The sequence below is a fragment of the Bactrocera neohumeralis genome, chromosome 4, assembly GCF_024586455.1.
Source record: "Bactrocera neohumeralis isolate Rockhampton chromosome 4, APGP_CSIRO_Bneo_wtdbg2-racon-allhic-juicebox.fasta_v2, whole genome shotgun sequence".
In the NCBI taxonomy this organism is placed as follows: domain Eukaryota; kingdom Metazoa; phylum Arthropoda; class Insecta; order Diptera; family Tephritidae; genus Bactrocera; species Bactrocera neohumeralis.
In genome coordinates this window covers 7,368,759-8,362,089 of record NC_065921.1, presented here as the reverse complement: position 1 = coordinate 8,362,089, position 993,331 = coordinate 7,368,759, and the positions used below count along the sequence as shown (strand labels likewise).

At 36.9% G+C, this 993,331-nt stretch overlaps 20 protein-coding genes and 2 long non-coding RNA genes across 44 annotated transcripts in view; 9 read left to right on the top strand and 13 right to left on the bottom strand.

Moving 5' to 3' along the window:
• Positions 1-30,016: 30,016 nt before the first annotated feature.
• Positions 30,017-163,623, top strand: LOC126756870 (protocadherin-like wing polarity protein stan). Of its 2 annotated transcripts, XM_050470337.1 has the most exons (11): positions 30,017-31,204; positions 47,199-47,421; positions 82,246-82,270; positions 104,146-104,223; positions 132,307-134,272; positions 134,363-141,635; positions 141,725-142,264; positions 142,424-143,884; positions 148,300-148,306; positions 150,568-150,626; positions 157,278-163,623. In XM_050470337.1, the coding sequence occupies exons 5-11, from the start codon at positions 132,487-132,489 to the stop codon at positions 157,309-157,311; spliced, it is 11,160 nt and encodes a 3,719-aa protein (XP_050326294.1). In that variant the 5' UTR covers positions 30,017-31,204; positions 47,199-47,421; positions 82,246-82,270; positions 104,146-104,223; positions 132,307-132,486; the 3' UTR covers positions 157,312-163,623. The 2 variants fall into 2 exon arrangements, with proteins under 2 accessions (XP_050326294.1, XP_050326293.1); XM_050470336.1 differs by lacking the exons at positions 148,300-148,306; positions 150,568-150,626.
• Positions 163,624-167,653: 4,030 nt separating this feature from the next.
• LOC126756932 (ras-related protein Rab-3) lies at positions 167,654-203,310 on the bottom strand. Of its 3 annotated transcripts, none has more exons than XM_050470437.1 (5): positions 202,212-203,310; positions 175,147-175,371; positions 169,844-169,962; positions 169,192-169,363; positions 167,654-169,126 (listed from the first exon to the last, which is right to left on the bottom strand). In XM_050470437.1, exons 2-5 carry the CDS (start codon positions 175,369-175,371, stop codon positions 168,980-168,982), a joined length of 663 nt encoding a protein of 220 aa, XP_050326394.1. In that variant the 5' UTR covers positions 202,212-203,310; the 3' UTR covers positions 167,654-168,979. The 3 variants fall into 3 exon arrangements, with proteins under 3 accessions (XP_050326394.1, XP_050326392.1, XP_050326393.1); XM_050470435.1 differs by having other exon boundaries at positions 202,221-203,310; XM_050470436.1 differs by lacking the exon at positions 202,212-203,310 and adding an exon at positions 198,219-198,379.
• Positions 203,311-205,451: 2,141 nt separating this feature from the next.
• Positions 205,452-211,306, top strand: LOC126756911 (D-aspartate oxidase). 3 transcript variants are annotated; one of them, XM_050470414.1, is made up of 6 exons: positions 205,452-205,607; positions 208,349-208,923; positions 208,995-209,118; positions 209,356-209,501; positions 210,520-210,910; positions 210,994-211,306. In XM_050470414.1, exons 2-6 carry the CDS (start codon positions 208,736-208,738, stop codon positions 211,153-211,155), a joined length of 1,011 nt encoding a protein of 336 aa, XP_050326371.1. In that variant the 5' UTR covers positions 205,452-205,607; positions 208,349-208,735; the 3' UTR covers positions 211,156-211,306. The 3 variants fall into 3 exon arrangements, with proteins under 3 accessions (XP_050326371.1, XP_050326370.1, XP_050326369.1); XM_050470413.1 differs by having other exon boundaries at positions 208,336-208,923; XM_050470412.1 differs by having other exon boundaries at positions 208,320-208,923.
• Positions 211,307-212,058: 752 nt separating this feature from the next.
• On the top strand, positions 212,059-255,102 carry LOC126756934 (ubiquitin-conjugating enzyme E2 W). Of its 6 annotated transcripts, none has more exons than XM_050470442.1 (6): positions 212,059-212,269; positions 212,885-212,908; positions 251,411-251,502; positions 251,598-251,700; positions 251,811-252,042; positions 253,093-255,102. In XM_050470442.1, the coding sequence occupies exons 1-6, from the start codon at positions 212,246-212,248 to the stop codon at positions 253,104-253,106; spliced, it is 489 nt and encodes a 162-aa protein (XP_050326399.1). In that variant the 5' UTR covers positions 212,059-212,245; the 3' UTR covers positions 253,107-255,102. The 6 variants fall into 6 exon arrangements, with proteins under 6 accessions (XP_050326399.1, XP_050326400.1, XP_050326398.1 ...); XM_050470441.1 differs by lacking the exons at positions 212,059-212,269; positions 212,885-212,908 and adding exons at positions 217,217-217,503; positions 246,487-246,853; XM_050470439.1 differs by lacking the exons at positions 212,059-212,269; positions 212,885-212,908 and adding exons at positions 226,964-227,138; positions 246,487-246,853.
• Positions 225,816-226,701, bottom strand: LOC126756953 (uncharacterized). The gene is made up of 2 exons (XR_007666658.1): positions 226,043-226,701; positions 225,816-225,969 (listed from the first exon to the last, which is right to left on the bottom strand). It is a non-coding gene; the product is annotated as an uncharacterized LOC126756953 (long non-coding RNA).
• Positions 255,103-256,366: 1,264 nt separating the features above from the next.
• Positions 256,367-257,674, bottom strand: LOC126756913 (CDK-activating kinase assembly factor MAT1). The gene has a single exon (XM_050470416.1). The coding sequence runs from the start codon at positions 257,554-257,556 to the stop codon at positions 256,606-256,608; it is 951 nt and encodes a 316-aa protein (XP_050326373.1). The 5' UTR covers positions 257,557-257,674; the 3' UTR covers positions 256,367-256,605.
• Positions 257,675-260,910: 3,236 nt separating this feature from the next.
• Positions 260,911-636,114, bottom strand: LOC126756875 (uncharacterized). Of its 3 annotated transcripts, XM_050470358.1 has the most exons (10): positions 635,533-636,114; positions 619,272-620,089; positions 413,725-413,777; positions 366,652-368,344; positions 362,779-365,079; positions 268,170-268,332; positions 267,822-268,051; positions 267,490-267,693; positions 265,551-265,801; positions 260,911-265,454 (listed from the first exon to the last, which is right to left on the bottom strand). In XM_050470358.1, the coding sequence occupies exons 4-10, from the start codon at positions 368,212-368,214 to the stop codon at positions 265,448-265,450; spliced, it is 4,719 nt and encodes a 1,572-aa protein (XP_050326315.1). In that variant the 5' UTR covers positions 368,215-368,344; positions 413,725-413,777; positions 619,272-620,089; positions 635,533-636,114; the 3' UTR covers positions 260,911-265,447. The 3 variants fall into 3 exon arrangements, with proteins under 3 accessions (XP_050326315.1, XP_050326316.1, XP_050326317.1); XM_050470359.1 differs by lacking the exons at positions 619,272-620,089; positions 635,533-636,114 and adding an exon at positions 545,363-547,662; XM_050470360.1 differs by lacking the exons at positions 619,272-620,089; positions 635,533-636,114 and adding an exon at positions 439,848-439,925.
• LOC126756910 (early boundary activity protein 1-like) lies at positions 390,593-392,447 on the bottom strand. The gene has a single exon (XM_050470411.1). The coding sequence runs from the start codon at positions 392,390-392,392 to the stop codon at positions 391,316-391,318; it is 1,077 nt and encodes a 358-aa protein (XP_050326368.1). The 5' UTR covers positions 392,393-392,447; the 3' UTR covers positions 390,593-391,315.
• On the bottom strand, positions 396,370-397,248 carry LOC126757528 (protein insensitive-like). Its single transcript, XM_050471510.1, has one exon. The coding sequence runs from the start codon at positions 397,246-397,248 to the stop codon at positions 396,370-396,372; it is 879 nt and encodes a 292-aa protein (XP_050327467.1).
• On the top strand, positions 484,932-487,777 carry LOC126756919 (protein insensitive-like). The gene has a single exon (XM_050470421.1). It carries the CDS (start codon positions 485,379-485,381, stop codon positions 486,255-486,257), a length of 879 nt encoding a protein of 292 aa, XP_050326378.1. The 5' UTR covers positions 484,932-485,378; the 3' UTR covers positions 486,258-487,777.
• On the top strand, positions 561,645-562,622 carry LOC126756933 (early boundary activity protein 2-like). Its single transcript, XM_050470438.1, has 2 exons — positions 561,645-561,796; positions 561,862-562,622. The coding sequence occupies exons 1-2, from the start codon at positions 561,717-561,719 to the stop codon at positions 562,436-562,438; spliced, it is 657 nt and encodes a 218-aa protein (XP_050326395.1). The 5' UTR covers positions 561,645-561,716; the 3' UTR covers positions 562,439-562,622.
• Positions 636,115-646,938: 10,824 nt separating the features above from the next.
• Positions 646,939-663,162, bottom strand: LOC126756877 (activating transcription factor 7-interacting protein 1). 2 transcript variants are annotated; one of them, XM_050470361.1, is made up of 4 exons: positions 662,928-663,162; positions 652,394-652,583; positions 648,593-651,563; positions 646,939-648,497 (listed from the first exon to the last, which is right to left on the bottom strand). In XM_050470361.1, the coding sequence occupies exons 2-4, from the start codon at positions 652,530-652,532 to the stop codon at positions 647,633-647,635; spliced, it is 3,975 nt and encodes a 1,324-aa protein (XP_050326318.1). In that variant the 5' UTR covers positions 652,533-652,583; positions 662,928-663,162; the 3' UTR covers positions 646,939-647,632. The 2 variants fall into 2 exon arrangements, with proteins under 2 accessions (XP_050326318.1, XP_050326319.1); XM_050470362.1 differs by lacking the exon at positions 662,928-663,162 and adding an exon at positions 653,213-653,390.
• A 341-nt stretch (positions 663,163-663,503) lies between these two features.
• Positions 663,504-664,489, top strand: LOC126756923 (transmembrane protein 223). Its single transcript, XM_050470424.1, has 2 exons — positions 663,504-664,039; positions 664,097-664,489. Exons 1-2 carry the CDS (start codon positions 663,595-663,597, stop codon positions 664,390-664,392), a joined length of 741 nt encoding a protein of 246 aa, XP_050326381.1. The 5' UTR covers positions 663,504-663,594; the 3' UTR covers positions 664,393-664,489.
• LOC126756947 (H/ACA ribonucleoprotein complex subunit 3) lies at positions 664,412-664,905 on the bottom strand. Its single transcript, XM_050470458.1, has 2 exons — positions 664,750-664,905; positions 664,412-664,686 (listed from the first exon to the last, which is right to left on the bottom strand). The coding sequence occupies exons 1-2, from the start codon at positions 664,801-664,803 to the stop codon at positions 664,546-664,548; spliced, it is 195 nt and encodes a 64-aa protein (XP_050326415.1). The 5' UTR covers positions 664,804-664,905; the 3' UTR covers positions 664,412-664,545.
• Positions 664,906-665,259: 354 nt separating this feature from the next.
• On the top strand, positions 665,260-668,843 carry LOC126756940 (transmembrane protein 170B). 2 transcript variants are annotated; one of them, XM_050470451.1, is made up of 3 exons: positions 665,260-665,498; positions 665,596-665,740; positions 666,078-668,843. In XM_050470451.1, exon 3 carries the CDS (start codon positions 666,664-666,666, stop codon positions 667,054-667,056), a length of 393 nt encoding a protein of 130 aa, XP_050326408.1. In that variant the 5' UTR covers positions 665,260-665,498; positions 665,596-665,740; positions 666,078-666,663; the 3' UTR covers positions 667,057-668,843. The 2 variants fall into 2 exon arrangements, with proteins under 2 accessions (XP_050326408.1, XP_050326407.1); XM_050470450.1 differs by having other exon boundaries at positions 665,260-665,740.
• On the bottom strand, positions 668,279-669,965 carry LOC126756916 (crossover junction endonuclease EME1). The gene has a single exon (XM_050470418.1). It carries the CDS (start codon positions 669,898-669,900, stop codon positions 668,974-668,976), a length of 927 nt encoding a protein of 308 aa, XP_050326375.1. The 5' UTR covers positions 669,901-669,965; the 3' UTR covers positions 668,279-668,973.
• Positions 669,966-670,327: 362 nt separating this feature from the next.
• On the top strand, positions 670,328-671,999 carry LOC126756912 (craniofacial development protein 1). Its single transcript, XM_050470415.1, has 3 exons — positions 670,328-670,475; positions 670,537-671,435; positions 671,498-671,999. Exons 1-3 carry the CDS (start codon positions 670,461-670,463, stop codon positions 671,586-671,588), a joined length of 1,005 nt encoding a protein of 334 aa, XP_050326372.1. The 5' UTR covers positions 670,328-670,460; the 3' UTR covers positions 671,589-671,999.
• Positions 672,000-672,467: 468 nt separating this feature from the next.
• LOC126756896 (2-hydroxyacylsphingosine 1-beta-galactosyltransferase) lies at positions 672,468-710,099 on the top strand. The gene is made up of 7 exons (XM_050470390.1): positions 672,468-673,578; positions 702,345-702,495; positions 703,099-703,282; positions 706,246-706,542; positions 706,610-707,274; positions 707,337-707,459; positions 708,665-710,099. The coding sequence occupies exons 2-7, from the start codon at positions 702,353-702,355 to the stop codon at positions 708,813-708,815; spliced, it is 1,563 nt and encodes a 520-aa protein (XP_050326347.1). The 5' UTR covers positions 672,468-673,578; positions 702,345-702,352; the 3' UTR covers positions 708,816-710,099.
• Positions 685,124-685,937, bottom strand: LOC126756954 (uncharacterized). The gene is made up of 2 exons (XR_007666659.1): positions 685,761-685,937; positions 685,124-685,668 (listed from the first exon to the last, which is right to left on the bottom strand). It is a non-coding gene; the product is annotated as an uncharacterized LOC126756954 (long non-coding RNA).
• A 4,555-nt stretch (positions 710,100-714,654) lies between the features above and the next one.
• On the bottom strand, positions 714,655-721,052 carry LOC126756897 (sensory neuron membrane protein 1-like). The gene is made up of 8 exons (XM_050470391.1): positions 720,852-721,052; positions 716,849-717,006; positions 716,608-716,749; positions 716,280-716,534; positions 715,913-716,209; positions 715,466-715,669; positions 715,062-715,240; positions 714,655-715,003 (listed from the first exon to the last, which is right to left on the bottom strand). The coding sequence occupies exons 1-8, from the start codon at positions 720,951-720,953 to the stop codon at positions 714,850-714,852; spliced, it is 1,491 nt and encodes a 496-aa protein (XP_050326348.1). The 5' UTR covers positions 720,954-721,052; the 3' UTR covers positions 714,655-714,849.
• A 4,251-nt stretch (positions 721,053-725,303) lies between these two features.
• On the bottom strand, positions 725,304-778,306 carry LOC126756886 (uncharacterized). Its single transcript, XM_050470376.1, has 4 exons — positions 776,403-778,306; positions 728,061-728,576; positions 727,881-727,958; positions 725,304-726,946 (listed from the first exon to the last, which is right to left on the bottom strand). Exons 1-4 carry the CDS (start codon positions 777,689-777,691, stop codon positions 726,631-726,633), a joined length of 2,199 nt encoding a protein of 732 aa, XP_050326333.1. The 5' UTR covers positions 777,692-778,306; the 3' UTR covers positions 725,304-726,630.
• Positions 778,307-905,222: 126,916 nt separating this feature from the next.
• The window catches only part of LOC126756871 (filamin-C), a 99,930-nt gene continuing 11,821 nt past the window's right edge, over positions 905,223-993,331 (bottom strand). For 2 of the 9 annotated variants that reach the window (XM_050470340.1, XM_050470342.1), the window contains exons 2-17: positions 982,247-982,898; positions 956,097-956,747; positions 955,730-956,035; positions 954,644-955,663; positions 953,499-953,696; positions 952,691-953,142; positions 952,175-952,623; positions 918,064-919,075; positions 917,776-917,996; positions 910,125-910,273; positions 907,880-909,956; positions 907,696-907,824; positions 907,268-907,629; positions 906,200-907,201; positions 905,888-906,067; positions 905,223-905,788 (exon numbers count right to left, since the gene is read on the bottom strand). In XM_050470340.1, coding sequence (XP_050326297.1) covers positions 905,657-905,788; positions 905,888-906,067; positions 906,200-907,201; positions 907,268-907,629; positions 907,696-907,824; positions 907,880-909,956; positions 910,125-910,273; positions 917,776-917,996; positions 918,064-919,075; positions 952,175-952,623; positions 952,691-953,142; positions 953,499-953,696; positions 954,644-955,663; positions 955,730-956,035; positions 956,097-956,747; positions 982,247-982,483 — 8,577 coding nt within the window. In that variant the 5' untranslated portion in view covers positions 982,484-982,898 and the 3' untranslated portion in view covers positions 905,223-905,656. Of the gene's footprint in view, positions 905,789-905,887; positions 906,068-906,199; positions 907,202-907,267; positions 907,630-907,695; positions 907,825-907,879; positions 909,957-910,124; positions 910,274-913,769; positions 914,341-917,775; positions 917,997-918,063; positions 919,076-941,396; positions 942,212-950,147; positions 950,227-952,174; positions 952,624-952,690; positions 953,143-953,498; positions 953,697-953,900; positions 954,276-954,643; positions 955,664-955,729; positions 956,036-956,096; positions 956,748-982,246; positions 983,128-993,331 lie in introns of those variants that run through there. The other 7 variants (XM_050470339.1, XM_050470346.1, XM_050470338.1 and 4 more) reach the window with 7 other exon arrangements.

Sequence of the window (993,331 nt, the reverse complement as noted above, 5' to 3'; positions counted from 1 at the left end):
AAAGGGAACTCCAAACGCGGCTCTTGAATTGGTTATAAACCTGCCGCCTACAGACCTCTTCGCTGAAAACTGCGCAGTGAAATCGGCAGGACGGCTACTGTCTACAGGAGAATTTACATATAGAACCTTTGGGTATATGTCGATCAGGCCACAAATTCATCGACGGAAATCGAATATCGAATGAATGAGATTGCCAAGAATGGTGTACGGCTAACATCATAAAACGTGATAAACATTGGAAAATCTATGCATTGTCTATACGATGATTTTGACAGAAACATGGGAAAGAAAATCAAAACCCGATGGAACGAGAAGACTGCAGCAAATGTCTACCGCAAGTCACCAGGGAAACAATGGACTATCTCTCGTGCACTTGTCCCGCATTAGCAAGACTACGCTGTAAGCATCCCTACCGTATGATACACTGGAGAAGTATCGATAGTGAGGCCGCAGAGTCTGTTAAAATTCGCGTCAAGCGCAGCATCCTAAATAATGATTACTCCTCTTGGACTTAGCAGCTGAAATCCACATGCTATCTCAAAGTACCAAACTGGTCTATGTGTGGCATATTGGCCTACCAGATTAACCTTACCTAACCTAACCTAAGATATCTTGATGAAACTTGGTACACATATTCCTTGGCAAAAACAAATTAGTTGAGTTCGTAGATGGGCAAAAAGAAACTTCAGAAAATTTTGAAAAAGTTGGCGTCGGATGATAACTCCGCCCACTCTCCATATAACGGTACTACTCTTGAACGTCTATAACTCGAAATTCTCAACAACTCGAACTCTTGAAGTGGCAATAGAAATACAATTTCATACAGATTTCCTTCCATAACTCGAAGTCTCTGACATTCACAAACTAGTATCCTTCGAATTATTCCCATACGTTAATTTGTATTTGTCAGCAAACCAGCAATGCAAAGTGATGTAGCAATATTTGCAGATATAATTTATCGCAAAAACTTGCCAGTTATCGAGTGCAATTTATTTGAGCAACAATAATTCTATTTACAAGCTTGATATATGCTGATTTCCACATGCTAACTTACATTGCTAAGCATGCGATTGCCCACCAACCATCCCATATATATACATATGTACGTATGTTTGTGTACATATGTAATGGAGTGTGTATTTCTATTAGCATGCTGCAAGTGGCTGCTATTGATTGTAGTTGCGAATGTGTGAAGTGCTCATGTAACGGGTCAACCGCAATCGACACTTTCTGCCAGTCATGTGTGTGCGTTGCCGATTGTGTTGCTGGCTTTGTTGTCACGTCAAACAGCAACAACAACAAGCAAAATAAAATTAACTACACCAGCTGGGAGCTATGAAAATAAATCCACTAATTCCATTGTGGTCACATGCTGTACGGGTTTGCTTTCGAGTGTCCTTTTGCGGGATTTATGTGCAATGTATACCACACACACAATCACACACATGTCACGTTGCAAGCGCATAAATTTTATTTATGACGAACTCATAACGAAATATGTGTAATTTGGATAGAGAGTTTATGAATGCCAATTTAATTTTATAATCAAGTAGCCAATGTAAATGGTTATTAGAATGTTTCTTTTAAATTATTTTGAAGTAGGTTATTAGAACAAGTGTTACAGGCAATATTTTTTTGTTTTAAAAGAGAAATGATGGGTGAATTTATGATTAAACAATTTTTTGAAGCAAAAGTAAGTTTAAAATTTAAAATTTTTAAGTTTTATTCATCTTAGTGCTTAAAATAAGGCCATTATAGTCCTGCCAAATTCGTGATATTAGAGAAGAAAGTGTTCAGATGATTCTATCACATCTTCTGCCAAGTAGCTTATGCAACTGGTAGCCAGTAAATTTTTTAATCTTAACAAAATATTTCCGATCGGGCAGTGTCCATTATAAGCCCTACATATAACTATTCAAATATGTACTTATTTGAAGGTGAGGAACTTCTTAGACTTTTTACGATTTACTCTGACGAAAAATACTTTGTGAGTACACAAATGCTAGTATCTGACGACCACTTGCCGATTTGCAAAATCATAGTGTGAATTAAACTATCTGAGACTAAAGTACCCGGCCTTAGCAAACTCATCATCATTGCGATTTCTGCTACACCGCTGTGGTCAGGCACCCAAAACTGTTTTATCATGAAGTAACTCGATGCCAGAGATAATGAGTCGAGATATCGCTTCTCGAGCTTATGGTCAGTGAGGTCAAGACTAACCGCCGAACTATCAGAGTAAATAGTCACCACTTCGAAAGAAGCTGCGCTCCTCTTCTTCTTTATTCGCTTACATGGCTGCGCTCTACTGCTACCTTAACGGCAGCCAAAGAAGCTAGAACCTGGAGTCGATAGATAGTTCCTTACTACATACTTCTCCACCAACTCGCAAGCATTGATTCATCTTCAGAAAAGCTCACCGTCGCTCTCATCCAGCCATACCTCACTCGAAAATGTGGAAAAGAGAAAAGAGTGGCAGAGCTAGACTCAGTGACCTGGCAATTTAAGTATAAGATTATTAGTCAATAACGCAAATATTAATTAATGTGTTTAAAAGTATTTCAAAGCTGTAAAAACTCTATGGGGTACCGTTAAGTAGGACCATTTTCGAATTGTACCGTTTTTTCAATAAAATAAAAATTCGAAACTAATAATAATAACTATAAGATATGCCTGTAGCACGTTGAAAATAAATCATTAAATCTTTATAGAAATTGTGGATCCTAGGCGTTACTAAAATCTAATTTTTATGACCCATGAAATGGTCTACTACCACGCATGGAAAACAAAATTTATAGGAGTACCAAGGAACGAGGCTGGTTGCTTACTGTGAACTGCAGAACGTAATTATTTCAAAATTAATTCTTCAAATATCGTGATACTTTGAAAGACATTGGAAAACTGACGAAAAAACACATCCCAACTTAATATATTCAATCTCATAAATCTAATATTCTAATTTTTAAATATTAAACTAAAAGGTGATCCATTTTCCTTTTTTTAGTGAAAAACACAGATACTTCAAATTTAATGAAGAATGTTTGTTATCATTTGAAAGAACATTTTTTTGCATTCCTTTTTTGAAGGTTATCTCTTTCAAGTTTTGGCGGCGGCAACGTCTCAGATGACCCAATTTGAGTTCAATTTTCGATGACTCATTAGAGCATTTCGAATAATAACTGGTGAATGCCACGCGTGATGTTTTCCTCCAAAGCTTGAATCGAAGCAGTATTGTACGCATAGACCTTTGACTTTACATATCCCCACAGGAAAAAGTCTAACGGCGTGATATTATGTACACGATCTTGGCGGCCAATCCACCGGCTCAAAACGTGAAATTATCTGCTCACCAAAGTGATCCATTGATTGATGCGATGTGTGTTTTTGCTTGTTTGAATACACAGAGTCAGAAATAGGCTTCTTCGCTGAACAAAAACGTCGGATCTTCTTGGAAGTTTTCAAGAGCCCATAGAGCGAAACGATGTCGCTTGGGAAGGTCGAACGGTTTCAGTTCTTCCACAAGCTGTATTTTGTACGCTTTAAATTGGAGATCTCGACGTAAAATGCGCCAATTCCTCAGTCTAAGTTGCTGTGAACAGTGCCTAATCGGCTCTCCACAGTCTTCGTGTAAAGGCCAAATAATTCCGCACAAAATTGACATGACGTCTTGACACTACTCACGCGGAATTTGTAAAAAAAGGCTATTGAAAAGGATGCTTCTACTTTGATCATCCGTTATACTATTCTGTCGTTTAAGAAGCTTTTTAAGTCGATATTTAAAATGTGTAAGTGTTTACTAAAGACAAAATACGACATACGTTATACATGGTATATGATATGTAGGCTGAACCAGACTCTTAGAGCACTTAAATCAGAGTTTTGCTAAAATTGTGTGATTCTTAAGAGAACTTCAGCCCTCGGAAGCCGGATGGCAAATTGATATTGAAGACAAGTTTCGAAACTACTGTTGTCTAGTGTTGCCTTTTCTTTTTTTTTGGACGTATGAAGACCGCCATAACTTCATATTTACATATACAAACATAACGTGTGTGTTTTCTAGTTGGAAACCAAAATAGAAATGAGCATTGTAGTTGATTTTGGATCATGTAAATGCAATCTAAAATACTATATCATTTTATCCTATGCAAGTTTATCATACTAAACTTAATTGACTTTCTGCCAACGTTTCACCAACCTCCTCCTACACTGCCAGTAACGCACCGCCTCCCAGAATGACCATTTGGCATTTCTTGCTGGCATCAAGTCATCTGAAATTTCTGGTCGCGGTCCAGTCCAGTCATCGCGCCCACATGCTTAGCTCGGTACGTGCGGTGCCAGCTACATTTTTATATCCTTATTAAATTCTGGATTATACTCATACATACATATATGTAAATATGTAATAATATGTGTGCCAAGTAGCCCTCTAAGTGGGCCGCTCAAATATTTCATCTTTTGGCGCCCGTTTCTCTAAGAATGCAATATAATAATGCAAATTTTCGGTTGCCTGGCTATTTTTCATTTTTCTCTGCATATATTTGTGGCTGTTGCTATTGTTGTTATTGTATTGTTTATTGCTGCTATCACAGTGCTTTTCTATTCCAAGAGTGTCAAGGATTTGCGCGCATATCCACTGAAATGTATAAATAATCCTACGCAGCTGGCTCAAGTGTTTTGAAAATATAAATTAAACTCTAGAATCCTCGCATACATTCACATGTGTTTGTGTGCGTGTGTGTGTATGGATGTGGGAACACGCACTCTCGTCGGCCGCTAAATATTTTTAATTTAAAACAAAAGCCGCATTTATATTTATGCTCGGAAAATGTTAATTTATCTACTTCTTCTTGAGCCAAGAGTGTGTGCCAGTGAGTGAAAGAGATAGTGTATGTATGTGTTGTCTGTTTGTGAGCGCCTGTGTGTGTGCTTTTGGGGCTATTGAATTAAGCTGAATTTATTACTTGTGTGTATAAATGTCTGGACTTAGGGAGCTGCATTTAAATAGGCCATGAATTATATTGTTTTTGTTTTTGTTGGTTATGTTAGTTGGGATGCCAAAATGAAAGTGAATCTCAACTGATATGAGTGAAAGTTGCAAAATGGAAATCATGGAAATAAGGCAAGTGAGACGCAAATGGTTTTAAATTATTGCTTTTATAAGCGAATGGAATACTCGAGCATAATTCTCAAATTGATCCTTTTATTTAAGTTTTTTAGTTTTATTTAAATTGTTAATTTTTTCTTTTTTTAGCTATTATTTTCGATAATTTGGATTTGTCTCTCTTTTTTAAAATACCGAAAAATTAATTTCAAAAAACAAAAAAAACACGGGTGATAGTTTTCAACGTCGTAAAATATTAAAACTCGACTTCGGGATCCCGAAATTTCGGTACTAAATTTTTTTATGAAAACTTATTATTAAATGTGAAAGAGATAACCACTTTTCAACGTCGTGATATTTTAAAACTCGATCTCGGGATCCCGAAATTTCGCGATTAACATTTTTATGAAAACAAATTATTAACTGTGAAAGCGATGCTTTCGAAATTCATGTCGGCATATGGAGTGCATACTTTTTTTAATACAATATATGTACATACATACATACATACATATATAGTATATATGTATGTACATATGTATGTATGTATTTTAGTAAGGAAAACTGTACGCTTTCGGGATTATTTACATTTTTTCTTATATTAGCGTTACTCGTTTCGAAAACTTTGTTTTTGCATCAGAAGAAATTAATTATAAGCAAAGATTTTCGAATCCCGAGTCAGCAAAGTCTATATCCCGGAATTTTGGGATTAAGAAAATAAGGTTTCTGGCGCTTTTTGTCACACTTTGCAACACATTAAACTTCACAAGAAATTAATAATAAGCAAATACTTTCGAATCCCGAAATAGTAATTTCAAAATCCCGAAATTTCGGGATTCAGAAAATAATATTTTTGACGCTTTTTGTCACACTTTGCAACACATTAAGCTTCACAATAAATTGATAATATGCGAAAACTTTGGAATTCCGAAATTTCAAATTCCCGAAATTCAGGCATTCAAAAAATAATGTTTCTAACGCTTTTTGTCACACTTAGCAACACATTAAGCTTATTACTTAGCACATTTACGATGATTTTGTGGTTAAAAGCGGCTCTCCCATGTTCCTTTGAGGAACTAGTATGAATCATATTATGTAGACATTTCTACATATTAACATTTCACATATTAATGTTAATGTAATACATATATAAATATATATTTTATTCGATGTCAAAAGTCATGTCATATCCCAAAAGCTATTATTGCCTGAATATTTTAGTAATTTCCTTTTTACTTTAGTATTTACAGCTTAGCGTATTTTTCATGCGCTTCCTCTCCTTCTTTGCGCCGAAGTGCATTTCATCTACATAATATTGCACCAAATAAGTTGCCTTTTCAGTCAGTCCCTTACCTGTAGTCCTTTGCTCCAACAACCTTTCATTTCAGTGCCGAAAGAGCACACACATACATACAAACCGTACATGGCCACGAACAAGCCATCTGCTTGCCACTGAGCACCTTTTCTATGTTAAGGTGAGCTCGAGGAGCATTTGTGTGCGATATTATGTTGATTTCCTGCTGCCTTGTTGCCCTGTTTGCGACTTGCATGTATAGCCTGCATAATTCACATAAATTTTTACGTTATTATTGTTTTCCACAACGCACACACACACTCAAATATACAGTTTTTGTTTCCTTTGTGCTTGCCGTACACGGAAAGCCATTTTTATTAACAAGTATTAAAATAAAAGCACAATAATTCGAAAAGCTATGACTCACAATAAAATTGCATATATTATTTACTAGCATTTCCCTTTCGTAAGTGGTAGGGGGGGACAGACATAAAACTATAATATATATTTCTACTATTTCTATTGAGCCAGCGCTTTATTTTCGACTTAATAGTTCTTAACTTTTTCAGTGACTCACACTTAGTATTCTATCCGCCATTAACTAAACTCATTGCTAGTTCCTTGTTATTGTTGTCTGCGGCACACACCTTAAAATATCTCAACACGGCAGCGCCTTCGTAATCAAATAGCTGCCGCGAACATTAGTCACACGCCAAAGGCGCTTTATTTGCGTTCTCCACTTGAATGTCTAATAAATTTCAAAGCCACAAAATTTCCAAAATTATTTTCCTTGCGCCGCTTGCCACAGTCAACGCATTATCGTTGCTGAGTTTAGGTCCAATTTACGACGTTAAACACTTACCGAATAAAGAGGAATGCTAAAAAGTTCTAAATCGGCTGCGTTCAACCCCCGTACGCGTACTGCGCGCTCGCAGTTATCCACAAAATAATTTACCTTTATTGCCGAACTTGTGCAGACGGTGTCCCGCCAGATGGTCATTGGCCACGCGCAGAGGCAACAACGCAATCTACACAACAGCATTGGACCCCACAAAGACAGCAGTAGATCCCACATAAACCAGTAGACCCCGCCACAGCAAAACACCCGCAACAACAGCAATAGACTCCACAAGAGCCGCAGCAGACACCGAATTCGGCATAAACTCACACACACTCATACTAACGCACATAAATATCATTGAGCGACAGTCACGCAAGAACGAACACGGAAATGGAAATCACCATAAAAATGGTAAATCGAAAAGAAAACGCAGCACACACACACACAAAGCTATGTACATGGACCCACTCCGTTTAGTGAAATCCATATCCTTTGCACCGCGTCCTAAAGGACACTCGTTAATGTGCAGTAATGATGGCGTTCGGACTCCTGTGCAGCAACGCCAAAACTGGAGCAGAGAATGGGTGGAAGGCGTCTGGTGAAATTGAGAGGGTTGACTTACGAAAATATGCACAAATTAACAAGGAAATAATGACGAAGGAACTGAATTTATTACAAGCAACGCTGCGGTGAATGTGCGCTCACCTTTGCGAAATAAAATTGTGACTACGGCAAACAGACTGCAAAGTAAATAAATATATTGCTTTCAAAAAATTGTACAATATATTCATATATATTTATTGTATATATTCAAATGAATTTTCGTGTAGTCAGGTCTAGTCGTTAGCAATTTCAACTCTTGAGAACTGAAGTGAGAACTATTAAACGGAGGCAATAATCATACTGAGTCTACCTCCCTTTCCTGGCTCAGGTTACAGTTTAGACTATGTACTAACAGAATATTGCAATAACGGTCAATATTTGGTGAGTTTCGCAGGAAGACCTGGTAGGCACTGATATATAAACATCCTACAAATGTTTTTTGTTGGTTTCAGTTTTAGTATTGACTACATAATCTGTCACAATACCTTTCAGTAATGACAACATCACTCGAATCTCGGTGAGTTATGAACAGGAAGAAAAATAGTTGGACCTTTCCCACGGAATTTTTCGTTTTGTTTTTACGACACTGTATTTGATTCATTCTAAGAGAACCTAATTCGAACAGCAGGAATATATTATGTATTTCGCATACCTGTATACCCCAGCACTTTTTTCAGTGGAGACAAAAATCTTAATTCCTCATCACATATATATAACTCTATCTTCCTATGATAGTAAAGCAAAATAATGCCAATGTTAAGTTGTCGCTTTTCAAAATACTAAAGGTTCAATAAGTTTTTAAACTACCTAACAATCTCCTAGTTCCTGAGTTTTAAACATATTTTTGTGTTATAACTTTTAAATTGTGGTCTGGAGCTTAGCAACTGATCTTAAAGCTATAATTTAAAACCACTTTCCGAGACTATGAACGAGAACGCTTCTTCAAAAAGGTAGTCAATATAGTGAGATTCTCCCAAACTTCAGGACCATCCAAGAAATTCAGGGGTTACATGGGTTTCCTCGGCTAAAAAAAAAAAAACAGCCTGTTTACAACAATTCAAAAACACAATTTCGAGCAAAATGAGTTTAAGGACGGCGCACTTAGCCTAGCTAGTCTCGAGCCCCAAGTTCTCAATGCTATAACTTCGAAACTATTACTCCGATCATTTAGGACAGTATTCTAGAAGTGTTGTAGAATTCTATAATAATTCTATCAATAAAAAATACGATTTTTTGAAACCCGTAAATCCCTAAAATTTGTACCGTGTTTAAAACAATATCATCATACACTCTAGATCAATTTGACCAGGCCGAAGTGAATTTTTAAGTTAAGAAAAGAGAAAAAATTCACAGGGACCCTAAACTACAAAGGGTGATGACTTCCGACACGAAGAATCGCTTCAAGTAGATGCCTCAAAACGACCAAGGAGCATCCCTTGTTGGCAGTTTAACTCCAGTCCAAAATACTTATCGATCGGTTTGGGTGCGCAGTTCTAATGAATTAGTCCGTGTCATATTTGATCTTAATATTGGGTAGTCGAAAAAATCTTTTCGTATTTTGTCAATAGATGTCCAGTGTTATCAATCACATTGTATCATACCATATAGTGTTGGAAAGGTGAGATTTTAAGCTTCATTTAACCAAAAAAAAAAAATTAAGTTCGGAGAAGTTTACGGAGACGATGCTGTATGAGTTCGTGTAGCACAACAATGGCTCGTTCGCTTCAGTTCTGGAAATTTCAATGTGGATGATGCACTTCGCTCTGGTCGCCGTATGATTGAAAAAGTCCATGAAATTATGGAAAAGATTGACCAGGATCGTCACATAAGCAGCCATGACATCGCTAAGGATTTTAACATTCATCATCAAACGGTTTTGAACCATTTAAAAAGGCTGGCTACAAAAAGAATCTCAGTGTTTGAGTACCACATGAATTGTCTGTGAAAAACTAATGGACCAAATTAACAGCTGCGATTCTTTGCTCAAACGAAATGAAAATGAACCATTTATGGAAGCGAATGGTAACAGGAGACGAAAAGTACGACAATAATGTGCGAAAAAGATTATGGTCCAAAGTGATCGAGCAAAATGGTACATATTTAGTTTATTAAAGTTCATTATAAATAAAAAAATAAATTAAAGTTTGATTAGAAATACGAAAAGGGTTTCTTATTTTCAAGAGATCTCATTTCTATTTCTATATTATATATTGAGAACGAAAGAATTCCCTGAGTTCCCTATTCATCATACATCGATGGATACGAATATTTACAACTTTGATCTTGATATAAATAAATTTCAACGGATTCCATTATTCCATTACACCATATCCGAGGTAATATACGTATATTGTATAAATCCGAGCACCAATTCACATTTCCTAATCTAAATACAACATCTAATGGAATCCTGCGAAGGCTGCAGAATTTTTTCTGACGAAAGGCGCTGGCATTCCTTCAAGGATCTAAAGGACATTACGCACTCTCAGGCATACCAGTACACAAATGTCAATGGTGAATGTGACAGAGCTAACAGCGACATATAATACCGTTATATAGAAAGTACACACGGCTATCATGGCTACAAGGAAAACGTAGAATTGCCGCAAGCCAAACAAGGATTTTAAATTACAAGCAATTGCCGCATGCAAAGTGGGGAGAAAGTCAAGGAGCAATGGAAAACAGAAACCACTTAAAGGACTCTGAAAACGAGAAATCCTGAGAAACAAAACAGCGCGGAGTGTAGGCAGTGTGCAGCATGCAACGTGCGGCATATAAGCCGTAAAGGCGACAAATTCGTGTGCGACGTGCCTCGGGCTTGTTGGCCAGCAAGCAAGAGCGTGTGTGTGCGCATTTTCGACGGTCTGGCCGCACAACTATGATGCAATTATTACGCAAGCAAAATACAAACAAACAATCAGTGAATGTGCAACGTGAGAAGCTGTGTGTGCGTTGGCGTTAACATGTGACAGGCAGGCCCACGCTCAGCACAATGGTAAAGTGTGTATGTATGAGTTTGTATGCCGTCAAATGCAGCAGCGACACCTGAATGACTCATGATTGGGACTCCTTCTGGAAAATTGGTGGTTGATTTTCCGCATTCACAAACGCTGCCGGTGTTGGCGTCTGCGGCGCAGTCTCTGCTGGCTTCACTGATGTGACTTTATTACAAAGCGCTGAGTAACCTTCAGCGTCGTTGAAGTTGCAAGGACCGGGTTGGAGTGCTTGCCGGCTGCGCAGTTGTTGTGTTTGGCTGCAGTCAAGTGCCGCAGAGGGCTGCAAATGCCCGAGGAATACAAAGAGCCACCCTTGTTTCGAGGAACTACCGTCTGCCGGCTGACTGCAGAGACTGCAAAATGAGTTTTAATAAACGAGTATAAACAACAAAGGCAACCCTGTGGGAAAATTAAGCGTTGGTTTATTTTAAATGATACAATGGACCTGCCAATGACTTGTAATGTATGAGATATCAGTTTTGTATAAGTTGAAAGTGAAGTTTTACAAAAAAATGATAAGGGTTGCCATATGTGTTGGAATCGAAAAATGGTATATACATATTCATAAACATTTTATGAAAATTTTACACAAAGTTACAAAAAGAAGTTTCTTTAGCACACAAAAAATATTTCGATAGAGTTGCCACCTGGCTTTAGAAAGTGATTAGTTAAATACTTGAAAGAAAATTAAAGCGTGAAATGTTTAATATTTGAAAGGTTTCAGTTTAATTACTAGTTAGTATAGAGTTGCCACGTATGTGTATTGAACTAGAACTTCAAATAATTAAAATATCGATAAAGGATAAAGAAAAGCCGCTTTAATACAAAAATATTTTAATAGAGTTTTTATCTGGGCTTGAAAAAATTTAAGAATTTACACTAAAAAGTTCAAAAATTTAAGGGTGCCAATTTTTTATTAGATAATACAGGGTTGCCACCTTATGACTACTTAAAAAATTACATTAATATTTGTAAATATTTAACGTGCTATTTAGAAAATATATATTTAAAAAATAAAGGTAAAAAAAGAGTTGCCACCTGTTTCGTAATATAAGTACTTGTTTTATTTGGACATAGCTTATCTACAAGTAAGTAGCTCTGTAATTAAGGACGCGACTTTAGGATTAAATCATGGTAATACACAAACCTTTTAATAAATTTTACATAAAACAAAACCTGAAATTCTGAAATAAATTATACATATAATCAAAGTTATGACGAACTAAGTGTTCAAAGTGCCATTTAAGCCGAAATTGCTGCCATAACAGAAGCTGCCATTATGGTTTGGGCTCTAACTAGCAAGACCATTAACTTTCTTGTGGATAGCCAAGCGACAAAGAAAGCTCTACCAAGTCCCACTGCGATAGATTATGGATGGAGGCATTGACTAGATTCTTAGTGGGAAGTTCGGTAAAAATCATCTGGGTCAAGGCAGAGAAGTTGGTCCGCTCGGAGGCTACCAGAAACAGAGTTCCCCTAAACTGGCTTAGACCGTTCAGCTCCTTCAAGGGTTGCTTGAAGCAATGCACCTTAGCAGAATACCTCAGATCTTGGAAGATTAGCAACGTCGGACCATTTTGCAAAGTTAATTTGGGACAGTGTTGATGTTGAACATGCTAAAAAGCTTATACCTTTAGGCAAGAGGGAACTTAGTGAAATTTTAGGACTTTCTCCTAAGATAATATCAAAAAAAATATTGAGTTGGGATATCATCTACGACTCACAATATTTCAGAAGACAGTGGGCAGCTGTAGTGAAAAAAAAATCAAGAATTTTTCCAAAACCAATGGGTTGCAGGATAAGGCGCAAGTAGTTACCACTCCGGAGCACAATGGGCTTAATGATGACCTAAATGCATCCAGCTGCGGCCGCGACGCGTGACTTTTTAACCAACCAAGTATCAGAAACATGAGTATATACATATTTTTCATCATACTAGCGGCAGTTCTACGAATACACATCAGCTCATAAAATGGAAGCTCTTTTCAAATCGGTTTACAATATGCAAGGGTTTATGCTTGTCGGATAACATTAAGCTCCACGAAACAAAAAATCATATTAAGGGGTTACATAAGTTTACAGGCTTCAAAAATCTAGTTTTTTTATTGTCTTATTAAATTCTACAACATCTCTGAAATTGTGTAATAAATTTAGAATATTAAAGTTAATGCGAGTAATAGTTTCGGAGATACAGCTTTGAGAACTTGTGCGCTCGAGGCTGGTTAGGCTAAGTGGCCCGTTCGAAACTGTGCTTTTGAAGTCGGTTGGCAAGATTTCTCGAGAACTACTAAACCGGTCTTCATGAAATTTTACAGAGGTCTTTGAGATACAATTCTTAAATACTTGGACGAAGGAGTTTTTAGATTACAACTATTAAAAAAAAAAATCGCGAAATTTTCACTGCAATTTGAATTTTTTTGTCGAAAAATTTTCAGTTTTTTTGTCCTTCGATCAAGTTCTAAGAAAGTTTTTAACTAAAAAACATAGTTTTTTGCTTTAGATGATCTTGTAAAGAGTTATCCTACCAGGGCGGGAGCATCTTTTTTCCGAGGGGTGACCAGAAAAGGCGTCGTAATGGCCGGGTTTAAATATATGTTTTATAAATTTCAGAATTTCTTAGTTAATGCTGTATGTTTGCAACACAAAAATCTAACAAAATATTTCTTTTTTGATATGAGAAAAAAATTGTTGAAAAAAGTCTTGCGGTATTTTTTTTTGTTTTTTTGAAATTGAAATGAATTTTTGATGACTCATGCCCAGCTCTTGACCGATGCTACGGCTGCTACTATGCCGGTCTCTTTCGACCAATTCAGCGATTTTATCGCAATTTTCGACGACAGGCCTTCCGGAGCGTGGCGCATCTTCGACCACCTCTACACCAGAACAAAAACGTTGAAACCATCGTTGTGCGGTGAAAATGGAAACTGTATCGGGTCCATAAACTGCACAAATTTTATTGGCGGCTTGAGATGCTTTTTTGCCTTTATCGTAGTAGTACTGTAAAATATGGCGTATTTTCTCTTTATTTTGCTCCATGTTTACGACGCTATAACTCACGAACGACTTAAAAGAAACGACAATCAATCAAACACGTGTTAGCGCGTGAAATGAGCTTTCCAAAAAGGTATAGCATGACCCAATGCGACGAATAAAACTAGAACTACGCGCTTTCAGCGCCAACTAGCGAAAATACCGCAAGACTTTTTTGACAACCTAATATCTTTTGGATCGAAAGAATTAACAACATATTTATGATCGAAAATCCTTAACATTTATTGTAGTATTACATTCCAGCTACCACTGTATATAGAGAAAATCATAAGCAATGCTCGGCTGGAAAAAACACCCTCAAGCGTTATCGTCACGCTGCCGGCGCAGTATTTCACTCCATTGCATCCCCGCTGGAACTGGTTTGTCTGCCGGCGTCACTGCTGCTGCCCCAGTGCCCCGTGGCAGCCAGTGTCAATAATCAAATAAATGTTTGCCTTGAATTTGCTAAGGACTTTTAACAACAACAACAGCAACCGGAGTGTTGTTCACATAACAGGATGTGTGCAGCAAAAGTGAAGCTCCAAGGCAGCTTATATGTATGCGAGTATACATTTGCATACTTATCCTTAATCATAGTCACACAACAGTGAGTGACACACTTACACATGCATGCAAACATTTTACAAATATTTATAAGCGCATGTGTGTGTTAGCTGCTGTTGCTTGCTCTTCAAAGAGCGAAGCGTTAGAAGTAATGCTTTTTGCTGCTCGTCCTAATCCTTGCATGTTTTGCCATTCTTTACTCAGCATTTTCGGTTCTTTATTCTGCACTTTGCACTCTCCGCTTTTCGATTTATCATCTGCTCTTTACCGCTACACATGCTGGAACATTGTTAATGCATTTGCCGGACCCTTATGACTTATGCTCGCATGAGGTTTGTGCGGCCACCACCGCCTTCTCGGCCACCCCCTGCCTGTGCAACACTTGCGTACATACATACTTGCATGCATACATACACGCGTGCGTGTGAGTGTGTGTACTTTGTAGATTAGAAATTGCAGTCAAACAAATGTTTATATTTCGCTTTTGTTGTTGTTCCATTTCCAGCAGACATCTGCAGTGTCGTGTGTCTGGACCATCTGGCGCCTAATTATAATACGGTCCGGATATGCATTGCCGGTTCTACTTCTGCTCCGGTTTCATGAGGATATATGTATGTAAGTACTTGCTTACAGAGTTTTTCTTTCGAGCGCGTGCTCGGAGTTTTATGAATGCTCGCGGCGGTTGTGTTTGTAATTTGAAATTTATTAGGTGCGTGTGCGCAGTTGGCCATTGTGTATTATGTGTTCATACATACATATGTATGTATGTATATGTATAATTGCACTTAACCTTTGGGTTAAAGTAGTTCAATGTACGATTTCGTGTTTATTTATTGCACCACTTTCATATTTCATGCGCTTGTGGGTTAATTGCAATAAATGGGAATTCCTGCTTTCGAAATATTTACGCTTGTAAATGGATTTTTATGTACGCAATGCGCTTATGGTACTTAGCTAGATTGAAATAACGGTAATATTTGCTTTTCGCTGTTATAGTGCAACTATGAATGTATACGTGTATACATATTTAATTCGATTTGATCCTCCGAAATGGGCTTGCCTTACTACAGAAAATTTTATAATACCAATTATTTCATAATATTGATTTCGAAAGTATTGATTTTGAATATCATTTCTACAAAATCCTCAATAATTTTTCGTAAACCAGAAAGAAAGGCTTAGGGCAAGTTAAGTCTTAATGAACTCATTCTTCCGCTCTTTAACCTAAATAAACCGCTGTAAACATAGACTTGCAATGAAACAGTTAAAATATGGAAATTTACCGTTTTAAACGAAGAATTTACTCACTTCCAAAATCAAAGTAAGATTTTTAAAAAATTGAGTTAGCCTTTTATTTCTTTGAAACAAAAAAATCGAAACGATAGATTAGATTGCATTGTTGGACGTTTTCGACGTCATATTAATAAGCCCGCACCTTATCACCACTAATGATGCGTTTGATAAATGTAGTGTTCTCAGCAACGTTGTGAAGCATCTCATTCATGATCTCTACTCGACATCGTTTTTGCAAAAATTTCAGAACTTTTGGTAAGAGTAATCAAAATGTGTTGAGTCTGCTGTTTTTGTCATGCTTTCCAAGCATCGCTTCTTAAACTTTTTTGATATTATCTTCATAAACAGAAGTGGATGTATGGCTCGCACGAAGCAATGAGAACTTAAGGGCGTTAAGAAATTCATAGAAACTTTAACAAAAATCTCTGGGTAATTAACCGGTGATTTCATCGAAGCTAACAAAGAACTGTCAGTTTAATGAGATAAATGTCTTGACGAAACTTGGTATTCATATTCCTCGGCGAAAAGGATAGAGCGGAGTTCGTAGAGGGGCGTAATCGGACCAATGTCACACTCACAAAACGCCATTAGCCGAAATTATTATAAAAACTTCCACCGACAGTATGAAAATGTATGAAATCGGGTGATAATCCCGACCACCCTCGTATAGATGTACTGTTAAAAACTACTAGAAGTGCGATAAATCGATAACTAAATACGTTAGAGACGTGAAATTTTACCCCGAGATGGTATAAGAGGGCTTTAAAGACGCAAGAGTAAAAAGTGGACAACGGCCGTTCACTTTTAAATATAATCACATATCTCAGGTCTTGCTCACACTGCGAAAATGATCGAAATCGGACTACAGCCACGCTTACTTCCCATACAACAAAATTTTAAATTGCATCTGACTCTTTTCCTTTCAGTGTGCACAAATAATATCTTTAGCGTATGCCATAAATTGTCCAAATGCAACGAAAACTGTTCAAGCCCAACGAAAACTGTTCAACCAATGTGTCCATAGGTACCGAATATTCCTAATGGACCCCAGTAAGTGTAGTTGACTAAAATGGATAAAATTGGACTTTTAGCTCCCCACAAATATTTGACTTTAACGCATATTCATTGATGGCAAAAATAAATATAATCGTAGCGATATTACAAATGGGTTGAATCATGTCAATACTTCCTCTCATATACCTAACGCAAAGATTTTCGAACTTCCAAGTGACTTTACACCACATATATCGGCCAATATGTTTTTCTGATAAAAGTGTATCTTTGTGCCTAAAATGGATAAAATTGGACTAAAACTTGACCTAGCTCCCATATAGCAAACATACTATAAGATTTGGGAGACTTTACTCCAATGATTGGTAATTATATGTGAGTTGCCTTAGTGAATCTCAGGGAGCATTATATAAGCACGTGGCATATTCATGGTATGAAGTATTGGCAAAAATAAATAAAATCGGAGCGATATTACCCCCAACTCCCATATACGAGGGCTGCTATGTATATTCTGGCAGTCTGACATTTCCATTGGAAAGTTTGACATTTTTTAGCATAACATCACTCAGAACGTTTTGTCATTTAATCGTGAATTGTTTTATTTACAGTCAATTAAAAAATTCATCTCGGCCAAAAAATGGAATTAACTCGTGAACATTTTCGTGCGATCATTTTTCACAACTTTCGACGTGGATTATCACGACAAGAGTGCATCGATGAACTAAAATATTTGTATGGCTATGAAGCATCATCCTATAGCACTGTGAAAAACTGGTACAACGAATTCAATCGTGGCCGACGCTCGCTCAAAGACGAATTCCGTGAAGGTCGTCCAAAAACAGCCGTTGTGCCAGAAAACATCGATGCCGTACGTGAACTGATAATGCAAGACTGTCATGTAACATACCTTCAGATAGAGGCATGCCTATGCATTTCTCCCACCAGCATACATTCGATATTGCATGAACACCTGGCCGTAAAAAAGGTTTGTTCTCGTTGGATCCCGCACAATTTGACAATCGCTCAAAAAAAGGCTCGTGTGGATTGGTATAAAGAAATGCTGAAAAAACCTTTTCGTTGATTATTATTTACATTATTAGGCCAGAAATATATATAGCAACCTACGTAGTACATTTGTTCAATGATTTTTGTTTTTCTAACAAACCGTTTGTCGAATATGTTGTTCAGTATATTAGTCATATATTGCATAGATATAATTGCTAGCATTTCGATCTTTGGTTGACGTTTTGCACCTTAAAGTATTTCCCTGGTTTTGATTCTTGCAAGTTGCAAGCTATTCGTGGCATACGACTTCATTTAGTGCAAAAGCCACACGAAAATTGGGTTCATCGAGTTCGTTCCTGCAAAAGGAGTCGTGGAGCCCGTTTGAATGATGTTATATTCAGAACTTAGTTGCATCGATTGTACTTTACATTAGATAAAAAGCTTTTAAAAATACAATTAATGTATTTTTTTTTAAGAAATCATACCAGTCTTATTGGAAAGGCCTGCAGTTCATATCATAGTTACTTATATAATCTAATTTCAGCAGTACACTTTTACATAAATATATAGACAATATAATTCAATCTTCATTTCAACGATAAAAAAATATGATTATTTAACTTAGAAATAATATCAATTCTCTCTATAACTTGGACAAAAACTTAGTGTACTTGGTTCTTATAAAAATTCTTGCATATTTCCGATCCTTTTCTAAACACAAATGGCCATTAACCTTTGCCATTAAATCCAAAGAAGAATGCAGACATCGTAAAACTCTTTTAAATTGTCTTAATTATAGTGTATATGTACATGTATATGTATGTATGTATGAAATTGCAACTTTGTACTTATATGCATAGATCGGCTCGTTACCACAAATAGTTGTGGCAAAGCAAGACTTAATGCGGATTAGCCGCATTCCAGGCTATCGAAACTGAAGAAATTACAATAAACCAGAAAAGGCAGTAAATTCAAATGGAAGCAAATAAAAATAGACAGCACACATTAGCTGCTCCTATTCGTTAATTGCAGTGTGTGTACCAATGCGCTCTCGCGTCGTTCTAACATTTAGCCACAATTCTTTGACAACTAGGAAGCTGCTGTGCGTCATATCAGTAGGTCGGAATTAAAATGTAGGATTAAAGCGCCATCTTAAAATGCATTTAATTAGCTCGGACTGTTTATCGACTGCCTCTTAAGAGATGTGTGTAAAATAATATAAATTAGGAAGGAGTTTGTAGCACGGCGAATCGAACAATCACATAGACTGACATAATGTAGCATCTAAGCGATTATGCCAATTCAATGAGCTATTTGCTGCACTCTCGTATATTGAATTCAACTGGATAATTTTGTTGTTACTTCACATACATTTCTCTTTCTAAGTAGCCTCTATGAGCAGCATACGAAGTCGGAAATATCAAACAGATCACTGCTATAATTAAAACTATTAAATCAATATTGGATTTCCGTTTGTTCAATAACCGATTGCATGCTCCACATTTGCTATAGGTACATATTTTACTAAGTACATTCGCTTTTTCCTGTTTAATTCTTTAGCTATAAGTTGTCACAATACTCCATAGCCACACAAAATAAACACACACGATACAAAGTGAGCGCTAAGGTTAAGTGATTCGCGTTGGCATGTTGCTGATAGCTTGATGGACTTGATTGGATGTTTTATGCAGCAAATAGTCAACACAGTGCTAGAAAGTAGTCGACTGCACTTTTAAGCGTAATATTTTGATAGGACAGCTTTAATTGACCAGCTGCATGAAAAATCAATTAGAAATCGCAAAACCAAACAATTTCTAAGTGTCGCCCAATTTCTGAAAATTGAAGATTCGGCAGCAATTTTCAAATATTTACTAAGGGGGCCTATTATAATGGGTTGTCAAGAAAGTCTTGCGGTATTTTTATTGATTTTTTTTTTTATTGAAATTGAAATTTTGACGAAAGGACCGATGCTATTATATTTTAGAATATACATATGTACATAGTTATATCGAATACTTAATATCACAATGTTTTCTACTAAGGCAACCTTTAATAGGGATATTTGCAGAATTTCGAAAAGTGTTTTGTAAACGTAAAATTTGGTAAGTTAAGTGAGGAAAGTTTTCTAAGCTCCATTCACTTTGAGAATGACCAGAAAATATTCGTTTACGTATGGCTCAAGCAGCTCACTATTTCCGGTCTTTGACCAAGTATCTTCTGAGTAGCCAGAAATTATCCGTTTGAAGGTGGGCTAAAGTTAGAAGAATCTTCAGAGGGTTGTGCACTTGTTTTGGAATCGTCATGAAAAAAATCCCAATGGAAAGGACACATCAGACTTCGCTGTTGTAAACTCGTCTACAACCTTGTAAGCGGTGTTTACGCCAAAAAAGCAAAATAATGTTTGTGATACCTAGTATGGAATACCTAGTATTTTCTGAACATTATTTTAATAATTTCTTTCACGAAAACATTTCTTTAAAAGTACTTTATGCGAGCACTCAATGCCAACCTACATGTTACATAGCTGGAAGGCGCTTGACTGCGAAGTCTGCTGTTAGACTTAGAGTAGCTGGGGTATGAGGAACCATGGACAGGGACATACGGAAATTCTCCATCGCTTCGATTGCATTCTCTACAATCTAGATCACTACATGCAGAACCTTCTCCTGGCGGTTTCTTCTAAACTCATACAGCTTTGAGGGACTTGTGGATCTTAGCAAAGAAGAGGTGTTCTGATTGGACACTGCCCAATAGGTTTACACGCGGTCCGGCTGAAAATTCTGTCGAGCGCTCTTTGCCAAAGCTGTGTGGAGGAAGGTGAGGTGGAATCATCTTGTCACTTCCTCCTCTATTGCTCCGCTTTTGCCAGAACGAGATTGTTCTTCAATATTATGCCAAATATGAGCGCGATCTGTCAACCAGTTTTTTTTTACAGCTGGTGCTCAGTATACCGTTGCGATTTGATTCAGTTTTATCAAAACACAAGCCTACGAGAGGTATAAACCCTTCAAAAACGGTCGAGAGATCGAGATCATCTGGCGAAGATTTTAAAAAAGTGAAGTATATGGTGCTTGAAAATCATCAGACTAGTGTTAGCGAGATGGCAAAAGAGGTCGAGATCTCTCCTGAGTCCATTCGAATCATTTTGGGTATGAAACGCGATCTTGCTCGACTCGTCCCGATAAAGCTGAATTAAAAAAAAAAAGAGTACCGTAAACAGGTCTCTTTGGATATGCTTGTTCGAGCGAATTCTGATCTCACATTCGTAGAGAGTATTATAACTGCCGAGGAGTTATGGGTTTATGAGTTTGACATGCAAACAAGTCAACAATCATCGGAAAGGAGGGAAAAAACGTGCCGACATAAAAAAGCCACGTCAAAGCCGTTGAAAAATAAAGGGTGTGCTCAATGTTATTTTTTTCGATATTCGTGGTTTGGTGCATCATGAACTTGTGGCGGATGAACAAACGGTCAATAAGGAGTTCTATTTGGCCGTATTGAGGCGTTTGCGTGAGAATATCCGTCAAAAACGGCCGGAAATGTGAAAGAACAATTCATCGAGCCACGATTGTGACCGAATTTAAAGCCAAAAACGCAATGAATACCATCGCTCAACCACCGTATTCACCAGATTTCGGTATGTACGATTTTTTCTAGTTTCCCAAACTTAAATTTCCACTCCGTGGTACCCGTTTTCAGCTGATCGAAGAGATAAAATAAAATTCGCCATCCCAAAAATGAAAGGTGTATCGAGGACTGGAAAAATGGTTGGTATAAGTGTATAACATCTGTTGGGGATTACTTTGAAGGTAAATATATATTGATGAATAGTTAAAAACTTTGCGTTTTACGGGTTCTTTTTGTCACAACCAAGCAAGGTGGCTGGGATTATTATTGTGCGCCTTAATAACTTTGTAAACAGCTTAAAAGGTTTGGTCGATTTATGAGGATCTGGTGATCCATTTTAACGATATTTTGTGTAACACAAAGGACCGAACCTAACCTAAGTTCATAAAAGTTAATCTTCGCAAATGTGATTTTAAAACTCAACATAGGACTCTAAATGTAAACAACCGTTTATGATAGGCACATTAGGCACTAACCTAAAAATTAAAAACATTAAATATGATAATATCTCTCAAGTTCACATACCTCAGAAGCCAGTACTATAAGGAAGTAAAATAATAGGCAAATAGCTTTCAAATTTTTTTAAAAATATTCTCAACTTTAAAATTATAAAATAGTTTATTTTTCATTAATTTTTCCTTATTTTCAAAAAATGAAAATTTTTGTTTTCTATCGAAACCTTTTTTTGATAAAATAAATCATAAAAGCCAAATAAGGCACTAAGGGTGCATTTTAAATTTCATAAGTACTACTTACCATCTCCACACAGAATTATAAATTTAAGTCCTCTCTAATAACGGAAAGTACACACTCTCTTTTCAAAGTCACAACTTTGCTTTATTTGCACGGCAATAGAACCACTTATGGTCCAAGATTTTACGTTAAGTCATTCCGTTTTGCTTTGATGATGCAATAATAAAATACGATTTGTTATCTAGTCTTCAAGCCACGCTTTTGGTTCTCACACTTTGTTGTTGTTATTGCTCATATATTATGCTTTTATGTTTTGATGCTTGGGTTTCTTAAAAACACACACGCAAAGCACAAACAAAACAGAAAGGCTTATAGAGCAAAAAAAAATTTAAAAAAACCAACAAAAACGCACGCGAAATACGGGGACAAAAAGATCAAAAGCTAACGCCACATACCCATAGGCGGGGCTTACACACACACATGGTCAAAGAAGTCGCACAAAGGCAGCAAAAGCTGGCGTGAATTCTTCGCAGACAACAAAGTCAAAGACAATAAAGCCAGCGTTTCTGTTGACGACGCGGACGGCGCAAAAACTGCGAGACGCTAAGATACACACACATACACAAATGCCAAAAGCCTTTGACTCGCTTTTAGTCATTTTGGTTTTGTGGTAAATTTGTTGTTGCACATGTATGAGTTTGTTTATTATTTTTTTTGCACGAGTGTTGCTGTCGAAAAACCGGTAAGCCCAAAAGCCAACTTGCCACACTACCGTTTGGACATGCTGTTGCACTGTTTGCCTTTTGAGTTGATTTCGTGTATCTCTTACGCTTTTTGTTTCGCTTTTATTTTGCTTCACAATCACTTTTGTATATTAATACAGTTATGAAGTTATTTGTCGAACTCCTTAACATTTGATATTCGTAATTTTGTTATTTTTTTCCTTAAAATTCACGTTTCAGCCACAAATCTATCCGCCACATAACCAACCGTGAGGAAAAGTCAACCAAAACTGAATTTCATTCAACAATTGGTGTTGGTGAGCGCCGCAATGCTGCTGCTGTGTGGCCAGCAGCGTAAAAGCAAAAACAAAAGCAAACTTCGTTAATACTCAAAGCATAACAGCGCCGACGACATCGTTGTTAAAATCTGCTGTTAGTTAACTGCTATGTGGTTAACAGTGGAATACCATGAACTAATTTTTTAACAGTGAAATATTCATTAACATAATTTTTCAATGTAAGTTAACATAGCTGAACTTAACACTTTCGCAGTGAATCAGGCTGTAATGCTAACATAGTTATTAGCAGCGTATTGACAGCAACATGTTGCTGAGAACAGCAAATGTTTAGCAAGGAATTGTTTGTACATAGATAGAACAAACACTGTTAATTGTAGAAATTGAGAATTAAATGGGAAATTTAGGAGATGAAGTCTGAGCGTGCAAGGATTGAATATGTTATATATTCCATAGATTTGGTTTGAAATGAAGCATAAGGCGAGCTTTTTCATTGAAATATCGAGAAGTGTTAGAATACATTCTTCGTCATGTGGTGTAAGTACTTACAGACAACCCTGAACAGGATATATTAAGTTTGTCACGAAGTTTGTAACACCTAAACGGAAGCGTCGGAGACCCTATGAAGTATATACATATATACTTAAATGATCAGTATGCTGAGCTGAGTCGATTTACCCATGTCCATCCGTCCGTCTGTATATATGCGAACTAGTTCCTCAGTTTTTAAGATATCGTTTTGAAATTTTGCAAACGTAATTTTCTCTTCAAGAGTTGCTCATTTGTCGGAACTATATAACATATAGCTGTCATACAAACTGAACGATCGGAATCAAGTTCTTGTATGGAAAACTTTTGCGTTAGACGTGGTATCTTCCCGAAATTTTGTATGGATTGTTTTTTAAAGCAAAAATGTAATCTCCGAAGAAATTGTTCAGATCGGATTACTATAGCATATAGCTTTCATATATCAGCTTCGGTGCAGTCGAAGTTAACGTTTTTTCTCGTTTCAAATATGAACGTGTTACTTTATGGCCATACCTTGTGTGATCGCCTAAAGAATTCTGTCTTTGCGATATTTTTTAAGAAAACACTAACTGTGTGGGGAACACGATCGGTGCACCTCAGTAGTGCGTTGCGATTTTTACAATGGATAAAATATCGAACAAAGAATTTGTCTCAAATTTTGTATTTCTAATCGAAGTTCTATTGCGGAATCGTTGCGAATGTTGTAAAAGGCTTGCGGGGATTTTAAAATATTTATAATTTTCACACCAGATGTGCCCCTAAACCTCAATATAACTTTGCTTTTTGTTTTAAATTAAAATGAAGAATTATTACTCACACCGATTTTGTTCACTAAAGGAATAAAACAAAAAATTAATTTTTCTGTAAAAAATCATTTTTTGATATGCTTAAGTCAACTTTATTTGACAACAACATTTACACGTTTACTCTAACCCGTTTGAAACTGGTTGAGTGGCTGAGAATAAAATAATATTAATTTAAATATTTTAAATACTACCCTAATGTGCATACATACAAGTGCATGCATGTAATTTACGCAAGTAAATCGTTTTCAAAGTTTTTCTGCGTATCGCTGGAAATTGTGCGAGCACACAAGTTCCTTGGTGGATACGCGCTTACACATGTACGGGCAGATTTACAAATATAAATGCGTAATTCATACCACCTTATCTAAACTTTTGCATTCGTGCCTAAGTGGCTGAATAAGCGGATGTTAGACAGTTTTTAATGAGGATGAACTGGAAAAAGAATTTTCGGAAAAAGCGGAAAACTTTGTGCACATACGCGATTACACACACATATATAGATACTACATATGAATATAAAAAAAATAATATACATGTATAATAAACACTAGGGTGTGTCATTTATAGGCAATTTTTTTTAATCTTTCATTTAATTTTCACTGAAACTTTCACTTTTTGTAAAACATGTCTGCTAAAAATCCAGTTTTCAGTTTTTTCTCCTTCGTCCAAGGTCTAAGTTAAGATTTTAACTAAAACTCGTATTTTTTTCACTTTATATGATCTTGTAAGGAGTTATGCTACCAACAGGGGTGAATCTGTTTTTCGAGGGGTCACCGGAAACGGCGTTTTCATGGCCGAGTTAAATTTTTTTTTTCAAAATTTCAGAACTTCGTTTTTAATAGAGTATGTTTGTAACAATAAAAAATTCTAATTAAATATTTAATTTTTATATGAGAAAAACATTTTTGAAAAAAAGCTGTTTTTACCCGAGGAAACCCATGTAACTTCTTTATATTGACATTAAGGCTCAAACTTTACCAGATAATTGTTTTCGTCATTTTGAAAAAAAATAGATAAAAATTATTTTTGGGCTACCCTAATATATAAAAACAATATGAGTATACTTGGTTGAGAATTTTTTTTAAGTGATTTACTTATATAATTTGTAAGGATCTCTCACTCTCTTTCGTTTCCATTTTCTATTTCTCGCTTATGGGTTAGGTGGCAGGAACCAATCAAATAAAATGTGGGAAACTAGAAATCCCTGTGAAGCACAGCATGTACTTTCTTATGACAAAATTATTTAATCCTTAGTCGCTTCCATAAATTGAAGGCATTTTCAATTAAAAATTCTTGCAGTACATACTTGGGAGCAACTTGCAACAATATGCCGCAGCCGGAAATTGCAAACGCTGGCAACTGTTACATAAGGAAATCGAGCGTGGTTTACACATCAATAACTTCCATTTACAACCAACACACACCAACAAACTATATAGTTCCATATAATGCAATCGTGTGTGTGTGGCATTGCCGGCAAGATGTTGCATAGTTCATGCGGTTTACTGCATGAATATTCAATATTTAACATAATAGGGACACATGCAGTCGCACATCGCACAACAACAGCACACACAGTATCGCAGTGACATAGGCCAGCGTGGCCACTAACCAAAACACAAGCAAAATTTAAATGGGATTTCGAGCAACAATAAAAGCCATTTAACAATAGCTCAGTCAACTAAATTAAAAGCGAAATGGAATCAAACCGGTAACCGCTGGAGGTCTAAAAATATTTCACTCATTTTTTCTTGCATTCGAATCCTCTTAATTGACACTGGCACTCTGGAGGCCATTTATAGCTCACTATTTCATTCCTAAGTTATTATCTGCATGCCTCAAGTGGTGGCAATTTGATTATTTAAAACTCCCGCAGAATTTACGCTCGACACCTACGCCCACACACCCACACACGGATTTATATGTAATGTCGCAGGCGCTCTGCCTCGAAAGGCGCATACACCCACGCAGGCGAAATGGCAGGAAACACATGAAGCCCACCCGAATGGTGACAGTAGAAATTTGCCTAACAAATTCAATTTGCAGCGAAACCATAGTGGTGTCGCGTATGGAATTTCCGCACACACACACCCACACACCGGGGTTGCCAAACGGCGGCTCATAAATATTCATTGGCGCGCATTGCCGCAAAAAAATGGCGATGAAGTGAAGGAAAGCCAATATAGGACGCTTCAACGCGAACTTTAATATCTGCCGCGGGCGCAGGTGAAAGCACGCAACAGATGTTAACGGGATTTAAATTCAGTGTGGATGCCAGAAATGGTCGTCATAAAATACGAATATTTGCTTATATCATGAACGGTGTAAGTCGGTGTATGGGAAAGTTTGGCAGGAGAAAGAGCTTCATATAGTCGAATATATATTTACGTTGGCAGAATCTGTGGGTTTTGTAATTAAAGCACAATTTTGTGATGGAAGCCATTGAAAGCACCAATATACTATATAAATATCTTCAACTTTGTAGTGAGTGAGTGAATATTTCTAGAAAAATCAAAAGGTCAGACTGTCAAGCCTTCTCATTCAAATATTTCTCCCATTTCTCGTTTTACAATAGTATATCAGTATATCAAACAATAAAAAAACCGAGAGTGTACATATATTAGGGTGCTTCAAAAAATTTTTTTGAGTTTTTTTTTTCAACTCTTACCCCCTCAAATGTTAATGATTGACAAAACAAAATTCCCTAAAATTTCACCAATTAATTTTCGTTTCTCAAAAAAAAAAAAACAAAAACATCTCATATTCAGAAAATTGGCTTTTCAAACTTTAAAAATTCCCGCGACAAAAACTTTTTTTACTTTTATTGAAAAAATTTCAAATCACTAAGTTTAATCGTTTAATTGAGATAATCAAACTTTGTCGCAGAAATTTTTAAAGTTTGAAAAGTCAATTTTCTGAATATGTGATGGTTATTTTTGAGAAACCAAAATTAATTGGTGAAATTTTAGTTTGAATGAAAAAACGAAAATTCCTATGTTAAATGAATGGGAACCTAAAAAACATAGCAACCCCTTAGAGTTAAGCTAAAGCGTCTGGCTTGAGGGAGGATTTTTGTTTTTGCCGAACACTAACATTTTGAAGCACCCTAGTGTATATTCATTAGTTATTACACAATCTAAGGAAGGTTCTTGGAGGATCTGATAATATTAAAAGCATCACTCAATAATCTCTAAGCCGATTATGGATATTCAAAGCATTCTAATTAAAGTTTTTTTAAATATTTTAGTCGTATTCGAATCGACACTTTTTCGCATGCTAGGATAAATTAAGCTCACTTATCACAAAATTAAATTTGGAAAAAGAAATAATGAAGTTGTGAAGATTAAGAGATTACTCGAGTGTAGCTCTATGCCTGACAACAGGTTATTGAAACTGGATGTTATTCGACAGTGCTTGATTATGCCAGTCTATTACATAATATATATAATATATATATTATATACTAGTTGTTTATTCGATTCGTTATTTTACAAAGGCTTCTTTCTAAGCCTTCATTTTCTAGGAAGCTTTTGTTTCAGTGAAGTTTTGGCTGACTTTATAAGGGTGTTAAAATCTTTGAAAGAAATGAAAAACCCAACATATGGTTTAGTATTAAAGAATTTGCATCAGTAGTGCGACAATCCCCCACTTGAGATGATATTGTGATATATGTATACACGTAAACTAAGTTACTACAATTTCGTACACAACTTAGTATTGACAAAAATGATCCCATGGAGTGTTTATAGGATCTACTTTCTATGCTCCTATCTCCACATAAAAACACACAGGGTTCTAATAGTAATTTGTAAAACACTAAAGAACACTTTGTAGAGCCCCTAAAGTGTATTACGTATAATGATCATCGAAAAGAGCTGAGTTGATCGAGACATGACAGTCTGTATATATAAATGCGAACCTTCACTTTTTGAAGTACCAATGTGGAATTTTCCCAACAAGAATCTGCCCATTTTTCGTAACGACTAATATCGGACATCTATACCGCATAGATGCCTTAAAAAATTATCAATCAAACTAAAGTCATTGAGCGGACAACAGTTTCATTTGAGAAGATACTATATCTTCTATCATAGCGGATCACTATATCTTCTTCTTTACTGAATTAAACACCGCTACGCGGTTATAGCCGAGTTAATAACAGCACGCCAGTCCTTTCTTTGGCGCCAGTTGGAGATACCACCGCTTCCCCCGGCGGTACTGCGTCGAATACTTTCAGAGCTGGAGTGGAAATTGGTCATTCATAAGGAAAACATGACCTAGCCAGCGTATCCGCTGTCTCTAAATTCGCTGAACTATGTCAATGTCGTCGTATGTCTCGTACAGCTCATCGTTCCATCGAATGCGATATTCGCCATGGCTAATGCGCAAAGGACCATAAATCTTACGTAGAACCATTCTCTTGAAAACTCGTAACGTCGACTCATCTGATGTTGTGATTATCTATGCCTCTGTCCTATAAAGAAGAACGGGAATAATGAGTGTCTTAAAGAGTTTGGATTTTGTTCATCAAGAGAGGACTTTACTTCTCAATTGCCAACTCAGTCCGAAGTAGCACCTGTTGGCAAGAGTTATTTCGCGTTGGATTTCGAGGATGACATTGCTGTTGGTGTTAATGCTGTCTCTAAGATTTCGTCTATCGTAACTACGACTTTGAAATTATGACTGTCAACAGTGACGTGAGAACCAAATCACGGGTACGACGATTGCTTGTTTGATGACAGGAGATATTTCTTCTTTTCTCCAGTTACTACCAAACGCATTTTGTTCGCTTCCTTACTCAATCGCGAAAGCACAACTAACGATGCGGTTGTTGAGTCCAATGATTTCAATATCATCAGCGTACGCCATCAGCTGTATACTCTTATAAAAAATTCCGCCTTCTCGATTCAACTCTACAGCTCGAATTATTCTATCCTGCAGTAGATGGAAGAAGTCGCACGAAAAGGAGTCGCCTTGTCCGAAACCTCGTTTTGGTATCGAACGGCTCGGAGAGGTCCTTCCCGATCCTGATGGCGCTTTTAGTATTGCTCAACGTCAGTTTACACAGCCGTATTAGTTTTGCGGGTATACAAAATTCAGACATTGCAACATAAAGTCAGCTCCTTTTCGTGCTGTCAAAAAGCAAATATAATCTTCAAGCATATTATTCAGATCGGATCACTATAGCACATATACATATGTATATTTATCAAAAAATATTTTGATACCCCTTTATGCCAAGAGAAATGCACCTGTGAAATGAATTTTAGCTTCGATGTAGCCAAAGTTTTCACTCTTTTCTTGTTTTTCTTTAACTTTAACATTTGATTTGAGTATTGCTGTTACACAACATTTCAACAACAACTGCAGTGCACTGTTAGCGAAAACAACAATTGCTACTGTTAAACTTCTTAATAACAGCTATGCTAACGCCAGCAGCGACGTCACTGTTAAAAACTCTGTACACATAACGGTGGTAGTTTTTGTCTTATTGGACGACGACGCCGCTGCCGCCAACGTAACGTCGGTTCTGCGCTGCGGCATGCTCACCAACGCTCAAATCGGTGAATGAGTTTCAGTTTTGGTTGACTGCTCGTGGTGTTCGGACGTGTTTCGGAAAAGTACAGTGCAACGGCGTGCTCTGTGAACTCAACACAACAACACACTCCACAAAAGGGAGTATTTAATAGTGAGGGTGCAACCCTAAAAAGGGGCGGAAGTGCGGCATAGTGAAGCAAAACAAAATACAAACGCACATACATACGTGTATGTGTAATATATATGTACATATAATATATGTAAGTGTGTGTGCATAGCATACATGTAGCAGCAATAATAATGAAAGCGGTTAGTGCAAGAAAATAAACACATACACACTTAAGTGCTAAAAGTCGACTGCAATCAGCGTATGTGCAACAAAATATAACAACAACAACAACTGCCAAACGACGTTAGTGTGGCAAAGTGGCAAGTTGGCCTTTTCGTCTTACCGGTTTTTTGACATCAGCGCGCAAGCAAGCAAACCACTACACACACACACACACCCGCAGTTGTCCGTGTGTTGACGGGTTTGTGCATATACATATGTGTGTGTATAAGTCGTACCACCGCTTGTTTGGCAAATATTTGTGTGTGTATTGTGCGTCTAAACGCGTTTGCGGCGCCGACAGCGCTGCCAGCAGCAGACGCTAACGCTATTATCGCTGACTTTGCGGTCGTCGTTGCTATTGAGCTGAGCATTTTCGAATTATTTCGTTGCCAGACGTTCGCTGGGTCCACACATACACACATACATGCGTATGTTTGTGCTATGTGTGTGTTTGTGTTGGCGTGCTGGTGAATGTAACTTCGGTTTCAAGTTGGCTTTTTGATCTTTGTGGGCCGACTTCGAGTGTGTCAGGCTGTCGAAGTGTATTTTTGTGTTTGGTTTTTGAATTATTTTCTACTCGTAAAATTTGTGCGCCGTGTGTGAATTGAAGAAAATTCAAAACTCCAAATATATTACTACACAAACACATACAAATATGTAGATATGTGTGCTTTGTAGCATTACAACAACAAGAAAGCTAAAATAAACCTACAAGAAGTGGCCAAAAGTGAGAAAATAAAATATTGAAATATAAAAAAAATATTAAATGACAGCTCAAACAGTTAAGTTTGGCTTCGAATACAGTTGTGCAATTCATAAGATTATCTGCGGGTGCTTGTGCTGACCATTTGGATACGTATACGAATGTGTGTATATATGCATGTGTATTTCTGTGCAGCTTAAGATACACACGTATTTGAATAAAGTATGTATGTAAGCTTTATAAATAAAATATATAAAAAATTATGGTTAATATAATGTAATTACGTACATATGCTTATATACCATATATAGTGAAACCGTAAGTGGCGGTTATAAAAAATATTTTTTTAAACTACAAAAAAAATATTTTCCACCCAAAAAAATATTATTAAACTAAAAATTATTTAAAAAAAAAAATTGAATTTTTTTGCTGTGCATGCAACTAAATAATTTAAATAAAAATCATCATAATTAAAATATCAATTTTTGGTGAAACTTGTCCATTACTTTTGTGTGTTTTTGTAAGCGCTGCAATTCGCTTGGCAACAACTGCACTTTGACACACATCTTTCCACTGCAAACGCCACGAAATTCAAATCATAGTAAGTTGTAAACACTTGAGCGTAAAAAAGTGGCACAATACCACCATAAGCTGCCAATATACCATTATATATACATATATGTATATGTCTAAGTAGAGAAATGCAAAAATATGTCTTTTAAATGAGTAAAATTGTGCAAAAATATTTCGCTGTAAATGAAGTGAGCGCCAATAGTTCAAAAGATCACATTTATTTCTTATCTCTATATAAAACGCTAATTATGTAGTAGTTTCTGGGAAGAACTTGGTGTTGAATATTTACATATGTCAATAGAAGAAACAGATTAGTACAGAGAAACAAGAAAACACGTTAACATTGGCCTTACAGAAGCTATAACAGCTTTCTGCATGGAAGAGTAAAAAAAAGATTTTTATCTTGATTTTGATCGGGCAGTTTGTATGGCAGCTATATGCTATAATGGTCAGAATACATACAATACTCTCGGGGATTGTAGTACTAGCTTCTACAACAATCCATGCCAACTTTCGTTAAGATAGCTTGGTAAATAAAAAAGTTTTCGATACAAGAACTTGAATTCTGACGTTCAGTTTGTATGGCAGCTATACATATGGTAAAGAAGCCCGATCGGCACAATTTATTTGGAAATTGCAATGATACTATTCCCTTAGACAATATTCCATTTCAAATTTCATAAACACATCTTATCAATTAAAAAGGTTTTCCACAAAAAACTAAATTTTTGACGTTCCGTTTGTATGGCAGCTATACGCTATAGTAGTACGATCTGATCAATTTATTTGGAAATTATAGATGTTGGCTTAGACAATAATTCATGCCAAATTTCGTTAACATATCTTCTCAAACAAAAAAGTTTTCCATACAAATACTTCATTTTGATCGATCCACTTATATGACAGCTATATGCTAAAGAAGTCCAATCTGAACAATTAATTCGCAGATTATACGGTTATATTAAATAATAATATGTGCCAAATTTCATGAAGTTAACACGTCAAATAAAAAAGTTTTCCAAACAAGTACTTGATTTTGATTTAGTTTGCATGGCAACTATATCCTCAGAAGTTCAACATCAGCGGTTTCGATAAATAACAATAACTAAATGATAAATAACTTCTTAAGAAGAAAAGAACATATGCAGAATTTCAGATTGATAACTCAAAAACTCAGTGACTATAAGGTAGTGTAATATATATACATATAAACATTTTAAAGGATCTCCGACTTTTTCTGCTGGGTGTTCCAAACTTCGTTTATACCAAGATATAAAAAGCAAGAAGGAATGGTTGGACAAGTTAACAGCGTGTTAATGACGACTGTGTTATAAATTTGCCAAATAATAGATTCAAATATTTTGCTCGAGTTTTTTGTAAAATTTTTAAGCGTAATTTCTCTTAAATAAAAAAGGCATCTAGACATGAGGAAGATTTTAGTTTCATAACCCTAATCGAAAAAAAAACATTAATTACAACTATAGATGAATTCAGATAGGGCTAGTGAACGTTTGGATTTTTGACAAAATGACGGTTCCCCAAAAAACTGATTTTTCCCCTTCAGAGTGGTTTAAAAAATCGAAATTATTATGAAAAAACTTCTATTATTTATTATGTATAACTGATTTTCCAAAAAGGACCAACATACGAATCAGAGTGAGATGACATGCCTTAAAGACATGCGGGATCACCAACTTCATGTGCAAGAGCCACGAAGAAAAAATTTATATTTTTTTATAAATATTAAACGCGTTAAAAGTTCACTAAGCTCCCACTGTTTTATAGTAATAATATAATATGATATGATAGGTAGGCCTATTTTGAGATTGCACAATCGTTAAAGGTCACTAAAAGCACAGTTTTCAACATTTAGTATTTTAAAATCCAAAAGACGACAGGAAACCAAAGCCAGAAATGACGAGTGAATTTACAACGACAGTCGGGTCTACGTTATAAGAACGTATCCGGATTTTTTATCCGGTCAAGGACTGTCAATTTGGCAGAATTCTGCCGCTACAACAACGAGCGATTCGTACGCGAATCGAAAAAAATAAATAAAGCAAATAAAAATCGCGTGCGTATTTTTTGGAGAGATGACATTCCACAATCGGTTAAAACTGTCAAAAGACGTTTATGAGAAAACAACTCTCCGACTCATAAAATACGACTCGAATTCGCCAAGAAATATCGTCGTAGGACTCTAAATGGTGGAAAAGAGTCCTACTTTCGGATGAAACAGAAATAAATAGACCGTAACCAGCTGGAAAAATTTACGTGCGCTCTCCGCGATGTAAATAGTTTGACGCCAAATATATTGGTATCACGCTCAAGTACGGCGGCGGTTATATAATGATAAAGGGTATTAAGTCATGAAGGGGTGTTGGGCCTATAACGAAAAATGAGAGTGATATAAGTCAGCATCAGTATATTTCTATGCTGAGAGATTTAGTGCTTCAATATGCCTCTTAATTGGCTGTATCAGCAAGAATACGACCCCAAACATATCACGCGGCCAATTGAATGAGGAATTTGCGAAAATATGATCTCTTTATTAGAATGCCTTTCAGTCCAGCCCTGAACCCCATTGAGAATCTCTGGGAGCAATTGAAAACGATTGTTCGATTACACATGGTCGAAACATCCAGGAAACTATTCGAAAAGATAAAGATGAAATGGAAAACAATTTCCAAAATCATATTTGAGATGTTAATTAAATGAATGTCTCACAAATATGAATCAGTTGTTCAAAGCGTGGTTAATTATGTGACTGAAAGGTTTTGGATGAGTGAAATATTCAACAAAGAAGTTCCTTAAATTTTGTGTGCGGTATCAAATTTCTGTTGTCAAAACATTCAGAATGTTGGAAAAGGCCTTCGGTGATAATTGTGTGTCGCGAACAAGTGGTTTTGATGGGTATAAATTATACAAAAAGGTCGAGAACGCTTTGACGACGAACCATGTCCAGCACAGCCGTCAACATCAACTGATGATCAACGCGTAATAACTTAAAGGAATTGGTGCTTGAGAACTTGAATCTACGCTTACGACACAGAAAGAGAGGATTAAAGGGCCGAATGTTGTGGCAAAGGTGATCCGAAGCCGAAAAATCACGTCAAAGGAGGTCAAAAGTTAAAACTATGTTGACAGTTTAGTTCAATTATCGATCCACAAGAGTGTTATGCGTCGTTTGCGCAAAGCTATTCGTAAAAAGAGACCGAAAAACGTCAGTTTAACTTCAATACGGAATTTATATGTTTAAGGGGGATTACTTAAATCTCAAATTTCGCATTGGAGACCATATATGCAATCGGAACCTTCTCTCTTCCTTTATTCAGTAAATAAAGAAGGATAATAAATCTCTCTATCTGCTAATATTGAACACTTTGTACTGAGGAAACTTCCTTACTTCAGATCTGTTAGTAAAATTGTTTCATACACAGTATATAGTATAGATAAGGGAGTATGATTTTGTTCATATTACTTATTTGTGTTTAGTATGCATATTCAATAAAATAGTTTCACCTACATTCACACATATATAAATATGTATGTAAGTACCTGTACTTCAAATTACAAATTAAAGCTAACTTCAGGAATTACTTTTGAAGTTTAATAACTTTTAAAGCAGTAAAAACAGAAAATTTTGACTTGTCATTGCTCAGATGCAACAAGTTGTAAAACAAATTCCACATCTGTGTACATGTGTATGCGTGTGTGCGTAAATATTCATTACTTTCATAAATAAATTATCAAAGCTCAAGGAATCAAAGGCACGATGTAATAGAAATTCCGCTTAAATACTTACATATATACATATACCATATAAATATATACGTAGACATAAGTACATACATACATACGTACAAATATAATCAGTTTTACCAATTCTCTTCTAGTGAATTTCAAATATTTATAGGCAATTATTTATAAGCAGTTAGCAGTTCTTTGCGCACGTTTTGTTATTATATTTAAATGTGTCCGTATGTAAATAGTTATGTGCGTTTGTATGCCGCCTACGCCGCTATGTGACTTGAATTATTGATTGTGCGTTTTCATATTTATTCAGTCAACGTAGGAAATTCCATTTTACACTATTAACAGAGCAGAGCACATTGCACGCATGCTTACACCCACACACACTCACACATACAGACACTTGCGTAAATACCTGTAAGCATTGCGCTCTCACAGAAAAGTGAACAATAATCGCACTTAAAAATTAATGATAGTGAATTGAGTTTATTTTGAAACGGTCGGATTGGATTGGTTGGTTTCATTGAAAAGGTTAATACATTAGGACTCATAGTCGTATGTATGTATGTATATGTGTAGCTTTTCAATAAAGTGAAAGGATATATGTACGTGCAGCAGATTTCAATATGGCCTTAATCCCAATAGCGTTTTCACAGGCTTTTCTTGTAAATCTTTATGCGACTGCAATAACAACAATATCCCCGAAGTTCACGAGCATTGAGTGTTGGATTTGTTTGATTTCACTAAGATCCCTTATGAAACTTAAGGAAACGTGACTCGCTTATTTATATTTAACTTTAATTAGGTTTTTTAATATTTTGTTAGACTTATAGCCTCTCAGTTATGTCCTTTCTTGCTTATTTATCCTATATAACGGAAATAAATTGATGTTGTGACCAAGAAGTAGAAGCTGGCTTGCATAAATTCCAGCCGATAGACCACGTATAGCAAAAATTGCGGCCTTATGCCACCAATAACGTGGCGAATATTCTCTTCTAAGGCATCAATCGTCTTGTGCTTACCTGCTTAGTCAAGCGACAGCCCATAGCGCTACAAATAATAGTTGAAGTGTGTAAAATATTACGGTCTTGGAGACCACGCTACAGGCCCACGACGCGAGTAAACGCGCTCACCAAAAGTTTCCTTTAATAAATAGATTGTTTCTTTGGACCATGCTTCATCAACATCCTCCAATTCATGCGTGAAAAACTCATTAATCAGGCTGTAAAGCGTTCCCCATTCAATTACACGTTTTGAATAAATATAGACTATGATTCCTTCAACCCATACAGCACACCAAACGGCGTCTCAACAATGTTTTAAGCATCATTATCACTTCAATTGCGACAGTTTTGTTTATTAACGTAACTATTCAACTAAAAATGTGTTTCATCGCTCATCAAAACTTTCTTGTGGAAATCACGATCGGTGGCCATCTCGTTTTGGGAGCATTCACCGAACGTGCGACTCGCTTGCTGATCGTTAGGCTTCAATTCTTGCAAAAGTTGAATTGTATAAGCCCGCAAATCAACATCCTGCCATAAAAGCTTTCGCTCAAATTTTTGCGCGCGCTGGCGAATGTACTCATCATCTCCGACACTCCTCTCCATAGCAGTAATAGCATCCTGGGAGCACACTCACGGCGTCTCTGAGTATGCACATTATTCACTATAGAAAAAGTGATGCGAAACCGATTCATAGCTGCTCGAATTACCAACTCTGTAGGCTGATCATGTTGACGGAATATTGAACGAAGTGCGCGATGCGTCACACGAATCGAATCATTGTTGTGGTAATATGGTTGCAAGATCTGCGAATGTTGTTCAGAATATGTCTGTTCAGTGTGAAATGGCAAACCAAACAAAATATAAACCATTATCATTATCAAAAATTATTATCTCATTGAAAACAATTATATATTGTCACCTCAAATGCAAAACAACGTATCATCGAAAAAATCGAAATTGAGTTTTTTATTGCTTACGATTCTCTACATCATATTACGTATATCTATCATAAAATTTTCAGCTTCCACTGTCATATGTAACCAATATATAACCATTTCATAACCGAAACTCAAATTTTGTTTCAATAAGAATGGTTTCAATTATTAATGGCAAAAAGTGTTCGACCAAAATGGTATATATTTGTTTATTTATTTGTTATTATACATAAATATAAAAAAAAATAATAATTTAAAATTTGATTAGAAATACGAAAAGACTTTTTCGACTACCCAATATAACGTGTTTTCTTCGCCTGTAAGCTTATGAAAAGTGATGTTGCGTTATTTTGAATTTAAAGTGACGATATATAAATAAATTAAGAGCCTGAAAAGCTGATTCGATTTAACCCTATGTTTGTCTTTCCTTCTTTATACGTCTTTATAACAGCGAGCTATATCGATCAGCAATTTTGCAAACGACATTTGCTTTCAAAGCTACACATTTGTTAGAACCGCCGATATCGAATCTACATATGTATACAGCACATAGCTGGTAACAAACTGAACGATCAACATGATATTCTTGTGTGGAAAGCCTTTTATTTGACAAGATATCTTCACGAAAAATGGCATGTCGCTATAATCATATAAACTGACCAATCAAAATCGAGTTTTTGTATGGAAACTTGTGGTTTGTAAAGTGAATTATACTAACGATTATTTTTTTAATTCTTTCTTTTTGTTGAAAATTGTTTCCAATTTTGCAATAAATTCGATAAATTGGTCTTTGCTGTTCGCTGCGCAAGAAAATTTGTTAAACTTTTAGTTTAAAATCACTTCTCTCCAGTTTTATATTTTTCGATACTGCTGTCTTCAAGCAAATGAGCCATGAATATATTAACTAAAAGTTCCTTAAAATAAATCTGCAAGCATAACACGACTATATCCGTCAATTATTGCAATTAAAGATATATAATTTTGCAACAAAAAAAAAATAAGTTTCAATTGATATGTCCATACATACTTCCGCATGAATAAATAGAATTTGTTAGACAATAGAAGCTAAACATCAATGAAAAAAGTATTAATCTCTTAAAATAACAGCTTATTCACGCTCAAAAGTATTCCAAAAGAAAATATCGCGTGCTAATAAATTTAAATAAACAAGAGATGTGTTAATAATTCGCTCTATTCATTAAGCTCTGTTATATTTATAAGCCGACAATGGTTGTGCTGGCGCTTTAGCATGCACACACACATCCCCACACACATAAATATATATATGTATATACATATATATAGTTGTACTTGTATATGTCATTTGCTAGCTTCTGGCAGCACACGCTGCCGATAATCTCTCAGCATGCCGGCAGTATTTGTTTAGACCAACTTTTATCCGCTTGCTCATGTTTTATAAATGCAACACTCTGATATATCATTTTCCCACAGAAATACACGCCACATACATACATATGTGCATATAATTAAATAACACGCGCAATTATGAACATGCACTCGCACACACATACAAAAATTTATACGCGTGTAGTTGTGAACGAGCGCTTAGAGCAAATGCATTTTCGACGCACAACAATTTCGCACAGAATTAATTTTACCACTTTATGCGTCGGGCCAATAGCCCCGGCTGAAGCCCCACTCACTTATTGCAGCGGCAATTACTCGTACACTTTTATTTATTCATACATATATGTATGTATGTATATTAGGGTGTGGCAAAAAAATATTAATTTTTTTATGTTATTATAAAAAATGTTTCGCGCTTTTTTTGCAATCGTGTTAGGTTGTTAGGTAGATAGAACGAGTGACTGACGGCGCACCTAGGGTTTAAGGGGGCTCATTGTAAAACCACCAGGACTAAAATCCTCTTACTCTATTTTAGTTTCTCTAAAGTACTCTGCGGCCCTGATAAAATTCATCAATACAAACAGTTTTATTTGTGCATCCTTCGAGACGCTGTCAAGACCCCATCGTCCTTTGGTTGCTTTACTTAGCATCTTTTAGAAAGCCTTGCATTCGCGTAGGAGCTGTTCTGGAGCTTTTCTACCTATTGACAGCTTCTATATTCGTGGTATGGTATTTCCAGTCTTCTGGCATGTCATCTAATTAGACAGTGACCTGTTACACTCCTGCTAGAGTTCTGATGGCATTTCTTTTGAATTTTAGTCATACTTTTTTTATTGCTTTGCCAAGTTTGCCTGCTGTTGAGCAAGTTTAGAATTGATCCCAACAAGGCTCAGCTACTTATAGGTATAACATGTTTATATATTAGATATCTACAACTAAAAAGCGGCATATAAGCTCTCTCTTTATCGGAGTCAAATTGCATCAAAGCCATTGCAGGTTTATTTTGAGATATGGTGCTAAATCCACTAAGAGTTAAAGTCACTCCTTCACTATTTCCGATGAAACCCTAAGTGACTTTAGTGATTTTAAAGCCGCTTAGTATGCGGTATATAAATATATATAAATATATTAGTCCTGCTGTGACACATCTGTTGTCCCTGTCCCTGTGACTTATGAGTACATTTGGGACGTTCGGTTTGTTGAGGGTAACCTAGACTTCAGATATTGTCTGAGTCTGGGTTTTCTGATAACGGGCATGGGTCTTTGAATGCATTTTTGCATTAGAGGCACCTATCTGATAGGTCGAGTTGTTTTTGTGGGGCGGGTGTAGAGGACTGGAAGCATGTAAATGCAGAATGCCCGATGTGCTCGAAAATTAGAGATCTAGGTGGTATGGGGATTAGCTGGACTGATGGACGCTTAGATATTAGTATGTGATCTCCACTAGTTGGAATGCAGTTGGGGTCGTTTGCGCGTGAGTTGTTGAAGTGGCGAAGGAGTTTAGCTGGGAATTAAGGTTGGTTTTTGTATGAGTGTTGTGAGTATGTGATGTGTATATGGGGTCCAACCCTTCGTGATCAGTGCAAAGCTGTATGGCCGCTCAACTGGTTGTAGTTTCGACTATGAAGTCTGACCGGGGACTTAATTCCGCTTCAACCTGCTCATGCGGACTGGCCCCTCGAGGCGTATCGTGGTGGTTGTGATTAGAACTCAAATGCGGGAAGAACTGACTATTTGTCAGTTGAATGTGGAGTTGCATTGTAACCGGGTGCCGGACTCAAAGTACGGTAGAGTTTTTAGATGGCTCTCGAACTTGAACAAGGGTTAGTGTATCCATTCCACGCTGCCAATTGGTACTGCAAGTGCATGGAATTTTCTGGGCGCTGATTAACGCATTGATTTGATCCGCTATGCCTTTGAGCTCCATGGTGTAGGCTGTCGTCAGAAGCAGCACACACCGGACGTTGTCCGTGTCCACTTCATCCCTACACCCACTTTTTTTTTTATTTCTGGAAGGAAATACAAAATTGAGGGCCGAATTTAAGTTTATTTCTTCAGGATTTCGGGAACTTACTCCTAGTAAGTTGATTAGAAAGTCCCTTATTACAGACCCTTCTTCACCCTAAAAGCTATCTTCGCTGTCAATTTCATACCAATATAGCATATAGCTGTCATACAAACTGAAAGATTAAAATCAAGTTCTTGTATGGAAACTTCGTACTCTGGAAGGGTATTCATATTCAGTTCGAATAATATTCTCACTGTTTCTAAGAAAAAAAATTAAAAATTTTGTTGGGCGCACCCTAATATAAGTGTCTATACTTGAGTATGTACATATTTACTAGTGCCACGAGTTAGCAAAAAAAATAAAAGAAATTAAGCGAATTGTGAATTGCAAAATTGCAGCTGCCCTCGAGCTATCTGCCACACGAAATACATTCCTTTCGCTAAGCGAGCGTTTGAAGCCATTTGACACGCACACAAACATACTTACATGTAGATAATGAATGTGCCATCGATAGCTGATAGCTCTTAGCCCGTTTTGTTGCTGTTGCTGTCCAAAACTCGTTCAATTCCTACTCGAGCGAAGATATACGAGCGCTTAACATACATCGAGCGGCGCGGTGCAGCGAAAAAATAGATAAAAGATATCGAGTAAGACAAGCTGCGGAACATGTGGAACAAAAGCAAATAAAGTGAGAAAAATATATAAATTTTAATAGCAAAAAGGAAAGAAGTTGCCTAACCGGTTTCGGAGTTAGTGCCACTGCGGCGACTACTGGCATTGCTACTTGCTGCTGCCACTATTTCAATTGTGGCCAACACCAGCTCATTGGCTGGCCGCTGCCTGCGTCGCCGCCACGAACTGGTCGTCGCTTGGCAGTGTTTTTTCCTTTACGTTGCAGGAGTCCATGTACGACTGCATAGTTCATAAAAAACATACACACACATACACACTGGCACATTTGCTTGCATACATATATTTGTGTGCATTGGCAATGGGAAGCCAAGAAGTGCCGCTACATCACTGCCACTGCAGTCAACTCCACGCCACTCGCTGTGCTCGTATTGCTTTTAGTGTTGTTGCTGTTGCATTTGGTGTATTTTTTCTTGTCGCAGCTCGCGCTGATGGACAAGTGGCAAGCCCGTGTTGCAATTGCACAGGTGACTTTGCATTCTGCATGCCTCTGCTTCTTTTTTGTGCTTTGTGCTGCTACCACAACTTGTACTTGCAGTTTTACCTTGTTCCTTTGCGCACTCTTTTTCCTTTTCGTTTTTCGCATTCAGCCTTCGTCGGTTTTTGTTCGATTTTCTAGCGCTTTTTAATCTGCATGCATTTCCATATCATTTTCACTGTGCGTTTTGCTGCCTCACCACCTGTTTTTGCGCGCATTCTTTGCTTTTGCTTGAGCATGTGTGTGTGCGTCTGTTTGTATGCGTCGTCTCACTTTAAGCCAGAATGCGGCTAAAGCCGCGTTAAGTTTAGCTTATCCGCTGAATTGTTGTACGTGCGCCTCTAGCATCAGCGCGCCGTGTTATTCTTAAAGGTCTTACATGCACTTCTCCCCATCGTCTCTTGGCCTGCCACAGCACACACAGCCACTCTCTGCTACATATTTGATGCAAGCACTTGTAATGGCAACTTTTATTGCCGCAAGCAGATTTTTCCGCATTTTTATGCAACAAATTTCTTGCTTGAACTTTCAAGATAAGTTTTAACAACGCTCTTCTGCTCGCTTCTTTTTTGCCTTTTGCTGGGAAAAGAGTAGATCGAAGTCACTTTTGGGTTATAATGAGTTTTGTTTGAGACCTTCTGCTCAACTGAGTAGTTGTTATGTATGCAGCTCAATACGATTTCATATCGGTAATAAGCAAAAGTATTAAAAAATTTATTGGAATATAAATAAATTGGAAGGTTGGCGCAAATAGAAAATCGTAATAATAATAATTCCAAAGACGAGAGATATTTTTCAAAAATATATGAAACTATTTTTCATTAAAAACATGAAAAAATGTTAACTTCGGCTGCTTAATAGCTATAATACCCTTCACACGTGCATTTTTTATAATATAAAAGGTATAAAAATATCTTTTTATTGACTCTGATCGATCAGTCTGGCAGCTACATATGTGCTATATTAGCAGTTTTGCTTAGATTATAGCGCTGTCTTAGAGCATAATTCGATACCAAATTTCATGCAGAGATCTAGTTAAATGAAAAAGTTTTCCATACAATACTACAGTAGTCCTCTATCGGCGGTTCCGACAAATGAACAGCTTCTGACAGAGGAATGGGCGTATGCAAAATTTCAGATCGATATCTCAAGAACTGAGAGACTACTTCAGACGTGGCTAAATCAGCTCGTCACGGTGATCATTTGTAAATACACCTTATAACATGCTCAGGGTATAGGATTCAGTGTATAGCCAAGCATTCGTTAGAGCAGAGTTAAGCGTTACAAAGTGAAAACGATGCTCATTGTCTTTTTTGACCATGAATTTTTTTCCCCCTGAACAAACCGTCAACGTCAAAGTTTTACGTGGAAGTCCTCAAGAGACTCAAACAAGGGTCAATCGGGTACGAAAAGACATCGCAGCCGATTGGAAGTTGCACTACGAAAACGCTCACACCGCCTTTTTTGTGAACAGCTACGTTTTCTTGCCTGAAAAGGCCGATGAAAGGGCATCCAAGCTGCATGCGCCGCGGCTTTCAACGCTATTCCGGAGAATGCCTTACGTGACGCCTTCAATGCTTGGAAATCACGCTGACAACGCTGCATCGACGCAGAAGGAGCTTATTTTGAAAGTTTTAAAGAATTTTAACGATTGGTTCAATAAATTTTTTTAAATCGATTCTGTCCTATTACTTTCCGGACAAACGCTGTAATCCTCCTTGAGCCCAATACACTTGTGCCAACGTTTTTCTCAATCCTCGAAACAGTTATTAAAGTCAATTCCCGAAATAGCCTGCAATGCGCTTAATGATTCACGGTTTTCAATGAACCTTCCGATGTCAGTAAGATCGTAGACTGTTAATTGTCGATTTCAAAGCACCAATTCCTTTATTTTATTGACGTGTTGGTCGTCAGTTGTAGTTGATGGCCATCAGTCGCGTTCTCGACTGTCTTTAAATAATTTGTACCAATCAAGAGACTCTCTCGTGACAAACAATTATCACCGAAGGCCTTTTCCAACATTCTGAACATTTCGCTATCAGAAATTTACTTCAGAAGGACAAACTATACTAAACACTTATGAGTGTTATTGTAAGTTTTACTATTTTTTGCCCACAATAAATAAGGAGACGCTTACTAAACCCTAGGTTCTTTGAAATAACTGCTTTGTTTATTTTCGGCGTTTATCTCTATTTCGAGCAAAGCTACCAGCCCTATAGTAAAATATTATATATTATATGGCAGGGTTGTAGGTAGTGAAAAGGTCTATAACTTTCATATAAATATTTTTTTCACATAACCTCAAACCTTATGTGAAAAATTCAAATAACAAAATTTTTGAGTTTCTTATTTTAATCTTGTACAAAAATAAAATCATTCACGAAATTTGGTGGAATCTTACTGTCAAGAATGTCCAATTGTTTATTTAAAATTTATATTGCTATATTTTGAGCCCGCTAGCGACTGCTCTGCTTGCTTGTTTACAAACGAATGCTTCTGACTCGAAAAAAACTGAAAGGACGTTCCTCGTCTTCGTCGTCCCCATCTAATTCAGGGCTCAATGCATACTACAGTTTCATATGATCTACACTACAAGTATTACAATAACGCCTTTGTGTATGTGTTGAATCTGGTAGATCTTCGATGATATACTATACCTATCGTAGCTGAGTACCTTCGAAACGATATATGGACCTTTGAATACTGGATCCAGCTTATGTGACTCACCTGTCGCATTATGGACATGATCGATGATCATTAAGTCCCCAATATCGTATTTTCATAGCGACTGCTATCTTTTGTCGTAACGGTCATTCCATTTGGTCCTCTCTGCCATGAAGTTGCTCATGGTATCCTCTACCGTGATGTTGCTCGTTTAATGTCGATATCTACATTACCTTTAACGTCAACGTGTAAAGCTTGTATCATACTAGTATTATTATATGTATGTTACATCCATCGGATTGAAATGAAACACGATTTCATTTGGCGTGAATTTGGTGACCTCATTACATTGGGAGTTGATACTCCATTCGATGTTTAGAAATTCATGGCCCCTGTTTTGGACGTTCCACTCGTGCATTTTAAAGTATTTAGAGCAGTCTTATTTACTCTTGAATACCATGCTTATCAATGAACCCCTGGAACTGTTTAGAACTGAATGTTGTACCTCGATCGGGCGTTATTTTACTTGTTGTATTTCTTTAATTAAAAATATTAAATTATATTGACCTAATATCGAACAATACTAATTTTCAATCAAATATCATTTTAACAAGTAAGGAAGGGCTAAGTTCGGGTGTCACCGAACATTTTATACTCTCGCATGGTAAAGTGATAATCGAGATTTCATAATAGTCATTAACAAATTTTTCAAATACCGTATTTTTGTAAAGTTTTATTCCGCTATCATCATTGGTTCCTAATGTACATATACATATATGTATTATATCATCAGATGGAATTCGAAATAGCGTTATATTGGAAGAAGGCGTGGTTGTGAACCGATTTCACCCATATTTCGTACATGTCGTCAGGGTGTTAAGAAAATATTATATACCGAATTTCATTGAAATCGGTTGAGTAGTTCCTGAGATATGGTTTTTGGTCCATAAGTGGGCGGCGCCACGCCCATTTTCAATTAAAAAAAAAAGCCTTGCAGCTTCCTTCTACTTCTTCCGTAAAATTTAGTGTTTCTGACGTTTTTTGTTAGTCGGTTAACGCACTTTTAGTGATTTTGAACATAACCTTTGTATGGGAGGTGGGCGTGGTTATTATCCGATTTCTTCCATTTTTGAACTGTATATGGAAATACCTGAAGAAAACGACTCTGTAGAGTTTGGTTGACATAGCTATAGTAGTTTCCGAGATATGTACAAAAAACTTTGTAGGGGGCGGGGCCACGCCCACTTTTCCAAAACAATTGCCCCTCCCTAATGCGATCCTTTGTGCCAAATTTCACTTTAATATCTTTATTTATGGCTTAGTTATGACACTTTAAGGTTTTCGGTTTCCGCCATTTTGTGGGCGTGGAAGTTGGCCGATTTTGCCCATCTTCGAACTTAACCTTCTTATTACGTGTACCAAGTTTCATCATGATATCTCAATTTTTACTCAAGTTACAGCTTGCACGGACGGACGGACAGACGGAACGGACAGACAGACATCCGGATTTCGACTCTTCGTCACCCTGATCACTGTATATATAACCCTATATCTGACTCTTTTAGTTTTAGGACTTACAAACAACCGTTATGTGAACAAAACTATAATACTCTCCTTAGCAACATTGTTGCGAGAGTATAAAAAGTAATAAGCCCTACAATTACTAAAATGTCTTTTCTGATGGTATTAAAAAAGTTGTTAAATTTTTTCAAAAACGCACCAAAAGACCCACTAAACAGCTACAAAACGTTTCAAAACTGATAACGATGTTGAATAATACAAAAGTTGACTCAACTGTAAATATTACATTGTTCCTACCAAATTTCAAAACTCGCCAATTTAAACAAAATGAAGAAATAACCAACAAATATTCGAATTTTTCGGAAGATTTCGAAAGTAGCTATGTTCGATTTGGCACTTCTATGTTCTTCACCATATATGTACGCTTTGAACTTTCACCAATTTTACTTGCTATTCTATTTCTGTTCAAATAAGCTAATCAAATTGATATAAAAGTATGCCAGTTGTTTGTTCGATTCGCCATTCGCGAGCAAAACTGAAGCCAACGACAATTACTTAACGTAATTAATGACAAGAACTTGACACATTACATATTTGTTTAATGACTGTCATTAAGGTGAGCATAGTATGACGATGACAGCAAAGTAAAATCTTATATAATTTCCTAATTTCTCTGTGACATTTACCCGCAATGCAAAGTTCAATGATTTATGATGAATTTTGTGCGAAAAGTCTGAGGAATTTCAGCAATCGAGTGCGGAGAAAAGTTTTTGCTTTTTATTTTGATCATTGCTTCGTCGTTGAACTTGGCTAAAAGCGTTTAAACTATTTGAATGGATTCCATGTAAAAATATATATTTATTTTCATACATAAATGTGTAAATATTTGTGTGTAAGCTTCGGGTGAACTGCGCAAAAGTCAATGCTCGCGCTGCCGGCGAACGCTCAATTTATTATACATACAAACAATGTTGCTTTTGCTAATTTGTTTTTAGTGATTTTTTCTGAGTTGCTTATTTAAATGCTGGCCATTTAGCTAAAATCGCTCATTCAGTTAGTTAATTTACATTTCTATGTGACATTTTATGCCTCAATTGACGAAGATTTATGCCTAAATAATCGGCTATAAATAAATGGCTTTATAATAGACAAAGAAAAGCAAGAAAAATACTATTTAATGAAATGGGTCTAATCCAGAATTTTCTCTCTTTAATTTCAGCAAAATATTTTCTGAATGCCAGTGTCTTAATTCATTTATTAACAACTGTGGCAACAAATAACGAATCTTAAATAGTGGTGATTGGTGATAGTGTGTTGAATAGCAAAGCTTTCATTTGTGGATTAACTTGGATTTGGTATTTTGAAACTTTTGCTCATCGTCCGGAATATTTAATATAAATGTGTATAGTGTCTGCATGCTGAGTATATTTCAATGACATGAGGTAAGTGGCATCCAGTTTATGGAAATATATTTTTTTCTTGTGAATTTTACTTGGTTTTTCTATTGCTAGAATTCAGCAATATTAAAAAAGGAAAAAATATTTCTTTAAATATATATAGACAATTATTTGCCAGATGGTTCGATAACAACGGCCAACACGATTCTTGTATCTGACTTCTGCGTGCTAAATTTCAGTTTCTCTACAACAAAAATAAAGCTTTTTTTATTTAATTGCAGTTGAGTTTCTTATTACTTACGATTCACTACCTCATATTACTTATATATATACAAGTATATGTATATCATGAAATTTTCAGCTTCCGTTGTCAGATATAACCAATATATTGGTTAGTCTAAAAAGTCTTTTCGTATTTTGTCATTCGGTCGTTGCAATCGTATATCTCACGTGCTACCAATTGCATTGTGTCTTACCATATAATTTTGGAAAGCTGAGATTTCAAGCTTCATTTAACCAAAAATTAAATTCGGGGAAGTTGAAAAAAAGTTATAGCTGTTCAAAAATTAGTGAAAATAATGAAGAAGCTATTTTATAATTTCCTGGTGAATATACTCGTACTATATACATATAACTTCGCAAAATTGTTTTCATTTCACTTTTGCCGTCCGAGCCAACTTCACCTCGCTCGAAACATGATTTCCAGTAAACCACATTCAAAGTACCAACATTTGTAATATGCTTAGCAATCGATGTTTGTGAGTAATCACTATAGCAACGGAGGTTAATCACCTTTAATTATTCTCTGCCGAAGGTAGATTGCGTCTTCATTCTTCATAATGAACTCGATTTGTTGCCGCTTATCTGCTGCCACTAGCAGCTGCACAGCCTTGAATAGTAACAAGTGAATAAAATCAATATGTTTGCCTACAACAATTTCTACAACGACTTCCCTTATAAGCATAACTGTTATGGCACATTTTGTATGCAGGCTCCCCACAACTTTACATGACTTTGTAGAATACGTGCGGCTATTTGCCCAACAAATTCTATGTTCTCTTACCGGCCATATGTTTGTTTAATCACCCTCCAAAGGCGTAATACAACCCCCAAGGCGGCATCAGGCTGGTGATGCTCATCGCACTTGCTGTGTAAATAAATATTTAATTCTCCAAGATAAATACAATATTTTAGATAGAAAGTATATATATTTGTATATGTATATATGTATGTATATATTTAGTACACACAAGTGGATATATTATTCTAGATGAAACATGTGTGTTACGTAATGTTTGCCGAAGACAATGTCCTCTTCGAGATTTGCATATGAAAAGAACCGCAAGGCATATACTCCTCTCTATTTGTATCTCAAGGATGTGCGGATGTATTGTGACTATTTTATTTACCGGTACGTCACTGTTTCCTGCTTCCTGCTCAAGTTCTTCAAGTGACTCATTTTAAGTATTTACTATTTTAGCTATGTGCTCAAAAAATACTTATAATCGAAGTTACCACTTTTCGCTTTCTGTTTTCCAAAGATACATCTATAAAATATTTATTTATATGAAAATTTTTAATCGGATGGCAACCTTCTTAGTTTATAATAATATAATACTTAATCGATAAAATTGATATCAAAATTATCGGAATTTTCAAACCAATTAGTTAGATGATCCAAATTAAATCTTTTGGTAGCTAGGCAGAAGTTAGACACGAGCGATAGAAACAAGGTTGCATCATCGTGACGTCATAAGCCATAGAATGAGTGGAGGCAACATATGTAGTTAGAAACAAAAACAAATCCATGTAGCGTATAACGCTCAATTTCGTGTTTGTAATTCTTGTTAATCTTGGTCACATCTGTCTAAGCCGAAAAAATAACGGTAAAACTTGCCGTAATCTCTATCTCTATCACTCTTGAAGTTAGATTAATTTTAAAAACTAAGCTGAGTCTTACCTAATTGACTTATACTTGTTAAAGTCTTTGCAGAAAATACTAAGGATTTTATGAGTATTCAGTTTATAGAACTTAACAGAGTTGCCAGATATTCATAATCGTAAATCTGAACTTATAAAATGTTGTTTTAACGCATTTAAAAAGATATTTCGGAAGGTATTCGTGTACGATTTTTATTTTAGAAATTCTACGGAACAGAGTTGCCATCCGTAGAATAATTACATCTATAAAATGTGTATAAAATTTGTGCCAAAAAAACCGTACCTTAAGCTTACTGTAAGTTGTAGAAAAAATGTTAGACGTTAATATATTTTCGAATTTCAAAAATATTAGATGTTGACATACTATATTTTCGAATGGAGTTGCCGTTTATTCAATTAAGTGACAGCGTTGCCACGTATTCAAAAAAACTTAATAGAGTATAATTTAACGTTAAGTTCTAGTAAAAGTGAGCATTACGGATGGTAATATAAGTATTTGAAATTCTTACACATTTTGTTATAGAGTTGCCACCTTTCAAAAAAATTAATGTTATTAAAATATTTAATAAATGTGCATCAAACGAGACGTTTCCAAAATTAATGCTTTTCTTTAGATTTTTTTTGAACAGTGCTGCCACCTATTAAAATTGTACAACTTAAAAAAACTATTGCACAAAGTATTTTTCTGGTAAATGTAAGCCTTCCGAAGAGTAAAAAAAGTATTTTAAATTTGTATAAATTTTATTATAGAGTTGCCAGATTTAAAAAAAATTCGTTCATAAAATTATTATCAAACGTGTATTAAACGAAATAGTTTTGAAAATGAATGCTTTTCTTTAAAAATTTTTAACAGTGTTGCCACCTGTTAAAATAGCACAATTTAACAAAGCATTTCACAAGGTGTTTTTCTGGTAAAAGTAAGCTTTCCGAAGAGTAAAATAATTGTTTTAAATTTGTACAAATTTTTATAGAGTTGCCATATTTTTTAAAAATTTAAGTTCAATAAAATATTACAAAATAAGTATCAAACGAAACGGTTGCGAAGACGAATGATTTTCTTCAATTTTTTTTTTGACCTATGAATTTAAAAAAATTGCTTCTTATTTGCAACAATATCGATCTGCAAGTGAATGTACCCTATAGGTTAAAATCACCAAATTCTCTTTGTAAATAAATGTATTTACAATTTATAATCATTTATGTGTGTAAATTGGTAAACAAATTTATTCAGTACTTAGTCTATTTTAAATATGTCAGTGTAGCCATAAATTCAATTTTAGTTAATGTGCTGTGAAGGATATTAGTCACACGCCATAGATTTTTATTGCGCTCTCTGCACGAAGTTTGTAAACTATTGGTTAGTGCTCCAAGGGATATTGGCTAAACAAGGCAAACACCAAGTCAAGGAAATTCACATTTATAATGCTTTATAGCATTTAGACAGGAAACTATAACGTCACTCTAACCAGCCGTGCATATAAGCAGACACACAAAAATACAGATATACAAATGAAAGCGCTAATAGTAAATGCATTACAAATATAAATAAATAATGACGACGAAGTTAGCAACGCAGACAAAAACTGGAATTTTGCTTCGAATTACCCAAAAGTAAACTTTCACCTTTCGACTAAAATCGAACGAACAGACGTCCAGCCACCCTCGCGGGCACAAATGCAGACAAATAAAGTAGACAGCCCGACAGCCGATACAGGCGCATTTGGACAAACAAAAATATGACCAGCGCCACACACACACACGCACACATACATTTGCTGCAGAATTGAAGCACAGCGAGCATTGCGGCGAGCGACAGTCACGCAAGAGCAAACAAGGAAACGGAAACCGCCATATAAACAACATGGCAGCAGCGGCAGCAACGAGGCAGATGCGAATCAGGATATGCTGGGAAAATGGCATGCGAATGCAATAATAACAACAAGAATCAATAGCAACGTATGTGGCGATGTGTGGGTGTGCGCGTGTGGCTGTGTCTGTGTCGTCGGTAAAAGCGTCCAAAGTGAAGTGGAGTCATCATTGGGAAATTGAGAGGGTTGAAATTCGACAAATATGCGCAAATAAAGCGACACGCAGACCAGCATACAAACATGTCTAGATGGATGTGCTCGCTTATATGTGACAAATAAATATTCGCCGCCCGCAGCTCTACAGCGCTCCACACAGCTGGTTTCTGAATGCTTTTTCCGATTTTTTGTTGTTGTTTTTTCTTGTTTCTGTTATATATTCCTCTATGCTGCAGCACTTTAATGCACTTGCTGTCGTTATTATTTTTGTTAACGCTGGCAAAGCTTTTACTTTCGCAGCTCCAACAATATTTCTTTGACATTCACCGTCGTCAGCGGGGTTTGCTTGCACTCATACCCGGGTAAAAAATATTCCCCGCCGAAATTTGAGCAAACATGCGAAGCATTCAGTTTCGTGGATAATTTTTCATTTTTTTTTTTTTTTTCTTTTCGCAGTGAGTGCATTCATATTGGTCACCAAACACACGATATTGTTACGAAAATATCGATTTTCTGAATTAATATTCAGCGCGTGTTGAAGTTTTGTCTGAATCGAACTTTTAGCAGATTTTGCATTTATGATTGGAGAAAGGAAGATTTTGACGAATTTTGTATATATTTTTTTTTTGTAAAATTTTGTGTTGCCTTAAAGATCTTAGTTTGAGAATTAAAATTGCTCAAAATTTGGTATTAAAAAATTATGTTTTGCCATGCTAGAACCAGCATGAAAATTGAGAAAAACGTTCCGAGGATTGGATTTTATGGATGACCTATTTTCTGATGCTATATGGTTTCTTCGAACTGGACCAATTTTATTTATATCAGCAAATTGTCCTACTTAATGTCTTCATGTCTCCTGAAAAGCTGATCGATTTTATTGGTATAGTTTCTTCAAATATTCGAGGTTTGCTTTTCTGTAAGCCTTCGATTTTCCTTACTATAACTTCTATACAGTATATTGGGTAGTCGAAAAAGTCATTTCGTATTTCTAATCAAACTTCAACTTAATTTTTTTATATTTATAATGAACTGTTATGAACCAAATATGTACCATTTTGGTCGACCACTTTTTGCCATTTCGGCGAAAAACTGCGAAGAGTAATTTTTACAGGCCTCTCTCAAGCCAACTTTACTCCATCAAGTGAGTTCTACATTGACCGAAACAAATGGAAGTCCGATAGTGCAAGGTCAAGGCGATATGGTGGATGCATCAAAACTTTCCAACCAAGCTCTCCCAGTTTTTGCCGAGTCATCAAAGATGTTTGTGGTCTAGCGTTGTCCTGATGGAAGACGAAGAACTTTCCCCTGATCAGTTCTGGCTGTGTTTTTCCGATTGCTTGCTTCAAGCTCATCAGTTGTTGACAGTAAAATATAGAGTCAATCGTTCGACCAGTTTGGAGCAGCTCGCAGTGGATGATTCCTTTCCAATCCCATCAAACACTCAGCATAACCTTTCGAGGCGTTAATCCTGGCTTTCCGACCATTCGTTAAGCTTCACCACGCTTGGATCATGATCTTTTTTGCTCATCACTGTTGTATTTGAACCACTTTTTGTCTCCTGTTACCATTCGTTTCAGAAATGGTTCGATTTCAATTCGTTTTAGCAAAGAACCGCAGGTGTTAATTCGATCCATTAAACTTTTCACAGACAATTCATGTGGTACCCAAACATCGAGCTTCTTTTTGTAGCCAGCCTTTTTAAATGGTTCAAAACCGTTTGATGATGAATGTTAAGTTCCTTAGCGATGTCATGGCTGCTTATGTAAAGTCAATCTTTTCCATAATTTCATGGACTTTTTCAACGACAGGGCCAGGTGCATCTTTCACATCGAAACTTCCAGAACGGGAGCGAGCGAACCATTGATGTGCTACAGCATCTTCTCCGTAAACTTCACAAATTTCATTGGTGGCTTGTGTGGTATTCTTCCCTTTTTTATAGAAAATTTTCAAAATATAGCGAATTTCTTCATTATTTTCATTAATTTTTGAACAGCTCTTATATTTTCAACTTCCACGGTTTTAATTTTTTTTGGTTAAATGAAAGTTAAAACTCACTTTTCCAACACTATATGGTATGACACAATGCGATTGGTAACACTGGAGATATACGAGTGCAACGCCATCTATTGACAAAATACGAAAAGATTTTTTCGACGTATTTGCTAATGCAAAAAAAAAATGTATTTGCAATTGGTCGCAGCCAAGTTTATGTGCATCCATATATTTATGTATATGTAGAGCCTGACAGTTAGTACGACCCTACCCTTTTATCATGTTTTAAGGTGCATATAACTTTCATATATTTGTATAGAGTTTCAATCACTTCACATACTCACCCACGAATTTTAAGTTTGTATGTATTTAAGTATGTATATATTACGTAAGTACATACATGCATGTTATATATGTATGTATGTACATATCTATCACGTTTCAAAACAAAGCCATACACCTACAAGTATGTATGGTAGAGATTGTAAATTTACTACTTGAAAAAGCCTCCAAGCATGAATGGCACCCGAATCGCCGGAATGCTGCGCGCACACTTTTCAACGCCCTCATATGAGAATGTCAGCGAAAATTGCAATAAAAAGAAAATTCCAGAAGCACGCAAAACACTGAAATCCACAACAACGGCGGCTGCGAAATTATGCTGGCGTTTAACTCAAATGCCGCCTGTCACTTGGAGCCCCAGCCGCATGAAACGCTCGTTCGTTTATTCCCCGCAGTACATCGAAGTGAGGCAAAAGAAATTGAACTGTGGAGAAGGTCAATGAACTTTCATATAAGAAACGCTGTTTTTTTTCTATTATAAGTAGACCTCTGATATATATTGTTCGAGTCAATATTGGAAAAATTCTTTCGAGGTCGGAACATTAAGATAGATCTGGACCGTTCATTGTTCACTTTATGTTCCTGATTTCTTCTTCTTCTTTATTGGCGCCAGTCGTTTCTCCTTTTTGCTATGTGGCGCCAATTGGAGATTCCAATTGTAGTCAGGTCCTTCTGCATCAGGTCTTTCCAACGGCATGGAGGTCATCTTTTTCCTCTGCTTTCCCCGGCGGTACTATGACGAATACTCTCAGAGTTGGAGTATTTTCATCCATTTGAGCGACATGACCTAGCCCTCTTAGCCACTGGGATGACTTGTAGAATTTGGTCTTTGTTCGTCGAGAGAGGACTTTACTTCTCAATTGCCTACTCAGTCCAAAGTAGTACCTATTGGCAAGAGTTATTCTGCGTTGGATTTCCAGGCTGACATTGCTTGGTGATGTTTATACTGGTTCCAAGGTAGATGAAATTATTTACGACTTCGAAGTTATAAGTGTCAATAATGACGTGGGACCCTAGTCTTTCATACAGTACGCTCCATAAAAACTCATATATTGTGGAGGCTTATCCCACCGAATTTAGAAGAGGTTATGGTGTTCTCCTTTCTGTGCATTGGGTTGAGCGCACTTGTTCTAATCGTTGTGCATACTTTCGTCCGACCATGTTCTACAAAGAAGGTGATGCGTGCTCTTTATCAGTTCTTCACCGCCGTATTTGAATAGCTCGGCAAGCAATCCAACGGCCCCCCTTTGTTTGGTTCTTCAGACTTGTAATTGCTATTCGAACTTCTTCATGGTCGGGCAATGAAACGTCTGCTCCACCGTTTATAACCTGTTCAGAGTATAGCAAGTCCTAAATTATTTCCAAATTGCTTATGGATATTTCATGAACCTTCCCAGGTTACAAATACCTAAATTCACCCAAAGTTTAGTCATTGTTTACTGATGGAAGTTGAACATCGAGAAAAATTGTTGACTACAACGATATATTATCTTCAATCTACCCAAAAAGTCTTGTAACATTGAAAATGAAACATCGAAGAACCTATGGATCTGGAAGAATTTTGGACGACCTAAGGACCTGGATCGAAGATGTTAATTGAAAAGAAAATGAAAAGATGTTAATTGGAAACTTAGAGACGTAGTAGTACTGTAAAATATGCATTTCTCTTTACTCCATGTTTTATATATTATCACAACTTAAAAGAAACACATAATATTAATCGGTCTAACCTCGACAGTTTCATGCACTGGGTCCAAGACTTTTTCCATTAATTGGTACAATTTCTTAGCATTTTTCAATCTCTCCACTCATTTCGGAAGTAGTTAGCGCCCAACTAGTTCCTCAATGAGAATATCCTTATATTTACAAAGCATGTTCTCACAACTATAAATATATTTGTGTGAGTGTGAGGCAATTATAGCGCCAGCAAAATAAATACGAAACGCGCAGAAAACCTCCACCGCCACATTTCTCACACTAAATACCTTGTACACACAAATACAACCGGTAACGGTGAAACAACAACACATATACGAGTATACATATGGTATAAAGTGTGTACATATGTTAGCGCGTAGTAAAAAGGACTCATCGTAACAAGCGCACTGGCAGCAGCGCCGTGCGATGAACACCTGAATGACTCATGATTGAGACGTAGTCTAGAAAAACGGTGGTGGATTTTCCTCATTCACAAACACAAACGCACACACACACACAAACACACACAAACAGTTGACGTCGCGCCTGTGACGGCCGCTGGCTGCAAAATTGAGAGTTTATTATAAAATGTATAACCTTCAGCGAGTTGTTGGAGTTTCGGTGAGCGTGTTGGAGTGGCTGCCGGCTGGGAGTTGCTGAGTTGGCAGCTATCAAGTGTGCCAAAGGGGATTAAAGTAAGCGCGCACAGTGCGTTTGTATTGCAAAGTGTCGTCGTTGTTGTTGTTGTAATTGTTGTTGTTCCACAACCACCCCTATTTGGTGCGCCTGCCGTGCGACGTCGCCCAAGTGCAGCGGCGAAAACGTGTTTTAATACAATAACAGCAGTACAGCAGCAAAGCATAATCCATGAATTTTACATTAACAACAACAGAGCATGCGCATACAAATAAACAAACGCATAAATATATGTGTTTGAGTGTGAATATATATGCCAACTTGTTTGTGTATGCCGGTGACGTTGCAAAGGACATGTGCCGGTGGAAAAGTATGCGCTAGTGAAGGAAGAAGCAGCAGCAGCAGCGGCAGCGGCCTGCATAAAGTAAACACGCTGGCTCGGGCTCGGCTAGAAAAACCACCCCGATTGGAGCGTCACGCTGCCGGCGCTGCACTTCACTTCCACCCTGTCTGGGCTGTCTGTGCTCGGCCGCCCGGCGCACGCTGCTTCTAATTTCCCTCGTTTCGCTGCAGTGTCAATAAGCAAATAAGTGTTTGCCTTGAATTTGCTGAAGAGCTCGCCCAACAACATGCTTATTTCGCCTTGCCAGCAGCAAAGGCAGCAACAGCACGTTGGTACTAACGCACCAACACACAAATATACATATATGTGGCAGCGTGTTTATGCGAGGAGCTCTATTAAATCACTGCCACATGACATTGTAGAGTTGCCAACATTCTATTCAAATTTTATTTGCATTTTCCCTGTTGTAATTTTGACCTATGATTTGGGCTCTGTACACACATTAAACTCAAATACATGCATATACATACACATGTGTGTGTGTGTGCATGTATTTAATTGTGTGTCTGTTTATGGCTTCATAATAATGTTAACACAAAACATTGTCTGCGCATTTGCAATTGTGGTGCGGTTTATGCATTTGTAATTTGCCCGAGCATGCGTGGCATCGCCTAACACCCGCACCCTCGCCGGATTTCTAGGCTGTTAGGCGGCATATGCCTGTTTGTAATTATGTACCCTTGGTACTTGCTGCCTTTTCAATACATTTTCGTTATCCGTATGTCGCTCCCGACCAGCTGGCGCCTGATTTACATACATATACATATGCGCTGGGCTATGCTTTCGCATTAAATATTTACTTTAATAGCTTTGGTGAAATACTACTAACCAATATTGTGTCCGACAATGCAGCAGCTACTTAATACCTAATTTGTATGCATTAATTCTGCCAAATATCAGATATTTTAATAAAAAAGTGAAACCAGTTTCAGATAATTGTCTAGAAACATAGATTGATCATTCTAAAATGCAATGATGGAGGATGCAAAAGTCTTAAGGGGTTACATGGGCTTAAGAGTTTCAGAATATTTATTTTTTTGTTGTTTTATTAAATTCTAAAACACCTCCAGAGTATAGTCCTAAATTTTCAAGTTGATCCGAATAATAGCTTCGGAGATACAGCCTTGGAAAGTTGCCCGCCCGAGGTCAGCGACACAGTCCTCTAAATTTAAATGCGTTTTCCTCGAAACTGTGTTTATGAAGTCGGTTGACAAGATTTCTCGAGAGCTACTTACTACCGATCTTCATGAAATTTTATACAGATCTTTGAGATACAATCTTAAAGAACTTGGACGAAGGATTTTTTCGATTACAACTATTTGAAAAAAAATGTCGCGAAATTTTCACTGAAATTTTAATTTTTTTATAAAAATATCTGCAAAAATTCAATTTTCGGTTTCAAGTTTTCAGTTCTAATTTTTTTTAACTAAAAATTCGGATCTGAGGAATTGTGTTGCTTACCTTTATACACCTTTTACACAACAGTCATTCTTCATTGAATTATTTTTTATACATAGTGCATACCAGCTTTATCATAATATTCTAGAGAGTTTCGTTGGTTTGATATTATAGTACCGTCGTTTTCGCAAAATTTTAGTTATCTAGTTGTCTTGAGAAAATACTGGCAAAGCACCAAATAAGTCCGAGGTATTAATTTACTGAATTTAACGATCCATATGAAGATAATAAACCACTGTTTCATCATTCTTGAGGGATTATTGCAAATTGAATTCAATGTACATATATTCTTTAATTGCATCAGATTGGATCTCAACTTTACAGGTATATTCGTGGTTTTTTTTTTTTCAAATTTTAGCGTTTATTTAGGAAAATCCTTTTTAAGTATTATTCATAGTGTTGCCCGAAAGAAACTAAAAATTGTTTACATTCACCTGGTAATTTGTGAATTCCATCACAAAAGAAGTGTGCCGAATAAACCAAGCTACTTTTTTATTCACTGCTCTGATGAGAAGAGGATTTCAGTGAGCGCATTATTTATCGACAGGAACAAATAATAGTCAGTAGAGACAAGATCTGGACTATAATGTGAGTGAGGTGAAACTTAGCAGCAGCGGTTTTTCAGCCGGTCTTGCAACATGAGGCTCATCCTTATCATGATAGAAGCTTATTACTCCGCGACTAGATGCGATTTCCGGACATTTTTCTCCCAATTTCTCGTTTAAATTTGATGAATTATTGTTGGTTTCATTCTCTGTTGAATTATTCGTACGGTTCTAGTAGCTCATAGTATAGGTTAATTCCACTAAATACAGACTGTTGCCTTGGCATCATAGACTTCTGGCCTTGCCGTTGATTTGACTGGTTGGCCAGGTTTCACATATGACTTTTTGCATTTGCGTTGTCGTAATGAATTTAATTTTCATCATCAGGAAAAGCGGCTTATTTTTGAAGCATTCAAGCAGCATATCCGACATGCAAAATTGTTCTTCAACGTCTCAGGGAGTATTGGAACAATGGAATAATAATCAGAGTATGTCTTTTCTTGGCAAAAGCGCATAAAGTTATAGATATATGTAATAATATTTAAAAAATATGCAAAAATCTAATCCTCAAAAGCTGCGTAAAAAGTATTATTATTACTAGAGTAAAAATATAAATCCTTCAGTCATACGTTTGGGCGACCTCTAGAGCTCTATTTGTGTATAACGAGCAGCAAAATAAATATGTTTTGTGTGGTTTCGCGGTACACATCTCAATAAAAACTTAATGAATGAAACTTCCAAATGTAATAACAACACCAATAAAACATTATTAAGTATGAGTATAATATAATATGACTTCGATAACTCCTAAAGCATTTCTCTCCGCATTCAATGAAAAATCTTTGCTAATTCCGAACACTTCTTTAGGCCCACTTACTCTTAACATTTTCGCCAATTAACAAGCAATCAATTGTACACGCATTTATGGCTGCTTCGCTTTGCACACGGCTCCCCAATTGGCAATCAAATCTAATTTTGAATTTCAAAATAATAAACACCAAAAGCAGCGTAATAATTTCCAACTGCTTATTTGTGCAATCGGGCAGAGAACTTCGCTTTTGAGTAGCTGCAAATCTGCATGCTCGTCGCACCACCCAAAACGTGGCGGCGGACGACCAGCTTACACACAGGCAAGACTGCAAACAACCCTAAATATTTCCTGCGCTCGTCCATTAATGAAATCTCGAAGCTGTCCGTGAGTTCGAGGTAAAATTTGCAGCATAATTTTTGGTGGATTGCTAGCGTTGAATGTGCCAGAGATTTTACGAAATATAGTAAGGAGATGTGCTGAGGTGGAGGCAGGTGTGGGTCGGGGTGGTAACGCTGAGTTGGCAATCATAGAAACCAAATGAAGCGGGCTGTGGTAAACGCAAAAATTGTTGGTGTGTGTTGTGTGTGTGCTTATGCATATAAATGTATGGCTGAGTTTATTTTTGGCTCAACACTGTTGCCAAGTACGATTTTATAGCAATGAATATATGGCAAATATGATGGCAAAGATTTAAATGTAGTTTTTCTAAAAGAGAGTTGCCATATTTAATATATAACATTTTTTAAAGCAAATTTTTGCCAAAAAGTAAATCAAAATTGGTATCCAGACGCTCTTTTAGATATTCCAACTCAACTTCACCATGCATTGTTCCAACCAATTTTGCTCCCCTTTCCAAAAGCTGACATGCACACATCTATGTATGTATGTATATGTGTATAATTTGCAATGAGTTGACTGCACTTGTAGAATTAAGGGAAACAAATTACAATGTCGGCGAAAATTGAGGGTGAAAATTGGTAATTGAAGTGGTGGCACCCAAGAATGTGGTGGGAGTTGAAATAAAGATGAAAGCAAACTGTTGAAAATTATATAAATGTAAAGCAATTTGTCAGCATTTGTAGAAGGAATAAGATAACACCAGTTAGTGTTACCAAGGAACTGACTGGAATATCAAGTGTGCCAAATATATGTATACATATATAAATGTATTTTTATATACTTCTAAATGTATGTATGTAGTTTGCATGCATGAAAGGGTTAATAGAATTGTTTGCGATATCACTTGGTCTCAAATGACAACTGCAGGGAGCTGAGTGCAACGCCAAACTAGTAAATTAAAATGTGGGCAGTGGGAAAGTTGCCATAATGAGATTATAGTTCAGTACACAATTATATATGTATGTATGTATATGGAGAATTCTTACAAATGTGAAAGCGCAAGTGTCGTGGGATTTGTAATCAGTATTCAACCCTAAATCAAACAATTTTTGCTTAAAACAGCGTTAAAGCATTTAGGGTTTCTACGACCTATGATTTGAGACGAACACAATATATTTTGCCGTACAAAAAATTCTTGTAAAATATTTGAGTATCGATGCTCAGACGACGGTATAGAAATCTGATACAAAGTCCAGCAATCAAATGGTCATACATACTTACGTCACTAGTTAGATTCGGGAGAATTTTGATAGAACACTTTTAAGGATAGAAGCTTCCTACTTCCATCATTATTTATAACGCTACACTTCTAAAGAACATCAAAAACTTGGAACTGAAAGAGATTGGATGTGAAATAAAAATTCATAAAAATATTAAAGATTTCTCAAATGCTTTTCAATGAATAGCAACATTGCAGTTTTCAATTAGTTTATTTTTGCAATTTCTTGTCTGGTGGCAAGTCTTTCCAAATATGTTTTCGACAGAAATTAACAAACAATTAAAACTAAACAAATTGTTGACATTTAAATGTTCCCCAATTAATAAGTAAAATCAAAAAATTAATGTGGCAACATCAAATTTGTTTTTTGTAATTCTCTTCCAAAATTCTCTAGTTAAAAATTAAAAAAAAAATAATAAAAGTTTTTTAAAAATTCCCATCTAAAAAATTTCCATAGTTGGCAACGCTAAAAAAAAATTAAGTATTTCACTTTAATTGGATACACCAACAGTAGGAACTTTCGTATTGTAGAATTCTTTTTTATATATGTAAATTTCAAAATGGTGGCAACGCCAAAAAAATTTAATAATTATGTACCTCATTAATTGATACACAAACAGTAGGAATTTATGTATTGCACATTTTTTTGTGTTTTAAATTTCAAAAGAGTGGCAACGCCAAAAAAAAAAAATAAAAAATAAGTATTTCTCTTTAGTTTGAAACCCAAATAGTAGGAATATTCGTATTGTAAAAGGTTTTTATATTTTTTAAATTATTTAAATTTGAAAAGGGTGGCAACGCCAAAAACTTAATATTTCTCAAACTCTTTACCTTGATACCCAATCAGTAGGAATTTTTGTATTGTACAATTTTTTTCATTTATACATTTCCAAAAGGTGGCAACGTCTAAAAATTAAAACTTATAAAGTGTTTCTCAAACACTTTAGTTGGATACCCAAACAATAAGAATTTTCGTATTACAATTTTTTTTTATTTAAAAAGTTAAAAGAATTACATGACTCTCTTAAATACATTCCAAAAAAATTTTTCGAAAGCTATTTATATTATTTCATTAAACTATGAGTATCATATATTATAATTAAAAAAAAAAACGAGAAATTATAGCCGATAGAAATATCATTTGAGTCGAATTAAGTTACACTCTCATCAGAAGCTCTCTTAACGATCTCTGTGAGATAGAAAAAATTCCTATGTTATTGAGGGAAGACTACTGGGTGATAGAAAAAATCCAACTATTATGTACAAAAAACCAAAAAAAAAAAATTATATTCGAGGAATCAAATAACATTGAAGCAAGTGAAGTGAATTTCTTTAAAGCTTTCCGGCACTTTTGCGACTGTTTTTGAAGTGTAAGTGATTTTTTAAGGCTTTAAAAATATGTCTTTTCTTATCAACCTTTACGATTTATCTTTCGAAAGCAACAATTCCTTCGTTATCAACTATCATTTCAGACCATTTGTGGCCGACATCACGTCCCATCGAGTGTCTATCATCATCAGCTAAGTCTCATAAATGTGCACGTGTGCCGCCGCAGGCCTTTCTTTATCCTCATTTAGCATACCAAATTTATATATTTATCGCTCTGCCGCTGCAAGAAATGGGTCAATTGAAATTTTTTTATAACCATTATTATTCGTCGGGTGGAAATTAGATAATCATAAATGTCAATATAAATGGGCATATTGGCGGTCCAGTTTAGTTTTTGCATAATCGAAATACAAAAGGTTGTGGCTCATTTACATAATTGCGTATTAGTGTAATAAAATAACAAAAATATAATAATAATAATTTATAGCTTATTTACTATTTTAAGCTTTCAATTTGTTATTTTTTCTAATATCATTTTTTTATAATAATTTTTTTTTCTAATAAATTTTGCTACATTTTTGTTGCCACCAATTTGCTTTTAAACTGCGCTTCACTTAGCAATTTTTGAATAAATTCGTTGTGTATATTTTAGTCGATTTTTTTCACTTCCACGTGAAATTGACATTTATTTTTACTTCCTGCCTTGGCTATCGCAAATTGTATGCTAATAAATGCAATATTTATTTTGTTATTGTATCAAATTACTTAATTCAAATAATGCCTTAATAAAATAAATATTTGAATTTATACGGTTTTTGTTTGGACTAGTAATTTGGATTGTATATTCTAATTGGATGGTCATATTACAAGCCTGGACAAGTAATATATGACATTCATATGTATGTATGTATGTATGTATATGCTATAGGAGACATTTGTGTATAAGTAGTATATCGTCACCTAAAAGGCAAAATCTAACATCACTTTTCATAAGTTTACAGGCGAAGGAAAAACGATAAAAAAGAAACCACTCAAATTGAAACAAAATATGTGTTTTGGTTATAAAATGGTTATGTATTGGTTATCATACACTTATATTGGAACAAAATAAAATTTTGGTGATCAATGGTTATATATTGGTCATCATATTGAAACAAAATTTAAGTTCTAGTTATAAAATGGTTATATATGGGTTATCATACTCTGATATTGAAAAAAAAAAAATTTGAGTTTTAGTTATAAAATGGTTATATATTGGTTACCATATTGAAAAAAATTTGAGTTTTGGCTATACAATGGTTATGTATTGGTTATTATACACTTATATTAAAAAAAAATTGAGTTTTGGTTCTACAATGGTTATACAAGGTCTGTCGCAAAAGAAACAGGACTGTTAAAAAACAAAAAAAAAACAAAAATTAATATTTTTCAAAAGTTATATTTTTTTATTCAAAGTAGTTTCCTTGTGCTTCGAAACAGCGTTTAGTCCGGTCAATTAGCTTTTCAAATGAGTGTTTAAGGTAATTTTTCGGAATGCTCTTGAGAATGTCGGTCGTCGCCTTTTGGATAGCTGAAATGTCCTGAAACCCGTGTCCTTTCATGGACAAATGAAGTTTTCCAAATAGGTTAAAATCACAGGGTGCCATATCAGGTGAGTAGGGTGAGTGATTAATGGTTAATATGGAGTTTTTTGTCAAAAAATCAGTGACAAGCGTCGACCGATGACCATTATCGTGCAACAGGCGCCCGGACCCTGCCTCACGGTATTGTGGTCGAGCACGACGAATGCGTGACAAAAGACGCTTCATAACACCAAGGTAAAACACAACATTAATCGTTTGGCCAGGTGGGAGGAACTCTCGGTGCACAATATCCTCGGAATCGTAAAAACAAATCAGCATTGTCTTTATTTTTGACTTCTGAAGACGACCGACTTCTGATCGTCACAGAGGTCCTCACGACCTTCTTGGAATCGCTTAATCCACTCATGCACATTACTACGGGATAGGCACTGATCGCCATAAACTTTTTTCATAATTTGAAATGTTTCAATAAACGTTTTCCCAAGTTTAAAACAAAATTTAATATTTTCTCTTTGCATTTTACGCTGCTGTCACTTTTAGATCGATAACATCGATTGTAGTTATCTAATTGTCCTACGAAATGTCAACAAGAGATCAAACTTTTTATTTCATATACCCACCAATAGGTGACGCCACCAGAAACAGTTATACTTATTTAAAAAGTTCTGTTTCTTTTGCGACAGACCTTGTATATTGGTAACCATATTGAAACAAAATATGAGTTTTGGTTATAAAATGGTTATGTATTGGTTATTTTATCTGACAGCATTTTAGGTGACGATATGTATGTAATATAAGCTATTTAGATATTTAGCATCAGTCATATCTACAGCTTGGTTTTTTTTTTCAATAAAATTCTTACACATTTTGAGCGCCGAAAAAGAAGTTCTACTACAATCGAATTTTCTTCACAGTTTGTTAAATCTTCTGTGATTAGGAAAAATTGTTACAATCAAAGTTCTAAAAAATTGTATTTACAAGTATTATGGCGGCTTAAAACTAACTACCGCTGCAGCCGTCATAACCTCAATGACTCTACTTATCCAGCGAAGGACTATAATTGCCGACGCACATACCTTACGTTAGTCGGTGAAAATTATTGGCATGTCATGAGTGATTTAATTGACTGTGTCATTGACATTAACTACTTAAATGGATAGTAATCCGCAAGCCCATACACACATGCCACAGTATATTTTATAAAATAAGCTTAGTCATACTTAGCGCTAAATCTGATTAGAACGCAGAGAGGCAAATTACTTCGTGTTGCAAAATGTAGGGGAAAAGGGTGATAACAAGCGGTTTACTTTTACGTTGCATAAATTTTGTACTCTCCCATGCATATATATCGAAGTACATATATGCATATACTATGCATACATACTTACATATAATATATATCCATATATAACACTACTTTATTTATATGCCTCTCTGTGTGTATGGGAAATTTTATTATCAATTTGATAAATGACTGCGCAAGTAGAAAAATTGCTTTGTCACATTTGTTTGAATTAATTAAATGTCCTTTAATGATGATAAATGCTTTCGAATATATTCCAATATATGTGTCCATGTCAGATTTACATGCCAACAGAGACACAGGCAGTGAGAGACAAAGTACTTTTATTGCTTCCGTCAAATAACAATTACTTATGTGTATATACATATGTATATGCTTATATATATATATATATATATATAGTACATTGTAAATTATGTAGAATAAAATTGCTTTGAAATTTGTAAGCTTGTGTATCGTAGATAACGAGGCTTTGCATAATTATTCGGGAATGACGAAGGTGGTTTGTAAATTCATTTCGTTTAGGTGCTTTGTATGATTGTGGTTTACTTTGTGCTGCAAAGAGATTAATGCAATTTTTTTAGCAAAATTCGTTTTTTTTTTTATTCAACAACACTTCAAGGATGATACAAAATTGACCCCATCTTTAGCAATCATCTCATCTATCTACGAAAATTTCTTCCCAGCAAGCATTCTTTTGAGATCCGAGAACAGCAAATAGTCGCTGGAGATCAGGTTCATCGTATGCAGTCCACATGGCTCACTGTCGATTGGACTTCAGAGTGAAATGATGCAATTATGGTTCAACTATTGTCACATATCGAAGCAAAAATTCTAGTTAAACACACTTGAACATCTTTTGCTCCGAATCATCAACTCGTCGTTCTTTTAAATCAAAAGTGAGCTCGCGCGGCATCTACTTACCACAGAGCTTTCTCAAAGCCATACAAGTTTTCGTCGGTAACAACCACTTTTGGGCGTAAACCGTCTTCGCTACATCCTTGATGGTTGATTTACCTGAGGCAGGGTCTGGAATCTCGTCATGAAGTCAATTGTTTGCTTTTCACTATCAAAAAACAATATTTTATCAACAAGAAAAATTCCTTTTTATCAAAATTTTCATAATAATAAAAGTTGCTTCTCTCAAAATGATATAATTCACAAGCTGATGATCTGACATCTGTCAAATTTATGCAAGTATCTTTTGAAAGTTAGGGCTAACATCTATGTGTTAGGCCGGGGACTTCTTAACAGACCTCTTATATTTTATGGGGTCTGCGATATTTCCTTCTAGGTGGTAGAAACTTCGTACAAACTTCATATACCTTCTTCAGGGTGTAAGAAAAAATGTTCTGTATTATATTTTAATACTATTTCAAAAAATTTAAATTTAAAAAAAAAAAACAAAAAAAGTTTTGAAAACTTCTCGTATACTATAATTTTTTAAAAGAAAATTTTTATTTAAGCGAAATTTTATATAATTTTTCCGAAGAGTAGAACACTTTTATATTGATTTATTATTTCTTTGATCGAATATCGATTTTTGCGAAACAAAACTTTTTCCATAAGCAAAAGTCATTATTTGATGATAACTCGAAAACAGTATCAGAGAAAAAATCTGGCTTTAGTGCAAAACGAATAAATAATTTCTACGACAATGTATATATTAATGCCTTGATACCTTATATCTCGACGTAATTTTTAGTTTTTCGAGTATTTTACTCAAACAGTTTGGTCTAAGAATATTGATTTTCCATCAGTTGAGCAGCAAGTTTGTGCAAAGTTTATACTATATTACATGCTAGAAGCACAAAATACTAGAAATGTATATACATATGTATGTATACTTGTATGCCTATTTTAGGTAAACTTTTGAGGTTAATGATTTTATTTAATCATTTAAAAAAACTCTAACTTATGAGTATTCTCTATACAGTAGCTTCTCACGCAATTACGCAGCACAAGCACATGCGCACACACTTGAAGAATCACTCAACAAATTTGCTCAAGTGCCATAAAAAATTATTGCATCATGACCAAATAATGAGGATGTCAATTATAAAAGCAATATTTACTTAACTACATTCAATCATGAGTATTTTCTGCATCTTTAGACTGCTAACCCACTTACAGTAGTCACTCACAGGCACACACACAAGCGCGGACATACGAATTCATACTTGGAAAGTTCAAAGTTGAATTTGCATGGCATGATTGCAACGCATTCTTTTCCAAAGCTCGGAAAATGTAATTAAAACTATTTACGCCACTACGCTGAGTGAATTAGACAAGCGCAGCGCAGAAATAATAAGCAGCAGTTAGAGCATATGTGGATGTATGTGTATGTGTTGCGGCTAAGGAGGTCATTATGGTTTACCACAATTATGACCGCTTGAGTTGTATTATTTACTCACTCGACATTATATACTTATATACATATATAATAAAGCTAAATATATTAATTTTTTCTGCACACACATTTACTAAATACCATATACTTAAACACACACGCACATAGAAGCTCATATACATATATACATACTACATTCACATTTATACAGTAATTTGCCTTTTGAGAGTTCAGAACTTTGCTGCTGTTGCATCTTGAATTGTGTCGACACTCAATCGAGTTTGGAAGTCGACATGCCGTCTTAATATGCATTTAATTGCTGCTGACACTTTAATGAACAGCGCAGAATTGACTGTCTGACACTTAATTTAATTTAGACAGGGCAACTTGTGGATCGCCACGAAGTGTGTTTAAGTGTTGAAGTGTGTCTTTTGTATGCCGCATCATTGACAAATTGTTGCCAGAGCGACACTTATGCTAATATGCACTGTAAATTTAATGCTTAGCTATTTGCATTCATGGCTAAGTATGCATCTGTGATGGAAGTAAAACGGTAAATTATTTAGTATGCATATTAGATATTATATTTGCATAAAAGCATACTGTAGCGGTTTAATTTGAACATTGGCTACATGCAGTGGGAAAAATAATAGGTCGTCAAAAAAGTTTTGCGGTATTTTTATTGAATTTATTTACTTTATTGAAATTTAAATGAATTTTTGATGACTCATGCCCAGCTCTTGACCGATGCTACGGCTGCTACTATGCCGGTCTCTTTCGACCAATTCAGCGATTTTATCGCAATTTTCGACGACAGGCTTTCCGGAACGTGGTGCATCTTCGACCACCTCTACACCAGAACGAAAACGTTGAAACCATCGTTGTGCGGTGGAAATGGAAATTGTATCGGGTCCATAAACTGCACAAATTTTATTGGCGGCTTGAAATGCATTTTTGCCTTTATCATAGTAGTACTCTAAAATATGCCGTATTTTCTCTTTATTTTGCTCCATGCTTGCGACGCTATAACTCACGAACGACTTAAAAGAAACGACAATCAATCAAACACGTGTTAGCGCGTGAAATGAGCTTTCCAAAAAGGTATAGCATGACTCGATGCGACGAATAAAACTAGAACTACGCGTTTTCAGCGCCAACTAGCGAAAATACCGCAAGACTTTTTTGACAACCTAATATATTTCACAAAATTTTATGAATAACATTAGCCAAGAATCCAGTAAGTAAGCTGCAGCATATTCTCGACAAATAAAAAGATATATGAAAATATTATTTCTTTCTTTTAAAATATTGGGTAGTCGAAAAAGTCTTTTCGTATTCATTGAGGCGACTATTATAATATCAATTCCAGTCAATTGGGTTCGTAGAAAGTATAGCAACCGCGATGCTAAAACCTTAGTCTGGTGAAAGCTGGACAGTGGAAGAGAAAGTGTATAGTTTTTTAACCTCATCTTTCTCCCTGCAACTTTGGTAAATTGCATGCTTCAAAATACTTAGCCTCTTCGCTTGCTCCGATTGACCCCTACATATCATTTCGGAGTACCTAACTAAAAGCTATTAGTTCAATAAACCACGTTCCACTACGTTTCACTCTGATTCAGAAGGTTTTGCAACCCCACAAGTGCTGGCTGCTGACCAACGCTCGCTCGCGATCTCGCGCAATTCCCAAAGATCCAGTGCCCGAACGTACAAAGACAGAGGAACACCTGTTAGTTCCCATTTTGATCTAATTTAAGGTAAGGGTGCACTTTCTTGCAGGTTTTCGGCGATTCCTTTGTGCCCAAGTATCCGGAGTAGCATCAAGAATCGAATTTTTATCAAAACTTTCCTTCTTTCATTCGATACCTTCACATATCCGAAACTACATATTTGTTGATATATTTCAAATTTTCGAAATATATATTTAATTATATGAAAATGCCAGTATACATACTAGGGTGCTTCAAAAAAATTTTTGAATTTTCTTTCAACTCAAATGTTAGTGATTGGCAAAACAAAAATCCTCGCTCAAGCCAGGCGCTGTAGCATAACTCTTAGAGGTCGCTATTTTTTTTTAGGTTCCCATTCATTTAACATAGGAGTTTTCGTTTTTTTATTCATACTAAAATTTCACCAATTAATTTTCGTTTCTCAAAAATAACCATCACATATTCAGAAAGTTTATTTTTCAAACTTTAAAAAATTCTGCGACGAAGTTTGATTATCTCAATTAGACGATTAAACATAGTGATTTGAAATTTGGAATTTTTCCAATAAAAATAAAAAAGTTTCTGAGAATAACAATTTTGTTGCGGGAATTTTTAAAGTTTGAAAAGCGAACTTTCTGAATATGTGATGTAACATTGTCAATAAATTATAAAAAATTATGAATCTAGTAGAGACGATAGCCAGGCGTTTTGTGAACATTTAAAAAAAAATTAAGCAAATCGGTTGAGTAGTTCGACCGGAATCATGTTCACAAGTTTAAAAAAGTGTGTTTTGAGAAAAACGCCTTTAAAGTTTGAGGTGTGCACTCCGAGCGCTCCGAACGTCGAGCGGTATTATTATTTTTGGGCCTTTTTCGAATCCTTCCAATGGTAAAGTGGGTTTCTACCTTAATTCTAAGGGTATAAAGGAACAGAAAATGCAAAAAAAATAATAATAAAAAGCTTACCCTACTGACCCCTTAAACTTTCCGAAAAGTGCAAATTTGAAGTGAAAAATCGACAATAATATTTATTATACCAGAATGCAAGCAGCAATATAAAATAAATATAATATATAGATATAGTATAGGTTGTCTTTTACATTTTGAATTAATTCAGTCGAGATGCCTTTCCTTTTTAATACAGTTTTATATCATTTATTATCATTCCTATTAGGTAGCCGAAAAAGTTTTTTCGTATTTTGTCAATAGATGTCGTTGCAGTCGTATATCTCCAGTGTTACCAATCACATGGTATGGCACACCATATAGTGTTGGAAAGGTGAGATTTTAAGCTTCATTCAACCAAAAAAATTAATTCGAGGAAGTTAAAAAAAAGTTACAGCTGTTCAAAAATGAGTGAAAATAATGTAGAAATTCGCTATATGTATTTTGAGATTTCTGTAAATTTCGATGTGAAAGATTTACACTGATAGTATAATGTCTCTAGCAGAAAAATGGCAAAAAGTGGTCGACCAAAATGTTACTTTTTTTGTTCATTATAAATATAAAAAAGGAGTTGAAGTTTAATTAGATTTACGAAAAGACTTTTTCGACTACCCAATATAAAGTTTCTTGTTTTTTAGTAATATCTTAACAAAAGGTCCTTATGTATCATTTTAAGTGCTGTCAGAGTGTGAAAATTACTACCATATGACCTAACCTTAAGTTGACCTAGATGCAAATATGATTCATAAAGTAGTCTGAAGTAGCTGACAAAATTAGAGAATTTTGAATACAAACCATTTGCAAACATATGCTGTTTTGGTCACTAATTTTCCTGAAAATAATTTATGTTTGAGCGACAAAATACCAAAGTGATAATTTCACGATAAGAATAGCACAAAATGGCACCATCACTTCACCATACATAAACAAGTATGTCATGCACTCATTATGTCTGCTGCGTCCTCCGTATACATTTAGTAGTAGGTATATGTATGTTTGTGTATATGTGACTACTATTTAGACCCCAAGCAATTTGCGAACTCAACCAGTTTATGATTATGTCACGTTTCGACCATAAAGTGACGCAATTAAATCCAGAGGGCGACTGCCGAAATCAACCCAAAAGAGTGTCACATGCAAAGTAGGCGGAGGGGAGCCGAGGGTGGCGAAAAACGCGGTCAGAATTAAACAAATATCAAACATTTCTGTTCTGTCGTATTTATTGTTAGCATATTGTTGCAGTGCACTGGCACGCGCAGCGGACGGGCGGGCGAGAGTGAATGAGATTGAGAATGTGAATGAAAATGACAAAATGCCAAAAAACACTGCAAATATACACAGAAATAAAATTATTCACTTGAAACGTGATACATTTCGAAAACGAGCCGAGCGAATTAAATAGGAGCTCATCGCATGCAAATACATGAATATATCCACACAGCCAGTCAAAAATACTTTTTCAGACTCGCAAGCATTTCAAAATGGCTGGCAGTGATGCTGTGTGTTTGAATTGATGCATGTGTGTATATATGTATATACATATATATACATGTGTGTGTGTGTTCAGCTGGAAATATTTTGGGTGAGCTTTGTTTCGTCCGACTGGCGAGCGCCGCTTGTCGAACAGTTAATTTGATTTCGTATTTTTGTTGATCCTTTTACCGTTGTTGTTGTTTATGTTATTGCTTTTGCTGTTGTTATTGTTTTTGTTGTTGTTATTGCTTTCGTTGTTTTTGTTTTTGTTGCTGTAGTTGTTGTTGCTTTTGTTGTTGTTGTTGTTGCTGTTGTTGACGCCAACAGCCTGCCGACACATTGTGAACAGTTAACATTGTTGAATGGCTGTCCGGGGCTGTCGATTGTGGTTGACCCAACGCAAACTTACATATGCTCAAACAAATATTTGCACACACACACAAGTACATTTTTTTAATGTATAAGTGTATGCACATATGTATATGTAGGTGTGTCAGGCATAAATATAGGCTGTGCACATAAGTAGAATCTGCAAATATCACTTTGAAAACTTTTTCAAGCTCCTCTTTATATGTACATATGTATATACACACATTATTACGCTATAAATTTATGCTGATCGCCCCCATGTGTGGCAAGTTTGCATGCAGCTTTGTTTTGCTCTTGTTTTTGTTTTGGGGTTTTTTTCGCTCTCTTTTGATTGAGTTGTGTCGGATTAGTTTGGAAAATTGTTTGTATTTGTAAGCATTTTTCGCTTGAAAAGTTTTTCTGTTTGTTGTTGTTGGTGCAGAATCAATTTTGAGTTTCCGCAGCAGCTGAAAAATGCAATGATATGTGGATTGAAAACTATGCTCGGTGTTTCATCCTCTCATGCATTCACATACGCAATGGCAAAATCGAAGCTTGTATAAGAGAAAAATGCTTTAACCAAAAGCGCAGTCGACGCTTGAAAAAATTTAAGGCAATAAATGGTGTAGTAAATCCGAATGCAGGATAAATGAGAGCTCTTTAAAGCGTTCTCTTTGTGAGATTTGTGATCCTCCCCGCATATGATCACTAATGATGAATGGCTGTGCCGATTAGTAGGGATCTATTCTCACTGCTCTTTCTTAACTGTGCTCCTCAGCTGAGCAATATGTTGCCACAGAGTATAGTAGTTTTGTTCACTTACAAATATTCGAGCTAGATATAGGGTTATATATACTTGTGTATGTGTATACATAAATGTTCAGGAAGATCAGTTGAGTGACTAAAGCTCCAACAATCAGTTGAGAGAGTGGACGACCTGGAAATGTCTCATGCAGTAACTGCAGCGTTTCAAGAGTTGTACGGCATGTAACACCGTTTTGTTGAAACCACATATTGGTCATAACAATATCATACAATATCGGCCAAGACACCAGTCTCATTTTCCAAAACCACAAGGTACAAGTATGCTTCCAGCCAGAATTCACACCAAACTGTGGGAAGCTGTGGATGCATATGGATTCTTAGAACAGCGATTTTGGTCATTAACAAACCCATCATGGTACAAATTTGCTTCATTGCCAAAGATGATTTTTGATCAGCATCAAAGCTTTCATTGATTTTGAGCCCTTCTAACACTGTGACACAAAAAACCTTCGTATTTCAAGCACCACGCCTTCAACGGTAATCTTGAGATCACAACAATAACCAAACCAAATGTTATAAAACAAAATCATCGTCCAAAAAAGGTAACAATAACACAATGGATGGTCTTCAATCACTTTTAAATACAGTCTACTATAAATAGAATTCCTAGAATATCAGGTACCTGCTTTATGCCAGATCTTTCCATTGTCAGAAAACAGCTGGACGAAGTGTATAGCGCTGCCTACTTTTTAAATTATAAATTAAAGCAATTTCAGCAAAGCGGCACATTCGAAAAACGAATGCCCACAAGTGAGCAACTCAAAGAAGAATCAGCAACGAACACTTCAGTGGTTAAAAAAATTTCGTGCTTAAACTAGTTTCTCATAACAACTCATTAGCAATGAATCAAGTCACAACAAACGCCATTAACAAAGCTCATGCTGCCATATTACCACCTCTACCGTATGAAGAAATCACTCCACCAAATCCGGGAGAACCTACCGCATTGCAGAGACTTGCCGCATTGTCCGCTGCTGCAGCGGCTCATGATAGAGACAATGACAGTGCGTCGGACTCCGAATCGGATTCTGCTTACAGTGGCAGTGGCGACAACACCGACCCAGGCACCGACATCGACGACTCTGATTTTGTCACCTTCAGCCTACCGTTTCGTATGCGTCGATCAACGCTACCAGCCGCACTCGAAGGACGGAAATTAGCTGAAGTGGCCAAATCAGCTGTAAGAAAGATGTTGTCGCGACGTATGCGGAATCGGTCAATATGCAATTGACGCATGGAGGACGTGCTCCAAATTAAGAAGAAAAGCTATTTATTATTTAGAAAATTAACTAATTAATTAACTAGTCTTTAAGTCAAATTCATAGAATTTTCATTTGTAATCAATAAATATTTGTAGTGGAATCAACTACGATTTGTTTGAAAATAGAAAATAAAGGTTAGGTTCCTATTTAAAAAAGGAAAATCTTTTAAAACACATACCGACAATATGAAAATGGATGAAATCCGATGATAATATAGCCTTGTGTGAAAAATGGGCTAACGTAAATAGTGAATCTTTTTACCACAAATGGATAAAATCGGGTGAAAATCAGCCCTTGACTCCATATAACTAACAGGCCATATATACCTGAAAGTATTTCTACGGATGTGATCCTGACGAGCTCTACTTTTTATTCGGTTTTGGCGGGTTCCAAGCCGTGCGCACAATCTTGGAAAGGATGTTTCGTCTTTTCACTTTATACCGCCTTTAAACGGATGTTTTTTGGCTACCCAGAGGATACTTGGTCCAAGGCCGAAAGTCATGAGCTGCTTAAGCCATATGTAAAATAATCATTTCGGGCCACTCCCAAGTAATTGACGCACATAGAACTTTCCTCACTTGCGTGAACTTCTACACATGACTCCATCTTCCATCCGATGAGCTGTATGAGGTATATGACAACATTGATATAGTTCATTTTAATAGACAGCAGCTACACTGGCTAGGTCATGTTGTCCGAATGCGAGAAAATATTCCAGCTGTGAGTATATTGGACGCAGTACCCGCCGGAGGAAGCTGAGAATCAGCTAGGCCTTCACTCTGTTGGAAAGACCAGGCGGAGAAGGACCTGGCTACACTTGGAAAATCCAGACGGAGCTGGCTAAGTCAACTCAGCTCGAGCTCATTTATATATAGAGATGTACTTTTGCAGGGTCTCTGACGTTTCCTTTTTAGTGTTAAAATATCATGGAAAACATAATATGCACTGTTCAGGGTATAAACCAAATAACCTAAGCGAAAATATGACTGGTGTGCTATCTCTCTCTTGACTTGCTTACAATTTTTGGTGCCTAATCATCCCCATCTCCCACTGGTCCCTTGAGACCAGGAGCACTGTACTGGATTTATAAATGGTTTATGGTTGCCTAACTTGATGAGATTTTTCCTTGCAAAACTCAAATGTTCATATTATAGTTTCCGATCCTCCGACTCATTTAGGTGATGTTCGTGGTAAGAAAAGTTGGTGTGAATTACAGAGCAGTGTGAGCGCTCATTTGCAAAGGGGTAATCTTGGGCAAGAAACCAGCGACAGGGTGTTATGAAACGTCTTCAAGGCGATGAAAGAACTCTCTAAGCGCTGTTTTAGAAAAATTCGCCCCAAAGACCTGTTCAAAGAATTCAGAGTTTTCTGGGATTTGGAAAGCTAATGACCTAGCTATGACCTTATTATGAAATGTCTTCAAAGCAATGAAAGAACTCTTTAAACTCTGTTTTAGAAAAATTTCCTCCAGAGATCTAACAAGGACTTCAGAGTTATCTGGGGTTTGGTAAACTAATCGGGTTCTTCAGTCTTCGTAAAACTTTAGATTGCCATGAAAGAACTCTCTACGCGCTGTTTTAGAAAAATTACCTCCGGAAATCTAGCCAGAGGCTTCTGAGCTGGCTGAGGTTTGGAAAGCTAAGCGGGCTCTTCAGTCTTCGTAAAAACTTTTCACAATGAGAATAATAAATGCTTAAAAAAACTTTTTGTTAATTTTGCATAGAAAAAAATTAATTTTAAATATACATATGTATGTATGTATGTATGTATGTATAAATTCATTCACATGAGACCCCTTTGTTTGCCCAACCCTGTAGACACACACAGCAATAGGCGCATTCATGTGAAAATCCACGAGCAGCTGCCTCAAAATGAACTATCTCGAACGGGTATTATGTGCGGATAACTGAAAGAGTAAACTCAAACTGAATATAACTGTAAAATATCTGCTCTCGCACATTTGATGCTTACAATTGTAAATGGAAATGAATTGCGTTTGCGAAAAAGGCGAAAATACAAAAAAAAAAACAACAAACAGAAAACACATTTTTTTTTTCAATATTCATTTATCTCTATTTTTTCGGCGTTGCATTGAAATGGCAACTGTTTGCTTTGTAAACAGCGTAAACACGCGCAGCGCCAGTGCAGAGGTGCGAACAGTGACTACGCGTATTCAACCCGGTGCCCTCCCCTTTTTAATGCGCCACGGGTGGTCCTACACACACGCACACACACAAGCACGGACACATATTTTTATGTTTTACATTTGCTTTTGCACCCTGTATTTGTATGCGGATCGCTATTGAGTTATTGACATTTGAAATCGTTTATTTATCGCTGCGATTTGCCAGCGCTTAACGGTAGCTCACTCCATAAGCGGACATGAATAACTGCGCTTTGTTGTGCAGTTTTTATGGGGTTATGTTTGCATATTTTGGCTGTTCGCTGTGCCGTTTGTTCAGCCGGCATGGAAAATAAGAAAAGTCTGGCAAAAGCGATGCACCTTTTCAATGTGAAACAATAGTTTTACAGTTGCACTGCACACGAATGTGCTCAATCGCACGAGTGCCTACTTATGTTGCGTAAACATATCTCAATGGCAATTGAGGCATTTTGAAAGGTTTCTGCATTGCATGCAATGGCGCTAATCCAAAATCCAATACATGATTTTTTTTTTAATTTCTAGATTTAAATTTTGGTACTTCCTGTAATCATTAAATTAAATTCATGAAGCTTGCTGCGACAGTCAAAGTAATATCTATTGGTCCTAAGACTGGGTTTTCACACGGACACTTTTGTTACTCATTATCGTAGAATACTCGTGTGATATTGCCCATTGCTTTTACACTAAGATTGAAAATATTAATCTGAAGTCGAGCGTAATTGCAACTGTGGAGATAACAGAAACAGAAAGCGTTTTCCCTAAGCACGAGCGACAGGGCCTTTTTATCTTTGGACTCCTGGTCTACATAAAAATTGTTAAAACGTCGAAAGCTCTCGTGTGAACTCGCTCGAGAATGAGGAGAGAATAATTCGCGAACTCCCTTACAGATTATTCTTTACCCTGAGTTTTCTTCATCGAGAGAGAACCTTGCCAATGTCTGTTCTATTTCAATGAGTGTTGAAAGAATGCTCTTCTGATATCAAATTCTCATTTTACCGACGAATTTTCTACCTAATCAAAGGTTAAGTTCGTTGGCTGATCCAGAGTTCGCATTTGAACTATTACGATAGGCAGTCCTGTAAATTCATAAAATAAACTCCCGTGTTCGACCTTATACTTCAAAGTCAGCAAAGTGTCTTCTGATCCATAAAAATTTGCTCAGCCATTTCATTTATATTCCTAATAGCTCGGAGAAAATCTGTAAGGGTGAGCTTCTAAATGCTTTCCTTGATACCTTAAACGCGGAACAGTCAAGAAGGAGTTGAGTGGTTTTTACCTCATCTTCTTTCATACATCTTTTGCAGCTAACGTCTAGTAAGATCCTAAAACTTACAACATAGACGCTGTTAGGACATTCGTAAGTTAGAACTAACTTACTTAAGTTAGAGAGAGATTCGGCGTCCTGAGATGTCCTGGATCTCTTGTAATTCATCTTATATCAACAGTATCGTGTGACACCGCTTGAACCGTCGGTAGCTCAGGGCTGATCCAGCTTCCGCGAAACCTAGCTGTTCAATAGTAGAACACACAAAGAGAGCGGAGCATTAATCGGTTCGCCTTTTACTGAAAGCGGAGCTGGGGTACACTTCCTTGCTACCTCGTCAGCATTAAAGTTGCTTGTTATTCCGCTGTAACCTGGCGTCCATACTAGCCATATCAAAAGTTGATCCGATGCCACTGATAACTGCCTGCTATCAGAGAGGATAGTCACTTATCTGAAGGAGGATTCTCCGGAGCAGTAAATCTACCGCTAGCTTAATGATAGTAACCTCGGCTTGAAAAACACTGCATTAGAAGTCTGACCCTCAAATTGATATAGAGTTCGTGACAAGATCCTCCCACGATCATTCCTCCAAGTTTTGACTCATCCGTAAAGAAGCTTCCATAACATCCTCGAAGGTATGTGTGCAGAGGAAAAGCCGCCAGCCTTTGATTTGGCGACTCTAAACGCCAAAAGAAGCGGTATAAAGTCAAAGATTTCTGTCTGGTGCGACACACGCTCGCAAGATGGGGCTGACAGATCGAGAAGACTATAGAAAATGCACGGTGCACGGCATCAGGGAAAAAATGGAGCATCTCTTGTGCAATTTTCCCGCATTGGCAAGACTACGTGTAAGCGTATGTCCATAGTATGATACACAGGGAGAGATTTCAATAGTGAAACCGCAGAGTCTGTTGAAATTCGCGTCAAGCGCAGCCATCTTAAATGATGACTATTCCTCATGAACCTAGTAAGTAAACTCCACCTGGTATAGCAAAGGACCAAACTGGTCCATGCGTGGCTTACTGGCCTACCAGATTAACCTAACCTACACCACTTTGCAAATATTTCCAGATTGTGTTAGGTCTCTGCAGACAATTGCAGAGGGGTCTATAGATTAACTATGTAAAAGGTGTTCGTTGTCAAAGTATTTGAAGCTAAAGGTCTCAAGAGATCTCTTCCCCCACAAAAGGGGCTTAGGTGTCAAAAAAAAGTAGAACAATTAATGAGATAACGAGAAATACGATTATTTATTACGAAAATAAAGCCCTCTTTTCGTAGACCAGGTCACATATATTATTTACACAAACTTCTCTAATATCTCCAGCTTTCGTCTTAAGCTAACCTAAAACTTATACTAAATCTCAAAAATACCCAAAAGCACACCAATCTTAAAAATGCACAGCCCAACCAGCATATCATTTAGGAGAATAATCTTCGGTGGCACAATTTACAAGCAATTCAATTCAAATATAGTACATGCTTCACATTTCGAAGCCACAAATTTTCGAATCTCATGTTCTAACCTCACATTTGTGCCCATATAAACAATGTGAAAAGAATTCAACAAATTTACTGTTATTTCAAGTTTTTGCCGAATTTATTTGCATAACTCGAACAAGCAAGAGATGAAAAGAATTTAAATAAAAACGAATTTATGAGCAACACTGGAGGAAATGGAAATTGGTTTGCGGAAACTCGCACTCACTACCTGTGCCTCTTGTTTTCAACACAACAACAAACATACAGAAATTTATGAGCATGTATGTATGTTGTAGAACACATACATATGTAGGTTGATACACAAGTGTATGCTCATTTAGTTTTGGTTGCTCTCTGTTTAATTTGTGTGCAAGCCAAGTGGAGTGTGCCGATAAGGCGAACAACAACATGCAGGCACATGTATGGCATAACCTATTTACTTCGGTTTAAATGAGCTGTTTGATATACATATGTATGTAGAGGATTCAACAAAATTTTAGATAATCGAAAGGAAAATTCAAAAAGGGCACTCATTTGAAAAATCAAATCCTTTTATCCTTTGTATTGCCTCAGCACTTACATAAATTACTTTCGATCAGTAACAAAGCGATAAGAAGGGATATAGGTATTATTTATCTGTAGAAAATTTGCCTTAATGTCGAGATTGCAAGGATGCTAAATACAAATGGTCAATGTGTAGCCTAAATCTGATTTATGTAATTAAAAATCAAAGTATTATAGAAGCCAAACCTTTTTATGTTCTAAACTCGGAATAAGTGTCCTTTGGTATGGGAGGATATGGAGTCTAGGGCGACTTTTCACCCTAAGCACAAACATGCACCGTTACAAAAAAAATACGCTCTCTCAATTTTATGAAGATAACTCACATATTGGCCGATATATCGAGCATAACCTGGAAGTTCGAAAATCTTTATATTAGGTATATGGGCGCTCAGGGAAGTATTAGCCCAATTCAACCCAATTTTGATACGTAAAATAGCTATTGTCAGATAAGGATATCTGAATTTCCATTGCATATCTCACACAATGACCAATATTTTCGGTCTAAGATCAACTACAAATACTGAGGTCCACACATTCTGTACCTAGGGGCTTGAACAGTTCTGGTTGAATTTGTACAATTTTTGGTCATAAGGTAGCATAGTTCAAAAAAATTATTAGAGCAAAATTTTATCTCGTTAGAGTAATTACTTCTTGATTTACATACTGGAAAGTGAAAAAAACCTGATGAAATTTAAAATTGTGTTTTTGAGAAATAGGCGTGACTGTAGTCCGATTTCTTTCATTTTCACACGGTATCATGCAAATGTTAGGTGGATGGCGGATACTAAATTTGGTTGAAATCGGTCGACTGGATCTCGAGATATTTGTTTTCATCTAAAAGTGGGCGCTGCCACGCCTATCGTCAAATTTTGGCAACGGCTCCATTAAAGCGGGTCTGGTGTATTTAGTCATTGATTTATTGCGGTTTTAGTAGTTTTTAACAGTACCGTTATGTGGGGAGTGGGCGTGGTTATCATCCGTTTTCAACCATTTTCACACTGTCGGTAGGAGTTCTGATAATAAATATTTGCACCAGGCGGCGAATTTGGTTGTTGTTGCTTAAGTGATTTGAAAAAAATGAAATTTTTGCGATCTTCTTAAAAGTTTTCCGAAATGAGAAACAAAGGGATGTTCACGAAATGTGAAAGATGCACTAAGTTGCTTAAAAATTGAGTTTTTGATTTTCAAGAAATTGTTAAAGAGGCTTTCAGTTAGTGTAAATCAATGGCAAGATATACTAGAATGTTGAAATTGAGAGAATAGAGCGCTTTGGAAGTGAGACCATTTAAGGATTTACACTTTCAAATTATTAACAATGATCACTAGTGGTGAATCGATCAATCGATTAATCGATTCCTTCGTAGTTACGTCGTCATTTTATGCTAACTAAAGTAAAGCTTCGGATGTCAAAATCCGCAAATTACGTTTATTCACTTAATTTCATTACTAATTCGCTTTGATTGCTGGCCATGACATCTTTTCACTCCAACGCTTCACCGAAGCAAGCGTTTATCTCTGCAGATTGCTTGCACGAGTTGTGAGAGCGTGCCACGGTACAGCAACGCTCATACGCCTGGGCGCGCGCCACATTTTCACACGCCACTGACACGGATGTACACATACATATAAAAATATACATATGTGTATGTGTGCGCGCTATAGCAGCAGTTAGATTATTATCCGATATTAGGTACACAGCAGCGGCATGTAAATTTCTGCTTATTACTTGCTACTACATGTAACTTTTGCCACAAAGTTCTGCCTCCGCGCTGCAAGCCCCAAGTGGCATGTGCTGCGCGGCAAAGCAGCTCAAGCATATACTTCTACATATGTATATTTGTATAATGCTCTTACTTTTACCTAAAAATCCTGCTGTTAAACTCTGCTCTGCTCCCATTCACTGCTGATTTCACGGTGTTACCACCATTTGAGAGTATTTTTTATAATTTTTTTTTTTAGTTTTTTCAGCTCCCGCCTACTTTTTGTTCTCGTGTTTTCATTTATGCTTGAACGCATTTTCCCACACTTTTGCTTAATTTAATTTTAGTTTGCTTACTTTTCCCGTTTGCACGCTCACCAGCGCTGCAGCAACATTTGTGGGCGTTACACCAAGATTTGCCTCACCTTCAGCATGGCTTTGCTTCCTGCCCTCCCTGCATCTTAGCTGTGTGAAGATATTCTGCCGAAAAAATTCTTCGCCGCAGCTGCTCGAGCGTGCGGCTACATAAAGGTGTAGATGATGTTAGCGAACACACACATACATATATATTTACATTAAACGTCTTTGTTATTGTTTCCGCTTCGTTGTGCGCGCCTGTGCGGCTGCTGCGTTCTCCTCACCGCTCTGTTGTCTTTTTCTGCTTCAAGTCTTCTATTTTGCATGTGAAAATGTTAATTAGCCTTAAAATTATGCAACGCGTTCGAGAGTATTCGACTGGGAGTTTTGTGGGGGAAAATGGCGAGGCAAGGTCTCGCAGATCGACTGGAGAATATTTGCATATCATTTTCTGCTTTTAATTTTACAAAAAATTCTCATATTTCGATATAAAAGACAACAAATTATTATTATGTTTTGCTGTTTACATTTTTTTGCCAAAAAGTGGATATTTTTTGAAAAGCTTTTCCTTAACTATGTAGTGGGGAGCATTTAGCAATTCGTTAAATTTGTATACTATTGCAACCAGTTGCTACAGAGTATAATGGTTTTGTTCACCTAGCTTAGCCCTTCCTTACTAATTTTAATATTTATTTCATCTACGAATTAGTCCTTTAAATTTTAGCTATTAACTGTATTTCTCTCTTTTCAGTTTATATTACGCGCCTTTAAAAAGGGTAAGTAAAATAATCTACTCCCATACTTGCATAAAAAATATTTACTAATCTCAGCAAATCGTTTCAAAATTCTTAGTAATCTTAGGAATATTCATGATTTTTTTTATCACAAAACATTTATTGTAAAATGCCTAGTAGGATATGGCATTTTACATTAAGGTGGAACAATCCACTAGGTGAAAGTGATTTTCTCGATTTCTAACATATCATCTTATCAACAAAGATCGACGTTTATATATTCTTATTTATGCGAATCGATCGATATCACTATACAATGAAAGTATTCACAAAATATTGCCGAACTCAAATTTGACTGGATCTGATTATATTTTCACGCATTTTTATGTAAATCACTATAATCGCTTTTAAAATTGGTTTCTTTTAAGCCAATATAAGCAAGCCAACGCTTAATCGAATTTTCTATATACTTGTTATAAGTTTTGCCTGGAAGGGCCATCAATGCCTTCAGCAAATTTTGTTTTCTTCGGATTCGGCTCATCTTTGCTGCGCCATTCCCTTAATTGGTGAACTGTTTCAACGTCATATTGATAAATCCACGTCTCGTCACCATTTATGCTGCGTTTGATGAATGTAGGGTCCTCAGCTACATTGAAGCATCTCTTTTGTGACCTCTATTCGAAGTCGTTTTTATAAAAGTTTCTGGTCTTTTGGTCATTATTTGAGGCGGGTGCTGCCTCCTGGTGGCCAAACGACGACTTAGATTCTCGTATGAACGGTCGGTCAAGTAAACCCTAACGTTTTGAGAGTTTACGAATTGCTCAATTGGAAAAATTTTTTCGTCAGAAAACACAATGTTCGGAATTTGACCGCTTTCGGCCAAGCGAAGCAACTGCTTCGCTCTCTCAAGTCTTACTTGTTGCTGCTTCAGTGTGAGATCATGGACCTTTTGGAACTTGTAAGGCTTAACCTTGCTCATTTTTCAATATGCGTCGGATGCTGCGGTCGGATATTTTCAGTTCTTTAGCCATTTGATTGGCACTTCGTCGTGGATTTCGCACAAGTCGCTTCTTCACTTTCCGAACCATCTCACGTGACGTTGCAGTCTTTTGATGACCACCTCCATGGCGTTTTGCGATGCTAACAGTATCATTGTAACGAATGATGGTGCGATAAACAAAAACTTTATTCACATTAAGGTGTTTGAGCTCACGAACAATTGCTGGCTGTGATTTTTCAGCTAAATATAAAGCAATCACACTATTACGTTTGAATTCCATCGCTGATCACTTTTTTTTTGCGTTCACTTTTGGCAAAATGCTTTGGTACACTTGTGAACAATACTCCGAACTGTCATTCAGCAAATTTATAAACAGCTGAGTTCAGTGCGACAGCTGCGCGAACGGTTTGAAGTTGGTTACACTTCGAGTGCTGGACCCTGTATGTATATTGATCTGATATCATCGATGTCCCCTGTTCCATTTACTCTATGTCGAAAATAGTGAAATATTAATGGACGTAAATTTCAAGGGCTTAATTGCAGTTTCTGTCAGGCTCACATTGAATAAAAGTTAATTATTCTAATGAAAAAAATGTCGCTTGACATCAGCAAAAATTTTAAGACAATTTTGCTATTTAAAGAACTAGTAAGGCATAAAACCCTGTACTACAAACCGACATACTTTTTTATACACAAAGTTTCAAACTCTATCGAGAAGAGTTTACTTTTAAAAAAGCTATCTTTGATCGTAAAACATTTCTTCCAAAATTCCGTCGAAGATTGCTGCCCAAGTAGTATAGTTCATTGTTACTTTTAATGGTATACACAACTCAAACTTGTAGTATTTGAATCGTAAAGTTAATACCAAAAGAAAAAAAACCGAAAAACAGGACTATATTTACAATTGCATGCAAAGAGCCTTCTAAAATAAGAAATTTAAAGACCTTAACATAATTTATAGTGCACTCTGCCAATGCATAAAAACTAACTGTACGCTGCAAGCATAAAAATACATATTTACGAGCACACACATGGAAACCGGTGCTCATTAATAATGAAGTAAAAATTTCGCCGACGGCTACTCAAACTGATGCTGCGCCAAGCTCCCGCCGGCTGCCGATGTCGATGGTCGCTTGCAATTGTACAGAACAAAAGCAAGGACGCAAAAGAACGCAATGTCAGTGGGATTGGCAGTGACTTTCTGGAGGGAAGAAAGAGTAGAGAAGAGAATTAAAAGTTAATTAGCATTTCATTGCGGCTTGGTCAAAAGAAGTTTAGCATGTTGCACGTGTTCTACCATCATTAACATTAGTTAGAGTGCAACAACAACAACAACAAGTGTATAGTGTGAAGGCAACAGCTAATGAAAAAGTTAGCAAGTCGGAAAAGAGTTTTACGAAGCCAAACAACACGCTACACGCCGCTGCTTATATAATACAATATAGATAATTGTGAGCGAGTAATACTCGTGAACACGCGATACGCAAAATGCCGATGGGAAGTTTGACTTCAATTTACGAACGCAAAGAATTTACCCAGAGGCAATTGCCAGCGAAGAAGCTTACTTAGATGCTACACGCAATGCTACAGAAATTAATGGCGTCAAAAATAACTTTAGTAATAATAAATAATAGTCATAATAAATGTAAAAAGCAACAACAAAAATAATAGTTAACTTCGTTGTACCGCAGCAGTAATACCCTTCACAAATAAAAAGTTTCCATACAATAACTTTATTTTGATCGGTCAGTTTGTATGGCTGCTATATGCTATAGTGATCCGATTCGAAGAGTTCTTCGGAGAATGAAGTGCTGTCGAGGGTAAAAATCTGTGCCAAATTTCGTGAAGATACATATCTTGTCAAATGAAAAAGTTTCCCATACAAGCACTTGATTCCGATACTTCAGTTTGTATGACACCTATATGTCATATCATAATATCAACGGCTCCGACAAATGAGCATCCTATTGTAGAGTAGAGGATTTTTGCACTACTTAAGGTCGATATCACTAAAATTGAGGAACTAGTTTATGTATACACAGACAGACCGATAGACAAGGTTAAATCGACTCAACTCTTTACTCAATGAATCTGCAGACTTATCGAGTTAAAGGAAGATTTCTAAGGAACCTTCAACTGTTCAATGAAGCTCAGATTGCTTTAGGTTGGACCTCAGAACTTTCCAACATAGTGGAGCTATTGCCAAGTCGCAATTGCGATGACAGTTTGTTTTTACCACCAGACTAGTTTCCATATCCAGTCTGGAGAAAGCAGACCGCTTGTAGAAGCCAATGATATCAATATCACCAGTAGCTGTACACTCTTGTAAAAGACTCTCTCTATTTAGCTCTGGAGTTCGCATTATTTTCTCCAGCAATAGATTGAAGAAGTCGCACCATAAAGAGTCGCCTTGTCTGAAATCTCGTTTTGCATCGAACGGCTTGGAGACGTTCTTCCCGATCCTGACAGAGCTTTTGACGGTGGGCTTTAATCTTTCACACAATACGCTGTAAAAAACCTTATTTGCGATGTTTAGGAGGCTTATCCCACGGTAGCTGGCGCAGATTGTGGGGTCTCCCTTTTCCAACCGTCGGGTGTGCTTTTGTCCAACCAAATTTTAATAATAATTGTTTGAGTCACTATAACATAACCTAGAACTGCAACCACCTGAAAGCTTTCTAAGTTTTACGACGACAGTGCCATCTAGCGAGAGATTTTTATTTGAATAAAATTAAAGGTGTAAGATCATAATATTAAGAGAGCTCACCTAATTTCATATGCTCTCGACTGCCGAGCCTCCAAATTAGGTTTTAACTTTGTCATATCGCTCGAAAATAGTTCTAATGTTTTAAGTGGAAGACAATTCAAGCGTCGAATACATACAAAGCTAGTAAATTGAATTGGAATCTTGTGTTCGAACCACCCATTAACAAACACATTTCTTATGACTTCCCTGCTTGCTACAAAGACAAACCTGTAGTTCATCATCACAGCATAAAACAAAACTGACCATCGTTTACAAAGTCGCAGCGTCATTTATGAAAGCATACATACATCAATACAACCATAGATAAAGACGAGCACGGTCACTCGCTTATAACAACATAATAAACAACGAACTCTCAGCGGTTAAAACGTGTCTTCTGCCGCTCATGTTCAAGCTGTCAATTCGAATGCGGCACAGCGGCACTCACTTTGCGTTCGACGGCCGACGCCTCACTGCTTGGGTCACTGACCACAGACACGCTGGGCGCTGGGCACTGCGCGCCAACCGCTGGCATGAACGGCCGACCAGCCAGCCGGACTCGTCGTAGTGGCTGTGCTATCTGGCTTGACAGCAGTCTGCTCGCCACCGCGCGCACACTCGTGCACTAACCGACTTCGCTTCAATCACACACATTTTCTCATGTTCACAACGCCGCACGCACCGCATGTTCATGGCGCTGACGCTGCTCCCGGTTGTGCTGGTCTAAATGTGTGATACGCGCGTGTGTGTAGAAAATGCCCCAGACAAGTTGGTAGATGAACCGACTGGCAGTCAACAGTTGGCCAAACATGCGAAACAGCGGGGAGGCTTCGTGCCATCTTCACTCTTTTGTTGCTCATTTCCACTGATGGCTTTTTTAGTTGTTTTCTGTTTTGTGCTGTCCGCCTCGCATTCAATCAAATTACTGCTCTTTATTGTTTTGCACGTTTTGTTCTGCCGTTTCGTGTTGTTTTGCTCGTAATCTTCTTGATTCCTTATTAATGACAATGTAATCATAATCATAATTATATTTTGTTTCCATTTTATTTGCCTTTTGATCCGGTTTTATTTATGGCCGGCAGAGTGAGCGGAGTGTTTTTTAAGATTAAAATTTTTATGTTATGATTACTGCCGACATATGGCAATTTAATGCTAGTGACACTAGAAATACTTGGAATTTTAATTAAAATAATTTTCTTATGAATTATGTCGTCTAAAAACTATTGAAATATTTTTTGCAAGAACTCTAAAAAAATAATTAAAGATGTCAAAGATTTCTGTTTCTAAAATACTTAGTTCATTATGCAACTGGTATACAGTTAGTGAGGCTCGGTTCCTAAATCTAAGTAGTTAAAAAAATCAATTTTTTCTCTAACAATCTCTTTAAGATTTATCGGAGGATTTGTATTTGTAGGCAGTTGGCTCGGATGCGTGCAATCTTTCTTGAAACCAGTTCTTACATAACGGATCTCTTAACAGGTATATCGACATCAACACCTCCTCATGAGTTTATAGAACTTAAACCCTTGTTTAACGATCACCAGTCGTTTCTCTTTTCTCTGTTTGGCGCCAACTCGAGGTACCAAGTACCGCCAGGACCCTCTCCACCTATTAAATCGACGAAGAGGTAGTGTGTGTCTATCCCCTTTTCACGGGTATTTTCCAAGATTTGGCGCATGGTGAATATCTGGTGAAACAGAAGTCTAATCCACACTAATTGCCCAAGAAAAAGGCGTCAATAATTATATTGGAATTAATTTGAAGTTAAGATCTATGAAATATCTAACAAATAGATAAAATCTAAAAATCAAAAGCTCCAACCGGCCCTTTCTCCTGATACAATGCATTTAGGCTATCACATCTCTTACCTAGTGTCATCATAATACAATGCAAATCTCTGTTTCCATTATTAATTACTTCCTTGCCTTAACATTTGTCCAGTTAGCAAGCTATTTGCTCTGCTGTCAAATATATCTTAAGACATATCTTGTATTCTTCAATAAGTCTCTGCAAAACGATCTTTTCCAAATAATATTTTCGATACATTGTGTTCACAAGTGATACTGAAGACAACTCCATCCAGGCTCAGCTACATTCTGACAAATGTTTGTTTGTGTCTTGAAAGAATTTTGATTTTATGTGTGATCGTTGAACCAAGTACGACTTTTTCGAGTTCCTATGATCGAGCAACATAAAGTTTAATATAAGAATAGGTAATTCAGAAAGGGCAAAGTCGGGGCTATAAGGCGAGTAAGACACAAATTTTCAGCGGCTGTTTTCCAAATAGTCCAATCTTGCAACACAAAGCCGAGCGTTGTCAATATCGTCTTTAGTCGCAAATTTCGGGAGTTTTTTCAGCCTTACTTCAATTTCACAAGTCATTGTCGGTGGAATTCGCCATTAATGATTTCATCTGGTGTTAGAAGTTCAAGATGTTGTTGTAACGGGTCTCTAATCTCAGTTAGGATGGTAAGTGTTAGATGAGTTGTCGTCGACGTTATACAGGAAACGTGCTGTTTCAACGGGGTCAGACTAAAGGGGGAAGGGTGTCAGATGAGTAGGCTTAGCAGGGCATGCAAAGAGGTCGCCAGTGTCATGTCGGGACTCACTGCACACTGGACATGTATTTGATATATCAGGGTCTATTCTGGATAAGTAGGAGTTTAACCTGCTACAGTTTCCAGAACGAAACTCTTCAAGGGTCACTCTCGTTTCTCGCGGCAACTCGAGCTTTTCGTCTGCAATGGGTAGTGGTACTTGGAGACAGTATTCACTTAGAGGGAGTCGGTGAAGGTGTTAATCGCTCCACTGTGAATGGCGGTCAGTGCTTGTTGGAAGTTAGTTACTTCCGAAGTCTGCGAAAGCACCTCAGCAGGAAGAGAGTTCATTATGCTCCTTAACGTGGGGCATACGACCTCAGTATGCAGGTGTATGATGGGAGATATCAAGAGGCATCATGTCGTAGTCCGGAGGGTCTGCGTTTCACTGCATTCAGGCGACCCAATTTGTGCGCCGTAGTTAAGTACCGGCCGGCCGATTACCTTGTAAGTTGACAACAACGTTTCTTTGTCCTTTCCCCAAGTGCTGCTGGCTAGCGACTTGAGGACTTTGTTGCCGCTCTGTATTTTGACAATAATCGCAGTCGTATGTGGAGTGATTATGTTAGAAGCTCATAATTCAGCGCGCCTTTCTTATCCCACCAAACTCAGAGCATTACCTTGGCGACATGGATATGCGGGTTTTCCGTTGATTTGCGGATTTGACTGGGTGGCCAGATTTCACAGAGGTTTTTTACGCTTGAGGTTATCATAACTGATACGTATTTCATTAGCGGTCACAATCTTAGCGAAAACGAACTTTATTCAGTAGGTAGGTGGGCTGGTAGTATTCAATCGACATTTCTGACATTCAAAATCGTATTTCAGAGTTTCTTGACTGTCATTCAAAGAACACCTAATTTCTTCGCCTTTAAATATATCAAGCCACCTTTAAACGTATCGAAATGACTGCTTGAGTGACTCTTTTTGTGTTTGACAACAATTTTTATAGAGTTATGCTTCTAGTTCCTCAACTTCGAACTTTTTTGGCCGCCCAGGATGTCCTCGTTCAAAGTCACCACTTTTAGCCAATTCGCTCAGCTAGAATATGTTCACCATCTACCAAAGTACTATGGCTTTCGGTGAGGCTTTCTTCATATTATTTTTTTTTTTAAACTTTGACTGATGAGACTGTCTGTGGAGCTAAGATTGCGGTCGTATGTGGCGTGCTATTTCAAGCTCTGGAGTTCATTTGTGGCATAAACACCTAAACATTTCGATGGCGGATTAAAACGTTCGGAACACATCATTTGTCGAATAAAATCGAGGCCCTTGCCGCAAGTAAAAACAGCGCTCGGTCAAACATCTAGCCGAGATAAAATGAATACACTTTTACTAAACACACACATACATACTGAGTATAAGTAGTACGAGCGATATAACTTTTCACTAACTGCAGTGCATTAGCGACATATACACAAAAAATTATACATATTTACAGTTATCAGCGATTAAGCGTCACATAGCGACACGGCATGTGGCATGTGGCAAGTTGATTGAGCCTAGGTGGCAAGTGGCAATTTTTTGCTAGCTTAATGCCTGGCATAATTGCAGGCATGTACCATATACCAGATATGAAAGAAAAAAACAAAAACACCAAAAAAATGCTAAATTCAAACTGCAACGAAACATAAAAACGCACTACGAGAATGCGCATAAATGAAAAAGTGGCCAATAATAGCAAAGCGCAATCCCATAAATGTCCGTGTGTGCGAAAACTTGTTAAAATGGCGCCACATGACACACACACACACACATATGCAGCAGCAGCAGCAACACAGGCACGACTCTAGTTTAGTGTCGCCACAAACGCTGCTTTTCGGCATTGCCGTTTTTGTTTAATTTGCACTTCGGCAGTGCGGACAGAGAAAATGCATAAATAGCAATGTGAGAGAGACAGAGAGAAAGCGGGAGCTGGAGAGGCCGCTGTTAAATGCATGCAAATCCGCTACTTTGGCTTTGGCTGCAGCTTTGTGGCAAGCTTGCGTTATGCGCAGTTTGGTTTTTCCTTTTTCCTTTTTCCATTTTGTTTTCGGTTTTCTGGTTTGCTAGCTACGTTATTTGAATAGCTGTAAGTTGGTAACGGCAAATTGTGTTTTATTTATTATTTGCAGAGTTTTTGCAGCAGTCGGCAAAGCCGCTTGCGAAATGACTCGGCAAAGCAAATAAATTATGGGCGGCATTCAAAAGGTGGACACCGAAATAAATGAAATAAAAATGAGAGAGATAAATATAAATAAAATACAAAATGCATGTAATAAATAAAAGTAAATGAACGAAAATAAATATAAACAAAAAAGCCATAGAATTTACCACAACAATTTGTTGTTTGAAATGCTTTAACCGACCAACCGACCGACCGACCAAAAGAGGCGCAAGGCGTGCGTGCGGGCGCATGTGACGTTCGTTGTGCAGCAACAAAGCTGTTTAATTAGTCAAAAAGCCGCAGCATAAATTCATGGCAAAACCACCAAACGCATTCAACAAGTTTACTAAATAGCCAACCAGCAAATAGTCTGCCAACAACCACAGTGACCAAGCGCTGATCCCAATGAGCGCAGTTCAAATTCGAACGTGAACGAGTGTATGAAAGGAAAGTTATGCTGGTTGGCAAGCAGCGAGCGATAATGTTTATAGATATATTTTTAAATGACAGTTATATTTTAAGATATATTTATATATATGTATATACTTACATAAGTATATATAACTGAAGCCTTTTAGCCAATATTTTCTGCATCACAGTGCCTTCTTATAGACTATTCGTCTAGCAAGTGGAAAGATATATACTGATATATATACATATATGTATATACTAGCAATTGTATGAAATATAATCATTCGTTTTTATCTAACATCTTAACAAGCTCTCCTGCTGTTTTTCTTTTATTTTTTGTTGTTGTTTGCTCTCAACTCCCTGGGGTGCCCACCAATTGCGTGCCTATTTAACAATTTTAAACTTGATTAATTCATCAAAGTGTTGATTTTAATGATTTGCTTTGGGGCAGCTATAGCGCAAGACTACTTATATAATTGTAAGTAAAATTATTTGATTAATTGTAAGTGATTAGCGTTGGTTGCCTTTTAGTAGCACGCACTTTGTGCATCTTAGAAAATAAATGGAGTCTCTTAATCAGCATAAAATCCCTTTTCCGCTCTCGCTATTGTTATTGTAATTACGATTAGAATACTTGAATATAAGCTGTGAATTTTCTTAAGCTCGTTACTGACTGCATAAAAGAATTTGAAAAACAATGAAGAATACCATAACGAAGTTATAAATAAATATTTAAGTATTTGTTGGCGACGAAAGCAATAGAGTTGGATTAAGAGGACTCAGAGTTGTATCTGAAATCTCTGTACTTTTTGTCTAAATTCTATGCGGACTTTAGCTCAAGAAGAGCTTGCTTAAAACTGAACTTAATTCTGTTCACCAAAGTACCATTTTTCATAGTAATGAGATCTTCTTTTTTACCCTAATGAAAGCTCTGACTTTCCCTAATAAGAAGGTCTCAAAGCTTCGATTTTTTTCTATCTTACATATGTATGTTTATGGAGAATTTAACTCAGTCAGATCATTGTGAAGTACATATGTGATATTCAAGCGTCCGGTTTAGGCTTGTTAGGTTGTTTTAAATGTAAAAAATATAGAAAGCGCCTGAATAGCGCTCTGAACCTGACACAAATTTGTTAAATCTGACTTTCTCCAAATCAAACTTTGACGGTTAGCGTCCGACCATGTTTACTTATAAGGCAATGGCCAGTAAAACCTTTTACGATTGCGGCCTTATGAAACTTACTGAGAGCAAGTAGTTCATCTCGCAGTCGCACAGGCTCTAGCTATTGACCAGCACCTGCTAAGCTCATGCTAAGTCCAGAAACCAAGCTAAAGGATGGAAGAGAATATCGGAGACCCAACTCATTCCCAATCCAAAGTAATCTGATTAAAAAGTAAGAACATCTACATAGTTAACTTTGCTAAGAGGAAACAGTTCGGAGGACCTCTTGTGGTACACCCTTGGTCAGAATCATCTCATAGTCGCACAGCTTGTGGTTGTTGATCAGCACTTGCCGAAGGTCCAAGCTAGAACACATGAGAACAGCTCACAAGCTAATCGGCTTTACAGTTTCCAGTGATTCCGCTACGACCAAACACCCAGGCAAGTCCGACAATACACTCCTTAACTAACTTTGAGCGTTCAGTTAGTGTGCTTGAAGTTAGTACTGCTGCACTGCTAACGGAGTGAATGCTCTCGCCCTGCAAGAAGCTGCTTTTCGGAGCAATAATTCTACTTTAATGGCAGCGACCTTTGCTTGAAAAGTGGTACAGTGATCCGGTAGCCTAAAACAATGCTTGAACGAAAGTTTCTTACAGAAAACTTTCCTCCTGACATTCCTCTCATTTTCGAATTATCCGTGAAAAGGCTTACCACGACTCTTCTCATACACACATATTTCTTGCCGTAATATGAGTAGAGAAAAATAAAAAAAATAGTGGACTCTGCGATGCTGTAATTAATTTTACCTCAAACAAGATCACACTTCGCTAAGAGACAAACACCATCAAAATCATCTGAAATGCAATCAAGATTTTCTCAAATATCTCTACATTATGGTACAAAAGAGTCTTTAAATAATACAAACCTGAAAGTAACGATGGATTTCTTTCAAGCCGAAGCAAATGTAAAAGAAATTGTCAACGCAGGAAATACTTCCGAGCAAATGGTCTGCTATTTATCTACTACTATCGTTCCCTAAGTGTAAGGTAAAATGGTTGAATAGGATTTACTAATCATCATATATTTTTTAGAAATGTTCTGAAAATACTGTAAATCAAGTGTAGCATTCTCTTCTTCCGTCAGAAAAACTCCCACACTACAATTGTAACCTCCATTATATCCTCTCTGTCAAGAATGGGTTGCAATTTAATTGTTTTTCGACAACTTAAGAAGCGGTTGACGTATTCTATTCGCGCTGGTCCACGCGTGGATATAGTATTTTTCTCATGGGAACATTTTTTCTTGCGTTAACTTGTTCTTTACAAAAATTATAAGTAGCCCCTCTTAAAGGAAACTTTTGGTGGCATTTCGCAGCTTTTTGCTTTTGTTATTATTATTATTGTAACGAATAAACTTTTATCATTACATAATTAACAACAACACTTGGAGGGTTCCATATTTTTATGGCACGACCATTACAAAAGACATGCAAAATAATGTCACGAACAGTAATAAAAGAGATAAAAAATAAATTGAGCGGAAGTTCTTAAAGGCCAACAGCAACAAAGGTGGAATGCTTTTATTGCCACAAATTGTTATTGTGTGTCTACAGAGCATTTATGGAAAAATATAAATGCTTTTACAGGTCAAAAATGGCAGCTGTTGTTTTTTGTTATATAAAATTTTACAATTTTTTTTTTAAATTTAATTAGTTTTATTGTGATTTTCAATAAATATTTTTAGACTTTGAAAAATTTTTAAATATAATTAAAGAAAATTATTATTAAAGATCTTTGGAATTTATAAATTCCAAAATTAAAAAAAAAATGTTTAAATACAATTAAAAATAATATTTATTAAAGATTCCTGGAATTTATAAATCTTTCATAAAATTTACTTGAATTTCCTTTATTCTGTGTTTTAAACAAACTTCATTGGTCAGCCCGAAAAATGCCACTAAAGCGTAATATTTTAATTTCCATTTATTTTGGAGTATTTCTGCGCTGCTTCTTACAAAGAATTAACCTGTTCCTTTCTACATCACAACAACAACAACAAACAGCATTCACAAATAGCATAGTGCAAAAGCTTATAATAGTGAAGTGCCTGAGCGAGAAGAATGCAAAGAAAACTACGAAAACAAAATCCAAGCGCTGCGCGTTGAGCACGTTTTGCCACAATTATTCGCCATTCTTGTTTTTGTCTCCATTCTCTTTTTTCATTGTTCCTCATTTGTCTTTAAATTTTTTCCTGTTAGCGGGTAGTTTTTTATGCGCGTCCACCGTCGGCGAGTTGGCCATTTAAGTGGACATTTAAGTTAAGCAACTTAACTTTTTTTTGTTATTTTCCTTTTCTTCTCCTTTTTTATTTTATTTTATTTTATGTTTTTAGCTCTTATTATATTTTTTTAGCTTTCCAGGCAATTTAGTAAGCCCCCTTGGCAACTAAAGAGCAGTTTAGTGGATGCAATTTGTTTTGGCGCATTGCGGGGCGAGTCATTTAACAGAAAATAGTTGTTGCCAGATTGAAGCAATTTTTGATATTTTTTAGTGAAACGTTTACAATTATAATTTTTTTTATAAAATGGTATAATTTTCAGCATTATATCAAAAATAAAACTAGAAACGAATTTTACTGTTACTTTTTCTTTAAATAATTTATTGAATAAACGCTAAGTTTTATGGCTTTATACTATTAAACCATTATTTATAAATTCATTACATTTTTTCTGACCCAACAAAAGAAAAATACATACATACATACATACTACATAATCTATCCATGACGTAAGGTCTATCCCGAAACTAGGGGATTTATAAATTTTGGATTCCGAAATTTCGGGATTTTTTAATAATTTTGTAATATTATTCATCTCATAAGTTATCCAATTCCAAATAAATAATTCCGAAACTTCAGGATTAACAATTTTTCAGTCCCGAAATTTCGGGATTCTTCAATAATTTTGTAAAATTATATGTGTCGTGAGTTATATAATTAACAATAGCTAATTCCGAAACACAAGGTTTAACAATTTTCCAATCCCGAAATTTCGGGATTATTTAATAATTTTGTAATATTATTCATGTCGTAAGTTATCTAATTCCAAATAGATAATCCCTAAACTTCAGAGTTAACATTTTCCAATCCCGAAATTTCGGGATTCTTCAATAATTTTGTAATATTTTACATTATATTCCAAATCAGAGTATTTGCTTTTGATATCAACTGACTTTATAAATATTTATCATTAGAAATTAATATACATACAGAAATATTAATATCTTTATGAAATGTATTTACCAATACCGCTCCTCCTAAAAGTACTCTGTACTTACCGACGCTGAATAAGCCGCGAATAGACTTATTTGTTCATATTTATATACGTAAGTACATAATTGATTAAATATCGCAATCATGCGCCAACTAGGAATATGCACTGTCAGCTTGACAAGTCTAGGCTGGGCAAGATAAGCCACATTGATTATAAATAAATCGTTCTACATGACAGTTTCGACAAGAATTAATTGCATTACACAAACTACATTACAAGCGTTGCAGCAGAGGTGGGCAGAGGCGAATGGGCGTGACAAACGAACTGAGGAAAACCCACCGGCTAGGTGAGCTTTCATCACACACACACAAATAAGTAACACATATACAAACTAACACAGCCACAATGGCGCACATAAATATGCAGTTTAGCAGGTTGAGCAGTTGCGAAAAGCCCAAAGGAAGATGCCAAACAACAAATAAAAAAGAAAGCTAGACAAAGGCAGAAAATCAGCCTTAAGAAAACGGTTTCAACGGTGAAGAAGCTAAAAAAATTTAGACAATAAATCAGTTGAAACACTGCCACTGGAAGTGGCCGCTCAGGTGGAAGCGATTGAGTGAGAAATTAGAGAGTAGCAAGAAAATCACTGCCTACTTAGAACGAAGTTGAAAAAGAGGTTGAAAGTTGCAAGCAACAACACTTATGACGATGGCATTTCATGACTTTACTGTGCAGTAAACCTGTCTTCAGAACTGAGATCATTTTTTTGTCTTTAAAGTAGCGACTACATTTCGTGCGCATTTGGAGCAGAAATTACGACTTTGAAGCTGTTCGAAAAAAAACTTTCATACGCCGCTTTTTTCTGTGGAGTCTAAAGTATTTGCCCAAATTACTCGTAAAGTGCTTTCTATGAAAATACTGAGATGACACAGGCGGGCAATCAACAATACTCAGGAGTCCGCAAACACACATAATAATACATTAATTTTCATGCTAAAAAGGTAAAATTTAGCTATGCCAGCGCTGGACTTTTGCAAGAGCCTTAAGCTTGTATTAATGTTGGCGGAATTTTCAAAAGCGACAGTGTACCTAGTAGCTCGAATTTTTATACATCCCATCATACTAATCTCCAGAACATGGTAGTTCAACTCAAGTTCATGATGTGCTCTAAAATATAGATATTCTACTAACCTCTTATAAGAAATAACTGATGACTTTCTCATAGCCTGTATGAGGACATACGAAAGCAACGAAGATCTACTACAGAAAAACAGGCATTCGGAAATGATAAAATAAGTATGATCATTCGCAAATCCGCTATTGATCTACTTATAACAACAAATTAAGAGGCACATTGAGAGTGATTGCTCGAAAATACAATTTCTGACAAAAGACAATTTACTGGCAAGGGAAAAAATAATTGCTGAGAGAAAAAATAATGAGAATTTTCGTTTAAAAAAAAATAGTTATTCACTCCTCTACATTAATGATGTCGCCCTCAAAATTGCCCTCATTCGATATTAGCCACTTATGCCTGAACTTCTTCCAATAGCCGAAATATTGCTCAAACTTGTTTTTTGGGATAGCCTTTAGCTCTTTAAAGGATCTGCATCTATCTTTTATTCCCAAACGAGTTCTTTGATTAATTTCTTTTATCTTTTGACCCAGAATTATTTTCTGAACACACCTCGTATAACTCAAAGTTTCTTAATTTAACATTAGGTGTGCCCCTTTAAAAATATCTCAACTCATATCATCTATTAGCAGATCTGCCAAGTATCTTTCCAAATGCCAGGAGTTTCAAGAAGTCAAGTATTTCAAGTATTTCTTCTCATTACACATTTTGAAATACAGTAACATTCCACCGTTTCCATGTAGCTGATATATCAAGTAATGAGCAAGGCATACAGTTTAAATAACAGCATTACTTTTGGGCAAATAATTATTCAATATTATGTTGCTTGACTTATGTAGATACCAGACTCAACCTAGCTAAGTAATAAGACATCTGCAAATACCTTGATTGAGTCCACTTTTAAATCTTTGCCTCTATTGCTTCACATGCTTCTATCATTCGTAAGAACTTCCAGGGTGGCGAATCGAACGACCAGCTGACATAAATCAAATATAATACTATAGCATAATCAAAGAGAGGCAGGCTAGCATGCGGCAATATCAAACCATGGAATCTTTCTCTTAAAACCCATCCAAAGCCATGCAAACCGCGATATTTTTTAAATGTAGAATTACTAAAATTTCAATATAGCGCGTGGAGATACCGATAACCGGATGACTTTTATATATTTGATTCAGTAAATGAAGTTTATCAGCTAAAAGCACACTAACGGGTGATCCAAGAATTGCGCTTTTTTTCGCCACACCATCACCCATCTTAAGTCCCAGCATTCATTATTGAATATTATTCGATCGAATAGACCGCGTCCAACACGCAGTAAAGAAAACGTCAGTCTTAGCTGAGTGTGCACACGAGACCGTGGAGAGTCGATTCGACGCTGTTCACAGGAACTTGAACTAAGGTATGGAACGACTTTGAGCGTTTTACCTCAAGATTTTAAATTGAAAACGCACAAAATATAGCTTGTGCAAGAACTGAGGCCTCTCGACCTTTCCAAGCGACATCGCTTTGCGCTATGGAATCTTGAAAATTTACAAGTAGAACCTTCGTTTTCGAGCCACATTTTGTCAAGCGATGAGACCAATTTCTGGCGCAATCGGTTTGTAAACAAGCAAAATTGTCGCATTTGGGGCACAGAACAATCGAAAAGATTCAAGGGCAGCCATTTCATTTGGAAAAAACAAAAGGCTTGATGTGGTTTGTAGGCTATGGAACAATCGCGCTTTGATTCGGGTCTTGGAGTAAAACATCATGCGTGTCATACGCCGCTTACCAGTCGAAATGCTCCACCGAGTCAACGAAAATTGGACTCAACGATTGGACCATCTGAAAAGTAGCCGCTGCCAACATTTGAAAAAGATAATCTTCAAAAAATAAATGCCAAAAAAAGTGCTTTCGAATGATAATAAGCATTCCCCATTAAATTTGAAACTTCTGTATTTTTTCTTTAAAAAAGTAGGTAACCTCGAACCACCCTTTATTTGGTTCATTTGTAGTATTTCCTACCTTTGTTCGGTAAGCTACTTATTTCCCACACGACCTAGCAACTTAAACTAGCTGACACAAGGGTATTATAATTTGGTGCACCTAAATAAGAATGGAAAAGAGAACATTGGCTTTCATAACAAATTGGTTTCTTTTGGGAGGCAATCCGATTTAAGCTTTTATCATTAAAGGAGCTTTTTAATGTCCGAAACGGTAAGCGAAATGCAACGTAAGTAAAAAGTGGTATCACTTTGAGTTATTAAAATAATATAATATATTTTAAGGCGAATCACGAATACTAAGAACTTATTTTATTTTTAAAGCTTTCGCAGAAAAAAAAAGTTTGGAACACTCGCATGCAAGCGAATATAAATTTCATACCCAATTCAGACTTCAAAGCCCCTCACAGACTAACACTTTTTTATTTCCATTTGCCGTGCATTTATTTGTGCATGCTTTGCACTCCATTTTGCTTTATTTAAAAAATTGATTCTTTAAGCTGCGCCGATTCAAAGGAAATGTGTTGCACAAAAGTACACAAAATAACTGTTAAGTATGAAATATTGCGCGAAAAAACAGGATACTAAATACTTAAAACGCGAATAATATGCAATGCACTTTTCCACTTTTATGTCCATGTCTGTGTGGGGGTGTGTGTGTGTATGAAATCAAGCAAACAAAGTGCTCATTGTAACACTCATTATTCGCCTTTAGTTGTTGTGCAACGAACCGCGAAGCGACGCAGCGCCACAGTGCCTTTGTGCAGTGCCCGCGCCCCCGGGGGAGTTGAGTGAATGGGTACGCGCCTCAGGAGGGTTGCGAGCAAGTGCTAGCTGGCGGCTTGTCATTGCACAAACCCTCCAAATAATGCCAAAGCCACTTTGATTGATTGTGTCTATTGTGTTTTCGCAACTGTACTGCAATCGCGTGTGCGTGTGTGTGTGTGTGTGTGTGAGGCATACATAGATAAGTGCTGGTAGATGGCTGGTGGCGCGAAGAATTTTAGCAAAATTAAAAATAGGAAATTTCTAACAAAAAGCGCACACGTGGTTGAATGTACGAGTATGGAGAATTATGAGTGTGTGTGCGTATGTGGCTGTGCGCATGCAAGTGCTCTGTCAGTGTAATGAAAAATTATGTCCCTGTCGAAATTGAAAATGTTGCAAGCAGGCAGGTAGTTATATGTATATACATAAATATATATTTATTCAGAGTTGGGCATGCAATCATTTTCCATTGTGCTAGTTAAGTGCCTGACAAATATGGCAAAAGTCATTTTTCAATTTCTAGCTCAATGAAATAGCATAAATGCTTAATTTTTTTGAGAAAATGTTGTACCCAAGCGACATGTATGCATGCATGTATTCTTGTGCAAAAAGTTGACTTCTGTTGCTTCGAAGCTTTACCCTTTACAAATGAAGAGGTTTTCATACAAAAACTTGTTTTTAATCGGTCAATTTGTATGGCAGCTATATGCTATAGTGGTCCGATCTGAACAATTTCTTTTGAGATTATACCGTTATGTTAGAAAATAATCCATGTCAAATTTTGAATTGAAATCTAGTTAAATAAAAAAGTTTTCCATACAAGGACTTGATTTTTATCAGTTAGTTTGTATGGCAGCTACATGATATAACGGTCCAATCTGAACAACTTCTTCTGAGATTATATCTTTACCTTTAACCATAACATAAACAAAATTTCGTTAAAAAATCTTGTCACATAAAAAATATTTCCTTACAAGGGCTTGTTTTTAACCGGTCAGTTTGTATGGCAGCTATATGCTATTGTGGTCCGATCTGAACCATTTCTATTTTAATTATGCCGTTATATTGGAAAATAATCCACGCCTAATTTCAAGTTCAAATCTTGTTAAATGTAAGAGTTTTACATACAAAAACTAGATTTTTATTAGTCAGTTTGTATGAAAGCTATATGCTACATATATTAATTCGATCTGAACAATTTCTTCAGAGATTGCATTACTGCCTTAGAAAATAATACATGCTAAATTTCGTAAAGAAATCTTGTCAAATAAAAAAGTTTTCCTTACAAAGGCTTGTTTTTATCGGTCAGTTTGTATGGCAGCTATATGATATAGTGGTCCGATCTGAACCATTTCTTCTGTGATAATACCTTTATATTTAAAAATAATTCATGCCAAATTTCGTGTTAAAATCTTGTTGAACATAAAAGTTTTCCATACAAGCACTTCTCTTTAATGGTTCAGTTTGTATGGCAGCTATATGCTATAACCGTCCAATACTGACGGTTCCAACAAGTAAGCAGCTCCTTGCGAATAAAAATATGTATGCAAATTTTCAGATCAATATCTTAAAAACTAAAAGACTAATTCGCATATATACAAAATATGTAAAAATTTTAAAAATTTGTTTCAGAAACTCATTTTTGTGTCTAAACTAATATTTTTTGTTGAAAATTGTAAAATTTCTGAAGACTACAACATTGGTTAATCATTTTATAAGTCAAAAAACTTTGAATTTCAACTTTCGTATTTCAAACTTTAAAAAAGTGTTTTCTAATTCAAATTTTGCATTAATGACATGCTACTAAATAAATTTCTTGTTGCTATGTTTATTAGTAATCTGGCAGTGTAAGCTCTCAAATTATTTTACACAAATTTGTCAAAACTTTTGACATAAAATTTGATTTCTACGCTTTCCTCACTTTTTCAGCGTCATAAAAGTAATTACTTACAGTTACATATATACACAAACAACCATAAGTTTATACATATATATATTCACCCACATGCCAAACAATATTGACAATTTGCATGTCATTTAAACGCAAGATTACACAGCAATATTATAATTTACACGCACGCACACACACACATACAATATCATAAAAAGCGCACACTCACACAAATGCGCTTGTAAATAATTTGACATATGCGCTTGTGTCAATCGTAAAAGTTTGAAAGCCGCCCGCACGCCGACGCCCTTGGGAATACAGCGAACTTCCCACCGAATATATTTCCATTAATTTCCATTGCTGTTATGTTTTATATATACTTACATACATATATATAATATACATATTATACAAGTATACACTTAAGTACACATGTGTCTGTATTCAAAGCGAAAACTCCTCCCAGCAAATTGCTGATGCCTAGTTTAAAGTTACTTCCGTATTTGTGTTTGTATATCCTCGTTTGATAATTTATTCGCCCTCCTTTACTCACTTCTTAGAGCAGCCACACTTCAATTAAAGTAAAAGTAATTTAAGTCACTTGTTTTCTATTTCAAAATCGAGTTGCGTCAGCAGTTGTAAAATGTAATTTCGTAAGCAATTATTGGCGCCCATAACCAAAGTATCTAATCCTTATAATCCCTGTGATCTACTGGGTTAAAATGTAAACTGAAAACCTTGCATAACCTTCTTAGGTGACTAAAGGCTTTGAAATTTATAAATAAGCAAAACCCACTCAACCATCACAGAGTTTATGCGCTCTGCTCAAGTACCTTGTTTGGGTATATCCCAAGTGTCAGATGTATTAACTAAATACTTGTACATTTTGCTCTTTAAGCTGAATTATATTTACAAGCACTTCCTATTTCGTAACATGTGTATATATTATAAACTTTAGATATAAAATTCTACTATTATCCTAAATGTATGCAACGAATCTCAGTGTAGTGAAATGTAGCCTACATTTAGGCAATGCTCAAATTTAGCAAAGTCACGCACCTTTCATATTGTAAACAGCAGATTTGATGGTGTTTTCCTATACAAACTAACTTGGAAATAAGTACCAAAGGTGAGCTGAGAAGTACTTAGTATTTTAATACTTGTTTTTAAAAATGTTTGGTTTAGTTCATAGTTACTAACTAAGGCGACACAAGTAGTACCGCAATTTTGTAAACTCTCGATACCACTTTTCTAGCACGATTGATTATTAGCTTTGAAATGAGCAACTTTTTTAGCGATTTATTTTCGGCAGTCATTCTCTTGAGAGCATTAAATTGCCGCTTCGAGCTAAATGCGAGAATAAGTTGGATGCCGAAGTATAGAAGCGATTTTGCTATCAGCCCTCTTGTAAAACATTTTCATGAAAAGCCAACAACAAAATTGTGAAGTTGAAGTCAGTCCTTTCTTCTTTTCGAAATGCGGCACCAAATGGCGGTTCCAAGTTTAGCCAGTTCCTTCTACAACTGAATGTCTTCCTCTTCCTCTGCTTCCCCGGGGAGTACTATGTAGAATTCGCTCGGAGCTGAAGTGTTTTCATCCATTCGGGCAACATGACCTAGCCAGCGTAGTCGCTGCCTCTTAATTCACTGAACTATGTCAATGTCGTCTTATATCTCGTACAGCTCATCGCTCCATCAATTGTGATATTCGTTGCCAATGAGCAAAGGACCATAAGTCTTCCGGAGAACTTTTCTCTCGAAAACTCGTAACGTCGACTCAACAGATGTTGTCATCGTCCATGCCTCTGCACTATATAGCAGTATGGGAATAATGATTGACTTATAGAGTTCGGACTTTGTCCCACTCAGTCCGAAGTAGCACCATTTGGCAACAGTTACTCTGTTTTGGATTTCGAGGCTGACATTGTTGTTGGTGTTAATACTGGTTCCAAGATAGACGAAATTATCTACAACTTCGAAGTTTTGACCGTTAACAGTGACGTGGGAGCCAAGTCGCGAGTGCAACGACTATTTGTTTGCTGACAAGAGATATTTCGTCTTGTCCTCTTTCACTACCAGACCCATTTGCTTCGCTTCCTTATCCAGTGTGAAAAGAGCAATACTAACGGCCCGGTTGTTCAGGCCAATGATATCAACATCATCATGTTTAGCTCTGCAACTCGAATTATCCAACAGCAGATTAAAGAAGTCGAACGATAAAGAGCCACCTTGTCTGAAACCACGTTACTTTGCTGCGATAACAAGTTAAGTCACAGCGGCATAGAGGCAATTCCTTTTTGTGCTGTCGAAAACGACTTTAAAATCGACGAAGAGGTGATGTTTGTCGATCTTCCTTTCATGGGTCTTTTCAAAGATTTGGCGCATGGTGAAAATCTGGCCGATGAACTAAAGCCCAACTTATAGGGTCCAATCTGTTTGTTGACTTTGGGCTTCAGTCTTTCACACAGTACTATGGATAGAACCTTATATGCGATGCTGAGGAAGCTTAACGCACGTTACTGGGGGCAGTTTGTGGGGTCTCTCTTTTGGTGTTTGTTCGATTCATTACTCGCCAAAGATTGGTGAATAGAAGACATTTAGTATTAAATTTAGAATTATGTAGTTGAAATATATCGTAAACAAATATTTAACAAACTAAAAAAATATATAAAATATTTTAATATCTCACTACCAGAAAATTTCCAGCAGGTGTGCTGAACTAACTGCCTAACCTTTATAGATAAATTTTCTCAGATTTGAAATTTAAATCAATTATTTACTAACACTTCCGTTCTCTCTCTTACAGATTGGCCACAATATGTTCTCTTATACACAACAACAACATAGTGAATTACTTGCCGTCAATATCAGCATAACAGTTAAGGTAAGACACCCATAAAGCTACTCAACTTTTCCCACTTGAAAGATTGGTTTACATTTAACAGAAGCTTAAAAAACCAAAACAATTTTTTCTGAACTTTATGCGTTTTCTGATATATAATAAGTGCTTCACTGCATTTACCACTTCGTCGTGCTTTCTATTTACGTCAATACCACTACATACACATACACATACGCATACGCTTTGGAACAGTTTCCAACTGTTATGAGTATAATATTACCAGCGAAGTAAATCACCTCATTTTATATATAAAAATAGTTCTTAACGCATTTGTGGCGCACTTGTCTCTTGCAATGAAAACGAAAATAAATTTTCTCAGCTTTTGAGTTTTATATTTTTCACGCTAAGAAGAATTCAATTAGTGCATTCAATGTGACTGTTTATCTTCTGCTCTTCATAAGCAGCTGCGAGTGGCTTCTAATGAATGCCGTCAAAAGCGAGTGGCTGCAAGCGAGAGAGTAGACAGCTGCGGCATTTCATTAAATTAGTTGCAATTTTATAATTAAATAACACTTATTTAAATGGTAAAGCATTTGGAGGATTTTTTTCACTCAAACATTATTTTTTCCGAATGCTTCTAGCAGACAAATTTTTACCAAAAAGTTTTTAATAAAGGCACGTATATGTATGTTTGTTTATATTTTGGAATATATTTCGATAGTGTTACCAACTAAAAGACTTCAGGCAGTTCATTTAGCTATAAAAAACGGTTAGTCTTTATAATCTGCCACGACTGCTTTGTGGTTAAGACTTTAACAGCTAAGTATTATTTTTTAAATTATTAGATTCGGACTTTCTAAATATCTTGACAAAGTTCGACAACAATCTGCCCAAACTCCCCTCGAACTTTTATCTCTCAACAAATAACCGCATTTTTGAAAGCTCACAGCGCTCTTATAACAGTCAAAGCCGCAGCTGTAAAGCAAATGCCATTATAAGTAACAAACAATAAAGTAATTTTGTTAATAGAATTCACTCACGCTCACAAAATTGCAAATAAAATTGCACACACGTATTTATTTCTGTGGTATATTATGGCAAAGTGAGCTTAATAACCACACATACATGCGTAATGTCTGAAGGATGTTCCTACGTATGCTGCCAAGTGAAGCAATGCAACTCAAAGCAGAGCGATGACAAGCGTGCGTTGCATAAATTTGCATAGAAGGAGCTACATACCTATACATTAATACCTATATATACATATACACATACCATATACCATATACATATATGTATATGTTGTTTGTAGAAATGCATGTGGCTGGTAGTGAAGTGGCTGCTGCAACTGCTGTTGCTACATGCCAGCACAGCTATCAGCAAACAGCAAGCAGTTGAGCGCTGAAACATAAGCACTGCAAAAGTTTGAAGAGATTTTTCGGAGACAGTGGTAGCGGAATGTAAAAAAGGAGTCGGTTTATAATGAAATAACCAAACATGAGTGTGACGTTAAATTTGTGGGCGGTGGATGGTGCAATGCACTGTGGTACTGGTGTAGAATGGTTACAAGCCGAAGTGGTTAAATGTTGCTCTTCGGGTTACTGTGAACAACCCGCGTCATAAAAAATTTTGTGTATTGGAATCTTGAATTTGCATTTACTCTTCTTCTTCCTTTTGGCGTAAACACCGCTTACGTGGTTGTAGCTTCTTCCTTTTCGTTGACTCATCAGATATTACCATCGTCCATGCCTCTGCGCCATATGTATAGCAGGACGGTAATAATGAGAGGCTTGTAGGATTTGGTCTTTGTTCGTCGAGGTGTTAATGCTGGTTCAAAGATAGTAGAAATTATCTACGACTTCGAAATTATGACTGTTAACAGTGACGTGGCTCTTATACGAGTTTTGTTTGCAAAATGAACCAAGAATAGCTAAAAACAACATTCCGTACTTCATTCGAGACAACACAATGGTTTAACTCGAATAATAAAGATGCGAATCCAATGGATTATTCTATCTGGGCCATTTTGGAGAGCAAGGTTCGAAGTAAAAAATAGCCATTGTCCGTGAGTGGGCCAAAATACCGGAAAGTCACATTCGGGCAGCTTGCGATTCGTTTTTTGACCGTCTCAAGGCCATAGTTAAGGCAAAAGGTGGTCATATCGAGCAAAAGTGAATTGGTCCTGAATTTATGATTATTTTCACACATTTTGTATTTTAAAATAAATAAAAAAAAATTTCAAACCGAATTTATGACTTTTTTAATTGGTTACTTCGAGTGTCGGACCCTGTAACACAACATTTCACACCCTTGCCTCGAATTTCGGCATTTTCAAGCACGAACAAAGCAAAGCACAGTAATTATAAAGCAGTGAGCTTTGGTAAATTTATTGACTGATGCCTCAATCGCCTATGGAAAAACGAGGGCTTTCTATTTGTATGCCTGATAATAGAATTTTTTTTTTTTCGTTTTTGCATTTGAGGAGATTTTAAGTAGATCTTGCTACGTAAGGAAGGGAATTCAATTTTTTTCATAGTGTGGTGCAATTGATTCTTAACATTTTTACTTTTTTAGAAAACCAAACGGATATAACCCCTTACTGCTTTTACGTTTAACTCAGTACCAGCTTGATTTGTTAATTTTATAGATAAATGTAATTCTCAGCTCTCTCTCTCTACTTTTATAGACGTGATTTTCTTAAGCAAACCTTTTCACCACGCGCCGAAATGTAGGCAACACTTTGCTTTAGAAACGTTTTTTTCGCGCTGTTAACAAGAGATTCTTACATCATTGAAACAAAATATAGATTTTTCATATAAAATAATGTCTATAGGCTAAAATAACAGAGACAATGTCAAAAATGTGGAAAACAACTGTGAAGGTATTTATATTATTTAGTTAAGACTTCAACATTAACATAAAATAGAGCAATTTTTATGACTTCTGAAAATCTTTCGTTCAGCAAATTTATGCACCTTTCTAAAAAATTGCTTTGGTATGGTTTTTTTATAGAAATATATTCATGACGAGCTTATGTATATAAGGTATATTTTCTAAATCTTCGCACTAGATTTACTAATCATGTCCACCACTGTTTTTGCGGGCCGCAGCCGTGCCCATCAACCATCAATGCGTCATTGCCCACCACTTGTCACCGACGTCCGTTGGCGTTTGCGTCACTTTAGGGAGGAATTTGCATTTCTTGCAACACTTCAAAATGTTGTGAAGCAACACTTGTGCCGTGTAGAAGCAGGCAAGGAAAAGAAAACAGACAAACAAATAGCTGCCACCGCCTGTTAACTCGCAAATAAATGTAATTTCTGTTTGTGCACACTTTTTTTTTGCGTTGCCAGCTTTTTGCACAAGTTGCATTGCACAGAACACGAATAGCCAGCGGCTGCGGCTGCCTTGCTGCTTTATCTACACACTTATTTGATTTTCTTCGTGCCTCCTTTCTGCTGCGCCACAAGCAGAGCATGTTTTGTAGTTGTTGTATTTGTTGTATTGTTGTTGTGTTTTCATTTTATTTCGCTGCTGTATCTTTGTTAAGACTTCAATAATCTACACGGCTACACATGCGTCCCGGTGTGAGGCAGGCACAGCTGAATGCAGCAAATCTGCCATCAGTTTAATTGCATGCGGTTTTCCTATTCCAGGCCTGCACGAGCACTCAGGCAAAAACAAAAAATAAATAAAAAACAAAAAAAAACTTGAAAAATGTTTAAAATATATGAAAGCGACTCATTGCTTGTGCTATTTATGCAAAGGTTGCAACATCACGTGCTAACTCACACACGCACACACACACAGAGGCAGCTGCTGGGCTTTTAAGCCTTAAGTAGGAATTTCATGCTCATTGCATGCAACGGAACTTCTCGGCACAACGCATGGTCGCAACCAAATATTTATGCATGTGCGATATATATGTGATATATGCGTGCTTGAGTGTGTGCGTGTGTGTGTTTTTGCTTGTGTAGGCCGATAAACACTTGTATCCTGCGACTTATCTGCCGGCATTACGTTTGCATTTGCGTGCCAAATGAGGCAGCTGCCATGGCTGAAGTTGCCGCTGCCGCTGTTGCAACAACTCATGGTCATATCTTTGCGCCAACCAGTCAGCAAGCCAACAACCGGCTCGGAAGCGGCAAAGTCAACTCGTTGTTGTTGAATTCATAAAGCTGTCACATTACATTGCCGTGCGCCTGTCTCTGCGCTGTGGCATGTGCAGGCTGTGTTGCAAGCACATTACGCCACATGCACATAAAAAGAATGAGCACATATTTAAATGTGTTTGTGTCGACACAATTGCGTTAAAAAAGTACATCCTGCTGCGACGGCATCTCCGCGTCTCCACATCCTGTGCTGTGCCATGCCATGCCCAGCCATGTTGTGTACTTGACTGCGTCTCGCTGATGAGCCGCCTTTGCGGTGTCCTCCATTTATGACAACCGTGCTGCTCGGTTGCTCATAAGGACATTGCTATGCGCATACTTCATGTTGCACAGCATCGGCGCGCGCTCACACCAGCTTGACACCGGCGACATGTGTGTGTGTGTGCATGAGGAAAGCGTGCAAAAACACACAATTCCTGCTTACCGCTGTAATGTCATTTTCTTGACTTCACCTCCATGCCTTCCCTTCCCTTCCCTTTCCTTTCTATTTCATGTCATTCCTTTACAACTCGCCTGCATCCTTTGCATCAGCATCAGCATTTGCATTTCCTTTCGGGCCCCTCTCGCCCCCATTCCCGTGAAATCGCATTATTTATATGCTGTGTGCATGTCGTCGTTGTTGACTCTCAATTTCTCTCCACTGCATCGTTTCCGTCTGTCATTAACACATCATTTGCCATCGTTAACCGCTCGGCTGAATGCTTAAAGTACTTCCTCTCTTTAATTGGCGCCGCTTTCGTTCTTAAGTAATTTAAATCGTAATGACTGAAATTGAATGTTACACACACACACTAGCAAATATATGTAAATATATACGATATTGTGTTGATGATATGCACTTTCACTGGTGAATTTAATTTCCGCTCTGTAATAATATTTTTTTCTGGACTTTTTATTGGGAAAGTCATCCTTTTTAAGAAACGGTATATCATTACAATTTTGTAACAGACCTTAAATTGTTTACGGTGTGGTGAAGATATTAACAACTAGCCTAAGCACAGTTAAACAGTAGCCTGATATCCTGGATTTTTTATAGTCGTTATGGCTTTTTTTAAAGTGGGAGGAAGCATCGAAAGCCGGATTGCGGGGCTTTAATCCACAAATTCCACCGTGAGAATACCTTCAAGCGTGATTTTCAGCTTCTCCCTTATACTTGAAAACCGAGGCTAATGATGGACTACGTGCTCAGTGTATTCTATACACTCTCTACACATCGGACAATGTGGACTAAAGTCATGACGATATTTGTATAAGTAGCTAAACACCCTTGGTCGCTGGGTATTTGAGTGAGTTTGAAATCCAGAGCGACTAGTTGTCCATTCATTAACGAATGTATGTCCAGAATCAGTCTGTGGGTCCACATTGCTGCCACATTGGGATGTTTTTGATTATCTCCTCTCTTATTGCTGCAGTAGACGTCTCTGATAAGAAAGTCTATGCACCGCGTTTAGGATTTAGCCGCATACAGAATAGCTGATCATATTATCTTATCTATTACAAAAACGCATACAGTCTTTATTTGCCATCATTCTGGATAAAACATAGATTTTATTTGCTTTATATGTCATATTTTTCAATTGCTCCTTGATATGAGTCTTGGTGCTTCAACTGTGAATGAAATCTCACGGGAGCGATATCTTTTCTTAAAGCTGAAGCTTATAAGCAAGACATCTGTTTTCTGCTTAGCCAGACTCATGGTAGCTAACCATGTTAGCAAACCATCGGCGCAAACCATTATGCAGTTATTGCATTTTATCCGGAGGTCATCCAGATGTTTAGCCACAGCTATCACTATGAGATTATCCGCATATGCGATAGTTTTGGTTGATGTATTCTTAGCACCACGTCGTACATCACGTTCCATAGTAGTGGGCCTAAAACCGAGCCTTGTGGTACTCCACAGGAAATAGTGTGGCTCTGAGTGCACTCGTCTGTGTCAAATAACAATCTCCTACGTTGAAAGAAACTCATTATAATGTTTATTAGATAAAGATGAGCCTTTATTTCATATAGAGCCACTCCTTCCACTTTGCGGACTTGAACGCATTATTCACATCCAGGGTTATTACCTTGCAATCTTTTCACATTTATTGCTCATTTCGCAGTACAAACTACTTTTCTTATGGCGCCAATAGTAGACTACTTTTTGATAAAACCGTGTTGTCTCTCTTATAATCCGCCGGCTTTTTTGATTGCTTACTCCAAGCGGTTTCTTACAATGCTTTCGTACACTTTACCAATCGTATTAAGCATGCACAGAAGTCGATATGATGAAGGTTCTTCTGGTGGCTTTTTTGACTTTTTTTTGGCTAATGACATTATATCCACTTGCAAGCCAAAAAACGCGTTTCTTATTGATTTATTTTAAACTCGATTTTTGTGAAAGAGAATATTAATTTTGGAAAGACTTATGTATAATAAATATTGTATCCGGGTGGGACCCCGACAAGTTCTACTCCTAGAATGTTACTATATTTTATAATAATTCTTTCATATCAGATTAGCTCTGCTGCTTCAATATTTTTCTAAATAATTTTCGTGATCTCTGCACAATTTTTTTTTTCAATTTTTTACCCAGCTAAAGGTATTAATCATCGCCATTTGCCACAATGGCTTAAACAATCCGTATTCATTTGAAATTTTTAAAGGCTGTCACATGTCGAATATCCTTTAAAAAGTCAATTATAGCCTTAATTTCTCTTTAAGATTCAATAATTTCAATTCATCTCTCGCTGGTTTAAAACTGAGTATGCAAATCTTCAAAATTGTTATAACCGTTGCCTACATTCCGGCGCAATGAAATAAAAGTAGAACTGGTAAAGAAAATTAAGTCCGAAATGTGTAATCAAAAGCAAATTGAAATGTTAATTTGACAGTAAAATCTTAATTTATACATGAATACGCCATCAGTGTGTCGAAATCTTCAGCTATGCACGCAATGCTGCTCAAGAAGCTCATGTCCACTGAATGTACTGAGACTTGGAAGAAACTCCCACGTTGAATGTTTTAGAGATTAAGGCATCGAGTAGTTGGCTCTCTAAAAGAGTTATCAGAACATCAATCATGTCATCAAATGTCATCATCATTAGATCATGTCGATCGAATTTGGATGCTACCTTGTCGATCAATAAAAAATATTCTGTATAAAAATAGTAAGCTGCTTTGAATTTTCATGTTCCAGGGATAATCTCACAAAAAACCATATCTTATCGAAGAGTTGAACACATCAGGATACACTCTTGGCACTTTGAATCAGGTTAGTGTGGTTAAATGGTTATTTCCGGTGGTCTTACAGGGCTTTAACATAAGAAAAAATGGTGACAGATCCTTTATAATACTACTTATAGAAAAGCAAAGAAAGCATCATACTAGCACGAAAAGATCGAGTTTCATGTTATCAGTTTATGGATACTGCGTTGAACAAGATTTGGAAAAGTCGACCTAAATCACAAAGACTTACCTAGCTCTAGCTAGGTGCTAGTGAGGCGATGTGATCCCGATTTGGCGGCGTGAGTCCCAAAGTCTTTATCCTGCTTCCGCAGACCGCTATGCAGTCAATTAGCAATTAACGCAGGAGTTTTAGGCTCCCTGTCGCAGAACCGGCAATTTAGGCAAGAAGCTAGGCCCATGTTATATAAGAGCCTTTTCAGTTTGCAGTGGCCAGTGTAGAATGCGACAAATAGGCTGAATTGATCGCTTGGAAGTTTGTTTACATATTGCTGAGGTTAAACTCCCCATTAGCAACTTGGCATAGTGTATGCCTTGGAGTTGTTGCCAATACCTTTAATTGGCTACTCCTTCTTTCTTGCCTAGCAGCCCCTTTATGGTATGGGACCAACTGCAAATAAAGGTTCAGCTCTTATCATATTGGTAGACGCTGCAGAGCGGGCACGCTCATCAGCCCGTTCATTCCCGGCACCTTTGTGACCGGGCACCCAGATGAGGTGCACTTAGTTACGTCCCGCTAGACTATGCAGCCGTAGCGATATGATCTTATTGGCAAAAATTGCCTTAGGTGTCGCTTGACTATCGCTAAGTATGGTTATACGTTCGTAGCGATAGTTGCGTTGGAGGTTTATCTCTATACATCGACTTATGTCAAAGAGTTCTGCCTGAAAAATTTTTTGGAAAACCCGTAAGTATAAAGACTTTCCTACGACTCCTGTACCAACTCCCTCCGCCGTTTGCGAGCCGTCGATGTGTCAGTTGATTGTACTATCCCTAACCAGGAGCTCGAGGTGGTGCCTAAGTATTATCGAAACCTGTTGCTAAACCTATAAAATGTATGATAACAAAAATTTATTTTGGCAATAAAAAGTTATTAAAGATGTCTTTTTTCTATAAAGAGAAGCCACATTTCCAAATCGTATACAATTAGTCTTCCATAACCTCGCATACTATTTACGAATTAATTTTTAGCGAACACACAACCATTGGATTAGTCACACTTCCTCACACACACATTAAACTCATATACAACAAGATTACTTACGCGCTCTAAGCTCATCCGTTTCTAATTGGCACTTGCCACTTCAACTCTTCAGCTGCTCCTCAGCTACTCGTCGCCACTTCAGCGACAGTAAGTTCGGCTTTTCACTAGGCAGTTAACTCCGAAAAGTGCGCAGGCAAAATTAGTTGCTTACTTTATATTAATATGCGCATAACGGTATGTAAATTTGCGGGTATTTGTTGGTTTTAGGTTTAAGCTTTAATTACATTTTATTTGCCGGCCTAGAAGTGTGCAAACATGCCGCTATTAATGCACTAAACTGCGACATGTTTGCATGCGACACGGCGTATACGCAACTCCGTCGCCGCGCAGTACAAACGACAACTTCAAAGTGCAGCGGCGTGAAAGGAAGTTGTATGCCATGGAGACAGCTCCAAAATGCAAAACTTCGCCTCGAGCGGCATGCAAAAATGCATAAAAAGAAACAAAAAACAACAAAAAAGATGAGTTGCACACACACGCTCACAACTTCTACTGGCATGCGACAGTTGCAAGAGTTGCTGCTGTCGTCGCCGCCGCACAACACTAACTATTTTCCCTCAGGTGCACCACTCAAGCACCAACACATACACACACACATAGACGCACGTACATGCATGTGCCTACTGGCGTACAAGTATGCTGTGGTCCTTGTACTTGCATAATCAAATCGCTCGTTAGTTGCTTACTTTACTTTGCTTTGGCGCTGACTCGCTCTGCGCACTTTGTAAGCCTAAAGGATGGTTTTAATTTGTTGCAATTGTGCACACAAACCGCTGCTGCTATGCATGCCTCTGTGTGTGTGTATGAGTATGTGCTTTTGCATGCGTAGGCGTATATTTGCGCTTGGTTTGCGCGCCTTCATCGCCAGCGCTGCCACTAAATCCGTGCGCTGGAGTTCATTTATCTTGCGAGCACTTGCTGCGGCTTAGCAAGGAATCTGTGTGAGTGTGTGGGCGCACGGTAGTGGCGCTGAGTGGGCGTCCACGTGGCGTGGCAGTTGAGAAACAGGTGACAGCGACAACAACGGGAGGGCAAAGTGGTGTCTGCGAGCAGCGCGAAAGCAGCAGTAGGCTCTCCTATTCCCCTCTCACTCTCACCACACTGTGTTCTCACTCTCTTTCAAATGTATGTGTGTTTGTAAGGCAATGTATAGATTTATAAGTGTAATAGGTAGATACGCTCTCGCACTCCTACACTTGAAGACTCCTAAACTTGAGCACAACCAGCTCGGTTGCGTGTTGGCGTTTGATGCCTGGCGCTGTGGCACCGTTGAGTTGAGTGCAATGAATTTTTAATTAAATTTAGCGGTAAACAAATCAAAAGATAACAAATGAAATTAAGAATCAAAGGCGAAAGCTTAACATTTCAAGTCGATGTTGCGGCTCCTTTCAAAAGGGATGTGGGTGATTTTGTTGAAGAAGCGCGAAGCCGCAGACATTTACACTTGTTTACACGCACTTGCGAGATATGCGTTGGTGTTTGTTTCTTAAATTGCTGGAAGACAGACTAGTTGCTATATATTTTTAGTTAAGGAGAAAAATTATAAAAAATATACCAAAACATATTTAAAGGGCTGTATATAGTTAGAAAGCCGAAAAAAACGATTTTTTTCTGAGAAAACTTTTAAATTTAATGTAAAATAAAATAAATAATGTATTTTGTAATTCTAAGTATATACTTATAACCCATAACAAAAAGTAATAAAATTTGTTCGCGGTTTTTGTGATTAGAGGTTCGTTTTATCAGCATGTAGGACTCGGATTTGATTTGACTCCTATTCCCACATTTAAACTTTGTTTCAAAATAACAGTTATTCCCTATCTAACAATAGAGATTTTCACTATAAGGAAGCTTTGTAGAAAATCAGACCGAGGATACGACTAGTAGGCCACTACAATTGTCAGACAATATTACAGAAGAAGCTTAATGCTTAACCAGACATCTAGTAGCAGTGTAAGCGATATATTATATTGTTTAAGTCCAGTAAAACGAAATACAATATCTCTGCATTAAATTGAAATTTTGTTTAGCATAGTAACAATGATCCGATTTAGGTCAAAATTGCAGGGATTTCGTGTGGGTTAGATGGGTTATTCTGGTAGGCTCATGAGCCACTTATGAACTATTTTTAATCCTTAGTGATGCCAGATGGAGTGCCGTTACGCAGCTCATGAAAAGTAGTCGTTCTTCATGTTACCACGGCCTGACGCGAATTTCGATAGGTTCTGCGGCCTCATTATCGATACCTCTTCCAGGGTGTCATAGCGTATGTCCGAAATATTTTCGTGTTGTCTTACAAGTGTGAGAAAAGTTCTTTGATAACTTGTTGCAATTTTGAAGGTAATTTCATAATAATACTATCTTTGGAACCCCTGACGCTAGTGTTAAAAAATAGTAACTGCCGATTTTCACAAGCTTCTTTTGAGCTGAAATTTTCACCAGTAATATTTATAGTAGTAATCATAAGGACATGTAGCAATCGCTTGGAGCCATGTCAGGACTTTAAACTAGCAGCTTTTGAACGATTGCTTCCTTCAGTCGATCCTATAGTTCACACTAGAGAACTGCAATACGGGTTTCTCTTTAGGAGGTTAGCTCATACATATGTAGTAATGATTCCTTTGCAATTTCAGAGACATACACATACTAAAACCTTCCTAACTGTCAATATGATTTGCGTTTTCAGCTTTAGCAAATATAAACTATTAAATATACTCGTAGTATAGTTACTTCTTGCTGGTGTCCACAATAAAGTGTATTCTCATAACACTTTTACAACCCAAAATACATACCATATTACTAAAGCAAAACATTCTACATATAAACTTTTTTAATATTTCTCCTGTAAGTTATTTATAAATATCGTATGAATAGACACAAGTATTTGCTCAAATTTAGGTCAACAGTAAAATTTTGTATAATCGGTCATATCTGGCCCTGGCTGATTTCGATGCTCCAGCAAGTTTTCAAGTACTTTTCATAGGCTTGGCAATTGTAGCAAAGGTAAACAGTAGAAAGAAACTGTATTCACTTTGAAAATAAAGGCGAATATATAACATTTTTAAGGCGCTTTCGAACCCATTGTCCCTACTAAATTTCGTTAAATTGAAGTGGCACTTGTTTATATACACTTGTCAGGTTGTTCATATATATTCTTCCATCAAACCAGTAAATACGCTTAATACTAAACATACAAACTTTCGAAATGCCAGCAAACTTTTCGCGTCCGACTCTTAATTGCTGTATATTTATTTCACTATTATCACTGTATGCGGTATGCAATATAAAAATTACTTTGTCTAGACAGGAGACAAAGTAGGAAACGACACGCGATGTTCTACGAATAAGTACGAGTATTTATTTTCATGATGTGGCAAGAACATATCATCCACACACTGTAATAAATGGACATGGATGTGAATGTATGGCTGTGTTTGAGGCTACCAAACTGGAAATAGTCGGTGGTAGTAAAAGCGTTAATGAGAGTTTAGAAGATAGCATTACTATGAGTGTTTAGCCCCCAGCACGATAGTTGGAACTTAATCCTTAACGTTAAATTTAACTCTGAAACTTATTAGGAATTCAGTTAGTCTGGGTTAAGTGTTCGTTGAACGTTTTCGTTAAAGTGTAATTTATTCAGAGTTGTGGTCGGAGTCCACTTCTTGTAACGAATTTTTTAATTATGGTCAAATTGATCTCCTTGTAATGCATCGGAATTAGAATTTCCTTAACAACTTAGTTAATAAAAAAACATTACTCTCTTTAAACTAAATCGTCCTCCATCCACTTTTTAAACTATTTTTTCACACAAAATGTTTGTTTTTCCAATTAATATTGGTGTTATTTTTATCATTTCTCGAATACTATATCATATTGTCATTTAATATAAGTTATATTGCCTGCTGGGCATATAAGCTTCTTATAAAATTGTTTCTATAATGACCTCAGGAACGTTGCCAGCAGAAAATAAACAGAGTAAACAATTTCAACAAGTTAAGCACATATCCGTGATCGCAATTAAATTTTTACACGCATAGATGACCTGTAGGAAATTGAGATATTGTAATAATTTTTCTCAGATATAATTAACTCGGCAGCTGCTGACTTATTGTTGCTCTATATACTTCATTCACTCAAAAATTTAACAACTAAATATTTAGGCAGTAAGTCGCTATGTTTCGCAATCTAATATATATTATTTATATTTTCAAAAAAAAATTCTCTATAAATTTAATAATAACCTCCATTTTTTTAGGCTACTTTCTTAAACTTTTCCAAATCCTTCGAAAATTCTTCATTTTATCATTACATTAATTTTTTCCTACTGGGTCTTCCCATATACATAGTCTCATAGCCATACAACAAATACACTCACATGCATTTCTCCGCCTTGTACTGTCTTTCAATTTTGCCCCCTTGAGCTCTCATTCACCACTCTAATAACACGCAAAGTGCTCGTATGACAATGTGAAGACAGTCTCTCACAGCAAAACTTCAGGGCGCAAGGATAATGACTCTACAGCTACAGACTACGCAAAGTTATTTAATCTAATAGTTAAAGTTCGTGTGCTTCACCAAAAGCAAAAATCTATTTAAAATTTTTACGCGTTTTCTAAAAGTTGGCAAAAAATGTGTACAGATACCGTTATGCAAGTACTTGAACTTAATGAAAGACTCATAACTGCATGCTTTGCTCTTTTGCTTGTTTGCTCATTTCGCTGCCTTTGACTTTTGCTGCTTTGCTTTGCCTTATGCAAGGGCTTTTAATTAGTTTGGCATGTAAAAAAAAGATATATGTAAATATGTATTTTCTGAGTTTAAGCATGGTGAAAGGCAAAATAATATCAGGAACTTTGGAAAAAAATTTAAGTATGCGTGACCTTTCTGCCTTTAGCATGCTAATTTACCATTTTTTTTTTTGAGTATTTAGTATTTCAGTTACCATTGAATAAGTTAATTAAGAGAGCTACATACAGTCTACTTCAATAAGTAGTCAATGTGATAATTAGAGGAAAGGGGAGAGAGTGAGAGCGCTAGAGGGAAGCACATAGTGAGGGAACAGAGGAGGTTCAAATTTATTTAGAGAAAAAATTGTGTAATATATTTTTCAGGGTTTTTCAGGGTTTTTCAGGTTTTTTCAGTATATGGGTTCATAATCTAAATTAGTACTAACCGAAACTAAATAACCAACTAACCAAGAATACCTTTAGAAAACAAAAAAATATTTTTATAAAAAATTTGTGTAATTTGTCTTCAAGATCTATGCTATATGTGGGTCCATAACTAACCGAAACTAACTAGTCAAATAACCGATAGAAAATTTTAAGGAAATTTGAAGAATTTTTTTTCAAGGTTTGCACTATATGTAGATCCATAATCTAAGTTGGAACTAACCGAAACTAACCAACCAACTAGCCGCAGGCACATTTACATAGCTTTCAACTTTTGATTTCACGAGTTCAATTTTTGAAGGAATAAATTCTTTGGAGATTATTTTTTGCGGCTTTTGAGCGAAAACCAAAATTGAAAATGGGTTTCTGTGTCGATTTTTACTCAAATATGTCAAACCATGAGTCTAAAAAAAGTGTGTTTGCGGGAAGTTCTGCTTCATTACGAAAAAACCATCGGCCCAAAGTCATCATATTTTGGTGGAAGTCTATGGTGAATATGCTACAGCTGAGCGATCATGCCAAAAGTGGTTTGTACGATTTAAAAGTGATTGTTTTGGCTTCAAAAGCGAAAGATGTCCTGGACCGACAAAGCCATTACTCGATTAAGGAAAAACCTAACAAAATAAGCGCTTGTTTGGGAGTGAATCAAGAAACCATTTCAATACGCTTAAAAATAGACGATTCAAAAACAAGGAAATTAGGTGCCATACAAGTTTATGTCAAAATACCTTCAAACATATTTTTCATGTCAAAAATACTGCTGGAATTCTACAAAACGTAGTCGTTTTTGCATAAAATTTTGACTGGTGATGAAAAATGAATCCATAACGATAACACTAAAGACAAAAAATCATATGTGTAACCTGGCCCAACAGCCAAGTCAACGGCAAAACCGAACCATGACGGTAAGGTGATTACCAAAATTTGCTATCATGGCAACGTTCGGCCTCATGTTGCAAGACCAATTCAAAACTATTCGTAAAGTTGATGTCATTCTGGATAGTTTTGCCTTAGTCGCCTTATTGCTCTGACCTTTTCTCTTCTGACCACAATTTATTCCAGTTGGTTGATTCCTCATTGGAATAAGGTTCACTTTAGAAGAATGTATAAAAAATGACTTGATTCTTTCTTGGCCGCCTAATCGGTGCAGTTCTTTTGGCATGGAATCCACAACTTGCCAGTAATAGGGGAAAATATGATAGCCTCAGATGGACAATACTTTTAATAATGCAATTGTGTATGTTTTATGTCATAAACGTTCACTTTATTATCCTTAGAGACTCGTTCAGTCCAGATTACTTGAAATTTTGATTTCTGTCCTAAAAAAGGCTTCTCGAAAAGATACATTTTTTCCGAGGCTGTTGTTTACTTTTCATTGGGAACGTTTTTTACGTGGCGCGTCCCAAACCCAGCGCACAACCGTGTGGAGGGATGGTTGCCTTCTCATTTTAGTTCGGCTTCAAAAAGACGTTATTTGGCTACCCAGAGTATACTTTGTCTAAGACCGGAAGTCGTGAGCTACTTGAGCCTTATGTAAAAGAATGGCTTCTGTCTACTTTCCAGTGAATGGCAATCAGAGAACATTCCTCACTTGCGTGAACTTCTATGCATGACTTCATCCTCCATTATATATTACAGAGTTAAATTGAAAAATCAACTCGCGCCATATACCCAAAATTTTCGGTATCGGCATCAATTGAAAAAAGGAAAGTACTTTCAATTTTCCTTCTATATACTTCTTCTTCTTAAATAAGAAAAACGTATTTGAATATTCCACAACTCAAATCATAATTCCAAGTACTGTCTCCCTAAGCCTTCCACAAAGCAGTATTTTCCATTTGCGTCAAAGAAATCCCCCCATCGATATACTTTAATCTCGCCTTCATTGCTTTGCGTCAGTTTCACCTACTACTAAGCTACCTAGAAGAGCAGAAAGGAGACACCAAAGAGAATGACATTAAATAAGCAACACAACAAGATGCTTAGCAGACATTATATGGAGATTGTGCCAAAATCAGACACGCACACAACCTCACATCCGCAAATGCTTGCCACAGACACACTCGCATAAAATAGCAGCGTTGTGGAGGCGAAAGTTCTTTGATGACCAGAAAGGGGAAATGCTCGACAGTAAAGTGATAAAAATGAAACATTTTTCCTGCAGCAATGGAATATAAAGAATAGTCAATGAAGGAGTTTAAAGCAAAAAGCGGATAATAATTATGAAACAGCACGAAGCACTTTCGTATAAACAAGTGAAACGATAGAAGACAGCTGGGAATCGAGCACAAAGAGTTGTTAGGAACAGGTAAAGGTGTTGAAGGTGAAGATGTTTGAGTTACCTAAAGGAACTCAGAGAGAATTCTAATAGAAATCAGAGAATAGAAAATGATTTCTAAAGGTCTCATAATATTAAGTTGGCAGCAAAGGTCGTCAGTGGACCAGAAATTCTTCTTCTAATGATATTATAAGACTTTATATCGCTTGACGAATTCGAAGCTACCGCTGAATGACTTATATTTAGAGAAGCTTTTTGTATAGAAACCACTAAGAAGCTTTAAGATTACCTGTTGAAGCCAATAAAGTTTCAAAATTGTACCTAAAAGTAGCTTTTTACTAAAAACTCTATAATTTTCAGCAAATTTATGTTCCCACAAACACATACACACACATAAAAGCTAACATATATGTAGTAAGTAGGCGCTAACGGTTAGTTTATTTACCTTTCTTCACATATCAGCATCATACAATCTTTTGAAATTTATTTGCTTAACTATGCCAAGCACATAAGTGAAATTATCTGTTGATTACACGCTTGCCGGCAAATCATTAGCGCCCAAGAACGCTTGGCAGTAATTATAAGCTAAGCGCGCTTGCGCTGAGAAAGTGTTACGACGATCTAAGAGCAGCCGTGGCAGATAATCAAGGCCAAATAGATTACGGTTTTATACTCTTAATACCGTTAGCGCATACGCTATGTACTCGCACACACACATACATGTACTACTCGTACACACACATACACGTACTACTCGTAAACACACATACATGCGCACGAGTTCAGCATCTGGAGGTAGGTGTGTGTGGCAAATTTGCCTTGCGGCTTCTAATTCTACTTGCAACTTGGCGGTGCTCTACTCGCATTATCAACATTTTAATTGCTTTTGCAGAGGAAAGTGTTGAAAATTAGCGTTCAGGCTGTTGTGCTACTTTTCTGCAAATCTGTAATATATTTTATGAGATTTTAATGCGTGTCTTTAAAAGTGTCTATGGAAATCTGAGTCAACACTTGTACTTGTGTGGATTAATTTGCTTCTATCATATTGCTATGCTGCTAAAATTTTAGAGAATAATTTCTGCTATTAACGGAAGGTTCGGTCTTGCTGCCTAATATTTGTTTTTGTTATTTTTTTGCTACAGACCCCTCTTTACAAGACTGTTAATGACTACAACCACAAATATGAACCTGAATGGTTTTACTGAACTTTTCTCCGTTCCCGGCTGCCGAACAAAAAACTTAAAATATTCCCCAATTTCTACTGTTGAAATTATGGCCATCACTTGGAGTTTGCATACTTAATTTTATAGCCCAACATGCTTCTTCTTTGTATCTTACTGTTTCTAGAGCTTGTAATTTTAATATTTAATATATATTTTCATGTAAATATGTTTATGTACTTTAAATGTATCATATTGTAGTGTTTACTTCATTAATTTAATTATAAAGTAAATTTAACATATGGCAACCCTTATAAAAATATATCTAAAATAAATCTCTTTTAAGCCTATTTAGTGTGAGACCCACATTACTTTGTTATTTACTTTACTACTTTTATTGTAAAGTGAAATGTAAACAGGTGGCAACTCTTCTCAAGCTCATTCCCAACAGAAATCTTGCGTTAACCTGTTTAATTTGTTACCCATATATATTATTTTAATTATTTTATTACTTTAGCTCTAAAGACAATACAAATAGGTGGCAACTTTGAATATCAAATTAAACACATATACACACATATGTGTTTAATTTGATACCCATATTGCATTATTTTATTTTCTTTATTACTTCAATAGTCAAGTAAAATTTAAACAGGTGGCAACTCCTTAAAAAATTTCAATAGATCTCTTGCGTAAGCCTGTTTAATTTGATACCCATGTTGTGGTATTTTATTTTCTTTTTTACTATAATTGTGCAACAAAATTTACACAAGTGGCAACACTTCCCAAATATATTATCAACTTTTATATTTTATATAATGCTCACATTTTAATAAATATGAAATATATATAAAATTTTTGTAATTAATTTCATGGTAGTAAACTTTTCAAAAAGATGGCAACCCACCCCAAAAATTATTTTCAAATATATGCCTTCTTTGCAAATTATATACTCCCTTAAAAACATTCGAATCAATTTAGACTCCATTTAGCAGGTTTTCATACACTTTAGACAAAAAAAGTTCCAGCCATTCCAGCCGGCTATTTTTACTCGCAAAGGTATCCAATATGGATCCACTCAGACAAATCCAAACAAATAAGCACAGTACACAGGCTGTCGGCATTAAGAGGTATCTGTGCTTTCTGAACAATATCAAATGACGCTGCTGAAATGATAGCCAATATGATGCCCATTAACATCCACAGTAAAGAATACGAATACCCCAGAAGGGAAGACAGAGTCAAAAGCTTAACAATATGGCAACAACGGTGGCAGACTGACACCGGACAGGCATTCGTGGACAGATGACTTGGGGACCAAGATTTCCACCTAACCTAAATAGTAAGTGGACAAGGGTGCCTTAGAAGCTACCTGTACAGATTCCAGCACAACATTTTTAAGTACAGGGCAAATATTTAAAACTGCACTAGTTTCACGGTGGAAAATTTGACGACACTCAGTCCACTGAAAACTGGAAAGCTGTCAGCAAAGCTATTATTGAGCAGATTAGGCGACCGTGCCATAAGGAGTACTTACAAAAGTTGATTAAAAGCTAACATCAGATAGTTCTGAAATTCCCAAATATTAGTGGGACACTTTACAGCTCCAGCCTGTAGGGTTTTAAATGGGATCAGATTATCTATTTATTCGAAGTCATTTTCAGTTTTCCTCAGTTTTTACTGTCGTAGTTTAACAGGTTCGTTAGTCTAGATGTTTTCTTGTCATTAGCTAAAGGCATTAGAAAACAGGTACCTTAGCATGACTAAATAAATATGGGCTACTTCCGTAGTCCCGTCAACCGACTTAAAGGCCAATTACTTTCAATTTGGCGCAGTAATTTATTTAAATGTTTTGTCAAAAGCTTTTCGGGCCAATCTCTCAACAGACCTTTACCCATTGGATTTTTGTTTAGAAATCCATTTCAATTTTTTATGTCAATATTACGAGCAGGCCACTTATTTCCCCAAAGAAGAATTCATTTAAACGAGCGCACATGAACTTCACATATGTCAAGGGAATAAAAGCAACAACGAAAACACAAAAACAATTTCTAAACTTTGAAAGTTTGACAAATAAAGTCGATGAAAGCAAAAACTAAGTTAGCAAACTAAGCAGACAAGCATGTCATGGCGCTGCTGGCCCAAACCTTTGAACTAATTTAATTTCGGTGTTTTGCTTTATTCACTTATTCCTTTTTAATTTGAATAAATGCAAAATGAGCTAAAAGCGAGCGTCTGTACAACAATAAAAAATAATGAAAAGTAAAGGAAGAGCAACTGCATGAAACTATAATTTGGTTTCGGTGACAAGCCGAAAATTTGTTAAAACTTTTAAAAACTCATAACCGTTATACATTAATGTGTTCGTGTACATGAAAGCACGTGGAAAGTTCGTTGCTGCAAAGCGGCTGAAAACACGCAGTTGTGAAAAACCAAAAGCAAAAAAAAAAAACAGAATAAAGTCAGAAAGAAATGACAAATTGCACGAGTAAAGCATTTAATGAGCGACATAAAGTTTTCGACCACAGAGTTGGTAGACTGCAGTCGGCAAGCCACCAGACAGTAAAGCCTGCTCGTATTTGCAAAAGTGGCAGAACTTGTTTGTGGAATTCTTTCACCACTGAAAAGATAGTGAGGTGCCTTGGAAAAACATAGCATTTACTTAACTAAATTTCACGACATCTTATTAAATTGTGAATTTTTCACAGGAGACTTCTTCGGTCCCGTCCGCCAATCTGGATTCTGGGTGCATATACTCATCAAAACCGATCGTTTACTGCAAGCTTTTCAAATCAACTGTAAAGAACTAGTCTGCGGAAGATCAACTTTTCGAATACTAAACTCAATATACACATGCTTTATAAGAGTTTTGTGTTGCAGACGAAAGGTTCTCATATGCTCAGAGGTCAATGTTTCAGCAGGAATGTCAATTTGTGTGTGTATGAATTTTCAGAATGTAGGGAACATTTTTACTCTTACTTATGGAGCTTAAGGGTGGGTGTTTTATTTTTCTATTCTATTAAATAGTAGATATTATAAATAGCTCTTTAATGACAGAAATATGCTCAGAGACTTGCCATTTACTATAACAAAAAATTCTCAAAAGAACCAAACTAAATTCACCAACACTTTTCTGAGAGGAAATTTCTTACTTTCGCAAAATCCGAAGAGAGTACTAGGAACCAATGTCTATCAACATCAATTTTGCTACCAGTTGAATTCTTTATATGACAATCCATGAATATGTCAGTTACAGACTAAACATTATTCTATTAGAACCCATCGAGGTGATCTTAAAGTAGAGATACTTGATTTGCTGGCTTCGGTTTCTACCGAGAGTTATGGAAAGTTTCAGTGGATAACGAGAGTCCTTTCCCTGCTAGTATTGAGGCAGAAAGATATAGCGAAAGTACTGAACTTTTAAGTGCATTTCTCTATTTTTTTCTTCGCGTTAAAACAGTACTCTTGTATACCAAAAGTGACTCTGATTGGTTCATTTAAACTTTGCGCGCAAACCGAATCTATAAATATATACTTCCCAGATTGGTACAACCTCTTTTATGTTCGTCTGAAATTTGATCTTCATATGACAATTGGTGTGCGTTTGACAGCTGTTTTTCCAAGACTCGAAATGTTTGACTGGCGTTTCTTACCACCGGAAAACCAAAAGTTGAGCGACGTGTTTGGTTGGAATTTCCAATGGAATCACGGCTACCAAGTCGTTGAAAATGTTGCAGATAGGTTTTTGGACGGACATAACTATTTGAGTGAGGCAAACAGCAAAGGTGGTGAATTGATTGAGAACTTTCTGCAGTCATATAGTCCCTCAATCACTGTTAATGACGATAAATTTGAAAAAAGTTAGAGAAACATTGCTTGAAAATCGTATTGTAGGTATCATAGAGATAACACAGGATCTCAAATTTCATATTTTCGTTAAAGTTTTGGTTAAAAGTTTGATTGAAGTTTTGTTTAAAGTTTTGGTTAAAATTTTGTTTAAAGCTTTGGGTATAAAGTGTGTCAATGCTAGATTCGCACAAAAGGGCCTGATATTTTTTTCAAAAACGACGAGTAGGGGTCGGAAGATAAATGCTTGATCATGAAACAGCGGACCCTACATTCATCAAAGGCAACATTATTGGTGACGAGATGTAAGTTTATGAATATGTCGTTTTAAAAACCCAGCGAACAACGCCTAAAATTGAGTTAAAACCGAAAAAAATTAAATTCGCTGAAGGCACTGAAGCCCAGCCCCGCCGAGAGTTATAACAAGTGTATTGAAAGTGTAAATAAGTGTGTGTATGTGTGCATGTTTGTATTGGTGTCCTTTTTAAAGCGACAATAATAAAAATAATTTTTTCAGTCCGGGTCAAATTTGATCATAGAGTAATTATTTTTTAAGGTTTATAACAAATGTATGGAAAGTGTAAATAAGTGTGAAGTACGTGAAAAAGTGTTTTTCTTTAGTCCAGGTCAAATTTGATCATAGATTAATTATTTTTTAAGGCTTATAACAAATGTATTGAAAGTGTAGATAAGTGTGAAATACGTGAAAAAGTGATTTTTTTTTAGTCCGGGTCAAATTTGATCATAGTGTAATTCTTTTTTATGAAGGTTCAAGATACATTTTTTTTAAAGCAATAAAGCTTAAATATCCCAGTTAGTTGGATTATACAAATTTTAGTTTTTAAAAAGGTTAATATTTTTGCTCATTAAAATTTTAAAGATCATTTAATGGAATCCCCTCTCTTTGAAACAAGTTATATGGAGACACAAGTACTAAATCGGCTACAGAACGTGGACGGACTTTTTTGTTTTACAATAAAAATACAGTCGAGGTTCTCGAAAATTTCTCTAATTTTCATTTTGAACTCAATTAAGATTTCAAACACAAACGACCGTGTGCTCATACAGGAAACATAATTTAAGAAAATATCTAAAAATGACGATAATATTTATTCCCACTATGGAATTCTTTGCCTTTTGATCAAAATTTTTTCGTTTAATTTAGTCAGTTTCTACGTTTCCCAAAAGCGCTATGGGAAAGGCAAGCATTCTCCCACATAAAATCAACATTAATTTATCGCACTTCAGAACACTTTATTTAAAATTTTAATGAAATTGTAAAATCAATGCATCAATTGTCAGCGACTCTTCACCCATTAACTTTTGCCATTTCACCAAATTGAATTACGTCACACACACTCACACACATGCACGCCCCCACAGACAGACGCGCTCGACAGCGCAAATGAACTCGCGCGCTCACTCACTTAATTGAACGATTGAACTGTTGCATGCCACATGGGCGGCATGATAAAGCAGCAAACGGCAAAATGTGCATTGGCAAGTTATGCAACAAACGTGTGCGCGTGTGTGTGTGTGCATTTGGCGCACATTGCGTGTTAATTACGTAGCATGAAATTGAAAAGCGCACAAATGGAAAAAATTAAATTAAAAAGCTCTATAAAACTATGTATTTAATTAAATTCCTTTTCAAATCGCGGCGAGCGCAAACACAGCAAGTTGATATATTGTATGCGTGTGGCATAAGTCGCGTGCAACAGCAAGCGACGCGCAACAAAAAAATGATGCAAAACGAGAAAGACAATAAAAGCGGAATTAACCATAATTCACCTGCAATGCACATATTTAGCGCAACGCTGTTGTTATTGATGCTATTCTGTTGCAATTCCTGTGTACGTTTGCTGCTTCTTCACACGGCGCGTTGTTGTTGTTTTTGTGCTTATAACATAATTTTTTCTTCAATTTGAAATTCGCTCGTTTTGTTCACAGCGGCAAAAGCGTTTTCATGGTTCGTTGAACGGAAAATATATGCGTTGCCGCGGACGGATGTGTGTGTGTGTGTTTGTAGCCGAAGGTGTTTAAAGTGGGCTGAAAGGTGTGCAAAATGGGCCGGAGGGCGGTGGCAAGCAGCAAACACTATGCATCGGTGCGGTAAATGAGTGGGTTCCTTGTTTGAGGCGGGAAAATATTGCTCATGCAACATGCGACATGCCACTTGCAGGCTTATAAGCACATATGCTTACTGCATTTTAAACTTGGTAAAGTCTCAGCGGGCCGCAATGCGGCGCACATATGGTCTGATGATTGCCGAAGGGAACTAATAAATTACTGAAAAGCGGCAAACTTATGTGGTGTCATGCGGCGCAGTATGTGGCAGGCATTGAGGCATACGTAAAAACAAGCAAGGTTGCAAAAATGTGGTTACTTTTCAAATATCTATCATTTTTGGAATTGAGTTCCAATAAAAATTAGGCACTCGTCACCCAGATCTCATAAGTTTAACAGAAATCGCTTTCTGTTCTCAGTATTGCGATGAAAACTAACAATACCGTTAACTATACTTTTTGTTTAACTCGACTCAGAAAAGTGACCATATCTACCAGGTTGTTAGGCGAGAAATCTCTTGCATATTGGCCCCCGATTGATATGGAGGAACCTCCAAAGTCCAGCATTGGTCTTACACAATAAATCTTAAGACCTAGACAGAGTAAAATTGTATAATTTACGAGTTCTTAGACAAATTAGGATGCCTGGCCCGACCGTGTATTGCAGAAAACTGTAAGGCTTATGAGCTTGCTGGAGCCAATACTTCAGCCTACTACCTGCAGAATGGAAACGGGTAGGAGGTTCGTTGGCTGATGGCGGTTCACTATGGCTGGCTGGGTCTCAGACCAGCTGGGTAAGCGGAGAAAAAACCATAAGAGGTTTAGTAAACTTTTCACTCTTAGCAAAGTCCAAATTTCGATGATTTTAGGATCTCTAACTGGACATTCGACTGGACTCCGACCAGAAGTCATGTACTAAAATTACAAACTTTATGGGATACCAGTTTTGGAAGTTTCTTGGAAGAGGTAGAGTTAGAACCATCTTAACACTTTCTCCTCAAATGTCTCGCTTATGCCAAATCAAGGCTAAAAGTATTTGGATCTGATACTTTTAGACATCCTGGTGAAATATAGGAAATACAAACAAATCACCAAAGCAGATTTGTGATTGGTTCAGGACGCTTTGCCGATAGATGATATTCAACTACACGAGGATTCAGGAGGCTTAACAGAAGTCTGTTCATAGCAAGCTTTGTGAGATCTCCCAACATGTGAATGCATCAACCACCTAACCTGACCTAACCTAGCAAATATGGACGGTCTACTGCGGGTAAGGTCGCCAGACAAACCAGAGCAAAGATGACTTTTAGTTATCTCTTGAAAGCGAATGATCGTACCATGGTTTTCTGTGTGTTATTTATCAAGGTTTGAGGACAATATTCTTCACGCAAATCTCCTGAAAGCAAATCCTCGTACAATTGTGTTCTCAACATAATAATGGGCTGTGTTCTTCTTGTCGATACTTGAAACCAAAATTCTTCAAGCAAAAAGTCGCTCGTTTGTAATTTTCCGCAATAAACTCAGCCAGCACACTCTTCCTTTGGCTTCAGACTCGAAAAAGCCCGTACTCAGAACATATATTTCGATGACATAGAGCTCCTATAAGGATACTTAAATCGCCTCCAAAAATCAAGAAAATTTTAGTTCTGCATTCTCCTACAATATCTCGAACTTACGAACACCCATACGTATGCATGCCCTCATAATATTACTTTCCTCTAATATATTACGTATATACTCCATGTAATGTAGTAGCATACCACACTCAATCCGTGTGTGTTGCAACATATGCATGCCGCCAACTTAAGTGGTGTCAAACTTTATAAAAACATTCTCATATGAACTTGTTTGCGCGCGATACTTAAGCTTACGCGTCGCGCTTGCCAGTCGCTGTTGTTGTAATTATGTTGCGGTTTGCCGCGACAACAACTTGGCTGTTTGTTGTTTTTCCGCGGTATTCCCTTATTTTCTTGTTACCTTGATTTATGGCACATTACATTAATCGTCGCTGTCGTTTGCCAAAAACTCATTTTCCCCCGTCTCTGCCTCATTTCTGACTGCTTCGCGTGTATTTGTGTTGGCAGCGTTGCACTTTGACTCACTCGAATTGTCTTCTACCTGTTTGCTTGCGCCGAATTTAGCGTTACCTTCACTCACTTATCAGCTCCTACTTACCAAGTATGCTTCCTAGAATTTAATTGAATTTCCTAAATTTTCAAACTTTTGACAGGCGAATTTACGGCAATTACACCTTGAGTATATACATACATACTTATCTTAAACACTAATACGTTGAGGTTTGTGTTATTAGAATATATTGACATAAGATGAAATTAAAATGGATTATCATTATTATAGCTCTGATTCGGACAAAAAACGTTGAAAGATTTATGGAAATTCTTTATCTTGTGACCCTCTAACAAAGACAATGATGGAGACAACTGTTGACATTTTTTTATCATACTCATGTCCGTCTGTCTGCATATAAGACAACTACTCTCTCAGTTCTTGAGAGATCGATCTAAAAAGCTGTTCTCTTGTATCCCCAAGAAGCTGTCCATTTGGTTTAGATGTCATACAAACTGATGAACCTTGACTTGATTTCCAAATTGATGAAAGATGAAAATATTATATGGATTCTTTTAAATTCGTGTCTTTGCATTTTGTCCACTTAATCGTATCTTCAGAAAGACAACTTGAGTATTTCTACTTTATTTGCGTAGACACCGCTTATCCGGCTATAGCGGAGTTTACAACAACGCGCCAGTCGTTCTCTTGTTTCGCTGTTTGGCGCCAAATAGAGATTCCAAGTTTAACCAAATCCAACGAAGTGGAGGTCTTCCTCTTCGTCTACTTCTCCCGGCGGGTACTGCGTCGAATACTCTCAGAGTCGAAGTGTTTTCATCCAATCGGACGATCATTATTCCATCAACAGCGGTATTCGCTGTTGCCAATGCGCAAAGGACCATAAATCTTCCGCGGAAACTTTCTCTCGAAAACTCGTAACGCCGACTCATCTGATGATGTCATCGACAATGCCTCTGCGCCATATAGCAGGACGGGAATGATGAGGGACTTGTAAGATTTGGTCTTAGTTTGTCGAGAAAGGACTTTACTTCTCAATTGCCTAATCAGTCCGAAGTAGCACCTGTTGGCAGGAGATATTCAGCGTTGGATTTCGAGGCTGACGTCATTGTATTAACACCAATACCAACAGCTGGTTCCAAGATAGATGAAATTATCTACGACTTCGAAATTATGACTATCAACAGTGCTTCAGTATCTCCCTTGTTCATTACCAGACCAATTTGCTTCACTTCTTTGTCAATAGATTACCAACGATAAATCCATTGTCAACAATTAATCCAATTTCTCACACACTTGTCATAAGTTTCGGCTGAAATAGCGTTAAAGTTCTTCGAATGTCTTTTAACGGATTCATAGCGTTTTTTGAAGCAGATTTTTCACCTTTGTAAACACAAAAAAGTCACAAGGAGCCAAATCTGACAAATACGAGCTGAGGGATGATGACCTTGTATCGAGTTTGGCAAACAACTCAGTCAGAATCATACCTGATTGTGACGGCTCATTATCCTGGTGAAAAATCTATGAATTCGCTACCCGCAAGCCAGGTCTTTTACGACGAATTGCTTAACGGAGACAAATCAAAACGGACAAATAGTATTCCTGATTGACAGTTTGAGCCTGTAAAATAAATGCAGAGTGACGAGCTTCAAAGCGATCAAAAAATGTTAGATTTTCGTTCAAATTTGACGTCAGTTCTTTGGTTTCATGTTATTTTTGGGGCGCCAAACGCTAGATTGCTGGATAGTTTCGACATCATATTCATAAAACTACGTCTCGTCGCCTTTTATAATGCGATGAATTTAGGGTTCTCAGCTACATTCTCAAGAACGACAATCTCTAGCCAGCGTCGCTATTATAAAGGTTCAGGTATTTTGGTATAAGCCTATCATTCACACACTCCATAACCGAAACGTTAACCAAAACTTTTAAAGTTGATTCATAATAGATGAGGAGATCCTCTGCTATCTCACTGATGTCTACATGACATTTTACTGACATAACACTGTTTCTTTAACTTTTTCGCTAAAGGCAAGTTTTTTAAGGCTTCACAATCTTCACTGAAAGCTTTGTGCCACTCAAATAACTACTTGTGTTCAAGATTAAGTAGACTCTCCAATAGGCTGTTGGAAGATTTTTAAGGATTCCATAATCGTGATTGAATTGAATATTCGATTAAGCGCATTGTTACGTTGTGTTCTATTGGTAAAATCGTCAGACAAAGCTTACAAAAATATATATCGTCAACTAGAATGCAAAACAACTTCTCATAAAAAACGAAAATCGCTATCAGATATAATAACCAATATATAACCATTTTATAACCACAACTAAAGTTAGGTTTCAGTGTATAATAACCAATATATAACCGCTTTATAACCAAAACTCAAATTTTGTTTCAATATGAGTGGTTTCTATTATAATGTTCATATAAAATTTATATAAAAGTTATGTTACGTTATTTTGCATTTTAGATGATGAAATGCAGTTCCACTTTGCATATAAATACGAAAGCCATGCTCTATTTGAAATGCAAGTCTGGATAAATAGTTCTGCATAAACTCAAACGACTGCTGCATAATTGGACATAGTAAACAACAACAACATTTGCTTAGAACATGCTTAAATTAATAATTCGTATGCAAGTGGCTGCCTTGCGCTTTGTTGTTTTTGTAATCTCATCCTACTCCAGCGGTGGGCAGCATGTCCTTAGGATAAGCCATAATGTGTTATATTAAATACGTAAATTAGTATAATTGCTAACACACACACACACACACTGGCCAACTTTCAGCCAATTAAGTAAATATGTAACGAATCCAGCTGATTTGCTTATTTTGCTCTGCTCATTTCAGATGCCACTAACAACAATACACAGCACACGGCGAGTGCGTATTTAATAAACGCTGTGTAACGGTTCGGTGCGGTTGATTGTTGAAACGCGAACCACAGGCACACACCCACAATTGGGTGTTTTGCATACGCCAACGGCGTGTAAACATTTAAAACAAACACAAACACACAAGTAACGGAAAATGTTAGTTGTAACAGCGAGCCAGCAGAAGAGTTGGCCCAGCAGTTGTATAGGTAGCGATGATAGTTGTTCTTGTAATGAAGTTGTGAAGGCTAGCGAAGCAGAGGACAACAACTATGGCAGCAGTTGTTGTTGTACGCAAGAGTGTTGCTGTAAGGTGAGTAGTAGTGGGTGTGAGAGCAGTAGGGTCGGTGGTGCGCACAGCAAAAGTCACGTGCCACGCGCCATCGCTGCTTCCTGGCTACACACATATCTGCTGCTCTTCCTGCTCGCCACCACACAGCTGTTGCACGCGGCGCACGGCTATTTGATAATCGTGCACGAGGACGTGCCGGCTGGTACGGTGGTCTTCAACGCGTCGGTCTACAAACTCGGCTCGGAGCGGCATTACAAAATTAACGCACACAAATCGGCGCATTTCGTACATCACCTGGTGGCCGTCAACCACAAAGATGGCCAGATACAATTACGCAAGCAATTGAAATGCGATGGCATCTATTATCCGAATCTGTTCACCTTCTATGTGGACTCGACGTCGAATCGGTTGCGCAGCATTGACTACTACAGCCTGCCGGTGCGTATATTTGTGACGGGACGTGATTGCAACGAGGATCGACGCATAGAGGAGGAGATGCATAGCCGACACTATGAGGAGGAGGAGACGGGCTATTCGAAGCGACGCAGACGTTATATCGACACCATTGCACAACCCGATCTACGCTACTTCGGCGCTTACTTGGCGCATACCAGTAACAGCGTCGAGTTGACGCCGAGCAGCACGGATGTGGATGTGCTCAATCATAATAACAGTCGGCGCGAGTTCCGCGATGGTGACTTGATATTCGGCGATAATTTCGATAATGAGATGCGTCATCGTATACTTAGCCGTAAGCGACGCGCGAAGGAACCGTTACAGCTGGAGCCGTCGCTGCATCGACGCATCTCGGATGCGAAGCAGTGGATCTCGGAAACTTATGCCTCCTATGCCATACACACAACGGATAAATGGAATCAAATCTGCTTGCGGCGTTCGCAGTTTATTAACAATCTCAACGCTTTTCTGCCGAAATCGATTTGTCAGTATTGCAAGGTGAACTTTTTGGATGTGAATGATGAACGTTTTGCGATCGAACATCAGAATCACGATTTGGTGGCCAGCCGTGATGTCTGCATACGCGAATCTATATGGAAGGTTAGCATCACCTTCAATATACGTTGCAATCGTAATGAGATCGTAGATTCGGATCATCGTCTGAAGATCGTCTATCACTATCAGGAGTTTAATGACACCGACATCGCGAAACGCGTGCGTCGTGAGCTGCGTAATCAGTCGCCGTACTTCGAACAGGCGCTCTATGTAGCTTCTGTGTTGGAGGAACAGCCGGCCGGTTCAGCTGTGACAACAGTGCGTGCACGCGATCCCGAAGACTCGCCAGTAGTATATTCAATGGTTTCGTTGTTGGACTCGCGTTCGCAGTCGCTCTTCAAAGTGGATTCGCGCACCGGTGTGGTCACAACGTCGGCGAGTTTGGATCGTGAGCTTATGGATGTGCACTATTTTCGTGTAGTTGCTACAGACGATAGTTTTCCGCCGCGTTCGGGCACCACAACGTTGCAAGTGAATGTACTGGATTGTAATGATCATAGTCCCACCTTCGAAGCTGAGCAATTCGAGGCCAGTATACGTGAAGGCGCCACAGTAGGGTCGACGGTGATCACTTTACGCGCCACAGATCAGGATATAGGCAAAAATGCAGAGATCGAATATGGCATTGAGAGTGTAACTGGTGAGTCAAAGAAAGTTTTTGTGCACTTGGGTTTAAACTCCATATTAACCTAACTGTATTTTTATATTCATATTTCATTTCTTCTTACAGATGGCACTGGCACCTTGCAAGATCAAGAGCTACCTATTTTTCGCATTGATGCCCGCTCGGGTGTGATATCGACACGCAGTACTTTGGATCGCGAAACTTCGGACAGCTACAATCTCATTGTGACCGCCTCGGATATGGCGTCGGCGCAGAGTGAGCGCAAGACCGCTACCGCAACAGTGATCGTGAAGATATTGGACGACAACGACAACTATCCGCAATTCAGTGAACGTACCTACACAGTACAAGTGCCTGAAGATCAGTGGGGTGATGATAACGTTGTGGCACACATACGTGCCACCGACGCCGATCAGGGCAACAATGCGGCAATACGTTATGCGATCATTGGCGGCAATACGCAATCACAATTCTCAATCGATTCGATGAGTGGCGATGTGAGTCTCGTCAAACCGTTGGACTATGAGAGCGTACGCAGCTATCGATTGGTTATACGCGCACAGGATGGTGGAAGTCCATCGCGCAGTAATACCACGCAACTGTTGGTGAATGTTATCGATACAAACGACAATGCGCCGCGTTTCTATACCTCACAGTTTCAGGAGTCTGTGCTGGAGAATGTGCCGGTGGGTTACAATATCATTCGCGTACAGGCGTACGATGCAGATGAAGGTGCCAATGCTGAGATCGCTTATAGCATCTCAGAACGTGATGATAATTTTCCGCTGGCCGTCGATTCACGCACCGGTTGGGTGCAAACGATCAAGCCATTAGATCGTGAAGAACAAAGTCGTTACACATTCCAAGTTGTTGCTAAAGATGGCGGTGTGCCACCGAAATCAGCAAGCTCCACAGTGGTAATAACAGTGCAGGATGTAAACGATAATGATCCCACTTTCAATCCGAAGTATTATGAGGCAAATGTGGGTGAGGATCAGCCGCCGGGTACGCCTGTGGTTACAGTCACCGCCACCGATCCGGATGAGGACTCACGTCTGCATTATGAACTTACTTCTGGCAATACGCGTGGTCGTTTCGCGATTACTTCACAAAATGGACGTGGTCTCATTACCATTGCACAATCCTTGGACTACAAGCAAGAGAAACGTTTTGTGCTCACTGTAACAGCTACAGATTCAGGTGGTCGCTCCGATACCGCTACTGTGAATATTAATATTACCGACGCCAATAATTTCGCGCCCATTTTTGAGAATGCGCCTTACAGCGCTTCAGTTTTCGAGGATGCGCCTATAGGTACGACCGTCTTGGTTGTCTCGGCTACCGACAGCGATGTTGGCATCAATGCACAGATCACGTACTCGTTGAATGAGGAAAGCATAAATGGACTAGGCAGTCCAGATCCCTTCTCGATAAATCCACAAACTGGCGCAATTGTGACAAATGCGCTTTTGGATCGTGAAACTACTAGCGGTTATTTGCTTACCGTCACCGCCAAGGATGGTGGCAATCCATCGCTTAGTGATACTACTGATGTGGAGATAAGCGTGACAGATGTGAATGACAATCCGCCCGTCTTCAAGAATCCACTCTACCAAGCATCCATACTGGAAGATGCGCTTGTCGGCACTTCGGTCATACAAGTATCTGCTACCGATCCCGATATTGGTTTAAATGGTCGCATAAAATATTTGCTGAGCGATCGCGATGTCGAAGACGGTTCGTTTGTTATCGATCCCACATCGGGTACAATACGCACCAACAAGGGTTTGGATCGTGAGAGTGTGGCCACTTATCATCTCACTGCTATTGCTGTAGACAAAGGCTCACCGCCGCTATCGAGCACTGTTGAAGTCCAAATACGTTTGGAAGATGTTAATGATTCACCACCCACGTTTCCTTCGGACAAAATTACGCTTTATGTGCCGGAGAACTCTCCTGTTGGTTCAGTGGTTGGTGAAATACACGCCCACGATCCAGATGAGGGTGTCAATGCAGTGGTGCACTATTCTATTATTGGTGGCGACGACTCAAACTCCTTTTCTTTGGTCACACGGCCAGGCTCAGAGCGGGCACAATTGTTGACCATGACTGAGCTCGACTATGAATCCAATCGCAAACGTTTCGAGTTGGTCATACGCGCAGCCAGTCCACCGTTGCGTAACGATGCGCATGTGGAGATATTGGTTACCGATGTTAACGACAATGCACCAGTATTACGCGACTTCCAGGTGATCTTCAACAATTTTCGCGATCACTTTCCTAGTGGTGAAATCGGCAGAATACCGGCATCGGACGCTGACGTCACCGACAAATTAACATATCGCATACTCTCTGGCAACAATGCTAATCTTTTACGTTTGAATACCACATCAGGCGGTTTAATCTTGAGCCCACAGCTGAATACGAATGTGCCGAAATTTGCAACTATGGAGGTCTCCGTCTCGGATGGCATCAATGAAGCCAAGGCAATTATGCAGCTCTCCGTGCGTTTGATCACCGAAGATATGCTATTCAACTCCGTTACAGTGCGTCTTAATGAAATGACGGAGGAGGCTTTTCTATCGCCACTCTTAAACTTCTTTCTCGACGGTCTGGCTGCTATTATTCCATGTCCAAAGGAAAATATTTTCGTTTTCTCCATACAAGATGATACCGATGTGACAACTCGCATACTGAATGTGAGTTTCTCCGCAAAGCGTCCCGATGTCTCACACGAAGAATTTTACACACCACAATATCTGCAAGAACGCGTCTATCTGAATCGCGCTATATTGGCACGTCTAGCCACAGTTGAAGTGCTGCCGTTCGATGATAATCTTTGCGTGCGTGAACCATGTCTTAACTTCGAAGAGTGCCTTACAGTGCTGAAGTTCGGTAATGCCTCAGAGTTCATACATAGCGACACAGTGCTCTTCCGTCCCATTTATCCCGTGAATACCTTTGCATGCTCATGTCCCGAGGGCTTCACTGGCAGCAAAGAGCACTATCTCTGCGATACGGAAGTGGATCTTTGCTACTCAGACCCCTGTCGAAATGGTGGCACATGTGTACGGCGCGAAGGCGGCTACACTTGCATTTGCTCGCCAAAGCATACAGGCGTTAACTGTGAAACGGATATCTCGACGCTGAAGCCTTGCATGTCGGACGCCTGCGATGGTGGTTATTCCTGCATGAACTCATTTTTGAGCTCACAGCCACCACCCTACACGGCGACATGTGAGCTCCGTTCACGTTCGTTCTCTAAGAACTCCTTCCTCACGTTCGAAAGTCTCAAACAGCGACACCGATTCAATCTTAAGCTACGATTTTCAACTGTGCATGAAAATGGCTTGCTGCTGTACAATGGACGGTACAATGAATTGCACGACTTTATCGCACTTGAAATACTGGAGGGTCATGTTAGCTTTTCATACTCACTGGGCGACAACAAGCAAAGTGTGTCAGTTGTACAACAGGCGAAGGTGTCGGATGGGGAATGGCATGATGTGGAGGTGATATACCTCAACCGGACTGTGACACTCGTGCTCGATAAATGTGATACGGCGATAGCTTTGGCTGGTAATCTAGGCGACCGATGGAGCTGCGCTAATCAGACGACACTCAAACTGGACAAACGTTGTGCGCTACTCACCGAAACCTGCCATCGTTTCTTGGACTTGACTGGTCCACTACAACTTGGTGGTCTGCCACGAATACCCGCACACTTTCCGGTGGAGAATCAGGATTTCATTGGTTGCATTTCCGATTTACGCATTGATGAACGTTACATAGACCTGAACTCTTACGTTGCAGACAATGGCACTATCTCTGGCTGTCCACAGAAGGCACCACTGTGCTCTTCGGAGCCATGCTTTAACGGTGGTGTTTGTCGTGAAGGTTGGAATACTTACACCTGCGAGTGCCCGGAGGGTTATGCTGGTAATGCATGCCAAGAGACTATACCAGCACCCTGGCGTTTCTCCGGAGATGGCAGTCTCAGTTTTAATCCATTATTAAGACCGATACAATTGCCATGGGTCACGTCACTCTCTATGCGTACTTTGCAGATGGATGCGTTTCTGCTGCAAATCCAAATCGGGCAGAATAGTTCGGCAGTACTTTGCCTGAAAAATGGCATACTCTACTACATCTACGACAATGAGCCGATGTACTTGGCTGGTGCCTATCTTTCTGATGGCAACTGGCATCGCATCGAAGTGAAATGGCTTGGATCCGAGGTACAGTTTTCTGTAGATTACGGCCAACGAACTGGTGTCGTGCCAATGTCACAGAAGGTGCAGGGCCTTTATGTTGGTAAGATTGTGATCGGTAGCGCAGACGGTTCGATAGGCGTAGTTGGTGACATGTTGCCCTTTGAAGGTTGCATACAAAATGTGCGCATTGGCGCCTCGCAATCCGTGTTATCGCGTCCTACTATACGCGAGAATGTTGAAGACGGCTGCTTGTCTCGCGCCGAATGCCCTGAAAGTTGTCCACCACACTCCACTTGCACAACGACTTGGGATCAATCGCAATGTGAATGCTTACCTGGCTACGTAGGACCCGACTGCCTGCCCATCTGCACCGTTAAACCTTGCACAGCGGGGGTGTGCCGCGCGAATATCAGCGAACCACGCGGTTATAAGTGTGAATGCAATAGTTCCTTGCAACATGGGGAATATTGCGAGAAGACCGTGCAGCAGCCTTGTCCTGGCGGCTGGTGGGGTGAAAAGGTTTGTGGACCATGTAAATGTAACTTGAAACAAGGCTACCATCCAGATTGCAACAAGACCACCGGTCAGTGCTATTGCAAGACCAATCATTACCAACCGCCAAATGAGACTGCATGCATACCCTGTGATTGCTACTCAATTGGCTCCTTCAGCAGCGCATGCAACCGACTGACGGGACAATGTGAATGCCGTGAAGGTGTTATTGGACGACGCTGTGACTCCTGCTCGAATCCGTATGCTGAAGTAACTCTTAATGGCTGCGAGGTGGTCTATGACGCTTGTCCACGTTCATTCGCGGCTGGCATCTGGTGGCCACGTACACCACTTGGCAGCACAACTATTGAGAATTGTCCCTCGCCCGCTAGAGGTAAAGGACAACGCACCTGCGATGGTATGTCAGGTGGCTGGAACCAGCCGGATATGTTCAACTGCACATCCGATCCATTTGTTGAACTACGTAAACAACTTTCGCAACTGGAGAAGCTGGAGCTGGAGTTAAACTCATTCGTGGCCATCAAAATGGTGGAGAACTTGCAATTGGCCTGTGAAACTGTGGATCGCTCGAGCGCGGTAAAGAAGAAGTTGGTGAAGGATAGTCGTCGGTACAAAATGGAATCCTCCTTCTTGATAAACGAAGGCAACAATATGTGGTCAAATGAGCTGGAGATGGACTATCTATCAGACGAACTTAAATTTACACATGATCGACTCTACGGCGCTGATCTGCTGGTTACCGAAGGCATACTGCAGGAGCTAATCAACTACGAACTAATGCAAAATGGCTTAAACCTGACGCATAGTCAAGATAAGTATTTCATTAAAAATCTGGTAGATGCCGCAAGCGTTATTTTGGATCGGAAGTATGCCGCAGAATGGAAACGTGCCACGGAATTGATACAGCGTGGACCCGATGATCTCGTGGACGCGTTCAACAAGTATATGGTAGTCTTATCTAGTTCGCAGCATGATACGTACACGAACCCATTCGAGATTGTGCAACGGAATATGATATTCGCTTTGGATATTATCACTACAGAATCACTTTTCGGTTACGAACCCGAACAGCTCAGCGAATACCACAAAACTAAGCTGAATCTCAAACCGAATGCGTACACCACGGAAAGTGTCATATTACCAGACACCAGCGGCTTCCTACAGCACTCTTCGAAGCAGAAACCCGTTATTACTTTCCCCAAATACAATAATTACATACAAGATAAGACGAAGTTCGATAAGTATACAAAAGTTTTGGTGCCACTGGACATGTTGGGCATTACGCCACCCGGCAGCAATGAAGTAACACAGAACGCCAACGACTATCGCGCCATTATCTCCTATGCACAGTACAAAGATGTAGGGCAACTTTTACCCGATATGTACGATGAGACGATCACACGACGTTGGGGTGTCGATATTGAAGTCGCTTCACCTATACTGTCACTCGCCATTTTAGTGCCATCAAGCGACACCGAGGAGAAACGTATAGAGATACCTTACCGTAAAATTTCCTCACAAAAAACAGATTCCAATGAACAACAATTTATCGAGGTATTCGACGTGCCGAAGACGAGTAGCAGTGGCAGCGAAGAGCATATGATTGAGAATATACGTATCACGGCGCATGAAATCATGCCTCCGGCGCCAAGCAACTCACAAGAAACGTCTGCCGAAGTGTCAAGCAACGAAGCAGTCGAAGTAAGTGATGGTGGTGAGGAACCACACATTAGTGTACGCTTCGACGATGAAAATATTGAGTTCCATGGTGATACTGGTGAAGAGGTCGTAGATTCACCAGAAGTAGGGAGCTCACACTTTGATGTAGGTTCCAGTGAACAGCAAAAGGGTGAGAATGAAGCCATCTACCGTAATCGCAGACTCGTCAAACGTCAAGTGGAAGTTATCTACCCATCCGAACAGCAGCAAACGCAACAGAATGTGATCTATCGTTCGCTTGGCTCACCACATCTGTCACAACCCATAAAATTGCAAATGTGGTTAGATGTTGAGCCAGCGCGTTTCGGACCACGCTCCAATCCACAGTGCGTACGTTGGAACTCATTCACCAGCCAATGGACACGTCTCGGCTGCCAAACCGAAGTACCCGACTTCGATGAGTTGCCGTTGGATGGTCAACCGATTATTGTGAACTGTACCTGCACACACGTCTCCAACTACGCGGTGATTGTGGATATTATCGATCCCGAAGATATACCTGAACCCTCATTATTGGTACAAATTACTTCGTATTCAGCATTTATGGTATCGCTGCCAGTGCTGCTGAGCGTGCTCATCGCTTTGGCACTGCTGCGGGGCCAGCAAACCAATTCCAACACCATACATCAGAATATAGTGCTGTGCGTTTTCTGTGCCGAACTGTTATTCTTCGTAGGCATGCAGTCACGTCGCAATCTGCTCGAAAATGAATTCCCCTGCAAGCTTATTGCGATTTGCTTGCATTACTTCTGGCTGGCGGCGTTCGCTTGGACCACAGTCGATTGCGTGCATCTGTATCGCATGCTCACCGAGATGCGTGACATCAACCATGGCCCGATGGGATTCTACTTTGCCATGGGCTATGGTGCACCGGCCATTGTGGTCGGTTTGTCAGTGGGCGTGCGGGCACATGAATATGGCAATAGTTTGTTGTGAGTATTTTACGCCCAAATTGGCAATTGAACTTTGAATTGTTTTGCATAATTAATTTGTCTCTGTTTCATATTTATTTATTGCACAGCTGTTGGCTCTCTGTTTACGAACCGGTTGTTTGGTGGCTGGTCGGTCCCATTGCGGGCATGTCGGTGGTGAATCTGCTCATACTGTTTGTTTCCGTGAAAGCCGCATTCACGCTCAAAGATCACGTACTCGGTTTTGGCAATCTACGCACGTTGCTTTGGTTATCCGTCGTCTCGTTGCCGCTGATGGGCGTCATGTGGGTTTTGGCCGTTTTAGCTGCTTCCGAGAATTCACAAATGTTAAGCATTCTGCTGTCGGGCGTAGTGGTGCTACATTCCATATTCTGTCTCATTGGCTATTGCATTATCAACAAAAGGGTGAGAGAGAATCTGCAGCGCACTTTCTTACGCTGTATGGGGCGAAAAGTGCCGCTCTTAGACTCTTCACTGGTGGTGAGCAACAGCTCGCATAATGTGAACGGTGCAACGAGGCCTAATAATTTCCTAGCAGGCAGCTATGATACAGCGAGGAGGAATGTGGGTATCAGCGTCTCTAGTACAACTTCACGAAGTACGGCTAAAACGAGTTCTAGTCCATATAGGTGAGTTGTTGAAATTAATGACAGAGATATATTTTAAGTCACAAAGCAAATATAGCAGAAGGAAGTAGAAACAAAGTCTGCCATACCTCGAAGTCCATTTTGTATACTAAACCCTTCTGTTAATTATTTGCTTTTTATTCTTTAATTTTTTCCTCGCAGCGACGGCCAGCTGCGTCAGACCTCTACGTCTACCTCCAACTATAATTCAGCCAGCGATGCGCCCAGCTTTTTGCGTGGCTTCGACTCATCTACGGGCGGCGCTGGTGGTGGTGGACGCAGGGAAGAGAAATCACGTCGTCATCGCAAGGATTCCGACTCTGGCTCCGAAACAGATGGGCGTTCGTTAGAGCTCGCCTCGAGTCATTCAAGCGATGATGACGAATCCCGCACTGCACGCTCATCGGGTACACACCGCAGTACCGGTGTTAGCGCTACACCTTCTTACCTTCCTAACATAACCGAACATGTGCAAGCGACAACACCACCTGAACTGAATGTTGTGCAGAGCCCGCAACTCTTCCCCAGTGTTAATAAGCCTGTGTACGCGCCGCGTTGGTCAAGTCAACTGCCTGATGCCTACTTGCAATCACCGCCAAATGTGGGCCGTTGGTCGCAAGAAACCGCGTCGGACAATGAACATGTGCATGGTCAAAAAGTGACCATCTCACCAAACCCACTACCGAATCCAGATCTCACCGACACCTCGTACCTACAACAACATCACAATAAAATTAATATGCCACCATCGATATTGGAAAATCTGCAGAATGTACGTAACGATAACGGTTATGATACGCTCGAACATGAAAACCTCTATCGACGCAAAGAGTATCAGGACAGCTATGGACAGTTCGACACCTTGCCCGTGGCAGGCAACTACAAACCACCGAGTCACTACGGTAGCGAAAAGGACTATAACGGCAGTGCTAACGGTAGCACCAGTGGTGGTGGCGGTGGTGCCGGCAATGGTGGCACTCAAATCGTTAATCACATGCGTTCCTTCCACCCCGACGCGGCTTACCTCAGCGACAGCATATACGATAAACAACGCACACTCGGCTATATGGGCCCCAAAGCGGAGTCGCCGTACATGTCCAAAGAGCGTATTGCGCCCGATATATATGGCTCCCGCGAGAATCACTATAGTCTTAAGAAGCCGCATATGTATGTTGGTGCCGCCGATTCCATGCATTCGGTGCATTCGTTGTTGAAGAACGACTACCAGGCGCAACAACAGCGCCAGCACCATTTGCAGCAGCAGCAACAGCTGCAACACCAGCACCCACAACCGACGGTAGCGGACTATCACTCCGATCGCATGTCGGAGGGTTCGGACAAAAACGGTTATCATTTTCCATACACCGCCGAAGAGGATCACATACCCGCCGCGCGTAAACTCAGCCATCAACACAATCCATCACCCTCCCTACACAGTTCGCATCAGATGCTCAATGGGCATGGGCACGCGCATGCCGTGAACGACATGAACAATCCCGGTATGCTGGGGCGACACACATTGAACTCGAGCTCGCGGCATGGTTCGCGCGCCAGTTCGCCGCCCTCAAGCATTGTGGCGCCCATGCAGCCCTTGGCGCCGCTCACCAGCATAACGGATACAGAGTGAGTAATCAAATTTGCGTTAATACAGAGACACTTTAGTCACTCGTTACTAGTTATTGGTTACTGGTTACTTGGTGTTACAATTATCGTAGTATTTGGCATTTTTCTGGGCACATTATTTATTTCTATTTTTTTTTTGGTTTGCACGGGCAAGTGAAACGATTTTCGAAGATAGGGAATAATTGAAAGTGGAATATGGTTAATGTGTTGCAATGTAAGATAATGCTTTATCTGAGTTCTGAGTAATAAATTAAAAATGAAATAAAAAGAAACATAGCTAACTTTGTTGCTCGGTACCCAGAATATTTAATTTTTTCTATAATATAAGACATCGCATTAAACTATTATAAACACCAATAATTCGTTTAAAAATACATTGATACTCACCGAGTGGGTTCTGATTAAGATTAAAATAAATAGCAAGTTCGATTTTTGCCTTTAAGCATTTATTTTGTTTGAAAAACTTATCATTCCCATTTTTATGGCATAAATATCATACCCAAAACATTAACCAAAATGTGTTGAGTCAATCCATACGAGATGTTGAAATCCTCGGCCATCTCTTTGATTCCACTACCACGATTTTCAAACAGTGTCCCTTTCACTTTTTCGATCGTCGTTAGCAGAGGTGGATGGACGCCTTGTACGAGGCAAGTTTTCGTTTATTTCATGCTTGGAGGCTTTGATCTACTCAAATACTTGTGTCCATAAACAAAAGGTTGAAATGACAGTCTTAAGTAAAAATGGTAAGGTCAGATTGGTTAACAAGTCTTATAGTGTGTTATTTTGGTGTTACCTCTTATTGTTACTGCTTCCACGGTTTTTTCGTTCGGTATGGGATTCTTAACAAATTTAGTTTAAATGTAGTTTCTGTTAGATCCTGTGTTAATAAGTATCTTAAGCACCTGTTGAATCCCCAGTTTACAATCGAAATATGGAAGCGATTAATGTTTAAAAACAGCTTGATAGAACTCTGCTGCTGATTGCTGACTGCATTGTACTATTGAGGGCACTTGATATTCTAGCGTCCTTAAATCACGTTTATCGGTGAAATTAAGCGTTCGAGATATTACGTTCCAGTTTAGGGGTACATTATATGACTCTAGGGCACTATCTGCATATCCCGTTATCTCATTACGTATTGTATGCAGTATAGAAAAGTATTTTAGTACTCGTTTATAACTGTCGTTGGTCTTCAGTACTCTATCAATTTCTTTTCTTCAAGAACTGAGTTCTGCTCGATTTACTGAAAACTCAGGGATTTTCAATAAGAGCGCTATAAAAGTAGGCATGGAACTCGATTTCTTGTGCATGGCCACCACCGTCACGCTTGCAGAAGTCCAGACGCTGAACGGCATAGGCCATAGACTTGACGTGGTCCCACAGGAAATAGTCTAACAGCGTCAAATCGCACAACCGATCATTTCGTGAAATAACACGTTCACTAAACTTGGTTTTCAATAAATCGATTGTGACATTCGCTGTGTGACTTGCGCACCATTATGTTAGAACCACATATTTTCCAAGTCCATATTATCCAATTCCTGCCAAAAATATTCGGTTATCATTGTAGTTGTTGTTGTAATTTGTAGGTAGTGATTCCCATTCACAGTAACGTGCCTTTCTTAATCATCACGGAAGAAGTACGGCCCAATGATGGCGCCGGCTCATAAACCGCACCAAACCGTAATTTTTTCGAGATACAATGGTGACTCATGGAGTACATATGGATTGCTGTCTGACCAATAACGCACGTTTTGTTTATTGTCGAAACCATTCAGCCAGAAATGAGCCTCATCGCTGAACATGATTTTTAGATGAAAATTCAGATCGTTTTCGCGAACATACGACGATTCTGGTGGTCAAGCGGCTTTTTCGCAAAATCCGCCACCACGACATCACAGAGATGCCCAACGCTTGAGAACAACATGTGACTAACTGATTTGGGTCGTCCTCAGTTGATGCGCTAGCGGCAGCAACATTTTCCAAACTATGGGCACTTCTTTGTCTCACTAGCACGGGAACATTTTGTACTGTGTCTGTGGATTCAAATTTTTCCACTCGACGCTGAAATGTTGATCTGACAAGACGATTATGATGACCATAAATTGGATCTTAAAGTTGAGGCCACTGACTCCGAATTTCGGTAGTAAATTTACATAATTTCGAAATGGCAAAACATACTGTAGAGAAATGTCAAAATGGCAGGTATCTATCGGTATATTTTTGTAGCGTGCCTATTGAAAAACCAGCTATGTGATATGAATGCGCCGAAATATATGCCAACTTTTCTCGTTACTTTTTTAAAATATATCTAATAATAAAAAAAATATTATAAAAAAAGCAAATCATTTAATGCGCGATTACTAAATAAAATAAATAAGCTTTTAATTATGTAAAATTTTAGGAAATTATTGCTCAAAAACACGTTAAGGCATTGAAATCAACTTAATTGACTATTAATTTTTTAATTACACTGTATATTACAGTTATTAAGCAACCAAATGGCGAGTTTATTATGCCGGCGAAAAAAATCGTTTCACTACCTGCGCTTCGCAACAAAATTTCACGCTTTAAAATTATATTACAAAAACTACTTAACAACAAAAACATTTATCATTACAATAATATTTACTATCGGTGTCTATTTAAGTAATAAAATATTTATTAAAGAATTAATCCCATCATAAATCATGAATATACATAAAGAAAAAACAACAAATCCTTCACAATTAAACTCCTTTAATTAATACAAAAACTTCTCATTCTATTTTTTCTCCTTTTTCCATTAAAAAATCATACACACACATACAAACAAACCTACAACTACCATAAATGACATGAAAAACGCACAAATTACAACAACAACTACTACAACTGACTTGGAAAACGCACAAATTACAACAACAACTACCACAACTGTCATGATAAACGTACAAATTACAACAACAACTACTACAACTGACATGGAAAACGAAAAAAATCACAACAACAATTACAAACAACCGGAATTAAAAAAAAAAATATTTTAAAAAATTTTCCAAACAAAATTTTAAAATTTATGTTTGCTTTAAAACTTAAACCCGCGACCACCACTACATGCACACACCCACGTACATATCCATCACTATTTATTTACTCACGCTCATTACAAAAATGCATTTGTAATTCACGCCCATACGCTTTGCCATCCCCAACAACCCATTTGACCCCGAAAACAACAATAAAAACAACCGCAATCCCAATGTTTGTAATTATGCTACCAAAAATAAAAACAACAAAATTAAATAAAATTACATACTTAATTTGAAAAATAAATACAAATCTGCACGACAATATTAAATGGCCGCAGGTGGTCATGGGAACGCCTAAAGAAAATCTAATTACAATTTTCTGTATTTTCCGCACGCAAATAAACGCAAATTTGGCGCAATGCAAACGAATTGCAAATGGCAACGCTGCAACGGCAATAAATTGAAATTTAACGCAAATTTATTTATATACATACATGCAACACTACAATAACAAAAACAATACCAACAAAAATATCACAAAAAATTGTTTAATGTCAATGCGTTAACACTAACGAATGATGACCAAATCAACTGATTGGCACGAAATCGCATGGAATGTTGCTGGGGATCATGTAAAATAATTAAAAAACAAAATTGAAAAACAAAAATTCCGAAAAAAAATTCTAAAAAAAAATTCGAAAAAAATGTTTGAAAAAAAAATTTTGAAAAAAAAAATTGAAAAAAAAAATTGAAAAAAATTTTACTATAATAAATCGATGCGTAAACTGATGCATTATGATGGATATGTCGAAAAAATTAAATAATCACCGAAAATGCAACTCTGTGCGCCGTCGAAATATGACCATAAATTGCATACTCAACCGCCAATTTGCGCCAACACCAACAACGTTCACACACTGTATTGCCTAAATTTATCGAAAACACAAATGTGTGGTGTCCATTACGCCTGCATACGCACACATGCCCACACACACACACACATGCAAACATGCGCGCTGCATCAAAATTCCGTTACAAATGCATTTCACACCACATGACTAAAACTACCGTTGCACACTGCCAACAACACCAACTAACAATGCTAATAACACAAAAACAACACATGCTAAACAAAACAAAAACAACAACAACAACAACAACAACAACAATTGTGACAAAAACAATTGTAACAACAACGATTGTAACAACAACAATTGTGACAACAACAATTGTAAAAACAACAACAAAAACTACTCGCTTAACCGTAAACTATCTATGCAAAACACAAAAAAAAACGAAAATGAAAAATTGCAAAAACTCTGGCATTCTCCTGTACTCTCCACTCTACTCTACTCTACTCTACTCTACATTTTCATTCAACCACAACAACAATCAACGCAGTTCAGAGGTAACAAACAAGCATCATTATTCATGTTTTAACAACAATTACAATAACAAACATTACATTTATCTAGACTTCATTAAAAATCACTTCATTTCCGCAACTAATTGTATATATAGTGTTATGTTGACTAATATTTTGTGTTGATTTCCATTTACATGCATAAATAATAATTAATTTTACTCCTCAACGTTGTTTTTGTATATCCACCTATTTTTTGGATTTATGTTTTTGTTTTTGTGTTATGTGCGTGAAATGCATTTTGAAAATTGATTATGTAAATGCACTTTGATTGTTGTTGTTTTTTTATCAAGTTTTGATTGTTTTTAATTGCCCTTTTCAATTTACCGTAAGTTTTATGTGTTGTGACGTCACTTTTTTTTAATTTTTTTTTTAATTTTTTTAGTGAATATTAATTCCGAATATGCTGGAAAAGCGCTCATTTGTAAAACTTTGCATTTCCATGGGAAAAAATCCAGCCGTATTCATGTCATTAAATTGTCATTGGTTTGAATTATTCATAATATTAGAACAATTATCTTGATTTTTAAAAAAGTATACTGCAATGTATACAAATGACTAAAGCGATATAAGAGAAGTAGCGCCGTCTTATTCAAACCAAATGTCGCCGAGATCACGAGGTTCTATTTTAAGCATCGAAAAGACCGTTATCATGGCGAGAAATATGAACCGATGATTCCACCGGCCCACAAACCACACCAAACCGTTTTTTTTTTCTGGATAAAATGGCAGCTTCTAATGCTCTTTGTACCAAATATGGCATTTTTGCGTGCGTACATATCCATTGAGACAGAAATGGGCCTGAGATGAAAATGTGGCTCGAAATCGTCGGACCTTCTTGGAACTTTACAAGAGCTCATCGAGCGAAGCGATGTCGCTGGGAAGGTCGAGCGGCTTCAGTTCTTATACAAGCTACATTTTGTACGTTTTCAATTTAAAATCTCGACGTAAAATGCGTTAAGTCATTCCATTCGTCAGTCCTAATTGTTGCGAACGTTGCCGAATCGACTCTTCACGGTCTTCGTGTACGCTCTCAGCTACAGCTGATATATTTTCTTCACTGAATGTGAATTTTTCAGTACATTTTTTCAGTGTGCGAATCCAAAAAAATATAATAAAAGAGAAACTTGCTAAAAAATCTAGCATCAGTCTATTTAGCGAACACTATTAAATAGTTTGGCGAGCTTAGCAAGATGATCAGCTGATCAGCTATATCATCTGTCACAAGATCCGTCCTTCCTCCTTAATTGCAATAGGCTTAATGAGCTCTTCGCTCAAGCAAAGTTCAACTTTCAATAGTCGTTGAAGTTTCAAATAGACACTGTCCTGTCGGTAGGTCTATAAGATCTTGGATTGCATACTCTTGGACATACAGATGAAATAGTCAGAATGAAAATAAATCACCAAATCAGAATTATGATTGCTTCAAAACGCCTCGTCGGAACTAAATATGCTATACTAACAGTTTTCAACTGGCCTCAAAAGGCCTCTACATAACAGGCTAAGGGTGAACCCACAGCCAACTTAACTGATTAGCCAGCTAACCTAAACTTAAACCAAACCATCGGCCATCTGCAAAAACATTTGAAAAAGTGGGCGTGGCTCCGTCCTCTAATAGGTTTAATGTACCTATCTTCATTGTTACGCTAACAATCACTATTCGTGGAGACTATTGCAAAATATTTGACAGAGCTCCGAAGCACATAAAACACAAAGTTCTTGTATCCTATAAAATAAAACAATTCAAATGGTTGCCTACTTTGTATCAAATAATAAGGCCAATATAAGTTCATCTCATTTTTTTTTCTCACGTTCAAATGTCTATAGTGTTCTTAGGAACATCTCTGTTGGAAGTTAAAAACTTCAAGTAAAATAATATATTTTGGCGAGTACCATCTGTGAGAATTCAACAAATTAAATGCAGAAAACTATTTTTAAATAATTTTTGGTATTATTTTTTTTTGTTTTGTAATATAATTATTGCAAAAAAATGTTAAGTGTTAAATGAATAATTTTTTTTTCAATTCAAATTAATGTTCCTTAGATATTTGGCCTTCTTATTTACTGCACATGTATGATTTTCAAACCCCATTGACATTCCAGTAGCAACATTTGAGACACACCATTTCAACACAGTTTACAAAAGTTTATACGAATTTCTTGCATTTCATATTTGAAACCAAACCACATTGTACATACTAAATTTCGCATTATTTATAAACATATTAACACACACACATTTGCAGTTGGACATTATTTGGCTGCATCGCTGGCGTCGCCGATATCCCTGGTCTCTGACAATCTGGTACACGTAGTTAAAGAGAGACAATTTTCAAATTTCTCACTTAAAATTTTTTTCTTTACTGCTAGTGGAAATTTCTTAACTTCTGCACTTTTCGAATAGTTTTCAAATAATTTTCTCTATTTGCACTAAATAATAATATAATCAAAGTTAAACAGTTATTAATAATGTTGGACAGATAAATATATATGTAGCATATATAACTGTGTATTATAATCGAAAATTTTTAGTGCAAATCAATAGTTAATTAAACGTACAATTTAGTTAACATAATAAACATATATTTATCAATATTGTAAAAATAAAATTATTACCCTAAACTCCCCATTTACTCAGCGCTAGATTTCTTGTGTAATTTCGCGGCAATAATAAATATTAGCAGTAGTTGTGTTCGATTCGTCAAGCAAGAGAGAGTTGAGAGTCAAATAAAGTACTCTTAATAGTCATTTAGCCTATCAAATCAGTTGAGGCAGCATCGCGAGCGTCTAAATAATTGTGAAAAGGTTTTCTTATCCTCTCTTATTTTAAGTACAATTGGTTAGTTTTTCATGTAAAATTTTGAACAAAGAATAAAGCTCAGTTCTAGAAAAAATATTTTTATAATAAAACTTTAGATCGAAATCATTTTTGTATAGAAAGCTTCGACAGACACATAATTCAGGTTTACTTTGTACGCACCAGATGTTTAGTAAGATATAATAAAGGCTCATCTATTTCGAGGTTTCCTACTTAAAAAAATACAGAAACTTGACATTTATTGACGAATGTTTATTATGATTCGAAAGAACATTCTTTGGCATTTATCTTATGAAGATTATCTGTTTGAAATGTTGGTCGCCGCTACGTCTCAGATGGTCCATCTGTTGAGTTGAATTTTCGATGACTCGTTAGAGCATTTCGTCTCGTAACTGGCGAAAGACAAGCGCGATATTTTACTTTAAGGCCTGAATCGAAGCGGAATTGTTCGCATGGGCTTTAGATTATACATATCCCCACAGACAAAATGTTTAACGGTGGTGATCTTGGTGGCCGTTCTCACCGGCATCATTTTTGAAGATATATGGATCACATCAAACCGTTTTCTTTCTGGATGAAATGGTAGCTCATTGAACCAGAAATGGAAACAAACCTTTGCTTGAAAACGTTGGATCTTTTAGGGGCTTTTCAAGAGCCCATAGAGCGAAGCTATGTCGCTTGGTCGAATAGCTTCAGTTCTGGAACAAGCCAAGTATATTTTGTTTCTTTCAATTTAAGATCTATCTTGACGCAAAATGTACCAAGTCGCTCCATACGTCACTCCGAGTTGATGCGAACGACGCCGAATCGACTCTCCATTGTCTTAGTTTACAATCTTAGCTACGGCTGCCATTTTTTCTTCACTACGTTCTGGAAGTGGTCTAGTCGGTCAAATATTAAATTAATTGTCTCTAAAAAGAAGTACAGATTTCCCAGAAGCTTAGTAAAAACTGAAAAATTAACTGTGTTAGAAACAATATCTTCGGAATTGGTCGGAATTAGTTCGAATAAAACAAATTTTGGCAAGAGGTAATCTAAAGTTCTTTATATTCGTAGAAATCAAAATACAAACTTAAGCTTTTGAGCTTCAAAAGCTCAGTAGATGAATTAGATGATTAAATTCGATTCAAACTCCCCACCAAAAATGTTTTCGTAACTCTATTTGTAAGCATAAACTAAATACAAAGAGTTTAGTATAAATTAGAATATCGCTCCCAAGCACAAAAGCTCCACAAAAAACACAAACACATAAACAGAAACACTCACATAATAAACACGAACATTGTTCAATCATCTATCCAACTCATATTCATACACGCATATGTAGATTTGTATACATTCTCATACACTCGCGCTACATATTTACAAGTACTAAGTACTCGTAAATTTTAATTTAGATACATTTATAGAAATTTCCATAATACATTATCAATTTCCATTTATTTTCATCAAATTCATTAAATTAAGAGCAACCAAGTAAATTTGTTAAAATTAATCATTTTCGGCATGCGATTTTTAGTTCCCACATAAAGTATAGTATTAAGTATATACATATGTATAGTTAGGAAATATATGCATGTAGCACCCAAACAACAACTTTCATAGCCATCAAATAATTAAAATTAATAAAACTTTGAAACCTAAATATTTAGAATATTTCATAGAATTTTTATGCAATTTGATATTGGAAGGCACAAATTCTATTAATTTGTAGTTGAGAGTATATATGTATGTATGTATACATTTTTATGTGCCTAAACGCCTAAATTCGCACAAAGCGCAATTAGGATAAGTGCAAAAACAACAAATTTCGGTGCGTAATTTATATAATTGCTTTTGCATTTGTTAATGCGTTAGTATTTAAATGGGCCTTTAATATTATTTTGCGCTTAGCACAGACTTATGTAGATATATTTTTGAAATATTTACATATACACGTACTACATGTGGCAGCATATGTATAATATTTCTCACACATATAATAATGGGTTGTCAAAAAAGTCTTGCGGTATTTTTGTTGAGTTTTTTTTTTATTGAAATAGAAATGAGCGATTTTATCGCAATTTTCGACGACAGGCCTTCCGGAGCGTGGCGCATCTTCGACCACCTCTACACCAGAACGAAAACGTTGAAACCATCGTTGTGCGGTGGAAATGGAAACTGTATCGGGTCCATAAACTGCACAAATTTTATTGGCGGCTTGAGATGCATTTTTGCCTTTATGGTAGTAGTACTGTAAAATATGCCGTATTTTCTCTTTATTTTGCTTCATGTTTGCGACGTTATAACTCACGAACGACTTAAAAGAAACGGCAATCAATCAAACACGTGTTAAGGCGTGAAATGAGCTTTCCAAAAAGGTATAGCATGACCCGATGCGACGAATAAAACTAGAACTACGTGCTTTCAGCGCCGACTAGCGAAAATACCGCAAAACTTTTTTGACAAACTAATATATAGTTTATCAATTTCTATGGAAATCAGTATTTCAAACAATATTACATAGAAACAAATTAAATGTTCGAAGGAACTGTTCCGAAGAAATCGTCAGCAGTACACATCGCTTTATATCCACTTCATAAATCCAATACATTCTTAGCTACATATTATTACCAGAACTAGGCAAACATTTTGAGGGGTTAAGCTTGTCAGCCAGCCAAAATTTGGAGATTTATGTTTTTGGCTTAAAACAGATTCTAACATCCAAAAAATACTATACATTTTTATTAGCAGAGTACTAAGAAAAAATGTCCATGGACAAACTGCTGCAGTGTCGAAGTTAGCTGAACCAAGCTTGTGAATTTCATCATGTAAAACTTTTTTCTTGAAACTGCTTTTTTAAGAACGAAGACTATGGCAAATATCCAATTGAAATTTTAACTATAGCTTCACAGCAGCATTATCTGTTAACCAACCTGAGACCTTTATTTTACTTTTTTCTTACCGCCAGAATACAGTATGTTTTTATGCGGTGGCGATATCAATGGCATCGTGAATCTTTGTCATAAGCCTGCAGCGAAATCGCAGGGAATTGTAAAGCTAATGAGCTAGCAAGGAAAGCCATCCTAAAACTGCTATCGGTAGAATGGGAGCGGGTTAGTGCTCCCGTATCTTCTTGTGTTCTACTACATGCGCTGTCTCAAAATCCTTTTGGCCTAAGGTCGATCGCAAGAGATCTAGTGATATCATTGCCTTCAGTAAGACTAGTATCTTCTCATTTGTGAGACTTTTAACAGGCCATTGCTTTATTGGCGTCCATGCTGTAAGGTTGGAATTTTACCAGACGCCATCTGCAGAAACTATATGGAAGAAGATGAGGTGGAAACAACTCATCATTTCCTTCTTGACTGTTCCGCATTTGGAAGATCATGACTTAAATACTTGGGATCGCATACCTTCAGACATATCACTGAACTGGTGGGAATGAAAATTAAACGCCTGTATAAATTTACATTGGCTACTAAGCGTTTTGCTAATTTAAAAGTTCGAACACAGTGCAAGTAGTTCTTCTTTTCTATGGCTTCACAAAGAACTACGTACAGCAGTGCACCTGCGATCTCTCTAGATCAGCTATTTAACCTAACCTAACCTACCTCAAGAAAAAATTCTCAAAGTGAAAACTTTCTCCAGGACTCAAGACTAGCTTAAAACCTTAAACTCATTTTACAAAAGGCTTATGACTCCAAAGATTTCTCAATCGAAGTTAAGAAGATCAATCTTTTCAAGGTTAAGAAGATCAAATTTTTCAAAAAATTTTCAGCATAGCATATGGTTTCAGTCTTAGCAGATTCATTAGTTGTTGTTGTAGTGGCTGAAAACATTTCTAGTAATTTCGAAGAATGGTGCCAAGTTCACAGTTCTTGGCCGGACAAAAATCCGGGTCCGTTCCAGTTACTTAGACCCAATTGTTGTGGGAACAGTTCATTGGGCTGACTTAGCTTACAGTTCCTCAAAACTGGAAGCAAAACAAAATGTTATTGGCTTTATTTGTATTTTCTAATCTTACAGTTTTGCTTTTATCTTCACGGACATAACACGAGTTTTGGAAATATGTGTGTTCTTCTGTCAAAAGTATACTGAACGTAAAATCAAATATTTACTTTTACGGAGTATTTGGCTCTAATCTAGCAGATTCCAAACCTCTCAGCATGTGCTTTAACACAAACAAAAATGTACTAATAATACATGTGATTTACGACAAAAAATTGTTTAAAGTTTAGTCAGCTTATTTTTCTTCACGGGATTATATTTTTTTAAAACTTCAGATTTTTTTGCCTTAAAAAAGTATGCATATTTATTTTTTTCGCAGCCTCTTAGTAAAATATGCGCTGAATGTTGGTATTTTGCATGATATTAATTTTTAGTTTTAGTACAACACTAATTTAACTTAACTATAAATATTATGGTAATGACTAAATTTAAATTTTGTAGCTTTCGTTGCTAAATATATATTGTTTTTATATCCAAATAACTTTTGTATTATGAAATACTGTAATTTATGCCTTTCATGAAATATTGCGCGAAATTATTTCCAAAATTTTAAATAATACCACCATAAACCTAACTCTATGGCTGTTTACTGAAAACATCAGACAAGTCAAACACTCGCTTCATTTTGCTTCTTTTCAATGTTTCAAGAAACTTTGGTTGAGATTGTTTGAAAAATATTTACTAGCTGCTGGTTGTATAACATGCGATTTTCTTTTTTTACCGAGTTTTATGATGATAACTCGCAATGGAAGAGATCGTTTTATTAAAGCACCAAAAAGTAGGCTACATGGAACGTAGTAATTATTTTTTGATGCTTTAATAGAAGATCAGAAATTCGAATTTGATACGAACGGTTAAATGCCTAAGTTTTCATCTATTTTAAAACGCATTTGTATAATCCAATTCAAAAAAGCTGCTAAGCTAATAAAATTATGGCAACGCTTAACCAATCTTCAATGCACTTCTTATATACGGCTGTGACAGCCAGCAGTGCCTTCAGCGACTTTTGATATTTTGGCTCAGTTACCTCGACAAATAATGGGTTGTCAAAAAAAGTCTTGCGGTATTTTTATTGAATTTTTTTTTTTTTTTTGAAATTAAAATGAATTTTTGATGACTCATGCCCAGCTCTTGACCGATGCTACGGCTGCTACTATGCCGGTCTCTTTCGACCAATTCAGCGATTTTATCGCAATTTTCGACGACAGGCCTTCCGGAGCGTGGCGCATCTTCGACCACCTCTACACCAGAACGAAAACGTTGAAACCATCGTTGTGCGGTGGAAATGGAAACTGTATCGGGTCCATAAACTGCACAAATTTTATTGGCGGCTTGAGATGCATTTTTGCCTTTATCGTAGTAGTACTGTAAAATATGCCATATTTTCTCTTTATTTTGCTCCATGTTTGCGACGCTATAACTCACGAATGACTTAAAAGAAACGACAATCAATCAAAACACGTGTTAGCGCGTGAAATGAGCTTTCCAAAAAGGTATAGCATGACCCAATGCGACGAATAAAACTAGAACTACGCGCTTTCAGCGCCAACTAGCGAAAATACCGCAAGACTTTTTTGACAACCATTATATCTTTCGTTTTCTAACCAAAATTTAACCGAAACTTTAACCAAAACTTTAACCAAAACTTTAACCAAAACTTTAACCAAAACTTTAACCAAAACTTTAACCAAAACTTTAACCAAAACTTTAACCAAAACTTTAACCAAAACTTTAACCAAAACTTTAACCAAAACTTTAACCAAAACTTTAACCAAAACTTTAACCAAAACTTAACCAAAACTTAACCAAAACTAACCAAAACCTTAACCAAAACGTTAACAAAAACTTTAACCAAAACCTTAACCAAAACTTTAAGCAAAACTCTAACCAAAACCTTAACCAAAACCAAAACTTTAACCAAAATGTGTATACTACAAATTTCAAATTCATTCACATGCACCGTATTTCATGAAAGGCATAAATTTATAGCGTCGCACAACTGTTGACAAAACAGCACCGTTAGCTTTTACTAACTTTTTTCACCACAATTAATTAGTATTGATTCAACCAGCACTAATCTAAAACCATTTCACAACTGTTTCTATTTTATTCCAATCTGTGCGTGCATCTGTGTGTGTGTGTGTTTAGGAGGAACATTGATGATGATGAGACGACCGTGTGACCACATCATCAACAACAACAACACCAATTGCAGAAAAACATAATAATAAATGAACATAAACTACCGCTAATGCAACCAGAAGTGTCATTAAAGCCACCAGCACAACAACAGCAGCGACAGCAGCAACAACAACAACCAAATCGAGTGTCCGCACAATTTACGCCACTGCCAATAACAATATTGCAACAACCAATACCAGTGCAACTTTGGAAAATTAATCAGAAAATGTTGAAAAGCGATACAAACAGACAGCAACAACAACAGCAACAGCAGCAAAAGCAAAAATATCAACAAGAGCAAACACAACACTTCGCAACTATACGTCGTGTGCCATCGCCGCACTACAGTGGCCGATGTCAGTAGAAAAACAAAAACTACAAAAATATTGTTAAAATAGAAATGAAAAGGCGAAAAACAACAACTTAGTTAAGTATGTAAAGGTAACAGTATAAATACATACAAACACACAGCTATAAGTGCTATATATATGTATATGTATTTGTTAAGTTGATCATTAGTGTTAGACGAGAGCTCCATAATGTATATGTTTGCAAGTATTGAGAGGAGTAAGTTACGAAAACAAAAACAAAAAGTAATCAACTAGTTAAGCTATGTATTTATTGTACTGCAGAAATAGCGAAAAAAGAACATAAAGCTTATATAAAAATGTAAAAATAAAACTCGAAATGTTTAGTGTGGGTGTCAGCTGAATAAGCAAAAGAATAGGGAAAGAGTGGACTCAGATATAATTAGGGAACAATAATACAATAACATTGATAATGTGGGGTTTTTTCAGTTTATTTTCATATTTTTCTTGGTTTTGTAAAATTTTCGCGCTTCTACTTTGAAGCCATTCGTCTTAGGTGGCTCATATAGTGTGGCAGCATAAAAAAGACAATTTTTGAAAATTTAGAAGTTAGAAAAGACTACTATATCATTTGTTTTAAAATATTAAGAATATATTTAAAATTTTTGAAGACAAAAATTTTGGACAAGTTTTTTTTGCAATAATAAATAAATAAACAAATATGTACTACTTTGGTCTACCACTTCTTGCCATTTTCCGCTAGAGACATTATTCCATCAGTGTAAAATTTTCATCAGTGTAAATCGAAATTTTGAAATTTCCAGAAACATTGGTGGCTTGGGTAACATTCTTCACTTTTTTATACAAAAATTTCAAAATACAGCGAATTTCTTCATTATTTTCATTCATTTTTGAACAGCGAACGAAAAGACTTTTTCGACTACCCAATAAAACATTTTCCGAGTTGCCACGATCTTTGACAGATGACTTTCTTGGATGAAACCTAAAAAAAATTTTATACTGAGATATATTACCCGTACAATGACTTATGCTCGAAATGAAGTCAAAAATTGGGGCGTTTTAAAAAAAAGTTGAGTTTCAACCAAAAATTCGATTTTCGATCAGATCCAACACTAGTAGATAATTGTATGGAGCACTTTATAAAACTTGCAGAAAAATATTGAAAGTGTTAGGATCAATCGTCTCGGCGTATTCACTCAAGCAAATTTGGAAAATGCAGTTATGAGAAAAACGTGTTTAAGTAGCTCTTAAAGTTGAGGTCACGAACACCGAATTTTGATAGTAAATTTTAATAATTTTGATTCGTTGTTGGATCGTATATCTTTCCATGATGAAATGGCAAACCTTACTAATGAGAAATATCAAAAGAGCGGGAATATGGCGTCGTTTGCTGTCCCTATCAGTCTACTTTTATAGCGTCCCTTTTGGAAAACCAAACTGATTAAGCTGATTGAATTGAGTGGTTAAATTTTGGAAGGCTGTAACTCAAAACTGTTAGATTGATTGAAAAAATAAATATATTATTTTTAAAGCTATAACCTCTTAATTTTTGAAATTTTCTTACTAGATGTGATACAGATGGATTCTCTCTCCCTCACTTTTTGATGCGCTTCGTTTCGCTGCTTTGAATAAATGCTCACTTTTTTCACAGTTCCGATATGATTCACTAGATGGCGAAAAAAATATAGCACACATATGCCTCTAAAGGCAAAAAAAAATATTTTCATTTTTATACGTTTTGTGAAAATTTCTGTCTTATAACATTATTCAAAATTTCAATCCAACGTTTTTAGAGATCATATAAAAACTTTCTGTACTGCTTTTGATTCATCTGTTTTTGAAAAGTTGCGAATCGAACAACCAACTGGTATAAACCCAGTAGACTGGCTTAATTAAGTAGAGTTAGAAGAAGAAACATTAACTCGAGAACAAGTTATACGAAAGAAATACAAATGCGTAACTTTCTTGTTTATTTCAAATGTCATTTTTTCGAGCAGAGCAGAGGCTAATCGAAGGCCGCCTTTAAGGTAAATAAGCCAGCACACAATTCAGGACGTATGGTCCTCATCATATCGTTTTTCAAATACTCCAATTTTACTGTGGTTACTTGCCAAGTGAGTAGTAGAGAGTCAGAGAGAGAGAGAGAGAGAGAGAGAGAGAGTTAAAATGAAGCAAGTGTCCCTTTATAAGAAGTTTATAACTCAAACTCTCTCAGCGTTTGTAGATAAACTGAAAATCCATCAGATTGTTACTATAATTTAGAGATCTTCTGTCATCACTAACACCTTTAGTGGGTCATCCCATGTGACGGCCTGTTCTTTAAGAATTATTTTAGGACTTTTTTTTCTACGAACAGTAAAGAGTTAGAGCTTCACTCGCTCTAGCCGTTTTTGAGATATGTTGGAATAAAGCTTCAAAAACCCAGTTTTGAGAAAAACGTGTTTAAAGTTTCAAGTCCGCTACTCAGCGCTTCGTATAGCACTATATTCTAACTGCTGTATCTTTAAGTCAACTTCGAATTTTAAAAAATCGCTTTTCTAAACAAGTTAAGAAGGCAATTTATGAAAAACCGAACCTCAATTTTTTGAGCCCATCACTTGGGATGAGCCCTTAAAACACTGCTCGGTAAACCATAAAAGAAAATAATAATTTATTTATAAAAAGTTAAAGAGATATTTGTTGCAAAATGCCACCAAACTTGCATTTATTAGCTAACGCGTGAGACACACCAGAGAATACACTTTTTGTAAATATTTAGTTGTGTAAGTAAATGAGAGAGAGGAAGATATAACTGTAGGAAAAAAAGAGAGAGGAAGATATAAATGTATAGGAAAACACTATAAGTAGTAAAAAGAAATGTAGTGAAGACCGCTTTAAGCTTTGGACCGTGTGAACAGTTCGTTATAGACTTTTAGTAGAACTGATAATGATGATTATGGTAATGACGTAAGCCAAGGAAATGTGTTAAAATGGTTAATGCGTCACATAAACTACTATTGGCTAAGTGCTCTAACTTCAAAAAGCTAAAACGGCTATTCGCGCGGTACAAACTGTAATTTATAACGCATCAATATTGAACCTGAGTTAAAGTGTCTGCAACATAGAAAAAATGTAAAACTACAACAACAACAAAACCTAAAATATTTTCACAAATACTCATGTAAAACGAAAAACAAAAGTAAATGTTAAAAAGCTACGAAAAACTGTTAAAGCAAAACACGCGAGATTCAAATAGACTAAACGATAATTAAATGAAAGTATTGATATTTTGAAAAATTAAATTAAAAACTGTATAAAATGTTAAGACGTCGAAAAAAAATGGCAAATTGATGACTAACTTTTTTATCATTTCTGTCAGCTCGCAAATGAGAAGATAATATATCTTTTCTAAGTTATGAATAAAGATATATGTTTTTTCCTTCATTAGCATAGATTTTTTGTATGAAATGCATTTAGTTGTAAGTTTAGGTTAGTATAAGTTAATTTATAAATATTTATGTACTTTCGTGTATAAAATATGTATATGGTAAACTCATTTTAAGGCTATTAAAAATATCGGAAAGCCGAGCGAATACATAAAAATATATTTGTGTATATTTTCGTAATTCAGACTGAATTTTTCATGTATCCTTGTATATTGATTAAGCAAATGTTAAGTATTAAATTGAAGCAACGTAAAAAGACAACACACACATTTTAATATAATTGTACGTGGACAAAAAAATTAATAACAAAAATTATATTATACTTCACCAATCATTATCAAATATTAAGCCAAGTAAGAAAATAAATAGGCTGAAGAGAATTATTTGAAAAACCAGTATATGCTGCAAAAGCATGCGCTTATGTAAAAGCTTTAAAACTTTTGAATTTGAATTTCACGAGCTTTTAAGCTTTTATGCTTGAATGTTACAAAAAGCTAAAAGGCATGTATTATGATAGAATATTTGAAATATTTTCACAACATTAAAACTAGCTTAACCCTATACAATTATGTCGAGTTTAACTCAAACGTTTTTCAAAAGCTTTCAGGAACAAACAGGAACAGAAAGTTTCAGTAAATTTACAATTTTTCTAATACAAAGCATTTGAGCACATATACGATTATCTTTTGCTCAAACAGACAGTTACTACTTACAATGAGAACAATACTTCCGAACAATAGTTAAGACGCTCGTACGAAAGCCATATACTTGTAGTAGCGGTAGAGAGCGCATTTAGTTCAATTCAGTGAAATTTGCTAAATGAATTGCAACAAAATAAACTCTTAAGACGGTGTTGTTTAAAGTTGAAAACAAATATTACATATACTTTTAACTTTATGTTTATTATGAGCTTTTTAAAAAGCTCTACTAGGTTTCAGCTTTTTCTCAGAACCTTTGGGCCTTTCCAAGCATGATTTTTAATGCCTAAAAAGAGGTTTTATGTCAAATCACAAAAATCGCTTCACACAATTGTTGAGCGCTGTGAGTTCCAAAAGCTCTGAAGCGTAACTAGACTATGACTTTTGTTTGTTTAAAAATTCCAAATTCGCATATAAGACATAAATTAAGGATGTACATGCGCGTTTTATACATAGCCAACAATATTTGTAACACCAGTAACACAATTATGTGCAAAAGCTTTTGGAGCTTTTAACTTAAAAAAATTGTATCAACATAAACCTGAGCACATACTAATTATCGTAAGTTATGTGGGTAGGCTCTTCCAATAAGAGCTTTCTACAGGTAAGAGCTTTTTAAAACTTTCATACGCATAGCGCAAAGCTTTTTGTTCACACTGTAGAAAGTATGTGACGGAAGTAATTGCAATAAATTGTAAAAAGGCAATTTGAAATGATATACGACCTTTTCAAAAATTTCTCTTCAGCCTATAGAGCTTACCAACTAAATATCTTGCCAGAATATCGTATCAGCTGCATTTTTAGGAGTTTAAGCATCATTTACAATACATAAATTACGCATTTGCATTTTCATAACCTCAATTATTTCGTACTAGTATAGCTTAATTTGCATTTTGATTTCAACTCTCCCAAACCACCTTATCGAAACGTAAACGTAAAGAGTGCCTCGACCATAGTTTGGAGCTTATTCGAATTTAGTTGGATAAAAGTAAAGTAAAGCAAAGTAAAGCAAAGCAAAGTAAAGTATAAAGTAAATATAAAGATTGTAAAAAGCAAGTGTGAGGTAGTAAAAACTAGTTTTATGTAAAATACGGACAGCGTAGAAGGCAAGCAGAGAGCATCTGCAAAGTGTGTAACTCCATTCAGCTTCTTATGCCATACTTTTAGTTAAAATTTTGGTCAACTTTGATCGCTTGGAATTATAAATAAAATAAGTGATATATTTAGAATTGTTTTTAAGACAAAAGAGATAGAGAAGAGAAACTTTAAGTGACATCGAAGTAGAGAGCAAAGCATTTATTATAAAAAATTTGCACAAAATTCGGCGCACGTCAGTAATTATTTATATAAAATCATAAATTTAACTTATTTATTAGTTTATTTTAAGAAAACGATTTAATGTATATAAACACATAACGAAATCTTGAATCTCTCATAACGCTGGCATTTAAAATGTATTTAGAAAAAGAAGAATAAACAAATACTCAACCAGTGATTGCAATTATTGTTTTACTATTATTTTGTTATATAATATTATTTAATTTATTTTCCTGAAACATACTTTTCTTGAAATCATTGTAGTTAGTAGTTATGTATTTAAAAGAAATTTGTATATTATATATACAGCATACAAACACACGGCTATATTTAGAAAGTAATAATAATTAGTACCTAAGTTATCAAAACACATAAATACACACATAAACATAAATACATAAACAAAACTCGATACAACATTCTCATACCGCAGTTTTCCATAAGAAAAAAATTTATGAAATAATTGAAAATGATTTCTAAACATTCAAATATGTGTATACATTCTTGTTTAAGTTCAGCAAAGAACACAAAACACACAAAATCATTTATTGCTAGTTTTTTTATATGGAAAAATAAATATATTATATATAAATAGTTATATATGTATACAAAAAAATATATCAAACTTATCGGAACAAAGCGAAGCATAAATATTTACCCATATATTCTCTGTGTATATTACTTACGTTCCAGCGTTGCACGGTTACAATATCTGGAAAATTATTGTACAATATTATGCCGTAAAGAATATTTAATTTAAACACATTGAATTGCATAAATAAATGTAATTAAGAATTGAACATAAAAACATAAAATATTGCGGTTTTTATCTCGATCTAAAGGTAACCAATTTGTAGGTTAGAGGAGAATGTGTTAGAATGAATATGATTGTATTATAGAATGAGATGAATGCACACTGTTCGCATGTGGAATGTAGCAGAACAAGGTGTCATAAACAGCGTTCAAAGCGCGAAAAAGGGCGCTGGCGAGATTAACTCAAATTTTCATCGAATTCGTGACAAATATAAAACTATCAACCGTGAAATTTGAAGAAAAACTGGCAACCGAAAAACGGCCAGTGAACCGTGTTGTTAAGGAATGCGATGGCAAAATTGTATGATGGAGTTTCAAATTCTTTTCCTTATCTACCGTATTTTCCGATTCTCATACCCGCATATATACGATATATATCTATATGAATACGACTAGGGGATGATATGAATCGATTTCAACCATTTTAGGCTCAATCCCTTTATACTATTTATACAAATTGTTATTAAGATATTTCAGCACAGTTCTTTTGGAATGGAATTCACAAATTGTCAGATACTGTTACAGCCAATCCCGCACAATTTTGATTTCAAAGATGTAATATTCCCTCAAAGGAAAATGATCGAAAATATCAATGAAATAATAAAAATCGTCTAATCCAACCGTCATGTAAGCACCGTTTAAATTACCCAGGAGCTAAACATTGCACAAAAAGCCATTTGGAACCAATTACATAAGGCGGAAATCTATTGAAATTCGATAGGACATATATGGGCGTCACACGCAATAAAGTCAATCCATTTCCAAAGTGGATTGTTACTGGTTATGTAAAATTGGTCACTTACTGCAATGTCAAACAAAACCCGTCATGAGTTCAAGGGTGGTCAAACCAGGATTAGCGGTCAGAAAGGTTTTGTTATGTATTTGGAAGGATTGATTACGGGCAAACTATTAGTTTTGGCTTTTGCCGTGTACCATCTACAGGGTTTTCCAATAAGAGTGATATGATATCCAGAAAATTCAAATGTTTTTATTAAGTGTGAAGTAGAATTTTTATAAATTTGAATATAACAACATTCAAGTGGACTTCTTTGCAGGAATAGCACGTGTCTTTTGGGAACCAGATGTTTCCAAAATTAATTTCTTCCAATTGCGGTCATCCGCCAAGTTATGGTTTGAGACAGTCCCAATTTCTGAAAACATTTTCAAATGAAAACGCTCGAAATGTTCAACAATTTGACGAGTAGTGAGCAAGGTGGATATTTTGATAATAAAATTGAATAAGTTGTGGAAATCATATCATCCCTATTCCAAAAAACACTGTGTATATGCATATGGATATCCGTGTATACGACAAAGAGTGCTTTGGGATCTATTTTGAATTTTAAGTGGAAATATTTCGTACCAAGTACAATTTATCGCGTCAAGCTGTGATGTTATGAGCCACCGAAACTTTTTGGGAAATTACAATTTGCAAAATGGAATTGTTTTTAAAGAATAAACCTACATAATAAAACCCTCATAAACGACTGGGAGGAACGAAGGACCACATTAAGACTCTTCCATTTATTTCAATTTTATGCTAGCCTCTTGACTTGATTCTAACTTTTTTTGGACCTTAAATATTTGGATGTTCAAATTTATTTTCCAGGTTCGAGTTGTTGACGTTGACTCCCTTGTGGATTCCAGTTGATAGCGTGATTTTGTCTAGACCTTGTCTCAGAATATTGCCAAGCTAACCCCACTTGCTTTTGAGCCCATAGGATTGTTGGGTTTTCGCGTCACTATATGAGCCGCTGACGCAACAGAAAATGTTACATATATTGCGAAGGCATCGTATCGACGTCGTTCATTAATGAAAACTTTCGTCTTTTTGATGGTAGAGGCCACAAAATTGCAGCTTAGATACAGCCACATTGAAACGTGGACTCTTCCATTTTATTTCAATTTTATGCCCCGTAATGAGCGCGTCGAAGATCTTGACTTGATGACGCCGAAAGCTTGTTTGGCTTTATTATATGATTGCTTATGTTTTTCTTTGATCTTCTGTTTACAGATATAACACTATCATTTTTTCAAGTTATATGCCATCGTCTTAGAAGTACTGCGTAAAGGAAAAAAAAAGATTTTGTTGATGCTAATTCTATGATCTACTTATGCTGTAGTTCCTTGTAAAGTAGCTAATTTTTCGGCATGTCCTTTCGTTTTGCGCTGAGCCTTCTCCACAATAATATCCAATATTATGGCAAACAAAAACTTTGACAGAATACAGTCCCAACAGCTGTCCACTTCTACTGAGTTTTTTTTTGTATAAAATCCGATATCCCAGCCTCTTAAAAGTACAGCACCCTTTTTAATTCAATTAGTTTTGAAGGGACCGCTCTACCAACTAAAGAGTTCCAGATAGCAAGATAATAATAAAGATGAGACAGATGATTTCATCCGACTGGCTTCTTCTGATCAATGCAGAAGTATCCTGGACGAAAGCCTCATTGTTCCTTTCTTAATCTCGGCGCTAAAGCGGTCTTTAGGCGTATTACTATAGAAGCTTGTTTTCTTCTGAAGAAAATTTATGGCGCAAATTTAGATATGGCAGCACTGGCAAGCCACTTTTTTGTACTTACTGTACTTAGGAAAAAGTAGATAGCGTAAAGAAAAAAATTACGCAACTTTTGTAGTGTTTTTTTTCTGACATATCATAACTGTATTTCTTCAATAGTCATAATCATTTCATTTATATATATGTTTTTGTTTTTGTTTTCTTTTGAATTTATTTTTGTTTATTATGATCATATATATATATATTTACTACAATAAAACATGCAATGATAATAAGTTAAGCGTATGTTTATATGTATGTATTATGTAAATGTAAATGTAAACAAGTATGTGTGTGTATGTATGTATGTTTGTATTTTCTCTCATATATTTGAATTAGTTGCCTAGTAAATACTGCATTTTGAGTATGAGATTTTCATTTCTGCTATCGATTACATGTATGTATATAAGTATAAGTGGATATTTTCAGCAAAATTTCTGTATGTTAGAGCTTCAAGGCAGCCAATTGCGTTTAAGCAAAATGAATTCTCCATTGAAATGTAAATTTCTTTTGTTGATTATACTCGTATCTATTTGTTTGCATTGCATTTTGCAGCTGCTAAATGATTCTATCTGAAAGTATGCTATTTAAGTCACTAACACATGCCAACAATGAAAGTATGTATATCTTTGAACCATTTAAATATGCCATTTTTGTTGCAAACATATGTAATTAGAATTTTTTTTTATTGAACGCTGCGAGTTATGTTGCTTAGCTTTATACTCAGTTATTTTATATTTTTTTAGTTTTTAGTAAAAAAAGTGTCATTTGCGGCTAATACTTTTCGTTACATAGTGACTCCTGCATCAGCTATGCAGTTCGTGTGTGTGTGTGGGTCAGTGTGTGGTTGTGTGGGTGTAAGTATTTGTTTGGCGTTGTGTTGTTGTTTGTGTTTGCTTGTCTTTAACAATATAAATAAATTACAACTAAATTATTTAAGTATTATTTTAATGATATTACTTTTATTATATATTATTTTTCTGTTTTGTTTTTGTAAAAAGTGTAGCTTCTTTTGTGTTATTGTTGTACAAGTTCAGAATTTTCTTATAGTTGTCTTTTTATTTTGCTTCTGTAGATAGCCTTTTAACAGCGTAACTGTAATTGTTATGGTAATAATATTTTAGTAATTATTGTATTTGTTGTAATTTATAAACAATATTACATAGTCATGTTGTTGTTTTGTTTTTGCAAATTTCAGCTGTAATTACAAATGTTATATTTTTTTTTTACGGAGTTTCATCAAACTTTGCTGCATATACACACACATGCGCACAATTTCAACATTTGTATACATGTTTGTATATTTGTATGTGTGTGTGTGTTGCTAAGTGTAATTACATTACAGTTAAATACCTTTTAGTCATATAATATTCATGGAAACATACACAAATAACGATCTTCTGTGGCGGCAACACTACGAGTACATACATATGTATGTATGTATGTATTTCAACGATTCAAATTACAAGTTGCACAGTATATCCAACACAATTTCTTAGTTATTATATTAATTTTTTAATTAAAATAATTTTTTTAATTATTATTTTTTTATATTGTATTAATTTTTTTAATTACATATATTTTTTAATTACTTATTTTTTTAAATTACTATTTTTTTAAATTGTATTAATTTTTTTAATTACATAAATTTTTTTAATTTATTATTTTTTAAATTGTATTAATTTTTTTAATTTTATTAATTTTTTATTACATTAATTTTTTTAATTAATTATTTTTTTATTTATTTAATTTTTTAATTACAATAATTTTTTTAAATTTATTATTTTTTTAAATTGTATTAATTTTTTTTAATTACATTTTTTTAATTTCATTATTTTTTTTAATTATATTAATTTTTTTAATTACATTAATTTTTTCAATATATTATTTTTTTAAATTGTATTAATCGTTTTAATTTTTTTTAATTCAATTAATTTTTATTTTTATTATTTTTTGTTTAGTTTCTTAGTTTTATTTTAATTATAATAATTTTTTCAATTACATTAATTTTATAAAGTTTTTTTAATTTAATTTGTTTTAATTATTCCATTTTTATTTAGTTAGTTATTTATAGCTTCTTCAAATTAGTTATTACCTTCATAAAGTTTCGTTTGTAGACTTGTAAATATTGTTTATCTGGCAACCTTCTTGGTTTTCATTGTTTGTTGCGCTCTTTTTCACAATTTTTTCTACACAATTCATTATATTTTCAACAGCATTAACGGCTTGTTTATAATAATTTCGTAATTTACTTTCTGCCTCAGCACATTTACATGCAACACGCTTTAATTACATCTATTCTTCTGTGTCTTCTGCAAAAACATCAAAAACTGAGACAACAAAAACCGTACAACATAAGTCAACAGAATTACTCCTTTTATATATAGTATATGTATATGTATTACTGCCTCACTTAGTTCATATAGTTTTACATTTATTTATTCATTTAAGTATATTTGTGTCTACATGTGTCTATTTATGTATATATGTGCCTATGTATGTGTTTAAGTGTGTGTTTGTGTATGCATGTTTAACAATTACAATTCGCATTGGGCGTGCCTTGAGGTTGATCTGTCAGTCGTTGTCCCTTTTGCCCGGCGCCCACTAACGTCGGATCCGAGTCTAAACTCTCCGACATTTTGTCGCAAATTATATCGACCAGTCGTTCGAAGACAGCCTGCAATAAATATATGTCAAATTTAAATAAATCAATTTTACGTGTTTTTATTGTATTTTACATACCTTAACATTCACATTTTCTTTGGCTGAGGTTTCGAAGAACTCCACACCCAGCTGATCGGCCAGCTGTCGGCCTCGTTCGAATGAGATCACTCGCTGATCTTCCATGTCGCATTTGTTGCCGACAAGTATCACTTGTGCGTTGTCCCAGGAATATGTCTTGATTTGAGTCACCCTGTTTGAGTTGAACGTGAGAGAGAGAGAGAGAGAAAAGAAAGAGTGTATAGTTGTTTTGAACAAACAATAAATCATTCTCGTCTATTAGTCACTTTATTTTTAAGTCTCGAGTATCTTTTTCCCTTTCTTTACATCGTACAACGATGCAATAGTGGACGACAATCTGAGGAAACTAAGGAGTCTTTCGAACAATATCTTTCAAAGTCTACGAAAATGTTTTTTCAAAGTCTGTGTAAATTTTTTTAGAAGGTACAATACAGAAATCCTAATAGCACAGTCTTTAGACACATTCGACACACATATTGCGACATCTATTAAAATTTATTTTAAAGACTGTAATTACTCAAAGTGGGTGCATGAAACAATTAAGAATGAGAATTTGATTTTACCTTCTCTGCCAAAATGAAATTTTATGCCACCTAATTTTACTTCATCAGCCAATTTCTTCTTTTTTCCACACTGCTTTACAATTACTCACCAATCTTGTACGGAATTGAAACTCTCCTCATTTGTGACATCATACATCAGAATGAAACCCATGGCGCCACGATAATATGCTGTGGTTATTGTTCTGTAGCGTTCTTGACCCGCTGTATCCTGTTAACGAGAGAGAGAGAGAGAGGGAGAAGTAAAAGTAGGAGGAAATTAGTACCGTTGAACGTATAAAATTAAAATAATTGCATCTCAATAAATGTCTGCGCATTAACACTTTTATTGGCGACAAGTTGCAGTTTTTATAGTCACAAGCGGAGGGTGGAAGACAAGTTGAAACAAAGTTGTGGGGGAGGATTACACTCACTAAATACATACTACATGGTTAGTGGAATGTAAGAACATTGGTGACAGCATAGTTGTGGGTATATAAATATGGCATAAGGCTTACGGAATTGAAAACTTTCGAGTCAAAAGTTGAATGTGGACAGTTTTACAAAATTTGCATCGAGAGACTGCTTACTTTGAATAAGGTACAGACGAATTTTGAGGTTAGATTAGATTTAGCTTTCACAGAACTTATTGTAGTTGTCTTAATTGATTGAGTAAAAAACGAAAAAGAATAAGTTTCGACCAATCTTAATATTACTCATTAAGGATATACAGTTGTTTTGAAAATTTCGAGGCTTCTGATATAATTTATAGCTGAAATTACCGGTATTAGATTTATTTATGAGGAATGCACCGCGACCTTTGGTCTATTGTGCCGGTTTAATCGAATATTCTCTATACAGAATACTGTAGGTACTATTATAGTCTGATTTCCTTCTACTTCATATTCTAATTATTTATATTAAGAAGGTAAGTTTGTATTTAGCAATGTAGGAAGTTTTTCAGCATGTGTTGGTAGTAAGAAGGGCGGGTGGAGTTATGGAAATCTAAATCATGTTCCACGCAAAATTAATACAGCTGTGGAAACTGACGTTCAGCAATACTAAAAGCGCCATCAGAATCGGAAAGCACCACTCCGAGCCGTTCCATACCAAATGAGGTTTCAGACAAGGCGACTCCCTTTCGCGTAACTTCTTCAATCTACTCGTGAAGAACATAATTCGAGCTGCAGATTATTTTTCAAGGCAAAGGTACAATACATGAACATATTACTAGGATTGAACTACTATAGCATATAACTGTCATACGAACGGAATGATCGGAAGTAAGTGCTCGTATGGAAAACTATTTCATATGACGAGATACCGCCACGCAATTTCAAAAGAGTCATAGCTTAAGTAATTGTGCAATCCCCGAACATATTGGTTAGATCGGATAACTACAGCATAAAACTGCCATACAAAGAGAATTATCATCAAGAAAAAGATGTTATTGTTGTTGCAACGGGTACCTAATCCCCGTTAGGATGGTAAGGATTAGATAAGTTGTCGTCATCCCACGGTAGGCGCAGGAAACGTGTGGTTTCGACGGCGTCGGACCAAAGGGAGAAGGGTGTCAGACGAGTAGGGTTAGCAGGGCATGCAAAGAGGTGGCTAATGTGATGCGGAGACACATTGCATGATGGACATATATTAGATATATCGGGGTTTGTTCTGGATTATTGGATTTTAACCTGCTAAAGTATCCAAAACAAAGCTACGCAAATGTTACTCTCGTTTCTCGCAGCAACGTGAGCTCTTCGACTGATCCAGAATTCCCACAAAAAATACCTTTTTATACCCTTTAATTCTATACGAAATACGCCTATAAAAGGTATTACATCTGGCAATTGACAGAAATGAAAAAGCTAACGAAAGCACATCGGCGCAGATATTAAGCATATACATATATAATCATCCGTGCGCATCATTGCTAATCATATACAAGTAGATAAGAGATAATATATGTACATGTTACAACAAAACAATTACAATAACAATTACAAACACCTATACATTTTTAATATCTGCAAATTGATTGTCATTGAGGATAAATGTATTGTAGAAAAGAAAGATAACAAAAGATGTTATATATGCAAGGGAGGGTTATGTTACCAGCCACCTGTTGCTATATGATTAACATTATCTATATGTAAATTTGTATGTATGTATTTATGCACAATGGCAAGCAGAACTACGGTCGCAAATGGAAATAACATCCAGTTAACTAAGTGTGTGAGTATTTATTTTCATTTTCCATTTTCTTGCCATTCCACTCGGGCGTATGTAAATGCTGCGGTGGCGCGAAGTGTTTGTTAACTGATAAGTAAAAGTCAATAGGACAAGGTTAAATGAGTGCGACCGCAACCACGGAGGTTATACGCACACTTGCACAGCGCTCTGAGTACATACTCATTTCTGTATGCAAATTTCAGCGACTCAGAAAGTTGCTAGCCAAGGCGAATAAGTATCCTTGCGGAAATGTAATGCAATCACTTAAGAGACAGTCTCACTACGCGCTAACTACTTCTTTTTTGTAATTTTTAGAGAGTTGTATATGAATCGAATGCTTCACTATTTATTTCAACGGGTTGCGTAAGCTTATTAACTACAATTTCGTATTCATTCGTGAATTGATGAAAGTTTTTCTGCTAGTACGAAGCGGATTTCGAGAAGGTGTTAGTTGACACTTTGTGTGGCATTGAAATATTAAACTCGCTAATGGTTCTTTTGAAAAAAAAGAACTCTAACTAATACTAACACTGAAATAGTTCGCAGCTAGTGCTTTTCTCGCAGGGTAATTTAAGCCTATGCTATAAATATTTAAAGAGTTATTAAGGCAGTTATTGCATGAGAAACTTGCCAGATGCCTTTCCTATGTGATTACGATCTATATGATTGCAAAATTAAAATAGAAAATGGTGAACAATAAATAGAAAAGCAGGGCAGACTAGAAAACCAAAATAATTGCTATTTATTTTCGTTTTGAAAAGATGGCAGCAGCGCGAAGCCAAAGTAATTCGTGTGAACGACTTCTGTATGGTAGTTCGAGTGTTCAAATCCGAAACATCCAAACGTTACAATTCTTTAAAAACTTTCAAAATAGGCGCCTTCTGCGTCGATGCAGCGCTTCCAGCCTTGAGAACCAGGATGCATGCTGATTGGATCCCCTTTCAAAGCAAGGAAACAAAAAAAGTCCGGGGAGGCCATATCTGGGCTGTAGGGCGGCTGTGGAAACATTGGGATGCCGGCCTTGGTTAGGTAGTTCACAAGAAAGGCGATGTGAGCCGGGTATTGACCCAATTGACCCTTGGTTTGAGTCTCTGGAGCACTTTCACGTACAATTTGGCGTTGACAGTTTATCCAGGAGGAAGAAATTAATGGGGGACGATGCCTTTGATGTTAAAAAAGACAATGAAGGCATTTGCTCTTTCATCAGCGACCTCTTCTCGGCCCTCCAAAAAGGACCTGATGCCACCGAAAAACATCACTTCTTGCTAAAGCGACAACTGGGAAAGCCTACTTGATCATATCAAACGTCCCTGTTGCAGATTTACTGAGTTTCACACAGAATTGAATCGCGAACCGTTGCTCTAATCAACGCTGCATTTTCGGCTTGCACCACTCATAGCAACACGGCGCGCGAAAATGTTTGTCCAGATTCTCCAGATGCTCGGAGATAACGACTGGTATCGTTTGTCCTCTACTGAATCCAGTCGGTGCGCTCCGAAGATCAGTCTCGGCGAAAGACAAACCCTAAATAACCTCAATAGTATCGCAACCCATCTTGAGACCCAGCATTCATTATTGGATAATTCGACCGAATAGACCATGTCCAGCACACAGTGAAGAAAATGTAGCAGGCGTAGTGTACAGGAAAACCATGGAAAGTCGGCTCGGCGTCGTTCGGAACAACTCGGATGGACGTATGGAACGACTTGGTGCATTTTATATCGAGATCTTAAATTGAAAGCGTAGAAGAACTGAATCCGCTCGACCTTCCCTAGCGGCATCGATTCGCTCTATGGGACCTTGAAAAGTTTCAAAAAGATCCGAAGTTTTCGAGTTAAATTTTATTTAGCGATTTCTGGCTCAATGGGTATGTAAACAAACAGAATTGCCACATTTCGGACGAAGAGCAACCTGAAGAGATTCAAGGGCAGCCATTTCATTGAGAAAAACAACTGTATCGTGTGGTTTGTAGACCAGTGGAATCATCGGTCCATGTTTCTTCAAAAATAATGCTGGTGAAAACGTATCCGTCAATGGAGACCGCTATCGCGACATGATGGATTTGATGTCTGAAATTAAAGCTCATGATCTCAGCGACATTTGGTTTCAACAAGACGGCGCCACTTCCCACACACCGCATCAATCAATGGATTTATTGCAAAAACACTTCGGCGAGAAGATAATTTCACGTTTCGGGCCGGTCAGTTGGCCACCAAGATTGTGTAATATCACACCATTAGATTATTTACTGTGGGAATATATAAAGTCTTATGTCTATGCAGACAATCGCGCTTCGATTCAGGCCTCGAAGCAAAACATCACGCGTTTCATTCGCCAGTTACGAGTCCAAATGCTCTAACGTGTAATCGAAAATTGGACTCAACGGATGGATCATCTAAGGGTAGTTGTCGCTAACATTTGAAAGAGATAATCTTCAAAAAATAAAAAATTTGAAATTTCTGTATTTTTCTCTAAAAAAGTTAGGAACCCTGAAATGCATCACTGTTTATATAAGAGGAAAAGTGGCAATTATCTTCTTTTCTTAGCTCTATTGCTTTCTTTCAACCAAGTTCCTTTATAAAACGTGTACTGCCATTGACGTCAAGTACTATCAGCACAACCCTCCGAGTGCAACTACAGACCACTGAGTCTTTATAAGTTGCTGCGTAACTGGTCAAGGTCATAAATGATATGCCATTAAATGGAAATAGTTGACGACAAAAAGGTCCATGGCTAAGCAACTTGCTGCATATTTATATCTTTTTCCACCCCGGCCTGCATCTATACAGCTGTGTATAGAATATAAAACTTATTCACGCTTAATGGTTAGTTCTTTGTGATATTTTGCTCGCTGCCAGTGTCCATTTATAACAATGTTCGCAACACAACAAAAACACAATTTTCAATTAATAAAAAATGTTGCTTTGCAGAAACTCATTTTTCATGCGCTACAGAGAAAGGGAGAGTTTTTAAATTATTTACGCTCGCATATACACAATCAATCACGTGCATGTCCCGGCTATGCTTCGTTACACGCCCCTACCTACTTGCAATTATTGAAAGAATTTTTTTATTATTTTTTCTCTGCTTTTACTGCTTCTTATGTCATTTTTTCTTTTTATTATTTTCCTCTCTTATTCTATTTCTCCTCTCTGCATTCCTTTGCCCTCTTGGCATTGCTACTCACCCAGATCTGCAGCTTGACGCGTTTGTCGTGTCGAAACACGGTTTTCACTTTGAAATCGATGCCGACCGTCGACACAAAAGCTGAGGTGAAACTGTCATCGGCATAGCGAAAAAGGAAACTTGTCTTGCCCACACTTGAGTTGCCGATTATAAGCAATTTGAACATATAGTCGAAATTTTGATCGGCCGCATCCTTCTGCCACTTGGGGTCCCCACCGCCAGCCATCTGCAAGTGGGATGTTTGAAAAGTTAATATTTTTTATATTTAAGAAATTAGTTGTTAGTTAAAGTTGGAAAAGCATAGTTTTAGAAATAGATATACATTTTGAAGGAAACCAGATCTAACAGGCTATAAGTTTAACATGCTCTGAAGAAGTTAAATAATGATAGTGTATAAAAGCAGTGAAGTAGTATATAAAGACTATAGTTTTTCATACAATAAGTTTCGCACTTAATGAACGCTCCACTTGCTCTCCACTTTACTCTAGTACAAACACACTTTAATTTACTCCTCATTTGTTTTAATATTTTAGTAGCTTACATACTCATACACATGCACATATATATATGTGTGTCAAGGATGAGCGTATCAATGCCGTAACACACACATACACACTGCCACTTACACCAATATTGCTTCATTAAACATTCCTGCACGCATTTCTAAGTTGCCACAAGTATGCCTGCACTTAAGCGTTTACTTACTTGCTTAGTCAGTTCCTTAAGTGTTAGTTAAGCATATAAGTAAATTGCATTTCTCATACCCTCAGCCGCTTGAAACCCGCAATGTGTAGGCCTACGCTTGCTTTTCTGTGGCCTCAATGTGTAAACCTGTTGCTTCACTTCACCGCCTTGCAAATGAGGTACACGAACATATGCATTTATCTTTACACATGTATATATTTACAAATACACCTGTATACTTGTATATATGTGTAGGTAAATGCATAAGTTTATAAAGATTTCTGGTGAACTGTGTCTCATTATTAACTAGAAATTTTATATTCTCTTCGACAGTGTATCTGTTGACGTTTGGTCTATAATCTGGCGCATTTTTTAACTCCAATATTGAAAATCACATACTAGACATCAATTTAGTAGAAACTTAACAGTGATTTGTACTTGTAAAATATTATTTAGAAGCTCTATGGAGTCCTCAGTAAACGCAATTTGTTTTGACTTTGATTCGTTCTAAGAGACCACTGAGTAAGCCGTCAGTACTAAAACTCTTTCTCGATACGCAATTTGCCTAAAAACTAAAAATTTCTAAAGCAACATTATTTAAGACATTGTCTAGATATTATTCTTAGTAGCTATCAACCTAACAATTATAGTATTCTAAAAATTTCCAGTCTACAAAACTTGATTCCCACGCCGACATTTCCCCACCTTTTTCAGAATACTACTTGTATTTAAGTTCGAAAATCTTCCAGATTAAGAATGAGGCTCTTAAGCATCCATACAGCGTTAACTTCAGTTGCACCGAAGCCTCAATACCCTTCACAGGTACATTTCTTCTGGCATAAAAGGGTATAAAAAGATATTTATCTGGATTTTGATCGCTTAGTTTGTATGACAGTTATATACTACAGTTATCCGATCTGAACAATTTGTTCAGATATTATAGTGTTGGCTTGGAAAATAATTTATACCGAATTTCGTGGAGATATCTCGTCAACTAAAAAAGTTTTCCATACATGTACTTGATTTTAATCGATCAGTTTATATGACAGCTATATGCTATTATAGTCTGATTTCGGCGTTTCCAACGAATAAGCATCTTCTTTGGGAGAAAAACATCTATACAAATTTTCAGATCGATATCTCAAAAACTGAGCGTATATACAACCAGACAAACGGTCAGGGCAAAAATGACTCGGCTTGTTACGCTGATCTCTTATATTAATATTATATAGTATATAATATTAATAGAATTTCCGACGTTTCCTTCGGGGTGCTACAAACTTCGTGGTGAACTTTATGTGGCCTGTTAAGAGTATAAAAATTTTTAAATTTCCATATATATTTTTTAAAATTTGCTTTCACTTTATAAAAAAAACTTTTTCACCACTAATATAGACTAGTGTCCACCAAAAAAGCATTAGTTCTATGATAATCTCAACCCGAGCTATGCTACTGCACAATTCACTGATGTATCATACCACACAAACAACGATCTTTACAAGTTTATATCTACTTATATATCTTCAAGTATGCATTGCAAGTGGATTAAGTAGTCTCGTGCGCTCAATTCACCGAATGCTTAGGCTTAAGCGTATATGTTTGCAGTTACACTGGTTAACGGTACGTGGAAGATATGTTAGACTTAAAATTTCCGTTTTCGGGCTGCTAGTGTGGCATTGCGCACATGTTTAGCTAACCGCGGCTAAGTGGGTTAGCGGGTAACGCAAGCACGGAAGATTTAAAAGTGAAAGTAGAAACTTGGCAGGGTATTAAGAGCACGAACTAGCTTAGAACTTAGAAAAATATTAAAAACCTGATGTGTTTTAAAGCTGGCAGAAGTAAATTGAAGAAGAAAAGTGGATGATATTGATAGAGTAAGCAATTTTCAGTGCTCATTTGGTGAAGCTTAATGCAATAGAGGATTCTTGAAAATAATTTGTGGCAGTACTTTTTACAAATTTTGAATCATCTGGGTGGGTTGGGTATGTGACAGACTATTCTATTATATGTATTATTATAATAATTTCCACTCTAACTTTTAGCTGTATTTCATATGAAAATAAATATTTTTTTTTATCGAAGAAAGTACATTAAAAATCTAAACAAGAATTGATTTATTCATTAAAACCGAGAAGCTATACTCAGAAGCAATTTTCATTCTGTATATCCACAAATTGGTTATCATTTGGTTATCATGTGAAGTTATGGGTATCTCAGTAATACTACAACTCACCACACAGTTGCATGAGAAATAAATTTGAAGGCCAACAGGACGGTAGAAAGTCATTCTATTTCAGATTATGTGGCTTAAGTGAGTTATATCCTGAGATTCACTCAAAATCGTAAAAATGAGTAAATAAGCAGTAACTTTCTTGAAACTTGATATACATATATACATATATACTAAGAAGTCAAATAAGCTAATGGGACGTGGACTGACCAATTATCGAGTAATAAAAAATATATGAATTTAACTTTATCTTTTTAAGAACAATAGAATGGCAGTGTAAATTTTGTGATGACATCACGAAAATAGATACATAGATAGAAAATAATTGAGGTTATGCATGGCGACCTATGTCTATTGTACCCTATCCTATATCACATATGGTAAATAAAGGTTCAGCACTCTGAACAATGCAAGGAGCTTGCTGGGCGCGATGGAAGTGATGTGATATCTGTCCACGTAGATGGATCCAAGGATCCCTAAAGATAGTATGGGGTACTGAGAAATGAAAAATTGCCTAAAAAGTGGGTGGGATAGCGAAACAACAAAAATCACCACGTGATCAAATATGAACCGGACTGAAAAAATATATTTTACTTTAATCCCAATGAAGTCTTCAAATATTTGTTATCTTCGAAATAGACTACCGAGCCAATACAAGCAAACAGCGAATTCTGTTTTTCTCGGTTTCGGCCTAGTTTGGGGCGTCATACGCTAGATCGTTAGCCGTCATTTTCAACACCCCACAGCTCGTCAACAGTAAACATGCCTTTGATTAATGTATGGTCCTCAGCGACATAATGAAGTGACCATTATGCGTCCTGTAATAGGCTCCACAACAGATTCAGGTATTTTGACACTGAAATCATCATCATAACCGAAACGTTAACCGAAACATTAACCGAAATATTAACTGAAACATTAACCGAAACATTAACTGAAACGTTAACCAAAATATTTATAATTTATTGACATTTGTTATGACAAAATTTATGTATAAAAACATGGTGAAAAATTAAAAAAAAAAGTTAATTACTTTTTTATTTATCAAAATTTTTTCATGATTCTAGTAGGACGATAACCATTCAGCTACTTTTTAAGAATAAATTGGGTTTTTGTGTTTCAGGTGATCCAAGCATGAGAAATCGTGTCCGCCAGTGGAAAAACGCATCTCATTCACCCAGCCTTTTCTCCGACACTTGTCATCAAAAAATTCCGAAAAAATGTTTTTATACCCTCCACGATATTCCTAAAAAGTTCTATGGTAGAATAAAAATTTCTATGCAAAAAAAAGTCAAAAAAACAGGCCAGATTACCCTACTGACCCCTTAAAAAGACGCTTTTCAAAATCTGTTTCTTTACTCCCATGAGGCAAATTTTCGATGACTACACGACCTTTACTGAATACTTTTTGTCACACAAATATTCAAATTCGTGAGAAACTGAATTTCCCAAAATCTTTGCAACATTTTCAACAATTCCGTGTGCCCCGATTTTATTGGAATCTCAAAATTTCAGACAAGCTATTTAATTGTTTTTGCATTCTAAAAACCGTCAGAAAAACTTTTTCACATATGAAGATCAAACTTCACACGAACATTAATAAGGTTTTAACAATCCGACCAGTCCGGATCAAATTTGATCAGACCAATAATTAAGCGTAATTTTCAAAATCCTACATGTATTCCAATAACATGCGATTGAAACAAATCGTTGGCGCAAAATTAAACATAACAACATATGCAAGTAGATAAGCTTCTCTAAGGCGATTCATTTCAATTCAATTAAATTCAATTCCATTTACTCGCACAAATATTTAGTATGAATATCTACGCCAACACTTCCAGCAGATGATTTCACGCGAGAAATGAAAGAGAAATAAATTAATTTCCCCACAGTCAACTAAGCTGAAACCCAAGCCAAAGTTAAACGCACACACACACACACACACACTTACACGCAAGCAAAACAGGCACAACACTTAAGCGATTTACGCGACCATCTGCGTGTGCTTACATTTTGTTTTACGCGATTTCTTGAGTGAGAAAATGTGCTTGCGGGTGTGTGTGTGCAGCGCAGTGAGTCGGGAAATGCATTAGTCCATTGTTATGCGTACACAATGAAAATTTGTTGCTCATACGCCCCCGTGCCGCCGATGAACATCGTAGAACATTGCAAATGCGCATCAAGGCGCAGCCGAGAAAATAAAGCCAATCGAAGGAATGTTGAGCAAACACGAAGAACAAATAGTCAACATTGCACAGCAATGTACCGTTTTATTTATTTTTGTTTTTTTGTTCCTTTTTTCTTGTTCATTTCATGGAAAAGCAAGTAATCGCTTGGCGTGTACGGTGTGTACTAGGCGTACTTATGTAGATGTATGCACTACATGGCATTGCGTGGGTAACTATTTCTCTTCACTACTCGGTTTTTGCTATTTTCCGATCTATACTCCTACGAAGTTCGAATCGAAGCGAAGCGTGTAGGAAGCGCTTGACAAATTGCTGGCGGCAGAAAACTTTAGTTTCTGTTTTTTGTTTTTATTTTTGTTCGAAAGTACACATTATACCTTGTGGTTGTGGCAGCACGAAGAGCGTAACGAACGAAGGTCACAACGCGAACAAATCGCGTCGTTCATGCCGCCCTTGATTTGCTTACCAACATGGCATACAATGTTGCTCATACGCCATGACCAACACTTTTCGCATCACATGCTTGGCCTCCGCCGCCACAGCAACTGCTCAAGGATGTTTTCAAATATATTTGTGTGTGTGTGTACACACATATTGTAGCGTCATGCATGACTGTGCGCCCGGCTGTCTGCTTACTTCTGAGATATTCTCGCTTTTGTTTATGCCACAAATGCCACCACCTTGAGGACATCTTCCGGGCACTTAATACGCCACAATTGTCTGAGCGGTTTTTCGGTATCGTGGGCGACTGGCTCTAACTCTGGGTCACTGCCATTGTATGCGACCTTTGCCAGCGCCACATCATCAAGATTAATTGTGCGCTTTGAAGGCACTAAAATTTCAACTTGATGCTTATATTATATCTGCCATGTCATTCCATGCTTGTAGCTGGCCTGCATGATTGAGTTTTTGCACAAATTACTTTACTGTTGATGCGCTGGAGAGTCCTTGAAAGTGTCTGCTTACTTTTTATGCTTCACTTTCGTTCCCTTTTTAGCTCGATATCACAACATTTCCTCTACTCGTCATTACTCTAAGTTTATCTCTGCGCATCTTTTTTTTACTCTACAGCAGCTGATGTCATTCCAAGTCTCTTGATAAGTTTTTCTTTCATATTCTCTTCTTTTTACAAACACACATTCATGCTCTCGCTACTGACCACAGAAATGTGGCTGCCTAGTCCATCACCCGTCGCTGTCTCTCCGGCATGTATCGAATTTCCTGCTTCTGCTTTTTGCTTCCTACGCAGTTTAGATTAAATTGGTTTCTCTATATGTTTATGCATAAGGGTTGCTCAGCGTGTTCAGCATAAAGCATTTAAGTATCATGAAAGTAATATCTCGCAACCATCAAATCATTGACTAGACCGTGCTGATTGGATATTCTAGTTAATCATTGAAGATAAAATATAGTGGATAGTGGTTCCTAACAGGTTTAGAACTTCACTAATATTTTGGGTGTGAGTCTTGGCTACTTTTCTGACATATGAACTTCAACATAAAACAAGAAAAAAACCCTAACTTCCGCTGGCCGCAAGCTTTAGTACCCTTCAGTTTGTCTAGTAGCTATATCAGAAATGAACAATTTGTTCTTAGTTTATAACATTGACTTTGCAAAGGTCCAAAAGTCTATATATTGTACAAAAAAAGTGGTACATGCAAGGACTTATTTTAATCGATTAGAGATAAAAATATCGATCACAGATCAATTTTCATGTGCGGAATCATTGAGAATGGAAAAGGCTTACAGTGATTCAGCTTCATCAAAAAGACAAGCATACGAGAGGTACAAAGCATTATTGTTCGACTCGTCACCATAAAGCTAGATTTGAATACCATCAATCAATGATCGAATTCACCAGATTTGCCACCGTGTGATTTTTTTCTTGAAAAAATAGCAATAATATTACCATTTCAATAATCAAATTTTGGAAAATGCCGGACACCTTAATATAAATTACGCTTACACAATTTCCCAGCAGTCTAAAGGGCTTTTCTGTTATCAGCTCTAAGAAAAATATTTATAAGCAATATATGAACAACAAAAAGTAGGTCATTTTGCATGACAGTTCTGTTTTTGTTTTTTTTCGAGTTTAGCTACCAGCATTTTGCCTGATATCCAAAACACTAACGAGAATTTCATAGGAAATTGCATAAAGACGAAAAATATCACTACCCAAGGGAGCAGATATCAAATGCATGTTATATGTATACTAAATGCTGGTAGCCAAAAATAGTTGTTGAAATGGAATTGTGGAAAACTCTTTAAATAGCAATCAAGAAATTAGGCAATGTTTGATGTTGAAACCATAACACTCCATGAAATGTTGTATTTGTTTTATATTTTCTAAAATTTCTGAAATTTTTTTTGACTTGACAAAACACAGTTTTGTTTTCAGGGAGCGATTTAATCGGTGATTGGTTTTACAAATATTTTGTATAACGTTATTCTTTGTGATCTTTAACTCTTTATGAATTTGACGTATTTGAAACAAACCTTCTTTCTTTTACAAACGTATGTACATTAAAATTATAATTGAGTAACCAGTTTTGACCTTACGCACAGCCGACTCGATCGATAAAGGATAGGCTCAACTAACGATGAGCTGCTATATTTGCTTGTTGTTTGTTAGTTTTGCATTTTATTTTTAATGAATAAAATTCATCCACTAATTGCTATTTTATTCATGTACACAACCACATTTACAGCGTGGACAACTACCCAAATAATTACATTACAGTTTCAACTGAATTCGTTGAAGAATTGTTGTAGTTAAATAAGATCAAAATTATCGCTTTAATCGACCAAAGGCCAGTTAATTGATCAATTCTCGCCTATGTGTAAAGGCTATTAGATTTTATACAAATAATTTGGAAGTTGCTTAAGAGACACACAGAGGGAAACAACTTTATAAAAAAATATTTATTTTGTAACGAAATAGTGTAAAATATATTTGCATTCTAAGTTATTCCAAAAATGTTTTTAAATGAGCTCGAGTGATTCTACAAAAGCTTTGAAAGGAGAAGGCGCGGAAAAGCAATTAAGCTATCTTATAATTCAGATAAGTATATATAATAATTATACTTAAAATTTGACATATATTGTGACAAAAAAGTACACGAAATTGTAATTTCAATTCCCCAGGTAAATGGTAATCACTATGCCATATCTGAGGACGACCTCCAACCTCATCAGCTGATGAAAATATTCAAAAAGTGAAGGATATGGTACTTGAAAATCATCAGGCAAGTATCAGAGAGCTCGACATCTCTCGTGAGTCCGTTTGAATGATTTTGGTGAATATTTTGGTTATGAAATGCGTTTTTGCTCAACTCATTCCGATAAAGCTAAATTTTTTTTTAAAAGTGTACCGTAACCAGGTCTCTTTTGACATGCTTGCTTGTGTGAATTCTAATCCCACATTCGTGGAGAGCATTATAACTGCCAATGAGACATCCGCTTATGAGTTTGACATGCAAGCAAGTCCACAATCATCGGAATGGAGGAGAAAAAATGAGCCGAAACCTAAAAAACACCACTTGAAGGCCTCTCAAAAATCAAGGTGATGCTCATTGGTTTTTTCAATATTCGTGGTTTGGTGCATCATGAATTTGTTCCGGAGGAACAGACGGTCAATAAGGAGTTTCATTTGGCCGTATTGAGGTATTTGCGTGAGAACATCCGTCGAAAGCGGCGGGAATTGTGGAAGAACAATTATTGAATTTTACACGAGGATAATGCACCATCGCATTGAACAATGAATGCCATCGATCAACCATCGTAAACACCAGATTTGGCTTCTTGTGAATTTTTCTTGTTCACCAAACTGAAATTGCCGCTCTGTCGAACCTTTTTTCAGTATATCAAAGAAATAAAGCTAAATTCGCGGAAGGAGGTGGAGGCCATCCCAAAAAATGTGTTTTATTTAAAATTTCTGGGTAGTTTTCTTTTAAATTTTTATTATTGAAACGTTGAAGTGAAATATTTATTTTATCTTCTCATAAATTCTGTTGAAGAAGCTTTTAATAAGAAAAGAGATAAAATCTAAACAAAAACTTCCAAAGATTATTATGATATTCAACAGGTTCAAAGTGGTTTGGTGGAGAGTTACCTGTCAAAGCGTTACTCTCCTCCACTTTTATGGAAAAGGGTTTAAAACCAGGCCAGAAGTGTAAAAGCAGGATGTTTTAGAAGGCGTGGTAAAGCAGTTAAACAAAACTCTCTTAGAAGGAGAAATCTTTTTGGATTTTAGTCCAACAAGCAAGCTAAAAACCACACAGCAGTGGCTTAAAAGCAATATTTCTGGTTTTATAGCAGCAGAGGATTGTCCATCTGGAAGTCCAGATTTAAACCCATTGGACTAAAGTTTGTAGTCGGAGTTTAAAATTTGGAGATTTTAAAAATAATCTTGGGTTCGAGCAGCGGCATTAATGCTAATAGAAACTATGCGTGTTGCTATTGATCCATTTAAAAAAAAAAAATCTTGCAAATCTCTCAACTTAAAATTAACTTTGTTAAGACTTTTATTGTTGTTTAATTTTTATAACGGGCTGCACTTGTTACATAACTTATGGCCGAACTGTATATTGTCTAGCTTTTCTAATTTCCGGACGTAAATATTCATACATAGCTCTGAGAATTAAGTTGAATATCTTAACCTTGTCTAAACTCTGTAAAATCTCAAAGATATGTCAAAGTTGTTGCCTGGATTCAGAGACATTGTACATAATACCTAAATTCTAATACTGACTTAATAGTATTAAAAAAGAAATAAAAAATTGGTTATCGCCACTTTAAAAAGCTCTGATGTAAATATAAATATCAGATTGCAGTCAAAAGTTGAAAAAAAACTACATTTTCCACATCCCAGAAGAAAAAATCATTTCTTATCTTATTCAGATGTTAAAAATTTGACCAGGTAAAAGCGCAGTACAGCAAAAATCTACACCAAAAATAACTTTTCCTTCGAACACAAACAAATGCATGTCCATCTAGACATCACTCCTGTGCCACTACAAGTTTTAATGAATTCTCAAAGTGCACCTTGCGCAGTGATGATACACATCTGACAGAAGTAATGCGAAATATCACTTGAAATGCATTCATGCCACGACCCACTTCATCCGCCAAAATGTCATAGCCTGGATGCCCACTTGTTTCCGGTCATTATGCCACCTCTGCACCTCACGGCAGCACAACCAGCGCGCATTTGTCGCCTTTGTTGTTGTTATTGTTTATTTGTTACTTCGTGGTGTGGCGTTATTGCACTGGCTTGCACGGCGGCAGCAAACGCACACACATACAAGGCACAGCGTAGCATACACACAGGCGCAGGCAAGGCAGGTACCAAAAGTAAATGAAGCCAAATGCAAATTTACATTTGTATGTGCATGTGTGTGTGTGTTTGCGCTTTTGCTGCGTGTTCATGCATTCGGCTGATGTCATCAGCGTCGCTTGCAGCAAGCAGGGAAGCGTTAACTGGGTTGACTCTCGGCAAAGTGAAGCGCACTCACGTACAGACACAAATACATGTATGTGTATACTTCTATAAGAACATTCGTGCATTTGTGTACAAGGAAGCGCTTATTTGTTGTTGTTGTTGTCTTCAAGGCACGTCTCTGGTGTAAGAAGACATATGTGGGCGTCTCGAATTTGCATATATGTGTAAGTGTGCGTTTGCGAAAACTTTTTCTTTTGGTTCACCCGAAGCTACACATAACAGTAGAGCTGCTTGCACGAACGCACCTTCATTTATGCAGTTATATACAAATACTTTGAGTCATGAGTGTATGTTTGTATGTAGCTGCTCACACATGTGTATCAGCCAGCCTCTCAGCACGTGTGATCTTTTTGTTTACTGATTTTTTAACTTTCCAAGCACACTTGAGCTGTTTCAAATGTAATTAGATTTATTTGGCTGCTTCTAACGAGTTTGTGAATGGAATTTCGTTTTCAAGTTCGCTCAAAACTTTTAATCTCATCACAAGTATTTTATTTAAAGAGAGTTTAAATGTTTACGAAGTGATTTTTAACGGATTTTTCATTGAATAATTTGCTTGCAGGAAATTAGTTTGTAAAGCGTTGGTATCAATGTCATAATGGCAGCTTGTATGGCAGCTATACGCTGTAGTAATCTGATCTGAATAATATTTTCGGAGATTGAAGAATAGATTTTGGTTATAATTTGTGCCAAATTTTGTGAAGATAACTTGTCAAATAAAAAAGTTTTCCATACAAGCACCTGATTTAGATCGAAAAACTGATCGGTAGCTTGGCGGCTACAATATATGGCACGATGTTAGTGGTTTTTTCTAACTAAACTCGTGTATTAATGGAACAAAAGCCCAAAATTTACCTTTATAATTACAAATTAAATAACCTCCTCAAACATATTGCAGTAACAGCCTCCAGCACATCGATAGAAATTTATGTTACGTATACGCAGTGTCACGCGCAATGCAAGCCAATAAACACCCAAGGCGTTTCTCAATAAATAATATTAGAAATTATTGCTGCTTCCACACAGCTTTAAGCGAGAAAATATACGCACGAGTGTAATAAGCATAAAATATCAAATAAAACGGGCATTTGCATGCAGCAGCTCAGTCGTAGCTACACAAATGCGCACACGCATACAATTCTCTGTAAGACCAAACGCTGCTCGTATTTCTTTATTCACATTTCAGAATGCCTTGACAATGCGTAGTGGCTTTGGAAATGTGAGCAGCTCATATTGCTTAAGTTCATAAGCTACCCCAACTAACTGACCCAATTCTCGTTGCTGCCACATGCAGCCTTACATACACTTATGTACTCCCATAAATGTAAATAAAAGAGTACTTAGGCGGCTGCTAAGTAGAAGAAATTGCAACTATTTACTTGTTTGTGTGTGCAATAGCGCTTGGTTGAACTGGCATGTAGTCTTTGTATGAATAGTAAACCCAATAGATGTCCTTGTTGGCTTTGAAAACCAGTAACTGTGGTTAGCAGTCATCAACAGGCACTATTTATGTACATAGGTTTATAATATATATGTAGATCATAAGGACAACATATAAAGTTTAAGATATTTTATTAGTTATTTGGGAACCAGATTTCTATTTTTGGGAAATTTGTTTAAAAAGAAAACATTCTTACTTCATATGTATATCAAATTATTAACTGCAATTTATTTTTATTGAAATAATAAAGGAGAAAAACATATTTAAGTTTATTATCGGTTTCCCTATTCAAAGATATTGGTTCATATTATTTTGACACAGCCGAGTTTTGAACCTTTAACTCATGTGATATAGCTAAGTACTCAACCAATTCCAATGCCACAAATTTGAAAATATTCAAATCGGAAAAATTAAAAAATTAATATGTAATAAAATTGTAAATTATTTATAGCAAAACTACGTAATTTATTTTTTCAATATATTTCGTCGTACTTTCCCAGAAACCGCAACCAAAACTGACTGTTTATGTTATTTTAAACAACATTGGAACAGCCGGGTTGCACACTTATAACCAATAAGACGTAGTCATGTACTTTTTTTTTATTTGTTTGTATTAAAATTTTAAACCTGCACAACAAATTTCTGTAATTTAATTATTTTGAAATAAGATATGTAATATTTAAGTTGCCATGTCAGAAATGACTTTTGAAAATGACAGCTTATATTATTGCTCATATTGACACAGCTAGGTTTCAAACCTTCAGCTCAAATTACATAGCAAATATACACGACCCATCCGACCGCTACAAACTTTAATATGTTCAAACTTATTATCGAAATTTACAAAAATAGTCAGAGTCAGTGGCCTCAATTTTAAGAGCGCTACGTCCAATTTATAGTCGTCATAACTGTAACGTCAGATCAACAATTGACGCTGAATGGAAAAATTTGACAAAGAAGTGCCTGTAGTGTCGAGAATATTGCTGCCGCTAGTGCCTCAATTTAGAAAGACCTAAATCAGTCTCTCAAGTGTCGTTCTCAAGTCTTGAGCATCCCTATGACGACATTGTAACAAATTTATAGCTTGACTTACATCCTTACAAGATCAAATTGACGAAAGAACTGAAGCTGCTTGACCACAGACATCGTCGTATGTTCGTGAATTTGGCTGAGCAACAACTACAAAATGGTCCGGATTTTCATTGAAAAATCATCTTCAGCGATGAGGCTCATTTATGGCTGAATGGCTCCGTCAGTAAGCAAAATATGTGTTATTTGTCATGCAGCAATCCACACGTCCGTGAGTCACCATTGCTTCTCGATAACATTACGGTGCACGTTACTTCTTACGCGACGATCAAGACTGGCAGGTTACTGTGAATGGGAATCGCTACCGCTCAATGATAACCAAATAGTTTTGGCCCGAATTGGATGATATGGACTTGGACAATATCTGGTTCCAACAGGACGGTGCCACTAGCCACACAGAGAATGTCACAATCTATTTATTGAAATCCAAGTTTGATGAACGTGTTATCTCACGAAATGGCCTAGTCAATGAGCCGCCCCGGTCATCCGATTTGACGCCGTTAGACTATTTCCTGTGAGGCTACGTCAAGTCTATGGTCCATGCTAACAAGCCAGCGACGATTGATGAACTTCGTACGAATATCAAACGTGAGATTGGAGCGGTATCGTTTGATTTATGCTTGAAAACCCGCCGAAAATTGGGTTCAGCGTCTGGACTTCTGCAAGCGTACCGTGGTGGCTATGCAAAAAAAAAATTCGAGTTCATACATAATGGTATTGAATGTACTTTCACAGGGAAAAAGAATTTCATTAATATTCCAAACCGTTTTTGTTTCATTTAAGCATTTGTAGCGCTCTTATTGAAAAACCCGTTATTAGTAAACATTTTGTCATAGCCAAGTTTCAAACCGTGAACTCAAATGACAAAACCAAATACGTGACCCTCGATACATTTCGTAGGCTAAAGGATCTCAGAACAAATAGTGAAGATTTCGAAAATAGAACGTTTCAATTATACGACGAGTTTAGTAACCATTTGCTTCATTTTTCAAACTGCAATCTAACAGGTCAATCTCACTTACAACAACTAGCTGAAAACCATACACATAAATAACCTCGGAAGCATGCCGAATAACTGAATAGAGCAATATTTCACACTCCACAGCAAGATTTTAAAGCTTAGAGTCAAAATTTTCGGCCCACATATACATAAGTATTTATTATTCGATTTTAAAAACCAAAATATTTGACTATAACTTATGACCTTTTCGCATAAAAGCGTTCCTGTGACTCAAAGTGAAATCCGGGTTGTTAAATTTTATTTCTTCTCAACCACTCCCTTCAAGTATAAAACTAGAAATTGCAATTAGTGGCGTACGACAGCCGTCAAAAGCAAACAATCAGTATAATACAACAAAAATGATTTGCTCAACGAACATACGTGACTGGACTCAAAGGATCATAGATAAAAACGACTACACACAGACACTTGAAACACACACATATACACACAAACAGTTATGCATATATTAGCATACGGACTTTTTGTGCTGTTTACAAATGCGTTTATTTTTGTGACTGACCTCATGCATTGTGATTTATGCAAACAAGATAAGCGATGACAAATTATCCCCAAAAACAACATCATCGAAATTGACACACACACCCACATACATACAAGTATTAAAAACTGTCATGCTGGCATCAAGTGTAGCTAGAAGAGCGAAAGGACAGAGAGCGGAGATCAACAAGAGTGTGGTTTTAAATTTCCATTTATGTAATTTGGTGTGTGCAAGAAAACGGTAAATGTGGCGATTAATCAATTTCAGTTGTTGTTAGTTCATATTGACCCTCTCTGCTCCGTGGTTTTCACTTTTTTGACATTTTTTTCTTATGTCCACTCAGCTGTCATAAGGGACACCCGGTCATGTGCATGTGCTGGGTCAGTGTAGGGTTTGAGTAAAGTCTATGAAAAGGTTACACGCTACTGCCCAACAACAATAACGTCCCAGACAACGCTACACCATCAACGTGCTTGTGGTCCTTGGGTGAGATTGTCGCCAGTTTGCTTATATTGTTTGTTTTTGTTTTTTTCGTTGTCTGTGCGGGCAATTATTAGATGCTTATCAAATTCGCAGAAAATATCGATTGCCTAATTTCAGCTCTGTCTACTACTTACTACTCTACTCTGAGAATAGATATTTTTATTATGGCCAGCCATCAAATTTTTTCCTTTTTATTTATATTTTCGGCGGGACAAATGTATATGTATACTATATATGACAAATATCTGTACAAAAGTGCTAATACTTCATTAACCATGTTCCACAGAACAATGGTATTCACAGGATCTCCAGCGGTGAAAGAGTGTAGATTGCGTTAATATTTTCCTATTTTAGTTAAGTTTCTAACAGCAACAACTTTTTTAGACAAACAAAAGAAAGGCCTTTCAAACCGTATCCAATTAAAAATCAAAGAAGAGCATTATCTTCAAAGAAATCGCAAATGTTTGCATTAAATTTGGGAGCATAGGTAGTTAGACTTATCCAATGGAGGCGGAATAGGCGTAATTTCTTTAGCTTTAAAATAATTTTGTAACGCTACTGTCATGAAAGACTCTCTCTGCCGTCCTTTTTGACACAAAACTGGAAGAGTTGAATTTCACACACTTCACTTATGGCGAATTTCCTAGCAAAATAATTTTCCAAATACAGAAAAAGGCAGTAATAACTTAGCACCAGGCCCGTATTAATGGGTGATCCAAGTACCACACTTTTTTCAATAACCATTTTTGACAGATTACGCGTGAGTCGTATCAAACTCGACCTTTCAAGCGATATCGCTTCGCTCTATGGGCTCTTGAAAAGTTCCGTGAATATCCGACGTTTTCAATCTAAATTTTGTTCAGAGTGAGGCCCATTACTGGCTCAATCGTTAGGTAAACAAGCAAAATTTCCGCTTTTGGGATGAAGAGCAACCTGAATAGATTCAAGAGCTGCCATTTCATCCAGAAAAAAGGCGGTTTGTAGTCGTTTGTGGGCCAGTGGAATCATCGGTCCATATTTTCTCAAAAATGATGCCGGTGAATACGTAAGCGTCAATGGCGACCGTACTCGTGCCATAATAACCGACTATTTGATGCCTGAAACTGAAGGTCGTGTTCTCGACTTTTGGTCACTTCCCAGATATCACATTAATCACTGGATTTATTGAGAGATCACTTCGGTGAGCCGGTCGATTGGCTACCAAGATCGTGTGATGTCACACCGTTAGACATTTTCTTGTGGGGTATGTCGAAATGCTCGAACGAGTCATTGAAAATTAAACTCAACGCATGGACCATCTGAGGCGTATCCGCGGCCAACATTTGAAAGAGATAAACTTCAAAAAAGAAATTCCAAAGAATGTTCTTTCGAATGATAATAAACATTCTACGTTAAATTTCAAGTTTCTGTGTTTTTTCTTTAAAAAGTAGGGAAACTCGAAATGGCTCACCTCTTGTAGAGTGAGTTCCCTAACCAACATACTGGAGCCTCTGAAGAAGTGATCCTTAGAGTCAAAATCGATGCATGTGGTCTCACATGGACTTTATTTCGCACAATTCCTGTTTAATTGTCGAAAGCCGACTACTACTGAGCGTTTAGTTACTTCAGATGCTCCAATTTTGAGAGAGCATATCCGAATTAAGAGTTTGGCCGTAGGGAGGAAGCTTACAGGAGCTTATACATAGTAGATGCTCTATCACCCAATCCAATCAAAAAGACAGAAAACCCTTCTTGATTGTCTAACCTGGCTTGGTAATCTTTTGCGCCAACTCAGCTAGATGCAACCACGACCAGTTTCGCTTGCCGTTGTAGCGTATGAGGCACGGATTGCCATTCAGCAGCCATTCGCGGATGAAAATTCGGGCTACAAGGTAAGATTTTCTGCGTTAACTTGCGTGGAACCCATACATCGAGCTTCTTATTTGCCATGCTAAATGGTAAAAAATTGTTTTTTGTACCACGTTTAGCTGCTGGACAATCGAAACTGTGCTTACATGACGATCGGACTCGACGATTTCTATTTTTTTAAACGAAACTTTCCCCAATCGGTCGTCCAGAGTGTGATCCCACCTTACCAACAAAATTACCGGAACGGATTCTACGAAAATAATATTGTGCATGATTGACTTCTACTGTTGGAACCATAAACATTATTGACATTTTCAGTCATTTGGCATTTTTTTTTTGTACTCTTTGCTGGTGTCCATCTTTGACGCGTCTTTAAACAGAATTGTGTCAAGAAACATTCCAAAGGAGTGGGGGCCTTCCTCTGCTTTCCCCAGCGGGTACTCTGTCGAATACTTTCAGAACTGAAGCGTTTTCGTTCATTCGGACGACATGACCTAGCCAGCATGTCGTCGTATATCTCATAAAGATCAGAACGTTTCTCTCGAAAACTCCTAAGACCGACTCATACGATGTTGTCATCGTCCAAGCCTTCACACCATTTGGCAAGACGAGAATAATGAGTTAAGTCTTTGTTCGTCAAGAGAGGACGTTGGGATATACAATCTACTGGAAAAGTAATGTGTATCTTTTCACTAGGCCTAATATTTCCTATAGGGACTACTTTTTGACCATACTTTGTATCTGTATACTTTGTATGTGCTCGTTAATTTCCAACACCACTTTGCAGCTGTTTTCTAGAGTTTGTTTAATTTACCATAGGTTTGGTTAACTTCCCTCTCTGCAACTCAACTCCTTTCATTCTCGTTGTTTCTTTGTTGTATTTTCCACAATTATGTATTGAAAGCATTGCCCTCCTACCTCAACTCGAAACTCTTTCGTACGTTTTGGCTTAATGTTGCGTCAGCAGTTACGTATCCATCGCTCTAACACATATGTACATGCTTATCTACATATGTACACATACTATATATACATGTACATAACTCTATAAGCGTGTGTATGTGCTTTGACGTTGCAATTTGGGGATTTTACTGTTGTCACTGTCACATTAAGTGTGCTATACAGCCAAGTAGTCGCTTTTATTGCGGCCGCTGCTGCCGTTGTTGTTGTTGTTGTCGTGCTAATTTATTTGTTGTTTTAACGCTCGTTGCTGTTATTTTGACAGTCCTGCTTTTTGGTATGTGACAATTTGTCGTTCCATTTTCCTCTCGTGAACAGCAGTTAACCGAACAACTGTTTTTTTACAAAGATTTGTATGTATGTATATACAAGTATGTACATACATACATATGTATCAACGTATCTATCTGTGGTTATAAAAAACACAACAACTGCACCCTTTACTCCGCTGGTACTGTATCTTAACTGTTTCAGCCGTTTGTGGTTTCTGCTCTTCTCAGCTCCGGAGATACATTTCTTGCTGCTCGTTGTGGTGTTTGCGGGATTTACGTGCTATTTTGGTTGTATAATTGTCAATGCGGCACATTCTGCAGAGTTGCATGTACATACATATTTATTCATGAACACATGCCGTTATCTATATTATGTTGGTTTTTATACACAAACATTAATCCTTAAGTTCAGGGGTTAATCAATACCCAGAAGTGTCAATGTTCGCTGACAAATGACGCTGATGAGGGAAGTTGACATTTCATTGTGCTCTTTCATCTGTCAAAGTAAAGCACAACCAGGCTAAATGTAATAACAGAACGAATCGTGTGTTACTTATTATTTGATCGTCAAATTTAGCGTTATCTGATTTAAATAGCTTAATAAATTGTATATCTAATTTGTTATTATTACTTTGTAATAATCTCTTGCATTGTTGAAAGATTAAGTGAGATTGATAATTAGGGTACGATAGGATACGATTTTGCGTAGCTGTGGAAGGTTTGTTACAAAACTTGAAAAAAAAACTATAATTATTCTTTAAAAATTCAAGTGATAAGCCAAAAGTATAGTATCACCAGTCTTAAATTGTTTTCAGTTTGATTTTCAAGTAAAAAGTCCAAAGCCTGAGCCAAGTTGAAGACTACTGACTAGACTGTATATGATCGATAAAAGTAGCTCAGCAATTTGAAAATTTCTCTTTTATTATTGACTCCATCCACTTTGAGTTTTTTTCTACAACACAAGCACATTAAATCGAACAGAAACGATTGCGGGAGGCTCTACACTTTAAAACGGCTCAGTTTGTGAAGCTGCGAAGAATAGATAACTCACACGAAGGAAATTTTCGTCTTTTGCGATTCAATGCCTCCCCCTTCATACGTTGCTGTTCCAAACTATTTGAAGTCTAGAGTAAGAACCTGTAGCAAATACCTGCTTCTGAGTAAGCAGTTACAGTCGTAGACTATACCCAATTCCTACTCTTGCGTCCTCGTCGCGCACCCTGGCAACGAGAAAAACCCTTGAGTAAGATGCCGCAGCCAACCCTTGAAGAGCCTGGGGTCACGGCTAAAAGAGAGGAAGCTTCAGCAAAGCCACTCCGACATATTAAGTTTAAGGATTCACTGAAGTCTAATTGCAGAGGTTGTTCACCATAGGTGCGGATGCAAGCGGAAGTCGATCTTGAAACAAGCGGCTTGCTATATAACTGTGTGTTAAGGGGCTATACCATTGTGACACTTTCAAAAAAAAAATTTTTTTTTTTGCTTTTTTCGATAGCTTATATATTCAAAAATATCCTGTGAAATCGGCGAGGTCGTATTTTAAATAGTTTTTGAATGGCAGCGTTCTAAATAGCGACCGCTCAGAGGTGCAAACATATATAAGTGAAACTTTAAACGCGTTTTTCTCGAAACGACATTTTTCAAATTTGCTGACATTATAACTCAACGAGAAATTAACCGATCGACTTCAAATTAAAACTGGATATAGTTGAATACATTTGCTATACAATAGACTACGATCTTTTTGATTGGCTGAAAATTGTCAATTTGGCATTAAAAAAACGACAATTTTTTTCGTAAAAAAACGACCATTTTTTTCGTAAAAAAACGATTTTTTTTTTTCAAAATGGCGCCATTTTCTTAATTTTTGATATTTTTCAAAGATCGTAGTCCATTGTATAGAAAATATATTTAAGTTTAATAAACATTTTGAATTTTTTTGTTTCAGCTACTCAATCGACCGGAATCATGCCAGCAGTTGAGGCACTTTTTTTTTGGCACTTCCGCAGACAGCACATTACTCCGTTATTTTTCAATATTTTTGTAAAAATTTTTTTTTTTTTAATATATCTAAAAATATACTTTATTACGTCCATAGAACGTCGAAACATTCAATCTAGTACTTTCTTTTAAAAAAAATTCACGAAAATCGCCTAATTTTTCATGCGTCACACTGGTATAGCCCCTTCAACTTTGTACTACTCGTCTAGCGAGGTTGAGAGTTGAGTTTGGGACCCGTCACCTAGAAACCACTCCCAATTTTTGATGACGACCACAGCAAACGTAATAAGAACTGTGATTTAAGAGCATGCCCCATTGATTGGACGGAGACGAGTAGGTTCCTGTGACATTTACTATAGCGGCCATACAACCGTATAACCGGTGTAGGATTTGAGGTGGGAGAAAGACTCAATCATCGATGAGTGTCCAGCCACAATCCACATCAGACCAACATTTTTCAACATAACACTGATTTCCGCCGACGTCCCGAAGGAAGAGAAGGACGATATAACGAAAGATGCCTTTTATGTTAGGTTGGAGCCCGGTTATGACAACTGCCGCCGACACAATGTAAAAATTTTAACGCTAGGATGGAGAAAGAAGGCATCTTTGGTACAACAGTTGAAAAATTTAGCATCCAAACCTTTTCAAATGGGTTGAGGCTGATCGACTTCGCAGGAGTCCGAAATATGATAGCCCGTAGTACCAGATTCCAGCACAAGAAAATTCACCAAGCCACTTGGGTGTCTCCGGATGAAAAAGTTCGAAACCAGATCAATCGTGGTGTAATAGATGGAGCACACGTATCCAGTGTTCTTGACTTGCATATGCTCCGAAGCCCAAACATCGGGTCGGACCACTAGTTTGTTGTAACGATGATACGAGCCCGCATCTGTATGGCCCGTCCACAAAGACAGGTAAGGTACGACGTCGAGAAGCTACTATTACAACCGACCGCGAAAAGTTTCCAACTTGACTGTTCCCTGAGAGCATTCATCAGCAAATCGGTATATGGGAACTGGGGAAAGGCATTTTGAACTCGTTACGCACAGCTGCAAGCGAAACCATTGGCTTTCGTAAAAGTCGAAACAGCTGGAACCATAAGGACTGCGACACAACAGTGGAGAAAAAGCGGACGGTCAACCCCGCAACACAAGCGAGTTGGGATTTTCCAGACTGCTGAGTGGTAGGGTAAGAATAACGCCAAGAGAAGGCGAACCCGATTCTCCAATCGATGACGATGGAGCAGATGTTTCATTGTCCGACTATGAAGAAATACGAATAGCAATGACTCGTCTGAGGAACAAGCGGCGGCGAAGAACTGACAAGAAGCATGCATCAGCTTCTTTGTAGAATATGGCCGGATGAAAGCATGCCTCATGATTGGAGCCTAGGTATACTCCGCCCAATCCACAAAAAGAGGAACCCCACACTCTGCGCCAATTACCATGGCAAAAAATCCAGTAAAGTAGAAGCGGTTGGTGTGGGGTTATCAGGAACAATGCCAAACTTGTAGAATAGAAAGAAATTTTAAAACTGGTTGAGTAAACCTGCTCATCAATAGAGAAAAAGCTCCTACGTATATGTCATATTATTAATCCACGCAACCGAAGAAGAAGTCTTTATAAGCGGAAGAACAGTTTAGCTAAATGTATGGTAAGAGAATTAAATAAATTTTCGCTTCAACTTCTCTTTTAACTAAATTCAAGCAATTCAAAAATACCCAACGAAGCCTAGTTGTGGCTTTCTGCGCTTATGCTCGCCGCTGATATTTGCCTTACACCAATTAAGCCAAATCAATTAGCTGAAGATAAATGTCAGATGGTCACATATATACAAAAGACTATGTTTGTATGTGTGTGTGACATGTAATTTACTATTCCGCAGCTAATTGTTTGCGCTGCAGGCGCTTTACCAGAAGGGCTTCGGCTTCATTAAACACACACGCACACGAGCACACAAACACAGGCGCAGCAAATGTTAATGGTTTCCAAGGCGCTCGCGCATTTCCCAGTCAAGCGACACAAATGTAATGACAAGGCGGCGCGCACCAGGCTCATTAATCTCACAGAAACAACCGAATTCATAAGCAAACAACCTGCCACGGGACACCCACACACACCTGCACATACACACAAGCAAGTTAGTAGCATCACTGCCAAGAATTATAAGAAATAAGTGTTGAATTAGCGTTAGGGGAAAATAGATTTGAATTAAAATTGCGAGGAGAAATAGTCAACTAGCTAAGTGGGTGTGTATGTGTTGGCTTAACGTTTTTTTTTTTTTTTGAGAGATACAGTAAAAACAAGAAAAAATTACTTCGCTTGCCCCGAAGCTACAATACCTTTCAGTAATAAAATGGTTAAAAAAGCGGTTAGTTTCAGTAATAAAATGGTTAAAAATCGGTTAGTTGGTATGGTAGCTATATGCTATAGTGGTTCGATCTGATTTAATTTTATCGGTGTATATAGCGTTGCCCCGGAGAATAAGTTGAGCCAAATTTCGTGAAAACATCTTGTCAAACAAAAAAGTTTTTTTACAAGAACTAGATTTTGAACGGTCAGTTTGTATGGCAGCTAAACTCTATAGTGGTCCGATCTAAACATTTTATACAGATATTATAGCGTCATCTCCAACCATTATCTATGTAAAATTTCATGAAAATATCTCGTCAAATAAAAAAGTTGTTCATACATACAGACGGACTTTATAAGCTTTCCGACTTTTCTTTCCGGGTCTAGCAAGCTTCGCGGTAAACTTAAAATAAATAAATGTGTATTTTACATTAATTAATGTGTAGTGTAGTTAGCAGTATTACATAATAGATAGGTTAGTATAAATGGCGTGTTAGCATTTGCTCGGCGCACTACTTACATTCGTTTGTATGTGTATTTTGAGGCCGCTGAAGCAAACTGCGCGAAAAAATAAAGTTCAAGCTGCCGCTAGCTGCAAAAGCTGAGCGTGTTTTACTTGCGTACTGTAGTTTTTATCAGCTTAACGCGGTCTTGCTTAAGCGCTTGTATGCTTTGTCACTGCTATTGTGTTGTAATATTGTATATATATATGTATATATATATATGTATATATATATCTTATTATATGTTTGTATATGTTTATGGAAGCGCAAATTTATGCGCGCTCACGGCTGTTAATGGCGATTGTGATGACGCTGATAGCGAGCTTGTTTGCAAGCAAAGTGACAAAGTACGAAAAAGTGTAGTATGCTTTCAGGCGCTTATGGGTTATGGGTCGCTTGCGTATGCCAAATGGAAGTGCGAATTCAGTCAACTGGAATAAGAATATGAAACACCTTACTACTTACACTACCAAAACAAACGTGCCAAAAGTGTCATTGATGCGATGATGAATGAGTGGGCAAATGGGAAATTGAGTTAGGAATTGGCGGACAAAAGAAGTGTAAATGAAATTCGTTGATGTTTGCACGAGTGGATATAGCTTTGTAGTTAGCTATAATTTATATATATTGAATCTTTAATTATATGTATCTTTGATTTATCTGTAGCTGTAAATATATTTGATAATTTTTGGAATATTTTTATTTCTTTTTTTATAAATAAAATCAAAATTATTGTCTAAATGAATGAAATTTAGGTCTGTAATAAGTTCCTAATATTTTTGGTATTGAATTGTACTATATCACATACTATACTTTCAGCTAATTTTGCTGAGATATTTCTCATGTTGACCGACATATACGGTATAAAGTCAAGCGGGTATTTGGAAATCCTTATACTATTAGGGATATGGACGCTAAGGGAAGTGCTTGCCGCATTTTAGATACAATAATACATTGTTACTAGACAGAGATCTGTTTTGAAATTCATTAAGATAACTAACTTAGTGACCGAAACTAATTTAGATAATCACATATTGACCGATATCTTCTTCTCGACACTACAAAAGTACCCGGAAATTGTAATTTGAATTCGCCGAGTAAATGATATTTCAAAAAAATTTATTTTACTAAGTTGATAGGACCTGTCCTTTATTACTATGCCAAATATAAGCGCGATCTCTCAACCAGTTTGTTTACAGCAGCTGCTTAAGTTGGTACACCTCAGTAGTGCGTTGCGATTTTTACAATGGAAAAAAAGTATCGAAGAAAGACTTTGTCTCAAATTTTGTATTTTTAATCAAATTTCGTGTACAGAATCGTTGCGATTGTTGGAAAAGGCTTACAATGATTCAGTTTTATCAAAAGCGCATACCTACGAGTGGTACAAAGTCTTCAAAGACGGTCGAGAGATCATTGAAGACTTGCCTTGGACGACCTTCGACGTCTTCAGCTGATGAAAATATTAATCAAGTGGAGGATATGGTACTTGAAAATCAGGCAAGTGTTAAGAATGGTAAGAGAGCTCGACACATCTCTTGGGATTCCTTTCGAATGAAACGCGTTCTTGCTCGACTCGAACTTTTTTCAAAAAGAATACCATAAACAGGTCTCTTAGGACATGCTTGAACATGCGAATCTCGATCCCACGTTCATGGAGAGCATTATAACTGCCGATGAGACTTTAGTTTGTGAGTTTGATATGCAAACAAGTCAACAAGCATCGGAATACGAAACAAAACCAAACCATAAACTCAAAATCAGGATGTTGCTATTTGACCAAATTCCAGAGGAACAGACGTTTGAGACGTTTGGGAAAACTTCCTTTGAAAATGGTCGCAATTGCGATAAAATATTCATGGATTTTACACTATGATAATGCACCATCGCATCGAGGTGACCGATTGTGACCGAATTTACAGCCAAAAATGCAATGAATACCAACTATCAACCACCGTATTCACCACATTTGACTCTGTGTGTTTTTTTCTGCTTCTCCAAACTGAAATTGTCGCTACGTGGAACCCGTTTTCAGACGCTCGAAGAGATGAAATAAAATTCGCTGAAGCAGCTGAAAGCCATCCCAAAAAGTGCTTATGAAAAGTGTTTCGAGGACTAAAAAAATCGTTTGTATAAGTGGTAGTGTATTACATCTGGTGGGGATGACTTTGAAGGCGACAAAATAAATATTGAGGAATAGTTAAATATTTTGCGTTTAATTTACAATGTCCGGGTGCTTGTATTGAGCCTAGATGCAGTATTTCAGGCATAGAGTTGTAGTTTTAGGAGAAAAACACAGTCAATTTTATTAAAATAACTCACATATTGGCCCATATATGTGGTATAAATTCAGTCTGAAGCTATCAAAATCTTCCTATTAGGTATATGGAGGCTAGAGGAAGTATTAAACCGAGTTTAACTATTTTTGACCCAAAGAAAAATTATGCTCAGAAAAAATTAGCTCTCAGTTTCAATGGTATATCTCACACATTGATCAATATTTTCCGTAAAATGTCAGCCATAAAGTCAGGAAGTTGAAAATTTTATGGTTACATATATGTATGTAATATGATGTAGTGAACAGTAAGCAATAAAACTCAATTTCGATTTTTTGATGATACGTTGTTTTGCATTTTAAGTGACGATATATGTATGTATATAATGTATGATGTTAGGAGCTACAAAGCATTATTGGTTTTGGATGACTTTCTCGTTAGGATTTGATTTTTAGCCTGAAAATTTTATATATTTTTGATAATTAAGGTACTGTTCCACGAAGTTATGAACAAATGAAACAAAAATTTAAATGAAATCTTTTATTTATTTAAATTTCTATTCAAATGTGCGAAATTCATCTAACTTTATCGCCTCAAATGAAAGCAGTATGCATTTCCTTTGTCTCTGAGAAATTTGAATTTTTATCTCTAAGCATTGCGTTTTTATTGCCTACTTCTAGGCACCCAAAGCGAAACTTTTATAACACCACAAATATATATGTGTGTAAGTGTCCGCGTAAGTCATGCTATGCAAATTCCGCTCAAATAAACTGCGAAGCATGTCCGCTGTCTTTTTTTATGTTTTTTTATTGTCCGCCGTCTATATGCGTGTGTATGTGTGTTGAGCTAAATCGCTATCCACGCTGGTCATCCGCACTGCCTCAACCGCGTTGCATTGCAATAAATAAATAAATGCGTCGCAAACGCCTAGGCAGCGCACAGCTGCGCGCAAAACATACGGTACATTGCCCGGCGCACATGCACACACACTTATATAGTACAATAATAAACCGTTATTTATATGAAAATTACTCCGTGTGGATGTCCAATGATCACAACACATTCTTTTAAACTTTTTTACTGTTACTGTGTTACTTGTGTGCGCGATTTCGCTACAACACACACACACACATGCACATAGACACTTTATACACTTTATGTGGCAGCCACTGGCTTACAAGCAAATCGATAATTTTTTCTTCAGCTAAAAATAGCGAAAAGGAAGTCAGGTGCATGGGTTGGCCGCAGGCTCGCTGGCTGGATGGCGCGCAGGATTTGGGTTGGGTATAGGCGCAGATGAATGCGAGTGTGTGAATGGGAGCATGAGTTTGTGTATATGTGTGCGTGCAGCTGCAGCTGTTATAAGCTATTATAAGTCACTATTTATGTATATTAAATATTACGCTGATATATATATTCATAGTATATATGTATGTTTGTGTGTGTAAGTTGCTGTTTGCGTGTGCTGCATGTGCTGGCATTTCTACGCTACTCAGCTGTCTATGCCTACATATGATTACGTTTATATTCATAATGCATCGAACCGTACGTTCGTCCATTAGTCCATTCGTCAGCCAGTCGTTAGTCGGCCAGTGCGACTGTCTAACTGCAAGCTACTTTCTCTTTCTAAATGTCTGTGTGTCCGTGTATCTGTGTTGTTGCATTGCAGCTGTGTTTTGCACTAATAAATCGCACCTGCCTCTGCGATTTCGGTATATTTATAGGCTAACTACTTACTTGCGTTACCTTTTAGTTTTATTACTGCGCTTTCGGGCTGGCCTAATTGCTAGCTGGCGCTGCTGCTTGTGCCCGTGTTGGTTGTGGGTCTTTGTTGTGGATTTTTCTTGTTGTTGTTGTTTTTGCTGCGTTTGTGAAGTGGCAGCTGACGTTGCGCGATTAGTGTTCTCAATTGAATTCAATTTTTTGCGATTCCAAGAAACTCACGTACTCACACAAGCAAGCACCGACACACATACACATATAATCAACTGTTTAGTAGCGTTTTAATGGTTTAGTTGCTCGTCACTGGCAGCTGCTACAAACACGCACACGCACGCACACATACAGCTGCGCTGGTATACTTATTTTTTCACGCTTTGTGGTCGAAAGCGAGTTTGACTTCTAAGTTTTTTTCGTCGCTTACTCGGCAGCAACCTATTTCGCAAGCTCGGTGGCCCGTTAAACTACTTTTGCAACTACTTTTTCTACCACTTTTGGGAATTTCGAAATTTTTTCCACACACATGCACTTAGTTTTCAGACAAGCTGCGCGTTTTTGCATAAATTTTTGCTACAACACTCTATATAATTTGGCTTCAGCTACTTTGCTTTGCTTCCGCACGCTCGTTTGTTGCCTCTTCTCGCGTTGACTACTCAGTTTTTCACGTCCGTAAGGATACTAAAGGAAAATTCGTTGCGCCACTGTGGCTGACTATGACTGCTTCGCTGCTGAGACACCGAGCAGCAAGCGTTTACGGCGAATGCGGCGAATTGTGCGTTTGTTGTAGGTGCTTGCTGCTTAGATTCAGCTTTCGCTCTGCTAGTTCGCTGCGGCGGCGAATTCGTTTGCGCGTCTCACCTTCAACGCCTCCTCCCCTCTAAATGTGCACACTGCAAAGCGAGCGTTTGTGATACCAAAGTCCCAGCTTCGTTTCTACACCTTTATAACGGCACCCAGCAGCTATATGTTGCTTAACGTTGCGTATACGCAACTTTTGTGTATCTTTTGCGTTGTCGGCACCGATTTTTCTTAACGGCTCACTTTATTTGTACCGTTGCAAGTGGAAAATACCATTACACTCGGTCCGCTTGCTTGTGAAAATCGATGATACGCTCGAAAAGGTACCTCAAACAATGAGAACTTGTAAGCTTTAGTTTGTCGTATTTGCGGCGAATTCGTAAGCTTCATGGCGACCACAAACTCGTTTATGAAATAAATGTGTTTGACGCATGCGCTGAGTTATCGGGCATTTGCCAAGCAATGAATGGGAGCGTAGAATAAAATTTTGTTGTACTTGTGAAAATATACAGTTAAAAATGTGCATATGTATGTGTTTAAAGCTGTGAAGAGATAATAATTTATATTCACACAATCTTTACGTGCATTTTATAGCGTACATGGTACAGTGGTTTCTACTATTAGTGTTGAAATTAACGGTAAAAATTACAAATTATTAGAAAGAAATAAAAAATGTTAATTTTGTTTGCATTAAAACTAGAATGGCCTGCACAGCTTCCAGTTTTGCATACAAGTACTTGAATTTTATACTTCAGTTTGTATGGAAGCTACATGCTATAGTGATCCGATACAGAAAATATATTCTGAGATTATAACGTTGCCTAGAGTAGTAATCTAAGCCAAAATTTTGGAAAGATGACTCTTGAAATAAAAAGGTTTTCCATACAAGGCGATGAATTTTATAGTTCAGTTTGTATGGCAGCTATATGCTATAGTGGTCCGATCGGAGTAATTTGTTGGGAGATTAGATATTTGCTTAGGGCAAAAGTCAGTGGTGAGTTTGGTGAAGATATCTTCTGAAATAAAAAAAAAATGTTCATTCAAGGACATGAATTTAATAGTTCAATTTGTATGGCAGCTATATGCTATAGTGCTCCGATCGGCATAATTTCTTCGGAGATTAGATATATACTTAGGACAAATGTTAGTACTGAGTTTGGTAAAAATATGTCCTGAAATAAAAAATTTTTCCCTACAAGGTGATGAATTTTATAGTTCAGTTTGTATGGCAGCTATATGCTATTGTGGTCCGATCGGCATAATTTCATCGGATATTAGATATATACTTAGGACAAATGTTAGTACTGAGTTTGGTGAAAATATCTTCTGAAATAAAAAATTTTTCATACAAAGACATGAATTTAATAGTACTGTTTGTATGGCAGCTATATGCTATTGTGGTCCGATCAGAATTATTTCTAAGGTGATTATAGAATTATTTAGGGTCAAAGCGTATACCAAATTTCGTGAAGATATCTCTTTAATTAAAAAATTTTTCTGTACTACATATAACATTAATTTGATGGTGCAGTTTGTATGGCAGCTATATGCTATAGTAATCCGATCTAAATAATTTCTACGTTGGTTATAGAACTACTTGTAATCAAAACGTATACTAAATTTCGTGAAGATATCTCCCGAGATAAAAAAGTTTTCCATACAAGGACATGAATTTGATGGTTCAGTTTGCATTCTGAAAAATATTTTGCACTAAGCAAAGCAACTACCAGAGCACTGTGTCAGACAGCAAGCCATGGCCAGTTTTATCAGTATAACATATAAATATGAACATGTATGTTTATGTGTGACTATATATGTACTATATACTGTCATTTACTTGCACATGCTCATAGCATGGAGAGCGTCGTCCCTCTGCCTAAAGCTGATTCTTATCACTGTCAGCCACATTTGACATCAAGCTAAAGTAGCAGCGCTCATTTGCGCTCTCACTCTCTCCCCAGCTCGGCGCATGAAGCTGGCAGCTTTACGCCCACACACAATATGGCGAAATATGCGTAAGTTTTCGCCTCAACTGCTGTGTGCGTGCAAGTGACAAGCTAACTGTGCTTATATGAGCGCGACTCTCTGGCTGACTGACAAATATTTGGCAGTATGCTTATGACAAGTCGTCACTTACACTACTAACTGTCCCACAGCTAACGCTAATGTATGTATATATGCAGGGAGTTGTGTAGTTGTATATATGTATGTGTGTTGTGGTTGTATTTACTGTTTTCCCTTATCTTAAGCAGCATTAATTCATCAGACTATTGCACAGCGCCTGATAGTAGGCTTTGGATTTTCATTCAGGCGCATATAACTAAATGTTTGTTTGTATGTGTAGTAGTCTAGTATAACTATAGCCAACAACAAAGCAGCTGGCCGCATATGGCTGATTAATACAGGCATTTGACAACCGTCCTCAAACAGCTGTCAAAGTTGCTTCAACACTCCACGCCTCTCCGTGCTCACTGTGCGCTGCTCTGTCTGTTTGTCGTCCGCTAGTTGTGTATGTGTGCGTGTGCATGTGCGTGCAGCCTTTGTCAAAAAGCAAAGAATTGGAGCGTTAAGTCCGTCTGGTTTTCGGAGTGAAAAGTGCCACATTTGATTACAAAGGTAAACAGAAAAATTCCATCCAAGTTTTTTCGCGCAGAGCTTGCTGTGTTTGTATGTATGTATAAGTGTATACGCACGATCTAAAAAGTTTTGTAAAGGCATTTGCTCAGCTTCAAGTTATATAATTTGGGAAAATATATATTTATATAAAGATATTTACAATAAATATGTGTAAAAATTTGCCGTAATTTTTTTTTTTTCAAAAAAACTCACACATACCAACGCATGTATCTGTTTAGATGCCTTTCGTTGTACAAACAAACAGCAATATATTCTGCTATGCTTTGTCCTGTTATTTTGTGTGGGCGTTAGAGTGTTGCTGATGGTATATTGATGGCGAATTATAATGAAGAGCCACGCTGAAGGGCTTCAATCAAAGTTGAAGCACAATGAAGGAAATCCGATACATGGCAACTACAAGCGCGCATAGACAGACAAACTTACAAATATATACTTATGTATATATCCATGTACCCGCATAAAAAACGCTCATGCGTAAAATTTATATAACATTAAAATTGTTATTGTATTGACGGGTTCGCGAGCAGCTTATATGGGGAACATGAAAATAGCCGCTTTATGTTGGAAAAGTCGTTGAATACTAAGCAGAAGGCATTTAGGGCAAGTAGGAAATCTGAAGTTACGCCTGCGCCAATATAATATCATAGAAAGTACTGTCTTTATCTTGATTTTGTTGTGACAGTTTTTATTGCAGTTATAAGCTATAGTTATCCGATCAGAACAATATATTAGGATGTTGTAGGGTTATCTCGGATAATAATAACTACCGAATTTCATGAAAATAATTTGGTAAAAAACAAATTTTCCAGATAAGACGTTAATTTGGATCTGTCAGTTTGTATGGCAGCTATATGCTATAGTGGTGCGATCTGAACAATATTTTCGGAGATTTTGGATTTACTTTTGACAATAATCTATGTAAAATTTCGTTAATATATTTTAGCAAATATTAAAAGTTTTCCATTGTAGGACTGTCTTTGACCGATCACTTTGTATGGCAGCTATATCCTATAGTAGTTCGATCTCAGTGGTTCCGACAAGTGATTAGCATTTTGGGGAGAAAAAGAGGTGTGCAAAGTTTCAGATAGATATTTCATCCCCTTATCAATTACTTACATATTTTATAGTGGTTTCGACGTTTGATTGATTGATAAACGAGGAATGCACCGCGACCTTAAGTCCATTGTGCCCCCTCCTAAATCACAAAGTCTCACCTAGCCCCAGCATATTGAAAAAGTCCAATATTCTGCTGCGTGCTAGCGAAGCGATGTAATCTCTATTTGGAAACATGGATCTGCAGACTTTTGTGCAGTCAATTAGCAAGTATTCTGATGTTTCAGGCTCCCTGTTGCAGATTCGGCAATTTACGCAAGAAGCTAGGCCCATGTTGCGTAAATGCTTCTTCAGCTTTCAGTGTTTCCAATGCCTCTCTCTGCCTACTCCTTCTTCCTTGCGGAGCAACTCCTTTATGGTATGGTGACCTACTATAGTGAAGGGTTCAAGTTCTACCATGTTAATGGAAGCTGCGGAGCGGGCGAGCTCATCAGCCAGTTCGTTGGCAGCTACACCTTTGTGACCGGGCACCCAGATGAGGTGCACATGATTACACTCCTGCACCAGTAGCGATTTGAGACTGCTTTAAGTGCGGCTTGACTATCGCTAAGTATGGTTATACGTTCATTGCGATAGTTGCGTTGGAGGTTTATCTCTATGCACCGACTTATGGCAAAGTCTTCTGCCTGAAAAATGCTTGAAAAACTTCCCATAGGAAGAGCTTGGAGCGTGGTCCTGCGACCGCTGCACCGATTCCTGTTTTCGAGCCGTCAATGTACCACTTAATCGCACTATCCCTAAGCAGTAGCTCGAGAGTGGCATCATTCCATTCAGCCTTGCTGCCAAGGATAGCGTTGAACTTCTTGGTGAAGTTAACCCTTTTAGTAATACTGTCCCTTGGGAGAAGGGTCAATGGTATAGTACCATTTAACTCTTTCACGACGTTTTCTTTTTAAGTGTTACCAACTTTGTAAACAGTGGCAAAGTGACAAGGTATATACACTGTATCAGAGTATAAAAATGATGAGGTATATATTATATTTTAATGCCTATTTCTTATTGAAACCTAAAAGTATTAGCATTTGAAGTTAGTTTAGACATAAAAGGCTTTTGAGCATTTTATTTGATGGCAGAACATATTTTATTCGATGGATGACAGTTTAAAGAGGTACCGATTTCCGGGTTACCTCAATTAGTCTGAACAATCTGTTAAACATCTCTACTATTTCAATAACTATATTAATATATATTTATATATATATATATGTGGAAATATAGAAAGTCAGTCTAACTATTTGCCGAAACAAGATCTTTTAAATAAAATGCTCAAATCGATGATCCTAATCTTAGACACCTTGGGAGTGGAAAAAATATATATAAAGTTTCCCCTTTCGACAACTGACATTAATAAAATAATACTTTCTAACCGAATGGAGATAACGAGGCGAACCTTTCAATATTAAATGACACTGTAAAATCATCAAGAGCTTAGAAATAGATCTCTCAGCGATCTTAAAATTTGCAGCGTTACTACAATGAATATCAATATACCAATTTGTTTACAGTGTCCATAAATATTTAGTAGTTAATTAGTTATATGAAATACATGATGTAATCGGCAGTCACTTTTGGTTCCAGTTACATTTCTGAATAGTCTAAGCTTGCAGATCTAAGCAATCAGTAGTGATAAGATTGGAAAAAAAATCAAGTGACAAACAAGCAGCTGAGAAGACTTGAGTGGTGCTCAAAAACAAACGTGCTCACACATACACACGCGTATAAGCAAAACAGAGAGCGAGCGCATAATCAATTTGAAGCGATTGTGGCAATAAATGATAAGCAAAGCAAGTGCATGTGAACAGCAAATAAATAAACAAAACTAAAATACAAGGTTGCTCTTTGCTGCCGCCTAAGTAAACGTGAATACTTACATATCTCACGATCAGTTGGGAAGCGGCAGTGCAGTCGCTGGCATTGTGCGTGGCGTGTTGATCGCTGAACATTTTCGTTTTTTGTTTAAGTGAAATTAATTCTGATAAGTGCGTGTATACAAAATGCATTTCGGCATCTTGGGCAGTGGCGTTGTGGGTCTGACAACCGCCTTGGAATTGCAGCAGAATTATCCGAATGCGCAAATCACAATACTCGCCGATCGCTTCAACGAGGAGACCACCAGCCATGTAGCGGCTGGCATTTTTAGGCCCGGCACCAGTTTTGCAGGACCAACCAGGGAGATTACACAGTAAATTTTTACAAATTGTTGTTGTTGTTGTGTAAAAATATATTTGCTATTTTTATTGTGGATTTATGCAGACAGTGGATTACTGACGCCTTCCATTACTGGGACGACATACGGCGCTCCAAGGAGGCGCCGCTCGCAGGCGTTTGCCAGCTCTCAGGCTACATTTACTCGTCCACCTCGCCGAAGATCGTGCGGGTATGCTAAATTTCATTTAATTAAGTTTATAGCTTTGGATGCATAAACTTTATTAACGTAATCGATTTCTGGAGTATGATAGACTTTATATAGTATACGAGTATATAATCGTTGCTATTAAGATTTTAAAAACTTTATAAATTGCTTATCAATATTTACTGTTACTGCGCTGATAACGCTTTTAACTCGCTACTTTTTATTATAAACATTTTGATAATTTCATTGCTTTATCAATAGAACCCCTTCATTGAGAATTTATTGCCGATTTACCGACAAGCCACGGAGGAGGAATTGAAGCTGTGTCAGGGTGCTTGGAAATATGGTTCTTTCTTTACCACTTGTCTCACCGAATGCGGACTCTTCCTGCCATATGCAACAAAGAAGTAAGATTTGCAAACATTTTTTAACTATTATATGTTTATACCTAAGGAATAACTCAAGATCCGCGGCAAAAATAACGGGTTTTTCAATAAGAACGCTACAAAAGTTTTTTAAATGAAACAAAAACGGTTTGGGATATCAATGAAATTCTTTATTCCTGTGAAAGTACATTCGATGCCATTATGTATGGAGCTCGACTTCTTTTGCTTGGCCACCACGGGCTCGCTTGCAGAAGTCCAGACACTGAACCCAATTTTCGACGGTTTTCAAGCATAAATCGGCCGATACTGTTGCAATTTCACGTTCGATATTCGTATGAAGTTCATCAATCGTCGCTGGCTTGTTGGCATAGACCATAGACTTGACGTCGCTCCACAGGAAATAGTCTAACGGCGTCAAAACGCACGTCCGAGGCGGTCCTTTGACTGCGCCATTTCGTGAGATAACACGTTCATCAAACTTGGATTTCAATAAATCGATAGTGACAACCGCTGTCTAACTTGTAGCGCCGTCCTGTTGGAACCACATATTGTCCAAGTTCATATCATCCAATTCGGGCCAAAAATATTCGGTTATCATTGAGCGATAGCGATTCCCATTCACAGCGACGTGCCGGTCTTGATCTTCACGGAAGAAGTACGGGCCAATGACTCCGGCGGACCATAATGACGATATGACGACCATAAATTGAACGTAGCGCTCTTAAAGTTGAGGCCACTGACTCTGAATTTTGGAAGTAAACTTCAATAATTTCGACTCGTTGTTGCATCTTATATCTTTCCATGATGAAATGACAAACGCTACTGAAGAAAAATGTCAAAAGAGCGAGAATATGCTGTCCCAATTGGTCTACTCTGGTATCGTTCCTATTGAAAAACTCGCTATAAGATCTTATATGATATCTCTATAGCAGAGAGGTTTATTGCTGCTCTCGATAACAGTTTTAAATCGGTTAGACCTACTAATCTTACGGAAATAATCAAGTTACCCTAACATTACTAATATCTTTTACTTTACCAGATTTATTGCAGCTGGTGGCCAAGTCACGCGTCAACATGTTAGCTCGTTTTCGGACGTGTCGGAGCAAAACTTCGATGTGCTCTTCAATTGCACCGGCCTGGGCGCAAAAGAGCTATGCAATGATGCGCAACTCGTACCGATGCGTGGTCAGGTGGTGAAAGTGCGCGCCCCATGGGTCAAGCTGGCTTTTTATGGTGACTATGACACCTACATACTGCCCGGTTTCGAGGCGGTCACGCTCGGCGGTTGTCGTCAATACGACAGCTTCAATTTGAATGTTTGCAAATACGATTCGATGGCGATCAAGGAGCGTTGCTATGGCATGCTGCCGAGCTTGAAGCGCGCCGAGGTGGTGCGCGAGGCTGTTGGATTGCGGCCACATCGTGCTGTGGTGAGTTGCAGTTCGGCATTTTTTATATTCAAAAACGTGTAGCATGTTTATACATGAATAAATGTTTTTGTTTGTCCGCATAGGTGCGCGTCGAAAGTGAGATCCTCCGTTTGGCCGACGGACGCACGCAGAAAGTGGTGCATAACTACGGTCATGGTGGCTATGGTGTTACCACCTCACCCGGCACCGCAAAGTATGCTGTAAAAATCGCACGCGATCTTTTGGCAGGCAACAGTAAATTGTAACGGTAAACGGTGTGATAATTTCATACATATGCATTCATATATGGCCATAAATTTATATATGTATATGTATGTATGTATGTGTCCGTATTATTCTATAAAACAACTTTTTTTAAATAAATCAGTAGATTCTAAAATATTTTTAAATTCAAAATCTTTTTTTTACAACAATGCGTCAACGTACCTAAAAAAGAATTGTTTTTTAATAGTAAAATTCTAGTCCCGTTTTTATATTTTGAGTATCTGTCAAAACAGATATTCTGCTCTCTGTGAATAATATGTAAAACCAAATTAATATACGGTGTCTGCCTTTTATTTACCGTAGACCTTGTCCAAAAACAACATTTGGTACTATCAGTACTACTATTGTAACACACGAACACCGGCAACACTATTTCTAAATAATTCTATTGTTTGCTATCAACCGCCAGATGGCGCTGTGCACATTTGCAGTACCTGTCAGTTTAATGAATAAAGCCAAATTATATTTTTTTTTTTTAATTATTTCTAATTTTCTTTAGAAATTGTCATTATTTATTGCAAATATTTTACAGTTACATGGCTAAAAATATAATAAACGAAGCACCAACGTCGTCAGCTCAAAAAACTCACATCAGAAAAAGGCAGAAGTATAACTGACTCAAACGTACTATCGATAAATTCGCTTTCTTATATTTTTATATTAGATGTACAAGTATTGCTATGCCAGGATAATTTACTTATTAAATGAGATCAGCCATGACGTTTTACGTAATTTCAGGTAGAATACCAGTTCGCATTTCATTACTCTCTACCTACTTTTCTTAGGTATATCAAGTCAAATAATAAGAAGTTTCTTTGAAATTTCCATATACCACAATCGAACTTGTATTTACTAGTGTCTACACATCTCTAACGTTGACAATCAGTAGAATAAAGCAAACTGTCAAATGGGAAATTTTTCGTGATTGTCAACAATTAAAATAGACTTAAGAAATTTTTATTACAAACCAACATAAAAATACGTAAAAATCATTTAAAAACACATTTGCAAATCAGAGAGATCAATCCATAGATTAGCGGTTAAAAAGCATAGGATTAGAACGTGAAGAAGATGTCATCAATGTCGCCATCTGAGGTAAGTTCTAAAAAGAGTGATTTTCGGAATATTTCTTTTTTTTGTTGTTTTGCGTTTTGTGTATGTGGACTTTAACGATTTCATATGAAAATCAATGGACAAAGCAAACAGCTGGCTGCTGGACAAAGGCTGCAAATGTCTATATAGTGAAGGTTAATACAAACAAACGAAAAAAAGAATGGAATGCTCCATTGAAAGAAGTGTATATGTAGGTGGCTGTACCCAAACCCGCCAACGATATGGTTCATTAATTTAAAGAAACGTAGACATATTCTAGGTACTGTTTAATCGGCCGCGTCACCACCCACTTTGCATTTCTTTGACAAAATTGTTGTTTGCTGTTTGTGTTCTTTGTTCATAGATGCTGAACATGTTTGTTATCAACTGCAGGAAATTTTGAAAGTAATGTAGATTTGTGAGCTTGTATCGACAACCCCTCTTCTTAGCTTTGACTGTTTTCTAAGCTAACATTTGTTGAAACGTATTCAATTCAGATTTACTGGCATGCCCTATTAATATGGATTGTTTTCCTACTTTGTGTAGTAAATGTTGCCTTAATTCGTCAAATATTAAAATCTACTCTATACAACGATTTTATTTTGCTTGTTTTCTTAGTTGCAGAATGATCCAGTAGCGATGGTAAGCGTAAAGATTATTTACATTTTAAAACGCAATGCCGTGGAAATATTTATCAAATAAGTAAGATTAGTTGTTTATATAGCTTCAAGTGCACTTGCATACTTCCCAAATATGTTGGCATTATTTATATATATTCGGAATGCCGATGATAAGAAACGCGATAATAAATTAAAAGGGTGTTGTTTTTAGAGAAATTTTTATTCAAAATAAGAGGAGTATGGCGTTTGCAGAATATGTATTCTGTTAAATTTTCATTGATAATATAATTATTGATATAATAATTATGTACAGTAGCTACCGAAATAAATGCGTTTAAACTTGTTTTAAGTGAGATATAAGCATATAAGAAGCGCTTGCTAGTCATCACGTCCTAATATTTCTAAAAGCTAATCGATTCAACATTTGTACGCCGCTGACCTTAGCGCCATTTAATGGCGTGTCTCGAGCTGATAATAGTGCCATTTTCCTACAAAAATTAATTATTTTAAACTTATCACACATGCCTATTAAGAAACATTTGTAGCTATTTATATTGCTACATTTCGATCGAATTATTTTACTGCTGTTTTGGTACAAATATAGTACACGAAACAAATTTGTTCATGCTAATACTTGCTGACACATTTGATACATTCTAAAAATAAATTAACACTTCCATTGATGGCGCTACAAGCATTTTGTGTTCATTCACATCTCAAGTGATCTGATCACGCACATACATACATATACTCATACAAATTACTTATTTTTTTATTTTTATTGATAATCGCATATGATTTCGCAAGTACAATTTTTTACGCATTCCCTCAGTTGCTAATTCGAACTTAAGTTTTGCTAATTGTAAATCTCCCGCCACATCTTTCGAATGCTTAGTAACACAAAAGCTCAACGGAATATAATCAATAAAAAACATTGTGAAAATTTGCATTCAACTGAAAAAAATATCAATTTTACAAAGTGAAAAAACCTGCTGTTTCGTGGAACCACAGTTGATAATCTTACACTAGGCTCACACATGACTGATTAAATTTTTCTTAATGTTTTTATTTTGCATTTTAATCAGTCATGCAATTGTCGCTGGTGGGCTTTAATCGTTTATAATATGCGTCCAATTGGTTCGAGATTAAATAGAGGTGACATACAAAATATAAAACATATTATTACTGATTTAGTGTTAATAGTGTTCATATTTGTTTATAAAAAAATAATAATAATAGAATAATTAATTAACGTGTCTTGAAATTAGTCAAATAAATGTATAAAAATTAATTAAATTATTTTCATTTTAAATTTAAAAATTAACAACATGAAACGTGTTTAAACTTTAAACATATGACAGTGAAGTAAACTGCAAATACTGTAATTGTTGGGTATGAAATCAGTATACATTATTAGACGAAAGTGTGAACCGAGAGTGTGTGCCTTAGTTTTAGTAATATTGTGTAACCAACATCGTTTTTCTCATACGATATCTTACTAAAAATCTGAAATATTTGCTGGGTTCTTGAACCTACTATTGGAAATGATATACATATATACATATGTATATATCGCTAAGTAAAATATTTCAACTATTTATAAGAACTTCCTTAGCGTTTGAGATATCGTTCTAAAATTTGTCCATATCCTTTTCTCCTCAAGAAGCTGCTCATTTGTCGGAACCGCCGATATTGGACCACTATAGCATATATGTAGCTGCCATACAAACTGATCGGTCAAAAGTCAAGTTCTTGTATGGAGAACTTTTGTATTTGACGAGATGTCTTTACGAAATTTGGAATGAATTATTTTCCAAGGCAACTGTGGAACCTCCGAGGAAATTGTTCTGATCGGACCACTTTAGCATATAGCTGCCATACAAACTGACCAATCGATTTTAAATTATTGTATGGTAAACTTTTTTATTTGGAAGATATTTTCACGAAATTTGTATAGATTTTGGTCCAAGAAGGCAGCGATATAATCTCCGTTCAAATTCTTGACATCAGACCTTTATAACATAGCTCTGTCATATAAATCGGCCGATAAAAATCAGGATAAGGATCTTTTTAAACCTTTTTATGCTATAAAAAATGCAGCTGTGAAGGGTATTAAGCTCCGTCGTAGCCGAAATTAGCGATTTACCTTTTTAGTTTATTTATAATATAAACTGTTTCTCAAAAAAATTCACAAAAAGTCGCGTTTTTGCTGGCCTGCAAGTGAATTTTTTCTCTTAAAACTAATTTCTCTAAAATTTATTTTATGTTTTCGTGTATATATAAAAATTTAGGTTTAAATTTACTTAAAAAAAACTAATTTAGCTCTTTATGCAACATTTCTGGGGCAAGTAAATAGCCTACATGGCTGATAGCGTGCTGCATGCGATTTTTGTGTTGCACTTCACATCACAGCTGTGAACACTTTCACAGCCATTTACTATATATGGCGCCACAGCACAAACAATGTATGTAAGTCCGAAATGTGTTGCATAAACATCTCGCTCCTGCATGTAAGTGGGGAACACGTGACTGTCATTAAATGTCTACCAGGTAGCAAGTTTGCGCAATATTTTTGCTTTAAGCCACACGCGGAAATGTTGACAGTTGACAAGCTAGCGCCGTTGCGCTGTGGCACAAGCCAACCAACGTTAATTTTAAATCCATTAGATGCACCTTGATTTGCATAATTGAAGATTGTTCGTCAATTGCTGTTGATTTTTGCTCTTGTTGCTAAAAATTATTTGTTTCTGACCCAAAATGTATTACAAACCTGCATACATACATACATACATACATGTACAAATAAATATGCATAGAAATGAATTCTGCAAGTAAAAATTCAACATCAATTATTCGCAATTTTTCATTTAAAAGGCGTAAAAGTATTGCCACATAATAAAAACTTATAACCACATAAATAAAATAGAATTTAGCTTTCACCGCAACTCCTCCCCCATATAATCACATCCATATGCAAAAGCCACTCAAAGCCCTACCACTTTTCCGCAGTCAATCACGTATACGCCACGCTGTACCACAAGCAAAAGCCAAATATCACTCACTGCCTTGTTGTTGTCAGCATAAAGCAATTAATTATTTATTGCCATCAACCACTGATCGCCATGCCAATTTATTGCTTTTCTTCGCAACTCACACAGATGACTCAGCCCTGTTTGGGTTGTGTTGTTGGCAGCGCCCACTCTGCGAAGTTTGTTTTGTGCTGAAACGTGTTTGCAGTTTTTTGCGTACTTTTATTTCTCACATTTGGCATATACAAGCGCACGCATGAGCGGCTAATCAAGTGTCCGTCTGGTCAGCATGTTGTCCAGCTGTTCTCGCAACCAGTTTGTTAGCCGGTTTCAAAACTAGTGGACAGTTGATTTGATTTTATCTCGCGCGCTGTAATTAAACAGTGTAACGAATGTGCTCTATGTAGATGTGGTGGAGTTTTTATTTGAAATAGGTTTCCACATTTTTCCAATCAGTGTGGATATTTAATTAAACAATTAATTTTTTCTGACAGCTTCGTTTATTATACAATGAATACCGTAATTAGTGCCTCAGTTTTTGAGAATTCGATCTGAAATTTTGTACACACCTTTTTTTCTCTAAAAATCATCTCGTTTGTCAGAATAGCCGATTTCGAAACACTATAAGATATAGCTGCCATACAAACCGATCTATCAAACTCAAGTCAATGTATGGAAAACTTTTTTACTTGCCGAGATATCTTCACGAAATACGGCACATATTATTTTCCAAACCAATACTACAATCTACGAGCAAATTGTTCAGATCGAACCACTATAGCATATAGCTGCCATACAAACTGACTTATCAAATTTATGTTTTCGTATGTAAAACTATTTTGCTTGACGAGATATCTTCGTGAAATTTGGCATAGATTATTCTACATGGCAACCGTATAAATTCTGAAGAAATTGTTCAAATCGGATCACTATAGCAAACAGCTGCCATATAAACTGATTGGTCAAAATCAAGATAAAAGTCTTTTTGTACCCTTTTATGCTATAAGAAATGCAGCTGTGTAGTGTATATAGGTTCGCAACAGTCTAAATTAACGTTTTTTCTCTTCATTCTTATTTAATTGTGGATTTATTTAACTCATTGTCATTTTGCCCCACTGTACCTTACTGCCATGCCGCTTGCTTTCGTTTGTTTTTGCCTGTTATTCGCCACTGCCGGTTGTTAGTATCTAGCTTGTTTCTCTTTAATTCTTTTATTTTTGTTGGAAATATGGTTGTAGCTAAATGTGCGCCTTGTTGTGGCAAGCTGAGGCGGCTGGTGTTTCTACACGATTGGCATCAGTTGTGGTTGGCACGCGAATTCGCCAAGTGTACGAAATAAACTTTGCTCTATATATAAAACGAAACGAAAAAAGTCTCTAATAACAGAAATATTTTGCAAATGTTTTCAATATATTCACTAATCTCAACATTTAACATTAAACAAAATTCATGCGTTAAAATGTGTTCCAAGTGTGCGGCAAATTGTCGGTGTTGAAATGCTTGTGTTATTTTTGTGAAAATTTGAAATTTATTGCTTGTTACTAGGGAAATTAAAAGCAGTGTTGTTGTGTATATAAAATACACGAAGGTAAAAATAGAGTACTCAAACTAAAAAAATTAAATAAAAATATATAAAAAATAAAATTTAATATTTAAAAACTTATAAATAAACATTGTAAAAAAAAATAATCATAAAACTATATAAAAAAATTATAATTAAAAATTATAATAAATTATAATTACTTAAATCCTATTTAAGTCGCAAACACTGTTAACTGTTTGACCAAAATCTAAATAAAAACAAAATTATTTCAAAATCTTATAAATACAACAAAAACTAATATAGCTTTTCATGCGGAAATTAAAAAATGTTTATTGATTTTTTTTTGTTAATTTTTACATTTTTTTTAATATATTTTATACTTAAAATACGTGCAGAAATATGGCAATTTGTGTTAATTATTATTTATTTATTTGAGCTTAAACGTGCATGAATCACTTCTGAGCACATTTCTATACAGGAAATACCTCAAAACCGCAGATCTTTCGTAATATTTAATAATCTGCACAGCAGGGTTGCAAATAATGCATTCAAAAATTATTGAATTAACAATTAAATTAAATTTTTTAATTATTTTATAATTCTGAAAATCTTTGTTAAAAATAATTTCACAATTTTTAATTCCAAATACACATTTAAATGATTTTTATTTTACCTATTTGCACTATGATTTTTAGATTAAAAATTAAATTTTCAATATACATATAATTCCGATCAATTTTTATTTTTTTAACATTGAAAATTTTATTAAAAAAAAACGTGAAAATTTAATTTTTAAAAATTGAAAAATTGAAATTTTTTTAAGTGAAAATTTAATTCTCCATTCCAAAATTGAAAAAAAATTGATTTCAAAATTAGATTAAAAAAAATTAATTCAACTTTTGCATTTAAAACTAATTTTTCGGTTTAATCCCAATATTGAAATTAAAAAATAAAATTGAAAATCAAATTTTTATTCCAAAATTTTTAATTAAATTAAATTTTTATTATATACATACATATGTATCTCCAATTTTGCATTTAAAAACTAAATTTTTAATTACAACATTGAAATATAATTTTCATCACAAAATTGAAAAAAAAATTGATTTACTATAGAACTTATAATTCAACTTTTGAAATTAAAAATTATATTTTCGGTCTTTGGAAATTGAATTGTCACATTTTAAAAATAATATTTTAAATTTTTCAGTTTTTAAAAGTAAAATTTAAAATTTTTTTTTTCAATTTTTAATCGCAATATGTATTGATAATACCAAATTCCAATTTTGGGATTAAAAACTTAAAATCTAATTTTTATTTCAAAATTTTTGAATTAAAAAATTCGCAACCCTTTGTGCAGCATTTTTTAGAAACATTTCGGAATTTTTTTTTTTTACTTTTCAATCGTAGAATCACAAGTATTTAATAAATGAAATCTCGGCTTTATAAACTAAAAATAAGAAATTTTAAAAATTAAATTTTATTTTTCAACTTTTGTCCTTAACATTTTGTATTTGAGGCTATAAAACATATCTGCATGCACAAAATATACAAATTATATTCAAAAACCGTTACTGCAACGCAATGCGCTAAAGAACGCGGAAATCTATTTTTATTTTTTCAGCATTAATTTCTTTAAATATTTACTAATTCATTATTACTTAACAGGGAAATAGCCGAATTTTGTTTGCATGCGTGCCAAATTTTATGCGAATTTCGCGCAATAAATAATTTGAATGAACGCTTCGGTGGCAACGTGATTGTTTTGTTTTGGTGACTTTTGCTTGACGCATTCGTGATTTTGTAATCTTTTATTTGCTTTGAATCATAACTATTTCATCTCGCAAATATACATCATGTATGTATATACTCAAATATAGACACATTTATGCTTTAATAATTTAATTTAATTGTTGTATAAAATCACGAGCTTGAGAAGAAGAAGAAAAAAACTAATAAAAAATCCGAGATAAGAAACGGGCATTCCAGTTTATAATAAACATATACATACATACACACGAATCTATAAGTAGGACCAAAAAAGTGTCTGCTCTATTTGTGTGCACCCACGCTTCGGATGATTAGACTTTCACCTAGACTATCGCGATCACTTCACTTTCATTTGTGGCTGCTAGACATGTTGAATGCTAATTAAGTTATGAGACACGGCTCTGGGTGCTAAGACATCACGTGTTTGAAGGAAAAAAAAGAAATGTTTAAAAAATTGAAAAAGACAAAAAATTGGAAAAGACAACAAAAACATTAAAAAAATGCAACAAAAAAATTTAAAAAAAAAAAATCTGCAAAAAAATTTAAAAATAAAGCAAAAAAAATTAACAAAAGACAATAAAAAGTGAAAAATAAAAAAATAAAATAGAACATTATCTGGTAACATGCCAACATCTGTGGCTCGTCTGTTTCCAACTCAACTTTTCACCTGTTACTCATCGTCGTTTGGTGGCTGCGGCAAGCGTTTGCTGGTTGCTACACGCTTAACTTCATGAGATTTTCAAAATATAAATCTATTTATTACCCATCACAGCGCATATACGCGCCATAATTAGCCGGTCGAGCATTGCTTATGCTGGTTAATAAACGCACGCACACATGCATACATACATACAAGCAAAAAATAAGTGTGGCTGCGCATTTGCTTGGCCACGCGCCAAAACAATTACTAAAACGCAGAGAAACAATAAAAAGTGCTTTTGCAAAAAATAATTCAAAGCACATAACGAGCACTTTACACATACACATATACAAACATACATATGTATGTATGTAGAAATATTGATAGTTTCATATTTAATGTGCCATAAACACGCTCTTCTATGCTGCACCACACGCATTTATGGTCAATTTATGTATAAACATCATCATTCGCCCGAAATCCCAAAAACCGCCAAGATATGAGTATTTTGTGGCGTTCTTTGTTGATTAAAAGCTTTGAAATTTGCTTGCAGCACATATCACACACACACATACATGCATATAGAAACACTTGTGTATCTTGTTTTGAGAAAAAAAGAAATAAAAAAGTAATAATTGGAAAAAATAATCAAAAGCTGTTTATTTGATATGAATATTTATAAACATACAATGTATGTATGTAAATATGTATGAATTTTCGTGTGCTCAGCGGTTTGTCTCATAATCTTGTTATCGCTGCTTGTTCTGTGTGCTTAAAATAGCAAACAAACAGTTAGGTGTGTTAAGAATTCATATAATTTCCATATTTAGGCAAAATATATGATAGTTTGCAACAATTTTTTTAGACGCCAAAGCATATTATTTGCGTTGTACATTTGTATGTATGTTTGTATTTATACATTTGTATACCAAAAACAGTGTTAAAATATTTGGTGTTTGAAAATATTTACAATGTGGTAATAAAATTAATATTTGAGTACATTTTTTGTTATAAAAATTATTTAAAAAAATTATTTTGCAAAAAAAAAATATTTTTTGGAAAAAAATGTATTTTATAAATTTGTATACGAACAAAAGTGTTAAAATATTTTTCATGAAAATATTATTTTTTAAGTACATGTTGGGTATAACAATTATTCAAAAAAACTATTTTGTGAAAAAAATTTTATTTGAGAAAAATTTTGTTTTTTTTTTTGATGTTTTAAATTTCTACTAAATTATATATATATGTATGTATGTATATTTGTTTTTTATTTGTACTAAAATATATATTTTTGAAATACTTCTACTATAGTAACATTTTAAAGTTCTACTTAAATATAAAGCTTTTTTCGAAATTAAAATTTTTTTCTTAAATTTTTTTCGAGAATGAAAATTTTTCCAAAAAAATCATTTTTTCTGCTAAATAAAATTATTTTACAAATTTTTTCGAAAAAAATCGAAAAAATTTAATTTTTGTAAAAAATTCTAAAACGTAATTAGAATATAATTTTTTTTGGAAAAAATTTCCAAAAAAATCATTTTTTTGTAAATTTTTTATAATTTTTAATCGAAAAAAATCGTAATTTTGTTATGAACTAAGTAATTTTTTTTAGTTTTTTTTATTATATTTTTTTACCAAATTGAATTTTTTCCTCAAAACATTTTTTTCTACTAAATAATCAATTTTCATTATGTTATAAAAGCTTTATTATTCGTAATATTTTTTTATGTTTACTAAAATATGTATATATATTTTTAAATTTCTACAAGAATATACACTTTTTTTGAAATGCAATTCTTTTTTCAAAATTTTTTATTAAAAAAGTAAAATTTCTCCAAATAATAGTTTTTATTATTTTTATAGTTAAAAGTGTTTTTTACAAATTTTGATTTTTCGTATTTTTTTTTTAATTTTCTACTAAAATATATATTTTGTTTTACGAAATAGTTTTTTTTTACATTTTTAGTAAAAAAATAATAAAATAATAAGTTTTTACATATTTAAAAAAAATCAAAAAGGATTAGATATAAAAAAAATTGAATTGCGTAAAATATATTTTTTCTGAACTAAATTTTTTTAATATTTTTTTTTACTAAAACTAAATTTTTTCCTAAAAATAAATTTTTCTACTAAATAAGCAGTTATTAAAATTTTAACAAATTTTTAATCGAAAAGTATTCAAAAACCTTGATTATTGGTAAAATTTTTCATTACTACTAAAACATATACATATGTACATATGTACATATATTTCTTAAATTTCTGCTCAAATATATTTTTTGTTTTAGTTTCTTTCAAAATATATATATATTTTAATTAATTTCTAGTAAAATATACAATGTTTTACAAAAGTTTCTTCTTTTACAAAAATTTCTACAAATAATAGATTTTATTATTTTTATATTTATTTTAAAAGCACCCATTATATTCAATCCACTCTTAGTATGTATTTAAGCACCTATGATTTCAAAAACTGCAAATTCCAACTCATAAATATTTTATTAATTTTAACATTTTTTCTACCAATCCAATCCAGTTCTTAACCAGTCTTTGCACGTTGAAGTTGGTTTTTGGTTCCCACCAAAGCATTTTTCAACAGCACAGCTAATTCCAAAGTACAAACATAGCTTACGCGGCAAGAATAAGCAAATGCGAATATTATACTTTGTCTTATCGTTGAGGAAAACGTAAATAAATAAGTCGTAAAGCGTTAAGACCCAACGCGAGACTCTTCATGCTCATTAAGATGGACAAAAGATATTGTTTGTTTTGAAAAAGAATAGCAAAAGTGGCCTACTGTTCCATTTTTTGCAATAAAACAGGTGGAGCAAGAATGCTAATGACGGAATTATGAGAACACTAAGTAAATTTAAATTTCGAGTTTTCTGCAATTTGATAACTGCGTGCTGAAAAAAAGAAGTATAATACTTGAATTAAGTATAATACCTCGTATGCATGAATATATTAAATTTTAGCAAGTGCTTGCTTAGGCTTCTCTTTAAAGCAAAATGATTCATACATAATGTTCATAACAAGTAGGTGGATTTAATAAAAAATAATCATAATTTAAATTTCGAAAATTGTCCTATTAACCGTCTTATACCGGTTCTGTATCGGTTACATATACCCGAAATAATTTGTTTTTCGGGCTGTTGAGAAGAAAAAGATGTGTAAAATATAGCCTCTGAAAAAAATATTATTTTTTCCTATAAAAGTTTTTCGATCATCAAATGTGTTGATTAAAAAAAAATATTTTTTAAATTTTCGAAAATAATTTTCTTTAAGTTATAAATATATTTTATACCCAGAATGCATATTAAGTTTGTCACAAAGTTTGTAACGCCTAGAAAGGAACTATATGTTATATATAAATGATCAGCGAGACGAGCAGAGTCGATTTATATATGGCCGTCCGCCTTTTTGTACACAAAATAGTCGCTTAGTTTTTAAAATATCGTTCTAGGATTGTGCAAACATATTTTTCTAACCAAGAAGTTGCCAATTTGTCGGAACCGCCAATATCGGACCACTATAGCATATAGCTGCCATACCAACTCTCCGTTGAAAATCAAGATAAAGATCTTTTCATACCCTTCTGTATTATAAATATACACACCTGTGACTTTTTCTTGTTTTTCTCTAATAAAGTGTAATTTTTTCGCTCTTCATTTTCACCGTTATGCTGTCATTTACAATATTATAGTGCATTTAATAAAAATTTGTATTGCCAACTTTCACCGCCAACCCACTTTTCGCTGCTCCAAAAGACATCTAGCGCAATTGACACAATTTGCCGCACAATTAGAGCAAAACGTGTTGCAATTTGAGAAATTAATTTTTCTTTTTTAATTAACTCACTTTCGACCCAATTCATTTAATTTCGCAATTATTTTTCAAATTTCCAGGCAATCATTTGAACTAACCAACTTTATTCTAACCATAAACATATAGTACATACATACATACATACATACATACATACATACATATGTGTATCTGTGCATACATGCCGCGAAGTTCAGTTATTTATCGCCATTAAAAGCTGTTAAGTCATTTGTGTAAACTGCGCGTCGCTGGCTGGCAATGTTGAAACATTTTTGTAAACAAAATAAACGAGCACAGGTGAAAATGAGCCGTTTCATATGCATAATAATAATAAAATAAATAATGAAACAACAACCACTCCAGTCAACAATATTTACACCACACACACACAAATGTTTGTCAACTGAGTCTGCGCAAAAAGACGCAGAAACAAGAACGCCCCACCAATTTGTCTAGCTTTGGGTGAACGACTTTGCTCCACCGCCTTTCCCTCGCCGCCGACTTTTGCTTCTTTCGGCAACAACTTTGCTTCTTCTCACGCCTTCTGCTTTTTGCCAAGCTTTGAGCTAATGGATTTGAAACGCTGTTGGCAAAGCGAAAAGCGTGTGCGCACGTGTACGTGAGCCACAGCCACAGCATTTTGGTATTTCCAGTTGAATTGCGTCTTAACATAATGTGAACACAATGAATAAACTCGAAATTCTTTTGGCAAACTCAAGTTTCAATTAGTAGTCGTTTGAAGTGTTGATCGCTGAAATGGCACAATACTTGAGCTTGATGAGTGTTTATTCATTTATTCATGCCGATTGTGATCAATTGTGATCAGAAGTAATCAACTCGCACATTGATTTATTATAAAGGGGGTTTCAATAGGAGTGTATCGAATGTCAAATGTTAACTTCGTTGGGAACGATGCTATAATACCCTTCACAAATGCATTTATTATGGTAAAAAAGTGGATAAAAAGAATTTCAACTTGCTTTTGATTGATCAGTTTGTATGATAGCTATATGCTATAGGGTTCCGATCTGGACAATATGTTCAAAAGAGATTTTAGTGTTGTTTCCATGCAAGGACTATAATTTGATCGATCAGTTTGTATGACAGCTATATGCTGTAGTTATCAGCGGTTCCGACAAACGACTAGCTCCTTAGGCATAAAAAAACGTATGAAAAGTTTTAAGTCTATACCTCAGTCAGCTCGTCGAGCTGTGCAGTTATATACATACATATATAAATTTATTGGGCAGTCGAAAAAGATTTTTCTTTTTTTTAAACAAACTTCAACTTATTTTTTTATGTACATATATAATGAACTTTAATGAAGCAATTATGTGACATTTTGGTCGACCACTTTTTTGCCATTTATCCGCTAGAGGCATTAATCCGACAGTGTAAAACTTTTCTGGTTTCTCGGCGAAAAACTGCGACAAGTAATTTTGCACAGGCTTCTCTTGAAGCCAACTTTACTCCATTAAGGGAGCTCTGCATTGACCGAAACAAATGGTAGTTCGATGGGGCAAGGTCAGGGCTATATTTCGTCAATCCTGAGCGACCATTTGTTGAGCTTCACCACGCTTGAACCGTGATCTTTTTCGCACATTATTGTCGTATTTGATCCACTTTTCGTCTCCTGTTACCATTCGCTTCAGAAATGGTTCGATTTCATTTCATTTCAGCAAAGAATTGCATAGCGAATTTCTTCACTCATTTTTGAACAGCTGTAATTTTTTTTTCAACTTCCCGATTTTATATTCTTTTTTGATTAAATGAAGCTTAAAATCACGCCTTTCCAACACTATATGGTATGACACAATGTGATTGGTAGCACTGGAGATATAAGACTGCAACGACATCTATTGACAAAATACGAAAAGACTTTTTCGACTACCCAATATTATCGACCATTCCAAAATTGACTACCCTGTATATTAATATTTTATGTATTCTTATTTTATTTCTTTATTTTTATTTTATTCTATAATTTTTTTTTCTCTTTTAAACTATTCATGCTTGTGTCGCTCTAGGATTAAAGCTGCCAAATTTGGAATTTCGAGACAAATGTTGCTTCTAACACCATCTGGGGAATAATTAAATTTAAATAGAAGTTCTTCTATAATTATTGTAATTATGAACTCGTAAACAAGGTTTAAGCCGACTGAGCTTATGGACAGCTGAATTAGATTGGCCGTTGTAAGATTTAGAGCCAAAAGACCAAAGGTCGCAGTCAGTCGTTAGCAGAATGCCATGAGGCCAAATAGTTAACGTCGATTCTAACAAAAAACGAGTTCATTTTAGCATATTTTAGAATAATATTATTTTATCATGCAATAACTTGGCACCCACATTATTTTATTGACAATGTAAGGGCATTGCGAGCTCTGCCTGGTACTTTACCAATAAAAAACCTAAAAAAATGAAACACATTTCGCTCGCTAACGCAGTCTAGGTGTTGTTCAATAGCTTGGAACGAACTTTTTATAGTTTCTTATTCGGCATTGTGTTGGCAGATTTTCTGTTAATGTGCGCTTTTCTTTATATACAGCAAATAAACTGATGTTGCCAGATCTGACGTATTTTTTTTTAATATACATATGGTTGAAATAATGCCCACAATCCGTTTTGTTTTTGTTTATTTACACTAACCAGTCTTTAATTGTTTCACCGAAATTCCATAAAAGTCATTCCACTTAATTTTGCGAATAAATCATTTCCATATCTGCAGCAAGCATTATTTGTTTAGTCTCACTGCGGCCGGTCTTATGTCATCGCACATGGGAACACTTCCTAGTATTTGCATGAATGCGTGATTAATGAAGTGCGCTTTCGTTAGATTCGTTTGAAGTAATTAAAAATTAATGTAACTCTCATGTAATTTGATGGATGCAAAAACAACAACAACAACGCTAACAGTGATTCATAATAAATACCCGCCAGCAAGTACTCACAGCATCAAAGCTAATTATTTGCTTTTGCTTAAATGGCAACTCACCAGCAACAAATATGACATGGCAGATTTTCTCTCTTGTCACGATATCCAAACCAAATGTCAGGTTGTCGGGGAAAAATGCTAAGAAATCAGCGAATGATTTGAGACAACTGCCAAGCAAAAGCTTACTCGCCGTGCTGACTTCGCTTACATACATACATAAATACATACATAGGTTTGTCTGTTTGTATGTGGGAGAGCCCAAACTGCACACTGCAAATCTCTGATAAACCCTGAAAATTGCAGCAGTCGCATAACTAGACGGTAGTGCAGTGCAATAGATTAAAGCGAATGGTTCGCGAACTCAGCAACGCCAGCAAAGGCAGAATGTGCAAATATTCTATAAACAAATGCATAAGTGACTTGAAAATAAGTGAAAAACAAGCGCAAATCTAAAAATATGCAACACAAACATAATCTCATAGCGTGAAAAGAATAATTTTTGCAAACTTTGTAAGTTCAACGTAAAAAAGGTGCACACACTCGCTCATAATGCGCGATTAAACGCTTAGACGCTGACCGGTTTCGCCGGCTATTAACACTTGCTTATCCACACACACACACATTCATACAAATTTTCGTCTATTTGTATGCACTTTGTGTGTGCGTGTGTATTTGTTTGGCGGCGATTTGTTTTCTACGCCGCGTGCATGCGCGTTTCACGTGCCTTTTAGCGCTTTGGTTAGCAGTTCGCCTGTTGGCTGTAAGTTTCGCTGCGATTTCGCTTTGTGCTCTCCCCTTTTTTTTGCTTTTGCTATTGCAATCTCCTATTTTCTAATATTGCACGCGTCAACTACACGCCACTGCTGCCATTGCAATCGGCTTTTGTTGTGGGGATTAAAAGTAAAGCAAAAAAGTGAATAAAGCTAAAGAGTAAAGAGATAGCGCAAATAAAGCTTGTTTGCAAAATCTAACAATTTTATATAAAAATTTTTATTTTATTTATTAAAATTTGATTATATATATTTTTTTTTTAATTATTTTGCGAGTATGTGATTTATATTCCTCATTTTGTTTTGAGTTTTAAACTTTTTATACCATACACATCATCAAGTGATTTTGTAGGTTAGTTCTAACTGAGTTATGAACTAAGTAAGGTAGCTCTTGTAGATTAGATTATATACTGTATATTTTCAAAGACTATAGTGTGCCTTAATGTTGATAATTCTTGTTAAAAAAGTGTCCAATAACTGTTTTCAGATATGCATGCGATTTTTTTAAGGAGTTACATGGGTTTCCTCGAGTAAAAAACATTCTTTTTCATCAATTTCTTTCTCATATATATTTTATTGGAATTTTTATTGTTACAAACATACGCTATTAATAAAGAAATTCTAAAATTTTTGGAAAAAATATTTTAAACTCGGACATTACGACGCCGACCATGCGCCCGCATTGGCAGGATAACTCCTTACAAGATCATCTAAAGTGAAAAATACGTGTTTTAGTTAAAACCTAAACTTAGAACTTGGACGAAGGAAAAAAGACTGAAAATTGGATTTTTGGAGGACATTTTTACCAAAAAATTTAAATTTCACGACATTTCCTTGTTTTCAAATAGTTGTAAATGAAAAAAACTCCGGCGTCCAAGTCTTTCAGAATTGTATCTCAAAGGCCTGTGTAAAATTTCATGAAGATCAGTTGAGTATTTCTCGAGAGATCTTGCCAACCGACTTCATAAACACAGTTTCGAGGAAAACGCGTTTAAAGTCAGCGCACTTAGCCTAACTAGCCTCGAGCGCACAAGTTCTCGAGGCTGTATCTCCGAAAATATTACTCAGATCAACTTGAAAATAGAACAATATTCTAAAGGTGTTGTAGTATTTAATAAGACCTTGAAAAAAATTCGATTTTTGGAAACCCGTAAACCCATGTAACCCCTTAAGTTTGATGCCTCTAACACCCAGAAAGAAACGTGGGAGAACTTACGAAACTTATGTCTAAATGATCAGTGAGACAAGCTGAGGCGATTTAGCCCAGCAGTTTTTAAGATATCGTCCCAAGCTGCTCATTTGTCGGTGCCGCCGAAATCGACCCATATAGCTGTCCTACAAACTGAACGATCAGAATTCATTTAAAAATTTGTTTGTATCTGTGTAGGGTATTATAGCTTTCTTTTTTGATTTAATTCATTTTGTTAAAATAAAAAACCAAAAATAAAAATAAAAATAAATTTGACTCCTCTTTAAGTACCAAAACAGTAAATTTAATGACAAATCAAAATTACGATTTTAATTTGAAACTGAATACTGTTTTTTTTTATCATTTTTTGAGTCAGCGTTTCTGTGTCACGATTTCAAAACCAACAACTGCACGTCCATCGATTTGTTGTTCTGCGTTTGGACTAAGTCCAATCCAGTCAGCTGCTAAGAACATGACCTGAACGTGGCTTTATGCACAAAACAACAACAACAATAATATAAAACAACATTAATAATGAAGATATTAAAAAGCAATAATAAAAAAATCGTAAAAATTAATAAAAGCAACAACAACGTAAAACAAAGCCAATCAAAAACCTACACCACAAATACGTATGCAAATATATATGCAAGTATATACATATATTCCACTTACAAATGCATTTCGAATACAAACATACGAGCCGTGTACATTTTCAAGAACACAGGAACTGCATTCATGCACCGATGACGTACACGCTGACGGCCAATCCGTCAGCATCGACTTTGCCACGATTATTGCACAGTAGCGCAAGTGTCACGGCCAGCTGTTGTATATACTTATTGTAGACAGATATTTATATTTACATGTATGTATATATGTATTTACATTTGTTAGAAAACGTCACTTATAATTAACATCGAGCGTTTTGCATACGTCAACGTCACGCCTGGGCGAACGTACATAAAATCGATTGCATTTTTCGTCTGTCACATTTTTGCGCTCTTTTGCTGCTGTTCTTCTTGTTATTCTTCTACTCAGTATGCGTCTTTGTTCTCGCTCAAGTTTAAGGTGGCGGCAGCAGTGCGCAGAACTTTCGCTGCAAATTGCACTTACATAAGTACTTACATATGTACACACATTTTAATCTAAAGGGTGATCCATTTTGAGGTTCCTTATTTTTAAAGAAAAAACACAGAAAAATCATTCGAAAAGGCATTTTTGGCATTTATTTTGAAGATTATCTCTTTCAAATGTTGACCGCGGCTATGTTTCAGATGGTCCAACCGTTGAGTCCAGTTTTCGAGCATTTGGACAGGTAACTTGAATGACAGGCGAATACCAAATGAATCGCCGGAATTGTCCGCATAGACTTCAGACTTTTATCCCCACAGGCTTCAAATAGTAACGGTGTGATATCGATCTTGGCGCGATAACGGTCGCCAAAACGCGAAATTACACCGAAGTGTTCTCAATAAATCCATTGATTAATGCGATGTGTGGGAAGTGGCGTCGTCTTATTGAAACCAAATGTCGCCGAGATCACGAAGATATATGGACCGATGATTCCACCGGCCCACAAACCACACAAACCCATTGTTTTTTCTAGATGAAATGGCAGCTCTTGAGTCCCTACAGGTTGCCCTTCGTCTCAAATGCGACAATTTTGCTTGTTTACATACCCATTGAACCAGAAATGGGCCTAATTGCTGAACAAAATTCGACTAGAAACATCGGATCTTCTTGGAGTTTTTCAAGAGCCAATAGAGCGAAGCAATGTCGCTTGGGAAGCCCGAGCGGTTTCAGTTTTAATAATTTCAATTTCATTTCAATTTCAATAGAAAAAATTCAATAAAAATACCGCAAGACTTTTTTGACAACCTATTACAAGCTGTATTTTGTATGCCAAGTCGTACCTCCACTTAGATCACCCGTTACATATATACAAAATGCATGCAAAGCCAGCGTTGGTGTGGCCTTTAATGAGTTCACGGTAATTGTTGTTTGCATCAATCTTTTTTTAAAATTGCTGGCAATTTCTTCCACTGCCCACTTAAGCTATTGCTTTTCTGTTGCTTTTACCGTTAGACAGTGTAATGCTTTTACTTGCTTTGTGCGGATTTTCTCTTGTTGTTGTCGCCCATATGTGTTGCTAATTGGATTATTGCCATGTGGTAGCCAAAGCACATTGACATTCACCTTGATCGCTGCTATTCGCTGTCACATATTGGAAATCTGATACACATACATATGTATAATTGCTTTTAAAGTGAGTGTTTTAGTAGTTTTTTGAAATTTCTTGTAGTAAATTAGCTGACTATTGCTTAATGTATATTAAAAAGGTTCTATTATTAAATTAAGCCACTTAGATACATTTGCATAGCGAATTTTTCTATCATATTGCCACAATATTTATATGCTATCACTTACAAACTCACTTAGTTATAATCAGTTAAAGCCAACGCTTTTCATTAAGCGCTTTTCAACAGTTCTTGGTATATGGGAGGCACCCATCCTCAACCGGCGGATACATTCAAATATCTAGGGCTCATCCTGAATAAGAAGCTTTCACGGAAGCCGAATATTGAAAAGAGAGTGGTGCTCTGGCTCTACGACACCATAGTCCCATTATGTTCTATGGAGTCTTTATGTGGTGGAGGGCTCTAGAAAAGACCACACTAAGACACACTTACAAAGAAACTCGAGAGAGTTCAACGGGTGGTCCACTAAGGTCCACTCCAATCATGGCACTTAATGCCATTTTGCACATAGTGCCCATAGGCATAGTCGGAAGGTACATATATGGCTGCGAAAGTTGCTATCGGACTCAGGTAATCTGGGTTCCAAAATGAATACAAGTGTGACGTGTCTACGTGCGATCTCTCCAGATCAGCCATCTAACCCAAGCTAATCGAATCTATGCTGAGTAAAACTGGATGTGTGACATGTTCGGAATTTTGTAACGATGAAGTCATCTCTTGGCAAAGCACACGTGTACAGTTATGTACCCCACAGTTTACTTAGAATCGCGGAATAATTCTTTGAAATATCAGTAATTGATTCTTAAATAAAATTTCAACTTTTAGCAAATCAGTTACATTTTTTGCTTATTTTCAAAAAGCTCTTTAACGGTATACCAATTAATAAACGCAAACTTATCAATTACCTTTGGTTTTATTAAGCTACTTTAAATGTTTATTAATGCAATAAAAATGTTATTGACTCTTATTTTTAGTTGCTCATTATTTCCCCAGAGATGTGTGTGTGTGAATTACAGCTACATTAATTCAGTCACTATCTCCACATAGTTACCATCGTTTTTCACACTTTTATGAGCGTATAAAGTTGTGTAGCAGTGGTCATAAACTTGCTTTAAACCTAGCCAGATATCGCTTTTATCGACACGGCAACTTGTCTGAGTCGAAATCAGTTAGGGAAATTAGTTTAGAATTGGAAACTCTCATAATGACTAAGACACTTTAGAGGATTTCGGGATTTTATTGGGGTTATTAATACCAGCTTTGTTAATTAATTTGTCGTTATTCGGTACTTTTTAGGTGCATTTTATTTTATTTATTAAATTAATATATTATCGTTCTACCCAGTAACGAAGCACCAGTCACCTCAAAGTATTCATTTGTATTTGAAATACGCGTCGTATTGTGAGTCTCTAAAAGTGAATTCTTCGATTTTTACCATGTCTGAATTTATTGTACAAAGAAGTGTGATAATGCACCATCTCATTCTGCATTTGTTATTCGTGATCATTTGGCCACATTTTCAACTAATATCGTGCCGCAACCACCGCATTTACCTTCGTGTAACTTCTGGCTATTCAGCAAATTCACCTGACGCTCCGAGGACACCCTTTTGACTCAATTGAGGATATAAAAGCTGAATCGAAGAAGGCTCTGATGGCCATCACGACGGAGGGTTTTTCCAATTCGTTGGCATAAGTGTATTGCAGCGGGAGGGGATTACTTTGAAGGAGATGAAATGGACAAAATTCACCTTTCAATTTGATCACAGTAGTATCGGCACCTAACATGTAAAATAAGGTAACATCACTTTTCACCAATTCACGAAAGCCGAAAAAAGCGTTGTTTGAAACAAAATGTGAATTTCGAACACAAATTGTTTATATGTATCGGATACTAAGCCATTGCAGTATGGGTTAAAATGTAAAATAGGGGAAAAAATTGTTGTAGGTTGAAAGGGAAGAAAAATAATACAGTTAAAGAAAAGGGGCGTGGTTCAACATTTACAGGTTAAAACAGCTTATCCAGATTTTTGACAAAAGCAGGAATCATATGGAAAAAAGTTATATTGCAAAGGTCCAGGTAATGAAAAGGCCAATAACTAACAAATTTGTCACATAACTTCAAAATTTATGTAAACAAATACAAAATTTTTTTTTTTTTTTTTTTTTTTTTGTTTTTTTTACAGCACTGTATATTTTTTTTTTTTTTTTTATTTTTTTTTGTATGATCATTAGAGCGGTTAGAGTTTTTTACTATAAAATCGCGTATGCGGGAAATGTTCTACGGATCATTCTAAACAATTTTGCCTAAGAGACTTTGGGTCTAAAACCGGTTTCCAGTCAGCTATTTTTAAGGTGAAGTTAAAACAATCTGAATAATCGGTTGTATGGAAGATATACATATGTATAGTTGCTCGATCATGCCGATTCCGACAAATGATCAATTGAAAATCCAAATGCACCGACGTATTAAATTTCATTAGAAAATCTCAAAAACCGAGGAAGAAGTTTTTATAATCTCTGAAGAAATTCGCCTAAAAAATCGGAGGCTCGAAACCAATTTTAGACCCATAGTCTTTTAGGCAAAGTTGTTAAGAATGATCCGTAGAACGCATTTTTCGTTTTTTTTTGGCTCCATGTAAACTGACCCGCTCTAATGTATGTACATACATACCCTATATATGTATTTAGGCAAATTATTTTACAATTTAATTACCATAATTCTTTTTTATAATAAGCAGCTGGCTGTTTGCAAGTTATTAAAATTGACATATTGTGTAACTGTTAATTGTGAAACACTTGCACTCACTTTCCATTTAAGTAAATGCAATAAATATTAATAACGGTAAATTTGTGCAATGCAATTAACGCAATTAACAGACAACAATGAGTAGAGCGTATTTATATGGAGAAAACGTTAAAACAGAAACATACAAACAAACACACATATACAATATAAACACATATATACAATATTTTGAAAATGTTTGCATTTTTTTGTGCAACCATATTCGCTTTCATTCAATCCGTCTGCTTGACGTCAAGCTTTTTCGCCATAATTCGGTGACTCATACGCCCCGGTGTGCGTTTTCGGAGTCAGCGCGGCTGCCGGCGTTTCTCACCTATTAACATATTTTCACTGCTTGTTTTTTAGCTGCCTCCGTGCATATGTGTGTGTGTGTGTATGCGGATAATTGATGCGTACTTGTTTAGTCGCTGTATTAACATTTCTATATTTATCGGCTGTCGGCTGGCGACTTTGTGCGATTTGTTTGGAATTTGCGTGCATTGTTACGGTTGAACTTTCATTGGCCGCACTTAGCATTTCCAGAGCTGCTGAGAGGGCAACAAGCCACAATAAGCGATCTGCATACAATACATATGTTTGTGTGTGTGTGGATGTATCTGTGACTGCGTGCAATGAACGCGCTCACTGGCCTGCGGTGTTGAAACATTTCGATAAACATCACAAGCGTCTGCTGTTTACACGCATTTTTTAATGTTTTCTTTAATTTCTGTTTGTTTTTGTAATATATTACCATGTATTTATTACGAAGTTGCGCTTTTCCAGTTGCCGATTTGTGTAGCTAAAGAACCAATTTTAAGCAAATGTTCGCTGTAAATGCACTGCAGTGCCTACTAAACTGTACATTAATTTAGAAATTCCATGCCTAGAATTTCTTAATAATTTCTCATTAGATATGTATAAACAAAATGAAAATATTAACACTTTATTTTGTAATTTTGCTTGTTTTATATAGTATTAGGCGTTTTTAGTGCTGAAATCGTGTGAGAGACAAGATAATGCTACATTTATGGCTGCTATTGAACTAGATCGATATTCAGGCCTATTTTTATCATAAATTACATACTAATGTTCATAAGCATTTGCTTTCGAAATCTTTTGTTAATGTAAACAAATTCTTCTTCGATTAAATTTATAATTATTTTCATTAAAATTTCACAGAAAAACAAACATTAACATCAACTTAAAAACTTGTATACTCTTGTAACATGTTGATACAGAGCATAATAGTTTTGTTCACCTAACGGTTGTTTGTATCACCTAAAACTAATCGAGTTAGATATAGCGTGATATATGGTATATAAAGGGTCATTCATTTCGATGTTTCCTACTTTTCTAAAGAAAAAACGCCGAAACCTCAAATGTAATGGGGAATGCTTATTACCATCCGAAAGACAATTTTTTGGCATTTATTTTTTATACTCTTGCAATATGTTACTACAGAATATTATAGTTTTGTTCATAGTTTTTGTTCTAACGGTTGTACGTATAACCTAAAACTAATCGAGGTAGATATAGGGTTATATATACATATATAAATGATCAGGATGTCGAGAAAAGTTGAAATCCGGTTGACTGTCTGTCTTTCCGTCCATCCGTCTTGACGTAAAAATTGAGATATCTTGATGAAACTTAATATGTATGTAAGTTTTTTCGTACAAAAAAGTTCGAGATGGGCTTAATCGGACCACTGCCACGCCCACAAATCGGCATTAACCGAAAACATATAAAGTGTCTTAACTAAGCACTAAATTAAGATACAAAGCCGTAATTGCAATGGCTAGGGGCACATGTGAGTAAAAAATTTTGAAAAAGTGGGCCGTGGCCCCGCCCTCTTACAAGTTTAATGTACATATCTCCTAAACCGCTTAAGCTACAACAACCAAATTTGTTGAGTACAAATCTTATAAAAACTTCTACCGACAGTGTTGAAAGTGGATGAAATCGGAGGATAACACCGCTCACTCCCCATATAACGTTACTGTTAAAACTACTTGAAGCGCCATTAATCAATAACTAAATACGCCAGTGACATTAAATTTTACTACCGAAATGGTCTGAGAGAGCTTTATGAGAGCCGGTCTGAAAATTGGACGATGGGCATGGCACCGCCTACTTTTTGATGAAATCCCATATTTCGGGACCCGTCCAACCGATTTCGACCAAATTTAGTACGTAGCAGTCTTTTCACATTCTTTTGTCTCATTGTGAAAATGAACGAGATGGGAAAACAATAACGCCTACTTCCCATATAGCACAATTTTAAATTCTACTTGATTCGTTCAGTTTCCAGAAAACAAATTAAAAACCAATTAAGATAACGGGATAAAACTTTGCACGAATAATGTCTTTAGTAAGTGCCATCTTAGAACCAAAAATATTTAGACCCCGATACCTATAGTTGACTTCTGATCGAAAATGTCGGTCAATGCGTAATGTATGTATATATTACTGAAATTAAGGGATAATCCTTCTCTGATAATGGTTTGTACGTATGTCAAAATGGGTTGAATCGGACCAATACCTGCCTTAGCCCCCATATACTTAATATTGAGCGTGTTTTATTCCTAACAGTGTATCTTTGTGCCTAAAATAGATAAATTTGGGTGAAAACTTGGCTCAGCCCAGTATTTGCGAACATCCGGCTGGCTTTACTATTTATGTTTAGTTTTTCACCTTATAGTATTTCCCTGGCTTTGATTCTTGCAAGTTGCAAGAGTATAAAATGTTCCGTTGCAAACGAACTTAGCCCTTCCTTACTTATTGGGCTACGCCTCAGATGGGGATTGTCCGCATAGACTTTAGACCTTACATACTTATCCCCACAGGAAAAAGTCTAAGGGTGTGATATCACACGATCTTGGTGGCCAATCGAATTGTTTGATTAGTCATAATTAGGTTCCCTGGCGACATATTTATTCGGAAGAAACTTAAAAACATATTTTTCAACTTGTCATTCGCAATTGTTTTATACCATTTATGAAATGTGTATCGTGTCGTCTGTTCTGACTCTCATCTTCAAGTACAGCACTTCCTTCTCGCAAAATTGCGCCAACTTATTTTTTCTATTGCGAAGGCATTTTGTGACGCAATTCATCTTACATTAATTGCTTTCTGCAGTCATGTGATTGTCATTTAATGAAATTGCAAAATAATTAATGTCTTCGCTGACTTTTTTCGCACGAAAACAGTTAAGTTTCTTTCCTTTTTCGGCTATAAATATCGCACTCGGTACAAAATTATCGCAAAAGTGTTATTTTTATCGACAGCGACAAATCTTTCCATGAAGGCGTCATCACACTGACACCGAAGACCGCACTAAATTACTTAATTTGCCCATAATTTACGCACAAACAAAGCGTGAGCCTTAAAAACGCATTTTATAACTTTCAAAAGTTCAATTCAGGGTGTGTGCTAATCGCGCTGTTAGACACTGCGTAAATGCATTTTGCTTTGTTTTATTGAAAAAACTGTTTTGTGAAAATAAAGCAAGCTTGTGTGACACAACTTTTCGCTTGACAGCCGACAGAATGATTAAATTACGTTTTTTAGAAAGCACAAAGCTACTGTCAGACTAAAGTACGCGTGTGTCCGGAGACAAGCGCATCGTTTCTTTGTTTTAATGAATGCGCTGGCTCACTAATATTTATAAAAGAACCTGCCTTATTTGTTAATTATTATTTGCTGCGCAATATCGATAATATCAACTTGCGATAGACACTGTTGGTTGCGAAAGTCCACTGTTATTCGCTGGTATATGAAAATTGTAATGAAGAAGCGATCTAATGGTGTTGTCATTCAGGCCTATTTATAGTTCTATTAACGTAGCTGTCGAAGGGTTTAGGGTTTTCGAAAAGTGATTGCAAGAGCAGTTAAAAGAGCAGTTCAGCACAGCAATTTTGACGACTATCCAAAGGGTTGTCCATTTCGAGGTTCCGTACTTTTTTAAGGAAAAACACAGAAAATTCAAATTTAATGGAAGGTTTTTTATCATTCGAAAGAACAATCTTTGGCATATATTTTTTGTAGATTATCTCCTTCAAATGTTTGCCGCAGCTACGTCTCAGAACGGATGCATCCGTTGAGTCCAATTTTCGATGGCTCGTTCGAGCATTTCGACTGGTAACTGACGCATGACATGCGTGATGTTTAGCCCCAAGGCATGAATTGTCCGCATTGACTTTAGACTTTACAAAAAGTCTAAGGGTGTGATATCACACGATCCATTTTTTGCCACCACCAAGTTTTTCTCTCAATAAATCCATTGATTGATGCGATGTGTGGGAAGTGGCACCGTCTTGTTGAATCAAAATGTCGCCGAGATCACGAGCTTCAATTTCAGGCATCAAATAGTCGGTTATAAGGTCGGGATAACGGCCGCCATTGACGGTTACGTTCTCGTCCGCATCATTTTTTAAGAAATATGAGGATGATTCCATTGGCATACAAACCACTCCAAACCGCTTCTTTTTCTGAATGAAATGCCGGTTCTTGAATCTCTTCAGGTTGCTCTTCGTCCCAAATGCGGCAGTTTTGCTTGTTTACATACCCATTGAGATAAGAAATGGGCCTCAGCGCTGAACAAAATTTGGCTCGAAAACGTCGGATCTACTTGGAACTTTTCAATAATCCATAGAGCGAAGCGATGTAGCTTGGGAAGATCGGGCGGCTTCAGTTCTGGCACAAGCTGTATTTTGTACGTTTTTAATTTTAAGATCTCGACGTAAAATGCGCCAAGTCGTTCTATATGTCAATCCGAGTTACTGCGAATGTCTACGAATCAACTCAGTTAAAAAAAGAAGCGATATTTTATGACGCATCGTTTGAGATACACGTGCACAAACGGTTATTGGATTATTGATGGCGTGAATGATCAATAATTTAATTTTTTTTTTCACATAAAAGTGATCTGTTCGAGCAAAAGTAAGAAGGCTTGTCATTAATGACGTTATTGAATCCGGTTCTTGCGACACTTCGTCGCCAAATGGGTGCGCCTTACATATGTCGTATGTGTATGTATGTAGTTAAGTAGTCAAGGGCAATACATGTCTGGGTTTCTTACACAGCCTTGCACTGATAAACATCTGCTAAAGCTCAGACTGTCATTGAAACTCACTATTTATAAAAATCAGTCTTAAGCTTAGCTCACAAAGCATTATGATAGGTAATTTTAAATTGAATTGAAAAAAAGTGGCAACTTTAATTCTTAAAAACCCGTTATTGTGCGTTGCCAGTCAAGTTTATTCCACAAATCTTCTTCTTTTTCTTTAACTTCTACAGCCACAAAATCCACTCATTTACTCTTTCCTAATTGCATTTTGCTTGACATCGTAACTTTTAACCCCCGACCGCGTTTCTTTCAAATTCCATGTGCCTTTGGCTGTTAGCCTCTTTTCAGCTATGCGCTTTAGCTGCCTTTGCCCAGCACATAACGGTGCTCAGTGTGCATGCGCGCCGGTGCTGATCGAAGCACAATCGTTTCTTTAACCAATTGAAGAATGCAATTGAAAGTGATTCTGACAATTGACAGCCAACCAACCGCTTCACACTCGATCACCAATTATTGTTTACTAATGATTGCCGCTGTAAATTTGTAAATTTCCTTATGCAAAGCAGCGCTCAGGCTGTTGTGGCATGTGCGGATCGCTATGTTAATAGATATTTCCTTTGTTGCTGTTGCTTATTGCAAGCTTTGCGCGATTGTTCAATTTATGTCAGCATAGCCTATATATTATAATATGAATGAGTGGGTCTATTAGGTCAGTTATGCACATTTGATGCTTGCGCAATAAGAATGCAATACAGTTATCTTCTCATATAGTTTGATGCAATGCTTATGAGCATTAGACATTAATTAATCGGGGCTTCACCGCTGAGATGGGACAAACACGGGCTTTTACAGTTTCAAATTAGTTCTATTTACAACTGACATGCAACAATTTTACTCTTCTATATGGTTTTCGAAGCGCTTGAGTTTCAAACAACATTCTTTGACTAAAATCGGTTTATAAAATATTAGTTGAGGGTAAAATCTTGCTTGAAATATTTAACCTACAAAACTTCAAAATAATTCTCTAATTAGGTGGAATTGGAAAGGAATCATCCACTATGAGCTGCTCCAGCCTGGTCGAACGATCGATTCTACATGAATATGTCCCGTATTTACAAGTTGAAACGTGTTACATTATCGGAAGAATTTAAAAGGCTTAGAATAATTAATATTTTTATAGCCAGGGTCTTGACGGTAACCAGGGGAACCCCGAAATATTTAAAAAAGAAATATTTAAAAATATCTAATTTCCAATCATCAATCAATTGATAAATCTTTCAAACTTTTAACCAATAAATAACTAATAAATATTGAAGAGCAAAATCTGATGGCAACCCTACTCAATTTTAATTATTACTAGAAATACCTTATATTCATATCTTAAGCATATGACTAAATACTGGAGACTTTTTGAAACTATTACATTTCTCTTTGAAAATAAGTGGCAACATTTTCCAAAATAAATTAAAAAATATATAGATTATTTAGCACATTTCAAGCTAATTGGCAACTCGTTATTAGAAATTCATAATTTTTTTTAAAACAATAATATTAGGAAATAAGTGGCAACATTTTCTCAAAAATTTGTTAGAAAATTTTGATTTTTTTAGCATAATTAAAGTTAATTAACAAATTATTATTAAAACTGTATAATTTTATTTAATAATAATAATCATATTTGAAAATAGCTGGCAACATTTTCCAACAATTTTTTTTAAAAACAACGATTTTTTTTACCATTTTTCAAGCTAAATGTCAAATCGTTATAAAAATACATAATTTTGTTTGAAAAAATAAAAATTGAAAAAGGTGGCAACATTTTCCAAAATAATTTTGGAAAATATCATTTTTTAACATATTTTTTTTTAATTGATAAATTATTATTAAAAATACATAATTTTGCTTAATAATAATAATATTCGAAAGTAGATGGCAACATTTTCCAAAATAAATATCGATATTTTTTTACATAATTCAAGCTTATTAAAAAATTATTATTAAAACTACATAACTTGATTTATTTATTCGGATTGAAGATGAAGATAGCAACTCTATACCAAAAAAAATCTAACTTTATGCTTTCAATGGAAAAAAAATCAGCAGGTCAATTATTGTAGCACACCTAATATATTATTAATTTCCATATGTATCATATGTGCATATGTCAACAACCGCAATATCTACATACAAGCATATCTTTATATATTTTATATACTGTTTATTTCTGCCACATTCATCTAAATTTCTTTTTTATCTAATATGTATTGTATGTACATATGTCTATTATTTTGGACTTTGCTACCGGCTGCTCTCGCGACTTCAATCAACTAATTGCTTATTAATTTTTATTTTCCTGCGGTATGCTTTGTATTTGTTGTACAAATATCGAAATAATTCGCAATAAATTTTCGCTCGCTTCTTCTCGTTAAACTGCCTTGATGATCTTATTACAATTGAGCTTTGACTCCGCAGCGCTCACATTAATTCATTGCCACCTTCATTTACACCCACTCAATCAGCGGGGATAGACATTGTGTCTCACACGGCCTTTGCAATTTCTCAGAAGCGAGCTTGGCAGATAAATTGATGATAAACAACAGCAAACAGTTTTAATTGAATTTTATTTATTTATTTTATTTTTTTTTTTCTTTATTTCCAATCATTGAAACCAAATATTTCTGCATAAAAATATTTCTTTGCATTTTCGCAAAGAATTTCTTACAAAAATTATGATTATTATTTATTTCCTTATCGATATTGTAGCTGGTAAACAAGTTGGCTTACAATATTGCCTTGCTAAGTACACCGACCGTATCTTATCAGCCGCGTTGCGCATTTCATTTTGATAAGAATGTTGTTAGCGTGTGTGTTCGATAAAATTGTGGGCAATAACTTGCCATAAAGTCGATAAGATTGTCGAAAACTAAAGCGCGTGAGTGCGTTTAAATAAATTTATTTTTGCAGCATGAAGTTCAAAATGTTTGGTTGGTCGGTTACTGAAAGGCAATAACTTTCAATGAACTTGGTTTTCAATGACAGCACTGAACTTGTTCTTTTGAAAAAAGATGTGGTTCTGATTTTTATTCTCTTGTAATACACAATGTATCTTTGTGCCAAAAATAGATCAAATTACAAATCTTGACCTAGCCGTTATGTAACTAATATCAGAATTTTCGAACATCTGAGTGACTTAACTCCATATGATTGGTATTTGTTCGTGAGATACCTAAAAGAAACCTAGGGAACATTTTTTTTTAGTATGTGTTACTGACAAAAATAGATAAAATCGGGTCAATACCTCCAACTCCCATATTTTCCGGAAGAAATTTTTCGGACTTTGATTTTGGCAAATTGTCAGAGTAGAAAATGTTCGCTTATACCCTATCTTAGCCCTTCTTTACTTGTTTTTATTAATTGTTTTTGAAAAAATTGAATTCCCGTTATCCAATATGACCTACAAAAAAATAATAATTCCATTTCCGTTTCTTCAATACAAGGTGATCCATATGACTATTCGTTTCAATCTTCCCCGATCAACAAAAGCAGCAATTTTTAAACGAATTTTGCATTGAGCTGACTTCTCACAACTGTCCTTGGTCTCCTTCAAGTATAAATTTTCTATCCAAATACTGATCAGGAGCTCAAAACAAGTTTAACTGTATATAAACCCGAAATAAATTAACGAGCAGCTTATTTTATTTTATGCCGCAAATTTTAACCTTTTCGACTCTTCTCGAAAGTAGCCAAGCATTTTGCCACTTGTACATCACCATACACTATATAAGTTGTTAAATCCAATCAGCTTTTACTTAATAATTGCTCATTTAAATACATAAAAGTGTATGATTCATTTAAGGTTATCCGCCTAACTCAGCCTTGACCAACTGATCTGCGGCACCGATTTCATACATAATAAAAAAATTAATTTCGATTGTCGTTGCCGAAGTTGTCAAGTAGTCTTAATTGTCCGACAATAACTGGCACCGAAAGCAAAAACAAAATTGTGCACATTGCAGTATATACATATGTATGTATGTAGTTATTTATGCAAATAACCAGGTTCATGGGCATTCGGCCATGTGGAGTGTACGAAAGCGCATATATTTAAGTGCAGAATGTCTTTAAATATAAACTCCTTTCTGCTTGTTTGTTTAAGATATAAATGTTATCGCAAAACTTGGCTATTAATATTATTGCAGTTGATTTATTAACTGTTATTCGATTTTAAATTGGCTGCCACAGCCGAATACGCCTGAAAAGTTTTTTCACTGAAAAATAATTCGAAAATATTGCATATGAATTTTTTGCCGCACTTAATAGTGGTCTCTAATTATAATGGTGCTAAAAATTTGGACACACGATTTGTAAGATTTAGAGTTTTCTTTAAATGGGCTTTAGTCTCTGCCATTTCTTATTCCTCTCTATCAACAAATCTAACCGCTGAGAACTTGAAATTTCGCTGGAGACTCCAATGGTTGCGAAATGAATCCCATTAATCTATTTTTGCTGGTTTTCATTGATTTTTAAATCGCTTGCTTTTGAGCGCACCCCCTTTGTTTAAAGCTTCTGCATATTCAAAAAGCATCAAAAGTCAATTGAAAAGTGTCCGACAATATTAAAACTCATTTTTTGTCAAAATTCGTTTTTTTTTTTTATTCAACATTGTTCCCTTCCATGGTGAAACACTGTTTATAACGGTCCTCCAACTTTTCGGTACAATTTTGTCCTTTGTCACTCTATGAAAATATCTGTAGAGCGAGCATTATTTTGAGATCTGAAAATAGAAAATAGTCACTTGGGCCTAGATATGGAGAATACGGTGAATGCGGAAGCAATTCGAAAACTAATTCATTCAATTTTACCTTCGTTTGCACTGACTTTTGACACAGTCATTGTTTTGGTGAAACAGCATTTTTTTTCTTCAAATGCGGCCGTTTTTCGGCGATTTCATCCTACAAACGATCAAATAACGCTTTGTAATAGTCGCTGTAGATGGTTCTTCCTTTTTCTATGTTTTCGAGGCACAAACTAGAGTTTATTACGGTTGACATCTCCAAACACTGTTCCTAATCATCAATTTGTCTTTGTTTTTGGTCAGACCACAAAACACTGGCGAGCACCAACTCGTTGTTTTGTGCAGAACTTTTTCAAAGAGCTCTCTCATACTCAAATATTCGTGAATGATATGATTTACACGTTCAGTTGATATCTTAAGGTTGTCTGTCATCTCAAACAACTTCACTTTGCGGTCATTCAAAACTATTTTGTGGACTTTTTAAGGTTTTCGTCGGTAACAACCTCTTTAGAGCGTCCACTGCCTCAATCATCCTTGGTGGACATTTTGCCCCGTTAAAAGTTAGCAAACCACTTTTCAACGGTTGATTTCTCTGGTGCAGAGTCCAATAATGTTCATCAATCTAAACCTTGGTATGAACAGTAATTTTTTCTTCCGGTTAACACACGAATTTGCTTTTTATCCAGGGAATTGAGAGTATTACAATTTCGTTTGTCTTCCACAGAGAACCTTGCTGATTTCCCAATTCCCGAAAAATATCAATATTCGATTTCTGCTTTGCTTTAATAAGCCTCAGCTGGCTTTAAGCAGTGCTTTTGCACTAAATATTTTTTAAGTTTAGAAAAAAATGAGCACTTTCGAAGGCATTGCCTACATTTTTTTATTTCTTTTTTATACCGAGACCCTTTTCGTCTCTTCCTCTTTCCTTATACATCGATACTGTCACCGACAAGTAGCCTCGAGCTTAGCTATTAAATTTCGAACTTTGAAGGCAAATATTTCGAGTTGGGATGCTAACAAAAACAAAGAAATAACTACTTGGAACGTGTTCAGACAATGACTCTTTCGTCGCCTGTTTTTTTTTATAGAAGTAGAAAGCATCGAAAACTAAAGTGCGGGACTTTAATCCGCTATCCGCCATCTCATCTCTCCCACGGAACCACTGGACCAAGTATTGCTTCATGGGAGGGAAAAATGCATTTAAGTCTCCTCTATTGTACGAATGTTTGTCACCGGCGATATGAGAGGGATTGCAGACACTTGTCCGATTAAAATTGTTAGACTCGTGTGAAGGCATTGAACCACGCCTAAAGGGAATTTACCGATAATGAGCGCAAAAAGGGTTTTTGTCAGGATTAGAACCCGAATATTGTTCGAACCTTACACTGTTTACTCTCGGGTTATATTAGGTGTTACAATTTGGCTTGTTTAATTATTGTTTCATTATCTATTGAAGAAGATGCTGAGCAAGAAGAGTTTAGTTGTATGTTGTGTTGTTCTCATGGAGCTTGAAATTTTCATTGTAATTTACATAAAATTGCGCATTTCTATAGCTAACTTCGTCAGTCATTCCGCAATTTGTGTTTTTGTGATTGCGTTTCACATATACGAAGTCAATCGAAATCTTTAATCAGTCGTTTTTGTCTATGATTTTAAAAAGTAGTGCAATGAATTGAAACAAAATTAATTGAGTCATTTCACGCACACAAAATCATAGATCATAAATTGGCAACGCCAAAAAGGCGGATCAATCAATCGAAAAATGACGACTGGAACGTAGATAAAAAGTAACTCACACCACACCACAGTAGTTGAGACAGCCAGGAAGGCTGCAGAAGCCTGTTCGAATCTTAAGCTTTAATATCAACCGCTATCAGCGCTTTCAATCTCATTTGCTGTGAAATTGACATACATACAGGCAATTTTTGTGCGATCCAAAGTAAGATGATGAAAATAAGTAAAGCAGAAGAAGGGGGTACTGATAAGGTATTTAAAAAATAACAATAATAAACACACGAAAGCGAGCGCACAATAAAAAATCATAGTCACACACACATACGCGCACACACAGGAAGGTGAATTGCAATCGAAGCAAAATATTGAGCCACACTAAACCAGCGTGTGTTTATATTGCTATGGCTGGCGCTGATAGCATTGCTTTTTCATTACGTTTTATTTCGCTTTTTTTACTCATTTATTTTCCGATTTGTTTTTCTTTTTGCTTGCGCGCTCGTTTTCGTACCGCTGGTGCTGTTGTTAGCGATTTCCTTGAGTTGCCAGCGAATATTCGTGTTTGGTACGTGCAAGTGCTCGCAGCGCTCGTGCGGAGTATTTTGCAAAGCAACAACAAAATTTTTAAAACAAAAAGTTGAAATATAGAAGAAAAAAATATTATTTTTTAATTTAAACAAATGTGGTTTCGAAAGGAGTAATTATTGTTTTCGGTTAGTTGAGAAAGTTTTCGAGGCGCAAGTCACCAGCAGACACACGACTCACTTAGAAATTAATTAAAAAACAATAACAACAAAACATTTATAAATCCACTAAAAAGTACGTCAAACCGTAAGCAGCGTTGTGTGACGCCGTTGGGTGAAGTGTGGGACGCATGCAGGGGTGGCAAAATTAATTGCAATTCGCCGACAAGATTTGTGCAATAATTGTGGCATTTCTCAGTGCCCACGTGTGTGTGTGTGTGCGGTGGTGTTTGTTGCAGCGTCTAAACCAATTTGTCGCGCAAACGCCGCTAAATTGCAAATGCATTGACTAAAGTGTTTTACAAAAGCAACAAAAAAGCGTAAAATTACAACAACATGCATATTATCTAATACAAACTTGTTCGCCTGCATCATTCAGTCACAGCGAGTTGGTCAAAGTCGGCGGCAGAAATTCGCAGTCAAGCGCCGAGTGCCTCAGTGTTTGCGACTTAATTAACCGTTAATTGAATTACAAACTCAAATTAAATAAAAACATTTTGTTTTCGCAATCTAGAAATATTACATCAGCGCCGCAAAATTACATAAAAACAATAAGACTTTATTACTAGCGCCGTGCACGCCGTCCGTGCTGCCATATCTACCAGATTTTGGTAGAAAAAATACAAAAAAAAACAACAAAAACAAATATAAATAAATTTCGTACTGCAATTTGTTGTTACGAAAATAGTACATAAAACAACAACAATAGCAACACAGTTGCAAGTGTTATTAAATTGCACGCCGACAAAATGTTGAAAATATTCAAGAGCAAGAAAGACAAGTTGCCAAAATCGGAAATCATCACTTGTGAACCGCAGGTGACCAAAGAGCCGCGCACGAAATGCGGCAAACCGCTGGTGTTGGACAACACGCGATGGGAGGCAAGTATTGACAGCAGTTTAAGGTTTTATAGTAAAGCAAAAGAAAAAAAAACTAACAATATTAATTATCAGGAAAAAATTGATAAAAGTGGTACAAAGTAATCAAAATATTTAACCAATATTAATGCAGCCAAAATGTTGATCTTGAAAACGTAAACATTAAGCAGAATTTTTATTGAAAAAATTTTTATTGTTTATCATCAAATATTTATATATTTGCACATTAAGGAGTTATATCTAGTTTCGAATCAGAAAAAAACAATTTCTTTATGATTTTTTTTTTTTGAAGAGGCTTTTTATTTAATTAAAAACTGAGCATTTACAGAATTTAAGGGGTTACTTCGGTTCCCTCGGTTAAAAAACAGCTTTTTTTAACAATTTTTCTCACATAAAAATGAAATATTTTGTTAGAGTTTTTTACTGTTACAAACATACACTATTAACAAAGAAATTCTGAAATTTTTGGCAAAAAAATTTTAGAATCGGCCATTGCGATGCCATTTCCGGTTACCAATCGAAAAAAAGATGGCCAGGATAACTCCTTACAAGATCATCTAAAGTGAAAAAATATGTGTTTTAGTTAAAACCTTAACTTAGAACTTGGACGAAGGAAAAAAACTGAAAATTGGATTTTTGGCAGACATTTTTACAAAAAATTAAAATTTCCCGACATTTTTTTTTTTTCAAATAGTTGGAATCGAAAAAAAATCTTCCTCCAAGTCTTTAGGAATTATATCTCAAAGATCTGTGTAAAATTTCAAGAATATCGGTTGAGTAGTTTTCGAGAAATCTTACGAACCGACTTCAAAAACACAGTTTCGAGTAAAACGCGTTTAAAGATGACGCAATTAGCCTAGCTAGCCCCGAGCGCACAAGTTCTCAAGGCTGTTTCTCCGAAACCATTACTCAGATCAAATTGAAAATTTTGGACAATATTCTAGAGGTGTTGTAGAATTTAATATTAATAAAATAAAAATTAAATATATATAATTAATAAATAAAAAAAAAGATTTTTAGAAACCCGTAAATTCCTTGGGGTTATATACTAATTATAAGTAATTCTTAAAAAATCGATTTCAAATTTTCGGTGAATATACATACGTACACTCTATATACATATATGAAAAACAATAATCGATTCCTTGAAATTCATAAACGGTTAATATGATCCTTAATATGATTTTTGTTATTTTTATTATTGGTGAAAATTCATTGCCTACATTTAGGGTTATATTGAATAATCGTCTATCCATGATTCATGGCTTATAATTAAAATCTTCATGCTGAGAAAGAACTCATAACTATTTTAGGTTTTAATTAATGATTTCAAATTGGAATTGAGTAAATTGTTTGCCTATGACAACACTTAGGGGACTCACAGCTTGTCATAACTCATCGTAAAATCATAAATTCATAAGTATTTGCACTCGTTTTAAAAAATGTTGTTGGATTACATACAAAAATGAAATTACGGAAATGGAATTAAAATACTCGACGATATGTTTTCGATTCATTATAACTTATAACTTTATGAGACTATATGAAACCCCTAATTATATCATTTCAAAGTTTGACAACAGCAACCCCATCAGCTGTTTTCAGCAAACATATGAACTGCTGATAAAATGTAATATTTATTCATAATTTCTGTTGTTTTTTTTGTACTTACTGCACATTTTTATGCATAATGAATTTCCATGGAATTTTACACATTTTCAAACGGTGGAGTAACCACAGAAACACAAGTCATCTATAGCACTTGTATGGGTTAAGTAATGTGTGACTAATGATGTCATAGCGAGATCTAAAACAACTTAATACTTTCCCGTCATGAAATTTATATATTTTTTTTTTGTTTAACTGGTGACGTGTTTGATAGTTTCCGTACAAAAAAAAAATTACTTGCAGAATAATAATGATTACATATCCTTATCTGAAGAAGCTAGCTACATACATACATACGTAAACATATTTAAATACTGGTCTGTGAGAGCCGAATTATTATTTCGCTCAACATATGTACATTTTGGTGATATTTATCTTTAAAAATAACATTTGGGGTATTTGTTTGCTTAGATAGCTACATTTTCTGAAATCCCTTCCGCTCATGTTCAAAATTAGCTAGACAAAAAGACACACTATTGATGAAAAGAATTATTTTTTTTTTTAAATCATTAAAGAAAAGGAAATGAACGTCTACACCGAGACCTTTCAGAGGTGCATTTCTTTTAGCATTAAGGGTATAAAATATAGTTATATTGCTTTTGATAGGTCAGTTTGTATGGCAGCTATATGCTATAGCAGTCCGATCTGAACAATTAGTTCGGAAAATGGGGCGCTACCTTGGGTAGTCATTTATGCCAAATTTCGTGAAGATATCCTGTCAATTAAAAAAGTTTTCGAACAAACAAGAACTTGATTATGACCGACCAGTTTGTGTGGCAGCTGTATGCTATAGTGATCCGATTTAAGCAATTTGTTCGGAGAATGGTACGCTGCCTTGGATAATCAAGTATGTAAAATTTCGTGAAGATATCTTGGCAATTAAGAAAATTTTCCATACAAGAAGTTGATTTTCATCTATCAGTTTGTATGGCAGCTATGTATATGCTTTAGTGGTCCGTTATCGGCGGTACCGACAAATTAGCAGCTTCTAGAGGAGAAAAGAACGTGTGCAAAATCAGCACCTTAGAAACCTTTACTATAAAATAATAAATAAATAAAACTGAAAAATCCCCACTTAAGCTACTTTTCAATATTTCATTGTCATTTCATAGGCTTTTCGAGTATGCGACACTCAGTACTCACCCCACCATCTTCAAGTGCGAATTTGTACCGTTAATCGATATAAATAAATTTATTTCCGCTATCTTATCATTACTTCAACGATAACAATGTTGACTAAGAACAGCTCATTAATTGTGTTTTGTTTTTTTCGCGAATATCTAAAACAAATAGTACTCATCATCACAACGGTTATAAAGACTGCATACATGTATTTAAAGTACACACAATAAACAAATGTTTATCAAATTCAATTGTCGAAAAAATGAGATGTTGTCTTTTGTATATGAATATGTCTATATATATAAATTATATTTGAGCCATATACAAATATCACATGCTAATACACTTATGTTTGTGTTTAATTACTCAAGCATTGCAGAAAAATTAAGTTATCTTATCGATAATTAGACGCTATAAAAGCTTATTGACGTGTTTACGTCAAAGGAGTGTAATATTTACGTACCGTAGATACATATGAACATATGTATGTACATAAAAATAAATTTCTTTGTATAATTGTTCTCCTCACTTCTATTTATGCCAATAAAGATTGTACATAAGATATGTACTAGTTCACAAACTGGATACCTGGTTTCTCAATATTTTGCAATTAAATCGTTTGGTATTTTAAAAATTTCAAAATTTCACTTTTTTAATGCGTTTGAAAAGCCTTAAAAGTCTGCAACATTAAAACCTGTGATAGGAACGGTATCTTCAAATTCTTGCTTTCAGCGCTAATTATCGAGCTTTAAGCGGCTTTAAAATTGCTGTCAACAGAAACAAGAAAAACCGTTAAGTTCGGCCGCACCGAAGCTGTAATACCCTTCACAGCTGCATTTATTATAGCATAAAAGTGTATAAAAAGGTCTTTATTTTGATTTTGATCGATCAGTTTGCATGGCGACTATATGCTATAGTGATTCGATCTGAACAATTTTTTCAGGATTTATACGGTTGCCATAGATAATAATCTGTGCCAAATTTCGTGAAGATATCTCTTCAAATAAAAAACTGTTCCATACAAGGATCTGAAAACGATTGGTCAGTTTGTAAGGCAGCTATATGCTATAGTGGTCGGATCTGAGCAATATGTTAGGAGATTATAGCGTTGTCTTGGGCAAATATTGTTAGTAAATTTAGTAAGGCTATCTTCTCAAATAAAAAAGTTGTCCATACAAGGACTTGACTATGATCGGCCAGTTTGTATTGCAGCTTTATGCTATAGTGGTTCGATCACAACAATTTCTTCGCAGATTATACAGTTGCTTTATACAGTAATCCATGCCAAATTTCGTGAGCATATCTAGTCAAATGCATTTGTTGTCCCTACTGTGACTGTATTTTGAACGATCACTTTGTATGACAGCTATATGCTAAAGCTGTCCGATTTAAACAATTTGCACGGATATGACACCGTTGCCTTGGACAATAAGCCATGTTAAATTTCTTGAAAATGTCTTGTCAAGTAAAAAAGTTTTTCATACAAGAACTTAAATGTCTCCGACTTTCAGGGTATTAGAAGCTTTCAGCAGGAGCTTAAACGCTTACCATTTTATTCTAAGGCTTTTAACTGAAGGCCGAAAGTGCGTATATTCCAGTGCAAATAAGCGCCATTTTACTTTTATTATCAACTGACACAATCGAAATTTTATAATAGGAGCCTTTGTCGCATAAATATTGCTACACTTTAATTATAAATGATGTGGAACGTGACTGCATTGTTGCTGTTTTTTCTAACAATTCTTTCATATCTTTTTTTTCTATTTACAGAGAAGATTACACAAAGAGTTGATGTCGCTGATAAAGGAACCGCCACCGGGTGTTACCGTCGATACCGATAGTATAGGACAAAACTTATCAGAGTAAGTTGCCACACACATGCATATGTATACACATGGTTTAAATTTTATACATCATACCTATATGTTTCTAATTTTTATAAATTTCTCTCTTTTAGATGGAAAATAAATATTGCCGGTTTCGAAGGCACCCTGTATGAGGGTGAAAACTTTCAGCTACTCTTCAAATTCAACAATAAATATCCCTTCGATTCGCCAGAGGTGAGCACACACGCCCACACATAATTTTAAACAAATATATACATATGTATATATGTTTATGACACTGATTTATTACAATGTTATCATATGCACTTTGTTATCTAACGCAGGTGACGTTTATTGGCAACAATATACCTGTGCATCCGCACGTCTACTCTAATGGACATATCTGCCTTTCCATATTGACAGAAGATTGGTCGCCAGCGCTATCAGTACAATCTGTCTGTCTCAGCATAGCATCGATGCTTAGTAGTTGCCGTGAAAAGAAGCGTCCACCAGATAATACGTTATACGTAAAAACCTGCAATAAGAATCCGAAAAAGACCAAATGGTGGTATCATGGTGAGTTCCAAAAAATCCTAGAATTGGGATAAAACCTCGAAACGTTAATCAAACCAATTGGGTTCATCGATATAATCGAATATATATGTGGTTTGTGGAACGTACCTTAAGAGCAAATACATATGTATATCCTTTTCACCACACCGTCTTCTATCCAAATATGTAGATGCTTTAGATCCAATAAACAATGAACCAATAAAATATGTGGATATCCTAACAATTTTTATACCCTAAACAACATGACGAGCTGAGTTGATCTAGCCATAACTGTCTGTGTATATCCACGCGAACTATTTACCCAATTTTTGAGATATCGATCTGAAATTTTTCACAAGTTATTTTCTCTCTAAGAGGCTGTTCATTTGTCGGAACCGCCGTTAACAGACCACTATACTATATAGCTGCCATACAAACTGATCGATCAAAATAAAATTCTTGTTTGGAAAACTTTTTTATTTGACAAGATATCTTCAAGAAATTTGGTAGGGCTTATTGAGCAAGGTAATGCTATAATCTCCGAAGAAATTGTTCAAATCAGATCACTATAGCATATAGCTCCCATACAAACTGTACAATCAAAATCAAGATAAACATCTTTTTATACCCTTTATGCTATACAAAATGTCTCTGTTAAGGGTATTTTAGTTTCGTGGTGGCCAAAGTCAACGTTTTTCTTCTTGGTTCTACATTAATTAGCTCCCCATTTAAAACCCCAAATTCGGATTTTACCATTTTTAAAGTTCTTTCTTTGAAAAGTTTCTATGATGGTGGGATCGAAATAAATAGAATGAGCATAGACAATATTGTATGCAGCTATAATAACAAAATTTATCCTAAACTCCCTTTCCCTGCCTACTCAAGCCAACTCTTCTAATGCGCCATAGGAAAAACTTGAAAAGCTCGCTTCTTGGGTCAAACGTCGATTACATTACCTGGAGTCCCTTTTTCTCTTTACAACAACAGCATTTATAGTTCTAATAGCTTCTTGTGCTATATTTCTCATTTTACTTTCACTAAATATAGTAATCCGCAACACTTTCCTTTTTACAGACGATTCGGTCTAGTGGAAGTTGAATACCGCTACCTACCGGTACACAAATAAGCTGTTCGCTGCACTGACAAACTCATTGCTGGTACTTAGAATGGAACTACAACAACAAATTACGCAAATATACACTGAGAGTAAATTGTCTGTGAAAAAAATACGCCGACGTGTAAAACTCAAACGTAAACGCGCATCCACAAACACACACACACACATAACTAATCAACTGTAAATTGCAAACAAACAAACAAAAACCAAAACATAAAACAGCTAAAAGAAAATTATATACTAAAACAGCTGTTTGTTTGGGAGGAAAGCGTTTGAGCAGAGGGCAGCCTGTGATGTGACTTTGCGCAGGCGTATGCGTGAAAAAAGAAATATCGTATTTTAAATTTACATATACATACATACATACATATATTTTAATTATTACATACTTTTTACTTTAACTTAGCGCGCCAACAACAAAAAGAAAAGCAAACTTAAAATAAATATAAATTTAATGAAGGCAAAGACAGAGGAAAAATAACATTTTTGAGACGCAAACATGCATTATACACACACATACAAACATACAGACAACTTATCTATACAACATAGCACACATAATACTGATAAAATGATTTAAAGCAAAAGCAAACAACGTTAAATGGAAAAAGTGTCTAAATTTTCGAAAATAACAAAAAATAAAAATCATGAATTATAATTATGTTATGCGTGTATGAATATTTAGGCTAGCGTGTTTGAAAAGACATTTTTTCTAAAGTTTGTAAAATTCCAGAAAATGTAGTAAAATTACAACGAAGCGTAATTTTATAAAAAAAAAACATCAAACGTATTAACAGTTATTTATTGCTGCATGTTTTTTTGTGTTAGTTTTTTTTTATTTAATATTTTTTTGTGTGCTTTGTTTTAGCTTTTCTGTGAAAATAACAACAAAGTTATAATTGGATATGCAAAAAGAAAGCAAACATTACAATTAAACAAGTAAAATGTTCTTTGAAATATAACAGTAATTATCTAATGAATGTTGCAAACTCGTCTGCAATGCAGCAACAACATTCCACAGTGTGTTTGCTGAAAGTGCAATAAAGCCCAACAAACCTAACCAAACAATATATAATATTTTATAAATAAAATTTTTTGCCAAAAAAAAATTAAATTTTAACAAAAATAATTTATTGCGCTGCTGTAGTTATTTAAAAATATTTTCTGCTTCATTTATAGCAATAAAGCGTAACGCAAAAAGTTAAAGTAAATAAAAAATGTGAAAATTAAATGCGTCAAGCGTCGAAAATACAATTAATTTTTCACTTGCAACCCTGCATAGCGTACTTTGCGCTTTATAAACGTATTTACTAAATTTGCCTGGTAGAATTTTCTTTTAAACTCGCTGTATGCTTGTGTGTTTCGCGCTTTGTTAGCTTGTAGTCCCAACGATTTGGTGCAATTCGTTTGTATCGTTCATATTTTTAGCTTTGAGTTGTCAACTGTATTGTAGACCTGTCAGTAAACGTGTGATTTCCTTTCTCATATGATCTGCATATGATATATTATTAATTAATTAATTACGTTTTCCTTATCAATTCAGTAATTGCCAATTCTTTACACGTACATACACATACCTTAATTAATATTTATATATAAAATATAGATATATACACACAAATACATATTTACTTGTATTTTAGTACGCGGTATGTAAGTATACCGTTAAATCATTATGATAATTTTACATTTACACCACCCCCCCTTTCTTAATAATAACTTTGTAATATTGTGTTTGTCTATAAAGTGTATTTTTATTTCTGTTTATTATATACTTACAATAAATACATACGTATAGTTACATAAGTGTCGATTTATGTGTAAGTCAAGTATGAAGTAAAATAAGTATGTGAATTGCTAAACGCAGTTAAAACAATCTTAATTATAACAATAAATGCGTGTCATTCTCAAGTATTCAATAAAACAAAACACTTATGATTATAATGAAAACATACATATTAAATGAAGTTGGATTGTTTTATTTCTTTAAAAGTAAAAAATGAAAAAAAATGGTAGCTTCGGCTGTACCGGAGGTAATAACCTTCTGGTGCATTTTTTAGATACGGAGCCATAATAACTTCAATCTGAACAATATGTTCGGAGAATATAGGATTGGCTGGGGCAATGATCTTTGTTCAACTTCGTGAAAATATCTTGTAAAATAAAAAAGCATAGCAAGGATTTGAATTTGTATAAAATGCTATAGTGGTCCGAAAGCGGCGTTTCTCACAAATGAGGAGCTCTTTGGGGAGAAAACCATGTGTGCAAAATTTCAGAACGATATCTCAAAAACTTCAAATATATATAAACAGTCGAACATGGCTAAATCGACTGAGCTAGTCACTACACTTCTTAAGGCCTCCGGGCATAATAAATTTCACGGACAACTTAATATACATACATATGTATATGTACATCGTTCAGGATATAATGACAATGAATATAAGTTCTGAAATAATTCCCACATATTTGCTGCGCATTAAACATTTTTTTAATTTCTTTGTTTTTCGACCTCCACGATGCAGCTTACATATTTCTTTTATGCAGAAGAATGTACAGTTGTTGTTGTTGTAACGGGAAATTATTCCCCGTTAAGGATTAGATAAGTTGCCATCAACGTCATCCAAAGGTGGGAATTGTCCCAATATCCTAAGTTAAGGAGCAACCGGTGGATTGCCTTGTGTGTTACCAACAACGATATTTTATCCTTTTTCCATGTGCTGCCGGCTAGCGACTTGAGGTTTTTGTTGCGGCTCTGTGCTTTGGCGATAATCGCGGTCATATGAGGAGTGAAGGAGCACCGACTGGCGAAAGTCACACCTAAAATTTTGAGGTTATAGTCAATCGGAATCTTAACTGCACTGGTCTATGCAAGTGGTATACCTTCGTATTTATTCGGTAGCACTACACAAAGCTTCAACGTAGAATAAATTATCACATCCAGTCAGTCCCTTAATAGTTTGGATTCTATTGGAACAATAATCATGGCGTTCTGAGTTTCAAAGCGGTTAAGGAAAGAAATACTTAGCCATTTGAGAAATATTTCTAACCATCCTAAACGAGCGAATTCTATGAAAAATGTCCTCTAATTTCGCTTAAATGAATATATGTATGACAGTATTATTTATAATTTTTAAGTAAATATTTATAATTCATATTATTTATAATTTATATTCGTCATTCGCAAAAAATTATGCCGGAAAATTTCTAACAATAATAAAATGCTTTAAATAGATTTCATGTTTGCATATTATTTCAAGGCTGGTATTCAAGGAAACATTTCAAGTTAGCAAGTTTTGTAAACCTATTATAAATTACTTAATTGTATACAACTATATGTCTATGGTAAATTGTGTATGCTATAGTTTGTTAAATTAAAGAGTCTGAAATTCATTTATTTGTTATACAAAAGCGAATTAAACGCTGATCTCCAACTGCTCTTCGTTTATAATGCTATTTTCATCTTCGTGTCAATTAACCGTCGGTGCACCATAGTAGAGACCCATCAATGCCTCTTGCAAAGCACGTTGACAAGCCAAGTTCGCTTTATAACCACCGGCACGTTCAGCGCTATTTTCTGGCCTTATGTGCGCAATGAAACCTTTGCTTTCGATATCGGCGCTAGCTGGCGCAGCTGGTCCTTCCGTATAAAGCGTGGGCACTTTATGCACATAGAGTGGTCCCTCTTCCGCCTTCGGTAACGGTAGGAACATTTGGTCCGCTGTGCGTCCAAATTTTATTCCTGTCGAGAATTGTGTTGCTGGTTTGGGTGGTGGCAGTTTCTTCTCCTCCTCGCGTAGCTTTTCTACCTTCTCGGCAAATTCATTTACAATCTCGGCGGCATCTTTACCACTGCACATTAGTTCATCGATGAGCGCTTCCTTCTCTCGCGCCTTTTTCTTTTTTTGTTCAGTTTCGAGTTCAGCCAACTCCTGCTTACGTGCTTCTTCTTGTGCACGCTCTAATTCAAGCATTTCCTCCAGCTCGTACTCTTCTCGCCCCATACGCGTTTTATTCCTTTGTATAACTTCACGATTCTCACGCCTATATGCTTCAATGCGTTTATTGGTGCCGATTATATCAATGTTGTTGCAGAGATTGTAGATAATAGTTTCGATTTCTTCCAAGTAATCATTGTATTCTTGTAGCGAGGCGAAATCTTCCTCTTTTTTGTTATAATCGCGTAGTACACGCTTTCGTATATCTACCTCCTTTTCCACCATAGGATCTTCGAAGAGTTGTACACGGAAATTGTTGCGCCGTAATGGCACCATACATTCCGGACAGGAACCCGAACCTTTGAGGAACAGCAAATCTACACAGGATTCACAAAGTGTGTGCCCGCAAACGTTGACCATCAATTTCAGTGAGGGATTGCGGTATTTTGTTGTTTTGCAGCGCGGACATGCCTGGTCCTCCATGTTAAAAACTAGATTTTTAGAACGCGTCGATGATAAAACTTAATTTTATATGGAAAAATGTCTTTTGTTGTGCTAATTCGACCGGTGTGTTTCCAATTTGACTAATCGAAAACAAAATTGTAGATAAATGGTGTGGAAATGATATAAACAAAATCAGCTGTTTCGGCATTGAGTTATCTATTTACATGGTTCACCCTGTGTTTGGTTACATTTATCGAAGTTAGAAATTCATTGCAGCGTTATGAAGAATTTTATTTTGTACTGCGAATTTTAATGTAATCTGTAAGCTATATTCATAAAAATTTAACTGAAATAGACTAAAAAATAGGTTAGAAAAGACATCAGCTAAAATGTCTTGTGCGACGTATAGGTTCTGGATGCAACTCTGAAAGTGCCGATAATGAAGTGTAAAGAAAATTTATTCTTCTTTGCAGTACAATTCAAAAATTTAATTCAGCATGGCTGTTAGAAACATAAAAAACGCAAAACTAACACAACAGTGTAATCTGATTTGACCAATATCAAAAGTTCGACAGGATCGGTAAGGGCCTCTACGAGTCTTTCGATACCAAACGAGGTTTCAAACAAGGAGGTTCTCTATCGTGCGACTTCTTCAATCTACTGCTGGAGAAAATAATTCGAGCCTCAGAGTTGAATCGATAAAAGACAATCTTTTATAAGAGTATATAGCCGTTGGCGATGATATTGATATCATAGGCCTCAACATCCGCGGCGTTAGTTCTGCTTTGTCCAGACTGAATAAGGAAGCGAAGCAAATGGGTCTGGTAGTGAACGAGGGCAAACAGAAATATCTTCTGTCATCAAACAAACAGTTGTTCTCGACTTGGCTCCCACGTCATTGTTGACAGTCATAACTTCTAAGTCGTAGATAGTTTCATCTATCTTGAAACCAGTATTAACACCAACAAAAATCAACATGGAAATCTAACACAAAATAACTGTTGCCAACAGGTGCTACTTCGGACTGAGTAGGCAATTGAGAAATAAAGTTCTCTCTCGACGAGCTAAGACTAAACTCTATAAGAAACTCGTTATTTCCGTCCTGCTATGTGGTTCAGAGGCATGGACGATGACAACATCACATGAGTCGATATTGGGAATTTTCGAGAGAAAAATTCTGTTGAAGATTTATGGTCCTTTGCGCATTGGCAACGGCGAGTATCGCATGCGATGGAACGATGAGCTGTACGAGATATACGATGGCATTAACATAGTTCAGCGAATTAAAAGATAGCGAATGGATGAAAACACTCTAGCTGTGAGAGTATTCGCTGCAGTACCCGCTGGGGGAAGCAGAGGAAGCGAAGTAATCCACTCCGTCGGAAAGACCAGCTGGAGAAGGACCAGGCTACATTTGGAATCTACAGTTGGCACCAAACAGCGAAAAGGGAGAACGACTGGCGCGATGTTGTAAACTCGGCTATAATCATGAAAGCGATATCTACACCAATAAAGAAGAAGAAGAGTCACAATCCGATACAAAAACTACTTGTTTTGTAGTATATAAGCAGCAATTTCAACATCTCTTAGCTTCAACTCATATGTCACCTACTTTCCGTTCTTTGAATCTATCCGGCTGTTTTTAAACGTTTCAAAATGACTATTTGAGTGATTCCCAAAGTTTCTACGAGCTTTTTTTGTATTTTATAGCAATCTTCATCGAGTAATGCTTCCAGTTCATCTTAAAATTTTTGTTGGATGCTCAGGTTGTTCTTCGTATTATTTAACAAAATCACCACTTTAAAACATTGCAATCCACTTTTTGTCCTTTCGCTCAGCACTGACATATTTGAGTGAAAAACTTTATTATTGTTTTCGCTTCAAATGAATGACATTTGTATACTGAAAAATATACTCAAGCACAGAAGCTTTCCAACGGATGTTCGGAATATTGAGACAAATATAAACGAGTCACGCTATCTCTTAGGAAAACGCGCTCAAATAGTTATACAAGTATATCAATTGTTGGTATGGTTTTATGCTAAAGACATAGGTCATATTTAAAATGGACAAAAAGTTGAGAGAAAACAGAAAACATTTCTACATATATTCTACTATACATATTTTTAATTTCTTTGCTATTTTCATTTATGACCTACAGAAAAATCTGCTAATCGATAAAACAGGAACTATTTCTGTTGCTGATACCTTTCAGTTTCTGTTCTTGTTCCCTTTTCGTTTCTGTTATATTGCTCATCATTCAGGTTTATAAAAACGAGGCATATTTTTTATTTATTTGATATTTTCATCCATAAATTTAAATAAATTCTTACCTATTTGCCCTTCATCCTGCATATAAATTAAAATACCAATTCTTTTACTCACATTTTTCGTGTATTCTTTATTTTAAATTTCAATTTTGTTATATATGTAAATTTATACATGTATATATTATATATATATTTATATATAATTTATTTAGTTAAATACATTTACAATTCTAAATAAGTATTTCCGTAATTAAGATCGGCTAAATCGAGAACAATGCAATCAATCAATCAATCAATAAATCGGTATTAGTGTCTAATAGTAGCTGAAGTTGTTTGCATACATACAATAATGATCATTACAAATTAAACAAATTTATTCATTTATATATTTTTCTAATTCAAGAAATTCATTTAGCATATACAATGTCGTATTTGTTGACACACACATTGTTGTTGTTGCTTCGCATTAATTTTTTTTTGCCATGAGGCGAGTACAAACAATTCAAACAGCGACTCAAACCACATACAAGCATACAATTTCTAACTTTAGCATACTTTCAACAACTTTTTAAGCACGCATATACATACATACACAACTACATGTGCAGTGAATATGCACATTTGCATTTGCACACATACATATGCGTTATTCTATGTTTCCACTTGTGTATAATAAATTTTGTTCTTTGCTATACGAATTGTTTATATGTAAATTAGTTAACTACATACATACATACATATATGCCTTTATGCCATATACATACATATTTATATACGCCTAATTACGTATCATACACTGCATATACATTTGAAAATATTTATTATTATTTTATTTTTTTTTGTCTAATAATTTTATTTTATTAAATATGTATATATTTTCGTATATAACTGATTGTGTTTACATATATACTTGTATATGAGCGTGGCTAGCTATAATTTCATTTAAATAAGCTAAATGCTAGTCTATGTCACTAGGTATATAAGCTAAGTATATAATTATTTTTAAGTTGTAAGTGAAATATTTTCGTTAAATGTCTTTGAATTTTATATTTTTCTTCGATTTTGTTTATATTTATATTTTTTTTTAGTTTTTATTTTATATTTATAAATTTATATATATTATTATTATATTTTTTTTGTTGCGGTGCTTTATTTTTGCGATTATATTTTCGTAGTGCTACTATTTAGATTATATAACAGCGTTTATGCGCTTTCGAAAGTTTAACGGTTATAATAAAATAAAATAACATTTCAGAGTATGTGTAGTGTGGTAATACTTTATAGTTTACAGTTAGTTAGATGTAGAGCTGTTTAATATTTTTGTTTTATTTTTTAATATATTTCAAAATTTTTATGTCGTTAGTTACATACATATATAGTTCATGTATCCATATAGGGTTGTTCGTTATTTCCAAAGTTTATTTTTTTTGCAAACGTCGCCTGAACTTACAGTTTTTGCAATAAAAAATGTTATGCAACATAAACTAGCTTTTTTTCAATTTAAAACGTATCTAAATCATTATTCTTTTCCCATACATTTTTCGTATTTTTTTTTTGTAATACACCTTTTATCTCCAAAACGTATAACTCGACAACTTTAAAAAAGTTACATTTTAATAGAAAATTTTCCGCTCTACAAAAAAGTTCTTAATATTTTTTACCATAGAAGTTATACGCAGTTAAAGTCACACATCAAATGAACTGAGCATTTATAAGAGAGCACTGAGCAAGCATTGAGCACCATGGCGTATGCGTAACTCAGTAAACATTCTTCACTCGTATGAAGGTTTAGTACATTTGAAGCATAACTTTAACGGCACATAACTTTAAAATGAGTGATTTTATGGAAAAAATCATTGAGACCTTTTTTCTAGCGCGCTAAATTTTTTATTAGAATATCTGCCTTCTAAAATTGTTAGTGCATTTTTTATGCAAAATATCAAAGAATTCCATGTTATCTACTTGGGAAGAGAAATATGATTTAGTCTCAGTTTAAATTTAAAATAAAAAGTTTGTATTCATTGCATAACGTTTTTAGGGCTAAAACTGAAAGTTGCAAGCAAAAAATTAACTGTGATATAACGCACACCCTAATGTTTATAAAGTTGCTCTAATAAATAAAGTTTGAAAACGTAGACGAAAGTCGTTATATACTATATATATATATTTATTTATATTTATTTCCTTGTTATATACAAACAACAAATCAAAAAAGCTTTCATTTAGTAATATTTAATATAAATACTTAAATCGTTTGTTAATAAACTCTAATTTATTCCTATTTTTTATTTTATATATATTTTTTTATATCAAAAACGAGTGCTCTCTATACAATTGTGTAACATTAAAATGCTTTTAACACAAATCAAATATTTATTTTAATATTTCGATTTCGAAAACATTTGCAGCATTTGGCAAAGCATTTTTGCAGAAAATTATTTCAAGCTTGGATTGTACTAAGGGGTTTCTTTTCTGCACGTAAGTCGCTTGTGTCGCTTTTCATTTACTGTTTAAATAACAAATACAAACTTCATAAATTTTTCAGCATTTCATACTTTGTTTTGGCTTTGCATTTTCAACAAAGCAAATCATACATACATATGTAATTAGTATTCGCGTTCTTTTAACTTTATTTTAGTTATCGATTTGCTCGAACAAATATAAAAAAAACATTCATTACAAATCGAATCACTGTAAATATCACAATTTAGTTAACGCATAATGCATACTCAACGTATAATCCATACATAAGCACATTTTCATATATATATAAGTATATATATGCACATATACATACCTACGTACATTTAATCATAGAATATACTGCATTTGTAACACCCTAATGTCTAAGTTGGTCTTCTGCGCTCAACACTGTCGCTGTAATGAGAATAATAATCGCTTGTGTGTATACTTTTGTGGAGTACCGTTAGCGCACAACTCAAAGTATAATGCAGTTAGTACAAAATTTTTTTAAGCAAAGAAATAGCGCGCTTGTTGAGCTCATATGTGTGGATTGCTGAGGGTACACTGTGAATATTTGTTTTTTTATTTTATTTTATTTATTTATGTAAAAGAGAAATAATTATAAATAATCGTTGCACTTATAGATATAAAGCACTGGCTGCCAGGGCCTTCACCTTTTGTTTTTTATTTTTACCTTTGTAACTAAAAAAAATTTACAGACTACATAGCGATTATATACTATGTATTTTAAATAGAAATAAGCATTTTTTACGTTTTCTTGAAAGGAAATAAATTTTTTTGATACAAATTTTTTTTTAATTTTTTGTAAAAAATATTCGAAAAAAAATTTAAAAATTTTTTTTGAAATTTTGTTTGAAAAAATTTTCACAATTTAATTCGTTTTCAATTTTTTCAAACATTTTTTTCAAAATTTAGTTCGTTTAACTAAGTAACTCCGAAATATATCAGTCGCTGAAGGTGCACTGAGAAAAAAATATATGTATGTATGTACATAGTATATAAATTTTTATTTTTTTTGAAACTTTTCAATACATTTCTCGCGACTATTTGTCGTAATTTAATTTCAAATAAACATTTTTACCAATTTTTTTTTGAAATTTGTTTACAAAAAAAATATTTCAAGGAATACAAACAAATGTTAGGGTGGTACTTAAATATACAAAGTACAGTTTTGCAACAAATTTTCCAATTATCCAATCTATATATTTATTGATATATTTTGATTAATTAACTCCCAAATATAGCGGTCACTGAGGGTACACTGAGAAAACAAAATATTTTTTTTTAACTTTTAATGCATTTTTCGCGAATATTTGGCATAATTTAGTTTCAAATAAACATTTTGGCAATATTTTTAAAAATTCTCATGTTTTTAAATTCTTTCAAATACAAAAACAAATATTTCAAATGATAAATGCGAATGTTAGGGTGGCACTTAAATATAAAAAATACAGTTTTCCATCAAATTGTTCAATTAGCCAATCTATTACATACATATATGTATGCGGTGATGTAATTTAATTTGTAATTTCAAACTCAATTGTACGAGTATGTATGTAGATAGGGTAATCCGAATTGTAACCTACTTTGATACGCCTGAATCGATTTAATAAAAAGCATAACATGAAAATACTTCAATTATATGCGTTTAGTAGAGTTTAAGTACGAGAAACAGAATAAATTATTACTTTGATTATTCAAGCACCACCCTAATCAACATATGTAAATTATGTAATGCGATTAATATGTTGTTATGCAGACTTTATTATGTTTCGAAAGCGCCAGCAAAAAAATAAACAAATTTATTCCTTAAGAACCACCCTAATGTACATAAGTGTTATGTAAATTATTTAATGCGATTAATTTGTTGTTATGAGGAATTTTTGATACTTCGAAAGAGCCAAAACAAAATAATATTAATAATTAACAAAATGTATAAATAAAAATAAAAATTTTATGTCCAAATAGAAATATATGTACATATAAATTCTCAGAAAAAAATTAATGAAAAATGTGAGCAATGTTTGTGTTTATGCATAAAAATAATGCATTGCTTTTGTTTTAATCATACGATATTAGGGATGGTCAGTTTTGCCTTTGATTAAAGAGTTGTAAGCCTGCTTTATGGGGTTGCCACTTTGTTGCGAGAGTGTTAAATTTTTTTTGTACACAAAATTAAGTTTTCTTTTGATATTTTATGGAACAATATAATATTTTGGAAGCGTTAAGCTCGCATCATGGCGTAACTTCGCACTTTTTAGACATTATTATTGTTTTTGTTCATTTTAATAATTTTTTTTTAATAAAAACTACAAAATTAGTTTTAAGAAATTTGGAAATAAATATTTTACCTTTAAAAAAATTTGCTGGTTAACAAAAAAAAATATTAAAAGATTTATAAAAAAAATAAGTTTCGTTAAAATTTCGTGGTTCGCAAAAAAAAAATAAATAAAAATAATTTTCTTTCATTAAATGCTACAAAATTTAGAAAATTTATAAATAATAATATTTTACCATAAATTAAATTTAATAAAAATGCTTGACTAACAAAAAAATATAAATAAATTTCATGGCTAGCAAAAAACAAAGAAATACAAAAAAATTAAAAAATCCATAAAATTTTGTATTAGCCTCTCAACAATCCCGTACACTCTTTACTATTCAAAAAATATGCACGTAACAAATAAGCCTGCGCAAATATTTGCTTGAATCCGTTAATTATGTAATGCATGAAAACAAATAACCAATCAGCATTGATCCCTCCACAAATCCCCGGTAATCCAACATGCGCTATTTTTTGTGTTTGTTGTTGTTTATTGCATATCGGAATTGAAAAATATTGTTTTACTTATTTTTGTGATTTCGCTTTTTTGCACATCGCAACACATTTATGATTTTAAACAAATAACTTTGTTAAGCCGGTTAAGGATTTTGCTTATTCTGTGTACTCGATTTTACTTTTTTCATACTTTGTACACATACACATACATACATAGGTATTGATATTAGTGTTGTCATAAATATTATATAAAATCAGCAAATAAGTGGTTCGCAAGTGACTTTTTACTTTAAACATTTTCCCATTATGTGAAAAGAAGTACTTCAGCACACCCTGTTAGTTCGATAGTGCCTTAGATTTTTGGTCCAAATTCCGGTTTTCGGTGCGTCGATGCCTTCTAAAGACTGCAAATACGAGAACAAATGAAATTTTGTATTAGTTATTGGAACTGTAAAATTAAATGTCATAAAACAACAACAAATAAGTGATCAGTTGCTCACCTTTGTAACGCAGTCGCCTCGTCCAGCTCGGCATCACCCTCATCGATTCGTGCACCGCTACAACTACGGCATTTACAACATATAATACAGGGTGCCGCCAGCAGTAGCAGTGGTGAAGCGACCAACAACAATATACCGAAACCGGCAAAAATGCCAATCACTTGTGCTCTGTGCCACACCACAGAGGCACGGGAATGTCCAAGCTTGTTCTTACATGGACCACGATCATAGTGACGCAACAGAAAGTCGTCCTGTGAGGATGAAAGAGAGAGACAAATATGTTTAAAGAGAAATTGAAAGAGTGAATGACTACAAGAATAATAAGTACTCAACGCATTTTGGTTAATGTTTTGAAGCGTGTCAATGCCAGACCAAAAATACCTGAATCCTTTGCACAAAAACGACTTTGAAACCCATATAGGGTTTGTCCGGAAAGTAATAGGACTGAGTCGATTTAGAAAAATTTATAGAACCACTCGTTACAAATCTTTAATAACTAATAAAATAGGATTCTTCTGCGTCGATGCAGCGCTGCCAGTGCGATTTCCAAGCATTAAAGGCGTCACGGAAAGTATTCTCCGGAATAGCCTTGAGAGCCGAGGTGCATGCTGCTTGGATCCCTTCTGTTGTCTTGCCTTTAATCGGTCTTTTCAAGGTCAAGGAACCAAAGAAAAGTCCAGGGGGTCACATCTGCTGTAGGACGGCAGCGGAAGCGTTGGGATGTTGGCCTTGGTTAGGTCGTTGTTCAAAAGAAAGGCGGTGTAAGCCGGGGTGTTGTCGTGGTGCAACTTTCAATCGGCTGCGATGTCTTGTCGGACCCAATTGACCCTTGGTTTGAGTCTCTTGAGCACTTCACCGTACAATTTGGCGTTGACAGTTTGTCCAGGAGGAACAAATTCATGGTGGACGATGCCTTCGATGTCAAAAAAAAACAATTAGCATCGTATTACTTTGGATTTACTCATTCTTCCGATCTTCATCAGCGACCTCTTCCCGGACCTCCAAAAAAGCCTAGTGCTACCGAATCATACCACTTCTTGCTAAAGACGCAGATCGCAGATTTACCGAGTTTCACACAGAATTTAATCACATACCTCTACTGTAACGAACGCTGCATTTTCGGCTTGCACCACTCACAGAAACACGTCGCGCGAAAATGTTGGTCCTGACTCTCCAGGTCGTCAGAGACAAGTGACCAGCGCTCGTTCGTTAGTTAGGAACGCTCTCTACCAAATCCAGTTGCGCGCACGCTTCGAATTACAGTCGCGGCGGAAAAAAATCAGTCCTATTACTTTCCGGACAAGCCCTGTATATCATTATTGATGAAGAGAAGTGGGATTGTGAATATGCTGTCGAAACTGTTCAACAATCTAGTGTAAAGCGCTCCAAAACAAAACTAAGTTGCGCGCTATTAGCGCTAGATATTATATTTCTATCTGTTATATCCGAGTTGCCAGTATCTGACTAGCCCTTATGAGCTCACCTGAGGCTCAACCATTGACCAGTTAACCGCAAGAAGCTAGTGAACCTATCCGGTCCCATTCCTCAGTCAGTCAGACGAAAGTACCTGAGCTAGCAAGCTTATTAGCCTTCCAGTTTCCTGCGTTCCATTCTCATTAGGTGCTCAAACCAGTTTAATCATCAAATAACTCGATGCCAGAGATAAAGAGTCGATACATCACTTCAATGTCTCGAGCGTATACTATGTATCTTCACCGAATTTCGACTCTCACCATCATAAGAGAAAACTTTCAAAAAAGCAGGTCAGTAAACATAGTATTCTTAAGTACCCCAATTTAAGCCGAAAGCGAACACTTAGAGCCCATAACTTTAATCAACTAATAACGGTTGTTTTCACTATCAACTTGGGTCATTTCGTAAATGTTAGCAAAAGTGCTCTACTATTTAAATATTTAACTTTTATTATGGGTGTACTCACATCCAAGCTGGCCAAACAGTACCAGCAGAAGACGTGCTTGCAACGTTTGCACATCATCTGCGCGCAACCCTCGTCCTTCTCGATGGGCACAGCGCACATGGGACAACACTTGATGAGGTCATTGTCGAAGGGTATGCCAATGTCATCCTGACCGTCCGCCACCAAGCGACGACTGTTCTCCTCGCAAGTCATGTTCGGATGCCACTGAAAAACAAAAACACAAAAAAACGTTAAAAGGTAAAAATAACAAAATAATAAAAGCACAAATGGGTAAGTATAACCAACACACCCCATAAAGGTTGGCAGGTGAAGCGAGTGTCACAAGTACTTACCGCCTTCTTGCAGGCCGAGCAAAACTCATCTTTGCACGACGGACACTGCACGGCGCAGAGCGACTGTTGTGCGCCTTGGCTGTCAGTGAAAGTGGCTGTGTGTGTGCCACCGCTACCACCGCCGGTCGAGGTGGACGGTGTGGCATCGGAATGTGGACCTACGCCGACGAGGCAAACCGTTTCGCAGCCAGCACGCGGACACCAGGTGCGCGTCTTATCCATTTCGATTTCTGTTAGAGAGAAAGCAAAGGAACACTGTTGAGTTTAATATTCTTTTAAATTTGAAATTTTTTATATGCGGCAACTGAATTTATAGGTTAAGGCCGCCAATAGCAGCAAATATGTTACCTTTATTGAGTCGGTATCGATGATGCTTCTTCATCAGATTGGTGGTCGTCAAGTTGGCGATTTCGGGTAGTGTCATAATGCCTTGCGCCGGGCATTGGGCATCGGGACACGAGATCTCGTAAGCGCCTTCGGTAATTTCAAAGTCCACATAGGCCTTCATGCACTGTGAAGAGAAGAGAAAGAGAGAGTGAGCAATTATTAAAGAGTTCCACATACGAAATGACGGCATTTTCGACATTTTTTGAAGTGCTGCCAAATTAGTGTTGGCATTATACAAATACAAAACAACAAAAACAATAACAACAAAAGTGTACAAATTGAATTGCAAAGTGGCGCCTGCAATTATGCACCAGCGGTGGCCATTAAAAATTTAAAAGTTTCAAGTTTCTATGGCTACAAACGACAACAATATTAACAACAACAAAATAATAACGAAATCTGTGGACGAAAATAAACTAACACACTAATTGCGGCAACGCAAAGGATGGATACAGTTTAGGATGCGTCTTAAGCCTGCCACTCGCCACACACACACACAGTCATACACACATGAAAAAAGTAATTTCACAACTTTTGCCGAACGGAAAAGAGAGAAAAAATTTAGTGAAACTTGTAGCTTAAAAAACTAACCACAAACTGGAAATTTCCGCTTCCGTTAGAAAAACTTCGGCTACGGAGCAGCAGCCGTGAGCGCATGGAGTTGCAGTAAGTCTGTGCGCATATCGAGGGAGAGGTGCGGTAATTTTGTACGAAAAGAGATTACAACGACATTGTAAGGGCGCAAAAGTTTGTTGTTGAATTGTTGGCCACCAGCAGCAATTTTCAAATGCGATTTCGGCCAACTGTTCACCACATCGAAAAAATAACGACAAATTCACTAGCCACACGATGATTAGGTGGCTTCAAGCAGTTGTTTCAGCAACAGACGGCTTGTTTGAATTTGTATTTAATATTTTAATTATTTCTGCTTGAGAGTTTTTTAATTTTTTAACTCCTGATCTAGTACTCCATGGAGCACTTGCTCACTTGGGTTCATTAAAATTGCTTTCTAACTATTCGAAATAAATTGTTTAAAGTAAAACTGATTAATACGAGTATAAATCATATAATAATAATCAACAAATCACGTTTTCGCTTTATTCCATTGAAAAGTCTCCCATTTTGACCGAACACAGGCATAGAATGGTGTAGATCGTAGAAAGTGTGTACTTTTGGTTCAAGACTGTGTGCCTCACATTCGGTACCCATGCATTAAATAGAAAATGTACTATTATGAGCAAAAAATAGTAAGACTTTGTTCATAATTTTAAAATTTTTAATTTATTCTTCAAAATCTATGCCGTCCTCCTCAAAGGAATCCTGCTTGGCACCAAACACCTGTTCCAAGGTTTTTTTTCCCCTTCAAAGTAATAAAAACCTGAATAGCCAGAAGTCACCAAACACCTGTTCCAGTATGCGACACCGGTCGGCTTATATTTCATTTTTTACGAATTTGCAAACGACGCAAAATGACAGTTTGGTCGGTCAGAAGGAATTCGGAGTACACCACACCTCGATAATCGAAGATAACTGTCAACATAATCTGGTTTTTGATCTGCTTTGACGTGGTTTTTCGGCTTCGGTTCCCCTTTGCCACGATATTCGGCCAATTGATCGTCTGTTTTCGGGTCGTAAGCATAGATCCAAAACTCCCGCCAGTAATAATACGTTTCATGACATACTGGTAGTCGGCACTGTTTCACAGAGATTAACGCGACACTGTTTTTCGAAAAAATTTAGTAAATTTGGAACCAATCGTGATTTCACTTTTCTTATGTCCAAATGATCTTTCAAAATGGCTTTCATGTATCCTTCCGATATTCCAACAATGTCAGTAAGATCTCTGACTGTTAATGTCGATGGCCGTCCTGGACGTAGTTCGTCGTCAACACGTTTTTGACCCTCTTTGAATAATTTGTACCAATCAAAAACACTTTCTCGAGACAGAAAATTATCACCGAAGGGCTTTTCCAATTCTCCTATCCTCCTCTTCTTTGTTGAATAATTTACTTCATCGTAAAAATCGCCGAATGCTCATTATGTATTTTAAAGAGACAAGCTTATACTAAGCTCAAATGACTGTGATGACACTGATAGTCATACCAACCTAGGAAAAAATCTAGTTATGGGTAGTAGGTATGGTTGTGGTGTGATTTCGCTCATTTCAAAACTGTGCCATTCAGGCATCTTGGGAACAGAATGCTCAACAATTTGTTAAAATAGTTCAAGTAGTTCCGGAGTTATGAAGCTGTAGTCACATCCATAGTTCAATTTGTAAACTCATTCGTATGAAGGACTAATAAATCTGGCATTATTGCTTAGCGAGATCAAAATGTTTGAATATCTAAACAATACTTTTATATGGAGAGTGGGCCTGATCATTACTCGAATTCGTCCATTTTCTTCGTTATATAAGGTGGTTAAATACAATGCTTTTACTAAATTATGCAGAGAACATTAAATTTTTAAAAAGTCGGGACAATATTATCTTTTCAAAAACCTTAGAACCATATTATCACATTAAATGTACATTAAAGTCCGATTCTATCCATTTATAAAATCAGATTTCATTGGACCATGGTCCGTATTCTTTGCAATAAGTCGAAGTAACTTTTTTCAGCATTCATCTTGCATATATTTATCAGATGGTATATAAAAATATAGATATATCTTTTTCGGATCATTGCTGCTCAAACAAGTTTGTTGGAGGAGGACAGTCCGGAAAGGAAGGAACCGAACCACTTTGCTCGGGCTAGATGCTTGTATATATCTTAGTATATATATATATATCGCGAGATCTTTTTCTGAAAGAAGAAGAGACGGAGTCGCTCATGCGCGGTCAATACGCATTATGTTCTTGTTCAAATCAGTTCCCAGTACGAACTTCGACATTTTTTGTTTTTAATTGCTTTCCAGGGTTGCAATCGTGCTCGGTTTTAAAAGACTTTTAATCATATATAAATTGGAGAACAACAAAAGAAAAGAAATGCAATAAATTTTCCAACTTGAGTTTGTAGACTCGAATCAACCTGGGAAGTTCTCTTTTGATGTTGCACATTTCCAACTCGACCTTGTGAATGAATCGAGTCTGGAAACTCGAGTTGGAAATGAGCAACACCAAAAGAGAATTTTCCTCTAATGAGCAACAAAAGTCTCCATGCGTAAATGCGGTCTTATTAATTTCTGGTACACAAATCTTAGAACTAAGCAATTTTTATTCAGGCTAGATTGATAAGTAAAAAATATCATAATTTCAATATTTAGGGAAAGGATCGGTAGAGATTTTGCAATATATAGATGTGAGTACCATAAGTTCAGCTCAGCAAGACGCTCATTCCTTCGAATTTAACTGAACGGATTGGATGCTAGGTATAAGACTTCAGTATAGTAAAGATAAAATTCGAAAACAAACGAAAATTCTTTTTTTTTTGTTTTACAAGACAAAAAAATCAAACAAAACCTTCCCATTAACAGTTACATGAATGGCAGTCGGAATTGCACCCGAAATGAATTCAGCACATTATTTGCCTTTATTCACTCCCAACAACTGGATTATCCACACACGTTTCTGAATCACTGCGAAGCGCTTAGCTAAACTTTGGTGGATATTTTTGCTTTCTACAAAAATAAACTGGAAATTGTTGCTTTTGCTGGTCGTTGGAAATCAGTTGCTGCGGTGAAAAGTTTCAACCGTACAATGGCAATATCTGCACAATGTTGCAATGCGCACAAACCCATTCACACACGGATGCATACTCGATCACGTGTATTGTTATGGAAATTGTGTGTGTGTGTGTGTGTGTGTGTGTGTTCCTCTGCCCGGCCGTCATACTTAGTTGCCGTTGCTGTGTTTTGCTCTGCTCCTCTGCCTCGACACTCCATCACTGTCAGTGGCAAGCAGCGTTGCAGCAAAGCAGTGCCAACAACAATTACAATAACAACAGCTGCATTTAAAGCGTTTACTCGCATTGCGATTGCAGCCTTTTGTAGTTGCAACACCAAAACTGTGCAGTTGCTGTTGTTGTTATTGTTGTTATTAGTTTTCGCAAATGTTTACGTTTATCTGCAATTGTTGCATTTAGTTTGATTGTTATTTTATTTTTATTTCATTATTGTGTGTTTTATTTCGTTTTGTAGTACAAAGCTTTATTTTCATGCTTTTAATGCGCTGAGAGAGTAAGTAAGCTTCGGTGTACAGCGTATGGCTGGTATTTTTAGAGCAAAGGTTACGGTGTATATTAAAGAAAATGAGATTTTTGTGGTGCATTTGGTGCAATTAATTCTTATGGAACTAATATAAAATTGTTTGTTGTTGTAGTGACATAAAACATTCCTGAATTCGTGGAATGGTGTCGAGTCCTTGGCCGGATAAAAATCCGATTACGTTCCGGTTACTTAGGCCCGACTGTCGTGAAAACCGATATCCAAAATAGTTTAAGCACACGGTTCTAGAAGTCAGCTCTAGAAAATATTGGCCGGACAAAGACCAGCGTCGAAAAAATAAAAACTTAACAAAACGGCGGCGTTTTCAAATAATTTTTTCAACCCAAAAGTTTTTTTGGCCAGCAAAAATTCAATTTCTGCTTCAATCAAAAAGTGGTAGGCCATTGTATGGAGTTCTACGAGCATACTCAGAATATTTAGAGAAAATATATTAAGTGGTTATAGAAATTCAGCAAGAAAATCGCCATACAAATTACGAAAGATGGACCAGGGATAGTAAAGCGAATATAATGTCTCTGCCATTACGTGTGGTAGCAGGTGCGGATGCCTCAGTCAATATCTCGACACCAGAATCGTATAGAAAGACAGATAACCTGTCAATCTTAAACCAATTTTTCAAGAAACCACTGACACTTCATTCAGAAAAAACAACGGTTTATGGGCCGGTGGAACCAGCGCGCCAGTTCGTTTCCTTTTGCCGGTGAGTACGTAATTGGATATTCCTGTTATCGCATCATAATAACCGACTGTTTAATGCCTGAAATTGAAATTTGTGGTCTCGGCGACATTTGGTTTCAACAAGGTGGTCCCACGTTCGATAAATCTAATCTCTCCTATCCAATTGTCAATCTCTCTAACGCAAAAGCGAACTATCAAATCACAGTTTGTCTGATCGGACCCATTTTCGGGTACTTCTGGGGCAAAAGACATTTATCCCCAGAATGAAAAGAAGGTATCATATTCAATCTTCTCAAGAAAGACGATCAGACAAAGTGTATCATCTGAGCATGGTGAATAAAGTATGCAACATACGCATCGAGCGCGTGATAACGAAATTGAGCAAAATATAAAAGCAGATTTTTTGCAGTTTGCACCTGCATTGACCAAGTAAATAGCAAACGTGTAATAGTGGAGCAATTATTCGAATGGCGCCTTCCTCTATCTCATCTTTATCAACTTTCAACAGGCATTGGATATACTTCATCATCAAGCAATCTGAAACGCTTTAATTTGTAGAGAGATCCACTCAAAACTGATAGGAATGTTTAACTCTGATGCGAATTGTCGTATTTCATACAAAAAAAAACTCAGTAAACGAACAAAAGTAGAGGTGGGCATCTGTTAAAGCTGATTTCTGACACCGCTTTCGTTTAAAACCATATTAGATAACGTAATGGCAGGAATTGTAGTATAAGTAGACGGATCGAAGACCTAGATTTTGCAGACGATATATGCTTAATGGCACACACTATTGCTGACATGGGAAAAAATTAGCTATGGTGCAAGAGACTGCAGCGAAAGTAGGCCTCAGGTCGGCCGGTAACTTCAAAGTCGATGGCATAGAGCTCAAAGAAGTGTATTCCTGGGCAGATTTATAGAAGCAACCGAGAATCAAAGGTAGACATCATCAACCGTATAAAGAAGGCCAATCAAGTTGTCGGCGACCTCCATGCGGTCTGGTGCTCCTGGATCATTCTTTGGCGTACCAAAATAAAAATATTCGACACCAATGTCAAGTCCACACTTTTCTACGGCTGGCACACATGGAATATCGTAGCTTCTGAAATAAAAAAACTGCAAAGATTTACATAGCGATATTTTCCGTATTTACTGGCCCGTCATCGTCTCCCACACGGACTTGTTCTCATGCACAAACCCAACACCTCTATGGGCAGATATGCTGAAAAGAAAATGGTGCTAGCTCGGGCATGTACTTAGGCGAGATACAGGCACAATCACCTGGAACGCTATCGACTGGAATTCACAAGGCAGCCGATGGAAAGGCCGTTTCATTATAATATGGAGAAGGAATTTGGTCATTGAAATATCAAAGATAAAATCAAGATCAAAATAAATAAAAGAGTCTCATTGTGTCTCCTCACTTCCACGCAGAGCCATTGGGCATAATATATATTGGGCAGTTTTACACTGATGGAATAATGTCTCTAGCGGAAAAATGGTAAACAGTGCTCGACCAAAATGGTACAGATTTGTTTATTTATTTATTATTATAGTTGAAGTTTGATTAGAAATACGAAAACACTTTTTCGACTACCCAATAATATAACATCATTATACCCAACGAGTTAGAATCAAAAAAATTACATATTTAATAATACTAGTCGTATATTTACGAGTACAAGACTTCATTTGGTTCGATGACTAATCACCGCATTTGCAATTCAAAGCCCTCTCATGCACCCATTTATGCGATTTCACCAATTGCTGAAACCATTAACAAGTTGACAGCTAAGAATTGGAAAACTTGCAGCGAACCAAGCAAGGAAAAACAAAAACAACCAACAGAATGAGGAATATGTAAAGGAGATATTAAAAAGTGAGAGAAGAGAATGGTTAAAGCTGAAAAAGCCAGCAAAGGGGAATACAAATCGCAAGCTAAACATATTAAGCACACACATATGTGCGCACAGCCGTATTTTATTGCATGCAACAATTGCAGCAGAGCGCCACAGAGCTTACTGCGGTTGCAGTGCGTCCCATCGATGGTGTAGTGATGGCGATGAAGGTGAAAAGAACGCTTACTTACGACAAAATGCACCCCACAGCGTGCCGGCCGCTGAGGCAATCAGTAAATCCTGTGACTCACTGGCGAGTGTCGTGCGGCACGTAATGTGCGCCTTGCTGACCACGAGCTGAGCTGTTTTTAGTTTTTGCTTTAATATGTTTTTTTTAACTTTTCTTATGCTTCATATGGTTGTAGAATGCTAAGCGCGTACTCGCCGAATGCCCCACTTTGCGCTGGCTGACCGATTTCCCTGGCATACAGCTAGGCGCACGCCTCACATCTGTTTGTGAGTATGTGTGTGTGTGCACACATGCATATTGCATAAGACAAAAAGAAAAATAAGAAGTGAGTGTGTGGGTTGCTTGGTGCTTTTAGCCACTGCACTCTACGCCTCTCTCTCACCACTGACCGTTTTCGCTTGTCCTTGCTGTGTGTGTGTGTGTGAAGTACGTTGCATGTTAAAATAACCATACATGCAGCACTTTTTGCTGCTGCTTCTATCAATTTTTTTGCACGCGCCGCTGCCACATGTGACTTGCATCTCAATGTGGACGCTGCCTCAGTGGAAAACTCATTTATGCGCACACACACACAAACAAATACAACACATATGGCATATATATGGGGGACCAGCAAGCAATATTCTTTCACATTTATTCATCATCCAGCAGCAAAGGGAACTCGTGGTCCAACTATTTTTACTTTTACATATTTTAAAGCTTTTTTTTGCCATTGAGGCAAGAAAGGGTCAGGTCAGTAAAGGCACTCTTTGCTCCGTTTGGCTCGCATTCGCTTCGTTGGCTGATCAACTGAGCTTGCACAAAAACTGTTAAAGAAAATATATTTGCGCCACTTACACAGAAAAAGAAAAACAAAAAAACAACAACAAAAATAAAAACGAAAACGAACAACGAAGTGCCTTAGCTGAAGCCAGTCAAGTTTAGTTGACGAACTGTTTGCATTTTGCATCTGTGCAAACACAAATATATTCATTTTATTTGCTTGCGTTCTTCTTCTCTCTAACAACACTAACGAGTTATTATCGTTGTTTGCGCTTGTAGTTTGTCATTATTTGCCATTGTTGTTGGCCGGCATCCATCTGCTGCGCACGGCCCTCATGAATACCAAGCGAGCAAGCGTGTGCTGGTATGTGTTTGGCGAGCGTGCTCTCGGCCTTTGCGTCCACATTCTGCCGCACCAAGTCTACTCCATTAACTTGGCCCTACAAACACGCACCCATACATACACATAACCATAAGCCAGTCCTTATGGTTGGCATTGTCCTGCATATCTGCACTCATCCTGCTTCGCTTACATTCTTTATGCTCGGCACGTTTCGCCAGCATTCCATTGTAGCTACGCATATTTTCTGCGTGGAAAAGCACAACATTTATTTATATATTGATTTGCGGCAACAACAACGTGCGCATTTTCGCTTGCTTTTTTGTCAACAGCGCAATGTGTAAGTAGTTGGTTGGAGTTTATTTTCGACATTATTTACTGTTGTCTCATTATTTGCGAAATGATAAATTTTATTATGTTTTTGCTAATGGATTTTCGTTGGAAAGTTGGTGGGTGTCTTTCAACTGAGTGTGTTAAAGAAAGATCAAATGGCTCTCTAGCTGAATAATAAATAGCAGACGTTAGATGTACTGCTATATGTAAACTATAAAAAAGAAAAATATTAATTTCCATTCCCGCAAGTTCAGCGGGATGTCTCTCAAGTCCTTAAGACCCCCACAGCTGGGAGAGGCTAGCCTTACTAAGGGCAAAGGGATCGCTAGACCTCTTGTAATCGATCTTGTGCCTTTTCTTGCTAGTTCATTAGCTTTATAATTGCCTGCGATTCGGTTGTGGCCTGGCACCCAAAACAGTCTTATCACAAAGAGACTCGATGCTATTGATAGGTTACGAACTTCTTGGCCAAGAACACTCTTTATGAGTTCAAACTATCTGAGTGGATGGTTATTTCTCTCCGAGGTAGTAAAATATCTTATAGTCAGTAACTTCGGCTTGAAAAACACCAATATTTAGAAAGTCTGGAGTTGATAGAAGCTTCTGAGTAAATCTCTCCACAAACGCCTGAATCAGTAGAGGAAATGACTTCCCACCAACAACTTCACCGGTATATTAGAGTTCGGTTTGTGAAATACTAAAAACATACTCAATTTTAAATCGATATTTACAATAATTTTTCAGATACAGCCTACTAAAATGTAGCGCTCAGTTCAATCGCGGAGGCAAATGATTCGATCACTATCAACTTTCTGGTATTTCTGCATGTTCTATATATGGTTCTCCATGTCTACAAGTATTTTGTTCCGATAAAAAGTCGAATTTTGGCTGGACAAAATTTTTGGTAAAATGCCAAAATTAGGTAATGTGAACTTTTAATTTTTTCAACCGCTAGTCATTTTTACGAACAATATTTATAACAGTAGTTTTTTTATAATTCCGAAAAAATCGCATAGTTTTATATATCTGTCCCACTCGGTTTGCTACTTGTCTAAGTGCCCTACTGAACACGCTTTCTCAAGGACAAAGGCGGGATACACTAAAAATATAGCGTCAATAGGAGTAGCAGTTAATATCTGAATGATATGCATGACAATGAAATTCTACATTACGTAGAGACCTCATAGCCGGACATAGGCCATAATGGAGAAATTTCATGAACACAGCGTTTTCAATATTATTTTCGTACAAAAGAAGTTCCTATAACCGGACGTGAGTATGTTTCAATGACCGGACACGGGCGCTATTTTCGTAATATTTCGTTCTAATAAAAAGACAAAATTTCATAAAATGTGCAAAGGAAATTGTGTACAATTTGTAATTGCCGCTTTTTTCCTAATGATTGTTGTTGTTTTGAGACAGTGTGTTTTCGAAGAACAATACGTAGAATAATCACAGTAAACAAATTTTCCTGCGCTGGTGCCGTCCGCGGTTAGCCGTGGCTCTACGAAAACTAATGGTATAATTTCATTCATTCACTTCTGGCTGACATTGGCGCGCCTTTATTAGTTCAATAGAAATATAGTTCGGCGATGTAGCTTCAGACTCTAAGAATAACTTTTAAACACTCATTTTTGGCACGCCCCCATATGGATAACTCCCTTAGTCGGTCATAAACACGTGTAGTTGTCTGTTTATGAGGAATTTCACTATATACATACATATATACTTCGTTATGAGCATAAAAGTTATCATTTTTCACATGATGGTCACAGTTGATTTTAAGTGCACAATTAACTATGAAATATTCATACGAAAATGCTCCATGGGCGGGAGCTAGGGTCGAAATATTTATAAACATCATATTTATCCACCGATTTAGCTTATATTGGCATTGTATCAACAAAATATTATAAAAAATTGAACGACAAATATATCCGAACGATGGTGATAAATAAAAAAATAAATTAAATAAAAAAAAATAAATTAAATAAAAAATTAAATATAAGAAAATAAACTATATTTCTTGAAATACTTTTTCGTATGTTCACATGCATTATGGTATTCCTTACAACATTCGCCACTTGCAGACTAATGCATAGTTCTTGCTATGACAAATACAAAGAAAATAAATTGACAATAGGAAAATTTAGAAGATATGCTTTTCACACTTATCTTTTTCATTAGAAAGAAAAGAGAAAGTGTCGCCATAAGCTCCTATAATGCAGCCTTTCTTTTTTATTGTTTTGGTAGGACATTTGACAGCTTTAATGATAAAATAATGACACGATGACGAAAAATATCAATATCACACTTCTGAATTGCGAAAGAAAATCGCTATAATCAGTTAACAGTTTCCCAGCCATTGTTAAATGAAAATATTAAATATGGTCCTATGATAATCGGTTCTACCTTTACTAAATGAGTCCAAATTTGTTAGTTAGACAAGATCTTCAACTCTTCAGTTTCTTCAAAATTGTTTGGAAAATATTTTATAGTGCTACCAACAAAACATTATTTTTTTTTTCCTATAAAACTAATTAATGACAAATTAATAAAATGGGAGGAGTTACTATACATACAGGAATATGCAAAATGCATGGCACATATGGCGGACAAATACACTCAAGATCTTGTATGGTAATCTGAAATATTATTGACAATATACTATATCAGATATGTATATTTATTTTTATTTTTAAACATAAAGCAAACTAATTATTCTTTGGTGCAATTCCAGTTTAATAAATTGACTATATACATTAGAGTGATTCAAAAAAAAAAAAAAATTTTCGTTTGATACTCGGTAAAATAGGTTCCTAGACACCTCTAAGAAAGCCTCTCAAGGCCTACTTAAAAAAATATATTGTTCTTTAGATTTTGTAGGAAATTGAATGCTCTACAAAAAAGGTCTATTATGATTTTTTCGTAAACCCAAACGTTTAAAAGATATTAACAGTTAAAGTTTGATTATTTTTGGGAAAATTTTTTATTTCTTATGAATTTTATAACTCAATGAAAAAAATTATTATGAATAGATTTTTGGAGAGGCTTTCTTAGAGGTGTCTAGGAACCTATTTTTCCGAGTACCAAACGAAAAAAAAAATTTTTTTTTTTTGAATCACTCTAATATACATAATATAAATATTTATTAATAATAATAGCAACCAACAATTCATTCTATCAAGTTACCACACAACACAATAAAAAAAATATATTTTTCGGTAAATCCTCTGATATCCTCAAATTATGCCACAAAAAGCGTCCTGCTGTGCAAAGCTAACACCCTTTAATTACGATCAAGCTGCGAATGCTTAAAAAACATATATATGTATATATACGAATATATATATATTGTGATGTGTGCTACACATGATGTACAAGGACATCAAATTACCTAAGAATATTACTTGCAAGTTGTTGAGTGAAAATGTATAAATGTTCATATATAATACATATCTATATAGTATATGGTATTTAGCCACGTGTTGTCGGATACCGCAAATATGAGGTGAGACATATTTACAAAGCCAAAACAAATTAATTAATAAACGTGAGCTGAAAATGAAGGACGATGAAGGAAAATGGCAAAGACTGGGGCCATTAAGAAAAAAGAAAACAGAGAAAAACCAAAAACACACATACATATGTATGTATATACAGAGCGAAACAAAAATATTAAACATATATGTATGTTTATATGTATGTATATACATATGGCTTCGTTGAAAAGGTTGTCGCATGTGTTGAAATATTTTCGCTGCAGATTGCCTTTTGCATTTCTTTTGCTTTTATTATATACATACACACATACATATAACATGTAAGTGAATGTGGCAGACAGCGTGACAGTGTCATTAGGAAAGGCACGCAGCAATAAAAAGCAGCTATAAAAGTTTAAGCACTTAATAAATGTACACCGAATTGTTGAACATTAAAAGTGGCCATAATTTTGGGTATGAACTGGTGTGCGTAACCAATTTGCATGCACACATACATACATACGTTTATATGGCATGGTGTGTCACCTATTCGTCTGCTTATAATGAAAGGGGTGATTCAACCAACCTAACCTATGTAAGTATTTCTTGGTGTCGTCTACGTAAGTACAATGTATAAATATGTTTGTCTAAGCACAATGAGGAAGTTTCATTTTCCAAAGTAAACAAATTTGACATTTAATATCCTTTCACATGTAATATAAAGAGTATGTATGTTACTCTTATTTTTGATAGAACACTCTTCAGGTTTCCTATTGTAGTATTATAAAAGTCCATGGAAATTTTATAATAATATCCAGCAGTGGTTTCTCATCGTATCAAGTAACTAAGTTGTACATTAGGGTCATACATTTTTTTACGGGAAGGGAAAGATTTTTGTATTTTTTACTCTGGCGCCTGATAACCTGTGTCTGAAGTAAAGAAAACTGATATTCAGTTATTTTTTCGACTATTTGGTGAAACGCCGCAACAAGTTACATTTTTTTTTTATTTTCTTGTTTAAAATAGCAATTAGTAAAATATGGGCCAATAACATTTTTTAATGATAAAAATAATATGGTTTCATTTGAAAAAATTTGGAGGTATGTATCGTTACCTAAAATGCAAAATAACGTAATCGAAATTGAGTTTTTTATTGCTTACGATTCACCACAACATAATACATATATGTAGCATAAAATTTTCAGCTCCGCTGTCAGATATAACCAATGTATAACCAATATATAACCACTGTATAACCAATATATAAGTAATATATAACCAATGTATAACCAATACATAACCATTTTATAACCAAACTCAATTTTTTTCAATATGAGTGGTTTCTCTTATATCGTTTTTCCTTCCCCTGTAAACCTATGAAAAGTAGCGTTACCTTATTTTGCATTTTAGGTGAAGATCTCTTGCATTTAATTATATTTGACCGTTGATTCGTCATTCGAGTAAATATTTTTATATCTTATTTAGCATACAGCCAATATTGAATTTTTTTGTTATACATATGATGACATATATTTAACTGTTCTTACCCCCAAAATAGTACTTATCACATAACTTTCAAAAAAAAAAACTTCTTCCTATTTTAGGGTTAAGACTTAGCTAATATTCAATAACTGAGTTTAAGAATTGTCTAGTTAAACCAAAAACTTCACATTTCATAAAAAAATTATTATTTCAATAGAAATAAGAACAGCCCTACCATTTCTTAACCCTTTGGTTTCCAAATTCAAACCAATTTGTAAACAAATTAATGAATATGTCTTGTATGCCATAAAAGGGTTTCCTAAATAAATGACCGGGGTAAGTAAGTGGGCAATCTATTTAAAAGCAGCAGTTCCTGGGCAGCGACTTTGCGTTTCTGTCGCAGTTTGACAAACGTGCTTCAAAATTATTGCCGCTTCCTCTTACTGCTTTCGAAGTGCCTGCTTCTACCCCACAACTCGTGATTTTCGCTTCGTCTCGCATCAGTCAATTTGACATACACGCACATCACTAATGAAATTGAGGCAATCAAGTTAAACGAGTTCAAACACGAGCTCGTATGTTGTCGGAAATTTGCATAGAAGCGCAAAGTTTGGAAAGAGAGAGCAGCACACACGCATTTAATGACCTTAAGGCGCTGCATGGAACATGTGAATATAAATATTACATATACTCGTATTTGAGGAATGTTTGCATGTAGGCAGAAACCAATATATATATACATTAGAGAGGATCGATTTACAGGGAGCTAAAAACGGAAAATAGCGTATGCGGTAACTGTTCTACGGGTAATTTTGCACAACTTCGCCAAATAGATTATATGTAGATTTAAAGCCGGTTTTGAGAGAGCGATTTTTGATTTGATTTTTGAGTCCAAATATTTAAGGGATCATAAAAAATATTATTATTTGAGATAACCCTATTAAATTTAGTACGTACATATATCCATTTTTATATTCTTCCGACATACAACCGATTATTTAGATTTTTAAACTTCGCCTTAAAAATCGCTGGCTTCAAATCGATTTTAGACCAATATTCTCTTGGGCAACGTTACTCAGAATGATTCGTAGAATATTTGTCGCATACAGGATGTGACAGTAAAAAAACGACTCGCTCTAATTCACATATATATACATGTGTATTGGTATTTGACTGTACATTTATTTTTTTTTGCTTGCTATCGTTGCTGAAAGGCCTAGTCCTGCAATAAAATTTACGATTTTATGACGGAAGGGTGGTTGTTGTATAAGAAAGTGATGAATATACACGTGCGTGAGTACCCTGTATATCATATCTTACAACCATCAAATGCATGAAATAAATGAAAATGTACCCAACGGGAAAACCCATTCACTTCGCTTTTTTATGGTGTCAATTGGGGTATGTTTTAAATGTTGTGAGCTCTTCCCCAAAATACAGAATATTAAAATAAAATAAAACTTGCTATTTAATTCTAATAAGTAACTGCTTTCGCAAGGAAGAGCCTATAAAATGGTGACATTTTATGAGCTTTCAATTAGAAGAAGGACACAGAGCCAACTTCCAACTGGGACCAGCGTACAGTTCCTACAGCTTCATGCCACATAACTTCCTAAGTTCTTCTGGCTAAAAAAAAATAACTTGAATAAGTTCTTGAGTTGTGTTTTTCACGCCAGCAATTCGCATGTTCCAGGGTAGATATGTAGGTGATATTAAAACGAGCATGCATTTACTCACACAATCACACAATCGACTACATAAATGTATGTCTTTCATTTACTCATTCGCCGCGTTCGTGTATCCACACGTAATATTTATCTTTTTTGTCCATTTTCTTGTAGGCAATAAAATTACATTTGCTCTGTGAATTGCATTTGTTTTCTTTCTCAAAGTCTGCGAAATTTTTCATTACTCTTCCATTGTTGTTTCATTTTTTCTTGTGTCGTTTCTCGAGTGCTTGTTGGTTTTTTACGGACGGCTGGGTGGTCGGCTTTGTTGTGATTGCTGTTATTGCAATTACCTTTGGCTATCGCTAACCTCCTTTTTTTTTTTTTGGTATTCTTTTTTATTGCGATTACATAGCATACATGCACCAATATGTGGCATATTCATTCGGAAGGGTTCGTAAAAGCTTAAAGGTTCAATGTGACACCATAAAGATTAGGGAAAATACAATAGACAATATTATAAAACGTATTTGAAAGAAATCTTCAAATTGGACTCAATCATCTCATCAAATTTGTTAGGACAAAAATCACTTTTTTACATATTTTAAAACAAATCTTCATATTGCCTCCAAAATTGAGTCCAATTTTCCATAAACTGGTTATAAGCCTCAACTGGGTTGGTCTTCAATGAATTTTGATTTTTTCCTAGCCTATTGTTAATGTTATTTTCTTATTAAAATGTTTCATTTATTAAATTAATTTTTATTTTGCAATTGTCAAAAGGTGGCAACCCTTTTTGAAAATATTTTGATTTATAAGTAACTGAAACGTTTTTAATTTCTAATTTAATCTAATTTTATAATCCTTTTTAATTAAAAGAAATTTAACAGATTGCTTTCAGAAAATATTTTTAGCTGTATATATTCTGAAGCGCTTTCTTAGTTTATAATCATCATTAATTTTATATGAAGTTCTTATATATTTTAATTATTAAATAATTTTTTTATTTCGCAATTGTCAAAAGGTGGCAACTCTTTTTGAAAATATTTTGATTTATAAGTATCTGAAACGTTTTTAATTTATAGTGTTAACTTAATTTATAATCTCATTTTATTGAAATTTTTTTAAAGAGATGGCAACCCTTCTGAAAATATTTTTAACTTTAAATATTCTGAAACGTGTTTTAGTTTATAGTGTTCATTTATTTTACACTTTTCATCTTTTATTAAAATTTATTCCGCAATTGTCAAAAGGTGGCAACCTTGTTTGAAAATATTTTGAATTGTAAGCATTTTAAACGTTTCTATTTAAAAGTGTTAACTTATTTTAGATTTTTTTTTGAAAAATTTTAAACAGATGGCAACCCTTTTTTCTAAAAATCTGTTCAGCTGTAAATATTCTGCAACGTTTTTGAGTTTATATATTATTTATTTTATATTTTTTTTTTCAATTCAAACATTTTAATTCGGTGGCAACTTTCTAACTATTTCCTCTGATGTTATCCAAGTATGGCACCTATCAAACTAAAAAATGGTTTTAATAGGCCGATGTAGTCTTGACTTTTGAGGTACTCGGTGCAGTTCAACCGTAATTCCACTACCTCCACTTAAGGTCTTGCACATTTAGAGCGTCTGCCCAACACTCGAATATATACATATGTATATTTCTGATAAAAGAAATTCATTAATCTTTTTGAGTTTGATTTAAGTTATAGCTCCCTCATATGGCGAATATCGCCAACGCATATAGGAGCAGCAGCGAGAAGTTTTAATTATTTTTGAAAAATACCATCAAATATGTAGTTGTAGGTCTTGAAGTAAAACATGTAGAAACATCTAATACCAGATATTAATCAATTTCAAACTTTCCCACAATGAAAACGCCAAACATCAATAAGCAGCAATCGAAGCATGCACGGCCTACCAAACATAATACATAAATAAATGGCAGCTGCAGGCAGTACAGGCCCAAGGTAATGAGAAAAAGTTGGAAACTCATCAAGAATGCCAAAAGTGCTAACACACTCATTATAATAATCCCCATACACTTGCATGTGAGTATGTTGGTGCGTGAGTTCAGCAAAAAAGAATTTGTCAACTTATTATGTTTTTGCGGCTGTGAAAGCTGTTTGCACATTTTCATGCAAAGCTTGAATATTCACGCTTTGTTGCTGGAAAGTTGGAAAATGAAAGCACAGAAAGACGCTGAAATGGCAACGACCACGAAGCAGGCATTTCTCAAACAATGGAGTGCTACTTCGAAGGCGAAGAGAGGTTCAAATTTTGCAAGTTTCTTGCGCTGTTTACACGGTATTCCCTAGCACTTGTATAAGTGTGTGTGTGTGTGTTTTGAATGTGTGCGCTTGACAGTTAATTAGGTTAATATTTGGATAATAAAATTTACTTTTAATAAAGATAAGAGGCGTACACGATTTTTTAAATTATTGCCGCAATAAAAATTTGCGGGAAATTGCCTCGAAAAGAAGGGGCGAAGAGGAAAATTTAAAAGTAGTGATGAAGCTAAAGTGTAATATTTTGCTTGCCTGCAAAATCTATTATTTGTGGAAAATTCGGATTTATTTCTCTACTTGCAGTGGACAGAATCTTGAATAATACTTTATGTGGTAGATTATGAGACTCGATTTTTTTCTTTGAAGTCACACCATTTGGATGTTTAAGAGATCGAGTGATGATAATTAATATTGTTATTGTTTTACATTTGTGAACCTTATAGCCCATCATATCATTTCATTATAGGACCATATCACGTCACATCATATGATCTTATCATAACTTCTGATATCACATCACATGACAACACATCACGTGACTATATTATCACGTCACATCATCATACCATACCAAAAAAATGAAAATGTATCATACGACTATATTACAATGTCACATGCCAATATATCATGGCATTACACGTGACATATGACAGCGAATGAGACTATCATCACTCGCATCTCTGCATCTGAATTGATGATGAATATGATGATATACCACGTCATCATATTACATCTTAATATGACTATATAATCATATCACGTATGACAATACATCATGTGGTTATATCATAACCTACCACATATGACTTGTATGACTTTATAATAATAAATCACATCATATTGTATACATCTCATCTCTCATCTGATCGCATCATATCGTCATATTTCGCTTAATATCGAATCGCGTTTTATCACATATCATATCATATTACTTCACATATCATCGACATCTCATTAAAATGCATAACGCATCATGTGACATCACATGATCGCATCATATTAAACCATTTCACATACTTCATGTTAATAAGCTTATGTTAATAAGCTGATGCAACATCATGCCATATGCAACTTCATTAACTCATCACATCACATCATATAGATTAGCCTCCTATCACGGCACATCATATCACACATTTCGATCCGTATTATGGTATGTAAAATGATATCACGTCACAACTCATATCGCTTAAACTCATGAAATCACATCACACACGGTATCATCACATCACAACATCCATTTTTATTTTTCACATTTCATTTATCACAATCAACCATATCGTATCAAACTCATCACATCATATCATACAGTTTCGCTACACATCATGGCACCTCATATTAGCATATCACATCAGCATTGGTTTATTTTTCATTTTTATTACATTTAACAACTGAAGTGTACTCTTGAAAATAATTCTTAAACACACCATTCTCTTGCTTAACCATAAACTTTAAAAGAAATATAATACCTCTTCTCTAAATCTTAAGCAGCCAAAGAAACTGCAGCTTTTTCTAATGTCGCTTCAGTGCTTGTCAAGCTGGTGTGAATCCGCGCTAGACATATGCTAATCTGCCTAGATAAATATCGCGCACCGCACATTTTCATCAAAGGCTTCAACATGAAACATTTCCTACATATTTCATCACGCTTTGCTGCATTAAATCGCATCTGCGTGTCTACTTCAGCACTGCGAGCCAACAACGCAAGCCTCAGCCGTAGACGCTGTCTCAGCGGCAACCTCAACCTCAGCCTCTCACGCCACTGTGACCTTCTTCCATTGCGCACACCTTTCGCTGCAATATTTCGACTTTCCAACTGTGTCTCTGAAAGGTGGTGAGCAGATACCAGAAATGGGTTGGTAGAGCCACGGCACAGCTGGCAAGTCAAATATGGTGGCTGCTACTTCGACGACGTTGGCGACCAAGCTCGGTTAAGACAGGCAAATCCGCTTAATTAAAAGCGCTAAAGCGTGTACGTGCGCCTCAAAGGCGGCTAAAAAGACGACACGGCCGCACGAAGAGCAAGGTAAAAAGTGCGCGAATGTTGAATACGGGTAAGAAGAAGGCTAAGAAGACTTTTGCACACGCATACACACACAAGCATACGAATGCAAGTATGCAAATGAGGACGCTGATGACGGTGAGCATTTTCTTGGTATCTGCTTGGCGACACACAGTCTTCGCTTTTTGTCTCTTTAATGTCGTTTAATTGCTGCAATAATTTAGCATTTAACTTTGACATAACTATCATTCAACTTGTTACCGCAGCTTATGCGGCCTTTGCCAAGACAAATACAGAAAAACTTCAGCACACAGGCACACAGGCACAGGCGACGACAACTGTGCTGATTGTCCTTGAACGAATAGAAAGTAGCGAATAAAAATGTCGTAAAGGTCTTAAGTGTCTTAGATGTGGGCTAGTGGCGACTAAGCACCGAGCTAACGGTTGTTTGTTCGCTATTACGGCCTCGTGCGACGATTTAAGTCTATATTTGAGCACAGCACACCATTGAATTGAGAACACCGTTACTTTGTTGTATGTAAATGTTTTCGCTCTACTTTTGCCTTTGTTGCTTTGTTGTTGTTGTTGTCACCTAGCGCATTAATTGCGGTTAAGCGCTTGGAAAATTAAATTTTATTGAATGCTAAGCCTGCGACCTGTTGAATTGTCGGAATATTGCTCTTGTTGGCGGGGTGTGGGTGACAATTGTAGTTGAGTTTATTTCGTTCATTCAATTTAGCGAAATAGCATAATCGTGTATTGTCCTCGAATTAGCTGGCATTAATGACAAATGGCGCATGGGAATTGGTGAGTTGGTGAGTTGGAGTTCATTATTTAGATTATTTCATTGTTTTGCTTGTTTAGTTGCACATTAATTGATTTAGCTCATTAGTTTAGAAAAAATCTGTGAACGGGGGAATTAAGACAAAACAATCGTATTTAAATAAGATTAACGGAAAAGGGTGGAATTGAAATTAGCTGGATTAAAGTGGAGTTACATCTAAGATTTCTTAAGCAAATTTGAAAAGTTTGGTGGAAAATAAAATTAAATTAAATCAGACAAACATGCCAAAGGAGTGGGGGTCTTCCTCTGCTTCCCTCGGCGGGTACTGCGTAGAATACTCTCAGAGCTGACTGTTTTCATCGATTCGGACGACATGATCTGGAAGGCGTAGCCGCTGTCTCTCAATGCGCTGAACTATGTCAATGTCGTCGTATATCTCGTTCAGCTCATCATTCCTTTGACTGAGGTATTCGCCGCTGCCAATGCGCAAGGACCTTAAATCTTTCGCAGAAAATTTCTCTCGAAAACTCATAACGTTATCAGACGTTGTCATCGTCCACGCCTTTGCACCATATAGCAGGACTGGATTAATGATTGACTCATAGAATTTGGTGTTTGTTTGTCTAGAAAGGACGTTACTTCTCAATTGCCTACTCGATCCGAAGTAGCACCTGTTAGCAAGAGTTATTCTGCGTTGGATTTCGAGGCTGGCATTATTTTTAGTGTTAATGTTGGTTCTAAGATACGATTTCCAAGTTATGACCGTCAACAGTGATGTGGGAGCGAAGTCACGATCGCGACGACTGTTTTGATTGACAGGAGATATTTCGTCTTTCCCTCGTTCATTATTTTCAAAATATATCAAGGAATAAATATAGATGCTCCGAAATGCGACTTAAAAGTCCGGTAATATCCTCCTATAATCCTAGTCAATTATTTTGAATAAAAAAATATGAATATATTCAGGAGAGAAGCGAAAGTTCCCTGTGTTGTAAGTTGGAGTTACAAGACAAGGTTTAAGGGGCTGCTGATCTTCAAGGACTTACTAAACTACGACATTATTCATTGGTGAGTCTCATAACCGTGCGAACAAAGTTTCATTGAGGGCGAGCATACTAAAATTGTGGAGGAAAAACTTCTTCAGCCTGCTGAATGGCAGTGAAAACATAACGCCAGGAGAAGGCGAACCGGATTCCCCAATCGATGACGGAGACGTTCCATTGCCCGACCATGAAGAAGTTCGAATAATAATTACTCGTGTAGAGAATAACAAAGCGGTGGTAGCCGATGAAGGGACGATACCATCGTATTATCTAATATATAAAGATATATGAGGTCTAGTAAAAATTGCAATATCAATTGTTATAGCCAGGAATAGGTACTATACACTTGGTGCTATGTACAGGTCATAACTTGGATGCACAAGAATCTTTCAACTAAGAGCTAGTCACCGCCGTTGATCGATGTGGCCACATGTGGAGCACAACTCTTTTCGGCAAAAGCTGATCCCTTCTGGACAATGTTGTTTTTAGTCGGTTTAACTGTTGATAGTACAGGTCGAATGAGGATTTTAAGCGAAAAAACAAGCTCTGGTAGATGATTCCCCGTCAATGCTAAAAAACACAAGCAAAACTTTCCCGACCATCAATCCTCGCTTGGTCACCGTTTACTTCGACTCACCTATATTCGACCGTAAGGGACTCACTTTTCATCAATAATAACCATTCGCTGCAGAAATGGATCGATTTTCTCGCAATTCAGCAGCGATTTCCAGTTGGAAGTTCAGTTCATGAGTTTTTTTTGCGTTAGCTCGTGAATACATTGACACTTTTTTTATATCCAACCCTATTTAAGTAGTTCCAAATGTTGTTTTCGCCATGTTTAGCTCCTGGGGAATCCAATTAAATTACATGACGGTCGAACTCGACGATTTCCATTATTCGATCGATATTTTCAGTAATTGGCCTTGCAGAGCGTAATGCTTCTTTGACAATAAAGATATCTGAACGGAATCGACGATCGAATAGAAGTTGCATTTTGTCCGTAATAGTATCAGCAGCGTAAATTTTATTTATATTTTTAGACGCCTTACTTGCGTTTTTGGGAAGTTGGAGACATGAGTAGAAGTTCACTCATGTAGGGAAAGTTCCCTGATCGCCAATCAATTGGGTGTGGCCCGAAACGATTTTTTTACATATAGCTCAAGTAGCCCACGACTTCCGGTCTTAGACCAAGTATCCTCTGGGTAGCCAAAAAACATCCTCTTGAAGGCGAGCTAAAGTGAGAAGGCGAAACATCTCTCCACAGTGTTATGCATGAGATTTGGGACCCGCCACGTAAGAAACACCCCAATGAAAAGAAGAAAACAGCCTTCGCTGTAGTAAACTCGGCTATAACCCAGTAATGACAATAAAAGAAAACTTGCGTTTTCATCTTGATCGAAGAAAAACTATAAAATATGGTCTTTTTTATCTTTGCCGTTGTCCGTCTTTGACGCGTTCTCAAAGAATACTGAGCTGAGTAACAACAAAACTGCCTGAAAAGTTTTTTTAGTATGAAATCTTAGCTTTCCAACGCCACATAGTGCATCCCGAACCCGCTTATACAACGAGAGATGCAGATCGCAAAAGCCAACTATTTGAAAAATATTGACAATTTTTTACTGAACATTTTATACATACATACATATAGTATACTATATATCAGTTAAAGCATTTTTAAACCATATCATATACGCAGCATCAAAATATAGAATCTAATACCAAAGTAGATTAGCCTTGGTTAGAGCTTCGCTTCAATTAGTACTGAAATTTTAAATACCATTAAGCACAGCGACCTTTCAGCAAAAAAAAAAATGCACTGCATTGCGGAAATTCCTCGTCGCATTATAATTCAATGATCAGTGTATTTTTACACACACAAACACATGGGCAAAGTGTCCACAGCAGCTCAACCATTTGCGTATCGCAGCATATTCGTGGCTCGGTTTCCGCCTCGTTGGCCATCGTTTGACTTTGACATCTGCAATATTTAAGCAAGTTTTGTGCATTTTGTTTAGCGGAAATGAGCTTTTACACTAATATCCCCGTAATGTGGCGCGCTGTGTGCGATTCGGTTCGGTTGCTGTTTGTACGAAAACTAGCATATGCTCCAGTGCGCAGCGCAAACACAGACACACACAAACATGCATGCACCGTTATTAATGCCACAAAACATTTTCGATTAAAACGCGCATTTCCGCCGCCCGTCAGCGCCAGCGCCACCACAGCGGCCGCCGTTGCGTTACATTTCATTAAGCCGGAATAACACAGAGTCATACACACACACTAACACAGAAATAGACAGCGGCAGCAGGAAGAGACGAAGAGACGCGCCGCCGCAGCTAACCATTGAGTCATCCGTCCCCGCAACCGCCACTTAGCCACCACCGTCAGTCAATTGAATTTCGCTCGCATTTGTACTCATTTATATGCGCGTGTGTTGGTGTGCATCTGCGCTAGTCCAACTTCACTTCCGTTTCCGGCTGTCAGATATTTTAGAATTCCATTGAAATTCAATTGATTGGAGTTGTACAAATGTAACTGTAAGCATTCGAACGAGCGAGTGAGCAATTGAATGAATGAGGAAAATGAAGGTGCTGGAGCACATCCACACACACACATATATATATATATATACTTATATATGTATATGTATATAGTATATGGTAGCTACCGACATGAATTGTTTTGGCTTCCATTGATGGATGTGACGTGAGTTGCTGTAAGCTTTTATACTCATCCAACGGTTGCTGAAAGGTAATCGAGAACTCGCAGTTTTTGTTTTAAATTATCGGCGAAAATTCAGTTGAATTCAATATCTGTGGATATTTGTGCTGCAAATGATGGAGTGGTATACTCGAGTGGCAGGAAGGATCGGAAAAAGGCAAAAATAAATAAAAACTGCCAATAATGTTATCGTGATGGGCTGCTTGAGTGCTCAGCGCATCTGTGTTTGTTGCGTCTAACAAATGGGATTATTGTTGAGAAATATTTTTCACTATTCAATTATGGGAAATGTGGTGAATGTGAAGAATGCAAACTGGCATCACATTTTTTTGAAATTTTATTTAAAAATTTTACACTTAAATCTTTTGATAAATTATTGTGGTTTCTTAAAAAAACCCAAAACAGAATACAGCACTTATTTTTATACCCTGAACAGAGTAAGTATTCTAAATTTGCAACGAAGTCTTTTGCTCCCAGAAGAAAAATATATACATATGTATATTAATTTTTATTTGACGAGATATTGTATAGTCGAAAAAGTCTTTTCGTATTTCTAATCAAACTTCAACTAAATTTTTTTTTATATTTGTAATGAACTTTAATGAACCAAATATGTACTACTTTGGTCGCCCACTTTTTGTCATCTTTCCGTTAGAGACATTATTCCATCAGTGTAAAAATTGTCTTTTTTCTCGGCGAAAAACTGTGACAAGTAATTTTAACAGGCTTCACTTGAAATCAACTTTATTTCATTAAGGGAGTTTTGCATTGACCGAGACAAATAGTAGTCCGTTGGTGTAAGGTCAGGGCTATATGGTGGATGCATCAAAACTTCCCAGCCAAGCTCTCCCAGTTTTTGCCGAGTCATCAAAGATGTGTGTGGTCTAGCGTTGTCCTGATGGAAGACGAAGCCCTTTCTGCTGATCAGTTCTGGCCGTTTTTTTCGATTACTTGCTTCAATCTCATCAGTTGTTGACAGTAAAATGTAGAATCAATCGTTCGATCAGGCTGGAGCAGCTCATAGTGGATGATTCCTTTCCAATCCCACCAAACACTCAGCATAACCTTTCGAGGCGTCAATCCTGGCTTTCCGACCATTTGTTGAGCTTCACCACGCTTGGACCATGATCTTTTTCGCACATTATTGGCACATTTGATCCATTTTTCGTCTCTTGTTACCATTCGCTTCAGAAGTGATTCGATTTCATTTCAGCAAAGAATCGCAGATGTTAATTCGGTCCATAAAATTTTTCACAGACAATTCGAGTTGTACCCAAACATCGAGCTTCTTTTTGTAGCCAGCCTTTTTTAAATGGTTCAAAACCATTTGATGATGAAAGTTAAGTTCCTTAGCGATGTCATGGCTGCTTATGTGATGGTTCTCGTCAATCTTTTCCATAATTTCATCGACTTTTTCAACGATAGATTGACCAGAGCGACGTGCATCTTTCATCGAAATTTCCAGAAAGGAAGCGGGCAGACCATTGTTATGCTATATGAACTGATACAGCATCGTCTCCGTAAACTTTACAAATTTAATTGGTGGCTTGCATGGCATTCTTCCTTTTTATACAAAAATTTCTAAATATAGCGAATTTCATCATTACTTTTACTTATATTAGAACAGCTGTAACTTTTTTCAACTTCGCCGAATTCATTTAATTTTTTTTTGGTTAAATGAAGCTTAACATCTCACCTTTTCAACAGTATATGTTATGACACAATGTGATTTGTAGCACTGGAGATATACGACTGCAACTACATCTATTGACAAAATACGAAACGACTTTTTCGGCTACATATAAAACATTTTTATTTGACGAGTATTTTCACGAATTTTAGCATAGATTATTGTCCAAGTTAATGCTACAATCTCCGCACATATTGTTCAGATCAGACTGCTGTATTATTTCGCCATACAAATTGTTCGACCAAGATTTAGTTTTCGTCAAATTTCCCTGCTATTTTTTAGGTTTATAGACATAAAATCACATGCTTTCAATTTCATGATACTATTTTTCGCTTTACTAAAGTTCACGCTTCAAAATTTATTTTCATATTAGTATAAAAACTTTAGTCTATTACCCTACTTAAAGTTTGGCGGCTTAAAAGTTGAATGCGACTATTGCTAATGATTATCAGCATATTAGGTATGTGAATTGGATATTATATTGAATGATTATCAACACATTAGGTTTGCGACTTGGTTGTAATATTAACTGGCGACGCCTAATTGTAGGCAATGTTTTATTGTTGATTATTATTTTACGTTAATTTTTAGAAACGCTGAAGACTTGATTCCATTTACATATTATAGCCAACTCTGAGCTGAAAAAGGAATGTATTCTGTTCCAAAGCTAACTTTAAAAAGTGCTCGTTTATGAATATATACATACATTTTATCTGAGATATCTTTATAAGGCATTTTGAAACCCTACTCAAAATGAGACGCAAATATACATAAATATTTTTCTGTAGATTATTTTGTATTTTTATTTTTTCTGTGCATTTTTATCCATTTCCTCGCTAACTGTTTTGATTTATGCAAATTTTGTCGCTCCATATTTCATGCATTGTTGTTGCTTGTGAAAATTGGAGTCACAACCCCTTTGAATATCGCGCCTGTAGCGCTATTTGTGGAATGAAAAGCTGCATAACGAGTAAAATGGTATAAAATAAAAGTAGTCTAGTGTTACAGCATGACAACATAAACAATAAAAAATAAGAAAAAAAATAAAAAATAAGAAAAAAAATAAATAAAAAAGTAGGAACAAAATAATAACCTACAATTCAGTGCAACTTTGTTGTACAACAGGCGGCGTAAAAAATTGTAATCATGGAAATAAAGCAAAGTAAAAAACGCCAGACGCCATCATCACTATGGCAGAAGCCATTATTTTCAGCTCATAAATTTTAATATACAAATAGACAAACAAATACAAATATGGGCGAGCATGTTTATGGAGCTTTTCACATATTGGCCTGCTAACTGGCGCTGGCTGCCACCCCTTTCATCAGCGCTTCAGTTTCACTCGCCTTTCCGCTTCCTTGTTGTTGTTGTTGCTGTTGTTTATCTGTGCTTCCTTTTTTAAAAGCCAATCTATCCTGCACTAATGCCGCAATGACTTCCTGCATTTTGTGCTGGAAGCCCACACTTGCCAGCCATAAATTATGATGTTTTGTGGCTTGCTTTTGTTTTGTTGTAGTTTAGGCTCATCGCAGCTGCGAATTTTCAATATGTTGCAGCTAATATTTGCGAAAAAATTTTCATTTTGATTTTTTTGCATTTTTTATTTTTGCCGTTATGATATATTTAGTTCCGATAACCCATATTTGTGTGCCGGAAATGCGCGGTTCGAACATCGAACAAAGCATCAAGTATTTATTACAAGCACAATTCTCATGTTGAAAGTGAGAACCATCAGATATATGTATGTATTAAAGAAATGAAAGTAATATTGGCATATTGCAGTTTGAGTTTGGATCGTAATGGGAAGCGGTAATTCGTATTTGGGAACATATTAGCAACAAGACCAAACTTAAAGTATTATTAATATTTATATGAGGTATCTCACATGAATATTTTAGAGAAATCAAGTCGTAAAATGCGATAATGGGATATAAGTGAGCCGGTGATGGCTAAGAATGTGTGGAGATGTATGACAACTTTTAGAAATTATTAAATATTAAAGATGAGTACCTCCAAAGGGTGCTAGAAAAATGTTATAAATTTCGTATCGATGCTTGACGGTGAACATGAAGGAAGCGCAAACGAACAAAGCGCAGACGAATTCTTCAATTTTTTGTGTGCCTTTAATAGAAACGAAAATTTTGACACAAAAAAATGGTCTAACAGACCTCTCTTCACTCTTCTTAACAAGATGGTCTTAGCCCTATTAACTGGCGAAATCCTTCAGACCAATAAGTCTTACTTCTTTCTTACTAAAGCGCATGGAAAATATGAAATAAGTTCGAAGGCGCTGAAAACGGCACCCCGCAAGCGAACCATCAAACTTACAGAGCAGATAGATCAAACAACACTACTCTGTAACAGCTAACCTCGGATATACAGATTCCACTGGAATGAGGGGAAGCAATATTAAGCGCCTTCCTAGATATCGAAGGTGGCAAGACGTCTCATGTAGCAAGAGCAGTGGAGAAAAGGAATGGGGCGGCATAGGTGCGCAGATGAAAAGAGGCTGTTCTGCTCACCAGAATAGTTGAAACCACAGTAGGGGATACCAGAACTCGCCTCGGCACTAAATGACGCTGCCCACAGGATGGAGCCTTGGACGAGCTACTCGTTTGGATAACTAACAATGGGATCCGCCGTTAGGGATGTGCGGACGGCATTGTTATTATAGCTAGGGAAAAAGTTTAAGACACTCCCTGCGATATCGTACAAAGAGGACTAGGTCCGGGTAAGGGATGGTGCAGTGGGGTTGGACTGAACATCGGCCCCTCGAAGACGACCATCGTCCCTTTTACGAGACGCAGTTCTCTGGCTGGCCACAGGAACCTAACTCTTGGGGGCAGAGAGATAGATATGACTAATTTGGTAAATTAACTTAGTCTCACGCTGGATTCCACTCTGTGGTGGTAGCAGCATGTTGACTATGGTCAAAGCTCCCAAAGCACTTATGGAAAGCAATCGAGTAGCTGGCTATTTCTTGGGCTGCAAGCCAAGTTGTACACTATGATTGTGCGACCTAATATCAGGTATCGAAAGCATTGCCGGCTTCGGTAGGACTTCAACAGATTATCGGGCACAAGTCCGCCGGTGCCATATGAAGTCACTTGAAGTCCACTCTCGAGCTACTGCTTAGGAATAGTACAGTCAAGTTGTGCACCGACAGCTCGAAAACGTCGGAGGGAATTGGTGCAGGAGTAAAAGGGTCACCCACCAAACTCTGCATACCTATAAGATTTTTTTCGAGCACATTCCAAGCAGCTGCCTTTGCTATTAGTCGGTGAATAGAGATAAACCTCCAACGTAACCATCGCACCGAACATGTAGTTATACTGAACGACAGTCAAGCGGCACTTAAAGCGATCTTTGCACACTCGATCTAGTTGCTACTGTTGCCGGAGTGTACATAACGGCTTAACAGTCCATCAGATCGTAACCAAGTGCAGATTATCTGTGTGTCGCGAAGGTATAGCCGGGAATGGACTGGGTGCGGAACTCGACCGCTTCGCAGCATCCACTGTAGGACTCGAACTTTTCATTACGGTTGGTCCCTATAACATAAAGAAGCTGCTCCGCAAGGATGAAGGAGCGGACAGGGAGGGGTATTTACAACAATTCCAAGGCATATGGCATGTTAAGCTGCTAATGGGTGGTTAGAACCATAAAAGGTTTATATAAGATGGGCCTAGCTTCTTGTGCAAATTGCCAGTTCTGCGAAAAGGAGCCTGAAACTCTTGAACACCTGCTAATTGACTGTACAGCAGCCTGTAGGATTGCGTAGTTGAGTTCAGAAGCCGCTACAATCCTTCTCACGTCTTTAGTTGCAGACCTAACCAGTCTAATGATTCCATATTATTATAATCGGGCTACTATAAAATATACTACAGCTGGCACACAAATTGGCTGAATCAAGCTAATTATCTTTCCAGACCATTCTATGTTATAAGAAATACACCTGTGAGGGGTATTATAGCTTGTTTTAAATACAAAAAATACTAAAAAATTAAGTCTAAAACGCGAAGCTTAAGCTCATCAAAGCATTAAAAATAGTGCTGTTTAAATCCATTACCCCAAAACTCCCATTAGGCACCAGCAGCAAGCACCAACCACTGCTTTAAAATACCAAATCAAGGCCGACTAAAACTAAATAAACTCTCCTATACACAAGCAAAGACTAAAAAAGCGACTATGCTAAGTAGCTAGAAAATAAACAAGAAAGAGAGGAGCGAAAACAGTTAGTGAACCAAGGAAAACTTTTGCTTTGAAGCAAACAAAATGCGCAAAACTATTCAAAGGATGCAGGCAGTTGGCCAACGCGCTGTTGTTGCTGTTGCTGTTGACTACAGTTGGCCTTAAAGTAAGCAAAAAATGCAGGCCAGGCCAAAACGATAGCACAGCAGCCAAGGGCCAAGTGTATGAATAAAATCGCTCGACAAATAAAGAAAGTAAGAAATGTGTGAAACTGAGTTGCAGGCGCCAGCGTCAGCGCCTTCAGCTGCGGCAAGAAGGATAACCCTGCGCTAACAAATCGAGAAGAAATAAAACTGAATGAAGTTGAAAAACTGCAGCAGCAAAACTTTCAGCATACAAAAACAACATCAGCAATAGCAATAGCAACAACAACAAAAACAAACAAGACAGTAAGTAATAGCCAAATGAAGTGAAATTCGATGAAAGCCAGGACATTTGAGTTATGCGGCACAAAGGCGCATCGGTTTTTCGTCGAAATGTACTCGTATTTATTCGTTTTTTCCTGGTTTTGTTTTTGTTAAGTGCTTGCAAAGCGACGAGCTGCCAGTTAAGATTTCAATGGAGTGGGTAGAGTGGGTTTATTGGGTAGCTTTGCACTCGGCCGGTTAAGCAGTTAGGCAGTTGGTGAAAAAAGCTGCTGCTAAATGCATAAACCATAGATAAAAGTACATATATGTAGGTGTGTATGAGTGCCTGTGTGGACATATGAATTGGCTGCCTGTAAATGGCCGTAAGTATGCAAATTTATGCTAAATTGTTTGTAGTGGCAGGCAAGCACTTTGTTCAGGGCTTAACTTACATACGTGTGAATGTATGTGTGTGCCTGGGTGTGTGTTTATTTATGTATTTGTTTCGAATTAAGTGAGTGTATGTTAATCTGCTGCCGGACTAACGAATTGGCATTTTTGCGTTCATTTTGTTTATGCAGCCGACCGCCATCAATTGGCGTTTGTTTGTTTAGCATAATGGACAGTCATGTCACCATTTGCATATTATGCGAGTGCAATGTATAAAATATGCGCCTATATGTGTGTGAATAACAAAATATGTCCTGCTATAACAACAGCGTGCATTGTTTTGAACAGAGCGCACCCGAATTACCGTCTATACGGTAGAGTTGGGCAGGTATTAGTAGTTAAAGGTATTTTTGATAAAAAAAATGTTGAAGATTCAGCCGTTGAGTGATGGGAATACTAACTGGTTACTGTCTGATGGCGACAGACGCCCGCAGGAAGGGGTTGATAGAACGAGAAGACTGCAAGAAATGCCTAGAGCAGGGCACCGGGGGAATAATGGAGTATCTCTTGTGCACTTGTGCATTGGCAATAGGAGCTAACAACTGAGCTCCAATAAGCATGGCTTATTGGCCTATCCGATTAACTTAAGCCAATAAATTTTATTAAATATAGACCAACATAATTATATCTCTTCCAATTCGTTTTCATCGTGATAAAATATATGAGCAAGAAACTAGAGAGCCATTCCTCCCCAAACTTTTTTGACTACTTTAGAAGGACTGATATATTTATGTATAAAATTATGTTCATAATTCGATTTTCCAAGCTTTAAGACGATATAGTATTGTATCAGAACATTTGCTCTGGTTTTGAGCAAGGACATGACGAAATATCTTTTGTTATCAAAGAAACAGTCATCGCAATCGCGACTAAGCTCCCACGTCACGTCATAACTTTGAAGTCGTAGACAATTCTATATATCTTGGAATCAGCATTAACACCAACAACAATGTCAGCTTCAAAATCCAACGCAGAATAACTCTTGCCAACAGGTGCTACTTCGGACTGAGTAGACAATTGAAAAGTAATGTCCTCTCTCGACGAACAAAGCCAAACGAACAAACTCTTATAAGTCACAGTTCCGTTCTGCCATATGGTGCGGAAGCATGACAATGACATCGTCTGATGAGTCGGCCTTAGGAGTGTTTGAGAAGAAGGTTTTGCGGAAGAGCTGTACGTGATATACAACGACATTGGCGTATATAGTTCAGCGAATCCAGAGGCAGTGGATATCGTGGCTAGGTCACGTTCTCTGGATGGAAGAGAACACTCCAGCTTTGGTTTTTGATTTAGTACCCGCCGGTGGAAGCAGAGGAATATGGAGATATTCACTCCGTTGGAGTGATCTGGTAGAATAGAACCAGATTACACTTGGTATCTCGAATTTTTCAAGGAATACTATTCTATAAGCTCTCTTACATTTTCGCCTAGAGCGTCACTCGTCCCACTAAACCTTTTGACTAGATTGGATAAAATGCTATTATCTATCAACTTAAATCACCTTCATCCTTCAACTAAAAATACCACTGGCCAAACAAGAAAAAAAATCAAATTGAATAACTGAAGTGCAATTAATCGTTTAGTTCCACGGCACACATGGTGCTTAGGTGGCAAATCTCGTGAACTTAAGGCATCAATTTGCAAACAGTAAACATTTACATATAGATATAAACATATATAAATAGACCTACTGTCTGCATACTAAGTATGACAAATACATTTGTCGGCCAAAGTTGAAAAATAATGGGCTTTAAAACGCTCAATTAGCCCAAGCGCAAGGAATTTTAAGTGCCTTCTGCTTTGTGTAAGTTTTTTTTAAAACTTTTTATGCGAAGCACAAAGCTAAACAAACAAAAGCACACAAAAAATTAATCCACATTGTGTCTGATAGGGATAGGGTAAAGTGGCGGCTTCAGCTGTGATGATATGTGACGGAGTTTATTGTCAAGTCAGAAAGTTACAACAACTGGCAGCTAAGCGGTGCAGATAAGCAAAAACCGCTATTTAAAAGTAAAGCACAAAAAATATCATTTTGTACAAATTTATTATTTTTTGCGCTTTTAGTCATTACTAACGCTTGCGTTCCCATACTCGTGCCGCGAACTATGCTTGTGGAGTATGAAAGTTCTGAGCGCTGCGCGTTTCTGTAAGCTGTAATCTGTAATTTCATCTTCCCTCCAGGTGTTTACGCGATATTAACTTCCCGGAAAACGTGACAGCAACGAATAAATAAAGGATATCATACTCGCATATGTTTGTAAATGTGTGAGTAACTATGTACTTAACTGGTTTTGTAAACAGCATTGCGCCAGCGAAAACTACACTGAGTTTAGATAAGCTGGAACCCATTTGTTAGCAGAGCGTTACAAAACTATGCAGCTAAGTATGTTAGCATTAGTAAGTAGGTATGTATATGGGTTTATGGGTGTGTTTGTATGTAGTTATGTGCTAAAAGTAGCTTTTAATGTTGATTCGTTTCTGTGTTTGTATTTATAATCAGCGTATCCGCTGCTATGATTTTTCTTCTGTTCCTTAACTTCCGCCAATGTCATGAGGAAAAAACTTAGACCGTATGTAGCGAATTTATAAAACGTTTATGCCTCAAGCAGGCATAGAAGATGCTTTTAGTTGTTTATCATCGTAGTATTTGAGAAAACTATTATCTATGGAAAGACTTACGCCTGAACACCCATCTTGAGACTCAGCATTCATTATTGGATAATATTCGACTGAATAGACCACATCCAGCACGCAGTGAAGAAAATATAACAGCCGTAGCTGAGAATGTACCAGAAGATCACGGAGAGTCGATTCGATGCCGTTTTCAGCAACTCGGACTGACGTATGGATCGACTTGGCATATTTTACGTCGAGATCTTAAATTAAATCGCTCTGTGGGCTGTTGAAAAGTTCCTAGAAAGCTCATATCTGGCTCAAAATGTATGTAAACAAGCAAAATTGCCCCATTTGGGACGAAAAGCAATCAGAAAAGATTCAAGAGCTGCCGGTGAAATCATCGTCTATATTTTTTCAAAAATGATGCCAGTGAGAACGTGACCGTCAACGGTAACCGTTATCGCGCCATGATAACTGACTATTTGATGCATGAAATTAAAGCTCGTGAACTCGGCGACATTTGGTTTCAACAAGACGGCGTCACTTCCCACATAACAGATAATTTCTAGTTTTGGGTCGGTCGATTGGCCACCAAGAATGTGTCACATTGTCTTTTTCTCTGGTGATTTGTAAAATCTAAGGTCTATGCAGACCATACCGCTTCGATTCAGGCCTTAGAGCCAGACATCAAGCGAGACATTCGCCAGTTTCCAGTGGAAATGCTCGAACGAATCATCGAGAATTTAACTTAACGGATGGACCATCTGAGACGTAGCCATGGCGAACATTTGAAAGCGATAATATTTAAAAAATAAATGCCAATCACCCGTTATTAGTTGCTCGAATTTGAAAATTCTTCAACCATAACATAGTGTTGCCCGTTTCTTAGTGAATACAGAAAACAAAGATCAACGAGATTCCCCGAAAAAAATTAGTATTATTTGACTACCAAACAGATAAAGTTGACCTCTTGGCGAAACTAATTTAGGAAAAGCTTTCAACTCTACAAATTTAATAGCGTACACGTGCGTACTTCGACAGACAGCCATGCATATATGTACTTAAGCACATTTCCTGTGTGTGAAAGTCTCGCTAAGCAACCAGTGTTTGCACACGTACAGTAATTTGAGACAAAGAAAAATTATAATTGGAAACGTGTGAGGGCCTCAATTTTGCCACGCCCAATGACCATTTTCATTTGGCATTTATCATTTACTTTTTTTCATTTTTGTTTAGCTAAATTTGTACCCTTTGCGTTTATTTGCTTTTCCACGTGACTCTCGCTGCTTGCGTACACCTTTTAACTGACTTCAGTTGTTGTTGCTTTCGCAATGTGTACCGCCAACAATTTTGCTGCTGTGTCAATACTTTCTAAGTGTGTGTCATACAGCTTTTTTCATTTTGGGTTATGCTGTTTGGTGTGACTGATTCAGCAATTTCATTTCCTCTCTTTGATATTCCGGTCTAGACAGGTCCGGCTGACTGTTTGCTGCGCGGCAGCTACTACACCTAACGCTGTAATTTCATTTGAATATTTAACTGGTCGCCGTTATGGCCGAGCAAGTATTGGGGTGGCACAAAACACGGCTAACTCAAAGGTAATGTCTGCTGCTTTATGTTGGTTGAGTAATGAATTAGAAAATTACAGCAGTTATAATTGTGTTGGGATAAAGGTTTGTTGACCTGTGTGTATGTTGGTGTGTAAGATTTAATTTTTTTTATTTTGATAAAAAGTTGTGAAGTGGAGTAAGGATGTAATAATCTTTTGAGCTTGCATAAATAATTAATTAAATGCTAATAGGAAACATAATTTTTGTAAAATATGTAAGTACTAAAGTCGCAAGGTTGAAAAGTGAAGTGGCGCTGAGATCAAAATACTGCTAAAAATCATACCTGCGATAGACTAAAAAATAATCCAGCTCAACCTTTAATTTTTCCTATTTTGTAGTTGACTCTTATCAGCATAATTTGTAGTTAACCACAATCGAATAGAAGACTATTAACGATGGTTGTTATCACTAAACTTTTCTGTCATCTGATCTATGATATTTTTAACATATGTATACTCTTAACAACAGTGTATATTTGAAAATCAGAAATTTTTTCTGATATAGTATTTTGTGTATCAAAAATGGGTTGAAACGGAGCAATGCTTCTCTGAATCCCATATACCAAATGTAAAGATTTTCGAACTTCCGGGTGACTTATACCGCATACATCGCCCAACATGTAAGCTATCTCGATGAAAATGAGAGGGCGAGTTTCGCTGATAACTCTTCAGTAAGGTTTGCCACTTCATCATGGAAAGATATACGATCAAACAACGGGTCGAAATTACTAAAAATTTGCTACCGAAATTCGGAGGCATTGGCTTAAACTTTAAAAGCGCTACGTCATCATAATTGTCCTGTCAGATCAACAATTGAGCGTCTAGTGGAAAAATTTGAATCCACAGACACTATATACAAAATGTTCCCGTGCCAGTGAGACAAAGAAGTGCTCGTAGTGTCAAGAATAATGCTGCCGCTATCGCATCAATTGAGGAAGACCCAAATCAGTCTCTCACACGTCGTTCTCAAACGTTGGGCATCTCTGTGACGTCGCTGTGGCCAATTTTGCGAAAAGATCTTGACCAATACCTTACAAAATCAAATTGACGCAAGAAATAAAGCCGCTTGACTACCAGAACCGTCTTATGTTCCTGAATGGGGCTGATCAACAACTTGAAAATGAACCGGATTTTCATCGAAACATTATTTTGATGATATGTGGTTCATTTCTGGCTTATTGGCTTCATCAATAAGCAAAATATGCATTATTGGTCGGGCAGCAATACAGAGGTACTCCATGAGTCACGTTCGCATCCCGAAAAACTATGGTTTGGTGCGGTTTATGGGTCGGCGACGTCATTGGGCTGTACTTCGTCCGTGATGACCGGCACATTACTGTGAATGGGAATCGCTACCGCTCAATAATGACCGAATATTGTTGGCTTGAATTGGATGATATGGACTTCGACAATATATGATTCTAACAGGACGGCTCCACAAGCCACACAGAGATTTTAAGATTCGATTTATGGAAAATCAAGTTTGATGAACGTGTTATCTCACGAAATGGCCCAGTCAATTGGCCGCCTCGGTCGAGCGATTTGACGCTGTCAGACTATTTCCTGTGGAGCAACGAAAAGTCTATGGTCTATGCCAACAAGCCAGCGACTTTTGATGGACTTCGTACGAATATCGATGATGAAATTGCAGTATCGGCCGATTTATGCTTGACAACCGTCGAAAACTAGGTTCAGTGTCTAGACTTCTTCTAGCATGCCCGCGGTGGCCATGCAAAAGAAGTGCCCGAACTTAGCCCTAAACAATTAAGAAACTTGTTGAAATGATTTTTGTAGACAAAATGCATTATCCTTCTATAAAATTTAAGATATTGGTCACTTGATGATATTTTCATTAATTTTGTGTTATTTTTGTATGAAAAGAATATTTGATTTTTAAAATTTTGACAAATTGAATACATGTATGACCTTCTTAAGTAAGTTCTGTAAGACCGTTACAAAATTAAAATTTCAAAAACAACAGGAAATAAATTCAAACTTACCAAGAAAGTATATAATTAGAATATATAGAAAAGGATTCTCACCTGAAAGGAGAAAAAGAAATTTTTTTTAGAAAATGTGTATAAATATAATTTTTTATAGGTAAAATTACACATAACCGTTGACCGTGACGCTAACACAAGACGCACAAGTATAAAAAAGGACTGCCAAAAGTTTTCCCTTAACTTTTTTATAGTAAAAATTGGCAAAAAGAGTTGCAAACTAATAAAAGGGTGCTACATTATCAAATACACACATACGAATAAGTAGACCAGCACACCGGCAAGTACACGCAGCACTTGCTAGTCAAAACACGCACTGCCTTTAAAAAAAGGGTTGGCGCTGCTGCGGCCTCAGCATTTTATGCGCTTCAATCCACGCATTTGCTATGCTAATCGACTCACATTAATGCAGAGCATGGTTGCGCTTGTGTGTGTGTGTAACGTATTTATTGTCTGTGCGTTTAAGCGCGTGCTTAGCCACCGTCATCTAGTGGTCGCTTACGCAGCAAACCACTTCACTGCTCACCACTAAATGGATAAATGTTGGCCGTGCCGCATTTGCCGCGCTCACTAATGCCACTTTAGTATTGTTGTCGTTGTTATTGTTTTGTTGCTGTTGTACCTTTCGTCGCTGGCTATTAATTAAAATCGAATTTACACCTAAGTAAGCTGAATTAGTGAAACAGTGCGAACACAAAGACGATTAGCTGCCGAGAGTCAATGCAATTGATGAAGGGCGGAAGAGGTAAGGGACAAGTGGTGGGCGCGGCGGTCGCAGCACTATGTGCATTGTTGTAGTCGTGGAATAGATGGCTTCATTATTTTTACAGCTTCCGAACAGTTCGTGCGTAATAGTAGTTGTGAGTGAAAAATTGATGCTGGTGGGTATCGTTGTAGGTGGCGTATGAGTAACATTAGTTGGTCTTTGTAACTACTGGTTATATTAAGCTTGTAGGAAGTTTTTAGCACCATCTATATCAAAAATAGGTGTGAAATTGTATACATATTCTTTTCTCTCCGAAAAGTTCTTCATTTATCGGAATCACCGATAATGAACCATTATGGCATATAGTTGTCATACAAACTGATCGAACCAAATCAACACTTTGTATGAAAAACTTTTTTAATTGACATGCTATTTTCAAGCGAAATTTGGCATACGTGATTATCCAAGGCAGCGCCGCGTTATCTGAAGAAATTGTTCAGATAGAACCGCTGTAGCATATAGCTGCCATACAAACTGATCGATACAAATTAAGTTATTTTTCAAGTTCTTTTCTATATTTAAGACTGGAACGCGATTTTTGGATAAAAAATTTACTTTTTATGGTCTTAACTACATGGATATTAAAGAATACTATTCTAAGTGAAGTAAAAATTTTGGAAGTTAATAATAAATTGTGATTTTTAGGCACGCTCTTTTCCTACAGAGAGGGAAGTAACTCATTATCTCTTCTCCTATCGACAAATAATGGATATAACCATATTTTTAGAAACCACTAATTTATATTAATGCCTCATCAATTTCAGAATTTTGCCACCAGCAACAAAGTATGTGTGAAAATATCGTTGCTAAGCGCTTCACAACTCAATTCCCGCAAATGCATTTCTCACAGTTCAATAATTTTCCACATTTCCAATGATATTAGCGGCAAATGAAATTTTTATGAGCGTAAATATCGCAGCTCCTCGCAAAGGTGTGAAAATGGTAAGCAAAAATTAGGAAAAAAGTATTGAAAAATTCGAAATAGTTTGCCACAGTTGGTTGTGCGGCGCTCGAAGCTGCGTCAATGCCAATGACAAATTTCAGCTGCAGCAAAATGAAATAAGCCAACAGCAAACAAATATACATACAGCTGCCTCTCAAAAGAGTAAGTGTACACAAATGCAGCTGCTCACATTAAAAGCAGCGTATATTTACGAGCGCATATGCAGCAGCACGCGCGTATATGCATACAAATGACGCACTTGCAACAGGCTGCTTGCTGCGTTGTGCGCAAGCAGAGCGCAAAGACATGGTTAATGCAGGTAAATAATGGTGCTTGCTGTGCGTATTTACCTGCGTGTGTATAGACTTTAATATGTGCGTCGGTAAGCAGCTCAGCTTGTGTGGCGTACACCTGGGCGTATGCGTGACATGAAATATCTATAATCTAAATTTAGCATATGTAACGGTATATGTGTGTGCACCACAAGCTGTCTAAAGTAGTAAGGGTGACAAAAATGGAAATATCTCTAGATTATACTTGAGTTTCGTTTAAATTTTGGTCTGCAGGTTATTTCAAGCTCTTTCAGATAAATAACGGTAATTTTTAATTTTCCGCTTGGGATACATGCTGTTATCTTTACATTCTTTGAATCTGTTATTTGTTATAATGGCATTTATCAATAAACAACAGTCTTAGACCTCAATGCAATGCAAATCAAGGTCACTGCACTACGCTGAATTTGTATATACTTTTTCAATTTCCAAGAAGTATATGCAAAGCTTATTTGTAATGAGAAACAGCAACAAAAACGAGCTAATTTTGGTTGCTTACCGCCTACAGTATTCCTGCATTTCTAAAAGTGTATAAAAAGAGCTCTATCGTCATTTTGATCGGTCAGTTCGTATGGCAACTTTATGCTATATTGGTTTGATCTGAACAAAAAAATTTCTTCGCGGATTGTGCCGTTATCTTAACCAAACATCCTTGCGAAATTTTGGGAAGATAGCTTATCAAATAAAACATGCTTCCATACAAGGACTTGATTGTTATTGGTCAGTTTGTATGGCAGCTAGATGCTATAGTGGTCCGATCTGAGCAATTTCTTCGTGAATTGTACCATTGCCTTAACTAAAGATTCCTGCCAAATTTCATGTAGATAGCTTATCAAATAAAACATGTTTCCATACAAGGACTTGATTTTTATTGGTCAGTTTGTATGGCAACTATATGCTATAGTTATACGATCTGAACAATTTCTTCGTAGATTGTACCGTTATTTTAATTAAAAGTTTATACCAAATTTCGTGCAGATAGGTTATCAAATAAAAAGATTTCCATATAATAATTTGATTTTTATTGGTCAGTTTGTGTGGCAGCTATATGCTATAGTGGTCCGATCTGAGCAATTTCTTCGTAAATTGTACCATTATCTTAACTAAAGATTCTTGCCAAATTTCGTGTAGATAGCTTATCAAGTACACAAATTTTTCATATAAGGACTTGATTTTTATTAATCAGTTTGTATGACAGCTATATCCTAGAGTTGCTTGATATCCGCGATTTCAACAATTGAACAGCTTCTTGGTGAGAAAAGAACGTATTCGAAATTTCAAATCGATGTTTTAAATTTTGAGGGACTTATTCGCATATATATAGAGACACACAGATAGGCAGACGAATAAGGTTCAAACCAGCTCAGCTGAACTCCTTGATCATTTATATATATTTTACAAGGCTTTCGATGTTTCCTTTTGGGTGACTCCATCATGAAAAACTTGATATTCCCGCCCACTGTGCGCTGTTGCATGCAACATAACCTTAAGAGCTTACGGCTACACTTGTTACAGTATTTTGTTGTTATTGCGCTGATAAGGTCGAGCATTACATATTTTTGTATTTTTTGTGAACTCGATTTTGCACAAATACCAATTTTACAATGTTGCACATGTGCGCTTGCTTTTGGCTACACAAGGTTTGTTGCATTTATTTGGAATTTCTCTAGCATCTTTTGCTCGAGTACACTCGTGTGAGTGTGTGTGCAGCGCCGTAAATTGAAAAATATTTTCCAATATGAAGCGCAAAATTCGATTTCACAATTTTCCAATACACCGCCGTCGTGCAACCAACGAATTGGGCCCACTCAACGCATGTGGCATGATTGATGTTGCACGTGAGCATAGCGTGCGATGCAATGGAGATGTGGGAATTGTATATCGCAGCTTGCTGGGAATAAGTACGGAATCCGTAGAGCGCAAAATGTAAGTATTCGCGACAACAACAATAACATAACAACAACAAATGCGCTTGTGGCAGCTGCAGCTGCAAGCGTGTGTCAGAAGTTGCCATTTGACAACTCGAAAATGATGCGCCGTCAATATGGCGAATTGCAAATCGAGCTGCCGGGAAGCAAAATGCCACGAATCGATTTGCGCAATCATTTATCCCTGCCTGCCAAGTTCTCGCTGCCAATTGCCGAAGTTGTAGCTCAGATTGAACTATTTGCACAAGGCTCTATCGTTGACTTGTCGCCGCCGTCGTTTTCGTAATCGTTTAGCGACAAGTTAACAATGCCGTAAATTGAATTGGCATAACGATTTATGCTTATGCAACGTTGTTACGCTGACAGCCCACCGACAGCTGGCAAATTTTCGTAATGCATGTTACGTATACGCCATGGTGATGCCATTGCAATTCTCAGTGGTATGGATGTTGATGCTTGTTGTTGCGCTTATTGCTGGTTTTAATATATTTTATTTCTAATTTATGTAAAGTTATCGATTTACCTAGCATTAGGGTGGCACCATTTGTGTTGAATATTATTTTATTTATTTATTATTATTTTTTATTTATTTTATTTTATTATTTTTTCAACATAAATGATGTATATGCTTAGAAATATAACTGTTAAAAATAAGAAAATATACCTGAAAGAATTTAGTCACGAATGATATATTAAAAGACACAATTTTTTACATCGTGGCCTATTTATGTTTTTAAAGAATTATATGCCATATGCCGATAGCGGCGTCTTGACTTTTCTTTGACGTATTTTAAGTCAATGAACCAATGACAATCTCGATCAACTAGACTCTACTCATTTTAAATGTTAAAAGATTCAAAAACAAGTTCATATGTTTATTTCCGCTGCAAAGAATGTGAATTTATTATAGAATAAATGAGTATCTTGGTAGTTACAGCGTCTACAAATAGGGATGATGTGATTTGGACAGCTCCTGGCGCCATCATGACACTTTCACTTTAGTACATTGTCTGGAAATGGTCCAAAATTTGTACGCAAATTCAAGTTTTCTGAAAAGTTCACAAACTCGAAAAATCATCTTTTCAGGTGGCTGTTAGTCATATGGCGGTTAGTCATAGCGAGCGTTATAACCCAATGCTGGTCGACTTTTTTACTCAGAATTTGATGAAAACGCCTCAGTTCGTCATGCTGATCATTTATACGTAAAAAAAAAACTTCGTGATTCGTGATTAAATGTGTGTATCTTGTTCAAGGTATAATAAAAAAATCTAGGTACGCAGTTCTGGTAAAGTCGAACCATGTTCAAACTTAAACCTGTAAGTTTTTGCAAGAAACTGCTCTGGCTACATTTACTAATCTAACAACGAAAAGTGTCGCAGTCTTATTACGAGGTACTAGTTTTCATATACAGATGCGATATGTACAATACGGAAGTAAAGAAGATATGATTATTGTGTAAGAAGAAGAAGCTTTAGCACATAAATGAAAATTCAGAAAAAAATAATTCTTTGTGACCTTTCAACTTAAGATTTGAGTGACAATTTTGTTCCATAACGACCAGAGAAAACCCTTTATTTTCATATTAAAGGTGCTGTGCATAGAAAGATCTGTGAAAATGCTTGAATAATGCCAAAAGAATAGACACATAGACCACAAAATTCAGCAAGCCGAGTTGAGCTGCAGGTCTAGTAGCGAAACGAAAAATCATACAAGGAAAACTTTATAGAAACTCAAAACTTAAATGACAGCAATTTTTCATTTTCCAAAGTAGAAAACTGCTTATAATATAGTAATCTTTGTCTAAGTTGTGACCTCGCACGTATAAATATGACAATGTTTCACATTCTATGAGAAATTTTCTTGGAAAAATGATCAAAAGAGATAATTGATACTTATTCTGGTTATGTCTACGGATTGATTTACAATACTTACTGGTCTAGGCTGGAAAATGGACGACGGAGCTGGTGCGGGAATATACTGTCCACACTTATGTATTTGGCAGCCTTTTAAGTTACCGGACCACTGCAGTATATTTCACCTGCAGGCAAACCCAGAGTCAATATCTACATAGACAGCCAAGCAGCAGTTAAGACAGTAACTTAGTATCACATATCGGCCAGAAGTGTCTTTTGAAGCAGGTCAGTAATGGAAAGTGTTGCCAAAAGCAAGCAACTTCACTTCTACTTGATGCCAGGCCACAAAGGCATCGAGCGCTATGAAGTAGTGGACGAGATTGCCAAGAATGGTGTACGGCTAACACCCAAAAACTTGATCAGTATTGGGAAACATGACAGACAATGCATTGGTCTATACGACGATCTGCATAGAAGCATGGTAAAGAAAATCAAAACCCGATGGAGCGACATACCTGGGTGCAAAACTGAAAAAGTCATGTGCCAAACGGTAGATCGGAAGTACATAAAATTCCTATTGGCACTCGATCGAAGAGACTGTAGGAACGTGATCGGATTACTAACTGTTCACTATCTGGTGGTAACACACGCCAGCAAAATAGGGCTGACAGATCGAGACTCCAGGAAATGCCTAGAGCAGGGCACCAGGGAAACAATGGAGCATCTCTTGTGCCGCATTGGTAAGACTATGCACTGGCGGAGGTTATCATTAGTGAAGCCGCAGAAGTCTGTTAAAATTCTCGTCAAGCGCAGGCATCAAGATTTCTTAAAGCGTGGTCTTATTATTGTATTATATTTTCATTTTTTTTTTGCAGTTTTCATGGTGAGTAAAAGTGCTGTATGATAGTTAAGGGCTGTGAAATCCCTAAATTATATTCTTATTGTTTGAAGAAAAAATATATATATTGGTAGTCAAAAAAGGATTTTCGTATTTTATAAATAAATTTAAGTAAAAAAAAAACAATATAAAAAACTTAAATAAACTATAGTGATGTAGATTTTGCTATGAAACTGCAAGCAATCAGAGCTGATACTTTGGTTCACACACATAAACGATTATTCAAAATATAAGCAAAACTTCGACGTGGCATCTAGTTGCGCTCGGAGAGTAAATCTGTATTGTTTGTGTAATTCTGCTAAACATCTTTCAAACTTTTTCGGGCTCAAGAGCTTCGTTGGAAACTTAAAATTCATATCGCAAAGCAAATGGAAGGCGCAAAAGTTCAACAAGAAGTCGTGCAAAGCTTAAAAGTTTACACATATCATATATTTAGTTAGTAATAATACATTTTGTGTGGGCAGATAACAAACTACGGCACACGCAACACACACATACATATATACACACATACACAAATACAAGAACACATGAACGCATGAAGGCATAAGCGCAGGGAGATATTTATAAATTCTCAAGTTGAAAGTATTTGCAAGTAACTATGGCTGGGTAACTCTGTGAACTCGGTGCCACACAGCCATGTTGCATACGCAAAGTACTTTTAATCTACTTGCAACAAAGTGAGCGACATTACTTAGACTCCAAGGAATTGCGCAGACTCACACACACACACCCAATTGCAGAGACATTCATATTTATTTGCACTTGTCAGGGTGAAAGAAAGTTCGAAAAGCAAAACTTAAATGAACCCAAAACTATGCACGAGTCACAGCTCTCCGATGTCGATGCGGCACCACGGCGTTGCGATTCACTGAAATTTGACACAAAAAGTACACGATTATTAACACCAAACGCTTGACGCATTTACATGCCACGTGGGTGTACATGCACTCAAACGCACTCGCACACACACATACAGGCGATTGCGTGTTACAACAGTGAGCAGAGGAGATAAAGCACAAATGCTGACTGGCATTCAAGCCACATGGTGGCGGTGTGGCGGTAGCGCGTTGCAGCTGCAGAGCTTGTTGACTGCAACACGACACATACATGCAGGCAAATAAATGCATAAGAGTTGCAACAAAAACACCAACACCAAAGAACAACGGTAATCAGGCAGAAGCAACAAAATTAACACTTCATATGCTGCGTGGAGGGTGAATTTTTGGTTTTTTTTGGAGGACTTCTGTGGTGGGGCTGCCGCTGCTACTATTAGTGTTATTAGGGGTGTTCTGATTTGCGGCATTTTGTGCGAAAAATTGAAAAAAGTTGAGTGTAGTAGTTTGACAAGCGTAATATTATTAAAAGTTTTTTTTTAATTTATCATTAGGGTTGTACAGAATATCAAAAAAAAAATTAAAATACATACATATGTATGTATATATTTTTGCAAAAAAATTGGTTAGTAGTTTGAATGAGAATAAGTCACTTTTTCTTTGTTTTTAAAATTTTATTAGGGTTGTTCAGAATATCCTCAAAATATTAAAAAAAAAAATATTTGCAAAAATTAAAAAAGTTTAGTGTAGCAGTTTGACAGGCATAATATAATACATTTTTTTTAATTATCATTAGGGTTGTACACAATATCAAAAAAAAATTAAAAACAATATAAATGTCTTTTTGCAAAACAGTATAAATCTGAAGGTTAGTAATTAGCTCAGTAATTTTCTCTTTGTTTTTATTTTTAACTAGGGTTGTTCAGAATATCACCAAAAAAAAAAAAATATTTGCAAATTAAAAAAAAAAAGAGTGTAGTAATTTGACAGGCATAATATAAATCTTTTTAAATTATAATTAGGGTTATACAGAATATAAAAAAAAATAATAATAAATTAAAAACAGTATATGTACATAAATGTATTTTCGCAAAACAATTGAAATCTTTTTCAAAAGTCACTTTTTCTTTGTTTTTAATTTTTTACTAGGGTCGTTCAGAATATCATGGAAAATATTTTCTTTTAAATATTTTTGCAGTACAAATAAAATGTATACCAGAGTAATTGGAATAAGCAATTTTATGTTAGTTTTTACAATTTTAATAGGGTCGTCAGAATGAGTCCGAAAACGTACAAAAAAATTGCATTACAAATAAAAGCATAGAATTATGATAACAATAAGTATTTTTTCTGTGAAAAATGAGAAACTAAATTTAGCGGAATCAGAATGAACTGCGTTCCGTTCATTAAATGTATCTTAAACATGTTTCTGAGATATTCAAAATTGTTTCACAAGCGCACGATAGAATTATTGTACAACAACTTCACTATATTGCACAACTTTAGATCGAAACCTTATGACATTTCTAAAAAAAAGAAAAATAAGTCATAACATGTCATTGCACACACTTTAGAACAACCCTAATACACATCTTAACTGCTGATTCCACCACAGCTACTCCTGCATATCCACACTTATCGCTAACCAACACGCTTTGCTTTTCAGCGCGCGCGTTATGAACTCACAACCGAACAACAACTGTCGGTTGGTTTCGTAATTGGCGCTTTGACGCTTGGTAGCTGGCAGCTCGTGGCTCGTGGCTGGTGGTTGGTGGCTGGCTGTCTGCCAACCATAAAATGTTGTTGCCAACAACAAATGGATGTAACGACTACCCGCCACCAGCTACCAGCCAGTCAGTCACAGCGGCAATAAGCAAATGTAACTACTCCAACGCCGCGCTTTACTTTGCAGACACAGACGGAGCGACGTGCGACTGGGGAGCCATAGAATTGTGTAGTGCATAGCGTTTAGGGACCCTTGTTTTTGGGGGCGCGAGCAAATTGATGTTGTGGGAGCACATGCACGAGCAACACGATGCAAGTGTACGAATAAATGAATACATACATATGTGTATGAGTGTGTGTGTGCATACATAATTATATAAGTATGTGTTGGCGTAATTGCCAAGTTCGCATAATTAATGTGAGAATGTTGTGGATTTTACAAATGAGCGTGGAGCTTTAGATGCTGTTGCAGATTTTGATGAAAAATTTTGCAAAATTTTGAAGGAAAATTAAGTTGAAACCGTGCATATAATATGTAAAATTTAAAAAATCGGGCTTTATTAAAAAAAAGTTATAAAAAAGAAAAGGCTTGTAAGGGGTCGCTGGCCTTATATTTAATACATAATGTCATAAGACAGGCTTTGTTTCATAATATATAAGAAAATAGCGGAAAGTTCGATATTGAGTATGTTTTTTTAATTATTTAGATAAATAATATTTTATATATGTATATTATAAGGTTGCCACCATTTTCAAAATGAAGTGAAATTATGAAATGATGAAAGCATTATCAGTCAGATATTAAGTTGAGAAATTTCAAAAGTGATTTCAGTTTAAAATATTTTTGGAGTTGCGTTGCCACATGTTTTTTTTAATTGGTAATTCAATTGAATTCATTAGATAATATCTTATGTCCCATGTGGTAATAAAACTAAAAGAATTTAAGAAGAATTTCAATATAAAAAAATAAAGAGTTGCCACCTGATTTTTTTCTTTTACAAGATTGTTAAATTGAATATTTATGGCCACTCTACAATAAGAATTCAGGCATAAAATCTTATCCGACGCTAGTTCTCGAAGTTGTTTGGAGGAGAATGAGGTGGAGACATCCAGCACTTTCTATTCCATTGTCCAGCCTCTGCAAGATGGAGGCTGAAACATCTTGGTAATCTTCTAATTTTTCAGCGAACCAGAAACCATAGCTGATACTAACCGTCTCAACAAATTTGTATACATAGGTTGAAAGTGTTTTAACGATCTTTAAAGGTTTTATAATGCAGTTTTTAGGAGTTTTGGGTACCACAACGGACCGGCGTTCTAAGTTGTCCTTACCTGAGATCTGATCTCTGTCAGGTATATACCAGAAATATACTTAAGGCTTAACCACAAGTACTACATGAAGTCGTAACGGGTGATCCAAGTAGACGTACTTTTTGCAAAAACCTTTTATTAGGAATATAGACCACGTCCAACACGCAGAAACTATAAAAACCGTAGCTGAGGCTCTGCATGAAGACCGTGGAGAGTCAATTCGGCGCAGTTCGCAGCAACTCGGACTGGCGTAAGAAACGTCTTGGTGCATTTTACGTCGAGACTTTAAATTAAAGGCGTAGAAAAGCTTATGCAAGAAATGGTGCCGCGCAACCGTCCCAAGCGACATTGCTTCGCTCTATGGGCTCTTGAAAATTTCCAAGAAGATCCGACTTTTTCTAGATAAATTTTGTTTAGCGATGAAGCCCATTTCTAGATCCATGGTTATGTAAACAAGCAAAATTGCCGCATTTGGGACAAAGCTCAACCTGAAGAGATTGAAGAGCTGCCACTTCACCCCTTCAAACTTCGATTTGGTGTGGTTTATGGTAGGTCCATAGGTCTAAGAACGTAACCGTCAATGGCGAACGTTATCCCTTCATAATAACCGACTATTTAGTGCCTGAAATTGAAGCTTGGCGACATACATCGCATCAATCATTGGACTTATTGAGAGAACACACCGGTGAGTAGATATTTTCACGTTTTAGGCTGCTCGATTGGCCACAAAGATCGTGTGATATCTCACCGTTAGACTTTTTCTTTTGGGGATATAAAAAGTCTAAAGTCTATGTGGACAGTCCCGCTTCGATTTCTAGTTACCACTTGAAATGCTCGAAAATTGGACTCAACGGATGGAACATCTGAGACTTAGCCGCGCAAAAGATTTGCAAGAGATAATCTTCAGAACATAAATGCCAAAGAATGTTCCTTCGAACGGTAATGAAGATTCCTCCTTAAACGTGAAGTTTTTCTTTTTGAAAATAACAAAGCAAACTGCTGTGTAATGCGGAAAAAAAAAATAATAAAAATTTAACCAAAAAATAGTAAAGCAATACTCAAGTTTAAAAAATCTGTAAGCCTGAAGGAGTTCTAATTGAATTTTCCATACTTACTATAAATCCGCTGACAAGTGATTTACTCCAAAATTGAATGGAATATGCCATTCAAAGTGCTCAAACTCCAAACAAATTCGATTAGTTCGCACACGCGCAATGAATCATAAATGCGAAACTGCTAATGAACTCCAGAGAAATCATAAAGAATAAAAAAAAATAATACTAAAATGTAGTGTATTCAACTTCACACAAATACACACATACAATTGACAATCCATCACACGCACTTGTCAGCATGAATAAGTACAAAGTCAACACAGACATACAAAAGACGCGAAGGAAGCGAGAAGAAATCGCTAAGCGGAAGATTGAAATATGAAGCAGAGCGTAAAGCGAGGAAACGGAAGGAATGGCAACCCGAGCCGAGATGAGTAGTCAAATATAATGCAATAAAACAAAAATGTCACAAAATAAAGAAGATGTTAGAGCCCAGACGCAGCTAAGGCGGTGTGGTGGTATGGGAGGCAGGACGTGTGTTGGGCTCTGTTTACACACCAAAAATGTGTCTGCGATTGAAATTCCGCGTTCATCACAAAAGTAATGCGGCGACAAGCAATTTATGACACCCAAGGACAGGCAGCGAAAGCAGAAAGCGGGTGAGTGCAGGAAGGAAGTGGGTGCAGGAAGTGGAGAGCAATGGCATTTCGCAGAAATAGAGCGCGCGCAGGGTATGCGGTTGGCATAAAAATGTAAACAAAAGCTAAACAAACAGCTGCCAGAGCAACCATAAAAGCAAGCGTTGACGCTTTAAATTTCGCGCGGGCGAAAGAATGCTTTAATGGAAAAGTAAATAAATAAATAAACAAAGGAAAAAACGAAAATATCGTAACAATTTCATTGTAAGTAAAAGTTAGAGGCAACCCTCAAAGGCCTAGTTGAAGTAGAAATAGAAAGCAAAGATTGCACTCAATGAAAAGCAGAGTTATAAGCTGTTATTTTTGTTGTGCTTTATTGAGTGGCAAACAAGGGCAAATATAAAAATTAAAAAAAATACACATTTTGTATGTATGTAATACACACAGTACAAAAAAATTGCAAATAAAAAGGAGCAGAGGTTATAACTCCTTATAAGTAAACAATTCAGCAGGCATACCACCTTGCAATCAACCATCCTCCCTCCTCCACAATGTTCGCAGCAATATGCCGCGCCACGATTCGCGTCGCACGTCGAACGCGGTGTCGCATAAAAGCACGTGACCTGCATTTGTATGCAAATCGCACGCGAGACACACCACGACATGGCTTCGCGATGGCCCAAGGCGCTGTTATGCCAAAGCCAAAGCATACTTTGCGCCAGCCGGTGCGCCCGGCCCCGCCCGCGAACGGACACAATGGCGAAGTGTCAAAAGTTGAGCGTGAGTATGCGCGAGTGCTTCGATTGCAGCCATTTTGGCGCGACAGTTGTCATGAAGCGACCGAAAAGTGGCCAAGTAAGTATAAAATACTGACTGAAGTGCACAGGCGGCCGAAGTGGCGTGAAGTGTAGTGCCTTGCGGATGCAATGATGAGGCCATTTAAGCCGAATTCAACGGCACCAACACCATTCCGAGCACCGAAACGCGCGACGCCGACATGGAGTAGGGCACATAAAAGCAGCGGGAGTGCCTCGTAAGTACTCGTAAAGCCGCGCTGCGTGTTGATGCCGTTGTATGTGAGCAGGGGCTAAAAGCACACAATACTTGCACGTACTACGTTTTCTGTAGGCAACAAAAACAAAAAAAACACAAAAATCCGAAAAGCAAAAAAATTGATTGCTGCAGGTATTACCGGAAGTCACCGCGACGGGGCGTATGAGTAACAGCTTTAGTGCGGCCATAAATGTGAGCCCCGGCGAATGGGCAGTAATGACTTGAAGTGCCGCAAACGTTTGCACGGTAAGCGCGCTTGTCGGACAATCAGCAATGAAAGGAGTTTTAAGATTTTTTTCCGCCTTTATTTTATTTTCCTGTGTCCGTGTGGTAATATTAAACCGGGTGCTAAGTAGCGGGTATCAGTGAGAGATATCAAAGTTATTTGGTGGCTCAAAAGTCATTACGTGTACTTGTAGTAAATGTGGCAACGCGTATCACGGTGGGTTAAAATTTATGCTTTTTAATTTGGCATAAAAGCATGGCATGAATTACAAAGTGTATGCCGTTGTAAGGCGCTTCGTTGGTATGCTCGGCAGTTTTTGAAGACTTTTTCACAGACGGCAGGTCGAGAAAGAATTGAAGAGGGAGTCTAGTGCTGTGAGGCATTTATTTTTCCAAGCAGTCAGCAGGCTGTTGGCTCTTATAAGCACTCATCTTAGACTTCGTAGTGGTTTCGGAGCTTATAGCTCGGACTCAGGTACCTTTTTTCTTATTTAATGTATTGGGAACTGCTGTAAATTACCTTTCAGACTACCCAGACAAGACTGGATTTTGGATTCGCATGATCAATCGCACTTGGAATTAATTGTTGACGATTGGTATGGTGAATATTTTGCAAAATTTCTGTCCTCGCAGATATTAGGAAGATAGTGGGTGGGGATTATCTCAGCACTGCTCTCTAAACAGACAAATTTTTCCAGACAAAAGTGTAGGGGGTTACATACACCTGTGAATTTCAAAAAAATCAATTTCTGTTTTTGTATGTAACGGGTTTTTTAATAGGAACGCTACAAAAGTAGACCGATGGGGACAGCAAATGACGCCCACTCTTTTGACATTTCTCTTCAGTGCGGTTTGACATTTCAAAGTGAAAAGATATACGATCCAACAACGATTCGAAATTATTAAAATTTACTACCGAAATTCGGAGTCAGTGCCCTCAACTTTAAGAGCGCTGTCGTGTCGAAAATATTGCTCATCAATTGAGGAGTACCCAAATCAGTCGTTGTGGCGAATTTTGCGAAAAGGTCTTGGCCTACCGCTTGACCACCAGAATCGTTGTATGCTCGTGAATTGGCTGCGAAATAACTTGAAAATTATCCGAATTATCATCGAAATATCAGCTCATCTCTGGCTGAATGGCTTCGTCAATGAACAAAATATGCAATCCACACATACTTCATGAGTCAGCATTGAGTCCCGAAAAAATTACGGTTTGGTGCGGTTTATGGGCCGGTGGCATCAATGAGCCGTACTTCTTCAGAGATGATCAAGACCGGCACGTTACTGTGAATGGGAATCGCTACCGGTCAATGATAACCTACTATTTTTCGGCCCGAATTGGATAATATGGACTTGAATAATATGTGGTTCCAACAGGATGACGCCACAAGCCACACAGCTAATGTCAAAATCGATTTATTGAAAACCAAGTTTGGTGAACGTGTTATCTCATGAAAAGGCCCAGTCAATTGGGTCAATCGGTCGTGTGATTTTACGCCGTTAGACTATTTCCTGTGTAGCTACGTCAAATTTATGGTCTATGCCAACAATCCAGCGACGATCGATGAGCTTCGTACAAATATCGATCGTGTAGTTGCAGCAGTATCAGCGTCTGGACTTTGGCAACCTGTTATTTACAATGTATATGTATTTGATAATATTCTCTGAAAATTTTAATTTTATCCGCAAATTAATTTCGGAGATATTAGCGGACTTTTAATAATTAGTGCTGCAGTGTTTTCAGACTTTGTGAGGAAAATTTTCCGATTCTACTTCAAATTTTCAGACGGTGTTCTTTGATATATGTATGTATGTATTAGTCAAGCAATTGTCAAAAATTTAAAAATTTCAAACTTTTTTTTCAAAATTCAAAATTTTCAAAATTCTTTTTTCGGTAATACGTCATTTTGACCTGACTTTTCACCATTACCTCTAGTTTTGTATTGTAATAAATTTTTTTGGTTTCTAAATTTAGATAATTTTAAGCCAAAAAGTCTTTCTAAACGCCAGATACCCTCTTTTGGTGCTCCTATTTTTGTTGTCGTTGTTGTTGTAGAGGCTTTATTCTGCCGAATTAACAGTCCTTGACCGGATAAAAATTCGCGTCCGTTTCGCTTACGTAGTCCCAACTGTTATAAGAACGAAGGTCCTCTTGTAGATCGGCTACGGAATGAAGGGAATCCAAAATTTGTCAAAATGAATACCCGCTTATTAAAGTTCAGTAAATTTTGTGAAATTACATTATTTTTTATTAAATAAAATGCCTCTTAAAAAACTAATTTTTTTTTGGCTTGCTCGGGTTTCATTCTTTCAAAAGTTCAAAGAAGTTATCTGAAAATGGTTTCATTCACCTTAGCAATTTTGTAATGGGCTCAAAACAACTCGACGATATACATTTTCATTCTAGAAATTATTACATTGTATTCTTCATTCACTTTTTTATACAAAAATTTCAAAATATAGCGACTTTCTTCACAGCTGTAACTTTTCATCAACTTCCTCGAATTAAATTTTTTTTGGTTAAATCAAGAATGAAGCTTAAAATCTCACCTTTCCAACACTATATGGTATGACACAATGTGATTGGTAGCACTGGCGATATACGACTGCAGCGACATCTATTGACAAAAAACGAAGAGACTTTTTCTACTACCCAATATATATATTAAGAGATTCTTAGACACATTGAGTGTACAAAAACTCAAAAATATTATAATTTAGTGAGGCCTCCAGCAACATGATTTATTTTGATTAACAACCAAAAGTAAGTCATAATTTTCTGCAAGCAAATAATAAATTACTACCGCCTCCCAACGCAAAAAATAGTAATTTAAAGTCAAGCCCCAGCAAAAAAAAAAAGAGAAAATAAATAGTCAGAAATACAAGCACGAGAAGAGCGCATTAAGCAACCTACCAGCCGCTAAATACACACCACAAATATCAAATTTATTTCGGGTCCGAAAAGCAACATAAATGAGAAAGCAAAAAATAAATTACGGCTAAGGCAGCTCATTACTTTTTTCGGCATTCAAATTTTTTTGCATAAAAGCCTAAGAGTTTTTCTGCCACTCTGTGCGCACACTATGGCAATTTATATATGTGTTTATAAAATATTTAATATACAGAAAATGTAGTTTTTATGCATTAGACCTTGAGAGACCGACATAGCCTCGCTTGTATTAGAGGACAAGGATAATAATATCAATGTGGCACTTAGCCTTCGCACAGCTGCCGAAGACACGAAAAACGCCAGCAGCTATGAGACATTTGATATGCTGACCGCGAAAAAATTGCAAGAACTTGAGCAACAAGCAAAATAAAGAAAAATATTGAAAGGAGAAGAAAGAAAAAGAAATTTAAAGATACAGCAGGGATATGAAAAGACATTTGTATTGGGAGCTAAGCTGACAGTAAAGCGATGGGAGTACTTGAATAAAAAGTATTTGCTATAGTTTGGAGCTTAAAGTAGGTCTTAACGACTTGATATTTCTTTAACGACAGTTAAACCATTTGTATAAACAAACCAGGAATCAGCTCAAAACAAATATGGGCTATTTAGATTGAAATATATCTTAGGATGTCGAGAAGGCCGAATTATGGTAGTAAATAACTGAGAATGTATGCTTAAAAAATTTCCCATGTTTGAAGAATGGTGTGTGACTTTGCTAAATAACGACCAAATGAGCATTAAATGAAGAAGCAATGATTATTTTAGAATACATTAATAGGTAATCGTTAAAAAAAATCTTTTTTTCGTATTTTGTCGATAAATAAATAGATGTCGTCAAGAAATTTTTGCTGTCGTATATCTCCAGATTTTGCTTACCAATTGCATTGTATCAGAAAAATATAGTGTTGGAAATTTGGTGTAAGACTTTGCTAAAATCGACCAAATGAGCTCAAATGTAGGCAAATTATTTTAACAAAAAAAAAAGCGGATGTCGTGCAGGTATAAAAAGTTACCAGCTGTTCATATAAAAAATTTAACAAAACAAAAAAAATTCGGTAAGTGGAAAAAAAGTTACATTTTGAAATAATGAAAAAAGAAAAGTGGAAAGAATGCTACGCAAGCCACCAATGAAATTTGTGAAGTTTACGGTGAAGATGCTCTATCAATTCGTGTAGCACAATAATGGTTCGCTCGCTTTTGTTCTGGAAATTTCGACTTACACATATGAAATAATGTCTCTAGCGGAAAAATGGCAAAAAGTGGTCGACCAAAGTGGTACATATTCGTTTACTTATTTATTGTTATAAATATAAAAAATAAGTTTAAGTTTGATTAGAAATACGACAAGAATTTTTCGACTACCCAATATTTGGTGTGTGTCTTTGCTAAAATAGCCCAAAGGTAGGCAATGCTTAGCTATTACAACTACTTGTAAGTATACAAAGATTAAAAGCAAGCGGAAAAGGAAGAATATTCAAGTAAACTCACAGATCAGTTAAAAAAAATCGTGTTATTTTCTTTGAAAATCATTGAGGATACTTCTTACATAATATAATAAAACTGTGAAGGCCTTTCCCAACGTACTACTTACAAACCAATTCATTTTTCAAACAAACGACTTTTTATTTTCATTTTAAATTGCACCAGAACTTTAATACTTTGCCTAAGTATTGATAAATCGACACCCAAACGGTTCAGCACACGTTCCGCATTGGCTTTTACATCACTCTTCTTCAGCGGTTCTCCATTATTTAGTGGTATTCGCTGAAAAATTAAATTACGACGTGCTTTTGGTTGCGCAGTATACAACAAAATACCTGATATACAACAATATACGCTCACCGTCAATAGCAAGCAGCACCTGCCTCTGCACCACGTTCCCTCCTCGCCCCTCTGCCACCCACGCTAAAGCGCCAATTCAGTACCTAATCGTCTATGCGTCGCGTAACCTTTCCACTGATTTTCCATTGCTCGCTTTTGTTAGGCTTAAGCTCGAAGCGCGCCAAAACAACCAGCGCAGCGCAGCCAAACAAGGGCCAACAGCAAAAAAGTAGCTCATACTTCACGTTAACGTCATGGCGCTCACCCGCCCATTATTGTTTTCCTGAGTGGAAAATTGCAATTTCCGTAAACTAATTTTTTGCCACTGCGCGCATTTTCGCCATCGTCATCGCCGTCGTCGTCGCCGTTCACAGTAGTTTTTCTTCAACAGTGGAAATTTTCACGCGCTTCGCATTCAGCGCATGGCTGCAAGCCACACGCTACTTTTCCCTTGCCCAGTTGGGTATAGCGAGGGTGCTGTTCTACTAGTGTGTATGTGTGTGTGTGTGCCGCTGTGAAGCAGTAGTGGACTCTAGCAGCAGCTGGCAGACACTCAACCAGACTCTAGGGTTTTACTTTGAAAATAAATGATTATTTGCGCCTTAAAGGCTGCTTTGTTTTTTGCTCATTGTTTTCGTTGGTTAACTGTTGCTGGCGCTGCCATTGAGCATGCTGCCAGATTGTTCGCATGAAATCGCGCCAGCGCCATAATCAGCCACAGCGCGGGGCAGTGTGGAGATGTTGGTGTGAAGGGCGCTGTGTTTGTTTGGTTGAGTGCAGCAAAACGCTTTGGCTGAAATCCGCGCTCATCGCAAATTTGCATTTCTTTGTTTCGCAAATTGTTTTCGGTTGTTAATGAATTCATTTGCTGTAATTAATCTATTTGGTATTGCTGGCTGAGTGGGATGTGAGTGGTGAGAGAAATGCTCAAAAGTGTAGTTGCTACTAGATGAAGTAGGAAAGGAAGTGCGATGAGGGTTCCAATTGCGAATGGTAAGCGGGCTGCTGTTATTTTAGTAAATTATTAAAGGCGGAATTATATTGACAATAGCTCCATTGGGATGTCTGTACATTTAGTGGTCAAACGCGATGAAAAATTCTGTTATAGTAGACAGTAGTTTGTGTACGGGAAACTCTAAAGCAGTTGCCTACTTAAAACAGGCGTGTTAAAATAAAAAGCCTTCCTCAAGGTGTCATATCCAGTTGTAAGTCTGAAAACACGAATTTTCGCGACTTTTTTAGGGACATTTTTGCTGATAAATAAATAAAAATAATCTTTATTAAGGCAGTTAATGCACCCTAATAAACGGCGATTCATGTTGAACAGTCTTGGATTCCCTTAATCCTGTAGCCGATCTGTAGGAGGAACTCTCAAAACTGCTCCCAGCACAGTCGGGTCTACGTAGTTGGAACGGACACGGATTTTTATCCGATCAAGGATTGCCAACTCGACAGAATTCTGCTACTACAACAACAACAGCAAATCCCAAAAAGGGAGCCTGAAGGTGGGGAAGATTTTTATTTCAAATCCGAAACTAAAAAAAAATAATTTTTACTAAACATGAATGCAAGTAGTATTCGAAGGACTAATAAAAATTTACTCAGAGTAGGTTAAAAAATCATAATTGTTACAAATAATCTTTTTTTACGATAATAACATGAGGAATAATACATAAGCACATCTAATAAGCTCGTATGTGAACTTCAAGTCAAACGGACCAGCGGTTTTGGATAAATTTTTTTTCCCGTCTCTGAAACACAACATATCTCTAAAACCATTTGCCAGACAAATTCAAATTTTCGGAGAATATTTTCAAATATACATATGTACACTCGACATATGTATACAAGTATAAATAGTTCACCGGAAAGAGTTTAGAACTGACTAGGCAAACGACAGAAGTCTTGCTCATAAGTACAAGAAAAGTGGAGGAAAGTATATCTGTCACCATAGGGGAGTGTGAGATTCATTCACAGCCACAACTAAAGTAATAATAGACTCAAGGCTCAAATTTAAAGATCACCTAGAAACGGCAAACCTCACTCAAAGGACGGTGGATCCACAGACTGATACCGGACATCCATTCGTGAATCGACCACCACCTAACCCAAATACTTAGTGGATATGAGGACTTTAGAAGCTGCCTGCATAGATTCCAACAGGACATTAGTCCGAATTGTCCGGCGTGTTCAGAGTGCTTTAAAGACTCTGAGCATGTGCTTTTTAGGTACAAGGGAAAAACTTAAAACCACACTCGGTGATAGTTTTGAGGTAGAAAATTTGACGACACACATGTGACAGTCCACTGAGAACTGGAAAGCAGCCAGCGATGCGGCCGCCTCAATCATGAAACCAAGTTGAGATTTATCTTCAATTGTAATAACCTTCCCACTAACTTTTACACTAACGCAGTAATTAATAAAAAATTCCGCTTAAAAGGGAAACGAGTAGAGAAAACAAAAATTATAAGAAATTGCCATAGCTGTAGGAAACTTAAGTAGGACAAGTACACGCGCGTGCAACGCCATAGATTAAGCATTTTGTAACCAAAAACGAGCGTTTTTATAACTTTTCTACCGATTTTATGCGAAACTCCGTCCACTGCACGCGCTTACAACGAGTTTACTGCTTTAACATAAAAATTACTTGCCACCAGGCGAGTCTCCTGGGCGTTATGTAACCGGCGAAGATAAGAAATGCAATCATAATTTTAATATTTTAATGTACTTTCAACGTCGTTTGTGCACCAACGCAAGTGCTGCTTAAAGTATAATGTCCTTGACGATGTTGCCAATAAGTAATTTCACTATCACAAGCAGCAGCAGCGGCAGCAGCTATTACTATTTGCCACAATGGCGGAGCACTCACTTCTCAGCACACACTGGCAAGCAGAAATTATAGCTAATGTATGCACTTACATATACACATATACATATGTATATGCTTTGGGACATATATGAAAGGCACTACACACATTGTGGAAGAAAAACAAAGCAACAAAGTAAGAGTGAGTGGCCAGAGATAAAGTTGCCACAGCACATGCCGCACAATAAGCAGGCGGCTGTTGTCATTGTTGCGACAATTTGCAGCATTCACTGCAGCCCAATACATTTAGCACTCACCACTCAACGCCGAGCATTCAGTATTCACTGTCACAGCCAATTTTGCGAAAACAAACGAAAGTAGCGTAGATTTTTGCGAAGAACTTGCGCCAATTCACACAATCCTATAAGTGGTATAATTTCGAAAATGAATAGACAGTCGCACAATGAATGAGAATCGACGGCAATAACGTCAATGCTAATGGCTGAGACAATATTTGGGTACTATATGTTAGTTGCTAAATATAAAAGTTTAAGCGTAGGTAAAAACTAGTGCGAATTTGAACTAGTTATCAGGTGTACCAAAATATTTGTTTGTTTACTTAATTATTCAAATGACATAATTTATTTAGCATTATGATTGCTTTCTGTTAACTAGACCGAAACTAGTGTCAAATTGAACTAGTTACACAGAATGCTTAAAGAAAAAAAGTAATAAGTACAAAATTCGTAGAAAATTTTCATCCTTAATTTACTTAACTAGTCCGAAACTAGTGTCAAATTGAACTAGTTACACAGAATGCTTCAAGAAAAAAAAAGTAATAAGTAGGTACTAAATTCATGGAAAATTTTTTATCCTTAATTTACTTAACATTATTACTGCTTTGTGTGTTAACTAGTCCGAAACTAGTGTCAAACTGAACTAGTTACATAAAACGCTGAAAGAGTACTAGTAATAAGTATGAAATTCGTGGGAATTGTTTAGCTTTAATTTACCTAGCATTATTATTTCTTTAATTGTTAACTAGTCCGAAACTAGTGTCAAAATTAACTAGTTACACAATAAGATGAAAAAGAACTAGTAATAAGTATTAAAATTGTGGCGAATAGCTTAGACTTATTTATCTTTCGGCAATAAACTGGTTAGAAACTGGTACCAATTTAAACTAGTTAAAAATTATACCAAAATAGAATTAATTACAAACTTTTTCAAAAGAATTTAGCGGCATATTAGGTTTATATTAACACGAATTTTATAGCTTTAACCAATATTTTACAAATGCAATAAAAAAAAAACTAGTTCCAGCTTAGTCCAAAATAAACTAGTAGCAAATTGCTTGAAAACAAACCACTTGTGAACTAGTGCTAAAGTAACTAACACATCCAAAAGACACGAAAACATTTACTGACTTTCGTGCCCTTTCGAGCTGCCGAAAGTAAGTCTTGCCTGCAGTAGCTTGCAATTTACAGACTCTCCTGTGCTGCGCAAGGACCAAGTGCGGCCGCTTTGTATCTATAGTACATACATACATATGTAATCTCGCTTTGTGTGCACTATAAGATGCTATCAAGCAGGCGGAGAGGAGAAATGGTGGAAACCAAATTTGAAAAATGGCCTAAATACACCATTGAAAATGCGGCAAGAGAGGGTGAACACCAACTGCGGCTACACAATTTCAACTGCGACTTGCAACACTTGCAACAACTGAGTGTTGGTGTCAATGGCAACTGTCAGTGGTGATGTGGTCTACTTTGAGTCGCTGCTAGCACTCAACACTCGTTACAAAGATAAGAAAGAGAGTGCAGTTTGATAATTGAAAATTCAGCAGCCAGTTTGAGTGCATTTCGGTGAGAGTCGGTGGTGGTAACCGTCCGATATGAACTGCAGATAGAATGTCAGGAGTGAGTGCCACTTAAATTGCGAAGCGAGATTAATGGCGAGATTAGCTATTAAATGGCGATGGCGATGGCGCTGGATTAAAGTGGGCAACAATAGTATAAACTACAAAGATTGCAATCAGTCTATCTAATAGCAAGCCAAACTGGCTATTTTCAGTCAACTATTTGCACCCCAAAACAGTTTTAAAAGCTACGCCCCCACAAAGCTGTCTCAGCTCATTTCAACAACTATTTTTTGCCTTGATTTTCTGTCGCCAACTGTTCGGCTATTTTTGCTACCTCGTTTGCGTCAACTTGTGTCCTTTGTCGCAGTATCCTATATAGCTGGCGTTTAGCATATTTTTGTTTGTGTCACATCCGTTTAAAATTAGCTGCAAGTAGACACTCAAATGGCAATTTCACGTGCTCCCTTTTGCGCATCGTTTCTGGATGAGATCTGATATTAACTTTTTCCAGCACCGCATATAAATTTCTTTGTAGTTAACAGAGCTGCCTTTGGTGTCTATTCTGTTGCCTGATTTCACTCCACTTGTCTTTAACCGTGTGTGAATGTGCCTTTGGAATGGGTAAGCGCGTGATAACTTTTTTGGGTGGTAAATTGATGAATTTGATGGCGCTAAATTGGTTATATTCATAGTACTAAAGTTGTAGCTGGAACATATAATGATATTGATAGGGGATTTTAACGATTTTTTATTATCAAAGAACAGATATGTTTTGGGTTTGCCATATAAATAAACTTAGAGTTCAAGCGCAGAATAAAATTTTGCCAAAAAGTGCTATTTGGGGATCGGCAGGTAATTGAGAAGCAGATCCCTCGCTCGACGAACAATTAATTTATCATTTTCGTCCTATTATAGTGTGCAGAAATAAGGACGATAACGAGACGAGATGAGAAAATATTTGAAGTACTCGAGAGAACTATCATTAGCAATATCTTTTGAGCTGTCCTCGTGAGCGACGAGTACCGAAGAAAACGGAACCATGAACTGTATGAGCTCTATAGAGGTAAGCATATAAAAATCAAAAGATTGCGCTGGTTAGGCCATGTCGCTCGCACGGAAGATCAGGCTCCAGTGAAAAACTACATTGATTTGAAGGTCATGCGTGGACAACGGCAGCAAGGGTGAACATATATGCATTGAAAGGACAAATTGGTACTTGTCCGCACGTTATGAAAAATATTATATGCGACCTGTCTCGGATCTATGCTTATGACCCGAAAACAGACGATCAATCGACCAAATATCGTGCCAAAGGTGTGTCCAGGCTGAAAAAACCACGCCAAAGCAGGCCAAAAATCAAGGTTATGTTGACAGTGTTCTTCGATTATCGAGGTGTGGTGCACTCCGAATTCCTTCCGACTAACCAAACTGTCAACAAGGAATACGTCATTTGCGCGAAGCTATTCGTAAAAAGAAGCCGCAAATAGATAACTCTTGGTTTTTGCACCACGATAATGCACCGTCGCTTACTGTGTTGATCCTTGGTGAGTCTTTCGTCAAATTTTCAACCAAGTTCGTGCCGTAACCACCGTATTCGTTTGATTTAGCTCCGTGTGACTTATAGCTATTCAGCAGACTGCAGCGAGCTCTCCGGGGTAACCGTTTTGAGTGAGTGAACTTGAATTGCTGCGCGCATTGAAGATTATTCCAGAAATTAACTTTAACTGCTGTTCCGAGGATTTGACACCTGCCACAAGTGTAATGTTGTCAAAGGAGATTATTTTGAGGGAGATGATATAAATTAAGAATTTTAAAATTATGAACAAAGTCTTACTACTTTTTTCTCATAGTACAATGTGCATTCCAAAGTAAACAGGACTTTTTGAATCTAGCGCCCCCTGGTGGCGCCATCTATAGTATATGTCGACTGTTATCGATTGTCCAGTGAGAATTTTATGACATTTCATAGATTGGAAGTGAAGTCATTGCGTTTTAAGTGTCAGTATGTTTGTGTTATCGGTGCGAAAATGACCTTCGAACAAAGAGCCAACATTAAATTTTGTGTTTTGTTTTGGTAAAACTTTTACCGAAACATTTCAATTGATGAAACAAGTTTATGGCGATGATTGCCTATCCCGTAGCAGAGTGCACGAGTGGTTTCAATGTTTTCGAAGTGGTCGTAAGGTCATAAATGACGATCAACATGTGTGCCAATCAAAATCCGTAATCACCGGAAATTTCATCGAAACTGTGCGTGAAATCATCAAAAATCAGCCGAAATCATCATTGAAATTCATGGAAATGGAATTGAACAAAACATCGATTTATCGCATTTTGACCGAACATTTGGACTTACGAAAGGTTTGTGCACGGTTTGTTCCACACAAATTGACTGACGACCAAAAATTGCTCAGAATCCAACATTCGAAGGACATTATTTGACCGATTATTTGACCAAAAATCACATTTTAAACATTAAGCACTACCTGTATTCACCTGATATGGCACCGTGCGACTTCTTCCTTTTCGTTAAAATGCATTTGCCCATGAAAGGAAAGCGTTATGCAGACGTAGAGGCCATTTAAAAAGCTTGCACCGGCATAATGGCGGCCATACCGGCCAACGAGCTAAAACACTCGTTCGACATGCTTTTGGACCGTGGAAAAAGCTGTATGGAATAAAATAAATCGATTTTGCCGAAAAAAACCATTTGTTCTGTTTTTTTTTTAAGTCCTCTTTACTTTGGAACGAACCTTGGTAGGAGTTCGCGTACATGCAGACAGACAGCGCGTCAGGTGCGCATTTATATGTACATATGTATTAATTATTAATTTCTGAGTGTTACAAACTTAATATTCAAATATTTGTTCAGAAAAATTCGAACTGCAACTCCCTTATTACAATTGAAACTGAGTAATTATTTTTAAAATTATTATCCGAAAGCCAAAACAATCTTTTGCCTTTAAAATATTATTTCACCAGAATTTTCTATTTCACGCTCAAAAAATACTATTGCGCTTCAGTTGCAACTGCAGCTAACTTCAGTCACTAACTTGAGGACTCCCCTCCGTAGGCCACATTCAACTAATTGCAAGCTGCAAACTCAAACTTTAACAGCACTCATTCAGTCATTCACTCAGCCAGCGATTCATTCATACGCGCATTCGAGCAAACAAACAGGCAGACATACATGCAAATGCACAAACATACAAACAAACGAGCACAGGAATGCAGCGAGCGGAAAGGAAGGCACGATAAGCAGGCATCCGAGGATTTTCCGAAACTTCCGCCAACCGAGGCAATTTATGCATGACACACATACATGCAAATAGCTGAGTGTGTGATGTTGCTTGCATTTTGAATGACTGATAGACGTAACGCAAACACACATACAAATTACATATTTGCAACAACACATCGACAGCTTTTGTTTATGCCAACACCCCCGGTCCGCAGCGCCTAACTGTGCATTCATTGTTGCCACTGTTGCCATTGTTGCACTTGCTGTTGCTGCCATGTATTATGATGAGTGTGTGTTGTGGTTGTTGTTGTTGTTGCTGTTGCTGCTGTTCGCTGTTGATATAATAGTGATTGCAAGTGCTCCACTTATGCACTTCACAGAGTAAGTATTTGCTGGCTGTTCTCACAAATGCAAATTACCAGCACCAGCGGGGGGTGGGCGCTGCATGATGGCGTTGCAAGGGAAACCGAAAGTCATTGTAGGCGTCGTCAGAGTAGGCGCGCGTCAACAACAACTAGGACAGCAGCCGCAGTCGCTGCCGCATGGCGTTTGCTACAAATATGGCGAATGCATAATGAATGAGGAGGAATTAAAGTGAAATTTCTCGCCGCATTTAAGCTTCACTGTTGAGACGCACACACACACACACGCATGCAAATACGCACCGTAGAGTGCTAGTTGCTTGTGGCTGAAATGTGCTTAAGTGTGGGCGTGTGTGTGTGTGTTTCGGTGTTTCATATTTGATATTGGCAAGCATTTGTGCCACATTTGCATTTTAAGGCACAGGCCCACAGCTGGGCGCCCACACACACATATACATATATGCACTTTAGCCCTCCATGCTTTCATTATAAATGCTTCTATTCTTGTACACACACACATGCGCACACGCGTGCATTTATATGCAAATATTTATAGCTCAATTTCTTTGCCTTCACATGTGTGTGTGTGTGTGTGTGTGAGTATGTGGTTGTGTGCGTTTGCTCCTCAGCAATCATTAATTAATTTGGAGAATTTCATTTAATTGGCCACAAAATAATTTTGCTCACTTGCACTTTACCCCCGACTGAGCTCAACCGATTTGTGGGCAAGTGGTTGGCAGGTTGACATTATTTTGACCTTAGAATAATGGATTTGTCTGACGTAAATAACGGCTTTGGACACTTGAAGGTTAATTAGGTGTACATTGTTGAGCTCTCGCTACTTTCGAAAGATGTAAGGCAAGAAGATAAGTTCAGATAACACATACATTTTATATTATACTTATGTATTATATATATGTACTTACATTTAATTATATGTATGGAAAATCATATTCTAATACAACAAGAAATAGCGTTAACTTGCCACAATACCATTCACAAAAGCAAGAGTTTCCCCGTTCCCACGATAATCTACCTAACCGGAACGAACCCGAAAGTAACCCAAAAGTGATCCGAATATAACCCAAAACGGACCTGAATGGAACTCAAAAGTGACTCGAAACTGAACCAAAACTGACCCGAAAATTACCTGAAAGTTACTCGAAAGTAACCCGAAAGTCAACACGGCAGAAAATATTCCTTAAGTATTAGAATTTCGAAAAATAGTGCAACTTTTATAATATTTAAGTTTAGGTCAATATACATATATTTTAATATACTTCTAAATATTTTCTAATTGCATATATTGTATAGTTCCAAAAATTATTTAAGAAAAAAAATCAAGTGGCAACTCCGCAAAATTTTTTTTATTGTATATTTACGTTCATAAATATGCAAACACTTTTTTAAATCTAAAATTAATAAAAATTAAAAAACAAAATTTAGTCTGGCAGCACTGTCACAACATAGTCATATATAAAATTAAGTCTAAGTCTATACTTTAATGTACTACCAAATATATTGCATCTAAAATGTAATATTTCTAAAAAAAATTTGTTTAAAAAATAAACAATTGGCAACCCTCAAAGCTATTTTTTAATTGTTTTAATTGTATATATACGTTTATAAATGTTAAACCATTTTTTTGTAAATTAAATTAAGAATTCTTTGGAAAATTCGAAAAAAAATGGTGGCAACCCTGTAACAGTATTGCCTTTTCATAATTTATTGAAAAATTCTTTAGAAACTGAAATCTAGTAATACCAAGTACAGACATGTTAAAAAATTAAATAAAGTGGCAACTCCGCAAACCAACTCTTATTGGCCTAATTATGTGCTTAAATGTGGAAACTTATGTAATTATATTGAGTTCTTAAATCAATAGACATTTAGTTAATGATTAAGATCAAAAAATGAAAGGTGGCAACTATGCCACGGCATTTACATAGTTAAAATAAAATCAAGTGGTAACTCTGTAAAAAACAATTGTATAATCAAGTTTTTAATAAAAAGTTATGTAACCATATTACTATGTATACATTTACAATGAACAGTTACTTGGATATTTAACAGTGACCAATTAATTAATTACTGGTGGCAACCCTGTCAGAACAGATCATATAGTGGAAATAAGATTTTTCAGTATACATACATATGTATGGTGGCAACTCTGCAAGCAATTTCAAAATCTGGCAAAAATATTTCAATATACTAATAAATGTTTTGTATCGATACTGTATTAATTCCAAAATAAAAATAAAAATTAGTGGCAACTCTACATGCAATCTTATTATTGCATATCAACGATAACAAATCTCAACAATATTTTAATTCTTAAATAAATATGTATTTAAATAACTAATTGCTATTAATAAATTAATGGTGGCAACCCTGTCACATCTATGTAAATATGTAGTTAAAAAATATATATTATAGCTCTGCTGTTCTGTTCCCAAAAACTTAACAAAAAGCAATAAAATGAAGTGGCAACTCTCAAAACAATAATTTAATTGCATATAATTTTTTATTGTAATTTTTCTTAATGCTAATTCCTTTTTAAACTCAAGTGGGCATCTCCTACTGATTAAAATATAAAAAAAAAATATATTTATATATTTTTTATTTAAAATGCATCGCGCCCTTAAGTGCCACCGATAATCGCATGGGCACATAATTGCTAGCCAATTTGCTCATTTGAAATATCTCATGCAATTTGCGACAAACGAAGACTCAACTAAAATGAGATGATAATGGAGTTTTAATTGCTTTTGGCTTGTAAAAGATAATTGCTGGCATTGCATGCAATTATGTTTGCTGGCGCACACCCACGCCTACGTCACCGCAAGCACACATGCAGAGTAAATTTGCATAGCACTTCATAAATATGCACACAACGCCTACAATATGTGTATGTGTGTGAGTGTAGCTGCAGAGGATAACTGTAAAAAAGCATGCAAATGGCATGGAAAGCCGGCGTCTGCTTAACAACATTAATTCACCACACAAATCATAGCGAATCGGTGATTTATGTGAGCAGAAAATGCACAAATACCAAATACATGCACACACACAAGAATGAAGCTCTGCAACCAAATACACACACATACACATGTACATGTCGCGTGACTAGTTAGAAGCTTCCACTTTGTGGCAAGCGCTTTGCTTGCAAACGTGTTGTTGTTATAGCTATTGTTGCTTGTGGTGTTGTTATGACAATGACTGGGAGTGTGTGTGTGTGTGAGTGAGCAGCTGCATGTTGTTGGCAGTAAATCTGTAGGTGCTTGTCCACTTCCTCGAGGCAATTGATTGCAGAGCCAATAGTGGAAGGACAGTAAAGCACACCATTTGTTGCCGGAACTGTTTGTGTCTAGTGAAGAGGCATTTCCCTGCGGCAAAGCAGTGAAGGTACGAATCATACAATGAACTGTGGAAAGTACTATGGACCCGTAATAATTAAAATTATATTTATTAATTGCCGGAAACTGAGTTAAGGTATGTTAGTCCCTTAGCAATTTTAACTTATCTGGTAGAAAATTAGAACTTGTCTATTGTTAACACTACAGCATTTGGCAAAAACCCGCTTTAAGTGACTTGAAGTCTTGAAGAATTGCGGCCGAGTAAAAAAAGTCTGAAGTAAACTTAGCACTTTAATTTTTTTTATTATCTTATTAAATTGTAAAATGCCTCTAGAATATTGTCCTAAATTTTTAAGTTGATCCGAGTAATAGTTTCGGAAATACAGCCTTGAGAACTTGTGCGCTAGAGGCTAGCTAGGTCTTTAAACACGTTTTTCTTGAAACTATGTTTTTGAAGTCGGTTTGCAAGATTTCTCGAGAACTACTTAACCAATCTTTATGAAATTTTACACAGGCCTTTGAGATACAATTCATAAAGACTTGGATGAAGGATTTTTTTCGATTACAACTATTTGAAAAAAAAAAATGTCGCGAAATTTTCACTGAAATTTTCACTTGTTTATAAAAATGTTTGCCAAAAATCCAATTTTCAGTTTCTTCTTCTTCCAAGTTCTACGATAAGGTTCAACTAAAACACGTACCATATTTTTTCACTTTAGGTGATCCTTTGAGGTGTTATACTGCTAACGCAGGTGCATCTTTTTCTAAGGGGTCAGCGGAAACGGGGTCGCAAAGGCCGAGTTTAAAATGTTTGTTCCAAAAATTTCAGAATTTCTTCAATAATAGTGTATGTTTGTAACAACAAATATTCTAATAATATATTTCATTTTTTATATGAGAAAAAAATTCTTGAAAAAAGGTTGTTTTTTACAAGGAAACCTTAAAAAATCTAAATTATTATATCTTTGATCCTTAACTGGCATTACTTTCTAAGAAAATAGTGTGAAAAATTCTAGTCGAAGGGTCCAGAAATTTCGGAAAATTTTTTTTACCGACTCTGCAAACAGTGTTTTGAGAAAATCGCTTTTAGAATTGGGAGCCAATTACACTAAATTAAAAAGGTCTTAAAAATACGCGCATATTGCCAACACTATTTATCAGATCAACTTGAAATTTCAGGAAAATATACTCAAATATATGCACAGTCGATGTGTAAGCAATTTACTTTCCAATGATAAGAGGTTATGCCATCTCGATAACGACTTCCTCCAGGAACTGTAGAGTCTCAGCCAATTACATTGGCGATTTTAGAAACGTATGTTTGAGTTATTTCAATAGGGTTTTCTACACTTTTTTCTCTTTTTTTAATTTTCTCTGAAGGCAATTTAGACAATGTCAAAGCTTCAAAAGTGTAAAGAATGCTCTCAGATTTCTCTAATCATTATTTATCACATTATTTCAAGCAACTGCTCCCAAAATCACCGGTACAACTTAGGTATCTCACTAACCATTTTACCGCTTGGCTCATGTGTAAAGCAATTTGTACTTTTGTGTACTTTCTGAATTACCCTTGTCGTGACTCAACTGCAATACACCGACTGCACTGTTAATTGACGGGGCGTTCGCCATTTTAGCGTCACACTAATTGATATGAAATGAGCTGCTGCTTGTGGCGGGGCATCTATGTGCTCGCTAACTGCTTGTCATTCGCTGTGTGGTTTATTTGCGAATCGTTTAGATTTCCCATTTTCATTTATGCACGCAGTATTCACACATGCAAACTTAGTCATATACAAACGTATATTTACAAAGCCGCCTACATCCAGCACATGCATTGAGCGCGCATTTCCGCCATCATGCAGACGAATTTCCGCTTCCCGTACCTGCAGCCTCAGCCTTTCGCTGAAAGCATTAGCGCAATTGTCACTCATTTATTCAAGAGCCAAAATGGCGCAGCGAAGTATTTTACAATCGTTCATTGTTGGGACAGCCCATGGTCCCATTAAAAGTGCGGCGCTGCTGCTGTGATCCGAAATGGGTTTAGCCACAATATTGTTTTGCCTGTAGCCACAGCGCAAGCTAATAACAATCGCTGTTGCCCAGTCGCAGTCCGCTGCTCTGACTTAATTGCCGTGCAAGTTTTGGGCTTGGCAAAGTTTATAAATAATGTAACATTTGCTGAGCTTTGCCTCGAGCATTTGCGGTTTTGAGTTTTTTCGCACTGATTTGTGCAGTTGACAGCCTGAGGCTGAATTTATAATTGCACTGGATTTGAGTTATGAAGGTATACTGAGATTGTGGGCAAATATGAAAAGAGAATTTGATGCGGACATTAACGAAAAAAGCTATTCAGGGTTTTAACGAAAACTGTTCAAATAAAAACAAATATTCGTGTGTTTTAGAAGTTATCATGACTTTATCAAGATGCTCAAATTGAACCGATAGCTCCAGAGCAGCGATGCCAATGTTACGAACTCAAGAAGTCAGTCAAAGATGGTCGGGACATCTTTGCAGACATGCCTCGTTCTGGACGACTTCTTCAACTGATGAAAAACTTAAAAAAGTGAAGGATATGGTACTTGAAAGTCATCAGGCAAGTGTTACAGAGATGGCAAGCGAGCTTGAGATCTCTCGCGAGTCCGTTTGTATGACTTTGGTTGATATTTTGGGTATAAAGCGCTTTCTGGCTTGACTGGTCCCGATAAAGCTGAAGTTTTTTTCAAAAAGAAAACCCTAAACAGATCTCTTTGGACATGATTGATAGGCGAATTGGAGAGAATTATAATTGCCGATGAGACTTGGGTTTATGAGTTTGACACGCAAAGAAGTCAACAATCAACGGAATGGACGGGAAAAACGAGCCGAGATGCCAAAGCTGCTCAAAAGGTCAAGGTGATACTCATTGTTTTTTCGTTATTCGTGGTTTGGTGCATCATGATTTTTTCCGGTTTGATAGGGAGTTATATTTGGCCGTATTCAGGCGTTTGCATGAGAACATCCGTCGAAAATGGCCGGAATTGTGGAAGAAAAATTCATAGATTTTACACGAAAATAATGCACCGTCGTATTGAGACAGTCGATCGAAGGAATGAAACAAAATTCGTTGAAGAAGCTGATGGTCATCCCAAAAAGTGCTTATGAAAAGGGTTTCGAGGACTGGAAAAGTCGTTGGCAAGTTTATCACAGCTGGATCTGATGAATGATTAAATACTTTGCGCTTTATTTACAAGTTTCCGGTGCTTTTTTGTCACTATGTACATACTTGAAAATATTATCCGAAAAATTAAGTTGATCCGGCAAATATTTTCGGAGATATAAACGTATTTGTATGATTTTTCGACTCAGTACTTATACTCCAAGTGCTGTTTTCAGAGTCGGTGATGAAAATTTCTCCGAAATTTTTACACAAATTTTTAAATTCATTTGTCAGCTAATGATTGAAAGATTTAGATTTCCGATGAAAATTTTGTTTTTGAAACCATTCTGAAGTGAAATATAAATTTTTTCAAACACGGACTTATTTTGTGAAGCCACCATTTTGACAAAAATCAATCACATCATTACCTGTATGCATATAGAGTAATAATATTTTTTGATTTGTGTTTTAAGTTTGAGTTGTATGCAAAAAAAAAACTTCCTCACAGCCAGGCTACTTTTTTCAAAGGTTCTCCAGTAGATCGGCCACGGGATCAAGGGATTCCAAAACTTTTCAACTTTCGGTAAGTGCATTATATAAATTGCCTTTTCAAAAACTTTATTCGAAAATTTTTTTTTCTGACTTGAAAGCGGATATAACATATTATGCTAAACTTAGAAGTAAAAACTAAGACATTTCAGCTTTTAAGCAGACAGGAATTCACAAAGAAAAAGTTAGGCAGGTCGGGATTAAAGTATGGAAAGTTTCAAACTATAATAAATACAATCTTTATACATATCACGGATTTTAATTGACTATTTGATGAAATTTTTGAAATAGTAACGAAAGTCCATAAATTTTCAATCGGCTATAACCCTAAGCGGAGTCTACGCTAATAAAGAAGAAAGAAAATTTCAATTTGAATAAAAATATTACTACAGTAGATTGAAGCAGTCAGGGAATACAGAAATATTAAAAACAAAAATTATTAACTTACTGCAGCAGACAATAAGATCTAATACAAAATAGAAGATAAGCCAAGATAAGATAAATAGTTGAGGATTGCAACGAGACCTCAGGTCTATTGTGCCCTCTCCTAAATCACAAAAACTCACCTAGCCCCAGCAAATTGAATAATACTAATAGGTGCTAGACAGGTGATGTGGTCCCTATTTGAAAACATGAACACAGGGCTTTTTTTCCTCCATCTGCAGACTGATATGCAGTCAATTAGCAGATGGAATACAAAATATATTTGCTTAAATCATTTAATAATTATACTCACAAATTTGTTTAAAATTGACGATGACAAATGGGGGAATGATTTATTGAAGAACTTACCTGTAAAAGAAGGAAAAATTAATTGATAAATTCATTAAAACCATATTTTGTATTAAAAATACACTCTCATTTATGTGAAATGTTTATATTTCTCTTTCAATTAAGCTTTTGGCTGCACAACCACATTCAAAAAGTCTTACTTTTGAGCAGAAAATGCAGGCACGACTATTAAAAACACATGTCTCATACAAAACTTATTGCTGCGGCGCCACAACTGGCTAAAGCCTTAATTGCAGAACTTTGTTTTATCTGGAATTGAATGAGTTTGTGCCTGTGGATGTGGATGTGTCGTGGCAGGCATAAGTGAGTCAAACGTAATTAGAATTATAGTTAGATATACTTGTAAACATATGTGTGAATGTGTTAGTACAAACGAGAATTTCCGTCTGATATAATAGTATGTGTGTGGTCTATTCACCAAATAGTAATGTAAGCTAGTTGAAGTGTGCCACAGAAATGTGGGCCTAAAACTCAGCAGTTAGTTAGCTATACTTTTCGTATAAGCAGTTGAAATTTTTTTTGACTATAAAACTATACGTACTTTTTCATCCAAAACTCTTCGTAAAATATTTGCGAGGCTATTATTATACTACAACTTCATAATATATAATTTTTTCTTGATCTTAGTGTGAATTTCAAGAGAATTACATCGAGGGTGGGGAAGTTGAGCTGCATGTATTTGAACGTATTTAAAATGACGTTTGAGTTAAGAGTCCGAAACGTTAGACTGGATTAGTATAGCTGATCTTCGCACTAAAAGTAATAAACGCTATTGGAAAGCGGAGAACGCTGGTCTTTTGTGATTACCAAACACCCAAGATATAGATCAGCAGACCTTTATAGACCGACAAAGCGCTTTTAGCCAATCACAAAGTTGTGAAGGCGGCTGATATCAAACATAGCTCATCACCAGATGAGACGTTACAACCTCAGTCTAGTGAAATCGTAATAGTTGGGCAGTAAGTGCCTAGATTATTTAACCCCATCATCTTCCATACTACTTTGGGTCCGAAAAGATATGAAACTCACAGCATGAGAGCGTATTGAACCTGTCAGTACAACTACCATGACGACGAGATGAACTTTGCTAAGAGCAAATAGTTCAGAGGACCGCCGAATTATTGCTCAAATATATATACTCTATCAGAATTTAATATCTACAGAACAAGAAGACATTTTCAATCTTAAGTAATATTAAAAAAAAAATATATTTTAACAGATATTCAAACACATGACTTAAACTTAATCCTTCAACAGTCCCTGAATCGAACTTGAGATCTTGAAAAAAGCAGCTATCGTCATTCATTTAAGTTCATGAAGTTTCAACGGTTACGAGATAGAATATTATAGTTAATTTTGTCAAGTAGATAAAGAATTATCTTCTCTTTGAGCCTCGAGGTGGCCAATGAACCTTGAGATCGCTTCAGCAATTCAGATTTAAGAGCAGAATACAAGCAAGTCAAAATTACTAGGGAAAGCACATCATTTTTGCACCAAACGAGAACTAGTAATGCTGACAGTTAGCTAAAGACTTCACAAGTCTACACAAAGCTCTACGTAACTGTAATGCCAATGCGTTAGTTACGCGTGTGTGTAATGTTTATGATTGAACCTGATGCTGATGCTGATGCCGAAGTACTTGGCTGCTATTTTTCCCTCCGTTTGTATAAATCAACGGCTGTTGACGCAGAAACCCTCGTGCAAACGCATGCACTCTTGCGAAATTATAACTTCCCTCAACAGAAACCGTTAGTGCATTGAAACTTGAGTTTTCTGATTGCGACGATGGAGTAACTTTTGAATATGGGCCGCAGGCAAAGTGAACAAATAAGGGAAAATAAAACTTTTACGCGCTTCTTAAAACGAAATGCGTGTGTTATGAAGTTGTCTAGCGTTGCAAGGGAACAGCTGTCACCAATGACTTACATACATGCTTGTTTTGTAAATATGCTGTATAGTTGAGGCGGTTTACAACTTAAAGGGAGTGGCATAAGAAAAGTGGAAATGCAAAATCGAAGTCTATGTGGTAACAAGCAACAACAAATGCGGTTAACTTTTCCAATTACTAGAACGATTCTGATGGATTTTACACGGCAAACGGTTTTATATGAAAATTTATAGTTATGCATTGTTTTTGTAAAAAAATATTTTTTATAAATCATAACAAAAATAAGAAAAACTCTTAACTTCGGGTGCATAGAAGCCTCTCTCTAACCTCATTTTGATAACTTAGTTGGTGGGATAGCTATATGCTAAACTGGGCCGATTCAAACAATAAGCTGGGAGATTGGAGCGTTGTCTTAGACAATAATTAGTGCCGTATTTCGTAAAGATATCCTGTCAAATAAAAAAATAATTTCATACACGGTATTGATTTTGTTCCGCTTAGTTGGTAGGGCAGTGGTTCAACAACGGCCGTTCTTACATATGAGCAGCTTCTTGGGGAGAAAAGTACGTATGTAAAATTTCTTATCGATTTCTCAAAACCTGAGGGACTTGTTCGCATATATGCAGACAGATGGACTTTCTAAATCGACTTTATTCGTGAAGTCTTTAACCAGGTAAAGCAATTCTTTTTAATTTTTTTGTTAAAGATTTTCTATGAGAGTCTCCAATGGCTGCTGTATGAGAGTCACCGTTGGCTGCTGTATATTCTCAGTGGTCTTCCCATGCCCCACCATTTCCACCACTTATTTACATTTATGTCAATATATGTCACTGTATTTGTAACTCTAGGCATACGCTAGCAAGTGGAAAAGTTGTGAAAAGTGTGTCATGTGGAATTCCGTTACATATCCCTTTCCGTCGGCGGCGTCAACAGCATCGTCAACAGTCAACAAATCTCTGCTCGTTCATTTTGCGAGACTCAATCAACAAGCTCATCACATCACTTTCTCGAACTGCTTCATTATTACGCGCGATGTTGCATGTAGATCCGGCGGAGTCGCATGCGGGAGTGGTTGTTGTGTCCTTTGTTCTGTATCTAAATTGTTGTTAGAGGCAGTTATTTCATTCACCTGAGACAGGGAGTTCATTGACTTTACAACAACATTGGTAACCTGGATTTGTTGTTACTGTTTTTTTTGGTTTTTATAGAAAACTATGATATAATGTGACTACATTGACTATATTCGTACTCCAGTAGAGCATTCGGAAAATAAACAGCTTAATTTGGATATTTTATAATTTTATAAAAGCCTTTTTTTCGTTTGATAATCGAATAATGGACGACGATCTACAAACCGAATATTATTATTCGAATAATGGCTCTATCCGATCGATCTCTTAGTCGAATACCAAGAGCTCTACTTAAGGGCTTTCAGGTTTTCAAATGCCTTTTCTTGAAAAATGAGAGTAGAATAAAATCTGTGAAACCAGATACATATGCCCTCAGACTAATACAAATATTCGAACACCACCGATTTACAATTTGTGACGCTTTATTTCAAGTTTCTGGTGAAATTCCCTAAGTGCATTAAATATCTCGACGAATTTGTCTTTCTGCCTAAAAGAAGTTATGTATCGAAATATTATCAAGCAATATAAATAAAGTCTTCCATATTTTGTCCAATATTTACAGTAAAATGTTAATGGGATTTGTGTATATATGATATCATCCGATCAAATTTGACCCGGACTGGCCCATTTAAACCGCGCAGCTACAACAGTTTTCTGTGTTCAGTTGAAGTTCCATATGTCAATTAGCGACAATTAGTGATTCCGGCTACGGAATCATTGAAAATGTTGCAGAGAAGTTTTGGCGAGTCTACTTTATTACAAACACAAGTATTTGAGAGGTACAAAGTATTCAGCAATGAACGTGAATGTATCGAAAACGTTCCGCATGCGAGTCGTCCATCCATCTCTGAGGATAACGTCGAAAACAATAAAGAAATACCACTTGAAAATCGTCGCATTAGCATCAGAAAGACAGCAAAAGAGCTCAACATCTCTTACGGATCGCCTCAACACATTTTGGTTAATGTTTTGGGTATGAATAGTGCCAACGCTAGACTCGTCACAACAGATCTAAATTTATTGCAAAAACGACGACTCGAATAGAGATCGCAGGATAGGTGCTTGACAACACAGCTAAGCTTTTTTTCAGGCAGTCCGGGTCAAATTTGATCAGATGGTGTATTAGACTCTACGAAAGTATAGACCACTTTTAGACCAATTTTTCCAATTATCAGGCGTATTCTTATTAAAAATTTGTAGCCCTCACGAAAATTGACATTTTTTCCATATTTTTTCAATTATAAAATTCTATAAATTTAGAAGCTATCTAACGAGCATACTTAGAGGGAGAGAGGGAGAAATGAGGAAATACTAACTGACAAATTTAGTTCGAGTTTGTATAAAATCTTACTTTAAAGGAGCTATGTGCCTAGTGCGTAGTCCCATTTTTGATCCGATTGATTTGCAGATCTTATATGTCAACTTCACCTTTATATCAGAAAAAGTAAATCACTTTTGGTGGGTTTGGAATGTGTGCGTGGTTCTTCTCAAATTTTTCCTATTTTTACATTTCACCATATGTCCACCTAAAGCTGACTTAAAGCATATTCCAGCACATCCATTTGCATTAAACCTGCACCAACTGGTCTTTTCATAGCAAAGCATCTACTTGAAACTGACTGACGAGAAATCACAAAACATAAAGTGCTCTCCTTAGGCTCTAATAGTTCCCCATGTCTGGCATGAAGTGACAAAGGAAACAAAAGGTGAAAGGCAAAACAATCGGAGTTGTTGCTTTCCTTACACCGGTATTTATGGTGTATTAAAAGCAAAAGAGGTCAGTATACTAATCACAATATTAATAGCATATGCCACATGCCACATACAGTCGCAAGCCTTTAAGTAAGGGTGAAATAAGCGAAGAAAGCAAGTGAACACGAACAATGGAAACAAGATACACACAAAACACACACAAACACACACACACACATCAACATATGTCAGTAGCACAACACAAGACAAAAGCGAAAGTATAAGTAAGGGCAATGCAAGGAAATCAATGTTGCGGCGCCTTCAAGTAGGCAACGAAATATGACACATGAGCAGCGCACACATACACACGCACTGACCGTTTGCTGAAAAGTCAAGTAAAAAGTGTTGTCAAGGTAATAAAAGTGTAGACGTGCAATAAATCAACAACAAAAAAGCGGCGACGACATGCCACTTGCACTATTTCCACTGCCGCACACCTACTAACAATGCGTTTCCTCTTCAAGCACAATTGTATAACTCACTTATTCGCTTGCTAGCCGGCAAACAAGAGCGTGGGAGGGACGCAGCAGCAGGTGGCAGGTGGCAAGGTTTGCATGACACAGACAATAACAAGCGGCAAGTGCGCAACGACATGCATGCGGTGCCCCAAAGGGTTGTTGGGTGTGGCAGGCAAGTTGAGGTAAGTCGAGGCAAGTCGCTTGACAGCCAAGCGATTTGAAGTAATCACTTTTAATTCGTGTTTTCTTCTATGTTTCGCCTTTTTTCGCTACCAACAGCAACGCGAGCCCGCAATAACTGCCATAAAGCAATAATTCGAGCGCAAAAAAAATTCTCAATTACGCAGAAGCAATGAAATGAGTGTCACTAGTTGGCAGTTGCTAGTTGTGTTGCAAGTTGCTGTTGTAGCTTTTTGTTGCCGTTAGCACTAGTAGCGTATTTGGGGCACGTTTAATGTGCGGCGTCGCAGCGAGTCGGCGAATTTTTCATGCGTGCAACACACTTGGCAACACATGTTGCAGAAATATACATACACACACACGCTCACTCGTACACACACTCATATGTCAGTATATATGTGTCGGTTTACAAATGTGGTGGCAGGCACATGAGCGTGCGTGTGCTTCAAAAAAGAAATAACGGTATTTGTGACAAATTGTAGCTCGCAATATAACAACCTAGCAACATTAAACACGCAATAACTGCAACAATGGCACTACAACAACATCGTGAAAATAACTAAACACGTGAGGCATAAGCTGCAAAGTGCGCAGCATTCAGAGCGCGGCTAACAAATGACTAGCTGCCGTTTTATACACTGTGCAACATGCAAGTATATACGCACACCTACTCCTATGTGTGTATATATATATATATGTGTGTGTATATGAAGCTGTGCCAATTTGCATTATGAATACCGTTAGATTTTTTATTTTGCACGTTGGCAATCATATTTGGAGTTTGTGATTAAGTTGTTGATTTTTTGTGGTCTATCCGCTCCCCATGGAACCTCGTTGGTATTAACTGATATTAAGTTACCTTCGGCACCAATTCGGAATTAAGTTCGTTTAGTTTATTTATCTCTGGGGCAGGACTGATAGGCGACCTTTTGAGGTTAAATTATTAATATTTTTTTGCCGAAACACAGTTTTCCAAATGGAATCACATGTGATCAAATTTGACTCGGACTAGATTTCGTCTTCCTTTTCCTATATTGATCTCCAGATGTCTTTCCAATTGGAAATCACATGTGATTCAATTGGAAATCAATGAGATCAAATTTGACTTGAACTAGATTTTTTCTTCCTTTCCCTATAATGATCTCCAGATGTCTTTCCAATTGACTATGGCATCTGATCAAATATGACTCGGACTAGATTTTGTCTTTCGTCTTGCTTTTCTTAGATTGATCTCCAGTTGTCCTTCCAATTCAATAACACATTTGATCAAATTTGACTCGGACCAGATTTTGTCTTTTTTTAGATTGATCTCCAGATGTCCTTCCAATTCGATAACACATATGATCAAATTTGACTCCGACTAGATTTTGTCTTCCTTTTCCTGGATTGATCTCCGTATGCCTACAATTGTGATTGTGTTTTGTCCTGTGTGCTTACGACACCTGCAGCTCATCCGCCAATTTTTATCATGACAAAAAAAGTGAACGCCAACTTTGTTCAAAATTTTCTATTTCCGATGGAATCACAGAAATTATTGATTATTATTGAAAATATTACAGAAGCGTATTGGCGAGTTTTCTTTACTACGAACGCAAGCATTTGAGCGGATGAAAACGTGCAGTTTAGAAAGTGAAGTCAATGAAAGCTTTGCTCATACGAGTTGTACATCCACCTCCTTAAGTTCGATAGCATCGAAAAATTTAAAGAAACGGAGCTTAAAAATCATCGTTTTAGCATTAGAAAGACAGCAGAGGATCTCCACATATTTTAAGGGAAACCATTTTGGTTAATGTTTTGGGCATGTCACAACCATTATGGTTAATGTCTTGATATGACACAACTGTTTTGGCTAATGTTTTGGGTATGAGGAGTGCCAATGTTAGACTCATATGAGAAAACTGAGTCTTTTCCAAAAACTTCGAGTGGAGATATAAAAGAGATGCTGCACAAAATAGTTGAGGAACCTAAAATCATGCAACGCATCTTTACTGGTGGCGAGGAGTGGGTTAATCTTATGTGGAAACTTCCGAATAATCTTTCACCAAGCATGAAACGAAACCGACAAAAAAATTCGATATAGAAGGTCATTACAATCTTATAACAAGTTTATAGAAATTTGTCGTTAAAGTTTTTATTCTTGTATTGGCACAAAAGGGGACTACTTGGAAGTTCATAAGAAAGATTTTTATCAAAATACGTGAAGAAGTTGGTTTTTTTTAGTCTGAATCAATGTTTTTCCTTTCTCTTTTCTTCTGATAGTATCATTAAATAAATCTTCCACATTTGTTTAGATATTGCGGAAAAATAATCTAAAGTACTTTTAGTAACCGGGTTCATAGTAAAATCGAAAACTTTCTCATTTGACAGTATGGCGAACAAGATGTTGCGATATTGTATACAAAAATCTCTTCAATCAAATATCCAACCTCTTTTTATAATCTCTTTCAACCCAGAGATAGGCAACCAACGAAAAATGTTAGGCTAGTTAATGTCAAATCACATGATAACAGTAATGTAGGTCCAGAATTTTGCCTACAATAGCTATTTCTTGAGAAACAATATTCAAGATAGTGTCCAGTTTGCTGAACCTCCACTACTGAACTATCAATCCATTATTTGACCCTAAATATTATATATCTAGGCCTTTCCACACTATCGCAAATTTATATAGGAGTCATCGATATTCATATATTCATCATTCCAGCTGGGTAAGTGTTTGTGTATATGATGAATGAGATAGGTTCTAGTCGCCGGGTACGTTTTTAGTTTCCCACGCACGTCCTCATTTCATATTGCCGCAGACCACCGTGGAAATTCATAGATAAATTCATACATATAAATAAAATCATATTAGTGCGCACACATACATAAATATAAAGCTCATGTGCATCAGAGTATATTTGTGAGTATACAGGGCTTCACTTTGACAGTGTTTGTTTTTGTTGTTATATTACTTTTTATGCTGAGATTGACAAATTTGTCAAATCAGTGAGTCAAAACATTTTGATGGAGGCATTTCGCTACAAATTGCTGACGAGCGCAAACACAAACACACACACATACACATATGCATATTGAACATACATTCAAAACTACATGCATACCACTATACCTATGTATGTATGGGCAGCAGCAATTCCAGCAAATGAAAAAGAAATATTGTCAACTAAATGAAAACACGGCAAATATCTATAGCAATAACAAAAAGGGCAACAAATATTTATGCTGCTAACAGTATTACTAAAAATGATATGAGAACCTTCAACAAATACCAGCAAACAAATATTTTATAGCGAAATGTTTGCGTGCCGCAAATGAATTGAGTGAAGTTCACGGGAGCGTAAGAGCTGTTCGAGCGCTAAAAATACTGACAGGCAGCAAAAAAAAAAACAAAAAAAAATATATTTATTTAACGAAGAAGAAAGTTGTGTCAAACCTGCTTTGAGACATTAATGAATTGATTTGAGCAAAACCAAGCAATTTCTTCAATTCTATCGTCACTTAAATTGCAAAATAACATAACATCACTTTTCTTAAGTTTAAAGGCGAAAGAAAAACGATATAATAGAAGCCACTCATATTGAAACAAAGTTTGGGTTTTGATTATAAAATGGTTATATATTGGTTATAAAATGGTTATATATTGGTTATAAAATGGTTATATATTGGTTATAAAATAGTTATATATTGGTTATAAAATGGTTATATATTGGTTATATCCGAGAGCGAAAGCTTGAAATTTTACCATATGCCCATAATATGATGACATGAATCGCAACCAATATAAAACTTAAATTCGATTTTTTTGATGAGACGTTGTTTTGCATTTCAGGTGACGATATGCAGCTTGAGGTAGGAAAAGTTCACTTTCGTTTAAATTAATTGTTATCTACTTGTATTTTATAATTTCTATCCATCAGCTAAGAAGTATAAATCGAAGAATACAGAACTTAAAATGCGAAATGGGATGGAGATCCTGGTCAGATGCCGACCGACCGAGTTTGATTTTCTATAAGTCATATAAAGCTTGATTTTACCTCATAAACTACGTGGTCGTTCAACTTTTGGACCACCTTTAAGTCTCGGATCACCGCGAAGCTGCAGTTAGATAATATAATACATATAAGAAGGTTTTCTATAACATAAATACACTCGTTGAATAATTATGAACGAGTTTCGAAAAGAGATTCATTTGCCTGTATTTCTAAATATTTTCTCAGGCAAAGTTGGTGCCGCACTGTGCTAATGACAATTCGTTCATCTAGAAATGCCGTGAATAAGCTTGATAAGACAATGCTAAAATAATGGATGGCTTCGAACTATGACAATAACGTCAGAATAGGAAAGGACCTCTCCACGCCATTCAATGCAAAAATAAAATTTCTGAAAAGGCGATACCTTATCGAGTGATGTTCTAATACTTGAGAAGACAGTCCGCGCTAAAGACGTTAACCGTACTGGTCTTTCTTCAAGAGTCTGGTCTTTCTTCCAGAGTCATAAGTTATTGGCATTTGTCAACGATATCAACTTGTACAGCCTTCTCCAGAAAAGAAAAGACACAAAAAGAGGCGAGCCAAATAGTTCTGTTGGTGAACGCAGACACGACAAAGTAGCTCTTGTCATCAAATAAAGCATATCAAAGATTGGAAGATCATGTCACTGTTGACAGTTATAACGTCGAGGAGAAAGAATTTATCTAACTAGGACTTAGCATAAATACGAAAAATGACGTCAGCCGCGAAATCAGTCGGAGAATCATTCTTGCCAAAAGGAGTATCATGGGCTCTGAAAGTATTTGAAAAGTAGACCTCTCTCTCGAAAACCCTAACTAACGCTCTGTAAGTCACTCATAATATTCGTTGTTGTTGTACTAGCGGCAGAAAACGTTCTCGAAGTAATTTCGAGGACTGGTGCCGAGCTGGCAGTCCTTGGTTTGATAAAAATCTAGGTCCGTTCCGGTTACTTGAACCCGACTGACGTGGGAACGGCTCATAATATCTATGGTGTGGAAGCATGGCTGATGACGAACAGTGATGAGTAGTCGTTAGGAGCGTGCGAGAAAAATATTCTCGAAGGATTTTTTCTGGCTACCAATGGCTTGGATATATTGCCTGAATGCCAGGTTCAAAATGTACGTTTGAGTGCCCTCCGTTGGTTGACGAAGGAACCCAAACTCAGATGGAAAGATCAAGTGGATGCAGACTTCACGAAACTTGAAATCCAACCGGCGCCGTGGTGCGATGCCGAGACTGACAAAGCCTTATTGACAGGGCCAAGACTGACACTCGGTTTCTCTACCCATACTGCTTTTACGAATTGAGGTTAGTCCGATAGCATCAACTGTTGAGTTAAAAGTGGTTAGCTGAGCATAAGAGATTGTTAAATATTAAAAACACGTTATGAACCATTGCATTAGCTCTATTTACCTACATTGCACCTTGAAATAACAGTTACTACAGTCAAAAAAGCTTTGAGAAATCGTCATGAAAATGGTAAGATTTCCAAATCATTATGTTGTATAAAAATCTCATACCCAAATCTCTCTACTGAGCGAACTTTCATTTGTAAGTCCCGGTTATACGAGTATATCAATTTCGATCGATTTCCTTTAAACACAAAATAAAGCTGCAGTCTCTAAAATTAGAGAATCTACTTGGATTGAGGGAGGGATAATCGCCTCACAGAATATTGTCATCGCACTGATTCCTTTTTCGGTGTTTTTGGTAGATCGAAAATATAAGAAACTATATCCAGTACTCGTTCCTTCAAGACCAATTCCTTTCGTGACCCAAAAGGCAAATCTAGTTGAAAGCATATTTCTACAAACATATTAAGTGACTTAAAAAATAGTTATCTAACATAAAGAGAATGTCTGCTGTCAGTCTTTGGAGAACCAAACAACCGAAAACTTTTGCGAAATTTATTTCAAGCTTCAACAAATACCTGAAACACACGAAGAAAGGCGCTCTAAATTAGATTACTGTGCGCTCTGCTACAAGCTCAAAATAACGGTACATTTTATTTCCACCAAAATTCCGACAAATGAACTGACAGACTAATGAAATTTTCTACTTTCTAATTTGAGAAATATTTGCGCAATTGCGAACGGCTGGCTTATCGGCAAGAAATGCCAGACGAACACGTTCGCAGCTCATTAAATTTCGACGAAAGCAAGATAGTGGCAAATAATTCACGTGGGAATTGCGAATGTACTCAAGCAGGTACCGAAATACATACATACATATGTGTGTATATATGGATCTGCGGTTGCATGTGTGAGTAATTGTGCGCGCCAGGTATTTCCTGTGGAATACCGAAGCGGCACTGGGCGGCAGGGGCATATCACTACATGTGTAAATAAATATATACACACTTATAATGTGCTTTGGTAAGTGTATGTGTGTGTGTTGTGGCAGCCACGTGCACTGCGCCGCCATTCAACTTCATTTCGGCAATGTGCTTAGAACCGAAAGCCCGAAAACTCAGCAGGCACGTACCAAAATATGCCAACTTAATACGGTAGTATATTGCAAACACACACACACATACATTGTTGCAAGTACACATTTGAGTAAATGTAGGAAAATGTAGAAGGAAGTGAGTGTGTTAGTAAATCAAATGCTCGGTAAGTTGACTAAAAGGTCTCAAGAACTCAGTTGCCTCGGAAGACAGTTGAGGAAACGCAAGTGAGAGAAAGGCGTAGGTGGGTGAGTCTGAAATGAAGACGGTGTGGGTGTGGCATGTAATACTAACAAATCATTTGTAGCAACCGATGGGTGTTGCTGCGCTGGGCGTGATGCTTAAGCATACAAATCCGATTTGTGGCAATAAATTGTGCAACATTGGTGGGAAATAAAATGTTTAAATCCCGCAAGAATTCCGACTCAAGAAAATGGTAAGTAAGAGAAACTAACATGCACGCTGATGGGAAGTAGAAGACGGAGGGGATATAAAATTTAAATAGGTGCAGGTGTAGGAAAAATGCAATAAATGTAGTACGAGCAGAAGGTGTAGTAAAACCTGAAAAGCTAAGAAAATGCGCTCTAAGTTAATTAGAAAATCAGAGTCAAAGACGCAAATTTTGTTGAGAATAATTAAAAATAAAAACAAGAAAAAAAGTTGACTTCGCTTGCGCCGTCACAAAAAAAACTTCCAGTTTCGTTCAGTTTGTATGGCAGCTATAAGCTATAGTCATCCGATCTGAATAATTTGTTCAGAGATAGTGTCATTGCCCTAGAAAATAAACCACGCCAAATTTCGTTAAAATATCTCTTCAATTAAAAAAGTTTTCCATATAAGGACTTCATTTTGATTTATCAGTTTGTATGGCAGCTAAATGCTAAGGTGCTCTGATCTGAACCATTTCTTCAGATATTGCTTTATTGCCTTAGATAATTATCTATGCCAAATTTTGTTAAATTTGTTTTTTGTTATCTTGTAAAATGAAAAAGTTTTCTAAGCAAGAACTTGCTTCCGATCTTTCAGTTTGTATGGCAGCTATATGTAATAGTAATCCGACCTGAATGATTTCTTTGGACATAGCACCATATTCTATGGCAATATTTCAGGCCGAATTTCATGAAGATATCTCGTTAAAAAAAAAGTTTTCCATACACAAACTTGATTTTGATCGTTCAATTTGTATGGCAGCTTTATGTTATGGTGATCCGATCTGAACAATTTCTTCGGAGGTAGTACTATTGTCCTAGAGAATAATTCGTGCCAAATTTCGTTAAGAAATCCCTGTAATTAAAAAAGTTTTCTATATAAGGCCTGGATTTTGTTCTATTAGTTTGTTTGGCAGCTATATGCTATAGTGGTCCGATCTAAACAATTTGTTCAAAGATTGTAGTGATGCCTTGGAAAATATTATGTGCCGAATTTCGTGAAGATATCTCGTCAAATAAAAAAGTATTTCATATAAGAACTTCATTTTGATCGATCAGTTTATATGGTAACTATATCTCTTAGTGATCCAATCCAACCGGATTGTATTCGGAAATTAAAGTGTTGCTTAATTTGTACTAAATTTTGTAAATATATCTTTACAAATTAAAAAGTTGTCCATACATGAACTCGTTTTTGATCGGTCAGTTTGTATGACAGCTATGGCCTATAGTGAATCGATAAGGGCGGTTCCGGTAAATAAGCAGCTTCTTGGGGGAGAAAAGAGCGCGTGCAAAACTTCATATTCATATCTCAAAAAATGAGGGACAAGTTCGCGTATATACCGGGTTTTCCAAAAGCGATTATATTGATTAGATAAACAAATGAGGTTTGCACCGCGACCTAAGGTCTATTGTGCCATTTCCTAAGTTACCTCGACTCACTCCCAGCCCCAGCAAATTTATAAATTCTAATCAACTGCTAGGTGCTATTGAGGCAATGTGATTCCCAATTGGAAACATGGATTCAAGAGCCTTTACCCTGCGCCTACAGACTGCTGTACAGTCAATTAGCAGGTGTTCTGGAGTTTCAGACTCCAGGTCGAAAAACCTCCAAATCGCTCAAGAAGTTAGGCCAATGTTATATAAGTGCTTCTTGGGCTTACAGTGGCCAGTGTAGAACATACATATTTAGACTTTTTAAGTTTGTAACCATCGATTAGCAACTTGACATGGCGCATGCCTAGAAGTTGTTGCCACAACATCTCCCTACCCCCTGTTTCATCCTTGCGGAGCAGCTCCTTTATGGTATGCGGACTAACCGCAATGAAAGTTTGGGGTCCTACCATGTTTCAGGCAAGTGTTGCTAAAGATCGCAATTTGATTTTGAGAAAATATTTGAGTTGGCATCCATATAAAATTATTCTCACTCAAGAACTGTAGCCATTGACCACCGTTATTATGAATTTCCCCATTATGCCTTGGAACAACTTGAAAACGATAAAAGATTTTTTTAAGAAAATCACTTTCTTCGATGAGGCTCACTTTCATCTGAGTAGTGCAGTAAATAAACAAAACTGTCGATTCTGGTGCGAAGAAAATCCACAAATTATTCATGAACTACCATTACATGTACCTAAATGGACACTTTGGGGAGGTTTCTGGTGGAATTATTAGTCGTACTTCTTTTGATTTGAAGCTGGTGACACCATTTCTGTCTATAGAGGTCGGGATCGATCCACGATAACCAACTTTTTATGGCCGCAATTGGAAAAAGTTGATCTTGACAATATCTGGTTCCAACAGAAAGCAGAACAAGAAAGCTTCATTATGAAAATAATACACTTGACGTTCATACACTGTCCTAGCAACTCAACTCAACTCAAAGCAAATATGAGTAAAATATATACGATATACTCGTAGATATATGTAGATAATATAATATAATACATGAAGGACAGAACGGTAACGTATATACATATGTACATAATTCTTTTTTCACACCTTCAGCTTAAGCACACTGCAGAGTTGCATTCAACGTGTCGCCACTCACATTTGAGCACTCCACACTCAAGACAAAAGAAGCTTACGAGCTGTATATAAAGTCTAACAAAGCGCACCGTAAGACACGCTGACCTGGTCCACCACCTGCTGCGCGTCAGTGCGTTAATTTATTTATGGCACACGACAAGAAAATTTGTTGTGGCATTAGGTGCAGTAGGAAATTAGTTTTGCTCGCCGCCTAGCTTGGACACCCGCTGAAGCTAACTTGCCTTGGCAGCCACTTCTCGGCATCTCTGCAGCTGCGCTCGTTCCTCACAGCTGGCTGGCGCTGGCTGCTTTTGTTTGCAGCATTATTTAAGGTGTTCGTTGCACTGCATCTCACCTGTGTGTGATTGCGTGAAACACATATGTGAGAGAGTGTGTTGCACATATGTGAAGTTGAGTGTGTTTGTATGTTTAGTTGGAAATATGCTTCACATCGCTTGCGTGTTGAATATTCTAGTATCTTGTTTTTTGCTTTGCCCTGTTGCAACACATTCGTTTTATAACGCCAAATAAAGGAGTCAACAGTGCAGCCTTGTGGCGCTGCTGTGTTGTGGCATAAAAGTTAATATCTCAAATAACTATGTGTGCAGGAATGTTGGGGAATTTTCAGTGTAATATTAATTTTTGCCTTTGTGCAGAGCTAATAAATTTTAGAGCAGTCTCGATTTTCCATTTGCTGTTGCTGTTGTGCATGCAAAATAGCAACCAGAAAGTCGAGCCTATTTTTAGGCGTTGGCGCAGTCTGCAATACAATTATGTGGGCTGTGTGTTTGTTGAGACGGGATCATATGACTTTATTGTGAAAGCAATTTAGTGGAATTTAGTCAAAATAGTTTTAAAATGAATTCTTTGAAAATATGAGAAGTAATATACATATATATTATTGCAATTGATTATTTTAAAGCTTTGTGGGGACAGCAGCGCATAATTGCATAGTTTTTAGGGCCAAAAAATATTATATATTATTATAGCGACTTTTCTTTTATAAAATATTTCCGCTACTATCACAACCGATAGCGAAACGGTTTTCTACTCGACTTACAAACCTGCTCTCTGAGAGCACTCATTAGCAACTAGATATATGGGAACTGTTGGATGACATTTCAAGCTTCTTACATATGTACAGCTGCAATCGAAATCATTAGCTTTTGTAAAGTTCGAAAGAACAGCTGGTACGATGAGGACTGTCGTGTCGCAGTAGAGAGAAAGCGGACCGCCTACCACGCAATGTTGCGAGATATGAAGAGTTGAAGAGGAAAGCGAGACGCATTTACAGACAAAAAAAGAAAGAGGCCGCAATGCGTGAGTATCAAAGGCTCAAAAAACTGGCCGACAGAAAATTCGATGCTCGAAAATTCTACAAAAAGATATGACGACTATCAGAAAGTTTCAAGACCGGAGCATAGACTTGAAGGTCTCAAAGAGGTGATCTAGTGATTGATGTTCAGAGCATCCAGAATTTGAAAGTGCAACGTCTGGAGATGGCAAAACCGATTTCTCAATCGATGACGATGGAATAGATGTTCCATTGTCCGACTATGATGAGGTTTGAGTAGAACTACAAGGCGACAGGGGCCGATGAATTACAGGCCGAGCTACCAGTTTCTTTGCAAAATATGGTCGCATGAAAGCATGTCCGACGATTGGAACCTAGGTGTGCTCTGCCCAATCCACACATAGGCGGACCCAACAATCTACGTCAATTAACGTGGGATAACCGTCCTCAGCATCGTATACATATAAGGTCTTATCGAGAGTAATGTTTGAAAAATTGAAGCCCACCGTCAACAAACTGATGGGACCTTATCGGTGTGGCTTTATCTTCTATAAGAGTGTACAGCTGCTGGCGTACGGCTAAACTCTTAATTGGGACCTGTACTAACAGCAACTCGGCAATCTGAAGGAACCAAATACCCAAAAGCGGCCGGCTACAACCAATTGACAGGCGTCCATACTAAGCCATCACTAGATCCATTATGGTACCGGCTAAGACCAGCAGTAGAGGACTTGTGTTTCATGAGGACAAAGACAGAACACACATATCGATAGTGACGCTCCAGAAGGAAACTTGCTTGGGAGCTTCCTATGCATTCACTTTATAGCACTTGTCTGGCATCAAGTTATTGCAGTCTGTTCCTGTCTACGGCGAATGGTTTTGCTGGTGAAAAGTAGTCCTCAAGAGCTCAAGCTTGTATAAATCGACAGTCCCAGTTTTCAAGCAACAGGGACGTGGCTTCCTATAATGGTAGCAATATGAAATTATTGTGTAGTGCCAAGAAGTTATCGAACAAAACACATATTTGACTTAAATGGAATCTTTCTATCTATATCAGTTCAAAATATTTTTAAAATAAGTAGTGAATTGACCTCAGGGTTGCATTTGTATTGCAAACAAGTTAGCACACGTAAGACTTCTCTTTTTTATCGTCTCTGATTCGCCGGCAAATATCATAACAGATTTTATGGCTTCATAAAAATAACAATTTAATAAAGGTTGCAACATGTCCCAGGCCAGTAGCACATGCCACATGCCACAAAGCATCATCACATGTGAAGTGAAGTTAAGAGCATTATCAAATGTAAGATATTTATTAGAAACGATTTCATGTGAGTATAAGTGTATGTCTGTGTGTTTGCGCGTAAAGCTTCGTGCTTCGTGCGTGCATGCAACGGCAACAACAATAACAGCAGCAATAACTTTTTAACTGCAATGATGTGTTGGCATTGTGCTTGGCTAACCATTCACCGGAATTGCGAGAGTCCCACCTTTGATTTTTCCGCTTTCTTTTTCCGGCTTCCTTTACTTGCCCACACACTGAAGTAAACAGAAGCGCTTAAGTAGCGTTTTATTGCTGCAATTTCGATTGTGGAATGCATTGAAAGCGCTCGCACACAGCGCTGCAAAGGCAAAGGTTGCTGCCGCCACAGCGTGTGGCAGCGCTGGAAGTGCTTAATGTGGCAAATCAGCTGGTGGAGTGGGTGATTGAGTTCGATTTAGTGTTGCCAGGTGCAAGCGTGACTTGACTACCTCGATCAAGCAGCTAACGGTAATGATGATGATGCTGACAATAATGATGATGTAGCATGGCGCTGATGTTACCTTTGAGAGTGATACCGTTGTTGGTGCTTGCTTTTGTTGTAGCTGCAGCTGTCGGCATGTCGTTGTGCTTGGTCAGTTTTGCTCATCTAAGCTCTTGCTACTGCTATGTTTTTGTTGTTGTTGTTATTGTTGCCGTGGCACTTCTTACTGCTTATGAATGCAACGTACATTGTGGCAAGTTGATTGCTTTCGCCGATTGCAATTTGCGTTAGTAATAAATGATATCGCAGTATTGCTACAGTTTTCTGGGAGAATCAATCAATTTTTAGTTTAAGTCTTGGAAGTAAAGTAAATCTTTAAGTCGAGTATAAGTTATAATTTTAAGTTGGAATTGTTATTATAAAATGTGGCTGGGGGCGGGCGAAAAAGTACTTGACAGTCGTATGAAATATGGACTTATTGATGCGATCATCCGATTCCGATTGTCAGATGATTGTCTATATGAAAAAGAACTTCACATTGAAATTACTTGTATGTATATTATATAAAGCACAATATTGTTTGTTCTTTTTTCTATATCCACGTGATCCATAATAAGGTGATTCTTCTAAAGCCCCTATTCAAGTAGATATGTAGCTATAACTTTTATCGCACAGCCTTAAAGCATGTTCACGGTAAACAATATGAGGATTTCCATCAAAAACGAAACAAAATTGTAGGGTTTTTTGTGAGGTTATAAATGATAAATTTCAATTCCGAAAAATCTATATAATGCAATGCCAGCCTAAATGTAGGCAACACTTTGTAACTAGAGTATAATGTAGTATTGAAATATTCCATAAACTGAGCTTTCTTTGACTACTGAAATTCCACATTCATATTATTATTTGCTTTTGTATACTTTTTTCAGCTTTAAAGTACAAAACATAGTACTCAAAAATCGCAACTATACATATGATCAAATTTGATTCGGACTGGTACATTTAAGCTCTGTATGCAAACCGAAAAAAGTTTATTTTGACACCGGGCTTTTTATATTCGTGGGAAATTTAGCAACGGAATATTTGAGTGGCACAAAGTATTCGGTGAAGACCGCAAAGCTCTCGAAAACATTCTTCATGTAAGACGTTTGGCTACCACTGGTTGAGAACTACAGGGGTGTGAGTACCCGGTCTTATTCTATGGCGTTTATTTCAGGTTACATCTGTTTTTAGTCGATTATAAGGACGAGAAGATGGACACTTGGTTACCGGTGATTGCCCCGAACTTGGAAGGATGGAAAGGCTCAGTCTTATGAGCAAAGAAGGGTGAAGAAATACCGCCCGTGTACAGCATGATGGCGTTTCTTTACAAGATTGCAAGTAAGCCTAACGAGTTTATGCTAGATTTTGCTAGAAATCAAAGCGAAGGTATCAAAACCTAGGATTGACTGTTAATGACGATAACATCGAACACGTTAAAGAAACAGTGCTTGAAAAACTTCGCGTTGGCAGCATAGAGTTGCACGCGATTTCAACATCTTTTATAGATCGCCTCCACACATTTTGGTTAATGTTTTTGATAATGTTTTAGGTCTTAAGCTTGTCAATGATTGACCCGCACCAAATTAATTGAATGTTTTGACAATGCTAGACTCGCATCAAAAGCACTAAATATTTTGCAAAAACGACATCAAGTAGAGTTGAAAAACGAGTTGCTTGACAACGATGACAACGATTCATCAAACGTGACATTACTGTTGTCGGTGGTGGATTTATGAATATCGAAACTGTCCAATAATCAGGCAAATGGCGTTCCAAAAATGCGACGAAATCGAAAAAAACACTTTAAATACGATCAAACATATAGGTGATGCTTCGAATATGTTTGTGACGGACTTTTCGGCCAAATAAGAAGCGATATTCACCGTATCGCCAGTTGTGGTTCCTTGCGACCTTTTTCTGTTTGCGAGACTGAAAAATCTACTACGGGGAACACGTCATGAGTTCACTGAAATCATTTAAAATAATTCGCTGAAAGTGAATGGAAAATAGTATTAATTCAAATGAAGCCAATTTAGAAGTCGATAATAATTATTGGTTTTAAATACACGAAAATGTTGTTTCTTCGCAATCCGGGTCAAATTTGATCATACTTTGATGGTATATTTCAAGCAGTTTAAGGCAAAGAGGTTAGTTTGACCACCTTAAATAAGGCAGAAATGAAGAAATAATAGGCTAAATTAAAGGACTTAGAACATGGTCCAGATTTATAATAGATATTTATCGCTGCCCACCTGACAAGAATGATCTTGATAATAAAATTTAAGTCGTTTGATAGAAACTTGATCAAAAATTGCAATCATAGTGTTTTCCAACCACGTAATTTGACCTTTAATAACTTTTAGGCAACAAAGATGCATGTAAACACTCCTTAAATTATGGGAACTTCAAGAAAAATACCCTACAAAAGTAGCTGCAAACATTATGATTGAACAATGCTATGCCTCTAAAGTAAGAACAACAATCGAAAACAGTATTTGAATATCGATGTCTGTGCTCAAAAATTGGTTGGTGGCATTCAAATCGATTTTCGTATCAAAATATTTAGCCTTATCAACTCTAACACTAAACGTGCGAGCTTCTAAGAAGCATATTAATTCCTAGCAACACCTCATTTTAGGTCTCAAAACGACTTTTGAGGTTATGTCGTGCAGCCACAGTTAACCATTTACACACCATAAACCAGCCTCAATAGCTTATAAAAATCACAATAAATTACAACTGTCAAACAATAAATTCAATTGAGCACAAAATGACACTCTCAGATTGACTTTACCCTTATCCTTGCGTTAACTCCTTCGTATGCTAACGTTAGTTGCTAAGTAGGATATTTAATGAAACACACTGTTTGCCACACATCCACTACAAATCACAACGACAAAATCCTGCAATTCATTTCGGATCTATTGTGTCATTCAAAAGCTATAGAAAGTCATCAGGCAAAACGATTTACACGAAATTAGATTGCCAGGAAAACTGCTACAACTGACAGTTGAGCACGAGTACAAACATATTTACATAGATGTAGTGGAGCATAAGCAATGACTTTGACTGGGAAAATACCCGAAAATGGCGAAATGAGAATGCCGAATGCTGACTACACAATGAAATTCGTATTTAATTGCACCTTGAAGAGCAATTAATGTCACACAAAAGCACTGGTTGTTGTTGTTGTTGCTTTCACTGTTGTTGTTATTGCTTTCACTGTTGTTGTTGTTGCTTTCACAGTAGTAGTTGTGGATGTTGGGCTAACAGCAGATAGGTAGGAGAAAAAGAGACACGGATGAATTGTCGAAAGACATCATCAATTCACGAGTGCTTAGCAAACGCTGCTAAAACACACACACACACACATATATATATAGAAATGAACCGTTGCTCAAACACGCGCATATACAAGGATCACCAGCAACACATACCTACACTTACATACATGTGTGAGAAAAGCATCATGAAACTACGAAATTGCTTTGCTTTGCCTAACCAAATGATTGTGGGTATGTGTGTGTGGGCAAAGGTGAATTCCCAATGGCGTTGCCAACTGCAGTTGCAGCGCTCATACAAATAAACAACAATTACTTGCTTGTAATATATGCGATGGAGGTCACACACGAGGCAGCCAACGGGCAAACACACACCCGAGTGCATATTTAACCATGTTCACACATACATACATATGTATATGCATATGTATAAATTTATATGTGTTTGCGTGGGGAATCAGCGAAAATGCAACTGACAGCCAGTCGGGCAAACAAGCGAAATTTGGCGCTGTCGTTGGTGTTGGCTTATAGTATGTTGTTATGGTTTGAGAGATGTTGTCATTCGCCACAAGCAGTAGGACGACTGTGGTCAATGAACCATAGCAAAGTCATATGAAATGAAATGAAAGTACATAAAATACTATAATAATAAAATCATTATTGTACTGAGATGGTGGGAAATCAATAATATGTGAAATAACGCCTCAAGGACCTCCAAAATCGAAGATGCAGAAGAGGAATCAGCTTTAAGTAATCGGAAAACAACATTCTGCTATAAATTCCTCCGTTCGTTGAAGGCCAGCAAAAACATTTCCAGGCTTTTAAAAGCAAAGGGTTGGCGGTGCAGCCTCGCTACTATCCGGGGAAGACTTTGAGGTCAGAAGAGCTCACTGAACTACAGGAGAACATCATGGACGAGAGCTAAAGGGTGGGTACCCGGTCTCATTCCGTGGCGTTTATTTCAAGTCACATCTGTTCTCGGTCGACTGTAATGACGAGAAGACGGCCGCTAGGCTACTGGAGGTCACTCCGAACTTGGAAGGATGGAAAGTCCCAATAACTCGAACAGCCACCGGAGATCACTCCGAACTCGGATGGAAAGGCCCAGTCTTCTCGTGAAGAAAAACCACCGCTGTATAGCATGATTGCATCTCTTCACAGGATCCCAGTTAAGTCAAACGAGTTTTTCTTCGGTCTTGTTAGAAATCAAAATGAGGCCATTAATACCTCGAATTTGCGGGTAAACGATAACAGCATTGAGAACACACGATGGAGGCTCAACAATGATGATGACTCGTATAAAAATATCTGAGTAGTATGGTTCCAGTTAAACTACTGAATTAGCCACGTGCTAAGCAGGCCCTGGAAGTCTAAAATCATGGCAGAAAAAGCAAATGTGTATTAAAGGATGCTGGTGTATGAGGCGCCCAGTCATTCCGGCACAAACCCAGTCAAGCAAGTTTCTACTGCTACACTTATAGGAGAGTACCGAACGGGATCCTATCGAGCGAGACGGGGAACTGCACTCCACAAAGAGCTTCTCAAAGAGCTGAAAGAACAATATGGTGGTAATAATAAAGATAGCGGTGACGAGGGTCATACAAATAAGTTGCCCGGCTGAACCTGCATCACGGGATGGCAGCTGCGGCTGTTATCGCTAGCAGATTCCATTCGGACGACCTGGCCATCATATTGATCCAAAAACCATGGACATACATAATATAGGTTAGAGGCCTCGATATCGATACGTTGTACTTCTCAGGGTTCCTAACGCAGGATCTGGTGGACAAGGAAATTCCGACTTCATGCTGGCGACATACTTTCCAGGGGAGATGCTTATAGCGCCCCCACAGTGATTTACAAACTGATAGACTACTGCAAAAGAAGTCTTCAGGGACACCCGCTTTTTTCCAAAGTGGATAACCTGTGTCAGGTTCAGCCTTTATTGGAATGATCAGGTTCATAAAGAGAATATCTGTTAAATTAACTAGTGCTAAGACTTGTTAATAATTAAAATTCTTAATAAAAAAGTCAGCTCAGGCTCACCAAAAGTATTCGAATATTATTTATATTGTTTGTACTCACCTCAGTGCAAAATTCGCAGCCGCATTGCTGCAGCGTGGTGGCCTCCTCCTTTGTCTCTACATCCACCAAACACAGCTTGCATGTGAAGGGCTCGAAACGTTTCAACGGCAGTGCTGCCGGTGCCGCATAGTGTCTACCGTCGACAGTGTCCGTTGGACCTTTGCCCGCAGATGAAATTTTTATCGTCAAAGCGACATCATCGTCATCCGCACCGGCCGCACAGCGTCCGCCGCGTGCATCACGTTCCATTGTTGTCTTTGACATCGCCAGTAGGGAGGTTATGGTGAAGGGATATGTTTGCGATGTCGGCGGCAATGCGTAGGTGGGTGCGGGCGTGGTGGCCGATGAGCAGGAGGCGGAGGTGCATGGTGTGCCAGCCGACGAAGCGACCGATGTCGGCGAGGTCGGCGATGAGGGCAGATCGACGAGTATGCCTGAGGTGTTGCTGTTGTTAGTGCTGTTGGCCGTGTACGGAGACATTGCTATCGGTGCTTGCGGGGCGTTGGCGGTGGGTGTGATTACTAGTGTATCTGGTGCGACTACGCTGGCTGCAACTGACGCGTAAGCTGTTGCTGTTGCTGCTGCTACGGGCGTTGTGGGTGTGCTGGCATGCGGCGATGTGATGCTTGAGGTGAGCGTAGCCGTGGTCATATTGGACGGCGGTGTGATGCTGCTCGCGCTGTGCGTACTTGGCGCATCGGCCGAGCTTTTACGGGAACAATTACCACTGCTGCTGTTGCCGGCACCGCTGCCACCGGCATTGTGCTCGACGACAGTGGTATCAGCAATGCGATTACTACTTAATACAATATAATTACTACTATTTAACTGACTACTGCTTACGTTGCTAATTTTGCGTTCGCGCTGCTGTTGATGTTGTTGTGAAGAATGTGGTGGTGGCTTGTAATCAAGCGTTGCTGCCAGCGCTTGCAGCTGTTGTTGAGAAGCGGATGTGTGCATTTGCGTCGCCGTAGTCGGTGCGAACGCGCCGGCAGCGCCTGCATTCGCCGCCACATTGAGTGAGTAGCGCGATCCTGAAGCGGCCAGCGATAGCAAACTTGAACAGCGCGAGCATGTCGCTGCGGCATTGATGCTCGTCACGCTGTTCCGCAGTCGATTTAGCGGACGTATTTGTTCGACGCCGCTAGTGCTGAAGATGCCGCTGCCAGTGGTGTGTGTGCGCCGCATGCCGCCGCACGCGCTAACACCACCGGCGCTACAACTATTGTGCCGTGCTACACCAGCGCCACCGTTACTAGCGCTCCCATTGTTTCTGCCGCTGGCGCCCACATGTGCCGCCGCGCTGCCGCCGAATATGGGCGAGCACAACGAGTTGGTTTGCCGCGTCAGCGCCAATACAGTCTCACACTTGCGCAGACCGCGGTACTGCACGATCGAGTGCGACTTCTCGTTGTACAAGCTGGCCGCGCTGCCCTCGCGCCGCATGATATTCCACAATTTCTGTTGCACCACATTCAGCGATGATGTGCTGCCCTGCATCGCACCATTCACGGTTAACTTGTCGCCGCCACCACAATCGCTCTTTCGCTGCTCCTGCGCCGCTGCCGATTGTTGCTTATATTGACGACCGCGTTGCGAAGTTTCGCGCAACAGCACCATGTTCTGCTCCGAAGGCGTTCGCGTAATCTTGATCTCCGGCGATGAGGGCATCGGCTGTTGCGAAACAATATTTTCTGCGCGACAATTCAGCACATCCACATTGCCACCGTTGATCGAATTGCCGCTATTGCTGCGCGCACTGGACGACTTGCGTCCCACCAGCGATTTCAGAAAGTTCTCTATGCGCCTGCGTGGCGGCAACGTGCTACCCAGTGAGTTCACCAACCCAACATCGCCATCAAAGCCGTTCATCGGCGCTGTTGTTTGCGACTCTCCGTAGCCGCTCTCGCCACCGGACATCTCGGCCTGCATAGCGGCATTATGTGCATTCGACAGCGGTAATGTTGTGGGCGCTTGCGGTCCGCCACCATTTGTACGCCGCGCCAGACCTGCGTATTTCGCTTCGTACTTCGCGTTGCGTGCAACTCCGACACCACTGCCACTTCCAACGCCGTTACCGCCACCAACAGCACTAATGTCGTTGCCGTCTTTGCCCGCATGGGCGTGGCTGTTGGCCTGCGCATGCAGTTGCGCCTGTATGTTGACTTGGTTGCGCGTCTCTAGCAGCGCAACGGTCTCATTGTCGACCGCCGTCGAGGAGTTGTGTGAGGACCGTTGCTGTTGGTAGTGGTTGAGGTGTTGTTTCTTTGTGTTGGCCAGGTTGTGGATTGGCGAAGAATCCTACGTGTTTGGAACAAATCAGAAAAATGAATTTAATTTTGACATTAAATTTAATATTTTTTTTTGTTATTTGTTCATAATTTTTCTTAAATTTTTTGTTTTTATTTTCTCTTTCTTGCAGCTTGAACTCAAAATATCAGTGTTGGAAAAGTTTTGTGGAGTTATTTGAAAGAAAACCGTTCAGATACTTCTGGAAAGAGCTATGAGAGTTTGTGAGACTTAGCCACCTGCCACCATCATATAACGGATTACTTATATTCTAAGTCTACTTAGATAGATCTAGACTATATCTGGAAGCAAGACACCCCAATGTTCTTCTTGCTGAGTAAAACCTCCTAAGATTTCACATGAAGTTCAGAAATGTTAGCCCCTTAGCTTCAGTATACACTACTTCGATTCGCTTTGGGTAGACTTCATGCAGCTGTTTGTAGGAAGAAGCAATTTTCCAACGTCGATGGAAAGGGATCGACTATGCTCGAAGATGCGGGAGACCATAAAAACACATGGAGATGGAAAGACGCAACATAAGCGCAGGAAAGCAGTCATTCGTGGTGAGAAGTTCGATATCTAGCGACAAATATATGGATTATGACTTGTTTGTTTAGGTCTTATTCGTCTCTCGAAGAACAAAGACCAAGTTCTACAAGTCACTCATCATCCCCGTCCTATAATATGAAGCACAGGCATAAACGATGACAACATCTGATGAGTCGACGTTACGAATTATCGAGAGACAGGTTCCATGGAAGATTTATGGTCCTTTGCTGTACGCAGCGAAATTTGCGGACTAGGTCGTGTCGTTCCGATGGATGAAAACACTCCAGCAGAGGAAAAAGAAGGCTTCCACTCCGTTGGAAAGACCAGGTGGAGGAGAAACTGGCTAAACTTGGAATCTCCGATTGGTGCCAAACAACGAAAAGGAAGAACGACAGGCGCGCTGTTGTAAACTCCTTGAAATCTTAACTTTTAAGCGACTCAGACCCAAGCAGCCCAAATGACGGGAATCTTAACTAATCACTAATCTTCTTTTGTCATTTTTCTTTGAGTTCATAGCATCTTCTGACATATAATCTCCATTAGTAAGAACCTATTTCATTTGGAAATTTGAAGTTCGCATTAGAGGAAAAAGAAGGCTTCCACTCCGTTGGAAAGACCAGGTGGAGGAGAAACCTGGCTAAACTTGGAATCTCCAATTGGTACCAAACAACGAAAAGGAAGAACGACTGGCGCGCTGTTGTAAACTCCTTGAAATCTTAACTTTTAAGCGACTCAGACCCAAGCAGCCCAAATGACGGGAATCTTAACTAATCACTAATCTTCAGTTGTCATTTTTCTTTGAGTTCATATCATCTTCTGACATATAATCTCCATTAGTAAGAACCTATTTCATTTGGAAATTGAGAGTTCGCTTTAGGACGAGAAAAAAATAGTAAAAAATTTGATCCGACAATATAAATGTCAGGGAGCTCTATTGTCTTTCAAGCTGCTTTAGGATCTCAATAAAAAAAAAACAATAATTTAGTGGTCACGCTCATACATATACGCATATAGGCATCCCTCCGCGCTACTTACTCTAGAATCCTGTTCCAGTTCCTCCTCGAGTGCAGTATAGACAGGGGCGTACCAGGAGTACGCGTGTTGCTTGCGCGTTGTCGCTGCCGTGTTTGTGTTCGTTTGACCGGATTGTTGCTGTTGTTCTTCTGCTTTTGCCACTGTGGCGCTTAATGCAGCGCTCGGCTGATGATGTTTATGCAAAACAGCACCGACACTCTTGCTGCCGCCGGTGCTGGCGCTGGGCGCTCTAACACCCTTGCCCGTGACGCTGCTGCAGTAGTTGTTGTTTGCGCTACAGCACGTGGATGTGGTTACCAGATTATTGTTGTAATTTAATTGTAAACTACGACGTTGCTGTTGCAGCTGTTGTTGTTGCGGCGGCTGATGCTGCTGATATGAGGCTGGTAGATGCTTGACGGGTTTGCGCGTCGCGTATTCGTTAGCGGAGCGCAAACTCAGACTATGATGCAACTGCTGTTGTTGTTGCTGCTGCTGTTGTTGTTGCTTCGCTTGATTGCGTTTCGGCTGCTTCGATTGCTGTTGTTTTTGTAGCGTCGCGCAATTATTATTCGTATTGGCAGCTTGGTAGGGTGCCACAGACGCGGTACGTTGCGGCAACAGATCCTTCTTCGTGAATATCAATGAGGCACTACTCTTCGGCAGACGTATGGAGCGCTGCTTATCCGCAACTGTGGCCTCGATGTTCGTTAGCAACGGTTCGGTCTCGGAGAGCGGCAAATTTATAACGCAATCGTTCTGATTGTGTGACGGTGAGTCTGCGGCTGGAAAGTTGATTATGAAATGCTCAGCCGCGTCATCGAATGCGCTGTTGGCGCGCGTATATGAGTTCGGGTAGGGCGCAGCGCTAACGCCACCTATGGAACCGTCCTCACTCGACGACGAGCGCGAGTATTGGCTGGCGTAGGAGGCGCGATGCGTTGGCACTGGTGCCACACTGGCTGCGGAGGCGCGTCGATATGGCGGTGGCACATCCGCTAAAGACCGTTGCGGCAAGTACGTAGACACGCTACCTTGCAACGGATAGATTGGCTCATGTGGCGGTGAAGTGCTCAAGTCCAGCAATTGTATGCAATCAAGACTGGCGCCCTGCGGTTGCGGCTGCGCTTGTGGCTGCGCGTGTTGGCGTTGCAGTAATTGCTCCTGCCTAGACTTCTCATCGACTATGGGCAGCCTAATGGACGCTACTGAACTTCGGCGCGCATTCAGATTCACAGCCTCTTTCGCGGACGCTGTTGTTGTGGTCGCAACAAAATTCAACGGTTTATCAACTGTGAATTCGTGTTGCTCGAAGTAGTATTTGTTGCGCGCTTGTTGCGCTGTCGCTGCCGCTGTTGGATCGTAACTCGACTGGTTGAGTAGTGTAAGTGGCGTGGTTTGCGGTTGTTGTTGTTGCTGGAATTGCAGTTGTAGCTGTAGCTGCTGCGGCTGCTGTTGTCGCAAGTGTGGCGGCAGGTGTGCTATGTTCTGTTGTTGCTGTTGTAGTAAACGCTGTCGCTGTGTGTCGTTGTGCAGCTCATTATTCGGCTGCAACGCGGCTGTTTGCATGGCTGGTGGCCTCATCTTTGCAATTGTAATTAACGACGCTCACGGTCTTGCTGTTGATTGCAGGTGCATATATGTGGCATGACACTGTTGTTGCATTAACGCTGTGACCAGCACAATTGCAAGTAGACATCTTCATAGTGACAGCCTGCAAGGAAAAAACAGAAACACAATAGATCAGTGGAGGAAATGAGAAATTCGCGCAAACTATATCGAGTAATTGATGGCACGTCAGCAGTTAAGTGATTGATTGTGAACCGTTAGGTTGATTGTTGTGTTAATGAGACCGAGTTCGCTCTTATTATAATATACATATAATATTAAATTCCCTATAATTTGGTTTGGTTTTCCTATAATATATACAATAGCGGTGGTGAAGCTTAAGAAATTCTTAACAAGTTATTAGATAGAAAGGCACCAGGTGCAGAAGGACCTGGCGTCGCTTGGAATCTCCATTTGGCGCAAAGAGGCAGCAAAAAGGAAGAACGACTGGGGCGCCGTTGTAAACTCGCGGTGTCTACGCCAATAAAGATGTAGATGTAAAGTCTAGAACTACCCAAAAGTGAAGTTTTTGGAACTATAGTTAGGTCATACAGCTCTGAATAATTTTCTGCAATTTAAGTCTCCATTTTTGTAAAAAGGGACAGATGTCGTGTTCCAGCATTCTCCTCCTGGAGTAATAATAACTGGCGCAACGCAAATGGAAACACACATTCCTTTTACGAACAAAGAGGGACACCTCATAATTCTCACAATGGGGATATGGAAGAAAGAGCGCTTGGTTTTACGCCCATCTCCCAATGCGGAAGTGTAAGAACACCCGCAATAGCATCACACGAGGCCTGCGCTGACGGCTGAATGGTAAGCGAGCGGTTATATAAAAGCTGATCGCGAAAGGTTCGCTCCAATGTCTCTATCGAGAACGGAGTTACTAAATACCTACTCTACGCATACCTATTCTACGGACAAGTGACCAATCCTTTCCGGGTAAATGGTGGAACCAAGAACGAACAAAACAAACAAAAACATAACTAAAACAACAACAACTACGACTAATACATGGACGACCAATGCTATGACAGGGACGGCTTTGGCAACGGCATATAGGACCCGAGAAACTCGAAAAGAGTCCTTTGAAGGCACCCTCCTTGCCTCCAGCCAGCAGATGATAAAGCGTGTTCGCGGTTGTATCAGCCACAGAACGCCGGATGAGAGAGCAGATAATATAGCGGATACCAACCAAAGTACCCAAATATGGAATAATCCAATTCAAAAGCAGCCATTAGTACCAACCAAAATACACTGGCTGTGAGTGCAGGTGAGAAATAAATCTCTAAATCAGTTAAAGAAAAACCGGTACCAAAGAACTTTATAATAGATAAGATTGCCAAAGATCAGGCTAGTGCTGGCACATCAATTTACGAAGAGGATATATAGCGCCAGAAACAAATAGTAGCGGAGTACAAAAGTCTCCTGAAAAGAAAACAATCCGAACATAACTCCGTAGACTCCTAACTCGTGTGGCTCAGTCTAGCGAAGCCGGACAATGGCGATGATAGAGTCTTAATGTTTCCCCTCGTTCTCTTTGATACAAATTTGACAGTTAGCGCGCGACATGATTTTCAGCTTTACGCCATGAATACCTAGTCCTGATAGAACTCCCACAATTGCGGCGAATTTAAGTTTTTTATGATTGAACAGCTCCAAAGAGCTTTTGTGTTCCACTCTGTGTCAGAAGGATTTTGTAACTAGACTTGTGCTGTCTGTTTTAGAGCTTGCTTCAGTACTAGAACGCAAGAGCTTTATATGATTTGCGAATATATCAGCTTTGCAATCCAGCTATTTCTCAGTGGCTAGGCACCCAAATAAGTTTAATATCGAAGTAGCTTGAAGCTATTGCTAGTGAAGTCATACACTCCTTGACTAGTTTAGAGCAATAAAGAAAGCAATCTGGAGATTTTTTTGTTTAATAAAACGGTGATCTAACACCGGAAGGCGCCTTAAGTAACTGCAGAGTAGCCATCGAAAAGTTGTGAAGTCTCTTGTGACAAGTAAATGAAGTCAAGGTTTCCGGCTCTTACAAATCTTTCAACGCAACTGAATTAAAATATTTTTTTTAATTCTACCTGAGAACTATAACATCCTCAGCAGAAGAGTCTAATTTCTGATAGTCAGCGAGACAACTTAATGATCGAACCATAACGACAAGCGTAATTTGCCAAGCCACTGAAATAATTTGTTCCCTCAAAGCAATAATTTTACAACAAATATTAGATTATCTTTTGCTTTGGCTACAACGAAATTCGCTAAAGCATTTTATATTGTTTCCCTTTTGTTGCCACTTTGCATTAAATGCATACTTACGAAGTACTTAAAAATCCAATTTGCAGCAAAGTGAAATAAAACAACAAAGAGACGCTCGCAAATGGAGCGCAAAAAGCTGGAATTTTTTAATCTCACTCACAGCGATGGCAATTCGATATTCCATTTCGGTAAGAGAATTCGAAATTCGATTGAAAACGACAATTCAAATTAATACTGTGGTCGTTTACAAAGCACCGAGCTTATTTATCATTGCCATTCACTTTGTAAGCTGTCATTTTACGAGCACAATGGCGAGTACAAACGAATGTACTGAGAAACTTTTGTCGAACTTTTCAGCACTTTGTTGAATTAGAAGCTGATAAGATCAACAGTAGCAACAATGCAAGGGAGAAGTGCAAAACACAAAAATAGCAATTTAAATGACAGCAAAAGCGAGTAACGAAGTTAAAACAAAATACACCTAAAATGAGATGGAAAACAAAAAACAACAAAAAAATGTGAGCGGAAAACCAACGGATGTTAAGAGCGCCACGAATGCATTTCCTTTGCAACTCAACTCCTGTCATTTGTTTTTCTTCTTTTTTTTTGTTTTTTTTTTTTTTGCCCACTCACACTAATCCCTGTGTGTCTTCGTCTCTTCATTTCATTCGACTAATCCATTTAGAAGATATTTCAATGTTTGAGAATTATAGCCATTGTCATTGAGGAAGAGATGCTTTCATTACATTAAGGTGGTCCTTCAAGGTAATAAAGGGACATTATTGCGATACTGATTGTAGACCATAAACTGCGTCGTTCAAAATTCCGAGGCTCAGATTATTTCGAGAAGCCGCCAGCGGAACCTAATTTTATATAATGTATTGAGGTCTTGTTCAAAAAAGAGTTGAAAATGGGGATCCAGATAAAACGTCCAGCGAAGCGCATCTTTAAATGTTGTATGGAGTTCTTGGCTGAAGACACTTGAAAAGGGTTTAAATAATATGTTAACGGATTTAAAGGAACTTTAAGGTCTTCGAGCTAGTCTTGAGGTTATAGATGAGTTATTTCGAGAATCCGCCAGGAACCTAAGTTTTTGAATTTTGTATTGAGATCTTGTTAAAAAAAAAAAGAGATTTAAATGGGGATCCAGAGAAAACAAAGTTTTCGAGAGAAAGGTTTTGCGTAAGATTTATGATGTTTTGCGCAATAGCAACGGCGAATACCGCAGTCGACAGTACACGCTGACTACGCTGGCTAGGTAATGTCGTTGGAATGGATGAGAACATTCCAGCTCAGAGAGTATTCGACGCAGTACACGCCGGCGGAAGCAGAGGAAGAGAAAGACCTTCACTCCGTTGTAAGGACCAGGGGGGAAGGACATGGATACCCTTGGAGTCACTAATTGGCGCCAACGAACGAAAAGGAAAAACAACTGACGCTCTGTTAAAAACTTCGGCTATAACCGCGTACGCGATATCTACGTCCATTAGCCAACTTTAAATATTGTATAGAGATCTTGGTTGAAAAAAAATTGGAAAAGGGCAGAACTTTAGGGTCTTCGAGCTAATATTGAAGTCATAGATGAGTGAAAAAAACAAAATATTCCAACCTTCGTTGATAAATTTTAACCGCTGCTTGACAAGTAGCCTTAGCCATCTCAGTTAACAACACTGCTTAGACCGCTTAAGGCTTAAGAACGAAAACTTCTCGTTTATTTAGTTTATTAAGGCCCACCATAATAAAAATATACATAAAGTACATACATACGAAGCTCGCATATCGCATGCTCCGCTCATCACTCACTTATTCATTTTTCAATCAGTCGCAGCATTGTGCCACAGCTCGCCGCCGGCAATGGCGAGATGGAAATGCGCAGCAATTTCAGCTCAATTGCATTAAAGTGATTTCCGCTTTGCACCCGAAAAATGCGCAGCAAACGTCAGGCAGTCGAGCGTGGACGAGCGCACGACGGAACTATGAACACAAGGCGAAGACGAGCGCGCAACGCAGTCGCGTGGTATTTCGTTACAAGTCGTAAAAATAGCCAAACTCGTAAATGCTGGATGGAGCAACGTCAAGCGGAAGTAAGCTAGCGCACACACAGCCTTAGCAGAGCTCATCCTGACTGATCCCACAATGAGCAGCGCGACCCCGTTGCCTGCAGCCTGGAGCTGCCGTGTAACATTCGACTCCCTGCCGCCACCACTCGCTTGCCGCTGCCAATGGTTATGTCCAAATCGACTAAATCTGGCCGTGAGCAATGCGATGTCAAATGGCAATGCCGGCTTTGGAAGCGTATTACAGCTGTCTGCAGTAGCGAGAATAATAAATTTTGTGCGAGCGTGGCGCGGCGTGGAGGGGAGTGCGGTTCACGTAATGTGCGTTACTCCTGCGCGCTACAAGCAAGTTAAGACTACCATTCCAATGTTGTTTTGATTTCATTTGTTACTGTTGTTGTTGTTGTTGTTGCTGTTGTCGCACAATACACTTCTGCTAATTTCACTATTTGTACTATCTCCGCCGCCGGCTATTTGCGGCAGTATGAGTGCTGATAGTCGTGCGTAGATAGTGGTACTCGCTGTTGTTGTTGTTGGCATTTTAACGTTGCAGCCCGCAAGGCAAATGCCATACCATTCGTTTTCATTGTGTGCGCTCGCAGAAGGACACACGGAAAGACGCATACTTTGTAGACTTTGTAGACTTATAACAAATGTTGCAAATGCAAACGAATTTCACGCTTGAGCTATGCTGGAAACTATGATAAAACGTCGAATTAATGAATCAGCAACGTGGAAATAATGCAAAGCGAAGCCGGCCAAACATTGTTGGCGAGTCACAAAAGAGCGGCGTTTGGTGTGTGGCAAGGGGAGCTCCACTTTAGCTGATTTGGTGTGTGCGGCGCCAGCGACCATGACTCAGCGGATTAAAGCTTTTCCAAAAAAAAAATTATCAAAATTAAGAAATAAAAGATGCCGGTGAAATTAGTAGACACTACAGGGTTACCAAAAAGCAATTAGGGATGTTTATGACTCAGCGCAAACTGAACTCTAAAGTTGCAGAGCTGGTGACATGGGTTCACGGAAATAAACGGATCACGTATTTATAACTCGAAATTCTTAAAGTTTTAATAATGATTTTGTTTTTATCAGAAACGCTGGGAAAATTTTAGAACATCTTTTTACAAACTGCCGTTCTTATACTATAGGTAAGTAGTGTGACTGTCTAACGACGCACCTATGCCTCTAGAAGGTTCATTGTGCTACCACCGGGACTGAAATTCCCCGGCTCTCTGAACTACACATAAACTTCTGATAAAGTTTATCAGTATGAAAAGTTTTATCTATCTTTATCAGCCTCCCTCCGAGAAGCCATCACGAAACCCTCGATCGAGATTTGTGATTTTTTCTATGCAAAGTCCTGCTTTCGCAAAAAAGATCTTTTATAATCTGCTCTTCTTATATAATGCCACGTTTCTTGGTTGTTGAATAAGTCAGAGATTGACTCCATCTATATTTATAACATTTTTGTGGGTTAAATATCTGCTAGTAGACAGAAGCATTTAAATTCTCTCTGTTCCGGAGTCTAAATATAGGGTTCTTATAAAAAAAAGATTATTACTCAATGGCCGCTATAATATTTATTGCGGAACAGGATATTATTAAATTTACCACGATGTTTGTAACACTCAGAAGGATACGTTTGAGATCCGAAAAAATATGGTAAATGATAAACGTGACGAGCTGAGGCGATTTAGTCATGTTCGTCTATGAGTCTTTATCAAATTAAGCTCCGCGGTTTCTGAATTATCGATCTGAAACTTCTCGCACGTCTTTTTCTCCCCAATAAGCTCCTCATTTGAACCGCCGATGACGAACCACTATAAGATATAGCTGCCATTCAAAAAATCATAATCAAAAAAAAGATCTTCATTAAAGATTTATCTTCCTTGTTTAGCAACCCTAACTCGACTCTAAGGTTGTTTATATCAAACAAAGTGGTTAAGAAAATAGCAAACCGTTTTTGTGGAATGTAAACCGATGGCTGCTTACGTTTTCAGATTTTGTTTGGTGTGAAGGGCTTGTGAAGCGTATTCTTGCATTGGCAAAGCCGATGTTCTTGAGAAAGAGAAGTATCAACTTACAGAAAAATCTATAAAGTAAACATATGTGACCTGGTCTACGAAAAGGGAGCTAACGTGCGAAAACTAGTTTTCTGGGAAACAGCTGTTAAAAATAATCTTCCATCCGAATCAACTAAAAAGTGAAAATTGATTTTTTGACACCTAACCCCCTTTCCGTAGACCAGGTCACATATAATCATTATTATGGAAAGATGGAAAGATGAATTTTTAATTTATACTACGCGTATTTTTCTGTAAGTTGGTAGTACTGTAGGTGACATCTGTGCTAAATTTCACGTCAAAATATTCATTAGTATTTCGCAACATTTTCAACTAATATTGAGGATATAAAAGCTGAATCGAAGAAGGCTCTGATGGCAGTAACGACGGAAGATTTTTCCAAATGCTATGATGACTGGAAAATTGGTTTGCATAAGTGTAATGCAGCGAGAAGAGATTACCTTGAAGGAGATGAAATGGATAAAACTCACCTTTCAATTTGATCACAGTAGTATGTTATGCAACAGAGGTTATGATCTTTAGTGTTACCGGAAAATACTATATGTATTCATATCTAAAAAGTTGTGTACAAATTTCAAGTTGCTATGTGCAGACGTTTCGTATATGCTTTCTTCACCGACTCTGAAAGCAATGAGTTTCAAGATAAATGCGTTTAAAATTTTGGGATCCCATTACAATAAGTTAAAAACTTTTCGAAATACGGTCATATCTCCGAAACTATAAGACAAACCCTTAGTCTTGACACCAATACCAGGAGTATCCTTTTCGTCGTAGTCTTAAAGTACTACTTATCTCATTTAATTTTCATTCACTATGCATTCATATTCATGAAGGCCTTTTATATAAGATTAAAAAAATGCCACTTTTAGAATTGTGTAAAACATTGGAGTCTTATTTAAATAATAGAAAATTTATAGTTAAAATAGGAGATTTCATATCTGATGAATGGCGGATAAGGGCTGACGTACCACAGGGCAGTGTTTTAGGCCCAACACTATATTTTAAATAATATACTTGTATGTATACAGCAGATCTTCCAACAGCTAATATGGTATTGACATCAACTTTTTCGGATGACATAGCTTTAGTGAGTCGTCTCATAATATCATCAAGAATATTAGCTTAGCACATAAGATCTGTCGAGTGAATGACCAACCACGTGTAAATGTGAATGAACAAAAGAGTAAGCATGTTACATTCTCGCTAAGACCAAACAAGTGCTCAGCAGTAAAAATGAACAATATTTTAGTACCCCAAGCGAATGAAGTAACTTATCTTGTTATTCAGCTAGATAGAAGGCTAACGTGGAGAAAACATATAGTATATCTAGTAAAATAACTTGCATGAAGATAAAAGCGGCAGATTTAAATTGGCTTTAATATAAAAACTATAAACTTAGCTTAGACAACAAAGTGGCATTGAATTGTAATATCAATCGAAAACGCTTAAAACAATCATGTTTTTCCCATGGTATATGCGTAATTGGAGGATGGAGTCATGTGTAGAAGTTCACGCAAGTGAGGAAAGTTCTCTGATCGCCATTCACTTGGGAGTGGCCAGAAACGATTCTTTTAAACATGGCTCAAGCAGCTCACAACTTTCGGTCTTTGACCAAGTATCCTCTGGGTAGCCTAAGAACATCCGTTCGAAGGCGAGCTAAAGTGAGAAGGCGAAACTTTCCCTACAAGGGTTGTGCGCTGGGTTTGGGACCCGCCACGTAAAAAACACTCCCAGTGAAGAGCTACAACCAGCCTCGGATGAGAGACCCCCCTTTTGATGACGACCATGGCAAACGAAATAAGGACTACGAATTGAGGGCATGCACCTGGAATGTCCGGTCCCTTAATTGGGAAGGTGCCGCTGCCCAGCTGGTTGATGTCCTCGTAAAGACAAAGGCTGACATCACCGCCGTCCAAGAAATGCGATGGACGGGACAAGGACAGAGACGAGTAGGTCCTTGTGACATTTACTACAGTGGCCATATAAAGGAGCGCAAGTTTGGTGTAGGATTCGTGGTGGGAGAGAGACTCCGTCGCCGAGTACTATCATTCACTGCGGTGAATGAACGTCTAGCCACAATCCGCATCAAAGCGAGGTTCTTCAACATATCGCTGATTTGCGCCCACGCCCCGACGGAAGAGAAGGACGATGTGACCAAAGATGCCTTCTATGAGCGCTTGGAGCGCGCTTATGAGAGCTGCCCCCGCCACGATGTCAAAATCGTGCTTGGCGACTTTAACGCCAGGGTGGGCAAAGAAGGTATATTTGGCACTACGGTCGGTAAATTCAGCCTCCACGACGAAACATCCCCAAATGGGTTGAGGCTGATTGACTTCGCCGGGGCCCGAAATATGGTTATCTGTAGTACTAGATTCCAGCATAAGAAGATTCATCAAGCTACCTGGCTGTCTCCGGATCGAAAAACTACCAACCAGATCGATCATGTTGTGATAGACGGAAGACACGTCTCCAGTGTTTTAGATGTGCGTGCGCTCCGAGGTCCTAACATCGACTCGGACCACTATCTTGTTGCAGCTAAGATTCGCACCCGCCTCTGTGCAGCAAAAAACGCACGCCACCAAACACAAGGAAGGTTCGACGTCGAGAAGCTGCAATCACAACAGACAGCCGAACGATTTTCTACTCGGCTTGCACTCCTGCTCTCTGAGAGCACTCGTCAACAATTCGGTATAAGGGAACTGTGGGACGGCATTTCAAACTCCTTACGTACAGCTGCCACCGAAACCATTGGTTTTCGGAAAGTGCAAAAGAACAGCTGGTACGACGAGGAGTGCCGTGTCGCAGCGGAAAGAAAACAGGCTGCCTACCTCGCAACGTTACGATCGACCACTACACGTGCGGGATGGGATAGATACCGAGAGTTGAAGAGGGAAGCGAGACGCATTTGTAGACAGAAGAAGAAAGAGGCTGAAATGCGTGAGTACGAAGAGCTTGATAAGCTGGCCGACAGGGGTAATGCTCGAAAATTCTACGAAAAAATGCGGCGGCTTACGGAAGGTTTCAAGACCGGAGCGTATTCCTGTAGAACCCCCAAAGGTGATCTAGTCACTGATGCCCAGAGCATACTTAAATTATGGAGGGAACACTTCTCCAGCCTGCTGAATGGCAGTGAACGCACAACACCAGGAGAAGGAGAACCCGATTCCCCAATCGATGACGATGGAGCAGACGTTCCATTACCCGACCATGAAGAAGTTCGAATAGCAATTGCCCGCCTGAAGAACAACAAAGCGGCAGGGGCCGCCGGATTGCCGGCCGAGCTATTCAAACACGGCGGCGAAGAACTGATAAGGTGCATGCATCAGCTTCTTTGTAAAATATGGTCGGACGAAAGCATGCCCAACGATTGGAATTTAAGTGTGCTATGCCCAATCCATAAAAAAGGAGACCCCACAATCTGCGCCAACTACCGTGGGATTAGCCTCCTCAACATTGCATATAAGGTTCTATCGAGCGTATTGTGTGAAAGATTAAAGCCCACCGTCAACAAACTGATTGGACCTTATCAGTGTGGCTTCAGACCTGGCAAATCAACAACCGACCAGATATTCACCATGCGCCAAATCTTGGAAAAGACCCGTGAAAGGAGAATCGACACACACCACCTCTTCGTCGATTTCAAAGCTGCTTTCGACAGCACGAAAAGGAGCTGCCTTTATGCCGCGATGTCTGAATTTGGTATCCCCGCAAAACTAATACGGCTGTGTAAACTGACGTTGAGTAACACCAAAAGCTCCGTCAGGATCGGGAAGGACCTCTCCGAGCCGTTCGATACCAAACGAGGTTTCAGACAAGGCGATTCCCTATCGTGCGACTTTTTCAACCTGCTTTTGGAGAAAATAGTTCGAGCCGCAGAACTAAATAGAGAAGGTACCATCTTCTATAAGAGTGTACAGCTGTTGGCGTATGCCGATGATATTGATATCATCGGCCTCAACACCCGCGCCGTTAGTTCTGCTTTCTCCAGGCTGGACAAGGAAGCACAGAAAATGGGTCTGGCAGTGAACGAGGGCAAGACGAAGTATCTCCTGTCATCAAACAAACAGTCGTCGCATTCGCGACTTGGCACTCACGTCACTGTTGACAGTCATATCTTTGAAGTCGTAGATAATTTCGTCTATCTTGGAACCAGCGTAAACACCACCAACAATGTCAGCCTAGAAATCCAACGCAGGATAACTCTTGCCAACAGGTGCTACTTCGAACTGAGTAGGCAATTGAGAAGTAAAGTCCTCTCTCGACGAACAAAAACCAAACTCTATAAGTCGCTCATAATTCCCGTCCTGCTGTATGGTGCAGAGTCTTGGACGATGTCAACAACGGATGAGTCGACGTTGCGAGTTTTCGAGAGAAAAGTTCTGCGAAAGATTTATGGTCCTTTGCGCGTTAGCCACGGCGAATACCGCATTCGATGGAACGATGAGCTGTACGAGATATACGACGACATCGACATAGTTCAGCGAATTAAAAGACAGCGGCTACGCTGGCTAGGTCATGTTGTCCGGATGGACGAAAACACTCCAGCTCTGAAAATATTCGACGCAGTACCCGCCGGGGGAAGCAGAGGAAGAGGAAGACCTCCACTCCGTTGGAAGGACCAAGTGGAGAAGGACCTGGCTTCGCTTGGAATATCCAATTGGCGCCACGTAGCGAGAAGAAGAAACGACTGGCGCGCTGTTGTTAACTCGGCTATAATCGCTTAAGCGGTTTCTACGCCAATTAAGAAGAAGAAGAAGATATGCGTAATGAAAACACCAATAAATCTTGGTATTCCAAAGTAAGGTAAGGAAAGAAGTAGAGGAAAGCAGAATCAAATATACAAATCTAAACCCGGACAACACCCAAACCCATTGGCTAATGCTTTGGTACATTCCTGCGATCAAACACGCCTCAAAAGAAGAGATTCATGTATGCCTGCCTACTAAAGAGCAATGTATCACCAAAATAGCTCTATCACTTGCTTGAACTTGTCTAATTTTTAAATAGACTTAAGATTATATAACTTATTGTTAGGCTTTAAAAAAGAAGAACCAATAAATAAAGAAATATTGAAAAAATAATCAGCATTAAAATTTTGTTTTCACTATAAAGTCCTTAGTGCTTGTCTTGAAACGACTTAACAATCACGAGGTTACCAACTTGAATGACGGAATATAGAGGCCTTGCGTGCTTATTGTTTCGAAACCACTTTTAAATACAGGTTTCTAATCATCAATCACTTTATCATTTTAGTAGAACACTGAAAAATATATGAGAGCTCGCCATAAACCCCACAGCTTAAGCTTGAGTTTTCGCCGATGTGAATTTGGTCAAAGAACTGTATTAGAACAAACAGTGTACTAAGAATGTTCCGCTGATCCTATTTTATAGAACTCAAATATTTCGCCAGTTTCGTGGAGCAAACGAACGAAATTTTTTAAAATTATTTAAGATTACGTTTATAAAAGAAAGAAAATACCAGATAAGATGGAAGAAATTCGATTATAATTATTTATCGCAAACAAGTTGCTTGCCAACTTAACTGAGGACTCTACAATCATTACTGGTGACGAGACGTGGGCTTATGAATATGACTACGAAACTGTCCAACAAACTTACGAATGGCTCTCCAAAAATGAACCCTAACCGTAAAAACCAAAATTCGTTGAAGTCAACGAAGGCCATCCTAGCCGAGCCGAGAGTTATAACAATTGTGTGGAATTTGTATGCGATAATAAAGATTTGTGTTAAAGTACGTACATTTTCACATTATGAGAAAAGACTAGAAGAAATTTTTGAAGATTTCTACGCAAAGCTAGAAGATGGCCTTTACTTTAATGAGCCCGTTCTCATATATGTCGGTTCGAAAGACTGTACGAAAAACTGGTTTTAAAAATTATATTAAGAAGTAATGGTGACAGATTGGCTAAAACTTTCCATTATATAATATAGATTTTAATATTTTGAAATTCATTTTTTACAAACTTAAATTTGATTAAGAGAAGTTCTAAAGTTATAAATTTATCCGATAAAAAAGCACAGCCATGATTTATGAGCTTGGAAATTTTTACTATTCCTACAGCAGCCTACGATGCACTGGGCTGTGAGAAATCAGAAATCAGAATTCTCCCGTAAAATATTTGGAAAAATACAACAGAAACACAAAGAGCTGCTATTTTCCCGAGCGGAGAGAGTGACAGAGCAAATAATACATATTGCGAGGAGAGAACTAACGGCGCTTAACAGCAAGTAGTAAAGTGTCATTGTGTATTAAATTTTTTTTACTTTTTAACTGAGAACACACATTCCATCATACACACATCACAACACACCAAAACGGATTTGTCTGGGCCACAAATCGATTTTATAGACTTCTTCGCTACACTTTCTAACCAAAATTTTGTGTGATGTTTCCAACGCCGACAGTCACATAAATCTTCTGCATGCTGAAGTGTACCAATTGGTTGGTTGATTGTTGTTGTTACAGCACCATTGATTTGCATGCCACAAACAACGATGAATTGATGATGGAAAATTTTAGTTTTATGAGAATGTCTGATGTGCCAATCCAGTCGTTTCAACTTGTCCGATTCGCAATGAATTCGATTCATCTTATTCGGCGCTGCCAGTCAGTTGCTCACTTCACACGCTGCCCGCGGCGCGCCAAGTGCGCCAAGTAGTGGAAGGTGGTGCTGTGAAATGGTGGGCGGAGGAAAATCTGCTGCAACAGCAGTCTGCTCGCCGCCAGCATCACCAGCATACTTGCATTGAAAATTCAATTTGTCCAGCTGTCAATTCATGCTTAAATAAATTTCACTTGTCTACTTCGACAGTGTTCGCCTTTATGCGATTGCGAAGGATAGCTGGAGCATGAGCGATAATATGCTGGCGTGTGGCTGTCAGCAGGCGATGGCGGCCGAGTGAATTGACAAGCGACTGCCGACCGCGCAACAATCAACCAACCGACCGCTGACATCCAATAACGCCAGACTTAATAAATTTTTTATTTATTTTTCAGTTTTGCCAAAGTTCATTTCTTAATATATTTAGGTGCTTGCCAGCAGTGTAAATCTGCTCATTCAAGCGCTGCGCAGCTAAATCTACTATTTTACAAACTCAAATTTATATATGTACATACCCTTATGTGTTCGCACTCGCTCTAAGTAATCTTTATGACTAATCTTCACAAGTCTGTGCTTTTCACTAAACATTTGTAAAGTCTCGGCTCATACATTTTGGCTCTCTTAGTTCGTTGCCGCTCACTTCTAATCAAATCTCATAAATGAAAACTTTTGCAATTAGACACGCTTGAAAGGAGCGCGTGTTAAACTCATACATACATATGTACAATTGAACAGTGCGCTAGACTTTCATGGCGCAAAAGTGAAGGACAGTGGCGCACAAATATTTGCAGAGTTCCACAACTTTTCGGAATATGAGAATTGCCGTCATCGATTGGCCTTACTCTGTCTTTGTAAGTTGCACTCTTTTCAAAAAAATATTTATTTGTAGAAGTAAAGTGAAAGTTGGCGAAATTAATGAGATATAAGACAGTGTTATAACCAATTCTAGCAATTTTTTCACAAGATTTTCAACAAATTTTACTATTGTGAATGACTTAAGTGAACAAGTTCCGTCGAAACGACATGCAAGATTTTTTATTATTTAAATCTTAAATCTTAATCTTAATCTTTATTAAATTTAAATCTTAAGTTGGCAAACGAAAACATATGTCTTTTTAAGGAAAATCGAAAATAAAGACAGAGACAGGAACAGACAGAACAGAAACCTGTGGCAACTCTGCTGTTATTGACACTATAGTAGGAGTAGGCCAGTTTTTCTGTGAGAAGACTTTTTGTGTCCATTAGTATGAAAATATAAAAACTTATTACATTTTAAATATATTCATATTTTTTAGCAACATGTATTACTTGGACACTTATCAACAAGCTTCGGTAAACATTATTTGCCGGCAATGAAAATTTAACAATAAGCATTAAAGTTAAATAATGTAAGATATTATGCTCAGGAAACGTTCATTATACAACAATTTCCACACAGATGGAGCACGCTCTTGTTAAATTCTTCTCATTATAGAAACCTCTCGAATAACTTCTCGCAACATTAATGGCAAGCTCAAATGCAAATAAATTATGCGATAATACCGTTGATCAATGACAGCAACCGTCTCTTGTTTGTCTTGCAAAAAACAACAACATTGCTTTAGAAATTGAGATCGATCATATGCGACGAACAGTTTTGCTATGAAGGGCACACGATTGTTTTTTCTTTATTTTGCTTTATCTTCTTCACTAAGGGCATAGTTTGACATTTTTGTAATCAGAACACATTATTACCAGCGAAAGATGTTCTCTTCATTTTCTCTTAATTATTTAGGATACTTCAGAGATTGGCCGGTATTAGGTATAGGAGGCCTAAGAGAACTATTAACCCGATTTTAACTATTTTTGACAAAATACACATTCTCATTGGGAATTTATGCGTTTTCAATTTCATGAAAAACTCCACGGATTCATACTCGTAGATTACTGAAAAATAACCAAGACTAGAGCTTAAAGAAGTGGAAATAAGAAGCATAAATATAAAGGCTTAAACCCTTTCTCTTGGCCTGGTAAAATATGCCAAATGGATATGTATGTTATTATTAGTGGGCAAAAAAAAGTAAGACAAGAGTTATTCTGCGTTGGATTTCGAGGTTGACATTGTTTTTAGTGTTAATGCTGATTCCAAGATAAACGAAATTATCTACGACTTCGAAGTTATGACTGTCAACAGTGATTAGAAGTGCAGTGTGGGTCTTACCCCAAATATTGCGCAAACAATAGACGCCAGTGAAGTTTGGTATTTTCCCAAAAGTGTGCGCAGGACGTGATCCTTGAATTTAATTACAATTGCCTCTATCAGCCACCTTGCAGCACTCAAAGCTGTAACCGCTGAGTTTAGCGATATGATGTTTGGGGTTGAGCAGCTCGAGTCAGCTACCAGGAAGGGCTTCATGGCTCTTGCGTCGAAATATGAATCACTGGCAATGACAGTGATTATGGAGAATGCCCACCTTCGCGGGCAAGTGGATGCACAGCACAATATTAAGAGTGCAGTTGGTCAATCGACCAGAAGTATGGAGGCTCCTGTAGCTTCGGCGCCTGCCCCACCGGCACCAGTGTTCGAGGCAATAGCGCCGAAGGTGCCTAAACCAGTGGAGACCTGGTCTGCTGTGGTCAGAAGCAAGGCTCCTACCACCTCATACAAGGAGATGGCCAAGAAGGTACAGAAGGAAGTGGGTCCTTCTCTTGGCGTGCGTGTGCACGCCTTGAAGCCGATTAAGGGTGGTGGTGTGGTCATCCGGACCCCCTCCATTATGGAAAGGGACAAGGTGGTTAACAATACCAATGGAAGAACTCTTCGAGCACAACGTCAAGGAGAGTTGTCCTGGGGCGAAAAAAGCCGACGTTAGGGTTGGAAGCAAGCCCTGGACGGTTAAGGCTGATGGTAGGGCGAACGTCGTCCTGGAAGGAGATGACAAAGTCATGTCATCTCTTTTGGAGACAGGAGGAGTCTACGTTAAGTGGTTCTCCTTCCGTGTGCGTGCTGATAGCCCAGTTGCCGGTTGTTTCCGGTGTATGGGCTTCGACCACCGGGTTGCGGATTGTCGGGCCAAGTCCGATGTCTGCCGGAGGTGTGGCCAAGAGGGTCATTGTCGCAACTGCCAATTCAAGGGTGAGCCGGCTGGACATCTTATGATGTCCGCTGCCTGCCCAGCATACAGCGGCATCATAGAGCGCGCATTTGCTAGGCATTAATGGGCGCGCTGTTTCAACTCAATTGCCAGGGGTCATATGCCGTTATGTCCGAATTGGGGGGTTTTATGATTGAGGGTGGGTGCGGTGTTGCCTTACTCCAGGAGCCCTACGCCACTAATGGTGTGGTTAAGAGTCTCCCTGGCAGTTTTAGGATATTTACAGATCTTGGGGCTATTGTTGCAGTTGTGAACAATCCGAACTACACAATCATAGTTTTGGATTCTTCACAGCTGGGAGTTTGCGTCTCTCGGTAGACTGGTCGTCGCTAGTGTGTACTGCAAATTCAGCGAACCCCTAGAGCCTTACCTTGGGTACATGGATCGGCTACTACTACTTGCGCGTAGTAGTCCAATTATCCTTGGGCCTTGGGCATTCGGCCGGACACCAAAGCCACAGTAGGGACGAGACACTCAGCGAATGGGTGGTGGCTAATAGCCTCCACATAGTAAATGAGCCCAGCGAATTTTATACATTCGATGGGCCAGGAGGCGTTAGCGACATTGATGTTACCCTCATGAATCAGGCAGCTAGCGGAGCATTTGACGTTAGGTGGGAAATAAAAGGAGGGTGGGGTTTAAGTGATCATAATTTGATTCAAATTATGGTTACTGCCAGATCTCCTCCCTCGGAGTATGTAAGTCCATTGCGGCGATGGCGTACCTCTGGTATCGACTGGAGCCAATATGGACTCTCTGTTAAGGAAGCGGTATTAAAATGCCGCTTAGTGAATTTAAGGAATTGGGGGTTGACGATCAAATCGCTCAGCTAAATGCATTAGTTTGGGGTGTGAATGATAGGTTCCTGCGGAAAAGCGAAAGCTCTTGGGGCGTCAAAAGCTCTTCTCATTACAGCGTTTTACTCGGCTTGCTTGCTTGTCTGTATGCCGCACCGTCTCAACGGATGCAATGCAGGTGCTATTAGGAGCTCCCCCGCTTGATGATTGTCATACAGCGAGCTGTTGCATTCAGATTAAGAGTTTCGATGTGCCATTGTTCCAGAATGATTCAGAAATTCAATGATACAGAAAGGGAGGGATACCTAGCAAGCAAGAGGCTTCCAGGTGAAATGGTTAGGAATAAGTGACAAAACCGTTGGAACAATAGCAATAACGGTCGAGTAACTTACCAATACATCCAGGATGTCAGGTTTGTGGAAGGAAACCCCGACTTCAGATTCTGTCTGAGCTCGGGCTTCCTACTTAAGGGGCATAGGTCTCTGAATGCATTCGTGCATAGGAGCAATCTATCAGAAACACCCGAATTTGTGTGTGGAGCACGCAAGGAGGATTGGGTACATGTCATTGCAGAATGCGCAACGTACTCAGATATCAGGAGCTTTAGGGGAATGGGGATCAGTTATATAAATGGACGGCTAGATGTAAGCGGTGTGATCTCCACTAGCTGGAATGCCGAACTGTTAGGGACGTTTGAAAGGTTTGCGCGTGAGTTATTTAGGCGGCGAAGACAATTAGCTGAAACGTTAGGTTAGGTAAGGGTGATTGTGGGTGCATGGAATGGGAGTATGGGGTTTAACCCCTGGTCACCAGCCCAGAGCAGTATGGAAGCTCAACTGGTAGTTGTTTCGTCTATGAGGTCTGACCGGAGACTTAATTCTGGTACCACGGGGAGCAGGAGCCCTTAGAGTTCGCTCCAACTTGCTCATGCGGATTGGCCCCTCGGGAAGTATCGTGGTGGTTGTGGTTTATACCCAAATGCGGGTAGAGTGTTTTGATCACTCAATGAGTTGGGTACCGGACCCAAAGTACGGCAGGGGTTTTAGATGGGCGATGGGCCTCGTACCCTACCAGGGTGGTTAGTGTGTCCATTCCGCACTGCCAAATGGTACTGAAAATACTTGTGCTTTCAGGGCGCTGATCAACGCATTGATTTGATCCGTTGTACTTTTGAGTACCTCATGCGTGGATGTTGATAATATCATCGGCGTACGCCAGCAGCTGTACACTCTTATAGAAGATTGTACCTATTCGATTGAGCTCTGCAGCTCGAAATAGATTAAAGAAGTCTCACGACTGTGAGTCGCCTTGTCTGAAATCGAACGGCTCGAAGAGGTCCTTCCCGATTCTGACGGAGCTTTTGGTATTGCTCAAAGTCAGTTTACAGACATCGCAGCATAAAAGCAGCTCCTTTTCGTGCTGTCAAAAGCAACTTTGAAATCGACGAAGATATTGTATGTGTCGATTCTCTTTTGCACGGGTCTTTTCCAAGACTTGGCGCATAATGAATATCTTGTCAGTTGTAGGAATAAATCCAACTAGGATCCAACTGGTCAAACTACCAACGCTTTCTGAAGTTCATAAAGTGCATTCGGCACTTTTATGAACAAAGTCGTACAATTGTTTGCAGATAGTAGTTTCTAGAATCTGACACAAGTTCTCAAATTTTTATCCCATAAATTATTGTTGCCTTTCTTAAGAATTTCCGCCACATATTTTATACAAAGTTAAAGCTAAAGACTACAAATTCTCCTAAAAATATTCTTAAAAAAAATGTGTTAAACTGTTTAGGCACCAAGATTTGTTCTGGTAGTTTTATGTCTGAAACAACTTTTGAGTCTTTAGAATGCTTTGAAAACGAAGGTGTACCAGCGTATCTCAATATAACCATCATTCTTTTTTTTTCAAAATAATACTAACTAAATAATAACCAATACATAAAATGTCAAAACTGATACTAATTACATCTACTACATTATAGAAATTAAATTTTTTTTTTTTAATTTTTTGAAACTTAATTTTTAACGTTTTTAATTGGGCTCAAAGGACTATTAACCTTAATTTAATAACTACACCTAAAATTATACTCCCATGTAATATATAAGTATGTACATATATTTAGTTAAGGGACTAAAACAATGTTTCCAATTTTTACTAGAATATGCTATTTCTTCCGAAACGTCTTGCAGTATCTGCGCATTTTGAAGCTATTTTAATACGAATTTGACGTTCGGAATAATTAAGCATTGATTTCATAAAATAAACTACATCCTGTATCTTGCGAGGGTCTAATTGTTCCTTGACAGTACGGTCCGAATAAGTAGGCGAGAGCTTACCACTTACAGTGGATCTGGCAAGACTTTGGCGGTCGAATAGTACAGACAGAAGCGACCGGGTGGCAGCTATACATCCAGTCCAGTTAATTTTTTTCAAAACGTCTATAGATAATTGTGTTCCGTAATATTATATTGGTAATATTTCCAAACCATCACTGCATTGGTTGCCATAAGCTGTATCAAGCGCTCGCTGAAGGAACGGAGGACCTGATGTATGAAGCATTTCTTTCAAATCAAATGATAGATACTCGTGTTCCGTGTGATCCTATATCAAAGCCATCACCGGACTGGTTGGCAAAAAATGTATTAAGCGCACACTGAAACGACTCTTCTGGATTAAAGGTATTTGATGTATCTAAATCGTCCATTGGCTCCGCTTCAATACTTGATGTTCTGCTAAGACCATCATAATCAGCATCGTTGATACTCATTCGGTTGGGTAACAATAATGCGAGATCATTGAAGTTCAGTTGCCTTCTGATTCTAGAACTTGTTGTTGTGTTTTGCTTATCCTCTTGCTCTTTTTTTATACCTTGCAATCGCAGAAGATCATCAACCAAGTCACGCTTTCCGGGTTCTGGGTGCTTTAACGGGTATTGTGGTATAGTATGTACCATTGGGACTTTTACTTCATTTTGCGAACTGTCCTCCTCGGCTAATGTTATGTCTTCGCCTCTTCTTAACCTTTTGATATGCAAGTTGAATTCGGCTTCGAATTCTCTTCGGCGTTTTAAATGCATTTCTATTGATTCAATTTTCTCGCTTTTTATTTGAATATTGCTGTTCGCAAAGTCCATAATTGCAGAGTGTTTAAAATGTTGATGTTTCAGGGACGATAGCTGGGAATGTTATGTTGATAAGCGAACAAAATTTGTCGCATTTATACCAATTTGGTGTTATTTTAAAAAAAAAGAGAAAAAAAATTACAACTCTACGACTTTAAATTTCGCTCCAATGTGAATAGTACCAACTCTAATAGATAATTTTCGCCCTCAGTCGTAAATCAGCAAAGAGAAGCAGCTTTGGAATATATAAAAGCTTAAGCAATAGGGTTTAGTCTCTCAAAAACTCTCCCAGCGACGACGAATGCTGGTTTTAATTTCTTAATCTCTCATCGATTTTCCCCCTAACTTCGTTGAACGATATCACAGAGCACCAACCAGCCATTGTTTTTGTTGAAAAAGTCTGAAAGACAAAGAAAAGATTTCAACCAAGGAGTTGATCAAGACTTGGACTGAGAACTCCCTTAGCAAGGAGGCCTGATAAACCAGAGTAAGAAAAGATATCAAATTGTTGTCGCACTAACCCTGTGTTTATGTTCTATGACAGCCGCTTTTGTAAAAGACAGTTACAATGTCCCGGTGCCTTTAAAAATGAGTTTGAGAAAGTTTTGCGGATTCCTGAATATATTGAACGAAAATATTTGTACGCAATTGAATCGTGGCTTATTTATTTTGTTTGTTTTTCAATTAATAGTTACATTTATCTTTTTTGAGATGTTAATTCCTCCACTGTGAATTGTGTTCAATGCCCAATAGGACAGTCCTCTCACAGGGCTAGCTTGGCATTTATGACAGCTTGCGAAATTAACGTTCTCCAACGAATACGACCGTAGGAATGGGTAGTGCGTTGAATGTGCGCTCAGTGACTACTATGAAGCCGACCTGTTTAGCTTTATTAAAGTTAACGTGGCTACAGTTGTCCATAGAAATAAAGTCGAGGTGTTTTTTGATCACGATTATTATGGATAGATGGTCCAATACGAGAGTTAGCATAGATCACCAGGTTATGCTGTTTACCAGACCACCATTAGCTATTGTGATGAAGGGTAAGCTACTACAGTTGTCCCTAGAAATGAAGTCAAAGTGTTTTTTGGGCTCAGCGTCGCCTGACCTGATAGCTATTTCCTGACATTCCAGGGTAGTATCCCTGCGGTTGATGCTTAGTTTCTTCATTTATGGTTCATAAGTTCAACTATCTCTTCGATGTTGTTCGTTGGTCCGTTGCAATTCAATTGCAGTAATCAGGTTTATCGCAGTATCACGTGTAGTGCTCCGGTCGAAATACGTCAGGAAATGACAACAGCCAGAACAAGAACAGCATCTGACTGATGTGATCCGATATATGACACACGGCATAGACTGTGCGGAGAACTAGGAGTTGCTTTGTGGCCCTCGTACGGAGATCGAACCGGGATGAAGGTTATGGTGGTAGGGGATTGATCAGACTGGGACTCATGCTGTCTAGCTGAGCTCGAGCTGTGTGCATTTTGCACAGCCGTTGAGGCTGTCGTCTCATTAGTGCGTTGGCAGCATGAGGTTAAATAACATGTGGACCACTACCTATGAGCATTAAGACCTGAACATGTCTTAAGATGGCTTCAACCATTGCATGAATCGCATCTAATCAAAATATAAATGGAATTTTGGTGGAGCCTTTTCGCGCAAACGCAGCACAAAATGCATGCAGGCCGGGTTGGACTTAATGCCAGCACGGATCTGGAGGATACAGAGCAACACTTCTGCTAGGTGTTGCTCTACTGATGACAATAGTACTGTGTTACTTGACGATTCAAACAGGGTTAGATCGTCGAAATGACTGCCATGGACGAATAAAATCTTTACTTCCGTCGTTGTAGAGCCGACTGTTTTGGGAATTGTACTAGGAATTGGCGGTTTTGTATCTAGTCGTAGTCGTGGGTTTATGGCGTGGCCTCTTTAAATTAAGTGGCGTCTTGTTGAAACTAAATGTCGCCGAGATCACGAACTTTGATTTATTCAGGTCTCCACCGAGGGTTAAGTTCTCACAGGGATCATTTTTAAAAATATGGACAGATAATTCTACACGAAACACACCAAATCTTGGTTTTTCTGGATGAAATGACAGCTCTTGAATCTTTTCAGGTTTTTCTTCATCCCAAAGCGACAATTTGCTTGAAAGGTACCTCTGAAATCGATCGCTGAATAAAATTTGGCACGAAAACGTCGGATCTTCTTGGAACTTTTCACGAGCCCATAAGGCGAAGTGTGGTCGCTTGAAGTTCACGACTCATGTATAAAAAGCCACTGAAAAAAGTACCTATACTGGGACCAACCGTAACTTCAAACTTGTGCCGTACTAATAAAATGTCACCGGAGTTTCTTTAAGGTTCCTCATCCTCATTCGAAACCCTGATATAAATTATATGACGCTGGGTCGAGTTTTCGGCCATTTTTATTCATTTTAGGCACAGAGATACACTATTATGAACGCGTAAACCAAGAGTCATTAAGATATCTGAACTTTTACTGAAGTTAGTGCTAGCACGGACGGACGCAAAACATATAACTATATAACCCTATATCATATTCAATTAGTTTTAGGTGACAGCCACAACCTTTAGGTGAATAAAGCTATTAAACTTTGTAGCAACATGTTGGGGGGAAAAGAAATTCGTATAAAATAGTACTTAGATGGGGCTAAAAGAAATCTTGACTGGATTCAAATTCGCCTAAAAATATGCTTTAAAACATAGTTGGAAATAATTTTTTTTTTTAATTTTAATGAAAACATTAAACAGTACATAAAACGCAATCAAAGCACATACTAAGCATTATACAAACTAATTTTTTTATTATTTTTTTTAACCTCACTTTTAACGTCTTGAGTTTGGCTCAATATCAATTATTATGAAATAAAATACACATTCCTTTGACATCTTAATCCCTTAACCTTAATTGAAAAACTACAACTAAAATTATACTCACATATAACACAACATTCAGACATATATTTAGTTAAGCTACTAAAACAATATTCCCAACTTTCGCTTGGATAAACTATATCTTCGGTTAGCTTTACTAGTATCCGCGCATTTCATAGTTATTGCATTGCGAATATCACGTTCTTTTGAATGAAATGCGCGTTTCATAAAATATATTATATCCTGTATTTTGCGAGGGTCTAATTGTTTCTTAACTGGATGGTCCGGAAAAGCAGGCGAGGGATTACCAGTTAGAGTGGATCTGGCAAGAGTTTGGCGGTCGAAAAGTACAGATAGAAGCGACCGCGTGGCAACTGATACTCCTGTCCAGTTAATTTTTTTAAAATCTTTTATAGATAGCCACGTTCCATGAGGTCCTATTTCAAAACCATCATTGGATTGCTTGCCATGGACTGTATCAAGCGCTCGCTGAAGAAACGGAGGGAGTGATTTATATAGAAGCGACTCCGCTGAATTTAATGTGTTTGATGTGTCCAAATCGTCGATTGGCTCCGCTTTAATACCTGATTTGTGGCTAATACCATAATCAGCATCGTTGTTACCCATTCGCTTGGGTAACAATAATGCGAGATCGTTGAAGTTCAGTTGCTTTTTGTTTGAAGAGCTTGTTGTGTTTTGCTCAGCCTCTCGCTCTTTTTTAATACTTTGAAACGGTAAAAGCACATCAATCAAGTCATGACTTCTTGATTTTGGTATACCCTTCAAGTGTAGTGGTATCTGTATCATCGGCGCTTTTACTTCATCTTGCGAACTCTCTTCTTCAGCTATTGCTAAATATTCGCCTCTTTTTGATTTTTTTGCATGCAAGTTGAATTTGGCTTCAAACTCTCTTCGGCGTTTTAGTTGCTTTTCTGCTACGGACGAACCCTCCTTATAAGATTTTTGTTGACTTTTTGATTCGCACAATTCTCTTCGGCGTTTTAATTGCAAGTCTGCTATGGATGTACCCTCGTTATCAGATTGTTGTTGTTTTTTTGATTCTGACTGGCTTCGATCAACGCTTTCTTTTATTTCCGCCTCATGCGGCAAATCAGGTGTTATTTCTATTGATTCAATTTTCACGATTTTTATGTCAAAATTGCCAGCCGCGGAGTCCATAATTGCAGAGAATTTAAAATGTTGATGTTTCAAGTACGATAGTTGGGAATATTATGATAGTGAGCGAACAAAAGTTGTCATATTTATACCAATTTGATATTACTTGAAAAAAATGAGAAAAAATTACAAACTCTAGGACTGTGAAATTTTGCTTTTTCTTTGAAGATTAGTGCAAACTCTAAGAAATAATTTTCGACTTTCGTCTCCAAAAAGGAAAGCAGCATATTTGAGTTTAGAAGTATGAGAAGTTTAATCAATATAATATATAACAAAAACGGCGCCGCACTACATCACCTGAAACCTGCAACATTGACGACTTCCTATCGTCATCGTCATCGGACGAAAGCGAGGACCTCGCCCCCTTTAAAGAAAGAAGTCCTCCACCAATACGAATCCTCCGGAAAGAATCGTGGGAAAAGCTAAGCTCCGGTCTACGTAAAGCAGATATACGTATCCCGTCCGCCAAAGTCATTTCAGAACCCATCCTGGTTTACTCCGAAACCGTCGACGGTTTTCGCACAATCACATCAGCGCTGGATACAACAGCACAACATACTTTATACGAACAACCACGACCAATCCACCAGGACAAGAATCTGTTTGTCGTCATAAGAGGCGTCCAGGAATGCATCGACGACCAAACCATTCTCAACGAATTGAAAATGAAAGTTCCAGCGGTGAAGAGCGTACACCGCATGCGCAAGGGCCAAAAATCTGGCCGCTAATATCTGTCAACATTGATGCCTCCCTTCCCTTATCGTCTTCAATATACATATATCTTGAAGACAATCGGTGGCCTCAACATCAAAGTAAAGGCCAAAAGAAGTTCCAAAATAACACCACAGAGCCTCCGCTGCCTTCGTTTCGGCCACGCGGCGAATTACTGCCACACCCCCTGGGTCTGCGTTTTCTGCGCTCGCGCCAATGTCACGGCTTCATGTACTCTTTAAGAGCAGAAAGACGCGAAACTCACTTGCTTCCACTGCAAAGGACAATATCGCGCTACCTATCTGGGCTGCTCTAAGGCCCCAAAAAAACATCAAAAAAGGCCGCCCCCCAAGATCTCCAAGGCTCTTCCACAAAAAGCCACTCGTCCCACAGAAAAGACCACACCACAACTCCAATCCCAAGGATGTCCTCTTTCTTACGCCGAGTTTGCCAAAAACGCAACCAAAAACCATAATCCAGTCCCGAATATCGCTTCTCACCTTGAGAAGCTTTTTCGGGACTTCTTCATGTCCACCTTCTTCAATACCTAACCGTGGTCTAACTGGAACGCCAATGAGCTCACTACACCCAAAAAGACAGAAGTCGTCCAAATCGTTTGCATCACTGAGACTCAAATCCAAGCGCAAAAAAATCCCTATACATCCCGAACTTCACAACCTACAAAAACTCCAGCATCAACTGTCTTGCCACTCTCAGGTGTGAGAAAACCGATCGATTGAGAAGACCCTTCCGTTCCCACATAAATAATTGTTCGTGCTTCGCTTTTTTAGCGTCAAATTCCCCGGAGGGCTTCTTGCCCCCAAACTGCTCTTTCTCCCTCTTCCCCAACATATTCATAATAAACTTTTGATTAGCTTTCTATTATGTTGTAAAAGTCTTCCTCTACTTTTAGGAGCGCTTTATTTTCTGTCGAGTAGTTCATGCTTTTGTTCTTTATTGGTTGTACTTTATTAATGTAGGAGATCTTTAAATTCAGTGAGTTCCTTGTTAGGCTTGTTGGACCCTAAAATATTAAGCCAATGCTGTATCATTAATATCTTTGCGTTTGTTGGGCGGAAAAAGAAACGAAATTCTATCATTGAGTGCGACATTTTTCATTCTGGTTCGTATTTAAACTTCAATGACTTTATATATAATTTTTAAATCTTGAAACGGTTTTTTCCTCAGACGTGTAGTTGTCAATGAGGCAATACTTTTTTCGGAGCAGGTCCTTCGACAGCCGTTACTTTATTTATACTTAGTTTGGTTTGTTAGTTTTTAAGAAGCAGAACTAAGTTTGCAAATCGTGTACCATAAATGTACAAAAATAATGGTTCAATTGGTTTACGACCTAACCGAATCACACAAAAGACGACAGTGAAATCCATCGTTTAGTGGATCAACCAGCCCAGCAGAATCGGTAATTTTAGCCGCTATGGACCGACGAGAGCTGCCCCCGCCACAATGTCAAAGTCGTGATTCGCGACCTTAACGGCATGATAGGCAAAGAATGTATCTTTGGATGATATATTGAGGTTAATCGACTTTGCCGGGAGCCTAAATATAGTTATCTGTAGTACAAAATTCCAGCATAGGAAAATTCATCAAGCTACCTGACTGTCGCTGGATCCAAAAGCCACCAACCAGATCGATCAGGTTGTGATAGACACAAGACACGTCTCCAATATGTTAGACGGGCGTACGCTCCGAGGTCCTGACATTGACTCTGACTCCTAACGTGTTCCAATCAAAGTACGCACCCGCCTCTGTGCAGCAAAAAACGCACGTCAACAAACACAAGGAAGGTTCGACGTCGAGAAGCTGCAATCACAACAGACAGCTGAGCCATTTTCTACTCGACTTGCGTCTTGCTCTTTGAGCGCACTCATCAGCATTTGAAGCTCCTCACGTACATCTTCAAACGAAACCATTGGGTTTCGGAAAAAGCAAAAGAATAGCTGGTACGATAAGGAGTGCCGTGAAGCAGTGATACAATAAGATAAAATAACCTCACAATGTCACAATCGACCATAACACGTGCGGTATGGGATAGATGCCGAGAGTTGAAGAGGGAAGCGAGACGCACTTGCAAACAAAAAAAGAGAGAGGCCGAAATGCGTGAGCATAAAGAGCTTGACAAGCTGGCCGACAGGGTAGTGCTCGAAAATTCTATGAAAAAATGCACCAAAAGGTGATCTAGTGACTGATGCCCAGAGTATATTGAAATTATGGAGGAAACATAACACCAAGAGATGGTGAACAGGTACAAACATCAGCTTTTCGTCGATTTCAAAGCTGCTTTTGATAATTCGAAAATTAGCTGACTTTATGCCGCGATGTCTGAATTTGGTATCCCCGCAAAACTAATACGGTTGTGTAAACTGGCGGTGAGCAATACCAGAAGATCCATCAGGATCGGGAAGGACCTCTCCGAGCCGTTCGATACCAAACGAGGTTTCAGACAAGGCGACTCCCTATCGTGCGACTTCTTCAATATATTGCTGGAGAAAATATTCGAGCTGTTGCCTGAATAGACAAGGTACAATATTGTATAAGAGTGTACAGCTGCTGACGCACGCCGATGATATTGATATCAGTGCGTTCAACAACGAAAAATATTATTGAAATAAAATTTTGGTTGACGCTTTATGCCACGTCGTAGGCTTTTGACGTGGTCTCGAAAAGTGTATCATTAACACCGCTGACCTATTTTTTGTGGGGTCATGTGAAGTCGCTTGCCTAAAATGATAAGGACGAGGCGCTAGGCTCTTTGGAAGAGAATATTCGACGAAATGTTTCTGACATACGGCCCGATCGTTGCAAAAGGTGGTCGAGAAGCGCCAATTTGAAAACATGACGGCAAACCCTTATCATTATAATAAAGCTAAATTTTTGGTCATAACCTTAAATATTACTTCTTTTCGAAAACCAGATGTCTAAACAGACATATCTATAGACATACATTACTTGTATGTGTTTTGTAAATTTTCGAACCAACACCTGAGGTAACGGTAATGCAAGAAATAAGTTTAGTAATTTTTTCGGATTTTTGGAGATTCATATGGTATACTATATAGTAAGATCCATTGGCTTAATATAGAGAGAGTATAACTTTGAATGAAGAAATGCTAATACTCCTGCATAAGGAATAAGATAGTTAGAAAGGAAAGCTTTTTAAATATTCATACGAGTCAGATATGTTTTTAAATTTTTCGGAACTACAAATAACATTCACACGTAACATAACATATATGTATACATTTGGGTTGCTAAAACAATTTACTCGATAAATGATTCATAGCCGCACACTTTTGACTTATTATTATACGGATTCTACCTTCGGAACAATCAAATTTCTGTTTCAAAAAATATATTAAATCCTTAACTTTAAGCGGATCCAATTGACCTTTAAGTGGACAAATGCGATCCTGCAAACTTCCGAAAGAATTGCCACTCAGAGTATGTGTGGCAAGTGTTTCGCGGTCGAACATTAGATCCAAAAGTGATCGCGTGGCACTTGATATGCCCTTCCACTTAATTTTTCGCAAATCTTCTATGGGTAATCGTGTTCCATTCGGTCCTAGTTCAAAATCAGACAACCCGCCATTGGTAGAGAAGACTTCATTCACATTCGCAATATTGGAAAGTTGGTTTTCCTTATTCCGTTCCTTCACCTTATTAAGTGCTTTCTGTACTAACGCCGTGTGAGGTGCGGTGCGGACACTTTCTTGTAAATTTGAGGTATTCAATGTACCCAATTCGTCGATTTTCTTCCCGTGTAAAACTGCAACGAAATCTTCAAAGATCGGTTGAAGAGCCATAGATCGCATAATCTCATCAATGCTGTTATGTTCGCCTAACGCAGAGTCTCGTAACGGATACTGTGGTATCCGTATCATTGGTGGTTTTACCACACTTGGCTGTGCCTCTTCTTGAACTGTTATATTTTCGTTTGGCTTCGACTTTTTTGCCATCAAATTGAATTCGGTTTGCGAATCCCTTTGGCGTTTTGTTGGCAGATCTCTTTCAATGGGTACTAACGGTGGTGGCTCATTCACAAAAGCTAAAGTCAAATCAAGTGCTATTTCTGTCAATTCAATATTCTCGGTTTCTAATACAGTATTATTCGTACTGGTCGCGGTGTCCATAATTGCAGCGTGTTTAAAGTGTTGATGTTTCAGGCTCAATAGTTGGGAATGTTATGATGATGAGTTGAAAGATTTATCATATTTATACAAATTGGCTTTTATGGAAAAGCAGAAAATATGATAGCTTTTTTGCTTTGAAAATACGAAATAAAAATATTAAGAAGGGAATAAGAGAAGAAAATTAATGGATATTGAATTCAGTATCTGAAAATGGAAAACATTAGCAACCAATCTAGGAGATATCATAAATTATTAATTCGGAAAGTGTGTACTGATTTTAAGAGGCGACTTGTCACGCTTCAAGGTCACTAGGCACACTTCGTTATATTTTGATGTATTTCCAGGCACTTCAGCTGAATTCAGTTTAAAATGTGAATGATAGTTGTATATAGCAAATGTGTACAAGTGACCATGATTACCTCAAAAACTTTTACAAGAAAAAAAATATTGCGATGTTCATTCTGAATCACATTTTATAAATTTAACTTGAGTGGAATGAACTGAATAAAACCTTAAGCGCAAGCTGTCAAAAACATATATTTTTAATGCAACTAGAGTTGCCATGCTGTTACAATTAGTGAAAATATTATATATCTGATTGTAGCACCTTTCTAGTTCTAGTTTTAATTATAACATGAACTTAACATTACCTAATAAATATATCAGCATTCCTTTCAAAGCGAAGAAGTTATATGTTCGAAATTATATTCCAATTTTTTCGGTCGTAACAGAACCTGTAATTCAAGACTTTTCTCTTCATTACTAGTTCTCATTGTAATTAAATAAAGCGGAACCCTGGTCTTGAGCTCAAACAATGGGGGTGGAATGGCTTGAGAATAAAACAAAGTGAAGTAGAAACTGTCGTTTTTCTCATTTCTCGCATCTCTTGGAAACTCAAATGTAAAGCATAAACAAAAACAAATACCAAAGCAAATAAAAAAAATATTCCTGCAATAACAAAAACACAAAACTACTCGTATGTCTGTTTTAGTTTGCACTTCTTCACACTACAGTTAAAGAAAATCTAAAAGAGTAGACAAGTTGAGTTGTTGGTAGAACTGCAAGACCTGGCAAAGTGATCTGGAATATTCCGAAAAAAGTGAAAAATAAATAAATAAAAATAATAAAACCGGTTAGCGAGATCAGAATATACTTCACAAATAAAGAACTTTTTATACAAGAAACTGATTTTGTTCTGTCATTTTGTATGGCAGATATATGCTATAGTGGTTCGATCTCAACAATTCCTTCAGATATTATTACATTGATTAAAAGAAAGACCACACGACGACTTTATTTCGATCGTTCAGTTTGTATGGCCCAATATCGGCGGCGGAAACCAAGAAAAAACTAAAGGCCAAAGGATCTTCCAGTACTACCGAGGAAGGGTCTCAAAATTTTCAAAAATCGACGCTGTTAATCCATTATATCAGAAGCGTATCCGATGTTATTCGTTGATGTTGAATACATCATCACAGATTTAGAACTGGAACTACAACAATTGTCAAGTTCAAAAGCTACTAAGTTTAGGAGCTACTCCCCCCAATGTAATTTCCCCAAAGGCGTTTTTTATAAATTTGTTTGGAAATATGTTTACGGTAATCGACGGAGCAGTTCTTTCCAAAAAAGCGTTATAAATTCTGGCAATCAGCGGATTTATTAACGTAGATATGGGTTCAATAAATTTAATATTTAAAAACCTTAATTTTTAGATTTTAAAGCTGCATTTGACAGCACAAAAAGTAGCTGCCTTTATGCCGCTATGTCGGAATTTGATATCCCTAAAAACTAATACTACCAATACCAAAAGCTCCGTCAGTAACGGGAAGAACCTCTCTCCCTCAAACGAGGTTTCAGACAAGGCGACTCACTATCGTGCGACTTAAGCATAATAACTCTTGCCAACAGGTGCTACTTCAGACTGAGTAGGTAATTGAGAAGTAAAGCCCTTTCTCCCCGTACAAAGACCAAATTCTACAAGTTACTCAACAATGACGTCCACTGACTAACAGGCAGAGGTATGGACGATGACAGCATCTGATGAGTCGGCTTTATGAGTCTTCGAGAGAATAGTTCTGCGGAAGATTTATGGTCTTTGCGCATTGGCACGACGACACTGACATATGTAGTTTAGCGAATTTAAAGACAGTGGTTACGCTGGCTAGATAATGTCGCCGAATGGACGAAAACACTCCAGCTCTGAGAGTATTCGACGCTATATCCGTCAAGTCAAGCGGATGAAGGGGAAGACTTCCACTCCATTGGAAAAGCCAGGTAAAGAAGGACCTGGCTTCGCTTGGAATCTCCAATTGACGCCAAGTAGCGAAAAGAAGAAATGATTGGCGCGCTGTTGTGAACTCGGTAAAGCGGTGTTTACGCGAATAAAGATGACGATTTCGTCTGTTCCAAGTCTGGACCATATTCGAACATATTTTTAAAGTGATCTAATCATGTGTGAAGACGATTTTTTAGCGTATTTTTATTAGTGGGGTACCAGAGATGTATTTGAGGAAGTTTTAATTCCAAATCTGAATGATCGATTTCCTCAGATGCCGCTGTTGTCGTGTTCCAAGGAGTTGCTTTATTTCTGTTGACATTTTGTTCTTTAACATTCCTGCTCATTTCAGTTTCAGTTTCAAGTTCTTGTTTCTGTTTTAATTGAAAAGGGACCGAGGTCAGCATCTCGTCATCAGTGGTGTTACTGTCAGTAGTCGCTCCATTTTGTCTTATATAAAAACCCATATTGTTTGGTTCTACCACCTCGTCTACGTCCATATATCAAGTTTTTTAAATGTCAGCGGTTAAAAGTGAAATGCGCATAAAAATTACAAATTTGCCATATTTATGCTTTTCTTCAGGAGGTTGAGCTTATTATTTTTTTAAAACGTATTTTTATTTAAAACAAAAATATGTAAAAATTAATAATTTTATAGAAGTTTCCGAAAGCTCTATTCAAAAATCATCTCCATAAAATATTTGTATATATTTTTTTCGTATATGGGAGTCGAAAACAGACCTAGCTTCAACCAAAATGACCTCACCTTCTTATAAAACATATGTTCTGTAGAAGGCTGAGCTTATTGCTTTGAAATTGTTATAATCAAAAACATATTTTCCAAACTTCTATTATTATATGTGTGAGAAGAAATTAGATGTAACTCGATTCAAGATGGACATAACCTTAAATAGCAAATTCATATCATACCTTCGTTTTCTAATTAAAACAAAAACAAAATACACCTATTGTACAGGGGAAGTCGCGCGTTGAAAATTTCTCAACAAATACTTGGTTGTAAGCAGAGTATGCGCGTCTACGCGGAAAAAGTCAACCTGCTAGCGCTTAAATTAAAGCGAAACAGATTAATCAAGGCTTATCTGTCGTCTGTAGTGACATTGCGGCTGTTACGCATATAAATCTAAATTCCCAAAACAAATTGCTGATAAATTTACTGTTGCGTCTGCAGGCGTTGAATACTGGCATGTCGTGATTCCACCAAACCAACCAACTTGACTCGCTTATCTTGAGACAATTTTTTCTACAAATTCCTACAGTTCACTCGAGCTGCTGCTCGTCGTCGTAAAGTTTCGCCGAAAAAATGTAAATTGATGTCATATTTTACGACAAACATGTAAAAAGTATAAATGACGAGGCTGAAGATGCCAAGGAACATCTCCATGCAAAGCAAGAGAAGCGAAATTACTGAGGGGATAGTGACGATAATTTAAAGCGTTGCATACTTTAGGGGGTGGAAAAAGTACGCGGCTTGGCTTAAGGTAAGTGAAATGAAATAAGATTAAAAAGAAAGTAAAAGTAAAATTGGACAAATAAAAAATAAAATCAATTAAAAAAAGTTAAACTGATTACTGTAAATAAATAAAAAAAAAAAAAAAATAAAAATAATTGAAATTATGTTGAATTAAAAAGAAAATAAAATAAATATAATATTTAAATAATTGAACAAGGAAAAAATTTTGTTTATCTTCACCGTAGGTATAATACCGGCCGGGACAGAATCCCAACAGAAATGCTGAAAATAATCGCTGCAGAGCGACCGCTAGTTCTATTGAATATAAACAACGCCTGCCTCGAAGACGGAAAATTCCCTGAACACTGGAAAAAGCAACGGCTGGTGCTTATGAGTAAGGGAAAATGAGGTCCCAACTTGCCAGCAGCATACCGTCCACTAAACCTGCTTGACACAGCAGGAAAACTCTATGAAAGGCTACTTAAACCCAGACTCGAAGCGGCTATCGACGAAGCCGGAGGACTCTCCTTTAGACAACACGGCTTTAGAACCGGCAGATCAACACAAGGAGCTACAAAATACGTAATTGAAAGTATAGAAGCTGCACTGGGTAGATGGCAGAAATACAAAAGAATAATGTTGCTGGCGACTTAAGATGTCCGAAACGCCGACTACCTCAGAGCCGTGGTGCGGAGCTACCCCAGAAACAGAAAACTTCTGTACGAAACTAAAAAGTGATCACGACAGATGGCAACCACGTCAGTAGCAGCACAAGAATCCATTTTAGACCCAGGCTTGTGGAACATCAGCCTCCACACTATACTAAAACTCGAAATGCCGGACAAATCGCACTAAATTGGCTACGCGGACGACATTGCAGCAGTAATTACAGCACGAGACACAGAAGAAGCGCGAAGAAAGCTTAATCAGGTCATGATACGGACGCAAGCATGTCTCTACTCACACAACCTCCAGCTCCCTATGGAAAAAAAAACAGTTCTATAGTACTACTGCTTACAAATAGGCACATACCCTTCGAAATAAGTATGCAAATGAATACGGTTTTTCATAGGACACAAAATGCAGTAAACTATCTAGGCGTTAGATTGGACCCCAGGCTAAGCTTCTGGGTACAAATCCAGCACGCGACCGGAAAGGCAGCGAAAATCGCATTCCAACTTAGCAGATTAATGGCCAACAATGGCTGTAACCCTCAGTCAAGAAAAGAGAAAGTTCCTAATATCGACGGCATTCAGCGACCTATTTTATGGAGCTGGGGTCTGGGCAGATGTGATTAAAACGGAAAACCAGCGTAAGGTAGTGACCACAGTGCAACGTACCGCAGCCCTCAAAGTTACATCAGGCTACCGAACAGTGTCAGGCGATGCAATATTAATTATAAGCGGTAATGCCCCAATCGACCTTGCGGCATATTAAAGGAAAAAGCTAAGGGAGCTAAAGAAAACATGCGAAAATAACAAGAGCGCAATAGATAAAATAAAGAAAGTTATAATAACAACATGGCATCGAGAATGGGAGAATGAGAGTTGCGGCAGATGGACGGCCGGACTAATAAAAGTGCTATACTTATGAATAAGCCGTAAATTTGGAGAAGCCGACTCTAACACAATCCAGCCGTTAGCCGGTCACGGATACTTCAAAAGGTATCTCTACAGAATAGAAAAAGTCGAAGAGCCGTCATGCCTATACAACGACGCGACAGAAGACGACGCTGAACGCACATTCTTTGAATAGAAAAGTTCTCCACACAAGGACTTGATTTTTATAGGTCAGTTTCTATGATACATAGCTATATGCTATAGTCGTCCGAAATCGGTGATATCTAAACATAAGTAATTTCTTGATGAGAAAAAGAGACTGTGAAAATTTTGGAATGATATCTCAAGAACTGGGGTATTAGCTCGCGTAATTGAAGACAGACCCTGTTCAGAGTAACCTACTTCAAGAAATTAAAATAAAATAAATTAATTAATTAAACTGAAATTACTAATATAGCATACGAAAATAAAATTTGGGCCAAAATTTAATTTTTTATGTATACTTTTTTATTTATTTTTTCTTCTAATATACATTTTCTTATCATTTAAAAATCATTCACTTTTGCTTAAGAACTCTTCATTAGAAAAATTTTCAGTATTAATTTTTAGTTACATTCAAAGCGGCTTTTTCTTAATCAATCAATTGTTCGCTGTGAAATTTCAGCACTCCGTGCGCTTTTCTTTGGTACCACACCGCTCTCTCTCTGTGCTCTCTGCACGGCTGTGCTTATTTGCCTGTGCGTGTCATGTTACCATTGTTATCATAATGAAATTTCCAATCTCCTTAATTTGGCAGCATAATGGCATAGGCAGCTATCAATCATCTTCGGTGGACGGAGACGACAACAACGCCTGCTGCTGGAGTTTATCACAATATGAATTATGTACACCTCACTCCGTACAGGCATGTCTATATACAGGCACTTATTGGGTGACTGCAAAGGCGCTCTTAGCAACAGTCTTCAATCGTGTTGTTGTTGCTGTTGGTTTTTGCAATATTTTCTTGTCGCTCGGCTGGGCCGAAAGCGGTTAATATTGATGATGGAGAAATTACAGCGACAAAAACAACAATAACAGCAAGGAAAACAACAACAACAGCAAAGAAAAACAAGCACAGAAATTATTGGCAAATTCTTGGCCCAGCGACGAAGCGAAGAGCGGGAGTAATGTTGAACAGACGGCACTTAATTTTATAGATTGTGTCAATATTTTTTGCAGCGCTTACGCTTTTTATAAATACATTTATATACTAGTTATAAGTAAAAGTATGAAAATATGTGCGCATATTTGTTGTTGTTTGTGGCTTGTCCGCCACAGTGTTTTCAGCATCATTTGCTGTGCAAATATGCGTGACGCGGCGGCGAAATCGAAGGCAGAAATCTATGCGCCGAAGATGACATTCACCAAAGCCTGCAATAACTAACCAGGCAGTCGTCGTCGCCGATCGGGCACGAGCATGCTGCAGAGTCGCCAATTGCTGCCACAGTGGCAAGTGGAAAAAATAAATAAATTTTGACAACCATTTATCAAAACAAGTTGATGGCAAAGCGAGCAATCCAACGCAGCAACAACTACTGCGAACTATTTCGTTCAGCAACCATTTTTGAGTATGTATGTGTGTGTGTGTGTGTTGACTGGTATCCATTACCACAAAGTACATAATTGAGTGATTGAAGTTTGAAGCTTTGAGACTGTGGACCGTTAACCATTCACTGTTGACTGTTGATAATGAACTGGTTGATTGAACGGCACTGCAAATTGCTTGAATTACAAAGAGAAATTGTGCGGAGAACTAGAAAGTGGCATGAAGAGGCGAAAACGGGAATTGGCAAATTTAATGAGCAAATATGGAAAACATGCTGTGGGAGGTCGTGCAGAAGAGGTGTATTTTTGTTGTTGTTTTTTTTTTTTACTTAGAAAAACGAGAACATGATTAAAACCCCATTTTATTTTTCGCTGATATACAGCGATCACGCTTAAATTAGGTTTATAGGTCGATCCTAAAAGGACTCCTTTCCGTTATGCTACATAAAACTCTCAAAAACTAGATCATAAGATCCTTGAAGATCATCAAAGCGCTTTGAGACTGTTACAAATTTGGTGAGACGGCTAATATCAGTTTAGAATATGTCTACTGGTCCGCCGAAGATAAGACTGACGAGATTGTGAAAGTACCTGGATGTTTCCACCTCATCCACACAACTTTGACATCTTGAGTCCGACAACATAGCCTTACTCTCCAATAAGAACTCCTACGATTGCGGGAAGGAGAGCTCAGGGCGAGTAGTTCAGTATATCATATGCATTCTACTCTGGCTCAAAAGTATCTTGAGGTCGCACAGTAGCGGGTCGTCGACCAGTGCTAAATACAATCCAACTAGTTCCAATTCCGATGTGAGCTCTCTTTAGCTCATTGAGTTTGCAGTCACCAACGATTCCGCTATTACTGGACACTCAAACGAGTTTTCTAGGAACGTAGCTTGATGCTATTTCTAGCGAAGAAGGAACTTCTTGGCTAACTTTAAGCGCGCAGCTAGCGAACTTAGTTCTAATCAGAATGAGTGCTCACCTACACGATAGAGGTTGCACTTTGTACCAGTCCGCCTTAACAGCAGCCACTTCTAGAGGAAAAAAACTACAGTGGTCCGGTGGGCTAAAGTTAAATTCTCAAATTAATAGCAAGACGAGAATTTCAACGTTTTTTTACCCGTAATCCTTTATATATATAGCTTCTCTGAGCTTTACAGCGCACTTCGCAGCAATGCAACTTTTCCCTTGTCAATGCTTTACTCGTACCAAAAGATCCAAGTCTTTTGGAAAAATTACGTCGATTAGAGGTCGGAAAAGAGATGCTTTATACCAATTGCTTAAAAGTAAAATAATTTCTTACAAATTATAAACATATATTTTAAATTGATATCAGTAGATTATAAGTTATACCAGTTGCTTACAAATTATACCAAATCCGTATAATTTATACCAAATGCTTAAAAAGTAGTTGCACACAATGGAAACCAATTCCTTTAAAGTTACATTGAATGATTATATATTATACCAGTTGCTTATAAATCATAGAAAATACGTATAATTTATGCCAGTTGTTTAATAATAAAGAAATAGTTTATAGATTATAAGAATTCTTTGAAAGTTATATAAGCATGTTATAAGTTATACCAGTTACTTACAAATTATACCAAATCTCTATAACTTAAAGCAGTTGGTAAAAATTTATTTGATTGCAATGCGCATAAATTCCGTAAAAGTTAAATTAGCTAATTATGAATTATACCAGTTGTTGAAAAATTATACCAAATCCGTATAATTTAAATCAGTTGCTTAAAAATAAAGAAGTTTCCTTAAAAACTTGACTAATTCTCAACTTTCATGATGATTATAAATTATACCAGTAGTTCAAAAATTATGCCAAATCCGTATAATTTATAGCAGTGATAATACTATATACCTGTTGCTTAAAAATTATATTTTTACATTATATAGAACTTAGGTGAGAATCCTACATTTATTAAACGCATGATTACTGGTTATGAGAAGCGGGTTCATCAATATGACGCCAAAAAGTCGCCAGTACACATCTAACTTGAAACTGACTCAAAGAATCTAAGAAATGCAGACAAGAAAACATGACTTGATAACTTTCTGAAGCCATTTATAAAAAGATTTTATGCAAAAACGAAAAAGATTACTGCAATCCATATAATTAAATGCGTAAATACTTGTTCAACAGTGAATAATGCATAAAAATCTGTCACAGCAATAAATCTAATCAAATACCAAAAAAGATATGAGCCCACTTGACTTCACCACATATAAAAAATGCAAGTGTGTTGCAACATGAAGATCACATGCTATGCCAAGTTGACATATTATCGCACTTTTCACACGGTCATTAATCACAGCGAACACACACACACATAGGCTAACATGTAGGCCACGCCCCCTTAGCCACATTAGCAATTCCCAGTTAGCATGGTTTATAACACCGCCCGCAGACGCATCATCGCTCTCAACTCTTATGAACAAGAATTAAATGGTGTGAAATCGCGTAAAAGACAAATTTCTTTGCAACAATTCTCGCGAGGGCGCGCGGGTAGGCGGGAGCTTTGTTGAAAGTAACTTTTATGAATCTGATTTGTGTGTGCACCAAGCACAAACAAAAAAGATTAACTTGAGTGTCGCTAAAATAAATTTAATCGCGCCTGGCGGTGAAATACCGGGGCGTATACGTAACATGAGCACTCGAGTAATTTGCTTTGCGTTCAGCGCCTTTGGTGCTGTGCAGCTATGCCGAAAACAATGTCCACTTGCACATATGTATGTTGCTGACTTTATGTCATAGGCTACGGTTTAACATTGCACTCATTTTCTTTACTCAGCTTCGCTCTGTGATTTATGATTCTTTTATCAAATGTGAGGCTTTGCGAGTCGATTATTTTCGTAAATGAAATGTCGGTTTGTTTCAGTAACCTCAGGCATTTGGTGCATTGGTCGAAAAAGTAATTTAATGTGAATGCTATTTAAAAGCTTATATGAGTAGTTGTTCTTTATAATTTGCGAGTTCTCGAGGTTTATTAGAATCTTAAAATTTTTTTTTAATATTTTGGATGAAATCCAAGCCGAAGAATTTACTTGCATAGTGAAAGTATGAGTCAGTATTTTAGCAGCAATTAAGATTAAATCGTCGAATTATTATATTGGTCTTCAGATTTTGAAATATCGATGCACACGTCCTTTTCTGCCCAAGAAAGTTCGCGTTTATTGAAACTGCCTACATGGGATTACTAAATTTTTTTTTAGATTTTCATTAACTGGCACTGAAATTAAATAACTTTGATTATACCAGTTATATATTATCTAGATCAAATCTTAGTAATTTATACCAGTTTTTTAAGAATAAAAGCAATGCTTAAACATTTAATAAATTCCTTGAAGTAATCGCAGGTTTTTATAAATTATACCAGTTGTTAAGAAATTATACCAATTCGTATAATTTATACCAGTAGCTTAATTGCATGCAGAATATAAAATTTGCTTGAAAGATATATCATACGATTATAGTTTACAGCAGTTGCTTACATATTATACCAAATCTGTATAATTTATACCAGTTTTTTAAAAATAAAGGAATTACTTATAAATTAAAAAATGTCTTTGAAATTGATATCAGCTGATTATATGTTATACCAGTTGCTTACAAAGTATGCCAAACCCATATAATTAATAGCAGTTGTTTAAAAAATAGTTGCACGCAATGGAAACCAACTTTTTTTTAAGTTATATTAAGTAATTATAGGTTATATCAGTTGCTTTTAATTTATACCAAATATGTATAATTTATGGCACTTGCTTTAAAGTAAAGGAATTACTTATGAATTATAAAACTATCTTTGAAATTGATGTCAGCTGATTATAAGTTATACCAACTTATACCAAATTCGTATAGTTTAAACCGTATGCTAAAAATTAGTTGGATACAATGTATGCAAATTCCTATAACATTATATTAGCTAATATTAAATTATACCAGTTCCTTACAAATTATACCAAGCCCATATAATCTAAAGCAGTTACATAAAAATAAAGTATTTTCTTAAAATTTACCAATTCATTATTTTCAATGATGATTATAAATTATACCAGTTGTTAAAAAATTATACCAAATCTGTCTCATTTATAGCAGTTGCTAAAAAAGTAATTGCATACAACGGAAACCAATTTCCGTAAGGTTACACCAGCTGATAATAATTTATACCAGTTGCTTATAAATTATATTTTTGTAATCAACAATAAATTCGGCCCATTATTGGTTTAGTAAACACAATTGTTATGCTATTTGCCAACGTTCTAAACTCATATTGAGCAATCATAGATAACTGTAAATTTCATAAATGATAAATTTATCATTAACAACAGCACCAACTAACGGTTTCGCGGCATATGCTGAGCGTCCGAAATTAATGAAGTGCCAAAATGAGAGAGTGGAAGTCTCGAATTCGCGCAGCGCCTGCTGCTGGCCTGACAGATATTAATGAACTCACCAAAACTACCCCACTTTCACAAGCGCCATATACTTTGATGGTATAACCCACCATAGGGTGTATATCAAATATCAATGTGTCCACATGTGAACCAGTTGTTTAAGGGACGCAGGGGGGCGGACAAAACATGTGTTTGCTGCACACCCTCACCACCCCTGTTGCGCGGAATTTACAAATTACTTAATCAGCCGCTGCAAATGCTTTGTATCCGATTAGTTGTTGTTGCCGCGGCGAACTTTATTTACTAATATGTATAGTTGTTTATTGTTGTTGTTTAATAATATGTGTTTTAATAAGCGCGTTTTTGTTGCTTTGGCATTGCGGTATATTTTTGCGCCGCCAGAGTTGAGCCACGTCACGAAAAAACAATGGCGGTTAATTGTGATTGTGTGTCCATGTCTATGTGTAAGTGTGTCAGTGTCGACCAAACTGTGGGGCGTTGCATGGGCAAACACAATTGATTTATGTTTTGCGGTTTTTTACAATTTGCCAAATTTAAACACTTATTTACAGTGGTGTGTGGGCGTGTTTATTTGTTGCTGGCGCTTGCTCCCCGCGGATTTTAAATGAATTTGTCGTTTCATGTTTCCAATTAGTATTAGCATTATTTTTGGATAGACGATTACTAGAAACACACACACATATATTTACTGCGTGTGCTTAAAGCCTGGAGTTACTCACACACACTGTCACACATACACTCAAAGGCGATGCTTTCAATTAATTAGGAATTTTCACATTATTGACCCCAGTGTGGGGCTGTGAGGTCAGAAGCGATTGGATTTTTGGTTATTTGTTAATGCGTTCGCCACCGCAAATTGTATTGCCGTTACTCTGGCAGCTGCGGCAAGCATCAACATTAACGGTGAATAACATTACAGATATAAATTGCTAAAATATTGAATTTAACGCCTAAAAGCAGAATTTGTGTGGGCATAATGTAATGAGCTCATCTGAGCAAATATTAATTGAGTTGCGCTTTAATTAATAACTGTGAATTTATGAAGGAAATAATTAACCAGTCAGTAAAAAACATGGATTTGTTTATGTTTGTATGTGTAGCTGTTTCCTTTGGGCTCATAAAAAATATGAAACCGATTTTCTGTTTTTTTTTAAGCTTTAACGTAATTCAAAAGGTTAAAGAGCAAGCTTCGATATTGTAGAAGGTTAAACCATTTGAGATACCAAACTTTTTGATGCATTTTATTAAAGAAATAATATCAAATAACAGGTGTCTAAGGCTAAAACAATATTTTAAATGAAGTTGCCATTGTCTGAAAAATGTATTCACTAAAAATATTGGTTAGTCGAAAAAGTCTTTTCGTATTTTGTCAATAGATGTCGTTGCAGTCGCATATCTCCAGTGCTACCAATCACATTGTGTCATACCATATAGTGCTGGAAAGGTGAGATTTTAAGCTTCATTCTTGGTTTAACCAAAAAAAAATTTAATTCCGGAAGTGGAAAAAAAGTTACAGCTGTTCAAAAATGAGTGAAAATAATGAAGAAATTCGCTATATTTTGAAATTTTTGTATAAAAAAGGGAAGAATGCCACGCAAGCCACCAATGAAATTTGTGAAGTTTATGGAGACGATGCTGTATCAGTTCGTGTAGCACAACAATGGTTCGCTCGCTTCCGTTCTGGAAATTTCGATGTGAAAGATGCACCTCGCTCTGGTCGACCAATCGTTGAAAAATCGATGAAATTACGGAAAAGATTGACCAGGACCGTCACGTAAGCAGCCATGATATCGCTAAGGAACTTAACATTCATCATCAAACGGTTTTGAACCATTTAAAAAAGCTGGCTACAAAAAGAAGTTCGATGTTTGGTTATCACATGAATTGTCTGTGAAAAATTTAATGGACCGAATTTTTTGTTAAAACGAAATGAAATCGAACCATTTCTGAAATGAATGCTTAAATTAGACGAAAAGTGGATCAAATACAAAAGTGATGTGCGAAAAAGATCATGGTCCAAGCCATCCAAGTCCAAGCTCAACAAATGGTCACAAAGCCAGGATTGACGCCTCGAAAGGTTATACTGAGTGTTTGGTGGGATTGGAAAGGAATCATCCACTATGGGCTGCTCCAGCCTGGTCGAACGATTGATTCTACATTTTACTGTCAACAACTGATGAGATTGAAGCAAGCAATCGAAAAAAACGGCTAGAACTAATTAACAGAAAGGGCTTCGTTTTCTATCAGGACAATGCTAGACCACATACATCTTTGATGACTCGGCAAAAACTGGGAGAGCTTGGCTGGGAAGTTTTGACGCATCCACTATATAGCGCTGATCTTGCATCATCACTCTACCATTTGTTTCGGTCAATGAAGAACTCCCTTAATGGAGTAAAGTTGGCTTCAAGAGAGGTATGTGAAAATTACTTGTCGCAGTTTTTCGCCGAGAAACCAGAAAAGTTTTACACTTATGGAAGGAAGTTGAAGTTTGATTCGAAATAGGAAAAAACTTTTTTCGACTACCCAATATATCTTTTATGGAGTCTCCCACGATTATTTCTTGGTATTACAAGCTTTATGGCGAAATTAGTGTACCTTGTTAAGCGTTTAATAATATTTAGTTTCAGAACCCTTTTAATTTGAATTTTCTTTTATATATAGTATACATATAGCTACAATTTGCTGATCCAGAAGTCGATCAGTGCTGGCTGATTTGGTCTGAGGCCCAAAAGTTCATTATTGAACCACAAGATGCCAACGGAGCTTCTACTCAAACCAATGCCGCAGTTCTTGAGTACAAGTACTTCCCTTACAAACTCATCAGCCTTACGGTCTGCTGCAATACCACATAAATAACTCGATGCTAGAGATACGTAGGCTAGACATCCTTCCAAGAGTTTTGAGTGGACTGCCAGCGAAGTCAAGGCTAATATCGATAGTCACCACTTTGAAGGAGACAGCATTCCGAAAAAGTAGTTATACTGCTACCTTCAAAAGTGCAGCTGACACTTTATGACAGTGTATTCATCCAGCAACCCTCCATCTGTTAAAAAAAGCTTATCGCTCGTTTTCTCCAGCGAGTCCTTCCCTGTCATGCCTTCTTTGAAAGTATGAGAGCAGATAAGAGACAGTTAGGGCTAGGTTTGGTGACGTAGTTATCCAAGTAACGAAGGTTTGGCGACCTGGTACTCCAAGTATTTTGGAATAAAATGAAAGTGTGCGAGGTTTCCAGGGTATCCGACCGCATGATCATCTAAGTATACAGATTCTCAGACAAGAGAGGCAATCTCACGAAACAAACAATTTCGTAGAACATTATAGGCCTAACTACGGTTTAATATAGAGAGAGTTTGCTGAGAGTCCCCACTTTTGCCAATGGCTCCAGCAATAGCTGCCAACCCTACTCAAAAAAATTAGTTGACTACTGTTTCCAAGTAATGTTGTTTTTCTTTTTGTTTTGCATTTATAAATACCATACATTGTATGAGTGTAAATAGCTGGCTAACAACTGAGTAAGCTTGTTTTAAACTTTCTGAGTTTTACACACACAACTCACTGGCGTCATTTAGAATGAATAAAATTACAAAAAAATCTGATTACACACACAGCTTTATATAAAAGTATTTATAGGAGTATTTGAAACATAAAACCTGCTTGCAGCGAAATTTCAACACCTAATTAGAATACCAAAAATTGCCTGAAATATAACAGTGACGTCAATGGACAGTTAATTGCAGCTATATTTTTAGGTTATAAATACGCACTCACAGTTAATTTTAGGCCTTGAATATTGAATTTGATGAAACTCAGCGCAATTTACTGCGACAAAAATAGGAATTTTCGATTTTCGTTAATTATTATGTGAGAATTAAGTCATTGGCGCCAAGTGAACATTTCAGATTTGAAATTGGAAAATTTATTACGCATTTATGCACTTTCAACTTGGCGTATCCTCGATTGTGGCACGTTTTGCTCCGGTTAAGTTGCGCTTATAAATACTTATGTATGTCAGCGTTTTATTGCGCTCCCGCAATTGTGACTAATGACTGGCGTCTGCTTGAGTCAGCTCATTCTGCTGCTGTCCTTCCCTCAAATAAGAACAAGAAAAAGAACAAGAACGATAAAAACAAACTTAATTTTAAATTTTGTGTTTATTTCGTGCTTTTATTAACTTCGAATTTTCATTGCACGCTTTCTTTGCTGTGATTTCAAGCAGTTGCTTGCTTTGTAATTTGTCATTTTGGGTCTCTTTCTCTAAATTTTCCCTTCTAATTGCTCTTTTTCTAAATTTTTTCCTTCTAATTGCCGAAATAACAGCGCGCGTGTTGTTTTGGCTATAATGAGGGAGAGCTTTCTTAGTTGGCACAACATTTTTCGCAGCTAATTAACTTGTGATTTTAGAGAACTTAATTAGTTCTTTCCGCTCTTTGGGCGCTTACTTAAGAAAAAAGATAAATAAAGGGTACTGAGAGTGAAAGAAAAATGAGACAAGAGACACTGTGTGATTTCTGTTGTTAATTATAGTGAGTAACTTCTTAGAATCGAGCGACGAAAGCGTGGAAAATAGATCAGAGGTAAACTATAGTTCAAAAGAGAAAGAAAAATAGTAGGAAATATACTAAAGAGAGAGAGAAGTAGTGAAAATATTGTGTAGTCGAAAAAGTCTATTCGTATTTTGGCAAGAGATTTCGTATATCTGCAGTGCTACCAATCACGTTGCGTCATACTATATAGTGTTGGAAAGGGGAGATTTTAAGCTTCATTCAACCAAAAAAAAATTAATTAATTTCGGGGAGTTACAGCTGTTCAAAAATGAGTGAAAATAGTGAAGCAATTTGCTATGTTTTGAAATGTTTGCATAAAAAAGAGAAGAATTCAAAGAGTTGAAGGTTGATTAGAAATACGAAAAAACCCAAAATATACCAAAACGATAAATTTAAATAGATTTTATATCAGTCACTAGCTTTAAACCCAAAAATCATGTCTCCGTGTTCAAAAATTATTATCGATAATTTTACACATCGGAAACCAAGTTTAACGAACAGCTTCAAATACTCGTAAATTCCATTAAAATTACTCAAATCACAATCATCTTATCATATAACTGAGATGCATTAAATTTCTACCTAGAAAATTTGATTTCAACTCACCATTTTGCTTTATTGTTAAACCGCAAATCGTGTTAATCGAATTTTCCGTAATTCTGAAAATCAAAACACAAAGTAAATTTTAAATTAGTATGAGTACCATATGTAATTATTCAATTAAATTTATTATGTCTATATATAGTACAAGTATTAACGGTCCCATTAAATATTCAATAAATGCGCTCACACATCACTAATCCACTAATACTTATGCATATGCATACGAGTGTATGCAATTAGGTATTGTTGACGTTAGCAGATATAAATCGAGTGAACTTATTGCACAATTGTCATAACAAATGCAAATGCTGTAAGTAATTAAGTAGTTGAGGCGAATTGAATTTGCAATTAAATTGTTTAAATTTGTTGGATTGAAAGTGTTTGTCGAGTGGCTTTTCAATGTGTTTCTCTGATTTAAGGGATAAGTTTTATGGGCAAGCAAGCTGATAGCGTGATTGCGTTGTCAGGGGGGGCAAAGTTGACAAGATTTATGGTGAATAATAAAACGACAATGTGTTTTGAATTGCAATGACACGAATAATAATGGTAATTGGAATGGTGATTGTAATTGTAATTGTGATAGACCAGTAGAAGTAATAATAATTTTAGTTGTGAGACTAAGAAGTAAAAGATTTAAGATACATGTGGTAATAATGGTATTGGTAATTTAAGAAGTAATTGTAATAATTATAATAGTAGATTAGAAATGATAAAGTTAATTAAAATTTGAAAAATTGTTATTATCCATTTTGGCAGTAATAAATAAAGTAATTGTAATTGTGGTGGTAATGGTACTGATAATGGTAATGGTAATCGTAATTTATAGAACAAGGATGATGCTTATTGCAATATTATCTCAAGTTATTTTAATTGTAATAATAATAGTCTCGTAAGAAGTAAAACAAAGAAAATGGGGGTAGTAATGGTATTAGTAATTTTAATAATAATTGTAAATGTAATTACAGAAGAAATGATAGTGGTAGTTATAATCTGAATAAGTGTGATAATCAATTTTGGCAGTAAGAAATAAAGTAATTGTAATTGTAGTGGTAATGGTACTGATAATGGTAATGGTAATCGTAATTTATAGAACAAGGATGATGCTTTTTGCAATATTAGCTCTAGTTATTTTAATTGTAATTATAATAGTCTCGTAAAAAATAAGACAAAAGTAATGGGGTAGTAATGGTATTAGTAATTGTAAATATAGTCACAGAAGAAATTGTAATGGTAGTTATAATCTGAATAAGTGTGATAATCAATTTTGGCAGTAAGTAAATAAAGTAATTGTAATTGTAGTGGTAATGGTACTGATAATGGTAATGATAATCGTAATTTATAGAACCTAGATGATGCTTAATGCAACATTAGCAATAGATATGATAATTGTAATTTTAATGTATGATATAACATTTCTTAACAGTAATAAAGTAGGTAATGGTAATCAAAATACCTAATACAAGCAAGTTTTTATTGTAACATTGGCTATAGTTATTGTAATTGTAACTCTAATAGGCACGTAATAAGTAAAAGAAAAGTAATGGTGCTAAAATGGCATTAGTAATTTTATTAGTAATTGTAAATATAATTACAGAAGAAATGTAAATGGTACTTGTAATTTCAATCTACGTGTCAATAGTTTTTAGCAGTTATAAATAAAGTAATTGTAATTGTGGTGGTAATGGTACTGATAATTGTAATGGTAATTTTAATTCCCAGAACAAGCGTGTTGCTTATTGCAACATTAGCAGTAGTTATTGCGATTGCAATGTAAAAATGGGGTTCGTATGTATATAAAATATAAATAAATTTAAAAGTAATTGTAATTATAATATAATTGCATTAGAAGATATAATGATAATTCTGATTTTAATGTACGTAATATGCATTTTTAGCAGCAATAAAGTAAGTAATGGTAATTTTGATAGTATTGGTATTGGTAATTGTAATGGTAATTCGAATACCTAAAGCACGCATGTTTTTTAAATGTAATATTGGCTATAGTTACTGTAATTGTAATTGAAAAAAAAAACTTTCAACAAGTGAAAGAAAGATAATTGTAGTTGGATTGGTATTGGTAATTTGGATAGTAATGGCAATTGCCGTACTAATGGTATTTAATAGTAATTTTGTTTGTAATTACAGTAGAAATCATTTGATATATCTTATAATATATGCTAGTAATGATAAATAAATCAATGGTAATAAGGGTAGTAATGGTATAATGGTAATAGTAATGGTAATCATAATACCTAGAACAAACATGTTGTTTAACGTAAAATAATATTAAATATATTACTATTAAGTTTATATACTAAAGAGTACTTGTAATTAAAATACATAATAAATATACTCCAATTATCGGTAATGTTAAATTAAATAAATTATAATAGCACTTTTATAGCATAATTACAGATACCACAATAAGTAGTACAGAAATAGAAGTTAAAATAAAATGCTTATAGTAGCACTCTAATGGAAATACTAATCGTGATAGTTGATTACATGATAACTTTAGCTCAGTAGGAGAAGTAATGATAAATTTAGCTCAATAGGAGAGATAAAGAATTGCAATCAAAGTTGTGCTATTGCCAAAATTATAATCATGAAAGTATCTCAAACTCAAAGATGAGTGGCTTCTTTACAGTAGTCGAAAAATGTATCTTATATTTAGGTCGTCACGTAATGATTACAAGATTGTGCCTAATATTGGGTTTCATTTGGTACCCGCAGTGAAGCTAGGTAGGAAGGAAGCATAAAGCGATGTATCTTAAACTGGAAAACAATTATTAAATTCACGCTTAATATATGCTAATGTACTTATTTAGTATAAATTCCTTACTAAATTTCACTGTTTTAACTAATTATAAGGTTAACAATTAGTTGTAAAAATAATACTGTCAGCGGAGAGTATGTATATTCAACCAGTTTATCAGACACCTCTGAAATTAATCAAACTTTAACGCAACAATTTGAATTAGACGTAGTCGCGTCTTTATTTATTTACATATGTATGTACATACATATATGTATATACAGATATATATTTGTTTCGAGGAATGTTCAAGTGATTTTACATTATATAGCGACTTGCATAAACGATGAAGGGTTATCAGTAAGACTAATAAGTTTATATTAATACTTTCTAAATATTTATTTAATCAGCATACTACCATATAGGTTTATATTTTCACCCACACACTAATCATCAACAATGTTAGAGGGCAAAGCTCACGAGTGGTTTTAGAATATTATCAGTTCCAAAAATTAGTCAGCGAACAAAGCGAGGTTATCAGTTCAGTGTCAAGCCACTTTGTTTTCAAAATATTGTCTGTAGCGTTTCATTTATTGTGCAACTGTATGATCTTTATATAATTAAATACAAAACTGAAGTATTAATTATATCAGGTAACATTTTCAGCTGATTGTTTTAAATACCTTGTAGCCGCGCATTAATTGTTTGGTGTTTGGTAAATGACACTTGATGCAAATTGCACATTTAATGTGTTAAATATTTCATTTAACATGACAAAGTGATGATTATTTGTGTGCCGACTGCAAGAGTTCTTTTGCAATTAAAATGTGGCATGCCACAAAAGCACCGTATGCAATTATTTGCATGTTAAACGAGTACGACGATGGAAATTAATAATAATGGTGGAGAAGCCAGTAACGGGAATTGATATTTGCTGTTTAAGCTTTGGAGTTTTATATTGAAAATAAATTTAAAAAGATATAAAATTAAATCAGTATTGGTTGGAGATAAGTTGCAATTTGGTTGTAAGCGCCAGTATGTACTCACCCAAAGAATTAAACGGGACTGAGATTAGTATCTTATTATAGAGCCGTTAAACATTTGATAAATTATATCAGGAAAGGAGTTAGCCTTTGATCGGCTACAAAGCCAAGTTCATTTTCATTACGTACTACCTATCGTCGTATCATCTGATCAAGGTCATCTAATAGTATAAAGTTTAAAGGACAGAATTTCATTCAATTTAAATATATTTCTGAGTGAAAGTTCACATTATTGGAGAAGTAAAATTAATAGAAATCAGAGACACAACTTGGTCGAGAAATAAAAAACAACCATATAATTTTATATACATAGGTAACTTGGACTATTGCGTCGTAGAGGCTACTCCTAGTGGCTGTTGCTCTACCAACAAGAAATATATGAATGGGGGAAGTCGCTGAAGAAAATACGTTCTGAGTTTTCTCACCGATGTGTCGAAGTTAGAAGGTAATGTTGCGGGGAGAGATTTCTCTAAGAAGCTCTCCGCCAAGCTTAGCTTTAGTGTGCTGAACCGGAGAAATCGCTGGAGAAGAAACATAGAGAGTTCTTCACCATTTCGATCAAAGGTAGAAAGCAAAATTGGTGTAAATGTTTTCTGTAAAGAGCTTTCCGTCAAGCTTAGTTTTAATCTACCAAACACTGCGCAATTCTAGGAATTTTTCCTGGACCCTTTCAATTGGGCATTCATGTGGTTGGGCTAAAAATCTATCGCATGCAAATTGTAAAAATTGTAAGAAAGAAAGAGAATTGGAAACATACAGGCACTTTCAACTCCATTGTCCAGCTTTTCAAGGACTGAAGTTAAAACATCGCAACAGTTATTCCTTCAGCAAACCAGGTGATATAACTGAAACGAACATTAACGGCTTCAAAAAATTTAGGATAAGCACAATGATTTGACGATTCATAAGGGTCTTTATGATCAGTTATATAGGAATCTTAGGTAGCACAACAGACTAGCATTATAAGCTGTTCAACTGAAAGCCTTGTCTGAACCAATCTTTTAACCTAAACTAACCTCATATAGAAAAGCAAAAATAAGACTCAACTTCTTTTAAAAATATATTTTTCTCGATATTATTAGATAACTGCTGACTTCGCAATTAATTACCATATTCTGGCTAACTAACTTCGAAATTTGTACTTCTACCTAATTACACTTAACTTTCGTCAAGTGAAACGAGCGCACTCTCATCAGAAGCAGCTAAAATCATAATTTCGTATTTAATACCATTTTCTGGGTATGTTCATGGAATTGGGCTACATTCCGCCAGCATGCTTTCCACCAGCAACTGCGCAGCAATCCAGCTAAGTTCCTCAATACGAAATCAAATCAATTTGCAACCACTTATTGGTGCAGCATTTGGCTACTGCATTCCACCTGAGCTCACACGTTGTTCCTTTCGTTTGCTTGCACCGAGTTTCTGACTGTGCTAACGAGTCACTCTAAGCGCTTTTGCAGCGGTTGAGGTCTCCATATTTGCAGTTTGCACATAATTGATTAGCTGATTAAATTGCAATTGGCAAACTGCACGCTGAGAAATCAAGCTGGCATGCAGCGCTTAGCTAATCGTATAACTGTAGATTAGCTGAAATTTGTATGCCAATTAGAGTGATTATAGGAATTGATGAAAACGCACTCCAAACTACTTAAGTTGATGAAATTTTTGGTTATTTTTGAGGAGTATGCTTTGACAGCAGAAGCTGGTATAAGAAAGAAAGGTTTTGTTACTTTTTTTTCATATTTTAAGCAGTGGCTATATACATTAGCGTGAAGTTTGTTTTGAAAAAGTGGTAATAAGTTAATTCGGCGAAAGCTTGTCTCAAGCAAGTCGCCCATCTATCTCTGTTAAGACGATAACATGGAAAAATTTAAGAAACAGTACTTCAAAATCATCATGTTTACAGTAGAGAGAAAGCAGCGGCTCTCAAAATATTTTATGGATCGAGTCAACACATTTTGAATAATATTTTGGTTAATGTTTTGGTTAATTTTGTGGATAAAGTTTTTGTTAATTTTTTGGTTAATGTTTCAAGTATGAAGCGTGTGAATGCTAAGCTGGAATCGAGTAGAGGTCGTAAAAGCGATGCCAACCGATATAGGTGGAGTCTTTTCATTCATGAAACAAAACATTTGTGTGTACGAGACATGGGTTTAGCATATAACGTCGAAACTAGTCAACAATTTAGCGAATGGTACTCCAAAACTGATCTGTAACCGAAACAAAATATTGCTAAAAAGACTTAAGGCAGCAAAATCAGATATAGAAAATTTGTTTTAGCGTTTAGATCGTTATATGGGCTTAAAAGTAGCATATTTTGACGGCGATAATATAAAAATACGTAAAATGGAATCGAAATTGCCAGTCCGGATCAATTTTGATATAGTAGCGTATTAGGTTTATACACGAAATATCGCCTACTGAATCTTAAATTTATAATGGGTTTTTGAAGGATATTTAATAATATATAATATTCCAAAAAGTGCCATGAATTCTTGAAATGTAGACTTTTGCATGTCACTCATACGCCATGCGGACCATATAAAAATATATGAGAGTTAAGCATATAAAAAACAGCTGGCACAGCCAAAATAGCACAAAATATTAATGGAAATGAAAGTGAAGTAAATAAAGCAATTTAAACACCGCAAGCCAAACAAACAAAGTGCTTAATTTCAATTTCACTTTTACAGCACAAAGGTGGTCAGTTGAGACGAAAAGAAAAAACTAGAATAATAATTAAATGAAATATTAAAAAAAAAACATATGCATAAAGCAAAAAAACATTAAAAAAAATAATGGAATATAATGCTAAAAGAAGTTTTCAATTTCACAAAGTAGCGCTGAGCCAACAACAAAACAATGCAATAGTTTACGGCAAACAAATAATAAACGCACACACACACACGCAAACAAAGGGAAAAGTCTGTACAGCTGCTACGAGAAGGATGACCGTATGCAATATTAAAATGTCAGTCACGTGATAAGATGTAATGTGTTCCGCGCTATGTTGCGACGCTTTTGAGTGTCTCTTATGGTCGCCGCACCGAGGGGGCCATTAAGCCGAATGGCAAGGAGACGTAGGCAAGCCAACAACAATAATGGAAACTACTGCCGCCACTACTACGCTATATGACTATTATAATAAAAAGGTTGTATAGTGCGTGCGTGTGTGTGTGAGTGCGGCAGAAGGACCGCCAGCATAATGCAAATGGGACAAAGTGGCAAATGCCGTTAAAGGGAATAATGTGTGCACACATTTTAATATATTCATGTGTGTGTGGGCATGCTGGTCTCCACACGCCAGTTGCAGCGACGGACAGCTGAAACAGTAATATACAAATAAAATAAAAATCAAATGATATAAAATAAAATGGCGTATGATAAAATTAAAAAAACAAAAACGGATGGTCACACTTGTGTTGGCTAAAGTGACATTTGGAGTTGCGTCATGCCAGTCAGTGACTGACAGGCGGCAGCTGAAGTAACGGTAATGGCAGCTCAAGCTAGCGATAACAGTTACGAAAAATTAAAATGAAATAAAACAATTTTTAAACAAAAACAACAATAATAGCAGCCGCATGCTGGCACTGCGGTTTGGTGTTTGCGACCAACTATTCCGGCTATCAACCAGTGGCAAACGACAAACGACACAATGTGCTGCTGACCCAGTTTTTAATGGTGTTACAAAAAGGGAAAAGTAAAAAGGCGATGTGGTCGACCGCTGCGTAGGGCGGCAATGCGCATTAAGTGTACGAGTTTACAAGTGACACACTAAGCACTGCCCTGCAGGGAAATACACGGCAATCAATAGTAATGTATTTAGAGCTAAATTAGTTTCTTCTAAATAGGCTAGAATTCAATATACCAATAAAAATAAATATGTTGTCTCTGAAGAGAAAATACCATTTTATCATGTCTTCAGTTCCATTGAGTCACTTTATGTTTCCTGGAATTTTATTGTACCGAATTTCGGTACTTTTATTCTACGTACTATTAGTTAAGTAAGGTTAAAGGCAATATTTACGCACTTTATATTTTTAAAAAAATGTGTACCGAAACATGGTACTTTATTCGGTACCGAATTATGATACTTTAATTTTACCTAAATTAAGTAATATTTAAAGCGATTTGTATGCACTTTATATATTAGTAAGTTTTCTTGTACCGAATTACGGTAACTTTTTTCCTACATTGAATAAAATAAATTTCAAAATAATTTGTACGCAATTCATATTCTGGTAAATTTTTTTCTATCTAATCACGGTACTATAATTCGTAATATAATGCAGCTTTTTTAGTATATGTACATATGTACCTAAATTAAACAATTTCCACATTAACGTTGAAGCACTTTATACTTTGTTAATAGTCTTTCTTCCAAAACACGTTTCTCTAATTTCAAAGTGATTCGTGCGCTCTTTATATTTCAGTAAGTGTTTTGTAATGAATAGCAGTACTTTTATTCGTATCGAATTACGGTATTTTGTTTACCTACATTCAATGAAGTGATTTTCAAAATAATTTGTACACACTTTATATTCTGGTAATTTTTTTTCTACCGAATTACGGTACTCTAATTCGAATTGAATTGTAACATTTTTAAGTTACCTAAACTAAGTTATTTTCAATGCGTTGTTTAGGTACTTTATACTTTTCTACCACATCAAGGTCCTCTAATTTGTACCGAATTACGGTACTCTTAGTATACCTATTTTCGGTACAATTAAAATTATCTTCCGCATTTATAAAAAGCAACTGATTTCCTTATTTTGGCATCTTTTATATATTTTAATAATAAAATAAATAAGAGTGCTGCCACTTAGGGCTCAATTAAGGCCATAACTTTGTTTGAATTTTAATTTTAATAAGATAAAGTATGAAAGGGACAAAGTTGTCAAAAGGCCCTCTGAGGTACAATATTAGCTTGTTTTAAATTATTTTCTTTGAATTTCTCATACTTTATCGCCAGCTGTAAAACGAAGTATGTATAACTAAATTTGTTGTATTAATTTGTCGAAATCATGAATTTTCTGCAGGGCATTAACAAAAGCAAGAAACGAAAATAACAAAAACAGAAAAACCTCTGGGAACTTAACTTAATTCAGGATATACGCGGCGTATACGTAACTTTCGCTGTATGGGGTGTGTTATATCCGTAAACAAGCATTGGAATGTGTATGTAAGTCTTTTTATCATGTATATGTATGTATAAGCACGATTATATGTATGTATGTATTTTATAATATATTCCAATATATATGTAAGACTGTAAAATGGATGTGTATCTATACAAGCGCTCATTGTTTGTACGCAACTTCCCGTTCGACGCATTATCCCAAAGCGCCGCTCAGCGTTGAATTATCTGTATGAATATTTTAAGCATATGCAAATTTCTTTATTGTTTTTCTTATGCCTTTTAAACTTTTTCCCCAACTTTTTTGTGTTTTTTTTTTTTTTTTGTACACACATTTCCCCAGTTGAAGCCACTGGAGTGTCATTTCAACGAAATTGTTCAGCCGCAGCTGCGTTTATGCAAAGCAAGTAATGATGGAGGAAATTAAGCAAGAAAAGGGGGAGATCTTTATAATGCAGAGCATAAAATTAAATAGAATTAAACAATTTGCAAATTTTGTTAAGCAAATATTTTGAAAGCGAACTTAATTAAAAGTCGTTTGAGAACTCAGCGCATTCTTACAAGAAATATATATGGCTATAGAAATAAAAATATCTAAGTCTAGGGTAGAAATAATTATTATTTAATATTTAATAGCAAACAATTGTGAAATTAAATCAGTAAATCCGCTTTAACTCAAGGCTTACTCGGCACTGACTCTTTCATTTATTTATGGATTATTTATTATGGCAAAATATGGTTGTCAATGCAAAATGTTTAAGCACACACACATTAAGCATTTATCTAGGACACTCGACTGTCACATTATTTTGCACATACACACACACATACGCTTGCGCCACACATCAACTGCCAGCTACATTTGCTACACACACACTTACTCTTTGTCAGTACATGTGGGTGGACACCAGCGCCACATAAACAATTGAGTGAATATTTAAATTTGTCAGCCGTCACAACACTTCGACAATGCTTTTGCAGAGCATTTGACAATTGCAAAAACAATACCATTGACAAAAGCTGTCACGGGCAGACACTTTCATGAGAGACAATTGAACGCTGAATGACAATGGCATTAAAGCAATGAGCTTTATCAATAATCAAATGAAATGCAAAATGTCACAGCACATTGAAATTATATTATAACAACAATAACAACAACAATAATGCAAGCATAAATCAGAGATTTTCATTGAAAATATTGAAATAATTCTCGAAAAGAGCAACAACTGTTGGTAATAACATGACAAAAACTTAACTTCGACAGCACCGAGGCTTTAATACCCATCACAGCTGAATTTTTTATAGCAGAAAAGTGAAGAAGCGAGATTTCTTGCAGATCGTATCGTTAACTGAACAAGTTTTCTTTACAAAAATTTGATTTTAATGCGTCAATTTGTATGGTAGCTATATGCTATGGTGGTCCAATCTGAATTAAATTTTAGAAGTTTGTGGATTGGAAAGCAATCTATGCCAAATTTTTTTCAGATATCTTGTCAAACACAAAAGTTTTCCTAATAAGAGCTGGATTTTGATCGATTAGTTTGTATGCCAACTATATTTTAGAGTCAACCGTTCAAAATAATTTTCTCAGAGATTATAGCGTTGCACTCGAAAATAAGATGTGCCGAATTTGGCCAAGGTATCTTGTCAAGTATAAAAGTTTTTCTTACAAAAATTAGTTTTTTCTCGTCAGTTTGTATGACAACTATACGTTAAAGTGAACCGATTCGAACAATTTTCTCTAAGATTATAGCGTTGATCTGGAAAATAAGATATGCCAAATTTGGTGATGGTATGTCGTCAATTAAACAAGCTTTCCATACAAAAACATGATTTTGATCGGTCAGTTTGTATGGCAGCTATATGCTATAGTGATCCAATATCGGTGGCGCCGACAAATGAGGCGACTCTTGGAAAGAAAACGATGTATGCCAAATTTCATATAAATATCTCTAAAACTGTGGGACAGACCGACATAGCTAAATCCATTCAATTCCTCACGTTGATCAATTTTTCACTTGTATATACTTTATATGTTTCCTTTCTGGTTGTTAAAAGCTTTTCTGTACAGGATATACATTTCTAAAATATTTATATGTCCAAATGTGTGCATGAAAACAGCAGTTTTATTCATAATAATCTTTATTTCTGCCGGCATTATGCTGCATTGTTTATGCCAACTTCTTTAGCTGTTTGTTGGTTTTATTATTGTATTTCATTTTTATATTTGCTTCCTTAATTAAATTTATCTTTGCATTTTAATTAAATGTTTGTCAACCTGTTTTTGCACATCATTCATATGAGCAAACACACACACACACATATATACATATGCGTAGCGGTATATTATCGTATGTAGGTTCATTAGTTCCTTTGTGTCTATGACACATATTCATAGCACGCAAGTTTTAATTAAAACTACACAGTTCACATACATACAGACACATACACACATATAAATACCGTACTCACGCACAGGTGTTTTTTGCCAGCGGTGACACGTTTATGAACTGTCTGCGTGTTAATTGTCAAATGACACGCATACGCCATGGTGTACCCGCAAAACCGCCCACCAATCAACTTAAGACCGAAACACTCGCGCGCGCACACACACACATTTATGTGAATATGTGCGCATCAGCATTGGCTGTGACATTTATTTGCTGCGAAATTATAAATTGCGAAAGTTTGTCAGCGCGTCCGTAGGCAAGCGGTGGAGGCAGCGCTGGCGTTAGCATGGCCCAAGTGGCCGTCAATGAAAGGCGTGTAGTGTAATTGATTTGATAATAATAAATTCCGCTAATATGTCATTAGCTGGAGTGTGAGTTAGATAGCAGCGTGCTGATAAGCAAGTGCATGATTCGTGCGTTCAGGTAATCGCGAATGGTTTTTGCTTGCGGAAATAAATGACGGTGCATGGTATGTGATATATATGAGAAGAAAATATATACAAGTATATACAGTTGTTATATATGTGCATAAAAGAAGCTCTCTTAACGGTAAATAAATTTAGGAATTGGAAAAAAAATGTTGGCGTGTTTGAAGACCTTATTAATTCAGTTTTTTAACCATACACATTCTGGAGTGCACGATGAGCCGGAGTTAAAGCGTAAATTCTGACCCGAAAAGGCTTTTTAAAATATTGTGTTTAAATATTAGGAAAATAAAAATGTTTTTTGTAATAAATAAAGCACAAATACTATAACACAGCATCATCTCTTGCCTTTGCTAATGCTTTACCCATATGAAGCTGCAAATCCAGACAACTTGTCGCACACTAATGAGATTTTAATGTGCGCAACCATCCAATAAAAGACATGCAGATACCTTGGGCAAAAGGGAATATATTAACAAGAAACTGCAAACATATAGACATACATATATCTATATATATATATATATATGTATGTATAATATTTATGGCTATGAAAATCTTCACTTAACTAAAATTTATTAATACTAAAGAGCTGCTTACACATACATATATATGTATGTATATATTAGGGTGTTCATTACTTTTGAGTAAAACAAGGAGCTAGGAAAACAGTTAGTATCTGTGGCATATTTTTTTAGGACAAAAACTGAAATTTTTGGTTTTTATGGTATTTGCAACAGCTACGTCGAATATGTTGAGAAAATGGACAAAACTGGTATATAAGTACCGAAGGTATGAATACGTCTGTACAAGAAACCTTTACAATGATTAAAACGTTATGATTTGATATTCTGATATTATATACTTAAAAATTTGCTAAGTCGTTCAAACATATATGAAATGTGAAAAAATCAACTCAATCATAACCCCAAACCCGTCTTCTATTGCTTTTTAATTATAATATTGAAATAATTTCAGGAGATTTTTTTCCGACCGCTGAACTTTAAATGATGGAGGATGGAGCGATCTGTTGAAGTTCATGCAAGTAAGGAAAGCTCTCTGAGCATCAATCACTTAGGAATGGCCAGAAACGATTCCTTCATATGTGGCTCAAAAAGCTCACTTCTTCCAGCCTTGGACCAAGTATCCTGTCGGTGGCCAAAAAACCTCCATTTGAATGCGAGCTAAATCGAGAAGGCGAAAGAACAAAACAGCTTCGGATGAAATACCCACCTTTTGATTAAGTTATGTTTTCTCTAGACTAGCTAAGGAAGCCAAGCACATTAGACTGGCTGTGAACGAGGACAAGACAATATATTCTGCTGTCATCAAAGAAACTGCCTTTGAAGTCGCGAATTGGTTCTCACGGCACTGTTAACAGTCATAACTTCGAAGTTGTAGATAATTTCGTCCATCTTGGAACCAAAATTAACAAGAATAACTCTTGCCAACATGTGCTGCTTGGGGCTGAGTAGGCAATTGGGAAGTAAAGTCTTCTCTCGACGAACAAAAACTAAACTCTATAAGTCAATCATTATTCCCGTCCTGCTATATGGTGCGGAGGCATGGACGATGACAACATCTGATGAGTCGACGTTATGAGTTTTCGAGAGAAAGGTTTGTGGAAGATTTACCCATTGGCAACGGCGAATACCGCAGTCGATGGAACGATGAGCTGTACGAGATATACAATGACATTGGCATAATTCAGTGAATTAAGAAACACAGCCTATTCTGGCTAGGTCATGTCATCCGAATGGATGGATACACTCCAGCTCTGAAATATATTATATATGATCAATGTAAGGAGCTGAGTGGATTTAGCCATGTCCGTCTGTCCGTCCGTCATATATACGCGAACTAGCCTCACTTTTCCAAATATACATCTCAAATCTTGCACGAACTCTCCTCGCCAAGAAGCTGCTCACTTGTCGGAACATCTAATATTGGTCCGCTATAGCATATAGCTACCATACAAACTCGCCGATTGAACTCAGGTCCTTGTATGGAGAATTTAATGTGACAAGTTTTCTTCACAAAATTTGGCAAAGATTATAAACGAAAGCCTCGCTTCAATATTCAAAGAAATTGTTCAGTTCGGACATCTAAAGCAAATAGTTTCCAGACCGATTCAAATTCAAGTGTTTGTGTGGAACATTTGTTTATTTATGAAAGTTATTCACCTTAGCTTTGGTGCTATCGAAGTTGACGTTTTTTCTTGCTTTGTTAAAATTTCAAAAAAAAAAAAAAAATTGGAAAAATATTGTGAAAATCAGTGCTTTTCCAACTAAGCAAAGTGCTTCTGCTGAAAAACCCAACTTCGTTAAAAAATGTTCGATAAATATTAAATAAATAATAAAAAAACGAAAATGTCATAAATTCTATGGAAAACGAAAAAAAATATTGAAAAGAAGCTGAACTTCATTTATTCCTTTTTTTATTTTCCTACAATATTCTTACTATCAAAGTGCGTGCCGAATTCGACAAGAAATGCATATTTTTCCTTTCTGCTTCCTTGCTTATTTGCTGTCGTGTCACTCCGTCACGTACAAGTGACTGCGTCGTCTTTTTATGCGCGCACTGTATGCTTTTTTTTGCTCATTCGCAATTTCAGTTCTTATTTCCGGTTGCTGATATGCTTGTTGCTTTTATTTATTTATTCTTGTTGCTATTTTTTTTGTTTCTTTACTGACATAACCGTTATTGCTTACAATTGCTTGGCGTTGCTAGGAAATGCCTTTGTTGCGCAAAGTTCTTGCCTTCTGACGTCGTTAGGGAAGCGCTGGCTGCCAGCATTGTTTCTTGCTGTCTCATGCTCTGTGCTGTGTCGCAGTTGTTGTAGCGAGGAATTTCTCGTTTTTTGACATTTGCAGTTGCAGTCACTTATCGCAGTTTTTGTCTGAGCGCAAAGTTTCCGATACGTGAGAATAAAATGTAAGTGAATTTTGCGAAAGGAATTTTGCATAAGTGCAACAGTCATTATCGGAAATATGCGCATGTAAATAAATTATATTTCACAAATGCATTTTTGTGCGAAATTCAGTGTAAAACGTGTGCAATGACAAATGTCATTTGAAGCTTTAAATTTGCATACAAATTGAATGAGAAGTGAGTAATCTGGTTTTCAAAGTAAAATTTGCTTTGAGTAGAGCTTGTGAGGGGATGAAAAGGAAGTACAGCTAAAACCTTTTGAATAAATCCGAGATAAAGGAAATATTGCACGAAAATACTAATGGAACATACGATAAAGAAGAATGTTTCAAATCGTGTACCCGTGAGCTAGAATGTGAACTCAACTTTGGTATGACGAGGCTCCTCATCTCTATAACTATAAATTCATTTAGAAATCTTTACTAGTATTTTGACGGTACAGGCTTCCCATGAAGTCTTCAAATTGTAGGCATCTTTCAGGTTACCAGCGCTTCACGCGAATTTCACTAGGCTCTACGGTTTTATAATCGATACCTCTTCCAGTGTCTAATATCGTTTTAGATGACAACTTATCTAATCCTTATCATTCTAACAGGGATTTGGTACCCGTTACAACAACAGAGAGCTGTGTACCATTTATTGATGGGAGCCTTCATGGAAGGATTTTGTATTCCTTTATGAAGAGAAGGAGATCAGTTTTCTCCAGATAAAACCCCAGATCCACTTGCGATGCTGGACTGAAAAGAAAGTAGTGGTCATAACACTGCTAATGGTGTTTAGACACCTTCCCTTTCTTAAGATGGCAATGTCTGCATATGCCACTATCTTTGTGGCTTTGACGTCCAAGTTCCTTAATATGCGATCATTATAACTACATATTAAACTTTACGGCTTTCCTAATCAAAAAGGATTTTAGGTTCGGTCGTAAAGCTGATCTTAATTTGTGAATCTCAAAAAGGCAACTGTTCGTCTTTTATGTTACCCATAAACACGTAAAAGCGGATCTCATAGAACGACAAAGTATTTGCCAAATTCACTAAAAGTTCATAAATACTAGAACGCAAGAGAATATCAGAAAACTGACTCGCTACCAAACAGATCAAATTGGTGTAAAGGTGTCCTCCCTAGCAAGTACATTGTATTTACAGTTTCCGTCAATTCCACAGTCACCGAGCATCCATTCAAGTCTCATAGAGAGGTCATGCACTTCTTGACTAGTTTTGAGGGTACAGCCAGCGAATTCAAATCCACTATCGGAGTGAATGCACACCTCTCCGAAGAAAGCTGATGGCAACCACCTTCACTTGAAAGACACCATAGTGGTCGAGAAGTCTGAAACAAGGGTTGATTGCGAGCTGCCCCGACAGAAAACTCCAATTCCTAAACTCTCTCTTTACTTCCTTCTACAAAAAGGATTATTGTACCATTTTCCTACTAAAAGAAAGGTTCTATTAATACTTCAATATTTTTATGGTCGACTTTAATGTAATAACTCAAGAAATGAATCCCTTCTTAGATAAAGCAACACACAGAAGAAAAAAGGACTGAAGCAACAACATAATACAAATTCAGAATATGAGCAGAGCAGCAGTCAACACAAGCAACAACAACAATTCCAACAATATCCCTCTACATTACAGTTGCGCTTGCAACTCAAGAAAATATCCAACAACATACAAATATATAAATCTGCCACCACATACACTTGTATATGCTTGGCTTGTAGCCACACAAAATTGCAAGCCGTTACTTGCTAGTATTTTCCGTGGCTTTTGTACGTCATTGCGGTAGCGGACAGCTGTTCGAGTCTACTGCACAGCTGTGCCGGCTGTTGGGTAATCACATCAACCCAACATCGGGGAAGGAACAACAAAACGGATGTGTAGCATGATGGGGTAAGCATGTGACGTGAGTCATCCCGGCGCTGGCTGCCACAAGAGCGCAAACGCTTGACTGACGCACAAGTGGCACTACAGTGTCGTCTAGACTGATGCGTGCAACACAATGGCGTTGATGAAAAAAGCATATCTACGCGTGCATGAAGAAGAGGCACAGCAATGTGTAAAATGCTGGTAAGGGTAGCCGAGAGCAACCCCCAACGCTGGCCGGTGACAAGCGAGCTTTTAATTAAATCATAAATTTAAATTGTGCGTTTCCGTTTTCCTGCATTTTCCTGTATTTTTAAGATTTTTTTCACATTTTTATTTTATTGCGCTGAGTGCGAGATTTTTATCACATCACGTATACGACCGGGCGCACCACATGTCAGCACTTATGCGAACGGCCAGTAGCGCGGGGATCTGGTCTCTAAGCACGCTCATATATTGAAGTATTTAAAGCTGGAAAAAAATGTGCTTACAAATCAGATTGTGACTCAGTAATGACCGAAACCGGAAGGAAGGCAGCAAGGAAGTAAAAAGGATAATGCAAACGGCAGCGAGAGAGAGCGTTGCAAATGCTCGTTTGTGTGTGCGAAACAAGCAGCTGGCATTCAATTTAAAGCTGATGTTGGCATTTACTAATATTAAACATGTTTGTGTGTGTGTGTGTATGTAAGAGTGTTTTCTACATTTTTATGCTTTTAATGCGTTTTGTAAATGTAAAGTAGATTATGTGCTCACTTAGTGTGAAAGACAGCAGCAACAACATCATTACAAGAGCCCGCACATAAATCACAAACAAATTAATTGCCGTTATTTTTAGAAATTTTTTTCCTTCGTTATGGCATTTCCGCTGACGCTGAAAGCTCTTGAAATTTTTCTTGACTCACCGACTGACTAGCGCAAGCATTAAAAGTGGCTGCTTAATTGCGTAAGTGTGAGTGATATATGATCAATTGGGTATTTTGAATTATGAAAATAGCAAAAAATATTTGCTGACGCACGATTTTCCTGCCAATAGCTTGCGAAAAGCTGCGTTGAAAAATTTTTCTTAGTCAGAATTTTGGAATTTCACATTTGCGTCTACAAATTCAAAATTTTCCAAATATCATAGAACATGCTGGTCGCTAAGACTAATATTTGGATTACCTAACTTTTTCCTTAAGACTTTTTGAAACAAAAAAAAACGATAAATTTCCTTATAAGATAGATCGGTTTGTATAGCAGCTATATGCTATAGTGGTCTGATAACTGCTGTTCCGGCAAATAAGTAGCTTCTTGCTGAGAAAAGGGCGGGTTCAAAATTACTGGTCGATATCTCAAAAACTGAAACTGAAAAAGGAGTAGTTCGTATATATACACACAGACGGGCAGACAGACAAACATGGCTAAATAGAGTTTAGTTCATCATGCTGACCATTTATATAAACATTTTATAATGCTCCCGATGTCTAATTCCTTCTGGATGAAACAAACATCGTGGCAGGGCAAAGTTCAGGGTAAAATTGAGGATAAAGTAAAGGGTAAAATTTAGGTTAAAATTAAGAGTAAAGTTGATGGTGAATTTGAGTGTGAAATTGAGCGTAAAATTATGGATAAAGTTGTGGGTATAAAAAGGGTTGCCTGATGCATTTTACATAGACTATAAGTAATGACCCCGTACTGATAATTTTTTGAGCATAACCATTTAATAAATGATATTTTAATTTAATTTTAAGTATAAGAAATTGTTGCTGTCCAGAGTTGCCAACTATCTAGCAATACAATAGTTTTAAAATAAAAGAAACTAAAAATTTTAAACATGAAAATGTTAAATCACACAAAAACTGATCTAAATTTTTTAAATTATAGTTTAAGTAAAAACGAGGTTGCCACCCTTTTTTAATATTTTTATGAGTTTTAAATTGAAGACTTTGAAAATTAGTTTAGGCGTACTAAATTCCAAAACTTTGTTAAAGGAGGGTTGATAACAAGTAAATAGGGTTGCCACGTATTTTAAATTGAGATATTGCGATAAATAAATATACGAATTAAATTAAATATTTTTAAAATGTAGTAAAGTAAATTCGCTTCGTCTAGCTTAAAATTTTATAAATATACGGTGCTGCCACCTGATTGCAATAAAGCTAAATTAAACATTTTTTCGAAAGATTGACTTTAAATAAGCAAAAAATAAATTCATATCCATAAAATGAGTGTTCTTTACGACTTATTGCCTTAACATATAATCGGTTTCATATACTAATAATATTATTATGATATTAGGAATATCTAGGCACCGCGTTTTCCAATAGGGAGATATGATTTGTAATTGTTGTTTCGGCCATTTTGAAAAGTCCTGATTTGTATTTCTTTTTTCATTGTATTCAGTAATGTTTATAATTTATAGAAAGAACAACGTTACCATTTTTATTAGCAAAATAGTCATTCTCCCATTGCAACTCTTCGGGCGATTTGCCATTTTATGGCCATAATAATCATGCACTTGTGCTCGCTATTTGTCGAATTGTTGAAAATTTCTAGCGAACATTTTATTCACATGATGTTCAAGTGCCAATGCGGTGGAGAACCGCTCGAGGGAATGAAAATATTGCTGCCGTTCAGGCAAGTGGTGCTGATGATCGCAATTTGTCGATTCCAAGACGTTCTCAAGAATAGGGACCGTCTCACACCACAACTTGGCGGATTTTGAGAAAGTGTTTGGGCTTATATCCGTATACAATTGTACTCGCTCAAGAACTGAAGCCATTAGACCAATTAAATTTGCTGTTTTTGCCTTGGAATAACTTGAAAATAATAATGATTTTTTTAAGAAAATAATTTTCTGCGCTGAAGGCTCACTTTCATCTAATTGGTGCAGAAAATAAACAAAACTGTCGATTTTGGTGCGAAGAAGATCCACAAATTATTAATGAACATCCATGACATTCCTAAATTGACAGTTTGCTGTCGTTTTGGGTTTGCTGGAATCATTGGTTCGTACTTCTTTCGTAAAGAAGTTTGTGGCACCGTTAATGTCTATGGAAAGCGGTATAGATCTGTGATAACCAACTTTTTATGGCCGCAATTGGAAGAAGTTGATCTTGAGAACATCTGGCTCCAACATAACGGGGCAAAGTACTACACAGCACATGCAAAACCCCAATTATTGCGAGAAAATGTTTGGAGATTCGATTATTTTAAGAAATTGCTTTTTTATATGAAATTATTGTGTTGTAACTTAACACCTTTATACTACTTCTTGTATGGTTATTTGAAGTGGAATCAGACTTCAAGTTTTGAAAGTCAATATTGCAAGTGTTATTCACAACATACTACTTGATTTAGTTAAAAAGTAGGTACTTGAAAATTGGGTTCATGGCATTCGTTCCAGCAGCAGCAAAAGAAAGCAAAAAAAGTAAAAGAAGTCATGAAGCCCGATTGAATGATGTTATATTCAGAACTTTAGAAAATTAAACATAAAAAAAATAAATATTTCAAGATCATTCTAAAATAGACCAATTTAAGAACTTTCCACGAAAGCCATGATAACACCTCATACAGGAATTTCTCATACGAATTCAACCTCGCTCAACTAACATGCCACAACATGCGGCAGAGCAATCACAGCTTCATGAGTGTCAGTAGCTGCACTAAACAATGCATGGTTATAACTGATAATTACCGTTATGCTGAGTTCCTTCGCGTACGAGCGCACACAATGCCATGCGATATCAGCACATACACAACCACAACAACACCCACAAGTATCAATACATTTCATTGTTGCAGCGTCGGTTTTCCTCGACTGTCCAACAACAAACGCTGTGACATGCGCTTAAAGTCAGCTACGTGAAGCTGTCACATGGTCAAATGAGAACAACAACTCGAGTGTACATGCTGCTAATTAGGTCGAAGGTGGAGATTGCTGGAACTGATTGATACCTACATTATGTGAGTATACATATGTATAATTCTGTAGGTCACAAGTGTTTGCGTGTGAAATATAATTTAAATTTACTGCTAATTGTTAATTCGATTTCGAATTGCACCGCAAGTGACGGGAAAACTTTGGCAAGGGTTTGTTATTTACGTAATTGCGAGGAATTTGAAATTGTGTTGTTTTGAATAAAAGTTTTTGTATAAAACTGATTTTTTTTAAATGACTTCGAATCTCTTGTATCTTTGAAGCGTTTTATAGAAGGTAATCCGTTTCGAGGTTCCCTGATTAAAAAAAAAAACACAAAAACTTCAAATTTAATGGAGAATGTTTATTATAATTCGAAATAACATTATTTGGCATTGCTTTTTTGAATGTGGATGTGTGGAAGTGGCGCCGGAAGATGACGAGCTTTAATTTCACGCATCAAAGAGTTGGTTATCATGGCTCGAAAACGGTCGCCATTAACGGCTACGTTCTCACCGGCATCATTTTTGAAGAAATATGGACCAATGATTCCACCGGAGCACAAACCACATCAAATCGTTGTGTTTTGTGGACAATGTTGGAACTTTTCAAGAGTTCATAGAGCGAAGATGTCGCTTGGGAAACTCGAGCGGCTTCAGTTCTTGCACTTGTTGTATTTTGTATGCTTACAATTTAAGATCTCGACGTAAACTGTGCCAAGTCGTTCCATACGTCAGTACGAGTTGCTGCGAACGGCACCGAATCGACTCTCCACAGTCTTCGTTTACACTCTCAGATAGGCTATGTTGACCATAAGTTGAACGAAGCGCTCGAATCACCTTTTTTACAGAACTTGAGTTTTCGTAATAAAAAAAGACTGAACAAAAAGTACCTGACAGCTTGACTCGACTCACGCGTGGTCTGTCAAAAAGAGTCTATAGAAAAAGGTATTACTACTTGGATCACTCGTTAGCTTCCGTCCAAATGAAGCTAAGCTTTTTGTCTTGCACACAATGACCAAGCAGTGTTTTCATCAAAAATCAAATTTTAGTCGGCCCAAAACGTTCAACATTTTGGATAAAATTGAGCTAGTTTTCAAACGCCGCCATTTTAACAATTTGTGTATTGGTTTTGTCGACCGTATAGAGAGAGTTCGCTTTAGATTTCATCGAACGTCGTCAGAGCTCGAGTGTAACTCGGGATGTATTAAATTTTTTTCCACCAAAATTTTACGCTATTCTTGAAAATTTGAAACATATAAACTATAGTTTTTAGTTCTCAAAAAATCGCGATCTTTCGGCTATCTACTAACAAGTGTTCCTTTTAAACAGAATTTCGATAGCACGAATACAACAACCAAGTAATAGTAAAATCTAGAGAGATCGCACGTGGACTGCTGTATATACTCCTCTGTGAAACTATAGAAAAGAAAAACTACTGTGTTCGAATTTATAAATTAGCAATACACATTTGCACAGGCGTTTAATTCTCATTCCAGTTCAATGGCAAGCCTGAAGGTATACACACCCAAGTGTTTAAGTCTTCATCTCCTAAACTCGGGACAGTCAAGAAGGAAGTGTTGAGTTGGTATGTTAATGATAAGAAATTATCAATAACAAGTATTAAAAGCTAAGCTTTTGTTCTAAATACATTTGTGCAGTTAAAAGCTTTTTAGAAACTTTTGCTCGTTCCTCACAATGGCACCAAAATTTGTGTGCCAAACATGAAATGCGGAAGCTCTCAACTGCTTTGCACGCATTTTCGAAAATAATTCTCATATGAAACAACAAAAATAACAAATACTTTGCAAATAGTGACAGTGCAAGCAGTGCTACCTACTTTAGACAATTACATTTGTGAGCTTTCATGGCCCAGAAAGAGAGCTACATTTTGACTTCAGAACGATTTTCGGTCAATTTCAATCTCTCAAACAGGCATTGTCTTCAGCTACATGGATTCTGTTACCAAAAATATTGTTTTTTTCATATTCTGCGCAAAAGCCATGAATTTCCAAACAATTTACAGCATTTTGCATGCTTCTCTGTGCCACAACTCCGTGTGCCCTGACACATTTCATTTTGACACAGTATTCCTGTATGTATTGCTAAGCACTTGCCACACCATTTTCTTGTTTCACCTATAAATCTCAATTTTCCGACACGCAAACACTTGCAACACACATGCACATACAGGCGCCAAAGTGCTTGCAACTAAATGGAGGCATAGATTTTTGTGTGCCACATATGTATGTGTGTGAGTGTGCGTGCTGCATGCATATTGTCGTCGTCGTCAACACAAGTCAACATTATCAGCATTTGCATGAATTTAAGATCAGAAGCTATAGCCAGAGCTGGCCATAAAGGCGGCCGCTTTCAATTCATTGCTTCGGTGCTTTAGAAAATCCATTGCGCTCCAAAAGCAAAAGTGAAAGGAACTTTTATGAATATCAGATGCAGCTAGCTAACAAGCAGCCCGGCTGCAGCTACGAGCGCTGTGGCAGATCGAATGAAATCTAAAGCAACAACAAAAGCAAAAATATAAACAAAAAACGCTTAGACCGAAGGTGCAGCAGCAGCCGCAGTTGTACTTGCAACACAGACGCCTTGCCACACACAAGCGCACAGCATTAGAAACTGGTGATGATGGCGCAGGCAAATAGGTGAAAAGTAGGTACTAGCATAGGGCAGGTGAGGGAGCAGCTGACGACGCGCAGGGAGATCTCTGGAAACAAAAGACTCTGCTTGTTGCTGCTGCTGCTACTACGAAGTGAGTTTTAGTGTTAAGTAAAACGCGCAGTTGTGCAAAGTAGGTCAATTAATTTTCGGTTACACGGCAAGCGAGAAAGAGCGCCAAGAGCAGGGGGAAGCGTGGCGGCAGTGCTGGCCAGGTCGTGTCGTCATTACGCTGCGTATTCAGCTCTTCTGGCGTTTCTTTTTCGATAGTGCCACACATAGCTGGCCGTTACATAGCCACTCCAGGTAATTTTTGCTGGTCTTATTAGTGCTTTTTACAGCTGCAGAGTATCGCATAAAAAGTGCTTAATTAAAATGTATGCCATGTCCGCATAGAAGTGTAAACTTTGCTCCGTTGATGAGACAAAAGTGCAAAATATTGTAATAATATGGAGAAAAGTACGTGCAGCGCGGGCGCCCGGCACTGCAGCGGGGCATTATTAATTGGATGCTCTCATTTGAAAGTATAAATATAAAAAAATAATATTATGTTGGCAAGATTGGTAGCGAGCGAAGATGAAGAAGCAGCTGAAAATGCTGAAATTGAGACTAATTTTATTATTATTTTTTAGTGGCATGGTGTTGCAATATTACACTAGGTCTCTCCAGCTCTCTCTCTCTTTCGATGGGTTAATTATAAGCAATGAGATGCATTAAACTCGAGGAAAAAATTTAATTTCATAAATTATGCGAATATTTATTTTTGAAATTTTAATTGGATAAATGTGTTGAGCAATGACGTCATTCTTATGCAGGGTAGCGAAGAAAGTCCGTTAAATAATAATTGAAAACAAATGAAGCAACAACACAAAAGCGATTATTTTCTTTACGTGCTTCTGATTATGCTTGTATGAACTAACTTAACAAATTTAGATTCATGGCAAGCCACCATCAGAATGGTTTCCTAATAAAATCGATCATAACTACTTTTGATGAATGCGAAAATGCATAAAAAAACGTTAACTTTGGTAGCATCGAAGCTACAATACCTTTCACGAGCTATAGTGGTTCGATCTGAACAATATGCTCGGGAATCGCAGGGTTGTTTTTAACTAATTTTGTGAAAATATTTGTTTTCATACAAGAACTTGATTTTGATCCGTCAGTCTGCAGGACAACTATATACTACAGGATTTGTCCGGAAAGTAATGGGACTGAATTTCTTCCGCCGCGACTGTACTTCGGAACGTACGCGCACCGACTGGATTCGGTAGACGACATTCCTAGCTAACGAACTAGCTGCTAGTCAATTGTCTCCGAGCACCTGGAGAGTCAGGACAAACCTTTTCGCGCGATGGGTCTCTGTGAGTGGTGCAAGCAGAAAATGCAGCGTTCGTTAGAGCAGAGGTACACGATTAAATTCTGTGTGAAACTCGGTAAATCTGGAACAGAGACATTTGATATGAATGAACAGGCTTGCTGTTGCTTTAGCAAGAAGTGGTGTGTTTCGGTGGCACCAGGCCTTTTTGGAGAGCCGGGAAGAGGTCGCTGATGCAGAACGTGCTGGGAGACCTGCGACTTCGACAAACACCGACAATGTGACATCAAAGGCATCGTCCATTTGTTCCTACTGGACAAACCGTCAACATCAAGTTTTACGTGGAAATCCTCAACAGACTCAAACGAAGGCTCAATCGGGTCCGACAAGACATCACAGCCGATTGGAAGTTGCACCACGATAACGCCTCGGCTCATACAGATCACAGGGAATCCAAGCAACATGCACGTCGGCTTTTAAGACTATTTCGGAGAATGCCTTCCGTGTCGCCTTCAATGCTTGGAAATCTCGCTGGCAGCGCTGCATCGACACAGAAGGAGCCAATTTTGAATATCTTGAAAGAATTGTAACGATTGGTTAAATCATTTTTTTTTTTAAATCGACTCAGTTCTATTACTTTCCTGACAAACCCAGTGTACAGCCTTACCTCAAAAACTCTTACGACTGATGCTCAACTGTGTTGATAGGAAGCAATTCAATGGATCTCCCGTGTTCTACCCTATGCAAAAAGGATCTCGCGGTCACACAAAAGTTGGTCAACAACCGTGAACTTGCAGGCGAGATCCATAGTTCTAGTGCTATCATAAAACGCTGGAAGACCACGGCTCGTTCCGCTCGTTCTCATTTCGTTAGAAGTGATAAGTAGATGGAGGCTGTTGTAAGCACATGAGCTTTGCAGTTTTCAGCGAATTCGATATGGTCAGGCACCTAAAGTTTGATAATGAAGTACTTAGCTTGATAGAATTGCTAATAGAATAAACACTGCTTGACGACATTTGCGCTCAGTCGGAGTGAAAGCTCACTTCTTTGATAGGGAGAAAAGACACTCCTTGACCAAATGTGAACGTAGTCTGAATGAAAGCTCAGTTCTCTAAAGGAGGCTACACTTCAGAACAATGCGTCTACAGCTGCCTTAACAACACCCATTTTTGCTGAACGACATGCAGTGATCCGGTAGCCCAATACTAAGCTACACAAAGAGATCCTCTAGAAAAGTCGCTCTCAAATCTTTTCTCTGAGCTTCGACGTATTCGTGAAAAAGCTCACTGCGCTGCTTCTCCAGCAACTTCGCCTCTCCAGTTAGCCTTTGACGGTGTGTGAACGGAGAGTGGAACTGGTCTTTGTTTATAGTTAATACTTCTCGTCTCGTAAAGGTTATATTTTAGTAAGAACCCTTTTGCTAGAGCAGCTCGAATACATGTATCTACAAATGCTAAGCACTGAGTATTTTGAAACAAATCAAAGCGCTTTTAAATACACTATAATATTGGATCCAACTAAAAAATATCTGAAATATTTTGTGTGTTTAACTTATAAAACTTTTTCAAATGAACATTCTTACCCATAAAAAAAAATTTAATGATAGGTTTAATATATTTTTCATACTGCCTCTTTCGCTGTGTGTAGGCTTCCATTCGGCAATTGTGCATGCTGACGAGTTAAAACAATCGTCAGTAGAAGAGCCATGCATTCCTTTTTGTATGTTACTCACAGACATAACTGTTCAGTGAAAATTAATTTACCTGAAAAGAGAAAAATATACATTTCGATAAGTAAAAAATATTTTTGCAAAGTTTAAATAATATTGGATGAGTTTTTATACAGCATACACGCATATTAATGTAGCCGTAAAAATTAATTATGCACAATAAACTTCAGAATTGCAACAAAAACGGAAACAAGCGAATTTAATTAGAGACACGAGCACAAAAAACCGTGCACACGAGGGAGGCAGGCACCACAGACAGACAGGAGCTGCAGTGGTTTTGTATATTTATATATATATATAAATATATATATATAGACAAGTTAGCTTGCAACGGCTGCAACGCTGAGTCATAGCGCGTATGCAATGAGAGAAATGTCTTTGTTTTTCGCTTTTGCATTTGAAAATGCTTTTGTATTTATTTTTATAAATTTTTTTTCGCATCAATTCCATGCTTTAGTATCTTGTGGCAACACACAAGACAACAAGTCAAGAAATGCCGACAAGGCGACTGGCAAAGACAGCTTCGGCAAACTACCGGTTGTGTGGGCTGCGGTGAGCGGCAGAGTGTAGAAACATGCCATTTGCGGTACTTATGAGTCACATGGCAGACAAGGCGCGCACAGGCTGAAACAGAGCACTTCCAAATGCGCACTTGTATGTGTGTTTGTGTGACTGGGTGTGGGTGTATGCATATTTATAGAGCACTAAGCCAGGCAGCAACACCAGCGGGTTGCAAGTGGGCTGCTCGCCAAACCGCAACTGCAATTTGAGGCAAATGCCGCACAGTCGCCCTCAGCTTGCTTCAGCCGCTCTGTTGGTACGAACGGCTTGCTTGAGCCGCACAAAATCGTATTGCATTGTGGCAAGGCAGAAGATTCTCTACAAATACTGTGAATACGAGCGCACAAGTGGTAGAACACAGCGTATATTTGCAAATGAGTGTATAAATATGTGTATGTATGTGTGTGTGTGAATGCAAGAATTTGCTTCGAGCCTTGGAAAACAACAGCTGCCGCATACAATGCCACATTTGCTGCAACAGTTTGCCAACCACAATGCTTTTTTGTCTCTCACAAAACACACACATCCTCACAATGCAAAGCTACTTCGCACAGTGTGTGTGTGTGCTTGTGTGTTTCCACGGCTGTTACGAACTTTGGAACATGTTGCATCTTAGGAATTTTGTGTTCGATGGACGAACAAGAGTAATGCAGCACAACAATCAAAAGCTGCTTAACCAACCGGCAATAACTGATGCAGCTTGCAAGCCCGATGGCCAGTAGGGATGGCTCACACAGCCAAATTTGAAATACCGAATGTAGGAAGTACCGTTATTTTGAATAACAGTTTTGGCAAGGCGACACGATGTAGACTGGAAGTTAAATATTACAATAAAAATGTCTCTGGTTAAAATGTTTTTTTTTTTAGTTACAGCATAGTAACTTGAAAGAGTTGCCATATTTTCAGAGATTTCTAAAATGTTTCTCTTTTACTAAAGGTAAATAAAATGTATTGGTAACAGATTTATGGTAATTATAACAACAGCTGTAAAATTTCAAAAGGGTTGCCACCTATAATGTTTTTGGTTGTACCGTTATTTTGGCAAAGCGTCACGTTTACTTCATACAAGGTAAATACTACAATAAGGATTTCCATATCAAAATATTTTGTAATTTCAGCATAATATTTTTTGATAGCGTTGCCATATTTTTAGATTTTTTTAAAATAACTCTGTTTTAGAAAAGTAAAAAATATAATAGTAAAAGTTGGTGACAACGTAAATAATAAAAAAAGCGCTAAAAGTTCTAAAGCGTTGCCACATGTAAAAAAATGCATATAAAATTTAGCATTTGAATGCATAAGATAAATGAAATATCAAAAACGAAAGATAAAAAATAGTGTACGAGTATTAATATTATTAATTATTGTTAGAAACTGAAGTACCGAAATTGTTAAAGGTTGCCACATCATTTTTATAAAGAAACTATTCAAAAACAAGTTAATTAATTATAAAAAATATATAAAAGAGTGTTATTGATATTATTCTTGTTGTTAAAAACTTTAATAGCGAAATTTTTTAAGGGTTGCCATATTATTTTTTATAAAGAAAATATTCAAACACAAGATAGTATAAAACATAAAAAGGGTGTTATTGGTATTATTATTGTTGGTAAGAAATTTAAAAGCAAAATTTATAGAGTTGCCATATTATTTTAGCATATAAAATGTTCAAAAATTTTACTTATTTATTAAATAATAGTGAATAACTGCTAATATTATTAGTAGAATTAAGAAATTAAAAAGCAAAAAATTCAGGGTTGCCATCTAGCATTAGTACTTCCCAAATACTTGAATATAAATAAGTAATTTTATAAATTAAGTTTTGAAATATACTAAACATCGAATATCAATGAATAATTATTAATTTTGGATAATGCCGAAAAATATTAAGGGTTGCCATATAATAAAAAAATTATTTTAAAAATATTTATTACATTTTTTATTTTTTTTATAAATGTATTTCTATAGCAAAAAACAGTTAAATAAAAATGTCATTAAAAATATTAAGGGTTGCCATATAATAAAAAAAAATATTTTAAAAATATTTATTACATTTTTAATTAATTTTTTAAATATATTTTTATATTAAAAAAGTTAAATAAAAATGCAGATCCAAAAATTTTTATTTTCCTACTGGCCCTCACATATCAAAAATAAAACAGCAAAATCTTTCTGCACTATGAATTCTCAGAAGCAAACACAAAATCCACTTTGTCTGTTCAGTTGTTTGCCGCAGCATGTTGGTTATTCAATGTACGGTTTGCCTGGTCTGAGGTTTGTACCACGGCTGCAATTAGACGTGCCTTAAGAAGGCAGTCTTGGGTTTGTCATTTAAAAAGGCAACATGCTGCCAGATATATACGCTTAAATAAAAAAAATGTATAGAATAGATTTTTTAAATTCCCTAAAATCGCTTTGCTTGGAATAGCATACTAGTGCTGTGCCTTAAGGCAAATATTATAGCTCTTGGGATAAACAATTTTGTCTGGGATTAAATGAATTGAAATGTGCAAGCAAAATTACAACCTGAATCTTTAAATTTTACCGATTTCTTAGCTTTACCAAACTCGCTTTCAGAGTTGCTTACAGAAGCAATGGCCCCAACCAGCGTTTGACGACGGCCTCTTATTATATTTTATCACTGTCTTTGTCGAAAGCTTCGTTTTAGACACTAATTTGTCGGTTGTTCCCATTTGCTTGCTCCCGTTTTGCATTTAAATTTTCCACTTTATTTCAGTACAAATGCAACTCCACGATTTCTTTAGTCAAAAGTTAAAAAGTTTCTAACAAAAGCATTACATTACATTACAAGACGCCGTAAGATAACAAAAAACTTGCACATTTGGCTGTAGAGTCCCAAGCGACCCAAAGCCAAGCGTCTTTAAGGCAGCTCCTTTGAGTTCTGGAGTGCTGCATGTTTGTGCAGTTTGTTGCAACAGCTGTGCTGCATGCAATAAACTCGCAGAATTTAGCTGTCTAAGCAACAAAACATACGTATGGTGGCTTACTCTTGCCTTATGCCCGGCTGACGTTTAGCCCGAAATTCCTTTGTTTACTTAACCTAACTGTCAGACTGTTGGGAGGCAAGCAGCGAACCGTGAATTGTTTGCAAGACTTTGAAATGCGGTTACTTGCATGTTTTGTGTGGGCATATGCATGTTTTTGACTCCAGCCTAGAAGGATGCAATTTACGTTTTTGACTTAATATGCGCCAATACAATATGTTATGTTATGTTACGCAATGTGCTGTTATTTTGTTATGCAAATTTGCAATATTTTGTTGAACGATCTGTGGAATTATGGTAAATGAACGAAAAAATGTTTTGTCTTTTTTGTGTTTATGTTGTTTTTTTTATGGTAAGTTATGCCATGTTATTATATGTTACGTTAAATTATGTTAAATTAGGTTATGTTTTCCTTAATATGTAATGTTATGTTTTATTTATTCTGAAATGTTAAGCTAAGTCAAACTTTTATTACATTATGTTAAGTTATGTTATTCTAAGTTACGTTATGTTCAATTGTCATATGTTATGTTATGTGAAGTTATATTATGTTATGCTATTTTACTTTATGTTAAGTTGTGTTACGTTATATTATTTTATGCTATGTTATGTTTCTCATATTATGTCGTATTATGTTATGTTTATGTTATGGTTAGGTTATATTAAGTTATGCCATGTTATGATAAGTTATAATTTTATTACGTTATGTTAAGTTAAGTGAAGTTATGTTATGTTTTTCAAAATATTTCATGTTAAGTTATGTCATGTTAAATTCTTGTCACGTTATTTTAAATTGTGTTATGTTATGCAAAGTTAAGTTATATTATGTTATGTTTTCCTAAGTTATGATATGTTTCAAAATATTAAGTTGCGCTATGTTATGTTAAGTTAAGGTGCATTACGTTATGTTGTATTATGTTATGATATTTTACGTTATGTTAAGTTGAGTTATGTTATGTTATATTATGACAATTCATACTAAGTTAAGCTTTGTTAAGTTGTGTTAAATTGTGTTATGTTATGTTAAGTTGAGTTAAATTAATAGAAAAGGTATCACTAAAAATCTAGTAAAAACATGTTCTCAATAAGACCAGCTGAGTCTCTGAAGGCATTGACCTCAACCTTGCTATATTATTTTTCCAAAAGTATACATACATACATATGTACATACATAGTATATGGTACTTTGTTAGCTGCTTGGTTCCTCACATTTCAAAAGTCGACATCCATTATATTTAATAAAGCGGACTGTTATTGTATACATATTAATAAAGTATATAGATATATAAATATATATATATATATATACATATGTGATCGAACTGAAAACTTCGAAATAACATTATACCTTTGCCATTATGTTAACGTTGATGACGCCTGCTGATTTCGTCATCATCGTTCTCCATATAAATACATACAAACTATATATGTACGTGTGCATTAGCTCGTTGCCAGACAACTGCCGATTCTCAAGTGTACGTTGCAAGGCATTTGTATTGGAAAATATCTCCATTCATACTTATATATATATAAATGTATATTCTATACATACATATGTAAGTAGAAATGCATGGAGGAGCAGGCTTTACGCTGTCGTGGCTCTTTCAGTCCAACATATATTTATTACTATCGTTGTGTCTGCTCAGAGGCTTTCAATGCATATGCTTCTTCTCAGTTCCAAAGGCATTGCTGCGCCGCTAAATTTCTTCCACTTATAGACTGTTGTCTCTGCTCTTTGTTTTCATAATTTGCTAAAGGATATGGCTCTTAAATTTATATAGATACGAGATAATACATATGTACATATCTTTGTGATAATGCATAGCATATCTTCACATCCGTACTTGTATGCCTGCTTGCCTGCTGTGCTTGGCGCTGTAAGACTTTTCTGTCTGTCGCAGCCGTTTCCGTCGTCTCACCTTGCTCAAGCGCCCACACGCTGCTTGCCGTGGAAAATGCTTTCAGTTGCATTGTTGACTTTTCAAGTTTATGTGGAAATTATTTACGCTTTGCTAGAATTTTCCGCCTTCGCACATAAGCGCACACATACCTACTTGTACATGTCTATATGAAAGCACCCATAAATATACCTCTTCATAAACTCACACTCATCATTTCTGTTTTCCGTTTTGCTTTAACAAAATTGTGGTTTCATTTGCTCAAGAATATAATAAAACTGAGAGATAATTTGTTGAATTTTTTTGTGGCAAAATTACTGTCATATAAGGTGCACGTAGTTTTGTTCATTGAATGTTTTAACCTCATAGACCCTGTAGGAAATTGAAATAGGGGGAAAAATAGTATTGTTAAAGACAATGCTACAATCGCCGAACATATTATTCAGATCCGACAACTACATACATACATATATCATATACATATGTATGTACATACATACATATGTGTCATCCAACTGATCGATCAAAATCAAGTTTCACTTAAAAATTTTTAACAGGTGGCAACCTTATTCAAAAATTTTCTCAACAAGATTCAACCGTTAAATTTTTTACCCAAAACATAGCATTTGCGTTTTTGAATCAGTTAACAAAAATTAAAAATTTCTAAGAGTTGGCAACCTTGTTCAAAAAATTTTTCGACAAGTGTATTTAACACACCCTTTCAAATTTTTACACAAAGCATAACAATTGCTTTATTAAATCAATTAATAAAAATTAAAAATTTTCAATAGGTGGCAACCTTGTTAAAAAAATGTTTCAACAAGATTCTTTATCACACACGTTCCAATTTTTACCCAAAACAAAGCAATTACTTTATTAATAAAAATGAAAAATTTCTAACAGGTGGCAACTTTGTTGAAATTTTTTTTTTGAAATTTTTTTACCCAAAAGATAACAACTGTCTGATTGAATCAATTAATAAAAAGTAATTTTGATTAAGTGGCAACTCCTTTTAAAAGTATTCAACTGCATTTTTAACCTTTTTCGATTTTAATATCTGTATATAATTATATACTCTTAATAATAAACCGTTATTGAAATCTATATCGGTTAAATTTGAGAGACAAGAAAGAGTAGAGAGATTAAAATATTCTCAGAGCAATTAAAGAGAAAAAACACCTAAAACAAAAAAATTAAAAAAATATATTCAATTAATTTTTTTTGTTTTCTCACAGTTCAAAAGTTACATGAAAGCTCCCCAAAGCCCAATAAATCTTTATGCCTAACGAGCTTTATTTTAACTATTTGCGCTCGCTTTTAACTTCAGAGTTCAGTTCAAGGTATGTAAATCTATCAAAGGAATGAAGACAATACATTAATTGCGAGTAATTAATTGACATGGCTGGCTTACTGCCAGCATATGAAGCGACCTCAGCACTCAGCAATTCGGACGCCATTCGTCACTTGTCAGCAAGCTTAATTAAACGGACACGTTTCTCGGATTATATTTAGCCAATTCCAACTGCATTGTCAGCGCCGAAAGGATTCGCAGTTTTAATGAGCGGCGATTTTTACGCAGCACCATTAAAAAATACAACAATAAAATAAATGTAAGAGTAATGAAAATGGAAATGGAAATGGATAATGATGAGACGGATATGCCACAAAAGCATTTAGCAGAGATTATGCAGTTCGTATGACGAAACGGAATGAAATGTATCGAAATGAAAGAGTGGATAGCGAAAGCCAGAAAAGTAATGATCGAAAATATTTAAATATGTCATAGCATACTCAAATATAGTATGCACATTCCGAGTTATATATACACCATATGGATGCAACTTATTGTCGACTTCGCTATATACCGTTCGCATTTTCTTCTTCCCCTTCATTTCCTTTTAGATTCATTGCAATTAAAAGGAATAAGTCGTAGCAGTTTCAGCTAAAAGCCAAAGAAAGTCGTTAATTTCGTCGAATAAAAATGGAAAGAGTCCAAAGAGTCTTCTTGAATCATTGGTAAGAAAATCGAGAAGCACAAATGAAATCGAAGGTAGGATGAATATCTCGAATACGTGCAAAATTGTTTATAAAGGAAAGGAATCCAGTGTGTTTGGAATATATGTATGTAAGTTTCCATAAAATGTCGTGAAAGAAACAAAATAAAAAACCCAAAAATTTTGTTATTCGATTCTTTCACATAAATTTTGAGGTTATGAGAAAAAAGTCTGTATACAAAAGTTCTAGACCTTTTCACTACTACAACATTACCAAATACTTTTTTCTATAACACTCATAGCACTTTGCCGAAAATCGAGATAAACCATTCTTAAACCTTTAAAAATTCAAACGCGCCCTGACCACAGATTGGCCGCAAATTATTTTCCCTTAATGTCTGCTATTTTATCTTTCATTTCCGATGGCTTTCATTCTACTATAATTTTCTTTTTGTTTTCGAAAATTATCTACCTTGGTCTGGTGATCGAATTCACAGCAATTATGTAAGTATATCATTGAAATCTTGCCTACATTTCAGCGCGAAGCTTGAAAATTTGGAATTACTGACCTAATTAAGAAGCAGGTCTTTGTCGAAAAATAGTAACAAACTCATAATAAATTGTCTTGTACTTTTGTATGAAGTTTAATCTCCCAAGTCAATCAGTTTGGGTTTGACAGCTGTTTGTTTACGACTCGAAAAGCTTGCCTAACGACTTTTCCAAGAAAAAAATATTGAACAACCCGATTGCTTAAAGTCTTGTGTTTCCAATGGCATTACTGCTAAGAAATCATTGAAAATTCTGCAGAAGTGTTCTGGAGAGTCTACTATATCACGTATTTTATTGGCACAACATATATGTGGTGAAGGTCGTAAAATCATCGAACATTTGCCTTGCCTGTTGCGAATCGTCCAGTCATCTCTGTTAATGGCGATAACATTGAAAATGTTAAAGAAAAAGTTCTAAAAATCATTGTGTTGGCGTCAGAGAAATGGTTGAGGCTCTAAACAGCGTTCATGGTACAGTTCAACACATTTCGGTTAATATTTTGGGTATGAATCGGTTAGTATTTCGATACCTGAAGACCCCACCTTCATCTAATACATCGTTACTAGTAATGAGACGTGGGTTTATGAATATGACTAGAAACTGTCCAACAATAGAGCGCAAAGGCGCTCAAAAAATAAGCTAAAATTTAAAAAACCAATACACATTGAAGCATGAAGGCTATCCCAGCCGAGGCTTATAACAATTTTGAAAAATTTTGGGAAATCAATAGTTGTTGGCATGCTTGTATTGGCTTAGGCGCCAAATTTTGAAGACGAAAGTAAAGATATGTATTAAAATACGTGAAAATTTTATTTTTTTTTGCTACAATCCGGCTGAATTTTGATCACATAGTTAACGCAAGAGAACATCAAAAACCTTGCAACAGATTATTGAACCTAATCTAACAGAATGCTTGAAAACAACTTAGATACTGTATGCCATGGCCAGCACAGCGTGGCGTATGAGTAATAAACCTCACAATATCATTGCTCGCAGAAAACGCTTGAATAAGAAGATAATGTCTATTGTAAATTTATACGCTTAGTATTTCCTAGCATTGAATCGCATTTTATGTATATTTTACCCATCAACAACACACCTGCTTGCTGTCTGTCTGCCAGACTGCTGAGGCACCGGTTCAATGCGCCAAAAATACCACAATTAATATTCATATTCACAATGATTACCATATAGCAAAAATCAGCACTACAAAAACGACAACAAAAAACAACAACAACAAAGGTGAATGTACGTATCTACACCGCTATTGATCACTTTGCATAGAAGAGAAGCAAGTAACATATAGAAAACGGAAACTAAAATACCATATAATATATAGTATGTAGATATCAAATATAAATGCACAACAACAACAGCACAGAATTTGTGTAGCAGAACAATGGCACACAAGTTGCTGAAGCTCTGCAGCTAGCCAGTGTGGGATGTGAACAACAAATAAGCAAGTCAACAGGCAATGATGCATAAACTATGAGTTCATGGCTGATGGTTGATTGCCGTTGGCAGTTTGCTGTGCTAACTGATTGACAGTGTGGATTAGTGCAGGCGGAGCGCGGAGCAGTGGAGGCGGCTGCTATTGCCACGCGGTGAGTTTTGATAGTAGGTAGCATTGATCGACGACACATAGCAGCACTTCCTCAGCCACACCAGCAAGCAATCAATGGTTTACTAACTCACTGACTGAGTGGCTGAGTGACAGAGTGACAGACAGTGCGGCCGCTGGCTTATTGTGTTGCTTAGTTGAGTGGGCAACGAACTGGCACTGGCGCTGGTGCTTTGACATGCGAATGCTCGCAGTAGCTGACCGGTCTTGCTTTGACACTGATAACGCATGCACCCATAAGCCGGAGCTGAGGAAGTGAAGCGATTATTTTGCTGCAGTAAAGAGAGAGAGATAGAGGTCATTTGCCTTTCTGGCGGTGACAGTATGTGCCTTTTAATCGACTGTTGTGTATAGTGCGGCAAATAGTATCAAATGTATGAGTGCGTGGTTGTTTGAGACAATCGAAAAATTAGTAATTATTTGTAGAGAAGAGCTTTTTATGTGGTTGGTTAGAGATTTAGAGACATACAGCAGTTTTTTTTCAAACAGGGATTAAGCGTTGTTCAGTTAGTTGTCTGAATAGTTGTCAGGCATATAGCCTCGTCTTCGGAGGTTAAAACAACGTTGAGTAGATAGCTTTTAACAATTCATGTCATTTTAAATTCCATTCCATATTTCCGTTTCATTATTCCACCCCAGTCGGTTCAGTATGCTAAAACCGAGTTGCAGATTACAATTTATTGTCAAAGGTAACCGATTGAGTAACCAGTAAGAGCAATACCCCACAAAAATTCGAAACCAGCAGCTTTTTTCAAAGCCTCAGCTTGTTGGACTTAAAAATACAGAATAAAGCAGCAGATATGTTATTACACCTAGGATGAGTAATTAGTGCTTTCGGTAAGCCATTGAAATTCATAGAGACGTCTAAGCAGCCAAAAGAAAAAAAAAGAGAAAAGAAAACCAAATTCAACACAAAGTGACACCAGTGGTTGCAAACCGCATTCAAAGGATCGTGGACCTACAGAATAATATCAAATGGTATACAAGGTTCGACAAACAACGTGGGAACCTAGATTTCCACCTGACCCAATTCATAAGTGGATGTATGTGCTTTGGAAGCTGCCATTTAGGGAAGACTCTGAATACGTATTCATTGATTTCATGCGGCTTTTAAGTGAATGGAAAAGCTTAAACTGTATTCGAGAGTAATCTGACGGTGGAAGCTTTGGTGTTAGTCCGCTCTTAATTGGAAAGCTATCAGCGATGCGGCAGCTTTATTAATGAGAAAACTGAGATATTTTCGACAGACTATACGTCCGTCAGTCCATACCAAAGAGAGAATGTCTTTCAACTACATTGTGATAATACTTAATCCAGTGGTTTCTTGGGAACGCCTTGAATTCCTATGTAGTAAGTTAGGTTTAGCGAATCGAAGTTTCGCACTCTGGCTTTCGATGTCTTCTCGTTCTTGAAAAAAACATAATAAAAGCAGATTTAGATGGACGCAAAGAGCTCAACTTTATACCCATCGGCATATGTTATAACTCTAAATCTGTTACCAGGTAGAAATTACGTGCAATATAATTTGACGAAACCAACCGTAACCAAAAGACTCTCTTATCATTTCATTGTAATAATACTTAATCCAGTGGTTTTTGTGGAAGCATCGTGTTGTTACTGGCTTCGGTTTAGAAGATTAAAGTTCCGCACTCCGGCTTTCGATGTGTTCCTATACTAGGTATTACTGAGCGTCAGATACCTCGAAATAAGGTGCAAGATAAAGAAAACAGCGGACGGGCATGACGAAAGAATGTTCCAATAAAAATGTTGTTTCTATTAATATTTTATCTAAATGGCGTGACAGTGTAGCAAATGTGGCACTCCGGTGTTTCGGGTACTTCAATACGTTCCTAATACTTTAGTGATAGGTCTAAATAGAGCCGTTATGTTTTAGCGTTTGCTACGACTAGTATGGGTACAAGCACAATGTAGAGTAAAAGTAGTCCATTCAACGAAATAACCGGCGGAACAACAAAACAGTGTTCCCAGCACGGTTATCCGCAAGCTACAGGGGTACCAGAGGTGGTTCTAAGTAGGACGGTTATCCGTAGGGAATTGGAGTAATGTGTCTCTGCGTTATGCTTCTTCGCAAAAGAAGAGCGCGCTATTATGGACATGATGTCGATTTAACCCTATGAACTTGCGGCGACCTTTAGAATGACGATACGGAGAGATTCTTAAATGTCTGAGGGGCGTTAAATCGTGCGATATAGCAGTCGCTCTCAAAAGCAATAGGTATATAGAAGAAAGAAATTTTAGTTAATTACAAAATTACGAAGCGTATGCAACTTTCCCTTACTCCACGTGGCTTATCGCCTAAGCCGTCAAGTCGTTTCGTTGCGCAAATCGATAAACAAGTTTTTATATTCACTTAAAGCTGTCACATTCCATGACAGTTACGCTGATAACGTTGTTCCGGTAAAATCATAAAAACTGCCCGCCGCTGCCAAAGAAAATCAATGTCAAATGTAGGCATGAAAAGAGAGAACAACAACAGTGCCACTCAAACGACTACAAAAGTTTCGAACACTCGTGCAACAAAAGTGAATGAAAAAATAAAAAAATATAAAATAAAGCAAAAAATCAGTTCAGTATAACATGTATGCCCGGCAAATAGTTGGGGAAAAACCATTGAAGTCGAGTGCGAGCACCCGCAAGCGGGGGTGAGGGGCTGCAGCGCGTCAAATTGAAAACATTTTGTAAAACACTTGTTTGCGGCCGTTAAACCCTGCCTCGTAGTCACTACTGACTGTACATGTGTACCTTTTTTTCTACTTTAAATAACGGTTTTTTTCTACACACCAACAACAAAGCGTCGGCGTGAATTCAATAACGGGACTTTCACAAAGTGTGAATAGCCGACAAGCCAACCGCCGAGCAAGGCGAGTTGGGAGCGGTGGCAAGCAGGCGAAATGTGTACTTTTATGGCGTTGCCGGATTGTATGCATTTGGAGCGCTTGTAACGATTTGCTTGGCAAAACTTTTCACATTCAATTTGTGTTGATGGGCGACACTCGAGAAACAAAATATGACAATTGTTGTGCAGTGACGCAGCAGCGGCAAGAAGCCAATAAAATAAATGAGAGTGCTTGCGAAGGGTAGAGAGAAAATTGTGGTGGTGTGTGTGGAACGCGATAGATTTTGTTTCGTTTTTTTTTCTTTAGTGACTTACTACGATTACTGTGTCCAGGTTGTGGGCGTAATTAAGTTTCAGCGAAATTTAGTGCGCACCTAAATATCTAAGGACGATCTTGCATGTCAAAAATGCTGCTTGAAGGCCAAAAAAAGAGTTTGCTCTTGCTTGGGATTGTAGCTAATGGTGAAAAATGGATTAACTTCGACAACCCTCGACGCAAAAAATCACATGTGAGACCTGGGCAACCAGGCAATTTAACGATGAAGCCGAATAGCCATGACATCAAAGTTATGTTCTGTATTTTGATAGAATCAGTAAGATATGTTGTACTATGAGCTTCGAAAACCGGGTCAAACCTTTAATCGTGAACGTTACTGACAACAGCACATCAACTGAAGTCTGTAGTTCGTTAAACACTCCCTTTCGAGTTCAAGAGACTTTTGCCATGTTCAAAACGTAGACCTACAGGTCCAAGAACAACCACTATGCGAATGCAAGGCTTCGTATAGCAAAATAATCGAGCTCGAGGGTATTTAGACGATATCTCGCAAAAGTCTCATATTAAGATTTTTGTATTGACGAACTTCATCAAGAATTCAGTTCAGAGATATAGTGATCACCGCAAAACGAGTTTTTGTAAAGGAGCTGCGCTTGCTGTATTTGTTTCCAAATAAATATTTTTACTAATACTAAGTCTTAAAATGCAGTTAACCGTGATATGTGTAAAAATTTTTGGATCAATAAATTTAAAGTTTTCTCAGGAAAAAATCTGGAAAATTAATTTTTTTGGTACTTCCAACTCTATATAACCCCTGAATATAAGTTCAAACTCGCTCAAATGTAGGCAACGGTGTCTGCTAGACCCGCATCGTGAGCAAAAACCTTGCCTACATTAAGGAGCCTGAGTAAACTAGTTATAATGGAGGATTCATCAGATCTTTAATATGAACAATTAATAGGAAAATCAGATTTAAAGAAGGATTGAAAGTAATCTCCATAAAAACTTTAAGATAATTTTAAATTGAGAGCATTGAGCTTTTTGAATTTTTCTTCCCGAAAGTGGTTACTACTGTTTAATAGTAAACAAAAAACAAACAAAATGAATAAGAATCAAGAAGAGAAATGAAGCAGGTCTATTATCTGGAGATATAATGAGAACTTAGGGAAGCACAGAGAAGGAATATTTTTTTAATAAAAACTAGATTCAAAAGCAGCCTTTGTTTAGAAGAAGCTGTACTTTCTCAAATTATTTTAAGAAATGTTTAAAGAAAATGGATTTACAAACAGTTTTTGTTCAGAAGTAACTGCACCTACTGAACATTTGAAAGGATATCTAAAATCAGATAATTCGTCTATCTAGGAACCAGCATTAACAACAGCAACAACGTGCCAACAGGTGCTACTTCGAATTCATTAGGCAATTGAGAAGTAAAGTCCTCTCTCGACGAACAAAGACCGCACTTTACAAATTACTCATCATCTCCGTCCTTCTATATGGTACAGAGGCACGGACATCTGATGAGTCGACGTTATAAGTTTTCGAGAGAGGTTCTGCGAAAGATTTATGGTCCTTTACGAAAAGAATGAGCTGTACTAGACATACGACGGCATTAACATAGTTCAGCGACTACGCTGGCTAGGTCATGTCATCCGAATGGATGAAAACACTGCAGCACTGAGAGTATTCGACGCAGTATTCACCGGGGGAAGCAGAAGAAGTGGAAGACCTCCAGGATAAAGCTTGATAGCTAGAGATAAAAACGGAAAAGCAGTCAGCTCTATTTTTTATCCGGTCAAGGACTGTCAACGTGGAAAAATTACGCCGTTATATCAACAACAGCAACAACGGAAAAGTATTAAAATGCCTTTGATAAACTTTTCCGAGAAAAAGCATTATAAGTGTTTCTGGAAAAACAGGAAAAAAAATTTAAAGATGAATAGTAGGAAGAATATGATAGAATGATAGAAGAATTAATATATCTTAAGTAGAATTCTTAAAATGGTAATTCATATATCAATATCTGCAAGACTATTTGGTAAGCTCTTCAGTGGATTACCACCGAAAATCAAGAGAAATTTCATGCTTCCAGTTCTTCCACCTCTTCGTCGATTTCAAAGCTGCTTTCGACAGCACGAAAAGGAGCTGCCTTTATGCCGCGATGTCTGAATTTGGTATCCGTCAGAATCAAGAAGAAGAAGAGTTTGAAGCCGGACAACTAGCATTCTCGATAGCTTTTAGCTGTCTAAATAAAACAGGTAAAAGCCGCTGTATTTATATGGTTCTTGTAATTCTGCTAACTGTACAAATTTTGCTTTTAATTTAAGCAATTAATACGACTTTTGTACAAGTTCAGTAAACCACTAGGAATTAAATATTTAAAGCATACCTTTAGGGGCAGTTTGTGTTAAAAGTTTTGACAGCTTTCCTGAGGAAAGTGAATAGAAATTTTCAGCAGAAACTTATGCTACGTAAGTGGTCATACGGTATACATTATGAAACAAGCAAATTGGTAAAACAAAAAAATATAAATTAAATATTCTTAATTTATACAAAGCATAAATATAAGTATATTATATGCATAACAAATGTAAATTTCATTTATATTTTATTGAATTTTTTTTTCAACATTTTTGTTTCCATATAATTCGACGCCAAGGCAACAGAAACGGTAAAATTTTAATATTTAAAAAAAATCGTTAAAGAATTGCTCGTCTCTCCGACCGCCTACTAATACTTATGAAATCTTAATTGAGATTATCATTCAATTCAGCTCATGGGGAATTTAATTTATTACTGCTTTACTGCTGCATAAATTATATAATGCGTCATTAGCATTAGCTTTATCGCATTTAACCCTTTGCTAACGTCACATCGCATATGTATTTACAGTTAACCAAGTTTAAGTTGCGACTATTAATGCTTAATGAAGTATTAACTGCGGATCGCACGCAGATGCATACATACATACATATTAGGGTGATTCAAAAAAAAAATTTTTTTTTTTTTCAATTGGTACTCGCAAAAATAGGTTCCTAGACACCTCTAAGAAAGCCTCTCCAAATATGAGTTTTTAATTGTAACGGGAAGGTCCTCCGCCTAACGGTTTTCTATTTTTTCTTATTATCAGATAGAAAAATTTATATCTCGCTTCCAACTACTTGAAAAAATATTTTGTTAATTAGGTTTTGTAGGAAATTGAATGCTCTAAAATATGGTCTCTTATGATTTTTTCTTAAACCCAACCGTTTAAAAGATATTAACGGTTGAAATTTGCTATTTTTGGAAAAATTTTTTTTCTTATGAATTTTATAACTCAATGAAAAAAAATTATTATGAATGATGATACACATAGTTTTGTAGGAAATTTACTGCTCTATAAAAATGGTCTACTACGATATTTCGATTAAGTTGCGTTTACGAGATATTCATCGTCAAACATTATGATACATACATATGTATAAGGGTGGATCAAAAAAAATAAATTTTTTTTTTCGTTTATACTCTGAAAAATAGGTTAAGTACCTATTATATGCATAAAAATCTATTCATAATAATTTTTTTTTCATTGAGTTATAAAATTAATAAGAAAAAAAGACTTTTTCCAAAAGTAGTCAAATTTCAACCGTTAATATCTTTTAAACGGTTGGGTTTACGAAAAAATCACAAGAGACCCTATTTTAGAGCCTTCAATTTCCTACAAACCCTAATTACAAAATATTTTTTCAAGTAGTTGGAAGCGAGAAATAAATTTTTCTATCTGATAATAAAAAAATAGAAAACCGTTAGCATTACTTTCCCGTTACAATTTAACTCATATTTGGAAGTCACATTTCTTAGAGGTGTTACAGGAACCTATTTTTGCGCGTACCAATTGAAAAAAAAAAAAATTTTTTTTTGAATCACGCAGATGCATAATACATATGTTAATTCGTATGTATATGGCTTTATGTAGCTCCACTTAGCGCCGTTAACAGCCGCAATTAAATAACTTTGACGTGCGTTTGTGCAATTTTGTCAAATATTATTAAATAATTAAATTGACATCATTCAATTAGCAGCCATGCTTGCATTGTAGCAAAATTTTAATTGATTGCGATTACGCCCCTGTGGTCATGACAGCCTTACTGCACATAAATACCATAAACATACATATGTAGTTTTATACAGAGAAGAAACAGTTTGAAGAGCACAGAGGACAACTGCATTTTGGTAGCCATTTAACGTTAAAGTGCAAAAATAAATTTAGTAAAATATTTCCTGACAAGTTTTAGTAGCGATTTCGGTTCCGAGGTCATCTAAGATGTGCATCCTGATGATCTCAGCTATTTTGAAGCGATCTTTTAGACTAATGCGTTCTATTTGCCGATCTTGCCTAGAAGATGTTTTCTTTGCTCCTCCTGTGCCCGGTTTTCTACTCAGAGACCCACAGCTTTGAATTTTTTTCAAAAAATCCCCGACAGTAGACTTTTTGAATCCGAATCCTGCGAACTCAAGTGCCCTGGAAGAAAATCCACAGAGCTGATAAAGTCTGGTGCCGAATGAGGATTCTTTAATAAACGGGATAGTGATACCATGCGCCTTTCTCGACATAAAAGGTTCTTTTGACTTCAAGTCCCACTTCAGTGTTACTCGAGCACGGGAAAGGAGGAAAGTTAAACTATCTAATCATAAGGCTGGTAAATGCGGTTCTCAGAACGATGATCGCTGAACCAATAAAGGTTCAGATATTATCCAACTAGGAACGATGAAGGGAATGATGTCAACTCGTCTGTGTATCGTAGTTATGGATGAGCTCCTGGATCTGCTAACTAACAATAGCATCCGCTGCTAGCTGTTGGAACCCGTTGTTGTAAAGCAGGCATATGTACTTCGTTGTATGTACACCAGGTTAGTCATACCAGAGATATATATGGAGCAACTTCAGTGGAGTCAAGAGTCTCCCTCACAACGGTGGAAAGAACTATTGTAAATGCAGAGGTTGACATGTGCACGCGTCCAACTGCTGCAATAGAGGTAATTCTGAATCTCACTCCGCTTCATATCATTGTGAAGATGACAGCAAAAAGGTATATTTCATCAAGGCATGGTAAGAACTGGGTAATAAACGATCAGAAGCAGGGTATTATTAGACAGAGTCTTAGCTTGGCAATCTTTCCAAGAGACGACATTACCAATAAGAAAATACTTCGAAAAGAGATTAAAAATCTCGCTAGGCTATAAAAATTACTGGGAAGACTCCATCTTCGAGGAATATCTTGACAAGAGCAGAATGCTATGGTATATAGAGGGCACGAAAACGATGTGGCAACAAGTCCGATAGGACCTGAACAGTTCTTCATGGAGAGAGGAGCCATGGAAAGAAAAAAAAGGGACTGGGGCCCGACAGTCGAGGCTGTACCTGAGAGAGTTCGATAAAAATGGTACAAAAAGTAATAACTATTCTTATTATGGCAACTTGTGGCATTTAGAACAGGTTCTTGCAGGCCGTGGTGTCATCTTTACAGATTAGGGTACTGTACCGCTGTAACTGTCGCTTTTGCGATTAAAGAGCAGTGACACCAGAGCATATGGGTTGCATCGCAATCGCAAGAAGAAGTAGTCAGTATAAACCAAGGCAACCAAATCCGATGAGCGAATATATTTCAAGCATTAACATAGGAGTTTTATTAAATCTCTTCTATTCGACAGGGTTAAACAGGGTTTAACATTGTGTTGGAGAGAGCACAATAGCTCATGGGTCCCCAAATTCCAATCTATCTAACTAAAGCACATTAAAAACATATATTTCAGGAAATTGTCTATATTATTTTCATATAATCTTTTAACATCGCCTAAATGTAGGCAACAAAATGTGTAGGCCGAAGAAGTAGAAACTATTCAGTCGATGGCAAAATTGGCAGCATGAAATGAAATAATAAAGATGCAGCAACCGACAACAATTTCTTCCAACACCAAAACACTTCCTTGGCAAAAACTTTCCGAATAATAGTTTCCTCATGAGATATTTCGAATTCGCTTCCTCGCACACGAAACTTGCATGCGAGATTGGCTTTTAATTATTAAATGCAAATCGCTCATATTTTATGAATTTCACACAAAAACTTTCCAACCGCACATTGAAACTTCTAACTACAACAACAACGAAGGCAGCAACAAAGCATTACGCTAATTATAGAACAAGAAATGCAAAAATGAAGCTTTGCTCGCACCAAAGCCCGCTCGCAATGAACAAAAACCACACGAAACTCAATATGCCGCCACTCAAATATGCCATCAGTCATGAATGAATAATTCGCAAAGGCAATCGGCAGAAGCGTTCAAACTTTCGATCGGCAAATAAATGCCAAAGTGAAAAGCATGCGATGCACAAATGGAATTTGTAAAAGAAATTGTCTAATTTTCCCTGCAGCAACGACAAAACGCCGGGCGCCCAGGCGCCCGAGCAGCACAAAGGCAACTCAACGAATTTGCGTTTGTTTAATTCAACATTTCAGCTAATTGTGTGTGTCTGTAGGTGTGTGTGTGTGTGAGTGTGTGTGCTGAATATGCTTTTGATATTAGCTTTGTGTTTGACTAAAGCGGCAAATTAAATTAGCAAATAAAACAGCAAATACTCGCCAAATATACTCACACACACACATACATATGAAAGTTTAGAAGTTGTAGCGGCAATAAAACTTTTTGATGGCAATATAAGAGACAGGAGTGGTTTAGGGCACCACAATGGCAGCACCAAAATGATTGACTGACGTGCAACGGAAATTAGCGGGAGCGCGATTTGTGGCGGTATGCGGAGTGATGGCGGGCAACTTGATTGTAGTAGTTGATATGGTAAGATTACGGTAGTAAGGGTATGCATACTTCAAGCGGCTACCTGAACCGAGCCAACAAATACATTGCCAGTTTCATTCCAGAAATTCACATTAGACATGTTCAATATTGCTCATACTCGAAATTCGCTCACAAATGGACGCCCTCATTCCTAGCCTTAAATATCGTTAATATCGATCGAGCTGTTGCTGAGTTACTGAAGATAGTTTTTAGTTAGAAATTCACATTTGGCGTATGCGATATTGCTCATTCTCGAAATTCTCTCACAAATAGCCGACTAGGAATGAAGCCTTAAATATTGTTAATATCGATAGAGCTGTTTTTGAGTTACTGAAAATAGTTTTTAGTTAGAAAGACACATTGGGTATGTTCGATATTGCTCATCCTCGAAATTCTCTCACAAATAGTCGCCCTTATTCCTACCCTTAAGTATCGTTAATATCGATCGAGCTGTTTCTGAGTTACTGAAGATAGTTTTTCTAGTAGAACATACCACTACCTTCGAGATATATATATCAAAAAGTGAGTTATTAAAAATAGTTTCTAAAGTAGATCAAACCACCACCTTTGAGAATAAACAAATAATATAATATACCGCACATGTACCCGCATAGTCCATTCAGGCGACAAATGTAAGGCCTCCACATATGGTTATGGTTTATACTTGTATGTATGTATAACGCTTTCATCGATTGAATAGCACTGGCTGCTAATCGAATCCAATTCGCGATATTTCTACCTAACTGACAGGTAAATTAGATATAGCACGACACGTTCTTTTTCGAAAGTTTTTGCCAAAACATTAAAGGAGATTGGATGGCGCAGGTGCATGACACACCAGCGGAACCTTCAACATTTACACGGTAGGATCAAAAATGGCTAATGGAGTGAACTTCAGGATCTTTATCGAGGAACTAGAGCTTAGGCGACCCTTCAAGCTACAGGAATGCTGCCGACGGAAGCTTTTGCGTCTGCAGTGAAACAATATAAAGAACAACAATATGTATGTATGTCGATAGCCAAGCCAATAGCTGATGAGATTCAGATTGCATCAAATTGAAATTGTATTTTCAAGAGACAATTTCTATGTACAAAACCTAGACCTACGGGTCCAAGAACCTCTACGCGAATGCAGGGCTTTGTATAGGAAAATAATCGAGATCGACGGTTTTTTTGACGATGTCTCGGAAGTGTCTCATATTAAGATTTTTGTATTGAAGAGTACATAACAGAGACACTGCACGACGATTATTGGCTTGGTCACAGCTTACTGGCACTACATGCGAACCGACACACGCAAAAAGTGCAGGAAAGTAAACATGAGAGATACGCTGAGGCACCTCATCTGCTTTTGTCCGGCCTTATCTAGAAGTTGTCGAAGATATCTAGGAGCTTCGCAGTTCAAGGGACTATGAGAATTAGATATGAATTCTCTATTAAAGCAAAAAGCATTGAAGTCCCATATGACGAAAGCTACAGCTCGTATTAAACCTCTGTTATGATTTCAAATAATAAGAAAAAATCACTTTCGTCTGTTTCGCTTTGGACGAAATCGAGCAAATGTTTCCTGCAGGGTTGCATTTGTCCCCAGTGCACCGTCACCCACAGTGGCAAGCAAACAATGGCAGTGAATGGCTTTTGTTTGCCCAAAAACCAACGATTTCTTCATAAACAAATACACCAACACGTACACACTAAAACACACACGTACACCTATGTAGATATGAAATTATTTTGTGACACTTTTCATTGCCGACATTGCTTGTGGTCATAACGGTTTTTCATTTTTTATTTTTCATGTTCAGCGAAAACATGATACTAAACAAATATTTGGCCAAGTCAACAGCTGACACATTTCTATGCAAGCATATATGTGTGTATGTGTGTGTTTGCGCAGTGATATCCGTTGACCGCAATGTGTGTGCGAGTGTTAGAGCGCGATATTTGCACGTGTGCGGTGGGAAATGCAAACAAAACTGTTATGTGAAACAATGCAAGATTAAACTGGACTTTAATGGAGAGATGTACATATATAAACATGTACTATATACAAAGTATAACATGTAAAGTCAATAATTACCCAATATGTAGTGCAACATAATATACGAAAATTTCGACTGATAACAAAATGGTTTGAAAAACGGTTCTAAATTTGGTTCAGAAAGTTAGGTTAGGTAGCTGATCCCATAAGATAGCGGGAGATCACACGCAAACTGCTAAGAACAGACCTTTGGTTATTAATTCTCGACAAAACGACTTGATTCCCAAATTTGCTTAGGTATCTTATTTTTATTACCACCATTTCAACTGGTTGTCGAAAGGTATGAGATCCTTAACATCTCAGCTTTGATCTGTCAAAAGCGGGAAATCGGAGAATACAGTGCTAAGATGATTCTCTCATACTCTTCAGTTAAAGCTTAAGCAACTATCCAGGCATCCAGTAAAATATTCAATCTTAAAGAAGGGATCCTAATCGCGCAGTGTCCTGTTAGAGCTCATACTGAAGGCGAGGAACTCACTAGACCAGAGGAGCTCGCTAAACACAAACCAGCTCAACCATGAATTAACTCAACCGCAGATCTATGGAGGTAACTGATAACCCAAAATTGTCGTAAAGACAAGTGAAAAGGTATAGGTTTCGATCCAAAGATGAATAGCAAAATGAAAGCGGGGGTAGAGCAAAACACAGTAATCAAGCACTTAAAAGAGAATACTGGAAATGTGAAAACTTACTAGAATACCTTAACAGTCTGTGGACTTCAAAAAAGTTTACGATATTGGTTGAAAATTTTGCGAAAACTCACGAAGAAACAATGCAGTATGGACGGTGTCTTATCGTGGTACAAAAACTAAGTGTTTTAAGCCCATAATTCCTGCATCTTTTTACGAATAGCTTCGCGCAAACGACGAATAGCACTCAAATAGTATTTCTTGTTGACAGTTTAGTGGGTAAGAAGGGACTTGGAGTGCACTATAACTCGATAATCGAAGAAAAATGTTTCTGCTCACTTTTGCCACGATAGATCTAAGACTCATCGCCTTTAATAATACGTTTCATGACATGCCGGTGATCGGAAAGCATTGTTTCACAGACGTTAACGCGACGCTGTTTTTAGAGAAAATTTATTGAATTTTGAACCAATCTTGCTTTCACTTTTCTTAGGCCCAACTGATCTTACAAAATAGTTTTCACGGATCCTTCTGATATTCCAACAAAGTCAGTAAGATCTCCAAGTTAATTGTTGATTCTCAAGCACCAATTCCTTTACTTTATTGATGTGTTGATCATCAGTTGACGTTGATGGCCGTCCTGGGCGTTCTTCGTCGTCAACGCGTTCTCGACCCGCTTTGAATAATTTGTATCAATCAAAAACACTTACTCACTTGATCGCCGATCACTTTTTCTAACATTTTGACCACAAAATTTAATGGAACTTCTTTGTTGAATAATTTCGCTTATCGTAAAAATCGCCGAAGGCAATTTATGTGCTTCAGAACACCCAGCGTATACTAAACACGAATGATTATTTTGAAGTGACTTTTTGCACAAATGCCACTGGCAGTCATACCAACCTAGAAAAAAAATATTTCCACGAATAGCTTTTCACTTGAAATTTAAATTAAAAAGTCTTACTATTTTTGCCCACAGTAGACTGGTACTAGAGTTCTCTAAAGAGCGCGACTGTATTTTAAAAAATAAAAAGGATTAACCGCCCTGAAAAACTTTATGCAAAGTATTAACTAAACCGGGGTTCTTTTGATACATGTTTTGACAAAAAGTCTGCGAAATCTATTCACCCAAATTCCTCATGTTTACTAGACTCTTATTTGTACCTAATTCTTTACTGCGTTTTTACGAAAAGATTAATGTGAACTTATGCAAATTATAATCTGGATCAAGGCTTAATAAAAAAAATTAGAAATAGTTTATAAAAATTGAAAAAATTATCTCCTTTTCACCGTAACAAGTAACTAAATAAACTCGAGCTCACACTCAGCTCGCTTGTTGCCATTTCAAACCGCAGCAATAAACGGCAATGACCAAAGCAAACAAATTAGTTTAATTACGAAATTTCTCAACTAAATTGGTTGCGGTTATAGTTGGATAAAATGTACACATGTAGACTATAAACGAAAACATATCGTCGGCAAATACAGTGAATACATGTGAGCAGGGGAGAGGGAGGGATGACTTAAACAGTCCAACAATGTTGAGCCGTTCGTGAGCATATTAAATTATACACTAATAAAAATGCATTAAGAGGTATTGTATGAGCACATCAATACGTACACATATGTATGTAGATACATATATGTGAGAATACAAATAAATAGATACAGATAATAAAGTTTTGCGGTTAAATTTAGTGTCTGTGTGTGGCAAGGCAAATAGCTTTCTGGCCTGCAAACAAAGCAAGTAAAATTTTTATTGCATGCTTTAAGGCGCAGTGACTGCGGCAGTTGGGCGGTGATGTATGCTTTTGCAAATCCTAAACAAATGAATTTCCTATATTTTCTGTAGCTTTGAAAAGTGATATCTGCAGTCAATAAAAGCAGTCATTAGCTATGCGGAGTTAAATGTTATTCAGTTGAGTAAACAGCCAAAATTGGCAAAGAACAAATTTCATTTCATTTAATTGAATATCAATGGAATGATTTAGTATTTTAGTGTAAGGTAAGGCTGATTTTCTGACCTTTGAGAAATATTCAGGTGGTCTTCGAAAGTTTAGCATTTCGTTTAACTATCGAAAGTTTCACATTTTAGAAGGATTCTATATAAGGTTTAACAAAATCGATGAAATTTTTTTTAAACTTTTAAAATAATTCATAAATATATATTAAAAAGCTGCTATAATCACCATTATTGGAACATAAGCCTAAATGTAGGCAAAGTTTTTAAACTTAATACAAGAGACTTTAATGAGTAACCAGTAGCATTCAAACGGAAAATAGATTTAGTCTAGCTTATTATGCAAATGTTTGGTTTAGAAAACAGCTAGAAGCAGTGCTCGATGTAAACGCTTTTGACAAGGTTGCAAAAGTGACTAGGAATGGAAGAAGAAGAAATACTAAAATGAGTCCGTCAAAATCTGATGAGCGAAAGAAAAACATTTTTTTGGCGACGAATGAAATTTGATATTATCTACTATCCTTCGAAACCCAATAATGTTAATATTGGAGTAAATGCTTTCTTGCATGAAACAATCGCGGTTGGCTCGAATGAATTCTAGCCGGGCGGTCAAATTTCCAACCACTTTTGCTAACAATCGATCTCACCAATAACGCGCCGAATATTCTCTTCCAAGGCGTCAATGTCTCGCCACACAAAATATAGTTCAACGGTTGTGAGTTGAACGATCTTGGAAGTCAGAGGATAGTTCACAGGTGCGAGTTGATGCGCATATCAAAAGTTTATTTTAATAAATTGATTGTTTCATAGGATGTATGGCATGGAGGACCGTTCGGTTGGAGCCAAAGGTAACCTACATCAGCGTCCACCAAATCAGGCTCGAAAAAAGTCATTAATATCGGCTATATAGGGTTCTCACCAACTGTGAAATTATGACCGGCTTCATTTTTGAACAAATACGAACCGATTACCTAATCAAGTAGTCACTTTTTGAGGGTGTTATGGCGTCTTTATGTTGTTTTCATTGGTGAGTCGGCGTTACGAGTTATCGAGAGAAAGGCTCTGCTGAAGACTTATGTTTCTTTGCGCATTGGCAACGGCGGCTACCGCAGTCAATGTAACAATGGGATGTACGGGATATACCACGACCTTGAAATAGTTCAGCAAATTAAGAGACAGCGGCTACGCTGGCTAAGTCATGTCACAGAAGAATGACGTCTTAGTTATGGTTTATGGTTTGTGCGGAAAGTAATATGACTGATTTTCTTCCGCCGCGACTGTACTTCGTAGTGTGGGCGCACAGACTAGTTAACTAAAAAGTGGCTGGTCAGTTGCCTCCGAGCACCTGGAGAGTCAGAACAAACATTTTGGCGCGACATATTTCTGTGAGCTGTGCATGCCGAAAATTCAGCGTTCGTTTGAGCAGAGGTACGCGATTAAATTCTGTGTGAAACTCGGTAATTCTGCGACATAGAAGAGGTCGCTGATGAAGATCAGAAGAATGAGCAAATCCAAAGTGAGAACGATGCTCGTTGCCTTTTTTGGCATCAATGGCACCATCCACAATGAATTTCATCCTCCTGGACAAACTGTCAACGCCAAGTTTTACACGGAAGTCCTCAAGAAACTCAAAAAAAGGGTCAATCGGGTCTGACAAGACATCGCAGGCGATTGGAAATTACGCCGGCTCACACCGCCTTTCTTGTAAACAGGTACCTAACCACGGCTGGCATCCCAACGCTTCCGCAGCCTCCCAGATGTGGCTCCCAGACTGTTTTTCTTTCCTTGCCTTAAAATACCGATGAAAGGGGATTCAAACAGTTTGCACTTCTGCTCTTAAGGCAGAAGGCCTCTTTTTTGAAAATTTTTAAAGAATTGTAACGGCTGGTTCAATACTTTTTTTTAATCTATTCAGTCCTATTATTTTCCGGACAAATCCTGTAGAATAAGAAGCTATTGACAATGTCACAGCGTTTTTATGTTTTACACTCTTCGAATACTTCAGAGTCACTAACACAACCACTTCTCTTATTCTGCTGCCTAAAGTGTCTGTCAAGCAGCCAGAAACCACAGTTATAGGTATACCCAACACGACCTTCGATGGCATTTGCAATTAGGCCAGAAGGCTCGGTTCAAACGTGTGCGTGTATGTATGCATATCAACTTATAAGCAGTGACAGTTGCGCTTGCAGCCTTGCCACACTGTTTCACTGTCAATATGCAACATTGCCGCAAATGTAATTTGCATTTTGCACGTGTAATGATGCTGCATGAATGTAGCTGTAGATTGCAGCTGCCCACACGCTTAATTGAATTGAACGCAGACACACACAAACACATGCACAGTCAACATGCGCGCATAACATGGCATCGCATAGAAAAGTATAGGCGTGTGGCAGTGTGTGTGGCAGGCAGCGCACCCGCGTGGCATCATCAAATGTCAATTAAGCAGCGCGACGAGAAATTACGAATGCACTTTAATGCGCAGCAAATGAACTATTAAGTGCGCGTGAATATGCACGACGGCCGTGTGGCATGCCGCGTCGCTCCACAAGGATAAAGCGCCACATTTTTTGCAGTAATAAATGAAAACACGATTTTATATGCACGGTAATTTAATTAATTTCCAGCGCCGTTTTTTCATCTTAAATTTTTTGTTGATTTTGCGGGTCTTTTGTTTTGAATACAGATTTGGCTATTCATTCCAGGCAGGTTGCGCGTTCGTTAGCGCCACCGCCAGCGCCAGCTTTGGCACTCGTGGACTTTAATCAAAACAATTAAACCAGCGACCCGCATGAGTCCGGGGCCGCCGGCGCTGCCACCGCGCGTCGCATGCGAAATGTGCCGATTGGGATTTGTATGCATGAGCGCACAACTGGGCGGCGAGCCGACGGCGGCGGCGGTGCGCGTGTGTGCCGCTAAGCCTGCTGGCGGTTTGTTTGGCGCGCTCGGCTTGGCTTGCCCTCAGCGCGGTTTGGCTTTAAATCCCCGTTTGGTTGGTTGCGCCATTTAAATGGTTAATTGAATGTTCTTTACGTTTTAATTACGCTATCCAACTATTTTTACTACTCTCTCTCTCTCTTATTTTTATATATTTTATTTATTTGCTTTACTGCCGCGCGCTCGAAATTGGTGTGCGTTCACCTATGCTTTCCAATTTCAGTGGGCTGCGCTCTTTTTTATTTTACTGTATCGACATGCGCATACACACACATAATCATATATTTATATATATATATATATATATATATATATATATATACATACGTGTGCGCGCCTTTGCCAGTAAGTGGCGCTCACTCAACAACAAAGGGATTTAATTCACATTTAAGGATTTCACGCTCTATTTGCCGCAGTGTAAACAAGTAGCTTGTTTCATATGCTGCATGTGGCATGTTGCAAGTTGCAATATATGCTTACTGTTACTGCTGCATGTACCGTAAGCCTGCAGCAGATATTAAATCGCGGTTTTGTGTCAACCGTCGGGACAATTTTTCATTTTCGAAAAAAAAATTAATTAATACGGTTTAAATTATTTGCAACAATCTTTTTTTGTTTACCAACGAAGTGTTCGGTCAATATATTAACAAGAAAAAACGTTAATTTTGGTTTGGAACGAAGCGAGTATACCCTCCACATATAATAAAATAATTTGAATTTGTGCAAGAACTGAAGCCGCTCGACTTTTCCAAGCAACTTCGTTTCGCTCTATGGGCTCTTGAAAAGTTCCAAGAAGATCCGACGTTTTCGAGCCAAATTTTGTTCAACGATGAGTCTTCTTTCCGGCTCAATGGCTATTAAACAAACAAAATAGCCGCATTTGGGACGAAGAGCAACCCGAAGAGATTCAAGAAACGCCATTTCATCCAGAAAAAACAACGGTTTGTTGTGGTTTGTAGACCGGTAGAATCATCGGTCCATATTTCTTCAAAAATGATGCCGATGAGAACGTAACCGTTGATAGCGACCGTTATCACGCCATGATAACTGAATATTTGAAGCCTAAATTGAAGCTCGTTAACTCGGCGACATTTGGTTTCAACAAGACGACAGTATTGCCCATACATCGCATCAATAAACGGTTTTATTGAGAGAACACTTCGATGAGCAGATAATTTCACGTTTTGAGCGGGTCGATTGGCCACCAAAATCGTGTGATATCACACCGTTAGACTTTACCCTGTGAGAATATGTAAAGTCTAATGTCTATGTTGGCCATCCTGTTTCGATTCAGGACAAAATGTCGTTCGCCAGTTTTTCGAAATATCGATCGAATGATTTTCATGAGATTTAGAAAACGTATTTGAAAGATAATCTTCAAATAATCAAAGAATGATAATAATTAAATTTGAAGTTTATATGTTTTATCTATAAAAATGTGTGGATCATCGAAGTGGATCATCCTTGAAAATTTCTACGTGAAAATTTGTATTTCGTCAAATGAAAAATCTTTCCATACATGATCATTTGCACTGATATATATGCTTTATAGGGTCTCCGACTTTACCTTCTTCTTCTTTTTTTTAACTCTGAAGCCCCTAAATTGCGATGCATCTAAATATAAGGAATGGACTGCACAAAATCTGTTTCTCTTTCTGGATAGATCGGATTAATTTTTCTTCAGATATTGCTTAGCAAAAATTAACAGGTTACGTATGAAAATATTTTTTATTCTATCTGGAGAGACTAGCAGAGACGGTATCGCAACGTCTAATACGGAAATAATTTTAAGTATCTCAGATAAAGCTTCAGATTATGTAATTAAGTACTTACGAAACTTGCGATTCAAATAGAATTGACATATTTACCTGAAAAGAATAAAAAATAAATATTAAATTAATTAAGATTAAATATGTTCATGGGTAAATTAAGTTGTAAAAAAATATATAATTTTTAGGTACAAAAATACATACATACTACTATGAGCTAAAATAGTAAGAGTTTTTTTCATAATTTTAATTCTTAATTCTTAATTGTTTCTCAAAGTAATGTCACTTGGAATCATTACACTTGTTCCAACGTTTTTCGAAAAAAAACTGGTGATTTTGGACCAATCGTGCTTTCACTTTTCTCACTGTTAATCGGCGATTCTTAAGCACTAAATTTTTTACTTTATTGACGTTGTTGGCCTTCCTGGGCGTGGTTCGTCGCAAACGCGTTCCTGACCCGCTTTGAATAATTTGGACCAATCAAAAACACTTGCTCATTTCATCACCGAAGGCCTTTTTAAACATTCTGACCATTTTGACTCCAGAAATTTGATTCCGCACACAAAATTTAGTGAACCTTCTTTATTGAAAAATTTTACTCATCGTAAAAACCGCCGAATGCTTTTTGTTTACTTCAGAAAGAAAAGTGTATACTAAACACTAATGATTAATGAGATGTCACTGACTGTCACACCATCCTAAAAGAAAAACATTTCGACGAATGGGTTTTCAAGCGAAATTTAAACTTAAAAGTCTTACTATTTTTTGCCCACTGTCCGAACCACTTTCTGTTAGCAATGCATCGGTGTTTACCTATTTTTCTACTTATTCCAAACGACATTTAAAAAATTGAAAAACTTGTTCATTCATATTTAATGCTTTATTACTTGTTTTAAAATATACGAGTCAGCGAAAAAGTAAAACGACAGTAGTACAGTTGTTTTGTCATTCTACTTATATACTACAAATATATATATAATAATTTTAATACTTTCAAATAAATGATATCATCTCACATAGTTCATTGCATTCGCACATAGCTTTACAGTTATGCACACTGCATCCAAAGTGCTTTTAATTACATACTTTGGCACTTATCACAGGCGCTTATGCGTCGCTTAGTGGCTTTGAACTCTGCGAAAGTCAGCGAACGTTTCATGACAAAAGCTTGTCTGAGCAAATGCCAAGCGCAGCTTATCTGTGACGCAGGCGGGTATATGAAAAAAAAAAACACAGACATACATATGTACATATAAATGCCAGTAATCAGAAATAAATGTGATATTTAAAAATAAATAATTACATTTATTTTTAGTACAAAATCCATATTAAATGATTGAATTGGCAAATTTATTAGAGGCATGTGATGTAATTTTTATACTAAAAACTATGTTATCTTAAACCAATCTGTACTTATATACATATGTCACTAAAATTAACACACTTAAATTATAATAAAATAATGAATTAAGTAATTTAATTTATGTAATTCTTTTTTTTATTACATTTGATTACTTTTCCAATTCAATGTTGGAACATATTGGATATCCTGAAAATAATTGCATTTGAGATTACTATTAATCTAATATTTGGTAAAAATAATGATTACTGATTTTTGAATTACAGGTGATTACTTTTCCAAAACAATGTTGAAACATATTGAATTTATAAAAAAAAAACTACATTTGAAATTTGTTTAGATTACTATTAATCCTCTAATTGAAAAAATAATAATTACTTTTTGATTTTTTAATTACGGATAATTACTTTTTTAAAACAATGTTGAAACATATTAAATTTATTCAAGAATAAACACATTTAAGATTCATAGTATTGTAATAATTCTTAAAATAATGATTACTGTTTGGTTTTTGAATTACTCTTGATTACTTTTTCCTTTCACTGTGGAAACATATTGAATTTCTTGAAAAATAAACGCATTTAGGATTAGTTAAGATTAGTATTAATTATGTAATTGGAAAAGTAATGATTACTATTTGATTACGCTTGATTGCTTTTTCATATCACTTTTGAAGCATATTGAACTTCCTTAGAAAGAATTGCATTTAAGAATACTTTAGATTACTATTAATCCTGTAATTGAAAAAATAATGATTACTTTTTGATTTTTGTATTACGGTTAATTACTGTTTTAAAGCAATGTTGAAACATATTAAATTTATTCAAGAATAAACACATTTAAGATTCATAGTATTGTAATAATTCTGAAAAAATGATTACTGTTTGGTTTTCGAATTACTCTTGATTACTTTTTCCTGTCACTGTGCAAACATATTGAATTTCTTGAAAAATAAACGCATTTAGGATCAGTTAAGATTACAACTAATTATGTAATTGGAAAAGTAATGATTACTGTTTAGTTTATTTATTATTATGGATGATTACTTTTTTAAAACAATGTTGAACCATATTAAATTTCTGTAGAAATAATCGCATTTCAGATTACTACGAATGTAATAACTCATAAAATAATGATTACGGTTTGATTTTTGAATTACAGCTGATTACTTTTTCAATTCACTGTTGAAACATATTGAATTTTTTGAAAACTAAATGTATTTAAGATAAGTTTAAATCACTATTAAAAGTGTTATTGATAAAGCAATGATTACTTTTTGGTTATTGCATTACGCTCGATTACTTTTCTAATAACTAAAATTTCAATTCACTGTTGAAATACTTAAAATTCTACGAAAGTAATCGCATTAAATTTTAGATTACTTTAAATTTTTGATAAGTATTAAAATAATGGTAAGTCGTTGTTTTTTTAATTACGCTTAATTACCCTTATAACGGGAATAATAAGGAACCAATTTAGTTCCTTGGAAGATAATGGCATTATATTTAAGATTATTAGTTTTTGCTTATAATTGGTAAAGTAATGATTACTTTTTGATATTTGAATTACCCTTGATTAAGTTTAAAGTAATTCACTATTATTTGGATTACCACAATTTAGATTACTTTTACTTTTGTTGATAATATCAACTCTATTTTAATTTCGCTGAAAAAATAAATTAAATTTTTTGGAAGGCAATCACATTACATTTTAGATTACTTTTTATTCAATATAATAATTGATAATATTATGATTACTCTTTTAATATTTTTAGTGGTAAGCAATAATTAAATGCTAGAAGTAATGGTATTCATTATTATAAGTAATCAATACTATTAGTAATCATTATTTTCATTAAACTCAAATTAATGTAATCATTTGACGACATGCATTTTCTTGATCTCACGAAATTAAACACATTACTTAGTATTGTAATGTATTTTTATACTTTTATGTAAAGGGGACTTATTGAATTGGCATTCAATTTGCGCGAAATGTGTGTTGCACACCACCGTAAGCACAGTTGCCACCACCGTCATCACCACAACAAAGCCGTTTGATTTGCAATTAACGCATATCTCCAGCTAAATGAAAAATACCAATGTTTTTATAGATTTTTTTCAACGTTCTGTTTTCAATTCTATTATTTTTGTATTCGACTGTCGCTCTCGCGCCTTTCCGCGTCCCTGCATTTGTTTGCTTGCACTGTGTGGCACGTTTGTTTGCCGCCTGTTGTATCCATCGGCGCTGAAATCAAATAATCCACCAAAGGCAAATATTCAAAATCACGCGAGCACACTCACAGACACATGCAACCTCATATGGAATGCGAGTGTGTGTATGTAATGAAGATAGTAACTAAAATGCCTCTGTTTGCTTGCGCATTTGTACGACAACTACGTGCCGCCACAGCGTGCTTTGCTGTATGCCACAACATTTTTTACTGTTTCGATGCTCGTTTGCTTTTATGTAGAGGTCCTTTGATATACTTACATATTCGACTATGCACTACCAATATTTACATTTTTATAAATTCCACTTCTAACTGTTTAGTAAATCCAATAGTTTCCTGAAATCGTTTTCCAAGGCAGCTTTTAGAGGGAAGCACATATTTTAAAAGTTGTTTTTGTTACTTAAATTTTTATATTTCTGTATTTTAAGCATGTACATATATTTTTTTGTGTATTCCGTTATGTGTACCCTGTTCTTTTTTAGTATTATAAACAAATTTTATTCAATTTTGCCTTAGGCATGAATTTTTCTAAAATTCACCAAAACAAAATAATATTTTTTTTTTTTTGCAAATTTACTAAGAATTTCCAAATAAAGCAGACTAACACAGCTACAATTTTACATTTGCGTTTCTGAATATTATTTTTGTACTTCTGGCAAAATAACCAAGTTCATATGTATGTAGGCACATATGTATATTCATATACATATGTATATATGTATGTATGTAAGTAAATGTGTAGAAAAACAAACAAAATCATGGAAAATAGGCATTTGTTTTTATTTTTAGTTACTAGTTGAAAAACATATGCAAATTGTTAGAAAAAGGGCATATATCAAAGACCACAAACTCCAAACAATTAGAGAGTGAGTATTATAGGAGAGTGAGTAATTTGGATATATTTCACCACCAAATTTTTAGATAAATTAAATGAACTGCTGATAATTTAAAAATTTCGCTTATTTTATAATTTTATTTAAACGTAAACTTTTACATGAGTGGCAACCCTTCAAAAAAAATATTTTAAGTTTTCTTACAACTTTTTATCTTAATGTCCACAATTTGAAAACTGTTTAATTTTTTATTAAGTTACAAATTTTAAATAGTTGGTAAGATTTTTCAAAAGCTTTCTCAACAAATTTTTTATATACCCTTAAATTATAATTTTTTATAAAGGTATTTAAAACTTTTTTTTTTTGTTTTTTTTTTAAAAAGGTAAGAATTTTTTCAAAAATATTTTCAACAAACGTTTTTAAATTCTAATTTTTTATTAAGTTAAAAATTTTAAATAGGCAACACTTTTCAAAATTATTTTCAAAAAAAAATTTATTTTTATATGTATGTACATATGTTTAAATTGTAATTTTTTTAAAAAGTCAAAATTCTAAAATATGTGGCAACATTTTTCAAAATTATTTTCAACAACTTTTTTATATTTGTTTAAATTATAATTCTTGTTATTAAATTAAAAATTTTAATAAGGTGGCAACACTTTTCAAAATTATTTTCAACAAATTGTTTATGTAATGAAATTGAAAAAAATATTTTTTTATTAACTAAAATTTTTTTAAATAAGTGGCAACATTTTTTTAAAATAATTCCATTATATTTTTTATATATGTACATATGTATGTCTAAATTATAATTTTTAATAAAGTCATAAATTTTAAATAGGTGGCAACATGTTTTTAAATTATTTTCAAGAAATGTGTTTCCTACACTTTAATTTTTTTAGTTAACCAAATTCCAATAGTTTATGTTTTTACTAAATAGATTGAGTTAGTAATTGAAATTGGTTGGCAAGTCTCCTCAAAAACATTCAGCTGTGATATTTTCTTAATATTCCTTGAAAAGCTTTATTTTAATGCGTATATTTTAACCCTAATATTTTTCCAATTTGTCATAACAAATTAATTGTTTTACAAATTCAAATCGTGTGGTAACTCTCTTCACTACAACATTTAGCTGTAATATTTCCCAAAGCTACCTTAAATATATCTAATTTGATGCCTATATTTTGCAATTGCTTAAATTTTTAATTTCTTTTAAGTTGCAAACTTTAAATAGGTGGCAACATTTTTCTAAATTATTTTCAAGCTATATTTTTCTTCCACCTAAGTGTTTTTTTCCACAAATTGAAATATTTTTTTTAACAAATTGAATGAATTAAAATTTAAATCATGTGGTAACTCTCCTTAAACTTTGATACCTTTTAATCGGTATTTCATTTTATGGCATGCTTGTTGCCATACAATTTTTAATGAGGTGGCAACACTGCCTAAAATATTTTATTTTTAATCAGCATTTTGTTTTTTTAGCATGCTTTCTGAGTTAAAATTTTTAATTTGGTGGCAGCCCTGTTTAAATACATTTTTAACCTTTTTAAATTTTTTTTATTTTGCTCGTTTTTCTTCTACAATTTATTTCAATAAATATTAAAAAAAAAATTAATCAGGCGGCAACCATATTTGAAAATATTTTATTTTTAATAAGTATTTTGTTTTTTTAGCATGTCTGTTAACTTCAAATTTTTGACCAAGTGGCAACCCTGTTTAAAAATATTTGTAACCTTTCCGAATGGTTTTACTTTGTAAGCCACATTGCTATATGTACATAGTTCATTGTTCTTACGCAATTTATTTCACTAAATATTTCAAAATTTTTGATCAGGTGGCGACTCTGTTTAAAAATATTTTCTAACCTTTCATACTTTTTTACTTTGTTATCCATATTGCTATAGTTCTTTGTTCTTATACAATTTATTTCACTTTATATTTCAAATTGATGGCAACACTGACAAAAATATTTTCTTTTCGAAGCCGTTATACATATGTATGTCTCCTAGTTTTTATACTTAAACTCTATTTCTTCTTATCAACAATTTTTCCACTTAAAAATTTCGAATGGCTATTCTATCCATCTAAGCATTAACACACCTTTCCCATATATCGTCTATCCAGTCCCATTTATACCGAGCCTGTACAAGCAAGATTAATGAAGACACTGACTTACATCAATGAAACTAAATACGAAAATCCAAATAGGAAGCAACACACTTTCAAATTGGATTACCTCAACTTTCTTCTAAGTTCTTTAAAAAAAAATAAAGAGAAATATTTTATTCTGCAAATGCCACAAAATACCAATCAATGCTTGCCAAGGATTATAAGAGACACAAATCCAATATTTTCCAATGAAATGTTGAACAATTAAGGCATATTGATACACTAACCCAAGCAAAAAAAAAAATAACAAAATGAAACAAAAATAAAATAAAATAGCAACAAAAGTAAAATAAAACTGAAAACCAAAAGAGTGAAACCAGCTGGCAACCCATTTCATGTCAACGCCAACATTGCATTTCGTTGCCTCAACATTTTGCAATCAGAAAATTCAATTTATTTCTCATATTTCATGCACGCCAACATATTGCACCGTATTGCGGTAATGTGGGTGCCGATGCTGTAGCAGCTGTGTGCAACTTGCAACCTGCAACATGCGACAATATGCCATACGAACCGCAAATGCAGCAGAGGGAGCGCAAGTAACAGCCGGTTTTCTACAATTTTATTATTGTTTTCAACTTTCCCTACACTTTTTGCGCTCTTACGCCGCTGCTGCTGCTACACGAGGGGCAACATAGTGTTGCACAACTTTACCTTTTGTCGTTTTTGTGCGCGTTAGCGTAGTTATTGAATTTCAGACGCAACATAGACTAGAAGCAGGCAGCGCGCAGGGAAAAGCACAACGAAGGAGCAAAAGGCTAATGGTACTGTGGCAGCTACAACCAAGTTGCCACAAAGCGGTGGCTGACTAACAAGAAACTGACTGAAGTGAGGAAAAAACGATGATTAAAGACGATAAGTCAAAGCGCAACAACTGTGTCGGCTCGTGGACCGCAAAATGGAAAATCTATGATAACAAAAGCAGTTTAGGAAACTAGTTTGTGGTTAAACAAAGGCAGGCAGATATGCGCGGCAGCGCGTAGTATGCGCGTGAAGTGTAATCAGCGCAAGGCCAGCGGTCAGTCAGCGGCTGTAATTTGCGCGTTGAAAGCAATTTTTCTTTGCCGTGCGCGCCATTTCGGGCGCTGTGAAATTGGCAAGCGAGCGCGTAGCGAAAAAAAGTTGCACATAGAGCCATTGCAGTTACAAAACATGCCACAAAATGCTAAAATATGCGCATTTCACCAACTGACAGCGCGCAGGTAACCGAAAGTCGCCCAAAAGCAACCGCCAACAGCTGCTGATTTTTATATTTATGTGCTGGCAGCGCGGCGCAGCGTAAAGCGCACAAAAAATAATAAATCACTAAAGATAACAAAAAGCAGGTGAAATAACAGTAAGCGGCACTGTGGCAAGTGCAACTGGAGCGTCGCGCCGGCAACGGAAGTACGCGCGCGAGGGTAGCGTTCACGGCAACATGTCGAAATAAATTAAAAAGTTTTTACTTCTGTTATGCGCGCTCACTTCCCATGACTGTGTGGAGAAATTGCGCGCCGCAGCATTTAATTAAGAAATGAACGAATGCACAAATGGAACGCCACGTTTTATTTTTAATATTTCGCACTTCTCAGTAATATTGGCAATTTATGGCCTGCCAAAGGTAGAGCGCGCGCGTCGCCACGACGTATACGCAACCGCCGCGTTTGGCAATGTGGCAGCAGTCACAACTGCAGTCACCACCTACACACACATACACATATGAGGTGGCGCGCGCGCAAATTGTTGCTGCACTTTATTTACAATGCGCAAAGTTGTGCGCGAATCAAGAATATTTTCACTTTTGCCGAAAATCAAATTTACGAACTTTTCCCTTTCGCCGCGCCCGTCTCAACACCGCGCCGCTTAACAACTCTCTGTAGCGTTGGCGCACGGAACGTGCTGTGGCGTAAATGCATTTGTTGTTTGTGTGCGCGCTGAATATAATTGTTCATGTGGAAATATTTGTGTTCAATTGCGGCGCGCGGGCGGCGCGTGAGCGTGGAAGGGTGCGAAATGCTGAAATGCTTTGAATTTTAGCAGTTTGGCAAGCACTTTCGCACAAAAAGCAAAGTTTCATTCGATTTCGGCACTTTGCGCGCTTATAATTTTGCTCCGCACATTGTGTATTGTTATTGTTTTTGCCTCAGCTATTATTCTTTTTCATTTTGCTCATCACGTTTATTGCGCACGAATTTCAATCAAGCAGCCATTTCCTGAGTGCTTTCGCGAATATTCAAACTGATTTGTTTTCGAATGCTGCGCTTCGAGAGGAATGCGTCGAAGAGTTAATTTCTTTGGGTTTTGGAATGTTTGCAGTTTGGGGGAGAAATTAAGCCAAATTGTATTGGCCGAATACCATCAGAGTGGCGAAAAATAGCTACAACTTCCAACAAAGCAGCGCTGTTGTGTAAAAAAAAAGAATGTACAGGGTGGCTCATACAGTCTTATTTCGTCTAAAAATAACTAGAGAAAAAGGCTTCAGGTGTTAAGTGGCGCTGGCGTCGGAACTTCTTCAACATCTCCTTTTTCTAACACTTTGAAGAGAAGAAAACGGAACGGATCCGGATTATTACCCGGTCAAGGACTGTCATCGCAGCACCACTCCTCGAAATTACTTCAGGCATGTTTTCTGCCGTTATAAGAACAACAACATATAAATCGCTGTGTTAAGAAAATTATGAAAAATACCTACAGGCAGAAGTGGATGTAGGGGGTATGAAAAATCAAGCATTAAGCAGCTTTATAACCGATTTTCTGCAGGCTCCTTATTTTATGTGAAACATGCTTTTCATACATAAATACATATATGTAGATATTCATAAACTGAAAAAGATTTTGCGCTGCTGAGTTTTGATTTTGAAGCTGGCATGCATAAGCTTATAATACCACCTTGATCAAAATTGAAGCGGACTGCTTTATTCAAACTATCAACCGACTCGATACAATTTTTTAAGATTGGAAAATCTTTTTCAACATCAAAAGTGGGGTCTTTCGTCCGAGGCTGTTGTTTCCTTTTCATTTTGGGCATTTTTAACCAACCATGGGAAGTAATAATTCGCCTTTTCACTTTAGCTCGCCTTCCAACGGATAATCTTTGGCAACCCAAAGGATACTTGGTGTAACACCGGAAGTCGTGAGCTGCTGGAGCTATATGTTAAAGAATCATTTCTGGCCACTCTCAAGTGAATGGCAATCAGAGAACTTTCCTCACTTACATGAATTTCTTCACTTCACTTCATCCTCGTGTGCAGTTTGATCTTTATACATCTACTGGTGTGTGTTTGGAAACTGCAAAGTTTACGACGAGAAAAGTTTCCTTCGCCCATTTTTGTTCCGTGAAAAGAAATTTTGTAGATTATGCTATATGAAACAAGGCTACGGAAATTGAAATTCATCATTGAAAAATTTCAAAAGTATTTTAGGGAGTCTGCTTTATTACGAAGACAAGTATTCGAATGGCACAGAGCCTTCAGTGAAAATCGTGAAGTCATCGAAAACTTGCCTCATGGGAGTCGTCAATCCATCTCTGTTGTTATAGAGGATAACGTCGAACAAAAATAATAAAGAAATAGCGTTTAAAATTCATCGTGCTGGCATCAGGGAGATAGCGGAGAATCTCAACAACCCTCATGGATCTACTTTGCACATTTTTAGTTAATTTTTCGGGTACTAGGCGAGTCACTGCTAGACTCTTCCCAAAAGACTTGCATCTTTTGCAAAAACGATGTCGAGTAGAGTTAGAAAAAATATGATTTACAACACAGCTGAGTACCCTACTTTCATCACACGCATCAGTACTGGTGACGAGACGTAGATTTATGATTATGACGTCAAACTGTGCAATAATTTAAAGCCTCACGCTCCAAAAAGAGCTGAAACAGAATGCATAAAAATTCGCTGAAGACACTGAAGTCCATCCGAAGCCAAGCTTTTAAAAAGTATGTGGCAAATAGGTTAAGCATTGACTAGCTTGTATTGGTTCAAAGGGAGCCTATTAGAAAGGCGATAATGAAGATTTGTTAAAAATACGTGAAAAATTTAATTTTTGCCTTCAGTTCGTTTGAAATTTGGTCTGCTGGTAGATGTTCATTCATTACAAAAACTCTTTATTGATGAGCTTTCATTTCGGTGAAAGCACCGGAAAGCTTTCACACTTAATGCTATAATAGATCACAGTATTATCATAACAGCTTTACAGAAATGAGAGTAAGTAAGCAAATTAGCTTGACAGCACGAAAATTGTCTCTGGAGAAATTGCTCTGACGTTGAGCTTTCATTTTGAGCTTTTATGAAAAGCTTAAGTGTATTCAAAAAAGCTTTATTCATAGCAATAAACTATTTTTTTAGGAATTTAATAAAGTTTTGTCACTTATTCTTCAAATAAATGCAACCACATGTTGGCTAATATATTTAGCAAAAATCAATAAAAATCAAGAGCCAAAAGTAATACATCGGATATAAGAATACTTATGTTTTTTATTGCGTGTCAGCTTTCAGTTTTAATTTAGCAATTTCAGCACTACGCTATTTATTTTTTCATTTTCTTTATTTGTATTTGTTTTGGTGGTAAAATTTCTATTTATTTTTTTGCACATTTACACATGTTTGTTTAATGTTTTCTTTGTGTTCGTGGTTGCAGTAAGCCACAAAAATCAATAAACCAACGAACAGAACATATTGACAAATTTGTGGTCAACTTTTTTTAGGCAGCAATGTTGCTATTGTTTTTTTTTTTGGTATATATGCAATTTCACTCGTTTTAAGCAGTTGGCTGCTTTCATTTACGCCATTTAAAACGCTGAGGGAAAAATGTTTTAACGCGACTTTCATATTTGCTTTTCTAGAAATAACAGTATTTGCTTTGTGCTGCTCGGAATCTGTTGCAAGTTAATGCTGCCGATAGCGTGTGTTTATATTGCATTCTCGTTTTATGCGGTGAATTGGAATGTGTAAATATTCAGAAAGCATAGTAAATGGCTAATAATTTTTTATTCACTCGTTTAATGGCGAAATTGCTCAATCAAAATATATTTGATTTTTTGTTTTTTTGGAAAATTGTTTGAGAATTGATCTCGCAGAAAATCATTCATTAGCTTTATTTAAAAATCTAAAATCAAATGGAGTCTTTATGTGGGACTCTAGAAAAGACCACACTTGCAGAGAAACTCGAGAGCGTTCAACGGCGCTCATCAGCATATGTCGTGCACTAAAGTCCAGTCCAACTATGGCACTTAACGCCATCTTGCACACATTGCCTGTAGACATCGTCGTAAAATGTATGGCTGCGAAAGTAGCTATCAGACTCAGAGAATCTGGGTTCCTAAAAGAACTCATGTCTGAATACAGAGAAATCCTCACACAATTTGACTTCATACCGGATCACTAGGATCATGGAGCCGCCAAACCGAATTCTGGCTCTGGCCACATACCGGCGAGGGAGTTGTGGGTGGCACGAAGCCGTTGAAGGGGAGGGCCAGTGAGCTTCTAACTTATTAAGGTAGCAGTAGATTTACTGCTCTGAAGTGCAGCCTCCTTCAGATAGCAGAGCGGCGACACTAGTCTTGAACTCATTACGTTGGTAAAGGAGTACCTTACCTCGCTATCAATAGCCTCGAGTGTCTTTGTGATAAAACTGGTATGACTGCCAGGCCGTAGCGCAATCAAAAAAAATTGTTAAGCTGATGAGCCAGCAAGGAAAGCCACCGTCGGTGCTCACGTATCTTCTTGTGTTTTATTACCAGATAGCCGGGCTTCGCGGAAATATGGCCAGCGCTGGACCACCATCGGTGCATGCGCTGTCGCAAAATTCTTTTGGCACAAGATCGATTGTAAGTGATCTAGTGATTTCTTTACCCTCAGTTAGGCTAGCCGCTACCTACTTGTGGGGCTTTCAAGAGGCTATTGCTCTATTGGCGTCGACGCTGTAAGGCTGGGAATCTTACCCGACGCCATCTCCAGAAGCTTTATGGAAGAATATGAGGTGGAGACAACTCAACACTTCCTGACTATCCCGCGTTTGGGAGGTCAAGACTTCAAGGTTAAAAATATTATTTTAGTGGCTAGTAAAAACAAATTCATTACTGTTCCAATAGATGTCTTTAGTATTCTGTATCCCTTCACTGGGTTCGTATAACGTATGGTAACAAAGATGCTTCAACCTTAGTCTGTGGAAAGCTGGACAGTGGCGGAGAAAGTGTCTAGATGTTGTCATCTCATCTTTCTCCCTGCAACTTTGACAAGTTACGTTCTTCAAAATTTTAGCTCCACCGCCTGAGTGCCCATCAGACAGTGTCTAGTTAGGGCAACTTGCTAAGGGCTAGCAGTACCATGGACCTTTAACGTTCCGCTCTGTGCCAGAAGGCTTTCGCAACCCCATAAGTGCTAGTTGCTGACCAATGCTAACTGAGCTCGCGCGACAGACAAGTTTAATATGGAAGCCTGATGCAAAAGCTGGTGAGGTCATGCACATCTTGACTATCTTTGAACTCACTACTTCTTCTTCTTCTTTACTGGCGTGGAACCAGCTTAAGGTTTCGATTGCCAATGAGCTAAACATTGCTAAAAACACAGAAAAGTCCATTTCTAAATGATAAGTTTCTGGTGATGAAAAGCAGTTCACTTACAACAACGTCAACCGAAACGGATCGCGATGAGTCGGTACAAGTCAGGACTTACGATAAATGTTTCGCTAAGTGCTATGAGCTGCTCACCTACTGCATATATTAATACGTTATTGTACTATCAACAATTGTACCGTCTGAAAGAGGCAATCGCCCAGAAGCGATCAGCTTTAGCCAATAACTGACTATTAGATGCCTCAAGTTAAAGCTCGTGATCTCGGCGTCATTTGGTTTCAACAAGATGGCGCTACTTCCCACACATCGGTTCAATCAATGGATTTATTAAGAGAAGACTTCGGTGATCAGATAATTTCACGTTTTGGACCTGTCGATTGGCCACCAAAATCATGTGATATCACCCTATTAGACTTTTTTCTGTGAGGATATGTAAAGTCTAAACTCTATGGGACAATCCCGCTTCGATTCAGGTCTTTAAGCAAAATATCACACCTAACATTCCTCAGTTACCAGTTGATATGCTCGAACGAGTCATTGAAAATTGGACTCAACGGTTGGACCATAAGATAATCTTCAAAAAATAAATATTCTTTCGAATGATAATAAACATTTCCCTTTAAATTTGAAGTTTACGCGGTTTTTCTTAAAAAAAAAGGAAGATATAAATGGATGACAATATTTAAAATTACAAAAATGACAATGGACTCTACTCACATTTCGACCTGCATTGCGTATATTCCCGAAGGGTCAATGAAATCATTAACGTCGAACAAAAGCGACAGCAGTCGACATTGAAACTAGCAACAACAGCAACAAAACACAAATAAATGCGTGAGCGCACGTAAAAGAACGAAGCGACATGGAACAAGTACTCTCAAGTGAGCAATAACATAAATGCTGCACAAAAAATAGCCAACAACAATATGAGGCTGTGAATGTTAATGAAAATTGCAGCGAAAACAATAAAAATAAAGCGAAAAAAACTTTAACTAAAAATTAAATTATACAATAAACAAAAAGGTATTAAAATATTTAAGGCATTTAAGCGACGCGGAGCGAAATCGGGAGTAAAAAACGCGTGGCGGCTGTGTGCATTTTGCGGCATGCAACATGTATGGACAAATACAAAGTTTATGAGTGGATGAATTGACCGTTTTTTAACTGAAATATGCAGCACTTTTATGCGTTCGTTCTCGTTGCCAGCGTTGCCATTTATTTATTGAACGTTAGTTGCTATAAAATGTTGTGAATTCTCGTGAGTAATTGTTTTTTGATTGTTGCATGGTTGCATGGTTGCATGTGAATATACATGGGTATTTGCAAACATTTAAAGCATTATTTATATACACAACACATACATATTTATCTCGAATGTTTACTTATTCATGAATTGCAGATGCAGGCCGGTAAAATACTCCAACTATTTGCTGCTGCTCAGCGATAGCCTGCGTTGCCAACTACGCGCTTTTTTATATATTTACACATTTTTATTCTTCACTGTACTTTTTGTGTTGTTGTCAGTGAGAATGTAATCCACTGCAATGGTTGAATGCCAATGAAATATTCTGTCGTAATTGATTTTTTTTTTAATTGCTTGATTCATGCAACAATTTTTTGCTGCTAAACTTTCATAACTGTTTTTTGGTTTATATACGTTTCTTCTTCAGCGCTTGATTGGCCTTTGGGCTTATTTGTAATTGTATTTTTTCGATAAAAGTAATTGAAAGGATTTGAAGCTTCAGTAAAGCTTAAATATTAAATATATAAGTACAACACAGCTTTCGCTCATAATACTTTTGTACTTAAGAGAGAGCCAGCTACACAAGGAGAGATAGCAGATTATCGATAGATAGCAGATCGTCAAAAAAAATTAGTGCTATAAAGACTTGGAAGTATTATTACACCAGCGGCCAATGAAGGTCCACTAAAGTTGTATATCTAGAACTGAGGATTATGAAGTGGTCTTAAAGAGCTTCATTAGCAACGGTCATGATAAAAGTTAACTGCAGCACAAATATAAGGAAGTTTATGTTACCATCCTTCGTCTTAAAAATCGCTGAGTCGAAACTGATTTTATAGCCTCTTTATAAACGTTCCTATACCGCATTCATGGCGAGCATTATAACTTCCGATGAGACAAGAGTTTATGAGTTTGACATGCAAACAACTCAACGATCATCGGAATGGAGTGAAAAAACGAGTCGAGACCAAAAATACCACACGAAAGCCGTATTGAGGCTTTTGCAAGAAAACATCTGTCGAAAACGACCGCAATGGCTGTTCTTCCACCATGGATTTTATATAATAATAATGCACCATCGCATCTAGCCACCATTTTTACCGAATTTAAAGCCAAAAATGCAATGAATACCATCGATTAACCACCATATTCACCAGATTTCTGTCCGTGTGATTTTTTCTTGTTCCCCAAATTGAAATTGCCGGTCTGTGGAATACGAGTTGAAGAAGGCCATTCCAAAAAGTGCTTATGAAAAGTGTTTTGAGGACAGGAAAATCGTTGGCATAAGTGTATTACATCTCGAGGGGACTACTTTGAAAACGACTGTAAAATATCATCTCAAAATTTTCTAAAGCCCCCTCAAGGAATCTGTTATATTCCGACATCAATATTTTATTCCTTAAAGTATACAAAATTCTTTCCCCTTCTAAATATTTTTAATTTTCTTACACGAAAATAATTTTTATTTCTTTTATTTTTACATAGCTAGAAAAATGTATTAATTTTATTAAATTAAATTGAGAAAATTTAAAAAAAAATTACAATTTTCTGTTAAAAGAAATAAGTCTAAATTTTGTAAATTTACCTGAATATTTACAGAAAATGTTTACAAATAACCTTCTCTCCGTCAAACATAAAAACAATTTACGATGGAGCTTTCGTGGTTCGGTGAAAGGTTTTTAATATTAATAAAATCGTACAATACACCTCGAACTCAAACGAACAGTATTTCGGGATTACTTGGATTATATTTTCTTTCGAAGAAATGGTAGAACGGAGATCGCTATAAATTGTTGAGAGAGTCAGAGAGAGAGAGTAAGGAATAACACTAAAGCTACTTTGTGGTGTTGACCGTAATTTTTTCTGTATACCTGAAAACGCATTGTCATAAATACATACATATATAATATGTAACCTACGCTCTCTCCCTCTCTCAACTAAATAGAAACTAAATTTTACCTGCCTGATACTTATGAAAAAGCATAAAAGCCGAGTTACCTTCGCTTTATGGTCATACACATACGTGCATTACTGATAACAAAAACTCTAAGAGCTACAAAAATTTATTTTAGAAAACACCGTATTTAAAAAAAATTTGATGGGTCAAGTATTCCGTAAAATTTCTAACAATCTACTACCAAGCAGTTTGTTCACCACCTGCCTTAAACGTAAACGCAATCTACAAAACAAAGACAATGCATCCAAAAGGCAACGTATTTGCTACGAGAGACCTCTAAATTCGATGTATGTAACACATTCACACGTGAGAAATATCCCACCCGAAATAATAAGACCTTCAAAACATGTATTTGATAATACAAAAGCTAACACTGACGAAGAAGAAATTTCACACAAGACACGCACCGAACTCATAACTGTATTCAAGAAAGAACCAGAAGACGCTGCAGTACGAATAACACCAACAATTGAGAACCACCAGATAAAACAAGAAATCACAGCGCAAACACCGACCGACGACCAGGTAATGGAAAAAGCAACTAATATTGAAGGTCAATTAATCAAAGAAGAACCAACTGAACATGGCAACGAGAGTGACAGAGAACAAGTCTCCGACGAATGCTGCACTGAAATAACTGACGATTTCAGCAGCTCGAATATAACTGAGCAAGAAACAGATGAGGACTCACAAATGATAAAACTAGGACCGAATGGTACAGCAATACCGAAGGCGAAGTACGACAAGATTCGTTGGACTAGCAGTTCGTTTGCAACACGAAAACTGCTTATGTGCGTATTTGGCGCCGAAACGCTTGCCACGCACTCCTTCAGCGGCAGGATTGCGCCATTGTACTATAAGCTTAAACATACCAAAAAGCCCAGATTGGATCCAGACAAGGTAGCTGATATAATTTATTGTATACAAAAACGATTTCAATGTTCAGAGAAAACAATTCGAGCTGCGATCAGCTCAAAATGCGGAGACGAAGCGAAACTACAGCAACGAAAAAATGTATAAATTTGAGAGATGCTTTTGCCTCTATCTAGGTTTTGCAAATTTTGAGAGAGAAAAATATACATAAAATTTGACGAATCTTATTTTTGTTGTTTTGTGTTTAATTTCATAAAGTATAGGGAGGGTTCGTGGAGGCTCGCTAAGTGGTTATACTTCTTTGAAGTATAGGATAGTAGTTCCTTCAACTCCGGGTGGAGCGTGCATGTTTTTAAGAGAGATGGAAATAAAATTTATTTGAAATGGAATTAACGCTACTACTCTCTATTTTACTGTAGAGAACGTTCTCTTTGTCTATTTTTTGTTCTTTTTTTTTTTGTAAACGAGGTGGAAAAGTGTAATCAGCTCGCATAAAATTTCTCGGCACAAATCATTCGTTTGCGGTTCTATCTACAGCTATATTTTTAGGCGTCACCTCATAACATATAAAAAACCATTTCTAGAAAATATCAATACATAAACTATAATAATAAAAAAATTGTCTAAAAAGATAATTATATTTGATATAACCATAGATCCAAAACTTACTAAATTCGCTGAAATGATTTCTTTAAAATTTCATTTTAGCTTCAGTGTTCTCATAGGAAAAAAAATAACCGCTGGATGGCGCAGGAGATTATTCTAAAATATTAGCTCTATTGAATTTCGAGTTGAAAGTTAAGTCAGACAGTCTTAAATAACACTTACACTAAGTTACAATTGGACACTTTTTATAACCGAGCACGAACTAAAGCAAGTGTTACACATTAGTTATTTTGTTATCTAATAAAAAATGTAGACAAAATTATATCCTACAATGTACTATTATGTCAACTACACCTGTGATCTTCCATTGACAACCTGTGCTCTTCCATTTTTAAATACTATTTTTTCCTTCGACGGTTTGTGTTTACTCTCGCTTCGAAACACATTTGCATTATGGCCTTACGAATTTCTCTTTCAGAGCAATTAAAAACATTTTTTACACAAAAAATTATGTCATCCACCATGAGTGGATGGATTATATGTATCAATATTATAAGGCTGAAGAACGAAGTGATTTTATGATTTAGACACTTTTAGACAAACTGTAATAACCCAGCAACCCCTCGATGGATTTCAACCAAATTTGGTGCGAGACACTACTTTTACACCGTTATGTCACAGTTTTACGTTGTGCGAAATTGAATTAAAACCACGCCTACTTTCCAGCATAATAAAAATTCCATCAGAGTTACTGAAATAAATAAATAGAACACCAATGAAGATATCGGAATAGGATTTTGCACAGATAGTGAGACCAAGGTAGACACTTCTCAACGAAAAATGTTAGAAATCGTACCATAACTTTTCGAGGTCCCCAGTTGCAGAAAATATGGGAAGCTTCAAACCTACATATGTCGGGCTCTATAACAAAAATGTGGATAAACTCAAGAGATATTTTTATGAAATAAGTTGTTATCTTTTACTGAGGATAATGTGATGTGGAATAAAATTGGATTAAATTGGTTCAGTATTTCAATTAGTTTCCTGGCGGCTTTTAGTAATTGATTCACAATTTCGACGAATAACGGATACTGAATTCAAATTCATTTTTGAAAATAAGTTCACGCCTTTTGACCTTGAAAAAACTAAAAGTATATAATATTTGGCGGCATCCGAACTTAGCTTTTCCTGGCGTTAGTATGTTTTCACTGAAAAGGACCATAAGTTACTGCAGAAACGTAATACGAAATACATAGTTTTAGAGAAGAATTAATGATCATAAAATTTAAATTTGTTTCTAAAGCCCTGTTTAGTACTATAAACTATTTAAAAATATTATTTTTTTAACCAAATTATTTTAATAGACGATAAGGGGTAAGTTGAGGTAAGTTGAACAAGTAGAAAAATATTTTGCATAATTTTTAACAATAAAAAATGCAAACTTTTACAAAAAAAAATATGGAGTAGTCGAAAATGTCTTTTCGTATTTCAGCTAATTTTTTTATATTTACAATAATAAATAAATAAAACAATATTAAAGTCGAGATCTCTTGAAATAGACATTAAAAATTTTAGTTCTGTAACACTTTGGCTGAAATATTAAAACTCAGTACACACTTTCTCTCTCTCTCTCTCATAATTTTTCATTTCTTTTAATTCTTTTTCGTTTGCTTGAAAGCTTATCACTCTCTCGCTCGAACTTTGCGCAGTATCCATTCTCTTTCTGCCTCTTTTCCATCAAACGGCTATTTACATGCATGCCTTTTTATTCATAGCTCGCAGACTGTCCCAACACCAAACCACTAATGTTTTTGTTTTAACATAACAGTATTAGGGAAACGCATAGATTTGTGCTCGAGCAAATGATAAATTTTAATATGAAAGTTTGAGATAGAAAGAAAAAATAATAAAATGTTATGTGTTGTTGAAAAGAAAAAGTTCATTGAGCCCAGAGCTTTTATGGTGTCTCTGAACAGCAACCAATTGTTGACAGCAAATGTTTGTCATCAACAAAAATAGTTTAGAATTCCTTAGTATTTTTGGCGATGGACGAAAAGTGTTTTACGCTTTTGAATACCAGTTCGAGCCTCACTAATGTGAAACGATGTACCGGAAGCGCGAGTTCTGATTAAAATGCCATAACATAGTTTTTCTGAGTTCATATTACAATCACCTAATCATTACATGCAATAAATATTAAGTAAGAAGAGCTGTTCGATAGTTGTGTATGGAGGTGGATTCTACTATACAGACATACTATAGAATTTATTTCATTTGTGGATAAAATAATGGTAAATATGGCATGGAAAATGTTTTCTATAGGCATTTGGAAGGGTATAAATATCTTTCAAATCATATTCATAATCATGTGATCAAATATACTTTCCAGAAGATTGAACGACTCTCCAGACTAATGCGCGACTGTCAATATGTCAAATTTAATTACAGAATTGGCAGTCAAATGAGAAGTGCATTAAGACCATGACTTTAAACTGACAATTCGCACTCTGGCAACATTTAAAACCAATCCGTTTGGCGAGTACCAATACATAAATTTTTTGGTTGAAAAGTCGACTCAAAAGTATTGTCATAAATTGTCATTATTTTGACAACAGCTTTCATTGAATTTGGCGTGATAAAAGTAAACCATATTAAGGCAGTGTGTTCTAAGATTGTAACGTTGATTTGGACAATAATTTATGCCAAATTCCGTAAAGATAATGTGTCAAATAAAAAGGTTTCTGTACAAAAACTTGTTTTCGATTGGTCAGTTAGTATCGCAGCTATTTGCTGTAGTAATCCGACCTGAACACTATGTTCTGGGATTGTAGTGGAGCCATATACAATACATCATTGGGCACTTCGTGAAGATATCTCATCAAATATGAAAGATTTTCATACAGGAACTAAAATTTGATTGGTCAGTTTGTATGGCAGCGATATGCCATACTAGTTTGTCATATACAATACTTTCGGAGATTGTAGTAGTGCCGTAGATAACTAATCTTGGTGAACTTTGTCAAGATACCTCGTGAAATATGAAAGATTTCTATACAGGGACTTGATTTTTATAGGTCAGTTTGTATGGCACCTATTTGACATACTGTTTCGAACTGAACAAAAACTTCGGAGCTTGTATCATTACTCTGGATACTAATTATTGTCAAATTTCATGAAGAAATCTTGTAAAACGAAAAAGTTCTCCATACAAGCGCTTGATTCCGACCGTTCAGTTTATATGACAGCTATATGCTGTAAATGTCCAAGTTCGATGATTTCATAAAATGAGCGTCATCTTGAGAAGAAAAGGAGGTTTGTAAAATTTTAGATCGATAGCTGAAAAATTAAGTGAGATAGAAAGGCAGGCGGGAAAAGTTCGACTCAGTTCGTCAAGCTGATCATTTATATACACATCAGCAGGGTCTCCGACGTTTTCTTCTACGCATTACAAACAAGCTGTTTGTAATAATAATGTTATTCTACTACAATAAACAGAAACCGCTGAAAATATGAATACGGTCACTTTTAATGCGGTCATAAATTTGACAGCAATAATGACAGAATTATGATATAAAAACGATACACGCCCGTCTTTTTACGAATATATAAAACGGAAAACATTCATACATCATGCACATGAGTAACAGTACTATTATTTCGAAACTTTGCATTATTTGCTGCCACAAAACTCTGTCAAAACAATCCATTTCGAATACAAGCTCAATGCAAAAACGCTCAGTCTGGCAGAAAATTCTTATCACAAAGAACTTTATAATCATGGCTGAGCGTCAGAGCTCAGTGGTCACAAGCGCAATAATATATCCAGTTTGCTTGCGAAATGCCAGCAATTAAAAGCGCTTAATTTCATTTCGCCTCGCCACGCAGTGCGCCACAGCGTATGAGTAATATTTTGGGAGTGCAGGCCAAAAAACAAAAATCCATATCGAAAGCATTTTTAACACACAATTGCTATCTCTACAATGATTTATGGCCGATTATATGCATTTACAAGCCGCAATATAGCCAAAAACAATAACAGCAACCGAGTGCACAGCTGCAAAAACAAACTTTTCATTGCTGCCACAAAATGCTGCGCACCCGTGGCATTGTGGCGGCGCAAATTTGAAATTTACTGTTAGTTGCTTGTTGTTGCTTTCAGCTAGCGCTTTGTAGCGAAAGTGTTGCAAAGAAGGCGCAGCAATGCAGTTTAATTTCAGTTGCCTTTTCGTGTTTCATTTGTGCGCGCGAGCGTTTGTTGTTTTTGCCGCCGTTTTTGTTGGCTTCCCATGCATGAGTTTTGCTTGTTTGGCAAAATGTGCATGTATGTATGTATGTTTGTGCGTTTTTTCATGCATTTTCACTATGCGAATTGTTTTGCCGTGAAAGTGGAACAAGTTTTCGTTTGGTTTTTGCTTTTTGCCTTTCGTTGGCGGCAACTTTTCGACTGTTAACCATGAAAATGCCAATTGCACGCGCTACGGACACACACACGCACACTCGCTTGTGCTGCTGCACGCTTTGCGCACCGCAGCGAGCTGCTGGCGCCTTTCAACTGCGACTGGCAAAGCGCCGCTTGCGTTCGCTGAAAGTTCCCGCTTATCTGTCGCTTGCAATTTATTTATTTGCGTCGGCTTTTGTTACTTCGCCGCCATTGTGGTTGCTGGTGTTGTAGCTGCCGGTGCTGCAATTGAAATTTATCGCACTTTCTGCAGCTGCCACCGCCGTTGCGGCCGACACATTCGCGCCCCAATACGATTTCAACACCAAATGTGTCGCTGCGCGCCGCTCGCCGCTCGCAACTTTCAAGTACGAATGCTCTTGGCAGCGTCTCTTGAATTTTTAAAATTTTGCCGTTTTTCCTCAACACGCTGTGTTTTTTGTTGTTTTGATTGCGTTTTTTTTCTTTGACTTGGTGCTACCAACGCCTTCGCCTTTCGTGGCTGTGCACGTGACACAATTATAATTTCGCTATTTTGTTGTTGTTGCATTGCGCTTTCTTTTTATGCGTTTTTTAGCGATTTTCGCAGTCAAGTTTTCCCGAAATGCACATTTTTGTGTTTCGTTTTCTTTTTGTGTGTTTGTATCGCCTTCACTTTCTAATCTGCTTGGTAACCCTGAACAGTGTCCGTTATTTATTGCTGCGCTGGAAATGCATTTATTTCGCTTTGTTGTAGCTATTGTTACATTTTTTATTGTGTGCATTTATTTTATGCGAATTTATTGTTGTTTTTTTTTAATTTTTTTAGCTTTTTTATTGTTGGTTTTTTGTTATTTTTTTTTAGCTTATTGTCTTTAGTGTTAGTATACTTATAGCTCGTGCTGACTTATTTAGAAGTTTTCGCTTGTTGTTGTTTTTTTTCGCATTTTATTAACCGAGTTTCTTTCCATGTTGATCGCATGTCGCTCGCAATTTACGGCGTAACTTTACATATTTGTTTACTACATAAACAGTATGACGCAAATCATCGCCATTCGTTGTTACTGCAATGCGACTGATTGAGAATTATGAGCTCATTTAAGCTTTTATCTTCAATATGTGTGTATATGTAAGCTATAGTGTCCGATATCTTATCAAATAAAAGAGTTTTCCATGCAAAAACTCGATTTTGATTTTTCAATTTGTATGACAGCTATATGCTATAATGGTCCGATCTGAACAATATATTCTGATAAAATAGCCCTTTTTTGGACAATGTTCACTACCAAATTTCATGAAGCTACCTTCACAAATAAAAAAGTTTTCCATACAAGAACTTGATTTTTGTCGGTCAGTTTGTATGACAGTTATATGCTATAGTAGTTCGATCTAGAAAATTTCTTCAGATATTGTAGCATTGTCTTGCAAATAATTTATGTGTAATTTTGTGAAGATATCTTACCAAATAAGAAACTTTTCCATACAAGAACTCGATTTCAATCGGTCAGTTTGTAGGGCAACTATATGCTATAGTAATTCGATCTAAGCAATTTCTACAGATTGGGTAGCATATACTTGGATAATAAATCTTGCCAAATTTCGTGAAGATATCTTCTTAAATAAAAAAGTTTTCCATACAAGAACTTGATTTTTGCCGGCCAGTTTGTATGACAGCTATATGCTATAGCAGTTCGATCTAAGTGATATGTTCTGATATTCTAGCATTTGTTATGACAATAATCTGTGCCAAATTTCGTGAAGCTATCTTCTCAAATAAAAAAAATTCCCATACAAAAACTCAAAGGATAAAAATCTTGTCTCAGCTTCTCTCAAAGGTGTAGACGAAAAATTAATAAAAATGTAAACATATTACTTTTATTATTAATATTTTTATCCGATTTCTTAAATTGTGCAATGGTTTTTAAAAAATTTCATAAAATATGTTTTTTTGTTTGAGTTTAAGTGACTTTTCTTTATTTATTTTGTCCTCCAAAAATTTTATTTTTTTCAATTTCTTTTTTAAGTCTCTCTTTAAAGCCGTACAAATACAGTTATGTATTTGCAAATATATGAGCTTGTATCTGAATGTATGCATGTGCATATTTGAACAGCTTTGTGAAGGTCAATAGTGTATTTGGTGCTTGAACTCTGACGATAACTCAAGTGGCAGCACAACCGGATTTCTCCATTTAGTCATGCGGCCGCTCCAAGTCTGCTTGTGTTGCCTATATCTCTATATAGTAATGTGCGAGCTGTGTTCGACTATTTATGCTTCAAATATTAACTTTTTTTCTACTTTACGCTCCATTATTTGCTTACGTTTCTCTAACTGGGTCAGATTTTGTTTTTGTTTCTTCATTACAGCGCTTTTTATCTATATTTTACTATATTTTATGGTTTTGTATATTTATTGTTTAAAGCTTTATCACAATCTGCGTTTTATCTACTTACTTAGCTATAGTAAAATATTTTTTTTTTTTTTAGTTTATGACCGTCTAGACGATTACTCGCCATGCTATTTATTCAGTTTTCAGTTTCTTTCATTTGTTTACTTACATCGAACTGTATTTTTAGTTTTGTGTGATAAGCAAATAGAATTGTTGTGGAATAATACTGCAAGAAGCTTACCTGAAACGAGAGAAGTCGAGATTGAGGTAAGATATATGTGTGTATATTTGTATGTATAATGTATTCTAGGTAAATTTCAACAGAACGAAATATTTCACATAAAATAATGTCCGGAGAATTAATGTAGATTATAGCAATTTGTATTGGTACTAAGTAAGAGAGAGAATTTTAAAGGTTCAACGAAATGCCAACAACTTTACAAACAAATGCTTGTCGAGATGTTTCACGATAGCTTATTTTTGATCTAGCTGAATATGAGCGCTACTCTGTTTGGTATTGATTCGCATTCACTCGTATTATTACTTTTCTTGATATCATTATCATTATTATATCATATGGAAGTAATATCCCAGTGATCGAATGCTTCAACTAACACAGATCTCTTTAAACGATCAATACCTCTCTTCAAAACAGCATGAGTACAACCATTTTGTCGGTCAATACAGTTCCGTTCTTCAACAGTCCCAAGAGTTTCCATATGCCTCATTAAAGTTTCGAGAATCTCGGAATAAACCGCTTCGTCCAATGTCTGTTCTATCCTCAGCTTCTCGTTCCCTCATATTCTCAATATTAAATATGCTTATAATCTAATGTTCATTGTTAGTTCAGTGCTTGTAAAAAACCTCGACCATATATGAAGATGGAACACCACATCGCATAAATTTATAGGCTTCGAGAAAGATATAATTCACACATACACGTTCTAGGTACCTGCGTACTCAAAGTTGAGATTGAAAGACAATGGAGAAGGCAAGCATCATTGACGAGTGTTTTAGGGCTAATTATCGTTCATTTTACTAAATGATTGAACCTTCCACTTTATTATTTTAGGTTCTCAGTGGATTACAAAGCATATAATCTCTTACTCAAAAACATTCTTCTCCCAAAATTGAGCCAAGGTTAATTTTTTCTTAATAATGACATTCAGCATGATTAAGTAATTTACTAACTCCTTCGAAATCGCCGGCAAAAAAGCCTCTGGCTCCTTTTTCTCTGACTAATTAAAATTATGGTTAAGGGATTGAGCGATCTACTGAGTTAAATCACGACATAAGTACAATAAAAGTGATGTGACATATGGAATATTTTACAATTGTAATACGGGAAATAGCGTTATTTTACAAACAAGATACTTTATGTATGCCTTAGGGTTTGAATTGTTACCATATCGTTATTCTGACAACGAAAATTGAGCATCAAAATGAACGACGACTGGCAATGACAATAATCGAAATTGAACTTTAGTAGCTCCTCTCTAAGAGATAGAATCTCAGTCTATAATTAGCCGATGATTTCAAAAAATCAAAACATAGCTTCCACAAACACCACGAAATTTAAGAATATATGATTGCGAACTAAAAAAAACGAAATGGTAACGAAATTTTGATTGAAAAAGAACAAATATAACTCTCTCCTTAATTTTAAAATGGAAATCTTACATCTAAACCTGTGGGTTGATAGGTGATAGGTGACGCGTCTGGTCACTCCAGACATCAAGCGTAACCATGAGACCACTCTACAGCAATGTTTGACATTGCCGATGTTGATTAAATTTTTAGACAAGTTCTTGCCTTCCTTAGTCAAACTGAAAACCGCCTGTATCGTAGTGAGTAGAACATGAACCAACTAAGTTCGCAGCCAAGCAAATATCTTCATGACATCCTGACTTATAGTCAAATTAAAAGAGAAGTATGAGAGTAAGTAACTTATCCGCAACTTTCTTTCGTTAACAACTACCAAAAAGTAGCGAGAAGAAACTGTAATCTCTATTTCTATCATTCAACCTGTAACCTACCTGAAAGCTCGTCCGACTGCCGGTCAACAAATATGCCTTTTTATTGAGGTTGCGTTAGCCTCTTGAGACAAAAACCGTTACATTATTTCATTAATAGTCGTTATTATAATATTTTTTTACACCTAAAGCTGAGAGAACTACTCGTTGTGTCCAAGTTATGTCTTCAGTTAATTTCACGTTTTGGGTCGATCGATTGGCCGTGTGTTATCACATCGTAAAGTCTAAACTCTATCCCGCATCGACTCAGGCCTTGGAGCAAAACATCACGCGTGTCGTTCGCCAGTTACCAGTCGAAATGCTCGAACGAGTCATCGAAAATTGGACTCAACGGTTGGACCATCTGAGACTTAGCCGCGGCCAACATTTGAAAGAGATAATCTTCAAAAAATAAATGCCAAAGAATGATCTTTTATATGGTAATAAACATTATTCATTAAATTAGAGTAGTAGTTAGTAGATTCTGTGTTTTTTTTTTAAGTAGAGAACTCCGAAATCCAGTTATTTGCTAACAGAAAATGCTAGCCTATAAAAACATTGTCAAAAAATTTAACAGCTTTAACAGTTTTTCAAGAAGTTGGCACTTTTTACTACGACAAGTAGTCACGAGCTCTCAAACGCTTGGAATTTAAGCATCTTCGGTCTGTTACGCTCCATGAGACTTCCTTATGGCTAATTCGTCTTATTGAAATTAGGAAAATTCTTGATTTTATGCGCTCACTGCAATCATGCAAAGTTCTTGTAGTTTGTGCTGTCATTTCGTGTGCAGCATGCTCGCCGCGACTGTTTGGTTCCTGACTTATGGCTACAATTACATGCACAACAACAAAACTATAAGAAGTCATGTTAGGAGTTCCAAGCTCAAAAGCTGCAGCGTATATTTCCAGACAGTTATGTGCCCTTAAACCATTCTTGCGCTATTCCCTGAGGCTGCCGCAAAGCGTTCGCGCAATAGTTGCAGCATTGTTGTTGTAGTCCGCCGCAGGAAAGCAGTCTCCACATTATGCACCACGCTGCTGCAATTTTCATATTTTACTAGCATTTTTATATGCGAAAATTTTACCGTTTAGTTTTGAAATGCAATTTTTACATGAAAAACATTTCGTTAGCTTTGCATGTCACTGCAAACCCACATGTTTTCGTATGTGTGTATGCGTGAGTTCATTTTGTTGTTCTTGCTTTTAAGTTTATGCTTGTTCGCTGTTTTTGTTATTGTTTGTAACAGTTACTCTGCTCGTCTCCTATTTTTATGCTTCTGTTGTCTGTTGCATTGTTGTTGTTGCTGCCAGCGGCATTGGCATTTGGACTTGTTGTCGCTGTTGTTTGCTTGTTGTTGGCTTTTGCGCTGCAGTTGCCTTTGGGCTTGCCACTGCATTCCGCCCACTTTCCCCCTTATACTGTATGAGCATAGATATGTATGTATGTGTGCGTTGAGTTGCCATTTCAGCTTGAAAGTTGCGGCAATTTTTTGTCTACACACACACATACATCCACACATATGTACGAATATTATGCAGGGGCATTCCCCTCGCAAATGCATAAACGCGAGATGGCAGCATCGCTTTTTCACATGTCTCTTGAAGTTATGTTTTTGTCTCTATGCTCTTGCCTTGCGTAGCGGTTAATGACCCATGTATGCATACCTTTGTGTGTGTGTAAATACTTGAAAGACCACTGAAAGTTGAATTTACTCCCACTTTTACTCCATAATGCCATCTGACTGGCGCTCGAGTGAGCTTTTTATTGTTGTTGCATGTAAAGAGATTCTTCCCTTTAGCATAATTTATAAAACTATACGAAAAATGGTTATGAAAACATAATAAAAGCGCATAAAGAAGCAAATTTGCTTCATAATATTTTTAGTACTCAGGTTTAAGCAGTTCTTTAGAGAATCTTTTGCTTAAAACATACAAGATCGTCTCTTTACGTGGGTCCACTAATTACTTAACTTCCAAAAGAAAAATGGAAGCTCTGGAAAAATGTTGAATAGTTTCTCAACCTTTTGCCACCTCGATATATTCGGACCGGCAATTCTCCAATAATTCTTCTTTAACCCGTCTGAGAGGTAAACTTTGTAGAGGTCAGCAAAGTGGGACTCCTGCTGCCGATCGTCTGAATTCCACTAAAATTTTGGCCTGGTGAGTCACGTTTGGAAACAAAAAGACGTTGAACGGAGTGAAATCTGTGAGAAACCGTGGATAGAGCATGTTTCTCCGCTAACGGTGCTTTTTTGCACAAATCGGCGTTGAATCTGTCCAACTAGTCTCGTTTACGCGCAATTATTTAAGCTGCGAAGACGTTTTACTGAGAATTTGGGTTCGTTTTTGTGCGAGTGATGGTTGTATGTGCTGTGTGTATGGGGTTCAACCCCTGGTCACCAGTCTAGAGCAGTATCTCAGCTCAACTTGTAGTAGTTTCGACTACGAAGTCTGTACGGAGACTTAATTCTAGTACCACGGGGAGCAGCAGCCCTTGGAGTTCACTCAGAACTGCTTATGCGGACTGACCCCTCGGGAATTATTGTCGTGGTTTTGGTTAAAACCCAAATGCGGAAGAACTGACACTTTGTCAGTTGAATGTTGAGTTGCATTGCAACCGTGTGCCGAACCCAAAGTACGGAAAAGGTTTTAGATGACCCTACCAAGGTGCTTAGGATGTCCATTCCACACTGCCAAATGGTACTGAAAATGCCTGCCTGATCAACGCTTTAATTTCAACCGCTGTTCTCTTGAGTGCCGTGGGATAAGGCTGTCGACAGCAGGTACCCACGTTAAACACACCGAACGTTTTTAGAACCCTTTGATCGTTTTGCCCCTTTTCAGGTAGTCGGTAGGGGATGTAAATCACACTTTGTGAATCGCAAAAATATGTTGAAAAGTCTTTCCGGCTGGTGAAGGAATATATTGGTGAGGTCCACTGTTTCGACTGTTTGCTCAGCACTTAATTTTCCTCAGCATTCGATGTCTGGTGTGTATATTTCGTCGGCTCTTTTCAATATTTTTAAAATCCACGGATACGACCTCTTCGAAACTAAAGCGGAGCAAATGAGAGGTCCGCCTCGGCCGAATTTCCGACAGTAGTTGCCTACGCGAATATATTTGGTCTAGTAAAAATAGATCCATAATTTCTAATACTTGAACTGAGTACTGAAAAAATTTCTCAAGGAAAAAATCGATTCCAGCTAAGCCATATTTTACAATAAGTTAACCACAGGCAATTATGGTTTCGTAGATTGCATTTGGAACCGTTTAAATAAGGCTGGATACAACACGAAGCTCGATGTATGATTGAGTTACAGCAGAAAATCTCATGGACAGAACTTCCATCTGCGAATTACTGGATGGTTACCGGTAATGGAAATTAGGTCAAATACGACAAAGTCAACGTCGGCACAAAAAATTACCAAGCCAGGATTAAGGGTTCCAAAAGGGGTTATTATTTGTTTGGTGAGATTGGGAGGGAATCATGCGCCATGAGTTCTACCTTACAGCCAAACTCTCAATTCGCACCTGTACTCTCAACATTGGAATCGCCTGTAGAAATCAAATCTCAGAATAGGCCATCCATCAGCACAACGCCAGACCACACACATAGATAGTGACTCGCAGAAGCTCCGAAAACTTAGTTGAGAGGTTCTTATGTATCCACCTTATAGTTAAGATCTCGAACCAAGTATCACTACTTTTTCCTGTTTTTGTCGAAGGCTTTTATTGGCAAAAAATTCGCCTCAAGAGAAACTTGTGAAAATCGACTGTTCCAGGTTTTTGCCAATATGAACGAAAGTTCGTTTAAGTTTGGCACTATGAAACTATCTTAAAAGTATCAGCAAGTTATCCAACGAAAGCGTGTATAAGGAAAACGGTTTCCTAACCGATTTCCTAACAAGGTTTCTTAACATAAAAAAGAAGACCTGATCCAGAGACGAGGAAGGTAAGTTTGAGATAACGCGAAGATAGGTTTGAAGTTCTAAGAGTTCCCTGAAAGCAGAACGAAAAAAAGCAAACAAAAAATAAGAAAACTCGTTGTATGATTGTCTAAACCAAGTGCGGAGATAAAGCCATTTAAAACTTGGGGGGAATATACGAAAGTTTTAAGAATACTGTAGTTACGAAAAATGGTTTATTCTCTCCCTAATCCCACGGATACTCCATCTTATTTAAGCACCTGGAAGGTGTCTCATCTTAAAAGATCTTCATATCTTTCCAACTATTGTTGACACTTATCCCAAGGCATCCACCAAACCATACTACCGGCAGCACTATCTTGCGCAAGCGCCTGAATAAAAGCTCTGTCCACAACTTAAAGACAAATACACAAAGATGCTAATGAAAGACACTTCAAGCCGGAGAGCTCTAAGACTTTGTCCACACACACGTGCACGCAATTCAGGAATCTTAGACGCCGTCAGAGCACACTCACGGGAAGCAGACACGACATCTTGCTGCCTCGCTTGTAGCCGCATAACAACAACAAATGTAAATTTACTAATTACACAATAGCAACAACAAAAAGCAAAACTAACGCATGTGGCACAAACCAGAGAATGCACTCAAGTGTTACGTAAAGTTGTGCCGCAAGGAAGAGTGGTGTTTTTAGTGGGCGTGTCTGGCATAACTACTTAATGGCAGACAAGCTGTTTAATTAGTGCACACACTGTTGCAACTTTAATGGCGTTTATGCAGCAGCAGTGACATAAGAAGCAGCAACAACAACGGCAAGAGTTCCTGGGTTGCCGTGGGTAGCAATAAACTCAAGAAAATGCATCCATGGACGCCAGAGAGCAAACGAATGTACACATGAAATATGCAGATGCAGACAAGCTGACTGCACTGGGGCCACAACAACAACAACAACACGATTTTTAGTGACATGGCAACATTAATATTTGCGCCACAAATGCAGCGCCAGGAAGAGTGGGAGGCAACAACTCTTTTGAGAGTTGCGAGGAGTGGGAGTTGCAAGGGCTTGATAAAACGAGAAGCTTCTGCCCAAGATTTCATGTAAGCGAGAAAGTAGACTTACAGCGACAAATGCTAAGAACTGCAATTTATTTTTTTTTTGTAAAGCAAGCATAGTTGCTGCAAGTAGCCGGTAATAAAGTAGTTATGCCACAACCACCTACCCAAACTTCGGATGGGCTCAGCCGCCAGCTAACCAAAAAGAGTTGTACATTGCTACTCAACATCAACTCTACCAAAGATGTTCTTAAAAATTTAAATTACTGCAGTTTATGGCCACACTTCTGGTGCTTTTTCAGGGGCCCGACAAAATTCAGCTTGTCTTTCAATTGCTGATAATATTTTCTGGAAGACTTTTCTTTTCAGATCTGCAATCATAGGCTCGAAGTCTCCTTATGAGGAACTTTGGAAGAATATTCAGTTGCAGGATTTGAACCCGGGGTTCAAAGAGCAGTAGCAGTATACTCTATGCAGTCAGCTGTATTTCCATGTTTCTCATTTTTTGTTCGCCACCTTCTTCTCTCTCGTACCTTCTGCTTCTTAGCCTAACAGACAAATTCGCTGCAGCAAAACTCACCAACTTTCCGCTGACAGTATGCAAATTGTAATGAAGTTATTGTTGTTGTAACAGAAGTTTTGTTATTTTTTAAAATAAGTGGAAAATGCAATTTGCTCTCGCACAAATGTCTCGTTGCACCAAATGAGATTTCGCAGCATTTTAATGATGTTGCCTTTTCAAGTTCTGATAATTTTGTAAGTTTCTCATGTAATATGTAGTAGCAGCACGTTATATATGTTTGTACTTCAGCTACAAGGGTGGTCCAATAAGTACTTAGTTTCACCGCTAGATGGCGCCACTATAGCAAAAGAAATTTAGTATCGTATACCTCATTGTTGTAGATAGCTTGTGCCAAATTTCAGACAACTTCAGTTTCATAGTTAACGTGGTCACAGGCCGGTTTGCGTTTCTTTGGGCGAGATAGCTGAGAGAGTACGCAGCTGAAAAGACCACATGGGTCATTTCATGTAATTAATACTGGGCTTGAGAGAGCTGTCGACGATATTTACTCAAAACAAGTGCAATTAGCCAGCAAACATGTTCTGAAATAGGTGAAGACGATCTTACTGATCAGACGGAGTTCACTGTTTTCTTGGATTCACAATATGTGATCTTTGTCCACTACTTGGAGAGGAGTAGGATGGTCACCTCGTTCTTCTACTTCTTTACCGGCATAGACTTCGCTTAGGCGGTTATGCCCGAGTTAACATTAGCGGACTAGTCGTTCTTCTTTTGCCTATTTGGCAAGTGAGCTCTCCATGTGAGCTCTCCAAAGGAATGGAGGTCTTTCTCTTCCACTGCTTCCACCGGCGGGTACTTAGTCGAATACCTCCAAAGCTGTCGTGTTCTCTTCCATTCATAAAACATGGCCTAGTCAGCAACTGTCGCTTTATTCGCTAAACTATGTCAACGTATGCCCAAAGAACCATAAATCTTCCGCAAAATCTTTCTCTCGAACACTCCTAAGGCCGATTGCAGCATTTTCCATCCGCTTTAATTACCATGTTGTTGTTGTTAATGAATTGTGGTGCAAAAAAAGCGAACCCACGCATGAGTCATCATTCATTTATAGGCCAATAAGTGAACTTTAAAATGCAGTTAAATAAAAAAAACACTGAATTTAACCATAATAGCTCCACACTCAACGCTCTTTGTTGTTGTCTAGCTTTTTGTATTATTTTCGCACAAAAGTTCTGTAGAGCGCAATGGAGAGGCTTCATGCCGTTCAATCGAGTCCATTATTCCACAACTTTGGCGCATAATTAATGCAACGAATTTTGCCTTCAATATTTCAACAGCTGTTGTTTGTGCGTGCGTGCAAAAATAAATCTACAACAATAACAACAACAGCTGTAAATAAGTAAGTAAGTAATAAACTCGCAAACAAATTTTCGCGGCGAGCGGAAGGCGAGTTAAAAAATTCATATTTTTTACAACAAAAAAGATAAAATTGTTTTATTAAGTCATTGTATACTATGTATAAGTATATATGTATATACACTTATACATATATACTTAACATTTATATATGTATATGTATGCATTTATTATATTTCACAGCATCTTCAACAATTGTTGCCTGCGGAGTGTTGTTTTTGTACTGGTTTTTATACCCTGAACTGGGTATATAAAGTTTGCCACGGGGTTTGTAACACCCATAAGGAAATTTCGGAGAGACCATAAAGCTACATATCATTTATAAACTACATATTTTGTAGGTATATAAGTAATTAGCTCGACTTGCTGAGTCGATTTAGCCATTTTCATTTGTATATATGCAGCCTAGTCCCTCAGTATTTAAAAAATCGATCCGAAATTTTGCATGCATTATTTTCTTCCATAAAAGCTCATCATTTGTCGAAACTGTCGATATCGGATCAATATCTGATATAGCTGTCATACAAACTGACCGATAAAAATTAGGTCCTTGTTAAAAAAACTTTTTTATATTAAGAGGCATTTTCACGAAATTTGGCAAAACTCATTTTCCAAGGCAGCGCTAAAATATCTGAAGAACTTTTCTAGATCGAACTACTATAGCATATAGCTGCCATACAAACTGATCGATAAAAATGAAGTTCTTGTATGGAAAGCTTTCTTATTTAACAAGATATCTGCACGAAATTTGGCAAAACTCATTTTCTGAGGCAGCGCTAAAATATCTGAAAAAATTTTCTAAATCGAACTACTATAGCATATAGCTGCCATACAAACTGACCGATAAAAATCAAATTCTTGTATGAAAAATCTTCATATTTTACAAGATATCTTCACGAAATTTGGCATGGCTTATTTTTCTAGGCAACACTACAATATCCTAAGAAATTTTCAAGATCGAATTACTATAGCATATAGCTGCCATACAAACTGACCAGTAAAAAGCAGGTACTTGTACGGAAAGCTTTCTTATTTAACAAAGATATCTTCAAGAAATTTGGCATGACTTATTTTCCAAGCCAACGCTATAACATCTTAAGAAATTTTCTAGATCGAACTACTATAACATATAGCTGCCATACAAACTGGCCGTTAAAAATCAAGTTCTTGTATGAAAAACTTTTATGTGAAGGGTCTTATAGCTTCAAAGTAAGAAGTAAATATATTTTTTTGTTGTTTATTTATATATATATATATGAATTTAATGTACATTTATGTATACTGTACTTGTACATAAGTATGCGCTCGCACACTTTTCGCCACACTTAAATTGCAAATGAGCTTTAAGTAGGTTTATTAACTCGGATTTTTTCCATCATTACTAGCCGTTTTTTTTTTGTTGTTGATTTTCTTCATTATTTACCTGTGTATTCGCTGTTTTCTTGTTCTCTTTTTGTTGTTATTTTTTTTTTGCGCATTTCATTTAAATGCGCACATTTCAGTCATTTTTGCCACCTTGCACATTCTGTTTTTCGCAATTGTCAGGCAGTTTGCATGCAATTCTCGCCGCTGTGCTGTGTTTTTGTTTTTGCTTTTCTGCATCTTGATTTCGTTTTATTTTGCCTCTCGTGATCGCAGTTAATTTCGAATATTTCGCATTGCATTGCCCTCGATTGTTTGTTGTTGGCTTAAATGCTGCGGCTTTTGATGTTTGTGAAAATATTTACAATTCATTGTCATTATGGAGGAAAATGTTCGCCATTAAGCACAGGCATACATGCCGACCAACAACATTTTCATTTACATATTACAAAAGTATATTTGCATTTTTGCTTAAAAACGCGCAAAAGTCAAGCAACAATGAGAATCGTGCATTGACTTGCGGTTGCTGCAAAAATGTTTAAATATTTGTGGGAAAAATTACAAATGAAAATTGCTATACATACTTGACAGACGTGAAACAATGAAAACGTGATATGTAAACAATCTCAGATGCATTGTATTGTATTCAGAAAAAAAATTATAGTATATTTTGAAAAAATATTACAATCGAAATAAAGTTAGAACAAAGAGAAAACTTAACTTCGGCCTTATAGCAACAATATGTATGTATATCTGAAATCTATAGAACTGTACACAGAAGACGAAAAATTCATCTTAAATCAAAAAAATCAAATTTCATCGGTTTGTAGATGAGTATAGGTAGCGATTAATTAAAGGATTTTGGAAAAAAATTAATTTTTAGGAAAGTTGCATACGAAGTAATAAAATTTTAGCTCTAATTCTTACCATAAATTGAAAAATTAGTTGTAGTCGAAAAAAAAATCAACCTCGAGATAATTCCTAAGAAATGGTGACCGGCACAACAACCGAGGGTCGTTCAGGGCCGCGAACACGAAACTTCGCCAATTGCTTCTATCATTTGCGAGTTCACGATAGTTGTATGTATGTATATGCCAAGTGCAGACAGGTCATTATGCACGTGGTCCTTCCATAGGATGCGTGGGAGCCCTTGCTCTCGTTGCTCGTCCAAGGGTCTCGAGTCTGAGGAACTTAAGAGTTTAAATGGGTTTACGGGTTTCAACAAATCGATTTTTGTTTATTGTCTTATTAAAGTATACAACACCTTTGGAATATTGTCCTAAATTTTCAAATTGATCCGAGTAATAGTTTCAGAGATACAGCTTTGAGAACTTGTTCGCTTGAGGCTAGCTAGGCTAAGTGCGCCGTCTTTAAAGGCGTTTTTCTCGAAACTTTGTTTTTGAAGTCAGTTAGCAAGGTTTCTCGAGAACTACTCAACCGATCTTCATAAAATTTTACACAGGTCTTTCAGATACAAACCTTAAAGACTTGGACGAAGATTTTTTTTCGATTTTTTTTCGAACTTTAATCTAATTCTTAATTTCGGCTGTTGAAATTTTTGTTTCTGTAGCTAGCAGCTTAAGATCGCAACGCTTAAAACTCTCTTGCCTTTTATGACTCGGCTAATTCCGCTCGTTCGCGGATTGCGCCCCTCGCGTCGGTTGGGCGGGAGGAGGGTAATCGTTAGGTATTATTATTATTATTATTACAACTATTTAAAAAAAAAACTTTCCCGAAATTTTCATTGAAATTTTAATTTTTCTGTAAAATTGTCTGCCAAAAATCTAATTTTCAGTTTTTTTTTTCTTCGTCCAAGTTCTAAGTTAAGATTTTAGCTAAGAAACGTATTTTTTTCACTTTAGATGATCCTGTAAAAAGTTATCCTGCCAAAGCGGGCGCATCTTTTCTACGAGGGGTGACCGGAAATGGAGTCGCAATGGCCGAGTTTAAAACATTTTTCTCCAAAAATTTCAGAATTTCTTTGTTAATAGTGTTTGCTTGTAACAATAAATAGTTCTAAAAATATATTTTAATTTTTATTAAAAAAAAAAAAATTGTTGAGAAATACTATTTTTTATCCATATTACCATATAGCTCATAATGTTCGTGGTTCCATCTTCTTCGATACTCATCGAACGCGATTGTTCCAAGAGAAAAACGATCAAAGTAGTTGAGCGGTCCAACCAAAGGTTCTAACTCTTACATTTTTATTGCGATTGCCTTGAAACTGTGATAAAATATTCTAGACATATCGTATTTAAAGAGAAATTCCAAAAAACACATTTTTAGAAATTTCAAAATCATCATAACTTGTCAAATTGAAAAGTTTTTTCATGCCGAAACTTAATTTTGATCGAATTTCGGTAATTCTGATGTCCCTTCTTGAGAGGAAAAGAGGTGTCCAAAGCTTCAGATCGACATCTCAAAAACTGAGGGACTAGTTGGCGTATACTTACAAGTATAACCATATTTAAAGCTTTCAGCCAGAAAAACTGTTCGCGATGTAAACGAAGAGCTGCCAGACACATACTAATTGACAATCAAATTTCTCACGAACATTAAGAAGGGTTGTACCAGTCTAAGAAAAAAATTTATCGATCCGGTTACGCAGTTTAAACGGACCAGTCCAAGTCAAATTTGTTCTTCAGTGTAAAAGTTATTATGGAAATTTTTTTACAAAACAACTTCAACTTCAACACAACGCTTTAATTTCTGTTTACCTTTAATTATGTTTCACAGTAATAATTCAGTAGCTAATATTCATGAAGACCACAACGGAATTGGTAAAATTTATAGAATTTAATAAATATACATTTATGTTTTTGTTGTTGTTTTTATATGTGTGTACGTGTCACAATGAATCAGCAGATTTAATTAGCTCAAATTTCAACGAATTCGTGCGGTTAACAACAACATCAGATTGTTTTGATTCGAAAGGCAGGTTTTGGCATTCCGCTGGAAATTTCAACAATGTTTAACATTTTTATAGCATATTTAAAAAGTTTACCGAAATATATAGAAAATTTTGTTATTTTTTGGTTATAAATATGATAAGCTTTTGGAAATCAAAAATGCTTTAAGGGCTCTTTAAGACTCGCTCATTTTGGAAATTGAAAAAAAAAATTTTTTCTGATCAAATTTGACTCAGACTAGTCGGTCGATATAACCTTTTTATGTTTATTATTATTTTCATATGTCAATTAGTGTGCGTTTGTCAACTGTTTGTTTTCGACGAGTTTGTTTGGCGATTTTTACTTTGGAAAGAAAAAACACACAAAGAATTTTTCTTTTAATTTTTGTGTTTCCGATGAAATCACGACTACTGAATCATTGAAGATGTTACAAAAGTAATTTGGGAGTGTACTTTATCACAATCCAAAGTACTTGAGTGGCACAAAGTATAAGTGAAGGTCGTAAGGTCATCGCAAACTTGTGTTATGCGAATCGCCCATCCAGCTCTCTGCAAGTTAATGACATCGAAAAAGTTAAGAAACAGTGCTTGTAGTTTTGGTATCACAAAGATTGCAGGAATCTCAACGTGTCTTATTGATCGTCTTGACACATTTTGGTTGTTGCTTTCGATATGAAGGGTATTCCCGCAAAACTCGTAACAAGAGCGACCGGATTTGTGGACAAAAAATTCTGGAATTTTTTACCACGATAAAATGTAATGGAAAATGACATTTTAGCATGACTCTGACTGACTTTTTGGCCTACACTCAGCCGTTGTAATCGCCAGGTTAGTCTCACTATGATTTTTTTTTGTTTTCGGTACTTAAAAGTCCGCTATGGAGAATGAGCCATCAAACTACTAAAACCATTAAAAGTCATTTTCTGAAGGTCAGCCTAGCAAATACTTATAACGAGTGCATGGAATATTAGATTAAGCTTCGATTAAACTTATTTTGAAGACTATAATAAAGATTTGTATCAAAATATTGGATATTATTAAAATTTCATTAAAGTGAAGGTGTCGATTTAAAAGAACTCAGAACCAATCGTTACAATTCTTTAAAAACTTTCAAAATTCTTCTGGAATAGCCTTAAGAACCGGAAGGCAGGTAGCTTACGCTGCTTGGATCCCCTCTGTCGTCTCAAAATGCCTCTTTGTCTCAGGATCATACTCAAAGGTTCATGATTTGTCACCTGTGATTACGTTATTCAAAAATTGGGGTCACTTTCACCATGTTCGCATTTTTTTGGCCCACTTCCACTCGCCGCAACTTCTGGTCGTCATTGAGCACTTTTGTGACCATCTTCGCGCACACCTTGCGCATGTTCAAGTGCTCCGTCACAATGTCATGAACCAGAGATTTTTATAGATTTAACATCTGTGCAATTAATCGAGTACTTAGTCCACGATCTGAGTTCAAAACTTTGGGCACACGAATCATATTTTCAGCCTTTGTCGAAGTCGCTGGTCCCGCAGCACGGTCTTCATCAGCGTCCTCTTCCCGGCCCTCCAAAACGGCCTGGTGCCGCCGAAACACACCACTTCTTGCTAAATAAACATCTGGGTAAGCCTGTTTAATAACAAACGTCTCTGTCCCAGATTTACCGAGTTTCACACAGAACTTAATTGCGTACCTCTGCTCTAACGAACGCTACATTTTCGGCTTTCATCAAAAACACGCCGCACGAAAATATTTGTCCTAACTCTCCAAGTGCTCGGAGACAACTGACCAGCCGCTCGTTCGTTAGCTAGGAACGCCCTCTACCGAATCCAGTAGTACAGTCGCGCCGGAAGAAAATCAGTGTACTTTCCGGACAAACCCTGTATGTATTTATTTTTTATAGAAATGTGTTCAATTTCTTTCTTGAGTGCGGAACCAGTTTGGAAATATATAGCTAATTTTCGAAAAATTTTAAAATTTTCCATGATTGAATTTAACACCAATTTTAACTTCAAGGAAGCCTTACTGTAACTGATTTCCTTACATTTGTTATTCTTCTAAAGCGGCAAGAAATGGTAATGGCCATTTAAATATTACATGAGAAAATACGAACTAATTAGCAAATAATTACAACAATTACAGTTTGTTCAATTATCCAGGAATTTCATAATTTGCATATTTTGTGTAGTGATTTATTGACCTACATTTCCGTTACAACAAGAACAATGCGCCAATGGTAATTAAATAGTAAAATGGTTTATTGAATATAAAGTTACTAGAGAAAATATTATGAGAGAGTAATATTATCAGAGCATAATCCAAAGAAGAAATCGTTCTCTGCATAAAAAGCGGATTAAAGGTATGTATATGACATGAGTATGTCGCAATACTGGCTTAGCTCCGACCACAGAGCGAGGTCTTCGAAATAGTTTAGCATCTTAAGCACCATATTTGAAGGAAAATGCTGCAAATTTGGACACAGGTGTGGTTGTGGATAAATTTTATGGACTTACATTTCATCTCTAGCTAAGTAAAATTTCGTACACCTCATTCATTGGCAATCGACGCGTCGGTAGTTATACAAATGTTGCAATAAAAGTAGAGACAATAGAATAAGGATCATTGCGAGAGCGGAACTACCTTGTTTTGATTCCATAACCACTTAACACTGATTTTTAAACCTTAATAACTAAAAACAATTCATTATTCCAATTCTTTGTTTAGATAATATCTAGCTTTAACATTCTTCTTCAACTCTATAAACTCTACAGGAATGTCAAATGGCATTTCCATACCGTCTTCCTCTCAAATCCCACATTAACTCATATAAACTTGACACTCACAGAATTCCTTTAAGCACTCGCTGTTAGAACTTAAACTCCAGATTCTGCATAAAAAGCAACTACCATAAAATAAAACAACAACAACAACACATGGGCGATGTTGATAGGAAATATGAACATCAGCTGCCACCCAAGTGGATTCTTGCGCACAGGAAACGAACACACAACCAGCTGTAAGGGCATCAACAACATCATCAGGACAACAAAAAAAGAAAAAAAATTGCAGTGAATTGAGGCAGACGTCCATCCTTGTTGTCAACCTTAACAACAACAAAAACAATAAGTGAAATTAATGCCAAGACATCTGCACTTGTCGCGTGAGTCACCAAACACCAAGTGAAAATATTTAATTCTGCAAAAACAACAATTTGCGGAATTTTCAACTCGGAAAATAAAGAAATGCACATATGTTTCAAGGTATTTGTGTGTGTGTGCATATGGTATATATGGAAAGAAATGCTGAAAAATTTTAATGGAAAATTCTACGTGCCAAAGCTGTAAAGCGCCAAGTGAGAAGAAGCAGGGAGGGATTATTACTCAGTACAAAGCTATTTGGCAAATTTTAATAGAATGCGGAAAATAATGCAAACATGCACTCATCGTCCATTATTTAACGTGTTTTAATTTAATATTTTCGCCATGTAAGATGTGTTTGATGCAATTTTACCCACACAATGAGATATGGCCATGACCTCATTCAAGGAATGCATATTTGCTTCTACTACTTATTGATCTCAACAGGGTTACATCGCTGAAATACTAACCTTAGGCCGGATAAAATCCTTAGAAGCAGCTGCTGTGGGAATCTTTATTCTTCTTTTATGACCAAGAACCATCTCTCAGAGATATTTTTAGGTGAAATTTCGAAAATCATAAATGAAGAAGAGATTTCGTGGAAACTTAGCTTTTTCAAATTTATACCTATATAAGAACAATTTATTCTTTCAATAATTCATCAAGCAGATGGTCTGAGCTCCTTACAAATCTGCTGTTGCATCAAATTATTTTTTGGCTACTAGCTAGAGCTTTTATATGATCTTCAAATTGAAAAAAGATGTGGAATGACTTTTACTCAGTATCTTCCTGAAAACTTCAGCAATAAGAAACAGTAAACATTTTTAGACGTGCTAATAGATGCCAGTGGGAAAAATTTTTGCTATTAAGAAAAATTAGAAATATTATTATGATAGAAAAAAATTAAATTAAAGGGAGCATATCATTTAAGATTTTCAATTATAATAAACTTTGAACTTAGGAAGAAGCTTTACAAATTTTACTATTCAAGGAAAAAAATTGGTCCAATTACCTTTTTTTTAATCTCATTTCAAAATGACTGGTGGGTTCCAAATAATATGCGTCGAGTTTGTAATAAAACTGGGCATTGAATGAGAAAGTGGAAGACTGTTTCTTTATTCCCTTTTGTTTGCAGCTCCGGCAATAAAAATCAGTGTAAGTTTTGAAATTTTTGTACAAAAAAGTAACTTGAGTAAAAATTGAATATCATGATGAAACTTGGTACATGTATTTTTGTCTCCATAAGAAGGTTAAGTTCGAAGATGAAATTTGTGAAATGCGGAGACGATGATGTAACTAAGCCATAAATAAAGATATTAAAGTGAAATTTGGCACAAAGGATCGCCGTTCTGGAAATTTCGAAATTTCGGTTACTAAGTTTTTTGTACATATCTCGGAAACTACTATAGCTATGTCAACCAAATTCTAAAGAGTCGTTTCCTTCAGGCATTTCCATATACAGTTCCAAAATGGAAGAAATCGGATAATAACCACATACTTGTTTATTTATAATTTAAATTTGATAACAAAAAACGTCAGAAACACTAAATTTTACGGAAGAATGAAAAAGACTTTTTCGAAAACATTTCGGAAACCTAATCGATTTTTCCATAATTTTTGAGATATGACAACCACGCCTTCTTCCAAAGTTCTCCTTATATATTGTTCCCTGCGGACAAATACGGTATTTGAAAAAGCTCTGACGGATAATGAAATTTTGATTTCGTTCAGAGAGGATAAAACATTGCCAACTTAATTCCTTATTTCTTTTTTATTTTTTCGTTGCCGGAAATGTTCCTGGCTGACGTTGAGAACACAGCTTATAGATGAGTGTGAGTTGATCTGCTGTCTATCCGTGTACTATACGGTTGTTTTCTGCCAAAGAGTAAATTCTTTTCGGGTGAAATTCTATTTATAAAACTGTATGAATACGAAGATTCGACAATTCGAAGAAAGATAATATATAGTAAGAGAACCGGGACATGAAGCTTATAAGGCGTGAATTTTTATCTTAATCAAGGGCCTTACATTTTCAAACAGAAGAATTGATACAATTCAAAGATAGAAAATCTCTAACAGCAAATTTGTATACTATAAAGAAATTCGATGCTCTCAAAGACAATTAAAATCACCGGAACACAAAAACAAATCAAGTGACGAGAAAATCGCGCGCATAACACTACTGACGTCAAAGGGTGTGTCAAGTTGGACGCTAACTACTTATAGAGCATGCACTGGCAGTGGCGAATGAGAAATGTGAACTTCAGGTGTTCGAAGAAAGCAAAAACAAAAAAGGCGTGACTGGAAATATTTTCATACATTAATCAAGTGCGAATGCATGAAGGCAAAGGAGTGGCTGCTCACCCCAATAAGGGGCATAGCACACCTTTCACGCTTGTGTTTTCTGTTATTGAAATAATCCACATTTTCCCCGCAAGTTGCAGCAACAACAAAGCACAAATTGAGCGCTAAGATTCTACTTTTGGCACATTTTCGTGCCGCAAGCGGCCGGGTGAAAGCGCATGAGCGCCGCTGCCAGCGTAAGTGGGTCGTAAAGGTCGCTTGCGGTTGAGCACGAGGCAGGAAATTGAATTAAAGCGTCAAGCGAGCAAGTGGAAATTTTTACAAGTTGAAATCGTTTAGCGCATTTAACGGCGACGACGATGCAACACCTCGCTTAAACGCCAGTGTGTATGTATGTGTGTGTGTGTGTTGTATTGCGTTTGCTTTGTAACGAAAGCTTATAAATAATATTAACAATACTGTAAGCAAATATGTGTATGTATGCATATATGCAGGTTGTTATATAATGTGCAGGCTCAATAGACAGCGGCCGGCTTTGGCGTGAGGTGGCGCAAAGTGGGTGGCTTACAAAAGGTGAATTACGGCGGCGATATATTGTCTGTGTGCTGATATGATATGCTCGTATATGGCAGTGCATTTAGAAGGTAACATATGTTTTCGATAAGGAAATCTTTAAACTTGATGATGAAATAATTTTTTAGAAAAATAGTACGATTTCTGATACAAACTCGGTGAAAAATTCCACCATTAAACAAAATTTGAAGATATTACTTTTTAACTAGAAAATCTGGCAAGAATGACGCTGTTACCCTGGCCCTGGTCCCTGTTGATCTTGACTCGCATTTCCTCTAGCAGTAGAGGGTATAAAATATCTTTATCTTGATTTCGATGGTTCAGTTTGTATTGCAGCTATATGTAATAATGGTTTGATCTGAACAATTTTTTCGCAGATTATACCGTTAACCTGGACAATAATCCTCTCCAAATATCGTGAAGATATCTTGCCAAATTAAAAAGTTGTCCATACAAGCGCTTGATTTTGATCTATCAGTTTGCATGACAGCTATATGCTATAGTGATCCGATTAAACCCTTTTCTTTGGAGATTGCATCATTGCGTAAAAAAATAATCCTTGCAAAATTTCGTGAGGATACCTCGTCAAATGAAAAAGTTTTCCCTACAAGCACTTGATTCCGATCGTTCAGTTTGTATGACAGCTATACGCTATAGTGATCTGACATTGGCGTTTTCAATAAATAATCAGCTTCTTGGGGAGAAAGAGACTTTTGCGAAATTTCGGCTTGATAACTCAAAAACTTAGGGGCTAGTTCGCGTAAATACACAGAGAAAAGAACAGAAGGATGATCGTGGCTAAATCTAAATATTACACATATCTACAGCATTTCTTCTCGCTATATATTCAGAAAATATTGCGCAATATATATTTTTAGTCATTTAGGATTAACAACAATTTTATTGCACAATATTTTGTAGAGAAATGAATACTCAAAGCACAAGACTTTTACAAAGCAAATACATGAATGCAAATTGCTAAGCGTATATATATACACACGTATATAGATATATTATAAATTCCAAATATTGATTTTCACTAAATTTCATAATCTTAATTACATGCCAGACACCATCTTACTAAAATTATTGCTTCAAGCTAAATAAAATTGAGCCATAACAACTCAATAGCCTATTTCATGCTTATTGAAGCTCGCCTGCTCGCAAATCACACACACTATGCTTGTATATATGTATGTGTGTTTATAATAAGGCAATACGCAAAAAAATCAACAAACAGTTTAATTTCATATTAACATTTGATTACTCAACTCAAGCGACTTCACACCAAGCGTTATTTGCTTAGCCATTAATTGCAGGTAACGTATACGCCGTGTGCGGCCATTAAGTTTCTGTCATAAATATGAGCATATACATATATATACATACATATAATGTGTACATATGCATACATAACTGTAAATATATACTTATCTGCAAATATATGTATATATATATGTTTTCATATGTACCGCTATTTATATGTCTGCAAGGTTTATGTTTTTATTCAATCATAAATGTTTGCGAGGCGTTCTATTGTCCCTTAAGCGTTATTGCTTAGCTTGATATCATAAAATTCGCCTTGTTATTTTTAATTTTTTGCTGATAAGATAACAAAGCACCTTAACGATTTTGGCAAAGCGTACATAAAAAATTACAAAATACATAGAATTGTATCTGAGTCAATGTGGCGTCTCTTTTGATAACCACGAATTATATTTTTAAGTTGATTGCTTTTGATAAAAAAATATTTTTAACTTTCCCACAAATTAATGGCAATGTATACTCGTATAATAAAATGTATACACACCTATTTACAAATGCATAAATATTTTTCTTATTATTATTATACAGTATGCATAAATGTATGTTCAATGACTCAAGTACTGCTTACCGTTAATGGCTTGAGCGTTCTGTATACAGTTAGTGTTGAAATTAATGTCTATTTGCGTTAACAATTTTACCTCATTTTACAAACAGTTAAAACTGAAGATAATATTAACAATGATTTTTTGACATACCGCTGATAATCGCATGGAAAAACTTACCTGAAAATAGAAAAGAGAGAAAATATAAGTTCAAGGTACAAATAACAGTTATATTTAAGGAGTGTATATCTGTATATTAAGCTAATAAATCTCAAATTTATTTGAGGAATATAAATTTTCATTAAATTTGGTGGCGATCGTCGTATCCTGTTTTCAGCAAAGTCATACACCAATTGCAATACTACCAACAGATGGCGCTATCAAACACAGGTACATTTCTTGTAACATAAAAGGATGTAAAAGGAAATGTATCTTGATTTAGTACGGTTAATTTGAAAAGCGTTGGCAGTCAGTTATATGCTATAGTAGTTCAAACTGAACAAGTTGTTCGGAATTTGTAGATTTACCTTAGGCAATGATCTCTGTAAATTTTCGTGATGAAATCCAGGCAAATAAAAAAGTTTTCCATGCAAGAACATGATTTTAATAAGCCAATTTACATGACAGTTACATTTTAAAGCCTCTAAGACTTTCACAAATCCACCAGCTCACCTTCGAAGAGCTACAACTAACCACTGGAAAGCTCAAGACCAACAAATCACGCGTCCCGGACGAGATCCCAGCAGAAATGCTGAAAATAATCTCTGCAGAGAGATCGAAAATACTATTAAATATGTACAACGCCTGCCTAGAAGCCGGAATATTGCCTTAACACTGAAAAAAGCAACGGCTAATGCTAATCCATAACTGAAAAGCAGATCCAACTTGCCATCAGAATATCGTCCACTATGCATGCTTGAAACAACGGAAAAGCTGTATGAAAGGCTACTTAAACCCAGACTCGAAGCGGCTATCAACGAAGCTGGAGAATTTTCCCACATACAACACGGCTTTAGACCCGGCAGATCAACGCTAGGAACTATAAAATCCGTCATTGAAAGTTTAGAAGACGGACAGCGTAGATGGTAGAAGCACAAAAGAATAGTGTTGATGGCGACTTTAGATGTCCGAAGCACCTTCAACAGCGCTAGATGGGTGGGATGGGTGGACATGATCGAGGCTCTCGGAAAAAGCACAACAAGATTTATTCTAGGAATGGCTCGACTCACACAACCTCCCCGAAATAAGTAGCCAAACACAAAAAACAGTAAATTATCTAGGCGTAAGACTGGACCCCAGAACCTTCTGGGTACAAATCGATCAGCGAAAATCACCTCACAACTTAGCAGACTAATGCCCAATATAAGAGGCCACAGCTAAGGAAAGAGAAAATGGAACGCCACCCTGAAGGACTGCAAAGTTGGTTCCAGAGTGCGCGACGGTTCCTTAGAAGGGGAGTTCTTAGTGACCTTAGTTGCTGAGACGATAGCACTGATGAAGCAGAAGGCATTTCACCCCTTCATCAAAAAAAATTAAATTAAAAATAGTATATCTTATAGTCCTCGGATAGAGGCGATTTCAACAAATAAGCAGTTTTTTGATTAGAAAACAACGTGTGCCAAATTTCAGTTAGACATCTCAAAAAATTACGGCCTGCCTTCTTTTCAAAAAGGTGCTAGAACGGTGCACGGTGGTTTTTTATCATATAAGAATCTTTAATTTATTACATACTGTATCCGATTGCATAACATTTAAGCTCACATAACTAAAAACCGCGCCACCTACGCCATTTTCGCGCTAAATTTGTGGCTATTACTGATACATTAGTGTTTTCTTATTTTCTTTAGAATTTGTTGGACGTTAACTGTCTGCCATTATTGTTACGTCTATTGTTATTAGTTTCGCGAGTATTGCGTTGCATATAAATGAGTATCATGTACAATATACGTACATAACCCACTAAACTAGGGACAACAACTGACAACAGAGTACAGTAAGAATTAGAAATTGTACTTGTATTTACAGGGTGTGCTAATAAAGACATTTGGTTTTGAGTAGTGTATCCATATAGTACCAATCTGACAGTGTGTTCTAAGTTCGGAGACATTTTTTTTCAATTTTGAGATATGCCGTTTCATAGGTTAGTCACAATGTGTATATCGTCAACTAAAATGCAAATTAACATAACATCAATTTTTATGAGTTTGCTGCCGAAGAAAAAACGATATAATAGAAACCACTAATATTGAAAAAAAAAAATTGAGTTTTTGTTATAAAATGGTTATCCATTGGTTAGTCATTGGTTATCCACTGGTTATACATTGGTTATGCATTGGTTATATTTGTCAACAGAAGCCCAAGATTTTATGCTACAACTTGTATATGTAATATGACATTATATTCTCTCAAAATCAGCTGGGAAAAAACAGGAATTCTTTTAACAACCGATTTTACTCTTGGAATTCTTATATGCAACAACTTTTTGGCGATAAGATCATTCTCAGTAGTACGGTTGCCGCTTAGAAAGACTTCATATCCACTAAAGAGGCCGTAACGCCTGAAACATGATATAAGCCATCCCAAAACTCCAATTTTGCCAAAAGCCAACGCCGAAATGGTCACTATTCCCAGTCATTTTTATTTTATTTTTTTCATTTGCTGTTTCAGCAACTTCCTTAACAGACATGCAATTTCTGCACCTCAATTCAATCAACATTTCGGTTTCTAACAAAAAATTGTCAAAAACAGACCTCTTCCTTCAGCAAAAAAAAAAAAAAAAAAAAACCATGAGAAATTAACAAAAACAATAGTCTAACATTTCTTGCTGTACCGTTCGAATTGTGCTGACAGTAACATTTTAAAAGTTGACAGCTGCAAAGCGCGCTGCGACAAATCACAAGGCTTGGCGGTATACATACATATCTACATACACACACAAAGAATAACAAAGTAGTGACACAGTCACTCAAAAAAACAGAAAAAACACAACTATAACAACAAGCGGCAGCACTACACCCACAGCGTCAGCGCAAAGCGTTGCTGTCACGCCTTTTTCACTGACATCTGCAGTTGCCAACTGACAGCTGTCAGTTATTATCACTTTGAAGCACACAACTCGTTTGTTTGCCACAGTTTCTTGATTATTTTTTAGTCGCTTGCACTTTTTTTTGTACAGTTCTTGTGCAAACTTCATACAGAAATTGTAACAAAAGGCGGCACTAAATAGTTTGTTTGCGATTTCGCACACGTCGCCGCTGACGGACTTTATGTAACTTTCCGGCAGGCATGCATACAAATTAGCGAAACTCCACGTCGCGTATATGAGAGTAGAATAAATTTATGAACTGATGATGTAAATTATATTGAGTTGAAATTTATGGGCTAATCATTTTTCATTAAATTTCCGTGACAAGTGTGTTGTGGCGCACATTATTTTGTGCGCAAATTTCTTTGAAGGCGCCTCGTTGGTGCTGGAAGTCAAGTGAAGGGTTTAGTTTCGCGCTTGAGATGCCAAGTATGGAGTAACTATTATTGTTAGTTTTTGTTTTTATTTTGAACTTACTTTTATTATTTTTTTGTATTTTTGTTTTGCGAAAAAAATTCTCTTTTCTGTTTACGGCGCTGCCACTTTAATGCTCACCTGCATGGCTTGCCACCAAAACGTTTTTTAATGCCAGGTAATTAATGAACGCATTAAGTATACTTAATTAACTGCAAAAAAGGTATTATATAAGTATATAAATATTGTGCTGTATGTACTTTTGAAGGTTAATAGTTGCCATAAAACACCTGCCGGCACTAAAATTTTAATTTACTTGTTATATTGCATTTTTAAATTACAAAAAATATGATTAATAAAGGCATATTTAGTACTTTTGAATTTACAGTAAGTAGTATCGTGAAGGTTTAGGTCAGTATGGCCGTTAATTGCGGCCTTCTGTGCAATGAAAGCGAATGCTGTCAAATTTTTGACAGTTCATGTACTTCAATGGCGTTCCTCATATTTATTTAAAACAGTCTTAAACTATTAAAAATAATAATAAAAGCATAACTCCAAATTATTTAATTAATGATAACGATAAATCGCAATAAAAGTAGTAACAAATTTGTAAATATTTCTCATGTAAAATTCACAACCCTAATAAGTACTCACTTCATACTACTCGAAGTTGGAGTATTTCTATTGCATAATCCACTTATTTATAAAATGAAAGTTATCAATACAAACCCACTTTCCAAAGCGGATATTAGTTTGTACTTAAATCAAGTGAAGCAGCTAGACATTGTGTTTAATTGAAAACTGCATTTCTAAAGGTTTTTATTATATTCCAGATACAAGTGGCCACTCGCTAGCACGTGCTTGAAGTCCATACAGTGAAATGTACGAATTTAAGCGAGTCAATTAAATTACGAGAGCCCTCAACACACACTCGTGCGCTCGGTCTGGTATTACGTATATAACCGCTGACTCTCAAAGAGTGCTCGTATTATCGAGTAAGCGAGTTAAGATGGGTAGTGCTTTATATGAACTGATTGTATCTGTATGAGTGCATTTAATCCTTTTAGGTAATAAATGTAAGTGAGCATATAAGTAAACATTCGCACAGGTATGTACTATATACATATGTATATTATATAGAATTAAACAAGGCGGAAACTGTAACTTACGGGGTATGTGGCCAACATCGAGACAGTATTAAAGATTTGTAATTTTTGATATTTTTATTATTTTCAAAATATATTGTCTAATATCACCTACTTGGTATCGGTATCATAAGCTTAAATTTATTTGATAAATTTACTGTTATTAAAATTTCAAAAAGGTGGCAACCCTTTTCAAATATATATTCAAATGAAAACGAAATTTAGTTAAAATTTTTAATTTAGGTACCTTAAATATTTTGTGGAAAAAAATTCAACAAGTGGCAACCCTCTTGAATAATGTTTTGCTTTCAGTAAGCTTATTCAACGCCTTACTATTTGATATCCAAATTGCCACTGCTTGAAATTATTTATTTTATAAAAAAAGTCCCAAATTGGCGCTGTTTTTACTTGATGTAATTTATTTTATGAAAAAAAATCAACAAGTGGCAACCCTCAAAAACAATTTTTTATATAAAGCTCATTTAACGCCTTGAATTAAATACCCACATTGCGGCGTTTCCTTGTTAAATTAAGTTTGTTTACAACTTTAAAAACTTAGCACAAGAAAATTTTCAAAAAGGTGGCAACCTTTATAAAATAAATATTTTAATTGACAATTAAATTAAGTTAAAAAGGTTAATTTTGGTGCCCTTAAAATTTTGTGAAAAAAATTTCAACAAGTGGCAACCCTCTTAAAAAATTCTTTGCTTTTTTAAACTTATGCAACGTCCTACACCTAAAATATCGATTTTATTGGTGTTTCTTGATTTAATTTGTTTAATAAAAAACAGTCATCAAATGGCAACCCTCTGAAACAATTTTTTTTGTTTCATTAATCTCATTAACGCCTTTCACCATATTGTGGTGTTTCCCTGTTGTGGCAAACTTTCTCAAATCGATATTTCAATAGAAAATCAAATTAAGTTAAAAATGTTCACTTTAGTACCCTATAAATTTTACATTAAAAAAATTTAAAGAAGTGACAACCATCTTAAATAACGAGTTGCTTTCAGTAAGCTTATTGAACCCTCTTAAATTTGGTACCCTCCTCGTGGTGTTTCTTCATTTAATTCATTTTGTTAACATAACACAGGAAAACAAATTTTCAAAAAGGTGGCAACCCTTCCCGAATAGCTATTTTCATCGAAAATGCAATTAAGTAAAAATGTTAATTTTTGTACCCCATCAATTTTATTTACAAAAAAATTCAAACAAGTGGCAACCCCTTTTAAATTATTTTTAGCTTTCAGTAAGCATATTCAACGCTATTTAATTTTATATCGCTATTGTGGTTTCTTCATTTAATTAATTTTATAAAAAATATATATCAACAAGTGGCAACCCTCTTAAATGAATTTGTCTTTCAGTGAGCTTATTCAACGCTCTTCAACCCGAATTATGTTGTTTTTCGTTTAACTATTTTTTTATAACTCAAAAAGCTTAAAAATTTGGCAACTCTGCCTAAAAATATTAATCTTGGTCTTATTTAATGCTCTTATATTTGATACCCGAACTATGTTTTTTCCGTTTAATTAATTTTTTTATAACTTTAAAAGTTTAAAAAAGGTGGCAGCCCTTCTTCAAAATAAAGCCTAACAAATATTACTGAAACTTTAGATTCCTTACTTTTTTATATTTCCAGTATTTAGGAATTTTAGTAAATAGGAAATAAACATGTGGCAACCCTTCGCCAAAATATTTTTGTTGTTTTTTAAAGCTGAGCGTTTGTTTACTGTGAGCGTCGCTCAATTTCTTTGTTACACATTTTTGTGGCTGCCAATCGATTTCATCAACTTCTAAAATTAAATCATGAAAATTGCAAATATTTACTTTAGCAATTCAAAGTCATCTTCGTAGAATCTCATTTAAGGTTTAGTACGTGACTAATCACAAGTTAGCCAACGCGAAATCAGATTTTATCTCGCACCAGTACATATAGAATTAACAAAAGGAGAATGTGTGCAGTGGTGATCGCCTATGGGAAAAAGTGCTCACTGAATATGTATGAGACAGTCTATTTTTGTGCTTATAATTTATTCCAAAAATTATAGACTATCTTTGGAAAAACCAAACTTATTAAAATGCTAATGAGTATTAGCAGACGAACCTTTTACGGTTGGGAAGCGTACCTAAGCAAGTGACAGCAGATGTCGAAGTACTCTTATTAAATTTGTGGCAACTCTAGCAGCAAAATTTATTTTTATTATGTGTTTGAGTAAGTCCTAGCGATTAAAATGCTTATTAAGTAATGTTAGGTTAGGTTAGGTAAATATGATAGGCCATTGAGCCACGTAGTTTTTGTCCTTTGCGATACCAGTTGGATTGGCAATGTTTATCAGTAGTAATAAAATAATGCAGTGAAATTTCAAGTTCGGAAAGCGGTTAGCCAATTAGCTTTTTTTTATAGCTAGCAACCACTACCGGTGCTTCCGTACAGCGCTTCCTTCCACCCTACCGCCTGCCGAATCCAACGGCGGCCAGTTGCATTTCATCACATCCCCAAACACGTCAAGTCCCTCCAAGCTTCAACGGTTAACTATTTACTATTTACTGCTCGCTGCTTCTGATTCAAACAACAGCTGTTTTGCATTAAGGCATTAGCTTAATTACAGCAGCCACTTAATGAAATCGATATTCCATGCAAGTGAGCTAATTAGCTAATGCATACACAATTCGTTGGCAACCTAAACAACAAGTATGTGCAACGACAACAACATGAAATAGAACGGTAAAACAAGTTTAATTAAAATGTGTGAATTTCAGGCTGCAAATAATAATTATATATTAGCGCTAAATGGGGGCTTGAGGGAGTCGCACGTTGTTTTTGGACGTGTGCTCGTTTGTAGAAATACAGATCTCAGTTGAGAAAATTTAATCAAAATAGTATACTTTAAACAACCTGCAACTAATGAAAACAACTCAACTTAATGACATCACTTGACTATAAAACTACAACCCTACAAAAGTTTTTACTTGTAACCGAGAATGTTGTGTGCGCACTCAAACTAACAGCTGATATATGAATAGGCGAATCGTTGCAAAAATATGGATTGATGTGAAGAATAATTGCTGATTACTCATGGCGGTCCCTTCACTCAAGGATCATGATCCAAAGAATTACTTTTATTATTGAAGGTAAGCGTACAAACATTTTTCATTGCTATTCAGACGACTTAATACACTTTTTAAGTAACTACAGCATTTGCAGCTTTTGACTAATAATCTCAAATCTAATATTTTTATAGTAATCTAAAAGGAAATCTTAAATTATTTGCTTAATACAAAGTATAAAAAATCGCATATTATCGGTATACGAACAATGATAAATTATCGCAATATAATAAATCGACAATGGAACAGGTTTGCGACAGCAGTTAGCCAGAGCAACATGTGGGGAAAGCTGCAACTAGCATGAGCTCACGTGCAACGCTTAATTGCTGGGCTTGAATAAAGCTTCACTACTAACAAATTATTGCAATAAAAATCGTTGTAGTTCGAATAAAATCTAAATTGAAATTAAAAAAATGTGCAGGCAATTTTTCAATCCGCTCACAGTCAGCACGACAACCCATTAATCATAGTATTTTAATAAGTATTGAAACGTGAAGTGCGAAAAAAGCAACTTGATTTACACAAAGTGCATAAAAATAGAGAAAATTGAAAATTAGTATGCAAATGTGAACTTGTGGAAAGGGGTGTCGAGTCGCTGGCAGTGCGATATATTAAATTATAAACACAAATTAAATGTGGAAAAGTGTAGTTTGAAAAACCATTGGAGTAAAAATAGCATTTCCCTACTACTTTATTGTAGTCGCATGCATTATTCTAGGGAATTGAAGAAATTGAGAACGAAGCACATTTTCGCAGAAGAATCATGTCGGCCAGCTTGTCAAGCTCTTCATACTCACGCATTTCGGTCTTCCACTTTTTCTGTCTACAAATGCGTCTCACTTTCCTCTTCAGCTCTCGATATCTATCCCATGCCGCACGTGTTGTGGTCGATTGTAACGTTGCGAGATAGATTTCGGTTTTTCGAAAACTAAAGGTTTCCTTGCCAACTGTACTTTAGGAGCTTGAAATGCCTTTCCACAAATCTCATATATCGAGTTGCTGAAGAGTGCTCTAAGAGAACAGGAGTGCAGGTTAAGTAGAAAATCGTTCGACTGTCTGTTGTGATTGCAGCTTTTCGACGTCGAACCTTCCTTGTGTTTGTTGATGTGCGTTTTTTGCTGCACAGAGGCGGGTGCGTATCTTGGCCGCAACAAAAAAGTGGTCCAAGTCGATGTTAGGACCTCGGAACGTACGCACGTCTAGAACACTGGAGACGTGTCTTTCGTCTATCACAACATGATCGATCTGGTTGGTGGCTTTTCGAACCGGAGACAGCCAGGTAGCTTGGTGAGTTTTCTTATCCTGGAATCTAGTACTACAGATAACCATTCGGACTCCGGTGAAGTCGAAGTCAGTCTAAGCCCATTTCGGGATATTTTATCGTGAAATCTGAATTTACCGACCTTTGTGCCAAAGATACCTTGCTTGCTCACCCTGGCGTTAAAGTCACCAAGCACGGTTTTGACATCGTGGCGGGAGCAGCTCTCATAGGTGCACTCCAAGGGCGCATAGAATTCATTTTTGGTCACATCGCCCGTCCGTCAGGGCGAGGGCTCAAATCAGCGATATGATGAAAAACTTCGCTTTGACACGGATTGCGGCTAGACGTTCATCCAACGGTGTGAATGACAGTACTAGGCGACGGAGTCTCTCTCCCACACCGAATCCCACACCGAATTTGTGCTCCTTTAAATGGCCACTGTAGTAAATTCTACAAGAGCATATTTGCCTCAGTTCTTGTCCCGTCCATCGCATTTCTTGGACGGCGGTAATATCAGCCTTTACTCTAACGAGAACATCAACCAGCTGTGCAGCGGCACCTTTCCAATTAAGGAACCGAACATTCGAGGTGCATGCCCTCAAATCATAATTCATAACTCGTTTGCAGGGGTCCTCATTCAAAGGGGGTCACTTATCTGAGGCTGCTTTTTCCCTTTCATTGGTAGGGTTTTTTACGTGGCGGGTCTGAAACCCAGCGCACAACCCTAGGGAAGAATGGTTCATCTTCTCGTCTCGTCTTCAAACGTATGTTCTTTGTCTACCCAGAGGATACTTGGTCTTAGACCGGAAATTATAAGCTGCTTGAGCTATATGTAAAAGAATCATTTCTGGCCACTCCCAAGTGAATGACGCTCAGAGAACTTTGCTCACAAAGCTCCATCCTCCCCCCAACTCCCATAAGCTCCTTATACAGATTTTCGCTATGCATTTTTGCAAATTATTTTCTCAAGTGTACCTAAGCAATGTCAAAATTAATGTAATCAGCCCGAGCCTGAAAAGGTTTTTTTTTTTTTTAATTATGTGATTTAGCGCTGAACTAGAGTGGATTTGGTCTAGACCTTGATCTAGATCTTGGTCTAAAACTCATATACCTCATATAATAAATTCCGATCCTCTGGCTGATGTTTTCCACATTAACGCAATATATTAAATTTAGCCTATTCCGTCCAATTAATATCACATATCACACATGTCTCATTTGAAGTGGTTTTTAGTAGAAGTTTAGCTGACAAAGCGAACTAAATGTATGGCCTTCAATATAAGTCAAAAGTGTTTCTAAAGAACGACTTAACGTACGTTTTTCTGACTGAAAAGCTCGATTACTTCGAAACGAAAAATAGAACTCTTTAAAGAGATAACATGACTACTCGACGAAGAAATATAATCAAAAGTCAAGGCTAAGCGATATTTTTGGCAATATTTGAAATTCTAGCAAAAACTTCTCAAATAAAGTTGCCTAGCAAATTATCGATAGGTCAATAATCCCAACCACTAACGCATAATAATAACATTATGTTAATTTTTTAAGTTACGTTATACTACTTCTTAATTTGTAAATATTTCAAAAAATATTATTTAACTTTTATTTCTATTTTTATTTTAGTAAATAATTTTTTTATTGTACTTATATACCACATACAAATGTAGATATGGATAATAAACACATTTTTTTATCTAACATATAACTATTTATCTCCGTAAACAAATGTCACAACGAGTTTGCTAGTAATAAAAGTAAGATAAACGAGTGTCATAAGCAGGTAGGCATATACAAGTGGGTAAATATTGAAGCAATAAATACAACCTAGCACAATATTTGAGTAGCTCTAAAGGCGGTGAATAAATTTTAAGTACCTAGAATCTGAAAAGGTTTGCCAATTAAGAAAATGTAGTGAGACATTTCAATTTTCTAATGAACAATGCGAAAATTGAAGTGTAAACAAATATTTAGAATAAAATAATATATATAAATATATATTTATTTATTATACATATGGGTATATTATATATATTTAATATCCAAAAAAATCATTAACAATATTGTTACCATGTTTATCAACCTAAAATTTCGATGATCACCTGCAATTTCTCGAAAAGCTAATACATATATTGATTTAGCTTCGCAGCTTTTAATTGAAAAAAGTCATTTGTTTTGTAAAAAATTAACTAATGATAAGTTCAAAGTACAAAGTTTTTCACAAGCAAGCCAACTTATAATGACAATATGCTGATGAGTTGGCTTAGGCGCTCATTAGCATATACAGCCTAGAACGAAAAAATAAATATTTATTGACCAAGAGAGCTTGTTTGGCCGTTAACAGCAAAGCAAGCTTAGTAAATATTCACAATTAGTTAATAAGGGGTATATAAATATTAGCTGGTGCTAATATTGTGCTATAACACATTCTTATACAACAAGGCATTATGTCACAACCCATGCACATGCGCACATATCTATACATTTGCTACTAATGGCTAAAGAATAATGTGTGGTTCGCATGATGTCAGATTAAATGGCAGTTTTAGTCAAATCAAACGCAAGACGTTACCATAATATTTATAACACCGAGAAGAAAACATCGAAAACCCTCTAAAGTAGACTTATATGGTATATTGTACAATATAAATAGTAAGTATCGCCACGAGCTGAGACAATTTTGCTGTCTGTAAATACGCGAAGAAGTACGCCAGTTTTTGAAATATTGATTTGAAAATTTGTCTACGTTTTTTTTTCGACAAGAGGCTGCTTATTTGTCGAAATCGCCAGTATCGGATCACTATAGCATATAGCTGCCAAAGAAATTGAGAGATACGAATCATGTTCTTGTATAGAAAACTTGTTTATTTAGCAAGATATCTATACGAAAATTGGCCCCGACTATTATTCAAATTAACGCTACAATCCTGGTATATATTGTTCAGAACGGACTACTATAACATATAGCTGCCATAGAAACTGACTGATAAAATTGTTGTTTTTGTATGGAAAACTATTTTATTTGCCAAGATATCTTCAAGATTCTGTCATGGACTACTGTCCAAGGCAGCGCTACAAGCTCCAATAATATGTTCCGCCGGATCAAATTTATGGAGCCATACAAGTTTTTATATCCATTTGTACTTGTGAAGGTTTTTATAGCTTCGATGATCGCCGCATTTAACTCAAATACTTCCTTTGTCAATTTAGTAGTAACAGTACTTTTCTAACCAAATTGACAAGCAAAGACAGAATCATGTTTGTAAACAAATTCACCAAGATGAAATATTCGGTAGTCGAAAAAGTCTTTTCGTATTTTGTCAATTTATGTCGTTGCAGTCGTATATCTCCAGTACTACCAATCACATTGTGTCATACCATATAATGTTTATAGTGTTGGAAAGGTAAAATTTTAGGCTTCATTTAACCCAAAAAAAAAAATTTAAGTCGGGAAGTTGAAAAAAAGTTACAGCTGTTCAAAAATTAGTGAAAATTATGAAGAAATTCGCTCTATTTTGAAATTTTGGTATAAAAAAGGGATGAATGCCGCGCAAGCCACCAACGAAATTTGTGCAGTTTATGGAGACGATGCTGTATCAGTTCGTGTAGCACAACAATGGTTCGCTTGCTTCCGTTCTGGAAATTTCCAAATTTCGATTTACATTGATAAAGTCTTACACTGGTGGAATAAAGTCTCTAGCGAAAAAATGGCAAAAAGTGGTCGACCAAAATGGCAGATATTTGTTTATTAATATAAATATAAAAAAAATACGATGCAGTTTGATTAGAAATACGAAAAGACTTTTTCGACTACCAAATAAATGGCTTATTGTCGGAATTTTAAATTATTTTTGATCAAAGTGCTGCTATTCAATATACCTGATTATTTATTCCTAAATTTGACTTAGTGATAACCTCATCTTACAAACAAAAAAATTGTATATAACTAACAATTATTGTATTGTAATATTAGACAGTCCAGATACTATATTAATATGAGCAAATAAATACTAGGTTTTTATACAAAAATATTTTTTTTATGTAAGCTTGTTGCATTCCTCTTGTTTGTATAATTTTAGATATTCCACACCTTATTTATTTAAATATAATTTGCATATAAGCCCACGTGGAGATGTATGTATGCATATTATTAAAATCAACAGCGCCAATAGTATTGGCATAATATACATATTTTATGCAAATTTGTTGTAATTTCTAAGAGTGTGTTAACGAAAAAACATGTATAAGTTTATATACTTACATATACAGACACTATATATTTACATATGCGATGTATAACACCTTCTGCACATTTATAATTGCATTAAAAAAAACTATATATCGTCACCTAAAATGCAAAATAGCGTATCATCAAACGAATCGAAATTGCGTTTTTTATTCCTTACGATTCTCTATATCATATTACATATATGTAGCATAACATTTTCAGCTTTCGCTGTCAGATATAACCAATAAATAACCAATACATAACCATTTTATAACCAAAACTCAAATTTTGTTTCAATGCCCTTCACATTTCTATTCTATCATTTTTCCTTCGCCTGTAGCATAACATTTTCAGCTTTCGCTGTCAGATATAACGAATAAATAACCAATACATAACCATTTTATAACCCAAACTCAAATTTTATTTCAATGGCCTTCACATTTCTATTCTATCATTTTTCCTTCGCCTGTAGCATAACATTTTCAGCTTTCGCTGTCAGATATAACGAATAAATAACCAATACATAACCATTTTATAACCAAAACTCAAATTTTGTTTCAATGCCCTTCACATTTCTATTCTATCATTTTTCCTTCGCCTGTAGCATAACATTTTCAGCTTTCGCTGTCAGATATAACCAATATATAACCTATACAATAACCAATACGTAACCAATATATAACCATTTTATAACCAAAACTCAAATTTTATTTCAATGCCCTTCACATTTCTATTCTATCATTTTTCCTTCGCCTGTAAACTTTTGAAAAATGATGTTACGTTGTTTTGCATTTTAGGTGAAGATATGTTGTTTGATTGTTCTTTTAATTCTCATTCAATATTATATAGAAACATGCCAATAAATTTCCATTGTCATAATTCATGCGCCATGAATTACCTACACTCCGTTTATGGCGTGCAAAGAACAAAAGTGTAAATTAGATTTGCATTTAAAATTATTATTATTCCATTATTCCATTATTCTCACCGCATGCACCGTTTATTTCGTCGACGTGAAAGGCATTTGTCAAATGCGAAATAGCATAATGTAAACAAAAACAAAGTAATAGAATTTAATTTTATGGAATAGTTTATTATGCAAATATTGGCTTTTGTTTACAAATAAAAATATTGATTATTATAAGTAAATAATGAAATTACGTGTCAAACTGTGGGATGCAATCACGCGCAGATATTAAAATGCTCTGTTAATTACTGTATTGTGCTTAAATTGATGAAAATGGAAAAAAATATATATTTTTTATTAAATACGAATGAAGGTGGTTTTTAATTAATTAAACTTATTTTGGTTTTTTTTGTGACCGAAAAGCACATTATCGTCTTTGGTATCAAGTAATCTTAATTAAGATTAAATATCCTCGAATAATTTTGTCAAGAAGTACAGGATACTATCTGTTCTACGCATTATGTGACATTAGCTCTCTTCGATTCACCATTTCCCTGCTCACTTCTGCTCTCTTATCAAAACAGTTACATGTAAAAGCAACGAAAAAGTTATCGAGTGGAACTAGTGCAAGAGAGTATGCAGATACCTCACTAAAGTGATATAGCCGCTTTTTTTAATGCTACCAAGTTTGGTTTTGTATATTTTATATCAGTTTTACTATTGTGAATGATCCAAACGACAAATGAAAAAACAGATTCTTTCAGTATTTTAAAAAGGTAGACGTATAATCAAATATAATAATTTATAGAAAACAAAAAAAGGGTTACAACAACGTTTTTTAATAAAAAAAAAAAAGAATGAATCGTAACGCTATTGCTCATGTGTCAGAAGAAATTTTAGGACTCCAAAGGAGTGGAGGTCTTTCTTTTCCTCTGCTTTCCTTGGCGGGTACAACGTCGAATACTTTCAGAGCGTGAGTATTTTCATCCATACGGACGACATGACCTAGCCAGCGTAGCCGCTGTCCCTTAATTCGCTAAACTATGTGAATGTCGTCGTATATCTAGTATTTTGACCATTATTAGATCGAAGTTGCCGTTTGTTTGGAATTCTATTTATGGGAAGCTTTAATTATGCTTTTTGATACTTGAATATCGAATTTACAGGGTGGTGCCATTACTTATGTCAGTATATAAAAATGTGGAATAACATCAATAAAATAGATTAACAGTTGAAGACTTCACCGTGATCTATGGCCTATTGTGCCCTCTGATATTATCACAGCGCTTCATCTAACTCAGTTGAATTAAATAGCCCCAGTAAAGCTCTTAAGCTCTTGGCTTAATGAATGTGATAGTTTCTCTCACCGATTTAAATGTCCCGATAGCCTGACCTCTTATTCTTGCAATTTCTGAGCAATCAAGGAGTATGTTTTCGAGTTTATCTCCCCTATGCTCACAAAACCGCTATAGACCTGTAGAAGAGATTATCAATCTTAAGAGATGACTACTCAGACTGAGGTGCTCTGTATAAAATCTTCTTAGCTGCCTTATTTTATAGAACAATTAATTGCTTAAACCGGGTTTTTGATGCCATTCGTGATTTCTAGAAGCCCTTCCTTCTTCTCGTAGCTTTAACCTATTCTGTTAGGCCGATCCGCAGCGAAGAACTTCAACTTCTTTCAGTAGAAAATTTGCAAGGTCATTGATGCCTTTATACCGAGAGATCCGTGCCAATGAACTAGTATTATTTATGGCAATCCTGTTAAGTATTTTGACATACTCCAGTCCCATTTGATTTGATTCAAACGGACGAGATTGAAGTGTCGCTTGTCTATCACTGAGAAAGACGATATGTGCAGCATAATAGTTTTTTTATAGAGTAATCTCCTAGGATTAAGATAAATAGACGAGAATTACATAGCGAACTTAGGTCTATTGTGCCCTAACTTCAAGTATTACTGAACTATACTTTATTTTCAAAACGACCCCACAAAAATATATCGAGAGAAGTCAAATCGAAGATCTGTGTGGACACTCAATATCACCTCGTTTACCATAGAATATCCAGAAATATTTCTTGCAGAAACTGAAAAGGTTTATTCACGATAATTCGAGATATTTTTCAAACTGTTAACTGTCGATATTACACAATTTGATTTAGTTTGAAAAAATATTAGTCAATGGTGGTTTTGTAGCAAACGCGGGACCAAACAGTCACTTTTGTCGGTGTAAAGCGATTTAGCTAAAATTAGAATTATACAGAAATTACATTTTCAAATTTTATTTAAATGATGTAAATGTCCACATAACGGTATAACTACTGACGCACCCTATACATATTTACTAAATATTTAACCACAACTTTTAATGGCATATTGTATTAATACTTATTTTCAATCAGCTAAATCAATCTAATTTAAATAAATGTACATAAAATAAAAATAAAAAAAAATAATTGATAAATGTAAAAAAGAATATATTAATACAAATTGATGGCAATTTATCATTCGTGGTATCGCTCGCATAGTAAATACTATCAAAATGTTCACCAGTCACTCAGCTACCTTAAATTAAGAAAAAAACATTATATTTATGCACAAATTTAGTTTTTTTGCAAACGCTGCACTCACTCACATAGCTCATTTACATAAATCAATAAAGCGTGACTGATATAATTAAATTGGTTGATAAATAATATTATGAAAAAGAAAGCACAATTCAAATAAAAACACAAAAATTTAATATACTAATTAACAGGATATAAATGAAATTAATGCGATTAGTAAAAAACATGCAACTAATGACTATTTTAAAGTAAAAAGCTTATTTAATTTAATGATAATATTGCGGATATTCAACTCGTTTGACTTATTGCACTTATTGCGAACAAAAAAATATTGCGAATATAAAAAGTTGAGCTGTTAATAGCCAAAGATATTTGATGACATTAAATAAGTAATAAATATGTATTAAATTTGCTTTGGAATGGAATTAAAATGAGCAAAAATTTTCATGAACTAAAAGCTGAACGTTAGATCTCCAAGAAAAGAAATGTCGAGGTAAATATTTTCTTTAAATAATTCAAGGAACACGCCTATTGTAACAGGCTAAAAAGAGGCGATTTTAGGATTTAAAAATAAAATCAGTTGTTAGAAGAATTTAAGGGTTAAGCTATATAGTTGTAGATATTTAAGGCATTTACAGCTTAAGTTTTTGAAAAAACTTCAAGTAACTTTCGATTGACTCTCGATCTCCGACGGCGCTAAAAAAAAGGTTCTCCACAGCTGCAGTGATTTCGCGTATGACCGGAAAGCAATTTTCTACTAGAAGAAAACAGCTGAACTGAAAAGTCTCCGATCTAACATAGTACAACACATTTTTTTGCCAATTTTGTTTTTGTCTTTTATTTAACACAGTTCCCTTCAAGGTTGATGTACTGATTATAGCGACCCGCCAACTTTTCAATACCATTTTGGTAGTACGATTTGCCCTTTGCTTCAAAATAGGGTTCGGTTTCGGCGATCACCTCTTCATTCGCCGAAAATTTCTTCCCAGCGAGCATTCGTTTGAGTTCTGAGAACAGAAAATAGGCGCTGAGGACCAGATATGGAGAATACGGTGAATGCGAAAGCTATTTAAAGCTCAATTCATGGATTTTTTTCATCGTTTCCACTGACTTGTGACACGGTGCATTTGCTTGGTGAAACAGCACTTTGTTTCTCTTCAAATGCGGCCATTTTTCGGCGATTTCGTTCTTCATTCGGTCCAATAACACTATGCAATAACCGCTATTGATAGTCCTTCCTTTTTCTAGGTAATCAATTAAAACTATTTCAAGTGCATCCCAAACTACAGACGCCATAACGCCAGCCGACTGTTGCGTTTTTTTACGCTTTAGACCAAGTTTATCATGTGCAGTCAACTCGGATGACTATCAATTGGACTTCGGAGTGAAATGATGAAACCATGTTTCATCCAGTGTTATATATTGACGCAAAAACTAGAGTTTATTATGCGCGGACACCTCCAAACACTGCTCTGAATCATCAACTCGTCGTTGTGTTTGGTCAAAAGTGAGCTCGCGGAGCACCCACTTTGCACAAAGCTCTCTCATACCCAAATATTCGTAAGCGATATGATTCACACTTCTCTAGAGTGCCTGCTATATCGAACAACTTCACTTTAGGGTCATCCAAAATTATTTTGTGTACTTTTTTTTGGTGCTTTGGTCGGTAACAACATAATAATAATGTAAGAATGAGCACTTCAAGTGCAAATAAAACGAAATCATGTCAGCAAACAAAGTGCCAGACATGCCTACATGAGTAAATATATCGGGTGATTTTTTAAGAGCTTGATAACTTTTTTTTTTAAAAAAAACATGCAAAATCAATAATTGTAAGACATTTACTTTTTGAAGCATTTAAATGTTGACTCATGTGTTTCAACAATAAAACATGACAATCATGTCATGGACCCGTAAACAAAGATTTGCCTTTAGACTATTTTTTGTGGGGCTACGTCAAGTCTAAAGTCTACAGAAATAAGCCAGCAACTATTATATATTCGGGCTATTATGTCGAAAATGTTATATACTTTGAATGGAACAACGCAGCCGCGGTCAACATTTAAATGAAAACTTCAAAAAGTAAATGTCATGAACCAATCTAACGTTTCAAATAAAGGACCGATGAGATTTTGGAAATTTTATGCGTTTTTTTTTTTATTCGCAGATACATATATGTATGTGTGTATATATTTCATAACAATAGCTCTAAGCAAAACTTACTGAACTGAATTCTATATTCGCAGTGCACTGTGTTTTCTTACTTACTTACACTGAGTACATACTTACATACTTAAACATATGGTCAATTCTACAAGCGAGCACCATATACAAGTATAATATTATATATATGTATGTATGTATGTATGTTTGTGCGTATAAATTGAGTGCATTGTTGTTTGATTTGATTCAATTTGAATTTTGATAGTCACGCCGAAATACAATATGTTCGTACTTCTATATATACTTGGAGTGTATGTGGATGTGTATGTATGTAAATATATGTAGGCTAGACGCTCACAGCCGTTGCATAAGTGCTTCTGATGACCTTCAACTACTTAACAAAAGCGAAGTAGGCAAATGTATGTGTATGTTTGTATGTATGATAAGTATATATTCGCAATCGGACATATGTTTGAGTGCTTATGCGAATAAAGGCTTGCAAACACTGTTCAGTGGCCTAATTTAAAGTGAGCGAAAGATTATAAATACATACACACACAACAACTACGCCAGCTTTGTATATACTTACACACACACATAATAAGCCACACATCAATCGAGTCTTGAGTACAAGTGTTCTTAAACATTCTACATTTGGGCATTAGCATGTGGAAGTAAGCGGATTTTTTTATATAGTAAAGAAATTTGGCGCGATTGGCAACGCCTATTCGATATGTCTTCGCTGATAGACTAAAACCCGGGGTATATCGTTGCTATTTCTCAAATTGTTAAATCTCCCTGCAATTCAGCTATTTTCGACACTCAATTTTGTGCTGAGAATATATTTCCTCGCATATTAAAAAAAAAAATTAACTCATATCATCGCCTAACAGCGAATACTATATTTCCAAATTCACTGCGAATCGAGACAATACTTCCATTGATTGAACTTCGTTCGCCAATTAAAAATTCTCCTAAAACACAATAATCGAAAGCCCTCAAATATATATGGTGGATATTCTCTTGAAAGCATGTGTCGAAAAATTCGCTCCAAACACGAGCAACCAGCAAAACAATAACACAAGGTCAACTTTAATATTTTATCAAGTTCTTTGCGGTTTTTAAAAGTTTGGAAACAACTTAATTTGAATGGAATATTTCAAAATTCAGAGACTTTTTCCGTTCAGTATGCAGCACAAGCGCAGCCAAGTTCACAAAACAAAAACTAATATCCATGATAAAATATTGGGTAGTCGAAAAAGTCTTTTCGTATTTTGACAATAGATGTCGTTGCAGTCGTATATCCCCAGTGCTATCAATCACAGTTCGTCTTACCATATAGTGTTGGAAAGGTGGATTTTAAGCTTGGGAACGTCACTTGTACTTAAAGAAGACTACGTGTCTTTTGCCACACAAGGCATCACGCGACTAATGTAAAATTAAGTATTTACATTATAAAGATTTGCTGACAGTGCCAGATAATGCATATCATGTGACGAAATTCAAGCAATCATAAAGATATTAGCTGACTGATTATTCTTAGAAAGCAATTACGTGCGGTTATTGTGCAAATGGTGGCATGAAGGTGAATGTGAAACTGTGTGACACTTTATAGCAGCAGCAAAAATGCAAGGTAATTCAAAGATAAATCGAAAAAGTGAGCGAAAATTAAAAAATATGTAGAAACAGAGAATTAAAAACTTTTTGTAAAGATTGCTATTATTATAGGTATTTTTATAGAAGGTAAAAAAAACACGCAAGTGAAAGCTGACAAGAAGCTCCCTGCTATGAAAGAGGTATTTACTTAAGCCAGAAGCGACACAACCTAGTACATGTGCTAAACAGGTCAATCGAAAAGTCCCCGGCCTAAAATAAAATAAATTTTTTTTCTCCACATAGGTCTCTTCAAGGCTGGTACCCTGATTATACCAACCTGCCAACCTTTCGATACCATTTTGTAGTACGATTGGTCATTTCCTTCAAGATTGGCCTCAATTTCAGCGATCACCTCTTCATTCTACGAAAATTTCTTCCCAAAAAGCATTCATTTGAGATTTGAGAACAAAAAATAGTTTCTGGGGTCAGATCTTGAGAATGCGGTGAATGCGAAAGCAATTCGATGCCCAATTCATGGATTTTTTTCATCGTTTCCACTGACGTGTGACGCGGTGCATTGAAACAGTACATTCTTTTTCTTCAAATGCGGCCGTTTGTCAGCGATTTCGTCCTTCAAAAGGTCCACTAACGCTATGTAGTAGTCGCTGTGGATGGTCTTTCTTTTTTCAAGATAGTCAATAAAAATTATTCCGTGCTTTTTTTACGCTTTGGAGCGGGCTCATCGTGTGCTCTCCACTCGGATGCTTGTGGATTGGACTTCGGAGTGAAATTATGGAACCATGTTTCATCCCTCGTCACATATCGACGCAAAAACTGCGGTTTCTTAAGCTTGAATATCTCCAAACACTGCTCCGATTCATCAACACGTCGTGTTTTTTGGTCGCGCGACACCCACTTTGCAGAGAGCTTTCCCATACCCAAATATTCGTAAATGATGATAATCTCGAACAACTTCACAAGGGTTACTCTTTTGAGCGTCCACTGCGTTTACCGTCTTCGGTGCTCATTTCACCACGTCTAAACTTAGCATAGTACAGCAGCATAGCAAACCTTGATGGTTGATTTTCCTGGGACAGTGTTCGAAAAGTCGTAATCAAGCCTGATTTTTGCTTCAGCTGTATTTTTTCCTTCCAAAAAGCAATATTTTATAAACACACGAAATTCCTTTTTATCCATTTTTTCTAACAATAACAGAAGTTGCTTCACTCAAAATGATATAATTCACTAACTAATGAGCCGACAGTTGCCAAATTTATATGCGCGCCATTTGAAGGTTAGGGCCAACTAAAACTCATATGGATTTAAGTCCAGAAGCGCCATCTAACTATGTATGTGCCAGACCGGGGACTTGTTAGAATGACTAAACGATAAACGATTGATTACAACAATTTCAGTGAATTTGCTCGAAACTTCTTCAGTGCTGTCCAAGGCTTAAATTAAAAAGAATTGTTTGCGTTTAAGTCCACTTAACTTTAACGAGCTCCGGTTGGTTCCGGTTTGATCGCCTTGCCTTTGACCTCCCCTTTTCGACCAACCATTGCGCCGAAAATATTGTTTTTATTTCTTATGTTATGATCTCTGTCTCTAATATTTTTACTAAAATTTTAGGATACCACAAATTAACTTATTTCCAGTTTTCTGAAGCACCATTGCATTAATTTTTTATTTGCGTTGTAATTAAAAATTTGGATTGCTCAAGCCAGGCAATAAAACTCATTAAGACTGGAGGCAGAAAAAATACTGCATCCATTTGGTTATACATTTTCGTTTATAAAATTAACGGAACATTCAAATGCATAAACAAAAAAGCTTAATTTTTAATTTCTTTGTCATTACAACAAATACCATACATACATACACGTGCACACACACTTTTTGTGAGCGCAATTTACGGGCTTGATAAAAGAAGAATCAGCTTCGCCGAATCATATGATATGCAGTATGAATTCGTGTACAACAACAATAAAAATATAATAAAATAAAGCCAGTAGTAACAACCGAGCCATATGACGGCGGTAATGACAACCAAAACAAACACAACAATACCAACTACAGCGAGAGCAACAAAGTGCTCACTGATATCGACAATGATTTCAATGTCAACGGGTGAATAAAACAGAAATCAGACACAGATAGGCAACAACAATTGTAGATACAGATACATATATTATATACAAATATACATACATATATCTTCACCTAAAATGTAAAATACCGTAACATCACTTTTCACAAGTTTACAGGCGAAGGAGAAACGTTATAATTGAAAGCACTCGTATTAAAACAAAATTTGAGTTTCGGTTATAAAATGTTTATATATTGGTCATTATAGCTGACAACGATTTTCGAGTTTTTTATGATGCGTTGTTTTGCATTTAAGGTGACGATATATCGGGTGATTTTTTAAGAGCTTGATAACTTTTTTAAAAAAAAAACGCATAAAATTTGCAAAATCTCATCGGTTCTTTATTTGAAACGTTAGATTGGTTCACGACATTTACTTTTTGATGATAATTTCGTTTAAATGTTGACCGCGGCTGCGTCTTAGATGGTCCATTCGGAAAGTCCAATTTTGGGCAACTTTTTCGAGCATTTCGGCCGGAATAGCCCGAATTTCTTCGGAAATGTTGTCTTCCAAAGCTGGAATAGTTGCTGGCTTATTTCTGTAGACTTTAGACTTGACGTAGCCCCACAAAAAATAGTCTAAAGGCGTTAAATCGCATGATTTGGTGGCCAACTGTTGCATCCCGAAAAATGCACTGTTTGGTGTGGTTTGTATCATTGGACCGTATTTTTTCAAAGATGCTGTTGGACGCAACGTTACGGTGAATGGCGATCGCTATCGTTCGATGCTAACAAACTTTTTGTTGCCAAAAATGGAAGAACTGAACTTGGTTGACATGTGGTTTCAACAAGATGGCGCTACATGCCACACAGCTCGCGATTCTATGGCCATTTTGAGGGAAAACTTCGGAGAACAATTCATCTCAAGAAATGGACCCGTAAGTTGGCCACCAAGATCATGCGATTTAACGCCTTTAGACTTCCAGCTTTGGAAGACAACATTTCCGAAGAAATTCGGGCTATATATTGGGCAAAATTACTATCCGAATGGACAACGCGCCGCGGTCAACATTTAAATGAAATTATTTTATGATGCGTTAACGTTTTTGATGAGATTTGCAAATTTTATGCGTTTTTTTTTGAAAAAAAGTTATCAAGCTCTTAAAAAATCACCCGATACTTATACATATCTACATACATATATTTGTTAAAAAAAAGATGCAAATGCGACGATGACAAAGCAAAATTGAAAAATTTTAAATTTTATGGCAAAGCCATGCAAATTGTGGTAATCAAAACAAAAAAATTCCACAATCTGAAATGCATATTTTAATGCGATAAAAGGCAATTCTGAAATAAAAACACTCATTAATATGTAAGCAAGTTATTGATTTTTAAGAAAAGAATAACAAAGACGCACACACACACACGAGCAATACTGCATTCGGTACCAAAAATTTGCACTAAAACAAAAATAAACACGAAAAGCGGCATGCGCCACAGAAATCAATTACTTTGAAACAAGCTGCGAGCGAAGCCAGCTGTTCTGAGCTGCAACATTGCCGCACATGCCACATACACACAAACATATGTAAAAATCACCGCGTTACCAAGCGAGTTCAACGAAAATGGCAAATAGATATGTATGTAAAACAATCGAGCAATGAATGCTTGAAAAGGGCAGAGAAAGAAAGTCTATCAAAAGGGGTAAACATAAGACTGTGGTCACACAGCAGACAGGAATGCGCTACACACCTCCAGTATATGTATGTACATATATACGAGGGAAGAAGATCGAAGGCGGCATACATACCATACAACATTTGTAACTCGCTACCAGCGAGAGCAAAAGGCAAAGGTAACCAGCTGATGATGGGAGGGTTGTTTGTATTGCAGTTTAGTGCTGAAAAACATACACTGCGTGCAAGCACTCAAAGCTGTCATTGCACTGACACTGACAGCTGTTTATTGACAGTTGCAAATGAGCACGAGCGGCAGAGACAGAGAGTGAGAGTGAGAGAGGAAGAGCATGTATGGCAGAGCACGCGTATAACTGGTGGGTAGGCGATTAAGCGCAGGCGCCAGCAAGAGAAAATAAACAAAGTAAATTTAAGTGACACTAACGACAGCCAGACAGTGCGCTCAGCTACAGATTTACAAACATGAACTTATAATAAAAACGACTGTTGTGGGTGAAATCGACGTCCATGAAACCGCAGATAAATATCGCGAATGTTACGAATTTCACTTCCCATTGAGGCACAGCCATAAACATACAAATACATACATACATATATACATATGTATATTATAATGACATTGATGTGTGGAGGCGGAGGTTGGAAACGAAGAAGTCTACCATGACACTGCAATTGTGGTGCTTTGATATTTAGTCAGCATTAATTACAAAGTATGATATTTGCATTTTCTGTTCATGTAACTGCTGGAGGTTAATAATGCCTAAGCTGGAGGCAACAAATAAATGTTAAAATTTTCTTACTTTGTAGGTTACTTCCTCTCTCTGAAGGCTTATAATATTTGATTGAGAAACTGTTATCTACATTTCTATCAGCTGCTTATTAAAATTACATAAGATATTCTATATAAAATCTCTGAAGTAACAAATCTCAAGCCATAATCTCTCTACCAACGTGCTTGATACCACATAATATTTGGAACAAATACATTTTTTTTATTACTCGTTACTTCCGAATTATCTTGAGATCTTTCTGTAACCTATGGTTTCGAAAGCTCATTCTATTTGCTTGCTCTTTGAATAGTGAAACTAGTACTTATTCCCGAACCTTCCACTGAGAATTGGGTATTAGATATCTGGTATAATAAAGTGTAATTGAGAATATTATGATACAGGGAGTAATCCAAAACAGATCATATGTATGATAAGCTTTAATCCAGAAAGCCAATGCTGTTATAAATTAGTTTCAGAAGCCGCAAAAATGTTCTGTTTTCCCTTAATTAGGGTTGCACAGAGATTTTTCGTGCATGCAGGATCGATATGATTATGCACAAGGGATCATAAGGAAGACACACGGTCTCGAAAAGACTGTAGAACGATTATTAGCCTAGTCACAGGTCACGACTTATTGGCATTACATGCGAGACATATGAGTATTTTTAACGACGACACATGTAAAAAGTAGCCACGATAGAGACGCTGGAATACCTCCTCTGCAATGCCTGGTCTTACCTTGAGCTCGTCTTAGATATCTAGGAGCTTCCTAGTTCAAGGAATAGGGTGAAGTAACATAATTAGATATCAAGTATCTGCTAAACTTCCCCAAACTTCTGCATCTGACATAACAAAGGACCTGTAGGTCTATGTATGGCGTGGCAGCCAGCCATTGTAGTTTAACCTTACATAAATTTAGGGGCTTATAAAGTGACATTTATTTGAAGCAAAATCTTACAAAATTGAGTAGTTAAGTGAGTTAATCTGAGTTAATTTTAGCCGTATGATCACGTGTTAATATTTTGGCGTCAGAAAATATAGAATTGTTTTATGAAACCTGCGTGAAATGTACCTGTTCAACAGAGTTTCTGATAAAAACAAATTAACACAAATGTACATATGTATATGGCCAGTTATCTTTATAGCTTAGCCAAAAGGGAGAGTCATATACATACATACATATATATGTATGTTTGTGTTTTAAGCACACAAAGTGATCACATGCAATTGAATACTTTTTGCGTGAAACGAACGTTTAGGTTGACTGATCGCTGACAGTAAAACAACTTCTCATCCTTAGTAAGATTTATTCACACTACATACCCTCTACAGATTTCCATATTTGCGAGGCAAATTCTTACATATTTATGGCGATTTATAATACATACTTAAGTAAATGTATGTATGTATATAACCAGTTCCGTTAACGTTTGCATTGCCGTTAAAGTGTTCAGGTATTTACACTTAATAAATAAGCAAGCTTAAGTGTTTAAATTTGGATTTTAACGAATGCTTATTTATTATTTCAATTTACGAGGAAATAATCGGAAATGGAACACACGCAAAACACTTGTCTGCGTATGACGCTCGCAATAGCCTTGTTGTGTGAATTGACTGTCTGACTAATGTGATTTGCGTGGAATTGTTAACATTTTGTGGAAATATTTAGTAGAATTTATTTGTTTACACTTCAGCAGTTTTTCTTTTTCTAAAGTTTGGAAGAGGGGTGTTTACTAATGATGACTTCAAAAAGCTTCTGTTCTCACAATTTTATTTTGTGTTAATTTAATACAGATCAAGAAGAGGCGTTAATTACTAAGCTCACTCTGAATCACTTTCAAATGAATATTTAGCTTTAATGTGAAAAAGGTGCGAGAGAGAGAAAGTGCTTTTTACAATTGAACCAAGCATCTCATCACAAAAACCAAATTAGTTAATACATTTTTTTGGTTATAATATGTGATATGATTATGGTATATCTTTACTTGTTTTATAAATTATATTTGATATTGAAGATATTATATTCCCATTGAGTTCCCAAGAAGATCATCACTTTAATTTCGTCGCTGTCGCATATTCATTGGATGTCATACAAGTATATCTCTTTAAGTTTCAGTTACATTATTCGTTTCTTGGTTGATCTTCTGTCATCTAGATGTATTGTTATTTAACCAATAGATAATATTGCAATTCTAAAGCCACCTTCAAATAACATGCGGAACATTTGAGAAGCTTGTCATATTAAAAATATGCTACAACGGCAGGTTTATCGAAAGATAACCGATTTTAAAAAACATGTCATGTTATTTTTGTTCAGTATTGTTTGACATTTCATCAAGGGGAAACTTACGCCTGAACAACGTTTACAAGTCGTTCCACTTTATTACGAAAATTCACGTTCTGTAAAGAATGCTCTTACGTCGGGATCTTAAATTAAAAGCGTACAAAATACAGCTTGCGCAAGAGCTGAAACCGCTCGACCTTCCCAAGCGACATCACTTCGTTCTATGGGCTCTTGAAAAGTTCCAAGAAGATCCGACGTTTTCGAGCCCAATTTTGTTCAGCAATGAAGTTCATTTCTGTCTCAATGGCTGCATTCCATTCAGAAAAACACAAGTTTGGTACGGTTCGTGGGCCGGTGGGATCATCGCTCCATATTTCTTCAAAAATGATGCCGATGAGAACGTAACTGTTCAATGGCGATCGTTATCGCGCCATGATAACCGACTATTTGATGCCTGAAATTGAAGCTCGTGATCTCGGCAGCATTTGGTTACAACAAGGCTGCGCCACTTCTCACACATCGCTTCAATCTATGGATTTATTGAGAGAACAATCCGGTGAGTAGATAATTTCCCGTTTTGGGCCGGTCGATTGGTCACCAAGATCATGTTACATCGCACCATTAAACTTTTTCCTGCGGGGATATGTCAGATCTAAAGTCTATGCGGACAATCCCTCTTCGATTCAGACATTGGAGCAAAACACCACTTCTTTCATTCGCCAGTTAAAAGTCGAAATGCTCGAACGAGTCATCGAAAATTGGGCTCAACGGATGGACCATCTGATCTTAGTCGCGGCCAACATATGAAAGAGATAATTTTCAAAAAATAAATGCCAAAGACTGTTCTTTAGAATAATAATAAAAATTTCCCATTCAGTTTGAAGTTTATATGATTTTTCTATAAAAAAGGAGGGAACCTCGAAATGAATCACTATATAGTTAAACTCATAAAATTCAGAAAAAAGGTATATATTTTTTAAAGTCTACTTGGAAAAAGTTCCATTTTAGATAATATTTTATCGATCAATGAACTCTCCATCTAACAAATATCTCATTATAATGGAAACAAAACAGCAAGGCACGTGGAGCGCACTAAGCCTATAATTGACCTCAAGTAAAAACGATAAGAACAGTGTTCAATCATAAAACGGTACATTTGCCTCGTTAATTTAGACTTAACTTCTAAGTAGAAAAACATGGCAAAGTGTAGATAATTAAATGACTCACTTAGAAATTTACCAGATATGATCTTATCCACTGACGACAGTTTAATAGATTTACTAATTGTTTCACGTGCGTTTAGACTAAAGTCAAAGCCAAACTGGAACTTTACCAATTCACAGAAATTTCTAGATTTATTTACAGCAGTACTTATAAATTTACTTAGTCATCGTAATTTACTTGAAATTTCCAGAAACTAATGTTAAAACCGCGATAAATCTACATACATAATTCGAAACGAGATATAAACTAAACAAAAAAATAAAAGAATGAACGCGAACTAGCCACCGAATTCACCATCAAACGAACAAATTTACTAGAAAAAATTCGAAAAATAATCAACAACCAGTTTTGGCGAAATACACATCATCATCAAATATCGAGCGGCAGTACGTTACTCAGCCGTTTTTAAATTAACACAAATTGGCGGGGCGTCTACAAAGATTTCAGACAAAGCTGCCAAAGGTGGCAAAGATACATACTTACTTAGTATATATGAGTTTAAAATGAAAAACGTACTATGTTTGGCACAAAATCCGTCCTTAGGTGAGGTGTGGAGGCACGTTATATATGTAGTCGAAATTGGAAATGTACTGCGCTCCGAAAACGGTTTTACTTTTGCTTTTTCGCGCATATTCGTAAGCAAAAAACATATTGCGAGCGAGACATAATTTAAAAAAAACAAGAAAAAACGTTAACTTCGGTTGCACCGATGCTAAATACCCTTCACAGGTGCATTTCTGCTAGCAACTATGTGTTCAGTTTGTATGGAAGTTATATGCTAGATTACATTGTTGCTTTAGAAAATAATATATACCAAATTTCGTGAATATATCTTGTCAAATGTGAAAGTTTTCCATACAAGAACTTGATTCCGATCGTTCAGTTTATATGGCAGCTATGTATATGTTATAGTGGTGCGATATCGGCCGTTCCGACAAATGAGCAGCTTCTTGAAGAGAATATAACATTTGCAAAATTTCAAAAGGATGTCTTAAAAACTGAGGGACTATTTCGTATATATACAGACAGACAGACGGACAGACTGACAGACAGACGGACATGGCTAAATCGACTCAGCTCGACATACTGATCATTTATATATACTTTATAGGGTCTCCGACGATTCCTTCTGGGTGTTACAAACTTCGTGACAAACTTAATATACCCTGTTCAGGGTATAAAAACAACAAAAAAAGAATTAGGTAAAAAGCAACGGAAGACTTAATAAAATTGCTAAAACTTAACAGAAACTTCAGCAGCAGCTGGCAGAGAGAACCAATTAGTAACGTCATAATAAAAAGATTAAGAAGCGGGCACATGTGAATGATGAAAAAAATAGAAATAATCAAACAAGCAGTTTACTAAGTGCGGAGTTGGAAATAAAATGAAGCAAATAAATTAGGAGAGCGAGCAACAAGTGTAACATATGTACGTGTATATATAGTATGTATGTATGTATATCCATCTTTTTGAAATCGCTTACGAAATCTATAAGCACACAGTTTTGCACAATTCATGATAACTGCGCTCGAATATTTAAGAATGTTGCTAAATAAAGTAGAACTGTGAGGAATTCGTAACTTAAAAACTCTAAGAAATACATTAAGGGCCGTTTTCTCAATGCCTGGTTAGCAGAAAGTAGTTAAATTCATATGAATTCTGAAGTATAATTGCCCGGCTAAGACTTATTTGTATTCCTCTATTATTTTCTTTGTTCTTACATTTATTGAATTCGTTCTGATAATAACATTCTGCGCCTAAAACTCTCAGTTTTTGAGATCTCGATCTGAAATTTTGCACTGTTCATATCTCGGAATCGCCGATATCGCACCACTATAGCATATACAAACTGAACGAACAAAATTAAGTTCTTGTATAGAAATTTTTTTTGATTGACACAACCTCCGAACAAATTGTTTAGATCCAATCACCAAATTTGGCACGAATTAGTATCTAAATCAACGACACAAACTCCGAACAAATTATTCAGATCGGACAACGGCACGATTATGATTCTTTGGGCGAAGCGATCTGTGGGCATGAGCGGATATAGGATATAACCGCACTACAAACTGACCGATTAAAATCAAATTCTTTTATGGAAACTTTTTAATTTTTTCTTTCGATACAACTGAAATTTCCTTTTTTTTGTTTACACAAATTTTTTTGCAACTAAAACAGCTAGTATTTTTATTTAATCTTCTTATGAATTTATTATTAAATACTTATGGGACCCTACCTTATAAATGAAACATATTAATCCCACGTTGTTTGCTCTCGTATATTTGCTTTTTATAACACGTTTGTAACGTTTTGTACTCAAATAGGTTTGCACATTTTCTATTTCACAACAAATTGATTTTTATTGATTCATATTAAAACATTATAACTTTGTTAAAATTTACACTGTTTTCTTTACTGCTAAAACTTTTTTTCACACTTGCATGCTTGAAGTAATTTTCGAAATTTATTTATAATTAGTAAACACTTGAATTTGTATATTTTGTATTCACTGTGTATTTGTATATTTTCAAAATTTTTTAATTTTTTTAATATGCCTTTTCGGTTTGATCAATATTTTTGTTAAATTTTCAGATTTATTAATATTTTTTTTTAATTTTATCAACAATTTTCACTTTCATATAACTGTTATAATTAATTTCACTGTTTAATATTAAATATTCGCTGATATTGCAATGTAATTATGCTGTTTGTTTTGATTATTCGAATATTTAATCAGCTTTTGATGCTTTTATTGGCCTTCAAATTTTATTGCATATTTTATTGTGCTGCAAATTGGCGTTGCTACACATATACATACATATATGTCTGCATATGTATGTATGTATGTATATTACACATCTGCCACTGCAGTTTGCCACTGCCACTGTTGCTAACGTTGGCTTTGTAGTGCACGTTTGTTGTTGTTTTTTATTATTCACGCTATCTGCTTTGATCGCCGCTTCTTGGGTGTTGCAAAAAACGCTTTCTCTCTGCACTTTGCAATGATTTTCACCTCTCATTTGCTGAGCACGCGACTTTTTTTATTGGATTTTCAACTGACTTTTATTAATGCTTTTGTTTTGTTTGGCACTTTCTTCGCACACACACACGCACTATTTTCGTACCGACTTGTTTCGCGTCGCATTCACCTCACTTTCTATATTTTATTTATTTCGTTTTTTTTTTTTCAATTTTTATATTTTCGAGCTGTATTACCACTTGCAGTTGTCGGCCGTTTTGTCGATAAAACCGACAACAACAAATTCAAAACACTGTTGACTTGAGGTTGCGCAAAAAGCCTAAAAAAACAAATACTACGGACGAGCAACAAACAAATGGTATCTATGAGATACTTTCAAAATGCGAACACGTCAAGCAATAGGTTTTCAACTCGATTTCAGCTTCTATACGCCGCGCCGATGAAGCAATACAAAAATTGGGCAATGCGATTTTGATACGAGTATGGGTTGGCTGGTTGGTTGGTTGGTTGGTTACAGCCGTGAGTTGGTTGACTGGTTGCTTGTTTCGCTGGTTATTTGCCCGATTTGCCACTTTGCGCTGGCAACTTCTATGCGAACACGAACACAGGCTGACGTCGTACTGTAGCTACGTTTATTATATAGATATATTTGTGTGTAGTGATGTATAACTGCGCGCGTACACTTGCACCTGTATGCCGCACACACGCACACCAGCGCAGTCGCTGCTGCTGCTGCTGCCGCAAAGAAGAAGAAGCACACGTTTCGTCAACGAATTTTGCGAATATTCGTTGGCGCTGTCGGGCGTTTGACCGCAAATAAATTGTGGTTAATGCTTATTTACTTTCATCATTGCAATTATTTTCATTTTCACTGCTCACGGAATTGACACACTCACACAAACGCTTACATATGTGTATGTATATTCTATTGTAAAGCAATTTTCAACTTGGAATTCACACTGCCTTGCGAATAACTTTTAATAACAAATATATATTTTGTTGCTTTTAATTTAAGCACAAGCGAAATCTACACACTCGCCAATATACCATACAATGTATCGTAACGTATTCAATCGCCTAGTTAAACGAATTGAAGTAATCGCGCGCAGCACTCGCTCTCAGCAACAATGCCAGAGTAGTGTATTTCGTTGGTGCTTCGCGCTCTTCACCACAGCACTTCGCGTACACACGCATTCGCTCACTTCACATATGCGCCATTGTTGTTGTTGTTGCTACTTGGCACGTATCAAACGACATCGACTTTTCATTACTTTGCACTCGGGCTTCGTGTTGCTGTTGTTATTGGCAAATTTTTTGTTGAAATTTATTTTTTTCCTGCAACACTTTTGCAAAATCTAGCTGCCACACAAATCAGCTGTTGTTGGTTGAAACAAAATCACTTTTCATCACAGCATCTTAAACGATTTGGCGATAGATTAGTTATAGGAAAAATAACCGTACCGTTCAATATTACACTTGAGACGCGTTTTAACTGCGTAGTCTCACGATTTACTTACGGAGCGGCCGCACACTAAAAGAGTAACTTTTCGACTGAATATTTTCGAGCCAGCAGTAATCGCACGGCCAGCGATGAATTTCAACGTTGCATGTTGTTGTACGGCGAACGCTGCGCCGCTGCTGTTACTTGCTTTGGTGTTGCTGTGACTGCTGCTGCTGCTGCCCACTTTGCTACACTCCCACCACTCCCCATTAAACACACACTGTTGACTACCCAGCAACGGCCTTCGGAGCTGCGCTCACTCACTCACTTACTCGCCCGTTCGGTTTGCTCGTGCCCGTGCTATATAACGAAAGCGTATGAATAAGTGCGCTCGGCGGTTTGTTGATTCATGGATTTTTCTTTTAGCACATACACCACACTTTGTGTTGTTTGTAGTTGACTTGGTGTTTATTAAGCGTTTATGTGTGTGAGTGACTTTGTTAAATTTATTACTCACCGCAGATACTTTGCTCTTAGCATCCACCCAACTTTGCTGCGGTACGCATTCAGTATATTTACATCTTTTTGCCTTCACCTCACACTCATACAAACTCTCTCTATCTTACTCTCTCTGTGCTTTATTTATTTGCAAGCGGTTTAGTCATTTCTCTGTTTTTGGCATATGCTTTGTTTTGCCTCCGCATCCCTTCATTAACGCAAAACAAAGCGGTATACAATGCGTAATTATTAAGATATTGAATGCGCTCTAACACCTTTCAATATTTGTAGTTGTGCGTCATATGTTTGCGCCGTCAGTGCGCGCTCTCACACAGAATATATTCTCTGCTCTCCGTTAAGCATCAACCGAAATGTTTGTTTATTTATGCTTTACCTTTTTGCCACGACTTTTCGCAAACATTTCTTGGCTCGTATAACAGTTTCGCTGTCCGCAACATTCGGCGATATGTTGCAGCAACATGTTGTGTTGCGAATGTTTGCAACAGGCAGTGTAATTTGTTTACAGAAGAGGTCAAAACTGTGGGTAGTTCACTTTTTTGCGTTTTTAAGTCAGACATTCTCAGCTACAATCAGTTAAATAGCTCTTTTTCTTTTTTTAACATATTACGGGTCGATTTAAAAACACACGTGTGAACCGAAATTTTTTTATTCGGTATTGGGAATGTTATCTTAGGGTGTTTTAGTGCTTTTGTATACCAAAATTTTCCGAAATTTGGTTAATTGAATTGACACATTGGTCGCCGTACACGGTGTGAACCGAGCGAATGAAGATCATTTTTTCGATTTATGCAGGAAGATTTCAACTATTTTTGATATCACCTAACACTGTTTTTTTATATGAAAATATTCTAAGAAGGTCATGGCTAGGTTATACCGTCCGAATGTATGAAAACACTCCAGCTCTGAGGGTATTCGATGCAGTTCCCGTCGGGGGAAACAGAGGAAGACCTCCACTCCGTTGACAAGACCAGGTGGAAAAGAACCTGGCTACACTTGGAATCTCCTATTGGCGCCAAACAACGAAAAATAGGAACTACCGGCGCGCTGTTGTAAGCTCGGGTATAACCACGTATGCGGTGTATAAGCCAGTAAAGAATAAAAGGATTCTGAAAAAAAACTCCATTTTAAGACTAATCGGAAAGAAAAGAGCAGAATTAAATGGAAATGTATACTGAGCCCTGAGGTCCATTGTTCCCTCATTTACAAGAGGTCACCTAGGCAGCACTCCCATAAATTCCTGGATCTTGCCATACGCCATTGAAGCACTGTACACCCTACTGATATATACAGGGATGGATCCAAGGATATGCAAATCAAAATTCAAACTACATGTAGGTGTTGCGGAGTTTTCGGCAGCACAGAATCGACAATTTTCTGTAGAGACTGTACCCATGATAAATTGACACTTCTTGCGCCTGAAGTATCCAATGTAAATTGACATCTGGACTTGTCTCAGCAAATGTTTATTATTTGTTTAAACCATGCGAGGCTATAACCTTCAAGGAACAGTATTGTCTGGCGCAGGCTAGAAGTTTTATCCCTCTCCACTCTCTCCACCTTTCAGAACAGCTTATTTATGGTGTAGAGACCTACCACTAAGAAGTACAGGAACCGCTTTCTGTCCCTCCATCCAGACTAGGTGAACCCGGTTACAGACTGACAGGCTGTTCAGCCATTCTATGCACTCTTGAACCTGTACCCATTTAAACTCGCAAGATGAGCTCGCTTTGATTGCAAGAGCTGCCATTTCATCCAGAAAAAACTATTTTGATGTGGTTTGTTGGCCGGTGGAATCATCGATCCATCTTTAAAAATAATGCCGGTGAGTACGTAACCGTCAATGGCGACCGTTATGGCGTCATGATAACCGACTATTTGATGCCTGCAATTGAAGCTGGCGATCATTTGGTTTTAACAGCAGTGCCGTGAGCAGTTAATTTCACGTTTTGGGCCGGTCGATTAGCCACCAAGATCGTTAGATTCTTTCGTGTGGGATATATAAAGTCTAAATTCTATGCGAATAATTTTGCTTCGATTTAGGCCTTGAAGCAAAGCATCACGCGTGTTTTTCGCCAGTTACCAGTCGAAATCCTCGAACTAGTCATCGATAATTGGACTCAACGGATGAAGCATCTGAGACGTAGCCGCGGCCAACATTTCAAAGAGATAATCTTCAAAAAATAAATGCCAAAAAATGTTCTTTCGAATGATAATAAACATTTCCCATTAAATTTGAAATTTCTGTGTTTTTTTCTTTAAAAAAGTAGGGAACCTCGAAATGGATCATCTTCTATATCCTTTTCCATTATTATCTTATTTTTTTTAGAAGAAAATCAGTTGAGTATAATGAATCTTTGTCTCTCTCAAAATGGGAAATCTGATTAACATATTGACCGAAAGCTATGCTATTTTTACACGTCACTTTTGTAGGTTAGATCTAAGTACGAAAGATATGAATTCAATTTCAGCGCCCTGTCAGTAAGGTTGTCTATAATTAGTGTAATTTTTATTGCACAAACACTTCCGAGTTGTATTTTCTATTTTATCGGCAATACGCAGATTCGTATTGGAATCCCCTCCCTTTGATTTCAATGGGAAAGCAACCTACTCAGTAATTACTCAGTACACTTAAGTATATGTCTATATATTCAATATGCTTTCAGTATTTTCATATTTACTTGCTTTTCTGGCACACACTTGCGGCGCTGCAAGGCAATTAAGTACAAATTGATTACAGCCCTCGCGTTTAGTTATTAATAACTATGTTTATACTGCGATTTCCTCACCTCACATTGCCACCAATTGACTGTGTGCTTAAGTGTTCGCAGCCAGAATTCCACATTTTCTCGCTACGAAAATAGCAACAAACACAACAATGCAATTGCAATAAAAAGGATGAAAGCGGCGAAACAATGCGAACAATAATCATGACCGACAAATTGTGATAATTAACTTGGCTTAAATGGTTGTTTTTATTGTTGTTGGTATCGTACTCTTCACTGGCAGAAGTAATCATTAATCAAAGTGAATGAAGAGTTGCGGGAGATGCGTGGAGGAGCCGTGAAATTGCGTGGAGTAGATGTGAAGGAAAGTAAGGAAATGTTTATATATGGTAAAGGCAAATAAAGAGGTTGTTTTATATGGAAATGTAGTAGTTTGAAAGAGAAACCAGTTTAACTGTAACATCAGCAGAACTCCAACTTGGAAAAATATATTTTGAGTAAAGAAATGTTGCTTAAACGCCACAACAAGAAACCGTTTTTGCGTCGTACTGTGACTGATAATGAAACCTGGATCATTTTAAAGAAGGCATAACCATAAAAAATCATATGTCAAACGTAGCCAAACAGCCACATCAAAGGCAGAGCCTAATATTCATAATACCAAAATAATACTCTGTACTTGGACAGATGATCTGAACGACGTGTTGTATCATGAGCTCCAAGAACCGGGTGGAATCAATAATCCGGAACGATCGTTACAGACAATAACAATCAAATTCAGCGAGCGTTTGCCGAAAATCGTTCGAAATTTCCGACTAGACACGGGACAATAAATTACCATCATGACAATGCTCGACCTGACGTTGCAAGACCGGTTTAAAACTATTTGGAAAACAGCGGCGGGGAAGTTTTGTCTCACCCGTCCTATAGCTCAGACCGTACCAATTCTGAATTTCATTTCTTCCGGTCGATGCAAAATGTTTTCACCGGAATGAACCGTATTCCAGTCATCAGATTATGGTATACAAAAAATTGGCTTAATTCATTCTTGGCCGCCAAGCCAGCGCAATACTTTTGGCATGGAATCCACAAATTTGCAGAAAGCTTGGTAAATGTTTTAACTTCAGATGACCAATACTTTGAATAAAGTTATTATACATATTTTTCTTAAAAAACGTTCAAATTTGAAAAAAATGCATGAATATCGTTATAGACCCGATCTTATCAGAAATTAATAAATGACTGTTAATGAGAGTCTTTGATTGTAAGATCATAAAAACAGAGATTAAGACTAAGACTTAGGCTGAACTATGGCAAAATAAACATGTTGAGCTCTGTTGAGAAAGAAAAGATGATGACCCTAGCAATTTACTGGTCAGAAATAACAACTTTAATTCACTTTCAGTTTAATTTCAGTCTGTTAAAATCGAATTTTTAATCTCCACTTCGTAATATTCCTTACCGACACCCAAATTCTGCCATTTTCTTATAAGAGAAAAGCTATCTCAGACTCTGTAAAAAGAGGAACCAGTCCGAGATGAGTTCGGGATTAATTGAAATGACATTTTTGATGTTTTTAAGTGGAACAGTATTTTGTTCGATCTTATCATATGAAAAGACTCATTGCGACCTTTCGTAATCGAAGGCCTGCAAAAAGCGACTAATGATAAAAACGTACTAATCTATCTCAAAATACACCTTAAAAATTTCGTTTGGGTCTTATTAATCCTAAAGATATGTGTTGGAGACTAATACAATCCCAATTGTACCCTATAGACAGTAATCCAGGACAATTTTTTGACAGACCCTAACAGAGCTATGTCATGTTGGGCGAGTGCTTCCGCAAATAGTATTCAAACATATTTAGCTTAATGAGAAATAAATTGATTGTAATATTTGGTTGGCTCCGATATAGTTGCCTTTAGAGAGCTATTAACAGCACAAGCGTTCATCAAACGCAACAAAAACAAATTATTAGAACTTAAGGACAAATAGGCATTCATAGACATTAATGGTTACAGCTATTCATTGCAAGTGGATTCGAGCTCCTTTGTTTCTAAAATGCACCAAACATACTATATATAAAAATATTTCCAATTGTGATCGAGTGTCAAAATTATGGAAACTTGGTAATAATCCAACTATATAAAGTAGTAGTCTGAGTTTGAGTAAATCATTGTGTCTCGACAAATTGTCAAAGGCATCTAGATCATTCGTTACTGTAGGCTTAGCCTTACAAATGACGGATGTTTGTGAAGATTAGTCAGCAATTACGCTTAACACTTTTCCATCGATCATCGAAAGCTCCAACTTGTATATCTCTACCACGTATTATTGGATATTATCTATCTCGACGCTTACCAAATCAGTAGACTCTTTGCAAACATTATTTTAAGGGATCTACAATAACGAGTACGATAATGGGCGAGGATTTTGCCAAAGAATGCCATTTTCCATTTTCACTTCAAAAATCACAATACCAATAAAAAACACTCACATCTCGCCACAACTCACCCTGAATTTTAAGTTGTGACTTCTATCGCAACCCATTTAGACAAGTGCGTCAAAATTTCATATTTTTCATCATCCAATGAGATGAAGGCTCAACAGTTCGAGTTATTGTATAGTCTAGCATATTTTGCAATGGAACTCGCGCAGAACATGCGCCCGTTCTTATTGAGTCCGGATAACACATCTTCTTCGCAGATAGCAAAACAACATATGTTTGGAAGAAATTAGCATTATCCGCCTTGTAACCAGTTTGCAAAAGTTCACATATATGACTTTTTGGTGTATTCACCATCAATGTACCGGACCAAAGCTTCCTCTGGATCTGGCAACTGTTCAGGAACATCTATACTTGTTTTTATTTTTCTAGATGAGTCTTGATCTATGGTTGGAATTGGTTGGAACCAGTGCAGAATTCTTCTTCGTAGCATCTGTTTCCTCATGCCTTACTGCAAAATGTGTTCGTTTGCAGACCGACATGATTGCTGAAGATATTCCACATTTTAGCAGGTACGTATACACCTAAAAACAGCTGGTCTGTGGCAATTTACACACTAGATGAACTAAGGCTTAACACAGTTATAAATTTTCGGCCGGGCAAGACCTTTCTCGCAAAGTTTTACTCCACAGAAGCTGAAATTTGCTTACAAAAAGGGTACTACAAAGATTGATGGTTTCAAACAAGAATTATGAATAAAACATGTATACACAGGTCACAAAAGATTTATTCTCTTTTAATATATACCTTGACCTTAGCAAAAATGAGAAAATAGTTGCAAAACAGGTGAATTCCGAAAAAATATCGCAAATGTAAAAACAAGTGTCTGAATTGAAATATCATGTGTAAAAAATTGGAGGCTACCTTATGTTAATTTTGAGAGCTGATTTATTTGATCGAACTTATCGGTTTTGATATTATTTATTTGATAAATGAATATTCGGCTTTTTTTGAAAATTTGTTTAATCTTAAGTATAGAATAACCAAATCGAACACAGTGCTTTGCTCTGAGTTCACTGCAGTATTCATATTCCTCATAAAATATGCTTTAAATGGCATTTATCAAATTATGAATCCTTTTGCATACATGTGTACATATATTTTTGTTACATAACAACACCTCTCGACATTCAAAATAACGCAAATTGTATGCCAAATCTAAAAAGTTTTCACACACCTTCATTTTACTGCTGCCTAATTAATTAAATATATCGATTTGCCAATTTGCTGGCATTAATATCAATTAGAACTGCATACCGGCTTGCATTTGCCATGCAATAAATTTCACATTTGCAATCACGTTAACAGCCGCCGGCCATCACTCTCCGGCTTACGAGCACACACACACACTCACGTACTCACGTGCAATTTCACAGGTGCTCACTTTCGTCCTTACAAGGTTCATTTAATTCCATTAAATTTTCTTTGAGTGAATTTCAATTTATTGCGCAATATTTATGCAATATTTAAATGCCAATTTATTGCTTTTTATCTGATTTCGAAATGCAAATGTGTGCGTTTAGTCTGGAAATTGCAAGGCCTAAGGTCTGCTTATGAATTATGAGTAGGACTTTATATTTTCTATGTTGAACAGCTTGAGGCATTTTATGAGTACTTCTAAGGAATAAACATTTTTGTTGTAAAGTTTTACAACAATGGCAAACGGAATGTAATAATCAAATTATATTTAGTGCGTAATCTGCCAATATTATTTATGGAAATAAAAATTGATGAATATATTATATATTAAGGAAGATATTGAGTTGTCGTGAACAAATTTTTAAGGAAGCTTATTATAACAATTTGTGAACTAATGGAGCAAAATGATTTTAGTGAAGGGTCTACACAGATTCATTTATCAGTATTATAGTTTCTAAAATATTAAAAAAAACTGCAAAAAAATAAATATTTAATGAGAGATGCAGAAAATGCAATCAAAACGAACTCCATTCAACACTTTTCGCCGTTCTAAGTCAGTTATGATCTGATCAAATTTGACCCGGACTGGTCCATTTTAACTACACGCCAAAACCGAATAGATGAAAACTCCTTCCAAGCTTGGCACAACATTTTTTATTTGAAGTTTGATCCCCATAGTGGATTTTTGGCAGCGAAAAGCTTAAAGAAACAGTGCAAGAAAATGGTCTTGTTGATATCAGAGAGATACCTAAGGATTTCAACATCTATGATTGGTCAACTAAACATGGTTAATATTTGATTTTAGAAAAAGAACTGACAACCATAGCAAAAACGATTAGAGGTCGCGAAAGATATGCTTCACATCCTAGCTGAGAGCTCCACATTCATCAAAATCTGAATTACTGATTACGAGAGTTTGGTCTATGAATATGACTTAAAAACGTGAAACAATCCAGCGAAAAGGGCTTCAAAAATGAGCCGAAAGCGATGAAATCACGTCTAAGTCGGTCAACAACAAGGGATGCTCATCGGTTTTTTTGATTGGCATGGTGTAGTTTATTATTTGGTGCGATGTCACATTCCAGCATGATTATGAATTACGTTTTCGTCAAACTCGAAACAAAAGTCATCGCTCAGCAATCGTTCTCCCACATTTGGCACCCTGTGACATTTTTCTGTTTTCGAAACCGAGAAAATCTGCTCCAAAACCATCAAAAGTCATTCACATTAACAAGAAGTATCTACAGTTCAACAACTTTTTTTTTAAAGTGGATGTGGGCCCAACCTCTAATAAGTTTAAAGTGCATAGCTCCGAAACCATTCAACATATAATAACCAAATTCTCTCGTTGCAAATCGTTCGTGAAAATGGATGAATTCAGATTATAACACAGCTCAATCCTCATGTAATGGTTTAAATCGAACTACAACCACCCATACTTCTAATATAATACAATTTTAAATTTCATCTGATTCTTTCGCTTTCCAGATACTGAGTATGTGGACCACAGTTCCTATTGCGATCTTTTTACCGAAAATTTCGATCAACCTTTCAGATACATATATTATTAAAATCTGAAAAGAATTTTCGCCGACTTTGACCTTTTTACAAGTTACGAGAGTACAAAATACTCGGTCACACCCGAACTTAGTGCTTCCTTACTTTTTAGTATTCGTTTAGCTATCAAATAGAAGTATCTACTTGTATAGTATATCTTTCAAACATTAATTGTCGGCAGCTGAAACCGAACCTCGTTCAACGTAGTCCTCTAACCACTTAATAAAGGGTGATCCAAGTAGAAATATTTTTTTAAAAGCATTTTTTTTCAGATCACGCATGAGTCGTTTCACGCTGTCATGTTATTTTTGTTTCGTTTTGTTGGCATTTCATCGTGAAAAGACTTGCGCCTAAACAACAATCGTTCAACTTTATTACGAAAATTCACGTTCCATAAAGAATGTGTTTCAATAGGTATGTGAAAAAGGAAAAGTGCCGCATTTGGGACGAAAACAAATTGGAGAAATTCAAGCGCTGTAACTTCATCCAGAAAAAACAACGGTTTGGTGGGGTTTGTGGGCCGCTGGAATCATCGGACCATATGCCTTCAACAATGATGCTGGTGAGAACATAACCGTCAATGGCGGCAATGAAATTGAAGCCCATGATCTCGGCGACATTTGGTTTCAACAAGATGGCGCTACTTCCCACACATCGTACCAACCAATGGATTTATTGAGAGAACACTTCGGTGAGCAGAAAATTTTACATTTTGGGCCGGTCGATTGGCCACCAAGGTCGTGTGATATCACACCGTTAAACTTTTCCCTGTGAGGATATGTAAAGTCTAAAGTCGAAATGCTCGAACTATTCATACGTGGACGTAGTTGCGGTCAACATTTAAAAGAGATAATTTTCAAAAAGTAAATGTCAAATAATGTCCTTCCGAATGATATAAACATTCCCTATTAAATTTGAAGTGTCGGTGTTAAAAAAGTGGGAACCTCGAAATGATGGATCACCCTTTATATTACAATAAAAAAATTAACGTTTCAAAGTTTTTTTCGTTCTAAAAGCTATGTACCAAATAGTAGGCAATAGTTTCAACAACTTTTACTTCTCATTAAAGCCCTAGATTATACTTTATGAAAACCTCAACCAAAATTTCACCGCTATTTAACACCGCTATTATAAACTCCTAATGGCATGCTAATTTACTGTTCGTAAAACACGACAAAAAAATTTTTCTTACCTGAGTATAATAAATGGAAACCTAATTTGCCTACTCAAATATGCATCTACCTCGACAAATCCATACAAAATCGAAGCGAAACTTATGTTCTGCATCAGACCGTCTTTACGCTTCACATGGTAAATATATGCTAACTAAGCCACAACTATGGCTCGCATCAGTGTAAGGCAGGATTTATTTGCTGATCTCCAAGAGAATATTTCTTTGACAGCAAAAAATACAACCAAAGAAATTACACCCACAATACATACACACCCATTTGAAACACACTTCGCGGTAACGAAGCCAAACGCATACGAGTCATTACCCAATTTTGGACGCTGGTATATGCCACCAGAGGACTGTGGACCAGCGCATTTGTCGCCTACAAATGTGCAGCAGTTAGAACTGTATAATATGACACTAGTCGCGGAATCCGCAACACTCGCCGAAGCATGTACGCCGCACACCGACGTAGTTGTGGAACAAGCCACGGAATATGCGACTGAAACCGTGGATTATGTGAAAAATATCCAGGAACCTGTGACACAAGTCGCTGAAAACGCGGCTCAAGCGGTGGGTGGTGAAAACGGAGCGCAAATAATAATTGGACCAAATGGAACGAGTATACCGTTCGCCATATATGAAAAAATGAATTGGAGCTCGTTAAGAGAATGTCTACGTATACTACTCTCTCTGGTATTCGATCCAGAAACGCTACGAACCCACTCTCTCAACTGCATATCAAAGCATAAACCACAATTAGATCCTGGAAAGATAGCTGATATATTATTTTGTGCGCAGCATAATATGATCTTATAAACTCTAACTGTTCTTCATATCATTTTTTGTAAGTTTTAAATTAAATAACTTTGTATATATATGTTTATATCGACATTTTTGTTACAATAATGATATGTTTTGTACTATTCCTTGTGGTGACAATTCAAATTTTAATGTGTCTTATTTTTAACTTCCCGACCTAGTTCCACGCAAACAATGTTTACCGCCGCTACACAGAATTATGTATTTATTCCGTTCACTGCATCGCTTTATAGGATAAAATATACTGACTAAGATTTTTAACTCTTGCATTTCTTTCATTTGATGCTTAATCAATTATTTAGTCGATCCACCAACGAACCCTTCTTAATAAATGGTGTTTTTAAGAACATTCTCATACCAAGATTTCAAGTCCGTGTTAGATTAAATTTTTTGCTACAAAATTTTGCAAATGTCTTCCTTTTTTTAACTGCATTTGTCTCAACATTTTCTTCAGAGAGTAAAATAACACAGCAGTAAGAAGTAGGTAGAACAATGCCTACATTTAGGCGTACCGCTGCATTGAAAACAATTTAAAGTTAAAATATGTCTAAGGTCGGTCTGACCATCCATCTCTTTGTCGGTGCAAGCGATAGCTTGAATAAAATTGAAGATATAATGATAATTAGAATTCTATATAATGGACGTGCCGCTACCCACTTTTAGGTGCCTATAAAATCTCAGCATCTCCTCGACTAATTTCAACCAAATTTGGTACATTGTAGCTACATTCTTATAATGTAGCATAAAAATGGGCGCACACATACTTTCCATATAACCAGCCTGCAGTTCGACTAGATTTCATCACTTGCAATGGATAAATTAAGTTTTAGTGGAGATAACAGAAGTATTTAAACTAGTGGTGTTAAGGTGTGATAAATTTCTTGCAAAAATTATTGATCTCAGACTGTATCTTCTCAAGCCACACATGCCTCAAGTGAGAGGCGATTAACCTCTATATGGGCTTATAAAGAAAACATCGGCTAATTTGGAAGATGTATCCATGAAACTATATTTTTCTGTTAATAAGGTGATCTGGCGTTAAAAATTGGTAAGTATTTCTCTTAGCATGCTTATGCCTAATATAAAGATTTTCGAACTACTAGTTGACTTTATGTCGTATATATCTAACATTACAAAAAAAAATTTCACAAGAAAAGAAGAAAAATTCAGGGAAAGTATAATCTTAAACATACCGATTGGTCCCAAAAATCAATAAATTCCATCCATTAATTACGCTAGTACCCATATGCAACATATAATGTTTATTTTTACTTCATGATTTTTATAGTGGATACTCGTATATCGGTCAGTAAATGAGTTATCTTAGAAATAACGGGTGGTCCAAGTAGAGGTACTTTTTTCAACACCCTATTTTTGACAGATCACGCGTGAGTTCATATCAAGCTGTCATGTTATTTTTGTTTAGTAGTATTTGGCACTTCATCATGGAAAGACTTACACCTGAACAACGTTTGCAAATCGTTCAACTTTACCACGAAATTTCATGTTCTGTAAAGAATGCGTTTCGCGCGCTTCGTTCTACTTATGCTCAGCTGGCCTGCTGGGCATACAATTCGCAACACAATCACCCATCTTGAGATGGGTCGTATGGAACGACACATTTTACGTCAAGATCTTAAATACAGCTTGAGCTAGAACTGAGACTGCCACACCTTCCCAAGCGATAACGCTTCGCTCTATGGGCTCTTGAAAAGTTCCAAGAAGTTCCGACGTTTTCTAGTCAAATTTTGTTCAGAGGTCCATTTCTGGCACAATAGGTTACATACCTAATAGGTTACATAACAAGTGTAAATGACGCATTTGAGACAAAGAGGAACCTGAAGAGATTCAACAGCTGCCATTTCATTCAGAAAAAACAACGGTATGGCGGGGTTAGTGGGCCGGTGGAATCATCGATCCATATTCTTCAAAAATAATGCCGGTGAGAACGAAACCGTCAATGGCGACCGTTATCGCGCCATGATAACCGAATATTTGATGCCTGAAATTGAAACTCGTGATTTCGGCGACATTTGGTTTCAACAAGACGGCGGCCAATTCTCACACATTGCATCAATTAATGGATTTATTGAGAGAACACTTCGGTGAACAGATAATTTCACGTTTTGAGCCGGTCGATTGGCCACAAAGATGGTGTGATATCACACCGTTAGACTTTTTCCTGTGGGGATATCTAAAATCTGAAGTCGATGCGGACAATCCAGCTTCGATTCAGGCCTTGGAACAGCACGCGTGTCATTGCCAATTATTAGTTGAAATGATCGAACGAGTCAACGAAAATTGGACTCAACGAATGGGCCAACCGCGGCCAACATTTGAAAGTGATAGTTTCCAGAACATAAATGCCAAAGAATGTTCTTTGGAATGATAATAAACATTCCCTGTTAAATTTGAAGTATCTGTGTTTTTTCTTTAAAAAAGTTGGAAACCTCTAAATGGATCACCCTTTAAATATAAAACAGTTAAATGGGTAGTAAGAATTTCAAGATGCTATAAAAATGTTCAAAATCACTAGAAATTTTTTACTCTGCTTAAAAGGGAATTCTCACTCCATAAATAAAGGAGAGTGCACTACTTATAAGGAACTGGCTCTCACTCAGCATAAACCTATCTCTATGCAAAGGGTTGCCACTAAATTTTTTTATTCATATGTTTTAATTAAGACTGAGATTAAGTTTGGTTATACAATTTATCTAGCGAAATTTCCTCGTTTATTTCGCCCAGTAAAATTTTGTTTTCATTATACACGCCTTGAGGATAATCGGTGTAAAAGCGAACTGTGCAGACATTCGAAGCATGATGTACAAAATTTTTACGAAGAAACCTTAAAAAATATTGCGATGGCAGCAATTATTCGACCTTGCCGCAGGAATTAGAAGGAATGCGGTGTCCTTCATAACTTAGTACTGGATCGACTGATATTAAGAAATCAGGGTTCATTCGTTAGCTAATAGTTTTCCCCAGGTAACGCCGTGAGCGTTTTTCGATATTTAAATTTTTCATTTCTGTTGGAACACTTTGAAGAGAAAAAATCCAAAAAATCGGATGTAAAATATTCATAAGACCGTCATAAAAATATTCGTAACTTTGCCTGTTTAGCTCCTATCGACTTGAGATTTTCAAACTATATTCTTGAGATATTATGCTTTCGTTTGAAAAAGATATAATAACAAAATCTTAAAATCTGAAATTTGTTGAAAATTAAATCATTTGATGCATTAGGCATACTGCATGGTCAAACGACTTAAAAATCATTATAAAAATCTTACCAGAGTGGCAACGCTAAGTTAAGCTTCAGAGAGTGCCTGAAAAATTCTTTCGACTACAGAGCGGAAGTGCAGTTACTTAATTTCAACAGGCTAATGTGAAAAAAACTGTAATAACAAAACATATGAACAAAATTATTGGACGTCTGCCTGAAAACACATATGCATAAGCACTCAAAAATTAAGTCTAACACAATTATAAAAAAGTACCTCATAATGTCTAACCAACCTAATTCATCAAGGTATATTTCAATTTTCAATAAGCAAATAAGTTTAGAACTCTCATTTATCATTTTCTTTAAAATAGAGACATCTGCAACTGCAGGTTTTACAATCAAAGCGGTATTGAAGTGCAGACACATATCTTCGCAGAAGACCTGCTGCCCGGCTGTCCTATAATAGAAGATCTTCCATATAGACATCGAATATTGCTATACCCGAAATACGACAACGAAATCAATTTGGAGGAGCGTAAATCTGAAAAAATTATACAATATAATGAAGTAGACGAGCAGAGAAGAAAAGATGGCAGAACATTCATGTATATTGGACCGAATGGCACCATCATATCGAAGTTAGAATTCTACACTATTCAATGGGATTCGTTGGAGGCCTGCACACAATCACTCTTGGCGATATTATTCGATTATGATACGCTGGCAACACATTCGGTGCCCGGCAAACTATCGTCGAGACATCAACAACCAAACGGTATACCCAGGCTACCACTGGATCCATTGAAAGTCAAAGATGTTATATATTTTGTGAAGAAACGCTTTCAATGCAAGGAAAGAGAAGTTCGTAACGCGATCATTAAAAAATGCATGAATGTGGCGGAGGCGGGGTACCGCTCTAAATGGTTGGGACTATGCCCGTCAATTTAATAGAATTTTACTTAACGTAACGCCATTTATAATAGAATTCTTGTATGGCACCTGTGCAAGCAAAGAACCCAGTTTTCGCTGTTGGCTTTGTTAGCAAAGCTTCTTCTGACGAGTTCATTTACCAAAGTAAATTGTTATCGTAAAATAATCGGCAGAAAATTTTAAAAAATATTTCATGAGTTTAGATTTGTAGAAAAATTATTTTTGAAACCATACAACAAAGAAAAAACCTTGGACAGTTTTCAATACTTCAGTGTGATTGTTATCTTGAAAATATTTAAAAGGTTTTGTTTTAAAAGGCTTATCAAATGATTAGACCATTTTATTCAAGTACGTCATGGAAGTAAAGTAATTTATAAAATGTTGCCACAAATTCATAAAATTAATTACATTAAAAAATAATTAGTATACCAAACTCAAAAATTTTTTAAACCAAAGAAATAAAACTAAAATGAAAACTACTGAAAAAGAAAGGTGATATAAAAAAGGAAGCAAAAATTATGTACGTGCGGTCTGATGCCGGGGTGTAGTTCAATTCTCCTTTTCAAAATGTTAGTGCTTCCAACCAAGAAAATGCCTACCTTCTTAAATAAAAAAAAACTATTTTTACGCGAAAACTTTTCGATTGAAAATGAGGTTCCGATATTATGTTCAAATAGGGGAAAAATAAAAATATCCAACGAAAAAAGTTTCAGTGTGTTTTTAGAATATGTGAGTAAGGGTAGTATCGACCCAATTATATCTATTTTTGGCAATGCCACATCGTAATAACACTTCACATATTAAAAAAAGTTTCATTAAGGTACTTCACTTTCAATCACCAATCATATGGAGTAAAGTCACCTGGGTGTTATATGTTTAATATATAGGTCAAGTTTTCGCCCAAGTTTATCCATTTTGAGCACAAAGATATACTGTTATGGGTAAAACACGCTATATAATTTTCTCTGAGATAACTCACATGTTGGCCGATATATGCGGTATAAAGTCACCGCGAAGTTCGAAAATCGTTCGGTATATGGGAACTAATGAAAGTATAGACCAATTCAACCCATGTTTGACACACAGGCATACGATTTTAAAGAAAAGATTATCCCTAAATTTTCATTATACATACTTGTATAGCTCACACATTGAACGATATTTGTCGTAAAAAGTCAACTATAGATACTGGGGTCCACATACTCGGTACCTAGGGGCTTGAATATGTTTTTTTTTGGATTTGCACAATTTATGGTCATAAGATGGCACATGCTAAAGTCATTATTCGTGCAAAGTTTCATCGCGTTATTTTAATATTTTCTTGATTTTTATACTGCAAAGTGAACGAATCAAGTGGAGTTTAATGCTGTATGGGAAGTAGATTTCGCTCATTTTTGAACTGTGAAGTAAAAATTTTAGAAGAATGTTATGTACCCAATTTGTCTGAAAGCAGTTGAGCAGGTCCTGAGGTATGTGATTTTATCTAAACAGCGATGCCGCGCCCATTGTCCAATTTTTACACCGGTTTCTTTACGGCCCTCTCATACCATCTCGGAGGTTATACTAACCGTCTCTGGCGTATTTAGTTATTGACTTATTGCGCTTTAGTACCGTTATATGGGGCGTGTGTGGAGTTATCATCCTATTACATCCAATTTCACACTGCTGACTTTTGCTAGAGGCTTAGGAGATAACATTAAACATATTAGAGGGCGAGGCCACGCCCACTTGTTTACAAATTTTCAGCACACTGTTGCCCCTTTCTTCTGCAATCCTATAGTTATGTTTGCCTAGCTATGGCATATTATAGGTTTTCCTTTAAAGGCAGTTTGTGGGCGTGGTCCTATTACGCCCATCTACGAACTAAATTTTTTTTCTAAGGCACATTCAAGATGTTTCATCAAGATATCTCAATTTTTACTCAAGTTACAGCTTGCATGAACGGATGAAAGGACAAATAGGTAGTCGAGTTTCAAATTGTCTCGTCATCCTGATTATTTATATATGTATATATAACCCTATATCAGTCTCGATTAGTTTAAGATAATACGTACAACCGTTAGGTGAACAAAACTACATATAAAGCTCAGTGGCAACTGGTTGCAAGAGTATAAAAATCAAAAAAACCAAGAACTTGTCTAATATTTTGAACAAATTTTGAGGTTATCATATTCTGAAAAAATTGAAAAGGAATATATTTTTCCAAATAATCAGTAAACAAATGTTTAACTATGAATTATCCCTAACATTTTTTTCTTTTTATAAATTTCATGAGTTGCTGACTCTAAAGCACACAACTTTTTTTCTTTATCTTCCCCAAAAAAGAACCCAAACAACCCTTTAAACTCACATACGCTATTCAAAAGGCCTGCACGTTTATCCTTGCTCCTTGCTGATTTTTGGTTAACACCCTTCTATTTTCAACTTTTTGTGAACATTCTTGTTGCTTTTGCCTCGGTTCAGCATGTATAATAATGAAATTGCATTAAGTCAAGCAAATCTAATAATAATTTTCCAACATTTAATAAATTCCATTATTCAAATTTGACATATTTCCGACAACTTCCGACACCAGCTGGAGCCCAGCTGACTCCGACTCCATCTCTGGCGCATGCAGCGCAGTTCACTTGCACGGCAACAAAGTAAGGACTTACATACTTATATACATACCGACAAATGCAGCAGCAAAGAGCGCAAAATGTCAGAGTGTTCAATTCATAAATATGCATTACCTGCAATGAGAAGAAAAAAAGAAAAGCAGAGAAAGGCATGAGAATGAGAGTATACAAAACGAAATGAAGTTAGTTGGAAAAAGTTTACTTGTAAATTTACATTTTGTGCTTTTGTTTTTGTTTGTTTTTCGCTTTTTCAATTCCATATAATGTTTATTTAAAATGCGTTGTTGTTATTGCTCGTGTTAGCCTCAGCAAGCATTGCTTGAAGTCAGTTTTTGTTTTTATTGCCGTTAGTGTTACATTTGTGTCGGTGACCGTTAGCCCAAGTGCAGTGCGAGTACTAAAGTTTAATTGAGTCATTGACGCAATGGAGCGAAGCAACTTGCAAACCCAACAAAAACAACAAAAGTTGATGAAAATATTGCAATTTGGCAGCAACAGTGTGCGCAATAATTGCGTGCACACAACTGCCCGAGAGACAGTCCACAACAAGTGTCGACGACAAATTGAGAAATGTCAAAAGACAAACAGCGAAAGAAAGTGGGTGCTAAATATACGACTTTCAGGATAATATTTCCAAATGCTAACTTAGCTCAGTTGCTATTTTCCTAGCAGAAGAGAAAACAGAAAACCAGCGAACAACATTGAAGAGTTATAGCAGTTTGGTGTTGTTTGTCTTTCTTACTACTCTGCCTGGTATTTATCCTTGATCGTAAACGATACGTGAAAGAATAGCAGGCGGGAGGCCAATTCGACAAACAAGCGCATTTCTATGAGGAAGCACACAACAGCTGTTGATATGTATATTAGAGCGGGCCGATCTTCTTCTTCTTAACTGGCGTAGAAATCGCTTATGCGGTTATAACCGAGTTAACAACACAGCGCCAGTTGTTTCTACTTTTTGCTCGTTGGCGCCAATTCGAGATACCAAGTGCAGCTAGCACCTTCTTCATCTGATCTCTCCAAAGGATTCCTCTTCCTCTGCTTCCAACGGCGGCTACTGAATCGCCGTTGCCAATGCGCAAAGAACCATAAATCGTCCGCAAAACTTTTTTCTCGAACACTTCAAAGGCCGACAGCCATTGTCCATGCCATATAGCAGAAAGGGAAAGATGAGGGACTTGTAGAGTTTCGTCTTTGTTTGTCGAGAGGGGACTTAACAATTTCCTACTTGTTGCTGGTGTTAATGCTGGTTCGAAGATAGACGAAACTATCTACGACTTCGATGTTATGACTATCAACAATGACGTGGATGCCAAGTCGCAAATGTGATGACTGTTTGTTTAATGACAGAAGATATTTCGTTTCGCTCTCGTTCAAAACCAGACCCATTTGCTTCGCTTCTTTGTTCAGTCTGGAGAAAGCAGAACTAACGACGTTATTGTTGAGGCCGATCTACAGGACGTAAAAAACGGCAAATCCGGTCTGAAACAGGTTTCGAGCCAGCGATTTTTAAGATGAAGTTTTCTTAAAACCATAAACATTTGTACATCAGGTTTTGAGATATCCGAATGAAATTTAATTTGTCAGAATTGGATAGATCGGACAACTATATCACATATCTCCCAAACAACTGATTATTCAAAGTTTTTAAACTTCACCTTAAAAGTCGCTGGCTTGAAACCGGTGTTAGACACATAGTCTTTTTGGAAAAGTTGTTTCGAATGATCCGTAGAACATTTCCCACATATGCGATTTTATAGTAAAAAAATCGACCCCCTCTAATGTGTGTACAAAGAAGAAAGGATAGGAAAAGATAAATGGATTCAGTATAAGACAGCAACTAAAACAAGATATTATGAACGAATATCCTCAGTCTCTTCTGGTCACTTCGTTTTCCATTATATCCTTGCATGGAAAGAGCGTACCTCTCACAGAGACAGTGGTACATTTAGTAAAGACTAGACAAAAAAAAATATAAAAAAATTAGTATCTCATCTCCTCATTTGAGAAAGTCTCATAAAATAAAAATGTTGAATTCCCTAGACAGCTTTATTTTGTAGTCAAATTTTGGTTTATATTTGGTTTATTGGTCTTGTGAAAAGCGACCCTGCTCACAATAAGAGAAGCAAAGTGCTGTCTGCTTTCAAAATTTAATTGCATGCGAGAAAGAATTTCCGTACAGTAGCAGAAAAAAAGACACTGCACTAAGAAAGAATCGTGGGGATCTAAATTGATGAATTGAAGAAACGAGAGAATGTATAGAGTGAGTACAAAGAGCTCCAGATGGAAGCTGATAGAAATTACAGTTAAAATTTACCCTAAATGTAAATATAGTACTTGGAGTTTAACCAAATTTCCGATAAATTACCGTTACTCGACTTGTCAAAGAGCAGGAAAAACATTAACTTAGGCTTCACCGAAGCTATAATACCCTTAACGGTTTCATTTCTTATAGCATGAAAGGGCCTTAAAAGATCTAAATCTTGTGGACTGTATGTAATAGCGGTCCGACCTAAGCAATTTTTTCGGGGATTGTTGCTTAGCTTAGGCAATAACTCATTCCGAATTCTGAAATTAAAAAGATTTCCATACAAGCCCTTGATTACAATGATCCAGTTTATAAGTCAACGGTATGCTATAGTGGTTCGATATCAGCGACACTGACAAGTGAGCAGAAAAAGGATAAGAAAAAAAGCAGAAAACGGATTTTTGCAAATTTCAGATCAATATCTCAAAAACTGGGAGATTTGTTGGTGTCGACTCAGATCATCATTTACATATGCATTTTATAGAGTCTCTGATTTTTCCTTCTGCAGAATGCATAAAATTTATTGGTTAGAACTTGGGAATGTATACCTTGCTCAATACACAATGTGTATGATAATAGAACTCACTTAGAGCTTACTGAATCGTCTTTAAAGAGTCCGGATTTAAGATATTGAAATCATTGATCTAGAGAAGGGCGGTCCTTTTTTATAAAGCTTCGGGGCAAACCATTATAATGCTGGTCGATGACTTGAGGAAAACATCATACAAATATTAAACAAGTAGTCAGTATTTTAGCTCACATGTCTCGAATAAAAATCGTAATTTGGTAAAGCTATGGACATATACGTGTTGAAAGAAGCATAAACATCGAAGAAAAAGTCAGCGGTGAAGTACGAGTACATACATACATGCAACCAGTGTCGTCAAAAACTAAAACTTTGGGCTTAGAAGGCAATTAAGAAGCAAGGTGTTCTATTTATGAACCGAATGATCCCTTAATTAAGTCTCTCGCCTCTCATGGAGACAACAGTTCACGAATTGTTACTTGGATTCTTGGACAGAAATATTATTAAAAGAAATAATGGACTTTAATACAATATGTTAGTATATGGGGAGGATTATCTTAGAAGGAGCCGTGCGAAATAAGGATCTAGTTGACCTCGCTTGGTTTCTCAAATCAATCTCTAGTGCCCTTATGTACACATTACTGAAATCCTTGGGCCATTGTGTAGCAAATCAAGAAAATAGAGATAATTTAACCAAGAATATGTTACTTACAGTTTCAACACCACTGTGCTTTAACAGTTAGAACTACATATATACGAATCCTTGCAGCAATTAAATTGCAATTAAAATAACAAATAACACTAAACTATTTTTCTTACAGCACTATTTCTCCCAAAACTCTCTCTTCATGCCAAATAAAAATAAGCAATTGCAAGAAAAGCTTCAAAAAAAAAAAGTCTGGCAACTTTCGCCATCAATGCGGAAGCGAATGCATTCAACGCAGACGCGCGAACAGTAAAAATAAAATGAAGAAAGCAAAAGCATATGAGACAGAGACGACGAGAAGACAGACAACGGGACATCAAGAGCGAGTGTCGGCATGAATGAGTGAGTGACTGAATGAATGAATGACTCAGCGCAATGTTTGACACAAAGAAAGGACATAGTTCAACGGTACTTTTGTTCAGCGCAATAGACAGGAGTGTTGTGCGGGTGGGCGGCTGGGCGACGTATAGATGTGTGTGTGAAGCGAGTGCAGCGCCTTTGCGGCTGGCACTAACTTGGCTTGGCTGTTTTATCACTTGGGGGAAATTGCAAAGATTAGTTGAATGGTGAATAAGAGACACATTCTTTTGTTGGCGTTGCAATTGCTGTTGTTGTTGCTGATATTTGTTTGCTTTGTGCGCCTGTTTGCTTGGCTTTATATTTGTATTTGTATTTGTATTTGGTTATTTGCACAAAGTCATGCAGATAAATAGCGGTATATGTTGCATGCTTGCATATATGTATGTATGTGTGTTTATGACACACCCACACATACACAAGCATACAAGAAAGTGTAAAAACTGCAGCAGACATTTGTTGATATTATCTTTATTCCGGCATAGAAGCAATGAGCATGTTTAATAAGAATGCACACGCATGCATACATATATACATATACATATGTACTTACGTACATAAGGAAATGAAGTAAGCACACTGATAAATATCTTTAGCCTTCGGTCACAGCTCCAATGCAATGGACCGAACGACCGACCAGTTGGCAGTAGAGCACACAGCATGCAGCACAACAACACAAACAAACATTTAAATATATGTACATACATTCATATAAATATACATATGTATGTATATAATCAACCATGTCGAGCAGCTTCCACAGCCATTTGTCGTCGCTGGCTTTTCGATTTGCGCGATAAGCCAAATTTTCAATGGAGAGCAATTTCTAGCTTTTTGTCAGCTTATACGGATTTCTCGATTTCTATCTGTGCATTCTTGCACACACACACACACAAGTACACAAATAGATATGTACATATGTACATACAAAATACATACAAATGTTTACATAAAGTCATGCACGTGTCAATACTCGGATATTTTGCATTTATTTTTGTTGTTGTTTGTGCGTTTCGTCCACGGCTTCCACCTCAAGGCTGAAGATTTTCATCTAGATTGCGGAACTCGATCTCTTTGTTCGCCAGTTGAAAGGCGAAAGGGTTGCAAAGCACAAATGATAAATAAAAATGCATTTGACTTTTGATCACCGAAGCGCAAAAACGAAGAGAAGAGTATAGCAAAAAAATCTTCTTATAATATTTTTTAAAAGAGGGTGGCCATCTGATTTGTATGAGCGTTCGAAGCAAACTTAGAGGATTGGCTATAAAAGCAATGGAATAAAGCCAAGAATCCTTTTTATAAAACACTTCTTCGCAAGTGACAGAACCTGCTAAAGTATTTTTTATAACCATACTACCTCTATTCATCTATATTGGACTACCGAAAATGCTTGTCGACGTTTCACGATTAGATTCTCAACAGATAATAAATATTTCACGCTTATAGTGTCGATTCGAAGCAGACCTTGTTCACAATAGGTCTTCTAAAAGAAGGATGAATCAGAGTAAAAGGTACATCCAAAAGCGGAACGCACTTAAACAACAGAGACGCGGGACTGTTGCTATAGTCCCAAGTATTCTTCGAAAAGTCTCTCAAAATCATCAAAATTTTGAACATGCAACAATTTTTTTTCCAGATTCCCCAAATATAAAACCGTCGTGACATTGCAACCTCAGAGTTGCAAAACTCGGACAATTCAGGAGAAAATGGCCGTATGTAAACCACACTTCTTCCATACAACTTTGATAGTTAACGTCCGACAAAATCTCTGCCTTACCGCAGGCACGCCTATTGGACAATGACCAGTGAGAACTCCTTCAAATGCGGCAAGATGAACCTTACTGAGTGCAAAAAGTTCAGAGGCTAGAAAGATCTTGCAGTCGCGCAGGAACTAGTTGCTGACTAGCACCTGTTCACACGAAGTCTAGAAGTCCAGCAATAGAACGGCACAGAACAACGGAGACCCAACTCTGTCTCTCAATATAATCGGGACAGGATACCCTCTTTTGCGACCTCATCAGTTTTGCATTTTCCAGCGATTCCACTATGACCAGGCGCACGGACGAATCTGATAATATAGAAGTTTGATGCTATCGATAATGAGTTCAGACACTCCTTAACTAACTTTGAGCGCACAATAAGCAGTAGATTTTAACCATACTCCATACAGAAAACTACTCCTCTAACTTTCCCTCTGAGCTTCGATCCTTCAATAAAAAAGCTCACTGCGTCTCTTCTTCAGCGGCTTCACCTCAGCCAGATATTCTTCGTCGATACATGAGCAGAGAAACCGCTATCAGGAGTGGACTTTGCGGCACAGTGATCTAAGTTTTGAGGGATGCAGCCGAAAAAGAAAAGAAGGTTAAGTCAGACCGTGTTTCGCCTTCACTCATGCGAGGCTCTTACTTAAATATATGGTGAGTTCGTTGAGAGAATAATTAAGTCTAGAATGTTCTGGTCTACAAAGTTCATATGCTTCACTTAGAAGTAAAAGTTTTTCAGCTGTGAATTTTAAGGTTACCATTTTTCGATATACGATATACATACATATGTTGGTTAAAAACTGGAACGAATAATCCAAAATTATTATCTTGTTTAAGAAAAATAGAACTAACGGCATCCGGAGTCCGATTTGCGCAATATATATCCCTTATCTCCTTATCCCGCTTTTTCTTTTTAACTGGTATTTGGCTAAGATTCATTCGGGTATTCGGGAAATGATGGAAGGAGAGAGTATTGAAGGACTTATGGCTTGAAAAGAAATTGAAACCGAAATGACTGACCAAAGAAAACGTCAATATTTGGTACATTAAACATAGTCAACGCCTCCAAATTGTCAGCAACCGACTAGCACTAGCCATTGACCACAGCAGCGGTAAGAAATAATAATAAGAAGAAGAGTCTCTCATAATGAATGAGGCCAAAGTGAAGGCAATAACTGATAACTACTTGAGTATTGATGCAGTGGTGAGTGGTGAGTGCTGAGCACTGATCACCAAGCGCGCTGCCTGCAACAATATTTTTTATTATTCCTACTGCTCGACTTGAAGAGAAATCTGTGGAATAAACGATGGCAATAAAAATAAACTCAGCAAAAGAAATAACGCTTGGTGTGGCTGCTGATTGCCCAGTTAAAAGCATCAACACTTCTGCCAACCGACGGGTCATCAGCGATTGGCAACGGTGGAGTGGCTGATAACTCTACAGACGTTGGCGCTGCTACTGAGGATGGCGTTGCTGCTGCCGCTGATGATGATGATGACGATGATGAGTGCGCTGAAGAGCCCGTCATTGATAATGATTGCGCTTTTTTATGTGTGTGTTCTATGTTGTCCAGCAAGCCAGGACGAAGAATCGGTGAAATGGTGAAATGGCGAAGAGAGTAAAAGCTCGCTATCGAGTGCAGAGCATTTGATTTCTTCCGGCGCTACAGTGGAATTGGTGTTGCGGGCATGCCGTTGCAGCCAAGGAAACACAAGTGACTGTGCCTTCAATAACAGTTAACTGAGTTGCCAACTTATAATAGCAGAAGTGTTTAATCAACATTTACGCTCAGTGAGCATGGAGCAGCGTCGAGCTGAGGAACGGAGCGCTACGTGCGGTGCTAACTTATAAGGAATGGTGGCAGATGATGGATGGTGCGGTTGAGGGAATTTGTAGCAAATAAGTGGCGAGTTGCATTACATTTTCTTAAGTGGCACGATAAGTGGGAGTGTTGTGCGTTAGGTAAAAGTGTGGAGCTATAGTGGGGTGGGTGGGAGGCCATCATATGAAGTGCCTGTGTGAACGATTGTTAAAAGTAACATCATATCTATACTTTTCCCCAACTGTCGCTAATGATTTGCTGATGGTTCACAAATATCTTGATGGATACTGTCGTTAGCAACTATTGATTGCGAGAAATTGCTTTGTTAAGGAGAAAAATGTATTTTACGACGGTTTGGGTAACAAAATAAAAATAATAAATAATAATAAAGTAATTCTTACTACTTCAGAACTGTTTGGAAGGATGCGACCTATAGGGGAAGAAACGGTAGATGCAAGTCTTTACGAGGGTATGCAAAAAGAGGTAACGCTTACCAATGTCACCCATGGGAAATTAATTTAGGAAGGCCTAAATAAGAAGAAGAATACTTCCAAAAGCTTTACCGAGAATGCACATCGGAATTGATTTTATCCAACCAAGTACTGCTCTCTCGGTGACCTACAGTACTAAGGTTGGTAACCAAGTCTCTTAAGCAGGCTTGAAAGCACTTATTTTACTTGCTAGTGGATACAGCTCCTTAAGTCTCTCTTAGAGGCATCATGCATTCGAAAAGTTCAATTGTGCTTTCTTAAGTTTCTGGATTTAGGTTAAGTTACTGGCCGGTCACACCATACGTAGTGCTGGAGGTGTAGTTTAATTTAAGTTGAAGTATTCATCATACAGAACGGCAACGCTTTTTGCTCGTTTTAAGAGCGACTAGATATCTAATTTTAATACCTCATCTAGTCTGGGAAACTCCTAAATATCGAAAAATTCACGATAATGTTGGACAGTAGAATAGGTGGTGCACCAGCGTCTGTCTACTTCTCTGCACTTTCTGCATATTACTTCTGCCTATCCGTCTCACATGTGATGCCAGTAGGTTGTGACTTATCAATACGCCAACAACAGAATGGTAGTTCTTTCGAGACCATGTGAGTAGAAAGCATACGTGTTTTCCTTAGGGGTTGTTTAACCTGATCTTGGCTATTCTGCGTCTCCTTCAGGTATTCCAACTCTTCCAGGTCCATCTGTCAGCCGTTAGGAGAATTTTATGGTATCTCGTTTTGAGTGGCTTAAGAGCCTATACTGGTTCCGTAGCCAGACGGATGACACTTTTAGCGATCTCATAAGCTATTTCCTTTCCTGAACTCAGTATATATGGAGCCACTTTCCGGCAGCCACTACATCTACAGCCTTAAGTTTTCGGATTTACCATCCACAGTAATATGAAAGCAAAAACGGATCTCGGAATCAAATTTCTGGTGTCGAAATATTCTGAATGTTGGAAGAGACCTTCAGTGATTATTGTTTGTCGCGAGCAAGTGATTTTGATGGGTACGAATCATTCAAAGAGGGTCGACAATAAAGGAATTGGTGCTTGAGAATCGACGATTAGCAGTCGGAGCTCTTACTGGCATCGATGGAATATCGGAAGTTTCAGTGAACACCATTTTGGAAAATCATCACTCCGAATTCCTTCCGACCGGCCAAACTGTCAACAAGAAACACTATTTGAGTCGTTTGCGTGTGACTCCTGGCTAATCAGCAAACTCAAACGATCACTCCGGAGAAACCGTTTTGAGTCAATTGAAGGCATTAAACATGAATAGTTAACCGGATTTGAAGGCTTTTCCAGAAATTGACTTTAAACACTATTTCGAGGATTGGAAAAACGTTGGCACAGGTGTATAAGGGTTAAGGGGAATTACTTTGAGGAGACGACATAGATTTTGAAGAATAAATTAAGAGTTTTAAAACTATGAACAAAGTCTTACTATTTTTTGCTCATAGAAACAGAAACTTTTAGATTAAAGATTAAGACAAGTATGTACACATTTTATAATCAATTGAAAAAAATTTCTGAAAACTGCGTGGGAAAAACCTCTTATGTAGGTTTGTAAAAGTACGAATTAAAAGTTTAGTTACCAAAAGAATCCAGTTGTTTCCAGATGACGCCATTCATATTTTGCGTTTAACAAAATGCAAAAATTTTTCTAAGAAAGAAATTAATACGCTTCCCTGCCTCAACAGAAAAACACGCATGTTTACATCTTACTAAAATTCTTTTGGATAAATACGATATGAGAAAATTCCAAAAAAAATCTTTCGGCAAAGCTTCCGCCCCAGAAGCTAAAATATGTCAGGGTCGAGAAAGGAATTGTAACTGCATGCCTAAGTTAATGCCTTCAAATAATTCATATAAGCTTGTGTAGCTATATTATATTCATAATAGAGCTTTGGGTCACTACAACAACAATTAAAATGATCGTCTGTGCATTGAAGCACATGTATACATATATCCAAATTTTTTTTTATTTATAATATTTGTACACTCGGTTGCTGGCTGCTGCAGGAATTTCATAAACTAAATTGCATTCATCTCATATCTCAGTGCCAATGTGTTTATATCCGCAATTAATCTCTCACATTCACATATATAGATTCGCTTGCAGGAATTTCTGTGAAAGCATTTTGTTGGACACGACTCAATTATTTAGAGAAATCCGAAATATGTAGAAGGCAGTAATCTTAATACAAAAGAGTACAGAGGAAGTAGGGCACACAAATCGGGGATATGAAGCGCATAACAGAGGCGATTATTGATATCTTACTATAGTTATAGCCTCGAGTCTAAGAATTAAGTATAATATTTACTTGTCCTTAGTATTATTAAACAAGTTAAAAGGCATAAATACCAACTTAACTGTCGGAATGGTCTTTCTGATGGTTAGACCTCAGTTTTCACTTGTTGTTGGATGTTTATTCGAAAAGACGCCGAGTTTTAACGACTTTTATAGCCTAAATAGAGTAAGTTTGCCACCCAAAGAAAACGTCAGAAACCTTTGCAAAGCATTTACATATATATAAATACATGTTCAACATAACGAGCTGAGCCTGCCTTTATATACCCGAACTCAGTTTTTGAAATACTGATCTTAAGGAAGCTTACATGGAAGCCGAATATCGAAGAGAGCTAAAGAGGCATCGACTGCCTTGTACAACTGGAGAGGAGCCATTGGCAAACGGTGAGATCTCTCACAGAAAGTGGTCCTCTGGTGCAGTGAGCTTCTTTACGGATGGATTAAGTGTCGGGAGCTTTCTATCAACTTCAGGTTCAGACTTCCTGACTATCGCAGTGTCTTCACGGCCTAGGTTGCAGCCATTAAGTGAGTAGTAGATTTACTGCTCCGGAGTGTAGCCCCCTTCAGAGAAGCTCCCATCCACTCAGACAACAGAGCGGCGATACCAGTCTTGAATTCATTAATAGTGCGTTAGCGTGCGATTTTTGATCAGCCATCCATTTGTCGGAACCGCCGATATGGGACGACCATAGCATAAAGTTTTTATAAAAAATTAACGATCAAACTCAGGTTCTTATATGGATAACGGTCCCAGTGGTGAAATCTATGTACAAGGGTGAAATGGGAATACAAGCGATCCTCTTTTGCAATAATCCATACGAAGAAGATAGCTTCAAACTAAATGACTATAATTCAGTCATTCAGGCCGATATTGTTGGCATAGCTAAAGGCTTCAAGTGGGTTTCTGCTTTAACCAGCAAAACCATTAAACTTCTAAGGGATATCCATAGGGCCTACACCGTAGCGTCAAAACAAAGTTACACATGCGTAAGGTTATGTAATGATGTAATAACTGAACTCGCAGTGGGAAATTCGGTCTCTCGTCTATACACAACGTAACGTGAACGTAATACAATTTCGCAAAGTTGCCCTAAACCATTCAACTCCTTCCAGGATTGCTTAAAGCAATGAACTCTAGAAGGTTTCCTCTGGTCTTGAAACACCAACAGTGCATACCAAAAAAGTACTTTGGGGTTGTTTTGATGGTGGACAGACCAAAAAGTGTACACTCTTAGATAAGCGGTACTTAGTAGCTTTGTAGCGGTCATCTTAAGGCGCCTACCACCTTAAGAAAGTTGTTTAGGTGAAATCGACAGAATACAAAGTATGCACGGAGGATGATAATGAGACGAAAGAACATTATTTTACGAATGCCTAGCCTTCAGCCGGTTAGGTTAAGTTAGTCTGATAGGTCAATGCACGCATAGAACAGTATTGGTCCTTTGCGATACCAGATAGAGTTCAGTCACTTGGTCCATGAGGAGTAGTCATCCTTTAGGATGCCAGCGCTTGACACTTAAAATTCAGACTCTGTGGCCTGAGTATATATACTTCTTTCAGTGTATCATAACACAGATGCTTACGACATAGTCTTGCCAATGTGAGACAAGTGAGATGATCTATTTGGTGCCTTGCTCTAGCTGGTTAAGACGGGATATGTTCCACGAGACTTCCAATGTTCAACTTAAAAGTCATTGGGCAGCTGGGGTGGAAAAATATCAGTTATATGATTAAATCTACGGAGTTCTTGGATAAGATTTAATCCATTATTCTTGAAACTAGATGGGTCTAATGATAGCCTAAGTGCAACTGCATGCGGTCTGGCACTCCTCTGTTGCCTTTTCAATCAACCAACCAACTCTATTGTGTTTCAGATGGTATGTAGGTTATACTTATCTATAAAATCTTAAAATCGTTGCATATCATTGTGGTATTGGCAGATTTAAAAGAAATATATCAAATTTCCTTCATAATTCCTGTACTATCCATTGAAAGCTCGAAGCTCAATAAATCAGCAACTGGTGATACGAAGAAAAAATATGAAAAAGTCATTGAACTTCATTTTATCGCATTTTGCTTAATTTTTCTTTGCCATAAATTAATATTCAAACCATAAAAAATACTGATCTTAAGAAAGTTTACGTCTTCGAAAGTAAGCACTTCACTAAAAAATCCAAGACATACTAAAACTTTTATTACTAAGCCTTAGCACTCATTTGCCGCATTAAACTACTCAGAATCGCACGAATATCGAGTGCTGTTATAAATCAATCAAGCGCTAACTCGTTATATACGCTTTCATTGAATTAGATTCCCGTTAAAGAGGCTACTCAAAATGCTCACGCTATTTTTATGCAACTACTAAAACGTTTAATTGCTGTTTAAGTGTCGCACAATTTGCCAACAGTCGCCCGCAAGGACACAGCGGAGCATAAGAGTACGAGTACACGCCCACACATATACATACCTACTTATGTAATGTGACTAGTGTTTATGCGATGGTGTGTGTGTGTGGTGGCGCGCATGTGTGGACTCGTGTCGGGCGCACACGTCTGGTACGTGCGCGGGCTTTCATTGCATAAAAATTATATGACAAGCACACTATCGGGGCACTTATCATAATACTGTTTATTTTCAAATGCCATTTTAATGGGTCACATTCCGGGAATGTAGCGGTAATGCAGGCCACACAATCGACACAGTAGCGATCGCAGCATAAAAGGACATTCGCATGGCTTGTTGCATATACGAGCGCCATTGCTAGCATATAAATACGTTTTAAGCCGGAGTACTAGGGTGGAACCAAAGGTGCACCGAAGCTTTAATATACTTTACACATGAAAATGTTTTCCACACAAGAACTTGATTTTTCTGACCGATAAAATATTTATATGGCTACAATGATCCGATCTGAACAAACCGGAGCTTATGACGTTGCCTTGGATGGTGTCCATGGTGACCTTCCGATTTTCTTGGAAAACAAATTCGATTATAGTTCAGCTTGTATGGCAGCTATACGCTATGGTGGCCCAATATTAGCGGTTCCGACAAATGAGCAGTATATTAAAGAGAAGAGGCCATGTGCAAAATATCAGATCGATATCTCCAAAACTGGGTGCATAAATTAATTATCACTTCGAGTGTATTTTTTTGGAATGAGGCAACCTCATTTTCTCAATAAAGTCTAAGAACGAGGTTACGTAGCTGTTAATATATTTAAGGCCGTAGAGCTTTTTTCTAATACCAGCCGATTTGTCATTTGTCAGGACATTAACCTTACTTTCGCTTCTTCAAATAAATAAAACAGTTAATTTGAAAAACAGTTTTTTTGACATTTAGGGCATCCCTAATGAATTCTTTGCATAAATATTCGCATTAGAATGCTTGCCATTTATTCATATTTAAATGTTTCACCAACCGACTCCTTCATTCTTGCCATTACTCACGTCGACTGCGCACACTGCTCTCGCCCTCACTTTGTGGCCACGCTTAAACTATTCAAATGCCATTTTGAAATACGCAAAATAACCAGCCAAAGCAACCGACAATACCAGGAAATCGTAATGAATATGATTTTCATGGAACGCAAAGAATTATTTTACTACATAGCATACATGCATTCATAAGCTCGCTCATTTGAGTGTACAGTGGTGTGCAAAATAATTCCGACAAATTGGTTTTATTATAAGTTGAGAGAAGGGGGCTGAAGACAAATAAAACAACTTTGGAGATTTTACGTGTAGACAGGTCTTTTTCCAACTGATTTTTCCAAAAGAGTGGAGATCTTGCTCTTCCATTGTTTCCCCCGGCGAGTACTGTGTCAAATACTCTCAGAACTGGAGTGTTTTCATCCATTCGGGCGACATGACCGTGTTATTTGACTGTGCGCAAATATTTCGTCTTGACCTCGTTCGCTACACGACCCATTTGCTTCGCTTCTTTCTCTACACTGGAGGATCCACTTTATCTACTGAGCTTATTTATATAAACCTCTTTAAAAGCACATTTCCTTACTAAACTTTAAATCTTGCAATTAGTTAGTTCTTGTCTACATCTTCGAAAAAATCACACAATTTTGTAAAATAGCTTTGAAATTTGGTTCATAGGTCTCAATTGGAGTTTAATAGGCCTTTCTAAAAAACAGCGGTTATTCAAGTACATCCAGGTTATTTAACTCTTTATATTATCATATATTTGTCCTCCACTGTAATTATACCAACATAAATATACTTGTATACCATAGGAACTTATGCGCGTGGCAGGCAACCGGTCATTCAGTTTATCTGCGTGGCATAATTTTTAGGTGGCGTTAATTAATATTTAATAACGTAAATTGTAATAATTTAAAGAGAATTTAGTTTATGCTCTTAGTTTACATAAAATATATTTCACATTAACCCGGCTTTATATAATTACTTGAGCTGGAAAAATAGGAATCATTTAAGATTTCAATTGCTTTTTCGGCTTTTCTAATAATGAAATATTATGAAATCAATTTTTGAACTATACTTGCTTAACTGAAGATTTCCTGTTGATATCAGAATGGCGCTGAATTCAATAGGAAAGGGTACGGAGATACCATTGTGCTATAACCGCTTGTTAAGCTATCTGCAACCGTCTTCGATTCGCCCGTACACAGAATTATGCTTACAATCTTATCAATCTTTGACACGGACTGAGAAAGAACAAGTATTCCGCTTCAAAATAGGCTGCTTAACCAATACAAGTTTGCCTACGCTTAATCCAATTCTTCATACATATATTTCTAATGATATGGCCTTCAGTGACTTTAGCGATTTTTGGTTTTTCGATTGACGCTCACATTTGGAACGCCATTCACTAGATTGTTGGACAATTTCGCTGTCATATTCATAAGTCCACGTCTCGTGATCAGTAATGAAGCGAATGATGGATGTATGTAGGGTCCTCAGCTACGTTGTCAAGCATCCATATACCGACCTCTACTCGGCGTAATTTTTCCAAAGATTCTGGTGTTTTACTTCACAACCAAAACATTAACCACAATCTGTTGATCCTTAGGAGATGTTGAGAACCTCAAGCACTGTTTTTTTTTAACTTTTGCAATGTTATTGTAATTAAAGTGTTAGATGGACGAATCACATAAGGCAAGTTTTTAATAACTTCACCGAATTCCACTCAAATACTTGCATTCGTGATAAACTACACTCCCAAAAACATTTCTGAAATATTTTCAACGATATCCTAATCGAACTTCCACTGGAAACACACAAACTGAAACATACTCATCGAGCTCAAACTTCACACGAACATAAAAAAGGTTGTGGACTGGAAGGTAAGACACATTTTTGTAAAATACAGAAAGCAATTGCTTTCAATTACGAATTAAGGAACATGTTGACAGAGTAATCCTCACACAGTGGAGAGAAACTTCTCGCTTCTCGCACTCTAATAGACACATCAGCGAGTAACAAAGCATATACGAGTAAATGCCATAAACAGTATTGTTCAACTAACTTTAGGGAGAAGGTGGAGCGACACCCTTAAAGGTGATGAGGAAGACAATGAAGAACGATGTAGAAACAACAGGAGTATATAGAGGTTTGTATGTATTTCATACAGTGAAAAGAAAAAAACAAATTATACAAGTCGAAAGGCCGGGGATGCCAACAGAACCAAACGGCAAGGTAGGATGCATAAACAAGGAGCTAACAATGAGGTTAGAGACGACGCTGAGTTGGCGAAGTTCATTGTCAATATTGGCGTTGACATTCGGTGATTGTTGCGAAGTCGCGACAGTTCCAGCGTTGCTGTGGATGATGCGAAGCTGCGTAGAAAGCGGAAGCGCGCGAAGTTTTTTGGCATTGAAAATGGCGAAATCGCTAGTGGGGGAAAATGACGCCAAGTGGCATTAGAAAATAAGAACGTAGATGATGTACATCCATACAAATGTTTCGGTGTTGATTGTGATTTATGCAAAGATTTATGGCGATTTTCGCAGGTTATTCGTGCGTTTTCCACGCCTTGTAGTCGCTCTAGATCCTCAATTCGGATATATATAGTATGTATGTAAATATATATAATACACGCTTCTGGTTTTAGTTACAGGTGAAAGCCAGCATTTTAATTTTTTCATATTTTCCCCTTGTTGTTTCTCACCATTTTTCCTAATCTTTTGTTTAGCAGTCAAAGTCCATAAATTCCGCGTTTTATTACTCGGTTAGCATTTGTAAACATTTCATGCTGATTTTAATAAATGTCACCGCTTAGTTAAATATATTGTTCGTGCGGATATCGCGTTTACTTTGTGCATCTTTGGATTTGGGTTCATATTTCAAGAATAAGATTAAGTTTATGATTTATTTATTTTGTGTTGACTTTGTTAAGCGTCGTGAAGTCAAAAGCTTGAATTTTCATATACGGAATGGCATTTATATAAAAGTAATGTAGTCGTCATTAAAGTGCAAACTCATTTAAGGAAGGCTTTTGACGCAGAAAAAGCTTACTTTTTTATACGAGTTCAGATTTTTGTTCAGAAATTTGAATTTAAATACTAAAGCATAAATTGCAATAATAAACGATTTGCAACTAGAGCTGGTAAAGCTAAAGTTTAAGGAAAACTTTTCGACCTCAAGCTTAAGAAAGTATTTTTACAAATCAAAAAAATGAAAAAAATCAGCTTCAGAATTCCTTTAACGACCTGATTAAATATTCAATGTCTCCAATCAGAGATTTCAAATGTTTAAAAACCCCATTTTTTGTGACTAATTTTTTGCCGCCACGACTGTACTTCCGACTGGATTCGGTAGAGGGCATTCCTAGCTAACGAACGAGCGGTTATCTCCGAGCACCGAGCATTTTCGCGCGAAGTGTTTCTGTTAGTGGTGCGAGTGGTGCGGCGTTCGTTAGAACAGAGGCACGCGATTAAATTCTGTGAGAAACTCGGTAAATCTGCGACAGAGACGTTTGATATGATTAAGCAGGCTTACCTATGATCCCGAGACAAATAGGTAATCTTCCGACTGGCACACGCCGGCGTCTCCTCGCCCAAAAAAAGGAAGAAAGAGCAAATTCAAAGTGAAAACGATGCTCATTGCCTTTTTGGCATCAAAACGCTTCCGCAGCCGCCCTACAGCCCACATGGCCCCGGACTTTTTTTTTGTTTCCTTCCCTGAAAAGGCCGATGAAAGGCAAGCATTTTGAGACGACAGAGGGGATCCAAGCAGCATTCACCTCGGCTCTCAAAGCTATTCCGGAGAATGCTTGCAGTGACGCCTTCAATGCTTGGAAATCGCTATGGCAGCGCTGCATCGACGCAGATGGAGCCTATTTTGAAAGTTTTTAATTGGTTCAATAAATTTTTTGAATCAACTCAGTCCTATTACTTTCCGGACGAACCCTGTAGTTGTCCTGCTCAAACAATCACCACTCAATGTACTAAATCGCTCGATTTGTACTTGCTCCATCCACTTTGAGAGCAATGAGAGCAAAGCTTCTAAAGCCCTTCGAATCTGGAACTCTTGCCGAAGAGCGATTGCTCCAAAGTGAGCTTTACGACCCTTATGTTGTATTGGATCTAAACAAGTATCAGCCGCCACATACCAACTTATGGTGCGGTGCTGTGGTGGAAGAAGTGCAACGGTCCTGCTTTATGGGGATTACGAGCGCATACTTCAACAAAGTGGTTGAAGTCTGGAGGTTATCTTTGACATCCATTATATATTCAAGCGAGGTATGAGGCAATGCACACGGCCAGTCGCCGCAAGATTTTTTATTCTTGTCTATCATACTCGACCTTGTTAATGAAATCGGGTTAAGCTGGTAGTGCAACCAAAAAAAGGAGACCCACAAGAAACTAAACACATTATTTTCATTCCCCAGTAGAGAAGATTGGGATTGTGGTTCTATGATCAGCAATTCCAACGGCGAAATCTACATATTCACTGATGGATCAAAGGGTGAAACAGGAATAGGAACCGGCTTTTTTGTAGTAATCCATACACGGAATGCACCTTCAAACTACATGACTACATCTCGGTCTTTCGGGATAAAATTCTGGACAAAACAGAAAGTGTTAAGTCGACTTCCACACAAAACAGAAAGTCCATAAACCTTCAGCAGTGGTAATTAAGGCCCTCTGTAGCGGCAACAATAAGTCTCACTGCGTTAAGCTATGTAAGCAAGCAATTGTAAGATAGTTAATAGCATCTGGGTGTCCGGTAATAAAGGAATAGAAGGAAATGAAAAGGCGGGGCCGCTCTGTGGCAGCTGGAGACACAATTCACCTAAGTTCCCGCAGGCCACTCAGCTCTTTCAAGGGTTGTTTGAAGCAGTGTACTCTAGAAGAACACCTCAGGTCTTAGAGCACAGGGAATTCACAGGGAATGCCCAAAAGGTTACCTTGGGGTAGTGTTGATGGTGGATAAACCAAAAAGCTCCTACTTCTAGACAAAAGGGAGCTTAGTAACAGTGAAGGGGTCATCGCAGGGCATTCGGCGAAATCCTGGACATGCGCGGAGGATGATGAGATCCTCCTCCTCCTCCTGGAACATTATCTAGGCGAATGCCCAACCTTCAGCCGAATAAGAAGGGACATATTCCACGGCTTCAAATACTCTAACCCAAGAGACATCAGGCAGCCTTAGTAGGAACGAAACAGGTCTTTTATTAAAACTGCTGAGTTGCTGGATGGCGCTTAAATTTGTTATCACCCGGGAGCACAGTGGGCTTTATGGTGGCCTAAGTGATGATAGGACGCTGGAACATTACTTATACGAATGCCCAATATTCAGCCGGATGAAAAGAGACATATTCCACAGCTCAATACTATAAACCGCATGTTTTCTAATGTAAACCCTTAAAGAAAATTTCGCTTCATCCACATAAAATATTCCATTAAGAAACATCCAGAGTACGCGTTCTACTTTCGAAAAAGTAAGAATAATAAATGGATATATTTGTATAATCCCCATAATTCTCAGAGAAATCACAGAAATTCGTTTCCACGTCACAGCAATTTACAATTTCCTTTTGGTCCACGGCACCAACCGCAGCAACACAACTAAGCGCAACCGCAATGCAAATAGCGGGCACTCCAATTCCGCTCCATTTCAGCTAACAAACGATGCACTCCACAGCGGCACTCGTAAGCATGGCAATGGCATACAAAATGCCTCATTATAAATAAAACAAATTGTTACAATGCTAAATGTAATTTGAGTGCTGCAAAAACAAAACGGATCGAGGCAAGCGGGGTGGTGGATCGAAGAGGCATGCGCAGGGATAATTTCGCCACATTTATGTGTTTTATATTTCAAAATCTTCCGCTTTTTCGCAATTCAAACAGGAACCGAGTACGCGCTCCGCGATTCGTAGACCATACATCACTCGCAGCGCTAACTTTCAGCACGCCAGCCAACAATTGACCTCGTATCCACACGTACAGGCACTTGGAAAATATATACGATGATACATACAGAAATATATAAGTATATACCAACTCACACTTGGACATTTCGCTTAACCAAACTACAGACCACACTACAGTGACTAACAAACTATGTACGTACGGCTTACACACAGTCTTCACTTCCGCTCCTGCTATGCGCCATTTGAGCAAGTTAAACTTCCCTTGCGGTTAAATTAACACAATTTATTTGAATTTATCGCCTAATTTTTGTATCTTCCGCTCTCGCTCTCCCTCTTTACAACCACTTATCGCTGTTGCGGTATTCAATGTTCAGTGTCACGACCGTTGGCTTTGGTTACAAAACTGTGGCAGCTGTTCCTTCGCCGCCACTTTTCTAACAACTTAACTCTGTTGTGACCTAATTTCATGGCGGAAATTAAGATTCTCCCACTTTAAGTTGTCTGTAAACAGCGATAGTTGAAGGAATGAAGAAATGGCGCGGTCAACATGATTTGCATGTTTACTTTGTGGTATTTTGTGTAACTTTCCTCTCCTCTTGTGCAATATTTATATGTATATATATTTGTTTTTGTTTTTGCCGCAGCCATTGGCAACAATGTTGAAATGTCAAATTGTAGCACCCATTCTTATTAATGAAATTGAATCACGAGCGATTTATTTGCCCTATAAATTTTTAAGTATCAAGCCCACTCGTATATATCTATATAAATATGTATGTATAAATTTGTATTTCAAATCTTCATATACATACATATATATTGGGTAGTCGAAAAAGTTTTTTCGTATTTCTAATCAAATTTCAACTTATTTTTTATATTTATAATGAACTTTAATGAACCAAATATGTACCATTTTGGTCAACCGCTTTTGGGCGAGCTTTTGCCGAGTCATCAAAGATGTGTTTGGTCAGCGTTTTCCTAATAGAAGACGAAGACCTTTCTATTAATCAATTATGGCCGTTTTTTCGATTGCTTGCTTCAATCTCATCAGTTGTTGACAGTAAAATGTAGAATCAGCCGTTCCACAAGGCTGGAACAGCTCATATTGGATGATTCCTTTCCAATCCCACCAAACCCTCAGCATAACCTTTCGAGGCGTCAATTCTGGCGTTGCGACTATTTGTAGAACTTCACTACGTTTGGACCATGATCTTTTTCGCACATTATTGTCGTATTTGTTCCACTTTTCGTCTCCTGTTACCATTCGCTGCAGAAATGGTTCGATTTCATTTCGTTTCAACAAAGAATCGCAGATGATAATTGGGTCCATTAAATTTTTCACAGACAATTCATGTGGTACCCGAACATCAAAACCATTTGATTATGAATATTCAGTTCCTTATCGATGTCATGGCTGCTTATGTGACGGTCCTGGTCAATCTTTTCCATAATTTCATCGACTTTTTCAACGATAAGTCGACCAGAGCGAGGTGCATCTCACACATCGAAATTTCTAGAACGGAAATGAGTGAACTATGTGCTTCACGAACTGATACAGCATCTTCTCCGTAAACTACATAAATTTCATTAGTGGCTTGCATGGCATTCTTCCCTTTTTTATACCAAATATTTTCTTCATTATTTTCACTCATTTTTAAACAGCTGTAACTTTTTTCAACTTCCCCGATTTTAATTTTTTTTTGCTTAAATTAAGCTTAAAATCTCACCTTTCCAACACTAAATGGTATGATATAATACGAAAATAGTTTTTCGACTACCCAATATTTGAATGTACTCTCCAAAAATTTTAAGTTGATCCGAAAAACAGTTTTGGAGTTATAAGCGTATTTTTAAAAAAATTTTAACTTAGTGTAATTGGCTTCAAAACCGCAAAAGCGTTTTTTTCGAAACGATGTTTTCAAAGTCGGTCAGGAAATGCGTCCAAAACGGCTGCACCGATCGACTTGAAACTTTCATACGACCTTCTTAGATGCACTTGTCAGATAATTATAGAAGGGATAATAGTATTTTTGGTAAAAATTTCGAGTTTTTCTCAAAAAGCAACTTTTTATCAGAATTTAAAATTATAACTAGCCCTTCGATCATTACCTACATATCCTTCTATTGTAACAATAATTATTTCGTTTTACGATTTGAGATAATTTTAAGCAGAAAAATCTTTTGTCGGAAGTCCTTCAAAATTAAAAATTGTACATTATTGATATTTATGTTTTAAATAAAATGTTTCAAAAAAACAAAAATCGTTTTTTCTTACTGCAAACTTGCAAATAGACACAACCATAAAGTGCCATAACCTCGAATAGTTTCGATTCGAAGACTAACAATGAATAATATATAGACTGACTTTTAACACTTGATACTATTCCTTTAAATGAATTACATACTTAAAATGAAAGAAACCGCTTGATTAATTGTAAAAACATATGTACCTTTTGGACCAGCGCTGGAGGACAACTTCGACGGTTGCCCACGAACAAACTGATTTAGATGTGCTAGTTACTTTTCAACACTCTTCATCTAATTATATAATTCATTTATATTATATAATGTATTCACTAAAATTCACTATTTATTCACGTTTAGCGTTAGTAGCACTTTAACAGCTGCGCGAACACATTTTGCGGAAGCCAAATATTTAAATTATTTGATTTTGACATTTCGCTGTGCTCAACAGCTGTTGCAGAGCTGCATTTCCGCTTGCCACTAATGATACTGCCGCAGAAAAGTAACCGGTTTCATAAAGTGATTATTTATATTGGGATGAAAAAGTGATTATATAAAACAAATATATGTAATTTTATATACATATATGTATTTATGCACCATTGTAATTTTAGGTGCAGGTAACGTTTCTTTAAAATGGATAGTAAAGTCATCGACACAAGCTCGCAACGTAAGGAGTTTCACTTAAGAGACTAAAACCTTTTAAGATCATTTTTATTTAGATTATCCATATTATGTACGGATAATTTAATTTAAAAATATTTAAAGGTTGCCACCTGTTTGAAGTTTTTGGAAAAAAAATGTATATCATAAATATGGTTATTCATTTGAAGACATTTAAGAAAGTTTACATTTGAAAATATATTTAGAAGAGGGTTGCCACTTTTTTACATTATAATATAATTATAAAATAATATTACAGTATTTTTGGAATATGGTGTCAAATGAAGAGTTTACTGTTAAAAAATAGAATACAAGAATACTAACTTTTTAATTTTTTTTGAATAAATTCAATATTCAATATTGACATTAATTTTTTTTATGGATTTTTACAAATGTATATATTTCATAAATCAGTCATACCAAAGAATTTTATAAATAAAATAATTAATAAAACTGTTTATAATGTGTAAAATATTTATTCTGAAAAATGCCTCTCCTTAGATAATATTAAGTTTATCTGACAAACGAAGCACCTTGATACTGTCAAGCGGCCACTGAACAGCTGATAACTTGAATTTTTGAAGTATACCTCACCATATAGTATTCGGGTTTTCTGATAGTACATGGAGCACCTTGCTACTTTCAAGTCTGAACAGCTGACCACTTAACTTTTTCAAGTAAACCTCTCCTTATAAGAGGTCTTTCTGATACTTGTAGCACCTTGCTACATACTTTCAAGTCGCCGCTGAACAGCTGATCACTTGAAATCTTCAAGTATACCACTCCATATTAGGTTAGGTTATGGAACACCTCACTACTTTCGAGTCACCGCTGAACAGCTGATCACATTCGTAAGTAGTATGACTGATGAGTACTCGAAGTTTTGACATTGTCCGACTTTCAAGCGCATTTGCTAATAATATTGTCGCTATCAGCTTAGCTAGATAACTGCCAGTGAAATGAAAAATGTAAAATCATGCTAATATGAGAATCATTAAAACAGTCTCTCGTCTAAATAGCGCCTTCTCTGTTCAATTATCTGCGTAAATCCTATAAATCCTAAAGCTCCGAGCTCAACGTTAACTCACAGCGAAAGCGTAATAAAAAATTATCATTACATTATAATCAAATAGATTGGAATGAAACACAACACAGCAAAAACAACAATGTTATATTAAAGGAGAGACAGTAAAATGGCAAGAACAATAACGAAAGCGTAGAAATAATAACGCCAAGAAAGCAACACTTTAGCTAAATGCAAATGTGGCGCTCTGATGTCAGCCGAAGAAACGAGGCGGCTGCCAACCGAGCTGACAAACCGCAAACACCAGCGCCAGAGCATGCAGCACAGCACTCGTTGGATGCAGGGCTTTACAAGAATGTTGCAAGCACACTTGGCGTGGAGATGGTAGTAGAGAGTAGAGGCAGCCGAGTATGAAAATGAGTTTGGCTTTATGATATCTAGAATATGGCGCTTTCGCATCCGCATCCGGATGTCATGGTGGACGCCGGCATCGACGCGCTTTAATTATAATTATGTATATACGCCGCAGCTGTGGCTGAGTTGGCAGCCAACTGGAGTAATAAAGACTATGCCATGAAAAATAACAACAACAAAACGAGAAATCAGGTTCAGCCGTAATGAGCAACCAAGCTGTGGTCATACAAAGTAAGACAATAAACGCAGCAAAAAACAACAAAACGAAAAAAGTAACTCTAGGGCCAACGGCCTTGGCAGGCAATAACAAAAAGAAGAAAACACGTTAGCTTCGAATGCACCGCAGCTGTTATACCATACACAGGTGAATTTCTTATAGCATAAATGATAAAATTGGCCTCAACACCCGCGCCGTCAGTTCTGCTTTCACCAGACTGGATAAGGAAGCAAAGTAAATGGGTCTAACAGTGAACGAGGACAAAACGAAATATCTCCAGTCATCAAACAAACAGTCATCGTACTCACAGCTGGGCTCCCACGTCACTGTTGAAGTCATAACTTCGAAGTTGTAGATAATTTCGTCTATTTTAGAATCAGTAGTAACAGCAACAACAATGTCAGCCTCGAAATCCAACGCAGAATAACTCTTGCCAACAGGTGTTTCTTTGGACTGAGTAGGCAATTGAGAAGTAAAGTTTTCTCTCGACGAACAAAAACCAAACTCTATAAGTCACTCATTATTCCCGTCCTTCTATATGGTGCAGAGCCATGGACGATGACAACATCTGATGAGTCGGCGTTACTGGTTTTCAAGAGAAAGGTTTGCGGAAGACTTATAGTTCTTTGCGCATTAGCAACAGCAAGCATTCGATGGAACGATGAGTGCTATGAAATATACGATGACATTGACATAGTTCAGCGAATTAAGAGACAGCGGCTGCGTTAGTTAGGTCATGGCGTACGTACATATGGACGAAAACACTCCAGCTCTGAAAGTATTCGACGCAATACCCGTCGGGAGAAGCAGAGGAAGAGGAAGACCTCCACTCCATTGGTATGAAAGGTCTTAATCTTTATTTTAATCGTTCAGTTTGTATGACAGCTTGGTCCGATCTGAACAATTTGTTTGGAGATTGCGACGTTACCTTGGAGAATAAGCTGTACCAAATTTGCTGCAGTGAGTCAGCAAGAGCTAGATTTGGATCGGTCGGTTCGAAAGGCAGCTACATGCCATCGTGATCCCATCTGAACAATTTGTTTGAAAATGACATCTTGTCATATAAAAAAGTTGTCCCTACAAAGAGTAAGCAACTATGTTCCATAGTGATCCGACAATGACAGTTCTTGAGGAGAAAATGACGTGAGCAAAATTCCAGATCAGTAACCCAAAAACTGAGGAAAAGGTTCCAGTATAGTATGTATGTACTGACGGACATGTCTCTATCAACTTAGCTCGTCTCGCTGATTATTTATATAACGTCTCCGACGTTTTCTTCTGGGTGTTAAAAAATTCGTGACAAACTAAATACACCCTGTTCAGGGTATAAGCCCCCAAAGCTCCATTCTACTATCTACATATAGCATTCATATTTTTCTTGTTTCTCTTTTAATATTGTGCGGCTGCTCGCCCTCATAAACACACCCACTTTATGACTGCCTTTGCTACTGGACATACTTACCCACATATATAACCGGTATGTGAGTTATTATGCTTGTTTTGCGGTCGCGCAAGAGTTTAGCGCCTGCCGCTGCGGTTAGCGGCCGGTTCTCTGCCCACTCAGTCGCCAGCGCGTGCAATGCTTCATTATGCGCGTGAAATGTCTTCATTAAAAGAAACTTAACTCTGGTCCGTTCACAACCACAAAGCTCTATTATATCAGAAGCGCAAAAATATTTACCCGCGAACAAAATATTAAAATTTCATTGGTGTGAAACGTATGGCCACAACGAAATTGTGTACATGCAAAATGAATGGGAGGATAAAAATGAACAAAAAGTGGAAGATGTGCACAAAAGTGCAAATTTCAACTGGACGGCCCGCAGTGAGTCAGCAAAGCTGTGTGTGTGTGTGTATGGGTAATACTAAACATGCAAAGAAAAAACTATTTGAAAGAGTAAAATTAAAATGGCAGCACTTTGCGGTAATATTAAATTACAAGAGTGTGGCGTGTCTGTATAGCAGTTGTTGAGGATGTGGAAAATATGTCAGGTCACCGCGGATGCGACCTGCTAAAAGCTCCGGGCGGTACCGCTTTTTATGCAGGCGAGAAATTAAGTTCGTTCTTTCAATTATAAGAGTAGCGTGCCAGAGGAGCCAGAAACGGCAGGGAAATACAGCACAAAGATTAATTCAGGAAAAAGTAATTAGTGGATTCACTGTATAAAATTAATAAATAATTACCGTTTCAATATTTAAAGAAATCCATAACAACAGCAATGCTCATACTTTCACTCAGAGGCAATAATTTTCATGGAATTTTGTCATTTGACATGCCGTTAAAGTTCAAAATCCTTCGTTATTCCGCTAACTTTTACAGACTGTTGGGAAATTTAAGAGAAATACGTTGACTATCTCTTGAAACTCTCCTTTATTCGCCTCGAATTTAGTAAGTCCTTATATAAAGCTCTTTAATTGAAGCATCAATGTCTAGAATTCTCTCCTTTTTTCTATTCAAAATTTTTTATTCGATATCTATTTGATAGATTCTCATACACCAACTCTCTAAATATATTAGTAGAACGCAAAGTTTATTGAAATAATGAAATATAGTAGGTGCGTAAGCTAAGCCTACTTTAAATTGTTCAACAATATCAGCAGTCGAGGCATCTGATCAAATTTGACCCGGACTGGTAGTTTCAAAACGTGGGTTTATGAATATGACGTCGAAACAGTCCAACAATCTAGCAAATGTGGCTCCAAAAATTAGCCAAAATCGAAAAACTAAAACTACCCTAAAACACTGAAGGCCATCCCAGCAGTTTTGAAGTAAAAAATATAAAAATGAAGTTTGTTTTGTCAGTCCGGGTCAAATTTGATCAGATAATGTCTCTAGAAAATATATATCTCCAAGTACCGACCTTCAGGCTTCTCTTAAAAATTTACATTAGGGAACAACAGACGGTAGGTAAATTTGAGATTAGATGAGGTGTAAACTGAGAACACTAGTACCGTTTTATTGTCATTATGTCTTACTTCTTGAAAGTTTCTTGTCTTTCTTTCCTTAAAAAAGCAACGAACATTAGAAAAGATAATTAGGAATCAATTTTTGGTATTCGAGGGAACTATTATCAACAGTAACAGAAATTCAATGAAGTTTACGCTCTCTAGCGAGTCGGAGGTCATACAACGCCTAAAAATTTAGTCTTAGCATTGCTAGGTGAAGTCATGTGATCAAGAGATAACAATGTCGCATGCTTTTGAATTGACAGTGTCTTCTTTCAGAAGGAAAAATGAATGTTCAAAACTTATTGATCACAGCCCAATTCGATCATATTGTATGCAAATTGTAGTAAAGCCGTAAAGACTCATAACACCGGTAGTTCTTACCACAAACGAATTAAGGCGCTATAAAAGGTTACCTCAATCTGTACTTCAGCATTACGGTAACCACTTGCCACCTTCACGCTTTATGCAATCGTTCTCACGCTCTCACTTGACTTTATTTCGTTCACTTAAACGTTCGTTTTGTTGATTTACGCCATAAAAAATGCACAGCACCCAAAATTATACGAGTGATAAGCTTTTCGGAGCCTTAACGACTTTAGCTGCGTATCAAAGTGGAGCGCTTTTATTATTATTCTTAGCTTTTGTTTGTCGGACACCCACAGCGTTACTTATCTGGCAAATCATAAAATAGCGAGACAGCGTACTCAAAAATACTTAAATACCAAACGAAAATAAAAACCACGAAAACAGTAATTCATAAAAATATACCGACATTTCACATGTTTGTGTGTTTGTCTTCAACTCATTTGCCAATACGAAGGGAATGAGCAACAAAAAATATGCGTGCGAAGCACCTTCGGTTTACCCGAAAAATATAAATATTCGTTGCGTTGAGCTCATAATAATTTTTCATAAAGCCGCAATGTACAAAGTCAACAGACCAGACCGATGAAAACCCAACAATCAAGCCGACATCCTAAACTACGAGTGCGAGTCCTCCTGCAATGGTTGTTTATGACCCCGCCCAGCCACGCTGCAAATGCCAGTTGCACACTCTGCCACACAGCGGCTTTGCGTCATACACATAAGTCTTCATTTGTTGTTGTCGCATTCGCAGCTGAAGTCCTTTGCACAACAATTTGCGCTTTAACCGCATCACTCAGTCCTTCGTCGTGGACTTTGGCTCTGCCATTACGTATTCATTATGTTTATTAAACATGAAAATGCTGCGTATAAAAACCGTTTACCCGAAAAAGTAAAAATGTTAGGCGAAAAAAAAATTACCAAAAGCTGTTTAGCTAAAATTGCTAAGAATAATTGTCAAAACATTCTGCTTTAGAGCGTGGAAACGAATTTACGGAAGACTGTATAGACGAAAGTGCCTTTTTAAAGGGAACCTATGTACCTCGGGCAAAAAATAGCCTTTTTACAACAATTTTTCGTCCAAGTCTTTAAGAATTGAAACTCAAAGACCTGTGTAAAATTGAAAATAGATTGAGTAGTTCTTTAGAAATCTTGCCAACCGACTTCAAAAACACAGTTTCGAGAAAAACGCGTTTAAAGATGTGAGACTTACGCTAGCTAGTCTCGAGCGCACAAGGTCTCAAGGCTGTATCTCCGAAACTATTACTGAGATCAACTTGAAAATTTAGGACAATATTCTAGAGGTGTTGTAGAATTTAATAAGATAATAAAAAAATCGATTTTTTGAAACCCGTAAACCCATGTCATCCATGTAATTACACAGATTAAATGTTCACAGGCGGACCTCTCATGGACCTGTAATCGATATTCGTTTACTTTCAGAACTTATTTCTGAGCTTCGATAGAAAAATTTCTAAATCTATATATAATATATCTTCCTTCAACAAAGAATGTTCAAACCGAGGAAGTAACTGCCGTACGATATATAAATCAACCTTATCAATCACTTATCTTCACTACTTCTCGAAGTGGGGTGCAACCCAGAGGTTCTTATGTTATTTAAAAACAATTGGAAATGGTATGTTCCAACCCACTTGCTTGGGTGCCGGGTCACACCGAATTCCCTGGAGACTGAAAAGCCGAGGAGCTTGCGAGAAAGAGCGCCGTTACTCTTATTTCAACAGATTAGCAACAAGTTGGTACTCCGCTGTCCTCTTGCGCACCAGCATTCGATCTATAGACCTCCCAAAAACAAACCCTGGTCAACAATAAAACCTTGTGGGGCTCTGAATTTCTTATGGTCCAAAGTGGTCGCTAGGGGTTCTTTAAACTACTTGCGGTTAACAAGGCAAAGTTGGAGTTCTGATTAGCCACTGCCCAATAGGATCACATGCGGAGAGATTACATATTTTGTTGGATGCAAATTTCTACAGCCGAACGAAATAACATGATTTAGAATAATCTAGATACCTGACGAACTTATTGAAGATGTTGAATTCGAAGGCGGCTAACAATTTTCTTTGATTTATAAAGTGATCCAAGTCTTGCAGTTTTGGGAATCACAAATGACCAGCATTCACAGCTTTACAATTTGGATCCTACGCTTATATTTGGTGCGAGGATTAGCGCTACGACCAAACCTTATCCACATAATTAACAGAAAATTAGAACTTTTCTTCAAATGCTCTTGAAGTCTAGATAATTCCTTTACAGGAGTTCTCCAATATTTAGAAAAAATGTCTTTTGATATTAGTGAGAAAGTGGTGTCAAATACAGGCCCTACTTCTGGACGCTACCTTGAAGTCTTTATACATATTTCTGGAATCCAAAAAACGATTTTAATAGGTAAATTAACACCAACAACGTCAGCCTCGAAATCCAACGCAGAATGACTCTTTCCAACAGGTGCTACTTCGGACAGAGTAGGCGATTGAGAAGTAAAGTCCTCTCTCGACGAACAAAGACCAAACTATACAAGTCTCTCATCATTTCCGTTTTCCTGGAATATGGTGGCTGAGCTTGCTGGCTGAGAGTCATTTTGGCATCTGCCGGGAAAGCAAGGTGGAGAAGGAATACCGCATCTCGGTGGAACGAAAATGAGCTATGTTGTACGAAATGGAAGAACGACTGTCTACGCTAATAAAAAGAAGAAAATAGGTCTTTTTATATTTCGAAGTTTTTATGTTCAATTTTCGAAATCCAAGATATCTAGAACCTTTTCAGTACATTTCTGCATTCAGTTCGCGTTCTACTTTTGAAACACTGGATATCTGCTCTGCATGCGTTAAGTTCTCTCACAGTTTCACCATTTACTGCCCACTGTGACTACTCCCGGTCTACTACGACTTAATTAGGAAATAGCCCCCGACCACTGCGGCCGACATCCTTTTTCAAATGCTACCCTTTAACGCGAAGCCAGAACATTTTTTTTCGCCTCCACCACACCAACGCACTCAACACTTTGCCCACAACGATTTCCTTTATGCTGGAAAGCTTGTTGTGCGTGAAATTATATTCTCATTAATTTCTGTTTGTCCGCCACTTTTTATTGCCTTTTCTTATTCGAGCGTTTTGCCAAACAAAAAAAAATACTTCTCAAGCACTTCGCCCAAAAAAAAAACCGAAATGAGAATTTCTTCCTTCCTATATTTTATGCCCTTATTTAATTTTTATTTGGTGAGCTTTCGAGTTCTATTGCCCAAATTATAATTTAGACGAAAATATTCGGAAAACGCACACACACGCGCAGTAAATTAAAAACGTTGAATGCGAGAAAGTGCATGCAAAGCGAAATGCGGCGTGGAGTTTGGGGTTTCGAGTGGCGAACCCATTTTGCTGTGTTGTTGTGACGGCAAGGCTTCCGGTTACTTTTCGGCAAATCTGTGTGTAAAAAATGCAAACAATTTTGGAATTTTTGTTTGTATTATTTATGTAGGTAGCTCGTAGTTCGAGCTTTTGACAGCCGGTGCTGTGCCCCTTTGGCTTTGCTGCCGGTTGACCGGCGTGTGTTACTTACGGCCTTTGCTGATGGGGGTTGAATTGTGATGGAGTGTTCTGATGTGGAACAGTTGTTGATTACTTTTCGTTGACTGCATGTGCTGCTGCTTCGCGTATTGCGACAATTGGCATTAATTACCGTTAGTCATGAAACACGCAATATCAAAAATACCGACAGCTGATATTACTAGCCGATGGCAAGAGGTAGGTGAGTCCGAATTGGTCACGCGTCCTTAGCTTGACTGTTTGCTGGGCCGTCAAATTTACTTCAAAATAGTCACACAACCACACATACGTCGGAGTATTAGCGGGACGCAGAATGAAGTTGCGTGTCAAACATGTTGGACATGACCCATAAAATGGAGTCGAAGAGGAAATCATGTAAATAATATATACTAGACGGGAGGGCAGTGGTTTCGCCCCTTGTACAAATTCCTGCAAACAAACTTCGGCAGAAATAAAATTCACCAGATTAAGTGATTTCTGGGTTGTATTTGAAACGATTTGTAGTGATTGTTGTTTGAGCGTTGTTTAAGCCCTTTTGTAATTTGTCCCGTAAAATAAAATAATCCCCTTGTTAATTCATTTTGTCAAAGGATATAAAGTTCCATAACATTTAACAGCTGTCAGCAATTAAAGCGGAAAAGTGGGAGTCCATGGATTAAAGTGTTGCAATGAGCGACTTTATCGAGCAGAAAGTTGATGTATAATACATATATACATACACTTAACGGTATTGCTAACTACGTACACTGATCTGGAACTGGACTAAAAAGCATTCAACTGGATAATATTCGACGGAAATATTAGCACCCAAAAGAAAATATAGCAGCCTCTAAGAGTGTATACGAAGACCGTTAAATAGGCCGTTCGTAGAATAATCTGTAATGAGTTAAACCTCATAATATAGACCGAACCTATTAGTGAATCATCGGCATCACATTTCTTCAAAATGATGCCGGTCCATCAGATGGCGACCGTTATCGCGTCATGATAACCGACAACTTGATGCCTAAAATTGAAGCTCGGGGCGTTGGTTTCAACAAAACTTCCCGGAATCGAATTCTTCGGTGAGCAGATAATCTTACGATTGGTATAACCCTTTCACACCGTTAACTTTATTCTGTGAGGATATATAAATTCTAAAGTTTATGGGGACAATCTCGATTCAGATCATGATGGCATTCACTAGTTACCAGTCGAAATGCTCGAAAGGGTAATCGCAAAATTGGGCTCAACGAATGATCTTTGAATCTTAGACGTAGCCGCGGCCAACATTTGAAAGAGAAAATCTTAAAAAAATAAAATACAAAGGAATGTTCTTTCGAATGACAATAAACATTTCCCATTAAATTTGAAGTTTCTGTAGGGAAAGTAGGGAACCTCGTGCGTAGCTTGAACTCCATATGAAATTAGTTTGTCGGCCGATTTTTACCCTGCAAAAAAGTTGAATAACGAGTTGGAATCACGGCTAAAGAAACACTGGAAATGTGTTTTGGGGAGTCTACTTTATCACGAAGACAAGTACTTGAGTGGCACAAATCATTCGGAAAAGATTGTGAAATCATCGAAAAGTAGCCGCCAGCGAGTCGTCTATTCACCTTTGTTAAAGACTTCGCAAAAATGAAAGAAATAGTGCTTGAAAATCCGTTTGGTGAAATTAGAGAGATAGCAGAAGATCTCAACATCTCTTAAGGATCGACTCAGCACTTTATGCTTAATGTTTTGGATATGAAGAGTTTCTGTACTCGACTCGCACTAAAAACCTGGAATCTGTTGCAAAAACGGACTGAACAAAACTGGCCAATAATCTAGCGAAAGACGTTCGAAAAATAGATCGAAACCGAAAAACACAAAATTCGCTATAAGTCATTTACGGCGAGGAATAGTTGAATTAAACGTTGGTATACTTGTACATACTGTTTCAGAAGCCTATCTCGAAGTCGATAACAAAGACCAGTATTAAAATGTAGTTTTAGCAGTCCGGGTCAATTTTGATCAGATGTTAATCACTGACTGCATTAAAAATGAGTACATATCTATAACTAATATTGTATAGCATATATTTTTTTATCGAGGAGGTTGAGAAAAATGTTTTCCGCATCATATTGTATCATGAGAGCAATGGTATGTCCACTTGCAGGTCACTAAAAAACTCTCCTATAAGGAATCGTCGCCCACCAGTCTCAGGCTTTCGCTTCACTTCAAGGTGGTGTTCCATATTTCTCGTCTTAAGACTTACCATTGTCCAGGTCCCGTTTATATATATTATTTATATTATATTTAATCTATATAGATTTGAAAATTTTATAAAACAAGCTCCTATCTCACAGCTTGCACGTACAAGGGGTCACTTTAGTCGGATTTATAGATTATGTGAATGAAACATTTCGGGTTCTTACATAACTGGCATTATTTCATTTAAATTTCCTCAGCTATTTAGTCAGTCTTAATGGAAAGCTACTTTCAGCATCCACTTCTTAATAAAGCAGCATCAATTTCTAACCTCAAATTTTTCCCGAAATGCGCACAAAACTCTGAAATGCGTGCATATTGAACAAAAATGATTTCAAAAGGAATTTTCTGATTTTAATGAAAAATGTAAGCAATTGATGTGAAAATTGCTAATATGCCCAGACATCAAGCAATAAACTCAACTGTGAGCACAATGCACATTGTATTCAAATGCAAGCTCAGTCTGGTCAAGGCAAAAAAAATGCTTAATAAAAGCAAAAGAACAACAAGAACTAACAAATGTGCAGAATAGAATAAATTGAAAAATGGCCAAGCAGTCCAACTTGACGCATCAATAAATCGGTGAAATTCAATAAACAGTATTACAACAACAACAGCAGATTGCAGCGCACTTTGTGAAGCAGCACAGCTGCGTCCTTGCTGGCGCTGGAAAAGTGCTCCCTGGGCGCATATTTACAACTGCTTTGATTTATCGCATTTGTATTTTGTATTTCTCCCGCCTTCATGTACTCGTACATGTCTACCTTTCTGCTATTGCGCCATTTTGCCGACAGTGCACACATCATCAGTTCGATTGGCAACAAATCAATTGGAAATATTCGTAGCTCGGCGTGACGGATTTAATTCATACGCATTTACAAGTGACAAAAGTTGAATGAGACACGTGTGTGTATGTATTCGTAAAACGATTATTGTGCAAATTTCTCGAGAAACTCTTTGTAGACGATTTTCTTTTATGCGAACGGATTCTTAGCCTGAGAGTGCATGAAGTGTAACGGTGTGTTGGTAACCAAATATTACGGTACAGTATTTGCAGTTGCCCACTTGGAAAATAGTGCGTTATTTTTCAAATACAGAGCAAAATCTATGTTGACAAGTGAGGTTAGGTTGTAGATTTAAATTAATCAAATTGGACTTCTTACTTTTAATATAGAAAGTAAATGTTTTTATAACAGCAAAAATAAAATTTTATGATTAGATATCTTTCTTGGATATGAAAATTTAAAATTTTACAAATGATTCAACCAAAAAAAATTTTTAAGGTTAGAAATCTTGCTTGGATTTGAAAATTTTAAAAATTTTTCAATCCAAAAACCATGAATGTCATACTTTATGTCAACTGCACCTTGAATGAAATTGTCATTGACTTGTCTACACCCTGAAAGTGTTGTCAATTTCACTCACTCTCAAAGCATGTCACTTCCAGTTGGGTTATTGCGACAGCGAAAATCTTAAAATGCAGTTTTCAATCAACACTTTCGACATCGTTCGGTGAATTTTTATATTACACTGACTACAAGCACATTTTTATTGAGATGTGCACAAATCAATGCACTCAATTATATTTGAAAAAGAATTTACAAAGGCATTTTTCGCAAATTTATTGAAAATAATTTCCAGGAAGAGCACGTCAATGAAAAAAAAATTAATTCATAACTCGAGCAGAAAGTTGCAATTAATTTATTTATAATGCCTTTAATCTTACTTCTCTTTAATAAGAAAATAAAAACCAGCAAAGCTTTTTTGAAGCTCTCTAATCCGTGTTTAATAGTTTTTAAAGAAAAATTCTGTGGAATAAAATTGCCAACTGCCAAAAAAACAACTTATAACTGAGAGAAAAACATAAAATGGATGACTTTCAGAAAGCTTTCGAAGGAAGCAAATTAAAGCTACCTGGAAATGAAGTTGCCACATAACCAAAAAGTCGAACTTAGCAAAATATAAAGTTTTGTAAACATAAATCCATGTTTTTGAATTACATTGAAGGTTTTCTTTAGAGTAACTGGAAAGATTCGATTTAGTACGAATCTGCAAATTTGATTACTGCGATTCTGAAGGTAATTTCATCATACTGCTGTCACAGAAACCTTCACACCTATTGGGGAAAATTGGGGTACAGACGATTTTCACAAGGTTCTCTTGAGGCGAATGTTTTCTCCAACAAATTCATTCTCGTTTAGACATACACGGCAAATAATTACTTTGGTGGAAGTCCGGACCACAAGGTGTGTGTATAAGATCTTCCCAACCAAATTCTTAGATCTTCCAGGGAGTCACTATCGATATATATGTGGCCAGAGGTTTTCCTACTAGATCATAAGTCCTCTCCTATTGGTCAAAGCAGCTTCCTTCCGGCTACCGGTTCGAATTAAGAGATTGGCCATATGGGAGCAGCTCATGGTGGATGATGAAAGAGAGACCCCACAATCTGCGCCAACTACCGTGGGATAAGCCTCCTCAACATCGCATATAAGGTTCTATCGAGCGTATTGTGTGACAGACTAAAGCCCACCGTCAACAAACTGATTGGACCTTAACAGTGTGGCTTTAGGTCTGGCAAATCAACAACTGACCAAATATTCACAATGCGCCAAATCTTGAAAACGACACGTGAAGAGAGGATCGCAACACATCACCTTTTCGTTGATTTCAAAACTGCTTTTGACAGTGTGAAAAGTAGCTGATTCTATGCCGCTACGTCTGCATTTAGTATCCACGACAAAACATAATACGCCTGTCTAAACTGACGTTGAGCAACAACAAAAGCTCCGTCAGGATCGGGAAGGGTTTCTGCGAGCCGTTCGATACCAAACGAGGTTTCAGACAAGGCGACTCCCTTTCGAGCTACTTCTTCAAACTGCTGCTGAAGAAAATAATTCGAGCTGCAGAGCTTAATCGAGCAGGTGCAATCTTCTACAAGAGTGTACAGCTGCTGGCGTACGCCAATGATATTGATTCATTGGCCTCAACACCCGCGCGTTAGTTCTGCTTTCTCCAGACTGGATAAGGAAGCTATACAAATGGCTCTGGTAAGTAGTAAACGAGGGCAAGACGAAATATCTCCTGTCATCAAACAAACAGTCGTCGCACTCGCGACGAAAGTCCTCTCTCGACGAACAAAAACCAAACTCTATAAGTTACTCATTATTCCCGTCCTGCTATATGGTGCTGAGGAATGGACGATGACAGCATCTGATCAACGTGAGTCAACGTTACGAGTTTCCGAGAGAAAAGTTCTGCGGAAGATTTATGGTTCTTTGCGCGTTGGCCACGCAGAATATCGCATTCGATGGAACGATGAGCTGTACGAATTGTACGACGACATTGATATAGTTAAGCAAATTAAAAGACAGCGGCTACGCTGGCTAGCTCAGGTCGTCCGAATGGACGAAAACACTCCAACTCTGAAAGTATTCGACGCAAAACCCGCTAAGGAAAGCAGTGGAAGAGGAAGACCTCCACTCCAATGATAAGACCACGTGGAGAAGAACCTGGCTTCGTTTGGAATCTCCAATTGGCGCCACATTGCAAAAAGAAGAAACGACTGGCGCGCTGTTACTAACTCGGCTATAACCGCGTAAACGGTGTCTACGCCAGTAAAGAAGAAGAAGTTATAGATAGTATTTGAGGTAATTAATACATATACAAACATACAGAGAGAGTTCAAAATCTGGTTGCTGATAATTTAACATAGTTGGTATTATATATTATATCTTAATAATAATTTTTGGTAAGAGGTAACTGGGGTATATTAAAAGGAGTGTATTCAAAGTTGTAAAGAGAGAGAAGCTTTTGATTAAATGAAACTTTTGCACAGATAAGATCCCAAATGACGAAAAGATCGAAATTTTCGAGGCATTTTGTACGACAAATTTATTTCTTTCTCCAACTCAAACATGAAAGGAATGGCAAAGTTCAAGTTCATTGACATCATGAAATCTCAAAACTTCTTGGCGTCTATCCGAAATAAAAACAATTTCATTATTCCTCAGATACTGAATGTCAATCTGTCAATCAGCTAATCAGCCTGACTCCTACAGAACTAGATAGAAATGTACAAAAATAATTTGCAGAATAAACAGCAACAACAAATACTTATTAGCGAACTGCGAATGACGTGTCGGGTTGTCTGATTTCCAATTTTATTTATAACTTATTCAGATTACTTTGACAGCGCTGACGAATAACAGTGAAATGTAACACAGCATTTGGATTACCCCTACCAACGTAACGGTATGTCTACAGAAACGCAGTCAGGGTGGGTATGTGAGTATATGTGAGACGAGCGCGCCATACAAACTGATTAAGCCAATTAATCTGCTGCGTTTCACATATTTTCTCATGTTTCAGCGATAATTAATTTGCACGGCAAGACGAAAACAAAAGACGGGAGTTTGACATGCAAAATAAAGTGCATGCAAAAGTATGTAAGTGTGAGTGTGTAAATACCTACGTAAGTTAGTATGAGAGTGTGTAAACTTAAGTATTAAAACCTGCCTTTACTTTAGTTGCTTTTTTTTAAACTTTTTCTATTAGCTAATGATTAAGTTGGCAACACTTTCCTTATACCTACAATTAAATGTCGTGAAATAAAAAAGCCGAGGCTTCACAAACATACCCAGCACGAAAAATTTTGTAATAAAATGTATAAAAGTAGTTAATATAAGTGAATTGCTGAATCTTGAAGTTCACCGATATATAAACGTTCATGGCAAAGCAAGATATTTATACATACAGGGTGTTTCGTATTTGTGTTTTTCATGTGAAGAAAAATTGCAAACTTTTCAAAAACAAACTCATGTTGGACTCACTCGGAATTTGACTAAAAAACCTGAATTTTTATGAATGAATTTATAATTTTGGTCTTTCGAAAACGATTTGTTCGTCTGTCTATCTGTATTAATGCGAACTAGTCCATCATTTTTAGAGTTATCGGTCTGAAATTTTGCACATAATCTTTTCTCTCCATGAAGTTGCTCGTTTGTCAGAACCGTTGATATCAAACAACTATAGCATATAGTTGTCATACAAACTGAACGATCAAAATCAAGTTTTTGTATGAAAAACTTTTTTATTTGAAGAGTTATCGTCTAGAAATTCGGCGTGCGTTATTGTCACAGGCTATGGTGCAATATTCGAAGAAATCATTCAGATCGGATCACTATTACATATAGCTGCCATACAAACTGAAAGTTTGAAAGCAAGTTCTTGCTTAGAAAACTTTTTTATTCGACAAGATACCTTAACACAACTTTGTATAGATTATTATCTAAGGCAATAAAGCAATCTCCGAAGAAATTGTTCAAATCAGATCACTATAGCATATAGCTGTCATACAAACTGAACTATCAAAGTTTTTGTAAGGAATCTTTTGTATTTGTGAAGCGTATTATAGCAACCAAAGTTAACGCTTTTTTCTTATTTTTTGATGGTTTTCATACCTTCGAAAACTTTAGTAACTTTAAGAAATTTAGAATATTTTTCAATCATAAAATTTGTTTTTTTACCTTTCTGCAACTCTCAGTATTAATATTAAAAAATATATTATATGTGCCACCCTGTACATATTTCAAAAATTTTAATATAAGATTCCTTCTGATTTAACTTTCATTATTTAATATTCACGCTAATTCTTAAGCCTGCAAAGTCGCAATTGCGCCACAGGGTGCCTCCTCAGTCTCTGTCCCTGCTTGTAAACAGCATAGGCTCCCTAAGTTATTCGTTTTACACTTGTCATGCTTACATTTCATATTAATACATGTTCACGTCCAAGCAATTTTTGTGAATTCCCTACAAAAAATATAAAAAGGCACGCCTACATACTATACTTCCATAAGTACATGCATAAATATACTAATTTTAGTATATGGCCGTTTCCTGCACAATTTACCCAGCAACGCTTGACGAACAAACACTTTCCGGCTCGCCATTATATGCTGACTAACGGCAGTTTATTTTCCTCACTACCATTTCCATCATTGTCCAGCAAAACATTACCTACCTTCTTAACGCTGGCAGCTCAGTCACATTTTTTCTCACACACACACACACCTATAAATGTGGCTTAACTTACTTCTGCTTCTCGGTATCCTTCCTTTCCGGATTGTTGCTGTTTTCCACTGGCCATTGGTCTGCCTTTTTGCTGTCATTGCTGACCATATTCACCTCGAACACGCACGCACTTACACATACACACACACACACACTCATACAGGCAGGTTGACGTGTTCACTCGCAGTGTTTGTGTGTCTATATTTCACTCTATTTATTCCCCGTCTTCCCTTGTAGTTTTATGCTACGTCTGTTGGCTACACATATGTTTCCTGTTTTCTGTTTCCTCTTTCATTTTCTTTTTTTTGTAATTTGTTTGCATGTAAAAATGTTAATGACAATCGTGCAAATGCAATGGCACAGCTTACCATAATGGTAATGATAGGCAACATTTACAAGCTTTCTCTTGGACATTCAATATGGCCATACATGGTCATATACCTTGTGTTATGTATGCACTGAGAGAAATTGCGCTTTTCGGTTATGCATATATTTTTTTTTAATATTTGCTAAACTGGATCTCGTTTGAATTTTCTCCCATTTGGTTAACCAAAAATTTTTAAAGACTTTATAGTCAGAAATTATTTTGAAATCAAGTTACACCAGATATTATTTTTTCCCCCAACAAAACAGAAAAATTCAACATTACTTTTCAATTACCAAAAGTATTTCGAGCCGTAGTTTTATCCCTATACATATTTATTTCAGAGGTTATATCCAGTTATAAGTCGCAAAAAATCAATTTTTGTACATTTTTTTGGAGAGGCAATTTGTTTTACAATAATCTATATTTACAAAATTGAATGTATTTGAGCAATCGATCATTTATTTTGAAAAATTTTTGATTCCTTTGCTCCCGTAGGAACAAAGCCTTCACAGACGGTTGAGAGATTGAAGAAGACATGCCTTGTTCTGGATGACCTAACGAAAATATTAAAAAAATGAAGGATATGGTGCTAGAAAATCTTCAAGAAAGTGTTGGAAAGATGGCAAGAGAGTTCCGCCGCATCTCTTACGAGTCTGTTCGAATAATTTTGGTGCATATTTTGGTTATGAAGAGCGCTCTAGCGCTCTAGCGCTACTCGTCCCGATAAAGCTGATTTTTTCCAAAAAGAGTGCCGTTAACAAGTCTCTTTGGACATGCTTGATCGTGTGAATTCCGATCTCACATTCATGGAGAGCATTATAATTACCGTCAAGACATAGGTTTATGAGTTTGCCATGCAAACAAGTCAACAATCAAGGGGATTAAAAGAAAAAAACGAGCACTAACCAAAAACCGCGACAAAGCCGTCCAAAAATCAAGGTGATGCATAATGTTTTTTTTCGATATTCGTGACTTGGTGCATCATGAGTTTGTTCCGAAGTGACAGACGGTCAATAAGGAGGTCTATGTGGCCATGCGTGAGAGTATCTGCCGAAAACAGCCGGATTTGTGGAAGAACAGTTCATGGATTTTACACGATGATAATCCTCCATCGCATCGAGCAACAATTGTTAATCAATTTAGAACCAAAAAAAGGCAATGAATACCATCGCTCAACCACCGTATTCACCAGATTTGACTTCAAACGATTTCAGTAATGACTTTTCAGCAAAAGATTTCAGTTTCCTTCGAAAATAATCGATGTATCTATTAAAAGATGTCCTACGTCTATCAAAAACGAATCTAAAACTTTGGAAATCAAACAAAACAATAATAAATAAGATTAATTAAATGTCCAGAGTATGTGGCATTTAATTATGGAAAGAAGTTCAATGACTTTCATATGCAACATCACAGCGAGTACATAATATTTGCTATAAGCTAAAACCAACTAACTGCTGCCACAATAGAGACTATCGTATAAAAAAAATAAACGAATCTCTTTTAAGCTTAATTATTACTTGGAGGAAAACCAATAAAAGTGTGGTTTCCAAAAAATATTCAAAACCGATGAAAAAATTTCATTATCTTCTTTTCCTTCGCTTTTCTATCCAATAAGGCAAAAAAATATTGATAACTTGTTTACTAAATTGAAATAACATTCATTTAATTTTTCCAGAAATAAAATTAGCAATCTCCCTTTCACTTTTCGCCAGTGTAACTCTCACTCAAATTCCGCAGCACAATATCAAGTGATTACTGAGAGAGAAGGAAATAAAAAAGGGACGTAAATAAGTGCATGGAAATTTACTGGCATGCGTTCAGAACGATAAGCGGATTGCGCTAGCTAAGTATATTACACCAGCCAGCACCGCTTTCGCTTTGCAATCCACAGCAATTCGATTTGATTATAAGCATATCCTATTGCACACATATTGTAGATGTGTATGTATGTATATGTGCCAAGGCGTGAGTTGAGGTTTCGGTGTAAGGCTGCAGGCGTCAAAGGTCATACAATATTAATTTGCAGCAAACGCTTAGTGTGGGTAACTGTTTTTGTTCTTATTTTGACTGAGCAGTCTGCGATTTACATACACGCGCCGACAAACAAAAGTATTAACAAGAGGAAAATACCGAAAGAAAGAGTGCAAAAAGAAATGCAAAAAAGCGTCAAACACTAAAACCAATTTCCAATTTCCTAATCGACGTGCACATTATGGTCGAGTATTTGCCTAACGGTAAGCAACAACTGCTGGCGAAACCGCCGAACGGACTTTGTCAGCCTCGCACCCGCATGCGGCGACCTTTAAGCCACACAAAGAATAGAGCAGCAGCTGAAGAAGCGCAGCCGACGAAGACCCACGAACTGGACGCAGACGCCAACTGCTTGTGCCTGCTTGCGCCGCCAATAATCCTGGCAGCAAAAAAGTCAGCAAGAGAAAATAAAAATAATAAGCTGAAGCGGTGAGGGGGAGAAGAGTAACTAAAGCACATTGTAGTTGCGGGCGGCGACAGCAACATTGGCCATGGCACTGACGGTAATTGAAACTAAAAACGACTAAGAACAACACAAAGGTTATGAAAAAGTGTTAGCAGCGCAATGAATGAATGGATGAGCATAAGACCTGTGAGGGCTGAATTATCGTTTCAAGCTTTATATACAACTACACTAAATCCCACGACATATGTGTGTGCGTGTGTTTAAGTGAATTTTGTATCTTTGCCAGTGCGATGTAATGAAAATCCGCTTTAGCCAAGCGTCTAAGCCATTACCGGGGCGTATACGTAACATTTTAGCGCCTTAAATCGTTTGAAATGTTTACGCCACATACATATGTATACCATATTTGTGAGAGGGTTTGACAGCTGAATTACAGACGAGCCATAGGATCACAACAATTAACAACAACGACGTAGAGCGCTAATTAAAAAAACAACAAAAACAAAACTATTTGTATACTCGAGTCAGTAAACACTAAAGCGACTTGTATGGCAATCGACAGCTGTTGGTGTACGCACATCCACCTGAAAAGGCATCTGCTGTAACTGCAAAGGTTTACGGAAAAAGGGCGCATATATTTTAAGTTAATTTTGTCTTAATTCGCTCATGTGTGGATAAAAGCGCGGTATAATACATTTACATTTCCGCCGGATAAGGATTTTCTGAAGTTGAAGCGACTCAGATATAATCAATTTTACTTGGGTAATGCTACTTTTTACAAGCTGAACAGATTTTATATGTTAGTCGAAAAAGTCTTTTCGTATTGCTAATAGCAGCAGGTTCCGAAGAATCCATATCGTCACCTAAAATACAAAACAACGTATCATCCAAAAGCTCGAAATTGAGTTTTTACATAGGTACATGTAGCATAAAATTTTCTGCTTCCGCTGTCAGATATAACCAATATATTGGGTAGTCGAAAAAGCCTTTTCGTATTTGTAATCAAACTTCAATTTTTTGTTTTATTTATAATGAACTTTAGTGAACCAAATATGTACCATTTTGGTCAAACACTTTTGCCATTTTTCCGCTAGAGACATTATTCCATCAGTGTAAAACTTTTCTGGTTTCTCGGCGAAAAACTGCGACAAGTAATTTTCACAGGCTTCTCTTGAAGCCAACTTTACTCCATAAAGAGAGCTATGCATTGACCGAAACAAATGGTAGTCCGATGGTGCAAGGTCAGAGGTATATGGTAGATGTATCAAAACTTCCCAGCCAAGCTCTCCCAGTTTTTGCCGAGTCATCAAAGATGTGTGGAGTCTAGCGTTGTCCTGATGGAAGACGAAGCCCGTTCTGTTCATCAGTTCTGGCCGTTTTTTCGATTGCTTGCTTCAATCTCATCAGTTGTTGACAGTAAAATGTAGAATCAATTGTTCCCCCAGGCTGGGGCAGTTCATAGCTGATGATTCATTTCCAATCCCATCAAACACTCAGCGTTACCTTTCGAGGCGTCAATCCTGGCTTTTCGAGCATTTGTAAAGCTTCATCACGTTTGGACCATGATCTTTTTCGCACATTATTGTCGTATTTGATCCACTTTTCGTCTCCTGTTACCATTCGCTTCAGAAATGGTTCGATTTCATTTCGTTTCAGCAAAGAATCGCAGATGTTAATTGGGTCCATTAAATTTTCACAGACAATTCATGTGGTACACAAACAGCGAGCTTCTTTTTGTAGCCGGCCTTTTTAAATGGTTTAAAACCGTTTGATGATGAATGTTAAGTTCCTTAGCGATGTCATGGTTGCTTATGTGACGGACCTGGTCTATCTTTTCCGATGTACGTGCCCTCGTTGCATAAGAACTTACGGAACAACATCACATTTATTAAGTTTAAGCTAAGTTTTAAGGTTCAGCAGCCACTACCACGAAAGCACGTAAGCACGAAAGCAAGCGTCAGTCAAGTTCAACGCAGGCAGCTCTATTTGGGACCAAGGCAAGAGCAGCGCCAAACAAGCAGACGCTAAAAGCAACGTAATCGCAAGCACAAACTTACATGGTAGCGAAAAATTGCACATATGCTTTCACAAAGTTTCATAAGCAGCTAAGGAAAAGGTTTACTCCCAAAGCAGCATTAACTCTGACTGACCCTGCTGCATTGGGGCTTCAGTTTGCTTAGTTTACGTGCAAGAAACCTTGGCATACAAGCGCAAGTGTAGGTGTGAGCCAACCAGGCGGCAGTAGTCCACGTCAATTATACTTACACGCACACACATACACACTCACACTTGCACTTCAGACGTATTAGCAGCAGTTGTCACCTTTTGTCCTTTCAGCTCGCATAAGCTTATCCATATCCGTTTATTTGAGCACTCATGAACCCACCTCCACCCACATACTTATAGGGCAGTAGGCAGACGAGCACGGATATATTTACGTGTGTGTGTGTTTGCGTTAGTTTCTTTGCATTTCATTGCTGCATTGACGCATTCATTTTGCGCCATTTGTTTAGCTCTCACGCCCCCTCCCCGCCTCGCTCTCAACAGCGTCAACATCCACTTACAGTTACATAGCACTGTTGCATTTCAAAGGTTACTGAGTGAATAATTAATGTGACTACACGAGCTGAGTGTGTGGGTTGTGCAATTCTTTGCTTTTGTTTTTGTTTTTAGCAGCAATTTTTCTTTGCTAGTTTATGCATTCTCACCTACATGGATAACATTTTTTCCTTTCAGTTTTGTTGTGTTTTGCATTTTCAATTTGCTTGCAGCTCTATTAGTTGCATTTAGATGCAATTTTCGAAAGGATTCAAGGTGCCCGGACGCAGTAGTAGTGTGCTGGCTTAAGCAATGGAGTTTGAAAGCCACGCAGGGTGAAAAAATATCATAAATTTCCAACAAATATTGGGTAGTCGAAAAAGTCTTTCAATAGATGTCGTTACAGTCATATATCTCGAGTACAGTACAGTTTACACTGATGGAATAATGCCTGTAGCGAAAAAACGTAAAAATACTTTTTCGACTACTCAATATGTTTCGGAACATTTTAAGCCTACAACCAAGCTCGCATAAACCTTGAGCCAAGCTCAAGTTTTAAAGTTGAAAATTCACAAGATTTTTATGCTATATACTTGTATGAAACAGCCGATGAGATTGTCAGAAGTGTCATTTGTCTGGCTATCGAACAACTACAGAAAATACAGAAGTTACTAAGAACGATTTACAACGAAATTTCCAATAGAGCCGACAGGCGGTTCAGGGTGAGATGAAATGCTTTAAGTACATTGTACAATCGCCAAAATTATATGCAAGAACCTCTTAAGAAAACTAGCTTGCTCTTACTCACAAGGCCTCTAAAGGACAACCGGACGGCTGTTGGCCTTTTGACAGAAGTAATGGAACACCTCTAAGGTCTTTGCCCAGCACTATCTAGAACTCATATCAAGTATCTAGGAGCTTCGGAGTTCGGGAAGTTCTTCCTCATATCATCCACGCTTATGATGACACTTAAATTTATTCAATTTTTCAGAATTTTTTGAAGAATGTTTACTGAAAATTAATTTTTTTTTTCAGAGTTATGTTCAAAACCACAGGTATCAGTCAGCATGAAAGGGTTAAAACGATTCGAAAAAATAATTGTCGCAAATATACATAACTGTGTATGTGTCAGTTATTATTTTTTGCTCTTCTTAATATTATCTTTGCTTCTTTTGCTTTTATATTAGCATTAATTTGCGTTTGCTGTTGACGCGGCTTAATTAAAGCGAACATTTGCTGTCTATCCGGAGGCCTTTCGACCGTTAGTTAATTAACAGCGGGTTCCTAATAACGAATAAAAACCTTAATATGCATATTTATTTATATATGTATATACATATATCTAACACCAGGAATGATAATTATGTTTTAATATGCATATTTGTTTATATATGTATATACATATATCTAACACCAGGAGTGATAATTATGTTTTCTTTGAAGTAGCATCTAATTTATTTGATTTCATTAATTTGCAGCTCAACACGGTCTCTTCCGAAATAATTTATTGTTTTTGGCATAACATCGATTTGATTTCACTTAGCTGAAACACACTACACAAGATGCTCTCACATGCTTCCTTTAATACTCATTTGGACACTGAAGTGCAAAAGTTTGACCATTCCTTATGCTGTGGTTTATGGTTTTTTTGCCAGCAATAAAGTACCCAAATATAATATCTGATCAAAATTGACCCGGACTAGCCCATTATTTATCGAATCCTTCCCTAAATTTGTAAACGATGGTTTTTGCTCGTATAGAGTTCGATCTCCATATGCCAATTAGTCTGTGTTCGGTAGCTGTTTGTTAACGATGCGAAAAGTTTTTCTTGCGATTTCGACCTTCAAAATAAATTGAACAATAAGTTATCTTCAAATGTTGTGTTTCAAATCAAATACCGGCTGCGGAATCATTAAAACTGTTCCTGCATCGTTTTGTGGCGTCTACTTTATTACAAACTCTGGTTTTGAATAGGACAAAGCGTTCAGTGAAGGTCGTGAAGTCAGCGAAACCTTGCCTCATGCTTGGCGAATCCATCCACCCTGTTGCGGACGATAACATCGAACAAATTAAAGAAACAGTGCTTGAAAATCGTCGTGTTGACAGCAGAGAAATAGTAGAGGATTTCAACATTTATTATGGATCGACTCAACACCTTTTGGTTAATGCTTTGGGTATGAAATATATCAATATTAAAAAACTCTAGAACCTTTCGGAAAAAAGACGACGAGAAGAGGTTGTTGTTGCTGTAGCGGCAGAATTCTGCTAAGTTAACAGTTCTTGGCTGGATATAAATCCGGTTCTGTTCCGGTTACGTAGATGCGACTGTCATAGGAACGGTCGAGAAGAGGTCGCAAGAGATGCTTGACAATCCTACATTCATCGAACACATCATTTCTGATGACAAAACGTGGATATATGTAAGTATGAATCCAACGTCGAACTGACCAATAATCTAGCGAATGGTGATCCAAAAATGAGCCAAAACCGAAAAATACAAAATTGGCTGAAGTGACTGAAGGTCATCCCTGTCGAGACTTATAACATTTGTATGAAAAACTGGATTGCTTGTGTTGGCTCAAGAGCTTATTTTGAAGGCTATAGTAAATATGTATATTAAAATACTTCATAATTTTGTTTTCTATTGTCAGTCTGAAACCGAGGTTTTCATCAATAACCTTACAATTACAAAGATCTGCTAAAACTGCCTTACCCATCTTTGCTCTATTATCCCATTGATGACTGCCATCTCTCGCCGTTTTCTTAAAAGACTATCCGAGTATAGAGCAGCTGTTCAAACCAATAATTCTTCTTCGAATTTAGTTTACTAGCACACGAGTTCTTGTAATAAGCTTAGTTGAATCTTCCCGAAAAAAGGTCCAAATATCACTCAGCCTTTACTGACAGCATATTTCTATGCTTCACATCAGCACCAACGGTGCTGAGTGCAAGTTTTCACAAAAATCGGACATCAAAAACTCATCACTGCCATTTACCTTACGCCATACGCCCACTACAACGACCACTCGTATGTTTATATGTATGTGTGTGCATATGTTTGTGTAAGCACAACCAAGCTCAGCGAACTGCTCGTGCGAAATCCGCATGTTCCTTTTCTGGCATTTTTCGTTGTGCGCGCTGCATTTTAATGCTGACACATATTATTTTACGGCGCATTTCATTTTTATGCAAACCCAAATGCAACCGGCCGCCACACACACACACACACACACGCCAACACACACTGAAACATGCTGACACGTGTGCGGAAAAAATTCATATGCATGCAAATTAAAAAATGAGAGTATTAAAATGCAAAATGCAATGTGCATTTAACTTTCACCAAATCCAGCTAAGCGGAACATTCGCCATTTTGTGTGAAATTTATGCCGAAGTCATACAAAGTGGCTACAAGTGGAGAATTGCTTTCTTGGCACGAGCATTAGTTATGAGTAGCTGAATATGCTGGCAGATGTTGCAACAAAGTAACAACTGGAATATGTGCCTTTTTATGGGCTATAGTTGGTAGTGATAAAATCCACACTTTTTCAGAACGTCTGAGAGGGGATTTTATACAACTAAAAGGGTTCTGTAGAATGATATTTGCGATGCAAAGCCTAGAAGAGGTTTCAGTGAGCGCTACTCTCTAGAAAGTTAACTAGTTCGCGCTTTATTTTAGTGACATTTAACAGAAAAAAACGTATATTCCGGTATCCACCGTTTCTTTGCTTCTACAGTAACAACTATGACCGCTCTGCAAATTTCCATACTACGTGCAGTGTTCGATTGCCTTTTCACTTGATGTTTCCAAGCGAAAGGCTGTAAAGAACCTTCCCATTCCTTCCTTAAGGCTTCCGTGGCCGTTTAGCGAGTCTTTTTCCTTCAAATTGACTTAAATAACATTTTTACCAAAAAATGGCCAAAACAACTCGTATCAGTGAGTTTTAAGGGTAAGGTTAAGTTAGTTTGGTAGGCCAAAGAGCCACTCATAGACCAGTTGTTATCTCTTTGCGATACCAGATGGAATTCTGGGTCCATGATGAGTTCTTTAGGATGTCTGCGCTTGACGCGAATTTCAAAGGACTCTGTAGCCCACTATCAATATCTCTTCCGGTGTGTCGTACCCCAGATGCTTACAGCATAAGCCAATACAAGACAAGTGCACAAGAGATGAGCCATTGTTTCCTGGTGCCTTGCTCTAGAGTCTAGACATTTCCCACAGTCTTTTTGATCTTTTACCCTCATTCTGAGGGCATGTGCTGCCACCAGACCAGACCAGATAGCTCGTTTCATTGGGTTTTGATTTTTTTACCATGCTTCAGTCCAGATCGTCGTATAGACAATGCATGGGTTTTCCAATGTTGATCACATTTCCGGGTGTTAGCCGTACACTATTCTTGACAATCTACTATTTCCTCCATTATTTCATTGCCTCTATGGCTTTGTAGCCTAGCACCCAGTAGATGTGAAATTGCTTGCTTCGTGCAACACTTTACACTGCTTCCCTGCGTCCCAAAACACTTCTATGCCACGATATGGCATTCAAGGCTTTGATTGTTGCTTAGCTGTCTTCGGAGATGTTGACTCTGGAATTGCCTGCAGGTGCACTTTAGGCCAGCGCTGTGGCTTTCGCAATACTAGAAACTTCAGCTTATAATGTACTACAGTAGTGCGGCACGTGAAAAGACTGCTTTATGCCTAACTTTGGACAGTATCCCGCACCAACTCCATCCGAGTCATCCGTATAAATGTTTAGAATGTTCCACGCAGCTAACATACCTTTACGTCAGCCATTCTCGAGGGTTCTTGTGAACACAACCAGATCCGTTTTCGCCGGTTTCAACCCCAGACTCGCTTGCGGTGCTCAATTCTGGACTATATTGAGAGTCCTTATATTTATAGTTCTCCTTTCAGTTTTTAGAATCTTTATTTCTTTCAAAGTAACCTAATCTCGTTTTCCAAAAAAATTTCAAAAATACAGTTACAAGTCAACCGCATGCCGTCCTCAAGTTACTTGGAAGGTTGGAAGAGTTTAAGCCATAAATTTCAACACATTAAATGTGGGCAAACGTGTCGGCCAAGTGTTGGTGAAGAAAATTTACATAATTTTAAAACTCCATAGTCACTTTATACACATTTTGAACTTACGCTCCGCACACCCCCTCGAGCGTACCATGTTGGACAGCTAAAACACTTTCAATTCCTGCACACTCACACTCACTGCGGACAGACACCCAAGTGCTGGGCCATTTAACCGGCAGACCCGCAAAGAGCTACGGCAAGCACGAATGGGCGGAAACAGACGAGTGGCATGAGCGCACAATAGAAATGGGCCTGACAACAAACCCAAAACCGACCAAAGCAAACAAATTCAAAACCCGAAATTCAAATGCAAATGCAAACAAATGAATCGAGCATTCGTCAGACGCTATGAAAACGAATGAGCGAGCGTGGGTGTGAGTAAGTGAAATGGAGCGCAAGCGAAAAGTGGCAGCACAGAAGGTCTTAGTGCACGAAAACTTTAATCCAAGCGAAATGGGAAATTTGCGACATTTGAATTTAAGGCGCACAGTTGACGGGGCTAAGTGAGCCGTCGCAGCGCGCCAACAGCTGTTCGAACTTAACAAGTCAGACCTTTGCGCGCCGCCGGGCAATGAAGTTGCCGACTCATCATCGACCCAAAAACGCACACATACACCAGCACACCGGCACTAAAATGTCGATACACAAGGGTATCAGAAAATGTCAAGCAATTTAAGTGAAATGAAAAGTAAATCATTTTTTAAACAGCCAATGTCGAGGCGAAGAAACTTAACTCATGCATGTGTGTTCCAACGCCTAAAAGCATGCAGCGTAAACGTGCTGTTAGCGGACCCGCCCATCTGGCTTTACATGTATAAGTGTATGCTTATGCTTACTACCACATATGCCTGACTTCTTTAGATACGCAAGCGGAAAGCCGGAATTTCGTGCGTGTTCCAACAATATTTCGAAGATGCTACGCACAGATATCGAGAACGGGGGGATTGGTGCGGCAGAAAACTAGCGCATGCCGTGACACCCATCAGCGTAGATAATAAATGCAACCCTTTTTAGGGCAGGCGTGTTAAATACAAGGTACTTCAGAGCTTTTTTTGGTATAAATGAAGGTGTGTCGTGGCATATTCCTTCATGTTTAAGCATTTGCGTGAAGTGCTGATTGAAAATGGGAATCACAAGCACACATTTGGGTGTAAGTGCTTAAGTTAGAAAATGAAGCACTCCGTCTTGAAGTACACACCTTTTGCACCTGAAAAATCTACAGTGAACAAAAGTAAAATATTCTTTTGTGAAACATAATTTTTTGATGAAAAAATGCTCTTGATCCCAAATACTGATTATGCTGTGACATCTAAACGGCATTCCTTCCAGAAAAATATTATGTGTACGTACAGTCGAGACTAGTGAAACAAAGTCTTACTCCTTGTCACTGGCATCAAGGTACTTCAAGACGATGTGTTATCCGACGGCCAAAAAGACAGTGCACCACTTTCTTTCACCGATGAGCAGGTTCAGAGTGTCATCAACAAGACAAATCAAACAAACAATAAAATAAATCGTCCAAATCCATTTGCCCTGATGGAATAAACTTGTTGATGCTAAAGCACCTAGGCTCGATGGGAGTAAGTTTCCTCACCAAGGTTCTCAAACTGTCGCTGGCTCTCTTCAAATACCTGATGGAAAATCGAAGATTGGTACCACTACTGAAACCTGGGAAACCCGCTAACAAAGGCGAGTCCTTTCGTAACTCTCCTCTCCCTAGTAGTGAAGACACTTGAGGACTTACTGCTCCGACCTTCACGCACCACCTGAGCCCAGCGCCACCAGCATGACTTCCAAAAAGTGTACAGTACCACCACAGCATTTAGCGTCATGAACGCCCAGATAGTTTATGTCCTCAACCAAAACCCACCCTGCGAGAGGACGTTTCTCGTAGCTTTGGATTTTGTCAAAAGCCCAGTCAATCACACAACGCTACTTAAGGGCATCGTAATATCTACGATCTCTCCAGGACTGAAGAGATAGACTATGAACTATCTGAGCGGTCGACAATCATCTGTACTATTTTAGGGTAAAAAATCTAATTTGATAAGAAATAAACAGAGGGTTCCGCAGGGTGGTGTCCTCTCCCCGTTGCTGTTTACCTACCACATCTCTAAACTCCATCAACCACCATCAGCCTCGTACGCTGATGATTGCACGATAATGACGTCGGGCAATGGAATCAATGGTATGTGCTCAAATATAAACTACTCTCTCTCCCTTTCTCCCTTTCTCGCTTCCTCGCTGGACGGTACCTAACATTCTCCCTTACTAAATCCATCTCTGCAGTCACCTGATTGGAGCGGAGCCGCCTTCTAGGTGCATCAAGAGATCCTTCCTCAACTACATCGACGACATAAAACAATACGCCGACCAAACTTCGGACGCAATAAACTTCAAACATGCACTAACCGCCATTCAATATGGAGCCATTAATACCTTCACCGACTAACTCTTAGTGAATGGCGTACTTGAAGTCAAACCATCACCCACGCGAGAATACAGCTTTGTTCTGGATACCGTAGCAGGTTTAACTCCTACTTATCCAGAATCGACCCTAACATATAATACATATATTCAGACACTAACCACCTCTTCGTATGCTCTACTAATCCTGTTTGTCGAAACAGCGCGTTTCCTGGACCTACCGTTGAATGACCTCGTTGATAACTTATCTAATCCATACCATCCTAACGGGGATTAAGTATCCAGGCAAACTCTGCAAGTAAATTCTCATTTTCAAGAACTGCGCGACTTCGTAAGAAATTTAATAAGCACCTCAATCTCAGCAAAGTTCACCTTACAATGGTTGGAGAAGTTCTAACTGAACCGTCCGTTCGGCATTTATGGATATGATTGATAAGCTGCTTGGAACAGGATGAAATAGAACCACGACGGATATTGTACGACATACGACCTCTTCAACTTAAGAAAATATAAAAAATGTGAAGGATATGATGCTTGAAAATCGTCAGGATCGAGAGATGGCAAGAGAGCTCGACATCTTGACGAGTCCGTTCGAATGATTTTGGTGGATATTTTGGGCATGAAACGTGTTCTTGCTCAACTCGTCCCGTTAAGCTGAACTTTTTTTCCAAATTAGTACTGTAAACAGGTCGCTTTGGACATGCTTGATCGTGCGAATTTCGATCCCACATTCATGCAAAGCATTATAACTGCCGATGAGACTTGGGTTTATGAGTTTGACATGCAAACAAGTCAACAATCATCGGAAATATCAACAATCTATGGAAGCATTCGATCGAAGAGATAAAACAAAATCGCTGAATCAGCTCGAGGCCACCCCAAAAAGTGCTTATGAAAAGTGTTTCGAGGACTGGAAAAATTGTTGCTCTCCGATAAGATGACGAATATTGGAAGAATATTGAAAGGATCGTGTGTCCGAATGATTTCTATACAATTTACGTAGACTTACCTCAGTACATATGTATGTGGTCGGTGTGAGTCAAAAGTCAAAGAGCTTCCATGAAGAATAGAAAATATTGATAGAATTGGACAGAAAAAGCAATTCGTACATGTTCTGAACTTCGGCAGTAAAATATATCAGCGATGACTGATAACTCATAATCTTCAAGGTATGTTCTAAAAATGTATTGGGGACTTTTTGTTGTGGAATCCACATGGAATTCACATGAATTTAGTAACTCTTTTATTATCACATTAGTATAAATATGAAATTAATTATGTTGTGACAAGTGTCTCAAATCAATTTAAGTCCACATTAATGAGCTTAAAATCCAAACCAAAACAAAACCAATTAGTATCGAAACCATTATCCTTGATAAGAAAGTAGCACAATGTTCTTTGGGAAAATACAATAAGATAAAATAACAAAAGTAATATAAATAATAATAAAAATAACAACAACTAAATACCACCGGTGAGACTAACTTGATATAATACGAATTGCCAGCAACAAATCCCCAAACGTGTCATACCAAATTGACTGACACAACAAATAATGGAGAATGAACGCCACCGTCGCCGCCGCCGCCATTGTTGCCAACGAAAAAGCCAACGCCGCCAAACCGACACATTGCCGCAACGCTAAAGGAGCGAATGAATATTTTAGGTGCTTGAAGAGCTCCGATGCGATGTGGCATAGTTGATTGAAATGCCTGAAAGGATATCGCTGAGGTGCTGGCTGTCAGTTGAACGAAAGCGTGGGGTCGCTTGATATTGAAAAATAAAAATACAAATAATGAAGAAAGTAAGAAATAAGTAAACAGCAAACAACAAACAGCGAAGAAGAAAATACAGTGCTTGAGGAGGCACACAGGCGCCAAAGTGTGGGGTATAATGAGTTTTCTTTTTGCAAAACCCTCAAATATGTGTTTGTAAATAGGCATAAATATGTATGTGTGTGTAGTCACTCAGTCAGTTGTAAAGAGATAAGGACACTGGCACTTACCTTGCCATTGCGATTTATTGTGCGGCACACCTAGCACGATTCCTTCGAGATGAGCAGGATTCCGTTAAGACGCTGATGATGCAAGGATGCGGCCGCTTGTGAGACACTCAGCCTGCCTTTGTCGTAGGCGTAAATCACTCACCAACACAAACACACACGTGTTGATGAAAAATACGTTGCTGAAGAAGCAGCTTGGCTGAGAGTTGGCTGAGTGCCAGTTCGTTCGTTCGGAAGGTCGGTCGGCCTTTCGGTAGTCTATGGTATAAGGCTTATGTATGTGTTTGTGTAGGCTTAAATGCTGACGTTGCTTTGATGAGAGAATATAATAGCGGTTTTTTACTTCCTCATTTTTTTCCGGCTGTAGCACATTCACATATAGACATATTTATGTGTTATTCTTTGCATAACTCTTATTGTATACACTTTTGTCTCACTTTTTAGCATTGATGTCACTTAGTCACAAACACTTTTTTCTTTTTTGCTTGTACCCTTGCTTCACTTTTGTTTTGTTTTATTACAAAAAACGTTCATTTTTCTTTTTTGGTTTTCATAAATGCACTAATCTATCTTTTTATTTTCTTTTCCGTGTTGTTCTTTTATGATTTCTTCATTGTCTTCAAAGCAACTTGTGTTGTTTTTCGAATGTCGGGCACACGCAACACTTCAGCTTTTGTCTTTGACGTCACAAACCATGTAAGCAACAGCCTTAGTAACGACACAACAATACAATACAGTCTATAGAGCTCGACCAAGGGTTTTCAGAAACAGTTATGTACAGCTTCCAGTTATGTATGCATGTTGATTATTCCGAGAATTTTCTGGAAATTGTAGAAAATTAATAGATTAGTTTATAATTACTACGGATAACAGATAAAGTATTTAAAAATTAAAAAAAAGATAAAAATGATGATCAAATCAAAAAAACTTAATTTCGGCTTCACCGTTACTATAATATCTTCATATATGCGTTTCTTATAGTAACTATTGGGCAGTCGAAAAAGTATTTCGTATTTTGTCAATAGTTTGCGTTCAAGCCGTATATATCCTGCTACCAATCACATTGAGTCATACCATATACTGTTGGAAAGGTGAGATGTAAGCTTCATTTAACCAAAAAAAATTAATTCGGAGAAGTTGAAAAGTTACAGCTCTTCAAAAATGATTGAAAATAATGAAGAAATTCGTTATATTTTGAAATTCTTGTATAGAAAAGGGAAGAATGCCACGCAAGCCACCAATGAAATTTGTGAAGTTTGGAGACAACGCTGCATCAGTTCGTGTAGCACAACAATCATCTGTCGCTTTCGTTCTGGAAATTTCGATGTGAAAAAAGCACCTCGCTCTGATGGACCTTTAGTGGAAAAAGTTTATGAAATTATGCAAAAGATTGACGAGAACCATCCCATAAGCAGCCATGACATCGCTTAGGAACTTAATATTCATCATAAAATGGTTTTGAACCATTTAAAAAAGGCTGGCTACAAAAAGAAGCTCAATGTTTGGGTACCAGCTTGGCTGGGAAGTTTTGATGCATCCACCATGTATGTAGCTCTGACCTTGCCCCATCGAACTACTATTTGTTTCGGTCACTGCAGAACTCACTTAATGGAGTAAAGTTGGCTTTAAGAGAACCCCTTTTTCGACTACCCAATATTAAACCAAATTTGACTGTTGAACTTTTCGCTAGATTCTTCAATACTGCTAATATCTTAAGATATTTCCCTGGCTTTGTTTCGTGCAAGTTGCAAGAGTATAAAATGTTCGGTTACACGCGAAATTAGCTCTTCCTTACCTGTTATTTTGTAAATGTATGCCTTTATCTTATCTTTTATAGTAATTAAGAGAGAAAATGTTATAAGGAATAAATGCTAAACGATAACATCTAAGCATCTTCGTATATTCCAACACCGATATTGTACACCAGATTTTCGTTTTAATAAAAGTTTCAAAAATAATTATCGAATACGATATAGTATATTGATTTTAGGGATAACTTACATCAGCACACTGAATACTATGAAATTCAAGGTCAATGACAAACCAGTATTTAAAATCCTCAAGGACTTTCTCAAAATTGATAATTCAAATTTCTGGCTAAAAAATAAAAACAGGATTAAGTACTTAGCAGAAATACACTTTGCTACCTGCCTCATTCTTTACTGATCCTCCAGCATAGTTACCGTCGTGCGTTTCTACCTGCGCAAAATCCTTAAAACTCGAGCAAATTTTGCAGTCTTCATCAAAACGTGCTTCAACGTTAATAATAACGGATCAGCTCTACCTTGTGTCGAAAATTAGTAAAATCATTCAGCATGAACGTAGAAGGCTCAGCTCCAGATTTGGCGGAAATCTACAGAGATTTCAACATTCTGCGGTCCTTGGAAGATCCTTTAGAAATGAGAGAAATGGGTTATGAGCTCCACCAGAAAGTCGATTTTTGTGTAGAGCCTCATCCCATCCTGGCCGATATAAAAAAATGTGTCATCAGACTGATAGCGATGACGTGGATGGAAGAGGAAGTGCGCGGTCCGTTTTTAACAGAAACAATTAGAGAATTCGTGAAAGCTTGTACACTTTGTGGATCCTATTATTGTTAAACATATAACATAATACCTTTTAAAATCCGAAATTCTAAATTTGAGGTATTCAATATGATAATTATAAAAATTGTAAAAGTAATTTTCATTTCAAAAGTAGAGGAAAAAATAAATAAAATATGTTTAATGAAAATAAATAATGGTTTATATTACTTCATGCACTCATTGTTTCTTGCAGAACATTCTTCTTTATTTTTAATTTAGTAATAAGTAGTACAGGCAGGCCATCGACTGACGCTGAAAACTTATTACCTCTCTGTGCTGGATTTAAACCGTTTAGATGTGAAAGAATTTCTTAACAAAGTTTTTCTCCCAACGATTGACTTTATCTTTCTTCCAAAGGGAGGGACAATTTGCAAATTTTTCTTTGACAGCTCTAATTTTGGGCAATAACTTTCATCCACCCGAACCTAGGCCTTCTTTACTGGTTAATCTAAAATATTAAGGAGATTTTAAACAAGTGAGAAAAAACTAAATTCGGGGGTGAACGAACATTACATACTCCTCCAACTTGCCAGGTCAACCAGAATTCAACACCAGGCTAGTTATCCTTATCATTTATGTATATTGTGACAAAACGCACATGGAAATTGTAATTAAATTCTCATATTTCAAAAATATGTATTTTGCTATGTTGGTAGGACTGTCCTCAATTACATATGCCAAATATGTGCACAATCTGTCAACCACTTCGATCCCAGCAGCTGCTTAAGTCGGTAGACCTCAGTAGTGCGTTGCGATTTTTACAATGGATAAAAATATCGAAGAAAGAATTTGCCTCTCTATTTTAGGATTTTTAATCAAATTTCATGACTGGAAAAATATTGTTCCATTATTTGGAAGTAGTTGTTATCGAAAGTGATTTGCGAGCTAAGAAAATCAATTGTGAGAAAATACTATCTGATCAAATTTGACCCGGACTGGTAAATTCAATTTAGCGATTTGTGCCAAGGAAAATAAATTGAACAACGAGTTTGAAATTTTGTTGAAAAAGTACCGGAAATATTTTGGAAAGTATCGGGTATTTTGGGAAATCGTCATGCTGGCATCAGAGAGATAGCAGAGGATCTCATCAGCATTTATGGATCGACTCAACACTTTTTGAAATTAATAGCAAAACCAGTGTCTCGTAGAAGTCGTACTAGAGATGCTTGACAACATATGTCAAGACACTACATTTATCAAATTCATAATTACTGGTGATGAGACGTGGCTTTATGAATATTATGATGAAACTGTTCCACAATATAGCTAATGTTGTTCCAAAAATGAACCTAAACCGGAAAAACTAATCTTCATTAAAGGCACTTAAGGCCTTCCGTGCCGAGTTGGAATGCTTTTATTGGCTCAGCAGTTTATTTTGAAGGCGATAATAAAGATTAGTACTAAAGTAAATGAAATCGTAGTATTTTTTTCTTTGTCTGGATCATATTTCATCACATGGTATAATATAAAATCGAAAGCGAACTGGATTAAGATGGCGGTAAATTTTTAAGAACTCCGATAACTTTCAGACAAAATATGACATTATTGAACGAAGAACCTGGATATGATCATATTTTCGGACCAACGTCAGAGTGGTTCTTACTAGAGCGGTCATCTTCAGCAAGAAAACAGGCAACAACTGGAATGGACAAATCTTTTCTTCTTTTCATTGGGGATGTTTTTTACGGAGCGGATACTGAACCAAACGCACAACCCTGTTTCGCCTTCTCACTTTAGCTCGCCTTCAAACTTATATTTTACTTTTGCTACCCAGAGGATACTTGGTCTAAGAACGGAAGTCGTGAACTACTTGAGCCATATGTAAAAGAATCGCTTCTGGTCACTCCCAAGTGAATGACGCTCAGAGAACTTGCCTCACTAGCGTGAACTTCTATACACAGGTCTATTCTATTTTAGGTTCCTATGCACATAAAAAAAAAATAAATTTACGAATTCTTCGATATAATTTTTTTAAATTCAAGGTACCTGAGCGCATAAGTCGCCATAAGTCTACAAAGCTGCAAAATTCCTACATGCCACAAATCCTGCCGCAGACGAACTCACAAATACTTGCACTTGACAACTAGCCAGTGGCCACGGCTTAGCAACGCGAATAACGGCACTAACGAGCAACTCAAGGTTGCCAGACGACAAACGCACGCACGCCATTTTCACAAAACGCCATGTGTTACAAGCGAAAAATGGCACATATGTGTGAGTATTTGTATGTAAGCGAAGGTGTGTATGAAAAGATTACATTCTACTTGCTTACAACTAGACACACATAACTACATATGGGCACTTTTTAGTTGGTCTGTCGGTGGCACGTTTTCTGCAGTTTATACACTGATTGACCTGCCAGCAGCAACTTCACTAACGGTACACTATCGCCTAGCGGCGCAGCTTATCTCTGCCAAAATATTTCGACAGCTTTTGGGTTTTTCCTCGAATTCGGCGCAAACAAGTTGACCTTTTTCAGCACTTGCCTATGCCGTTATCTATGCGGGCGACCACAATGCGAAGTTGGTGAAAGGAACAGCGGCTGAGCAACAAACTTAATAACTAGGCTTAGCCAGTAAGTAAATGCGAAATGTCTGACGCAGTAATGTCTATCTTTAACTTCACAGCCAACAGTCGGCAGAAGACAAATCGCGCTCTCCACACCTTTGGCTGCGCTGAAATTGCTCGCGCGTGTTTGTGTGTGCAGTGTTTGTGATTTTTCTTTTGCATTCTTCTGTGCCACATTTTTTTCTGGCTTTAAGTTAAACTGAGCAATCAATTCTCGAACATTCGCGCAAATATTTCCCTTATTTTAATGCTATAAGCGATTTACTATTGCCATACCCCAGCTCAGCCGCAGTTACACAGTGACCCTACTCCGAGTGGCATTCGGACTGTCCTGCGCTGCCACGCACGCGTGTGCAGGTGTGTGTGTAGCCATATATCCTCTACTGCTTCGCATCCCTTCCACAGCCTTGCCGTTGTGCTGATTTACTCTGTCATACCTCGAGTTGTCGATTTTTATGCTTCATCTGGAAGTTCTTATCCCAGTTTGCTATCATTTTTGCTCTGTTTGTCCGGATTTTCCGCTACTTTTTACTTGTGTATGCTGTTTGTTGTTTGTTTTGGTCCCTTTGATTGGGAAACACCTGACTTCAGCATTTTGTTCATTTCATTCTCTTTGGCTTCTTCTTTGCTTTGCAATTTATTTCACGAATATTTCGCATTTTTTCGCCACACGCACGCAGTTGTAACGTTATGCGCTTGGATGTGTGTGTGTGCGTGTATAACTGCGTATTTTTCTTTCATTTTATCGCTTTTTACACGCACATATACATACATATGTATGTATTTGTATGTGTATCCACAAATGGCGCTGCGTATTTCTACACACACACACGCAAACATTTATCAGCGCGTACGTGTCAACATAAGCTTCATTAAAATTGTGTTTTTATTTGTGTTTCGTTAGGATTTTCCATTTCATTTTTCACCACACACTTCATTTTCCAACGTTTTACCCAACATTTTTCAACTTTTTTTGTATTCGCTTAAGTATGTTTGTATGTGTGTATACGTGTATGAGTGCTTTGTACGTTGTTACGAGCTTGTCCTGCGCGCCCATTTCGCCACCAAAAAATGTCTGTTCGCTCAGCCTCCACCTGGTCTCAGCGCTCTTTCATGACATTCTGTAAGTCACAAGGCCGCCTGACAAATGGCATTACATTTTTAATGGGGTATCATCATCGCGCGCATATCCTGTTTCAGAGCGGCATATACCACAAACATATATGTTTGTAAATACACATACATAAGGATGAGCCGATACTTTTGGCCGAGAAAATCAGTTTTAAGAACTCAAGGGAATATATCCACTTTTGAATTTCATAAAATCGGGCATTTGAGAATAATTTCGGAACAGTCGATCCGTTTATCCGACAATTAGTTCCTAAGATATGAGCGATGAGCAAAATTTCTTCGAAGGGACTAGATCATTGCTCAAATTTTTCAAAGACTCTTTTCATTGCCAGATTACGTTCGAAAGAATAAAATTTGACTATAATTTAGATTTTTTAAGCCGATTTGGAGTGTAAATTATGTACTTTTTCGATCATTACCTGTATTCATGTAATTATAAAAATACCGGTATTTTTTGGTTTTTTGATTGTAGCGGATTATCCAAGCAGAGGTAGTTATTTCAATAGCTTTTTTTCGACAGATCAGCGTGATTCGAGTCAAGCTGTCATGTCATTTTTATTCAGTATTTTTGGGCATTTGTTCACGGAAGAACTTAGGCCTGAACAACGTTTACAAATCGTTCAACTAATAAATGTGTTTCGCGACTTCGCTCAACTTATGGTCAACTTAATCGGCCTACTGAGCGTACTGAACGCAACACCATCACCCAACTTGAGACCCAGCATTCATTATTGGATAATATTCGACCGAATAGGACCACGTTCAGCACGCAGTAAAGAAAATATAGCAGCCGTAGCTGAGAGTGTACACGAAGACCGAGGAAAGTCGATTCGGCGCCGTTCGCAGCAACTCGGACTGATGTATGTAACGACTTCTCGCCGTTTACGTCGATATCTTAAATTGAAAGCGTACCAAATACAGCTTGTGCACGAACTGAAACCGCGCGACCTTACTTAGCGACATCGCTTCTTTCTATGGGCTCTTGATCTTGCAGATCTGACGTTTTCGAGCCAACATTTGTTCAACTCTGAGCCTCATTTCTGACTCAAAGAGATTAAAGATCTGCCATTACATCCAGAAAACCCAATAGTTTGGTGTGGTTTGTAAGCCGGTGGAATCATCGGTCCATATTTCTTCAAAAATGATGTCAATGAGAACGCAACCGTCAATGGCGACCGTTATCGCGCCACGAAAACCGACTATTTGATACCTGAAATTGAAGCTCGTGATCTCGACGGCATTTGGTTTCAACAAAATGGCGTCACCTATTTCGCATCAATCAATAGAAGAATTGAGAGATATGTTTTGGGCCGTTCAATTGGCCACCAAGATCATGTGATATCACACGTTTAGACTTTTTGTTGTGGGGATATGAAAAATCTAAAGTCTATGGCGACAATCCCGCTTCGATTCAAGCCTTGGAGCAAACCATCACGCGTGTCATTTGCCAGTTACCACTCAAAATGCTCGAACGAGTCATCGAAAATTGGACTCAATGGATGGACCTTCTGAGACATAGCCGCGGCCAACGTTTGAAAGAGATCAAGAAAATCCAAAATTTTCAAAAATTATTGCGTCTTCCAAGAAAAGTCACAAAAGCTGTAGCTTTCAGTTTGAAAATATTTTTGTTAAGAAGCTCTCCCTAAATTGGATACGGAAATGCAATTCGTATAATAGCCAGATCGTTTATATCATCTATAAACACTTAAGAAGTGCTCTGATAATCCCCATGATCAGCTCTATACCAGCTAGATTTTAGCCGAGCTCTTGTTTTCCAGTTCAAGTCGTACCAGTAGTTTAATTAATGAAAATGTACTTATAACTTAGAATAGAAAGAAAGTTAAAAAGTCCAAAATTGGATTTTGAGATGAATCCTTTTTTTTAGATTTATGTCTGATGAAATTGACTTCCATTACGATTACTCAAAGTAAGGTACAGAGGTTAATTTATTTATATTATTATTATATATTTTGGATGCGAGATCGGGAGATCACTACTTCGGCTGTCTCAAGTTGTGATGCCATAATTGCCTAGACAATATGAGTATTCGACAAAAACTGTCAGCAATAGGGAAGCGATGCCAATTCGCAACACTTTGCAGAACGACAAAATGTCTTTATCAAATTGTGGATCCCAGTAATCAAGGCCACACCCCGTGCATAGATGCTTTGCGGCTTTGGTAAAATAAAATGTTATGAATGCTATTAACGTAGGTATCACTCTGAAGAAAGTATAAACTTACTGGAAATGTTAAATCAAAGCAGTTAAATATTGGCACACCTCTGGGAAAATTCTTTTATGGTATAATAAACTCAGTGAAATCCAACAAAATTTCTCGAGCACCACATACACCAGATAAAGGAAAGTCAAGAGTTTTCATATGGAGAATCGTAACCAGGACACGAAAAATGCTGTTTCAAATTCGAAATGTACTATTAGAAGCTAAAATATCGAAAACACTACTTTTTGGCCATATGTGTATTTGAAACTCCACTTTCCAAAATGACGTTATAAAATGCAAATTACAACAAAATCTTTTACAACTCGATGTTATAACCTCCAAAATGCTTTAATTCCCACACATACCAACAAACTCTTGTTATAGCAATAATGCTCGCAATAACCGACCCGCTCTAATAGGAAATACACTTTTAACAAATGCCATAATTTTATAACGGTTTTTATTGCATACAACGGAATTTTTTGTTTTGCTCGTTTTTATCAGTATTTTTGCCTTGTTTTTTGGTAAAAAAATATTTATCTCCTCCTCTCTCCCGCTTCATTTCTCTTCTTTCGCGTGCCTAAAGCCTGCTTCCGATTTTGATTGATTGCTATTCTCATTCATGTTTTATTATTAATTTGTGCAATAAAATACATTGGCTTTTAAGCTATAATAATCATAGCAATAAAGTGCCATCAGCGACATCAAAGCCAAGAGCAACGCCTGCGTCAGTTTGCGCACACATACAATCATGCGTATAACAGGATTTCCTGGTATATCCGCATAGCTGCGAGGCGCGTATTTGAAGCATTAAAATAGCAGCAAATTAAATGCGAATTTTAAAGCGCTTTCGGGCTTCTCAAGTTGAGCGATGCTTTAAATTGAATTTCAACCGTGAATGATCGCAAGTGGGAAGAATGCTTTAAGTGGAGTTTTCATAATTATTTTTTTTGCGTTAAGTACAGTTAATGGATTTTACACATATATTTTTGAGTTATTATTGCTTAGTAATATATTATTTAATGATATCTTGATATTTTGAAGCAGTTTATCTTTTTCTAGTGCTCTTTATAAGAATAACTGCAATTTAACCTCACTTTTTCAATGCATTTAGTGACTTTTTCCCGTTAATTTGTACTAAAATACTAAATATTTTATGAAATCGTGTAAAAAAATTAGAAAAAATATGTTAATATGCTTTAAAACAGATTTTTGGCAACTTAACCTCACTTTTCCATTTATTTATCTATGTAGATAGAAAGGGTCTCTCGTTTGTTTATATTAAAGTGTTAAAATTATTATTAAATCAAATATAAAAAAAACTGGAAAAAAGATGTTAATATGCTTTATAACAGAGTTTTGGTTACTTAACCTCACTTTTTCAAAATATTCACTTATGTACTTAAAGCGGTTTTCTTGCTAATATGTATCAGGCTATAGAATATTTAATAGAACCGAAGCCAGATAATAGGAAGAGGGTTGTTAAAACGATTTAGAGGGAAGTTTCGTATATTATTGGGTGGTCGAAATTTTGTCAATAGATGTCGTTGAAGTCGTATATCTCCAGTGCTACCAATCACATTGCGCCATACAATATAGTGTTGGAAAGGTGAGATTTTAAGCTAGATTTAACCAAAGAAAATTAAATTCGCATCCAAAAAATTCGGAGAAGTTGGAAATATGTACAGCAGTTCAAAAATGAGTGAACATTATGAAGAAATTCACTATATTTTGAAACTTTTGTATAATATGTAAAGGGAAGAAGGCCATGCATGCCGTCAATAAAATTTGTGAAATTTACGGAGACGATGCTGTATCAGTTCATGTAGCACAACAGTGGTTCGCTTGCTTTCGTTCTGGAGATTTCGATATGAAAGATGCATCTCGCTCTGGTCGACCTATCGTTGAAAAACTCGATGAAATTATGGAAAAGATTGATCAGGACCATCACATAAGCAGCCATGACATCGTTTTGAACCACTTAAAAACGGTTGGTTACAAAAAGAAGCTCGGGTTAACATCTGCGATTCTTTGATGAAACGAAATTAAATCGAACCATTTCTGAAGCGAATGGCTACAGGAGGCGAAAAGTGGATCAAATACGACAAAAATGTACGAAAGAGATGGTGAAGCTCAACAAATGGTCGCAAAGCCAGGATGGACGCCTCGAAAGGTTATGCTGAGTGTTTGGTGGGATTGGAAAGGAATCAACCACTATTAGCTGCTCCAGCCTGGTCAAACGATTGATTCTATATTTTACTCTCAACAACTGATGAGATTGAAGCAAGCAATCGGAAAAACCGGCCAGAATTGATCGACAGAAAGTGTCTCGTCTTCCATCAAGACAACGCTAGACCAAACACATCTTTGATGACTCGGCAAAAACTGGAAGAGCTTGGCTGGAAAGTTTTGATGCATCCACAATATAGCTCTGACCTTGCACCATCGAACTACTATTTGTTTCGGTCAATGCAGAACTCCCTTAATGGAGTAAAGTTGGCTTCAAAAGAAGTCTGTGAAAACTACTTGTCGCAGTTTTTCGCTGAGAAACCAGAAACGATTTACATTGATGGAATAATGTCTTTAGCGGAAAAATGGCAAAAAATGGTCGACCAAAATGGTACATATTTGGTTCATTAAAGTTCATTATAAATAAAACAAAAAATTGAAGTTTGATTAGAAATACCAAAAGACTTTTTCGACTACCCAATATATTGGTTATATCTGACAGCGGAAGCAGACAATTTTATGCTACATGTACATATGTAAAAACTCAATTTCGATTTTTTCGATGATACGTTGTTTTGTATTTTAGGTGACGATATGGATTCTTCGGAACCTGCTGCTATTAGATTTTATAGGAGTTAGTTTTCAAAAATTCTATATAATCGAATTTTAGGGATCTGTGATAGGGATTATATACAAGTATAATAATACCGCCTCCTCTGAATATCTGGCATACTGCTCAGCAAGCCTTAAAGTGCTAACCAACCAAATAACTGAATACTACCGCCTGCTAAAAGCCACACGGAAGCAGTAAGCAGTCATTGAATTTTTTATGCTCTCGCATGAAGCACATATAGGCCGAGCCTCGTGGTTTATTAAAAGCAAACGACTTTTTTCGCACACAGAAACACTCAATAGCGGCTTGTTACATTTATTTTTATTATTATTGTGATGATGTGAAAGGAAAATTGGCTGAATGTTAAATGTGCAGAAAGGTAAAGTGTTATTTGTTAGTATGTGTCGAAGGATAGTGCATAGAAAAGGCACAAAACTCTGCGTCAACTAAACGCGATGTGAGCCGTAGTGTAAACTAAAAACATATGTACAAACATGAAGTGCGGAACAAAAGGCAGTGGAGGTCACATGTCTGTATATATACAGCAGTGTATGCGGTAGCTAAAAGCGTAAAATGTTTAAAAGCCCATTCTGTAGGCAATATTATCGCACGGCATAGAAATTCATAACAACAAAGACGACAGCTTTTCACAATCAATAATCGATTTAACAGACATTCAAGCCGATTTGGCTTTTTTGTGACCAAATTGTTGTGACATGGTAGTTGTGAATTTTACAATGTGTAACGGTATTTCGTTCAACAGTTGCCTTTATTGTTAGATTCACTTAAGCCAGCCCTTTATGGTCATGCGCACACACACACACAGAGGCACACAGGCACTCATAACGGGCTGTGCGCCCACACATTGTCATTGTCATTATAATGGGCCTACAATGCTCGCCTGCACTTGGCACTTAGCGGCAACACCCAGTCGAATATATATAACTACATACATACACTTATATATATGTATATGTATGTACATGTATATCGAAGCGTATGCGGGCACACACGGCGTATACGCAACTTTAATGCAATTCACTATTATTAGTGATAAATATACGAGCGCATGGGGCACTAGCTTGTTAAGCAACGCATTTACGGCGCTCATAAATCCTGCCAGCGACACTAAACGGCTGTATGCCATAGTGTCTAATAAAAGCGTGAGTGCGTCGAGTTGGAAGGCAGGCTATTTTGGAGCGCGCCTTGCTGCTGATGTTGTTGTTGCTGCTGTTGTTGTTGCTGCTATTGTTGTTTTTGTTGTTGTTGTTGCGTTTAGCTAACGCACCCATGATGCGATAATGTCAACTGGCAGATATCCACTAAATTTAACTTTGAAGGCCAACAGGGAGTCGTGCTATACATTCACACATGTGTGTGTGTGTTAGTGTGCGAAATCGAGCGATTTATGCGCACGTAGCCGCAGACGCCACTACATTTATGCCTATCTATGCTAGTGGATTACACTACTGGCTGTGAGTCTGGCTGAGGCGCAGGAGCTGGTCATCATATATACATATGTGCGTGTGTGTGTGTGTGTGTGGTAACCAAATTTATGTTTTGCTGACCAACGGTAGCTGGTTAAACACAAAGCCAAGCAGCCGCGCACGCATTTGTATGCGTACAGAAATGGGAAACCTATTTGCTCTGCGCTGAGGAGTGGTGCTTGCTTACTTTGGCATACATAAATAGGCGAGTGTACGGCTACCCAACGCAAGCGGTTATGTTTTTTCATGTAAAACGATTCTGCACACAAACACGCGCACATACTCAAAGGCGCCCAAAACTATGCTTACACAGCGGGTGGGCCAATGTGGCTCTATATCTCTCTTCTCGCATTGCGCTGGAGTGTTTATTTATATTTGCGTTTGAGTGGCGCGTGGTAATGGCTTCCGTCTGTTTGTTTATGCGGCCGTGCAACAAGGTGAGGTCGCACAGCCAAACAATGACAATGCGCGCGATATCACGCACACCTACCTACCTGCCAGTGTATGTGTATTGTTTCTTTATACAAATCCAATATAAGACTGAGACACTCGTATGCAGCGCCCGTTCATATGTTTGTATGTATGTATGCGAGCAGCGACTTGTGTGCATGTGAAAGGGTAGTTGACTGCTTGTGGCGTGCAAAAAACGCCGATTGTCATGTTGCTAATAGCATTAGCGCAACCACACTACCCCAAACCGTTACAGCCGCTATGCTTGCTATGTGTGTGTGGTTGCACATATGTATGTATTTTCTTTTCCAGCAAATTTTTATGCTTACTTTTTAGTATATTCTGTTTTATTTTATCTCTATTTGCATTTATATATGCCTCCAGCCATCGCTCGCCCATTCACCAACACATTCACAATACCTGTCATTGTAATTTTAATTCAATTAATGGGTTGACGTTGACGTTTGACGCTTGCAACATCTACGATTACATGTCAAATTATGTAACAAAAAAAACTCACTGCTGTTGGCTTTAAATAAAAATTTAATTGCAAATCAGCGCGCTATTCTCTCTACGGAATTGTTTGTTAAGTGCGAATAGATTAACATTTTTTTCGGTATCAGCATTTGTATAAATATGCGATAGATTTCTGTTACTTGATACGATAAAATCACAACATTTCAATTATTTTTTTTTATGCAAAAACAATATCTCTGAACAAGAGCATCATAATTTCTCACCTTGGTGAGAAGGCTAGGACCCTCCATGTAAAAAAACACCCTTAATGAACACCCTCATCTCCACACCGTTCGATACCTAGGCGACTACCTATCGTGCGGCTTTTTCAATCTACTCCTAGAGAAAATAGATCGAGCTACAGAGCTGAATAGAGAAGGTACAATATTCTATAAGAGTGTACAGCTACTGGCGTACGCCGACGGCGTCGATATCATTGGCCATAACAACCGTTAGATCAGCTTTCCTCAGCCTAGAGAAGAAAGCGAAGCATATGGGTCTGCTTGTGAACGAGAACAAGACGAAGTATCTCCTGACATCAAACAAACAGTCGTCGCATTCGCAACTTGGCTCCCATGTCCTTGTTGACAGTCATAACTTCGCAGTCGTAGATAATTTCACCTATCTTGGAACCAGCATTAACGCCACCAAACACGTAAGCCTCGAAATCCAACGCAAAATAACGCCAACAGGTGCTACTTCGAACTGAGAAGGCAATTGAGAATCAAAGTCCTCTCTCGACGAACAAAGGCCAAATTCTACAAGTCAGTCATCGTCGCCGTCCTGCTATATGATGCGGAGGCATGTACATACGATGACAACATCTGATGAGTCGGCTTTACGAGTTTTCAAAGAAATGTTCTGCGGAAGATTTATGGTTCTGTGCGCATCGGCAACGGCAAATACCTCAGTCGATTGATCAATGAGTTGTACGAGATATGACATAGACATAAATCAGCGCTGGCTAGGTCATATTGTCCATATGGATGAAAACACTGCAGCTATGGAAGTATTCGACGCATTACCCGCCGGGGGAAGCAGAAGAAGAGGAAGACCTCCACTCCGTTAGAAAGACCAGGTGGAGAAGGATCTGGGTACATTTGGAATCTACAATTGGCACCAAACAGATTAAAATATGTCGGTACTCATACTTTTACTCGACGACGCGCCTACGCTTGATCTTAGATAAGTAAGCTGTTAGGCTCAAATCACGTTGTCGATCTAGAAAGGTCTGATGATCCATTTCTGGAAGTTTTGGAAATCAGAAACGATCAGTATTCAGAGCTGTTCAAGTGAATTTCTACGGTTTGTAGCGAGGACCACCCTTACGACTTGACCTAACGTAACCTAGAACATTGAGAATCACAAGAATATATGGTAAATCTCAAAGAGTCTTGTACCTTGTTGCTGTAATGGCAGAAAACATTTCTCAAATAATTTTCAAGACAGTCAGTGGTTGGATAAAACTCCAGATCCACGCTTTTAATTAGACAACTTGAGGAACGTACCATTTACAAATACTTCTGATCGAATTTGACCCGTGCTGATCCGTTCCGTGATCTTTTAGTTCATGTGGAATTTGATCTGTATATGTCAATTAGTGTGACAGCAGTTTCCGGCCTGAAAAGCTTGTCTTCTGATTTGTACTATGCAAAAAGTTTCCTTGAAATTTGTGTTTCCAAGTTAATCACGGCTACGGAACATTTCAAAATGTTGCAGAAATGCTTTGAGGAGTCGATTTAATCACAAACACAAGTATTTGAGAGGTACAAACCACTCAGTGAAAGTCGTGAAGTCATCAAAACCTTGCTTCATGCGTGTCGAATCCATCCACCTCTGTGGCAGACGAAAGTATCGAAAAAGTTAAAGAAAAAGTATTGCAAAATCATCATTTTGGCATTAAAGCGATAGCAGAGGATCTCAACATCTCTTTTGGATCAACTCAACACATATTGGTTAATGTTTTGGCTATGAAATATGTCAATGTTAGACTTGTACCAAAAGACCTGAACTTTTTGCAAAAAAGATTCGAGTAGAGCTCGCAAAAAGATGCTTAACAACTTAGCTGAGGACTCTTAATTCAACAAACGTATTAGAACTGGTAACGAAATGTGAATTTATGCAAATGACGTCGAAATTGTCCAACAAAACCAAAAGTCGCTAAAGGCCATGAGGGTCATACCAGCGGAGGCTTATAACCAGTGTATGGAAAATTGATTCAAATTTGACATGCTTGTAACCAATGTATGGAAAATTGGATTAAACTTTGACGTGCTTGCATTGAATCAGGCCATAATAAAGATTTCTACTAAAATATGTGAAAATGTTTTTTTGTCAGTCCGGGTCAAATTTGATCATGCTAAATTATTGTTATAAAGATTTGAAATATTTTCGCAGAGAATGTTTTAAAATAAGGAATATATATATTTATTATAATTACTTGGCACTGTATAAACAGTCTTACTTTTCTGTCATCTCCAAAAATTCTTATGATGAAGCAGTTTCTATGGTAATTATAGCTATAATTATTATTCACTTATTATTCACTAAAGCTGTGTTATTGCGATATTTCACATTTGTTTTCAACAACTGATGCGATTCACTTATTTCCTAACAATTCTAACATCTATTTGATATTTTCGAATTTTAAATTAAACTTTTTTAATATTTCTTTAATTTTTCAGTTACTGATTATTACCTAAAATACCACAGCGAAACACGATAAAACCGATTTTTTATTTTAAAAAGACAGATTCTTTCATTTTCTGAATATTTTAGATTTGCACAAATAATCGCACATAATCCACTAATTTTTACAGACCATACTTCAGTACAATTTCACTCCAAAATTCACCCGTCAACAATACACTATCTTAATATAACTTTCTTGTTTCTTAACACTAACAAATATTCAAATAAATATTCGCGCACCGCTCGAAAGAAACGCTTCCGTTACATTCGCCAGTCATCCCTTAACTAAATTCGAATTGGCTAAGAACGGTCTCGCTGGCGTCCACATGGAACAGCAGAACACTACGTTTTCCGTTGGAATAACTGTGCATTTGGCAGTGTCGAAGGCACTTGGGCTTTAAGTCGTTGATTTCTAGCGGACTTACTACTATTTTACTGTTATTGTGGTGAGTTCAGTATTTTATTTGCAATTGGCAACCCATGCAATTTCACTCAGTGTCTTCTGCGCAAAATCGCCTTTTGACACATTCTTTGCATTCCGATTTCAAAAATCATCTGTGAATGTTTTGTTGATTTGTTGTTATTGTAGGCGATATACTATGCAACAGCGCAATTTTACTTTGGCTTCGATTATTTTGCTTTAATAAAGAGTTTTGATAAATATACTTTTCTGATTTCTTCTTGACTTGACTTCTTAAGTGGCGAAAAAGGTCATCATTAGGCACTAAGTCATTTCTTCTCTTTTGAGTGTATAGTTTAAATTTGATTAAATTCGACTTCCATTCGGACAGTATGTTTTAGGCAACGTAGGCTCTGGGTTATAATTAGGCGACCTAAACTGATGGCGACTGCAGTACCACAACACTACCATCCTAACTACCATCCTAACTAAACCTAGTGCTTAACTCGACCCGTAAATCCGGTTTTGGATAAAAGCTCATCATAATAACGATCTTATAGCTTATAGTAATTTCTCTCGAAGACCGATCTCATTTATATGTCCATATTCTTCGGCACCATATATAGAGTGACCATTTCGAGGTTCTCTTTTTTTTAAAGTAAGAAGAGAAAAAACCCAGAAACTTGAAATTTAATGAGGAATGTTTGTTATCATTTGAAAAATTATCCCTTTCGAATGCTGGCCGTGGCTACGTCTCAGATGGTTCATCCGTTGATTCCAGTTTTCGATTGACCAATTTTCAAGCATTTCGACTGGTAACTGACGAATGACATACGTGATGTTTTGCTCCAAGGCCTACATCGAAGCGGGATTGTCCGCATAGACTTTAGACTTTACATATGCCCTTAGGGAAAAGTCTAACTATATGGTATCACATGATCTTGGTGGCCAAACGAACGACCCAAAACGTAAAATTATCTGCTTACCCAAGTGTCCTCTCAATAAATCCATTGATTAATGCGATGTGTGGGAAGTGGCCCAGTCTATTTAAAACCAAATGCTGCCGAGATCACGAGCTTCAATTTCAGGCAGTTCTTGCAGAAATTGTATTTTGTATGCTTTCAACTAAAAATCTCGACGTAAAATGTGCTATGTCGTTCCATACGTCAGTCCGAATTGCTGCGAATGGCACCGAGTCGACTCTCCACGGTCTCCGTGTCACTATCAGCGTGTGTGATGGACATGGTCTATGCGGTCTATTATTTAATAATGAATGCTGGGTCTCAAGATGGATAATGGTTGCGAATAGTACGCTCAGTTGGCTGAACCTATTGAGGACATTAAATATTCATCAGATCTGCTACTTTTGTTTTCTATCACTGGTAAGAATGAAGAAATCAGACAACGGGTGTCTCTCATTTCATACAGGTAAAATCGGCTGTTTTCTCGCATGATTATAGTTCTATAGCTGCTACATACATATTACCAAAGTAAAATAATTTTCTGCTTAGTGGCCCAGTTACATATATTTATTTCATTAGCAATTTGTCATGAGCCCAAATTGATAATTAATTCCATAGTGTGTGTGTTTTGCAACCGTGAAAGTTGTCAAGGACTTGCATACATTACCGTTATTATTGTTGTTTTTGCGCTATGGAAGACACGATATAAATATAACGGTTCATGAAAGAGTATAGCGCTGCAGCAAAGTCAGCACTAGCCAAACTAGCCTTGGTATCAAAGTATGGAAGTGATTTGCATTCAAAGAGCTGTGCATTGACGACAGAAGCAGCACACCTTTCCTGCGCCCACAGTTATGCATTAAGCGGTCGACATTTACAGTTAGGCAAAATAAATAATTCATTATCGATTGACAGCGTTATTATGCAAAGCTCCGGTAATAACACAAGTACAACAAATACAGGTAAATCGAATATGATTGGCAACGAAGTGGGTATAAAAAGATTTATTGTTTACATAATATAATGTAATAAATATAGATTACATATATATGTATATATATATATATATATTTGAATGTATTGGTCTTTATTAATAAAACTTCCAACATATTGTATATGCATATATACTGTGGGCAAAAAATAGTAAGACTTTTAAATTTAAATTTCGCTCGAAAACCCATTTGTCGAAATATTTTTTTTTTTCCTGGTTCGTATGACTTTCAGTGATATTTGCGTCAAATGTCACATCAAAATAATAATTAGTGTTTAGTATACGCTTGTCCTTCTGAAGTACATAATGCGTATTCGGCGATTTTTACGATAAGTGAAATTATTCGACACGAAAGGTCCATTAAATTTCGTTTGCGGAATCAAATTTCTGTTGTCAAAACGTTCAAAATGTTAGAAAGGGCTTTCAGTAACAATTCTTTGTCGCGAGCTTATATTTTTCATTGGTAAAAATTATTCAAAGAGGGTGGAGAGCGCTATGACGAACCACTTCCAGGACGACCATCAACATCAACTGATGATCAACTCGTCAATAAAATAACGAATTGGTGCTTGAGAATCAACGATTAACAGTCAGAGATTTTACTGGCATCGTTGGAACATCGGAAAGATTCATGAAAACCATTTTGAAAGATAATTTTAGCCTAAGAAAAGTGATAGCAAGATTGGTTACAAAATCACTAATTTTTTCGAAAAACAGCGTCTCGTCTGTGAAACAATATTTTCCGACTACCAGGATATTATGAGACGTATTATTACTAGCGATGAATCTTGGATCTATGCTTACAACCCGAAAACAGACGATCTATCGGCCGAATATCGCGGCAAAGATAAGCTGAAGCCGGAAAAACCACGTCAAAGCATGTTAAAAATCAAGGTTATGTTGACAGCTTTCTTCGATTATCGAGGTGTAATGCACTCCGAATTCTTTCCGAGCGATAAAAGTGTCAACAATGAATACAATTTGAGTGTTATGTTTCATTTGAGTTTTGAGTCAATTGAAGACATTAAACGTGAATCGCTACGCACATTGAAGGCTATTCCGGAAATAGACTTTAAGAACTGTTTCGAGAATTGAGAAAAACGTTGACACAAGTGCATTGGGACCAAGGGCGATTACTATGAGGAGGAGGACGACATTGTTTTTGAAGAATAAATTAAGAATTTGAAAATTATGAAAAAAGTCTTACTACTTTTTGCTCGCAGTGGTATTCCATATTTTATTAATTTGAGGTCAATTTACTGCTAGCAACATAACGTGTTGTTGTCACAGTTGACACGTGTATCCGAAAAAATATGTTGACACACCTATGAACATATCAATGTTTGTGCGTTCTTCCGCGTTCCACCGCAAGCGTTGCTCTCATTTCATCCCTGCTCACCGCATAGTACTTGTGAAAATGCGAAATTCACCACAGCCACTATTCTCCACACAAACTAAATATAGCGCGCGCTTGTTGCTGCCGCTTCGAAAGTCCTTCAGTGGGCTTTCAGTGTATTCTCCTTCACATAAATGTGTCCGCATTCAAGGTTTATGCGGCAGAAAAAATCAAACAACTGTAATGAGAGAAAGTAAAAAAAAAAAAATAATTAAACTAAAAGTAAAAATTAAAAAATTCATGGTAAAAAGCTGTAAAATAAAAATCAGCCGAAGAGCATGGTAAAGAGGGGCAAAGCAAATGGAAAAGCGGACAAAACTAAAGCGAAAACCGATTGCACAAACAACAGTTGACAGCGCATTCCACTGATTGGGTAGGCCTCACGCAACCCACCTCACATCCCACCTCACATTTTCCCCACTTAAGCAAATTTGCTCGTGCCTGCACCAAACCGCAACTACACCGTGAAGAACTATGATTTTATTGCTTTCTTTTCTCATTTGGCGACGCGCCACCATTGTTGGTGCAGCTCATCATTGCTGCTCTCTGCTAAGTAGGAGTGGTGTGGGTCTGGTGGTTGTGGTACGGGTATACAATATTGTTAGCTTGGTGTGGTGAATCGACCGGTTTGCACAATATTTGCTGACTGGTGGTTGGGAATGTCAAGGTTCTTTGTGAAATGTCTGAGTTTGTCGGTCGTTATTAAAGTGGAAATGTGATGATGACGCCTTGCATTTAAAATGTCGCCGTTGCAATCAATGGCTAGCTTTCTGGAACTATATAGTATAACCACAAGCTGTGTAGAGAAAACTTGCGAGCGTTTAAGCAGCAATTGCAAGTTGAAGCAGTTTCCTTATAGTGAAACTAAAGATGTTGGAGACGAGTGAGGTTAGGTTCGTTTAAGGAGCACGACTAGTGTGAAATTAAATAAAAAATATTTGCATATTTCGGTAGGTTACGATATCACAAATATTTTTTGAATTACGGCCTTCTGAGTGTAGCCCCTCAGTTCTGACGTCTCCATCAGTTTATCTCTAAAAACTGCATTTTTCGAATTTCCCTGAGTGATTAAAGGAGGAATGATCCGATAAGATCATTTTTTCTAGTTGCTTTATATATAATTCTCTGTACAGAGACCTACCAGTTTTTCCATCAGATCAAAAATCGCATTTTGGCAAACCAAAAACGAACAGAACTGTGGGTAAAACTCAACTTCACTTTTAAATACCGTCATTTGCCATTTTGGTCATTGTACGGATCATTCCTCTTACCAGCGAATTGTTTTTTAGATGTCATCCGCATATGAATAAATGCATGTATGGAAATTTTTTGCAATTTGGCGCATTGAACGCGCTCGTTCGCATTTCGTAACGAATTTGATTTGTGTAAACGAACGCTTGAGTGCAGCTATTAACTCCGAGTGCAGTTGAAATCGCTTATGCCGATGTATGTGTGTTTCCATCGTGTTTATTTTCAAGGACAGCCGACGTGAACTTTTATCCTTGCCCCCTACTGGCAATGGCAATGAGTCGGTCGAGGCACACATTAAATACATAAGAAAAAGTTTAGCGAAAGTGCTTTAAACATCTGCAAATCGGAAGAATTTGATTACATGAACCTCGAATATAAAATATACTATGGGCACTTAATTTATAATATTAATTAATAAATCAAATAACAATATTAATTTTATCGAATGTGTAGTAGGAACCAAATTCTGATAATAACAAAATGCACTGTCCAACTTTCATAGTATTTTAAGCAAGGCAATCCCCATTCGAAAAGATCTAGTCCTATAATTGCATCGACTCAATATGAGTAAAAACAAAGGATGATCCATTTCGAGGTTCCCTACTTTTTAAAGAAAAAACACAGAAACTTCAATGGAGAATGTTGCATCATTCGAAAGAACATTATCTGGCATTTATTCTGATCTATCCGTTGAGTCCAATTTTCGATGACTTGTTCAAGCATTTACACTGGTCAACTGGCGAATGACATAGACCGCATAAACTTTTAACTTTACATATTCCCACTTGAAAAAGTCGAAGGATGTGATATCACACGATTTTGGTGACTAATCGACCGACCCAAAACGTCAAGTTATCTGCTCACCAAAGTGTTCTCTCAATAAATCCATTGATTTATGCGATGTACAACAAGATGGCGCCGTTCAAACCAAATGTCGCCGAGATCACAAGCTTTTTTTAATTTATTTTAATTAATTTTAGGCAAATAGTCTCTTAACATGGCGCGATAAGGGTGGACATTTACGGTTACGTTCTCACCGGCTTAATTTTTGAAGAAATATGGACAGATAATTCCACCGGCCGCAAACCACACCAAACCGTTGTTTTTTCTGGATGAAATGGCATCTCTTGAATCTCTTCAGGTTGCTATTCGTCCGAAATGCGTCAATTTCGCTTGTTTTCATACCCATTGAGCCAGAAATGGATTCATCGCTGAACAACATTTGGCTAGAAAACGTCGGATCTTCTAAAAACTTTCAAGAGCCCATTCAGCGAAGCGAAGTTGCTTGGGCAGGTCGATCAGCTTCAGTTCTTACACAAACTGTATTTTATACGCTTTCAATTTAAGATCTCGACATAAAATGCGCTAAGCCGTTCCATACGTTAGTCCGAGTTGCTGCGAACGGCACTGGATCAACTCTCCACTGTCTTCGTGTCACAATCAGTGTGTGTGCTGATCGTGGTCTATTCGGTCGAATATTATCCAATAATGAATGCTGGGTCTCAAGATGCATGATGGTGTTGCGAACAGTTCACTCAGTAGTTCGATTATGTTGACCATAAGTTGAGTAAAGAGCGCGAAACACATTGTTCACAGAACGTGAATTTTCGTAATAAAGTAGTAGTCTGTCAGGAAAAGCCTATTGGAAAAGGTACCTGTACTTGGATCACCAGTTATATCGCATATTTTATAATTAGACGTTCGTAGAGAAGACAACTACACAGCGCTTTCATTTTCATGAACATGATTTCTAAGGATCTGGAGCTTCTCTGTTTTAAAGTTGAGAAGGAACTTTTGCAAAAAGTCACTACGCCTACGAAACTCTTTAATTTTCTGAAATCACTAAAGGTGGAACCTGTTTCTAGGGAAACACAAGCAGTCGGTAAAAGGGAACCGCAGTTAGTATACATATTTACATACGTAGCATTTTATATTTCGGGACTTAGCAACCCTTCAAGAGGAATTTCGTGAGAGTCGCCCAAAATCAGATGTTGTTCAGGAAACTATGGATGCTGTATGCAAACTAATATTTCCAGATCGTCATGTGGCCAATCCTGAGATAGAGACAACAACCAGCATTAGTGGGACCAGCATACATGCCCACACAATTAGTCGATCGCTCAAAAAAGGCTCGTGTCAATTGGTCGGAAGAAGTGTTAAAAAATTACGATAGCGGTGCTGCAAAACACGTCTATAACATCGTGACAGATGATGAAACGCGGATTTACGCAAATCCAACAAAAGTTGGACGCACAACGAAGCACTTCCAGGCAAGTGGTTGCCTGTTTTTTTGAACAACTGGGCATATCTCAACCCTACCACGATAAGAACGCAAAACAGTAAATTCTGAGTGTTACACAATCATTTCTTTGACAGTTGTCTTTCAAGAAATTAAGAAAACCAACCGCCAAAGACGGATCACTCTTCAATACGATAATGCGAGCTCTCAAACATCGACTGAAACAAGTGCATTTTAAACACTCAAAACATTGATTTGATGAGTTTTCCACCGTATAGTTCTGATGTGGGATCGAATTACTTATTTTCGTACGTAAAAGACAAACTAATAGGTTAACGTTTTTCAACACCTGAAGAGACGGTTGATGCCTTCAGAAGGAAATACCTCAATCAGAGTTGCAAAAGTTCTTCCAAAATTAGTTTGAAACTGTGTAAGAATTTTTTAATAGAGCCTGGAACGAAACCTTGAATATCAAAAGGAAAATGGCCCACCCACCATCTAACCAACTTTAATAAAATAAACGAATCAAATGTTTTTAAGTCTGAAATGTCAAATCATTTCTGATGACATTTCGTGTGACAGCTTTAATTACAAGTCAGAACTTATTAAATGCTTCAATTGTTAGCATAAAAGCGCTATTTTTGTTCCTTAATGCTTTTACACTGAAGGATATTCCGTCAACCTTTGATTTTGACTTTGAGTCTCATTGACCTGCTTTTAACCGAAGCAAGAGAGCGAAAGTTGGTACAAAACAATCACTCACGATATTTGAAATTATGCCAAATCTAAGTGATTGGTGTTGAGACCATGAGTGTACATAAAAATTTCCACATGGATACAGGTACATAAATACTACAAGCAAGCCCTGTAGGAAATCAAGGAAAACATGACAAGTTGGTTCAAATTCGTATTTTAAGAGATAGGTGTAAGTAATTACATCTTGAGGAAGCGATGCAGGATTACTTTGGCCTTTGCTTCTTTCTTCACCTTAGCGACTCTGTATCAATTTTGCAAGGGTGTGGCGTTCAACATATTTTTTATCATACCTATAACTGTTCATGCTATCCATGGAATGAAAAACATTATTGCTGACGGTCCTTTTTTTCCAGACTCATCCAGCTGAAATTAATCAAATATTTTCTTTTTGGTGGATTGGATCTTTTGACTACTTAAGCCAAATGTGCAGTGAATGGACTTTCAGTAAAAACAAATCACAATAAATGGTTTTCGCCGTTCTCCGTATAAATATTCGGGGTCCTCGAAGGCCGAATCTGCAAATTTTACTATGAAGATCAGAAGTGGAAACCAAATCCAACGTCCGGTGAAGTAAAATATTTTTCAACTTCATTGATTTTGTCGAAATTTTCACATTTCCTACTGGGCTTGTAAGTCACAAAAATATTTCGATTAGTTTTTCTTCGTGTTTGAGTGAGGAAATTGTTGGCTTTCGTTGGCAATTTGGTGACCAAACTTGCGCCAATTTTTATTTCCTTGAAATGTTTTTAATGTTTCTCAGCATGATTTTGGATAACAAATTTCATGGCATACTAGTATATTTGGAAACTAACCAATAATTTGCTTGCCTACAAATTTGAGTGCACACCGCTTAATGAATATGCGGTGAGTGCAGCGGTCGCATGTCTCCGCAGTGACTCTATGGGTACATTAGGACTAATTTTAAAGGCATTTCGTAACTCAAAGTCAATTTAAAATAATTCTGTATTTTAAGGTGAGAACTTGATATCATATAGCTGGTATTTCAACTACCATATGGATAGTGGATGACTAGTCGTGATATTCATAATAACCCCGCAAAACCAATACGACTGTGTAAACTGACGTTGAGCAATACCAAAAGCTCTGTCAGCAACGGGAAAGACCTCTCCGAACCGTTCGATACCAAACGAGGTTACAGACAAGGTGACTCTCTGTCGTGCGACTTTTTTAATCTACTGTTGGAGAAAATAGTTCGAGCTGCAGAGCTGAATAGAGAAGATACAATCTTCTACAAGATTGTACAACTGCTGGAGTATGCCGATGACATCGATAGCATTGGTCATAGCAACCGCGCCGTTAGTTCTGCTTTCTTCAGGTTGGACAAAGCAGCGAAGCAAATGGGTCTGGTTGTGAACGAGGGTAAGACGAATTATCTTCTGTCATCCCATTCGCACCTTGGCTCCCACGTCACAGTTGACGGCCAAAATTTCGAAGTCGTAGATAATTTCGTCTAATTGTATCTTGGAACCAACATTAACACCGACAACAATGTCAGCCTCAAAATCCAACGCATAATAACTTCTCCGTGATAACAGGTGCTACTTCGGACTCAGTAGGCAATTGAGAAGTAAAGTCCTCTCTCGACGAACAAAGACCAAACTTTACAAGTCACTCATCATCCCCGTCCTGTTATATGGTGCAGAGGCACGGTCGATGACAACATCTGATGAGTCGACGTTACGAGTTTTCGAGAGAATGGTTCTGCGGAAGATTTATGGTCTTTTACGCATTGGCAACCTCGAATACCACAGCCAATGGAACATAGTTCAGCGAATTAAGAGACAGAGGCTACGCTGGCTAGATCATATTGTCCGCTTGGAGGAAGCAGAGGAAGAGGAAGACTCCGTTGGAAAGAACAGGTGGAGAAGAACCTGGCTACACTTGGAATCTGCAATTGGCGCCAAACAGTTAAAAGGAAGAACGACGGGGACGCTGTTGTAAACTCCGCTTTAACTGTGTAAGCGCTGTCTACGCCAGTAAAGATTTCATAAATTTGCAATAGCAACTCGAAGATTTCTGAACGCACCCGAGCGAAGAAAAATTTAATATCTTATAGTGTGTCGATAGTGTGATGTCTTTTTCTAATCACATCCCTGGATTATTAAAAACGAATTTGAAAATTAATGCTTTTGAATCTGACTGGGGATAAGTCAAACCTGAAGGGTATTGAAAAGTATAGTATGCTGAGGTTTGCCAATCGAATAAGTAAGCCCCACTGGATGTGAAAAAGACATGTTTTGCCTCTTTTATTAACCCAAAATGTGCAAAAGAACAAAAAATGGTCGTCAATAATTCAAGAAGGAAAGATGTGTTTGCATGTTCTGAAATCCTTTTATAAGCCTTGGAACGTGTTAGTTTGAGTTCACTGTTCATCTTTCTGACAACATATAGCGTAGCCAGATTCCTATTATATGAGGAGAGATACAGATCACTAAAAATAAAAAATTATTTATAGCGCAATTCCGGCGGAGGCTCACCTATGGTATGGGGCACATTTTCAAATTCTGACACAGTACCGTTGGCTTTCCCTTCTTGCCGAATGAATAGTTTCGAGTATCAGAAAGTATTAACAAAGTAGTAGCAATCTTTCTCCTTTCAAGAACACAACGCAAAAACCAATACGAGCAGGTCAACGAAAACGTGGCTTCAACGTAAAAATTTCGATATTTTGGAATGGCCCGCTTGATCTCCTGTTATACGTTCTATTGATAACCATTTGGGAATGGCTGGTAAGAAAGGTTTACGAGGACAATCGTCAATTTAATACGATTTCTGAGGAAAAAACAGCCGTTTGGAATACATTGGCTTTATTAACCCCAGAAATTCTTTCTCATTACACCAATTCAATTTCGGATCGAATATTCGCACTTATTGAAAATAATGGGAATATAATAAATTAAGAAAAAAGGGAAGTTTGACTCTTTCTTTTTTTCGCGGTTCAAGGACATTCTTTATGGTTTGGAACAAAGAGTAGTTCCGAACTTTCAAGTGTTAATGTACAAATAATGCACAATTTTCAGAATAATCGGAATTTACACGGATTTTAACCGGTCAAGGGCTGTTATGTCGATAATCTAACTCTCTTCAGATTGGGCGAAGGTACGCGCTACAACAACAGCAACATACATTCCAAAAATATGCAATTAAGAATGAAATGCATTCATACATTAATTAAATAAATTTATTCGCTTGTTTTGTGTTATTTTGAGTGTAATTTCAATATCTTGCTTTTTCTGCTGAACTATGTAACTATGTCATTAGGTATAATATTTATATTAATATCGATTAAAAATACTTATGTTAAACATATGCTGCAATTAATATACTCAAATATGCCAATATTTCAATTTTAATTAATATTTGTTTTAATTGAGACCTAATTTTAGAATTACGAGTAATTCGTTAGCTCTAGACTACATACCATACATATATATTCTATTTATTGGGGGTTTGAAATTCGCCGAAACATTATCATTGGGGGTGGAAAATAAACAATAACTTATGTATATAACGCAATTCTCTAAACGCCTGACTGTGATGATGTTGTTGTATAGGTTAGTTTGTGTTTTTGTTTTTGTTCTTGCTTTTAGTTCAAAAGAAACTTATCTTAGCTACAATTATATTTTTTATATTACATACTCGCATATAACGGTTAATTCTGCTTTCATAAACAATAAATATGAGGTTGTGAGGCCTATAATTAAAACACTTAACTAATCTGAAAAATAGATCTAAAAAATAAAATAATAAAATGAAATAAAAAAAATTAAAACTCATGCGAATATGAATCAGCGATTCTCTCTATTTCCCTATGCTTAACTAACGTGTCTACAAATTTAAAACTCCTAGCCACATGCTTAAGTCCATGTTTTGGGTAAACTAAAGGGTCCCAGACGCTTATGTTCATCCACTGCGCGCACCGCAAAGTAGTAACGTTGACCCTCTTGGAACTGCGTCAGCGTGACGGCCATGGGCAGTAACATCGCTTTCACATCGCCCACATGGCGCCATGAATCAACCGCCGGCGGACCCGATGTCTCTTGGTAGGCATAAATTTGATAGGTGACGCACTCGGCAAAACGCTCCATGGAATCTTCCATGGTCCAGGAGATAACAATGCCGTTCTCCAGATTGCTGATGCGTATGGTGGGGCGTGGCGGTGGCAGCTTCCAGCCCGGATTGTAGGGTTGCGGCGGTGTGTTTGGCAGTGGCGCAGGGTGATTGTATTTGCGTACCGGTGCGGCTGCTGGCATATTCGCTGGAGTTATGTGTACACGCGTAATGCTGGTGCCGGGCGGCGTGGTTATATTCGACATCAGCGCACTGTTGTTCGCTTTTGCCGCCGGTGGCTGACGCACATTCACCGCTGTCGAACGCACTGCTACCTGTGAATTATGCGGCATGCGCGTTAGCGGTGGCACTGCGCGCGCATTATTATTCAAGATCTGTGTGTTGGTGTTGACGCCACGCTGCACAGGGGTCGTTGTCGCCGCAGCGCTGGCAACCTCATCCTCATCGGTTAGATCAATGACAGCTTTCTCCTTCGGTTTGGCCGCAGCTATTGTCACACTGCCCACTGCGGGCGAGGCTTGGTTCAATTGGTTCATGTAGTGATCTACGGACGCGTTAGGCGAGGCAGCCGTCGCTTCGACCGGACGTCGGAACTGTGTCTGCTGCGTGGGTAAGGGACCAACAGCATTGGTCTTTGGAGCCAATTTGCGTCTGTAGACATATAAAACAAACAGTTTTTAATATTTTTTCTCAGAATAAGTAATAGTTGGAAAATGTAAAGGAAAATTCACTAAAACTATACTTACATGTTATTTTGCGCCTGCTGGCGCGCTGCGTATTGTTGTTGTTGTTGTAAATGTTGTGCACGCACTTGCTCATTGGTAGGGAAGCGCACTAGCCGTTGCTGACCCGACGCCACACCCTTGTTCAATACACGAGGCATGCCGGCAGCTTGTTGTGACGACGACGCCGCCGCCGCCGCAGGAGCTGTAGTTTGGGAACCTTGTGTTAACGCCGTTTGCAAAACTCCAGGATTTATGCGATATGAGGGTGGACGTGGTGTTGGCGACATACCGTTATCCACAGGGCGCTGTGGTGTTACCTTTTGTACGCAACCGCGCCGCGCATTCATAGAGGCTGCCACCGCAGCTGAGGCCAGCGCGGAATTACCCGACCGCGTTTCAGGCGTGCTACTCGGCTGACGCGGCGGCGAAGACGGTGGTGGCATTTGACCACGTTGTGGTGATGTGGACACATGGGTGGGAGTATTGGTTGGAACAACGTCTGAGCCGCGCTTGTTCGGTACGTAGACTTGTAGACCTACGGCACGAGTAATTTTGACGGGCATAATGAATTGTGAATTCTTTGTTTCGATATCTTTTAACACACGATTGTGCACCATTTCCAAATCACGAAACTGTTTCGAGATTTCGGCGATTTTTGCTCGATGCGCTGTGATTTGTTTCTCCTGCTTGTCGATAGTTTCGCGCATTTCGGCGAACTCACTTTTGTGCACGATGGCTTCGACTACTTTCTGCAGCACCAACTCTTCCAAATCGGTTTTGGTGAGTTTGTCGAAGTTCTTGCGAAACCGTTTGAAGAAGTCTAAACTTAACGTGGGTGCATCGCCGTTTAAGAGCTTGGGTGCTGGATAGAGTGGAATTGGAATGTCTGAAGCTATGGCGCGAAGTTGAGGCAATACTTTCCCGAAATCGATTTTTTCATCCGCCAAACCCGATTTTGCCACTTTGCTTTCTGTTGCAAGCTTTTCATCTGTGGCCACACCGCTTTCGGGCACATTCATTGTTTCTGTTTTTATAGCTTCCTCGATCGTAACAGACTCGTGTATTTTAGTCTTTTTATTTGCCACTTCCTCCGTCGCATCGGATGTTGATTCGTCTGCGCTCTTCTGTTCTAACTCGTCGTGCGTTCGCTTTATTGCAACAGCTGTTGACACGCCCAATGACTTTTCACTATTCTCACCGTCATTACTGTCCTCCGCAATCTTGATTACCTCAAACGGATCAAGTTTAGGTGCAGAATCGGAGGATTTATTGCTGCTACGTGACTCTTCATCGGCTTTTAAGCTCTCATCAGTCTCAAGACTCAAGCGTAAGCGTTTGTTCGGTGGCTCAGTTGCCTTCTCTTCGCCAGCGGCACGACTATCGTCCTCCACTAATTCTATGGCGCCGCTGCTCTCGGCATCGTCGGCATCTTCTTCATTCTCCGGCTCATCCGCTGCATCGCCATCGTCGTCCCCAGTGCTACCAGCTGTACCGGCTTTCTCTATGGTTTGTGTTTCTTGTAACAAATTGCTGCTGCTACTACAATTGCTGTTTGTCTCATCGACAGCTTCCGAAGTTTTGGATTTTGTTTCATCGTCCCTTTGTGGCGTCGGCGCTGATTTTTCACTTTCGAACTTGTCGCAGGCATTGTCCGAGTTGTCTGACTGTAGCGCTGTTTTATCAGCCACGCTTTCGCCTTTTTCCGTTTTTTGTTCAGTTGCAGTCTTAACACTGTCTGTATCTAATTTAGATTTGGTTTCGTCTGTTGCACTCTCACTTTTACCAATTTCAGAAGCGATTGGCTTTTCTGTGGTGTCCGTGCTTTTTCCCCCTGTCAACGACGTTTCATCATCATCATCAAGCAATAGCACAACATCATCATCGTCGTCTACCTCCATTGATTGGACAGCTGGACCGTCAGCTTTTTTGTTTGTATCAACAATGCTTTCCTTCGTTTCCTTGGCTTCCGACTTGCCCACAAAGAAAATAACGTCATCATCGGAATCGTCCGCCTCTCCCGATTTGCTTTTAGCATTAATGCTTTGCAACTCGATAGCTATTGGGTCCGCCTCAGCATTAGTGCTATCTGCTTTTATGGACTCTTTATCTTCAATATTTCTGTTTTCCGCTGATACTTTCTGTAATTCTTTAGCTTCCGTTTCGGTGTCTTCTATAACTTTCTGGTTTGATTCTGATTCTTTTGCTGTAATGCCGACGCTTTTTTCTATAATCTCATCAATAACTTGTTTACAGTCTTTCTTTGAGCTGTCGCTCTCAGTTTGCTCCTTTTCTAACGTATCTTCTGCATTAATTTTTTGTTTTTCTTTTTCCACTTCTTCGATTTTATCATTATCTTCATTTATGCTATCTTTATCACTATTTGCATGTTCCTCCACTTTTTTATTTTCCTCTCCATCAATATCCTCAATGCTCTCATCATTTGAGTTTGATGTTTTGACATTCTCCTTATCATCATTAACTTCGGGCTTTGCAACACTCGTACCCGGCGTACTCCCTTTTTCGGCATTTCCAACCTTCACCGCATCTTCCTTCTTCTCTGTTACTTGTTTTGACGTTTCTGCTGTTACTTCTGCTTCCGCTGCTTCAGCTGTGACCGCAATTTTGCTCACTGCCTCATCCTTGTCCGAGGACGATGTCTCAATGCAATCTTCGAGATCATTAATTTTCGAAATTAACTTATCCAGATCGTCGCCTGTATTATCCAGACAAGCTGTTGCAGGCGTTGTACTATCCTCGACCTTGTCAGCCTTTTTTTCATCAAGCACGGCAGCCGCTTTCGGCACCACCTCGGCCAGCAATTTATCAACTACATTTGCACCACTGTCATCATCATCGTCTTCACGCAGCAACGCCTCTTCCAATTCAGGATTGACAGCCTCATTTAAATCAATTAGTTCATCGAGATCCAGACCATCGCCGCCATCGGCGAAACCGTTTGAAACGTCACCGATTAAACCATTTTGTGGCAGATCTAAAAAGATTGAGGTGCTAAAAAGATGCATAACTGTAAATATTTATTTGATGGAGCTTGGAGTTGAACACGTATTGAAACTATGACCCTGCACAGGGTATATTAAGTTGGACTCGAAGATTTTAACACACAGAAGGAAACGCCGGAGAAAATATGTCCTATCGTCTGCATATACTCAAAATAATCTCTCAGTTTTTGAGGTCTTGATCTGAAATTTTGGGCACGTTCTGCTCTTTCCAAGAAGCTTCTCATTTGTCGGCGCCGCGGATATCGGACCACTATAGATCATAGCTGCCATACAAACTGACTGATCAAACTCAAGTCATTGTATCGAAAACTCTTTTATTTCACAAGGTATCTTTAGGAAATTTGGCACCGACTATTGTTAAATACAACTCTACAATCTCCTTACAAATTATTTATAACGGACCACTATAGTATATACATAGCTGCCATACAAACTAATCGATCGAAATCTAGGCAAATATTTTTTTATACTTTATATGCTATAAAAAATGCACCCCTGAAGGATAGTATAGATTCGATTCGACCGAAGTTAACACTTTTTTGTTTCTGTTGTTGTTGTAGCGACAGGAATCAGTCCTAAAGTAATTTCGAGGTGCCGAGCTGACTGTCCTGACACCGATAAAAATCCGGCTACGTTCCGGTTACTTAGACCCGAATGCCGTGGGTACAATTTTCTTGTTTCTCTATCTCTTTGGCACTTCTTCTAAAGAAGTCGCAATTAACCCCACCCCAAAAGAGGTGTTTTGTGCAACAATTTCCTCAAAGCTCCATCAATTAAAACGCAATTACAACGCTCTATTTACCGTTTGTATTCAATAAATCACTTTTCAGTTTTGTTGTCTCCAATTCTGACATGACATCCAAGTCATCGGGATTGCCATTACTACTCGTTGTTGCCAGCTTGTTAAAGTCGGTCGGTGCGCTCTGCTTAACTTCCATCATTTTGTGGCTTGTGGGTATGAGTATTCACTCTGAGTTATGCATTAAAGTTGACTGAAAGCAGAAAAAATAAAATTACATTAAATAAGAAGAAGGCATAAGAATATAGGCTTAAAGAAGGTTCGAGTAATTACAACAGTGTTTAAATTTTAAGTATAATTTCTTAATTAACACAACTAAACTCACTGAGCGACAAATATCAAAGCGAAGTTAAAAGTGGTTTTTCGAGTTAAGCCTAGGTTAAAATTACGGCTTAGTAACTTCAGTAACCCGACAGTGAAAGCCACATGCCATAATTAAGGAATACAACGAGAACAGAACGAGAAAGCAAATGTGCAATAAAAATTGCAAAAACAAAACGACGGTAAATCATAAAATTCAGATAGAAGACAACAACGCGGCATAGACCAAATGTATAGAATCAACGGTGATTATATGAAACACGCGAAACGTCGACAAACAATGCAAAAAAAAAGAGCGCAAAAGAGTAAACGCCAAAAAGAGCATTATCGAGGGAGAGAGAGCAGCAGAGAGCATGTAAACAAAATGAGCGGACAATATTAATACAAACAACAAACTATTTAAAGAAACTAAAAAACTTAAAAATACAAAAATTATAAATATACATATGTACATACTTACAAAAATATAGATTTCGAAAATTTAATTTTTTGACGACTTACAATTTAGAATACAACTTGCGCTTCAAGTCCGTAAAACTGTTGTCTGCTAATGCTGTGATTCACGTACAATCTCATGCACAGGCATACAAGAACACACAACAACAAACGCCCAGGCGCAACTTGCAACTGCTAGACACGAGTGAAACGAAAACACAACCGGACAATTTCACGTGATACAAAGAACTGAAAATGTAGCGAGCATAAAATTTTGAACGAACTGTCGTCTTTGCTTGAACACGATAGATAGATAGCTCGTACGATTTCTCGTATGCCGACTAGCACCAGGTAGTTTTTGCTTTTTGCTTCTCGGATCAATGTAAAATAGGTCGAGAAGTGGACTAATACCATAAAACGAGATGCACGCTGTACTAGGGAACTAGGAAGTACTACGAGTTTAACCGATTGTTTATACTTAGGTTAGGTGGCAGCAATATTTATTTATGTATAGATGAATATATGTTATAACGGCATACATATATTTATGAGTTATGCACAAAGTTATACAGAAGTGTCACAAAGTAGGCAGCTAGTAACGGCGTAACATGTGGAACGTATGTGGATCCCAACTGCGTTTAGTCGCGACGAAACGAGTGGTTTGGCAATGAAATGGTGGACTTAGGATGTACGCAGATAACTCGCAGACAAAACACTATTAATATTGGAGTCAAAAATACTAAATTGTTGCATATAAACATACACATACATACATATGTAGGTAAATATAGATTGATGCATATATACATATGTATGTACATACACATGTGCTGGAAAACTATGCAAAAATTGACTTCATGTCTGAGAAATTCGCGATATTACACAATTAATGTAGTTCGCCTGATGACAGCTACAGCAACGCGAAAGCTGTTTTACACCAAAGCACCACTAAAATAAAGCTTTTCGACTAGCACAAAGCTTTCTACTTAATTCAGCCGGAAGAAATTAGGATTTAATGAACGTCACATTTAATTAAAAAATCTAAAGCAAATATTTTAAAATATTGAAAATGAAAAAATAAAGCATAAATGAAAGCAAAAGCAGCGTAAAAAATATAACCTAAAAAAAATACAAAAAAAGTAGAGGAAAGTTTAAATTGTTTAACACTCAAACAAATTTTTCAGAAATATATGTATATAGCTGTAGTAAATATTAAAAAACTATATTTATATACATATGTACATAAAAACCCGGTTGATTTAGTTAAAGCTCCCAGCACAAACACATAGAAGTGCATGTTCCCCGACACCCAGCGTCAAAACAACAATTATTGACTTCAACGGTGGCGCCCAGCAACAGCAACACAAAATTTGCACAGCAAACCTGCGGCTAAGCTGTAGCGTTATGTTGCACAAATGCATTTGCCGCACTACAACAAACACACTCAAACAACAAAACACACAAATACGCCAACACGCAAGTATACACACACATACGATCTACACCAAGCCTCCGCAGCATGTGGACGCTAACTTTAGGCGACAATTTAAACTTTTTAACCGACTTTTGGGCACTACCAGCAAGCATAAGATGCCACAGATTTATAACAGGGTCCATAAGACGAAGAGGTAAGTACCGGCAGTTTATTGAAGATAATGAAGCAGATTAGCAAACGAGCTTTCAATAAGCATATGCGCCTTTCAAATGCTCGGACTTGAGAAATCAAGAAAAACCGCTTACAAACTATGGAATAGTTCAAGAATTTATGGTCGGAATAGTAACTTTACAGTTGTAGGTATTAGCAGTCCAATGCACATACAAACAGACAAACATAGTGTGTAGTTAACAAACATTCAGCAAGCCACGAACGAAAACGAACTTAGCGCAGCGGGAGTTGTGTGAGCGAGATAGTATGTAGTGATTTACGGCGACATTTTAAATGAAGGGTCAAAAGTCAAGTTAAAAACAAAAAAATATGCCAAATGTAATACAAATAATTAAAATTAAACAAAATATTATTTTTCCAAAATAAAAATGTTTTATAATTTTGCTTTGCAGTTACTTCCAGACTATTTTCGCTTAGGAAACTGCTACCAAATAAATGAAATGCTGTTATTTTTATAAAAATCGTTGTTTTATTTATTTAATGTTAATTTATGGAAAACCATGTAGCGTAGAAAATTTTTGCACAGACCGAAAAGCTACAAAGTTGTCAAACAAGCAAAGCCAACGCACGAGCACCCGGAGAGCCAGTCGAAATGCATATAGAAGACAACCAGAGCCGAAGCAGCTCGTTCGTATGAAAAACCAACCCATACTTATATAAATAAATGGTTCGGCGACGAGTGGATCCAAGGTAGAGGGGGTGAAAGTATAAACATTGTATGCACACGAATCGGTTGGAAGTAGATGTGTATACGGTCGACGATTTTGTAAAATCGATTCAAGATTTATGATGAAACATTTTATTAAAGATTTTAAAATGTAGATATTTTTTCGAAAGTATCAAATTAAAAATAGGCATCAGATTAATTTTGGTATAAATATAGAAATTAACTAATATTGGTATTGACTAGCTTATACATATGTACACATGTTATACACATGAATACATATGTACTTAACCATAACTACCTTTGAAGAAAAGTTCAAAAATTCCTCTAAATGCAAGCTCAAGGCAAGATTCCAGTTCTTATTCATCAAAGAAATTTTTACAGTTATGTACCTCAAAAGCATGCATTGCAGCTTAGAGAGCGCTGCTAGCGAAACACTAACAAAACCGAAGAGCAGAAGTAAGCTAACAAAGGATCTCTGCATTAGCGCCAAAGCCGTTTGTTCGTGTGTATCTCAATACGAGTACATTGTATTTCAATAGTTGCGTACGAAATAACAGCACCATAAAGCATTGTAGACACTCATTCCGCACTTCCAGCCATTAACACCCATAAACAGTGGAGTGCATAAATATAGTACTACAGTAAGAACAGAGTACTATATACTATATTGAAGACTATTAAAACAAGAAGAAACGTAAACTTCGGTTGCACCGAAGCTATAATACCCTTGACAGATACAAAAATTTCCTTACAAAAACTTCACAGATACAAAAAATTCCTTACAAATGTTGATTCCGATTGTTCGGGTATATCCGATCTGCACAATTTCTTCGGAGATTGTATTATTGACTTGCCAAATTTCGCGAAGATATCTCGTAAAATGAAAAAGTTTTACATGCAAGTACCAATCGTTCGATTTGTATGGGAGAAAATATCGTGTGCAAAATTTCAGTCAGATATCTTAAAAACTGAAGAACTAGTTTGCGTATATAGACAAACATACGGACAAGGCTAAATCGACTCAGCTCGTCATGCTGATCATTCAGAGATATATTTCATAGGGTATCGACGTTTATTTCTGAGTATTACTTCGTGGCAAATTTAAAATATTCTGTTCAGGGTATACAAATGTTAACTCCGTTTTCACCTTAGACAAATAAAAAAGTTTTCGTTCTGAAAAATTTATTCTTAGATTGTTCAATAACTTTTCTCGAACGTAACACGATCAAGAAATTTCTTTCAAGTTGCAATACTCTCACACTTTTCTGCTACCACACACACTTTTCGAACTTGAAAGCCGTCTTGATATCAACTTTTCCAAGCAAGTTGACGATCTAGTCAAAACAGCTGAAGCTAAATAAGCCGCTACAAAGGTAGACTGATAGGGACAGCAAGCGAAGTTATATTTTCATATTTCTCTTCAGTAAGATTTGCCATTTCATCATGGAAAGATATACGATCCAACAAGAAGTCGAAATTATTAAAATTTACTACCGAAACTCGGAGTCAGTGGCCTCAACTTTAAGAGTGCTACGTCTAATTTATGGTCGGCATAATCGTCCTGTCAGATCAACATTTGAGCGTCTAGTGAAAAAATTTGAATCCATAGGCACAGTACAAAATGTTCCCGTGCCAGTGAGACACAGAAGTGCCCCTAGTGTTGAGAATATTGCTGCCGCTAGCGCATCAATTGAGGAAGACCCAAATCAGTCTCTCTTACGTCGTTCTCAAGCGTTGGGCATCTCATACGCCATACGTGACGTCAATGTGGCGAATTTTTCGAAAAGATCTGGGCCTATATCCTTACAAGATCAAATTGGCGCCACAACTGAAGCCATTTGACCACCAGAATCGTCGTATGTTCGTGAATGGGGCTGAGCAAAAACTTGAAAATGATCATGATTTTCATTGAAAAATCATCTTCAGCGATGAGGCTCATTTCTGGCTGAATGGCTTCGTCAATAAGCAAAATATGCGTCACACGTACTCCATAAAATACCATTGTATTGCAAAAAAATTACGGTTTGGTGCGGTTCATTGGCCGGCGGCGTCATTGGACCGTAAATCTCACGTGATGAATAAGACCGGCACGTTACTGTGAATACCGATCAATGATAACCGAATATTTTTGGCCCGAATTTGATGATATCGACTTGGACAATATGTGGTTCTAACAGGACGGCGCCACAAGCCACACAGAGAATGCTACTACTCATACTGCCAAATATCAGTCGAATTATGTCTACGTATTCAACGTTATTTTTGTCGAAAAACTTTCGAAGTTTTTTCTCTCCCTCTCTCTCCTATAGCCGATGTTCTGAGCTTAGCGTTCTCTTGTCCTTCAATGGCCTTGATAAGAATGTGATGATTGGTGATCAACATTCGCAGACAAATTTACATTCTAAGAAGTCGGTTATTTCGCATACAAAATTTCAACAAACCAGGAAAGTTCACACACATATACATATATCTATAATTAATATAGCAACAACGTTGCCAATTAATAATGCACGACTGTAGTCGCACATGTGTATATATTATATATACAGATAGGAACAACAAAATAGGTGTGGCCAGGGTGCAATTTACAAATATGTAATATAGATATATCATACAGATTTTTATAAAGAAAAGTTAGATAAAAAAGTTCCTACGCTTCTTGATAGTTGATAAGGATGAACCTAATCTTCAGTTTGAAACCTATACGCTTTAAAAAAAGTGAATTCATATACCCCTTGCATGAGTGCGGAGTGTAAAAGTAATAAATATTACATTGAATAAAATACGAAAAAATATCTCGGAAACGGTGAGGACGGACGAACAACATTACTGAGAGCGTAGCACTTACGCACAAACTAACTCACCACTATGCGCCAATATGTAGATACACAAAAATGTGGTATCTCTCGCACGGTAAGCAATACTTTCTACGCGTTTTGGGTATCTGATAGGCAGCTGAGGCCAACCCAAATCATAAAATTGCGTATATCACTTGTGTATAGCGAAAACTGTCTCTACATTACAATATAACTGTATGTTTGTATGTGTGGGCTTGCATTGGGTTCCACATTGAACCACGATAGATGTGATTATAAATAGGCGGACCAAACATTGCTAAATTACTGAAATTAAAAATTTTAGAGAAAATAATCGAAAAAGAAACTTCCATACGGGTGACACTTTAAAAATCACCAGCTTCGTTGCGTAAGAATTCTGCCGCAAAACCTGTTCGCCGGAGCGCAAGCCAAACAAAAACAATAAACGACAATAGCTTTAAGGGGAATAATGCGAAGAAACGACGCAAACCCAACGTGCGAGTTAATGAATGAATGGACTTACATATAAGTTGTACTTTTTATTGTTGTTGTTATTGTTTACTACTTCAAAAAATAATGTTTGTATCTCAAAAGGCAATTAAAACAAGAGAGATATTGGAAGGTATTGAAGCTATAGCTTTACGACCGATAACTGACGGCGCTATTGACCAACGCCAGTGGGCACGGCAGCTGTGCGTTATGACCTGTGTATATGCGTGTGTGTGCATGTATATATATAAGAGCGCACGAGAGCGTGCAAAGAGCGCGGTATTTAATTGTCTGCTCAAGCAAATAAAGAGAGCAAAGCAAAGCACTAGTTGAGGCACATACAAAGATGCGTTAATACATATTTTTTATGAACTAAAATTGAGAAAATTATTTAATTAAACAATTTTAGGTAATTTACTATTTAAACGGTTATTAAATGGTTAGTTTTTGTTAATTTTAATTTTTTACAATACATATAAGTTTTTGGCACTTAAACAGTTTCAAAAAAATTAAAAAAAAAAAATAATAAAAAGATGTTGCCACCTCGATAAATACTTTTTTCCACAAGTTTCACAAAAATTGTGATAAAAACATTAAAAAAAATTAAAAGATGTTGCCACCTTATAATTATTTTATTCTTTTTTTTGCATAAGTTTGAGTACAATATACCTGCATATAAGTGCATGTGTGCATTTGCCTAATACCAACCCGATTGTGTATGTATACCGTGACGACTTGCACACGTACTCGAAAGTAACTAAAGATAACTCACCGATATCCAACTCAGACCCTATTCAAGCCATTTCCGTTCGAAGAAATTTCCAAAATACTCTATATTTTTTCGCAAATTTTGAAATTTTCTTCACTAGGGCGCAAATTTTGCACAATTGTAGAAATATTAAGAAATCTGCTCGTATGTACAGTTGTGTTGGTTACAAACCAACAGACGAAAAACCTGAAGGCATATCAGAGCGTAAGAGAGCACTGAACACAAAATCGGAGAGTAATTAAGAGAATTCGAGAAGCAGGTGACATCATTATTATCTATTTTATAAAAAATTTTGGATTGATAGAAAATTTGATCCAGGATAATCGTAGAAAATTATTTCAAGTGTAACAAAGGGAGTTCCAGAGCAAGATGCTAAAGATAAGTAGACAACAGCAAGCAGATAAGCACGCAAACAGCTGCCTGGCTACAATGTGGTTATGCACGAAGATGGCGAAAAACGTGCAAATCACCAAAACCGACGGGTCAAATATTGTAATATCTTTGTTCATACCTTTAGAAAGGCAACCTTTTCCAAATTTTTCTAGTTTGAATGCTAGAAATTCAGGTAAGCAGCCGAATAACAAAGCACCTCAGGGACACGTAAGAAACGCTGACGAACTACATACTTAGCTGACAGATTGAAGCGTAGTGTACGTTCTTACTCTTCTTAGGCAAGTAAGCGAAAGTGTGCGGCGAGCATTTTGTGGGTTAATAAATGTCATTAGAACGCATACGTTCAAAAATTTCGGGTGATAATTTTACAAAAATGGTATTTTTCAACAAAACAGAGAGCATATTGAATTTCATAAAAACAAAAATTATAATTTATTTGTAAGGACATTAGCATACGTCGTAAGACGTAACTTTTCGGCAGTAATTCAGTTAGTCGGTTAAAATACGAAATTTCGTCGAACTAAATTACCGAGATATATACCAAAAACGGAAAAGAGGCAAAGTCCAAAGCAATAATCACGGGAATGGTAGATTGCAGCGTATATACACAAACAACCATAGAATCCGAAAAGCATTGGTATACTCGTATAAAAGCAGAAAGAAGAGCACCGGCTCTTGGCTGCTCAAAACAACGCTGAATAATCGGTGACAACAAATGTGTATGACTGCGATGGAATGATATGAGAAAAATATATATATAAATATATATGTATGTACAGATGTGTAGACACGCGTATAGAAATTTTTCAGAGGGAATTATATCCAACGGATTTTAAAAAAAGGAAATAACCCGATATGCATACCCGATATATGGAATATATTACATGTAAAAGTTAGTTGCATTTGAGCTACTAATAAAAATCACAGTAGTTTAACCAACAAATAACAATATGACAGAGTCGCTTTTTGGTTAACGACTCGTCGTTTCCCCGTTTAGCGAAAATGTATGGAAAAAACCGAACGCGAATAAAGCAAGCATATAAGAGCAGCCGAATGTTGGGTTGACGGCAAAATAAAAATAATATTAAAATCACTATGAATATGCATATATTTAAGTATTTAATGTGTAGATATTTAATGTTTGAGGAGTTCATCTTCTACTTTCGGAATGAGCATTGTCCGAATTTTTGGATATCAGAGACAATTCATGTCAGTTTGCAAATATAGACATAAACACGTCTTGAAAATATGTATGCGAATACATACTCTAAAAACAATATCAAAATATGTATCATGTAATTTATGCAAAATATCATTAGAAGTACTGGATATGTGCCTATAACCCCGACCCGCCCCTCAATTTTTGCTTTAAGTATGTAAGTAAGTATACAATACTATGTACATAAGTATGTATCTATACTAGTTGTTTTAGTATTCTCTAAGTATAATAAAAAAGACTATACAGATAAGTACATCAATATAGTAATATGGTCGGAAATTAAGATATTCGGTCTTGGACTAAAACCCCTGACATTTTACTACAAAGTTTTACATACACGAAGTAAATTTATAATGTGCAAATGTATGTCTGTCCCAATACGTCGCTTGGCTTCTCTTGATAGTACATAATACAAAGTTACGCCACATGTAAGCAAAATGTACGATGTCACGACACGAGCGCCGATGGCAGCCATATTGGTTTCGGTCGAAAATTATTAAGCGTAAATTTAGTTTGTTTAACTTAACGCATGTAGTATACGTTAGTATATGCATTTTCTATGCGTATTTATTGCTTTTATTTTAAATCAGAAATTTATTTCATATTCAAATTGTTTTTTTCCAAAATTAATCCATTCGACCCGATCTTAGTACCATCTTAACCTAATACTTATAACCGTAATTCTTACGGTACTATCGAAATCGGTTCAGATTTAAGCACGGCATTATCTTTCGCCAGCGGTTTTATTTCTCTTTGCTATATTTCTGTATGTATCGCGGAGTGCTCTTCGATATCTGCTGGTATAGCATTATTTGCATATATGTATGTGTGCTTGTGCATATATAGAGCTTGTTCACATTTTCTCGCTCTGCTTCTATTTTTCTGCCTCTATAATATCGATTGAAGAAATTTTTGAGGTTATGTTTTCCGTAATCGTGGTAAATCACGTACTTATAAGTATTTACTATATATTTTATCCTGGTTGCATTCTATCTATTTTCAAATGTGTTGATAGTTGCAAATGGTCAAAATTTCGGATCTTATTTTCATTGATCGCTTCATCTCCCGCAAACATTTTAATGTGTGCCATGTTTGCTTTGGATTTCTCGAACCAATTAAGGTTTTTCTATAGGCATAAATATTACATTTGTCCATAGAATCGGTTAGCCTATGCTACTTAATAAATGATGAAAACGATTTTCAGCATATGATGTTTCGCCAGGGCAATTCTTTCTTCAAGGCATGTACCCCATTTCTATTAGGGTTGCCAAGCATTCTGGCATTCCAAGTTGGTAGCGCAATGTAAGCAATTTTATTCTATTGTTAATAACAAGTTTTGTTCAAACTTCACATTTTAAGAAGGAATACGTATGCGAAAATATACAGTTTCTTTGCAAAGAACAGCATTTCCACCTAGCTATTAGGAGACCGGATATACGATCATTGACAACACATAAATCATATAATTTCATCCTATAGGGTTAGATAATAAGCAATATTTTCATATAACAATACCAATAACATTATTTAAAAATCTATAAATAATACTGAATAAGAAATATTCTAATATTTTGTAAATAAAAAAATGAAGTGTTAATTTTTGGCAACTCTATTATATATGTAAAGAAAATAATTTGCGATTAAATATTAGTGAAATTAAAGGCGGGAAGCTATAATTAGTTAATAAATCGGAAATACTATAGCAACCAAAATATTAACGCAAGATGATAGTAGCAATGTAAAATAGAAACAAACTCACTCTGAAGGGAAAATTCTATATCCAATGTACCAAAAATTCATAACAATCTCACTTTAGTTATGTTTTTGCAATAGAAATTCACATGAATTAGATATAAGTTATTTACTGCGTTATTTCACTATTAGCAGGTTTTTTTGCAATAAGTGTTTATTTTTCAAACGAATTTAATTTTTCCTCAACTGACATTTGACTGTCCGCAATCACACACCTTTTGATTAGCATTCACAAACAACAATAATTCTGGGTTTGTTTAATAGCACAGGCAAGCAAATGACAGCTGTCAGGCGAATGTACCGAACACCCAGCAGGGTTGTAAATCCACAAGAAAGTCAAAACGTAATTATAACAACAGTGTCCCAATATTAATAATAATTTTAAGCGGATATTTTAGGGAATCAAAGCAGTCAAGACTTTTTTGACTCACAAAACAAAAATCCAGTTAAAACTCATATTGCAAACCACAAACCATTCATAAAAACGTTTAAAAAATGCAAATTTTCAAACTGCAAAAAATAGCATTCCAGCAATTCTCTTGAGCAGCAGCACTGGCTGTGTATCAAAACAAACCGCCGATCAGCTGTTCCTTGAAGAATTTGCTACTAGAAAAAAAGGCAAAATGTTGAGGTTATCGTAATTACATAGTGCACAGCAAAAATTTATTTGCAAAATGAGTATATTATTACATATCACCTTAAATTCAACTGCTAATATTTTTCGGACAAGCACCTGTCGTTTGCTACATCGTACATCATTTCTTTCGCAAAACTTAAAGCCGCCGGTTACTCATAAAGCACTATCATTGTTAAATAAACCTACAATTACTCTGAGAACACCGGCACGTAATCGCTCCTCGCCCGCTTTTAATGTGAACACAAATGTTTCGAAGGATGTGGTACTTTTCAAATACGAGAACCCAAAATATTACAATGTGTTGAACATCTTTGGATTGTGTCAATTTGTATTTTGGACTTATCTGTCGCATTTTGCATTTACAACCCTTAAAGATGCTCCAGTGCAGGAAATACCTGGCGAAGAGTTAGCCTGGTATCAAAAAATAAACTTAGGCGAAAACAAATACAGAAATGGCATCACAACAATCTCCTTCTTAATAGGTTGTATAGCTAATTTCATTACTGTGTTAAGTGTAAACTAACTATATTTGCTTGTAGGGTATGGTATTCTGTGTGCCACCTGGTTGTTCACTTTGCGTTCGGTGCGTTATCTTATACTACGTAAAGGTGGAAAAGATGTTGCGTTTGTTACCTATGGCCCATTTAATAGAAACAGGATAATGACCGTGCCACTGAAATGTATTTCTGCACAGGAATCTCGTGAAACAGCACGCAATCAATTGCCTATCAAAGTGAAAAATCGTGCACTATATTACGTGCTTGATATGCGTGGAGAGTTCCGAAATCCTCAACTATTTGATTTTACAGCAGGTTTGAAACGTAAGGTTGATTGAAATAAATTGACTGGTACTGTTATTTTTTAGTTAATATAAAGTGTTTATTTACTCATATTTAAGCCTTAGTTAATAAAATATGTTATGCATATTTGAATCATATTTACTTAAAAACGAACTTATCAAGGTACAGACATTATGTAGGTATCAAAATTAGTAGACTGGTTCAGGTTGTTGTGTGATCAGCAAACCGAAACGTTTTTTGATGGTCAAACGATGACGTGAGTATTTATCTTCCGGCGAGAAACGTGCTGGGTGAGCAGAGATCGTTGGAAATCCATCTTCAGTGCGTTTCTAAAAGAAAAATGCATATCTTGATTATTATAGTTATTTCAAACCTAGGAAAATTAAATTTACCTTCAGCGTGTAAACGCGTTCTCCTTTTTCATTTAAAGTGTACATCAGATACATTTTGGCTTCTAATTTTTAACAAAACAATTGAAATAAATTTGTCGCTCACACGTGTTTTACGTTGCTTCTAAAAAACCCAAATGTCAATTTGAGAATGTCAAACAAGATTGTTTTCTATCTTTCTGAAACGTCAAAATGAAAAGTAGTCAATTGTGAATAGTAATAGTAACAGCTGTTGATAACAAGTATGCTACCACTTTGCTTAAATAACTTATTTTCAACAAACGACCTCACAGTAGATGGAAAAATAGTGAAATATTACAACTTTTTTAAATAAATTTTGGCTGCGATGCGAGAATAGCATCCCTGGATTTCGGGGATAAAATGGGTATCAATGGAAAGGTGACGTTACCCATAACTTTTACCTCTCATATAAGTTATTTTATTGTTTGAGTTTTATGCATATAAATGGTTTAAGAAAATATTTTATTTTCACCAAATCTCTACTCTGGTAGCCTCTTTAAGCGAGAAGAAGAAGATGTACAATAATTTTCTTTGTTATGGACGAAGCGATTTCTATTAGAAATTTAATAACTTGCACAGAAAATTAAATTTGGTCGCGACTTTCGAAAAAATAAAGTACTACAACAGATTTTCTACTATAGTGACTGACAAGTATTTGCATACCTAAATAGTGTTAACGCAATTAGGATGGTTTTGAAGCAAATCTGAACAAACGGGCGGTGTACAATAAAGTGAGTGGAAGTAGGGAGTAATGGTTTGCAATTTGGAAATCGATTAGTATTTTTGGAAAACTGAATTAAAAATGTGCATTTAAATTATAACCAATAGCAATGTTTAGAAATAAAATCAAATCGGCTAAAGATGTTCTTTTCGGGCAACAACGTGGAGATTCACACGCATAATTGTAGGACGCAAACTAATTGTATGTGGGAAAGCAGCTGTCGAAGACATTGAATGTGGGGCTGATTAAAAGGTAAATAAAAAAAATTGTACGGAAAAGTTTTGGTGAATATTTTAATAAAAAATAACATTTAATGGAACAACCTCATACATACATGTACATTAGTGGCCTAAAGATCAAAGTTAATGATTTGTGCACAAAAAAGCGGAAAATATACGTATTAATTAAAGTAAAGGAAATGCATCTTATCTCTTAAAAATGTATTACTAATGTATTCATTTTGTTCATGTCCACATGTATGTACGTACATATATAATTACATATATGGTATGTTTGTTTGTTGTCTAAGTTTAATAATATTTATATTAAATTTTTTTTATAATTAATTTTTCTTAATTAAATTTTTTAGGTTTAATAATGCGATTAAAAATATTCCGCCATGCTAAAGCCTTCCATGACATCTTTAATATATCAGCACGTTTGCTAACATCGAAATTACGACCTATAAGTGATCGCAAAAAAGTTTACATGAAAATGTTGGCAACCAAGTGAATTAAAGCCTATCGACAGTGTAGAGATGGAATCATTACATGAATATACCAGTAATGGCGAGATTTGCACTAGTTAAAAGCGGCACCGCAGAGCGACTTTATCAAATAGCTACATCCATACTTGTACTCCCGCCAAAGTGGTACATCAGCAAATAAGTTTGTGATATTTTCGTCTATTACACATAAGTACGATTCAAATCGAGTAAAAATTAAAACAAAAACGACAAATACAACCAAGAAAAAATACAACTATAACAAATTAATTAACGACGCCGTATTTCAACATAAATATACTCTATATCGAAGTTAATCAAGTACTTTACAAACATAAACAACATCGATCAGTAGCCACCGTTCAACTTTACCTATAAGTACACGCCTCTTACGTTCATTTCTACCTATAACCTCGCCACCGCCGTCAACACGTCTACCATTCAGCTTGTAATGTTGTCCGACGCTGATGACACCGATGAGTTGGACACCATTGCCGATGTTATGGGTTTGCGCTCACTAAATGGCCTCAATACATTTCGTGAAATGTGGTATCACATATTTCTTTGGGCGCTCTTCTCCTCCATTTTCATACACACATGCGCGGCTTTGGTTGCTTTTGTGACCCTACGCAAACATAAATTCGGACGCTTCTTTTCTATACTAATTCTAGTAATGGGATTTTTATCGCCTGCCATGAGTGGCATAGTAAGTAGCGCAGTGATAGCATTCGTGCATCGAGCCTCCAGTCTGCCAATGTCGCCAATATATGCAATGGTGTGGGGTGTAGGCCAAACGATAGTGTCAGCGTGCTTAGGTTTTACACGAATTTTGGCTACACTATAGAAATGTGGCGGACGCTTAAAACGGGGGGATGTATGGCAAAGTGAGTGAATGACTGACAGACGGACAGTTCCAAATACACATACAGACACACACGTAAAGTCTTAGTGATAATCGCATAGAGTTTAAGTAAAAAAATAATTATTACGATTGTAAAGAATAATAAAATAATAATGTATATTTATAGTTACAAGATTACCAGTCCATAAATGTTCATATAATGATAATTTATATTCTACATGTGTTTATGTAATAAGTTTTCTAACAAAAATATGTTTTAGTTATCCATTATTCTCTTTATATCTATATATACATTACATCTGCTTTAGTTTAATATTTGCTTTATTGACTATTTATCGAAATTATATACACCAACAAACAAATAAATTAAATAAATCTTAAATACAAGTATTCGTAAAAGCATTCATTCATTAAAAGGAAGAACACTTTACATGCATCATTAGTCAGTAAGCGAAATACGGTGATTCATGAGCACATGCAAACATTGTAAAAATTAAAACTAAATGAATTACTCACTACTCATACTAAAATATAACGTACATATATAATTGGGCTTTTTAAATTATAATAAAATATTACAAACTACCGGAGTGAAACCCATGCCATGCTACATGCCAACGAACTTAATTTTAACTGTCTAAAAATTTGTACAAATTTTCGGCCAATTAGTGTTATATAAATATTTCCTTAAAATGCTAGAAAAAAAGTAATACATATAAAACTTCACTTATGACAAAAATATTGGAACGTAGCTTAATGTTTGCATTTACATAACTGTTAATTACATTTCAAGTCAAACGGTTGGCTCACATATCAAGTTGAAATTATCTCACATTACGTTTTTATTTGGACAGGTTTCAGTAATTTAAACAAAACGGCGAACTAAATCATTTTCACATATTCGTGATTCTAGAAAGAGTGATGACTTCCCTTATTAAATACGTGTTCATGAAATTTTTAATTTGGTTTATTAAAAATCAGTTGGAAATTATTTCATTACTTTAGTGATTATCTTTTAATTTATTCCTATTACCAATACGTTCGTATGTCGCGTACTTTTCCTGTGTATGTACGTATGTATGGTTTTTTAAACAATATCGATTCACATTTGCCAAATAGAAAAGAAATGGCATGTCCAAAAAAAAGTAAGAACAATCACAATATTCGCTAAGATTTTAAAACTCAATTAATATCGAAATATGTGTACGTAAACTCCATAGAACAGTTATTTTATTCTTTATAAAATTTCGTAATTGACAAAAATAATAACAATTAAAAACATTTATAATTCGGATGATTTAATTAATGCGGGCAAACGCTTAGGGACAAAAGTAATAAAAAAAAAAAATTAAAAAATAAATTTTGTTGGCGAACCGTCGTGTCCACAGCGTTTTGAATGTACAATTTGTCAAATTACTTAAGCAAATATATACATACATAACTACAAAAATGATAGAAAAAAATTAGTGAATATTGTATAACAAAATTACGGAATATGAAAATATGTGATTTTTAATTATAACTGAATAACAAATACTATTAGCAATTGTGCATAATTAACCAAATAATATTCTAATTTACGATATTATATTTAATAATTATACTTATAAATATTTAGTGCTAGGCCTCACCTTAGACCATATAAAATTGATGAACAAATGACTAATTAAACACATAAACATATATTGAAAAAGCCTAATTTATGTATAATAATAATATATAACGTTAAGGAATAAACAATAAACAAGTGGTAAAAAAATATTATATAATCCATTGTTCTAATGTATAACTTAATCGAAGTAAAATTTTCTATAATTGCAAAATTGGTGTATAAATATTCTCAATTAGCGCTCGTGCATGCAAATATCCCACTTTTCGTAAAAGTTTTCAAATTTTTGATTAAATAATTGCATTTGGATCTCTGCTGTTATACAGCATGTGTAACTTTCCGCTCAATACCTGTCCAATACGCCTATCCGCTTGCAATGGCTGTGGGCCACCGCGATTGATTTTCAAATCGGCCATTATCTTTTTCTCCTCATCTGCATCCCGTTCATATGCGTCCAAAAGTTTTTTGGGGCATGGATATTTTGCGATTATAGTCTCAGCTACCTCCAAGGTTACTAAAGGCAAACGATTTAAATGTTGTTGCCAAAGGCGGCCTAAACCGTTTGTACCCACGACACGTACACACTGTTTCTTATCGTTGGCTAGGAATTTTTTAAAAGTGCCCAGTGTTTCGGCTTTCTGTTGCTTGAATGGCGCTTCCGCTATGGCTTTTGTGAAACGACGTAAGGTTGCAGCAACTTCGTTAGACACTGGCGCTACTTGTATTGTGGCTACTTGATGCAAGACTTGTAAATCTATGAGCACAGAATTTGTAGTGTTTGATTCCGCATTCTTATTTCGATCTGCTAATAAGGCTATAGTGGGTTGCATATCTGGAAAATTATTTTCCATATTCTTCGCTATTTCAGTTGCTGTTGTGTTCTTCAAATCTTGTTTAGAAAAAAATTGCACAACTTGATTTTCCGATTCCCACTTTGCGCTCAGCGGCGAATCTAAACACTCATTAGGCAGCAATTCCCGTTGACCCGATTGACGTTCCCAAATGATACAAGATTTAGACGGTAAATCGCGTATTGCATATTTTATTTGTAGCTGTTCGATTTCTAATTTTAATTCACAACCAAGTCCCGGAATACTCGAATTTAATATACTGCTGTCCAAAACCATGCGTACATATTTCTGGCATTCGCCAGGTTTGATACGCTTTTGCTGATCTCGAATTGCCTTTTTTTGTAATTTGTCGGCTTTCGTGTCCATTTCTTTTGATTGTTGTTTGAATGCAATATATCTTTGTTTTTCAAAACATTACCGCCTTCGTAACTATTTAAAAAATATTGGGTTTCGCAAAAGTGACAGCTAAATGTGACGCTTAGCGACATCTGTGATGAACAAATAATATCGCTTGTCAAAAGTTGTGATTGTCATATAATTTTTTATTAAACAATCTTTGATACAACTGTAAAATAAGTAAGTAAACCTTGACACATACATACAAAATTTCTTCAATTTTTAATATTTTTTGCCTAAAGCGTATTGCTGCTGAGTCTTTGAAAACTATAATTTTTCGTCCTGAACGTATGACATTAAAATTATTTAATTAAATTTACTCAAATTGTGGCAACCCTCACTTTAGACACCAGCTGGTAATTGCTCACAATGCTGTGCTGACAACCGAAGAGAAGTTTAAAGCGGAATAGAAATGAAAAAGTGATTTTTCGAAAGATACATATGTACATATAAACTTAAATTTGCAGCTACCGTCGTGGAGTATTAATTGAAATTATTTAAAAGCTATATTGCAAGCAGGAATTCGCAAAATGGACCCCGAAGTGGTAAGTATTTAAGTTTTGTGAATTTGAGAATATATTTAATTGAATACGTGATTGCTCTTAGGAATTACATGATAGTGATGAAAGTGACAGTGATTTCTGTCCGGAAAAAGAAGCCGGCATTGAGGTTTCAGAAGAGGCTTCTAGTGAAATTTCTAGTTGTAGTGATGAAGAGGGCAGTAACTCCAAAAATACAATAAAAAAATCAACTCGTAAAAATTCAGATAGCACAAAGAAACAAGCGAAAAAGGTGAAAAGTCGGAAACGTGCACGTGCCCAAGACGAGGCACATTCGAGTGATACGGATGATGAGTGTGCGACAACTGCCGACTCAGAGCGCAAGCGTAACACGCGACAAACAGATGCTGCAAAGCGACTACATAGTGGTAAAGAAAAGGACACTTTGGAATCGGAGGAAGAGGATAAATCTAGATCTGATGCACTCTGGGCTGATTTCCTTAGCGATGTAAAACCGAAAAATGCCGAATCAAAAACAAAAACTAAAACACAAGCAAACGTAAATGGTGCATCAACAGCCAGTGTGACTAATGGACTTAATAGTCCAAAAAAGCCCATAGTTAAAAGTGCAGAAAAATCTACCTCTGACGAAAAGCCAGCCGAAACAAAAAAACCGGATAAGGTTACTGTGACCGAAATTCTAGATTTTGCGGGAGAAGAAGTGTGTGTAGAAAAAGTTGTTAACGCTGACAGCGTTAAAGAAAACAAAGAGACAGTGAAACGCCCTGTAGCAGGTACCTCTGCATCGAGAGCCGGTTTGCCAGTAGGCTTAAAAAGACCAATGGCTGGTGGCAGCAGCGCTGGCGGTTTAGGTTCCATACTCAACCAGATCGGTAAAAAGAAGAAAATATCCGTACTAGAGAAGTCGCAATTAGACTGGAAGAGCTTCAAACAGAATGAAGGTATTGAAGAAGAGTTGCAAACATTCAACAAAGGCAAAGATGGGTATGTCTTTTTGATTTTTTTTAAGAAATGTTATTATAATTACATATAATGTGCACTTTCAGCTACTTGGAGCGCCAGGATTTTCTACAACGCACCGATTTACGACAGTTTGAAATTGAGAAAAATCTGCGTCAATCACGGCGCAACAACTAAGTCCTACCATAGTTTTATAATTTATTATAATTAATATTAAAAATTTATGTGACACATTCTGATTTAGTTATGTAATTATTTAAATACATAAGTAACTGGTAAACTATAAAGCTACATTTATAATCATAAAACATATTTGCTTATGTTGAAATTGACCACTTGATAACCGCCTATTGTATTCTATATATAATAAAATATATAATATGCAAACAATAAATACAGCATGCGTAAGAAATTACAAAAATTAAGAAATGAGCGCTTATTAGTAAATACCAACAGCCATATTCTGATAAAATTGGTTTGTCTGCATAACGGCAACTAGCAAGAATTGAATTTATTGGTAGGGCAATCAATATCAAAAAATACTATAAATGTATGTGGGATTATCGAATAAAGTGACATTTAGCCAGAGTCGTAAGCATTTTCTTTTACTCAATTTCTCGAAAATAACATTTGAATTTAATAATATTTTTTTCTTTTGATATAATAATTGTGCTTCACTCTAGTTCGTGAAGGAGATCTTTGCAATGAGCTCAAGTTTGCTGCTTAAGTCTTTTGTGGCAACTTTAAAATCGAATCGGAGTTGGAAAACCATTTTCAATTTCAAATAGCGAAGGCGTGGGGCTCTTTAATTTCGTACTCTTAAGCGAAGAGCGACTTAAAATTTTTGCTGCGACGCCGCTCTGAACCAGCCATTGAATGATGTAAAGAAGCGCTTAAAACAGCTCGTTGCAATACAAGTATGTGTGTATGTATGTGTTTGTAGCGAAAAATTCAGCGCTCATTGCCTTCGCTCGACTTCAAGTGACTGATTACAAGTTGTAAGTTGGACTGCTGCCTCAATCGCGCTTGTGGCCAAAGTGAGCTTTGCCGATCAACGCTGGCTATTACTGTTACTTGGCCAAAACCTTGTCGACATTATCAATGCGCATTCAGTTAGTTTTCGACTGTTGGCGCGTTTACGACGTTTTACCACGGACGGCACGTTGTTGTGTTGCGCGAGCGTAAGCAGGATTTTGTGACAAAAAACAAAAAAAAAAAAAACGAGCGAAAAGAAGTCTTCAAGCGCTTCTTTCAATAATAATGATCCGCCGTTGTTTGCTTCGATAACAAATTACTGTTATATTATTTGGCGTTTTTGTGCGCTACAAAGCGTTTGCTGTTGATAACAAGTGAAGCGTGAAAAAGTGACAACAGTTCCGTTGGGTTTCCCTTTCTTCGGTGGCGTTACTCGCTACATGTTAAAAAGCAAGCAAACAGAGCAAAGAAATTGTAAGAAACTTGCGGAAACTAAGAAAAAAATTAACAACAACAACAAGCAGTTGCATGAATCTGCAAGCGCTTAACTGTTTGGTGCTCAAGGTGGTCCACACACACATACATACATATATATTTTTCATTAAAAAATATAAAATAAAATTTCAATTTCAAATTACCGTTATAGCTCTGTGAAAATTTTTTAAAATTGTTGCAAATTTTTTTTTTCAAATAATAATTTCGCCTGTTTTAAAATTTTAATTGTGCAACGCCAGTGGTGAAAGTGTGTTGTCGCAATCAAAAAAATAAACGCCTTGATCTGTACATGCATGCATAAATATTCGCGCACACACACACACGTATGTATATGAAGCGCCAAAAAAGTATGAAATCATATATTTGAGCCAAAATAAAGCTAAAACAAATGTATAAAGTAGTCAGTGACCGTTTTGAAAGCCTTCAACGAAAAGTGAAGCTGTGTTGCAACTTCTGGTCGCGCTGTGTTGCAAGCGAATCGCGCTGATTGCTGCGCATGCTGAATATACATATAACTGCTATTTAAGGAAAAACAGGACGTTAACTTCCGACAACAGCGGCTGCACGACAGACCAGATCAGAGCACGCGACCGAATAGAAAGGAAGAAACTGGTTCGACGAGGAACGGGTGCGAGGGAAAAATACAAAAAAATATACACAAATAATTTAAGGAAAACCGCGTGAAGTAGGAGGAAATGTAAGTTGAAAAAAAATTAATTAATTCAATGACAATTAAGAAATGTAGGTAAAATTAAATTAAATAAAAAAATTAAAATATGAAAAAAGTTAAAAAATTACAAATGTATATTCAAAGTAAAGTAAATAAAAATAGATAAATATAATAAAAAAATTAAAGTATAAAAAAATTGATTTGAATTGTAAGATTACTAATTTTAATGTAAAAATTAATTTAATTAAAAAACTAATCGAATTAAAATAAATTAAAAATTAAGAAAACTTAAAATTAAATTCAATTTTATTGAAATTAAAAAAATTAATTCTTAAATAATGAAAATTAATTTAATTAAAATAAAATAAAAAACTAAGAACACTTAAATTAAAAAAAAAATTAATTAAAATAAAAAAAATTATTTAGTTAAAATAAAATAAAAAATTAAATTATAATATAAAAAAAAATATTTAGTTAAAATAAAATAAAAAATTGAGGAAACTTAAATTAAATTTAATTTAAAAAAATATGTTATTTAAAATAAAATTAAAAATTAAAAAACTTAAAATTAAATTAAATTTAACTGAAATGAAAAATTAAATTTAATTAAACAAAAAAGTTAAGTGGAGAAAAAATAAGTAAAATGTAATAAATAAAGTAAAAATAATTAAATAATGTTGAATAAAATAATGTCAGATGATTAAAAACTAAATAAAATAAAATTATTTGATTGGCAATAAATTTAATATAAGTAATATAAAAATAAAATAAACAAAAATAACATTAATAAATAAATTCAAATTAAGTTATGTTAATAGAACAAAGAAAAACAAAAAAATATTAATAATTAAATAATAATAAAAAAAAATTTATTGAAGTAGATTATGAGGACAAAAACAAATAAATAAAACTAAAGCATATAAAAATAAAAAATAAATTATTTTAGATCAACAAATTTAAAATAAAGACTCAAAATTAAACTAAATGACAATAATTCACTAGCAAAACAGTTAAAAGCAATAAAAAAATAATAATAAATTAAATAAATAGAAATAAAAATAAAAAAGTTAAATATTTAAAATAAAATTGAAATAAATTGTTTGATAAAAAAATTAATTAAAATAAAAATAATATTAAAGAAAAAAGAAAAAATTAAAATAAAATTTAGTTTAAAAAAATTAAAATTCAAATAAAAAATAAATCGAAGAGAAAAATAAAATAAATCGCATAAAAATAAATAAAAGACTGAAAGAAAATAATATTAAAGTATGCAAATTACATTACATTAAATTAAGTAAAATAAAAAGTAAATTTATCAGAATTAAAAGAAACTTTATGAACAAATAAATTTAATTAAAGTAAAAAAATATTTATTTTAATAAAATTATATCCAAAAATTTGAAATAAAAAAATTGTAATTGAATTTTTGTTAAGCTAAATGGGATTATTTGACTACCAACTCTCATAAAAAAATTAATTTAATTATACGAAAATAATATAAAACAATATTAAAAAAAATAAGTTGAAAAAAAAGCAAAAAAAAAACAAATAAATTTAATAAAAAATATATGAAGATTAACAACAAATTAATGGTTTAAAATTAAATTCAATTAAGTTGTTTCGTTGCTAATTTTTAATGAATTCAACATATTTGATTACACTTTTTTATAAAAAAAATATGTAATTTAATGAAAATAAAGTAAAATTGAATTAAAAAATGAATTGTAGTGCAAAAAAGTAAAAACAAAATTCAAAAATCAAAACAAAAAAAATATAAGAAAAATAAATAAACAAAATTATGCCAAATTATTCAAAATTAGATTTAATTGAATTTTTTGACAACCAATTATCATAAGAATTAAAATTATTTAAAGAAAATAATTAAATAAATTAATTTCAATTAAAAAAATTAACTTAAATTAAATAATTATGAAATAATTAAATTAAATTAAAAAAAAATTAAATAAAATAAAAAAATTATGACATTATTTTCATTAAATAGAACAAAATAAAATAAATAGAATAAATTAAAAAATGAATGATGACTTTATTTTCAATTTTTTTTAATTTAATTTAATTTAGTTTATTTATTGTATTTTGTTCTATTTAATTTAATTTAATTATATCTGTATATAAATTTTTTTTAATTAAAATAAGATGAAATTGAATGAATTAAAAATAAATTATTTAAATTTAGCTTACTAAAATAAAGTAAAGTTATTTATCTCAACAATATTTTTTTTTGCAAATGAGCGAAATAATTTTTTACAATGCATTTTAATATTTTTAAATGGTTTGAAAATAAATACATATATTACATACTACATATATAAAAAAATGAAATAATGAAAGGAAAAAGTTTGTTTTTTATATTTTCAACTATTTTTAAAACAAAGAAGATGAATGTATAAAAAAAATATTTTTCTCTTTCGAAACAACTCTTTTTTTTTGAAAATGTGAGTTTGTGTGACTATTTTCGCATTTCAAGCAAATATTATTTTTTTTTGTAAAAAGTAAGCGGTTTATTTAACAAATTAGGCTTAGTCACGTTGTAGCGTCAAAACTACAATTACAACTGCAACTGGGTTACTACACACAATTGCAATACAACACTAATGCAATTGTTGTTTTCCAAATACAATAAGATTTTTTATTTTTGTATATATGTATATATAAGTAGGTGTAAATGTATTATACACACACGCACACGCATTTTCGCTGCTGTCAAGTTTGCCTGCACACAAGTTCCAGCGAATTCAATGCAATTACTTAATTACCAGCATTACATTGGTGCATGTGACTGACCAAAGCCCAAAAGTGAAACACGCAAAAACCGAAACCGAAACCGAAACCGAAAAAATGGAAAACACTTTGTAAACCAGATTTAAATTTTCCAAATCGATACCGCATTGCATGTGTGACCCACTAAGCGAGAGCGCGCTGATAGCTATTAAATGACGTTGGTCAACTGCGAAATTGGCACTCTTGTAACTGGAAGTACCAGCGCGCTTAACTTCTGCTTGCAATGTTGCCGAAAGCGAGAAATCGCAGGCAAAGTGCCTTGTGACATTCACTGCGCCGCTGCAAGTGGCCAATTATAAGTTGGCGATGTGGGCAAAGAAGTACTAAAAATGTGCTAAAATTGTTACTAAAACACGCTTGAAGACCAATTTTTTTTTGTTTGAAAATTCTGGAAATTTCGCACCAATTTTGTTTTATTTTTCAATTTTCGCAAACAATTTTGCACAAACCCTGCATATGCTTCACTGCCAACTTTACGGAAAATAACTTGAAGTTGCTTAAAAGCATGGAAAGTTTGTAAAACCACAAGTGCTGTTATATAGACATGTATGAAACTCGCAATAAAGTACTACATATAAAGGGCTACAAAGGGCGATAAATAAAAGACTTAAGAAGCGAACTTGTTTCAGTTTTCCTTTAGTATATTCATAACCTCAACCTGTTCGGGCGGCTATCGCCAAAAGCAGTTTATAAATTGGCAAAATGGCTAGATAGGAATATTTTTTAATGAGAAACGGACAGTTGTAAACGCAAGGCCGTCTACTGAACCCAGCCGGTGGTTCGAGATAATTTAAAGACACTGATTAAAATGAAGTGATGAGTTGATGGAAAAGCATTTTATTTAGCAAAAATAACAAAAACAAGCAATTTAATAAGTTTAATGTAATTATAAAGAAATATGCTAACGCAAAGTAATTTTCATTAAAACTTTTGTAACGAATGTCTGTCGAGAGCTAAGGTCGGAAAGTAATTTTGGCGTGGAATATTGCATTTTCGACATTTTTTGATTAAAAAATATTTAAATTTTATTAAATATAATTTAATGTTCATTTTTGGACATTTCTTGATTTAAAAAGTAATTAAATTTTCATTACTTTTATTCAAAGTTTCTTAAAAAAATATATTTTAAACTCCGGTATATGAAAATTTTCGAAATAATGAACCTTGATATACTCAAACCCTGAATAATAAAAATATTTTGAAAGCTATATAACTCATACTCCACACCAACACATGCTTACAGACATGCACACTGGCATATTACATATATATATATGTATGTATGTATATATACATATATAGAAGTTTTCACAGCGACCTCCGTTAAACTACAAACTCACTGTCACAAATCCATCACCAAACTATTCAACAGTCGAAAATCACATTACAAACGTAAATTTCATCTAATTTTTCTCAAAGAAACCTGATTTCGTTTCAAATGCGCATCTCATTGACAACAGTTTGGTATCGTCATCATCATCGGTCTCGTTTGGCCGATTGTGGTCAAGGTCAGAGGCGTTAATGTCGCAGGGCGGTGAACTGTCGCTTTTATCGCTCTGACGAACAGTCACAAAAGCAACGGCTAATTGCTGAAAGACTTCATTAAGTACAATTACAACGCTCAAGTACAGTTGAGCTGTAAACGCAAAATAGCGGTACTTAAGTCAACAATTGAATGTGCAGTGGAAAAAGGTGGATGGCAATTTTGTATGAATGAAGTTTAATGATGCTTAGTTATTTGACTGTCTATATTTTGTTTATTAAAATGCGTGACGAAATTTATTTCTGCCATAGAAAAAATTCTTCGAAATGGCCTTACTAAGGCCGTCGTACGGCAAACGTCTGGATATCAAAGCTACAGTCGAGGCGAGGCATTTATTTAATGAATGGGTGGCACCCCCTCTTGACCTGTTGCGGAATGATTGGATTTTTGACGATGACGGGGAGAGGGAAGGTCCTTAGATCCCTAGAGACTACTAGATGACAGGGTCAGGTGTAAACGGAAAGACCGTTGCGACTATAGTCCCAAACGGCCGGGTGGCTTACGAGTACATCCGACATGTTAGGTTTGTTGACTTCAGGTTTTCTCTGAGTCTGGATTTTCTGCTTACTCGGGATGAGCCTCTGTATGCATTTTTTCATCAGAGGCACCTATATGATAGATCGTGGTGTATATGTGGGGCGCGGGTCAATGTACTCGGACATTAGGGATCTGGGTGGTATGGGAATCTGAACAGGACCATGGACATTTAGATGTTACATCCGCGGTTTGTGATCTGAGTCTGGATTTTCTGCTTACTGGGATGAGCCTCTGTATGCATTTTTTCATCAGAGGCACCTATATGATAGATCGTGGTGTATGTGTGGGGCGCGGGTCAATGTATGCCGAACTGTTGGGGTCCTCATTTGCGTGTGAATTGTTTAGGCAACGAACACGATTAACTGAGTATTAGGGTTAGCATCATTAGTGAATGGTATGTATGTGAGATATGCGTATGGGGTCAAACCCCTGGTCCAGAGCAGTATGAAAGCTCAATTGGTAGAGTTTCGGGTACGGCGTCTGACTGAAGACTTAATTCTGGTACCACGGGGAGTAGGAGCCCTTGGATTTCGCTTCAACCCGTTCATGCGGACTGGTCCCTCGGGGAGTATCGTGGTGGTTTTGGTTAAAACCCGAATGCGGAAAGAACTGAAAATTTGTCAGTTGAATTCGGAGTTGCATTGCAACCGGGTGACGGACCTAAAGCATGTTTCAATTTTAACTTTAATTTCAATAATTATTTTAATTATTTTTTCATTATTTTTCTTAATTTTAATTATAATTTGAATTTAATTTAATTTAATTTTAAATTTCAATTTTAATTTCATTCTTAATTTTAAACTTTAGTTGAATTTGATTTTAATTTTAATTGAAATTTTAATTTAATTTATATAACTTAAATTTGTACTAAAATTCTTTATAATTTTAATTTCAATATTTTTCTTTTCATAATCTTAATTTTAATTTTAATTTAAGCTTTAGTTTTACTAATAATTTTGATGTTAATTTGAATTCTTATTTAATTTTTTTTTTATTTTTCTTTGAAATTAGTTTTAAAGTTGTTAATTTAAGTTTAAATTTTAGTTCTAACCGTAATTTCAATTTGAATTAAATTCTCATTTCAATTTCATACTTAAGTTTAATTACCACCTAAATTAAATTAAATTTTTTTATTTACACAATTTAAATTTCAAATTTGAATTTTAGTTTTAACTTTAATTTTATTATTAATTTTAATTATAATTTAATTTTATTTATTAATTTTAATTTAATTTATAATTTAAAATTAATTTTATCCTTAATTTAAATTTTAATTTTATTATCAATATTAATTTCAATTTTAGTTTTAACTTTAATTTTAATCTTAATTTTAATTTTTATTTCAATTTAATTTTTTTTAAATTTTCAATTTAATTCAATTTTAATTTTAACTTCATACGTAAATATATTTTTATAACTTGAATTGAACTTTAATTATTTTTTTTTACATAATTTAAGTTTTAACTTTATTTTTAATTTATTCTTAATTTTCCATTAATAAGCTTCTAAGCTTTGTTTCTTCCCAATATTATTATTTAAAGTTTCACAATTTTGTTGAAAAATTTTTATTTTCTAAATACGCCGCCAAATTAATGCCTTCAACCATAAACATTTCGAAATGTTATAGACACCCCATCAGCACATAACTTACCTTCTAAAGTTTTTTGACAGCCAAAAATATAATTAAATAAATAAAAAGTTAAGAGTTACAAATAGAAATATTGATGTGTCTATTACCACACCTGCAGCCTTCATACATTCACACACGTACGCATACGCACACAATGGAAGTGGTTATGTATGTAAATCCACAACATTTTGTTGTCAAACAAGGAATGCATAAACATTTTTGCACATGCAACAACAGTTTTTGTTGTTTTTGTTATTGTGTCTTGGATCGCTACAACTACACACGTTATTGATTGTCGTCATTGTTTGCGCATTCATATTGTTGTTGTACAATAATAACTCATCTCTATGCCAAAGGCTTGCGAAGCGCGCCAAGCAAACGCTAATGATACTGTTATATTGTGTATATAAGTATAAGTATGTATTTTGTATTGCGTTTGCGTTTTGTTGTTGTGCATTTGCGTAGTTTTGCGCATAAAATTCTCATTTCTTTGGGTTTTGTTGCCAATTTCATTCAACTGCTTGCTTCACTCGACTATTCACTGCTTCTACACTCATTAATACATGTATGTGTGTAGGTGTGTGTGCCTATGCTGTCTTTTAACTGATGCCGCTTTTTATGGAATTTGCACTTCCTTTTTGCATTTCAATGCTTTTGCTGTTCATGGCATCACTTGATTCCGCAATTTAATTGTTTCTCTTTGTTGTTATTTTTTTCATTTACCGTTACATTGTTATAAGTCACTTAGGGCGCATAACATTTGTTAAACGATTTGATAAATTGATTAGATTTCGTGTGACATGCAAATAAAATTCATTGTCAGTGGAAGGCAATTGCTCAAATTAACAAATTATGATAAACAAAAATAAAAGCAAACACATGTACATATTATACACATATGTTATAGGTATGTATGTAAATACAATTACATGACTAGTGCGCTTAACTCTCACACCCTAATCAAAAAATTTCCAAGAAAACACGAAGAAAATATTGTTTCGCTGCTCAATAATGAGGGCAAATGTCTTCGAAGGTCAATAAAAATGTAAAAATTGAGAAAGAAATTACAAAATCACAAAATGGTATGAGTTTGTTAAATAGATTAAGATATTAATGAGAAAATAGTAGGAGTTTGGTTGTGGTTGTGAGACTTCCTTCTTGCAAGGATACATATGTGATAGCTCATCTTATCCCCAAGCGCCTGCTAATTGAGTTAATTTCATTAAGAGAGAAGAAGAGCAACCGTTATCTGTGCTAGAAAGACCGTGCAGAAGAGAACTTTGTTGCATTTGGTTTGGTTTAGAGATTTGTTAATTAGTCAAATTATCTAACAGCTGTTCAGTGTACTAAGCAACAGTCGCTTGTGCTGTGCTAGGCGTCAATCAAAAAGAAATATTGAAAGTTTTTTTTTTTGCTAAAGTTTTATTTGGAAAGAGTGAGAGGCATTATTCGCCCTTCTCTTTGTGATGTAACCTTCTTTAAGTAACGAACTATCCAGTGTGGGTATCTTTCAAGATATTTGGATACGCCTACAGCGTATCAGTTCTCTTCAGTTTTCCTCGTACTTGTGAAGTGTGTCTTGGTAATATCGCTAGAAATGGGACCTTAAATGTTGTACGCTTATCGGAGAATTGAAATTATTTAAAACATTTCAGTATTTTCAATATTGCCTGATCATGACTGCAATGACCCATCTTCCAGATGACAGCTCTCAATTCATTAATTACTTTTTGTGCTATTCAACTTACTCTGAGGGTTGTTTTCAGGAATAACTACCACGCTTTGTTGTTCTTCAGACGGGTTATTGCTATTCGAACGCCTTCATGGTTGGGCAATGGAACGTCTGCTCCGTCGGCATCGATTGGGGAATCGGGTTCACCATCGCCAGCTCTTCATTGCCATTCAGTATGCTGGAGAAGTTTTCCCTCCATAATTTTAGCACTAGATCACCTCTGGATATTCTACAAAAGTTTGGTCCGGTCTTGAAACCTTCTGTTAGTCGTCGCATTTTTTCGTAGAATTTTTGAGCATTACCCCTGTCGGCCAGCTTGTAAAGCTCTTCATACTCACCCATTTCGGTCTTTTTCTTTATCTGTCTGCAAATGCGTTTCGCTTCCCTCTTCAACTCTCGGTATTTATCTATTCCATCCCGCACGTGTTCTGGTCGATTATAACGTTGCGAGATAGGCAGTCTGTTTTCTCTCCACTGTGATACGGCACTCCTCATCATATCAGCTGTTCTATTGCCTTTTCCGGAAACCAATGGTTTCGTTTGCAGCTGTACGTAAGGAGCTTGAAATGCCGTTCCACGGTTCCTTTATACCGAGTTGCTGATGAGTGATCTCAGAGAGCGGGAGTACAAGTCGAGTAGAAAATCGTTCGGCTGCCTGTTGTGATTGCAGCTTCTCGACGTTGAACCTTCTTTGTACTTGTTGACGTGCGTTTTTGGTTGCACAGAGGCGGGTGCGCCTCTTCGCTGCAACAAGATAGTGGTTCGAGTCAATGTTAGGACTACGGAGCGCACGCACTTCGTCCGTCTATCACAACATAATCGATCTGGTTGGTGACAGCCAGGTAGCTTGATGATTTTACAGATAACCATATTTCGGGTGAAGTCGATCAGCGTTATCCAAGCACGATTTTGATATTGTGGTGGGGGCAGCTCATAGAAGACATCTTTGATCACATCGTCCTTCTGTTCTTTCAAACAGATGTTTTTGTCTACCCAGAGGATACTAAGACCGGAACTGCTTGAGCCAGTTGTAAAAGAATCGTTTCTGCTCACTCCCAAGTAAATGGCGCTCAGAGAACTTTCCTCACTTGGGTGAACACTTGACTCCATTCTTCTTATGGCCTTTGGACGAGCATAAATTGAGGCCATTTACAAAAATACGATTTGTGTTCGGAACTTCTGCAAACTTTGTTTGATCCAGAAGCCTGTATGCTATATGCAAGTGAGCTATTTCTGAAATATTGAGAGTTGCCTGTGTCGGTGGCCGATTGCTAAGCTTAAATCGCCCAAATTGGACTGCGCTGTCGATTGGCAAACAATAAAAATTGAAAAGTCTTCAGTGGATGTGATTCGCCTCGACGAACAAAGAAGGTATTCACTAAAAAATTAGCATAGAAAGTTTTTTGTCAACCATGGAGTTACAATTTACAACAACAACAACAATGTTTGTTACACTGTCGAAATTTTTGCACTTAAATTTCTTTTCACTTAACATTTAAGCGCAAATTTCAATGTGATGTTTGACTGAACGTCGAAGTTTTTTTGGCAATCTGCGCCTGCGCAGCTACATATACAGTGATGTTACAAGCTACAGGCCAAAAGAGCAAGCCTAACATACATACATGTATGTAAGTACATATATACATCGCGGTACATGCTTGTATGCAAAGCTACTATGTATGCGTGGACAAAAAAAAATTACAATAACAACAACACAAAACAATTTTGGGCCGCAGCTAAAGAAAAAGGCGGAAAATGCAAAAACAGTGAAGCCAAAAGTGACAAAGTCAGCAACGGCGCTGGCTACGATGTCACCGTTATGCAAATGTACAAGCCAAAAGAGTAGCGATCCACGGAGAGAGAGAGAGCAAAAAGTTAATAAATGGAAATGTTAAAATAAATTTTATAGTGTCCACGCGAAATTGGCGCAAAAGCGTTGTGCAAAAAAACTGGAAAAAAGAAAAACGATACAACAATAACAACTGCCAACAAAGTGACGTCTGCGGAGAGCATTCAAGTGATGCGGTAATTATTGTCGCTGCGCAAGCGTACGTCGCTCGGCTGCTAAAGTCATTCACCGGCTAGACAAATCAGCTGATCGCGCAGCGAAATTCAATACGAACATTTTTTTCTTTTTTTATATACAATATAATAAAATATTCACATTTGTGGTCTTAAGCTTGAACCTTGCTTTTCAAATAATGTCGAGCGATGAGGTAACTGTATTTTTAATGAAATGGAATATTTAGCGCTTATTTAAAATTTATGAAAATTCATGTAATCGCTACTTATAAAGCGCTTTATGGTCTTTTGTACAAATACATATGTATGTGTGTGTGTATATGTAAGCGCTCTTGGCCATTTTGGCGTTCAAGCGTTCGATGGCGAAATTGAAATTCATTGGCTGTGTAGCAGGAGGAACTAAAGAGTAAAAACAATAGCAAAAAGCAACAACAACAAAAAACAATAAATATTTAGTAAAACAGCAACTAAAACTGGAACAACACGTCGTCATCGCGGACGCCGCGTCGTATGTCGCAACACACACAGCCATTCGCACATTAACACATTTATGTATGACCACACACACGCACACCAACACACGCTAACTCACTTGTACTTTCACTGTCAATGTTAAATATGCATGAGTGGTCGGCATAATTTCAGACAAACTGTGGCACAAAAGCAACATGGTGGATATGTAAACATGTAGCTTAATTTATGGCGTTTGCCATTTGGAATATTTTTTTGAATGAATTTCGCAAATCCCCGGTTAAACCGGTTTGATGTGTCGTCAGATCACACCGAACTCATTAAGAGTTACATTTTCATCTGTTCTTAATATTTCCGTGGTCAACTAGATTTTATGCCCTGAACAGGGTATATTCAGTTTGTTACAAAGTTTCTAACACCTAGAAGGAAATGTCGGAGATCTTATACAGTATATCAAGGGTGATTCGTCGAAGTTGGTCCATCTGTTGAGTCGACTGGTAACTGGCGTATGACACGCGTGATGTTTTGCTCCTGCCTGCATCGAAGTGGGAATTGTCCATATAGACTTTAGATTTTACATATTCTAATAGAAAAAAGTCTAACGATTTGACATCACACGATCTTGGTGGCCGATCGATCGACCCAAAACCTGAAATTATGTGCTCACCGAAGGGTTCTCTCAATAAATTCATTGAAACCAAATGTTGTCTCAACCTGTGAAGGGTATTATGGTCTCTTGTTTACAATATAAGCCATGAAACAATAATTGTGTTGAGGCATTTTCCATCATTTCGTACAAAGGGGATTTTTAATGATCGGTAGGCATATCAGCATATACTTCTCAAATTTAGTGAATTTATTAATTATTCATTATTTTAGTACTTTTTTTCAAAAAAAATTGCTAATTGACTCAATTGGCTTGCTGTCTGGAACGTTTATTATAGCCACTATAGACTTAATTATAAAACTGTGCGAAAAAATCGCCACTCGAATATTCTGTCAACTTGCAACTTCGCTGTTTGGTTGATGATCATCGATTCTGATTGTCAGATCGTTCCAATTAGACATATTTACGGTACCAAAGGCGTAGCTTCAGTTTTTCTTACCTCGTCGTCTAGGATGTTCTTGACTTATTTAGTATTTCTTCCTCCGTTAGCGTTATTATAAACTTCAAATCAATGGGTAACTGAAGATCGTTACTAAAAATCACCCTTACTGCAGTCTACCTCGTTGTTTCATGTACAATACACCGATAAGCCATCAGGAACAAGGAAATTTGGGTATCCCAAATTTTTGCATATTTGTCTTTCCGCAACTGTCTGAAGCTCGATTGTGTTCCTCTACTTCTACCTTCCTTCATGTGTTTCTGATATCCAGTTTCTGGAACACCTTCTTAATTAGAGCTTATTCGAAATACCTTTCTTGATTAGTTTGTAATTCCATTTGAACACTATATATCTTTATGCACTTACTGAATACGTCCACTATTAGTTCAGTCTCTTGATTAGGTATTTGTATGCCTGTGGCCATTTGCTGAAATGGTTTGTGACCAGCAAAACATATTAGTTTCGTAATTTATTGGTAGGAAGCGGACCAGCTACATGGCAATTAGCTCAAAAGGCGCATCCGAGTCGTACTGCTTCCTTCTGGCCATTATTTTTGAAATAAAAAAATGTATTAACAATTTTAATTGAAATAAATTTTTTTTAGTCCTAATATTGAAATAAAAAATTATTAATATTATATTAGAATTATATTAGAAGAAAATTAAATAAATTTTTTTCAGCAAAAAAATGGAATAATCAAAGAAATAAAAATCATTAATTTTATATAAAATAGAACAAAAAACTTGAATATTTATTTTTAATGAAAAATATGAAAACTTAAAAAGAAATATTTTTTTCGGAAAAAATAATTTTGAATCAAATAATTGTAATAATCAAGAAAATTTTTTTTTCTTGAAATATATTAAAAAAATAATTTCAAAAACTAATAAGTTATAAAAAATATAAGCTTATACTTCAGGAGTTCTTACTTTCGGAACAATCACCAGACCTCGAGAGATTTGCCCATCTTCGCTTTTCAATACATGATTTAAGCAGCATTTTGCTTTTGTGACTGAATTTTCTGCTATTTCTTCATCTGTTGAAAGTTTGTTCAGCTTTATTCTATAGATTCTGTTCTGTTTTGGCTTCCATATTCGCCACAATATATGTACATATTATAGTATATATTATTATCGTATAGTAAAATTTTGCTGCCAGAAATGAGTAAATTTCAACTAAAGTTGCTGCGGCCCAATGAGCAATGAAACAATAATTTACAACAAATATTGTTTTGTAATTCGTTATCATCATTTCCTTAATGAACAGCGAATATGTAACATAACAAATGCAATAAGTGTGGGTATACTATGTACATGTATGTGTAAAAACAGTATATTAAGCTAATATTATTATATTCATACGTTTTCGTGTCTGCCTGCATTTTGTGGTGTCGTTTAATGCAATTTCAAGTTTCGTTGCTCAAAAATTACATATTGCATAGTGTTAAGAAAAATGTAAATATTATTTGCAGGCACAAATATACTCAAATATAATTAGTAGTGGGATTGTAATGCAATGTTACCCAACAAGAAAGTAAGGAAAATGAACTTTATAAAAATGTTGACAAATTGTGGCATATATAATACATTATACATATTGTATATTTATTTATTATTAATTATGATTGTTGTTGTTGCAGAAATATCGTAAACAAATTCAAAATTTACCTGCATGCGCTAGATACAAAACGAAGCACCGTGTCTTGTCGAAAGTTCAGCGACCCACAGCTGATGCTGCTGGCTAAGCGCCGATGGTCAACGCATTGGCCTTGACATATATGTGTTGGAAAAAAGTTAACAACAACAGCTATTGATTTATAATTACAAATTAGAGAAGAAACGCTCGAGGCGAATTTTGTCGGTGCGTTTATTTACAAACATACAAAAAACCGAAAACAAGATTTTTTCATGTTGAGTTTTGGAAGCTTCACACTTTACCGGCTTTTCACTTTTCGGCGTGCGTCTTTATATTATAGTTTCAGTGAAATGGGGGACCTTGATATTTGATTTTCATGAATTTCGTACGAATAATGAGTTCATAAAACATATACTAAGCAATTAGCGTCAGCGATTGTCGTAAAAATACCTTAAATTGTTTAAATATCGAAAAAATAATTAATTTGACATGATAAGTTACGGGATTTCCAAGGGCTGTAGACACAATTTTTTTTCTCAAAGCTTTAAGAAAAACATAAGCTTTTTGCTCAAAAATCGAAATTACGCTCCCAAATAAATAGAATTGTACATAGGTTTGAAACACTGCTTACGAATGATATCCGTGTTTCACACCATTTGCATGCGAAATAGTAATTTTGAAGGCGAATCAAAAATGATCTCGTTTGAAAATAATGCATCTGGGTATACCGATGAATCTAGATTAGCTCCATTGGTGAGATCTTTTATTTATTTTATATTCTGTTTTTGGGCTCGTGGCGGAAAGTTAAAGATAAAGAGCGCATGAAATGATCTTTAGCTTGATTTGGTTTGGTCAGTTTATATGCAGCTATATGCTCTATTGGTCTTAACTGAATATTTGTTCGGAAATTGTACCATTGCTTTGAAAAGTAATCCATAAAAAAAATTGTGAAGATAACTTTCCAAAAAAAAAGTTTTTCGAACAAGATCTTCATTTTTATCGGTTAGTTTATATTATTGTGCATAGGTTCGAAACAGTGGTGACGAATTATAGCAATGTTCCACACCACTTGGATGTGAAATAGTCCTTTTGAAGGCAAATAACTCTTTTATTTCTGTTTATACGCACGTGGCGGGAAAGTTAAAGAAAAAGAGAGTGTAAAAAGATCTTTAGCTCGATTTTGATCGGACAGTTTATATGACAGCTGTATGCAGCTTTTTGAGGAGAAAACGGCGTGAGCAAAAGTTCAGGTCAATATCTCGAAAACGATTAAGCTATATAAACTTGATAGGGTCTCCAATCTCCGTTCTTTCACTTTCAAATCACTTTGAGAATTCCGTCTCATTTCTCAGCAAAGAGCCTTACCATTCGCTGACTGGGCAAAAAACTTGCTCAAACTGCTGAAGAAGAGGAATAGATGCGACGAAGAAAGGCAGAAAAGCAGATCTTATCGTCCCCCTAACTGTTTTTACTTTTACACTGGCAAAATGGCAACAACATATCCGCAAGTAATCATTTCAAGATGCAGAGAGGAAAAAAGTCGAATGGCAGCTGCCGTTTGCTGCTATGAGTAATTTAATTGCGGCATGCCACGAGCTTGTGACGGCACTGGCTATACGTAATGTAAGTTGGTGTGGCGCTGCCGCCGCAGGTGAGTAAGCAAAGCAACAAGAGTAAAAAAAGGAAACTGAAACACAAATTCCAAATAAATATCGCGATTGCAAGGCTTTCATTGCATTTTCGTTGTCGCTGCTGTTATTGTTGTTGCTTTATTTAGCCGCGCAAGTGCAATTGTGGCCGCACAGCGCCTTGCTGTTACATAAACACACCGATAAAGAAGCCGCGGCGCTGGCGAGCGGCATTAAAGTCGGTAGCTGCGCTCTGCACTACCGTTATGTATGGCTTCGCTGTTGAATACAAAAGTATTGGTGCAATTTAATGTTGTTTTTGTGGTGCTTTCATTATTTTCTTTAAAGTGAATGCATTTCGCTGTTGGTGAAGGTGTTCAGAGCAGGCTGCACGCCGTTGTTGTTGTTGTTATTTCAACTGGTTTGCCGACTGTTACCTCATGGCACCATAACTAAAGTTTAATTGCAATTTAGTCAAGCTAAATGAGAGTTATATGTGTCCATTTGTGTGTATGCATGCGTGTGTATTCGAGTGTATACATATATGTATATGTGTGTATGCGCTTGTATGTGCGCACGTGCTGTTATTGCAGAGTGGATAATGCAACAGTGTTTATTCATGTAAATATTTTTTCATTTTTCACATAAGTAGTTGGCATATACATATGTATCTACATATATGTCTGCGTAAATATGTCCAGAAATACTTTATTCCAACGAAAAGGTAAGCTTCACAGTCGCTTTAAGAGCAATTTGAACACATAATTTATTGTTGCCTTAAATTAATTCGTTTCAGTGGAATAATTTCGTATTTCATCTTTTATTGGCGTATAATAAATGCTGCGATTTCATAAGTTGAAAGTAATGGTTGCAGACGAAATGGCAAGATCATAAAAAAGTGGAGGTATATATAGGGATTTTCGATATTATACTCGAATAATCATTAGTGTTCAGTATACGCTTGTCTTTCTGAATTACATAAAGGGCAGTCGACGATTTTTGCGCCGAGTGAAATTATTGAACAAAAAAGTTCCATTACAATTTTGCTGTCGAAATGTTCAGAATGTTGGAAAAAACTTCGGTGATAGCTGTTTGTCCCGAGCAAGTGTTTTCGATTAGTACAAATAATTCAAAGAGTGTCGACGATGCGTTGACGACGAGCCAACGTGATCAACACGTCAATAAAGTAAAGCAATTGGTGCTTGAAAATCGACGATTAACGTATTACTACTAGTAATGAGTCTTTAATCTATGTTTAGGACCCGAAAACAGAGGATCAATCGGCGGAATATCGAGGCCGGAATTATGGGCTGACAACTTTTGGTTGTTGACAGTAAAATGTAGAATCAATCGTTCGAACAGGTTGGAGCAGCTCATAGTGGGTGATTCCTTTCTAATCCCACCAAACATTCACCATAACCTTTCGAGGCGTCAATCCTGGCTTTGCGACCATTCGTTGAGCCTGAACCTCGCCTTCTGTTACCTTTAGAAATTGATCGATTTCATTTCGTTTCAGCAAAGAATCACAGATGTCGATTCGGTCCATTAAATTTTTCTCAGACAATTCATTTGGCAGCCAGCCTAGTTTAAATGGTTTAAAACCGTTTGATGATGAATGTTAAGTTCCTTAGCGATGTCATAGCTGCTTATGTGACGGTCAATCTTTTCCATAACTTCATTCAACGAAAAGTTGACCAGAGCGAGGTGCATCTTTCACATCGAAATTTCTAGAATGGAAGCAAGTGAACCATTGTTGAGCTACACGAACATCGTCTGCGTAAACTTCACAAGTTCCATTGGTGGCTTGCGTGGCATTCTTGGAAATATAGTTAATATTAATGGGAAGTCGAATAGTTTCAGAGTATAATTATTATCTGCTTCAAGTATTTTCACTCAACTCGATGGATTTTGTACTAATTTACAAAAATATGAGGATAATACCTTAGTCTTGTTCATTTTTTTTAATAAAATTTAACTAACGAAATAGGTTTTCAAAGTCAGTGTTGAAATTGACAAATAGAGCGGAACGTGATAGAAAAGTTTTTAACACAAATTCGTAATCAGAACACCTCAAAAACCACACATACCTCTTAGCACATCAATGGGAAATTGTTTCTACAGAGTTGATGATTAGTGTAATGAAGAAAAAATTTTACTAACATACAGTTTTTAAACAAAGCACGTTAAAGAAAGTTTTGGAGATTAGAATATTACTATTTATAAGTAATTTTTATATTGCTCAGAGTAATTAGTGTTTGCTATTTGTTTCCATCTTTGTAAAAACATTGTTCTGTAATTAAACAGAAATAAACCAATTGCAGCCTCAAAAGAACTTAAAGGTTAAACAAAATCAAAACAGTTGTCTTATAATATTCAAAATAAACGTAAATGCCTTATAAATAAATTTAACTTTTAGCTGAATATCCCTCGAAAATTGAATATTTCCTGATTTTCTGCAGGTTTTAGACTTTTTCGAATCAGAAAAAGTCATTTTTTTTAGTAAATATCATTTGAATGTCGCGCATGTGTGATCTTCATATTTTTTTAACAAACATTAATGTTTTTTAAAACTTCATTCGACTTTAAAGTGCACTCTGATTCCGCTTCCTTCCTGCACCGCCTCGATTATGCTTAAACTACCACAAGTGGCTTAACAATAATACAGGTTTCAAGCCGTTAAAGAACACATGCTGCAGACAAGTACTTATAAATATATATAAATTATAAATAAATATATGCACTTATAAAAATATAATTTGGCGTCTGCGAATATATTTTCAATTTGTAGAAAAAATAGCAAAAAACAAAAGACTTAAGTGCGCAACTTGTGCTGAAAGTCCCAGGCAAATAGCTGAATCGCTTGTTGTGCTTGATGTCATGTGCTTAAAACTTTAAAACGATGAATCTACATTGTTAGCGAATTGTAATATATTGCATATAAGCTTTTGTAAATAAATTATATAAAAAATGGGGGAAAATTAAAGGCAATTCTGAAATTATAAGTCTGCTAAAAAATGATGAGTATTAAGGTGAATAGTAAAGCTGTTAGCAGTGAGGCTGCAGACTTTCGTGTACTTTAATAATCTGCATTTAATTTTTAAAAGTTTGGGGACTTTTGTTACCGTAGGTGATTTTCGGGAGTACCTCCGAAAAAAGGTGTCTGACGATGAGCAAGATTTTCTGCTTAAAAGTATCTGAAATCGCCAAAAAATATTATTCCATAGATAAATACTCAATAAATAAACGCAGGGCTAGTCAAACTTTTAATTCTTGACAAAACAGCGGCTTCCGAAAAAAAATGTTTTTTTTTTTTTGTGAAAAAATTGTCACTTCAGAGTACATTCGAAATATTTGCTAAAAAATCATTCAAATTTTAGAAATTCGTAAGTAGATATAACCCCTAAATGGACTTAGTAGTATTTTTAGCGCAAAAAAATAAAATTTGCGAAACTTTTTGCCAAAAACTGCAAACAAAATCATTGAAAGGGAGCATGAGCATCTTTTAATAATGATAAACTATATTCACTCTTTAAAGCCAATTTTAAATAAGTACTTATTAACAGAATGTAAATTTTGAATAAATTTCAATGAAAGTCTGCTTTCAAGCAATCAAATTGCGTTATTAAACATCGCGAATCGATTTTTGGCGACTGGAAAAGTTGCCTTACTTTTACATTACTTTCGATTTGCGTTATAAACTTTTTACTTAAATTCAAATAATATTTGTATTAAAACCTTTATTATGCTTCTCGGCTGCATTTACGTAAGCAATCGACACCGTGACCAATTATGGCACACTTTACTTATGTCTGTCTGTAAGCATTTGCACATCGAGTCTACTTACTAAACAAGCCAAAAATAATTGATTACACTTTTCGCTTTAGTTCAAGTTGAGTTGCCCTAGCTTTTGGCTATGTTGCCGCATTAAAAATGCCAAAGTATTTTTTTTTATTGAATATTTCAAAAACACACAACGGCATACATAATAATGAGCGCAACGCCAAGCGAGACCAAAGCAAATGCAATAAAATGTTAATAATGAAAATAATAACAATAACAATAAAAATATTAAAAATTGCGTGGAATTATACAAAAATATGCATATACATATCTATTTGATAGTATATAAGCATATACACATACAAATATGTATAATTAAGATATAAACTGACGCTGACGTGCAATTCTCTCCTCCGAATTGGCGGTTTGTAATCCATAGAGTCATAACACGCGCACAATTACACACACATATACAAATATACAAAAAAAAGCACACACATAATCCATTTCGGTTTCATTCATTCATTCATTCTTTATTGATTGCTTGATTGTAACATTTGGCTTACAAACGCTCGTCTCTTGGCCCATCATCAGCTTTGGCGCGTTGTCGCCGGCGCGCCTGCTCTGACAGTGGCAGTGAATCGCGTTAACTACTATCAGCTCATCGCTTATTTCGTATTGTTTTTGGTTGTTTATGACCGCCGTCGTATTGGACCTGTCGCTCAGTTGTCACAGCGCGTCCCAATTTAATGTGTAATATATTGACGTTTTTACCTCTAAACAGTTTTTCATTAGTCTGAGTACTTCCCCACCGTTTGTAGGTCGACATTTGTCGCATTCCGTAGTGGATTTCCAATGGAAGTTGTAAAATAATTAATATTCATATTTAGTTGTAGATTGGCTGGTTGTAGATTCCATTGCATTTGTCATTCAGTTTACCTTTCAGCTAGGAAACATTGTTGCATGTTGCATATGTGTTAGTAGGTAAAGCGTGTTAGCAATTAAGTGCAACTAATGAACACTGCACTGTTTGGCAGTGTTATTAGTGGCGATCTGGACTACTGATAACCATTACTTCCTCCTGTATGTGACACAAATCTTTATTATCACACTCAAATTAAACTCAAATTAAATCACTTTTGAAGCAATAAAAATTGGCTAACAGAGAGTCCAATTTTTCACTTGAAATAGAACCAGTTTCCATGATATCGTTACAGGCCTGGGCCGGTATACCTTTTGGTTTCTTGAATTTTATTTCTTAATATCGCTATTATAAAAGTACGGAATATTTTGGTTTCGGAAACGATGGAAAGAAGTCACAGAAGTTGCAGGTTAGTGTACGCCGCTAGGGAATACGACAGATTCTTCTCGTAATTTTTTTTGGGGGCAATTGGCAGATAATGCCATTAGTTCGTGACGTCATGCACGGTGACGGTTTGACAGTTGGTTCCGTCTACCTACATATGTTGAAACGTCTGCAATCATTTACTTAATTATTCTAACAAAAATATTAAGTCCTTTAATATACTATAATATTTAAAGTCTATTTAAAATATATCGATTATTTTTCTAATATTTGGCATTAGTAATCCTTACCTCGCGTTGTATAAATATATGGTGTTAAAAAGATAAGCTTCCATACTAAAAAAACTTCTTAAACAGTTTTAAAAGAAAATGCAAGCGATGCGACTAGAAATGTGAATGTTGTTTATGATCCTGATATTGTAAGAGCCTATCACGTAAAGTTTCAGTTTCACCAATTTTGTTCCGGCAATTTTGGTGTTAAAAAACACTACATTCTGGAAGATCAATTTTCAAAAATGTCGATCGAACCTTCATTTGTGAATTTGTTTTTTGTGTTTGGTGGGATTAGCAGGGAAGCAGCTACTTTATGTCTTCCATGGAACACCTGCATAGTGAGGCTGTCAGTTAAGAAGCATAATGAACTCCTCTCTAGGCAGTTCTTGCAGTCACATGCTTGGAGCAGAACCGCCTCCTGGGAGCATCAATAGGTCATTCCTCAACTATGTTGACCACATCAAACAATACGTTGACCAGGTTTTGGACGCAACCAACTTCCGACAGGCACTGACCGCCATTCACAGTGGGGTCATTAACACCTTCACCGACTCTCTCACTCAGTGAATGGCGTACTTGGAGAGAAACCACTACATTACAGATAAGAAACGAGAGTGACACTTGTGCAGCTCCGTTCTGGATACTGCAACAGATTAAACTCCTACTTATCCAGAATAGACCCTGACATATCAAATATAGTATATGTCCAGCGTACAATGCCCTGCTTACCCTACTCAACTGACACCCTTCTCCCTTTGTTCCGATCCCGTCGAAACAGCATGATTCCTGGGCCTATCATTGAATAACGTCGAAGGCTACTTACCTTATCCTTACCATCTTAACGGGGATTAGGTACCCAACAACAAAAACAGCTACTCGTTTACGTTCAAACTCTTAATTCGGATCTGTTCTGTCAACAATTTTAACGAATGAAGGAAAAATCGCCAAGAAGCGGCCAACATGAGTGGAATTGTATTCCCCAGGAAAACGCCACGTCACACACATCGATAGTGAGCAGCTAGAACCTCGAGGAGCTTGGTTAGGAGTTTACCTTATAGTTCGATATATGAAATCAAGGAGTTTCTGTCTGTTTTTGCCCTTGGCGAATTGTTTCGCACCAAGAGAAGCTTGTGAAAATCTACAATATCAGTTGTTTGCTAAGAGGAGCAAGGATTTCGACGTGGAAGGAGCCTACTTTGTAAACCGGTGCATTTGACTTAAGTCTAAAAAAACTATCAATTCATTGCGAAAATACAAGACTTTCATATGTATATCCTGAACAGATCCAACTTAATATATGCCGTCTGTCTTTCCGTCCCTATATAAGCCAACCAGTCCCACAATTTTTGTGATACCGATCTGAAATTGTTTCACATCACATTTTCTTCCCATTTGTTAAAACTGATCACTATACTATATACTATAGAAAACGAACGAGAAAATGAACGATCAAGATCAAGTTCTTGTGTGGCAAATTTTTGATTTTGAAATTTGTATATCTTTATATACATATATTAATTACGTGTCACGTTGTTTGTCCGCGATGGACTCCTAAACTACTGAACTGATTTTAGTAAAATTTAGCACACTGTGTTCAGTTCGAATCAACTTAGAAGATAGGATAGTACAAACAATTCATAAATAAAAACATACAGTGAAAGCTCTATTATATGGACGGTCCATTAAGCGGTCAACGCTATTAACTGGACAGAAGGCTGGTAACCAGACATTGAGAAAGCAGCCTAAATTCGTTTCCAATGAAATTTATTTGTATGAACACATTCAAAATTAAATCTCAAGTACAATCCTTTTGGATTCTTATACCGACAAAAGCGTTTTCGCCTTTATTCGTAAATAAAATTTTCTCTGCATTGGATAGTTGATTATGTGAATAATGGTATAAAATGTATACCACTGAAACGCGGGGTATCCACTGGTATTATTATAAATTACACCAAATTTTATGTTATGTATTATTGTTTCCATATGACTTTGATATTAATTACAACATTCAGTTGCCATAAAAATAAGGCTTTCTTAGTGTCTCATTGACAGTTCATCGCTTTCTACGTCACTTACTCATTTAACTGTCACTAGAAACCCATACACTGAGAAGTCATATGAAATAAATATATAAATTACATTTTCATAATATTTAAATAATTTCAAATTGCACTAAAATTCCGTTAATGGCAGAAGAGGTGATTAAAATCGCATTTCAAACACGCGCACTTGACAATTTAAATGCTAATCAATATAACAAAGGCGTAAACAAACGAAACAATCACCCAAATTGTCAGACAATTGCGGATATGTTTTGAAAAAGCAAAATATTGTAATAGCAAAAATAGTTATTATATTTTTTACCAACTTTACTAGACATGAAAGTAGAAAAAACAAATTAAGACAATGCAGTAAAAGAAACGTAAAGTAAAGTTAAGTAGTTTTATTCCTTACTAAATACTAAAGCTTATAATAAAAAGTATTTGAATTCTTCACAGAAAGTTTCTTTCAAAAAAAAAATCATTAAAATCTAAGTGAACTAATTTCAATTACAAAGATGCAAAACGTCCGGCAGCTGATTACGATCTCGCAGCTGCTTTAAACGCCACTCGTTACAATGTAATGTGCAGCTAAACGCATCCGTTAACTCAACTCAAGCGCCGTTTACCGCATGCTGACGACGCGCCGCTTCGGCTTCATAGTCGCAATAATGCGTGATTCCACTTGTCACTTTCTCATCGGGTAATTGCATTGCCTTACTTCTATCGTACGCGTATTTGCGGTAATTCACTTTCGGCTCTGCTTCGCTGCGCTAACACGCTTCGATGGCATACTTAGTGATGACGCTGCGACGCTTCGATGTAATCGCTGGTGTGCAGGCACGTCAACGCACGCGCCATGGCGAAGCAGTCTCTAATGACCACACATACACATGCAGAAATACTTACCGCGGCATTTACAGACGAACGTAATAATAATAATTTTGCTTCACAAGCGACTGGTTTTTTGTCATTAATTGCGGTTGCAAAAATACGAAAATTATGAAATGAACACAGAGTTGGGTTTTCGGTTAATCAAATTATGATTGATTTGCTGGTGCAGCAGTGTGGTTTTTTGTGAATTTTGCTCAAATTCTAAAAGGAATATATATGTATGTGCATTTGTGGAGGATTGAAAATGGATAGTATTTGCACTATGCGCTTTCTATCTTAACTGCTAGTAGCTGCTAGCTATCAGGAAGAAGAAGTTTGACAGTTACTCTTATAACGAGCGAAATAATGAAAAAGCAGCACGGAATTATCAAAATTATAGTAGAAATTCCTCTAACAGAAACTAGCTGCACTCTCAGCTTTTTACGCTCTCCACTTTTGCTCTTCTCTGCTAGTTTCTGCTGTTTTTTTGGGTTAAGAAACGCTTTTCCAGCAGAAATAGTGCTTGCTGGAAATAGTTATGATTTCAGATGTATGTATGTATGTATTTATACATTACAATTTTCAGAACTTAAATTAACGGGTTTCTCAATAGGGACTCTACAAAAGTAGGCTAATAGAAACAGCAAGCGAGGTCATATTTTTCCCGTTCTTTTGACATTTCTCTTCAATAAGGCTTGCCATTTAATCATGGAAAGATATACGATCCAACAACGAGTCGAAATTATAAAAATTCGAAAATCGAAGTCAGTGGCCTCAACTTTAAGAGCGCTACTACCAATTTGTGGTCGTCTTAATCGTTCTGTCAGATCAACAATTGAGCGTCTAGTGGAAAAATTTGAATCCACGGGCACGGTACAAAATGTTCCCGTGCCAATGAGACACAGAAGTGCCCCTAGTATTGAGAATATTGCTGCCGCTAGCGCATCAATTGAGGAAGACCCAAATCACTTCCTCCCACGTTGGTCACAAACGTAGGGCATCTCTGTGCCGTCGTTATGGCGAATTTTGCGAAAAGGTCTTAGCGTACATACTTACAAGGTCAAATTGACGCAAGAACTGAAGCCACTTGACCACCATAATCGTCGTATGTTCGTGAATTGGTCTGAGTAACAACTTGAAAATTATTCGGATTTTCGTCGAAAAATCATCTTCAGCGATGAGGCTCATTTCCAGCTTCGTCGATAAGTAAAATATGCGTTATTGGTCAGGCAGCAATCCACACGTACTCCATGAGTCACCATTGCATCCCGAAAAAATTACGGTTTGGTGCGGTTTATGGGCCGGCGGGGTCAATGGGCCGTACTTCTTCCGTGATGGTCAAGACCGGCACGTTACAGTGAATGGGAATCGCTCCCGTTCAATGTTAACCAGATATTTTATGTGGTTCCAACAAGACGGCGCCACAAGCCACACAGCGAATGTCACAATCGTTTTATTGAAAACCAAGTTTGGTGAACGTGTTATCTCACGAAATGCCCCAGTCAATTGGCCGCCTTGGTCGTGCAACTTGACACCGTTAGGCTATTTCCCGTGGATCTACGTCAAGTCTATGGTCTATGTAAACAAGCCAGAGACGATTGATAACTTCGTACGAATTTCAATAGTGAAATTGCAGCAGAAAACAAGTTTGAGTAAGGCTATCGTTATTATGACAATTCGTTTCGTGATAGAGGTAGAAAACATTTCTGAAGAACAGTTTTTGACCAGATGAATGTCCGGGTCAGTTCCGGTTCGGTAGACTTGATTGTCGTGCGAACGCCAGTTCGTTCCGTTAACGAGATTACTTGCCGCTGTCTTGTCCACTTAATTCTAAGAATAAAAGTTAGAATAAGTCGATTTAGCTAGTCTATATTTACATGAACTGGTCTCTCAGATTTTGAGTTATCTTTGTCTCTCTAGAAGCTGTCGATATCGGAAAACTATACTAGCAAACAGCTGCCAAAAAGCCTGAATGATCAAAATAAAATTTTTGTACACAAACAATTGTTTGACAAGTTATTAAAACGAAATTCGGTATGAATTGGCAGCAAAAGCGTCATCACCGAACTTATTTTCCAGATCGGATCACTGTGTATCATATAGCTGCCATACAAACCGACCGATCAACACTAAGTCTAATTAGTCTTTATTTGTGAAAGGGTATTCTTAGCTATATAACTCGTCCATAACGGCGTAAAAGGTATCTATGTACGTCAATAAAGAAGAAGATTCTAGCTTTGGTGCAGCTGAAGTTAACATTTTTTCTTGTTTCTCCTTTATAAAATACTAAAATATTATTTACCAGCCATTCTTCGGAATGGTTAAACAGTGAACAAAATTGAAAATAAGTGCCTACTAATTTTTTTTTGTAATAATTATTTCAGAAAAATATTTCCTCTCATTTTAGTTAGTTTCTGAGTCGCAAATTCGCACAAAAACTCACCAATATGTTTAGACGGCTTGAAACAGTTGGATACAGCATTTAATATAATTGAAAAATCAACAACTAAAACTGAAATATTTATTCTTTGTTATTTTATTACCAAAATATTTAAATAAACTTATTTAATTATAAAAATATTTAATTACTCACTTAGTAAGTCTAATAGAATAATAAAATATAAAGAGAAATCGAAAAAATAGTATGCTTATGTTTTCGCCATATTTATTGGTAAATGAACCTAAATATTTGTGGTCAATTAATTTTGTAAATGATAATTGGTTGGTTATTAAAAAAATTATAAACTTTATTTATTCTAAAAAAGTGATATGTGCAATTAAGCTGCGACCCGTGCGGTCAAGCTTAAGTGTATGTACAATATTTATGTCTGAGTATATATATTAGTGTATTTTTACACGCATGAGATTTTCAATCTCTAGAAAATCAAACTATTTTCGTTGCATTGGAAATTAAAATGCATTCAGCGCAGCCGAGTTGCATTTGCAAAACCGTTTCGAACAGCCATGAACCAGCAGCGACGCGGCACGGACAATGACATCTGTGTGATAAGGCTACTAACTAGCGTGCAAAGAAATACTATATACACTAGCGCACATATGAGTACGTATGATTACATAATACAGATACACATATGTATGGTAAACTGAAAAAAGTGATAAATTCATGTAATTACAACAGCGTTTGAACTAGAATGGTCGAATTGAAAACGCCTCGAGCCAGTTTCGCTTTCGTTGGATAAATCATGAAAAACACAACGTAAACAACTATTGCAGAATTAAAACTACAACTAATGCTTCAATATGGTCATGGTCGATTAAACGCACACACATGCGCAAATACTCTGGCGTTTTTTCAGTTTAGCGCGTTGTTAGTAAAAGCTTCCAAACTGTGTGAATTGTTAATGGACGAGTGTATTTATCCTCTTATTGAGTTTGTACATTTCGCACAAATTGTAGTTTTACTGTTATGCAATAAGCTTGATATTTATTTCAAATACTAGTTTCAAACATGCTGCATATTTATTGAAAAGCTCTAAATACTGCTGAATATTTTAGTTTATTTCAAAGTAATATATTATTTGATTTTTCATGAAAATTCTTTTTACACAGATTTTCATATTTTCACAGTTATATTAATTTTTTATGAATTTTGTGTGATTTTATTAATGTTTATTCGTAATTTCGAGGTGATTTTTCATGTTTTCTACAAATTTTTTGCGGTGATTTTCCATACTTCGCTCAAAAGCGAAACTAAAAACAACATTAATAAATCAAAAATACAATTTTCTAAACTTTTCACTAAATTACACAAACTACTAATCACATTGCAAATATTTATATTTTAATTTTCTCCCAATTTGCAGTAGGGTGTTTTAAACGCTTCAGTGCGTTAGGGCGTATGAGTAACTTTACACAGGAATAGCAGTGTTTACATACAGTTAATAGTATAATATATTATTATTTGAATTAAAATGCATATATTTATAATTAAAAAAAATACACATTAATGAAAAAGAGAAAATTATGTCAAAGTAAGCTTATAATAAAGTCGCAGTAGCTCTTTGGTCTTTTGAAGAAGAAGACATTTTACAGTGAGAAAATTTGGGGAATAATAAAATTATCTAAATAGCATTAATTTCATGCACCTTAGTAATTTGTTAAATCTTCTTCTTTATTGGCGTAGACAATGCTTACGTGGTGGTTCTTTTCGCTGTTTGGCGCCAATTGGCAATTCTAAGTGTAGACAGGTCCTTCTCCACCTGGTCTTCTTAATGGAGTGAAAGTCTTCCTCTTTCTCTACTTCTCCCGGCGGGTACTGCGTCGAATATTCTCATATTCTCAGATTTTTAGTGTTTCCATTCCTTCGGATGTCTCTTAATTCGCTGAACTATGTCAATGTCGTCGTATATCTCCTACAGCTCATCGTTCCATCGACTGCGATATTCGCCGTGGACCATAAATTTTTCGCAGAACCTTTCCCTCGAAAACTCGTAACGTCGACTCATCAGATGTTGTCATTGTCTATACCTTTGCATCAAATAGCAGAACGGAGGACTTTCCTTCTCAATTGCCTGCTCAGTCCGAAGTAGCACCAGTTATTCTGCGTTGTATTTCCAGGCTGACACTGTTGTTGGTGGTGTTCATACTGTTTCCAAGATAGACGATATTATCTACAACTTCGAAGTTTTGACTGTCATCAGGGACGTAGGAGCTAAATCGCAAAAGCGACGATTGTTTGTTTGATGACAGGAGATATTTCGTCTTGCCTTCGTTTACTACCAGACCCATACAAATATATCGTAGTGAGATAGATAAAATTGATCACAATCCAACTCTACTTCAATTTATAGAAACCACAAACAACACAATGTATATACCTATCACCTTTTATTGCCATTTGCCGCATTTGGCGCGATCCATTGAAACGTATGTACTAACAAGCTTCGACAAGCGACACATTGAAATGTTGCTTGCGTCACTAGCAGCTCGGTTGAGTGTTCAATAAAATTTGCCTTTCGGAAATGTACTTACGATTACTGTAATCATTATCAAAGTGCGGACGCGTACCCAGAGACAGCACACTGACGTTTGAATGGCTCAAAGCCAAATATTGCATATTACTGGCGCAGCGCTGTTAGTTTTTTCAGCAGCAGTGTACATATGTATGGCAGAAATGTAGCCAAAAATTTAAATGCTTTTGAAGAGTGTAATTACAAACGATTTGCCATGCAACAATTAAATCTATATTGCCACCATTAACCGCTAGATTAATATCTAAATCGCTCAACAATCTCTATAAAGGGCGGTGCAGGTGCTGAGCTCTGCATAGTTGGCGCTTTGAATAATTCGGACATTTTTAAAAAATATTTTATTTTAGTTTAAAGAAAAGTAGCACGATTTTTCCAAAAATACTAAGTTTTGAAATATATTTAATTTGTTATCGAAAATGCTAGATTTCAACATGGCGTGTCGAGTGTGGTATGGCGTGGCGTTGCTATTTTTTGCCACCAACATCATGGCTGCCGACATACTAATGGTCACAATGGGCGGCACCAAGTCACATAAAATACCCTTTTGGGAGCTGGCGAAAGGACTGATACACAGGTGAGTGTGTTAAAAGTTTATGGAAGCAATGATACAGATTTTATTAAAATAACAAATCGAATTTTTTAAGTAAAAAAAAGAATTTATTATATGTTTAAATTGCTTGGTTCTCACGTTTTTATAATCTTTCACCAACAAATTGAGATGCTTCACTACTTACTTTGCAAGATTAAACTTAAATCATGAGTATTTTAATTAAAGAGCTTTTTGGAAGCTTTCGTACTGTAAAAGAAAAACCCAAATCTTTTTCTACATCTTCTTCATATTATCTTCCAGTAAATTTAATAAGCGATCTATCATTATATTTTTATATCTTTAAATTCTCATAGCGAGAAACTCTGAACAATTTAGGGAAACTGTTTCAATTCATCACGTGTTAAGTAGTATTATCTTCATTTTGATTTCAAGTCAACTGTTTCCTTCCACAAAAATTTTATTACCCACAAGTTCGGTTAGTCTCACACAAGTGATGCAGTCAGGCACGTATTTAAGATTTTTATGAGCTTTTCCCAGCACCTGACTTGAATTTTATCTAGTCTCATCACTTTTTTATTGAAATACTATTTATAACTGATTTATTTTTCTTCTTCTTCTAACTTTCAGAGGTCACAACATAACATTTCTTAATGGTTTTCCATCGGATTTTCACATTAACGGTTTACACGAGATTACACCAGCTGGCTTGGTTGAGTACATACAAAATTATACGAACTGGGATTTATTGGGCTCACGTATGTCTGGTGAAATGCCTTTATCGATGTGGGACGCATTTCGATATGCGTTTCAAGTGAGTTTTTGAACAACACATATAATTACTTAATATAGTTCGTAGTGCCATTCATTACCTTAGAAGCTTCATATGAATGAGCAGTATGGTTAAGCAAGAAGCAGAAAATTTTTATACTCTATAGAAATCTACATTTTAAACAAACGGGAGGCGTAATATATTTTTCTTTGTTGTTGGTCAACTCCAATGAGAAGTAAATGTGTATGCGGACTGACAATTTTTATACTCTTGCAACATGTTGCTACAGAGTATAATATATTTGTTCTTCTAACAGTTATACAGACCACTACAGCTACAATAGCCTAATCCGCTCAGGCCAATTCTTATAGAAACTATTACCAACAGTGTGAAAATAAAAAAAAATGGAAATGAAATATCAGTTAAAGCGCCATAAATCAATAACAAAAACGCCAGAGACATTAAATTTTACCACCGAGATGGTATGAGAGGGCTTTAAAGGAGCCGGTGTAAAAATTTGACGAAGGGCGTGGCGCCCCCACTTTATGGTAAAATCACATATCTGACCTGCTCGACTGTTTTAAAAATTTTTTATTTCACTGCTCGAAAATGAGCGATATCGGACTACAACCACGCCTACTTTCATGTAAAACAATTTTAAATTTCATTTGATTTTTTAATTTTCGGGTATATAAATCACGAGTAATCTCATAATAGTATTCCACTTTATGATTAAAATTTTTCAAATTCTACAAAAAGTGTAAAAGGCCCTAGGTACCGAATATTTGGAGCCCAGAGTTGATCTTTTACCGAAAATATCGGTAAATGTGTGAGATATATGCTTGAAATTCAGAGATATTCTTTTTCTCACAATATTATACCTGTTTGTCCAAAATTGGTTGTCTCGTGTTAATACAGGTAGTATAGATCTCATATACTACATATTTCTAATGATTTTCATTTTTCTGACAAACCTTTTGTCGAATATCTCGGTCAGTGCATGAATTATTTATATAATGTATATCGAAATGGAAATGGTTCCCTACTTTTTAAAGAAAAAATAGTGAAACTTAATGGGAAATGTTTATTATCCTTCGAAAGAACATTCTTTGGCATTTATTTTTTGAAGATTATCTCTTTCAAACGCTGGCAGTGGCTATGTCTCAGATGGTCCATCCGTTGAGTCCAATTTTCGATACCTCGTTCGAGCACTTCGACTGGTAACTGGCGAATGATACGCGTGATGTTTTGCACCAAGACCTGAATCGAAGCGGCATTGTTCGCATAGACTTTAGACTTTACATATCCCTACAGGAAAAAATCTAACGGTGTATCATACGATCTTGGTGGCCAATCGACCGGCCCAAAAACGTAAAATTAGCTGCTCATCGAAGTGTTCTCTCAATAAAACCATTGACTGTTGCGATGTGTGAAAGTGGCGTCGTCTTTTTGAAAGCAAATATCGCCGAGATCACGAGCTTCCATTTCAGGCATCAAATAGTCGGTTATCATGGTATAACCAAACCCTCGTTTTCTTCTGGATGAAATGGCAGCTCTTCGTCTCAAATGCGGCAGTTTTGCTTGTGTACATTGAGCCAGAAATGGTCTTCATCGCTGAACAAAATTTGGCTCGAAAACGTCGGATCTTCTTGGAACTTTTCAAGAACCCACAGTGCGAAGCGATGTTGTTTGGAAAGGCCAAACAGCGGCTTCAGTTTTTGCACAATCTGTATTTTATACGCTTTCGAATTAAGAGGAACGTTGTTCAGGCCTAAGTCTTTCCATGATTAAATGCCAAAAATAACATGACAGCTTGACATGACTCTTGCGTAATTTGTCAAAAAAAAAGGCCGTTGAAAAAAGTACCTCTACTTGGATCATCCGTTATAAAAGTATTATTCAAAGCATTTGTGGATTCCATCATATGTATATATTCCAGAAGGTATGTTGTGTATCGGCTGGAACAAATGGCAGTCAGAAGGGTAAAAGAATGGGCTAAAAGTGGTATGTGGAAGAACTTCCCAACCGTTATATACTTGTATATACAATTTTGGCGACCTTAATTAAGATTTTGAGGAACCAAGCTTAGAGCCTCACTTCGCAACGCGAGCGCTTTATTTATAATTCCGAGCATTTATGTAGCGAACTACTTGCTTCAATATCAACGACCATTTACATCGAATATGGGCAAGTTACTACTTACTGCTTTCCACTCTTTCGCTCGTAACCTAAGGCCTCACTGAGGTGTCTATAGCTTTTATACAAGGGTTGCTCTACGTAGTCACTTATGTCTGCGGTTTTAAATTGTTGCCTCATTTAATGAAGGGTATGTCAGCACTTGGTAGTGGAAGCACATAATATAAAGTCATTATTTACGGAAATTACAGCTATTAATAGATAATGATAACTTTTGTTTATGAAGTTCAATTTATTTTCAACTTATCATCGACATAAATACGCCTGTAATTACTATATTTTAATAAACATATAAAAATACGCACAGTTGTGTGTCTAAAAATAAAATGGAAATTAAAGAAGCTCCCGAAGAACAGCTTAAAACTGCTTAAAATTTATATTTCATATGAAAAGCATGTATAGAAACATAAACTAGGCTGCTGAATACTCGTATCACGACCCGGAGAACGGCTACAACAGAGTCGCGTGTTAAATTACAAAACGCTCACACTGTTTATGCTTGCAAATGTAACAGCATAAGTCGCAGTTTATTGTGTTTGTTGTTATTGTTGCATTTGCGTTTCAAGGTGCACACGTACCAAACTATACATAAGCCTAAGCATTTGCCCAACATTACGTGTGTCGACGTTTCAATATGAACTAACTCACATTTGTTTTTGAGAAACTTTGCTAATGGAAATTCATAAATAATTATACTAGCAATACATGAAATATCAGTTTATACTTATACCTATATATACCAAAAATAATTACTCAAAATTTTTAAATATTTACATAGTACATTTTCTGCCATTATTTCCCTCACTCAGTCCTGCGATGCAATGCTGGAGGATGCCGAAACTAAGGAGCTCATGAATCGCAGCTTTGACTTAGCCATTCTGGATGGCGCCTTTCCCGAGTGTGCACTCGGCATGGTCTATCAATACAAAATACCGTTCATGTATATGAATACGGTGGGCTTCTATACCGGCAGTCTGGCAAAGTCCGGTAATCCCGGTTCATATGCGATAACGCCGAATTTCTATTCAAGCTTTACGGACACGATGAATATCTTCCAGCGGGCGATGAACACCGGCATACAAGTCTTTCAGGATGTTATGCACAAGGTAAAGTATATAATGTAGTTACTATCTTATTGAGTAATAAAAGGTAACCAACGCTTCTCACTAACAGCTAGTCATGGCGTTCGTTTATCGCGTGATGCGCGAACGCATCGACACAAATATTCCGCATCCCTATGATATCTCGAAAAATGTCAGCTTCATACTGCAGAATGGCCACGCTGTCGTATCATATCCGCGTGCACTCAATCCGAACGTTGCCGAAATCGCCTGCATACACTGCAAGCCCGCTAAGCCGCTGCCTAAAGATCTCGAAGAGTTTATTGCTTCCGCGGGCGAATCGGGTTTCATTTATGTCTCGATGGGTTCTTCAGTGAAGGCCGCCAACATGCCGGAGTCGCTGCGTCGTTTGTTGGTGAAAACGTTCGCACGTCTGCCATATCATGTGCTTTGGAAGTATGAGGGTGATGCTTCGGAAATGCATGATCTCACGGCTAATGTGCGCCTGAGTCGTTGGTTGCCACAGCAGGATATTTTGGGGCATCACAAACTGCGCGCCTTCGTTACGCATGGCGGTTTGTTGAGCATGTTCGAGACGGTATACCATGGTGTGCCAGTTGTGACAATGCCAGTCTTCTGCGATCACGATGTGAACTCTGCCAAGGCGGAGGTGGATGGCTATGCGATCAAATTACAGTTGGAGACTCTAACTGTTAGTCAGCTTTACAAGAGCTTAATGAAGGTCATACATGATCCGCAGTATAGAAATGCGGCGAGGTAATGTATAGATATTTAGTTTTGCTACTAATAATACTAACTTGGTTTTGTAAACGTTGCAGATCCCGCCAAAGATTGCTGACAGATCAGCGTAGTACTCCCTTGGAAACATCCATATATTGGACGGAATATGTTTTGCGTCACAAAGGAGCTTACCACTTGCAATCGCCGGCAAGAAATATGAGGTAAGCTCAGCAACAGGAATGAATATTTCATTGAGTGATTAGGATGAGAAATATGTTTGGAATTATGTTTTGAAGGTTATTCCAATTCAGAGTTCCTTATAAATTTTAAACAGGGTTATTCAATAGTACGAAAAGAGGGGTCTTTAGAAGAAGAATCATAGTTTTCAATTTCAATTCGGTAATGAGAAAATTTTAGAACGTTGAAGGTTCAAAAACTCTAGTATCAATAATAAATGTCTTACTACCTAGGCAGAGATCACGCTTTCAACCTGATGATAAGATGAAATACCTGAAGGTCATTCTTGATGGAATGCTTTCATGGATTCCAAATAATGAGGAGAGATTAAATAAGGTATTGGTTGTTTATACTGGTAAGGAAGAGCTAAAACGGAGACTCTCACCAAAATGTGGTGTTTCGGCTCTACGAAGCCATTGCCAAACTAATAAAGTTCTATGTGGTATTTGTTTGGTGGAAGGCGCGCGAAAAGGCCACTCTCGCTAAGAAGCTTGAACGTGTTCAATCGATCGGCTCTCATCGGCATCTGCGGTGCACTGCGGATTTTCCCAACAATTGTACTTAATGACATTCTACACCCGAATGGGTGACAAAATCTCCGCTCAAATTCCGATGCATTGGATGAGTCCTAGCTTGAAGTTTGTTTTGGCAGCCTACTATAAGGAGCTCTCCAAGCTTAGACTTAAGCTCAGAGTATTCCTCTTCCTTATCCCATTCATATCAGAATAGGAACGAGTTGGATCTCCGTTGTCATCTTGCGTTCTAGCACTGGACCTATAAAATTCGCTTGGCGACGACCCTCTGTGCGATTGCGCGATCCTTCTGGCCTAGATTGAAACATCTTTCCGCAATCGTAGAAGTTCTTGCTGAACACTACTCATTAAGAATTTATGCGGTAAGGATAAAAATCCAGTCGGACGCAAACTATTAAAGTTTTACGAAAGAAGGTGGAGCAACCAGGCACTTTCATCTATTGTCTATTGCAAGCGAAAGTGAAATTAGCCGCCTCAAGAAAAAGCTTTGTCGATTTATGAGGGTCTTTATGATCAATTGAATAGGAGTTCTAGGTACTACAAGTATATCTGATCGGCTATAAGCTGTTCGAGTAAGATGCCTATTAACAGATTTTTTTAACCTTTTCAAGTAGTAGTTCTATAGCTCTCACTAAAATAATATTTTTTCTTTACAGTTGGATCCAATACTACCTTATCGATGTAGTCGCTCTCTACGTGGGCGCTATCTATCTAATCTACTATCTGCTGAAACGTTTATTCTCCCGCCCCGAAGTCATGCAACATAGCATACGCCATGCTCATCACAAAGTCAAAAAGCTCAACTAATTTATCATCAATAATTAGCTCAGTGATATTCAATTACGGAAGTGTGTCTAAGTATGTGCACAATACTGCCGCCATACTTCCTCTCACTCTCTCTCTATCCCTTCAGTTGCAGTCTGTTCTTGGCAGAGCGCATAGTCTCATTTTCATTTTTTACAGTGTGTGTGTGTGCAAATATTTTCGACTTTTTCTTTTGTGTAGAAAAAGTTATTGTAAATATTGTGACTACATAAACCTATTTAATATATATTTAATTATTATGTGTACAAAAGCGTGTGACAACTCTCAAATATCTATACATATATATACATACATATATATAATATAATGAATAAAAGCTGCCGAAAAAATTAATTATTTTTAAATTCATATTCTGCGGCTTTATTTGTGTTACTGTAAATTCGTTTGCATGTTCTACCATATCAGTGGCGTAGCTAGGGGGGTTTCGAAGGGGACCGTCGCCCCGGGCGCAACGTCTTGGGGGCGGCAAAACTATCTTCGCAGTTTTTTAATATTCAGAAAAATACTTCATCAAATGTTTTTACAAAAATTATTTTAAAAGATAAAGAGTTGTACACTCACAATGTAATCATCTGAATAACAATGAAAAATATTAATTTTTACTCGAATACTCTTCAGTCTTTGAATTTGTCTTATATCTTTTGGCTTATATCTTTCTTAAAAATAGTGATAGAACTTAAAAATGCACTTTTCTAGCTTTATCTAGCGACGTGTCACTCTCACAGTTACCCTATGCTTTGAATGTAACAAATACTTTTATTTCTCCAAATTTTCAAAAATGGTATTTAAAAACTCCAATTCGGGCAAAAATTCCTGCAAATTGTGTCAAAAGTGTACAAGATATTGGGCGAAAATGGGTTTTTTCTATGGCTTTTAATAAGATGTCTTCTAAATTTACTATCAATTTCCTCAAAAACCGTATTGTGAGTTTTGTAACTTCAGAATTTGCGTGGCTTCTAGTTCCTAAATTTTATATACTAAATATCGAAGATATTTTGTAAAAATTCACTTTTGTCCGAACCACCTCATAAAACTTGTAGGTAGGTAGATAAAGGGGGCGGCAGAACATCCTTGGCCCCGGGCGCCCGAAGTTGTAGCTACGCCACTGTACCATATTAATGTGTTCTTTAAAAAGTTTTGCGTAAATTATTTAATACAACAAAACCAAAGTCAAATTAAATTTAAAAATGTTTGTGAAATTCCTTTGATTTTTGTAAATGTGTTTTTTTCTGATTTAATTTTTGTTTGGAAATGTATAGTATATAAATTCGCTGTTGTTAAAAATTGTATATGTTTAATAATCAATATCAATAAATTATCGATATTTTGTTAGCTGTTACTATAAATAAGCATAGTTGTATAGGTTAAAATAAAATATTTAACAAAATAATAAAATGTTTTTCTCCTCTAATGAATAATGTTTGCATTAGTTTTAAGAGCTGTGGTATTATTAATAAACATTTATATTCATATTCTGAAATTTAAATTTAGCATTTTGTGATTTGCTGAGTATAAGTTTGACGGAGGAACGCTGGAGTATAAGATTGCGAGCCGCTACGTCACAAACGAAACGAACTGTCAAATTTTCATCACTCGTTCAGGACGTCACGAGCTACTGCATTGTCCTGTCAAACTAAAGCCAAAAGAAGCAGCGGGACGTAAATGTCGTAATATTTATTTTTGCCATTTTTAATGGAAGAAAAACTCACGTGTGAATGAAGGCAGAATAATAGTCTAGGCAGTCATTGCAAATAATTTATATACGAAATCGCTGAATGAATCTAAACGATAAAAGTAATATGTGAATCCGAGAACAGAGGGTTGGCGAAACGATATTTAAGCTTCTGCAATTCATAAATGATAGCTGATAATATTTGAGGTAGGCAGAAAAGCTCTCTGCCTTCAGCTTCAGTAAAAAGCAGAAGAATAATTAGTTGAACTAAGATTGTCCCTAAATATTATGGGTTTTCAATATTAAAACCGCGTGGAAAATTGGAAATCGTCGAAAAAGAAATTAGTTAATTTTTGAAAACAACAAAAAAACAATCATAGTATAACAAACCTTATCGGCAACGAAAGATAAAATAACTAACATTAAGGGAAAAAAATTTGGCTTTAAATTCGGTCACAATAGCGGATCGATGCGATGGTGTATTATCATGGTGTAAAATCTATGAATTGTTCTTTCACAATTCCAACCGTTTTCGAAGGATATTCTCACGCAAACTCCTCATTGACCATCTGTGACATCAAAATCTCAATTCAAAATATTAATTTTTTTAACTATGTTCGTGCAGTTCCTACCTTTTCATACATTAATAAATTTGCTCTGAAAATGGAAAAAAATATCCCACTATTTTTCTTCAAGATTTCCTCCTTAATATTTTAAACTAACAAGTAAGGAATCGCCAAGTTCGGATGAATGAAATTTATTGACCAAAATCAGAGCTGCCAAAGGAAAATTGTCCCCCTTTTAGAAGAGAGAGGAAATTATGGTAAACTTGGGAGAAAAACTTTGTTAAAAATTGTCTGGCATCTTAACAATTTAAATCCAGCACAGACAGGTAATAAGTTTTCAGCGTCAATCGATAAGGTAGCCATCGATTGACCACGTATTACTTATTTCTAAACAAAAAAAAATAAATAATATTCTGCAATAACGATGTGTATTAGTATAAATTAATAATATTTTATTTTCTATTTTATTTATTTTCATTAAAAATATTTTATTTGCATTTTTTGTCAATTTTTGAAAACTCCATTACAAACGCGTTTATAATTTTTATAATTGTCATATTAAATACCTTAAATTTAGAATTTCAGATTTTAAAAAGTATTATATAATATGCTTTTCAATGCAAATAGGATCCACAACCTTTACAAGCTTTCACGAACTCCCTAATTGTTAATGTTAAATACGGTCCGCGCGCTTCCTCGTCCATATATGTCATCTCTATCAGTCTGCCTACACACTTTTTTATATCGGGCAGGATAGGATGGGGTTCTACACAAGAATCCAGTTTTTCATAGAGATCAAAACCCCTATTTCTCATTTCTAAAGGATCTTTTATGGAACGCAGAATGTTGAAATCCCTGTAGATTTCAGCCAAATCTGGCGCTGAGTCTTCTAAGTCCATGCTGAATGAATTTACTAATTTTCGACACAAGGGAGAGCTGATCTGTTGTTATTAACGTTGAAGCACGTTTTGACGACGACTGCAAAATTTGCTCGAGTTTTAAGGATTTTGCGCAGGTAGAACACACGACGGTAACTATGTTTGGAGGATCAGTAATGAATGCGGCAGGTAACAAAGTGTATTTCTGGGAAGTACATTTTCATATAATCAATTTCAGTGCGCTTATGTAAGTTGTCCTTGAAATCAATACTAATTTTCTTAGATATATATTTTTAAATTTGTTATTAAAATTAAAATGTAGTATATGTCGGTGATGGAAAATACGGAGATGCTTAGAAGTTATTGTTTAGCTTTTATTCCTTATAATACTTTCTCTCTTAATTACTGCAAAAGATAAAAGTGGAATAAAATTACAAATTAAAGCATAGCAGGTAAGGAAGAACTAATTTCGAGTGTAACCGAACTATTTACACTCTTGCAACTAGCAGGATCCAAACCGTGTTAATACCTTTAGGTGTATTATATTAAAAATCTAGCGAAAAGGTTTAACAATCAAATTTGGTATCATACTAATTAATTAACTCATATGCAGATCTTAAATTTAATTAGTTTTATAACTGTATTCTATTTCTCGTCAGAGAATATATGAAAGGGCTGATTTCATAAATTTTTGACACTGCTCAGGTATACTGGAGAACATATTTACAAGCAATTTTATACATAACGGGTGATCCAAGTAGAGGTGTTTTTTTCAATATCCTCTTTTGATAAATCACACGTGAGTCGTGTCGAGCTGTCATATTATTTTGGTTCAGTATTGTTTCTCATTTCATCATGGAAAGACTTAGGACTGATAAACGTTTACAACACGAATACCGTAGAGAGTCGATTCAGCGCCGTTCACAGCAATGCGGACTGACGTACAGAACGACTTGGCGTATTTTACGTCGAGATTTTAAGTTGAAAGCTTACAAAATATAACTTGTAGAAGAACTAAAACCGCTCGACCTTCCCAAGTACATTGCTATACTCCATGGGCTCTTGAAAAGTACCAAGAAATTTTGTTCAGCGATTAGGCCGACTTCTGCCTCAATGGGTATGTAAACAAGCAAAATTGCCACAGTTGGGACGAAGAGTAACCTGAAGAGATTCAAGAGCTGCCATTTCATCTAGAAAAAGCAACGGTTTGGTATGGTTTATGGGTCAATGGAATCATCGTCCATATTTCTGCAAAAAGGATACCGGTAAGAACATAACCGTCAATGGCGACTATTATCGCGCCTTGATAACCGACAATTTGATGACTGGAATTGAAGTTTGTGACCTGGGCGACATTCGGTTTCAACAAAACGGCCCCACTTTCCACACATCGCATAATTCAATAGATTTATTGAGAGAATACTGCGGTGAGCAGATAATCTCACATTTTGGCACGGTCCATTGGCCACCAAGATTGTGTGAGGTCAGACCGTTAGACATTTTTCTGTGGGGATATATGTATAAAGTCTAAAGTCTATGCGGACAATCCCGCTTCGATTCAGGCCTTGAAACGAAACATCACGCATGTCTTTCGCCATTTCATATTCAAAATGCTCGAACGTGTCATCGAAAATTGAATTCAATGGAAGGACCTTCTGAGACGTAGCCGTGGTGAACACTCAAAAGAGATAATCTTAAAAAAATAAATACCAAAGAATTTTCTTTCGAATGAGAATAAACATTTTCCATTGAATTTGAAGTTTCTGTGTTTTTTCTTTTAAAAGTTGAGAACTTCGAAATGGATCTCCTTTCACTATATGTATATAAATCTATATAGATATAAACATATGTATGTATGGAGTAAGGTCATCAGATGTTTCAAAATCATAAATATCAGTTTTATTAGGGCTGAGGCAAGTTTTAACCCGATTTTATCCAATTCAGGGATATACTGTTGTGAATAACAACTTGTCAATTTTTTTAAGATAATTCACATATTGGCCGATATATGTGATATAAAGTCAACTGGAAGTTGTTAGAATCTAGTATAGTATAAGATCTATAAGAAGTATTGATCGGAATCAACTTAGTTTTGGCACAAGAGTATACTATTACCTAAAAAAAAAAAAAAAAACTCCCCGTATTTCAAAAACATATCTAAAAGATTGACCAATATTTTCGGTAAAAATGTTTACGTTAGATAATTTTTGAAGGGCGAAATTTGAAACTCCAAGGCGATTATATATATATGTAGAATATATATTTTTTGATCGTATTTACATCTTAAAAACACTCTATTAATCATTGCTGGGCCTGGGTAAAAACATTATTTAAAGAGTTTCTCATCTGATGCCTTTTGATTTCTGGCAACAAATACGGTATGTGTGGTGATCAAAGTTATGTTCTTGAAAGTTCAAATAACAAAGTAATAATAACGTGGCTTCGTCTCATTAGCTGACACTTATTATCCTTTTTGAGGCTTTAGTATTCCAGGCGAGATGCGATGGTAAAAATACTACTATTTGACCCAACACAACGCCATAAATAATGACAGACATAGCTATGCATGCATGCCATTGGCTCCGTAATACCCAATTAGCATTGTGATATTTAAGTGCTGCAAATTATCGTGGTAACACCTAGGTGGTCATTACCAAGGCATCTCATGAGAATCGCAACAACTGTCCGAATGATTGCAAAAATCGTCACATTTCTATTTCACATTTATTGAATTGCTTTGCTATTACAGGTACGATATAAATATATGTATGTACATATGTATCTATATATGACGGACTACAGTAACTACAATAAGACAACACATTTGCTAACTTTCAACTAAATTCTGTAACTTATTATCGCCACGTCACTTAAACAGTTTAAATTAGCCGCTAATTAATTCAATGTTTATCGATCGTGCTGGCTTCGGTTGTGGGTGTGACGTTTGTTGTGGTGATTTGATTTCGACCAAATAGCATATAGAGGCTGATAGCTAAGCCCAATGCCCCGAAAATTGTGGACATCCATTTAAAGACATTATTTATTTTGATGACTCTGCGTGGAAATATTTCGGAAAGTGCGCTAATTTATGCAAATAACATTGTTTACTTACAAGAAAACCTTCTTCTTCAACATATCGGTCCAGGTCTTATCCAAACTGGCCGCTTCTTCGACCCAAAAGAGCGGCATGGTGAGTGTGCGTAAGTTCTTCATAACCTCTACTTCCGGCACGGGCATCACAGAGAGGCTGAATTGCAAGCGCTTAGCAGCAGATAGTGGTGTACCAGATATCTGAAGTGAGAAAAAATATTATTATTTAGCATTAAGTGCTTGAAATCGTTTCTTAAAATACGAAATAATATTTTTTTGTCTTTTTAGAATCAAAAAATTATGAAACTCCATTTGTGCTGCTGATACAGTAAACTTTTAAAGTTTCGTTTCAAATAATCTTCGAATTGCTGGTCCACTATCTTCAAAATACTTACTATTATATGACTCTTTAAATTCAAGTTTTACCCTTTCGAAAACAATAAATACGCCATGCTTTTCCTCCACCGGATCCACACCATCTACGTCCGCAACCAATTGCGGATCGGCCTTGAAAAAATGTGGCAACGAGACAATCATCGGTGCCTCATTACACAAGGTGAGATCCATGGTACCTTTGGGTGGACAGTCGTCGGGATAATCCTTGCAGAAACAATGCTTATCAGGATCGTTCTGAAAAAAAAAAAACAAAAAATTCATTATTGCATTCCATTAAAATACATATGTGACCTGGTCTACGAAAAGGGGATTTAGGTGTCAAAAAAAAAAAAAAAAATGAGAACAATTAATGAGATAACGAGAAACTGACGATTATTTTTAACAGCTTTTCCCAGAAAACTAGTTTTCGCACGTTAGCCCCCTTTTCGTAGACCAGGTCACATATATATATTTGAAGATATTCGTTTTGAGCTTCACCTTCGGATCGCCCAAGTCGATTGTGTAATAATATGCTGGTATGCCTGCATAAGTGGTCTTCTTCTCGAATTCCGCACCCAAAGAACGACACAAATCGGCAGCAAAAGACCACAGTCCCTCTTCGGGCTTCATTAGCGGAGCAAAGATGGTTGTGTCGGTGCCGCGAAATTGATTACACTCATCACCATCCCAGACACTTAGCTCGTCAGAGTCGTCAAACTCAAGCACGCGCCCAATATCACGGCTAACCTTGACGCCTCTCGCAACCTTATAGCGACCGGCGTCAGTGTGGTTGGCCTAAGTTTTCAATACAGTTGTGGATATTAAATAAACAATTATTATTTAATTATTGCAACGGCATACTCACCCCGCCAAGGAGTGAAAATTTGAAATGTGTTGCATTCACTTTTTCTGCGCCTTTGATGGCGCCGGTGTGAAAATTCAAACAAATCGCCTTAGCTGCGAAATGATCGATGGAGCAGTCCACATCGATGCCGCGAAAGAAAATGTCCATGAAAGGTGCGCGCACAAATGGCGTGGTAGGCTTAAACAGCGCTTGCAGACCCTCGGATATCATGTTGATCAAGGCTTCCTTGTCACGCTTGACGGCTATAGCCATGATCTTGTAAAAAGTTTTTGTGCATTTTGTAGTTACAAAGATGAAAACAACAAGTGAAATAGTTAAGTCGCCTTACTTGTACAAGTGGATGTGGCATCACGATTAATTCCTCGCCGCCTAGGCCCAAATCAGGTCTGAAAATGAACGTGTTACGCATATTATAGGCCACCGCGTCCTCATCCTCAAAGTCCTCCAAATCGTATTTGTCCTTCCATTCCCTTTATGGCATTTAATTATGTATTTAATATTCATTTGATGTATTTTATTAAGTGTATGTGTGTGTGTTGGAGTGGGTTATATGTACTAATGGCACTTACTCAAATACAAACGGCCCGACCTCTTGCACACGTGGTTTTCCGCCATTTTGCACTTCATCGGGATTTGTTACGTTGAAGACGTAAATTGAAAAATTCAAGGCGATGGGGAATTTCTCCCACATTTGTCGCGGTTCGCTGCCAGGTTTCAGATTTAATTGCTTTTTGGCGAAATGAAATAAGCAGAAGAACATTATTCAATATTATAAAAATATATGAAAGTGAATTTATAATTTTCTTTTATAAAACACAGCTGTAGATTCGTTCTTAGAGATGCTACCTTTTTGTGAATGAAACGGAAATTTCTTAGTGTTTTTCTTCAGCACATCTTTTTGCTTAACTTAAATTTATAGTTCGTGTTAATATTTGATTTATTATAAAAAAAAATCATTGAATGATACAGGGAATCTATGTAGGTCAAAGACATCTCGCTCCAAGCTCGTTTAATATACATATAAATACAGTAAATGTTTCCTTGTTTTCGTATTGCTTTCCTCCTTCGTATACCTTCCGCGTTAGCCAGTCCCAAACATTTTCAATTACGTTAAGACCTGGAGAATATGGTGGGCAGGTCATGAGATTAAATTTTGACACGAAATAAACGACTTTACTACTCGAGCGTTATGAATAGGAGCATTGCCTTGTTGAAAAATCCAAGAAATTGTATAAAAGATATTACTTAATTTTGGAAATACGGACACCAACAATGTTTTGAAGTGATCACCGTTTATCTTCTGATCAATAAAAATCAAGTCAATTGTTTCATAAAACATGTTAGCACCTCGTGACTCCATCTTCTCGGCTGTGGTGGCGACTTAAGTATAGCTCATTTTGCCGTCGAGTTGAGTGTCGGATTGAACAGTCCACCACATGTATTATTTAGCGAATCGAAGCCGTTTTTCTTTGCGCAGTTCATTCAGAGGGTTTTTTTCTTGATTTTTAGACGCTTTAGGTGTTCTGCATTTCTTATTGTACACTGAACAGTTGAAAGGCTTGCTTTTACTCCGGCTAATTCCTTAATCTTAGCTGCAGACTTAGTCGAATTTAAGGTAACAATCTGGCGTGCTGATTGTTCAGGTAGTTTTTTCTTTAAAGTATTTTCAATGTGCCTCTAGATCATTCAAATATCTATCAACGGTACTGGAGCTGCGTTTTATTTGTTTGGGAATGTTTCGATTGGATAGTCATTGGGAGGGAAAAAAGTCTACGTAGCTCGAAAACAATTTATTTGTTTATTTTTGGTACTTTCTCAATAGAAAAAACTGCACTTGTTTACACAAGACAAAGAAATATAAAGTGCGTCTATTTCAATAACCAACCGAAAACGCACGTGATTGCCATGGACAATTTTTCCAACGAATGTAGTGCATTTTAGAAAACACTTTTCCTTTAATTTTGTATTTGTTGATATATTTTAGTATCTTTACTTTGACTAATCACAATCGTACAATCAGTATAATTAAAAAAAAATCAGACGAGATGTTTTAGGCTTCGGAACAGGGAAGTGTTAAAATATGCTTAAAAAGCTGGATGTCTGATCACTTGTTTGTTGTGCTTCTGCAACAACTGTTAACACTGTTAAGGGGTTATTTGGGTTTACGGGTTTAAAAAAAAATTTTTTCATGGTATTCTATGTATTCTACAACACCTCTAGAATATTGTCCCCAATGTTTTGGAGATACAGTCTCGAGGTGCGCTAGGTTAAGTGCTCCGTCTTTAAACACGTTTTTCTGGAAACTGTGTATTTGAAGTCGCTTGACACGATTTCTCAATAACTATTCAACCGATCTTCTTGAAATTTTACTCAGGTCAGGAAATATCGTCGCAATGGACGAGTTTAAAATATTTTTTTCCAAAAATTTCAACATTTCTTTGTTAATAGTGTATGTTTGTAATAATAAAAAATTCTAATTAGACATTTAATTTTTTTATAGGAGAAAAAATTGTTGCAAAAGGCTGTTTTTTAAGCCCTTAAGACTCTATTTGATCTCTTTGGTGCTAAGACATCGCATTACTTTCGTTCGATAATACATGGAGAACCATGAGTAGCTCATATAAGGTCAATTTTCTGTGAGCTCTTGAATCGCACTAAGCGTACTTGCGAGTGGACGCTCAAAGCCAAGCCGAGCGCAAAGCTGATTTCAATCAGCGCTGAAATCCACGCGTTCTTTGCTATAATGCTGTTTTGTTCTGTTCTGTTCAACCGCATAAGATTTAATTTGAATAACAATTTATTTAAAGCAAGAAATATAATTAATTAATGAATGTTTTCTGCATAAAAGAAAAAAATATGGCGCAAACAAACTATGGTATTTACTACTTCTCGATATATTAAGAAGCTGCCGTATCATATATTGGGCTTTGAATATATTAATAAACTCTAATGGTTTAGGGGATTCCCGTAATAAGATTTCCTTTGAAAATATTAAAAAACATTCAAGGTAATTACTTGTAAGCAAAATATGAGACGAATGTAAAAAATAACCATGCAAAACACGAAAAACACTTTAAACTGGTTCTTCGCATTAATCAGCTTCGGATTCGACTTTAATTTGATATTTTAAATTTAGATTTTTAAGCTATGGTATATACACATATATTTCATGAAATATTACTTTTTTTGGGAACCACCATTTTATCGAAAATCAAAATTTTGGTTAGTTCTTCGCTCGTGACCTGCATTTATCAAAAGTAATAAAAAATTTGTTTATTTTTTGGATTTTTGTTAATTTTAAGCAGAGAAATCTTTGTTTCAAATCTTGTATTTTTCTTTCCGCGCACGGAATCATTGCGAATGCTGGAAAAGGCTTACGATGATTAAGTTTTATCAAAAACACAAGCCTACGAGTGGTACAAAGCCTTCAAATATGGTCGAGAGATCATTGAAGACATGCTTCGTTCTGGACGATCTTCAATCTCTTCAACTGATGAAAATATTAAAAAAGTGAAGATAATGCTGCTTGAAAATCGTCAGCAAGTGATAGAAAGATGGCAAGAGAGCTCGACATCTCGCCCAAGTCAGCTCGAATAATTTTGGTGGCTAATTTGGGTATGAAATGCGTTCTTGCTAGACTCGTCCGATAAAGCTGAATTTTTCTCAAAAATAGTACCATAAATAGATCTCTTTGAGCATTCTTGATCGTCAGAATTTCGATCCCACATTCACGGAGAACTGCCGATGAGACAAGGGCTTACGAGTTTGACTGGCAAACAAGTCAACAATCATTGGAATGGGGGGAAAAACGAGCCGTAACCACCACATAAAAGCCACTCAAAAATTAAGTCGATGTTCATTGTCTTTTTCGATATTCGTATTTTGATATATCATGAATTTGTTCCGGAGGGACAGGCGGTCAATAAGGAGTTCTATTTGTTCGCATTAAGGTGTTTTATAATAATATATACATAATTATATTATTAAGTAAGCTTATCAATTGTCATTTTTAGATTTACAATTGACATTCTTTGTCGTTTTGGGTGTTTGCATAAGACCTTGGTCACTTTAAGCTTTGTTACATAGGTTCTGACTGAATTTTTTTAATGGAAACATCTTTTTGGTAGTATTTTTCCCTTTTCTGTTAAAAGAAGTTTTCCCAGTTGTGCACTTTTTTTAAATATATCATATTTTTCATAACAAAGTCTTCTTCTTTATTGGCGTAGATACCGCTTACGTGGTTATAGCCGAGTTTACAACAGCGAGCCAGTTCATAACAAATTATATTCTTTAAATTAATTGTTTATACAGAAAAAAATAAGTTGAATTTATTTTTTTTTGTTTTTGTATTCTTCTGAAGAAATATATATCACTCCACATTTGGATTTTGCTATAATAACAAAAATTTTAAACATCTCTTTTTATTTTTTGGCTTTTTGTAAAAAAATATATATTTAATATATGTTTTCGATTTTTCTCTGTCAAAGCAATTTCTCTTTAAGTCCACTTTTTTAATCTCTTTAAAATACTTTTTCTTTTATTTTACTTTTATTACTCTTTACCAATTCTTACCCCTTTTATCATTTTATTCAATAATTTTGGAAACCCTATAAAACCCACAAAGATCCCCAACACGAGCGCAATAGCCGAACCGATGAGTATTTTCTTAAACATTTTTAATTTCAATTAAATCTTTTTATAGGCAATTATTTAAAAGGAGCAATTTTTTTTCGAAACGCGCGTACCGAAACTGAAAAAGTAACTGTTTGAAACAATGCACCGTTTGCTGATTTTATTCCAACATCGTCGAGGTCCTCGATGTATTGATATGTATGCGTATATAATTGCAGCAACACACTTTGCTCCCATACTAGCAATTATTTACTCATACTCCGTCATACTTGTATGTGTGTGTGCTTGTATTTATAAACGTGTCCTTTCCCTTGTTAATAACTTTTATAAATTTTTAATAAGCCCCTTTCATCGCGCTGCTTCTTGTAAGTGAGTGTTATAGACATATGCACATTTTAATAGATTTGTCGGCATTTGTTGGTATTGCATTTTCCATTGATGAGGCGTGGTTTCACTTTTCTCACATTTACAGTCCAAATATTTACGGTACACACACACACGCATGCATAGTTGGAGACATACACTTATTAGAAGAAACAACTGCCGATGGGTTACATTCCTGTGCGACACTTCGAGACACAGTTATTTTGGTTGTCTCGTGCATTTTAAAATACTGGACGAAGGTGGAGGTCGGACAGAGACATATGGAATGGAGTGTGTGAACATCTTGAGGCTTGCTTGAGTAAGTAATTCTAGGCGCTTTAAATGACCTAATTTTCACACCCGTAAGACACTTTTTTGATAATTAAGCAATTCAATTAATTAGTTAATTACGTCTTTCTGGGTTATGTGGCATATCTTACATAGTTCATGGCTGCAAAATATGGTTGAAAGGATTGAAGGTGAGAGAAATTGAAAACTCATTCTAAAGAATGAATGTGGCGAATGAAACACCACAATATTATAAAATTACAGATTATTTATTAAGATAACTCAAAAGACTTCTTCACTTGTTGGCGTCTATACAAGTCACTTCTTAAAACTAAAAACTTAGAATTCAGTTGAAATACTTACAAGTATGAAAAATGCGTCAATATCAACTGATGATCAACACGACAGTAAAATAAAGGAATTGGTTCTAGAAAATCGACGACTAACAGCCAGGGATCTTACTGGCATCGTTGGAATATCGGTAGGATCAGTGAAAACTATTTGAAATATCTTTTGGGCCTAAGAAAAGTGAAAGCACGACTGGTTCCAAAATAACTCCATTTTTTCGAAAATCAGCGTCGCGTTAACGTCTGTAAAGTAATGCTTTACGACTACCAAGATGTCATGAAACGTATTATTACAGACGATGAGTCTTAGATCTATGCTTACGAATCCCTTCCCACCGGCCAACCTGTCAACAAGGAATACTAGTTGAGTGTTATGCGTCGTTTGCCTGAAGCTATTCCTAAAAGAGGCCGGAATTATTGATTCTTCGTGAGTTGTTCGCCAAATTTTCAACTAATATCGTGCCATAACTACGGCATTTGCCTGATTTAGCTCCGTGTGACTCCTGGCTATTCAGCAAACTCAAACTACCAATTGTCAGTTGAAGAGATTAAATGTGAATCGCATTAAAGGCTATTCCGGAAATTGAATTTAATAACTGTTTCAAGGATAGGAAAAAAGTGGCCAAGGAGGATTACTTTGAGAGGCAGCATAGATTTTGAAGAATAAATAAAGAATAATTGAGGTTATAATAGCTGTATTGCACGAGCTTAAACTGGAGCTGGGGGATGGCTAATCGAAAATACAACTGGTGAAAATTCAATAAAAAGAGAGGTTAACTTCTTAAAGTCCTTCACGAAAATAAATAAATATATGTATATGTTGTTTTCACTTGCAAATCCTTTCACAAGAGAGCAGCTGGAACCTAGAGAGCTGATAATGGCCTATAGAAGATTAGTTTCAATTCAACTTTTATAGTTGTTTGATAATTTGGCTCAAATTTGGTGAAAAGCAGAAGTTACAGATCTAAAGCTACTTTGAATTAAATTATTTATGAATTCTACATATCTTATTAATATTTACATATTGCAATACTCAATTTAATTAATATTTTTTTATTTTGAAAATCTTTTCGCATTTTCTATGTTTTTGCCCCGCTTTGCTTTACCGACACGATGTTTTACACATTCACACTTATCAAAGACACGAACCACCACTACCAATTGTTGAGCTCGTTTGTATATGGAAATCTACAGTGGTGGCTAACATTTAATATGATAAAAAATTTTAAACGAATCGATATTATAAATAATATTTTGGTTGAAGAAACAGTTTAACGGGAATTATAATACATTTTATGAAAATATTTTTTTATTATTTTATTAATGTAGTCGTTTGATACCACGAAAATTTCAGAAAACATTTATACTTGTAAAGAAATATTTGTCAACAATATCTCAGGCTTTTCCACAGAAAACAAAACATTTCTATTTCAAAAAAACTTGCATTTCAAACACTTAAACCATTTTGAATGGCATTTTTATATAATATGACGAAGAATATATGGTCAAAATGATGCTTGTAGAGATCTGATCTCGGCGATATTTAGTTTCAACAAGACGGCGCCACTTCCCATACATCGCATCGAAAAATGGACTGAACGGATGGACCATCGGAGACGTAAACGGGGCCAACATTTGAAAGAGTCTTTAAAAATCAAACCCAAGGAACATTCTTTCGAATGATAATAGGCATTCCCCATTAAATTTAAAATTTCTGAATTTCTCCTTTAAAAAAGGTGGGGAACCTCGAAATAGATCCCCCTTTAAAAAGAAACTCGATGTACATATGTATAGGTGCCATACGAGCTAGCGCAAAGGACCGAATTCCGAAACAACAAAGTTACTCGAATCTTTTTAAGGTAGTAATCTCCCAGAAGAATGTTTCAAGACCGGAGCATACTCATGTAGAACTCTTTGAGATGATCTAGTAACTGATGCCCAGAGCAGACTAAAATTATGGAGGGAGCACTTCTTCACCCTATTGAATAGCAGTGAAAGCATAACACCAGAAGATGTCGAATCCGATTCATCATTCGATGGCGATGGAGCAGACATTCCATAGCCCGATCATGAAGAAGTTCGAATAGCAACTACCCGTCTGAAGAACAACAAAGCGGCGGGGGCCGATGGATTGCCGGTCGAGCGGCGAAGAGAACTGATAAGGAGCACGAATCAGCTTCTTTGGAGAATATGGTCGGACGAAAGTATGCAGGACGATTGGAATTTAAGTGTGCATTGCCAAATCCACAAAAAGGGAGAGCCCACAATCTGCGCCAACTACCGTGGGATAAGTCTCCTCAACATCGCGTATAAGGTTCTATCGAGAGTACTGTGTGAAAAATTTAAGCCCATCGTCAACAAACTGATCGGACCATATCAGTGTGACTTCGGGCCGACCAGATGTTCACCATGCGCCAAATGTTGAAAAAGGCCCGTGAAAAGAAAATCGACACACACCACCTCTTGGTCGATTACAAAACTAATACGACTGTGTAAACTGATGTTGAGTAATACCAAAAGCTCGGTGAGGATCGGGAAGAATCTCTCCGAGCCGTTCGATACCTCAATCTACTCCTGGAGAAAATAATTCAAACTGTAGAGCTGAATAGAGTAGATACAATCTTCTATTAAAGTATACAGCTGCTGGGGTACGCCGAGGATATTGATATTATTGGAATCAGCAACCGCGCCGTTAGTTTTGCTTTCTCCAGACTGGATAAGGAAGCAAAGCAAATGGGTCTGGTAGTGAACAAGAGCAAAACAAAATATCTCTTAACATCAAAGAAACAGTCGTGAAGCAACGACGCCAACCTCGAAATCCAACACAGAATAACTCTTGCCAACAGGTACTACTTTGGACTGAGTAGTCAATTGAGAAGTAAAGTCCTCTCTCGACGAAAAAGCTCTAAATTCTATAAGTCACTCATTATTCCCGCTCTGCTATATGGTTCAGAGGCATGGACGATGACAACATCTGATGAGCCGCCGTTACTAATTCCGGAAGATTTATGGTCCTTTGCACATTGGCCACGACGAATATCGCAGTTGTATGAGATATACGACTACATGGACAAAGTTAGTTCAGCGAATTAAAAGACAGCGGCTACGCTGGCTAGGTCATGTCGCTCGAATGGATGAAAACACTTCAGCTCTGAAAGTATTCGACGCAATGCCGTCCGGGAGAAGTAGATGAAAAAGAAGACGTCCACTCTGTTGGAAAGACCAGGTGAAGAAGAACCTGGCTACACGACGAATCTCCAATAGCTCGTAAACAGCGAAAAGAAAGATCGACTGGCGCGGCCAGTCTACGCCAATAAAGAAGAAGATACGAGTATATAATTTTTCCTAACAATGTGCCCAATCATTCCAATAAACAAAATGAAATTAAACGAAATTATATGTCATAATAATATCTTTATATTTATTAAAAAATTTGGCATAGAAAAATACTAAAAACAACATTCACGAATAGGTTACAGTGAAAACATATTCCTTTGCGTTTACCAACACATACATAATCACGTATGTATGTGTGTGCATGTATGTATGTAAAACTCACATTTATATATTTTAAATATATAAAACATACGCATGTATATATAGGTATATGTATGTATGTATATACGATTACATGTGAATTGATAACACTAGGTGTATATATATCGGTGTTGCATATATGCATTTGTTGTTGTCATGCATGTTGTTGCATTTCTGTACATTTAGTTGTGAGATTAACACATTTTGTTGCTCTTTCAATTATTTACATTTAAAATCATTTTTGTACATATAAAACTATTATAACTACTAGGTGTTAGTGTGTGTGTGTGTGAATAACCAACTCTTTTGCATATTTTTCTAACTTCTTTAAAGAAACACACACAATTGCATTTGCGCATTAGAATATTTATAAATTTAAAGGAAATCAAATTCATCAAAAATAAGCCAAAAAGTATTTTCCAACAAAATGCACGCCTATAAATTACCATTTTCCAACTGAGTGTGTATGCGTGTACTTAAAATTGTGTTTGCTAAAGTTAACAGCTTCTTGCACTTGTTGTAAATTTGATTTAAATTTGTTAAACACCTACATACATATGCACTTGCTATCTGCCTAAAGATAGCTGATAGTCTTAGTTGTAACACGCATGTAACGGTTTAGTGAAAGTGTGTTTGTGTGTGTAGGTGTATAGCCGTATTTTCACAGTTGCATGCAAATCGTGTAAGCGACTTCTTAGCCGGAGATGCAATTTCAGTTCGGTTTGGCGCACAGCTTAAATCTAAATATATTCTATATCAATTTATTATTTTACTAATAGCTAGAACTTAAGCACTAAACTCACACAGACACACATTTAAAACTAAATAAATCAGTCAATGGCTGACAGGCGACTCCGCGCACCCGCCCACACAGTTATGAGCCGCCTGACCGACATTTTCTATGTAACATGAACACTTTTGCACACACCCACATACTGTGTGTGTGTGTGTATTTGTATATATTCTATATATATATGTTTGCATGTGGCGTTGTTTGCGGTTGTATTGCAGCACAATTGCCTTAGTTTGCCTGACTTGACTTTAGTCACTAACTGCTACAAGTATTTAGTAATTCACTTTGTCGCTGGCTTCGGCTGCATATCTGCTGCTGCTAACAACATTCTGTGTTATTGTATACGTATTGGTTATAGATTTTTGCCTCGCTTTGCTTTTCCCTTTGCTACTTAGTCCAATTCTAGATAATTGATCTCTTTGGTCAGCGCTGGCGGCAGCGCCTGTTGTGTTTGTGTTTGCGTTTGCATTTGTGTTTGTAAATTTTCAATGAGCGCCGTTTGTTCGGGCAGCAGCTCAGCTGCTGTCGTCGTCGCGTTGGGAAGCGCGACAGGTGGCATATAGTTCGGTGGCCCACTTTGTGTTGGCTGACTGTTGTTGTTGCTGCTGCTGTTGTTGTTGGGCATGACTGTGGTGGGCGTGAAGGTGGTGGTGGGTGTGTTCGTGGTCAGCGTGTGCGTGTTGCTGTTCGAACCGGGCACGAAAACGCTGTAAAGAGTGGGAGCGTAAAAATGGGTCTATTAGTTAAATAATTATTCGCTGAGGGATTGGGTTAATTTAGATAATTATCTGCACAGGTCAACTATTTTTTTTGTGTGCGTCTAACTGGAGTTAATTAGTTTATTATTATTTTTTATTTTAAGTGGATTTCGTCCAGCAGGCTGCTTTTGACCCAAAAGATTGGGATTGTTGCTTCTGTTATCAAAATATTTGTATGGTGGCGCAATGCAAAAAAAAGAATAATCAGCCCAGGATCCTAGACCTTATTTACAAAAATATCTGTTTTCGGGATCCCGAAATTTTTGATTTTTATTGTTGTCTTTTAAATGGAAAAGGCCTGGTAAAAGGATAGGGTTTATTAAAGAAACTACCGATTTTCGGGATCCCGAAATTTTTGATTTTTTATTGTTATTAAACATAAGTAAATGGAAAAGGCCTAGTAAAAGAATAGAAATTATTCACAAGACTATCTATTTTCGGGATCCCGAAATATTTATTAAGTAAAATTAACTTCGAATAAACAGTTTTGATTGAACCACTATAGCATATAGTTTACTTACAAATTAAAATCTAATTATGTTTCTGTGAGTGGTATTATAGTTCTGATGCAACCGAAGCTAACGGTTTTTTTTTCTTATTTTTAGTTCTACATTTTCCGTTATCAAATTTTGTCCTGATTTTTCTAGCCACTTTAGTACCAGGCACTTTCCGCAAACATTTTTTACGAATTATATGCTGCTATTAAAAATAAAATTTTTACCTAACCTCAATATGGTTTACCTTAAACCTTAAGCATTTGCAAAAAAAAAAATTGAAATCCAATTAAAAACTTTCTTTGACTCACACCCAATTTTATGTTGACCAGTGTAGTGCTTTAAGTAATTAATTTATAACAGTATTATTGCCGAGCACGTGTACATACCTCAGAGAGTTCGTGGAACGATATAAAGGCGGTGGTGTGTTCATACGTAGGCCGCTGTAGACAGCACCGTTGATTAAACTGTAAATGGAAGCATAATTCAAGGCGTTAAAATGCAATCAAAATGAATGTCAGTCAATTTTTATTTTTGTGAATTCATATCTTTATTTTTGCGCTACTCACCCAATTGCTGCACACTCGTGCAACGACGTCAAGTACGATGGCGGCGGCGGTCGATGCTGGAACTCTGGATACAAATAACCACCGGGCAGTATGCGATTATTACAATAGGGACTATTACAGTTGCGGCAGGTCTCCATCAGGCGATAGCAGGGACACTCATCCGCATCGCTAGGTGTGCACAAGCGCCAAATGATGCCGGCCACAATGAGCAACGACAGCCCGATGCCGATCATCAGCAGTGAAGCGCTCAAATATTGGGTGGTGTGCTCAATGAGGCCCGTCGCACCGAGCACCACACCGCCCAGCGTGCACGCAGCGCCGCCAAGCGCGAATATACCGATAATAAAGGGCACAATGGGACGTGAGAAGCATTTGCGGAAGGTGGCACTGACGGCGGTGGCCGCACCACCGACCATTGTGCCGTTGGCAGCCGGACCAGCGCCGCCACCAGTCGCACCAGCGACGATAACACCGGTCGGATTGTCCACAACGGCGGTGGGTGTGTCAAGGAAGCGTCTGCAAAGAGGAAGAGATGAAATATGAAAATAAATAAATTATTATTTATGGCTGCTGCTTGAATGTACAATATTTTTTATCAATAAACATGCATGTATATGTGTGTGTGTTTGTTGTTTGCACTTTATAGTTCGGAAAAAATATTTATAGTTGACAGCGGGTTACTTTTGAATGGCTGGCGATAAACACACACATATAAATAAAGTGGATATTTTTTCTGCGCTACCTGCACACAATGCAGCTGGCGTTTTTTCTACTTTCATTTCAGTGTGCCACACTGCATGCCACATGCACATAGCAACGAGGAGAGCTGACACAGCAAGGCATAAGCAAGAAATTAAAAGAAAAATCCCCAACCAGCATCAACTGCCAGCGCCATTATCAGCAGCGCGCTTTGTTGTTGATCAGCATCTTGCATGTTGCATGCCACAGACAGCCAGCGCCGCTGCTGGGCAGGTAGAAATTGTGCGTCACACAAAGTCATTAGACGATTGGAAATACTCACGCACACAAATACACACCTAGAGAGGCATGCAAGCAAGCGGGAAAGTGGAAAATCTTTGCTGGAATTAATGTGTCTACCTGCACACACACACCGCTACACACGCAAGCCGTCACATGCATGCGCAGAGGGGGGCGGCAAACAATAAGCAAAGTGCCTAACAGTGAATCATAGTATGTGTTTTTTTGTCGCTCAAACTCCTTGCGCCTTTGTCCATCATCGTCGCTAGGCGGCGTGCAGGTAGCGCAGCTGATGTTGGCAGGGTCACAGGACTTTGCCGACATTCACCTTTGTCTGCTTGTCACAGCGCCTTTCAGCTCTAATGCTCAGTGTCAGCAAAGTATCACACTGGTCGGCCGCTGCTGCTCCACATGCAAAGGCTTTTATGTTCAAAATTTTGATCCTTATTTTGTGTTATGTCTAATTTCGTTTCTTCCTCGGCTTCGTCCGTTCGTTTTTTTTTGCGCTCTTCATCCTATTGACATGCAACACCTGCCTAAATGCCAATGATGCTCAAGCATCTACCTAACTTGTTAAAATTTATTCCTGTGTGTGTGTGTGTAATTCTTATGTGTATTCGTGTGTTTGTGTGCGTTGTGTCTGCCTGTCAGCCACTCATTTGACTATAATTTATGTCGAGTAAATGGACAGCTGTTTGCTGCCTGCCTTCGCACCACACTTTTTTCGAGCACTTCAATTTCTATAATCTCAAAAGCAGCAAACAAAGAAGAAATGCATTCAATTTATTAGAATTGATTCCATTTTCGTTTATTTCTTTTCTTCTTTTTTTTTGGTTGGTCAACGCGTCTATTGCGAGATTTATATCCTTTTGCTTGAGCGGGTCAAAGCGAAAAAAAATCTAAGGCGTTTATGGCGATTTTGTTTCTAAGCGATTTTCGTTACAATTCTCAACGCAGGTGCTCGCTGATTGCTAAGGTAAGGGGAATGAGTAATGCGAAGAATAATCAGTTAGAAACTCCATAATTTGGTGGAAGAGAAAAAAATTTGGATACGAGATAGATTTAAAGGATTTTGCTTTACCTTTTCCCTTCGTTATAAAAGGGGAGGAGGAGTTTGTAGTTATTACGGACTTTAAGAATATGTTAAGTTTGTATAATATATTTAAAAAATGTTTATTGGTCAAAGTTGTTCAATTGAAAGTGAAAATCAGTATTGCCTACTGGAAATTCATTTACTTAATTAAGTATTGTGAGGTTAGGTTAAGTAAGTTGATTTAAGTTAAATTAAGTTATGTAGAAGAAAAGTAAAGTTAAGTCAAGTTAAGTTGCGTATGTAGAAAAAAGGTAAAAATTAAAGTTAAGTTAAGCTGATTTAAGCTATGTTAAGTTAAATTAAGTTAAGTTAAGTTAAGTTAAGTTAAGTTAAGTTAAGTTAAGTTAAGTTAAGTTAAGTTAAGTTAAGTTGAATTAAGTTAGGTTAGATTAAGCGGATTTAAGGTAATTTAAGTTAAGTTAAGTTAAGTTAAGTTAAGTTTACTTGAAATTACTTATTTTCTTCTTTATAAACACACTTTGATTAAGTTACTCTCATTTAAGTTAAGTTTTTCAAAATTAATCTAAGTTATTTTAAATGAACGTCATTTATTCCAAATTAAGTAAAACAATGTCAAGTTAAGTTAAACAGTATTAAGTAATGTAAAGTTAACTTGAAATCTCGTATTTGCTTTGCTGAGTAAACCAATCCGATTAACACATCTGAAAATTAAATTTTCCGACGAATAAAAGTTCAAACCGAAACCTCCGAGCATTAAATCTAATTAATTTTTGCTGTAAGTGATTTGGTGTGAAGCCTTTTTTAGTAACATGGACCTTTTTTGAAAAAAACCGTTTATATTTGAAACCTATTATTTTCCTTTATAAAGCCTCAAAAGCTCTTTAACTGTTGTGATATTGGAAAATTGAGGAAAAACTTTCCAGCTTAAAACTCGTTTCAATATTCGGCGCTAATGCCATTCCAATCAAATTTAATTCTATAACTTTTTCCATATATGTATGTATTTGTGTATGCCCACAATAAGTTATGTATTTTAAGCCATTTTAAACGAGTAAAAGCTCTTTCAGCGGAATTACATTCAATTTCAAGCACCGAAAGCGCTGTGCTTGGCAAACGATACTGCAAAATTGAAACATCAAACTGTAACGGAATCATTGTGCCAACATTTTTAACGGCATATTTTTAACCAAAAAAAGTTGCTATAAAACATTAAACGAATTTATTTAATTTCTAACTTTGGAAGGCAAAAAACGGGAAATGTGTAAAATTTGTGCTTTTCGTAAAAAAACTGTTTGGTTGTGAAAAAATCACTGCGCACGAGAGCACACGCGATAACAATAACAAAAATAAAACATTACAATAACAAAAAAATAATAGAAATAAAATGGAAAATCTAACGATCGAATAAATAAACTAACAAGCGATACAAATCTAACGGAACAACAACAACAACGAGCGGAATATGCAAAAATTGGGGCATCAACAAGCCGGAATACAGCACAAGTGTCGGCGATTTGTATGTATGTACATATATATGCACACATATTTATTAATATATAAATTATGTTGTGAGCAACGGCAGACACTTCCAAAAAATTGTGCTGCATATCGCACCCTCGTAAATCAAAATAGAAATTTACATGTAAAACCGAAAAACTAAACAGTCGTGTGAAGTATTCCTCTGCTGCCGATTTCGATTACATTCGTTGATGGTTTTTCATATGCCGTGTTGTTGTCTAATTGTTGTTGTTTGCGTTGTCGCTGTCATTTCGCTGCTCACGCGCGATGATTAAATGCAGTTGTTAGAAGCACATTTTATTGCCTGAACGCGCTTTTTTCCCCATAAAATTCGCCTGTCTATGCCATGCCATGCCACGTCATTTGATTTCAATTCATCACATTTCGGTTTGATTGGCAGCCCTGTAGGGCATGAGGTGTGTTGAGATGCCGCAAAAAGCACAGAGAAACAACTTGGAGTGCCTTAAAAGTACCAGGCTTATGATATTTAGGCGAGAAGAGCGGTGTTGCAGTTGCAGTGCGGAGCTTTTTGTGAAAGGTAGGAAGCGATTTGAGACTTTTAGGATCACATTTCGGGTCTATTCGACTCTATTCGTAGCAGTTAGGAGCTTTTTGGGAAAGTTAGCGAGGTACTTGAGACTTTTGGTTTCACATTTCGAGTCTATTCGACTCTATTCGTAGCAGTTCGAAGCTTTTTGGGAAAGTTAGCGAGGTACTTGAGACTTTTGGTTTCACATGTCGAGTCTATTCGACTCTATTCGTGGCAGTTCGGAGCTTTTAGGGAAAGTTAGCGAGGTGTTTGAGACTTTTGGTTTCACATTTCGAGTCTATTCGACTCTATTCGTAGCAGTTCGAAGCTTTTTGGGAAAGTTAGCTAGAGATTTGAGACTTTTGAGATCACATTTCGATGAATTTATGAACTTGTGGTACACTTATCGTAAAATATACGAATGTAATTTGTCGCTTGCAAGTTTTTGTACAAATCTGTAGTACCTTTCTTATTGGTCGAAAGTAAAGCTACACATTACCTCCTCGCCTTTTATGAAGATTTTTTCCCGAGCAAATTTTTTCCAGGTTTTTTGGGCAGAAAAACCTTTTGCAACCAATTTTCACACCCTTTATTCCAGTAGCGCTTCTTCTCTGCGCTACAGGGCCTTACACTTGTGCGCTCACGCCGGTACATATAAAATGGCTGTGCTCATATATTTTTCAATAAACGAGCATTTGATTTGATCGTCATGCGCTGCATTGCATTTGAAATTATTCTATTCTTTCTGCTTTGTTCAAAATTTTTTTGTTGTTGTATTTTTGATATTATTTTGTAATCTGTGACAGGCAGTGAACAGCAGGCAGCGGTTGTCAGCTACATTTCACACAAAAATACAACTTTTGGGACATTTACTCCAATGACTATATGCATGTATGTATGTATATGTGAATATGAAAGTACATGTGTGAGTGTGTGTGTTTGTTTGTTAGCCACACTTCAGTGCGACAAGCTGCGGCTGCGAGCGCTTTCAATAAATAACCATAAATATATACAATATGAGATGACAACAACTAAAGGCGAGCGAGCGCATCATAAATTAGCCAACACTGGCGAGTTGAGTTGCGTTTGGTGACGCCCCGAACGCCCGAATGTATGCTAACGCACAGCCAACGACACACATGCACACTCGCATTGGCTTTTGGGCTGTGCGCCACACACCAGCTTTTGGTGCTTGTTGGAGCGCCACAAAGCACTTAAGATTACAAAGTGCGTATGCACACATAACTGTAGTACACTATATTTACATTTCTGTGTGTGTGCGGCAGGCTGATAACACATGTGGAGCGTCGCGGTAAGCCCGTGCTACGAGCGTGTCACTCGAAAAATGAGGCGTCGCTTGGAATATAATCTAGAAGCATAGTTCACTGGCGCAATCGATTTGTGGCGCAATATACGTGTTAGCTGTTGTTGTTGGTTGCAGCTGGTCGAAGTGCTTGGAGCTACAGCGCGTTAATGCCACAAAAACAAAAACAAGGAAAACAGCTTGGCTGCAAAAATCACAAACTTCGCTTAGCATCAGTGTTTTGTTGTTGCTTTTGTTGGCTGTTTAGCGCTTACAGCTTGCGGCAACAATTGCCCAACCTCTTTAGGCCTACACCTAGCACCTCACACTATTTATTAGAGCCGTGGCATGCCACTGCTTGCCATGCAATCGCTGCTGTGCTTGCTGTTCGTGTTATCGTTGTTGTTGTATACTAGCTGACAAACATAAATTGTTATTATGCGCCTGACAAATGATGCAAATAGCCCGTGCGTGTCGAATCGCAGCATTGCCGCCGCCGGCGCAACACGAAAGCTTCGTTTTTCAGCTTTTCTTTGATTTTCCGCTTTCGATTTTTGATTTTTTTGTTATTGTTTATTTCTTATGTGTTGCTTCTTCACAAATTAATCGCTGCATGTAAGTGTTGTCAAATTAAAGCTGCTGCAACCTTTGCTGGCACAAAAAATATTTTAGTGTTATTGTTGTTTCTGCCGTTCGTGCTTCTGCGCTTTGCTGGCCCTCAGCACTTTGTGAAGTCATTAAAACGCCATATGTTAGGGTCACTTCGTACACTCTGTAGTCTCACTTCACAAACACACACACATACACTCCTACTAATAATGCAGCAGCTAGCCCTTGCCAGCCATATTTATCCAGCTACCGATCTGTAAGGGGATTAATTGATTGCTTTGTAAATTCAATTTTGTGCTGCGGCTCCATAATTAAAAGAACACAGAGGTGCATATACATATGTACATATTTATGTATCGAGTATAGCGTATGTAGACCAAGCACACATGTGGCCATTCTCATTTGTTATTTTATTGTGTTTAGTAGAGCTAATATTGTTTTATGGTTCGATATTCTTTATGGTGTTGAAAATAAATTGAAATTATATGGCGTGTTGTTCTTCTGGTTAATTTAGTGTTATAAAAAAGGCGATATATCTTCGCAGTGAAAGAGGAAAATTGCAGGCGCCTGCTAGTTTTTGCTTCTCCAAATCTTTTTACTATGCATTTGACTGCCTAACCCTTAAGTGCTATAAAGCGGGAAATAGTTTTTTAACACCACTAAATTTCTTTTTTAATTATTTTTGAGTAATGATAGAATTTATAGTTTTTCTAACATTTTAAAAGCGTCGCTGAAAGCTTTTGTGGAAGGTCTAATTACTTTGATGCACTTTAAATAAAAGCTTTGTCTGAGCTTTACTCTGATGAGAGTTTATATTGAAAACTTATAATTTTAGGTGATTGTTAGTACTTTATTCAACGAATTGCATATCTTTCACGCAAAGAAAGAGAAAAGCCAGGCAGCTTATTTAATATTAACTGAAAAAAAATTTGAAGAAGCTCAGGTGAAAACCAATATTTTAACGAAAAGGAGATCATTTTAAATACTTTTTAATAAAGAACTTTAAATTCACAAAACTTTGTAAGAAATGAACTAAAAAATTTTATTTTCCAACAAAATACAGCTTACATTTTCTATAAGTTTTGCGAAGTATGCTTTAAAAAAGGAAAACTTATTTTTTTTGACAAATCTCTCTTTATATACAAGTATTCCTGTGAAAGTTATGCATAAATCGTTTCATAATTTTTGTCTTCATCTCTTTTTGCGCGCTAATTCAATTTGTGTTGTTTTGAAAGCTTTCTTTGTGGATATACATACATATGTACTTATATATATATATGTCAGAAAAATTAAAAATTTTAAGTTCTTCAATATTTTTTATTATTTGAAGCCTTCATAAAAGCTCACTCCTTTATATTAAACGTTAAAGCTTTAATGAAAGCTCATGTTTTTAAAGCTTGCATTTCAAATTAATATACATATTGAAATATTAATATAATATTAAATGAAGCTTTAGAGCTTTTTACTCTTGATATTTTTTAGCTTTCGCTTCACACTTCTTTATTTTTAAAATTTTTTTATTAGTTATATACCGATAATTATATATCAAATCAAGCTTTATAGCTTTTATTTCAGTTTTTAATTGTTTCGGCTTTTGCGTATAATTATTTCAATAAAATTCCTTTTAAGTTGCGTGTGGATCGATTGATATTAAATCAAGCCTTACAGATTTTTATACTCTCGCAACAAAGTTGCTAAGGAGAGTATTATAGTTTTGTTCACATAACGGTTTTATTTTTGTTTTCGGGATGTTTGAGCTTTTACTTATAATATTTTGCTTTAAAAATTCATTTTAAGTTTCATTGCAAGCTTTCATTTCTCAAGCTTTTAAACATTCAACGTTGTTCAAAGCTTATTGTGAAAGCTTTTGTTTCAAAAAAGAGAGAAAGCTTATTTACTTAAATTTGCTGGCGACCTTTGATACACACAAGTGTTTGTGCATACCGATTGCACCCTAAGGGTAACTTATGAAGAAGCTTTTTCATTAAAATTGCTGATATGGTATTATAAATAATTGAAAAAATGTTAAAATTGCTTTTAAGTTACTTTTTTTGTGAAAGTTTTTTTTCAGAAAAGCTGTAAATGCTTTAGCTGCATACATTTGTTTGCAGAACAAAAAGTTTTTAGGGATGTCCATAATTATGTTAATTTATTATGGTTTCTAATTAAAAAAAGTGTATTTTTGTAAAGCTTTTTGTGAAAGCTTTTGTTTCATAAAAGTTGTGAAAGCTTTATTTCTACAATTTCTGATAGAGATCACAGAAATAGACAAAGAGTAACGGATTGTAACGATAAGGATTAATTATGAAAAATATTTCGCGTTTCCAAAAAGAATTTAGTTTAACATAATTTGGCTATAAAAAAAAGGTTGATTAATTCATTACTCTTTTATTATTTTCTTGAACTCTTAATCTATTCCATTTACCGCTTAATTTCATGATTCCTCATAAAAAATCATTAAAGTTCACAACACAATACCATGAGACCTCTTGACCCTCCCTTCGACTTTCGATTATAGGCGTTTTGCAACGCTTTGACCTCAAAATTTTGAACATATTCATCAAGCAACACAAAGGCAAGTCGCACAGTAACCAAAAACTGTTGAAACTTTTACAAATTGATAATTTAATGACGCTTTTAATTACGCTATTGCAACATAATAATAACGAAAAAATATTGAACAAAAACAAAAAGGCCATAAAAAATTAAAAGTAGAAAATAGAAAATAGAAACCACCAGGAAACGTCCACAGCATTAACAGCTTTGAAAACAAAGGCGCTGTGATGCATTTGATGTGCTTTGAAGCTCGCCAGCCTGCAGCAATGCGAAGAATTTATAACAGGCGCACGAGCACACACACACAGACACACAATGAACTCAATTAATCGACACGTGTGCGCACACACAAGCACACATTCCAACACACACGCTGAGGCTGCATGCGGTAGTTCTACGAGCATAAATTGTGGCGAGTAATAAAAAAACAATTTTTACTACTTTTTATTATCGGCACTGTGCGTAAAAAGTCGTTGAAAAGCAGCAATTGAAGTAGTAAAAAGGCATTTGATGCAAACGCATTCAAACAACAATTTCCAAGTCTATAAAAAGTGTGAGCTGCAAGTCCGCTAGACAAACGAGGAGAGGCGAACGGATTGGCGGCAGTGCTAGTTGCATGCGTCACAAAGGCGTTTAAGAGCGAACAGAGAAGACACTACTATTTATTTATGTGGAATATTAGAGATTTTTGCTGAAAGTCATGCGTTGTTTGAAAGAATTTCAATGAAGCCTTCTGGAAGACGTCCGAGAAGAAGTCACATCTATATGGAACACATGTTATAAACAAATTTTATTCAAGAAATACTTTCGGATCATCAATTTTTTCTTCTCTAATGCCCACATAAATCTTCGGCTACACATTTATTTCACCGATCTCTGCGTTCTCAATTTATTTTTACGTCAGAATACAGGAGGGTTGCCGGAAAAAATTTTAATGAGAGTTGGCCTGAAGGTGCCATGTGGCATTTAATTATAAGCCTCGGAGCGCACGAGTGACAGCATTGCTTACAATTTGTCTCATAAAATTGCCACTAAATTATGACTGGGTGTGAAAAAGTCATCAATTTCGAATTTATCATTTACACTGGCATGCAGATAAAAATAAAGATGGAAAGCAAATCGAAAAATATGTGTGAAAAAGTGTGCCTACAACTCGTCTGCTGTTCCTGCTGCTGCTGCTGCATTTGTGGTTGCCACATATTGATGAGCGCACACACAGACCTAAGCACCCAAAGCTGGTGGCTTGGTAGCCAATGGACCTGCCGTTAATTGAATTTTCGTTACCTTTCTTAACTGCCAGTTGCGTAAGCTGCTACTGGGCTGAACTAACGGCAGTCTGCAAACTTTGCAGAAATGTTTATGCAACGGTGTGGCCAGCGGCGTTAAGGCTTAGAGGACACCAAAATTATATAATAATTCTGTGTCAAAATTGTTTTTTTTTTTGTTATTTTTAGTAATCTGTCTTCTTGCGCCGTTGCTGTTGTGTGGTCACTTGCCACTTGCCACATGCCAGCTGCGTAAAGTTGCAAGTTGGGTTTTCACATAAGTATGTATGTATGTATGTATTTGTGTGTGTACATCAATTATATTTTTTGTAATTACAATTTGAGCACGTCTTTGCCACATTTGTTTCAATGCCCATTTGTTAGCACACACACATGTATGTGTTTGTTACCGTTACGACATTTTAATACATTTTTATTCCCAAGCGAAACGCGCGTTATTTTTCCTTTTTTAAGCGTATTTTTAAATTAGCTTCAGCTAATGGCTTTATGGTTGACATTGTCATTAATTAATTGCCTTTTAATGCTGGATTATATGGTAGTCAAGCGAAAGGGTACTGCAGCTGATGGTATTACTTGTGAACACTGTTTTCCATTTTAAAGCAGAAATGGTTAATGAAACGCTGTTGGTAATGAGTTTATTTTTTATGTAATTGTTATATTGATGATAAATTTCTGAGTTAATTATTTATATCTGATTGATTTTCCGGAGAGCTTTTTTGACTAAAGAAAAACTCTTTAGCTTATATAAGCTTTTCAGCTTTTATGATTAAAGAAAAGCTCTTTAGCTTATTTAAACTTTTCAGCTTTCCTTCAAATTTTTATTTCTAAATGATTTTCTGGAGTAATTTTATGATTAAAAAAAAGCTCTTTGGCATCAAAAAGCTTTTCGGCTGTCTTTCATTTTATTTATTTTTATTTCCAAATGCTTTTATGAAAAGCCCTTTTGCTTCTTAAAACTTTTCGGCTTTGCTTCGTAAACTAAATAAAACATTTTATATCAAAAAAAATTTTTTGATATTTTATTTCTACAAGCTCAAATGTTAGAAGCATTTTTAGCACCCATGGATGTGGTAGAGCTTTCATCATAGCCAAGCTCTAAAAGTTTTAGCATTTTACAATAACTTTCACATTTTACTTCTACAAATTAACGAGAATGCTTTAACAAACAAAGTTTCTTTTATAATTTACTTTCCAAGCACTAAATATTCAAGCTTTTAGCATAGTTGCGAAATGTGCAGAGCTTTTATATTAGCCAAGCTCTAAAAGTGAAAATGGTCGCATATATAACTTTTTACATACATAAAATGAGCTTTCGTTATCAAAAGCTTCAAGGCACTAAATCAATGTTAAAAGTCGTTTGTTTTGTAACAAGTAATTAATAATTTGAGCAGATAATTATGTGTATTCTCTAAAAATTATTTCATTTTATATATTGCCGGCTAAAGCTTAAGAATTTCCACGAAAGCTCATCTGCAAAAGCTTACGTAGCAATTTTCGATGACAACCAAAAACTATTATTTTCAGCCTTAGGCTAAAGCCAGTAGCTCGAAAAGGGTTTTCTCACGTTGGTTAAAAAAACTTTGAGTGTTATTCGGTTTAAACTATCACTTTAGAAATTAGACTAAAGCGTGAAGCTCAGTTCTTAAAATACATATGTATCTAATTAAATTGGAATTTTAAATTTATGTACGGCAATGTATAAAATGAATTATAAATGAAATTTCAGGTGAAAGCTTATTTAGGAAGCTTTGTTGAAACAGAGCATAAAATCAGCACGTTACATTTTAAGTACGCCATTGACATTACAAAGTGAATTACAAATGAAAGCTCAAGCGAAAGCTTTTGTAAGATCTTTTTCGAATACTTTAAGCAAACAAAAAGTTAGCAGCTTAAATCTTAAATACGTTAATTTTATTATACAATAAGTCAAGTTGAAAGCTCAACTGAAAGTTATTTTTAAGAGCTTTATTGAGACTTTTAAGAAAATATATAGTCAGAACATAAAATTTTAAATACGCCATTGTGAAATTATGAAATTGTATAATTGAATTATGAATGAAACCTTAACGGAAAGCTGTAAGAGCTATATTGAAGCTTTTGAAAATACATTTATCTTTGAGGTTAGAAGCTTTAAAAATATTGACTGCATATTATTAATTCTTATTATTATGCTGATTTGTAAGTTAAAAAAAAAAAACTTAAATACGCTTATGCCATTATGAAAAGAAAGCTCAACCTAAAGCTATAAGAGCTTTATTGAAGCCTTTAGGGACACATATATCTCTGAAGATAGAAATTATAAAAATTTTGACTCAGTATTATTATTTCTTATTCTTTTGCTGTTTTCTAAGTTTTTAAAAAACTGTTTTAAAAGCTCTATAACTACATTTTTTAATATTCAAGATTATCTAACTTCATGTATTTATATCACTTTTTAATTTTTTTGACTCGCTACTGCCACTATGCATAAAATATTGGAAACGCGCACACCTGTTGGGCCATAGTCATGTTGTACGATTTCCAGTACAAATATTTACCTTTACATAGTAAGAATATGATCGCCAGAAGTCTTTTGACGCTTCAACACCTGATCGACATTATGCAGCACAAAAGATTGTCAACCCAAAGAGATACCGTCACAGCTGACTCATTAAAAATCAATAGAACAAAGTGGGGAAAATGTGAAAATATTGACAACTCACGCAGCTCATTGATATGAGCCGCAATGCCTTGACTGACGCGCATGCGCAAATGCAACGCCAATGACAAACAAAGCCACAGCGAACAATAGCGCATGCGCAAGTGTATATTTGGTTAGTAAAGTAACTTCCTGAGACACTAAAAAGGAGGATACATTAAAGCAAAATGCGTTTGCGTGCCGCCGCAGTGGTGTGAAGTATGAGACATACGTGAGGCGAGCACTATGCCTCGATATCTGAACCAACACAAGCGCGCCCATTAGTGGCCTTTGAATTAGTTACCTAAATTATAGGCGTTCATAGTGATTTGCAGCTGAATTGGAAATGGTGTGCCTGGAAAAAACTGCGACCAACTCTGACAAAAAAGAAAATTGTAGTGAAATGAACGCCCCGGCTTTGTTGGGGCCTTCGCACAGGAAGCACGCACGCCACATGTGTCTCCAGTCGCTGCCACACATGCAAACAATGAAGTGTTTGAAAATCACCGACGCATGCGGCCACACAAAGCCCGACAAAATGAACTAGTAAGTGCTCGCGGCTGTTGGCTGTGGAAATAATGAGAACTTTAAAACAATACTTAGAAAATGCGCTTAATGCCTTGCTGACTTTTTTCCACCATCCAAGTGAGCGCTGTGAGGCTGAAGCTTACAAACACACACACTTTCCATGTAGCAAAGAGCCGTCAACGTGCGCCTTCAAGCTTTAACGCGCCACGGCTGCTTGACTAGCTCGACTTTTGATTTAATGCGCTGCAACATTACTTTACATTACCTCTCAGCGTTTTTGCGCTTTTCTGGCGAAATATTTAATTTTAATGCTGCCATATAATACGCTTTTTTTGTCTCGTTGACACTAGCTGCTACTTTTGACGCTGCGTTTAATGGCCGGCAGCATGGCAGCCTGGCAGAGGTTTAGCGTAGTTAAGCTGAGGTCAAAAGCAGGAAGCCATAGGCGAGGCGTAGGCAAAAGCTGCTGACAGCGTCAGCGTCAGTCAGCCCATTCAACCCATTTTCGGTCCGACAGTGCGTGAGAAATCTCAGCAGTAATTAAGCGCTTGCAAGTCTCTAATGAAATTCTGTGTTGGAGTGTTAGTGTGAAAAGCAACAACAACAGAAAAATCACATTGAAAGAAAAGAAGGCAGCAAACAGTTGGCGCTCGCATAGAAAGAATCGCGGCAAAGTGCAAAAGTGTGTAAATTAATGAATGAAAGGGTTGGAGGTGAGCCGCCTGAGGTGGCTTCAAGCGCCGCGCGTTGGTTTGTGTGCTATGAATGTGCGAAAAGCGCAGCGAAAATCGGAAATGTGAAAAGTGAGTTGATTTAGAAGCGAACGATTTGATAGCAAAAATATGTAGGCAACAAAGAGTAAAGAAACCAAATGAGCGCAAGCCAGACAGTGAAATAAGAGGGAAATAAAATAAAACGAAATAAAGTGAAATTGTGCAAATATCGAGATTTATAAGAGAAAATGTGGAAAAATCAGGGAAAAATGTGCACAAAAAAGTCATAATAAAATAATGTTGAAGAAAATATGGCAAATAGTGAAACGTCTAGGTTATGAGGGAAATAAAAAAGAAACAGGTTATTAAAGTTCGCAGACAAAAATGCGAACAAAGCAGAAAATAGGTAAGAATATGGACTAAAATAATGAGGGCATATACTATGTACTTTTAGCATATACTGTAGTTGGGTGTATTCAACTGTGTCCTAATTTTAAACAAGTCGGTGTTGAAAAGAAAAATTAAAGTTTCAAAAATGCTGTTAATGCGAGAGCTAAAATAAGGAAAAATATATATAGAAAAAATTATGGTATAAAAAAATTCTCAAATGAAAAAAGCACTAAAAGTATTATTTAGATAAACATAAAAAAAACAATTTTTGTAACTCAAAGAGGTTTTCGAAATCTGACAAACTTTTATTAAATGTGATATCCTACTTTCAAATTTCTAATTTTGTAAAATTTTCGAAAATCCAGAATTGTTGGTTTCCTATTTTTATAACTCAGAAACTGTTTAAAAATATTTTTGTAAATTTGATTTTTACAAATTTTCGAAAGTTTTCGAACTTGTTTAAAATTTTTATTTAAAACCAATAGCATTTTTTTGACTTTTTAAAAGTGTTTTGGAATTTTTTTGTACCAAAAAAATTAAAAACAATTTTTAAATACTGATCTTTTTAATCTTCGAATTTTAATTTTTATTTTTGAATGAAGAGTTGGTCATTCAAGTTTTCGGAATTTTTTGAATTTGTTTAAAAAGACGTTAAATATACATATATGTATGTAATTTTATAAATATATGACTTTTTAAAAGGCTTTTGGAGTTTTTTTTTGTAATAAATGAATATTTAAAAACATATATCTGATATCTTATTTTCGGAATTATAAACTTTTCGTTTTGAAATTTAGAGCTGCTCATTTAGGTGTTGATTTTCTTAATATTGAAGATAATTTAATTTTTTTTTGTATTTTTTAAATAAAAAAAAATTGAATTCATCCATAATTAAAAAAATATTTAAAATCATGTTTCGGTTTTCTAAATTTGGTAATATTTTCGTAATTTGAAAATTTTTGGTGCTTGTTATTGGATTTTTTGTATAATTAAAAAACGTTTTAAAAACATTTTTAAAACTTCAATAATTTCAATGTTTGTTTGAAAATTTTTTGATTTTTTTATAATTTTTTTAATATGTCTTTTGTTTTTTTTTTAATTTTTCAAAAAATCTAATTTTTTTAATTTTTAAAGTTTGGACATTTTTGTTCTGGACTTTATAATTGAAAAAATTTCAATATTTTTATAATTTGATTTCCGTTTTTTTTAAAAGTTTGAAAATTTTGTTGTCCATTTTTTTATAATTCAAAAGTATTTTCCAAAATCTTATTTTTTTAATTTTCGAAATTTTTAAATTTACGATTTTTTTAAAAGTTTGAAAATTTTTGCAGTGAAATTTTTGATAATATTTTTGGAAAGTTTTTTTTCGATGTTTTTTTTCTGTAAGTAATGGAAAAAATTTCGAAATCATTTTTGATTTTTGAACTTTCTAAAAGTTTCTGTTTTGGATTTTTCAAATTTAATATTTTGGAAATTTTTTTTTCCATTTTTTTTCAGTAATGAAAAAAGTTTCAAAATCATTTTTGATTTTTGAACTTTCTAAAGGTTTCTGTTTTGGATTTCTCAAATTTAATTTAAAAAGAAGATAAAAAAATTCCATTTATAAAAATAATTCGAAAATAAATTTCAAATTTTTTCTTAAAGTATTTCAAAAATATTTCTTAAATTTGTAGAATAAGAGTTTTAATATTATTTTGAAAATATTTTTCGATAAAAGTCAAAATTTTTAAACTATTTTACGGAATTAGCGATTCTTTAAATATTTTCCAATTTATTAAAATTATTATTTAAAAGAAAAAATTTTAAAATCTACATCAATACTTTTTTTCAAAGAATTTCTGTCGTAATTTGAAATATTAAACTAAATATTGAAAAATGTTTTCTTGTTTCTAAAACTTTATTTCTATATCTGCATTTTCAAAACTTTATTATTTATCAAACCATTAATAATTTTAAATTGTCCTCAGCAAACTTTCAAAAAGAAATTGCGACATCGTGGCATATTTATTAAATTTCTTTACAATTTATCAACTCTGCTCTCCAGCTCTTGTGCTACAAAGTGGACAACTTTTGTTTGCTGAGTCGTTATAAAGTACGGCTCTAAGTACTCTATTCCTACGCATTCATTTATGCACGCTTTCCGCTCTTGGCGAATGGAAATTAAAAAAGCGCTATGCGCATGAGATACTCCACTCAAATCATAGATACTCGTAGCAATTTGTATAATAAAAAGTTGCAGTCGCTACAAACATTGCCGCTGAATTACTTAGTTAGTTAGTTATGAAAGCATGCACAAGTGCGCGCGTGTGTGTGTGCAGCGCTGTGTAGGTGGCTACGTCGAATGAGGTACTCAGCATAATTACAAAAGCAAAATACCATAGCGTAGTAATTTTAATGGCTATGCTGTTGCGAGGAGGGAGCGTTTCCAGAGAGAATATGAATATGAGGTGGCAGCTCATCGACAGTAACTGCACTAAGGCAGGAAATAATTATTGATTTTGCTTGAATGGAAAGTATTGCAAATATTGCGAAAATTGCTTGAAAATTGCGCAGTATAAAAATTGTTTTATTTTTTAATTTTTGTAAATTCATTTCAAATGTTTTCACAAAAAAAAATTTTACACTACTATTACAGCTCAGGTGAAAGTTTTTTTTGGGGGCTTTGTTGAAACTCTTAAGTAAACATAGATACAGAACGTTAAAGTTCAAGTATGCATATGCCATTATAAAAAGAATTATAAATTAAAGCTCAAGCGAAACTTTTTTGAGATCTTTTTCGAAATCCTTAACGATAATATTATTATACAATTAATTCAATATGAAAGCTCAACCGAAGGTTATTTTTGAGAGCTTTATTGAGACTCGTAAGACGAAATATAGTCAGAATCTAAAATTTTTAATACGCTTATGCCATTATGAAATGAATTACAACTGAAAGCTCAACCGAAACTTAATTTTGAAAGCTTTATTGGGACTCTTAAGACAATATACACTCAGATCCAAAAATTTAAGATAAGATTATGGTACTCTGAAATGAATTATAAATGAAAGCTCAACCGAAAGCAGTAAGAGCTTTATTGAAGCTTTTAAGAACACATTTATCTCTAAGGTTAGAGATATAAAAATAAAAAAATCAAATTTAAAGAAAAAATAATTTATGGTCGATCTAAGATCGGGAAGAGGAGGATAGTAACGTCGTTTTATAGTTTAATATGGTAGGAAAGGCAAAATCTTAATTTTAAGATTTTATAGAAATTTGGAAAAAATATGGAAAATAAACAACGAGTATTTGAGCCTCAAAATTGCGAAGTAATTATAATCAAATTCAAAGTAAGGAAATTTCCAACCAAAAAAAAATTTAACAGTTTTTGAAAACAGATTTAACAAAAATTCTAACTTAAAAATTGAAAATTATTAAAAAACATATTTCGAAAATTCTAACCTTAAATTGTATAAATAAAAATTTTAAAAGATTCAAAATTCACAATTTTTTTTGATTGTTGTAAAGCTGGAAAAATTATCAAAAATACATAAACAAAATTATAACCTCAAATTGTATGAACGAAAATTATGTATATAAAAAAAAAATTTCGAACATTTTAACCCCAAATTGTAAAAATAAAAGTTTTAAAGGATTATAAATACAAAAAAAAATATTTTTAAAAATTGTAATAAAACAGGAAAAATTATCGAAAATTTTTCCAAAATACTTGTACAAATTGTATTTTTGATATCAAATCAAAATTGATTTAATATCAAATTGTTTATATTAAATTTTTTAGGGACTTGAATTATAAAGAAAAATCTTTTCAGAATTTCAAAAAAATTCTGAAAAATTTATAATGCAAAATTCTAACCTCAAAATGGAATAAAATTTACTTTTTCGTTAGTCTTCGCTCATTACCGTTATTTGTGAACAAAAATGGTACAGTTTTTGAAAAAAAAACAGATAATATTTTTATTCTAACCTCAAAATTGCAAATTATATAAAACAAATTATTTCGAAAAATCTAAACTCAAACTGTATAAATAAAAGTTTTAAAGAATTCAAAATAAAAATAAAAAAATATTTTATGCATAAAAGTTTTAGTGAAACTGGAAAAATCAAATCAAAAATACATAAGAAAAATTTTTTACCTCAAATTATATAAGTGACTCAAATTTCAAAAGAAAAAATTTAAATTTCAATAAAATCCTGAAAATTTTATAATGAAAAATTCTAACCTCAAAATAGTATAAAATTTACTTTTTCATTAGTCTTCTCTCTTTACTGTTATATTTGAACAAAAAATTGAAACTCTAAAATTTTTAAGAACTCAAATTACAAAAACAAAGTCTATTCAAAACTTAAGTAAAATTTTGAAATGAAAATTCTAACCTCAAAATAGTATAAAATTGTGAACAAAAAATTCTAACTGCAAAAATTTAGTTTTTAAGACACCTAAATTACAAAAAAAAAAAATTTCAAAACTTTATCAAAATTCTGAAAATTTCAAATTTCATAGTGAATAATTCTAACCTCAAAATCGTATAAAATTGACGTGTTCCTTAGTCCGCGCTCTTCACTGTTATTTATGACCATGTAAGCTAAACAAACAGCTACTAAATTAACAGTAATTTTTCACGACACTAATGTCCAATTATGCGCTCACACACACATACAAACGGAGATAACGCTATGTATTAGTTGGCAACGCTGACATAGAACGTATAAAATGTGGTGTTGATAATGAGGACTTATGAAAAGTCGCTGATTATTATGACGCTGACGTTAATGAAGACTTGACAAAAGTCAGCAAACTGCGCAAAGCTAGTCATAAACTGTGTTACTCAACTAAGCTTACTGTAAATGTCGCACACACACGCAAACACACACCGGCGCACGTCCGACAAGAGGAGATGTGCGCATAAGTTTGGAGTATGGAAGTGTGCGTGTGTGTGTGTTTCACTTCCTGTGCATTTATCTAAGTTGAAATGGCATTGCACTTAGTTACCTACAAAAGCACATAACTACATATTTACATATGTATGTATTTATGTATGTGTGTGTGTATATAAGTATGTGCATAGGTGGTGTAATAGCAGAATGATAACGAAAAATATATTTTTTCCCACAAGTTTGCGCCAGCTTAATGTGAATTTCATATGACTGTGAAAGCTGCTGCTGCTGCTGTGTGGGTATGAGCAATTTGGAAGAAGCTAAAAAAAATTTATTTCTGCATAAAAAGTAAATAGTTGGAAAAAACTCACTCGCTAAGCGCATTGCGCCCGCATAACGAACAACGCTCCAGCATCAGCAACACCAAAATCATGTGCTGTCAGCTTCATATGTGTGTGTGTGTGAAAGCTTTTATACACACGAAACTCATATTTGTACGGGTTTGTGCATTTGTGTGTGTGCTAGTGCGCGCATAGAAAAAGGTCATAAAGGTAGCAGCGTGAAACTTTTTAGGCTTTTGCTGCCTTCTAATTAGATTTAGCCACCGTTACGCGCCAACACATTCACTATTTTCTAGTGTCATGCCATAAAAAGCAGCCACACATACTCTCAACCCGGTGTGTGTGTGTGTGTGGATGTGTGTGGCATATGAATGCCGCACAGCTTCTCATTAAATGCCAACGCGCTTTCATTGCCTTTGTGCGTGCGATCTTAAGTATAATAAATTATGCTTTACTATTCATTTAACTTGGTGCGCTATTTTATTTTCCTCAACATTTCTGCTTTGTTGTTGTTGCTGTAATATGCTTTTGCGCCGTAGCAGCTCGGTCGCTGCTCGGCATTACCCTTTCACCTCGGCGACCACACACATTCAAGCGCGCGCAGCTCAGCCTATAAATGTATATACATGTATATATATGTATATGTTTGTTGTTGTTCTTGGTGCGCTGCATGCACGTACTATCTTTGCTACTGCTCTTTGGTTAATTGTAAGTCCCTTTAAGCTGATTAAAAGTACCTTTATAATTTATTTGCTGCTGCCGCTGCTGCTGTTGTGGCTGCCGTTTCCTTTCCTTTATCTTCTTCTTCGCCGCGTTTTTATTTATTCGAATCTCTGCAATATTTTCCCAGATTTCCCCCACGCCGGTGTGTGTGTGTGTCCACTGCACTCGTTGCTGTCGGAAAATTTCTATCAAACTTTTGTATGCGTGTGACACTCGACCCCAAAGCGACTCTGCTACTGTTTTTACGTTCTTTTGTATGTGTTTTTGTTGCGGTATGCAGCGCAACTGTTATTTATTTTTTTGTTATTGTGTGGGTAATATATTTTTCTGATTGCCAAGTTGTAAGAGCTTAGCGCGCGTTTGTTGAGCGCTTAACTTTTGATCATTTGATTGCAGCTTCTACGAGTTCTGAATTAGTTAGTTCATATCTGGATCTTCAAGTGTCAAGTGTTCTTAGATTGAGCTAAGGGCTTTTGAAATTCTTGTTCGAGAAGCGAAAATATATTTCATAAAAGACTTTCATAATTTTTTTATAAAAATAACCTAAGCTCTCCAAGTTAGCTCCCTCTTAGGATCAACGCCTTAACCTAGCCTAACTTTATTTGAAGTCTTTCTTGTCAAAACTTTAAAAAAACGCCAACTTCGGCTGCCTCAAATCTATAATACCTTTCACAGGTGCACAAAAGGGTATAAAAATCCACATATTTTGACTTTCATCGGTCAGTTGATGACAGCCATATGTTATGGTGGTCCATTCTGAACGATTTCTTCGAACGTGCCGTTGCCTTGCACAATAATTCGTTCCAGACCTTCGAGAAGAAATATTGCCAAAAAAAAAGTTTTCCATAAAAGCACTTGATTTTGAGCGATCATTTTGTATGACAGCTATATCCTATAGAAGTCCGATATCGGTTTTGCCAAATGAAAAGCTCCTTACGAAGAAAAATATGTATGCTAACTTTCATTTCGATATCTCAAAAACTAGTTCATGTATTTGCCGACAAGCAGACTGGATGACTAAATCGACTCGGCTCATCAAGTCGTGTATACGAGTACATACATTTTAAGAGTCTCAAACGTATTCGTGGCAAATTTTATATACCATGTTCAGGGCTTAAAAGCTTTTTATGGGTCAGCTGTAAAGCTTTCGTGAGTTTACTTGAAAATAAAAGCTTTTGGTATAGAAGAAAACTACACTTTTATATTTTCCGAAAATGATTTTATATGAATTTCTTTGATTCGAGGACAAGCTTTCATAAGCTTACTAGAATAGAAAAGCTTTCATTAGGAAGAAAACTGGTTCATGACTTTTGTATTTGGCAAGAATAGTTTTATTTGAACTTCTTTTATCCGATAATAAGCTTTTGTAAGCTCACTAGAATAGAAAAGCTTTCAGTAGGAAGAAAACTAGTTCATGACTTTTGTATTTGGCAAGAATAGTTTATTATTTGAACCTTTTTTATCCGATAATAAGCTTTCGTAAGCTCACTAGAATAGAAAAGCTTTCAGTGTAGAAGAAAACTAGATTTTTATAATTTCCAAATTTTTTTTATTTGAACTTCTTTTATCCGAAAATAAGATACTTATGTATATGCAAAACTTTCGTAAGCTTAATAGAATAGAAAAGTTTTCAGTGTAGAAGAAAACCAGATTTTTATATTTTCCAAAAATTTTTTTATTTGAACTTCTTTTATTCGATAATAAGCTTTCGTACGTTTACTATTAGAATAGAAAGCTTTCGGTATAGAAGAAAACTAGACCATGAGTTTTATATCTTCCAAAAATGGTTTTAATTGAACTTTTTTTAGCCGATAATAACTTACTTAAAATTGACAGTCTTTGTTCCTTTCAACAGCATTTGAGTCCACGTTATTGAGTCCATGGCCCCAGAATTGTTAAGAGTGTCATTACTTAGAAGAACATAATAAGCATAAAGTGAAACATATGCGAACTGAGGAGCTTTTTCCTGACGAACAGAACTGCTAGTAAGGTGTACTCAACTTATCTTGGAATGCTCGACTAAAGGACTTCACTAAAATAAAGTAGAATTAAAGAGCTTTACACTAGAAATATGTAATCTACATTCTAGAGTGAATTATGCTACTAGCTTTTCTTTCATCCTTGAAAGCTTTTAAAATTAAACTAGGTGGCTCCGAAGCCATTCTGAAATAATTCTAGAGATTATTGCCTAGTTGCCGATCATCAGTTGGTAAAAATACGGGTCTGTACCGCTTACGTAGACTGTCTATCTTGGTAATGAAGAACCAGCTCGTAAGTTTCATTGACGTGCAGAAAAAGCTGTCCATAAATCATTCTTAATTTTTATATGACTTCAGCTTCCTTTTGCACCACCAGCACGCGGCAGTTTCTGACGAACAAATAATAAAACTGTCAAAAAAGCAACGCCTGGCAACCCTACGCCAGCTATAAGCACATAATTTGTTGCCACCAACATTTTGTGGCATGTCTTATGTACTTAATAGCTAAATTCCGAATGCCGTTGGCGCATCGATAAATATATGATAATAATAAGATTGAGTGCGGCCCGCATGGACCAGTGTATGCACAGCGAAAACGGTGGCAGCTGATGCGCCGTTACTCACACTCATTGTTATTAATGTGTTTTTTTTTGGTTTTGTTTGAGCGGCAGTTTTGTTGTAGGACTCCAGGCCATGCCGCCACCATTGTTATGCCAAATCACTGCCAACTCAATCATTTGGTTTTCGGAATTTTCGCCTCAACGCGAGCGCTGTGTGTGTGTGTTTGTTTGTAGTTAAGTATATGTGTGTGTGCGTGTCGAGGGAGTACAGGAAGGAGCTGAAAAGGCGGTAATTAATGTTTAAACACGGCATAAACGACAGCTGAGTTCGGTGCTTTGGCGGCGCGGGTGGCGCGCCAGCAGCACAGCAACCGTGTGGCAAGTGGCAGGATGCGGAAAGTTTGATGAAGTATGTATTTATTTGTGAGTAACCGAAAAATTACAATTATTGTTGTGTAAATCGGCGGCGGCGCTTTAATTTATTTGCTGGTTTCTGACGGTATTTAGCGTGTTTGTGTGCGTGTGTATGTGCTAATGAATATCTTATTTGTATGTTGCATGCCAAAAACCTTTAGCCGCAAAAATCATTTATCAAAATTAAATACGCGCTATGCTTTGCTACATTTCAGCATCACATTTATCCCACTTGTATGCGCTTTTGTTGTTGTTCTTGTTATGTATTGTTGTTTGTCGCTTGCTTGCTGTCGCCGGTGATAAATTTGAAATTCAAAATAACGAATAAATTTGTGCGCCGCTTATCATTTGTTTGCGGTAAATGTGAAAAAAATTGGTAAACCGCATGCAATATCCGAAAAACCTCAACACAGCACAACAAACACACGGCAAAGCGGAAGAAAAAACACAAAAACCGAAACCGAAACCGACAAAACAAAGCTGATAAGGGTTGTTGAAGTGGCAGATATAAAACGGCGAAAAAGCGGAAATCACCCTGCACGAGCAGACACACATGCACACACCTTTAACAATGTGCTTTTTTGCTATTTTTGTTATTATTTTGTATGCTTGCTTGCTGTATTTGAACACTGGGCGCGCGGCAGGCGTTGTCGGCGGTGTAGGCGCTGCGAGCTAGCGTCAGTGGCAGCGCAAAGTGTCAACTGACGCATGCAACACTCGTTTGTTGCATTAATAAAACCAATTTTCTCATTTTTGGCGCAGCGTTTTTTGCCAGCGCCAGTGCATTTTCCATTGTTGCTGTTGTTGCTTTTGTAGCTTGCGGTTGGCAGCGCTGTTGGTGCGCAACTTCAGACCACACTTTGGCGCGCGGGTCTGCATGAGCAATGATAAAGCGCTCGTACTTTTTCGGCAGCATTAAAATTCAATTTCAATTGTTGTGCGCGCGCGGCGTTGGCCAGTGACGGCAAGGGACGCGCAGCAGCACCCCCTCAGGCACAGATAGCGGTAAGCCGTGCGCGCTGGCTGCGCAGTTAGTGCGCGAGCTAGATTTAGTGCAGCAGCTGCTGTGACACTCCATTTTGCCCGCATCACCCACGCGCGCAACCCCTGCGCGCTTACTAATGTTGTTGGTGTTATGAAGCCACAACGCGCGTTTATAAGTAACTGCGCTTGTGTGTGTGTGTGTGTGTGTGTGTGTGTGTGCTACCAGCAACACCCACTTCCCGCTGTAACCCGAAAATTACCATAAAATAATGTGAAATATTAAAATAGCAAATTTATTAGATGCTCCTGAGCTGCAAACACAGCAGCGCTGGGCAGCTAGCAGGCGCGCGGGCGAGCGCGCGCTTCAGCCACAGCTGTGAAAATGGGGTTAAATAAAATAATGTTCATGTTCTTGTTTGATGATGATGATTATGGCAAATCATTTTGTGTGCGCGCTAATCTCTATATATGTATGTGTTTATATGTGTGTGTGTGTGTGTGTGGGTTGCTGCGCATAATTCTATAATCATCAACCACTTTTTGAAACCCTACTGCTTTTTTGCTGATAACTTCACAACAAGTTTATTCAGCTTCATATCCGCTCACACAAACACACCCACACACACACGCGCACACAATCTCTCTCTTAAATATGAGAAGAGATTTGCGTTGCACCCCAAATCCGCTAGGGTTAGTTGCCACTGCATTAAGTAACTTGCTTGCGATTTTCGCAATTCATCACCAACGCGTCGCATCGCCAACCCGCACCGCAATCACTTGTCCGCCCACGCCGCACAACTTCTTAACTACACAGCGGTGAGCAGCGAGCAGCGAGCGGCGGGCAAAAGAAATATAAAATCTCAAATTGCAAGTTTCAAACTCCTTGCTGTGCTCATTGAAGATGAAAATTCTTTGAACTCCAGCAAATGTGGGGGATTTCCGTGCTTGAAGTGACTGAACTCGCAGCGCAACGAAGTGGAGGAAGACGAGCGAAAATGGAATAATAATAAAAATGCGAAGAAATGCAGTTTTTTTCGTAGGAAATGCGATACTTCAAAACAAAAAATACAAAAAAAAATGCAAAAAAATAACAAGAATAACAAAAAATAATACAAAATTGCAACAACAACTGCACTCCGCATGCTTTTTCGCCAGAGTAAATAAATAAGTGCGCACAAACTGCGCCAGCAAAGGAGTTGAGCTTCAATAATTTTAATCAGTGCAGCTCATTCATGAAAGCCAGCGAGCGCAGAAATGAAGAGAAAACAGCAAATTAAAAAAGAAAAAAAACAGAAAAAACGAAAAAAGTCGACAGCAGCAAATCACACGAGCAGGGTTGCTTTAATGAGGTTAATGTTGTGTAGAGTAGCTGTTGAGCGTTGAGTTCATTGATAAAATTTTGCAAAATACTTGTGCTCCAAACGAAAAACATGTGTAAGCGTGAGCACCAGTGAATGAAAATGATTTGTTCGCCGTAGTAATAAATGGCGTAACGGAAAGAAGAAGAGAAAGGAGTGTTGCAGAGATATCTGTGCACAAAGCAAAGGCACTAAACAATGGTTGCCGCTATGGACCATGAGAAAATTGGATAGCCATCAATTGTGAGTTAGTTGGACGAGAGTGCTTGATGATGGCAATAACATTTTATTGGCTAAGTTTTCGCAAAAGTAGCTTACGATGAGTATTGTAAATTTATTTGTATTTGCAGGCAGTAAGTTTCTGCATTAAAAGTAGTAATGGGGCGGCAGAGTGACCGCGCACAATTGCTTTTGCTTTGAAATAGCGCCCCTAAAAGTGCGCAGCGATATTGACCTGAATTCATGTAAAGCGCAGGAATTAATGTATTTGTGGGCGTATCTGCATACATGTATTTAAAAAAAAATAATTATAAAAATTGGCGAAGAAGGGTAAACAGAAATGACGAAATTAATTAGTATTTTATTTGGTGTTTTTACATTGACAGCTTTCACATGAGTTTTTTTCATGCGCGCCGCAATGTAGGCAACGATTTTACTGCTGTTGTTTTGGTATACAGTTTTTTTACTGGCGCGCACAGCGGAATATTTTTGTCGGCGGGAAGACTGTTTTCAAATATTTGCCATTTTAAATGCTTTTAATTTGCAACAATTTCATTTCAATGCAATATTAATATCGTTATTTAATATTTTATTCATTTATTTGTCAAAGCATATTTGAAATGGACATATTGTTGGAAATTCATATATGTAGCTGAAATATTTCCGAATATTGACAATATTTTTATAAATTTTTTATAACCGAAGTTTTAAATTTTTGGCTGTTTAATTGAATTTTTGTACTTTATTGAAAGAAATTAAAAATATATCGTAGTTCCGAGCACTTAATCGTGTCATAGTGGCGATTGTGACCAAACCACTCGAAATAGCTTTAAGTTACGTTGGGCTTGTAGCAATTTTCTATAGTTTTGTTTTATCATCCGTCGGTTGTCATATACCCCGGGGCATTTATCGACAATAGTTGTAGGGCATTTACCTATAGTCAACTGTCAGTTGTCATATATTGATAGTAATTTGTTACTAATGACAATAATAAGTTGTCACTAATGGCAGCAATAAGTAGCATCGGTTGTCAGTTGTCAGCAGTCATAAGTCACCAGTCATAGGCAAGATTGGACAATCAGTAAGCGTAATTCTCAGTACTTTTAGGAAAGTAGTCATTAACTACTTTTTGGTAAGTGGTCAGTAGTCACACAACACCAACTGTTAGTCAATTGTCAGGAGTCATAAGTCACTAGTCATAGGCAAGCCTGGATGCTAGTCGAAAGTCAATCACGACTTATCAATAATCTACTATCACTCGGCGTAATTATCACTACTTTTTGGCAAGTGGTCACTAGTCACAAAACACCAGCGATTACAAGTGACAAGAATTTACAAATTCCATTAATATTTTGCCGTCGGAGTATTCTCAATACAGTAACAGGTGTCAAATTTTTTTGGTGTTTTAGTAATTTTTGGATAATAATTATTTGATTTTCTTATTTTCCATTTTAAAAATAATAAAAATTTTCAAAAATGCTTAGATTGATGTCCTCGGTATAAAATATCCACGAAATTCGTAATACCCAGAAGGAGTCATCCCAGACCCCATAAAATAATATATGAACAATTGAAATTTTACACACTGTCTTCTTCAAGGTATTTATCGAGAAATTCGATATCGGAACTTTAGCATATAGCTGTTTAAAGCAGTTTTTACAATCTGAAAAGATAGCGATATCTTTGTTTAAAGCAGTGATCTCGAATCACTATAGCATATAGCTGCCATACAAATCGATCGGTCAAAAGCGAGTTTTTGTATAGAAAACTTTTTTGTTTGTCAAGATATTGTCGAGAAATTTGGTACGAATAACTGTCTAAGGCAGCGCTACATTCTCCAAAGATATTGTTCAGATCGAACTACTATAGCATATAGCTGCCATACAAACTGATCGATCAAAACCAAGATAATGATTTTCTAAATTTGCTTTCCTTATAAGTAATCTTACCTTAATATACATATGTCTTTGCTATAATAAATGCACCTGTGAAAGGTATTATAGCGTAGCTGAAGCTACAGTTTTTTCTTATTTACTTCTTTTTTTATTTTTTTAAGCTTTATAATAAGATCTATGCGATTTTATAATATATTGCGTGGTTTTAAAAAGTTGCACTACACTTCAATACCCTTTAGTATGATTTTTCTTATGCCACATACCCTTTAGTAAGACTTTTTCATACCACATAACAGTTTTTCTAACCAATTTTAAGTTGTTATATTTCGCACAACAACTTCTACGCAATACGATGAATTCCCCGTGGAATAAGACAGTACATTTTCCATGCAACTTTCTTCATCGAAACATTTGTTACACGAGATTTATTGCTTTTGCGCCGGGACATAACTTTTGGCCATTAAACTAAAGCACACACGCTTTAATCGCACACTCAATAAGATTTTCATGTCGCTCAACTCATTGTGGGTAATTCCATGTATGATGGCGTACTGAGCGCCACTTATTTCATGGCAATCAAAACGAAAACGAAAAAAAGCTTTCAACACTGTGACTAAGTGGCTTGGATAAACCGACGTCATTCAATTTTCATAAAAGCTAGAGAAGTTCTAAGCTTTTTGCGGTCCGATGCCACTTAGTGATTCATTAGCGCAATGCCCAAACTTCATGCAACCGCACGCCCGACACAGAACGCCGCCAACCAGCCAACCAGCCAGCCAGTCAGCCAAGAGACGCGCTTGACCATTTTTTGCCACCAACAGCGCGTGCAAGAAATTTTTGCGAAAAAGATTTAAACTGAAAGCAGACAACTTAAAATAATCCATTTTGACAGCAAATGGCAAAAAGTCTCAAAATAAATTGCAAACAAAACGCGCCAACAACAAAAAGAAAATAAAAAAATGGAAAAACCAGGAAAACAGCAAAAAGGGGGAAAAAAGAATTGGAAAAAATGAAAAATGCCATAATAAAAAGTTAAAAAGAGTGGAGGAGACGTAGCCACAGGAGAATGCTAGTTAATGTATCTACGAGTCATGTCAATACCTAAAACCTGGCTAACCGCAAAAAAGACAATGGCAAGAACAACGGCGAGAAAAAATTGCAATAACCACAGTGTACAAGCCAAAAGGCAATAAAAGCAATAACAGCAATGTACTTAGTTAAGAACAAACGCAATGAAAAGTATTGGCAAACAACAAAAACAAAAAACGAAACGAGCACAGCGACAAGGCAATGAAGATAGCCGCCGCTGGACGCCGAGCGGAGTGGAGGAGTGTGGAGTGTGGCGCTGGGCAAGATTGGCAGCAGCATGAATGACCACAAGCACCGTACAGAACCGCAAGACATGCATGAAAAATGATATTGATGGACTTCCTTTGCGGTGTCAGATAACCAAAGTTCATACAGCACAACCACCGAACCGTACATGGCGCACTGCAAACGGCACGAAAGCGCGGGCGGGTGTGCGCAGCAGCGCGCAGTGCTGCGGTAAAGTACCAATGGCAAAGTGGTGAGCAAAAAATCTGAAAACCAACAATAGCTAAAGCCAAAGCAATTGTGATAGCAACGCATGAAGCCTTAATACCCATACACAAACACACATAAACACACACACGCAGGTATTCTTAGATAGATGGAAAAAGTTCGTGCGGCTGTGGTTGAGGGTGGACAAGTGTCGGCAGGCAGCCGCGCTGGCCGGCGAGTGGCGGCAACAAATTGTAAGTGGACACCAACTGATTTCTTTTACCTTTTCTTGACACACCAACACACACACACACATACACATACATGCATGAGCGCTTCTACCTTTTTAGCTAGCTAGCTTTTAACAATTGCTTTTGTTGTTGCCCATCGGTGAGTCCATTGCTAACACAGGCCAATCATGTGACACGCCGTGTGCACGGGGATTTAACTTTTTTAAGTTAAATAAAATAGACAACACACTATTACTATATACTTGTATACTGTAAAGTATGAGGTATATAGTGCTATATACTGGGTGTTGGCGGCTTTTGAAGGTGTAACGAAAATGCACAAAATATTTAAAGATGTGTCGCAGCTGGCAGCAGGAGGTGGCAAATGTCATTTTAGTCAGCACTCATGGGCGAACAGTTGAAGAAAAGCGAACGTTTGTTGTATGTGTGGGTTTTATAGTAAGTAAAAGAGTTTGGTTGAAAATAAAATTCAAAAAATTGTTTTTGTTGTTTTGAGTAACCAGCGAGCTTTTTTAATGTTATTTAAGGTTATTGTAAAATAATAAGTAAAAGAAATTTTGAGTTTTTTTCTAAAAAAAAAAATGTAAAAAAACTTAAAATTTAAAAACTAATTTTTTTGTTATTAAAAATAAAAAATATGTATAAAAAATTTTTTAAAAACATAAAAAACCTTAGACAGCAGGGAAGTGCATTTCTTATAGCATAAAGGGATGTAAAAAGATATCTTGATTTTGATCGGCCAGTTTGTATGGCAGCTTAAGCTATAGTTATCTGATCTGAACAATGCTATATATTCGAAAATTGCAGCGTTACATCAGACAATAATTTGTATCAAATTTCATGCAGATATCTCGTCAATTAAACAAGTTTTTCATAGGAGAACTTGAATTTGGGTCAGACAGCTTGTAGGACAGCTATGTGCTATAGAGCTCTGAACTGAAAAATATCTCCGCACATTATAGCTTTGCCTACAAAAATAGTCTGTACCAAATTTCGTGAATATAGCTCATTAAATAAAAAAGTTTTCCATACAAGGACTTGATGTGGGTCGGTTAGTTTGTATGGCAGCTATATGCTATAGTGATCCGATATCAGCCATTTCGGCAAATGAACAGCTTCTTTAAGAAAGAATAATGTGTGCAAAATTTCATAGCGATATCTCAAAAACTGAGGTACTGTTGCACCTATAAAGAGACGAACAGACAGCAGTATCGATCTGAATCGATTCAGCGCGCTACGCTGATCTTTTATATACATACTTTATATATATTTATATAGTCTATAAATTTAGTTATAACACTGTATGTGGCTTTACTTTGAAATAATTACATAATTAGTTCTAAACAATTTGTCAACTGTCAGTTGTCATTAGTCAAATAGAAAAAAATATTTCTGAGTGGTTGTAGTACTCAATATTATCTCTTATATCATTGTAAATACATTTAATTGCAGGTTTATGGTTACTTGTCAATTATCAACTGTCAGTTGTCATTAGTCATCAGTAATTTTTCATTATAGTAGTAAATTTCGTTTGTTATTTGTCAGTTGTCATTGTCAGTTGATCTTAAATTTTAAAATGTACCATGAACATAATCTACTACGCGTGTAGTGTTATATATATATAATAATATATTTGTATATACAATTCACATGCATAGTGATCACTAAATAATATTGTGATTAATGACAGCTGTCAAATTATACACTTTTCCTAGTTTTTATGGCACTTTTTAAGATTTTTTTAACGGATATTTACAACTTCAATATGTATAACTGTATTTATAGTTACTAAATTGTAATTGTAAAACACTAATTAATATTGTGATTAATGACAGCTGTCAGAATATCGACGCTGTCAACTCTTCTTATGGAACTTTTCATCAGCTATTTTGTATTTGCTAGTTTATAATTGCTAACGTAACCTTTAATTGTAAAGTCTTTGCTGAATTTTTAGTGGTTCCAGGGGCGTATACACAGGAGTGGAACTGCGGAACTCTGGTTCCACCCCTGAGTGGTTCTGATCTGAATGTGTTCTGTTCCAACAATCAGCTGATCAGCGCTGACAACGATTTTGTGTAGACTTTTTCTCTACATGCTTGAAAAAAGATGAATGGGGTTGGAACAGGTGGTTTAAACCTACCAATAAGATCTATAAATATTTCGAATGTCTAATATTTGAGATACACACTTCATCATCATGAATTTCTTGCTCTATAAAGGCAAGTTGCTGCGTCCCTCCACAAATGTTCGCTGGGTGCAAATATTTAATTCAATATGCCATATACAGCAATCTTATTTCATGCTGTGACATTTTTGTTCCAGTATTCCTTTGTGATACAATAAAAGCTGCTGCTGTATATATATATATATATATGTGTGTGTGGATGGACGGGTATAAAACTCATATCTCTAGCACTTTATGAGCGTTTGTGCGCTGCGTGCCGAACGTTCGTTAGAAATTGTCAAATAAATAAACTTACAAAATGTTAGTGGCTATTGTTACGTGCCTAAGGCAACGCTACAACAATAACAACAAACAAATTTTAACTACAAAAGGTACTGACAACAATAACAACAGCACTAAAACAGCTGCCATTTATGCTTAGTGACAATTTGGAAGGGTTTCCAATACGCATACACACATAAATATATAACTATGGTATATACATACATAAATATAAGTATACCTTTGGTACATACAGACATATATGTGGCCGAACACTGCCGAGTATCAAATTAATTTGACGCATTTAATGCATTTCCAACATTTTCTTCTATTGAATTCTCAACAATCTATTTGAGAGTGCTCGTCTGCAAGTTGTACACCTATGTGTGTGTGAGTATGTGTGCTTGGGCTTCGCTGCCTTAAAATATGCAGCAATTTTGGGGCTGAACAGCTGCTGTTGCTTGTAAGTGCTGTTGTTTCTGTTGTTGCCTTGCCTGCGGCCGAAGTCTGCATGTAAAACTTAATAATGGTGTTTGTGTAGCGCTAATGACTTGAGCAAACACCAGCAACTGGCCGCCCAAATGGAGCGCTGGGCTCACTTAGCCGGCTGCCGGCTCCAAGGCGACGCACGGTCAGTTGAAATGGAGCTGCTGATGAGCGCAGCGTTTGCTTGAGGTAAACTTTTTAAAGAAATATCAATAGAAAGCTAACTGTGTATGTATGTTTGGTGTGTGTGTTTATATAGCGCTATCTGTGCGTATGTGTGTGCGCTTGTTAGTATTTGTTTGTGCAAGCAATTAGTGGCAGTGATATTTATACTCAGTTTCGGGCCAATTGTCTGCCAGTTATTGCATGCTTGTTTGTACAAAGTGTCTATGCGTGCGTGTGTGTGTTCGTATTTTTTGGTTGATGAATTTGTAAGTGTGGCAATGTAATTAACAGTTTAAGCTCGCCAGCAGAGTTTTGTGTGTTCAATTTAATTCAAGTAAATTTAAAGCCATTTGCGTGTGTGTGTGTGTGTGACAGCATATAGATCTTTGGCATAAATATTTGTGTTAGCCACACAAAGTCACACATACACACAGAGGAACTTGCACTCATACATGCACAAGCGCTTCTAAAGCTTCTACACACATATATTCATACATATACACATATGTTGTTAGTGTTGCCTGCCTGCTGCACTGCTTGCTAACGTTGCTGTTGTTGTTGCAGCCACTCTGCTGCATTGCCAGTTCGATTGCCTACAAGCATGCTTGTAAATCAAGCGCTTGTTTACTTAACAAAGCGACAAGCTGCTTGAGTGCCGGCAAGACAATGTCGCCTATTTGCCTTGTACTCGCATGCACTTGTAGCTGCAGCACACATACACACAAGCGCACACATAAAATATCGTGTTATCTGCCGAGTTACTGTAATATAGCTAAATTGCATTTGAAGCAGCATTTGTGGCAGCGCCCACAGTAAGACTTACGAGCGCCGCATCTTTGCTTGTTCTACAGACCCTCAAGCAACCGCTTAGCAGCCATGCACACCTCTACCTATATATTCCTTTTTATATGTACATGCATATTCACTTGCTCATACATATGTATGTATGTATGCTCGTGTTAATGTAAAATTTACAGCAAGCATGTAAAGAGCTTAAGCTGCTTTTAGCTGTCAATTAGCATATAAATCTGAATCATCTGCCTTTTAGTTCTGTGTTGCAGCAGTGCAGAAGTGTGCGTATGTGTGTGTGTTGATGTAAAGACTGACATACTAACTGACAAAGGCGTACTTCAGTGTGTTATAAATGTGTAACAGCAAACATATGCCAGTAATCATATACATATATATATATATATATTTAATATATTTACATATTTATATACACATATGTATGTATACCTACAAATGTTATGTATGTATCGGCTGTGTGGACAATGTGAGTACGCTCAATTAGATGATTACTTGAGATTTCCAGGTCATTCTAGCTGGTATCTTCACTTTACATTGTTCCTGTATATACACATTTAGTATATATATACATAATACATACATTTTAGTATATGTGTTAGCAAAATAGCGCATATAAGCACGTACATGTACACATTTGTTCATTTATAATGAAAACAACGTATTTAAATGATCGGTTTGTCAACTGGCATTATCTTCAATATACATACACATCTACATACATACATACATACAAAAGTATATAAATCGATTTGTATTGGGCTGTCCAAAAAGTTCCTTTACAATTATTTCTACTATTATAACAAAAACTATGACTAAATATAAATAGAAAGGAAATTGAATATCAAACCAAAAAGCCTTGTTAACTACATTACTTGAAGCTTTGCTGAGCTTTCACTTTGCCCTGGAGCTTTAATAAATTGTCATTTTTTCTATAAATCGAAATTGAATTGAGTTTAAAAAAAAATCTTTTATAACTGTCTTACTTGATGCTTTGCTGAGCTTTTACTTTGCTCTGAAGCTTTTATAATTTTTCATTTATTCCATAAATAGAAGAAAATTGAGTTTAAAAGCAAAAAATTTTTAATAACTGCCTGTCTTGAAATTTTGCTGAGCTTTCACTTTGCTCTGAAGCTTTAATAAATTTTCATTAATTCTATAAATAGAAAGTAAATTGAATTTAAAATCAAAAATGTTCAAAAGCTGTCTTATTCTCGGCTTTGCTGAGCTTTCACTTTGCTCTGGAGCTTTAATAAGTTTTCATTTATTCCATAAATAGAATCTAAATTGAATTTGAATTTAAAAAACTTTGTTAACTACATTACTTGAAGGTTTGCTGAGCTTTCTCTTTGCTCTGAAGCTTTTAAATTATAATTTTTCATTTATTCCATAAGTAGAAGATAATTGAATTTAAAATCAAAAATTTTTTATAATTGTCTGTCTTGAAACTTTACTGAACTTTCACTTTGCTCTGGAGCTTTTATAAATTTTCGTTTACTCTATTTAACAAAAGAAATAATATATTGAAACTTTCGAATGTGCTGGCAGCTTATAAACTGAAATTCATAAACCGGTTGAGAATAATAAGCTGCAAATCTTTGAGTAGCAATTTAATATTTAAATTAATTTTTATCTAAAACAATATATCTTCCAATTTTTATATCTTGAAAAGTGTGTAAAAAGTTCACCATCAAGTTTGTAGGACCCAGAAGGACCCGTTAGAGACACTATAAAATGTTTATTTGAATGAACGGCGTACCGAACTGAGTCGAATTAGTCATGCCAGTCTCTTTTGTCTTTGTCCGTTTCTACATGACCAAGTACCTTGGTTTTTGAACTTTCATCTTGAAATTTTGCACGCGTCCTTCTCTATTTTTTGCCTTCAAATACTTACGTATTTTCTTCAAAAATTGTTATCGAACATGCCAAGTCACCCATTATTTAAAGAAACTCACTTAACTATCTACGCGTATGATAATTTCAATTGTCCAGCGTATATTAAGTACATATATAAAATTATAATTATTTATGTATGTGTGTACAAACACAGAGCAAAGCGAGCAAACAAATTTTCCTGCTCGTCAAATATAATAATTTTGTGTTAATCAAGATTGTATGGCACTTATTTGTGGTTCATAAGCGGCAGCACTTGGCCGTATCACTATGACAATGCCACCAGCATAACGGTAGTGGCATTATACTTGTATATATGTACAAACGTACAAATGTATATGGTGTACAATCTGCTTGTGTTAAATGACCGCTACACTCTAATGCAAGTGTCCATCAAATTGATTTGCTGTTGCTGCTCATGGCTGCAGTGATACGTGCATTATCTTTTTGCTATTGTTCCTACTTGTTGTTGTTGTTGTTGTTGTTGCTGCTGCTTGTTATCAATGTTAAAGTGATTTTACACACTTCAGCTGACAAAAGCAATTTAAATTTCAATTGTGCGGAGTATGTGTTTGACTCCGATTGCGTTCAAGTGTGCGGCACGGCAATGTGATAATCATACGAAGGTATATATACATACATATATAATATATATTATATATATATATAGCAATTATCTATGTGTGTGCGTGTGTGTTTGGCCGCATAAATATGCATAGATATGCAGTCAAATGTGACATATGGCAACTGCTGTTAACTAGACACCCACACCCACACACACTACTAAATATTCGCTCACATACTTAAATTGATTTGGCATTGATATTTGTTTGTGTGCGTGTGCATGTGCACTGCTGCTTGCAGTTGATTGCACACCAATTTTAATATAAATTCTAATTTGTTTGAAAATTTCTCTTATAGCCTTAAAAACTTGGACTGTGGCATATTTTTAATTAAAATATATTTTAATTAATTCATTTGAAATTCGCTTTTGAATTGATTTTAAAAGCGTATGCGAAATCAATTCCTAACAAAACAAATATTTTCAGCTTGCGAAGATGAATATTTGCGAATGTACGAGTGTGTGTGTGCGCAGCCATTGTTATATGAATTAAAAAGTAGCGCCTGTTTTTGATGCTCATAAATATGTAATGGTGCTCATATGTAATAAAAAAAAATAATTGAAAAAATCAATTTTTTATATTCAAAAAAGTAATTATAAATAATTAAGTTTAGTAGAATTTTAAAGAATTTTTAATTTAAAAATGTGATTTTTGTTTTAAAAAAACAGTAGAGTATTTTTCTATTCTGCATCTCAATAGCGGGCAATAATCTATGTATGCTAGATTTCATGAAGATGTAACTTCAAATAAAAAAGTCTGCCATACAAGAATTTGATTTTGAGCGTTGAGTTTGTATGGTAGCTAATGATATAGTAGTCCGATATTGACGGTTACAACCAATGAACAATTCTTGAAGAGAAAAAGACGCCTGCAAAATTTCAAAGTGATAGCTCAAAAACTAAAGGATTTAATCATGCAGGAATATACCAAAAGACGGGCATGGCTAAACCGACTCAGTTCATCAGTTCATTGGTATAAAAATTTTAGAGGATCTCTGACGTTTCCTGCTGGGCGTTAAAAACTCGGTTGGTAAATTTAGCAAACACTTTTCAGTATATAAAAATTGGAGTATATTTTGTTTTCATAAAAGTTAGTTTAAATATTAAATTTCTGCAATATTTTAAATTATTTCTTTCATTCCACTTTGCAACTTATAATTCTCAACCAGTTTATGAATTTCATTTTATATAGCTAGCAAATTTTAATAATCTTTTTTGCTAAATTGAATAAATGTGCTTTACTAGATGCTTCAGGGCAAAACGAAAGCTCAGCAAAGTTTCAAGTAACGCAGTTATCAAAGCTTTTTGGTTTAGAATTCAATTTCAAACCTGTTTATGGAATAAATAAAAGTTTATGAAAGCTCCAGAGCAAAGTGAAAGCTCAGAAAAGTTTCAATGCAGACAGTTTTGGAAGCTTTTTCGTTTGAAATTCAATTACTTACAATTTATGTAATAAATGAAAATCAATTAAAGCTTCAGAGCAAAGTGAAAGCTCAGAAAAGCTTCAAGTGAGACAGTTTTCAAAATTTTTTGGCTTCAAATTTAATTTACATCCTATAAATGGAATAAATGAAAATCAATTAAAGCTTCAGAGCAAAGTGAAAGCTCAGAAAAGCTTCAAGTGAGACAGTTGACGAAGATTTTTGATTTGAAGTTCAATGTACTTTCTATTTATATTTAACATAGTATGGTACTGAGTCGCCAGACTCGTCTAATGAAAGTGAAAAATCTACGATCTCAAAGAAAGTACCGTTAGCAATATCAGTTGCTCAAAAATAACGATTTAGCTGAAAGCTCTTAGTCTTTAGTCATGTGAAATAGGTGCAATACCTAATATTACAGACCGTAAGCGATGCAAGCCTATGCTTCTAAACTGCTTTGAAACTTTAAGCCAGTTGAAAATACATAACGGTCATATAAGATGACTACTAAAATCATTTTAATTCCGTTACAAAGTTCTGAGTGCATAACAGTTGATGCACCTACATATGTTGATGACCACACAAATCCTGCTGAAACATTATAAATCTCTCGAAAATAAATATTTTGTTTCTATGTGCGATTTTAATTTAAATCCACTTTATTAAACGAATTCGGTTACTTTTTCATTATTTTCATGGCAAAGCACTAAAATTGATTTATCTGGAATCTTATTTGTAGTGCCAAACTTTATCCACTCTAAATGCTAATCTAGCATTGATGTGTGTGTGTGTGTGTGTGCTTGCGGGGCAGCGCAATACAAATTTTATTGTACGCATAACTGTTTGCAGTTATGCAAATTTATTTTTCTGCATAATTAAGTTCGCAGAGTAAATGTAAATTTTCGCGGTTATCAGAGGATTTGTTAACTAGTTTACCCAGCTCGCTGCAGCTACACAAGCAAACAAACGCTTGTGTATGTATGTACGTTTGTATATATGCCCATGGTTACCAACAAAATTGCAGCAATGTTGTGAAAATTGCATTGCAACAAAGAAACTAATTTAATTACAATAACTAAATGCTTCGCAATCATTATTATTTTTTGATGAATTTTTTGTTTCAAAATTAATTTGCATTGGAAAAATATTGAAAAAATTTGCACAATACTGAATTGTAGATGCAGTTTAATTAAATACGGCATGTTGTTGTTGTTACATTGTAAGCCATTTAATTATGCGTTAATAGTAGATTGGCCAGCATTTAGCGTGAAATTTAGTTGTGGTTCATGAATTTTGGAAAAAAATTATATATGAAAATTTCAAAAATTTCTAACTGGTTTCAATGCTAATTTTGTTAGTATGCTCAATAATAATTTCTAAAATTCGTTTTTCCGCGCCGCCAGCGCAGTTTAATCACTTTTATAGAGCTTCGTAAGTCATCGGCACTCGTCGTGTTGCCTGATATGAAGCATTCTTCCTACTGAAAATGTCAAAAATGACAAAACTGTCATAACCTATAGGAAAAAGTGTTCTAAAAAATGTTTGATTTTCCATCACACATTTTTGACAAGCCGAAATTGGCGTTGTATAAATTGCAAGCGCCTGCTTTTTGTCCTCTGTGCTTGCCTACATGTGATATGTATTGCTTTTTATTTGCATGAAAGGAATGCCTATTGAAACAAAGTATTAACAAAGCGAATATTTATAATCTAATTTTAATTGAATTGCCGTTTTTGTGGAGAACCTTTGGTTTTTTCGGCGCAAATATTTTCGCATGCCAACACAAAGACACAGACACATGATCAAAAGTGATTGCATTTTTGTGCATATTTGTCATATTTGGTTTTTTTTTTAATTTGTACTTGTTTTTATAAATTTGTGCTTGTTTTTGTAAATTTGCGCTTGTTTTTGTAAATTTGTACTTTTTTGAAAATTCGTAATTTTTTTGTCAATGCCTTTGATTGCTCAGATTTTTAATGAGTTAGTGTTGTTTCAGTGTCTGTAGCGGCTTTTTCTGCGTTTTATTTGATATTTGATTACAGTTTTTGCAACAAAGTTAATTTACCATTAAATTGTTAGAATTTTATAAATTGCATTTTGATTGCCATCAAAGTTGTGCTGCACTATGACATTAATTTTGTGCGAACAAATATTTTATTTAAATTTTTTAAAATTTTTTTTCGCGCGCCTTAGCTAAATTAACAAATAATTTATGGCGTTAAATGATTATAATTTAATTTCTGGTGGAGAAAAAAAATTATAAAAAATTTATTTGTTATAGTTTGCAATTAAATATTGGGTAGTCGAAAAAGTCTTTTCGTATTTTTAGGCAAACTTAATATATTTTTTATATATCATAAATATTTATTTTTTGTATAAACATACCATTTTTAATATGTAAAATATATAAAAAAATATATTTATATAGATAAATACTTTTTATAAATTTTGTTTTCATCACGTCCTTTCGCTAACAATCTGACTTCATCCCTTCCACATCCACTTTTCAATTACAACACCTTTATCAATGTACTTAAATGAAATACCTTTTGTTAATTCTGATTGACAGACAATGTGTTGTGTATAATATATAATTTATAGACTCTACAGCGCAAATGAGTGCAATTGTGGTTTAGTCGGTTTGTGGTTTGAAGATGTCAATTTTGATTGCGTAGTGAGCGCGAGAAAAAATCCATTGAAGTACTTCGAAAAAGTATTGCAATCATTTATGTGTAATGGCATTAATTAAAAAAAATAATTTGATTTTGAAAAAAAAATTGTTTATTGACAATTTGATTAAATTTATTTGCGGTACTTTTTATGTTGCCGAATTTTAATTTAATTTTACTTTAGTTATGATTGAGTTCTAATGGTTTTTATAGTGCTTAAGCAAATCTGTGGAAATATTTCTGGTATGATAAATTGCAATTTGTAGTGAAGTAGGCCGCAGATAGGGTCTGAGGATACCTTCAAAGAAACTTGTGGGACTGAAAAGTAAATCTCATTTGGAGTGAAAGCCCAGAGAAAGAAACGCATAGGAATTGAAAAATAATATCAATTATCTTTTTCAGTGAGAAATTTAATATATTTGATAAAAGTAGAATAGGAATTGTAGAAAAAGCTTTCGCTTGAACTTTCGCTTGAACTTTCGCTTGTCGTTTCTTTTTCTTGAAAAAATTAGTATGTTTGATAGAAGTAGAATGCAAAGTGTGCAAAAAGCTTTCACATAAAGTGAGGAGTGAAAGCACATAGAAATATTTAAGTTTTATACGCATAGTGCTTGAAAAAACCCATCACTTAACTTTTTCTGTGAGAAATTGAATATATTTTATAAAAGTAGAATAGCAATTGTGTAAGAAGCTTTCACTTAAGCTTTCACGACGACCCTTTGTTTGCGTACATTGTTTGGTTCTGTGAAAAATATAATATTTTTGATAAAAGTAGTACGCGAAGTATAGAGAAAGCTTTTACATAAAGTGAGCAGTGAAAGCACAGAGTAAGATTGAAGTTTTAAACGCATATTACTTGAAAAATATATGCAAATACTTTGGAGACAACTAACGGGAGTTGGTTTATCTTAAAAGCATATGACTGTAATACTTTAATACTGGAATCGTCATAAACATATTTCTATGGAATATACAAATAGAAAAATCTTTAAGTAAAGCTGCAGCTGTTATTCATTCCCGGAAACAGAAAAATCTCTAAATAAAGTTCCAGCTGTTTCTCATTTACCGTTTTCCACCACTATTCGATATTATTTATCGATTAAATACTCTCTTAGAGCTTTCACATCAGGAAGAGTAAATACTCGTATTATGATAAATATTCTGAAAGCTCACGGATTTGGAAGTTTTGATGGAAGAAAGCTTAAAATTAACCAATTTTCAAAATAAAATAATTCAAGAAAAAGGTTTCGTCGTTCTCTGGCTAAGAGTACGTAACATTATATTGAGAAAGTGAACAGGTAACATAAAGGACATGCTTTTCGATCTTCTCTAACTACAACTGTGATCATCTAAAACTGAAACATGTCTAAATATCAACCTTAAAGAAGCATTATGCAAGATTACGAATATTTCTATCTCTTAAGCAGTGTAAGTTGTTTTAACAATATGTAGGAAATAGCGGAGACTCTATAAATTATATAATATATGTGACCTGTTCTACGGAATGGGACTTAGGTGCCAAAAAAAGGAGAACAATTAATGAGATATCGAGAAACTGACGATTATTTTTAACAGCTTTTCCCAGAAAACTACTTTTCGCACGTTAGCTCCCTTTTCGTAGACCAGGTCACATATATGTAAATGATCAGGGTGACGGACTGAGTCGAGTTAATCATTAATCTAACCAGCTGTGTATAGGTATACACGCCAAGTTGTTCTTTGGTGTTTGAAATATCGATCTGAAACTTCGCACACGTCCTTTCCTCCCCAAGAAGGTGCAAATTTGTCGGAATGGTCGATATAGTACCGCTGTACCATATAGCTGCCATACAAACATAACGATCAAAATCTTGTTCTTGTACTGAAGATATACGACTGCAACGACATTTATTGATAAAATACGAAAATACTTTTTCGACTACCCAATACTTTTATGAAATTGTCATAGATTATTATCCAAAGCAAGGGTACATAACTCGAAAAAATTATTCCGATCGGACTACTATAACATATAGCTGCCATACAAACTTGGCGATCAAAATCAAGTTCATGTATGGAAACGTCTTATATGTGAAATGTTATAGTCCATTGGGTGCAATCTAAGTTGTTGTTATTACTTTAATTGTAATGACTTAGAACAGGAAGGCAACCAACTAGCGCATATACACAGTACCTGCCTACATACATACATACATACATATTTAGCTAGGCACGTAGCAGGCCAAATTATAGCATTAAATTATTTTCTTCATATTATTGTTAGGAGGACTTTCAGATTCAGATTTAATCCAAAGTAGCTACCCAATTTCATGCCAAATTACAACCCACATACACAACGAAGACCAGCGCACACGCACGCACGTACTTATGTACATATATTTATATAATTGGGTCAATTACAACACTTAGTTGGCAGCCCAACGACACTAAGTACCATACAATTATCAACGTACATATCATTAAAGTAATTAATCGTGTTTTTTGTTATTATTGTGTACGCTCTAATTCACAATTCGCACTGCGGAGGCAGCGTCAGCGGCAAAGGCAGCTGCTGTTGCCGGTCGCTGGTGTTGTTGTTAGTGCTGCTTTTGACTGCATCTTTTAGTCAGCCCACCTCCACGCCCTGCCCTAGCATCTTGTGCAACGGCTGGCGGTGTGAAGTAGATTTATGCAAGGGCCACCCATTATGGCGGGCGCACGTACAGACGCGCGCATTAATTTCTGTTTCTGCTGCTGCTGCTTCAGTTTCTGTTGCTGCGTGTGTTTGTGTGTGTGTGAGTAAATGAACTGGTATACTCAAAGGAGTACACACGTTTTTAGCTGCAACATTGTCTGTGTCAAATACTAAAAAGCAGACATTTCAAAACTTTTTGGCAGCAGCGACATGCAAATGTTTGATGGCTGACGGCAGGAAGAGATAAAAATTAAGTAGCAGTAAAAACAGAAACAGAAAATACAAAAAGAAAACACACAGGCAAAATTATATAAATAAATTGCGGAGAAAAGTCTACAACGTGAAGTGCTATGACAACTAAGTAGCTGTGAAGGTATTACAAGGCACAAAAAAAATAAAAATAAAAAATGAAGAAAATAAAAAAATTAAGAAAATAGAAATAAAAAATGAGGAAAATACAAAAATGAAGAAAAAAAAAACAACGACAACTACAAATAGTTCGCGCTTTGTGTGTTACAAAAGTATAGCGACATTTGTGGAATTTCTATTGGCTTCGCCCGTCAGGCGCTATTTCCTCATAAGCCCGCGCACAGACACACACACACACACATAAGTCCATGGACAAAAGTGTGTATGCAAAGTCGCACGCCATACGCTTGGCAGTGAATACGCAACGACGCAAGCATATACTTATAAGTAAGTAAGTAAGTACGTAAGCATAGCAGCTTATGTCTGTCTGTCTGTCTAACTGCCAGCGCTGCGCCGAGAATGGCAAGGCAAGCGCAAAGTTTCTCGGTGAGAAAAGATGAAATAAAATAAAATAAAGTAGCATAAAATAATAGCAGCTACACAATACAATGAACATGGACGCATGTGTGCGTGTGTATATATATGCATGAGAGCGCGCTCAAAGGGACAAAAATAATAATGAAATGAAATTGTCGACAATGAAGCGCTATAAATGCGTTTCCTCGTCGCGCACGTTTAATATGCCACAAAAGCGTATTAAGGCAGCACTATTGAGCGGTGGCGGCGGCCTCAAGTGCGTGGCGACGCAGATTGCGGTAACGCGCGGAGACAATGAGTGCGGCAAGCGGCGAGCGAGCGACAATCACCAACTATTATACGCGCACATATTAAACAATACAATAATACCGAGAAGGCTCCACGTTAAGCTCCACTCAATGCTACTGTGTGTGCGTTGCAGCAACCAGCCCGCCACATTACTGCGCAACATTGTGACACATTTGTATGCATGTGCGTTGCATGCGTTAGCGTGACAAGATTTTCGGGCAATGATAAGTGAGCCAGCGCGGCAAGCACACCGCAACGTTGGCGGTGGGGATGCTACCGAAAAAAAACATGTACGCAGTGAAGAAGAATGCGCGCTGAAAAAATCGTAAAAGTTTGCCCGATCTTCTGTGCCGCTGCTGCTGCTGCAGGGTGCTCGAAGCTTTGCCGCAGCGCGCTTTTATGAGTGAATTTTTTCAACGTCAGTTTTTTTCTCCCTGTTTTCATTGCCCCCAAATGTTGTACACACTGCATACGCACACACATACATGAAAGCGCTTTGTGTACGCGCTTGTTTAAGTCATGCGGCTGTCTGCAAGTCGTCCACATACACACTCAAGCGCGCGCACACATGCCGCCCCGCGCCGCGCCTCGTTTACTTAGTCAAGCAGCCAGCCAAACCGGCAAGTAGTCAAGAGCAGCCCCATTCAGACATTCATCCGCTTGTCCGTCTGGCCTCTGGCTGTCCGTTCGTCCGTCTGTACGTCTGTCCATCCATCCCGCATCGTGATGGAGCATGCCAATTACAATTTTAAATGCGCCTGTCAAACTGAAACTTTTTCGTGAGATGCTTGATTTCATTTCCCGCTCCAAACAATATTTCTGATTTTTTCCGTTTTCGTTTTCGTTTTTGTTCTGGTTCTTTTGCTCCGCTCCACTTTTTTTTTCATTATGTATTTCATATGCATATGCTTGGCGTACGTTGGCTGGTGTCCGTTTGATTTTTCCCTCATTTTTTCTGTTTTTTTTTTTTTTTTGAGCGCATTTTTTCATTTCATTTCGGAATAGTTCTGCTTTTGTTTCATTTGTTACACGTATTCCGTCTGCTGGTGGGGTGGTTTTCGACATTTTGGATGACTGACTTTGATTTAGGAGCCACTTTAACTTCGCATCGCTGCGGTTCGAGTGGACTTTTGGCGCAGCCAGCAAACGGTAGTGGCACGAAACACAGCACAACCAAAACGCAGAACAAATAAAGAAACCAAAAACAACAACAAAAACTGGAGCAAGTAGTTGTAATGAATGGGAATGTATTGAAAAAGTTGTCGTCGCAATGATGAAGCCAAAAACAAATCATCATCAACGGAGCCACTGCTTGCTGTCCCGTCTCCGCCCTCGTCATATCACTTGCCAACATTGCTTTGGACGCGTGTGTGTGTTTGTGTGTGTGCTGCATGCAATAAAAACGCATGTTACAAGGACATCGTCCTTTGTTTTAAGCTCCGAAAATAGCAGCGCCGCCGCAAGCAACACTGTTCACACTTTGCGCCCGACTTGGCTGCGTTTGTGACAGGAATAAAAATGATGGAAATTTGTTGACGCTTTGCCGTGCGCCCCACAAATATCGATACACTTAAAGCGATAAATTTTCATTTGCTCGCAAAACACATAAATTGGAAACATGCATATGCATGTGTGTGTGTGTGAGTTCGAGTGTGTGCGTGTGTTTTGTTTGATTACTTAAATTATGTTGGTTAATGTTGGTATTGATTTGTGGATTTCGTGCGTGATAACTTGATTTTGTCGCACTGAATGTATGTGTGTGTGTTGTTTAAGGACACATTCCGTTGCAGCAGCACGATTTCTAAGCAAAAGGCGTAGTTGCGGTGGAGACAAGTTCTGTTTGGCTACAAATCCCACGCATATGTTGTTGAGAGCAGTGAAGTACACGTGACTTTAGAAACTTTTTATAGCTTCTGGGGATGCTGCGGAGATTAGAGGTTAGGCTACAGGTCATGCTGTGTCGGGACATAGTACTACATTAAATCAGCAGTGTTTTAAGGATTAACACGGGTGAATGACAGGCGTATTGATTTTGAAAACATAAATTGTTTGCTCCTTTCGTTGCATACTCAGCAATTGGAAAGCCTTAGCGACGTTAATTTTATGTTAAATGTTTTAACATAGATTATTAAGTTAATTACGGAAAAAATACAGGAACTGACGTTAACTACGGCTGCTCCGAAGCTATAATAGCCTTAAAAGCTGCTTTTCCTATAGTACAAAAGTGCATAAAAATATCTTTATAAATATTTTGATCTGTAAGCTTATATGACAGCTATATGCTATAGTTATTCGATCTGAACAATTTCTTCGCAGTTTGTAGTCTTGCCTTGGAAAATACTATGCGCCGAATTTTGGGAAGATATTTTGTCTAATAAAAAAGTTTTCCATTGAAAAACCTGATCGCTTTCGTTCAGTTTGTATGGCAGCTATATGCTATGGTGATCCGATCTCTGCGATATATTTGCATATTGTAACATTGCTTTGGACAACAATATATGCCAAATTTCATGAGGATATCTCGTCAAATAAAAAAGTTTTCCTTACAAGAATTTGAATTTGATCGTTCAGCTTGTATGGCAGCTATAACTATAGTGATCCGATCTGAACGATTTCTTTATATATGGTATCACTACTTTAGACAACCGATCCATGTCGAATTTCGTGAAGATAGATTTTCAAATAAAAAAGTTTCCCATACAAAAACATGATCGTGATCGTTCGGTTTTCCTTATGGCTTTATGCTGTAGTAATGTGCTCTGAACAACAACACATGCCTTTCATGAGGATGTCTCGGCAAATACAAAAGTTCTCCATACAAGGACTTGCTTTTTAACGGTCAGTATGTATGGCAACTATATGCTATAGTGGTCCGATATCGTCGGTTCCCACAAATGATCAGGATCTTGGGAGGAAAAGAACGTGCACAAATTCAGATCGATATCTCAAAAACTAAGTAAATAGTTCTCGCAAATACAGGTCGGGTAAAGGTCAGACAAACGGGCTTAGCTAAATCGGCTTAGCTCGTCATGCTGATCATTTATATACATACAATATATTTTAAAGGTGTTACAAATTTCATCTTATCAAACACTGTTCAGGAAATAAATAATGTTCTATATATATTATGTTCGACCGGAAGCAACACGTGTTTTAAGAAATGTCTTTGGATCCTAGACAAAGTCTGTATACTCCCAAGCGAGCTAATTCATTAAAAATATTGTTTTTCATGTTTTAGCTTTGATCCTTGGACTACTAACTATACATTTCGTGCTGAGAACACGCATTATGTGTTGGTATATCATTTAGTATTACTCCTTAAGTTGAAACGCGAAGAATATTATATATACAGTTCTTATTTTTATGCGAAAACACATTGAATTCATTCTTTGATGATCTTCATTACTCAAAAATTTCTACAATATCGGCCAAATATAAAACAGTTATCTTCATTTAATGAGCATATAAAATTTATTGCACTAAAAATCAACAAAATTGCAAAATTAACTCTAAATATTTAAATGTAGGAATTGAAATCACATTTAAAAATTGAGTAAATATTTGGCAACATTCGTTAGAAAATATATTTTTGATGACAAATTTAAATCCGATCCGTAGATCTAGCAAATAACCTGGAAAGCTTATTTGAAATAAAACATTTTTTGATGTTATTTTTCATTTCAGTTAAGCTTCCCAGTGTGTTCTTACCATGCAGAAGCATAAGAATTTAATAAAATTATGTGTTTTTAGGATAATCTGCAATCTTAGAAGAAAAGTTCAAAAGCTAAAAATAGGTTATTGTTATATAGCGCGAACTGAACCAAGAGGCATGTTCTAGCAGTTTCTTGGGTAGATTTTTTGTATATAGAGAGCAGTTGGAATCTATATGATGCGATCAAGCACTACTTGACGTTTGCAAAACAACAAAAACTAGATTAGAAGTGAGGTTACCTTGAGAATCATGCCTTGCTTGCGCATGCGCTCTCCATACTTTCAAAAATATCTAACTCTAACCTGTAAACTGCATTGCAAATTGCACAATTTATATTCGATCTTAGCAGAAAACAGCATTTTTTTTTTAATATTGGATAGTCGAAAAAGGCTTTTCGTATTTTGTCAATAGATCTCCAGTACTACCAATTACATTGTATCATACCATATAGTGTTAGAAAGGTGAGATTTAAAGCATCATTTAACCAAAAAAAATTGAATTCCGGGAAGTTGAAAAAAAGTTACAGCTGTGCAAAAATGAGTGAAAATAATGAAGAAATTCGTATTTTAACACAAAAAGAAAGTATGTATGCTTTAAAAGTATATTTTTCTGTAGCTAATGGCTTGTTCACTCTTTCTGTTACAAAAAATTATGACATGAAATGGCAACATGTCAAGTTTTTTAAGTTTTCCTTAATAAAAATACCGTTATGGCATTAACATGTTATGTTTTCAGTAAATGACATTTAATGTCATAATATAAACGTGACCTACTCTCTTTCGTGTATATGTCACTCTCCCGCATAAGTATGAGCTTTAAAAATGTGATGCTTAAAGCTGCATATTTACTTATGGGCTTTAAGCTGAAAAATGCGCATAAACTCACTGTGTGTCACCACACTTTCAATCAAGGCAGCGTCGGAATTACTCAACAACCAACACAGGCAAGCCGTAAACGCGCACATATACACTGCCTGTATACGAAAATATATTATGTATTGCTAATTAAATGTGTAAATGACTTTTATATACATTTATAGATGTATATACATATATATATATGTATGTATGTAGTTTTGTAAACGGCTAAGGTATTGCTTTTCACCCACCTGTGGTGCAGATGCCTGCCGAGATGCGCATATGGCGCCGTCGCCGTAGTTATCAGCTGATACGGCTGTTGTTGCAAGTATGCTGCCGCCGTTGCGGCATCCACAATCGGTGCATTCAAGAAGGGCGAACCAGCTGCCGCACTTGCAATCTGTCCCATTGCATTGGCAGCCGCCGTCATATTGCCATGATCCAGAAATATGGCCGCATATTGTGGTGGATAGGTGGCAGCAGCCGCCGCTGCCGCTGTGGCAGCACCCTGTGCCACATTCGCAGTCACATTCGCATTCCATTTCGCCTTGCTGCTCGATTTGTGCGACTTGCGCGTACGTGAGCGTTTGCTGGCACGCGACGATGAGTCACGCGAACAGGTGCTCGTGTTCAGCAGCTCGGCCAGTTCGGTTACACTAGCGTTATTGTTATTGTTGTTGTTGGTGGTGGTGTTTGTAGCGTTGGCGGCATTTGCTGCGCTCATCGGTGGCACTGGCGGCAATTGCAGTTGAGCGCGCGCGGCCGCCAGTTGGCATTGCTGGGCCATTGATGTGCCCATGCAACCACCAACGGCAGCAGCAGCGCCAACAACACCACCACCAGCGCCCACATACGCAGCGCCCACGCCGCCGCCAATACTGATACTACCGATTGAGGGCGGAAATTGGAGTTCGCTATAAATACTGGACTCGAGTATGTTGCTATCGGAGGTGCTGCGATTTAAGAGGAATTGCTCGAATTCGTCGTTCACCACAGCATCGGACGCCTCAACGGCATCCAGATCTACAACGCCATTCATCGTTGGGAAGGTGTTGGTGTTGTCGGTGGAGGAGAGCAGTGCGGTGCTTTCAATGGCGGAATCATCACAATTGCCGGTTGAATCGCCCATGTGAGCCTCTGTTTGCTGATATTGCTTCTGTGGTTGTTGTTGTTGCTGCTGCTGTTGTTGTTGGTGGTGTAGATTCTGATGGCTGTTGTAGCTGCCGTTGATTACAATCTCCGGTATGCTGGCAAACTGCCCTTCCGGCTGTTGGTAATAGCTGCTATTCCTATGACTACTAATGCTGTTGTTGCTGCTGCTGTAGCTCGTGTTGTAGTCGTAGACGGTACCCATGATTGTGCCGTTCTCAAAGACAACCGAGCCACTCGAAATGTTGTTGCTGGAAGCGGTGTTATTGTGATTTTTGTTGCTGGTATTTTTGTTGTCGGTGCTAGCACTGAAGCTGATGGTGGCTTTGGCGTTGGCGTTGGCAGTGGAAGTGATTTGATTTATGGGGGTGGCACTCCTGCTGGCTTCCATGTTGATAATGATTGCGTTTAGGTAATTTCTTTTGTTTATGTTGTTGTTGTTGTTTGTGTGTTTTTTTTATTGCAGCGGAGATTAGTTGCAATTTCTGGGCTTTTTGTGTGCTTAATGACTGCTTTAAGTGCGGAAATGTACGTTTTTACCGTTTGTGTAAGGAAATTATTTTTGGTATTTCTTGTTGTTGTTGTTGCCTACGAGGGTGCATGTGGTCAGCAGTGTTTTATGTTGGTCAGCTTCTGTACATTTTTCAACTTTAAATCAACTTTGGCACAATTTTTTTTCTAAATTTTTTTATTTTCAATAGCACTTTAATGATTTTTTTGTTTTTGTTGTCAATTTTAATATTTTCACTTTCACTACATTTATTATATACTATTTGTATGCATATCCTGCCGCGCGCAGGATTCCGGTGCTCCATTCATCAATTGCATATATTTCATGGGCGCTTCACTTTCTTCCCTTAATCACGTCGAGCGTTGTGTGTTTACGTTACGTGTATTTTACCCGCTATAACACGCACGCACACTCACACACACGAACATTCGTAAAATTTCGTACACACGTACGCACGCAAACACTTGCTGGCGATTTGACCGGTCTGTACCGCTTGGAGTGCCGCCAAAAACTGATTTGAAAAATTCAAATTTTTGTTTACGTCGTCGCACGCTTAGCCATAACCATAATGTAGCTCTTCACCACACTTTCGTGCTCTCATGAGAGTATGTGTATGTGAAGTAACAAATGTGTATCTGCTTGTTTGTTTGTTGGATTGCTTTTGCTTGCTTACTTGCAGCCCGGCTGGCTTGCCCGTCTTTTGTGTGTGTTTGTGAGAGCGCTTTAGGTATGAAAACAAACAACCACCAAAATCGTTCGTCCCTGCAGCACACTGCCGTTGCCGGCTCGTCAACAAATGCATTCTTCGTCCTCTGCCCGGCCGCGGCAATCAATATTGCCTTCGCCTACATTCCAATAAAGCAACGTTGAAAAAAGTCTATATGAATGATAGCACAGTAGAGCACGTAGAGTTGCCAACATCTTATGGGTGTTTGTTGTTTTCCAGTAAATTTCTCAGCGCGTTGCAAGTTTTGTAATTTTTAGGCTGTTTCTTTCAATGATTTCAAATGAATTCGAAATATAACGTTTTAATAATAATAATGACATAATTTTAGGCGCATCACCAAATTGCAGGTTACTTTGTCTTAAACGCGCTAGTTTTTGTGAATTTTTTCTGACGACACAAGTAAAATCTCTTTTTATGGTCGGGTGGAAGGGACACCTTTTCTACCTTGGTCTAGTTCGAGGCCGATCAAAAACCTCTGTCGTGCTGTGAGTCCGGCATTCGGCCGCAGTTCGACTCCACACTGTATTTAATATTTCTTTCTACCTGCCTTTAGGCTTAGACCAGAGCTACAACGAATTTTCCCTAAGGGCCAAACCCAATGAGCAGACTGTAGCGAACTCCAACGGCTGATGCCTCCTCGTGGTACCATAATACAGTCTCCGGTCAGACCATGTAGGTTTTGCTACTACCAGTTGTTCAACCATCAATGACTGGTGATATTTGTTGCTTGAACTTCAAATGTATTTTTATTAGAAGAAAACTCATTCAAAGTCTATAATATCAGTTCAAGCTGAGTATTAAGCACTATTTCTGACAAAGACTTTGCTGAAATTTCGAGGCAAGCCAAAAAATACTGACTTAGTGCATATTAGTCGTCTCTTACCTCAGGCATACCTTACCGCGGGTAAATTCTACCCCCTGCCCGCTGGGGTACCCAGAAGGAAACGTCGTGTACCCGATAAATGATTAACGTGACGTGCAGACTCAATTAAGCCATGTCTTTCCATCCGCCCGTCTCGCTGTATATACGCGCACTAGTCCCTCAGATGTTAAGATATCGGCCTGAAATTTTGTACACGTTTTTTTCTGGCCAAGAAGTTGCTCATTTGTCAAAACTGCCAATATCGGCCCACCCTCACATATAGTTGCCATACATAGTGACCAATGAAAATCAGACATTTGTATATGAGGAAGTGAAGCAAATGCGTCTGGTAGTGAACAATGACAAGACGAGATATCTCCTGTCATCAACCAAACAGTCGTCGCTCCCAAGTTACTGTTGACAGTCATAATCTCGAAGTCGTAGATAATTTCCTCTATCCAAGTATTGACCCCAAAATAACTCTTGCCAATAAGTCCTCTTTTGACGAACAAAGCTCATGCCAAGTCACTCATTACTCCCATCATGCTAATGAGTCGACGTTACGAGTTTTCGAGAGCAAGGTTCTGCGAAAGACTTATGGTCCTTTGCGTGTTGGCCATAGCGAATATCGCATTCGAGGGAACGATGAGCTGTATGAGATATACGACACATTGACATAATTCAGCGAATTAGAAGACAGTGGCTACGCTGGCTAAGTCATGTCGTCCGTATGAATAAAGACCAGCTCTGAAGGTATTCGACGCAATACCTGACGGCGGAAGCAGATGAAGGGGAATACTACCACTTCTTTTGGGAGATCAGGTGAAGAAGGACCTGGCTACACTTGGTATCTCGAATTGGCACCAAATTTCGAAGAGAATAAACGACTGGCGCGCTCTTGTTAACTCGGCATAACTGCGTAGCGGAGACGACAAATATGTACGTGGAATTTAAAAACTGTTAAAAAAATAAGTTATTTTTTCTGAAATGAAAATATAAACTTCTTTTTAGGAAGCTTTGGAATGGAATTATTTCCAGTTCCAGTGGAGCCTTTTAATCTAAAGTTATATAAAATTTCAAATTCCCTTCCACAAGCACACATGCGCCACCTTTGGCAACTCTACTATAAACAATGAAGTCAGGCACACAGATAATCGCACAGCGGCACACGTACATGCACTCGGCTATGGCCAAGCCAAACAGCAGTTTCTACACGTGCAACGGCGAGGCAATAAACATTCAGAGCATTTACTCTCCGTTCATATTGCCCTGCCGCCGTGCGCGCTGTATCTGTGTATTGTTGTTGTTATTGCATTGCTGTTATGCTATTACCTTATTGCTTTGTTGTGCTTCCTGAATCGGCCAGATCGTCCTGCGCGGCGCTTGTTCTTTCGCCTCCGCGCTGACTGCTTGGACGCTTCTGCCTCTTTTATGTTTGCCACTGCCTTTTGCGTGCAGGTTTTTATGGCTACATTTCCTTCGCAGCGTTGACTCCACACTCCCCATGCTGCTTTCGCTTGTTTACTATTTAACATTGCATTGCCAATGTTATTGTTGTTGCTGTCGTCTCTTATGGCTGTGGGTTCTGCTGGTTGTTTATGCTCTCGGCTTTGTTTACGTGCTTCTTTGCATTCACCTTTCGCATTGTTGTTGTTGCAAATTTATTTCTTATTTAAACAGTTTTAGTTTACTCACAAACTCCAGCGCTCTCGCTCTCTCTCTCGCCCGCTCTCTTGTAAACGGAGGCAAAGTCCTGCTCTCTGTCGTGTTGCCAATTGCCAATATTAGCCGGCGTTGCTGTTGGCGGCATGTGTGGGTGGTTGTGTTTGTGTGTGGGTGTGTGTGTGAGTATGTGTATCTTACATAGTATAAGCAATTTAGTAAATTCAGTTTGTAGGCTCGTCCTTCGTGTTTTGCTCTTTGGACTTTATTACAGTTTTTTGGTTTGTCTCCAACTTTTATTCGTGTAATAGTTCCTGCTGTTATTGTTTTCGATCCTTTATTGCCAAAAATGTCTTTGTAGTCGCAATGCCAATAAAACACAGTGGCGGTGTGTGGGAAGTAGAAGTCTCGAAGATTTGTTTGGGGGTACAATTGGTTTGGGTAAATTGTTTTCATTTGTATGGAAATGTGTTGGTAGCTGGTGAATGTTGGTTTTGAACCATAAATTTAGAACCTTGAATGGCACTATATATTTATTGTGTATAACCTTTTGCTTTTTCGAAAAAGATTCTGAGGTTCAATCAGATCAAAGAGGGCCATTCAAGTAATAAATTTGGTTAGCTTGACATGGAAACCAGAATGTTCTGGGATGAGATCGGAAAGTTGATCAATAATACTTTACATTCGTGGAAGTGGTTATTGAAAAACCAGTAGTGCTATTACAATACTATATTTGTACTAATGTTCTATGAAATTATTCTACCCAAACTAATTTCATTATACTTAAATCTCACCCAAACTAAGTCTGGTCACCTTTTAGATGACGCGGTCAAATTACAAGTCTAACGGAATCCCTATTATTTACGTGAATACGATGTGTCATCCTACATGGTTTATTTTATTGGGAGTCTCTTGATTTGTACGTATTCCGGTCTCAGTCATTTGTCGTCGCAATTAATTTCTTACTTGCGAGCAAGTTTCTAAAATAAAAATTAATGGGGGGTACAATATGTTGGACAACCTTAACTAAAATACTTCAAATTGAAAAGCTTAAGCTATATTATATGTAATAGCGACAAATGTATTTCAAAGTGTGAACAAAAGATAATCGCAGACAAAGTATCCACGTTTTTCTGGATCGGATCTACACATTCTCATATGCCATTTTTAGTCAAGTAGATATCTTAATAAACTTTGTTTGGGGTTTGGTGATCACTTGTTCAAAGAAAAGTATTTTGCTTCCTGCTCAGGTAGTCTGCCTACAAATCCCACTTCGACCGATACCTTATTATTTAAATAGCTTAAGGGATTACAGGGGTTTACGGGTTTAGTTTTTTATTGGCTTATAAAATTCTATAACAACTCCAGAATATTATCCTAAGTTTTCAAATTGATCCGAGTAATACTTTCAGAGATACAGCCTCAGGAACTTGGCCGCTCGAGGCTAGCTAAGCTAAGTGCGCCGTCTTTAAGGGCGTTTTTCTCGAAACCGTGTGTTTGAAGTTGGTTGGCAAGATTTCATGAGAACTACTTAACCGATCTTCGTGAAATTTTACACAGGCCTTCGAGATACAATTTTTAAATGCTTGAACGAAGGATTTTTTATTTTTTCGATTAGAACTATTTGGAAAAAGCGAAAAATTCAATAAAAATAAGGTTTTAACTGAAACACGTCCTTTTTTATTTTAGATGACTCTGTAAGGAATTATCCTGCCATAGCGGGTGCATCTTTTCTATGAAAGGTCATCGGAAATGGCGTCACAATGGCCGAGTTCAAAACATTTTTTTCCAAAAATTTCAGTTTTTCTCTGTAAATAGTGTATGTTTGTAACAATAAAAAAATTTAATAAAATATTTCATCTTTTATTTGAGAAAAAATGCTTGAAAAATACCGTTTTTTTACCCGAGGATACCCACGTGACCTCTTAAAAAGTATCGCAAGCCACCTCAAGACCTAATGCGACCCCAATCTCTAGAAAAGCGAACAAAAACAAGAAACTAATACAATTTCATTCACACATGTGCGGTAAGTGGAACGCCCCTGCTTCAGCAATTTACCTTAAAGTGCTTTTATCGCTTCGATATTCGCTTGCCTCTCTCACTCTCAATTTCCGTGCACGCACACACTCACAAACAAACATGCAAACAAGCTGAAAGGAAATAATATTTTCAATAGCATAACAAATAGAAAATCTTTACAAGTTGGAAAATGGAGCAAAGTTAAAAATCGAGAAAAACAATTTTGAGAACACATATTGAGAAAGAGAGTGTGAGAGAGTGCAAGGAGAAACTGGCAAAGAAAACAAAGCGACAGATGCAAATGTAAATGCACAGAGGGATTAGGAAACTAACAAAATTGTGATTGCTGTCGGTGATAAAACAAACAACCGAGAAGCTAAAGGAAAAATAACAACAAAAACAATGCAACAACATGTTGTTTATGCTTCGAATGCATTGATTGCCATGCAAACGTGCGTATTGCCACATTGTTGTTGTAGTAATAGTTAATATTGCTGTATTTGTTGAGTAGGTGCTATTGTTGTTGTTGGTGGGCACGTTGCCGCTGCTGCATTTTTTCCACAACACACGAAGCCAAACAAAATCCCGATGCAACTGCAATGGCAACAACAACAACAGTGGAAACGACAACAACAACAACAGTGGAGACAACAACATCAATATTTACAACAACAACACATACAACAACTGCATAAAGCGGTGTAGGAAACTATTGAAGCATTTTACGAAAGTAAAAGCAATAACAACAACAACAACCTGCTAGCTTACAATCAATAACAACAAGCTGCAGTGGAGCGGCAAAAGCGGAGTAAAAAAAGAAAACTGCCTGAAAAAATTCTCGTGCAGCAGCGGCTATGCATTTGGTATCTATGAGATATGGTACACGCGGTCAATGCAGCCATACAAAGTACTAGCTGCGTGGTGCTATATGGCTGTTGTTGTTGTTGTCTTTGTTAGTTTTGCTTTTGATGTTATTTTCAGTGCAGCACTGCACTATAAGTGCATACGTTGTGCTCGCTTTGTTGTTGTTTGTTCTGGTTTGCTGTTCTTTTTTGTTGGGCACAACATTCTTTTTTCATTATAGATTTTCTTTGTATGCACGTTTTGGGTTGGCAGCGAGATGGCTCGGTGTTTGGTATGTAAATTATGCTAAAGGCGTCGAATATCGAGTGATCTTCTGCTTCGCTGCACACAAGCTGGAAAATCACCGCCGTACGCATACACACCCTGTAAGAAATCGTTCGTTTAGCTGTTTGAGGAGTTTTCTTTCTTCGTAGACATACATTGTGGGGAACTCGTATCTTTTCGATATCTTCAAAGACACTGTGAAATCACAAATGAAAAATGTGTGGAATCAGATAATGTCCACGCCCATTTCCCCATGAAAATGCGTTAACTCACTGGCGCTTAAGGGATTTTAGGGATTCGGTATCAGAATTAGACAAAGAGCGTCTCTACATTAGATATATAATATTATCTTAACATCTTCATGTTACTCTCAGTGGACGAAATCGGACTTCAAACACGCCTACTTTCCATATACAAAGCAAACACAATTAAATACCATGCACCTCGATCTGGCCGACCTATCGTTGAAAAAGTCGATGAAATTATGGAAAAGATTGACTATAAAATCGCTAAGGATCATCCAACCGTTTTGAACCATTTAAAAAAGGCTGGCTACAAAAAGAAGATCGATGTTTGGGTAACACATGAATTGTCTGTGAAAAATTTAATGTACCAAATTAACCTCTGCGATTCTTTGCTGAATCGAAATGAGTTCGAACCAATAATGTCCGAAAAAGATCATGGTCCAAGCGTGGTGAAGCTCAACAAATGGTCGCAGAACCAGGATTGACGCCTCGAAAGGTTATGCTGAGTGTTTGATGGTATACGTATTGGAAAACTCATGGTCGAACGATTGATTCTACATTTTACTGCCAACAACTGTTTTGATTAAAGCAAGCAATCGAAAAAACCGGCCAGAACTGAACAACAGAAAGGGCTTCGCCCTTCATCAAGACAACGCTGGACCACACACATCTTTGATGACTCCACAAAAACTGGGAGAGCTTGGCTGGGAAGTTTTGATGCTTCCATCATATAGCTCCGACCTTGCACAATCGGACTACCATTTGTTTCGGTTAATGCAGAACTCCCTTAATGTAGTAAAGTTGGCTTCAAGATAAGCCTGTGAAAATTACTTGTCGCAGTTTTATATGGCGGAAATATTTCTAATAATAAGTAATTTCTTACTTCCGATGGAATTTATATCATATGTGTTATGTCGGTCAATATCTGAGGTATCTTAAGAATACTCAGATCATCGTTTTATAGTTATAATATGTTTTGATGTATCAGTGATTAACCCGTAATGTCCATATGCGATATTTGATATCAAAATTCAATCTGCACCACTGAAAACAGAAACACTCTAATTCCAATGAATTTTCCTACACGGCACTCAGTTTCTAAAGTTAATTTTCTTACAACGTCTACGAGTACATTTTTATTCATTCATGCATGTCCGCTTGCACATATCCAGATAAATATGTCCAAAGTATGTGTGTTACGTTGCTAAGCGAGTACTTTCCCAGATTGGCTGGAAAAATGTTTACGCTGTTTGTACTGTACGTGCATAAATACATACAAACAATAATGTTTAGATCCATCTCTAACCAAGGAAGCAAACACACATGTTTTTGATTGAGTCGCATCATGGCGCAGAGATCGATCTTCGAGATTGCAGCTCTTGTCAATTGAATGACAAATGCTTCAAATGTGTGAAAAATGCATGCATCATTGAAGTAGTTGCTTTTTTCTAAGAGTTTATTAAAACAGCTCTGTAAACGCTGAGGGTCACATCGCAATAACCTCTTTGTGTGGGGAAAGTGCGATTTCTCATATGTATGTACTTGTTAAAATTAATGATCGATGGAGAGACAAATTTCATTTATATGTTTATGTGAAAATTTTTATTTTTGGTTGAAAACACTTATTAATTTAATGATATACACTTTGTCCTCCTCTGAGATGCTCTTCTAGGTACGATGAATGAAGACACAACGTTTAAAATGATCTTAAAACTTTTGGACACATTTTTTGTTGCACAAACTTTAACATAGAAATAAATCTTAGTCTCGGCGATTCTGCATCGTTTTCTTTGAATTTGGTTCGGAAACATCATTTCGTTCTTCTTCAAATGGGTTCGGGTTCGTCTTCAAACGTTCCAGTTATGTCGTATAATAGTTGCTTTTGAAGTTTTTACCGTTTTCAAGGCAGCCAATGCAAATATTTTAGTTGTGTATTGAGTGCTTCTGCTCTATGGTTTCGATTCGTAACGCGAATTCTGCTTGAATAAGTGTCGTCTGAGTGAAATGATGGGGCCCATCTTCATTCAATATCACAAAAATGTTTTTTTTAGAAGTGGGTACCTTGAAGTAACCATTGTGTTGGAGGATTTGTAACGTTGCACTCAGTACTCACCATTATCGTACTGGATTGTTTTTCTTATAGCATGTGGTTAAAATGGTCCTAATACTCAATACTGATCATACAGAAACTTCAGGCGACACCAGGTGATTTCCTTTGATTCAATACTCTCAATTTCGCGTATCTCTATTTATGTCGAAACATATCAGCAGATTGTGGGGTCTCCTTTTTTGTGGATTGGATAGAGCGCACTTAAATTCCAACCGTCAGACATGCTTTCGTCCGACCACATTCTACAAAGAAGCAGATACATGCTACTTCATGGACGAGCAATGGAACTTCCGCTTCACCGATATCGATTGGTGAATTGGGTGCACCATATCCTGGTGTTATGCTTTCACTGCCATTCAGTAGGCTGAAGAAATGTTCCCTCCTTAATTTTAGTATGATCTGGGCATCAGTCACTAGATCAGCTCTGGAGATTCTACATGAGTATGCTCTGGCCTTGAAACCTTATGTTGGAAATTGGTTTCGTTTGCATCTGTACGTAAGGAGCTTGAAATTCCGTCCCACAGTTCCCTTATACCGAGTTGATGATGAGTGCTCTCAGAGAGCAGGAGTGCAAGTCGAGTAGAAAACCGTTTGGCTATCTGTTGTGATTGCAACTTCTCGACGCCGAACTTTCTTTATGCTTGTTGCACGCATATCTAAAACGTTGGAGACATGTCTTCCGTCTATCGCAACATAATCGACCTGATTGGTGGCTTTTCGATCCGGAGACAGCCAGGTAACTTGATGCATTTCTCTATGCTGGAATCTAGTACTACAGATAACCATATATCGGGCCCCGACGAAGTCGATCAGCCTCAACCTATTTGTTTCATCATAGAGGCTGAATTTACTGACCGTTGTGTCAAAGATACCTTCTTTGCCTACTCTGGCGTTAAAGTCACCAAGCACCATTATAATAAATGTCACAAGGACCTACTCGCCTCAGTCCTTGGCCCGCCCAGCTTTTACTCTAACGAAGGACATCAGTCACCTAGGCAGCGGCACCTTCCTAATTAAGGAACATTCCGAGTGCATGTCCTTAAATGGTAATCCTCAACACGTTTTCAGGGGTCATCTTCATTAGTAGCTGTTTTTTAAATGGTGGGTCCCAAAACCAGCGGACAACACTGGAGAGCCGATGTTTCGCCTTTTTAATTTAGTTCGCCGAAACGGATATTTTGTAGCTACCAAGAGAATATTTGATCCAAGACCGGAAGTGTGAGCTGCTTGAGCCATATGTTAGCGAACGTCAGAGAATTTTCCTCTTTTGCGTGAACTTCTACACATAGTTCCAACATGCCTTACAACCTGACTCGATCGATCGAGTGAGAAAAAACGACAAAATGTAATTCACATTTCTGACCTTGTGATGCTTTTTAAGATTTTGACACGAGAGGATTACAAGAACAATATGTTCACAGGCATATCCTCAAACATTAGAAACTATATGATTATGTATTAAGATAAATGATAGTTCTGAAACAGTTCTGAATGATAAAAACTTCAATGGAATTTGTTTGTAATGTCTTCAGATGAATAAAATTGGCCAGCCAATAAAATAGTCAAAACTTCTTCTGAATACGAGAAATAGTGAGATATTTACCTGCTTTCTTTGAGAAAGAATTAATTTTCAATTCTTTTTCGAGAGATTATCTCAGACAAAATTTTGGAGGAGATATGTATACTCAATATATATGTAAGTAGTTATTATTTAGTCAATAGTGAATGGATGGTGAACCTTACTGAGATGCCATTCTACACTAGCCAGTGGTCAATATGTATGTATGTACGCACATAGTTCGGTTACTTATGTACATAAGTATGTATTTCGCAAAAAGTTTCGCATTTATCATTACAACTTTTGTCAATTTTATCCGCAAATTCATGTGAGAGTGGCAATTTTAAAGTTTCTTGCACCATTTAAATTAAATAAACATGAAACGCATGCAATCCATGTGGGGGTGCGAACCCTAGTTTTACGATTGCCTGTTAGTATGTAAGTATGCGTGTGTGAGTGGCGCAAGTAAATATTTAATATGGCGACATTTTCTCTTAATAGCGCACTCTAGTTGTGGCACATGTGTATGTGTGTGTATTTCTGCACATACAAAGTTGCATATTTCCTCGACAATTTTTACAGTTAATTACACATCCTACAGTCATCATCATTAATGCATGCCCGATTCTTCAATTAAATCCACCCTCTTGCTTAATTACAATGCCGCAATGTGCATTCTCATTGCGAGCGCCAAAAAACTACTTACTCATGCTCATATGTAGATATGTGAGTATGCAGCCGGAAATATATGTATGTGGAACTTATATATACAAGAATATTTCATATATGTACACATATATGTATATGAATATGTACCCTTGTTTGCGCTTAGCAAATATGACTCACTGCAAACCCCGCTTTGCCAGACTTCTATGTGTATGTGCGTGTGTGTGTTTGCATGCGCTGCCCGGCTAATCTGCGAAATTCGTGCGACCATTTTTCATTTCCACTTCAATATGAAAAATCATCAGCCACTTTTGGGGGCGACACAACATGTTGCAGTCTGTGGTTTTTGAGTTCAGCTCAGTCGAGGGTTGCTGAGTGCCTTCAAATGCACGGCGAAATGCCGCGCCGGGGAGCGGACGCGCAGACTGTGTAACCCTCTGCGGAAAGCAGAGCGGTGTACAATAACAGCAACAACAGGCAAGTAGGGAAACAGATAAGTTGCAATTTTAGTTATGGCGTTGACAAGGATACGAGCGAATTGCGTGGACGGACTGTGTAGTGCAAATATTTGAATGAATATAATGGCGAGCAACACATTCACAATCGCACACACGCGCACATACATACACTTATACAACTGCGTGACAAGCAGTAAAGTGTTGTGCATACATTTCCATTTGCCAAACGCACATTTGTCTTGTGCGGGGAGAATGTGAGTATTAGTTGTCGCTGCACTGCGTCCTGGTCCTGGTCCTTTAACAAATGTGGCATTTGCTTATTGCTGAAATTCCATCGGCACCCTTCGCCCAAGCAGTTTGACTGATACTTCGTTGTTTTTTGTACTCAAAACCACTCAGAATGCATTGCTTGTGTTATTAGCCGAAATCTTCATCAACATTAGCATCATCGCTCCAAACAATATTAACACGACACTCAAGCGATTTGCAACCCACTTCGCAAAGTGGGGAGGTTACAAATTCGACTGAAGTGTGTTTTTTGGTGATTTTGCAGATAAAAAGATTTAGAAAATCGTATAAATAATATATTACTGTGTTCAAATTGAAAGGTGAATTTTTAATTTATACTTCGCGTGTTTTTTGAATCGGTAAATTTTTTTCGGTAAAAATGCTAATTTACCTTCGTGCAACTTCTGGCTATTCAGCAAATTCATATGACCACTCCGAGGACATCGTTTTGACCCAATTGAGGATATAAAAGCTGAATCGAAAAAGGCTCTGATGGCCATCACGACGGAGAATTTTTCCAAGTGCTATGATGGCTGGAAAATTCGTTGGCACAGATGTATTGCTGCGGGAGGGGATTACTTTGAAGGAGATGAATTGGACAAAATTCACCTTTCAATTTGATCAAAATAGTACAGTTCATTTATTTGAAGGAATGGTCAGATTTTGGGATACCACATTTTGATGGGATGGATGGAGTATGTATAGAAGTTCGCACAAGAAAAATGTCTTCTTCTTCTTTACTGGCGGTCACAGCCGAATTAACAATAGCGCGCCAGTCGTTTCTTCTTTTCGCTATTTGGCGAATTTTCGAGATACCAAGTGTAGCCAAATCCGTCTCCACGAGATCACTGCAACGAAAAGGAGGTCTTCCTCTGTTTCCACATACGGGTAATAAATCGAAAACCTCTAAAGCTGCAAAGCCGGACAACATAATCTAGCCAGCACCGCGGCTGCCTCTTGATTCGCTGAACTATGTATTTTAATTTCGCCGTATATTTCGTATAGCTCATCGTTCCATCGACTGAGGTACTCCCCGTTGCTAATGCTAAAAGGACCATCAATCTTCCGCAAAACTCTTCTCTCGAGCACTCCTAAGGCCGACTCATTAGACGATGTCATCGTCCATACCTCTGCACCATATAGAAGGACGGGATTAATGAGTGACTTATAAAGTTTGGTTTTCTATTTTGCTCTGCAGCACGTATCATTTGTCCTTGTCTGAAACCTCGTTTGGTATCGAACGGTTCAGAAGGGTCCTTCCTGATCCTGATGGAGCTTTTGGTATTGCTCAATGTCAGTTTACCTATTCGTGTTAATTTTGTGGGAATGCCAAGTTCAGACATAGCGGCATAGAGGCAGTTTCGTGATGTCGAAGGCGGTTTTAAAATCGTAGTCTGTATCGATCTTCTTTTCACGGGTCGTCTTCAAGATTTCGCTTTGGTGAAAAACTCGTCGATATAAGATTTTCCAGGTCTAAAGCCACGATAAGACTTTATATGCGATATTAAAGAGACTTATACCACGGTAATTAGGTTAGATTGACGCCCTTTTTGTGGATTGGGCAGAGCATACTTAGGTTACAATCGTCGAGCATGCTTTCATTTGACCAAATCTTGCAAAGAGGCTGATGCACGCACCTTGTCAGTTCTTCGCCGGCGTACTTGAATAGCTCGACCAGTAATCCATCGTTGTCAACCCCTTTGTTGTTTTTCAGGCAGGTAATTGCTATTCGAACCTCATCACAGTCGAGCAATAGAACATCTATTACATCGTTAACGATTGGGGAATCGGGTTCGCCATCTGCAGATGTTACAGTTTCACAGAGAAGTGTTCCTTTCAAAACTTCAGTATGCTCTGATCGTCAGCCACTAAATCACCGCTAATCGTCCTACAATATTGTACTCCGGTCTTGAAACCTGCCGTTAATCGACGCATCGTTTAGTAGAATTTTTGGGCATTACCTCTATCAGCTAGCTTCCCCAGCTCATCATTTTGTAAGTTTTAACTTAAGTAGAGTACTTTTTCTGCCGGAATCACCGCAAAAGTGTAAGATTTTTATTTAGTGTTATTGGAGATCTCGTGTGTCTCCAAAAATATTTAATTTTGTCTATCAAAATTTTACTGTGTATTCTTAAAATATGTGAAAAGTATACGATTAAATTTTAAGATAATTAACAAAGTAGTTTTTTGAATTCCAAAAAATATCCTCTTCTAGCTATCACACCAGATGAGCCAGTCTCAAAACGTTCTTCACTATCCATCCCTAATACTTCCTTAAGAAAAATGAAAAAGTGTAAGTAAAGTAAAGAATTACAATTTTTTTCTTCAAAAAGGGTTTTCAAGCTGACAAATGTGAGTAATAGCAATAAAACTAATACTAATGATAGTGACACCAGCAACAAAAACAACAGCAAAAGCATTGTCATTAAATAAATTATATACGATTTCCACCACAAACATTCACATTCACACACATACATACACACTTATAACTGTCGACAAATGAGTTACACTCACTCGCATATAAAAATATGTGTTTATATGTTTGTAAGTATGTACATATGTATGTCGGTGTATTTGCAGGAAAATGTGTTTTTGCATGACTTTGGAAACATTCACTGCTGTTTGCAGCAGTCAGCTTCAAAGTCAATTGAAATACCCTCAAATTTAACAAAATTGCCCCGACGTAGTGTATAATTTCAATTTGCGCAGCGAATATAACAAAAATGGAAACAAAGTCATAAAGACGACTCACAGATAAAATTAAATAAAAATCATGCCGTGACACACCGACAACCGAACAATGCAACAACTCCGGCAACAACACGAAAATTTCGAAACATAAAGTTTTAAGGCTTTTGGCGTTGGCAAATTGCCCTCCGCCGACTTCAACAGCAACAGCAGCAACAACAACAACCACTGCTACAACCAAAGCAGCGGCGGCAGCACGAGCCCATCCTCGCCGGCTGAAAGGCTGAAATGGTGAGCTGACAGCTGGTGCCACACTTTGGGGTGAGTTGCTGCTGGCTGATGCTGCTCAACAGTTGATTGTGTTGCCGGAATTAACAAAAACAAAAACAAGCAGCAAAACAAAAAGTAACAAATGTGAGTAATAATAACTTTTTTCTCGGGAAGAAAGTAGATAATTTCTTTTTTCAGCTTTAGAAAATAAGTTTTATATTAAAAAAGAGTTTTATAACTGTCTGCATTATTACCGAGCGCTCATCAGTGGTGGAGCGAGTGAGACCTTCAAGTCGCTTGCCTTGCTGAAGTTACTCGCTTGTCAGCCGTCTGTCAGTCTATACAACGTGCCGGTTGTCTGTCTGTTTGCCTGCCTGCCTGTCCAAGTGCATATGCATGCGCCCCTCCCACCGAACACGCACTCATCACGCGGCGCACGAGCTCCGCCACTGTCATAATCTCACAAATTAGACGCTCATCAGAATTTTTCCGGTACGCCATACCTTCATGTCCGTATGTAAGTAAGTATGTTTGTAGTTAGGTATGCGCTTACCGTACGTCGCTGCCTGGCAGCTTCTTGGCGGGCAGCGGCAAGCGTGCGCACACATAAGCTTGCATACAATGCATGTAGCAGCCAAGCGCCAGCAAGCATGCAAGAATCATGTTGCCACACATTCGTATTTTCTTACTGCCACACATCCACTCACATACATATGTATGTGTATGTGTGTGTGTTTGTTTCGCTTGTATGTCCACTTTGATGAATGTTTAGTTGAGTCGAGCTTTTTCAGCGCTGCCCATAACTTTTTCGACCACTTTACTCAAATTATTGCTGTCTTTGTTGTAGCACAATTGTTGTTGTTGTTGTTGTTGTTGTTGGCGGTGATGGTGGTGTCTGCCACGTCTGCGACGACGTCAACGTTCATTGTGGTTTTCGCTTTACAAAATTTTATCTGCTCGTCCATCATAATATCTATTTGTAAGCTGTTATCAGTTTACGCTTTTGTAAGTGAGTGTGTCAGAGTATATGCATTTAAAGGTATCTGTGTGTGTGTTTGTATGTCTGCCGTTTGTGAAGTTGCTTTTTGTTTCTACTTCACGAACTTTTCGTTGAATTTTGTTTAATTTTGGGTTGTTGCTGTTAATAATCATGTTGTTTACTATGTTGTTGTTGTCGTTCTTGTTTTTATGTGGCTCACTGCTGTGTTGTAAATTCATACTGCTGGCTTTTTTGTAAAGTTTGCGCTGCAAACACACATATTTTTCTATATTTTCTGTGCATTTTCGGTGTATTTTCGGTTTCATAATGAAATGAAACTTATGCGGTTGACCACATGTGACGCCCGAAGTTCTCCCGTCGCTCGGCACCGTGCTGCGTCTGCCGTGATCCTAAAAAAGCGTTATGCTGGCGCGCATGCACAGTGTGTTGCAGGCTAATTAAGGAGTTTGGGGATTACTTTACGTTTATTTTTTCATATTTAGGCAAACCGCTTCATGCGGAGCTCAAACGTTAATGTAATTAGAAAACGAGCGACTTCAAGCTGCGTGTGTGTGTGTGTGTGTTTGTGCTAAACGCAGTCGCGGTCAAGCTTGGAGTTTTGGCATCCTTTCTAAGTAAATATTTTTTTGGTAAATATTTTAGGTTACTAAGTTTTGTCAATAAATGAATTATGATAATTCTTTGCTGTGGTTTTTATTTAACTCAAATTGTCTGGTTTTTGGTAGACAGTAATAAGCAGGCATTCGTATTAATTTAATAATTGATCCTTAACACCTTTTATCATTTGTATTCAATCACCTAAACTTTGTAATTGACAAACAAAATGGTTTGTATGATCAAATTTAACCCGAACTATTAATGACTATTTTATTACAAATTCAAAATAGGTTCCGCTGATACAATTATGTTAACGATTATACCAATTTCCTGTTTACTTGTTATAATCTTTGTCTGCGACGACCTTCAGTTAGGTTAGGTTAGCTTAGATCAAAAATCACACCTGGTTTACTACATGTAGTCCTTTGTGAGGCCATAGAAAACTTCTGTGTTCGAACTTATAATTAGCAAAACGCTGCGATGTCTGAAGGTATGCGCTCCCAAGTGTTTAAATATTGACCACCCAAACGCAGGACAGTCAAGAAGGAAGTGTTGAGTTGTTTCCACCTCATCTTCTTCCATACAGCTTCTTCAGATGGCGTCTGGTAGGATTTCCAGCCTTACTATGTGGACGCCAATAGGACAATGGTCCGTTAGAAAGAGATTAGACTTATTGAAGGCAAAGAGATCACTAGACCTCTTACGATCGCATGTACCGTTGGTAGGCCAGCGCTGACCAAGCTTCCGCGAAGCACAGCTATCTAGTAGTAGGACACAAGAGGATATGACTACACCGACCTTCTTTCCATCTACCGATAGCAGTTCTAGGGTGACTTTTTTTGCTAGCTCATCAGCTTTACAGTTTCCTGCTGTGGCTTGGATTTTAGACTCTGTGGTTTCACACCGAACCACATAAAAACCTTGGTGCGTCGTCAGACATCTCTACCTAACTATCTGCCTATTATGTCGCGCTGCAATCGCTCACGGCTGAACTAATTATTGACAAATATTTACCTAGTTGGAGGACTTGTTGGGTGTAGAGTGACGAGCTGGAGTTTGAAAAACTTCACTGACCGATTCCTCATTTAATGTCGTGCTATTTTTTGGTGTTTCAATCACATTAAAAAACCAAGTCCGGAACAAATTTTTTTGAAACAAATGTTTTTGTATTTTAATTTTCTCAGTATATTCGTTTGATATGGCTGGGTATTATTGCGTTCTCTGAGGCAAGCATTTATTTATTTTGTTCTTTAGTAAGATGAAACTTTGAAGTAAGATTATGTTCTATGTTTTTCATGTATGTTTGTGTATAATCCTTAAACTTGACTACACTCAAGTGAATTGTAATTATATTTTGCCCAGAAATATTACGTATAAAAGTGTTTTTAAGTACCCTCCAACAGAACAAAGTTGGGCTAGAATATATGAGAAGTTTGAAGAATAAAATATGCCACTTGGTTTCAAAATTTACATTTTTAGCCACAATGTTCAAATTTAACACAAATTTAGTTGAGTTTTTATTATTATTAACAACGCTCACTAACATATTACCTTCATAATTTCATGATCACACGTATATTTATAGAATTTAAACAGCCCATAAATTTTGTTTCTTAAATATTTCTATATTAAATATTTAAAAGCAATTTAAAACACTTTGCTACTTCATTATATAAAATTATATAACCGGTTGACGTAAGATAATTTGTAATCTGCATTCATTACATAACACATCGTTAGAAACACGCTTTTGTTTCCGAGTATTCTAATCGTTAAATTATAGGAAATGATAAACAATAGCATTAATTACAGAATTTGTTAAACATCATGCCGTTATGTAAATGTAAATCGTGGCCCAACCATTGACAAATCCGATTAGTCGTGTTAAGCTTCGGTTAGCTGCGTGTAACGCTTGTCACAGACACCACAGCGACTGCAGATTGCCGACTGATGACTGCTGACCTCGGCGTCGTGCTAATGCGTTACAAATGACACCGAATATTCATGAATTCAAAATGAGAATTACAAGTAAAAATGCAAGCAAAAGCAAATTGAAAGCTAACGGTAAGCGAGAAAAGAATTACAATCGCGATCGTTTGGGTTTAAAGGGAAAACGTGTTTGAAGAAGTTTGGGTATATAATTATATGAGATTATAAGCTATAAGATGACAGTATCGGTAGAGCTTTATGTGGTATTATCGTGTTATTTTTGATGTGGTTCGAAGGGAAATTTGATTTTTCGTGGTTTTGTAAAAAGTCTATATCTATCGTATCTATAAATGAATTCAGAATATTCCCTAGAAAAAAATTTTACACGAACGATTCATTTGAAGTTATGTGCTAAAAATGGTCTCAACTTTGTAAAATGATGTCTTCTGTAATAAAAACCAAAAAAGTTATAATCATTCGAACATAAGTTAATCCAGTGATAGGCACAAACTTTTTTCAGTTTTTGCCGAATTTGTTTTATTCTTTTATGCTATAGGTTATTTTACCGGTTATTTTATGGGATGACTTACATTGATTTTTGCCGTAAAATATTTCGAAAAATCTTTAACATCGTTTGGGTTTTGTGAAATTGGTTGTCGGTTGTGCTTAGGACTCAAATAAAGTCATCTGTGGCATCATAGATTGCTCAAAGTATAATTTAATTACGAAGTTTCAAAAAGAGCTGTCCATAATATTTTCAATTGCGATCTTCTTTTATGATCAGGTATATAACCTTACCTAACCTAACCTAAAGTTGCAGAAAAGTGGTTTTAGATCCTCATATTGTCTAGCTAATTCTATCATATTGGACGGCAATTCTCTTTTGAAAATTATACCCCAAACCTCGTTGTGAATATATACTCAAACAGCACGATATTTAGTGATAAATAGAGAGCACAGTAAGTAATAAATAGTTTTTGATAAATGGTGGGCACAGTAAATAAACGGTAATTAATAAACAAAAAATACTTGAAATTTTCATGGAGAATGACATATCTACACACAATGGGAATGCAATGGCTTATCTGCGTCATATGCCAGCCGCTGTGAAGCATCAAAACACACAGATAAGCTTGTTCGAATGCACTTAAGAGTCATTGAGACGATGCCAAGCGCAGCTGGATTTCGAACTGAGTAACGTCAATGGAGCAGAAGACGTACTTGTAACTTTTGAAGCGGCCTCTGAGTGCTTTAAAGTGGTTCTTTGAATGATGGCTTATGAATGTCGTGATATTTATTTTAAATATCATACACTCGAAATAATCGACACTGATACCAAGTAGATAAATAAAATGCTTAGGATTTGATATAAAGTGATATGGGCGCTTTTGTGGTCTGACCTCTTGTGGTAAACTAATATCCACGCGCTTGGCATGAACCTGTAGTTATTGTTGGTTTTGATTTAACTTGACTTAATGTCGTAAATTTGGCTTTAGCTGCATTAATTTTCCACGCTAATTATGCTTCCAACAATTCACAATGGATTTGTAAGCAAACGTACAATAATTCAAAAGAGTTAAGGCACGAACCCGATCGCACCTGTTGCCTTGGCTATCACAAAATCTACACATTTATGCGTTGTTTATGAGATTTGTTAATAAATTACTGATAACTGATAATGTATTCGATTTTGTAACCTTATATAAATTATTCTTATTGTTTTTTTTAATGGTTTTGGTAGTTAAAGGGAAATGTGGAAAACGGTGGAGTAAAAGTTTCGATGCATATGTCGCTTTTTTGATATAATATTTTTCTATTTTTGGAAAACTGTGTCCGAACTGAATTTTAATTTTTTCGTTATTTATTTGAATATAGAGAGTGAAAAGCGTTTGTAAAAAGCGACAAAATATTTATAATAACCAAAGAAAGCAGAGTTAATGGCCCTCACAAGTTTAAGATTTTAATGAGTATGAAATATATATCAAAATCTCCATATTTAAAAATTATTTCCAAACTATTATGAAATAATATAACTTTAAAGATATAAATGTGACTGTCTTCATTTTCTTTTGTGTACTACAACGGTGTGACGGTCTGGGCTGAGAACACAAAACTTTTGCCGTTGCCTTTATCTTTTGCGAGGTCACGCCATTGCATCCCAAGTGCAGACAGGCCCATAAGTTTTTAGTTCATTCATATGGTTCCATCTTCTTTGGTATTTATCAATAACGCGGTCAGTCCCCAAGACCTTGCAGAACACAGTTCTGTCGAAGAAACAACAAAAAGTAACTGGAGAAATAAGGAAACAGTGGGAAAAGCAACGATACTCATCGCAGCCGTGTGAAATTTGATTTTATAATTCGGAAATCTGATATTCTATCTCTAAGTGCTTCACTCAAAGCTAGGAACATTTTCGACCCATTTATTCATGCACAAAAAAAATGGCGGCAGAACTGAAAGTTGACGAAGAAAACCCAAGAATCTGCGGCCGACAAACAAAGCCCGATAATTTCTGCGTGAGAACTTGCGAAGAACACTACAGGGTCTCAGTGTACATTCCTCTGTTGGATACAATTGGCGAAGATTTAAAGACTCGCTTTTCTTGAAAGGTATGGGATGGATTTCAACTGAGTTTGCTGCTTCCAGAAAAAGTATGTGCTTTGAAAATCAAAGCAATTGAAAACCTTATTGACTGCTTGATAGATAGATTCAAAAGCCTTTTGGATAATAACAACGTCGTGCGATGTTTGAAACTTAAAGGTGAATTTGAGCACAAGCAGTGCCATTGGAGGCAGAAGAAAAAAGTAAAAAAACAACAAGTTACCAACTAGTGCATTGGAAACGTTGAAGAACTTCGATGTAGACCTTTACCCCGAAATTTACAGTCTTCTTCGCATATTATGGATACTTCTTGTGAGGAATGCAGGCTCTGAACGCCGCATGAAAACGTGGCTGAGGACGAGCATGCTTCAAGACAAATTGATCGGCCTGACGTTGCTGCACACGCATCATGACATTGAAGTCACTACAGAAAAAGTTTTCGAAAGATTCTCAAAACTTGGCCAACATCGTTTTGTTTTGTGAAATTTTTCTATTCAATACACGAACTGGCTACAGTATTATACATTGCAATAAAGTATGTCACCCGCACGTCTACGATTTATAATGTGTTTTCAGGGGCGCACCGCCGCCGGGGCGGGGGGTGCAGTTGAACTGCGAAGAATAAACCCCAACTTAAAAGTTCAAAATTATATTTATTTTCACCATAAGTGACATTTTGCGAAGAAAAGTACTTTGAGTTGCAAGTACAAAATTTTATAGTAACCAGCCCCCCTCCCTCCTTCCAAAATTCTACTCTGGATCCGCCTCTGGTGGTTTTTTCAATTTAGTAGAATTTGATATTAGAAGGTCGATTGAAGTATATATACAAATGTACAGCGTGCTGAGTCGATGCTAGCCATATATTCGCTCAATTCATGCCCTTGTCGCTCTAGGGAGCTTCTCGTTTGTTGGAACGGACGGTATGGGACCACTATAACATATAGTTGCCATAAAAAACTGACTGCTCAAAATCAAGTCCTTGTGTGGAAAACTTTTTATTTAACGAGATATAAGTATTTACTAATTTTGGCATGAATTATTGTCTAAGGCAACACTACAATTAACAAAAAACCTGATTCTGATCGGACCGCTATAATGAACAGCTATACAATTAGAACAATCAGAATTATTCCTTTATAATAATTAATAGGAATAAAGTCCTTGTACCAGCAAATTTTTCATTATACGATAACTTTACGAAATTTGTCCGAAATTATTATCCAAGGCAGCGCTGCAATCTCTGTGGAAATGGTTTGTTCTTGTTAAATTTGATTTTATGAAATTTACAACAGCAAAAACAATTTCCAGCAAATTTTTTACTTCAGAATTGGAAAAATATTGTTTTATTTATAAGGAAGCAATTTGAGTGGTTACAACAAGCATTTTACAAGTCGCTGCTGTATTCAAAAACAATATATGCATATATAAATAAATAAGTAAATATGTATGTGAATAAAGCGTTTTATCAAATGCGCCTTGTGTGTTTTCAATTTCTTTTATATTTTCATTACTTTGCGCTTTGTTTTTGTTATCTTTTGCGCTACCGCTGGTCGTTATCTGCACACCGCTTGGCGCTCTTCTGGCATTCGCCAGCATAATAAACAAACAGTGGCAGGTCTTTGATAGACAACAAATTTCACTTGGATTCACTGACATCTCCGTTTTACACTTTGCCGATAGAATAAATAAAAGATGTAGCAGAAAGCAAAAGAAAATAGCAGAAGCATAAAAATGAGGAAATTGAGTGCATCAAGTGGCTCGCAGGCATTCAAAAGTACGTAGACACGCACCCACACACACACTGACATATTGATAGGAACACTTGTGAATTTGACGGATGTTTACACGCTGGAACTTAGCTGTAAGTTTATGGGTGTGCGCGTCTGTATTTTCCTTCAAGTTGTGTAAAAAATTTAAGTAAATAGAAATGAGACACCAAAAATAGCGGCAATTGCCTGTTTTATATCGCTGCCACAACAAATGCCTCTGCATGTGTGGTGTGTGTGTGTGTCTGCGTGCAGTTGAGTCAAAGTGTCGGCGTTTCTATTTTAGGCATTTTCCAACATTTTCCCCATAATAAAAGTAAATGTGTTTTAATAGCCGTGCTAATAGCTAACTGCCTTTTTACGAGCGGAACTCGTACCTCAATCATATTATTTACCGCCGGCCGTCTTAAAATTCATTGTGTGGGCGTAACTATTATTTCTTCCATTTGTAATTGAATTTTGTTTTCTTTTTTTGCTGGCTTGCTGGCTGGCTCTGAAACCCAACTGACCTTCACTTGATTTCTTTAATTCCACCGCCAATGATATGCCGCAGCTCTTTTATTGTTGTTATTGTTTTGCATTTTGCTTCAAATGTCAGTGGCATTGTATTTTCGCTGTTGTTGGTGTGGCCTGCTGAATTTCAATTCACAAAAATTTTATGTAAATCTTGGCTAATTAAGTTTTATTTAGCCATTATTAAAAACGCCTTTCAGTAGGCGCTTTTGTTTACATTGAGGCTTTTTCTGACAGCCCAAATATTCGTAGGTGTGTGTGTGTTTCTGGTGTTGAGTTATGGTTTTTTGTCAAATATGGAAAACGTTTCAATTTATTTTAAATTCATATTTAAGTGTTGAATTAAGTGTTTTTTTGATTACTACAGCCTACGCTCTTCTGAAAAGAATTTGTTCTTGAAATGTTCTTTGCATCTATGAATATTTGTCTGTTTATTGTTCACGACTATTATTTATTTCAATTGAATCTTGGTTTTAACTTAAAAACCAAATATGGCTATATGGAAATATATTTCAAAATCAATAAGTTTAACTTTTATCATTTAAACTTTTAGCATTTTACTATATATTTTATATGAAATAACTTCTGCCAACCTTCAATACTGACCATAATCAATATTCAAATGATTACATTCCACATTAAATCGCATTTCCATTAATTCCTCCGAAGGATTTCGAAAGTTATTGAATCCGTTGAATTCGATTTAATAACAGAAGCCAGTTTTTGGGTTTGTTAAGTTTTCTACAGATCTCATGCTATTCGGGTAAATTGAAAATAAAAGATTTAGAAAGTTAATCTAGACATTTTGATGATCTTGGAATCAAATTTGTTTGTTACTCCCAAGAATGGAGTTTCCACAGGACTAATTCGTACAGTTCTAACTTTCTTTATTTTATTTTTGACAGTCCGCGAAAAATCCGAAAATATTGGGTAGTCGAAGAAGTCTTTTCGTATTTTGTTAATAAATGTCGTTGCAGTCGTTTATCTCCAGTGCTACCAATCACATTGTGGAAAGTTGAGATTTCAAGCTTCATTTAACCAAAAACAAATTAAATTCGGGAAGTTGAAAAAAATTTCAGCTGTTCAAAAATTTGTGAAAATAAAGAAGAAATTCGCTATGCAGCCATGATATCGCTAAGGAACTTAACATTTATCATCAAGCGGTTTTGAACCATTTAAAAAAGGCAAGCTACAAAGAGAAGCTCGATGTTTGGATACGACATGAATTGTCTGTGAAAAATTTAGTGGACAGAAATAACATCTGCGATTCCTTGCTGAAACGAAATGAATCGAATCATTTCTGAAGCGAAAGGTAACAGAAAACGAAAAATGGATCAAATACAACAAAAATGTGCGAAATCATGGTGCAAGGGTGGTGAATCTCAACAAATGGCCGCAAAGCCAGTATTGACGCCTCGAAAGGTTATGCTGAGTGTTTGGTGGGATTGGAAAAGAATCCTCCTCTATGAGCTACATTTTACTGTCAACAACGGATGAGATTGAAGCAAGCAATGGAAAAGACTTCTAGAACTGATCAACAAAATGGGCTTCGTCTTTCATCAGGACAACGCTAGACCACATACATCTTTGATGACTCGGCAAAAACTGGGAGAGCATGGCAGGCAAGTTTTCATACATCCACCATATAGCCTTGACCTTGCACCATCGTACTTTTAATTTATTCGGTCAATGCAGAACTCCCTTATTCGAGTAAAGTAGGCTTCAAGAGAAGCCGGTGAAAATTACTTGTCGCAGTTTATCGCCGAGAAACCAGAAAAGTTTTACACGGATGGTATAATGTCTCTAGCGGAAAAATGGCAAAAAATGGTCGACCAAGATAATACATATTTGGTTCATTAAAGTTCATTATAAATATAAAAAATACAATATCTTTGAAAGGTTTGGCCGCGGTTACGTCTCAGACGGTCTATCCGTTGAGTCCAATTTACGATGACTCGTTGGAGCATTTCGACTGGTGTCGACCGGCCCAAAATGTGAAATTATCTGCACACTGAAGTGTTCTCTCAATAAATCCATTGATTGATATGATGTGTGGGAAACCAAATGTCGCCAAGATCGCGAGCTTCAATTTCAGTATTAAAATAGTCGGTTATCATGACGTGATAACGGTCGCCCGAATGGGCATCATATCTGAACAAAATTTTACTCGAAAACTTCGGATTTTCTTGGAACCTTTCAAGAGCCCATAGGGCCAGGCAATGAAGCTTGGCAAGGCCGAGCGGCTTCAGTTATTGCACAAGCTGCAGTGCCTAGTGTAGAATGCGATCAATAAGGGTTATGTTAGGTTGCAAAGGTAGCTATGATTAAATAAACTTAGCGTACTACTGCCGAGTAAAAACATATCTGGCATTTATCTTCTTGAAAAAGTCTTTATTTAAAGACTTTTAGCTTAATTATTACTGTTGCATATTAAATTCACTTCAATGTCAATTACCGAGAAAAAATATGCCTACCTCTTATCAAGTATCAGAATCAGATTTTTTAGTCATTAAAAGTTCATCTGTTTTTTAATTTTCCAAAATTTAATGAACTCGCAAATTATCAATGCCTCTACATCCGATTTACCAGCATCGGTGGAATGGAGTAAAAACGAGCGAAAAATTAACTTTCCTCATGCCGGGGATGCATAAATGCTTCTGATTGATTTTTAATTAGAAAAGCGAGATAATTCCTCCGCCACAAAATTGCGGCATCATCAGCGCTCATCAATGGCCGTAGCGTGAAATATTCAACTCACATCGCCGGCTGTTCTCATTTACACACACTCCACACCACACTACACCATGCGGTGCAGCTTTTGGAGCGAGCGCGCATTTGCGCCGATTCCGCCGCTGGTGTTACAGTTACGGCAGATTAGGCCGAGCGGAAGTGTAATCAAAAGAATTTCAAGCCGAAACATCATTAGCAGCGCAGGCGAAAAAGTAACATTAGATGCTGGGCATCATTAACAATGCGATTATCATTGCGGGACGCACAAAATCAAATGTGGCAGCCGCCGCTGGCGGAAGATATGGCACGCGTGGCAGAAGCGTGATCTGGAAGATATACATATGCGATGCCAGCTTGGGCATATCAGGTTTTCAAGAGAGGAAGCCAGTACAGTTATTCCACCTTTAAGTAATCTGTGTGTATGTGTGTGTGTGGTTGCTTTGGAGGTATTCATATTCAAACATATATACATACTTATGTATAGTATAATTATGTATATATGACCTCAGTTGTAACTACGTTTTGCTTAACTGTTTGGTGTCATGTTTGTGCACTCGCGTCTAATGCAGCTGTTTTGTGGCTGAAACAGGCTACAATCGGTCTGCGTGATTTTGGCTCGTCGTCACAGGAACACACATAAATTATTGGTTTGCTAGTAATTCGAAACCACTTAAAGGTGTTAATGCTGCGGTGTTTTGATGTGCGACATCGATTGCAGCTGCACAGCTCAAATTACCATAGCGAGGAGATGGCAGTCAATTTGGGGTGAATTGAAAGGTGAAAACTTCACACATTTGCATTGGAATGAGTGCATATGTCGCATTATGTTCATTATTGGCCTCTATAAAGGTTTTTATCTAATAGATAGCATCAAGTAAGTTTGCATCAAAATACCTTGAAATTCGCTTTCGAAAGTCTAGATTGAAGTGAGCTGCTTTGAAATTTTAACTCAAACATTTTTAAGACACAATCTAAGGATAAAAGAAAATATTACTTGCGACACGTATATTCCTTGCTATATTTCTTCAAGCCTCAAGGTTCCTAATAAATTATTATTTCTGTTTAAGCATTATAAATTGCATAACTCTTACGTACTGAAAATAAAATTAGGAGCCTAGCTGTGATTTTTAGCACTTTTTGGCTTAAGAGTTTACTTTCTAACTTCGCATTTTCACTCTCTCAAGTCATGAACTTCAGTTATTGTTTTTATATTTAAAGAGATTTAATTTTAAATACATTGAATTTTACAACAAAAAAAGTATCTCTTTGAAAATTACTAATTTTTTAACTTTCTCTGCAAGCATCTCAGAGCAGAAACCTTGAAAACTTGTACTTTTCGGCGGTTATTTCTAATATTTAATATTTTATGATTCTGTCCTATACATCTCTCGAGCACGACAAGAACAGATTCGCAAAAAATAGTGGGGAGTTTGATTAAATCTCTGTGAAGGCTCAGGCGTTGCACTTAAAAATTACAGGTCGGAGAGGGTAGAAAAAAAGCAAAAATAAAATATACTATATTCCTTTTCTTGATATGGTAGAGAGTTGGTACATATACTACATATATACTTGTATGTTATTTGTGTGGGATGTAAAGTGATGATCTGAGACCTTAATGAGTTGGTAAACATTTCCAAAAATATAAAAAATGTTATTCCAATGGCTCAACAAGGCACGTTACACCTCTTTCGTCTTGAAAAAATAGTTAAACCTGAAGCAAAAGCTTAACAGCCGGAAATTTTAGGAGGAGTGATAAAGCAGTTAAGCATTACTTCGATGGAGAGCTTTGGATCCCTCAGCAATATACTGCTCTAGCATACAAAGCCAAAATCACACAGCAGTGGCTTGAAAGCGATATTCCTTATTTCATAGTTACAGATGATTGACCATCTGGTAGTCCAGATTGGAATCCATTGGACAACAATTAGTGGTCAGAATTGGAGGATATGACCTGTCAAATCTTCTTCCTTTTCTTTATTGGCGTAGAAATCGCTGACGCGTATATGGTCGAGTTAATAACAGCGAGCCAGTCTTCCTTCCCTTTCGCTTTTTGGCGCCAATTGGAGATTCCAAGCATAGCCAAGTCCTTCTCCATCTGGTCTTTCCAACGGAGTTAAGGTTTTCCTCTTCTTCTGCTTCCCCCAGCGGATACTGCGTCCAATACTCTCAGAGCTGGAGTGGTTTCATCCATTCGGCTGAACTATGTCAATGTCGTCGTATTTCTCGTACAGCTCAGTGTTCCATCAAATTCGATACTCGCGGTTGCCAATGCGCAAAGGACCATATTTCTTCCGTGGAACCTCTCTCTAAAAAACTCTTAAAGTCGCCTCATCAGATCAATCGTTCATCCTTCTTTACCATATAGGAAGACGGAAATGATGAGTGACTTCTTGAGTTTGGTTTTTGTTCGTCGAGAGAGGATTTTACTTCTCAATTGCCTACTCAGTCCAAAGAAGCACTTACTGGCAAGAGTTATTTTGCGTTGGATTTCGAGGCTGACATTGTTGTTGCTGTTAATGCTAGTCCAAGGTAAACGAAATAACAATTTCGAAGTAATGGCTGTCAACAGTGACATGGAAGCCTAGTCGCGAGTGCGACGATTGTTTGTTTGATAACAGGAGATATTTCGTGTTTCCCTCGTTCACTACAAGACCCATTTGCTTCGGTCCTTTGTCCAACCTTGAAAGAGCAGAGCTAACGGCGCGGTTGTTGAGGCCAATGGTATCGATGTTAGAGACTTACCCCTCCCCTAAAAAAACACCGCCAATGAAAAGGACACAACAGCTTCGGATGAGGACCCCCTTTTTTGCCAGTCGAATATCCTAATGAAATTTGGAAAGTCTCAAAAAATCTTTGATTTGGGCAGCGTCGTTTGGGGCTTGTGCTAAAGGTAAGTGTGACCATTTCGAATACAATTTTGTTTATGGCTTATTTATGTATTATGTATAGTATGTAGTAAATATAATTAACTTTGTAAAAAAAGTATTATATGTAGTTTCATTTTTATAACGGCCAGAACTTGTAACAGAATTTATGGCAGAATTTAGGATGTATACTACGTCCTTTAACTCACATGCTGTATTAATATTGAAAATTGAATTGAATGCCGGAAAATATGCACGTTTTATGTATGACAATGTCAAAAAATCAATAAGCGTTTTAAAGCTCAATCATGCTGCGCTTAACGCTCGCATTTCAATCACGTGTTTAAAACTGATTTATTAGTGCGCTGCTCTTACACTTATTGTTCTTATTCCACCGCCATGAATTGAAAGCCAGCTTAACACACAAAATCCTTTGCTCTTCTGACTTACATTCCACTTTTACCGATACATTATTCTGCGTCCATTACAATAGTAGTATTTGTAAGTAGAACAGTGTAAATTCATTACTGCACACAATACTTCGCAGTCCATTAGTTTAAGCTGATCATCAGCGATGACTTTTCGTAAGAGGTCATTGTGTATGCTATCCATTATACGTTCGACAATTTATGAAGTGAATTGACATTTAATGTTCGAACAATATATATGTGCCGGTGTATGTGTATATTAATACATGAAGTCAAGTTAAATGTGCTGGAAAGTGTCAGCAAATCGCTGATAGCTTAAGTGATGTCAATATTATTCAGCATGCTTTGGACATTTGTATGACTGTCAAAGAAGCTTCAGTATTTTTTTCGGGCTCACAGTTACCAAATGTTATATCTTGAGTTATACAGTTGAATTCAGTACAAGAGTGTTGTAAATGATTAATTTGATACCTCATTAAAGCGGCACAATCGTTTGATATTTTATATTCCTTTGATTTATGTCAGTTGTTAGTTCGTTTCACCAGTTTTCAAGTATAAATTATAAAATTTATTTATTTATTTTTGTTTCTAGAGAGAGAAACACACCTAGAATTTTTTTTTAAATGTTTGAATTATAAGGAATAATTTCAAAAATGTTTAAAATATTTTGAAATAATCGCTCTCTGGAAACATCAGTGTATTACTTGAGAGTATAGCTGGGAGCCCTTCATAAGATTCTAAATTGTTAAACTTCAAATTGGAGTTAAATTTAAAGCTGCTGTGGCTGTTGTTGTTGTTGCTGTTGTAGCGGAAAAAATTATGCCGAGTTGACAGTCCTTGGCCGGAAAAGACTCCGGTTACGTCCCGGTTACGTAGACTGTCCAACTGTCGAGGGAACGGTGGTGTGGCTGTTCATAAGTATAAGTTCACACAAAGACTTTTTTGTCGAAAACTGTTTTTTTTCGAAATCAAGAGGATGATGCGGAAAAATGAAAAGAAGGAAATGGTTAAAAATGAAATACTCGAAGTAGTGCCTATCGCTAATGATTTTTTTTTCGATCTTTCTCGCAAAGCTTGATACCATTATAGGGAAACTGTTCATCGTGTGATGTTATCTTAGAATCAAGCCATTTTTCGATGTCGTCTTGTGAGCAGAACTACTTCTGAGCCAGACCATGTGCCATCGAACGAAAAAAATAATAGTCGAACGGTACAATATCTGGGCAATATGACAGGTGGGGTAGGATTTCCCATTTAAGCGTTTCCAGCTAGGTTTTAAGGAGTTTGGTAACGTGAGGCTGAGCGTTGTCATGCAGCAGAATCATTTTTTCGTACCTCTCCTGGTATTGAGGTCACTAGGAACCCAAGAACCCGAGTTCCTTGTGACTGAATCGTTCTCAGTGCATTTAATTCCTTTGAAATTGCTTGGAGAGTGACTACCAAAGCTGAAGTAAACTCTTCTTGCATCTGAAATGGATCCTAAGCGAGCACCGCCTCCGATTTACCGTCTTCGAACATTTTTGCGCTTCCTTCACGCGTACGGTTGTTAATATCGAAATTGCCGCCTGCGAAGCGACGAAACCAATCACGTTGGACGTAACTTGGAGCAGCATTTTCGTAAACTTTATGAACTGAGACTTGACTTGATTTTGAGAATGTGATATGAATAGGAAAGCAGAAATTGTCCGACTCAAGTTTTCGGACTCGTGTCACCCGCGTTAACGCAATGAGCGACGTCAAAAGCGTCCGTGTGTGAACACAGTCTAACACGATTCTATTTAAGGAGTCTAATTACACCAGATAGGAACCGAAGGTTGGACGATATTAAACAGGTAAGAAGAGAACCATATTGAATTCATTTTCTCAAGGTTCAGGTTTTAATCTATATCCTTTTTAATAACCTTGAAACTAAATCTGATTAAAACTTTTCATACAACTTCTAACTGTTCAGGCATCCTTTAATGTCCATTAATACTTCAAATAGACGCCATTGGATATTTAAATTTGTAGTTAAGCCGCTTTTCGACCGCTTTCCAAAGCACACATAGTTATATATACACAAATACAACTACAAATACCACGTCGAGTTATGCTGATTGAATTACTTACGCTCCGAATAGAAGAGAATTTGGAAATTCGGTCTTTGGCAATCTCCACCGTAGTAATCATCAAAGTGGCTGAAACAAATACCAACCAAAATTTTTGTGGTTCTACGCATACTATGTGTGTGTGTGTGTCTTTGGGTATATGAAAGTGATTTTAATTAATAGCAATTATCCAAATGCTTGCTAAGAGCAGGCAATAAAAGATCGTATCTTATATTTTACGCATTAAATGTTTGCTTGTGTGTAGGAAATTGTGCTTGGCGCATAAAATATCTAAAAAATCGATAAGAATGCGTACATTCAAAGAAAGAATACCGACAGACAGATACAATTGCTTCAAAATTTGCTTGAGGCAACGAAGACAAGGATTAGTTAGGAGTGTAACATGTAGGAGAAAGAAGGATAAAATTCGATAAAAAATCTTTCTTATACACCTTTTATAAAGCACAGCTGATAGGCATGTAAATTGTAGTAAACAAGAAAAAATATTGCAAACAAGTAAAATCAGGCCAGTTGCCGGCTTAGAAAGGATTGTGTGTTTAGAGATTTTATGTGTTTTGCTTTAATTTGACTAATGCAGAGCAGACTTCTTCCTATTATGTTTTTGTCCAGTTTTATGGTCGGAATTTAGTTTCTTCGATTTTCGACCTCGTTGCTGCTAAAAGCAAATGAAATTCCAAAATTAGTAACACAAATGCCCATAAAAATTTCATTCATTACTCAATGCACACCCATTCATTAAAACCCAGAATTTATACATGAACTCACATACACTTTCATCTAGAAATAAATATGCGTATACGTACCCAGTAGGAACTGGAACAAATGATGAAAATAGATTTCGTGTTGTATTCGATCCGCGACTTTTCTACTTACTTTGTTCGAGGTCCAAATCACGATTTGCTAAATATTAGAGAGTGGCGATTAGAACTGGTAAGTATTATAAGTTAAGTCTCTCACAAGTCGTTCTCAAGCTTTGGGCATCGTTGTTGACGTTGTTTTGACGAATTTTGCGACAAGATCTTGGCCTACATCCTAACAAGATCAAATTGGCGCAAGAATTGAAGCCGCTTGACTACCAGAATCGTCGTATGTTCGTGAATTGGGCTGAGCAACAAATTTAAAATGATCCGGATTTTCATCGAAAAATCAGTTTCAGCGGTGAGGCTCAGTTCTGGCTAATTGGCTTCTTCAATAAGCAAAGTATGCGTTATTGGTCAGGCACCAATCCACACGTACTGCATGCGTCACCATGGCATCCCGAAAAAAAAACTAGGGTTTCACGCGGTTAATGGGCCGTACTTCCTCCGTGATGATCAAGGAAGGCAAGGTAATGGAATGGGAATCGCTGCCGCTCAATGATAACCGAATATTTTTGGCCCGAATTGGATGATATGGGCTTGGGCAACATGTGGTTCCAACAGGACGGCTCCACACAGCGAATGTCACAATCGTTTTATTGACAACCAAGTTTGGTGAACGTGTTATCTCACGCAATGGCCCAGTCAATTGGCCGCCTCGGTTGTGCGATTTGACGTCGTTAGACTATTACCTGTGGGCCTACGTCAAGACCAAGATCTATGCCGACAAGCCAGCGACGATTGATGAAGTTTGTTCGAATATCGAAAGTGAAATTGCAGCAGTATCGGCTGATTTATGCTTGAAAACCTGCGAAAATTAGGTTCAGCGTCTGCACTTCTGTAAGCGTGTCAAGTAAGCTGTGGTGGTTATGCAAAAGAAATCGAGTTCCATACATAAAGAATGTACTTTCACAGGGATTAAAGAATTTCATTGATATCACGAACCTTTGTGGCGCTCTTAGTGAAAAATTCATCATTTGGTTGACTGTATCCCGACATAGGATGAATTGAATCAAGATCGTCCAAGAACAGAAGTGGGGCCAAGAAATATCGACAATTAGGATTTTAAACAACAATTTATGAGCTATAATCCATATATATAAAAACGACTGTGTGGTTCCTTGTTCCTCCACGAATCATTTCGAAGAAACCGTTCGACCGATTTTCAGGAATATCTTCACAATTTGGCAAGAAAAACAATCGCATAGGCACCTTTATCCTCATTTTACAGCTACTAAGAAATATTTAAGTATTAAAGACGCTTTCAATGGATCTTAAAGTTTCGAGGTCCTGTACGTAGAGTATAATTCAGCTATTCAGCTTAAGACTTTGATAATCTTAACCTCAATGCAATCATAAAAACAAATTAGCCCAGACGCTCAATATGATATAATCTGTTCTGAGGTTCGATGTGCGGTATTAGAAATACAATGTAATGGAACTCGACTCTCTGAGCGTAACAGTAGATTATTAGGTTCCTCTGGAAGTTCTCTTTATGGAGCTACGTATACTTATATGCAGAAGGCATGCAGTACCCCTGAAATGATTCGGAATATAAGTAAGTATAAGTTCGGAGTACCACCGCTAGCCTTTCTCAGTGTTCTTACAAGTAGTTATAATAATGCATCCGCAGCTAGGCTGATTATAATTTGAACTGACAACAAACATTGAGTTTGGTGGAAATATTGTGTTGCCACTGAAATACGGAGTCGTTGGCATTGTTGCAGAGGTGTTTTGAAGTATCGATTTTATCACGAACACAAGTATTCGAGCGGCAATAAAGTAGTTAGTCAATATCGCGAAGTCATCGGAAAGTTGTCTCATGCGAATCGTCCATCAACCACTACAAATAAAAAGAGACAGAGCCTCAAAATCCTTATAATGGCATCAGAGAGATAGCAGAAGATCTCAACATCTCTTATGGAGATTTTTATTCTTAAATAAGATAAGCAAAACTATTTTTCCGCAAACAAAATGTCATTTCATATATTGCCTTGGTCCTCTTAATTTCCCTAAGGGGCATTTACCTAAGGAACATGTATATTTCTACTGCTTGGCAAATATATATCCACACACAAATATGTATGCATGTTTGTGCATTCAAAGGCAGCGGAGAATGCATTTAGATTTCGGGTATACAAATTAAATGCATTCGAATCCGAAATTAGGCTCCTTTTACCGCAAACACACAACGTGCCACAAGCTGCTTATATGCTCATCGGTTTGCTCCCAAGCACACATACACGCACACAGGCACAGCAGCATCAGCATTGCTTGTTCGTTACACGCTGCTGCACCGTCTGCAAAATCAATTTTCGACATTTTGTTTCTTTTCACCTAAGAGTGCTACTTGGATAATGGCTCGGTGGCATGCAACAATGCTTGCAGGCTGCATTCGATTAGGAAGAAGAATAGAAGAGTGTTTAAGCATTTTTTTGCAGCTTCTCGATGTTCCCTGCATTTACTCACAATTCATTTGCCATGTACATTATACCACATAAATAAAATATAGGGTGCTACATTTGTGAGTGTGTGTGCTTGTGTGCGTCGATGTGTCTGTGCGTAACTAAATCCTCCGCTTTGTTATTCCGCATTTAACTACACGCTCTTCGGCTCCTTCATTAAACCACTTTGTTGAGGCCATCAACTGCAGCCAAGCCGCCAGCAGCCAAGCAGCCAGCAGCCAATGACCAGTCTTCCAGCAGCCGGCAGATGTTTTTATTCCAAATCACTTTTGCAGCTTCTAATGCATTCCTTTTGTCTTGTCAGTCGGTATCTCTTTCTCCATCTCTATTACTTCTTTTTCGCTTTTTTCTGCATTTTTTGTGCGCTGCTTTTATCACTGCTTAAAGAAATTTGTGATACTTTCAGTGTTAAGCATCGCCGCTGTTATTGGCCGCATTTGTACAAGCAGCAAAAATATCCAGCAGACGAAAGAAAAAAAAACCAAACTCGACAAAATGTGCGACTTGTTTTAAGGACCTTTTTAAAGGATAAATGGATTGTCGTTTGCTTGTCGTTCACAATTTTTCTTGCTTCCTAATTTTTTTCATCTTCAATTCGCTTGTTTTTTTTTCTACAACTGTGTATTTTGTTATTGTTGCGGAGCCATTTCGTTTGGCTGAGTTATTTATGTGCGTGATGTGGGTCCTTTGGCCGGGCGACAGAGTGACGTTGATAGTAAATTTGAGTTTGTTGCTGATTGCACTTTAAATGACAGTGAGATAGCAGTAATTTGGATTTGTGTGCGCTTGTGTGTGCGTGTATGCGAGTGTTCTTTTTAAGGTGGGCAATCAGACAATAGCAGTTGGTTTTCGTCGGGTGTATTCTCCCGAGATAAGCTTTTTATCTCAAAATAGCTGTGGCATAAAAGTGGGAATGCGCTCGAAACTAACTGTTAAACATTTTGGTATTGAAAGTGAAAAGAAAAGGTTTATCAGCTGCAGGAAGTGTCTTAATAGCTTGCGTTCTTCTAATGTTGTGTTGGGTAGATGATTGGTGTGTTATACTCTTTTTTAAAAGATAACACTGGGACACCTGGGAATAATTGGGAAAAAGATACGATGAACGGAATCTTTCTTTGTGATCATTAATATGGAAATTAAAAATTTAAAAACTTAAGATTTTTAGTCAACAAGCAGAAAACTTTGCTTTAAGATTTGTTTATATTGAAGTATTTGAAACAAACTCCAATCTGTGGTATGCGTCTTTAATTTAGGCATGCAGTACAATTCTCAATTCGTTTCCTAGTTCCTTATGAGTTTTATAGGTTAGGAGTGTGAAAACGTAGGTACCATTTTGATGGGCATTGGGAAGTTAGCCACCACTAACACAATAGTCTCTTCAGACATAACAAATACTGTGAAGAAGTGAAGGCGTCACGGAAGGCATTCTCCGGAAAAGCCTTAAGAGCCGAGTACCCTCTGTCGTCTCAAAGTGCTTGCTTTTCATAGACCTTTTCAGGCAAGGAAACAAAAAAATTCCGGGGCCTCATATGGACTTTAAGGCGGCTGCGGAAACGTTGGGATGCCGGCCTTGGATAGGTAGCTGTTTACAAGAAAGGCGGTGTGAGCCGAGTCGTTATCGTGGTGAAACTTCCAATCGGCTGCGATGTCTTATCGGACCCGATTGACCCTTCGTTCAATGTCATGAACCACAGATTTTGATAAATTTAACATCAGGGCAATTAAACGAATACTTAGTCGACGGTCTGGGTTCAAAACTTTGTGCACACGAATCACATTGTCGGTGTTTGTTGAAGTCGCAGGTCTCCCAGCACGGTCTTCATTAGCGACCTCTTCCCGGTCCTCCAAAAAGGCCTGGTGCCATCGAAACTCACCATTTCTTGCTAAATTATCATCTGGGTAAGCCTGCTTGATTATATCGAACGTTTCTGTTGCAGATTTTCCGAGTTTCACACAGAATCGCACTCTAACGAACACTGCTCACAGAAAAACGTCGTTAGAAAATGTTTATCCTGACTCTTCAGGTGCTCGGAGACAACTGACCAGCCGCACGTTCGAACGCCCTCTATCGAATCCAGTCGGTGTGCGAACCATCCGATTTACAGTCGCGGAAGAAAATCAGTCCTATTACTTTCCAGACAAACCCTGTATCCTAAGTTATATTATGCCCTCCTCAAGTCGCTGCGACTAATATAGCCTCAGCACATTGATGAATTCCGATATACTGCTAGGTGCTATTGGTGTGATGTGATCCCTACTTGGAAAGGCAGTTTATGGCTCCATGTCGCAGAATCGGCAGTTTCCACAAGAGGTCAGGACCATACTAAATAAGTGCTTTTTGAACTTGCAAATGACCAGTGTACTCTCCCCTCCTTGCTGAGCAGCTTCCGTATGGCATGAGTAGCAACCGTAACACTGGGTTCTGGTCGTAATATTCTCGTGAAAGCTGCCGAGCAGGCAAGCTCGTCATCCAGCCCATTCCTAGCTACACCCCTGTGATCGAGCATCCAGATAAGGTGCACTTGGTTACAACCTGATAGACTGTTCAGCCGTTCCAGGCATTGGTATCATTGGCCTAAACAATCATAATATTTCTTCTGCTTCCTTTAAATATATTCTTTTTGTATGGAAGCAAGTCGATTGGTTCTGTTGATTAACGAGGATGAGACGAAATATCTTCAGTAGTCTAATGAATGATCCACGGAGTCATATCATGACTTACTACTGTGATCAAATTGTAAGGCGAATTTTCTCCATTTCATCTCCTTCAAAGTAAATACCCAGTCGTCAGCATTTGGAAAAATCCTCTGTCGTGATGGTCATCAGAGCCTTCTTCGATTCAGTTTTTATATCCTCAATTGAGTCAAAACGGTGACCTCAGAGTGGTCATGTGAATTTGCTGAATAGCCCGAGGTTACACGAAGGTAAATCTGGCGAATGCGGGGGTTGCGGCCTAGTTGCCCTATAATAGAATCTAGTGAGGGTCCTTAAAGGTACCAACTAATCTCTAATAAAATTCAAACTCAAAACTTCTGCTAAAGGCAAGTGATTCTGAGGGTTCGATGGAAGATTAACAAAAGTTATCACATTTGTTTCTCAGGAGAACAAAATTTTTAAACTTTATTGAGTTTTAGATTTTTAAAGTAGATAGTTTTTTCGAGATCAATGTTTTGCGCCTTCCTTTTCAACCAAACAACCATTTATTTTTTCTTTGGAATAAGCTTCCCATTCATTACAGAACTCTATCTGAGGGCATAACATATGATTTTAAAGTTTTCTGTGAGCAAGTAATCAATAACCAAACTATCTTAAAAGGTTGTTGACCACAACTGGAAGTAACTTCCTTCCTTCCGCATCATTTCTTCACTCATACATACTTACCCGTCTGCGGTTCCAATTAAAATATAAAATTTTTTTTGCATTTAATCAGCTGCCATTTTAAGTAAACTTCAACTTCCCCAGCGTAGCGCTTCCGCCCTCAATGACTTTGACTTGCAGCAACTGATCGCTGATTACATAATTAAGAGCTGTTTGCGCCATCAAGGCAAAACAAACAAACAAACAAACAAGCAAACGAAAAAAGTCACTTCCTGCGCAGCATATCCTGCCCGAGCGTTGCCTCCTCACCCCGCGCCGTTGGTGCTTAGCTAATTTATGCCATTTTTCGCATTAGTGCCGAGTGGCATTTGTCCGCACGCAGGCGAGATTGTAATCGGATACTTCCCTTTTTGACATTTTTTGCCAACGAGGGCCATTAAAGAATTCATCAATCGCATATACTCGTAAAACAATCAGGTCCTCGCTGCGCAGTGAGCGTTTTGTGTGGAAATTGAGTAAGCATTGTCTTTGGGAGCTCTGCTGAATTTGATTAATGTGTGAAAGCAGTGCTCCGCTGAGTCCGCGCACGCTTGTGTGTATGAGCTTTTCGCCGCTCTCATGCATTCGTATGCGTGTGTGTGTGTGTGTGTTTATTTGATTGTGTTCGGCATCAATTACTATCCCGCGGCTTTCATTGGAGCCACCTTTGTTTCACGCGTTGTACCCGAACACAATGGACCTCATATCGAGAATACAATCGCTGACACATGTATACAAGCACGCAAGTACGTGTGTGTGTGCGTATGTGTGCTTACTGAAATGAATAACTATTGTTCACTTGAAATTTATCGCTCAAACTGTATTTACGAACTATTTCTATTTTTCAATTTTTTTTTGTGCGCCCTGATTGCTCTTTTCGTTTTATTCATGCTTTTATGTTTTCCATTTGATTGGCGTCACACTAAATCGTCATATCCTTTTCAACACGCTGACTCGTCTTTAGCCTTGCGTTTGTGCGTGGCACCACAATTTCCCGTTTTTATGTTTTATTTCGCAGATATTTTTCACAACTGCTGTCAAGGCAATAATATTATCCTCCAGCCTTGATATAAGCAATTTGTGTTATGAAAATATAAAATTGTCTATGGTGATACTACCTTGTCCTTGCCGCCTAAACAATGCCTTTCATTTTGAAATTGATTGCTTTCCGCGTCGACGACTTTACAGTGATCTCATTTCGTGGGGGAACAAAGGATCGTGGATATGTATGCAGAAATATTCATTGCTGACTATTGTGATAACAGAGTAGTTTAGTGCGTAACTAACAATTGATAATTGTGGGTTCGAATCCATAGAATCGAATTGATTTACGTCAAATATACACTGATTTTGAAGGTAATTACATAAAGCACTTCTTAGAGAGACCCTCGTCCCTATTTGAAACAAACTGTGACAGTCGATTTTCACAACCTTCTCTCGAGATCTTGATTTTTCATCAATTAAGTCATTCGCCTTAGACCGGAACAGCTAGTAATCATTTGACACCAGGTCTGGACTATAAGATAAGAATCCTCCTACCAAGCATCCGGAATTCTGATGGAGCACAATCGCCCTCCTATTCACCAAAGTTGGCCGCTTCTGTTCGATTGTTCTTCTTAGATGGTGGACAGTACAAGTCCGACCAAGAATTTGGCCTTAAGGAGCTTCTCATAGTGAATGATCCCCTGCCAATCTTACCAAACTCAAATCAAGACATTCCTGCTCGTCAAACATGGCTTCGCCATCGTTTGCGCTGGACCACTGCGGTTCGATCACGAGAGTTTTCATTTGAATTTTTCATTAGTGACTCGCTTATCATCACCAGTACCCACCGCTTCAGAAATGGATCGACTTTGTTGTGGTTTTGTTACTATCTAAAATTAATACTGTCCAGCAATACCAAAGCCCCGTCAGGAACGGGAGAGACCTCTCCGTGCGAGGTTTCCAACTCAAGACAGGGCGACTCCCTACAGATCTGAATAGAGAAAGTACAATCTTCTAAAAGAGTGTAAAAATGCCGGCGTGCGCCGAAGACATCGACACCATTGGCTTAACAACCGCTTAGTTAGCTTAAAGTTAGTTCTGCTTTCTCCAGATTGAACAAAGAAGCGAAGCAAATGGGTTTGGTAGTAAACGAGGGCAAGACGAAATATCTCCTGTCATCAAACAAACAGTCATCGCACTCGCGACTAAACACCGATATTTTCCTCTATCTTGAAACCATCATAAACACCAACAGGAATGTGAGCCCGCAGAATTATTATTCTATTCCCGTCCTGCTATATGGTGCCGAGACATGGACGATGTCAACAAATGATGGGTCGACGTTACGAGTTTTCGAGAGAAAGACATTAAGAGACAGCGACTACGCTGACTAGGTCATGTCGTCCGAATGGATGAAAAGACTCCATCTCTGAAAGTATTCGACGCAGTACCCGCTGGAAGAAGCAGACCACTTCGTTGGGAAGTTCAGGTAGGATCTCTAATAGCCGGTAAACAGCGAAAAGAAAGATCGACAGGTCCGTTTGTGTTTTTTTAGTACGAGGAAGTATCAAAAACCGGAGTGCGGGGCTTTACTCAACTAATCCTAACTTACTTTCAACTCAAGACTATTACCCGAGAACCATCGATTAAGAATTTCTTTATGGGAGTGACGAGGCAAATCTGCACTATTCTGCGAACGGAAGGACGCCTAAACTGTTGAAAATATTTAGTTTTGTCATTATTAAAGCTGACGGTTTCACGGTGAAGTGAAATTTTCCAAATTAAATATGGAAGGGAATGCAGAAAATTCTCCGACGTGAGTTGCCGGATTCGTAATGTTCTTGCCAATGCAATGGGCAACATGCAATGAGGATATCCCGATTAGAAGCAAACAAAATTTTTTGGGTGTTAACTTATGAATAAGAACAAAAAGCTGAGATATCTACTTCCTTCATCGTCGACCCCTCGTCTTCAAACTACGAGTTTAGGTTTTAAAGTCTATGGGTGTAGATCTAGACTAAACGGATAATATTTTCTGGGAATATTGTTCCGAAGTATGCAGTTACAGATTTTGTTGTTGATATTCATTTATAAATATCTTAGCACCTTGCTTGATAGAAACCCTATTTTTACTTGTGGACATCAATATTCCCTTACACATACATATGAATGTATATATGGACATAAATATATCCGCGTGTTTATACACTATTTCACAAATCGAAGATTGACCGCCTGTCTGCAACGGAACACTTCATAAAAAATCGTGTAATAATTGAAGTTTATCGTTTAAGGCGGCAAAAAAAAAAATAATCACAAGCAATTTCAACAACAACAATGCGATATTTATTGCAACAAACACCGGCAATAATTCGAACAACACCATATGGCGATTTATTGAAACCCTTAAACAAGCTAACCCATGTACCATACATTTAAGGCCTGCCCTCACCTCATAATTGATCAGTAAATAAGCGAATGAAACAAGCAACAAATTAATCCGAAAAAAAATAAAAATATAAAAACACCCAGTACACTAGAGAGCAAACACAATATGCTTGTAGGTAGCCGCTGAACTTTGATTGAGTAGCGGATAAACTGCCAAAAGCCGACATGTGTTCGCATCGCCCTTTTTCGGGTCGAAACGCCCCTCATATTATTTTTCATAAGGATATGGCAATAAATACTTCAGAGACACATACATACTGTACATAAGCACGTATGTATGTAAGTACATATGTATGTGTCTGAGCATAAAATATTTTAAAGCATTTTCTTTCAGTTTTGTATTGCAATAAATAAAATATATACTTTGTTCTTCGTTTTCATCGGACACTCGAGACAGTTATTGCGGTAAAGGATTATTATATGTGTTACGGATCAAATTTAGTGACTGACATGCAATTGCTTGCCACAAGCTAAAATATTAAGTTTGAAATGAAGTGAATATTAAATTGTCTGTCTGTCACATCACTTTACTTATATGTAGTTAAAAATTTTCATTTATTGAAGTTAGGTTAGGTAAGGTTAGGATACTTAGAATACCTTGGGACAAAGCGAACGGAAGTAGTATTAGCATAACTAAAGGAAAGGAAGACACTGCTTATAGACGAGTTTACAACAGCCACCAGTTCTTCTTCTTTTTCGCTGTTTGGTGCCAATTAGAGATTTCAAGTGTAGCCAGGTCTTTCTACTCCTGGTCTTTACCATCAGAGTTGGAGTGATTTTATCTACTGAGACGACATGATCAAGCCAGCGTAGCGTATAATTCGTGCAGTTTATCTTTCCATCAAATAACCAATCTTTCGCAAAACTTTTCTCTCGAAAAGTCGTAACACCGTCTCATCAGATGTTGTTAGCGTTCATGCCTCTGCAAAATATAGCAGGACGGGGGACTTATAGAATTTCGTCTTTGAAATGCCGTTCCACAGTGCGTTTATATCGAGTTTCTGATGAGTGTTTCAGAGAGCAGGAGTGCAAATCGAGCAGAAAATCGTTCGGCTGTCTGTTGTGATTGCAGCTTCTCGACCTCGAACCTTCCTTGTATTTGTTGACGTGTGTTTTTTTTTGTGCACAGAGGCGGGTGGGTATCTTGGCTGCAACTCGATAGTGGTCCGAGTCGATGTTAGGACGTACGGACGGAGGGTACGCACGTCTAAAACACTGGAGACATGTCTTCCGTCTATCACAACATGATCGATCTGGTTGGTGGCTTTTCGTTTCGGAGACAGCCTGGTATCTTGATGAATTTTCTTATGCCATACTACGGCCGATTAAGAGATATTTCAAGATGGAGGCTGAATTTAAAGTTAAAGTCGCCAGGCTCGGTTTTAACATCGTAACGGAGGCAGCTCTTATAGGCAAATCAACAATATGTTGAAGAACTTCGCTTTGATGCCGATTTAAGCTAGACGTTCATCCGCCAGATTGAATGCCAAAACTCAGCGATGGAGTTCCTCTCCCACTACGAATCCCACACCGAATTTGCGCACCTTCATATAGTCATTGTAGTAAATGCCATGAGGACCTACTCGTCTCAGTCCTTGTCCGGTCCATCGCACTTCTTAGACGCCGGTGATTTCAGCCTTTAGTCTTACGAGGCCATCTAGGCCAGGTGCATGATCTTAAATAGTAATCCCTAATCAAAAGAGGTTCTTTCATCCGAGGCTGTTTTGTTCTTTTCTTTGAGGGTGTTTGTTTACGTGGCGGTTCCCAAACCCAACGCAAAACCTTGGGAAGAGATGATTCGCTCTCTCACTTTAGCTCGCCTTCGCGGAAATTTTTTGATTGCCTATTTGAGACCTGAAGTCGTGACTGCTTACTACATAACTGCAATAGATTCATGAAGTGAATGGCGAAGGAGAACTTTCCTTAAAACAAAATGACCCCGTCCTTCACAGACAGATTGTTTAAATTTGAAAAACAAACAGTTTTATGATTTTGTTAATTATTAGTTCATGTATACTTAAATAAAGCTCGTCAGGCTAAGCTAGCAGTCTATAAAATCTCCCTTTAACACATATTTTGTTTTAAACAAAGTCCTCTCTTCATTTTCATGAATCTATTGCAGTATGTAGTACAGTTTATGAAATTATGTGTATCCAATAGGCAATCAAGAAAATTTCTACGAAAGATATGTCGAAACTTATAGTGACGAATGTCGCCAACGACAGATAAACCAGTATAAAGAACAACACCCAAATGGGTCTCCGACGTCCGTATAAAGTATATATATGTGACCTGGTCTACGAAAAGGGGGCTAACGTGCGAAAACTAGTTTTCTGGGAAAAGCTGTTAAAAATAATCGTCAGTTTCTCGTTATCTCATCAATTGTTCTCCTTTTTTTTTGACACCTAAGCCCCCTTTTCGTAGACCAGGTTACATATATGTATAAATGATCAGTGAGACGAATTGAGTAGATTTAACATCCATGGCCGTCTGACGTCCGTTCGTACATAGTATAGTATACTTACAATATCTACGAGAACTAGTCCATCAGTTTTTGAGATACTGACATGAAATTTTGCACACGTACTTCCTTCGTCTGAACATTTTTTTTAAATCAGAACACTATAACAAAGAGCAGCCGTTAACACTGGCCGATTAAAATCAAGTAAACGATCTTTTATATGATTTTATGCTTCAAAAAAAGACACCTTTGAAGGACATTATAGCTTCGGTGCAACCAATGTTAACGTTTTTGCTTTTTTTCGAAATAGTAGTTATATCAAGAGACGACTACTTTTTCCTAAAAGATTTTGGTGAAATATAAACAGGTAAAGTGTGCCATTGTCTTTTTGCCTTATTCCTTAAGAAACTATTTTACTAGTATGTTACTTAATAATTCTTTGATTCTTATCTATTTCAGGCTCGACAGTGATCAGAGTTCAGTTTCATATTTTGTATTGCTAATTTAATTGATTTTACGCCTTCATTACAAACTAGCCTTTCTGGCATGCCGCATATTTAATTTCGCATACATAGTGGTTTTATGTTTGTTCACAAAGTATTTTAAATCAATTTATATAGAGCTTAATTTTATATTTATCTGAGCAATAAAAGTTTTTAAGCGAGTTCGCCATGAAAAGCAATTGCCAGCATTAAGTGGACACTACATTATCACAACATCAGCGTAATTTCCATAATAATAATGATAATAATAGTAGTGGTGGTGGCATCATTGTGTGCGTGTGTGTGTGTGGATTTGTAATTGTGTTATTCGGAAATTGGATCGCATACATTATAAAAACAACAGCAACAACGGCGTTGCGAGCACTCGGCATTTGTGCTACTCAATTTCATTATAAATTCCTCCACAATTGCGAATCTATGCGCTCGAGTGAATAAATCAAATTGCACAGGTATTTATTGGTTGCTCACTTGTGAACGGATGCGCCACAAACACACAAACATGTATAACTTTAATTGTGTGCCAGTGTGTATGTGTGTGTGCGTGGCGGTGTTGTCGGCATTGTTTTGCGCGCATAATTATTAAGCCTCGACTGAGACTTCAACACCGTGCGCCGCTTTGGTGACTGCTGTGCATCAGCGCCGCTGCAATCACTGAATCACACACACATACAAATGCACAGCAAAGTTTGCATGGATATACATATGTACATAGGCACTTCATAAATTGGGCGAACGCCAGCCGTAATGAATGCATAATAAAACACAGAAATTACTTTGGCTTTCAGCTGCAATGCAAATTATTATTAGCGTTGTTGTTCCCATTTATTTAATAGGGGATTTACGGTATTATTTTCTGTTGCGTTTACGCTCCGAACAGTTGTTATCCTGTTGTTATCCTTGCCGTGTTGTGCCATATGGCGTGAACATTGTACGGCACAGCGCGAACAGCAGCCGCGTTAATAATTTTATGAATGTGCAACGGCGCTGTGGCATGCAACAACAAAGGCAGGCACATACACACGCTGGTTATATTTATACCGTGAACAAGGTAGTTCAGCTTTGGCAAGAAGTTTATGACACACAGAAAGAAACATATTATACTTGTATGTTAGAGTGATTCAAAAAAAAAAAATTTTTTTTTCGTTTGGTACTCTGAAAAATATGTTCCTAGACACCTCTAAGAAAGCCTCTCCAAAAAACTATTAGTAATAATTTTTTTTTCATTGAGTTATAAAATTCATAAGAAATAAAAAATTTTCCCAAAAATAATCAAACTTTAACTGTTAATATCTTTTAAACGTTTGGGTTTACGAAAAAATCATAATCGACATTTTTTGTAGAGCATTCAATTTCCTACAAAATCTAAGGAACAAGATATTTTTTCAAGTAGTTGGAAGCGAGATATAAATTTTTCTATCTGATAATAAGAAAAAATAGAAAACTGTATGTAGGAGGACCTTCCCGTTACAATTAAAAACTCTTGTTTGGAGAGGCTTTCTTAGAGGTGTCTAGGAACCTATTTTTCCGAGTACCAAACGGAAAAAAATTTTTTTTTTAATCACTCTATTGTATGTACATACATATGTACCTATGAATGATCAGCATGTACCATGACGATCTAAGTCGACTAAGCCTGTTTCTAACGGGTTTTTCAATAAGAGCGCTACAAAAGTACGCTTTGGAATTTCAATAAAGTTCTTTAATCCTGTGAAAGTACATTCTATGTCATTATATAAGGAACTCGATTTCTTTTGCATGACCATCACGGGCACGCTTCAAGAAATCCAGACGCTGAACCCAATTTTCGACGGTTTTCAAGCATAAATGGGCCGACTCTGCTGGAATTTCACGTTCGATATTCATACAAAGTTCATCAATTGTCGCTGGCTTGTTCATCAATCATCGCTAGACCATATACTTGACGTAGCCCCATAGGAATCAGTCTAACGGCGTCAAATCGCACGACAGAGGCGGCCAATTGATTGGGCCATTTCGCGAGATAACATGTTTTCCAAACTTGGTTTTCAATTAATTGATTATGGCATTCACTGTGTGGCTGATGGCGCCGTCTTGTTGAAACCACATATTGTCCACGTCCATATCATCCAATTCGGGCCAAAAATATTCGGTTATCATTGAGCGGTAGCTCTTCCCATTCACAGCAACTTGCCGATCTTGATCATCACAGAAGTAGTACACCGCCGACCCATAAACCGCACCAAACCGTAAGTTTTTCGGGATGCAGTGGTGACTCAATGGGTATGTGTGGATTGCTGCCTGACAAATAATGCATACTTTGCTTATTCACGAAGCCATTCGGCCAGAAATGAGCCTCATTGCTGAAGATGATTTTTTGAAGATCCGGATCATTATCAAGTTGTTGCTAAGCCCGATTCGCGAACATACGACGATTCTGGTGGTCAAGGGCTTCATTCTTTGCGTCAATTTGATCTTATAATGATGTAGGCCAAGATCTTTTCGCAAAATTCGCTACAACGACGTCACAGAGATGCCCATTTGGGTCTTCCTCAAATGATGCGCTAGCATCTTTTCATGATGAAATGGCAAACCTTACTTAGAAGAAATGTCAAAAGCGGGAAAAAATATGGCGTCGTTTACTGTCCATATCGGTCCACTTTTGTAGCGTCCCTTTCAATAGAAACCCGTTTGTTATAAATTTCTGAGGTATTGCTCTGAAATTTTATACAAATTATTATTTCTCTAAGAAGCTGTTCACATGTTGGAATGACCGATATCGGAACACTATAGCGTATAGCTGTCATACAATGTGACCGATTAAAATTAAGTTTTTGTATGGAAACAATTTTTATCTTGGTGAGATATCTTCAAGAAATTTAGCACTGATTGTTGTACAAATCAACGCTTTAATGGTTAAAAATTTTTTAGATCGGATCACTATAGCATATAGCTGCCATACAAACCCACTCATAAAAATAAAAATTCTTGTATGGGGAACTCTTTTATTTGACGAGATATCTTCATAAAATTTAGTGTGGATTACTTGATTGAGCAACGCTAGAATCTCCCAAAATATGGTTCAGATCGAACCATAATAGCATATAGCTGCTATACAAACTGAACGATCAAAATCGAGTTCTTGTTTAGAAAAGTTTTTTATTTGACTAGGTATCTTCCGGAAATTTGGCATAGATCATTGTCCAAAGCAACGCTAAAAGCTCCAAAAAACTTTCTCTGATAAATCCACTACAACTTATGGTTGCCCTACAAGCTGACCGATCAACTTCAAAACCAGGATAATAACATTTGTATACCCTTTTATGCTTTAAGAAATGCACGTGTGTGGGGTATCATAGCTTTGGTGCAGCCGTAGTTAACCTTTCTCGTTTGTTGCTGTTTTTTGTTTTGCTGTGTTACTACTTTTTTGCTCTCCGATCGATTTGTTGCGCTGCGCTGGAAAATATGAAACAGGACATACGGTCGAAGGAGCGCATTCTTACACAAATACAAACACACACACGCAAGCATATGCCACGCATCTCATTTACTTCATTGATGCTTACATACGCGCACCATAATTATCGGCATTCCGCTTTATGCACTTTAATTTGAAAATTTCGTTATCCTGCAACATCATCTAGCCGACAGTATCGAATTTCACTGATTTTTAGAAAATTAAATATTTGAGGAGTCTGCGTTGCAGGCGCATAGCATGGAGCCGGTGAAGAAAGCAAGTGAATAATTATGAAATTTTCACAACAACAAAATTTTCCTAAAAAAAAGTAAACAATGAAGGGCGGAAAATGATTGAATGCGTGGCAGCGTGGGCAAGAAAGCAGCAGCGGCGCACAGCAACAATAACAGCGGCCAAGAACTGTTGGTGGCATGCGCTGGCTGCGAGCAAAAGGTAATCAATATTGCATGTGTTGTTGTTGGTGCAGCTAAAGTACTGCTGCTGCTGCTGTCGGCGGGCGAATTTACCCAAATTAAGCAGGGAGAATTAGTCAAAGACTCACATAAATTATGCCAATTTGTTTGGACTTCAAACGCAAACAGACCGCCAGTGGTGGTCGCGGTGATTAGTCGAAATTCTAAACAGCAGTGTCACATATGGCCGGCCGTGCATTCGTAAATAACTCGTAAATACAATTGTGTGCACGCCGATACATACATACAAGCGCACATGCTAACGTATATACATACGTACAACCTAAACAGGGATTCACATATTCACTCGCAGAAGCCTAAGCACACAAACATAAATAATTTAATTTATATCTGCTACACAGGTACATGTATTTGTGTATGTACATGTGTGTGTGTTAGGGTATCAAAATGGCTGCATAGGGATTAGTATGGTGCAGACATGCAACATGAATAAGGCACAATGCATGCTAATGTGGACACAAATATGCCTCAGAATTATATACGGATATAGGTGTATGCATATGTGTGCCTGTAGATATGTACATACATATGTATGTATAAATACAATCTGAGTCAATTAATCCGAAACCACAAAATGCCTTAGTACAGCCACTAACAGTATTGTTTAGATAAATGCTACATTTGGGAAAATAAGGAATGTCAACAAATATTTATTACCTTGTATATATGTATGTATGTATGTACATTAGGGTGGTATATGTTGTGAATATTTTGCTTGAAAGATTACAATAAAAACGGCATTTGGTTCGCCAAACTTAGAATTCAAATACATACGTATTTTTAGTTTAAATAAATTGGAGATTCCTAGTGTAGCCAGGTCCTTTTCCACCTGGTCTTTCCAACGGAGGTCTTCCTCTTCCTCGACTTCCCCCGGCATGTATTCCGTCGAGTCCTTTCACAGCTGTAATGTTTTGATCCATTCGGACGACATGATCAGCTGGCCAGCATAGCCACTGTCTCTTATTACGCTGAACTATGTCAAAGTCTACACATATATTATTCCTTTTAAATGTTAATAGTCGGAATGGGCGGGCCATATTCCATTCATACCACGTTGCTTGGCGAGTAAGTCACGGATTGACTCTACCGAGGCTAAGCTATATTTATAACATGTATGCCGATGAAATATGCGCAATTAGCCAATATATTTGCTGTTGTCTGTTCTGCCTAATTCATTTACTCCATAGTTAACAGGGATATTACTATGTCCTGGAACTCCTTGCAGGTTTATCGTGAAATAAGATGTTAGACCCAGTAAGAATCAAGGCATTCTTCACATTGAGGAAACGCTAAGATACCGCCGTATTATCTTTATATGTAAATATATTCTTTGTTTTGAGCAAACTGCTTATCAGAACAAGAAGGTTTTCTTTAATTAATGTGATCATCGCTACTGGAATACACTGCAATGGTCTGGTAGACGGAGTTCAATTTAGGTATTTTGCTGAAAGGTAGAGGCAGGGTTAACGATTATCTACTAACCATCCGTATAAATACTTTTCCCTGTGTTCTTGTCAAGCTCTCTCCTTTTCCACACTTCTCTCGAAGGTACGACTGTTGCCATTTGGAAGGTAATTTTATTTTCCTACACTCTTAGAAAACCATATGCATCTTGTAGAAAAACTGGGACAGTCACTTTTCTTGAGAGGATTTTTCACCAGCAAAATCATTCACAACGAACTGGAGTAATCTTTGGTAACGTGTCCGGACCATAAGCTGAATGAATCTGGCGCGTGACTGTCGAAGTACCTGGTGGTGCTGGAAAACAATTCCTTCTTTATTGGCCAAAGTTGGCCGCTTCTTGGTGATTGTTTCCTTCAAACAGTGAAAAATTGTTGATAGTCACACAAAGAGTTTGGCAACAGAGCAACAGCTCTTATTAGGTGATTCTTTGTTAATCCCACCAAACACATATCAAACCTTTTCTGATCGTAAGTCTCGGCTTGGCAAACGTTTGAGACTTCTCACTACGATTTGAACACGATCGTTTATCCATGGCGCTGTCACAAGGGGGTTTTTTGTGTTGGCTTGTCTCCCATTCATCGACTCAGCGATTTTCACAATTAATCAATACTTTCGACAGAATTATATTTCTGAGTCACACAATCACAGAACTGTCTGAGGCGTGGGAGATCTGATCTTTGTAACGCTATAAAGCGTAACAACCTGACAGCAAGCATTCAGCGCAGTTTACAGTTAACTAAAGCCATCATTCGAAAAAAGAGGATTTCTTTTTACTAGACTTTTTATTTTGAAATTTTTTTTAATACTAATTAGATAATGGCCGAACATTGGTGAACACAGTGAAATTAGTTCTTTTTGTTGCCTTTTCATTATTTTACGACCATCTTGGTCGGTTCATCATGAAAATACGCCTCGGGCTCGTCAATAGTCCAACAACCTCGGATGTTCACTTTGTTTTTCAAATAACCACAAAAAAAGATTGTAAGATGGGTAGAATACAAAGATCTTGGTGACCGATTTCTGCTACATTGTTTAGATGTCGGGTGAAGATTTTGATACGCTGCACATGGTGCGCTGTCTTGCTGAAACCAATAAACGTCAAAACCATAATATGTCATAATATGTTAAGATCCATCGATGTGAATTTCTTTAAATCTTTTCATTTTGGAAATTTGTAGATCGTGATACTAACTTGAAGAATATCAACGAAAATGACTTTCCGATTCACAATAAGGTATCTCCTATAATTTGCGCTCGCCACACCGTCAATAATTGGATTTCCCACTAGCAAGAGACAAGGTCAGTTCTGACCCCAGTAGCAGCAGGGGGTATATCACTATCCATGCCACAGATGAAATCTACAATTGAATTTCTAACTAGAGGAATCACCTCATGATTTATATCAGTCAATCAATCGGAGAAGCTTACCCGTCATTAGGTAGGTTTTTGATAGCAAAAGCAATGAGTTCCAATATTGATAAGTACAGAAGATGCGATGGATACAAAAGCATATGTTAAGCAAACAATTGCAGTGTATAGGCAATTCAAGTAATAAGTACTTTCCGGACTATAACAACCGACGCTGCTGAAGCTAGCTAGGACGCCGCCCAGGGAGATGAACTCAAGCGATTACAAGTATATCAGCTATCAGCCTAAAATCGTATCGGCAAAGACAGTGGAGAGAAACAAGAGCATCAAAATGTGGCAAAAATGGTGGAATCCTTCATCCAAAGAGCTCTGCACCCCCAGACTTATACCGGACATCCACTCGTGGATAGACAGTCAATGTGGGGACCTGAATTTCTATCTGGCCCAAATACTTAGTGGACATGGGTGCTTTAGAAGTTACCTTTACAGATTCCACAATGACATTAGTCGAACTGTCTGACGTGGACAGAGTATATAGACGACTCATAATACATATTTTATTGCGCTCGCTTCTCAAATACAGAGGAAAAACTTAAAACTACACTCGGTGGTAGTTGCAACGTCGGTTTATCGACTCTCACGTGTCAGTCGACTGAGTAATGGAAAGCTGTTAGCGAAGCGTCAGCATTCATAATGTCAGATTAGGCGTCCATCAGTCCGCACAACAAAGGAGACTTAAATGTCTTGTTCCGCCCAAGAAGTAATTCAATAGTTCCGTGGGAGAATCTTGAGTTGGGAGTAGGTTAGGTTAAGCGGATTAAAGTTCCACACTCCGGCTTTCGCTGCTTCCCTCTACTATATAAAAAGCGCCATTAGGTCAGCCTACAGCTCTCAATGATACTCATAACAGGTGGTAGCAGACAATGAGTGTGTTGTGCTCTGTGTTCGCAACAACTAAAAAAGGAATTTTATTTACTTTATATTATCAACTTACAAATCCAGGAATTCAAACGATAAATAACAGCCGATTAAGGAATGGTCTTCTGAGGTAGATATGAGGTCTGTTGGAGAGTTTGGAGACGTTAATAATCCATAAGATGAAATGAGCAGCTCCAAGGCGTTTAAGCTTCACTTACCATATTGCTTAATTTCGCCACTATAACGGTTTCACACAACATTTGTTTCAACTACTTAGTTAACACTGTACTTTGTACTTGTTTGTGAATTGAAATGAAATGATTATTGTATTGTGTTGCGGTCTGACCAGCGATGAATAATACTTCGCACTAAATTTCATTGACGTCGGCTTGTCATGCGAGCATTGAGAGCGCGCGGGAAAGGGAAGCTATAAGCATGAATAATCTAAGGACAAGCAGGCACATAAATACAGTCCGTTGCAAGTTGAATATGTGCGGCCATTGAGCACTAATTATGTGTCCATATAACAAATAAAGCTGTCATAAAGCACCATAAAATTAATTTATTTGCCAGCAATTGCATGGCGTGCAGCCAAATCATTAATAAATGAACCAACGCACACGCACACAGATAGGCAAATCACTACATGCATACTAACATAAATGAGCACATTTGAAAGGCGTAATTTTACACTTTTGAATGCCGGCAGCAGCAGCACGGAACAGCCCAAAATGTAAGCTGATAAAATCCAAATTCAATCAGAGCAAATCCAGTCTAAGCCAAAATAGGCGAAAACAAAAAAGTGTCGGCGTGCAAACAATCACAAAAAGAGGACAAATTTCAGAAATGCGAATAGAAATTGAGAAAAATTGGAAATATGCCACAAATCCTGCAACCCAAGGGCGAGGCGAGAGCGCTGGTGGAGAGCGCCAAAATCAGCATAGGCAAATATGCAGTGATTTTTTAGCCCGCAGACATATTTGGCACACCGATCGGCCGCCCGACCGCACGACCTAACGATGGACGAGCCGTGTAGAGCTCAAAGCAAAGTAACTGTAACAAATTGGGTTGAATTGACGCTGGAACGTGTCACACACAAACGTTAGCCGCAGCAGCATGGACGCCGTTGGCCCTGAGCGCCACCGTTGTTCGAACTCGCATTGCCAATGCCAATGCCAACGCCGTTCAATGGCATTCATAATTGAATTGGTTTGGTGAGAAATTATTGAAGTGAGTCGGTGGCATGCAAAACATGCCACTGAATTTTTTAAATGGAACTTTATTGATTTTCCGCACCCTTACAGCGGCGGCAACCAAAAAGGATATGCCTTGTTTTTGTGGCCTTACTGGGTGAACATGGTATAATTTTTTTCCGCCGCTGCCTGCTCGCATTTGTGCAAATTCGTTTTTTTGCGCTTTGCTTAATAGCGTAAAACATGCCTTTGCAATTTCCGGAACGCCGGTTTAGGTGTGTCCGTGCGTGCGAGGGAGTGCGACATGTGTGGGGGGTCTAATCGAAAAAAGGTGTCAAAGGAGCCAGCGCTGCGGTAGGGGCGGCCAAGGCAACAAGGGCAGCAGCGGCCTCAACCGAGCACTGGCCACGCTTTTGCTGTCAGCTTACATAGGCCAAGCAATCAACTAAACATCCGATCGACCGCTGTGTGTGCACAGGATGTGCGGCAGTTGCTGCTCGCTTGGTGGTTATGGCTCCTACTGCTCACTCACACACACACATATATACACTCTCGCATATGCACTTCGCTGTGTACTTTTGCCGTTGGACAGAGATCGACAGCAGTGAAATTGTGCTGAAGGCATATGGCACGCATGCGGGTGGTTCGTGGAGCGCGTGTGTGCGTGTGCGGCCCGGGTCCTTGCTGTCATTTGTAGCATGACATACTTATAAAAAATTTCACTAACAGGATACGACATGCCATTTCGTCGCTTGTAAAAGCATGCTTACACATTTATGCTATTTGCTGAAAAAATCGAATTTTTAAACAAAAAGGTGTCACAGTCACATATTTGTGTCAGTTTGAAGGCGTACATACAGGGTGGTCCTTGAATTAAGTTGTTTTAGAAATTTCAAAATGTCGTGTATATGGTAGTAAATATAAATAAATTTTTATTCATCTTCAATTTTCTCGGTTCCTTCGAGCGTAAAACGTTGTTTCTATATACATATGTATATTAGAAGCCTGCTTCCCTTATTGGCCTGACGGGCTTCACTCTAGTGCATTGAGTTAACTAAGGCTTAGAAGCTGTTGTTGTAGTTGACCTCGATAGGATGGTAAGGTTCAGATAAGTTGTCATGGAGGTCAGCCAACGGTAGGCCTAGGAAATTGCTGTTTGGACGAGGTTGAACCATGCAAAGACATGGTTAGTGTCATGTGGGGACCTGTTGCACGATGGATAAATGCTTGATATGTCAAGTCGATTCTGGATAAGTCAGAGTTTAACCGGCTTCAGTTTCCAGAACGAAGCTGCGCAATGGCAACTCTTGGTTCTAGCGGCAACTCGAGCTCTTCCTCCACAATGGGTGGTGGTTCGACTCCAAGTACGCCATTCTCTGAGAGGGAGTCGATGAAAGTGTTTATGACTCCACTGTGAATGGCGGTCAGTGCATGTCCGAAGTTAGTTGCATCCTAAGTCTGGTCGGCGTATTGTTTGATGACGTCGACGTAGTTGAGGAAGAACCTCTTGATGCTCCTGGTAGGCAGTTCCGCTTCAAGCAGATGACTGCAAGGACTATTTCTACGAAAACACCACAGCAGAAACTGCTTGGAGAGGAGATTATTATGATCTTTAACTGGAAGGATGCCTCACTGTGCAGATTTTCGATAGGAGACATCAAAACGCATCCCGTTATAGTCCGGAGTGCAGTGTTCTGATATGTCTGAAGCTTCCTCGTCGACGTTTCACTACATCCAGGCGACCATATTGGTGTGGCGTAGTTAAGGACCGGCCGGTCGATTGCGTCGTATGTTGCCAACAACTTGTTTTTTTGTGTTTTCCCCATGTGCTGCCGGCTGGAGACTTGAGGATTTTGTGAGGTAGAGTGTACTACTTCGAATGTTGGTATATCGCGCATTCCCGATCGAATTGGTGATACTCCAAATCCACTTTTTAAGTTCTTAATAACAAAAAATCTTTGACCATTGATTAACATGGCTTTACAAAGAGTATTTCCAACTGTTTTGACTATGCCGCTGACCCAAAATCTACTCAGTTATTATCTTAACCTCTTCCTCTTCCTCTTCCTCTTCCTCTTCCTCTTCCTCTTCCCCTTCCTATTCCTTTATCTCTCTCTTTCTGTTTCACATTCTTTCACTCTCTCTTTATACCTATCTTTACCGCTCTCTTTCTGTCTTGTTGAGGATTTATTACTCGTGCTAAAGTAGAAGTGCTACCGCGTCTTCAAATGGATCGGGTGTGAGTATGAACTGGAAGTTACTGTGGAGAGTTCGAGTTAAGCTGGGGCCTGGCAGTAACGTTCTCAGCATTGTACTAAACCGTTTTGGAGGAGGGTTCTATCGTCCGAGGCTTTGGTTAATTTTTTGTTAGGCAGGCTTTTTATGTAGGGGGTCTCAGACTGTTCACACAACCGCAGATGGTTCGCCTTCTCATTTTAGCTCCCCTGGATATTTGTTGCCTACCGAAAAATTACTTGAAAGTCGTGAGTTGCTCGAACCATATATAAAAGAATCGTCTCTGGCTAACTACCAGGTGAATGACAATCAATAACTGTACTCACTTGCTTGAACTTCTACACATGACCTCATCTCCCAAGGTATATGCGCATTCGGTCAAAAAATCGCAAAATGTACCACCCTGCATATTACGTAAATATATGTACGAGTTTATTCAACGGTTAGGCTGAGTTTACCAACCATGCCGTCAACATATTACATACGTCCTCCGCACCCGGCTTCGGTTATGTTTATTTTGACTTCTTTCATGTATTAAATTTCCTCAATATCCCCGTTGAGTAAGCGTCTTTTTCCAATCATTTTTTTGCCGCTCTTCTTCTTTTTTTCTTTCGACTCCTTTGCCGTTGACACTTTTGCGCCGCCATTTCGCTTCGGTCGAGTTGATTGTGTAGCAAATGATGCTTGCTTCAAGTGTTTAAGGGTATTTAAAATGTAATTCAAAACCACACATCATTTCGTTTGACACTCGGCGGCGGAGTCGTGAATGCCAAACTCGTTTGCTGTAGCGCACGTATCGAAAAAAAGGATGCTCGCTTACGATGCTTACTGCTTACTCAGGCGGTAGGCGGCACTTATGGCACTTGGAAGACTACATGGTTCTTTCCGTTGTCATAGGCTGCTTGTTAGGGTAATGGCAATCAGCTGCTGTCCAGATGATATTTGACAATCATCGAGGCTCCAGCAAACATTTGTATACTTACATAGTATATGTATATGTACATACGTAGTACTTACAAATGGGCATGGTTGTTTGCAAGTGGTTTACTTGTGGTTGCCAAGTGTACCCTTGAGTGTATGCTAAGAGCAGGCGAGTAGGTTAATATGTTGGAGTGGGCGCTGTGATAACAGCGGTTCTCGAAAGGGACGCTTGTTTACTTTCTGCTTATTGTCATATTGACTTGGTAACTGATAGAACAAGCAGCTGTTAAATAAAACAATGATACAGATCCAAGTGGTCGAAGATTGATTGAGGTTGTTGAAGCTTGGCTACATAAATGTGAAGACAGATGCTCCTATTCAAGCGGTTAAAGAGGATATGCTTGGAGGGAGAGTAAAATAATTCAAAATTAGTTGGGTTACAATAAAAATAAATAAAATCAGGTCAGACAAACTTAAAAATGCTTAACGTAACAAATTAGATGTGTTATGTAGGTTACGAAGGTTAACAAACGAAAAATTTGGTGAGCTTTTTTTCATTTTAAAGTGCTATGGAAGAATTCTCCGCAAAAACCTATTTTCAGGTACAAAGCTGAGGGAAAATATTGCTGTGTGATTTTTCTTCTTTAATGGCCTAGATACTGCTTACCCGGTCATAGCCGAGCTTACGACATCGCGCCAGTCATTCTTGGAGAGTGTAGCCAAGTGCTTCTACTCTGCTTCCATTGGCGGGTACTACGTCGAATACTTTCAGAGTTGGAGTGTTTTCATCCATTCGGACGACATGACCTAGCCAGCGTGGCTGCTGTCTCTTAATTCGCTGAACTAAGTCAATGCCGTCGTATAACTTTGGCAGAACTTTTATCCTGAAAATTCGTAACTTCGACTCATCATGTTGTCATCGTCCATGCCTCTGCTCTATGTATCAGGACGGGATGATGAGTGACTTGTACAGTTTTGTGCTTATAAAAGATTGTGCCTTCTCGATTCAGCTCTGCAGTACGGATAATTTTCTCCAGCAGAAAATGGAAAAAGCCGCACGATAGTCTTAAAGACTGAAGACGTGCTTTTCGACCCGGAGACGATGAGGTAGCTTCATGAATTTTTCTATGCTGAAATCTAGTACTAGAGATAACCATATTTCGTGACCTGTTTAATCGCCGGGGTGAATGCCAGTACTCGGCGACGGAGTCTTTCTCCCAACACGAATCCCACACCGAATTTGCACTCCTCTATATCGTCACTGTTGTAAATGCAACAAGGTCCTGCTCGCCTCCATCTCACTTCTTGGATGACGGTTAAGTTAGCCAATACTCTAATGAGGATGTCAACCAGCTGGGCAGCCCAATTAAAGGGCCGGACATTCCAGGTGCGTGCCCTTAATTCGTTATCCTTAACACGTTCATCAAAAGGGAGTAAATTATCTGAGGCTGTTTTCTTTTTCTCATTGGTCGGGTTCCAAATCCAGCGCACAACCGTGGGGAATAATGGTACGCCTTGCTGGTACTGATACCTGGTATAAGACCGGAAGTCATGAGCTGCCCAAATGAACGGTGCTCAGAAAACTTTTCTCACTTGCATGAACTTCTACAACAAATGTAGCATCTTTCTATAACACGTTCAGAATATTGAAACAAGGGTTGTTGACCCAATAATTTGTGTGCTGGAAAATAACAAACACCAAATGTTAATTTTACTCACCAGAGTTAATCTTTCAAAAGAATATAACACGTTCAGAATATTGAAACTAGTTGAAGTTTGTTAAATACAATAATAGAGGTTTGTTTATATATATATTTGTGTGTTTAAAATAAAAATATCTAACAAACACCATCAATTTAGGTTAATTTTACTGTTTCACAAAAGGTTGTTTTGAGTTCTAATAACTCTCCAGTCTAATAACTCTAGAGAAAACAAACTTAATAATTATTTTTGTTCAGAGCTTAAAGTCAAGTTATTCGGTTTTCGGTATTCCACTTCTTCTGCTTCCAAGGTAATCTCGACGATAGAAATATATCTACATGCAAGGCCTCCATTCCTTTTGCTTTCACAGTGCTGTGACTATTACCGAAGCAATCTCAAACATTGCAACCTTAAGCAAATACTTTTTCATTTCTAAAATTACACTCCATATTGTTTTCTATGCATTTTATGACTTCTTCCACTGCAAATACAATTTAAACAAAGCAATTTGCTTAAAATTGAAAATGGCTGCTAAGCCAAGCGTTTCATTTCCATTTCGGTAGTGCTTGCGACACACACGCCCGCAATGTAAGAACCCACTCCGCTCCAACTATATGGACTGCGGTGTTTTCTTGCCTTTTTCTCACGTATGCAATATCCATTTGCCGCCGCTTCCCCAAATAAATGATTCCCCAAAGGGATTTATGCTGACCCCCACATTGAGGTGTTAAATGTGGCATTTGTCACGCTTCACCTTACAAGTATTTTTTGGAGCACCACACTAACACACACATATACATATATACACTAGCAATTACATAAGTACGAGTGTGTGTATGTATGCTTTAAAAACCCCATGCTGAGGTACTTTTGTCTTCTCCGCCCAATAAATGTTTATGGAAATTTCAGCCGACGATAGCATCACCAAACCAAATACCAAACTAATTGAACGGCCATTTGGTGAACATCACCGATGTCACCGTAACGATTTAATGGAGTTGCTATCATGAAATCTCGAAAATGGAAGGAACCAAAGACGGCCAACTGTACGTAAGTGGTGGGGGAGGCGGCGAAAAGATGGATGAAGTGTTTTATTGAGCATATCGAAGGAGGAGGGTGCGACCGAAGCGCTGTAAGGGGAGGAAAATATTATAGCGACGTGACTAAAGTGCGATTGTGCAGCTTACGGAGCCAATGTATTAAGCGTGCAGCGTGCAGGGGGGGGGGAAGGATGGAGCGCTATGGATTACTTTAATGGTGCTGCCGGCCAACCCCACACGCTCAAAGCAATGTGCGGCCTTAAATGCCGATAAAAATTAAAAATGCTCCAAAAGTGTTGAAGTGATAGCTTTGAACTTGAACTTTAAGCAAATTACGAAGAAACATTTTTATAACGGTACCATAAAAAAGATTGCCTGAGTGCCACGCAAACACTCCTCATCATATGAGTGTGTATGTGTGTGTGTGTTGATAAGCTATTTGCTAGATTTGTTGTAAATTCCCTTTGTCTGCTTGCTTTGGAATTTTTTTTATTGATATTTCCGAAAATTATTGACTTAATGTAATTTTCACTTATCATAAAAGGGAAGTGCGTCATACACATAGCGCATATACTATAAAGATATAATGTCTATGTATATGTAGGAATGCGCCGAACATAAATGCATTTTAATACTTTCCTGCCTTTTACGAGTGTGCGTTATACAAATTTTTATGTGAAAAATAAGCCGCAATTGGAAATTCGTGTGCCGAAGTGCCTTACAGCTAGAGAGTTTGGTGCTTAAGCCACTTGCCTCAGTGTGTATGTGTGTAGGTGTGCTTGTGTGTGGCGTCTGTGCCCCCCAATAGCACTCGATAACACTTATGGGAAATGTTTGGAAATGTGAAAAATTCACATGCATATCTATTGGCATAAGAACTATGGCAAATGTGAATTTATACAGTGCTGTTCATAAATATAAACACGTTAAGCGTTTTTTTTTTTTTTACTTTATTGTAAATTATAGATTTTTTAGACTCTTGAGTTTTTTTATGGTCTCATTAAATTCTACAACAGCTCCAGTATATAGTTCTAAATCAAATTCTTGTTGATTCAAGTTGATTTGAGTAATAGCTTCGCAGATACAGCCTTGAGAAATTGTGCGCTCGAGGCTACCTAGGCTAAGTGTGCCGTCTTTGAACGCGTTTTTCTCGAAACTGTGTTTTTGAAGTCGGTTGAAAAGATTTCTCGAGAACTACTCAACCGATTTTCATGAAATTTAACATAGGTCTTTGATATATACATAATTTTAAAGACTTGGATGAAGGATATTTTTTTGATTACAACTATTTGAAAAAGAACTATTAGAAAAGAAATTATCAGTAGAAAGCTGAATTCTCCACAGTTCAAGTGTGTTCTACTGCCGAATAGTTGGGCTTCGCAGGAACTTGGCCTGCGATGGGCAACCATCGGTTCGTGCGCTGTCGCAAGATGCTTTTGGCTCGAGATCGATTTTAAGACACTCAATGAGCTCTTTGTACTCAGCCTAGTTGTGAGGGTTCTAACAGGTCAAAACACTATAAGCGTCCGTGCTATAAGGTTGAGAATCTTACCAGAGAGATCAGCTGCAGAAGCAGTTCGGAAGCGAGGTGAAAAAATCTAAAAACATCCAGCTTTTGCGAGATCAAGGATTAAACACTTTGAAGCTCATACTTTCAGATATCTCACAGAGCTGGTGGGAATAGAAATTAAACGCCTAAGCAAATTTGTGTTGGCCACAAAGCGTTTTTCTAACTGATCGAATACTGGAGTTCTATTTTCATCGCTCAACTGGAAGCAGTAATCTAAGTGCGGTCTCTGGATCAGACATTGAACCTCACCCTTAACTAACAAACTCTAGTCAATACTATCTTAGGAACAACAAATTTTTGATATTTAGTATATCTCTTTTGGTTCATTATATCGAAGTAAGGAAGAGATTTGAAGTGTAATTTTTCTTCAATGTGCTTTTCAGTTTTTCTGAACACTGAAAATTAGTCGAACTTGTTTGGTAAAATAATCCAGATTCTTACACACGTATGCCACATACATATGGCAGCATATGGGCAGTAGGGCGGCTGCGGAAGCGTTGGAATGCCGGTCTTGGTTAGGTAGCTGTTCACAAGAAAGGCGGTGTGAGTTGGGGCGTTGTCGTGGTGTAACCTCCAATCGGCTGCCATGTCATGTCGGACCCGATTGACCCTTCGTTTGAGTTCCTTGAGGACTTCCAGGTAAAACTTGGCGTTGACGGTTTCTCCAGGAGGAACAAATTCATGGTGGACGATGCCTTTGATGTCAAAAAAGACAATGAGCACCGTTTTCACTTTGGATGTGCTCATCAGTAATATTATAATCCTAGTCCTATTACAAAACCTGTATTTTTAACAATCCAGCAATGCAGTTTTTCTTCAGCGGTGATTCCACTACTTTTACATACTATGTGTCTCTTAACACTCTCTCAACAAATGAAAACTTATACCGCTGGGAGCTCAAGTTAGTAATGATTCAAAAAGCTTCTGCAGTTCAACAATTTCATGGTCTCAGGGATCGTGACCACTGAGTTTTATACGACCATTATCAAAAATTTTTTGATCTCAATTTATGATTTTTGACTTTATGAGTATTCGGATGCCGTTGTCAACTTCCCTTGCAACAAAACAAGTAATTTTACTCAATTCAAATTAATAGAGTACTCCTATTAAGTTGAACACCGCTGTAATTAAGTGTGCACACATTTGCGCTTGCGTGTTTCTACTGTTAGGTTTTGTGTTCAATACTGAAATTTTCGAAATTTTATCTGGCATTGCACTCAATCATACACTCACTTTAATTGTTTTTCGTTGCACTTGACTGACGCCGATACTTTTCATGCATGAGCTGGAACTCGTAGCAGGCGAAAAGCAAGTAAAAAACACACATGAATGAGATTAGAAAAACAACAAGCGAAACATTCCGAGCCGGAAAATGCATTAAGCACTTCAGGCGGCTTCAAGTGGGTGAAACAACAGATACGCCCGACTGGAGTGCCGCCCGGCTGCCATGTGCAGCAGCATCCTGCCGCAGGATCAGTGCAACACAGCTTAAGCTTAAAATTAACAGCATTGTTGTGCTAGCTCCATTTAAATTGTGTCAAATATTTACAGTTTCCAAACTGAATTTTAAGCTTTAGCAGAAAATGCTCAAAATTGCGACTCATTTCCTTTTGCTTCGTTTGAGTGAACGCAAAAAATTATTTTAAATGCGATATTTATTTTTTCAATTTTCAGATTTTCAGTTTTCCTCGTATTTGATATTCGAATTAGTATAAATTACCCGGCACCTCCACGCTTGACTGAGCGCGTTCATATTATTGCTGCGTTTGCTATTTATGCTCTTTCTTTCCCGACTGCTGGCGCTGCTTCTTAATGCAATATCCTTTTGCAACAATTTATTGATTTCCGCCTGTCCTCGCACCCACAATTCATTCATCCATATGCCACGGTCGCTGTGCCAGTCGGCGCTTGTGGCCCCGTGGGCGAGTGCAAGTGCTGAATTCTTTGCTGAAATGGCTTAATAGGATTTCGTTGCAATTTATTTCGTTTGCCTTCAACACGCTCCATAAACTTATGTAAATCTTCTTGAACAGCGTAACGAATCGGACAAACCAATCGATGATTGGACGGGCAAATAACAGTGGGACGCTCCCGATAATGTATGCGAACAAAATTTAATCAATAACTGTTTCAAATTTAATCTGATTAAGGAAATCTTTACTACGTGATGTTATGGTAGCATTGTCTGTCTGACTTTCTGTCTTTCTGCATACAATTTTGCGACCTCGATCTTTAGATTCTTACTTCTTAGAACGAACTATGAAATATAACTAAGTCGGTCTGTGAAAACTCAAAAATGCATTTCGAGTTAATCGCATCTCATGTATCTTTTTATGCCAAGCGTCTTCATGCCTTCTTTCGTCCATCCACCTTGATCGCGGTCTTTTCCTTGCTTTCTTGGTGAATGCAGCTGCCTCTACAAATTTCTTCTGTTGTCTTTCTCGTTACATTATATCATTAGCTCGTTAGCTTTCATAAGCTCGTCTAGCTCATGATTCCAACTTATACGCCACTCTTCATTAACTTTTACTGATTCACTGACTTTTCGTAGGATCCATCTTTCGAAGATTGTATGACCCATTGACGGCTTGTATTTTCTCTTCGATATTCGGGCTTGTTGAGTTATTACTACAGAGTTCGAAGCACACAGTTTCAAATAGGTGTAGATCACTTTTCACTCTTGGTGCTAGCTCCGAATACCGTTCAAATATGTAAACGACTCAACAACTTGTCTGTGATATGAATGAAGTAAGAATTCCTCGACAACCTGTGTGCAATCTTCATATACTTCAAACTAAAAATTTCGGGCCAGAAAAAACCATAATGGAAAGGAAGATTCTCGAAACTGAGTTTTAAATAGGTAACCTCGCCATATAAAAAGCATAAATTTGTTACAAAGTTTATTTTTATTCCTGAAAGCTTCTGTCAGATTATTAAAAGTTTGCGGATCTGTTACCTATTCTACAAATATTAACCTATATGCTAGGTTAGGTTATGCGGTTAGATGGTTGATCCCTCACGATGGTGTCCGATCACATTTGGACTGCTATGTGAAGTCCTTTGTGAATCCAGATAAAAACTATTGTGGTTGGATATCAACTACCTACAAAGCGACTCCTTCAGAGCAGTGACTATCCGCTGCGATTACAGTGCTAGGTCATATCTTCAGTCTCTCTATCTGGTGATTGGGAACGAGTACTAGCTCCGTTGGATTCATGGATTAGCAGGTTTTGTGTGGTTCTGGTCTTCAGTAAAAGGCATCTTTCATGGACTACAGGAGTTCTAATGGCCTGATCGGCATTAATGAAGATGAGGAAGTAGCATCTCAGCACTTTCTATTCGATCGTTCTTTTCAATCTTCCTACACTTTTTGAAGCTATAAGGGTTTCTTGAAGTCTTGTATTGAAGGATTCTTTCTATTCCTATTCGAATGTTTCGCCTTTGTCAGATGAAAGTTAAAACACTTCGAATCGCATATTCTTGACATTCCAGAGAAATAGTAGAACAACATACTGTATAATAATTCTCGTATGTAGGTCTTCACTGCAGATTTAATTATAAGGATTTGATTTCGACGGAATTATCATTTTTGGATATAGCCAACGGTCAGTTGCTGACCGGCATGAAAAAAGATTTCGTCCCTTTACCAACAAACTGAAACACTGTGCCGCACACAATATCGCACCCGAAGAAATCTAATATCGTGCGTCTTTGCCACAGTCCAAAGGATACACTTAAGGGTTGATTCATCCTGAACGTCTTCTGCTGGTCCGCAACGATGGCGACGATATTTTAATGATTCCACTGACACTCAACACTCAATGGATATATTTGGCGGGCATTTCGCACCACTTCGTCCACACATCGAGCATTTCGCATTGAATGCACTTCCATTAAATTGCTGGATTTTTATGTTTATCAGCAACTGGGGAGTTGTTAGCCAAACCAAGAGCTTTCCAAAAGCATTAGAATAACAACCGACGCTATCGAGAAATTGTGGTTATGTGTGGCAAATAAAATAAAACCGAAGCCAGATAAGCAATGGGTATGTACGACTTTTTTCTGCTTGGTGGGTGCGAGGAGTCGGGGCATCCTTAGTAATAGTGCTGATGGGTAATCTTTAGTTCAGGTCGTAACTTCAAGTCATATAAATCCGTATGGCTCACAAATGCACGAAATTGCTTTAGTTTCTTATTTAAGCACTGATTCCCAGATGACAAACGTACGTCTCACTTCGATTCGCCAGCTGAAGTGTGTGTGTGTGTGTGTGCTTACAAGTATACGTGTGTGTTTGTAAAGAAGCCTGCGCTAAGCCAATTATCGCCACAATTTATCTGCGGACGCATTGCTCTGAGGTCACACCTAATTTTCGTTTTTGTTGTTGCTATTATTGGCTTTGCTCGGTGAACAGCTTGAGTTCAACATTTGAGGGATAATAATTAAAATCTACAAGCGAAGATCTCTTTAAGCCCACTTTAAGTAGGTAAATGCACGCACACACTCAAGTACGCACAACCCGTGTGTGTATGTGTGTGTGTTTGGACCACAAGTGCCTACTTCGCATTGAAAGAAACTCGAACTCGATGGTAGAAACGAGCAGAGCAAATACCTCGAAAAGCAAACAATTTCAAAATGCACGAAGATACCTAATTCTTCAGCTGTGTTGTTGCTATCTGCTCAATCATCGAAGCAATCCCATGCAAAAGCAACAAATATTCACAACAACAAGGGAATAATAAAAATTCCGTACAAGACAAACTATCTTGGGAGGAGACGGCGAGCAGACGACAGCGTGGAAGGTATCGCAGTGAAGCAAGGAGTGTCTTACTCACCTACATATGAATACCTATAAACATACATACATACACATAGAGTGTTTATAGAGTCATCCATTGATCGGCGTATCAATTGTGGCACATCGAAAACTCAGTCAAATGAAAATGAAAACCCCAAATGAAAATGACAAAATACTTCATAAAACAACAACCAAAATAGCAATAACAACAAAGTCATGCATAAAAACTATGCCAACAATTTCGGTTAATAGCAGCAACACTGCAGGCCACTCATAACAGGCAAGCATCTCCAGGTCATTGCAGAGCCGATATTTCATTTCGAAGGCAACACAAACAACAACACAGAGGGAACAGGGCAATAAAAGTTGAGGAGAAATCCAATGAATCATTGAAATCGGCTCAATCGTAAGATGCAATATGCGCACAAATACTGGAAAATTGAAACAAATTGCAAGGAACCCGCTAGGAATTGAGTGCATTGGTTTTCTTTTTGTTGACAGCTGTCACTCGGTTTGATTTCTTATACTTTTTTGTAAAATCTTGTATTACTTGTGGCAGAATACAAAAATGTTATTGTTTTCTTCTCAATCTTCCGACACTTTTTCAGGTTTCGAAGGGTTGCTTCAATTCTTGGAGTGAAGGACTCATCCTAAGCAATCTATTTTGGTTGTGACCAACCGGAAAGGAAGGGTCTTATATGAAGACAAGTATTCTGCAAATACGTCGCTATTGGTATACCTCTTAAAGTAAAGCTTGGAGCAGATATATAGTCCGATCAAATTTGACCCGGACTGCTTCATTAAAACCGAGCGTGATAACTAAGTCGATTAAATTTTTTCTCTAAATTGATTTGATCCTCACCAAGCGATTTTTACCTTAAAAAATTGGACATTGAATTCCCGAAATTCTGTGTTTCCAATGGATTCTAGACTACAGAACCTTTGAAAAAGTTGCAGAGTTGTTTTGAGAACCATTAGAGAGATATAATTAAAGAGGTAGCAGAGGATCTAAACAAAAAAATATCAACATCACTTATAGCTCGACTTTATATATTTTGGTTAATCTGTTGGGTATGTAGCGTGTCAATATTAGACTCGTACAAAAATAGCTGATTTTTTTTTCAAAACAGGGTCCAAAAGAGCTTCTTGAAAATGTAGCCGCGCAGCTTACATTCTTCAAAGACAGCATTACTGTCGACAAGACGGGGGTTTATGAATATAAGGACGAAATTGTCTAGCAAAATAGCGAATGGCACTCCGAAACTTGACCGTAACCAAAATAGGTGAAATTCGGTGATAGCAATGAAGGCCAAGGATCATAACTAGTGTACCGGATATTGAATTAAGCCATTCATCCTTGTTTTGTATCCAGAGCAATCTATTCTGAAAGTAATATTAAAGATTTTTTCCAAAATACCTGAAAATGTAGTTGTTTTTCGGTTATCAGTCCGGGTAATTTTTGATCATATGGAATAAAAGATCTTAGATACATTTTCTCTGATCGGAAGATGGAATCGATTACACAAATTAGTCTGCACTCTTTGGATTTTTCGTTTCCCAGAAGGTCTGTAGACTACAGTTCTAGAGATCAGTTAGTTTTGAGAGACGAAAATCTTTACACGTTTGATCTAAAATAACGGCAACTGAAAGATCATTATTTATATGAATATGTGTTTTCAACAATGTTTGAAGAGAAATCACACTAACGCTTTCCATGAACAGAAAAATATTTAAAGTCCTCATCAATTTTACACAACGGTATTTTATACTAACTAATAGTAGGTTTGCTAATTCTCTGTCTAATAATACTAGGAAGGAATAAGTTAGTGGCAACACCACATTTAAAGCAAAATCAACTGAATACAATTTGATTCATACTTCTTTCCTCTGGGTATGGTTTGAGAGCTGAGAATCGGAAATGTCATGTCAAGAATAAACTCAAGAATTAAGGGATATATTGAAACACGTTTTGGTAACATGGAAGCCTCGTTGAGTAAACTAAATTTGACAATCCTCTAGAATCGATCTCTAACATTTTCTCGTGAAGTGGTCGGCTTTTTTGAATGATTATTTAGGTAAGACTAAGAAGGTGATATGATACCCTAAATGTAATGTCGTAAAATCGCATTAACTTAATTATCAATTTCTAGCGGGGATTAACGCAATCGGATAAGCGGTTGTTTGAGCGCACGGACAGACAAATCGAACGTGCTGTGAGTGATTGAGCAGAAGTGGCGACGAAAGAGGGAAATCTGCATACAAATCCGAAATGCAACGATGTGAATGTACTCATCTCCATACTTAAATACCTACATACATACATATATGGATGTATGTACAGCTGTGCGAGCTCAAGCTGTTGTGCTTGCGAATACAAGTGTATTTACGCATGTAGTTATTGCTTTTGTGGATGAGCATCTACGACGATATTGGGTAAAACGTTGGCAATTCCACTTGAACGCATCGAATGCAAAAAACTTCATTTTCACAAATACTTTTATGTCAATTCGGCATGCAAGGGCTAGAAGTCTAAGCACGCGTGCACACATTTCGATGTGTATTTAAAAGAGTTTTTCGAACAATGCCACGCGACTGAGAACGAAACGAGACTCCGGATGCGCTGTGTTGTGGGCGGAGTGGCGGTCGTTGCTTTTACAATTACAGATGTTCGTCGCATACTTACATGAGCCGTTGCCAAAAGCGGCACATACTTTGTAGATGCTTACTTTTATACAAATGTATATGGCTGTATAGTCAACAGAGTTGCCACTAAATTATATTATTAATAAAGAAATGCATGGAAAATGGTTGAGAATGAGAGTGGGACAAAGTTTTTCATCATGGAAAAACTTGAGCCTGAACAAGAAAATTCAAATTATAGTTAACATAATCGGCTTACTGAGCGGACTATTCGCACGCAGCACCATCACCCATCTTGAAACCCCGCATTCATTACTGGATATTATTCCATCGAATAGTCTAAAGCGTACAAAATACAGCTTTTCCAAGAACTGAAGCCGCTCGACCTTCACAAGCGACATCGCTGCGCTGTTTGGGCTCTTTAAAAGTTCTAAGAAGATCCGAAGGTTTCGACTCATGAGGTCCATTTCTGGCTCAATGGGTACGTAAACAAGCTAAATTTCTGCATTTGAGACGAAGAGCAGTCTGAAGAGATTCAAGAGCTGCCATTTCATCCTGAAAATACAACGGTGGAATCAACGGTCCTTACTTCTTCAAAAATGATGCCGGTGATAACCGACTGTTTGATGCCTGATATTGATGACGGTATCTCGGCGACATTTGGTTTCAACAAGACGTCGCCACTTCTCACACATGGCATCAATCAATGGACTTATTGAGAGAACACTTCGGTGAGTAGATAAATTCACGTTTTGGGCGAGTCGATTAGCTATTAAGATCGTGTGATATCATACTGTTAAACCTGTGTCCTGTGGGGACATCTAAGGTCTAAAATCTATCTGGACAATTCCACTTCGATTCAGACATTGGAGAAAACATCACACATGTCATTCGCCAGCTTCCAGTCAAAAGGCTCGGGCGAGTCATCCAAAGTTGAACTCAACGAATGGGCCATTTGTAAAGGGCAAAGAATGTTCTTTTGAATGATAATAAACGTTCCGCATTAAATTTGAAGTTTCTGTATTTTTTCTTTAAAAAAGTAGGGAACGTCAAAATGTATCGCCCTTATCTATTTTACTACCTATATACCCATCTATTGAACATACTAAGGGTATACTGTCAAAGACAGTATTGTGTAAGTTCTCAGCCTCTCTCCCCCTTCTCCCTCAGAGATATGATATCTATATGCAAATGTAAGAGAGTAAGAGCCGATTGTCGGTAGAGATGTGTCTGTAAAGTAGTGCTGTAATCTTCGATATATTTCTACATGGTGAGGCTTTTCTTTCTCTCTCGGAGCTCAAATTCATCCGGGGCTGATTTGAGAGATTTATCGAAAATTTTTGCAAATAAAATAGTAAGATAGTTTTGTCGATTTTTTGTTGTTCTAAACACGCTATTCTATCCAAAATGATCCATTTGCCTCTTCCTCTTTCTCTCCCTTTCCACTTCTGATGGACTTGATTTTCTAGGTTAATAATCGGTTTGAGAATCAAGAGTATTTTAATGCCTTTACGCATAAAAACTAGAATTTACACAATTGCCTTAAACATATTTTTTTCAAACTGGCAACACTACTAGGGAAAAATATTGAAAATCACAAAGAATTCTATTTGTATGTTCATATATATAGTATGTATTACATGTAAATAAAGCAGGAAGAGATTGGCGAAGACAAAGCAATTCAATAATAAAAAATCCTACAACTTAACTGGCGGCAAAATATTGCCAGCGATTGTCTTCTGTTATTTGAAATGCTGGAACAATATTGTTGAATTGAGATGCAAAAACATAGATAAACATATACATACATACATATGTATATGTAAATTCTTAGCATTTCTAGCATATGCAAAATTGTTTTTGAAAAAACACACATGCACACATGTATACGCATATATACATACAAAAACATTTATGTTATTGTATTATTGTTTTTGCATTCAAATCTGTTTTGTTAGCTTGTGGATTACAGTTTTTGCCCCAGAGGGACTTGCGTACACGCATACGCACACACCGCAACAACAAAAATTACACACATTTGAATAAATATTTTTACATGCACGCACACACACACACACTCATGCATAGATGCGAAGAGCGTGTAACTAGTTTTGGATGGTACTAGTTTAAAACTAGTGTTTTAAGTTGAATTAGTCAGAAAAACACCTGACCATATTTTAGGGCACAATAGACCCTAGGTCGCGGTGCAGTGCTCTCTTATTTATCTAATATCTACATATGCTAAGTGCGATTAGGTCTCGCTTTATGGACTTAGATACATACGATTTCGTACTGAAGAAACCTCTCAGACAGTTTTCTGTTTACTTGAGCACCCGTCAAAGATTGACATCAGTATGGAGAAAATATGTCATAGTTTACTGTTAACCTTCGAGATTGAAAGGCAAGCCAGGTAATGTGGTAATGTGAATCTGGGATCCCAATCCGTTCCGGTAATTTTGATGTCAAAAACTCAGAACGCTCTGATGGGCTAATTGTCGAAAATATCAACAAAATAATTAAAATCGATTCATTTCTGAAGATAATGGTTATTGGTGATGAAAACACGGTTTCTTACGATGGGTACAGCGAAAACGCTAGCGGTTAAATCGCGATGGACCCGCACAATCGGTGGCCAAGTTAGGTTTGATGGTCAGGACAATGGTTTCCTACATGTTTGATGGAATTGCCACGATATCAGCTACCACGAGCCGCACCTATGTATACTATTAAGCTTGCCTGAAGAAAGCAAACGCATAGAAGCGCTCAGCTTGGGCTAATAGTAGAGGAATTTTGTCTGAACGAAACGACGCCAGACCACATACTTCGATATTGACTCGTCAGAAGCTTCGGAAGCTTGGTTGAGAGTTTCCTATACATCCACCTTATAGTCTGGACTTGACAAAAACTGGTTTAGAGCTGTTTTTGTCTACAGCGAGGAATATTGCTGGTGATAAATTAGCTCAAGAGTTCGTGTAAGTCTACGGTCTCAGTTTTTTTGCCCATAGAAACGAGGATTCCTAAGAGAATAACATTATAAAATCAGCTTCGAAATGACAACTGTTTATCGAACAAAACGGTGAAGTAATAAAATAAGTTACGGCTAGAAATCAATATTTCTCCAATACCAAGCACGTAGTACCTAATAGGACCAGCAGGCCTTTGAAAGCTCAGTTTACATTTTTTGCGAAATTTAAGGGATACATATTATCTAATTCTAAGGACTAGATGATATAGTTCAGGTGTTTATGCCAAGATTTAGACAAGGCCGGGCAGAAACAGAGCAGGTGTTCCAGCGTCTTTTTCATGACTACTTCCCTGCGCTTTCTAAATGTCTGAATAATGTTCCTAAGGCTCACAGGTGATTGCTGCATGTTGTGACCTATGACTGAGCTGACAACCATTCTGATTCGTCTGTCAGCGGTATGGGAGCTTTTGGCAATTTCATCGGCTATTTCGTTTCCTATAATGCCCTAGCCCGGAATCCAGTATATATGATGTCATTTACGGGCAGCCGTTATATCTACTGTTTGCCTGCCTCTAAGGACATTCTTTGAAGCTTTGCGATAGAAATTATCGAGATAATGGAGAACACGTGGGACATCATTCCGTCAAAAACTACCGTTTCTAGTATAGAAAAGGACAGTTCGCCGACTAGTTGCGACTAGTTGGTAAAGAAAGTAGTTTGTAATAAGTTGATTGCACTCTAGCATTACACTATGCGGCCTTGCAGCGCTATAATCACTATCGCACACTCACTTTTATTTGTGTTTGTGTGTTTACTTGTGTGCGCCACTGGCTTTAGGTTTACACTATTAAATGTGTGCGTGATTGAAAAACTCCATTATTGTTTCAACTGCATAGCACTGTATTTCGGTTTGTGGATTAAATCAATAAAATTGTTTTTCCATCATTCCACTTAGCAATACAAACACACGCACACACATGCGTATATGCATTTGTAAGTTTATTGTTCGTTATATTCAGCGAAAATATTTTCATATTAAATTTTTACTATTGTTACGGGTATTTGTTTGCCTACAGTGAATTATTACATGCTTCATGCTCAAATGCTCATAACACACGCACACATGCTTGCACATAGTCCATCTCATATTTACCCACATATACGTATGCAGGTTTATTTGTGTTTGGCTTTTGCAGCTCATTACGAACCTGCCACAGATTTTTTTGGCCCTACAATTGTTATGCGGGGCCGCAGTTTGTTTGTTCAACATCTATAAATGGCCACTCAATTCTATGAACGTAATAGGATTCGAGGCAGACGCCGTGCTTGTTATCGTTTTTATTCGCTCGCAACATGTTGCTACAGAGTATTATAGTTTTGTTCACCTTATGATTGTACGTATCACTTAAAAGTAAGCGAGATAGATATAGGGTTGATTTTATTGGGTAGTCGAAAAAGTCTTTTCGTATTTCTAATCAAACTTCAACTTTGTCGAATTTTTTTTGGTTAAATGAATTAAATGATATGGTATGACACAATGTGATTGGCAGCACTGGAGATACACGACTACAACGACGTCTATTGACAAAATACGAAAATACTTTTTCGACTACCCATTATATAGATTTTCGAGCTTTCAAGTGACTTATACTGCACATATCTGCCAATATTCATCAATAAATGCGAATTCAGAGCGTATTTTACCCATAACGGCATATCTTTGGGCCTAAAGTGGATAAAATTAGGCGAAAACTTGAACTTGCCCCCAAATAACTATTATCAGGACTTTCAAACTTTTCCGAATATGTCAGGCAGTGTATGAGTTCTACATACATACATACATATATAGTATATTTATTTATAAAATTGCTGGATTCCGATTCTCTTAAAGTATTTCCCTGGCTTGGATTCTTGCAAATTGCAAGTGTACACAAATTTCGGTCGCACCCGAACTTAGTCCCTCCTTACTTGTCTTTATTTTTTCGATTTTTGGTTTCGTTGCACACTTTACGGTTTAGTTTGGGCTTAAAATCACCGATAAGTAAAGCTGACAGCGTGATGGGATAAATTTGGCAGATGTACGTGTGCATGTGTGTGAGTGGGGATGTGTGCGCATGAATGGAGGTGTTTCGCCACTGGCGCTTGGCGCTCATAGACTCATGCGGCTGTATTGAAAGTGGTGTGTGGATGCATAAATGTGTTTGTAATAAAATAAAATACTTTAAATACACACGCTCACCAACACTGGCAGACATTAGAAATGAATTTAGTAGCATGTGACTAAATATTTATTGATTTAAAGCTTGTCAGATAATATTTGCATGTGAATTAAAGCTTTTCTCTGTTTGATTTATTTAAATTTTGTAATATATTTTTTTGATATTTCTGAAATTTAGTTTTATTTAGGTAAAATCTGCAACACTAACAATTGGATTTAAATTAATCAACGCATATAAAGTACTATAAACATACATTTCTGCCCTGCAGAGTTCATATCCACCATTCTACCCAAGACCCACCTGCTATGTATTTATGAATAATCTTTTGGTACCAGTCTAGCTTTGACACGTTTCACACAGGATTGATCAAAATGTGTTAAATCGATCCATAAGAGATGTTCAAATCAACTGCTGTTTTTTTATTTCCAATGGTTTTCAGGGACTGTTTCATTAACATTTTTGTTGTTATCGTCATTAAGAGCGGTGGATGGGTGACTCGCATGAGACAAGTTTTCAAGTACTTTCCGACTTCAGTGAGCGTCGGTGTCATTTAAAAACTTATGTTCGTGATATATTTACCTCATTGTTGAACGTAAAAAACAGTTTGTATCAAAAAATTAAAAAAGTATTAAAAATAAATGGTCCAGTCCGGGATAAAAATGTTGATCCCTAAACTTTCTCTTTTTCATATAGATCACGTCATTTGAAGGATTCGTTAAATATATCGAGGAAGAATGAAAAGAGACGGTCCCGTTGGTTAGCTTCCTTTTTATATACAAATCCGTGCTGAAGCTTTGCGTAAACTTTTCTTGAGATACGTTCGAACGCTCCTCAGTTATCTACACAATGATTCTTCTTCTTCTTATTTAATAGCGTAGACACCGCTTACGCGAGTTGACAACATCGCTTTGTTTCTTCTTGTCTACTCAGTCTGAATTAGCATCTGTTGGCAAGAGTTATTCTGCGTTGGATTTCAGGCTGACATTGTTGTTGGTGTCAATACTAGTTTCAAGATAGTCGAAATTATCTACGACTTCGAAGATATGCCTGTCAACAGTAACGTAGGAGCCAAGTTGCGAATGCGACGTTTGATGACAGGAGACATTTCGTCTTGCTCTCGTTCACTATCAGACCCATTTGCTTCGTTTCCTTATCCAGTCTGGAGAAAGCAGAACTATCATCGGCGTATGCCAGCAGCTATACGATCTTATAGAAGATTCTACTTTCTATCCAAGGCTGTTTTCTTTTCTTCATTGGTAATGATTTTTACGGAGTGGGATGGGTTCCGAACTCAGCGCCCAACTCTGAAGAGGGATCATTTGCCTTCTCAATTTAGCTTGTCTTCAAACTTATGTTTTTGGGCTACCCAGAGAATATTTGGTCTAGGACCGGAAGTCATGAGCTGCTTGAGCCATATATAATATAATCTTTTCTGGCCGGTAATTCGGTATGTTCGTTTCGCCACTCTACTCGCTACATTTTAAATATGCTCTTTTGCCAAAAATCAACATATGAAAGCAGCAACATGGCTATCTCCTTGAATTTAATACAAGAAAGTACATGAGCATCTCAATAAAGTCGGATTTTTACTCGTTTACTATGCAGTAGAGCTAGTTGTTTATTCGATTCGACATTTTCCTAATACTCATAGTTTTGGCAAAGCCTTTGGAATATGAATTTCAGAAAACAAGATAAAGAAGGCTGGGCTCTCCAGTAAAGATATTAGAAAAATTGTATGTCTGTTATAGTGTTTTTTTTGAAAAGGTACTAGCTTCACTATTTCGTAAGCTTGTATCAAAATTGGGTTATACATTTTAGGCTATATAATCGTCAGAATTAATTCCATAAATTATTTTCTTTAAGCATAATTATAGCTTCTTAATTGTTTTATATTTAAATTGTTAAGTGATTACAATTAATGTAATCACAGAAATGAAAACGAAGTTTTTTAGCTTAGAAAATAGTAATTCAACATAATAAGAGACCATTTTACAATAAAGGTTTCTAAAGCTCGAAATATCCTTTCACCTATCATCGCCGCCCTTGCTTTATTGACGTCACATAGCCCAATTTTAGATACATTTCCATGATCAATTATCTGTTATAGTCTACACTTGACAGCCACGTCATCAACTTCATTCATTTCATAACATAAATGGGAATAAAGGTTATGTCTCCATCTGCCAGCGTATTCACACATGCTTGAGGAACTGTCCCCACATATGCTTTGTATAATATTTTGCCGTCTACGAAGACGAGCAACATTTCCGTCAATTCCACAAATGTCTAACTCTTACAAAGAATTTAAGCCGTCACTTTAACAACTATTGAATATCAGATGGCAATTTTCACACTATTATCCGTTTTATAATCGCCATATACTTGGCAAAATTTATATACTCGTAAGGAAGTTTATTAGTTCTAAATGGCAGGCGACGCAAATGTTTTATAGTAAAACTTGCATTTTGTGCATAAAAAGTTGCCGGCGCTTCCCAAGCTCCCCAAACCTTATCAGATTGGGTGTTGTGTTGGGAATAGTACATAAATTCGCTTATAATGATGACATAATATACAGTGAGGCTCAAGTGAATAAGTACGAGTAATTGTTGTGTAGAAGAAATTTTTTAGAATTTAATAATAATTTAAAAGAATGCTGTTATTTTTGTATATAAGTAGTATGCCGTACATTCGTCTCAATCTCTTGAAGAAGAAAGCAATTAATGATTTTGAAGCCGCGCATTTTTGATTTTTTTTAATGCGTTAAAAATTCTGCTAATGTTTTCTATTGGCTTAGAGCTTCTTTTCTATTCTTTTCAAAGATCTCTTTGGCATTTAGCTATGTTTTCAATTCGAAAATAGTCGGATTGCATTGTCTTAATTCCAACTGATGTTCTCTAGCATAATTTTTCGAATATTATTTTTAAAGATCCGATCGTAAGACATGAAAATACAATGAACAAGAACAGATCTGAGGTATGAATTTGAATCACCTTCCCAATTATTGGGTCGACAAATTCCATCAGAAATGTTTCCATTCAAGGATAGGCACCCTAGAACCGCTATCAGTACAATGAGAGCAGGTCAGGGTTCCCGTATACTCTTGTGATTTACTACTAGATAGCTGGGGCACCTGCAAAATCCTTTTCATCGCTTTGTCCTCAGTAAGGCTGGCCTCTCCCTGGTTGTGAGGTTTTATCAGGCCAATTTTCAATTAAGTTTTGCAGCAATTGGGGCAGCAAAACCAAATATTCGCTTTCACATAACCACACCAAAAATAGTCCAGCACAAAATCGCACGTTTTTGAAGGCCGCGAGGTAATGGGAACACCAAAAAATTCCTTTAATAAATTTATTGCTCCGTTGATGGTATGGCATATAGCCCCGTCTTTTTGGAATCAAAAGTTGTCCACATCAACATTCTCCAATTCGGGCATGAAAAGTCGTTAATCATTGCTCTATAGTTGACTATGATTCCCTCTGCGCATAAAGCCCACCAAACAGTGGCGCCTAAAATATGAGCCGCAACAGAAAAACTTAAAATTCGTTTGAAGGCACTAAAGGTTATCCCCGTCTAGGCTTATGTAACGGGTGATCCAAGTAGAGGTACTTTATTCAATAGCCTTATTATGACAGATTGCTCGAGGGTCAGCATTAATTTTTGGTTAATATTCGACCGAGTAGACCACGTCCAGCACGCAGTGAAGAAAATATAGCAGCCGTAGCTGAGAGTGTACACGAAGACCGTGGAGAGTCGTCTCGAGCCAAACTTTATGCAGCGATGAAGCCTATTTGTGGCTCAATGGGTGTGTAGGCAATCAAAACTGCCGTATTTGGGACGAAGGGCATCCTGCAGAGATTCAACAGCTGACATTTCATCCAGAAAAAACAACGGCTGGTTAGTAGTTTGTAGGCCGGTGGAATCATCGGTCCATTTTCCTTCAAAAGTGAGGAGATAGTTTCACTTTTGGACCGGTCGTTTGTTGGTGGCTAATCATGTGATATCAAACCGTTAGACTTTTTCCTGTAGGGATATGTGAAGTCTAAAGTCTATGCGGCAATCCCGCTTCGCCCCAGGCCTTGGAGCAAAACATCACGCGTGTCATTCGCAAATTACCAGTCGAAATGCTCGAACGCATCATCTAAAATCGCATTCAATAAATGAACCAACTGAGACTAACTGCGTCCAACATTTGAAGGAAATAATCTTCAAAAAATGTGCTTTCGAATGATAATAAACATTGTCCATGCATTTCGAAGTTTCTGTGTTTTTTCTTTAAAATAAATAGAGAACCTCGAAATGCATCTCGAAATGGATCCTTATAAAAAGTGTTTGGAAAATCTGATTAAGCTTCGACATACTTGTAATAGCATAGGAGCCTAGTTTGAAGACGTCAATATAGATTTGTATTAAAATACGTGAAAAACTAGTTTTTAGTCAGTCCGGGTCAAATTTGATCAGGTGGAATATTCCAACTATTATCAAAATATTGAAGGAGTTCGTTTTTTTTAATTTACGCTCTTTATATTACCGGTTGTGACCCATAAATTTCTTTACTGCGACTTTCGACTTCAAGTAACCATCCATTTGACGGCCAGTGTGCGACTGTTAGCACATACTTATTTGCTCGTACAACATGCAACCCTTCTCTGCCATGTACATGTGTATGTGTGTGTACTTACATACAAGGAATTACTACTATGTAGTGGTATGTACATATGTATATGAGCAGTTATATTGCTTGACCATAGAAAATCCCCACTTTAATGCGCACATAACAATTTCAGCATCAAATGCTCTTAACCAACGAACCGTTGTTCATTGCCGTTGCAGAGGCAGCACGGCTAACGGGCATAAGAAGGCATAAACTTGCAAAGCAAACGAGCTTTTTTACTTAGTCTCAGTGTGATATATCTGTGTACATATGTATATATGTATGTATGTATTGCTGTGTGTGTTGGATAAATTACATGCATGTTCTGTAGTTATGAAAGCGTGTGTGTGTGTGTGTATGTGAACATATTCGCATTGTTGCGTAAAAGTATCCTGGGAATTGTAACAATAGCCCGAGGCCGAGATAAAACTCTATCGCACATTTTCCATAAACCAATAAAAATGCTCGCTCGGACAAGGCAATCGAATATGAGACCACTCTGGGGCGCACTCACACACGCCTATACACGCATGTCTGTATGTGTGTGCAGATAAAGGCATAAATATAAATGATCAACCTATACATATATGTATGTATGTATGTGGAGATATTTACTCTCAACTCGGCTTGTATATGTTTGTTTGTGTGTGTGTGTGCACAATATTATGACTTCATAGAGTTTTCGAGCTGTACAAGCATCGAGCATCCTTCGTACTCCGGCGAGTATACACATTTGTAAGCGTTCATGCTAATAAACTTCTTGTGGCAGAGAAAAGGTATTACGAATTGCATGTTGCATGTTGCCTGTTCGCAGGATAATAAGGATAACTGTATGTTGCACACAAATGGATAATAGTCGAGTGCAAATGTGGTGTGGATTAACTACTTTGCCATAACTGAATCACACACACATATACATATATATACGGTACACACTTGTTGTGTATTGTCTACGCTTTCTTCGCTTGCATTGTCGTTGGTGCGCCTTTGTTTATGCAACACGAGCGGCAAACGGCAAGCGGCAAATGCGTCTACGCCGTGCACATTTCTATTCGCATCATAAAATTCTGTGCGGAAATGTGTCACATGCAATAGTAATTCAACAACAAGTACAACAACAAAAACTGACAACAGCAACAACACCATAGCCAATAACTCCAATGTCTCTAAAGGTTCGTATCCATGTAATATATATATATATATACTTATATGTGTGTGTGTGTGTGTGGTAATATGGCTGATGTCTGCAACATTTTCCTTTTAACACAACATTGTCTCCTACGTAATTGCTCTGATTCGCCTTTATTTGGAATTTTCATTTTTGCCGTTATTGTGTCCCTTTTTCCAGCAACGCATTGCAATGTGTGTCCTTATTGCGCGCTGCAAGTTGCAGTAATTCATCGCATACGCACACAATTTTCACACATCGCAACACGCATACCCGCACACACCTACATACATATATCGTTACTCATAACCACACACACCCATACTTACATTGGCACACATACATGCCATCAAATGTGCAATTTATTATAAACCCAAAAAACGTGGTGAAAAAAATGCCTGTATGCCAGCATTGAATGCTGCAACAAGCTATTGCATTGTGTTGCAAGCATCGAGGCACACATTTGTGTGTGTCTGCATTTTCCGTTTTTCGCTCTGTGTGCGTTATCTTGCAACAATGTGCGCAGAAGGCGGTCCCCGTGCATAATCGTCGGTGCACTAAGCGGCTTTTACGTTTCACATGTTGCCTCGCTTCGTTGTTGTTGTGATTGCTGTAGTTTAGTTTATCCTTTTCCTGCGTTCCATTTCTTGTTATTCCACCTTTATGCACTTCGCATTATTTTTCTACGCTATGACACATTTATTTATGCTTTTTGCCATAAACAATCGACAGCTGGTCACAAGTGTCAGATAAATATCAAAGCGAAGTGCATTTATGGAGAACCATTAATTAAGTTGACTCTTTTGAAATAAGAAACATCAAATCTTTTGTTTAAAGTGATTTATTATATTAGTTTTCAGCGGCGTCCTAGTGAAAAAGTTGGTTTTTGCTGTGACACAGTTATGGTATTGTTCAAATTGAGTTCTTCGAAAAAGTGTGCAATACTAAATTAATAAATACTAGATTATAACTTTTTGTTTAGTGAGAACTCTCTTTAACGGTCGAATGTGCACAACAAAATCTATTCATTAGTTCAACGAATACCTAAATATCATATTGCAATGATTCATTTTAAATAAATCATAATTTATTATTTGATATTCGAGCTCACGCCATCTTACACCTTGGGTCCGTGGACATTATCTATGACATTGAGTAACATTGCTACGGGGGCGAGGGACGAGGTTTACTTTCAGGAGCTCTCTGTCAATTCCAGCTTCAGACTTCCTGACTATTGCAGCGTCTTCCAAGCCACTCACTCAAACTAGCATGGCGGCGATACTAGCCTTGAACTCATTACCACGCCATCAATAGCACCGAGTACTTTTGTGATAAGACTAGTATGGATGCCAGGCCATCGCGGAATCGTTGGAAATTGCAAAGCTGAAGAGCTGTCAAGGAAAGGTACTCTAGAACCGCCAGCTGGTCAGTGCCCCCTCTCTTCTTCTGCTCCACTACTAGATAGCTGGGCTATGACATGCGCTATCGCAAAAGCCTTGTGGCCCAACATCGAACGCAAGAGATCGAGTGATATTTTTGGCTCCATCTAGTCTATGCTAATCTAACCTAATTGGTGTATAAGATTGAAATATTATCGATTCCGATACTGTTGGAAAAAACCGGGCCAGAAAAGTTTTAGTAGAGAGGATAATACTGCCTATATCTATATCGGTGCAAAATGAAACACAGAGTAGGGGCGTGGAATACTCTAATAATGCAAGTGTGACATGTCTCTCCATATCTGGCTGCCAAACTCAGTCAGCGTCTTCCAAGCGGAAGTATTATGTATACATAGAAAAGTCCTGTGGAGTTCAATGGAAAAACTACGGAAGTATATAGAAAGTAGCCATAAATATAAACTGACAGCCATATTAAAGCCTGTCAGGTCTACTTCACTTGTTCAAAATGTGGGTTTCTGGTCAAAAGAACATTTACAGCAATGAAAAAGCACAAGATTGGCTATTATAGGAGCGTACTTAGATGAATCTTAAAAAGTTAATACATACATTACCCGCTGGAAACGATCAAAAGAGTGCTTTGTACGTTTTTGAATAAAGAGCTCAGAACAAATAGAAATGAATAACCAACTGCAAGATATCGAAGCAGACATGGCGCAAGTATGATGAGTCTAGAACTAATGACTCATTAAATAGGTAAATAGCTTGCAGCTAAACTGTTTTCCAACTGCTTTCTGAATGCCCAGTTCTATCACAAACTCGACACAAAATACTTGGAACGCATCACTAAACCTTGAATGGCAAGAAGCGTAATGAATAAGGTATTCATTGAGAGCACCAAATGGTTTAAGCTCAACGATAAAACGAGATAGCAAGATTATAAAGGTACGATAGTGGATAACACTGACGCATTCAGCACTAATTGATACCGGGGTGGCTGCACTTCTATCTACCATTATGAAGCATTCCTCATTTTTCCAGAAGAAAAGCATCAGTAAGGATATTGAATGACTTCAGTAATATCTCCATTTTAAATTCGAAACTTAATCTTCAGTCGATTTATGCGCTATATGCGGCTTTTAAACCTTGCTCGTAACTCAAGAAAACAATATACATAGGTTCACCGCTGTCCGATTGCTAACACAGTTTTACAGTTTAAATCGTTGCGAAGTGAAATTTGTATTGAGTAAAGTTATGGATCTATGTTCTGTAAAGTCGTCTGTAAAATGAATTTTTCGAAGGAACAATGTGTAAACCTCAATGCGGTTTTTGACAAACCGAACAAATTATATTTTTTAATAAATTTTCCACGTATAAGACGAAAATGAGCAATTAATAAGGGTTTCATACAAAATTCAGGCTCAAATACAATGTTATTTTATAAAATAAAGTTTTTATTCGGTCCATCACTTATAAATATATAATTTTTCATTATTAATATATTATTATATTTCTTAAACTGCGCAACGAAATTTGGGTGACATAATATTTTCGTATTTGTCGTCTTAAAATTACGATTTCCTTAATTGAAATCCAATACAATTCTAATTAACTAAAAACATGCGATTTATTTCGGGCATTTTGTCATTTGCAGCAGACAACTTGCTGTTCTTTCTTCCTTTCCTTTTTCCTATTGCTTGCTTGAATTTCTTCGGAAGGACACGAAATGCCACTCATAACAAAAAGTTAGCTAACCTTTTTACCAAATACAATACTTACGAAACAAGAATTACAGAAACATAGCTAATTGCCATGACTGTCGCAGCACTTAAACGAACAAAACATAACCACCTTTTTGCCCCGCTCACTACCAGGAAGTGGTTTTTGTGATAATTCGAAATTCAATTTCCTTTGCAGGATATGAGAGAAGTGAATGTACAATGTACAAATACATATATATGTTTATATATATATATGCGAAGGTATGCGACACTTTTGCTTAATTGGATGTTTAACTGTAAATACACAGTTAACTGCGGCGCCAGCGGAAATGAGTGGAATAAGAAATCTAATTTTTTGGATTGCAATCAGAGCAGCAGATTTTCCATTTAATTTCATAGACCGCACAATTTAATCTCAGATTTGTGCGCGTTATTGTTTTTGGCGTGGTGACGCAATTCTCTGTGTTTTTCAAGCGTAAAATATGAATACAGAATATGGAATTAATTTTATGGCAGCGGACCATCGCGGGAGTTCGTGGAAATATTGATTGACTGAAGTGTACAGGATCTTTCTAGACAGTCATCACCTGAGCGCACACGGTTGCCTAAGGAGTGAGAGCAGACGGTTTTGGTAGAAATCGACACTTATTTTCTAACAACAAGCACAAAGGGCACAGCTTTAGATGTCATGGCGAAGCTGAAAAGATTTGGTTGAGTTTATGTTGGTAGGAGTTGCAGAGATTAAATACAAAGTAATTAGAAACGAATATGGAAGTAGTTGTAAGAGATAGAAGACTTATTTGTTAGCCATAGATTCTCATAGATAGACTTCACATTTAGTTTCAAAAATTAACATTGACACAAGAATCGGGCTCAAAGATATAGGTCTTAAAAGGGGTAGCAAAGGCAGAGTTTAGCTTAAAATCAGTCATATCCTCCCGCTCGACGTAGAAAGGACATACATTAATTTGCGGACGGAGGCGGCAATATAACCCTAGACGTCTATCTTCCTTCATTCAGAAGCTTGCGCTTTTAACTTGTTGGGAAGATAAAGTACTTGAGTTTATCCTTGATAAAAAGTTTTATGCATGCAAAATATTGATGGCTGAGTAAGGAAGGCATAGGTTGTCTTAAGAACGTATCCAAATAGCGGTTCATATACATACAGATATAGTTGACAGGTCTTGCTGCGAAGGTTGTCCAAGAGCTGGGTCTATGAAAGGGTCCAAACAGAGAATTCGAAATTTCTGTCTTTCTTCGACTGCGTTGCTGAAAACTTAGACTACTCCGTAGCATAGTCTACTTCTGATGTCTTTTTCTTTCTGTCGAATTCGCTTGAGAAAAGACGGCGTGAGCCTTCTTTCAAACCTCGAGGGAAAGGTTGGGGACGGAATTTTCTGTAAGGCGTTCTCGGTCAATCTTAGTTTTAGGCTATCAGACCACTGCAGTCGATGATCTTACTGGCATAGAATAAATCGCAGAAGGTCAACTGAACTACTTTCTCTTGGCAATGTCCAGCTTGTCGCAATTGTATGCACTCTTAGTGAGCATTGCCTAATAGCCATTAATACGCTGTGACTAAAGATATTGTCGTGGCAAATTGGCAAAGTTTTATTGATGAAGGTAAGATGGAAACATCCTGACATTTTCTTCTCCATTGTCCAGCTTTTGCAAGACTGCGCTTTAAAAATCTCGGCGGACATACTTTCGTCGATTTATGGGGGTCTTTACGATCAATATATATGAATTTTACACATTATCACACATATCGAGGTCTAGACGCGACTGCTATTTTGGGGCTTACAGCTTAACTTAACTTAACCAGTTACAGAGATCAGTTTATACAGAATAATTTTCACTTTGAAGTAAATTTTTTCATTATTTCGCTGTTTGGCGCCGATTAGAGATTCCAAGTATAGCCGCGTCCTTCTCCACTTGGTCTTTACAATGGGTTTCCCGGTGGATACTGCGCCGAAAACTCTCAGATCTAGGGTGTTTTCATCCATTCGGACGACAGGACCTAGCCAGCATAGTCGCTGTTTCTTAGTTCGCTGAACTATGACAATGTCGTCGTATATCTCATACAGCTCATCGTTCCACCGACTCGGTATTTACCGTTCCCAATGCGCAAAGAGCCATAAATCTTCCGCAGAACATTTCTCTCGAAAACTCGTAACGCCGACTCGTCAGCTGTTGTCATCGTCCATGACCTCTGCACCATATAGCAGGACGGGGATGATGAGTGACTTGTAGAGTTTGGTCTTTGTTCGTCGAGTGAGGACTTTAATTCTCATATTCCTACTCAGCCCGAAATAGCACCTGTTGGCAATGGTTATTCTGCGTTGGATTTCGTGGGCGTCGTTGTTGTTGGTGTTAATGCTGGTTCCAAGATAGTCAAAATTATCTACGACTTCGCAGTTATGACGGTCAACAAAGACGTGGGAGCCAAATCGCTCGTGTGACGAGTGTTTCTTTGATGACTGGAGATATTTCGTCTTGTCCCCGTACACCACCAGACCCACTCGCTTCGCTTTCCTATTCAGTCTAGAAAAAGCAGAACCAACGGCGCGGTTGATGAGACCATTAGTATCAATATCATTTGCGTAGGCCAGCAGCTGTACACTCGTATTAAAGATTTTACCATCTCTATTCAGATCTGCAGCTCGAATTATTTTCTCCAAGAGTAGATTGAAAAAGTCGCACGATAGGGAGACGCCCTGTCTGAAACATCGTTTAGTATCGAATGGTTCGAAGAGGTCCTTCGCGATCCTGACGTAGCTTTTGGTATTGCTTAACTTCAGTTTACACTACACTAATATATTTGCGGGGATACAAAATTCAGACATCGCGGCATAATGGCAGCTCCTTTTCGTGCTGTCAAAAGTAGCTTTGAAATTGACGAAGAGGTGGTGTGTGTGTTTACTTTTCTCTGGTCAGTTGTTGATTTGCTAGGTCTACAGCCACACTGATAAGGTCCAATCAGTTTGTTGACGGTGGGTGTGATTCATTCAGTACGCTCGATACAAGTAGAACCTGATATGCGATGTTTAGGAGGCTTATCCCACAGTAGTTGGCACAGATTGTGGGTACTCCCTTTTTTGTGCATTGGACAGAGCACACTTAAACTCTAATCGTCCGTGCTTTCATCCAATCATATTCTACAAAGAAGCTGATGTTGGCTCCTTATCCGTTCTTCTTCGACGTATTCGAATAGCTCGGCCGGCGATCCATCGGCCCCGTCGCTTTGTTGTTCTTCAGACGGATAATTGCTATTCGAACTTCTTCATGGTCGGGCAATGGAACGTCTGCTCCATTGTCATCGATTGGGGAATCGGGTTCGCCTTCTCCTAGTGTTATGAGTTCACTGCCTTTCAGCAGACTGGAGAAATGTTCGTTTAATAATTTTAGTATGCGGTTCGAGAAATCGTTTTTAAAGACAATGCACCAGATCACAAATGAAATCGAAAATGGTGGTAAAACATGATGTGATTTCGAATTGGTCTGATTCGGCATCCAATAGCATCTTTTCGCTTAACCTCCAAGGACTTTTTTCTGTCGCAGTCCTCAAGTGAATGCTCGCTCAAAAGAAATTATTTTTTTTAAGTAATATACTAATCACACTACAAAAATGGTATCGAAAAGTTAAAGATATAGTGGATCAACCTGGGCTCTACATATGTTGCATATAGTAAAATCGAATTTTCAAAAAAACAAAAACCAAACAAAAAAGGGAAAGGCACGTATAAAATTGCTTTAAACTGCAAATCGATATAAAATGCCTTTTATTATTTTAATTTTATCATTTGCGCATTTGCCGTCTGTCGAACCCACATCAAGGGCGTTTCGCCGCTTAAAGTGGCACCCTGTCTGGTGTGCGTGTAATTTCATTTCCGTCGAAGAAGCATTTTTTGTTAATGCATTGTGAGCCTTTTTAATGACAGCTACTGGTTTCTAGTACGCTGAGGTCCTTTTCGCAGTCCTGCCACGGTGCGGCTTATGCACCCTGTCACATGTGAGTGCGCGCCAAAATAAAGGGAGTTTTTTCTAATGCCAAGCCATAGCTATTGATTTTAAAATTTAAACGGCTTAATTTACAATTTAATTACATTAAACAAGTAAGCCAAGGGTGACGCGATGTGCAGGTAGCATGGAGTACGGGTAAGCGACGGAGAGGAAGTTGGAAAAGGCATTTAAATTGTCTCATTGAAGAAGCGAGGCGCGGCGACTACCAGGGGATTTGCCAAAAATACACTTAACTGAAATAGACTGCAATTACAGGGTTTCGTTGGGCATTGTTTGGTAGACAGACGCGACGACGCGTCACCAATAAGTGCGCGTGGGCGTTGATAGAGACGGCAAAGAGGCACTTGCTCATGTGGCGTTTGAAGGCTGAGAGCATTAAGTTATATACTATATATATGGCTATATATATGTGTGTAAGTGTGCGCGCGCGTCACGGCCATTCAAGGTTATCGCGTAGTGGCGGCAACAGACGCTGTCATCAACGCCGCCAACGGCAATGCCAGCGCTGAAATCGTCAATTTCACTTAAGCGCGACGCAATTCAATTTGCCAGCCTGCTGACAAGCAAACAAAGGATTCAACGTCGCTGATTACTGTGCGCCATACGTACATAGATATACGCGCGTGAGAGCATTAAAAATTCCAAAAAAAAAAGCAAAAAATAGCAAGTAAAATCGACTGCAAAATTGATATAATGGCAGTGTAACACGAAGGACATTAACGCGTGCTGACATGCGCGCACACATACGTGCATACATACGAGTACACCGCGCGCGGCCGCATATAACGGTGCTTTACAGCCGCTAACTCGGCCAGCGCCAGTCAAAGTCGCCAGTCAATCAGTCACCCTGCCGCCACACAGCGCGAACCACATACGCCCAGGCGCGCATGTATGTGCATATGTGCGTGCGCGCAGCGAATGTCCTTTGATAGCGTTTGTGACAAATTGCCAGATTCGAGCAATTGCAAACAGGGGCGCGCGTATGTGTGCTGCTCTTGCCACATTGCAGATTTTTTGCATTCACGACGCGTTTTTTATTTGCAGCAATCTCTCGACCGCCGCACCGCGCGCCACCACCATTTTACGCTGTCATGCAATTGATAGCGGGATTTGCCACTTGTTCTTTTTTCTCTACTTTGTTTTTGCTGGAGGCAAGCGCTGCTTGGATGCGGGTCCGGTCGGCCAATGTCTTTGACTTAATGCCTCAATGCGGCATGACGGTTATGCTTGATTTTCACAGTGCGCGCTCTTTTTCCATGCGCTTTGCACTTTCTCCCTCATCTTTTCAGTTGGCACTTTGCACTTTCATTTTTTATTCACTGCGACATGGCGCAGCGAAAATCACGGAATAAATGACTTTGCGAAAAATAGTGTGGAACGCAACAAAAAAGCAGGAAAAAAAAGAAAATGAAAATGATGTTGCAAGGAAACTGCAGGCACCCCGCGGTGCGCCAGCCAGCACAAAAGCCTGACAGGCTAAAAGCCCTAGTCAGCCGCGCGCCAGCGATAAATGTGAAAAATCGAATTTTCCTGTTGCAATGCGGGCCACAAGCTGAGCCTTGGCTATGCTACGCAGAACAAAGCGCTGTGTGGGGACAAGGGGGGTGAGGCGCGCATAAATAAGGCAAAGCACAAAGCTTTTGCAATATTAAAGCATGTTAGCGCGCATTGCTGCCAGCAGCCGCATAGGTGTGGCAAGGAAATCCGCTTTTAATAGAGAAATATTTCCGAGGATTTTAGCTACATTGTTTGCGCCTGTCTTGCTGTATGTGTGTGTGTGTGTGTGTGTGTGTGGCGGTGTGCTGTGGGTGGCTGGCGCTAGCGAGTAAGTCAGCAATTATGTTTTTTCATATCTATGCTTTATCTAAAGCCGCAAAGCGTGCGTACACGAAATGATTATGTGCGCATGTTTGTGTGTGTTTGGTTGGGTAACATGGTGGTGGTTGGCGCAGTGCAGGGAATTCCTTAAATTAAACGCGTTTGTAAATTAATGCTAATGACGCACATCCCCTTTGCGCCGCGCAAGGTCTTGATAAAGAAAGCTGTCACATTTTCATTTTGATTTTCATTACAACCAGATTTATGCGAAATCAATGGGATTATGTTTTATTTTGATCGATATGTTGCATAAATCAGATTTAGTCTATAAAATATTAGAAAATCAGCATAGCCTGTGTCACTCTGTTTATTGATAAGTTGACGTAAGCGTTGTAATTTTGAGGGTGGCACAGCAATTTTTTAATATAAGTTGATCCCTTGCCTTCTAATGTTAAAAATTATGATTTCATCATCAAATGAAATATTTAAGGCGTGTGAAAGCGACACGAGATTGTGGTTGATCGTTCGGTGTAATATATGTTAGGGTTTAAGGGATATGTACGCTCAGGTTGCTCAGGTTGTGGTATGTGTGTGGATAGACTCCAGTAAACAGTTCTTTAAGGTACATACAAGTATTTGTAAAAGCGAGAATTTTTCTATTATTAAACTTTAATGAATACTTGAAAAGTTCCCAGCTGATTTTTTAGTGATTTTCATAAGTCTTGATATGCTTATAATATATCTTCCAATCCTCTCACTCTCAAATTCTAAACAAGTGCTACATCTTGTCTCCTAGAACGAAAAATTATCCATTTCATCTCTCAAATTAAACTTATTTACTTATTCTTGTTTAAAAAAAGCTTGTCTTGGCTATACTCGCAGTATAATTTAAGATCCCTTGACTTCCAAAAGCTCTTAAAGAAGAAGAGATTCATCGCGATTGCTGGCTTGTTCTCATGTGAACCGTATACTAGTGAAGTCGTTTTGCATCAACTGGAAGAAATAGTACTCATAAGGAGCTAGGTCTGGGCTGTAAGGCGTTTGAGACGAAACTTCCTTACTGCTTCGTGTCTAATAGCAAATTTCAGGAATTTCACGGCTATCGCTAACTGTCGGTAGTATTCGACTTTAATGGTTTCATCCGGTGTTAGAAGTTCATAATACAACCCGTTCTTCCGATCACACCAAATATAGAGCATTGCCTTATCCTCCTGGATAGTCGGCTGTGCCCTTGATTTGGTCAGGTTTCACACATGATTTTTTTTGTGACTTTCCTGACTTCTGACATGCAAAATAGTTTTTCAGTGCCTCTTTTCTTTAATTTATATGCCACCCATTTTCCATGCATTTTAAGCTATCCGGCTGCTTTGAAACGTTTTGAAATGTCTGCTTTAGTGACTTCCAAAGATATTGTGAACTCCTCTTATAATTGATATCTTCAACTAGTAATACTTCAGATTTTTCGGTCGCGCAGGAGATTCCTCGTCTTTCAAGTCAAATCACCACTTCTTAATCGTTCTAACTACTTTTGGCGCATTCGCTCAACTAGAGCATGTTCACAGACCAAATATAATGACTCTGGGCAGAGGTTCGTGGACTTGGTCGCGATGTCTTCACGTTAGACTCCGATTTCAGAAAAGCCTAGACTTGGATACCGCTATGCTCTCATTCAAAATAACGTTACTTATTAGTCTTCTTACATGTAGTTAAAGTAGTAAATCTTGAAAATAACAAATGTATTAGCTTTCATTGAGGTAGCTTCAAAAATTGAAAGTAATCCACAGAGCTAATCCACAGAATGACAGTGAAAGCTTCACACCAGGAAATGGTGAACTCGATTCTCTAATCGATGACGATGAAGCAGACGTTCTGAAGAACAACAAAGTGGCGGGATCCGATGGATTACCGGCCGAGCTATTTAAAGACGGCGGCGAAGAACTGATTAGAGGTATGCATTAGCTTCTTTGTAGAGTATGGTTGGACGAAAGCATGGCGATTGGATTTTAAGTGTGCTCTGTCCAATACAAAAAAAAGGAGGCCCCACAATATGCACCAACTACCGTGGGATGAACCTACTTAATATCGCATATAAGGTCTTATCGAGCGTAGTGTGTGAAAGACTGAAGCCCACCGGTAGGTATCTTGAAAATCTACTATCGGGCAGATTTTCTCCATGCCCAAGTCCCTTTTCAAGAAATAAGATCCGCACACACCACCTCTTCGTCGATTTTAAAGCCGCCATCGACAGCGCGAAAAATAGCTGTCTTTATGCAGCTACGTCTGAATTTGAGTTTGAAGAATTTGGTATCCCCGCCAAACTAATACGGCTGTGTAAACTGACGTTGAGTAATAGCAAAAGCTTCGTCAAGATCTGGAAGGACCTCTCCAAGCCGTTTGATACCAACGAGGTTTCAGACAAGCCGACACTCTTTCAACACTTCGGAGTTGGATCCGCCCCTAGATGAAGCAATACAAAATTGGTAGAAACTACATTAAATTTTAAATTATATAAATTTTTCCTATTGAATTTTCGCACAGCTAACTACTTACATACATTATTATTCGTATTAATGCTTAATTACCAGAAATTGCTATTCCTTGAAATGTCGTTTTCCTAGTTAATTTGAAACTCATTTAACCGAAAGAAAAATACTAAAAATTCACGAGAAATACATATAAACAAGGATATTCAACACTTCGAACCGACATAATTAACAGCATACTTTACGGTAATTCCATATCCAGTGACCTGTCAATGCCTATAAATAAAGCATGCTGAGCACAAGCAGCGAATACAATAAAAAAAGAAATTTGAGAATTCTTAAATATGGAGAACTCGCATAGGAAACAGAATTGCCATACAATTACAGCAAAATTTTAAAAATAGAGTCTACAACTGCAGAAAAAAACATGACAAAACGTAAAACCGAAAACTGTAACAACTGCTAAACTAGCTGACAATGGTCTCAACTTTCAAACTATCCACAAACAAAAAAATTAAATAAAAGGCGATATGGAGATATATAAATAAAATAGAAATGTACAAAAGCCAACGGCAACGAGTTCAGCATTAAATAGAGAACAGCAAAGAGACCAACAACAAAAAGTAGGTAAAACTGAAAGCAAAAAACCAACTGTTGCACAGCGCTGTCCGTCCCAATGGGCGCTGTCACCGGGGGCAATCGAATTAAATACACAATAAAAGTACAGAAACTACAAAATGTGGGATTAAAGTTGCAACACAGAGCAGGATGTGCCGTAGACTTGGCAAGAAATGTAATACCTTTGTAACTTTTGTATTTATGTGTCATGTATGCGCATGTATGTGTGTCTTTGTTAGTTCCAGCCTTTTTGCACTTTGTTATTCTGTGTATTTTTAAGAAGGTAAATATCTATTCAATATTTGTCAGGTTTTTGTTGCATTTTCGTATTAAAGCCATTGTGTGGCGGCTATAATTCCCAAAGTGCATGCACACTTTTGTCTATACTCACATGCAAACATATGTATGTGTGTGCGCCGCCAGGGTAATCGCACACAAATCAAGATAACATTACGAAGATCCTATCGGCACACTCACACAAACACGCACACACGTGCAGGATGCTGCAAATGCCAGCATTTTGTTTGTATAAATAAAGGACTCGTATGCGATGCATGCTTAGTCACATTTAAAGATACCAATTGCACGTGTGTGTGCAATGCCTTTTGTGTTGCATCTCACACAATGAGGCGCTGCTTGCATGTCCTTTGATCCCTCTTTTGCTGCTCGTGTTGCTGCTGCTGAGGCTTATTTGTGAAAATTTGTGAATTTGCTACAATGGCAAATGGATTTCAAGCAAGTATTTAGCAACTACTTTACATGCAGTTATACATACATATATGTATGTGTGTGTGTGACTTCATATGGCTCAGCTAATAAAATGGTGCAACATTTTGAAACTAAAATTTCCAACAATCGTTGTTATACCCTTAACAGGTTATATTAGATTTGCCACGAACTTTGTAACTGCCAGAAGGAAGCACCGGAGACCCTTTAAAATATGTATGTATATAAATGAGCAGCTCATCCATCAGTGCGGTCTGTATACATATGTATATGGGAACCTCTCTCTCAGTTTTTAAGATATCGATCTGAAATTTTGCATATGTCGTTTTATTTCTAAGAAGCTGCTTATTTGTCGGTATCGTCGAAATCGATCCATTCTAGCTAATAGCTGCCGTACAAACTGAACGATTGGAATCAAGTCCTTGTATAGAAAACTTTCTTATTTGACAACATATCTTCACTAAATTTGGAATAGATTATTACATAAGACAATCATGCAAACTCTGAAGAAATTGTTCACATCGGATAACTATAGCATATAGCTGCCATACAATCTGACCGATAAAACTCAAGTCCTTGTATGGAAACCTAGTTTAATTTACAAAATAGCTTAACGAAACTTAGCCAGACTTATTTTCTGAAGCAATGCTACAATCTCCAAAAATATTATTAAGATCGGATGACTATAAGATATAGCTGTCATACAAACTAAACGGTTGAAATCTATTCCTTGTATAGAAAACTCCTCATTTGACTAGATATCTTCACTAAATTTGGAATGGATTATTATCCAAGACAATAAAGTAAAATCTGAAGAAATCGTTTATATCGAATTACTATAGCATATAGCTGCCATACAATCTGTTTAAAACTCAAGTAGTATGGAAACTCAAGTAGTATGGAAACCTAATTTAATTTACAAAATAGCTTCACGAAACTTAGCCAGACTTATTTTCTGAAGCAATGCTACAATCTCCAAAAATATTATTAAGATCGGATCACTATAAGATATAGCTGTCATACAAACTGACCGATCAAACACAAGTCTTTGTAAGGGAAATTATATCATTTGACGAGATATCGTCACGAAATTTGGCGCAGCTTATTTTCCAACACAATGCTAGAATCTCCAAAAATATTATTAAGATCGGATTAATATAAGATATAGCCGCCATACAAACCGCACGACCAAAAGCAAGACAACATTTTTTTCATGCTATAAAAAATGCTCCTGTGAAGGGTATGATAGCTTCAGTGTAACAAAATTAACGTTTTTTCTTGTTATTGTTGTATTGTCCTGTCACTAGGCTGCCCTGTGGGTGCTAGTATCGCCCTCAGTGCAATTTCAACTGGCAGGTGTGAGCAGCTGCAGTGTCGAGTGAATTATCCTGCTGTGTTAATGTGCCACAATCGCTGTGTGCATGTGTGTGTATATGTGTGTTTATAGAAATTAACAATGTGCATGAAATGTGAATGCTTAATGCCTCAATTTGCAGAATTTGTGAGATTTGTAGAATTTGTTAGGCCATGCCGCAGCCAACTACCCTGCATGACGCGCATTGCACTTAAATTCATATTATATGAGTGTGAGTATGATTGTGTATTTAAGCGTATATATGTGTGGGTGTGTTTGCTCGCTGTTTATGCATTATAATGGCCACTTTAAAGCAAGTGCGCTGCATTTAATTTTACGAAATTTCCATTTTGCCAAAATTTGCCGAAAACACCCACACACGCACATCCACAGCTGAAAGCGCGCTATCGAACACGCCGCAGACGAGCAAGCATTGCGCACATATTTTGCATATTTTCGCAATTGAATTGTGTGTGGTTTGTCTCACCTCCCCCGCACGCCCAGCCAAACCCTCGCAGCCCACGCCGCTCAGCCCTCACGTACGCGTCGGCACCCAGCGTAGCGCCGCCGCTCAGCACACTGCCAATTAGCTGCGTATTTCGCAGGCTATTATGCAAATAATTTGCGTGCATGTTCCGCTGAAACCACAAAATGCACCGCCACTTACTCTTTCGTATATTACGTACGGTACGTTCATTGCGCCACGCCTTGTACGTCGCGCACCGCTGCAGATACCGCTGTAAGCATTCGTTTGCTTCCCCCTGTCTGTCGCTCTAGGTTTGGCGGTGGGTCTCTCTCACTTTTGCTTGGTTGCGGTTGAATTGCAAATTTATTGCAATTTTATTGGCTGCACAAAGGCAAAATAGCAAATTTGCTTGCAACAATGCGGCAATCAGTCGTCGCACAAATGCCACAAAAGCCGCATGTGGCTTTGGGCTGTGCGCTCCTCGCTTGTTCGCATGTTCACTCGCGCACACGGCTTTACCAACACACACATACATGCAGTTGAGTTAGCAGGACAATGCAATGCTTGCAACACTCGCCAGCGCACAAAGTCACAAGCACATCTCAGCGTATATGTGTGTGTTTGTATGTCAGTGTGGTTGTGTGCACTCATAGCGGTTATTAGCCGAGGAATTATGATTAATGCGAGCATGTGGCAATAGCGAGCGTATTAATGGCGTAACGCAATTGCAACAGCGCCCGCGGGGACAGTAGTTCATTTATGTGCGATCGGCAATTTATCGATGAAAAGGGTTTATTGAATTTCTTCGCCGAAGCCTGATTTAAAGTCAATTTTAAAGACTTAAAAAGTTGCCTTAATAAAACAAATTTGCCATGTTGCAAAGCGTTAGAGGTAAGCTTGTTTATGTAAGGAGTTGAGTATGTTGAATCCGAAAATTTTTTAGCGAAATTGGTGACTACGGTGAGCTCTGGTTGAAATCATCAATTAAATAACAATTTTACTAACTTTAAGCGCAAACAAAACGCTGCGATAAGGATATAGAGGATTTTCTTTTCAACCGAAAATTCAGTTTTATAGACAAGCTTGACCTGAGTTGCTCCTTTTAGGCATATTCGAACTTTTCTTGCTAGCTTATTCTTCTCCTTTACTGGCTTAGACACCGAGTATCTTCCTTCCTCTCTAGAAAAAAATATTTTTTCCTAATTCGAAATGTTACCTTGACACTATTTGAGCCCAAAACCTACTGACAATTGCATGAGACCCTAAATACTAAAATTAGTTCCAGGAACTCAGTTCTCAAGCCTCTGAGTATTATTAGTATTGAGTTTCGAAAGCTTTCCACCAAAGAGATGAGAGCTTATTCTCTGGTTTTTGATAATAACGCGGTCTTATGTATGAGTTCCTGAACTAACTCTCACTACATACTACTTTGGGTTTCCACTATGCTGTTGTCTTAAATAATAATAGTATTGTTTTCAGTATTTTATAGTAATATATATAGTATATAGGTATAGAATAATACCAGCTTTCAGCTTCTTTTTCTATAAAACTCACTCTTGGAGGTGTACTTTTATGAAGCATATAATCGTCTTCTCTCTGATACAATTATCATACAAGAAGTGGTAGATCGCAAATCGTGATAAATCCATTGAAGGTGGATGGAACTGGGGTAGAGTAGATTTGGAGTTCCTGTTTGCAATGAGGTCGGCAAATTTTGGACACCAATAATTGTATCCAAACTTATCCATCGTTGTTTGAGATCATTTTTTATCGATTATCAGTTCCCCAGAACGGTTTCTGGTCTTACAAAATCCATCAAAACCACCAATTATTTCAAAAGATGATCGCCTACATCGCGCCTTTACCTTCGCTGTGTAATCATATAAAGCAGTCTATAGTCTTTCTGGATATTCCAAACGTAAATGTTCCCGTGACGAACTAAGTCGATTTAGCCAGGTTCGTCTGTCTCTCTGTCTGCCTGTATATAGTCGAAGTATGTAGACCCGTATTTTTTGAGATATCGATCAGAAATTTTGCACGCGTCCCTTTCTCCTTAAGAACCAGGTCATTTGTTGGTCGATATCGAATCACTACATGATACAGCGACCATACAAACTGACCGATCCAACTAAGGTTCTTATAAGGAAAACTTTTACATTTTAAAAAATACCGTTCTGGAATTTGGCGCAGATTATTGTCCAAAGCCGCGCTATATTTTTCGAATAAACTGTGCAAATCGATGAACTATAAGATATAACTAGTCGATCCAGCTCAAGTGCTTGTATGGAAAACATTTTTATTTGTCAAGATATCTGCACGAAATTTTATGCAGATAATTGCAAGAGAAAACCCTACAATATTCTAACAAATTGGTAGGATCGGAAAACTATAGCATATAGCTGTCATACAAACTGATCAAACAAACTCAATTCCTTATATGAAAAACATTTTTATTTGTCGAAATATATTCACGAAATTTTACGCACATAATTAGCAAAAACAGCGCTATAATCTCCCAATAAATTGTTTAGATCGGATGATTATAGCATATAGCTGCCATACAAACGGAACGATCAAAATCAAACTCTTGTAAGGAATACTTCTTTACTTAACGAGATATCTTCACGAAATTTGGCATGAACTATTATTGAAGGTAACGGTATAATATTCGAAAAAATTTTTCAGATCGGATCACTATAGCATATAGCTGCAACACAAACCTACCGATTAAAGTCAATATAAATATATATACATACATATATGAGGTGTGTTACACCAGAAGCTTACTTTTTTCCTTATTTTCCACTAAAATTTCTACAGACCTGGCACCGTCACGCACCTTTGAGACTGGCACTACACTTTCTTTTGAGATAGAATCCCAAAATAATGCGCTGACTACACCACATTCGACACCACATTGCTCAAGGCCTCTTTATGCTCGCCTTTAATTAGTTTAAATTAATATGCGTACAACCAGAATTGCCCGAGATTCACCGAAAATTCTCAATTACCACAAAGTTTTTATTAGAGCGACTGATTGCTTAATCAGCTTAATCTATGTAATTGCATTGCCGGCACACTTCAGCAGCCAAAAGCTCAAAAGTTCACCACTTTGCAACATGTACAATTAAATTAAAACTTAATTTTTTGCCGCACAATATTATATAAATTTAATTGTGAAAGTAGTAATACCACTGTCTGCAGTCGGTCAAATGCATTACGTCCGCTTGCCGCTTGCCGCTTGCGGCGCTTAAATAATGCATCTCCATAGCATTGCCATTGCGGCAGCCACAATTCACTTGCCGCACGAGCAGCTTTGACGCCACTTTCAGCACTCCTGTTCGTGCTAACTATTTAAGCCCAATGCTCCGTATGACAACAATCCGCAAGCGCCCAACACCCACACAAACAACAGTCAAACAAGCGAGTGGATGCCGACTGCCTGACTGCCTGCCTGCCGTCCTGGCTGGTTGCTTGGCTACATGCATACATATTTATCACTGTCGTTGCTGCTCTGATTGTTTTTGTTGCTTTTATTGTTAGCATTGTTGCTGCTGCTGTTGCAATTGTTGTCGCCGTTGTTGTCGTTGTTGCTTTTGCTGTCGTTGCAATGCAAGCCCTCGCCTATGTTTGGATGCGCAATGTACTTAATTTTTAATTAGCCGGAGCAAAGCACAACCAATGCTCACTCACCGCTGGGTAATTGCAACGCGCTTGTTGCAACAACACACACACGCATACACATACAGAATGCGCTACAAAGCGAATTTCCTATGTATGCGCACACAAACATACAAATTTACGGTAAATATGTGTGGATTTGTGCGGTGGCTTATTGTGCAACCGCGCTGAGTACTCAGCACTGAGCAGTGAGGACTGTGGACTGTGCGCGCAGCGTTGAAACTTCAAGGCTGCAGCTGGAATTGAGCTTGACGCTGAGATTGAGCGACGCAAATCCTCTAATTTCGGTGGCGGCTTTAGTGGCAAGGCTGCTACTTACCGCCTTGTTTGTTGTTATAAACGCAAATTTGCGTGTTTTTGTTTGTGTTTGCGTGGGCGTTTTTGTTTTCCTCGAAAAACCGCAGCTTTCACTTAATTTTTTCCGCCTACTTTGCGCTTTTTTTGCAATTTTTCGTAAGTAGGTGTCATGCCACCAATCACGAGCAGCGCGCTTGTGGCTTCCGCGCTTCAATTTTGACATTTTCAATGAGACTTTAATTTGCGCCGTTCATATTCTTTAATTTACTTCGTGTCAACAACATGATCGTGAGTTCAGACACTCACACACACGCACACTTGTAGCGCCATGCGAACGTGTAATGAAAAGTAGTGGCAAATACAAGCAAACGCACACACACACACATAAATAAGTTCGTGCAACCTCCACAAGCCGCTCATTAACGCCTGCCGCTCCGCCCAATCGTTGTCCAGATTCCCAGCTGAATGACACGCTCTACAGACACTCGTCGTCTTTCCAATTATTTGCATTAATGGCGTCTGGCTCGTTAGTTTACAAATAGAAAATAACACAAAAAACAGAAATAGAAAAATAAATAGAAAAAAATACAAAAAAATAAAAAATAAAAAAAAAGTGTGAAAAAATAAATCAGGAAAAAGCGCGCAAAGCAAACTTAAATCGATTTAATTTGTTTCTCACTTTCTGTTGACGCCATTTAGACTACTTGCTGGTCCACTTACGCACACACACATACACTCACACAACTGCTATCTATTTTTATAGAAAATTTATGTGTTTGTATGGCTCGGCTCGGCTTTACCACTTCTTCGACGCTTCCTTGTTTACTACACGGGTTGTTTTGGTGACTTGTCTGTGTGTCATACATATACAGGCAGCCCGTGCCGGCGCGTGTTCAATGCCCTCCGTGACACGTGACTTTCTAATGAGTGCCTTTGTGTGTTCATTTGCATTTTTCATTCATTCATTCCTTCTTTCCAAGGCGCCCAGATTCTAACCCACACACACTCTCATACACACACATACACACTCAAATACTTTTTATACAATTTGTAAGCTTTGCATTTGTCGATTTGGTGTTAAGTGAGTTGTAATGATTGCCATTAGAAAATTTGTACGCCTTGTCAAGGCTCCCCTTTGCATAAACAACCGTAAGGTTAACGAGCGCTGTAAGAATAAAATTTATCGAAATACTGGAAATTATGTTTCTATTTATTATTCACACTTTTTGGCCTTTAACTTTTATTATTACGCAGCTCTTACCAAATAAGTCAAATAAATTCTACACAAATAACCAAAAATATCTAATTTTTTGTTGCACATCGGACATCTCCTCGCTCTAATAGTTTTGAGTGCCGTTAATGTGCAAATGAGCTGTGAATTATTATAATTTAAATAGCGCTCTCTGTTAATTGCTTTTTAATTTGTTGACTAGTCGTGATTTTTTGCCATTTTTCGCTAAGCTGGAAGCTGTCATGCGAAATGAATGTCGGATATTAAATTTATTGTATCTTGATTATTTTAATATCTTATTAATTAAGCCACTAGAATAACGGTATGTAAAAGAAGATCGAATATATGCATGTACATATATATGTATGTACAATACATCAAGCATGAAATTTTCTAATTTCGTTGGTTACTGTGAGCTTGTATGTGCAGGTGCGTGATTTTCAAGCCATTCCGTGACTGCCGAGCATTGACCCATAAACGCTACCCTTTCTTTAACTTCCACCTTTATGATGTTTCGTCTTAAGAGCCTATATATTCATTTGGAAGTCACAAAAATTGCGTTAAATTCTTATTTTTTTTTAAAGAATTGTGTGTACACTTGTTCCGATCCCAGACGATCTAGGAAGAGCTCCAAAAAAATGTATTTAGAGGTGAAGGAGATTCATCTGCTTAAAATTATGTCAAATCCATAAACAAAGAACAATTATTATTACTATAGATGAGTAGTAGGACAAGTCGAAGGATAAGAAAAAATTTTGTTTTTTGACAAAATGGCGGCTTGATTTAAAACGACGTTGTTTGTGAAAAAATTTGCACGTCAAAGTAGCTTAAAAAATCGAAATTACTTTCTAAAATGTGATGCCTTCGTGCTTTATCTGAAAAACATAACTAAGAAGGTAGTGTGATCGAGCCGTTGATCGATCGTGCCGTTTCGGAAAAATTTTCCCCACTGACTCTGAAATCGGTGTCTCGATAAAAAAGCGCTTGAAGCTCTGAAACCCAAAGTTCTAAAAGTGGCTATATTTGCCGAATTAGCTTTAAATGCGGAGGAGAATATTCTCAAATATACAAACAAATCGGGTTTTGATGTTCACAAGTGGATGTATGTAACCCCTTAAGTGAAGCAAGAAATTTATTCAACTTGAGCAACGGCCTTAAACTGGAACATTTCGAAAATGTCTCGTCTATAAATAGTTCAATTTCAATATATTGATTAACAGCTTAAAGAAGTGGTCAATTGCTATTTCGATAGGCATCAATTTGAGAGTCTGCATTATGGAACTCAGACGCTAAACACTTCTTAGAATTATTTAAATGAAACGGTTTTCAGGCACTTCTTGTAAGATGGCAATTTTTAATATTAAGATGATGCTTCATCAGAACTCAAGAGAATTTCAAGCAGTAACTATGGTAGACCGAGGTCATGGTGACCCTTCGATATCATAGTCTCTTTACTCACTACTTAACTTCAAGTTTTTGTATAGACGGTAGAGTTAATCAGGCTAAATATATGTTCACTACAGTTAAGTTTAGTTTTTCTGGAAGTTCTAGCCAAGAATAGGAGAAATGAGGTTTAAACGCCATAAAGAGAACGAACTGATAAACTTCTCCTCCTTTTTGTTCATGACATTAAATATCCTTTAGATCAAACATTAAAAAGACACACATATAAATTCGGCAAATAGCATCTAATTCAGCAACAATATTTTCTTTCAAAGTATTTGCTGTTAGATATGTAAATCAAATACACAGTATGATATAGGACGATCATTATTTCAGTACCATATATCGGATCAAATTTGACCCGGACTGGTCGCTCAAACCGAAACTATAAATATTTTTTTTTTTTAGATTTGTACAAGCTTTGAACAACGAGTTTTTTTTTAATATTTTGTTTCCAATATAGTGGCTATTGAAGCATTGAAAATGTTGTAGAAGAGTTTTGGTAATCGAAAAGTTGCTTAATGCAAGTCGTCCACTCACCTCTGTTAATGACGATAACATCGAAAAAACTAAAAAAAAAGTGTTTGAAAACCATTCTGTTGGCATCAAAGTGATTGCAGAAAATATAAACATCTCTATGGTTTAATTCAAACATTTTGGTTAATATTTGGGGTAAGACGCATGTCAATGCTCTGGACTTGTATCAAAAGACCCGAATCTTTTTCAAAGCGATGTCGAGTAGAATACCCAAATGATATGTACCATATTCACTAAACGCATCACTAATGTTGACGACATAACTAAATATGACCAACAATCAGCGAATAGCGCTCCAAACATCGAAAAATCCAAAAATTGCTGGAGCCACAGAAACTCATCCCAGTCGAGCCTTATAACAAGTGTATGGTAAATTAGATTAAGCTTTAGCATGCTTGTATTGGCTTTAGGATTCTTTTTTGAATGCAATAATAAAGATAGTGAAAATGTATTGTTTTGTCAGTCTCGGTTAATTTCTGTCAGATATATTGATGAACCAAATTTTTATGGTCGCTATTGTTGACGAATCTTTCCATACAGTTTCAAGCACTCTTTGATTTCACTAACTAAATTCTTTTTCAAAACCAATAATTAAATTAATATGTCGGTATAATCCTTTCTGTCCATTTTTCTGAAATCTTGGGACATGTATCTTCCACACGCGATGGAAAAAACGACAGATTTTTTATACCCTCTGTACCGTCATTTACCAACACTGATATTTCTAAGTCACGCGAAACTGGGATCATAAACCTTACAATACTGTTAGTAGAGACAAGGTAGGCACTTGAATGAAACTATATATTAGAACATTGATCCAAGTAGATGTATTTTTTTCAATATCCCTTTTTTGACAGTTCAGGCAGTGAGTCGTGTCAAGCTGTTATGTTATTTTTGTACAGTATTGTTTGGCATTTCTTCATGGAAAGACTTACGCCGTAGCTGAGAGGTACACGAAGAGTATGGAAAGTCGATAGCGACCGCTATCGAGCCATGATAACCGATTATTTGATGCCTGTAATTGAAGCTCGATCTCTGCGACATTTGGTTTCAACAATATGGCGCCACTTCCCACACATTGCATCAATCAATGGATTTATTGAGAGAACACTGCAGTGAGCAGATAGTCTCACGTTTGGACAGGTTGATTGGCTGCCAGGATCGTTTGATATCACACCGTTCAACTTTTTCCTGTGAAAATATGTAAAATCTAAAGTCTATGCGAACAATCTCGCTTCGATTCCGGCCTTGGAGCAAAACATCACGCGTGTCATTCGCCAGTTACCAGTCGAAGCTCGAACGAATCATCGAAAATTGAATGGACCATCTGAGACACAACTGCGGTCAGTATTTCAAAGAGACAATCTTCAAAAAATAAGTGCCAAAGAATATTTTTTTTGAATGGAAAGAAACATTACCCGTTAAGTTTAAAGTGTCTGTATTTTGTCTTTAAAAAAGTAGAGAACCTCGAAATGGATCAGGCTTTAAATATGTAATGAGAAATTGATTCTAACGAACGAACCAAAAGTGTAAAGGGAAGTTGTCGTTTAAGTTCAAAAATTTTTACAGGTAATCAGTAATATCTTTATTAAGTTTTAGCCAAGAAGGTCTCAAACACTTATTCAAAAACTATATAAAAAAATATTCTCAAAAATCTAACATCCAAGAGCAGCCTTTTCGGTTTCACTCTCCGTTAAACTTTCAACTATTTAAACCATTTTCAAAGTCAGTCTTAAAGTGTATTAACTTTAATGGTTCCTAAAAATATACTTCTCTATATTTACAGTTATGCGGCAGCATACCCTTTACATGCCACATATTAAGCACTCACCTCGGACTTACCACACTAGTCCGGGGGCTTATCACCTGTAGGTGTTGTTGCGTATTACGCGCTTAACTGCTTTAGTTTTAAGCAAACTTATGCACTTAAATAACGGATACGTTAGCAACACACCCACACACACACATGCATATAGTAGATACTAGATATAGAGAGAGAAGCCTGAAGTGCCTGCACACGCTGCTGGCGTAAAGCGTCCAAAGCCACTTTCGAATTATTAAAAACTAAAAGCAAGAGAAATTGGCAAAAGTATGCCAATCTCTTCTCTTAGTTGCCACAAGTGCGCGCACTTTAAAAAGGATTTCATGAAACGCAGTGTGTTAAGTACGTGTCCGTAATACATAAGTAATGGCGCTTAAGTGCGCATGTGTGTGTGTGTGCAGTGCTTGGCTGGTGCATCCTCCGCACCGTTGAATGAAAATAAATTCGATTATACTTTCAAAAGGGACATCGTGACCTGAGCGACGAGCGCTGCTGCTGCTGCTGCTGCTGCTCGCTGGTGCATACACTTACTTGGATAACTGTCGTTCAGAGATATTACGCTGTACTAGCTTGGAAGATAGACAGTTATGTGCGGCAGTATAAATGTGTGTGTGTTTGTGTGTGTGTATGTTCGAGCGCCCGACTGCAGCCAGTGCAAGAAGGTAACGAAATTTATTGGCAAACAAACCAAATCAACCTAACCAACTAACCGACCAACTAAACGAGTCAACTAACTGTGCAACCAACCAAGCGGCTAACGAAGCCAGAGTGTTGACAGTCGTACAAGCCAAGCGTGCACGGTCAAATAAACTCGCAAGTGTATGCTTTTGTCTACGTTTGTGTATATGTGTGTGTGTAGTTGCTGTATATCGTAAAACAATAACATGAAAATGGGCATTGAAAATGAAAATAGAATTGAAAAATTTATAAACTACGTGTTGGGCAGCAGCGGTGCAAGTTCGCGCCTGTGTGTGTGTGTGTGGAAAAATGCGAAATGTTGGCAGCGTTCGCGCCGAGGAGCTGAGCTGCCAAAGTCGTAACCATAAATCATTTCAACGCCACCGGCTTGCGGACCAACTTGCTGGTCTGGCCGCTGGTTTTGATGGCGCAAAGCCGGGCACACTGCGGCGTGCTGACCTGACGGATTTGAACCGAAAACTCATTTTGGGTCAAAGTGCTTTAATTTTTATTATTTTTGCTATTTTCATTATTTTTATTTTCCTTCTCACTTTCATTTATTTGGTTTCGCCAGAGTCACGTCACTCACTGCTGCAGGATTCCAAACACTCAAGCCTTTTGTAAAACTCGCTGTATGTGTGTGGGTGTGTGTGTGCGGTCAGCGGCGTACGCGGAAGTAGCTCGTTAAATCTGTAGCGTCGCTTAAATATGTCGAGCGCGTCGGTTTTGATGTGCTGGCAGCCACATATACAAACACACAGGTAGACATGTTGTAACTCATTTGAGGTCTTGAGGTCGCTGTGGTTTTTACGAGCTGGATGACTGGTGAATTCCAATTAAGCCGTCGAGTGGCATTAAACCTTGACCGCTCAGGCACAATGCAGAAACGGGTCGCTGGCGCCATTCACTCTCACTGCTGTTGCTGCAAGGTGGCCTACACTTGCCACACACACTTGCATGGCAGTAGAACAAAGTCATTATTTCTGCGTTGACGCAGCGTCTTCCGCGTTTTCCTTTCCGTTTTGCTTTTCTCTTTCGCTTTCTGTTTCGCATTCAGCATTTTAGCACATCGCGCATTATTCTCGCTGCGTCCCGTTATTATTATGATTTTTGTTGTTGTTGCTCGTTTTTGTTTCGCGCTAAAAATTATGAGCATATTTTCCAACGAAGTCAAGCACTTCGTCAGCTGTGTGCCACTTTGCGTGGCATGCAACCGGCCGGCCAGGCAACCCGGCGAAGCCAAACCAAACCGAGCCACGTCAAAGCGCGCCAGGCCAAAGCCATCGAGTTGCGGCATTAATTTTCCTGTTGACCTCAACACGCTTTTAAAAAGTCTTAATTGGCGTTCAGCGCTTGTCGCTTGTCGCCCGGCAGTCGTCGCCCTGCGTTGGCATTTCCAGTGTTTTAGTGTTCTTCATTTCACTTTTAGAATGCATAAAGTCATTATCCCTGTACGTGTGCATGTTTGTGTGTGTGTGTGCCTGTGTTTCTATTGCATTTTCCAGCGAAAAGCGAAAATTTGTTTTTCCTCCGTCAGGCAACACTTGTCGTTTGTGGAAAATTTATAGTTGCACGCTCTCTGCACAGCTAACGGTACATATTTGTTTGTGCCACATAACTAAATATGTTTGTATGTATATAAGTAGATGTGTGTGTGTGTTTGCGCCAAGAATGCAGAACGCCTTGAGTGTACATGGCGGCCATAAATCAAAGCGCCGCTATTTAGGTTAGGAAAATATTTAATGTGCTGTGAAATTTAGGGGCGTTTAATATTGTGCAATAATTGCAGATAGAAATTCATGATTGCTTGCATATGCTTGTATGTATGTCTGCATCAATGTATTTAGCTAAGAATGGCGGCGCTCGTAGCGGGAAAGTGAAAGTGAGCGCATTCATTTTCAGCTATCTTTGTGGCAGCTGCTGCAATTAGCCGACAAATATTTGCGTCTTCTTCCAGAAATTAATTAATTCTTAGATTCTGCTGCTTTTATTAGCTGCGAGATGAGACTATCAAAATGTTTATTTTTAGTGGCATATTTGGCGTGGTTGAGACATCGTTTCGTTGGCTAAGTTGTCTTCGCATTTATTAAAAGTGTTCGAGTGTTAATGGCAATATAACTGCTCAAGTCGAATATTTACATATAAGAATAGAGCTGAAACAGATATCCTTCACAGCTCCATTTTTTATAACACAAAAGGGTATAAAAAGATCTCAGATGATCCATCCGTTGAATCCAATTTGCGATGACTCGTTTGAGCATTTCGACTGGTAACTGGCTAATGACATGCGAGATGTTTTGCTTCAAGAACTGAATCGAAGCGAGATTGTCCGCATAGACCTTAGACTTTACATATCCCCTCAGGAAAGGGTCTAGCGGTGTGATATCACACGATCTTCGTGGCCAATCGACCAGCCCAAAACGTGAAATTATCTGCCGACAGAAATGTTCTTTCAATAAATGCAAATTATTTCATGGTTGTTTCGCCAGATCAGTTCTAGAAATATGGACCGATGATTCACCGGCCCACAAAACACCAAACCGTTGTTTTTTCTGGATGAGCGAAGCTCTTGAATCTCTTCTGCGGCGCTTTGTTCAAACATGGCAAGGTCGAGAACTTTTCAAGGCGATAGAGCGAAGCGATGTCGCTTGGGAAGGTCGAGCGGCTTCAGTTATAACGCAAGCTGCATTTTGTACGCTTTCAATTTAAGATCTCGACGTAAAATGTGCCAGACGTTCCAAACGTCCGTCCGAGTTTCTGCGAACGGAGCCGAATTGACTCTCCACGGTGTTCGTGTACACTCTCAGCTACGGCTGCTATATTTTCTTCACTGCGTGCTGAACGTGATCTATTCGGTCGAATTATTATCAATAATGAATGCTGAGTCTCGAGATGAATGATAATGCTGAATAAAAAGAACATAACAGCTTGGCATGACTCACCCTTGATCTGTTAAAAAAAGACTATTGAAATAGCACCTCTAGTTGGATCACCCGTTATATGCTGCAGCGATCCAAATTTCGACAAATATGCAGTTTCTTGAAGAGTAAAGAATCTGGACAAAATGTCAGATCGATATCTCAAACCTGAAGAATTGATTCGAGCATATATAGACAGACACATGGACATAGGTTATATTGACTCAGCTCTTCACCTAAATCGTTTAAATGTATACAATTTTTCTACAAAGCTTTCTTTTGGGTCCTACATATACACATTTCATGGCAAACCTAACATACCCTGGTCAGGGTTAATTAATCCTTCTGTATTAACCTCAACAAGCAGTGATAGTTGTTATTGTTTCTACTACGAAACAGCAGTGTGTGAAATCTTTGTATTATGGAAATGTATGGACTGACTCCATCCTATATAGGCAATTAGGCCGAAACTCACGGCCCCGAAATCGAGGAGTTATACTATGAGGGTTAGTTAGATGGGTATCATGGGTATACAAAAGGTGTTGTTAGAATCAAGTGGGTTTTTTCTATATGCATGACATATTTTGGATTTTCGGGGCCAATTCTGGATAAGTATTGCTTTAAGCTGCTACATTATCTACAGAGAAGTAACGCGAGAGTCACTCTAGATTCAGAAGGCAATTTGAGCACATAATCTGCAGAACGTAATGATTGAACTTCTGAAGATGGATTGATCTCTTCGCCGTCGCTTACAAAAACCCCGAAGAATTGTGTTTGTCGACTTACACGAGAACAAAAATATTTTAATAAAAATAATTTTTGCTTGCAACAAGTTTACCCTTCTTTACACGACCAAAACTTTCAAGGTCATTAAGAGGAAAGATCTAGAATCACTGTATTTGGAGACATTTGCTAATAAACTATTTATTATGCCTAGTAATCTTTGTGTACACTACATCACAGTGATTTCAAAACCACAAATAAAGATCCTTACCGAACGGCGAGGTTCACTAACCGTAACATTTGTAGTGTCATTTTAAGTTTGAAAGAAGAGATCTGGCTGGAAACCTTTACAAAATACTTAGGTAAGGTATTTGAAATTTGTTTTTACTGTTAAGTCCTTCACATCTTTGTTTTTGTATTTGACATCACTGGATTTAAACTTTTATTGTCCATTCATTACAGAAAACAGAGAGTAAGTTAAGTTTTTTCTGCTAGGTTAGGGTAGGTTAGACTAAAACGTCCGTTCATAGACGGATGCCACCTGGATAGCTGAGAACGCCGACTCAGACTATGGAAATCGACAAAGCGCTTTGAGTTTGCCAAACATTTTTTGAGGCGGCTGATATCAATTCTGGCTATTTCAGTGTTCAGTTCCTGCGCTTGCCGGAATGTGAACCTTACTGAGAGTAAGTAGTTCAGCGGATCTTCCGCATTCTTTTCACTCTCGGAGTGAATAAAGAAATTTATAGTGATCTGTTTGCATAAAGCTTTGTTGTCGGGAGAGCTTTTTACAGAAAACTCCACCTCAACATTCCTTCTAAGCAAGTTTCGACCCAATCTAACAGCTCAATGTATCTCTTCTCTTTTCTATTTCTTCTAGGAAAGTTAATGTGAAGAATAAAATTTTACTATTTAAAAATCTATAAAAATACGGTAAATTATCATAAACGGAAAATAATGCGATCACTTTTCGAATTTTGAATTGAATACTCACCGGAAGTGTTGCAAGTTTTCTATGAGAAACACAGGAGAATGTGGATCTCACCGCGGATCAATGAAGGCAAAGCAAGAAATTTTTACTCGGAAAACAATTTTAAAAAAATTGATATCTTTATGCAACAATGTTGTTGTTGTGGTTGATGCTGTGCTATATTCTTGCGCTGGCAATTTCTTGGTGTTAAATCTATCAACCCAACTTCCGCCTTGCCAGGTTTCCTACTGCCATTTCTAATGAATTTTCTTTTCTCCCCTCACAATTTTGTGGGAAAATGAATTAGAATGTGGGGAAGTAAAACTAAACTTTAACGAAGTGCGCACATAAAAGACCCAAAATGCGCTTGAGTGCAAACTAAATGATTTCATTAATAAAAGCATCACTTAAAAATTTTGTGGCACTTTAAATTGGTTAAATTGACTTGATGTTGCACAACCTTAAACCGAATATTTAATATGCATGCGAGCAACAACAACAACAGCAAACAGTTATAATAAGTGCATACTCCCACAACGCAGCTGGATAGTGGCAGTGGCAACAACAACAACATTTGGAGCGTTGCAAGCGAGATGAGAACTTTTGAAATTGTGTGAAAAATGACTTCCTGATTTTTACATAAACAAAAGCAAATGCAACGCCGTGCCACGCCACCGCAAAGGGAGACCGAAAGCAGGCGGAATTGTTCTACAAAGACGATAACGATGTTGCTGATGCCATTACTGCTGCTGCTGCTGCCGTTGCCGTTGCCGTTGCCAACGCCGTTGTCGTTGCAATGAGTTTTGAACTTCATCGTAAACGTGTCAACAGAAACTAAAACTAACAACGGCAACCGAGGTGCTGATCCCCTGAGCCGTTATTCTTGTTTGCATTTTTTCATTGTCGTTGTCGTCGTCGTCAACGTCACTGTTGCTGTTCTTGTTGTTGTTGTTGAGATTTCGCAGTGTTTTTGTTGTTGTTGTTGTTTTTGTTGCTGTTGTTGTTTTCGTTGCTGTAATTTCAAGAAAAATTGTTGCTGTTGTTGCAGCTGGTAATGTTATTTTTGTTGTTGTTGTTGTGCTGTTGTTTTTGTTGTTGTTGTTGTTGTTGCTGCTGTTGTTTTTGTTACTATTGCACTCGTTGTTGTTGTCGTTGCAAGTCATATGGCTTTTGTTGCAGCCGCATCCTTGACACAGAAACCGCACCAAAGCCGCAGAAAGTTAAATTGCCTGCGGCAATTGCAGCAACAACGGCGTCGTCAACGCCACCGATGTTGTCAGCGAAAGTGCGGGTGAGCAAATACAACATATGCACGTGCATTTCGATGTGTGTGTGTGTGCAGCGCCGTTGAATGGTGAAAGTGTAATGAGAACGCACGGGGTTGGGGGGAGCGCAGCACTTTCGCCGACTGGCTTTAGTGGCTTTCGGGAGATTAGGGGTAGGGCTGGCATTTTAATTACATTCAAATACGAGCGCAGTAACGCCGCGCTCAACGACAACGACAGATAGTGACAGAGTGCGAGTGATTTTTGTCACCGCAATGTCACCGCAACAACAACAACACAAATGACTTGCCGACAAGCGAACACACATATTTATATTTACACGCCCGCACTCTGGGAGCAAACAGTGCCCTGCGGCCTGCAGCTTGTACAACTTGTAGCAAGCACTACTCTGTACTACTGTGTACTACTATGGTGTATGTCTGTGTATGTTTGCGCTCGTGTACTTGTGCGCCCGAAGTGAGGCGCGTGGGATTTGACTGTGTCGTTGTCAACGCGGCAGCTGCTCGCATTCGTAGTTTTAAGGATTTAAATGAATGCAACGCGCAGCAGTACCGTTAAATGAGGGCGCCGCACACACACACACACATGTATAGCCTGCTGTCCGAGTGACTGAGTGCCCTGCCAACGCCACCACCTTAGTCAGTTGCACTCTCACGCGCGCCCACCCGCGCTACCGTTATCACTCGCACCTTTGGCGCACTCGACGCCGCACTGAGTGGCTCACTGTGCTCGGGCTTCAATTAAATTAAATGAAATTAAATTGATGGAAAAATATGCGCTTTATTAAAGGCATAAATCTACTTGAGTTTGAGTAAGGGCGCGCAAGGAGAAAGAAAAATGCTAAAAAGAAGCGGAGCGCGGTATAACTTAGCACTCAAGGGTTGGCCGGCTTGAAGCGCAAATGTCACTCGCCATTTGCCATGCGACATTCGCCTTTCGCCATTTTTTCTCCAGTCGTCGCTGTTGTTTCGTGCATAAAATTCAATTACTTTGCAAATAAAAAACCCCGAAAAAAAACAATGTTGGAATAATAAGGGCGCACAGCCAAGCAAAGCAAGAAAAACAAACAAAGCCAAAACTGGCAAAGGCATAATAACCAAAAATAAATAAATAACAATAATAAAAACATAATTGCAACAACAACAAACGGCAGACTTGGCAAGCACAGCTACTATTTCTAAATACAATATTTATTCGTGCGACCCCCAACCACCCCATACGCCTCTGCCTGTCGCATTCTTCGTTACGCTCGAATGTCCTTTCGATTGTTTCGCTTGTTTGTCCAATTTTCATTCTATTTATATACATATTTATTTATTTTTTCTTCGTCTTCTATTTACGTTTACATTATTTGCCTTTTTCACGTTGCATTGCCATCGTTCTTCGGTCGGTCGTATTTCATGCAATTGTGCACTCACTTACCCCATTAGAGTAATGCGGGACGACTGTCTATCCTTTGGGCTGAGTTTACACAGCAATAATTTTGTCGCACAAAGAACTTACTTTGTAGCTTTAGTTCTTTTGTAGTGGGTGGGACCAAGACGAAAGACGAAGGAACAGTCCCCCACGTGCTTGAACTGCGTCCAATATTCGGTCGACGTATTGGCGCAGCAGAGCCGGTATTTTGAGCAACCATGTATTGGTTTCACACTACTTTTACTCTGGATGATATCGTCAGAGACGCCGAGCAGTGACCACCAAAGACACTATCGCTGCTGTGAGTATTGAAGAAGATACATAATGAGTTCATCCACCATCACGCACAACAATTGAAGCTGTACTTATCCACTCTATGGAAAATTTCGCGGAAGGCTCTCGGTTTGCGGGGTTTACAAGATTTACATCTGGACTGTAGGGCGGCTGCGGTAGCGTTGGGGTACCAGCCTTGGTTAGGTAGCTGTTCACAAGAAATGCGGTGTGAGCCGGGGCGTTGTCGTGGTGCAACTTCCAATCAGCTGCGATGTCTTGTCGGACCCGATTGACCCTTCGTTTGAGTCTCTAGAGGACTTCCACGTAAAACTTGGCGTTGACGGTTTGTCCAGGAGGAACAAATTCATGGATGCCAAAAAAGACAATGAGCATCGTTTTCATTTTGGACTTGCTCATTCTTCCCATTTTTGTACTCGGAAGATTTCTTCTTTTGCTCGGATCATACTCAAAGATCCATGACTCGTCACGTCATGAATGTCTCTGTCGCTGATTACCGAGTGCAGTTGGCGCACGAACGATCCAAAGTAGAGTCGCGGCGGAAGAAAATCAATCCTATTACTTTCCGGACAAACCCTGTATAATCCATAAACCTTTGCTGAGTCACCATTACATTCTTAAAAAAACTTCATTTGAGGAGCTCAACGAGAAAAGGGAATCTCACTAGTCCATATATCCATGATCTTCGACGTTTCGACCTTTGGTTGAAACAAGACGGGGCTACATGCCATAGAGCCAACGAAACAATTTACTGAACACAGCTTTTGGTGAGCACAATATCTTATGTCGAGGCCTTGTAGGGTGGCCTCCAAGCGGTTTACCACCGTTGGACCGTGACGTCGCTTGTCTACGCAAATAAACAATTAAGGAAAAGAGCGATTGAAAAATGGGCCTCTCAACTGGAATTTATTCGAGCTTGCTGTGACGGTCCCTTGCCCGAAATCATTTTCAAATCATAATGGCAAATCCTTACCATGAGCATTGCATGAGAGAATGAAATGGGCAACCCCAAAAACACATTCCGATAATGAGCGACAAAAGCTTTCTGTGTGTAAACCCAGTCTTACTATGCCGTGCTATGCTGCGCTGTGTCTGTGTCGGTGCGCACATGCGACTTCGCTCATTCCTCGATTTTTCGCTTCAATGCGTTCATTCAAATTGATTGCAGCACTTAAAGCTTTCGAAGTAGGTGAAAGCATGAGTTGTTATTGCTGTTGTTGCTGTAGTTGTTAATGTTCCAAAATGGGTGGTGGCACTCGAGCAATTAATAAGCGTATACAATTTAATGAAATATGCATGCATTCAAAATAGCAACAAGCCTTTAAGTATTTACTTTATTGAATGAATTATTGGATTTGCATACTTGGAAATTCTAATTAAATTCTGTCAAGTGATCTCACGCACTTGCACGCACACATACAATGCAAACATACAGCCATACAAGCACAAGCATACATATAACATGTGTATGCTTAAGCAGTTGTTGGTGTGCATGGCTGTGCTGAATGTGGCATGTCCTCGCTGTGCGGAGTCACTTTCTTGGTATAATATAAATATGTATGTATGTATATAAGTATATTCATTTACAATTCGTGCTGCAATATGTATGTATATGCATCCCTGCAACAACAAAAAACAATTTGGCATGCAAATAAGTTAGTTAGATAAGTTATAGTTGTTAAACAGTTTTTAGGTACATTTTAGTCGAGATAAAGTGTGAGCTCCACAGGCTGCTGCAAAGGCACAACTTCCACACAAGTTGGCTGGCACATTGTTTAAAGCTTTAAAACGCTGCAGAAAGTCGGAATTTCCGTCGCAACTTTTGTGATAAATAGTTGAAGATATTCACTTTGACAATTAATAATAAAATGATGATAAATGACAATATGAAAATGCATAAAATAAATAAATTTTACGGTCGAAAATTGTTGTGTTAGTCAGCAAATGCAGTACTTTCTGTCAATTTGAATTTGTTGTCTTCTATGTTTTGGATCAGCATAATAAAATTCTTTCTCATCAAAGCATTCTCATTAAAAGTGCCCATACACGAGCACCCAAGTGCGTTCGATCGGTATGTGTGCGCTTGCGGTTTATCGTGTATGGGCTTGTTCGCGTACCGATCCATGTTCTCGAAAATGTTTGATTTTTTACGATCGGTGCGCGAACATGTGTATCGTGTATGGCATTGTCTGCGCACAAAATCTCATTTCTCTCGTGTCGCCGAACAGTGAAGATCGCGGACAATGGCAAGTGTTAAGGGCTTCAAAAAATCGATTTTTTTGAGGATTTTTTTGGGAGGGAAAGAAATAATTGATTCAAGCGAAATTTCTAGGCTTTATAGTTATATATTTGAACATATCTTTGATATTCTGCCTTTGGGAAGCAATTACCCGATGCATCTCGCATGTACATTTTTCGGACGGCGGGCAGGATGCTGGTCGTAATTTCTATCGGAAACAAAAAATTCTAAGAGATTCATATTTTTTATTAATTTATCTTCTATTTAAACTAAAAAAATTCCAAAAATTTAAGTTTTTTTTTAAATTGAATAAATAGTGGCTTTTGACCAAAAAATTTTACTTTATGCTGTTTAAAAATATGTTAAAACTTGACTTTTCTTAATATTTTTTTTAGTTTAAATAGAAGATAATTTTATGCCAATGATAATAAACTTTGCCCTAATTCCATAAGACGTTTAGTTTTTTTTCTATCCTGCCCGCCAATTAAGAATAATTGTAAAAATGAAAAACCGAGAAATCACGGTTCAAACTTTTCGCTTTTTGCCCAAGCGCTCATACATATGTATATCTGCTAGAAGCTCGGTCACTACTTCCCTTCTAGCTTCGATAATATTTCGAATTCCCATCTATAACTTTGGGACATATTCTTAGATAATTTTTAAAGAGATTTAAGCAAAAAAAAATCGATTGTTTGAAGCTTCTAAAGCAGGCTCCCCCTTAATAAAGATTTCGTATCAGAATTTATTGATCTTATAAAAAATGAATTGGCAATTTGGCAAACGAAAAGTGATAAATATAAAAATAAAATTGAGAAAAATAAAAGTTGGAATAACTTATTAACGAAATACAAAGAAATATATAACAAGTAAGGAAGGGCTAAGTTCGGGTGCCACCGAACATTTTATACTCTCGCATGATAAAGTGATAATCGAGATTTCATTATCCGTCATTTACATATTTTTCAAATACCGTATTTGTGTAAAGTTTTATTCCGCTATCATCATTGGTTCCTAATGTATATATTATACAGAGAAGGCATCAGATGGAATTCAAAACAGCGTTATATTGGAAGAAGGCGTGGTTGTAAACCGATTTCACCCATATTTCGTACATGTCATCGGGGTGTTAAGAAAATATTATATACCGAATTTCATTGAAATCGGTATAGTAGTTCCTGAGATATGGTTTTTGGTCCATAAGTGGGCGAGGCCACGCCCATTTTCAATTTAAAAAAAAAAGCCTGGGTGCAGCGTCCTTCTGCAATTTCTTCCATAAAATTTAGTGTTTCTGACGCACTTTTAGTGATTTTCAACATAAACTTTGTATGGGAGGTGGGCGTAGTTATTATCCGATTTCTTCCATTTTTGAACTGTATATGGAAATGCCTGAAGGAAACGATTCTATAGAGTGTGGTTGACATAGCTATAGCAGTTTCCGAGATATGTACACAAAACATGGTAGGGGGCGGGGCCACGCCCACTTGTCCAAAAAAATTACGTTCAAATATGCCCCTCCCTAATGCGATCCTTTGTGCCAAATTTCACTTTAATATCTTTATTTATGGCTTAGTTATGACACTTTATAGGTTTTCGCCATTTTGTGAGCGTGACAGTGGGCCGATTTTGCCCATCTTCGAAATTAACCTTCTTATGGAGCCAAGAAATACGTGTACCAAGTTTCATTATGATATCTCAATTTTTACTCAAGTTACAGCGGACGGACAGACATCCGGATTTCAACTCTACTCGTCACCCTGATCACTTTGGTATATATAACCCCATATCTGACTCTTTTAGTTTTAGGACTTACAAACAACCGTTATGTGAACAAAACTATAATACTCTCCTTAGCAACATTGTTGAGAGTATAAAAATGCTACATTAGAAATAAATTCCAAGAAATGTTCCGCTTGGCTGTCGCACATGTTAACTCTGGGAAGAACGAACGCAAAATGGATTTGTGTGTCGTGTATGGGCACTTTAAGCAAACGCTTAAGTGGACAAATAGAATCATATTAGATTAGCGTAATAAATTTCTTTCAAGTCAAAGCTGATTCGCCAAGGAATGGCTGAGTTGAGAGGGATAGAGAGAGACCAAAAGAGAGAGAAACCGAGAGCGAAAGAAACGAATCAAGTCACCGATCTCTTTGACGTTCAATATGACTTTAGCTCTCAACGAGAGAGCAACTCTCTCTCCTTGATTTATTTCACCACAGGTTCGCTTTTAATACTCACAAAAAGAGTTTAATGATGAGAGCTAAAAAAAATATTTATTTGGTTTAAAGAGCAAAATTTCAAAAGTTATGGGTTTTTTTTATTTGAAGGTTATACCATTAAAAATATAATACTGGAATCGATATCTCAAATAGTTTTTGTGTTACTGCCCAGATCAATTAGCAGTGTAGAGTCTTCTCAAAAATGTAATATTTTTTAAATTTACTTCAGTGACACTCGGAGACAAATGATCAGATCATTATTAATTTTTTTGCATGTTTGGTGTATAGTTCACGGTATAATCACTTACCAGTTGTGTCTAATTAAAAATTGAATTTTGGTGTTAATATTTAATTTAGAGTGACATTTTTTTCAAGTCACAATTTTTTAAAATGTATGATTTTTTCGGAAGTGGAGCTGCTTCCACCAGCTGGTACTGAATCAAAAACCTCCAAAGCTGGATTGTTCTGTTCCATTCGGACAACATGACCTAACCAACGTCTCTTGATTTACTGAACTATGCCCATGTCTTTGCTTATCTTGCACAACTCATCGTTTCCTCGACTGCGGTACTCGCCGTGCCAATGATCAAAGGACCATAAATCTTCCGCACAACTTTTCTATCGGTCAACTCAACAGATAATGTCATTGTCCTTGTCTCCGCACCATATAGCAGGGCATGAATGATTAGAAACTTGCAGAGTTTGGTCTTTGTTCGTTGAGGAGAATTTTACTTTTCAATTGTCTACTCAGTCCGAAGTAGCACCTGTTGGCAAGAGTGATTCTGCGTTGGATTTCAAGGCTGATATGGTTGTTGGTTGGTTCCAAGATAGACTAAATTATCTACGACTTCAAAGTTATGACTGTCAACAGTGACGTGCGAGCCAAGTCCAGAATGCGATGTCTGTTTGTTTGCTGACAGGAAATATTTCGTCTTGTCCTTGTATAGAACCAGACCCATGTGCTCCATTTCCTTATCCAATCTGAAAGCAGAATTAACGAATCGATTGTTTAGGCCAGTGATGTCAATATCATCGGCGTACCCCAGCAGCTGTATGTTCTCATAGCAGATTGTACCTTCTCTATTTTGGTGTGCAGCTCGTAATATTTTCTCCAGCAATAGGGTGAAAAAGTCACACGAAAGTCTCTTTGTCTGAAACTGGCTTTGTGGGGATGCAAAGTTCAGACATAGCGGTATAGAGGCATATCCTTTTCGTGCTGTCAAAGGTGGCTTCAAAATCGACGAAGAGGTGCTGTGTGTCGATCTTCCTTTCACGGATCTTTTCCCAGATTTGGCGCATTGGCGTAATACCTTATCAGCTCTTCCCGCCGTATTTGAATAGCTCGACCGGTAATCAGGATCGGTTATGGATAGGCTAAAAAGCGTACCGCATCAAAAATCTATATTTATCTGTAAAATTATCAAGTGGATATTTTAAGGCAAAAGATAAAGCTTACAACAAAATTGAAATCAAACAGCTATAAGGCCGCTGTCATCGATGTAAAGGTTTCTATAGCAAGCATATTGAAGAAAAAATGTGACTGCGGCTTATTTTAAGGCAAAAGATGAAGCTTACAACAAGAATGAAATCAAATACGGTGAACTTTGCTTGCCAGGAAGATCATGGAGTTTCTGTTTTTTACCAAACTTGATAATTTTTGATAGAGCTTGTTCTAGAAGTTGTTAGCGACTCTTTTACAAATGTCAAATTTTCCAACGCGTTTTGTTTATGGAAAAAAATGTTCATAAAACTTGCTTTTCGAAGTCGGATTTAATTCTGGAAGAACTTGCCTGTCAAAGACGGATTGAATTCTCGAAGATCAGCCATTTGCAGTGGAACTTCATTAAGTAATTCCCGCCTTATTACATTCTCTTATAACAGCAATTTTATCAATACTATCAATGACAAAAACAATGCCATGTAAAAGCAAACAATCCAAATGAAAATCCTTCAATAGCCGAAGTGATTAATTTAAGCAACAGTGATTTCCTTTTCCATCGCATTTTCAATTAAGACTTGATAAGGTGTTTCCTTGACAAAGTGGCATGTAGGTTAAATTGATTCCCTCAACCAAAAGATATTTACATGCTCAATAAGGCTTCACACCGCCTCTTGCATGCAACCGCTTGACGTGTCCTTCGCCTTGCTGCATTATCTTACAATGTCTTAATGCCGGTGGCTTATGTCTTATTGCCGCATAAATGTCGGGATTGCTGCTCTTGCTGCCTGCCCTCCCTGCATATCGCACTCAATTTGGCTGGTTTAAAAGCGCGGGTGGACGAGCGTGTGTGTCACGAGGAGGCGCCACTGCAATTACCACATGGAAATGTCCTGTCACACACACACACACACGCGCATACATGCTCATGTATATGCAGATTTGGTTGGTTGCGTGCGCCTGGCCGTAAGCCGAGAGAGCAATTTCAGCTGATTCAATCATTTAAATCATTTCGATCCTTGAGTGCTTGCGCTTTTCACCACACACAGTCGCCGCCGCAGCGCACTTCGCAAACTGATTGCGCCTTTCGTGTGACTGAATATCTGTATTTATGTGTGTGTGTGTATATATATATTTGTGGGAGTGTGAGTGCACTTTAATCCTGTTGTTGTTCTGCGCAAATGTGACAGGCTCTTGGCCAAGGACATGACTGTCAAGTGTGTGGCAAGCTTATACGCACACACACACATGGAGTAAATTTATGACTGACTTTGTGTGTGTGAGCTGTAAATTGCTCGCGCCCACTCTGTTGCAACAGCAGGACGACATGCGACGTCAACGCGTAGTCTTAGTGCAAAGTTGCAGTGGCAAAGGCAAAGGCAAAGGAGCAAACGAAAAAGTAGCCGAAAAGGAACGCTTATCTGCATGGTGAATTGTCAACATGTGTTCTTGTGGCACGCTTAAGTGCGTCTCGAGTTGGACGAATGTACATAAAGGCACAAGCACACACACATACTCCGGCTGTGGCAAGTATTTGCACAGTTAAAAGGATTCTGCTTCTCAAGCAGCAGTGTTGTTTCAGCTACTTGCCTTGTTGTTGCTGTTGTTTGCTTGTTTGACACACCTTTTTAGTTTGCGAAATAAACGGCACCTATGCACACACACTCACACACACTTGTGTGTATACGCAGCGGTGACATGACGTGTGGCAAGTACTCACATTGCATTCAGTGTATCATGTAACCAAATGATGAGTATATTTGTGGGTGTGCATGTGTGGCACTTGCGTTGCATGTTGCGTTTTGTTGTCATCTGCGCGCTCAGCGTCATCATCTTTGTATCTTCGCTGTTATCACTTGCTTTTTTACAATTTTTTTCCGTTTTTTCTTGCTTTCTTTCGCTTCCCCACTGAATTGTCTGCCATAATTTTTGCCACTGCAACAGCTACTGTTGCCACTGGCGGTGTCACTATGTCCCACATACAAATATTGATGCTACTGCATATATTTACATGCATCTACATATGTGTGTGTGTGTGAAGAGACGCTCAGTGCCGTTGTTTACATGGTGAGCACCACTAACTAGTGCGAGTGTTGGCCTCAAGGCATCTTTGCAGTTAACTAAGTGGCTGCGTGCCTGTCTCTGTCTGTGTGTGTGTGTTGAGTCTGTGGTAAAACGGCAGAAAAATGGGCGATACGCAACAACCGATGCTGATCGCTTTCTTATTACCTCACTTACTTTTCGATTTATTTGATTCTTATTCCATTTTTGCACTTTGTTAGCTTCCTACATGGCAATTGTTGTTGTTGCTGGTGTCGTTCTCGTTGGCACTTTTGTATGCTAACAGCAGTTGCATGCACTACACGAATGAATAAATGTGCGACACATGCCTGCGTGAATCTGCGTACGCTGTACACCAACAGACAGCGAAGTGGGAACGCTAAGACATAAGATGAAATAATAATTTTAGACTAGTGCCGAAGAAAATGATAAAAAAATAAAGAAATTATTAGTAGCCATCGGAAACGAAACATAAAATGACAGAAATTAGAGGAAAAATAAATGCAAGCGATCCGAGGTCGGAAAAATGAAGACGAGGGACGAGTTGAATTTTTAAGGTTTAAAAGCGGTTTACTAGTATCCGGAAAAAGTTCGTGTAATATAGAATAAAGTTATATGACAATGTTGTAGGTTATGAAAATATATATAAATTTTGTTCAAAGACCTTTTTCACATAACCTCAAAATTTAGGTGAAAAACTCAAATAAACGAGTTCACTGTTGTATACTACAACCAGAGGTCTTTGTTATTGCGAAAGCCGCGGAGCTAACCTCTAATACATCAGCAGGCAATTACAGAGTCAGCAACTACATAGACAGCAAAGCAGCAGTAAAGGCAGTAACCTCGTATGTCAAATTGTTCAGAATTGTCTTGAGAAGCAGGGCAACAGTGGAAAGTGTTGCCAGAAGCAAGCAACTTCACTTCCACTGGGTACCAGGCCACAAAGCCATCGAGGGTTATGAGATTGTGGGTGAGATTGCAAAGAATGGTGTACGGCTAACACCCAAAAACGTGATCCACATTGGAGAACCCATGCATTGTCCATATGACGATTTGTACAGGAGCATGGTAAGGGGAATCAAAACAAAATGGCACGAGCTACCTGGATATAAAATCTTAAAGGTTATGTGTAAAACGGTAGATCGGAAGTGCACAAAATTCCTACTAGCACTCGATAGAAGATACTGTAGGAACAAGATCGGAATACTCACTGGTTAATATCTAGTGGCCGCACATGTCTGCAATGGGACTGACAAATCAAGAAGATTGCAGAAAATGTCAAGAGTAAGGCATTAGAGGACCATCCCTTGTTCGCTTGACTCGCGTGGGCAGGGCTACGCTTTAAGCATCTGAAGGCCCCACGATATGAGACATTGAAAGAGGTATCGATAGCGAGGCCACAAAGCCTATTGAAATTCACGACAAGCGCAGGCTTATCATGGATCTCAAATCTGAACTCCATCTGGTATCGCAAAGAACCAAATCTTCTCTATGCGTGGCTCATTAGTCAACCAGACTAAACCAACCTAACCCACCTACATCATTGTCATATAACTGCTTTCTATAGCACTTGTAGTTTTGCCGAAAATCCGAAAACTGACTTTAACTCTTAAAAATTCAACCTCGCCCATCCCTCGCGTTTCACTACTTCAGACCATCCTTAAATAGTTTTTAAAGTATTGAAAATATAAATAGTTTATTATGGATCCAAAACTAACAGAAACTCTCCAAAGATTCGATTTTACAATAAATAGGATGGCGTCACCTCTAGGTCTCTAAGAAAGCAGGTTTACCAACAGCTCAGTGGGATTTCTGAAAACGTAATATTTTAAGTATTTAAGCTTTGGTCTCACAAACGCGGAAAAATCACGAGAAAGTGTTGAAATATCTCGCCTTTCACTATACCGCCTCTGCAGCTGCCGTTTCGTAGGATTATCAACCTTAAAGAGGCAAAGAGCTCACTGGATCTCTTAAGATCGCTCTCGAACCAAAAGCATTTTGCAACAACGCATGAACCCATAGTAGCCCAGCGCTTGCTAAGCTTCCGCGAAGCCCAGGTATACAGTAAAAGAACACACGTGGAGAGTGGAGCACCTATTCGTTCCCATTTTACTGTTAGCGGGACGAAGAAGGTGCCTTTCCTTGCCAGCGTATCTGCGATTCCGTTGTGGCCTGATAGTCTTAATACAAAATGACTCGATGCTCTCGATAACAGAGTTAGTCATTCCTTAACCAGCCCTCAGATTGGATAGTCACTTCTCTGAAGGAGGCTGCAACAAATCTACCGCTACTTTAATGGCATTAACTCCGGCTTGAAATAAACTGCAAAAGCACCTCTGAAGCTGAAGTTGATAGAGAGTTCATTACAGTATATCCCTCTATAAATGTTTCCCCCAAGCCTTGCCCCATCCGCAAACAAGCTCACTGCCCTTAAACTGTAGCTTATCCAATTTTATGACCGCATCTGTTCACATATGTCAGTTTATAGATGCATTTGCTGTACGCGCCCATTCAGCTCGTTCTACAATCTACACGACAGCATATGCATGATCATATTTCCTATGCATGCCCGGCATTGTAATCAAACCAAAAACAGCAAAAGAAAAACCAAAAACCTGCAAAGAAATCGTTGAAAGGAAAAAATACAATTGAAAAATTGAATCAACCGAGCAAGTTGTGAAAACGTGGCTAAAAGGATGTCTACTCCATTGCCTCGCCGCACACACACGCACACCCGGCCATTTGTGGCGTGACAACAGGCGTTTGCCTTGCTGGTGCTGATGCAGCAGTCGGCAGCTCCTGCTGGTTGCGGCGTTCGACTGCCGGCTGGCTCCTGGCTGCTGGCCGCAATCGTTGCCACTGCCACAACGGCATGTATTCGAAAATGCTTGCTGGTCTGTGCCGGCAACTGGCAACCGGTAGCGGCAGGCAGCAGCAGGCCACAGCTGATTGCAGCGCATAGATTACGTTCTCATATTTTTTCGGTTGCATTACAAATTTGTTGTTTCACCCGAAATTATTGTAATGAGTACGCAAACATGCTCGTTCGCCGTTGTTGTTGTTGTTGTGCTAGCTCCATTTTTTCTTCTCTCATTTTTTCGCCCAAATGCATATTTATGCTTTTTTATTATTTTTGTTTTTTTCATCCATTTTAGCTCGCATTAAAATGCGCGCCGAAATTGCGTCGTGTGGTCCTGCGGATGCCGTGCGCTGAAAGGTCTTGCAACGGCGCTCGAGGGGAATGCCATTCAGGCAACGTTGCCGCTGAAATTGTTGTTGTATACACATGCAATTATGCGAGTGCCCGTGAGTATGATGCATGCGTTTTCATTTATTTTATTTATTTATTTATTCTTTCAACATGCAAATTTGTTTTGAGTTCAGGTTTGGCTTGGTCTTATCTCCGGGATGATACCGGCTCTGGCTTCTGTATAAGGAGCAGATAAGAAAACATGCAAATATTGTATTTTATTTGCATTTATATGTTTCATTGGGGTAAAGTCTATGCATTTTAAAAGCTATCTGTCGCCTATTTATGCAAAAGTCAGCGGTGTGCATTTCACTTAAGCCATTTAAGTTTGATGTTTTGGGGGCAATTTTCTTTCGTAAAAAAGAGGATGCGGCAATTTTAAACACATATACTACAATTCTGAAATTTGGATAATATTCGACCAAATAGACCACGTCCAGCACGCACGAAATTCAAGAGCTGTCATTTTATCCTGAAAAAACAACGGTTTGTTGGAATCATCGGTCCATATCTCAAAAATGATGCCAGTGGGCACGTCCATTCTTGATAATGGATTATTTGATGTCTGAAATTGAAGCTTTGGAGCTCGGCTACATTTGGTTTCAATGAGAAATGAGAAATGCTCGAACGAGTTATCGAAAATTAAACTCAACGGATGGACTATCTGAGACGTAGCCACGGCCTACATTTGAAAGAGATAATTTTCAAAAAAAAAGCCTAAGAATGTTCTTTGGAATGATAATAAACAATAAAAAAGTAGGGAACCTCCAAAATGGATCACCCTTTTCTTTCCAAAAAGTACAATTTGACTCCGGAAAAGAGCGAAATTCCTAACTTGCTCAACCAGCAAGCAAGCGTAACACGAATGGAATATGGGCAGCACAGTATGTCATATCAGAGAGTAGACAATACAAGGACCGTTCCAAAGTAAACAGGTAAACTTTTTGAATATAGCGCCTCCTGGTGGCGCCAGCTATATGTCGACTGGTGCGTTAGAATCTGCTACATATCTTTATCGATTGTCCAGTGAGAATTTAATGACATTTTATTGATTGGAAGTGAAGTTATTGCGTTTTAAGTGACAGTATGTTTGGGTTATCGGTGCGAAATTGCGCTTCGAACAAAGAGTCAACATTAAATTTTGTTTTAAAATTGGTAAAACTTTTACCGTAACGTTTAAATTGATGAAACAAGTTTATGGCGATGATTGCCTCTCCCGTAGCAGAGTGCACGAGTGGTTTCAACGTTTTCAAAGTGGTCGTGAGGACATAAATGACGATCAACATGTGGGCCAATCATAAACCGTGATGACCGGAAATTCTATCGAAACTGTGCGTGAATTCATCAAAAATCAGACGAAATCATCATTGAAATTCATGGAAATGGAATTGAACATCTCCAAAAGATCGATTTATCGCATTTTGACCGAAGATTTGGGCTTACGAAAGGTGTGTGCACGATTTGTCCCGCACTGACGACCAAAAATTGCTAAGAATCCAACATTTGAAGGACGGTTATTTAACCAATTTCACATTTTAACCATTAACCACTCCCCGTCTTCACCAGATATGGCACCGTGCGACTTCTTCCCTTTCGGAAAAATGCATTTGCCCATGAAAGGAAAGCGTTATGTAGACGTAGAGGCCATTCAAAAGGCTTGCACCGGCAAACTGGCGGCCATACCGGCCAACGAGCTAAAACACTCGTTCGACGTGCTTTTGGACCGTGCAAAAAGCTGTATTGAAGCATAGGAGACTATTTTGAATAAAATAAATTGATTTTGCCGAAAAAACCATTTGTTCTGGTTTTTTTTTTTAAGTTCTGTTTACTTTGGAACGTACTTTGTAGATTGAGCGGATTTTAGTCCCAGTGTTTTCACAAAGGTGCGTCTTAAGTACTTTTCAATTCATTATGAAGTATTTTTATTATTTTCTCCATGCTTTAATCGAAAGTGGTCACTACGGTTCATAAGCCTCTGTAAATGGCGTGATTACAGGCTTATAAAATCTGATCAAATACCCGGATATGCTAGACTCGTACCCAAAGACCAGAGTCTTTTGCACAAACCACGTTGAATAGGGGTCGCAGAGGACAAAGTTGTCAATGTAGCTGAGGACACTGTCTAACAAATCAATCGCTAGGCGCTCCAAAAATGAACCAAAAGGGGGAAAAAAACTAAATTCAATTAATGTATTCTGTATTTAGTACTTATAGGATTTTTATTCTGGATTTTGTACTTATAACAAGTTTATGGAGTATTGGATTAACCGTTGCATGCTTCTGTTAGCTTAAAATCAGCCCATTTTGAAGACCTTAATTAAAAATTGTCTCAAAATACATACATAAAAATATAGTTTCTTTGTCAGTCCGGGTCATATTTGATCACATGAAAGGTCTTAAAATTTGTAATATTTCGATACAGGTTCTGAAGTGTAATATAGTCTTAAACCTTTATGCTGTTAAAGCTCATTTTTGTGTTCAAATTTGAATGCAATTGCTAAAATAGTTAAAATTTTAAGAAGTCTTTGGCTAGCATAGAAAGAAATATTGATTCCTATATACTTTTGTACATATGTATATATGCAAGTCAAGATTTTTGCATGATATATAAAATTACATGCAAGAAATATATGAAAACATTTTTACCTGCATGTGCATACAAGTAAATATTTTTGTAAATTAGTGAGAAAACCTAGATTTTAAAATATATTGCATGCTACTTCCAAGGCCATCACATTATAATATGTTATAGCAGCCAAGAGTTTGTGTCTAGAATAAGTGGAGACTTAATGTAATACCGTAGCTTAACAATGTGTAACAGTTAACTGGTTGGTTTATTGGACATTTATGGCTGGTGTGAGACTTTGATAAGCATTTTACGATAATTTGTATATTTTAACAATTAATAGATTTAATTACCAATAATTATTTTATTTGTGGCCAATATCTATGTATGGCGTCATTAGTAACATATTTTTAGTTAACTTTTTCTAAATATTTTTATAGTAAACAATAATCACTAATGGCCGCTAGGGGGCGTCAAAAGCAGCTTCAGCCTATATTATTCGCTATAATATTTATGTTTACAAATTTCCATAATTATGGCATATTGAACAAATATTTTGTCGGCAAATTCTGCATTGAATTCTATGTTTTTTGTGTAGAAAGGATTCTGCAAGAATTTTTTGTAGACTTTCAACTGCACCAAAACTTGTAGATTTGCTTCCATGCGATTTAGTTTAAGGCTACTTACTGAGTTCTACGGTAGTTTGCGACGAAAAGCTTTATGTTTATTGCCAAGATAAGTTATGGTTATTGGAAGCTCGTTTTGAGGCGCTAGGCAGCACAATGTGGTTGCCAGCTGTCGTGGAGCTTAATATAAAATGAAATTTCGTTTAGGGTTTATACATAATATTATCGCTATTTGCTTTATTACAGTATGAACCGCGTATATTAAGTTTGTCACGCAGTTTGTTAGACTAAAAATGAGGTGTCGGAGACCCTACGAAGTATACATAGTGTCGAAAGATACCCCAAATTGAAAATGAAACTCAAATATTTAATTATTCATCAACATTTATTTTGTCGCCTTCAAAGTAGTCCCACCAGATGTAATACACAACCATTTTTTCAGTCCTCGAAACATTCATTTTCATAAGCACTTTTTGGGATGGCCTTCAGCTGCTTCACCGAATTTTTTTCATCTCTTCGATCAACTGAAAACGGGTTCCACGGAGCGGCAATTTTAGTTTGGTGAACAAGAAAAAATCTGGTGAATTAATATCTTTTTTGAAAAAACTTTATCGGGGCAAGTCGAGCAAGACCGCGTTTCATAACCAAAGTATCTATTAAAGTCATTCGAACGGACTCGCGATAGATGTCGAGCTTTCAGCCATCTTTCTAACTCTTGCCTGATGATTTTCAAGCACCTTATCCTTTACTTTTTTAATGTTTTGATCAGTTGAAGAGGTCGAAGGTCGTCCAGAACGAGACATTGCTTTAACAATCTCTCGATCGTCTTGATGGCTTTGTACCACTCGCAGACTTGTGTTTTAGATAAAACTGATTCATCGAAAGCCTTTTCCAACCAAACGAAATTTGGTTAGATATATAAAATTTGAGACAAATTCTTTGTTCGATATTTTTATCCATTCCAAAAATCACAACACACTACTGAGGTTGTTCGATTTAAGCAGCTGCTGTAAGCAAACTGGTTGGCAGATCGCGCTCATATTTGGCACAGTAATTAAGTATAGTCCCAACAAATTGGCAAAATACTTTTTTTTAGTATTATATTCCTGGTGGAATTTAATTAAAATTTCCTTTTGCTTATTTGTCCCAAAAAGTCGATTGGACATGGTCCGTTCGTACGTCTGTATATATGTGAACTAGTCTCTTAGTTTTTGAGATAATGATCTGAATTTGTCAGAATTACCAATATCGGACCATTATATGCCATATAAACCTTATATAGAGAACTTTTTTTATATCTGTGAAGGGTATTATTCGGCTATTTTTTTATGTTATAATTAAAAATGCCGTTTATTTAGCTAAAATATATTTTTATTACTATTCAATATTTGTGTAAACATTTTAAATTAAATAAAATGGTTAATAACTTTATCATAGTTTAATGTAATATATTTTTGTAAATAGTTGCTTTGTATTTGTGTTAGCAAAAAAGCACAAACAAGAGTGTATAAAGAAAACAATTTTGCAAATTTTTAATACTAAATCGTTTTTCAATTTAAAAATTACAAATTTTCTCATTATTTAAATTTTTTTTTGAATATATAACAACATATTCACCAAAAAGAATGGAAACACTAAAATTTATTAGCTCATATAAATCGTTTTGTAAGTACATACATATAAGTATATGTTTTCATATTTTCTTTAATTTTTTTTTAATTTTTCTAAATTTATTTTTAAGTAATTTTGTTCTTATAAATTTCGTATATTTTTTTTTTGTTTATGCATTGTTAACAAATTGGAAGATTTCGTTGCTTAAATACGCACTATTGGGCGGATAATTGCTTATTTATAATCTAATTTTAATTAATTAAATATTTAATTATTTGTTATATTTTTCAACTTCTCTCAATATTTTTGCTTAAATATTTTGTAGAAAAAAAGAAAAAAATTTAAAATAATGCCTCACTTTTACTTGTTATTACTGTGAGTTGGCTGCCCTCTCTCGTCCTCGATTTGTGTGACCAGTTTGTAGTATCGTATGTAGCCGCAGAGTTACTCCATTGAACCGCAATTTCGTATGGGTGATTTTCCATTTTTTCTTCTAAAAGTAAGTACACCTTCCTAAACAGTACGAGTACATATTCAATTTCCTTTATGAACCCATTTATTTTCAGTTGTCAAAGCAGCGCGCAATTGCTGTCGTGGCGGCAGCGACGTCGCAAACAGCTGCGCGAACCCATATCGTAGATGAAATCCGGATTGCTTATGTAATGCTGGTTCAGTAACTGACTGCCCAGCAGTGGCGATAGACGTATTTGTTGTTGGGAACGATAATAGTGTTGCGGTGATGCTGGTAATGTATTATGTTGCATTGGTAATGTTTGGTGGTTGTGGTGTTGGTGTGGGTGTGAGTGTTGTTGTGTTAGTTGACTGAGGGCAGGGCTGGGCAGTATAATTGTGCTAATACTACTCTGGCCTCATATACCTTGCAAATAGCGTCGCAACTCTTCTTCAGTGTCGAATATCATTACCGGGAACGGTGATCCGGGTACAAATTCGCCAGCCCATTTCACTTCGACGCGATAATCGCCCGGCTCTGTGGGATCGTACTGCAAGAGTGATACATGAAAAATTAAAAAATGTAACGAAAAGAAGAGTTATGCTTCTGCTTAAAGAAAAGAGTAGTTATCCCTCGTTTCTTTACTTACCTTGCAGAGTATTGTGCGATCCTTTTGACTCTCTCGCTGCATTTCCACACGGAATGCGCCCTTCGGACCACGTACTCTCACTGTCAGTTGACCAGCGCCAGCGCCGCGTGTGTCGCAGATGAAACGCGATTGGAAGGTGGCTAAGACACCGTGCTCGATGCCGGGACCATAGACACGTACCTGAAAAAAGAAAGTTCGGAAGAGTAGAGGATATGGTCTATTGTATGTTTTGCTTCAAACCATTTAAAGCAAAAGAGTAAGTCGTTTTCGGTTGGTATTTGATCGATATTCGATTAATATAGAGAGCCTTACCTTACTAGCATCTGGTGCACCAGCGACCTTCAGCGCGAACGGCGAACCGGGCACGTTTTGTCCGCCATATTTGATCGTCAATAAATGCCTACCCGGCTCTTGTGGTTTGATGTTCAGCGTAAATGTGGCATCGCCGTGATCATACAGCTCACAATAAGCCACTTTACGTGGTCCAGCGCAGTGAGCTGTCAACTCACCGGGACCGGCACGACGTGTATCAATCCACGACTTAATATCCTTACCGACAATGCCGTGACGTAGGCCCTCACCCGAGCAGATAACTTTCGAAGCATCCATTGAAGAGCCGACGGCGACAGTGAGTGGACAACCTTTGACGAGACGACCATTCCACTTGACTGATAAGGTTAGCGGACCTGAAGATGACTTTTGCGGTGTGTAGGAGGCCAACCAAATACTTTCTGTTGGTCGCGGTTGCGCCAAGCTTACTGGCACCGAAGTATTGTCTTGATGCATCAATATGACCTCAGGTCGGCCGGCGGGTGCATTTGTGGCATCTATTGTGAAATGTGCTGCCTCACCAGCTTGTGCTGCCGCTAGACCACGTCCTGTGAGCACCACTTTGTCGGCGGCTTGTTGACCAGTGACGAATGCACTGCGCGGACATTGCACAATGGTGAGACCACTCCAAGTGAGGTCTAAATCATGCTCGCCCGGCGCTAAGCTGTCAGCAGATATGTAGATGCGCATTTTGCCATCACTTAACTTGTCTACGGGTATTTCAATGCCATCTATGGAGCAGGCCAGATCGCCGGGACCCGCATTCTCCACATCAAAAATTATACGCGCCGGTAAGATGAGACGACCATCGTGATCGAGCAGTGTGCCCCAACCGCCGACAGGTGTAATCTTCGAAGTTTCCACACAGGAAATGCTCCATGGTGAGCCGGGTAAGTTACCACGATTCGGACAGCTGGCGCGTATTTCGTAATGACCGACGGAAAGAATGGTATACGAAATACGCCATTCATTGTTGCCAAGTGCCTGGAATTTTATTTACAGTTATACTAAGCGATCTTCAATAATATGGATGCTATGTATAGTGTGTACCTTAATTTTCGGTTCAATACGTTCACCAAACTCGTCGACACGTTCGATTTGCACATTCGGAGCAATGGGACAGTAGACAATGAAGGAGGCCTCCTTGTTGCGCTGGCAGACCTCCAGTCCGTTGCCGGCTGCGCGTGTATCGGTCTTTACGCCTGTAGCGGAGGCGGTAAAAGTGAAAGGCGAACCCTGTACGGTTTCGCCGCCGTACATAACTGTTAGTTTATAAGCACCCGGTTGGGATGGCACGAATTCAACACTATATATGCCCTCTGATTGTTCGGTAATGTGAACGGGCAGGTTTTGGTTGGTTGGGGAGACGGCGAAGGCCTCCAGTTCGGCAATACCGGCATTATCAGTGCGCACTAAAAATTGGGGAAAGGGAAGTCTTACAAAAACTGAAATTGATATTTTAAGGCGAGTGAACAAACCTGTGAAACAGATTGGACTGTGCAGCGCTAACTGGCCTTTTGGTACACCCTGTACAGCAACACGGCTGGTATCAAACGCTTCGCATGTAAATGGACTGCCAGGTAGTGGCTTAGATTGATGAAGTACCTCTGTAAAAGTTTTATTGAATTAAATAAAGTTAAGATCCAACATTAATCCACATACCAACTATGCTCTGACCCGGTTTGGTGATTGTGAACTCAGCTTGTAAATGCCCACTCTTAGTTTGATAACAGCGGACAGGTAGAGCCTGGCCTCCTGGACCAGAGACCACTACATCGAATTCGCGTGCTGGTCTCTTAACGGTATCGATGGCAAAAGATGTCGTCTTTCCAACACGTGCCTGATATAAACCAAGTCCAGATACACTGATTTCCTTACCAACATTCGTAGGTAGCACATTGATCTCCAGTGGTTTAAGTGAAATCGGCACTTCATTGAAGAGTATGGTCATCTTGTGGGGTGCCACACGTGTCGGATGATAGACGATCTCGTAAACACCTGTCTTAGATGGACCACGTATGGAATGCGGTACCTCCGAAGCGCCACATTTGACAATCGCAGACAGTTCACCTTGGCCAGCTTCATTGAGTGATACTGAGATGCTAGCTGGTTGCTGGCAGATGGCTTCACCCACTTCTGTGATCTTCACCAACGATGGATCAAATACCGTAAGTGTGCGTGTGCCGATGTGTTGACGTGTATCGCGATCGATGAAACGTATCAAATAATTGCCGGTCATGTGAGTGCGGAACTCCGCCGTCTGTCTAGTAATAGTATAAGGCACTGGCTTGTGATCGGGACCCATAATTTCTGCAATCTGATCATCTGTCGGAAAATCAATGGTTGCCAAACTACCGATCTGTATGTGCTGTGTTGTCTGTTGTATATCTACGCGAAATGGACTGCCATCGACGGGCACTTCGTTGAATGTAATATTGACATAATGTGGTTCTGTGGTCTGCGGCACAAAGGTAACATCATAGAGACCACGTGCACAGGCGACCACTTCCGCTTTTACAGTGCTCGTGTCTGTCGAAACTACTAATTCAAGTGTGCCTTCGCCAGCGCCAGCGGCATCCACACTAAAGGTGACGGGCACACCCAACGCGGCTGGACCATATTGTTGATCCAAGCCACTGATGCTGACACGTGAAACATCGAAGACATTGCACGAGAAGGGTGAACCATTGATGTGTTTATCACTTGCCGTGACACTAATCAAATGACGACCCACAACTGTGGGTTGGAAAGTTGCTGTGTAAGCGTCGCCGCCTTGTGGACTCAATTGACATATAATATTGTCGCCAGATGGTGTAGTTACAAAAACTTGCGGTTCCACACCTTCGAAGCCCTCAAGTTCGAAAGTGTTATCAACTTTTATAGCAGCCTGCTTGAGACCTTCGCCGGTAGCCAAAGCTCGAGGCAAACTAATGGGCGCTGATGCAATTTGACATGTAAATGGCGAGCCGGGTACTGGATGACCATTGAAACGCACCGAGAGCGAGTGTGGCGCTGCCTCAGTAGGCTTGAAGTTCACCTTGAAACGCGCATTGCCTTCCGACTGCACATAATTCGGCACATTTTTACCATTAACTGCAACAATGATTTCCAAATTGCCCGCACCGGCCTGACTGGCATTAATGCCGAAGCTTACGCTTTTACCAACCACTCCCGGGCGTATATCAGTGACAATGACTTTCTCGGCCGAATAGGATTTGAGCAGAAATGGGCTACCCTCGACATGCCCACCACCAGGTAAACGTACTTCCACCGAATGATCACCGACCTCGACAGGTTCGAATTTAATATTATAACCAATGCCATCCAGCGCGTCAATCTTGACGGGCACACTGCGTCTAGCCGGACCGAGCACTTCAACATTTGGTTCCGTGTCCGATTCAACGACGAACTCAAACAACCGTCCAACACTAACTTTATCCAAAGTTTCTGGTGATTGTATACGCGCAGCAGCCGAAACACGACATGTAAACGGTGAGCCCGGCACATCCTGTCCATTGAAACGCAACTCGACTGTGTGATTTTGTGCGTCACGTGGCGTAAAACTAATGGCATAGGTGTGTTGCCCTTGCGCCTGAGCGGAAGTCGGTACACGACCGCCATTTACAGTGACTTCAAGATTACCGGGACCCGCTTGCGATGTCTCCACCAAAAATGTGACCGGTTTACCAACCGTACCATTGCTGACGTTCTTCACTTTGATGGCATTCACGTCGTAAACCTAGATAATGATATGATTGGAGTAAGTATATGAAATCAGTTCTAGTTTTTTGGGTCATTAGTCTAATCACTTTGGCTCCATGTAAACATGTTTACATTTATGGAACCAAAATGTTAGAACCTTGGACCTTAGTGTCTAAAATGTTGCGATACAATTGCATGATCCTACCTTAGCTGCGTAGGGACTACCAGCGGTGGACAAACCGTTGACTGTGACATTCACACGATGCTCGCCGACTACGCGTGGCACGAACTCTGCCTTGAAAATACCCTCCGAGGTTTGGTGAACCTGTGCGGGCACTGACTGACCGGCAGGTCCTGTTGTTTTTGTTGCAGCAAATTGTTTTATTTTGATTTTATATTTTGTTGTTGCATTTTGGTTTTTGGTTGAGTTTGGAGGTTTTTTGGTTTTTGATTTTTTGTTTTAATTTTTCAATTATTTTTTAAGTTTTTTTTTCATTGTTTGTTTGGTTTTTCGTTTTTAGTTTTGCGTTGCGCGAACATAGCATAGAGTTAACGTCGTAAAAATGTGGTTTTTGTTGAAATTTGCAAAATACGGGTAAAGTATTTATATTTGTTTAGCAAAAGCAAATACGTTTGTTTTAGTTTTGGATTGGCAAAGTTAGTTGGGATTGTTGTTATTCAAATTTATTTCGTTTCGGTATTAATTATGGGGTTTTGCATGTGTGTGTTTTGTTTCAAAATGAATAAATGAGAAAAAATTTTGAAAAAAAGCGTCATTAGTTTTTATTAAAGAAAATAAATGACTAATTGTATGAAATGAGCGTCATTTAGTGTTTTACTCATAGTTGATAAAGCGGGTTTATATAACATTTGGCAGACTTTATTTGAACTAAATTAAAAAAATATATATTTTTTCTTTGGATTAAAAACTACTTGGTAAGTTGGGAAGACGGTTTTCAAGCTTGTGTACTACATACTACTAACTACATAGCTATATATAGAGTGTATATATATACAAATATGTTGAGTTTGATATACTTAGAGGACATTTGTAAGTAATATTATTATATTTAAAAGCAATTTTTGTTAGTAGCTGCATACTTAAAAGGAAAAAATATGTCAAATAAAATTTACATAAAAATTACGTAATTTTAGAAACAACCAATCTCATCGAAAGCTTTATATACATTAGAAAAATCAAAGCCATAAATCGTTATACTATAACTAAAAAGAGTTGTTGAGTTGAGAGAATCATATTTTGACATCTGCCGATTAAGTTAAAGCTAATCGGTTGACGGCCGTATTTGACAACTGATCAAAGCAGATATCAAATGACGTTCTTTAATTTTTCCGCTAAAAATATTTTGCACATACTACTCAGATTTTCAATATTATTTATAACCTCTCATATCCTCCCCTTATAGTTTCTACAGATAATAGGCACTCATAAAAGTCTTATATTAGGCAAGTAGCTTGATGATACTGCTAGTGAGGCTATACTCGTACAATCTTTGTCTGGCTTTGAGCACATTGGTAGTGAGCTCAGCTCTTCTATCGGAGTGAAAAGAAAGCCGCACTAAAGAAAAGTACATCTGCAGTGATCTGCAGCAAGGGTAGATTGAGAGCTCCCTGCGGAGGCCTCAACCCAACCTTCCTGATCCATCCAAAAAAATGTACGTCTTCTTTAGCCCCCACCCATATATGTATGTATGTACACGTGCCGAGAAGATTCCACTAATACTTGTAGTAATACTTGTATAACTAGTGAGAGTTACAGAAATTTTAAGCAATAAAGTGTTTGCCGAACTCAACTCTAAACTTTTTCATGGTAACACCTTTTCAGCACTTGTAACGAATGTAAATTCTTAGTGGACTATAGATCAATACTTTATATTTAAAAACTACTGATGGCCTAATCGAGTCACAAAGCGAGCGAGCGATGTGAACAAGCCATATTTAACTACATGTTCTGGAAAACTCTAAGTTTTATATATATTCAGTTTAGACAACTCCAACTGACATATTATTGGCGGAATGCGGTCGGAATTGTTGGTAGATTAGGTTAAATAAAATATGCTAATGGACGTGAGGCCACGAATAATCCACTTTGAATAGCTAGAGACGTCTGTCAGTATCCGTTAGAATGTGTTGAAATATGTAATAAACCTCCCTAGGTAAAAATTCAGGCTACACAGGCCACTGCAGGTTGAAGAAGATCTTAAATAACATGAGCTAAGATTCCTTCGCAAATTGCCGGTTCTGCGACATGGAGCCAGCAACTCTAGAAAAACTGCCAATTAACTGCATAGTATTTGTAGTCGAATTCATGTTTCCAAATAGGGATCACATCGTCTTATTACCACCTGACAGTACATTGTACTTTCTCAATATGCTGGGCCTAGGTGAGCCTTTGTGGTTTAGGAGAGGGTACAATAGACCTAAGGTCGCGGTTGCATCCTCGCCTATCTATCTTATCTTAAATAATCTGATATTCGTGCATTTCGTGCGCGGAATCGTTGCGAATGTTGGAAAAGGCTAATGGTGTATCAAGCCTTCAAAGACGGTCGAGAGATCGTTGAAGACATACCGCATTTTGAACGACCTTCGACCTCTTCAACTATGGTAATAGAAATATGAAAAAAAATGAAGGATGTGGTGCTTGAAACTTGTCAGGTAAGTGTTAGAGAGATAAGAAAAGAGCTCGACATCTCTCGCGAGTCCATTCGAATGATTTTAGTGGATATTTTGGGTATGAAACGCGTTCTTGCTCGACTCGTCCCGATGAAGCTCCATTTTTTTTTCAAAAAAAGTACCGTAAACAGGTCTCTTTGGACATGCTTGGTCGTGTTATTTCTGATCCTACATTCATGGGGAGTATTATAAATGCCGATGAGAGAAGGGTTTATGAATTTGACATACAAACAAGTCCACAATCATCGGAATGGAGGAAAAAAACGAGCCGAAAACAAAAAAAACTACGCCAAAGCCGCTCAAAAATCAAAGTGATGCTCATTTTTTTTTCTTTCGATGTTCGTGGTTTGATGCATCATGAATTTATTTGGAAGGGACAGACGGTCAATAAGAAGTTCTGTTTAGCCGTATTGAGGCGTTTGCATGAGAATATCCTAAGAAAGCGGCCGGAATTGTGGAAGAACAATTCATTGACTTTAGATGATGATTAAGGACCATCGCATCGAACCACGTTTGTGAACCAAATTTTAAGCCAAAACGTAATGAATACCTTCGATTAACCACCGTATTCACCAGATTTGGCTCCGCTTGATTTTTTCTTTTTCCCCAAACTGAAATTGCAGCTCCGTGGAACCCGTTTTCAGTCGATCGAAGAGATAAAACGAAATTCGCTGAAGGAGCTGAAGAAGGCCAAAAGTGTTTCGATGACTGGAAAAATCGTTGGCATAAGTGTATTACATCTAGTGGGGATTACTCTCAAGGCGACAAAATAAAATATGAGATAGAGATATAGTAGAGAAAATAGCAACGATTCCAATTGGAATGTTCAGTTGAAGAAACACTTGATTTTAACTTCATATATAATGTAGTTTAAAAAGTCATAAAGGCGTTCTGCATTGCTTTCTTTGACCAAAAGTATCTCATGGTTGGGTTTCCTGATATATATTTCCTGGTGTGTTTCTTGTTTTGAAATTGTGATATAGATTTTCTACAGAGTTCTATCCTCTAACATAATATTAATGAATGAAAGAAACCTGATAATGCAATATTCTCAAGAATTTAAGCGATTTTTCGTTTTGAGTAAAAAACTCAGGTGATAGCTATCTGCTTGTTATACGTCAGAAATCCTCAAAAACACAACAGAATACAAAACTCATCATTTTATTTATTTTTTTATTTGTGAGTATGTTTTTATTTGTAAATAATAATTCCCTTAATTGTCAACATTAATAAAATTGTTTATTAAATACATTATAATAAAAATGAAAGTATAAAACATAAAGAATTAGTACGAAGTATTTGAGAAACTTTAAAGACCGTTTGAAAACAAAAATAATTTTGGCAAAATTTAAAAAATGAAGGCTAAAACTTGCCGTTACTGCTATTTAAACAAAGTAAATTTCAATTAAAAATAAAAAAGAAGAAGTTAGTTAAAAAAATTGAAAAAAAACTTTTTACCAATTTACATTACTAATCATTACATTGCGTTTCACTAAAGTGAATTAAGTCAAATAAAAAGTGAGCGAAAGATAGAGAGCGAGAGCTAAAGTGTTTGTATAGTGTGCTATTAGTTCCTGTTTATGTGTGTGTGTATTTTATTTCATATACATATATATATACATACATATATGCATTTATGTACGTAAAATATATAGTTTTATATATATAAGTATGGTATGCAAATAATTGTATAAGTAGAAAGAGTGTCTAGTACAATAGTTTTCGCCGCCCTGAAATATAATACAGATCAAAAGTGAGAATCGCATATTTAACAATAAAAAATAATAATAACATCACTATGACTATTGTATACAAATAAATTTAACAAAAAACTGAATTTCGAAAACTCGAAAGGTGCAAATATAGAGGGCATAAGGTCCTGAACTTGCGGAGAGATATTTACAAATAAAATATTTTGGAGACGGAGGAGACATATAGACACATATGACATAGGTTATAGACACATATAGGTACATACAAATACACTAATGGATATTATTTATTTCTCTTCAATAAAGTCCTAAATTTTTGTTCTTCATGTTTGTCCTTATCGGTGAAAATAATGAAGGAGAGTGCATTGTGAAAGATTTCATAACTTGGAAGCAATTTTTTTTGACAGACACGATCATTGTGCAAGTGAAGTCTACTTGTTATTTCGTGGGCTCATTTGTGAGTTAGCGTTAGTGGTGAGAAGCTGGTTGAGATCGGTGGGAAAGTTGGTTTGACCACTACTGCTACTCGTTAGATTCGATTTGTATATAGGAAATAACATTTCTCTCTCAAATTATCTTTTTAATACGAGTATTATCTTTTAGAAAGTGCCTTATACCTGATACCAGATATGACTCAGAGAACCCAAGCAGCATTTTTGATCAATTTCAAGTCAGGTTTCAGATTTAAAGCCGATTTCGAGACAACATATTACAAAGTATGAACGGAAGCAAGTGAGCTGATGATCTTCTAAACTCTCATTTTATACGAGATAAAGCGATAATTTGAGAAGGATCGTACCCAGCCTAACAACTGTTGTACTGTATATTACAGTAAATCAAAGCCATCCAGCCAAGTGTAGATGTCAATGGTTCAAAATTATGCTTTTTCTGTCCTAACTATTCGTGTCGTCTGAATGGATGAATACACTTCAGCTGTAGGAGTATTCGACGCAGTAAACTCCGGCGGACAGACCAGGAGGAGAAGGACTTAGTTACAATTAGAATCTCCTCCCAAAAAGCCAAAAGGAAGAACGACTGGCGCGCTGTTGTAAATTTGGCAAAACCGCCAAGAAGAAGATATACAGTTAAGCTTCTTCTAAGTCATAACTTGCACTTGAAGTTGGAATGGATACTTATTGCAAGGGTTAAGTCACAGCATGCACTTCCTTCGTTTATTTTCAGCGTCTATTTCGTAAATGCAATGGATAATATTAATGCAAGTAGATTTGAGGGATGTGCTCATAGTTCTTATAGGTGATTTTCTAGTACCTGCTTAACTCTCATAAATAAGTATATGTACATGCGTATTTCTTGACTGATGTGAAGTGGTTGAGGCTGCTAGATAATGAACTTTAGAATATTTGAGACTTGTGTTATAACTTTAACCAGATGAAATTGAAATCATTCTTTCCTGGCATCAGTAAAACTAATCGAGACCGATATGCAGTTATATGTTATACTTGTATATATAAATTATCATAATGACGAGTCGAATCCGACCACTACCACGCCCACAAAATGCTGTTAAACGAAAACCTAAAAAACTCCACAGCTTAAGGGATTACATGGGTTTAGGGGTTTCAAAAAATCGTATTAGTTTCATTGTCTTATGAAATTCTACAATACCCCTAGAATATTGTCATAAATGTTCAAGTTGATCCGAGTAATAGTTTCGGATATAAAGCCTTGAGAACTTGTGCGCTCGAGGTTAGCTAGGCTAAGTGCGCCGTCTTTAAACGCATTTTTCTTGAAACTGTGTTTTTGAAGTCGGTTGGCAAGATTTCTTCATGAAATTTTACATAGGTATTTGAAATACAGTTTTTTTCGACTACAACTATTTGAAAAAAAATGTCGCGAAATTTTAATTGTTTTGTAAAAATGTCTACTAAAAATCCAATTCTGATAATTTTTTCCCTTCGTCCAAGTTCTAAGTTAAGGTTTCAACTAAAACAAGTATTTTTCAGTAAGCAGTAAGCCAACGCGGAGCATCTTTTTTCCGAGGGGTCACCGGAAATGGCGTCGCAATGGCGTCTTTGTTAATAAGGTATGTATGTATACAATAAAAATTCCAATAAAATATTTTATTTATTTTTATATGAAAAAAAAAGGATTTTTTTTTTTACCCGAGAAAACCCATGTAACCACTGAAGTTAGGTTCAAGATGGAAGTGTTGAGATGTTTCCATCTCGTCTTTTGCCCTGGCATCCTTTAGATTCTACCTGGAACTACATAGTGTCACGCTTTAGTATGCCATAACTGAGCCAAACGTTAAAAATTGAAATACAAAAGTGTAATTTAAATAACAAAATAAAGCTATATGTTGAAAACTGCTCAAACTGAAATAGTATAATAACTCACAAATAACAAATTAATACATATATAATACGAGGTATTAAGCTGTACAGCCACGATAATACTGAATGTATGGACCCCAATGCCTATGGCCGATTATTTACCAAAAATATTATTCAATCTGTGAAGTTCAGAATTGAAATTCAAAGAATACTTTTATGTTCACAGCCTGACCTTGTGTATGAGTGGAATCGTATCAATACTACCCTTTAGCCATCACATATGTATCTAATATTAAGATTTTCAAACTTCCGGTTGACTTTACCCCATACTCTATATAAAGGCAAATACATACATATATGTGAGTTATCTTAGTGAAATTCAGAGGGAAAATGTTTCTAATAAAGATAATTGTTACTCAGCGCTTGGAGAGGTTTTACTTTACTGGCGGGACACTTGCAATATAAGTTTACAAGAATTTGTTTAAAAAAAGTAGAGGATGTGAGCTGTAAAGCTCAAGCATTTAGTCAAGAACACATAGACAATAAAAAAATTATTAACTTTGGGGAATATGGCGGTTTTTTCGATAATATAGAGAGGTATAAACAGAATAAATGGTACGACCCTTTGGATCTATATTTTTTTTGATTTTTTTTATTATACTACTCTGTCAAACTAATTAAGTTTTCAATAGGAAGCTTTCTTTTAACAATATCGAGCAAATTAAGTTTGCATTTAACTTCAAGTTCAAGGGAATGTTTTATTTTCATCTGGAATTCAAACACTTTTTTACATCATAAATATTCATTATCTGTTGCATGCCTCATGAATATGCAAGATGGCGAATATGCGATTTAACAAAAGAAAAAAGGTAAAACGTTTATTTGGTGATAAAATCAGTGTTGTTGTGTGACTAGAAATTGCATTTTGTGAATATAATAGAGAAAATTAACACAACCAAATCGGAAATAAATTTAAACAATAAAAATAAAACAAAATGTAAATCCAATTTCAATGAGCAACTGAACACGGTGACAAGTGTAGGAACGACGTCATGTAAGGTATTAGTACATACACATAGATAAACACACAAATATAAATGGGGGAACACAAAAAGGCTTAAGAGCTGGAGAGAGCGCTAACAACGCAACGCATACATACCTTCAACGTTGACCTCGATGTCTTCCAAACGACCGCCAGCGTGATTGATAACAAAAGAATTCGGCTGATGCACCGGTCCGGGCCCGCCCAGTGACACCTGTGGACCGGACACGCCGCCACTGATGTTCACCGTAAGCGGACAACCCGGCACCGGCATTTTATTGAAGGTCACATTGATGGTGTGTTCACACGCCTCAGTTGGCACAAACGAAACGGAGAATCTGTAAGGTGGCAAGGAATATTAAATTAGTAACTTGTTTACGAATTGAGTTTAAAGCCAATAATCACCTTGCACTGCCTTGCGGATGCACTTGGGTCGGTATGTTCTGTCCCTTCGCCGAAATGGTAATCTCCAGATTACCTTCGCCAGCATCGCCAGCGTCCACCGTAAACTGCACTGGACGACCAACAGTACCACGCGACACACTGCCCACCGTAACTTTGGTGGCATCATAAGATTTTGCCAAAAATGGTGTACCTTGGACAGCGAAACCGTTATATTCCACATTGATCGTGTGACCACCGACAGCGGTAGGTGTGAATTCGGCTGTGAAGCCAGCATGTATGTCGCCGGTCACGCGCACCGGCAACTCACCATGCGGACCACGTACGCTGACCGCCAACTCAGCAGCACCACCACCGCTAACGGTGATATGAAACGATGCCGGCCGATTGACGGGTATTAACTCGAGGTTCGAGAGATTCAACATGACGCGCGAAGTGTCCGCCACAGGACATACAAACGGGCAGCCACGTACAGTTTCACCATTAAATTTAATATCAATCAGATGTGATTTAGCCTGTTCGGGTGTGAAGGAGACCAAACAACGTCCGCCACCAACGACCTGGACGTGATTCGGTACTTCGCCTTCATTAATCGATATTTCTAGCTGACCTTCGCCAGCAGCGCTCGCATCGACGCGGAATTGACACGGTTGCCCGACAACACCGCCATTCACATCGGTCACTTGTATTAGACTGGCATCGTAGACTTTGGCGATCAGCGGACCGCCAGCAATTTTTGTGCCCACAATTGATGCTTCAATGATGTGTGTACCGACTTCGGTGGGTACAAATTCGATGCGCGCAGCACCATTTGCCGCCTCATGGGTGACTCTGGCATTCAGTTTGGACTTACTCGGTGTCAAAACTGTAGCCACGCACTCGCCCTTGCTTAGGCTTTGTCCAGGAGGCGGCAGTATCTCAAAAACCGCCGGCGTATTGGCGGGTACAAGGCGTGTAGATTCGCCCAGTGCTGTTAGACCGGGTGTGGACATGATTTCAACGTGCCACGGTGAACCTGCAAGTAGAGAGGGAATACGGAAATGTTAGTAACTAGTTGTCATGAAAATATTTTCAAGACATTTTAAAGAAATCAAGTCATAAGCTTTCTCGCATAAAGGAATGTGTGAAATATGTCGAGAATAAAAACTGTATTTCTTCGTTGTTGTTTTAAATATTGTCTGCTTTGTTTTACTGGCTTAATAAATATTTCCACACCATTTTTTTAAAAGCTGTTTAAATTATGTTTTTTTCTTCGCGAGGTTTTTTACTTCAGGAATTTCAAAACTGCCTTTGATATTATTTTAGCACTTGTAGGCCTTTAGCTTCCTAAAACTTCTCTAATTATGTTTCCTCCTAAGCCTTCGTTTTTTACCTCGCTGTTTTTGCGTTGTTGACATAAACCCACTTTTTAATTGCATTACGGTACTTTGCTTTGTTAAATTGCTCAGTTACGGCGGAAAATTTATTGTGTTGAAAGCTTCGTAATTGCTATAAAATTGATGAAGATAATGACTTCCTTGCAAAAACAAAAACATGGAGGGGAGAGTAGATTACGCAAAATCGAAGTTGCCATCACTAGAAAAAACCGATGTATTTATAATCCCGTATCTCTTCGCTAATGGAATTCATTGCAATACCAAAATCTGAAAGTTTTACTTATAAGATTTCGGGTATCTCAAAAAGTCGATATTAGTCAAAAATCGAGGCGGTTCTTATCACTATTTTTAGGGAAAGTTCGTAACGACCGCCGTTTTGAGGTTTGGGGACCAACTTGATCTAGCGACTGATGCCCAAAGCACTCTAAAATTACGGAGAGAACACTTCTCCAACCTGCTTCCTCAACGTCGCATATAAGGTATTCTAAGGACCTCCACGAGCCGCTCCATACCAAACGGAGTTTCAGACAAGGCGACTCCCTATCGTGCGATTTCTTCAAACTACTCTTGAAGAAATTAATTCAAGCAGAATCGCGAAGTTACAATCTTTTATAAGAGTATACAGCTGCTGACGTACGCCGATGATATTGATTTTATTGGCCTCAATATCCGCGCCCGTAGTTCTACGTTCTTCAGACTGGATAAGGAAGTGAAGCAAATGGGTCGGTTGGTGAATAAGGGCAAGACGAAATAGCTCTTGTCATCAAACATATAGATGGCGTTACGAGTTTTCGAGAGAAAGGTTCTACGGAAGATTTATGGTCCTTTCAGCATTGGAAACGGAGAATATCGCATTCGATAAAACGATGATCTGTACGAGAGATTCAGAGACAGCGGCTACGCTGGTTAGGTCATGTCGTCCGTCCTCTTAAAGTATTTGACCCAGTCCCCGCCGGGAGAAGTGGAAGACTACCACTCCGTTGGAAAGACCAAGTGGAGAAGGACTTGCCTACACTTGGAGTCTTCAGTTGGCGTCAAACTGCGAAAAGGAAGACCGACTGGCTCGGCTCTAACCGCGTAAGCTGTGTCTGCGCCAATAAAGCAAAAGAAGTATAACGACCGCCGTTTTGAGGTTTGCGGACCAACTTTTAATAAAATTTGTATCACTTGTGTCCGTTATTAAATGTAAATACATTTGTGGTCCGAACCTAAATTGAACCCACCTCTTGTGTGATGACAGTGCGGACCACTAATCATCTCATCCCTGCTGTCAAAGTTGTTGACAGTGGACAAGTAGACACAATTTTATTCCTAGTATCCTACTAAATAGGACTATAGTTTATAAATATTTTTATATTAACACTTTTTAGAAAAAAAAATACTTGCAACATGGCAACCCACACATCAGAAACAAAGTGAGCAAATCAAGTGGCTTCTATGTTATGCCTGCAGAAAGTTATCAAATTAATTTATTGAAGTTTTAAGATGTCGGCTAACCGACGCACTTGTGAACTTCATAAAATTGCCACTTGTTGCAAGATGGTCAAATGATGGTGCGGCGGCCGTCAGAGTTGTGGTAATAAACTTTAGCCAATTCATTCATAATGTAGTGGCAATAGACTAGATTAATGAATTTGCGGCGACCGAGCCGAGCAAGGTGTGCACACAACCGGAGCAGCCTACATAAGCGCAGTCCAGGTATATAGTATATTTATGTATATGTATGATATGTATGCCAAGTGCTTGAGGAACGTAAGTAAAGTGGGAAAGTATTTCTATCGGACACTTGAACTGAAATGCCCAAAGTTGACTAGTCAGCCACAGCACACACCCCGAGCATGACGAAGCGGCACGTCGAAGCGTATTGAACCAGAAGTTTTTGTCGGATGGCGCGTCAGCATGCAAAAATGGACTGCAGCCGGACGCTGATGGCAGGTCGTTTAAGTTTCTAGTTACTACTTACTGCCGGTAGTGGCAGGCCAACGGTTGGCCAGTCCGTCAGTTAGGCCGACAGTGATGCAGCGAAGCGTGGCAGGCAACATGCACTCCTTCCGCAAAACGAGCTTGAGAAGCACAACCAAGCGCCTTATGTACTCAAACGTAATGAAGGCATTGTGCCGGGGCACTCAGCGTGCAAAGGCGTATATACTATGTATGTGCTTGCGTGTATGTATGTGTGTAGGTGTGCGCCGCCGTTCGTTCTTTCGTTCTGGGAAGCGATGATTACGGTGATGATGACTTACAAGTTTGGCCGCAGCACGCACACACTCGCAAACACACACATAATTTATAGCGAAATATGTACCTAAATGGGCATGTAGAGCTTGCGCTTGCGCTTGCTGGGAATGGCCATGCACTTGCCACTCGCACGTTGTGTGCCACAAACAACGAGCAGCTGCTAGTCAACTGCCACCCCTTTTGGTCAAGTGCATGGTGGCGCATTGCACTCGCCGTTGTTGTTACGCGGAAGGTATGTAGAACCGTGTTTTTGTTGTTGTTGGCGCGTAATTGTAGCCTCTATATTGTGGTGCTTCAGCCTTCTGAGATTGTTTGGTGCGCTCGGCCGCCGGCTGGCTAGAATGACCGACCACCTCGTTGGCGGCTTGGTGAGGCTTGGTGTGGCTTCGTTTGGCTCTTAACGGTGCAACAGTTTCTGGGTAGTTGCGCGCATCTTACAATTTAGTCATTATTCTTGCCATAGTTAACTGTAATAAGCTGCATCTTGCATGCCACAGCTTCTATTGTTTCCAAGCACTCAAATTTCGCCTCCTGTGTGTGCTTGCACCCGGCAACTGTTTAATTGCTTTTGTAATTTAACTATTCATTGAGATGCTTTCAGATGTTTTACGGCTTGAGATTGTTTCATACAATTTTCTATACATAAAAGTCCACAAGTTAGTCCACGTTAGTAGAAAGCAATTAAAATGTTGTGCAAATGAAAACAATTAGTTGCATACAAAGTGAAATGGCGAGTGGCAGAGATTTTAATTATGAATTCCGTTGAATTCACTTAGAAAGCTTACCGATGTCATCGACGGTGTGCTCAAGGAATGCGGACCGCCGCAAGGACGGATAGAGTATTTGCAATATATAACTGTATATCGGTATGAAGTTTATTTTATATGCATTGAGGAGCCAAACACTTAAGAAGATTATTTGAAAACGTGCGAAAATTAGGTAGACTCCATAAGCGCTAATACACATGATTGCAGCTGGAACCATCCGATACGTGACCCAGTTGTTGGATCCAGTTTATCATTTCATCAAAAGTTATTTAAGGATTATATGGATTCGATTTCAGGTTTTCACACTTTTGTGCCTTGGAAGGCGAAGACCGTCGTGAGCGGCCAAAAAAGTTTAAAGATGAGGAGCTGGAAGCATTACTCCATGTAGATTATAGTCAAACACAAGAAAAGCTCAGGTACTATTTAAGAGTCACTCAAGCAGGTATTGCAAAACGCTTAGAAGTAGCCAAATGCATTCAAAAGCAAGGAAATTTTGTGCCATATGGATTTACGCCAAAGACTATTGAATGACGACTTTGAATGTCAGAAACTGCGCTTGAACACTAAAAAAAGAAGTCGTTTTCGCATCGGATTGCGATTGGTAATGAAAAATGAATCCATTATGATAATCCTAAATGAAAAAAATCATATGAGAACCCGGCAAATCAACGGCAAAGCCGAATTTATATGGAGCCAAGGTAATGTTCTGTAACTGGTGGGATTGGCTGAAACCTATTTCCTATCATGACAAAGCTCGGCCACGTGTTGCAAGACTTTTAACCGGTCTTTGGAAAATAGCGACCATAAAGTTTCGCCTCATCCATCTTATAGCCCTGACGGTCCATCGATTACCATTTTCCAATCGGCTGCGATGTCTTGTCGAACCCGATTGACCATTCGTTTGAGTCTCTTGAGGACTTCCATGTAAAACTTGGCGTTTACGATGAACGGACGGACTTATGGTGAAAGATGCCTTTGATGTCAAAAAAAAATGGGCATCGTTTTCACTTTGGATTTGCTCATTCTTCCGGTTTTATCAGCGACCTCTTTTCGGCGCCTTCCAAAAAGGACATTTAATCGCGTACCTTTGCTCTAACGAACGTTGCTTGCACCACTCACAGAAGCACGTCGGGCGAAAATGTTTGTCCTGACTCTACAAGTGCTCGGAGACAACTGATCAGCCGCTCGTTAATTAGCTAGGAAGGCCTTCTACCGAATTCAGTCGGTGCGCGCACATTCCGATGTACAGTCGCGGCGGAAGAAAATCAGTCCTATTACTTTCCGGACAAATCAGGTATAAAGAGGATCTGTTTTCTCGGCTAACTCTCAGGAATGAGCGTCAAAAACTCAATGAAGCTTCTCCTCTAATGTTTCCATTGTTGTGTAGGAAGTATATTATATAAATGAGATCTCATAGGATGCAATGTTTCACTAAATGATCTGTGTTTCCACCTCATTTAGGTCCATTAAGAGGGCATTGGGATTTCTACCAAAAAGCTCCAAATCAATTTATAATTATTATGAAATATTTGGTGTTGTTAATACTGGAAGAAAACTCTCCACTTTTTCTCTGTTAAAAGTCTATAGCTGACAAGAACGATCCTCAGCTCCCTGAGATTTAACTACATAATATCGTCGTGTTTTTGAAAACGTTTCTAAAACCCGGAAAACAATTAATTTTTCTATCTATACTACAACCTGAAAAACGTGTACCCTTTTCAAGGCAAAACTAGGAGATCTTTTCAACATCAACTTTATTGTGTGAAGCTCGCATTTGTCTTTTTACAGCGATCTCCTTTTTCTTAAAGTCTCCATATTTGTACACAGCATTTACCTTATTTGCCAAACTGCAAACATACTGACACTATTTTCCCAACATCTCTACTCTTCTACTTTTACCATTTCCATTTAAAATGCGTTTAACTTTTGTCTCTGCAGAATAGCCTCTACATACGTATTTACCTGCTTCAATGTAATTGATATGCTTGGCTAAAACTGTGTGAAATCGGTAGCTATCAACTATGCCCCGCTGCCATACGCCCGCTTCCCAACACTGAGCGCTTTCAAATTTTACCAGCCTAGTTGAGGAGTATTCCAAAGCTGGTGATGATGTTTTAAACGATGCTCATTTATTTGCGCCTGTATGTGTGTCACATTGAGCTCACAATTTGCCAAGATCAAGATCACTCATAAACGTGCCAAACGGAGCGTCACTTTTGGCGGGCACTGTGTTTACAATAGAGGCAGGCATTTCATCACTTGCACTGTACTTTGGTTTTCAATTGCATGTGAGCCTCAAATTAACTATGAAATTGGTTGGCGATGTAACGCAAAACATACAAAAAAACGAAATTGCTTAAATGGTAAATTTCGCTGAAAATTGGAAAAATCTGTTGCTGGAAATAATTGCAAGTTGTTTTTGGAAATTGTTGTGAAAGAGCGGGGAGTCGACATTGATACAATTAGATATAAAGCAGAAAATTAGAAAATACTTGAAGAGGCTATTGTCGAAACAAACGACATTTCTAGACAATTTTGGGGAATTCTTTTGAAAAGACAGGCTTTGTACGAAAGAGAACTACATAAAATCCGGTTATATGGACCCGACTGATCTTGGGAATGAAGCTCCATGAGGCGTGACAAATATTCTAAGAAACACTAAACCATTTGCTTACTTAAATATTAATAGTATTACATAAAATCTCCTTTTTTTCTAAAGGTTGTTTTAGAAGCAGAATTTCTAAAATGTAATTCAGTGAAAGATATGCAAGTTGTAATATATGAAGTGTTCGATTATAAAAATTCCGCTAAGTACATATTGTTTTCAGGTTCGTAATCATGGACCTTATCCATTAAAGTTTCAGTTCTCGAAAGTCTTATCGAATTGGTGTGCCTATAAGTGTTTTCAGTGAGAAAAAGAACCGATAACATGACATAAAATAACATACCATAACATAACGTAACTTCACTTAACTTAAGTCAACTTAACTTAAGTTAACTTAACGTAACATAACAGAACTGAACTTAACATGACTTAACTTTGCTAAGCTTAACTTAACTTTACTTAACTTAAGATACAAATAAAATTTTCGTCCTCGAACTTTTTATGGATTTGGTTTTCATATACATACATATATAAGTGCCTTCACTGAGAAACTGATCCGATAATGTACCATATTATAACATAACATAACAAAACATAACTTATCTTAACATAACTCAACATAACATTAACTTAACTCAACTTAACTTATTTTAACTTAACTTAATTTAACTTAACTTAACATAACTCAACATATCATTAACTCAACTCAACTTAACTTAACTTATTTTAACTTAACTTAACTCATCTTAATTTAACCTAGGATAAAAACAAAATTAAAAGGTAAAAAGTCTAAGATAATCTGGTGATTTTTGAATGAAGAAAATTCTCAATAATTATGCGGTTTCCCCACAACTTCTTGTGATTTACCGTTATTTAAGTAAGTGCTCAGTTCTTGTTAAGTGTTAACTCTAATATAGTTTTCTCTCTAAATAAACAGTTATTCAAAGTGATTTTCCTTTCCAATGCAATTATTTGCCAACCATTACCTCGCGTACTTTCTACTTTTCCTGCATTTATTTGCGGAATTTATTTTCATTATATGTTTTTTAAAGTACACTGCTTAAGTGGGCCACGCCTAATCGGGCGAGAGAAAAATAATTTCTGCAATCTATGCAATTTTCGCTTTTTTACAGTTTTTTTTTCACCATAACTCCGTTAGCTGTTTACAATCGCAACGAATCGGCGACAGGAAGTAAAAACCACACAGACACTTCCACAATTTTTTGTTTTGCAATTTTTAATGCATTTAATGTTTAACAAAACGGAAAATGATTGCCTCGTTCACTTGAAAATCGCTGGCTTTTGCAAATATGGCAAGGCGTGTAAGCAGCGGGTTGTGGCGAATTTATGCGCATTCATAGTGATTGCGGCAACAAGAGCGGCGGCGCCACAGATAAACGGTATAATTGCACAATTTCATAGAAACAAAAAGCAAATAACGCTGCAAGTATGGGTTAGCAGTAAAAGTCGCCAATCGACGTGACACAGTTCCATTGCAATATTGCTCGTGCAGCAGAGCCTTATTTGGGTTGGGAAGTTTTGATTACTCATACGTACTCATAAGCAAGACTTGAGCTTGCACGTGCTTATCTGCATATGCACTTAGTTAAATATTGCCATCTTACATATATTTCCATATACCGCTGTGCAAGCAGGCGTGAAGGCCTGGGTGCTGCAAGGCTTTCTTGCTGGCGGCAAATTGCCCTTATCCACTCGCTGGTGGGTCCCACTTACAGCAATTGCTTTGACACCGTTTCGGCTGCTTATGATTTCAATTCTAAATTTAATACTTCGGAAATTGAGAAAAAATTATTTTATGCTTTGCCTCTTCCATTTACTTAAGTAAGTGTTTGGGTCATTGCTTTCAATTGTTTATTTCAAAAAATAAATGAGCATAAAAATGCAAAAAACTAAGTTGAAATCTGCAAAAAAGCATTCAAACTTTACGAAAGGTGTGTCCAAATGCGGCCGTGCCGTTTGAAAAAGTGTTAGCCAATAATTTAGGAATATGTGGATTTTTGCTGACCTGAAAGCACTAATTGCTGAAAGCAAGCAAATTTCAATGCCGTGGAAACAGCAAAAGCCAACAAGAGTTACACATTTTTATAACGGCCGATTACTGCTTTATTATTTATATTTTAATGTACTCTTTCTTATTTAAATTATATTTGTTAGATGATTTATAAAGCTTTCACAAACTCTCAATTAGCATGACAATCAAAGCAGGGAAATAAAAGCTTTGCTGCTAAGATTTCAAATGAACTTGAACTCATTTATATTTCTTGCAAATTTGCTGCAGTTAAGAAACGTTTTCTTTCGTTTCTTTTTGTAATGAGTTCAAAAATTATGAAACAAACAATGTTTTCGTCAATCCCAGTTAGTTATTAATGGTGCTTTTATAAAGTTGAGTCTTATGGTAACTGACTGAGAATGATAGAATATACATACTATATATTACTGTACTTTCAAGAAGGTCTCGTAATAGTTTTAAATAAAAAATTACCATTATTTAATGAAAACAAGCTTTCTGATACAACCAAAGACCAATGAGATTTCGAACTTTTGGGATAGATCTTGAGATTGAGAGTAAAATCGGTTTTTGTTTTTTGAAGTATAGTCCACACCAACTTTATTGTAACTCCAAAGTTTTATTGGACCTGAGATAAAAAAACTATGGAAAACTATTCTGATGATCGATGTGTGTTTGGAAAATCTGCTGATGTTTGGTGTCGAACGAGCCTTTATATTCTGGCTAACGTAAGATTAAAGAGTTATAATAACTAACACAGCTCGGCTATCTATATTAGATAAGCCAGCAAAAGTATATCCGGCCCGAAAATACTTTTTGTATAGAAGGTTCAGCTATCAGAAGAGGTTCAAATATTTGGCTTGTACATAGGCAAAAGAGATGGCATATTCATTGTTTAGATTTGGCCGTTATTTTCTTGTTTGAAAATATAACTACTTCTAATCCTTATGAGACAATATATATATTTGAAAATATTCTCCGAAAATTTTGAGTTGATTCTGATTAGTTTCGAAGATTCGAGCATATTTGTAAGAAGTTTTTAACTTATGGTAAACAGCTTCCAAAACTTTAAAGGTGAGAAAAATTTCTCAGAAACTGTTGGACCGATCATCCAGATGTTTTCATACAGCCTCCTCGATATATTTGCCCGCGTCGGAATAATTAGATTTTTAATAATAATTTTAATTTTTTAAGACACACTGAAGTACAAAAATTTCTTGCTTTTGCCTTCCATATGAAAACTATATCTCAAAACTAATATCTCAATAATTTGGTATACTTTTAATTCGAGAGGTGGCGGCACATGCCCGCCAAATTGGGCCGATAGATCGAGAAGACTGCAGGAAATGTCTAGAACAAGGCACCAGGGAAACAATGGAGCATCTCTTGTGCATTTACCCCGCATTGGCAAGACTGCGCTGAAAGTATCTGCGGTCTCCACGGTTTGATACACTGGAGATGATATCGATAGTGGGGCCACAGAGTCTTTTATAATTCTTTCCCAGCGTAGGCATCCTAACAGATGTCTACTCCTCACTAACCTATTAACTGAACTCCATCTTGTATCGCAAAAGGACCAAAACTGATCTATGCGCGGCTCATTAGCCTACCAGACTAACCTAACTTAAACTAATTCGGCGGGCTTATAGTTTAGTTTCTGTAATCTGAAGAACTAAGACTGAAAAGATATTCCGAAAACACGCTTTGAGTTATAGATTTAAAAATTCAAAATATAGTAAAAATAGAACAGCGTGATAACTCATGTAACTAAGAAATTGGTAATATAAGACTGTCTACGTAAAAGGAGTTCTACACAAATATTCTGAGTGTCTTAGTTTAATCGACGAAAGTTTTCTTCATTATACAATCCCTTCAAACATGTGTTGACATGTCTAAGAAGTATTATATCTATGAAGTGTAAGGGGATGAGGGGTTTTCCCAAACCGCAAAACATCTGAAAAGACTTAAGGCACAACTAGAGTGATATAAACACAGAAACGATTGGAAGATAAATACTACCGCATCACTAGAGAACTTAAGGTAATACAAAAGAGACTGTTAGTAGCAAAACTTCGAAGACGGAGGAAAGCAGAGGACTTATGATTTATGCAATTTTAGTAAGAAATACTACAATTTGTGTTGCTTTAAAGAAGTAAATTATTTTAATATTCGGATTTTTAAATCTTCACACTAACAAATCATACTGAAATGTAATATTTTATTAAATTTACAAAAAAAAAAATATGAAATAAAAATGCAACCATTAAATCATAAGGTTGAACACCAGTTGGTGAATCAATATTGTTTTAAGCGCCATTTCGTTTCGTCACCGATGAAGGCAACGCGTCGGTTTACGCGAAAACAAGTTGCACTTTCACACTGTCAACTGCCCGGAGCGCGATGAGTGTCGCGTTTCTTGCCATTGTTGACACAAAATCATAGTTGCCGCTGGCAGTGCGGTGTGTGGCAAGCGAAGAGCGAGCAAACGTTGGCCGATTGCAATGGATCAGCGGTCAATATGGCAACAGTGAAATCGAGAAATGGCGCTTAACAAATAATTACATACATATTTATGAGTACACATACATACATTTGTATTTACTTTTAATATTTAAGTAGTAAACGAGACCTGACAGTGACTCTTGTTGCTCTCTGGTTCTGCCGGCGACGACAACAACAGCAAATATGCTGAAAAGTGCAACTTTATGTTAATGCACGGAGACCGCTTGACAACTTGACGAAATGACGAATTGATGAACAGTACAACAACAACAAATTAAACAACAGCGGCATTCCTGCATGCAAGGCATGCCGTGAATAAGTTGAAGACACGACAAGCGAATTGCTTAAGCGACTAAAATCTCGCTTTCACACACACACACACACACACACACAAGCATACATGCAGAAAATCAAGCCATAATGGCGCGAGTTTTGCTGCTGCTCGCGCACGGTGCAGTGGGGCGTGGCGCAGGCTAATAAACATTTTCATTTTCAACATAAAACAATAACAACCACAGGCGCCAGGTGCTCGCGGTGAATGGGTGATGATGATGGACAGGCATCAGCGCTGGCAATCGAGCGTGCAGCAAGTAAGCAGGCCGCCGTCGCTTGTGGAAAAGTGCAAGTGGACAGCAACAAAAACGCTTAACAATTATGCAGGCAACAACAACAACTGCAAAGATTGTTGAAATGATAATAAAGCATAACACACATGAGCTTTATGAGCTTGCAGCAACTCCTATGCATGTATGTATTTGTTTATGTGTGTTTGTGCGCACATTAAATACCTTAAAGTGAAAACGAGGAAAAAGTCCAGTGCAGCACAGGCAAGTCGCAGCGAAATGGTGGCTATCAGTAAGCCAGTGAGCAGTGCTATCAACCGGCATCAACCAACAAATAAAGCAAAGCGCTTGTGGTGGCAGCAAAAAGTAATGAATTTTAATTTTTGTGCAACATGCAACACCAAGCGCAATGAGCGGCAGCAACTTTGAAGGAAAATCGCGGATTCCGCAGATTTTCTGAATGCCTGAGGCAAGCAAACGCCAACAGCAACAACCAGCAACACCAGCATGAAAACAATAAACTGTAATTGCTGCAGCTGCTAATGGCGTCCACTTTCAACCATTGCGTGTGTGTGTGTGTGTGAGTGGTGGTTATGGTGCGATAGACCGGCCGGAAACCAGTCGGGGTGCGAGTGTGAGTGATAATGCAACTAATTGTAATTGATGTGCAAATTTATTGAAAAGCCAGCCAGACATTATAAAATAACAGAGGAGAAAGGATAACGTGAAATTGGAGAGGTTCGCTCTACGCACAGTTTTAAAATCAATATGAGCGCATTGTGTGGATCAGCTTGAAAGATAAAAAGTTATATCCGAAGCTTTCGCGTGAATGAAAGAATATTGTGTGAGACCCAAATTAAAGTCTGTTCGAGACAAGATTGATGGAGTACAATAGACAGGCTGCGCTCATTTTCGTTACTTACAGTTAACTCTCTTTACGACAATTTTTTAGCTTTTCTCTTGTTATTGAAAGAAAGTGATAACTGTAAGGCGCGGTAGGCTAATGATTGTAGCCATCTTCGATTCACAACTTCGCTGCTCACTAAACTTTAGTTCTATTCAATTGCCACTAAATTTACACATGAAAACAACAACAAAATCAGCATAATTTTAAGTGAGGATATTAAGATTCAGTAAAATACCGTTAATAATTTTATCCTTACAAAATTTTTCCTTATTTTTATTTCAAGAGAAATATGTATAGATGCTTTTTCAATTTACCCCTTATACTATTTAGTCTTGCTTTAAATAGAACAAAAGATACTTTAATTGATACATATGGTATATAATATTTTGAATACTTCAGTAAGTAAAAGATTTACCCAAGATTTATTACCGCTTGTTAGAGAAAATTTACCATAATAAAGTATATATTGACGACCTATCGTTGAAAAAGTCAATGAAATTATGGAAAAGCTTGAACAGGACCGTGAAAATCTGTGAAAAATTAAATAGACCGAATTAACATCTGCGATTCTTTGCTGAAACGAAATGAAATTGAACCATTTCTGAAGCGATTGGTAATAGGAAACGAAAAATCGATCAAATGCGACAATAATGTGCGAAAAAGATCAGGGTCCAAGCGTGGTGAAGCTCAACAAAAGGTCGCAAAGCCAGGATTGACGCCTCGAAAGGTTATGCTGAGTGTTTGGTGGGATTGGAAAGGCATCATCCAATATCAACAACTGATGAGATTGAAGCAAGCAATCAAAAAACAAAAAAACGGCCAGAACTGATCATCAGAAAGGACTTCGTTTTCCATCATGACAATGCTTGACCACACACATCTTTGATGACTCGGCAACAACTGGTGGAGCTTGGCTGGGAAGTTTTTATTAATCCGCCAAATAGCCCTAACCTCTCACCATTGGACTACCATTTGTTTCGGTCAGTGCAAAACTCCTTTAATGGAGTAAAGTTGGCTTCAAGAGAAGCCTGTGAAAATTACTTGTCGCAGTTTTTCGCCGAGAAACCAGAAAAGTTTTACACTGATGGAATAATGTCACTAGCGGAAAAATGGGAAAAAGCGGTCGACATAAATGGTATACAAGGAACAGGACTTTAAATAATAAAAATGGAACAAATGATTTTTCGTCAAAATCAATTTATTTTATTCAAAATAGTCTCCTTCTGCTTCAATACAGCTTTTGCACGGTCCCAAATCATGTCGAACGAGTGTTTTAGCTCGTTGGCCGGTATTGCCGCCAGTATGCCGGTGCAAGCCTTTTGAATGGCCTCTACGTCTGCATAACGCTTTCCTTTCATGGGCAAATGCATTTTTCCGAAAAGGAAGAAGTCGCACGGTGCCATATCTGGTGAATACGGGGAGTGATTAATGGTTAAAATGTGATTTTTGGTCAAATAATCGTCCTTCGAATGTTGGATTCTGAGTAATTTTTGCTTGTCAGTCAATTTGTGCGGAACAAACCGTGCACACACCCCTCGTAAGCCTAAATGTTCAGTGTAAATGTGATAAATCGATATTCAATTCCATTTCCATGAATTTCAATGATGACTTCGGCTGATTTTTGATGAATTCACGCACAGTTTCGATGGAATTTCCGGTGATCACGGATTTTGATTGCCCCACATGTTGATCGTCATTTATGTCCTCACGACCACTTTGAAAACGTTGAAACCACTTGTGCACTCTGCTACGGGATAGGCAATCATCGCCATAAACTTGTTTCATCAATAGAAACGTTTCGATAAAAGTTTTAAAATAAAATTTAGTGTTGGCTCGTTGTTCGAAGCTCATTTCCTCACCGATAACACAAACATACTGACACTTAAAACGCAATAACTTCTCTTCCAATCGATAAAATGTCATGAAATTCTCACTAGACAATCGATAAAGATAGCAGATTCTAACGCACTAGTCGACATATAGATGGCGCCACAGGGGGCGCTAGATTCAAAAAGTTTCCTGTTTTCCTGTTTACTTTGGCACATACCTTGTATACCATTTGGTTCATTAAATTTCATTATAAATACTATATATCTAACAAACTTGAAAGTTTTAAACGATTCAAGCGGAAATTGTGCAGATCATATTTTTTAAATTACGTAAAATTGAGTAAAATGCGCATAAAATTTATGAAATTTATGGGAAATAGTTAAATATTCCATAATTACTTGCATCATTACCAAGACCGTTTTAATATTGAAATAGTTCCATGGAGTTTCGCCACTTATGTTTTATTGCAATTACATTTTTATATAAATATATACACACGTGTACAAATGTATGTATGTTTTATTAAATATATATGTATGAGTGTTTGAATAAATGCATGTACATGTGTATGCTGTGCACTTTAGATACAAACTTAAGTGCTTACATACATACTATGCGTATTTACGTGCTTGGCAAGGTAATCACCTGGCGATTTGTGATGTGTGAGAGTTTTAATGATTAGTGTAATGTTTATTTTCCACACTGTTGAACTTTATTTTTTGCTATTTTCTCTTTTTTAATTATTTTGCTGAGTGTTGCATAACTGCAAATTAAGGGCAAAAGAGCACTTGAGTGCGTTTAATTGACTTTGGAAAAAAGTATTGAAGTGAATTTGTGTAATGGAATGCCGAAGTGCTCATTGCATATGCTGCTCCGATGTAAATACATGTGTGTACCGTGCATATGTATGCATTTATATATGTTAGATACACTCAAATTAAATTGTGTGAAATTGGAAATTGCGATAATCTTATTAAATCTGGCCGGCGATAATTTGCAATTTTTTTAATTAGATGAAGCAGTGCTTTTCAAAAGTTTAAAATAATATTTTTGTTTTGGGTTTGTCGACATGTGCAGTGAGCGCCCTTCTCTTCGATATAATTTATTATAATTTAATAAGGGAATTAAGGAATTTTATTAGCTGCTGATGCAGTTATTATTACGAAACTGATAGCATTCAATTTTACTTTAACTGCATTAAAAAAAACATGAAAACTTCGGTTGCTTCAAAGCTGTAATGCCTTTCACAAGTACAAAATATTACATACAAAAATTGGATTTCAACCAGTTAGAGGTCATCTATTTATATTTTTCGGTTTATCTTCGTCATTTTATGTTGGGAGACCTTATAGTATGACATATTAGCCAATTAGTGTAATTGGCCTCGAAGCGATGTTTTGAGAGTCTCTCGGGTAATTTTCGCCGAAACGGCTGGACCAAACGGCTTAAAGTATTCGAACGACCTATCTGTTAGCTAATTATAGATAAAATAAAATTTTGGCATTAATTTCGATTTTTTCAGCCACTCTGGAGTGTAACTTTTTTCAATAGAAACGACTTATATTGAGAAGCCACCATTTGGTTTGAAATGAAAAATTGGACTAGTCCTTCGATCGCTACCATCAACAGCAATAAGAAAGTTTTTGGGTTTCAGATAATTTTAAGCAGAGAAATCTTTCTCATCGGTTTCAAAAAATCAAATTTTTCTATTGTCTTATTAAATTCCAGAATATTGTCCTAAATTTTCAAGTTGATCCGAGAGTTCCGGAGATACAGCCTTGAGAACTTGTGCGCTCGAGGCTAGCTAGGCTAAGTGTGCCGTCCTCAAACGCCTTTTTCTCAAAATTATGTTTTTGAAGTTGGTTGGCAAGATTTTTCAAGACCTGCTCAATCGATATTCAAGAAACTTTACGCAGGTCTTTTGGATACAATTCTTAAAAACTTGTGCGAATGATTTTTTTCGATTAGAATTATTTGAAAAAAAAAAAAAATTGTTAAAATTTTAATTTTTATGTAAAAAGATCTGCCAGAAATCCAATTTTTAGTTTTTTCCTTTACTCAAGTTCTCAGTTAAAGTTTCAACACGTATTTTTTCACTTTAGATGATCTTGTAAGCAGTTTTTCTGCCAACGCGGGGTAATCCTTTTTCCGAGGGGTCACCGGAAATGGCCGAGTTTAAAATATTTTTTTTCCAAAAATTTTAGAATTTCTTTGTTAATAGTGTAATCGTAAAAAATTCTAATAAAATAATCAATTTTTAATATGAGAAAAAAATTGTTGAAAAAATGCTATTTTTATCAGAGGGAACCAGGGAACCAGGGAACCATATAACCACTTAATTCAAACTATTTACTTTCTGAAATTTAATACACAACAAAATCTGTTTTTTTCATATGAACCGAAATATTCTTCATTTCTTCATTTGAGGGCCTAACCCTCAAAGTTAAGAAATAAATAATTGGATGCGGTTCGTTGAACCCATTTAAAGTCAGTTGAATGATTAAAGTATTACTTTAAATTAAAGCTCAACATATAATTAATTATGATAGATAGGAATACACTAATTAAGCATTTGCGAAATCTAAGATCTTTCATAACAGATATCAGCTTTAAAAAGCCTAAAAACAAACTGCAAAATAAAACTATTTCTGAAAGAGAATATTTTAATCCACTAAAAAATCATGCCACCACAAATGACGGCTATCAGCCGCCTCGCCGGCAATAAATGTAGAAAAACTGACACAAAAATGCGGCTACACTCGCATAAATGCTAATAAGGGCGCTGAGTCAGGGTCATTTTCAGACAATAATAGGAAAACTAGCGAGCAAAAAGTATTTTCGACGCTAATTAAATGGCATCCGATGTGTGATACATGCAAATGAGCTCACTTTTTATATGAATACAAATAACCTTTAATATATTTTCCATATTCTTTGCATTTTTGTATTTTCTCTCTCTGCTCTCAGACAATTAGCGCGTTCACTTGCGCAACGAGTTGAGACTATTAAGCGGAAAGAACAATTAGCAGAGCTTAAATCGCATATTATTTCATGTATAATATTGTATATATATATACATGTATATACATACATACATATCTATACATTTATATACATAAATACATAAGTATATACTCTGAGCACGGTGGCAGTGAGCAATATTGTAGAAATGTGCTGCCGCAAGGAATTCCCCGCCGTAAAGCCGAAACTGATTACGCAACAGTTTTGTATATGCAGGTGTTGTTGTCGAAGCGCATTTTCGAATTTATTTTTAATTTTTATGCATTTAAATAAATATTAAACAATTGTGCATCGGTGCGTTGTGTCCACCTGTTTGCACACTTGCGCGCCCACCTGCCTGCACCAACTACAACATGCATTGGTGTGTCTTTTGCGGTGACAGCGGAAACCTTACACCAAACTCAACTTGCGATGGGCTAAAATGCGTACGAGAGAGACTTGCACTACCCTTCCCCACACTTGCATTTCCACCACGCTAACATTATCTCCGTCCGTCCGTTGGTCTGTCCGTCAGTCAACGGCCCAACCGCATTGTGGTTGCCAGCACAAAACAGCTGAAAATGCAAAACTTGACGGGCGAGTCAGCGCAAACATAACCTCAACTGCGACTCGGTTTCGGGGAGTGTTTCAGCTTGTCGCTGTTTGTTTGTGTTTATGCTTCAGCCGCTGCTGCTGTTGACTGTGGCATTGCATGTTTTACCGTTTGCAGGCCACAAAAGTTGGCAACAACAATGCGCTGGTGCAATGGTGCGCTGGTGCGCTGTTGGAGCCAACCACAACTTCACTTCATATCAGCATAAAGTTGTATTTTGTGCGTATGTATGTACACATATATTGACTTGTTTATTGTTATTTATATATTTATTGCAGCTGTTTTCTTTGCTGCCTTTTTCCACTTTGCTGTTTCTTCTTTTGCTCGATTTTGCATTTTTGCGCGGCACCAACAAGTATTTGGCTCATAAATCGCAAACTACTTTGCCATGCGCCATTTATTGGAGCGCGTGTGTGCGGCTGCGGGCATTGCTTTGTTATTGTTGTTATTGCTTTGCTAGATGGACGAGTATTTCGACAAGCATTTAAAGGTTAAAGCCAACTTGCAGTGATCGTCTCAGGCATGCACAAGCAGTTTCGTTTGTGGATTGTGAAAATATACATAAATAAGCACATGCGTACTTATGTATGTATGTAGTTAGATATACTTACTTATATGCAACTAAGTGATATTGGCTTAAATGATCGTACTTGATAGTGGCTTATAAAAGAGCGAAAAAATGGTCAAATCTAATACCGGTAGCGGCAATTTAAGCGAGTTAATGTACTGCGAAGTTGATGGCTCTGTAATGAAGGTGGCGCAAAAAATCAAAAAAATCGCATTAGGGATGCACTTATTTCTGTAAATGTTTTTGGTCAGTATACTTCGTTATGCACCGAAGCTATAATACCCTTCAAGGGTACATTATCATAGCATAAATGGTATAAAAAGAACTTCAACTTGATTTTTATCAATCAGTTTATATGGCAGCTATTTGATATAGTCATCCGATCTGCACAATATTTTCACATATTATAGCCTAGTCTTAGGAAATACTATAAGCCAAGTTTTGTAAATTTAAATTTTCAAATAAAAAAGTTTTCGATATAAGCACTGGAGTTTGATCGTTTAGTTTATATGGCAGCTATATGATATAGTGGTTCGATCTGTTTAAAATGTTCGAAGATTGTAGCGTTCCTTTTCAAAATAATCCTTGCCGAATTTCGTGAAGATATCATGTCAAATAAATAAGTTTACGATATAAGAACTTGATCTGGATTGAACATTTTATATGACAGCTACATGCTATAGTGGCTCGATATCGGCGGTGCAGACAAATGATCAGATTCATGGATTGTGAAGGACGTTTGCAAAATTTCAGAGCGATATCCCAAAGTTTGCTGGAATTTCTCTTATGGATCGACTTTGTATATTTTGGTTAATGTTTTGGGTATGGAGCGTATCATTGTTAGACTCTTAAAAAAATATCAGAATTTTTTGCAAGCAAGATATGCTTGCCATCATAGCTGAGGACGCTACATACGTCAAATGCATCACTACTCTTGACTAGAAATGGGTTTAAGAATATGACGTCGAAACTGTCCAACAATGTAATGAATGGCGCTCCAAAAATAGTCGAAGCCGAAAAAGCAAAATTCACGGAAGGGGTTACATGGGTTTACGGGTACCCGGGTTTTTTTATGGTTCATTAAATTCTACAACATCTCTAGAATATTGTCCTAAATTTTCAAGTTGATCCGAGTAAAAATTTCGGAGATACAAAATTGCAAGCTGGGCTAAGGGCGCCGTCTTTAAACGCGTTTTTCTTGAAACTGCGTTTTTGAAGTCAGTTGGCAAGATTTCTCGAGAACTACTCAACCGATCTTCATGAAATTTTACACAGGTCTTTGAGATACAACTCTTAAAGACTTGAACGAAGGATTTTTTTCGATTTCAACTATTTGAAAAAAAAAGTCGCGAAATTTTCACTGAAATTTTAATTTTTTGTAAAAATATCTGCCAAAAATCCAATTTTCAGTTTTTTCCTTCGTCCAAGTTCAAAGTTTTAACTGAAACACGTGTTTTTTCACTTTAGATGAGCCTGTAAGGAGTTTTCCTGCCAACGCGGGCGCATCTTTTTTCCCAGTGGTCACCGCAAATGGCTTCGCAATGGCCGAGATTAAAATATTTTTTCCCAAAAATTTCCGAATTTCTTTTTTAATAGTGTATGTTTGTAACAAAAAAAAATTTCCCAAAAATTTCCGAATTTCTTTTTTAATGTATGTTTGAAAACAATAAAAAATTCTTATAAAACATTTAATTTTTTATATGAGAAAGAAATTGTTGAAAAAGGCTGTTTTTTACCCGAGGAAACCAATGTAACACCTGAAGGCATTGGGGTCAACCCAACCGCGGCTTATAACATATAAATGAAAATTGGATGTTTGTATTGGCTCAAAACAATAATAAAACTATATTAAAATACGTGAAAATTAGTTTTTTTTTGCAGTCCGGGTCAATTTTGATCATATGTACTTTTATATGTATTTAGTACATTTGTTCAATTTTAAGCAGAATATATGATTTTTTTATTTGAAATAATGCTCGATATCAGGCTTGATTAATTTTATAATCCTTCCTTGAAGTCCCAGTGCTAACCTCAATGTTTCGGGCTTAACCTCAAAGTACAACTCGGCAAATTAACGACTAACTGCTTGGAGTAAAATATTTTATTTAAAAAATTTCGTTGCTTAATGGCAATTCCGGCGCACTTATGTCATTTATCTGCCATTTTTTGCATAATTCACTAATTGTTATTATAATTATCTAACTAAAATGTGAGCCACGTATTTGGGTTAACCAAGCCGCCGCCACACTTTGTTGTATATAAATATTTGTAGAGCACGTTGTTGGCGTGAGTTTGGCGCACGAACGCATTTAATTTGAATGTGTGTGTGCATGAATGTTATTGTATGTATGTATGTGTGTGTATGTGGTTGAGGCCCAAAAAGTCTTTAACAAAAAATCGGTAGTATTCCGTTTATAGATAATACAATTTATATATGTATGTATGTATGTATGTATGTACTTATATCAATATGTATAGCGCCGCTGGATTATTCATTCAACTTGTATGTTTGCATTGCCAAATATGGCGGCTGAGCCGAAGTGTGCCTAACGGCAGATAAAATGTGTTAAAATGGCAGAGTAGCAAATATGGGCCGTGTTATGAACTATTTAAACACACATACACACGCGCACAAAAAGTGGGCTATATACCAAACGGTAGTTTTGCCATGAATAAAATGCAAATACAGTTAGCTTAAAGCGAAAAACAATAAAAACAAAAGCAAATAGCGATACAATGGAACTGAAACAAACAAAAGTCGTCTATAATGTTGCTGTTGTGGCGTTGTTGCATGCAACACCAACTGACTTACTGATTGACTTACTAACTAACTGGCAACAGCAGCGCTTTGTTAGCGGCAAAAAAAGAGGAAAAACAAGAAAAAACGTTAACCTCGGTTGCACTGAAGCTATCATATTGGTATCTGATTGGTTAGTTTGTGTGCCAGCTGAATGCCACAGTGGTCCGATCTGAAAAATGTGTTTGGTTTTCATCCTGGATTTCAACGCTGTCCAGGAAAATACTCATTGCGAAATTTCTTAGAGATATCTCGTCAAATAAAAAAGTTTTCTACACAATCACTTGATTTTGAACGTTCAGTTTTTATGACAGCTATATGCTATAGTGGTCCGATATCGGTGGTTTCGGCAAATCAGCAGCCTCTTGGGGAAAAAAGGACTGTAGAAACTTTTAGAGCGTTATCACAAAAACTGAGGCACTAGTTTGAGAATGATGACACAGACGGACATATCTAAATCGACTCAGCTCGACACCGCTTATCATTTATATAGATACATTGTATAGAGTGTCAGCCGTTTTCTTCTGGTTCAGGGTATGAAAAATATACAGTTGTATATAGATAATAATGTATAGATAGTACCATATATAGTTACATTAGAGCGGGTCGTTTTTTTTTTATAAAATCGCGTATGCGGGAAAAGTTCTGAGGATCACTCTGAACCATTTCGTCCAAGAGACTATGGTTCTGAAACCAGTTTCGAGTCAGCAATTTTTAAGGCAAAATTTTAAAAATCTGAATAATCGGCAGTATAGGAGATATGTGCAATAGTTGTCCGGTGTATGCAAATACGAACAAAACGTAATAAATTTCATTGGGATAGCTCAAAAACTGCGTAAGAAATTCTTATAATTCCTAAATAAAAATCGCTTTGAAAATCGCTGGCTCGAAACCGGTTTCAGACCCATATTCGCTTAAGTAAAGTGGTTCAGAAAGTTTCTTAAACAAAGTACTTCTGAAGGATTCGCTAAGCCTTCTTCGTATGCTCCAGTTTTTAATTTTTTTTTTGCACCCTGTAAATCGACCCGCACTAATATGTATCTACTTATATACATACATATGTAGAGGAGTGTGATGGTTAACCATTGGAGCTACATATAATTGGAATTGATAAGCGAATGCCGCTCACAAGCAATATCTATGGGAACACTGTAGCAATATCTAGCTTCACCGATGAAAGCAATTACCGTTACAGCAACAAAGAACGTTTCAAGCGTCCACAGCGCACACATAAATTCTATTGTTAAGCGCGCAAAGAAATCGTAAAATGCATGTGGAAAAGCACCAAATCACGCATGTGGCATGCCACAACAGACAGCTTAGACACTGCACGGGAGCTAGCACACAGTTTATGCAACATGTTGCGTTAGTATGTACGAGTATGTATGTCAAAATAAATTGCTGCCACATAACAACTTATTTAATTGGAGGTGCCGCAAGGCGATCAAAATCTTCGCGAAACCGGAAAATATTTATAAAATAAGCATTCAACATAAATAATGTGTGTGGCAAGTACGCTGTAGTCATGCCGCAAATCTCACCTCTCTCCACTGGCGTAGCTGAAAATTGTAGCGAGCGAATTGAATGTGCGACAGCGCAGCTCTAGCGGCTAGTTTTGAATTGTATTGATGTTTCGGCGACCAGAATTTCCGGATTTTATGCCCAAACAACAACAACAGCAATAACAGTATACAGTGTTTGTGTTGGCGCGAATTCTTTCTTTAATCAATATTTTCCACTGTCGTTGCAGCGTTTGTTGTTATCTTTTTTGTTGTATAAACGCTTATGCTTTTGTTGTGATTGCTGGTTTTCGTGCGCCGGCGACAGCGGTTACGTGTGCCACTTGCGGCAATAACAACGGTGTTGGAATTTATTGGCGTCGATAAGGAAAATGCGGTTGCCAGCAGATGAAGCGGCAATCGAAGACGTGCGCTGGTCGGCTGGTGTTGTCGGCGACTGTTGGTGCTGGCTGCTGGCGTGATAGCGTCGTTGGTGGGTGGTGTGCGGTGGTTGTGGCGTTGTCTGTTGGCAGTGACAGTGCAAGAACGCGGCTGGGCGTAATGTTGCGTATGTTCTCCGCTCCACTGATTTCGCAACTTTTTTTTGTTGTGTTTTTTTCGTTTGTGCCGTGTACTGAGTGCTTGTGCACCTGCGCGTCTGACTCAGTGTGCTGTTGTGGAATTTACTTTTGTATCAAATCACGATGTTGGCGTTGCTCGGCGCGAATTTTTGTTTGATTTGCTTTTATTGCTTTGTGTACAAAACTTTTATATTATTATTAAATTTATATACAATAATATATTTAACCATTATATATTGAGAACAAATACTTTGTGATTAAATCGTAGGCTGAAAACTTCAACAAAACCACTTTTTTTTTTTTTAAATATTTTATAAAAAAATTTATATTAATAAAAAATATTTCAGTTTTTTTGAATAAAAAAAATATTTTTCTAAAATTTTTTTTTTTTAAGTTATTTTATTTTCATCTTTTTATTTCACACTTTTTATTTCTTGCATTATTTTATTATCATGAATCATAGGTTGTAAACTTCAACAAAAACCACATTTTTATAAAAAAAATATATATTTTGTAAATAAATTTATATAAAAAATATTTTCTTAATAAATCATTTCATTTTCTTTTATTTCTTTTTTATTTCTTGAATTATTTTAATATCACGAATCGTAGGCTTGCAACTTCAACAAAAATCAAATTTTTATATGAAAAAAATATTTTAGCATCTAAGTTGGGAAAAATTTTTTCTAAAAACAAAAATATTTTATTATAATATTTTTTGTTTTTTTTTTTAATTTTTTAATATCACGAATCGTAGGCTTGCAACTTCACCAAAAATAAATTTAAAAAAAATATTCCAAAAAAAATAAATATTTAATTAAATAATTTTAATTATTTAACATTTAACGGAAAAAAACTTCTTAAAATATCATTTTGTTTGCGTTTTTATTTTTTCTCCTTAATTTTTTTTTTTTTTGGTTTCACGAATAATTAGACTGATAACTTTAACAAAAAGCAAACTTTTATTTAAATAAATGATTTTACAAAAAACAATATATGATTATTTCTTATTATTTTATTTTTTATATCAGGAATCGTACACTAAAAATATAAAAAAAAAATTAATTCTTATGAAAAAAAAACTATTTCAAAAGAAATTTTATTTGATAAAAAAAAATACTGGATTGAAAAAAATTTAATTTAATGAACAAAAATTTTACTGGAAAAAAATTAATCGTTTTAACTTAATAAAAAAATTTTTGAATGCAAAAGAATTATTTTAATAAAAAAATATTTTTTTTACACATTTTCGTCGTTTTAACTTTTATCAGTATTATTACAAATTTTTTTTGCGATTTTTATGAAACACGATTTTTTTACAAAAAATACATTTTTGCTTGAATATTTTTTGTATTTTGCACAAATTTGTAAATTTTTAGTTGTCTTGAAATCATTGAAATTTATTTTATTAATTATTATTTGCTATTATGTGTTTTGTTTGGAAATTATTATTTTTTAATTCAATATTTTTTTTAATTTTTTAGCTTTTCGAATCTTTTGTGTATTTATATATGTAATTATTTCTTTTTATTGCACTTATACGATTCTTATATGTATTTTTATATTTAATATTTTTTTTAACTCATTATAGCTTTAAACTCTGCTTTTTGGGTCAAAAGTTCACTTCACTTCATTACTTCGCATCGCCCATTTGTTGCAGCTGCGCCTTTTCACTTTTTCATTTTATTTCTTATCGAACATTTTCGTTTTTTTACACGCGCATTTTGCAAAGTTGCCGCTTTTTGTCGTTTTTGTCTTCCATCTGGCTGTGCCAGCCTGCCTTACCCGCTCAATGGACCTTTGCGCATGCGCGCACGTTTGCCGTTGTTTCGCTGCGCATTTTTTCGGTTTTTTCACTTTTCGCTTAGTGCGTGGCGCACACTATTGAAAACCGGCTAGCTGGCGGGCTATAAAAATACCTAACAGCTATTCAACAACAGGTACAACAGGTAAAGACACAAGCACTTTTGTATTTATGCTGCATAAAAGACCTAAGCGACGCACTTTAATGTACGCCAGCAATTTCTATAAAATAAAGCAGTCATCAAAATACAGTTTCACTGCTTTTTGTCTACTCTTTTTATTTTTACAGTCATGTGTGTGTATTTTGCATTCAGTCAAAGTTTGCCGACGTGTTTTGCCAATCAAGCTGCTGCGTAGAGAATGCCAAAGTTACGTGGGTAAGGGGGCGCCGAACTTGGCTGGAATGTGAAAATGTGTGCCAATATTTACAAGTCATTTGTTTGCTTTTATTGTTGTCGCGTCGCTGTTGTGTCGCCGCAGTGAAACTCGCACACAAAATATGCCGAGATATGTGTCAAGCAAGCTCAGCGAGATACAGCTCTCTTAGGCGCCTATTCGCTGGGCGCTGGAATGTCGGGCGCGCACAACAGCGTGTGAGGAGAATAGTACAAAGATGACTTGAGCTTTAAGTCGCATGCAAAATGCAAAAGTGATATGGATGCATTGAAAAGTGGAGTGGCACTTGTGACTGGGGGATTTGTAGACAAATTTTTATGCAAATATGTATGCAGATTATTGATTGCGAGTGTTTAGTTGTGGTTACTAAATTATTTAGTTGAAGCGGAATACTACAAGTAACTGGTCACAGTCTGGTAGCGACACACGCCTAGAGAATAGAGCTGACAGATCGAGAAGACAGCAAGAAATGTCCAGAGCAAAGCACCAGGGAAACATTGGGGCATCTCTTGTACTACAATCTCCATATCATTTCTACAGATCAGCCGACTATAGCATATAAAGTATAGAGCTGCCATCCGAACCGACCGCTCAAAATCCAGATAATGATATATTTACACGCTTTCATGCGATTAGAAATGGGTCTGAGAAGTGCTCTATGGCTTCGGTGTAGCAGAAGTTAAAGTTTTTTCTGGTTTTCTAACACTTTAACTTTTTTACTAATGAATATAAATATAGAAATAAAATTCTGCATTGAAAAATCTGCAGGCTTCACCATAAATATTCAAACCACAAGATCATAGTCAACGCATTCTCCTCTTTTCTTCCGATTATATTTCCTTTTTAATAATCTCTCTCACTCTTTACTTCCTTAATTACCTCCTCTGCATACTATATATGTATAAATACTTTTCTCAAACCTCTTAAAATGTTCGCTCATTAAGCATTTTCCCTAATGACTTTGAACTTGACTTGGCTCGCCAACACAATATTTGCTAAACAGTGGCTGCTACTTAACGCTCCGACTTCGACATTTCGTATTAATGTGTATTCGCTTGTACATTTGTAAGTAATTAGTGCCATTGGCACTCTTTTAATGAAGCGAGCCGAAAATGTACACTAAATGCTTAAAGCAATAGGAGAAACACACAATAATGGAGCGCACTATATTTTCAAACTAATGCAATACAGAAAGAAGTTATCACAATATGGGGAGTGAAATTTAAATTTGTAATGAATATAAGTTTACTGCGTCCACACTATAAGATGTTGTTTTGATACTTGTACCGGAAGGTTTTCCTAATTTAATGAAAATCTAAATATTGAAAAGCAAAACAAATAAATGTAATACTTTATTAAATTAATGTAATGCAGAGATCCAGAAAGGGAAAGGAATCATCCATTATGAGCTGCTCCAGCCTGGTCGAACGATTGATTCTACATTTTACTGTCAACAACTGATGAGATTGAAGCAAGCAAGCAAGAACTGATCGTCTTCCATCAGGACAACGTTAGGCCACACACATCTTTGATGACACGACAAAAACTGGGAGAGCTTGGCTGGGAAGTTTTGATACATCCACCACAAAGCCCTGACCTTGCACCAGAAAAGTTTTACCCTGATTCAATACAGTCTCTAGCGGAAAAATGGCAAAATGGTACAAATGTTTGGTTCTTTAAAGTTCATTATAAATATAAAAAGAAATAAGTTGAAGTTTGAATAGAAATACGAAAAGACTTTTTACCGTCCTTGTACCATATGTATTCAATCTCAAATATCTAAAGAATGATGCAAGTGAGTTATATGCGACAAAGCCTTACATCATCCATTTGCTGGAAGCTCAAAACTAAAAAAAAAAATCATTTATGGGTTTACGTTAAAGGTGTAAAGAAATAAAGATAGAAAGAAAATTGTTTATCCTCCTGAAACAAGAGGTAGGCTTAGAAACGATCTGATATAAGTCATAAGTAGGTCTGAAGCCCATTTATGTACAATGGTCAAAATAATCTAAAATCTATAGCTCATGGTTATTAGTCCGCAGAATAACTGTCGTAAAGTGTGGTATCAGAAGCGGACTGTTCGTCAAAAAATGATGTACATATTTCACAAATTAATTATCGATAGCTATGGAATTTATATATCTGCATATTGATGGCTAGGTCTAACTACAAAACCTCATAGATTCAATGTTATTATTGGCATCCCATGTAAAGGATTAGAAGGCAGCCTGTAAGCCAATGTTGCTTTGAGAACGAAACTAACTTTAAGTAAGTAAAAATATATGGAGTAAGATCTTAAGTGAATCTGAGGAATATGAAAAGTTATCAAAAGTTGTCTCAATATTATAGCCAAGTTGTAAATTCTGAACCTTTAGCTTCAAAAATAAGTAGCTACAAAGTTTATAAGCGCTCCGTTCCTAACATGAGAATTATAGTTTGCTGCTGAGGCATAATTAGAATACATGGTTTTTTGTTACCACTCAACTCGAGAAGGGAGCTAACTAACATTTTTCTTCGCTGAAGAGCCCACCAGCGTATTATTAAATTGCCAATGAACCGGGAAAAATAGTGACGTTTAAAAAACTATACGGTTATTACGTCGTAAGGAATTCAAGCGAAACCCATTGCTATGAAAATTTCTCCCAATCAATGCACAGAGCCAAGAGAAGGGCGCAAGCTGAATAAATACAACAATGTAAAATGTTTGGAATGGGAAGAAATGCAGCAGGAAAAATGTAAGAAATCCAGGAAGGGGGCATTGAAATTCCGAAGAATGCCGCATTACAAAAAAAAAAAAAAAATTATACAACAACACAACGCATGCAATACATACTCACATACACTACTACATACACACGCCTTGATGGAAATATTCACCAGAAAGGCATGTTAAATATGGGCAATTCCCACTTCCTGAGACCACAGTTGCAGTGGCTTATTCACACGCACACACACACACATGGAAATAGCAACATTTGTTGATGTGTTTATGGTGCATTGCCATGACAGCCATGACAGCACGAATGCGCTGGGAAAACAACTAGCAATTTTCTGTGCGAACAAAAACAAAAACCCAGCGAAGAAAGGAAACGCCGAGGAAGCGAAGGAAGTGGCGCGAAAGGTAAAGCGAATTCAATGCAATTTACAAGAGAACACAGCGTCTCTGACACCGCTGGCTGTTATGCTGCGCATGCAACAGGTAGAAAAACAACAACAACAAATGTATGTATGCTTAAGTAAGCAAACAAACAAATGCAGTTGCAACAACAATTAGTCGTTTTCACAGATTTATTGCCAACATTTAGATGCTTCCGCTGCAGAGCTACGCGTCGAACTTTTTGGTCGGAACAAATTGCCGCGCGCATCGAGAACAAATAGCTCGGCGTGCGCGCGTGTGTGTGTGTGTGTGTGAATGTTGGCGCGCTACCTAAAAAGCGCTGAGAAGATCTGTTATTCCCGTTGAAATATGTGGCAGAAGTTTCCATAGTTTTCTATCTCGAGACAGATACGATTCGAACGTGATAAAAGCTTTGGTAACCGAAGTGCAAGCGCGCGTTCGTGTGAGTGAGTGTGAAGTTAACGCTGCGCATTGCACGGAAAGCGCTCGCCCTGACGCTTGTGAGAAATGTAAGTAAGAGTCTGTGAGGGGAAAAGTTTCGAACTTGTCTGTTGCAAAGTGCGTTTGTTTGTTTGTTTTTGTACAAGATAAAGGTGACATGATAATCAATGAGTGCGGTTCACAGCACACAAAAACAACAACAGCGCACTTGACAGCTTTTATGTACACAGTAAGCAAGTGTCTGCTGTATTGCAACACAAAGAAGCAGCGGATGAGAAAATTAGTCTAGCGTAGCGATACACTTGGGAAGAGTTGTAGATAAATGCTTGGAAGTGGTGCGTGTGTGCAGAAGGGGGGTTTTAGGGGGTTTAAAGTCTAAGTTGCAGTCATTTTTTAAATGAGAAATAGTAACTTTGAGTTTCACAGTCAAAGTGCCGCGTTTGATTGGTAAATATGAGCACCTAATATTTTGTCTGCAGAGAGGCTGTGCTAATATTGTGTTTAATGATTTTTAATTTTCGAAAAAAAAATAGTGAAATTATTAAAAAAAAAATAAAAATTTAAAATCCGTTGCACCGGAGCTACAATACCTTTCACAAATACAAAACATTTTTCACAACTTGATTTTAATTGTTGGGTTTATATGGCAGCTATATGCTATAGTGTTCCGATCTGGACAATTTGTTCGGAGATTATGCCGTTATCTTGGATAAAACTCTATGTCAAATTTCTGGAAGATATGTCGTCAAATGGAAAAATTATCCATACAAGCACTAGACTTCAATCGTTCAGTTTGTATGGCAGCTATATGCTATAGTGTTCCGATAACGTCGGATATAACTTATTTCAGATATCAAAGCAGAAAAGCTGTATCCTTTGATGCTTTCGTCTATAATGGACTAATTTAGGACGTTTATCATCTTTGATGCTTACCGTCCAAGAGTTTGGATTCTCTCCCAAAAAAGTTGTCGAAATCTTCTTTAATTCTTTTTCTTCAAAATATCAACATTTAAGTCACTCTAAGTGAGAAACCTCATGAACCAACTAACAATAGCAGTGGACCTCATATCGTGGCTTTTGATGTCTTTGTTTTCCAACCAATCATTTACATGGATTGAATGTTATTAGAGGGATCTCATACCATCATATAAGGTTTTTGAACGTTTTAGACTATCTATCCTGCTTTGCGAACCAAACTCATTTTGTGTAATTGAAAATGTACTTCAGCTAGCTCACGGATTAAGATCTTAAGTGAGTCTGAGCCATATGAAAAGAACGGTTTCGCAATTTTATTGTTGATTATAACTTCTTCACATTATTCTCGAAAAATAAATGTCTATATGAAGCTACATTACAACAAAGTTTTGATTTCAGAGCTAGGTCTCTAATATGCCCTTTCAGGTTACCTTTCCATAAGACTTTGGAATATAAATAACAAAAAGCATTAACTTTAGTAGACAAATTTTATTGCTTGCGTTTAATATTTCTATTCAACGAAGTCAAACCACTAACCCTAAACCAACTTCTCCCAAAATAAAATTATGAATCCAAAGCTGCTTAAGGCTTACACTGGATCACCGAAGTCCAAAAAAAAAAATCATTTAAATTTGAGAATGAATAAATTAGAACAACGAAGAATCCAATAAAAAAGTTAGACGCTTGCCGCGGCAGCAGAGATCAACTGAGCGACAACAACACAAGAATGATAGAGCTAAAAACAAAAACACAAAAAGCATAACAACAAATTAACGTATTGGCGCTACAAGACGCGAAACGAAAAAGTTCATTAAACTGGTTTTCCAGCAGCGGCAAAGCAAGGCGCAGCGTTGGCAGTGGCAAAGAGTCGGCCAAGCAACCAGCCAGCCAGGCAGGCAGCGCAAGCCAGACCGCCAGCTAGACGACGCAAATAGCGCTAGCAAATGACAGCAACAACAGCAGCAACATTTGCATATTTGGCCATTGAAAATGGGCGAGTTGTCTTCTGGTGTCGCGTTGGTTTATCATTTTCAATTCGATTTTGAATATTTAGCTATTTTAACTTTTTTCTAATTTCACTGCGCCTTAGTGGTATTTCGGCTATTGGCTCATGGCTGTGGAATGCACGCACACACTCACACAGCGCTTGGAAATTCCGTTGTTTTAGCACTTTCCGTTTGGCAGAATCGCTTAAGAAGTGATATTTTGCCAGAATTGCTTATGCTTTTTCAATTAACTTATGATATTTTCACACTTTTTCAAAAACACATTTCACTTTTCATTCTTTGCAAGCGCTGCAATTCTTTGAGATTTCTGCTCGAAATGATTCACAATGCGAATTTCCTTTCAATTTGATTTCATTGAATTGAATATCAATGCTCTTTCAATGACTTTAACACAGGCATAGTTCACTTTTCAATGACTCTATTGGCTTTGCATTTTGTTTGTGTAATTTATGTACAATAGTTTCTTTTTTACTTTATTTCTTATTTTCCCCCAATTAATGTGCAGTTTCGCTTATTTGAATTTTCTCCGCAGACGTGTCAGTTTCGTTGCAAACGCGAGCTAAGACTGTCGGCAGCCGCTGAGTTGGGGTATTTAAGCCAACGCCATTGCTCAGCGGCTAGACTCTAGCTCAGTGTGGCGGCCAAAGTGATCACTTGCTCTCTGCAGACGCAAACAGGTAGTGAGCGTCGGTTGCATTCTATGTGTGCGTGTGCGTGTGTGCACAGGTATGGTATTTGTTGTTTGCAAAAACAAAACACCTGTGTATCTCATTTTTAGTTGGGCTAGAGTCAGAGCAGAAGAGCGGCTGCATGGCATGAGCAATGGTGTGGGACACGTAGCTACCGGTGAGCGTATGAGATCACTTTATTGTGCTAAGATACCCAGAATTGTATTGAGAAGAGCTCAGCTCAGAGAGAGTTTGATTCGAGATTTGTTGAGAAGTGGTAAATATTATATACATATGTATGTATATAAAATATATTAAAATGAAGTAATATAAAATAGTAGAAAAATAAAAAAAAAATGCATAAAAACAATTTTTGAATTAATTTTATGTAAAAACAAAAAAAAAAAAAAATATTAAAATGAAATAAGATAAAATGAAGTAAAATAAAACTAAAAATACTAATTATAAATTTTTATTTAAATAACACAAAAAAAAAAATTAAATAAAAACGTAATTAATTTTTTATAAATAATTTAATTAATTAAAAAATTTCTTTTGGAAAACATCCATATAAATTTCTTAATATTTGTGTTATGTAATAAAAAAACTTTAATTAATATTTTAAATTTCTTATTTACTTAAGTTTTTTTTTTAATTTTTTAATTTTTTATATGAATAATACAAGAAATAAAAAAGGTTTAATACAAAAATAATATTTTTAAATTAATTTAATCAGCAAATATTTTTTTCAAATTAATTTCATATTGTGAAAATTAATTTTGAAAAATATTCTTTGTTTCCTACTTTTTTAATTTTTTTTCTATTGTAATTAAAAGTATTAATTTGAGTTAAATTATTTTTACTTTTTTATTTACATCTGTTAATTACTTTTTTTTAATAAATAACACAAAGAATAAAAAGGTTTAATACAAAAATAAAATATTTTTAAATTAATTTAATTACAAAAAAATATATTTAATTAATAATTTAAATCAAATTTTAAGTAATTATTTATATTAATTTTAAAAAATATTTTTTTTCTTCATTAATTCTGTTTTTATTTTTTTTGTGTTATGCAATTAAAAATATTAATTTTAGTTGAGTTAAAATTATTTTTAATTTTTTACTTACTGCTGTTAATTATTATTTTTTTTTAAGTAATACAAGAATGCATAAATTATATTTTTAAATGAATTTAATTAAAAAAAAAATATTTAATTATAAAATTAAATTAACTTTTATATAATTGTCTAACTAATTTTTAAAAATAGCTTTTATTTATTAATTTTTTTTCAACTTTTCTGGTTATTTCAAAATATTAAAAAAAATATTAATATATTAATCAGAAGGAAGGCTAACAAATTTTGATAAAACTGAAATGTCTCTCCCACACACTGTTTAAAGTCGCTAGTGATATTTTAGAGCCACTGTATTTGAGAAAGTTCAAGACAACTTCGACTTTCTGTGAAGCTTGAACACAAATGAACACCAAGCTTTCGAAACTGTGTTGGCGGTTTTGAACAAGACTACATAATATTTTAAGAAACTTTTAATTTCTTTATATAGCTGTGTCTTGGCTAAGCGAAACTTGAATTTATCCAAGAAAAAAACCTTAAAAGCTCGCTTTTAATATAAAAGAGGTTAGTCATTCGGCACTTAACTCAGAAATAAGCGTAAATATTATAAAGTTTGAATTTTTTTAAATTATGGCAGACATCAAAAACGTTTTATGTTTTAATTTAATATTTCTTTGAAGCACACATACAGTTATAAATGTACAAAATTACGAAAGCTTATGCTTATCTATTAAAAACATGAATATGCGTGTTACCTGGCACGGTTTCTCCATTAAAAGTGATCTGTACAGTGTGTATGCCCGGCTCGTGCGGCGTGAAGCTAGCCACGAAACGTTGGCCACCCAGTGAACGCACCGACGAAGTGACGCGACCACCGTTGACCAATATTTCTAAATTGCCGGAACCGGCTTTCGAACCATCAATCTCAAATTCGACGGGACGTCCGATGGCACCGTTCGGTATATCTTGTACGCGTATAGCACGGGCACCAGTAGCGCTATTCTCTATGGGGCGAAATCGCGACAACGAACTATAGCCATAATGACCGTTACCGGTGCCGCCACCACTGACACCACCACCACCACCACCAGAGGTGCGTTCAGTAACGACATGTTCGCTGGACTCTTTGACTGTCTTCGTATAGCCACCGGATTTGTCGGTATAAGTGTTATTCGAATGTGATTTAACTGTAATGGCACTGGGTCTGTAAACATTTAATAAATAATTGTTAAACTATTTCCGAAAATCATATTTGTGCTGAAGAAGCTCACTTGTAACGTTCAGCATCGTCCACAGAATCGCGTGAACCACGCCGATCCGAGTGATACTTTTGCTCTTGCAATGCAAATTTATTGTATTGTGTATTACGATGTGTCTCATGGTCGATATCGGGACGATTGTATGAGAGGTCCGTGTTCAATTGCTTTTCTGTCATATTTGCCAAAGATTCAAGCGAATTATGTGAAAGCATATGTTTGGTTTTGTTGATGACATCCCAGCTGTCACGTCGTGCCGTGGCCGGTTTGATCGAGGAGACACGCACATTCGAGGAATGATCGATGCGCGGCTCGGGGGAAGCGGTACGTCGTAGGCGTTCGGCAGTTGTGTAGAGTGAAGGACTGGCACGTATATTCGAATCGGCAACATAGTTTGAGGTCGATTTGTATGTCGAAGATTTCTCAACGGTGCGAGAAGTCTCGTAATCGGAGCGATTTAGACCGTTCTAAGGCAATATAAAAATATAAATAGAAATCAGTGATTTGCTATGAATTCAGAAAATATCAGCGTATGGAGTCTGACGTATAGATGGATATGTCAGTAAAAGGAAGAAGGAGTTCCTTTATGAGGGCAGTAAGCAGAAAGAGGGAGTTTGGTCCTAAAGATCTTAAGACCTTTAGTTATATAGTATATAACAAACTGTGTTACTTGGCCTCCAGTCGAAAACAAAGAATTTTGATCGGTCAACTCTAAGTTGAATGAGCGCCTAAATATCCAAATATCTAAACAATTATTGGCGTCTTTTATCGTAGAGGTTATCAACAAACTAATAAAACCATTGAAATAATCATGTTTAGTCACCTTATTCAATGTTGTTGTGACTGGGCTGCCGATGCGATGTGTGGCTGTCGAAATGTAGGCGTTGCTGGGTGAATGGCGTTGCACCGGCGAAATAGAGGTGTGACGTGGACTGGCGTTCAAAGTGCGCGCATTGGACTCGTACGGAATCGAAGTTTTGATTGTCAATGGACTGTGGGTGCGTACCTCACTCGAGCGTATCTGTGGGAAGAGTAACGATAAAGCAGGAAAATTAGCAAAGTTTTAGTCATAGCGATAGACAGCTCATAATAGAGCACTTGAAATCAATAACAATAACAATCGCAGCACAAGGTTAAAGACATACAACACTGAAACAGACATATATTTTTTAACAACAACAACAAAACAATATAATAAAACAACAATAAAAAATTATTTAATTACACTCTGTATCGGACTGAGACGTGAGGCGAATGTTGTTGCCGACCGGGCGCTGGCTACATGGCTCTGCTGCTGCTGTTGGAAATGCGATTGCTGGTAGTGCGATGACGTTGCGTCTTCATAGCGATCTTCGCGCGGTGGTGCTAACTTCAAGTCACGATCGTCGCGCTTGCGGTGATATAGTTCGTTCTCTTTGTCGTAGTAGTAGTCGTTTTTGGTGTTGGACGACGACGAGGAAACTCTCGAGTCGCGACGTCCCGCAGTTACGGTGTATAGATCGGCCGAGTTGATGTATTTGGTAGTGGGAGAATTGTTGTAGTATTCACGTGAGGGAGGCTGGGGAGCTGGTGGTGGTGGTGGGGAAGTGGCCAATTTATCCTACACAAAGAATTTGGTGTTGGGCGGTTTGCGGGTTTGCGTGGAGTGTGCGGGAAATGTTCAAATGTAAGGATACAAAAAACACAACATATATGTGAAGGGGGAAGAGAGTAACGGTGTTGGGTTAGTGTTGTCTGATTTGGTTTTGGATTTTAGATTTAGTAACGGCTGCTTGGGTGCAAAGCGGTGTGGAGCGGTGCGCAGACTTTTTTTTATATTTTGGAGTTAATCACAGCGGTATGTTGTTAGTAAATAAAAATATACAATCTGAGGGTTTTAGGGCTGACTGAGACGAGAGGTATGATTTTAGCACTTTATACCATTACCAAGCTTATATTAATATTTCCGTTTCAAGCTTTGCTACCTACCTCACTCTCTCTCTTGTAGTAGCTTGATGTGGTGCGATAGTCGGGTGTGTCGATCTTCGGTGATATTGCCGGTGAATACGATCTTTGTCGCTCAGCAGTGTTGTGATTCAGCAAGTCACGACGTGACAGTGACGATGTTGCCGCCGATGTTGTGTTTCTATAGTCATTGTGTCGGGTGTTCGTGGTAGAGGTGTAATGCATTGAGGGGCTCTCGGCGCGATGTTTGCTCTCATGTAATGGGCTGCTGCGCGTTTTGCCCGAACGTCCTTTGGTGCCGACGCGCATAATGAACGGCGAACCCTTGACATCGTAGCCGTTGAAATAGACGTAGACGCGATATTTGCCATTTTGACGTGGCATGAATGTGACTCTATACTTATTTTCCACTATCTTCTCAACGGAACAAACCAGGGAACGTTTATCATGCACAATATCCACATGAAGTTCACCGGTGACACCAACGCCACGTGCGTCCACCTCGAAGGAATGTGCACGCAAGGGCATAGCGCCGTCTAAGCCATGCACTGAAACACCGCTGGCATCGAAGACGGCACAGGTGAATGGACCACCTTGTATGTGCCGCCCTTGATAGGTGATGGCGATTTCCCAGATACCTGCTTCGTCCGGTTTAAATATGGCACTGTGACCTTCCTCGACCTTCTTCAACGGGCAATTATGCGAAATGCCGGTCGGTGAGACGGCAGTGACCAGAATATCCTCCGTCTTCGGTGCGCCGGTGGCATTGACCAATACTTCGACCAGACTGCCAAGGGCACAAGGTGCCATGCCTGGTGGCGCAACTTGTATGAAACGTGGTAGCACACGGAAGAAATGTCCACCCAAGCTATCGTCGCCAACCTCTACAACTATCTCATGCATGCCATACTTTTCGGGTATGTAAACACCTTCGCCGTGCGGATTGAGACGCACGGGCTGCGGTTGGCCTGATGGAGGCACTATGAATGCCTTCACCGAACTTAGACTGATCTCGCGTGAAAGTACGTCGATGCGGAAGTGCGTCTGTAAAACAAAAGCAAGAGAGCGTCAAAAGTGTCTTTATTTCTTTGGTAATTCTTGTTGGTTTACCGGTTCGCCGACACGCCCGGAATTACTCTCCATCAATACGTTTATCATGTCCGACAGTGGTGGTCGCGGTGGCACCCACTGCAAGTGCGCTGCGTAGGCCATTATACCCAAATGTTCCACTTCCGGGTTAGCCATATCTTTAGCAGTAAGTATGGGCTGAACGCCTAGACGCTGACCAGCTTCAACCGCCTTCCTGATGTTATTCTCATAATGAAAGGGGTCTGTGCTGAGTTTTTCAGGCGAAGGCGCTGGACCGCCAAGCCCCTTAATAATCTCACACATAACGCGTCCATCATTCCAGTCGGTCTGCAACATTGAAGATAATATATTTAAAAAAAAATTCGTAAAATCCAACAAAATGACTTACTGTAAAGTTTTTGACAGTATCCTTGGTCTGCGTATTGACCCATCGTAATGTGGCATTGTAACCCGGTCCGCCCGGTTTCATAAAGTACGATAAATATGTCATACCAGACAACTCATCCAACCACGGTGAAGCCAAATATGCGGGCTCCAAAACTTTCGGTACACCAAATTCACTTTGTGCCAAATTCATGGTCGTCGTACAATTTTGTACGCTCTGTTTGGGATCCAGCGAACGCCAGTGTGGAAACAGACCTGGCTGACAGTAGTCCAACAATGCGGCAAGGTTGACACCACTATTCCAGTCTGTGGTCAAATTGGTTATTTTGCATTCGGGCAACGCCGCTTGCAACCAGGCGAGCATGAGCTTCCTTGGCGGGAACTTACTACGCCCAATTTGATAGCGTACAATCAGCGACCAGATGAGACCCAAAATGAGCTTCACATTGCCATTTACAATATCCACGTTGCCAATGTTGACGAGTTTGATGTGATCCTTTTCGATGGCATTCAACGCCGTGGTCGCATTCTCTAGATAATGATGTTGATTGGCTGGACGACGATTCCATGATGGCTTGAGTGGACGCGTTTGCAGATTTTCGACCAGTGCGCATAGGCAAGTGCCGTCACAAAAGTCGCTGGCCCAGTCGATAACCTAAAAAATAAATTAGAAATGGCATCATTGATTTTGAGTTTATTTTAAGGAATTTTTAGTTTGAAAAATGAAGAAGATTTTTGGGTTTGAGCTGGAAACTGAGTACTAGAGGAATGCCTCAATGAAGAAATTATTTATAAGGGCATTTCAACAAAGAATTTTCAGAAAGAGTATGCAGAATTAGGAAGGTTGGTGGAGAAGTGTATTGTTAGGAGCCCTCTATCAACTCTAGCTTGAGACTTCCGTACTATAGCAAGGGTTTTTAAGCAGAGGTTGTAATGGCTGCGACCTCTGCTTAAAAAAACCCAAGCAGTAGAATTATTGCCCCGGAGTTCAGCCTATTTCGGAGAAGTAACCATCGACACAGATAGCAGGGCGGCGATACTAGCCTTGAAATTTAACTTTAACTTTAATTACCGGTGCGGGGGTTGGTTAAGGAGTGCCTAACCTCGCTATCAATAGCATCGAGTGTCTTTATGAGAAGACTGGTATGGGTGCCAGGCCACAGCGGCATCGCGGGAGACTGTAAAGCTGATGAGCTATCAAGAAAATGCATCCTAGAGCCGCTATCAGTAGAATTAGTGCGGGTTGGTGCTCATGTATCCTCTTATGTCCTACTAGTAGATGGTTGGGCTTCGCGGGAGCTTGGCCAGCGCTAGGCCACTCGCGGTAGATGCGCGGTCGCAAAAACTTTTGTTCCAAGATCATTAGCAAAAGATCTAGTGATCTATTTGCCCTTAGTAAGGCTAGCCTCTTCCTAGTTTTGAACCATTGCTCTATTGTCATCCGTGTTGTAGGGCTGGGAATGTTACCAGACGCAATCTGAAGTAGCTGTATTACAGAAGATGAGGTGGAATAATCTTTGCTTTACCATATTAATCTCGGCTTGGGTTTAGTGAAATATTATTATTTCAAAAAATAGCTGTAAAGTGCCAAAAATTAAATATTGTCTACATACATCCATGACGTATTGGTTAAAATTTCTGGGTGGTAACATCATTTTCATATGAAACAAGTAAGGAAGGGCTAAGTTCGGGTGTCACCGAACATTTTATACTCTCGCATGGTAAAGTAATACTCGAGATTTCATAATACGTCATTTACATATTTTTCAAATACCGTATTTTTGTAAAGTTTTATTCCGCTATTATCATTGGTTCCTAATGTATATACTCGTATTTTACAGAGAAGGCATCAGATGGAATTCAAAATAGCGTTATATTGGAAGAAAGCGTGGTTGTGAACCGATTTCACCCATATTTCGTACATGTCATCAGGGTGTTAAGAAAATATTATATACCGAATTTCATTGAAATCGGTCTAGTAGCTCCTGAGATATGGTTTTTGGTCCATAAGTGGGCGAGGCCCGCCCATTTTCAATTTAAAAAAAAAGCCTGGGTGCAGCTTCCTTCTGCCACTTCTTCCGTAAAATTTAGTGTTTCTGACGTTTTTTGTTAGTCGGTTAACGCATTTTTAGTGATTTTGAACATAACCTTTGTATGGGAGGTGGGCGTGGTTATTATCCGATTTCTTTCATTTTTGAAATGTATATGGAAATACCTGAAGAAAACGACTCTGTAGACTTTGGTTGACATAGCTATAGTAGTTTCCGAGATATGTACAAAAAAATTAGTAGGGGGCGGGGCCACGCCCACTTTTCCAAAACAATTGCGTCCAAACATGCCCCTCCCTAATGCGATCCTTTGTGCCAAATTTCACTTTAATATCTTTATTTATGGCTTAGTTATGACACTTTATAGGTTTTCGGTTTCCGCCATTTTGTGGGCGTGGCAGTTGGCCGATTTTGCCCATCTTCGAACTTAACCTTCTTATGGAGCCAATGAATACGTGTACCAAGTTTCATCATGATATCTCAATTTTTACTCAAGTTACAGCTTGCACGGACGGACGGACGGACAGACGGACGGACGGACAGACAGACATCCGGATTTCGACTCTACTCGTCGCCCTGATCACTTTGGTATATATAACCCTATATCTGACTCTTTTAGTTTTAGGACTTACAAACAACCGTTATGTGAACAAAACTATAATACTCTCGTTAGCAACATTGTTGCGAGAGTATAAAAATAATATTTCTGTTGAGTCCTCAAGGCTTTGAGAAGAACATTTTTCTAAATGATTTACTTAATTGAGTGCCCTCAAATGCTTTTCAAATAAGTTCCATTCAAAATGTAAAACAAATAATCGGTTGTCAATGCAAATAATTTATTTGAATAAACGTTGTAGACAGACAACCACACACTAACACGCAATCACACATAATTAGAGAAAAATAGTTTGCCCTTTGAGCGAGTTAATTAGTTTGAGTCAAGCACTTTGACTTTTGAGGTCTGTCAGTTGGGACCCCACTTTGCTACGCAAATAAATATGAATAAGTTTTGCAATAACTAATTGTTTGTTTGTCGTGCTCATTGCGATGTATGGCACTCGTAGTCCATCGGTTGAAACTAAGTAGCGCTTGGAAATGCCTGTGAGTGGTCGGCACACATATTGCAAAGTTAAACTATGTATAGTTTAACTATGTATATTGGCATTGAAGGAAGATTTTGTAGTTAAATAGTGACACTTCGTGCAATTATATTTCTATATATGAGAGAGGAGAAGGGGTAAAGAGTGCAAAATTAAGTGCTGTGGTAGCTGAGAGCTAAATAGTTGTTCTTTTAGGACATGTTTGTCCTTTAAAATGTATGACTGTAACGACTTTGAGTCCCGCAATCGGAAAGTGAACGTAGAGGGTTCTCCAATATGGTCTATACATATATACTAGGGTGTCCGTTATTTACCAAATTGATTATTCTTGACGAGACGCCACCTAAACTTTTAGTTTTCCATCTAAAAAAAAATATCAGACCATAAAAAGCGCCTAATTTTCATAATAAACCTTGCCCCAAACACGATACATTTCCCATTGAAATTACATGGGATTTTGCCACTTTTTACGAATATTTTTTTTTTCTTTGGAACTTTTTCGTTTGTAGGAATAAAGAAATCATATTCTTGTATAGAATTGAATGCTCTACAAAAAAAAGTCTTGACAATTTTTCGATATACTCACTCCTTTAAAAGTTATTTAAGGTTAAAGTTAACTTCTGGGTAATTTCTGGAATTTTCGAACTTTTACAGCATATTGAATTTTTTTTTTGTAAAATTCAATTGTTCATTCTAAAAAGTATATTATGCCTATAGTTGTAAGATAAAAAATAAGAAAAATTTACAAATCAAATCAAATTTAAACCATTTGAGTTCATCAGATTTCCTTTATTAAACATTCCTTAGTTACATTTGCATATTACCCAGAAGTTAATTTTAACCTTGAATAACTTTTAAAGGAGTGAGTATATCGAAAAATTGTCAAGACTTTTTTTGTAGAGTATTCAATTCTGTACAAGAATATGACCTTTTTATTCCTACAAAGGAGAAAGCTCCAGAGAAAACAAAATATTCGTAAGAAGTGGCAAAATCCCATGTAATTTCAATGGGAAATGTATCGTGTTTGGGGCAAGGTTTATTATGAAAATTAGGCGCTTTTTATGGTCTGATATTTTTTTTAGATGGAAAACTAAAAGTTTAGGTGGCGTCTCGTCAAGAATAATCAATTTGGTAAATAACGGACACCCTAATATATACGCATGTGATCTTAATTGCTTGCTAGATGTCTTGTCAAGGTCTGTCTGCTACACGTAGTTTGTAATCTGCTCTATAGAGGTTTCTAAAAGTTTTAAGCTACTTAAATTTTTTTCTTATGGGAAACTGCATCGTGATTTTCAATTGGAGAGGCTTGGCTTAGGTCGCTAAATAGGTCTATTGTATCAAGGCATAGATTTTAGGATGAAAAAGAAGAGTCAAACTGACTTTCGAAAAAATTGTTGCTTTCGTTATTTTATATCAATGAAGTTAAATACTTTTGATTGCGTTTAACGGGAAACCCTATACTTCATATATTGCACACACATATACATATACATATAAATACCTGTACGCATGAATGTGTGCAATCATTTCCACCAACTAGCCTATTCTTAACCCTAAAAACAGACAAAATTTCACTGTACTTTGTAAAGGCAGCGACGTGGACTTGAATACGGGTCTAATTAGCGCTACGATTTCGGTGTTTGTGGCTTCATGCATTGTTGTTGTTTGTATCAGTGTGATCGAGTATGTGTGTGTGACTTATTAGCACTTGTCTGTAGCGCTTTTGCCAGCGTCTGTCATCCCTATTTGCTCATAGTTAGAGTAAACTTGAGAATCAACAAATATTCAGCATACTGACAACAGCAACAACAACCGCTACCAAGAGCGTAGGCAAACATTCGACGTTTGAAAGCAAAAAAAAAGGGGAAAAAAGTAAAAGCTGTGCAAAGCGAAGTTTGAAAAGTGCCGGAAAAAATGGAAAATTATGTACAATAGCCTTTTGCAATGACAAATAATAAATAATTACGAAAATAAATAGAGAGCTGTACAGTGTAGTGAGTGAGGAAAGGCCAAGTGTGTGGAGGAAAATGGAAAATGTATGTAGATATGGTTAGAGTGACCCTGTAAAGCTAAATCAATAAATATTGACACAGTTGCGCAGTTGATGCTCTAGCAAAGGCTGTAAGTTTTGTAGCGGTCAAAAAGCTAATAATTGTCTCCGCCAAATTTTTGGAAATCAGGAAAAAATGTTAACTTCGAGTACACCTAAGCTGTAATATCGTTCAAAGCTGCATTTCTTATAACATAAATAGATATAAAAAGTTCTTTTTCTTGATTTTGATCGGTTTTAAATGGCAGCTTTGTGGCATTGTGATCCGATTTTAACAATTTGCTCGTGGATTGTAGCGTTGTTTTGGACAATGATTTATGCCAAATATCGTGTCAACAAAAAGATCAATTTGTATGATAGGTAAATGCTATAGTAGTTCAATATCGCCGGTTACTGCCAATGTACAGCTTCTTACGGAGAAAAGAACATGTGAAAATTTTCGCATCGATAACTCAAAAAACTGAAAAATATTTTTTTGTTACATATTTAGTTATTTTATACAATTTTCAGTATTTTATTTATTTTTCAACTAGTTACAAACTAGTTGGGAATGGACTAGTTAAATTTAAGCTAGTTTTTGTTATATCCCAAAATTTTAAGTATTTCATAAAGTTTTCAAGTAGTTACGAACTAGTTAAGAATGGTCTAGTCCAGTTTAAGCTACTAATTCATTAGTTTGGGATGAGTTGATAAATTAAACTATTTAAAAATAAATTTAAAATTCTTTACAATTGAAAATTGTTGCATTTTACTAAACACAAAGCATATATTTTAATAAGTATACATCCGTACGTTGGATAAAACCAGAAAAACTGTCTCAGAATATCTCACTTTAATATTTTATTGTTAATAATTTTTGACAAATATACCAATAAAAATCTAGTTGCCATATAACAGCATCAAACTATCTAGACAACATAGTTTGTATGCTAGGATACAGGCATGAAAATCACATATTGTATTTGCACGCATTCCACGCTAATCTACCAAACTGACCCACTTTGGCGCATTTATCAAACAACAATCAGCGAAATCACACACACAAATTTATGTAGGCACTTGCACTTGCAGCCACGTTTGTGTATGTGTGTGCGTGCGTAATTTCACATGCAATTACAACAGAGCGCCTCAATTTCATAGCAAAGTCACAATGCGACCGTTCGTGTTAACCTTACTCCAGCTCTGTCATATGAATTACAAATTACAAATAACAAATTTCACATTTCACAGCGATTCGGCGAGCTGCTGAGCTGCGAACAACGCGAGCGTCTGTCTGGGTTTCGATTGTCAGTTGGCCGAGTCAAAAGCCATTTACACGACTCACCGCCAGCCAAACCCCTTTCCTGACCTGCGCCCATTCGAGTGCACCGGCAGCGTTTCGAAATTACATGTCCACACACGCATACACACACACAAGCTCGTATTTCACACAAATATTTATGCGCATAATAACTAAAGCGGCGAGTGATGTTAAAGGCAGACAAGCGATCGTCTGGGTGTGGCGTCTATCTGTGTACCTTTGCCCTTAACAGGCAATGACAGCTCGAGCGCCGCCTGACCGACTGTCAAATTGACCGAGCGGGGCAACGGTGTGGTCGCAGATTTTACATAGATTAAGAGATGTTTTCAAATTCAATGTGCTCGGCGCTTTTTCGAATTTTAGGAATAATTATAAGAAAAGAAAATCGTTTATGGCTGGGTTTATTCCAGCTGTTTTACTTTCATTTTTGGATACTTCTGAGAGCGTGGCTTCATTACATATCGAAAAATTGGTTCTACAAGTTTTGATAGTTCTGCTTTCTCCAGAATGGGTAAGGAAGCGAAGCAAAAGGGTCAGGTAGTGAATGAGAGCAAGACGAAATATCTCCTGTCATCAACCAAACAATCGTCGCACTCGTGACTTGGCTTCCACGTCTTTGTTTACAGTCATAACTTCGAAGTCGTAGATAATTTTGTCTATCTCGGAACCAGCATTAACACCAACGACAACGTCAACCCGGAATCCAACGCAGAAAACTCTTGCAAACAAATGCTACTTCGGACTGAGTAAGCAATTGCGTAGTAAAGTCCTCTATCGACGAACAAAGACCAAACCCTGCAAATCACTCATCTTCCCCGTCCTGCTATACGATGCAGAGGCATGGACTGTGAGAATATCTGATGAGTCGGCGCTTTGAGTTTTCGAAAGAGAGATTCTGTGGAAGCTTTATGTTCCTTTGCGCATTAGCAACGGCGAATACCGCAGTCGGTGGAACGAAGAGCTGTACGAGATATACGACGACATTGACATAGTTCAACGTATTAAGAGACAGCGGCTAGGTCATGTCGTCTGGTTGGATGAAAATACTCCGGCTCTGAGAGTGTTCGACGCAAAACCCACCAGGGGAAGCAGAAGAAGAGGAAGACCTCCATTCCGTTGGAAAGGCCAGGTGGAGAAGGATCTGGCTACACTTAGAATCTCCAATTGGCGCCAAACAGTGAAAATTAAGAAATACTGGCGCAATGTTGTAAACTCAGCAATACCCGGTCTACGCCAATAAAGAAGAATAAGAGTCAATCTGGAGGGGTTAGGAGTTAGCGAGCGCGAAAAAATATAGGTAGCGATTCTCATTGCAGGTTTGTGGCATGTTGGATGATATGTTTAATGATTTTCACTTTTTCGCTGTTGGTCGACAGGATTACTATTTCAAATTCATATAGCTTAAAAATGAGTTGCTTGAGGAAACCTGCATAGCTTCTTATTATTAAAACAAAAACTGCCAGAAAAATACTCAGCTCACACTTTCTACTGCTTCGCTTTCATCTCACTCCATTCCAAGTAAAAGTTATTTGTTTAAGAAATTTCCCATATTTATTTTAGAAATAATAACACAAACAACATTTAGTTACGCTTAGCGCATGTGAAATAAGTCAACCAAATGTAAATGCAACCAAAACAACGCCACCACAACAAATGTGTAGATGAAAAAGCGACAACAACAAGCATAAATAGCACATCGCTGACAGTTATGAGAAGCGGAATTTCCGTGGAGCCTACAGCACCGTCATAACGTCATAAGTGTTTGTATGCATATAACTAACTGAACGAATCCCAAGTCGGCTGCCTTCAACTCACGCTCACTGCCACTGCATGAGCAGCCAAACTGACAGGGACACGACAACACCGCACCGTTGATGGGCCATATGAATGTGTCATGTCAGCAGCGGCAGCAGCGGCGGTGGCGGCGTTGAGCGCCTCGCTTGCAAAATTCATTGGCTCGGACACACTGGGGCGGCCTGTTAGTGGCAGCCGCGGCTCGTGTGTGTGATCACATGTGGCAGCAGCAGCAGTTTCCATCACTGTCAACGCATCACTTACGCCACCAGCCCAGCGTGCTGCCGGTGTTGCTGGTTGGCTGGATGGTTGTTGTATTGGTGTTTCCATTGTGTTGGCGATTGTTGAATAAAACATTACGCTCAGTGGCTACTGTGCTGCGGTTGCCACAAATGTGTGCCACCAACTGATGAATTTATTTAAATTATTTGCGCGAAAAAGAAAACACCAAAAGATAAAAGGTAATTTTTGTTTATGTGATTACGAGTATGTGTGTGCGTGTGAAAATGAGTTGTTTGGAATTTTCGAAAATAGAGTTATGTAAGCTAGTGTCAAATTAGGCAAAGGTACTACAGGAGGCCTAAATAATTTAATTTAATGTAAAAGAGAGGTATTAATGAAGCTTTGGTATATTCTACTTAGAGGGCATATCCACCGTGAAATATTTAAAGAATTGCATTTTAAAATAACATACTAAAATTTTGAAACAATATTAGAAATAATTTTTAAGTTACAACCTTTCAAAGTGTAGTCAATCGGTTCAATTAGCTCCATCAGTACATCGAAAAACTAGTTTTTTTCCAAATTCGATGACTAGGTTAAGTTAGGATAGGTCATAAAATTGATCCAAAATCTATGAATTTCACTTGGACAGATATTTTTCTTTTTTGTTACCTATAAATTTCTAAAATCACCATTTTGGTTTTTTCAAGTCGCTCCAAGCTTGGAGAACAAGGATCCAATCACAGTCAAATTTTTGTGCATGTTCTGAATATAGCTTTCTATATCAAGACTTTGAAGAAATATCGAACTTTGTCAGACCCAAAACGGCCAAAATTTGGGTAAACTAGATTTTGTTTTAAAACGCCGCCTTTTTGTAATTTTTTTTTTTACTTTTTTTACCGTAAATCATTCTATGGACAAAATCTTCTAGTAGAACATTTTCATCAGGTTTCATCCACAGAGGGCTGGGATTACTGCAGCAATGGAATACTACATATTTTTATTTGGCGCCGCCGGAGTTCACGTGTATCTTTAAAATTTTTTTTCAAAATTTTTTTTTTTTTCAATTTTTATTTTCAATTTTTTTTTTTTAATTGCAGGTTATTTCTAGTATAGTAGTAGTATAGTTTATTTGCAATTCCCAAAAATCGGTGTTTTTTAAACTGTCGCACTTGGTGTGCCCTTCGAATAAATTAATGTTTAATATTTTATTTATTTGATCAATAAATTTGAAACAAGAATTTGAACACGTGGCAACACTTACTGAAAGCAAATTTAACTATTAGCTTTCTTAAACCTCTATGATTTGATATCCAGTTTGCAGTAAATTGTGTAATTATATATAATTGAATTAAAATTTAAAAAAGGTGGCAATCTTAATATTTTAAATTTTATTTTATTTTTTTTATGTGTCTATAGTCTAATTTCCGTTTTGTTTTGTGTTTTTCAACACGTTATATGCTTTTAATTCCAAGTTTACAAAAAATTAAAATTTTAAAAAGGTGCCAACATTAAATTTTAAAGTATATTTCTTATAAGCGTCTTTATTTTGATGCCCTTATTGTTAAATTTTTTTAATTAAAATTATGGAATTGAAATTTTAAAAAGGTGGCACCTTTAAATTTTAAAGTATCCGTATTTCCTACAAGCGTATTATTTTGATGGCCGTGTTGTTATGTTTTTCAATAAATCATATTTGTTTACATAATTAAAATTTGAAAAATATTAAAACTTTAAGAAGGTGGCAACCTTAATACTAAAATTTTTTTATAAGCGTCTATAGTTTGATATCCGTATTGCAATGTTTTTAATACATTATTGTTTTTAATTAAAATTTTCAAAAAGGTGGCAACTTTGATTCATTAAATTTTATTTTTTATTAGCGTCTATAGTTTGATATCAGTATTGCTATGTTTAAACATGTTAATAAATAATATTTTTTTAAAAAACTATGGAATTTAAATTTTAGCAAGGTGGCAACCTTAATGATTTAAATTTTGTTGTAAGCGTCTATAGTTTGATATCCGTATTGTCATGTTTTTTTTTCAAATAAATCATATTTTTTAAATCAAATTTACAAAAAGGTGGCAACCTTAATTTTTTTTCAACAAAAAATAAATGAAACAAAGCATAAAATAAATTTTAATAACAGAAATATTTTAACAAATTGTTTTTAATATTGTTCAGTTGTAATAAATTTTCAACACTTATTACTAAAAATCCAAATGAACGCAGTATTGAATTTACAGCAATTCCCTTGACTCACTGTTTGTTGCAAATAAAAAATTTCTACGTGCATAACTACCTGTCCAGCCGCGGCCATCAGTTGGGCGCATTTTTGGGCGCGTTCACGAGCAAATTTTGTTCCTATATACATACATACATATGTATGCATGTGTATGTGTGCGATTTTGCAATTTTTATTGTTGCATATGGAAAAAAATGTTTTCCGCGCAACAAGTCACGCATATAAATGTATATATAGATTTTTACAGCAGATGGTTATGTTATTGTACTTTTTGTTATTGCAAAAATTTATGTGTGTTTGTGTGTGTATGCCTGCTGTTTTCAAGTTGAGCGATTTCGAATTGTTAAACTTGTCTGTTGACGCGACATTTCGCCATATTCGGTTGGAAAGGAAGGCGAACTGGTTGCCCATTTTGGGAAAACTGCACTTGAATTGCGAATTTTTCGCTTAAATTTATTTGCAAAAATTCAATAAATTGCAATTAAAAACTATTTATAAATAACAAGTTGCCACTTGAATTGGTTGAACTGCTGGTTGCACGTTTGAGTGGAGAATATTTACGAAAATGGCGAATTAGAATATGTTTACAGAGAATAACGGTATTGCTGCCCACGATTTATTTTTCATTCAAGTACAATTTGAGATTGTTTTTTTTTTCAAAAAATAATTGGCAAAATGAATTATGACACTTGTGACGCTCACGCCGAGCTCAGCTTTCATAATTGTTGATATATTCTTTTTTAATCATATGAGTACAGTTAACAAAAGTATATAATAAATTCATATGATTTGCTGCAAGTTCCCCACACACACATACATACATTTGCAGCTACTTTGCCGCAAAAATTGCGCCCACGCTCACTGTGCCGCACTCGCAGCCATTAAGAGGTTGAGTTTTTCGAAAAGGCGAAATTCAACAAAAAATCGTTTTTTAATTTAATTCACCTCGTGCGCTTAGCTTATTTCACTTTGGAGCCAAAGTTTCTTGGCCAGCGACATTTGTCATCGTCACCAACATTTCTGGCGTTGTCACACAGTTGACACCCCCACATCCCGTACAATCAACCGCACAATTTGATGACGACGACTTCTCTAAATCACACACACATACATGTGTTCTTCTAAGCATTTGTATGCGTTTGTGTGTGCGTGTATACTGACAGTTTGGGTTTTTGTTTTTGACGACCGTGGCTGACAGGTGTTCAACTTTACACCAACTTTTGCATGTAAATGTCTTTGTATGGATTAGTGTTTGTATGCTCACACATACATATGTACATATATATACACACATATATCCATTTGTATTTGCATACTATATATAATAGAGATATATCCCTGGGTCTCAGTAATTTACAAATTTAAAATATGAAGTCATTCGTATTCGCTTGGTTGGCTTATATGCTCGCACACACACACATACCTACAAATCTTTGTACAGAAAAAGTAAATATTATACTATATGTCGGTGTTTATTTATTCAATGAATTTCAAGTGGTTTTAAGTACATCATTCTTAAATTCGTATATCTGTGAAATATTTAAATAATTTTGTATTTTTTCTATGCCCAAAAATGCACTTGTTTTGTATTTGAAGCAACAAACATAAACAAATTTATTTATTATTCATATTTCCGTATTTGGAAACTAAAGTATCAACTAAATTTCGAAGAAATTATTTTTTAAATTATATAAAAAATAGTAATTCCAAAACATATGTATGTACATATATATATTTTAAAGCTTTTCCAATATTGTTCTCCTACTTTTGTAGTTTCAAGTCAGCTGAGAATAGTTGAGAACATTGTATGACGAGCTTTTTCTAGTTAGATATATACTCGAGGATTTGTATCACCTCAACTGTGTTAGAGGACCACAGACCGTTTAGAACAACATTCGCAAATTTTTCCTTTAAATTTGTTGAGTAATGTTATCAATACAAAGTTTAAAAATAGCTTAAAGTTATTTCCAAAACTCGTGTTCTCTGCCGGTGACATACAGAACGAATTCCTGGCAGTACGATAGTGCAAACAGGGATTCTATTGTATCAAGGAAAATTACGTTCTTGCATGATTCGTTTGATGAAGGCATTTGTCAATTCCTTTGGGGCATCTCTGTGACGTCGTTGTGGTGAATTTTGCGGAAAGATTTTGGCCTACATCCTTACAAGAGCAAATTGACGCAAGAACTGAATCCGCTTGACTACCAAAATTGTCGCATGTTCGTGAATTGAGCTGAGCAACAGCTGGAAAATGATCCGGATTTTCATCTTCAGCGTTGAGGATCATTTCTGGCTGAATGACTTCCTCAATAAGCAAAATATGCGTTACTGGTCAAGCAGCAATCAACACGTACTCCATGAAAAAATTACGACTTGGTGCGGTTTATGGGCCGGCGGCGTCATTGAGCCGTACTTCTTCCGTCACGATCAAGACCGGCATGTTACTGTAAATGTGGTTACATCAGTCTATGGCCTATGCCAACGAGCTAGCGACGATTGATGAACTTCGTACGAATATCGAACGTGAAATTGCAGCAGTATCGGCCGATTTATGGTTGAAAACGCTCCTATTGTAAAACCTGTTATAAGTATTAGATAGTTCTAATACAAACCACACTGATTGTAAATAAACCAATTTATCGTGGAAAACTTTTGAGATCGACTCAATTCCTCAATAATGAATCGATAAGCTCATTTATATGCTAAGTTATCTTTAGATTATATTTTTGGTATTATATGTACGTAAATTTTGAATCCTTCAAGCACCATAAAATTCACAGAAGATATTTGAGCAAAAAAGTAAGAAGATCGTAAAATTTGTATATGTACATAGAAAAGTATGAATGTTATTACTAATAGAAACCCTTACGGACCGCTTTATAAATTACTACGAAATGTAAAAATCGGTCAGAAGTTTTCAATACAAGGACTTTATTTTGATAGATCAGTTTGTAAGGCAGCTGAAGTGTTCAAATGAGCAGGTATTTATAAAGAAGAGGGGGTCTCAAAAATTGGGGGGAAAAGTTGGCGTATACGATGTGAGTTCAAAAAATAATTTGAAATTATTTCAATTTTCTTTTTACCTTAAAGAGCCTTAAAGAGCATAGATGATATTAAAAGAGCATGTCTGAAAGAGCTAAGTTTTGACGATTGGAAGAAGCACTGGCATAAGTTAATCATATTATATCATATGGGGACTAATAATACTTTTTCTCTAAAGAAGTAAATTCATATCCTTTTCTGAATATACAATGAAAGACCGACATGTCTAAATCGACTCGACTTCTAAAGCTGTTTATTTATAGGTATTATACTTTTGAGAGACTTCAAATCAAAAGGAAACGATTATTACGAATTTCGTAACAAACATACCGTGTTCGGGATATAAAAAGAAATGTGTGTGGGAATAAAATACATGAGGATTTTATGACTGCTATGGTTAGAACTCCCTTATATTTCTCACGTTTGATGAAGAGACGGTGCTAGGAACCTATACTTAACACCTAAGTAAGACTAAGGTTCAAAGATCTTCAATGGCTTTCTACCAAAAACATTTGCCAAGCGGTAGAGTGCTGAAACACGTTACATCTAATTCAAACCATGTAGCATATTATGGTAGTGAAGATATTTTGTTGAAATTGTTGAGAAATTTTAGATTTCACGTTTCAAATTTATGCAGACATAAATTCTTGCAATTAAAAAGTAAATTCCACACAAAGCCATACTTGTTTTTGTCAAAAAGTAAAACTATTTGAACTCGTGTGACGACAGCACAGACCGGTTAGGTCGGGCAATAACAAATATTTAGTTAAGTCGGCTTAAACGGTTCACTTTCGAGACAACACCAGCCACTCACAGCCACTTGTTTAGTGTGGGCCAACTTTGCATTCCGGCTGAAAAATGCAGAACTCCGCCAAACTGTAAATGCAATAAGCAACGGCCCGCAATTTCTAACTAACAACGCGGGCAATTGAAGGCAGCGCCTAAGCGAGTATGTGCAACAGTGTCTAATGCCAGAGCATGAAGGCGGCCAACAGACAGGCGGCACAGTATTATGAATGGCCTGACAGCCAGAGGAAGTGAGAAGTAAAAAGGTTGCAGCGATCGAAAGTCAGTCAGCTGCGTCCAAATTAGCCGACACGACGGCTCGATGGACGCTAGTTAACTTGGCGCGCTAACGACATTGCTGAATGGCTGAGCGAGCAGGCGGCGTGGAGCGCGAATGCAGACACAACAAATTTCATTCATTGCTTTGGCTCACTATAGATGACTATGGTGGGGAGTGGCGCTGTGGGGTGATGGGCGCAACGCGCGGATTGGTGGTGTTGGCGGGTGAACGCGTCAAGCGACAAACAAGTTTATTAACATGGCTAAGCGAGTGAGCGTTGAATGACAAAAACACAACAAGTAAAAAAGCAGAATTAGCAGAAGCAGTGTAGCGGCGGAGGGCAAAAAGAAACCGAAAGAAGTCAAATTCAGTTGGTCGCTGCGTTAATGTTGGCGACTAAGCCAAGTAAATAAAAAAAAATGGGGAAAAAATCGTAAAAAATGTGGGCCAAAACTACGTCGCGGTGCGTTGGCCTCAATTAAAAATTCATTTCACTCTCATTTGTTGGCAACGCTGTGCTTTGTTTTGCTGCTGTTGTTGCGCTGTTGTCACTGCCGTTGCGGGCTGACGCGTTGCGCCGCTCTTTTGTTGGGCGCCTGTAAACGCTTTGGTAGTTGATTAAAATAACAACAAACCCCAACAACAAGCGTGTGCTAAGCAGACAACAAAATATTTCGTCTAAATGCCTTTCTGCTTCTTAGCAAGGCTTTTATAGCACACACATGCATGTGTATAACAAGCAACGGTAAAAGCATGAGTGAGCCACTGGCAAGCGGGAAATAATCGAGTTAAAAAAAAACCAAGCACAAAAGCTCCATTTAGAAGAAATATATTAATAACAGTAACAAAAGAAATATTTATGGCGTAAAAATTAAATCATTAGCAAACAACAATAAATATTTGAGCTGCCTTGGCTGTTGGTGTACCACTAAAAGTTGATTTTTGGAATTTCTTGTTTTGCAAGTAACTAAGCTTCTTTGTTGTTTTGCTAGGTATTCCGCTTCCTTAAGTCAACATAATAAGATATACATATGTACATAGCTGCTTAATTTGCATAGTTTTTATTTGCCATATTAAATTTCGGATCTTAGTATTGTATCTACCGAAGCTTTAATGGCTTCTTATTTGCTTTATGTAATCAGAAAATGACGTGATCGCATATGTATATTTGTTTACGTAGGTATGTGCATATGATTGCTTATATACTGAACTATAATGAATATGTGCTAAATTTGGTAAGCTTAAATGGAAATTGAAATTGTTGAAACTCTTTTGCCCCGGAACAGCGAAGGACTAAAGCAGTCTTACTTAACGTCACTAATAAACGCGGATTAAGTATTTTTTGCCTTCCTTTGCTTTATTTCATACAGGCTTCTAACCGCACGACGCCAAATAAATCAATTATATTCTTATACTATGTTCGGACCGACATTGAAAATATATTTTCGTGGGAAAAACTGGTTTTCGCACGAAAACTTGTGTTTTCGTCCATGTAAAATCTGTCAAACGAAAACACAGTTTTCGCTGAAAACTACTTGAAAACTTACATTCCACTCATTATAATCGGTGCTTGCTCTAGTTTAATCGATTTTTTTGGAAGACATATTTTGCCGGCCCTAAATTGTCACTTGATATTTGTTTACGTTCCATATACAAATCATATTAAGGGGACTCTCTTGCTTTTGCAAAACCTTGCACGGTCCTCTTGGTGCAACGGCACAACAACAAACACACGCAGAAAATTATTTGCAATGGCTGTAAAATATGTCAGACCAACCACGTTTATTTTTGTGCCATCATATATCACTAGATTCTGCAATGGGTGCTCTCTTGGCCTTGCATATTTCGGTATAGGATTTTTGCATTTTGTGTCATCGTGCAATCTTGCAACAACAAGAGAATGCCGCTATTGATAGTTGTCAGTGAAAACTCATCGAAAACACACATTGTCGGTCTGAACGACTTAGATTCCACACATGCAAATGTGTTTTCAAGATGTTTTCAATGCCGGCCCGAACATAGTATTACTTATCAATAAAATCGATTAAGTATTTTTTCGATATATATTGGTCTAGTATATTTTCGATAAATATCGATCCAGTCTAAGTATAATACAAATATTTCCTTTCAATAATATCGATATATTAAGTTTCTCATATGTACCGATAAACTATAAATATCGATTTGCATTATGAAATATCCCATACCTATATTAATATCAGCTCAACTAATAAATAATATCGATTAATTATAGTTTCGATAAATATCGATACGTACGATATTATCTACTATATCAGTTTAATTTTTCCAATCAAAAATCAAAAATATCGATTAATTTCTTCTTCTTTACTGGCGATAAATCACATTTTTAAAAAATATTGCTTCGAAAACATAACTTTATAACCCATAAAGAACGATAAACTATAAATATCGATAAATTATGTGTCGATAAATATCGATTGAAATTTTCGATAATTATTGATACGCGTAATGAAACATACATATATTAATTTCATCTCAACTAATCGATACATAAAAGTAACAATATGTATCGATAAACTATAATTATTGGTAAATAATATTTTCGATAAATAAATGTAGAAATTGTGTAATGACTAAAAATGCTTTGATGTTTTAGAAACGTCATTGACCATTAAGAATCTGACTTTATCGCCATCTTTACTGCTTTTGAAAATTGATTTGACATTGACATTTCAAATAATTCAGGAAATAGTTATGCTTAACCACTAGAACGCAGAATTTAAGAAATAAAATTCCCAAAAATTTCATATTTTTCGCCTAAAAATAATCTTTTTCTCATACTCTACGAACTATTGAACATTTAGGCATAAAAGAACGCTAGAACATCTCCTTTGCTTCTGACCGACCTCATATAGAACACGGCTTAGATATCAAATAACTAGGAATGCCTGCAGGACTTCAGCTCGTAATAATAAAGAACTTCTATCTGGCATTATAAGAGCCCTGTAAATCTATGAATGGCGTGACACAAAACCACCTAACCCATAATTCCTGAGCGCAAGCCAATATCAAGGAATAACTAGTTTTCGTTTATCAAAGTTTTTCGAAAATCACTGAAAAACTCGTCAACGCCATTACGTCACCCTTTGGAGCTTTTGTAGTGTTTTGCTTTAAGCATTTTTTGGGATTATATACCCACATACACATATCTTCATCTACTTTTGTTTACACGCCAGCACGTAGTGGACATAAACGAAATCTTATTTATTACGCATGTGAAGGGTCACACAACTCTAAATGCCAAAGTCACGAGTGTTTTAAAACAAAAGCTCAACAATGTAAAATATAAAAAATAAAGCAATAAATAAAGTCGAAAATTGTCAAACCCCAATGAATGATTGCGATGAGCTTGAGTGTAGCTGAGTTGGCGTGGAAGAATTTCCGATTTTATCCTTATTTGCTTTTCACATATTTGTTTTTGTTGTAGGTACTTGCACTAATCGCACTTTATATGTACATACATACATGTGTAATTATTTGTAGATAATTATCGCCTGATAGCATTGTTGTTGTATTAGTTTACGTGCATTGAAATTATGGGCTGCGCCGCGCAGTCGCAGCCTTGGCATTCGCAGCGCCGAATTTGGTAAAGCCAGCGTTCTCGTTTTGTACTTTTCGATTATTCATTGTCGTAGAGTAAATATTATCTACGCGGCTTTAAATAATATAATAAGTACATTTGTACGCTTGCGCATATGTGTTGGAGGCATGTACTTTTTGCTAAATAAATAAATTATGCATTTTTGTTGTTTTTTGGCACAATACGAATTCTATATTTAGCTTGTAATTTCATTTCGCTTATTAAATACAAATTCAAATTCCGAATTTCACGTATTTTTGGGATTTTAGCTTCATTCATTCACTTGCATTTTGCACATTTCAATCAAATAATTTTTCATTTTACGCTCATTAAAATTTTTTGATTATTTTACGACTTTATTTGAATGAATTTTATTCCATTGACAGTAAACTGTTTTTGTTTTTTAATAACGACTTTAATGGAATTTTAATGAAGCGCTAATGCATTTGAGGGATGAGTGTGCTGTCAAGCGCTTGAAATGGGCTCGGAGCATGCTTGAATTGCGAAGTATTTACAATACTGAAATTTATGTGAAATCGGATATCTTAAGTGACCTTGAGACTATAGTGATGTATGTATGATAGTGTGCAATCTCTAGTCGGGTGATGAGTACTTTCTAGCAAATCTTCAAGCTACAACCCTATTCGTCAAGAGAGCGACATTTTTTTGAAATACTTTCACTTTTATGCTAGACATACTTATTTTCGAAGTATGGAAAAGTCATTTTTTTGACTTCAGATTTTTTCTCTTGGAATGTTCGGATCAAATCTGGTTCGAAAGTTTCTGTTTAACGTTGTGTTAGGCAGTTAAGTTCATTTCAAAAAAAAATGTTTTTGCTTATATATTTAATGTACATATGTATATTTGAAAATAATCTCTGAAAATAAGTATTTTTTACCTTCCTTTGATTTATTTTATATTGGCTTCTAACCGCACTATGGAAACTATATTAATTACATCTTTACTTATCGATAATATCTATAAAGTATATTTTCGATAAATATTGATCCACTCTTTGAAACCGAAATTGACCAATTTTCTATCAATAATATCGATACAATTAGTCATCCATAAGTAACGATAACCTACAATAATCGATAAATTATATATCGATAAATATCGATTTGCAGGAGAAAAATATGTACCATACATACGTGTATTAATTTCATCTCAACTATTAATAATAACGATACATTGTAATTTCGATAAATATCGATATGAACGATATAGCCTATTATATCAATTTCATATTTATCTATCAAAAATATCTATATACATATTAATTTCATCTCAACTAATTGATAAATTATAATTTCGTTAGATATCGATACGCACGTTGGAACCTCTATCAATTAATTTTTTTCTTATGAATAAGATCGATAAATTGTGTTATCTATGAGTAAACCGATAAACTATAAATATCGGTCAATTACATTTTCGATAATTGTTGACAATTTTTTACTTTTTTTTGAAACATTTTGACTAGTCCTTCGATTCCTGTATCCTTCTATAGAAATATTATTTTTTGGGTTTTGGGATTTAAAATAATTTTAAGCAGAAAATCTTTCGAACGCCAGACACCTGTTTTCAAAGATGCTCCTGTACAGCGGCAACTTGATCAAGGGGATCCGAAATTTTCCAAATAAATCTCCAGTTAAGTAAGTACATCGGCAAATGTGTGAATTATTTTAATAAAATTGAGAGAGCATGTTCTAATAACGGTGCATCTTTGTGCCTGAAATAGATCAAATTGGGTAACAACTTAAGCTAGTCCCCATATAATCCGTATGAAGTGTTCGGTTAAATCCGTACTAAGCCCTACCTTACTGGTTTCTATTTAGTTACTAAATGCATTTTCATGAAAAACTCAAAACAAATGTTTATAAGCCCTTAGTCGACGTATTTCCAGTAGCTCTGTGCGTAAAAGTGACAACTCGAGTGACAATTAAATATTTAATACATTTATTATCACACATAGACTATCTCGATGATCACTGAAAAGCAGAGAAACAAGTATTTGTTCCATTTTTAAAATAAATGTCGATAAACGCGTCTTTTCTCCATTCCAACTGAAATTCAATAAGCATAAAAAGTGAATTTCTTGTTTCTATACAATTTCTACTCGTTTACTAACACTAGTTGCTGTTGTTGCTATTGTTCCGCTTGAACAGTGCCAAATATGCAAAAATGCAAAATAGAGCAAGAGGCGAGAGCAAAAAATGCAAAAATCGTTAAACTACGATCAAATTACGATTTTATGCAACTCGCAGGTAATTGCTTGCCACAGCAACAACAAGTATGTATCTACAGTGGAGACGAGTCGCTTGAGCCGCCTGCCAAACTCATTAGACGAAAAACGCGCGCAGAGACGCAACGCAATCTAAAGGGAGAGAGAGCGTGCTATTAACTGTATGCAAACGTAACCCATGGCATGCTTCCATAAACACACACACACACACATGCATTTCTAAAAGTTTATGTAAATTATTTATTTGTACATTTAACTGTTGTAAACCTATATTGGCATGCGGCATGCAACACAAAGTGCCGACTCTGAGGAATTTATCGTTTCGCTTGCTGTGACGTAAGCAGGTAAACAATAAATGTGCAATATTGGGTGGGGACTGTGCAATATTTTATTACAAGCATTTCGGTACGTTTGATTGATTTTCACCGCCATTCAGTGCCTTTCTCTATTGACGCTTGTCTAGAGTCGACAAAAAATGTTTCGAAAAAATCTGAAAATTCACACTTTTTATTGACATTAACTACGATATCAATAATTACTTTAATTGATTCGAAGAATTTAATTAGTAAGTCTAATTAGATTTTTTCTAACTAAAATCCATTTAGTTCACTTCAAATATGGTCAGCTGCAGCTGATATTGTTGATTCATTGGAAAATTACCGGTAGATACCATTTATCCATAATTTCCACGAGCAATGACAGATAATTATTCCCGGTTTACTCTCCTTTAATGGTGACCAATTACTGGCATATTTCGCTACAAAAATTATAATTGTGACACAGGTTAAGCAAAGTACGACTTGAAGCAGATCTAAGTGATTTTTAGCAATAATGAGTTTCCAAATAATTTTCGCAGTTTGGCAATATAATCTCTTTCAGAAGTGGAGAGCATATAATAAAATATTTTTAAGCCATTCCGAATTCTTTCTGAAAATATTGTTTACACCACAGTCTTACCTTCTTCGAATGGCGATAACTTCTTTATAAATATTTTTTTTATTTTAATAAGTCTTCGAATAATTTTCAAATACTTTTTTAAACATTTATATTTAAGCCTGAAAAGGGTTTATTAAGTTTGCCATGCAGGTTTAAACATTCAGAGATCATACATGTAGATAAATGTTCAGCGTTAATAGTCAGTCTATCTGTCGGTCTATCCGTCTCTATATACGCGAACTAGTCCCTTAGTTTTTCTCGCCAAGAAGCTGTTCATTTGTCGGAACGATTAATATGGGAGCCTCTAGCATATAGCTGCCATAAAAACTGGCCGATCTAAACCAAAGTAAAGATCTTTTTATACCATTTATGGCTATAAGAATTTTTTCGATAGGAAGCATTGTTATTGATAGCTACAATTGGACCAATCATGTTGCCTTGGCCTTGGGGTAGCAATTGAGTGTCTAAAACCTGTATGACTATAAATTTTGAACTTCAATCTAGACAATTCAGTTTGACAGATACTGCATAACCCAATTCGGTAAAGCGATATGAATAGTCGAATTTTTTCGAAAAATGATTAGATAGTAAAAAACCATAGTACTTAGTAGCTCGAAGTATACAGGATTGTTGGCTAAATATGGTAAATACCTAAAGTTTGATATTAATTGCAGGTAGGATCCAAGTTATGTTTTTGTTTTATATTAATAATTAAACTATACAACAATCGGCTGGAGTAAATTGCATAGTGAAGAAACCTATTTTTGAGTCCTAAGTAAGTAAAAAATAACTTTCAAGTTTTCGAAGTAAGTTTCTAAAATCTATGTAAGTATATAAATACCTTCGAAGTTGGAGATTAGGCTTAATAAAAAAATATTATTTTTAATTAAAGTAAATATTATTAAAAAAAAAATAAAAATATGGAAAATATCATTTTATACAATTTTTCTGTCATGTTTATCAGACAGATGCTCAAATTCGGAACTTCGAAAAAATATAAAAAAAGTATTTCGAAAATGCAAGCCCGACTTCGAAAGCTAATAACATCTGTCAAATAAGCTATATAAGTATAAAAATGTAGAAGGTTTTGATATTATTACGTTTTTAGTAGCGTAAATAGTGTAATTAACAAGTACGTATTCAATAACCTCTACCTCAACATTCGAAGACAAATACTTCGATTTTGGATGCTGACTTTGAAAAAAATAAATAAAATTTTTCGTTTCTTGAACTCAATGTCACAGAAAGCAATGCAACTGATCCCTTACCCAGTCTATTCGATTTTGATTGCTGACTTCGAAAATCGAAAAAACAATTTTTCTCACACTAATTCTCTCAAAAAGCAATGCAACCAGTCCTGTGTTGTACAGTGTAAAAGAAAAAACCAAATCCTTCACATAATCGATATCAAAAGATCAAGAGTTCCAAATTCATTCTCGTCAACTTTTTAATGGAACATGTACAAATTGTTCAGACGGAAGCACTGCCGGATGAACTTATAGATCAAAAAAATCAAAATAGTAGAGGGAATGATAGCTTCAGTGCGAACGAATATACTTTTTTTCAACTGTAAATTCATTTTATAAATATTTCTAGTGGGTTCGGTATCAACTAACAACTGGTAGAACCATTTTTTTGTTTTAACGAGAAAACTTGTTAAAATTATAATATAACCGATTTTCATGTATTAAATATAGAAAATTCACTGGTTTATCAACAAATTTTTATAAGACCTTCTAGTAGTGAAATTATACATTTTCTAGAAAATTTGTACCAAAAAATTTCGGCACATCAGGAAACTCTCAAAAAATGGAAGTTGCTTCTATTAAATATTAGAAGAGCCACGAATTGAGCTTCTGTTTTAGAATATTTATGTGTAAATGATAGGTTTTGAAAACTTAAATTTTGTTAATCAAACTCTCTCAATTCCACTCCATAAGAAACATTAACGTTCGTTGTCTCAAGGATTTCTCAAAAGTGGAGACAAATTTTCATGATAGAATTTAAATAAATAAAAAGAGAAATATCTCAGTGAATAAAAAATCAGCTAGCTGCTATACACATCAATATTTCATTAGAAATCGCACAGCTTCCCTCTTGAAGTTGCAAGAAGACTCTCTAAAACTCCTAAGTAAATTCTGCGCGGCTAATGCCATGCTGCTAACGATACCACACCCAACAGAAATACAAAAAACTTAAATTGTATGCTAAGTTAACTAAAGTTGGCTACAATAAGTCTGCATTCATTGAGTAAGTATTTATTTTAATTAAAGGTATATGTTAATTAGAATACAAATGAGTGGGAAAAATCGAATGCCAGCAATATCCGCGTGGCAAATATTTAACTACTTCTTTGTTAATAACAACAATGTCATGCCATTATTTAACTCTTTATGGCAGCTTGAATTCGGAAATAAGGCGTTTTCATTGATAATACAAATTAGTACATATGTACCTATATATATATACATATATATACCTACATATGTGCGAGCAGTGGTTTCCTCGTGCTACATTTAGAGCTGGCTCCATGGGCAAACGTGGACTTGTTCGCCTAATATGTTAACATGGCATGAATATAAATTACACCAATCCACCGCATTTGTACACACTTAAGCAGTGATATGTAGAGACGCCTGTGGGGGACGCATGTGGGCTTAAATCGGTAGATGTGTGTGATTATGCCAGAACAGACGTTAGAATTATGGCGGGTGAGATGTGTGCGGGTATACAGCGTACGTGTATGCTGGTATATTTCAAGCAATTTGCGTGTGGGTTGCACATTTTAGGCCATCTTGCCATTGCCACAACAACAACAACAAATCTTATGCTTAATATTTTTGTTTTTCGTTCATATAGAGAACTTCATTGTGTTGTGTGTTAATAAGCAATGTGTTTTTGCTATTTAGTCACAATTGTTCAAGTCAGCGATATATATACATACATACATGCATGTGTGTGTGTGTGTATAAGATAGCTGCAATTACGTTTTGCAATATCCATTTACCTATTTTTGTGCGGAAATACTGCGGAAGGAACCTACTTAGCTTGACATGCATTAATATTTATGCACAACTTTGTATATAACTGTCTTTAGCTGGCATGCCCACACCCGCTAGCATGGTATGGTGCACATTTGTCCACCGGAAATGGCTGGCGATTTGCATGTGTTCTACAAATAATGCCGTAAGCTTGACTTTAATATGTTAAATTGTGAAAACGAATGGCTAAAAGTCAACGAATTTTAAATACAATTAAAGGATTTGGTAATAACAGTTGGAAAAGTAACTGTATAAAGTGTGTTTTTATAAAAAAAAACATTGCTATTCTCTAAATTAGGAATTTCGTAAACGAATATTAAAATTTAGCCTATGCCACAAAGTTTTCCATCAATTCTATAAGGCATGGAAACCCTCCACCAATATAAACGAGTGGAGCTGTCGGAGGGAACTTGTGTTTTTTTACGAAATATAATATAATATGGGTTTACGTCCGTACTGTGGTGGTATACATTCGTTTTAGTTACTCGAAGCTACTAAGTCTGGCTTATTTTTTTAGCTTACATTCTAAACCTAAAAACTGACATGAAAAAGGCAGATTATTTGCAGTAAAAATTAAATATCTTCATTTAATTAAAAAAATTAAAAAAAAAAAACAAGAAAAAACTTTAACTTTGGTTGCTCCGAAGCTTAATACCCTTCACAGGTGAATTTCTGTTAGTAACTATGTGTTCAGTTTGAATGGAAGCTATATGATATAGTAATCCGATCTGAACAATTTCTTCGGAGATTACAGTGTGGCTTTAGAAAATAATCTATACCAAATTTCGTGAATAAATCTTGTCAAATGCAAAAGTTTTCCATACAAAAACTTGAGTCCGATCGTTCAGTTTGTATGGCAGCTATATGTTATAGTGGTCCGATATCGACAGTTCCGACAAATGAGCAGCTTCTTGAAGAGAAAATGACGTTTGCAAAATTTCAAGACGATATCTTAAGAACTGAGGGACTAGTTCGTATATATACAGACAGACGGACAGACAGGCAGACGGACATGGCTAAATCGACTGAGCCCAACATACTGATTATTTACATATATACTTTATAGGGCCTCTGACGCTTCCTTCTGGGTGTTACAAACTTCGTGACAAACTTAATATACCCTGTTCAGGGTATAAAGATATAAAAATTATACTTTTCACTAACTTCGAAGGTGGTTATATAGACTTCTGAGACTTACTGGAAAATGTCTGACTATCTTTTATAAAAGTTAAAAATCTTTGTACAATTAAAAATAAAACCTCATGGAATCCTTTAATAGGAAACACAGTTTTTTTTAAGCATTAAGGAAAATGTGCTTGCAAACGTAATATTCTTAAATATATATAATTAACCTTTACTTTAACAAATTTAATATACATTTTTGAGTACATAATTTGATTAATTTATAAGTAGAGAGAACTTTGCAACACTCACCTGCATGCCCGTTGGACGCAAATGCTCGTTCACCCAATTGCGAAATGTGTTCGCCTGTATTTCGACCCATAGGTCCTCGTTGCCGCGTATGTTCATGCCCTTGGCGGCGGTGCCTTCGGGGCTGCGCGCCACCAAACCGGCATGGGTGATCTTCTGCGTTTCGGTGCTGCCATCGGTGTTGTGTTTCAGCAGACCGGCGTGTGTCACTTTGGCACCTTTAATATCTTTCACATCCATCCTGCGCGAGGATGACTACACACTGTCACTTAAGCGATTCGTGCACTTATTTTTCTTAGTATTCGGATTCTTTTTCTTTTTTTCTCGTTGTTGTTGTGAAAAGAGTAGAGCAAAATGTGCGATATTCGGCGTTTAACACAATTTGCGTTTTGTTTTCATAGTGAACTTCGCACGGTTACGTCTAACGTTGATTTAATTTTGTGTACTAAATATAAGCACACCAACACACACTCAACTGCACAGACACTCGCCCAGGCACGAGTGCGCGCTTTGTTCTTTTTCAATTTGCCTGTTGGAGGAGATTTATTGGGTAGGCAATCACCTGCTGCGCACTCACTTATTTGGGCAGCTTGCTAACTCTAAGTTTTTTTAATAAATTGCGTTTTGCGATTTTGAATATTTCGTTTCGTTAACGCTGAAATTTGAGGAAAGAAAAGCTACAATTAACACTACTTAAACACGATTTCAATTTACTTAACAATTATGTAATAAAATTTGCCAACACTTTTGCCTTTATAGTCAGGCTTAAGCCTTTGAACCAAGCTACAAAGATATATTTGATTTTATACACAAAAAATTGCCAACTTTTCACGCGTCGAATTGTCGTGTGTGCGCGCTCAGCCACTGCTGCGCTCAGACTGAAACGCGTTTTTAGCCAAGTTCGCCAATTAGTTTTGGCGAATGTTGGAACAAAAAGCAAAAATCTATTCAAAAATCCGCTCCGCTTGATTCGTTCACCAACACCAGTGTGCACTCGACTCAGCTCAGCGCCAACCCACACAGTTTCAACATTTCAAGTCGGCCTACTCATTTTTCGTAGCAAGCTTGTACAGCGGCAACCACAACAACAACAACGATAAATCAACAACAGCTTAGCTCTTTACAGACATATTTAGACTTGGCTTGAGAAACCTGCCTCAGAACGTCAACAAATCGCAAAAAACGATGACGTCATGCACGCTTTTCGAAAATGAAAATGAACAATGTGCGCGCTCACCAACACACAAGCGCAGGCGCACATTGCACACGCTCTCTCACCACGCGCTTACTTCACAGATCTCGCTGAGCTGCGGCGCTCTTGACCAGTACACACAAAGTGGCTGGTTCCCACTTTAGCCGGCGATCTTCTGACTTTTGCCTCTGCTCCTAGCTTCTCACTTTGTGCGCTGAGCTTTTTTCTTGCTGCTGCGACTTGTCTAACTTGTTTTTGGCTTAGAAATAAAAATTCGACTGCTCGCTGCTGCGTAGTTGCTGCTGTTGTTGTTAAGCCGAAAAATAATAAAGTAGAATTTTGAGTGAGCAACTTAATGCGAAATCGTACATCAAAGAGTGCGGGTGAAAAAAGCATAAAATAAAGCTATGGCAAAGTAAACAAGAGCGAACAAGCGTCAAAAAGTGCAAGCAACAATGCTAATCAGTGATCAAAACGGATTACACTGAAGAAAATTTTGTGTAATACACAAGAAAGAAGTAATGATTTTTTTACGAAACGGATGAACTCTCTTGGAAAGGTATTTCAGTCGCACTAGCGACAGAATGAGAACGGGTAAGAGCTTCGCTGCTATGCACTGCTGGATGGTTGGGCCTCAGGCGAACTCGGCAAGCGCTAGTAGTCTACCAATCACAATGCCCTTCTGGCCCAGCGTAAATCGTTAGAAGTCTAATCTCATTCAGAATAATCTGCTTCGAAGAAGATGAAATATATTCGCCCAAAACTTTCTTTCGACTGCCCCTTAGTCTGATCAAGGCTAAAATACCTTGGACCTCAGACGTTTAGACATCCAGATGAAATTGCGGAACTGAAAATAAAGAACCCAAGCATGTTTGTAATCGATTGATTGCGTCCTTTATTGCCATATTGATCCCTTACGCAGTTATGGCCATCCGAGGGTGTTGAGTCCTTTTCATTGTGGGCCATTTTTTACTTGGCGGGTTCCAAACACCGCGAATAACCCAGGTGTGGGATTGTTCGCTTTCTCACTTTAACTCGCTTTCAACGGATTTTTTGGCTACCCAGCGGATACTCGGTCTAAGACCGGAAGTCATCAGCTGCTTAAGCCACTCCCAAGTGAATGGCGCTGAGAGAACTTACCCCACTTGCGTGGACTTCTACACAGGACTCCATCTTTCCTTCAAGGCCCTTTGTCGAGTGCTAATAACCATCTACATGAGTTTTCATATGACTTCACAAAGGAGTGCATATAGCAGTTGAAGTGTGATCCGCCCGCCATATTGGGGAATCAGTCTTCCAAACTAACCAGACCCAATTAATAGTAATATTAATATTCATCCGAGTATGTTTTCAGAAAAATTATTGATCTTAAATGAATTTTCTTAGTATAAACCAAATGCGGAGGTCCATAGTGTAATTGACTAAAAAAAAAATATATTAATAACTGCCTTTATGCATTTGGAGTCGGAATACATTTTAGGCATAACTTTATAAATATTAAATAAACGTTGTAATTAGCATTATTAAAGCTGATCATGAAAAATGGAAAGTTGTTCTATAAGAGTAGAGCTCTGTTTTTTTTTAAGTCCAATTTTGGGCAACTTTTTTCATGTTGCATCGAGAGCAATAATCTTCAAATGGAAAGTTTTTGAAAGTAAGTTTTTTTATTGATTTTTTACAACGATTCAGGAAGGAAGAGAGAGGAAATTTGTTGCGCCAAAGATAGGTGAACTAACGAATCTATCGAGAAAGTAGGACCTTAATAATTCTAAAGCGAAATATGAACTTTTTTCGAATTCCATTCAAATGTTTGGTTAACTATAATGAAATCTCAGATGTTACGCTTTTTTGTTGTTGTGTTTTTAGTTTAAAACTGCAAAACTTATATGAAGATTTATAGACTTTTCAGTTCCAATTATAGAATTCTTTCATCTCAAGTAGGTAAGAGTAAGTGATTTATTACGCTTTAATACGCTTAACTGTTCATACTTATTATGCGCTATTACATAAGCATAACTAGAAACTACACTCGTGTTCTGTGCACAATCACAAGTCAATAACTTGTGAATGAAAACGCCGTGAGCACTTTTTAATTTTTTTTTGCTGATAACTGCTTAGCCTCAGCCGCCAGTTCATTATGGCCACATACACACATAAATTAAGAGAACCACAAACGTAGTCACCTATGGTGCGACGGTTGAGTGAAACCAAATGAAAAATTCCAGAAATTGCTGCCTTCGTGTTGACACCTGCGCGCTTGAGTAACCAGCTGCGCTCAGCTCAGCGTCTCATGCTGAGTTCTACGACAATATCTAATACTCCTAACGCAAGTACTCGTACGAGTGGGTATATTTGTTTGTATGTATATGTATATTACAAGACTGTAAAGCTTTTCGCATTTGGAATCTCACATCACTACTGGGAAAAGACTGCTCGCTTGTCGTGATGTCATAGTTCTGGTATTTTGCTGTTTTGATTTTTAGTAATTTTATGCCAAGCCTAAAATATTTTTACAACTTTTGTTTAGTTTACGATTTAAAAGATAGGTGATTTAGCACGTATTTGATATATATTTTAGGAAGTTGAAACATGGGTGGGGTAAAGTGTCAATAATTTGGAATGAAATATTACTACTGTATATTGTGGCGCATTTATTATTTGTTTATATAAAAAATTATACAAAATACTGAAATTAAATTGTTAATATTGGGTAGTAGAATAAGTCTTTTCGTATTTTCTCAATAGATGTCGTTGGATTCGTATATGGTATCGCCTGTGCTACCGATAACATTGTGTCATACTATGTAGTGCTGGAAAGGTAAGATTTTAAGCTTCATTGAACCAAAATAAAATTTAAAAAAATCGGGGAAGTTGAAAAGTTACAGCTGTTCTAAAATGAATGAAAATAATGAAGAAATTCGATATATTTTTGAAAATTTTTTCTATAAAGAAGGGAAGAATGCCACGCAAGCCACTAATGAAATTTGTGAAGTTTACGGAGACGATGCTATACCAGTTCGTGTAGCACAACAATGGTTCGCTCGCTCCATTCTGGAAATTTCGATGTGAAAGATGCACCTCTCTCTGATCGACCTATCGTTGAAAAAGTCAATGAAACCATGAAATAAATTTACCAGGACCGTCATATAAGCAGCCATGACATCGCTAAGGAACATAACATTCATTATCAAACGGTTTTGAACCATTAAAAAAAGGCTGGCTACAAAAAGAAGCTCGATGTTTGGGTACCACATGAATTGTCTGTGAAAAATTTAAAGGACCGAATTAACATCTGCGATTCTTTGCTGAAACGAAATGAAATCGAACCATTTCTGAAGCGAATGGATACAAGATGGACCATGGTCCAAGCGTGGTGAAGCTCAACAAATGGTCGCAAAGCCAGGATTGAGGCCTTGAAAGGTTATGCTGAGTGTTTGATGAGATTGGAAAGAAATCATCCACTATGAACTGCTCCAGTCTGGTCGAACGATTGATTCGACATGTTACTGTCAATAGCTGACGAGACTGAAGCAAGCAATAGAAAAAAACGGCCAGAATTGATCAACAGAAAGAGCTTCGTCTTCCATCAAGACAACGCTAGATCACACACAGCTTTGATGACTCGGCAAAAACTGGCAAAGCTTGCCTGAGAAGTTTTGATGCATCCACCATATAGCCCTGACCTTGCTTCATCAGACTACCATTTGTTTCGGGCAATGCAGAACTGCCTTAGTGGAGTAAAGTTGGCTTCAAGAGAAGCCTGTGAAAATTACTTGTCGCAGTTTTTAGCCGAGAAACCAGAAAAGTTTTACACTGATGGCATAATGTCTCTAGCGGAAAAATCGCAAAAAGTGGTCTACCAAAATGGTACATATTTGGTTCATTAAAGTTCATTATAAATATAAAAAAAAATAAGTGGAAGTTTATTTGAAATGCGATAACACTTTCTAACTACCTTATATTATTTACTTAATAAAGAACACAATATTTTAGATTACTTGTATGCCAAATACTCCACAGAAAGACTTCAGACTTCACAGAATTGTTCCTAAGCCAATAATACTCCCTTATGGATTTATGGTAAACTTGAGCTAAGTGAAAAATTTTAAGTAAGCGAAATTTGCATTTGCGGAGACACATTTATGCCAATTCTACCAAAAACTCAATCAAAATTCTTCATAAAATCACTTGACACGAAAAAGAAAAAACCTCTTCAGTTGAGAAACGGAAACAACTTCGACAAATAACTGAAAATCCATATGGGAAAATACATTAGAAGTGTCACAACCACAATTTATGGTGAGAAAATCCTCTCTCGAGCGCTGGCAATCAAAACTAAGCGCCAAAGCAGGTGCGAAGCAAGCGCGTTGTCAACAAAAAAATATACGCGCCAACAAAGAAAATGCAACGACACAGACACACTGACAGCGTGGCAGCGGCACGGCTCAATACTTTCGAGCGAAAAAATTGAAGAATTATTGAAACTGCGACGGCGTAAAAAAGTAAAAACTAATCCGCTTCGCTGCAGATTGCCAAAAAGGTGCACCGCAACTGATTGCTGGCGACATTGTGTGCATGTATGAGTGTGACTTGTTATGTGTGTGTTTAGGTGGACTGTATTCAGAGTGTGCTCGTGGTGGCAGTGCTTTGCGTCAGCTTCGTGACAGTTGCAATGCGCCGGAAATCGCTGCCGCCTTTTCCGTTTTGTGTCACTTTAACTGACACAAATACGCTTAGCAACAACAACAACCACAACAACAACTAAGGTAGTGTACAATTCTGCATGCAGGCAGGCGGCAGGCATCCAGCTGGCTGGTGTATTTTCTAGAATTGTTGTTGCTAAGCGCCCATAACGAGCAAAAACGAAATGCGAATGCAAATAAAACTTGGCATTGCGTAAAATAGCAGCAACAATAACAATCAAACTGACGTTTATCGTTTGAAGTTTAAATGCCAAAAATGAGCGAAAAGAACCGTGAGGCTTAGGCAAAAACAATGTGCAACGCACGAAGTGTACACAAGTTGCAGTTGTTGTAGGTGTTTGTGTGTGTTTGTTGGTGCGTAAAAATCGCAATTTTAAATGCAATACACACATACACCAGCTTACACACACACATATTTAGAATTACAAAATATTGCGCATAAAAAATATTACGACTTTGGATCGCGTTGCCGCCATCAGACATCAGCTTCGCAGTATTCGCTTTCATCTGCGCGTTGTCAGCTGTGTGCATGTGTGCGTGGGTGCGAGTGTGTGTGCGTCGACCAATATAGCCATACCCGTTACATTGTTTTCGAATTCACCATAAACGTGTGTACGCCACCCGTTCGCCCACGAAAATATTTGCTTGAACGTCATAGCAATTTCTTTCGGTACTGATATTGTTGGTTATAGTTGTTGTTGCTTTTACAATTTTCACGGTGAGCCATTAGCAATGCATATTTCGCGAATTTAATGCGCTAGTAAGATATTTAAAGTACAAACAGTCTACGTTGGGGTAGAGAGAAGTCTCCGAAGAGTGGAAAATATGGTACGAAGGTGTGTAAAACTTCTCCTTACTTTGAGTTCAGGAAGCACTGCTACTGCAAGTTCGGCTTTGCAATCGCCAATAGCTTCGGTTCAAGTCACTAATATACCGGGGAGTTTGAAAAAGTAGTTGACACTCCGATCTGCTAAACATACATACATATATATCGATAGACTTAATAATTCCTTGTTATATAGTCATTTGGGATTGGAAAGTGATGCTTCTCGAAATACGTTATTTTCGTTATGAAGTTCCAAGGCCAAGTGCAACATCACTCAAATATTTCGGTCCAGTTGTCTACAAGTAGGTTTGCTTAGACTCTTTTGGAGATCGTCCTAGATATATTTTATATATTGCTAGATAATAGATATCTTGTAATGATTATTTGAATATACATATTAGATTTTTTAAAAAGGTGGCGTAAAGATTTCAAACCAAATGCCAACTCTCCCCCAAAAAAATTTTCATCGGAAAGTAGTATAAACTCTCTGCAGTTCTATACTCAAATTGAAATCAATTTGATTGTATTGTTGTCAGCATTTTCAGTTGGAAAATGTTTTAATGAGAATTTCTAAACAGATGGCAACTCTCCACAAAAAAAATTTAACCGAAAGTTGAATAAAACTGCTAAAGTTTGTCAATCGAGTTGTAATAATTTGGTTTTCTCATAAAATTGACTGCAATATAAATTTTAAGCAGGTGGTAAGTCCTGTTTTAATACTAGTTTATAGACAAGTGGCAACTCTTAAAAAAATTTTAATGAAGAGTCGCTTTTACAAAGTGATACTAAAATTGAAATCAGGTAGATTGTTTTAGAATTTTCAAAAAGATGGCAACCCTATTAAGTTAGTTTTTTAACTGTAAACTTTCTTATATATTTTTTCTTTGGTTTTTGTCGCTGTATTGAGTTATTTATTTTACTAAACTGTTTTAACAGGAATTTCTAAATAGGTGGCAACACTGCACAAAAAAAATGTGTACCGAAAGTTGAATAAAATAGCTTTAGTTTGATATTCGAATGATAATAATTTATTTATCTCAAGAAATTGACTGAAAGATAAATTTTAAACAGGTGGCAACTCGTCTCAACTTTTGTTTCCAACGTTAAGCGCCCTAAGGCTGCTTTATTTCTTCATCTAATGTTTTTTTTGTATTATCAACTGTTGAAACTAAAAATTTTCATTTAGGTGGATTGTTTTAGATTTTTAAAATAGGTGGCAACCCTTTTAAGTCAGTAGTTTTAGCTGCAAACTTAAACTTTTAGCTTGAAATCTTGTAATACTAAGCATTTTCAGCATCTAACGGTATTATACATACTTTAGCTGCGTGTTATTTTCATTAGGAGCTTTTAAAATTTAGTACACAATCTCTGCCAGCAATGAATGCAATTTTCCTCACATCACGCTACACGATAAAGGGTAAAATACTATAAATCATACATATGTTCGCTTTTAGCAGTAATTGTTTTCTAGTTTCTCATATGAAAATGGGGACGGAAAATTTGGTTGACCTCAACAGCTTTACCCAAAGAGGGACGCATACTAGTATAAAAAGAATGCCAGACAATTGCTTATCAAAATTTGCCTTGAATTTATTTATTTATTTATAATTAGCTTAACCTCGATTGCATGCATCTATTTTGTATATCAAATCAGAAAATTGTAAACCAGGAACTGAATTTCACAGACAAAGCCAGATGCTTCTGCACGCGCTCAAACGCTCAAACAGATTTAATTTGCTGTAAAATTAGTTTTAGTTTAAGCAAAAAGTATTATAATCGCGGTAAACAAAGACAATGCAAGCACGCACACACATACATGCATACAAATGTATAATATAATTATATATGCGTGTGTGTTGCGGTGCATTCGATTGTAAAGAAAAATATCACAGTCACAGCTAATCGCATGACTGCATTCGAAAACAATTTCATACACCCATTTGAGCATTTCAACTGATTTTATGAACTCTGTATATTGTTTTGTTATTTTTGTTGTTTTTTCTGTTTTTTATTTGTGCTTTATTATTATTTTTTGTTTGTGATGGCGATTAATGCACGAGTCATTTTCTGATTTTCAACCCGTTTTCCTTCACCACAGACACACATTCACACCTACTTAGCTACAGAACTGCGCACATATGTGTTTGTACATAAATAAATATATATGTATTTGTGCTTGTGTGTAGGTAGTTGCATACAAATCGACGAAACAATGACTAATTGCACGCATTTTAAGTTCAATGCCAATGTCAGCTGAGTTTGGCCCGCAGCCGCTGAGCTGAGTTTAATCGAGCTGAGTTGTACAGTCATAAATGTTATTGTGGCTTATAGAGCTATATTGGTATGTGTATGTGTGTGTCTGTGCTGTTGTGCTTAGGTGAGTGCGGACTGTCAGTCTTCATGCGACAATGTCACTTATGAGATCACAAGCCTGCTGAATTGACTTTGCGCTGCAATTGACAAGTCACTGATGGCGCTTAGAAATTATATTAAGAAAAGTGAAATCGGTGCATGAGGCATAATGACCGATGCTGTTTTGTAGAATTCCATAAACGATTATGATGAAAAAAAAAAAACACGAATACCGTGGAGCGTCATTTCAGCGCCGCTCGCAGCAACTCGAAATGATGTATGGAACGACTTGGGGTTTAGCGTCGAGATCTTAAATTGAAAGCGTACAAAATATAGCTTGTGCGAGAACTAAAGCCGCTCGTCCTTCCCAAGTAACATCTTTTCGCTCTATGTGAAGTTCTTAGAAGATCCGATCTCATTTCTAGCTCAATGGATATGTAAACAAGCAAAATTGCGGCATTTGAGACGAAGAGCAACCTGAAGAAATTCAAGAGCTGCCATTTTACATATAGATAAACAATGGTTTGGTGTGGTTTGTGGGCCGGTGGAATCATCGGTCTACATTTCTTCAAAAATGATACTGGTGAGAACCATGACAACCGACTATTTGGTGTCTAAAATTGATGCTCCTGCTCTCAGCGACATTTGTTTTCAATAAGACGTCATCACTTCCCATATACATCGCATCAACACTTCGGTGAGCAGATAATTTCACGTCTTAGGCCGGTCGACTGCCTACCAAGATTGTGTGATATCATATTGTAAGACTCTGTGCTGTGGGTATATGTAAAATCTTAAGTCTATACGGACAATTCCGCTTCGATTTAGGCATCGGAGCAAAACAACACGCGTGTCATTCGGCAGTTACCAGTCGAAATGCTCGAATGAATCATCGAAAATTGCACACAACGGATGGTCTATCTGATAAGTAGCCGCGGTCAACATTAGAAAGAAATAATCTTCAAAAAATTACAGCCAAAGAATGCTCTTTCGAATGATAATAAATATTCCTCATTAAATTTGAAGTTTCTGTGCTTTTTCTTTACAAAAATAGGGAAGCTCGAAATGGATCACGACTTAGTCGATTTAGCCACGTCCATCTATTTTTCCGTTTACTCATCCGTCCATCTGGCTGCAAATACGATGAACTAGTCTTCCCAAATGAAGATATTGGACCACTATAGCATACAATTGCCACACAAGCTGACCGCTTAAAATCTTGTATGTAAACTTGTTTATTTGTGAAAGCTATTGTAGCTTCGGCGCAAACGAATTTAACTTTTTATCTTTTCTGGCCTCATTCCCCGAACTAATTGTTGTAAATAATATTAACCCTAACGCCACGCCCAACTGTCCGTCAACGACGCTCCGGGCTACCGCATAATTGAAGGTTTCTCTCACCACACCGCCATTAGCTGCTGTAATTCTATTTGTTTTTGCTTATTTGTTGTAAATAATGTTGTAAATAAGTAATTTTACAATTATTTACTTTTTTCACTCGCAAAAACGCTTTGCATGTCGCCGAGATAAGCGGATAAGCTCACTTTTCGGCGTGTCAGCATTACAGCAATTCAGCTTTTTGACTCGCCGCGCGCCGTTCAATGCTTAATTTGCTTTGTTAGATAACTACATACCTGTTTATTTTGTTTAAAAGCATTTTTGTGTGTTTTTTTATTCTGTTTATCTTGTTTTTGCTCGTTTATTTGGGATGACATCAGTTTATTTTATGAATTTTTAACAACATCATTTAGTTGTTGTAGCTGTTTCACTGTCACTGTCGCGTTTTTGATTGGTGTCATCACTCGGTGGTTTATATTGTATAATAAGGGGTATAAAAATTGATTTTAGTTGTTGTTCAGTTTGTCATGTTGGCAGGGCTGATTTGGAGGGAGGAGAATTATATGAAAGCTTTAGTTAAAAATAGCGCAAATTTTCACATTAATCGTAAATTTCCTGAAAATTAACTCAAATTTATTTTGAAAGTATGTTTAGGGGGCCAAAATAGCTGGTGGTGT

Bases quoted from the DNA above. Each gene is read 5' to 3' on its own strand.
- LOC126756912 (XM_050470415.1), top strand. The intron at 671,436-671,497 runs GTATGTCTTTTT...GTGCACTTTCAG, and splicing joins TTCAACAAAGGCAAAGATGG to CTACTTGGAGCGCCAGGATT.
- LOC126756933 (XM_050470438.1), top strand. From the start codon at position 561,717: ATGCATAAGCACTCAAAAATTAAGTCTAACACAATTATAAAAAAGTAC. The intron at 561,797-561,861 runs GTATATTTCAAT...TCTTTAAAATAG, and splicing joins AACCAACCTAATTCATCAAG to AGACATCTGCAACTGCAGGT.
- LOC126756877 (XM_050470361.1), bottom strand. From the start codon at position 652,532: ATGATGGAAGTTAAGCAGAGCGCACCGACCGACTTTAACAAGCTGGCA. The intron at 651,564-652,393 runs GTAAATAGAGCG...CAATCTTTTTAG, and splicing joins TGATTTATTGAATACAAACG to ATCTGCCACAAAATGGTTTA. The intron at 648,498-648,592 runs GTAAGTATAGTT...ATATGTCTACAG, and splicing joins CAGCAGGCGCAAAATAACAT to ACGCAAATTGGCTCCAAAGA.
- LOC126756896 (XM_050470390.1), top strand. From the start codon at position 702,353: ATGGCGTGTCGAGTGTGGTATGGCGTGGCGTTGCTATTTTTTGCCACC. The intron at 702,496-703,098 runs GTGAGTGTGTTA...TCTAACTTTCAG, and splicing joins GCGAAAGGACTGATACACAG to AGGTCACAACATAACATTTC. The intron at 703,283-706,245 runs GTGAGTTTTTGA...TCCCTCACTCAG, and splicing joins CATTTCGATATGCGTTTCAA to TCCTGCGATGCAATGCTGGA.
- LOC126756932 (XM_050470437.1), bottom strand. From the start codon at position 175,371: ATGGCTGGCGGTGGGGACCCCAAGTGGCAGAAGGATGCGGCCGATCAA. The intron at 169,364-169,843 runs GTGAGTAATTGT...CAACTCAAACAG, and splicing joins TTCAATTCCGTACAAGATTG to GGTGACTCAAATCAAGACAT. The intron at 169,127-169,191 runs GTATGTAAAATA...TATTTATTGCAG, and splicing joins AAGAAAATGTGAATGTTAAG to GCTGTCTTCGAACGACTGGT.
- LOC126756919 (XM_050470421.1), top strand. From the start codon at position 485,379: ATGGGTCAAGTATTCCGTAAAATTTCTAACAATCTACTACCAAGCAGT.
- LOC126757528 (XM_050471510.1), bottom strand. From the start codon at position 397,248: ATGGACACCGCGACCAGTACGAATAATACTGTATTAGAAACCGAGAAT.
- LOC126756886 (XM_050470376.1), bottom strand. From the start codon at position 777,691: ATGGAAGCCAGCAGGAGTGCCACCCCCATAAATCAAATCACTTCCACT. The intron at 728,577-776,402 runs GTGGGTGAAAAG...TCCTCTTTGCAG, and splicing joins GGCAGGCATCTGCACCACAG to ACGCTTCCTTGACACACCCA. The intron at 727,959-728,060 runs GTGAGTAGCGCA...TTCCATTTACAG, and splicing joins CACGAGTGTGCAGCAATTGG to TTTAATCAACGGTGCTGTCT.
- LOC126756897 (XM_050470391.1), bottom strand. From the start codon at position 720,953: ATGTTTAAGAAAATACTCATCGGTTCGGCTATTGCGCTCGTGTTGGGG. The intron at 715,670-715,912 runs GTGAAGCTCAAA...TTTTTTTTTCAG, and splicing joins TCGACTTGGGCGATCCGAAG to AACGATCCTGATAAGCATTG. The intron at 715,241-715,465 runs GTAAAACTTGAA...TTCTCACTTCAG, and splicing joins TATTTATTGTTTTCGAAAGG to ATATCTGGTACACCACTATC.
- LOC126756913 (XM_050470416.1), bottom strand. From the start codon at position 257,556: ATGGAGGACCAGGCATGTCCGCGCTGCAAAACAACAAAATACCGCAAT.
- LOC126756911 (XM_050470414.1), top strand. From the start codon at position 208,736: ATGCATTTCGGCATCTTGGGCAGTGGCGTTGTGGGTCTGACAACCGCC. The intron at 209,502-210,519 runs GTAAGATTTGCA...TTACTTTACCAG, and splicing joins CTGCCATATGCAACAAAGAA to ATTTATTGCAGCTGGTGGCC. The intron at 210,911-210,993 runs GTGAGTTGCAGT...TTGTCCGCATAG, and splicing joins TGCGGCCACATCGTGCTGTG to GTGCGCGTCGAAAGTGAGAT.
- LOC126756934 (XM_050470441.1), top strand. From the start codon at position 246,722: ATGTTGAAAATATTCAAGAGCAAGAAAGACAAGTTGCCAAAATCGGAA. The intron at 246,854-251,410 runs GCAAGTATTGAC...TTCTATTTACAG, and splicing joins TGGACAACACGCGATGGGAG to AGAAGATTACACAAAGAGTT. The intron at 251,503-251,597 runs GTAAGTTGCCAC...TCTCTCTTTTAG, and splicing joins ATAGGACAAAACTTATCAGA to ATGGAAAATAAATATTGCCG.
- LOC126756870 (XM_050470337.1), top strand. From the start codon at position 132,487: ATGTTAGTTGTAACAGCGAGCCAGCAGAAGAGTTGGCCCAGCAGTTGT. The intron at 134,273-134,362 runs GTGAGTCAAAGA...TTCTTCTTACAG, and splicing joins TGGCATTGAGAGTGTAACTG to ATGGCACTGGCACCTTGCAA. The intron at 150,627-157,277 runs GTACACGTAGTT...GTGTGTGTTTAG, and splicing joins CCCTGGTCTCTGACAATCTG to GAGGAACATTGATGATGATG.
- LOC126756940 (XM_050470451.1), top strand. From the start codon at position 666,664: ATGTTGTCCGACGCTGATGACACCGATGAGTTGGACACCATTGCCGAT.
- LOC126756947 (XM_050470458.1), bottom strand. From the start codon at position 664,803: ATGTATCTGATGTACACTTTAAATGAAAAAGGAGAACGCGTTTACACG. The intron at 664,687-664,749 runs GTAAATTTAATT...TTTTTCTTTTAG, and splicing joins AACGCGTTTACACGCTGAAG to AAACGCACTGAAGATGGATT.
- LOC126756923 (XM_050470424.1), top strand. From the start codon at position 663,595: ATGAGTATATTATTACATATCACCTTAAATTCAACTGCTAATATTTTT. The intron at 664,040-664,096 runs GTTGTATAGCTA...ATTTGCTTGTAG, and splicing joins AACAATCTCCTTCTTAATAG to GGTATGGTATTCTGTGTGCC.
- LOC126756916 (XM_050470418.1), bottom strand. From the start codon at position 669,900: ATGGACACGAAAGCCGACAAATTACAAAAAAAGGCAATTCGAGATCAG.
- LOC126756875 (XM_050470358.1), bottom strand. From the start codon at position 368,214: ATGAGGCCACCAGCCATGCAAACAGCCGCGTTGCAGCCGAATAATGAG. The intron at 268,333-362,778 runs GTGAGTACAAAC...TTCTCTTCACAG, and splicing joins GCTGCGAATTTTGCACTGAG to TGCATGAAGGCCTATGTGGA. The intron at 268,052-268,169 runs GTAACATATTTG...TCTCTCTAACAG, and splicing joins TCGATACCGACTCAATAAAG to AAATCGAAATGGATAAGACG.
- LOC126756910 (XM_050470411.1), bottom strand. From the start codon at position 392,392: ATGGACTCCGCGGCTGGCAATTTTGACATAAAAATCGTGAAAATTGAA.